Source organism: Lissotriton helveticus, chromosome 3_2, assembly GCF_964261635.1.
Source record: "Lissotriton helveticus chromosome 3_2, aLisHel1.1, whole genome shotgun sequence".
NCBI classification, from domain to species: Eukaryota; Metazoa; Chordata; class Amphibia; order Caudata; family Salamandridae; genus Lissotriton; species Lissotriton helveticus.
This window is the reverse complement of record NC_136062.1, coordinates 156,576,572-157,730,004: the sequence shown is the minus strand read 5'-3', so window position 1 is coordinate 157,730,004 and position 1,153,433 is coordinate 156,576,572. Positions and strand designations below refer to the sequence as shown.

General features: G+C 45.0%; 2 protein-coding genes and 1 pseudogene across 6 annotated transcripts in view; 2 read left to right on the top strand and 1 right to left on the bottom strand.

The window, feature by feature from the left end:
• The first annotated feature begins 279,548 nt into the window (after positions 1–279,548).
• Positions 279,549–955,045, top strand: SLC28A2 (solute carrier family 28 member 2). 3 transcript variants are annotated; one of them, XR_013609837.1, is made up of 19 exons: positions 279,549–279,829; positions 495,182–495,261; positions 529,667–529,761; positions 607,411–607,502; positions 608,912–609,101; positions 625,327–625,468; positions 644,592–644,705; positions 657,215–657,292; positions 665,821–665,901; positions 693,456–693,536; positions 730,723–730,848; positions 768,293–768,423; positions 768,895–769,063; positions 771,602–771,799; positions 772,962–773,043; positions 791,306–791,404; positions 831,789–831,900; positions 951,909–954,038; positions 954,165–955,045. XR_013609837.1 is itself a non-coding variant. In XM_078684951.1 (19 exons), exons 3-19 carry the CDS (start codon positions 495,193–495,195, stop codon positions 952,024–952,026), a joined length of 1,977 nt encoding a protein of 658 aa, XP_078541077.1. In that variant the 5' UTR covers positions 279,549–279,829; positions 285,569–285,654; positions 495,182–495,192; the 3' UTR covers positions 952,027–955,045. The 3 variants fall into 3 exon arrangements, 2 of the variants coding, with proteins under 2 accessions (XP_078541077.1, XP_078541075.1); XM_078684951.1 differs by adding an exon at positions 285,569–285,654 and having other exon boundaries at positions 951,909–955,045; XM_078684949.1 differs by having other exon boundaries at positions 951,909–955,045.
• A 36,217-nt stretch (positions 955,046–991,262) lies between these two features.
• Positions 991,263–1,071,028, bottom strand: LOC144826141 (small ribosomal subunit protein eS10 pseudogene; annotated as a pseudogene). Its single transcript, XR_013609693.1, has 3 exons — positions 1,070,680–1,071,028; positions 1,057,420–1,057,583; positions 991,263–991,346 (listed from the first exon to the last, which is right to left on the bottom strand). The product of XR_013609693.1 is annotated as a small ribosomal subunit protein eS10 pseudogene (transcript).
• Positions 1,071,029–1,072,097: 1,069 nt separating this feature from the next.
• The window catches only part of PSTPIP1 (proline-serine-threonine phosphatase interacting protein 1), a 643,783-nt gene continuing 562,447 nt past the window's right edge, over positions 1,072,098–1,153,433 (top strand). The window contains exon 1 of one of the 2 annotated variants that reach the window (XM_078684947.1): positions 1,072,098–1,072,563. In XM_078684947.1, the coding sequence (XP_078541073.1) occupies positions 1,072,531–1,072,563 (33 nt within the window). In that variant the 5' untranslated portion in view covers positions 1,072,098–1,072,530. The remainder of the gene's footprint in view (positions 1,072,564–1,153,433) is intronic. The other variant, XM_078684948.1, reaches the window with a different exon arrangement.

Here is a 1,153,433-nt window from a genome sequence, read left to right as displayed (position 1 = left end):
AATCTGTCCCTAACATTTTAAATGATTGATTCAGGATGACGATAAGGTGTGGCCTATTCAGAGGTTTGTTTGAGGTGAGGCCTACTCAGGGTTGCAGATGAAATGTACGCTTGTTGAAGAGTACAGAGGAGATAATACATGTGAAGGCCTACCAATGAAGTAAGTAATGTCCACTTCACTCTTGAACAAAGGCCAGACCTCTTCTGTGTCCGTGGACAGGCCTAAACCTCATCTGCACAATGTCATTCGTAAACTTAGGAAACACAGGTGATGTAATTGAAAAATGTGGAGATTCTTTTCCTCATTTCACAATCACATCACCTGTGTTTCCTTTGCTTAGGTATCTCATAGTGCAGATGGAGTCTAGCATATCAAAGAGTACACAGAAGTTCAGCAGTGTATACAACAATTTTGACATTTACAGAAGATTCAGCTTCTTATCTTGTTGGAGATGAAGTGAGGCCTGTCTTACAACATGGTGCATCTTTTGCATCACTGCTGCATCAGTTTCATGTGGCACGGAACTTTACAGCATGACACATCTGCCTAGATGCATCAAGTTGTAAATATGTCGCCACATAGCAAATCCTTTGCACCGCCGCTGCGTCACAAAAGTGACGCACAGTGACGCAAAAGAGGCATACATCTATCATAAATCTGTCCCTAACATTTTAAATGATGAATTCAGGATGACGATAAGGTGTGGCCTATCCAGAGGTTTGTTTAAGGTGAGGCCTACTCAGGGTTGCAGATGAAATTTACGCTTGTTGAAGAGTACAGAGGAGATAATACATGTGAAGGCCTACCAATGAAGTAAGTAATGTCCACTTCACTCTTGAACAAAGGCCAGACCTCTTCTGTGTCCGTGGACAGGCCTAAACCTCATCTGCACAATGTCATTCGTAAACTTAGGAAACACAGGTGATGTAATTGAAAAATGTGGAGATTCTTTTCCTCATTTCACAATCACATCACCTGTGTTTCCTTTGCTTAGGTATCTCATAGTGCAGATGGAGTCTAGCATATGAAAGACTACGCAGAAGGTGAGAACTGTATGGAACATGGCTATATAAGCCAAATAATCAAAATCTAAATTTGCCAAGCACACATGGGGGTGTATTTACAAGGACCTTCCACCACGGGGAAATGTCTTTAATTAAAATGGGAAAAATAACATCAGAGAGACTCAAAGGCCTTGTAAATATACCCCAAGCAACCTATGAAACTCTAGCACTACATATCAAGAAACCTAATTGATTTCAAAAATCGTTTTTAAACACATCATCTAAATCAATTATATACCTACATTCAAGGGGAAATGACTTAAATTGGCCTAAGACACATGAAAGCGTTTTTTTAAGGCCCTTGCACCATTTGTGGGTCGTTTTTAACATGGCTATGTTAGTCAAAGAATTAAAATCTAAATTTGCCAAGCACAGATGGGGGCATATTTACAAGGAACATGCACCACGGGGAAAGGTCTTAAATTAAAATGGGAAAAATAACATCAGAGAATGAATGAATGAATGAAAATGTTTTTATTCTGCGCATACTTTGCCCCATGGGCGTCAAGGCGCCTAACATCAGAAACACAGCTTATCACTCCAGGGAACGTTCAGTTAGAGATAAGACTTCCTAAAGAACCATGTCTTTAGCTCCTTTTTGAACAACTCAATAGATGGCAACCTCTTAAGCTCAATGGGAATCGAATTCCAGAGCTGAGGGGCCACAACTGAAAAGGCCCTAGCTCCCCATCTAGACAGCCTGACCCGTGGCACGACAAGTTGGAGCAATTCAGCGGATCGAAGGCCTCTAACTGGAACATAGCGAGCGAGCAAGGAACTAATCCCACTCATTGATCCCTCCGCCAATGCTCTGTAGGTCATGCAAAGAATTTTAAAAGAAATTCTGTGCTGCACTGGAAGCCAGTGAAGATCTTTCCTGGCTTTAGTCGCAGAAGCCACCTTAGGAAGGGCCAATACAAAACGTGCAGCCGCGTTCTGCACAATTTGCAGTCGATGCACAAGGCTCTTGTTGGACTCCATGTACAGGGAATTGCAATAATCCAGCCTGGAGCCAACAAGAGCGACTGCAATTTGTTTCCGAGCTTGGGGAGAAAGATATTCACGGATTCTATTTAGAGTCCTAATCACACCCCAGCAAGTGGCCACGGTCCTGTTTACTTGAAGGGACATAGAGAGTGAGGTGTCAAATATCACACCTAGATTTCTGGCTGATTGGGAGGGAGAGGGGCAGGTGCCAAGAGACGAAGGCCACCACTCGCTCGACCAGACATCCTGGTTTTTTCCAAAAACCAGTACCTCTGTTTTTTCGCCATTGAGCCTCAGGGAATTAACAGTCATCCAGTCTGCCACCAACTGCATGCATACCCTGAAGCTCAAGGCAGATGTTACCACAGAGGAATGAGCCAGAGACACCATGATTTGAGTGTCATCAGCGTAGGATACTACCTCCATCCCCTGCGATCTTATAAGTCTAGCAAGGGGGGCCACGTAGATGTTGAACAGGGTCGGGCTCAAGGCCGACCCTTGTGGCACCCCACATTGCAAAGACTTGGCAGGGGAGAGGTAGTTCCCAAGCATCACTCTCTGCTCTCTTTCTAAAAGAAAAGAGTTCAGAAGACTCAAAGCCGATCCCTCGACCCCTGCCTCCCTAAGCCGAGATGTTAAAATGGCGGGAGACAGGGTATCGAATGCGGCCGAGAGATCAAGTAAGACCAAGACAGTGGATTGGCCAGAGTCCACTTTCCGACGGATCTTGTCGGCCACAAGAGTCAGAGCGGACTCTGTGCTGTGGTGTTTCCTGAAGCCATGCTGTGTGTTATCTAAATATCCGGATTGATCAAGAAAGGCGGACAAATGAGAATTTAGGTGTGCTTCCAATATCTTTGCAGGTGCCGGAAGAAGGGAGATTGGCCTAAAGTTTTTTAAAAGGCCAGGGTCAAGGGATGGTTTTTTGAGGAGAGGCTTTACGATGGCCTTCTTCCATACCGTTGGAAAAGAGCCCTGGGAAATGGATTTGTTCATAGCCATGAGCATGGAAGGAAGAAGACTGCTTCTACACTCTTTAAGCTTTTTAAGAGGTAGAGGATCCATAGGAGAAGAAGATTTGGTTCTATCCAGCAGGAGATTCAGTTCCTCCAACGACAAGGGGGGGAATTCCGATAGAGATGGAATAGCAGAATCCCTACTGAAAGAATCAAGACTAGACAGCTCCATGGAGATACTCTGATCCAATAGAAGGCGTTCGACATCCAAAGAGGCATGGATATCAAGAATCTTTTTATGGAAAAAAACAGAGATCTTGTTGCACAGTTCCTGTGAATGGACTACAGGATCAGGGAGTTGGAGGGAGCATAATGAATCAGCGATTTTAAACAGTTCCCCAGGAGATGAAAGAGAGCTGGTCAGATTAGCAAAGTATTCCTGCTTCTCCTTTACCACTCTCAATTTATACTCCCGTAGTGCAGACTTGTGAGCCTCTCGATCCCTAGAATCCCATGATTTCCTCCACCTTCTCTCGGTACACCTACATCCCTGCCTCAAAAGTCTCAGCTGGCTGGAAAACCAGGGAGCAGTAGGCTTTCGCCTTGCTACATATCGCAACGAAGCAGGGGCCAGCCTATCAACAGCACTGACTATGGAGTTCGTTAGATCAGAAGCTGCCTCACCTGCATCCTTACCAGCAAGAGAATCAGTGGAAGAGACAAAGTGAACAAGAGCCTTGTCCGTAACATTCCTTAAGTTTCTCCTGAGTGTATGTGAGGAAGTCGTCTGATTAGCAGAACTAGGGGCAGGGAGAATAAATTGCAACGGGACAGCGAAGTGGTCAGTCCAGACCAGTGGAAGAGGATGGCCAGTCGATAGTCTAGGATCGTTGGAAAACACCCCATCCAATATATGACCAGCCGTGTGAGTAGGACTGCTCACAAGTTGCTGAAGGTCACAAGCTCCAAGTGACTCAACCAGAGATGTAGTGTCATTTGAATTAGTGTCCTCAAGATGGAAATTTAAATCACCCAAGATGGTAAGACACGGCTTACCAAAATAGGGTTCCAGGATTCTCAATAGGTCCGCAGGGAAGCCCGATCTAAGGCCAGGAGGCCTATATATCAAGATCCCTGTAAAAGATGCCGACGGGGCGCAGGTGATACAGAAATAGAAGGCTTCAAAGCGATCTTGAGGCCCGGATAAAGGCTTAATGCTACATGGGAGAGAGGATCTCACAAGAATAGCAATCCCTCCACCTCTGCGGAGCAGTCTATCCTGCCTGTGCAGAGAATAGCCATCGGGAATGGCCATCAACAAGTCATGGCCAGAGGTGTCGGATGTCCAGGTCTCAGTAATGAACACCCAATCCGGTTGTCGAGCATCAACGAAGTCATGAAAAGCCACATTGTGCTTGACCAGTGAGCGCGCATTAATGAGAAAGCCAGTTCTTAAAGAGGTGGGTGGACAGGTAGGAAGGGGCGAAAACGTGGTCGAATCATTGGAAACAAAATTAAAGGAGGAGAGACAGGCCCTGCAACATCGGGCATATAGAATCCCTTCTGGTGAAAGACGATGGGCACAAGACAGCAAGCGCGGTTTAAGAGAAAGGAGGTTGACCCTAGAGTATTGTCTGCTAGCCTCGGAGGGAGAGAGAGGGGTAGCAGCCGAGTCCAGCCCGGCCTGCAGCCCGTCCTCAGCGCGGACGGGCGCAGACGGGCTGAACTCAGGCGTAACTCCGGCGGAAGTCAGGCGATCCTGCTGCGCGATTACGCTGCGCGTAAGCATGGCTCCAATTTAAGTGGTCGCGCCTCCTAAGTGAGGACTAGACCGCGCTAAAACTCACCCCTCAAGCAATATGGCCGCCGTCGAGACACTGGCGAGGGACCCGCGAAATGCGGTGCTTCCAATATTATGGTGCAAGTGAGGGTGGCAGCGTGGAGGTAAGCGAGGCCAAGTAATTCTAAAACCAGGGGAAAAAGTTTGCGCTAACAAAAAATAACCAAGATGCAAAAAACGGGATGTTTAAAATCATAAGGAACTGCCTGTAACAGAGCGCTGCCAGGGAGTGCGCTAAGCAAAATTGAGAGCGCGCCTAAGATTTGCCTCCAATTTAAATGGTCGCGCCTCCTAAGTGAGGACTAGACCGCGCTAAAACTCACCCCTCAAGCAATATGGCCGCCGTCGAGACACTGGCGAGGGACCCGCGAAATGCGGTGCTTCCAATATTATGGTGCAAGTGAGGGTGGCAGCGTGGAGGTAAGCGAGGCCAAGTAATTCTAAAACCAGGGGAAAAAGTTTGCGCTAACAAAAAATAACCAAGATGCAAAAAACGGGATGTTTAAAATCATAAGGAACTGCCTGTAACAGAGCGCTGCCAGGGAGTGCGCTAAGCAAAATTGAGCAAAAGAGAGACTCAAATGCCTTATAAATATGCCCCAAGCAACCTATGAAACTCTAGCACTACATATCCAGAAACCTAATTGATGTCAAAAAACGTTTTAAAACACATCATCTAAATCAATTATATACCTACATTCATCGGGAAGTGACTTAAAATGCCCTAAGACACATGAAAGCGGTTTTTTTAAGCCCTTGCTCCATTTTTGGATCACTTTTAACATGGCTATGTAAGTCAAATAATCAAGATCTAAATTTGCCAAGCACAGATGGGGGCGTATTTACAAGGACCTTGCACCACGGGGAAAGGTCTTAAATGAAAATGGGAAAAATTACATCAAAGGAACTTAAAAGCCTTGAAAATATGCCCCGAGCAACCTATGAAACTCTAGCAGTACATATCAAGAAACCTAATTGATTTCAAAAACGTTCTTAAACACATCTTGTAAAGCAATTATATTCATACATTCATGGGGAAGTGAGTTAAAATACCCTAAGACACATGAAAGCATTTTTGTAAGACCCTTGCACTTTTTTTGCGTCACTTTTAACATGGCTATGTAACACAAAGAAACAAAATCTATTTGTAAAACACTTGACACAAAGCAACATTTTAAATACACAACTTTCTTCATAATTTTCTCCCTAAACCATACTATTCTCTATCTAAATTAAATGAATCTTTTCTCACCTTAGCAAATACTTTATGAGTTTCAAAACAGTCTCAGAAACACACCAAATTGTCTTTAGCAGAGCAAAAGGTATGCACTCCAGAGTCTGCAGCTATAAAAAGCACAGAAAAGCTGTAATTCATCACACATATCTCTCATGTCACCCAATCAAAACTCTTTCCTCACTTTTTTCAAATCAACACCCTTCCCCCCTCTGGCCTTTCTGCCTTTTTTGCATAGCAACCACCTCCTGAAAGACCTCTCATGTTTGCAAGTTCACACAACAATGTTTCAATTGAACTCTGAACTCTCAGTACACCTGCATATCCAGTGCAATCTTTCATAAAATGATTTTTTTTTTGACCATTCAAATTACATCTTTCAAAGAACTCATCCATGCACCCTAACTTTCTGTTTTCAGGAATCAAAATCCACCAATCACTGCTACTGCTTCATTAACACAGAAACTCCACCGTTTTTTTCATTTTAAACTCTTATTTTTTCAACTCCCATTTCATTGCCACACTTCATCTGACTGCAGCAGAACCTCCTCTCACCATGTTTTCTGTCTGGATTGTTGGACATAGTTATATCCACTGGGCTCAAAGGTTTGCTGATAACAGAAATTTACCTAACCTCAATTTACAAAATGTGGAAATCAAGTGGATTGCCCACAGAGGATTAAAATGTCACCAATTGATACCATTGGTGAAAACCTTTTTGCATTTGCCAAAACCTGACCTGTTAATTGTGCACTGTGGAGGAAATGACTTGGGCACTTTGACTGGGGTAGGTCTGGAAATGCTTTTAAAGGACACCTTTGAGCAATTGATGGCACTTTTTCCTCAAACTGCCTTGGTATATTCAAATATATGCCAAAGACAGAAATGGAGGTGGTCAAACCAATTTTGTCCACAAATTGAGAAATCGAGGAAGCATGTAAATAAGTCTGTTTCAGCTTACATGAGAGACCATGGAATGGGCTCCATCTACAACAATAACTTGCGTTACTACATGCAAGATATCTACAGAGGAGATGGAGTTCACTTCTCAGATGAGGGGAACAGAATTTTCATCCTCAATTTAAGACTGTGCATTGGTACCTACTTGTAGGTACCTACATCAGCCACAGGACCCAAAAGCTCTTTTCAGAGCTACCCTACATCTGATCACTCACAATTATTATTTTACTCTAACTTTTTTCACTAATTTTCACCAAAGTACGCTCCCCGGAGCGCTACCCGGTACGCGCACCGGACGCTAACCGTGCGAAATTATTATTTTTTTTTTTTCGCATATATGGGCCTCCATAGCCACCCTCAGAAAACCTAGGGGGTCAAGATACATCTACCGTGCCCCCTTCTACCCATTCTGAACATTATTTGCCCTCCATCTTGTATCTTAATTCGACCGAAACACAAAATGGTGGACTCCCGTAACGCTGCCGGTTCGCGTACCGGGGCGCGCACCGGGAAGCGCTCCATTAAAAAAGGTGGGAAAGTAATTTACAGAAGAAACCCTGGAGACAATGTCACCAAATATAGATTAACTCATACTACATACCAATCCCTACCATTTTCACAAATTTGGTTGGAATTCCATTTAGCCATTTAGCCTGTAGACCTCTCTAAATACCCTGAGGTAAATTACTTCACAAAACACATCTGAAGTGTTGGAATTGACAACCAATTAAAATGTTACTTTCATTTTCTACTTTTTTTACCTGACATTTGATTGGTTATGTACCTGAATATATATAAAAAAAGAGAGAAAAACACAGCCATTTTGACTACTACTTCCTGAACTACATTGCAAGATCATTTTCACTCACAACTTAAACTTGTTTTTAAAAGGTAAGATGTTATTTTATAAATTTGAAAAAAATTTCAGATAGTTATATACTATCCCTCTGTAACAGTTAGACATTGAGAAAGGCTTGTTTATTATAATTATGGATTGATTTAGGTTTCTGTGGTATAATTATGAATTTACATAGGCTTTTTAACAGGCACTTTTTAATAGTACTACTTCATGCCTCAAAAGTACCTGTCTGAACTTAAACTCAACAGTGCCCTATCTCTACTGATATATTTATTTTTTATTCAAATTTCAGCACAAAAATGCAAGGAGAACAGAACGTTTCCTTTGAAATTGTCCTAGACATGAACAATGAGGAAATAATTGAACCCATTGACTTGGAATTCATGGATGAATCACGAGACCATAAACTTCTACAATGTGTAGAATCTGTGGATTGTTTACTTCATTATGATGACGGTCAAATGTGGGAAGTTATGTTCACTCAACAAGAGGACATATCGGACAGTCAAATGTTAGACGTTCTATTAAATTTTGAAAAACAATCCGAAAAATAAAATTATATTTAATATTAAAAAATTGTTTGAGTCTTTAATCATTTTTATATGTAATTCATAAACTAGTACCAAATTGATTATAATGTAAATTCATACTTATAGTATACTGTTCACAATTCCAAAAATACATTTATATTTAATAATCATTAATACTGCTACTTCAATAAAAAAGTAAATAAAAAAAAGAACAATCAATAAACATACAATATTTCAAAATATCATAGTCTATCATTCTTTTTTCCTTATAGTACGCTCCCCGGACCGCTTCCCGGTGCGCGTACCGGGCGCTCCCCACGCAAAAAAAACAAAAAATTATTTTATTTTTTTTGCCCCGCGGGGCCCTTTTAAAGCCTCCACATCAAACCTAGGGGGTCAGGGAGGATCTACTATGCCCCCTTATGGTCATTTCCCCCTTTGTTTTGGCCTCCTCTTGTCTCTCGATCATACCGAGAGACAAGATGGCGGCCGCTCCGGACTGTTTAGAATGTTGACAGACACCGGAGAGCCAATCAGCTTCGCTTCGCGAAGTTCCGTTACGCGTCAGGTACGCGAACCGGGGCGCTGCCCGGAGCGCGCTTACAGATATATATGTTTTTTTGAACGTTAATTTCTCAAAATCCACTGGAGCACATATATTGAGACCTAGCAAAGGCACATCGGGCTACCAGTCCCTACAATTTTGCCAAGTTTCGTGCAAATCCATTCAGCCGTTCGAGCTAAAAGTGAGGCCAACCGCCCTATGGAAATTAACATGGGAAAAACGCGTTTTGGGACCCCCCTTTTTTCTCGGCCCCCCTTTGACGACCCCCCCCAAAATTTCAGTGGCTGCTCAGAAACAAAATGTTCCATTTTCCTGAAATTTCAGCCAATTCCGTCCACAAACGCCAAAGTTATTAGACATAGAATTTTCAAAAATCCCATAGAGAAAAAATCCTAACTATATATACCTACTGGCGACCGCCAGTAGGTAATATATATATATATATATATATATATTTACATATGCAACCAAGTGTAGTCTTCAATACCTCCGCTCTCGCGAATTAAATAGACCACGCAACTCCACGTAAAATTCGGCATATGGATTTATTTCAGTAGAGCCACCAGATCCGACGCGTTTCGGACATCCGCCCTTGCTCACAGATCGTCAGACAATTCAGTCTCCACAACTTAAATAAAAAATTTTACGCGGTAATATTCCGCATTTTTTTCAAACACCCCACGTGATCATGGAAATAGAGGACACACTACAATATATATGCATAGCGGTCTGTTTTTACATTCATAAACCCTCCGATAGCATATTAAAAGTTCATAATTTTGAATAAAACTTCATGCACAATGCAAACGGTTCAAAAGTAATAATAAAACCCACTGAATACAATAACATAAAATATATTATATATTGTATAAAAAACTGTGTCCACGAAATCTAGACAGTTTTAAAACTGATCTCAAGTCCAGTAGAATTGACTGAAAATGACTGGAATATCTGCATAAATGCAATGGCCTTTTTAAAAGCAAATATATAAAAACATAATCATAGTTTATATAAAACAGAGTATATGTGCAACATGTTGCATACACAGATGTGTGCAAATAGGCAGTTTGCGTAAATGTGCAAATCTTAGCAATAAAGTGCCATTAATGATGTGCAAAATACGCAATACATGTAAACAATAAGTCTCTGTGCAAGATAACGCAATAGTAAACTTATATATTCATGTTATTGTAAAAACAATTACATAAATTCTGTAATCTATCTGCATATATTTTTATATATGTATATATCCACAACAGCCCACTCCGGAGAGAAGAGGTAGAGGCCACTCAGGGGAGACAGCGGAAGATCTTTATTAAAATACAGCGTGTGCATAATGCATTTCAGCCTTTACGGCCTTCCTCAGACGCTGCCATGCGCAAAGTATAACTCCACCTCCAGCTTTAAATGTCCAGTGTCTCTCTCATTGGTTGGAAATCCGCTGACCTATGGCCGTGTGATGACAACTCAGCTGTAGTTCTGCCACAACTACAGCTCCCAGAATGCAATGTATCCAGGTAAGTGTTGCATGGGAGAGACAAATTCCTGGAAAGGTGTGAAGTGTTCAGATGCAGCATCTTTGCTGAAAATAACGATCTCCCTTTGGTCCCCTTTAACGCTCCAGCCTCCTTGCACGTGTGCCTGCAGGGTCGTGAGACAGGATAGCAATTTACCTGCTCCTCGTCAATGACGATCTGCTTCACGCAGCGGTCCCAAACTAGGCATGTACTCAGAGGCGGGCCGGAGTCATATCAATACCTTGATACTTGAAGAAGCTGCAAGCAGCGGGGAGCCAGTAATGCTCCGGTCTCTTCACGGAACGGGGCCGCCAAACGCGCCTCTGGCTGGCGCAAACACATCCACAACTGCCCACAACTTATATATATAACAGGAAACTCTGCCCACATTTTGCTTCTTCTGCAAATGAAAGAGCACATACCACAGGCTCAATTAGCTGCAAGATTTATTGGTGTTCTTTTCATGATGCAGCGGCAGCCATGACGCATTTCTTCCCTCGGAGGGGACTTGATCACATAACATATATGTAAATATATATACACACACACACACACACACATATACACACACCCATACATATGGGTTTATACTTACCCAGAAAATAGATACATTAATGGTGTAAAGGCAATCCTAGTAAAGGCATAGTAGTTGTAAAAAATAGTAGTTGTTAAAACTTTAGTGGTTTAACCTGAGTAGTGGTTGAGGAGTCGTTGTTTAGACTGTTGTTGTTCATGTGGTAGTTGTTCCATCATACAACTGGCCAGCTTTGATCTGCACCAACCTGGTGAAACACTCGAAAGAACTTTTGTGCAAGTACATACGCTTGATGAACTACATCTACCATAATGCTTAGGGGCAAACCCGCTGGGAGGTGATGCAGTGTGATCCCACATTTGTTTCCTGCTTTTGATGAAAAGCATTGATTGAATACACTTTTTGGGATCCATTAAGAAACACAAGACTCCCAAGTATTATTTTTTTGATTGGATTGATGATAGTTAAGGAATGAACAGTATTATTCTCAGTATTTTGAAAAGACAAATCAAGGATGGACTTTAACACTCTCCTTTTCTTCTAAAATTGGATGTTAGCAGCTTCCTCTGTCTAAAAGCTATGCCAGCTCCCACAGGAGATGGAGAACCAGCATGGACCGCGGAGGCCTTCTGGCTCCCCCGTGGTCCCTAACAAGGTGGCCATGCCCCGGGGAATGGGGTCCTGCAGCAATATCCCCTGGGAGGGGACCGCATGGGCACCTTTCCCATTTTTAATAAGTATTAGATTTTGCCTCGGGGGAAGGGGTCCCCTGGGCTGAAAAAGGCCTGGGAAGGGGGGTTCCCCTCACCTTTTTAAATACATAAATATAGGCCTGGCCCTGGGGCCGAAATTGGCCTCAGAAGGGGGCAGCGTGGCCCCCCTTCCATTTAAAACAATAATAATACAATAAAGGGCAGGGGATGGGGCCCCGGGTCCAAAATTGACACAGGGAAGGGGGCCACGAGGTCCACCTTCCCTTATTTTATAAAAAGTTTTAAAAGAGGAAAAGGCTGGGCCCCGGGCTCCATGGGGCCATAATTGGCCAGGAAGGGAGGCTGCATGGCTCCCCTCCCCTGTTCATAAAAGACTGGCCCTGGGGGATGGGGTCGCCGGGCAAAAATTGAAACAAGGAAGGGGGGCTACGCAAACCCACTTCCCTAAAAACAAAATGTATAAAAAGAAAACCTTCAGTAAGTCACCGTTGGCCACGCTCCCTTCACCACCACTCTGCAAACGCACATCTTGGCGCAGTGGTGGTTGGGGATTGAGGTCCCCTTGCATGCTGAGGGTTTTTAGGGGCTAACAAGCCCTCCTGTTACCTCAAGTAAGGCCCAGACAGCAGGATTACAGGGATGTTATAATTAGAAATTATCTTTTAGAAAACACCTTAGAAATTCACAGAAAAAAACAAACGTTTCAGGGACATTACAGTTAGCAAATAGAATTAAAGTAAGCATTTGCAATGCAATGGGTCTCGCATTTACAAAAGTTTCGTAAATGCGAGACCTATTGCATTACAAATGCTAGTTTGTAAAAATGCCCATGCAGTGCTTTAACTTTAATATTGGCCCGCCCCTTTCTTCAAATGAGCCTCCAATAAAGTGAAAGTGCAGTATGGGGCGCTTTTACAAAAAAAAGCATTTGTTTGTGAAGTTGACAAACAAATGTTTCTTTTGTAAATGCGCACTATGCTGCACTTTCACTTTAATGGCAGCCACAACCTTTCGTTAGACTCAACTCGTTTAAGGAAAGGGGCACGGCCGGCATTAAAGTGTGAGTGCGGCATGGAGCAATTTAAACAATAAAAAAGAAACAAATAGTTAAAAAGAAAACATGCAGCCGTGTTTGGTGTGGCAATTAAAGGAAAGGCACGGCCACTACTGTCAGCGTGGCATGCCGTGCTATGTCAAAAAAAAAATTGAGCGTGTCCTGCCTGCAATAGCAGGCATGCGAAAACCATTAAAAAAAATAGTGCTCAGAGGCAGTAATTAAAGCCTACCAAGCAACAACACATGTAATAGGGGGTGTCCTCATGAGAGTTTACAAATGAAGGCAAAGTGGTACCAAGGAGTTACTAAAAAGCCTATTTACAAATCAGAAGCCAGAATTTATGAAGAGCAATGATACAAGCCAATGACAAATATGGGCGGAGTGTGGGCGATGCTTCAAGTGCATACTCCAATACAGCAAGCCTTGTAGAGCAGCGCATGCGCTGCCAAGGCTCAACCTAAAAACATTAGGTTAAGGGGATGTTATAGTTAGGGTCAGGTTTCACTTGTACAAAATCAGTGAAATTCAGCAGCTAACTATAATTTATGCCCCAGCAGTCCACTGCTTTTGACCTCACATATTACAGCACTCATGACATGGTCAATGACATCACTGATGTCATCTCAAAAGTCATCACTGATGACATCATCCACAGAACCACTCATACACCCATACAACTACTTGGACACCTACACACGCCTGAGAGCTCACATTCCCACCAACATACAGCCCTTTGGGCCGACTGCCGGACTACGATGCAGGGGGTCAAACCCTTGACTGTCGGGGATGGACCGCCGCCTCTGACAGGATCTACGATTCCATCGGGCGATGGTCGGACAGTAATCCCTACAATAGAGACTGTGCCTTGGCAGGCACCGCCATAGATATTACAATGTTCCTTTCTGACAGCCTTTTCATGGCAGTCCCATCACCATGGAAAGGGTGTCGGATAGGGACCTTGTGGGCCCCAAGCAGGGCACTGAAATGTGGCTCTGTCATACTGTGCATTAATGTGCACATAGTGCTCAATAACACTGCGGCTTGTGCTGCTGCCCTTTTCCAGGTCCGCAGCACAAGCTGCAGTGTCATTGAGCACTTTTTCGACTGCTGTGATGGCGGTCCCATTGTAATTCAGCGGGTGGGACATCTGACTCCTTGTCAGGGGGTCCCATTCCTGCTGCTATGGTGTTCAGTCATCTGACCTACTACCATCATAGTAGGCTCGTTAATGATACTAGCATTTACAAATTAGTCTAACTAATAAACCACTGACCTACTAAAATATCTTTCTTATGCCCCTATCTGAAGAGAAGAAAATGCCCCTACTCAAAATATATGTATATGAATGTGTTACAATGTTTAAAATATTCACACATCACATAAAATAACCAAAATTTGATTTGTAAAAATATTAAACATGTTTAATTAAAAATACAGATCATATAGAGAAATGAATAGGTACAATTAAAAAAGAAATTAATTACAGCAAAAGTGAAACTTTTATAGTTTATGGGGCACATTTACTAACATTTAGTGGTGCTTAAAAGTCACCAAACATGACTCAAGCCGGCAACAAGGGTTGACCTATTGACTTCACAGTGCAAAACTTGTTTTGAACTGGAAAGTGTCCCAAAAGTGACCAACAACAGCACTTTGCGCAGTTTACATTATTTTGGTTCAAGGGGAAATTCCATTGCTGGCACATGCATGATCCCATGCAAGCACCCATAGGATTTTCTGCAAAACACCATTTACTAACTTTTGTAGAGAGGGTGTTGCACCAAACATTTACACCTCCTCGAGGTAGGTGCAAAGAAGGAGAACATTTTCCTAACTTATCTAACTTTGCATGTGTGTTGTACAGTACAGCACACATACAAAGCGGGAAATGTTCACATGTAAATTTAAGCCTGCTATTGTTTACTGGAAGGATATCCTTCCAGTTCAAACCCCATCCTAAACACAATCAGACACCTTTCCACTATGGTGCAAATGTGTATGTGTGGTGCTAAGTAACCAGAAAGTGCACAAGCACTCCGAAGAGAAGGCAGGAGTGCAATATCTTTTAGATGTTGTGCTGTCCTTCTTTCTTCCTTGCATACAATGCAATGCTACAAAAAATTTAACTTTAAAAAACCTTCAACAATAAATATGAAATAAAGGAAAATAAATCACTACTTTAAAATGATTTAAAAAATAATAGCACATCTAAATAATCACATTTCTATTTTTTTGTAATCATCCAAAAATAATCTTCATATCCTACATCTCTACAAATCAAACTACCCTCTAAAAATAAAGTAATCAAAAAACATTATAAGTACATAATTAAAATAGAAAAGCTTAAATTAGTCCACAAACAATGTCTATATTTAAAAATAAAACAATGACAATTTAATAATTAAAGCTTTAACAATTAAACACGTTTAAATAATTCACCGACTCAATGATTGGATTAAAACGGAAATATCAATAAAACTATAACTATAAAGCATACATATTTAAAAAACGCTTTCTAACTTACTCTGCTCTGGACCAAATGACTCATCAGCAAAGTAAAACAATAAGAAAACGATTGTAAAATGAATACAATTAATCTATTAAAATAAAGAAACAAATATTTATATTCAATCCAAAATATTTGAAAAGTCAAAGTAAGTAAACATTCTAGAATTATACAATTAATTATTAAACAAGTATCAACTAATGTAAATAAGTAAATAATAATTAGCAATATTGAAAATAAATATAAATTGCACAACTTATTTTTATAAACACTTTTCACCCTACTCCCCTAGAAATCCACCAATCTGCCTAAAAAGAAAAAGAAATCATACTAAAACATTCATTATTAAGTACCATAGACATAAAATTAAATACCAAATCATCTTAAGAAATCCAAACACAATCATTTACAAATAAATAAACAGAAAAAGCAGGCATATATATATTAACAATAACAAATTAAATCAATTGCCATTACTTACTTAAATATTTTCTACAAAGCAAAACAGTTACATTTTTACTTTGATAGTATGCCAAATTATAACATTAGTGAGTTTATTTTAAGGTGAAACACAGTATATACAGTAGAGCAAAGATGCCTGTTTAGTTGAATATGGAGTTCCTAGTTTAGATACTCAATATTTCCTAGGGCACAAAAGTACATAATTTCTACCATTTATCCAGCGAACCGGTAAATAATTACGTTTCTTTGCAATTTGTTCAGATGCCATCCAAATAGTACATACATTCAGCACTTTAGCAGCTCCCTGGTAATTAATGATGGTTCAATTGTATTGCATGTCCAATGGCCAAATAGGTAATAATGACCGCTCTTCATCCAGCATCCAGAATAATATCAAAGTTCCTTTGCTATTTAGGTGGGTGCTTCTAAACAGTGTATACTTTCTACTGTTTAGCAGAGGGCAGGGTAAATATTAAAACTTATTTGCTGTTTTCCTGGCAGCAATTCACATGATACAAAATGTCTGTTATTTAGCCAGTGGGCATATAACTAGTAAGGTGTCTTTGTAATTTGCATAGCCACTGACTATATAATGCAGAAATAGTGCTATGTAGCCATTAGCAGGGTAAATGGTGAACTTTCTTTGCTACTTGCATCGCCACCTGCTGACTAATACATTATCTCTCCTATTTATCAGTTAGTTGGGTAAATAGCACAGGAAATGTACTATCTACCCAGCAGTAATACAATTAGCTGCCACCTTTATGTACATGTATCTGTTTTTCCTATGATACTAGTGTTTTTTCTTGACATGTTCATTTTAGAGTCAAGCGGTCCAAGCACACCTTTTACATTGCTTTATGGACACGATTGGGGGAGGTTACTAAATTATAGAGAAAATAATATATAGTTGCTTTCGGAGGAGGGGGCAGGGCATCACCATATCAACTAATATATGGCTGTGCTGCTCGCTTTCCAAGTGGTGGCACTCTTTTAGACTACCTAGCATCATGCGCAGACTTTTCAACCATAGTGCAGAAGTGTGATCTGTGATGTCTAACATAGGTTTCATACTAAAATCCTTCCAGTACAAAATACTATGCTTAGACATACTTCAAAACTTTTCACACAATGCAAGTGTGTGGTTCAGTGCAGCACACTTTGGATGTACGAAATGTTAAAAGAAATAAAAAAATTCTCCTTGAAGGTACCAGCTGTCAGGAGACACTATTTTGTAGCTGAAAGCCCTTTCTACCATTGTTGACAAGGATTTGAATAAAAAACCGTGGGGGATATTCTCAAGAACTTGAGATAATCATCGCCAAAATAGGGTGACGCAATCTTTCATATTGCCGTCTATTGTTGAAAATAACTCTGTGTTAACGTCACAACACGGTGGTAACATGCAATAGTTTCCAGATAATGCATCAAATGTCTGCGATAAAATCACCGGGACAGCGATAAAAATCGAAACCTGAATGTGAAAAAAGTTGCGATGGGCCCCACGGCGATAAAAAAATCTGCAATAATCTGCTCCAGGCCTGCAATTCATACAAGTCTAGCAGGAAAAATCACTATAAAAGTAGAAAAAAATACAAACAAAACCGAAACAACTGTGAAGCACAATGGAGGTAGCCTTGGACCTCGACATGGGCTGCCATATCCTTTTTGGTTTCCAATGACACAGCCATCGGACTGCAGACTGAACTATTCCTCTTCTGATGAACTTGTCATTCCCTAAAGGACTCTGGCTGGCCCTCCACGGGGCAACAATGTAAAGTGGGGTTTGCATGGCCCTGTACTGCTCCAGATACAGCACTCCACTGAATGTCCAATAAATATTCAAATTCACACACGTGTGTCATGTCCATGATCATTCAAGTGTGAAAGTATGGATGAATGTAGGGTCAGTGATTCCCCCTTAAGTCCATGTTGCTCATGTTGTGGGACTTGAGTCACAGGGTGCATGCAACATTACCGATTGTCATCCGTGTGGCGCTGATACTACAACAGACACACACGCATTAGTTACTTCCTTGTCCAGCCCAGAACGGAACAATGCCCAGAACCCCGGGGTCATTGTTCACACCATTATGCTAACGCTTATAGGGGGGGGGGACAATGCTACATGTCCTAGGTCTTCCTTGTAGTGATCTGCTGATCACAGGTCTAGTTGTCAGCATGCCACAGCCACTCGCTGAGGGCTGGTTTACACCCACACCACACCCATCCAGCACAGGTGTCACAGGACATGTGACCCTGCCAACAAAATGGGCCGGGTGCATGTGCTCGAGGCCATATCGACTGCCTATCTGAGTGTGTCCGTGTGGTCATCATTTATGCATGAGGGTCTAGGGCCCTACCACATCACATTCCCCACTGCCAGAGGTGACATAATGGCATCCGCACCACAAGACTCAATCATAAAGGGCCCATGACTTGCTGTGCACAGAGTTGGTGGCAACCGAGGCACTTTGGCCGGCACGGGCCTATAGCCACCAAACGGTGCCTTGCGGTGCACAGAGTTGGTGGCAGCCTAGGCACTTTGGCAGGCATGGGCCTTCCGCCACGTGGGGATGACTTGCGGTGCACAGAGTTGGTGGCACCAGCACTGAGCGGATGTGCAGCCTGCGATGATGCGTAGGCCTCAATACGCCGCCCTTCCAATCAAAATTCGATTTGAATTGTGAGCCCAGCTGGACTGCAGTGTACGACAAAGGCAGGAGGCTGCACAGACAAGACTCTGTTGCGCGGTGCAGCAGGGCGCACTGGGGGCCTGTGGAGCGGAATCCAACAATCATCTGAGAAGGTTGCACCGGAACATTGTGGGCCCTCTTGAAGACACGCCTATGGCGGCAGGTGATGATTGAGGTCTGGGTGCCCAGGGGCGGGCAGTCAGCGCTGGTCGGCGGACCGTCCTGGGGACCAGGGCTAGGGTGCAGCAAGCGCACATGGTCGCGTAGTCACCACCGGTCACAGCGGCGCCCTTGTGGCTTGTTCGGGGGACTGAAGGTGCATGGGTATCAAGCTGATACAAACCGTGATGCTTACAGGTATGAGAAATTCTGCATCATGAGACTGTAGCAGAAGTTTGTGTGACTGTAACCTTCCTTGTCTTTCCTACGAAGGTAACAACCACACGTACTTCTGTTACGGTCTTTTTGAGCAGGGTTTGTCCATCCTGTAAGCATTCCGGTTTGTCCTAGCGACATACACTGTACCAGATTGGGTTTGTGACTATACGGTCATTGTCACCATTTGTCCAACAAGTTTTGGAATACTGACTTCCGGAGTGTGGAATTGTATTGGGGAGTTCCCGCAGCATATGCAGTTACTTGCATCCACATGTTGCCCTGATGAAGTTCCCCGTTGGGCCTTGGCTGTGCTTTTTTTATTGTTTATTTATGTCTTTGTAATAAAGCACTGTTTTTGCACTACTCTTGACTACTGGACTTCATGATTGTGTGCACCCCCATTTCAGTTACTACAATCTTGGATCTGGAGCACAGAGGTGTCTGGCAACGGCTGGCGTTGGGGTTGGTTGCACAGGAACACTACGAATTGGAACTGTCGTGTGGTGCAGATACAGGGGCCCGCCATTGCTATTGTGGACATGCATCCAAGACATGTGTGAGGAAGTTTGATAGGGCTGGCCGTGAGACTCCTCCAACTCTGGCAGTTGTTGGTTGGGAGGTACCAGGGGCCAACAGGTGCAGCATAGCCAGCAGCTTTGTCTGCGGAGGGATGTTGGTTGTCTGCTTTGTTGGTACCGTCAGCCTGTGGGCAATGTGTGTTGTAATGCAGAGGATGGTTGTCCTTTTGCTCCCTGTAGTGGGCAATGACGTCCTCTGGCATGGAGTCTCCGAGGCTTGGGCGTGTTAGGAACTTCCGCTGTCCTGTTCTGTGCTGCCTCGGTGGTAGTCCGGGGGAGGGGGTGTGGTCGGGGGGGGGGGTGGTGGTGGTGGGTGTTGTGGCCCTCTTGGGTCTCTGAGCTGCATGATCAGTGTCTCCATGACATGTGTTGATCTTCAGATGTGGCTCTGGGCTGGGCTCCCTTTCATACTGCAGGTAGTTGTACTGCTTTACGCCAGTAAAAGGTAGGTGTTAAATCCCTGCTGCTAATGTGCCTTATCGCCTGTTTTTGGATCCCATCGCAGATCTGGCTGGTCGTTGAGAATATCGAAAAAGTGGTGTTTTAGTGTGTTTTTGCACAGGAACGCCTACTCTTCATTTCATTAGCGTTAGTTGCCGCTCTCATCGTGGCGTTGTTTTTTGCAGAAGCTATCACTGTAAAACTGGCGATATCAGCTGTTTTGCACCAGCTTGAGAATAGGGCGATAATTCTTTCTCCACTTTTGCTGCCCTAAAGTGCCGATAACTCGATGATAAGTCCTTCAGGACATGCCCCCATGAGTGAAAGCATATGATCTCCGATGTACCACCCATGGGGTGCTCTCTGGGTGCACAGTACTACAAAGTAGAATAAAGCGCTTTTTCCGTGTCTTTTTAGGCATTCTTTACAGGGCAAAAAAGTTTGGAAAGTACAAACTTTATCAACATTTTCTGTCTGCATCTCTTTTGTAACTTTGCTCCCGCGCAAGGTGTTGATAAATCTGGTTGGATTTGCGGCTGTGCAGAACGATATGAAACTTGCAAGGTGCTATGCATTGTTCAATCAGAACCACTACAATCAGCTTCTAAAGTAAAACAATAGTAATACTTTTCTGCGCGAGGTTGGGGTGTCCCATCCCCCAGTAGGCACTGCTGTAGCTCTTTTACAGAGTCTGCTGGTGTCCAGTTCGCCCACAATAACCCCATCATTGAACCATGTAGGGTGTTATGAATATCGACCACTTTAGGACGGCTATCACACAGGAAAGGCTACAAATTGAGTTTAAACATGCAGGAATATTAGTCAAGCCTGAATTGTCGAAGGTCACGGAACATGTTCTGGACATATCAGACGATAGCTTCTTTCCTGCAGCTACCGAATACCACAAACTCAGCAATTCTGATTGGTCCAGCAGGCGCTTGCCATATTATATACACCCCTATGATGAGTCTGGAGGCCCTTTGTCTCAAGAAATGGAAGCATACTTTCTTTACTTTCCCAAATTTAAACCATAGATCTCAGCAGCTCTCCAGGTCAATGCAATGAGTGTATTATGCACTATTCCAGTTCCACATCAGGACGGCGTGTTGGGGAAGAAAGTTTTATGAAGACCGCTCTAGTTAAACTTAAAAAATATTCGTGGCTGAGTAGCGCCATCTCCTGGTTCTTTTTTTTTTGTTTTACTAATTTATTTATTTATGCATTTTTATATAGCGCGGACTTTACCCGAAGGTGTCAGAGCGCTTCACAAAAGGAACAGAAATGGAACATAATGAGAGAACATTACAAAAGCAAACGTTACGTTACATAAAGTAATAGTGACATTTGTGATCAAACAATATACATGAGGTAATAAAAATTGTGAGCAACCAAAAATACATGAGGTAGTAAAGGTAATAATGACAATTGTGAGCAAACAGAATACATGAGGTAGTAAAAATTGTGAGCAACCAAAAATACATGAGGTAGTAAAGGTAATAGTGACAATTGTGCGCAAACAGAATACATGAGGTAGTGAAAATTGTGAGCAGCCAAAAATACATGAGGTAGTAAAAAGTGCACAGGAGGAAAAAGTGACAAGTGTGCAGTTACAAGAGAGAACAAAGTATCATTTGAGGTATAATACTGCAAAAGGTGCTAGACACTCAGGCACACGAACAAGCGTTATGTAGGCAAGGTGGCACTTGTGCAAGTATCAATGATAAAAACATGTGAGAGGTAGCAAACCGTGTGTTACAAGGGCAAAGTGGTGTGTGCATGTTACACAAGGGCACCAAACACAAGTACATGGAAAATACTCCAAAGAGGCAGACACTCCAACCCCAGGAATACCCTGGGAAGGCACTTCCATGGGCATGGAAAATATCAGTAGTGGGAAGTCTTCCTCCGAATAACAAGAGGACATGAATTACTTTTGGAGGTGTCTCTGGAGGAGGAGAACTTTGAGGTCCCTTTTGAAAGCCTGGGAGTAGGCAGTGGTCCGGACCTGAGGCGGGAGTGAGTTCCAGATTCTCACTGCGTTGCCTGAAAAGGATTGGGCCATTGTTCTCTCCTTCTTGAAAGTGGGAGGTTCGAGTAGAAGATTCTCCGCATTGCGTGAGGGTCTAGAGCCTCCAGAGAGTTTCAGTTTGTTCGCCAGGTAGCGAGGAGAGGAGGAGTGCAAGGCTTTGTGGGTGATACAAGCGGTCTTGTAGATAGCTCTAGCCTTGAAGGGGAGCCAGCGAAGGGTGGATAACATCGGTGTGATATGATCGCTTCTTTTGGCCCCATAAATGAATAATCCTATTGAAACGTCAGTGCTGCATGCAGCATGTATCCGACAGTATTTCTTTAGATGTTCCCTCTTTCAGTGTTTTTTATCTCTATGGATATTGTACTGAGCTACAAATGTGTTTTGAGTTTGATTAGAGCGTACGTCATAAAATCTGCAAGATATAATCAGTTAACTTTAATTTCTAAAGAAAATGTTCATTTCGAAGGAGAGAGGATGTGGCCTAACGGATAGGGCCGTCGATCTCACATCTGGGGAAGCTGGTTCGAGGCACGGCAAGGACGCGCACATCATGTGATTCTGTGCAAATCACATAATCTATCCACGCCTAACAAAAAAATATGTCCCCTCAGGTATCGCACCTGTTTCTCATGTAAAACTTTGGATCAAGTTCGAGCTATATAAAATTCCGAAAAAAAGGTGTGCAAACTATTGATGAAATGTTGATTCATTAACTTCAATATTTTTGAAGTGCCTGATATAATTATCGTGACTAATTAATAGACGATACATTGATTGAATTGTATAATGACATTTCGAAATTTATTGTTGGGTTTTCACAACTCGCTCCAGCGAAACCCTGATAAAGGAAGCGGTGCAGAGCTAGAAAGATGACATTATGGACTGTATTGGTTTGAAAAGTGCTGAGATTCATTTTTTTATCTTAGAATAATAAAGAAACATGTTTTATCATTTCTTTTTCCAAGTTCAGTAATTAATTCTCTGGATTCTGGGTGACGAATGTTTGAAAACGGCATATACACAGTTCCCTTCCTCCTGTGATTGCTTTGACTACCTTCAGTTTCATATCTATCAGCTCTATTATAGATGAGTCATAGTTTCTCCCTGACTTCTGTAGAACTGCAAGATAACCATACACTGCTAACACCTTAAGGTTCCCTACTGTCAGCAATTCAAGTGTGTGGGTGATTATTTATACATCCTTCCTGCTCTGTCACAGGAAAAAAAAACCTTAATAAGTAACTATACTCTTAGAAGAGTTCAGATAAACGTTCAAGGAAATTAACAGTTCAAGGTTCACTTACATCAACAACCCAACTTTTCAGAACACCACAGATATGTTTTGTGGATCTCTTTCCAGATCATTGCCCTGAAATTGGCCAAGGACTTAGTCAATATGCTAAACTGAAACAGAACACTCAGTTGACTGAACCCATCTTTGGTGTGGTTTCCCCTGACTTTTTGTTTGTACCTCCTGTATTTTTTATGCTGTGCTGGATTTCGTTTTTGCTGGCTTAGATGCTGTGGGCACTTTCCAACTGCGGATCAGTATTAAAGTGCAAGTGCTCCCTTTGTAAATAGTGGTTACAACTGGTTTTCCCTGATTGGCATATTTGATTTACTGGTAAGCCCCTAGTAAAGTGCACTAAGTTTACCAGGGCCTGTAAATAAAATGCAACTAGTGGGCCTGCAGCACTGATTGTGCCACCCACATGAGGAGCCTTAAAAAGGTATCTCAGACCTGCAACTGCAGTGTATGTGCGCAGTTTGTTAACTGCCATGTCGACCTGGCAAGTGCACCCACTTGCCAGGCACTAACATTTCCATTTCTTACATGAAAGGCACCCTTATGGTAGGCCCATGGTACCCCTGGGCAGGGTGCAGTGTATGTGAAAGGTAGGACATGTACTGATGTGTGTGACATATCCTGATAGTGAAATATTGCCAAGTTCGTTTTTCACTATAGAAAGGCTATCAGTCCCAAAGGATAGAATGGGAAACATTTTGTAACATCTTACAAGTAAAACTTCCCATTTGGACACAGTGAAGAAATTAAGTTTAGGCTCTCTGAACTCAGAATTTAATAACACATATTTTAGTAAATATGGTTTTTAAATTGCACATTTTAAAATGCCCCTTTTAGAAAGTAAAGGGATACCAAAGGGGAGGATGGAGGGAGCATTTGAGCAAATCAAATACTCCCCCCCCCAGTCGACTGAACTGGGTTTAATCCATCATCATTCTTTAGCTCACTCCACCACCCCAGTTCAGACATGGCCATATGCAAATCAGTCTGACCCAGTGCCTCATGGGAACAGTCCAGCCCGAACTGCCAAGCCATGTCTTCCTTGGACCGGAAACAAGCATCCTGGGACCGGTTTCGGGTTTATAACCCTCATCAGCCAGGCTATCTTGAATCCAGTGGCAGAGTGAACAAGAGACCCATGTCTGGGCATACCCTGCCAACTTAGGGCGAACAAAGCGATACCAAAGGGGAGGATGGACGGAGCGTATGAGCAATTCAAACACTCACCCCCAATCAACTGATCTGGGTTTAATCCATCATCCTTCTTTAGCTCACTCCACCACCCAAGTTCAGACATTTTTTCCAGTCCAGGGAGGACCTGGCTTGGCAGATTGGGCTGGACTGTTCCCATGGGGCACGGGGTCAAGACTGATTTGCATATGGCCAGGTTCAAACTGGAATGGCATGGTGAGCAAAAAAACGATGGATTTAGGCCCAGATCTCTGTACTGGGGTGAATGTATGACATGGTTCTGCATTCTGTCCATCAATTGTTGTTTTTGCATTTGTCACCCCGAGTGGGACGGGTATGCTCAGACGTGAGTCCCGTGCTCTCCATGCCACTGGAATCAAGCTATCATGGCTGAAAGCCCGAAACGGGTCCGAGGATGCTTTTTTCCAGTCCAGGGAGGACCTGGCTTGGCAGTCCGGGCTGGACTGTTCCCATGGGGCACAGGGTCAAGACTGATTTGCAGATGGCCAGGTTCAAACTGGAATGACATGGTGAGCAAAAATACAATGGATTTAGGCCCAGATCTCTGTACTGGGGTGAATGTATGACATTGTTCTGCATTCTGGCTATCAATTGTTGTTTTTGCATTTTCGAAAGGGGAAACATCCTTTACAACGCAACTTTTACCACGCAGTGCCTTTACGACGCAACTATTACAATGCATGTCATTACAACGCATAGCGCTGGGGGGCGCTCTAGGATAGGGAATAGATTTAATTTACTATCCAACACCTTCCCTACTATCCACGGGGACTGGAGTTGGAATAGTAAATTAAACTATTCACTATTCAGCACCCCTAAGCACTATGCGTTGTAAAGGCATGCGTTGTAAAAACTGCGTTGTAAAGGCATGCATGGTAAAAGCATGCGTTGCAATGTCATACATCATTTAGAAAGTAGGCATTTTCTTGTTTAAACATTCTGTGTGCCTCTGCCTGTTTGTGTATTGACTGGTTTTGGAGCGAAACGGGTTTGGGATGTGCATTCACTGTAGACATGCGGGGTTGAGGTATGCCTGGCCCTTCCTGAATGACTCAGAGCTGAGCTGAATAGACCTTGGCTGAATTTAGAGTAGTGGAAAGAGTTTTCCTAGCACCTGAATAGGGCCTGTCTCCCCTGCTCAATGCTGTCTCCACCCCTTGTAGTCATACTGCACCAGTGAAGACAGAACTGGTTTGGACTGGGCTCATAGCCCCTTACACAAACAGAACAAAGACATTTTGTGGTATAAGCATTGCACCTGAAACCCTAGACCTTTAGATTGAATGTATGACGTTACAGCGCATACATTTACAATGCATGCCTTTACAACGCAGTTTTTACATCGCAACATCCTTTACAACGCATACATTTATATTGCATACCACTACAATGATTTATTTTTTAAACTATACTTACAACACATTCCATTACATCGCATTATACCTTTACAACGCATACCATTACATTTCATTTAAGGTAAGTGTTGGATAGTGTAGGGGTAAAAATTACTATTTTATCTCCAGGGGGTGAAACTGTCGGGTAATTTTTGGATAGGGTAGGGGTAAAAATTACTCATTTAACTCCAGGGGGTGCAACAGTAGGGTAAGTGTTGTATAGTGTAGGGGTAAATATTACTATTCTAACTCCAGGGGGTGCAACAGTAGGGTAAGTGTTGGATAGTGTAGGGGTACTATGCAATGTAAGGGTATGCATTGTAATGACATGCGATGTAATGCCTGCGTTGTAGTGACATGAAATGTAGTGTCATGCGTTGTAGTGACATGCAATGTAATGGATGCGTTGTAGTGACGTGCATTGTAAAGGATGTTGTGATGTAATGCCTGCGTTGTAAATGTAGTGCGATATAATGGTTGCGTTGCAAAGTTTGTTTCGCCTTTAGATTCCTTTTGTACTCAAGAGGAAGCTTTGCCAAGGAAAAGAGCTGAAGAACTGTGAGGCGTACTGCCCCTTTGCTGTGTGCTGTGTGGGGTTGGCCTGCAGTTGCTATTTCTGCCAAGGAAAGGACAACGCTTGGAACTTTGATGTGAACATGCTTGAAGAAGATCTCCAATGGCCTGTGTGTGCTACCTCCTGGTCCGAAGTCTCAGGACACAAAGACTTCACCTGCAGCTCCCCCTGAACTCAGCTGCTGAGAGTTCTGACCTGCCAGGAGGTACCTGTTCCAGTTCTGGGCCTCTGGAGGTTGTGCTTGCTGCTGGGAGGAGGAAGAAACCAAAAGCACTGAAGACATCGATGTATCGCTCTTCTTGCAGCTGTTTTTTCAATGCAGCACTGCTGAGCAAGAAGAAATCTCCACAAAGCGCTGTGCCGCTGCAAGAACCAACGCATCAAGGGATCACTACTGAAGGCACCGGTGCAGCTCTGCTCAACGCCGCCGCATCGATCACCAACACACCCCGGATTTCAATCTCACTTGTGCGGCAAGTTTTCCCGATGCATCACCCGCGCACCAGAATTGTCTTGGAGTCGACGAATCACTTCCTCCTACAGACTGTATTTGACGCATCACTTCTCCTGCGTGCAGCAGAACTGTTGCATAGCCTCCCCAAGATCTCAAGAACTGATGCATCAATTGTCTCCATGCTTCCCATCTCTGCAGCTGTTTGGCCTTGTAAATGTTGACTACAGGTACTTTTTGAGAAATCACTCATCTATAGTTTTCCATGGACCAAGTTGTTTGAAACCTTTTTAAAGTCATATTCTTATTACATGTATGAGGGATTTTTATCGTTGTGGTCTTGTTGAGTTTAGATAAAGATACTTTATTTTTCAAAAACTGGTGTGGTGTCCATTTGTGGTGTTATCACTGTATTACTGTGTGGTTTGTGTATAAATACTTTACACATTGCCTTTGGGATAAATCTGTCTGCTCATGCCAAGCTACCCAGGGGATGAGCAGGGTTTATCTTAAGAGTTGTGGTGGTGAGCCTCAGCAAGGCCTACCAGTGCTAGGGGTTCTCCCTTCTCTGCACAGAGTCCTCAGACCAATAGAAAGAAGTTGGCACAGAAGCTGGAATAGAAAAGACAGAGGGCCTTATTTATGAAGGACTTGCGCCGCCGGTGCGTCACTTTTAACATGGGAAAAAGTGACGCATCGGTGGCGCAAGGCTTTCATAAATGAGGCCCAGAGTTTATTAAACCTCATGAGGTGGAACTACATTCACACAACAACCTTCTGCAATGTATGAAGTAGCACACTGACTGGAAGGAGCTTGGTCCTTTTATACCCACACAGGGGCTCAAATGAAGGTGGTACAAGTACAGAATGCTGGTTTCAAATACATACAAGGTCGTACAGAGAGTGTGCTGGCAACAAGTGGGAGGGGCTGACAGTTAGCTAATTCTGGTGGACACATCCTGACAGTTATAAGTTAAGGACAGCTGTAAGCTCAACTGAGCATGTGCGAAGCAGAAGAAGCTAAATATATCTTGTCTCTAGGCAGATTTCAAGAGCAGTTGACAGGAAGGTAGGACAGAGCACATGGCGAGCACATGGCAAACAAAATGGCTGCCAGAATTACAAAATGGATTCCACACGACGGACAAGATAGTCTCTAAATACAAGATGTCTTCTGCTAATGCTTAACCTAATCGCTGCTAAATTACAACAGATGACCCTTTCAGCATTAGCTGAAGACATTCGTTTATCTGGGGTAATCGAGATATGCATCCTGTACATTGATGTTCATCATCTCAGTAATTTCTTAATTTAACATTTGTTGTGCTTTTATGTTTGCAGTATTTCCTTTGGCAGGTGTACAAGCAGTGATGCATATGGAGCAAAGCATAGGACCACATTGTATACAAGTACAGCATGTAAATAGTATCACCAGTAGTGTACATAGAATAGTCAGTAGTTTCCAGCCCTAAGTAGCAAAGAGTGTCCATATCCAGTTTGAAAATGTCCATGTACCAGTCTCTGTGTGAATTTCTGCAGCAATCTTATGCAGTTTTGAGATTGCATCATATACTGACGGTGAGTGATCCGGTATAAAACACATCAACTGCTACCGATGATGCGACATGCACCACCGTGATCAGTCAAAATCAAGCACCATCCTATTTTGGAGTGCTACAATCCTTGCAATTTGTAGTTCCTCTGTAATGTTCCCAAATGCCATAGCTGTTTGATTGGTGACAGCTTCCACAACACGAGTCAATTGCCTGATCTTTCTACTATTCAATGCAGCACCCACAAAAAAGAACAAACCCAAATTGAAATCGACATATTGTTGCAAAGTGGTATCTGTCTGGTCAACTTCATTTGTACTTATTGTTCGTTTATATCTATTCTTGGAAATGTTATTATACAACTTTAAATTCAGGTGATATGATGGAGGGGCCAAGAACTCAGGTGGTAACAAAAATGATATGTAACATACCCCGGACCACCCAACAGGCAATTGATAGTATCCTTTATTACCACATACCAAATAGGAATTATGCAAAGACGTAAAACTACTGTTATTAGCTCCTTCAATAATCAATGTTAAAATACATTCACTCCGTCCTACGGGAATTCTCCCAACACTACTTATACACAGTTCTGCTTTAGCTCTGGTCACAGAAATTACAAAAGGTCCATTGTCTTTGATAGTCCTCATATTTGTGAAGACATATGGTGTCAAAATATTGTCCGGTTGGTACTCTTCCCATTCCCATTTAGTCCGTTTAGCTTGAGGATAACCATCTTCATTTTGGTAGCATACTTTATTCAACCGAAAGATGATTCCACCTACTGAGGGCTTTCCGAAAGCAAACAAAAGGGTATACCAAGGTTGACACGAACCATTGTGGGAAAAGGGTAGAGGAATAAAAGGTGTTCCTCCTTTCTCTTGGTGTGCAGGTATCATCCCACACACCCAATAATTGGTACTATACGTGGCATTGTGTGTATGATGCAACATCTGGATGAACGTGTTATTTAGGTAGGATTGTCGATGTTTAAGCTCATGGTAGAGAAGTGTAAAATAGGTTAGTTCCACTGAAGCTGGAGTAGTGGCAACAAGAAGCTGTCGAGCAGGAGCCACTTTCCCAACAAACCAGGTGATTATCGCCATAACCACCAGAGCAACAACAAACCCTACAGCACAAATGATTCTTTTGTTATTCATTTCAGTAACAGCAATAATTAATCTTCCTTAAAACTTGTTGAAAACAATCGTTGGAGCTCCTATCCCTTGGGCAGCCGCTGATTTCTTCACCACGGGCCAAGACGGGTTTCACTACACTAACGCAGGGCTGATCCCCCCCTCGCCACATCGGCTCTCTGTTTCGCTAACCCAGGGCAGTAGCTCAACCAGTCTTTTTCAACACTGCAGATTCTTTCCTCAGTCTCAAGTGGTATTGCGATGCTCCAGGAATCGTGTGGTCCGGGAAGACTTCCGCAGATTTGTCAGGTGAGATAGCTTGACCTTTCTCCGTCTCCAGAATCTCTCGATGGTCGGTCAGCACAGCAGGTTCCGCCAAGCCAGGCGACATACGCTTACAGTGTGTGCTGTGGACCCAGTTCTTCTTGTTCGTCACTCAGTTCAGTTCAGTTCAGTAAATCTTTATTTCGACGATTAAAAACCATCATAAAAATACATTTATACAATAAAAATTCATTAAATTACATATCTGAACTTATGACAAATTAAAACCACAAGGAGTAGAAGGTACAATTCATAGAGGGAAGTAATTATTCTGTACAAAAGTTGGCTAATTTATTGTGTTTCTCAGTCTTACTGCTACTTTTAAAAAACTTGTAATAGAGCATAAAGTGTACATGTCGCTAGCCCTCTGTAAAAAGAGCAGTGCAGCTCTTGCATTACGAAATTTCTGCTTCCTGAGGATGTCAACCAAAAATCTACACCTAGGGTTTCGATAAAATGAACATAAAAGTACAAAATGAAGGGTGTCCTGCGGAGACCTATTGTCGCAGCCGCAGACACCCTTCTGCTCAATCGTTACAGTAAAACCAGAGGGATAAGCTAAAATATTAGGTAACAGATTGAGCCTAAAACGGCACATTAAAAATCTATCATGCTGGTTATACATCAGGAACAGATAGGGTTCCATGCCCTCCCCATTATTAACTAGACCCTGGGCTGCTATTGATCTCTTTAGGGGTCCAGCACCAAGTCTAACAGTTTCAAATTTTTCTATAAGCAACTTTTTGACCCTTGATTTACAACTGATAGAGATTGAGGAAGGGTCACTAAAAAGGAGATGTTCTTCTATATTTTCTAAAGCACTTTTAACGTATTTTAGCCAGGGGATTTGTAACCCCTTATCCCTTTGCAAACAATCTATGACGATTTCCCTGGTCAATGCTGCCTCTGGGTTAGACCATATTCTAATCCATGCTATAATTGGCCTCATCTTGACATGGTCTGAAATATATGGAATCCCGAGTTCTGTATGAGCAATTTCGGCCGAAGTGGAGTGTGGGATTTTCAGGACTCTACGGAGAAATTTATCTTCCTCTAATTGTAGTTGTTTAGAGTCCCTGAAGCCCCACACCTCAGCACCGTACAGGGCCTTTGCCATGCTAATTGAGCCATATAAAGACATAATTTGTTCGGGGCACCATCGTCCCAGCCTATGAGCAAAGCTTAATATTGCACCATTTGAAGAGACCAGCTTTGTGCAGTGCTCCTTGACCAGGGGGTTGAATTGAATTTCGCCATCAAACAAAAGGCCCAGATAGGGGAAAGTATTTACTGTGTCCAAGATGTGTGTCCCTATTTTGAACACAATCTTATTAGAAGGTTTTTTACCGGCCACCATGACAAAGGATTTCTTCAGATTTACGGACAGGTCTAGGTTGGCCATGAACTTAACAAATCCGTCCACCAGTTGTTGTAGACTCCTTGGTGTTCGGGCAAGCAGAACCGCGTCGTCTGCGTACAAACGTACAGGAATTTGACGCGATTCTACTTTGGGGCAGTCCACAGTCAGGGAAATAAGGGTGCTTTCCAAGGCGTTAATATAAAGTGAAAAGAGGAAAAGGGCGAGAATGCACCCCTGCCTTACTCCTCCCGAGCAAGGGAATGGGTCAGTACGCCCCCCCTCTGAACTGAAGCGAACCCTGGCCGTGGTGTTCCAGTGTAACTCTTTTAAGATGTTTATCAGCCCCGCACCTATACCTATCTTGTACATCATGGCCCACAGTTTAATCCTGTTCACATTGTCAAAGGCCGCAGCCAGGTCCATAAATCCCATATAAATCGTGCCATTACTAGCTTTGGTATATTTGGCGATTAACAGGTACAAATTTAGGCACTGATCACTGGTTGATTTACCAGCCCTGAACCCGTACTGTATGTCAACTATAGTGCGGTGCTCCTCTGTCCACTCCATAAGCCGATTCAGAATCACTCGGCCTAGTATTTTGGCGGAGACATCAATTAATGAAATCGGCCTATAAAATTTTGGGTCGTCCCTACTCCCTTTCTTGAAAATCGGTACAATCAATGCAGTGGACCAGGAGCGTGGTAGACCTGATCTAATAGCCGCATTTAGGACCCTGGTTAAAATGGGGGCCCAAAGGTCTATGTTGCTTCTATATAGGTCTGGTGGGGTACCATCGGGTCCTGGAGCTTTATTCGGGGTCAACCTTTGGATCGCCTTTGTTATTTCCTCTAGTGAAAAATTTATTTCAGCACTCCGTATACCATCCCAGCCCCCTTGTTGAATTGCTACCTTCGAGTTGTTATAAAGAACCTCAAAGTGAGCAACCCATTGCTATGGGAGGATATTGGTGCTAATCACCGGGGAGGTGTTATCTTGAAAACAGGGTCTATTTACTATACTCCAAAACTCTGTAAAATCCCTGTTTTCACCTGCCTCTCTCAAGTCAGCCCAAACTTCTGCTTGTAAGGTGATCTTTCTCTCCTTTACCTTTGATTTATAGACTTGTCTACAGTTGGCCACTTCTACCTTATCTCTTGGATTAGCTTTAAGGCAAACTTTTAAGTTCCTTAATGCTTTGGAGCAACTTGTGTCAAACCATCTTGGTTGCTTAGTACCTTTTCTTGGACCTTTTACTTTCAATAATTTGTCAGCCAGTTTTGTCAGGGATCCAAATGTTGCAACTAGCTCAGGTCCTTCTATTGAGGGGGTCCAGACAATCTTCAACTTGTTTTCCAACTTTTTGGATTTGAGTTTTATAAAACTCCTGAGGGTTTATTTTTGCCCACCTTAGTCGCCTCCCCTGATCTATGGGCTGCAGGCTTATGTCCCCTTGTTTGTTCTTACCCCCCAGCCAGTGTGTGTTATTTCCATGACTAAGGGGTTGTGATCACTAAAGGTGCTCCATTCCGTACTAACCTTTGTGATCCTAGTTTTAGCAAAGGTAGATATCATTATATAATCTATAGTGGTGGAGCAGCCTCTTCCTTAAAACGTTGGGACGTAAGTGCCCTCCACCTCCGGGACTGTCAGGTCAATGGTATGTTCTAATGAATGGGTTTCTATCAATGTAGTTAGCAATGTACCCTCGTAGTTATGTTCAAAATGAGGCCCATTTTTAAGCGGGCAAGTGTCCCAGTCTGTTAGAATGGGGGACAGGTTTGGGCAGAGGTGGCAATTAAGATCACCCATTAATAGTACTATTGGTCCCCCCCTTTCCTATGTTCCGCCTCTTGTGTGAGTCTTTCATCTAACTCCCGTAGGACAGCATTTTCCCTATTCATTGGCCCTGAGTTATAAACATTAAACACCTGTAGCCTCAACCCTCTACCTTGGAACGTTACTGCTTGTAGCGTATGTGACGTCCATGCTGGTACTGACCATCTGCCTTCTAAGCTTAAGCTGACATAAAGTGCTAGCCCACCTTTTGCTCTTCCCACTCTGCTTTCTTTTGCTGGCACAAAGAAGCCCTTATAGCCCTCTATTTGGTAGGGCGAGGGGTTAACTGCCCATGTCTCCTGAAAAGCTAATATATGAAAGCCCTGTAGTTGTTTCCTCCAATCTGTGTTTTTAAATTTTCCGGCTAGGCCGCTATGTTCCATGACATAATATTCAACTTTCCTCCTAGCTCCACCCCTTCTTTTGTACCCAGCTCACTTAGCCTGAGTTTGGCCCTCTTCTCTAGCCTGTCACTCTGTTTTTCTCTATTTTGGCTGAGTGAGTATTCTACAGATTCCTTCCTTTGTTCACTCCCTTGGGCTTCTATATCACTCTCGACCGTTATCCCCCTCCTGTCCTTCTCCTCGCTTTGTTTTCCTCCTTGCAGTAGTCATTCATTCTCATCCAGGGACTGTAAGGGGCTAAATCTATTTGTCCACTGTAACCCACCCTGATTTAATAATGGTTGGGCGCCCTGCTCGTTGTACCTTGCCCAGTATCCATCTGTCAATCTTCCCCTTCTAACCTGTTTGAAGTTTGACTGATGTGTGACAACTTTTCTGGGATAGAAGTACCCTAGTGGCATAGTCCTTATCGTACTAGTTGTGTTTCTATTGTAGTTATCTAATATGTACTCCACTAGGTTCGGATTCCTGAAATTTGCAATAATACAATTCCCTTCTATATCTTTTCTTCTAGTGCCAACCCAATTTGCCCTCCTTACGTGTAAGATTTCCCCTACTTCCTCCCCCTGCAGTGGCCTGTGTATATTTAGCCAATTGGTAATCTTGCTTTTAAGTTCCATGTGTGATTCTCTCTGCCCCATTCTGAGCTCGGGTACCCCAGCAAAGATGACAACATAGGGGCTCGCTTCTGGAGGTAAATTTACACATGGTAAGGGGCCCTGAGATCTATCATTTCGCTCCATACTTGCTTGGGAGGTATATGTTTGTTTGGGAATAGCAAATGTCTCTAGCTGCGTTTGTGTTGCATGTCCCTGGCCCTGTGTTTTTCTCTACCCATGTTTCCATGTGATTGTGTCCTTCTATCCCCCACCTCTTTTACCACTTTGGGCTCTGCATGCACCTGCGCAATAATGCATTGCTCATTGCTTACACAATTATTAGTTACTGGGAGTTGGTGAGCTGGTAGAGTTACTACTGGCAATACATTATCTAAGTGATTGGCAATTAAAGTCTCGTTAACCTTGCCCTGTCTCTGCAACTCACTGGCGATTTTATCTAGTTTGCTAACTAGGGGTTTAATTTGACTGGCTATAAAAGCCTCCAGGTGCTTTTGTAGATCTAAAATTACAGCGTCGAGCCACCCCGGGGGGATTGAGGGAAATCTAGGTTCTATTATTGAAACCTCATCCTCCGTGTCTTTGGATTTGTTACCCCTAGTAAGATTTTTCCAGGTTTTTGTTTGCATATACTGTTATTACCACGTTTTTTACTTCTCTTCCTGGGTGTTCTATTTCCCCCTTTACTTGTCAGTTCTTCATCCCCTATCGCTAGCTGGGCACAAGGAACAGCGTTGGATGAATTATACCGGCTGCCATTGTCTGGAGTTTCACTAAGGTTCAAATCTCCAATTTGTATAGGGGTCAGGGGCAAACTTGTTAAAGTCGTGGATATGCGCCTCTCCGTACGCTCTATCTCCCCAGCTACCTTCCTTAACATTAGATCGATTACAGTCGGAGTGGCTTTATGAGCCACTACATCACTTGTCTTGCCGCTATATGTATCAAGCTATTTAGCATTCGCAAAGGCCGAAATTCTGCGAATTTCGGCCTTTGCGAATGCTAAATAGACAAATGGAATGTATCAAACTAGTTTGATGCAAAATAAGGAATAGCAAAATTTGCTAATCCTTATTTTGCGATTGCACTTAAGGAATTGCAAATTTTGCGATTCCTTAAATGCAATGTATCAAACAAATAAAATGCAAAAAATGCCATTAAGGATTAGCAAATTACCACCAACTTCTAGTTGGTGGTAATTTGCGAATTCTTATCAAAAATCTTTTTTGATAATAACCAAAGGTGCCATATGACGCCCATACATGCCCTTAGGGCATGTATGTGCGCCATATGCCCCCAAATGTCTTTTTCAGGGGTGCAGCAGGGTGTTCTTGAGACACCCCTGCACCCTTGGAAACATCCCTAATTTGCGATCAGCAAATTGCTAATTGCAAATTGCACTTTCATTCCTATGGGCCTCCTGGCCCATGGAAATGAAGGGGTAATTTGCGATTGACAATTTGCTAATCTCAAATTAAGGAATGCTAAGGAATCGCTATTGGAAAGCGATTTTGTACATACATACCGTTTTGCATTTCCTAAATAGCGATTCCTTAAAATTCGCTATTTAGGAAATGCAAAATGGTTTGTTGATACATATAGCGGATGGTCCCTGAATGTTTCGTTTTGAGGGGAGTTCCTAGTTTGCCCTTGGTTGAGCGGGTTTTCGGTTTGGTAGCCATAATTTTCAAACCGTACTTTACACTATTTCCTCTTTCCTCCCAGAAATCTAAAGAGAGTAGTGATATAAATATCCAATATAGCTGTATCAATTTCCGCTAATGTTCCAGTCTTAAGACCTCTTGTTATATAGTTCACTTATAATAATGTAATGCAATACCCAAGTCCAATGGCGAATAGTCTCTCTGTTTCGAAAAGCAAATGGCACGGCAATGTCTAAGAGCAAATCCAAGAGGGGTGGCCCGTCCCGTCCTGTCCCTGGTCGTCCCCTGATGGCCACAGATGGCCCGCCCTTCTCCCGGGCTTCTCCCGGCGACGCCCGTGCGCGTCCCGTGAAGCGGGGGCTGCGCTGTCCTTTAGTAGCGCCTCCAGGCGTGTGATTGGTGGCAGGCAGCTGTTTGGAATCCCGCTAGGGGGTCTGGGTAATGTAGTTCTTCCTCCGCACGGCGGCCGCTAGAGTGGAGTAGCCGCGGCGGGAGGGAGAACACAGGCAGGCAACAAGCAAGAGATGACCAGCGTTTTTTGTAGCCCCAACCAGTAGGTAAGCAGCCCCCGCTCCACCGGGGCTGCGCTGTCCTTTAGTAGCGCCTCCAGGCGCGTGATTGGTGGCAGGCGGCTGTTTGGAATGCCTCTAGGGGGTCTGGGTAATGTAGTTCTTCCTCCGCACGGCGGCCGCTAGAGTGGAGTAGCGGCGGCGGGAGGGAGAACACAGGCAGGCAACAAGCAAGAGATGACCAGCGTTTTTTGTAACCCCATCCAGTAGGTAAGCAGCCCCCGCTCCACCGGGGCTGCGCTGTCCTTTAGTAGCGCCTCCAGGCGCGTGATTGGTGGCAGGCGGCTGTTTGGAATGCCGCTAGGGGGTCTGGTTATGTAGTTCTTCCTCCGCACGGCGGCCGCTAGAGTGGAGTAGCGGTGGCGGGAGGGAGAACACAGGCAGGCAACAAGCAAGAGATGACCAGCATTTTTTGTAGCCCCAACCAGTACGTAGTGGTCCCTATATGTGAATAGTATACACAAGAACGTTGATCATACACTTAATAAGTGGTATGTCTTCAGTCCGTCCGGACAGGAATTTTATTTTCCATTAAATACAATTGCAGTGTTTAAAAGGTTAAGCGAGCACAGCCGTGACCCTCAACATACAAGACACAACAACGAAGTGAGTGGCAAAGAAGGGCAAAGCAAGAAATATGTCTGCGTACTTGTACTCAGTATATCAGACTTAGAATATTCAAAGAAACACACCACTGCATTTTTCTCAATGTTACATAAATATTTTGCATATGGGGTTTATAGTCGATGACGTTTCGATGCCTTTTTATAATTGGGGCATCATCATCAGGACAAAGAATATTAACATTGTTGTCTTGAACAGGAATAGTAAGAACTGAGCCTTTTCGTTACATTTAGTGGTAACTGTATGGCCAACAGTGGATGGTTCCATACACGTTTGACCGCTTTGTTAAGCTTTCTGGTCTGCCGGGTTTTGACCTCGACTGATGGACCTCGGGTTCCTTAGTACCCGGATGTAATTAAGTGCGACTCGGTCGTTTTGGATGAGCCGCGAGGAGCACAATGGCTACTTTATAAGTGCAGCGGCACTACCGCGGGTGAAACGATCCGTCCGGATCGTTTCACCCGCGGATCGTTTCACTACCGTGGATCGTTTCACCCGCGGTAGTGCCGCTGCACTTATCAAGTAGCCATTGTGCTCCTCGCGGCTCATCCAAAACGACCGATTCGCACTTAATTACCTCCGGGTACTAAGGAACCCGAGGTCCATCAGTCGAGGTCAAAACCCGGCAGACCAGAAAGCTTAACAAAGCGGTCAAACGTGTATGGAACCATCCACTGTTGGCCATACAGTTACCACTAAATGTAACGAAAAGGCTCAGTTCTTACTATTCCTGTTCAAGACAACAATGTTAATATTCTTTGTCCTGATGATGATGCCCCAATTATAAAAAGGCATCGAAACGTCATCGACTATAAACCCCATATGCAAAACATTTATGTAACATTGAGAAAAATGCAGTGGTGTGTTTCTTTGAATATTCTAAGTCTGATATACTGAGTACAAGTACGCAGACATATTTCTTGCTTTGCCCTTCTTTGCCACTCACTTCGTTGTTGTGTCTTGTATGTTGAGGGTCACGGCGGTGCCCGCTTAACCTTTTAAACACTGCAATTGTATTTAATGGAAAATAAAATTCCTGTCCGGACGGACAGAAGACATACCACTTATTAAGTGTATGATCAACGTTCTTGTGTATACTATTCACATATAGGGACCACTGTCTTATAGAATATGATAATGCCCAAGGTCCCTATGCTATACCTTAAGGGTTCCCTTGTTCTGTTGAAAAACCAACCAGTAGGTAAGCAGCCCCCCGTCACTCAAACTGCTGTCCTTGTAGTCAGGAGCACCTGCTCCGGACCTCGCCACCTCAGTTCCAAGCTGTTCGATCTGTCGAAGACCTTGGCCATCACATAGTCGCCAGGACGGAGTTCGTGGGCCTCACCTGTAGATCTGTCAGTTTTTCGAACCTGTTGATGAATAGAGATCAAACTGTCGGTTAACTGTGCTAAGCAATCATTCATCAGAACACAAGGAACATCATGTATGGGGCGTGGCTTAGGAACTTCCCAAATATTCATCGGTCTCCCAAAGACCACTTTGTACGGGATGAGACCAGATCGTAAATGTGGCACCGATCTTAAGGACAACAATGCCAAGGGTAATGCATCTGGACACTTTAAAGACGTGGAAGCCAGTATTTTCGCTAACTTAAATTTTAAAGTAGCATTGTATCTTTCCACTAATCCTGCTGATTGCGGGTGGATGACTGTATGGAATTTCTGTTTGATCCCTAACTCTTTCAGGACATGCTCAACAACTTGCCCAATAAAATGTGGTCCGTTGTCACTCCACAAAAGCTTACATACACCATATCTAGGGAAAAACTCCTTTAGAAGCCCCTTTGTGGTTGTAAGGGCAGTATTATCCTTTGTAGGGTATGCCTCTATCCATTTACTGAAGGCACATACCACCACTAGGACATATTTTAGATGATTGCAGTGTTCAAGTTAGATGTAATCCATTTGCAAGACTTCAAAAGGTGCGGTTGGTGAAGCAAACCCTCCTGTAGGAGTACGTGTCACTCTTCTAGGATTATACTGCCAACAGATCAAACAGGACTGTACCACTCTTTTAGCTGTGCTGGCAATTTCAGGATGCTCCCAAACGTGCATAAGCAATTTAGTTATTGCTAGAGCTCCAACATGTGCCAGCCCATGTGCCATTTGAACCATATGTTATAAATAGGCTGCAGGCAATTTCCATTTATTCATTTCTTTGTTACGCCAACAACCCTCATCGTCTAACATTCCTTCTTTAGACGATTGCTCAAGCTCTTCCACAGAGGCATATCTCTGTATATCCAATACTTCCTCTCTAGCGTCATGCCAACGCTCAGCTTGAGACTTCACTACGTACATGGAAGTAGTGTTTCGCTGCATCACAGTTTCACGAGCTATGCGATCTGCAAAGGCCTTGCCTTGTTCTATTTTGTCAATGATTTTCTTGTGTGTGCTACACTTCATAATAGCAACTTTCTTAGGGTATGTGTGTGCAGTTAAGAGGTTATGTACTAATTCTCCCAGTATTATCTGCATCCGGTGGGATGTAAGAAAGCCTCTTTCCTTCCAGAGTAGGCTGAAATCATGAACCACTCCAAAAGCATAGCGGCTATCCGTGTAAATGTTCACACAAGAGTCAGTGTTCAGTTCCACGCTCGTGTCAATGCTATAAGTCCAGCTGCTTGAGCCGACTTCTGAGGTATATGAGCTGTTTCCACTACTGTCTCAAGTGTGGTGATTGCATAAGCAGCTGAAGTCGTGCCATCTGGTAACTTTAGACAGGACCCATCAACCCACAGTTCCCCATCTACATCTGGAAGGGGCATATCTTGCAAATCGATGCAACCCTTTTTCTGTTCCTCAGTAAGAAATATACAATCGTGAGGTTCCTTTGACTGGGACTGAGTCGCAGGATATGGCAACAAAGTGGCTGGGTTCAGTGTCGCGCACCTCTTCAAGGTACTATGAGGTGCTAATGGTGTAAATGTGTATCCTGTCAGGCGAGCACTAGTGTTGTGTCTTAGTCTGATTCAAAAGGGCATCTACTGCATGGGGTATTAGCACCATCAGTTTGTGTGACAAAGCTATCCCTTCACTCTGACGTATGGATACAGCTGTTGCTGCAACTGAACGGAGGCATCCAGGCAATGCACGAGCAACAGGATCAAGAACTGCAGAAAACTATGCAGAAGGGCGCTGCTTATCACCGCGTGTCTGTACTAAAACTGACAATGCACACCCATCTTTCTCGTGTACATAGAGTGTAAAAGCTTTTGTGTAATATGGTGTACCTAACACTTGTGCAGAGCAGAGAGCTTGTCTTAACTGACGAAAAGCGTTTTGGCATTCATCTGTCCATGGAAGGGGGATCGGAGTCTTTTTAGTCAAAAACGCTAGCAGGGGCTTAACAATGTGTGAAAATCCCAATATCCATTGCCTAGAAAACGAAGTCAAACCAAAGAACGCACGGACATCTTTCTGTGTGGAAGGCAATGGGGTGTCTAAAACTGCTTGAATGTGAGCTGGTGTAAGTGCACGGCCCTCCTTAGACAGAATGTGACCTAAGTAGGTTACCTTCGGTCTACAATATTGCAATTTCTTTCGTGACACTTTATGATGGTGTGTAGCAAGAAAAGAAAGCAAAGACATAGTACATTTTTCACACTGCTCAGGTGTATCGGCTGCCAATAAGATGTCATTGACAAATTGTATGAGAGCCACTCCTTCAGGTAAAGTAAAGGAATCAAGCTGTCTCTTCAATGCTTGACTGTAAATACTAGGACTCTCAGTATAGCCTTGAGGAACTCTACAAAATCTATACGATCGGTTATTCAAAGTGAAACCGAACAAATATCGGCTTTCAGGATGAATAGGGATCAAAAAGAAAGCATTATTCAAGTCTATAACAGAGAATGTAGTTGCTGTCGGAGGAACCAAAGTAAGTAGTGTCGTTATGTCAGAAACCACAGGGTACTGCGGTACTACAATCTTGTTGACTTATCTTAAATCAATGATGAATCTATAAATCCTGGTGTCAGTATCTTTTTTCAAAATGGGAAGAATCAGACTATTGCAAACATTGTAAGGAACTTCTTCCACAACCCCCACTTTAATCAAATCATGAACAATGCGTGTAAGTACTTCTTCTCCTTCTTTAGAAATGTTATACTGAGGCAGTCTTGGCAAAGAAGCACCCTCCTTGACCCTAATATGCATTGGCGGAATAGCCATTTGCCCTACATCGGTGTCTGAAGTAGCCCACAAAGTACTTAGGAGTGAGGCTAGTGCAATGTCTTCTTTAACAATACAAGAACTCTCAATCACAGGGTAGTTGTCATTCAAAATAACCCGTACTCCTTCTGGAGAACATCATATCGTAGCCCTGAAATATTTAAGCATATCAAGACCCACAATATTGATTGGTGTGTTTCGAGAAAGCAAAAACGGACATGGAGCAGTAAACTTATCAACGTGAAATGCAAGTGGTTGTGACAATGGGCTAAGGGAAGGTGTTCCAACTAAAACTATCGATGTAATGGTTAAGCCAGACAGGGGAGCCCTTGGAACCAATTGTTTAGACAAGGCGCTACGAGTAGCTCCTGTATCAACCAGAAACTGATCAGTAGAACCCAAAACATGTGCTGTAACATAGGGACCCCTCTGATCTACTGGAACTTCAACTGATTCCTTACCCCATCCTAGTCAATCCTATGTTAAAGCAGAATCTTGTAAATCAGACGGCACATAGTCTGACATTTGATATTGGTTCCTTCTATCAAAAGTGTTAAACCCATCCTGCCCACGTGTATTAGCAAAACCTAGCGTGATCATTCGTGCTTCCTCTAACCCCTGAATATCCTGAGCGATTTCTCATTTGTCCCCGACGACGTGGACACTGCTGAGCACGCAGTACTGAACAATCAGAAAGCCAATGTCCAAATTTCTTGCAGTACGCAAACTGATCAACAGACAAATTCGAACAAGTATAAGAAGGAAAGGACGAACCATAAGATCCACGTCTGCCTCTATCATTACCTCTAGATGGTGGATCATAAGTTTGAGCTAACATAACCTTTGTTTTCAACTCTTTAGACTTTTTATCCTCATTATTTTTAGCTTCTAATTCTTGTCGCTCATAATACTGAGCCATGGTTAGGAGAGAAACCGGAGAAGAGGTAGTCCATGAACTCTCACTGGCCTTCAGGTGACTAGCTATTCCTGGCAAAAGGTTTGTGACATATTTATCGACAAACAGATGCCTACCCGTGTCGTCTGTCAATGACTGGCCACTAAAATCGTGGAATGCCTCTTCAAAGCGTTTAAAGAAATCTGAAACCGATTCATCTGCCTTTTGCTTACAAGACGCTAATACAGTCCAATCTATCTTTTTAGGGGGAATAATCGTCTTTAGCTTAACTAATATAACTGCCGGAAGATTTAAAATCAACTGACACGGTTTCTGTGCAGGTTCTCTATCTTCATCTAACTGCTCTAAATCTTTCCATAATGCTCCAAATGTCGCACGGTCATCAACTTTACGCACAGTTCTCCACATATCAGGCGATAATATTAATCCAACAAACAAATCAATATCAGGCAAAGTCATAGTACAAGAACTAATTGCACCCTCAACTTCCTCATAAAAGGCTGCTGGATTCTTTCGCAGATCAGGCAATGCATTTTTAAGGGCCATAACATCTGTCTATTCCAAGGAGTGTAAACTCAATTATAAATAAAATACCTTTTAGCATCTACAGAAGTCTTATCATCATTTGTACCCGTTCCCTTAGGAAGAACATATACAGGCGCGGTCTTCCCGCATGGGTTTCACATTAATTACAACATTCTTATCTGTGTCAGGAGTAGAAGTTCGTGCCATGCCGATCTGGGATGTTTGTACAGCTGCGTATGCTGCCTTTTTCTCCTCTCGCAAACGAGCTGCGTCAATACGCACTTTAACCAAGCGTCTGATCGTGTCAGGCACCTGGGAAAAGACAAAAAGACCATCTCGTGATTGTTTACAATCAGCTGCTACATCATCGGGCTCCATTTCTACCGAATGTTTCCTAAATCATTCAATAACCTCAGTAAAATATGTCTGCTCCCTTTCCTGACAACTTTTTATACTATCTAGAAGTTCAGAAGCAGTAGTAGTACTACGAATGGCTTTACGCGCAGCAGATCTAATCTGAGACGCACGTTCAGCAGATAACATTGAGCAAGTTTCTCGAGCTTTGTCCTGGTTTGTAGGAGAGTCCTCATCTGACTCATAAGGAGCAGTAGGAAGAGTATACAGAGGTGGACAACGACCTAATAGGAGAGAGTCATATTGGGGTTTATTAAGAATAGGATAAAGAGGTCTACAAACAGCGTATTGGCCATTTACCTGTAAATGACGCTCCCTATCTTACCTCTCTTTAATTTCTTTTATTTCCCTATTTTTCATTTCCAATGCTTTCGCATGGATACTCTTTCGCTGTTCTTTTTCAATCAAGTCTTGCTCACGCTTCATTCGTTCACGCACTTCTTTCTCCCACATTCGTACACAGTCAAACATATCTTGCCTAGCCTTTCGCTTAAACAGCCGGTGCTCCACATACTAAATGTTTCGCAAATCAAATCACCCATGCATAGGCTAACGCAACTCAGGATCTTTACAAGTGTATTTATTCCATAACGTGCTGAACATTATGGAAAAAATACCATACTTAACATACATGTCCCTATTAGGCGTCCCACCCTGGGGGGCTGGTTGTGCTTTGTCGAGTTTCAAATTGGTACCACTTAACCCCTTCCATGCTGCCGCGATTCTCCTCCTGTGCTGGACATTCCAAGCGCGGGTGTGGTCATGACGGCCCCAAGCCGCCATCAGCACACGAGCACTGTAGTGCATGACGGCGGGGGGGCGTCATCAGCATGGAAGGGGTTAAAAAGCAACACATCCTACGAAGTGTGCTGGAAACAGGCATGCCAAAAATAGTGCAGAATATGCAGTATTATGATCAAAGTAGCGATTAAAGTACTCTTCGTACATTGGGCCGTTCAAACAAAGTTAAATAGAGAAAAATCTCCTCATTACCTGGCTATATGAATTGCAATACATATATAATAGTCAAACAGATTTCAATATTGGCCAATCGTATAAAAAAAGCCGTAGTTAATGTTACTAAACTACCTTACCAATCAAAGGCGTCAAACCAATAGCAAGTGCCGCAGACCGGCTCTTACCAATCAAATGGTGTCCAGGTTCCAACTGCCAAGTTCTCAAATCGACCAAATGGTCACTGCACGGTGAATCAACAGAAGAGATCTCAGTCGAGGACCGGCGCCACCTGGATGGTCAGATCGAAAGAAAGGAAAAACGTTGTGGGTGTCAAGACTCGGGTCTCCTCAGGCAGCGATCGCGTCTAAAGCGAGATTCCAATCCTTCATTGCAACCAGTCCTTCAGGCATCCGAGTCGCCGATGAGCCCCACGGTGGGCGCCCATTTGTAGTGGTGAGTCTCAGCAAGGCCTACCAGTGCTAGGAGTCCTCAGAACAATAGAAAGAAGTTGGCACAGAAGCTGGAATAGAAAAGACAGAGTTTATTAAACCTCATGAGGTGGAACTACATTCACACAACACCCTTCGGCAATGTATGAAGTAGCACACTGACTGGAAGGAGCTTGGTCCTTTTATACCCACACAGGGGCTCAAATGAAGGCGGTACGAGTACAGAATGCTGGTTTCAAGTACATACAAGGTCATACAGAGAGTGTGCTGGCAACAAGTGGGAAGGGCTGACATTTACCTAATTCTGGTGGACACATCCTGACAGTTACAAGTTGAGGACAGCTGAAAGCTCAACTGAGCATGTGCAAAGCAGGAGAAGCTAAATATATCTCGTCTCTAGGCAGATTTCAAGAGCAGTTGACAGGAAGGTAGGACAGAGCACATGGCGAGCACATGGCAAACAAAATGGCTGCCAGCAATACAAAATGGATTCCACACGACGGACAAGATAGTCTCTAAATACAGGATGTCTTCTGCTAACGCTTAACCTAATCGCTGCTAAATTACAACAGAGTGTATCCCCCTTACTCTGACTGGAAGCAAGGGTCCCTATTTGGACAAAGGTAGCTACCTCTGCCAACTAGAGAACCTCATTTCTAACAATCAGTATCCACAATCCCTCCTTTTTCTTGGTTAACTAAGCAAAAAGCGGGGTGCCGCTCGTGTGGTGTTTTGTTTCCCTGCATCGGGAGAGACTGTTTCGTCGAGGGACTGCGAGGACCAGCAGCCCACTTTAAACCCAGCTGCAGCCTCTTCCCTCAGTGCCTACGCCCACTGCCTGGACCTACATTTACTTCTCGCGGCCCCCGCTCCTTGGGAGACGCTCGTGTGGTGTTTTGTTTCTCTGCATCAGGTGAGACTGTTTAGTCGAGGGACTGCGAGGACCAGCAGCCCACTTTAAACCCAGCTGCAGCCTCTTCCCTCAGTGCCTACGGCCACTGCCTGGACCTACATTTACTTCTCGCGGCCCCCGCTCCGCGGGAGCCGCTCGTGTGGTGTTTTGTTTCCCTGCATCGGGAGAGACTGTTTCGTCGAGGGACTGCGAGGACCAGCAGCCCACTTTAAACCCAGCTGCAGCCTCTTCCCTCAGTGTCTACGCCCACTGCCCGTACGGATATTAATATCCCCACCGACCCGCGACGCGGGACGAGCGCCTGGCGAAGCCCGGGCCAAGGGCGGGCCCGTTTTAGCCCATTCGAGCCCAAAGAGACCGGACCGGGCCCCATCTCTTTCGCTCATCCCTAAAATGAACTGTATGTACTTTACCACTGCAAGTTAGTAACTATGGTTGTGGTTTTTTATTGATTAATATGCCAGCACGGGAGAGTAAGGGTAGAGCTGTTATAGGGGGGCCTACTTTAACAGGCACCCTGAATAGTTTCATAACAAGAGCAAACTCCGTAATAGACCAAGGGATTACTCTGATGGAACGCCGGGTGTCCCAAGACCTGGCCATGGCGAAAATATTGTCCCTGGGACACATTGCTACTGCTCGAACCCCAGAACACCCAGTAAGAGAAAAAACTACTGAAGTACATGCACTTATTCACAGCATCCCTACCCCCGAGCAAGAACATACTCAGCCTAGGAGTGTCTCGCATTCACTAAAAGCTGTAGAGGTTAACACGGATACAATAAGGGTCTCTTCACCAGAAGAACTTGATACCATGCAATTAAGGGAAAGAAGGGAGGGGGCAAAACCCAAGAGAAAAAGGGTTAATGCAACTGCGGTGGGTGGTAGAAAGCCAAAACTAGCCAAAGGGACGGGGAATATTGACATATCCCACAATTAAAAGGGGGAGGGTGTAAGGGTCATTCAAACTAGGCAGGTCGTAATGACATTAAATTCTCAATGTGAAGACTCTATTCTGGAAGTTTTACCTAACATTGAGATAAGAAGCGAGGAAGATGAGGTACCATTGTTAAAAAAACTGAGGGCCCCACTAAAATCCTTTCTTATACCCCTAGAAGCTAGATTATCACAGATTGAAAAACAACTCTTTCAATTGGAAGCGATTACTGTGGGATTGTCTACCACTTTGAAGGAAAAGGAGCTATGCCCACACATTGCATTAGTAAATACCGACTCCGTTACTCAAGAAACTAGTAAATCCCCGCCCCTCACCAAGCAACTAAATTCAAATAACTTAAGGGCATCAACGAGCAACCCACTGCCAGAATGACTTGGTCCCACTGTTTCCCTTGAGAAAGACACCCCCCCCAAATGATGTTAGAGGGGGCTTGATATTAAATACACCTCAAGGGAGATATGTTATAAACCTTCCCCCAGAAACAAGCCCATACCTAGTGGTAATAACTGGAGTTCCAGAAATAACTACTAACACGGAGGAATCATTTATAACCCTGAAAAATAAAGTAGCACATTGGCTAAACACTAATCGACCTTTACCCCCCCACATGATGAGTAAAATACTGATGGTTAGAAGAACAGCATGGGTGGGGAACAGCACAAAAACTATCCCGGGTGACTGTGTATTGGTAAATTTTAGAGATCCCCGCACGGTCGACCACATATGTAGTGGGAGAAACTATAAAACACATTCACTTATTGAAGCCCGGCCACTTTCCTACCTTTACCCCGTAACTGGCATACCTGCATGCGATGACAACTGGACACAGGTTACATATCAGAAACATGATAGAAGAGAAAGAGGGGGGTACGGCGAAATAAATAGATGGAGAGGCGTCCCGACCAAAAATAGGTTTAGTTGTTTAGAGATGGTGGACTGACTGAGGTCAACTGTAGAACAAAAAAATGAAATTAAAGATGGGCTACGGAACCAAAACTTTCCATTTCCTCCCAAGTGCACTACATTAGGTAATAAGGAAGACAGTAGTCGCACCATTGATAAGTGCGCAACAGGGAATCTTAATACCCCGTCGGCTTTATCACCATTTGTCGAAAATCCGTGAATCCGCTCGCGGCGGATTTTTTGCTTGGTTGCGGCGCGCAGCGTGGTGCACGGCGTTCACTTTCCGTCATTAAGCGCTTGCCGAGTTGTTTTTCTCGATCATATTTTTCTAGTGCCGCGCCATTTTAGATCTTGCTGCGTGATCCCGCGGGAGTTTGGCGCCCGCGAATACGTAATCGCGGCTTGCCACCTTGCACAGCACACCTCGCGAGAGTTCGCAATTGCGAACACGTAGTTGCGGCGGAAAGGAACAATCTCGCACTCGCGAAATAGAGATTTTGCAATTCTGCACAAGAAAATCACCAGCAAACAGGATAAACCTTCAGAAAATTATGGTTTTTATCAGAATCACTCCTCAGGTTGACATTTGCATGGCCTTTTTTTTTGCAAGGAGTCCATTTTTTGGGGGGGGGGGAAGGAAGTGCCCCACAGTCTCCAACTCTCTGTTCCTGTCCAGCAGGCTCCTCCCAGTGCTTTGTCCATCTCCTGGTCACTTTCATTTGGATCTGGAGCTGGAAGGATTACTTTTTGTGGGTGCTGCTGGATATTTGGATTTGAGGCCTTTTTGACTGTCTTTGGATCACTTTTGGATTAGAGATCAACTTTCGCAAGTAAGTTTGTTTGGGGCATTACAGTTGCTGCAAGTACAATTTTGGAACTTTTTCAGAGCATTAAATAAATTATATTGTGGGTAGCCACAGTATCCAGTAGGACCAGGGTTGGTTAGGGGTGCATGATACAACTGTTTTGTTGAATTTAAACACCATTGAGGCCATGGATGGGCTGGGATTGTGCTGATTTTTGTCGTTTTTTTGGGCCTGCTGGTGTGGCCCTTTGCCCAGGGGTGGTGAGTGTTGCATGGGCCTAGTCTTTCTGTGGGGTGTCTTCTTGAATTTAAACATCATTGAGGCCATGGATGGGCTGGGATTGTGCTGATTTTATTGTTTGTTGTTTTTTTGGGGCTGCTGGTGTGGCCTTTTGCCCAGGGGTGGTGGTGCATGGACTGAGTGTGCCTGTGGTGTGGTCTCACTCCCTTTAATGTAAACATCATGGATGGCATTGGATTGTGGTGATTTCTGGCTGGTTTTCTGTTTTTTGGGGGTGTACTGTTGATGTGGACTGGCCATGTGGGTGGTGGTGGTGGCCATCTTGAGTGCTGGCTGGTACAGGCAACATGTGCTTGGGGTGTAAGGGGCCATTTTGAAGAGAGGCAGTGTCTGAGGCCTGCACTTATTTTGCCTACTTTTCATCCATTATGCCCAGGGGTAGTGAGTGTTGCATGGGCCTAGTCTTTCTGTGGGGTGTCTTCTTGAATTTAAACATCATTGAGGCCATGGATGGGCTGGGATTGTGCTGATTTTATTGTTTTTTGTCGTTTTTTGGGGGCTGCTGGTGTGGCCTTTTGCCCAGGGGTGGTGGTGCATGGACTGAGTGTGCCTGTGGTGTGGTCTCACTCCCTTTAATGTAAACATCATGGATGGCATTGGATTGTGGTGATTTCTGGCTGGTTTTCTGTTTTTTGGGGGTGTACTGTTGATGTGGACTGGCCATGTGGGTGATGGTGGTGGCCATCTTGAGTGCTGGCTGGTACAGGCAACATGTGCTTGGGGTGTAAGGGGCCATTTTGAAGAGAGGCAGTGTCTGAGGCCTGCACTTATTTTGCCTACTTTTCATCCATTATGCCCAGGGGTAGTGAGTGTTGCATGGGCCTAGTCTTTCTGTGGGGTGTCTTCTTGAATTTAAACATCATTGAGGCCATGGATGGGCTGGGATTGTGCTGATTTTATTGTTTTTTGTCGTTTTTTTGGGGCTGCTGGTGTGGCCTTTTGCCCAGGGGTGGTGGTGCATGGACTGAGTGTGCCTGTGGTGTGGTCTCACTCCCTTTAATGTAAACATCATGGATGGCATTGGATTGTGGTGATTTCTGGCTGGTTTTCTGTTTTTTGGGGGTGTACTGTTGATGTGGACTGGCCATGTGGGTGGTGGTGGTGGCCATCTTGAGTGCTGGCTGGTACAGGCAACATGTGCTTGGGGTGTAAGGGGCCATTTTGAAGAGAGGCAGTGTCTGAGGCCTGCACTTATTTTGCCTACTTTTCATCCATTATGCCCAGGGGTAGTGAGTGTTGCATGGGCCTAGTCTTTCTGTGGGGTGTCTTCTTGAATTTAAACATCATTGAGGCCATGGATGGGCTGGGATTGTGCTGATTTTATTGTTTTTTGTCGTTTTTTTGGGGCTGCTGGTGTGGCCTTTTGCCCAGGGGTGGTGGTGCATGGACTGAGTGTGCCTGTGGTGTGGTCTCACTCCCTTTAATGTAAACATCATGGATGGCATTGGATTGTGGTGATTTCTGGCTGGTTTTCTGTTTTTTGGGGGTGTACTGTTGATGTGGACTGGCCATGTGGGTGGTGGTGGTGGCCATCTTGAGTGCTGGATGGTACAGGCAACATGTGCTTGGGGTGCAAGGGGCCATTTTGAAGAGAGGCAGTGTCTGAGGCCTGCACTTATTTTGCCTACTTTTCATCCATTATGCCCAGGGGTAGTGAGTGTTGCATGGGCCTAGTGTTTCTGAGGGGTGTCTTCTTGAATTTAAACACCATTGAGGCCATGGATGGGCTGGGATTGTGCTGATTTTATTGTTTTTTGTCGTTTTTTGGGGGCTGCTGGTGGGGCCTTTTGCCCAGGGGTAGTGGTGCATGGACTGAGTGTGCATGTAGTGTGGTCTCACTCTCTTTAATGTAAACATCCTGGATGGCATTGGATTGTGGTGATTTTTGGCTGTTTTTCTGTTTTTTTGGGGTGTACTGTTGATGTGGACTGGCTTGGGGTGTAAGGGGCCATTTTGAAGAGAGGCAGTGTCTGAGGCCTGCACTTATTTTGCCTACTTTTCATCCATTATGCCCAGGGGTAGTGAGTGTTGCATACTTGCATGGCCCTAGTCTTTCTGTGGGGTGTCTTCAATGTAAACATCATAGATGGCATGGGATTGTGCTGATTTTTCTGTGTTTTGTCGATTTTTTGGGGTGTATAACTGAACTGATGTTCCTCTGTCTTCCATTGCTTTTAGGTGCACAAGACTCAAGAGAACCACCAGTGCCAGGAAGAAGTCCTGCAGCGGTGTGTGTGTGCAGCATAACGTCACGCGACGTCACGTCTGGACACAGACAACTCTGCAACTCGTGCAACTGCTGCCTGCTGTTCTGACCTGCTCTGAAGAAGATGGCCCCAAAAAAAGTTACCCGTAGCTCCTCTAGCAAGAAAGGTGCCAGTAAGGAGCAGAAGAAGCAAGTTACCAAGGAGACTGGTGTGCCGCCCGCCCCTTTTTTTGGGAGTAAAAAAAAAAGTATGCCTGCAGCAGCAGCGGGATCTGCTGGGGACCAAGCTGGCAGCAGCACCCCCGCTCCATTGGGCTCAGTGCCACCACCACCACCACGCCAACTTAAGTCCAAGCCCTTGAGTGCTGCAGAGGCAGCCAATCTACTTGTTCAATCACCATCGACCAGTGATGTTGGCTCATCGCAAGAAAGCAGCAGCAATGTCCCTCAATCAACACAGGTTGTTGTAGCTCATCTGACGAGTGTTGAACAACCACAGCCGCAACAACAATCACATGTGCAAGTACAAGCCCAAGTACATGTGGAAGGAGAGGCAGCGCAAGGAGCTGCGCAAGCATAGGTGCATGGAGGGTCACAAGTGCCCACAATAGTTGTTCCTCCCGAAGTAGGGGCACATCAGGAAATCGACAATCAAGGCGAGGTATCATTTGAGGAAGCCACTCCTCCCGATGATCATTCATTGTCTTCCACACCCCTAGCAAGGAAGAGATCAAGGGTGGTGTCTACATCTTCTTCAAGCACACCTCCTTCTGATGATATGGATCAAACTTGGGAACCAGCACCACTGCCGTCTGACAGTGAGGCACACCATGATCTGACAAAGGTAGTTAAGCGTAAAAGGAAGCTCGTCCAAAGTCTCAGAGTTATGGAGTGTGATGAGGCTCAACAAGAAGTGGCGGATACTGCTGCTGATGAAGACTCTGACAACGACGACCCAGTCATCATAAAGGTCACTGCAGCCCCAGCGGGCATGCAGCAAACAGACATTTTGACCCTAGCCCGAAGAGCTGCTGAGAGTGATGATGATGATGTTGTCGATGAGGAGGCAGTGGAAACACCACAATCATTGGAGTTAAGTAGTACACCAACTCGTCCCGCTTCCATATTTCTTTCTGGCAAGAAGGGACCTCCATCCACCTCGACCTTAATTAGTGGCGGTGAAAGTGCACAACGTACAAAAGTTGGGCAATCCAGATCCTCCACTTCAACTGGCATTAGCTTCATGACCACCACCACCAGTATCGCCGCCTCCTCCAGGCCCCACAGACACTTCAAGTCCCCAGTTTGGGACTTCTTTACTGTTTGTCAAAAAAATCCAAAGTTTGCCATTTGTACCCTTTGTAAGCTTGCAGTTAGTCGTGGTAAGTCAGGTACCAACTATGGTACCGGAGGCCAGAGAGGTCATCTTAGGAGACAGCACACTGTCCAATGGTTTGCGCACCTAGATGCGATCAAGGAAGCCCGAATTCAAGAAAACGTTGATGTTGCATCTGATGATGACGAGGAGGAAGAAGACGTGTCAAACACTTCCCTTACACCCAGTACCCCTGTCAGCAGCACACCCAATGTGAGGCACACTAAGAGTGTTGGAGCGAGTGAGACACCAACGCACAAAAGTTCACCAGCGAGCAAAATTGGGTCAACGAAGTCATTATCAGCCCGTAAATGCTTGGTCCAGGGCAACATTAGAACCATGTTTTCTTCAGACGTGCCATATGAACGCAACCACCCACTGACGCGTCTGTATAACACTAAGCTGGCTAAAATGCTAGCTGTGGACCTTCTCCCTTTTTCTTTTGTAGAAGCGGTAGGTTTTCTGGAATTAGTGGCAACGCTCTACCCTAAATGGAAGGTTCCTAGCCGGTTCTATTTTGCCAGAGTTGCGGTTCCAGCACTACATGAAGATGTGCTGGAGGCGATTGGGGCAGCTTTGCAGAAGAGTGCTGTTCACACAATACATCTGACAACAGACATGTGGACCAGTGGCGCAGGCGCTGATTACATGTGCATCACTGCACACTGGGTCTCTTTTTCAGGTGTTAAAGCAAAGCTAAACGCAGGTGTTGACCCGGACCAAGTTTTCAAAGCTGCTCGGAAACATGCAACACTAGCCATGTTTGGCTTGGAGAAAAGTCACACATCCGAAAACATTTTGGACGAGTTTAACAAAAAGGTCTCGAAAATGCTATCCCCAAAAAAACGCCAGATTGGTTATGTTTCCACGGATAATGGCGCCAATGTAGTTAAGGCCATGTCGCTGGGTGGCTATTTCAGAGTGCCGTGTTTGGCGCACTGTATCAACCTGGTAGTTCAAACATTCTTGAGTGATAGAGACAGTGCGGCGTTCGCGGTAATGGCCACCTGCCGCAAAATGTGCAACCATTTCAGCCATTCTTTTAAGGCCCGGAAGCATCTGAGGAGGCTGCTACTTGAACGTCGAATGCCAGTGAAAGCACTCATCCAGGAGGTGGCAACACGTTGGAACTCAACCTTCTACATGCTTGAGCGTCTGTATGAGCAGTATACGGTACTCGATCACTATTTCTTAACAGAGGGTACATCTCAGAAGGAGGACCTGCGGATGGCTGCGGCGCAATGGGACATAGTTAAAAGCCTGACAGACATGCTTCGTCCTTTTGAGTTCTTCACGCGTGCAGTCAGCCAGGAGGACTGTAATTTGGGAAAAGCTATCCCATTGTTGTGCATGCTGGAGCACCAACTGATGGCGGTGTCTTCTGAGTTTGAAAAAGATGTAAAAAAAAAGACCCTTTTATTTTGTCTGAGAAATTATTAGAGCGCCTACGTGGTGATGAACGTCTTCAAAAGATCAAGTCAGAACAGCATTACATTTGTGCTACTATTCTGGATCCACGCTACAAAAAGGCGCTGGTAGGCGAAGCATTCTTTCCTTTTACTGATGAAGATGTTCAAAAGTACAAACATTGGCTACCCTGGTCAGCCAAGAGGTTTAAAAAAGAACGGCAGGTTATTGAAGGAGAAGGCAGTACATCAGCATCAGCATCAGCAGGCCATCCCCAGTCACAAGAATCCACTTCTGCACCTGTGGCTGGGGCACAAGAGATCTCTCAGCCGTTAAAGACACCGGCAACTGGATCATCTGCACCACACACAACAGTAACAGTGGCTGCTGTAGAGGATTGGCTAAGTTTGCTTGGGTATGGTTCTCGAAAAAAAGTCACAGGCACAGCAAAAAGTAAGCAAAGTGGAGGAACCGCTGATGACCTTGAGTCGATGGTGCAGGACTATCTGAATGACTCAACAGAGGTCTTTCTTAATGATGAGCCATTGCAGTATTGGCATGGCAAAAAACAATTGTGGCCACAGCTCTCCAACCTGGCTATAAACTACTTGTCTTGCCCACTCGCAAGTGTGTCTTCTGAACGTGTTTTCAGTGCTGCTGGTGGCATTGTAACTCCCAAACGGAGCCGCCTCTCGCCCAAAAATGTGGAGAGGCTAACAATGATCAAGATGAATCAGCACCTCATACCACCAGATTACAAAGTACGAGAAAGCACGCCGCATGAAGACGAGGAGGACAGCAACGCAGATGAGGGAATTTGTTCTCTGTTCGGTGACGCTGACCTCATCCTGCCTGAATTCGCAGAGTATGATGACGAACTCTTATTCTTATTCCCTGACAGCGAGCCCTGAAAATGAGACAATGAATCAATAACTTTCTTTTTCGTCCTTATTCACTTTTATTCCTGTGTGTCTGTCTTTCTTTGTTTTGCACAGTTAATTTAATTCAAACTTTAATCACCTAACCACAAAAACAAGCCCATCAGCAGAACTGTCTTCACTTGTTTGCTTATTGATTTGAAGGTGCCGCAGTCTACATTCCTCAGGTTCACAAGTTCAGAAGAACATGCTCCTCTATCCTCCTCCTCCAGACTGCGATTTCCCTCAAAGCAGAGTGCTGGATTACGCCCAATGAAGAAAGACTCAGCACTTGTGGGGGTGTTCTACTTCTTTGCGGGTGAGTTGACGGCTTTGGGCCCATTGCTGTCAAGCTCTAATAATGGATAAAAGTGTTTTGGACCAAATATGAGGTGGAAATTTCTTGCCGTTTTTGCTGACTTGCTTGCCTTTGAGGTGCTCTTTGGCGGGGTTCCGGGTGTTTGTGGGTGAGTTTTGGGGTCTGGGAGCACTGCTGCGACAGTCTGATCTTGATTGCATTTGCTTTTCAGGAAATCCGTGATGGAAAACAGGAGTTATGATGATGACCTAGCTGCACAGCGCGTTTGGACCGAAGGCCGAGAGATATAGTAAGTATGAGATTTATCTTTTTCGCTGTTTGGGGGGGTTGTCGCGTGCTTTTTTGCGGGTGGGTTGGCGGGTCTTGGCTGGGGCATTCCTGGGAAGGTCTAATACCGGATAGAAGTGTTTTGGACAAAAACCTTAAGGAAAAGCGTTTTTTTTGCTATTTCTTCTGACATCTTGCTCAATGTAGCGTTTTGGGGGGCTTCCTGCTGTTCGTGGGTGGGTTGCGGCCGGGGTCTCTGTCGAAGCACTGCTGCGACAGTCTAATCTTGATTGCATTTGCTTTTCAGGAAATCCGTGGTGGAAAACAGGAGTTATGATGATGACCTAGCTGCACAGCGCGTTTGGACCGAAGGCCGAGAGATATAGTAAGTATGAGATTTATCTTTTTTGCTGTTTGGGGGTGTTGTCGCGTGCTTTTTTGCGGGTGGGTTGGCGGATCTTGGCTGGGGCATTCCTCCTGGGAAGGTCTAATAACGGATAGAAGTGTTTTGGACAAAATCCATAAGGAAACACCTTTTGGCTCTTTTTGTATTTTAGGGTTCGTTAGGGTTAGCCCTAGCAGCAGGATTGCATGTGTTTCGGGGTGTTCTATTGCAACGCAGTTCTGGGGTTTTAGAGCACTGTTGGAGCAATGCTGGCTATGGATACTTTTGCTTGCTTGCAACTTGCAAGTGGTTTGAATACAATCCACGGTCGGTAAGGGTGTATTTGGGCCTACTGTTACTTTCAAAGTACGTTTTGTCACCATTTTTCTGCTAGGCATAGTTTTTGGAGATCTGATTGGGGGTCTTCTACATTTTTGCGACTGGCTTTAGTAAGGGTCTTGGTGGGAGCATTGCTGGGAAGGTCAGATTGTGTTCTAAAACACAGTTTACAGTACACCTACCTTGAGGGGAAAGATCCGCTATAATATTTTGGCCATACTTATTTATCCTTAAAAAGGTGACTCAGACAGAGCACGCAATTTCAAAAATATTGTACTGTCTATTAGGGAAATCAAAGTGTGACTTTTTGCACCACACAGCGTACATACCTTTTATTTATTTATCAGTGGTATTGTAATAGCACTTCCTGTTTTCCGTTCAATAATTACAGGCCGGGTTTCAGTCAACATCCGCCAGGCAGGCAGTGGACAGGGTGTCTTCTGTCAGTGGTCACCAACATTGATGGACGAAGCGTCAGCTGGAATGGAGGAGTGCCGCTAATAAGAGGAATTGTTTGCTGCATGCAACTTACTTACCAAATTCAAAAGGACAACTCCAACAACATACAGAATACAGATACAGTATCCATTGTTTTCTTCTATGAGTGTGACTGCATGTGCTTAGCTTTAGTTTGTACCAAAAGATTTCTTTATCTTCAATTATTGTTTGTCCAGGCTGTGCATTTTTTTTCTTCTCTCCACAAAACCTACCCAAAAAGAAAACCCCATTCCCATCCATTTTCCAAACCCTAACCCTCTTCCCCCGGGCTGTGTTGTTTTGCTTGATGTCTGACTAAAATGACATCAATAATTCCACACACTTGCTGGGGAGGATAAGGTCATAGCAACAGGCTGGCGAAGGAATACGAGGATATCTTCTAGACTTACTCAGCTTCAGTACTATTTCTTCTAGTAGTAGGAGCCAATGTCAAATAAATTCAACGCAAGTACTAGTTATACTTGCAAGCAAATACTTTACCATTTGTTAGGCTACATTATGGCACTGTTCTAGTGTACTGTCACCTGCTATATTCTCGATCGTACCGTAACTGTTGTAATGCTACAGTAAGGACAAACCAGGAAACGTTTTCTTTTTTTCCATAGGCATGCAACTGCCACTGTGTCACACCACTAGTACCACCGCAATGAGGAAATTTCACCCGCCCAGGATTGCCAACGTTAATCCCCATTTCACGTGGAGCCAGCCCTGGGCCTAGCCCTAATTTCTAACACAAATTACAGGTAAGATAAGCGTTTGGTGGGAGGTAGTATAATGGAGTATTAGGACTAGACGAGAGATTGACGGTTTATTTTATTTATTTATTTATTTATGTTTTTTTGTAAAGCGCGACACTCGTCCCATGGGACATCACGGCGCTGTAAATCAAAGGAAACTGCTGAGGACTGAATTGGGGAGTTAGTTTTTGGGGAAAAGGTGAGTTTTAAGTTTTTGGCGGAATTGAAGGTAGTTTGTGGTGAGTCTGAGGTCTACAGGTAGCTCATTCCATCTTTTGGCAGCCAGGTATGAGAAGGCGCGACCGCCAGTTCGCGCTTTGTAGATGCGCTTGGAGTACTACTAAAGTCCTACGACTGTTCAGGAAAACAAACTTACTGTTACACCCCCGTCCCCCACCCACCAGACTGAAAAGCAGTAAAAAACAGGTATGGTCAGATAAAGTTCAAAAAAGTATATTTATGTGGCCCTAACAAAATAATCTCCCTCAAGACCCTCCCTAACCCCAACGATTGTCTTTGAAAAGTCCCAAAAAGAACCCAACTCCCAAATCCCACCCCCCAAAAGTCTCTAAAAAAAGGGCAAGGGACACTCCACTACTGGAGGGTGCTGGTGAATTTTGCGACCAGGGCATCATACTCCTTGCGGAGGGTGGCAAGGTCGAAGCGGAGGCCATCCACCAAGTTCTTGTACGTAAGGACCTCCTGCTCCAGGTAGGACTCCTAGGCGGCGCTGGCGTGCCTTGCAGCTCCTGTGGGGGGCAGCTGGTCTTTCTGCTGCTTGGCGGTGGCGGTTGGCTTTCTTAGCCCGGCTCCGTACCGCTGGAGCACTGCGCATGCTGGCGGCCCGTGGGGTCACGGAGGAGGATGCAGCTGTCCCAGTCGAGGATGTTGTGGTGGTTGCACCGGTCGACTGCGTGTCCTCCTCCTCCTCCAGGGCCACCAGCCGCCGATATTCGGCGACAGTGGCATCCAGCCTCCGTTGCCGGGCCATTCGAGCCTGCTCCCTCCGTGATGTTGATTTGGAAGGAGCAACTATATGAAGAAAGAAAGACATAGTCTGTAACCAATGCTCCTTAGCATTAATAACACAAAGTGAATGAGCCGAAAGTTGGGTCACAGTACAAGTAGCAAATTGAAAGCACAGTACATAACTATTGAGGACAGTATCTATGTAACCTCCCACTTCTGCATCCTTGCTCTAACATTAGTGGTAGTTTAATGAACAAATTCTACGACCACTATGGACTTCCATTACAGTCGACTATGACAGTACCCCAGTCTTATTCTTCTTCTTCTCTCTTGTTTAGGAAAATTGGTACGTTATCTTATGCAAGCCGGCAGAATGGCAGCACAGTGAACTTGCACCCGAGAAAAACAGTTGCACACCATGATGAGTGAGACACACTGGCGTTACTGTACCGGTCCAGTACATGCAGGTGGTGAAGCTATTACTTTTCTATTACGGGTGGCACTGAGAATACTCTGTTACAAGGGCTACTGCTTAATTAATTTACCTTTCACCCTACAGTGCAAATGAGTACTAGAAAAGGAAAATGAAGAAGCTAAATAATTTGATTATCTATCACTTCACATGGGACGTATTTGATGACATATGGGATGACTTTAGGTGCTTTGCTTAATATTGAGTGAACAGTGATACACCCACACATGAATGACGTACTACAACTAAACTAAAGTTATTAAGAGAGGTACGGAGTGTCCACCGTAATAACCGGATATATGCTGTGCTTGCAGTTGCAATACAAAGTACTGCTACTATTCATGGTAGTATTGGACACATTTACAATTTCTTTTCCTTGCCTTCCCTACACTGGAACGGACATGCGGGTGCGGTGGTACATGCTCTTCAAGGTAACACTTAGTTCATCCAGCGACCATCTACTCTCTCTAGATACACATGTGCTATCTAAGAGTCAGAGAATACCATGCTCCAGGCATCCATTCATTCAAAGTATACGCACACATACAGTTTCTGTTTCACCCACCCAGGCTGCTGTCCTTCCACCCATCCTTGCTTCATCATTGACCCAGCCATGCACCATACCATATTCTTTCCTTCCCAGCCACCTCGGGGGCCAAGCAAACACATATCGTTCTTCTTTGCCAGCCATCATAAAATTTCGCGTCCCACTTACTTACACCCTTCTTTCGCTTTTCGTTCATCCCATCCATCAGGTTCATCTAAGATCTTATTGGGATTCTTCTCACCAAAAACTTCACGGAGTACATTTTGAGGAGGCTACTACCTGGTTGATTTGTAATACACCTGTGCAGAAAGCACACTATGCAGTCTTCAATCTCAATAAGTAAGGAATATATAGCTTACCTGTTCCCGCCACCACCGTGGGAACCCCCACAGGACCGTCCGCCGGCTCTTGCACCGCTTCCTCCCCAGAGTCCTCCGAGTCCTCGCCCAACACCGCCACCTCCGCGCTGGCCCCGCCACCAGATGTTCCACCTACAAAGTACATTTAAGAATGTTAGAATACACCACTCGCTACTATATAATATTTGGTCTAGGAGTAATAAAGAGATGTTAAAAAAACAGAATACAATGTAATAATTTGTGACTGTCTACTCTAAAGTAAAAATGTCCCTTTTTCCAGGGAAGGCTGTTGTCTTGCTGCACTTTTATGCACAACTGATGAATGCTTGCTTTTTATTTTTAACACGCACCACTTTTTCTCCTAACAGACAGAAGCTTGACTTCTAAGAACACGAGTCCAGGATCAAGTTCAAACCAGGTGAGAGCTCGGCTCGACCACAAGAAATGTGTCCAATTAATCGTCAGCACTAAGCACTTTTCCGTTTTCAGTTAAATAGTTTTATGACAAAGTTGATTTTAATAAATGTGTTTACCTTTAATAAAGCTATTAAACTTAAATAGACTCTGTGGTTTTTGGTCCTCCAGACTAGAGTGGATGAGCTAAAGGTTTTGGAATTTTTGCAAGCATGAGTGCCTCTGACACTTCTTGACTGTGACTCCGTACTCTTGTCCTGCGTAGGATAATCTAAAGATCATTGGGGATCAATCATCGGTGACTTCGGGAGCTAAATGACTCTGCCACACTATCTAGTCAGTAAGGAGACAGTGCATAGAGCTATTGCTGAATAGAATGGGAGTACAATGGAATTGCCAAATGTCCAATCTTAGTTAGCTACACAGACAGACTAATAAGAATAATCTAGTAATACCACATGGAGTCATATTCGAGGCAGGATAACAATTTATATCCAGTCTACAAGAAGATCAAAGACGATTTAGAAAAAATCGAATGAGGAACGCTAGGAAAAAATAGGTACTCTTTATTAAAATTTAAACTTACTGGGGCCAGCAAAGGAGCCCTCGCCTGCCCGATCCTGGCCTGCATCCTCCTGAACAGCACCCTCCTCCTGTGTCCTCTTGCCCTTGGGGGGAGCTGATGTACAACATGAAAGAAAGAAAGACCAGAAAACATGGATGAGATTTGTCAACCAAATCAAACATTTCAAAAGAACAATAACAAAATATTTTGGAGAAATAGCAAATAGATAGACAACTATTCCACGGGATCTATCTCATGTGGTATACTACGTTATTCGTATTGCCTGATTTGCGGACCGTTGACTTACAAAGTTCCTATGTAACTCAATAAACAGACTACTAAAGAGGTTTGCCTAGGCCTGGCAGGCAGCAGTCCGCAGCACGCGAAGTGACAGACAAAGTCCATCCTGCTTGCAGATCAGTGAATACTCAAACTATCAATCCACCGACCACCGCCACTATTTCTTCCTATAGCCATGTGTCTAAAGGAAGGACTGGACTTCAGTCTGTTGGGGCTGATTTAGAAGTCCCTTGCGGCTCATTTTCCTCCATTGTTGCATGACTTTTGTGACGCAGCGGCAGAACAAAAGACTCGCCATGGTGTTGGTGCGGCGTATATATGCATCACGTTGTAAAGCCCTGCGCCATCAGGGGGCGTTCCGGCGCAAGGGAGGGCGTACCTGCGCAAGAACGAATCCTAAAAGTGGCTGAGGGAAATCTACAAGATGTCAATCAGTCACTTTTAGGACAATGATGCATGACTCAAACCCTGCGCGCTTGAAGCCGACGTACGGCTTGATGCAGCATTGGGGAGATAGGGTACCCCAGAGCATTGCTGGAGCTGCGCCATCGTTGGCACGCAACTCCAGCAATGCGCCGCCTTTACGGCACAGATGCGTAAGGCTTCTGTGACATTTTGGGCCAATGGGTGGTGGTGGCATGGCACACAATTACTGCCGCACCCCTGCTACTTTGCAGGGATGCGCCGGTAATTGAAAATATGACCCTTAGTGTCTAGCATTACGCAGTTCTTATCTTTACACTACACTCATACATAATTTCTCAGGCCAATGAAATGAACACAAAATACAAAACAAATAAGCATAGTAGCAAGCAAGGCTACTGAGAAGGAGAGCAGTGCACCTGAAATGCATAGAAGATTTTGAAATATAATTTACCTACAATGTAATCGGCAGCATTATTGCTCTTGGTAAAGAACAAAGATTTGCAAATGACAGAGCCGGATAAAACAGAGTAGTGATGAATAGCTACTACTACTCACCAAGCCCGGGGACCTCTACGCCGAGCGCGTCCAGCAAGTCCCGCTCCCGGTCCATGACATCTGTCCAGCGGTGGGTGGCCTGGTTATATGTGCGCCGGACCCCAGAGAGCTTAAACATGGCCCGGCACACCTTCTCCCACCGCTTCCGGCGCTCCCGGATGCCATAGCCGGTTGCGATCTTGCCGCCTCCCAGGATCGTCTTGGGGAGGCGGCGCTGGACGTGGAAGATGAGTGCGGCCACCTCCTCCGCGCTAAAGATCTCCCGTGGCACCACTTGCTCCCCCCTCAAACGCCCGCACGGGAGCCGGTCACGGGGTGCGGGACCCTTCCCCTTCTCAGGGTGCTTCCCGGCTCCCTTTACCATGGTCTGGGCAGAAATAAAGTTAAATGATAAAGAAGAAATAGAATAGTGAAGAAGAAAAGAAAAGAGTTTAAAAAAGTAGTTTAAAAGTAACTAAAAGCAGCAGAAAACACAAAAATATAGAGCTAGAAAAATAGAGGGATAGATTAATAAGTAAAATAGATCAAATAAACTTCAAACAAGCAAAGGATGGCAGAGATTCAGAGAGGATACAGAAAGCATGCCCAGAACCATAGCAATGAATGAGAAACAAGATGGCCGCGCCCGTTCCCGACCGCGTGGGTAAGTTCGCGCGAGATTTTCCTCGCGAGCACGCGCGAAATTGTACTAGCGAGCAGCACAGTTTGCGAGATTACACATAGCGGCCGGAAACGGAATTACGTCACGCAAACAAGATGGCCGCGCCCGTGTACGACCGCTAGTGTAACTTGGCAAACGTATAGCTACAAGCGCCTCGCGAACACGCACAAAATCACGCGAACATACACGTCGCAAAGAAAAACTTAGTGTATTCGCAAGCATTCGCGGCTTCCGAAATCGATCTCGCACGGATTCGCGCCCCAAAAAACGCGCGAAATTGCAGAAAAAAAGATTTTTGCTAAACTGAAAGCAATGAGCAGGTGCAAAAGTTCAAACTTAACATTAGTAACATTCACTCTAGTGCTTCCTGAGGGGCCCCTCCAGAGTTTGCAACTATTCTATGACCCTGCTATGACCCAAACAGCAGGCTCATAGAATAGCTACAAGTAGACCATAAAGGTCCTGGGAAAAAAAATTGCACTGCAACAGAAAGCAAATTACAGATAAGGAAGGAAGCAGGTGCCAGCCAGACTGGAACTTTCAAAATAACTGACACATTAATCAACCCCAAATTAATTCATGGCAGTTGAAGTAGGGGAGGTGTGCTTGCTTTTTTCAACCCCCATAAACTACAGTGATAAACAAACCTAATGGGTGGCAGTGAGGATGTACCAGAGGGTGGCATGGGTGTCCCAGAGGGTGGCAGTGGTGAAACAGAGGGTGCTGTGAACCTGTGATGATAAACCAGACGTAGAAACAACATAGTCGCGGCCGTTGCGAGCCGAAAAGTAAGTTCGCAATTGCGAAATTGTCCCAAAATCCGCGCGAACGCTCGCCAACACAAAAAACGGGAAAATCCGCAAATCCGCGAGAGTTCGCGTATTCTCGCGGATTGCGAATCCGTAAATACGCAAATTCGCGTACGCGAGATCCGCTAGATCCGCCCATGCTTAGACTTAATGTTAATTACCAGGAAAAATTTAAAAGAAAGATGTCTTGAATTGTTAGAAAATAAACGCTGGCAACTTGAGGGAAAAAAGGGGTCTGTTTTACAAAATCAAATATTATTGCAGGGACATGGTCTACAGCAATATTTAACTGCTATCCAGAGTAGTTACTCAAGGATGTTGCTAACACGATTCAGGGGAGGTAGCTTTTTTAGACTAGTTACCTTCCCAGAAACAAAGAGCTGGACAAAAAACCTGATTTTGTGTCCCTTCGACGATGTATCACAACAGTCTATGATTCACTGTGTTCTATTCTGCAAATTCTACTCTCACCCTAGGAAAAAGTATATATTATTCCTATTGAAGAAATGGGGGTTGAGACAGTGTAGACCAGCCATTTTGAAACTTCAGATGTTGGAAGATGAAATGACAATGTATTTAGTATCAGCATTCTTGAAATGTATTATTAGATGTAGATCCTCCATGAATTGAACCCCCTTAATTGTTTTTAAAAGTGTTCTATTCTGCAATATATAACTGTAATGTGTAATTAGATGCAGATCCATAATGAAATAATACCTTTTAATTGTTTTTAATATTGAAAATGTTTGTAATGTATTTTATCTTGTTGCTTTTATGATTTTAAAATCAAAAAATCGAATAAAGCTATCTTTTGACTTTGACTTTGAACTAAGCTAAACATAGCACTAAGTGAGCACAAATTTGAGTTTCATGTATGGTTCACAGTCACATATCTTTATGAACATTTGAACCAATGTCAAGCACTGACTCAGCCATTTCTGTCCTCATCTGCATTTGCAGCCTAGCAGATAAGACATAGACGTCCTTTTGGGCCGGCTTAACTGTCATACGCATTTTATATCTTCCCCACTAGGCTGCATTACACAGCCTGGTGGAGAACATGCCCAGCCTCTAAGCTCCAGTCTGAGAGCTAAACTACAGCACTCAGACCAATCACAACACTGCTGTAAGGCAGCGTTGTTTCCTTGACAGGGGATTCTGGGAGGCTGCATGATTCCTGTTGCTGCACCAGACGATGACGGAGGAGAGGTGGCAGAACCCGGTGGCACCCAGGTAAGTCACATTTTTTGGTATCTTCCCCTGTTGTGTTCCCGGGTCTACAGGCTCCGGGAACAAGGGTGGACAGATGACACGTGCTAACCTCGTGTGGGCCTATAAATTATTGCACGGACACAGTGGGTGCTGCTAACCAGTCACTCCGCCGTCACCAACTGGCGTACGTGCGGACGTGACTTCTTTTATTAACGTATGTCACGTGGGCATGACGGGGCATGCCTGTTACGCCACAGGCGGAAATACAACATTCCTTCCCAACAAACAAAAAAAACAAAAGTGTCCATGTGTAATAGACATCTTCTTCATATGCCATGCACAGTCTACTGTCCTTCACATCGTACAGGGGGTTTCAGAATAAAAAAAATTCAATCAAGAAATAACCAGAACAGTCTTACGTGAAATAGTCTCTCAGGCGACTAGAGGGCACCGGATTCCTCCGCAGCCGATGTTGGGTTGTACCTCTGCTCAGGATTTCAGCTGCTGCACGACTTGGCGGGGTTTCATCACTGGTGCCCTCGAGCTCGCTTTCCTGATGGTTCGGCCTGTCATCTCCAGCTCCGTGGCATTGGCTTGGCACGCCATCCGGCGTTGTAGGCTCATCCAACAGAGTAGATACATCCATCAGATCACTGACATTGGCATTACCCCGGATGGGTGTTCTGACAGGAGCAACAGGGTCCTCCTCAGGTGGTGTAGGGGGTACACTGACGCCCCCAGATTGATACCTCTTGAAATACGAGACGTTGCGAGTCACAGTCTCTCTCCCTCTGGTGGCGACTACTCGAGTTCCCTTGACGTTAACCACAGTCCACGGGTCGCGCTCATATGACAGTCAAAACTTTCCACTAGTGACCCTATTCATGAGCAGCACTGTGTCTCCCTCGACAATCTGAGGCGGCTTGGCCCTTCTCCGTTGGCTAACTTGAGCATGCGTCTACCGGCGCCGGGCTTCCACTTGGTCATCATTGGGGGATTCAGGCTGCCATTGCGGATGGTGAGGAATGGAGTCCATGATTACGCGGTCCATGAGGAGGTGTCCCGGAGCAACGCCGGTTGTGGTGTGGGGTGTTTGATGATAACTCCTGAGAAACGTGAATAGGGCCAGTTCGAGGGATTGCCCCTTGTCATGCGCAATTCTGATTACCTTGTTAAGGGTTCGCATAAATCTTTCTACTTCGCCGTTGGCCTGGGGCCATCTCGGAGTGATTCGGCGATGTTGGATACCCAAAGTCCGTAGGTAGTTGGCTAGTTCGTGACTTTGAAAGGGAGGCCCATTGTCCGTCTTCAGTTCATTCATCAGTCCATGAGCGGCCATAATTTTCTCCAGTTTAGGGATTACCTCGGCAGCGCTGGGGGTGGAGATTATCTCGACTTCAGGATATTTGGAATGGTCATCGATGGCTACCAGGGTGTGGCGACCGTCTGGAAGACTGCCAAAGTCAAGACAGACGCATACCCACGGTGATTTTGGCCGGGGTTCCACTAGGATGGGAGCAGGTCGAGGTGCGTCTCCTGTCGTTTGGCAGGCGGCACAGGACCGGACCGTAGATTCAACTAAGTCGTCCATTAATGGAAACCACACTTTGGTACGGAGGCGGGACTTTGTTTTGACCATGCCTTGGTGGCCTACATGAGCTAACTGAACGACGTGTTCGGTCAGGGATGAGGGTATCACCAGCCGGTGACCCCTCAACAGACACCCTGTGCTGTCCTCATTTAGCTCTTCTCTCACATGATAAAGGCTGTCCATGATCCGCTGGGCCTCAGTAGTCAAGACTCTCCACTCTTCCTTGGCTTTATGCCAGTTGCCGTGTCTCACCGCAGCAATGGCTCTCTGGAGACAGTCGTCCGTCTGGGTTGCTTCCGCAAGTTTCTCCATGGATATTGATAGTGGGCATGATCGAGCAGTGATACATCGGACATATTCCTCCGTGTCAGCCGCGTCCTCCATTTCTTCCCGGGTGGCCGGCCGAGGACGGCGTGACAGGTAGTCAGCGGGGTTTTTGGACCCGGGCTGGTATTCTACCCGGCAGTTATAGCCTTGGAGTTGCAGCATCCATTTTTCAATCCGCGGTGGCGGCTTAGAGGATGTTCCGGAGAACAAAGCTACAAGTGGCTTGTGGTCCGTTGCAACTACAAATGGCTTTCCGTAGACATAGAGATGGAAGTGACGGCAGCCCCAGTGTATCGCTATCGCCTCTTTCTCGATTTGGGAATATCTTTGCTCGATTTCCGTGAGCGACCGGCTGGCAAATGCTACGGGCGTCCAGTCTTCTTCCACCCGCTGTCTCTGCATCAGCACTGCACCGAGGCCCATGGGACCGGCATCTACGGCTACGAGTGTTAGTTTCCTCGGGTCAAAGAAGGCCAGGGTGGTGGTCTCTGACAGTGCTTCTTTGACATCTCGAAAAGCCTTGTCTTGTTCCGGGCCCCATCTCCACGGGGTGGCATCCTTCGTGAGTTCCCTCAGCGGCAATGTCAGATTGGCCAAATCACGAATTAATCTTCCACAATAATTTACCATTCCGAGAAAGCTTCGGACTTCTGTGACGGTCGTGGGGGAGTCAGCTTCCTTGACGTCCTTTACCTTCTCCGGATCAGGGTTGACACCGTCAGTTGAGAAAGTGTATCCAAAGAATTGTAGTTTTCTCTTTAGGAATTCACACTTTTCACGGTGCAGGGTCAGCCCAGCATCCCTCAATCTTCGTAGTACCTGGGTCAACCGATTGTGATGTTCTGGGATAGTTTTGGCATGGATCATAATGTCGTCACTGACATTGATCACTCCTGGGATGTCCGCTATGAGTTCCTGTATCACGTTTTGGAAAACTTCTGCGGCACTGGATATCCCGAAACTGAGGCGGGTGTACCTCCGGAGCCCCAGGTGTGTCGAGAAAGTGGTGATGTTTCGCGACTCCTCATCTAGTACGAGTTGGTGATAGCCTGACTTCAGGTCCAGTTTGGAGAACCAGCTCGCACCTGCCATCTCACCTATAAGATCGTCAAATGTGGGCGTGATGTGGCGTTCCCGCTTGATAGCGACATTGGGCAGTCGCATGTCCACACATATTCTTACCGCTCCCGGTTGTTTAGGTTTTCGTGTGACGACTATCGGTGAAACCAAAGGAGTGGGACCAGTCACTTTTTTCTATTATTCCCGCCACTTCCAGTTTTTTTAGCTCCTTCTCAACCAATGGACGCAAGTGAAATGCTATTCGGCGGTGCCGCAATGCGACTGGCTGGACTGTATGATCAATGTGTAGATGCACCTCCTTCCCTTTGAATTTTCCAATCCCTTGGAATACTTATTCGAATTCCGCCAGTAGCTGCTGGATCGATTCTTGATGGACGCCAAACGCAAAAGTCACTACGCCCAGATCTTCCGCCGCCCGGCATCCTAGCATCATTCCCTGACCATCTTCGGATACAAATATGTTGGTGGTTACAGACCTGTCCCCGTGTGATACGGTGGTTCTGAACTTTCCCCGGATTCGGAGGGGGGTGTCCTGTCCGTATGCAAATACGGTGATGGCTGACGGAGTCAACACTGGCGGTGGGTCTAGAGTCTGGTGTAGGGCAGACGCCATCAGGTTGATAGTTGCACCGGTGTCGACCACTGCCATGACTTCATGGGCCCCAATCTGTATCCCGCACTGGGGTAGACGCCGTGCCGTCCCGGGTCGCCGTGCCAATCATGTGTACTTTGTGTACGGTTCGCTCTTCCTCCTCGTCGTCGTCCATGTCGCTCGGACTTGGATCCCCTTCGGGTATAGTGTTCACCACCTGTCTGGGCTTGCGGTATCGCTTTGATCGCATACTTTTTCAAAATGGTTGAAACGTCCACATGCCGAACACCGTTTTCCTTTCGCCGGACATTCCGACGCCGAATGCGGCGTTCCTCCACAGTATCCGCACATCTTCACGGTCCCGACGTGGCTGTCCCCGTTCCTTTCTTAGTCCATTTTGTCGGGGATTTCACCGTCACCTTGTTGACCGGTTCCGCCTTCACAGGCGCCTGGAGAGCGGCCTCCGTATGGGTGGCTCGCGCCTTCGATAGTTCCTTGATGCGCCCTAGTGTTAGTATATCCGCTAATGATTTGCCAGACTCCTCCAGGATACGTTCCCTCAGTTTGACTGATGCACACCCTTGGATAATCTGACCCCGGATCTCCTCCGTGGCATCGGCAAATCCACATGTGGATGCCAAGTTCTTAAGGCGAGCATGGTACGTGTCCAGGGATTCCTCTGGCAGCTGTCTAGCCTGCCTGAATATGAACCTCTCATAGTCCTGGTTGGCCATCGGCTCGAAGTGGGCATTCAGGGCATTTATGAGTGTGTGGTGGTTCTTCGGGGTGACTTCCACCAGGGTTTTAGCAATGTTATGCGCATCTTTGCCTCCGAGATGAAGGACCATGGCCCTCTTTTGCTCCTTATGTACTTTCATGGCCTCAAAGAATATCAGTAGGCGATCTACCCAATCCTTCCATTTGGGTGCGAGTGATGAGAGTGACCCTTCCACCACGAATGGCTCTATCGGGGGTATTGTGGCCATATTGTGTGCCAGGCGCGGGATTGGGCGTGGTGACTCTGCCGCAACCTTCCTGCTTAGTCTTGTGGACGAGGCGCTGTCCGAATACCCCCAAGTCTTCCTTGAAGTGATTTGTCAGCAGTTGCTGTTGCCAATGCTTGAAGGTTTTGTGACCCCCTTGATTCTGAGGCATACTGTGCAGGGAGACGTGGTATGCAGGCTTCCCCTGAGTTGGTGCGTGTTTCAGTGTGCTCCTAGTGCGTCTTGCCACCAGCCAGTGGCATCCTCTGCAGCAGACTCCTAGCAGGAGGCAGGCTTGCAAGGCCTACTTCAGGGCCCACCTTGCTCCAGGAGCGCTCTGGGAGACGTGACTGTGCCGTCTCGAGGGTGAGCACGAGCGCCGTGCTGTTTCCGTGGCCTCCAGTGCCCCTCTGGGCCGAACGATGACTCACGCGCCTCTCGGGCGCCACACCCCACTGCAGATGCAAAGACGGAGCCAGACCGCGGTCGCGGTAGAAAGGGGGCCGATGCGCCTCACCTCACGCGCGCCGCGGGTGCGGCCGCACCTCCATCGGTGACCTCAAGCTTCGCGGGAGCAGCCGCGGCTCCGACCGCACAGCGTGGGAGGTGCCAGGCACGAGTGCCGCGAGCCGGGAATCGAGCTCGCGGCCGCCGCACAGCACGGCGTGGGACCGGGCGATCACACACAGCGAGGGCACGCCCACCCTCGTCGCCAGCTGTTGTGTTCCCGGGTCTACAGGCTCCGGGAACAAGGGTGGACAGATGACACGTGCTAACCTCGTGTGGGCCTATAAATTATTGCACGGACACAGTGGGTGCTGCTAACCAGTCACTCCGCCGTCACCAACTGGCGTACGTGCGGACGTGACTTCTTTTATTAACGTATGTCACGTGGGCATGACGGGGCACGCCTGTTATGCCACAGGCGGAAATACAACATCCCCCAATACCTCCCCGCCCTACCACCCATGCCCCGTGGCAGACGCTACTGGATAGAACTTTTTATATCGATTTCCATGAGACCTTGTTAATTATTTAAAAGAAAATTCAAAACATATAGAAAAAATCTATATATTTAAACATGCTGAATTATCAAACTGCAATGAAAAACATTTTTAAATGTTCATTTATATTGAAACCATATACCTAAGCAATCAGATATAATTCAAAAGGCAAGAACGTGAAATTCTATGATGATTATAACACTTCTCTGTATTCCAAATGTCAAGCAATGCAATTTCATGTGTAAGAATAGGGCTTGGCAAAGGTAATCTGAGATACATGTAGTGAGTTCATAGATTAAGCAACATTATTATGATGAGGGAACTTGTATATGACAATCAAAGATGGCTGCTGTTTTTCTGGCACACACAAGTGTTAATGGCCTACTACAAATCATTACTTATTATTGGCAAGCTATTCTGTACAGCGTTCTCTGCATCCATCAGTGCCAGCACTACGCGATGACCACCAGCCCCTTATGCTTAAGTCATGTAAAGTGGTAAGCAATATTTTGAGCCAAACTACCTGACAGGAAAGACTGGGTCCAGCATCTTGGATGGAAGATGTGACCACATTTAAGAATGGAGCACTTTAGTTGGCTTTCTCGATCATCTGTCTATACCTATCTATAGCTATATAGTTGATTCTTTGCTTCCAACACTCCGCAAGGTTTATATGCATGATGGTAGATTAAGAAAACTTATGCCATGGAGTGGCACACATCAATTTCAAGAAACCCTTCTGAACCTTCCTTGTTTAGATTTCTTTATTAAACTAGCCAATCTTGTGCCTCTGCACAATCCGGTCTATACCCAAAGCACCCATCCTTACTGTGGGCCTGATTATGATGCCAATCAGACTCTCGTCCGACCGGCACTGTGGAGGAGGCAGGAATGCCCGACAAGAAGTCGGTGGTACCACTGCCCAGATTAGGATTCCCATGCCTTCACAATGGTCGCAATGTCTATATTTCCTATTGCGGCATGTGCAACGGGCTGCAGCACTCTCCCAATAGCAAATAAGCATATTTAAAACATCCCTGCACTGTAATAATAATACTGACATTTATAAAGAGCGATAAGCTACCTCAAACAGAAGTGTCCCGGTGCTCTGGCAGTAGGCAGCATGCCGAGGTGACCAGAAAAGCAAACCCTAAGAACACTAAGCTAAAGAGCCAAGTTTTCACAGCTTTCCTAAATAGTGGCCCTGATTCAATATGGCGTATAGTGTTTGGCAAAGAGTTCCATAGTTTCGAAGCCCCTACTGTGAAAGATCTGCCACCTACCCGAGTTTTGAAAAATCATGGGGTACAAAGCAGATTTTGAGAATTGCACCTCAATGAGCGATTCTGTTTATAGCGACATAACCAACATTTCAGGTAACTAGGACTTTTATCATGAATTGTCCGGAATGCCAAGGTCAGAGCCTTAAACTCGATTCTTCTAGCCACCGGCAGCCAGTGGAACTCGTTGTTATGCGGAGAGATATGATGACAAAATGGTACACGTCTGATTAGTCCTGCAGCCGCATTCTGTACCATCTGCAGTCTTCTAACTAGGGACACTGGCACGCCCAAATAGAGGCCATTAGCATAGCCCAGCCTAGATGTCACGGTGGCATTGACTATGACTCTGCGGCAATCCTCCGGCAGCAGATGTAAAAAGTTCTGCAGATTTCTCGATTTGCTGAAACAGGAGGCTGTCACCTGCCAAATTTGGGCTTAGAAAAAAAGATCTGTCTCCCTCTTCACTCCCAGATTTTTTGCTGTGGCTGCTGGGACGGGAGGTGATCCCATTTCCGCTGGCCGCCACAAATCCGCAGCTGGCAGCAAGTCCTTTCCGAAGAACAACACTTCCGTTTTCTCTGCATTGAGTTTGAGTTTAAGGTTGTTCATCCATAGGGCAATGTCTTTCAGGCAGCGCTTAAAATTCTTGAAGTGGTCTACCGACTGCTCTTCAAAAGAAAACACCAACTAGCTATAAAGGAGAACAGCGGGGCCAGATATATATTAAAAAGAAGCGGGCTCAGTGCCGACCCCTGAGGTACTCCACACCATAAATGTTTAGGTTCCGACTGATGGTGTTGCAGGGCGACCTTCTGTGTGAGGTTTTTGAGAAATTACTTCACCCAAGCAAGTATCACCCACCCACCATACCGACATCATGGAGTCTCTGAGCCAGAATTAAATGGTCCACCATGTTGAACGCCGCAGATAAATCCAGGAGCACCAGCATCGCTGACGAGATCCTGAGTCTCACCAACTCTGCCACCTCTAATAGAGCCATCTCGGTACTAAAGCCGGACTGGAAGCCAGATTGGGTATCATGCAGAATGTAATGACTCTCTATGAAATAAGCTAGTTGTCGCTGCACCAATCTATTTCCAGCATTTATGCTGGAGCTGGTAACAATGAGATCAGTCGGTAATTATTTAATTCTCCTGGATCCACACTAGGTTTTTTCTGGGGGAGGAGTATGGCATGTTTCCATTTGTCAGGTAAAGTGCCAGAAGTGAGAGATGTATTCCATATGTGAGTCAGCACATGGATAGGAGAGTGACCCAGCTCTTTCCAATTCTAATTCTAATTCTAATTTCTGGAGGCAAGGGTCCTCCGTAGAACCTGACTTACATCTCAGAATCTCTGCCAAAGCTTCCTGTTGAGAGATGGGGAGGAATTCCGTGAGGGAGAACTCGGGCTTACTACTCCCATTTTCATCTGTTTTATCAGTCTCTGCTACAGAGTTATAGACATTCAGAATTTTACTATTGAAAAAGTCAGACATTTTTTCACACAGCGAAAGGGAAGGTTGCAGTTTGATCCCTAATTCTCTCAGTTTAAAGAAGGAGTTACCAACCCTAAATATTTCTTTGTTTGAATTCTCTGCATTATTGATACATACGCCATATAGTCCCTCCTTGTCTATCTCATGAGTTTCTGGAGCTCTTTCAGTGCTTTCTTATGTCACCTTAGCCATAGCACTATAATCCACCCTCCACTGACATTCCAGGCGTTTGCACCTACTTTTATTAGTTACTATGTGGCAGGCACCATATGTGGCCTGTCATGGTGCAGGGATGTTTAGGGGAGCACCTATGATGCACCCCAGACTCCAAAGCGGAGTGCCAGAGGGGTAGGGGGCCCTGTTTTGGTCCACCTAAGTCACTCTCTGCCTGCCATTTCATGGCGTGTGAACAGCCATGAAAGGGCAGGCGGAAAGGGACATTGTGATCCCTACGTGCGGTGCCTGAACAATCTCCAGCCTCATTGTAGTGATTACTGACCTTCCGACGCACGGAAGCATGGCGGACGGTCCCTCTGCCAGATACATCCGCCCCCCACATTGTAATGCGGTGGGCGGACCTCAAGGGCCAATGTTGGTATGTCCGCCACCGACGAGTGTCAGTGTTGGACTCGCCAACATCGTAATCAGGCCCTATGTTTGTTGACATTAACACCCATCCCATTTTCACAAATCTATCACAACCACTTACAGACCTTCTTTTACAAAATCCCATCCAAATCTGCCTTCCCATCGACTATCTGAGTACCTTTGCCAATCCTCCCTACCCCTTTAAGACCATCTGCTAACTTTTCAGTCTCCCTTTCTTGAATCCTGCAAGCGAAACAAGCGAAACAAAACTGAATCCTCCATTTCAGGCATCTTTATTACATACATTTACCACCAGATCTAACCATATGGTAAATATATGCACAGGCCAATGCATGGGGTGGCAATTGAGGATAGGAATGGAGGAAGTAGGGGATGGAAGTGAAAGTTTTTTTGTTTATTTTTTGTTTGCAGGGGGTTGATTGTTTTCTTCCCTCTGTTAGAAAAAGAAAGTGGTATGAGATCTGACTGCCGATTAAGCTTGTTATTTTACCACCTGTCTATGCAGCCGGAAAAAAATGGGTCAGGTTCTTCTAAGATGTAAATTCAGATACGGAAAACCCTAAGCTCTAATAAACAGAAATATAAAAATGAATGTATTTAAGCATGTATTCATTTGTTTCGCCTGATTTGAGGTCTGCATCTAGGTCAGCAGCTCAATTGACATCATACTCAATGTAGTTTATACAATGTGCATTTGTTTTCCTCTCTCTGTCTTCACGCGCACACACAGAATCATACACACTACCAGAATTAGAAGAAACTGCAGTGATAGCTTCCTTTACATATAGCAGGTCAACAGAGTTAACAGCAGAGCAAGCTCACTTCACACTCTCTTACCACTCTGAGGTCCACGAAATGTGGCAGCGTGGTGAGTAGAAGCCGGTGAGGCCGGCTAGAGTAGAAGGCATCGCCTCTAGCTCTGGCTCTATGCATAGGAAAACTGATATGTGCATGATGCAGTAGACTCTATGGCATTAAAACAAGCAGGGAGGGCTGATGAAGGTATTTCAACGGAGCAAGACTTTGTCATAAGGAAGCACAGATGGTCTGGGGCGTAGCTTGGTCAGTAAGGTTAGGGGTGTGTGAGCTTTAGGTTTTCCAACAACCATGCTGGCATTTCCTGTTAAGTACGTTATTAGAGGAGTGCAGAGTGCAGAAGGGAGTTTAAGGGGCGGTGGAACGAGAGAGGAGTACTGATTGTAGGGGCACTTAAAAAGCAAGAGTTTTGTTAAATAACCAACATTTTTAAGACCTTTAAAACAGAGACAAGAGTGTACGACTCTGTGTGTGTGTATGCATGCCTGTGTGTGTCTGGCTGTGTGTTGTGCACATGTTGTGAGTGTGTGACACATGTATGGTAGTAGGACTCTGCTTACAGTGGGCTTGCGAGTACTGTGACCATTGGGGTTCATTATGGGTGACCCCTGGCTTACCATGGGACAATATAGATGGTGGGTATGAAGAACCGGGTTTTTAGAACCCAGAGGCACCAGGGGAAACGCCCAAAGTCTCCGGGTCCACCTGTCTTAGAATACAGAGACGCGGGGTACTTCTTGGTGACGTCAAAGATCAAATTTATTAGCTGCAGCCAGTAACAGAGATCCTAGAAGTACAACACAGTGTATGTTCTCAGGAGACTGCTCAACTTTACAAAGCAAGCCATCCCTTTTTATACAAAAAATTGTGCTTCAGGCAAACATTCCTTATTTACAGTTTGACCACTCACATGTTTCGACGACAAAAGCAAGAGCATGATGACAAGCCCATTTTTCAGTTTGTCCAGCCCAAAATTAATCATCAAACAAACCCATAATAAACATTCTTCTTTTGAACAAGTTGGACACCAATCCATAATAAAAGACCTCAACCCAAATCGTAAATAGGCCATAAAAGAAGGAACAGGAACACATGAGAAGCAAGATAGAAGGGTGTGTGTGTGTACCATAAACTCAGCAATGTCCTGCTCTTTGATCTCTATCTTGACCTGATAAAGGGCAAGAACTGGTTTGGCAAGGTCAGCTTCAGGCAGCAGGGTCAGTTCACTTCAGGTCAAACAGGAGTCAGCACAAACTCAAGCCAAGGTGTACGTGTCCCAGAGACTTGTTGAGCCACAGTCAGAGGCCTATGTGAGGGCAACCACAAAATGGCTGCCATGCACAAAATGGAACCCAAGGGTTTCAGAACGAAATCGTCAAATACACAGTGAATCCATCAATGTAACATGACGGAAACACTCATGCTTGCTGAGCTCACTGTTCACGGTTCGCTGTTACCAAATTCGTAACAGAACCACGACCATTATGACCCAGGGTCAGAATTCACGGAACCTCAGTCCCTCCTTTTGCCCTTACATAGGCAACAACCTAAACTCACGTTAATCTGAATCCAGGTCTATACTCATCAGATTATCAAGATGTTGCTGTAGCATCATCCTAGTACTTAGTAACTCTCCCTGGACAGGTCTCCTCAAACACGAAGTAGCACAAAGGCCACATATAGCAGGAGCACACTGTACGCAAAGACAGAACAGGAAAAGAATGGCTAAAACCATCCCAATGATCATCAGAATCTTCCATCCCCAAGTGGATAACAATCCCCCAAACCATCCCATTAATGACCAATCTCCTTCGTCCACATGTATAGACTCGGAGATCTTGTGCAGCTTGGAAATGGCTTGGTACACTGTCTGAGCGTTGTCTGGAATGAAAACGCAGCAGCTTGATTGGATCAATTTACATACCCCTCCTCTATCTGCAAGTATGACATCTAATGCAACTCTGTTCTGAAGAGTCATAAGACGATCCGACTGGATCTCAGCAGTCAAGTTACTAAGGGCACCGGCAGTTTCAACTATGGTGGACTCAACCACTCTCGTCAATTGCCGTATGTTCCTGCTGTTAACCATAGGTCCCCAAAACGGCAGAAAACCCTTCAGAAAATCTCCCAATTCTTGTCCTGCAGTATCTTCCTTACTGAAGACACCTCTAACAACTCTCATCTTGTGGTAATCTGCCGCAGCTGTATACGTAGGAGGAAACAGGAACGAGACAAAACATGTGCCCAAGAAATCAGGGGGCAACCATGTATACGCTCTATCGTAACAGACGAAATAGGTACCCTTAGCTGCTAGAAACGATGGGGAAGTCTGGGACGCAAAAACATACGTCTCAGTGCAGATACTCTTCCCTAACTGAGCTCTCGGATTCTTGCCATTACCTTGCAGACAGTAATGACCCTGATGGGGTACAATCCAAATCTGGGAGGATATTTTCGCTCGCTGGTTCTCACTCAGACTAACTCCATATCCAGTAACGTTCCATCCAACATACGCTAGCGTCTCATCTTTCGGGATAGTCTCATAGGAATCTATTCCTCTAATCATATCTACTATTCCCTTAACTAGAGCACTATTCTTTGGATTATCTTTCACAGAACGTAGGGGGTAGACTTCACGAGCATAGATGAACATCGTTCTGCATGCCCACACAGAACCATTATAGCTAAATGGCAGGACCAGATAAGGAATACCTTTACCAGTAGTATGGGGCATAAGGCCACACACCCAAAAGTTAGTCGTGTTCACTACTAGCTGGTGTTGGTGCAGAAGCTGAACAAAGGAGTTATTAACAAATTCCATTCTTCTAAAGGAACTCATGTTCAGGCAAAGGATGAAAAGAATGCGAAGAAACAGTAGAAGAAGGTATGGGTTGTGTAGTGGGTGCAAACGTCACTTGAAAAGAGAATATTATATATCCCATCAAAAACATCATTAAACTAAATAGCATAAAAAGACACAATATTAAGAAACATTTTCTGCTCATAATTTTACACATTTTGCTCTTGAAGCTCATTCTTTCAACCGGTCTCTCCATCTCGAAGAACTCCATCCTCTAATCGTGCTGTTCGCGGCGGTAGGGTGTTCCATGCTAAGGAATGCGTCTGTCAGTCCAGGGAACGCCCTTAGACCAACCAGAACCGTCGACCTAACGTCTTCGGCTTGCACTTCAAAGACTTGACACCGCGACCTTACAGCTGAACCCGGATGGGGGTTCGAAAAACAAAAATCAAAACAGTTCCTCGGATGAGAGAACACAATTTCAAAAATAGAAAAGAAAGAATTTCATTTTATTTGTCCCACGACTCTTGGTCGCAAATTATAACGGCCTGTACCAGGCAATGTCTGATCACGGAACAAGAGTTCAGGCTCGGTAGTGTCCAAACGAACTGACGGAGGCACAGCTTCTTGCAGAAGAACGTCACTTTCATGCTCAGAACTCGTCCCAATTAAACGTGCATCGCTAAAAGGCAGAAAACGAGGCACGGTGTCAGTTTCTGAATCAGGAATGCCCTTCTGGACCCATTGGTCGTACGGCAGAGGCAAAGGAACCCTCTTACAATGTACGCCGTGGATCCAGTTTTTCTTTCCTTGCACTCGTACTGCAGATCGCGTAGACAATAGCACCAAGTAGGGACCAGTCCAACGGGGCTGATCGTTCTTTGTCCGCTGAAAATTCTTTATCAGTACCCAGGAGCCAGGATCGATGGCGTGTCCTGGATCTTCAGAAGCCTGAGGCAATGTATCATGAACCTATTGGTGTAAGACACGCAATTTAGCCGTAAAATCATACAGATAGTCAAGTAATACAGGGTGTTCAATCTCGTCGGCCTCGGCACTCCCCATATGTTTGCCGGGCGACCAAAAACTATTTCATAGGGACTAAGTCCCACTCGAGAATGTACAGTCATCCTGGTTGACAAAAGTGCTACGGGCAAAGCGTCAGGCCATTTAAGACCAGAGCTCGCCTGTATCTTGGCAAGTTTTAACTTAAGAGTGCCATTATAGCACTCCACTAGGCCAGCTGATTGTGGGTGATTTGCAGCGTGGAACTTTTGTCGAATCCCTAAACCATCACACACTCTCTTCATCACTTGACCCACAAATTCACTCCCATTGTCACTCCAGACCATTCTCGGTAAACCGTACCGCGGGAAAAACTCCTTAACAAGGGCTTTAGCTGTGGACAAGGCAGTATTATCATTCAGGGGATATGCTTCTACCCATCTTGAAAAGGAACAAACAACCACGAGTACATACTTCAAATTGTTGCACCTCTCCATGTGGATGAAATCTAGCTGTAAAACCTCGAACGGATACGTCGGAGGCGCAAAATGACCAGCTGGAGTTGGAGTTCCCTTACCAGGATTGTACATCAGGCAAACCATACAATTCTTGACCACATTCTCTGCACACTTAGGAATTCCAGCATTTTGCCATACTGGAGCCAACAACTTACAAATCCCTTTCGTACTGATATGAGCCATTCCATGCGCCATTGTAACCACTGCCAGCACGTACGCATCGGGTAACAACCATCGCTGATGCTCTGACAACTCAACCCAACAACCATTCGCATCCAATTTACCCGTATACTCTCTCCATACGCTCAACTCTATCTCTGTAGCTTCAGCTTGAATTGACTTCACACTTTCTATCGTATCTTCACACATTCCAACATCACCAATCCATCTTGCAGGGCCTAAAACATACATTCGACTCATCACATCCCTCGCCACATCTTTCGCAACTTCATCGGCAAACGCATTACCGCAACCAACGTCATCGGTAACCTTCTTGTGTGCACTGCATTTCACAATCGCAACTTGCAACGGCAAGGTAAGAGACTCGAGAAGCTCATTCACCAACTGACCATTCTGAATCGTCGTTCCATGAGACATGAGGAACCCACGTTCCTTCCACAAGCGTCCAAAACTATGAGCCACACCAAACGCATACTGGCTGTCGGTGTACACAGTCACTCATTTCCCTTTCGACAACACACATGCTCTCGTTAATGCAATCAACTCTGCTGCTTGAGCTGAGTTATGTGGGATACGTGTAGCTTCAACAATCGTATGCAAAGTCGTAACAGCATATGCCGCAGTCGTATCACCATTCGGAAGCTTGAAGCACGAACCATCTACCCATAAGGTACCATCACACTTTGCAAGAGGAGTGTCCCTAAGGTCTATTCTCCCTTTCGTTTCCTCCTCTGTCCTCAGAAAGCAATCATGCTGTTCAGAAACATCTGTCTCCACTGAAATCGGCAACAACGTAGCTGGATTCAACGTGTTGCATCTCTTTATATGCACGTGACTCGCTAAGAGTGTCAACTCATAAACTGACAATCGAGCACTAGTTAAGTGCTGTGTCTTAGTCCTGTTTAACAAGGTATCCACTTCTTGTGGAACCATTACAATCAACGTATTATCCATCACCAAGCCAGCAGACTGTCGAATAGAAACAGCCGCTGCCACTGTAGCTCTCAAACAACTCGGCAAAGCTCTAGCTACCGGATCCAAAGTCGATGAAAAATATGCACATGGACGTTGCTTATCGCCGAACTGCTGTGTCAAAACTGACAATGCACATCCCTCTCTCTCGTGGACATAGAGTGTAAAAGGCTTACTGTAGTCGGGAGTACCCAACACAGGAGCCGAACACAACGCATCACGCAATTCTGAAAAACTCTTCTGACATTCGTCAGTCCAAAGAATAGGATTTGGAGTATCCTTAACAGTAAGAGCTGTCAAAGGTTTCGCAAGGAGCAAAAAATGTGGAATCCACTGTCTACAATACGACGTAATACCCAGGAAAGCACGCACTTCTCTCTGTGTAGTTGGCACACTCATTCTCGCAATCGCTTGGATTCGTTCTGGGGTCAATCTTCTTCCCTCCTTCGATAAGAGATGACCTAAGTAGGTCACTTCTTGTCAACAATACTGTAACTTCGAAAGAGACACCTTATGATGGAAGTCAGACAAATGACGCAACAACGACAAAGTAGCTTCTTTACAAATCTCTTCATTGTCAGCAGCAACTAACAAACCGTCGACATACTGAATAAGAGCAGCGCCATCAGGTAAGACAACCGTATCAAGCTGTCTTTTCAAAGCCTGACTATAGATGGATGGGCTCTCGCCATAGCCTTGAGGAGCGCGCTTAAACCGGAAACTTCGGCCTCCTAAAGAGAAGCCAAAAATATCTCTACTTTCCTCGGCAATCGGGATGCTGAAGAAAGCATTCTTCAAATCAATCACCGAAAACCAAGTAGCAGACGCCGGAATCAAAGTCAGTAAAGCAGTGATATCTGGCACAACTGGAAATTGCCGAACTACAATCTTATTCACCTCGCGAAGATCGATCACAAACCTGTACACAGGCGGCTGAGAAGAATCAGTACGTTTCAATACAGGCAAAACCGGACTATTGCACACATTACCTCTTGTTTCTTCAATCACACCTTTCTCAATCAAACCTTTCTCAATCGGGCAAAACCGGACTATTGCACACATTACCTCTTGTTTCTTCAATCACACCTTTCTCAATCAGATCATAAATGATCGCTAGAAGCGCCCTTTCACCATCACTAGAAATCCTATATTGGGGAATACGAGGCAATTTAGCCTTCGCTTTCAGCGTCACAACATACGGTGAAATCTCCAGGAGACCCACATCATTAGGACCAGTAGCCCAAAGAGAATCAGGAAGAGAAGACAATTCTGCTGGAAGTCGATCCTTAGATAAATACATCGGAGGGACCACTCTCTTACCTAATGTAAGCTGTACTCCTGAAGGAGAACAATGTAGTGTCGCATACAATCTCTTCAACAAATCCATTCCCAACAAGTTCTCACCACAACCCGTCGTCAGAATGAGGGGTGCTTCAAATTCATAAGGTCCAACAGAAAGAGACAAAGAACTTGAAATCGGATTACTAACTGGGGCGCCAGAAAAACCTACTGAAACATTCGTTAAGCCAGACAAAGGTGTGCCAGGGAGTTTAGAGTGCATGATAGAACTCTTCGCAGCACCAATATCCAACAGAAAAGGCTCTGACACACCTGATGTAATCACTTCAACATAAGGTCCACTCTGATCTACTGGAACTGAAGTCACTCCCTCTCTTTGTCTGTGGCTGTCCTAGCAATCATTACGTGGATATTCTCACCTTCGACATAGTAGTCGCCAGCATAGTACTGAGTCGTCCTACCAGACGCACCATTCTGCTGATCAAAACAATTCATGGAAGTCTGTGGAGGAAAGGAACGCGCATTCTGGGGAAACACACCATGTCCCCTACCTCTAGGAGCTTGCTGAACACCTCGACCTCTCACACTAGAAACACCATTCGTGCGCTGCAACAAAACCGGACAACTGTTCTTGAAATGACCCTCTTCTTTGCAATATGCACACTGATTAGGGCCTACAGGAAAACGCTGTTGAGAATACTCAAACCTTTGCGAGTTTCTCTGAAACTGCTGGGGTTGCTGATAATCACGCTGATTACTACGAGGCGGATACGCTTGCTGCAAAAGAACCTTCGTCTTCAAATCTTTAGTCTTTCTGTCTGCTTTATCCTTCTCATCCTTATCCCTATTTTCGTAGTACTGTGCAGTAGCCAATATCTGTGCAGAGGAAGAAACAGCCCATGAACTCTCTGAATCCTTCAACTTAGTACACAACTCGGGAAGCAAATTATGTACAAACTTATCTACGAACAACCGTTGACCACCTTCCGTACTCATGTGTTGACCACTATGGTCAATAAACGTTTCTTTAAACCTAGTGAAGAAATCAGACACACTTTAATATTTCTTCTGCTTACATGCAGACAATTTGTCCCAATTCACTCGCATAGCAGGCATTAAAGTCTTCATATAATTAATGATCCTACCGGGAAGCTCCGCGACTAAAGCTTCAGGTTTAGCCCCTCCACCTTGTTGACCATCTACAGCTGTAATGTTAGCCCATGCACACCCAACTCATTAGCATGATTCTCGTGACGAATCTTCGCCCATAAAGGTTGAGGAACTATATTACCAAACAACATGTCTATATCAGCTAAATTCATAATGCACGCATCAGCTGTTTGCGACAACTCTTTGTAATACCCTGCAGGATTCTTGTGGGGATCAGGTAGAGTCTGCTTAAGGGCCAGGACTTCAGCTCTTTTCCACGGGACATGTACCCAAACACGCTGAAAATGAGCTGGCACAACTGGGGGGTTATTATTTGCACCAGCAGGTACTTCTTCCTTCCATACCGGAGGAACCTCTCTCATTGGATATTGTCGCACTTTTCTCCTAACAGAAGGATCAGGCTCAAACAATGACTGAGAAGGAGACTTACTCCTAAACGACAACAATGTCGCAACTGCTCTCTCAACGTCGAGACCCACTATAGTTCCCTTCGCAAACTCGGACTGTACACGGAACAACTCAGATGGAGTCTGTCCCAAATCACCATCTTCCCATTCTTCACGAAGGAAAGTACACATTTCATCAAAAACATACTTCTGCTTCGGTGCTTCCCATTGACAAAAGACATCCATAACAGACTCTAAATCATATCTCAAAGTATTAGTAACCCATTTACGTGCTAAATGATCCAGTACTGTCCGTTCTTCGGGACCAGGCAATTGGTTACGTAATTGTTTACGCTCTGAAACAGGGGTCATACCTAGTGATCCAAAGGGAGGAGAAAAGAGACCAGTAACAGTATCAGTCATCCTCTGTCGAACAGAAGGAGAAGTTGACAAAAGGACAGGAGACAAAGCAGACTGAGAGGAAACCAATGTAGGAACAGTAGCAGAAGAAGTAGCAAGAACAGGAGGAAAATTCGTAGGAATCGGAGGCGGAGCAAGTAGCAAAGTCGGCGGCCCTTGAGAAGGCTGCACCAGAGGAATAGGAGCCAACTGAAGAGGAGCTGGCGGCTGTGCAATAACAGGAGGCAAAGCAACCGGAGGTTGCGCAACTAGTGCTGTAGCACTCTGCACATAAGGGGGTGGCGAATTCAACAAATGTGACATCAAAGGATCTTTCTCAAGTTCCTTCGTCTTACCTTGCTGAAGAGGTGGCAAAGCTGGATAACATTTATCAATCGCCATTTTGCGTTGTCTATGCAACTGCTCACTCGCTTGTTCTTCTTTGTTATCTTAAACTGTATAGCAGCTTGCATTATCGAAATACCCTTCTCTCTTTTATTTCTCTTCGCTAATTTAATTTCTTTCTGTTTGGCTTCCTTTCGCCAGAGGCGGAAAGAGTCAAACATCGCCGGCCGGGCTTTCTTCTTGAAGAGTTTAACTTCTAAATTATCTAATATTTCCGTGTCATAACTACCATATTGGGGCCATTTTAGGACACCGTCCTTTCTAGTGTATGAAATCCACACTCCATTATACGTGATGGGGCCCACGCCATGTTTCAGATAGAGCTCATAGGTCGGAGTTCCAATCGGAGGAACCGGACACGAATCCTCCAATCGGGAATCCCTATTACAATCACAACAAAATAACTTTTCAAGTCTGCTAAGACCAGGCATCTTCGCTCACTAGTCTAGCTTCAAACTTCAAGGGAATATCAAACATGATAGTCTCGTGAATACACGAGTCCCTCGGCTTTGGAGCTTGCAAGTCCCAAATCAAAGATCCCGAGGGATACCCAAAAACTAAGGACTGGGATACGCTCCACTCATACTTAACTGAAATATCGATGACGTCGCCAGAAGACCCGTCTATCGTCTCGCTCTACAAATCATCACAGGGCTCCAAGACAGGGCGACAGTCAGGGCAGCAGTCCTTCGTAGCCGTCGGAAAGCGGGAAACCTCGCAGCAAAGACTTTCAGACCAAAAACGACATACAGGGGTCGATGAAGTGGCAGGCCTTCCTCCAGAATTTTCACACAAAGCTCCTCACGATCTTCAGGCTTAGACCGGTACCTCTGAAGTCGCCCCACGTGGGCGCCAATTGAAGAACCGGGTTTTTAGAACCCAGCGGCGCCAGGGGAAACGCCCAAAGCCTCCGGGTCCACCTGTCTTAGAATACAGAGACACGGGGTACTTCTTGGTGACGTCAAAGATCAAATTTATTAGCTGCAGCCAGTAACAGAGATCCTAGAAGTACAACACGGTGTATGTTCTCAGGAGACTGCTCAACTTTACAAAGCAAGCCATCCCTTTTTATACAAAAAATTGTGCTTCAGGCAAACATTCCTTATTTACAGTTTGACCACTCACATGTTTCCACGACAAAAGCAAGAGCATGATGACAAGCCCATTTTTCAGTTTGTCCAGCCCAAAATTAATCATCAAACAAACCCATAATAAACATTCTTCTTTTGAACAAGTTGGACACCAACCCATAATAAAAGACCTCAACCCAAATCGTAAATAGGCCGTAAAAGAAGGAACAGGAACAGATGAGAAGCAAGATAGAAGGGTGTGTGCGTGTACCATAAACTCAGCAATGTCCTGCTCTTTGATCTCTACCTTGACCAGCAAAAGGGCAAGAACTGGTTTGGCAAGGTCAGCTTCAGGCAGCAGGGTCAGTTCACTTCAGGTCAAACAGGAGTCAGCACAAACTCAAGCCAAGGTGTACGTGTCCCAGAGACTTGTTCAGCCACAGTCATAGGCCTATGTGAAGGCAACGACAAAATGGCTGCCATGCACAAAATGGAACCCAAGGGTTTCAGAACAGTGAATCCATCAATGTAGCATGACGGAAACACTCATGCTTGCTGAGCTCACTGTTTACGGTTCGCTGTTACCAAATTCGTAACAGAACCACGACCATTATGACCCAGGGTCAGAATTCACGGAACCTCAGGTACAGCTTCCCCAGACAGTAGACGACAGACTGCATCTCTTTGATTGGAGTGCGAGACTGAGAATCTGAAGTGAAGGAGGATGGAGACAGAGCTCCCCTTAGAGATTGGTGACAGCCGGGCATAGAGATCTCATGTTTCATTGTTCCTTTGTATTGGGTAATCCTGCATGGAGTGAGCATCATTGCCACCTGCTGTGAAAACCACATCCTTGCACAAGGTCTGTGTCTGAGGAACACACTTAAAGGTGAACCCAACCAAATCGATTATGAAAACCTCGCATAGTGGGACCACAATCCCTGCCTAGAAGATGTGCACAAAAGTGAGATCCAATCCACCCTATTTTGTTCCTGTTGCAAATTTTTCATGGCCAATGAAAAACTTGGAAAGGAGTTCTCTGCAGAGTACTCAAGGAACTTTCTCTCTGAGGGAAAGTCTCCAGGAGATGAGGGGACATCACCAGAAAGGTGCACTTACTCCTAGAGGATTCGAGGGTCTGCTTAGAACGTAGAGCTCTGACTGTCTGCTAATTAGTGGATGGAGTGTGCCTGGCACAGTAGGAGAAGAAACTTTCCAGGAGGAGAAATCTAGCATGTTCCGAGCATGGGAAAGGCCAGAGAGGGCGAGTGACTACCAGGGAGCAAATGCATGAGGGACCCTTGAGTGGAGGGATCTCTCTTTCTCCCAAAATAGTTTTGGTCGAGAACCGCATCAAGCCTTCTACAAAAGTCAAATATCAAGTGTGTTCTACGGTCGGCCAAGGGTAAAAGAGTAGTCCTCCCACTGCTGACGTTGGGGTCAGTGTGCTCTGTCTTTGCTGAGAAGCGCACACTAATTGGCCAACTACCAGAAGTCACCCAAAAATGTTGTGATCAACCAGAGGCCACAATTCCATCTGCACATGGCCAAGTGAGGCCACAGCTGACGTGATCAAGCTCATCCCAACTCAACCTGGCCTAGAGAAACTGCAACTGCAGAAGGCTAGAGCTCAATCAATCAATCAATCAATCAATCAATCAATCAATCAGGGTTTTGTAGAGTTCACTACTTACCTGTGAGGGTCTCTCCCCTCTCTGAGGGGAGGTCTGAGCAGCTCAGTTAGGGTCATTCGAAGAGCCAGGTCTTGAGTTCCTTTCTGAATTAGTGCAGTGTCGAGATCCGTCAGAGGTGAAGGGGGAGTTTGTTCCAGGTCTTGGCCTTGATGTAGGAGAAGGATCTGCCACCTGCTGTGGCCCTGTGGATGCGAGGGACTGCACCTAGAGCAAGGTCGGGGTAGTGGAGGTTTCTCTGGAGTGCGTGGAAGGAGATTTGGCCGTTGACGTATTGGGGTCCAATGTTGTGGAGGGATTTGTAGTGGTGTGTGAGCCGTTTGAAGTTTATTCTTCTTTCGACAGGGAGCCAGTGGCGGTCGCGGAGGTGCTGGGTGATGTGGTCATGTTGTGGGATGCTGAGGACGAGTCTGGCTGGGGCGCTATGGATGGTCTGGAGTCTGCAAAGGAGTGTTTTGTTGGTTCCAGAATAGAACGGATTTCCGTAGTCCAGTCTGCTAATGATGAGTGCATGGGGGGCAGTCTTCCTGGATTCGGGGGAGATCCATTTGAAGAGCTTGCGGAGGATGCACAGGGTGTTAAAGCATGCAGAGGACACAGCGTTAATCTGCTGGTTCATGATCAGAGAGACTCGATTTTGATGCTGAGGTTACTTGTGTGGTCAGTTGGGGTGGGTGGGTTTCGGAGGGCAGGGGGGGCACCATGTGTTGTCCCATGCGAAGGGGGTAGAGCCGAGGATGAGGACTTCTGTTTTTTCCGCATTGAGCTTCAGGCAGCTGTTGCTCAACCTGGTTGTGACAGCTTTTATCCGTTCTTGGAAGTTTTGACTGGTGATGTTGGGTTCCTTGGTAAGGGAGAGGATGAGCTGGGTGTCATTGAAATTGGAGATGATGTTGAGTCTTTGGTTTCTGACCGTAGTTGCGTGGGGGCCATGTGGACATTGAAGAGAGTCGGGCTGAGGGAGGATCCTTGGTGTACTCCGGATCTGATCTCTGTTAGTTCTGAGAGGAAGGAGTCTTAATCTCTGTGCTCTGCCTGAGAGGAAAGATCATATCCAGTCTATGGTTATTCCTTGGATGGTGGCATCGTAGAGCCTGGTGACTAGAGTGCAGCATGAGACAGTGTTGAAAGCTACTGATAGCTCCAGGAGGATGAGGGGACGCCGTGGGGCCTTGGTCGAGAAGGGCGCGGATGTTGTCGGTGGCAGCAATAAGGGCAGTCTTGGTGCTGTGGTTGCTGCGGAATCCGGATTGAGAGGTGTCTAGGATGTTGGTAGTTTCTATGAAGTGTGCTAGCTGGATGTTCACTGGTGCAATGGTGGCCCTGTGAAAGATGTGCGGCAGGCAGGGGTCAGTAGGTGCTGCAGAATGAATGCTCAGGGAGATGACGTGTTGAAATCCCTAAAGTATGCAAGTACCAAGCGAGGTTACCACCTCTGCCCTAAAGGCTCAGAAGCTGCAAGTGCAGGACCATGGCACGCGAGCATCACATACCTGCGCAAACTGAAAAATGCAAATGTTATGTTAAAAAGAGTAGCGCACGGCTGCCCCCAGAAGGGGGCTTCCTGCTGCCAGTCACAAGTAAGACGACAGTAAAAGACAAGGCAGGCGCGGTCAAGCAAGAGAACAACCAGGACTTTAGTTGCTTCTGAAAACTTAAGTGGGTTTGAGTCTTTCTTATCGAAGCCGGAAAAGAGTTCTGTAGGGCTAGAGCAAAGACAGAAAAGAACTACAGCCGCTCTGGCTCTTCTCTGATGGGGTATGGAGGCCACATTCAAGTCTCTCATAGAGGAATAAAATTGCATCAGAGCAGCAAGACTTGACAAATGCAGGTAACCGTGGGGCTTGAAAACTATGTGAGAACAAAGACTGAACAGCAGACCGAAGTTTAAGAATAAATCCACAAAGAGAAAAGGGAACTGAACTGTTGGATGGATATGCTTTGGGGGTGACTGAGTGACAAGAGCCTGTGCCTAATCAGTGTAGTCTCCAAGATTTGATGCCAGTGATTATTGACTCTGCCAACTCTATTAGTGGGGTTGGGATCAGAAAGGTGTAGTGTCCAAGATTGTAACCCTGCTGTGCATCATAAGTAACGCTTTGTGACTCCAGTCTGTAATGGCACAGACAAGCTGAAAAACAATGGATTGGAGTGGCAGCTAGAGTAATTAACAGTGACTAAGATTAATTCAATTAGTCCCTTCCATCAGCATGCGCAAATGTTGTGAGAACATCCTAATATGTAACAAGATAAATGCTATCGAGTTGAGCAAATAAAATATGACTACAGAACAAAACTCTTGCATAAAATAACCATGTTTCACGTGTAGGGCTGCAGCATGGCTCTGCAGACTACCAAGGTGTCCATTATCATTGAAAGGGTAGGCCCTTCGAAACAGCTCTCAGTGCCCGAGCTGTATCACTCCTTCTGGCCTTTAAACATGCAGCACCAGTGCAGAACCTTCATCTCTAAGAGATGTCCTGAGATTGTCTTCAGCAGAGCCAGGAAGCAGAGTCAGCGCCCTGTCGTCATGGTTCATGCTAGTGCCCGAGGCCAGGGCTCGAACATCCGCAGATACTGCCTGTGCATCTTGTGCAACCGGCCCTTAGGGACGAGGAGATGAAATGCCAACAAGGGAGGGTCCACTCTGCTGGGCACTCCTGCCTTCTGAGGCTCCCTGGCCTCCTTGTCACTGGGATGAGGCAAGGAGGGCAGAGGGTCTCTGAGTTAAGGCAGAAAGGAAAGTTTACGAGTCAGAAAAAAGGCCTGGGCAGTCCTCTGCTGTTGTGCCACCTTTGTTGCAAGTTCAGAAGCCCAAGGCACACACACTTTGGGTGTCTTTATCTGGATTATGATCAGAGCAGACAGGGCACCCCTCGCTAGTAAGACCACCATGGGCAAATGTGAAGACGGGGTTGGTCGTGTATCAACAACCCCCGTGCTGAGAGGCATGGCATCCAAAAACTTGGCAAAATTGGTCCGGTTACTCAATTACATAATGTGTCCACCCACATATCTTTGGCCTTGTGGTTCTGGAAGGTGCACTCAGATTTTCATCCTTCCAAGGTCAATGAAATGAATAAGATTAATTATGGATTCAATAAAAGTTTGTTACTTAATGCCAAGATGTCCCAAGGGGTGAACGTTCGCTTTACCAATACATATGTAAAAATAGCTGAATGTTTGGAGTGCCTGCTGCTAAGGTAAACACATGTGCAGCTCACAGATTTTACTCTCACTGTGGGAAGCTCTGCCTTGCATCTTCTGGGCACCAGTACATTTGGTAAAATCGAGAAATGTGTACTGAAAGTGCAAAGAGGTCAGTGTAACTAGACTATATGTGCGCCTGGGGAATTTCATGCCAATTCTTTGGAGTCGTATCACAAACTATGCAAATTAACGCAAAGAGCTCTGGGATCTTGGATTGCCCTTGTGCATTTGTTCACTGAGGATTGGCCTGAACAATGAGTATAAAATGTTGGTTTCTACATATGATATGGTGAATAACTTGGTGAAAAATGTCAACACCAGTACTGGATTCCTAGTGATAGGGGAACGCCGGAACACAAGTGCACCTGTGAAACCTGTCTCATTTCACCACAGAAACCCAGTCTGCCTGCGATGTGCATGATGCAGAAATCTTAGATGGAGGAGCCACGTGGTTCTTTTGAGTCCTTCAATCCAAAGAGCTGAGCCTTGATGTTGCTTGTTCCTACCATCCATCCACTAACCTCATGCACCACGAATTAAAGACAAAACTAACCTTTCATGTAAAACAGGAAGGAGAAGAGATGCCCTTCTAGTGGAGATATCGCACAATGTCATTTCAGAAAACATGGGTCAAACACAGTTTCCCTCGGCACCAAATTGTGTGATCCTAGGCAATTATTTAGCACCTTTTTCTTCATTATCGCGTAAAGTCAGGATCTGTACTGTTCAAAAATCTCAGTTTTTCTTTTCTTTTTTTCAACAACTCTTTATTGGAAACAAATAGTAAAGTCATGGACAAGGAGGGGACCTTGGGATTACTAGGAAAGGAGAAGGTGGCAAAAAGGGAGGGGCAGTCAAGAGTACTGCTAATCCCACCTAGTTACAAAGAATACAAACTATATGCATTGAAGGCTTCAAGGCACATCTAGGCAATAATATAATAAAGGCCCATCGCTGGCAGACTTCAGAAAGAGACTCAAGGCCTGGCTCTTTGACGAAGACACAGCACCCAGCTACTCCTAAGGGGAACAGTGTGCACTTAACACATGCTGTTAAGTGATTGATTGATTGATTGATTGAGGCAGTTCCAGGTAGGTCAGGGCCCTGGCAATCCATCTCACTAGATCACCATGGATACTCGCCTTAGTTATGATCTTTGTTGGGGATAGAGCGTCACATTCCATTCCAGTTATTTTTTGTATTCAGAAAACTGGGAACATTCCAGGATAAGGGGAATCCTTCTGGGGAGCGAGGCTAATGGGTTCACAATGGTTAATAGAACGTCACTGCCATACAGGAATGGTTTAATAGCTCCAGTGGATGAGGGCAGACCTGATATTGTCATTGATGAACGAATGATTGAAGTTGCCATCAGTGCTTCATACAACTAGTGCACTTTAGAGATAAAATGATGGCGGACGGCGGCCCTCTCGAAGGTGTGGAAAAGGTATACCCACTCAACCCTACTGAAAGCCCTCTTTGTATTAGTTTAGGAGGCCAGAACCTCTATCCAGTGGTCCATGATTAGGCCTGGGCAATGAACTTCACTCCGTTCGCAGAGTTTGCTGAGTTTCTTGCACGTTGCACTCCGCAGAGTTTGCGGAGAGCAGAAAACTCTGCTGCGCGAAGTGCAGCAGAGTTTTTCCCCACTCACGCTCGCGAATGGTAAGTTTGTGATCGCGAACTATAAGTTCACGATCGCTAGCTGCTGCTCGGGTAGAATTTCTACCCAAGCGGCAGGAATACCAGCACAATCTGCAGGTCACACTGCACTCCGCTACTCATGGAACTTCGCAGAGTTTTTTGGTAACTTTGGGGAGTTTTGCATAGCAGAACTCCACAAACTATGCCCAGGCCTGTCCATGATGTCCTGACAAAGATGTGATAGCATGCAAAGTGGTTCCAGGAAAACCTACCAGGTGTGAAACCAACATGTGATCTGTGGATTACCAATGGTAGGACCTTACCTAGCCTAGTAGCTGAGCTCTTTGCAAGAATGTTAATGTCCACGTTAATGAGAGATATCGATCTATAGTTGGGGCATGTGAGAGGAGCTTTAGATGATTTTTGATGATATGAGTTTTTCTTGGATAGGACACTCAGGGAGTCAGGGGTTTGGGCTTCCTTAATAACTTTGTCGAGCACTGGATGTGCAGAGACTTAGCTGTTTTGTAAGATTTGGCTGGATAGCTGTCTTCTCTAGTTGAGTGGCATGTGTGGAAATCAGATTTAGCATCTGAAATTACCTCTGTTGTGCACTATCCTTCTAGTTAATCACCTTCTTTTCAGATGCCACACATCCAACCTCATCCTGGCATCACATTTAATCAATCAACTTTCCTCTTCAATCCTTTTGAAAGCTAAAGTATTTAGCCTGGATTTGGAAATATAATGACTGCCAAAGTGGAGAGGATGGGTAAATAGTCCCTTGTAAGGTTTTGTCTCTGTAACAATCAGCAGATGGTTCACTGAAGACCTCCGTGCCTCCAAGCAAACCTGCCGAAAGCTGGAGAAGATCTGGCTCCGTGAACGAACACCGGACAGCCACGCCGCCCACAAGAATGCCACCCGCATACACCATCACCTCATCAGATCCACCAAAAGGGCCTCCTTCAAAGACCGCCTAGACCACAACGCGCACAACAACAAAGAGCTCTTCAACATCGTGAAGGAACTCTCCAACCCCAGCTCCACAACTAACGATGTCCCCCCCTCGCAAGACCTGTGCGAGTCGCTGGCCACCTTCTTCCACCCCAAGATCACAGACATCCACGATAGTTTCAACGCCACGCCCACCCTGACAACCACTGAGACCTCCGCCCCCACGACCACCATCCGCACCAACCGTCTTCTCTACTGGACCAACATCAACGACGATGACACCATCAACATCATGAACACCATCCTCTCCGGATCTCCATCAGATCCATGCCCACACCACATCTACAACAAAGCCAGCACATCCATCGCACCCCATCTCCGGAAAGTCATCAACACCTCCTTTGAGACAGTAACTTTCCCGGAGTGCTGGAAGCACGCCGAGATCAACCCATCACTCAAGAAACCCAAGGCAGACCCCAAGGACCTCAAGAACTTCCGGCCCATCTCCGTGCTCCCGTTCACGGCAAAGGTCATCGAGAAGACCGTCAACGAACAACTGACCCACTACCTCGAGGAGAACAACATCCTGGACTCTTCCCAGTCCGGGTTCCGCAGCAACCACAGCACCGAGACTGCCCTCATCGCCGCCACCGATGACATCAAGTCCCTGCTGGACAACAGAGAAACGGCGGCCCTCATCCTCCTGGACCTGTCAGCTGCCTTCGACACGGTCTGTCACCACACACTACGAACACGCCTCCAAAACGCTGGGATCCAAGAGAAGGCCCTGGACTGGACCACCTCCTTCCTCTCTGGCAGAACACAGAGTGTCCGCCTTCCCCCCTTCCGCTCCGAAGCCACCGAGATCATCTGCGGCGTACCCCAGGGCTCATCCCTCAGCCCAACCCTGTTTAACATCTACATGGCACCGCTCGCCCACGTCACCCGCCGGCACGACCTCAACATCCTCTCCTACGTCGATGACACCCAGCTGATACTCTCTCCCACTAAGGACCCCCACACCGCCAAAACCAGCCTTCACGAAGGAATGAAGGCCGTTGCTGAATGGATGAGGAACAGCCGACTGTAGCTGAACTCGGACAAGACGGAGGTCCTCATTCTCGGATCCAACTCTTCGGCCTGGGATGACTCCTGGTGGCCGACCGCACTGGGAACTGCTCCAACAACCACCGACCACACACGCAACCTAGGGGTCATCCTCGACTCCACCCTCTCCATGACTAAACAGGTCAACGCCGTCTCCTCCTCCTGCTTCAACACCCTCTGTATGCTCCATAGGATCTACAAGTGGATCCCCACTGAAACGAGAAGAACAGTCACCCAGACCCTTGTCAGCAGCAGGTTGGACTATGGAAACGCCCTCTATGCAGGAGCCTCGGCCAAACTCCTGAGACGGCTCCAACGCATCCAGAACACCTCTGTACGCCTGGTCCTCGACATCCCTCGCCGCAGCCACATCACACCCCACCTGAGAGACCTGCACTGGCTCCCGATCAACAAGAGGATAACCTTCAAGCTCCTCACCCACGCACACAAGGCACTCCACAACACCGGATCAACGTACCTCAACAGACGACTCAGCTTCTACACCCTCACCCGCCAGCTCCACTCCGCCAACCTCGCCCTCGCTACAGTCCCCCGCTTCCGAAGAGCGACCTCAGGTGGCAGATCGTTCTCCCACCTCGCTGCCAAGACCTGGAACACCCTCCCCATCCACCTACAGCAGACCTAAGACCTGCTGACCTTCAGAAAACTCCTCAAGACCTGGCTTTTCGAGCAGTAGCAGCATTCCCCACCCCAGCGCCTTGAAACCCTCATGGGTAAGTAGTGCGCTTTACAAATGATATGATTGGTTGATTGATTGATAATGGAACTTGAAGAATGGTTGCAACCTTACTTCCCCACACCTACTGCACAGTACAAGAACCACGTTTAGCAACCGGAGCTGTGGATCGATGCCACCGGCAAGGGCTTGCAAAGGTGCTCACTTTGCATTGACCTTCAGAGTGCATCACAGAGGTCCTTTCGGCATTAAACTTCATAACCAGCATAGTGTGATGAGTGGCCATAGCACTTTTAGCAACAATGGTGAGGCCTGCGTATCATCTTCGGGATGCTAGTGAGTGAAGTCACTAATGTGTTTTGGACCATTTGCTGTTTGATGCCAACCGCTGCATCATCAGACAAGTAAGGCACAATTTATTCATGTACGCTTCATGAGCCATCAACACAGTGGCAGGCCTGTCAATCGGCATAACATGACTATGATTATTCGCGCCAAATATTTTAAGTGTGACCCGCCGGTAGACTTACAGTGGGGCACTGGAATGCACATACTGGCACCTCAAGCGGTGTACGCGCAGTGCAGGGATGTGTGCCAGGTCGACTTGTGTACATGCACCAAAACACGCAGGCTGCAGTGGCAGTGTGTCTGTGTTTGGTGAGGGGTCTCTGATGGTGTCACAATACATGCTGCAGCACTTAGAGACTCTCTCTCTTTGGTCAGATGACCCTTGGTACCACTGGTAACTTTCACCTTTACCTGTTATACTAGGCGGCAGAGAAAGACCTGTAGGGGGCGAAAAAGGTAAAGGACAGACAAACACAATGGCAATTAAAACCTGAATAAACAGGGGGTGTCTCTGTTGAGTCCAAGACCTAGCACATAGCTGGGTGGTGTTGTAATTGAACATTCACGAGTTGTAGACGTCATGGCATGCAGGTAATGGAAAAGGACAGACAAACACAATGGCAATTGAAACCTGAATGAACAGGGGGTGTCTCTGTTGAGTCTGAGCCCAGGCACAAAGTTGAGTGGTGTTTTAATGGTAGTGGCGTGCAGGTAATGGTACATATGTGGTGATAATGGCCATAGTGGTGGCCAGTGCTTATTACTTGTGCAAGCATCGTGTGGTATTGTCCAGAGGAGAGGGGGCCCAGGAGAATACGTAATTGGTTTGGTTGAGTTATTGTGGGGATAGAGGAACCCTCTTTAGCCAATATACAGCTTTTACTTTAATTGTATGTATCAATTCACAGGTTGTGTGTCTGGAGGTGTTCCCACATAGAAGGTCTACTAGGGCGCTACTCTATGTTGTCTGGTCACCACTCAACAATTTTGGAACCAGATTTCTAGTAGTGCACCACGTTATTCACATAGGTCCTGATGAAGTGCCACACGACTCGTTAGGAGCAATATAGGCACGAAACATGTTGACCCATCTCACAGCGATAGCCCTCTAGGAACATTGCATCCACATAGGGCATCAACATACTTTTAACCAAGCTGGAACTACCTTAACATTAAACCTTTTGACTAGGACTGCTCCAGACTTATTTTAAAATTCACCACCCGTGCACTACCCTTGCCCTCTCACCTGCATGAATAAATGAATGAATAAGGTATTTATTGAGTGCACGGTGGCCAAGCGGCTTCCTGGCGCTGAGAGCTCTACTGATCAGAACAGAACAGGGCCAAGGAGTTTAGCCGGAGTATGGGCAAACAAGAAAGTCTTGAGCGCTTTGCGGAAGTGTGAAAAAATGGGAATTGAGCGCAGAGATAGGGGGAGGGAGTTCCAGAACCGGGGGGCAAGAACAGAGAATCTATTACCACCAGTGCGGGATTTGCGGAAGCTGGGAACAGTGAGGAGGGCAGAACTAGAGGAACGGAGGGTACGGGCAGGGGTGTGAGTGGAGATCAGGGTGTTGATGAACTCCGGAGCAGAGCGATCAACAGCCCGGAAGACTAGGCAACCTAATTTAAATAGGGATCTCTGCAAAACAGGTAGCCAGTGAAGTGATTTAAGGACAGGAGTAATGTGGTGAGTTTTGGGAAAGTGAAAAATAAGACGAGCAGCCTGATTTTGGATTGCTTGGAGACGGCGAGTTTCGTAGGCAGGAATGCCCACAAACAAGCTGTTTCCATAATCAAGGTGGGAAATAATAAGGGCCGAAATAATAATTTTAAGGGAATCCAGGGGAAAAAAAACGAGAAATTTTTCGGATCAAACGAAGGGAAAGAAAGCAAGAAGACACAACAGAGCTGACCTGGCCGTGCATTGACAGGTCCTGACTGACCTTAATGCCCAGCGTTTTAACAGAGGAAACCGGGGTAGGGGGGGGGACCAAAGATCGGGGGCCAGAAGGCAGAGGACCAAGGACTGGATGAGCCACCAGTCAAGACAAGCGCGGTCTTGTCTGGGTTGAGCTTGAGATGATTGGCGCTCATCCATCCGGAGATGAAAACCAGAGTGGAGCGAAAGAATGATAAAGAGTGAGAAGAAGAGGAAAGATCAAAGACGAGCTGGAGGTCATCTGCGTAATTATACACAGAGACCCCCAGATCAAGAAGAGAAACAATGAGGGGACAAATATAAAGGTTAAAAAGAAGAAGAGAAAGGGAGGAACCTTGGGGAACCCCACAAGACACCGGGAGGGGAGAAGCAGAGAAGCCAGAGAGGTGAACAGCTTGGGAGCGACCTGTAAGAAAGGACACAATCCAAGAGAGAGCAGAGCCCCGAATGCCCGCTGCGCCGACACGGTCAAGTAAGATGGTATGATCAACCGTGTCGAACGCAGCGGACAAGTCGAGGAGAACCAGAGCTTGGGGGGTGTTGGTGTCGGCCTTGGCTTTCAGCTCGTCAAGGACCGCAAGCACCACTGACTCCGTAGAGTGGCCCGAGCGAAAGCCCGCTTGATGGGAAGCGAGGAGATGGTTCTGCTCAACGTAAGAGGAAAGACAAGAGGTAACATAACTTTCAAGAGTTTTGGCAAGATAGGGTAAAAGAGAGATGGGTCTGAAATTAGAGAGAAGGGAAGAATCCAGACCAGGTTTTTTAAGGATAGGGAGGACAATCGCAGATTTAAATGAGGAGGGGACCAAACCAGTGGAAAGAGAGGCATTAAGAAGAGAAAGAGGAGTAGTAGGGCAAGAGGTAAAGAGAGTACTCAGCACGCGAGCAGGAGCACAGTCGGCTGGAGAACCAGACTTGATTTTCATAAGCAAGGCAAGAAAAGAGTCTAAGGAAATAGACGGGAAGGAATCAAGGGAAGAATTAGGAACAGGGGGAGCAGAATGATGGGAAAGGAAGGGAGTGGTAGGAATGTTAGATTTTATTTTAACGATCTTCTCAATAAAGAAGTCGTTTAAGGAGGAGCAGAGGGCCTGGGAAGGAATGAGCTTAGGGCATACGCGATCAGAGGTGGCCAAGTTGTTGACCAGAGAAAAAATCTCTTTAGATTTGTTCGCAGACAAGGCAACCTGCTCAGAGAAATACTTGGTCTTGGACGCAAGGATGGCTTTTTTATAGTCATTCAACAGGCGTTTGTAGTTAGCCCTGAGGTCGGGGCAGTAATTGCGGCGCCAGAGACGCTCAGAGCGTCTGAGTTCCAGTTTAAGAACCTTAAGTTCAGAATTAAACCATTTGTGGGCCTCGTGTGGGCGAACAGACTTGACTATCTTAAGAGGGGCAACTCGGTCACAGGAAGAGGATAGCCAGTTGCTGACTGCAGCGGCCAGGATGTCAAGAGGAAGGCCATTAAGATCAGGGGGAGAAGATGCAAGGGATAGAGAAAGGGAATGCAGATCCGCGCGGTTCCAGGTACGGGCAAGGATATTCTTAGGGCGAAGGGATTTGTGAGGGGATCCAAGGTTGATAGTAAAGAAAATAAGAGAATGGTCAGACCATGTGCAGGGAAGGATGCTAGGGGGAGAGACTATGTCCTGAGATGACCAAACTTGGTCCAGTATATGGCCAAGGTTGTGGGTAGGAACAGAAACATGGGACTGGAGATTAAGGCACAGGAGAGTGGCCGTGAAGTCTTTGGATGCCAGGTCCTCCCTGGGATCACCAGGCCAATAGTTGAAGTCTCCCAGCAGGAGAACCGAGGAGTTATTGACTACAAGTGTAGCAAGGAGTTCCTGCAGGGAGGCCACAAATAAGGGCATACTCAGGGGGGGGCGGTACACAAGGACAACTGTCAGAGGGACGGGAAGATTAGTAGAGCGGGCAACCAAAAAGTCCACGCCAGCTATAGAAGGTTGGGAAAGAAGCTGGAATTGAAGACTGGTCCGCACGCACGCACCCTACGGCTTCTTCTAAAAGATCTCAGCCAAAGAGCCCCATTTACGGTGAGCCCGTCAGGCATTACAGCGCCGGCCCGACATGGAGCAAAGCCCAATGATGAAGCATGACATCCTTCGGGGTGTGTGAGGGCATCACGAAGAAAGAATTGTCTTCCCCGCCCCCTAGCATACCCCATGTAGCACACAGGGATGTGCGCCAGGTTGACTCTTCACTTTTATCTGCACCAAAACACGCAGACTGCAGTGGCACCAAGTCTGTGTTTGGTGAGGGGTCTCTTAGGGTGGCACAATACATCCTGCAGCCCTTAAAGACCCTCTCTGGTCACAAGGCCCTTGGTACCCCTGGTACCTTTAACAAGGGAATTATATGTGAGCCACATGTGCCAATAATACTATAGTTTTAGTGAAAGAACACTGGTACTGGGAACCTGATTAGCAGGAACCCAGTGCTCTACACTTAAAATTGCATCGCAAGCCAGGCAAAAAATTGAGGGGGGGTACTGCAATAGAAACCCACTTCCCTATATAAAAGCACGGACCTGCTCATTCAGTTGAGGAATGACAGCAAAGCAATTAAGGACACACAAATAAGCAGCACACTAAAATGCATGGCACAAGAATCCTTATGCTGAAGTTAACGTACATAAAACACATCAAAGTAAAAATTGAATCTCAATTCAAAGGAACTGTCATTGGTGTGGGAGCTCACAGTGGAGGCTGGTGACATTTGAAAGTGGCGAGGCGTAAAAGTTTGTGTTGAGTGCTTAGTGGCGGGCGAACACAGCGAACGAGTCCGACTGTCATAAGGTGGGGGTTTGGGGGTTCTCCCCTGCCCCCGTGAAAATTTTGAAAAAAGAATGGGCAAATCATGGATTTTCAAGCATGTTTGTGAAAGTCAGAAGGTTAATAGAGCAATTGTGAAAGTGTATCGTATTGTAGCAGCATTTATATAGCACTTCCTACCCTTGGAGGTGCCAAAGCACTCTGGGATAGGTAGAACAGTACTCCAGCGGCACCATGGATGGAAAAGCGTGTGTCTAAAATGGTGTGTAAGGGTAGTGCTCCTGCCTTGGAAAACAGATGTTTACCCTTGCTCCATTTATGCATGGTCTTGAAGTGAAAGGATGAGGAACTGCTGCTGTCTGTGTGGGCTGCTTCTTTGAGCAGAGTGGTGGTCCATTGGGGCTATGTCTGTGCTGTTCAGATCAGATGCCGCCAGCGGCCCAGTGGGGCACTGAGCTGCCTTTCGGGAGGCAGATGGGCCTCTATAACCTCCCTTTGACCAAAGAGGTGAAGGTGTCATAACTAGTCTCTCACTGGGCTAGCCCATTAAAGTATGCAAATTGAGGGCCAGGGTCCTCCGCTAGTTAGTAAAGGCATGCCCAAACGTGGAAACTACAATTGTCTCTGGCGCTATGCTATGTCTTCATAATGATCATCGACTTTAAAATTGACTGGTAATATCTAAGTCATTTACATATGAGCAACATAAACAGATGGACACAAAGGCAAACAAACACTAAAACACAAAAAAAGTTTAAATACTCATACAAATATCCTAGAAGAAAACATACCGGGAATGTCATCACCAGCTCATTAGAATGCCTTTGACAGAAACAGGCAAGCATAATGGTAACACTTAAATATAACGTTCAACAAGCAAATATAACACACTCAAACCTCGAAAAAATTCACAGCACTCCACTGTGGCCATGCTCTTAAATCCCCTCACCCAAGTAAAAAGACAACATTTTACAGAATCTAGCAAACTGTTTCATTGGAATGATATGCAGGCTCAGAAACAGCTTCAGAAATGAATGCAAGTGCTGCTGCAAAAACATTTCTACAGCAGCGAAGAAATCTCAAACTTTTGGCAACATCTATCCATCAGCCGCAAATCTGAAGTTTCGGCATGTTTGGTGCTATTGATTTACCCATCGAACCCGTGGCTATATCACATAGTTCAAATGACTCCGAATGAAAACGCTAAGGTCATTCGATTAATTCGAATTTCTCTATTTAAATGAAAGTGCAAATGCTGGTTACTTTGCACTTGCCAAAACTTCAAAGACCGATAGAGGCAGATGGCGTTTGTAAAGCAAGCAGGTTGAATGCCAGTCTGCAGTGAAGAGTGCGAAACATCTGCATTAGAGCACATTGCCATCAGCTGCTTTTTAGCATGGGCACCAGAGCAGTGAGAGCATTACACTGCAATGTCATGCAGACCCCCCCAGTGCACGCTCCATGGTACACAGAAGTGTTTCTGCTACACAGAAGTATTTTCCCACTGTACCTGGCCTCTGACCTGCAAAAATACCCCATTCCCCTTAATCTTGTTGTGTTTTCTATAATCCATAATGTTTCCTTTGGACCTAGTTCTTGGTAGACTGAGGTATCGCCCGACCCCAACTTCCTGTACTTGGTCCCTGGAGCATGGCATTAGTTCAACTCACACTAATACCCCCACCCCCGCTCTGTGCTTGGACCCTGGTACACAGCACTATCTCCACTAATCCCGTGCATGATTTGTACACATTAGTTTTCCTCTTTGTGCATGTGCCAGGTACACAGCATTTCCCCCTCTACGTCTGGTTGGTACAGATCAGCAGCATCCCGCTCTGTGCCTGCTCCCGGGTACACACCAGCTACTCTCTTGTGCCTGGTACACAGTGTTCTCCCCTCTGTACCTGGTGCTTGGTACACAGTAACCCCTCTCTGTGTCCAGACCCTGGTAGAAGGAAGTTTCCCTCCTCAATGCCTAGCATTGGGTACACTTTAGCATCTCTCTCTGTCCTTGGTACACATAGTTGCCCCTCTTGAGGGTGCCAGGTACACAGCAGCTCCTCTCTTTGTGCCTGGTACACAGCAGTTGTTTCCTCGTCTATGTCGGGTGCCTGAACATATACAGCAACTACCCCGCATGTATCTGCCCCATGTAAATTGCAATATCCCGTCCATTTCTGGTTAAGACCGGCAGTCCTCCCCCCCCCGAAAATCCCACCCACCCCCTGCGTTGAACAGACAGGCAGTAATTAAAGTAGTTAGCCCATCTGCCTCATCTTCTTTCTCCGCTCTGTGTCTACAGAAAACAACATTACTGACTCTTTCTGTGTACTTGTGCAAACTGACACCTTACAACACACTCAGATCACAGCGCTTTAAAACGGAACACTTGGCAGAGCCAGGCACTGGTTCAGTTATCTGTACACTCATTCCAAGGGCCCAGGGCATAGAGATCATGGGCACTGATTTAAAAGGGCTCGTGACTAAGAGCTGTGCTCTGGTTGGAACAACATGTAGCTGAGAGCTGGGGGCAGCAGTTAAAGGGGCACAAGGCAGTGCGTGAAGAGCACACTGTAGAGAGCTGGTGGATTAATGATACAGTGCCGCTGCAAGTTTTGTGCGTGCCTCCGACACCCCCACACCTCACCGAGGACAGGGTAACCGAAAGGGCCGAACAAAATGCTCGACTGCACTGCAGGGATGGAAGGAAACGTCCCACCCGAGGTCCACTGGCAGACCAGCCCTGCCGGCCTAGTTTATGCCCTTACTAAACAGATGGCTGGTAGGTATATACATCTGTCATAAGAAGACACATGCTCGAGACAGAGGTGACAACGCAGAAGGCATCTGTGCGCTTCTTTTTGGCGTATTCAGCGCAGCGGTTTAAGTGCATTAAAAAGGAGAAAGGGAACTAAAATGCAGTGCATAATGGGGTGGGTTCAAAAGCGTGGCAAAAAAAATATTACGCTGTAACATTTTTCGGTCTTTCATCAGGTATGCACATATACAATACACAGTTTAAACCATGTCAAATAAATTCAAGTTAAGTTAATCACTCACCGTTCGTCTCTCAGCACCGGGCACTCGTGGCGCGGCTGGGAGCTTGAAGTTATGACCTCCCTCCAGTTCCTTCCCGCCCGACCCCTGAGCCAATCCTCACTCTACTCCCTTTCTGTTTGTCAGGAAATAGCAAGAGAGGAGAGTGAGCATTGGATGGGTCAGGCGCTGCCAGTGCCTATTTAGAACCTTGGCATCTGTGGCAGCTATCCTCCCAGGCTCCGACATTACGGAGGTAGGTGAGGGTTCAAGTGCGCAGGTTGGGTAGGGTCAGAGCAAGGCACACGTCCAACCCAACATGCGTACTTCACCCCAAGGAGGCCTGGCTTTTGTCAATCTTCAAGGCTCCCCACGCCCCTTTCTCACTCAGTCTCCAGTAACTGCCTGGGACTGGGGGCAACAAAACAAACGGGGGCGGGGGGCGACGCACCCACGCCCTTATAAAGAAACCGCCACTGGGAGCTCATATCATGGTCATGAATCAACAAATTTGAAAAATAATTCAGGAAGTGTAGGAAACAATGTTACTTCACCCGTGTATGTCATGAAAACAGAGGCAGAGTGGGATCAGTGGGTATGGCTTCTAAAGATATCACTGCTAAAATCTAGGATGATCTGCATGATGAAGTGCACGCTTTGGAAGAAGTTCAAAACAAAAATTCCAAAGATACGGTGATAAGGCTGAAGAGGACAAACTTGATGCAATAAAGATCAGCTCAGATCTTTCATGTGTTTATTATAATATAATTCAAGGGTTGTGAGTACTATTGTGGGAAAAAACAAATGGATCTCAGGGTGATAGTAAAAAAGTTATATTTTCTTGGGGCAAAGAATACATTTGGGCAATTAAGGACTCAAGCATGAGATAGCAGAAGCGGGCATGCTCACACCTTCTGACAACAACAGACAATCAGTAGTTGCTGTTGCCGATGCAGATATTTCTGGGATTGGGGCCATTCTTTTAAAAAAGCAAAATGGCAGGGACATGACTGTAGCCTTGGCTTTCAGAGCTTTAAATTCTTCAGAAAATATCTATTTGGTCATTGAGGGAGAGGTATTGGCAGCAGTGTTGGGAATAGGAAATTTCAGAATGTAGGTATTTGGAATTTGGAATTTGGAAAGGGATTTGTAGAGCGCATAGCTACCCTTGGGCATCCCAGCGCTGTATGGGGAAGCAATGTAGTCTTGAGGACGAATCACAAAGCTCTGTTGATAATTCTGAGGCATTCAGGCAGGGACAAAAGTTCTGGTAGGTTAGCAAGCTTTGCAGTCAGACTGCAGATTTCTAACTGTGTAATTGAATACATTCTGGGGTGAGGGAAATGCAGGGCAGATTGCCTTCTATTACTACATAATAAGAGCGAATTGATTGGGGTTTATGAGGCTGAGGAGGCTGTGGCAGGTTTGGATGATGGAAAGGATGGCGTGTACAAAGCTGTCACTAATGCTGAATGGTTATCAGCGATGGATAAGGACGAGATTTTGAAAGAAGCCAGTAAGACGATTCACAAAGGTACATGGAGAGAGGGTTCAGTGTCTGTGTCTGTCAAACCATATCACAAGGTGGTGGAGGAGTTGACAATATGTGATGAAGAACTGATCATGAGAGGAGAAAAATCTGTACCTCCTCAGAAGGTGAGAGGGAAGCTGATTAATTTAGCACATCAAGGTCATTTGGGACAGCCAATGACAAAGAAAAAGCTGAAGGAGAGGTTCTGGTGGATGGAGGCAGAGGTATTCAGACATGTGATTGGATATCTGGGATGCAGAGAGAGTGAGAACAGGTTAAAGGTAGATGTAGGTGGGGAAGAGCAACATCTTGGTGAACCGGCTGCACCCTGGATGGAGGTATGTCTAAATTTCATGCATCCGTTTACATGTTCCCATGTCTGCCGGATTACCAAGTTTATGCTGTTGTCATTGTAGACGTTCATTCCAAATGGCTGAAATTTGTTTTTATGAGTACTGCACTACCACCAGTACTATCAAAGTACTCAAGGATATATCTGTGTACCCCAGTACTTGATTATGGACAATGGGACACAGTTGACCTCCAACCAGATGAGAGATTTCTTGGGTAAACATTGCATCAAACGTATGAGGTCACAGCTTTCGAGGTCTCCGCCCAATGGCCAGGTGGAAAATGCCAACCGAATAGTAAAGGACCTGATAGAAATGGCTAAGAGATGTCAGTTGGAAGTGAAAGAAGAGGTGAGAGACAAGAAGACGATGAAAAAATATGCTTTATTCAATTTCATTTAAAATCATAAAAGCAATGCGATACAGCCACAGTAATACGTAAAATGAGTAGAGATTTGTACTAGTTTAAAATATTAGGTTACAATCTAGTTAATATAAGGTCTAAAGCTGATAATGCAACAACTTTCCTATGACGTCTTATAAGCCTAGGGCTACCAGCCCTGAAGTCAGTAGATGAAACATCTAATGCGTACGAGTTTATCCAACTGCACAAAGTGCAACGCAAGTGAAAGCTAGCAGGTGACACTGTGGTATAAATAAGGGATAAAGTGCTGATGCAATTATCATATTGACTGACTATGTTTATCCGAAGTAGGCAATGTGCCTATGTGTTGGTTGATTGTGCGCCTGTGCAAGTTCTCTGGTTTCGCATTAGGTTTTGTTCAAGTTTGATGTTGGCTGTGTGAACAGTGTGCCTCTTTGCATTTCTTTTTCTATTCAGTGCCTATAGGGTTGTTAACTTTAAATGACCTAATTTTTTTATGGCTCACAGACTTATTAATTAAAAACACTGCTATAAAAGGCTTAATGCTGGTCCTAGCTTTAGTTTAAAATAAACGGGAGAAGCAAAGTTCCTTAAAGGCAGACTTGATTCATCTGTCTCTCTTTTCTAGTTCCTTTGCTGCTCAGCTCAGAACCTTCACAGCCCTGCATGCCAGTTGTACAGTCGATCCTCCTAATGAATTTATAATGGCAGATCTGCAGGTTCTTATTTCATGTTGCTTCAATGTTGGCAGTAAAAAAGTTGTCTGCAGGGGTAGTAACGCCGGGCAAGTGCACACTAGATGGAGCAATAATTTGTTACTATAACCGCAGACGTGACAGTCCATGGTTGGCCAAGACTGTTTCCACTTTGGTGTTAAATCTTTAGATGGGTAGACTCCGAGCCTCAATAACATCAGGTTGAACATTTTTTTGATCTTGAGAAGTGGTCCAGGAAGCACAGTTGAGGTTTTAGAGTTTTATATGTAGGCATCACCACCCACGTATAGCTTTTCTTCATCAAGGTTGCTTTGTCTGTTAGCAGTGATTGCAACCTGATGACTTTGTTAGTAGTTTGTTTGAACTCGGAGTGGGCGAATACTGTGTGGCAAGCCTCTTCTAACTTTAGAGAGGAAAGTGATTGTAGTAGAACAAAGTGAACTGAGTTCTTTTGTGTTGATTGTTATTTGATTTCCAGCCAACAATGATGGACGAGGGAGTTTGCCTCTGCTGACCTCATTCTCCAGTAAACGTTAATGAAGGCGCGTTGTCTTGCCTGAACCTGGTTTTTAATCCGAACTCCAGCATGATGTGAGCTTGTTATGTGCATCGTGGGACTGAAAACCTGATGCATCATTAGTTTTAAGCAGTTCCGATCCATAAGAGATTGAGGGCAAGAATTTAGCTGCTACTACCTTCCGTAAATGATTTGTTGAACAGTCTCTGAGTTTTTTGTAAGATTTTGAATGCAAATAGCAGCTGGTTTGCTTTTAATTGTCTTGATACCAAATATTGCTTATAGTTAAGTTGCTGATCGAGTAATATCCCCAGACATCTTTTAATATCACTAAATTTGAGGCATTCCTGTGCTTGCTCCAGGATACCTTTGTAATGAAACAAAAATGTGTACCAGGACTCCTAGTCATCTGGATATCTCTCAGAGATCTAGAGCTACCAAATGTTCTAAGTTATAAAGGAAAATAAATTAACCAAAGATCTTCAGTCTGCGGTTTCTTGTCGCGATATGTGTAAATTCTGACTCATAATAACCAGAAGTTTGGGTAGATATCACATCAAAATTCCTACTCCTAATGACGAAAATCTTTTATATTCTCATTTTTGTGCTCTGTACGCATCTTCTTTTTCTGTTCTACCGGATTTGGGACTCAGTTTTTTAAAAAGTCTCAGAGATTTGTTTTTCATTGAAACAAATTAGAGGTGGTAGAAGTAAACACATATTTAGGTGCTAACATCTCAAATAATGTTTCTTGGGTCCCATACAATACCTCTTCGGCTGCAAAATCAAGTCTACAAGAATTGGCCTTTCACAGTTTTTTAAAGTACAAAGAAGGAGGGACTATTTTTGTTGTTATTGTGTGTATTGCTAGCGTGGTTCCTGGTGCATTCTATGGAATCAAAGCAAAGTCGCTCTCTTCGTTTATCTCTAATATTGAATCTGTTTTATGGAAGAGCTACCTTGGTGTAAGCACCTCCAGCTCTTTTGTGCGGATTTGTCTTGAGCTGGGCTTGATGGGAATTACCTTCCATGCCCACTGCCAAATAATTTTATATTTTCAATAATTATTCAGGAGTCCCAAAACTGCATGTAACTTGGTAGGAATTTGCAAGGGATAATAAAAAGATTAACACTTTTTGGGGCTGTTTACTCCTATTGTATACCACAGTTTCCCTTACATAATGATGGGGTGTTATTGTGTCTACAACATGGTAGCGCCTTAAAGTGTCACCTAAAAATGCATGCTAAAAATGGGAGTTTCCAGCTTGACTTGCAACATTGTTTAGAAATAAGAAGATTAAAGCTGTGCTGCATGTTCGCAAGAAGTAGTGTGATGCAATTGTATTTAAAGTCCATCATTTGTCCCCTTGGGTGTAGATTTTTCATGAAATTCAGGTTTAACGAGATGACCTGGGGTGATAATGTGTGGCTCAAGAAGGATGGGGTCTCCCCACATCCATGCTGTCAATATTGTGGAGTTGTTAAACATTATTTGAATCACATGCTTTTTATTCTGTCCTGACCTTTTTTTATCTACAGAATTTGTTTTTCTATCCTGTGACTTTAAGGTATTCTGTAGTACTGCACACAGAAGCACTTAACTTTTTTTAAAGCCTCACACCGTGAATATTTGTTATCATTGAGTTAGGTTTGTGGGTGATTTCTTGATATAAATTGACCTTTTTGTATTCACTACAATGTATTTTGCTTGCTCTAATCATGTTTTGTATTATTTTAAAATGTATTTTTAATTCACTTTATTTATTTATTATTGACTGTTGTGGTATCTAAGTTTAAACGGTGGGTGCACTTTAAATACTAAATAAAAGAAAATATAAAAATCAAAACAAACTTTGGATGTGGAAAGTCATGTCACGTTGAAGGTGTGCATACCACAAACAATTTTTTAGATATTTACAGAGTTATATCAGTAGCTAAAAATAAATAAAATGCCAGGGTGGGGTGCAGAAGCAAAGAGAGGACCCAATGCAGAAGTGAAATTGGAGATGAGGGCAGGGGAAAGCATCCTGGGGACAGAAACAACATGGGAGGGGCAGAGAAGCACATGATGAGACCAGGGAACACTGAGGGGAGCACTGAAGCACACAGCAAGACAGAGCAACACAGACACTGAAGCTCATGGGGAGATAGACTGACATGGAGACAGGGGAAGCAACAAGGGGACAGAAACAACATTGGAGGGGCAGAGAAAAACGTGGCGAGACAAAGTGTTGGAACTGACCTCCTCTGCAGTATCACTCCCAAACCGCCTTCCACCTCCATTTTTGCTTATCTTGTTTTGCTGGCCTCAGGATTCTGTACACTTTACACTGCTATCTCAGAACATGCTAGGATTGGCTTATCCCAATTGGCATATTTAATTTACTTGTAATTCCCTAGTAAAGTGATATTACATGTACCCAGGTACACTTGAGTAGTCCTTCAAATCTGTCTCAGGCCTGCAATTACAGCTGTGTGAGCAGTTTTAAACTGCCATTTCGACCTGGTAAAATAAACTGCTTGCCAGGCTCAAACCTTCCTTTTCAATCCATATAAGTCACCATTAGGGTAGGCCCTAGAGAGCTCAGAGAGCAAGGTGAAGTATATTTCAGATTTAGACATGTACTTTTAAAGTTGCTGGTCCTGGTAGTAAAAAACATAAATTCATATTTCGGCACTGCAAGGCCTACCTCTCCCATAGGAAAACATTGGAGTTACCTTATTACATTTGATTATCTGTAACGTCCAAATATAAACAGGTATTCAGTTCATGTTTTGTGTCTTTGGAATTGTAATGAAAAATCCTCCCTTACGTTTATGTCAGATTTTAAATTACAATTTTGAAAATATCACTTTTAGAAAGTTGGCATTTTTCTAACTTAACTATTTAGTTTTTGCAGCCTGTCTCTGGGTCACATGACTGAGTGAAGCTGACAGTTGGGCTTTGTGTATTCCTCCACACACAATAAAAAGCTTAGGTGTGCCTGGACAGGCTATCACTGGCAGGATGGGAGGTTGGAGCTGGGCACAGCCCAACATCCACTTGAAAATGCTGTGTCCTGCCTCCACACAAAGAGCTACAGACCTCTGTAGGTAGTTTGCTGCCAAGGCTGGGGAGGCAGGAAGCCTGTTCACTTTAAAGGGAAACCTCTAAGAGCTTTTCCCATTTCAAAGAAGGTACCCCGTATAAATATTAGACTTCAGATACCAACTCTTCAGGACACCTTTGGACCTGTGGGGGCACTGCCAGGAAGAAGGAATGCTGGGCTGTTGATAAAACTTTTGGAACAATAATGAGTTATTGGGTAGATGCACAGCTGTAGTTATAGCAATGTTTGTTAGAGGCTGAATATTTTTGGTGGTGCTCCTAGAGGTGACGACGAGGGTCCAACGTCGTCTGGTAAAATACATAGATGTGAGATCGGACGATGTCCAATCTCATCCCTTTAAGGCACACACTAGATTGGCTTTCCCATGAGGGAAAAAATTCTTCAACACACTTCAATGTAAGTTGAATGTATAGTTCATTTAATACGCTTATATATCTTTCATTATTTCAAACTTCGTAACATTTTCCATTTGGATAATACTCCTATGTATTTCAGGCAATGTCATTGTGTGTTATCCAATGCATTTCGGGCATTTCTCTCATGCCCTTCATCAGGGAATTGACACTGAAAAATAAAATATAATACTGCTTACAGAAGTGGAAATTAAAAAGAAAAAACATGATCATGCATAAACATCAAATATAACCTCGTATGTATATGTCATATACAAAATCTTGCAGGTATCATGACATGATTCTGTGGCTAATGGTTGTATTGCGTTTACACATAGAGTGTACATTGATATGGGTGGTTTTACGAACTGGCTGAACTGAAAAAGTTAAAAAACTGCAGTTCACTTACAAGCCTTTCCTTTGAGAGTTGCGGTGATGTCTGTGGGAAGATGTGAAAATGCGTGGTTAGTGTATTGCCAAGCGTTAGACGCATGAAGTGTTTTCAGGGGGCCGGCCGCCCTACCGCTGTTGTGAACTAACCTGGTAAGTTGAGGATACTCCTTCAGGATGGAATCGTCAGTCGCGGGAAAACCGGCGACCGTCAGTGATGTTTACTATAAAGAGGAACCTCCGATCACGTGACCATGAACGTGGTAAAAAGACTATGGGGTGTATCCGAACAGTGTAACTGACGGAGAAATGTTTGAAGAGAGGAATACAATGCTAAGAGACGAATATTGTGTGTATTAAGGATAATACAATTAAACTGATGATAAAAAACGAAAACCGAAAAAAACGGATGAAAATGTGAACTAGATGCTGGAGTGATTCGAACCTACATAGGGTCGTGATAATAATATCAGTACTCTATGAGTGGAGCTAAAGTGAGCGCGAGTTAAGATATGAGTGAGATAGTGTCTAATGGTGGGTGAATCTCGCACATTCTAAACACAGTACAGTCATAAGGTTAATATTTACAAGTAACATGCCAGTTCAATTCTGTCATTTAAACCAGCCGGTTTCTGGGTAGACAGTCTGTAAATCCAAAAGTTCTCTCTTTTCAGGAGGTGTTTGGTGTTATCTCTCCCTTCTGTTTTCTGGGCTGTCTCCAGTACAATGAACTTCATTTGAGAATGTTACGAAGTTTGAAATAATGAAAGATATATAAGCGTATTAAATGAACTATACATTCAACTTACATTGAAGTGTGTTGAAGAATTTTTTCCCTCATGGGAAAGACAATCTAGTGTGTGCCTTAAAGGGATGAGATCGGACATCGTCCGATCTCACATCTATGTATTTTACCAGACGACGTTGGACCCTCGTCGTCACCTCTAGGAGCACCACCAAAAATATTCAGCCTCTAACAAACATTGCTATAACTACAGCTGTGCATCTACCCAATAACTCATTATTGTTCCAAAAGTTTGGCGTCCCCGGGGAATAGATAGCACGCATCGACCAGTCTAATAAACGGCCACAAAATGAGCAACTATGAAGACATATCTAAAAGTACGGAGGCCAGAGCCTCTACCTTCGCTTTTCAAGCAAAAGATGTAGACCAAATTTAATCTCTCATCAGGGAGGAACTCGCACAGGACACCACAGCCCGGTCAAAAGAGCAAAATGTCAGACAGTTACTGTACCTCACAAAAAGGAAAACTAATCAACAATTACATGCCAGTACACTTATAAAGTACCACCGCAACCAACGAATACCTCGTGGCCTCAGAATTGCACTGAAACCATCCCTCTGCAAGCATTCAAAGAAATTTCAGGAACGTTGGTACGAAATCTTAAATAAATGCTCACTAGATTTGATCCTACTCATAATACAAGAATTGTCGACGATATTAGAGGATTTGAATCAAGAGATCCAAGAAGTATCAACAGAATTGTCAAAAATGTTGAGTGAAGAGGAATTGCAAACAACCTTGGATGATATAAAAGTCCAAATAGATCGTCATTCCAGAGAGATCAATGAACATAAAATTCGCAAATTTAAGAGGGACACTCTGGATTACAGACTTGACGAAGTCTACACATGGGCAGATATTTACGCCCAGAAAAGAAGGAACCGTCCTTACCAATCTAACACTGACACTTCATCTACCGGCAGTGACACCAGCCAAAAATCACGAAGGGCACAACCTGCTCAACAACAATCACAAGATAAAGACACAGCTGAACGTCCCACCACGAGTGCAACAATGGATACCAACCCTTTTTTAGAACAGGGCCAAGCTCAAAAAGGAGACCCAGGAGAAGCAAAAGAAAAGGAAAAGGAAAGAGACCCACCGAACACCCGGAGTACCACAGGTACACTCAAAGACAAAGAGAAAGAGAAAGAGAAGAGACCCAAAAAGAATCTGACATAGAACAACTTGTGATTAACATCAGTGACCAACATCTTAACACATATGAATTGGGATTACTCCAAAAAGGAACATCCTTCGTACCAACGACTACCACAGACCACCTGGAATTGGAAGTCAGTTTCTTCAAATTAATGCGTAAATTAAGACTCAGGCATTTTTTTGATAATATCGTACCGGAACAGCCACCACAAGAGAAGGATCAACTGTTAGGGCTAAGACCATCAAGCACCTTTCAAGCACCCACAAGCCATAAAACATTAGACTTATTTGAGAATTTAGTCAAACAAGATCTGAGTAAGTTCAAACACACCAAACCAAAAAACAGAAACACCACACAAAAAGACTTGGATACCTTACAGAAACTGGCATTCAATGAAAAGATCATATTCACCAAAGCAGACAAAGGAGGAGCAATCGTAATTATGAATAAAACCATGTATGACCACAAAGTGTTGGAACACATCAATGACACAAATACGTACTGTAAATTGGACCATAATCCTACACAGGAATATTCTAAAACATTATGGCAAATCATTGACAGGGCTCACGAACAAGGAACTATCACAGATAGGACTAGAAACTTCCTCAAGACACTCAACCCTAAGAGCCCAACCTTGCGGATGGTACCAAAAATACACAAGAATGCAAAGGATCCACCAATGAGACCCATAGTATCAACATGTGGGAGCCTCCACGAACCAATTGGCCAACTACTGGATAAATATTTACAACCAACAGTACAAGCTATGCAGACCTATGTAAAGGATACCACTCACTTTCTGTTGAAATTACAACAAGTACATGTGGACCCACAAGAACATATTATACTCTGCACAGCAGACGTACGGAGTCTTTACACTAGCATACCCCATAACATGGGGATTGAATCTATGGAAGCAGTACTCATGAATACCGAATTGGACCAGGACTTTCAAACTTTTTTAATGGAACTGATGTACTTTACCCTGTATCAAAGTTATTTTAAAGTTAATGATTCATGGTATCAACAACTGACCGGGATGGCAATGGGCAACTCTGCGGCACCCGCGTATGCCAATATTTTCATGCAATGGTACGAAAATCAACACATCTTGACAAAAAATGCATGGACGGACAACCTGAAAATGTTCATCAGATATATAGATGATTTATTCATCATCTGGACAAACACAGAACAAAAATTATTAACACAACTGACTGAGTTTAACAACACAGACCCACGAATCCAACTCACTTGGGATATGTCAAACACCACAGTGAATTTTTTGGATGTTAAAGTCACAGTAACCCCGCATGGATTCCTCACAGATCTTTATGTCAAACCAACAGACAGGAACAATATGCTGGCATACTCAAGTTTCCATGAACCTAATCTGATTAGAAACTTACCTTTCTCACAGTTGGCCAGAGTTAAAAGAATTACCTCAGAGGAACATACTCTCAAGATCAGACTCAAAGAAACTACTCAGAAATTCATCAATAGAGGGTACCCTCCAACATTGATGGAAAATACAGCAACCAAGATTGCAGAAATGGACAGAACAACACTGTTAACACCCAAAAATAAATCCTCACAAAACCGCATTGTGGCAGTTTCTAAGTTTTCTACAGCAAGCAAAAAATTCAAACAAGCGATCTTGAAACACTGGTCCATACTAAATTTGGAACCTGATTTTAAACAAACATTCAAAGATCCACCACTTTTTGCATTTACCAGAGCTAGGAATATTGGTGAACTCCTGCAAAATAAGACTCCTGGAATTATCACATACACTGGAACCAAACCTTGCCTAAATTGCGGTAACTGCAATAGTATAATACGAGGAAACACAATCAATCATCCTATGAAAGGTCATTCAATAAAACTGAAGGTAAATGCAACGTGCGATACCAGCAACTTGATCTATGGCATAAGATGTCCATGTGGCAAAATGTACATTGGCAAAACAGAACGACGAATTAAAGTGCGACTAACCGAACATAAGTCGAACATAAGACTGAAAAACACCAAGTCAGCACTATCAGCGCACTTTATTGAAGCAAACCATAACATTTCTCAAATGAAGTTCATTGTACTGGAGACAGCCCAGAAAACAGAAGGGAGAGATAACACCAAATACCTCCTGAAAAGAGAGAACTTTTGGATTTACAGACTGTCTACCCAGAAACCGGCTGGTTTAAATGACAGAATTGAACTGGCATGTTACTTGTAAATATTAACCTTATGACTGTACTGTGTTTAGAATGTGCGAGATTCACCCACCATTAGACACTATCTCACTCATATCTTAACTCGCGCTCACTTTAGCTCCACTCATAGAGTACTGATATTATTATCACGACCCTATGTAGGTTCGAATGACTCCAGCATCTAGTTCACATTTTCATCCGTTTTTTTCGGTTTTCGTTTTTTATCATCAGTTTAACATTTTTTTCATCAGTTTAATTGTATTATCCTTAATACACACAATATTCGTCTCTTAGCATTGTATTCCTCTCTTCAAACATTTCTCCGTCAGTTACACTGTTCGGATACACCCCATAGTCTTTTTACCACGTTCATGGTCACGTGATCGGAAGTTCCTCTTTATAGTAAACATCACTGACGGTCGCCGGTTTTCCCGCGACTGACGATTCCATCCTGAAGGAGTATCCTCAACTTACCAGGTTAGTTCACAACAGCGGTAGGGCTGCCGGCCCCCTGAAAACACTTCATGCGTCTAATGCTTGGCAATACACTAACCGCGCATTTTCACATCTTCCCACAGACATCACCGCAACTCTCAAAGGAAAGGCTTGTAAGTGAACTGCAGTTTTTTAACTTTTTCAGTTCAGCCAGTTCGTAAAACCACCCATATCAATGTACACTCTATGTGTAAATGCAATACAACCATTAGCCACAGAATCATGTCATGATACCTGCAAGATTTTGTATATGACATATACATACGAGGTTATATTTGATGTTTATGCATGATCATGTTTTTTCTTTTTAATTTCCACTTCTGTAAGCAGTATTATATTTTATTTTTCAGTGTCAATTCCCTGATGAAGGGCATGAGAGAAATGCCCGAAATGCATTGGATAACACACAATGACATTGCCTGAAATACATAGGAGTATTATCCAAATGGAAAATGTTACGAAGTTTGAAATAATGAAAGATATATAAGCGTATTAAATGAACTATACATTCAACTTACATTGAAGTGTGTTGAAGAATTTTTTCCCTCATGGGAAAGACAATCTAGTGTGTGCCTTAAAGGGATGAGATTGGACATCGTCCGATCTCACATCTATGTATGCTGTTGATAAAACTGCCACTCTGCTAGACTGCTTCCCTGCTGAACTACTGCCTTGCCAGACTGCTGCCCTATTGCCCAGCTACCCTCCTGTGTGAGTCAGACTGATTGGACCTGAATATAAACCCAGGACACCCAGAGTGACTACAAGATCTAGCCTGCAGGCATTCCTCTGAAATGACGGGGCGTTTTCTAGAGGCAAAAGTTATTCCCAAACTGGAACCATACTGGAATTCCATCACTAAACCCGGAGACAGGAAGCTTTATTTCCAGCTCAGAGTCGGATCATTGCCACTCAAATCACTTACTGGAAGGTGGGCTGGGGCAAGCGGAGATACTTGCCCGGCTTGCCAGAGACAACCGGAAACAATTGCCCATTTTTTGTTCATTTGCCCTGTATATGAAGTTCCTTGACAAGTCTGGCTAACCCCAATGTGTAGAACCATGGGCACACAAAGTAGTGCTGTAGCACAAGGAATAATATGCACCAGCACTTTGCCATTATTTTCGATGGCGGTAGCCAAGTATCTTGGGTTGGCTTGGACTCTAAGGCAGAAGCCCATGTTGTGATCATTTTGTGTCTCTCTTAGGCTGAACATGAAGCTGGAAATGGGCCCTGTGGATGATTTTTATATTTATGCACTTTATTTGTATTGTGAAAGATTTAAAAATGTTATTGTATTTAAGGTCTTACCATGATTTTTTAGAATGTATATACAAATCAGTTTTAACATATTGTAACGTGCAATGCCGGAGATAAATGGTTTTTTTCTACTGTGTGCTTTTATGAGTATAACTCGAATAAAGCTGAAATTGACTTGACTTGATCTAGCCTGCAGGCATACTGTTCAGAGCCACAGGGACAAAACAGGCTCCCAACCACCTGAACCAGCACCCAAATCCAGCTGGACCCACCAGCCCCTGACCTGGCAGTGGTGCCCTACAGGCCCTTGACCCTTGGTGTGGCTTCAGTGGACTTAAATTGATGTTCTTGGACTATTCCCGACTACGAGCTGGCCCGTTAGTGCCAAAACCTTGTCACTAACACAACTCGCCAACAAACTTGTTGCACTGTAGAATACAGTGGACTGCTTCTGCACTGTTATGACATCTACAAAACAATGGACGTTTAGCTCAAACGTAATGTGGCAAATCACAAAGCTTCAGCCATAGAAGGTAGAAATAAGTTACAGTTTTACATTTCAAAACGCAAGGACAGACACTGTGGCTGCAGTTGAATTTCAATGATAAACAATTAATATTCAGTAATGTGGCTCGCTGCGACCTAGTTATGCTAACTGAACCAAACCTATTTTAAGAATTATTTTTCTAAATGAGAATTAGTTTCTCCCACCTTTTTCAAGCACACAATGCTTTCTTTGCTATTTCATGCCTATCATTTTTATTTGATACTAGGGTGCATCACTTTCCTAAATCTTCACTTTGTTTTCTGCACTTTCACAAGCTAGGAATGACCGCAGTCTCCTTTTTGTAGATAACCAGGACATTGGTAGACAGACAGGTGGTATTATTACTATTAGTACCATGTCCCGCTGAAGTACTTCATTTCTTGATGAAACAAAGAACTGAAGCCCCCGAAGCTCCCCCTCTCCCAGGGTGTGGCTGTCGTGCTTCACAAACCGACCAGGCACTTAATGTTCCTGAGGTTGGTAACTAGCCAGCCTGAAACCAATTGGCGACCGCTGTGAGATGGGTTGTGGAGTGGCAGAATTGTTAATTGATCCAGTAGTATGTAAGCCGACAAAGCCCCACAGTCTATCAGGGACTTCGGCAAGATCACAGGTTGAAAGTAGGTGGCACGTGAGACACACACAGGTGCCTTTCTTCGGAGACTTAAGTGCTGTGGCCGCTCACTGTGGGAGTGCTGCGAGGTGGTGGGGCAGGGTGGGGGGTAGTGGAGTCTGACATACGACAGACAGGAGTAAACCAAGTAATTAAATACCTCGGCCAACTCGGCGATGCTGAGCACGTAAGGTAAATAGTTTTATTTATTTAATTACTTAGCTTACTCCTGTCCGTCATATGTCGGACTCCACTACCCCCCTACCCTGCCCCTCCCCAGCCCTGCCACACAGCCCACAGCACTCCCACGGCAAGCCGCCACTGCTTATGTGCCAATGTCTGGGGTACTGATGCCCGTTCCACTTATTCAGAGTGGGAATGAGTGCAACTGCTCACCACTGGCTTCTACTGAGTCATTGAAGTTGGCTTTTCCTGGTTGGGATAAATCCTAATATGCTTTTTTAAATTATTAATTATTTGAAGTTTTTTCTAGTGCGAACTTGCCCTGAGGGGATTAGTGTGCTTTACATAAGCACCAGATTAAGAAGTCAAGCTGCTGCAGTGCTACCGGGCAGCTGCGCGACAGTTAACAAAAAATATATCAGGAACTTCATTGAATGCAGCCTAAATCTGTATGTGCCTAATCGTGAATGAAAAGAAGCACTTCCAAATGTAAGGATTTCTTCTTCTTGGGTATGTCTCTATGACAGACACGGTGTACAGTGTTATTTATGAAAAGTGATTATTACATCTTCTGTGGATGTATTGATTGAACACTTGGGGCCTCATTTAGAGGCACCAGTGGCACTTTTGCACCACTGGAGCATCACTTTTTTGACTCTCCAGTGGCACAAATTACCACAGCATAATGACAAGGCCATGCAAAGCAACTGTATGTGGCTTTTCATGGCCTTGTAAATATGCTTTAAAAGTGAGTTACATGTGTGTTGCTGTGGGTGTTCCCACACAACACCCATGGAATCAGAAGCATTCCCATATTTACGAGGAATCGCAAACCTGTGATTGCGTCATAATCCTACGCCTCCCCAGGGGAGGCGTGGTAGTGGCGTAGCAAGGAGAAATACTTTTACTCCCAGCCGTGGTCGGTAGTGGGATGACCTGCAGGGCGGTGACATGGAGGGGCAGGGTGGGGGTAGTAATGTATGGATTACGGAATTTTACAGGTAAGTAAACATATAAATAAATAAAACGAATTTCGTTGCGCGCACTGCATCGCATTTGGCACGCAACAAAATTTGTTTTATTTATATGTTTACTTACCTATAAAACTCCGTGATCCATACATTACCACCCCCCACCCTGCCCCTCCCCCTCCCCACGTCACCACCCTGCAGGTCATCCCACTACCGACCGCGGCTGTTTACTCCTCTTAGTTTTTTCCACTTTCTATGCTTGATGCATTCTGCAGCACGCACAGAGGAAATGTAATGAATTCTTGTTTTTTGCAGGAAGGTGTGCCTTCATGCACAAAAACAATCATACCCGCAATGCAGGCACCCTTGCAAAATGAAGCAAGGGTGTCTGTGTTGGCGCACGGCTGCTGTTTGTGCACTCGGGGAGGGGAGAAGGACAGGAATGCGCTGTATCTTGTAGATACGGCACATTCCTGCCATTTTCTTTTGACGCGCTGTAGCACAACAGAAAGGCCTGCAGCACTGCAGTGCATAAAAAGTATGTAAATGAGGCCCTGAGAATCTCTTTGTTTTTAGCCATTGGTCTTCCTTTTAATACATTATTATTAATTTTATATTAACAAGTGCCATAGGCATTTATTTAAGGTACATTCTATATTAAATTGAGTAGTGGATAGTGATTTATAAATTGACAACAAATATGAAAAGAAAATCTGTCTAATAATTCATTAGAAATAGGTGAACTTTCTTGTACCAGTGCTCCCTTGTTGCCATGGCATTAGGGACCCTGCACTGCTAGCCTGTAGCTCTGTGAAGTTTGGTGATGTCATAGTGTGAATGATGCGTTCCTCATTGTGACCTGTTCAGCATAAGTAGCAACACGACCTGTTGATGTGATTAAAGTCACCAGTGAATCGCTGCTTTTCATAGCACAAGGTTGCAGGCTGTTGGATTCTTCGAATTCAGATTACACATTTGACTGGTAGGTTTTACATCAATTTTATTGATCAGGAGTTTGTCCCAGCACAAGATGAGATACAAGTTAAGTGGGCTGTTATTTTACCTAACTGAAATTGCATGTTTTAGAAGATTTTAATCAGGGCTGATATAAAATGACTTTCTGATGTGACACTACCTGCCTGAACTTTTTTAAGTAGCTAAAAAGTTTATGTTTTGTGAAAATGTGCTGCACGTTTTTATGCTAATTGTTGCTGGAAAGTAATTTCTTACTTGTGAAAGTCCACTGTATTTGTTGTCTGATTTTAGAGAGATGAAGAAATGTCTGGCACATTTCTATGATGGCAGATTCCACTGTATGTGAGCTATGGGATGTAATTTTATGAGACTTGGGTCTTTTCATATAGTTATTGCAGTTACATATGTGCATTGCATGTGTGGAATGCTGTCTCTCGGGTTTAACCACCTTTGCTGAGATTGATTGCTTTCACCAGAATCCACTGCAGTGATGAAGTTATTTCTTTTGGCAGTGTTTTTGCTGGTAGCCGATCAGCAATTGCAGGAATGGCACCCAGTCACGCCTAACCTTAAATATTCCTTAACAAACGACGTCCCCTGGAGTGGACACTTAGATCTGATGTGCTGACAGTGATAGAGGGCAGCGTGTTTCAGCTATATGCCTGTAGGTGGTCTGCACAATAACATTTACGACAACCTGATGTTCCACCCAGCCTTAGTCATTTGTTGCACAATTCAACACCCATATTTACAAAGAATTAGCGCAGGGCAGCATGCAACTCATTTTGCTGCGCTGCCCTATGCCAATTTGAAAGGACAGAAATGCACTGCATTTACAAGATACAGTGCTTTCATATTCTTTCAGCCAGTGCCAAATCATAATTTGCAGACGTGCACCAATGCAGGCACCGTTGCACCATGGTGCAAGGTGTCTGTGTTGTTGGCATGATTATATTTGTGCAGCAAAGGACACCTTCCTGCATAAAAACAATCACAAGAGATGTTATCCACTTTCCATGTGTGCTGCAGAATGCAGCACACATGGAAAGAGAAAAAACCTATGCTATGTCTGCTCTGGGAGGCATATTGTTTTGGGGCACTGCCCCAGATTCACGCTATGTTGGCAGTGTCAAAATACAAGGATGTTGCATGGGAACGCCTTTCTTCTGGAACATGAGGCAACGTAGCGACTTGTGCTACATGGTCTTTCACCTTATCTACAAAGTCAACAAAAGCCACGCAGAGTGACTTTACGAGGACTTGTAGATATTGGCCTGCACTGTGCGCTACCTGAGCATGAAAAAAGTGATACTCCAGTGGCGCAAGGGGCTTGTAAATATGCCCCAAGTGTTTAATCTCAAATCACAGTTGTGCTGCACTGAGCTGTGTGTCGGTAGCTGGCTCTAACTTTCTAGTTTCCTGTGCTAAGCACAAGTTTGCTGTTCTGAACTGAGTTGCTGAGTTTTTCAGTTGGCACTGATGGTTGAGTTGTCAGTACAGGAGGTGGGAGGAAAGGAGTTTGGTTTCATTTGCAATTTTGGTTTGGCAGCATTCACTGAGGAGCGAGCTTTCTGGAACTACTTGACCTTCATTACACCGCTGTTGATGGATATTTGCATCAGGATGTTTAATGTGTGCTATGTTTTTCCTTTTCAAGGATGGCAAATACAATTAGGTGTATGACATGGAATGTACAAGAAATTGGTAACTCTAAAAATGCAGTTTGATACTCGCATATTCAGAAAGACACGGGCTGAAGTGGCTTTTCTTCAAGCAATGCCCCTGTTACCTTGGGACATGGCCAACTTTGTGCATCACCGGGGGACCACAAATTACTTTGCTTCCAGTAGCTCATTAATGGTTAGAGTTGTAATCTTAATTCATAAAACATTGCCTTTCTCAGTTACTTATATTCATTGAGACTCCTTGGGCAGATTCATTTATCTAGCTGGCATACTTTGTGACTTTGCCATCAACGGGCCCGATTCACAGAACTAACTTAAGACAAAATCCTAAACTTACTACTTTTCGTATTCACAGAAGGCATTAAGTCTGTCTAAAGTCTGTCTTAAGTCTGTCTTAAGTCTGTCTTAAGTTTGTCTTAAGTCTATCTTAAGTCTGTCTTAAGTCTGTCTTACCAAAAGTAGTAAGTTTAGGATTTTGTCTTAAGTTACTTCTGGGAACTGGGCCCACAGTCAAAAACTCCTAGACACCTAACTTTGACTTCTAACGTTTATCGTGGACCTTATGCAGCATTATCATAGACATGGTGACATAAGAGTTATTTGGTGGTTAAAAGTTTAAGCTAGTTCTTAATTCAGAACTCAATAGCAGACACAGAGACATGACTAGCGCCCCCAGTGCAGCGTATGCCTTGCAATAAATCCTTGAGCATGATGGTTTAGTAGATATATCGTGTAAGCCACGCGGAGAAGCAAAGGCCTACTCATAGTGGAGAAGTGTGGCTCAATCGTTAGAGCGGCAGACCCTGATGCAGAGGTCTGGCCTGGACATGGGTTCGATTCCTGCCTTGGGTGGTCTTGGCGGATCTTGGGCTCATAATTCCTCGGACCTGATTTCTCGCCACGGTGCCTACTCTAAGCATGGGTCCCACGCGGTATACAACTGTTACCACGCATTTTTTACAACGCAATACCATAACCACGCATCTTTTACAACGCAAGTACTTTTACCACGAATACCTTTACAACGCATTACACTACAACGCAGATACTATTACAACGCATACCGTTACAACGTAAGTATAGGTAAGTTTATCTTTTTTTTAAAACATTTATTAGGGGTATTGGGTTTGGGTTTTGGGGTACAGGGGTATTTTTAGGTTTCAGGGATGGGTTTGGGTTTTGGGGTACAGGGGTATTTTTAGGTTTCAGGGATGGGTTTGGGTTTTGGGGTACAGGGGTATTTTTAGGCTTTAGGGTTGGTTTTGGGTTTTGGGGTACAGGGGTATTTTTAGGTTTCGGGCTGGGTTTGGGTTTTGGGGTACAGGGATATTTTTAGGTTTCAGGGCTGGGTTTGGGTTTTGGGGTACATGGGTATTTTTAGGTTTCAGGGCTGGGTTTGGGTTTTGGGGTACAGGGGTATTTTTAGGTTTCAGGGTTGGGTTTGGGTTTTGGGGTACAGGGGTATTTTTAGGTTTCAGGGTTGGGTTTGGGTTTTGGGGTACAGGGGTATTTTTAGGTTTCAGGGTTGGGTTTGGGTTTTGGGGTACAGGGGTATTTTTAACATATATATTTACAAATTAATAAATAAAAATTAATATAATTAATTAAAATATTTAATATTAAAATAATAAATTAATAATTAAAAAACATATTAATAATAATTACATTGTTTTAACATATTATATACTTACCTATACTTACGTTGTAATGGTATGCGTTGTAATAGTACCTGCGTTGTAGTGTATTGCGTTGTAAAGGTATTCGTGGTAAAGGGTCCTGCGTTGTAAAAATTGCGTGGTAATGGTCTGCGTGCTAAAAGTATGCTTGGTATCATCATATATCCGTCCCACGCTGCAACTCTGGGCAATAGCTTGCTCAGTCTCCACAACGGCCCCCTACAGCGCTAGGGATGCCTGGTTGCACCCTGGGGATGCCCAGGAGTGGACATTTCACAGGGAAAAACCAGGAAGGGTTCCCTAGCGGTATGAGTACAGCGCCAGGACACTCAGGAGTATCAGTGTGCTTTACAAGTACGGCTACATTTACTTTTACATTGTGCTCCGCTGCCCACAACACATATCAACCCCCAGAATATCCCCAAACACAAATATTGAGTTTTTGATATCTATGTAAAACATATTGACATCCTATATTTAATATTGTAAGTACCATTTTTTTTTTTTTATTTAGATGAGAAAAAAATTGGACAAAATATCCATTTTAATATATATATATATATATATAAATGATATTAAATATATAAAAAAATTAAATTAACTTAAAATTTAATTGGTTTAATATACATTTTAATAAATATAACAAAACAATTTAATTCAAACATACATATGTAAAATGTAATATATATATATATATATATATATTTGGTTTAAAACAATTTGTGAACTATTTATTTTATAATAGTATTAATAAAAATGTATAAATAAATCCATATATATATATTTTTTTCATGTGTATATATATATATATATATATATATATATATATACAGAAAACTCCGATATCCTGATGAAATAATCACCCAGGCAAAGAAGCGGATACGGAAATGGAAATGGATGTGAATTTATAGAGCGCGAATTGCTGCCCGGAGGCGTCCAAGCGCTAGAAAAATAACAAAGGCAACCTTTGAGAGAGGCTAGCTAAGAATTAGTAGGGAAGATTGAAAAGGAATGTTTTTAACTGCTTGCGGAATGAAGAGAAGTTGGGGTTGGCTCTAAGATGTAGGGGGAGGGTATTCCAGGTCTTGGATGCATTGTAGGCAAACGTCCTGCCGCCAGACCTAGTCTTTCTTATTCTTGGGGGAGTAGCCATAAAGGTCTGGCTAGAGCGGAGGTTTCTACTGGGTGGTAATGGGTGACTAAGTCACGGGTAATCATGGGACCTGTGTCCCAAAAGGCCTGATGGGCAATGCACATGGCCTTGAAGAGGATTATCTGGCGCACTGGCAACCAATGAAGGCTGACCAGACCGGCCCTCACTGATTGTCTGCGAGGAAGCTCAAGCAGTGAGCGAGCCGCTCAATTCTGCACTGTCTGGAGTCTGCGTAAGGTGTAGTCTGGAGCGCCGAGGTATAGCACGTTGTTAGAATCTAGGCGAGACTGAATTAGACCCTGTATGGCTACCTGCCTGGCTTCCATGGGTAGAAGAGGAAGGATTTTCTTTAGCATCCTAAGGAGGCCAAAACAGGTAGCTGAAAGTTTTGTACGGACCACAAAATCGGTGCAGATGAGTTTATTTGGTGCAGTAAGTCGCCATGACGCTTTTCGCGCTGCAAGGAGCGCTTGATCACATGACACAGTGAAACTTTTTTACATTGCTTTAAATATACTGCAAGTTACTGACGTTTTTGCAGGTCACATGGTATAGCATACAAGTTGAACTGACCTAGACAAAATACTATATGTAAAAACTACAGATATGTCTTAATCTATGTTTTCATCTAATTAGACTTTTTACAACAATTGCAATAAATAAACGCAGGTTATATCACAGTTCACTCAACATAAAATCAAGTCTCGATAGAATTTTTCGTCAGTATAAAAAACCAATGACTCAAGTAATAAATGTGCAAAAAAGTGCAAAATAGTGCAAAATTGAAAAATTCAATTTGGGGGATAGCAGCAATAGATTTACAGTACATGTTTACTTTCATTAGCAAATAATTGAGCCTGATAACTGTCTAAATACTTTCAAGTAGTTGTATGGGGCCAAGAATGATATCAGTATCAGAGAGACAACATTGGAGCCCCAATGTTGTTCAATTCAAGTGGACAAGTTCCCTAATACAGAGTAAAGTGCAAGTGCTTGGTGAATTCAGTTTTAAAGACTTGGTTAACTGGATCTCATAATTTATAAGACTTTTTCTTGATAATATATATATATATATATATATATCAAAGCTCCTGTACACCAATGGACACGGGTCACTCTTAGCGGTGGGTGCTGTAACGCGGCGGTGTCCCGCGTGTAAAATAAACGCTCCCATTTCCCTCTTTTCGAAGAAAATACAGCACTCGCGGGTTACTTTGCAGTCAGCAACAGGTTTATTTCAAACAAACGCGTTTCGGGACCAAGTCCCTTCGTCAGTGTTCAGTTTTTGAAAACGCGATGCAACACTTTTTACCATGTCTGTTTGGTCATTGTCACAAACAAAGGACTAATGCAAGTAATCATTTTTGCGCGCCATCTGTGAATGTTCACCACTTGCAATTGCAATGTTGCATAGTGTTAGAGGCTATTTAACAGTCAAAGCCGTGTATCGGCAAATGCAAAGGAAAACTAAATAAGACGATATTTACACACACAATTCATTTTGTAAACATTATCGCCGCATGCCTTTACAAATTAATTTTCTGGGATGAAAAACGCTATGAAACCACAGCGTCACCGAGTATACGTATATCATATGCTCATCAGTTTGTACATAATCTTGCCGTGTATCGGCATGGGCAGCCTCATGCTGCCATATTATCTCAGAAAAAACAAAGAAGCCTCAAAAATATCCAATGTGTCCACCATGGTTTCCAACAAATGCATCCACAAAATTCATCCAATTATTCAAAACTCATATTCACAGTTCCTAATATTCTGTACAAAGAAAACCTCAGCATCACAGGTACAATCATTATTTACATCAACCCAAGTGAGAAGCCAATTCTTCTCCCATATTTAGACCCTTCGGAATCCTACTCTCCAGATCTATAATATATCTAGATTCCAACCTCCTAAGTATCTGCAATTTGTTCCCGCCTCTTGGGTTGTCCACTACGCAGTCCAAACAAAAATATCTCAACAGATCCCTGTTGCTATTATGCTTGATTGCAAAATGTCGGGCAACCGGATAAGAAAAATCTTTATTCGCGATTGCCCGCATGTGTTCCAACACCCTCAGTTTCACTGGATTTATGGTGCTGCCTATGTATCTAAGTTGGCATGGACACATTAAGCAGTACACCGCATGGTCAGTATGGCAGGACATAAATTTCTTAATTTTCCTGCCTCCCTTACATCCTGGCACATCGTAAGTCAGAGTTCTCTTACTGGCTGTACAGGCTTTGCATTTCCCACAAGGGAAAAAACCCCACGCCTCTTTCAAAGTTCCTTTCTGTTTCGCTACTGGCATCAAATAGCTATGTACTAACTGATCACTGAGTGATCTAGCTCTTCGGAAAGTGATCAGAGGGGTAACGGGTATATCCGGTCCCACAATTTGATCTGTCCTTAAAAGGTGCCAGTGCGTGGTCATAATCGATCTCAGCTTGAAAGAATTGGATGAATAGGGAGTTATCTTGCGGAACTGGCTGTTCGCACTTGGCCGGATTTTCTTGGAAAAAAGTGTGCTGCGTGGTAGTTTCCTAACTCTGTTTAGGGCGTCTTGTAGGAGATTGGGGTGATAACCTCTGTTAATGAATCTTTCCACACTTTCAATTGCCGCTTGTTCAAAGTCTATATCTAGAGTACAATTGCGCTTTAATCTCAGAAATTCCCCATAGGGGATGTTGCTGATAAGTTTCCGGGGATGACTGCTGGAAGCGTGTAAAACGCTATTGCCAGCAGTAGGTTTTCGGTATAGTTGGGTGCAGATTTTACCGTCCCTTACTCTAACTTGGAGATCTAGATAGTTTACTTTTTCCTCGTTCACCTCACCCGTGAACCTTAGATTACATTGGTTGTCATTCAGCACTGCAATGTACTCGATGGCCTCAGCTATTGACCCATTCCATACTAGGAACAGGTCGTCGATATACCTGCTCCATGCCACCACCTTGCTATTCCATGTGGCGTACCTGCTCCTCCCACCAGCCCACGCATAAATTCGCGTAGCTGGGGGCGAAGCAGGAGCCCATCGCCGTACCAGAGAGCTGTTTGTATATCTCATCCTGAAAGAGAAAGATGTTGTTATATAAACAAAATTTAATTAGTTCTAATAACATTTTGTTATGCATTGCATGTTTTAATTCTCTTTTGTTTAGAAAGTATTCTATAGCTGAGAGACCTTGTTCATGCTCTATACATGTGTATAGGCTTGTTATGTCTAGAGTTATAAGGACATACGATGGTTGCCAAACAAGATTCTCAACTTTTTGAATAAAATCCGAGGTGTCTCTTATGTATGACTTCAAAGCAAATACAAAGTCAAACAAATGATGATCTAGAAATTTGGATACGTTTTCCGTTAGCCCACCTATGGAAGAGATAATTGGTCTGCCTGGGGGGTTCGTAGTGTTCTTATGAACCTTAGGTAGGTGGTAAAAACAAGGTAAAATAGGATGTATAGTTTTTAGGAAAAGATATTCTTCAAGGTCCAACATCAATTTATCATGCCATTTTTTAAGCAGAGCGTGTAAAATGTCAATACTTGCCAGATAGTCTTTTTTCTTAATCACTGCATAGCAGGTTGCATCTTGTAATTGACGTGTAGCTTCCGCGATATATTGTTGGCGTGACATGATGACAATATTCCCTCCTTTGTCCAAGGGTTTGCAGACGATGGTTTCATCCTCCATCAAGTTTTTCATGGCCGTCTTTTGTTCTTTCGTCAGGTTGAAATCTTGTTTATGATGACCATGTTCCATCCTCATAGTCATTAGATCTCTGGTGACTGCGTCAGCAAAGATGTCAATCGAGTCAACCGCCGTTTGGGGGACAAACTTAGATGCTTGTTTGAACACACTTTTTGGTGCCTCCTGATCGATATCGACACGGGCCAATCTTTGTGTTAGAGTGTTACTCGCCACACTTGCTTCCGCATCGCCCTCCGATCTGAGACTCTCTAAGACTTCGCAGGCCGTTAAGTCATTGACGGTTAGTAGATCCGTGTCCTTTTTGTTGCCTCTTAGATATTTGGACTCTTTGATGGTTGGTTTAGTTTTATAAAACTTATGTAGTTTGATCTTCCGGATGAATTTGTATAAGTCAATCCTTGTTTGGGTATATTCTAGGTTTTTGTTAGGGCAAAAGGTGAGTCCAAGTTTTAAAACAGACTCCTCCATCGTTGTCAATTTCCTTTGAGATAGGTTTATGACGGTCAGTTGGTCTGAGCCGGTTACCATCTGCCTCTTCTCTGGCTTCTGGTTACCCGGGTATTTGGTTTCGCCTGTCCGCGTCCTCTTCCCCTTCCAGCCACCGCGTCTTGTTTGTCTGCATCTTCTGGTGGTTTGGTCTTGCCGTCTCTGAGCCAGCTCTCCCGGATCACCTTGAACTCCTGATGAAAAGGAGTCTTCGCAGGTGGTGCAGCTTCTAGGTTCGTCATCTCGTCCCCGGATATTTCACTGGCGGTCAAATCCGAGTCAGAGGTCTCTATTCTTACTTCGGGTGTAGTTCTGGGCAGTTGGCTTTTCCTAGCCACTTCCTTTCTTGGCTGATCATATTTTTTGGAGAAGGTCAGGACCCTCCCCATTGCATAGTCCCGTTCGTCCCGATCAAACTTTTCTTGTTTCCTAAGTTTTATCTTGGTCTCATATCGTTGTAACCTTTTCTTCATATTAGCTCTTAGTTGTTCATGTTCCTCTTTGTCAGGATTCTTTGCGATTACCTCTTCTAATTCCTCAATTTCTTTCATCACCTTGTCGCGATCACTCCACGCAAATTGGACTAAGATTTCTAGCATTCCTTTACATGAATTAGCTATGTGTGTAGCCCAAGTTTCCAGCAGGAGGGGGTCAGGGTTCTCATAAGCCGGAACAGTAAAAATCCGGAGTCCTCGCGGTACCCTTTGTACCTCGATGTATCCTTGTAAGGACGTCCCCTCCCACCATTTGCGGAGTTCCCGCTCGTAAAGTTTTTCAAGTTTTTGAAATTGTATTGTTAAAGTACTTGTGGTCTCCGTGATGGTTTTCTGTGGCGGTTTTGAAATGTCTGGGTTTTTATTTTTGAAGATGCCACCAGCTGCATCTATGCGTTCTGACATGTTAAACATTTTTATGTCCGTTTTGTGTTATGTTCCCGATCCCGGGAAACACAACTATCCCGTTGCTGTGTGACTGCCTTGAGTCCCTCACTACACCGTCAATCTCATCAGACGCTACAGAATTCAGGAAGGAAAGCGGGCTTACCGTGTGGCTTACTTTCACGGACTCCCGCCCTTCCAATGCGTCAATGTCAAAGTGGGTTGGATGGTCGAGGGAGTATGATGTCCTCTTTCCTCTTCGCCTTGTTGCTCCAAACGCCACACAACGACGGTGGTGCACCCGTCCAAAAATATCAAAGCTCCTGTACACCAATGGACACGGGTCACTCTTAGCGGTGGGTGCTGTAACGCGGCGGTGTCCCGCGTGTAAAATAAACGCTCCAATTTCCCTCTTTTCGAAGAAAATACAGCACTCGCGGGTTACTAAATATGGGAGAAGAATTGGCTTCTCTCTTGGGTTGATGTAAATAATGATTGTACCTGTGATGCTGAGGTTTTCTTTGTACAGAATATTAGGAACTGTGAATATGAGTTTTGAATAATTGGATGAATTTTGTAGATGCATTTGTTGGAAACCATGTTGGACATTGGATATTTTTGAGGCTTCTTTGTTTTTTCTGAGATAATATGGCAGCATGAGGCTGCCCATGCCGATACACGGCAAGATTATGTACAAACTGATGAGCATATGATATACGTATACTCGGTGACGCTGTGGTTTCATAGCGTTTTTCATCCCAGAAAATTAATTTGTAAAGGCATGCGGCGATAATGTTTACAAAATGAATTGTGTGTGTAAATATCGTCTTATTTAGTTTTCCTTTGCATTTGCCGATACACGGCTTTGACTGTTAAATAGCCTCCAACACTATGCAACATTGCAATTGCAAGTGGTGAACATTCAAAGATGGCGCGCAAAAATGATTACTTGCATTAGTCCTTTGTTTGTGACAATGACCAAACAGACATGGTAAAAAGAGTTGCATCGCGTTTTCAAAAACTGAACACTGACGAAGGGACTTGGTCCCGAAACGCGTTTGTTTGAAATAAACCTGTTGCTGACTGCAAAGTAACCCGCGAGTGCTGTATTTTCTTCGAAACGAGGGAAATTGGAGCGTTTATTATATATATATATATATATGTATATATATATATACACCAATATCATAAAATCTAATAAAAAACATATTATAAATTAAAACATTAAACTATTTTAAAGTATTTACATTCAAATTTTCAACTTAAGTGAATGCAACAGTAGAAAAAGTGCTGGACAGTGGAGGGGTGAAAATTACTATTCACACTCCAGTGAGTGCAACAGTAGGGAAAGTGTTGGATAGGAGGGTTAAAAATGTCCATTCCCACTTCAGTGAATGCAGCAGTAGGTAAACTGCTGGATTGCGGAGGGGTACAATGTGGAGGAGTGTGGTTCACTGATTAGAGCGGCAGACCCTGATGCAGAGGTCTGGCCCTGGACCAGGGTTCAATTCCCGTTGCGGCAGGGTCTTGAGCTCAAATGTCCGTGGACCCGATAATTCTCGGCACGGTGCCTACTCTAATCATGGGGTCCCACGCTGCAACTCTGGGCAATAGCTTGCTTAGTCTCCACACCGGCCCTAATCGCTAAGGATGCCTGGCTTCACCCGGGGGGGTGCCCAGGAGTTGGGGCCTCACAGGAACAGGCCAGGACGGGTTCCTCAGCGGTTTATTCAGCACGGGGACACACTGGTAAGTGTAACCATGCGCTTTATAAGCTTCAGAATTACAATTATTACAAATTATTATTCCCACTCCAGTAAGTGCAACAGTAGGGTAAATGTTGGAAAGCGGAGGGGTGAAAATTACTATGGGTAAAATGTACTATTCCCACTCCAGTATGCAACAGTAGGGAAAGTGCTGGATAGCGGACGGGTAAAACTTACTATTCCCACTCTAGTATGTGCAACAGTAGGGAAAGCGGTGAATAGGGTAGGGGTAAAAATTACTATTCCTACCCCAGTGAGTGCAACAGTAGGGAAAGCATTGGATAGCGTGGAGGTAAAAATTACTATTCCCACTCCAGTGAGTGCAACAGTAGGTAAAGCGTATGATAGCGGGGGGTAACATTTACTATTCCCACTCCAGAGAGTGCAACAGTAGGGAAAGCACTGGATAGCAAAGGGGTAAAAATTACTATTCCTATTCCAGCGTGTGCAACAGTAGGGAAAGTGCTAGATAGCGGAGGGGTATAAATTACTATTCCCACTCCAGTGAGTGCAACAGTAGGGAAAGTATTGGATAGTGGAGGGGTAAAAATTACTATTCCCACTCCAAAGAATGCAACAGTAGGGAAAGCGTGGGATAGTGGAGGGGTAACAATTACTATTACCACTCCAACGAGTGCAACAATAGGGAAAGTGCTGGATACTGTAGTAACAAAATTACTATTCACACTGAAACACTTAAAAAAATATATATTTTAAAAAATCAAAAATATAATAAAAACGAATAATCAATATTCTAAATTAATGTTTAAAACATATAAAAGAACACATATAACAATAGTAATTACATATAACAAAAGCTTACAAATACTATATATAAAAAAATAACAAATACACTTACCAACACATATTTATTTTAAAATACTTACAAAAAAAATCAATTCATGACAAATTAATGTACTTATATAATGTCCTAACCTATAACACCATACTAATAATAAAACACTTCACATTTCTTAATTAAATTTACTTACATATTTTAAATAATTAATAAACAATTAAAAAATTCTTACTAATAAAAAATTATAAATATTAATCTACTACACACACTTTAACACTATAATATGCATATAACACAAACTAAATTAAACTAACAAACAATAAAACACATTTAGAAATGATCTTACAAATACAATCAATTACTATAAACAACTACAATTACATTATTAAAATGTATTTAATATGGGGGCGTGGCTACGCGGGCGACGATGGCGGTTGCAGCTTGCTAGAGCTCCCGCCGGCCCGATATTAATCCGGCCGATTATCCTGGTCCCCGAGCCCAAACTACAACCCACGTGTGGGGCAAGTGTTATTGAAGGTGTCGGGAGTCCTCCGGTGCCATCAGCGGAGCTCCTGGTCTACTTGGTGGGGCTGGGCCGCCGAGATCGTCGTGAGGCCTAGTGCGGGGCGGTGAAGCCGGGGCCTCGATTTTGGCACCTCCCGCCGGAGGGCCTTCACGAGGGTCGGCCGACCCGCCGTTCTCCCTGGGCCTGGACTATCCTGGAGGCTGAGGGGTGGCAGGCGTTCCCCCAGTTGCCTCACCGGAGGGTGCAAAGGTGCTCGGCGCAGGGGGGTCTCCCAGACAAAAGCAGCGGCCTGTTGGATCCGGTGCAGCCGGGGACTCGAGTTTCGTGGTCCCCGCCCATCGGGATCGACGTCGGCCTTTGACCACATTCGGACTACGGCGAGGCCTAGGGAGCTGAGACCCTTGGTGTACGGCCCCGCCTGGATGACTGGGCCTCCGAGACTGGACTTCTGCAGGCAACAGATCGGAGTGCAAGCCCGACAGACCTTGGTACATGCACTAGTCACATCAAGGATGGACTATGGCAACCTTCTCTATTTGGGCACCCTGGAGAAGAATCTTAACCGCTTACAGGTCCTACAGAACGCCGCTGCCCGACTGGTGCTTAGACTACCCAGAAGAGCTGCTTCTGCAGCGGCTCTCCGTTCTCTGCACTGGCTTCCAGTCAGAAGCAGGGTAGAATTTAAAGCACTTTGCACATGCCATCGGATCATCAATGGGAGATCCCCTCTCCCTTTACAAGAACTTTTGACACCTTATGAGCCTCCCCGCTCCCTGAGATCTTCCGGTTCTGGACTCCTGGCGGTTCCTAAGGTGTCCAGAGCGCGGATGGGGGGAAGATCTTTCAGATGCCTTGCAGCCGCTAGATGGAACAAGCTGCCTACGGCGCTTCGACTTGAGCCATCTGAATCAGTCTTCAGAGCTAAACTCAAAACTGCTCTATTTGCTTAGTTGATGCGCCGTTTCTGTAGGGTCCAGTAATGAAAGTAGCTCCTTAGCGCGGGGACACGCCGTTGTTGCGTCACCATGCGCTTTACAAAACTCCCTAAATAGAAATAGAAATAGTGTGGCGGGACGGACCTGCGAGGGTCGGTCCGGTGCCGGTACTGCCCTGAGGCGGCCATTAAACAGTGAGTGACCCCCTGGGACCCTGACAGTGGCATTATTGGTGGTTGGTTCCGGGCGGCAGGCGGCTGAAGCAAATAGGGCCCGCAGCACCCGGCGAAGTGGGACAGACTGGCCAGAAGAGAGGGGGCCACGCGGCTGCGAGACCACAGGGCCGCCGACGACGGGGGTGCGGTTCCCAGGGCCTGATTTGGAAGCCGCAAGCCCACGGCCCGGCCGGGGAGCTGAGCCGGTGCTGGTGTGAGGGCGCCTACACCCCGAAGGGACAAACCGTTGAGTTGGCCAATATCGGACGCTGCCCACGGAGTAAAGAGTCTGCGTTGGTATAACTACTCTTATCATAAGTGGCTCTCACGTGGACTGCTGCCATGACCAGAGGAGGTGGTGGTTCCACCAAGCAGGGGACCATCGATAAATTTACGGGGCCCAGTGGGGGTCCCGGGCCCTCGGGAGGAGGACATGGAGTGGGGCCAGATAATGCGGCGCTTATGGCAGCGATCACCCAGTCCAGAGACATGCTAGATGCCAAGATTGGTGCGGTGGGAGCAGATGTAACCCTGTTGCATCAGGATTTACGGAACGCAGTGGCACGAATTACGGAGACGGAATCTAGAATTTCGGTGGTGGAGGACGACGTCGGTTCCCTGAAAAAGAAGATGGCGGCGATGGAAAACATTCAAAGGGGCCTGGCACTCCGCGTGGAAGATGCCGAAGGGCGCTTACGCAGAAATAACCTCCGCTTTATAGGCTTTCCGGAGAGATGTGAGAAGGGGAACATGGAACAATTTCTCTCACAGTGGCTGGAGTGCTGGCTGCCCCCGGGGGTTCTCTCCAACTGTTTTGTCATTGAGCGGGCCCATCGAGCCCTGACACAGAGGCCACCGGAGGGTGAGCGGCCCAGAGCAGTGATAGCTAGGCTTTTGAACTATCATGATCGGGACGCCATTTTGAAGGAAGCGAGGACCAGGGACTCTATTTTGTTCGAGAACCGCAAGATCATGATATTTCCTGACTATACTAGGCTTGTGCAACAACAGCGTCACTCCTTCATAGCCGCCAAGGCGAAGCTGCGAGGCCTGAAAATCCAATATTCCCTGCTGTATCAGGCCCGCCTGAGGGTGGTATTCCAGTCGCGAACGCTCTTCTTTGACACCCCAGAAGATGTGTTTAAATGGACAGACGAGACAGTGAGGATCAGGCCGACTGCCCAGCCGGGACTGAACCCAGGCTCTTCGAGAGGATCGTCGCAGGAACGTGGAGACCAGACGGCCAGGAGCAGGAGGAACCGGAGGTCCAGATCACGGAAGCGTTCCGCTTCTGTCAGTGGGACACAAGATAGTGGGACAGTGGACTCGGACCACTCTGGAAAGGATCATTGAAGGCCTCGGGAGAGCTCTGCTTCTCAGTTGATGATACCAGCTCCTGCTGATGGGAGCTGCGTGGCCGGGTTCCATAGTTTAGATACATAACCACTGCCTCTGTTGCTGGTTGAAATGACTTATTGATCCGGTGTGGGAATGTGGGGAGAGGTTCGGGTGGCTGCTTATTAGGGGCTGCCATCCTCCTACTAGTGTGGGAGTTGACTGGGTGGAGGGGATGTTTTCACTGTTTTTCGGGGGGTGGGGATCCATTGGCATGGTTGGTCCTGGGTCCTCTGTTTTGGGCCCGAGGCTGCCCATGCCGCGACAGGTACTTCAGCGTTCTATGAGGTATAGGGGGGGGGTGCGGGGTGGAGGAGGAGAGGGAGGGGGGTAGAGTTGGGGTTGGCTGGGGTCAGGGTGTGTGTGGGTGGGGGGACTGTTGTTGAGGGGGGGACTTGGGGTAGGTGGGGAAGTCAACAAGTGAGTTTTTCTAATATGTTGGTGTCGTTGCTAGGTGGGTGGATGTGGCGCAAAGGGTCTATTTGGGTGGTCCCACTTGATTATGGCTGAAGCGTCCTCAGGGCTCCCCAGTGAGTCCATGCGTGTGGTAACTAGGAATGTCAGGGGAATGCTCGATAAGATCAAACGAGGGGCGATATTGGGATGGGGGAAGAGGAAAGCTGCGGATGTGTTATTATTGCAAGAAACGCACATGATGGGTACAAAAGTGCTCAGTTTACAGAGGTTTGGCTACCAACAAGTCTTTCATGCCGGATTTGCTAGGGGATCTAGGGGGGTTGCTGTCTTGGTGCACCGCAGGTTGGCCTATGTCCACGAGAGGCAATGGGCGGACCCACAGGGTCGTTACATCTTTATCAAAGGTATGGTGGGTACCGAACCGGTGGTCTTTGGCAGTGTCTATGCCCCCCCCATGCAGTGGTCCCTATCTGAGCGGCTGTTTACGTTGTGGGAGGATATTCCAGAGTCCATGGCAGTGGTGGGAGGGGATTGGAACGAGGTGATGGATGTCTGCATGGATCGCTTGCGACTGCGTGAGACGATAGCGGCTGCCCCCCCTTCCCGGTTAACTGCGATAGTGGATGGGATGGGCTGGGTGGATGTGTGGCGCCATATGCATCCTAAGGTACGAGAGTACACGTATGTGTCTGCGGTGCATGGCTCCTTCTCGAGGCTGGACTACGTGTTTGTGCCCGGTGTATACCTGAGCAGAGTGCGGGAAGCCGAGATTTTGCCGAGAGGGCTCTCTGACCATTCCCCAGTGGGGGTTAGGGTTGCCCTGCTTCAGAAACGCCAGCCGTTCCGGTGGCGGATGTCCTCGTGGCACCTCCAGCAGCAAGACTACGTCCAGCATATACGTGGTGCGCTTGCCCATTACTGGGAAGAAAATCTGGTGAATGGTACAGATGCAGTGGTGGTTTGGGAGGCGATGAAGCCCACCATACGGGGCCTTGACATAGCGTGGTGCGCGGCGGCCCGCAGGCGACGCCGGGAGACCATTGCCGAGGCGGCCAAGCTGGTGGAGTCCTTGGAACAGCGGTGCCGGAGAGGGGGTGATGAGATCGAGGTGCGATTGCTCTTGCAGGCGCAACAGACCTATGCGTCGGTGCTGCTTGATGAGGCTCGGCAGGCGTGGCTGGCTACGCGGAGTAGGGTATATCAGTGGGGGGATGAATCCGGTACGATGCTTCATAGGCTGTGTCAGCGTACCTTCCAGCCGCTTACACTACCGGGCCTCACTGCTGAGGACGGAGTGGTGATTACTGATCCGGGTGAGCTGGCAGCGAGCTTCGCCCACTACTTCGAGGTGCAATATGTTCCGCAGGATAGTCTGTCTACAGAGGACGTAGCTAAATTCATGCAGAAGTAGTAGTTTTTCAGAAGCCGGGAAGACCTCCGGATCGCCACGACTCCTACGTCCGATTTCATTGCTCAACATAGAGGCTAAAATACTTGCCAAGGCGTTGGCGAACCGGCTGCTCCCGTATGTGACGGATCTAGTTCACCCTGACCAGGCCGGCTTCATGCCGCATAGGGCGACGCGGCATAACATCCGACGGGCGCAGGCAGCAGTGGATGCTATGGTTGCCACCGGGGAACGGGCGGCTTTGCTGCTGGCGGACATCGATAGAGCGTTTGACTGTTAGTTGGGAGTACCTATTCGCGCTTCTGCCCCGTCTCAATCTGGGCCCGGTGTTCATCTCCTACATAAAATTGCTATACACAGATATCACTGCTTCGGTGCGGGTCGCCGGGGCGGTCTCGAAAGAGTTTCCCATTGGCCGGGGGACACGACAGGGGTGCCCGCTCTCCCCATATCTCTTTGCGCTCGCTATGGAGCCTCTGGCCTCCTGGGTGCGCATTGACGCACAGTTGCGAGGCTTTGAGTGGGGTGGGAACCTCACCGATAGGATTGCGTTATACGCAGACGACGTCCTCTTCTTTCTTACGGAGTTACACAGGTCGGGCCCCGAGTTTTGGACATTATGCGAATTTTTGGGGAGGTGTCGGGCCTTTGTTTAAACCCACGCAAGTCCACTCTGTGGGTGTTGGGTGGTGGGGCCGCGGCGGGTCCCTGGATGTCAGCCTTGCAGGTGGCGGCCGGGGGTTTGAAATACCTAGGGGTATTCCTCTTGGAATCCGTAGATATTGCCTGGGAACGAAATATAGTGCCAGTATGGGAAAGGGTCCAAACGGATGTAAAAACGTGGTCGCGGATGCCCCTAACCATTTTCGGTAGGTCAGCAATATTCAAAATGGTTGCGCTCCCGTGCCTCCTGTATCAGCTGCAGAGCTACCCTCATCCGATTAACCCCCGGTGGTTCCGACAGGTCAACTCCGTTCTGGGCCGCTTTCTGTGGGCTGGAGGGGCGGCCAGGGTGGCGCTGCGAACATGCTTCCTATCCACGTACTGTGGGGGTTTAGCCACGTCGGACCTCTTATCCTATTATCAGGCCTCCCAGCTGCTGGTACTCAATGAGTGGTGGTATGGAGACAGGGGAGACCCAGCGTATGCCCTGGAGCAGTTGCTGATGGGGAAGCACACCCTCCATACGATCCTGTACTCTGCTAGGCTGAGGCGGGCGCTACCGTGTGCTACGCGAGTTGTCTTTGAGGTGTGGAGACAGGCACTGCGTCGCATGGGCTGGTGGGGTCGACTAACGGCTGAGACTCCGTTATGGCACAATGGGCGACTGCCCACACTGGCTACATTGAGGGGCTTTGATGGCTGGGATGGAATTGGGATCTCGTCATTGGGCCACGTAATGACCGGGGCTACCCTCAAATCGTTCCAGGAGCTCAGTGCGGAGTTTCACATGCCCAAGACCCAATTTTTCAGATACCTGCAACTGCGCCATGCGTTGGCGCCTAGCCTCACGAACCTGGAGTCGCTCCCGGAATTTAGCCCACTTGAAGCGAAGGTATTCATGGCAGACCTGGGGGATAAGAAAGTATCCCGGATCTATCAAACACTGGTTACTCACTGCTCATCCACCTTGCTTTCGCTCAAGGAGGCCTGGGAGGACGATGTTGGTCCCCTAGATGAAGACGATTGGAGGGAGGCTCTGGAGTCCCCGCGAGGGGCCGCCATCGCAATACGGCTCAGGCTTATTCAGTTCAGGTATTTGCACAGGGCATACTACACCCGGGAGAGACTGTGGAAGAGAAATGTGTCATGATGCCTGGTGGTGATCTCCTGACTGTGGGGAGCCACATATTTCTTCTTGCTTACCTGCTTAATAAAATTTTGTTGTGAAATTTTTTTTTTTATTTAATATACACCCTTTACCCCCATTAAAAATAAATATAACAAAAAATATTAAAACATTACCCAAAATATGAATCTATTAACAATAATTTAACAACTATATAATAATCAAATACAAATTTCTTCCCACCGTTTACACCTACAAACACCACAACACACACCTAAAATTAATTAGACAATTACCATAATTAATTCACAAATTAATTAAATTTAATTAACACCAATTATTAATTCATAAATTTAAATTAAATTACTTCCCACCATTTATACCTACAAACAGCACAACGCACACCTAAAATAAAAGACATCATTGTCATAATTATTTAATAATTAATTAATTGAAATTTACTGTTTACTTTATTTATTTATTTTAAAGGTTTTATGTAGCGCTGGCTCCACCCGGTGGTATCAGAACGCTTTAAATTGGAATGACAATAGTACATGGAATACAAAACCATGGTGTCCAAAAGAAGCATTCAGACATGACGGACTTTGAGAACCACATTGAGTAACAAAGCTTGACTTAATAAAAAATACAAAGAAGTAGCAATTTACAAAACAACATGTGAATATAGTAATTACAAATTATTACACAGTATAAAGGAGTTGGACTCATTTTTTGTGAATAAGGAAGGGTAGTCCGAGTGAGAGAAAGTGGGGGAGGGGAAGTGTTCAGAAAGGGGTGGTAGGGTGGAAGAAAAGGTGAAGATGGGTAGGGAAGGGGGGGTGAATAGGTGGGGTTGACAGAGGAGGAATAAAGAGAGGGGGATGACGGGGTTTCAAGAAGGGGGAAGAGTATAACAGGTATGCTAATGGAAGGATGAAGGACCCTAATATTTGTTGAGCAGGTGCGTTTTAAGGTCTTTTTTTAAACTGGCATATGAAGGGTTGAGTCGTAGATCTTTAGGGAGGGCAGTCCAGATGCTGGGAGCCTTACCAGAGAAGTAGCGAGATTGCACAGCTTTCTTTTTTAACAGAGGAGGAGAGAGTTGGTGCTTCTCATCGGTCGGGCACTGCCCACTTTATTGAGTTTGTTTGAGAGGAAAAGCGGGGTCTTTTGATGAATGGCTTTGTACGCAATGCAGGCTATTTTTATGGGGGATCTGCCTTTGATAAGAAGCTATTTAAGGATCTTATGAGCAGGCTAGATGTGCTCAGAGCGTTTGCAGTCAGTTGTAAGCCTGGCTTAGTTTGAGCACAGATTTGAGGGGGCAAGGTAGACTTTGGGAGATCCAGAGAGTAGGGCTTAGCCATAGTCAATTTTCGAGAGGACTAGAGATTTAACAACATATTTGAAATCTTCTGGTGGAATGAAAGGTTTGATTTTTTTGAGATGTTGGAGCGTGAATATTGCTCCTCTGCCTGAATTTTTTATATGGGAATGGAGCGTTAACTTACTGTCAATGGTGATGCCAAGGGATTTTACTGATTCGTATAAGGAGAGCGAACAGTTTAGGGCATTAAGGTCAGAGATCCATGTTTGGATGGGGAGTGGGTTGTTTTTAGGAGAGAAACTAATGATTTCAGGTTTGTTTGGGTTGAATTTGAGATGATTTTAGTAGAACCAGGTTTGTATATTAGCCAAGGCAGTGTTAAGGTGTAGGACATCTGAGTGGGATTTTATTTTATAGTACAGTTGGGTATTGTCGGCATATTGTCGGTGATAGTTAATATCGGCTTATTTAAGAATGAGGGTAAGGGTTTCCATAAATAAGTTGAATAGAGCAGGAGAGAGGATAGATCCTTGGGGGACACCAAGGGAGACAGGAGTGGGGCTGGAGTGGCAGTTTTGGATTTTGATTTGCTGGGTTCTGTGTTGGAAGTAGGAGGGGAACCAGTTCAGGACCGTGCCATTAAGACCGAAACAAAGTTTAAATGTATTGAGTAAGGTTAAATGGTTAACTGTATCGAATGCCGCAGAGAGGTCTAGGAGAATGAGTAGGCAGGTCTCACCACTATCCAGGGTATGGTGTATGTCATCAACTAGATTTAGCAATGCAGTTTCAGTGCTGCAGCCTTTACGGAAGCCGGATTGTAGAGGGTCGAGCAGTTTGAAAGTGTCCATGTGTTTATCCAACTGAAGAAGGGCACATTTTTCAAGGGCTTTTGAAAGAATGGGGAGGTTTGAGATGGGGCAGAGGTTATTAGGGTCGTTGGGGTCAGCCTTAGGGTTTTTAGGAATAGGCGTGACCTGTCCGAGTTAGAGGGAGACAGGGACACACCCCGAGGAAAGGGAGGAGTTGATGATTTTGGTCCAATAAGATACAATGACGTGCTTAAGGTCTTGGATGAGGGTAGACGGGAGGGGTCTTTTGTGTGAGAGGACAGTTTTAATTTGGACAGGATGTTAAAGACTTCTCGCTCGGAAACGGAGTGGAAATTATGCTGGAGGCATTATTTTTTAGATGTATTTTGGCAGGGTAAGTTGGTGCGGGGGGGAATTCAGGGGGCAGGATCAGGGGGAGGATGTTGGAGTAGTAACAAGGGTATATTGGGGGTTGGGTAGGTATCTGAGTTAAAATGAAAGATTTGTCAATTTTGGCAATTTTTTGGGAGAAAAGGTTAGCAATTTCTTCACATTTGTTGGAGGAGGCCGTCAAGTGGAGGGGCGGGGGAGGTTTGGTTTCTAACAATGTTGAACCGTTCTCTGGGTCTATTTTTGGCATGGGCGAGTTGTGAACGAAATAAGGATGCCTTTTCAAAGAAAATGTGTATCTTGTAAGTAGATCTAGCGGTTCGAAGAAGGACGAATTTGCAGGGGGAAGGGTGTTGTCTCCAAGTTCTATCAGCCAGTCTGAGAGCACGTCTTTCATTGTTGAAGACTGAATTAAACCATGATTTGGAAGGAATATTTTTTTGAGTTTATAGTTTGGATGGTGCCAGTTGATCTAAACCTCGGAGACAGTTTTATTATAGTGCTCAGTGAGCTCATTTGCATTAAGAGAGGGAGGGGTGCAACTAAGTTGAGCTTAGAGTTTGGCCTCCAGTACGCCAGGGGGCATAAGATTAAGGTTTCTGGTAGAAATTTTTGTTGTTGTTTTTAGGTGGGGCGGGGCTAAGGGGGAGATCATGAACAGTATGAGGTGGTGGTCAGACCAGTCGACAGGGATGATGTTGGATAGGGATTCCAAATCATTGTTTGCAATGATGGCATCAAGAGTAGCCCCCTTAGAGTGGGTTGGGGAATGGCAGAGTTGTTTGAGGTCATTAATCTCAAGAAGGTTATTGAGAGGTTTGATAGTAGGGTCCTCGTGCACGATCCAGTGAAGGTTTAAGTCTCCTAGGAAGAGATTTTTAGACCTAGAAAGTGACGATTGAGTAAGAAAGCCAGATAGTTCCTAAGCAAAGGGAAGAGGTTCACCCGGAGGGTGATAGATGTTGTGTAGACATTTTGGGGAAGCGTCTTGGAACTTAAGTTCCACTCCTAGGCATTCAAAGGTTGCAAAGTCAGTGTTTATGACTAGGGAGAGCTGGAGTTCGCTTCTAAAGACCATTGCTAATCCACCTCCTATTCTCTTTGTTCTGTCTTTTCTGATGATAGAGTAACCGGGGAGGGGAGGGGGTTAAGAATGGGTGTTAAATGATCATTGAGTGAGGTTTCCGTGAGGAAGGCAACGTCTATACCTTCACTAAGGATAGTTTTTGAAATTTTGGTTGCATGTTGAACCGCCGAACAGCAGTTCACGAGCATGCAGGCCAGGGGCTTAGGATTGTTTTTGGGGGTGGGAGGCATGAGTGGATTGCGGAAAGTTGAGGAGAGGGTCAGGGGGAGCCGGGAGAGGAGGGGATTCTGCTGGTCCCTATAATAATGGGGATGTTGGAGTGAGGAACGGCCATATCCTTCAGTGAGGTTATTGGCGGGTAGGAGTTGCAGATGTTGGATAGGTCAGTGGCAGAGTGGTCACTTAAGGTGTGAAGAGTCTATGTGTACGGTTGTGTAGTGGTGTGGTTTTCCAAGGTTTGGGATTAGTGGGTTTTTGAGGACCAGTGTATGGTCAAGTGGACCAGAAGGGGCAGGTTTTGGGGTTAAAGGGATTTAAAGTCTTTGAAATCCTCTCTTAGCCAGGCGAATTCAGATACCAAGTAAGCAATATTGCAGTCAATGTTGCAAAGAGTTAAAAGAGTGAGGTGGGACGTAGTTGAGGTAGGAGGGGGAGGTGTTTTCTGAGTTGGTATGGGGAGGTGTTTTGGCGTTCGGAGAGGGTCAGAGGTCTGGGGGGCGAGAACAGTGCTGATGTTGTGGGAGTGTGGGAGGTCTGTGGCTGGAGGGAAGTTCTGGCAGTTAGGGGGAGGTACGTGGGAAGGGCGGGATAGTTAAAGAGGTCGTTGGGGCAGGTGGAGTGGAGAAGGTGTGTTCGTAGTTGGTCGGGGAGGATGTCTGGTGTTGGGAGAGGGTGAGAGGCCTGGGGGGTGGTAAACGGGGTGCTGAAGTTGTGGGGAGGTCTGGGGGAGAGAGGGATGATCTGGCAGTGTGCAGGAGAGACAGGCATGGAGAGGGGGGTAGGGGTTCGGGGACGGGAGAGTAGGAGAAGAGAGGATGTAAGGGGTGAGTGGAGAGGTGTCAAGGTACCACGACATCCCTTACCTTAGCTGTCTTCTTTGACGTATTAGGATTTCGCAGGGACGCAAGGGACCAACTTCCCAAATAACTAACTTAAAGCTTGTGCTTTTAAACTTACAACAAGGAATAAATTAGAAACTAGGGAGGAGGGCCGGAGTACTGGGCGCTGTGGGTTCTTGCTGTCGACCTGCGAAACAACAAGGGAAGAACTAAGACTCTGTAGAATTTCCTCACAATTCTGCTAAGACTTCTTCAGACTACTGTTAAGGCCTTTCTAAAGAAATATGTCTTGTCTCCTACCTGCGATCAGTAGATGTCTTGTTTTGCGCCCAGTATGTCTTGTGTAGATGTGGATGGTTTGGTCATGTCACTTGATGAGCTTCTTCTGTGCTACTAGGTACCAGGGTGCTGTATTGGTGGTCACTTATACACTCTAATAACTCCCATGTGACCACTACCAAAAAGTGTAGGTAGATCCTTCTGGTCCTGACGAATCGCCATCTAATAGGTTGAAAGGCGAGAAACATGTTGACCTGATTTCCCAAGCACGTATACTCCACATCCTTAGAGTGAAGATACTCGTGTTGTCGTATTTTTAACTAGGACAGGGGCCAACGTCAATAAACTTGTTCTGAGTGGACCTCCTGCCCTATTTTACTACACCTTACTTAAGCAAGACACCTAGCTGGCTGTGTGTGTGAGGGTCTTTTTCCGAAGCAGAGGTGCCCTCTCCATACCATCTTGTAATCTGCAGATCTCCTTGAGCATCCGCACCTAACACTTCTAAAATCCTGCACCCACTGTTAGGAACTGCATACTGGTTTTGTTCTAATGTTATTCGGACATGTATGCTGGACCTGGTTAAATAACAGTCCATTCTACCCTTTCTTTGTGTCACACGACAGCACAAGCTTAGGCTCGTGCATAATCTAAGGTTACCAGGTAACGAAAACCGTTTTCCTTGGTCCATCTTTTAATGTAGTGTACCTCCTCCGCTACACTACCCAAGTCCAGTAGTACCTTCCTCGCGCAGATGGAGGACTACCAGAGACTTAGTTTCAGAGATGAAGAGGATCGCCGACCCCCTTCTCATTAAGATACAGACAGCAGAGGGCGCAATCAAGGTCATTGTACAAACCGCTGCATGCAAGCTGGCAGAAATCAATGCAGAATTAGCAGAGAACCGTGAATACCTGATGAAGCAGAAAATATCTAAGCTTCAGAAGGATATCCAGAATTTCTCAACTGAGAAAGTTTACCCATACCTTAAAACCGACTACCAGGCAACATCCACAGAATACTCTTCAGATGAGGGCTCCACCTCATCACACAGAGGGTCGTCTACTAACAGCGACTCTAGCGCTGGGAGTTGGAATAACAGGAGGAACCGGCAGTTCCAACCTCCAACATATCCACCATACAGCGCCCCCCAATACCGGGAACCTCCCTATTTGGCAATATCCGATGCACCAACAAGGCCCTCCACCTTTTTTTCCTCCCAGATCTGAGCCACCTTTTTTAGACAGAGGTTGAGGCAGAGGAAGAGAGCGCAGAAGAGGGCACAAAAGAGTCCAATGGCAAGTTCAACCAACACGGTGAGTGGAAACCAGGAGTACCACCAGGGGGATGAGAAGTTACTCATTAACCTCTCCCCAAGAGCTCTGACTGCCACTGAGGAAAGGGTACTACAAAAAGGCCTAGGCTTTGTCCCACCCCCATAAATGACAAATTCCGCGATGTGTGGGAAATACAAGGTTTTTTCTGCAAAATCCAGTTACAAGCCTTTTTTCAATACCAGGCACTATCTGACACCAATGACTCTGGCCTGCACAAACTATCTACTTTCACACCTACAAGCAGCATGGTCCCCAACAAAATACTGACTTTTGAGCAGGCAGTAATAAAAGACCTCAACAGTATGACCTCCACTACTGCCTTTCACAATTTGTCTAATGATGAGTCTGCAGCTATCAAGTCTCTAGCAGATGATCCCAATATCACTATCAAGCAGGCGCACAAGGGTGGCGCCACAGTCATCATGTCCACCCTTGATTACAATACGGAATGCCAGAGACAACTGAGTGACAGGAAATATACTCCTATAAGAGAAGACCCCACACCTAGATTGAGCAAGGTCATCTCCACTATGGTATTCGCGGCAGAAACACAAGGGTGGATCACGAAGCAGGAAGCAGACTTCCTGGTGACGAGGGAACCCATCACCCCCTACTTCTACTGCCTGCCAAAAATACACAAGAAGACGTCCCCCATTCCAGGACGTCCCATAGTATCAGGGATTGGATAATTACTGGAACCACTATCCAAATTTGTGGACCATTTCATTCTGCCCTTGGTCAAAGAAACTCCGTCATTCGTCAGGGACACCACTGACGTCATCCGTTTGATTGAAGGAACTCAACATCCAGAACAAGTAGACCTGCTGGTCACTCTGGATGTTGAGGCTCTATACACCAATATCCCCCAGAGGGCCACACTGGATGTCATTGAAGACGCACTGACCAACAGTGAGTGGAACTCGCCTACTCCTGTGGCCTTTGTACTTGAGTGTGCTACCTTAGCACTTACTGAAATTTTCTTTCAATTTGACACTCAGCTTTACCACCAAACACAGGGTACATCAATGGGGAGCACGTTCGCGCCGAGTCTGGCATGTATGTACATGTCAGCATTTGAGGAGAGAGAGATTCTAAATCCCAGAAATCCATACCTGAGCAATGTGCTCATGTGGAAACGATTCATAGATGATATGTTGATCCTTTGGACAGGTGACCGCAATAAATGCGAGGAGTTCTGTACTTGGATCAACACCTTGAACCCATATTTAAGGTTCACCAACACCATCGCAGAAAAAGAGATCCCCTTTCTTGACCTCCTGGTTAGAATTGAGGATGAGAATATCTCTACTACTCTCTATCGGAAAACTACTGACAGAAACAGCCTTCTACTATTTAGTAGCCACCACCCTAGGGCCCTGGGACAAAACGTACCCTTCGGCCAGTTCCTCCGCATCAGAAGGAATTGTAGTACATTGAAGGACTGCAAAAAAGAATCAAACAAACTTAAACAAGACCTGATACAGTGAGAATATCCCAGACACATTGTAGAGACCGCGTGTAAAAGAGCACAGAACAACAACCGCAAGAGCATCTTGGAGGATAGGACCAAAGTCCCCAGTCCTTCTATCACATGTGTGAGTACCTTTACCCCTGACTCGAACAGAATAAAAAAAAAAATCGTAAACATTGGCATTTCCTCAACACAAGTTCTCTTACCTTACCCTTCACAAGGTTCGCATTTAAGAGAACGAACAACATCAAAGACATGCTGGTCAATACTAGGCCTAAGAAACAATGAAGAAAAGGGCAAACAACTCTCTGGGCCCTTCCCCCAGTCACAGGGCACTAGCCGTGTGGTTCATGCACAGTTTGCCACCTCATGAAAGCTACCAAAGAAATGAATTTTGTGAATGGAGTCCATTGGAGAATGGCCTCCCATACCAACTGCAATACCCCAAACTGTATTTACATCATCAAGTGACCTTGTGGCATGTTCTATATCAGGATGACTACCAGACCGGTAAAAGTACACATTATGGAACATAGGAGCAACTTTAGATGTCATAAAAGCAACACCAAAATGACCACCCACTACAAAGAAGCGCAGCATTCACCTGACTCATTTGAATGGTGTGTACTAGAAGCGCATCCAGGGCTATCTAAAAATGCACTGTTCCGCATGGAGCAACTGTGGGTGTTACAACTAGCTACTGACCAGTCAGGACTTAATGAGAATATACCTAGGAGCCTACTGACTTGAACAGTCCTTTATCACATAGTGATCAACACACAGCATAGCGCCCAATGCTACACGCTTCATGTCCATATACAAACTGCGACTAGTATATGCCACCTGTCCCTTCCATCATTTTGACAGTCATTCTGATATGACCCACGCACTGTGATATTTTTTAACAAGGGGTATGCTCACATCCTATACTTTTAGTTGCACACATTGCCATCGCAACCTGACTGTATCTTGAGTGTGAGTTATTACATTACATCCCCTCCAACGTCTATGAGTCGCCCCATCCAACCAATTTTCATGGTCCCCTGATTCTTGGACAAATCAGACTTACTTCGTGCACTGAGCTTACTCCTAGTCCTGCACAGTCACCACTGGGTTGTTCTGGCGGTCTGTGTTCCATCATGTAGGGATACTGTGCCCTACCGGTTGAAGCTCGCACCGGCGGCGACCATGTGATTATTCTCAGGCAATTGCTACTTTGTGGAGTCTCGAGGTTGGTTTTCCTGGGACTCATCCTCTCCCTCTTTTTACCCACATCCCCTCTAGCAGGACACTACTATTGAGTGTCTACACAAGCCGGTACTGCTGATGCATAGCTTTGACCCCATGCGGGTGAGTTCTCTTCGGTTTTTGCTCTCTTTCTCTGTCGCTGCGATGACCCCAGTATGTAGTGACACAGTGTGCTCACATTGTGCATGCCACGTGTCACTTACATTCTCAAGCATGGTTTTAGCATGTCACCAGGGATTTTGATATGTATGATCTCTAACCCATTGAGAATACTGAGATATGCATTCATTATTGTTTTAATGTTTTCCTTGTTTTTATTGCCGGTTGTGTTCATATGATCTACTAGGTACCACTTTTTAGGGTGCTGTATTGGTGGTCACTTATACACTCTAATAACTCCCATGTGACCACTACCAAAAAGTGTAGGTAGATCCTTCTGGTCCTGATGAATCGCCATCGAATAGGTTGAAAGGCGAGAAACAATTTGCCTTGATTTCACAAGCATGTATACTTCACATCCTTAGAGTGAAGATAAGCGTCTTGTCGTATTTTTAACTAGGACAGGGGCCACAGTCATTAAAATTGTTCTGAGTGGACCTCCTGCCCTATTTTACTACTCCTTACTTACCCTTCAGTTACACCTACACTCTCTTAGGGCCCTCAAACGCACCTCACCCACCGGCATTAAGGAACAAAGATCTCCGCCAAGTAGGCCCCATCATGGTTGCCTGATCGGGTATTGCACCGCCGATGATGAAGCAAGACACCTAGCTGGCTGGGTGAGTGAGGGTCTTTTTCTGATGGAGAGGTACCCTCTCCATACCATCTTGTAATCTGCGGATCTCCTTGAGCGTCCGCACCTAACACTTCTAAAATCCTGCACCCACTGTTAGAAACTGCATACTGGTTTTGTTCTAACTTCTTCTGTGCTTGTCTGAACTTGTCTCTTGGTTGTCGTTGCACTGTGAAACAATTAGGAATTACGTATACGTTCTAGTTTAGCCAAATACTTAATTCCAGACTGTACTTGTACTAAATTCTGTTAAACGTACTTCTTTTTATATTACTTGTCCTAATGTCCCTGATGATCCAGTTTCACCTTATAATAGACAAGGGGTAGAAAAACATTCTACAAACAATAACACATTGCTCCGTAACATTTCATAAAACACTCTTCTAAAGATGTATAACAAATGGTTTTGAAATATTCTTAATTATTCCTTAATGGCATTAGTAATGTTTTCTGTGAAAACGAGATTGTTCCTTTTATGAAAAAAGTTCCAAAAATTGTCCAAAAAGCATTTTTTTAGCTTTCTTGCAATGGGCGCCTATTAAATTCAAAATGCACTTAACTTCTTTCTTGTTCATTGCAGGGTTGGTTTTCTTCTTGAGAGGGAAGAGATTTCCAAGGCCAGGCTGGAGTCAGAGGTCGCAGATGAACGCTCGGAAAATCCCAGAATCTCAGGTAAGTTCCTGGAGCCTCTCCCAAGCCAATCCTGTCCGGAGAACAAAGTGGAAGGCAAAGCGCCTTCTAGAACATTGGGTGCAGCTTTTATAGCCAGCTGCACCCAATCGCTACCACGTACGGTCACGCTCAGAGTGCGGTACGTGCATTGCAGGCAAGTTTTCCGCTCCGTTAAGACGCTTAGAGTCGGGCAGCTGCGGAGACATTTCTCAAAGTTAAAAGCTGTGCACAGAAACGTTCCCAAAGTCAAAAACTGTGCCTTGATAAACCGCAGACCTTAACCAGATTCGAAGCTTCATTTAAACACTGCAGATTATTACACGACGATCACGCTTTGGTATTACAGAGAGGGAATACAATGTCAAATTACTTAAAGCCCTTTGCACAAACTTAACGATCTCTAAATTAAACATACTAAGAAATATATCACAAGTATACACCAATTATACTGACAAGGGGTGCTGGTGCACGGGAAAGGGGTGGGTTTTCCTAATGGTGAAATATAAACACTAGCGCCATGAATACTGTGGGTGCTAAGTGGCTCCTTTACAGGGCAAGGTAGGTCTTAGTTTATGTTTCATGACAGTACTCCCCTCTCAAGACTCTTCCTAAAACTCTTGGGATTGGTTTTGGTTTGTTTGGACAGCGAGTATGAAATGCTTTTATCAATCTGGGAGCATTAGTTACATTATTTAACAGTTCCCAGGATCGTTCTTCTGGACCATACCCCTTCCAATTGACCAAATAAAAAAGTTTTCCCCGAATACTTCTGGAATCCAGAATTGATTTGACCTTGAATTCTGGGTGACCATCAACTTCTATTGGAGAAGGGGGCCTAATCATTCGAGTCTTTGAGTTGTATGGCTTTAGTAAAGATACATGAAAAACAGGATGAAAACGGTGATGAGGAGGGAGAGTTAACTTTAAACAAACCAGATTTATAACTTTTTCTATAGGAAAGGGTCCAATAAATCGAGGATTACATTTTTTACATCCTTTTAGCCTTAAATTTCTTGTGCTGAGCCATACTTTGTCCCCAATAACATATGAGGGTTGAACTGATCTATGCTTGTCTGCTGTATCTTTTTGACTTTCTTTTGTTTTTGCTAAATTGTATTGTGCCTCGAAATGAACAGATGTTATCTTGGAGATAAGGTCATGAATTGAGGGTACTATATTTACAGAATCCAAATTCCCTGGAATGATTTTAGGATGAAATCCATAGTTGCAAAAAAAAGAAGACATTTTTATAGACGAATGTTCAGCATTATTATAAGCGAATTCTAAAGCACTTAAAAGATCTGACCAGGCATCATCTAAATTAGTTAACATACACCGTAGAAATTGTTCAAATATTTGATTGGTACGTTCTGTTAAACCATCCGTTTGAGGATGATTACTAGATGATAATCTGACTTCAATGTTCAATAAAGTACTCAAATTTTGCCAGACATGAGATATAAATTGAGTACCCCTATCAGTGATTACCACTGATGGAATTCCATGTAAGCGTACAATGTTGGTCATTAAAATTTGTGCTAACTCTTTAGCAGTTTGGAGTTTCTTCAAAGGTAAAATGTGCCATTCGTGACAATTGATCCACCACTGTCAAAATGGTGGTATCCTATTTTGTTGGTGGAAGATCGACTATGAAATATAAAGATATGGTATGCCATGGTTGATGTGGAACCGGTAAAGATTTAAGTAGACCACTAGGGGCTTGGTGAGAAGATTTGTTTTGAATACATATATTGCAGGTTTCCACAAATTCTTGTAAGTCTTTGAACATGGAAGGCCACCAAAACCTTCTTTTTATGACTTCATAAGTTTTAGTAACACCTGGATGGGCTGACAAGAGAGTATCATGGTGTAGCTTCAAAATAGATTCTTGAGTTTCAGGTAATGGTACAATAAGTTGATCGTTTAGAAAAAGAAGTTTGTCTCTTTCTGGCAAAAATGGATATTCTTCTTTCCGTTTTTCTACCTCTTTTTCCTTCAATATCTTTTGATATCAGTTATTACATCACAAATGGAAAGAATAGCTTGAAAAAAATTTGTAGGCAATACAGGTTTTGGAATTTCGTCATTTTCTAACTCTTGCTCACTAATCCGAGACAAAGCATCTGCCTTTAAATTTTCTTTTCCAGGTCTATAGGTGATTACAAAATTATAATCATTGAAAAATAAAGACAATCTCAATTGTCTAGATGATAAAGCTTTGACTAACTTTAAGGCTTGTAAGTTTCTATGGTCAATGTAAATAGTCACAGGATGACTTGCTCCTAACAAGTAATGGCGCCATTCTTCAAAAACTGCTTTTATTGCCAATAATTCCTTGTCTGCAATTGCGTAATTTTGTTCTGCTGAAGACAGTTTTCTAGAATAGTAAGCTATTGGGTGCATTTGTCCTGTGTCATTGTTTCGTTGTGACAATATGCCTCCTAGGGCGAATTGAGAAGAATCAGCTTCAACTATGTAAGGTTGTGTTGGATCAGGATGACTCGGAATGGGGGCTGTAGTAAAAAATGTCTTTAATTGTTGAAAAGCTTTTTCTGTAGTACTAGTCCAATCAAACTTAACTCCCTTTCGGAGGAGACTAGTTATCGGTGTTATTATGTGTGAAAAGTTCTGAACAAACTGACGATAAAAGTTTCCAAAGTCTAAGAATCTCTGAATTTGTTTTACTGAAGTTGGACTAGGCCAAGTGCTTACTGCTTCTATTTTTTGGGGATGCATTTCTATCCCAGAGGGACTGATCACATATCCTAGGAAATCCACTATATAGACGGCACAACAAACATCGATAAACTCATGTAAAACTTCATTTATAAAAAATTGGAAAGCTGCAGGAGCATTACAGAGTCCGAAGGTCATAACTTGGTATTCAAAAAGGCAGAATTTGGTGAGAAACGCAGTTTTCCATTTGTCGCCCTCACGGACCCTTACAAGATGGTAAGCTCCACACAAATCCAATTTAGAATAAATCGTAGCTTGTTTTACCTAATCTAATAAAGTTGGAATAAGAGGTAAAGGGTACCTATTCTTGATTGTAACATTATTTAAGGGTCTATAATCGATGCACGAGCGAAGTTCTCCGCCCTTCTCAGGAATAAAAAAAAGAGAAGATGAGACCGGGGATTTGGAATGTCGAATAAAACCATTTGCTAAGTACTCATCTAAATATTCTCTTAGGTGTTCATTTTCTTTTTCCGTAAGTGCATAGATTTTACTGCACGGCAAAGTTGAACCTGGAATTTGATTGATTCTACAACCAAAATCCCTATGAGGGGGAAGAGTGTTCGCTTTCTTCTTGTCAAACACATCTGTTAATCCGAATAATCCATTGGGACTCCTTCTAGCAATAAAACACTCTGCAAACCATTTGTAAAGTCGAATCCTTGAACTACATCTTCTTCCAAATTATGTGGAAGACAGTGAGTGCTACAATGTATAGAGTTGAATGTGATTGTCTTTTCTATCCAGTCAATTTTGGGATTGTGTTTAACTAACCATGGAATTCCCAAAATCAACTGTGGTGTGTCTATTATGTCAAGGGCTATAATTTCTTTGTTATTTGGGGAGCTCTTCATTTCTAGAAGTTCAGTCCTTTTTCGAATGAGTCCTGAAGTAAGTTCTTTACCGTCCACTGCCCGAACAATTTCTGGATGGCTTTTGTCCTCTGTTTTAATCCTAAGGGTACTCAAAAAGTGAGCGTCTATACAATTTCCTGTAGCTCCGGAGTCTACAAGTGCATGTGCCTCCCAAGAGCTACTTGAATTCGTAAGAGTAATTTTAATACAAAGATGTCGGCAACCAAGAGGTGGCGCAGTGAAGGCCAAATTAGAAATTGCACTCGACAAACTGACCTTGTCTTTTATCGAGTGTCCAAGTTTCCCGATTGCACTTCAGTTAAGGCTAGATCTGAACTTTTTAGTTCTTTTTTATCAGAACGTGTAGGACATTACCGTAACACAATGGCCAGTTTCTCCACAATAAAGGCACTGGCTTAACTTGCGCACTTTTTCTTTTTCTTCTTTTGAGAGAGGCCCTCGGATAGTACCAATCTGCATAGGTTCTACAGCATCCTATTTGGTATTAACTTCTTTAGGGTTATTGATTCTTTCGTCAAACAAAATTACTTTATGATCTGATTTACCTTTTTCCCCTCTTCTTTCAGACAATCTGTGATTTAATTTAACCACCAGGTCTATGAATTCGTTTATATCATTTGGTGGTTCCAGAATTTGCATTTTCATATCTTTTATTTCTTCTCTTACCCTCTGTAAAAGAGAGATACTCTTTTATCATAAGGCCAATCAGCTTCTAAAACCAAACGATTGAAAACTGTGATATAATGAAGAAGATCTGAAGATCCTTGTTTGAAATTCAGTAACTCGTTATCTGCTGATTGCACAAAGACGTGTTTAGCAAATATTTTTTTCAATGCTCGTTCAAAATTCCTAAAATTGTATAAAATTGGATCATTTCTTTCTACTAGCAGGACTGACCAAAGGGCTGTGTCCCCTCCGAGATAAGACAAAATAAAAGCCACTTTGGAGGAGTCTTCTGGGAAAGCAATTGTTTTAGCTAAGAAATGTAAATGACATTGGTTCATGAATATGGTGAATTTGTTACAGTCACCATAAAACCTTTCTGGTAGCGCAAGGGAAACAGGCACAGGGGTTATTACATGAATCTGTGTTGGAGTAGTTTGAGAAGAGGAGGCTGAAGCAGATAACGTTGGTTGAAAGGTTGCAGGTTTTAAACAGGTTTATGAATGGCATCCTGCAACGTAGATAAATCTCTACGTAAGGCTGCGTTTTCTATTTTAATGTCTTGTAACATAGTTGCTATGCCCTGCAAAGATAATTGTGAAGGTTAATCCATTGCGCCCAGGCAAAATTATTTTCGTGGGCTTTGCCTTCTGTCAAGGTACCATGACCTCCCTTACCTTAGATGTCTACTTTGACGTTGTAGGATTTCGCAGGGACGCAAGGGACCAACTTCCCAAATAACTAATTTAAAGCTTGTGCTTTTAAACTTACAACAAGTAATAAATTAGAAACTAGGGAGGAGGGCCGGGGTACTGGGCGCTGTGGGTTCTTGCTGTCGACCTGCGAAACAAAAAGGGAAGAACTAAGACTCTGTAGAATTTCCTCACAATTCTGCTAAGACTTCTTCAGACTACTGTTAAGGCCTTTCTAAAGAAATATGTCTTGTCTACTAACTGCGATCAGTAGATGTCTTGTTGTGCACCCAGTATGACTTGTGTAGATGTGGATTGTATGGTCATGTCTCTTAATGAGCTTCTTCTGTGCTTATCTGAACTTGGCTCTTGGTTGTCTTTGCACTGTAAAACAATTAGGAATTACTTATACGTTCTAGTTTAGCCAAATACTTAATTCCAGACTGTACTTGTACTAAATTCTGTTAAATGTACTTGTCCTAATGTCTCTGATGATCCAGTTTCACCTTATAAAAGACAAGGGGTAGAAAAACATTCTACAGACAATAACAAATTGCTCGGTAAACATGTCCTAAAACACTCTTCCAAAGATGTATAACAAATGGTTTCGAAGTATTCTTAATTATTCCTTAATGGCACTAGTAATGTTTTCTGTGAAAACAGGATTGTTCCTTATATGATAAAAGTTCAAAAAATTGTCCAAAAAGCATTTTTGTAGATTTCTTGCGATGGGCGCCTATTAAATTAAAAATGCACTTAACTTCTTTCTTTGTTCATTGCAGGGCAGGTTTTGTCCTCGAGAGCGAAGAGATTTCCAAGGCCACCTGGAGTCAGAGGTTGCAGATGAACGCTCGGAATCCCGGAATCTCAGGTAAGTTCCTGGAGTCTCTCCCAAGCCGATCCTGTCCGGAGAACAAAGTGGAAGGCAAAGCGCCTTCTAGAACATTGGGTGCAGCTTTTACAGCCAGCCGCACCCAAGCGCTACCATGTACCGTCACGCTCAGAGTGCGGTACGTGCATTGCCGGCAAGGTTTGCCGCTCCGTTAAGACGCTTAGAGTCGGGGGGCTGCGGAAACATTTCTTAAAGTTAAAAGCTGTGCACAGAAATGTTCCCAAAGTCAAAAACTGTGCCTTGAATAAACCGCAGACCTTAATCAGATTCGAAGCTGGATTTAAACACTGCAGATCATTACACGACAATTCCGCATCGGTATTTCAGAGAGAGAATACAATGTCAAATTACTTAAAGCCCTTTGCACAAACATAACGATCTCTAAATTAAACATACCAAGAAATATATCACAAGTATACACCAATCATACTGACAAGGGGTGCTGGGGCACGGGAAAGGGTGGGTTTTCCTAATGGTGAAATATAAACACTAGCGCCATGAATACTGTGGGTGCTAAGTGGTTCCTTTACAAGGCAAGGTAGGTCTTAGTTTATATTTCATGACAAGAGGCAACATCAGAGTTGGGGTGGGGTGGAAATTCAGAGAGGGGGGAGTAGGGGCAGGAGGGGGTGTGGTGGTGCGGGCTAGGAGGGGAGGTTGGGAGGAAGGAGAGGGGTTAGCAGTGGTGCTCGGGGACAGAAGGTAACGGTCGTTGGATAGCATGGGAGTTTGGTGGATGGTGATTGAGTTTGAGATGTTTTGGGGGTTTGGGGTTGGGTGCTGATTAGGAAGTCATAGAATAGGATATATCCATGAGGTTAGAGATGTCTAGGGGAAGAAGGGTATTTGTCCTGGAGGCAGGGGAGCACAGGGATGTGTCTGGGGGTTGGGGAGTAGAGATGAGAGGAGTAGGTAAGGGCAACTGGTGGGACAGAGTGCTGATATGATGCTTGAAAATGTTGAGGCGGTGTTCAGAGGCTTGTATGAGGATATTTCCAGTTTTGAAGATGGAGATGTCAATTTCACTGGAGAAAATAGGGGAAGGAGTAGTAGATAGTTTGAAACCGTAAGGAATATTTTTTGATTTAGTAACTGGGAGGTGGTATAGGAAGGTGCTTTTCCATTTGGTGGGGGGCATAAAATAGAAAATGTAGTTGGTGATTATAGGGGATATGAGGCTGTGGTAGTTATCCACAATTACGGTTTCGGGATGCCGGATTAGTTATTTATGTTTTACATTTTTCCTAGCGTTTTTAGAAAGATTGGGAAGGTAGAGAATGGACCAAGAGTTGGGGCCATGTTTGGTGAGTGAGGGGTGTAGGGAGGAGAGAGCGGTGTTGGAGTGGGACGTGGGATTGGGACTGAGATGAAGCATGATGGTCAAAAGGTTGGAGGAGATGGGGAGAAAGGAGGGGGGTGGACTGATATAAAGCTAATAAGAGGATAACGAGGAGTTAGGGGTGGGAGGTTGAAGTAAGATGAGGGAACAGGCTAAAATATGAATTAATTGATAATAAATGAATGTACACATTTAACACTAAAAACTATCTATAAAACAAATATTAATAAATACAAATTAATCAAGAAATTTAAAATAATTAAATTACTTCCCACCCTATTGCCCCATAAACCCACAACCCAGCTATAGAACTGAAAGCGCAAAATTCATATTAAACAATCTAGTACATTTAATATAATTACATTTCTTCCCACCCTATTCCGCTATAAACCCACAACCCGCTATGGAACTATAAGCACCAAAGTTATATTAAAAAAATAATATTACATGTATTATAATTAAATTACCTCCCATCCTATGCCCCTATAAACCCACAACTCGCTACAGAACTAAAAATGCAAAATGTAAATAATTTTTTTTATAACTACTAAAAATATAAAAAATACAAACAATTTTTATACACAACAACATACATCACATGCATATAAAATATACACTAAAATACATAATAATAAAAAACGATATTTTTAACAACTATATTTTTGCAAACGATATTGAAGACTTTGGTATTTGTAAAATCTTTATTACTTACCTGAATTCAAGATATTCTTAACCTCGATATTCTTGCTGTCAATATTTCTAACCCACGATATTTCCAACTCGAAATTTGTGCACCTCGACATTTTGTTCTCGATATTCTGACTCTACACCGTTAAATGTAGCTTAACAATGATACAATATCTCTCCCAGTACCTCCGCACTTGCCCAATTGATTTCCTGTTTGCAGAATTTAGACAAATGGTCTACCTTGGGAAACATACCTGCACTGGGAAGTATGTGGGAGGGGGAGTGTCCTCTTGCTGATACTGAAAGAGGTGCAACGAAGAATGGTGGTTCGATCCATGCGTACAGCCAACGCAGAACCCATTATGGGGTACGCTTTGATAGTACAGGCATTCCAGTGTTTTAACCAAAGATTATATACCCACATGATAACACTAACCCAGGACCACCAAGACGATTTTATGGATGACATGACCCCACAATGGTAGGAGGGAGGTAAGCAGAAATCATTACTCATCCCATTATGCTTCAGAATGTACTGACGCTGTATAAAGTCTGGCAGGTTCCTAAACTCTAATGGGTTAAGACACATGTATTAAAGATTTGTCCTAAATTAATTTGAATAGTGCACAGTGATTTATAAATTGACAACAGATATGAAGAGAAAACTTTCTTATTATTGATTAGAAATAGGTGAACTTTCTTGTACCAGTCTTCTCTCGTTGTCATGAGATTAGCACACATTCACTGCTAGTCTGAAGCTTGAGTGATGTTTGGTGCTGTCATAGTGTTAGTAATGCATTTCTTACAGTGACAGTGACCTAATCAGCATAAGCAGTAACAACATTTGTGGACATGATTTAAGATACCAGTATCTTGCTGCTTTCCATAGCACAAGATTGCAGGTTGTTGGTTTCTTCTGATTCAATTTACTAAATTGATCTATAGCGTTTTTGTTGATTTTATTGATCAGGATTTTGTCCCAGCATAAGATAAGATAGCAGTTTAATGGGTTGTTATGTTTACATAAGTGACAATATGATGTTATAGAAGATTTTAATTAGCCCTAATATTAGATGATTTTTTAATGTTACACTACTTGCTAGCAAATTATCAAATAGTTATAAAGTTAACTTATGAGTAACTGTGCAGCGAGTTGTAATGCTATTCGATGTTGGAAAGTAAACTCTCACTTGTGAGAGTCCACTGTATTTGTTGAATGATGTGAGAGAGATGATGCAATTTGTCTGTTGGCAGATTGCACTGTATGTGAGGTATGGGATTTTATTTTAGTGAGACTGGGAACTTTTCATGTAGTGGTTGTAACAACATGTGTCCATTACAGGTATGAAAATGGGATTTGTTTGAAAAAGAAAACAAAAGCTTTCTTTTAATTTTTTAAGAGTAGGCAATGGTGTATGAGACCGCTGCCTGCTCTTCAAAAAAAAATTTGCAAATGTTCTCACAGGGGAATGGGTCCCCAGGGGGCCCGTTTCCATTTATAAATGGGTTACCACCTACTTGAAGTGGGTGGAAAAATGTGAATGTTTTGCAACCTCATTTCGGTTGCAAAAACATTCTCCATACCACAGCGATTTGGTATTAGGAAGGGACGCACTACAAATGCCCCTTAGTAAGACTGAATCGCACTCCCAATTTGCAATTCAGTTATGGATTACTGAATTTCTAATTGGGCCTCTGTACATTAAAAAATGTTATTTGGAGGTCACAAATGACCATATTCTGTGATTTGGGATGTTTGCGATCTCACAAAACTTTGTACATCTGGCCCTAACTGGTTAAACAAGTAGCTCTTCTGTTTAAAGGTTCATTGTAATACACAAGGTTAACTTGAAAAGAATGTTAGATCGTATGTGACAGACTGATACAAAACTGGCATGGCCAGTTCTGTCCTACACTGGCTCCTGCCCTACACAAAGAATGAGACTGCATTTGCCTTCCGGGAGAAAGTGGCCACCTCCGGCATATAATATCTGGGATGGAAGCAGCTACTATTGGCCAGTGAAAGGCCCGCACATTGCAGGGTCCATAACTGGATCAGTGTTCTTCTTTGGCTTCGAGCCTGAATTATTGTGTATGTTTGAGCGGAAAAACTGAACCTGTCAGTCTACACCATGAGAAACTCATACAGTTAAATCAGAGCATGTGTTGTATTTACTCTTGTTAAATGTTGTATTTACTCTTGTTAATGTGACTAACTAAAGTTAACTTACAGTAATTACTTTTCTCCTGTCATTATAGTTCTCTAGAGTTCTTCCAGAGGACATCAAATTGTTTGAAAGGCAACTAACCACTGCATTAAGGGCAGACTATTCTGCAAAAACTAGACTCCTTAATAATTTGGCCGCAAGATAAGACCAACCAGAGCCATGGGCATGTCACTGCCCCCAATACTGAACACATTGGGAATGTTCCATCAATATTCCAATCAGTGTTAGGCACAATTAGACTGAATCTCCCAAACAGCAAGCCAAATTCAACTGCAACAATTGACTCTAAATTGGTAAAACTGCAGCATTTTGCTGATTGAAAATTGAAAAAATTAGAGCAAACTAGGGAATTTGAAGACTCTCTGAGACCACTACCATCTTGCGCAAAGGCAAGATTTGAGAGACATTGGTGTGACACAATTTGCAACAGCAACAAACCGGATAGATATACCAAGCTACGGGTCACCTAACATAACCCTCTGCAGACCAATGTTCACAAGTTTTGTGATGACTCACTGTCCAATATTGCCTACAGCATGAGACAAAAAAAACAATCAAACCCTGTAAAAAAGCCTGAGCTTGTAGTAGTAGATTCACCGCCCCCTTAACAAAGAATCTATTGCCTTTGGCAAACAAATCTGCAAATACAATGGCAACAAGCAACAGACTAAAAAGAGGGGGACTTTGCTGCAGCAGAAACTCAAGGACACTAGGAGAACAATGATAAATTGTAAACAACATTTAAGTCATACATTTAAAGAAACAATCACGTTCATACACTGATCATGTTGAAAGCTGTGACCTAACATCTTCAGAGGAGCGTGATATTGGATCACCCCAATCCTCACCCACCTCCATCAATATTTACTGGTTGAGATGGGAAAAGACTTAACTTTTATCATCAACACAACCAACAAGATCCCATAATGGGGAGTAAAAGCAAAATCAGCAGAAAAAAGAGTGACAGGGACCTCGTAAACTATAACTGGACCTTGGGAGGACAATCGTTAGAAATAGTGAAAGAATACATTTATTTAGGTCATATTTTTACTCAAACCCTAAAAATTCACTCCCACCTCCAGCACCTAGCTTACAAAGCTGATGTTCATGCTGGGGCACTGCAGAGATTATACTCTTCTACCGGGTATAGGCACTTCTCAACCCTTTTAGAGGTTTTCAGCATTACGATCCCTCCAGTTCTTTCATAGGCTCTCGAGCATATACCTATAAATCAATGTTATCCAATACAAGTCAAAGAAAGCAAGATTCTTCGAAAACTAACCAAAATGTCTCAAGCTGTCCCCGTGCAAGCCCTGCTCCTTGAGTTTTCTCTAACTAGTACATTCGCCAGAGGAATCACTTGTATAATTCGATGGGCATATAACATTTTACATGCTGAACAAGGCTCCTTAAGAGCTCTACTAAAACTCGATATTTTTGATGAAGGATCTTCTAAATACGTTTTCTACGGAAATGTAATATTTGCATTGAAGTTGTCAGAATATACAGCTGATCTACTGAAAACTTGGACCCCTGCACATTTAAAACTTTTTTTGATTTCCCGCACTGCACAAAACTACACAAAACTACAAAACTACAATCTTATAAGTTATATGCTAAGTCAATTGAATTGAAACAAAGGCAACAATATCTTTCCTACACACTGAGACATGGTGCCCCGCGTTGCATGATTTTACTTCGGTTTGGGATCCTTCCTCTCAAATCTTTTACCTGTAAATGGACAAACAACAATAATGCCAATAGCTTATGTGACCTCTGCAAAGGAGGAATTCAAGATCTTATCCATATTTTGTTTGTTTGTCCTAACCCTACTGTAGTTGCTGCTAGAAAGCGATTTTTAAAACCAGTTCAAACAAAGTGTAACTCTATAAATGTACTTCATTTTTAAATCCCCTCCCAATGAATTTGTATGCTATGATCTGTTGAAATTTTTTAAAACTTTTTAAATATGTATTAGGAGAAGTGTTTATAATTTTTGCTGGCTATAAAATGTAATCCTATTTGTTTTATCATTCTATTTGTTGTTCTCAGTAGAGAACTAAACAAAGTAAATAATTTTGATTTGATTTGACAGGGACCTCCTGTAACTAAATCCATTCCAAATCCATTCCAATCCGTCACATGCTACTATGCATCCTTTTTATAAAACACAAGAAAACTACAAAAATAGTGCAACAAATCTCCATCAAAACACCCCAGCTCTACTCTCCCTCTCTATCAGTCCATCAAATAGCGCTAGCTAAATCTGTGAAAGAGCCCTCTCCTCATCCCATGCACATGGATAGGCCTCGCTTGTGCATGTCCTCAAGCTTCTTGAGGGAAGGAGTACCTCAAGCACCCATTAAGATTAGCACACCAAACCTTATTGCTCTGGCAGCTCCAAATCCTTGTTTCCATTCTCCACTATCCTGTCAGTGGTTTCCTTTTTTGCCTTAGACAAGGGCCCAACCATTATTGTCCCTAGTGCATTCTTCATTGCTGCCATATGTTTTCCCTCTTATAGGGGTAGCCCCTCCACTCATAGACATACTGTTCCACCAACATGCACCGATCCATGTCAGTTTACCGAGAGGTCACATTTTGAGGCATATCAGATCCTTATTTCTTGCCCACATCTCTTTTTGCTATTATCCGCCTCAAGCTGGTGAACGTTCTGTGTGGGAGGTGTGTTCAATCTCTCCAAATGTTGAGTACCTCTAGCCTGGGAGCCAATTTTGCCTGGGATCCGGTGACGCAGTACTGGCACACCCATGCAGACTTCAATAGCCAGTTAGCATTTGGCAGCCCCATTGTGTGTGAAGAAAGGTTCCCAATTGTCTGCATCCTCTGGCACAGAGATCTGACCCTATTTTCCACCCATCTTCCACTGCCTGGATTTTGTTTAGTAGGATGTATGTAGAAAGAGCTACTGGACAAGGCAAAAGATAACCCAGATCACTATTTCCCAAGGGTGCTAAGTGCCTACTCCCACCGCCCTCTTTAGCTTCTCTACGGCATTTCAGTAATTGTTGAGCAGCTTTAAGCAAGTTAGATGGTTTCTTGGTAAGGGGTTCTGACAGCAGGGTGATCTTTCAGCGGTGGTGCCTTTGCAACCAAAATTCCCACCACTATGTGAGTCGACATAGCATGGTGTGTCTGGAACGAGGAAAATACCTCCGTCTCAGCCATCTGTCAGTCCTCCCAAAGGACAACTCCAGTTCATCAGCCTCCCATCTTGGCACAAGAGTGCTGAAGAACTTGACCTTTTACCCACTCTTTTTCACGTATCAGGTAGGTATGTCCTCTCCAGAGTGCTGAAGAACTTGACCTTTGACCCCTTCTTTCTCACGCATCAGGTAGGTATGTCCTCGCCGGAGTGTTGACGACCTTGACCGTTGACCCACTATTTCCCATGCATCAAGTAGGTATGTCCTCACTGGAGTGTTGAAGACCTTGACCTTTGACGCCCTCTTTCCCACGCGTCAGGTAGGTATGTCCTCGTCGGAGTGTTGAAGACCTTGACATTTGACCCCCTCTTTCCAACACTTTCCGGTAGGTATGTCCTCGCTGGAGTGTTTAAGACTTTGACCTTTGGCGCCCTCTTTCCCAGGCGTCAGGTAGGTTTGTCCTCTCTGTAGTGTTGAAGACCTTGACCTTTGACCCCCTCTTTTTCATGCGTCAGGTAGGTATGTCCTAGCTGGAGTGTTGAAGACCTTGACCTTTGACCCACTCTTTCCCACGCGTCAGGTAGGTATGTCCTCGCCGGAGTACTGAAGACCTTGACCTTCGACCCACTCTTTTCCACATGTCAGGTAGGTATTTTCTCGCCGGAGGGTTGAAGATCTTGACCTTTGACCCACTACTTCCCACTCATCAGGTAGGTATGTCCTCGCCGGAGTGTTGAAAACCCTGACATTTGACCCCCTCTTTCCAACATTTTCCGGTAGGTATGTCCTTGCCGGAGTTTTGAAGACCTTGACCTTTGACCCCCTCTTTCCCACGCGTCAGGTAGGTATGCCCTCGCCTGAGTTTTGAAGACCTTGAACTTTGACCCCCTCTTTCCCAGACGTCTGGTAGGTATGGACTCGCTGGTGTGTTGAAGACCTTAACCTTTGACCCCCTCTTTCCAACACTTTCCGGTAGGTATGTCTTCGCCGGAGTGTTGAAAACCTTGACCTTTAACCCCTCTTTTCCACGCGTCAAGTAGATTTGTCCTCGCAGGAGTGTCGAAGACCTTGACATTTAACCCCCTCTTTACCACGATTCAGGTAGGTATGTCCTTGCCAGAGTGTTGAAGACCTTGACCTTTGACCCTCTCTTTCGCACAAGTCCGGTAGGGATGTCCTCTCCGGAGTGTTGAAGACCTTGACCTTTTACCCACTCTTTTGCACGCATCAGGTAGGTATGTCCTTTCGGGAGTGTTAAAGACCTTGACCTTGTACCCACTCTTTCCCACGCGCCAGGTAGAGATGTCCTCACCAGCAAGTTGAAGACCTTGACCTTTGACCCACTCTTTCCCATGCATCAGGTAGAGATGCCCTCGCCGGAGTGTTGAAGACCTTGACCTTTGACCCACTCTTTCCTATGCGTCAGGTAGAGATGCCCTCACCGGATTGTTGAAGACTTTGAGCTTTTACCCACTCTTTCCCACGTGTGAGGTAGATAGGTCATCTACGGTGTGCTGAAGAACTTGACCTTTTACCCCCTCTTTCCCACGTGTCAGGTAGGTATGTCCTCAGCGGAGTGTTGAAGACCATGCCTTTTGACCCCCTCTTTCCCACGTGTCAGGTAGGTATGTCCTCGCTGGAGTGTTGAACACTTTGACCTTTGACCCCCCTCTTTCCCACGCGTCAGGTAGGTATGTCCTTGCCGGAGTGTTGAAGGCCTTGACCTCTGACACACTCTTTCCCATGCGTCAGGTAGGTATGTGATCGCCGGAGTGTTGAAGACCTTGACCTTTGACCCCCTCTTTCCAACACTTTCCGGTAGGTATGTAATCTCCGGAGTGCTGAAGACCTTGACCTTTTACCCACTCTTTCCAGCTCATGATGTAGGTATGTCCTCTCCAGAGTGCTGAAGGTTTTGAGCTTTTACCCGCTCTTTCCCGCGTGTGAGGTAGAAATGCCATCTCCGGTGTGCTGAAGAACTTGACCTTTTACCCACTCTTTCCCACGTGTCAGGTAGGAATATCCTCTCCGGAGTGCTGAAGACCTTGACCTTTGATCCCTCTTTCCCACGCGTCAGGTAGGTATGTCCTCGCAGGAGTGTTGAGGGCCTTTACCTTTGACCCCCCCTTTCCCGCGCGTCAATTATGTATGTCCTCGCTGGAGTTTTGAAGACCATGACCTTTGACCCCCTCTTTCACACGCGTCAGGTAGGTATGTCCTCGCCGGAGTGTTGTAGACCTTGACCTTTGAGCCCCTCTTTTCCATGCGTCAAGTAGGTAAGTCCTCGCCGGAGTGTTGAAGACCTTGACCTTTGAACCCCTCTTTCCCACGCGTCAGGTAGGTATGTCCTCGCCGGAGTGTTGTAGACCTTGACCTTTGAGCCCCTCTTTTCCACGCGTCAAGTAGGTATGTCCTCGCCGGAGTGTTTAAGACCTTGACCTTTGTCCCCCTCTTTCCCACGCGTCAGAAAGGTATGTCCTCACCGGAGTGTTGTAGACCTTGCCTTTCGAACCCCTCTTTTCAACTCTTTCTGGTAGTTATTTCCTCGCCGGAGTGTTGAAGACCTTGACCTTTGACCCCCTCTTTCCCACATGTCATAGTGTTGAAGACCATGACATTTGACACCCTCTTTCCAACAATTTCGGGTAGGTATTTCCTCTCCGGAGTATTGAAGACCTTCACCTTTGACCCCCTCTTTCCCACGCGTAAGGTAGGTATGTTCTCGCTGGAGTGTTGTAGACCTTGACTTTTGACCCCTTCTTTTCTGTTATCCAATACAAGTCAAAGAAAGCAAGATTCTTCGAAAACTAACCAAAATGTCTCAAGCTGTCCCCGTGCAAGCCCTGCTCCTTGAGTTTTCTCTAACTAGTACATTCGCCAGAGGAATCACTTGTATCATTCGATGGGCATATAACATTTTACATGCTGAACAAGGCTCCTTAAGAGCTCTACTAAAACTCGATATTTTTGATGAAGGATCTTCTAAATACGTTTTCTACGGAAATGTAATATTTGCACTGAAGTTGTCAGAATATACAGCTGATCTACTGAAAACTTGGACCCCTGCACATTTAAAACTTTTTTTGATTTCCCGCACTGCACAAAACTACACAAAACTACAAAACTACAATCTTATAAGTTATATGCTAAGTCAATTGAATTGAAACAAAGGCAACAATATCTTTCCTACACACTGAGACATGGTGCCCCGCGTTGCATGATTTTACTTCGGTTTGGGATCCTTCCTCTCAAATCTTTTACCTGTAAATGGACAAACAACAATAATGCCAATAGCTTATGTGACCTCTGTAAAGGAGGAATTCAAGATCTGATCCATATTTTGTTTGTTTGTCCTAACCCTACTGTAGTTGCTGCTAGAAAGCGATTTTTAAAACCAGTTCAAACAAAGTGTAACTCTATAAATGTACTTCATTTTTAAATCCCCTCCCAATGAATTTGTATGCTATGATCTGTTGAAATTTTTTAAAACTTTTTAAATATGTATTAGGAGAAGTGTTTATAATTTTTGCTGGCTATAAAATGTAATCCTATTTGTTTTATCATTCTATTTGTTGTTCTCAGTAGAGAACTAAACAAAGTAAATAATTTTGATTTGATTTGACAGGGACCTCCTGTAACTAAATCCATTCCAAATCCATTCCAATCCGTCACATGCTACTATGCATCCTTTTTATAAAACACAAGAAAACTACAAAAATAGTGCAACAAATCTCCATCAAAACACCCCAGCTCTACTCTCCCTCTCTATCAGTCCATCAAATAGCGCTAGCTAAATCTGTGAAAGAGCCCTCTCCTCATCCCATGCACATGGATAGGCCTCGCTTGTGCATGTCCTCAAGCTTCTTGAGGGAAGGAGTACCTCAAGCACCCATTAAGATTAGCACACCAAACCTTATTGCTCTGGCAGCTCCAAATCCTTGTTTCCATTCTCCACTATCCTGTCAGTGGTTTCCTTTTTTGCCTTAGACAAGGGCCCAACCATTATTGTCCCTAGTGCATTCTTCATTGCTGCCATATGTTTTCCCTCTTATAGGGGTAGCCCCTCCACTCATAGACATACTGTTCCACCAACATGCACCGATCCATGTCAGTTTACCGAGAGGTCACATTTTGAGGCATATCAGATCCTTATTTCTTGCCCACATCTCTTTTTGCTATTATCCGCCTCAAGCTGGTGAACGTTCTGTGTGGGAGGTGTGTTCAATCTCTCCAAATGTTGAGTACCTCTAGCCTGGGAGCCAATTTTGCCTGGGATCCGGTGACGCAGTACTGGCACACCCATGCAGACTTCAATAGCCAGTTAGCATTTGGCAGCCCCATTGTGTGTGAAGAAAGGTTCCCAATTGTCTGCATCCTCTGGCACAGAGATCTGACCCTATTTTCCACCCATCTTCCACTGCCTGGATTTTGTTTAGTAGGATGTATGTAGAAAGAGCTACTGGACAAGGCAAAAGATAACCCAGATCACTATTTCCCAAGGGTGCTAAGTGCCTACTCCCACCGCCCTCTTTAGCTTCTCTACGGCATTTCAGTAATTGTTGAGCAGCTTTAAGCAAGTTAGATGGTTTCTTGGTAAGGGGTTCTGACAGCAGGGTGATCTTTCAGCGGTGGTGCCTTTGCAACCAAAATTCCCACCACTATGTGAGTCGACATAGCATGGTGTGTCTGGAACGAGGAAAATACCTCCGTCTCAGCCATCTGTCAGTCCTCCCAAAGGACAACTCCAGTTCATCAGCCTCCCATCTTGGCACAAGAGTGCTGAAGAACTTGACCTTTTACCCACTCTTTTTCACGTATCAGGTAGGTATGTCCTCTCCAGAGTGCTGAAGAACTTGACCTTTGACCCCTTCTTTCTCACGCATCAGGTAGGTATGTCCTCGCCGGAGTGTTGACGACCTTGACCGTTGACCCACTATTTCCCATGCATCAAGTAGGTATGTCCTCACTGGAGTGTTGAAGACCTTGACCTTTGACGCCCTCTTTCCCACGCGTCAGGTAGGTATGTCCTCGTCGGAGTGTTGAAGACCTTGACATTTGACCCCCTCTTTCCAACACTTTCCGGTAGGTATGTCCTCGCTGGAGTGTTGAAGACTTTGACCTTTGGCGCCCTCTTTCCCAGGCGTCAGGTAGGTTTGTACTCTCTGTAGTGTTGAAGACCTTGACCTTTGACCCCCTCTTTTTCATGCGTCAGGTAGGTATGTCCTAGCTTGAGTGTTGAAGACCTTGACCTTTGACCCACTCTTTCCCACGCGTCAGGTAGGTATGTCCTCGCCGGAGTACTGAAGACCTTGACCTTTGACCCACTCTTTTCCACATGTCAGGTAGGTATTTTCTCGCCGGAGGGTTGAAGATCTTGACCTTTGACCCACTACTTCCCACTCATCAGGTAGGTATGTCCTCGCCGGAGTGTTGAAAACCCTGACATTTGACCCCCTCTTTCCAACATTTTCCGGTAGGTATGTCCTTGCCGGAGTGTTGAAGACCTTGACCTTTGACCCCCTCTTTCCCACGCGTCAGGTAGGTATGCCCTCGCCTGAGTTTTGAAGACCTTGAACTTTGACCCCCTCTTTCCCATACGTCTGGTAGGTATGGACTCGCCGGTGTGTTGAAGACCTTGACCTTTGACCCCCTCTTTCCAACACTTTCCGGTAGGTATGTCTTCGCCGGAGTGTTGAAAACCTTGACCTTTAACCCCTCTTTTCCACGCGTCAAGTAGATTTGTCCTCGCAGGAGTGTCGAAGACCTTGACATTTAACCCCCTCTTTACCACGATTCAGGTAGGTATGTCCTTGCCAGAGTGTTGAAGACCTTGACCTTTGACCCTCTCTTTCGCACGAGTCTGGTAGGGATGTCCTCTCCGGAGTGTTGAAGACCTTGACCTTTTACCCACTCTTTTGCACGCATCAGGTAGGTATGTCCTTTCGGGAGTGTTAAAGACCTTGACCTTGTACCCACTCTTTCCCACGCGCCAGGTAGAGATGTCCTCACCAGCAAGTTGAAGACCTTGACCTTTGACCACTCTTTCCCATGCATCAGGTAGAGATGCCCTCGCCGGAGTGTTGAAGACCTTGACCTTTGACCCACTCTTTCCTATGCGTCAGGTAGAGATTCCCTCACCGGATTGTTGAAGACTTTGAGCTTTTACCCACTCTTTCCCACGTGTGAGGTAGATAGGTCATCTACGGTGTGCTGAAGAACTTGACCTTTTACCCCCTCTTTCCCACGTGTCAGGTAGGTATGTCCTCAGCGGAGTGTTGAAGACCATGCCTTTTGACCCCCTCTTTCCCACGTGTCAGGTAGGTATGTCCTCGCTGGAGTGTTGAACACTTTGACCTTTAACCCCCCTCTTTCCCACGCGTCAGGTAGGTATGTCCTTGCCGGAGTGTTAAAGACCTTGACCTTTGACACACTCTTTCCCATGCGTCAGGTAGGTATGTGATCGCCGGAGTGTTGAAGACCTTGACCTTTGACCCCCTCTTTCCAACACTTTCTGGTAGGTATGTAATCTCCGGAGTGCTGAAGACCTTGACCTTTTACCCACTCTTTCCAGCTCATGATGTAGGTATGTCCTCTCCAGAGTGCTGAAGGTTTTGAGCTTTTACCCGCTCTTTCCCGCGTGTGAGGTAGAAATGCCATCTCCGGTGTGCTGAAGAACTTGACCTTTTACCCACTCTTTCCCATGTGTCAGGTAGGAATATCCTCTCCGGAGTGCTGAAGACCTTGACCTTTGATCCCTCTTTCCCACGCGTCAGGTAGGTATGTCCTCGCAGGAGTGTTGAGGGCCTTTACCATTGACCCCTCCTTTCCCGCGCGTCAAGTATGTATGTCCTCGCTGGAGTTTTGAAGAGCATGACCTTTGACCCCCTCTTTCACACGCGTCAGGTAGGTATGTCCTCGCCGGAGTGTTGTAGACCTTGACCTTTGAGCCCCTCTTTTCCATGCGTCAAGTAGGTAAGTCCTCGCCGGAGTGTTGAAGACCTTGACCTTTGAACCCCTCTTTCCCACGCGTCAGGTAGGTATGTCCTCGCCGGAGTGTTGTAGACCTTGACCTTTGAGCCCCTCTTTTCCACGCGTCAAGTAGGTATGTCCTCGCCGGAGTGTTTAAGACCTTGACCTTTGTCCCCCTCTTTCCCACGCGTCAGAAAGGTATGTCCTCACCGGAGTGTTGTGGACCTTGCCTTTCGAACCCCTCTTTTCAACTCTTTCTGGTAGTTATTTCCTCGCCGGAGTGTTGAAGACCTTGACCTTTGACCCCCTCTTTCCCACATGTCAGAGTGTTGAAGACCATGACATTTGACCCCCTCTTTCCAACAATTTCGGGTAGGTATTTCCTCGCCGGAGTATTGAAGACCTTCACCTTTGACCCCCTCTTTCCCACGCGTAAGGTAGGTATGTTCTCGCTGGAGTGTTGTAGACCTTGACTTTTGACCCTCTCTTTTCTGCGCGTCAAGTAGGTATGTCCTCGCCGGAGTGTTGAAGACTTTGACCTTTGACCCACCTGTTGCCAGGTATTTCCTCGCCGGAGTATTGAAGACCTTGACCTTTGACCCCCTCTTTCCCACGAGTCAGGTAGGTATGTCCTCGCCAGATTGTTGAAGACCTTGACCTTTGACCCACTCTTTCCCATGCGTCAGATAGGTATGTCCTAAGAGGAGTGTTGAAGACCATGACCTTTGACCCCCTCTTTCCCGCGCGTCAGGTAGGTATGTCCTCACCGGAGTATTGAAGACCTTGACCTTTGACCCCATCTTTCCCACGGGTCAGGTACGTATGTCCTCACCGGAGTGCTGAAGAACTTGTCCTTTTACCCACTCTTTCCCACGTATCAGGTAGGTATGTCCTCCTCGGAGTGCTGAAGAACTTGACCTTTGACCTCTTCTTTCCCACGCATCAGGTAGGTATGTCCTCGCCGGAGTGTTGAGGACCTAGACCGTTGACCCACTATTTCCCATGCATTAAGTAGGTATGTCCTCACTGGAATGTTGTAGACCTTGACCTTTGACGCCCTCTTTCCCACCCGTCAGGTAGGTATGTCCTCGTCGGAGTGTTGAAGACCTTGACATTTGACCCCCTCTTTCCAACAGTTTCCGATAGGTATGTCCTCACTGGAGTGTTGAAGACTTTGACCTTTGGCGCCCTCTTTCCCAGGCGTCAGGTAGGTATGGCCTCTCTGTAGTGTTGAAGACCTTGACCTTTGACCCCCTCTTTTTCATGCGTCAGGTAGGTATGTCCTAGCTGGAGTTTTGAAGACCTTGACCTTTGACCCAATCTTTCCCACGCGTCAGGTAGGTATGTCCTCGCCGGAGTACTGAAGACCTTGACCTTCGACCCACTCTTTTCCACATGTCAGGTAGGTATTTTCTCGCCGGTGGGTTGAAGACCTTGACCTTTGACCCACTACTTCCCACTCATCAGGTAGGTATGTCCTCGCCGGAGTGTTGAAAACCCTGACATTTGACCCCCTCAGTCCAACACTTTCCGGTAGGTATGTCCTCGACGGAGTGTTGAAGACCATGATCTTTGACCCCCTCTTTCCAACACTTTCCGGTAGGTATGTCTTCGCCGAAGTGTTGAAAACCTTGACCTTTGACCCCTCTTTTCCATGCGTCAAGTAGATTTGTCCTCGTCGGAGTGTTGAAGACCTTGACCGTTGACCCAATCTTTCCCACGGGTCAGGTAGGTATGTCCTCACCGGAGTGCTGAAGAACTTGACCTTTTACCCACTCTTTCCCACGTATCAGGTAGGTATGTCCTCTCAGGAGTGCTGAAGAACTTGACCTTTGACCCCTTCTTTTCCACGCATCAGGTAGGTATGTCCTCACTGGAGTGTTGAAGACCTTTACCTTTGACCCCCTCTTTCCCACGCGTCAGGTAGATATGTCCTCGTCAGAGTGTTGAAGACCTTGACATTTGACCCCTTCTTTCCAACACTTTCCGGTAGGTATGTCCTCGCTGGAGTGTTGAAGACTTTGACCTTTGGCGCCCTCTTTCCCAGGCGTCAGGTAGGTATGTCCTCTCTGTAGTGTTGAAGACCTTGACCTTTGACCCCCTCTTTTTCATGTGTCAGGTAGGTATGTCCTAGCTGGAGTGTTGAAGACTTTGACCAACTCTTTCCCACGCGTCAGGTAGGTATGTCAGGTAGGTATGTCCTCGCTGGAGTACTGAAGACCTTGACCTTCGACCCACTCTTTTCCACGTGTCAGGTAGGTATTTTCTCACCGGAGGGTTGAAGACCATGACCTTTGACCCACTACTCCCCACTCATCAGGTAGGTATGTCCTCGCCGGAGTGTTGAAAACCCTGACATTTGACCCCCTCTTTCCAACACTTTCCGGTAGGTATGTCCTTGCCGGAGTGTTGAAGACCTTGACCTTTGACCCCCTCTTTCCCACTCGTCAAGTAGGTATGCCCTCGCCTGAGTTTTGAAGACCTTGAACTTTGACCCCCTCTTTCCCACACTTCAGGTAGGTATGGACTCGCCGGAGTGTTGAAGACCTTGACCTTTGACCCCCCTCTTTCCCATGTGTCCGGTAGGTATGTCCTCGCCTGAGTTTTGAAGACCTTGATCTTTGACCCCCTCTTTCCAACACTTTCCGGTAGGTATGTCTATGCCGGAGTGTTGAAAACCTTGACCTTTGACCCCTCTTTTCCACGTGTCAAGTAGATTTGTCCTCGCCGGAGTGTTGAAGACCTTGACATTTGACCCCCTCTTTCCCACGATTCAGGTAGGTATGTCCTTGCCAGAGTGTTGAAGACCTTGACCTTTGACCCTCTCTTTCGCACGAGTCCGGTAGGGATGTCCTCTCCGGAGTGTTGAAGACCTTGACCTTTGACCCTCTCTTTCGCACGAGTCCGGTAGGGATGTCCTCTCTGGAGTGTTGAAGACCTTGACCTTTTACGCACTCTTTTGCACGCATCAGGTAGGTATGTCCTTTCGGGAGTGTTAAAGACCTTGACCTTTTACCCACTCTTTCCCACGCGCCAGGTAGAGATGTCCTCACCAGAAAGTTGAAGACATGGACCTTTGACCCACTCTTTCCCATGCATCAGGTAGAGATGCCCTCGCCGGAGTGTTGAAGACCTTGACCTTTGACCCACTCTTTCCTATGCTTCAGGTAGAGATGTCCTCACCGGAGTGTTGAAGACTTTGAGCTTTTACCCACTCTTTCCCACACTTGACCTTTTACCCCCTCTTTTTCACGTGTCAGGTAGGTATGTCCTCAGCGGAGTGTTGAAGACCATGCCTTTTGACCCCCTCTTTCCCACACGTCAGGTAGGTATGTCCTCGCTGGAGTGTTGAACACTTTGACCTTTGACCCCTCTCTTTCCCACGCGTCAGGTAGGTATCTCCTTGCCGGAGTGTTGAAGACCTTAACCTTTGACACACTCTTTCCCACGCGTCAGGTAGGTATGTGATCGCCGGAGTGTTGAAGACCTTGACCTTTGAGCCCCTCTTTCCAACACTTTCTGGTAGGTATGTAATCTACGGAGTGCTGAAGACCTTGACCTTTTACCCACTCCTTCCAGCTCATGATGTAGGTATGTCCTCTCCAGAGTGCTGAAGGTTTTGAGCTTTAACCCGCTCTTTCCCGCGTGTGAGGTAGAAATGCCATCTCCGGTGTGCTGAAGAACTTGACCTTTTACCCACTCTTTCCCACGTGTCAGGTAGGAATAACCTCTCCGGAGTGCTGAAGACCTTGACCTTTGATCCCTCTTCCCCACGCGTCAGGTAGGTATGTCCTCGTCGGAGTGTTGAACACTTTGACCTTTGGCGCCCTTTCCCGGGCGTCAGGTAGGTATGTCCTCTCTGTAGTGTTGAATACCTTGCCCTTTGACCCCCTCTTTTTCATGCGTCAGGTAGGTATGTCCTAGCTGGAGTGTTGAAGACCTTGACCTTTGACCCCTTCTTTCTCACGCGTCAGGTAGGTATGTCCTCGCCGGAGTACTGAAAAACTTGACCTTCGACCCACTCTTTTCCATGCGTCAGGTAGGTATTTTCTCGCCGGAGGGTTGAAGACCTTGACCTTTGACCCCCTCTTTCACACGCGTCAGGTAGGTATGTCCTCGCCAGAGTGTTGTAGACTTTGACCTTTAACCCCCTCCTTTCTACGCGTCAAGTAGGTATGTCCTCACCGGAGTGTTGAAGACCTTGACCTTTGACCCCCTCTTTCCCACGCGTCATATAGGTATGTCCTCACCGGAGTGTTGAAGACCTTTACCTTTGACCCTATCTTTCCCATGCGTCTGGTAGGTATGCCCTTGCCAAAGTGATCAAGACCTTGACCTTTAACCCCTTCTTTCCCACGCGTCCGGTAAGTATGTTCTTGCCGGAGTTTTGAAGACCTTGACCTTTGACCCCCTCTTTCCAACACTTTCCGGTAGGTATGTCCTTTCTGGAGTGTTGAAGACCTTGACATTTGACCCCTCTTTCCCACACGTCTGATAGTTGTGTCCTCGCCGGAGTGTTAAAGACCTTGACCTTTGACCCCCTCTTTCGTATGCGTCAGGTAGGTATGTCCTTGCCAGAGTGTTAAAGACCTTGACCTTTGACACCCTCTTTCCCACGCGTCAGGTAGGTATGTCCTCGCCAGAGTGTTGAAGACCTTGACCTTTGACACCCTATTTCCCACATGTCAGGTAGGTATGTCCTCACCGGAGTGTTGAAGACCTTGACCTTTGACACGTCTTTTGACACGCTTCAGTTAGGTATGTCCGCGCCAGAGTGTTGAAGACCTTGACCTTTAACCTCCTCTTTCCCACGCGTCAGGTAGGTATGTCCTCGGTGGAGTGTTTAAGACATTGACCTTTGATGCACTCTTTCCCACGCGTTAGGTAGGTATGTGCTCGCCGGAGTGTTGAAGACATTTGAGCCCCTCTTTCCAACACTTTCTGGTAGGTATGTCCTCTCCGGAGTGCTGAAGACCTTGACCTTTTACCCACTCTTTCCGGCTCATGATGTAGGCATTTCCTCTCGGGAATGCTGAAGCCTTTGAGCTTTTACCCACTCTTTCCCACGTGTGAGGTAGATATGTCATCTCCGGTGTGGTGAAGAACTTGACCTTTTACCCACTCTTTCCCACGTGTCAGGTAGGTATGTCCTCTCCGGAGTGCTGAAGACCTTGACCTTTGACCCCTCTTTCCCACACGTCAAGTATGTATGTACTCGCTGGAGTGTTGAAGACCTTGATCTTTGACCCCCCTCTTTCCCACGCATCAGGTAGGTATGTCCTCGCGGGAGTGTTGAAGACCTTGATATTTGACCCCCTCTTTCCAAAACTTTCCGGTAGGTATGTCCTCGCCGGAGTGTTGAAGACCTTGACCTTTGACCCCCTCTTTCCCCCGCATCAAGTAGGTATGTACTATCAGGAGTGTTGAAGACCTTGACATTTGCCCCTCTCTTTCCAACACTTTCCGGTAGGTATGTCCTCGCCGGAGTGTTGAAGCCCTTGACCTTTGACCCCTTCTTTCCCACGCGTCAGGTAGGTAAGTCCACGGCGGAGTGTTGAAGACCATGACCTTTGACCCCCTCTTTTCCACGCGTCTGGTAGGTATGTCCTTGCCGGAGTGTTGAAGACCTTGACCTTTTACCCACTTTTCCCAGCGCATGAGGTAGGTATGTCCTCTCCTGAGTACTGAAGAAATTGACCTTTTACCCCCTCTTTCCCCCGCGTCAGGTAGGTATGTCCTCAGCGGAGTGTTGAAGACCATGCCTTTTGACCCCCTCTTTCCCACGCGTCAGGTAGGTATGTCCAAGCTGGTGTGTTGAACAATTTGACCTTTGACCCCCCTCTTTCCCACACGTCAGGTAGGTATGTCCTCGCTGGAGTGTTGAAGACCCTGACCTTTACCCACTATTTCCCACGCATCAGGTAGGTATGTCCTCTCCGGAGTGCAGAAGATCTTGACCTTTTACCCACTCTTCCCAGCGCATGAGGTAGGTATGTCCTCTCTGGAGTGATGAAGACCTTGACCTTTTACTCACTCTTCCCAGCGCATGAGGTAGGTATGTCCTCTCTGGAGTGATGAAGACTTTGAGCTTTGACCCCCTCTTTCCCAAGCATCACACAGGTATGTCTTCACCGGAGTGTTTAAGACCTTGACATTTGATTCCCTCTTTCCAACACTTTCCGGTAGGTATGTCCTCGCCGGACTGTTGAAGATCTTGACCTTTGACCCCCCTCTTTCACACGCGTCCGGTAGGAATGTCCTCGCTGGAGTGTAGAAGACCTTGACCTTTAACCTCCTCTTTCCCACGCGTCAAGTAGGTATGTCCTCGCTGGACCTTGTCCTTTGACGCACTCTTTCCCACGCATCAGGTTGGTATGTCCTCGCCGGAGTGTTGAAGACCTTGACCTTCGACCCACTCTTTCCCACGTGTCAGGTAGGTATGTCCTCGCCGGAGGGTTGAAGACCTTGACCTTTGACCCACTACTTCCCACTCATCAGGTAGGTATGTTCTCACCCGAGTGTTGAAGACCTTGACCTTTGACCCCTCTTTCCCACGCGTCAGGTAGGTATGTCTTCGCAGGAGTGTTGAAGTTATTGACCTTTGACCCCCTCTTTCCTGCGCGTCAGGTAGGTATGTCCTCGCCGGAGTGTTGAAGACCTTGACCTTTGACCCCCTCTTTCCCACATGTCAGGTAGATATGTCCTCGCCGGAGTGTTGAAGACCTTGACCTTTTACACACTCTTTCCCACGCGTCAGGTATATATGTCCTCGCCGGAGTGTTGAAGACCTTGACCTTTCAACCCCTCTTTCCCACACGTCAGGTAGGTATGTCCTCGCAGGAGTGTTGAAGACTTTGACCTTTTACCCACTCTTTCCCAAGAGTCAGGTAGGTATGTCCTCACCAGAGTGTTGAAGACCTTGACATTTGACCCCTTTTTTACAACACTTTCTGGTAGGTATGTTCTCGCCAGAGTGTTGAAGACCTTGACCTTTGACCCCCTATTTCCCACGCGTTAGGTAGGTATGTCCTCGCCGGAGTGTTGAAGACCTTGACCTTTGACTCCCTCTTTCCCACATGTCAGGTAGATATGTCCTCGCCGGAGTGTTGAAGACCTTGACCTTTTACACACTCTTTCCCACGCGTCAGGTATATATGTCCTCGCCGGAGTGTTGAAGACCTTGACCTTTCAACCCCTCTTTCCCACACGTCAGGTAGGTATGTTCTCGCCAGAGTGTTGAAGACCTTGACCTTTGACCCCCTATTTCCCACGCGTTAGGTAGGTATGTCCTCGCCGGAGTGTTGAATACCTTGACCTTTGACCCTCTCTTTCCCATGCGTCAAGTAGGTATGTCCTCGCTGAGATGTTGAAGACCTTGACCTTTGACCCCCTCTTTCCCACGCGTCAGGTAGGTATGTCCTCGTCGGAGTGTAGAAGACCTTGACATCTGACCCCCTCCTTCCAATACATTCCGGTAGGTATGTCCTCTCCGGAGTCTTGAAAACCTTCACCTTTGACCCCCTCTTTCCCACACGTCAGGTAGATATATCTTTGCCGGAGTATTGAAGACCTTGACCTTTTACACACTCTTTCCCACGCGTCAGGTATATATGTCCTCGCCGTAGTGTTGAAGACCTTGACCTTTCAACCCATCTTTCCCACACGTCAGGTAGGTATGTCCCCGCCGGAGTGTTGAAGACCTTGACCTTTTACCCACTCTTTCCCAAGCGTCAGGTAGGTATGTCCTCGTCGGAGTGTAGAAGACCGTGATAATTTGACCACCTCTCACCCACGCATCAGGTAGGTATGTCCTCGCTGGTCAGTTGAAGACCTTGACCTTTGACCCCCTCTTCCCCACGCGTCAAGTAGGTATGTCTTCGCCGGATTATTGAAGATCTTGACCTTTAACGCCCTATTTCCCATGCGTTAGGTAGGTATGTCCTCGCCGGAGTGTTGAAGACCTTGACCTTTGACCCCCCTTTCCCATGCTTCAAGTAGGTATGTCCTCGCCGAGGTGTTGAAGACCTTGACCTTTGACCCCCTCTTTCCCACGCGTCAGGTATGTATGTCCTCGTCGGAGTGTAGAAGACCTTGACCATTTGACCACCTCTCACCCACGCATCAGGTAGGTATGTCCTCGCTGGTCAGTTGAAGACCTTGACCTTTGACCCACCTTTTGCCACGCTTCAGGTAGGTATGTCCTCCCCGGAGTGTTGAAGACCATGACCTTTGACCTCATCTTTCCCACGCCTCAGATAGGTATGTCCTCGCCGGAGTGTTCAAGACCTTGACCTTTAACCCCCACTTTCCCACGCGTCCAGTATGTATATCCTTGCCGGAGTGTTGAAGGCCTTGACCTTTGACCCCCCTCTTTCCAACACATTCCGGTAGGTATGTCCTCGCTGGAGTGTAAAAGACCTTGACTATTTGACCACCTCTTACCCACGCATCAGGTAGGTATGTCCTCGCTGGTGAGTTGAAGACATTGACCTTTGACCTCTCTTTCCCACATGTCAGGTAGGAATGTCCTCGCCAGAGATTTGAAGACCTTGACCTTTGACACCCTATTTCCCACGCGTCAGGTAGGTATGTCCTCGCCGGAGTGTTGAAGACCTTGACATTTGACCCCATCTTTCCCACGCCTCACGTAGGTATGTCCTCGCCGGAGTGTTCAAAACCTTGACCTTTAACCCCCACTTTCCCACGCGTCCGGTATGTATGTCCTCGCCGGAGTGTTGAAGGCCTCGACCTTTGACCCCCTCTTTCCAACACTTTCCGGTAGGTATGTCCTCGCCGGAGTGTTGTAGACATTGACCTTTGACCTCTCTTTCCTACTCATCAGGTAGGTATGTCATCCCCGGAGTGTGGAAGACCTTGACCTTTGAACCTCTCTTTCCCACAAGTCAGGTAGGAATGTCCTCGCCAGAGTTTTGAAGACCTTGACCTTTGACACCCTCTTTCCCATGCGTCAGGTAGGTATGTCCTCGCTGGAGTGTTGAAGACCTTGACCTTTGAAACCCTCTTTCCCATGCGTCAGGTAGGTATGTCCTCGCCGGAGTGTTGAAGACCTTGACCTTTGACCCTCTCTTTCCCACGCGTCAGGTAGGTATGTTCTCGCCGGAGTGTTGAAGACCTTGACCTTTGACCCTCTCTTTCGCATGCGTCAGGTAGGTATGTTCTCGCCGGAGTGTTGAAGATGTTGACCTTTGAGTCCCTCTTTCCCCCGCGTCATGTTGGTATGTCCTCGCCGGAGTGCTGAAGACTTTGACCTTTGACCCCCTCCTCCCAACGCGTCTGGTAGGTATGTCAGCGTCGGAGTGTTGAAGACCTTGACCTTTCACCCCATCTTTCGCACGCGTCAAGTAAGTATGTCCTCGGTTGAGTGTTGAAGACCATGACCTTTGACCCCCCTCTTTCACACGCGTCAGGCAGGTATGTCCTCGCTGGAGTGTGGAACACCTTGACCTTTGAACCCCTCTTTCCCACCTGTCATATAGGTATGTCCTCGCGGGAGTGTTGAAGACCTTGACCTTTAACCCCCTCTTTTCCACCCGTTCGGTAGGTATGTCCTCGACAAAGTATTGAAGACCTTGGCCTTTGAGTCCCTCTCTCCCACCTGTCAGGTAGGTATGCCCTCTCCAGAGTTTTGAAGAACTTGACGTTTCACCCCCTCTTTCCCACGCGTCCGGTAGGTATGTCCTCGCCGGAGTGTAGAAGACCTTGACCTTTGACCCCCCTCTTTCCCAGGCGTCAGGTAGGTATGTCCTCGCCGGTGTGTTGAAGACCTTGACCTTTGAGCTGATCGTTCCCACATGTCAGGTAGGTACCAGATTGTCGAAGACTTTGACCATTGACTTTCTCCTTCCTACGCGTCCTGTAGGTGAGTCCTTGATGGAGTGTTGAAGACCTTGACCCTTGACCCCCTATTTCCCACTTGTCAGGTAGGTATGTCCTCGCCGGAGTGTTTAAGACCTTGACCTTTGACCACCTCTTTACCAGGCGTCAGGTAGGTATGTCCTCGCCGGTGTGTTGAAGACCTTGGCATTTGAGCTGATCGTTCCCACTTGTCAGGTAGGTACCGGATTGTCGAAGACTTTGACCATTGACTTCCTCCTTCCCACGCGTCCTGTAGGTATGTCCTTGATGGAGTGTTGAAGACCTGGACCCCCTATTTCCCACTTGTCAGGTAGGTATGTCCCCGCCGGACTGTTGAATACCTTGACCTTTGACCCCCTCTTTCCCACGTGTCAGGTAGGTATGTCCTCGCCGGGGTGTTGAAGACCTTGACCTTTTACCCACTCTTTCCCAAGTGTCAGGTAGGTATGTCCTCGCCAGAGTGTTGAAGACCTTGACATTTGACCCCCTCTTTCCAACACTTTCTGGTAGGTATGTTCTCGCCGGTGTGTTGAAGACCTTGACCTTTGACCCCCTCTTCCCCACGCGTCAGGTAGGTATGTCTTTCTCCGGAGTATTGAAGACCTTGACCTTTGATGCCCCATTTCCCACGCGTTAGGTAGGTATGTCCTCGCTGGAGTGTTGAAGACTTTGACCTTTGACCCCTTCTTTCCCATGCGTCAAGTAGGTATGTCCTTGCCGAGGTGTTGAAGACCTTGACCTTTGACCCCCTCTTTCCCACCCGTCATATAGGTATGTCCTCGCCGGAGTGTTGAAGACCGTGACCTTTAACCCCCTCTTTTCCACGCGTTCGGTAGGTATGTCCTTGCCAAAGCATTGAAGACCTTGACCTTTGAGTCCCTCTTTCCCACCTGTCAGGTGGGTATGCCCTCTCCGGAATTTTGAAGAACTTGACCTTTCACCCCCTCTTTCCCACGCGTCCGGTAGGTATGTCCTCGCCGGAGTGTTGAAGACCTTGACCTTTGACCCCCTCTTTCCCAGGCGTCAGGTAGGTATGTCCTCGCCGGTGTGTTGAAGACCTTGACATTTGAGCTGATCGTTCCCACGTGTCAGGTAGGTACCGGATTGTCGAAGACTTTGACCATTGACTTCCTCCTTCCCACGCGTCCTGTAGGTATGTCCTTGATGGAGTGTTGAAGACCTTAACCCTTGACCCCCTATTTCCCACTTGTCAGGTAAGTATGTCCTCGCCGGAGTGATTAAGACCTTGACCTTTAACCACCTCTTTCCCACGCGTCAGGTAGGTATGTCCTCGCCGGAGTGTTGAAGACCTAGACCTTTGACCCCCCTCTTTCCCAGGCGTCAGGTAGGTATGTCCTCGCCGGTGTGTTGAAGACCTTGACCTTTGAGCTGATCGTTCCCACGTGTCAGGTAGGTACCGGATTGTCGAAGACTTTGACCATTGACTTCCTCCTTCCCACGCGTCCTGTAGGTATGTCTTTGATGGAGTGTTGAAGACCTTGACCCCCTATTTCCCACTTGTCAGGTAGGTATGTCCCCGCCGGACTGTTGAATACCTTGACCTTTGACCCCCTCTTTCTCACGCGTCAGGTAGGTATGTCCTCGCCGCGGTGTTGAAGACCATGACCTTTTACCCACTCTTTCCCAATTGTCAGGTAGGTATGTCCTCGCCAGAGTGTTAAAGACCTTGACATTTGACCCCCTCTTTCCAACACTTTCTGGTAGGTATGTTCTCGCCGGAGTGTTGAAGACCTTTACCTTTGACCCCCTCTTCCCCACGCGTCAGGTAGGTATGTCTTCGCCAAAGTATTGAAGACCTTGACCTTTGACGCCCTATTTCCCACGCGTCAGGTAGGTATGTCCTCGCCGGAGTGTAGAAGACCTTGACATTTGACCCCCTCCTTCAAATACTTTCCGGTAGGTATGTCCTCTCCGGAGTCTTGAAAACCTTGACAGTTGACCCCCTCTTTCCCACGCGTCAGGCATGTATGTCCTCACCGGAGTGTTGAAGACCTTGACCATTTGACCACCTCTTACCCACGCATCAGGTAGGTATGTCCTCGCTGGTGAGTTGAAGACCTTGACCTTTGTCCCATGTTTTGCCACGCTTCAGGTAGGTAAGTCCTCCCCAGAGCGTTGAAGACCTTGACCTTTCACCCCCTCTTTCCCACGCGTCAGGTAGGTATATCCTCGCCGGAGTGTTGAAGACCTTGACCTTTGACCCCATCTTTCCCAGGCGTCAGGTAGGTATGTCCTCGCCGGTGTGTTGAAGACCTTGACATTTGAGCTGATCGTTCCCACGTGTCAGGTAGGTACCGGATTGTCGAAGACTTTGACCATTGACTTCCTCCTTCCCACGCGTCCTGTAGGTATGTCCTTGATGGAGTGTTGAAGACCTTAACCCTTGACCCCCTATTTCCCACTTGTCAGGTAAGTATGTCCTCGCCGGAGTGATTAAGACCTTGACCTTTAACCACCTCTTTCCCACGCGTCAGGTAGGTATGTCCTCGCCGAAGTGTTGAAGACCTAGACCTTTGACCCCCCTCTTTCCCAGGCGTCAGGTAGGTATGTCCTCGCCGGTGTGTTGAAGACCTTGACCTTTGAGCTGATCGTTCCCACGTGTCAGGTAGGTACCGGATTGTCGAAGACTTTGACCATTGACTTCCTCCTTCCCACGCGTCCTGTAGGTATGTCTTTGATGGAGTGTTAAAGACCTTGACCCCCTATTTCCCACTTGTCAGGTAGGTATGTCCCCGCCGGACTGTTGAATACCTTGACCTTTGACCCCCTCTTTCCCACGCGTCAGGTAGGTATGTCCTCGCCGGGGTGTTGAAGACCATGACCTTTTACCCACTCTTTCCCAATTGTCAGGTAGGTATGTCCTCGCCAGAGTGTTAAAGACCTTGACATTTGACCCCCTCTTTCCAACACTTTCTGGTAGGTATGTTCTCGCCGGAGTGTTGAAGACCTTTACCTTTGACCCCCTCTTCCCCACGCGTCAGGTAGGTATGTCTTCGCCAAAGTATTGAAGACCTTGACCTTTGACGCCCTATTTCCCACGCGTCAGGTAGGTATGTCCTCGCCGGAGTGTAGAAGACCTTGACATTTGACCCCCTCCTTCAAATACTTTCCGGTAGGTATGTCCTCTCCGGAGTCTTGAAAACCTTGACAGTTGACCCCCTCTTTCCCACGCATCAGGCATGTATGTCCTCACCGGAGTGTTGAAGACCTTGACCATTTGACCACCTCTTACCCACGCATCAGGTAGGTATGTCCTCGCTGGTGAGTTGAAGACCTTGACCTTTGTCCCATGTTTTGCCACGCTTCAGGTAGGTAAGTCCTCGCCAGAGTGTTGAAGACCTTGACATTTGACCCCTTTTTTACAACACTTTCTGGTAGGTATGTTCTCGCCAGAGTGTTGAAGACCTTGACCTTTGACCCCCTATTTCCCACGCGTTAGGTAGGTATGTCCTCGCCGGAGTGTTGAAGACCTTGACCTTTGACTCCCTCTTTCCCACATGTCAGGTAGATATGTCCTCGCCGGAGTGTTGAAGACCTTGACCTTTTACACACTCTTTCCCACGCGTCAGGTATATATGTCCTCGCCGGAGTGTTGAAGACCTTGACCTTTCAACCCCTCTTTCCCACACGTCAGGTAGGTATGTTCTCGCCAGAGTGTTGAAGACCTTGACCTTTGACCCCCTATTTCCCACGCGTTAGGTAGGTATGTCCTCGCCGGAGTGTTGAATACCTTGACCTTTGACCCTCTCTTTCCCATGCGTCAAGTAGGTATGTCCTCGCTGAGATGTTGAAGACCTTGACCTTTGACCCCCTCTTTCCCACGCGTCAGGTAGGTATGTCCTCGTCGGAGTGTAGAAGACCTTGACATCTGACCCCCTCCTTCCAATACATTCCGGTAGGTATGTCCTCTCCGGAGTCTTGAAAACCTTCACCTTTGACCCCCTCTTTCCCACACGTCAGGTAGATATATCTTTGCCGGAGTATTGAAGACCTTGACCTTTTACACACTCTTTCCCACGCGTCAGGTATATATGTCCTCGCCGTAGTGTTGAAGACCTTGACCTTTCAACCCATCTTTCCCACACGTCAGGTAGGTATGTCCCCGCCGGAGTGTTGAAGACCTTGACCTTTTACCCACTCTTTCCCAAGCGTCAGGTAGGTATGTCCTCGTCGGAGTGTAGAAGACCGTGATAATTTGACCACCTCTCACCCACGCATCAGGTAGGTATGTCCTCGCTGGTCAGTTGAAGACCTTGACCTTTGACCCCCTCTTCCCCACGCGTCAAGTAGGTATGTCTTCGCCGGATTATTGAAGATCTTGACCTTTAACGCCCTATTTCCCATGCGTTAGGTAGGTATGTCCTCGCCGGAGTGTTGAAGACCTTGACCTTTGACCCCCCTTTCCCATGCTTCAAGTAGGTATGTCCTCGCCGAGGTGTTGAAGACCTTGACCTTTGACCCCCTCTTTCCCACGCGTCAGGTATGTATGTCCTCGTCGGAGTGTAGAAGACCTTGACCATTTGACCACCTCTCACCCACGCATCAGGTAGGTATGTCCTCGCTGGTCAGTTGAAGACCTTGACCTTTGACCCACCTTTTGCCACGCTTCAGGTAGGTATGTCCTCCCCGGAGTGTTGAAGACCATGACCTTTGACCTCATCTTTCCCACGCCTCAGATAGGTATGTCCTCGCCGGAGTGTTCAAGACCTTGACCTTTAACCCCCACTTTCCCACGCGTCCAGTATGTATATCCTTGCCGGAGTGTTGAAGGCCTTGACCTTTGACCCCCCTCTTTCCAACACATTCCGGTAGGTATGTCCTCGCTGGAGTGTAAAAGACCTTGACTATTTGACCACCTCTTACCCACGCATCAGGTAGGTATGTCCTCGCTGGTGAGTTGAAGACATTGACCTTTGACCTCTCTTTCCCACATGTCAGGTAGGAATGTCCTCGCCAGAGATTTGAAGACCTTGACCTTTGACACCCTATTTCCCACGCGTCAGGTAGGTATGTCCTCGCCGGAGTGTTGAAGACCTTGACATTTGACCCCATCTTTCCCACGCCTCACGTAGGTATGTCCTCGCCGGAGTGTTCAAAACCTTGACCTTTAACCCCCACTTTCCCACGCGTCCGGTATGTATGTCCTCGCCGGAGTGTTGAAGGCCTCGACCTTTGACCCCCTCTTTCCAACACTTTCCGGTAGGTATGTCCTCGCCGGAGTGTTGTAGACATTGACCTTTGACCTCTCTTTCCTACTCATCAGGTAGGTATGTCATCCCCGGAGTGTGGAAGACCTTGACCTTTGAACCTCTCTTTCCCACAAGTCAGGTAGGAATGTCCTCGCCAGAGTTTTGAAGACCTTGACCTTTGACACCCTCTTTCCCATGCGTCAGGTAGGTATGTCCTCGCTGGAGTGTTGAAGACCTTGACCTTTGAAACCCTCTTTCCCATGCGTCAGGTAGGTATGTCCTCGCCGGAGTGTTGAAGACCTTGACCTTTGACCCTCTCTTTCCCACGCGTCAGGTAGGTATGTTCTCGCCGGAGTGTTGAAGACCTTGACCTTTGACCCTCTCTTTCGCATGCGTCAGGTAGGTATGTTCTCGCCGGAGTGTTGAAGATGTTGACCTTTGAGTCCCTCTTTCCCCCGCGTCATGTTGGTATGTCCTCGCCGGAGTGCTGAAGACTTTGACCTTTGACCCCCTCCTCCCAACGCGTCTGGTAGGTATGTCAGCGTCGGAGTGTTGAAGACCTTGACCTTTCACCCCATTTTTCGCACGCGTCAAGTAAGTATGTCCTCGGTTGAGTGTTGAAGACCATGACCTTTGACCCCCCTCTTTCACACGCGTCAGGCAGGTATGTCCTCGCTGGAGTGTGGAACACCTTGACCTTTGAACCCCTCTTTCCCACCTGTCATATAGGTATGTCCTCGCGGGAGTGTTGAAGACCTTGACCTTTAACCCCCTCTTTTCCACCCGTTCGGTAGGTATGTCCTCGACAAAGTATTGAAGACCTTGGCCTTTGAGTCCCTCTCTCCCACCTGTCAGGTAGGTATGCCCTCTCCAGAGTTTTGAAGAACTTGACGTTTCACCCCCTCTTTCCCACGCGTCCGGTAGGTATGTCCTCGCCGGAGTGTAGAAGACCTTGACCTTTGACCCCCCTCTTTCCCAGGCGTCAGGTAGGTATGTCCTCGCCGGTGTGTTGAAGACCTTGACCTTTGAGCTGATCGTTCCCACATGTCAGGTAGGTACCAGATTGTCGAAGACTTTGACCATTGACTTTCTCCTTCCTACGCGTCCTGTAGGTGAGTCCTTGATGGAGTGTTGAAGACCTTGACCCTTGACCCCCTATTTCCCACTTGTCAGGTAGGTATGTCCTCGCCGGAGTGTTTAAGACCTTGACCTTTGACCACCTCTTTACCAGGCGTCAGGTAGGTATGTCCTCGCCGGTGTGTTGAAGACCTTGGCATTTGAGCTGATCGTTCCCACTTGTCAGGTAGGTACCGGATTGTCGAAGACTTTGACCATTGACTTCCTCCTTCCCACGCGTCCTGTAGGTATGTCCTTGATGGAGTGTTGAAGACCTGGACCCCCTATTTCCCACTTGTCAGGTAGGTATGTCCCCGCCGGACTGTTGAATACCTTGACCTTTGACCCCCTCTTTCCCACGTGTCAGGTAGGTATGTCCTCGCCGGGGTGTTGAAGACCTTGACCTTTTACCCACTCTTTCCCAAGTGTCAGGTAGGTATGTCCTCGCCAGAGTGTTGAAGACCTTGACATTTGACCCCCTCTTTCCAACACTTTCTGGTAGGTATGTTCTCGCCGGTGTGTTGAAGACCTTGACCTTTGACCCCCTCTTCCCCACGCGTCAGGTAGGTATGTCTTTCTCCGGAGTATTGAAGACCTTGACCTTTGATGCCCCATTTCCCACGCGTTAGGTAGGTATGTCCTCGCTGGAGTGTTGAAGACTTTGACCTTTGACCCCTTCTTTCCCATGCGTCAAGTAGGTATGTCCTTGCCGAGGTGTTGAAGACCTTGACCTTTGACCCCCTCTTTCCCACCCGTCATATAGGTATGTCCTCGCCGGAGTGTTGAAGACCGTGACCTTTAACCCCCTCTTTTCCACGCGTTCGGTAGGTATGTCCTTGCCAAAGCATTGAAGACCTTGACCTTTGAGTCCCTCTTTCCCACCTGTCAGGTGGGTATGCCCTCTCCGGAATTTTGAAGAACTTGACCTTTCACCCCCTCTTTCCCACGCGTCCGGTAGGTATGTCCTCGCCGGAGTTTTGAAGACCTTGACCTTTGACCCCCTCTTTCCCAGGCGTCAGGTAGGTATGTCCTCGCCGGTGTGTTGAAGACCTTGACATTTGAGCTGATCGTTCCCACGTGTCAGGTAGGTACCGGATTGTCGAAGACTTTGACCATTGACTTCCTCCTTCCCACGCGTCCTGTAGGTATGTCCTTGATGGAGTGTTGAAGACCTTAACCCTTGACCCCCTATTTCCCACTTGTCAGGTAAGTATGTCCTCGCCGGAGTGATTAAGACCTTGACCTTTAACCACCTCTTTCCCACGCGTCAGGTAGGTATGTCCTCGCCGGAGTGTTGAAGACCTAGACCTTTGACCCCCCTCTTTCCCAGGCGTCAGGTAGGTATGTCCTCGCCGGTGTGTTGAAGACCTTGACCTTTGAGCTGATCGTTCCCACGTGTCAGGTAGGTACCGGATTGTCGAAGACTTTGACCATTGACTTCCTCCTTCCCACGCGTCCTGTAGGTATGTCTTTGATGGAGTGTTGAAGACCTTGACCCCCTATTTCCCACTTGTCAGGTAGGTATGTCCCCGCCGGACTGTTGAATACCTTGACCTTTGACCCCCTCTTTCTCACGCGTCAGGTAGGTATGTCCTCGCCGCGGTGTTGAAGACCATGACCTTTTACCCACTCTTTCCCAATTGTCAGGTAGGTATGTCCTCGCCAGAGTGTTAAAGACCTTGACATTTGACCCCCTCTTTCCAACACTTTCTGGTAGGTATGTTCTCGCCGGAGTGTTGAAGACCTTTACCTTTGACCCCCTCTTCCCCACGCGTCAGGTAGGTATGTCTTCGCCAAAGTATTGAAGACCTTGACCTTTGACGCCCTATTTCCCACGCGTCAGGTAGGTATGTCCTCGCCGGAGTGTAGAAGACCTTGACATTTGACCCCCTCCTTCAAATACTTTCCGGTAGGTATGTCCTCTCCGGAGTCTTGAAAACCTTGACAGTTGACCCCCTCTTTCCCACGCGTCAGGCATGTATGTCCTCACCGGAGTGTTGAAGACCTTGACCATTTGACCACCTCTTACCCACGCATCAGGTAGGTATGTCCTCGCTGGTGAGTTGAAGACCTTGACCTTTGTCCCATGTTTTGCCACGCTTCAGGTAGGTAAGTCCTCCCCAGAGCGTTGAAGACCTTGACCTTTCACCCCCTCTTTCCCACGCGTCAGGTAGGTATATCCTCGCCGGAGTGTTGAAGACCTTGACCTTTGACCCCATCTTTCCCAGGCGTCAGGTAGGTATGTCCTCGCCGGTGTGTTGAAGACCTTGACATTTGAGCTGATCGTTCCCACGTGTCAGGTAGGTACCGGATTGTCGAAGACTTTGACCATTGACTTCCTCCTTCCCACGCGTCCTGTAGGTATGTCCTTGATGGTGTGTTGAAGACCTTAACCCTTGACCCCCTATTTCCCACTTGTCAGGTAAGTATGTCCTCGCCGGAGTGATTAAGACCTTGACCTTTAACCACCTCTTTCCCACGCGTCAGGTAGGTATGTCCTCGCCGAAGTGTTGAAGACCTAGACCTTTGACCCCCCTCTTTCCCAGGCGTCAGGTAGGTATGTCCTCGCCGGTGTGTTGAAGACCTTGACCTTTGAGCTGATCGTTCCCACGTGTCAGGTAGGTACCGGATTGTCGAAGACTTTGACCATTGACTTCCTCCTTCCCACGCGTCCTGTAGGTATGTCTTTGATGGAGTGTTAAAGACCTTGACCCCCTATTTCCCACTTGTCAGGTAGGTATGTCCCCGCCGGACTGTTGAATACCTTGACCTTTGACCCCCTCTTTCCCACGCGTCAGGTAGGTATGTCCTCGCCGGGGTGTTGAAGACCATGACCTTTTACCCACTCTTTCCCAATTGTCAGGTAGGTATGTCCTCGCCAGAGTGTTAAAGACCTTGACATTTGACCCCCTCTTTCCAACACTTTCTGGTAGGTATGTTCTCGCCGGAGTGTTGAAGACCTTTACCTTTGACCCCCTCTTCCCCACGCGTCAGGTAGGTATGTCTTCGCCAAAGTATTGAAGACCTTGACCTTTGACGCCCTATTTCCCACGCGTCAGGTAGGTATGTCCTCGCCGGAGTGTAGAAGACCTTGACATTTGACCCCCTCCTTCAAATACTTTCCGGTAGGTATGTCCTCTCCGGAGTCTTGAAAACCTTGACAGTTGACCCCCTCTTTCCCACGCATCAGGCATGTATGTCCTCACCGGAGTGTTGAAGACCTTGACCATTTGACCACCTCTTACCCACGCATCAGGTAGGTATGTCCTCGCTGGTGAGTTGAAGACCTTGACCTTTGTCCCATGTTTTGCCACGCTTCAGGTAGGTAAGTCCTCGCCAGAGCGTTGAAGACCTTGACCTTTCACCCCCTCTTTCCCACGCGTCAGGTAGGTATATCCTCGCCGGAGTGTTGAAGACCTTGACCTTTGACCCCATCTTTCCCACGCCTCACGTAGGTATGTCCTTGCCGGAGTGTTCAAGACCTTGACTTTTAACACCCACTTTCCCACGCGTCCGGTATGTATGTCCTCACCGGAGTGTTGAAGGCCTCGACCTTTGACCCCCTCTTTCCAACACTTTCCGGTAGGTATGTCCTCGCCGGAGTGTTGTAGACATTGACCTTTGACCTCTCTTTCCCACTCATCAGGTATGTATGTCATCCCCGGAGTGTGGAAGACCTTGACCTTTGAACCTCTCTTTCCCACACGTCAGGTAGGAATGTCCTCGCCAGAGTTTTGAAGACCTTGACCTTTGACACCCTCTTTCCCACGCGTCAGGTAGGTATGTTCTCGCCAGAGTGTTGAAGATGTTGACCTTTGAGTCCCTCTTTCCCACGCGTCAGGTAGGTATGTCCTCGCCGGAGTGCTGAAGACTTTGACCTTTGACCCCCTCCTCCCAACGCGTCTGGTAGGTATGTCAGCGTCGGAGTGTTGAAGACCTTGACCTTTCACCCCATCTTTCGCACGCGTCAAGTAAGTATGTCCTCGGTTGAGTGTTGAAGACCATGACCTTTGACCCCCCTCTTTCACACGCGTCAGGCAGGTATGTCCTCGCTGGAGTGTGGAACACCTTGACCTTTGAACCCCTCTTTCCCACCTGTCATATAGGTATGTCCTCGCCGGAGTGTTGAAGACCTTGACCTTTAACCCCCTCTTTTCCACCCGTTCGGTAGGTATGTCCTCGACAAAGTATTGAAGACCTTGGCCTTTGAGTCCCTCTCTCCCACCTGTCAGGTAGGTATGCCCTCTCCGGAGTTTTGAAGAACTTGACGTTTCACCCCCTCTTTCCCACGCGTCCGGTAGGTATGTCCTCGCCGGAGTGTAGAAGACCTTGACCTTTGACCCCCCTCTTTCCCAGGCGTCAGGTAGGTATGTCCTCGCCGGTGTGTTGAAGACCTTAACCTTTGAGCTGATCGTTCCCACATGTCAGGTAGGTACCAGATTGTCGAAGACTTTGACCATTGACTTTCTCCTTCCTACGCGTCCTGTAGGTGAGTCCTTGATGGAGTGTTGAAGACCTTGACCCTTGACCCCCTATTTCCCACTTGTCAGGTAGGTATGTCCTCGCCGGAGTGTTTAAGACCTTGACCTTTGACCACCTCTTTACCAGGCGTCAGGTAGGTATGTCCTCGCCGGTGTGTTGAAGACCTTGGCATTTGAGCTGATCGTTCCCACTTGTCAGGTAGGTACCGGATTGTCGAAGACTTTGACCATTGACTTCCTCCTTCCCACGCGTCCTGTAGGTATGTCCTTGATGGAGTGTTGAAGACCTGGACCCCCTATTTCCCACTTGTCAGGTAGGTATGTCCCCGCCGGACTGTTGAATACCTTGACCTTTGACCCCCTCTTTCCCACGTGTCAGGTAGGTATGTCCTCGCCGGGGTGTTGAAGACCTTGACCTTTTACCCACTCTTTCCCAAGTGTCAGGTAGGTATGTCCTCGCCAGAGTGTTGAAGACCTTGACATTTGACCCCCTCTTTCCAACACTTTCTGGTAGGTATGTTCTCGCCGGTGTGTTGAAGACCTTGACCTTTGACCCCCTCTTCCCCACGCGTCAGGTAGGTATGTCTTTCTCCGGAGTATTGAAGACCTTGACCTTTGATGCCCCATTTCCCACGCGTTAGGTAGGTATGTCCTCGCTGGAGTGTTGAAGACTTTGACCTTTGACCCCTTCTTTCCCATGCGTCAAGTAGGTATGTCCTTGCCGAGGTGTTGAAGACCTTGACCTTTGACCCCCTCTTTCCCACCCGTCATATAGGTATGTCCTCGCCGGAGTGTTGAAGACCGTGACCTTTAACCCCCTCTTTTCCACGCATTCGGTGGTATGTCCTTGCCAAAGCATTGAAGACCTTGACCTTTGAGTCCCTCTTTCCCACCTGTCAGGTAGGTATGCCCTCTCCGGAATTTTGAAGAACTTGACCTTTCACCCCCTCTTTCCCACGCGTCCGGTAGGTATGTTCTCGCCGGAGTGTTGAAGACCTTGACCTTTGACCCCCTCTTTCCCAGGCGTCAGGTAGGTATGTCCTCGCCGGTGTGTTGAAGACCTTGACATTTGAGCTGATCGTTCCCACGTGTCAGGTAGGTACCGGATTGTCGAAGACTTTGACCATTGACTTCCTCCTTCCCACGCGTCCTGTAGGTATGTCCTTGATGGAGTTTTGAAGACCTTAACCCTTGACCCCCTATTTCCCACTTGTCAGGTAAGTATGTCCTCGCCGGAGTGATTAAGACCTTGACCTTTAACCACCTCTTTCCCACGCGTCAGGTAGGTATGTCCTCGCCGGAGTGTTGAAGACCTAGACCTTTGACCCCCCTCTTTCCCAGGCGTCAGGTAGGTATGTCCTCGCCGGTGTGTTGAAGACCTTGACCTTTGAGCTGATCGTTCCCACGTGTCAGGTAGGTACCGGATTGTCGAAGACTTTGACCATTGACTTCCTCCTTCCCACGCGTCCTGTAGGTATGTCTTTGATGGAGTGTTGAAGACCTTGACCCCCTATTTCCCACTTGTCAGGTAGGTATGTCCCCGCCGGAATGTTGAATACCTTGACCTTTGACCCCCTCTTTCCCACGCGTCAGGTAGGTATGTCCTCGCCGGGGTGTTGAAGACCATGACCTTTTACCCACTCTTTCCCAATTGTCAGGTAGGTATGTCCTCGCCAGAGTGTTAAAGACCTTGACATTTGACCCCCTCTTTCCAACACTTTCTGGTAGGTATGTTCTCGCCGGAGTGTTGAAGACCTTTACCTTTGACCCCCTCTTCCCCACGCGTCAGGTAGGTATGTCTTCGCCAAAGTATTGAAGACCTTGACCTTTGACGCCCTATTTACCACGCGTCAGGTAGGTATGTCCTCGCCGGAGTGTAGAAGACCTTGACATTTGACCCCCTCCTTCAAATACTTTCCGGTAGGTATGTCCTCTCCGGAGTCTTGAAAACCTTGACAGTTGACCCCCTCTTTCCCACGCGTCAGGCATGTATGTCCTCACCGGAGTGTTGAAGACCTTGACCATTTGACCACCTCTTACCCACGCATCAGGTAGGTATGTCCTCGCTGGTGAGTTGAAGACCTTGACCTTTGTCCCATGTTTTGCCACGCTTCAGGTAGGTAAGTCCTCGCCAGAGCGTTGAAGACCTTGACCTTTCACCCCCTCTTTCCCACGCGTCAGGTAGGTATATCCTCGCCGGAGTGTTGAAGACCTTGACCTTTGACCCCATCTTTCCCACGCCTCACGTAGGTATGTCCTTGCCGGAGTGTTCAAGACCTTGACTTTTAACCCCCACTTTCCCACGCGTCCGGTATGTATGTCCTCACCGGAGTGTTGAAGGCCTCGACCTTTGAACCCCCTCTTTCCAACACTTTCCGGTAGGTATGTCCTCGCCGGAGTGTTGTAGACATTGACCTTTGACCTCTCTTTCCCACTCATCAGGTATGTATGTCATCCCCGGAGTGTGGAAGACCTTGACCTTTGAACCTCTCTTTCCCACACGTCAGGTAGGAATGTCCTCGCCAGAGTTTTGAAGACCTTGACCTTTGACACCCTCTTTCCCATGCGTCAGGTAGGTATGTCCTCGCCGGAGTGTTAAAGACCTTGACCTTTGAAACCCTCTTTCCCATGCGTCAGGTAAGTATGTCCTCGCCGGAGTGTTGAAGACCTTGACCGTTGACCCTCTCTTTCCCACGCGTCAGGTAGGTATGTTCTCGCCAGAGTGTTGAAGATGTTGACCTTTGAGTCCCTCTTTCCCATGCGTCAGGTAGGTATGTCCTCGCCGGAGTGCTGAAGACTTTGACCTTTGACCCGATCCTTCCAACGCGTCTGGTAGGTATGTTCTCGCCGGAGTGTTGAAGACCTTTACCTTTAACCTCCTCTTCCCCACGTGTCAGGTAGGTATGTCTTCGCCAAAGTATTGAAGACCTTGACCTTTGACGCCCTATTTCCCATGCGTCAGGTAGGTATGTCCTCGCCGGAGTGTAGAAGACCTTGACATTTGACCCCCTCCTTCAAATACTTTCCAGTAGGTATGTCCTCTCCGGAGTCTTGAAAACCTTGACAGTTGATCCCCTCTTTCCCACGTGTCAGGCATGTATGTCCTCACCGGAGTGTTGAAGACCTTGACCATTTGACCACCTCTTACCCACGCATCAGGTAGGTATGTCCTCGCTGGTGTGTTGAAGACCTTGACCTTTGAGCTGATCGTTCCCACGTGTCAGGTAGGTACCGGATTGTCGAAGACTTTGACCATTGACTTCCTCCTTCCCACGCGTCCTGTAGGTATGTCTTTGATGGAGTGTTGAAGACCTTGACCCCTATTTCCCACTTGTCAGATAGGTATGTCCCCGCCGGACTGTTGAATACCTTGACCTTTGACCCCCTCTTTCCCACGCGTCAGGTAGGTATGTCCTCGCCGGGGTGTTGAAGACCATGACCTTTTACCCACTCTTTCCCAATTGTCAGGTAGGTATGTCCTCGCCAGAGTGTTAAAGACCTTGACATTTGACCCCCTCTTTCCAACACTTTCTGGTAGGTATGTTCTCGCCGGAGTGTTGAAGACCTTTACCTTTGACCCCCTCTTCCCCACGCGTCAGGTAGGTATGTCTTTGCCAAAGTATTGAAGACCTTGACCTTTGACGCCCTATTTCCCACGCGTCAGGTAGGTATGTCCTCGCCGGAGTGTAGAAGACCTTGACATTTGAGCTCCTCCTTCAAATACTTTCCGGTAGGTATGTCCTCTCCGGAGTCTTGAAAACCTTGAGAGTTGACCCCCTCTTTCCCACGCGTCAGGCATGTATGTCCTCACCGGAGTGTTGAAGACCTTGACCATTTGACCACCTCTTACCCACGCATCTTGTAGGTATGTCCTCGCTGGTGAGTTGAAGACCTTGACCTTTGTCCCATGTTTTGCCACGCTTCAGGTAGGTAAGTCCTCGCCAGAGCGTTGAAGACCTTGACCTTTCACCCCCTCTTTCCCACGCGTCAGGTAGGTATATCCTCGCCGGAGTGTTGAAGACCTTGACCTTTGACCCCATCTTTCCCATGCCTCACGTAGGTATGTCCTTGCCGGAGTGTTCAAGACCTTGACTTTTAACCCCCACTTTCCCACGCGTCCGGTATGTATGTCCTCACCGGAGTGTTGAAGGCCTCGACCTTTGACCCCCTCTTTCCAACACTTTCCGGTAGGTATGTCCTCGCCGGAGTGTTGTAGACATTGACCTTTGACCTCTCTTTCCCACTCATCAGGTATGTATGTCATCCCCGGAGTGTGGAAGACCTTGACCTTTGAACCTCTCTTTCCCACACGTCAGGTAGGAATGTCCTCGCCAGAGTTTTGAAGACCTTGACCTTTGACACCCTCTTTCCCATGCGTCAGGTAGGTATGTCCTCGCCGGAGTGTTGAAGACCTTGACCTTTGAAACCCTCTTTCCCATGCGTCAGGTAGGTATGTCCTCGCCGGAGTGTTGAAGACCTTGACCTTTGACCCTCTCTTTCCCACGCTTCAGGTAGGTATGTTCTCGCCGGAGTGTTGAAGATGTTAACCTTTGAGTCCCTCTTTCCCACGCGTCAGGTAGGTATGTCCTCGCCGGAGTGCTGTAGACTTTGACCTTTGACCCGATCCTTCCAACGCGTCTGGTAGGTATGTCAGCGCCGGAGTGTTGAAGACCTTGACCTTTCACCCCCTCTTTCGCACGCGTCAAGTAAGTATGTCCTCGGCGGAGTGTTGAAGACCCTGACCTTTGACCCCCTCTTTCACACGCGTCAGGCAGGTATGTCCTCGCTGGAGTGTGGAACACCTTGACGTTTGAACCCCTCTTTCCCACCCGTCAGATAGGTATATCCTCGCCGGAGTGTTGAAGACCTTGACCTTTAACCCCCTCTTTTCCACGCGTTCGGTAGGTATGTCCTCGCCAAAGTATTGAAGACCTTGACCTTTGAGTCCCTCTTTCCCACGTGTCATGTAGGTATGCCCTCTCTGGAGTTTTGAAGAACTTGACCTTTCACCCCCTCTTTCCCACTCGTCCGGTAGGTATGTCCTCGCCGGAGTGTTGAAGACTTTGACCTTTGACCCCCCTCTTTCCCAGGCGTCAGGTAGGTATGTCCTCGCCGGTGTGTTGAAGACCTTGACCTTTGAGATGATCGTTCCCACGTGTCAGGTAGGTACCGGATTGTCGAAGACTTTGACCATTGACTTCCTCCTTACCACGCGTCCTGTAGGTATTTCCTTGATGGAGTGTTGAAGACCTTGACCCATGACCCCCTATTTCCCACTTGTCAGGTAGGTATGTCCTCGCCGGAGTGTTTAAGACCTTGACCTTTGACCACCTCTTTCCCGCGCATCAGGTAGGTATGTCCTCAGTCGGAGTGTTGAAGACCATAACCTTTGACCCCCTCGTTGCAACACTTTCCGTTAGGTATGTCCTCGCCAGAGTTTTGAAGACCTTGACCACTGACCTCTCTTTCCCATACGTCATGTAGGTATGTCCTCACCGGAGTTTTGAAGACCTTGACCTTTGACACCCTCTTTCCCACGCATCAGGTAGGTATGTCGTCGCCAGTGTGTTGAAGACTTTGACCTTTGAGCCCCTCTTTCTCACACATCAGGTAGGCATGTCCTCGCCGGAGTGTTGTAAAAACTTGACCTTTGACCCCCCTCTTTCCCACTCATCAGGTAGGTATGTCCTCGCCAGAGTGTTGAAGACCTTGACCTTTGACCCCCTCTTTCCTACTCGTCAGGTAGGTATGTCCCAGCCGGAATGTTGAAGACCTTGACCTTTGACCTCCTCTTTCCCACGCGTCAGGAAGGTATGTCCCCACCAGACTGTTGAAGACCTTGACCTTTGACCCCTTCTTTCCCACGCGTCAGGTAGGTATGTCATCGCCGGAGTGTTAAAGACCTTGACCTTTGAGCTCCTCTTTCCCACGCGTCAGGTAGATATGTCCTCGCCAAAGTGTTGAAGACCTTGGGGCATATTACCAACCAATAGAGATAATTTTTGTCTCTAACTTGTTTAGAGACAAAAATTATCGCCGCAAATCGGCGATTTTTATCGCAGATAAACCTTGCTATTAGCAAGGTTTATCGCAAATGCGATAAAAAACGGCCGCAATGCATGAATATCGCTGAAAAGTCAGCGATATTCATGCATTATCGAGCAAATCCTCTTAGCCATGTTATCCACCTCCCATTGGATAACATGGCTAAGAACTGCTCCTGGGCAAGTGTTAGCTTTTGGAGATATTCGCGCTTAGCGCGAATATCTCCAAAAGTTGGTAATAGGAGATAGCGATGTTAGCGACTGTTTTCAGTCGCTAACATCTTGGCACGCCCACTTTGCATGTCATTAGTGATAAATATCACTGACATGCAAAGCGGGGCCCAAGATGGTCACTATCTCCTATTAGCTGTCGCTAACTGGTGTTAGCGACAGCTTGGTAATAGGGAGATAATTTTATCTCCGCTTTCTTGGCTTTTAAAGCATAAAAAGAGGAGATAAAGCCCCTTGATAATATGCCCCCTTGACCTTTAAGTCCCTCTTTCCCACGTGTCAGGTAGGTATACCCTCTCCGGAGTTTTGAAGAACTTGACCTTTGAGCTCCTCCTTCCCACGCATCAGGTAGGCATGTCCTCTCTGGAGTGTTGAAGAACTTGACCTTTGACCTCCCTCTTTCACACGCGTCAGGTAGGTATGTCCTCGCCGGAGTGCTGAAGACCTTGACCTTTGACCCCCTCCGTACGACGCATCTGGTAGGTATGTCCCACCCGGAATGTGTTGAAGACCTTGACCTTTCACCCCCTCTTTCGAACGCGTCAAGTAAGTATGTCCTCCGGGAGTGTCTAAGACCATGACCTTTGACCCCCTCTTTCACACGCGTCAGGTAGGTATGTCCTCGCTGGAGTGTGGAAGACCTTGACCTTTGAACCCCTCTTTCCCACCCGTCAGATAGGTATGTCCTCGCTGGAGTTTTGAAGAACTTGACCTTTCACCCCCTCTTTCCCACACGTCCGGTAGGTATGTCCTCGCCGGAGTGTTGAAGACCTTGACTTTTGACCCCCTCTTTCCCAGGCATCAGGTAGGTAGGTATGTCCTCGCCGGTGTGTTGAAGACCTTGACCGTTGAGCTGATCTTTCCCACGCGTCAGGTAGGTACCGGATTGTCGAAGACTTTGACCATTGACTTCCTCCTTCCCACGCATCCTGTAGGTATGTCCTTGATGGAGTGTTGAAGACCTTGACCCTTGACCCCCTATTTCCCACTTGTCAGGTAGGTATGTCCTCGCCGGAGTGTTTAAGACCTTGACCTTTGACCTCCTCTTTCCCGCGCATCAGGTAGGTACGTCCTCAGTTGGAGTGTTGAAGACCATGACCTTTGACCCCCTCTTTGCAACACTTTCCGTTAGGTATGTCCTCGCCAGAGTTTTGAAGACCTTGACCATTGACCTCTCTTTCCCACACGTCAGGTAGGTATGTCCTCACCGGAGTTTAAAAGACCATGACCTTTGACCCTCTCTTTCCCACGCGTTAGGTAGGTATGTCCTCGCCAGAATGCTGACGACCTTGACCTTTGACACCCTCTTTCCCACGCGTCAGGTAGGTATGTCCTCGCCAGAGTGTTGAAGACCTTGACCTTTGAGCCCCTCTTTCCCACACATCAGGTAGGCATGTCCTCGCCAGAGTGTTGTAAAAACTTGACCTTTGACCCCCCTCTTTCCCACTCATCAGGTGGGTATGTCCTCACCAGAGTGTTGAAGACCTTGACCTTTGACCCCCTCTTTCCTACGCATCAGGTAGGTATGTCCCCGCCGGACTGTTGAAGACCTTGACCTTTGACCCCCTCTTTCCCACGCGTCAGGTAGGTATGTCCCCGCCAGTCTGTTGAAGACCTTGACCTTTGACCCCCTCTTTCCCATGCATCAGGTAGGTATGTCCTCGCCGGGGTGTTGAAGACCTTGACCTTTGACCCCCTCTTTCCCCAGCGTCAGGTATGTCATCGCCGGAGTGTTGAAGACCTTGACCTTTGAGCTCCTCTTTCCACGCATCAGGTAGGTATCTCCTCGCCAAAGTGTTGAAGACCTTGACCTTTGAGTCCCTCTTTCCCCCGTGTCAGGTAGGTATACCCTCTCTGGAGTTTTGAAGAACTTGACCTTTGAGCTCCTCTTTCCCACGCGTCAGGTAGGTTTGTCCTCGCCAAAGTGTTAATGACCTTGACCTTTGAGTCCCTCTTTCCCACGTGTCAGGTAGGTATACCCTATCCGGAGTTTTGAAGACCTTGACCTTTGACCCCCTCTTTCCCACACGTCAGGTAGGTATGTCCTCGCCAGAGTGCTGAAGACCTTGACCTTTGACCCCCTCTTTCCTACGCGTGAGGTAGGTATGTCCTCGCCAGAGTGCTGAAGACCTTGACCGTTGACCCCCCTCTTTCCCATGCGTCAGGTAGGTATGTCCTTGCCGGAGTGTTGAAGACCTTGACCTTTGAACCCCTCTTTCCCACGCGTCAGGTATGTATGTCCTCGCCGCAGTGTTGAAGACCTTGACCTTTGACCCCCTCTTTTCAACGGGTCAGGTAGCTATGTCCTCTCCTTGCTTGAGTGTTGAAGACTTTGACCATTCACACCCCCCTTTCCCACGCATCAGGTAGCTATGTCCTGGCCGCAGTGTTAAAGACCTTGAGCTTTGACCCTCCCCTTTCCTGCGCATCAGGTAGCTGTGCCTGGCCAGTGTGTTGAAGACCTTGAGCTTTGACCCCCCTTTCCCACGCGTCAGGTAGCTATGTCCTTGCTGTAGTGTTAAAGACCTTGACCTTTGACCCCCCTTTCCCACGCGTCAGGTAGCTATGTCCTTGGTGGAGTGTTGAAGATCTTGACCTTTGACCACCCCTTTTCCATGCGTCAGGTAGGTATGTCCTCGCCTGAGTGTTGAAAACCCTGACATTTGACCCCCTCTCTCCAACACTTTCCGGTAGGTATGTACTCGCCGTAGTGTTGAAGACCTTGACATTTGACTCCCACTTTCCCCAGTGTCAGGTAGAAATGCCCTCGCCGGAGTGTTGAAGACCTTGAACTTTGACCGCCGCGTTACTGCGCGTCAGGTAGGTATGTCCTCGCAGGAGTGTTGAAGACATTGACATTTGACCCCCCTCTTTCCCACGCGCCAGGTAGGTATGTCCTCGCCGGAGTGTTGAAGACCTTGACCTTTGAACCCCTCTTTCCCACACGTCTGGCAGATATGTCCTTGCCGGAGTGTTGAAGACCTTGACATTTCAACCCCTCTTTCCCACCCGTCAGGTACGTATGTCCTCGCCAGAGTGTTGAAGACCTTGACCTTTGACCCACTCATTCCCACGCGTCAGGTAGGGATGTTCTCACCGGAGTGTTGAAGACCTTGACCTTTGACCCCCTCTTTCCCCAGCGTCAGGTATGTCATCGCCGGAGTGTTGAAGACCTTGACCTTTGAGCTCCTCTTTCCACGCATCAGGTAGGTATCTCCTCGCCAAAGTGTTGAAGACCTTGACCTTTGAGTCCCTCTTTCCCCCGTGTCAGGTAGGTATACCCTCTCCGGAGTTTTGAAGAACTTGACCTTTGAGCTCCTCTTTCCCACGCGTCAGGTAGGTTTGTCCTCGCCAAAGTGTTAATGACCTTGACCTTTGAGTCCCTCTTTCCCACGTGTCAGGTAGGTATACCCTCTCCGGAGTTTTGAAGACCTTGACCTTTGACCCCCTCTTTCCCACACGTCAGGTAGGTATGTCCTCGCCAGAGTGCTGAAGACCTTGACCTTTGACCCCCTCTTTCCTACGCATGAGGTAGGTATGTCCTCGCCAGAGTGCTGAAGACCTTGACCGTTGACCCCCCTCTTTCCCATGCGTCAGGTAGGTATGTCCTTGCCGGAGTGTTGAAGACCTTGACCTTTGAACCCCTCTTTCCCACGCGTCAGGTATGTATGTCCTCGCCGCAGTGTTGAAGACCTTGACCTTTGACCCCCTCTTTTCAACGGGTCAGGTAGCTATGTCCTCTCCTTGCTTGAGTGTTGAAGACTTTGACCATTCACACCCCCCTTTCCCACGCATCAGGTAGCTATGTCCTGGCCGCAGTGTTAAAGACCTTGAGCTTTGACCCTCCCCTTTCCTGCGCATCAGGTAGCTGTGCCTGGCCAGTGTGTTGAAGACCTTGAGCTTTGACCCCCCTTTCCCACGCGTCAGGTAGCTATGTCCTTGCTGTAGTGTTAAAGACCTTGACCTTTGACCCCCCTTTCCCACGCGTCAGGTAGCTATGTCTTGGTGGAGTGTTGAAGATCTTGACCTTTGACCACCTCTTTTCCATGCGTCAGGTAGGTATGTCCTCGCCTGAGTGTTGAAAACCCTGACATTTGACCCCCTCTCTCCAACACTTTCCGGTAGGTATGTACTCGCCATAGTGTTGAAGACCTTGACATTTGACCCCCACTTTCCCCAGTGTCAGGTAGAAATGCCCTCGCCGGAGTGTTGAAGACCTTGAACTTTGACTGCCGCGTTACTGCGCGTCAGGTAGGTATGTCCTCGCAGGAGTGTTGAAGACATTGACATTTGACCCCCCTCTTTCCCACGCGCCAGGTAGGTATGTCCTCGCCGGAGTGTTGAAGACCTTGACCTTTGAACCCCTCTTTCCCACACGTCTGGCAGATATGTCCTTGCCGGAGTGTTGAAGACCTTGACATTTCAACCACTCTTTCCCACCCGTCAGGTACGTATGTCCTCGCCAGAGTGTTGAAGACCTTGACCTTTGACCCACTCATTCCCACGCGTCAGGTAGGGATGTTCTTACCGGAGTGTTGAAGACCTTGACCTTTGACCCTCCCTTTCCCAAGCGTCAGGTAGGTATGTCCTCGCAAGAGTGTTGAAGACCTTGACATTTGACCCCCTCTTTCCAAGACTTCCTGGTAGGTATGTTCTCGCCGGAGTGTTGAAGACCTTGACCTTTGACCCCCTCTTTCCCACGCATCAGGTAGGTATGTCTTCGTCGGAGTATTGAAGACCTTGACCTTTGACGCCCTATTTCCCACGCGTTAGGTAGGTATGTCCTCGCCGGAGCGTTGAAGACCTTGACATTTGACCCCCTCTTTCCCACGCGTCAAGTAGGTATGTCCTCGCCGGAGTGTTGAAGACCTTGACCTTTGACCACCTCTTTCCCGTGCGTCAGGTAGGTATGTCCTCGCCGCAGTGTAGTAGACCTTGGCATTTAACCCCTTCCTTCCAATACTTTCCGGTAGGTATGTCCTCTCCGGAGACTTGAAAACCTTGACCTTTGACCCCCTCTTTCCCACGCGTCAGGCAGGTATGTCCTCGCCGGAGTGTTGAAGACCTTGACCATTTGACCACCTTTTACCCACGCATCAGGTAGATATGTCCTCGCTGGGGAGTTGAAGACCTGGACCTTTGACCCACCTTTTGCCATGCTTCAGGTAGGTATGTCCTGGCCAGAGTGTTGAAGACCTTGACCTTTGACCCCCTCTTTCCCACGCGTCAGATAGGTCTGTCCTCGCCGGAGTATTGAAGACCTTGACCTTTGACCCCATCTTTCCCACGCCTTAGGTAGTTATGTCCTCGCCGGAGTGTTCAAGACCTTGACCTTTAATCCCCACTTTCGCACACGTCCGGTATATATGTCCTCGCCGGAGTGTTGAAGGCCATGTTCTTTGACCCCCTCTTTCCAACACTTTCCGGTAAGTATGTCCTCGCCGGAGTGTTGAAGACATTGACCTTTGACCTCTCTTTCCCACTCATCAGGTAGGTATGTCCTCCCTGGAGTGTTGAAGACCTTGACCTTTGACCCCCTGTTTCCCACACGTCAGGTAGGTATGACTTCGCCGGAGTTTTGAAGACCTTGACCTTTGACACCCTTTTCCCACGCGTCAGGTAGGTATGTCCTCGCCGGAGTGTTGAAGACCTTGACCTTTGGCCCACTTTTTGCCACGCTTCAGGTAGGTATGTCCCCGCCAGAGTGTTGAAGACCTTGACCTTTGATCCTCTCTTTCCCACGCATGAGGTAGGAATGTTCTCGCCGGAGTGTTGAAGATGTAGACCTTTGAGCCCCTCTTTTCCACGCGTCAGGTAGGCATGTCCTCTCCGGAGTGTTGAAGAACTTGACCTTTGACCCCCCTCTTTCCCACGCGTCAGGTAGGTATGTCCTCGCCAGAATGTTGAAGACCTTGACCTTTGACGCCCACCTTCCTACACGTCCGGTAGGTATGTTCGTGCCGGAGTGTTGAAGACCTTGACCTTTCACTCCCTCTTTCGCAGGTAAGTATATCCTCGGCGGAGTGTATAAAACCATGACCTTTGACCCCCTCTTTCACACACGTCAGGCAGGTATGTCCTCGCTGGAGTGTGGAACACCTTGACCTTTGACTCCCTCTTTCCCTTGCGTCAGATAGGTATGTCCTCGCCGGAGTGTTGAAGACCTTGACCTTTAACCATCTCTTTCCCACGCGTCCGGTAGTTATGTGCTTGCAAGAGTGTTGAAGACCTTGTCCTTTGACCCCCTCTTTCACACGCGTCAGGTAGGTATGTCCTTGGTGGAGTGTTGAAGGCCATGACCTTTGACCCCTTCTTTACACATGCGTCAGGTAGTTATGTCCTCGCCGGAGTGTTAAAGAACTTGACCCTTGACCCCCTCTTTCCCAGGCGTCAAGTAGTTATGTCCTCGCCGGTGTGTTGAAGACCTTGACTTTGACCCCCTCTTTCCCACATGTCAGGTAGGTATGTCCTCACCAGAGTGTTGAAGACCTTGACCTTTGACCTCCTCTTTCCCACGCATCAGGTAGGTATGTCCTCAGTCTGCGTGTTGAAGACCATGACCTTTGACCCCCTCTTTGCCACACTGTCCGTTAGGTATGTCCTCGCCAGACTTTTGAAGACCTTGACCTTTGACTCCCTCTTTCCCATGCATTAGGAATGTATGTCCTCAGTCTGCGTGTTGAAGACCATGACCTTTGACCCCCTCTTTGCCACACTGTCCGTTAGGTATGTCCTCGCCAGACTTTTGAAGACCTTGACCTTTGACTCCCTCTTTCCCATGCATTAGGAATGTATGTCCTCAGTCGGAGTGTTGAAGACCATGACCTTTGACCCCTTCTTTGCAACACTGTCCGTTAGGTATGTCCTCGCCAGACTTTTGAAGACCATGACCCTTGACCCCTTCTTTGGCACGCGTTAGGTAGGTATGTCCTCGCCAGAGTTTTGAAGACCTTGACTTTTGACACCCTCTTTCCCACGTTTCAAGTAGGTATGTCCTCGCCAGAGTGTTGAAGACCTTGACCTTTCAGCACCCCTTTCCCACACATCAGGTAGGCATGTCCTCTCCGTAGTGTTGTAAAAACTTGACCTTTGACCACCCTCTTTCCCACTCATCTGGTAGGTATGTCCTCGCCAGTGTGTTGAAGAACTTGACCTTTGACCCCCTCTTTCCCAGGCGTCAAGTAGGTATGTCCTCGCCGGTGTGTTGAAGACCTTGACTTTGACCCCCTCTTTCCCACGTGTCAGGTAGGTATGTCCTCGCCAGAGTGTTGAAGACCTTGACCTTTGATCTGCTCTTTCCCACGCATCAGGTTGGTATGTCCTCAGTCGGCGTGTTGAAGACCATGACCTTTGACCCCCTCTTTGCAACACTGTCCGTTAGGTATGTCCTCGCCAGACTTTTGAAGACCTTGACGTTTGACCTCTCTTTCCCACACGTCAGGTAGGTATGTCCTCACCGGAGTTTTGAAGACCATGACCCTTGACCCCTTCTTTCCCCCTCTTTCTTACGCGTCAGTCAGGTATGACCTCGCTGGAGTGTGATGACCTTGACCTTTGACCCCCTCTTTCCCACGCGTCAGGTAGGTATGTCCCCGCCAGACTGTTGAAGACCTTGACCTTTGACCCCCTCTTTCCCACGCATCAGGTAAGTATGTCTGCGCCGGGGTGTTGAAGACCTTGACCTTTGAGCTCCTCTTTCCCATGCGTCAGGTAGGTATGTCCTTGCCGGAGTGTTGAAGACCTTGACCTTTGACCCCCCTCTTTCTTACGCGTCAGGTAGGTATGACCTCGCCGGAGTATTGAAGACCTTGACCTTTGACCCCCCTCTTTCCCACGCGTCAGGTAGTTATGTCCCCACCAGACTGTTGAAGACCTTAACCTTTGACCCCCTCTTTCCCACGCGTCAGGTAGGTATGTCCCCGCCAGACTGTTGAAGACCTTGACCTTTGACCCCCTCTTTCCCACGCGTCAGGTAGGTATGTCCTCGCCGGAGTGTTGAAGACCTTGACCTTTGAGTACCTCTTTCCCACATGTCAGGTAGGTATGCCCTTGCCAGAGTTTTGAAGAACTTGACCTTTGAACCCCCTCTTTCCCAGGCGTCAGGTAGGTATGTCCTCTCCAGAGTGCTGAAGACCTTCACCTTTGACCCCCTCTTTCCCACATGTGAGGTAGGTATGTCCTCGCCAGAGTGCTTAAGACCTTGACAGTTGACCTCCTCTTTCCCATGCCTCACGTAGGTATGTCCTCACCTGAGTGTTAAAGACCTTGACCGTTGACCCCCTCTTTCCCATGCGTCAGGTGGGTATGTCCTCGCCGGAGTGTTGAAGACCTTGACCTTTGACCCCCTCTTTCCATGCATCAGGTGGGTATGTCCTCGCTGGAGTGTTGAAGACCTTGACCTTTGAGCCCCTCTTTCCCACACGTCAGGTGGGTATGTCCTCACCGGAGTGTTGAAGTACTTGACTTTGACCCCCCTTTCCCACGTGTCAGGTATATATGTCCTCGCCACAGTGTTGAAGACCTTGACCTTTGACCCCCTCTTTTCAACGGGTAAGGTAGCTATGTCCTCTCCTCGCCGGAGTGTTGAAGACTTTGACCTTTGACCTCCCCTTTCCCACACATCAGGTAGCTATGTCCTGGCCGTAATGTTAAAGACCTTGAGCTTTGACCCCCCGTTTCCCACGCATCAGGTAGCTATGCTGTGGCCAGTGTGTTGAAGAACTTGAGCTTTGACCCCCCCTTTCCCACGCGTCAGGTAGCTATGTCCTTGCTGTAGTATTGAAGACCTTGACCTTTGACCCCCCTTTCCCACGCGTCAGATAGCTATGTCCTTGCCAGAGTGTTGAAGACCTTGACCTTTGACCCCCCTTTCCCATGTGTCCTCGCCGGAGTGTTGAAGACCTTGAACTTTGACTTTCCTTTCCCACGCGTTACGTAGCTATGTCCTCGCTGAAGTGTTGACGACCTTGACCTTTGAACCCCCTTTTCCACGCGTCAGGTCGCTATGTCCTCGCCGGAGTGTTGACAACCTTGACATTTGACCCCCCCTTTTCCCCCGCGTCAGGTAGCTATGTCCTCGCAGGAGTGTTGAAGACCTTAACCTTTGACCCCCCTTTCCCACGCGTCCGATAGGTATGTCCTCGCCGGAGTGTTGAAGACCTTGACCTTTGACCCCCACTTTCCCACACTTTCCGATAGGTATGTCCTCGCCGGAGTGTTGAAGACCTTGACCTTTGACTCTCTCTTTCCCACGGGTCATGTAGGTATGTCCTCTCCGGAGTGTTGAAGAGCTTGACCTTTTACCAACTCTTTCCCACCCATCAGGTAGGTATGTCCTCGCTGGAGTATTGGAAGACCTTGACCTTTTACCCATTCCTTCCCCACACGTCAGGTAGTTTTGTCCTCACCGGAGTGTTGAAGACCTTGACCTTTTAACCACTCTTTCCCACGCGTAAGGTAGAGATGTCCTTGCCGGAGTGTTGAAGACCTTGACCTTTTACGCAATCTTTCCCATGCATCAGGGTGAGATGTCCTCGCCAGAGTGTTGATGTCCTTGACCTTTTAAACACTCTTTCCCATGCGTCAGGTTAAGATGTCCTCGCCGGAGTGTTGAAGACCTTGACTTTTGACCCACTCTTTCCAACACTTTCCAGTTGGTATATCCTTGCCTGACTGTTGAAGACCTTGACCTTTGACCCCCTCTTTCCCAAGCGTCAGGTAGGTATTTTCTCACCGGAGTGTTGAAGACCTTGACCTTTGACCCCCCTTTCCTACGTGTTAGGTAGCTATGTCCTCGCCGGAGTGTTGAAGACCTTGACCTCTGACCCACTCTTTCTAACACTTCCGGTAGGTATGTCCTCACCGGAGTTTAGAATATCTTGACTTCTAACCCACTCTTTCCAACACTTCAGGTAGGTATGTCCTCTCTGGAGTAATGAAGATCTTGACCTCTGACCCACTCTTTCCAACACTTCCGGTAGGTATGTCCTCTCCAGAGTGTTTAAGACCTTGACCTTTCAGGAGCTCTTTCCAACACTTCAGGGAGGTATGTCCTCTCCAGAGTGGTGAAGACTTTCGTGGTGTAAAGGTATGGCACGGCTAAGTCCGCTCAGTGATCCCTCAATCTAGTACGGTTGCCATATAGGTGTTTGAGGTTCGCCTAGTGCCAGATGAGGCAGGAAGTTCAACTGGTCCTGATGCACCAGTTTAAAGATGACCTGCCTTAGTCGAGTGGTCAGTACTTTCGCTAGTATTAAGTAGTGATATATGCCTATAGAAAGGCACAACTATCTGATGGTTTTCTGACTTTCAGGACTGCCACTACCATGGATAACTGCTGGTTAAAGGATACCTAGATTATTTAATTGGCTTCAAGGAACATCTGTCTCTTGTGCAGCGCTAAGCCATACTTTTATATAGTTCTATTGGAAATTTGTTCAGCCCTGGATCTTTCCCATATGAATGTCTTTGATGGTCCTTGCTCACTTTATACTATGTCTTTCATCTAGTTAATTTGTTTCCTCTGGCATGAGGACCAGGAGGCGTATATGTTTGCAGAAGCCTCCTGTGTCACTTGATAACTTGCTTGTGATTGACCAATATAGGTCTCGATAGTAACTTGCAATTTCTGCCACTATTTCTGTTTGCCCGTTGACGCACAGCTCCTTCTCCCTCCATTATTCTATACCATATTTCTATCCCTTTCTTGTGCAGTCATACAGGAACCTCCCTGGTCTATTGCTTACCTCATTTAGTCTGTACTGTGAGGTCAAGACAAAGGTTCTCTCTTTATTATCAGCTGGGTCCCCTTAGTCTTGCTGTTGTAGCTTCAGTATGGCTTACTGTCTTATTTACATACTTTTGAAGCCCCTCAGTACCACCATGTCGGCTTCTCATGCTATGAGCTCTGAGGTTCCTAAACCCAAGTTTTCTTCAATGTGGTGGACAGTGCCTTTTCTCAACTCCTGAGTGATGCTTCTGTCTGTGAGGTACCATAGGACTTGAGCCCAGGCCCTGTCTCTATCCACATATGGGTCCTGCAGCTTGGCCCACATCTGTGAGTGATTTCAGATCCCATTCACAATCAGTCTAGTGTAGTGACTCTCCCAATATAATGATCGATATTTGATTAATTGTTGCATGCTCTGGAGTGGAAAGTATTTTGTCATGCCCTGGCGTGCTGGTTGTCTAGATGTCAGATAGACCTTTGGCCCAAAGGAATCCCACCAAAGGAATTTCCCTTGCCCATCCGTGTCATTGTGGGTATCTATCCTCCCCATCACTCACCACTAGATTGAAGTTGCCTAAAATTAGTACCTAGTCAGGTAGGCGCAATCGGAGGGTAAAAAAGCATCTTCAAGGTCTATGCAAGGAGTTTAGGTGGGACATATAGGGAGAAAAATGTTGATTTGCATGCCGTCCTAGCAGCCCGACTCTTCAACTTATCACTCTTGGACGCCGACACACATATGTTGAGCGTTGACTTCTTAATTAGCAGTCCTACTCCCTTTGAGTCAGATGTGTGTCCCAAATGCGCCAGCACTTTATGTCCCCTTATCACTGCCTCACAGTTGTTTCCCTTCGGGTCCGTTTCTTGTAACATTGCCCTTCATGTCACTAGTGTTTTAGAAACTGAACCTCTACGCATCTCTGTGTTTTGTTCCCAAGTCCATTTACATTCCAGGTCAAAGCTGTTAATTGGCCCCCTTGGCTGCATGCTATGTGTAGATACATAGTGAGACACTTTGCTTTCCTCTTGATCTGCCCAGTTGTTTGGCTTCCCATATCTCCTGGAGTCTCTCAGACTCTGGGTGGACGCGGTCAGTTGAGACCAATGACAGCAGCTATGTGAATAACTCCCCTCTGAACCGCCCCATCTCCTTGTTCCTTCCTGCTACCTTGCTGTCTGGGCTTAAAACTGCTTGGCCTCCCCAACTCGCCTGTTATGTCCTCTCTGACCATGGAAGCTGTACTGGAACCTTCTCAGCTTTGTCCTCCCTCCCCCATTCCCTGCAGTCACCATTTGCCCCTCCATCATTTCGCCCAGCAGAGCAGATGCAGATATTTAACTGGTAGTCTGCATCGTGTTCAGGTGTGTTTAACATAATAATAAAGCCGCAAATAACTATGCCAGCACTGTCCTCAGACCTCACCAGTCCATCAAATAATGCTAGATAAATCTGGGCAAGAGCCCTCCCTTCATTCCCCGCACATGGATGCGCCTGACTTGTACATGTCTCCGAGCTCTCTGAGATAGGGAGGATCCCAAACCACCAGCAAGATTATCACGCTGACAGCACACAACAGGGAAGATATCTCTGCGAGCACTCAGGCCCAGGAACACCCAATAGGTGAAACAGGAAAACAATCAACACCTTTTCAGCAAGTCCACCAGCTGTAATCCAGAGCTTTAGTCTTTTTTTTATTCTATTAGAACCTTTAGAGGGAACATGATTACTTAAACAAAGCAACATTTTCAAACTCCTGACGTATCTCCAGAATGTCCCATTTTTTTCCCCTGAAGAATCAATAAAAAAAGGCATTTCTTTCTGCATTGAAAGGAGAAAGTAGAAAACCAATAACAATGGTAAAAAATACAAGAATGTGTTTAACTGCATTACGTTACAAAAACCAACATTTGCCAAGTGGGGCGTTCTAATTTCACACCTGGAGTCTGATCTCTCTCTAACAATATGCCTACAGTGCATCACAAAAAAAACCAAAAATGAGTGAACTCTATGAAAATCTCTGGTTTTAGGGGAAGATCCATCACCCACCTTAACAATGGACTTATTGCCTTTGGCAAATGAATCTGCAAACACAACGACAAAAAAGCAAATATACACAGACAAAAGAATATGATGATTTTGCTGCAGCGCAAAATCAAGGAAACCTGCTGCACAATGATATATTGAAGGAAGAACTTAAGCCTTGTTTTTAAAAAAAGAACAGCATAAGAAACAAATGACTCAAAAGCAAAGAAATACAAGTTTGATATGAAATCAAATGGCACCCAACTTTAACCCAAAAACAAAATGTTATTCCCTCCCTTTCATAGGAAATAAAACATTAGAAACTGAGCCACAACCCCCTTCGTATACTAATCACATTGAAAGCTGTGATCTAACAACTTCAGAAGAGCATGATATTGAACGGACACATTCCTGATTGAAATTCCAAGAGCAACTACAGGATGATTTCGAAAAAGTAAAAAAGTATTGACATTAAAACAAAACGTTCCACCTGAACACAAGCAACAAGACCCCAAATAGGAAGGAAGAGAAAGCTCAACTTTAAAAAAAAAAGCCAAGTGGGCCTCCTGTAACTATGTCCATCGTAAATTATGAGGATCTGCAGGGAATCCCTACTATAAAGCACAAAAAAACTAAAGAAATTAGTGTGAGAAACCTTCATCAAACTATGCCAGCACTGTCCTCAATCCTCACAAGTCCATCAAATAATGCCAGCTAAATCTGGAGAAGAGCCCTTTCTTCATCCCCCACATATCAATAGCCCTAACTTGTACAAGTCTCCAAGCTCTTTGCGGGAAGGAGTATCCCAAACCACCGCAAGATTAGCACACTGACAGCACAAGTCAGGGAAACAATCTGTGTGAACACTCATGCCCATCAGCACCCAATAGGTAAAATGAAAGAAAAATCAACAACCTTTCAGCAAGTCCACCAGTTGTAACCCAGAGCTTGGGAGTTTTGTTATTCTATTAAACCGACAATACAATAGTGGTTATGCCTAAAGCCCATGGATAAAGACTGCTATCTGAACTCTTCTACATAGATTGAGCGTCGGCACAATGGTTCACATGGAAGTACAAGAGGACCTTTGGACTTTTAAATAGTAAAGTCTGATGCCTCCATTGGTGTGGTGATGTCTTACAATATTCTCCAGAAATCAGTTGTAAAATGGTGACAACGTGTGCAATTCTTCACAACATAGTGACTCAGAAAGAATTGGAAGTTTGAGTGTCTGAGTCAGAGCCTGATGAAGAGGGCAAAGAACCATCAGCACCTCAACAAGATGATGACTCAAGAACAGTCCAAGGCCGCAGACGGCTCGCAAATGTAACAAATAATTCTTTTAGAGGGTAGGTTATAAATGTACCAAATCATTTTAGCATAATGATATAAATGCTTTGTAGTTGGTAAACCATCGTCTTGCTTTTCTTTCAGATAAGGTAACGTTTGTAAGGAAAGTAATGTAACATTACTCTATAACACAAAATATAAATGATAAGGTACAAAAGGTATATGTGTGCCTTATAATAATATAAAATAAACGGTATAATGTGTGTTGTTACCCTAAACACTCGTAAAAGAACAAATGACAAATAAAATGTCTAGCTTTTCCTTCATGGAAATAGGGGTTTAAGCATGAGTATGTTGAATTTTTTGAAAACCAAATGTAATGATTTTCTTCATGTTTGTCTTTTCATTCCAGGTACTGAACCTTAAGCATTGACGCCTTCAAACCTCCAAAGAGTTGCACCTTTTTGTCACTATGAGCAATTCCCAGAATTTGTTAGGATTGTGTGTTGGCAACATGGCGAGTGCAAGTTCCACATCGACCGGAATAGTCTTAGCCTCCCTACAGTTTCCTGGGTGACACGCTCTGTGCCTCTTCCACACACTTCTTGCACTAAATGAGTATGCTCTGTGACTGTCATTTATATATTCCGCTTAGAGTGCTGTGCTCTGGCTATGAAGATTAATTGGTCCGTGAGATTTCACATGTCCCTCGGCTTCTGGCACATCACTTCCATGAGCCTGACATCTGTTAGAAAATGGATTCATGATAAATAAATTTGTTGAACTCAAGCTATTGTGTTAATGTGTTTTCACTACATCTACCATGATACACTATGAACAATCACTGCTTTTTTAATGTACACTATTATGCGGATTCCATTCCCTATTTATATATAGACAAGAATTAAAAAGGTTATATAATGTATAAGTGTTTTGACACTGCCTAACCACATATATTTTTGTATGCAACAATGCTATTGAAGTGTAGTTCCTATATTCCCAATAGGCTCTGCGCATTGGAATAATCTTTCCTGTAGCTTAGACGTAGGACTGAAGTCGACTAGGTCTCTGCCGAATAGATTAGACTTAATTGTGAGTGCCAGCTAGCTCAGAGGTCACTAGAAACTTTCTCGAATAAACAAGATGGGATTAGTCTCTGATAACCATATAACATGACAACTTTGTTTCCTCAGAATGAAACATATCTCTAGAGTCGCGGAAACAATAGATGGCTATTTCACTCAGTCAAATGTGCATGCTTTGTTTCACCAGAGTTGCTTAGAAATAGAGAGACGGGCGTTTTCAATAAAAATATTTATTGATCAGTCTTATTTCTTAAGCATAAGAAATGCACAGCTACAATTGAAATGCTAGTTAAGAAGTACACGGCATATAATACGAATAGTATTATAAAATAGTACTGTAAAAGCATTATATGGTTTCTGAGCCATATATATAAAATACATAGAATGCCTAAAATACATACAATGCTAAAATAGTGGCTAAAAGTACTCAACTGGTGCTTCTAACATACGCCTACCCCGGTGTACCTAATCTAAGCTAAGCCTAGTAAGTGAGGAGTAGTTTAGATTGTAGTAGTTCTCTGCCAAGAATCTGTTCAAGAATTCTCTAGGGATCTAATCAGCTCCGTACCTTGGTTTTAGAATGATAGAGGTCTTGTATCTCTCTCTCGGGACTCGATCTCCCAGCAACCCGCAAGGGTAGCCTGGAAACACTGGAGCTGGATTTCTCGGCAGGAGAAAAAAGACAGCGTCTTTTCAGTGCGTCAGTTGGAGGGTCGGCTTTCTTCAGCACTTGCAGCAGCAGGGCGTCGGGCAAGTAGTTAGTCGATCTGCTCCTGAACCACCGCGTGTTTGACTGGGCAAATGTAGGCATATTTGTACCCCTGAAGGTGCCGAGTCTGACGTAAGATTGGACATAATATCGTTACAGTGCCTTAATTCCTTGAAAACTCCCGGATTTCTTGGATAAATTAGTATTCAAGCAGGGGGAGGTTCCTGACTGCTGACGGCTGGTTTTACCACGAAATCAATGTGGATTCTCGTAGTTTAGTGGAAGTAGCCATGCCGTATTAGGGCTGCGCAGGCTATAACTAAATAAGGCAATGATTCTTTATGCCTATATAAGGACTGGATGGTTTACACCTATATGTGGGCATGAATCGGGAAAAATTACACTAGGGTCCTAGATTCCCACATAACAGTATCTTATACTTCCCTAGAGAGGCTCCTGGAATGTCAGGTGCATCCGTTTTACTGAATCCATTGAATGATTCTGATATCAGAGTAGTTTTTACCAGTTTGTCTCTCGGAGTTGGTTTGGGCAGTGGCGGACCTCCTCCAGTAGCTCTAGCCTCGATTAGACAGTTTGCAACATTCTCGTGTGTCCATGATCTGAGACCTTGCCGTCGTTTTCTGATTTCCCTCAATAGATCTCTGTATCACACCAACAGAGTTGATTATTTCTGTATTGCTTTTCATATTTAATTTTTTTGTAATAAAGGCACTTTGAGGGATGATTTCCCAAAAAGGTTGTCATGGTGCCCAGCACACTGCTCTGTCAGTATTTCCAGTTCTTTTCTTGAATATTAAATTTTGAGTTTCCAGGCCCCAACCTCCTTCTCTGTGTCCTTTCTTGACAATCGATATATTTATAGGTGGATGCCACACACACACACAGAGGTTGATATTGTTTGGATACTGTCCTCAACCTCCAGCATGCACACTCTGCTGTTTCCAATTGAGCATCACTTTTCAGTTGTGAGGTCATCAGGCTGTGACAAAATACGACGGCTACTAATTCTGACAGAATTCACAAGTTATGAAGTTGCAGAATGTGATTACTTAAGTAGCACACCAAACAAATACTGATTCTCAAACTGACGCTGCAACTACTATCGTGCATTCTGAATAGTGATTTCCTAATTGCAAGGTGCTATTTGTCGCAATTAGGAAATTACTGATCAGATGCTTCATACATCTGTCCCAATATTTATAGAACCCTCTCACACAAAGCTAAACCCTCTGGAGACTGACAAAACTAATAAAACCTCTATCAATATCCCTTCAGGAGCAAACCCAAAGAAAAATGTAATACATTTCAGGCCCCCATGATAGACAGTTACATGGAGCCACTCAAAAGGTCATGATACATTGAAAGCCACTAGGACTAACAGCTAAATAGATCTCTATACTGACGTTTTAGTATTATTAGCTTATAGAGATGCTACAAGGCAAAGGCTTCCCTCACATGGTCCATAAAAAACCAAGAATGCCCTGCCCTTGGGATATCAGAGCTGTCGACCAACAAAACCACCCAAACTGTAAATGAAAATGAGCAACGGTCCAAGTAGACTTAAATAGTATGGTGCTAACGAAACACCCCCTGTCACTGAACCAGACCACGGAGCCAATCGATTATCAAATAACAGATGAAGGTCTGCTTGAATCAAGTACATTCAACTTTTTACAAACCTCAGAGGAAATCATCTCCCCAGAAGAAGACCGAATTCAAAATAACCAAACAAATTGGTAAGAACTATCAGCTGTATTGAACGTGATGATCCAAGCTATTTTGTGACAAACACACATCCTTGAAAAGCAAATAACTGCTATATAAACGGCTGTACACTCTTTGGCAATGCTCAATACTAAACTGCACAATCTGAACTTCTTAATAATCAGCCTACCAGTGCCCACAAGCATATCCCTCCTGCTTCCCAATAATTAATAAATGTTAGCAGTTATTTAGCAGGCCTTCAGGTAAATAGGGATTTATTTTCTTCTATTGACTCAATCATTGGCTAAATAGTAGACATTATTTACTATTTGGCTGGCGACCCTGAAAATAGAAAAGAAACTTCCCTATTTAGCCGACCACTGGCTAACTAATAGTCTCACTGTTTGGCACACCACTGTGCAAATAGCAGAGAAACGTCAACATTTACCTGCCCACATGCTAAACAGTTGAGATTCTAAACTGTTCAGCTCACAGCCGTGTATATAGCGGAACAAATTCACAATTTAACCGGCAACTGGTTAAATAGTAGAGACTCCACACTATCTTTCTGGTGGTGGTACAAATAGCAGGAAACCTAAATATTTACATGACTGCTGACTATTTATATGACTGCTGACTAAATTGTAGAGATTTTGCTCTGTCCCGCTGGCACCATGCAATTAGCTGAAAACGTACCTATTTACTCACCCGCTGGATAAACAGTAGAGATTCTGCACTGTGTGGCTGGCGGCCTTGCACATGGCAGAAAAACTTCACTTCTTACCCTGCAGCTGGTTAGTTTATATTCTGCACTGGGCATCTGACAGCTGTGCTAATAGCTGGAAAACTTAAATATTTATGTGGCTGCTGGCTGAAAAGTAGAGATTCTGCCTGTTTGTCCATTAGCTGTGAAAATAGCAGAACATCTTTTATATATGTCTGGTAATTGTCTAAATAGTAGAGATACTGCACAATTAGCCAGCAGTTTTGGGTAAAGCTCTCCCTCCAAGAGGCATCCATCCTAAAGGGACGCCTTCCCCTTTGCAAATTAGTTGCTACCCCAACTAAGAGCCATTAGCTGATCAATGGTTTGCAACAAGATTTGCAGTCACAAATTATCAATCAATTCATTTCTAAATTGGAAAAGGGAGGGAGGAACCCCCTTCCATGAACCCTCCTATTTGCAATTCATAAACAATCGCAAACTTCATTTTACTAGTCTAAAGAAATCTCCAACTGAAAAAAATGTTTTGAGCATAATGATAAATATTTGTGTGGTCAGACAACGTGTGATTTTGCAACATGAGGCCCTTAGTGCTAAAAACTGGCTGAGATGCAGGCACTAACCTTTAAGTCTAAAAGCCCCAAACATTTGAAGGTGTCCAAGATATTTTGAAAGCCATGGCACAGAATGCCACCCCATTCATTACACCATGAGCCTATACATGGTAACTTGGGAGGCCCTTCATAGAGCTGTCTAGTGTTCTAAAAATGTTCTTACTTCTTCACATTTACCTGCAGATGCGACTAAAAATGAAGATGATCAGAACCTTTGCAAAACTAGTTGAAGCAGTTTACTCTTCTAAAGCTATACACTCGATTTTCCCCACAAAGCCTTGGGAATATACAGAAGCCAGATATGGGTTTAACAAAAGACACAGTGTTATGACAACATCTCTTTTTCTGCAGCAAATCTGTGCATTTTGGAATTATTCATTCTAGTTCGGTTCAAGTAAGCAAATCAGACTAAAACACTTGAAAACAATGATTTGTAAAAGTAAAAACCAGAAATGGAAAAGTGCTATCACAGCAACATAGGAGCATCTAATATTTAGGATGATTTCATCAAAATGTAAACAACTGTTTAGGGCTCCTTATGAAGTGACCTACATAGTATATTTAAGAGGCTTCATTCCAATCTCATGACAGAAGTAAAAAAAACTATGGGCTTGATTCAGAGTTTGGAAAACGAAGTAAACCCAGTCAGGATGGATAAGGACAATACCACCCATGTCATGAGAGACCTCCGCCCACCAAAAATGAAGAGTTGTCTGCTGGCCTGTGGACAGCTCTCTGGATTGACAGGAACTGCTATCATTTCAGTTCCTGTCTATGCATAAATTATTTGAAGGAAAGTAGAGTCAGATGTGATGACTGGGTACAAACCTTTAAAAAACATTTTGGTTTTGTTGGAAAGGGGTTTGTTGGTAGTGATAAGAAGTGACTTACCACTAGTAATAAGCCCACAAACAAAATACCAGGTTCAGATAGGGTCTCAATAAATGAATCCCTTGCTGAACCCTTGGTAGCTGGTAACGAGCAGGCAGGATACAAGTGTGTAATACATTTCTAAACACCAATACATTGAACAAATAAGATACAACACACAATAAAATTCCAAAACCAATTTATAAAAACAGTTCATATTTGTATGAAGGAATTGACACCAAACTGACAGAATTCTAATGTAGGGTACTGGAGATATGAATTTTTAAAGAATAAACACTTTTTAGTGCACAAAAACAATAGCGCTAAATTAAGACATCTGTTCGCTCTTGGCCGAGACAAAGTCAAAGTTTGAGGCTGACCACGATATATCCTCCTCTTCAGGACAGATTTGTATCAAAGTCATCATCTAGGTGTTCTGTTATCCCCCTGTGAAATCCTGGAAGTCTGCAGCTCCGGAGCTTTCAGCAGGACGAATCTGAAATTCTGGCCTGGTCGCCGGCGTTGAGTCAGTCGACTTATGGAGCTTTTTACAAAAAGGTTCCCAAACTTCATCAAACTTCTGGATCTTCTTCCAGAAGGTCCCCATGAGGGTTCAAAGTGTTCACCGCACCATTCCAGTGGTTTGGAGTCTCTGAGATGGTCCTTTGGATGTTGGTACTACAAATCTCACAATGCACCTGGCCAAATCCTTAAAAATCCACTGGACGCATTCCAGGCTAGGGACATCTTGGTGGAGAGGATGCAGGTGGGCTCAGATAACCTGTAGCTTGCAGAGGGTCCACTCCTTAATCCTTCTTGAAGGATGTCATAGTACTTAGAGTGCAGACCTTTGTAATTTCTTCTCCTCGTAGTTTCAAGAAGCAGATTGGAGTTGCCATGCAGCTTTTCCATATTTATGCAGTGGTCCTGGGTGTCAAGCGGGGGGGACCCCTGAACAATGGGATGCACTTCCTCCAACGTGTGGCATATTCTTGTCTCAGAAGGCACTATTATTCCAAAATCCAAAATGAGAAAATCTCTCCATGGAGGTTAGAATAGGCTACGCCAACCCACAGGTGTGGCTCAGATTCCTTAACACTCCTCTTCCATCCCATTCCCTAATTTAATTAAAGGGGCTCCTGTGTTCCTGGGGTTGCAGAATGTGGGAGTGAGCCTGTGCTGACCTAAAGTGTCCTTCTCTCTTTGAAGACCAGTCTGGTTACTCCACCCAAATCTCTCTGTCGCTTCTGCCACTGCAGTTCTCCACTCACAGACTATCCTTTGGCTATTTCACACCATATTAAGATAGCTTGGCTCAGCCTGGCAAAGCTAGCCAATCAGGATAAGGCAGCTGGAAGACTTGATTTTGGCTTACAGAAAAGAAAATGTATTAACTTATTTTCTGGGATAGTTATTATAAATCTAACGGTGGTAAGTTAGTGGATTCATCATAACTATCATTTTAAGTCATTGAATGATATTTTGAGCTCCTTCCTATCCTATCAATATTTATGCTGAAATAAAATATTCTAATGTTAGATTATAGAGCTAGTTATCTACAATGGGGAAAAACAAATTTGGCGATTGTTCTCTCACCGGGACTTATAAAACATCTCTTATAATGTCCCTGCTTATAGTTACATGGCACCCTGCCCCTGGGGTACTTAAACCGTAGGGGTGACTTACATGTAACGATAGGGTAGATCATTCCTTTAGAAGTACCTTTAATTCCAAAGTCGAAGTTACATATACATTACTTTTAATGGGAAATCTACTGGGCCTCTAAACCTCCCTGCTCCATTATATACTAGTGACTAGGGACTTATAGGTAGTTTGAATCCCCCTTACTTTATTATATCCTAGGGACTAACAGGGGTCTTTCATCGCCAATTCTAATCATACGGAATTACAATATACTTTTAATAAGAGCAGAGGACCTGGGTCTGGTTAGCAGGGCCCATGGAGCAGGCAGAGTCACAAAACCAGCAACCAGTAGGCAAAATGGGGGCTAAAAGTGAGGGGACACTGCAAACAAGTCCTGATTTCTCACAGTGCACAATTACTATGTATTTTCCTCTTTTACTGTATCTGTAATACAGTGTGGATGCAATGGCAAATGTTGCCTCATTTCCCTGGTCCTTTACTTGAACCGGACACCACACTGGCAAACAGCTAGAGCAATTGCACTCTAAACTTTTATATACAACAACCAACTTCAATACTCATTGAACTAAGAAGTATAAATGATGACAACATGTGTACTAAGGCCTGATGAAGTTCTTGACAGACGAAATGCGTTGGCTACTGTTCGATTGAGGTGATTTTAAGAAAAACAAGATGAAGATTTACTGAAAGAAGAAATTATCTTCACATCTGTTTATTGAGACTATATGATGACATTGCTTGAAGTTAAACTGTGGTTCAAGTCGTGCACTGCTGTTGTTAATCTCAAGGTTAGTCTATGGGCCGTGCTCCTGGGAATCACTCCCCACTCAGGAGTGTATGTCTAGATACTGAAATTGCAGTCCCAAGAGTCCTTGGTCTGTCTCCCTGGGCACAGGTTTTAAAAAGTGCTGTAAATCCAGCCAAATTCAACACAAGTAACTGCTGTGATTTCTTCTTAACCGTTTTTATTTTTATTATTTTTGTTTTTATCTTCAAAGTGTTTCAATTCACACAATGGTGCTTCATTTGTTCATCGCATTACGTACTTCTTTACCCAAAATGCATTATTCAAACAGTTGAACACTGCCCTCCCAATGCATTTCAGCAGCTTTTCTCTTCATCAGGGGATTTATCTACAAAATTAATTGAATGCATCAAAATAAATATTGGGAAAACATTGGTTCTTATACCACCACTGTGTGTTTTTAGTAAAGTGTAAGACTGTTATTTCAAACGCTTCTGCCCGTATCGTTTAAATCGTGTATAAATGCCAAACTTGAGTTTCACTCTTACTAAGAGTTTCTGAAGTGCGTTGTTAAGTTGCTGTTATGCAGTCTATGCACATTTATCAGAGGTGCTCTTAATGTGTGTAGATCTCTCCACTACATTACTACTAGCGAAAGTGCTCGTTTAATGCTGTGCTAAAAAGATGTTAAATCGCGCATGTTAGTTAGGTGACTTTCCGAGATAGCTCTGTCATGTTGTGCTCTCTATTCACCTGTTCTGCTCGATATGTCAACAATTACTTCGTGCTTTTGTTAAAGTTAAATCGCGCGTGTTATTGAAATGGCTTACCGAGATTGCTCCGTCATGTTGTGCTCTCTGTTCGCCTGTTCTGCTCGATATGTCAGCGATTTCTTCGTGTGTTTGTTAAACGCTCCCCAAGTGGCGTCTTATGTACGTGCAACTTACTCTGCCGCACTGTTAAAGTGACAGTATACGTGTGTCAATAAAGACAAACTCGGATAAAAAAAATGGTTTGGGAAAGAAAGACGGTCTCAAATGAAAAATTGTTGGTAGGGAGCCATCAGTTTTTTTCCCCATTTTTGAATGTGTGGAATCACTTGGCCGGTCATGGTGATTTGGAAGTCGATGATTATTCCGAGGAGCGTTGCATGGATTGCCGGGAGAAGTGTGGGTCCGAGTTTGGCAGGGCATCAGGTGGAGTCCCTGAGTGAGTTGTCTTTGCTGAAGATTACTATTTACTGCCAACTTGCCATTATTATTTCTGCACATGCAGAGTCCCAATGTCACATATTCAATAATACTGCAATGGTAGAACCCAGTTGAATCCTATCACTTATTATTCCTGCAGCAGTGAATCGTGCTACCACTGACCTGCCTATCCGTGCATATTCCTGCAATGTAAGAGCCCTGCTCTTACATATCCGTGCATATTCCTGCATGTGAGAGCCCTGCTCTTACATATCCGTGCATATTCCTGCAATGTAAGAGCCCTGCTCTTACACATCTGTGCATATTCCAGCATGTGAGGGCCCTGCTCTTACATATCAGTGCATATTCCTGCATGCGAGAGCCCTACTCTTACATATCCGTGCATAGTCCTGCATGTGAGAGCCCTGCTCCTACCTATCCATTCATGCATATTCCTGTATATGTGAGCCCTGCTCCTACCTATCTGTGCATATTCCTGTATGTGAGAGCCCTGCTCTTACATATCTGTGCATATTCCTGCATCTGAGAGCCCTGCTACTTCCTATACATGCATGGTCCTCCATGTGAGAGACCTGCTGCCCCTATAAATGCATAGTACTGCATGTGAGAGCCCTGCCCCTCTCTATACGTGCATATTCCTGCATGTGAGAGCCCTGCCGCTCCCTATACATGCATAGTCCTGCATCTGAGAGCACTGCTCCTACCTATCCATTCATGCATATTCCTGCATGTGAAAGCCCTGCTCTTACATATCCGTGAAAATTCCTGCATTCCAGAGCCCTGCTCTTACCTATCCGTGCATATTTCTGCATGTGAGAGTCCTGCTCTTACATATCTGTGCATATTCCTGCATGTGAGAGCCCTGCTGCTCCCTATACATGCATAGTCCTGCATGTGAGAGCCCTGCTGCCCCCTATACATGCATGGTCCAGAATGTAAGGGCCCTGCTCCTCCCTATCCATGCATATTCCTGCATGTGAGAGCCCTGCTGCTCCCTATACATGCATAGTCCTGCATGTGAGAGCACTGCCCCTACCTATCCATTTATGCATATTCCTGTATGTGAGAGCCCTGCTCTTACATATCCGTGCATATTCCTGCATGCGAGAGCACTGCTCCTACCTATCCATTCATACATATTCCTGTATGTGAGAGCCCTGCTCTTACATATCCGTGCATATTCCTGCATGCGAGAGCACTGCTCCTACCTATCCATTCATACATATTCCTGTATGTGAGAGCCCTGCACTTACATATCTGTGCATATTCCTGTATGTGAGAGCCCTGCTCTTACATATTTGTGCATATTCCTGCATGTGAGAGCCCTGCTGTTCCCTATACAAGCATTGCCCAGCATGTGAGCACCCTGCTGCCCCCTATACATGCATAGTCCTGCATATGAGAGCCCTGCTCCTTCCTAACCATGCATATTACTGCATGTGAGAGCCCTGCTGCTCCCTATACATGCATAGTCCTGAATATGAGAGCACTGCTCCTACCTATCCATTCATGCATAGTCCTGCATGTGAGAGCCCTGCTCTTACATATCCGTGCATATTCCTGCATACCAAAGCCCTGCTATTACCTATCCGTGCATATTTCTGCATGTGAGAGCCCAGCTCTTACATATCTGCGCATATTCCTGTATGTGCGAGCCCTGCTCTTACATATCTGTGCATATTCCTGCATGTGAGAGCCCTGCTGCTCCATATACATGCATATTCCTGTATGTGAGAGCCCTGCTCTTACATATCCGTGCATATTCCTGCATGTGAGAGCACTGCTCCTACCTATCCATTCATACATATTCCTGTATGTGAGAGCCCTGCTCTTACATATCCGTGCATATTCCTGTATGTGAGAGCCCTGCTCCTACCTATCTGTGCATATTCCTGTATGTGAGAGCCCTGCACTTACATATCTGTGCATATTCCTGTATGTGAGAACCCTGCTCTTACATATCTGTGCATATTCCTGCATGTGAGAGCCCTGCTGCTCCCTATACATGCATAGCCCTGCATGTGAGCACCCTGCTGCCCCCTATACATGCATAGTCCTGCATATGAGAGCCCTGCTCCTCCCTATCCGTGCATATTCCTGCATGTGAGAGCCCTGCTGATCCCTATACATGCATAGTCCTGAATATGAGAGCACTTCTCCTACCTATCCATTCATGCATATTCCTGCATGTGAGAGCCCTGCTCTTACATATCCGTGCATATTCCTGCATGCCCAAGCCCTGCTCTTACCTATCCGTGCATATTTCTGCATGTGAGAGCCCAGCTCTTACATATCTGTGCATATTCCTGCATGTGAGAGCCCTGCAGCTCCCTATACATGCATAGTCATGCATGTGAGAGCCCTGCTGCCCCCTGTACATGCATAGTCCTGCATGTGAGAGCCCTGCTGCTCCCTATCCGTGCATATTCCTGCATATGAGAGCCCTGCTGCTCCCTATACATGCATAGTCCTGCATGTGAGAGCACTGCTCCTACCTATCCATTCATGCATATTCCTGTATGTGAGAGCCCTGCTCTTACCTATCCGTCCATATTACTGCATGTGAGAGCGCGGCTCTTACATATCCTTGCATATTCCTGTAGGCCAGATCCCTGCTCTTACCTATTCGTGCATATTCCTGCATATGAGAGCCCTGCTCTTACATATCCGTGCATATTCCTGCATGCAAGAGCCCTACTCTTACATATCCGTGATTAGTCCTGCATGTGAGAGCCCTGCTCCTACCTATCCATTCATGCATATTCCTGTATATGTGAGCCCTGCTCCTACCTATCTGTGCATATTCCTGTATGTGAGAGCCCTGCTCTTACATATCTGTGCATGGATCACTGACAGAATATCGAGGAGCAAAATATCAACCTGACAAAATATTGTGGAGAAAATATAGAATGCCAGAATATCGACTTCCTATCTACAAACAGGTAAGTACAAAAATATTGACTCCAAAATATCGATTGTAAAAAATATAGACAGTCAAAATATCGAATTTTTTAAATGTCTTAAAAGTAATTTAAAATTAATATAATAATAAATATAATTAATTTAAACATACTTAAAAAACCTTAAAATTAATAAATAATTAATGTAAATTTAAAAAATAATAATAATAATTTTAATACATACATATATATATATATATATATATATATATATATATATATATATATATATACACATATAGTTAACAAAATATATACAATATTTTTACCGTAGGATAGCGAGAGGGTAACATTTACTATTACCACTCCAGTGAGTGCAACAGTAGGGAAAGCGTTGGATAGATTATGTGTAAAAATTACTATTCCCACTCCAGAGAGTGCAACATAAGGGAAAGCGTTGGATAGCGTAGGGGTAAAAATGACTATTTCCACTCCAGTGACTGCAATAGTAGGGATAACGTTGGATAGCGTAGGGGTTTAAATTACTATTCCCACTCCAGTGAGTGCAACAGTAGGGAAAGTGTTGGATAGCGTAGGGGTAAAAATTACTATACCCACTCCAGAGAGTGCGACAGTAGGGAAAGCGTTGGATAGTGGGAGGGTAAATATTACTATTCCCACTCCAGTGAGTGCAACAGTAGGGAAAGCGTTGGATAGCGTAGGGTAAAAATGACTATTCCCACTCCAGAGAGTGCAACAGTAGGGGAAGCGTTGGATAGCGTAGGGGTAAAAATTACTATTCCCACTCCAGTGAGTGCAACAGTTGGGAAAGCGTTGGATAGCGTAGGGGTAAAAATTACTATTCCCACTCCAGAGAGTGCAACAGTAGGGAAAGCGTAGGGGTAAAAATTACTATTCCCACTCCAGTGAGTGCAACAGTAGGGAAAGCGTTGGATAGCGTAGGGGTAAAAATTACTATTACCACTCCAGAGAGTGCAACAGTAGGGAAAGCGTTGGATAGCGTAGGGGTAAAAATTACTATTCCCACTCCAGAGAGTGCAACAGTAGGGAAAGCGTTGGATAGCGTAGGGGTAAAAATTACTATTTCCACTCCAGTGAGTGCAATAGTAGGGAAAGCGTTGGATACCGTAGGGGTTTAAATTACTATTCCCACTCCAGTGAGTGCAACAGTAGGGAAAGCGTTGGATAGCGTAGGGGTAAAAATTACAATTCCCACTCCAGAGAGTGCAACAGTAGGGAATGGGTTGGATAGTGGGAGGGTAAAAATTACTACAATGAGTGCAACAGTAGGGAAAGTAAATACTTCATATATAAATAAAAATAACATAAATATTAATACCAATTACAAATTAATTTGAATAATAAACATTTTTATATATTATATTAATTAATCAATTATAAATACAAATAAAAATACATTTTTATTAATAATTACCTACTAATACAAATTGTTTACCAATTAACACTAAATTAACTAACAATTTAAAAATAATTAAAAATTAGATTAAAAAATATTTAAAAAATGTAACTACTTACAATTAAATTACTTACCACCCTATTCCCCTATAAACCCACAACCCAATACAGAAAATAAATTAATTAAAATAACATATTTATCAATTAATCAATTATTTAAAATTAATTAACAATTATATTTTAATTAATTACCAATTAATAATGAATTAACAATTAATTCAAAATAAATACCAATAAATAAATTAACATATTTAACTAATTATAATTAAATTACTTTCCACCCTATTCCCCTATAAACCCAAAACCCGCTACAGAAAATAAATTACAAAAAATATCATATTTATCAATTAATCAATTAAAATTAATTACCAATTATATTTTAATTAATTACCAATTAATTAACAATTAATTCAAAATATATACCAATAAATAAATTAACATATTTAATTAATTATAATTAAATTACTTCCCACCCTATTCCCCTATAAACTCACAACCCGCTACAGAAAATAAATTACTAACATTAACATATTGATCAATTAATTAATTAATTACCAATTAATAATTAATTAACAATTAATTCAAAACAAATACCAATAAATAAAATAACATATTTAATTAATTATAATTAAATTACTTCCCACCCTATTCACCTATAAACCCACAACCCGCTACAGAATTATATTACACAGAAATTAAAATTAATATTAACTTACTTACCTCAAATTCGATATTTTTGTTGTCTACATTCTGTCTAGCCGATATTATGTCTATTCTATATTTTTTACTCGATATTATTGCTACTCGATATTAAAAACTCGATATTTTGACTCTACACCCTATAAATGCATAGTACTGCATGTGGGAGCCCTGCTCCTCTCTATACGTGCATATTCCTGCATGTGAGAGCCCTGCTGCCCCCTATCCGTGTATATTCCTGTATGCCAGAGCCCTGCTTCTCCCTATACATGCATATGCTGCAAGGCAGAGCCCTGCTCCTACCTATCCGTGCATTTTCCTGCATGTAAGAGCCCTGCTCCTACATATCTGTGCATATTCCTGCATGCCAGAGCACTGCTCCTACATATCCATGCATATTCCTGCATGCGAGAGCACTGCTCCTCCCTATCCATTCATGCATATTCCTGTATGTGAGAGCCCTGCTCTTACATATCCGTGCATGTCCTGCAAGTGAGAGCCCTGCTCCTACCTATCTGTGCATATTCCTGCATGTGAGAGCCCTGATGCTCCCTATACATGCATATTCCTGCATGCCAGAGCCCTGCTGCTCCCTATCCATTCATGCATATCTCTGTATGTGGGAGTCCTGCTCCTACCTATCCATTCATGCATATTCCTGTATATGTGAGCCCTGCTCCTACCTATCTGTGCATATTCCTGTATATGTGAGCCCTGGTCCTACCTACCCGTGCATATTTCTGCATGTGAGAGCCCTGCTCCTACCTATCCATTCATGATTATTCCTGTATATGTGAGCCCTGCTCCTACCTATCTGTGCATATTCCTGTATGTGAGAGCCCCGCTCTTACATATCTGTGCATTTTCCTGCATATGAGAGCCTTGCTGCTCCCTATACATGCATAATCCTCCATGTGAGAGCCCTGCTGCCCCTATAAATGCATAGTACTTCATGTGACAGCCCTACTCCTCCTAAACGTGCATATTTCTGCATGTGAGAGCCTTGCTACTCCCTATCCATGCATAGTCCTGCATGCGAGAGCCCTGCTCCTACCTATCCATTCATGCATATTCCTGCATGTAAGAGCACTGCTCCTACCTATCCATTCATGCATATTCCTGCATGTGAGAGCCCCGCGATTATTCCTGCATGCCAGAGCCCTGCTCTTACCTATCCGTGCATATTTCTGCATGTGAGAGCCCTCCTCTAACATAGCTGTGCATATTTCTGCATGTGAGAGCCCTCCTCTAACATATCTATGCATATTCCTGCATGTGAGAGCCCTGCAGCTCCCTATACATACATAGTCCTGCATGTGAGGGTCCTGCTCCTCCCTATCCATGCATAGTCCTGCATGTGAGAGCACTGCTCCTACCTATCCATTCATGCATATACCTGTATTTGAGAGCCCTGCCCCTACCTATAGGTGCATATTCCTGCATGTGAGAGCCCTGCTCCTACCTATCCGTGTATATTCCTGTATTCCAGAGCCCTGCTTCTCCCTATCCATTCATGCATATTCCTGTATGTGAGAGCCCTGCTTTTACATATCCGTGCATATTCCTGTATGCCAGAGCCCTGCTTCTCCGTATCCATTCATGCATATTTCTTCATGTGAGAGCTCTGCTACTTCCTATACATTCGTATCCTGCAAGTAAGAGCCCTGCTCATACCTATCCATGCATATTTCTGTATGTGAGAGCCCTGCTCCTACATATCCGTGCATATTCCTGCATGCCAGAGCACTGCTCCTACATATCCGTGCATATTCCTGCATGCCAGAGCACTGCTCCTCCCTATCCATTCATGCATATTCCTGTATGTGAGAGCCCTGCTTTTACATATCCGTGCATATCCTGCAAGTGAGAGCCCTGCTCCAACCTATCCGTGCATATTCCTGCATATGAGAACCCTGGTGCTCCCCATACATGCATATTTCTGCATGCTAGAACCCTGCTGCTCCCTATCCATTCATGCATATTTCTGTATGTGAGAGTCCTTCTCCTACCTATCCATTCATGCATATTTCTGTATGTGAGAGCCTTGCTCCTACCTATTCATTCATGCACATTCCTGTATGTGAGAGCCCTGCACCTACATATCCGTGCATATTCCTGCATGTGAGAGCCCTGCTACTCCCCATACATGCATATTCCTGCATGCCAGAGCACTGCTTCTACCTATCCATTCATGCATATTCCTGCATGCCAGAACCCTGCTCTTATATGTCTGTGCATATTCCTGCATGTGAGAGCCCTTCTCCTACAAATCTGTGCATATTCCTGCATGTGAGAGCCCTGCTGCTCTCTATGCTTGCATATTCCTGCATGGGAGAGCCCTGCTCCTACCTATCCATTCATGCATATTAATGTATGTGAGAGCTCTGCTCCTACATATCCGTGCATATTCCTGCATGTGAGAGCCCTGTTCTTACATATCCGTGCATATTCCTGCATGCCAGAGACCTGCTCTTACCTATTTGTGCATATTCCTGCAAGTGAGAGCCCTGCTCCTACCTATCCGTGCATATTCCTGCACGGGAGAGCCCTGCTCCTACCTATCCATTCATGCATATTAATGTATGTGAGAGCCCTGCTCCTACCTATCCATGCATATTCCTGCATGTGAGAGCCCTGTTCTTACATATCCATGCATATTCCTGCATGCCAGAGACCTCCTCTAACCTATTTGTGCATATTCCTGCAAGTGAGAGCCCTGCTCCTACCTATCCGTGCATATTCCTGCATGTGAGAGCCTTGTTTCTCCCTATACATGCATATTCCTGCATGTGAGAGCCCTGCTCCTACCTATCCGTGCATATTCCTGCATGTGAGAGCCCTGCTCTTACATATCCGTTCATATTTCTGTATGTGAGAGCCCTGCTTTTACATATATGTGCATATTAATGCATGTGAGAGCCCTATGCCTACCTATCCATTCATGCATATCCCTGTATGTGAGAGCCCTGCTGCTCCACATACATGCATATTCCTGAATGTGAGAGCCCTGCTCTTACATATCCGTGCATATTCCAGTATGCGAGAGCCCTGCTCTTACATATCTGTGCATATTCCAGCATGTGAGAGCCTTGCTCTTTGATATCCGTGCATATTCCTGCATGTGAGAGCCCTGCTCTTACATATCTGTGCATATTCCTGCATGTGAGAGCCTTGCTCTTTCATATCTGTGCATATTCCTGTATGTGAGAGCCCTGCTGCTACCTATCGAGGCATATTGTTGCATGCCAGAGCCCTGCTCTTACATATCCATGCACATTCCTGCATGCGAGAGCCCTGTGCCTAACTAGCCATTCATGCATATTCCTGCATGCGAGAGCCCTGTGCCTAACTAGCCATTCATGCATATTCCTGCATGCGAGAGCCCTGCTCCTACCTATACATTTGTGCATATTAATGTATGTGAGAGCCCTGCTCTTACATATATGTGCATATTCCTGCATGTGAGAGCTTTGCTCTTTCATATCCGTGCATATCCCTGTATGTGATAGCCCTGCTGCTACCTATTGAGGCATACTGTTGCATGCCAGAGCCCTGCTCTTACATATCCGTGTATATTCCTGCATGGGAGAGCCCTGCTCCTACCTATCCATTCATGCATATTCCTATATGTGAGAGCCCTGGTCTCACACATCCGTGTATATTCCTGCATGTGAGAGCCCTGCTCCTACCTATCAGTGCGTATTAATGACTGTGAGAGCCCTGCTCTTACATATCTGCTCTTACATATCTGTGCATATTCCTGTATGTGAGAGCCCTGCTCTTACATATCCATGCATATTCCTGCATGTGAGAGCCCTGCTCTTACATATATGTGCATATTCCTGCATGTGAGAGCCTTGCTCTTTCATATCCGTGCATATTCCTGTATGTGAGAGCCCTGCTCCTACTTATCAATTCATGCATATTCCTGTATGTGAGAGCCCTGCTGCTACATATCCGTGCATATTCCTGTATATGTGAGCCCTGCACCTACCTATCTGTGCATATTCCTGCATGTCAGACCCTTGCTCTTACATATCAGTGCATATTCCTGCCTGTGAGAGCACTGCTGCTCCCTATACATGCATAGTCCTGCATGTGAGAGCCCTACTGCTCCCTATCTGTGCATATTCCTGCATGCCAGATCCCTGCTCTTACATACCTGTGCATATTCCTGCATGCCAGACCCCTGCTCCTACTTATACATGCATGTGAGAGCCCTGCTGCTCCCATTACATGCATGTTCCTGCATGCGAGAGCCCTGCTCTTACCTATCTATTCATGCAGCTTCCTGCATGTGATAGCCCTGCTCTTACATATCCGTGCATATTCCTGCATGTGAGAGCCTCACTCTTATACATCTGTGCATATTCCTGCATGCCAGATCCCTGCTCTTACATATATGTGCATATTCCTACATGCGAGACCCCTGTTCCTACTTATACATGCATATTCCTGCATGTGAGAGCCCTACTGCTCCCTATACATGCATATTCCTGTATGCGAGAGCCCTGCTCCTACCTATCCATTCATGCGTAATCCTGTATGTGAGAGCCCTGCTCTTACATATCCATGCATATTCCTGCATGTGAGAGCCCTGCTTCTCCCTATACAATCCAAATAATTGTGAACCAATAAAAGATATCTTGAGCTAGAAAAGTAATATACCCGGGATGTGAAGGAAGAAGGAATTTTGAACGTGAAGAAAGAAAGCTCAAAAGGAGAAAGCTTGATCTTGCCAGAAAAGTGAAAAAGTGATATACTTGCAAGAAAAAGTCAGTGTGACCTTCACCAACTAATTCTTTAAGCAAATCGTATAGGCTTACTGAATCATACGGAACCTAGTAATCGGTTCCCGGCCCATGCAGAGCAGCAACCAAAAATTAATGGTGCTCCAAAAACCTAGAATAAAAGATACAGACTAATTGTTAATAAAAATCATGATTTAAATAGCGCAAACCTCTGTTTGAGTCCTGTTTATATATATTAAAGGAAGAAAAAAGAGAAAAACACACTTCTAGCAGAAAAAAGGAGTTTGTTGCTCGATAATTAAGCACTTCTTAACATCCTGAGAATGTGCTAAAATCATTGTTAATGAAACAGTTAACTAAACCAAATTGACATCAATGTGCGAATTGCCAAAATGGAGTTCCCAAAACGCTGATGGCATAAATTCAGCAAAATTCGATCATTTGTCACGTTCGTTAAACTTAAGAAACATGGTTCTAATAGGATATCAGTAAACGCTACACAACCTTTCTCAAAGAGCTGTGCCACTATTGATTAAAGAGCAATTCCAAGAGACATTCTGCTCGATCAGATGTGAATGTCTTTTATATATATTGATTGATATGTGTGCGTATCTCCATTCAAATGGCAGACATCATGTTGGAGCAGAGAATCATCTCAGAATTTAAGTTGAAACAGAGATTGCTGCAGGATTGGCAACTCTCGCACTACGAAAAAATAACAAAAAATCGAACTAAGTGATAACCGTAATTATGAAATTATTACAAATTAAAAATTATGGAAAATTGATAGCATGGACACTTACTTAGTCATGAATTGCCAGAAATTTCTGGTTGTCCTTGTTTATCAAATCCAGCCAAAGGGAGGTGTCGTGAAGCAGAAGAGTATTACAGCAAACAAATGATGGACGGAATGCTGACAATGCAGACATTCTCCCACAGTCAAAAGATCTGGGTTAAATCCATCGTTCTTTTGCTCACCATGCCACCCCAGTTTAGACCCAGCCATATGCAAATCAGTCTTGACCCTGTGCCTCATGGGAACAGTCCAGACCGAACTGCCAGTGCCAAGCCAGATCCTCCCTGGACTGGAAACAAGCATCCTCGGACCGGTTTCAGGGTATGTCACCCTTCTTCAGCCAGGCTAGCTTGAATCCAGTGGCACAGGGAGCAAGGGTCCCATGTCTGGGCATACCCATCCCACTTAGAGCGAAAAGTGTTACAGCAAACAAATGCTGGACGGAATGCTGACAAAGCAAACATTCTCCGCAGTCAAAAGATCTGGTTTAAATCCATCGTTCTTTTGCTCACCGTGCCACCCTAGTTTAGACCTAGCCATATGCATATCAGTCTTGACCCAGTGCCTCATGGGAAAAGTCGAGACCAAACTGCCAAGCCAGATCCTACCTAGACTGGAAAAAAGCATCCTGGGACCGGTTTCAGGGTATGTCACCCTTCTTCAGCCAGGCTAGCTTGAATGGAGTGGCACAGTGAGCAAGGGACCCACATCTGGGCATACCAAGCCCACTTAGGGCAAAAAGTGTTACAGCAAACAAATGATGGACAGAATGTTGACAATGTAAACATTCTCCCCCAGTCAAAAGATCTGGGTTAAATCCGTTGTTCTTTTGCTCACCATGCTACCCCAGTTTAGACCCAGCCATATGCAAATCAGTCTTGACCCAGTGCCTCATGGGAAAAGTCGAGACCGAACTGCCAAGACAGATCCTCCATGGACCAGAAACAAGCATCCTGGGACCGGTTTCAGGGTATGTCACCCTACTTCAACCAGGCTAGCTTGAAACCAGTGGCACAGTGAGCAAGGGACCCATGTCTGGGCATACCCATCCCACCTAGGGCAAAAAGTGTTACAGCAAACAAATGATAGACGGAATGCTGAAAATGCAAACATTCTCCCCAGTCAAAAGATCTGGGGTAAATCCATTGTTCTTTTGCTCACCATGCCACCCCAGTTTAGACGCGGAAGAGTATAAATTCTTCCAGATAAATATGACATGAATGTTTAAAGCCCCGGTATCTTGCTGCAAACTGTCGACCATCTTTGCCTTGTGCCACCAAAATGTAAAAGGACTGAACGGGCCAAACGTGACCCGGGCAGCCCAGCAAAAAACACATTTTAATGTCAATGGGAACCCTTTGCAAAGATCTCAAAGCGGAAAAGTTTAGTTATACCCCCGTTAGGTTGACAACTCGAAGGGGCATTGGTCATTTATAGACTGTCATATGAGAAAAAACTTTATTAAATAACTAATCTGAGAACAGTGTGGGGCCATAGAACTACATTTTCAAATGCCAAGAAGGTGAATAAACAAAGCTGTCGAGACCAGAACAGGGCAAAAGATATAGTTGCAGCTGCCACCAGGAACCATAGCTCTGCCTCATGTTCTAAGCCAAATGAAACTAATTGCCTTAAATTGAAAGAGAGAAGGATACAATCACTCTCAAAACCATTTCAAATATGGTTGCACGTTAATCAAACTATCTTGTCCATTTTTACCAATTTTGCCTATATTGATGTGTTCATCCTATTGTACATTTGAATTTAAAGCAAGCCTTATGGTGTACAATACTTGCAGTTGTTCAAAGAAGTTACTAGATAGAATGGTAAGTGATATTATTGAAAGACAATGGTCCTATCATACAGATGTATTGACTAGTTGACGGAGTGGTGCCTGTTATTTGGCATAAAGCAAGATATCTTTCACAGTTGGCGTTGCTAAATTGAGATTTCAGAGCCGTAATCTAGAAACATTCATTTAACTAACTAAAATTGAAGAAAATTTGACAGATAACGTGATACATTTATCTCAATACCGAATCTCCGTTGCAGTCTTGTGGCAGAGCTTCTTTCATGTTAACCATTGGTACAATAGGGTTTCAAAAAAGTCCAAACGATGTTAATTTAGCTAACTAACTTAACAAAATAATATCTGGCATCACTGAGATACATTCATCAAAATGTACAATCTTTTTTGCAGTCAGTACAGTAAGAGGCAGGCAGAAAGCTAATAACGAACATAGCAGAGGGACAGACTAGACTGGCCTACAGTCAATAGATGTCAGTGTATGCCACTCTACGCCTGAGTTAAGACCTTTGGTTACAATATCTGTGCGTCAAATCCAACGATTCTCCTTAATTGTCAATACATGATCAATATTGGAATTTCTGATGGAAGGTTTCACTACCTCAATTACCCAGCATGTGATGTCTCTTTAAGACTGTTTAAACTACGTATAATGCTCCACTAAGGGGGCATTCTTAACTTTACCACGTATTCTAGACTGGTGTTGTAGAATTTGTCTTTTGACCTGCTGGGTGGTCTTACCTATTGATGAAGCAAAGCTTCGCATATTTGCGACCTTGCTGTATTCAAGAACCTCGTTTATGTGTAACAAGGTAATAAATGTACGTCTTACTAACATTTATATTAAGTTTGAGTAAAAGTTTATGAAGCTTGCTTATGTGTATTTCTAATGCATTTAATCCGTGTACTTAAAATATGGCCGCCGCTTGTAATTTAGTTACTGCGCATGCGTCAGCCACACTCACGTGTCCTGACGCGTCTGCAGAGTTGGAGGGAAAATTATGCGCATGCGTAATACATAGCTGTGCCCATCATGTGGTACTGCTCGTGCCACTGCTCTTGTGCCTGTTTCCATGTAGCTAACTTTTAGACTGCATAAGTATATGTTATAATGATAAGTTGAAAAGTACAACCCTGTGAATGTGATTTCATAACCTTATTTCTGTGTATTAATTTGTTCTCGCTTACTTTTCATGTACCGCGGGGAATGGGGGTCCAAACTGATTGGGAGCCATATTGACGGTCTCTTCTGCGCATGACCAGGGAGCATTGAAAGGTGGCCACTTTGGACAGTGGAACTCAGCCAGCTGGCAGCCACAGTCAAGATGCGCCTGGGAAAGCCACCTCTGCGCTACGAGAACGGCGAATGTTGCTCCTCATGTGTTACAATGTTATTTTCACTCGTATTTCTGCACAATTTCTCATGAGAACCCCAATCTCTCTAGGCGGTACCCAAGTATGCTAATATAGGCTCGAATTAGCGTGTTCTGATTGGTGTGTTACCCAAATCCTACTTTAGGACCAATCCAAATTGAGGGATTCTGACACTTTGCAACATTGGGGGGTGGTACACCGTCCCAAAAGAGTATATCTACCCTGGGTTTACCTAGGGAATTGTCCGACTTGTCTGGTTTAGCTGACCTGTCACTGACCCATCGTACTCAATAGGTGACTGAAGATACAGAGAGCTGCGGAGCACTCTGTCCTAAATTGACCATAGACTAAGGTTCTACTGAACCTTAAAGTGCTGGCGAAGCACTTTGCTGGGAGTTCGCTGACCCAATCGGGGTCTTGATCGATAGCTGCAGAGAGGGTGGAGCGCAGGCGTTGCTTCCAAACTGCGGGTGCGGTCCTGTCCTGAGCGGTCCTGTCCTGAGGGTTTGCTGTCCTGTCCTGACGTCCTGTCCTGATTCCTAATCTGAGGGTATCCTGTCCTGTCCTGGGTGTCCATTCTGCACCTGCTGTCCTTTGAGGGGTATCCTTCCTTGAGGGTTTCCTGTCCTTAACTGACCCGTGGCCAGGGTTTGGTTTCCACACCAGTCTAGGTAAATACTGCTCTAAGTTCTTTAAAACTTGCACCTTTCTATATTTCTACCTTTTGCTACAATAAAGTGACATCTTTGCATATGTTGATTTTTCCATGCCTTTTGCCACAAACTATTGAACGTAAAGTAATTTGCATATTTTTCATGATATGTTCCCATGTCACCCTACCTTTTAGAAATAATATTTTGCATTACAGTTTGTCATTTCCTGATATGGTCTAGAACCTCCTTACCTAGGCTGTTTAAAGGTCCCTTTACTTTAAGTTTAGCGTGTTACTCTTTATAGGCCCTCCTATAGTTACCCATGCATAGTCTGTCCATGCTTAAACATTTCAGAGAATTTAGTATTTTCCCATTTGCATTCCATATTGCATTTTGAATGGTTACCCTGTCGTTATTTCTCTATAGCTATATAATTTACATTATCTTGGTTATTGATTGCCTCATACTCGTGTATCTCATGCTTGATGATAACGAACTTTAGATAAATATTTTAAAACTTCCAGTTGTCCGTGGTCATTTAAACAATACTGAATGTCATTTGAAATGGCATTTTGCTGCCTTTCCTTTTACAGCTAGGCCCCTGATTCGTTGATGTCATAGGTACCCGTGTTGGTGGATGGTAAGTCGGGTACACTGAGTAACAACAGTAGGGAACACACACAATTGGTAGCAGCCCGTGAAGTCGCCTGGTCAATGAATAGTGTGAATTGAAAGTATATGGGCCCTGAAGCCGGAAACGGCGGAATCATTGGCTGGGTGACCTCGCGCGCTCTACCAGTTTTCTGGTAAGCAGAGGTATGGTTAGGGACTAGTTAAAGGTTAGGCAGGATTAGTTAGACTAGTTAAGTCGGAAGCTGCTAGTATATTGATGCTGCTAGAAGAGCGGCTGTTCTAAAGAGACCTGATCAATCTCTTGTGAATACGCACGAATAATATCTTGTAAAAACAATTCATGAATTGCTGTATTGTTATTATTCTTGTTCTTATATTGTTATATGTATTAATCCATGCGTTTGTCAACCGTTTAGTTTCTTGTTGTCCGAACTCCCCGGGGAATTGAAAGGGCAAGTGGTGAATAGAATCCATTGTCCTGAGGTCACAGGCTTAAAGGAAAGTTAGGTGCAGGTTAGGATAACCGGGAAGCACTAACTAGGGTTTTTTCTGAATACATGTGTGAATAAATGTCAGTAACGAGGTTCATTGGCAAAATTCCAATAGTGGCGTAACCTAGTAAGGGTCACATCGGAAAAGTAGCAGGTTCCTCGGAGCTTGGGTGAAAGCAAAGGGGTCCGCTGAGAAACCTTAGACTCGGAACATATCCCGGAAAGGAGTGGATGAGTTTAGGGGAATAACAGGTTCACTGATGCTAGAGTGAAGGGTAGGCGGAAGAGATCTGCCCGCAGCGCGTGAAAAGTAAATGGAAGTAGTTTACTTGCAGCGAAACAAAGCTATACTGTCTAGACACTTGAGCACTGTGGCGAATGTGTATTTGTTGTAAAATAACCAAGCACTGAGCACTTTAAAGGAAAGAAAGTTTCCGTTACCTTGTGAAGGGAGGGAGTCAGTCGCGAAGCGTCTCTGACGTCACTCCGTGCCGCGCTGGGATTGGTAGAAACAGCGGGCGGGTAGCGGGGCTGGAATTGTAAAGGAGGGGTGAAGCGCTGAGGAGTGAGAACTGTCTCACGAAGGGGCCGCGAACCCATTGGTCGAAATTATTTGAACGCGTGCACCTCATTGGTCGCACAGAATTGCAAGGCGCGTTCTGATTGGAGGTAGCTTTGTAAACAAAGTTAAGCGTAGAAATAGTATGTGGCACTCGTATTGTCCAGAGACTAGACCCGATCCGAGAAACCAAGGGTTCGAAAGGGATCAGTGGAAAGCCAATAGATACGATATTATGTACGGAGGAAAGAGAAAGATGTCCCTTGTAAGTAGGGTAAAGAATTATTTTAAAACGGACAAACCGATTAAATCTAGGGAAGGCGTTGTTGTCCCGCCACCGAATACTCCTGCCTCATTCATGATGTTTGACCGAGGGTACAACACCTGTGTGTGGTTGGAGAATTGGGTGAAGTACACAAAAGATGACGGAGTATTGGCTTTTCCGTTAGACGGTACTTTTAATGGTAGAATATTATTCAATTTGAGAACCCGCATGAATGAATTACATCCCAGACCGAGACTAACGCAGTATGAGGCATTAGAGGAATGGGAAATTGAGGCTTTTGAAAGAGAGAAACCCCGAATGGACAAAGGTCTGACCAAATGGTACCCCAGGTTGAAACAAGAGACCAGGGATAAGAGGATGAAACAGTGGAGGCAGAGCATGATTGTTGAGGGTCTGTTTCCTATGATGCCAGCATGTACCCCGTCGGGGGGAGAAAAAAGGACAGAAAAGTGTAAGCATTGGGGAGCTCTTGGAGAGTCAGACGATGAATTGTTGGATGACATCTTTACGAGAAGTCCGCCCCCTTATAATGAGGGAGCCCGACCTTCCAGTACAGGAGAAATTGTCCAACGTCCATCTATTAAGGAGGAGGACAGATCCCTATGTAGGGGGGGAGGGGGCCAGGTATTGCCCTATTTTGAGAAGCCCGAGCCCCCGGAGGTACGCAATATATATCCTAGAATGCCCGAAAGCTCAGAGGAAAAATATTCCCGTGAAAAAACATTTTACCCCAGACCCCTTTATGAGAACGAAGAAAAGCCAGTAGGTTCAGGAGTACCCTTTTTGCAGCCTCCATATGGGGAAGAGCGTAGGTCATTTGGCACGGGAACTTTGTTCCCGAAACCAAATTATGGTGGGGGACCAAGTGAGACGCATCCTACTGCCCCGAGTTTTACGCCTCAACTGACCCCACAGATGATACCTGACCGAACATTAGGAAGAGTGTTAGATGAAAGGGAGCAAGAGGCCATAGCTAAACAGAGGTCAGAAATAATTCAGAAAATTTCCCAGTTAAATACCAGTCCTGAAGCTTTCACTATTCCGGTAACAATCGGACCAGTGGTTCCGTTGTACGGGAATAATCAAGGAGGTCTGAACCCTCCAGTTATGAACCCGATAATGGCCCCGCCGAGGCAAGAGCCCTTACTAATAGACGATCAGTCCAGTGAGTGTGAGTCTGATGTTGTGTTCTTGGATCTGCCAAACAAACAGACCGGAAAGGGAGTGCAGAAGAGGCATAATCCTTTTGATGCGAAAGAAATTAAATTAGAATCAGCAACAGGGACTAGGAGTGTCTCTTTGGTAACGCCGGAAGAAATTGAAAATTGGAGTCGTGAATTAGAAAAACAGGCTCCGCAAACGAAACCTTTAGACCTCTACAAACTGAGAGTAGAAATAGAGGAATTAATGGCAGGAAATGTGGGGTTAGACAGATTGAATACCTATTCTGAAGAAGAGTTGCTGTTTATGTGTAAAAGTCTTACCCGGAGTACTAGGGTGCTCCATGAAAAACTGACCGACACTGCAGCTAGTATGGGGATAGATATATCAAGATCGAAGCCCTTGCAGAAACCATACCGAGCTGAGTTTTCCGACAAAGATTTAGAAAGTCTGAATGTGTCAGGAAGAAAATTGCAGATTAAAGAGTTGCTTGCAGTTTTGCAAAAATGGGGAGACGTGGAAAGGTGGAAAACGAGGTGGGCACATAAGAAAGAGGAGGCCCGCTCCAGACAAGCTACTCCTGAGTTCCCTCTGAGAGAAGTAGACAAGCCCGAAACTTTATGCCCCATGCGCGAAGTACCCGGTGGGAGGTATGTGCACGTTCCGTGGTCCAGACAGGATATTGTGTCCTTTACTAACGATTTCCCAAAATTGCGGGAGAAGCCAGTTGAATGGTACCGGCAAGTGGAAAGGTTTGTAAAGGTGCAGAAATGCCTGTGGAAAGACCTGGATGGGTTTTTCGACATTGTGGTCCCAGTCGATCTATGGACCGAGTGTAAAATAGCCATAGCCTGGCCTAGTGAGGAATACCCGAGAGATGAAAAAACAGGGGAACCTTCGAAGGAAGTCATGAGAAAGTATGAACAAGTAATTCAGCACTTGAAACTAAAGGTGCCAGCTAAAGAAACTGATTGGACCAGGATAGATAGAACAACGCAGGAAAGAGAAGAGACAGTGCACTCCTATTATGAAAGGCTGTTACAGGTGTTTAAAACATACAGTGGTATAGATAACATAGAGATGAAGGACATGACGCACTTCATTTACAGGTTTGTAAACGGTTTAAGACCTGAAATTTGTCAGTGGATAAAAGATAACAAAATCTGTTGGCACTCCAAGAAGGTAGATGAGGTCCTGCGGTACGCCAAGTACTGCGAGGACGAGATGGCAGAAAAGAAAAAGGCTCTAAAGGAAAAAGTGATGTGGGCTCAGGTGAAGCTCGCAGAGCAGCAGGAAAAGCAGTTGAGTAACATGGTCAAAAATGCTAAGAATGAAGGCCCTGGGGGAGGGGGAGGAGGCAAGCCCCGGCCCAAAATTAGCAGGGAGGAGGCTATGAAGAAATTTCCCTGCCATCAGTGCGGCGAAATTGGACATTGGCGTAACGAGTGTCCTTACTTGCCCGAAGATAACTCCAAAACTCCTGATTTAACTCCACAGACGCAGAAAGAGAGACCGAGAAAGACTCAACCACAGGTAAAAACAGTTCAGGTGCCCCGAGCACCAAAGCAAGTATACAGGGGAAAACAGGCAGAGGGAGATGAGATAGAAGTCTGGGAAAGCAATGAGAACAGAAATGCAGCAACTTCGCAGTATCTTCTAAATGATACCTTCCTTTGTGATGACCAGTACTGACGGGGCCTGAGAGGGGAGGACGAGGAGTGCGTACTTGGCGCCTCCTTGCCGGTAGACCAGTCCGGACCATACATTGAAGGAAAGGTTGACGGAAATGATGTCACCTTTCTGTTGGACACTGGCGCTACCCGTTCTACTGTGAGAACAGTGGACGTTCCAAACCTACCCCTCTCGGGAGAAGCCATCCAAGTAGTGGGTGTATCTAATCAATTGATTAGTACTCCTGTTACCAAGCCCATGGAAATATCAATTGGAAACTTTAAGGAAATGCATAGATTTGTCGTTTGCGACACCAGTCCAGTAAACTTACTGGGACGTGATTTGCTGTGCAAAATGAACTGTACCATCTTTTGCACACCAAAAGGTGTTGAAATTCAGACCCCAGATGAAGACGGCATTTATAAATTAATGTTAGTCCGCCCTGACTCGGAAATTAAACGAATGACCATGCAGGATTTACCCAAAGAACTCCAGGAAGCAGTGAAGCCGGAGGTGTGGGACTTTACTGGGAAAGATGTAGGGTTGATGAAAAATGTGGACCCCATACAGATAGCAATAAAGGACAATGCGGTATACCCCAATACTAAACCCTACAGGATGAATGCAGAAGTGAAAGCTGGTGTTGCTGTGGAAATCAAGAAATTGTTAGAAGGAAACATCATACAGGAGGTGATGAGTAGCCCATGTAACTCTCCGATTATGGGCATTAAGAAACTTAGTGGCAAGTACAGAGTAGTGCAGGATTTGCGAAAAGTTAACAAAATAGTAGTTCCCTGTTGCCCTATTGTCCCGAACCCGGCAGTGATTCTGTATCAGATTCCCTGGGATGCAGAGTGGTTCACAGTGATAGACTTGTGTCATGCATTCTTTTCCATTCCTTTGCATCCAGATAGCAAATTTCTTTTCTCATTTGCCTTCGAAGGTCACGTGTATTGCTGGAACCGGGTCCCTCAAGGGTATACAGAGAGCCCCTCTATCTTTAATCAGATCTTGAAAAAATGTTTGGAAACTTTAGTCCTACCTGGGAACTCTGTCTTAGTGCAATATATAGACGACCTCTTGGTGGCGTCTAAAAGTCATAAGGATTGTGTGATTGACACCATTGCCCTACTGAACCACCTGTGTGAAAAGGGACATAAAGTGTCCCCTGACAAGTTACAGTTTTGTGCAAAATCGGTGAAATATCTGGGGCACCAGATAGAAAAAGGTGTCAGAAAAGTGACATCGGAAAGAGTGAGAATAATTCAAAAGATGCAGTTGCCCCGTACTCAGAAAGAAATAAGAATGTTCCTGGGTGTGATAGGATACTGCAGGCAGTGGATTCTGGGATTTGCAGTCCTAGCCAGGCCCTTGATAAAAATGACTAAGAGAGGAACACCGGAGATTGTAGAATGGGATGATGAAAGCTTAACAGCCTTCACCAAACTACGAGATTGTCTGTGTACTGCTCCTGCACTGGGAATGCCAGACTATTCCAAGGAGTTTGCCCTATTCTGTGACACTCGCGATAATTGCGCATTGTCAGTCCTAACTCAAGAACATGGCACGACAAGAAGGCCTGTGGCATATTTCTCTGCCACCTTAGATCCAGTGGCTGCTGGATTACCGGGTTGTCTGAAAGCAGTAGCTGCTACCTGTGCTAGTTTAGAACAGAGTGAGTCAATTGTCATGGGACATCCGGTAACTGTGTATGTTCCGCATGGAGTGGTAATTTTGTTGACCAGAACAAAAACACAGTATCTCACCCCTAGTCGGCTGACTAAATATGAGAGGATTCTTGTGGGTGCTGCAAATGTAAACATTGTTAGGTGCAGTATTCTGAACCCAGCCACTTTACTCCCCGACCCAAAGGATATGGAAGGGGGGGTGGATGATGAACACGATTGCATAGACTTAACTGAATTCAACACCAAGCCACGCCCAGACATAAAAGAAACGCCCTTGCCTGAGCATGACAAAGAATTATTTGTAGATGGTTCATGTCTAAGGCATGAACAAGGAGGCCTGAGTGCTGCCTATGCAGTAGTGTCCTTCGAGAAAATTGAGGAAGCAGGTTATCTATATCACATCAAGTCTGCACAAGTAGCCAAATTGATTGCTATGATAAAAGCTTGCCAAATTGGGAAGAACATACGCATAACAGTGTATACTGACAGTCAGTACTGTTATGGGGTTGTGCATGACTTTGGCCAGTTGTGGCTGCAGAGGGAGTTCCTGACTTCATCGGGTACTCCTATTCGAAATGGAAAAGTTATTCAAGACCTTTTAGAGGCAATCCAGTTACCAAAGGAACTGGCAGTGGTAAAATGTGCTGCTCATAAGAAGAGCATGGACAAGGTATCACTAGGGAATGATTATGCTGATCGAGTGGCCCAATGGTGCGCAAGAGATCGGTATATCGTGAATCCAAAACGAGGGGGGCCAGGAACCAGCTGCCAACTTCAGGTGTTTGAGGAAGTGCCTACATGGGATGAAGTGAAAGAGTGGCAGCAGGCGGCACCTTGGCAAGAAAGAGAGAAGTGGAAGGAAGATGGATGTCGACCAAGACGTGTGGATGGTGTCATTATAGGTCCAACTGGTATGCCTGTGTTACCTAGACACCTACTTAGCGCAATGGCGAGGTTGATACATGAAGGATCACACATTGGTAGGGACGCCATGATTCTAGTGTTCCAACAGACTTGGTACAGTAAGAAGTTCAGGAAAGTAGCAGAGTCCCTCTGCCAGAGGTGCCTGTCATGTCAAAAGATGAACCCAGGGAAGAAGACTGTAGTGGAACTGGGAAAAATTGGGAGGTCCGGGGGTCCCTTTGTGAGAATACAGGTTGATTTCATCACCATGCCCCGTTGTGAAGGGAAGCGATATGTCCTTGTCATGGTCTGTTTATTTTCAAAGTGGATGGAAGCTTTCCCTACTCCCCAAAATGACGCAAAAACAGTAGCTAAGTGTTTATTAAAAGAACTGATACCTAGATTCGGGGTGCCAGTCACTATTGAATCAGATCAAGGCTCACATTTTCATAATGACGTCATCGATGAACTCTGTAAGGCCTTTGGAATTGCACAAAAGCTACACTGTGCCTACCGTCCAGAGGCTTCTGGAGTGGTGGAACAAATAAATGGAACTATCAAAAACAGACTAGCAAAACTGTGTGATGCAACTAAATTGAACTGGGTGAAGGCCCTGCCCTTGGTCCTAATGGGACTCAGAAGTATTCCTGATCGCAAAACAGGCCTAAGTCCCCATGAAATAATTATGGGAAGAATAATGAGACAAGCATGGGTACCAGGAAGCAAACTGTTGAGTATTACTGATGATTTGGTACTTGAATACTGCAAGAGATTGGGTGACCAAGTGCGTTCTATCTCTCGCCAGATCGGAGAAGACGCCATCCTCAATCCAACGACTCCTCTCCACAAACTGGTCCCGGGGGACTGGGTGAAGATAAAGAAGCACACTCGGAAGACCTGCCTGGAGCCAAGGTGGGGAGAAAAACGTCAGGTGATTCTGGTTACTACCACAGCAGTCAAGTGTGCCGGGGTTCCGCGTTGGATACACGCCAGCCACACCCAGAAGGTACCACCAGACGAAGTGCCTGAAGCAGAAGGACGTCCAGCAGAGGACTCTGCAGGAGCCAGACCAGAAATAGCTGACAGCATACAGCCCAGTACCAGTCAAGCTGCAGAATCAGCAGACGTTGGCCCAAGAATAGTTGACAACGAACTACCAGGAGCCCAGCCTGCTGAAGGGGTCCAAGAAGCTGAGCCAGAAGTAGCTGAAGACGAGCTGCCAAGTATATGGCCAGAAGAGTGGATTCCATTGATTGACCTCACTGAAGACCCTATTCGAACAAATGAAAGACTTTGGGAAGGTAGAGAGTGGACTAGTCAGGAAAAGCAAGGCATAGGCGAAGAGCCTCAGAATCTTGAGATTCACATCAAAACTGAGGAAGGAGAAGGTCAGACAGGGACAGAGCACGTGATTGATACAGAACAAGTGAATAAGACTGAACAAGTGCCCGATACTGAACAAGTGAAGGATCTTGAACAAGAGAGGAATACAGAACAAGTGATTGATACTCCACCACTGACACCTGATATCGGGAAGGGACAGACTAGACATAGTGTAATAGTTCGAGCAGAAGAAAATGAAGAGATCGAAGAGCTTGAACAGGATCAGATAGGATTAGGAGAAAGCGTTCAGGAAATAGAATCAGAGACACTTGAAGAGCAAACACACAGTATACCTGAACAAGGCCAGATTAGTACCCAGGCAGAAGAAACAGATACTAACCCTGGAATTAGTCAGATAGCAGAAAGAGAAACTGAAGCAGAATTGCCACAAGCTAATGAGAATAAAAGGGCAAGAGAAGGAAACGAAGTCCAAGTACCAACCAAAAGACTTAGGAAAAGAAAGCATCTTGAGCCTAAATACATAAAGAAATTAAGATTGAGAATAAAAACAGTAGAAGAAAAACGTGCAGAAGAAAGGAGAAGTGCTCGTATAGCAGAACAACCAGAAGACTCTTCCAAAAGAAGGAGTGATCGGATAAAGAGACAAAACAAAAAGTACAAGTCACCTGAATGGACACTTGTGTTAGAAGAACTTGAAGATCTCGATATCACTTACGTAAGCGACGGAGAGCCCGTCCCTGAGTACTCTGACGAAGAGGAAGAAGAGCCACCGTGAATTTGCACAAAGTAAGATACTCGTGTAAAGTCACAAAGAGGGGTCGAGAAACTATTTCTGAGCCATAATGTCTGATTCAGCCGTGAGTGGTAGACCTAGTCGCAGCTGTTGCAAAACTTGCTGCAAGGTATGTGTCTGTAGTGTAGTTGTCCTGATATTACTCTGGATAGGACTAACAATCTTTATACCCTTTGCTGTGAGTAAAGATACTAACATTGCCCCTACTGAAATTGTAAATACTGACAGTGAAGAGCTGACAACACAGAGTGTAGTTAGACATGAAAGAGCACTGAGACAAACAAAACAAGACTTAGAAGCATCAGATGAGGAACTACATTATCATAGAATCAAAAACAGGACACGCTTAAATGTTTTCGCAAACTTGTTAATACACTATGTAGAGACTATGGAAATTGAATATTGCTATGTCTGCATGAAGCTACCTACTTCTGTGGCTGAAGGCGTGACATACCATCACTTGCCACTGACATACGGAATTTCCTGTAGCATTTTAGCTAGCTTATTTTACAAAAGAGGACCGTTACAGTACTATTACTCTAACAATGACGTGATCTTTTCTGAACTTCCTATACGTGGGAACTTGAATCCTGTACATACCAAAAGTGACGCAATACGATACATGGGAGATTATTTCCTGACTATAGGTAACATTGACATAGCGGACGCATGAGCAGGAAAAGATGTTCCTAAACATGGCAGAGAAAAGGAGAATTAAAATACAAAAGAAGGCTAATGACGAAAGTCAGAAAAAGCCAAAGTGGGCAGAGAACATGGAAGGCACCTCAACTGGTGGGGCGGGTCCTGCTCTGTTGCTGGATTTTGAAAAGAAAGGCAAGCTATGTCTTCACCGCGAGAAGACTAGCTATTATAATAACATTTTCATTGGTTCCAGTGAATGCGAACATAATTACAAGGTAATTGGAGGTTGGGGTTTCAAAAATGGGTCAGAGCCTGTGTTTCCTGGAATTTATTATATTTGTGGGGACAAGGCTTATTTCAAATTGCCGGGTCACTGGTATGGAAGTTGCTATTTTGGCATTGTCTTCCCGAAAATATACCATGTGAATGGAGGCGCTGGAAGCAGTGAAAATACTAATGGCTTAGTGCGTAGTAAAAGAGAAAGCATAGGTGAAATAATGGGTAGTATTTTCAGTGCACTGATACCTGGAGTGGGAGTGGTTCTGAACACTCACAGAATTTGCAAATTATCTACTATAGTGGATGTATTGTCTACTGAGACAGCTCATGGATTTCTGCTGGTCAATACCGAAATGGTTGCGATCAGATCAATGGTTTTGCAGAATCGACTTGCTCTTGACACCTTATTAGCAAAAGAGGGCGGAGTCTGCCGGATGTTGAAGGCGCAACATTGTTGCACTTATATTCCGGATAAAAGTGTACAGATCAAAAGATATGTGAAAAATATTACTAATTTGGCAAAGGAACTCAGACCACTCGAGGTTGATAGTGCCTGGAAGAGACTGGTAGATGGTCTCTCAAATGTAGGTCATTGGTTCGCTAGTATAGGTAAAGGCTTATTGCTCAAAGTACTGATGCCAATTGGGATTATAGGTCTCATCCTATTTTTCATATTTGTTTGCTGCAAATGCCGCAAGCGCACCGGAAAGCATGAAGTGAATGCTAGAGGGGTGAAACGAAGTGTGGATGAGATTGAATTGGAAGAAGTGAATGATCAAATATACAAAAAGGTGAAGACTTCTCACCCTACCAAAACTGAAAGAGAGAAATTGGAACGATTGCTGGAAGAGATAGAATTGTATAAAGTGTGAAAGAAAGTTGGCATCTGGTTCCATTTATTTGTGATGATAGTAAATATCATCAAAGAGGGGATTGATGAAGCAAAGCTTCGCATATTTGCGACCTTGCTGTATTCAAGAACCTCGTTTATGTGTAACAAGGTAATAAATGTACGTCTTATTAACATTTATATTAAGTTTGAGTAAAAGTTTATGAAGCTTGCTTATGTGTATTTCTAATGCATTTAATCCGTGTACTTAAAATATGGCCGCCGCTTGTAATTTAGTTACTGCGCATGCGTCAGCCACACTCACGTGTCCTGACGCGTCTGCAGAGTTGGAGGGAAAATTATGCGCATGCGTAATACATAGCTGTGCCCATCATGTGGTACTGCTCGTGCCACTGCTCTTGTGCCTGTTTCCATGTAGCTAACATTTAGACTGCATAAGTATATGTTATAATGATAAGTTGAAAAGTACAACCCTGTGAATGTGATTTCATAACGTTATTTCTGTGTATTAATTTGTTCTCGCTTACTTTTCATGTACCGCGGGGAATGGGGGTCCAAACTGATTGGGAGCCATATTGACGGTCTCTTCTGCGCATGACCAGGGATCATTGAAAGGTGGCCACTTTGGACAGTGGAACTCAGCCAGCTGGCAGCCACAGTCAAGATGCGCCTGGGAAAGCCACCTCTGCGCTACGAGAACGGCGAATGTTGCTCCTCATGTGTTACAATGTTATTTTCACTCGTATTTCTGCACAATTTCTCATGAGAACCCCAATCTCTCTAGGCGGTACCCAAGTATGCTAATATAGGCTCGAATTAGCGTGTTCTGATTGGTGTGTTACCCAAATCCTACTTTAGGACCAATCCAAATTGAGGGATTCTGACACTTTGCAACATTGGGGGGTGGTACACCGTCCCAAAAGAGTATATCCACCCTGGGTTTACCTAGGGAATTGTCCGACTTGTCTGGTTTAGCTGACCTGTCACTGACCCATCGTACTCAATAGGTGACTGAAGATACAGAGAGCTGCGGAGCACTCTGTCCTAAATTGACCATAGACTAAGGTTCTACTGAACCTTAAAGTGCTGGCGAAGCACTTTGCTGGGAGTTCGCTGACCCAATCGGGGTCTTGATCGATAGCTGCAGAGAGGGTGGAGCGCAGGCGTTGCTTCCAAACTGCGGGTGCGGTCCTGTCCTGAGCGGTCCTGTCCTGAGGGTTTGCTGTCCTGTCCTGACGTCCTGTCCTGATTCCTAATCTGAGGGTATCCTGTCCTGTCCTGGGTGTCCATTCTGCACCTGCTGTCCTTTGAGGGGTATCCTTCCTTGAGGGTTTCCTGTCCTTAACTGACCCGTGGCCAGGGTTTGGTTTCCACACCAGTCTAGGTAAATACTGCTCTAAGTTCTTTAAAACTTGCACCTTTCTATATTTCTACCTTTTGCTACAATAAAGTGACATCTTTGCATATGTTGATTTTTCCATGCCTTTTGCCACAAACTATTGAACGTAAAGTAATTTGCATATTTTTCATGATATGTTCCCATGTCACCCTACCTTTTAGAAATAATATTTTGCATTACAGTTTGTCATTTCCTGATATGGTCTAGAACCTCCTTACCTAGGCTGTTTAAAGGTCCCTTTACTTTAAGTTTAGCGTGTTACTCTTTATAGGCCCTCCTATAGTTACCCATGCATAGTCTGTCCATGCTTAAACATTTCTGAGAATTTAGTATTTTCCCATTTGCATTCCATATTGCATTTTGAATGGTTACCCTGTTGTTATTTCTCTATAGCTATATAATTTATATTATCTTGGTTATTGATTGCCTCATACTCGTGTATCTCATGCTTGATGATAACGAACTTTAGATAAACATTTTAAAACTTCCAGTTGTCCGTGGTCATTTAAACAATACTGAATGTCATTTGAAATTGCATTTTGCTGCCTTTCCTTTTACAGCTAGGCCCCTGATTCATTGATGTCATAGGTACCCGTGTTGGTGGATGGTAAGTCGGGTACACTGAGTAACAACAGTAGGGAACACACACAATTGGTAGCAGCCCGTGAAGTCGCCTGGTCAATGAATAGTGTGAATTGAAAGTATATGGGCCCTGAAGCCGGAAACGGCGGAATCATTGGCTGGGTGACCTCGCGCGCTCTACCACTATGTAGTAAAGTCCACTGGGGCATATAATGCAGTATACTATATTACTTGTGTTACAGGTGGAAAATTGCTTAAGTGTAACCTGCTGACCTTTGATTTATTTGAAATGTATTGATGGTTCTCATAGTATTATATGCGGTACATATGTTACATGTGTAATGTCAAACTACAGGTGTCAATTGAAACATGTTGTTAACAATGGCTGTCTTGGGAGCATCAAAAGCATGGACTAGGTGATCTCTAAGGTTTGACCCTCTTTTAAACACAAATAGTGGTATATGTTTGAATTCCGGTAAACCTTTGAGCAATGTCCAATGTTTTTTAAGTATCTTCTTGATCTTGGTAGAATTAGTTCCAAAGGTGGAAGCACACACTAGTTGTGATTGCTGGGGCATTTTTTGAACCTCAAGGAGCCTATCTCGATTGTTGTAGCAGGCCCGGTTGAAAGATTGTTTAAGTAATATTGCTGGGGAGCCTCGAGCCTTAAGTTTCTCTTTGAGGTTTTGTAGCTTCATAAAAATAGTCCTCTTTTTTGTACACTTTCTGTATAAAAGCAGAAACTGTCCAAAAGGTAAACCAACTTTTAATGCCTGTGGATGATGACCATTCTAGTGAAGCAAAGTATTCCTCGCCATGGGTTTTGTAAATAGTGTAATATAAAGATGTTATTGCCATCCACTTTTTATTTATTTATTTAATTTAATTTCTTATAACGCGCTGGATTCAATCCCATGGGGTATCTCCGCGCTTTGTCTGCTAACATGTGTTTAAGAGAACTGAGATGCTTTAAGTGGACTGAAATGCTTCCTGAAAGAGGAACGTTTTCAACGCCTTTCTGAAGGCCAAATGATTGGTATTCATCCTCATTTCAGTAGGAAGTTTGTTCCATAGGGCAGGACCAACTGATGAGAAAGCTCGGTCACCCTGCCTAGCTCGTTTAGTTGCAGGAGGTTTCAGGAGGGCTTAATTGCTTGAGCGAAGTGAGCGGCTAGGTTGATACAGTTCAACAGCTTGAGATAGATATTTGGGGCTATTCCCGTCTAAACATTTGTGAACCATACAACATATTTTAAAACTGATACGCTGTCGTATCGGGAGCCAATGTAACTCCATCAGCAGAGGCTTAGAGGGGGTTCTAGCCTGCACACCCATAACCAGTCTAGCCGCCGTGTTTTGAACCACCTGCAACCGACCTACTGCGTCAGCATTTGCTAGCGTCAGCAGGCCGTTGCAGTAGTCTAGGCGGCTAGTTACCAGGGCCTGGACGAGTGTCTTCCTATAAGTATCAGGGAGATAAGGAAACACTCACCGTAAAAGACCAATGGTAAAGAAGCACAGTCCTGCAATGTGGTTGACATGCTCCTTAAGGGTCAGTTTTTGATCAATCTTGACCCCTAGATTTTTTACATAGGGCTTTGAGATGGGAACTGGGCCTAGATCCATCGGCCACCATTCAGGAGACCACAGTAAGCTTGCCCTACCAAAGAGCATAACTTCCGTTTTTGCAACGTTACATTGGAGGCAGTTGGCGGCCATCCAATGTGACACTGCCCTCATACCCTCAGCAAAATTTTCCTTGACTGTAGAACCAAGGGAGCTGAAAGGGTAGAGGAGCTGGGTGTCGTCAGCGTAAGAAACTGGTATGAACCCATACTTCCGCACAATCTCAGCAAGGGGGGCCACATATACATTGAATAATGTAGGACTAAGGCATGAGCCTTGTGGCACCCCCTTCGTGAGCGCCTTCGAGGTGGAACGATAAGGGCCCAGGCTGACAGATTGCGATCTCCCTGAGAGAAAACTCTCCAGCCATGATAGAGCTAAGCCTCCGACTCCCACTCCCTGCAGGCGGCTGAGAAGGATGTTATGGGACACGGTATCAAAGGCCGCAGACAGGTCCAACAGCACTAATATCATAGACCCTCCTCTATCTTGTGACATTTTGATCTTATCAGTCACAGATAGGAGGGCTGATTCAGTGCTGTGGTTGGGCCTGAACCCAGATTGAGATTGGTCCAGGCCCCCTGTCGCCTCGATAAAGTTTGAAAGGGTGGTATTAGCGTGTTTCTCAGCCAGCTTGCTAATAAAAGGGAGAAGGGAGATAGGGCGGAGGTTGGAGAGCTCTGACCAGGGAAGGGTGGAATTTTTCCGTATGGGGTTCACAACCGCTTCTTTCCAAGGTTGTGGAAGTTGTCCCTTAGCAAAGGAAAGGTTCAAAAGTTCCTGAATGGTAGGGCCTAATGATTCCACTAGAGGGGAAATCATTTTTGCGGGGATCAAATCAGAAGAGGAGCCAGTCTTCATATTACCAATAAGCGTGGTCAGATCTTTTAAGGTAATTTCTGGAATTATATGGAGCCTTTTAGCAGGGGTCATTGAAGGGGGGGTCTCAGATTCCACAGTCTCCAGGGAGCTTGTAACTGCCACAATTTTCTTATATATCCCTTCAATTTTTTCCTCAAAGAATTGGGAGATGTTATTACAGAGATCTTGTGAGAAAGCATCCGGGCTCTCACACATTATAGGATTGGTGAAGGACTGTACAATTTTAAATAACTCTCGAGTGGAGTTACCTGCCTCTGTTATTTAGGAGGTAAGACTGACTTTCCTCGCTTTTTTAACGTTTTTATAGTAGGTAGTCATAGATGTTACGTAGCGGTCTTTGTCTTCCTTCTTGTGTGTTCGTCTCCATAATTTTTCCAGTCTCCTACACCCTTGTTTTTCTTTTTTGAGGGCCTCAGTGTACCATGCTTCCCTTTTAGTTGTGGTAGGCTGTTTGACTACTTTTTGGGGAGCCAAGATGTTAATGGCTTCCATCAAAGAGGAGTCAAATTTAGAGAGAGTTGTCTCAATATCATCCAAGTTTGTAAAGACTGGCTGTTTCCAGACTTGGGTGAACCTATCCGGGGTGACTTTGTGCCATGGCCTACGTTTGGTCGTTTGCATGGTTGGTCGATTAATGTGTTCTGGTAGATTGAGAAGGGAAAAATCTAGCATTTTGTGATCCGACCAATAGATATATTTAGGGGAGTGGCAATAGACATTAGGGAGGGTAGTAAAAATTAAGTCCAAAGTGTGGTCACCAGAATGAGTGGGGCCACTGCTTCGGAGATGAAGGCCCAACAACGCCAGGTCTGCCAGGAGTGCGACAGTATGGGGGTGGTCCGCAATGTCAATGTGAAAGTTAAAATCACCTAATAAAATGAAGTTTTCGTTTGTTTTCATATGTGGAGCTAGAATTTCTGTCAGGGCTAGAGAGAACCCAGCGTTGGGTCCAGGAGGACGGTACACTAGGGCTCCTTTCCAGTGAATCAGAGGGCTGACTTTCATATGAAAAATAATTAACTCCATAGTGGGTGACAATATTTGTTCATTGTTATATCTAAATAATGCATTTAATCTTGATCAAATTCCATTGTGAATTTGAGATTTGAATTAAGGGAGTTGATCCACAAGTGAAAGTTATTCAGCCTGTCAGTATTACCTCTCCATATCAAGAATACATCATCGATGTATCTGAGCCACTTTGATGAAAATGGATTAGACACATTGTCAATATAATGTTGCTTAAAATATAAAACAGAGATATTCACAATGTCAGCGGCATAAACAGCACCCATTGCTACCCCTTTAAGCTGATGGTAGAAATTCTTCTCAAACAGGAAGACATTTTTTCATAAAGATATATCAATGCATTCCATTATGAATGATGTGGCCACATTATGAAGTCGAGATCTTGACTCTAGCAGTACATTCATAATTGTCAGTATTTCATTTTGCAGCATGCTGGTGTACAAACTCTTTATATCCATCATTACTAACAGTTTGAACTGCTCTGTATGATCTGGGAACAGATTACTAGGTACCTTTGATTCCGTAATGCTTTTAAGAATGAGTTGGTGAAGGTCATACTGACTTTTTCTGGGAAGATTTTGCATTCTCTTTTCGAGCTTTCTTTCTTCATGCTCCAAATGTCTTCTTACTTCAGATCCGGGGTGTATTATTTTTCTAGCTCAAGATATCTTTTATTGATTTACAATTCTTTTGATTGTACCATTCATATGGGGGTCATCAATACACACAAGAATTTACATCCTGAAGATGGTCTTATAGAAGCTTTCACACTAAAAGACCAAGACGTCAACAACTAGACCCATTTTCCCTGTTACCATCCTTCCAGGAATTGTTCATTGTAATGTCAATGGTGTTCTTCCTGCTAATCAATATGTGAATTTGGCTAGGACACGTGTTTCATGATAGAAGATCTTTATGAAGAAATGTCCACTTCAGTTGCTTTTGCCTTTATGTGATTTGTTATCTGTACCCTTTTCTGTAAACTAATCTTTTATATAAATTTGAATTCTATTAAGTATACACACATGTAGAATTTCTTATCTTTGTTGAGCTTTGTCCATCTTTGCGTTTGATGCGCTATACAATTGAATAATTTACTTCGAAATTCGAGTGTAATAAGCCACTATTTAGGACTTTAGAAACTTTACATTTTGAACTTACGAATAATTCAGTTGTTGAAAAGAATCTCTTGAAGGCATCTTAACCTGATTTTGTATTTATTCAATATGGCACATTCCTGTCATTATCCCTTTTAGTGTTGCCATTTTGGCAGCCTAGCTCCAATGCAGGCACCCTTGCACCATGGTACAAGGGTGTCTATGTTGTAGGTAAGATTGTTTTTGTGCAGGAAAGGGCACCTTCCTGTTCAAAATAATCCTGAGAGGCTGTTTCCTCTTTGTATGTGTGCTGCAAAATGCTGCACACATACAGAGAGGAAACAACAAGGAGAAATAAAGATATTTCTCCTTGTTACGCCTCTCCAGAGGAAGCACGTCTTTTTGAAACATTCCCATGTTTAGAAGGTCTTGTAAATCTGGATGTGTCAAATACCATATGAATTTTGTGGGAACACCCATGCAACGCCCATGAAGCATGTACCTAGGGCAGAGTAATGCCATGGAGCGATTTGCGCTGCATTGCATCACTCCATATTTTTGGGATACACTGAAAGCCACGCAAAGTGGCTTCAAAAATATGACTTCAGGTTTGCGTCACTCTTGCACCACGTAGCAATGCAAACCGGGTCATAAATATAGCTCTAAATGTAGTTTGAGGCCCAGATTTTGTGTTGTTGTTTTCAGCACTTTTCTGGCAAACCCTGACGCAAAATCCATTTGGGGATTTACAGTGCCACACAGGTCCCATTTGTGTGTCTTTGTTACGGCAGTACATTGCCGTGCCTTGAGTTACCTTACGTCAGGTAGGCATTAAATGGATGGTGCTTTGGCGTTCCTGTCAAACCCCTCATTTATTTTGATGCAAACCATTATTTACAAAGACTTGTAAACATAGGTTTGCCCCAAACTGGTGAGTCTACCTGAGGCTGGCATAACAAAGAGAAATCTCTTTTTTTCTCCTCACAATTTAGGTGGGCTTGAATGTAAACTCAAAATATGTTCAAATGCACTCATGATAGACCAGCTAAGCATATATGTGAAGTCTTAAGATCTGATGTCACTTCTTGTGATGCCACTTCCAGTGAAGTCATGGCTTGTGATGCCACTTTCTGTGATGTCAATTCCACTGATGCCACATGCGATATCACGTGCTGTGATGTTAATCCAGCGCTGCTCTAAAACAACCCTCCCAATTCATCCCAGTTTACGCAGGAGCTAACTTACTTTACTCATCGGTGGGGCCCATAGCACTGCGAGTCACTCATTCACACAATCACACCGCTCCCAAGATCAGTGAGACTAGAAGGCGAGCTGCTGGACAGCGGAGCACCCTATTAATCTAATTCTAAAACTTTATACATTGCGTACATTTGCATATATTAACAATTTCTCTTTCTCTAGATTCAATGGAAATAGCATCAAGGCACCCCACTGTTTCGGTCCATGGACCAGCCAGTAGAAGTTAGTTGAAGGAAATCAAGACTAGCTTGATTACAATTTCACATTTAATATTTATGTTCTACTAGCTTACCCGTCGCTTGTTGCTGCGATCTCCGAAGAAAGGATATTCAAGGAAACTCGTTATGATAGCATTCAATTTACATTGTGTAATTTTTATTGAAACTGATTCCTTAATATGGAAAACATTTCAAAGTGTTGTTTTAATTCTATTTATTTATTTGAGTGCTTGTGGATACACGATTTTTTATTTGTCCGTCTGGTGCGTACATCAGTATTCGAAAGATTATGAGGGCCCTGGGGGGCTGATTTATAAAAAATTGTTATGCCAGAAACCTTCGCGGGATTGTACTCAACAACTTCCCAAAGTTTCCTGGCGATCGGATGAATGCTGTTTTAAATCTATTTTTTAAAACAAAAAATCGTGTATCCACAAGCACTCGAATAGTGCTTGTGGATACACGATTTTTTGTTTTTCTGTCTTGTGCGTACATCAGTATTCGAAAGAATATGAGGTCCCTGGGGGGCAGATTTTTAAAAAAATTATTCCAGAAACCTTCGCGGGAGTGTACTCAACAACTTCCCAAAGTTTCCTGACGATCGGATGAATGCTATTTTAATTCTATTTATTTATTCGAGTGCTTGTGGATACACAATTTTTTGTCTTTCCGTCTTGTGCGTACATCTGTATTCGAAAGATTATGAGGGCCCTGAGGGGCCGATATTTAAAAAAAAATTATGCCAGAAACCTTTGCGTGAGTGTACTCAACAACTTCCCAAAGTTTCATGGCGATTGGATTAATGGTGTTTTAATTCTATTTATTTATTCGAGTGCTTGTGGATACACGATTTGTTGTTTTTCCGTCTGGTGCGTACATCAGTATTTGAAAGTTTATGAGGGCCCTGGGGGAGCAATATTTAAAAAAAAATTATGCCAGAAACCTTCGCGGGAGTGTACTCAACAACTTCCCAAAGTTTCATGGCGATCGGATGAATGGTGTAGTAATGCATAATGGACAAACAGACACATAGACAGACAGACATACTTTCGTTTTTATATATACAGATTCTGTCATGACGTTTATTTTAAACGAACATCTAACTCATATAAATCTTATTACAAACATTTATCTAAATTTTAGTCAAGAAGAAAAATAACTTTTTTTTAAAAACTTTTTTATTAGGTTTCATGTTCATAATCACAACTTCTACATAAGAAAGGCACCCCCCCAAACACTCGTATTCAGTGCGGTGGTACTAAACTGTATGCATCATGTCAACTATCCTGTACGTACCCAGCCTTAATGCCCACAACCCAACAAAGGGGCAGGTGGCGCTCAATGTTCTCATCATCATCAGTCCCCATGCTAGGCAACACCTGCAGATGCCATCCAGTGCGAGCCCTTTCCTATTAACCCCTAAAAATAAAAGGATCACTACGTGCTGTCATTTTGCATTTCCTCCACCCCTTGGCCAGTGACCCCTGTAGGGTCTGCCTCTTGATTCTCACTTTGTGTATACGTTTTGAACAGCGCCCAGAAGTTTTTTTGACGCCTCCTAGGTGGCAGTAGCTTGTTACAATTTTCCGATTGTGTACAACAGTACAACATGTCATGTTCAGCGCTTGACCGTGGGCACCGGTCCTCTCATCCAACACAGGGCCACCACTCGCTTAGCTATTAGCATGCCCATGTCTACTAGTCGACGTGCTGCCCTGGGTAGGTTTTTAGAGTTCCCCAAAAGTGCAAGCGCGGGGTCCGGGTCCAGCGCAACCACCATTATTCTGCTCAATTCCCTGAAAATGTCTCCCCAGTATGCTTGGACACTCGGACATAGCCACACCAGATGCAAAAAGTCTACAACTCGTGCATGGCATCTCTCACATTCAGGTTCCTCCCGGAGGCCATATCTGTGTAGGCGCTCCGGAGTGTAATATACCCTGTTGATATATTTAAAATGAACCAGCCTATGCCTACCATGTAATGAAATTCACCTCGTGTTCTCGCAACAGTAGCGCCACATTTCATCATCGATCGTTGTTTGCAGGTCTCTTTGCCATGCTAGTCTTGCCGCCGTGTATTTATTCTCCCTATGAGACATTGCTATTTTATAGAGATTTGTCCCTAGCTTACGGGGAGTTACCACCTTGATCACATAGGTGAGCTCAGGGACCTCAGGGCGTTCATCTAGGTCGTCCCCCAGTTGCTCCATTAGAGCTCTACACACTCTATTAAATTGGAATTGTTGTAGTAGTGAGCCTTCTCCCCCAATCTCTATGGCCTGGTCCCAGGTCTTAGCCTTCCCTTATCGGAATAAGTCCCCCGCCTTCAAAATGTTCAGTTTATGTAGCGCGCTTATTACTCCCTTATCTTTGCATGGGGCCAGCCATAGTGCCCATTCTATTGGCATACTTTGTGAGTACAGCGATGATCCCCCCTGTTGCTGCAGAAGGTTATGCCATGCATGATTAGTGGCTGCGATAGAATCTATTATTCCGGTTCTGCGGTCACCTGCATTGAATATCGTCGCTGTTAGGGGGAGCGGGTCTGCAAACAGTTTTTCCATGCGGACATGTGGGATCTGCGGGTCCCTGTGTACCTAGGTGTGCATATGTGACGCCTGTGCTATCCTATAATATAGCTCAAAGTCTGGGGCGCCCCAGGCCCCCCATGCTGTATGGCAGTGTAAGCACCCGCCACCGTACACAAGCTTGCTTTCCTGCCCAGGCCAGTTTTATCATAATTTGATTCAATCTGTGGAAAAAGATTCGCGGGAGAACTATCGGGAGATTCATAAACAGGAACAATAGTCGTGGCAATACCACCATCTTCATTATAGAAATGCGACCCATGAGAGAGAGTGGGAGTCTACACCAGCCTTCTACATACATCGTCCTCTAACTTACCAATGGCCACACCATAGTTCTCTCTAAACACTATCTCGGAGTCAGTGTGCAGCCGGATACCCAGATATCTAACTGAGTCAGTAGACCACTGCAGTGGGAACTCCATTTCAAATTTCTGCGTGACCGGGGTCAGGGGAAAGGCCATGGATTTCGTCCAGTTCACCTTCAGGCCAGAAAGCGCACCATAGTGCACCACCTCTTGGAGTACCGCTGATAAGTTATTTGCAGGGTCTCTGACATACAACAATGTGTCATCTGTGTACATGGAGACAATAATTCTGTAGGTAGGGAAGCTAATGCCCTCGTGTCCATGGTATTCTCGCAAAGCGCACGCCAGCGGCTCCGCCACGAGGGCATACAGCAGTGGAGACAGCGGGCAGCCCTGTCGGGTCCCTCTGGAATTAGGAAAGGAGTCAGTGACCAGGTTTCCCACGCAAATTCTCACCATGGGTCTATTATACAATGTACCAATCATTTGCAAAAACACCGGTCCCAGCCCCATCCTTGTCAACACCAGCCGCATAAAGGGCCACTCTACAGAGTCGAAGGCCTTCTCCATATTAAGAAATACCGCGATTGCTTTAGTGTTCTGTTTCACATGCCCCATTGTTCCATGTTGTATGTGAGGTTCCTGCTCGGGATAAATCCCGCTTGTTCTGGCGCAACCAACATCTGGGCTAGGAGTGCCAGATGATTTGCCAGCACTGTATCAAATATCTTGGTGTCAACGTTTAATAAAGAGAGGGGACGATACGAGCCACACTTGTCTGTCGGTTTACCCGGTTTAGGGATGGCCCCAAAATCGCCTCTCTCATCGATTGTGGCATGCTTCCCGACTCACACAAGTCATCAAACAGCGCCGCCAGGTGTGGTAGCAGTAAATCTAAAAACGCTTTATAAAAACCTACCGTGAGCCCATCTGCTCCCGGGGCACTACCCGGCTTCATGCTCGCGATCGCCTCCACTATTTCATCTTTCTCTATAGGGAGCATTAGGAATTCCCTGTGAGTGTTTGTGAGGGTGGGGAGTTCAATTTGTTCTAAGTAGTCTGATATCTCATCTTCTAGGTTTCCACTTTTGGACGAGTATAGTTCTGTATAGTATTGTCTGAATCTGTGTGCAATATCCAATTCATCTGTAAGGACTTCCCCCTCCGCAGAGTTCACCTCCACGACCTGTGGCCTACCTCGCTTTCCCTTCCGGCCCCTTGCCAGGACTGAGCTCGGCCTGTCTGCCTTGCCATATGTGCGTGCCGACGCATACTTCCCATGTGTTTCACCTCCCTAACTGCCTCTTCATGATACTCACCAAGCAGTGCCCTAATCTCTACCTCTATGACGGTGTCATTATCTTCCTTCTGCTGGTCTTCTAGCTGCCCGAACCGTTAATCGTTGTCTGATGATTTGAGGACCCCTGAGTGTTTGGACATGGCCATGCCCCTGATAAAAACCTTAAATGCTTCCCACACCGTTTGGTAGCTGTCCACTTAACCAAAATTTAACTCAAAGTACTCTTCGATGGCCTCCACGATCTCCCCTCTGAAGAGTGTATCCAGGAGCGAATAAGGCGGAAAGCGCCACCTAAAGGGGGGATAGTTTTTTTTGGAGTGGTTAGGACTAACAATAACGGTGAGTGATCGGAGAGGGTGCGCGGGAGGACTCTGCAGTCTCTAATCTGCCCCAGCAGGGAGACCGACGCCAGCCAGTAATCTATGCGGGTGTGAATGTTGTGATAGGCTGAATAAAGTGTGTAACCACCCTGAGCCGGGTTGCGCACTCTCCACACATCCTCAAGATCCATGCTGGCCATGATGCTGCCCAACATTTGCGCTGCTGCGGTGGGCCTCCGGGGAGGACCAGCTGATCTGTCCCTCGCCGGGTCACGGACTAGATTTAAGTCACCTCCCCAGAGGAGCTGCGCATTGTGGAAACTGCGGACTATCGCTGCCAGCGATGCATAGAACTCCAGGCTGTCATGGTTAGGGCCATAGACATTCACCAACACCAAGTCTAGTCCTTGCCCCTTGCATCTTGATATAACAAAACGTCTTCCTTCAACAGCTCCAATCTGTACTTTGACTTGGGGTTTACCCATGTTAGCACCCCTCTGGCATGCGTCGTGAAGCCAGCCGACTCTACATTGCCTGCCAGGCCCCTGCGACTCAGCATCGCGCTCGCCTGTGGAAGATGGGTCTCCAGTAGGAGTGCAACATCTACCTGCTGCCTTTGCAAATAGCTCAAGACCTTCCGCAGTATCCGGTGGTCGTTAAGACCCCTTACATTCCACGTGAGCGCTCTAATCCTGTCTACCTTCCTGGGATTACCAGTGTTGATCGTTACTGCCATCCCTGCCGTCTGAAAACATCTTATATGCTAGTTCTCTGTGTGTACCTGCACTATGCACTGTGTACGAAACCCTCAACAATCTCCCTGACTACTCCAACCATCCTTAGACAGTCAACATTTCCAACCCCCCTCCCACAGCTGACCAACCCCAACCTGGTCATGCAGAGTCTTAGTTCCCCCCTCCCACCCCCCCCAACCACCCACCAACATTCCCCTCTGAAAACTCTTTGGTGTTTAAAACGCATGGGCAGAGGTTGCTTCGATTCCGATATTCATAGCGCAAGTGCCATTAGCTGTTAGCCCTCTCCCGTCCTCACTGTGCCATTCCACTTGCATTATTCAAGGTCTAGGATACCCAGTTTCGCTTGTCAGACAGGTACCGTAATAGGTCCACTTGTGAATCTAAGCTTCCCTCCAGCAACTCCGTCCCAAATCTGCCATTGTTGGGCCCTGCACATTACCCAAGTTTTGGCTCGCCCACATCACCCCGTGTCCGAAGGGGCGGTGCAGCCACTCAACACCTATGTTATTTTCCCCTCCCCTTGTGCTGTTCACTGTTTCTTAAAATCTGTCTCGGCCCCCCCATCCGTGGGAGGAGAGCGAGACCAGCTGCCCCAAAGTATCGATTAGCATCCACTTACCCCCTCATGTCTCCCGTATTGGGCAGTGTCAGTCTTATTCGTCCATCTGGCTGCCAGAAGCTGCATCTGCCAACTGTCTGTCTGTGTCTTTATCGCGTTCCTTCGACCACCTCTTCAGTGCCTGCTGTAAGGCCTTCGGATCAGTGAACAGATGAGATTCCCCCTTGCGGTTAACACACAGTTTTGCAGGGTATAGCATAGCGTAGTCGAGGTTCATATCACGCAACTGTCTCTTCAGTGGGGCAAATTGTTTGCGTGCTTCTTGCACCCTGGCAGTGAAGTCTGGGTAAATCGAGATGTTGGAGCCCTCAAATTGGAGCGACTTCTTCTCCCTGGTGAGACGCAGCGCTGCATCTCTGTCTTTACAGTTAAGCAGCTTAGCAATGATAGGACGCGGTGGGGCACCAGGGCGCGGGCAGGGGCCCAGTGAGCGGTGCGCTCGTTCCTCTACGAACAGCGGCGAGAAAACTCCTTCTCCTAACAGGGTGACCAGCATCTTTTCTACGAACAATTCCATGTTTCCAGTGGAGGTCGTCTCCGGTAGGCCCGTGATGCGCAGGTTACGGCATCGTGAGCGGGCCTCCAGGTCCTCCGTCTTATCCTGGAGGGTTTGCATGAGTTTCTCTAGTTTTTTGTGGCCAGTGTCCAACTCCGTGTGCGCTTTCTCCACCTTGGTAATTCTTCTTTCTGACATGTCCAATCTTTCCGTATGCTTGTCAATTCTTTCTGCCATCCTGTTCATTTTATAGGTCAGTGCATCCATTTTCGAGCCCAGAGATGCCATACTGTTCTGTAGTCCTTTCTCTATGGCTAAGAGTAGGCTCCCTATGTCCGCTCCTGCAGTATCGCTCTCCGCGCCCTGCATCCTTTCCTTCTCAGCTTTAGCAGCGTCATGTGACTTTGAACGCTGTTTTGCTGTTTTGCTGTTTTGCAAAGGACAGTTTGGTTTTCTCCTTTACCCATAACGCCGGTAAGACCAGGACAGTTGTATTCAAGGTCCTTATTGCTGTTTCCACCCACGTCGGCGTTTGCTGTCTTCAGGAAAGGGTGGGAGAATAGGTACCAGCCGTGACCGTATGCTGCCCGTGTGGTGCTGGGATCGCTCCCGACAAACTGCCGCCCCCCTATCCTACTCTTACAAGTTCCCCGCTCTCACCACTCCCCTGCCACACACCACTGTTGCTTGCAGGCTGCCGCAGGTTGGCAAGTTATCAAATCTAGCTGGTGACTCACGCTCCCTCCGTATGCTCTGCACTGTTGATGCGCCCGACCTAGCTAGGCCGCACTTATTCTGCTATGCAGCCTCTCCTCGAGGCTATCCACTGGCTCCTTCAGGGTGCCCGCGGGGTCCGAGCCCAGCACTCAATTCCGCGTGTTCCTTCCAGCACCGGGAATTCGCTCCTGTGGGGAGAGGCAGGAGGCGGGTCACACCACCATGCCAAGGATTAGGCCCATCCAGTCTCTCCCGTCCTACAAATTCACTCAGCGCAGACCATCGGTTGCACACCTCGTTGCTCGTCTCATCTAGTGCCCATGTGAGTCCGTCGCATCTGTAGTCTGTCACACGCTGTTACTCATCAGACGCTACCAGCGCTCCTCGCCACTCTCAGACTGCATCAGCAGGTTCTGAGTCCTCCTGCCGCCTGCTCTTGTACCCCCTCTGTAGGCCTTCTCTCACCGTAGGGAACCCACCACCGGCAGTCGTTCCACCTCACGGCTGCACTCACCGTGGCAGCGTCTCTGGGCTTTCCACCGAAGATCTTTGCCTCCATGCACGCTCCCGCACCTTGCGGTAGGTCGCTCTACTCTCCTGTGCCCAGGATGGGGATCGCCGATGTCGGGTGTCGACAGTTCCCGGCTCTCACCTCCGGGTGAGCCGCTCTGCTCCTTCGCTTCACGCAATGCCCCCCAGGAAGGGGGGAAATGGGGGCCGATTCCTCACACCACACCAGTTGGGCAAGTCTCCGGGTGCAGCACACACTCGGAGGCGGTCACGTCACGGCAAGGGGACGCCACCGGGTCAGCCCATTAGACGGAGCCGCACGCACCACGATGTCGCTCCGCTCCACTTGTCACTCTGGCCCACGGTCTTGGGGGCCTCAGTCCCATGCTGCTGTTCGCCGTGTTTTCTCTAGGCTCCCACGACCAGGCTCCATCAGCGTTACACCAACCAGGAGCGCTTCTCCTCAGCTCGTTTGGGCAGCCTTTTATCCGTGATTTACCGACCTAATAATGCAGGATAATGTAGGATAGTTAATACAGCTAGACGGAGCTTGGGGCTTAAGCGGCCATCTTAGTCGCTGGCAAGCTCCGCCCCCAAGAAGAAAAATAACTTTGCATTAAAATCAAACATTTAATAGCACATTCAAGAAATAGAGATTTAGACCTTATATTACCAGGTTTCATTAGATGAAAAACACAGGATTAAAACGACACAGGTTCCCAGTGCTTAATGTCTTTCTATCCCTCGATGCCTACCTCCCATTAGGACTCCGCATTTAGTTCTTTGCCCCATCAAAAGTCAAAAAATAATTCAAAGTCTTTTGCACCAAAAATCATTCAGTCTGACAGCATGTCGTGGTGCTAAAATAAATTCAGGAACCAGCTTTTTTTCTCTCTTTCGTACCGGCTCTTTTATACCCTTTTTCCCTAGCTATCTAACAACAATTTTGAAACTTTATGGTCCTTACTCATTTCTCATTGGTCCATTAGAAGGGTGGTGAAGATCACCAAATATCTTCATTGTCCAAATTTTGCAATGTCATCTTCATATTTCTCACACAGTCAAAATTGTCCCCTTTGCAACTTGTCATCCTGTCCTTGTATTTTTTTATATCATGTAGTTACAGCATGCAATTTTTCCAGGCTCACAAACTCGAGCATCCTTTGGCACAGCTCCGGTGTCTTAGGCCAAGCTGGCCTTGACATCAACAGTCCGAGCACAGGCCGTTCAAGCATCTCTTGCATACTGTCACACATGCGTGGAGCCATACTTCTCGAAGTCTCGCATAAGCAGCCATTTTCGAACTAGAACGCACGGGCCTCAATGGGAACTAATATGAAAACAAACACAACAGACGTTAGATTTTAGAAATAAAGCCCTTCTGTTTACCTCCCACCATTCTAATTTCCCCATGTTAGATGTTACGTAGCGGAAAGCCACATAAATGCATTGTTTACTTAACAAATGTATTTGTTTTGCCACAAATAAATACTCAATTATAACATAAATGCATAGCTCTATTTAATTTTTAAAGCACTACTGCACTATACTAATATGACTTCTTCACGTTATTAATACATTCATGTTTGCAAATCACCCAGTTAGTTTCCCCACATGTACCTTTTTCTGTGTATGTTTTTTTTCTTCGTTTTTTTAAAAAACTTTTTTATTATTTTCATTTCCATGTTCAGGAGTTTACATACAGCCATTAACTACAGTCATCTCCCTCTTAAGATTAAACATAGTACAATTTGAGCGAATACATTCTTTAGACACCGTGTACAGCACAAAGTTATGCAGTATTGTTCCCGCCCCAGGACTTTACCCCCCTCCCTCCATCCTCTCCCCCCCCATACATTTCTGTAATAGCGCCGGGTACCAACACATTGGCAGGTCTCTCCACAGTCATGGACTACTCTCGGGGGTTAATGTTCCACAAGGTGGTTCACAAATATTCCCCCGGAATTCGTTCCATTTTCCCCAAACTCTCGTCCATTTTTTGGGGCATCCCCGATGGGTGTAGACTGCTTTCTCTGATACCATGGCTGCGTCCATATCCGTTTCCCATTGTAGCAACGTGGGTATCTTCCCGGATCCCCAGTTCCTAGCTATATTACGCTTCACTATTGCCAATCCCAGCGCTGCACAGGCTTTCATCGCTGTGTTTAGGTCTGTAGGTTGCCATATATTCAATAGACAACATTTTGGGTCTGTCTGGAATTTTATCCCACCCACTTCTGCGATCTCAAGTAGAACCTGCTCCCAATAGACCTGTATCTGTGGGCAGTCCCATAGTATGTGAAAGTATGTTGCGGTTTGTCCGCATCCCCTCAGGCAAAGTGGATCAGGTGCATGTCCCAGTTTGTGTAATGTGGTGCGAGGGCAGTATATACGATGCAGCACCTTAAGTTGCACTAGTTTCAGGCGAGACGGGATCGCCGCCTCCCTGGCTGATGCTAGTGCGTCCAACCAGTCTGAGTCTTCTATGTCCCCTAGCTCCAACTCCCACCTGCTACGGAGAACCACTGTGGGATCTGGGAGATTATTTAGTATTTTACGATATGTCTGCAATATGGCCTTTTTGTCCATGTGGTCTGTGAGGAGTCTGTCTTCTAGGGGAGACGCATCAGCCAGTTTAGTACCCAGGGGGATAGCGCTTGTAAGTGCATGCCTGATTTGTATGTAACGGTATAGCTCCGAGTCTGGCAGTCCGTATTTTTCTTGGAGAGCTGAAAACTGTATGATTTCCCCTCTTACCCATAGATTGCCGATGTTAGTAAGGCCTATTAGGTCCCATTGTTTGAACCCTTTTGTGTTGACCAAGGTGCCCAGTTTGCGTGTTGCCCATAGGGGAGTGGCCAGTGTGAGCACCCCTTCCCATCCTAACGCTTTCTGTACTGTGTGCCAAATTGTGATCGTGTGGGCCGTGGGACCTGACAGGGTGTGCTTCTTCTTGTTTGTGTAGAGGGCTTTCATCAAGCTATCTGCCGGTAACACCTCCCTGTCCAATCGGTACGCCGGATCATCGTGTGGGGCGTGCAGCCATTGATTGATAATCGCTAGCTGCGCAGCCCAGTAATATATCTTGACGCTGGGTAGGGCTATTCCCCCATCGTACCAGCTGCGTATCAATTTTGACTGCGCAATGCGGGCCGGCTTGCCATCCCATAGCAAGGATGAAAGTTCCGCCTCTATAGCCTTAAAATACGCTGGTGGAACCGGAAAGCGGGTATTTTGGAGCGCGTATAGAAATCTCGGGAGTGCCAGCATTTTAAAGAGTGCTGCCCTTCCCAACAGCGTCAGCGGTAGGGACCGCCAGTGTGAAACGTCTGCTTTCAATCTCTGTAGGGGCCTCATCAAATTTTCGTCTACAAATACCTTCTCTTGGGGCGTGACGTATATACCTAAGTATTTAGACTTTACGTCCGCACTCGGGCCGGAAATTCTGGCCCGGAGGCGGAATTTCTGGCCCGGAGGCGGAGCTTCCGGCTTGGGGGCGAAGCTTGCGGCCCAGAGGTGGAGCTTCCGGCCCGGAGGCAGGGCTTGCGGCTTGGAGGCGGAGCTTCCGGCTCGGAGGTAGGGATTTAGCCATGGCTGAAATCTCTACCTCTGGGCCGCAAGCTCCGCCTCCGGGCCGGAATTTCCGGCCCGAGTGCGGACGTAAAGTTAGTAGTCTTAAATCTATTCTGTGAATACTGAAAGTAGTAAGTTCATTCTGTGAATCCCGAAAGTAGTAAGTTCACTCTGTGAATCCCGAAAGTAGTAAGTGCATTCTGTAAATACCAAATAGTAGTAAGTTTAGGATTTAGTCTTAAGTTCATTCTGTGAATCGGGCCCTACATGTTATTCAATACGTCAAAGGAAGGTGATGGCAAGTCACGCCCTCTGATACAGATGCAGGTAACCGCATACATACGAAGCAATCTCTTACATCCATCGTTTTCACATATTCATACAAAAGTTTAGAAAAAGCATTCTTTGAAAAATCACTCATAGAATTATCTCTATGATTCTTAATGAGCAAATTCCTACCATAAAGGTTGTGATACTCATAAGGTGGCTGTCTCTTGGGTCTTCGCTAGATAGCACAACTAACAGTCACAGGCCATATTGTCTGCTTAATAGTGTACCTTTTATGTGCATCATTGTGTTTTTTTTTAATTCTTTCTTTCCACAATTGCTGTGTATATTTCATTTTGTCCTCTCCACCAACTTATTGTAAAGCGCTCTAATATCCTTCGGGATCTTGTTCGCACTATATAAAACTTTATAAATAAATAAAATTAAAATAAATATGTAAATCAGTATTATCTAAACATTTTCACATCATTCTTTAAATCATGAATCTTCTCACTTTTACTATAATTATGTTTAACATGTCCAATCTCTGGTCTAAAAGGGATCACTATTGCTAAATAAGCCATACTAACATTAATAACCCTGTAATGAAATGAAATGAAAAATTGCATTTGTATAGCGCTTAACTGCCCTGAGGCCTCGCAGCGCTTTACCACCTGTACATATCTACACCATTTACGAAAAATAGCACATTTTGAACAATTAACATCATTAGTAGGCATTTTCAAAACCTTTTTCAAAACACCTTTTCAAAAATCTTTTTCAAAAACTAGTTCTTCAAAAATTAGTTTTTTTTGTTTGTTTTTTACACTGCTTTTCACACAATGTAATACATCATTCTCAGTCTTTTTCCATTGCGAATGTCTCTTTATCTTTTGCACATAAAAAATGTGTCCTTAAAAATCTCTTTCTTCGATATTAATTTCCTTTTTAGGATTGTCTTCACTTCTTTTGTTTTATCGTCTTTCAGTTTCCAGTTTTGCATAATTTGTCTTTTATCAATCTTTTCACTCACTTGGATTGTTTTGGTTTTCTTGGTTACTTTCCACTTCCTCTATAGTGGGTAGGGCAACATACGTCCACTCAGGCGATTTATACTTCTGGTGGCGTTTTATACTTCTGGTTTGGTCTTCTTACTCTTTTTGTCATCATTTCCTCCAGGCCAATTGTCTCCTTTACGTGGCTTTTGGTTTTCAGGTTCTATTATTCCACGTTCCACTCTCCAAGCTCTTTTTCTGGAGTTTCATTTGAGCTTTGTCTCTCCTTCACTGTCATCAGAATCAGTTTCAGACCTTTCTTCACTTCCTCTTATTCTGAATTTTATTATTTCTGTTTCATCCAATGAATCTGGGTTTTCTTTAGCCAGTTCAGTTATTCTGCTAGGAACTTCTCCAGAGCTGGTACTTGGAAGGTCATCCTTATCGTGAGTTTTCTACTTTTCACCGGTTTCAAAATGTATGTTCCTGTTTTCAGAATTTTCAGTCTATCCTTTAGAACTTTAACCTTTACCAGTTTTGTTTTTGCTTTTGTCAGTGTCCAAACTGATATTCTGTTTTTCCAGTTGTTGACTTTCAGGTCGATCTTCAAGATCTGGAATTTCAACATTTCACCTCTCCTTCAGATGCTGAACTTGTATCTGATATCTCCAGATTTCGAAGTACAGGTCGAGCTTTAAGATCTGGATTTTTGTCTGGTTCACCTTCAGAATCAGAGTCTGAACTAATATATGTCTCTTCCAAATGTTGATTTTCAGGTCCAGGGACTCGGATTGTGAGGCTGGCGTGCACCCATCTCTTTACTCCAGCGCACTTTACTGCTGTGGTGCAAACCAGGATAACTTGTCGCGGTCTGTCCCAGCGAGGAACTCAACAGTTTTTCCTTCTGTGCACTTTTATCCAAACCCAGTCTCCAGGACTTAAATCATGAGCTGGAACTTTTTCTTTTGTACTTGCATCAATCCCAACCTGGTGGAATACAGAAGTCACCACAGGCTTTTGCAGAACCGGCCCTGAACCGCTGATCCCCTCCCCACTAGCTCCCCACTCCAGCCTTCAGACTGAGACGCCCTCAAATTCCAACGACACAGGTCGAGCTAGTCTGTCACTCCTATCCTGTAGTCATGATGATAGAACTGCCACCAAACTCCTGCCCCCTGTCCTCTAGCACCTTCCCTTATATGGTTATCGATACTCTGCATTCCAGAGCTGCCAAAATAATTCGGAGTATCCATTTCTTCATTCTGGATCTAACGAACCTCCTTCATCTCGCCCAACTCTCCCTCGCTAGCCTCAAGCCCAACCCCACCCCCATCTTATCACAGAGCTACCCAACCACCCACTACCTGTATCCTTGAGGCACCTTCGCCCTCGTAAGCATCCTTGTCACCTATTGGAGGAGGAAACCCTAGCTCTCATCCTCTCCTACAACTCTACTCTCACCGCACCAAATCTGCTAGACCTTACTGAAAAGGAAATCCTTGGCATCCTGCAGGACTACAATGCAGCCCCAGTTACCCCCTGCCCATCAGATCGGCAGTAAAGCACACCGCCGATATTTCTGCTTTCTTCCTGAACAAAAATCTTGATTTAGCAATTCTAACAGAATCATGACTAAACAACTCCTCATCCCCTTGCCTAGGCCTCTTAGTCCCTCCCAACTATGACATTGCAAGTCTGGACATGCAACTTAGCAAGAAAGGATGCGGCATCGCCTGCATCTACCGCTCTAACTTTCTTGTCACGGAACTACTGGCTGATACCACCCACTCCTGCGAATACCTCACCCTCTCCATTTGCAGTATCTCCCCCAAACTATGCAACCTGCACAATCTTTTACCACCCCCAGGCATGAATGACTCCTTTACAGACCACCTCATTGAAATTCTCACAGCAAAGAGTTCCCCCAATGCTAAAGACATCTTCCTTGGAGACTTCAACCCGCACTGGAACGATCCCAAGGATCCTCATGTCAATGCCATTAAATACATACTGGCCGATCAAGCCCTGACCCAATCTTGCCTACTCCCAACTCACTCGAAAGGGGCCACCCTTGACTGGATCATCTCCAAGGAATCGACAGTCAAGTTCATCTCCATAGACCCCTGCGACTGGTCTGATCACCACGCCATTGCCTTCCTACTACCCGGCACCCACAAGACAAGGGCACCGTTGCCGATGATCCCTAAAAGCTGGGTCAGAAACACCATGAACATGGACCACAAAGAACTGGAGGCTCAGTGCAAATCTGACCTCCCACCCCCCTTGCATCTCACAACAGTCAATGACCTTAACAACCACTACTCTGCAACTATATCGAACACTCTGGATGTGCTTTTACACAAAAAAACATGAGTTCATCATTCTGAAATGTTTTTAGTCTTTCAGTTCCAATTGTTTCAGTAATCAATTCTTCCATATCTATTTTCAGTCTAACTACGTCTAAAAGTTTAGGTTCTGAATCTTTGTAGGATTTTAACCCAATCACTCAATTCTCCTTCCGTTGGTCCTATCAGAGTTTTTGTCAAATCCATTTTGTCTATTCTTCTCTCTGGGGTTTCAGGTGCTGTTTCTGCACCTATAGTAATGATATATACAGGACTTTGATTTATAGTTAATTCAGGTGGTGTCATTCTAGTAGTATTTCTGGTTTCATTTAAATCTGGATGAACTTTTTCCTATACTTTTTGTAAACTTGGCTTTAGAGGAATTGTTAACGAAGGTACATTTATTCTTTGGTTCTCAAAAACTGGAATTACAGGACCTATTGTTACTGGTACAGTTACAGCTTCTATATTTCTGGTGAATTCTTGTGCTCAGCTAATTCATTTGTGGATCGCATTAATTCATAAGTACTAGAATCTTCAACTAGTTTCTGCTCTTGTTTTTCTGTATTATTTCTTATTTCAGAATATGGTGTTGGGGTTCCTGTTAATCTAGTCTCCATCGGTGGAGCATTTGGTGTCACCACTATAGAATTTGGCTGATACGGAAATCGTCATCCTGTCCTTGTATTTTTATACATCATGTAGTTACAGCATGCAACTTTCTCAGGCTCACAAACTCGAGCATCCTTATGGCACAGCTCTGGTGTCTTAGGCCAAGCTGGCCTTACATCAACAGTCCGAGCACAGACCGTTCAAGCATCTCTCGCGTACAGTCATGCATGCGTAGTGCTATACTTCTCAAAGTCTCGCATAACCAGCCATTTTCGAACTAGGCCGCACGGGCCTCAATTGGAACTAATATGAACACAAACACAATAGACGTTAGCTTTGAATAATAAAGCCCTTATGTTTACCACCCGCCATGCTAATTTCCCCATGTTAGATGTTACCTAGCAGAAAGCTACATAAATGCATTGTTCACTTACCAAATGTGTTCGTTTTGCCACAAAAAATACTCAATTATAGTGTAAATGCATAGCTCTATTTCATTTTTAAAGTTTTACTACACTATAATAATATGACTTCTTCACGTTATTAATACATTCATGTTTGCAAATCAGACAGTTAGTTTCGCCACATGTACCTTTTTCTGTGTATGTTTCTTTTGTTGATTAATTATCATGCTTCACACGGTTAATACATGTTATGGTTTTGAGAACTTGACTTAACAAGGGGTACACAAAAAATGTTGTCACTGCTCTGCTCCATCAATGTCACTTGCATACTGCCTAACATGGTTAGTTCCCCACTTCTTTTTTTAGGACTTGTGCCCTGGAAAAAACATAGGAAGGGGTGGTGGAAGCTCCACCCTTTGGATTGGTTGCCAGGTTATTTCAGCCACATTGGGGGGACTATGTTATGTCATCTAAGAAATATGTTCTGCGGCATTGAGAGTACATCTCTTGTGCAAACACTGGATGGAGGAAGGAAATTATTTTCACGCTTTCCAATTGTGCCTCACATATGTTATGAGTGACAGAGGAAGAAGAAGCTGGTTGCTTGCCAGCCACCCTCATGTTAATTTGACCATTGTTCAATGATAATCTAGTCTGTTTCTCACAAACCCCTGGTAATAATGACTTTTTGAACGTTAGCTCTAGATGGTTCCAGTGTGTTCATTGCCATACATAATGATTTTCTTTTTATTGCCTGAAGCTATGTTTTTGCAAGTAGTGGACAAAGATTTACTAACAAATTCAGAAGCTCTACCACTTTGGCTCCTACCTTGATCTTATTAATACAATTATGCGACCTATTAGATCTACTTTTCATAGCAAGTAGTTTACCACAGTTCTTCCCCTGATCGAAGTTGCTCATCTTGCTTGCCTCCCACCTTTGAAGCATTATTGCTTCGGTTTTAAGCCTAAATTTCATCTGTAGATCCTCTACCCTGGCTTCCAGGGCTTTTTTCCCCCACGGCGGGCATCTTTGCTCTTTTTAGGGCTGTTTCAGATGATGCTAGCTGCTTTTGTAGATCTTCAATATAATTTTTTTCTACTCTAGCCCTTTAAGGTCCCTCTAAGCCAAGCCTTAAATGCGTCCCACACTATATTCAAAGGGGCTGAATCTAGATTGTTTTGGAAAAAGGTAGCTGTCTCTTTCTTTAAGAACTCAGGAGTCGACGGTTGCAAAAAAAATCTTCTGTTCCAGGTCAATCTCCTCAGGATAGGTTCCAAAGGAACGGCCAAATTTAAGATCATAGCACCATGATCCGAGATATGGATCGGTTGATATCTAAATAATCTTACTGACTCTAGCTCGGAAAGGTCAATGAACATGTAATCGATTCTCAATTAATGGTGGTTCTTTTTACTATAAAAGGAGTACTCTCTCTTCTCTCCCATTTTTTTCCTCCAAATGTCAGAGAGGTAAAAAAATATGTGCTTTGTCTCTAAGTAAGCTTTCACCTGGGGTACCACAATTTGTGTTCTGGGAGAAGATCTATCTAAGTTATTATTAAGCAGAACATTAAAATCACCTCCTAAAATTAAGGGGGCATCAAAAACCACAAAGGTTGAACACAATTTACTCAAAGGGTCGATGTCATCCTCATTGGGGCCATAATAATTGGCTAAAGTGTATTTAATACCATGGCACCTCACCTCCGCTATTGCCCACCATCCTCTAATATCTGTTTGCGACTTAATACGCTCTACTTCTGCATTTGATTTAATAATTATAACTACTCCCTTTGAACAACATTGTTGATCAGACGCAATTACCTTTTCCACCCATCTTAGATTCCCAAACAATGCCCTGCATTCTGACTGTAGCAGGTGAGTCTCTTGAAGCATAAGAATCATAGCCGGCTTATCTTTAAGATGTTGCAGAACCAATCGCTGTCTCCTCCTAACTCTCATACCATTCACATTCCAGCTTAAAATCTCAAGAGACTCTATCCCAGATGTATCATGCTCCCCACCCACACACATGTGACACCCCATCACCCACCCAATCCACCCTACGGAACTCTCCCTGACTGTTCCTTGGCAAATCCATTTTGCAAATTTGGGTCCTAGCCCACTAACCTGTAAAGAAAATATTTTTCTGCTATGCTCCCTTCATTGAACTCCGTGCTTCACTTTTATTTAGCTGCAGATTTTTTAAGTCACAAAAAGTTGTCCACCTCTTCTGGGGATCTAAAATTGTACATCTTATTATCAAGCATAACTTTCAGGAAAGCCGGAAATCTTAATTGGACTTGCGCTCCTAATTCTTTCAATGAGTCTATCCACTTACCCAGTTTCCATCTTCTGTCTTCTGTAATACGAAAAATATCTGATCTTATTCTACAGGTTGAACCTTGTAGCTGGATATATTTAAACTTCAAAGCAGTCCCAAATCAGGGAATACGATTGGATGTACACCAAGATTTTCCTTGGTTTCTTCTGTCCTGGATTAAGCTTAAATGGATCCTTGTGGACCCGATGCATCTCGGCCTCCCACACAGATGCTGAGGCGACCTGGCGAAATGATTTAGTAAAAATCCAAATAACAAAAGCCTTAATGTTATCCCCCTCCAGGCCTTCTGCTACATCAAGAACCCTGATGTTGTTCCTTCTGGAATTATTTTCAAGTCTCTTCAGTCTTTCTGAGAGGTCTCTCTATCTTCTAGCCTACTATGTATTGGAACATGTAACTTGAATCTTTCTTTGGTTTACTTCAGAGATGGAAAAACACTATTTTATCTCTAGGGACAGCTGTGTCAGTATCTCCTGAATGGAGTCTGAGCTGGGTATTGTGGTCTCCTGACACCTGTCGGGAATTTCATTCCTCTTATCGGGACTGCTCAGATCAATATCTCCGCCGCCGAAAAATCGGCCAGGGGGCTGGCCTCAGAAAGCACTGCATATCTATTTGTTGAGAGAATGACCAATTCTACTGGTTTGGTATTCTGAACCGAGGCTGCTGCCTGCTTCTCACCCTGCCTCTCTGCTTCCTTGTTGCCCTGCATGTTCAGTTTAAAATAAGACCTTAAGGACGGGGTCACCCTAGCTGGGGCTTGTGTAACCGTCTTCTTCCTCACCTTGATAGGAGTCAGTTTGCCGTCCTTACTAGCCCTGTCGGGCTGAATCCTACGTTTTGGATTGTTAGGGACTCGACTAGGGGGTAGAGACTGACACTGCAAGTCCTCTTTCCCTAGAAAGGTACTTGATCTTAATTTACATCTTTTCCCCTGAAGAGTCTCACTGGTATGGGCTGAACTGTTCAAAGAACAGGGACTACAATTATGTTGCCCTAAGCAACCCTCATTAAATAACTGAGCCCTCCCCCCACACTGCTGGAGAGCTAACTCCATGAACTTAGCTCCTCTCCTATGAGTTGGGTCATACCTTAACTCATCCTCCTTAACCTCTATAGGATGGCTGCATATATCTAAGCAGTGAGGTTTCCAGATAACCAGGATCAGCACAACACACTGTGTGAGGACAAATTGTTCTCCCTGAACTTACTGAAATACAGCACCCATAATGTGTATGGACTTTTTCCAGAGATATCTGATAACAGGGAATCAGCTTGGTCGGCTCAGAGCAGCGGAGACGAGCTTAACACGACTCGCCAAGCACTCTGGCCGTCCTAAGACAGGCTAAGACTGGCCTTCCACACATCAAGTTAATGGAAGAGGGTGGAGAGAATGACTGAAAGAATTAAAGAAAGGGGATAAAGAAAGGGCACTGCAATGTCCAAACTTGCTAAAATGCCTCTAACCCGGAGCAGAACAGCTTGTAATAGACTTAAGGCTCGAAAAAACACTCCTTTTTATTATAATAAACTAAAACTTTAAGCCTTAGGTTTTTAGACTTTAAGCTCGACCTTCTGTTGCTCGGCACCGCTGTACTGCATATATGTAGCAGCGCCCTCTTAGCATCCAGCCTCCAATTTCCAGCCGCCCTGATCTGATGCAAAACAGAAGCAGTAATGGTAACGGTGGCAGCTAACACTGGCTATGTGCCGGTGACAATAACCAACCTCTGCTAGGGCTCTGAACTATACCGATTATACAAGTTTTATACCAGGTTCCAACTAAGTTTTATTTAGCTCACAGAAAAAACCTGGCCACAGCAGAAAAGTCCTAGTCACCGCAGTTACTCCAGTACAGCCTGGTTTGCTTCTCAGAACCCTCATACGTATACTAAGCACGCATGCCGGCCGATTAGCACCATCAATATCAGAAAAGAAAAAACCTCCACTGCGCCACCTCCTCACCCCCTGTATCCAGACTTCAGGCTCCTGATCTCCGTCCTCTAGGGGTCCTCCAGTAGGCTCCACTCCCAATCCAACAAAACCCGGAGAAAAGGAAAGAACCAGAGTCCCAAGCTCTGGGCGGCAGACACGGAAGGAGCACAGGACATGAAGAGCCCAAGGGGATTGCAAAGCAGCTGAACCACCGCTCGCCACCCGCGGCTCCCAACCGCTGCCACAACCCGCTCGTTGAGAAGACCACAGGGCGCCCGAGACAGCCAGATGGGGCGTGAACGCAACCCAAAGCGGCTCCGAAGGTCAGTGGAGACGCGGACTCAACCAGCAAAATCAGCAGCAATCCGACAGGCCCCGGAGAAGAGGACGTGAAAACGCCGGCCAGCCACCGCCGCCAGCCCACAGCATCGCAGCACCTGGAGCACAGCAAGCCAGAAGAGGTTAGTGCAAGCTACTCCCACGACCGGCTCCTAGCTGGCCGCCATGTCCCCCCCACCTGATATTGAGAAAGCATTTGTGGAGTTCTTTCAAGGCTTGTATAGGGAAGATTTATTCGTTGAGGATGAGGTAATCGATCAGTGGCTGGCTGGAAAACAACTACCGAAATTGGATTTAGCGAGCCAAGCAATTTTGACCCATGATATAGGGGAGGGTGAATTACGTGCAATTCTAGACAAAACTAAGAAAGGGAAAGCAGCAGGCCCCGATGCAATCCCAATCGAAGTCTATATGTGAATACTAGATGAAATAATCCCGATCTGGTTAAGGTTGTATAACGAGATCCTAAGAGGGAATTCCCCCCTGCAAGATTCCTGGAATGAGGCGGTCATTATGCTAATCTTGAAGCCGGGCAAAGATCCAACTCAGTGTCAATCTTATCACCCGATTTCACTATTAAATTGTGATTATAAGGTTTTTCCGGGTGTGCTTAGCAACATAGTGGGGTCAATCATCCACCATGATCAAAAAGGGTTTTTACCGGGCAGGCAGATGCTGGATCTGGTGTATTCCTTAATTGGCTCGGTTGACCTGGCAACAACATTAGGGGCCCTACTTTCAATCATTACGGTCGATGCTGCAAAAATCTTGATCAAGTTAACTGGCATTTTCTTAACAACACTCTAACTCTAGGGAAGTTCTTAATAAAATGTATAATTCCCCCCGGGCACAGATCTTGGTTAATGGTAATCTTTTCGCCGAGGTCTCGATTCAGCGTGGTGCAAGACAAGGGTGCCCATTATCACCGATCCTCTTTGATCTATACATTGAGCCTTTAACTCAGAGTTTAAGACAGAATGATAACATCTTACCTTTAAAATCAATGGGTTTACCAGGAAGATTGCTCTGTATGCAGATGATCTTATTGTTTTTTCCTCTAATGTTAACCCGACCCTATCTGAGCTAATGACTGAAGTACAGTCTTTTGGGGAAGTGTCAGGTTATCAAGTTATTAGTGACAAAACTGAGATTATGGCTTGGAATATCTCTGCACAGGGGGTCAGGTTTTCTAAAGAACTAAAGTATTTGGGAGTGATAGTATCCCAAGATATAGGAAAGATTCCCAAAACAAACTTGGATAAAGTCTCTAAGGAGGTGGAGCTTTTACTGAAGAGATGGCAAATTCTACTGTTATCTCACTATGGGAGAGTAAACCTGATCAAAATGTGTGTGCTCCCCCGAAATTTGCCTATCTTTTTAATAATATTCCCCTGGAATTTGATAAAACCGCTCTTTTGAAAATACAGGGTAAGATCTCCTCGTTTGTATGGGCAAATAAAGGGATTAGGTAATCCTGGAAGAAGCTTAGGCGAAAGAGGGTTAAGGGAGGCTTGGGTTTGCCGGACCTTCAGTTGTACTGTTGGGCATGTCAATTAAAAAACTGCAGGATGCTACTATTAAAACCATAAAGCTTCTTGATTGGTAGTATGTTTAAAGCCATGCTCTCAGAGATGGATAAGGTGAGTTATATGTACAAAGTTGGAGCCCCTAAATACTTTAAAAAGATTAGGCTTCAGACTTTATATATGGCAGCTAAACTATGGACTGAGTGTCGAGCTCTTTTAGGACTGCCGTATTACTTCGATTGGGCTCCAGTGTAGCACTCCCCAGGAACGCTGGAATGCCCAATAGACGGATGCAGAGCAGGAATATCGACGGAGAAATATCGTCTGACATAAATATCCCGGCAGAAATATCGAATTGAAGAAATATCGACAACAAAAATATAGTTTGACCAGAATATCGACTGACAGGTAAGTAATATCGATAACTATAATATAGTTGTAATAAATATCGTTTACAAAAATATAGTTTACAAAAATATCGATTTTTTAATAATGTTATGTATTTTAGTGTTTTTAATGAGAATTTTATTATATGTTGTAGAATTCTATTAGTTATTAATGTATATTATGTTGAATTTTGTGTTATTAGTTCCGTAGCGGGTTGTGGGTTTATAGGGGAATAGGGTGGGAAGTAATTTAAATATATAAAATTATTTGATTAATTAATGTGTTAATTTATTCATAATTGTTTAATAATTATTTGTTAATTAATTTCAATTAGTCAATTATTAATTAATTATGTTAATTAATTAATTATGTTAATTAATTATGTTAATTGTTTAATTAATTTTAGGTGTGTGTAGTGGAGTTTATATGTGTAAATGGTGTGAAGTAATTAACATATTATTGATTAATTATTAAATACTTTATAAATTATTTACCATTAATTAATTAGTAATTATTAATTGTAAATGTGTAATTAATTTTAGGTATGTGTTGTGGTGTTTATAAGTGTATATGGTGTGAAAGCTGTCAATTACATAATTAATTAATTAATTAAAAAATACTTTAATTTTCATTAATTAATTAGTAAATATTAAATGTAATTGTGTAATTAATTTTAGGTGTGTGGTGGATATTATAGTGTTAAATAATGTGTAATTAAATATTTTTTTATTATCTTTGTTAATAATAATATATTTAAATGTGTATATTAATTATGTTTATATTGGAAATTAAATTTAATAAAAAATTTGATAGTTTGTGTTTTTTATTGTTTTGGGTTCCAGCGCTTTCCCTACTGTTGTACCCTGTGGAGTGGGAATAGTAATTTTCACCCCTACGCTATCCAACGCTTTCCCTGCTGTTGCACTCTCTGGAGTGGGAATAGTAATTTTTACCTCTACGCTATCCAACGCTTTCCCTACTGTTGCACTCACTGGAGTTGGAATAGTAGTTTTTACCCCTACGCTATCCAACGCTTTCCCTACTGTTGCGCACTCTGGAGTGGGAATAGTAATTTTTACCCCTACGCTATCCAACGCTTTCCCTACTGTTGCACCCTTTGGAGTGGGAATAGTAATTTTTACCCCTATGCTATCCAATGCTTTCCCTACTGTTGCACCCTCTGGAGTGGGAATAGTAATTTTTACATCTACGCTATCCAACGCTTTCCCTACTGTTGCACCCTCTGGAGTGGGAATAGTAATTTTTACCCCTACGCTATCCAGCGCTTTCCCTACTGTTGCACCCTTTGGAGTGGGAATAGTAATTTTTACCCCTACGCTATCCAACGCTTTCCCTACTGTTGCACTCACTGGAGTTGGAATAGTAATTTTTACCCCTACGCTATCCAACGCTTTCCCTACTGTTGCACACTCTGGAGTGGGAATAGTAATTTTTACCCCTACGCTATCCAATGCTTTCCCTACTGTTGCACCCTCTGGTGTGGGAATAGTAATTTTCACCCCTACGCTATCCAGCGCTTTCCCTACTGTTGCACCCTTTGGAGTGGAAATAGTATTTTTTTTACCCCAACGCTATCCAACGCTTTCCCTACTGTTGCACCCTCTGGAGTGGGAATAGTAATTGTTACCCCTACGCTATCCAGCACTTTCCCTACTGTTGCACCCTTTGGAGTGGGAATAGTAATTTTTACCCCTACGCTATCCAACGCTTTCCCTAATGTTGCACTCACTGGAGTCGGAATAGTAATTTTTACCCCTACGCTATCCAACGCTTTCCCTACTGTTGCACCGTCTGGAGTGGGAATAGTAGTTTTACCCCTACGCTATCCATCGCTTTCCCTACTGTTTCACCCTCTGGAGTGGGAATAGTATTTTTTACTTCTACGCTATCCAACGCTTTCTCTACTGTTGCACCCTCTGGAGTGGGAATAGTAATTTTTACCCCTACGCTATCCAGCGCTTTCCCTACTGTTGCACCCTTTGGAGTGGGAATAGTAATTTTTACCTCTTCGCTATCAAATGTTTTAACTACTAGTGTTTTAATTTTGTTATTAAATGTATGTATTATTAATTTTAAGTAATTTTGTGTTAATTAAATATAGAACATTTTATTTTATTCAAAATGTTTTATATATGTATTTATTTTATTTTATATAATTATTAAAGTTTATAAATTAAATAAAGATAATATTAAAATGTATTTAAGAAAATATATGTATATGTTTACATTTATTAAGTTTATATTGATTAAATTAAGTTTATGTGTTATAAATAGTTAAAATATAAATGTAATGTAATTTATTTTGTTAATAATATTAATATTATTAAATTATATAATTTAAGTTATAATATATTTTAAAGTCGATATTTTTTACATCGATATTTTTTACATCTATATTTTTGAGTCAATATTATTGTACTTACCTGTTTAAGTATAGGGAGTCGATATTTTTGTAATCGATATTTTTACATCTATATTTTTGTAAACTATATTTTTGTAATCGATATTTAAACATGGAACCCAATAGACACACTATCTCAGCCATTAAAAGAGGCCAGAGTCCTATATTTTGGAAGGACATAATGGTTGGGAACTTCTGTCATCCTTGGGAAGTATGGTGGAACCTTACCAGTGGAGCCCTTTCTTGATTTAAATTTTACCAAATCTCCTCCTGGTGTAGAAGTTTAAACAAGTTAATGCCTGAGGACACCTCCATGGAAGATGAGCTGCAAGACCCAAAGGTTAAAAAAAAGGAAGTAGGCTGTTGTTACCAGCATCTTCTTGAGGCAGCAGATAAGAAAATGGAACGCCAATATCTGGGAGAAGTACGTGCCGAGTGAAGATCTCAAAAAGTTATGGCAAGTATCTTTGAAAAATTTATATTCACTAATTAAATCTGCTGCACTCATGAAAAATAATTTCTTTACACTGCATAGGATATACTGGACACCCTTGAAGCTTGCTAAAATAAGGGGAGGTGGAGAGGCTAAGTGTACGAGATGTGGAGCCCGGAACGCAGATGATGTTCACATCTTCGCGGCTTGCCCCCGGATCCAAGAGTTTTGGGGCAGCGTGGGTAAGACCTAGTCTGATCTATTGGGCATGGAGTTCGAGGTAAGTCCCTCTCTTTTTATTTTTGGTATTATATTGAAGCCTGATGGTCTGTTGGGGTTCTCGGGCCTCAAGGGTAAATTGGTATTTTATCTCGTCCTGTTGGCAAGAAGGAAGATTTGTAAGCTTTGGCGCCAGATCCTCCCACCAACTTGGAGAGCCTGGTGGAATGCGGTACGATATTTTAGAGACTTGGATCAAAAGGTCAATCAGAATAGGGGTCGGGCAGATTTGGGGTTGTTTTGGAACCTGTTAGATGGTACTGTCGGTGTTTAATCTACATGTGCTATCCGATGATTAGACCTCTCGGTCAACTCCCGATGAGTGGTGTGGTCGGGTGCCACTTAAACACCATCAGCTGAGTCCACACCCCTTAGATAAAAACGACAACGGCGGTATAGGGTGAGAGGTCGTTATATCTATGAAGGTCATATGAAGAATACATTTTTTTTTTTTATTCAGAACCACTATAATGGACATCGGTTGGTATGTCCACTGGTAAGGATTTACTTAATCAAAAACACCTGATAGTTTAGTTAGACTAGTGCCTGCATTTATGTGTGTTTTTTTCTTTTGGCTATGATTAGTAGACTCTCTTGGCTGTTTCCACTTTGTGCAATACCAAAAACAAAGAAAATAGGATTCTATTTCACCAGTCAGACCAAAGGAAGGTCATTACTAATCAGCCCAACGTTAGCTCGCAGGTTTGAGTAAAGTCGTATGCAGCTAAAATGTATGACGACTTAATGGCAGTTATTAATCCATTACTCAAAGGAAAACTAAAACGTAAAAAAACGTGCAGCAGAGTAGTATAAACCGACAAAGAGAAAGCACACATAATATGTAGGAAAAAAGTGAGAGTGAGGGGTGCAGTTTGTGACGAATCACTGCCCCTACACCAGCCCAATACTGAGTTTACAGGCAGACCCTTCCCAACCATCCCCTCTCACCTGCTGTTTGAATTAAAAACCTCTGAGGTTTCTGATTGGAAAGCTGCACCCATGCTCCACAGTATAGTCTTTTTTAAGTATGAAACGTACAAGCATTTAACCTGACTCATCATCAGTTATGTTAGTTTCATGTGACTCTTGTTAAAAGACTGGAACTTAAGAGTGTATAGCTTTTAAATCTGTCTTTGCATCCCCTAATATATGTTTAATTACATGCCAGGTATTCCTACTGCTTCGCAGTGTCCGCCAAAAAGTTGATAGACTTGAATGAGTGATTCATATGAACATGAATATAGTACACTTCACTTATATTTGATGGGATCGAGATATATTTGATGGACTATATAATAGAGCACCTTGATACAATCCCCTTACTTGGCCATATTAGACTCCACTTAATATTCTGACTCGTGACTATTCCAGTTGCATATAGGTGGCTGTGATATGTGCGCATGTGACAAAGGAACTCATGAAACTTGTATGCATGTTTTGTATCATTCACCAACTAACATGATTTAAGAAAAATGTAGGGTGCCAGTATTTATGGCACCCACCAAGTAAACCAGTGCTTCATAATTAAACACACAATACATTGCTCAGATACCTAAAATGAGACGTGTTAAAAGTGAAATTATAGAACAAATTGTAATGTTACTGAATGGCACCAGAACCAGGATTAATTCAGTCTTGTGTATTATAAAAGTAGAAGTTAAGTACTCCGAGAGTTGCAAAGAAGCTCCTCTCATCATCTCAACGGGTCTCCAGGATGGCTCCCCACAGGTGATAAAGCTGCCTGAAGCCCCAGACTGTCCCGAAGACCGCTAGGCACACAGCAGGAGTATGAACAGTGTTATATTTAGGCGTAAAGTTCAAGTCCTTCTGGCCAGGAGTCACGTTTAGCCTACTGTGAGTCAGAGCTCAATTTAACCTACTAATAAGTGAGTCTCCCTCGCAATGAGTAAGACTAGAGGTCCAGGTGTTTTACAATTATAAAACTTAAAAAGGGCTCCTACTGTCACACACAAATGACATCATTGTGTTGTTTCATTGCATCACAGATACTGCGCGTTGTGCAAGTTTTAATTTCAAGGACCTTTTGTACTTCTTTTGATCAATTAAAAAAGTAAATTTAAAACAAAGTGAAAAGTAGTGGGCTAGGGCGACCTTGTTCTGAACATCAGGGCACAGTAGTGTTGAATGCTTATTTCTTCTTAGGCTAATGCTGAGAGGTTGACCCGGAAATAAAATCCAGCTGCTAAAGAATGCAAAGGCATCACTTTCAGTCCCAGATGACTTCAGAAATGGACTTGGACAAAGAGGGCAAAGAGCAAGGCGTGGAAGCGGCGCCAACAAGGGAGGTGTGCCTGCCAGCTGATGGCCAAAGTCTTTTTCCTCCTTCTTTCCAACGTGAACGGGCTATCGTTAAGAACATTCCGAGAACAGGGAAGTGCCTCTGAAAACACCTTGAGGGAGGCTTTGCTGTCATTCAGTTACGCATCCTGTGAACGTCAGTCAGATAGAGTGAAGCGGACAGGAAAGTCCAAAACACGCAGCGTTGGAGAGGAGCAACCTCACCAGGTAGTAAACTACTTTGATCTCTCGCTCTCCTCTGAGTTTCTCAAATTATTGTATGTTAAAAATGGCAACAGAATTTGGCTCGGGTTTGGAACCTTTAGTATGTGTAAGAGCATGTTTAAGAAGTGTCTGGTGCCCTTCTACCTCTGTGTTTAAACAGTCGCATTAAACAGGGGTGTAAACTGACCAATGGCATTGTGTAGGGGCACCTGTTTCTCCAATAATCTTAAATCCCTTAAACGCCCCCCCCCCCACCCACCCTTCATGGAAATTAATGATTTGAATCGGTATGAATCAATTGCGCTGCTACAATGAACGACTGCTTTGCATAGTAAATTCATGCTTTTAGCTACTTTTACATGGCTTTTCTCCTGTCACCTTTGAAATCTATCACTGCAATATTCAGTATATCGATGCATTTCACCAGTGAAATGTATCACTATTTTTAACAGGATTATCTTCTATGTTGCCTTTGAAATCAATAACTGGTGTACTGGTTAGGTTCTGATTTTACACACACAAAACTTAAAAAATAGAGCAGGGTGTAGTTCTAGTTATCTCAAGTAACTATAACCCCTGCAACCACTATTTGCACAGGTTCAGAGTAATGTTACACCGATGCTGGGCAATTTTGCAGTGACATTTGCTTTAAGGATCATAGCAAAAACAACATTGCCATTCGTAGTTCAAGACTGTTTCAAAACTGCTTTGCCCAAAGCAAAATAGCCTGGCACAAGTATAAAATTACCCAGAAGTGATGAAGCATCCAATACCTCTTCCTAGAGTCCAGGAAGGTGCAAGTGCCAATGCTCTGAACATTCGTGGCTTTGCTCACGGTGGTGAATTTCTCAGGTTTGTGTTGTGTTGAAGTCTAAACAGCAAATAGTAATTATTTAAATCCTCATATTAGTATATAACCATATATCCACGAAGACAATCTGGAATGAATCAGGTAAAGTGAACAATGAAAGCGCTAATTTGAGACAAGGTCTGTGCCGCAGCTGAGTTCACAACACAGGAAATACAGCAACATTATACACAGCAAAAACACACCTTTACAACATCCCTAAATCGAGCTAGAAAGAAACAAAACATACAAAAGCAGAAACACAACACCATAATATTCCACCAAAACACAGAGACCCAGAAATACAACAGAATATAATAGAATCACAAATGTGTGCTCCTGTTTTGTGTTAAGTTGGTGTGTTATGGGTTGGGGTGTTCTGGTGGTATGTTGTGTTGCTAGCTGTGTTTTATTCATGTTGTGCTGTATTTTTAATGTACATTTTTTATTGTCATTGTGTTGTTTTCCTGTATTATTGTTATTATTGTATTGTATTGTGTGTTATTGTGTATTGTTAGGTTGTCTGCTTAAATGGGCCAGTGTGTTTCCCATGCGATTTTCTTTTAAAACAAAAAAACTTTTTATTGAATTTTCAGTAAAGTTACATCTCAGTTACAAAGAACATGACAGACCATTACACTACTGCATTCATCATCTATGTGTAATCCATATACATTAAAATATAAAAAAAGACTCTACATCATGACATGTCTATCAATAGGTCGGGAAAAATCTTTACCCTCAATACAATTACGACGCGGGATTTGCAATCACATAGTCAGTGAAATACTTCCAGAAATCTTTAGGTCGAGACCGGGCAGGCAGGTCTTCCTCATAGGTATGTAACGTATCTCGACAGTAGGTCATGTCACCCATCCATTGCTTATTGCTAGGCGCAGTTTTACTATCCCAACACAGAGAAATCCTACGTTTAGCAATCAACAGTGGTACCATACAAAATGTTCGCTTCACAGCACGCACATTAGCAAGTAACCCCAATAAGCAGGTATGGATGGTACATTCAATTTTAGACCCCGTCAATTCCGTTATTAATGATGCAACCTCCCCCCAATATTTCGGTACCTTTGGAAAGTGCCACGCAAGGTGGATAAAATCCGCCACTTCGGAACAGCAGCGTTTGCAGCTAGCTTCCTGTCGGAGACCATATCTGAAGAGTTTTCCAGGTGTATAATACGTTTGATGCAAATATTTAAAATGCAATATCCGTAAATTCCCATTAGGCGTTAGCAGTTGGGTGACAGCGCATGTAGTTTGCCACTCCACCTCTGTGAGGGGAGCTTCTAGTACCTAACTCCATCATTTCCATTGCTTTGTTAGTGGTATGTGGGATTTCATTCTGTGCCATAAAGTATAAGCGGGACACTAGATGTGCAGTGTTTGCTGATGTCAACATAAGTTGCAAGGTGTCCCGATGAGGAGGTTCAGCGGGATAGGTAGGATATAATGTTTTAACCGCCCTCTGGAGTCTATAGTAAGTGAAGCGAAACAACAAGGTTTGGTTTTTAATATATGAGAGGTCTTCCAGCGGTTTGAACACCCCTTCATTATATAGATCCCTAATAGTGCTTATCCCAACCTGTTGGAGCAGGTCCATGCCCACCTTCTCCCCGGTAACAGAAAGCGCAGGATGGTTATCTAGGGGCTGGGGCATAAAGAGGCAGTTTCTGAGCCAGTTGACCTAAGCTGCACCACACGGCATTTGTAGTGTCAATTGTGTTAATATCCTTATCGTGCAGCGGTGCTCGTCTATGCGTGATAACAGCCGTTAAGGGTATTGGTAAAGCATCACCCTCCTCCACAGCTGTGTGTGTCAGGTATGGGATCGTATGATACCAATAGGTTGCATATTGCGCCTGGGCACATAAGTAGTGTAAATAAAAATATGTGCCTGTTTGCCCGCCCAGATTAATTTAAGCACTAGTGAAGTGATTCGTTTGAATACTTCTCTAGGAGGGGGGATTGGGATGTTGTTAAATAGATATAGTAGTTTGGGCAGTATATTCATCTTGACAATTGCTATGCGATCTGCAAGAGAAAGCGGTAATTGTATCCAGCGGTTAATTTTATCATCTAGTGAAGTGAGTACCCGTCCATAGTTGGTGCAAATAACCACCTCCGGATCTGTGATACCAGACACTCAGGTATCGAACGGGGTCAGATTGCCATTCCAAGCGGAATTCGGTGGTGTGCGGTGTGGTAGTGTCAGTCAGTGGGATGATGGAAGATTTCGTCCAATGAATTTGAAGGTCAGAATGTCTTCCAAATTTAATGTACTCCTAATAGTGGTGCCAAATGTTGTTCGGGGTCTCGGACATACAATAACATATCATCCGCGTAGAGCGAAATATGTAAGGGCCGTGATGGAAATTGCAAAGCAGATGCGTGGTGTAGTTGCCTGACTTTACAAGCTAGGGGTTTGAGGGCTAAAGCAAATAATAGAGGGGACAGAGGACATCCTTGCCTCGTCCCACGTGCTATTTTGATCAAGTCAGATATATAACCGTTCACCCGGATTCTGGCTACAGGCTTCGTGTATAGTAATTTCACCCATTGTGTAAATACCGGAGGGAATCCCATCCTCCCTAACACCGTGAGAAGGTACGACCATTCAATGGATTTTAAAGCCTTAGCGGCATCTAGCATAACCGCTATCGCTTTGGTTCTAGGTATCAAATAATGAGAGAGGGCGAACAATGTTCTAGTGTTGTGTGTGGTAGCTCTGGATGATATAAAACCAGACTAGCCAAAATTTTAGAGTCAACATTAATTAATGATAAAGGCCTACACGAGTCGCATAACTCAGGGTTCTTGTCAGGCTTCAGCAGTGCTATCACCACTGCTTCTCGCAACATCGGTGGGAGTATATTCTGGTCAAAGGCACCGCCATACATTGCAACTAAGTGAGGGGCAATCAGGTCAGCGTATGTTTTGTAAAATTCACATGTAAACCCGTCCGGGCCTGGGGCTTTCCCGTTTGGTAATGATTGAATGATCTCTGTAACTTCCTCTACTGTTATCGGCAACGATAAATATGTCCTCTGAGTGTCCGAAAGCTACGCAATGGCCACATCTTCCAGATATTTGAATACTTCCGCTGGCGGTGCTGTGGGATGTGATGCATATAACTCGCCGTAGGTCTTTACAAACCACTTCAAAATGCCCTCCGTTTCAGTGGATAGAGATCCATCCTCCCCCCTTATCTGCAATACCGACTGGGAGCCGCGACCTTCGCAGATTTTTGATGCCAATATCTTTCCCGGCCTACCAACCTCCCCAAATCTTCTAGCCGCAGGACGTTTATGGATATATTTAAGTTCGTCCGCCCCAAAAGATTGGTGTTTTGTTACCACCTGTCTCAGTTCTCCCAGTAGGGCCGGATCTTTTGTACGCTCATACTGAGTCTCTAGCGATTTCAGTCGATCCTCACAACGTGTTAGTTGCCCACGTATATCACGCAATATTCCTACCGTAGTGCTGATGCATACCCTTCTCATGATGGATTTGAAAGCCTCCCATAGGATGCACGGATCGTCGGTGGATGGTTCATTTAATTGAGAATAATCTTTAATTGCCTTGGCTATTGTATCTGCATATACCAAATCAGTGAGTCCTCTAGCGTTGAATCTCCAGCTATACGGGGGCGGGGAATATTGTGGTATCTGAAGGGATAGGAGGACAGGATTATGGTCAGAGAGTGTTTTAGGTGTATGCTAAATGTCCGTGGTCCAGAGTAAGGCTTTTTTTGACCCCAACCAGTAATCGATGCGGGAACAGCTACCATGTGCCGCGTTAGTGTGTGTTGCCTCTCTAGCCCCTTGCTTTCTTGCCCTCCATATGTCGTGTAAATGTAGTGTAGCCATGATATCTAGCACTTTCGCACATGCTTTTCTATGTGGCTCAGTGGTGGTTCCGGAGCGATCAAGATTGTCATTCAATGCAAGGTTTAAGTCACCTCCCCATATCAGTGTGGCATCTAGCTCCTCTTGCAAATGTTTCCAAATCTCCTGATAGAAATCTGGCGCATCAATGTTTGGTCCATAGGTGTTAACGAGCATTACTTGCTGCCCCCGTAGAACCCCTGTAAGTATGACATATCTCCCTTGGCTGTCCTCTACCGTACGCTCAATTTTAAAATTGGTACCTTTTCTCACCAGATTCATGACCCCCCTGTAATAGGAAGAATAGGTGGAAGAGTATGTCGACTCAGCCCATCTGTGACCTATGTGACTATGAGTGTGGGGGCTATATAGGTCTCTTGTAATAATGCGACATCGATATGCCATCGGTCTAAACATGCAAATACCTGCCGAATTTTCTTTGGATTCGTCAGCCCCCTAATGTTCCAAATGATGAAATTTAAGTGCGACCTTCCTACCGTTGTGTCAGACAGAGGCATCATAGGTATCTAATGAACGATCCATTAATTGCATATTTACAGTTTCCCCACTTAGAGCATAATCTACAGTACTCTAGTATGGTAGTCTTAAAACAAGAATTGCATACATCACGAATCTCAGCAATGCATCTTAAGTGCCCTGGTCTGTTACTCAGAACAAAACCCCAACTCCCCCACCCCCCACCCCCCAACCCCCACCCACTCCAGCACCTCATAAAACTAGATAAAATTTTCCTTAAGACCTTTGGCAATCACATTTAAAAATTTTACAAAAGCAACATTCATTGGTAGGTCATTCGGGCTTAGGCACGCCATTATTGCTTGTCTACAGGTTCTTATATCTCGTGCATTAAACAACCTCCTGAGGATTAGTCTCCTTTCTGAGACTATGGCAGGGCACAGACATACCAAGTGCACAATGTCTTCTTTTCCCCCCTTGCAAAGTCTGCATAACGTATGGCCCTCGTTTGACTTCCAGGGTGGAAGATGACACAAACCTGGCCATAGACCAAAGCGTGCTCCTATAAATGTTCGCTTACTTTGGACTGACCATGCCGTAAGGAGGTAAGCTTGGACTTGTTTTTTTTTGTAGCCGTTTATAATTGACCATGAGTGCTTACGTTTTACTAATAAAGCTTTGTCTTTTAGCAGCAATAGGTGAGTAACCAGCTTATTGATTGTTTTTTTTAAGCTTTCCTGCGTTATTGTGTTTTCCCAGATTGCTGATATTCCAAATTCTTCTTTTGCGTTGTTTAGGTATTTCCACGCTTGCAGTTTCTGATTGTCTTTAACCTCTCTCCACAAAGCTATAGACAATTGATTCACCTGATCATTTTTTACTCTATTCCAAACTTTTAATATTTGGCCTTGCCGGGCATATAGCTGGTTGTTCATACCGAATTCCATCCTTATTTGCGCTTGTGAGGCGTTACATGGTAGGGTAAATAATATTTTATAGGTTTTTGCTACAGCATTGTTGATAAGCACAGCATCCTTCCCATTTAGCACTTGAGCTCCGTATGTTAAGGATGGTAATAGTTTGGCAGCTATGATTTTTAACAGTGGCCCGTGTGACAGTGCAGATAGATTCTTTTGTAGGGTTCTAAATGCCGCAATCAAGCTATTTGCCTTCCTTGCAATATCTTCCCTTTGTGGTACAAAGCTTCCGGTCTCATTGAAAAGGACACCAAGGTATCGATAACTCTCCACTTGCTCTAGTTGTGTTTGTCCCAACAACCATTTCATCTTTTGTCTTTTTTTTCCTGTCACAACCATTATTTTTGTTTTTGTCTCATTTATTGTCATTTTGTTATCCTTTGCATATTTAAGTGTACAATCGATCAGTCTTTGCAGTCCCACTTTTGTGTGGCTCAACAACACCACATCATCTGCATATAGCAAGTTAGACATTTGTTTTCCGGCTACCCTAGGTGGATGTGAGTTTACCTCGTTTAATGAGTTGGTAAAATCGGCCACAAATAAATTGAAAAGTAAACGTGCAAGCACGCATCCCTGCTTAAGGCCACGAGTCACCAGTATTTTATTGGTCAAAGCTCGGCCGTCGCCTATCCTCACCTTGACCCAATTATCAGAGTATAATAACTTAATAAGAGTCAGTAGTGAGCCTGGGATTCCGTAGCCCTCGAGTTTTTTCCATAGGAGGGACCTATTTACTAAATCGAAGGCCGATGTGAAATCGACAAACCAAAAGTAAAGTGACTGCTTAGAACAAAGTGTCATATCCATTAGAACTGATAAAATTAACAAGTTGGTTGTGGTGCCTAAGCCCTTAATGAAGCCGGTTTGGTTAGGGGGTGGTATTGACTTTTCCTTGACCCAATCTGTCAGAATTGATAATAAGAGACCTGCGAATAACTTGGCGTCCGTATCTTGCAGGTGATCAGACGGTAATTCTCCGGTAATTGCCAATTACCCTTTTTGAACACGGGCGATATAAGTGATCCTCTCCAGGATTGTGGTATTTTCCCTGTATGGATAATTTCATTGAAAACCTTTGTCAGGTAGGTAGCCCATAATAGGGGGTCCTCTTTATGGAGGGCAAAAGGGATAGCGTTGGGACCCGGAGCTCCATCCTTTTGTCTCTTTATTATGTTTGCTACCTCAGTGATTGTGAAATTTATCACCGGATCCGTTTCAGTTGGTCTTTCAGTGGGCTCTTTGTAGCCCCCACCGTTGGTACATATTTCTTTTTCGACGATAAGGGTTTTTTTAAGGAACCTTACCCAGTCCTCCTCTGTTATTGGCGAGGCTATTACATGCTTGTTTGGTCTGTTTATTTCTTTAATAATTTTCCAGAATTCTCTGGAATTTGGTTGGTTACTGGCGTGGAAGATTTTTGTCCATAGCTCTTGTTGGGTTTTGTTTTTTTCAGACCATATTAATTTCCTCAAATTACTATTCGTATTTCTGAGTTGTATCCTAACGTCTTCGTTATCCGGCATCTTGGTAAGTTGTTTCCTCAACTTGTTACGGGTCTGCCTCACTTTTTTAATAGTGTAGGGAAGATTGATTTTGTTATCACTTTTTTTTTTTTCCTGAATTTCGATTTCTTACTAGTCGTGTTTTCATTATCCAACCCTACTGCCTTTTCAGTGAATTGTTCCCAACATAGTATTGCTGCCTGCAGTGCTTGCTTCTCAAAACATTCAACTGCCAATTTTTGGGCCCTTTTTTCCACAACATATTTTTTATCCGGTTTCCAGATGAGTTTCTTATGATTAATTGACGTAATCTGTCCTCGTGTGGTTAAATAACTTTGATGTCTGGGGAAATCAAAACACTATTCCACTATTTGCTGGCTGTGATCACTGTCGATTCGCTTATTGAGTCGATAGGAACCAATTTTATCAAACATGTCTAATGACATTAATGTAAAGTCAATTCTTGATTTGGATTTGTGGTTGTGAAATGACCAGCCAGGTGGTTGATCCGTTTGGAACCTTCCGTTTAGAGCACGTAGTCCTATTGCCTCCAAGTCCATCAGTAGGTTTTTCCCAATTGAATTTCCCTTGCGAATTGGACTTTGATCCAATGATTGTTCCAGGATGGACCATTCATAGTTTTGAGAGTGAACCAAATCATTCCGTGTCATGTTAATCAGCAAGTTAATATTAAAATCCCCTGTGGCTAGAATACTGACAGTCGGATCAATCATTAGTTGTTCCATCAGGAATATTACTAGTTCAAAACTTGTGTTCTTGCGTGATGTCTGATTTGGTGGAATATAAATATTAAGTATTAGTAAGTTAATCCTGTTTTTTAGCTCGTCCTGCCCCATTATTATCTTAACAGCTTGTATATTTGCGTTATTGGTATCCAGCTGTTCATGGTTGATTTTGAGGTCCATCCCAATAAATATTGCCAGGCCCCCACATGGGCGTCCAAACTTGGTATATTTGATGGCTGGTACATAGAACCCTTTATAACCTTGTAAGAAGAAAGCTTCCGTATTCCATGTCTCTTGCAAACATATGATTTGATAGATATTTGACAGGGATTCTATTCCGGCGTTTTGGATTTTTTTTCCCAGTCCATTGATGTTCCATGAACATATGGTTACCGGCTGCCGATGATCTCTCCGTTCCTTCAGTTTATTATGGTAATTACCCGGTCAGAGATCATGCAGAGCATTCCGTATCCAACTTTCATTTATTTGCCGAGGTTCTACCAGTTTTATTTCTTCCGGGCTCACCTTATTAATCTGATGTAATCTACCCTGAGGGTTTTTTAATATTGAATATACTGGGATGCCTGTTACTTCCTTACGGGCGTTTTTTGGGAGATCCTTTTTAAACGGACTCGGGTAAGGTTTGGAAGGTGGATGAGCAATTTTGATCCCCCAACCATCGAAAATTTCTTGCTGTTTTATAATATGCTCCACTAGACGAGGGGTGTTGACCGTTAGGACTGTGTGTGGCTGAGAGCCGTCCATATTATGTGCAAATCCCACCGACACAATGTCTTTTGATGTTATTTTTTCTAGCTCAGGAATCGATTTGAATAGTCCCTCTCTTCAGAATATCACTAGAACCTCTTGAGTTGTATACTGGTGTCAATATTATTTGTGCCGATTTCTTTGAATTCGTTGATACCATCTTATTTTCGCTTTTTTTTTGCATAGTTTTACAGATAATTTGTTTATCTTCTCCAGTCCTTGTAACTGTTAATTCCTCATGGTTACTGTGATAATCTCCAATATACCTCTTTTTGCTTGTTGTTTCTGCACCAGTTGCAGTGTCTTGATTTCCAATACCAGGTCGATAATCTTCCCTTTGGATGGAATTTGTAGGATCATTCAGTGAGTTGATTTTTTCTTGACAAACTGGTCTCCGTATCCTTAAACCTGAGCGGTTGTTTCTTCCGTTTAATGAGGTGTTAGGCTCAACTTTAGATAGCGGAATTTGAGTATCACTTGAGTCACTATGTATATTGCATGGATAATTCCAGGCTATACATCCCTTTCCATTTTGAGTATTACTTGCTATAGGTTCCTGAGGTGCATTCTGATTATTGTGTGTCTGCATTTTTTTCCCAAGGGGTACATTTCCACCGATTATTTTGGCCACATTATCATTCGGTTTGGTTTCAGCGAGGGTATTTGGCTTGTTTTCAGTCTGTTTATCGGTCTGATTAATAAAGATATCATAATATTTTTCACCTTTTACGCTCTTGCCCACGGTATCAAGCTGGATCTCCTCCATCTCACTTTTTGTCAGAGATAGTTCTTCTTCAATTAAGTCTTCCGGATCGGAATCCTGGGATTCTTCTGATGGAGGGTATACATTTACAGTGTTTTGATTTCTTAACTTATTTCTGGCCTTACGTATTTTTTTCCTTTGTCTCTTTGAGAGTTTATATCCTTGGCAATTTATTTTTTCCTTTTCTGCAATTGTTTGACCATAAAGCTTTTGCGTGCCTGCGGGTGGTGATTCGGTTTCCACATTCTGCCCTACTGTTTTTCCTTGAAGTTTTGGTATATTTACCTCTTCAAAATTAGTTTTTTTTGTTGTTTGAATAATGTTATGATCTTCAGCGGGCTGTGTGATTTGACCTGCTCCGGCTATTTTGCCTATGTTTTTATTAAGAATTAGATCTTTTACATCTTCCAATATGGTGTTTACTACCTCGGGTATGGTTGAAAGTTTATTTATGATTGGTTCACAGGGACACTCCAAATAGTTAGTCGCTGCATGTTCTTGGGCTTTAGTTATTAAGCAGTTCAGCGCCGACAACTTTCTGTCTATTCCGGAAACTGCATTAGCCATTACTCCGAGTATATCAATTTGTGTATCCATTTTGTTTCACTGATATGTCAGTGCTTCTAGTATTAGCGTAGACGTTTGGTAGAATATGTCCCATGTAGCTCCAGAATCACTTTTATCCTTTATCTCATGTAGCATGTATAAGGCGTCCACTTACCAACTCAGGTTCATTCAGCGTCCAGTTCCGCTTTCTTACCCGGAGTAACTACACTAGTGGTTCAGGTCGTAGCGCTCAGTACCGCCACAACAGCCTTAGTAGAGTGTCTTCTTACGGTAGACTGTCTATTCTTAATCTTGGTGTTGGTCTGCCTGTTTCTGCTCCTTTCGCTTACTCGTTATTCTTTTGATGAAATCATGAGCTGCCTTGGGTGTGGTGAGGATCGTTGGTTTACCTTCCCATGTAACATTCAGTTGCGCTGGCTATAACATTGCGTAGTCCACCTGCAGGGTTCTCAGTTTCGTGTTGGCAGTCGCAAACTCCCTTCGAGCCTTTTGTCTCCCAATGGTGTAGTCCGGGTAAAATTCTAGCTGATTCCCCTGGTGATTTACTTGTCCCTTTTCCAGTGCCATCCACAGTATGCTGTCGCGGTCCCGATAATTCAGCACACGGGCCACGATGGGTCGAGGCGGAGCACCTGGTGGCGGCCTGGGAGTGAGAGATCTGTGTGCTCTTTCGACTATGAAGATTGGTGATAGCTGTTCCACCCAAACACCTCTCGGCACAAATCTTCTACGTACGTCTCCATGCAGCACTTATTCGTTGTCTCCGGAACCTCTGCGATCCTGATGTTGTTCCGCCGTGACCTGGCCTCTAACTCCTCTGCCTTGGCTTTGATCGCCTCCAATACCTTCTCCATACCCCCGCACTTGCCCGCGGTGACATGCACCTCGTCCTCTACTGCCGATATACGATATTCAGCCGCATTGAGTCATTCCCCTTGTTTGTCTAATTGTGCTGCTATATTGTCCACCTGACTTGTAAGGTGGTCAAGCTTCCTGTTTATGACTTGCAAGTTGGTTTGTATTGCTTTCAGTATAATTGCCATATTATTCTCTGCAGCCACGTCCCCTTCAGTCTCCGTATCCGAATGCGCTGTTGGCCCCCATACTGTCCTGCGGGTCTCAAAGTTGAGCTTTGGCTGTTGTTTGTCAGGCTTTCCCATTATGGTGCCGTGTTCCACTCCCAGTGTCGTTGCCCAGTAGGCAGTCCACCTATACCGCAAACCCAAAAGTGGGAAGCACTGTTGATTTGGAAGGGGTTCAGTTAAGGCTGCGAGGTTCTCCTGTGAAAGCTCGCTGTCTGCTCCGGGATTTGCCACAACAAAGCGGTATCAGTATCGAGCAGGTGGTGTCAGGTAATTCGCATCATCATGCATGGGGCAAACGATGTCATAGGTCGACCCACAAATACCTGGGAGCCTTACTCGTAGGGACTGGTGATGGCAGGTGAGGAGCGATATCAGGGGCTGTGCAGTAGTAGTATAGTCTCCCTAGCGTTGTACCGTCACTCTTCAATAATCTGGAGTGCCAGATTATCTGTGTAATAATTCCGCTTGACGGTGGCAGGTGATATTAGTAGAGGCCCGGTACTGCGGCCGTGGCTTATTAACAAGTACGTGTGTCCAGACCTCCCCTCATTCAAGCGTTCAGGGGGCCATATCTTGCGATCTCACCCGCTCTCCGCAGCACAGAGGGTCAATGCTGCTGCCATTACTTTAACGCCCGTGAAATGATGCTCCTCAGCGACAATGGGTGTGCGCAAGTTATCCCACTAGCCATCCTGGTCAGTCCGTTCGCTTGAGCACACATCCGCAATCATTCCGGCGTACCCAGTCGCTACTTCTGTATCAGGCACTGCGAACTGCATTAGGCTGCGGGCGCCGCCATTTTAGGACCTCTTGTCCGGGAGTGTGCGATCCCCGCAGCATGGAAATCATCGGTTCTCCGATCCCTCCCGATGGCACATCAGCCCACCGTGAGTAAAAGTCGTGCCCCTTGCTTGGTCAAAGTTCCGCTGCCATAGGGGCCGAGCCTCACCTTCTGCGTTTAATTCTGTCTGGTGCTACGCTCATTCATAGCCGCCATGTTGTGTCGCAACTGTCGCGGAGGACAAACAGCCAAAATTATTGTCGTTTGTCAGCCAGCAGCTCCGCTAAGGCTCCCCACAGCTGCCCGTCACATTCCCACGCTCAGTGGTTTTCGTTCCACATTAGTTGGCGTCCGTAGCGTGGGTAATATCTCACTGGATTGAGGTCTGCCCGGCGGAGCTGTCGCTTCAGGAAGCCATCCCGCTGGGCGCCCTCTTGCGCCTCCTTCCCATGCGATTTTCCATAGGGATTTTGAACACGACTACAGCCTGAATTGCTGAATGGAATTACACTGAATTTGGCAGAAAGCTTGCTCCTGGTCCTGGTCCAGAAAGAACACTTTTTGTGTAAATCCATTCAGTAGTTTTGGAGATATTATAGGAAATCCAAATTTATATATCGAGAGGCGCAGCCCCTTCGCGAATCCTCCCTATCTTGAAGAGATCTGATTGGCTGCCAACACTTCAACCAGGAGGTGTTGGCAGCCATCTTGGGAATCAGACATGGCCCAAACATAAATGTAAACAAAAGATAAGGGGGCAGGACACGAATACCCTCACCCCCCTAGGCCTGCTGCAACGGATTCACAAAATTCATGGCAAAAAAACCCATAAAAATAAGCGCGGTCTCCTGCACCTGTTCTTTCTTCAGCCCCTGGGTGGGCCTGGTCCTGGAGGCACGTTTAACTATAAAGAAAAGGGTAGGGGATCCATGCAGCTCACCTTCCAAGGGCAGTTTTAACCCCATTGACCACCAACTCCCCGGGGTTTATTTCCCTAATAGGAGGGGTTGCTGCATGGACACTCCTCCTCAGGCCTCCCTGGGGAACAAAAGTACTCAAAAAAAGGGAGTGGACCACACGTCCCCTGCCCAGTTTAAAATTCTCCCTAGGGACCACCACCTCCCTGGGGCATGGCCAAATACAAATTGGGATGGGAGCCCCAAGGACCACCACCTTCCCAGGGCCGGCTCATGCAACTTGAAAGGAGGGGACCCCCTGGAGCCACTATTGGTCCTTGGGACCGCCTGCCCCAGGGCCAGCTCCCTATCTCTTGGGGTGCCCACCCTCAGGAGATAGCAGTTTGCTCTTGCTTGGCAGGACCTTTGACAGCCCCCGCCAAGTGAGAGCAAATGTAAGTCCACTCCCAGCAAGTGGGAGCAGGAATGCTGCTCCTGCTTGCTGCCTGCTCTCAAGCTCGCAGAAAAACACATGAATATATTGCTCCCACATGCAAGGAGCCACACTTTTTGCTGGAGGCGGTGTGCCAGCAAGGACCGTGAGGGCATTAAGCCGCCCCTGCAGTTCCCAAAGTTGCACACTAGGTGCCCTGGGTGGGCTCCAGGGCACCCAGCATGAAGAGACCGGGCCCTGGGGGATGGAGTCCCAGGGGCTATAATCGCCCGGGGAGGGGTGTCATGTGGCCCCCTCCCTCATTAAGTTTTGGCCAGGCCCTGAGGGATAGGATCCCTGTGGCCAAAATTAGCCCGGGGGAAGTGCGGCCCACTCCCCTTGTATAAACTAAAAACAAGAGAGAGAATGGTTCTCCCTTTTAATCACCCTGAATATGCAAATTCATCAAATCATCTGCAAGTTCTGCTCGCTTTGTCCCGCCCCGATGTACAGTTTCCCAAAGAACCTCCCAAGCGTGTTTCCCACCGATTTTGTTAGAGCATTCTTGATGCAGAGGAATACAAGGACATTTCCACCGAACAAACAAGCCCTTACTTCATATAGTTAAGAGGAAGTACCTCTGTTTGGTGGAGATTCTCCTCTCTGTAGTCTTGTTGAGGATTCCTGTTATCTTAGATTTGTGGATGAAGACGCTGCTGGATCAATCACATCACCAAACTCACATGCACACAAGGTCACTGGACACATTGCCTTGTGGTTCTTTCTGCAAGTGCTGTGAGGAATATGCAATAGACCTTTACTCAACAAGGTAGCACTTATCTAACCAGTAGAATGTACTCCTATTCATTTTCGGCAAAAGAATGGACTCTTCTTGGAAAAAATGAAGTTCCATTCTGGCCCTAATGCTCATTTTATAGAAATTAAAACTCAACTGGAAGCACTTACAAATATAACTAGAACAGGTGCCCCAGTTTAAGCTTCACTTCTGAAAAGCATAAATGATTCTAACTTCTTGAGCTTGGCGACAGTAAAGCAGGTGTGTTTCATCTCGTATTCCACGAAGAAAAACAATCTGAAATCCTTAATGGAGGTGAATACATTGTTAATCTATTGGAGCACAATCTGATCCGTAGTGACTATGACAAATGGTTTCTTTCTTGTTTTGAGAGTAGAGTCCATGGTACTCCCTTTAAATCACCCTGAGTATGCAGATGCCCAAAATCATCTTCAAGGTCCGCCTGTTTGGCCCGCCCCGTTTTCCTTAGTAGTATGCGAAGTTCTTCCCACCTGTTGCTGGACAGCTTACCAAAAGGCCTCAGAGCGAACTTCCTGCCAATTTTGGTGACACGTTCTTGATGCAGAGGAAATATTTTAGTTGAATAAAGAAGCAGGTTATGTTCTGTTCTTCCCCAGTGACTTACACAGTTGCTGACACCCCCACACAGACACTCAGAAACCCACTCACACACCCACTCACAAACCCAAAAAACTCCTCAGAAACCCATAAGGCCACTCACACATCCACTAACAGATCCATACAGCCACTTATAAAACTGGTCACACAGCTACTCACGCATCCATTCATAGACCCATACAGCCACTCACACACCCAGCCACCAAGCCATACAGCTACTCACACACCCACTCACAGACCCATACATCCACTCACATACCCACTTATGACCCATACAGCCACTCACATACCTGCAAAACCACTCACAAACCTACTCACAGAGCCATACAGCTACTCACACACCGACTTACTGACCTAAACAGCCACTTACACATCCAATCTCAAAGGTAACAGGTTACAGTTAGGAAATAAATGTTTTAAAACACATAGAAATTCACCAAAAAAACAAAGGTTACAGGGACGTTATAGTTAGGAAATAACATTAAAAAAACCTTAGAAATGTACTGAAACAACAAAGGTTACAGGAATGTTATACGTAGGCTCAGATTTCACTCATACAAAACAAGGGAAATTCAGCAGTTATAGTGACCTGAGCTAACTATAACTTACGCCCCTGCAATGTGCTGCTTATGAACTCACATTTTACTTACTCATGACGTGGTCAGTGACATCATTAATGGCATCTCAAATGACATCACTGATAACATCACTGATGACATCCACAGAACCATTCACACATCCATTCATATACCCAAACAACTACTCATGTACCCACTCACATACCCATACAACTGCTCATAAACCCCCTCGCCTATACAGCCACTCACTCACTCATACACCTACTCACACAGCCTGTCACTCACCCATACAGCTACTCACACACCCACTTACTCACCCATACAGCAACTCACACCCATACTCACTCACCCATAAACCCTCTCAACAGAATCACAAACTTACCAATCCAACCACTCACACACCCACACAACTGCAGACATACCCCATACACACATCTATGCAATCACTCACATGTCCACTTACTCAACCCTACAGCCACTCACACGGACACTCATACTCCAATACAGCCACTCACACACACACCAGTTTAGCCAAACACCCACTTAAACACCTACTCACTCACCAATACAGCCACTTACATACCCAGTCCCTCGCCCATACAGCCACTCACACAGCCACTCAGTCACCCATATAGTCACTCACATACCCACACACCCACCCATACAGCCACTCATAAAGCCACTCACTCATAGAGCTACTCGCTTAAACACACTGCTAGTCATACACTGATGTATTCACCGTTACAGCCACTCACACACCCATATAGCCACTCACACACCCACGCACACACTGATACACTCACACGACCACTCAAATCACATATGTTAGAAATTGTATCACTTATTAGTAGTACAGAAATAATAGTAATTTAACTTATGCAGTATCATAGTATATATCTTTAAGCCTCAGAAAGGTTCATGAAATACACTCACTGGATAGTGTAATTAATGATGTCATCAGTGATTTTATTTGAGATGTCATCAGTGATGTCATGAGTGATGTCACTGACCATATCATGAGTGATGTAATTTGTGATGTAATTTGTGAGGTCAAGAGCAGTGTGTTGCAGGGGCATAGGTTGTAGTTAGCTCAGGTAACCTACTATAACTGCTGAACTTTACAAGTTTTGTACAAGTGAAATCTACTATAACATCCCTGAAATCTTTGTTTTTTTAATAAATATATATGTATATAAGTATATATATAGCAAAATGCCTTAGTCACGATGCACACTCGGAGGTTGTCGATTGCCTCGGAAGTTTATTTACTGCAAACCGCTACGCGTTTCGACACTAAGAGTGTCGTGATCAAGACACTCTTAGTGCCGAAACGCGTAGCGGTTTGCAGTAAATGAACTTTGGTGGCAATCTACAACCTCCAAGTGTGCATCGTGATTAAGGAATTTTGCAATTGGAAATACCGGCTTGGGGCTCCTGCCGGGGATGCACCACCCAACTACGGGACTGATACTGGAAGGACCTGCATCTGCATCTGGTGAAATTAATAAGTATATATATATATATATATATATATATATACATTGCCACCAAAATTTGGTTGATCCCAAGCCTCCTGGTCAGCGGGCTCACGGCTGGGGTATCCACCCCCTGTAATCTCCACACACTGTAACCAAAGCCACACTCCTTAAATCCAAGGCGAGTCAAAACAATGGAGCCGCGGCCTCAAGTATTTAGTGCACGTTTATTTAGGCACGATGTCCTACGTGTTTTGGGGTTCCAATCACTCCTTCTTCACGGGCAAAAGACTGTGTTAGGATACAAACTAATAAAGTTTATAGTCACGTGCTCAAAGACATAGAGAACATACTTCCACACAGGGAATTGTCTACTATTCCGTCTCAATTAAGATTATATGAAAAACAAACATAAACATCAAGCGCATAAGTATTCCTGACAATTATGTAACAGAACAGGTGCTTGCAGTGTGAAATAAACGCCAGTGAGTAACGTCTAATTAGATATAAACGCATTTGTGTGTTTGGTTGTGACAGGCATTGGAGACAAATTAAGTATCAAAAACCAAAATTGGTGCATGCACAAGTGGATTTCTTTACATAAGTTGTATAGCATATTTTTAAACTATAATATAATGATGCATTCAACCTTACTAGTAATTACTCAAAAGGTGGAGGCGCGAACCAGCAACGAGCTGGCAAAAATTGCGCGCACATTGGGCTGCTTAGCCTCTAGAGCCACCCGCTTTAATGCAACTACTCCTGCTAAATAAAACATATCAGTAGTTCAATCTAGTGCTTGAACATTAATTGTAGATTCCACAATGCCGTGTATACAACATGATAACAACTAGTAAATTCACACAGCCCAAGTGGGCCTATAACTGCCTGTGTTGTTATACGGACAAAACACATAAAAGTCCACTTCAAGTATGGAGCCCTAGTGGGCAATCTTGTCTATCTGTTCTGTAAGTATGCAGTTTTTCACTAGTCACATCAATTTCTAAGGACTTGAACATACTTCTCATATCTGTAAAAAATCAGAGACGAAAAAAGTGAGTTAAAAACCATTAAAGTCACTAAGTGCACAAAAACTAAATTAATAACACAAAATCTAAAAAACATCAATACGGTTATTGTTTTCTCAGTACAGCTAATCACCACAACTACATGTATTTACAGATGGGCAGACAATTCCTCATCCTTTCGGGGCCATGGTGTTGAATCTAATGATAAATTTAGATTCTAAACGTCTTAGTTCAGCTAATCTATTTCCTCCTCTGATATTGGGGAAAATTCAATCAATCACTGCAAATTTCACTAGATTGGGATTACTCTTGTGAAACTCATGGAAATGTCTAGCCACAGGATAGTTTTTATCATTCTTATAGATGGCCCGCAGGTGTGCAAGCACTCTTTTCTTGCCCTTGTGAATGCTACTACCAATGTTGTATTTATTACATGGGCATTTTAGTGTGTATATGGCAAATTCAGTGTTGCAACTAGTGTGTTTTTCTATGCTGAATGGCGCCTCTTGGTTATTGAACTTTATGGATTTTAAATTGCTGCTGTATTTACAGGCTTTGCACTGGTTACAGATGTAAAACCATTTCACGTCATTCAATCTTTTCTGACTTTGGATTACATTTTTAAATAAATGATCCCGTAAAGATCTTGGTTTACGAAAAGTTAAGGATGGATAATTACCCACATGGTCTCTAAGGTCCTCATCAGTATTCAACAACTCCCAGAATTTTTTAGACTTTTTCTGACTTCCCAAGCATGGGTGTTATACTTGGTAACGAATCTGATAGGTGCTTTGGTTTTGGTCAATTCGTTTGAACTTTTGGGAAAAATAAGATCATTACGGTTAAGGGTATCAACCTTGTTACTGGATTCTCTGACAAGTTTAGCACTGTAACCTCTGGCTTAAAATCTTTCTGTCATGAGGATTTTTCAGATTCATATTTCTCCTCAGTGCTGCAATTCCAACGGGCGCGCAAGAACTCCCCATAAGGGATACTGCGTATTAGAATTTTGGGATGGCAACTGTTTGCGTGCTGCAAACTGTTGCCAGCTGTTGTTTTCCTGTATAGAGAACTGCATATTTTATTATTTGTAATCTCTAGTTTAAGGTCTAGAAATTCAAGGGTGGATTTGTCTAGCTGGAATGTGAACTTGAGGTTTAAGTCATTGGTGTCAAGAGTAGATACAAATTCATGTGGCTCTTTTTCTGTATCTTTCCATATACAGAAAATATCATCTATGTACCTTAGCCAGAGAATGGTGTGGTCTCTGTACTGTTGGGATTTGTACACAACCTGCTCCTCCCACCAGTCGAGGTATAGACCTGCAAAACTGGGGGTGAAGCAGGTTCCAATCGCCGTCCCCTGGATCTGTTGGTAAATTATTTTGTCAAAAAGAAAAAAGTTGTTAACTAGACACAATTAAACCATATCTAGTAACATTTCTGTGTGACACAATGAGGATTTGAGAGGCCCCCGCAGTACAAGTTGGCCTTGGCAACGCTGGTCTTCGCCTTGGCGAAATTCTCATTGTCCTTGGTAAGGGAATGACCAGGGCCCACCTTCGGACCCGGGAGGAGAGCGGGCGGTGCTGCAATCGGCTAGATTGTACGTAGGGCATGGAGGACTTCTTACCTTGCCCCCGCCGATATTTCATCCCGTGATGTGGGGGTTGCTGCTGTCTGGGGAGCGGAGGAGGCAGCTGATGTTCGGTGGACACCCGGGGGCACAACAATTGGCTGGCACAGGACTCACCCCCGCAAAACACCGAGAACTGCTAAGAATGGTTCATTCTGGGTCCTGTAGGCAACGCACCTCAAGCAGCCTGCAGGTAGTGTTCAGCGATTGGTACTTACCTGGAGGGGCGGAGTTACGTGCCCAGAAGCAGGACATTTAAAGTCAAACAGATGCCTGAACCGTGCACATACCCCTGGTGCTGAGCAAGGCAAATTTAACACCGAAATGCATTCTCCATTGTGGGTGTTTTCGACTGAATAAAGAAGCCTTCGCTATTTCCCCTGGTGTGGCCTCTCTTCTTTCTACGGAGGAGTTCTTGGTGATATATATATATATATACATATATTACCTACTGGCGGTCGCCAGTAGGTATATATAGTTAGGATTTTTTTCTCTATGGGATTTTTGAAAATTCTATGTCTAATAACTTTGGCGTTTGTGGACGGAATTGGCTGAAATTTTCAGGAAAATTGAACATTTTGTTTCTGAGCAGCCACTGAAAATGTGGGGGGGGTTTGTCAAGGGGGGGCTGAGAAAAAAGGGGGGTCCCAAAACGTGTTTTTAACATTGAGTTTTCCATAGGGCGGTTGGCCTCACTTTTAGCCCGAACGGCTGAATGGATTTGCACAAAACTTGGCAAAATTGTAGGGACTGGTAGCCCGATGTGCCTTTGCTAGGTCTCAATATATGTGCTGCAGTGGATTTTGAGAAATTAACGTTCAAAAAAAGATATATATCTGTAACAGCGGACCGGGCAGCGCTCCAGTTCGCGTACTTTTCGCGTTACGGAGCTTTGTGAAGCGAAGCTGATTGGTTCTCCGGCGTCTGTAAACATTCCAAACAGTCCGTAGCGGCCGCCATCTTGTCTCTCGGTAGGATCGAGAGACAAGAGGAGGCCAAAGCGAAGGGGCAAATGACCATAAGGGGGCATAGTAGATCCTCCCTGACCCCCTAGGTTTGATGTGGAGGTTTTAAAAGGGCCCCGCGGGGCAAAAAAAATAAAAAATAATAATAATCGAACGGCTGAATGGATTTGCACGAAACTTGGCAAAATATTAGGGACTGGTAGCCCGATGTGCCTTTGCTAGGTCTCAATATATGTGCTCCAGTGGATTTTGAGAAATTAACGTTCAAAAAAAGATATATATCTGTAACAGCGCTCCGCTTCGCGTACTTTTCACGTTACGGAGCTTTGCGAAGCTGATTGGTTCTCCGGCGTCTGTAAACATTCCAAACAGTCCGTAGCGGCCGCCATCTTGTCTCTCGGTAGGATCGAGAGACAAGAGGAGGCCAAAGCGAAGGGGCAAATGACCATAAGGGGGCATAGTAGATCCTCCCTGACCTCTTAGGTTTGATGTACCATTTTGCCAAGTTTGGTGTAATTCCGTTCAGCCATTCAGGCTGTAGACGTATCTAAATGTCCTATGGAAAATTGCATGGGGAAAACACATTTGAAAGTGTTGAAATTTAGAACCAATTAAAATGTTACTTTGGTTTTGTATTTGTGTGTGATGAAAGTTAATTGGTTATGTATATATCTAAAATGAGAGGAAACCACAGCCATTTTGTGATACTACTGTCTGAGGTATATTTGTGAGGAATTTTTGGTGCTCAATTTCTGGTGATTGATTTACACAGTACTAACACTTCTCCTACTTTTAAAAAGGTGAGTTGTTAATTTGTAAGGGGAACTATGTTGTACACTTTAAGATAATTTGAAAAATGTTTTCTGTTATTTATTTACAGTCCTTCTGTTATACTAAATACTTGATAAAGTTAGTTTTATATTATGTATTACTAAAAACGATAAATGAAAGTGATTATTTTTTTCTGCAATTTACAGCAAGCAATTTCAAAATAAAATGGCTCACAATGAAGAGACCGTGGCAATTTCTTTTGAATTATCCACTACATTTATTGAAATTGACAGCACCAATAATGAAATATTCTCACAAGGAGGAGATGACTTGAATGATTTTTTTGATCAATCTCTTGATGGCGAATTTATCGAATGTTTGGAGACCATAGAGTTACAAGAATCATCATTGCAGACTTTTCATGAGGAGATTCCTGATGAGATGATTGAAGATGAAATTCCTGATGAGGACATGTTACTAGTTCTTTCAAATTTTGAAAATTCAGAAGAATAAATTTATATTTAGAAATCAAAAATTGTTTGAGACATTATTCATTTTTATTTTTAATTCATGAGGTTGTAGCGAAGTGATTGTAGTATAAAATGAGACTTATAGTATAGAGTGCAACATTTTTATGTTACATGGTAAGTTTACTCATATTTACTTTCCTTCTCCCACTATATTATCTCCAATGTGTATTTGACATCTCTTCTTCATCTCCGGCCTCCTTTCTCTCACTGTCTGTGTCTGATGCATCTTATCGCTGCCATTTTGTGTAATTACAGAAGAGAGTAAAATAAAATAGTTCGGAACGTGAAAAGGGGGCAAAGTAGAGTACCCCTCACCCCCTAGGCCTTCTCAGGCGGTCCCAAAAGGATCAGTTTCTGTTTTCCTGAGAGATTATGGTATGAGTTCCATATACCACAATAACTTGCATTACAACATGCAAGATATCTATCTCCTATTACCAACTTTTGGAGATATTCGCACTAAGCGCGAATATCTCCAAAAACTAACACCTGCCCTGAGCAGTTCTTAGCCATGTTATCCAATGGGAGGTGGATAACATGGCTAAGAGCATTAGCTCGGTAATGCATGAATATCGCTGACTTTTTAGCGATATTCATGCATTGCGGCCCTTTTTTATCGCATTTGCGATAAACCTTGATAATAGCAAGGTTTATCTGCGATAATTTCTGACGATGCTTAGCGGTAAAAAATTTGTTGCTAAGCATCGTTAGCGATAAATATCGCTTAACTTTGGTAATATGCACCAACGTCTGTTAACGTTCGATTCGAAGGAAATGAGGAAGTGTTGAAAAACATTGTCTGCGCCATCTTGCCTTTTTTGAAATGCCACACTTTTGTCGTGCACGGCAGCCATTTTAGATGCCTTGACCAGACCCACTCTCTGCACGCTGTTGATCCATAGCATGGCTCCCCACCCTCGCAAGCATCTTCCCCAGGCACTGGTCACCCCCGCTCTCTGTCTTATGCATCGGCAATAAACCTCCCCCCATCTGCGCTGCTCTTCCCTGAGAATCACACTCTGTGCCCGCCCGACACCTCCCTTTCGCCCTATTCACTACCGAACCCTCTGACACTCCTCTTCCTCTTTGTCCGATTGTCCAGGCTATCAGCTAGCCCTGCAGATGTAGTTTATGGCCCCAGCTGTAAAGAATCACCCCTCTTCAAAGGAGTTATAGTAGATCAAGGCCCACACCCGATGAGATCCGTCAAACCACACGCGTTCCTACTATCTGAAAACCATCCTGTATTGTGATTGGGGAGGGGACCGAGCCTGAAGCGGAAGATTCCAGGGATGACTCTTTGTACATCAAAGTTTTTACAATTATGTGTCACATTAAAAATATATAGCACTCCAACAAAGTAGTAGGAATATAAAACTTTAATAACTTATAAATATATACAACAAAACAAAAACCGTAAAAACATTTAAACAATGAAGAGACCGTGGCAATTTCTTTTGAATTATCCACTACATTTAATGAAATTGACAGCACCAATAATGAAATATTCTCACAAGGAGGAGATGACTCTTGATGGCGAATTTATCGAATGTTTGGAGACCATAGAGTTACAAGAATCATCATTGCAGACTTTTCATGAGGAGATTCCTGATGAGATGATTGAAGAGGAAATTCCTGATGAGGACATGTTACTAGTTCTTTCAAATTATGAAAATTCAGAAGATGTTGCCTGGGTGCCGCACTGATTTGGGTATCCGGCGTGGGGCGTCCCGGGGGGTGGGCTGTCAGTAGCGGTCTGTTGTGCGAATAGTTCCAAGGCAGCAGAACGCGCTGAAATCTGGATAGCACGAAGGTGATGTCTAGTAAGTTGCCGCCCAGCAAATAACGGCGTGGGGCGCCGCGGGGGGGGGGGAGGCAGTCCAAAGTTCCGTTAAAAGGGCAAAGGAAAGGATCGGTGGTTTGAACCATCAGTCAAAAAGGGGAGGGGGTGCAACAATTTTTCCTACCGAGTCACACTGTGCTTTCACCGGAACTGAGGTCTGCAGGTTTCTAGTCATTCAAACTGAGGCTGGCGCCAGCATGGGAGCGCCGACGTCCCGCGGCTACAGTTTCGTCACTCCACGGGCGATCATGGCAGTCATTCCCCATCGGGGGTGTCTGCGGGGGTCGGGGACTCCCGCGGCTCCTCTAGAATCTTCAAGGTCGTGGAGGACTACGGTGGTGGAGTCAACCAGTGACCGGGCCATTTCTTTATGCTGGGCCCGCTCTTGCCAGCTCGACCGCCATTTTGAGAGTTCGGTAGCTACTGGCGATCGCGGGGTCAAATGAGCGGACGGGCTCCACCCTGCCGGGCGAGACGTTGCAGCATCGCCACAGTGGAAGAACCCTTTTCCGGGCGCCTGGAGCGCTGAGGGTGCAGCTGGGAAGCCTCCACCTGGGGAGGCGGGAGAGGCCTGTTCGCACCGTCTCTCCCACCCAGTGCACCCCACGGCGTCTCGCTTGACATTTGTTATGGCCGGACCAGGCGATGAAGACGAGGGGGGGGGGGTCGGAGGCATGTGCAAGACATCCCCCCCCAGTGTTGTCGCAGCCATTATAAAAGAAAGAAGAAATGTCCCGTCCGTCTTTGGGCCGGACCTCCGGTGGATGGCGGCCGGACGCCCTTTGCTGTGGCCCCATGAACGGGTTCCTTGGCTCATCCGGTGGGGCAGGCCTTGGCGTGTGGTGCCTCTCCTGGGCCTTTCGTGCAGTGGCGTCTCCACTCCCAGGCCCTCGATGGATGCTGGCCCAGACTGGGAGAGAGAGGGTCTAACCTGCAATTCTCCAGGGTTACCGCCACCGCGGCCGGATCCCGTCGGCCTCGGCCTCTGGTTGATGGTGGCCGGACTGGGAGAGAGAGGGGAGGGTCGAGGACACGGACATTCCCCCCCCTACAACTCTCCAGTGTTGTCAATCCCCCTGGCCGGGTCCCGCTGGCCTCGGACTCTCCTCCGGCTACACCCTACGTGATGATCTCCTGGCCGACGGTTGGCAGCAGGACCCGCCTTATATGTGTTGCTTCCGGCTGGGCGTAGCCGCAATCCTGTTGCACTTTGGAAGTTTCCAGAATGGGGCGGATGTCTGCTGACTTGTATCTTTCCCAGTTTGCCATTATTTGGGCGTGGCAGGCGGTGGGACAGACACGTTTTGGGACAGTGAGGGGCGATGAAGCCTCGTTGCCTTGTGGCCGTTGCAATGTCACACTTGGTTTCTCTTACTGTTTTCAGGTTTCTTATTACGGGCTTACTTCTAACGTTTCTTGTTTCTAGGACAATAATAGGTTTTATCATTACGTATTGTTATCGTTTCTTTGTTTGTTATTTAATAAAAAGTTCATCAGTGGCCTACTGATTTTCGTTTTCCTATTCCTTTCTTTCCAGGTTGTTTCATGCTAAAGTTTCTGTTAACAGGATACAGTGATCACTTCGTTATTATTGCATATGTCCTTTTCACTAGGGGTGCTCTCTGGTCGGGCCAGATGACCTATCTCTAGTAAATGGTCCGGGTGAAACAGGTGCATCAATCAGTGGGGAGTAGATAGGCATGACAGATTACAACGGGGGACAAAGGTCCGCATTACCTACCCTTTCACTACTTGCAAAGATTTTCCTACGTTTATTTGCAAACAGGGAATACCTCCAAAAAGAACCAATTCCCAAACAGTCAATGTTCGGGCAAACAATCAATCAATGAGGAACGAAATAGGCACGACGTGTTAAAGGTTTGCGTTACCTACCCTTCACTATCTGCAAAGGGAGAGAGAATATTCCTATTCTTCCCCGTTTGCAGGCAGAGAAGATCCTTAAGAGAACCAACTTCGAACAATTCAATGCTCGATTCAAACAATCAACAAGGGGTACTGTGAACACAAATGAACGCCGCTTATGTACATACACATTGCTATTTTCAACAGGTTGTTCCTAATGTTTCTATTTTAGCCAGGTCAAAAAGAGATCCCATTAGTGGCCTACTGATTTTGCTCGATTCCTTTTGTTTTTTTACACGATTTTTCGCTATCTGCAAAGACTAAACAGAGTATTGCGACTCTGTGCTTGTTTGTAAATAGAGAATGAACCAAAGGGAACAATCAATGAAATGGAGAGTAAGTAAGTAAGTAAAAACTTTATTGTTTAGTTAATTAAAACCATAACAAACGGGCTAGTGAAAATTGTCTTTTGCAATAAGAGAGAACAGTAAAATTCATCAAAATACAATTTTAAACACAAGATTTAAAAGGAATATAGCTTTTTATCAAGCTACATGTTAGTAAGACAATTAATGATATAAAAAACCTTATTATTTTAAAAGTTCATATTGCTTTCAAGCGCTTTTCAAAGGCTATCAGGAACTTTATCAGCTTGCAGTTGATTATTGGGGCTGTTGGGTCCAGAGCACCAATAATAGCAGACCTGCAGGTACGTAGTCTTTTAATCCTGAAAAAGTTCTTTAAAAAGTACGTGCGCTCCTGGTTCAGAAATTTACAGTGGCATATAATATGGATTAAGTTCTCTTTTGAAGAGCCACATAACCGACAAGCGTGTGAGACTGAACGTATCCAGGACGGTTCGTCTGCCAAGGTTGGCGATTTTCCGAGTCTCAGGGCCATCAGCCTTTTTTTTATAAAAACCGAATATGTTGTGTCAAGATACGCAGCAGGGGCGAGTTTTTTATAACTGTTAATCACAGACCAGGAGTGGGAACGGCTTGAAAAAATTGCTTTGTCTGTAATCAGCGAGTGAAATTTGGCCGCCTTATTTAATGTCTGTTTAAAGGAAGTGAATGGCAAGTTTTTTTCCCATAGGTTGGCAGTACATGTTTGCTCCAGAGCGCCAGTCAGATATTTTTTGGCTACTGAGTTTTGTTGGCTTTCTAGTTCCTGCCATAAGAATCTGTTTATAGTATTGTTTGTGGAGTTCATTTTAATTCGGTACCATACTCTGATGCATGTATAGAGTCTTCCCAGTAACTCGTTCGTTAGACCAAATTCTAGTCGCATCTGCGCCGGTGAAGATGAGCTCGGGAGTTGTAAAACCTTCTTATAGATTTTAGTAATGAGGTTATTTAACATGATTGCGTCCTTGCCCTGCATTGCAATACTAGCATACGATAAAGTAGGAAGTACTTTGGTGGCCATCACTGCCAATAGGGGTTTAAATGAGGGGCCTTCCAGTTTTTTTGCCAGTGTACTTAGCGCAAACGTTAAGGCTCCAGCTCTTTGCTTCAAGTAGTTTTTTGGGGCATTTAAGGTGAGTTTGTCGTCGATATAGTATCCTAGATATTTATAATTTGATACTCGTTCCAGCTGTTTACCTTCCAGCATGATCTTAAGATGCGCAGAACGACGGTTGGTTATTAGCATTGTTTTTGTCTTAGACAGATTTAGAGCAAGATTGTTTATCGCCAGAAATTCTGTCATTACTGCTAATAGTCTAGATAGGCCCACTTTAGTTAAACTCAGAAGCACAATGTCATCAGCGTAAGCCATATGAGTAAGAAAGAGGTTGCCAAGTTTCGGTGCGTGAGCATTGCAATCGTTTAATTTACCCGAAAGATCAGAAATGAATAGATTAAATAGATATGGTGCTAAAACGCATCCCTGTTTTAGTCCAATTGATGTGTATACTTTTCTTGATAGATGTGAGCCGTCCCCTATCTTGATTTGTGTCCAGGTATCTGAGTAGAATAAGAGTAGTCCCCTAAGTATGCTCTCCGGTATAGACCATGCTTTCAGCTTTGCCCATAGTATCTTGCGATCCACACTGTCAAATGCCGCTTGCAGATCAATGAAGCACAGGTTCAAGTCCTGTTTAATGCGCCGGCATTTCTCTGCTATCATGGTTATTGACAATATGTTCGACGTTGTTCCGATACCGGGTCTGAATCCAGTTTGGTTAATTGGAATGAGTGCTTTGTCTTCTGCCCAATTTACCAGGTCTTTTAGGAGGAGAGAAGCAAAATATTTAGCTTCTATGTCCTGGAGTGTTATTAGACGGTAATTTAGAGGGTTAGCTCTATCACCTCCTTTATATATAGGCGTAATAATTGAGCCTTTCCAGCTTTCTGGGATGTGATTACAGGTTCGAACATCTGCGAAAAGTTTTTCGAGAGGAGGGCCCCAAAATTCTGGTGCGTGTTTGAATGCCATTTGCGGGATACCGTTCGGGCCCGGCGCTCCGTTGCTTTTACCCTTTCTAATGATGGTGATTATCTCTTCAGCCGAGTAACAGCCGTCTGTGGTTTGAAGGTATGCAGTATTCCTTGGGACTAATGTTGTTAAGTGGCTACAGTGCTGTTCATCGTTGCTGTTTTTTTGGGGAACCTCAGGAGGGAATTGCTGCCCAAGAGCCTTCTTTGGATTGTCTTTAAACTTTGCCAACAAAAAAGTTGCCCATTCATTTTCTTGGATGAACGATGTTAGTACGTTTTGTGGTCTTATTAGTTGGTTTATTATTTTCCAAAATTTGCTTGAGTCCTGGAGCTTAGAGCTCGCCAACAGGTTGATCCAGAATTCATCGTTCGTCTTCTTTTTATATTCCCAGATCCTTTTTTTATATAGCTTTCTTTGAACAAGGAAGGTATCCAAGTATCGCCGGTCATTTGATTTTAGTTGCAGGATTTTTTGACTTCTGCGTAAAACCCTTCTTAGATCTTGTAACTCCAACGGCAATTTCTTTGTTGGGTGCTTTCTATTAACCGTTATTTTGAATGGTTTCATTTTTGTCTTCAGTTTCTCTAAAAAAAGGGACCAGGCTTGTGTCTTATCCATTGTTGTCCTGCCCAATTCTTGCAGTGTGGCCTCTATTATTGAGATCCACTTCTCTTTATTGGAGCTATTCCAGTATATTCGTTTTAGGTTAGTTGTACCTGGTTGGCCCTCTAGGGAGTGCACAGGTTGCAGTGTTTCTGCAAGAAAATTAAGTTTAAGGTGTTGCATGGCGTGATCACTCATTGGTGAAATGAAATGGAGAGAGAAGCAGGTACGACGGATTACAACGGGGGCAAAGGCCTGCGTTAACTACCCTTCACTATCTGCAAAGAGAGAGTACTCCTAATAGAAATGAGGGGGGGGGCAGCATTCAAAGCAGATCAGTGTGCATAAACACGAAAATGTTTTTACTTACCACGTACTTGACATTCGGCAGCTTATGATATTTGCTATTAAAAAACCATTGAAATTCACTGAAAAAACCATAGGTTATAGACCATATATAGTTAGGAATTAGCATTTACAAAACCTTGAAAATTCACTGAAAAAACCATAGGTTATAGACCATATATAGTTAGGAATTAGCATTTCAAAAACCTTATTTTACTCACACAAAACCATTGAAATTCCATATATAGTTAGTTGTACTAACTATATATCGCGCACCCGCAATCCACTGCTGATCATGTCACATATTACATCATTCATGACATGGTCAGTGACATCACTGATGACATCACTGATGACATCTCAAATGACATCACTGATGACATCACTGATGACATCTCAAATGACATCACTGATGACATCACTGATGACATCTCATTTGACATTACTGATCACATCACTGATGACATCATTCATGTGATAATACGATGAACCTCTTCAGACTCTAATATAACCTTAGATACACTCAGTGTAAACACAGACTCACAGATTGTCATTCATCCATGAAGTTACACACACACCTAGTCAGTCATGCAAACAATCAATCACACCTCCATTTTCCAAACTATACAGTTATACACACCTTACTTATTCAAACATATACTAAAACATATTTACTCTCTTATACAATCCTGGATACAAGTTCACAATGATGCATACAGCCACTCACACATTCACTGGCTCTTATGCACAGTTATTTATATATGTCAAGTCTCACATGTACTGTGTTTTACATATGTACTTACTTTGACATGTAGCACTGAGATATCCATTCACTCACCAATACACTGATGCACACAGTCAACCGCCCATACAGCTGTTTCCACATGCACTTTTGAACCCATACATCTAGTGAATCAACTGCTCACACATCTATGCACAGAGTCATACACCTCCCAGCCACCCACACACACACTCCGTCGCCCATACAAATACTTGGGCAACCAATCAATAACCCATATAGTTACTCATATAGCTACTGAACAACACATGCAGCAGTTTTCAGAACAACAGACATAATGATGCACAAATTAAGACAGTTTAGTCACTAACTCATGCACTCAGTGAGACACATTTAATCACTCACTCATACAGTCAGTCATGCACCTACTAAATCCTTCATCCAGACACTTATACATCCACTCAAGACATATTTTAACTTTACAGAAAAATACAGTCACTGGATGTTGTCATCAGTGATGTCATTTGAGATGTCATCAGTGATGTCATTTGAGATGTCATCAGTGATGTCACTGACCATGTCATGAATGATGTAATATGTGACATGATCAGCAGTGGATTGCGGGTGCGCGATATATAGTTAGTACAACTAACTATATATGGAATTTCAATGGTTTTGTGTGAGTAAAATAAGGTTTTTTAAATGCTAATTCCTAACTATATATGGTCTATAACCTATGGTTTTTTCAGTGAATTTTCAAGGTTTTGTAAATGCTAATTCCTAACTATATATGGTCTATAACCTATGGTTTTTTCAGTGAATATATATATATATATATATATATATATATATATATATATATATATATATTACCTACTGGCGGTCGCCAGTAGGTATATATAGTTAGGATTTTTTCTCTATGGGTTTTTTGAAAATTCTATGTCTAATAACTTTGGCGTTTGTGGACGGAATCGGCTGAAATTTTCAGGAAAATGGCACATTTTGTTTCTGAGCAGCCCTTGAAAATTTGGGGGGGGTTCGTCCAGTGGGGGCCGAGAAAAAAGGGGGGTCCCAAAACGTGTTTTTAACATTGAGTTTTCCATAGGGCGGTTGGCCTCACTTTTAGCCCGAACGGCTGAATGGATTTGCACGAAACTTGGTAAAATTGTAGGGACTGGTAGCCCGATGTGCCTTTTGTAGGTCTCAATATATGTGCTCCAGTGGATTTTGAGAAATTAACGTTTAAAAAAAGATATATATCTGTAACAGCGGACCGGTTAGCGCTCTGGTTCGCGGACTTTTCGCGCAACGGAGCTTTGTGAAGCGAAGCTGATTGGCTCTCCGGCGTCTGTCAACATTCCAAACAGTCCGTAGCGGCCGCCATCTTGTCTCTCGGTAGGATCGAGAGACAAGAGGAGGTCAAAACAAAGGGGGAAATAACTATAAGGGGGCATAGTAGATCCTCGCTGACCCCCTAGGTTTGATGTGGAGGTTTTAAAAGGGCCCCGCGGGGCAAAAAAAAATAATAATAATAATAATCGAACGGCTGAATGGATTTGCACGAAACTTGGCAAAATTGTAGGGACTGGTAGCCCGATGTGCCTTTGCTAGGTCTCAATATATGTGCTTCAGTGGATTTTGAGAAATTAACGTTCAAAAAAAGATATATATCTGTAACAGCGCACCGCTTCGCGTACTTTTCGCGTTACGGAGCTTTGCGAAGCGAAGCTGATTGGCTCTCCGGTGTCTGTAAACATTCCAAACAGTACGTAGCGGCCGCCATCTTGTCTCTCGGTAGGATCGAGAGACAAGAGGAGGCCAAAGCGAAGGGGCAAATGACCATAAGGGGGCATAGTAGATCCTCGCTGACCCCCTAGGTTTGATGTGGAGGTTTTAAAAGGGCCCCGCGGGGCAAAAAAAAAAATAATAATAATAATCGAACGGCTGATGACCATAAGGGGGCATAGTAGATCCTCGCTGACCCCCTAGGTTTGATGTGGAGGTTTTAAAAGGGCCCCGCGGGGCAAAAAAAAATAATAATAATAATAATCGAACGGCTAAATGGATTTGCACGAAACTTGGTAAAATATTAGGGACTGGTAGCCCGATGTGCCTTTGCTATGTCTCAATATATGTGCTTCAGTGCATTTTGAGAAATTAACGTTCAAAAACAAGATATATATCTGTAACAGCGCTCCGCTTCGCGGAGATAAAATTATATGTGTATTACCTAGCTGTTGCTAACACCAGTTAGCGACGGCTAGTAGGAGATAGCGACCATCTTGGGTCCCACTTTGCATGTGAGTGATATTTATCACTAATGACATGCAAAGTGGGCATGCCAAGATGTTAGCGACTGGAAACAGTCGCTAACATCGCTATCTCCTATTATCAACTTTTGGAAATATTCGAGATAAGCGCGAATATCTCCAAAAAGTAACAGCTGCCCTGAGCAGTTCTTAGCCATGTTATCCAATGGGAGGTGGATAACATGGCTAAGAGCATTAGCTCGGTAATGCATGAATATCGCGGAGTTTTCAGCGACATTAATGCATTGCGCTCGTTTTTTATCGTATTTGCGATAAACCTTGATAATAGCAAGGTTTATCTGCGATAATTTCTGACGGTAAAAAAATCTTTGCAATGCATCGTTAGGGATAAATATCGCTTAACTTTGGTAATATGCCCCAACGTCTGTTAACGTTCGATTCGAAGGAAATCAGGAATTGTTGAAAAACATTGTGTGCGCCATCTTGTCTTTTTTCAAATGCCACACTTTTGTCGTGCACGGCAGCCATTTTAGATGCCTTGACCAGATCCACTCTGTGAACGCTGTCGATCCTTAGCATGGCTCCCCACCCTCGCAAGCATCTTCCCCAGGCAGTGGTCACCCCCGGTCTCTGTTTTATGCATGGGTAATAAACCTCCCCCCATCTGCGCTGTTCTTCCCTGAGAATCACACCCTGTGCCCGCCCGACACCTCCCTTTCGCCCTATTCACTACCGCACCCTCTGACACTCCTTTTCCTCTGTGTCCGATTGTCCAGGCCGGTCCTAGGCTATCAGCTAGCCCTGCAGATGTAGTTTATGGCCACAGCTGTAAAGAATCACCCGTCTTCAAAGGAGTTATAGTAGATCAAGGCCCACACTCGATGAGATCCGTCACAGCAGAAGCGTTGCTATTATCTGAAAACCATTCTGTATTGTGATTGGGGAGGGGACCGAGCGTGAAGCGGAAGATTCCAGGGATGACTCTTTGTACATCAAAGTTTTTACAATTATGTGTCACATTAAAAATATATAGCACTCCGACAAAGTAGTAAGATTATAAAACTTTAATAATTTATAAATATATACAAGAAAACAAAAATAGTAATAACATATAAACATTTTTAGAGAAAAACAACGAAGTAGCGGTCGGCTGTGCGAATAGTCCCAACGCAGCACAACGTCCAGATTTCCGGCGTGGGGCGTCGCGGGGGGTGGGTGATCAGTAGCAAACTGTTGTGCGAATAGTTCCAAGGCAGCAGAACGCGCCGAAATCTAGATGACACAAAAGTGATGTCTAGTAAGTTGCCACCCAGCAAATAACGGCGTGGGGCGTCGCGGGGGGTGGGTCATCAGTAGCAAACTGTTGTGCGAATAGTTCCAAGGCAGCAGAACGATGGCACCAAGGTGATGTCCAGTAAGTTGCCGCACTGGTTTTGGTATCCTACAATGCTGCTCCGAATAACGGCGTGGAGCGCCCCGGGGGAGGCGGCGTGAACGGGCCTCTCCAGGTGGAGTCTCGTCTGTTGTAGTGGGGCGCCCCTTTACCGTTTCAGTTGCCATTCCGTCCGCTTTTGGTCCACTGTGTCAAAATCCGCCATTCAGCTGAGTTGCGCCCACTCTTGCGGTGCAGCGATAGGCGGCTGTCACAGGACTCTCAAAATGGCGGCAGGCTGTTTCCTTTTTGGGCCTGGTCCACTGAAATGGCCCTGGGACACCTTGGAAATCGGACGCTTGTCTGCTAGGTCTTGGACCCCATTCTCGAAAGCGTCCCCTCCGCCTTGAGAATTCATCAAAAGTTTTGGGGGCCCCGACTCCTGCAGGCTTCTGGTGGGGAGCGGCTGCCATGATTGCTCGCGGAATGACCACGACGGAGCTACGAGATGGTGGTGCTCTCATGCTGACGCCAGCTTCAGTCTGAAACATCCAGAAACAAGGTGGGGCTTTCATCGTTTGGGGGGAAAAAAAAGTTTTCATCCAATGAAAAGTGTTGTTTTTAGGTCATATGATCAAGCCTTCCATCATTAGGAAACCAAAAGTAAAATGAACCAATGAAAAGTTTTATAAACAAGTCACATGACCTGTTATGCGGCATAGGGTATAAAATGCGGAGAAAATACGTTGGCACGTGAGGCGGCGTCAGTAGCGGACCGATGTGCGAATAGGCCGAAGGCAATACAACGCGCCAAGATCCGGATGGCATCGAGGTGGTGTCATAGTTGAGAGTTCTGAGCAGCGGTTGTAACACTGTCTGAAGCTTATTTGCAGCTGCTGCAGCTTCACTACGCGCCAAGATCCGGATGGCACCGAGGTGGTGTGTAGGAAGTTGCCGCACTGGTGTGGCCATCCTACAATGCTGAAAGTCGGCGTGGGGCGCCCCGTTGGCCTGTGAGTTTGCGTCAGTAGCGGACCGATGTGCGAATAGGCCGAAGGCAGCACAACGCGCCAAGATCCGGATGGCACCGAGGTGGTGTCTAGTAAGTTGTCGCACTTCTGTGGCCATCCTACAATGTTGAAAGTCGGCGTGGGGCGCCCCGTTGGCCTGTGAGATGGTGTCAGTAGCGGACTGATGTGTGAATGGGGCCAAAGGCAGCGCAACAATATTTTCTACTATATTTCCGGTGTAGAAGAGACCACAAGGCGCTGAGATGCCAAGATCCGGATGGCACCGAGGTGGTGTGTAGCAAGTTGCCGCACTGGTGTGGCCATCCTACAATGCTGAAAGTCGGCGTGGGGCGCCCCGTTGGCCTGTGAGATGGCGTCAGTAGCGGACCGATGTGCGAATAGGCCGAAGGCAGCACAACAATATTTTCTGACTGACACCACAAGGCGCTGAGATGCCAAGATCCGGATGGCACCGAGGTGATGTCTAAGTTGCGGACTGATGTGCGAATGGGGCCAAAGGCAGCGTAACAATATTTTTTGTATGGAAGATACCACTAGGCGTTGAGATGCCAAGATTCGGATGGCACTGAGGTGATGTCTAGCAAGTTGGTGTGGTCATCCTACAATGCTGAAACTCGGCGTGGGTCACCCCATTAGCCTGTGAGATGGCGTCAGTAGCGGACCGATGTGCGAATAGGCCGAAGGCAGCACAACGCGCCAAGATCCGGATGTCACCGTGGTGGTTTCATAGTTGAGAGGCACTTCATCTGCAGTGGGGCGCCGAGATCCGGATGGCACCGAGGTGATGTCTAGCAAGTTGCTGTACTGGTGTGGTCATCCTACAATGCTGAAACTCGGCGTGGGTCGCCCCATTAGCCTGTGAGATGGCGTCAGTAGCGGACCGATGTGCGAATAGGCCGAAGGCAGCACAACGCGCCAAGATCCGGATGTCACCGTGGTGGTTTCATAGTTGAGAGGCACTTCATCTGCAGTGGGGCGCCGAGATCCGGATGGCACCGAGGTGATGTCTAGCAAGTTGCTGTACTGGTGTGGTCATCCTACAATGCTGAAACTCGGCGTGGGTCGCCCCATTAGCCTGTGAGATGGCGTCAGTAGCGGACCGATGTGCGAATAGGCCGAAGGCAGCACAACGCGCCAAGATCCGGATGTCACCGTGGTGGTTTCATAGTTGAGAGGCACTTCATCTGCAGTGGGGCGCCGAGATCCGGATGGCACCGAGGTGATGTCTAGCAAGTTGCTGTACTTGTGTGGTCATCCTACAATGCTGAAACTCGGCGTGGGTCGCCCCATTAGCCTGTGAGATAGCAGTTCTTTGGATTTGGGCCTGGCTCGTCTGCTGTAGTGGGGCGCCCCTTTACCGTTTCAGTTGCCATTCAGCTGAGTTTCGGCTGCTCTTGATGCTACAGCGACAGGCGGCTGCAACAGGACTCTCAAAATGGCGGCCTGTTCTTTGGATTTGGGCCTGGTCCACTAAAATGGCCCTGGGACACCTTAGAACTCGGACGCTCGATTTTTTTTTCCTTTCCTGTACATGCAAAAAAAGGTAAATGCCCGGTACGTTACACGCTTCATCTGCCACGATGAACTCTCTAGAGGAACCGAAAAAAAATATAGTTGTGGTAACTATACCATGCATCGTCATATGGAGAGGTGGCACCAATTAATTATAGTGCTGCATAAAAGAGAGATTTGGAGGAGAACCCCTGACCTGCTAGTACATTCATCAAAGAAGTGGCACTGAGAGCTTCAGAGGCAAGGGAAACGGTCCCAAATATTTAGAAGAACTTTGGAAAGATTAAAATGACATGTTTAGATTGTGGCAAATTTATTTCATGTGGACATCTGAGTGTTACTCTAATAAATACAGCATATGAACATCATCATAGTCGATGGTTGGTAGAGACATTTTGACTATATCCTGGACCTGCCCGTCCTCGCCCAAAATGGCGCCAGAATAAATGGGACTCGTAACTCCTTGTTGTGTACTGGTTGCAGAACCTTGAAATCACGAGATACGTATGCAGTTTTGAAGCACATGGCGGGCGGGGACGAGAATTGATTGAATATTTCGACATCCCTATTGATATTAAGTTCTGATGTGTTATTGATTACTGTACTGTTGAAAGTTCGAATTAACGTCACCCATGGTACTTGCCCGCAAATGTATATCTAGATAATTTTATTGTAACTGGCCCTGTCGTATTTTAATTATAAAATGTACGTCCACCGATTCCGTAACTGTTAGACACCTTAGTTCTTGCAACCTAATGGCCCGCCCGTTACGTTCCTCTACAGTGTAAATGTCTATTCATCATATACGATTACAGTTTGCTCCGTGGCCGGCCCACGTGGTTATAGGCTCGTATTTGTATAATGAAATTTTCACAATAAAGGTTTTTAAAAGAAAACATGGTAGTAGTATATACATTGGTAAAGTTTTTAATAATAGTCACTGTTTTAGAATCATTAAAAGGCAAGTGAAATAAAGCAGACCAATTACATGAAGGGTAAAAGGTATAATACGAAGGAACGCAGTAAAGATAAATGGTCAAGGGCTGTTGTGTTTTCTATTCCTGCAACATAAAGTGATCGATAAGAATCTCATATTCAGGCGTATCGGCGACTAAGACAGCAGGTCGACCCTCTTTTGCTCAACGGCTCCGTCATGGGACGAAGAAACGCTCTTTTTCTCGAAAAAAGAATATATTTTACTTGCAGGACAGTTGTAAAATTTCCGGGAAAGTACATTAGCCTGGAACATTATAACATATATTTAAGAAAAAATAATGTTCGGAAGTAATGAAAAGCGTAATTTTTAGGTCATATGACCAAGCCTTTCATCATTACAATAAGAAAAGTAAAATGAACCAATGAAAAGTTTTATTAACAAGTCACATGACTTGTTATGCTTACGTTACGCGCTGCGCGCCCCGGATGACTTCCGGATGCGCTAACGCGGCGCGTCATATGACGCATTACGCGACAACGCAGGTACAGAATATAGTCAAAATGTCTCCACCAACCAGCGGTCGGAACACAACCCCTTTCAGCAGGCTAAATAGTTCTGTTAAATGACAACAGAAGGGACAGGCAACAAGAACCATCAGTCAAAGAGGGGAGGGCTAGTTCTTCTCTACCGGGTTACATTGGGGCGCTACCGGAACTGATCGAATTGGTAGTCTACAGTGTTTCTGGATGTTTCAGACTGAAGCTGGGGTTAGCATGAGAGCAGCACCATTTCGTAGCTCCGTCGTGGTCATTCCGCAACCAATCATGGCAGCCGTTCTTTATCGTTATTTTGGGCGGGGTGGGTGGCGGAGCAGAGCTGTTTTGCAGCCATCATTGTGTGGAGTTCAGTTCATCTCACTAGTTTTGTATTTGTCATGAGGGGTTGTTCCTAATGTTTCTATTTTAGCGAGGTCAAAAAGAGATCCCATTAGTGGCCTACTGATTTTGCTCGATTCCTTTTCTTTTTTTTTACACGATTTTTCGTTATCTGCAAAGACTAAACAGAGTATTGCGACTCTGTGTTTGTTTGTAAATAGAGAATGAACCAAAGAGAACTAATTCTAAAACAGTAAATACTTGGATAACAATGAATCAAATGGAGAGAGAAGCAGGCACGACGGATTACAATGGGGGCAAAGACCTGCGTTAACTACCTTTCACTATCTGCAAAGAGAGAGTACTCCTAATAGAAATGAGGGGGGGGGGCACCATTCAAAGCAGATCAGTGTGCATAAACACGAAAATGTTTTCACTTACCACGTACTTGACATTCGACAGCTTATGATATTTGCTATTAAAAAACCATTGAAATTCACTGAAAAAACCATAGGTTATAGACCATATATAGTTAGGAATTAGCATTTACAAAACCTTGAAAATTCACTGAAAAAACCATAGGTTATAGACCATATATAGTTAGGAATTAGCATTTAAAAAACCTTATTTTACTCACACAAAACCATTGAAATTCCATATATAGTTAGTTGCACTAACTATATATCGCGCACCTGCAATCCACTGCTGATGATGTCACATATTACATCATTCATGACATGGTCAGTGACATCACTGATGACATCACTGATGACATCACTGATGACAACATCCAGTGACTGTATGTTTCTGTAAAGTTAAAATGTGTCTTACATATTGAAGAATGAGTGGAAGTATAAGTGTCTGGACAAAGGATTTAGTAGGTGCATGACTGAATGCATGAGTGAGTGATTAAATGTGTCTCACTGAGTGCATGGGTTAGTGACTAAAGTGTCTTAATTTGTGCATCATTATGTCTGTTGTTCTGTAAACTGCTGCATGTTTTGATCAGTAGCTATATGATTAACTATATGGGTTACTGATTGATTGTCCAAGTATTTGTATGGGAGACTGAGTGTGTGTGTGGCTGGCTGGGAGGTGTGTGACTCTGTGCAGATCAATGTGTACTTGTATCAATGATTGTATAACAAGGTAAGTATGTGTTAGTATATGTTTGAAAATGTAAGGTGCTCTATGTTTAACTGTATAGACAAGAAAATGGAAGTGTCATTGATTCTTTACAGGACTGACTAGGTGTGTGAGTAACTCCATGGATGAGTGGCAGACTGTGAGTGTCTGTATAGGTGTATGAGTGCATATGATAGTGTTGTAAAGATGAGTGATTGTATGTATGAATGATAGTATGGGTGAATGAGTGAAGGTGTGTGTAGACGTAGGAATCAGTGAGTGCGTATGTAGTAACTAGTATTGGTGTGTCAATGGTTTCAAAAATTATATTCTGTATTTAACACTGGGTGAAACAGAGGTTATATTAAAATGTGAGGAGATGCATTGTATTGTCACATGAATGATATCATCAGTGATGTGGTCATTGATGTCAAATGAGATGTCATCAGTGATGTCATCAGTGATGTCATTTGAGATGTCATCAGTGATGTCATCAGTGATGTCACTGACCATGTCATGAATGATGTAATATGTGACATCATCAGCAGTGGATTGCAGGTGCGCGATATATAGTTAGTGCAACTAACTATATATGGAATTTCAATGGTTTTGTGTGAGTAAAATAAGGTTTTTTAAATGCTAATTCCTAACTATATATGGTCTATAACCTATGGTTTTTTCAGTGAATTTTCAAGGTTTTGTAAATGCTAATTCCTAACTATATATGGTCTATAACCTATGGTTTTTTCAGTGAATATATATATATATATATATCTATATTCACGCTCCAAGGTTGTCCACCTTATGAGTAGCATTCGAGCAGCAGCTTTATTTATGTGTAGGTGAGGACGGGGATCCGCTCGTAGATGCCGCTACGTAATGGATCTGCCCGACGCGTTTCGAAGCTCCATCTGCTTCTCTTCAGGGGCTTTAACGGAAGCGGTGTGCGCACCCGTTACACTTCTCCAATTTCATATAACTCACCCGCCAATGGGAGGCTCCAATGAGACTTCTGGGAAGTGTAGTGCGGAAAGCACACAATCAAGTCCTGTATGGACTCCACGAGTGGGCCCGTCCTCGATCCCATGTACGGCTGCTACTTCACTGCCGTGACCCCCACGTTAACGGGGTGGTGCATACTCTGCGGCTGGACTGCCGCATATAGATTCACGCTCCAAGGTTGTCCACCTTATGAGTAGCACGCGAGCAGCAGCTTTATTTATGTGTAGGTGAGGACGGGGATCCGCTCGTAGACGCCGCTCCGTAATGGATCTGCCCGACGCGTTTCGAAGCTCCATCTGCTTCTCTTCAGGGGCTTTAACGGAAGCGGTGTGCGCACCCGTTACACTTCTCCAATTTCATATAACTCACCCGCCAATGGGAGGCTCCAATGAGACTTCTGGGAAGTGTAGTGCGGAAAGCACACAATCAAGTCCTGTATGGACTCCACGAGTGGGCCCGTCCTCGATCCCATGTACGGCTGCTACTTCACTGCCGTGACCCCCACGTTAACGGGGTGGTGCATACTCTGCGGCTGGACTGCCGCATATAGATTCACGCTCCAAGGTTGTCCACCTTATGAGTAGCACGCGAGCAGCAGCTTTATTTATGTGTAGGTGAGGACGAGGATCCGCTCGTAGACGCCGCTCCGTAATGGATCTGCCCGACGCGTTTCGAAGCTCCATCTGCTTCTCTTCAGGGGCTTTAACGGAAGCGGTGTGCGCACCCGTTACACTTCTCCAATTTCATATAACTCACCCGCCAATGGGAGGCTCCAATGAGACTTCTGGGAAGTGTAGTGCGGAAAGCACACAATCAAGTCCTGTATGGACTCCACGAGTGGGCCCGTCCTCGATCCCATGTACGGCTGCTACTTCACTGCCGTGACCCCCACGTTAACGGGGTGGTGCATACTCTGCGGCTGGACTGCCGCATATAGATTCACGCTCCAAGGTTGTCCACCTTATGAGTAGCACGCGAGCAGCAGCTTTATTTATGTGTAGGTGAGGACGGGGATCCGCTCGTAGACGCCGCTCCGTAATGGATCTGCCCGACGCGTTTCGAAGCTCCATCTGCTTCTCTTCAGGGGCTTTAACGGAAGCGGTGTGCGCACCCGTTACACTTCTCCAATTTCATATAACTCACCCGCCAATGGGAGGCTCCAATGAGACTTCTGGGAAGTGTAGTGCGGAAAGCACACAATCAAGTCCTGTATGGACTCCACGAGTGGGCCCGTCCTCGATCCCATGTACGGCTGCTACTTCACTGCCGTGACCCCCACGTTAACGGGGTGGTGCATACTCTGCGGCTGGACTGCCGCATATAGATTCACGCTCCAAGGTTGTCCACCTTATGAGTAGCACGCGAGCAGCAGCTTTATTTATGTGTAGGTGAGGACGGGGATCCGCTCGTAGACGCCGCTCCGTAATGGATCTGCCCGACGCGTTTCGAAGCTCCATCTGCTTCTCTTCAGGGGCTTTAACGGAAGCGGTGTGCGCACCCGTTACACTTCTCCAATTTCATATAACTCACCCGCCAATGGGAGGCTCCAATGAGACTTCTGGGAAGTGTAGTGCGGAAAGCACACAATCAAGTCCTGTATGGACTCCACGAGTGGGCCCGTCCTCGATCCCATGTACGGCTGCTACTTCACTGCCGTGACCCCCACGTTAACGGGGTGGTGCATACTCTGCGGCTGGACTGCCGCATATAGATTCACGCTCTAAGGTTGTCCACCTTATGAGTAGCACGCGAGCAGCAGCTTTATTTATGTGTAGGTGAGGACGGGGATCCGCTCGTAGACGCCGCTCCGTAATGGATCTGCCTGACGCGTTTCGAAGCTCCATCTGCTTCTCTTCAGGGGCTTTAACGGAAGCGGTGTGCGCACCCGTTACACTTCTCCAATTTCATATAACTCACCCGCCAATGGGAGGCTCCAATGAGACTTCTGGGAAGTGTAGTGCGGAAAGCACACAATCAAGTCCTGTATGGACTCCACGAGTGGGCCCGTCCTCGATCCCATGTACGGCTGCTACTTCACTGCCGTGACCCCCACGTTAACGGGGTGGTGCATACTCTGCGGCTGGACTGCCGCATATAGATTCACGCTCCAAGGTTGTCCACCTTATGAGTAGCACGCGAGCAGCAGCTTTATTTATGTGTAGGTGAGGACGGGGATCCGCTCGTAGACGCCGCTCCGTAATGGATCTGCCCGACGCGTTTCGAAGCTCCATCTGCTTCTCTTCAGGGGCTTTAACGGAAGCGGTGTGCGCACCCGTTACACTTCTCCAATTTCATATAACTCACCCGCCAATGGGAGGCTCCAATGAGACTTCTGGGAAGTGTAGTGCGGAAAGCACACAATCAAGTCCTGTATGGACTCCACGAGTGGGCCCGTCCTCGATCCCATGTACGGCTGCTACTTCACTGCCGTGACCCCCACGTTAACGGGGTGGTGCATACTCTGCGGCTGGACTGCCGCATATAGATTCACGCTCCAAGGTTGTCCACCTTATGAGTAGCACGCGAGCAGCAGCTTTATTTATGTGTAGGTGAGGACGGGAACCGCTCGTAGACGCCGCTCCGTAATGGATCTGCCCGACGCGTTTCAAAGCTCCATCTGCTTCTCTTCAGGGGCTTTAACGGAAGCGGTGTGCGCACCCGTTACACTTCTCCAATTTCATATAACTCACCCGCCAATGGGAGGCTCCAATGAGACTTCTGGGAAGTGTAGTGCGGAAAGCACACAATCAAGTCCTGTATGGACTCCACGAGTGGGCCCGTCCTCGATCCCATGTACGGCTGCTACTTCACTGCCGTGACCCCCACGTTAACGGGGTGGTGCATACTCTGCGGCTGGACTGCCGCATATAGATTCACGCTCCAAGGTTGTCCACCTTATGAGTAGCACGCGAGCAGCAGCATTATTTATGTGTAGGTGAGGATGGGGATCCGCTCGTAGACGCCGCTCCGTAATGGATCTGCCCGACGCGTTTCGAAGCTCCATCTGCTTCTCTTCAGGGGCTTTAACGGAAGCGGTGTGCGCACCCGTTACACTTCTCCAATTTCATATAACTCACCCGCCAATGGGAGGCTCCAATGAGACTTCTGGGAAGTGTAGTGCGGAAAGCACACAATCAAGTCCTGTATAGACTCCACGAGTGGGCCCGTCCTCGATCCCATGTACGGCTGCTACTTCACTGCCGTGACCCCCACGTTAACGGGGTGGTGCATACTCTGCGGCTGGACTGCCGCATATAGATTCACGCTCCAAGGTTGTCCACCTTATGAGTAGCACGCGAGCAGCAGCGCACACCGCTTCCGTTAAAGCCCCTGAAGAGAAGCAGATGGAGCTTCGAAACGCGTCGGGCAGACCCATTACGGAGCGGCGTCTACGTGCGGATCCCCGTCCTCACCTACACATAAATAAAGCTGCTGCTCGCGTGCTACTCATAAGGTGGACAACCTTGGAGCGTGAATATATATATATATATATATATATTCACTGAAAAAAACATAGGTTTCTGACAAGTTATAGTTAGGAATTGCGATTCTCCTATTAACATGACCAGAGAATGTGGATTTCATTAAAGACTCGGAGGCTGACATTATGCATTATCCTTTAATAGCAACTCACACAGCCGCACTACATCATAAAGGATAACGTTCTAGAGTTAACAACAAAGGTTGTAACCAGGAGATGATCTGCCTCTTTTAAAAGAATCGCAGCAGGAAGAACTTCAAAAACTGAGAGATCCGGGAAAGGAGCGAACTTCATAAGTTGAGAGAACAGGAAGCTTGAAGAACATCATGGAAGAAATTTCAGCATGTCCAAGGCCAGCCGGTCAAATGGAATTGCCTGAAAAAAAGAGATGAATAAGAACCAAGAGCCTGAGAGCTATCTTGTCACATAGGCATAATAATAGATAAAGAACAGTTACAGCAATCAATAAGATCATGAACAATATAACAAAGATGTAATAAGATCATAAAGGACATCCCAAAGGTTGTAAAAGGGAGGAGGGAGGGATAATGTCAGCCTCCGAGTCTTTAATGAAATCCAGATTCTCTGGTCATGTTAATAGGAGAATCGCAATTTCATTACAAGACCGGAGGCTACATTATGCATGTTCGTAGCCCCGAAGGACCACTTCAGACATATGCTCGATAGGCTTGCAGTAATGACGAGCAAAGGTATTGGCATTTGACCAGTCAGCAGCTTTCAGGATATCATCCAACTTACCACCTGACCAAAAGGACTTACTGGCCATAGCTCCTCTGATAGAATGTGCTTGGAACTTGGAGAGGTCTATACCAGCGAGTTTCATGGTAGATTTAACCCATCTAGCAATGGAGGTGGAAGAAACAGGTTTGAAAGGTTTCACAAAAGAAACTAAAAGTTGATTTGCATCATGAGGACGTAGGAGAGACATCCTAGCGTCATATTCTTTCATACAAGCAACCACACACAGTTTAGGAAAACTATCAAAACGAGGATAAAATATAAAATCTGACATGGTTTTAGTTCTTCTTAGTAATTCAAACTTGACCCCAAACATATCATAACATCTATTTGAGATGTCTAAACTTCTGATGTCGGATACTCTCCTACAAGAGATTAAACATAAAAGCGTGGCGAGCTTAAAGGAGAGGAACTTTCTATTAAGGGAAGAATTATCAGGCCAAGAACAAAAGAGGTCTAAAATAAACTTGACGTCCCAAATGGTCTGGTATTTCGGTCTAGGGGGTCTTCTTAGTCTTATACTCTTGAGGACCCTGCAAATAATAGGATTTTTACCTACCGACTTACCGTTGATAGGAGAGTGACCAGCAGAAATTGCGGATCTGAAGCAATTAATAGAGCGATAGGAGAGGCCTCTGTCGAATTGTTCGACCAGGAAATTTACGATATTCACGACAGGAGTCTCCACGGGATCCAAACTCCTTTCCAGGCACCAATGAAACCATTTCTTCCAAATGTTGTTGTATCTAAGGTGTGTTCCAGGGGCCCAGGATTCTCCGAGGAGAGAGAGAGCTGTTGATGAAAGTCCAGACAGCTCGTTAGATTGCCTGACACCTTCCAGGCAAGAAGGTTCAAATTCCCCTCGAGAATAAGGTGATGATCTTCGCCGTCTGCGTTTGAGACCAGACCTGGGGAGGCTGGGATCAGAAAGGGAATGTCGCACGCTAGTTCCAGGGCTGTCGGGAACCATGCCTGGGACGGCCAAAAGGGAGTTATTAGGATCAGAAGGCATTGTTCCAATCTGACCTTCTGAAGAACCCTCTGAATCATGGCGAAAGGAGGGAAGGCATAACCCAGGAAGTGGGACCAAGGTTGGAGAAACGCGTTCACGGCAAGAGCGCCCGGGTCCGGCATCCAACTGAAATAGTTGGGAAGTTGGAAGGTAAGCCTGCTGGCAAACAAGTCCACGTCCAAGGGACCCCAAAAGTGGAAGAGGGAATTGAATACGTTCACATCGAGCTTCCAGTCCGAGAAGTCTATGAGGAATCTCGAATTCCAGTCTGCAGAAATATTCGATTTCCCGGGAAGATACTCCGCCCTGAGGGAAATCTTGTGTTCCATACAGAACATCCAAAGTTTCCTGGCAAGGTCGGAGAGATCTGCGGACCTTGTCCCTCCAAGGCGATTGATATAGGCCACGGCGGAAATGTTGTCCATTTTCAGAACAACCGATCTCCCTTGGATGGAGTGTTTGAAGCTCATAAGGGCATATAGACCGGCCGTCAATTCCAGAAAATTTATGTGTTGAGAGGATTCCGACAGGGTCCAAACCCCGCCGGTGTTCTGGTCTCCCAAGCGAGCACCCCAGCCATGAAGGCTGGCATCTGATTCTAGGACAAAATCCGGGGATGAGCCGAAGATAGCTTTGCCGTTCCAGGCGTCTAAGTTCTCCAGCCACCAAAAGAGCTCTGCCCTGGCATCTGGGTCTAGAGATACAAGGTCCCCATACCACAGACCCGAATTGAGGGCTTTCCTCTTTATTCTCTGAAGCGCGCGGTAGTTCAGGGGACCAGGAAAAATAGCCTGGATGGAAGAAGAAAGGAGCCCAAGAAGTCTGGCTAGTTCGCAGAGAGTTAAGGAGTCTTGTTTCAACACGGATCTGATCTCCTTCCGTATCTTGGCAATCTTCTTGGCAGGGAGAAGGAGAAGGCATTTCAGGGTGTCTAGGGTGAAACCGAGGAACTCTATAAATTTGCAGGGAGAGAGAATGGATTTCTCTCTGTTGATGATGAATCCCAGGCTCTCTATTAAGTTCATGGAAGTTTCTAGATCTCTTAGGAGGTCTGAGTGGCATTGGGACATGATAAGAATATCGTCCAGGTAAATGATGAGGCGGATACCCCTCTCTCTTAGGATTGTAACGACACACTTCATGATCTTGGTAAAACACCAAGGGGCAGAAGAGAGGCCGAAGGGAAGAGCTTGGAACTGGTAAAGACGTTCTTTCCAAGCAAATTGAAGGAACGGTTGATGATCCTTGTGCATAGGGATGGTGAAGTAGGCGTCTTTCAGGTCTAATTTGACCAGCCAGTCTCCTTCGAGAAGGAGATCCCTCAGGAGGTGGATACCCTCCATTTTGAAGTGACGATAAACTAGGAATTTGTTGACCTCTCGGAGGTTTATAACGGGTCTCCAACCCTTGTCCTTTTTCTGAACAAGAAATAGTGTGCTTATGAACCTTGCATCGGACCAAGGGACTTCCACAATTGCGTCTTTTTTGAGCATGGAGATGATTACTTCCTCCATGATCATTTGTTGATCTTCCGGAAGGGCAAAGGGTCTGGGTAAATGTGATTGGAAGGGAATCTGAAAGAAATCTATCCTGAAGCCCAAGACGGTTTCCAGAACCCATGGGTCTTGGGTAATTGAGTCCCAAACATGATAGAACTGTTTCAATCTGCCCCCCACTATGGGAGGGAAAGAAGAAGGAGGAGTAGTACTTACTTATAGAGTTGGTGGTGTTGGGGGTACCTCGACCTCTTGAACCACGATTTCTCGGACCCCTTCCTCTCTGGGGAAAGAAGGGTTGTCTCGGGGGTTAGAAGCCCCTTGCTGTTCCTCTGAAGGATGAATAGGGTCGTTGGTTGCCACGGCCGGAAGAGCGACCCCTTCTACCGGCCTGGCCAAAAAGGCTGTTGTTGAATACCCGTCTCAGGTTATTTTGGGCTCTATCGAGGGCAGTAAAGGTGGAAACGTATTTGCCAATTTCTTTGATTATGTCCTCTCCAAAGAGAAGGCCCTTGGGGTTCTGGGAGGGTTCTTTCTCTGCCATATCACCTAATTTAGGGTCGATCTTGTTTAAAATGGATCTCCTCCGTTCAATATTTAAGCTCGAGTTAGCGTTGCCAAGGAGAACGATGGCCCTTTGGCTCCATCCTCGGACGAGATCAATATTCAAGGGTGTGGAGGAGAGATGGGATTGTTCGGCCATATCAAGGATCCTAACAAGGGGTCCCAGGACGTCCAAGAGGCGGTCTTGGCAGCCTTTAAGGGCTCTCTCCAATCCTTTTCTGGGGTCTCGCCCTAGTTTAAATAAGAATTTGATAAGACTAGGATCCAGGTTGGGGGTTTGACAGACCCTCTCATCGATGGTAGGTCTGGGGGATTCAGATCTCATAGTATTTCTGGTGTTTCTGTCTAAAAGGTTTCTCAACCAACGAGTAACAAATTTAGAAACATGATCCTGCGGGAACCATTTTGAACTGTTGGGGTGAGAGATGTTCAGGGGAGAGAACATCTCCTCTCCAACAGGATTTAGAATAATATTCTTTGAGGAGGGTTCCGGTCAGGTTGTGAGTTAAAATCATGGTGGACCTCATCCAGGTCAAAGACGAATTCGTCTGAAAGGTCTTTAGAGGCATTATCATCAAAGGATGATGAGGAGGAGTCAAGACCAACATTCTTTCTTTTCTCGTTAGCACTATCCCAAAGTGTGTCGCGAGGGACACCGTACACATTTGTGCCGCCATGGGCACCGATCAAGGTAGTGTCCCGAGAGACATCAGGTTCAAGTGGGGCGCGGTGGCCACCCATCCAAAGCGAGGTGCTAGGACCTCCTGTACTGTGAAAGGCGCTAGGGCCTGCAGTGCTTTCGCAATGTTTGGTCTTTTTGGGTCTCTTACCGTGTAGGGGAGGATCCTGGGGATCACACGGTCTTTTGGAGAGCATGACTTCTTTGAGAGAGGATATCATACATGACTTAATTTCCTGTTGAAGGAATTTTTTGAGAGAGTGGTCTAAGGGGGCCGGTGAACTAGCAGTGGCGTCATCGGAATCCATGTCAGACATGGTGTAGAAGGGGATACTAGCAGGTAAGGTAATAAGTTTCTCCTCTCTCTCTCCTTTTCCTCTATCTCCGCCTTTTTTTTTTTTTTGACTTAATTATTAATATAATTTTTTTAATATATCTGATTATAAAAATATTATTATTTATATTTTATTATCTATATATATATATATTTTGATTTAGGGTTTTGAAACCACTCCCGTTTTTTTTTTGGGTAGGTAGGGACCTAGGGTACTATTCTAACTCTATTAGGAAACTGTGCGATTTTTTAAGGGAAATATGTGGCAAGGCGTCGTTTCGGTTGATAGGGGGCGAGGCGCGACTAGCAGAAAGTTCCTCCGGCGGCTAGAGCAGAGCAACTGGCAAAATTGCCGAGGAGCGCTCGAGCTCAGCCGCCGGGGAAAGGAAAGTCGCTTGGGAGGAGAGGCACGCAACGCGGGCGTTGCTAAGGTGCCTTCCTCCAAGTGGCGCCTTCCCTGAAAGCAAAAGGGCGAGGAAATCGCCGAGAAAACCGAAGGGCTGAGGCGAAGGAGGATCGCCGAAGGCAGTGAAGGTACAGGGCGGGCGAATGACGGGCCGTGAGGGGACCGCTGCGGAGTCACGCAGGCGGAGGCAAATTTAACGAAAGCGAAGGACAACCAAAAATTGGAAGTCCATGGGGGGGGGGGGAGTGGGGACTAGCGCCACCCCGGGGATAGCAGAACAAAACCCTGGAAGGGAAGAACAGGGCACAACAGAGATAGACTAATTCAGAAACGACATTTTGATATCGTATCAGCAACAAGGCATGAGGATAGCATGAGGTGAGAGAAACAAGCATAAATTAGCCTCAAAACACGAGATATTATCATAAAAAATAGAGCACAATGTGATGTTATTAGAGAGAAAGAAAGTAGTGACTTATCTGCTGGCGAGCCGCTTTTAAAAGAGGCAGATCATCTCCTGGTTACATCCTTTGTTGTTAACTCTAGAACGTTATCCTTTATGATGTAGTGCGGCTGTGTGAGTTGCTATTAAAGGATAATGCATAATGTAGCCTCCGATCTTGTAATGAAATTAGCATTTAAAAAACCTTAGAAATTCAATGAAAAAAACATAGGTTTCAGGGGTGTTATAGTTAGCTGGACATTTCACTCGTATAAAACCATTGAAAATCCCCCGTTATAGTTAGTTGTACTAACTATAACTGACGCGCCCGCAATCCACTGCTGATGATGTCACATATTACATCATTCATGACATGGTCAGTGACATCCTATCGTTTTTTCAGATAATTTCAAAGGTGTTTTAAATGCTAATTCCTAACTATAACATGTCTGAAACCTATATTTTGTCAGTGAATTTCAAAGGTTTTGTAAATGCTAATTCGTAACTATAACATATGAAAAACCTATTTTTTTAGTGAATTTCAAAGATTTTTTAAATCATCATTTTTAAATATATTTACTGTTTTTTTATATTTTCTAACTATATTTTTTAATCATTTTATTTTTAAATGTTATTTTTTAAATTGCATTACACATTTTTTTAATTACATTTTTTTACATATAAATATATTTTTTTCATTATTATATATTGTTCATAATATACTTAAATTATTTTTATTTAGTTTTTAGGTTTTTTTTTTGGAGTTGCGCACGGTACGAAAACCCTGCTTGTTTACCGCGCAAAACGTGTCCGCCATTTTACGGTCGTTGTGTAGGATCCGAGTAGGGTGCGCGACGGGTACAACTTTTCCAACGCGGTTGCGCGACGCCTGGTGCATACGCGACTTGGACGAATAACGTGACGGACGCGCGGTAGCTCGCGACCTCATATGCATATCGTGCGCGGTGGGTGTGCTGCTTCAGCGATTTTTTAAATGTTGGAAAACGTATTTCTATATATTTAATATAAATATTAAGAGAAGAGATTTTCTGAGGTTATTATAAAAATAATATTTTTTAACTTTCTTAAAAAGTGCATAACTTTTTAATGCAATTTCGTGAACTTGCGCTGGACGGAAGCACAATGCAAGCAGGGTGCGTATTGAGTGTCCACATCCTACGCGAATCCTATGCGCACCCCATGTGATTCTATGGCTGCTAATCCATCATCATCCTCTGATTCAGAGAACTCATCACAGCAAGAATGTGTTTCTGAACCTCCACTAAAGCAAAAATATACCAGCATTGTCTGGAAATTTTTCACCTTTCCACCAGGCTTAAAAAAGGGGATTGCAGCAAAAGTTACTTGCTGAATATGCAATGAAGTACTCATGCGGAACTGCAAGTATGAGGAAGCACTTGCAATCTAAGCATCCATTCAACTTTGCAAAGGAGGAGTAAGGAGATTGAGAGAGGCTCTTCCTGCTTCATAAGAAGGCCCGAGTACGAGTGGACCAATAACATCAACCTCTCCCGCACACCCTGATATTCGTCCTCGATTTTGGAAACTTAGAATGAGCTGTGTAAAATGTGGACGGCTGATAGCATATGGAGAGCAGTCAGTGGATCTGGTGTGTCGAGTTGTTGACCACCACCATTGTTAGATTTCTTTTCTCCTCTCCTCCCAGTTTTTAGTTCTCTTTTCCCAGTTCTCATGTTTTCCCCTGTTTTAAAAAAACAAAAAAATACAAAATCGTTAAAAAAATCCCCCCCCCAAAAAAAACAAAAAGTTATTTTCAGAACTAACTACTCTGGTTAAAGAAAGATCTAAACTAGTATACAAGTGTGTGAAAGTTGAGATGAATGTATGCGTAGTGCATAATTGACAAAAAAAAAAAATTCTGATGTGTGGTGAATGCATAAGTGCAGAATTATAAGGAAGTGCTGCAGCATGACACTGTAAACTGTTTAACTACAGTGAGCTGTGGTACTTCCGAAGCACAAGGATGTAACATATGTACATAAATATGTTGCAACTCTGTGCTTCTCTCTGCACAGCTGCAGAAACTGCATGGAGCAAGGATGTCCGTGTCATGTGGAGATTGTTTTTGTGCAAGAAGGGACACCTTCCTGCACAAAAACAATCAGTAAAGGCATTTTTCTACTTAAATATATGCTGTGCATTCCAGCATATATTGAAAGTGAAGAAATTAGGAGAAGTGAAAGCAATTTTCCTCGTTGTGCTTTGCTATACCAATAGAAGGATGGTGTAGCATTCACAAACATGTCCAAATTTATGATTTCTGATAAATCTGGAAATGTGTCTTGTTTTATGAGTGCTCTGTGCAAACACGCACAACAAAACCTATAGAACACCTTTTCAACGCAAAGTACTGTGTATAATGAGTTTATATTTACATGGAAAAGAAAAGGTATACAGAATGCCTTTTCCTGACCTTATAAATAAGAAAGAGAGGTAATGGCTAGGCCAATTGTTATTATAGGAGTACATTTCGGTACTGATAACAGAGAACAAGATACATTTACAACTACTTACGTTTTAGGGAACTAATAGGACATGTTTATATATTACTGAAGGGAAGAGATTCGACCTAATATGTCATTTGCAAAAACACTGACTGATGTGGTTTAAATTAAACAGTTTCATTTCTTTTAATTCTGAAATTATCAAGACCTGCAAAAGAACCATATTAGTCTATTCTGTAGTATACCATATATCTTGCAGACAGGTGTTCTGAAGCTGTCCCCTATTTTATACCTTACTGCATTGCAAGTTTCTGACAGAAATCTAGTCCATCGATGTTCCTTTTCTTCCACTGTGTGGAAACACAGTTCATTCTCCATTTTAAGACTTACTAAAACTTATCTCAAACAGCAATACAAGTAAAAAACAGGTCACATTTTATTCACTTGTTTTTTATAATCTAAATGGTGGTAAATTGGATATTTTAAAATTAAGATCTGTAAAAAAAAGAAAAAATTGTTCTAACATATAATAATAAATTTGTAACAGCACAGCATATTTTTAACATTTTACAAAGTAATGTTTTTGCCTTTTTTGCTGTCGTCATAATATATTGAATTTCACTAGATACAGAGATTTCAATTGTACTCTCATCACATAACAGCGGGCAAAAAAAACAATCATACGTCTATAGTAAAATACTAGATAATACAAATCACACGTATATAAAATGATTACTGCTAAGAACTCAAGGCCATATGTAGGTAAATACGATTTACTGATTCTAAAATACCGAATTTTACAGATTCGGTATTTCAGAATCGGTAAATGGTATGTAGGTATTGATTCGGTACATTTTACCGCATCGGTAAAATTCGGTAATTACCGATTCGGTATTTACGGTATCGGTAATTCACATTCATTCCTATGGGCCTATAGGCCCACAGGAATGTGTGGGAATTACCGAATCGGTAATAGGGGCAAGACTTACAAGGGTGGCATGGTGTCACATTGACACCCTCTTGCACCCCTGAATAGTGCATGGGTGCACATTTGGCACACATACATGCCCTAAGGGCATGTATGTCTGCCACATGGCACTTTTGGAAAAGCATACATTTGCTTTTTCAAAGGTTTTCGATATTTACCACAAACGTTTAGTTGGTGGTAAATACCGAATCCTTAACTCAGAAATGCACTCACTTGAGTGCTCCCTACATTAAAACACTACCCCCAGCATGACTCCCTCCACTACACAAACACCAGTGCACTACTCTAAACCCTAAAAAACTATGCCCTACACTACACAAACACCACTGCACTACCCTAAAACCCTAAAGCATTATCCCCAGCATGACAACCTACACTACACAAACATCACTGTACTACCCTAAACCCTAAAACACTACCTCCAGTACGAACCCGCAAACATTACACAAACACCACTGCACTACCCTAAACCCTAAATCTACCCCCAGAACAACCCGCTACACTACCAAAACACCATTGCACTATCCTTAACACTGAATCAACCCCCAGCACGAGCGCCTACACTACCCAAAACCCACTGGACTACCATAAATCCTAAAACACTACCCCATACACTACACAAAAACCGCAGCACTACCTTAAACAGTAAAACACTACCCCCAGCACGACTCCTACAGTACACAAACACCACAGCACTACCCTAAAACCTAAAACACTACCCCCAGCATGACCCGCTACACTACCCAAACACCACTGCGCTACCCTAAACCCTAACACACTACCACCAACATGACTCCCTACACTACCCAAACACCACTACACTACCATAAACCCTAAAACACTACCCCCAGCATGACCCCCTACACTACCCAAACACCACTACACTACCCTAAACACTAAATCTACCACCAACACGACCCCTTACTCTACACAAACACCACTGCACTACCCTAAACCCTAAATCTACCCCCAGCACAACCCTTACACTACACAAACACCACTACATTACCCTAAACCCTAAAACACTACCCCCAGCATGACCCCTACACTACACCAACACCATTATGCTACCCTAAACTCTACAACACTATGCCCGGCATGACCCCCTACACTACCCAAACACCACTGCGCTGCCCTAAACCCTAAAACACTACCGTCGGCACGACACCCTACACTACATAAACACAACTGTGCTACCCTGAACCCTAAAACACTATCCCCATCACGACCCCCTACACTACCAAAACTCCACTACGCTACCCTAAACCCTAAACCACTACCCCTATTATGACCCCCTACACTACCCAAACAACACTGCGCTACCCTAAATCTCTACCCCCGGCAAGACCCCCAACACTACCTAAACACCACTGTGCTACCCTAAAACGCTACGCCTGGCACGACCCCCTACACTACCCAAACATCACTGCACTACCATAAACCCTAAAACACTACCCCATACACTACACAAACACCACTGCACTACCCTAAACCCTAAAACACTACCCCCAGCATGACCCCTATCTACCCCCAGCACGACACCCTACACTATCCATTCACCACTGCACTACCCTAAACCCTAAAACACTACCCCAGCACAACCCCCTAAACTACCCAAACACCCTTGCACTACCCTAAACCTTAGATCTACCCCAGCACAACCCCCTACACTACCCAAACACCAATGCACTACCCTAAAACACTACCCCAGCACGACCCCCTACACTACACAAACACCACTGCACGACCCTAAACTCTAAATCTACCCCCAGCACGACCCCTACACTACATAAACACCACTGCACTACCCTAAACCCTAAATCTACCCCCAGCACGACTCCCTACACTACTCAAACACCATTGCACTACCCTAAACCCAAAAACACAACCCCAGCATGAACCCTACATTACACAAACACTACTGCACTTCCCTAAACCTTAAAACACTACCCCCTGCACAACCCCGTACACTACATAAACACCACTGCACTACCCTGAACACTAAAATACCACCACCAGCATGACTCCCTCCACTACACAAACACCAGTGCACTACTCTAAACCCTAAAATACTACCCCCGTACTACACAAACACCACTGCACTACCATAAACCCTAAACCACTATCCCCAGCATGACCCCCTACACTACACAAACACTGTACTACCCTAAACCCTAAAACACTACCCCAGCACGAACCCGCACACACTACACAAACACCACTGTACTATCCTAAACCCTAAATCTACCCCCAGCATGACCCCCTACACTACCAAAACACCATTGCACTATCCTTAACACTGAATCAACTCCCAGCACGAGGGCCTACACTACCCAAACACCACTGGACTACCATAAACCCTAAGACACTACCCCATACACTACACAAACACTACTGCACTACCTTACAGAGTAAACCACTACCCCCAGCACGATCCCCTACACTACCCAAACACCACTACGCTACAATAAACGATAAAACACTACCCCAGCACGACGCCCTACACTACCCAAACACCACTATGCTACCATAAACCCTAAAACACTACCCCAGCACGACCCCCTACACTACCCAAACACCACTACACTACCCTAAACACTAAATCTACCACCAACACGACCCCTTACTCTACACAAACACCACTGCACTACCCTAAACCCTAAATCTACCCCCAGCACAACCCTTACACTACACAAACACCACTACATTACCCTAAACCCTAAAACACTACCCCCAGCATGACCCCTACACTACGCCAACACCATTACGCTACCCTAAACTCTAAAACACTACCCCCGGCATGACCCCCTACACTACCCAAACACCACTGCGCTATCCTAAACCCTAAAACACTACCCCCGGCACGACCCCCTACACTACATAAACACCACTGCGCTACCCTAAACCCTAAAACACTATCCCCGGCATGACCCCCTATACTACCAAAACGCCACTACGCTACCCTAAACCCTAAACCACTACCCCCATTACGACCCCCTACACTAACCAAACACCACTGCGCTACCCTAAACCCTAAACCACTACCCCGGCACGAACCCCTACACTACCTAAACACCACTGCGCTACCCTAAAACGCTACCCCCGGCACGACCGCCTACACTACCCAAACACCACTGCGCTAACCTAAACCCTAAAACACTACCCCCGGCATGACCCCCTACACTACCCAAACACCACTGCGCTATCCTAAACCCTAAAACACTACCCCCGGCACGACCCCCTATACTACATAAACACCACTGCGCTACCCTAAACCCTAAAACACTATCCCCGGCATGACCCCCTATACTACCAAAACGCCACTACGCTACCCTAAACCCTAAACCACTACCCCCATTACGACCCCCTACACTAACCAAACACCACTGCGCTACCCTAAACCCTAAACCACTACCCCGGCACGGACCCCTACACTACCTAAACACCACTGCACTACCCTAAAACGCTACCCCCGGCACGACCACCTACACTACCCAAACACCACTGCGCTAACCTAAACCCTAAAACACTACCCCCGGCACGACCCCCTACACTACCCAAATACCACTGCGCTACCATAACCCTAAAACTCGACCCCAGCATGACCCTCTACACTACACAAACACCACTGCGCTATCCTAAACCCTAAACACTACCCCAGCACGACCCCTTACACTACCCAAACACCTCTGCACTACCCTAAACCCTAAAGCGCTACCTCCAGCACGACCCCCTACACTACCCAAGCACTGCTGCACTACCCTAAACCCTAAAACACTACCACCTACACTACACAAACACCACTGCACTACCCTAAACCCTAAAACCCTACCCCAGCACGATTTATCAGAGTCCAACTGTGCTACTGCTTAGCATGTTCTGAATATTTTCTACATTTGCACAAACTGCCTGCAGAAATATCCGTGACAAACCTTTGAAAAAGGACTGAGGCACTTTCATAGGTCTGAATGGAGGGCTTAATTATGTGACATCGCTCTAGTGAAATACTTTTCCTCAGTCTAGAGGCACGGAAACAAACTATGCTAAAAGCGAAACCGTGAAACTGCAAACAGACACTGCACAAATTCCTCATCATGTAGGGGGTCGTGCTGGGGTAGTGTTTTAGGGTTTAGGGTAGTGCAGTGGTATGTGTGTAGTGTAGGGGGTCGTGCTGGGGCAGTGTTTTAGGGTTTAGGGTAGCGCAGTAGTGTTAGGGTAGTGTAGGGGGTCGTGCTGGGATAGTGTTTTAGGGTTTAGGGTAGTGCAGTGGTATTTGTGTAGTGTAGGGGGTAGTGTTTTAGGGTTTAGGGTAGTGCAGTGGTGTTTGGGTAGTGTAGGGGGTCGTGCTGGGGTAGATTTAAGGTTTAGGGTGGTGGAGGTAGCGCTTTAGGGTTTAGGGTAGTGTAGTGGTGTTTGTGTAATGTAGGGGTCGTGCTTGGGGTAGTGTTTTAGGGTTTAGAGTAGGGGGTCATTTGAGATGTCATCAGTGTTGTCATCAGTGATGTCACTGACCATGTCATGAGTGATGTAATAGGTGACGTCATCAGCAGTGCATTGCACTAGTGTCACTTATAGCTGATGTGAAATGGAGATTGTAGTTGTTCACTTTGAAAGAGTCAATGAAAGCCTGTAGATCTTCACAACTTTCGATGAATCGCCACCAGGTTTTTATTTTGGAGTGTTTCTTATTTTCTTCCTCCAAGATCTCAGTTTCCCAGATCGCCATCATTAGGTTTGCGTACGTTGGGGCAAAAGATGTCCCCATCGCCGTGCCTTGTTTCTGTAAATACAAGTTACCCAGGAAGAGGAAGACATTGTGCTGTAGGCAGTAAGTTGACATGCCAATTAATATGGCTTATTGTTCCAAGTGATTGATGGATCTCTGTTCCAGGAATTTTTTAACAGCTCTTACTCCATCCTCATGTCGTATGGAAGTGTAAATTGATGACACAAAACAAGCAAAGTTGATGGTTTGAGTATATCATACTTCTATGCTCATAGAATTAAAATTCTACGAGCATAGACGTCCTGATTCGCTGCTAGCCACCACATCCGTTCATGTTATTTTGGTTCTCTACGACGATTCCAGATTATTATTGATATGTGACTGATGTATGTAATTGAACTGTATTCTGCTGTGAGTATGATATACTCAAACCATTAACTTTGGTTTTTTGAGCCCTGAAGAAGTCTCGACTGAGACGAAACACGTTGGCTAAAAGAATCAGTTTTGTCCTACTTGGATTTTAAGCATCTGAATTAATTCATAAAGAATACATCTTGATTACAAGTGGATCTTGGACCTGCTTTTTCTATCACTTTCTTTGGATCTGCTGGATTTAAAAAGAACTATGATGATATTTTTGGATGGGTGCTAATTCCAATTTTGTTTCTTTTGATATTTGGGTTTTTACCCAATTGGAAGTAAAGAGGGTGTGCTTCCTGGTTTTGGGAGCACCATCGTCATACTACGAAGCCACTTGTAATAACAGGTGCAGTTTCTTGCCTCGACCCTCCTGTGTTCTTGTTTTATATATATATATATATATATATATATATATTCACTGAAAAAACCATAGGTTATAGACCATATATAGTTAGGAATTAGCATTTAAAAAACCTTATTTTACTCACACAAAACCATTGAAATTCCATATATAGTTAGTTGCACTAACTATATATCGCGCACCCGCAATCCACTGCTGATATGTACTTACTATGACATGTAGCATTGAGATATCCATTCACGCATCAATACACTCATGCACACAGTCAACCGCCCATGTAGCTGTTTCCACATGCACTCTTGAACTCATACACCTAGTGAATCAACTGCTCACACATCTATGCACAGTCACACACCTCCCAGCCACCCCCACACAAACTCAATCTCCCATACAAATACTTGGGCAACCAATCAATAACACATATAACCTCTCGTATAGCTAATGATCAACACATGCAGCAGTTTACATCACAACAGACATACTGATGCACACATTCAGACAGTTTAGTCACCAACCCATGCATTTAGTATGACACATTTATTCACTCACTCATACAGTCAGTCACGCACCTACTAAATCCTTCATCCAGACACTTATACATCCACTCATTCTTCAATATATCAAACATATTTAAACTTTACAGAAACACACAGTCACTGGATGATGTCATCAGTGATGTCATCAGTGATGTCATTTGAGATGTCATCAGTGATGTCATTTGAGATGTTATCAGTGATGTCATTTGAGATGTCATCTTTGATGTCATCAGTGATGTCATTTGAGATGTCATCAGTGATGTCATCAGTGATGTCACTGACCATGTCATGAATGATGTAATATGTGACATCATCAGCAGTGGATTGCGGGTGCGCGATATATAGTTAGTGCAACTAACTATATATGGAATTTCAATGGTTTTGTGTGAGTAAAATAAGGTTTTTTAAATGCTAATTCCTAACTACATATGGTCTATAACCTATGGTTTTTTCAGTGAATTTTCGAGGTTTTTTAAATGCAAATTCCTAACTATATATGGTCTCTAACCTTTGGTTTTTTCAGTGAATATATATATATATATATACCATCACTAGGGCAAAATGAAACCACTCATTTTGTTCCTTTGCAAATTAAATGTTTTAAGTGTTAACACTTTATTCCAATCAAGATGACTTCAGGTGTGCCATACTTTTGTCATAAGTAAGACTGTTAGCGCTCTAGTTGTTCTTTAGAACACTCTGGGACATTCTGTCACTGGTCTATAGTTGGGCTACATCTGGCTGATATTTGGGCTACATTTGGGCTCTTTTGTCTCTAGTGGCCATCTTTGGGCTACATTGGGCTACATTGGGCTACTTTGGGCTACATTGGGCTCCAACATATATATAGCCCAATGTAGCCCAATATATATTTTTCAAAGTTAATTTTCGTAAAAACCACTGGAGCATATATCTTGAGACATAGCAAAGGCACATCGGGCTACCAGTCCCTACAATTTTGCCAAGTTTTGTGGAAATCCATTCAGCCGTTCGAGCTAAAAGTGAGTCCAACCGCCCTATGGAAAACTCAATGTTAAAAACATGTTTTGGGACCCCCCTTTTTTCTCGGCCTCCGCTTGACGAAACCCCCCCAAATTTTCAGGGGCTGCTCAGAAACAAAATGTGCCATTTTCCTGAAAATTTCAGCCAATTCCGTCTACAAACGCCAAAGTTATTAGACATAGAATTTTCAGAAATCCCATAGAGAAAAAATCCTAACTATATATACCTACTGGCTATCGCCAGTAGGTAATATATATATATATATATATATATATATTTATATATATATATATCTGAAAACTCCACCACTCAAAACCAGAAAGTGTTGGCAGCATTCTTGTGCCTCGGTAGACTGAGGCTGTGAACACTCCAAACCAGGAAGTGTTGGCAGCCATCTTGTGCTCGGTAAACCGAGGCACAAGAAAGCAGAAAAACAAACATGTAGAATGCAAAAAGGGGGCAGGGTAGAAACACCCTGACCCCCTAGGCCTGCTCAGGGGGTCCAACAAGGACCCCCAAGGCCCCCCCAATTTTTTTTTTGATAAAATCTCGGGGTACGAGTACCGTACGAGTACAAGCTGCATGCTCTTTGACTGTGAACACTCCAAACCAGGAAGTGTTGGCAGCCATCTGGTGCTCGGTAGACGGAGGCACAAGAAAGCAGAAAAACAAATGTGTAGAATGCAAAAAGGGGGCAGGGTTGAAACAACTTGACCCCCTAGGCCTGCTCAGGTGGTCCCACAATGACACCCAAGGTCTCAATTTTTTTTTTTAAAACCATGTCTGCTTTTTTTCAAATTACCCCCCAGGGAGACCAAATCCCTGGGGCATATTGAAAAAGAAGTGTGGGGGGCCCCAATCCCCCCCCCCCACTGCCCCAGGGACCACCACCCCCCGGGGCAAAGCAATGCAGCCCCCGGAGCATACTGTAGTTTGCAGGTGGGCTATTTGGCCCTCATGGACCCACAGTATGCAAGGGGAATTGGTTCCCCCTCTGCAAACGCGCCAGGGGGCTGAGTTGAAGAGAGGTGTAAAAAGGAGGGTGGCCTCATTACACCTCTCTGCAATGCAGCCCCCTGGCGCATACTGGGGGTTCCTGGTGGGCTAGTTTACCCCAATGGACCCCCAGTCTGCAAGGGGAATTAGTTCCCCCTCTGCAAACGTGCCCAGGGGCTGCATTGCAGAGAGGTGTAAAAAGGGGAGTGGCCTTATTACATCTCTCTGCAATGCAGCCCCCTGGCGCATACTGGAGATTCCTGGTGGGCTAGTTGGCCCTCAGTGACCCCCAGTATGCAAGGGGAATTAGTTCCCCATCTGCAAATGCGCCCAGGGGCTGCGTTGCAGAGAGGTGTAAAAAGGGGTGTGGCCTCATTACACGTCTCTGCAACGCAGCCTCCTGGTGCATACTGGAGGTTCCCGGTGGGCTAGTTGGCCCCCAGGGACCCCCAGTATGCAAGGGGACTTAACCCCCCAACTTAGAACACTCTACAGGGCGCATTAGCACAGTGGCGAAGGTAGGGGGCGCGGCTTGAGGTGATGTGAGTGCAAACATGCCCTGAGGCGTGTTTTAAGTGGGGGAATAAATTCCTGTTCAATCCAGAGGTCCCCTAGGAGGCAACAAGTCCAACAGGTATCTCCAGTAAGCGCCACGGAGCTGTGTTGCAGAGTGTTGTAAAAAGGGGGCGTGCCCTTTGAACGACTCTCTGCAACACAGCTGCCTGGCGCATACTGGAGGTACCTGGTGGGCTAGTTGGCTCACAGGGTACCTCAGGATTGAAGAGGAATTAATTCCCCAATCTAGCTTACTACTATTCCTGAAAAGTGAATGTAACTGTACTTACCAGTAACTTGAATTTCCTTCCATTGGGTGTCATTGCCTGCTATATAAAATATATATAAATTGAAAAAATATTAAATAAAAAAATATTAAAATTTCAATATTTTTAAAAACATTTTTTCCAATTTATATTAAAAATGTGTAATGTAATTTAAATAAATAAAATATCTAAAAATAAATAGTTTAAAATAAGGTAGTAAATCAGTATAAAAAAAATAACAATTAATACATTTAAAAATTATCATTTACAAAACCTTTGAAATTCACTGAAAAAACCATAGGTTTCAGCCACGTTATAGTTAAAAATTAGCATTTAAAAAACCTTAGAAATTCACTGAAAAAACCATAGGTTTCAGCCATGTTATAGTTAAAAATTAGCATTTAAAAAACCTTAGAAATTCACTGAAAAAACCATAGGTTTCACACACGTTATAGTTAGGAATTAGCATTTAAAAAACCTTAGAAATTCACTGAAATAACCATACGTTTCACACATGTTAAAGTTAGGTGGACATTTCACTCATACAAAACCATTGAAATTCCCCCGTTATAGTTAATTCAGCTAACTATAACTTGCGCGCCCGCAATGCACTGCTAATGACGTCACATATTACATCACTCATGACATGGTCAGTGACATCACTCATGACATCACTGATGACATCTCACATGACATCACTGATGACATCAGTGATGTCAACTGGTGTGAAACCTATGGTTTTTTCAGTGAATTTCATCGGTTTTTTAATAGCAAATCTCTATAGGTATGAAATAATATTTTTTATAATGAATTTTATATTGTATAAATATGTAATTTAAAAAAAAAAAAATAATATTTTTTGCCTGGTGCGCTCCTGGGGCGCGTACCGGTGAACGCACGGGTAAGCGCAATGTTACGGCGTGCCCCGGGGCGCGTACGGGGAGCGTCCCGTTAGCGCTATTCCCGCGAACAAAAACAACATCGTGACGTATCGCGTAGCCGCGTGATGCGTCATATGACGCACTGCGTGAGCGCACCCGGAAGCACGCGATCGCATACGATCGCGCAATGTAAGCACCCCGATGCGCTTACGCTACGTGCCCTGGGATGCGCCCCAGGGCGCGTAGCGTAAGCGCGTCAAGCCATGTGACTTTAAAATAACACTTTTCATTGGTTCAGAACATTTATTTTTCAAAATATTGAGAAACCCACCTATTTCTCTCACTATTGCTTTGTACTTGGAGAGAGCAAGAGGTGTTCTTTGCATTATCTGCTTCTCAAAGTTTCCTGATCTACAGCAATGGCTGCAAGGGAGTCATCCAGCAGTGATTCTGATGGTTTCTTGCGTGAGGACCCTCCTCACCACAAAACAAAGGACCACTTCATTTGGAAATTTTATGACATCCCTGAAGGAAAAAAAAAAGGTTAATGCTGCTAAGGTAACCTGCAAGATATGTGGCAGTATTTTATCCAGAGGCAATCCTAATAAAAAATATAGCTTTGGAAATGCCAATTTAATTAGGCATGTCCAGAGAAGACACCCAAAAAACTATGCCAGGGTGAGTGTGAGGGACCTGGCACGGAAATTACCAAGAGATGGCAGCAGCACCTCCACTGGTGGAGCAACACCTTCAGGAACACCACGTGGAAGAATGGTCCCTAACGTGCAGCCGGTATTTGCAGGCATAAAATTTCTATGCGTGGACTGTGATGAACTGCTCTGTTATGGGGAGCAGAGCGTTGAACTCATTGCTATAAAGAGACAGGAACACTGCTGCCCTCCCCGTCCCTAATTTTTCACAATTTTTTGCTCCTGTTGAGCAGTTTTGGAATCCCTGTTTTTGTTTTTCCCCTGAAAAAAATCCAAAAAAAATATAAAATCGTTTTAAAAAAGTATTAAAAAATATAAAAAAACTAAAATTAAAAAAAAAAGTTCTTTTCAGAACTACCTCCAATTTATAAAAAAATGCTACATTTTTTTAAAACTTTGTCATTCTTTTTTCTCCATAGTATGCTCCCCGGTACGCTCCCCGGTGCGTGTACCGGGCGCTCCCCCCCTGAAAATCGAAAAAAAAATAAAAAAAAAATGTTGTCCCGCGGGACCCTTTTATGGCCCCCACATCAAACCTAGGGGGTCAGGGGGGGTGTACGCTGCCCCCTTTTGGTCATTTCCCCCTTTTGTTTTTAGCCACCTCTTGTGTCTCGGTCCTACCGAGACACAAGATGGCAGCCGCTCCGGACTGTTTCGAATGTTTACAGACACCCGAGAGCCAATAAGCTTCTCGTGCGCAAGTCGCGTGGCGCGCCCAGAGCGCTCCCCGGTGCGCGTACCTGGGCGCGACTCTACATATATAAATTTTTTTGAACCTAAATTACTCAAAATCCTCTGGAGCACATATCTTGAGACATAGCAAAGGCACATCGGGCTACCAGTCCCTACAATTTTGCCAAGTTTGGTGAAAATCCATTCAGCCGTTCGAGCTAAAAGTGCGACCGACCGCCCTATGGAAATTAACATGGGGAAAACACGTTTTGGGACCCCCCTTTTATCTCGGCCCCCACTTGATGAATCCCCCCCAAACTTTCACAGAAGGAGCGGAGCGCCGCGAGGCAAAGTTGCTGAAATATTCAGGCCGATTCCTCAACCGGCGCCAAAGTTATTCCAAATACAATGTTGCGATTTCCCTATGGAAATCAATCCTAACTATAACTACCTACTGCCGACCGCCAGTAGCTAATATATATATATATATATATATAGCTTTTTTCCCACGGAAAAGCCAAAGCTAACAGGGATGCTTTAGTTAGGAAATAGAATTTTAAAAATCCTTGGCAATTCACAAAAAAATGACGCTTACAGGGACGCTATAGTTACGTTCAGATTTTACACACAGAAAACTATAGAAATTTACCAGTTATAGTAAGAGTCAATGTTCCTTCTCATTTTTTTCCTCTGTGTTTGTCAGTGTAGGGTCTCTGTGTGCAGCAGCCATGGCTATGTGCACCAGTAACCAGACAGCGCGTCCGTGTAGCGCCAAATATCACTCCAAACTTTTGTTTAGAAAAGTGAAAAGACAGTGCATTTCCACACATACAGCGCCACGTTAGGGTCTTAAGGTAGGTTTGCAATTTGGATACGCACGCCATGACATGAATTGGTTACACAGGCAAGTACACTTCGGGTTTAGAAAAGCACAAGACTCCAACGGTGGTACCATCATAAGATTTTACTAAAGATTCTTAACTGGAGTACTGTTCATTGGGTGGGGAAATGTTGGGAGCCTATAGATGATCACATATACACAATAAGTTACACACTTACATAACATATTTACAATTTGATGGGCAAGCTACTGAGTAATGTCAGGCTATCCCATCAAAGATAGTGTATGAAATGCAATTAACTTGACTAATTTCACAAAGGCCCACAATCAACCCCACAGACGCGCTCTATTAAGAAAAGAAATGCATCAGGTCCAGAAGCACAACGTGTTTTAAACGTCGTACTTTTGGACTTGATGCAGGTGGAATTTGGCGTGCTACTTGTTATATTATTTATCTGGATGCAGAGAGAGAAAGCAGCAGCAAAATACAACCAATGACAAAGCCAATAGTCCTGGCTTGTTGTAGGAGTAATGTTACTTGTATTATACATCTGGATGCTGGGACAGAAGCAGCAAAATACCAGTGAGGCAGAACACTATGCTAAGTACAGATTTTCAGTTTGTGTTTTTAAGCCACGCCCTTAGTTACATCGGTCACTCCCCTTTTAGAGAGCCCCTATGTTTTTTCATCTCACTTAAAGCCCTGTCTATAAGATTTGTGGGCAGTTACTGTAGATATAAAAGAGCATATCTAGAAGTTCTAACATTATGGGATTGGGCTTAATGTAATAAAAATGTTTCCTATGTTCTTTGTACTGCATCTATCTTTGCGGAATAGACCTCATCATGCTATTAAAAATAGTGTGAATGGCCGCATTAGGCCTCCAATGAAGTAAGTCACAATTCTAGTGAAAGTTACTTTGAGAATCCTGTATTGTTTTTCAACATATCCTCTCTGAGAGCTTCCTCTCACCACCCCCATCCTCCTCGCACCTGTGCCTTGAATTAGTACTCAACAACTAAACAAGTGCCAATTCTGTTATCTATAAATCAACCTTCTGAAATTCTCAACACAAAGAATAAAACTTAGTGTGAGTACGAGACTTGGAAATCAGTCTGAATGAATCTCTTTTTATTTTTGTATAACTTTTTTTGAAGACGTTTGTTGGTTAAATTTCACCAAATTTCACAATTAACATAGAAAAAGCAATACAAAAAACAATATCATAGGAAAAACTTAAACCTCGACTTTCATACATCGTTGATCAACATTACACATTCCATTCTTACACTCTCAAACACACCCGACAAACATACTTTATTTACAATTTATCATACAATGGTACATATAATTATCACCATAGACAGTAATTTGTTCAATTCAATTTCAAAGCTTTTATTCGATTTGTGAGTACAAATCATACAAGCAAAACGTATATAACAATTCATTACATTAAAATTATTATAAGAAGACTAAGTTGTACAAAAGAACTCCAGAAATATGGGGAGAGGACATAATAAATAATAACAAATCTAGGTATTAATTCATATTTATAGATACGATGATAGACTAAAAGCGCAGGGATTCACGTGTAACAAAAGTTAATAATCATCACATGTGGTACATATCCTGGCAACTGTACATTTAGGACGGAATCCAAGCCACGGACAAGAAACGTTATAGATATCAAAATAGACTTAAAACAAAATAAGTACAGACAGGACGGTGTAAAATATAGCAGCTCTAAACACTTCCTGGCAGCTGTACTTTTCCAAATAAAATGAAATGACTTCGGGTGCAATAAGTACATAAAGTAAAAATTAAGCATTAACCGTTGGAGGCTAGGAGGCAAGGGAGTATAACTATGAAAACAAGGCCAAAAAATAGTTATCACAGAAGATACTCTTCCTGGCAGCTATACAATTTGAGTCAGGCCCAGAGTAAAAAGAGCAATTTACATGGTTATTTGTAGCATACAGTGTATAAAAGCATAAAAGTACAGACAGGAACATATAAGAATTATGACAATACAATACATTTCCTGGCAGCTGTACATTTCAGAATAAAAGTAGCAGTAAAAAAACAAATATCCTCATTCTCAAGTGCTGATAATAATGCAAGGGCATTCTTAAAAGACCGTATGTTGTATTTAATAAAAATAGGTTTTAAGTACCTAATTCTTAAAAAATGGTAAAATTTGCAAAAGAGTAGAAAATGGCAGCAGCTCTGGCGTGAAATGTTGTCACATGGGCAGGGAGTAATTTGTTCAATTTTGAGAATTATATCACATATGTAGCTATTTTGAAGATCTTATGGTGTAGCAAAACGGTCTACGCGTTTCGAACCCCTATTGAGTATGGAGTTCTCATCAGGACCTCATAGCTTACGACTGGAGTGTGCCCTAATTCGTTAGGTGCCCGGCGTGGAACAATCGCTTCGGGAATGCCAAAGTAAAATGCAGGAATTTTTTAATTATTCGTCTTCCTGTGCGTGTTGACTGTGCCAGTAGTTGTTTGTGGAACCTTCAGTTTGCAATCCGCTCTCAGTCACCTTCAGTTTGCGATGCGCTCTCTGTCAGCATATTCAATGAGGCCAAAAGACGCACACCAATGAAAAGTACGGGCTGAGCAAACATACGACTTTTGGAACTGTATTAATTCCAAGAATCCCTCGCATGGCGAGAGCAGCACATGTGCACTGCTAACGCCATGCGAGACCTAAAAACTAACATTGATGTGTACACAATTGATTGTGTTATAATTATGATATGTGGTAACTGGAGTTAAAGGACCATTGTTAATGGGGAACAGTGGTCTTTACAAATCCTCATGTACTCCTTTTCATGCACTATAAAGCGCCATGTTTTAAAATTCATCTTTTGCAACTCCACTTTCTTGCCTTGATTCATGACAATCTTCTTTTTTTCTTTCAAAAGCGGAAAAAAACCTGCTGAATTGCATTTATAGGAAGCACACCAAAAAATAAGTTAATGGGCATAATTATGAGGCGCAAAGTACAATGAAAACAAAGTGTTAGGTTCCCCGAAGAAATCTTTGAAGCAAACCGAAAGATTGCAAGCGCCCGCCAGTTGTTTGCAATTAATTCTAACCTGATATTCACATTGACCGGAAGTAGCTGTAAGATGCACGTAAAGCGCCATGTTTTAAAATTCATCTTTTGCAACTCCACTTTCTTGCCTTGATTCATAACAATCTTTTTTTTTTCTTTCAAAAGCGGAAAAAAGCCTGCTGAATTGCATTTATAGGAAGCACACCAAAAAATAAGTTAATGGGCATAATTATGAGGCGCAAAGTACATTGAAAACAAAGTGTTAGGTTCCCCGAAGAAATCTTTGAAGCAAACCGAAAAAATGCAAGCGCCCGCCAGTTGTTTGCAATTAATTCTAACCTGATATTCACATTGACCGGAAGTAGCTGTAAGATGCACGTAAAGCTTTATAGAAAAAAGATAAAGCTCGATTTTTGCAAAAGTGCAAATTGCAAGCCTTCACACTCAATATTTTAAAACTTTGTTCATGTTATGTAAACATCTAAGCGGAAGACGTACATAGCTGCCAAGGTTTCAGATTACTATGTGTGACATTTTCCTAATTCCAGAGAAATTATGAGTGACATTTCAACGACTATGAGTAACACTTTCTCAGGAGCAAAATCAAGCAATGCAGACCAGGGAAACATTAATATCAGAAATTACACCCATTTGAGCAATGAGAAACTCTATGAAGAGCTTAAAACTGCTGAAAAGCACCAGAAAACGGAAGGAAGGGCACTAACCATAGACACACTGTGTGACTGCAGTTTTAAGTATAAGAAGGAAGGCAGGCACTGCTGCTGCTCAGATGAAGATCTCATTGATATGATCATTCATGACCTGCGAGCTAGGCTAAAAAGCAACTAGGAGATTATGCTGTCACTCAGTCTCAGGCATAATCAGTTGCTTTTGTAATAAAGGCATGGTGAGCAAAAAAACGATGGATTTAGGCCCAGATCTCTGTACTGGGGTGAATGTATGACATTGTTCTGCATTCTGTCCATCACCTGTTTTTTTGCATTTGTCACCCAGAGTGGGACGGGTATGCTCAGACGTGAGTCCTGTGCTCTCCATGCCACTGGAATCAAGCTATCCAGGCTGATGAGGGCTGAAAGCCCGAAACCGGTACTTGGATGCTTGTTTCCAGTCCAGGGAGGACCTGGCTTGGCAGTTCGGGCTTGACTGTTCCCATGGGTCACAGGGTCAAGACTGATTTGCATATGGCTGGTTTCAAACTGTAAAGGCATGGTGAGCAAAAAAACGATGGATTTAGGCCCAGATCTCTGTACTGGGGTGAATGTATGACAGTGTTCTGCATTCTGTCCATCACCTGTTGTTTTTGCATTTGTAATAATGTCAAAAAGAATTCTGGGAAGCGCCAGCACAAAACCCGGAGTTGTTATGCTCTAAACACGTGGTAGAGCAATATAAATAAATAATAACTGTTCTTATATGTAATTTCATTCTCTTTGAGTGACACTTTAGTGTGACAGTCAAACAATATGCCTGTTATTAGATGCATTCCATGAATTATCCAATATCTTGACTTAAAGTTGTCACAATTCTCCATAAGTGATTATGCAATGTTACTAACCTAATTCATTTTTTTCTGACATGCTTATTGTGAGGTAAAGCTGCAACAAAAGATAGGACCATAAGAAGTTGCTTTCTAATGCAACTGACAGAAATTGCATCTGCCCATCATGTGTGCTGTTAGGATTGGCTTTTTAGCCAACAATATATTGTGTTCTGGGAGTGATAGTTTTACTTTAAGCGCTGGCTGGTAACGTTTATGGTCTATGAGCAATGGTTAAGAAGAAATGATAAACCACAGTAGCACATTTCAGCCTTTGAGTAATAACCAGCCATGATGTGCTGAGTTGCATTGTCATGTTTCTAGAACTTTCTGTTGGACCTGGCAACATTGGCGTGAGTCTCCCTTCCATTTTGACAGATTGCCTCCTCTGTTTTGATATGTTTTTGCTGGGTTTATGCTTTGAGCATTGTGCCACTGCTAAACAGTGCCACAGTGCAAGTGCTCCCTATGTTAAATTGATGTACTAATTGGATTCCATTATTGGGTTATTTGATTTATCTGTCAGTCCCTAGTACAGTGCACCATGTGTGCCCAGGGCTTGTAAATCAAATGCTGCTGGTGGGCTTGCTATTTAAGAGGAACAAGGGGACCCAAGGCGCAATGAGCTAAGGACCATGGGTAGGTACTATATTGTAAAGAACAGGGGTCCTTAGAGCAACAAACCAATGAAGGGAAAAATAAATATAAACCAAATGGAAATATATTGTTAGGGGAATTGTCCAGCCGGACGATTTATTACCCTGATACAAAAGTAATCCTAAAACCAATAGAACACTGGGTGTGATAGAAGCGGGACACCGTCCGGTGTCCGACTAACACACTGAGAAGACATACAACATACAAAATAACAGGCAATAACAGGACATCTGATTGAAATAAGACATAGACCAGACAATCTAAAGTATACACATATGCAAGAAAAATTATATAAACAATTGATGCATTTAGTGTAATGTGTCGACGACGTTTCGAACCATACTTAATAAAGGTTCATCCTCAGGACAGAGGGTAATTGCCTTGAAGTTACACATTTACGAATATATCACTGGTAGGGATGTAAATACCATGTAAAGAGAAGAGGAGACATAAAAAGATAGAGACATGTCATTAGAACATTGCCAAAACTGCGTGCATAGATTGCATGACTCAATTCAATTCAATTCAAAAAGCTTTTATTCGATTTGTACATACAAATCATACAAGCAAAATACATAATTGAAATATTAAAATCACCATATGATCTCTCCTAAAAGGGAAAAGAAGGCTAAAGTGCAAAAAGTGATAAATAATCATGTCACTTTAGGTCAACCTATTATTATAGGATACAAAGCATCCTTATATGGACAATCTGGGGATCAGAAGGACTTACTCACAAGGCATTTCCTGGGAACTGTACATTAAAATTATTAAAGAACATTCAGTACTGTGGCCCACTTCATATATAATCAAACCTTAATTACAGAAATTGATATAAAGTTTACAAAATTTAAGAACATATATATACAGACAGGAGTGTAAACGGTAATATCATAAACAATTCCTGGCAGCTGTATAACATAAGTACAGACAGGTAGGTAAACATTATTATAATACAATACTTTTCCTGGCAGCTGTACATTTTAAGATAAAAGTGGCCAAGAAGAAACAGATCTCCTCGTTCTCCAGTGAAGATAAAAATATCAATGCTGTTTGTGTGGTATAGATATTATATTTAATAAAAATTGGTTTGAGGTACTTTATCCTAAAAGACTGAAAAAATTTACAAAAAAGTAAAAAATGGCAACTACTCTGCCGAGAAGTACTATCACACGGACAGGGCATGTTTGAACTGGTTTTTGTGTTTGGAAAAGCAACCAAGTGATGAACAATGCCCAATCTAACCCGTGTTAAAACATACTGGTGAGAGGGGCGTGTCACATATACAAGATAGGATTGGAGTCCAGGAGCTAGATTTAAATCTTTGTAAAATTTCACGGTAACAAGGTTGCCAACGGCTTTATCTCGCTCTGCTTTACGAAAATTTAAAAATGTTGTCTTAACTTCTTTTTTTGAAATGGAGACAACCTTATCGGGCTCGCGGAGCACATCAATGTTAAAAAGAAGAAGATACCAACGATGGATGTATCTTAACCAGGATATACGTGAAGAGTGATCCAAACCTATACAGTCAAGGATAATATCCTGGGTGAATCGAGTCTCTGGCTTAGCCCAAATAGAACGCCACAATAAGAGTGGCCGAACTGCTGCTAAGTCAGAGATGTACTCGATCCCAACTTCTTTATGAATCAATTGGATGGAAGCAGAAGGGGGGACACATAGCAGTCTCCTTAGGAACTTGTTTTCCTCCTTCTGCAGGGAAGTACCCTCACAGTGTCCCCACACCCCTGCCCCATACAAAGCAGAAGAAACACAACATACATTGTAAATATTCATCATATCAAAAATACTTCGTGAGCCAAGTTTGGAAGCAAAGCGAAATATGCTACTAGTAGACCGTAGCATCCTTAATTTTACAGCATCAAATTCCGCGTTCCAGGACCCACTGTTATTGTATGTTATTCCCAGATAACAAAAGGATTTAACAGAGATCAACTTTGTCTTGTCTAGGAAAAAAGTATGCTTTACCTGCTTGGTTGCCTGGCCACATGACATTACATACGTCTTTGCTTTATTTACACAAAGCCGCCTAGCTTGGATAAACTGCATGAAATTATCAATTAGACGTTGTAGGCCCATCTGTGTTCGAGATAGAAGAACAGCGTCATCCGCATAAAGTAACAGCGGAACAGGTTTACCACCAATCAGGGGGGCATCTGCTGGGATGTCAATCAGGGTTCGATCGACACCATTAATAAATAGGGAAAATAGGAGCGGGGCTAAAACACAACCCTGGCGTATACCCCGAGACACTCTAAAAAACGGGGTACATTCACCAAGGGTCCCGTAGCGGACTTTACATGAAAGTTTTTCGTACAGTCTAGCTAAAAAGTAAACTATTTCCCTTGGGGCCCCTGCATCGAGCAGAACCTCCCATAAAATATTATGGTTAACCAAATCAAAAGCGCTGCTCAAATCAGCAAAACATAAAAAGAGGTTGCCACTTTTAGCCACAGTATATTTACTAATTAAAAGGTCCAGATTTACGCATTGGTCCAGTGTACCCAGGCCTTTGCGAAAGCCATATTGGACTCTAGTTAAAATATTAAAATCAGTAACCCAGTCTTCTAGCCTCTTCAGCAAAATCCTACTCATCACCTTTACAGAGGCGTCCAATAATGAAATTGGACGATAATTAGAGGCCTCTGATTTGTCACCTTTCTTATGTAAAGGAATGATAGTCGATTGACCCCACGTGGATGGAAAATCACTTTCAGCCGCACAGTTAAAAATTCTCATCAAAATGGGGGCCCATAAAACTGTTTCATCTTTGTATAAATCCAACGGGACCCCATCGGGACCAGGAGCCTTGCCTCCTTTACTTAAAGAGATTGCTTCATGGCATTCTTCCAGTGTTATAGCCATTGGAAGGGGCAACCATTGATTTATATCTGATGGTGGTAATTCAGAGGTTAACCCTTCTGGATTAAATATTTTGGAAAAATGGTTAACCCAATCATTACATGACTCATACCATGCCAAGGTGCAGCCGGCAACGGGGTGTGGTTCATGCAGAGTATAGGCAGTGGAGAACAGCAACGAGGAACCAGGCTAGTGGCGCCGAGTGTCTATGGTCCTGAAAGTGACTATGGCTAGTGCGATAGATAGGCACATATGAAGTGAAGTGAAACGGCAGCGAACTAACGTGCCAAACAAACAGTACACTATGACGTTGTGTGTCAATTGTGAGGAAGCGCTTACCAGTTGTGTGGCACTCAAGAAGGAAAATTCCTTAGACTTGATAATTTGCTTAAAAGCACAAGACAAATTAGATCTAGTGGGAAGAGAGAGAAATACACTGCAGTAGCGTAAAATACTTCCCAATTTGAAGGTATGTAGGAAGATAAACATACCGTTAAAGAGTGCCCTCGGTAATAGGGTCTGTGGAGGAAAGGGACGGCATGTGATTGATTATAAAGTAGAATGGAATAGAAGTTAACATAAACAGTGCATGTTGCGGGAAGTTTGTCTTACCCGAAAACGATGGTCAAGGTACCCTGGTCTGGAAAAAAGAGAGAATGAAACGGGCGGCGTAAGTGCCAGTGGTTTCATTAACCTCGTGTCTAAAAAGTATGCAGAATAACCGGGACAGATCTTACCTGGTAATACAGGTGGCAAGGCCTCAATGGGGATTCTTGCTTGCACCAGGAATCAGCGCGGCGTCCCCATTCAATGCGGGACGCCGCGCTGATTCCTGGTGCAAGCAAGAATCCCCATTGAGGCCTTGCCACCTGTATTACCAGGTAAGATCTGTCCCGGTTATTCTGCATACTTTTTAGACACGAGGTTAATGAAACCACTGGCACTTACGCCGCCCGTTTCATTCTCTCTTTTTTCCAGACCAGGGTACCTTGACCATCGTTTTCGGGTAAGACAAACTTCCCGCAACATGCACTGTTTATGTTAACTTCTATTCCATTCTACTTTATAATCAATCACATGCCGTCCCTTTCCTCCACAGACCCTATTACCGAGGGCACTCTTTAACGGTATGTTTATCTTCTTACATACCTTCAAATTGGGAAGTATTTTACGCTACTGCAGTGTATTTCTCTCTCTTCCCACTAGATCTAATTTGTCTTGTGCTTTTAAGCAAATTATCAAGTCTAAGGAATTTTCCTTCTTGAGTGCCACACAACTGGTAAGCGCTTCCTCACAATTGACACACAAATTCATAGTGTACTGTTTGTTTGGCACGTTAGTTCGCTGCCGTTTCACTTCACTTCATATTTGCCTATCTATCGCACTAGCCATAGTCACTTTCAGGACCATAGACACTCGGCGCCACTAGCCTGGTTCCTCGTTGCTGTTCTCCACTGCCTATACTCTGCATGAACCACACCCCGTTGCCGGCTGCACCTTGGCATGGTATGAGTCATGCAATCTATGCACGCAGTTTTGGCAATGTTCTAATGACATGTCTCTATCTTTTTATGTCTCCTCTTCTCTTTACATGGTATTTACATCCCTACCAGTGATATATTCGTAAATGTGTAACTTCAAGGCAATTACCCTCTGTCCTGAGGATGAACTTTTATTAAGTATGGTTCGAAACGTCGTCGACACATTACACTAAATGCATCAATTGTTTATATAATTTTTCTTGCATATGTGTATACTTTAGATTGTCTGGTCTATGTCTTATTTCAATCAGATGTCCTGTTATTGCCTGTTATTTTGTATGTTGTATGTCTTCTCAGTGTGTTAGTCGGACACCGGACGGTGTCCCGCTTCTATCACACCCAGTGTTCTATTGGTTTTAGGATTACTTTTGTATCAGGGTAATAAATCGTCCGGCTGGACAATTCCCCTAACAATATATTTCCATTTGGTTTATATTTATGTTTCCCTTCATTGGTTTGTTGCTCTAAGGACCCCTGTTCTTTACAATATAATGCTGGTGGGCTTGCAGCACTGGTTGTGCCACCCACAGAAGCAGCTTGTAAAGTGTGTCTCAGGCCTGCAATTGCAAGTCCTGTGTGCAGTCTAGCACTGCCATGTCGACTTGGCCAAGTGCACCCACTTGCGAGTTCCTAAACCTTCCCTTTGCTTCATATTAAACACCCCTATGGTAGGCCCAAGGGCAGGGTGCATTGTAAGTATAAGGTAGGACATGCTCTGATGTGTGTAGCAACTGATCCGCGCCACCAAGAGAACTGCATTCCAGGACCGGCTGGACAACAACGCACACAACTGCAAGGAACTCTTCAACATCGTGAAAGAGCTCTCCAACCCCAGCGCCGGAAACAACGACATCACCCCATCGCAAGACCTCTGCAACTCCCTCGCCTCCTACTTCCACAACAAGATCACAGAAATTCACAACAGCTTCAGCATTCAACCATCGCACACAACGACCGCAGCAACGCCGCCCACCACCACCCTCCGCGCCTGGACTCCGATCAGCACCGATGACACCGTCCGCATGATGAACTCCATCCACTCCGGATCTCCGACCGACCCCTGCCCTCACCACGTCTTCAACAAGGCAGACGCTGTCATCGCACCCCACCTGCGGGACATCATCAACACCTCCTTCGACACCGCCACCTTCCCGGAGGGCTGGAAGCACGCAGAGCTCAGCGCTCTACTAAAGAAACCCACTGCGGACCCCACCGAACTCAAGAATTACCGCCCTATCTCGCTCCTCCCGTTCCCAGCCAAAGTCATCGAGAAGACCGTCAACAAACAGCTGGCCGCCCTCCTCGAGACGAATGGATCCCTCGACCCCTCACAGTCTGGCTTCCGTGCCAACCACAGCACCGAGACCGCCCTCATCGCTGCCACCGATGACATCCGAGCCCTGATGGACAACGGAGAAACAGCGGCCCTCATCCTCCTAGACCTCTCCGCGGCTTTCGACACTGTCTGCCACCGCACCCTAGTGCAGCGCCTCAGCAACGTCGGAATTCAGGAGAAGGCACTGGAATGGATCGTCTCCTTCCTCGACGGAAGAACACAGAGAGTCCGTCTACCACCGTACAAGTCAGAGGCCACCGGAGTCATCTGCGGCGTCCCTCAAGGATCCTCCCTGAGCCCCACCCTCTTCAACGTCTACATGAGCCCCCTCGCGACCATCGCACGCCAACACAACCTGAACATCATCTCCTACGCCGATGACACCCAGCTGATCCTCTCCCTGACCAACGACCCCGCCGCTGCCAGAGCCAACCTTCACGAAGGGATGAAAGATGTAGCCGAGTGGATGACGACCAGCCGTCTGAAACTGAACTCAGACAAGACGGAAGTCCTCATCCTGGGTTCCTCGCCCTCCGCCTGGGACGACTCCTGGTGGCCCCCCGCCCTGGGCACCGCACCCACACCGACAGACCACGCACGCAACCTGGGCTTCATCCTGGACTCCTCCCTCTCCATGACCAGACAAGTCAACGCCGTCTCCTCGTCGTGCTTCAACATCCTGCGCATGCTACGGAAGATCTTCCGGTGGATCCCCACCGAAACCAGGAAGACGGTCACCCAGGCCCTCGTCACCAGCCGACTGGACTACGGCAACGCCCTCTACGCCGGAACCACCGCCAAGCTCCAGAAGAGACTCCAGCGGATCCAGAACGCCTCAGCCAGACTCATCCTCGACATCCCCCGACGCAGCCACATCTCCGGACATCTGAGAGACCTGCACTGGCTCCCCGTCAACAAGAGAATCACCTTCCGTCTCCTCACCCACGCACACAAAGCCCTGCACGATCAAGGCCCGAGCTACCTCAACAACCGCATCAACTTCTACGCTCCCAAGCGCCACCTCCGATCAGCCAGTCACGCCCTCGCCGCCGTCCCCCGCATCCGAAGAACGACAACAGGAGGAAGGTCCTTCTCCTACCTGGCCGCCAAGACCTGGAACTCCCTCCCGACCGACCAGCGCCTGACCCAAGACCACCTCTCCTTCAGGAAGAAGCTCAAGACCTGGCTGTTCGAGCAGTAGCAGCAACCCCCCCTCCCAAGCGCCTTGAGACCCTCCGGGTGAGTAGTGCGCTCTACAAATGTCCTTGATTGATTGATTGATTGATAGCATGTTCTAATAGTGAGTTACAGCCATTTTCGTGTTTCACTATGGAAGGCTACCTGTTCTCATAGGCCAGAATGGGCAGTTAGAATATTACATTCTTACAATCCTAACTGACTCAGGGAACATGGTGGAAATTCGAATTTAGGATGCCTGAACTCAGAATAATAAAATACAACTTTTAGTAAAGTTTCTTTCATTATTCTGTGTTTGCAAATACCACTTTTAGAAAGCAGGTATTTGCTTGCCTAACCATTTGAGCCTGCCTCTGCTGGGTTGTGTATTTCTTGTCTGGGTTTGTGTGTGACAGTGCTGGGGAATTCCAGGAGACAGGCTGGGGCAACCCAGTGGTGAATAGAAATATCTGCATCTGGATGAGAGGGGGAATTGCACCTCGGACCTGAATAGGGCTGGGCCTTCCCTCTACAGTGCTAGCTCTGCCCCCTGTGGCTTGTCTGATGTCTCTGCCCTGTACTGTGAAAGGAGAGGAGGAATCATGTCAACAGAGTGCTCCAGAGCTGTATCTTCCCTCCCCTGTGCTGGCTCCACCTCCTGTGGGGCGGCTGATGTCTGTGCCCTGCACAGTGAAAGGAAGAAGAGAGTCATGCAAACAAAGTGCTCAGGAACTGGTTTGAACTAGGCAGTGGCCTCTCTGCCTTCAGAGAACAAAGGATTTTGGGGTATAAATACTGGGACCCTGAGCCCAAGAAATTAGATCACTTCTAGAGCAAGAAACCTTTCTGCCAAGGAGAAGAAACAAGGAAGCTGCACGAGTTTGGACTGCCTCTCTGCCAGTGTTCTCTTTGCTGTGTTGGCCTGCAGTGGTTGATTCATTGCCAAGGGAAAGGAGAAGGAACTTTGTAAGGACTTTCATCTACAGAATATTCACCAAGGGCTTGAACTGTGCTTGCCTCCTGCCAAAGTCTCAGGGACAAAAGACTTCACCTCCAGCTCCCTCCTGAATTTCCTTGCTGGGAATTTTGCCTCCAGTCACTTGCGTGCCGCTGGGAGCTGGAAGCGCGACGCATCGAGAAGAAACGTGTCGCCGCCGCAGCAGAAATCATCGCAACTCCGGAGAAGCGAGCCTTCGCTGCATCTCCCTCGAAGCGTGCGTTCATCGAAGCTGCCTGCTGTTGCATCACCGAAGAATCGTCATCGTGAGAGTCGCCATCGCATCACCGGAGAAGCGTGTCGCAGGGCCTGTCGCGGCTCCAAAGTACCGTGTCGTCGCAAGGCTGCCAGGGCATTATCACATCGTCATCACATCGCCGCAACAAGGGCACCATCTTCTCGCATCGCAACCGGATTATCACATCGCATCAAGGCGCCATATTGCGCATCGCAATAGGCCTGCAGGCCGAGAATCTACGCATCACCTCTGCACCGGTAAGGCTCACGACGAGTCCCCTATTCTGTGCAAACATTGAGGAAGGACGCAACCGTTCCCCCGGGTCACGGAACCAACGCATCTCCCCTTTTGCGAGCCTTTTGTTCACTTTGCGTTACGCATCCAGGTACTTTGTTGAGAACTTTGTCGCATCTATCATCAACTTGAACTAAGAGACTTTAATAATCTTTTTAGTAATCTTAAGTGTGGTATTATTTATTTTTGTTGTTTGTGATCTTGTGTTAAGTCTATATAAAGAATACTTATTTTTATAAAACCTCTGTTGTGTCCATCTGTAGTGTTTTCACTGTATTACTATGTATATTCACAAATGCTTAACACTGCCTCTGAGATAAACCTGTCTGCTCGTGCCAAGCTACCAAAGGGGTGAGCAGGGGTTATTAAGGAGTGTAATCCCATTATCCTGACTTAGAAGTAAGGGTCCCTATTTGGACAAAGGTGATAACCATTGCCAACTAGAGACACCCAGATCTAACACTTTCAATAATTAACATTGGTTTCTGCTGTTAAATGTGATATGGAATTAAGTTTTAGGTGATAGCAAAGGGTTGGGGAGGGGGTCTTTGAGAGAAAACACAGATGATGGGCCCTGGAGAACTGTGACTTAGAGTAAGGCTCTGTGAGGACTGACCAGTTACGACATTGCAGAAGCTGAAGTGAAATGTTTAACACGGGTAATGGTAAGAAACTGATGTAAATCAGCAGTAGACACACTGTGAGTGGTGCTGTCCCCACCACCCCTACTCCCCCTTCCCGGGGTAGATTAGCAGTTGTCAGTCGTAGTACAGTTCAAGCTGGTAACTCACATGAATCGACCAGTCTCCAGAATTTATTATTTCTCTCTAACTCTCTTGTTGCATCCGCCCTCTTTTCATCCCAGTCATCTTTTCCTCTCTCTTCCTCTATCCTCATCTTCATATCTCTCCTTCCCCATCACTTTCTTTACAGCCTTTTTCCTCCTACTTATCAGTCTATTCCCCTCCTCATCCTCTCTTTTTACCTCTTTCTGTCCACCCTGATAGCACAGTCTGTGAGTCCTACCCACAGGTTTAGAGCAGTAGGCTCCTAGATGTAGGCCTTTGTTCCTTGTTTATCTGTTTCTTAATCTCCCCTCATCCTATCTCTCGTCTCTCTTTGTATACGTATATCTCTTTCCCTGCATTCTTTCCACCATCTTCCATTTGCCCTTCTGTCCTTCCTCTCCCTATCTCTAATGCTTTCTCCCCATCATCTCCTCACTTGGCATTCTGTCCTGTACAAGACTATATCTCCTTCCTTAATGTCTTGTCTCATTTCTCTCCTCTAATTTCTTTCCAACTCAGTCACCTCATTTCTCCTTTCTTCTACTATTATTTTTAATGTTATCTTTGTCTGACCCGTACCCTCAACTCCTACTGTGACTGCATGTATGTGATCCGGAGGCTAGATGTGCAAAAAGCCTGCCACGCAGTGAGGTGAAACAGGAGAAAAGTATGGTTTGCCTTAGATCGCTTTCAGCACTAGCAGCCTGCCGCACACTGTCTGTGTGCATCCGAGGCTGATGAATAGCTTCATGGTAATGAGGCAGGTTGCAAGGGTAGTTTGGCATCCATTCAATGAGCCATGGAGACAAAAGTGGACAGGCATGGGCAAATAATAAACCTGGAGCTCATGCTTGCAGGTCGCAGCTTTCCACCTGCTTTATGGGGGAGGGTTTAGCGTCACCCTAAAGTTATGCAGGCCTCCCTCCACGCTGTCCACGCAGTCAGCAAGGAACCACTAGGTCACTTTCACAAAGTTTAAAGTGACCCAGGTTACACCTGCATACGCATACGCATTCTATCTCAGAAATCATCTTACTTTGGTCGGAATGTCGGTCAAGTTCCCTCAATGCACCAGCGCTTCTACGATAGTTACAATCATCTCCCTCGGAGTCAGCCTCACCACTTGCTGCCTCCTGGGCCCACTGCTCTCCGCGGGTTCCCTTCGGGTGTATTATCGATCCGCTGCTCCTCTCACCACCAAACGTTTGAGTAGCGGAGCTGCCTGTTTTCCGAAAACCACCAACAGCTGCAAGGGATACCGCCCACCAAGCGCGTCAGCACCTGATGGACCTAACAACGAACGCCGAGATATTCTCCGACATTGGCCGCCGTCTCCGTTATCCGTTGTCCTCATACCAGCTTAAACTAAGATTCCCAAAGCGTGAGTTCTTAACACTGTCCGCCCAGTAAATATTCTTTTCCGACTTCCCTTTTAAAGTATAAGCACGTTTAAAGCTCCTCTGTCAGTATCCCTGAAGGACCGGCAGGAGAGGTGAGCTTACGCGTCCACTCGCGTGGCCGCCATCTTGCCTCCGCACGCCAAGAGTCCTGCCTCCGCACGCCAAGAGACCCGCACGCCAAGAGTCCAAACATGAAAGCTGTAAAGAACACGGGAGCAGCGGAGAAAAAAATGAATGATGCCGGTAGGGGTAAAACTACTGGTGACAATAGAACTATACCAGCAATTTTTTCGGCCGCCGAGGAGAAACGAAAGGGAAAAAAAACTCTGGTGGTTTTGGAGGTTTCACAATCTAATGCTGGTACCACAGAGGCTGCTCTAGAGACTGAGGGGGCAGATATTATGGATGACAGCGAGGTGTTGCAAGATACTAATGTATCACTAGGAAGAATGGAAACTGTATCTGTTTTCACCCCAGGTCCAGAGAATGAGCTTTGCCAGAGTAGTGAACTTCTGAGCAGCAATACGTGTGAAGCTGTGCAAGAGGGTAATTCACAAAAAGGGCAGGCTTTGATGCATGGGCAAATACAAGTACAGACACAGTTACAACTACAATCATTACAATCATTACCACAGGCGATGGATGGTGAATCTGGGGATTTATATTCCCTTTCTGAAAATTCTGCTTCATCTTGTGAAGATTTAGCGTTGCAGTACTCGAAACAGATGCGTATGGCAGATGAAAGTGATTCGGATTTAGAAGATTCCTGTGATTTTACCGAAGACAGCCCAGTAATAGTTCGGGAAAGAGGAGAGTCTGTAATGGAGAAAGGGGCTGTAGGAATGGATCAACTGTATGCTGTTAATGATGGGGCAAAAGCACTAACCGAAGAGGAAAAGTACTTTAACGACAATTTACCATACAATTTTGTCCCATATGGATAAAACAGAACAGGAGAGTCAAAGAATACAGAACTCTTGTCGGAAATTGCAGAATTCAATACGGGGACTAGCAAAATCCTAATCAGACTTTGGGGCAAGATTTATGGAAGCTGAAACAAGGATCTCAAATATTGAAGATGAACTTGCTCAACAGAAGGCTGCCATAGAGTTATTGTGTTTTCACAAAGACAAGGGAACCCGAAAGGTATGCCATAGGGACCTTGGGCAGTATCAATTTACAAAAAACAGTGGTCCCTACATGTGGACAAGATAACATACAAAAATCATTAATCATACACCTGATAAGTAGTATGTCTTTTGTCCAGCCGGACAAGAACATTTATTTTAAATCTTCTGGTTGATAAAGTGAATTTTAAGAACCCAAAAAGATAACAAGTGGGCACAGCCGTGACCCACAACAGTCAAGACAAAACAACAAAGAAATGGCCAAAAGGGCAAAGCGAAAATCTGTCTGTATACTTGTGGTCAGTGCTACAGACTCAATCTCTTAAACATAACCATACCATTGCATCAAATAATATAGCATTATCATATTGCATATGGGTTTTTTTAGTCAACGACGTTTCGATGCCTTTTTACATTTGTGACATCATCATCAGGACAAGAATTATCAACATTATTGTTTTGTACAACAGTTATTAACACAATGCCTATTATCGCATTACTATACATGAAGGAAATGGGAGGCAAGGGGGAAGGAAAAACAGGAAATATATATCAGTTTAGGCATGTTGGAGACAGTTTTTTTTTTAAAACGAGTGACTTGAGAATTGCGGCGAATGGAGAGGTGAAGATTGTGGCCTAGGAGGTGCTCAGGCATGCGTGTGGTTGGACGGAGCGGGTAATCCACGAGTGAAGGGGATAGTGATATAAACACGAGTTTAAGGTCTCTATTGAGATCAATGGGATGTGAGGTAGAAATAATTTAAACAATATTGGCTTGCTGGCTAAGCGGTCGTTCTGGTGATCGAATGGAAATAAGTCTAAGGCAATTGCATGGCTGGGTCGTGAATGACGTGAAGAAATAATGTGACTAGGTCTCTGTATGTGACAATAATCGCGGGCGGTGGCAGGAGAAAGAACCGAGTAACCTACATGTTGGTTTCCTCGTAGGTTCAGGAATACTGATGAGTAAACGCTGATAGATGTGCTTTCTGAGAAAAAAAAGGTGTGGGGTTAGTGATTCCGGTCGTCTGTCTTAGGCGGAGTGCCGGAGTGAGGGGGTAGGACATATTTACCTTTCACATCAAGTCCAGGGCTTCCATCAGGTTTGTATGGATTTGCCAGGAAAGGAGCGTGATGGCTCAATCTAAACAAACGGAGCGGGGTAGGAGAGTTAGATACCTGCAATGCAGTGTGTCAGATTGCTCCTTGCTTAATTACCAAAGGGCGAGAGTCACTTACTTGTGATGGCCGGAGCGCTATGGCGAATACGGCAGTCCGATGGGATCGATCTTCCGGTCAGCCAGAGGAACAGGGTTTTCAAGCCACATGGTCCGTGGAAACCGATGGGGGACTTACTGTGACTTGGTATCTGGTGGAGAATGTGCAGCAGTGAGGCGGCCATTTTGGAGTGGTGAAAAAATTATTGTGATTGTGTGAGACTAATAGTGCAGCATGCACTAAGGGCAACAGGTGACTTTCTAAAAACGGTTTTCATTAACATAATGACATATAACAAAGATTACAATAAGGCGGTCCAGTCTTCAAGGCGGTTGAGGCCTTTTCTGATACTGTCAGTTTTTAAAATCCAATGCAGTTCCTCTTTATTGAGCAATTGGGAAAGGTCCGCTCCTATGGGAGGTGGTTTGATGATAGAAACAACTGTCCAAAGTAATTCTTCCTCGCTGTGGCCTTTTTCATAGAAATGTTCCACAAGTGGTGCATTGGCTGTGTTACACCGGATCCCGCTTCGATGTTGGCCGATTCTTAGTTTTACTTTTTGACTTGTCTGCCCTATATAGATAAGCATGCAGGGACAGAGAATTGCATATACCAAATTCGCAGAGTTACAGTTGGAAAAGTATCTGCGGTCAAATGTAATAGTGCCATATTCAAAAGATTTTCCTTCAATGGTAGAGTCACAATAAATGCATTTCCAACATTTTGAATGGCCTGTTAACGGTGGGAGACCCCATGCATCATTTATAGTAGTTTTTAGGGGTTGTATAGGCAGAGCTGCTCTTACTAAGTGGTCTTTAATGTTCTTGGCCCGTTTAAAAGCAAACATTGGACGTTCTATTGTCAGTTGCCCTGCGTTAAGAACTGGCCAATGTTTGAGCACACTCTTTCTGATTGCATTGGAAGCTGGGGAAAATGTGGTGACACATATGAGTTTATTTTGATCTTTTTTCTCCTTTGGTTCCAAAAGGGTTTCCCTTGGGCAATACCAGGCCCTTTTCAGAGAGCGGCGCACTAACTTGCGAGGGTAGCCTCTATTTCTGAGTTTGCGGCTGAGGGTTTTTGCTTCAGTGAAATAATCCTCTTTGAAATAGCAGTTGCGCCTAATGCGTAGAAACTGGGAGAAAGGCAGGGAATCACGCAAGGCTCTCCGGTGATGGCTAGTGTACTCTAAGAGAGTGTTGCGTTCAGTGGGTTTTCGGTGTAGGGTGGTGGTGAGCCGACCTTCAGTGTGTCTTATTTCTAGGTCTAAGAATGGGATAGAATCCTTACTAGTCGATAAGGTATATTTGAGGCCTCCACTATTGTTGTTAAGCCAGTGTAGGAAAGATGTGAGGTTATCAAGTGATTCAGTCCATAGTAAAAAATGTCGTCAATGTAGCGTTTCCACATTGTGATGCCATTGTGGAAAGGATTGGACGCATTCAGAATGTTGTTGGTCTCCAAGTAGTCCATGTACAGAATAGCCAGGTTAGGGGCAAAAATTGCTCCCACGGAGGTACCCCTAACCTGGCCATAAAACTGTCCTTCGAAAAGGAAAAAGTTCTTTGTCAGGCAAATTTCCAGTAACTGGAGGATAAAGTTAGATGGGACATTATATGGGCGTGTCCGTGTCTCTAACACCCCTTCAATCACACGAAGGGATTCATACTGGGGGATGTTAGTATATAGTGATTCCACATCCAGCGTGCACATGGTGCTGGATGTGGGATCAAATGGATAGTCTTCGATCATGTTAATCATAGCCATACTGTCTTTGATATAGCATGTGGTATCCGGTACAAATGGCTTGATAAAGAAATCTATATAGTGGCCCAATGGTTCAAGAATTGAGCCGCACCCAGATACTATGGGGTGGCCTGGTGGAGATTGTGGGTTCTTGTGGACTTTCGGGAGGCAGTAGATCACAGGGATGCGTGGAGATTTAATGTTAAGGAAATCAAATTCCTTTTTAGACAGGAAGCCTAGGTCAAGTGCCTCTGAAGTAACTTTAGTAATCATGTCCTGAATCTCAGCAGTGGGATTGCGAGGGAGTCTACAATAATGCTCATGGTTGCTCAACTGACGCATTATCTCCTCTTTATACAGATTGACATCTTGGATCACAATGCCCCCGCCTTTGTCAGCAGGTTTTATTATCAATGACTGGTTGTTTTTCAAGGAGGCAATGGCATTTTTTTCATCTAACGTGATGTTATAAGGTATAAAAGACCTCTTGTTTTCTAGGTCAGTAAGGTCCTTAAGAACTAGTTTTTCAAAAGTGGGAATCTCTGGCGGGATCATGCCAGTGGTGGGGGAGAATTTGGACAGTGGTTTGAAGGGAGTGTTGCCAGGTTTGGAAGGGGAGGGATTCAGAAGGAAAAAACTGTGAAGGCGAATTTTCCTAAACAACCGCAACAGTTCCACCTGTACATCTTGAAAATTAGGGCGTACTGTGGGAACAAATGACAGGCCTCTGCTCAATAGTGAGACTTCATTACTGGACAGAATGTGTTCAGTGAGGTTGAAAATGGGTAAGGGACCAGTCTCTAAGTCAGTGATGTTGTCATTGGCAGTATGATCTGACGTGGTTACCAGCGGTAATGCTGTCTGCGTGTGAAATGTTCGCCTGGAGGGTTCGCTGGTTTTTGCCATGTCGGGGGCTGCTTTCCTCTGCCCCTTGGTTGACCTCGACCACCCTCTAAAAAAGTACGGTTAGAGGGGCTTGGGCTATCGCTTTGGTCTGACTGTCCTGAAGAATCAGCTGAGCTGTCAGTGAAGCCAACAAACTGTTGCCTCCTGTTGAATCTTCCCCAGGGTCTTTGATTTTGTGGGCTGTTGTAAGGGCGAGTGGTGTAGTAATCTCTGGCAAGATAGGGGTACGTTCTCTCTTGGTTAAAGTTTTTGATATCTTTGCGTACTTTGTTTGTTTTTTGTTTAATTCAATTTTATGAAAATCTTCGATAGTTTTATTGATTTTTTCAAGAAGTTTACTGGTTTCTGAACTGGTATTATTGTTCTTAATCTGTTTCTCGAGTTCTGTTATTTCTGTATTTAGTTTTTGGAGCTCTTCAGTAGCAATGTCAATCCGGAGCACCATCCAGTGCCGGGAGCATGTGGTGCTTATGTAGCTGAAACCATTCAGGTATTTTGGATTATTGGTAAAAACCCCTGGTACATTGCGTACTTGTAGCCCTAATGGGATTGTGTTGGATTTGAGGTAGTCAGTTAGGAGTCTGATCATTAAAAGTAGCCGTACCTCCTTTTTCTTCAGTTTCTCTGGATCATCTGCTAGGGAAGTGCTGGACCCAGATGGTGTTTCTGCTGTGTCAGAGAGGAGAGAGGGGCCTCCTAAAATTTTGTTGATGTATTCTAAGTCATATAATGGAGGGTGAGGATCAGACATGCCTATTAAAGAAGATCCAGGGGGGGGGGGAGATGTGGGGAGGAGAAACTTTACAATTACGAGTGAACAGTACAGGGGTGGACAAGGTGGACCCACTTGCGAGGAAGGGGCTAGGAATTACCTGAATCCCTTATTGAGCAGCAATAAGGAAAACATACAGTGGAAAATGGCGGACTTCGAAAATCCCGCTCGTCGCAGCAATTTGAGACTTATGCAGATTCCAGAAGGGAAAGAGGGGCAGGACTCTCATAAATTTATTGTAGAGTTATTTAAGGCCGCTTTTCCTGAAATCACAAAGTGGGATTGGGAGAGAGAAATTGAAAGGGCGCATAGATATCCGTTTAATATTCGCCTGCGCCCAGGGCAAGTGGAGTCTAAACCTAGGCCCTTTCTTATCTCTTTTAACAGCTTTCTTGCTAGGGAGGACGTGTTCTTGAATAATAAAAAAAGAGCGGGGGATGGCTTCGAATTTTTCGCTACGCCTGATTTTTGTAAATACACCATGGAGAGCCGCTGGCAACTCCGCCACTTGATTACCCAATTTCAGAGTGAAGGTGCTCAAGCGTATTTTATGAATCCCGCTAAACTTAAAATTATTTATAAAGAGAACACACGCTTTTTTACAAATGCGGTGGCTACGAAAGAATTCCTATATTCTATGTAGGCCTAGTATGATGTGTTGCAATAGCTAGTGGGCAAACACGTAGCTCACTTGCATTGTGGTTCTTTTTCTTTTTTTTCTTCACTCTCATATGATTACGGCCATTTTTTTCCTATATCTTCTTCTCTTTTCCTTTCAATTCTTAGTTATCAGTGTCCCTGTGAGGAAAGGCAGGGGGTTCCGGGAAGCTTTACATCTACAGGACTATAAGTCCTAACGCCTCGGTAAGGGGGGGAGGGTGGGATGGGGAAAGGGTGGAGAGAGTTTGGGGTGGGGGGGTCAACTAAAAGATGTAATGTTAGAAACCTTCAGAGCAGCGCAGCTAGGTAGTGCACCGAAATCATGGGATGACGCCACCATTGTGGTATTTAATAAGAAGGGTAAGCCTCCGGAGTTGCCGGAGTTGCCTGGTTCATACCGCCCGATTTCTCGCTCAATTGTGATAGTAAAATCTATTCCAAAATGTTAGCTAATCGTATTTCAAAAATCATTACTCCATTAGTGTAAGAAGGAAGGTCCACACTGGATGAGGTAAGGAAAAAGTATAATCACGTCAGTTTCCAAGCTCCTCTCATATGCCCTGCTGAGCTAAACGGAGCTCACAGAGCGAACGGTCTAAATTGCCTTCAGAACCAACAGCGGAGGGAGGGAAGGGGGAGCAGTGGATGGAAGGGTAAACCAAAGGAGGGGAAGGTAAAAAGGTGAAAGAGGTGAAATAGAAATTACAACACATCTCCCTTTCTACACAATAGGAGGATTGAACAGGTACATTGCCAGGTTAACTACAGTCTGAATAATGTTTGAAAAATGTAAATACAGTGTGAACATATTGATAGGCCAGGCATAAAGGGAAACAAAGAAGACCGATCAAAACAGTACATAGTCCTTCTGCCATTTCGGAGACTTGACAACTCTCTTAGCCCCCAGAACATTAGTATTGGCGGGCCTACCATTTGATGCATTGTTCGGATTGGAAGTGGTGGTTTGTGGAGGACACTCCACTAACCTGTCCATGCTCCACATCTTGCCATCAGCCATGGTGACAACGTTCTTCCCAACCTTACTTATTCTTTGAGGACTGTAAAATTTGTTGTACCTATTAGCACTCGAAACAGGTTTTTTCACAAAGACATTTTGCCCAACTTCCCAATTTCTGGGCTTAGTTTTCCATCTAAGATCATAGTCTTGTTTGTATTTTTCTTGGTGACACTGGATCCTTTTTTGAGTGGTAGATTTGTCCCACAAAAAAGTGTTGTCCTCAAATAACCAATTGGGTGTGAGTTTAGACCCCGGTTTGCGCCCTCTCAACAAACAAAATGGGGATTATCCTGTTACACTGTTGGGCGTAGTGGCATAGGACCATAACATGTCTTTGATAGATGCACAATGGGTCTGTGGGAAGCTACAGCCAGTTGAAGAGCATCTTTTATCATGCGATTGCAGCGTTCCACCAATCCATTGGCACGTGGACAGTACAGAGGAGTGGATACATGTTTTATGGCCAAACTAACGAGGAATTCCTCCATCTCCTCTGATACAAACTGTACCCCATTGTCCGTTATGAGGGTGTGGGGAACGCCTTCATTGGCAAAAGTGTCAGAGAGGAATACTTTTATAGCTTTGGTGTCAACACCGTTTACAAACTTAATGGTGACCCACTTTGAAAAATAATCCACTAACACCAGGATGAATCTTTCTTGTAAGCCCAGAACTTGCAGAGGCCCAATGATGTCTAAGCCCAACTTTTCCCATGCCTTCATGGGAACAAGGACTCGTTCTAATGGTGTCTTTCTGCTACATTTGACTTTGCCACTAGCTCCACAGGCATGACATCCTTTAACTAATTTTTCAATGGAAGCGTCCATTCCAGGGAACCAGTATTCTGCACGTTGTTTGCTTTTGGTTAAACTCCTCCCTAAATGACCTTCATGTGCCAGATCACTAATCTGTTTCCTTAGAGATTCAGGAGGTATAACCTTGTCATTCTTGGATATGTACGACCCTACAATGGATAGTTCATTTCTTACATTCCAGTAGGGTTGCAAGTCAACGGGCGCTCACCACATTTGTCAGGCCACCCATTCTGGATCTTGTCTCTCACAGTTTTAAGCACCTTATCTTCTTTGTAGGAAGCATTCCATTGATCTTCCAGTACAGCAGGGACAGCAACCATGAGAACATCAAAATCTTCTTTGTTGATTTCGCAAGGTGTGTCAATGGGAAGGCGAGAGAGACAATCTGCCACAAGATTTTTGTTACCTGGTACATATTCCATGGTATAGTTGTAATTTTGTAAGGACACCTGCCATTTCGAAATTCTGGGTGTCGATTTTTCAATGTCTTTGGAGGCAAACAGTGAAACTAGGGGTTTATGGTCAGTTTTAAGTTTTAATGGTATACCCCATAGGAAAAACTTTAAATGATTAGTGGCCCAGAAACTAGACAATGCTTCCCTCTCTATGGTTGAATAATTTATCTCAGCATCTTTCAACGTTCTGGAAGCAAAGGCTATGATGTTTTCTTTACTATTGTGTATTTGAGACAGCGTGGCACCTAATCCTCTTTTGCTGGCATCCGTGGTGAGGAAGGTATCCTTAGTACTGTCAAAGTTGCCAATGCACGGTGCCTTTGTTATGGCTTTCTTCATGTTATCAAATGCTTGATCATGCAGGGGAAGCCATGAGAATCTGACATCTTTCTTTAATAGGTCTCTAATGGGCTGGACCACATCAGCAAAGTTCTTGACAAACTTTGACATGTACTCTGCTAAACCTAGGAAGGATTTGATTTCTTTCTTGTTTGTGGGAGTGGGAGCTTTCACCACCGATTCTATGAGGTCTAATTTAGGTTTGATACCCTCACCTGAGAGTGTGTGCCCTAGAAATTCCACAGAAGCTACACCAAATTTACATTTGTTTTTCTTTATAGTAAGGCCTGCTGCTTTAAGTTTATTGCAAGTCTTTCTGAGATTGATATCATGTTCCTCCTCTGTTGACCCATAGATGAGAATGTCATCCTGAAAACACAGTGTTTTATCAATATCCGTTAAAAAGTGCTGCATGATTCTCTGGAACGCAGATGTGGCCGAAGCCAAACCAAATGGCATCCGTAGAAATTTAAACGTGCCAAAAGGTGTGGTGAAAACCGTAAGAGATTGAGACTCAGGGTGTAAAGGCACTTGGTAGTACGCTGACGTGAGGTCTAAAACAGTAAAAAATTTGGCACCCTTGATGATGGACAACATTTCATTAATGTTGGGGAGAGGAAATCTATCCACCCATATGCTGGCATTCCACCTTCTGAGGTCCACACACTAGCGGATGTCCGTTGTATTTTTTTTAGAAGTAATGACTATGGGGGCAACCCATTCTGAGTCTTCAATGGCTTGAATGATTCCTTGTTTCACCAACTTCTCCAATTCTATTTTAAGTGGTTCTCTTAAAAGTAGTGGAACAGATCTAGTTTTGTGGGCAATGGGAATGGCATCCTTCTTGAGTTTAATTCTGTGTTCATAGTTCTTCAAAACACCTATCTGGTCTGAAAATACTTCAGGAAACTCTTCACTAAATTTCTCTCCCGTCAAAGATCTGTCCACTAACAGAACCTGATATTTTTTGTTGGGGTCTAGTGTAATTCCTAAGTCCTTTTGGTGTCTCCACCCCAACAAGTTGCTCCCTTTTTCAGTGATGTACACTTTGCCAAAAGTGTGTCTATCCTTAAATGAAAAGCGCATCTTCACCATGCCTTTAAGTGGGATGAGATCCTTATTGTATCCCCCTGGGCGTATATCTGGTTTTTCATACTGATATTCATCTTGTTGGAATAACTTTTTAAATGACTCTTCATCAACTAGCGTATACGGTAAACAAGAGTCAGCAAAAGCATTAATTCTCTTACCATCCAGTAGAATCTCACAAACAGGGTATTTCATTTCTTCCTCAGATTCTTCTTGGTCTTTTATTTGAAAGATAAACTTATTTTCATTGTTATGTGAATCTTGTTCATCATATACTACATGCACCTCCCTCTTAGTGTCTTGTGTGTTGCAACATTTGGAAAAATGACCAACCTTATTACATATCCTACAAGTGACACCTTTTGTAGGACATCTGGGAAAGTTGGCAAGATGGTTGGTGTTGCCACAACGAAAACATTTATACACTACTTTCTGCATTTTGGGTTTGCTCACAACATTACCCTTAGTGACCTTTAAAACATTCTCATCATCTTTAATCTCATTTACCTTGTTCTCTTCTTGAGAAATATCTTTACTGGTTTTCATTTCTTTAACACAGAAAGCTGTGTGCTCTATACTCTTTGCTATAGTTATAGCTTCATCTAAATCAGGGTTTTGTGTTAACAGTCTCTCTTGCACCTTATGGTCATTAGTGCAGCGCACCAATTGATCTCTTATAAGAGAATCAGTTAGCGCGCCAAATTCACAAGTAGCTGCAAGATCCCTTAAAGCTGCTATGTAAGAGGTAACTTTTTCATTTTTACCTTGAGCTCTCTTAAAAAACTTGTGTCTCTCTAACACAACATTCATTTTGTCTTTGAAAAGTAAACTCAATTTCCTTAATGTAATAGTAAACACATCATCGTCCCCCTCAACACCTTCCTCCTCCCCATCAGCTAAATCTTCATACACTTTCCTAGCTTGTGTACCTAAATTGTGAAGTAAAATGTGTTGTTTCCTAACTTAGGAAAACTTCTCCCCCTCAATAGCAATTAGGTAGGAGTGCAACATTTTTACCCATCTGCCCCATGGGATCTCGGGTTCACCTTCTTCGTTTAAAAAAGGTGGTGGTTGATTCATATTTGCCACCGACATTTTGAACTGTAGTAGTACAATACAACAGGTGTTGTGAACAAATAGAGGAAAACCAGAACAGAGTAATGGTGCAGCGTGAATAACAAGATGAAGGAAGAGAACGGAGGTACCAGGGGAGTGAAACACAGAAAGAGGAAGATGCTAAAGGGAGAAGGAGAACTAAAGAAGAAGAAAAAAAATTAAAAAAAAATAAAACTATGCTAAGTGTTGCAGTGAAAAGGAAGGCAGGATGACAAAAAAAAAGAATGATGAGGGTCTGAAAAGACTAGAGAGAGTTTCTGAAACCTCTTCAGAGTAAAATAGAAAATGCCAATACGCAAAACAGTATTAGAAGAAATTCAGTTATTATGCAATTTAAATAATGAGGCACAAGCTGCTAAATACTGCAGGGAGAAACAATACTTGTAGAAATCAATGGCACCGAAACAGAATTTGTCCAAATCGCCACTACTTAACATGGAACTGCACTGGGGCGAAAAGTCAGAAGAAGGAAAATGCCGGTAAACACGATGAAATTCTACTGCAAGGATCGAGACGCCGCTCTCCCCTCATAATCACTTCACACGCAAGCGCTAACAGGAACGCTACTCCCTTGAAGTGAAGCACGTGATGTTTCCTCAGGCAAACAGCGCAGACACCATCCAGCGACGCAACAGCACGGAAATCACGTGACAGGAACAAAAACAGGCAAGCGGAGAGAAACCCGTCTACACTTCTGCTCCGGACCGGCTCTGACTGTAAAAAGGAAGTGTCTCACAATATTTCCTCAAGCCAGGGGGGCTTCTTGCACCACAGTCACAGCACTCACCGCAGAGGAAGTGAACGGTGATGGAAAACAGCATGCAGAGACAAACACGCCTTCATTCAGCACCCCGGACTGGCTCCGACCAAAGGAAAATGCCTCAAAATGTCTCCTCACGTATGCGAGGCTGAAAAGAAACTAGCTTCCTGCACTTCAGGGATAGCTCTCACCGTAGACAGGCGAAACAGCACGAGAGAGCGCTCCCATGAGCAGGGGAGAGCCGACCGCCTCACCCAAGAAATGGCACCACCCCAGAAGAATGGAGGCACAAGCAGAGCCTCCCCGAGCAGAGGAGAATCAGCACCGTCGGACGGTGAAATGTAGTAGGAAGTTCAGGATGAGGAAATGCTTCCACTTCACGTGAGGAAACAACCCTCAAGAAACTCGAAAGCAAGACGAAAGTAGTTAGGAGATTATGGACATGGGGGGAAACTGACACCGTCCCCCACACAGCTACACCCTCGGTTCCAGTGTCCTCGTCGCCAAATTTGTAAGAAGGAAGGTCCACACTGGATTAGGTAAGGAAAAAGTTGAACTACCCGGCGGCCAGGCGGAGATGATGCATCAATTTAATAATGTGTGATAACTTTGAAGCCCTTTGAACCCAATGGGCATTGTACGCCTGATGCCAAATGTCACATGTATCAAGTCCAAAAGCACAACGTGTAAAACACACGCTATGCTTTTGGACTTGTGCATTTCTTTTCTGTGGGCTGATTGTGGGCATTTGTGAAAGTATTACTGTTAATCACAGCACTGTCATCTGCTGTGATTAACATGATTATTTTCACAAACGCCCACAAACAGCCCGCAGCCGCGCTCCGTTAAGAAAATAAATGCAGCAACTGCAAGGGCAACTTGCGGCCGAACGCCTGCAGAGGCTGCCAATCTGCATACAAAAATACATATACCTGTCGTGACCTTCTGTTTTCCGTGCTCTCCTCTTATACCGTGTTAACACCGCTTACCCAAACAGAAAATTATTGGTTTTAGTGCCGCTTGCGTTTAAATGCGGCGGCGTGAATGTTCTAGCGGGATGTCAAAGATATATATATGAACAATATGAACACCACATCCTACTCCTCAAAAATGAAACCAGACACCGACACGGGGAAAGTTTTCGGCAATATCTTCTTTAATTCATATTTTCACTGCGACGCTTTTTGGCAATTCCTGCCTTGATCACACAGTGATCCCTACTCAATCAGCGCACATTTATAAATTCACAGAGTGACCAGGTCACATGACCCACGCTTCACAATAGGCGGAAAAGAAGGACTTTCGTGTGTGCATGTTGTCAACAAAATGCTCACATTGTTCCCTACATTTTACAAGCAGGCTTATTCTCAAAATTATAATTCATTCATGAAACAGAATAACAATTACAATGTCATTGTTTTCTACTTACATTATAAGTCTTGAAGTGCATGTGCATCATCATCTCGTCTTTCCTGATTTCAATATGGCATGAAAGGCAAGTGCCTGAGTTCCAATGCTAAAAACCCTCACATTGAAAAACTTTACAATAAAAAGATACATCTCATTCTATATTGTAGTCAGGTTAAACTGCTACAAACAAACATTATCACCTGGACTTCATTGAAATTCATGAAGTACTAATTACTCCTCTAGTTAATATTGAAACCAAGTTAAAAGGGAAAGAAAACATTATTCAATCCATGAGTATTCTAACCCAAGGGGGGTGAGTAGTAGAAAACATTGTCATGAAGATATGGTATTAAGCCTTTGTCCAAAGTAGTACAATAATGTGCAGGTGCTGACTCTGCTAAATTTGAACCTCCGATTGACTCATGGTGTGTTACTGATGTTCTCTCAATCTGAGTGTTCTAAGGATTGATTAAAATGCCGCTCGCAGTCATGGACTCTGTATTTTAAAAACTGGTGTTCTCATCTTTAATGCACTCGTTCATGCTGGGTCCGTGCTGGGACCGGGACTGCTGATCTACAAGTCGCCACTGCACTGGGGGACCTGGAGCTGCTGTTGCTTGTTTCGTAACTACCTGCGCACTTGGGCGTTCACGGGTGTGCGGGACTGCGAGGCCCAGAGGTCTCTGCACTGTTGTAACCTTGCACACCTGGTGCCTCTTCCCGCCCCTCCTCCCTGTCAAGCTCAAATACGACTCGCAGCCCCCGCTCCGCGGGAGCCGCTCGCAGTCGTGGACTTTGTATTTTAAAAACTGGTGTTCTCATCTTTAAAGCACTCGTTCATGCTGGGTCCGTGCTGGGACCGGGACTGCTGATCTACAAGTCGCCACTGCACTGGGGGACCTGGAGCTGCTGTTGCTTTTTTCGTAACTACCTTTGCACTTGGGCGTTCACGGGGGTGTGTCTCTGCGCTGTTGTAACCTTGCGCACTTGGTGCCTCTTCCCGCCCACTCCTCCTCCTATTTGAGGTACGCCCATTATGCTACCGCGGGACGGAGCGCGGGGCGAAGCCCGGGCAAAGGGCGGGCCGTCTAAGGCCGTCCAAGGAAGATCAAGGCCGGGCTGGGCCCTCCCCTTACTCTTGGCTTTCGTGACTGGTAATGGTAGATAATTACGTGTATGAAAGACTTTGAAGGACCACAGCTACAATTGTGATTGCTACTTAAAACTGTGGGTTGGTTCTGGCTATCAGTAGTATGTCTCTGCGGTCTGGGAAAAATCGCCATGTTGCAATCCCCACTTCTGGTGGGGTGGTCACAGGTACTCTGGACCACTTCTTCAAGAGAGCCACCACCATACTGGAAAAGGAGATTGCCTTTGCAGAAAAACGTCTCTCCTTGGATTTAATAACGGGGAAACGGTCTTCTTTAGGTCGTATAGCCACGACGGTTTCCCCCGTGCCAATTAACACAGCAGGGGATGAAATCAGGCTGGTGGATGTTGGGGATGTATCAGACAGTTCGAGCCTAAATCTATCTTCCCTGAGCCTGGCCCCCAGCAGTGATTTCGCTGGCTTGCATAACTCCCCAGGGCCTGTTATCCAATCCGCTCTTACTTTGTCCCAGGGCTCCCCAGAAAGGGTGAAAATTAATAGCAGGAAAAGAAGGGGCAGCTTTCTGATGGGCCATCTTGCTAAGCAACAAAAGAAGTCGCTAGATTTAGCCCCGAAAGCTGTTCCCCAACCCCCTACCCCTCCTAGGCCCGGTACAGAAGTCACTACCCCCTCTGTTTGCTTAGCAGTCCCTGATGGTGATCTCTTTGGGAAAATTGAGTTTTTGATGAAATCCCTTATGTTGCCACTCTTAGAGAGAACCAGGATGATCAACTCTAAGTTGGATCAGATTAAAAAGCAGGTTGGAGAAAATTATTAGCTGATCTGGCCAAGGGTAATGCTCACACTAGATCATCGGGGATTAGTACAAAGAACTTGGGCCCCTGTATTGTAACTGCTGGGGCGGCAGCTGAGCAACCCAAAAAAAAACAGAAAAAAAATAATTAAATACACCCACCCCAAAACCTCACCCGAAGAAACACGTAGGCACATCAAGCCAGGGTGGGAAGGCAATGGACCCGGTACGTGCATCTCAGCCCTTATTTAGCAGTTTACCAGCAGATAGAAGGCCAAATAGGCAACTTCAGCAGGATAAGAAGCTAGCAAAGACCAACTCCCCAGCTTAAACCTTCCGCCAGAGGCAGCACCTTATACAATAGTTTTAGTGGGGGTACGATCCCTGGGGGCAGGAAATTCAGACTCGTACAGGGAACTAAAGAACAAGGTGGTCTTTTGGCTAGATAGAAATAGGACCCTCCCCCATCCTCGAGTACAGAGATTTTGGGTGTCAGAAGGGTGCACTGGGTGGGCAACAACCCTAAAGATCTTGAAGGGGACTGCATTTTAGTTAATTTCAGAGACACTTGGGTTGTAGACCACATTCGGAGAGAACCCAGATTCGGCCGAGAGGGCGATATCCAATCTCTGGGCCTTGAATACTTTTACCCAGGGTTCACGAACAACGGACACCAACATTCTTTTTCTATTTTTCGTCAGAGAGGATTTCATGGAGCAAACCCATACCATAGGTTACTACACCCTTAACCACTCTATAATAGGTTTGATCCCCTACAAGATGTAGAGGGTGTAGACTGACTCCCCAAACCAGACGGCGAGATTAATGAACTTGAAAGCCAAATAGGCCCAATGGTCTCCCCCCCCTGATAATAATAGCGAGGATACGATACACCCAAATGGACTCAGTAGCCCAATTATAATGCAGGCACTACCATCTCAGGCTTTAAACGGGCCTATGAATTTTAGAACAAGAGCAAACATGGAGCATGGCTCCCTGTCAATGGTTTCCTGGAATCTGGCAGGAATATCGAATAAACTTGACCTGCCAGACTGGGGGTCATTTATTGACTCACAAGATGTCTGCCAATTTCAGGAAACCTGGGCTAGGAAAGACCACCACCGCACTGGTTTTGCCTCATTTTCTATCCAGGCAAAATGGGGTGGGAAGGGACGCCCGTCTGGTGGACTACTTATTTGGGTGGGTTCACACTTGGGTTGTTCTGCAAGGAAACTGGAGACAAACTCCGCGGATATCCAAAGTGTGGTACTGGAATGGCCCAATGCGGCTAAACTAATACTAGTCAACGTATATTCAAGACCAATGGGCGTGACTAGTGTCTCAGGTACAATTGAGGATCTATCCCTCTTCCTTGGTTCTATCCCCCAAGGCACCCCATTTCTGGTAGGGGGTGACTTTAATTGTCAATTCGAGCCACTGCCAGTCTTCCTGGAAGGTACCACTTTGGAGGAGGATGATCAATGGGATATACCATCTGTTGGGGGTTTACAAGTTAAGTCCTGGACACCGCTTGCTACTCAAATCATGGCCCTGACTCTCAATAACTCTATAAGGGCCTTTAATGGGCGGGTTAGCGGGGACATCCCCCCGAAACCCACCTATAATAAACCAGGGTCTGAGTCATGCATAGACTATATTTTTGTGGAAACCCGCAACTGGGCTATGGTGAGGAGTTTCCAGGTAACCCCACGTGATGAAAGTGATCACAATGCATTGATCTTGAATTTCCAGGTCCCTGGTACTATCATTGAGAACCTGATGCTTAATATCCCCCTAGACCATAGCGCGATCCTATCTAGCGATAGACGCAGAATAAGATGGGCAAAAGTCATAGGGAACCCAGCATCTATTTCCCGGCTCTATGCCACAATCCTACCGGTCCTTCAAAGTGTAGAAGAGCTAATTTTACTAAGCCAGTCTGCGGAGAAATATAATGCACTTGGTGATCTCCATTTGCAGCTCACCAATGCAATAGCAGAGGTGTTGAACCTGCAAATAAAGAAAAAGCTCAGCAAATCAATAAAAGCCTCATGGTATAACACAGCCTGTAGGAAGGCCAAAGCCGAACTCCTCGAGGCTATGAAGCAAAGGGCTAGCACCGTGTTGATCAGGGCAAGAAGGACAGAATACAGACATCTAATCCAGATTGCCAAGACTGAGTGGGATAACGATAATTGGTCTGAAATGGTGGGTGCTGTTAACCTTAGAGACGCCCGGAAATTCTGGCAGATCGTCAAAAATGGTTCTGTGGACCCAACACCAGCAGTAGAAGCTAACATTGCTCCTAGTGTGATGGATCGAGCCCTGATCTTTGGACTGGGTAAGAGTGGTCTGCTTAATTCAGACACTCTGTTCATCACCACCCCCTTTTCTGAATCATTTTGTCCACCATAAGCGTGGAAGGGTATACTCAGACATGAGTCCCTTGCTCACTGCTCCATCAGGATTCAAGCAAGCCGGGCCGACGACGCCTGGAATGGCAGAAACCGGTCCCCGGAAGCTTGTCTCCTTTCTGGTGAAGAATTGGCTTGGTAGTTTGGTCTGCCCTGTTCCCATGATGCACTGGGCCAGGGACAGACTAATTTGCATATAGCCAGGTTCTGAGCTGGGATGGGGCAGTGAGCTAAATAACGGTGATGGATCAAGCCCTGATCTTTGGACTGGGTAAGAGTGGTCTGCTTAATTCAGACACTCTGTTCATCACCACCCCCTTTTCTGAATCATTTTGTCCACCATAAGCGTGGAAGGGTATACTCAGACATGAGTCCCTTGCTCACTGCTCCATCAGGATTCAAGCAAGCCGGGCCGACGACGCCTGGAATGGCAGAAACCGGTCCCCGGAAGCTTGTCTCCTTTCTGGTGAAGAATTGGCTTGGTAGTTTGGTCTGCCCTGTTCCCATGATGCACTGGGCCAGGGACAGACTAATTTGCATATAGCCAGGTTCTGAGCTGGGATGGGGCAGTGAGCTAAATAACGGTGATGGATCAAGCCCTGATCTTTGGACTGGGTAAGAGTGGTCTGCTTAATTCAGACACTCTGTTCATCACCACCCCCTTTTCTGAATCATTTTGTCCACCATAAGCGTGGAAGGGTATACTCAGACATGAGTCCCTTGCTCACTGCTCCATCAGGATTCAAGCAAGCCGGGCCGACGACGCCTGGAATGGCAGAAACCGGTCCCCGGAATCTTGTCTCCTTTCTGGTGAAGAATTGGCTTGGTAGTTTGGGCTGCCCTGTTCCCATGATGCACTGGGCCAGGGACAGACTAATTTGCATATAGCCAGGTTCTGAGCTGGGATGGGGCAGTGAGCTAAATAACGGTGATGGATCAAGCCCTGATCTTTAGACTGGGTAAGAGTGGTCTGCTTAATTCAGACACTCTGTTCATCACCACCCCCTTTTCTGAATCTTTTTGTCCACCATAAGCGTGGAAGGGTATACTCAGACATGAGTCCCTTGCTCACTGCTCCATCAGGATTCAAGCAAGCCGGGCCGACGACGCCTGGAATGGCAGAAACCGGTCCCCGGAAGCTTGTCTCCTTTCTGGTGAAGAATTGGCTTGGTAGTTTGGTCTGCCCTGTTCCCATGATGCACTGGGCCAGGGACAGACTAATTTGCATATAGCCAGGTTCTGAGCTGGGATGGGGCAGTGAGCTAAATAACGGTGATGGATCAAGCCCTGATCTTTGGACTGGGTAAGAGTGGTCTGCTTAATTCAGACACTCTGTTCATCACCACCCCCTTTTCTGAATCATTTTGTCCACCATAAGCGTGGAAGGGTATACTCAGACATGAGTCCCTTGCTCACTGCTCCATCAGGATTCAAGCAAGCCGGGCCGACGACGCCTGGAATGGCAGAAACCGGTCCCCGGAAGCTTGTCTCCTTCCTGGTGAAGAATTGGCTTGGTAGTTTGGTCTGCCCTGTTTCCCATGATGCACTGGGCCAGGGACAGACTAATTTGCATATAGCCAGGTTCTGAGCTGGGATGGGGCAGTGAGCTAAATAACGGTGATGGATCAAGCCCTGATCTTTGAACTGGGTAAGAGTGGTCTGCTTAATTCAGACACTCTGTTCATCACCACCCCCTTTTCTGAATCATTTTGTCCACCATAAGCGTGGAAGGGTATACTCAGACATGAGTCCCTTGCTCACTGCTCCATCAGGATTCAAGCAAGCCGGGCCGACGACGCCTGGAATGGCAGAAACCGGTACCCGGAAGCTTGTCTCCTTTTTGGTGAAGAATTGGCTTGGTAGTTTGGTCTGCCCTGTTCCCATGATGCACTGGGCCAGGGACAGACTAATTTGCATATAGCCAGGTTCTGAGCTGGGATGGGGCAGTGAGCTAAATAACGGTGATGGATCAAGCCCTGATCTTTGGACTGGGTAAGAGTGGTCTGCTTAATTCAGACACTCTGTTCATCACCACCCCCTTTTCTGAATCATTTTATCCACCATAAGCGTGGAAGGGTATACTCAGACATGAGTCCCTTGCTCACTGCTCCATCAGGATTCAAGCAAGCCGGGCCGACGACGCCTGGAATGGCAGAAACCGGTCCCCGGAAGCTTGTCTCCTTTCTGGTGAAGAATTGGCTTGGTAGTTTGGTCTGCCCTGTTCCCATGATGCACTGGGCCAGGGACAGACTAATTTGCATATAGCCAGGTTCTGAGCTGGGATGGGGCAGTGAGCTAAATAACGGTGATGGATCAAACCCTGATCTTTGGACTGGGTAAGGGTGGTCTGCTTAATTCAGACACTCTGTTCATCACCACCCCCTTTTCTGAATCATTTTGTCCACCATAAGCGTGGAAGGGTATACTCAGACATGAGTCCCTTGCTCACTGCTCCATCAGGATTCAAGCAAGCCGGGCCGACGACGCCTGGAATGGCAGAAACCGATCCCCGGAAGCTTGTCTCCTTTCTGGTGAAGAATTGGCTTGGTAGTTTGGTCTGCCCTGTTCCCATGATGCACTGGGCCAGGGACAGACTAATTTGCATTTAGCCAGGTTCTGAGCTGGGATGGGGCAGTGAGCTAAATAACGGTGATGGATCAAGCCCTGATCTTTGGACTGGGTAAGAGTGGTCTGCTTAATTCAGACACTCTGTTCATCACCACCCCCTTTTCTGAATCCTAGTGTCTGGGAGGCACACTTCCGCACTTTATATTCGCTGGCTAACATAGACCAGCCAGATGATATATGCAATCCACTGAGGGGCTCTAGCTCCGAACTGGCCCAGGAGGAATTCACTGTCGAGGAGGTTGCTGTTGTAATTGATAAATTAAGAGCGGAGAAAGCTCCGGGCTTGGACAGGCTCCCTGGAGACTTGTTCAAGCATGAACCAACTGTATGGGTTCCATACTTACAGGTCCTCTTTAATTCAATTTTGGGTGGGATGGAGGTACCTAGTACTTGGCTGGGGGCAGAGATTGTACCAATCTTCAAGAAGGGCTCTCCTGTGCTCCCAGCCAACTACAGGCCCATTAGCCTCATAGATGTCCCCCAAAAGGTCTTTGCAAGGCTCATCCTCGACCGCTTATTGGAGTGGATGCTTGAACACTCAGTCCTGAGCTCTTACCAAGCAGGGTTCAGAAAGAAAGTCTCCACTATAGACCAAATTTTCCGCTTGGCTCTCCTATATTGGAAAACGGTAAAAATAGAGGGTGGCAGCCTCTATAACGTTTTCGTAGATCTACGGGCGGCATTTGATCTCGTACCCCGTAGAAAACTCTGGTCTGTTCTGTTCAACATGGGGGTACCACAATATCTCCTAAATATGATCATCCGCCTTCCCACAAAAAGCTATGCGCAGGTTAGATGTGGCCGGGATGGTTCTCTATCCCATAGATTCCCCGGTGACAGGGGGGTAAGACAGGGTTGTGTGTTAGCACCGACCCTGTTCTGCCTCTATGTCAATGGGGTAATCTCTCATCTAAATGGGGTAGAGGATGGCGATGTCCCCAGACTCGCCGGAAGCAGGGTGCCGGCGATTATGCTCGCCGACGACACACTGCTTCTGTCTAAGTCACCTATGGGGATTCAACCTTAAGGGTTTTGAGGAATTTTGTGGAACCCATGGCCTTGAGATTAATGCCCTCAAGACCAAATATATGATCTTTAATCCCCCATCAAAATACGCCCTAACCCATGCATTGGCGGAAATAGGCTGGAAAGGGTCCGAACCTTTGAATATCTAGGGGTTACTCTAAATGAGCATATGTCTTGGCGACATCACCGAACAAAATCACAACTCAAACTGGCCCTGAATGGCGGGAGGAGTCATCGCCCTCATAAATAAAAACAAATCTTCCACGAAGGCAATTGGTCCCCCGTTAGAGATATACAGAGCGCAGGCTAGGGGAGCGGCTATGTATGGTAGTGAACTCTGGGGCCATATGTGTAATCGTGAGCTAGTGGTAACGGAGAACAAATTTATCAGGCAGCTCTTATCTCTCCCCCCTAGTACCCTCCTTTTGCTGAAGAGGCTCGATTTGGGCTTAAGGCCACTTGATGAAGATTTGGGAGTTGGGCCCCTAATTTTCTGGCGCAGAGTTTGGACCACTCCAGAGTTGGCAAGCTATAGGTCTGAGCTTCAAGAAATCGTGAACTATCCGATCGCAGGGAATATCCCCTGGTTCCAGCACATAAAAAACGAGTTTATGCGCTTGGGACTATTTAATCTGTGGCTTGACCCTGCGACCGCCTGCTCCATGGTTTCAAGGAAACAGTTACTTTCACTTTATCAAGAAAGTAAAATTGTGGCACAGAGACAGGGCACACAGTCAGGTACCCTAACCGTCTCCTTCCTAAAGACTAAGGATACTTATAAGCTGGAGGGAATCCTAGATGTTATATTTCCATCTAATACTAGGAAACTGTACCTACAGTGGAGGTACGGAAGTCTCCCAATCCGAGCCTTCACTAGCAAGTGGACTGACCCCCCACTGAATCACTGCCCTGGGTGCAACCACGGTCAGGAAACCGAGTTGCACATACTGTTTTTCTGTCGAACTTATGGGCAGGCGAGAAGGAAGTGGATAGTCCCGGTCTGCATAAATCTAGGCTTTACTCACTGCTTGCAGGCATATAGGGTTCTCAAAACGGACCTCTCTAGCATGATAGTGTTTGTGGTAGCCAAATACCTGGAAACCTTCTGGCAGAATAGAAGAAGTTTGCTACCCAGGGCTGTAGACTAACTGTATAATATTAAACATCATCAACATGTAATTACTTCTTAACAATTTTAATGTTCCAATGGACTAATCATAGCCTCTTGTAGGACGTTATGCATTAAGGAATTAGGCTACTGTTTTTATAGCAAATTTCCTTTTGATTAATTCTCTGGGATGCATCTGTTTGTTTTATCTGTATCACTGTTGTGTATTATCTTTTATGGCAACGTAGCCGAAATAAAGATTTTGATTATGATGATGAAAATGCCTAAATACTGGGGAGATTTCTTCTGCTTTCTTCTGCTGTCACTGCCATTTGCTGTCCGAGTAATCTCTGGCATTCTACCACAGGAGGTGGGCTGTTCAAGGACGCTGCGCTGCCCATTCCGGTCCCGCTAACCTGCTGCTTCCTTGGGTTTACTCTCCACTACACCCGGGGAGAGGACTACAGCCCCCAGGGTGCACCAGGCAATCTCTGGCTGCCGCGAGTGAGGGGGAGGCGTGGCCATCGCTCTTAAAGCACTGCCTCTCCACCCGCGGGACGCACGCAGGACAAAGCACGGTCGAAGCCCGGAACAAGGGCGGGTCCGTCTGAGCCCGTCCGATACTGGCTGAGACAGGACTGGGCCACTCCCCTAAAAACTCAAGTCTCAAGTATATACACGTAGTGTCTTATTCTATGGTGTTTACTTATTGTCTTGATTTAAGATGAACAGGCGGAAAGTGGGTCCTGGGATTGTGGGTACCTTGGATGCATTTCTTACAAGGGCGGAATCTGCTTTGAAACATGAAATACATCTTACCGAACGCAGATTATCTTTAGAGCCACTGCAACCCTTGGTTAGACTTGTGTCATTGTCCCCCCTAGAGAGTACCATTGGCAACAGTGCTGCCCTAGTGTGCGAGTCTATTATTCCTTCCACCCCGCTTCCAACTAATTCAGAAACCGCTGATATAGACAACGTATCATCAGCTCTGGTCCCCTGCCTTCCCATGGTAAAGACGAGAAGCCAGAAAACGAGACAGCCTCAAAGTGGGGTTCCACCCTAAATAAAAGGAAACTGCCGGCTCCTCCCAAGCCCATAAAATTGGCATCCATACCTAGTACACGGAAGATGGGTGATAATGGGCGCGAAGATAGTATCAACGACAGCACTTCCCCCAACAACACTAGTGCGACCCTTGATACACCTGTTATAGAACCTGTACATCTGGGGATGACTTTCTTACTCGGATTGGCAACAAACTTGCGGGTATGATTAACCCTCTCCTGGACAAACTGACCCAAATAGAGGGTAGGCTGACAAAAAAAGGAGCAGGTCTTATCTACTGTCAAGATAACTAACACCCATTGTAACAAGGGACAGAAGGAAGGACTGGCTGCCCAGAATGAGAATCGAACATGCACAAGGGTATGTGCTGACACCCTGCCAAGACCTGCCCCAGCCACTGCACTAACCAGGTCCAATCAACCCTTGAATAACATCAAAAGCGGTATTAATTCCCACCGCCCTTCACTTGTCGGGGATGGGCGTCCCAGGTTGTCTTGGAGCAGTAGGACTAGCTTCATCCAGCACAATCATAACACGCTGCATTTGCCCCCGGAAGCAACACCCTTCATGGTGGTTCTAGCTAATGTCCCAGTCACCCAGTCCGCGGCACAGGAACACTGGTCCTCATTGAGGAATAGGGCATTAAATTTCCTGACAGTTAGGACAGGCATCAAGGATGAGCTATATTCCAATTTCAAAATGGTTAATAGGGTACCTTGGATTGGTAGTTCACACAAATCTCTACCAGGGGATTGTGCGGTGCTAAGTTTTGGTCCCCAGGGTTGGTCCAACACATTTTGGATAGGGCAGGTAATTTACAAATTAAGAAGAGGGATATCAACATCTTTCCCTTGGGCTTTTTTTACCAACCAACCTCAAACCAAAGGAGTACAAATGCAGGGTTGGTGCAAACAGCCCATGGAACACTGAGCTATCCAATCCCCACATTCAACCATTATAGGGTGTTGAATCTCTGGAAGATATAGACTGACTTGGACATGGTACCGCCCGACCACCTCATGGTAAGAACAATTGCATGGGAGCCTCCAAGGATGGGACTGCATCCAATCATCCCTCCACCAAAACCTCTACCCTAAAAGGGAATAACAATCACATAGTGAATGGGCATGAGGAGTTCATTTTAGGAAGGGCAGGAAATATAGAAGAATGGGTGTTTCCCTAGAAGCATAGCAGATGAGGACAGCTCAGCCTTTCAGCCCTGCTCTGAGCCTCAAGTAGGGGTTTCTGAGTTTAATGACGGAATCACCCCAGGGGCAAGGGACTACATTGTTAGTTCTGACCCCCCTGATTTATCTAAAACATCACTACTTCGACATGGCCAACCCAATTTTATATTGGCAAGTTGAAATATTGCTGGTCTCTCCACCAAAACCCACTCCTCCAAATGGTCAACACTTATTAACAAACACGATGTCTGGGCTTTCCAAAAAACCTGGGTGCTTGATCAAATTTGTCACCTATGTTTTTTAATGTTTAATAAACCTGCACAGAAGAGACAAAAGGGTAGACCTAAAGGGGGTTCGGTTACTTGGGTCAAACAGAACGCGGGATATACAGTAGACGAAATTAAGATCGATAGTGGGGCTCTTATGGCCATAAGATTGCAGATGGGCAATGTTCTGAACTTACTGCCCATTAATGTATAAGTAAGAGGGACACCAGGTGGCAAAGAATCAAGTACAGTCACAACACTGGATGGGGTATTGGATAGGCACAGGGGACGTAGTAGCCTAATTATTGTCGGGGACTTCAGTTGCACCTTTGAGCCCCTTGACTGTGAAGATGGCAATTTTGGTAGTGAAGAGGATGCACAATGGGATTTCCCATCGCTTGATCTTCCACCCATTAAAAAGTGCACTGAATTGGCACTCCAGCTGAAAGGTCTGTGCCTGGAACGGGGCTTAAAGGCAGCGAATGGGAGGTCACGGTCTGACAGGAGGGGTACACACACCTTTATTAACGGCACGAGAAGCAGTAGGATTGATAATATCTTCCTTAGTTTGGACCTATGGTCGTCCTTACAGGACATGGAAGTTTATGAGCGGCTCGAAAGTGACCATAACCCATTAGTATTGACTATGCAGGTCCCCGGCCTACCCAATTGTGTATCTCAGGAAATAGCAAAATCCGTAGCAGATGTGGAGTCCACCAATGATTGCAGGAGAGGTAAATGGGTTAGGGTTGCAGCCAATGAAGGACACTAAGAGAGATGGAGTTGAATGTTCTAAAAATGTAAATTGATACTTGTATAGCGCACTACTCACCCGCAAGGATCTCAAGGCGCTTGTACGAATACCGCTGTGGAAGCCATCCTGGCTTTCCCTGTGAGGTGTCCACTCCTGGGCACCCCCAAGGTGGAGGCCAGGCATCCTTAGCGTTGTGGGGGCCGTTGTGGAGATTAAGCAAGCTATTGCCCAGAGTGGGACTCCATGATCAGAATAGGCACCGAGGCGAGAATTATGAAGTCCGTGGAATTTTGAGCCCAAGACCCGCCGAGGCGGGGAATTGAACCCTGGTCCCGGGCTAGACCTCTGCATCAGGGTCTGCCGCTCTAACCATTGAGCCACACTTCTCCACTCTTTCAACCATTCAAAATTGTGACACTCAAGAGGACATCAACTCAATTATTTTGCAGGTCCTTAAAGAATTGTTCTCCAAACTTAAACGTTTTTTGTAAAGAAGCCAAAGAAACTGGCAAGGAAGTTAAGTCCTAAGGCAGCCCCTTGGTACAACAAATTATGTAGAGAGGCATACAGGAGATTAGCTAGAGCAATCAGGCTAAGAAATAAGGAAGAGATTAGAGCGGCAAGGGTAGGGTATAAGCAAATTCTATTACGAGCCAAACATGACTGGGATGACCAACACTGGGAAGACATGATCAGCGCGACTCTGGAAAAAAACTTGGCTAATTTCTTGCACCTTGTTAAATGGGGTAATGGTGTATTGAAACCACTTCCCATTAATCACGTTGCACCAGAAGCGTGTACCTCTCATTTTGAGGCCCAGTTTGCCGTTAGCAGTGACCCTATAACCCAATTCCCAGAGCTTAATCCTACTGTTGCCTTGCACTTTTCTATGCAAGAAGTTGAAAACGCCCTCAAACAGATCCCTAAAGGTAGGGCACCTGGACTGGACTGCATTCCAGTTTACCTGTTTATGCATAATAGTGATAAGTGGGGAGTTACATTCAGACCCTAGCTAATGCCATAGCAAGTGGAGCGCCAACCCTGGAGACATGGTCAGGTGCCCAGATCATCCTGATCTTTAGGAAAGGAGATTGATCGAAACAAGGCAATTATAGGTCCATAAGCCTTATCGATTGCATTCAAAAGATCTTTGCCAGGTTGGTACTAAGCAGAATCCAGACATGGATGGATAAAACAGGCATTTTATCATCCATGCAGGCCGGGTTTCGGGCGCACAACAGCACTATTGACCAGGTCCTTCGGTATGCGATCATCTACTGGAGGGTGGTAATCTTAGGGGGCGGCACGCTATTTGCAGCATTTATTGAGTTCAAATCGGCTTTCGATTTAGTGCCCCGAGATAAAATGTGGAGTACTTTTTATGACATGGGGATGCCGCCAGAATTGTTAGCCGTCCTAATTACCCTGCATAATTCAAACTTTGCTCAGGTACGCTGGGGTGTGAATGGTGAAGTCACGAACACGTTTCCCATTGCCAAGGGGGTATGTCAGGGGTGTGTGCTTGGCCCGACTCTGTTTTCTCTTTTTATCAACAGGGTCGTGGACTACTATTCTAATTACCCAACAGATGCTCCATCTCTAGCTGGTCAGAAAATACCTTTACTAATGTTCGCGGACAACACCTTAATACTATCAAAGACACAGAGAGGGCTGCAGACAGCCCTCATTAGGTTTGAGGAGTTTTACCGGGACCATGACCTTGAGGTCAATGTGGAGAAAAAAAAGTTTATGGTTCTCCACAACCGAAAGGCCATTAAAGGAGGGGTTTCTATATATAATGTACATTTAGAGCAAACTGACGTTTTTACATATTTAGGAGTCACCCTTGAAAGCAAATTGAAATGAAAACCCCAGATCAATAAGTTTGCTCTTGAACATGCTCAATTGGCAGGCACCCTTGTGAAGGAGCAGAGACTGTCCCATACCAAACCAGTGGCTCCTGTACTGAAGATTTATAATTCCTAAATTAGTACCTTAGTACTGTATGGGGCAGAACTATGGGGCTTTTCAGATTTAACAGCCCTGAGTGTAGCCCAGAATAAGTTCATGAGAACTCTGCTCTCCCTACCTTCATCGACCCCCCAGCTGCCTCTTTACCTTGACTTGGGCTGTAATCAGTTAGAGGACATTGCTCGCTTCAGACCAGTGGCACTATGGAGAAGATTATGGGCTTCTCCCGAACTGTCTCTGTATGCCCGGGCGCTGCTAGAGATTAGGCAGGCTGACGCGTCATGTAATATCATTTGGCTGACTAAGATTAAAACCACCTTGAGTGACATGGGGATGGGTGGTCTATGGGAAAACCCTGTAATGAACCCTCTTCCATCAAAAAAAGAGTTCAAGACAGCCTATTTGGACGTGGTTAGGATGAAATGTTTTTCGTCCATCATGAGTCCAACTCCGACAAGGGATTTCCTGGAGAGGAAACATGAGTACCATTACGAACCCTACTGGGATTACATCACGGTACCACTTCACAGGAAACTGTATCATCAATACAGAGTGGGCTCACTCTCAATAAAGACCTTTACATGCAAATGGCACCCTCTTAATGATGACCAATGTTACACATGTCCGTTGCAGCGGGAAACCATAGCACATGTACTCTTTGTCTGTCCAGCTTACAAAGCCCCTCGTTAAGGATGGCTTAAACCAGTCTGTTCAAACTTGGGTACCAGGGAGGGTACAGAGGCACTAAGGATATTAAAGATAGACACAAGCGAGCCCATAATAATTGCCTTAGTGAAATTCTTAGGCTGGATTTGAGCTATTCGCAGTAAAATTATAAAGGCTCAGAACTTAGCCATTATGTAACAGGACAACCCCTTTATAACCAGGCCCCTGCAGTTATTTTTTAAATGTATGTTAGTTCTTATGACGATTTTAATCATGTTTTTATGTAAGTGATTTCATATTCTCCTGCTATCTTATTTAGAAATATTAATGTATAGCTGGATGGACTAACTAATGGTTTTATGTAAAATTTGTATTGGTCTTATCATCTCAAATACTTGTATGACTTGGTTACAACAATTTTTAGTCTGTGATGAAATTTTCTAACAACAAAAGTTTATTGATGTATTGCTGTCTTTAATGATTTGATAAATCGAAATAAAGACTAAATAAATGCAAACGGGTTAAAATTGTATTCAATCTTCCAGTGCAAAAGTACGCAATAAAGTGCAAGTGCAATACAGTGCTATAATGACGATCATATGTCGACCAGTATCTAAGCGTTCAGTGCAAGTGCATCACCTGACATATACTGATCTCTATGAATAGTGCAAACAATTTTTCATAGTAAAGTGCAAATGCTATACAGTACTCATGATATTAACTAAAAGACAAGTTTTCTTTAAACCCATAATTAATTCTTTCCAAACCTACTTTACTTAATATACTACCAGAATATCCCCATTGCAATCTCTCCTGTTAATAAAAGCATGAGGCTTAAAATGTGTACTACAAATGGTCCACCTAAGGAATTGTTATATTGAGGCTGTACAATGCTAATACTCTCATTCATTCTCCTCTATATGTCACGTTACACATGCCTCTTGATAGTCTCCACCGATCAATGGTTTGTCACTCTGCTTTCAAATAATTAAAAATCTGAACCTGGATAACAGATTTAGCATAGGTGAACATACAAATCTTCCTCCATATTTAGTCCAAACAGAGTGTTTGTGTTGAATAGCATAACATATCTTGACTCCAATTGGCTAAATTTGCCCTCTCTGTCACCTCCTCTTCTCAGTTTGGGGACCTGATCTATCGCAAAGTAGGACAACTCATTCAGTTTGCCTTTGTGGACTTCATTTAGATGCCGTGCTACCACATAATTCTTGTCATTATTCTTGACAGCCCTTAAATTTAGCAAGATGTGAATTTGTACCATGTGAATGGTACTGCCCACATACATTTTTGGGCATGTACACTGCAAGATGTAAACAACATATTCGCTTCAACAATTTAGGAAACACCTAATTTTCCATGGGATGTACATTAGTGGTGACATCACCTGTTTTTTATTACGTCTAATCTTGAAAGCTTTACATTTTGAACATCTATGAAATCCTGGGACACTCTTCAGCCAACCCTCTACTTTACTGACTCCAGGGCCATTGACTACCAGATCACGTCTCATATATTTAGCTTTATTGAATATGATCATAGGTCTGCGTGTTACCATTCCATTAAGAACAGGGTCTCTTTGTACTAGGTGCCAGTGCCTACACGTCTCTACTCTAGACTAGTAGGCACTGTAACCAGTTATCATTCTTATCTGGTTTCCTGTGTTCACCTTCATCTTTACTTTCCCAGCATCAGGTTTCAAGAGCCTCTGCCTCTCTATTGTGGCAACCTTTTTGCTAGCTTGGTCGAATAAGGCAGAGCTATGGCCTCTCTGAACGAATCTCTCAGTTAGAGAGTTCTGCGCTTCTTTTAGCGCATGTCCTGCACCACAGTTGAGCTGCATCCTCAGATGCTCAGCCTAAGGAATGCTCATTTTGAGCCTCTGAGGATGAACGCTTCAAGGATGGAGGATGGTATTTCCTGCTGTGGGCATAATCCTCGAGATCTAAAAACAATACCGCAGTCGTACTGATGTAACCTGTGAACCTCAGGTTCAGATCGTTAAGATTGATGTCCTGTACAAATTTCTTCGCAGAATCCCAAGACCCATCCCAGATCACAAATAAATCATTGATTAACCGAATCCAGGTTATGATGTTATTTCCCCATTCTTTGACATACCTGACTCTGAGCACCTGCTCCTCCCATCAATCTATATGCAAATGAGCATAGCTGGGGTCAAAGCAGGTGCCCATCGCCATCCCTTACAGCTGTCTGTATGTCTCACCCCCAAACATAAAATAGCTGTTCATTAGACATAGCCTGTACATTTCAATGAGCATCCCTGAGTGTTGGTAGAAGCTGATTGAACGCGTGTTCAGGTAGTGGCAAGTTGCATGAAGGCCATCATCATGTGCTTTACTCGTGTACAAGCTAGTCACATCCAATGTGATCAGGAAGTAAGTTTCTTTCCAGACCACATTGGAGATTTTGTTCAGGAAATCCCTGGTATCCTGAATGTATGCCAGGAGTGCTTTGACAAATGGCTGCAGGAAGGAATCAAGGTATCCAGATGTGGGTTCAAACAGGCTCCCAATGACCTATATTATAGGTCTACCTGGAGGGGTTTCTCTATCTTTATGCACTTTGGGGATTAGATAAAGGACGAGGGTGACAGGGTGCTCTATCTTCATAAAAATATACTCTGCCTGGGTTAACAACCCAATCTCTCTCCAGCAAGCAAAATCCTTTAGGAATTTAAGTTTCAGCTCCACCAGATTACTTTGGGGTACTTTGGAATAACACTGGTGGTCCTTTAGTTGCATGTGTGCCTCCGCATTATATGGATCAAGTGACCAAAGGACCACGTTTCCACCTTTGTCCGACTGTCGGACTACAATATCATTTCTGGACTTTATCTTTTTAACAACCATCTAGTATTCTTTCTCCAATTGACCATACTCTTTTGGGAATGTTTTACTGGAGGTGAGTGATAATTCTTTAAGGTCTGTAATCACCAAATCCGAAAACATATTGATTGCATCTTTTGGGGTGTTAGGAGTGAAGGTTGATTAGGTCTGAACTCCGACACAGTACTGTCAAAAATGTTCAAACCCAATAAATCCACAGTTTCACCTACATTAACAGATCTTGTCAATCCTTCTTCCTCCTATTCAAGTTGTTGTATATCACACAATACCTCCATATCCCCAACTTCTAGGTTTCCTGCTTCTTCTGTGCCTCGCCCGTTCTTTTCTGGAAGCTGTCTCCTATTTTGGAAGAATTTTCTGAGATTCAGTTTTCTGACATATTTAAAGAAGTCAATGCGGGTCTGCGTATAGTTGCAATTTGTGCGTATTCTAAATGATAAACCTAGTGACAACATCCGGTACTCTTCATCTGTTAGCTCAAGGTCCGTTAGATTTATTATGGTGTTACAATCTTTCATCATCGGCATTGGTGTGGCTCCTTTGTCTTTGTGCTTGATCTCAGGTCCATACCCATGCTGCCCATTTTTTTTTGCCTCCTTTGTACTTTTTTTCTTTGTCCTTTGAGGATTTGGCCTTGAGTTATGAGTCCGGTCCATGTATAAAAAAACAAATTCCTCGATGAATGAAGAGGGTTCACGCTGCTTAGGATTTCTACTACTTTGTTCCAATCCAATTTCTGCATCAGAGCTCACCACAGAGCTCGCCTCTGAGCTCAAATCTGTTAGTTGCTCCTCATTTCTTGTTTTGTCAGAGGTGGTGACTCGGATGTTGTCAAACCTGCAGGCAGAAGTGTAGACCTGCCCCTGCTGGTAGTCCATCCTGTCTCTTTGGAATTTAGTGGCTTTCCGTTCTCTTATAGTTTGCTCATGCTTTTTTAAGCGGGTATACATTTCCAATTTGAATAATTTCCACACATATTCCTTTGCCACTTTTTTTAAGTCCCTCTCAATCTCTTTAATTTCATCTAGTATTCGGTCACGATCTTTGCTTGCGTATTTTATGAGGATTTTCATCATGTTTTGTGATGATAGTGCGTTATTCATATCCCAGTCCCGAAACATCTCTGGATCTGGGTTTTCGTAGGTGGGTGCTGTGAGGACCCTTAGCTCATTGAGTGACCTGAGCTCCGGAAAGGCCCCAGGGCCCAACGGATTCCCCTGTGAGTCCTTCAAGAGATACTTCCCGTAACTGTGACCCCATCTCTTACAGGTGGTGGAGGAGGCACGTGAAAGTGGGTGCCTGCCATGGGACTGGAGACACGCTGAGGTGGTTGTTTTTCAAAAGCCGGGCCGCCCCCCGGACCAGCATTCTTCATACCGCTCTATTTCGCTGCTGAATATCGAGGCCAAGGTCTTGCCAAGGCGCTGGCCACTCCTCCGCTCCTGTATCACTTCACTGGTCCATATTGACCAGGTGGGCTTCATGCCCCAAAGGGCTACACGACACAACATTTGGCGGGCGCACATTGACATAGACATGATTCGGAGACTGGATGTCCCAGCGGCACTCTTGCTAGCTGATATGGGTAGGGCTTTTGATTCCCATAGCTGGTCATATCTTTTTGAGCTCTTAGACAATTTGAATCTGGGCACGCGCTTTCTGACCTATCTAAAACATCTTTATACGAACTTCACGGCGTCGGTTCGTGTAGTGGGAGCTGTATCCTTCACTTTTCCGACTGTGAAGGGCACCAGGCAGGGGTGCCCGCTGTTGGCCTTTCTGTTTGCCCGCGCAATGGAGCCATTGGCTGCATGGGTGCGAATGGATGCACACGTGATGGGCTTCGAGTGGGCGACGGAACTAATGGACCGTAACGCAGTTTACACGGACGATGTCCTTCTCTTTCTGACTGAGGTTAACAGGACGGGCCCCGGATTGTTGCGTATTATGGAAATCTTCAGAGAGACTTCCGGCCTGTTCATGAACCCGGGTAAGTCCATGCTGTGGACACTGGGGCCTCCAGTGGTACTGGGTACCTTGCCCTCTGCGATGCAGGTCACAACAGTCGGCATGATATATTTGGGTATCTTTTTATCTGGCTCGGCAAGCGAGTCTTGGGACCGCAATGTGACACCGGTCTGGGTATGGTTGTGTGACAAATTGCGAACCTGGTCTCGTATGCCCCTTTCTCTTCCAGGTCGGTCGGCCATCTTTAAAATGGTCTTGTTGCCGCGGTTGCTGTATCAGCTGCAAAATCATCCCTTACCTATTAAGCAATAGTGCACAAGCTCTGGTTATGGCCTAGACTTTACCTGCATACAGTTTATTCCTATTATTGCCATTTGTGCTCATCTCTTTGGGTCAACCAAAAAAAAAAAACTTGAAACATGGAATAACAAAGGTTTGAGGAGCACAGTAAGATTTATTTACAACACTTAGGCAATTTTTTAGTGATTTTACAACTTCTAGAATGACAGTAAAAAACCCCATACAACACAAGTCAATCTCTAGAGCATGTTATTTTTCATCTTGTTTTCATTTTCAATTTCTTTGCATCATAAATAGACAATTCCAAAATGCTCTACTCTTCTCCACTTTCCTGCTACTGACCTTTGCTCCCACCTGTCCTGGCCCTTAGTCCCCACCCTGTTTTATCTTTGAACTTTCCTTCGTCAATTGAGATCTAGCTATTTTGTCTGATGCCCGATGGAGCTACCTGGTTTAGCTATAGGGGAGACAGGTCGGGGATTCCCTCCTTGGACGTCACCTACCCAGTCGGTCTTTAGACAGACTTCCTTTTGTCTCTCCTGTCGTCTCTTCCCGCATCCTCTCTCTATTTATGTCACTCTGTCTCTCCTCTCTGAATGTATTGAGACTGAACTATTTTGTCTGATGCCCAATGGAGCTACCTGGTTTAGCTACAGAGGAGATGGACCGTGGATTCCCTCCTTGGTCGTCACCTACCCAGTCGGTCTTTAGACAGACTTCCTTTCGTCTCCTTGTTTTCTCTTACCCTATCCTCCCTTTCTCACCTCCCCTGCCCCCTCCACTACTTCTCTCTCTCTTTTCTCTCCTCACCTAACGTATTCCCTATTTGATGTATTGTGTAATTGTTGATCTTTTTCTGTTACATTGTTGATTCTCATGTAAAGCGCTCTGATAACTTCGGGTCTAGCCAGCGCTATATAAAACACTTTAAATAAAATAAATAAATAAAAATAAACTCCCTCCACATCTAAATATTTGCTCAAAGACTTCACTTCCCAAAATTTAGACACCTCATTGCACCTTAATTTCTTGAGTTTGCACATCAATACTGCAACAATAGTTTCACTTGACATGGACTTCGGTTCTTGGCTGTTTTCTGATAACATTTCAGGTCCTTCTTTAAATTCTGAGTCTGCCGCCTCCTCTCTTTCTATCATCCAGTTATCCATTTCAGTTACAATTTCACACCAGAAGCGATCACCAAAACACACTGCTTTAAAGCCTGAATTACATTTATCTGACTCGCATCATTTTCCCACCGGGTAACCTCCTCTCTCTGTTTTCTGATTCGATGACGTACTGCACTTCCTGGTGCAGCAGCTCCCGGAGAAAAGAGCCTCCTCCGACTCACCGTCCCCTTGGGGCTTCTCACCTTGTGGACGACTTTCGTGTTTTCCTCTCCAATTCCTGAATTTACAGGGGGGCTTCTCGTTATACTTCACGCATTCCTTCCATCAGTGCTGGACATTCGTAGAAGCACCAAACCTAAACTGTGTCGGTGTTGCCGCTTTTCCAGCATGTTGCGGCTCAACACGAACACCACACCCGACTCCTCAAAAATGAAACCGGACACCGTCATGGGGGACATTTTTGGCAATATCGTCTTTAATTCATATTTTCCTGCGTTTCGTTTCGGCAATTCCTGCCTTGATCACACAGTGATTGCCAACCAATCAGCGTACATTTATAAAATCACAGAGTGGCCAGGTCACATGACCCACGCTTCACAATAGACGGCAAAGAAAGACTTTCGTAAGTGCATGTTGTCAACAAAACGCTCACATTGTTCCCTTCATTTTAAAAGCATGCTTATTCTTAACCCCTTCCATGCTGATGACGGTCCCCGTCCGTCATGCATCACGGTGGGCGTGTGCTGATGACGGCTGGGGGCCATCATGATCCCTCCCACTCTTTAAAATGCGCAAAAAAGGAGTTAGGTCCTTCTAGGGGCTGAGGGAGGGCTGGACCCTTTATATTAAACACACAAAAAAATGCCTCCGTCTCACATTAGTTGTATCAAGATTTTATCAAAGACCAAATAAACACTTTAATTAGATCTGGTCTGGTATATTTATTTATACCTCTTAATCCTGTATTTTTTCAAAAAAGAACAATTTCACAATGGCAGAGAAAGAGAAACCTTCTCAGAATATTCTTACAATCATGTTCAATCAATAATTTACATAAAACAATACAAAACGTGTGTATTACAATAACATACCATTACATCCAACCAACAATTCAAATTACAATTCATAAACTTTATAACCCAATAGAGCTTTTCATGATCACAATTTCTACAAAAAGGAGATAAATTCATTCATAACAAGAGCAAAGTATATTGTCCATTATTCTAGAGACACTAGATGTACTGATTGGCTCTTGATAGAATTGCCGACGCGTTTCAGGTTCGGGTCATTAGTCCCCCAACCCTCATCAGGGCACTGCTAGTCATCTGTATAGGATGCAAAAAACTTGTAGTTTTATTGACAACCTATTCACCTCTTCTCTAAAATATATCTTTTTGGCAGATTGTATATGTACCTGTATCTTTCTGTGATGGTGCTCAATGGCAGCTCCCATTTATAGATGCATTCCTTACTGCCAGGTTTGGACGGTGCACCTTTCTTTTAAATTTACCGAAGTCTAAAAATCAACAAAGTGTTGTTTGTGCTTTTTGCAAAATCTGACATTTATATCAAAGGCTACTTAAGTTAGCTAAGGAATACATACCTTCGTATGTACGGGATAGTGCTGCGGTGGGGGAGGAGGAGTGTCTTTGTTTATTTGTTTTTAATCCTATTTAAACACAAAAATCGGAGCGCTTTTTTAGGAACATTATATATATACTTAGACATTTCTGATGACATTATGTCGAATACGAACGTTCCTTACCTGTCATATGATGGGATATTTAGTCAAGATAGGCTGCCTCATCGATTTTCGAACTGTGGCGTATTTGACCTATTTAAACAATTGCTTTTAGTGAGACTTCGCCTATTTTGGTCCTGAATATAGCTTTTTTATGGCACCTTATGGGACATGATCGAACACTGTCCTACCTTTTTCTTTGTGAGGAACGAGTTAATGCCTCCACCTCCCGTCTTGTGGCCCAGCCGACAAATTTTCGAACTTCCCTTCCCAGTTGTGCTCGTACGCTCGCTTCTTAGACCAACTATTCACTTGCTCTGCGGGAGAAGCGCGAGATGTTTATCATTCGCGGTTCTTGCCTTCAAGAGTATAACGCGCACACTATTGTTTGTATTTTATTTCCATACCTGTATATGCGAAGCGCTTCGTGAGGGCGAGACTGCACTGCACGTCCTCTTCTGCTCGTTGCTAGAGCCGCCCACCATTTCCGGATGTCTATGAAGACCCGGTTTCTATTGGGTGCATTGTGGGAGTTCGAGTTCTCAAAATGGGTAACAGTGATGGCAATTCAAAATGCTTTTACCATTATTTGGAAGCATTAACCTGGGCGCAGCTAGAGATATACATTAGCAATTTCTCACTCCTCCTCATGCTCACCAAGCATAAATCACACATACTTGAATGCTTATTGATTGCTTCAACCATGGCTTAAACAACATACTGTTCAGTCCGGTTATTGTACAGTTAAATTTAAAAATCAGATAAGCTTCTTTTTCAAGAAGCATTTTCTCAATGTCCGCAGGGCGCTGTACATTATTCATTGTAAAAAGTACAGACCATTTCAAATCATTCTCATTATGGGCCATTTCCAAAAAATGCTCAACTATAGGGGCAGTTAGTATTTTGTTCTTAATCCTGGACCTGTGTTGCCCTATGCGGAGGTTCACCTGCTGGTTTGTTTTTCCAATGTAAATCCTCCGACATGGACAAATGATAACGTAAATAACGTTTTTTGTCTTACAGTTCGAGAAGCCTAAATGTTTCCACGTCACTCCCTGATGTTGGAATTCGATGCCCTCAATGGTACTGCTACATGAGACACAGTTACCACAACTGTGGTGTCCTTCGACTGGTTTCATTTCCCACAACGGGAATATGGTAGGTTAGCTTTCAGGCTTCTAGGATGATAGCTATTATGATGTAAAATAGTGTTTTTATCTGTAGAGGGACGTGACGTCCATCGTCGCCATTATATGTTTGGATGGATCAAATTGTGTTCCTTCCACCTTTGATAGAAAATCAGGGCACTGCCATGGGGTGTCCTTATGCCCCGGAAATGGCAGTGCTCTACATGGCACAATATGAGATCATGTTTGTGGAGAATAATAATCCATACATCCAAAACATTGTACAATGGTGGCGCTATATAGACGACGTCTGGCTCCTGTGGCAGGGGAGCCAGACCGAGTTGCTGGCATTCCACCAATGGATTAATACGAGACATGGGGACATCAAGTTCTCTATTGAGACTAGTAGTGTGAGAATGACGTTTTTGGATGTGGAGGTGACCAGTAAGGATGGGGCATTGCAAACCTCTCTGTACAAGAAGGAAACAGATAAAAACACTATTTTACATCATAATAGCTATCATCCTAGAAGCCTGAAAGCTAACCTACCATATGGCCAAATGTTGCGCATTCGAAGGAATTGCTCTAAAATAGGGGACTATGACCATCATGCCCAGGCATTTTGTAATGAGATGATGCACAGGGGGTACCCAAAGAAACTTTTGAAACACTCCTACAAAAGAGCTCGGTTTACCCCCCGAGAAACTCTAATGCAACCCAAAGAAAAGAAGGAGTTAGACTGATTGGTCTGTGTCACCACCTTCGGGCCCGACACGCACAAGCTTAGACAAGCGGTGCTCAAGAATTGGCACCTCCTTGAGGACCTTGAGTGTCCTTTCCCACGCCCATTGTTCGCATATAAGAAGAATCAGAGCCTAGGACAGCAGATTGTGAGGGCTGATCTTCCGAAGCCACGATCTAAACACGGCCTTTTAGCGTTGTGGGAAATGAAACCAGTCGCAGGACACCACAGGTGTGGTAACTGTGTCTCATATAGCAGTACCATTGAGGGCATCGAGTTCCAACATCAGGGAGTGACGTGGAAACATCTAGGCTTCTCGAACTGTAGGACAAAAACCGTTATTTACGTTATCATTTGTCCATGTCGGAGGATTTACATTGGAAAAACAAACCAGCAGGTGAAACTCCGCATAGGGCAACACAGGTCCAGGATTAAGAACAAAATACTAACTGCCCCTATAGTTGAGCATTTTTTGGAAATGGCCCATAATGAGAATGATTTGAAATGGTCTGTACTTTTTACAATGAATAATGTACAGCGCCCTGCGGACATTGAGAAAATGCTTCTTGAAAAAGAAGCTTATCTGATTTTTAAATTTAACTGTACAATAACCGGACTGAACAGTATGTCCGAGTTGTCAAAGATTTGAGCTTTGGTGACATACGGCTTTGTTGTTTAAGCCATGGTTGAAGCAATCAATAAGCATTCAAGTATGTGTGATTTATGCTTGTTGAGCATGAGGAGGAGTGAGAAATTGCTAATGTATATCTCTAGCTGCGCCCAGGTTAATGCTTCCAAATAATGGTAAAAGCATTTTGAATTGCCATCACTGTTACCCATTTTGAGAACTCGAACTCCCACAATGCACCCAATAGAAACCGGGTCTTCATAGACATCCGGAAATGGTGGGCGGCTCTAGCAACGAGCAGCAGAGGACGTGCAGTGCAGTCTCGCCCTCACGAAGCGCTTCGCATTTACAGGTATGGAAATAAAATACAAACAATAGTGTGCGCGTTATACTCTTGAAGGCAAGAACCGCGAATGATAAACATCTCGCGCTTCTCCCGCAGAGCAAGTGAATAGTTGGGCTAAGAAACGAGCGTACGAGCACAACTGGGAAGGGAAGTTCGAAAATTTGTCGAGGCCCGGCTGGGCCACAAGACGGGAGGTGGAGGCATTAACTCGTTCCTCACAAAGAAAAAGGTAGGACAGTGTTCGATCATGTCCCATAAGGTGCCATAAAATAGCTATGCTCAGGACCAAAATACGCGAAGTCTCACTAAATGCAATTGTTTAAATAGGTCAAATACGCCACAGTTCGAAAATCGACGAGGCAGCCTATCTTGACTAAATATCCCATCATATGACAGGTAAGGAACGTTCGTATTCGACATAATGTCATCAGAAATGTCTAAGTATATATATAATGTTCCTAAAAAAGCGCTCCGATTTTTGTGTTTAAATAGGATTAAAAACAAATAAACAAAGACACTCCTCCTCCCCCACCGCAGCACTATCCCGTACATACGAAGGTATGTATTCCTCAGCTAACTTAAGTAGCCTTTGATATAAATGTCAGATTTTGCAAAAAGCACAAACAACACTTTGTTGATTTTTAGACTTCGGTAAATTTAAAAGAAAGGTGCACCGTCCAAACCTGGCAGTAAGGAATGATTCTATAAATGGGAGCTGCCATTGAGCACCATCACAGGAAGATACAGGTACATATACAATCTACCCAAACGATATATTTTAGAGAAGAGGTGAATAGGTTGTCAATAACACTACACGTTTTTTGCATCCTATACAGATGACTAGCAGAGCCCTGATGAGGGTTGGGGGACTAATGACCCGAACCTGAAACGCGTCGGCAATTCTATCAAGAGCCAATCAGTACATCTAGTGTCTCTAGAATAATGGACAATATACTTTGCTCTTGTTATGAATGAATTTATCTCCTTTTTGTAGAAATTGTGATCATGAAAAGCTCTATTGGGTTATAAAGTTTATGAATTGTAATTTGAATTGTTGGTTGGATGTAATGGTATGTTATTGTAATACACACGTTTTGTATTGTTTTATGTAAATTATTGATTGAACATGATTGTAAGAATATTCTGAGAAGGTTTCTCTTTCTCTGCCATTGTGAAATTGTTCTTTTTTGAAAAAATACAGGATTAAGAGGTATAAATAAATATACCAGACCAGATCTAATTAAAGTGTTTATTTGGTCTTTGATAAAATCTTGATACACTCTTTAAAATGGCCGCACAGCGCGAAAATTCGCTGCGCATGCAAGGGGTTAAAATTATTATCTTTCCTGACTTCAATATAGCATGAATATATATATATAAAAACAATTTGTTACTGTAAAAAACAAAGGTTACAGGGACATTATAGTTAAGCTAAGATTTTAGACACACAAAACCATGGAAATTCAGCAGTTATAGCCACCTGAGAGAACTATAACATATGCCCCGCACTGCACTGCTTATGACCTCACCTATTACATGACATGGTCAGTGACATCACTGATGATGTCACTGATGACATCTCAAAGGAGCCAATAGAGCGGAGTCTGTGCGGCCCCCTCCTTCTTTTTAAAAAGCCCCAGGGAGGTGGTTGGCCCCGTGGCCCAGAGGGAATCCAAACCGCCCCTCTATATCTAAATGTAGCCGCGGGAAGGTTTTTTTTTTTAATTCATGGCTGTATGCACAGAAATTTTTGTGAATTAAAGAAAAACGCTTTGTTGACGTGGCAGGATCACAGGGTTGAGCCGCAGACCAAGGCTAGAGGGTAGGTTATTTGTACCCTGCACCTTTTCTTTTATTCGGGTGTTTTTTGGGGGACTCGACTGAAGCTGAGTCCCAAAAGGACTGCCAGCACTTCCTGTTGAAATGTTGGCAGCCAATCAGAGTTAGTTGTGTGGGAGGGCTAGTGGTCTTAAGAGTGTCTCAATCTCTCGGGTTCTCCCCTTCACACCACTTTCCTATGCATCCTCTCACTCTGTTAGACACTTAACATCCTTTTTCTCACCACATGTTTCTGAAATCCTCTACATGTTTATTAACAAAAGAAAATGTTTCTGTGAATCACAAAGTCGGGTCACGAGGGGATCCTCCAGCACCCTATATTCACAAAAAGCTGACCAAGCAGAAACCAGATGAAATGTTATAGGATTACTTATACAGCGCTGGTTCTCATCCTTTTGACTTCTGTGGACCCCTTTCTTTTTCCACACTGAATCTATTTTGGACCTGAGTCATTGCTGGAAGCATCAGACCAAATTACAGAAACAACCATCAAACAAATACACAAATGTTAAAATATGCTTTATAAATCACAAACACATATTTAAAAATCAAACGTTTGATTTTAATGGGAAGGTTTGAACTTTTCTAAATTCAACTGAAGCCACTCATCATCAATCAATCAATCAGGAGTTTATAAGCGCGACTACTCACCCATAAGGGTTCCTAGCGGCTGGGGGGACGCTGGTCCTTCTGGGTGTGGAGGATCATCCGAAGAGCCAAGTCTTGAGGTCCTTCTTGATTGGGTCAGTGACGTGGATTGCCTGAGGAGGAGGGACAGGGTTTTCCAGGTCTTGGTTGCTAGGTAGGAGAAGGAACTTCCTCTGGTTCTGGTCTTGTGGTTCCTGGGGACAGAGGCTAGGGCACAACGGGCAGAACAGAGTTGTCTGGCGGGTACTGGGAATGCAAAGCAATGGTTCAGGTATGTTGGTCGTATGTTGTGGAAAGCTTTGTAGGCATGTCACTAGAGCATGAATGTGATTCTCTTGTTGACCGGGAGCCAGTGGAGTTGTCGAAGGTGTTGCATGATGTGGCTATGGCGGGTGATTTCGAGGACCAGTCTGGCAGAGGCGTTTTGAATGTTCTGTGGTTTCTTGGTGATGCCTGGGTAGAGTGCATTGCCATAGTTGAGTCTGCTGGTGATGAGTGCATGGGTGACAGTCTTTCTGGATTCTCTGGGGATCCATCTTAATGTCTTACAAAGCCGGTGGAGTGTGTAGAGGCAGGCTGAGGAAACTGTGTTGATTTGGCAGTTTATTGAGGTCCCAGATCTGCTGGTCACCAGGAGTCATCCCAGGCTGATAGGGTGGGACCCAAGATGAGTACAGCTGGGTGTTGTCGGCGTAGGAGAAGATGTTGAGTCTGTGGCTTCTGATAATGTTTGTGAGGGTGAGCCATGTAGGCGCTGGAGAGGGTGGGGCTCAGGGCTCATGGCTCAGAGACAAACCAATCCATATTAAATTCTATTGGATGCATTTGTACTCCTCCCAAGAACCAATCTAAGGTTGCTAGGTCTAGGATATTAAGCATAAAATTTCAAATTCTTACACATTTTACACTTTTTAATTTTACATGTTGCTTCTTTATACACACTTTATTAATATGTTAATTTTATTTAATTTTCTAAGCAGCCGTGCACCCCCTGAGTAGGCTTTGCAGACACCTATGGGGCCCCAGACCACAGGTTAAGAACCAGTCTATACAGGATTCCAATGGAGATCATGTGATGACACTGAAACAAAGGGTTACAGAAGTGCTTGATTATGAAGACATGAAAAAGTGCTCAAACAACTTTCAGATAGATATAGAAATGTACACTTTCATCTCTGAGCAAATTAATCAGAAGTTTCTCACCTCAAATGCCAACTATGGAACCAAGGCTTTGCATGTTAGCGACAGACACAGCTTGAAGGTATAGTTAGTATAGTCAGGCACATAACAGCAGCAGTTACAGTTATGATAAAGCAAAATTTTAAAATATTTATCTTTTACACAATTATATTTTACAACACTTAAGGCAAATCAACTATCATCAAGTGTTTCACTTCCTGGGACACTTCACTACTGATGTACTCAAGTGACCCATAGTCAGATTTCTCATCTAGATCATCGTCATTTTCAGGTAATTTCAGGGGGAAACATCCTTTACGACGCAACTTTTACCACGCAGTGCCTTTACAACGCAAGTCATTACAACGAATTGCGCTGGGGGCGCTCTAGGATAGGTAATAGTTTAATTTACTATCCAACACCTTCCCTACTATCCACTAGGACTGGAGTTGGAATAGTAAATTAAACTATTCACTATCCAGCACCCCCAACGCAAGTCGTTGTAACAACTTGCGTTGAAAAACCTGCGTTGTAAAGGCATGCGTAGTAAAAGCATGCGTTGTAACAACGTACATCCAATTTCAGGGAATAGAGGGGAGAGGTTTCTCTATTTCTAGTAAGATGATTAATGGGAGATCTGCATTCCGGCCACTTATATTGAGCAATATGAGTACGTAAAATACCACTAAAATTATTTCTGGTTTCATTCTCAACCGTGAAAATGTGCCTTTCAATCAAGACCAAATACTCCACCCATCAAGACTAAAATGTCATTAATTTTATGTAGCTCACTGACACTTTCCCAGATATGGTCGCTATGTTTGAGTATGCCTAAAAAACATTTGGTATAAATGAGAAAAATTCTTATCCTACAATTGCTCAGACCCTTCCCTTGGCACCCTGTGCCAAATTAAGAACCATTCAGCTTTGTAAAATGGCATTTCTTCAGGCCTCAATTTGATCAGATATCATCTCTGAAGGTAGAGTTGTTAAGTTTGTGATTTCTTCTATAATCTTAGCCACTATTTGGATCTCGGCCATATGTAATAATTTCTGGCTGCAAAATACCTGTCGCAATTTTCAACCCGTTTTTTTGTGGCTTTTCAGAATAGTCCTATGTACAAATAGATCGGTTTAGAAAATTTGGATTCAGAGTGGGTCGCAACCCGACCTACCTCAATAATATTCATGAGGTGCGTTGCATCTTGCAACTCACTCTGCAGGCCTAGACATATTTACTCGCCCACTTGCTATGGCAAGTTAGATTTTATCAGGGCGAGCTTTATTAAGGGCCTACTCGCCCCTTCTGGCGAGCTGGAGAACAACAGTTAGGTTGAGTAGATTATTCAAGTGGGTAGACCTGCAGGTCTATGAATATTTTTATACATTTTCGAGGCCTACTCTGATTGCAGGCCATCACCAGGATGGACGCTTGCAGGGGTCAGCAGACCATAATTTCTGTGTTTGTCTTTCAATAATGTAAGAATGTTTTAAAATACAGCCAGTTTTCCTTAATTGATATGCAGCTGTGTTTAAAAATAAAAGTTTACTGTTTTTGTTTGTTTTAAGAGTTGGCAGTGGTCCCATCAACCACTGCCTACTCCCCAACAAACGTTTTTAAAAAATGTGCTCAGGGGAAAGGGTCCCAAAACGGTTCCTTTCTTTTTGCATATGGGTTACCACACCAACTTTCTGGCCGGTAAATTGTAAATATTAGCGACGGAAGGGGCACTGAGTCACTATCCGTTCGGAATCCCATTTTAGGAGTCAGAAAACATTTTGTGACTCCTAAAATGGGACTAGTGGATTGCAAAAAGCGTTTTAATGGTCGCAAACGCCGGACCAGAGCATTTGTACCCCTTAAAATGATTTATATATCTGGCCCCTCATGCATTGGCAATCCTAATCTATACATGAAACACAAAATAGCAAAGAAGAAAGTGGTTTCGGATATTTTTTAGGCAGTCTCTTCCAGAATGCCGTGCAAGCATTCCGAAGCGCGTGAAGCACAGAAAGATAATAACAAGCATTGGCATAGCCTATAGGTCTCGCTTTTGGGACCTTATAAGTATTCAGTTATGCAGCAAAATAGCCTTGGTGTAACAACATCAACTGTTGCATGGGTAAACACATATAAGGTCCCAAAAGCGAGACCCATTGGCTATGCTGATGCTTGTTCTGTGTGAAAATGGTTCATATGGCAAGCTCCCAAGTGAAAAAGTGGTCCTCGCACTCAAAAACTGGTCTGAGTTGTTAAGGTCACTATTTTACAATTAAGAGTAATATACAAATACCCATGGATTATGTCTTCAAACAGGATTAAAGCATTCAATAGCTAGAAAAGAGGAAAGCATTACCTCTCTTCCACGTGCTAAATTTAATAATAGCCATTGTTCTGGCAAGAAAAATGAAAAATCATTTTCCTGGGTTGGCAGAGAAAGAGCTAATATGTGTCAGTAAATGCCATTAAGATTAATATATATGACTCTGGGTCAGATTCATTCAGAGATTGCACAGATATTACTATACAAGTCTTCAGCAGCCTGTACGTGGGTTTCTGCAAATTGGCCTAGGATGGCAGTGCGACGGCTTGTGGATAATGGATTAACTGTCTGTCAGTCTGAAATTCATTCATTTCTCCTTATCATTCACAGAGCAGGTGTCTTGTCACTCAGAGAGCAGCATGTAGCCGCGTTCCATAAAGATGCCCGTGTCTACTCAAAGAAGTGGACCCAGACGCACGGCAGCGATGCCAGTTTTCATTTTTTTTATTTTTTTATAATAACAGTCTTATATCGAAGTCTGACCTTTCATATCTGACACCTGGGCAACCTCAATTAGGCTCTGTCAATGACACGTGCATATGTATTTAAATAAATAAAATATCTCTGAGTAGGAAAAGGGCTTTTTAGTTGCTCTGGATAAAAACCAGTCCGCTAGGCGGGATAGGGAAAGGTGTGGATTGTGCTCGCACGCGGCAAGGAAGATATTGACGGGGATGTATGACGTTACAACGCAGGCTATTACAACGCCTGCCTTTACAACGCGGTTTTTACATCGCAAACCTTTACAACGCATAGCGCTTAGAGGTGCTGGATAGTGGTAAGTATAATTTCCTATTCCAACTCCAGTCCCCGTGGACACTAGGGAAGGTGTTGGATAGAAAATTAAACTTGTTCCCTATCCTAGAGCGCCCCCCAGCGCAATGCATTGTAATGGTTTGCGTTGTAATGACCGCGTTGTAATGGTAGTGCGTTGTAATAGTTTCGTTGTAAAGGTTGTTCACCATTGACGGGAATCAAGCAGACTGTGTATCAAGGAGCAGCTAACATCTCATTAGCTGGGGCAGTGTCAGAAACAGGAGCAGCGCACGTGGATTTTTATAAGCTAAATGCTATCATCAGCGAAAGCTAGACAATTGAAACATTTAAACGCTAATGAGAGCCTACAGCAAACTGATCCCGTCTTTTACTAATAAGCAGCACAAGTGACGTGCCTAGACTGCAGTACTGCTAGAAAGGCTAAGTAAAAATAAAAAAAACGGCATGGGCCGCGCGGCCGTAAAGGTAACGCTGCGCGGCTGCAAAATGAAATAATAAAAAATACGGGAGTGGTGACGCTAGAACGCGCAACAGGAATAAGTGCTGTGCACATCCGTGCACGCTTGTGAGCGTTTTAGCAAGCTGGTGGCCGGCATGGTAGCGTTTTTTTGTAGCAGCTACTAAATGTCTCGCCAGACAGCGCATGCGCTGACTCTAGCAAGACTTAAAAAGAGCTAGATTTACAACTTGTGTTTAAAACGTTATGGTGCTGTAGCAGTTTTTTAACCATTGCTCGCTGTCTCAAAATGTCTGTCCTGCGAACACCTTTAAGCACTTACACGACATAGTGAAGTGTCGGAACGCCATATTGATTAGACTGATTGAAATAAAAAAGAGTTATTGGACTTCAGTGTGTCAGCACTGTAGGCCTGCGCTCTGAGCGCTACCGCATGATTGTTTGGGGAACACAATACATCAGCTCTGGCTTGGCACACTGCTCCCTTTTCTTCTTCATTAGACGGAGACTGTGCCGATGCTCGAGGATTTCTTTAAAGTTTTTTATAAACATTGTTGAGAACTTGATAATTCCGACTGCTAAAGTTAAGTGAATAAATATATGGACCAGTGTGGACCCGTTTCACAGTCATTTTTTAGTTCCGGCGGGTCAGAGCAGAGGCAGCTGGAGGGCAGGGCTCTCCCCAATTAAAGCACAGATTATAGCAACTTAATATGATTCCCGAGTAGGACATACATAACCACCATTACTGCATCAGTTCCAGCTGTGACTAGAGGCTCCAAAGTGCATCTGAAGTCACAGCTCATGTGTATTCCCGGCATGCTTGGTTACCTCGGGTTATCCAGCTAATCAGACAGACTCGAGAGGGCAGAGTACACAGCTTGCAGGCTAATAACTGGGCTAAATATTAATTAGAGAGGGATTCTTTAAAGGGAGCGAGGGTTGCATGGATGGAATTAAATTACAGAGAACTTTACCATCTGGCTCTTCCTCAAAGGCTGATAGTGGTGGAGAGGCACGCGTCACGATACTCTCCCGGGGGAGTCGCACTGTAAAACATACATAATATACCAGTCGGTGACAAGAGCTTTACAAAGGACCAACGGGGCTCTGGTCTGAAACCACCATCACAAGCACCAGCACAATTGGTGGTCTCAGATGAGACTGCACGCATGAGCATGCTTGGGATCCAGACACCTTTTGAGCTGCAGAAGAGCACACTGAGGAGAGGAGGATACTAGGGGATTCATAAAAGGAAGTATCCTATTAATACTTGCAAAGCTTATGGTGTATATAGCAAAGGGACCAGAAGCATGGGGAGAAGATGTAAAATAGGGTTTGGGGTGAAGAGTCAGCAGAAAGAGCCTGGTTCAATAGCCTACTAGACGCAAACAACTGTCTAGAAGAAGCATCTCTCCTCCACAACAGATGTGGATTAGAAAGTCGAATCCCACCCTGCAGAATGTCTCAGGAAGGCAAAATCTAAAATCTGGAAAGGTGACAGCGGGCTTCCTAATAGCTGAATACTTCCAACTTCAAGCTAAATACTCGATTTAACATATTGCCAAGTCTAGTTATCATCTGACTGAGAGGTTTGGTAAACAAGTCACATAAACAGACCTGTTTCCTTCTGCCTAAGATTGTCAAAAGGATCAAAGTCCCCAGTTTCACTCTCTGACACGAGTGTTCTGTGTAATTCCCCCTGGTCCATCCAGAGACTGTAATCGTTCTTAAATAATCAACATCTCATTTTCTGTAAGAAAGGCCTGTGTAGCCTGTGACTACAGCTTCAAATCTCTAATCTGATCTTCGATAGCGTTTCGTTTTTTTCACTCGTGTTTACATCTTTTTACTAGCTGATGCATGCAAGAACACAAGGCATGGGTGTTGCCCGTTACAATTACTTCACCTTTAGGTTGCAATCTGCTGGTATTTATATTGAGCATTACACAGCCCTGAGAGGCCTAAAGCTACATGTAGCCACTTCACATGCTTCATATCTATGTGCGCCCCCACACAGGGTTAGTTTAATTAGGCTGTTCAAAGCACCCCACACTTAATGGATCGCCTACTTTTCCCCATCTTCCACCATAGGGTAAGGTGTGGCTATTTGGCTGGGAGAAAGGAAAGGACTTGATAAAGACACTGCCTCCTATGGAGCAATCTATCCCCACTCTCTACTGCCTTTTTGGGTGACATACCAGATCACAATATCTGCTCAATTATGCCTGCTCTGGTACTTTCAATGAAATGTGATGTTTTTACCAAAATCTGGGGTGTTGTAGTTGTATTCATAAAAAGGATAACCCGTCGGTACACAAATGACTCAAAGCTATGACTCGTAGGCTGCTCATTACTCTCTGCAAAATGCACATTATGTAGCAAACACCAAATGAGATATCTTACATCAAATCAAGCACTGGCAAAGGCAATCGGTGCTTACGTTTTGCTATGAAAAGACTTTGCTACTTTTCACTTTGTGTGTTGCCCCAGCTGTTCTTGATAGAAAATTCTATGGTTGGGTCACATAAATAACTGCATTTGCCGAACTAAGCTGTACATTCAAAGAAAAGTGTTGCGGAAAGTAGTCACAAGATCAGGTTTGTGTTGTATGCGATGAACTTAAAAGGCAGTAGATACTTTCAACTTGCAATCAGTGGCTTCATAGCATCGTTAGTTAAACCTACTTATGCGCACATTCTTACTTTGTTAGCAAAAAACTGTAAATCCAACAGCATGCTATCATGAAAGAAAAGTAAAATGGTTAAATGGGCAAGGGCAATTATCAAATAGAACTGTTTCCTTATAACAAGCTTAGGTATCCAAAGAATACATACTTTCTAAACAAAGAAACCATAAACCAGAAATGATAATGTCTGTGTGTCAGCAAAGTAAGTTCATAAAAGAGCACACAATGGCTCAAGTCTAACAAAGGACTATTTGATGCGCCATGTCCAAAACCTAATGTGAACACCAATGGAATATTGTAGCCATCCAAGAAATGCCATTGCCTTAATGGACATCCCATTAATACAGTCACAGGATAAAAACAGAAACACCACCAGCTAATGAGAACTAGCCCAAAGACCACACCCTCTCTGTACCGCTAATTGTTCATTTTTGAAGAATTAATGACAGAATATCTTCCAGGCAGCTAAATCTATTTGTAGCAAGACCTAAAAATGTAACCCAAAATTAAAAAGATGATTAATTAGAAATATTTATTTTGGGGTACCAAATGGGTGGCACAACTGGTCAATCGAAGGGGAGTGAATTGATTAAGTCAACACATAGCAATACTGGGGGTCTAAAAAAACAGTAACATGATGACAGAATACAGTCAGGACTTTTGCAATATCAACTCCACAAACTAGATCTGCAGCTCTGCAGTCCATCTGGTGAGTCTACTCTTGAATTTCTCAGATGTAAGTTTTTTCCGGCTTACTTGTATGGCTCATCTACTGATGGCAATACACTGCAAAAAGAACCAGATACTATAGTTTCCACTGCCTTCAGATTAATTTTTGGTCTCCCAAACTGTACCCAGTCTGACAACTAAGGCTGGACTTTGCTGGCGGATCGACTTTTCATAAACTACTGCTTTAGACGGAGAAGAGATGCAGTAGTGGCTCACTCAAGAATATGCCATGGAGAGAACTCAGAGCAAATCAGAAAAATCTACATCTCAAAAATGGTACTATGAATCTCACAAGAATTGTAGGTCAGGCGAGAGTCAAGAAGAATTGGGACAGCACTCCGAGTTATAACTCTTTCAAGAAGATAGCTAAAGAGTCCATTCAGAGAATAGCATTCATAGAGAACTTGGAAGAGTTATCACAGTTGAGAAGACGGGACTTGCTGTTTCTCCCTTACAATTCACTTAAAGTACAGAGCAATTTAACAATGATTCTGAAAATGTAGTCAAGCGCACAATGTGTGCGTCTGAGATTTCAGCTCTAACAGCTGTGTGACATAAGAGCGAATTCGAAATCCAATAGTGCGCTCACACGTGCCACTCGCTGCGCCCCACTGCATCCCTCTCAAGGAAATGGACAAAAGTCATTACTGTGTTTTAACCAAGGGCGTAGCCTTTTAATCACATAGACACAACATTGTGCAATGATAAGTGACCACTTTCGTCATAGTAAAGCATACATCGTTATGAGAACACCGTTCATAAGATCCACCAGATCACACATAATTGTTTGAGAAGCAGGATATAGGGCAGATAAACAGTTCATCGATTGTGTAGGCAACACATCAGTATCTCAACCTTCCTCTACCGAGGAACATTTCCAAAAGGTTAATGGCAAGTGCCAGCAGGCCCCTAACCTTATCCATCGCCCTCACCATCAATCAAGGGTATACATTTATTAATAACTTCCAGGGCACCGCAGCACGGTCCATCCCTGGCAGAGTTACCTACCACAAGGTAACTCCCCCAAAAGGTTCAATTTTTCAGGCATCCCGGGGTAGAGCCGAAGGGTCCAGGACCACCAGCAGGTCAGTCCCCCCCCCTCCTGCCTGCCCGGTGCTCGCATAATGAAAACCCCCTTCCAAGGGGAAAATTCCAGTAAATCAGTCCACATTTGGGATAGCTCCCATTTCTGCTGCAAGAAATTACGCCACCTTCTGCCTTCTTGCCCGGGTGGGTGGGTGGTTGTGCGAAACTGGAGTAATGGATCCTGAGCTCGGTGGAGGGAAAAAAGAGGCCGATCCCTCGCTTGCGAGGCCTTATATGCTGCTGCCCCCCTTTGGCGCCCTCCGATTATGTCATGGGGCGACCCCTCCATTGTGGCGACACAGAGGACGGACGACTCTCCACCTTTGGCTGCTCCTGCCCGTGTTGCGACTAAGGGCGCCCCTCTGCTATGCGCCGGATGCGCCTTCAGTGTGGCATACTATGCAAACGCTGCAGAGGATACAACTGTAAGAGGAAAACATTATCTCATATACTATGTGCGTGCCCATACCTGTATACTTGAAGGTATAATCTACGAAAGACTTGCGTATTCAGACTGGGTCCGAACAATCAGATTGACAAACGCGGCGTGTGGCAGGACGTACAGCATTTTTGCAGAGTAGTTACAAATCTCTAGGTCTAATTGGGTGCACTGGAAAAGGCAATTGTTTGTATCCATGTCAAACGCGGTAGAAAAGGCAGCTGCAAAGAACAAGAGAACTAGGGGTGCAATTCTGTCTAGCATGATCACACAGAATTACCCAATTATTCTGCAAAATTATGTGGAATTACATGAGAAGAGGCATTCTGCATTCATCACTATTTCTTAGTGCAAACGGCCCCTTGCATCCAAAATAAACATGAAGATGCATTTTTTTTGCTGAGAAATAGCACTAACTACAGTAGAATACGATAAGCGCTAGCAGCCACTCGTGCTCACAAAATTTGCTCTTGGGGTTGGAATTTCCCCAATTTACTACTGCCATTTACCGCTATTGTCTTAGTGCAAAATGCCTCCCTGCATCCAAAATAGACGCGAGGATAAATTTTTGAGCTAAATGCAGCAGAACATGATTCTTGAGCAGGAGCGCCCACTCCCACTTTCTAAATGTGCTCTCAGGGTAGGATTTTTCCCTCCAAATTATGCTAGCAGGAGTAATCTCGTAGTTATTCAGTGTGAAAGTGTAATGTGGGATTACAGAAATTACTCTGATTACTCCGATGTAATTAAAATTCTTGCCTGGCCTAAAGACAACCCGGTGACCACTGAGGCTCTCGAACAGATCAGTTGAGTCAATGAGGAGGTGGTCTCCTTGGGTTTCACATCAAGTTTGACAACTACAACCCAATATAGCAGCTCTGCAGCATGTATAGCTGTGATTCAGTGGGTGGAAATGTTCTCTTTTCATCATAATTTTGTGTAGCACTCTTTTAGTATATGTAATTTTTAATGAAAGACTAAACGTCCAGTATGTTTTTGTAATAAGCTGTCCCCTCTAAGGGCCTCCATTAACGCTGCTGGCAGACGGAAAACAGCCACTACAACGCGGCCGTTTCCACGCATAACATTAACCATGCATGCATTACAACGCATGTGTGGTTAACACGAATAGCCTTTACTACGCATACCTTTACTACTCGTTGTAAAGACATGTGTGGTAAAGGCTATTCATGAAAAAGGGAGTGCGGGGGGTCTCCTGCCCCGAAAAAAGACAAAATAAAGCAGGGGTCTTCCCCCCAAAAAAACGCAATGAGGGCAATCAACGTCATTAGAGGAAACAGAAGTCTCACTTCTGTTTCCTCTTAACGACGTGTAACGGGAGAAAAAAAGAACATGAAGATAAGACGAGACAAAGTGGAGAGGTAAGGGGAATTTTAGAACAAAAAAAACGAAGGGGTCCGAATTTAGGGTTAAGGGCAGGGGAGGGGTATTTGTAAGAAGAGTTTTGGGGTAGGGGAATAACCTTTAATAAGAGTATGCCCTTACCATGCATACATTTACAACGAAAAACGTTGTGAAAATATGCTTGGTAAAGGAATATTTGTGCTAAAGGTTAAGCGTGGGAAAGGCATTCGCGTTGTAATGCATGCGTGGTAAAGGCATGCGTTGCAACAGAATGCGTTGTAATATCATACAACCCTGCCAGACTTGTCATTGGAACAAAAAGAAATAATCACATCTCCCTAGATATAAAATCCCTGACCTGGCTCCCTTGAGAGGCAAGAATATAACTAAAGATTGTGCGCATGACTCATAGAGCCGTCTTTTCACTACCAGTAGGTATTTGGCATAAAAACTAAACTAGATCTATCGGGGAATGCAGATCATTGTGAAGTGCTAGCACTCTGGTACTGAACCCACAGTTTTTCCATAAAAATAAAACATGATATGCAGCTTCTTGGGTGTCGCACCGAAGATTTGGAGCTCTCTGCCCTCGGATGTTTGCCTGATTTCGTCTACCGCCTCTTTAGAAAAAGAAGTGAACATTTTTATGATAAACCAATTTTTGCTCTGGGGGCGTGGCTTGCGCGCCGCTTTGACATGGCGGGTCGCGCTTGAGCTCCGAGGTGACCGGGGTCCGCGTGAGGTTTTTCTGCGCACTTACAGTTCCCCTCATACTCGCAAGCTTTACGTGGGTATAGGAAGATGCCAGGAGCAGTTTGAATGTATTTCCTTCGTGCCTGAGCGGCGGCTGACAGAACTTTGGAACTTTGTTGCGGCGCTCGGTGTTTTTTACGAGCGGCCGCCATCTTGCGCCTCGGCTGACGAAGATCAGAATTTCACCTCAGCACAGCGGCGACTTTGTTGCAGGTCTACTGGAATGCAGGAAACAGGTGTCGTTGGCTGTATGTTTTTTTTATCCTTTTCACCCCTACTGAGTTTTCTTCACTCTTCACATTTTTTCTTGGGGTAAAGGAGACTGTTTGGCTGCATTATGGTTTCTTCATGCATTGCTGCACCTCTACTGGATTTCACTTGCCATTTTATTGTTCAGTGAGACTTTCCTCCTCGTCTTGTGATTACCTAGTGAGGTCTTTCACATAACTGTGGTTTACGCTGATTTTGTGAGATTTCCTGCTTTTTTCTTGTCATGCATGTAAGCCCGCCATTTTGTACCACCTTGCCTTGCCTAATATAAGTGCGCTGTCCTAGTTTTGCGCGTTTTTTCTCCTTCTATTTTTCTTTGAGACCAATAGCCTCTGCTTCTTCGCCTGATAGCAATTTCTCTGAACTGGTTTCAGGTTACTCGGATTGTGTCTGTGAGCTTTATGGCTGCCAATATGGGTCGGTCGCCTAATGTTAAAGACTTAAAAGACTCTAATACCTCTCTTAACCCCTTCGCTGCTAGGCCTTTTCCCCTCCTGTGCTGAGGCTTTTTTTGGCGTTTTGGAGTAGTGCGCGCTTAGGCCCTTGTAACTTTTTGACCACATAAGGTATCCACGCCAAATTTGCGTCCTTTTCTTCCAACATCATGTGGATTCTAAAGGCGCCCTGGGTTTGTGGATTCCCTTGGAGGGGGCCCAGAAATTTAGCAAAATATAGTGATTTTTTTGTTTTTTTCAGAAAAATGGGAAAAACGGGCTGCAAATGAAAGCCTCTGGGTGTTTCCCTGAAAATGGTATCACAAAAAGGTTTGTGGGGCTGAAATCTCCATTTTCTCAGCTTTCAGGGAATGACAGACTTTTGTCAGAGAACCGAAATTTTTCACTCAGTTTTGGCATTTTTCTGGGACATAGCCTATTTTTGCTATTTTTAGAGCTTTCCACCTCCTTCCAGTTAATGGTAGAAATGAGTTTGAAAGCAATAATGGATCCTGGAAAGCTTTACATTTTCGAAAAGTAGACAAAATTCTGAATTCAGAAAGGGGTCATTTGTCTAAATCCATGAAGGTTTCGTTATAGAAACTAACAGTTAGATATTGGAATATTTGAAATTTTGTTGAAAAAAACAGCCTTTTGTCTCAACGTTTTCACCTATAACTTTTTCTAATTTTGACAGCTCTTGGAAAGCAATATACCGTTACATCCGTTAGACCTTCCTGGTTGTGGGGATATATAGGACTTGTAGTTTCACCAAGAACCCGACGAACCCAGATCCAAAAACTGAGCAGCAACTTGCAATGGTATTTTTTCATTTACTGGGTATAGTGCACTTTGTCTTGGAAAATGTATACATGGAATAATCTGTATGAAAGACACCTATGTATTTCTGAATTGGGTACAAATTATAGACTTCAGAAACAGTATATAATTGCACATTTTCAAAGTTGGGAATACTCATACTAGCATGAGAATTATTGGTCATTTTTCATAAAGATTTTTTTTTTACTCAATGTCTTTCATTCAAAGGGAGAAATGCATGAAAGCTCAATTGGTAATAACAGTTGATTTACAAATCTGAATTACCCCAAGTGTCCCGATAAAAACGGTACCTCACTTGTGTGGGTCGGCCTTGTGCCTGCGACAGGAAACGGCGGAAAATGCAACGTGGTCACACCTAAATTTAGCAGTTACAAATTGACCCTTTTTTGGCAAAGTGCCTACCTGTAGTTTTTGCACCCTAGCTCTGCCGGCACCTAGGGAAACCTTGCAAACCTATACATTTTTGAAAAGTAGACACCCAGGGGAATTCAGGATGGGGTGACTCGACTGCCTACCACCAGGTTTTGTTACCCAGAATCCCTTGCAAAGCTAAGTTTTTCACAAAATAAACACATTTTCCTCACATTTCTGTGGTGGAAAGTTCTGGAATCTGCGTGGATCAACAAATTTCCACCCACCCAGCGTGCCCCCAGGTCTCCCGAAAAAAACGGTACCTCACTTGCGTGGGTAGGCATAGTGGCTGCGACATGAAACAGCGCAAAACGCAGCATGGTCGCACCTCAATTTCCCAGTGAAATTTAGCACGATTCGGACAAAAAGACTACCTTTTGTTTTTGCGCCGTAGCTCTGCCAGCACCTAGGGAAACCTAGCAAACCTATACATTTTTGAAAACTAGACACCCAGGGAAATTCAGGATGGGGTGACTCGCCTGCCTATCCCCAGGTTTTGTTACCCAGAATCCCTTGCAAACATAAAAATTTGACCAAAAAAACACATTTTCCTCACATTTCTGTGGTGGTAAGTTCTGGAATCTGCGTGGATCAACAAATTTCCACCCACCCAGCGTGCCCCCAGGTCTCCCGAAAAAAACGGTACCTCACTTGCGTGGGTAGGCATAGTGGCTGCGACATGAAACAGCGCAAAACGCAGCATGGTCGCACCTCAATTTCCCAGTGAAATTTAGCACGATTCGGACAAAAAGACTACCTTTTGTTTTTGCGCCGTAGCTCTGCCAGCACCTAGGGAAACCTAGCAAACCTATACATTTTTGAAAACTAGACACCCAGGGGAATTCAGGATGGGGTGACTCGCCTGCCTACCCCCAGGTTTTGTTACCCAGAATCCCTTGCAAACATAAAAATTTGACCAAAAAAACACATTTTCCTCACATTTCTGTGGTGGAAAGTTCTGGAATCTGCGTGGATCAACAAATTTCCACCCACCCAGCGTGCCCCCAGGTCTCCCGAAAAAAACGGTACCTCACTTGCGTGGGTAGGCATAGTGGCTGCGACATGAAACAGCGCAAAACGCAGCATGGTCGCACCTCAATTTCCCAGTGAAATTTAGCACGATTCGGACAAAAAGACTACCTTTTGTTTTTGCGCCGTAGCTCTGCCAGCATCTAGGGAAACCTAGCAAACCTATACATTTTTGAAAACTAGACACCCAGGGGAATTCAGGATGGGGTGACTCGCCTGCCTACCCCCAGGTTTTGTTACCCAGAATCCCTTGCAAACATAAAAATTTGACCAAAAAAACACATTTTCCTCACATTTCTGTGGTGGAAAGTTCTGGAATCTGCGTGGATCAACAAATTTCCACTCACCCAGCGTGCCCCCAGGTCTCCCGAAAAAAACGGTACCTCACTTGCGTGGGTAGGCATAGTGGCTGCGACATGAAACAGCGCAAAACGCAGCATGGTTGCACCTCAATTTCCCAGTGAAATTTAGCACGATTCGGACAAAAAGACTACCTTTTGTTTTTGCGCCGTAGCTCTGCCAGCACCTAGGGAAACCTAGCAAACCTATACATTTTTGAAAACTAGACACCCAGGGAAATTCAGGATGGGGTGACTCGCCTGCCTACCCCCAGGTTTTGTTACCCAGAATCCCTTGCAAACATAAAAATTTGACCAAAAAAACACATTTTCCTCACATTTCTGTGGTGGAAAGTTCTGGAATCTGCGTGGATCAACAAATTTCCACCCACCCAGCGTGCCCCCAGGTCTCCCGAAAAAAACGGTACCTCACTTGCGTGGGTAGGCATAGTGGCTGCGACATGAAACAGCGCAAAACGCAGCATGGTCGCACCTCAATTTCCCAGTGAAATTTAGCACGATTCGGACAAAAAGACTACCTTTTGTTTTTGCGCCGTAGCTCTGCCAGCACCTAGGGAAACCTAGCAAACCTATACATTTTTGAAAACTAGACACCCAGGGGAATTCAGGATGGGGTGACTCGCCTGCCTACCCCCAGGTTTTGTTACCCAGAATCCCTTGCAAACATAAAAATTTGACCAAAAAAACACATTTTCCTCACATTTCTGTGGTGGAAAGTTCTGGAATCTGCGTGGATCAACAAATTTCCACCCACCCAGCGTGCCCCCAGGTCTCCCGAAAAAAACGGTACCTCACTTGCGTGGGTAGGCATAGTGGCTGCGACATGAAACAGCGCAAAACGCAGCATGGTCGCACCTCAATTTCCCAGTGAAATTTAGCACGATTCGGACAAAAAGACTACCTTTTGTTTTTGCGCCGTAGCTCTGCCAGCACCTAGGGAAACCTACCAAGCCTATACATTTTTGAAAACTAGACACCCAGGGGAATTCAGGATGGGGTGACTCGCCTGCCTACCCCCAGGTTTTGTTACCCAGAATCCCTTGCAAACATAAAAATTTGACCAAAAAAACACATTTTCCTCACATTTCTGTGGTGGAAAGTTCTGGAATCTGCGTGGATCAACAAATTTCCACCCACCCAGCGTGCCCCCAGGTCTCCCGAAAAAAACGGTACCTCACTTGCGTGGGTAGGCATAGTGGCTGCGACATGAAACAGCGCAAAACGCAGCATGGTCGCACCTCAATTTCCCAGTGAAATTTAGCACGATTCGGACAAAAAGACTACCTTTTGTTTTTGCGCCGTAGCTCTGCCAGCACCTAGGGAAACCTAGCAAACCTATACATTTTTGAAAACTAGACACCCAGGGGAATTCAGGATGTGGTGACTCGCCTGCCTACCCCCAGGTTTTGTTACCCAGAATCCCTTGCAAACATAAAAATTTGACCAAAAAAACACATTTTCCTCACATTTCTGTGGTGGAAAGTTCTGGAATCTGCGTGGATCAACAAATTTCCACCCACCCAGCGTGCCCCCAGGTCTCCCGAAAAAAACGGTACCTCACTTGCGTGGGTAGGCATAGTGGCTGCGACATGAAACAGCGCAAAACGCAGCATAGTCGCACCTCAATTTCCCAGTGAAATTTAGCACGATTCGGACAAAAAGACTACCTTTTGTTTTTGCGCCGTAGCTCTGCCAGCACCTAGGGAAACCTAGCAAACCTATACATTTTTGAAAACTAGACACCCAGGGGAATTCAGGATGGGGTGACTCGCCTGCCTACCCCCAGGTTTTGTTACCCAGAATCCCTTGCAAACATAAAAATTTGACCAAAAAAACACATTTTCCTCACATTTCTGTGGTGGAAAGTTCTGGAATCTGCGTGGATCAACAAATTTCCACCCACCCAGCGTGCCCCCAGGTCTCCCAAAAAAAACGGTACCTCACTTGCGTGGGTAGGCATAGTGGCTGCGACATGAAACAGCGCAAAACGCAGCATGGTCGCACCTCAATTTCCCAGTGAAATTTAGCACAATTCGGACAAAAAGACTACCTTTTGTTTTTGCGCCGTAGCTCTGCCAGCACCTAGGGAAACCTAGCAAACCTATACATTTTTGAAAACTAGACACCCAGGGGAATTCAGGATGGGGTGACTCGCCTGCCTACCCCCAGGTTTTGTTACCCAGAATCCCTTGCAAACATAAAAATTTGACCAAAAAAACACATTTTCCTCACATTTCTGTGGTGGAAAGTTCTGGAATCTGCGTGGATCAACAAATTTCCACCCACCCAGCGTGCCCCCAGGTCTCCCGAAAAAAACGGTACCTCACTTGCGTGGGTAGGCATAGTGGCTGCGACATGAAACAGCGCAAAACGCAGCATGGTCGCACCTCAATTTCCCAGTGAAATTTAGCACGATTCGGACAAAAAGACTACCTTTTGTTTTTGCGCCGTAGCTCTGCCAGCACCTAGGGAAACCTAGCAAACCTATACATTTTTGAAAACTAGACACCCAGGGGAATTCAGGATGGGGTGACTCGCCTGCCTACCCCCAGGTTTTGTTACCCAGAATCCCTTGCAAACATAAAAATTTGACCAAAAAAACACATTTTCCTCACATTTCTGTGGTGGAAAGTTCTGGAATCTGCGTGGATCAACAAATTTCCACCCACCCAGCGTGCCCCCAGGTCTCCCAAAAAAAACGGTACCTCACTTGCGTGGGTAGGCATAGTGGCTGCGACATGAAACAGCGCAAAACGCAGCATGGTCGCACCTCAATTTCCCAGTGAAATTTAGCACGATTCGGACAAAAAGACTACCTTTTGTTTTTGCGCCGTAGCTCTGCCAGCACCTAGGGAAACCTAGCAAACCTATACATTTTTGAAAACTAGACACCCAGGGGAATTCAGGATGGGGTGACTCGCCTGCCTACCCCCAGGTTTTGTTACCCAGAATCCCTTGCAAACATAAAAATTTGACCAAAAAAACACATTTTCCTCACATTTCTGTGGTGGAAAGTTCTGGAATCTGCGTGGATCAACAAATTTCCACCCACCCAGCGTGCCCCCAGGTCTCCCGAAAAAAACGGTACCTCACTTGCGTGGGTAGGCATAGTGGCTGCGACATGAAACAGCGCAAAACGCAGCATGGTCGCACCTCAATTTCCCAGTGAAATTTAGCACGATTCGGACAAAAAGACTACCTTTTGTTTTTGCGCCGTAGCTCTGCCAGCACCTAGGGAAACCTAGCAAACCTATACATTTTTGAAAACTAGACACCCAGGGGAATTCAGGATGGGGTGACTCGCCTGCCTACCCCCAGGTTTTGTTACCCAGAATCCCTTGCAAACATAAAAATTTGACCAAAAAAACACATTTTCCTCACATTTCTGTGGTGGAAAGTTCTGGAATCTGCGTGGATCAACAAATTTCCACCCACCCAGCGTGCCCCCAGGTCTCCCGAAAAAAACGGTACCTCACTTGCGTGGGTAAACATAGTGGCTGCAACAGGAAACGGTTCAAATTGTACGGTGGTGAATTTACATTACCTTATTGCAAAACTACCTTGATTTTGGGGGGGGGGCATCTGAGTTTGTGGCCCGGGGCTCGGTGGTATTCTTTGCAAAGTAGCAAACCCAAACAGTTCTGAAAACTAGACACCCGGGGGACTCCAGGGAGGTATGGCATGCATGGGTCCCCCAATGTTTTCCTACCCAGAACTCTCTGCAAACCTTAAAATTAGGTAAAAATTGCACTTTTCCAAACTTTTTGGCGTGGGATCGCCGGGTCGGCAAAAAAGTCATACCACCCTGCGTTCCCCTTGTTCTCCCGAGTAAAAGGATACCTCACTTGTGTGGGTGCCCCAAAGCAGAATACGCCAAAAATGAATTTTGAAAAAAGTAGTTTTTACTCATATTTACGTTTTACAAATTAAGCACCCCAGCCTAAGTCACATGCCTTTGGCCCACCCACACAAGTGAGGTATCATTTTACTCGGGAGAACAAGGGAAACACTGGGTGGTAGGACATTTGTTCCGGCAGCGAGATCCCACCCAAAAAAGTATGGAAAAGTGGGTTTTTTGACCAAAATTTCAGGTTTGCAGGGGTTTCTGGGTAGGAAAACATTGGGGGACCCACGCATGCCATACCACCCTGGACTCCCCTGGGTGTCTAGTTCTCAGAACTGTTTGGGTTTGGTAGTTTCCAAAGATGCCTGCCAAGCCCCGGGCCAAAAGCTCAGGTGACCCCCTCAAAAAATAAGATTATTTGGCTAAAGGTAAAGTTTTTGTCTCCACAGTATGAATTGGGCCTTTTCCTAAAGCAGCCGCTATGCCTACCCACGCAAGTGAGGTACCATTTTTATCGGGAGACCTTGGGGAACGCTGGGTGGGAGGTAATTTGTGTGTGCCCAGTGATGCCACGCTTTCCCACACTAAAACGTGTGAAAAAACTGATTTTTTACCATGCAAAAAATGAGGTTTGCAAGGGATTCTGGGTAAAGGAACGTTGGAGGATCCACGCAAGCCATACCTCCTTGGAAGCCCCCGGTTGTCTACTTTTCAGAAATGTGTGGGATTGGTAGGTTTCCCTAGATGGCTGTCTCGCACGGGGCCAAAAACCCAGGTAACCCCTCTTGCAAAAGCTGGTGGACTTAGGGGTTACCTGGGTTTCTGGCCCCGTGCGAGACAGCCATCTATGGAAACCTACGAAACCCACACATTTCTGAAAAGTAGACACCCGGGCGCTTCCAAGGAGGTATGGCTTGCGTGGATCCGCCAACGTTCCTTTACCCAGAATCCCTTGCAAACCTCAATTTTAGCAGAAAAAAATCAATTTTTTCACACGTTGTAGTCTGGGAAAGCGTGGCATCACTGGGCTCACACAAATTACCTCCCACCCAGCATTCCCCCAGGTCTCCCGATAAAAACGGTACCTCACTTGCGTGGGTAGCCATAGTGGCTGCAACAGGAAAAGGTCCAAATCTAACAGTGGTGAATATAAAATACCCTGAAGCAATATAACTTTGATTTTTTGGGGGGGAGGCACCTGAGTTTTTGGCCCGGGATGGGTGGTATTCTTTGGAAAGTAGCAAACCCAAACAGTTCTGAAAACTAGACACCTGGGAGAGTCCAGGGAGGTATGGCATGTGTGGGTCCACCAATGTTTTCCTACCCAGAACTCCTTGCAAACCTTAAAAATAGGTAAAAATAGCACTTTTCCAAACATTTTGGCGTGGGATCGCCGTGCCGGCAAAAAAGTCCTACCACCCTGCGCTCCCCTTGTTCTCCCAAGTAAAAGGATACCACACCTTAACAGAGTTACTCAAAAGTCAAACATTCAAGCACGGCTATCTATTCCTCAAAGACACACACATACAGGTTGGATTTGGCACGAGGGCGAGTGATGGTTCAGTACATAAAATTTTATTAACAAGATATTTCAAAAAAATGAAATGCTCTGTCAATAAATAAATGCATAAAAACTGAACCAGTGACTCGCAACTCGTGAGCTGTAAAGCCACGACAAGGCACCAACCGTTTTACAGGCCATTCACGCACCTTTCATACCTGATACAAACCAGACCATTGACACCATCCGAATGGAAAAGCAACACATAACAACAATCACAATAAGGGGCAAGGTACACCCTACTGCAGAAATTAGAAAAAAAACAATTATTACTGCACACCCATCTAATCCGCAAGCACACACACATACTGGTTGGATTTGGCACGAGGGTGAGTGATGATTCAGTACATACAATTGGATACGCAAGTAATTTCATCAAAAATGAAATACACTGCGTATAATTGAAAGTATGATAAACTGAACCACTGACTCGCAGCTCGTGAGCTGTAAAGCCACGTCAAGGCACCAACCTCTTTACAGGCCATTCATACACCTTTCGTACGCGTGACACATACAAAACATTCACACCGCCAGCCGCGGACCCATCACATTTCAACACTCACACCAGCAAACAGCGCCATTCAAGGGCCCATCACTTTCACACGCCCACATTTCTGACACTGCAACTACACAAAATGATGGACTGTGTGGAGTGTCACTCAACTAGCAGTGTGTGTAGTGACCAACAGAAAGTAACTACTCACACACCGCCTGCCGAGCGCCAGTCCACCCACACCACCATCCAAGCACCAGACCATGCACACTGCCAGCCAAACACCACTCAGCGCACACCGACAGCCAACTACCACTCCACACACACCACCAGCCAAGCATCACTCCACGCACACCACCAGCCAAGCGCCACTCCACAAACACAACACCATCCAAGCACCACTCCACACACGCCGCCAGCCAAGCACCACTCCACACACACCGCCAGCCAAGCACCACTCCACTCACACCGCCAGCCAAGCACCTAACCATACACTCCGCCAGCCAAGCAAAAATCCACTAACCCCCCCAGCACAACTCCAATCCATGCACTATTCCAGCCAAGCACCAGACCACACACACCACCAGCCAAGCACCTGTCCACGCACACCAACAATCCAAGCACAATCCTGCACACACCACCATCAAAATTAGAATTTTTTAAAGAAATACCACAAATCAAATGTAGAAACCTACAAATCTGCTAACACAAATTCAAAACCTAAATGCTTTGCACTAATGCAAACCTAAAAGCAAACAAAAAAATATTACAGAAAACAAACCAGACAGTACACTTACAAGCTCAATGAAACTCCCAAAACTTCTTTTGTGTGTGGTACGATTTAAAACAAGCTGGCACACACAATCCAGGATTTGAAGGACAGTCAGGACAGTGCATACGAGACTCCCTCCGCACTTCTCTTCGCCAACAGACTCTACATCTTTTAGTGGGTTTGTCTTTTGCAGTTGTGGGAGGAATGTATTCTGGAAAGTGGCGATCTTTCAGTCTAGCCACTTCCTCCACCACTCCAAATCTTGGCACACTTGCCTGTTCCACTAGTACAAGGCTGCCTATTATAGTCTCCTGAAACTTAACAAAAGGCATCTTTGACTCAGGACAAGATTTCTGGAAAACAACAAAAGCATTAAAGGATGCCAAGTGGAAAAGATGGATAGCCAACTTCTTGTACCAAACGTAAGCCTTTCGAAGAGCAGCATAAGGTTCCAACCTCTGATCTACTCTGTCAACACCACCCATGTGCCTATTATAGTCTAAAATGCACACAGGTTTACGCACTTCAGCAGTCTCACCCCGAACTGGCAGAGCTTCAGTGCTTTCGTCATGGATAGTAGTCAGCATGTAAACATCTCTCCTGTCTGAAAACTTCACAGCTAGAAGCTTCCCACATCGCAATGCAGTAGACTGTCCCCGCACAAGCCTTTTGCAAACAAGTTCTATTGGAAAACCTTTCCGGTTACTGCGCATCGTGCCACATGCAACAGTGCCCACTTTGGCCAACTCCTTGAACAAACGCACACTAGTGTAGAAGTTATCTACATATAAATGGTGGCCTTTGTTAAATAATCGTCTACCTAGTTCCCACACAATTTTCTCAGTCACTCCAAAAGTGGACGGACAAGCAGAAGTGTTAATGCTGGAATCCTTACCGGTGTACACCCTGAAATTATAAACATATCCAGTCTCACTGTCACACAGCATATACAGTTTGATGCCATAGCGTGCCCTCTTACTAGGAATGTATTGCCTAAAAACCAAGCGGCCCTTGAACAACACCAAAGACTCGTCCACAGCTATTTCTCTTCCAGGTGCAAACATCTCAGGAAAACGATCAACAAAGTGATCAAGGACAGGCCGAATCTTAAAAAGACGGTCACAATCAGGGTGATCGCGTGGCAACGCTAAATCATTATCAACAAAATGCATCATGCGAAGAAGAAGCATATATCGATCACGAGTCATAAGTGCTTGAAATATAGATGTTGCCATCAAGGGACTAGTGGACCAATAAGAAGACATTGATGGCTTCCTTAGCAAGCCCATCAAAAAAGTTAATCCCAAAAACTTCTTCATCTCTTCAACATATGTGGGAGACCAATGGGTAGCTCTGGAATGGGGCTTAAGGCTGGCACTGTGGTCCCTCAAATACTGCTCTGCATACAAATTAGTTTGCTCCACAATCTCCTGCAAAAACTCATCGTCAAAAAACAATTGAAAATATTGAATTGGCAAAAAATTGTCAGTATCCACTCTACACCCTGGAACACCAGTGAAGTCTGGCAATTCCGGCTGCACCATGCCAGGGGCAACCCAGACGTCATCACTAACATGAGGAGAAGAAGCCACCCTAGCCTGCAGGCCAGATGCCTCTTGCTGCACTACATCAACGGGAACACTAGCATCCCCAGATGCCTCTTGCCTCACTACACCAACAGGAATACTAGCATCCCCAGATACATTTTGCATCTCTTCACCAACAGACGAACTCACATCCCCAGCTGCCTCTTGCATCTCAACATCAACAGAAGAACTCGCATCCCCAGATGCCACTTGCTGCTCAACAACAACAGAAAGACTAGCAGCACCAGATGCCTCATGCTGCTCAACAACAGGAAGACTAGCAGCACCAGATAACCTTTGGCGCACCACAGCAATGTGAAACCTTTTGGGCGCAGCCTTTACCACACTTGCCTGTTCCTGACGAGAAAAAAAGGGAAACCTTGAGGACCTAGGCTGCCGCTCACATGGCTCTTCCCTCTCTACCGGCACATCAATGTCCCTCTCTACCACAGGCACTTCATCAGCACTAGAAGAAGAATCATCATCCGATGATACCATGCGAAGAGAAAACTCACTGCCTGAATCTTCTGCACCTAACTCAAGCTCCGAATCGGAGTCAGTGTCTGGACCATGGTCAGAGGAAGACTCAAAAAGCAAACTAACAACCTGCTTAGCAGTAATCCTGCGAGCAGCCATTATCCTTACAAATCAAGAAGACTACACACACAAGTGAACAACAACCTACACTGTGCAAAGGAAGAAGTAAACAAGGTAGAGTCTTCACACAAAAATCAATACACTCAAAAACAATTCAAATCTAACCAAATATAAGAAGACTCACCAGCACCTACTCTGCTGAAACACAGCAAAAAGAAAGGAAATCCCACTGGAAAGAAAAAAAAACAAGTATAGATTAGACAAAGTACACATCAAGCAGCAATACAAAAAAAAAGTTAACAATCAAGAAACACAAAGCCACACAAACAGCAATAACTTCACTTTTCATAACAACACATTTATCTAGGAAAAATAGTACAAAAAACATTTACTTACCAAGCACATGCAACTACACAAGCTGCAAAACCAGCATTAACCGAACCACAACCTACACCAATACAAACAGCAAAAGCCTGGATCAAAAACAAAGAAGAAAAAAAATAATTTAATACTACATTTCACAAACAACATAACAAATGAATAAACAATACACAAATGTACCCCCAAAATCACATCCACACAGATGGGCCATCAAAAAGGGCAAAACGGACAAAAGTACGGGTTGATTTGCCCACCGGGGGGGGGGGGGCCAGAACATCTAAATTTAAAATCCGACCCACCTGAAAGCGACCCTTGCACAATGGGTCACTTCCTACAATCTAAAATAAAATCCCTGGTGCTAGTGAGGGCATTTCCACCGCACAATCGCAATGCTGTGCGCGACCGTGAGCCAGAAATGCCCTGCAAAGAGACATCAGAAGAGAGGAAAATCACTTACCTCTCCCCTGAAGCCTCTTTGCAAACCCCCCCAAATATCTCAAAACCAACCTAACACCTCCAGGCGCAGGAAGCAAATGGCTTCCCGACCGCCTGGGAATCCCTGAAGATGTTGGCGCGTGCTGTGCGCGCTGACATCATCAGGGATTCTCATGGGGAGGGGGACAACAGAATTACTGTGGTTAACTGCGATGCTGGACAGAGGCACTTGCATCCTTGATTTTCACAAGCGCAATCCTAAAACAGTTCCTATGACCAGGAGCTTCTTTCTCCCCATCTGCTGCTCTCAACAGTCTCTGACCATTTATACACATAAGAGGCATGTGAACTCACACAGAAGATCCCCTATTGGCAATGCCCACCAACTAGCGGAGTGCACCATCTTTCCTAAATTTACCCACTATGATGGACAGCTCACTCAAGGGACCTGTGCACACATTGGTGCGATGGCATAGTAACACACACGGACACTGGAGACAAAGCAAGCGCTCGAGTTGCAGCACAAATTCAGAAAAACATTCATCAGCCCAAAAACATTTGTGACCTTCCCACTATGATTCACAGCTCACACAAGGGACCCCTGCGCACATCTGTGCAATTGCATAGTAACGCACACATGGACACTGGAGACAAAGATGGGGCTCGAGTTGCAGCACAAACTCAGGAAAGCAATCATCAGCCCAAAAACATTTGTGAACTTCCCACTATGATGAACAAATGGTCTCTGCTTCCAGATACCTAAGAGCGTTGCTAGTTTATTCAGATAACAACCAACACACACTGGGGTCGATTGTGAAAATATGGTATTGTGTACAAAAAAGGGGAGAAATGCTCCTCTTTTAGGTGTCCCCTCACTCACCAGGGTTGCCCCACGGTGACATGCTTCATCATTGGGGCCATCCCAGTCCTCTACGGGCTGGGGCGTGCTGCGACTTGCGAAAGTTACGTTGGAGCACTTTATTAGACTATGTGTGGTGCATGTGTATTTGAGGAGTGGACTATGTGATGTGTGAAATACCTGCCCAGTAGGTTTACAATAAACTTTATTCTTGCCTCTAGGTGGTAATAAACGGGGTGGAAAGATAGGCTGCCCTAAACGTAATGTGTCCAGATGTACCTATCAACTCCTATCGTCGACATGTTTCGTGCATACCCCAAACACTATGATGGACAGCTCACACAAGGGACCCCTGCGCACATCTGTGCAATTGCATAGTAACGCACACATGGACACTGGAGACAAAGATGGCGCTCGAGTTGCGGCACAAACTCAGGAAAACAATCATCAACACAAAAAAATTTGTGAGCTTCCCACTATGATGGACAGCCCACTCAAGGGACCCCTGCGCACATTTGTGCAGTTGCATAGTAACGCACCCATGGTCAATGGAGACAAAGATGGCGCTAGAGTTGCAGCACAAATTCAGGTAACAATCAACAGCCCAAAAACATTTGTGAGCTTCCCACTATGATGGACAGCTCACTCAAGGGACCCCTTCGCACATGGCATAGTAACACACACATGGTCACTGGAGACAAAGCATGTGTTTGAAAAGCAGCACACAAAAAAAAAACATTCATCAGGCCAAAAACACTAGTGAGCTTTGCCTAGGCAGCACAGGTGTGTTTTTTAGCCACTTCAGAAACACACATCAGTATAAGTAATGAAGGACAGAGGCACTTGCATCCTTCATTACAATGAGCACTATTATTTTACTTTATAAATGACCCCCATCGGCATTTTTGTAGAAAAAACGGCCTTTCAACAACATTGCAGCAAAGAGAAGACTTCATAGATAATGTTCCCCCAACAAGGGGAGCGACCCTTCCCCAAGGGGCCGCTCCCCGAACTACGAAATTGATCATCCATGAAAAAAAAAAAAAAATCCCTAACATTCCTGCTGCACGATCGCACGATCGTGCAGCAGGAAACCTCTAAATGCCACCGAGGGAAAGGAAAAGCCTTTCCTTTCCCTCCTTAGAACCAATACTGAAATCTCCCCCGCCCCAGCCGCAAAACTAACCTGTTTACCATCCGACGCGCAGGAAGCAAATGGCTTCCCTGCGCGTCGGTAAACAAATGGAGCCTCCGGTGACGTCAGCGCGCCTCGCGCGCTGACGTCATTGATGACGCGGGCGGGGAGGGCGGGGGGAGGCAGGGGAAGGTCTTCCCCTGCCATCCCCGCAGAAACTAAAAAAATCGGGCTGACTCGGGGGGAGCGCTGGCGCTTCCCCCGAGGGTGGGGCTCATGACGAGCTGGGCTCGTCATGAGCGTGCGAGGAGGCTACGCCATGACGAGCCCAGCTCGTCATCAGCCCCGAAGGGGTTAAGAGATCCAAACAAGGGTCTCCTACTCCTGAGTCTTCTCAAAAAGACAGCAGTTCCACTCTTGAGACTATTCTGACGCGTCTTAATGATGTACACGATATTGCTCAGTCCACTAAGACAAACACAGATCTATTACAAGTGGAGGTTTCAGCCATCAGGAACGAATTTAAGGCGCTCTCCCTTCGTGTTTCAGCCACGGAGACACGTATCAGCGGTGCGGAGGATTGTGTTCAAAAGCAAGCTAGGTCTCTTACACATTTTGAGCGCTCTCTGGCGGCATTGAGGAGGGATCTCACTGAGCAGGAGGATCGTAACCGCAGATCCAATCTGCGCATTTTTGGCCTTCCGGAAGAAGTTGAAAAAGCTGCACCTTCTATGATCGATTTTTTGCATCAATGGATTCCTTCTACTCTTCAGATTTCCTTTCAAAGAGACTTCGAATTAGAACGTGCTCATCGAGTACCCACTTTTCGGTCTAAATCTGCTACTCAACCAAGGGCGATAATTTTTAAGCCACTGCGTCATCAACACACAGAGCAAATCCTAGCTCATATGCGCAAAGTCAAAGCGGTCTCCTGGGAAGGTCATCGCATATCAATCTCTCAGGACTTTGCCAGAGACACGGTGATAAGAAGGAAAGGCTTTCTTAATCTTCGGAGACGTCTTTCAGAGATGAATATCCCTTTTTCCTTCTCTGGTCCTTCGAAATTTCGCATCACCTTTAAAGGTCGTTCCAGAATCTTCGATGAACCTGCTGACCTGGCCTCTTTTTTGGATAATCAGATGGAATTGCAGATGGAACTTCAGATGGAGTCTTCGTCGGCTCCTGGTGCTTATGGCACTTGATGTGACTACCTATGCCTATAATACTTTTTCTCTTTACAGGTTTTTGAGTTTGTTGGCTCTTAAGATCTGTGTGGTGTTCTTCCTGTTCCACTGATATAGTGGTGTTTTTCTTTTTGCTGCCTGTTCTTGGTTTTTTTTTTTTGGTTTTTTTTTACTTGGTTCTTCCGTTTGGTGTTTCGTTATTGTTTGTATGTCTTTATTGATTATTTGCTTGAATATTTCTTGTACTGTTTACTGTTTGGTTACAAGACTTGTTCGCAGACTTCTATTATCTATTTCTATATAGCTAGCATTAAGCTGTTCTTACCATGTTACAGTTATTGTTTGTTCTTTTTGTTTACCCGTACCCTGTAGTCACTGCATATTTATTTATATGTTTATTTAATTGTTGCTTCACTGATTAGTGTGCTTTACCAATATTAGATGCTTTTTCTACTAGGTCTAAGTTATTCTATTTATATTGCACTTTATTGCTATCTTGTCTAGGTATCATATATGCAATTAATGTTTTCTCTCTAAAATTATGAGTTAGATGTTTCTTCTATTACCCTATTTAATATTACTATATATTTAAGATGCTCCTTCCTTTTTCCATTAGATTAAATATAACATGGTTTGTATATTTTACGAACAGTAATTAATTGCTTATCCGTGCCTTTGAATATTTACTGTATAATTAGTTCTTCTACATATCTCCATTGCTGTTTCATTGACTGTTGTGCTTAACAGCTATTTAATATCTTCCTCTACTAGGGCTAATTTATTGTAATTTATTGTATTTATGTTGCATTTTATAGTCTTCTTGGGTAGTTCGTTTCTTATTATTCATTTTTTCCTGATGCATTTGAGGTTTGTTCTTGCTTAGTTTACTTAGTCTTAGTTTCTATTTAAGCAATTTCTGAGATTTTATTCATATAATGGTCCTATAGCCTTTAAAGTCAGCTACTGTTTTGATACATTTTAGTTTCCACCTATTTCCTATTTAATTACTTCTTGTCTTTTTTCTACTTACACTTCATTGATTGGCATGTTTCACACTTATTTGATGTTTTTCTCCCTTCGGTTTCATTCATTTTTTCATAAGTGCTCTCTCCTCCTATGTAGTTACTTCATATATGCATATTTTTTCTATAGACTTACCGGTGGGATTGTTCTTTTTGTAATATTCCTCTTAGTATCAGTCCAGATTTCAGATGTCTTCCTTTTCCTGATTATTCATGACAAGTTATGTGTTACATTGGGGTTGTTCAAGCTGATTGTTATTATACCTCATGACGGTCCCCTTGCTCGCCTTCCCACGTTCCCCCTAGTATGAATTTGGTCTTTTTCAGACCTTTCTCGTTAAGTTCTTTTCCCTCCTTCTCTTGCCTTTTCTTGACTATCTGTTTCTATCTTCTCTCCCTTTCATCTTTTTCTTTCTCTCTTCTTTCTTTTCTCTCTTTGGATTTCCTCATAAGATTCTCCCTTTTTGGTCTTACTGCTTTTTGGTTGGCTGCTTGTATTGGTGTTGCTTGTTTGCTTTCTCTAATCCATGTATTATATTTTCTTTTTTCTGCAAGACTATGTCTGGCTTGAATGTGTTGTCCCTTAATGTTAAGGGTTTGAACCATCCAGTCAAGAGGTCAAAAATCTTGGATTATTGCAAATCTCTTTCCTCGGATCTAGTTCTTTTTCAGGAAACGAAGGTCTCTACCAGAGAGGCACTCTTCCTAAAGAAGGAGTGGGTATCAGATGTTATCTGCTCCGATGCTTGTGGTAAAAGAAATGGGGTTATCACTTTAATCTCTAAAAATTCGGGCTTGTCCATAGTCTCTTCTGAGCACGATACCGAGGGTCGCTGGTTATTAACTAAGCTGTCTGATGGCAATGCATGATTCGTCTTTTTGGAAAGCAGTTACCAAAGAATTGAACGACACACCTCACTCGGGTAATCTTATTGTTGGTGGGGATTTCAATTTACCAATGGATCCCATTCTAGATAGAAATTCAGCTTTTCAGTTTCGCCCTCCTAAATCGCATAAACAACTAATTAATATGTGTTCTATATCTCATCTTGAGGATATATGGCGTCTACATAACACCACTGGTAGTGATTTTTCTTTCTTTTCTTCCCCTCATTCTACCTTTTCGCGTATTGACTATTTATTGGTACACTCCTCTCTGGTTTCTTCTTCCTCCTCTCCTCTCCGCTTATTCACCCTATTCTGATTTCTGATCATGCGGCGGTTACTTTTACGTTGCTGTCCTCGCTACTGGAGATTAAATACTGAAATTTTGCATGATGATTCCCAGATTCGTGAATTCTCCAATGAAATTGAAACTTTTTTTCTTGAGAATGAAGGCTCAGTTACTTCCCCAATTGTCCTCTGGGATTCGTTTAAGTGTACTTTCCGTGGTCAGGTTATGAAGTGTATGTCAAAAAGGAATGCTACTATCAAAAAGGAACTTACCGACTTGGCAACTAATCTAGAAGCTCTCTTTCGACATTCTAACGATAAATCCTGCCTACAGTCGATTAAGCAATTAAAATATACATATAACACCATAGTCACCAAGAGAGCCCATATTGGGGTTCAGGCTCAGAAATCCAAAAGGCTATTGTTAAAAAACCGAGCTGGTAAGATTCTTGCGGCTACCTTAAAATTTCAGGAATCCTCTTATAAGTCTTCTCAGATTTCTTCTATTAATGATCACCTTGGCAATAAAAAATTTCAGACTGAGGAGATTCTTGAAGTTTTTCGTGGTTTTTATAATAACCTATATCCTCCTAATCAATCCTCTTTTGAGCAATGTCAAGAGTTCTTAAAATCTGTCCCAGTAAAATCTATTTCTTGGAGGATAGTAATTCTTTAAATGGACCAATTACCTCTGACGAAATTATTGCTGCAATTAAAGCCACTCGTTCTGGAAAAGCTCCAGGGCCTGATGGATACCCTATTTTGTTTTACAAAACCTTTCTTCCTTTGATTGTTCCCAAGCTTCAATCTGTTTTTGATGCCTTTCTTAAGGATGAATCTGTTTCTGGTTCTGCTGCTGATGCCACCATTGTAGTGATTCCAAAAGAGGGGAAAGATCACTCTGACCCCAAAAACTTCCGTCCTATTTCCCTTCTTAACATGGAAGCTAACATTTTTGCTAAAATCCTAGCTAAGCGTTTGGAATCTTTCATTCCTAAACTGGTGCATCCATCTCAAACGGGTTTTGTAAAGGGTCGTCTCGCGCGGGATAACATCAGAACCTTTTGTCATATTCTCAGTTCAGCTAAACGCTCCAAGCTCACGGCCGCTGCTTTGGCTCTCGATGCAGAAAAGGCCTTCGATAAGGTCTCTTGGCCTTTTCTACGTGCTGTATTATGTGCACATAATCTTGGGGACTCCTTTATTCATATGGTCATGTCCCTCTATTCACAACCCCGAGCCAACATAAGAGTCAATGGCGCTACGTCGTCCTTTTTTAATCTTCGCCAGGGCACTAGACAGGGATGTCCTTTATCTCCACTTTTGTTTTTATTATCCATTGATCCCCTCCTTAGACTAATTGACATACATCCAGATATTAAGGGTTTTTCTTTTGGCCCTCACCGGATTAAAACTGCGGCTTACGCGGATGATGTCCTTATTTTCTCAGATGATGTTGCTTTGGCCATTCCTGCTATTTCTGATACCATCTCTCTTTTTTCAAAGGTTTCAGGATACACCTTAAATAAGGACAAGACTGAGATGTTCCCACTGAATGCTTATTGTTTCTCTACACATATGGGCTCTGCTGGCTTTAAATGGCAATCTAAGTAATTGAAGTATTTGGGTATCTATTTTTGTTCCACCTTGTATGATACAGTTGCTTATAATGAAAATCAGACTATTCTTAAAGTACGGCGTCTGTTGGACGCCTGGTCTCCGAAACACATTTCATGGTGGGGGCGCCTTTAGACTCTTAAAATGATGATTACGCCTATTATTAATTTTGTCTCTTCCATGCTCCCAGTAAAGTTATCTGTTTCCTTCTTTCATGATATTGATGTTCTTACTTCTAAATTTGTATGGAATAATAAAAGGGCTAGAATTGCTTATAAATTCTTACAAAAACCTTATGATATGGGAGGTTGTAACTTTCCCGATTGGGGAAAATATCAAACTGCCTTTCTGGCATCTCAAGGTGCTCTCTGGTTTTTATCCCCTCCTATTCATGTTCCATCTTGGTTGCTAATAGAGCAAGAACTGGCCTCTCCTTTGCCGACTGCTTCTTTTTTAACTGCGTCTACCTTGTCTATTCCTTTTTCCCGTTCTATTATATTGGATACTATTGCTGTGGTAAAAACGGTGGACAAGAGGATGGCGACTCCATTACACAAATCTAGGTGGTCGTCTATTTGGCGGAATTCTAAAATTAAACTTACTATTGCTTCTTCTTTGATGTCTTATTGTGCTTCTAAAGGGATCTCGCTTGTTCATCATCTCTATGATTCCAATAATGCTCCATTACCGTTTTCCTCTTTAGCTCAACAGTTTTCTTTATCCTAATTTAGATTTTTATACCTTTCTCAAGATCAAAGTGGCACTTGCTAAGGTGCGCCTTCATCCTACCTCCCCTATGATTACTCTCTTTCAATTATGGATTGGGACTGGTCACGTAGCTTCTAAAATGTATACATTTTTACAATCTACTTCAATACCTACTCATACTGTAGCTCAGCAAAAATGGTTACACCATTTTGACCAGAGTGTCACGGACCATATTTCTTCAGACACCTGGCAGATGATTGGTAAATTTTCTCTTTGTAATAAAATCGCCCCATCGTTAATGCAATCTAAATTTTTCTCCGTTAACCTTCTCCATTGGACTCCTACTTGCTTACACTCGTTGAATCTCAAAGAGGACAATCTTTGTTGGAGTTGTGACTTATTACCAGGCGATTTTCCTCATATGTTCTTTGACTGTTCCCTTCTTCAACCCTTTTGGGATCTCATTCACAAACACCTCACGCTCATTTTTGGTATTCAGTTTCAACTATCTTTTCCATTAATCCTATTAGGCCCTTTTGTATCCCCAGTCCCTCTTCCCTTAGATTCCATGGAATTACAGCTGTTAGATCTTTTATTGACTGTTGCAGTTAAAGTTATTTTAATGGAGTGGAAATCATTTTCTTCAGTTTCTTATCATACTTGGTGGGCTTGGGTTTCCTTTTTACGTAGTGCTCATACCTCGGTTGACCACGCCCATCTTTCTCCGTCTATTGCAAGTGGTGTTTGGACTGCTTTGGATACCTACATGGATTTATCTTCCAAAGGGTTGGTTGTACAATACCCCTTTGATTTGTCTGGTTGAATTGTGTCTTGTCTGTTGTGATGGTCCGGTGGAAATCCTCCTCTTTTTCTTTTCTTGCTTTTTCTCTCTTTCTCTTTCTTCTCTTCTTTTCTCTCTTTTCTTCTTTCTCCTCTCTTCTTTCCCTACCTTTCTTTTCCTTAGGTTCTCTAACTGATAGTGATACTCTTGATTCTTGTTTCTGATATATATTAATTGTTTTTACCATACTTAATTTATTTTTCTGATTCTGGCGGGCTACCTTTGTTACAGATGTCTCTTTTACAACGTATGCTTGCCTACTATATTTTGATTGTTTTATCCTATATCAATTGTATCACTGACACTTGTATTGTGTATCTTCATTTGCTTTTTCATAATAATAAAATTCTTTTTGAAATAAAAAAAAAAACAGTTTTTGCCCTGAAATCACACCTTTTGTTTATTGATTTTTTACCTGCCTGTTATTCATTTACTGATTTTGACTACTACATTGCTGACTCCCTATGAAGGTAAAGCCTATTAATTTGTTAATCATCAATGTCTGCTCCTCGTTCACATATGTGACACAGATCTACTTTCCCTTCATGTAAAGTGCTCTGATACATTCTAGAGTCATATTAGCGCTATTTAAAACTTTATAAATAAAGAAAAATAAACAAGCCAATCAGTCTTGGAATCTGAAGATTAATTTTATGGAATTTGTAGTCCATATACATACACCCGTCTTGTACAAAAACAATTTATCTCCAGTCATGCACAGACTTATAATTGTATAACTACCTCATTGTTGTTTGTTGCAAGGCTTTTTAATATATGTCCTTATAAGTTACTTGTTGCTCAGCACTATTTTCTACTTTTTTTAAAACAATTTGGATCAACTGCGTATTGTTGATGATTTTATTTAATCAAGACAATGAACAATTCAATACCTTTGAAATACGAGCTATACAAACAATTTTAATAACATACAGAAAAGGGTCTACAGATATTTTCTTAATGAGATGTGTTTTTGTACTCAATTCACCAAGACAACCTGAGACCTGTAGATTACTCACACACCTCTGAAGTAGGTGAATAGCTCCTTTTCCTCTTCCCTTCCATAGTCCATGGGAAGAATAGTCCACTTCCTCAGGCAAGGCACGCCTTGCAAAGCTTCCAAAACGTCTTTTAAAAGTATTTGACCCATCCGTTTGTAGGGCTTGTCTCCGTAAAAGATGCTCCTTCCTGACCACGTGCCTGTTGTGTGTTAGTGGGTTTATGTTGGGATGAGCACCCTGCACACAGGAAGGATCAGAAATGCAATGTTTATCATCCACTGGCTGTTTTGTTTTCTGCTCCAGAGGCCCTGTGTTTCGGCAACACGTACAGGATCTGAGTTAAGAGTTCTTGAAAGTCCCCCATGCAAAGAACACTTGTCAATCCTTCACAATCATTCCTAAAGGGGCGGGACAGTAGCCGAGCCTCAGTGAGATGGATCTGCACCACAGGGTTACCCCAAGCTTGCCACACACATTTTTCTTCCAAAGGTCTAGCACTTCTTTCGATTGGACACATTTATTAAGCAACACACAGAGCTCCCCATCAGCCTAGATGAAGTTGTGGGAATATTCACACTCTCAAGAATGGAGATCAGGGCAAATTCCAACAACGAAGGTCTTTATGTAAAATGGCTAATTCCCAGGTCTCCACCCACTGCAACGCTTGACCCTGTCCGCGCCAGCTGCCTCAAATCCACATGCTCTGAACTCCAAGGATCATAGTGCCATTATAGGCAATGCATGATGACATAAATAAATACACAACACAACTTTTGTTTGGGTAAAATATTGCTGAAGGTTTATTCCATACAAAAGTATGCAATATGGTGGGTTATCTTATCGGCGATCCAAGGGCAGGCAGCTGTAACCAACCTATGCTGCCCGGCTTGCCTGATGAGCCAAGCACTGTGGAGAACCCAATCAGTTCTACACCTTATGGGGTGACCCTCTTTCCGGATCACATGACACATTGGTCCCTTATTACTCACGTCCCTTTCGGGGTGGAGCATAGCAAGCCAAGCCCCTGGTTGTTCAGGCCCACAACCGCCCGAAGGACTAACGGGGTGCCAACATAATTCTTCCAGGAACCTCCCATGAGGCTCCTGGGGTTTGACTGTGGCACCTCTATTGTGCTCCTGCAGAGGTGCCCTTCTGTACCCATCTGCTTCCAGATCTCCCTGAAACTCCTCCTTCAACAACAAAAGAAAACATTATAACGTTCCACGTACTTTGCCTCCCAGCCCCATGCCGGGTAAGCGGTAGGGTGGGAGACAGCATGTCCTGCACAAAGAGGACGCCAGAAAGGCGGGGGAGGTATAAGTACCCTCCCCTGACCTCTGTACACCGGAAGTGACGTGCCTAGCGTGCCAAGGCATGGGGGGACTCCTCCCCGAGTCCCACCACTAGCGGGGTGGTCGACATGTCTAATCGGCACTAAGAGGGCTGCCCTTTTAGGGTGGTCCCCTGCATGGGCCGCAGGCAGCCGCATAGTGCCACTGTAGGCAACACTCCCCTCCCCCTGTCAGAGCATTCATGATGACATAAATAAATACACAACACAACTTTTGTTTGGGAAAAATATTGCTGCAGGTTTATTCCATACAAAAGTTTGCAATATGGTGGGTTATCTTACGGGTGATACAAGGGAAGGCAGCTGTAACCAACCTATGCTGCTCTGCCCGCCTGATGAGCCAAGCATTGTGGAGAACCCAATCAGTGCTACACCTTATGGGGTGATCCTCTTTCCGGATAATGTGACACATTGTTCCCTTATTACTTACTCCCCTTTCAGGGCGTAGCGTAGCAAGGCAAGCCCCAGGTTGTTCATGCCCACAACTGCCCGAAGGACTAACAGGGTGCGGAAGTAATTCTTTCAGGAACCTCCTATGAGGCACCTGCGATTTTGCTCTGGCACCCCTATTGTGCTCCTGCAGAGGTACCCTTCTGTACCCATCTGCTTCCAGATCGCCATGTAACTCCGCCACAGCTCTGGAGGTGGCCCATGTCGCCTCCAGAGCGCCCACACCAACACAGCTGTATTCTCACCTGCAACCTGCTATTTCTCGGGCCTCCTTCATTTCCAGTAGGAACAGGTCTGTTCCCACCTGTGACAAGTGCACCCCCAACTTTCCACAATCACCTTAGGTGTTTGGAATAGCCCATGCCTGATGAAGCAAAGTCCCATGGCTCTGCGAACATGCGCATGGCGCTGTTCATCCTTCTCTGGGACTGTTTCACTGATTTGGCCACCGGACGTGACTGGTAGGGGTGATAGGACCTGTTGGCAGTCACCGAGGGGGAACGTGATCTGCTGACCAGTGGGTCTCCCTGATGATTGTTGCAGGTATGCAGTATAGACGCAACCAAACGGTTTTGATGTGAACCTCCCATGAAGTATTGATTTGAAACCCCAGTAGCCCGGACGAAGTTTCCCGAATTGTTTCTTGTCAACGAAACATGTTGGCTCATAGTAATTGATCATGGTTTGATGGGAACCATTTTTTATTTGGAAAGCTTACAGCACTGAATAAAGTTACCTTACCTAGTTAGCTTTCACCAATTTTTAAGGTGAGGATTATCTGTTTATATTCTCACGGGTCCAAAGGGCATGCACTGCAATAGCATGCATAGATAGCACATTCACGTTTAGGTTTTTCTAACTTTTGTTGTTTTCATGGGGTTGAGATTTTGTTTATAATAACACACACATTTCTTTTCGTCAGAGAGAAGGTAACCAATGATGGTAAGCAATTTTCCCTCTAATTTTTTTCCACTGTGTGCGGCAGTGGAGGGTCTCTGTGCGCTGCAACCATGGCTATGTGCGCCAGGAACCGAACCTCGTGTGTCTGCGGTGCCAAATGCCACTCGTTTTGGGTGCCCTCCTGCCCTCTGTCCCACTTGTTTTTTGTGCCTTTCTGCCCTCTGTCCCACTCGTTTTTTGTGCCTTTCTGCCCTCTGTCCCACTCGTTTTTGGTGCCCTTCTGCCCTCTGTCCCACTCGTTTTTGGTGCCCTCCTGCCCTCTCTCCCACTCGCATTTGGTGCCCTCCTGCCCTCTGCCCCACTCGCTTTTGGTGCCCTCCTGCCCTCTGTCCCACTTGTTTTTTGTGCCCTTCTGCCCTCTGTCCCACTCGTTTTTTGTGCCTTTCTGCCCTCTGTCCCACTCGTTTTTGGTGCCCTTCTGCCCTCTGTCCCACTCGTTTTTTTGGTGCCCTTCTGCCCTCTGTCCCACTCGTTTTTGATGCCCTTCTGCCCTCTGTCCCACTCGTTTTTGGTGCCCTCCTGCCCTCTGCCCCACTCGCTTTTGGTGCCCTTCTGCCCTCTGCCCCACTCGTTTTTGGTGCCCTTCTGCCCTCTGCCTCACTCGTTTTTGGTGCCCTTCTGATTCCATTAATGTAGCAATAATTAGCGCTGCAAGGCTGGCTGTCACACAACAAGATCATGTTATAATGGAGCCTAAGTTGCCAACATTGGCACATGGTGTAAATGTGCTGGTTTCCACACTGGATTTCATCTCTACACATACCGTGAGATTTTGCTGATGTTTTTTTTTTTCCGTGGTTGCTTTTACTCAGGGCGCCACTCAGCATGGGCAGCATTGTTTGGCAGAGCAGCGCGCTCTTCACAGGCAGGCCCCTCCCTGTTAGTGCACTTCTTAGAGTTGCTCAAATGGGTGTCATTTTTTATATTTATATGTTTCTCCATATGTTTCATGCTTGATTTTTGCTTCCGATAAAGTGTCACTCATAGTTATTGAAATGTCACTCGAAATTACAATGAAATTATGAAAATGTCACACATAGCAATTTGAAACCTTGGCAGCTATGCTGTGGCCTTTTGTTTATGTATTGCTGTTAATCAGAGCCCCTTCACGGGCTCCGATTAACAGTAATACTTAAACACAAGGCCAGAGTCTGCCCCGCGCTTTGCTAACAAAAGCGTAGGCAGTTTCCAAACACACGCAGAGTCTACCCCACCCTCCCTCCCTGATAGCCTCAAGTGCCACAAGCCATCCCCCCGCCGCCTTACCTGCACGCCTCACGACCGCTCTGCCGCATTCACGCCGCTCGCTTCTTTCAAAGCAGCCGGCGGCGCGACTTCCTGACCGTGTGCGCGCTCCACGCGAGGTGGTGCGCAGTGAGGTCAGGAGCGGTGCGCGCACGCACGCGCCTTAGAGGGAACAGTGATGATAAGTGGACCTGCTGGCGAGTACCAACCAGCGGTCCCCTTGGTGTTGCTACCATGAGGTGCTTTCTCTCTGTTCCACACTTTTTTTCTTGAACATGGGTTGGTCTATGAAGGTGGAATATTTTAATTAAGATACACCACAACACTGTGACTTAAAAAAGTCTGTGAGGGAGTTATGAAAAAATGTAGGAGACCCCTCAAGTGTTGGGAACGCAGATTTGGGTGTAACTCTGGACGGACAGGCCCATTGTTGGTTTGTAACGCTTTGAGTGGGGGGCAGCCTGTCCTCTTTATCCCCCTATAGCTACTAGTGTGTGGTTCTTCACTGCCTCACATTACCTGTAGGAATGTGATGGCCACCCAGGAGGGAGTTCTACTCTTAGCCATAGCTATGTTACCCTTCAAGCTAATGGAGGCTCCAACCTCTTGCAACCTGTGGTTGCTATCCCTCTAGCTCTTTTGTGCATAACACCTGTTTCCCTAATTTATGGAACAGCAGCACACTTGCTTAGATGACCGCTTCCACAACCAGCCTGTCTACTATGGCTCTGAGGGCGTGGAATTTTATGCATAACTGAAGCAACCCGTAACCTGCCCAAGGAGCAGCGTGCACATACTTTGTTGAAGTTGACCGGACATTTGTACAGGCATTTTCGATTGCTCAACCATGGTGACCAAGAATACTCGTATTGTACAGCCACAGCACCCTGGGCGGAGTGACAACTTCCTCCATCTACCAGGCTTGCTCAACTAACGTTCGATCACGTGTCCCTTGGAGCTCAATCCAGCTATATACCTAGTTCCCTTTGTTATCCCTGGAATGATTGCCCTCCCTTAAATCAAAGCCGCATTTGGCTTACCTTTTGGTCACCTTAAAATTCAGGGTGGGACATGCATACCCCGCATGGCCAGGGAGTTGTGCTTATTTTCAAAATTAGACTGTTAGAATCTACTGTTTCCATTTGAAAGTATTGCCACAGCTCCCTTTTGTGGGCAGCTGGGATCACATTACCTCACCGCTCGTTACCTCCTACCTCATGCAACTCCATTATGCTCTTTGGTGTCCCTGAAAAGCACCAGGCCTATCTGGTGAACTAGGAGTAATTGACAATAAAAAAGTTGGTCCTCTTGTACTTGCCATGGATCCCTTATTTCTTACAGAAATTACATCTGTTCGGTGGGAAAGGGAGGTCTAACCTAAACCGCGGCTATATTACCCTTCAGGCTCAGATAGGCTCCAACCTTCTGCAACCTTTAGTTGCCGTCCTTCTAGCACTGTATGTTCCTGAACACCTGTGTCCCCAATCTATAGGACAGCAGCCCACTTGTTAGGTAACCACTCCCACAACCCGCCTGTCTACTATGGCTATCAGAGCGAGAAGTTTTATGTTTAACTGAAGCAACCCATAACCTGCCCATGGAATTGGGTTCACATATCTTGTTGAGGTTCCCCCGACATTTGTACAGTCCTTTTTGATTGCTAAATTATGACGCACAGGAATGTTCATAACTAGAAGTATGTGACAATGAGCGAGTGTGTCCTCATGCACTTGCCATGTATCCCTTATTCCTTTTGGGAATTTTGCCTGGTCATTTCCCTTTGTGGTGAAACCCCTTAGGCTTTCCAGGTTTGTGATTCTGTCTGATTTAATCCAGTGTGCACTGTCTGCAATATAGTGCCTAACATTCAGGATTGACTAAGCCCTTGTTTACCCCCATACTAGATTATTTCCAAATTTGCCCGACCTGTGCAACACCAGCAGTGGAAAATTACCTGATCTGTTAAATGTTACATTTCTTGAATACTGGACATGCCAAATGTTCTTTTTACATAGTAGCCTTTTGTGCTTGACACCTTGTTTCCCCAATTATTTGGACAGTAGCGCACTATGTTGGCTGACAGCGTCCCCATCCAGCCTGGCAAATATAGCTAGCCGGGCGGGGCATTTGAGCTTAACTGAAGCAACATGTCCCCTACCCTCGGTTCTGGAGTGCACTTACTTCACCCCGTGGACCAGACACTTGCAAAGACCTCTGGTGAACACATTAGTGGTGTCAAATATGGGTTGAAAGAATACATGTATTGTGCCCACTATTGGAGACACTTCACCCTTTCATGGAGTTACAACTCACGCAGCTCGCCAGGCTTGCTTAAATGCCGTCCAATCACCTGGCAAAAAAATGCGCAGCAGCCGGTGAAGAGGGTTTTGAGCCCAACGTACCCCAATCTGTGTTTCCAGCATTTATCCTTTATAGGAGCTCCAGTTCATGTGAAGTGTATGTCACTGTCCTGGCAAGGCATACCCAATAGCCTGTCCCACCTTGCACACAATTTTCACCTGGGCATACCTCTAAATGAGAATGGCTCTACACAGCCGTAAGACCAGAGACACACATATTTTAAACCTATTTACTGGTTTTTGCCACTTGGCACCCTTCTGGTTGGTGATGCGGAACCTCCTACCCAGCATAAGCTGACAGTCTAGCGTTGTTGTCACACCACCCGTGTTCCTTGACTCACCCTCCATCCTCCTGTGCAATAGTTATACTGCTAAGTAGGCAATCAATTCAACATCCCTCCTTTCCTGCCGGACTGTAGCCTGTTCAGTTTAATCTGTGGTGACTGCACCCAGACCTCCCAGTCAGCTTCATTGCTGACAATGTGGGCAGTTTCTGACATTGAGGGAATCTCACGCTTGCAAAGTGCAACTACAGGGATTATTTTAATTAAAATGATACTGTGTATCTGAATGAACTATGCACAGGTAATTGAAACGCTCACATGTGCAGTTGCTGTGAACACAAGGTGGATGGCCAGGATGTTTTTGGGGGGGGCAAGTAAGCATAGCTAAATTATTCCTTGATGTCCTGTATGGGTCCAACCCAACACTTAAAGAAATGCTAGCACTGTAGGTGATGCAGCCTGCATATACAATGCTAAGAACAGAGTGCACTTACTTTTGATTGGGAGCTACCTCACTGTGGGGGCCCGCTTCCGGGGAGGTTAGAAGACGTGGCAATCCGTCAGGAGGGTTTCTTCGCTTAATAATCTGACCATTATTCCTTAAAGTATTTCCCCATGTGCAGTACACCCAGGGAAATTCAAGATGGGGTGACTCGACTGCCTCCCACCAGGTTCTGTTACCCAGAATCCCTTGCACAGCTAAACAATTGACAAAAAAAACGCATTTTCCTCACATTTCTGTGGTGGAAAGTTCTGGAATCTGCGTGGATCAACAAATTTCCACCCACCCAGCGTTCCCCGAGGTCTCCCGAAAAAAAATGGTACCTCACTTGCCTGGGTCTGCCTAGTGCCTGCGACAGGAAACAGCGCAAAACGCAACATGGTCGCACCTCAATTTCGCAGTGAAATCGTGCCCTTTTTTGGCAAAGACCCTACCTTTTGTTTTTTAACTCTAGCTCTGCCGGCACCTAGGGAAACCTAGCAAACCTATACATTTTTGAAAACTAGATACCCAGGGGAATTCAGGATGGGGTGACTTGACTGCCTACCACCAGGTTCTGTTACCCAGAATCCCTTGCAAAGCTAAGAAATTGACAAAAAAATGCATTTTACTCACATTTCTGTGGTGGAAAGTTCTGGAATCTGCGTGGATCAACAAATTTCCACCCACCCAGCGTTCCCCCGGGTCTCCTGAAAAAAATGGCACCTCACTTGCCTGGGTATGCCTAGTGCCTGCGAAAGGAAACAGAGCAAAACGCAACATGGTCGCACCTCAATTTTGCAGTGAAATCGTGCCCTTTTTTGGCAAAGAGCCTACCTTTTGTTTTTGAACCCTAGCTCTGCCAGCACCTAGGGAAACCTAGCAAACCAATACATTTTTAAAAAGTACACACCCAGGGGAATTCAGGATGGGGTGACTCGACTGCCTCCCACCAGGTTCTGTTACCCAGAATCCCTTGCAAAGCTAAACAATTGACAAAAAAAAGCATTTTCCTCACATTTCTGTGGTGGAAAGTTCTGGAATCTGCGTGGATCAAAAAATGTCCACCCACCCAGCGTTCCCCCAGGTCTCCCCAAAAAAATGGTACCTCACTTGCCTGGGTCTGCCTAGTGCTTGTGAAAGGAAACAGCGCAAAACGCAACATGGTCGCACCGCAATTTTGCAGTGAAAATGTGCCCTTTTTTGGCAAAGAGCCTACCTTTCGTTTTTGAACCCTAGCTCTGCCGGCACCTAGGGAAACCTAGCAAACCTATACATCTTTGAAAAGTAGACACCCAGGCGAATTCAGGATAGGGTGACTCGACTGCCTACCACCAGGGTCTGTTACCCAGAATCCCTTGCAAAGCTAAGAAATTGACACAAAAAAACACATTTTCCTGACATTTCTGTGGTGGAAAGTTCTGGAATCTGCATGGATTAACACATTTCCACCCACCCAGCGTTCCCCCAGGTCTCCCGAAAAAAATGGTACCTCACTTGCCTGGGTCTGTCAAGTGCCTGCGACAGGAAACAGCGCAAAACGCAACATGGTCGCACCTCAATTTCGCAGTGAAATCGTGCCCTTTTTTGGCAAAGAGCCTACCTTTTGTTTTTGAACCCTAGCTCTGCCGGCAACTAGGGAAACCTAGCAAACCTATACATTTTTGAAAACTAGACACCCAGGGGAATTCAAGATGGGGTGACTCGACTGCCTCCAACCAGGTTCTGTAACCCAGAATCGTTTGCAAAGCTAACAAATTGACAAAAAAAAGCATTTTCCTCACATTTCTGTGGTGGAAAGTTCTGGAATCTGCGTGGATCAACAAATTTCCACCCACCCAGCGTTTCTCCAGGTCTCTCGAAAAAAATGGTACCACACTTGCCTGGTTCTGCCTAGTGCCTGCGACAAGAAACAGCGCAAAACGCAACTTGATGGCTCCTCAATTTTACAGTGAAAACGTGTCCTTTTTTGGCAAAGAGCCTACCTTTTGTTTTTGAACCCTAGCTCTGCCGGCACCTAGGGAAACCTAGCAAACCTATACATTTTTAAAAACTAGACACTGAGGGAACTTCAGGATGGGGTGACTCGACTGCCTCCCACCAGGTTCTGTTAGCCAGAATCCCTTGCACAGCTAAAAAAATGACCAAAAAAAAGCATTTTCCTCACATTTCTGTGGTAGAAAGTTCTGGAATCTGCGTGGATCAACAAATTTCCACCCACCCAGCGTTCCCCCAGGTCTCCCGAAAAAAATGGTACCTCACTTGCCTGGGTCTGCCTAGTGCCTGCGACAGGAAACAGAGCAAAACGCAACATGGTCGCACCGCAATTTCGCAGTGAAAATGTGCCCTTTTTTGGCATAGAGCCTACCTTTCGTATTTTTAACCCTAGCTCTGCCGGCACCTAGGGAAACCTAGCAAACCTCTACATTTTTGAAAACTAGACACCCAGAGAAATTCAGGATGGGGTGACTCGACTGCCTACCACCAGGTTCTGTTACCCAGAATCCCTTGCAAAGCTAAGAAATTGACAAAAAAAAGCATTTTCCTCACATTTCTGTGGTGGAAAGTTCTGGAATCTGCGTGGATCAACAAATTTCCACCCACCCAGCGTTTCTCCAGGTCTCTCGAAAAAAATGGTACCACACTTGCCTGGTTCTGCCTAGTGCCTGCGACAAGAAACAGCGCAAAACGCAACTTGATGGCTCCTCAATTTTACAGTGAAAACGTGTCCTTTTTTGGCAAAGAGCCTACCTTTTGTTTTTGAACCCTAGCTCTGCCGGCACCTAGGGAAACCTAGCAAACCTATACATTTTTAAAAACTAGACACTGAGGGAACTTCAGGATGGGGTGACTCGACTGCCTCCCACCAGGTTCTGTTAGCCAGAATCCCTTGCACAGCTAAAAAAATGACCAAAAAAAAGCATTTTCCTCACATTTCTGTGGTAGAAAGTTCTGGAATCTGCGTGGATCAACAAATTTCCACCCACCCAGCGTTCCCCCAGGTCTCCCGAAAAAAATGGTACCTCACTTGCCTGGGTCTGCCTAGTGCCTGCGACAGGAAACAGAGCAAAACGCAACATGGTCGCACCGCAATTTCGCAGTGAAAATGTGCCCTTTTTTGGCATAGAGCCTACCTTTCGTATTTTTAACCCTAGCTCTGCCGGCACCTAGGGAAACCTAGCAAACCTCTACATTTTTGAAAACTAGACACCCAGAGAAATTCAGGATGGGGTGACTCGACTGCCTACCACCAGGTTCTGTTACCCAGAATCCCTTGCAAAGCTAAGAAATTGACAAAAAAAACGCATTTTCCTCACATTTCTGTGGTGAAAAGTTCTGGAATCTGCGTGGATCAACAAATTTCCACTCACCCTGCGTTCCCCCGGGTCTCCTGAAAAAAATGGTACCTCACTTGCCTGGGTCTGCCTAGTGCCTGCGACAGGAAACAGTGCAAAACGCAACGTGGTCGCAACTCAATTTCGGTGTGAAATCGTGCCCTTTTTTGGCAAAGAGCCTACCTTTTGTTTTTGAACCCTAGCTCTGCCAGCACCAAGGGAAACCTAGCAAACCTATACATTTTTGAAAACTAGACACCCAGGGGAATTCAGGATGGGGTGACTGGACTGCCTCCCACCAGGTTCTATTACCCAGAATCCCTTGCAAAGCTAAAATATTGTGAAAAAAAATGCATTTTCCTCATTTCTGTGGTGGAAAGTTCCGGAATCTGCATGGATCTACAAATTTCCACCCACCCAGGGTTGCCCCAGGTCTCCCGCAAAAAATGGTACCTCACTTGTCTGGGTCTGCCTAGTGCCTGCGACAGGAAACAGTGCAAAACGGAAGATGGTCGCACCGTAATTTCGCAGTGAAAATGTGCCCTTTTTTGGCAAAGAGCCTACCTTTCATTTTTGAACCCTAGCTCTGCCGGCACCTAGGGAAACCTAGCAAACCTATACATTTTTGAAAACTAGACACCCAGGGGAATTCAAGATGGGGTGACTCAACTGCCTCCCACCAGGTCCTGTTACCCAGAATCCCTTGCAAAGCTAAGAAATGGACAAATAAAACACATTTTCCTCACATTTCTGTGGTGGAAAGTTCTGGAATCTGCGTGGATCAAACAATTGCCACCCACCCAGCGTTCCCCCAGGTCTCCCAAAAAAAAGGGTACCTCACTTGCGTGGGTGGCTCTAGGACCCGCAACAGTCAAGGGCCCCAAACCTAATGAGGCAACATCAAAATAACCTATCACTAACCAACCTGGTTTTGCAAGGGGGTTCCCATGAGTTTTTGGTCCGGGGCTCAGCGGCCATCTAGGGAAACCTACCAAACCCACACATTTCTACAATGTAGACATCCGGGGGCTTCCGGGGGCTTCCGAGTAAAATGATACCTCACTTGTGTGGGTGCCCCAAAGCAGAACAGGCTAAAAAGGAATTTTTAAAAATTGTAGTGTTAGGGATTGACAAATTAAGCACCTCACCTTAGTCACAAGCCTTTGGCCCACCCACACAATTGAGGTATAATTTTACTCCATGGCGTCTAGTGGGCTTTTTGCCCCCCTGGTGGGGCAGATTGGGGGCTAATGCCCCCAACTGCCCCCCAGGGCGGGCAGAAAGTCGACTAGACGCCAGGGAGTTTTTTGGGCAAATTTTGATTAGGGTGGGGTCTGCCCAAGACGGGCATGCCAATGCCCCCACCCTAATAAAAAATTTCCTAAAAAAAACCCTGGTGTCTAGTGACCTTTTTGCCCCCCAGGAGGGGAAGATTGGAGGCTACTGCGCCATCAGCCCCCAGGGGGGGGCAGGAAGGCTGTTATTTTTGTGGGGGTGGGGGCATAGGCATGCCCGTTTTGGGCAGCCCATCCAAATTCAAATTTGCCCGCAAAAAAATCCCTGGCGTCTAGTTGGCTTTTTGCCCCCCCCCCAGCGGGGCAGATTGGGGGTAATGCCCCCATATGCCCCCCAGGGGGGTCAGAAAGTCCACTAGACGCCAGGGAGTTTTTTTGGCAAATTTTAATTAGGGTGGAGTCTGCCCAAAACAGGCATGCCAATGACCCCAACTTAATAAAATTGGGGGCTACTGCCCCATCTGCCCCCCAGGGGGGGCAGGAAGGCTGTAATTGTTGTGGGGAGGGGATGGGGGCATGGGCATGCCCGTTTTGGGCAGCCACACACTATTTCATATTTGCCCCCTCAAAAAATCCCTGGTGTCTAGTGGGCTTTTCCCCCCCCCGGCTGTGCAGATTGGGGGCTAATTCGCCCAACTGCCCCCCAGGGCGGGCAGAAAGTCCACTAAATGCCAGGGAGTTTTTTGGGCAAATTTTAATTAGGGTGGGGGCTAATGCCCCCACCCTAAATAACATTTGCCCAAAGAAAACCCTGACCTCTACTGGCCTTTTTGCCCCCCCTGTGGGCAGATTGGGTGCTAATGCCCCCATCTGCCCCCTCGGGGGGCAAAAAGGCTGTAATTTTTGTAGGGGAGGGGTAGGGGCATTGACATGCCCATTTTGGGCAGCCCCCACCCTAATTCAGATTTGCCCCAAAATATCCCTGGCGTCTAGTGGGCTTTTTGCCCCTCTGAGGGTGCAGATTGGGGGCTACTGCCTCCATCTGCCCCCCGGGGGGGCAGAAAGTCTGTAATGGTGGTGGGGGGTGGGGGCATTGGCTTGCCCATTTCGGGCAGGCCCCACCCTAAACAAAAAGTGCACACAATAAAATCCCTGGTGCATAGTGGGCTTTCTGCCCCCCCGGGGGGGCAAATTGGGAGCTACTGCCCCCATCTGTCCCCCAGGGCCGGGCAGAAAGTCTGTAATGGTGGCGGGGGTGGGGGCATTGGCATGCCCATTTCGGGCAGCCCCCACCCTAAAAAACAAGTGCACACAAAAAAATCCCTGGTGCATAGTGGGCTTTCTGCCCCCCAGGGGGGGGCAGATTGGGGGCTACTGCCCCCATCTGTCCCCCCGGGGGGGGACAGAAAGTCTGTAATGGTGGTGGGGGGGTGGGGGCATTGGCGTGCCAGTTTCGGGCAGCCCCCACCCTAAAAAAAGTGCACAAAAAAAATCCCTGGTGCATAGTGGGCTTTCTGCCCCCCCGGGGGGGCAAATTGGGGGCTACTGCTCCCATTTTCCCCCCAGGGGGGGCAGAAAGGCTGTAATGGTGCCGGGGGTGGGGGCATTGGCGCGCCCATTTCGGGCAGCCCCCACCCTAAAAAGGGGCCCCCAAAAAAATTCCCTGGTGTATAGTGGGCTTTCTGCCCCCCCCAGGGGGGGCAGAAAGGCTAAATACTATAAATTTATTTATGGGGGGAGTGAAGGCCCTTGCCCAAGGGGCCGCTCCCCCCTCCCTGGTGTCTAGTGGGTGGATCCCTGCTTGGGGATTGCCCTCCTGGGGCGATCCCCAAGCAGGGATCCACTCGGGAGGGGTACCATTGCAAAGGGGAGATTCTCCCCTTTCCAATGATACCTCTCCCGTCTTTATACATACTCAGGGGGCTGAGATAGCCCACTAAGCATGTAGAAAGTGAAACTGAAATGAGCCTAAAGGCTCATTTTAGTTTCGGTTTGTGTTCAATGACAACAGCGTGACGTGCGCGCTGATCGTCATTGAACAGAAACCAGGGAGAGTGACGATGCCGAGAAAACCTCTTGTTCAAATTAAGCACTGATTTGCTTACACATAGGATGCATTCAGCATATTCATAAGTGAGGAAGTCCCTTGCAGATGAATGGGTTGCATAAAAGGAAATCACTTCATTTTCACATATTTATTGCATTGTCTCCAGAATCGAAAGACTTGATAACTAATAACGGTATGCCTATTTCTATCTTCACTGTAAAGAAGCAGTGCAATTTAGAATCTGAAAAATAAATCAGCCTTTCACTACAATATATCTCATTCCTTTGGTTATTTTTCCCTTTCTTTGTGCTTTTATTATTTTCAATGTATACATTTAGTGTAGCCAAGACTTTGCTCTAAATAACTACTAGTCAATTTACATTTACAGTATCATCTTCAATCAATCAATCAATCAGGGAGTTTTAAGTGCGCTACTCACCCATGAGGGTCTCAAGGCGCTGGGGGAGGGAAGCAGCTCTGGTCAGTCGAAGAGCCAGGTCTTCAGGGTCTTCCTGAAGATGTGCAGGGTGGAGGCGCATCTGATGTCTATCGGGAGCTCGTTCCAGGTTTTGGCCGCAATGTAGGAGAAGGTTCTTCCCCCCGTTCTTGCTTTGCGCATGCGCGGGGGTTCGGTGAGGGCGAGGTTGGTGGATCGGTGGTTCCTCTTGGGTACGTGGAATGAGATTCTGTTGTTGAGATATTGGGGTCCTGTTTTGTGGAGATATTTGTAGGCGTGGGTGAGTATCTTGAAAGTTACTCTCTTCTTGATGGGGAGCCAGTGGAGGTTACGCAGGTGTTGTGAGATTTGTTAGTGTCGAGGAATGCCAAGGACAAGTCTGGCTGCAGTGTACTGTATGGTCTGGAGTTTGTGGAGCCGAGACTGGTTGATCCCGGCGTAGAGGGCAATTTCGTAGTCCAACTAGCTTGTTATGAGTGAGTGGGTGACGTCTTTCTTGATTCAGTGGGAATCCATTTGAAGGTGTTTCGGAGGATGCGGAGGGTGTTGAAGCAGGTGGAGGTGACGGCGTTGACCTGGCGGGTCATGGAGAGGCAGGAGTTGTGTACGATGCTGAGGTTTTGGGTGTGGTCCATGGGGTGGGTGGGCTGCAGAGGGCCACCAGGTGTTGTTCCATGCAGAGGGGTAGGGTCTGAGGACAAGGACCTCTGTCTTCTCCGAGCTGAGCTTCAGGCAGCTGCTGTTCATCCAGGATGCAACGTCAGTCGTTCCTTCTTGGAAGTTGAGTCTTGTCGTGACGGGGTCCTTGGTGAGGGAGAGGAGGAGCTGGGTGTCGTCAGCTTAGGATACTATGTCGAGTCTGTGCTGTCTGGCGATGGCTGAGAGGAGGGGCCATGTGGATGTTGAAGAGCGTGGAGCTGAGCGATGATCCTTGGAGTACTCCGCAGCTGATTTCTGTGGGTTCGGACATGAAGGGTGGAAGTCTGATTTTTCTGGGTTTTGCCAGCGAGGAAGGAGCGTGGCCAGTCGAGGGCGGTTCCCTGTATGCCTGCGTCGTAGAGTCTGGCGGTGAGTGGGAGGTGGGAGACGGTGTAGAAGGCTGCAGAAAGACCGAGAAGGATCAGGGCTGCGGTGTGTCATTGGTTGAGGAGGGTGCAAGGGTTGTCTGTAGCGGCGAGTAGGGCAGTCTCTGTGCTGTGGTTGCTGCGGAATCCGGATTGGGAGGGGTCAGGGAGGGAGTTTTCTTCGATGAATTTCGATAGTTGGGCGTTGATGGTCTTCTCTGTGACTTTGGCCACGAAGGAAAGGAGGAAGATGGGTCAGTAGTACTTGAGGTCCGTGGGATCTGCTGAGGGCTTCTTGAGTAGGGATCTGACTTCAGCCCGTTTTCAATCATCAGGGAAAATGCCTGTTTCAAAGGTGGCATTAATGGTATGACCTAGTTCTGGTGCGATGGCGGTTCCGTGGAAGATGTGCGTGTGTCAGAGGTTCATAGGAGCTCCTGAGTGGGTTCCTTTCATGGTTAATATGATGTATTCGTGGTGACTGGGTTCCGGGAGGAGATGGGCTGGCTGGCATTGCTGGAGGAGGGTGTGGTTTTGGAGTCAGGTGTCTGGTCATTGAAGTTGTCGTAGAAACCCTTGATTTTCAGATGGAAGTAGGAGGTGAGCTTGTTGCAGAGGTGCTGGGAAGGGGTGATGTCTATTTTTTCGCTGTGGTGTTTGGAGAATTCCTGGATGATGCTGAAGAGTTCCTTAGAGTTGCTGAAGTTTGAAAAGATCTTGTTCTGGATGAAAGTCCTTTTGTTGGATCTGATGCATTGGCGGTATTCTGTCATGGTAATTTTGTAGGCGGTGTGGTCTTCTGAGGATTTGATGTTTCTCCAGTTCTTCTCGAGACATCTGCAGGTGCGTCTGGAATCTTGGAGGTCAGTGGTGAACCAGGTTGCCTATCTGGGGTGCTGTCTGTTGAGGTTACGTAGGGGTGTGAGCTCGTTTGCGCAATTGGTGATCTGTGGAGTTCTTTGGCTCCCAGGTTGGCAGGTGCGGTGTGGTTGAGGGTGGTGATGAGCTGTTTCTTGGTTACCGTGCTCCATGTCCTTCGTGGAGGGAGGGGTGCAGTGGGTTTGTTGACTTAGAAGTGTACGCCGTGGTGGTCCATCCGGGGGTATGCGTGGTGTGGCTGAAGTGGGTGTTGCTACCTCCTGCAAAGATGGGGTCAAGGTTGTGTCCTGCCTTGTGGGTTGGGGTGGTGATGAGTTGTTTCAGTCCGAGGTTGTCCAGGAGGGTGGCAGAGTTGGGGTCGCTGAGGTTGTCCAAGTGGAAGATGAGGTCTCCGATGAATATGTAGTCCATGGAGGCAATGGCTTGGAGTGCGATGAGGTCAGTGATGGTAGTGGTGAATGCAGTTCGAGGTCCTGGATGTCTGTAGACAAGGGTGCCTCATAGGTTCGTTCTGGGGCTGGTTTGTATCTGGAAATGGTAGTGTTCGGTGGTGGGCGGGCTGTTGCTAGAGCTGGAGGCCGTGAGTCAGAGGGATCTCTTGTGTGCGATGGCCTACAGGGCTCTTGGGGCAGTCCTTCCTCTGGGTCTTGTATCCATCATGGATGGCAGTGGCGATGTTGTGGGCGGATTTGGAGTTGGTCCAAGATTTTGTGAAGAAGGCAACGTCTGGAGAGAGGATGTCGAAGAGGTCCCAGATTTCTTCAGCTTGTCTGTGCAGGGAGCGCACATTGAGGAAGATGCACCTCAGGGCTACGGTGGTGTTGGCTTCCGGCGTGGGGTGGAGGCCGTGGTGGTGCGGAGGGTGGTGAAGGTTTGGTGGCAGTGACGATAGGAGAACTGTCCGTAGGTGGTGGTTGGCGTGGACAGCTGGCAGTTGTTGTTCTTTCTGGGGCTGAGTGCGAGGATGGCAGCTGGGTCGTAGAAGTGGTTGGTCAGCGTTCCAGGGACCCTGGCACTGGTCGGTTCACAGACGGGCGCTGACAGGCTTGCCTTTCGTGCACCTTCAGCGCGCCCATTGCACTAGAGGCAGGCGGGAGCAGGGGGAGGGGCCTAGGGGGTAGCAGCGGCGCAAAAAAGGCAGTGGAATTAGCAAGGAGGACAAGGGCATAGCAAGACAATAGGCAATGGAAAATACTGATTACAGAAATACCTAAGTCACAGCAAATAAAAAAGCACAATCCAAGGACAAAAGACAGGCAGAGAGCAGACTTGAACCCTACTTACACAGAACAGCGTCACAAAAGCGGCAGCAGCACAACAGTGAAGCTGCTGAGGGCCAGAGCAGGTCTCTGGCCAGAGGGTCAGAGATCTTGCTCCGACACCCGATCAGCAGCTGCCATTAAATAGGGGAGGAAAGCACAGCTGGGAGGCGGGTGGGATATGGCAGGGCGGAGGTACCACGGGTGCAGCAGCAGCGGGAATTTGGCCGCGGAATGGGCACGGAGGACAAGGGCACGGCAAGACAACAGGCAATGGAAAAAACAGAATACAGAAATAGTGAAGTCACAGTAAATTAAAAGGCACAATCCTAGGACAAAAGACAGGGAGAGAGCAGACTTGAAACCAATTTACACAGATCAGCTGCACAAAAGCAGCAGCGACACAACAGTGGAGCTGCTGGGGGTGAGATCAGGTCTCTGACAAGGAGGTCAGAGGTCTTGTTCGGACACCCAAGCAGCGGCCACCATTAAATAGGGAAGGGGGAGGAAAGCACAGCTGGGAGGCGGGCAGGATAAATCAGGTGCCGCAGGGGCAGCAACGGCAGGAAAAGAGCAGCGGAATGTGCATGGAGGGTGAGGGCACGGCAAGATAACAAGCAATAGAAAAACCAGAATACAGAAATACAGAAGTCACAGTAAATAAAAAGGCACAATCCACAACGGAAAAAAGACAGGCAGAGAGCGGACTCAAACCCTACTTACATAGGGTAGCGGCACAACAGCGGACTCGAACCCTACTTACACAGGGTAGCAGCACAACAGCTGCAGCGGCACAACAGCAGAGCTTCTGGGGGCAAGAGCAGGCCCCTGACCAGGAGGTCAGAGGTCGTGCTCTGACACCCGAGCAGCGGCCGCCATTAATTGGGGTAGGGGGAGGGAAGCGCAGCTGGGAGGCGGGCAAGAGCGGGATACGGCAGGTGGGAGTGGTAGCGGGAGCAGCAGATGCAGGAAAAGGGCAGCGGCATGGGCACGGAGGACAAGGGCATGGCAAGAGAACAGGCAATAGAAAAAACAGAATACAGAAATTCCAAAGTCACAGTAAATAAAAAGGCACAATCCAAATCAAAAGACCGGCAGAGAGCGGACTCGACCCTACTTACACAGTGCAGCGGCAGAACAGTGGCAGCGGCACAACAGCAGAGCTGCTGGGAGCGAGAGCGGGTTTTGCTCCCCTATCTTGAACACATAGAATTGTAGATGGTTTACAGTAAATAAATGGGATATTTTCCATGTAGAGGTTCTGTGTGACATTAAAAAGACAACGAATGCACTCTGGTTAAAACCACCCCCATTATTCACTTTTCACCCATCTGTAATTTGATGTCAACTAAGTCCCAACCAAATCATCTGCCCCTGCTTTCAGCTTGTACACTAGACAGAGGAGTAATTGAGAATCCTCCCTGTCCCAACGTTAGCAAGCATTGGCAAAAGCCAATAGGTCTGGCTTAGAATGTGTGTTTATTAGAAGAGGACATGGACATCACTCAAGAGTCACCAGGGGTCACAGTAGTGACCCCTAACCCCTTGCTACCCCTGGTGCTGTCTTTGCAATCCCTGGCCTTAGAGGCTGCAAAATCCATGCAAAGAACACAGGGGCGGCTCCGAATTCCTTATTTACTCCCTAGTTTTCATTATACTAGTAGTGAATGATATTATATCATTCACTTCTAGTGCAAAAAAATGGAGCACGCTTAGCTAGAATGGGACCTTTAGTGACAGTTGTGATAAGTAGAAATCGTATTAAATGTATGTTGTGTGCATACTTGCAGGTGAGAGGGGGTTTAAGTGGAAGAGCGCATGTGTATATGTAAGCAAGTTTTTATATATGTGTAAGCATGTGTGTGAGTGAAAGTGAATGAGAGTTAGTGACAGGTAATGAGTGAGAAAGTGTGGGTGAGGCCCAGATTTACTATTCTTTGCTGCAAGGCAAAACTGCACCAAATGTTATTGCGGTCCTTTGTGTAGAAGGCAAAGAGAAAATCTTTTGGCAGCCAGGCCCCTATGCACACACCCTTGAGCCTTAGTGCAAGGTTGTATGCATTCTCTGAAGCATAGTCCTTGTACTGGAAGGAGTACCATCCAGTGCAAAACTGTGCTTTAAGGCTTTTCCCACTGTGTATGTGTGCTGTATGTGTGCTGTAAAGTGTAGACCCGGCTCTTCGACTGAACTCCAACACTCAGACGGATCAGCAGCCCTTTCCCCCAGGTCCTTGAGACTCCCAGGGTGAGTAGCCACACTTTACAACCGCTGATTGATAGATTGATAGATTGATTGATTGAGCTCACATGAAAAGTTAGAAACATGAAGAGAAATGGAAATATTTATCCTTGTTATGCCTGCCTCAAGGAGGGATGAGATTTTGGCATAAATTCCTGTCTACGATTTTTTGTAGAGAGGGATTTCGGATTTGCATCAAAACCCATGGGTGGTTGCGTAGGAACACCCATGTACACTACCTCGATGCAAATTAACACAAACAATACATCGTGCAACTTTGAGTTACTTTGGAATACCACCCAACACAAATCCTTTATTACGTTGTATAGTACATCCCACCCTAGCACTATCTGCCAGGTTTGTGTCACATTATTGACACAATCCCAGTGCCAAGGGTTAGTAAACCTGCACCAGAGTGGCTGTGTGTATGAGTGAGTGAGAATGAATGAGAATAAATGTAAGTGAGTGAGTGAGATAGTGACAATGAATAAGAATGTGTGTAAAGGCACAAAAGAGAGTGTGAGTGAGAGTGAATGAGTGTGATAGAATAAGTGTGAGCAAAGATGTGATGTTATGCTTGCAAGATTGTCGTTGGCCATGGCAAACTGACAGTAATTAATGTGTTACAGGGATACCCAGGGCAAAAAATACTGCCACTTGCATTCTTGCAGCCATTATTAGCATAACAGACATCTGCAACAAAATACTGGCACTAGCACATTTGGGTCATTCTTGCAATAAAGGGCCAGTGACGTAACATAGCTGGGGCCCGGGCTCCAGGGGTCATCCTCAGGATAGTACTCTAGCCTGAGAGGCCCCGATTGAGTCCAAAAGAGGGCCCCCTAAATGAACCTTGCAGGGGGTCCCTCAAGTTTAGTAACACAACTGTAAAGGGCACCAATGGTATAAAACTGGTAGTACAGGTATTTTTTGACATATAGAGCACCCAGGGAAAAATAGTGGTATACTTCATGAAATTCTTGGAATGTGGACATCAAAGGCAGAATGTTGGTACTCACACACTGCAGATAATTTGTGCCATAAAAGTGGACAGCCTGGCATATGGAAGAGTGACAACCATGGCAAAATGCTGACCCTGACATACTGAAGTCATTTTTGACATAAGGGTCACTTATGGGAATTTGAGGGCATAAATTGTGAAATTCTGGCACTGCCACTTTTTAGGTCATCTTGGATATAATGGGACATCATAAAATATATAAGCAACCATGGCGTAGCTTACAGAGAGCAAGACTGCATAGTGCTGTAGTCTAGTGGCGTCTCCTCCACTAAGGCGGAGGAGCGTCGCCCCACTGAGCAGGTCAAGAAGGAAAAATGTAATGATTATAACTCATTGTTATTATCATTTTATTTTTCTCCTTGCTCAGTTGGGTTCGGGCGGGGCTGCTCTGCTTACAGAGCAGGGCAGGGAAGGAATAGTCGGCCCTCTCCAAGTGTGAATGATGCATTGGCCAACCGTCTCAGGCCAGTCAAACAATCATGCACACTTTGTATGTTCTCCATGAATTACAGCCTGCATGGAGAACATGCCCAGCCTCCCATTCTCTGGCTGAGTGCCGATCCATGGCGCTCAGACCAATTAAAATGCTGCACTGCAACATTGAGATTGGCTATCAGGAGGCTGAGAGCTGGGTGCATCCAGCCATAAAGCGGGCGAAGTGTACCAAGTAGATGAGGCAGCGGCTGTGGCAGAAGACAAGTAAGTGTTTATTTTTATTTTTTATTCCCTCAAAACCCCTCCCCAACCCCCGTGACCTGCCCCCCAATGCTGTTCAATACCAGCCACCACTGATGTTGACAATATGTAAAGCACACGCTTTACATCTCCATCCACATGATCAACATAACACTGGTTAATACAAGTAACTAGAATGCGGCCATGTGTGCCTTCTTTAATAGATAGAAGGAGCAATGAATGCCACTGTGGGCTTGATTTACAAAGGTACACTTATATTTTGTGTAAGTTTATGCTTTTCTTTGGTATTTACTAACTATGAGTTCATAGAAAGTTTAAAACTTCAGAAACCCTGTAGTCAAGGTGGAGAACTCCACACATGAAAAGATAGGCCAGGTCTAATTTCTTTTAATGTGCAGAGTTATTTGCCCTGACTGTAGAGTGTACACAGTTTTAAAATTACTATTAACTGTTCATTTATGAATACCAGAAAAAAAAAACTTATACAAACATGTAAGTTTACAATTTGGAATCAGACCCACAGCGTCCCAAGTGCAGCAGCTCATAAATTCAGCACTGCAGGAGTCAGTCAGTGGACAGGCCGGCTGCATACTGTTGTTCACTCACTTTCAAGTGTACAATGAAATCTAAAGAATAAAATCAGTGAAGCATGTTTTTTGTGCAGTGAAATTACAATGGCAAAGCACATGTAAGAGCACACAAACTATCTTTGCAGCTGCACTAATGAGCGCCTGCATTATCAGGCAATCACTGGCAAAGTCAATAGGTCTGGCTTATAAATGAAAGATCCTTTTGTATCATTGAAAGGTTTGGAAACCAATAAATTATCATAATCTGTTACGAATATATGCACTCATGCATCCATTCATCCATCCACTGTCTCATTCTTACATTCACCCTCTGAAACAAGTGCACACAAAGTCAACAACTTATGCAAGATAAACTAAAGGAATATAAGTCGAAAAAAGGAAGCATGCTGCTGTCTAAACATGACAGTCATATATATGCCTACAGTAACGAAACAAAAAATATAGCAGCAGGTGTCTATCTTGCAAAGGTATCGTAAATAGTCCATTGCTGTTTAAAATTCAAGCACACTTAGAATTAATGAATTGGCCACCTTGGGATGATACAGTATGAACAACAGCGTTGCTTAATGGTCTCCTGGTTTACAGCTACCCATTAGCACTGCCTGGAGAGCTGTAAGAACCTATCAAGCAAACATTATATTAAAAAGAAGAGAAACAAAGAAATGGAGAAAATTCAAAACCAAAGAACTGTCCAACATGCCCAGACACTAATGATTACTAATTTTCTGGTGCATGTGCACTTGTAATCAAACAACGCCATCATTCACAGGGCAAGAGAGACAAAAACTGATGTGGTAATAGCCATTACCCCATGCAGTTTGCTATCATGCATGGAATCAGAGTGTAAATAACAGGCCAATGGCAGAACAGAGCTGGCCAAAAAGCTATGCATGTATATTGATATATATTTACATATATATGGATGTATGTATTATTTAATGATTTTTTTTATAACAAGATACTGGAAGAGGGATAAGAAGAGATTCTAGCAAGAACAATTGCAGTTCAAACTTTCTCCCCTTAGGGTTTGTCAGAGGCAACAGCCAATGCCAAAATCACAATAAGGTAATCTGTGACATGTCATGTAACCAAATACCTATCTGTAGATTTTAATATAGGGACACAACAACCCATCCATAAATACCTATTGGTTTTAACATATGCTTTTCTCAGTCAATTTGTCAGGCCCAATACATTTATCAGATCTATGACAACAGAAATTGTTTATTTCCACTGAACCAACCAGGTCTCTAACTGTTTTCAATGGCGTGTCACCATAACAAACTGAGCTCTCCTGTACTGACATTAGCTTACACACAAAGCAGCCATCAGGCAAACAGTCATAACATTACATCCATACTAATATTATAAAGAGAGAGCCCAAAACTTTGAGGGGGGTAATCTCAGTAACCACAGCATCAATCACAACACCCAATACAGCGTTGGAAAGGGCAGTTGCAGCAGAAGGACATTGGCTATGCAGACGGCCACCATATATTAAAAAAACATTTTTTGCGGAGTTTTATATAGCGCAAACGTGACCCGTACTGAATCAGGTATCAGAGAGCTTTACATAGCACCAGTTACGTTACATGAGGACACACATGAATTTTTGTTAGGCACGGGGAGATTAAGTGATTTGCCCAGAATCACAGGATGTTTGGCGTTGTTACCAAGACTCGAACCCATATCCCCAGATCCGAGGTCAAGCGCCTTAGCAGTTAGGCCAACTCCTCTATACATTTAAAAGGTAAAAGAACCGTGCCAGCAAAGTAGTCCCTTGTGGGCGTGTCTGGGTTGTGCTGTGGGCGTGGGCTGGGGGGGTGATGTAGTGTAGTTCCTATTATCCCAATAGGCTCTGCGCATTGGAATAATATCTTCAATAGTATAGACCTAGGGCAGAGGTTAACTAGGTCTTCTACCGACGATATTAGACTTAAAGTTTTGTGTTTGCCAGCTAGCTCAGAGTTCACTAGAAACTTTCTCGAATAGGCAAGGAGGATTTTAACCTCCCTGGATAGACAAGAAGGGATTTAGTTTCTGACAACTATAGAACATGACAACTTTGCTCTCCCCTAATCAAGAGTGTATCTCTAGAGTCGTGTGAAAACAATAGACAACTTATTTTACTCAGTCAGTACGTGCATTCTTAGTTTCACCAGTTTGTAGAGAAACAAGAGATGGGCGTGGTTCAATAAAAGATGTTATTTATTGATCAGTCTCTTTTCTCATACAAGAGAAATGAATCGCTATTATTGCAATACTTGTAGTTAAGTAAAGTGCATACAGTAGAGACAGAATTATAAAATAATACTGTAAAAGCATTGATATGGTTTCTGAGCCATATGATACTTTAAAATGGATAAAATAGATACATACATATATACATTTGACTAATCGTACTCAACTGGTGCTTCTAACCACGCCTACCCCAATGTACCTGACCTAAGCCTAATACGTGGGCGGGAGTACATAAGTAGCAGTTTAAGTTAAGTTTGTTTTGCCAAGGGACTGACTCGAGAATTCTCTGCAAGTGGTTATTCAGTTCTGTACCTGAGATCTAGAATGATGGAGGGCTGGTATCTCTTATCCCAGGTCTTGATATTCCAGCTGCCTGCGAGGGCTGCTTGGAAGCGCCGGAGCTGGATTTCTCGGCAGGAGAAAGGCAGCGTCTCGTTCTCAGCGCGTCAGGAAGGCGGGGCAGCGTCTGTGGGCTTCGCTCTCTGCTGGGCTCCTCAGCACGTCTCGCTGCTCCTATCTCGTCACCACCGCATGTGTTTGCTTAAGGCAATGTCGGTAATATTTATACCTGAAAGGTGCCGAGATTGACGTAAGGATGGACATATATACGTCAATAAGGATGTCATATGAACGGGCTCGTTCGCACATTCTTTTGCTGAAGTTCTCGGTGAAATCAAAACAATGGCTATGGGAATTTCCCAGGTCGCTGTAGGTTTGATTTGTTTTGAGAACTCCGTATGCCTTATCAGGGGCTGGAGGAATATCGCTTGTCTAATTAGATGGCATACGTTATGACCTAATCAGATAACGCGCTTCTGTGCCGTGGTGTGGCTTAATCAGATAACGGTTTTTGCACCGTTGGATGGCTGCTAGTTAATTATTAACCAAACCAGGGTCAGGAATAGGGGAATCGATACAGTACCTATAGGAATACATCACACCCACTCCACGTAGACTATGTCCATATTTACAAATCTAGGCATAGTGAATATCAGTAGCGTTTGTGTATACCGTACCACCCCAAAAATACATTTATATGCATTCCGGAAATTGGATTTTATAGAATATATGAAACACAATCACATATACTGTCACGTATACTATATGCACAAGCTGTCTAATAATGCTAAACATATAACGCATATTTCTAAATTCAGCATCAATAAACGCGAAAATTACACATGAAATGGCTCTAAATACAGAAGAAAAAAAAATGCGAGACCATTTCATCACAATCATAAATTTATGTATAACAGTGCTAGCATAGCAAATGTCTTGTGACTACCTAAAAATAGAAATTTATTTCTCTAAGAATAACGTCTACTTTAAGCAGAAGATAAGTGTCCCAAAAATCGTAAATATTTTGGAATTGGGGAAAAGTTCTTGCAGTCTGAAAAAATTATGAGAATTTTTCATATCGCTTTTCTTTAAAAAGTTGAAGGCCAAATTCAGCATGTAGGGAACTCCGAGTGCCAATTTGTTCAAAGTTATTCCTGCTGTTCTGGTGAAAACATCATATCATTTAGACTGTTGAAAAAACTGTCAACAGCTTCTTGCGTAGGTTCCACTAATTCGGAAAAAGTTGTTACCATGCATTCATGAGCTTGAGCATGATTGCCTCCATTGATGTTTTGATCAGCATAGCTGACTGAAGGTCGTACCTGATCGATGCTGCTTTCATCTTGTACTTCACTACCCCTCAATCGTAGTGGTGAAGACTCCACGAATGCCGTCATCAGTATTGGTAGCCGCTGGGGACAGCACAATGCATGAGCCGTTACCGGACCCAACAAGGTATCTGCGTCCATTGGCACATCCGATTGTAGTGCCAGACAGGTGTCCAACACGCATTCTTCGCCGCATAGCAAGCATCTTAATACAGGCATAACACAACTTTGCCACATTGGTCTAAATGAAAGAAACCAAGTCATGTTCAGGTCTCTAAGCCGGGATAGTCCAAGGATTTTAGTTACCCGGTCCCGGTAGCCAATGGCTAGGATCATTTCTTCCCTTGTCGCAGGTGTTTTGTCTGTGACATGGTTTGCCATAGCGAAATAACAGGATCAAAAATAGAATACCCGCTACTAGTCCTAAAAGGAGAGGAAGTCCGCCAAAAATGGAATGGACAAAGTCTGGAAAAATACCCAGGATGGCTTTGAATGGAGTTAAAGCACCCGAAAACACTGCTTTAAATACACTGGAGATACCAGTGGTATCAGAAATATTTAAGATTTCGTTCAGTATTTCTGCGAAATGTATGGGGGAATTAGTTGATAACAATGAATGAATCTCTTCTGTTGTCCTTGCAACTTGGAGATCATACGTTTCTTTTGATGACGTGAGCCTCGTCGGCGTCTGTAGGAGCACAGTCTTCATTCTGCTTAAAGTATTTATTCGAATAGAAGCAATTTTCAAATCGGGCCATAACCTTGCCTCCCTGTCTGCAGAGTCGCTGGGGAACAATACATGTTCACAGCACATGACCTTCCTAGTCACATTTATGAGATAAGGTTTTCCGGGCAGCAAACTACAACATCTGCGATCTACAATTAGAATGTAACTCCCGTTCGAGAGTCTCCTAAAGAATGGTTCTATTCGTGTTGCAGGTGTGCCTAGCTGGTAACATGAAAGGTTATTTGAAGTCCCTTCACAGGCTCCGTGCAAACTAATACCCTGACACAGAAGTGTACCGCTCAGTGATCTTGCACAATTATCGCCACTGAGAAACACTTTCTGGCCTTTATTGCTGACACATTCGTGTGTATAGGGCAAGTTCCATATTGACTTAATGTATCCTTTACCCAACCCTTCATACTGGCCTGCCGGTATATATTTTTGGCAGAATTGAAACTGGAAAGTAGTTATCGGAATATTTATTATTCCATGTATTATCCATTCAATGACAGGTCGTTCTGACATTGTCAATGGTAATCTCTCAAGTTTTTCAATGCTCAGAATTGTATAGTCAGCACCCTTCTGTGCCAAACTGATTTGTTTATCAGTGAGATTAAAGATATTAAATAATGACGTTGTGTTGATTAAACGCCAAGGCACATAGCCAGAACGCAAATTTTGTAACGTCCAGCCAAGCTGTACAATAGAACGCAATTGGGACTGACCGTGTTGTAACATCAGTAAGTCTTGCGATATTATATCGATTGCTGAAGACACAATGCTGTCCAGAGAATATATTCTGGAGGACAGAGTCATTAACCCATTGTCCACCACAGAAAGTGATTTTTCCAAATTAATACGGTCAATTTCCCGTATTTTTTCTGCTGTCTCAATTTGAGTTACTTTCCAAACTTCGTTATAAGCTGCATATATAGAGGCCGCTATGAAACGTTTTTGACGCTGTTTGCGTGGTCCCAATATGAAATCACGCAAGTCAGCACCTTCTGTAAGTAAAGTTAGGTGTTGCTTAATTTCAGCAAGTGTGGACGTTTGTAGCCATTGTAGGCAGAGCTTGCCAACGCTGTAGGTTGTTACTATCCCTGGATGTTGTCTTTGGGAATATCTAGGGTCTGGCCTAGTCAATGTGAACCCCTGTTCTTTGTTCAGGAATCTGTCTTGACAGTTATTTGTATCTGTGGGCCAGATCAACCATTTGTTCCATTCAGGATGTGTTCTGTTTTGGTTTAATATATGGTTTACGTCTATCTCAACATCTATAGAGCTATTACTGTTCACTGTTGGCTTTGGAATAGACGGTTTGTTCAAATCTTTGATTTTGGCTAAGCCAAGACAGGTAGTTTGTTGAATAGTGTCGTTCAAAAATATAATTTGTTCTGGGATCATGCAGGCTCTAAACAATGATTCTATACCTTGTACTTGCCAATCTCTTGTACCCCAAACAGTTTTTGCTTCAATATTATTGTTCCAGAAATCAAACCCAAATCTATTCATTTGTTCAAAGAATGAATCGGAATATATCAATTTTGTGTTTGTAAGCATGGTCTTCATACCTGTCTTATTTGACAATTTGAAATAAAATGTTTCTGCATTACTTGTGTTAAACCCTGAAAAGTATGAATATTTATCATAAAATGTTTTTGAGCTATCTTTTGGAGGAGTAGCACAATGTTCCCATTGGTTATAATTTAAAACATTTCTAGGTTGAGCAGATTTATGTAGATAATGGTTACCATAATGGTTGTAGCAGAACATCTGATCATAATTAGACGAACCCTGCAAATAATCATGTTCTGTGAATTTAGCAGACATAACAAGGTCAGACATCATATCATTGATACTTTCAAAGTCCCAATCATCTGCAAATTAGCTTGGTTTTACAAAGTCACTCAATGAGATCTTGAATTGGTGTGGATACTTCAGGATTTCAACCGGACCATAGATTTCATAATCAGTTTTGTCCCATGCTACACCGCCTGGTATAGGATTGGCTGTGAAGTTTACTGAAGAAAGTTCTCTTTTCTCGATGTGTGAAGATGTGTGTGGTTTAAGGACCAAGTTGATTTTCTGGCTTGCTGTGTCCATTTTAGCATATTTCCCCTCAATGAAATGTCCCAAACATAGTACTAGGATGAGCCAAAGAATGAGGATAAATGCACCGAAGGCCACCCAAAATTCAATCCATGGAGAGATCAGATAGGTTTCTTTCAGCTGTTGAAAAAGTTCCTTAGCTTTGTCTTTAAAGGTTTTTGTTGATGGCTGTTTCTTTGCTTCACTCAGGTCTTCAGATGAATCATCGAAGTTGATGAAGTAGCCGGATGCTGTTCTGTCAATTGTTCCAATTGTTTTTGGATTTTGTTTTGTTTCATTAGCAAAGTCTGCAGTTACATCATCATAGGTTGTTATTTCTTGATGAAAAGTTTTAATTTGGGTTTTAAGAGGTTCAAGTTCCATTGCTTTGTTGCATAGTCCTTGTTGATTCACTGTAGATTTCCCAAATGTGATCAGTCTTCCATTTTGAGCCTCTGTATTCGTAGCAAACATTGGTGTTCTGCTACTTCTTGGGAGTCCACTTGGCCTACTGTTTGTTATCAGCCACATGATTGTGGTTTAACCAGGTCGATGGATACAACTCGGTTCTCCTTTTTACCAGCAAGGGGCGGTAGTACTACTGATCTTGTCCCGTTGACAGACAAGACAGGAACTGCTTTTCTGTAAGAAGGCCCAAATTCCTTCTTTACCGCGATCTTTTCTCTGACTAGATCCCCGACTTTTGGAATCCAGACAGGCCTTGCTGGGACAGGTGGTTTCTCTTCAGTGGTTGTTGGCTGTTGTTTCAGTTTTATGTTGCTCAGGTCTTTTCTTGTTTCATTTAAGTCCTGCAAAATAGCCAAACGATCTTTGATATCAAAGCTTTTGTCTTTAACCACTGAAGTCTGACTATCAAGATCTTGGATTATCATTCTAGTCCCGAACAATAGTTCGTACGGACTGAACCCTTTCAGAGAATTCCTTGGCAGGTTATTTAGACTACGTTGGACACTTATTAGATGTTTGACCCACCCAGTACCCGAACCTAATACCTTTTCCGTTATAGATTGCTTTATGTCTTGGTTTTTTCTTTACACCATCCCGTATCCCTCAGGAAGGAAGTGAGAAGAGTCCCGCTATGCTATGCTCATTTGGCCATGCTTCCCCATAAGCTTGAGGGCTAAAGGGAATACATTAGTCAAAACGTAGCATGCTCCTAGCGTATATGCCATTCTAGACTCGCAAATCTTTGTATAACAGTCCAGACGTCAGCCGAGCGCTGGGGTCTACATTATAAGTGAAAATGAATCTTTTTATGTTAATATAACGATTTTTCGTCATGGGTACTTTCTTATTGTTGTTCTTTTTCTGGAGTGAAGTGCCATGGTAATAGTCCTCCTCGCTCGCAACTGCGATCTCTATTGCAGTCTGGGCAGTTTTCTACAAAAATGTGATGATGCAGGCTCATGCCTGGCCACCAGTACACTGATTGTAATTCATCCAGAGAATCTTTTAGCTTAAGGTGTCTGAGACCCTCACCCATATGTGCGTCTGCTATTAACAAGCCTCTCCTGTCCGTGTTTGGAATCACTCTATCCCCCACTCCAGGGATTCGAGCAAAAGGAACGGAGTCTGCATCGATTATGTATGTATAATTGAGTGGATAATTGATCGGTAGCGCCGAGCAGTCGCCTTTTGATGACGTTTTCACCGCCAGCACAGTTTCACCGTCAATGTGTTTTTCTGTACGCTTTTTTGTAGCTACGGAAGCCGGTTTAGTTGCTACCGCTGTGGCTGTCTCAGCCAATGAATTCCCTGCACGGTGAACGCCATCACGCTGATGACTCAGTGAATGTATCACGTGAGTTTTTGGTAGTTCTTTCTGTAAAAGAACTACTTGTTCCCAAAGCACTTTTTGCTTTATTGTTGCACCTGTGTCATCTTTGTAATCGTGTTGAATCCATTTCTTCAAATCGTTATTGTATGTTTTGACGCAGTAATACGAATCGCACACAATAAGTGTCGGGAATTCGCGATCGGCATTATCTAGCGCCATTTTTAATGAAATTATTTCCGTTTGTTGTTCTGAATTATTTTCCACTGAGTGTGTTTTTGTAAGTAGAGGTCTTAATTTATCTCCGCGCCACACTTCTTTTACAATTTCGCATGTGGCCTTGTAAGCCAGCTCTCCCCAAACTGAGGGTTGAGCATGCCCGTCTGTATGTATTACACAGGCGTACTGTCGTAAAGGCAGAATGTCGATTGGCAGAGGGTATTCTTTCTCATATTCTAGATATTTTAATTCTTTCATTTCCGGGTCAAAATAGTATTTTACTTTGTCTGTAGCAACAGAATTTACCCATTGTATCCATTCTGGATTTAGTGCAGTTGTCGGTAAATTACATGGTGTTGTTAATGCCTCAAAAGCTGATTCTGCTGTTCTGACTGTAACCTGTCTACCGTCTGCTTGGTAATTTTCTTTTTCTACAGCTGTTTGAACCGCATGAACAATGTTTTCCTTAATGCTGAACCTGTGTACAAATGTGATTTGTATGCTATTGGTACCTTCTCTCCCTCATTAGAGGTCAGGTATGTGAATCCGCATCTTCCTGGGATGACTCGAATCACAAGGTTTCGTGTGTTGTCACGTGTTTGTAATTTTGTTTTAACTAACATATCTGTTTGTAAAGATCTCAAAATTTCTGTGTGTTTTTGAGTCCAATTGATTCTTTTAAAATCTGGTTTTATTAGATCATAGAGAGGTTTAATTCTCTCTGCATAATTTATAATGTAAGTTCTTCCGAAATTCAGGAAGCCTAGAATTGATTGTAGGTTTTTTAGTGTTCTGGGTGCTTGGATTACAGCACATTTCTCTAGGAAATTGTCAGCCAGGCTTTTGCCTTCACTTGATAGTTCATATCCTAAAAACAGGACTGTTAGATGGGCAATTCTTGACTTTTTAAAGTTGTATTTGTAACCCTCTGCTGCGAACCCAAGTATTATGGTGTTCACTCTCTTCAAGTGAGTATCCAAGTCATCGTCTGTTAGATAGATGTCGTCGACATATGATAATGCCTCGTCATCATATGTTTGTAGTAATTCTGTTACTCTCGCTGAGAATAATCCTGGGCTGTTCTTGAACCCCTGGGGCAAACGACAGAAATTCTTTTGCGTGCCATTTATTGAGAACGCCGTCAAATATCTGCTCTCTGGTGCTATATTTTGACAAAAGAAACCATTAGAAATGTCTAAGGCTGTTTTGTATTTTTTGGCACTATGTTATTCATTAGTGCAGCACTGTGCGAGTTTTGTACTGCAAATGTTTTGCAACATGAGTTAAGGTGTCTGTAGTCCAAAACAAGACGATATGAATTGTCTGGCTTGGAGACAGGAAACAAAGGGTTGTTCATTTGTGAGGTGCAAGTTTCAATCACCCCCTGGTATTCAAGTTGATCTAGGATCTCTTTTACCTGTTTTTTTGCTTCTTGCTTAATCGGGTACTGCCTCTGGGCAGTAGGTTGTGATTTTAACTGGATTTTGTGAGGAGGAGAGTCCTCATCCCATCCCACATGATTTTTATATAAGGCAGGGGCTTGAGCTACTGCCCACTTTCTTGCAAGTGTATATTTTTTATGAATTGGAATATGGTTTGAGAAGGCAGGCATAATTATTTCTTCGCCATGTGGGCACTCCCTGACAAACTCTGGAGGCCAGTCTTGTTCAGCTAGAAGGATGTCATAGCCCTTGGACAAATTATCCCAAAATAGTCCCCTTATTTTTCTAGTCTTATCCCCCTCTATACGCAATGTTATTTCATATATTTTATGAGGTTTGCTAACTCTGGTATCTGCAGTTTCCACCTGAATGTATTCATTCGTGACCACTGTCTCCAGATGATTCATAAGGACTTTGCGAGCTATGCTCACTTCTGCTGCGCTGTCTAGCATTGTCTGAGCCCATTCTCCGTTTTTCAGCTGTGTCCTCAGTATTCTCGGCATTGTTGATTACTTTAATACTGGCTACCTTCTTTTTTGGAAATTGTAATTTTTTATTCAGATGAGCAGGTTCTTTGTCTTTGGACTTGACGTGCTCTTTCCTTTCTTCTGATCGTCCTCTTCTTTCCGATTTCTGCGAGGAAGTCTGAAAAGATTGAGAGGGACGTGTATCAATATCTTGATATCTATCAGGTTTCTTTATATTATCCCTATTTCTAAGGTTGTATTTTTTCACAGAGGGCTCCCGTTGGGGAGACTTGCGTCCTTGGTCGGGAGATCTTTCTCTCTGCCAAGGAGACCTTCCTCTGGACTGGAATCTTTTTTCTTTAGGATTGGATTGTTTATTTCCATCCCAGCTCTTTTTTTGATTGTTTAAATTATTTTTTATAAATACCTTTTCAGGACTTTCAACTAGTTGGGGTTTCACTGGTATTCCACCCAAACTATCTCTTCCTAGTTCTTCATAGGATTTTTCTATGATTCTGGCAATTTCAGATGGTTGGTCTGCTATATTTGTCTCTTTTAACCTCTGGCGAATCGCCACATTTGCTGCTTCTCCCTTTATGTTGGCTAATAATATTGCCGAGACCTGCTTGAAATCTTTCAGTAATTTCATACCGAGAGTTAAGGCGGGTTCTGGACCGTATTCATCTTGAATCTGTTTTAGCACATCTGGTATTACTGACATGGATGGTACACCATGTGTTTTTGTGTAAATGGAAGCAAAGACTGTTCCCCAAGTGTCACAGTCCTCCACATGTGGTGCGATTCCCATTGGAAGACAGATAGTCAGAATCCTATGTTTCTCAACAGGGGTGGTATCTGGAAACACCGCCTCTATTTGAGTTATTTTTTGTGCTAGCCAGAAAGGAATTTGTTCCCGTTTTGCGGGGACCTTACCTAGACAGGACTGTATGTTCTGTGGTGTAATTTTATTTGTGTTCCCCTGATGACTGGTCAGCTGTGGAATTTTAATTGCTGGTTGGATTGTTGAAGTCCGCATTACATATTGGACTAATTGTCTATGTATTTTTATTAATTGTTTTAGCTGTGTTAAAAGCTCTGGTGCAGGCATTTCTTCAATGTCTGGATGTGGTGTATATCCGGCTAGGACCGGCCACGTTGCTCCTGGTCTACCTAGTGGACCGAGCCTCGTGATGTGATTATTATGTTTTAGGGCGCCATGAAAAAAGAGCAGGTGCTCTTGGAATTTGAGTGGTATTTCCACTTCCTCGAAAGGAGTGTACTCACTAGGAGGTTCCTCTATTTTGTAATAGTGGAAGTCCTTTGTTACAGCGTTTGCTGCTGGAAAGTTTATCCATGAATAGAATACCTCTGTCTGCCGATATTCGTGTGCCTCAATTACGAATATGACTGTACCACCTCTTGGTGTCAGTCCATTTTCTATAAGTTTTAAGGTTATAGATTTCCTTATGTTGACCGGGATGAGTATTGCATTTGGGTCATTTTCCAGCAGAGTATTGTCTGCTTCTAGGAGTTCAGCTGCTAGTCTAACTGTCTCCCTTTCTTCTTCACTTTCTGTCATTTTACTGACAGGAAGGTTATTCTGTTTGTTTGCAGATCAGGTTTCTATGGAAACAAAAATTAGATGCACAATATTTTGGAACAGTGTATCCTTCAACGTTGAATAAACCAAGAACCATACATAGGAGTCTCCTCCTGCGAGGTTTGGCGGATATGACCTTTCACCCACTCCAGACGTCTTTGGAGTATTATGGGAAAAAAGGGGTCTGTGTGAAAAAGCACGACTGAGTTACTCTAATGTCATGCGTTAGTTTTATCGCCTATCCAAACGTTGGGCGCCATGTAGTGTAGTTCCTATTATCCCAATAGGCTCTGCGCATTGGAATAATATCTTCAATAGTATAGACCTAGGGCAGAGGTTAACTAGGTCTTCTACCGACGATATTAGACTTAAAGTTTTGTGTTTGCCAGCTAGCTCAGAGTTCACTAGAAACTTTCTCGAATAGGCAAGGAGGATTTTAACCTCCCTGGATAGACAAGAAGGGATTTAGTTTCTGACAACCATAAAACATGACAACTTTGCTCTCCCCTAATCAAGAGTGTATCTCTAGAGTCGTGTGAAAACAATAGACAACTTATTTTACTCAGTCAGTACGTGCATTCTTAGTTTCACCAGTTTGTAGAGAAATAAGAGATGGGCGTGGTTCAATAAAAGATGTTATTTATTGATCAGTCTCTTTTCTCATACAAGAGAAATGAATCGCTATTATTGCAATACTTGTAGTTAAGTAAAGTGCATACAGTAGAGACAGAATTATAAAATAATACTGTAAAAGCATTGATATGGTTTCTGAGCCATATGATACTTTAAAATGGATAAAATAGATACATACATATATACATTTGACTAATCGTACTCAACTGGTGCTTCCAACCACGCCTACCCCAATGTACCTGACCTAAGCCTAATACGTGGGCGGGAGTAGATAAGTAGCAGTTTAAGTTAAGTTTGTTTTGCCAAGGGACTGACTCGAGAATTCTCTGCAAGGGGTTATTCAGTTCTGTACCTGAGATCTAGAATGATGGAGGGCTGGTATCTCTTATCCCAGGTCTTGATATTCCAGCTGCCTGCGAGGGCTGCTTGGAAGCGCCGGAGCTGGATTTCTCGGCAGGAGAAAGGCAGCGTCTCGTTCTCAGCGCGTCAGGAAGGCGGGGCAGCGTCTGTGGGCTCCGCTCTCTGCTGGGCTCCTCAGCACGTCTCGCTGCTCCTATCTCGTCACCACCGCATGTGTAATATTTATACCTGAAAGGTGCCGAGATTGACGTAAGGATGGACATATATACGTCAATAAGGATGTCATATGAACGGGCTCGTTCGCACATTCTTTTGCTGAAGTTCTCGGTGAAATCAAAACAATGGCTATGGGAATTTCCCAGGTCGCTGTAGGTTTGATTTGTTTTGAGAACTCCGTATGCCTTATCAGGGGCTGGAGGAATATCGCTTGTCTAATTAGATGGCATGCGTTATGACCTAATCAGATAACGCGCTTCTGTGCCGTGGTGTGGCTTAATCAGATAACGGTTTTTGCACCGTTGGATGGCTGCTAGTTAATTATTAACCAAACCAGGGTCAGGAATAGGGGAATCGATACAGTACCTATAGGAATACATCACAGTGACTAACGCTGGGGGCGTGTGGTACGGCCATCACACCGTGGGCTGTGGGCGTGTGCTGGGGGTGTGACAAACGCTGGGGGCGTGACAAACGCTGGGGGCGTGTGTCCTTCCTTCATGCCATGTGAGTCGTAAATACAAGCGCCAATTACGTTGCTGCGCAGCATCAAGGGGCACGCTGGGGGCGTGAGAAACACTGGGGTCGTGTGTCCGGCCTTCATGCCATGTGAACGCAATTGCGCCGCATCAAGGGGCACGCTGGGGGCGTGAGAAACGCTGTGGCCGTGTGCTACGTTCCGCCCTTCATGCCATGTGGGTCGTACATTAATCAGAAGATCGTCTGCTGTGGCCGTGTGCTGGGGGCATGACAAACGCGTTCACCTGGAGGCCTGGTAAGTAACGTTACTGCAGCCTCTCCTGCACGCTGTTACTGAACTCTCTCATTCAACGAAATTACACGCGCCTGCTACCATTAACCAGGGCTCTAGCCGGGCTCAGGCGGCGGATCAGTACACTAATTACTCGTGCCTGATAACATCAACCAGGGCTGCAGCTGGGCCTCAAGCGGGGGAACACGCGCCTGCTACCATCAAACAGGCCTGCATCTGGGTCTCAAGCGGGGGAACACGCAAATGAGTGTGTCTGCGGGGACAATTACTGCAGCCTCTCCTGCTCGCTGTCACTCAACTCTCTCATTAAACGGATTTATCCGCGGCTGATAACTCTCTCATTCAACGACATTACACGCGCCTGCTAACATCAACCAGGGCTGTAGTCGGGCTCAGGCGGCGGATCACTACACCAGTTACATGCGCCTGCTAACATCAACCAGGGCTGCAGCTGGGCCTTCTCCGTCCCTATTCTAATGAAACAAAAAATGTTGTCTACTGCGAGATTTTAAAATAAATTGCCCATGCCAAATACACAGATTACACACATTCTATTTCATACCCGGACAACGTCGGGACGGGCTGCTAGTAGTATATAAAATGACAGTTGGCAAAGCACAATGATATCTCTTAAAGGTGGCCTAACAAGAATTCTGACAATACTAAACTTCTATACCCACAGTTTGTCAGTGGGTATAACCAACACCAAACCCATGCTGACTGTGGGAATCTCTGAGATTCCTTGTAACAGAATACCTACCTGCAGGCTTTAACGCAGAGAATTAACAATCTATCCTTAAATGCCTATTGACTTGAACATAGCCTTTCCACATTAAATGTCAGGTTTACTGCCTTCATCATAACTTTTCATTATAAACAATCAGGCTCAAAATGTTTATCATTGATTTGCCACCATAACCAACTCAGACCAACTGGCACCCATCTGGTATACTGTAATAAAATTACAAATATGTAGAAGAGTTTTCAAAACAATATACATCAGTACTAAAAGAGCCTAATATGGATTACCATAGTGCAAATCGTGCTTGGTTTGATCAGGTGGGTCACCAACACCAAAACACTTACCTAATATAGTAAATGAGAGATTACATGTAACAAAATACCTCTCTCTATGCTTTAGTATAATTTTATAAATGTCCGCCCTTAAGCGCCCGTTGCATTTAACACATGCTTTTATAATAAGTAAGTATGGTCTACTTGCTTTGTCATAACTTTTCATTTTAAGCAGATCACACCTAAGGAAACTCACATTTTTTCCCAGTGAACCGATAAGGCCTCCATCATTTACCAATGGCTTGACACTATATGCCACCACGTCTACTGAAGTGTGCATAAACCAGCAAACAACAGGCATATATTTATAAAATTATATATATATGCACAAAGTTACGGTTGGCACAACAACATGCTACCCCTCTCATTAGTGTATAATAAGAAATTCTACTCCCAGAGCTTTGACAGTGGATGACCAATAGCCAAACACTTGCCTAATATGGTAATCTGTGACATTATATGTAACCATATTCCAATGTACGGCCTATACCATATTCAATCAATCAATCAACATTTGTAGAGCGCACTACTCACCCGTGAGGGTCTCAAGGCGCTGGGGGGAGGGGTGCTGCTGCTGCTCGAACAGCCAGGTTTTTAGAAGTCTCCTGAAGGTCAGCAGGTCCTGCGTCTGTCATAGGCGGAGGGGGAGGGTGTTCCAAGTCTTGGCGGCGAGGTGGAGATGGATCTGCCGCTGGCGGTTTCTAGTCGGATCCGGGGGATGGTGGAGAGGGCGAGGTCAGCGGAGCGAAGCTGGTGGTTCGGGTGTAGAAGGTGAGTCGCTCGTTGAAGTATGCTGATCCGGCGTTGTGGAGTGCTTCGTGAGCTTGATGAGGAGCTTGAAGGAGATCCTCTTGTTGACGGGGAGCCAGTGTAGGCCTTTCAGGTTGGCTGTGATGTGGATGCGGCGGGGGATGGCGAGGATGAGGCGTGCAGAGGAATTCTGTATGCTTTGTATCATTTCTGGAGTTTGGCTGAGGATCCTGCATAGAGGGCGTTGCCGTAGTTCAACCTGCTGCTGATGAGGGCCTGGGTGACCGTCCTTCTCGTTTCGCTGGGGATCTATCTGTAGATATTGCGGAGCATGCGGAGGGTGTTGGAGGAGGAGATCACAATCCACTGTTAGAGACCTATTAGCTTTATTTTACGCTTTTCACAATAAATAAGTCAGGTCTACTGCCTTTGTACGTTTCATAAGAAACAGGCCATAACTATGGCATTAATCCTAATAGTTCCATGCACACCAATCAAGTCTATTGTTATTATTCATTTCATCTACAGAGCAGACCCATCTCGCGTCTCCCAGCGCCAGCTAAACTGGTAGAAAAGGTTATGAATAACCAACTGACCACGTATCTACTAGAGCATGACTTACTGAATGAAGCGCAGTTTCGGTTCAGATCAGAGCACAGCACCGAAACGGCACTGATTAAGGCCACCAACGAGATTAGAACAGTAATGGACACAGGGGGTGCTGCCGCCCTCGTGCTGCTTGACTTGTTGGTGGCCTTCGATACGGTATAATAAAACCCTGCTAAAAACCTTAAAGGCGCTGGGCATCTCCGGAAAGGCCTTGACATTGTTATCTTCCTTTCTTGAGGATAGGATACAATCGGTGGCCCTGGGGAAATTGACCTTTTCATCGTTCACACTTCCCTGTGGAGCTCCTCAGGGGTCTTCCTTTAGTCCCACTCTTTTCAATATTTATGTTCTGGAACTGGCATCCCTTATTAGATCTTTTGGAATGGCACTGACATCATACGTACGCAGATGGTACCCAAATTGTGGTTACCATTACTGAAAACACTTCACCACCAGTAAACAGGTTTAGGGACTGCATGACAGCAGTTAGCTCCTGAATGAGCTCCCACTGTCTTAAATTAAACTCAGGGAAAATGGAGGTGATTTTATTTGGTAAATTCTCTCCGTCATGGTCACAAATTTGGTGGCCAAATGATCTAGGGTCAGCACCTACCCCGGTTCCCAAAGTGAAAAACCTGGGTGTGATTATAGATCAGAAACTGGACTTTGAAGCTCAAGTCAACGCTGTGTCATCTTTCAGCTTTTTCATCCTTAAAGCCGTAAAAAAGATTCTTCCACTGATTCCCTCAGAAAGCAGGACTACGGTGGTCACATCTCTAAATCCTTTGAGATTAGATTACTGTAACGGGCTGTATCTTGGCATACCTACTAAACAACTTCAAAAGCTCCAAATGATCCAAAATGCAGCCGCCAGACTTCTTTTGGGGATTCCCAAATTCCAGGCTGTGGGTATTCATCTTCAAAGATTGCATTGACTGTCAATAATAAAATGGATCAAGTTTAAAACCCTCTGCATTACGTACAAGGCACTTAAAGGGGCCGGCCCACAGTTCCTAATACGTTCACTGCACTGGTACTCCCCAAACAGATGCTTGAGATCACAAGGAGCAAAAGTGATACTTTCCCAGAGAGTTTTTAAGTCCCACTGGGGCTACAGAAAATTTATGGTGGGAGATACCACACTTTGGAACTCACTCCGGTTTCATCAGAAATCTCCCCTCTCTGACACTATTCAGGAAAGCTATTAAAACCTGGCTATTCACTGATTAATCCCTTATGCCTGCTTTCCCGGTTTGCTAGGGCCAAGACACCTTTGGGTAATCATGCGTTATATAAATTTATAACATAACATAACATAGAGCGCACGGGTACTCGTCAGGTTTTCATGCGCTAAGCATAGACATGATTCTGCTAAAGTCACCAGACTTAGAATAGCCATGATTTTAACAGTTTCGGAACAGCAATAGAGAGGTGCAGTGGCTAAGGAAGTGTTGTAGGGCATTCCAAAGCTTAGGGCCTAGGCATGCAAATGAGCGTCCTACGGAACGAGCCCAGTGGATTCTAGACACAAAGTAAAGGTCCTGACTCGCTTATCCAAGTTTCCATGAGGGTTGGTAGGGGGAACCAGGTCCTGTACTTATCTAGGGCTGAGTCCAGGCCTAGCTTTAAACATGAAACAAAGAGCTTTGAATTGCACTCTCTTTCCAACTGGCAGCCACTGCAACTCACAGAGATAAGGAGGAGCCGGGGCATGTCTCCAGAGCTAAGCAAGAAGTCTAGCAGTGGAATTCTGCATGACGTGAAGGTGGAAGATACAGGCCTTGTCAGCTCCCAGATAGAGAACATTACCGTAATCCATTCTTGAGAGAATCAGGGCCTGACTCTGCGGTCTCTCTGTCGAATGGGGAATAATCTGCTGCTCTACAAAGAGTATGATATTTATTAATAGCACTTTTGTATTTGGTTTTGGCCTCCGGCTCGTACGTTTTCCTCTAAAATCTTGCGAGGCCCTTACAATGTATTATTTCTAGGTCTAGCATATTGTTAAACCAAGGGGCCGGCATATGCCGCCTGATGATGGCCTTAGCTGTTAAAGGGAGAGTGGACTCAAAGGCCTTTCCAATCCAGAGGTTTATTAGAAGTTGATCAGCTACAACCTTCTGCGTTAGATCTGGTTTGGAGCTACGAAGTAGTGCGTTCAGAACTGGGGGATCTAATTTGCACCAGTTCCTTAACTTAGTTGTAGATTTAGGGGGGCCTGGAGAAAGTTGGGGTGGCCTACTAATTAAAAAAGGAACAGCCAGATGGTCAGTCCAAGAAAGTGGAATAGGTGCTGCTGTCAAGAAATCCCCTATATTAGGAAAGATGGGGTCCAAAAGATGTCTCGCCTCATGAGTGGGATGTATAATTGCTATAGTCTATAGTCTATATTCTATAGCTGTTATCTTTGGTTTGTCACCATAACCAACTCAAGCCTACTGTGCTAAGAGTAAGTTTTCTCACAAGGCAACCATCAGGCATACAGTCATAGAATTGCATATGTATAAAAAATTACAAATAACAAAGCTAAATACTTTCTCTCCCAACAGGGCTTAACAAGGTTTCTCACAGTGCAACTCTTCTACATTTGTCGGATTTCAGAGGGGTAACCAATACCAAAACCCTCACCTACTGTGGAATCTATGAGATTCAATGTAACAAAAAAACCTATCTGTCTAGTGACTCTAATATGTGTTTTCACAGTAAATATGTGAGGCCTACTGCCATTGTAATAGCTTTTCATTATAAACAATCAGGCATATAGCCTTTATCACAGGCTTATCACCATAACCAACTCAAGACCATTGTACTGAGCGTGCATTTTCCACAAGGCAGCCATCCGGCATACAGTAATAAAAGTGCAAACACATTCAAACTTACAGTTGGCAAAGCAAAATACTATCTCTCCTAAGAGAACATAACAAGGGTTATTGTAGTATGTTCCTTCTATTCCCAAAAAGTCTATTGTTATTAATGCATGCTTTTCACAACAGGTAGGTTAGGCCTATTGACTTTGGCAATAAGATCAAATCTATGAAATCTAGCATTACTTTCCCATTGAGCCCTTTTCCCTTCAAGATTGGCTTTACACTTTATTACCCATCAGCCTTATCAAGTGCACATAAACTGATAACCATCAAGCATGAAGTTATAAAATTACAAATGGATGACCAACGCCAAAATTATTACCTAGAAAAGTAATCTGTGAGATTACATGTGACAAACTATCTGTCTATAGCCTGTGATAAGAACTAACTGATAAAGGCTTACTGGCTTTCAAATATACTTTTCACTATTTATATGTGCTATACCAACTGCCTTTGTCATAATGTTTCATAATAAGCAGACTAAACCTATGGCATTGACTATGTTGTTTTCAGTGCACAAAACAGGTATATAGCTTGTCACTATACCTAACCCACATATTCAGTTTTCCACAAGGCTCCCTTCAGCCATACAGTCACAAAATTAGAAAGCTTCACAAAATTACAGTTGGCTAGGCAAAGTACTGTCTCTCCTAAGACAGCCTAACAAGGATTCTCAAAGAGAAAACCTTCTGTTTATGGTTTGACACACTGGGTGGCCAACACAAAAACCCTCTGCATATTAAATGTAAATGAATTTATACAGCGCAAATCACCGAGCGGTTTCTAAGCGCTTGCTTAAGGAACACGTCCTGGTATTCCCCTGTGAGATAACCCCGGCAGGGTATCCGCAAGGTGAAAGCCAGGCATCCCGCCGCGAGGGGCCTTTGTGGAGATTAAGCAAGCTATTGCCCAGAGTCGAAACCCGTGAATAGAGTAGGCACCGGAGCGAGAATTGTCGAGTCCATGGACATTTTAGGACGCAAGACCCCGCCGAGCCGGGAATTGAACCCTGGTCCCTGGCTGACCTCTGCTTCCAGGTCTGCCTCCTCTAACCAGTGAGCCACACTTCTCACATTAGGGTAATCTGTGGTATTCATGTAACAAAATACCTACCTGTAGGCTTTAATATAATTTAATTCCAATTTGCACTTAACTGGCCATGGATTTTAACATATGACTTTCACAATAAATGTGTCAGGCCAAGTGCTGTTATCATAAAAGTTTATAATAAACAGCTAAAGCCAGTAACTATGATCATTGGCTTGCCACAATAACCATCTCAGTCATGCTGTATTGAGTATAACCATTGCAACAAAGCAAAAAGTGCGATACAAGCAATTTCTAGTGGATGCAGACAAATTCGGCCCAACCAATTCATGTGCTCGGGGGAACCAGCGTGTTGGAGAGGCGCTAATGGAGATCCTAGATACATTTGAAATACTGCCTGGCGTTAAAAAAAGATAAATGCAGAACTGGCTATGTGTCAAACTACACATCGCCTGGTTAGAAAGCATTTATTTTTATATGTACTTCCTCTCACAGCTACTTTATCTATTCCACGTGCTTTCTTTCACCGATTTTGAATTTTTCATCAACCTTATTTTTACTTTGGGTGTTTAACCTAGTTTAATGATAACACGTTCTGTTATGTATTTATGCAGTTTCATTCACAGTTCCTAATTTTAAGTGAGCCTAATCCACTCAGAAAGACTCTTACCGCATGTGGGTAGATAATCAGGTGTTCTAACATTAAACTAGCATTAAGAATGCGTACTTGATTGTGTGATTTCACCAGGAACCCATCTGTAGTGCTTGCTACGCATAGTACTGGCACAGGTGTTGTGCAGCTGCACGGTTTTGCCTGCACCATATACTGGTAACCCGATGAACTTGCTGGCATTATTTTGTGCCACATCAGCTCTTGCACAGAATGTTAGAAGATAACCCCCTGTGAATCTGAATCTGTGAATCCGTAAGTCAGTGGCAACAAGAATCACCTGTTCAGGCTCCAGGACTTTCCATCCACCTGGAGCGGCTCACAAATTAAAATCCTACGCTGCAACAAAGGGTTCTCCCAGTTCTAACTCCAGTAAGTAAGGCTGACATCTTTGTGCCTGATTTGCTCAAATAAACGTGCAATTTTGTTTAGGTTTTCTATTTTTTGGGGTAATCATAAACTACGAGTTTAATGTTATTAATAGTTATTGTACGACTTCGACAGACTCTGGCTATAAAACTATAGGCCTGTCCTGCGGAATCTCCCTAGTCATAAAATTACTATTAGCACAACTAAAGTTGCACTTTTGCACGACCAGAGTGTCACTTTTTTGATGCTCCGGTGGTGCAATATACCGCAGCATATTTACAAGGCCTCGCAAAGGCACTTTACATGACTTTTCATGGCCTTGTAAATATGTGCTCCCTTCATGCAGAGCAATGCGTGACAGGGGATTTCCATAGGTGTTGCTGTAGATGTTCCCACGCAACACCCATGGAATCTGAAACATTACTAGATTTAAAAGGAATAGTAAACCTGTGAAAGCGTCAGATTCTAACTCCATCACACGAGTGGCTTTAGCAAGGCACAACGAGGAGAAATGTTTTAATTTTTCCTTGTTTTTTCCTCTTTCTGCAGCACACATGGAAACAGGAAATCACCTCAACTTCTTGATTTTGTGTGGCTCATGGCATCGCATTGTGCGCCAGCACAAGGGAAAAGGACAGGAATGCGCCGTATCCCATAGATACAGCACAGTACTGTAAATGAGGCCTGTAGTTTGTGAATACCAAAAACACTGTAGACAAAAGTGTAAGTTCAATGTTGTGAGTCATGCCCCTGGTGTTTGAGAGACTTCCCACCAACAGTGGCGGCTGGCAGAGAACAGGGGTGGCTGGGTGGGGGTTTATAAAAACACAATAACAAAAAAAAAAGAACATTTCCCTCTGTGGCGGTTGCGTTTCTTCTCGCTTTACTACCGACGTCCCAGAACTGTAGCAGGAACTGGAAGCACACAGGCTCCCTCCCGTAAGCCAATCACAATGCTGCAGTGCAGCTTTGTGACTGGTCTGAGCGCTGTGGGTTGGCACTCAGATGGGGAATGGGAGCCTGGGCAATTTCCTCACCAGGCTGTGTGGAACATGTGAGAGAGCGCAAACTGATATAAATGTATGAGTACATCACACTTACCTATAGTAAGCACAAGTCATGATGAGAAATGCCATGAGTGCTAATAGTATATGAAATTATATTCTAAATGTATAGCTAATATAGAGATTTAAGTAGAAGTGGAACTAATACAGAAATGTGTGACATTATATGATTTTATTAGACGTGATTATTTTGAATCTATGTCGTGTAGCTGTTAACACATAAGATGGTCTGTGGTAAAACGCAGAACGTGGTAGGCCTCAGGGCCAGAGCTGGAGCTAAAAGGGAAGGTGTTTCTTTTCACGACACAGATTGTTTAACGTTTTTGGTCATTGCATTAATGGGCCGTGATATAGAGTAATGTTTTCTAAATAATAGAATAAGAGTTTAACATGCTTTAATTAAATGAAGAATTTGAATGCTATAATCATAATGTGAAATATTGTAGGCCTGAAATGTTTTAGCAGTGATTTACACGTACATGTCTGGGCTGAGAAATGTTGCAAGCCTTTTTAGAAGTCTATGAGAGTTGGGTTCTTGGCGGCAGATATCTGTCTGCAACAGGAAAGGGGGGATCCAATTATAAGTGAATGAATAGAGGTCTGTTCAGTAGACGGCCCAGACATGGAGGAGGGTTCTGGAATGTTTAAGGGGTATCAGCGGGCCGGAGAAGAGACTGAGAAGCAAGGTCAACTCTAACGTCTGAGGCCCAATACAAAGCATCATGGAAAAAGCCTGAAGTTGCACCACGTGAGAGGCGTTTCGCAAGGGGCGTCTCAAATGTTGTTGACTGTTTTGTATTAGGGACAGCACCCCTGGGTGGAGTTAGAGCAGAGACCTGAGGACCCTTTAGAGAGCGGATGGGTAGGCAGTGAGGGGTCATGACTGGAGAACTTTAGGTTTTCACCAAGAGACTTAGAGTGGGTGACTTCCCTTGGGGGTCATTCATTGCTGACACCTTTGTTAGGTTGGGATTTGGTTAAGTAGGGATACCATCTAGAACAGGGTAGGGACGCCTAACCTGTGTTTGTTTTCCTCCAACCTAAATGAAGGAGAGATATGCGTCTATGCTGATAGCTTTGCTATTTTTAGAACTTGTGTTAGTGATTTCTGTTGCTCGTCTGAGGGCTTTTCGAGAGCACATGTATGTAATTGGACCTGTGTATCTCGTGAATCTCATTCTGAGATGCTTGTATTTGCAGCTCATTATATCTTTACAATAAACTTTTGAAACCTAGAAGTTGTCCGTGATCTTTGAGAGTAGAGTCCTTTCTTGGGTGAACTAATTTGCAGATAGGTGTACTGTTTCCTTCCAAGACAGGCAATAAAGGTTCAGTCGACCAGATCGAGGTTTGGATCAATAGATATAAGGTATCGATCAAAATCTCGCCCTTTCAGTTGGTAGCTATAGAGGATGGTTGCCTTCTTGAGGACGGTGACCTAGGCCAGGTTAGCTTACCCCAAGGCCCCTAGAAATCGATGATCGGAAGAACAGCCCGCAGATGAAGATCCGGATGACGTGAGACAGAAAAAGCAGCAGTATCAGAGAGAGTGAGTATAAAGGGTTATGCGTGTTAGATTGCGGTGTTTTTGTATTGTATCTATGTTGTAATGTCTGGCGGAGTTGAATGTCTGTAGAGTGACTGTGGAACAGGTTGTGAGCGCGCGCAACCGGTGGAAATCTTAAGTTCAAAGAGAGCTTAAGTGGTTCGGGTGTATCGGACACCCAGAGTAATTGTCAACTAGTGTGAAGGGGGTCATGAGGTACCATTGATCACCCGAGAGACCGAGATAGGGGGAACGTAAGAGTGAGTGCGTGAGTAACGGACGCTGGTCGGAAGTTACTGTGTGTGTAAGTAACCTATCAGAAAGACGATAGACATCTCGTCAGTTGTGTTGACAATTACAGATAGACTGTGGACGTACAGTCGAGAGAAGTGACCGCTTGGTCGGAAGTAGTCATTTTTCAGTGTATGAATGGGACGCATGCATAACCGGGAGACGAGTTGAGAAAGGAGGGGTGCTGCTGCGAAGCGGAGAAAAGAGACGTCAGGTGGTGTCGCGCAGTGATTGGCTGACCGGAGAAAGACCGCGCTGTGATAGGCCAGCTAGCGAACACGTCATACAGGGTCGCGACGTGATTGGCCGACAGGAGAAAAACCGCGCTGTGATAGGCCAAGCTAGCAAAGCCGCGACAGGATTGGTGGATTGTCATCAGGAAGTAAACAGAGTAGCGAGGCTGGATTTTGTGCGCATAATTATGAAGTGTTTTAAATGGTTGAAAGCACTGTTTAAGAAAGAGAGGCGAGGATCGTATGAAGGGGAAGAAGCCCCGCCGGAGGGTACGCCAGCTCGTTATATGGCAGTAAATGTTGGGTTGCATACGATCCTTTGGATATCAGAGTGGAGTAAGATTACTGAAGGAAACGAGGAACTGACGTTCCCGAAGTACGGGACGTTCAGATTAGAGGTGTTACATCGATTGAAATCAGTCATGACCTCAAAGAGACCCTTGCCTAGACCAACCCAGTTTGAAGCCCTTGAAGCATGGCTTAGGGCAGCGCATGAAAGGAATATGAACAGACGGCAAGAAAGGGTGAAACGCTCGGTAAGGGCAGTACAGGATGCCAGGTGGGATGCGGATGCTAAAAGATGGAGAGTGCATAATTTGGAAATAAATAAACTGTACCCAGTGTTAGAGGCGCCAGTAAATAAAAGCCCCCTAGAAGAAGATGATGAGAGCGAAACAGAGGACAGCCTGATAAACAGATTACTGACAGACAGGCCACCCCCGTATAATAGAAAAGGGGGAGAGGTCGAGAATACTGAAGGAGAAAAGGGGGGCAATGCAGGAGAGCATAGACCGCTTCCCAGTTCAGAGTGGGATCCTGAGCCAAAGAAAGAGTTGCTCCAGCCTAGTCAGGTGCAACAGGTGGTCGGTAGGTTTGTGGTACAAAGAGCGCCGGAAACGGAAAGCGCCACATCCTACCCATTGCCAGATGCACTACAGGTACCTGTTACCATAGGTCCTATAATATCGATATATGACCAAGAGAGAGCAAGAGGGGAAGAACGGAAACGGAAAGACAGAGAAAGAGCAGAGCAGGCAAGGAGGAACGATACCACTAATTCCCCAAGTCAGATGCCGATACCCAGAGAGTGGAGTACCCCGATGCATACAGCAGGGGACCCAGGAGAAGATCCTGGGGGCCCCAGATGGCCAATGGATCTGAGGGGATCTGGACGAAAATCCTTTCAAGAGCTAAATGAGTACATGAAGCAGTGGGACGAGGCAGTGAAGGCTCAAAAGTGCATCAATGCTGCAGAAGCAGAAAGGGAAAGTCAGGACAGCAGAGCACGGACTCACTGCGGGGCTGGAGAGAGTAGCCCGGAGTGGGACTGTAGAGGGAGTAGGGGAGTCACCCATTGGGCCCGGAATGGAGGTAGAACAGACCTGGAAAACGGGGGCCCCGGGAGTGAAGGGGTGGCATGCCCAATACTCAGTGAAGGGGAGAGGAGAGCGCAAGAGTACAGGAACAGCTTTAAGTGTCCACACTGTGTGCCTGCCACCAGAGAACAGAATGGGAGTTGTGAGAGGTCGCACCATAGTCCCTGTGATGACAGAAATGAGCGCAGCCCAGGGAATATGGGGAACCAGGAAGGATCGTATCGGATACTGAGCGATACGAGGCAAAGGGAGTGTAGCGACCAGAGGGAAAATAACAGAGAGGTGTGCGGTGAGAGGAGAGAAGAAGAAGAGAGTGGGCAGAGAGAGAGTGGGGGTAACAGGCCCGTGTTCCATCACCTTCCTAGATCGGATGGACGAGCATGGGACCTGGAGAGATGGGAGCAAGGGAGGGCACCCATTAATTCTCCTGAGCCCAAACGCAGAGCTCGAAGTTGGGATGGTAGGGAGACCAGTGAGCCCCCTTCGAAAGACATATTGCGAGCTGGGATAAAAGCCAAGAGACTTGATGTCTCCAGCTTAAGGTCAGATCTGGATGACATGGTAGATGGTACCCTGCCTTTAGAAAGAATGGAAATGTATGAACAGGATGAAATACTGTATATGGCAAAGGACATCACACGAAAGGCGAGAGCAGTCCATGAGAAGTTAGTCGAACTAGCAGGCAAATATATGGTGGACTTGTCAAGAACCAAAGCATTACAGGGTAACCACAGGCTACATTACTCAGATCGAGATCTAGATGAGAGGAGAACGATTGGGCTGAAAACACACATAAGGGAACTGATTACTGGAATAAGGACATGGAGGGCACTAGATAAATGGGAAGAGAGGTGGTCCAAGAAAGGGACCGGCAGAAGAAGCATGATTGGTATAACACCAGGACAGCAGGGAATAGAAGCTTACCCTTTGCGTGAAGTTGCCAATGGGAGCTATGTACATGTCCCTTGGAGTAGGGGAGATTTAGCTGCTTTTACCACATCTTTCCCCAAGTTACGAGAGAGCCCCGTGGAATGGTACAAGCAAGTCGAGAGGTTTGTAAAGATCTCAAAAGTCCTATGGATAGATCTGAACACGCTGTTTGACATTGTAGTACCAGGAGATCTGTGGACAGCATGCAAGGTTAGCGCTGAGTGGCCCACAACGGAGCCAGAGAGAGATGCTAGGACTAATGGGCCGTCCGAGATCGTGATGGCAAAATTCGAGAGAGTGATGACTTGGCTGAAAGAGAAAGTGCCAATGCAAGACATAGATTGGGTCAGAATAGACAGAACGAGACAGGAACCCAAAGAGACAGTCCATGAATATTACGAGAGATTGCTGAAGGCGTTTAAACAGTATAGCGGCTTGGATGTAATGGATCCAAAGGACATAGGGCAATTTGTGTCCAAGTTCGTCCTGGGACTGAGACCGGATATTAGTTTAATGATTCAGCAACACTCGATTTGTTGGCAAAGTAGACCCCTAGATGAAATACTGAGATATGCCAGGTACTGCTGTGATGAGGTAGACTCCAAGGCTAAGAAACTAAAAGAGAAGCTGATGGTGGTACAATTGCAGGCAGCAGGAAAGGGGGGACCGCAACAACAGCAGCAAGGGACAGGTACAGGAGGTAAGAAGCAGTACAGTCAGAACAAGGGTAATGAGGAGAGTACTACCTTCAGACCCAGAGTAGACATAGCTACCTTGAAGAAAACGACTAGGTGCCACCAGTGCAACGAGTTGGGGCATTGGAAACGCGAGTGCCCTTACAATGTAGAGATAGGAGAGCAAGAGATAGAGGAGGAAGAGGTCCAGAGCGCACCTATGAGAGGGGCGACGCCATACCAAGGAAAGGTGCTCAAAGGGGGGGGGGCTCCTCCCCGAGCCCAGTTCCCGCAACCTCCTCGAGTAGGGAGTATGGGTAAGACCTATAGACAAATGCCCCTGTTTGTGGAAGGTGAAGAGTGCTATTATGTGGACCCATTAACCGGACAGAGAGTGGAAAGAGAAGACTGCACCCTTGGGGCAGCCTTAGAGGTAGATCAGAGGGGACCCTATGTGGAAGCAGAAGTAGCAGGGTGCCCTACGACATTTCTGGTGGACACAGGAGCCACTAGATCCACGATCAGATCAGCTGCAGTTCCAGACCTGCCCATGTCTGGAGAGACCATACAGGTGGTAGGGGTCGCAAACAGGAGAATAACCAGCCAATTGACAGAACCGGTACAGGTGAAAATAGGGAAGTACAGCGATGAGCACCAATTTGTGGTTTGCGATTCAAGCCCTGTGTGTCTGCTAGGAAGAGACCTGTTGTGCAAATTGAATTGTACTATATATTGTACACCCCAGGGAGTGGAGGTATTGACTAATGATGATGATGCAGATTTCAAAGTTGCAAACTCAAGAATATGTGTGGAGCTGTACCCTACTTTGACAGTAGACGAGCTTCCCTGGGATTTGAGAGAGACAGTGGCATCAGAGGTATGGGATTTCACTGGGGAAGAGATTGGATTGGTCAAAGGGGTGGACCCAGTGAAAATTGTAGTGAAACCGCATGCTGAGTTCCCAAGAACACCCCAGTATAAATTGACTCCAGAAACGATTGCAGGCATAAAACCCGTGATCGAGTCCATGATTAAACAGGGAATACTGAAAGAAATCGTGGGTAGTCCATGTAACTCCCCGATTATGGGTCTGCAGAAACCAAATGGGAAATTTCGGATAGTGCAGGACCTTCGAAAGATTAATAACATAGTCGTTTCATGTTGTCCAGTGGTACCGAATCCATCAGTGATACTGTTTCAGATTCCATTCCAAGCTGAGTGGTTCACTGTGATAGATCTTTGTCAGGCTTTCTTTTCGATCCCTTTGGACGAAGATAGCCATTTTCTTTTCGCATTTAAACTGGAAAATCGCGTCCTAACATGGTGTCGTATCCCTCAGGGGTATACAGAGAGTCCATCGATCTTTAACCAGCTTCTGAAGAAAAATCTTGAAAGTCTAGTGCTGCCCCAGAAGTCAGTTCTGGTCCAGTACATAGACGACCTCCTTGTGGCGTCAGAAACAGAAGAAGCTTGCAGGGAAGATTCCATTGCTTTGTTAAATCACCTAGCTGCCAATGGGCACAAGGTGTCCCCGGGAAAATTGCAGTACTGCCTGACAGAAGTACAGTACTTGGGACACAGAATTGAGAAAGGCAAACGAAAAGTGTCACCTGACAGGATAGAGGCGATCATGAAAATGAACGCGCCTCAGACACAGAGAGAGGTCAGGATGTTCCTAGGGATGGTGGGTTATTGCCGACAGTGGATCGTGAACTTTTCACTGAAAGCAAAGCCCTTGCAAAAACTGACGCACAAAGAGGTGAGTGATCCGGTACCATGGGACAAAGACTGTTTGATGGCGTTCCTACAGTTGCGAGAGGACCTGTGTCGTGCTCCGGCATTGGGAATGCCTGATTACAATAAACAATTCTTTCTTTACTGTTGTGAGAGAGAAGGTTGTGCGTTGTCTGTGTTGGTCCAAATCCATGGGAATGCCCGTAGACCAGTTGCTTATTTTTCAGCTACTTTAGACCCAGTAGCCGCAGCGTTGCCCGGATGTCTCAAATCCGTTGCTGCAACGGGTGTCAGCATTGAGAGATGTGAAAATATCGTTATGGGGCACCCGTTAGAGGTGTGCGTGCCACATTCTGTTGAACTGTTGATGACCAGGACCAAAACACAGCATCTGACCAATAGCAGGCTCACGCGCTATGAGCAAGTTATTCTTGCTGCAGAGAACGTGACCCTCAAGAGATGCTCTGTTTTGAACCCTGCTACCTTAATGCCACTTCCAAATGATATTGATGATGATGATGAATATACAGACCATGACTGTCTCGATGTGACTGAACTATGCACCAAACCCAGACCCGACATCGTAGATGAGCCACTGACGGACCCAGATGAAGTTTTCTTTGTCGATGGCTCATGTGTAAGAGACGAAGTTGGGCAGTTGAGAGCAGCTTATGCTGTTTGTACAATTGAAGGAGTTGTGGAAGCTGGGTGCCTGGAAGGAGTACACTCCGCTCAGGTAGCCGAGATTATTGCCCTAACACGTGCTTGCTTAGCAGGCAATCAAATTCGAGTCACCATCTACACCGACAGCCAATACGGGTTTGGGGTAGTTCATGATTACGGGCAGTTATGGTCTCAAAGAGGGTTCATGACTTCTTCAGGCTCTCCCATTCGCAATGGAGAGTTTGTGCGCTTGTTGTTAGAAGCATTGCAATGTCCAGCAAGTATCGCAGTTGTAAAGTGCATCGCACATACCAAAAATGAGGACTTTGTTTCGAAAGGCAATAGATATGCTGATGAAGTTGCGCGGTATTGCGCAGAACAAGGTTACTCTTTCACAGAGGTGGATGTGGGTGGAATAAATGTGAGAACTGAATTAGCCATGATACTGGAAACTGTTGATACTTGGGATGAATTGTCAACCATGCAAGAAAATGCTCCTGATTCAGAAAAGGAAACATGGGTAAAGGCAGGATGTGTAGTGGGTGAGACTCATTTTTGGGTCTCAGCAGACGGCAGAGCAGTGTTGCCCAATGAGATGGTGAGTCCAATGGCTAGACTCATACATGGTCCCGTACACTTAGGGAGAGATGCTATGCTGAGAGTGTTTAGACAGACTTGGTACAATCCTAAGTTTAGAATAGCAGCAGAAGCAGTGTGCCAGCGTTGTGTGACCTGCCAGCAGCTGAATGTAGGGAAAAGAACACCAGTTGCACTAAGTCACATAGGAAGGTCTGGAGGTCCATTCAACAGAATGCAGATAGATTTCATTGAAATGCCAAGATGCAACCGCCTCCGCTATGTCTTGGTGGTTGTTTGTGTGTTCTCCAGATGGGTTGAGGCATACCCTACACGTAGGTGCGACACCCTCACAGTGGCTAAGTTACTGCTTAGAGAACTTATCCCTCGGTTCGGGGTGCCGGCCTTTTTGGAATCAGATAGGGGAACACATTTTAACAGCGAGCTTGTGAAGATGATTTGTGTTGCACTGAATATAGACCAAAAACTCCATTGCAGTTACCGACCAGAAGCCTCAGGAATTGTGGAACAAATTAATGGCACGATCAAGTCCAGAATAGCGAAAGTTTGCTCCTCAACGACCCTGAGTTGGCCTGACGCCCTGCCATTGGTACTCATGAGCCTTCGTAGTACCCCAGACAGAAGAACAGGGTTGTCACCACATGAGGTGTTAATGGGGAGAGCAATGAGACTGCCATCTATTCCAGCTACTGCACTGTTAAATATCACAGATGATATGATCCTGGACTATTGTAAGGGGCTGTCTGACGCCATGCGTTCTGTGTCCCTTCAGGTGCAGGCTGCAGAGGTTCCAGCGTGCCAGGGCCCTTGCCATGACCTGTATCCTGGGGACTGGGTCCTGGTGAAGAAACATGTGAGAAGAAGCTGCTTGGATATTCGTTGGCGTGGGCCCTACCAGGTCATCCTGATCACAAGTACAGCTGTAAAGGTGGGAGGCCTGCCCAACTGGATACACGCGTCGCATACGAAAAGGGTTCCAGCACCTCTGGAAACAGCTCCTCTCTCGAATGGACGTCCAGCAGAGGACCAAGAAGCCATAGAGGGGGCTAGCCAAGCTGTAGAGGTGCCAGTGGAAGCAGGGAACGAGTCTGACCAAGCTGAGGACGGTCAGTACAACAGCGAAACAGAAGACGCTACAGAAGGAGAAGACAGCTGGGAGTACGAGTCTGACCCTGACAGGTCTGAAAGAGAGCGAGAACAGACCAGAAGGAGAAGGAGTAGAAGGGCACGTGGAGAAGCAAATTGGCCGCAAAGAAGAAGTTCTAGCCTGAGGTCAACTCCAGAAGCAACCCTTCCTCCGATATCAGAAGACTCAGACCCAGAAGAAGGTGCTCAGGGCGCTGAAGCACCAGACCGAAGAAGGTCAAGAAGAGTGCGTGTGCCTAACAGAAGATACTCCACACCTGAGTGGACATATCTGGCGACAAATGTCTGTGAAACCGGAGACAGGGAGGATCCGAGCGGTGGTGGTGTCCAGTTCTGAGCCCATTATCACCGTGGAAATACAACTGTTGGTACCCGGTGTCGAACAAGAAGGGTCACTAACATTCGTGCTCCCCAGACCTCCCCGCCTCAGCAAGTTAAAACACATGTTTCTTACAGAATTGAAATTCCCCGACTTTGGTACCACGATAACAGCACATGAAGAGCATACTCTTCGCATGGAAATATTGAACTATGCTATTGAAGCTGCCACCACAAATCTAATAGTCGATTGTTAAAGGACTTTGTAAATAAAGCAAGCAGAAGAAAAGAAGATTACCTAGCGCCCAGGAAGCAGAGAATTTTAGGGAACCCCTTGAGTGGATGGAGAAGGGCTAGGGTTGTCTTTTTGAACTGTGAAAGGACTTTTTGCGAAAAAGGCTGTCAGCCTCCAGCTGTGTGGATTCTAAAGACAAAAAAGGGATTGAAAGAGACTGTAAAGGAACGAGAGGAAAAGAATTTTTTTTTGCAAAGAGAAAGGGAAAAGCTAGATTGTCTGACGAAATGGAGGCCGGCACCCCGAACCGCAGAGCTAAATGTATAATAGGTACACTAATAGTAGGAGTGATAATATTAATAGCTTTAGTGGTAACAATTTCTTATGTAAAGGGACATGAGGAAGAGGTAAAGGTAACTGATGCGAATTCTGTAGTAACACTTACACCCACTGTTGCAGGTGAGAAAAGGGAAAACACTCAAGAGAAAGCGTTATTGGCTGCAGAAGCCCGCAGGTTACATGTAGACGAGTCCCAAGGAGACTTTAGGTCAAATGCTTATGCTAAACTTTTGTATGAATACGTGGATGCCATGGAGGTTAAGGATTGCTACGTCTGCATGCAGTTGCCTGCGTCTGTAGATGAAGGAATTCGATATCATCACCTCCCTCTGACATATGGCATTACATGTAGCTTATTGCTTAGTATATTTTATGAGAGAGATAGTTTTGAATACTATTTCTCCAATTATGATTCTGTGTTGCCAGAAGTCCCGAATTATAAGCAGATGAATAAATGGGATTACTGGAAGAGTGAAGACAGATTGGCCAAGTTCTTCATTCCTTGGATTACCTTAGATACTTCACATGCCCGTAGAAATAATCTGACATGCAAGGTGTCAGAAGTCGAGAAAAAGTTCATAGGGCAGGTGGATGATCGTTACAGGAGACAAAAGATTTTGAAAAAATCAGGACAAGGGAAATTAGATTGGACCGAGGAAGAGAAGTCACATAAGAGAAAGGGTAGTAGTGGTCCAATAGCTTTAGATAAAGCGCAGAAAGGAAAGTTATGTCTTCACCGAGCCAAAACGTATTATGAAAATGTATACGTGGGTGAAGTTGACTGTGAACATGCTTTTAATTTAGAGTACTACACTAAGGATTTCCTGAAGGGAATGCAAGTAATTCCAAATGTGTATTTTGTATGTGGAAGAAATGCTTACGTGAGACTACCTGACAACTGGTATGGATCATGTTACTTGGCAATTGTCTTCCCCAAAATATATCATGCACAAGACTTATTGATCATTGAGGGCCAGACATCATCGAGGGGAAGGAGAGATTTAGGCGATGCAGAAATGGTTGGAGATGTCTTTGGAGCTATGTTCCCTCTTTTGGGAATAATCCTTAATGATGTTAAAATTAGACGACTGGCAACAGTTGTCGATAGGTTGTCTGCCAGCACTGCTCAGTCCTTAATGCTGGTAGAAGGAGAGATGCAATCGATAAGGGCTATGGTTCTTCAAAATCGGCTTGCATTAGATGTCTTATTAGCAAAAGAGGGCGGAGTCTGTAAGGCTTTGAAGGTTCAGGAATGTTGCACTTACATTCCAGACCTTTCAAAACCCCTTGAGAAAGTTATTAAGAACATAACTAATATACACAAAGAGATCGAAGACTTGAGTAGAGAAAATGTCTGGGAAAAGGTGGGCCACGGAATGAGTACAGTTGGAGGGTGGTTTTCCACCTTAGGCAAAAGCTTTATTTGGTATATCCTAAAGCCTATCATCATAATATTGATCTGTGGGATAGTATTGTGGGGATTGGTGAGGGTATTCAAATGGTACAGAGCAAGAAGGTCAGAAAGGGCCCAAAGAGAACAGTTGCAGAGATTGGCTGCCATACAAGATAATCAGTACAGGAGCCTGAGAGCTCTGGAAGCGCAGAGAATGCCAGCAATAACTGCAGTTTAAATGTTAGTGATGACCCCGAGAGGTCATCAAAGGGGGGAACTGAGAGAGCGCAAACTGATATAAATGTATGAGTACATCACACTTACCTATAGTAAGCACAAGTCATGATGAGAAATGCCATGAGTGCTAATAGTATATGAAATTATATTCTAAATGTATAGCTAATATAGAGATTTAAGTAGAAGTGGAACTAATACAGAAATGTGTGACATTATATGATTTTATTAGACGTGATTATTTTGAATCTATGTCGTGTAGCTGTTAACACATAAGATGGTCTGTGGTAAAACGCAGAACGTGGTAGGCCTCAGGGCCAGAGCTGGAGCTAAAAGGGAAGGTGTTTCTTTTCACGACACAGATTGTTTAACGTTTTTGGTCATTGCATTAATGGGCCGTGATATAGAGTAATGTTTTCTAAATAATAGAATAAGAGTTTAACATGCTTTAATTAAATGAAGAATTTGAATGCTATAATCATAATGTGAAATATTGTAGGCCTGAAATGTTTTAGCAGTGATTTACACGTACATGTCTGGGCTGAGAAATGTTGCAAGCCTTTTTAGAAGTCTATGAGAGTTGGGTTCTTGGCGGCAGATATCTGTCTGCAACAGGAAAGGGGGGATCCAATTATAAGTGAATGAATAGAGGTCTGTTCAGTAGACGGCCCAGACATGGAGGAGGGTTCTGGAATGTTTAAGGGGTATCAGCGGGCCGGAGAAGAGACTGAGAAGCAAGGTCAACTCTAACGTCTGAGGCCCAATACAAAGCATCATGGAAAAAGCCTGAAGTTGCACCACGTGAGAGGCGTTTCGCAAGGGGCGTCTCAAATGTTGTTGACTGTTTTGTATTAGGGACAGCACCCCTGGGTGGAGTTAGAGCAGAGACCTGAGGACCCTTTAGAGAGCGGATGGGTAGGCAGTGAGGGGTCATGACTGGAGAACTTTAGGTTTTCACCAAGAGACTTAGAGTGGGTGACTTCCCTTGGGGGTCATTCATTGCTGACACCTTTGTTAGGTTGGGATTTGGTTAAGTAGGGATACCATCTAGAACAGGGTAGGGACGCCTAACCTGTGTTTGTTTTCCTCCAACCTAAATGAAGGAGAGATATGCGTCTATGCTGATAGCTTTGCTATTTTTAGAACTTGTGTTAGTGATTTCTGTTGCTCGTCTGAGGGCTTTTCGAGAGCACATGTATGTAATTGGACCTGTGTATCTCGTGAATCTCATTCTGAGATGCTTGTATTTGCAGCTCATTATATCTTTACAATAAACTTTTGAAACCTAGAAGTTGTCCGTGATCTTTGAGAGTAGAGTCCTTTCTTGGGTGAACTAATTTGCAGATAGGTGTACTGTTTCCTTCCAAGACAGGCAATAAAGGTTCAGTCGACCAGATCGAGGTTTGGATCAATAGATATAAGGTATCGATCAAAATCTCGCCCTTTCACATGCAAAGTGAGCATGACTGTTTGGCCAGTCCAAGATGACCGGCTAAACAGTCATGCACACTTATGTGCCCACCAGTCTTCCCGTGTGACTGCAGCCCCGTCCCACCCTAGCCCAGCCCTGCAGCTACGAAAAATAAAATGGTAATAAAGTTATTATCATTTTCTTTTGTCTTTTTTCACTGCTTTGAAAGCAGTGGGGCGATGCTCCCCTTCCTTAGCAGGAGAGCTGCCCCTGTCCGCCAACCTCACATTGGAATGGACCACAGCATCTTTGACGACATGTCCACGCTGAAGGAGCATTCATCGTAATGTGGTCCACTGGCTCTTCTATTCTGGTGGTATTTTCTATTCTGTGATGTGAGGTTTGTGTTGGGAAGTTATTTTTGGAAACATTTGTGTCCATAGCATCTACTGCAAGTTAAGTAGAGCAGGTACGCAGGCACACACGCTAATACCCAACGGTGCAGCCACAGATGCTCTACTTAGAGATGCATCATGTTTTTAAACCACAAAAGGACATGTATGTAGTGCCTGGCAATAATTCTGACTTCTTCCCTCTCTCTTTCTCTCTCTCTCTCTGTGCTCTGGATTCTGAACTATTTATCCGATTTGTAAAGGGGTGAAATAGAGACACATGCGAGGATGCTGTGAATCTGCCGCGAGTTCGAAAAGAGAAGTGCAAGTCAAAGAATCAAAAAACGATGTTTTGCAGTGTGCAGCCAAACGCGCCTCTTCAGCTCACTTCTGCTTTGGTTCATTTCTTTTGCAGCTGAAAGGAAGATGGAGATGAGATATGTGAAGACCCAGACTCCTGGAAAGGGGCTCGATAATGAAGGTTATGAGAATACGGTAAAGTTTAATCTTCACCCTGCTTTTTCGGAGCTTCCCTCTCCCAATATCTGCTACTTTTGTCGAGTGCAATTGTCATCATTAAGCATCATGTGCAGTATTTTTGTTAGTCCCGGACACATTTCTCAATATTCTGGTCGAATCTGGTCTTAATCCCACTGTTATTTGGCCTCTCACAGGACTTGAGCCTCATGGGTGGGATTAAAGGAATCTAGTACCTCAGAACTCCATGAAACTCGTGCTGGCAGTCAGACATCATAGCCACTGCAGGAGATTAACTAGTGGTAAATTCAAACAGGCCCAGATTTTACCCCTGCTGCTTCCTCTTCCACGCACCGATGCCCTCATTTACAATGATTTCGGTAGACCAGCGCAGCAAGTGTTTTTGCTGTGCTGCCCTAGGCAAATCGACCGTATTTATGAGATACAGTGTATTCCTGCCCTTTCAGCCGGCACACAATATGGTCCTAGCGCCAACGCAGGCACCCTTGCACCATGGGTGTCTGCATTGTTGGCTGGATTGTTTTTGTGCAGGAAGGAACACATTCCTGCACAAAAACAATCCATGGAGGTGTTTTTCTCTTTCTATGTGTGCTGCAGGATGCAACACACATAGAAAGAGGAAAAAATGAGGAGAAGTAGACATATTTCTCCTCGATATGCCTGCCCTTGGGAGGCATATAGTTTTGACGCTTTCCCAGGTTTACAGATCCTTGTCTGGGAACGCCCACCGCAACAGCAATGGAACGGCTCCCTGACGCAGTTATAAAAAGTGATGCACCGGCTACACAGCTTGTAAATAAGTCCCTCTGTCACTTGCAAGAGACAAATGTATAGAGCAGGGTTCTCCAACGTGTAGCTCGTGCGCCCAGCTCACTACATTAAAATCTTTTGCTTGATCAAATTTGTATATGTATGCCAACATTTTTAAAATTGTATGCAAGACAAAAATGTGTGTATTTTCAAAACTCATAAGTTGATTTTTGGAGAAGAATTGTTGAATTTCCAACATATTTAAACATGATATTTGGGTGATAAATCAAACAGCTATGGCTGTTATGTATTACCATTGATGCACTGAGGTGACCACTGCCGATAATCTGATATATAGTGACCACAAATGTAATCGTGTTGGACATGGTCACGATTACAACTCTAATATTATTGATAGCTTAGGCTTATTTTCACTAAATATAAGTAGCTCTCATTACAGAAAAAAGTTGGAGACCCCTTATATAGCGTATGGAGCCTCCTTCTCTCTCCCTTCCTCTCTCTCTTTTTATTTATTTTTACCCATTGGTAACTAGCTTTAATTCACTTACTTTCTTTCACCCTCTCTGTGGGCCAGGGTCAGACTGGCATTTAAGGTATTCAACAGCAACAAAACAAGATAATGGTTGGAATGTTCGAATTATTCTCAGGGACAGACAATTGCTCGGGCCGCATCCCATACCATTGTATTTTGCCCACCTCTGTTTGGATCGAAACCATGTGCAAATCTGCTTAGACCCTGCTTCTCATAGTAACAGTCAAGCTCAATCTCCCAAACCAGGTCCTGCCTGAACCGGAATACAAGAAACCTAGGGTACCTACAGGCATCATTATTGAAGTACAGCAGACAGGTACGAGAGCCTTATGCCACATATAATGTTTGCATGCCAAGTATGAGTGTTTAAGGCAGGAAGTTCTTCAGTCCCTGAAGACTGCTGAAGAAGACTGTAGACCAGCATATGCATACAATTAGGTCAAAACATGTTGGCAATTGTAAGTTGTCAGGTAAATCATCATTTCTCACCTTAAGACCACACATCACACATTTTTGTTTTATCATATACCATTGGTACCTTTTAATAAGGAAACATTCTTGATGTGTACCCTTAGGTATTTTCAATGTAATATCTGGACCCCTGCAACTGTCTGGTAATAAAAATATGAAAGAACTCTTTGGCTAAGTCCACTGGAGTAGTATCATCTTACTCCAATGTGGGGGAGGATGAAGCATGCCACAATAGGTTGTGGGTGAGGTGACCTATCAAAGATCTATTTTTTATCATGTAGGATGGGACTAGGAAAAAGCTTCCTACTAGGTTCTGAGTGCGCTCAATAACTTTTTGTGAGCTCATAATTTCATGTGGAGGATGTGCTTTTTTGTTCTTTGTGTGGTGCTTGGAGTTCAGCAATGTAACATTGGTGGCTACACCTCTCGTCTGAATATTGTTCTAGTATCACTGTTCACTCGCTCTTACAGCACTGGGAGCTAGCTACTAGCTGATAACCCCAGCTGCAAGAATTAGACTCCAGGCAGTAGCAGAATCTACTGAAGCACCTATGGGGGCACTGCAAAGTACTCATTTCATGCACACTGAATGGCTGAGCAGTATGCATGCTTACTTTTGTAATTGCAGAGTGTGCCATTTGGCCTGGGCTGCCTGATATCAAAAGTGGTCGAAGAAGTTATGCCGACGCTGCTGGGTGGCTTCTGGAAATAAGACAGTCACAGTAAGCACTTTGTTCAGCCTGACTGGCAGAGAGCAGACAACGGCAGTTAGTAAAGCAACATAGACTTTCTTTGGACAGAGTGATGGAACTGGGAAAACAAATGTTTTGAGCATTGTATGCTCCTGTTTATGCTTAAAAAATACAAAGTTAACTTTAAACAGCTTTTTAGGGTCACTACTGCACAATTCTTCCTTATTAAAACCAGAAGTAGGAATAGTTATCCTTCTGAGACTCATAGATACTGACCAGAATCTCAGAAAACAAGATACTGAGAGAGGTGGAACTCAAGTAACAGCTATACACAGAATTGTAGCATAGTTGGGCGAGCCACCAAATTAACAGGGAGGGCCAAGTTAAGCATCTGTCTTGGCCCTAGAACCCTGTCCTGGCTCTTAGAGCCCAGGCACGAGTTGAGCCATGCACACATTTGGCATGGAAATCCTTCAACAAATATTAAGCAAAAATATGATGAAATGCATTCGAAATTCAGTAAAGTAGATTTGTTTGACAAGCGTTTCACCTTAGTACATTAGATTATATCCCTGCCTTCAGAGGCATTTATTAAGAGGGATCAATTTTAAACATTCATGTCTACACCTCCCACTCCGACTACAATACCATTAGGTAACTCTGAGGCAGTCAGTTGTCATGTGCACCATATATGTGGGCTGCATTCTTACTTTACACGGAGCAGCATTATAGTTCATAAGTTAAACACAAGAGAGATTTTTACACAGAACACATTCATACATATTTCAAGGTTTTCTCATTTGCAATAATGGAAACAATAGGAGGCTTAATCAAAAAAATAATTGCCAAGTCTCACACTTTGGTAACGTGGTCAAGCCTGGGTTGCCCCCAGATTTTCTGATCTCACATTGTGTAATTTAGCCACTAGATTTGTATCTCTTTCTTGCTCCTGTTTACTGTCAAAGTTTAATACTCTGTCTTTCATTCTTGGTGCATAATTTAGAGCTTGGGTGGCTACTTGTGTATAAGGAATCCAACAGGGAGGAGCCATAAGGATAGGAGCAGGGCTCTTACCTGGCCTTCTCTCCCAAATAATAGGATTGGACCTTTATAGACAACAGCATCTTATCTGTGTCAACAGGGTTTCCTCTTGTAGATTTAATTATTGTGTCTTTTACAATGTATTGTTATTGCACTATATATGTATACTGTTTTTAACCAATGTATAAGAAATTGTACTGTCTCCAACTCTAGGAGCCGGAAAAATGGTTTTCGTGTTTTTATAAAAATAACAAAAAAAATGTTATTCTGTGATTTTAATAAACTACAATCTTTTGTATGCTCTATACCTTAATCTCAGTGGGCTTATTTTGCTTGACCTTTTCAAATTTTCAAGGGGGCCTGTTCTTAAGGTATCTCTATACCCTATAGGTTGATTGTACTTGAGTATGAATGATGGTATTCTGATGAATGTGAGAATGGTGTAACAATATTTAAGATTCTAGGGGAATATTGTGTTTTCACTAGCAGGCAGAAGACACCAGAAAGCTAAACTCCATTTGGACTCAAGAGCACAAAAGGACCTCGAGTTGAACCAGACCCTAGCATCTGGCTTGAACCTTCAGGGACAAACCCACTTCTATACTTTACCCTGGGTATTCGATGCCTGAAATAACCTTAGAAGCTGCTGCCAGCGTGGCTCCTGTCATGGCTGTGAAGAATATCTTAGCTTGCACTGCTGATGACCATCTTGCACCTGTGCTGCATGTGAGGGGAGCTTAGAATGTAGCCAAATGTTGCACATTGTGGCCCTGATTCATTAAGGTAAGCTTACACTTTTGTGTAAGTTTACTGTTGTTTGCTAACCACAAAGAGATTAAGGAGTAGTATCTTTACGAGTGCTGACTCTGCACATAAAATGAGGTACTTTTATGTGTGGAGACTCCGCACTTGTAAAAATTCTATTAAGTAGGGGTATAGACAGATTTCTTGGAGACACATGCTACCAAAGGGGCAACCACTTTCATAAATATCCTGGGAGCTGTCCTCCACTCAAACAGGAGCACATTGAACGAGAAATGTCGACCCGGGACTCAAAAACTGAGAAATCTCAGATGAGGAAGGAAAATTGGCATGTGATAGTGTTGTGCTCTGTGGTAGAAGTAGACACTGGTAGCCAAGTAGATTTAACATGTACCTTTATTCTGTAGTCGATTCAAGTACATCCAGATGGTTGGTAAGTACAACAGACAGGTAGTCCAGGTAACAGATGAAGTACAAGTAGATTAGCCAGCGGTCAAGCCTTTAGCTCCAGGTAGTAGGAAACCCTTTGTAGTAGCAAGCCCCACCAGGAGCAGGCTGCCTGCTGCTCAGCCCCTCTCTCTCTAACTGTCATTCCTCACTCACACAGACACCCAACATTCCAAGCATCACTGCATTCCCAACATTCTACAGTAAACATGCACATTGGCTGAGTAGCAGGAAGAAAGGGAAAATAGAATAACTATGCAGGGCATAACACATCCCTTTCCTTTTAGAATCAAACGTTTTTTATTGAGCAGCGACATAACATTCAAAACAGCTGGTCTGCCTACATCCATCGGCCGGCAGAGCATCTTCTGACAACTATAAACACAGCCATAAGGTCTACAACCCGGAGGGCGACCCGGCGAGGATAAACCAGAGGCCCGATGGGGCAGCCAAGTCTCGGACTGATACTGCATTTTCCAGAAAAGAAAGCACAAACACTTAACATGAAAACAGAGGCCCACCCACCCCCCCACCATAAACCCCCCTCCTCCCGCCACCCCACTCCGCATCAGCCTTGCCTGTGTCACCGTCTCTGGCCACACCCGCCTCCCTGCCCACGCCAAATCCTCCCACTCTCTTTAGGAGCCCGCCCTTACCGGTTCCAGCGAGATAAGCTGGAGGATTTGCAAGAATTTGGGGCATGTCACCTCTCGCAAATCCCGCGACAATAAGTGTATGAATGGTTCCCACAGTTCCGCATAGGTCTCACCCTTACCATCCACACAAAGTGAAAGCCTTTCCATACCCAACTGTAGCCACAGTCGTCTAATCCAATCCCTCGGGTCAGGGGTATCAGGGTAGCGCCACTGCGCAAGGATAACTAGGCGCACGGCCAATAAATCTAGGGCTATCTGCCTACCGTGCAGGGAACGCAAGGGGAACGCTTTAGGGTGTGGTAAGCCTAGCAGTACATGCTCCGGGGCCCTGGGAAATGTAATGCCGAATGCGTTATCCACGTCATCCAGGACCGCCTGCCATTAGCGCACCAGTTTGGGGCAGTGCCAGAGCAAATGCGTAAGGGTGCCCGTCGCACCGCAGCCCCGCCAACAGAGACTCGGGCATCTGGGATCCCACACGTGGATCCTGGCCGGGGTATGATACCAGTAGGATACCATTTTATAGGCCGATTCGGCTCCGGCCACATTAGTAGCAGTGTGATGGGCACGGTAGTGGACCTTATCCCATTCCTTGTGAGTCAGCGGGCGTCCCAGCTCCGTTTCCCACCGAACCTGTGCTTTAGTGCGCTGTGTACGCGGACGCGCAAGAATCAATGCGTAAAGTTCAGAGATGAGTCTGCGGTCGTCCTTCTTACAGACGACCCAGCGCTCTAGCTTCGTCATGGGATGGGACATGTTAGCCACGTTAGAGGGTAATGTGACCCAGTGGGCGACCTGTGAATAAGGGAAAGCATCCAATTCGAGCAGATCAAAGTACTCTCGACGGAGAGAGGAGAACGGGATCAGCCCCTCCAAATTGAAGAGGTGGCCCACCCTCTTACAGCCTTGTTCTCTCCAGCGTTGAAACACCGGGGACACGCATCCCAGAGGAAACTCCGGGTTGTGCACAATTGGCGTCAAAGGCGACGGGAAGGTAGTCCAGCCCCTCCTGTGCGCCAGCCGATCCCAGACGGCCATTGTCGGGGAGGTGACCGGTGACGAGTACAAGCCCCAAGCCCTGTGTTTACGTGGGAGCCATAGCTCGCGCCAAATATTGCGGCCTGCCACCGTCTGGTCCATGAAGAGCCAGTGCTTGCTGGACAGTGGCCAGTTCCACTCAAGGATGTAACGCAGGCACGGCGCTTGGTAGTAAGCTTCTACGCGAGGGAAGCCTAAACCGCCCTCAGCACGGGGCGACGTAGCCCGGGCAAACGCCACCCGTGGGCGCTTGTGATTCCACAGGAATGAGGTAAGCAGTTTCTGCAGCTTCTTCAGTGTCCCCGGCGGGGGGCGCAAGGGCAACATCTGAAAGAGGTAGAGGATGCGCGGGAGGATAGTTATCTTTATCGCTGCCAGGCGACCAAACCAGGCCAACTGCAACCGGGACCAATCCGAGACAGATTTGGCTGTCTGTTCGATCAGAAGCCGGTAATTAAGAGCAACAGTATGAGGTATTGTGGGCGCCAAACGAATTCCGAGGTAAGGGACGTCCGTATAAACCCACTGGAAGTCGAAGTCTCTCTGCAGATCGCGGACCTCTGCCTCCGGCACCGAGATGTTGAGGATTTGGGATTTAAGGAAGTTGACCTTGAAGCCAGCCACCGACCGAACTCCCGGAGCTCTTGGGCTAGGTGCCGTAGCGAGGAATGAGGTTGGGTGAGCGAAAGGATCACATCATTGGCATAAAGACTCACCTTGTGGTCTTCGGCGCCAAACCGAATTCCGTGGATGGCCACATTGTCTCGGAGGCGTTGAGCGAATGGCTCCATATAGAGCGCGAAGAGTAAGGGCGACAGGGGGCAACCCTGTTGCGTCCCACGCGTGATGGGAAAACACTCCGACCGACAGCCATTGACTCTCACCGCCGCTCCCGGGGAGGCATAGAGGAAACGCACCCAGTTGACATAGGAGTCCCCCAGCCCGAAAGTCTTCAGGACCGCGAACAGATACGACCGGTCAACCCGGTCAAACGCCTTCTCGGCGTCGATAGAGAGGAACAGGGCCTGCGTACGGGAACAGCGCACCGAATCCATCAGGTGGAGGAGCCTCTTAGTGTTCTCGCCCCCTTGTCGCGTTGGGACAAATCCCACCTGATCGGGCTCAACAACCCCGTCCATGTATGGGCTAAGGCGCGCTGCCAAGATACCCGAGAACAGTTTCATGTCTACGTTGAGGAGGGAGATGGGGCGGTACGAGCTGCACTCCTTGGCATCCTTCCCCATTTTGGGGATAACCGTGATGACCGCCTCGGCCATGGATGGAGTCACCCCCCCCCCTCGTCTCGCTGAAGGAGTTAAAGAGGCGCATCAGGAAGGGTGCCAGCTCCCTGCAGAACTTCTAGTAGAAGGCGGCCGAAAAGCCATCTGGCCCCGGGGACTTGGCAGTCTTCAGGCGCGCAATCGCAGAGATCACCTCTTCAATGCGTATCTCCGCATCGAGGGCAGCCGCCGAGCTCGGGGAGAGGGGTGTGATCCCGCAGGTCGCCAAGTAGGCCTGGACATGATCGGGCTCGGGTGGCTTACATGTGTACAGCGTGTGGTCGAAGCGCTGAAAGGCCGCCGCCATGCGGTCGTCCGCCGTCTGCTCCATCGCATTCGCATCACGGATGACCGGAATAGCCGCCTGTTGCGTGCGGGCCCTCAAGCGGTGAGCTAGCATCCTGCCCCCTTTGTCTCCGCTAAGATAGAACTTGTGCCGTAAGCGCAGGACTGCGTATTCGGCGCGGTCAAGATCTAGGTGTTTAAGCATGCGCCTCTTCGTCTTTAGTTCCCTCCAAACCCGCTGCGCTCCGGTTCGCTTGTGGATCGCCTCTAGCCCCCGCACCTCTCCCTCAAGCTCCTCACGCTTCTCCCTATGCAACTTAGCCAGCGACGCCGAGACTGCAATACAGTCGCCTCTCACCACCAGCTTAAGCGCTTCCCATACTGAACTTAACAGCATGCCGTCAACATAATTGGCCGCGAAGTAATGTGTGATCGAGTCACGCAGGCGCTCCACTACGGAGGCGGAATTGAGGAGAGAGTCGCGGAGGCGCCATCCCCCGGACGATCTCGAGGCCCGGCCCCCGGCCACCTGCACGGAGATGAGGGCATGATCTGACAGGGAACGCGGGGCAATCTCCGCAGAGGAGAGCTGAGGCATGAGGGAGGTAGAAGCAAGGAAGTGGTCTAAACGTGCGTAGGTTTTGTGGGCCGCTGAGTAATAGGTGTAATCGCGCTCTAGTGGGTGCAGTGCACGCCAAACGTCATGGAGCCCCCCTTCCTGTAACCACAATAGCCCCCCTCTGGATAAGGCCCCAGTTTGATGTGAGCGCGCTTCTGACCTATCTAGGGACGGGTCCATAACCACATTCAGGTCACCCCCCACCAGTACCGAGGGGTCAGGAGACGCCAGGGCGTCCGCAAGCGCTGAGGTCAGGAAGGGTTCTTGCTGAACATTGGGAGCATAAAGAGAACCTACTGTAAGGCGGGAGTTGCCCCATTGGATCCTGACCGCTAGGAATCGGCCTTTGATGTCAGCCACCTGAGACAATATTTTGCAATGCGCTTTAGCACTTATCAAGATTGCTACTCCCTGTTTCTTCGTAGTGCTGGAGGACCACATTTGAATGGGTCTATCCTTCAATCTCTTAGTGTCCTTGGAGAGGAGGTGCGTCTCCTGCAGTAGGCAGATATCGCCCCCGCCCCCTCCAACAATGACAGAATAGCCGCCCTCTTTACCGGGCTGTTAAGGCCCCGCACATTCAGACTAACAACTTTCAAATCTCTCCCCATCGGAAAGGCAGAACACAGACATTGCTACTAGTGCAAGACACACTACTACGGGCAGTAGGACATTCAGCATTAGAATAGAGGCAGTTAACGGCTGATGCGGAGACCCCCCTCCCTCCCGAACACCCCCTTCCCAACACCCCCCAACCCTCCCCAGAGGACCCCCTCAAAGAACAAAACCCCCAACAACATGACAGAACCCCCCTGCACAATAGGCAAAAGGCGGGAACAATAGTTCGTCACAAAAGTCCAAAGGGCTGGGGACATGGACTTGACCCCACCACCCCCCCACGTCCTGATGCAGGACAACTCTCCTGGCGGGCACGACAGTACATTACCCATCGAAGTCCAGACGAGAGGTCCCTCCGACGCCGGCTATCATCCTGCCGAGGTCAAGCTTGCAAAGGGAGGAATCAGGATCCCTCCGGGGTCACAGTCACCTTTGACACCGAGGCCACGGCCGCCCCTCTCTCCTTGAGGCTGATGGATAAATCCGGACCTGCAGGTTTCGCTGGTTTGCCCACTGTTTGCCATTCCGCAGAGCGGCGATGGCGCCTTGACGGGGAGGGCGAGGCGTCCGACCGGCCATCAGGTCCGTCCAGTCCCAACAGCTCCCGAGCAGCCTCCAATGACCGCACCTGGATCAACTTGCCTTTCCATCTGAAGACCAGTCTGAAAGGATGCCCCCAGGAGTAGGAGACCCCCTGCTCACGTAGGAAAGTGGTGCATTAGATCCTCGTGGGAGGCCGACCCTATGGACTCTGTCCAACTTAAGCTCTCGGAGGTCTTCATCTTGTAGGACGTGGCGAAAGAGGCCGTCGACGTATTCCCTCAGGTCCGCTCCCTCTCCTTTCCACGGGACCGCTCTGATCCGGATGTTATTACGCCGGGATCTATTCTCCAGATCCTCCGAGTGCGCCTCCAGGTCGAGGTTCTGCTCTGTGAGTCGTAGGACATCCTGCTGAAGCTGGTGAATGTCCTCGGCCGTCCCTAGATTGTGCTCCTCCAGGGTCGCGACCTTGTCACCAATGACGTCGACATCCCTCCGCACCTCCCGCAGATCCGAGGCAAGCTGGGTCCGCAGTTCCTGGATGTCGTCCTTTATAGCTGTGAAGAGCTCTCGCATGAAGGCTTTGGTGGCAGGAGCTTCACTGTCGTCTGTACTGGGAGGCTTATCGGCCACCTGCGGGGGACGGAGGGGCGAGCTTTTCGACACCCCGTCCTTTGGGGGCTTGTCCTTTTTTGGCCTGGTCGACGCCATGGCGCGTACTCCTCTCTGGTGAACAACAGCAATGGACGGCGCTCTGTCGCTCCACCCCCACTGGTGCTCCGGGGCAGCGGGCCGCCTCGTGGGGGGGACCCAAGCCGATCAGCCACCAAGGGCACCAACCCAAGCCGTCCACGGGCCACCTGCTAATGGCCCCGCCCCTCACCTGCGGGTCCGGTGCAGCTTCGCGTCTACTACCAGGCTGAGACACGATGTTGTAGGCCCAGGAGGGGGGGCACAAACCCGGATCCGGGGCCTTCTCACTGGTTCAAGGGCTTGGGCAGACTCAATGTCCGGTGTACCGCCAAGGGCAAGGTGCACCACGGTCACAATGTCCTTCACTGTGGGGCCAACCACAACGGCCGCCTCGCCAGCACCACAGGCTCCGGGTACAGTCCACGTTGCGGGGGAGAACCCTCTGCTGGGACGCAGCTTCAGCCGAGACGTGTAGGGGGCGGCGGGCGAATAGCGCCGGCACTCTGAGGCTAGCCAGCACCCCTCTCGCGGTGATCTCCGCCACCGGCCTTGCGGGCCCCGGACGCCGACAAACAGCGCCAGTCCACTCGGCGGCTCTTGATAGCGCCCCCCGCAGTCTGGACAGGTGCGGGCGCTTCGTAGGATCCTCCGGCGGCGGCTCGCCCGCCCCCGCCGGCTCACCACAGTGTCCTCGGACCCTCTCGGGGGCCCCAGGAACTTCGGCCCTCAGCGCCGGGGTCTCCCTTGGCCGCGCGCCGGAAGCGGGCTCCGGCTACACAGAGCGCCACTTCCCGGTCTCACCTCGGCAAAAGGGCCGCGCCCGGCCAGACCGCTCCGCACCCTCCACACGGCAGCCCATTTCATCGGGACTTCCTGGGCAGTGTCTGGGTACTGGGCAGCGACCGCGGACCTCAGGCAGGGAGCTCTGCAGGGCTGCAATCAAAGCTGGATACGAAAGCGGCGACGGAGGGACCGGGAAACACGTCTCACTCCGCCGCCATCTTGGCCACGCCCCCATCCCTTTCCTTTTAAAAGAAAACAAAAAGTAACAATACGGCAAAAGAAGAACTATACACCGAAATGTACAAATGCAAGAAATAGTTCAAAACCCAGGGATGTTAAATAAAGTAAACAACACAAGAGAGTCAGGGCTATTCAAAACAAAGAGAATGGATGCCTTACAAACATCAGTGGAGTAAAATAACCCATCCTCTCCCAATAAACATAAAGAACAAAGTTCCTTGTAAATTGCAGAGGGCGAAAACAAACCTGCAACTACAATCGCTTCTGAAAAGGAACAAAACAATAGACAAGATTCCTCACGTAAGGAAACCTACATTTGCTGTGAAAGAGGAGCTACAAACCAAACTTCCACCACTCATATGAGGTACTAACACTAGGGACTGTGCCCCATAAAGTCCAGTAAGACTTTATACATGAATATGGGACCATAAACGATGTAAATACACCCTGTGTAGGGGACCCGTACCCATAAACCCAAAACCCACTCAGTGTAAGGGTTACATGAAATGTAGATTGGAGAAATCCTCAAAACAGATCCCGAGTAGGGGTTACCTGATAAAGAAATGTAAATGGGAATCGTACCCAAGAACAAAACCAACCCAGTGTAAGGGTTACCTGTTATGTTAATCGGCGGAGACCCAATAAACATACCTCGTGTCAGGGTTACTAAATAAACAACTGTAAATGGGAACCGCATCTGTGAAACAAAACCAACCCAGTTTAAGGGTTACCTGTTATGTTATTCGGTGGAGGCCCGATTAACATACCCCGTGTCAGGGTTACTAAACAGTATAGAACAAACAACTGTAAAACTGAAATACACTCATGAACCTACCCCAATGTAGAGTCTGCGTGCTACAATTAACACTATGTGAAAAGAGCTCATAAAATGCTTTATGGGAGAGGGACTCGTACCCAAACCCATGCCCATCCCTAATGTAAGAGATATTATAGAACAGCTACCCACTATAATAAACTAGACAAAGACGTCCATAGAGAAACAAAACCTAATCTGTGGAAGCTAGCACATACATTTTAAGCATTAATTCATCAAGCATGGATACTAAACATTACATACATAGTACTGGCAAGGCAAAGACACTACTGTTGAAATCTCTCATCCAGAACATTCTTGATGTAGGAAAGAGAACGTGGATTAAAAATACTCATGCCGATCACCGGGATCACGTGAAACCCCTAGGTGCACCATTCAACTTTATTAAAGAAACCACGCACGCAAGAAAAAAAATGTGGTTGGCAAAATAAGAGGTTGGCAAGATGAGAGGCTGATAAGCATTGATTTAGTATGGTGATTGCCCTCCACAAGATGGCGCCGTGCAAACCCACGTCGTGCAGGGTGGCTCCTCAAAAGTAACTGTCACATCCAGTAGCAAACAGACTTTGCGCTGTACATATCATGACATGTGCAGCATACCAGCACAATTTAAACAAGTTTAAAGACATTACCAAGAAACACTCTTCTCTTGATTGCGCAGTTCTTGTGGAAAACACACGGTACAGCATGCTTTTGTTGGGGCTGTCTTCTTGTACAAGACACTGGAGGGGTTGCTGAATATGCTGTACCAGTTTCTTTTGTTATGTTATGTTATGTTATGTTAAACACACTTCTATAGCACGCAGCTGCCCCAGCCAAGGGGCGTCCCGGCGCTTCAAGTAGGATACCCAGACACAACACAGCAATACGAGAGCGGAAGCGCACAGATTTGAAACTTTAAGAACTATGAGGGAATAAATGCGTTTTGATAGCTCTCCTGAATTTCAGCAGCTCATCTATTTCAGGGATGTGGGAGGGAAGAGAATTCCACAGTTTTGCAGCCAAGACCCGGAAAGAGTGACCTCCCGCTCTACATAGTCTGAAGCGAGGGACCACAACCAGATTTTGGTCAAGGGATCTCAAGGGGCGCGAGGGCACATAAGGCCTCAGAAGATTATGAAGAATCTGGGGGGAGGCCATCTTGCGGATCTTGAAGGAAAGGCACAGAGTCTTAAAATGAATCCTCTGTGCCATAGGCAGCCAGTGTAGAGAGCGGATGGTACTCTCTGCAGAACAGAACCTTGGTAACCCCACCAGGGCTCTGGCTGCAGCGTTCTGGATACGTTGCATCCGGGCGATTTCAGCCTGGTTGGCTCCCAACAACAGTGAGCTGGCATATTCAAGCCGAGATAATATAGATGCTTGTATAATCAACTGCCTAGTCGAAGCATCAAAGAACCTCAAAATGGGTCTCAGCCCTCGTAGGATACCAAAACAGGTGGCCGCTACTCTTTTTGTGTGACCACAAAAACGGAGGGCAGGGTCTAACCAAACCCCCAAGTTTTTGACCTCTGAGACTGGAGTCGGGGTTACACCCAGCTCAGAAGGCCACCACAAGTCACCCCAAAGATCCGTTCGCTTACCCACTATCATGACCTCCGTTTTTTTAGCATTGAGCTGGAGACAGTTGGAATTCATCCAGCTAGCTACTGCCAAGAGTCCATCCCGGAATCTGGGGGCGTCAAGGTCGGATTCCCCACTCAAGGCGACCGCCAGCTGTGTGTCGTCTGCATAGGAGACCATAGTCATGCCCCACTGCTTGACGACAGCAGCCAGCGGCCTCACATATAGATTGAATAATGTGGGGCTCAACGATGAACCCTGAGGCACACCCAGCTCCAGGGGATAGAAATTGGACGCAAACGACGGAGTGGCAACCTTGAAGGTCCTGTCAGCAAGGAAGGAACGGAACCAATCGAGAGCAGTGCCTTCAACACCAGCCTCTCGAAGACGTTGGAGTAAGATCCTGTGCGAGACCATGTCAAACGCGGCACTAAGGTCGAGTAGTACAAGTGCCGCAGTCTGACCAGAGTCGAGCATGGAACGAAGATGTTCCGTCATTGAGAGCAAGGCTGTTTCAGTGCTGTGGCCAGCATGGAACCCATTCTGGGAAGGATCCAGAATGCAAGCGATGCGATGATTCCTCTTGTGTTGCTTGACGTGGTGCCTCTTGTATGCTTGTTGTAGCATCGTTTATTAGTTGTCTGTGCTAGTAATACTTGTAGCTCCTTCTCACCCTCGGGACTTATTACAGATGTCATCTTGTGCTTCCTTGACCAGTAGTGGAGATAAGTAAGCCAGTGGGAACGCCTCCAACTCTCGCTCATCGCCAAAATATGTTGTGCTCTGTGGTAGAAGTAGACACTGGTAGCCAAGTAGATTTAACATGTACCTTTAATCTGTAGTTGGTTCAAGTACATCCAGATGGTTGGTAAGTACAACAGACAGGTAGTCCAGGTAACAGGTGAAGTATAAGTAGATTAGCCAGTGGTCAAGCCATTAGTTCCAGGTAGTAGGACACCCCTTGTAGTAGCAACCCCGACCAGGAGCAGCCTGCCTGCTGCTCAGCCCCTCTCTCTCTAACTGTCATTCCCCACTCACACAGACACCCAACATTCCATGCATCACTGCATTCCCAACATTCAACAGTAAACATGTACATTGGCTGAGCAGCAGGAAGAAAGGGAAAATAGAATAACTATGCAGGGCATAACAGATAGTATACCAGCATTTGTAAAGAGCTACCTCAGGTGAGGTGTCCCGGCGCAGGGGGCCGTCGGGAAGATTAGGCAAGCTATTGTCCAGAGTCACAAGGTGCTGGACTAACCTGCCTCCAGGGCTTTAACCATTAGCCCCCGTGCTTTGGAGTCAGCCGCCCTGGCCACTGCACCACATGTCTTCCTAAAGAGTAGTAGGCATCCTGGAGGTCAAGGGTGACCATTAAATGCCCCTGACACACTAGAGGAATGGCCCTCTGCAAGGTTTCCGTTTTGAACAGTAGTACACTGATTAATTTGTTCAGACTCTTTAAACCCTCCAGTCCTCTTCTAAACCAGTAAGATTTTAGAACAAAACCTCTGGTCCCACTCAGTCTGGAGAACCTTTGATATCAATTCCTTAATGACAGGGACTCTGTCCCTTGACTGATTGCCAGCTGCTTATCCTTGTTGAAAGGCCATGGATTCTATATTCTATCTTGTAGCCCACTTGGACTATTTGAAGGACCCAATCATCTGAAGTGGATTGGAGCCATGGCTCCAGGAAGTACCAAATTCTAAGTTGAATTGCAAATACCCAGCCATTTTGGCAATAGTGAGGAGCACTGCTTGTTGTGAGACTTAGGCTTTCTCTCCTTTAGAGTGAAAGTTTCCTTGCTAATCCTGCTGGTGCCTGAGAGAAGGCTGTAAAAAATAGACTTCTTGGATTGTGGCACATAAAGGCTCTGTTTAGATTATGAGGAATGCTTCTTTTCTTTAAAAAGATTATGGATCTTGCCCTCCACTTCTGCCCCAAAAAGTTGTGTACCCTCAAAAGGAATTCTGTGACCTGACGTTCTATGGGTAGAATCTGTCTTCCAATCCTCAAAGACAAGAATACGCCTTGTAGCAATAGAAGCACTCACTGATAAGGCTGTAGCTCTCTCAAAATCAAAGGAAATGTCCAAGACATACCCAATTTGACTCTCCTTCCCTTCCAAAAGAGAACACTCCATTCCCTCTTTAATAGCCTTGAACAATTGTTTGAAGTCAGAGATCAACAACATAGTCACATAAGTCCCATAGACTACAGCTGTGAAAGCTAGATGAGCCCCTGATTACACTTTTTTTTAAAGCAAAATCAATTATTTAGTCGTACTGATCCTTGGTGATCGCAACTTCCTTAAGTGAAGTCCTTCCCTGTCACAAAAGAGTCTATTAGAATACTGTCAGAAAGAGAAATCTGCTTAGTCAGAGGGTACAGTTTAGGCATGAAACAAGTCATCATATTTTTTATCAAGTTCTTTTCCACGCCCTCCTTCAAACATCCATAATGAAATAGTGGACCGGCATTACAATTTGAGAGGAGTTTTGGAATTGATGTAATAAGCCACTAGAAGAGGAAGACTCTGTCACTTCTTTCACAGGAAAACCCATATTTAGCCTGACATGAGCCAGGAGACTGGTAACTACTCCCTATATATTTGATCCTCTGATCCTCAATTGTTTTGACCTTTCTCTAAGTGAGTAGAGCAATCTGAGGAACTTCTCTCTACTGCAGCCGTACTGGGAGCCTTTGCAGCATGCATTTCTAAAAAGGTCTCTCTATATTAGGTGCTTCAAATGCTCCTCCTCCCCTCCCTATTCAATCTTTTCCATGAAGGAGAGGTGAAGGATTCTGATGGAGAAGAGGAGGTATCCACGTGCTTCCTCTTTCTTGAATGTTTGCCACCAGCTTAAACAAACACTCCCACCAAAAATACAATGCCCTAGAAGATTAATGTAAAAACAACAATTGATGGACAGAATGCAGAACAATGTCATACATTCACCCCAGTACAGAGATCTGGGCCTAAATCCATCGTTTTTTTGCACTCCACACTACCCCAGGTCAGACATGGCCATATGCAAATCAGCCTTAACCCTGTGCCTCATGGGAACAGTTCAGCCCGAACTGTCAAGCCATGTCTTTCCTGGACCGGAATCAAGCATCCAAGGACTGGTTTCTGGCTATCAGCCTTCATCAGCCTGGATAGCTTGACTCCAGTGGTGTGGAGAGCATTGGACTCACGTCTGAGCATACCCTAGAAGATTAATATCATGGTGAAAAAAACACAATTTGCTATGTGGATTTACCTATTTTGAATGTGCTAAATACTCTCCTTTTCACTTTACACACCATTCGGAGAGAAAACGCAATCCCGCACATGCATGAATTCCCCTAAATCCTCTTGCATGTACCCAGCCACAACCAGGAAATATACTTCAACATTTCCGATACTGCTGAGCCGCCTAGCAGCTGGCTGTTCGACAGTGGTAGGGTGCCATTTCTTTGGGGCTGCGGTGCGGGCCCAGCATGGTCCCCCCTCCTTCCGCTCCTCCCTACATGGATATTCGGGCTGCCAGGGGGGCTGTTGGCGCCGGGGGTGACGGTATACAGACCACAAAAAGACTACAGAGAGTGGAGGGAGTAGTTAGGAGATTCCCCCTTCCCTCCAACCAGGTACTGTTGTGAATCTATCTAGGACCCTAATTAGATATCCCCGATTCATGCCCTTATGTGGTTATAACAAAACATATCCTTATAAAGGCATAAGAATCATGTCCATATTTAGTAATAGCCAATGCAGTCCACATACGGCAAGGCTACTCCCATGGACTCCTAGAAAGTACAACGCGTTCTTTAAACAAACCAAGCCTCCAGCAGCCCGGGAAATACCCCTGCTTTTGTTTTGATTTGAACAAGAACTCCTGGAGTCCAGAAAGAACTGTTAGTTCTTAGTGACGTCTTATGTCCAACCTTACGTCAAACTCGGCACCTTTCAGGTATAAATATACCAACGTTGCCTTAAGCAAACACACGGTGGTTTGGAGCAGAGCGGCTATCTACTTGCCCGATGCCCAGCTGATGCGAGTGCCGAAGGAAGCCGACCCTCCCATTTGACGCACTGAGAGAGACGCTGTCTTTACTCCAGCCGAGAAATTCCAGCTCCGGTGTTTCCTGTCACCCTTGCGGTTTGCTGGGAGATCGAGTCCCGAGAGAGAGATACAAGACCTCCTTCATTCTAGAACCAAGGTACGGAGCTGACTAAAACCTTGAGAGAATTCTTGATTCAGATTCTTGGCAAAAACCAACTTAACTTAAACTGCAACTTACTTACTCCTTCCCACGTATTAGGCTTAGGTCAGGCGTATCTTAGAAGCACCAGTTGGGTACGTTTAGTCAATGATTTTATATATGTATATATTTTTCCGTTTAAAGTATCATATGGCTCAGAAACCATATAAATGCTTTTGCAGTATTATTTCATAATACTCCTTTTACTGTACGCACTTTACTTCATGATAAGTATTGCGATTGTGGCAATTAATTTCTCTTGCATGCGAAAGAAGACTGCTCAATAAATAACAACTTTTTATTGAAAACGCCCGTCTCTCTATTTCTTTGCACTCTGGTGAAATTAAGCATGCACGATTGACTAAGTAAAATATTTGTCTATTGTTTTCACACGACTCTAGAGATATACTCTTTATTCTGAGGGAGCAAAGTTGTCATGTGTATGCGGTTGTCAGAAACTAATCCCTTCTTGTCTAATCAGGAAAGTTAACTCCTTCCTGAACATTCGAGAAAGTTTCTAGTGACCTCTGAGCTAGCTGGCAAACCTAATTAAGTCTAACATAGTCAGTAGAGACCTAGATGACCTCAGTCCTACGTCTAAACGGCTGTTTATGTTATTCCAATGCGCAGAGCCTATTGGGAATATAGGAACTACACTACATGGCGCCCAACGTTTGGTAAGGCGATAATCTAACGCAAGACATTAGAGTAACTCAGTCGTGCTTTTCACACAGACCCCTTTTTCCCGTAAAAACTCCAATAGACGTCTGGAGTGGGTAAAGGGTTAATATCCGCCAGAACTTAGTAGGAAGAGATTCCTATGTATTAGTTTTTGGTTTAGTCAACGTTGAAGGATACAGTGTTCCAAAATATTGTGCACCTAATCTTTGTTTCCTTGAAATTTGCTCTGCAACAAAAAAAAAAACTTTCTGTCAGAAAAATGTCGGATAGTGAAGACGAAAGGGAGAAAACTAGAATAGCAGCTCAACTCCTAGCGGATGACACAAGTCTCCAAAATTATGACCCGAATGCTATAATCATTCCGGTAAATGTAAGAAAAAGTATAACTATTAAACTTATAGAAAATGGACTATCATCGAGAGGTGGTACAGTCATATTTGTGGTAGAGGCCCATGAATATCGGCAGACAGAGGTATTCTATTCCTGGATACATTTTCCAGCAGCACATGCTGTGACACACAAAATCCACTATTACAAAATAGGGGAATCTCCGGAAGAATACGCTCCTTTCGAGGACGTTGAAATCCCACTAACATACCAAGAGCACATGCTCTGGTTTAATGGCGCCCTAAAACATCAAAATCACATTACCAGGCTCGGTCCACTAGGTAGACCAGGAGCCACATGGCCGGTTCTAGCCAGCTACACACCACATACCGACATTGAAAAAATGTCAAGCGAAGAACTTTTAGTTAAACTAAAGGAATTAACAAAGGCATATAGAGAATTAGTTCAATTGGCAATTACTTGGCAAAAGCTTCTTGCTTAACAGGATGCTGCCTTTGTGCAGTAGGTTGATTTTGTAACTGGATTGTGTGGGGAGGAGAATCCTCATCCCATCCTACATGATTTTTATATAATGCAGGAGCTTGGGCCACTGCCCATTTTCTTGCAAATGTGTATTTTTTATGAATTGGAATATGATTTGAGAAGGCAGGCATAATAATTTCTTCGCCATGAGGGCACTCCCTGATAAACTCTGGTGGCCAGTCTTTCTCAGCTAACAGGATGTCATAGCCTTTCGAAAGGTTATCCCAAAAGAGACCCTTTATTTTCCTAGTTTTGTCCCCCTCTATACGCAATGTTATTTCACATAATTTATGGGGTTTGCTAACTCTGGTGTCTCCAGTTTCCACCTGAATGTATTCATTCGAGTCCACTGTCTCCAGAAGTTTCATCAGGATCTTGCAAGCTATGGTTACTTCTGCTGCGCTGTCTAGCATTGTCTGGGCCCACTCTCCGTTTTTCGGTTGTGTCCTCAGAATCCTCGGCATGTTTTATTTTAATACTGGCTACCTTCTTTTTTGTAAATTGTAATTTTTTACTTTGATGAGCAGGTTCCTTGTCTTTGGACTTGACGTGCTCTTCTTTGTGTTCTGACCGTCCTCTTCTTTCTGATTTCTGTGAGGAATTCTGAAAAGATCGAGAGGGACGTGTATCAATATCTTGATATCTGTCAGGTTTTCTCAATTTTTCCCTATCTCTAAGGTTGTATCTTTTTTCAGAGGGATCGCTTTGGGGAGACTTGCTTCCTCTTTCTGGAGATCTATCTCTCCGCTGAGGAGACCTTCCTCTGGACTGAAAACATTTTTCTCTGAGAATGGATTGTTTATTACCCTCCCAACTCTTTTTTGGAGTATTCAGATTATTTTTAATAAAAAAAATTCAGGATTTTCAGTTAGTTGTGGTTTTAGTGGTTTCCCACCCAAACTATCTCTACCTAGTTCTTCATAGGATTTTTCTATGATTCTGGCAAGTTCAAAAGGTTGTTCTGCTATATCCGTTTCTTTCAATTTCTGCAGGTATTTTGTATCGTCAATTGCCAATTGAACTAATTCTCTATATGCCTTTGTTAATTCCTTTAGTTTAACTAAAAGTTCTTCGCTTGACATTTTTTCAATGTTGGTATGTGGTGTGTAGCTGGCTAGAACCGCCATGTGGCTCCTGGTCTACCTAGTGGACCGAGCCTGGTAATGTGATTTTGATGTTTTAGGGTGCCATTAAACTAGAGCAGGTGCTCTTGGTATGTTAGTGGAATTTCAACGTCCTCGAAAGGAGCGTATTCTTCCGGAGATTCCTCTATTATGTAATAGTGGAATTCGTGTGTCACAGCATGTGCTGCTGGAAAATGTATCTAGGAATAGAATACCTCTGTCTGCCGATATTCATGGGCCTCTACCACAAATATGAATGTACCACCTCTCGATGATAGTCCATTTTCTGTAAGTTTAATGGTTATAGTTTTTCTTACATTTACCGGAATGATTATAGCATTCGGGTCATCATTTTGGAGACTTGTGTCATCCGCTAGGAGTTGAGCTGCTATTCTAGTTTTCTCACTTTCGTCTTCACTATCCGAGATTGTTCTGACAGAAAGTTTTTTTTTTTTGTTGCAGAGCAAGTTTTAAGGAAACAAAGATTAGGTGCACAATATTTTGGAACACTGTATCCTTCAACGTTGACTAAACCAAAAACTAATACATAGGAATCTCTTCCTACTAAGTTCTGGCAGATGTTAACCTTTTACCCACTCCAGACGTCTATTGGAGTTTTTTACGGGAAAAAGGGGTTTGTGTGAAAAGCACGACTGAGTTACTCTAATGTCTTGCGTTAGATTATCGCCTTACCAAATGTTGGGCGCCATGTAGTGTAGTTCCTATATTTCCAATAGGCTCTGCGCATTGGAACAACATAAACAGTTAAGACGTAGGACTGAGGTCATCTAGGTCTCTACTGACTATGTTATACTTAATTAGGTTTGCCAGCTAGCTCAGAGGCCACTAGAAACGTTCTCGAATGTTCAGGAAGGAGTTAACTTTCCTGATTAGACAAGAAGGGATTAGTTTCTGACAACCACATAAACATGACAACTTTGCTCCCTCAGAATAAAGAGTATATCTCTAGAGTCGTGTGAAAACAATAGACAACTATTTCACTCAGTCAATCGTGCATGCTTAATTTCACCAGAGTGCAGAGAAATAGAGACGGGCGTTTTCAATAAAAAGTTGTTATTTATTGAGCAGTCTTCTTTCTCATGCAAGAGAAATGAATTGCCACAATTGCAATACTTATCATGAAGTAAAGTGCGTACAGTAAAAGGAGTATTATGAAATATTACTGTACAAAACAAGTCAGGTAGATCTTAGATCAACTTGAATATCAGGGGGTGATTGAAACATGCATCTCACAAATGAACAATCCTTTGTTTCCTGTCTCCAAACCAGACGATACACAGTGCAGCACTAATGAATAACATCGTGCGCAAAAAATATAAAACGACATTAGATATCTCAAATGGCTTCTTTTGTCAAAACATTGCACCTGAAAGCAGGTATTTGACCGCTTTCTCAACAATGGGGTCGCAAAAACAATTCTCTCGACTCCCACAGGGATTCAAGAACAGCCCAGGATTATTCTCAGCAAGGGTAACAGAGTTACTACAAATATATGATGATGAGGCATTATCTTATGTCGATGACATCTATCTTACAGACGACGACCTGGAGACACACTTGAAAAGAGTGAACACCATAATACTTGGGTTCGCAGCTGAAGGGTACAAATTCAACTTTAAAAAGTCACGAATTGCTCACCTAACTGTCCTGTTTTTAGGATATGAATTATCAAGTGAAGGCAAACGTCTAGCAGACAACTTCTTAGAGAAGTGCGCTGTACTCCAAGCACCAAAAACGCTGAAGAACTTACAATCAATACTAGGTTTCCTGAATTTCGGAAGAACATACATTTTAAATTATGCAGAGAGGGTTAAACCTCTCTACGAATTAATAAAACCTGATTTCAAACAAATCAATTGGACTCAGAAACACACAGAAATTTTAAGATCATTACAAAAAGACATGTTAACTAAAACAAAACTGCAAACACGCGCAAACAAACGCAACCTTGTAATCCGAGTCATCCCAGGAAGATGCGGATTCACGTACCTGACCTCTAATGAGGGAGAAACGGTACCAATAGCTTATAAATCACACTTGTACACACAAGCTGAAATGAAATTCTGTTCTACTGAAAAAATTCTAACAGCAGTTCAAACTGCTGTAGCAAACGAAAGAGCCCTAGTCCAAGGGAGAAACATATCTGTATTAACAGCACAGTCAGCCCTTGAGGCAGTAACAAGTCCACGCATTCCGAATGCTGTGGCATTAGATCCAAAATGGATACAATGGGAAAATTCTCTTGCTGCAGAAGACGTGAAACACGTATTGGATCCAAAAATGAAAAAACTAGAAAATCTGGAATACGAACATGAATATCCTCTGCCAAACGAAATTCTGCCTCTAGAACAGTATACCTGTGTAATCTACACGGACAGATTTGCACAGCACTACGATGTGGATAAAAAATCTTACAATGCAGCGTGCGCGATTGTTAAAGGTCGCTGGCGCTTAGGTAAATTCAGACCGATAATCACCAAAACTGAATCACTCAGAAACTGTACAGCTCAGCGAGCTGAAATAAGATCTTTAAAGATAGCGCTTGAAAATGCAGATCGCGAATTCCCAACACTAATAGTGTGCGATTCGCATTATTGCGTCCAGTCTTACAATAATGACATGCAGACATGGATCAAAAATGGTTACAAAGATGAGACTGGTGCCACAATAAAGCATAAAAAGCTTTGGGAACAAGTAGTTCTTTTAGAGAAAGAACTACAAAAGACTCACGTGATACATACACTGAGTCATCAGCGTGATGGCGTTCACGTTGCAGGGAATTCATTGGCTAACAAAGCCACAGCGGCAGCGGTTCAACCGGCTTCCGTAGTCACAAAAGAGCGTACTAAAAACCAAATAGACGGTGAAACGCTACTAGCAGTAAAAGCCTCAATGAAAGGCAACTATGCAGCGTTACCTCTAAATTATCCACTTGGAAATAAATACATAATTGATGCAAACTCCGTTCCGTTTGCTCAAATCCCTGGAGTGGGGGATAGAGTAATTCCAAATACGAACCGGAGGGCTTACTTGATTCAAGAAGCACATATGGGACAGGGTCTGAGGCACCAAGAGATCTTGAAATCTGTAATAGAATTACAATCACAATACTGGATGTGCATGCAAATTTACAACTTTGCAACTAATTGTCAGAACTGCAATAGAGATTGCAGTGGGGAACCGGACGAGACACCATCCCAGATACCTTTATTAGAAAGCATCAGGCTATCTATACGCAAAAATCCAGAAGGAAAAAGGCGGTCCCATAATTATTAAGACGAAATTCACTTAAGATGTAGGCCCCAGCGCTCGGCTGACGCCAGAACTGTTATAAAAGATTTGCGAGTCTTTATCGGCACATACGCAATTGGCATGCTACATTCTGACCAGGGTCCTGCGTTTAGCTCTCTAGCTTACAAAGAGGCCATGGCCAGCATGGGCATTGCATTGCGGTACTCTTCTCCCTTCCATCCTGAGGGAAATGCGGTAGTAGAAAGAAAAAACCGTGACATAAAGCAATCTATAACGGCGAGGGTATTTGTTTCGGGTGATGGGTGGGTCAAACATCTAACAAGTGTCAAACGTAGTCTTAACAATCTGCCAAGAAATTCTCTAAAAGGTATCACTCCTTACGAACTATTGTTCGGTACTAGAATGAAAATCCAGGACTTAGATTGTCAGACTTCAGTGGTGAAAGAAAAATCCTTTAATATCAAAGATCGTTTGGCTGTTTTACAGGACTTAAATGAAACAAGAAGAAGTCTAAGTAACACAAAGTTAAAGCCAACAGCCACTGAAGAAAAACCACGTGTCCCAGCAAGACCTGTCTGGATTCCAAAGATTGGGGATCTAGTCAGAGAGAAGATCGTGGTGAAGAAGGAATTTGGGCCTTCTTACCGAAAAGCAGTGCCTGTCTTAGCTGTCAGCGGAACAAGATCAGTAGTACTACCGCCCCTTGCTGGTAAAAAGGAGAACAGAGTTGTATCAATCGCCCTGGTAAAACCACAATCATGTGGCCAATAATAAGTAGTAGGCCCAGTGGACTCCCAAGAAGTAGCAGAAGACCAAACCTTGCTACAATCCAAGATGTTCAAACTGAGAGACTAATCACATTTGATAAACCTGCAGTAAATAAAAAAGGACTATGCAACAAAGCCATGGAACTTGTGTCTCCTGAAACCCAAATTGCAACAGTTCGTCAAGAAACACCTGTCTACAATGATGTAGCTTCAGACTATACTAATGTGACAAAAGAAGATTCAAAGACTAAAGAAAATCCGGAAGCAATTCCAACAATTGACAGAACTGCATCTGGCTACTTCATCAATTTCAATGACTTTTCTGATGATCCAAGTGAACATGAAGAAACGCCAGCAACAAAAAGTTTTAAACAAAAAATGAATGAACTCTTTCATCAACTCAAAGAAACATATCTGATTTCACCATGGATTGAATTTTGGATTGTGTTAGGTGTACTTTTCCTCTTGCTTTGGCTCATCATGGTTTTATGTTTGGGTAGATGTATTGATGGAAAATATAGTACAATGGACACAGCAAGTCAGAACATCAACTTAGTCCTAAAGCCTCACAAATCCTCTCACATCGAGAAAAGAGAACTGTCATCAGTGAACATCGCAGCCAATCCAATACCCGGTGGGGTAGCATGGGACAAAACGGATTATGAAATCTATGGCCCGATTGAGCTCCTGAAATATCCACATCAGTTCAAGGTTTCATTAAGTGACTTTGTAAAACTAAGTACTTTGTCTGATGATTGGGACTTTGAAAATATTAATAATATGATGTCAGATTTAGTAATGTCAGCAAAATTCACAGAACAAGATTATTTGCATGGTTCAGCAAACTATGAAGAAATGTACTGTTATAATCATTATGGTCATCAATATTTGCATAAATCTGCTAATCCTAGAAATATTTTTACTTATAACCAATGGGAACATTGTCCAACACCGCCAAAAGGCAGCTCGAAAATATTTTATGAGAAATTCCCATACTTCTCAGGGTTTAACAACACTGATCCAGAAACGTTTTATTTTAAAATGTTAAATAAGACAGGAATGAAAAATATGTTGACAAATACTAAATTGATTTATTCTGAAAAATTTTATGATAAAATGTCTACATTTGGTTTTGAATTTTGGAAAAACAACATTGAAACAAAAACCATCTGGGGTACAAAAGACTGGCAGGTACAAGGTCTAGAAGCATTATTTAGAGCCTGCATGATTCCAGAACAGATAATATTCCTGAATGACACCATTCAGCAAACAACCTGTCTTGGTTTAGCCAAGATAAAAGACTTAAGCAAACCGTCTTATCCAAAGCCCATACCTGATAGTAATAGCACTACAGATGTGGAGATAGACGTATCCCATATTTTACACCAAAACAGAACAAATCCTGATTGGAAAAAAATGGTTGATCTGGCCCACAGACACAAATAACTGTCAAGATAGATTCCTGAACAAAATACAGGGGTTCAAACAGACCAGGCCAGACCCAAGATATTTCCAGAGACAACATCCAGGGATAGTTACAACATACAGTGTAGAGAAACTATGCCTCGAATGGCTACAGAAATCCACACTGGCTGAAATTAAGCAACACTTGACTTTACTTAAAGAAGGTGCTGACTTGCGAGATTTCATACTGGGACCTTGCAAACAGCGTCAAAAACGTTTCATATACGCCGGGATATACGCTGCTTACAACGAAGCTTGGAAAGTAACACAAATTGAAACTGCAGAAAAAATACGAGAAATTGATCGTATTAATTTGGAAAAATTACTTTCTGTACTAGACAATGGGTTAACGACTCTGTCCTTCAGAATATATTCACTGGGCAGCATTGTATCATCTGCTATTGATATAATAGAGTAGGACTTGCTAATGTTACAACATGATCAGTCCCAATTGCGTTCTATTGTACAGCTAGGTTGGACGTTACAAAACTTGTGTTCAGGCTACGTGCCATGGCGTCTAATCAACATAACATCATTATTTTCTATCTTTAACCTTACTGATAAACAAATCAGTTTGGCACAAAAAGAAGCAGACTATACGATTCTGAGCATTGAAAAACTTGAGAGAATACCATTGACAATGTCAGAGAGACCTGTCATTGAATGGATAATACACGGAACAATTACAATTCCGATAACAACTTTCCAGTTCAAGTATTGCCAAAAATATATACTAGCAGGCCTGTATGAAAAGTTGGGTAAAGGATACATCAAGTCAACCCGGAATTTACATAATACACACAAATGTTATAGTGAAGGGAAAAAGGAGGTATTTCTTAGTGGTAACATTGTAAAAAATAACTAAGCGGTACACTTCTGTGTCAAGGTATTAACTTGCATGGAGCCTGCGAAGGTTCATCAAATAATCTTTCATGTCACCTGCATGGCACTCCTGCAACACAGATAGAGCCATTTTTCAGACAGCTTTCCAACGGCAGCTACGTTCTAATAAGTGACCGCAGCTGTTGTGGCATGGTGCCAGGAAAAGTCTATCACGTAACTGTTACGTCCAGGGTCATTTGCTGTATGCAAGTATTGTATCCAAACAGCAATCCAGACATGGAGGCGGCAATATGGCCTTCTTTGAATATCTCTTCTATTCAAATTGATACTTTAAGCAGAATGAAGTCTATTCTTTTACAGACAAATGTGCCTTTAACCTCGTCCAAAGAGACGTATGATCTGCAAGTTGCAAGGACAGCAGCAGAGATGCATACCCTATTATCAACAAATTGCCCCGTGCATTTCGTAGAAATGTTAGTTCAAATTTTAAACATGTCTGATACCAGTGGCATCGCACATGTATTTAAGACTATTTTTTCAGGACTGTTAGCACCCTTTAAAATAGTTCTGGGCATTTTCCTGAATTTTGTGCATTCAGTATTCAGCGGCCTGCCTCTTCTTTTGGGACTCGTAGCAGGAATTTTATTTTTGATCCTTCTTCTCCGATATGGCAAGCCAAGCCACAGACAAAACTCCAGCTACGATGGAAGAAACGATCCTAGCAATACGCTACCGAGACCGAATCACTAGAGTCCTCGGATTAGCCCGGCTAAGAGATCTGAATACAACCTGGTTTCTTTCATTCAGACCAATCTGGCAAGATTGCATCTTACCTGTGCTTCGATGTCTGCTATGCGGAGAAGAATGCGTGTTGGACGTCTGTCTTACACTACCATCAGCAGTACCAACGGATATCGATACTTTGCTTGGTTCGGTAACGGCTCATGTAACGTGTTGTCCCCAGCGGCTACCTATTCTGATGACGGCATTCGTTGAGACTTCACCATTACGAGTAGGTGGTGGTGAAGTACAAGATGAAAGCAGCACCACACAGGTACAACCTTCTGTGAGCATTGCTGATGTAGAAATCGATAATGGCAATGATTCTCACATATGCACTATTTCAGCTTTTTCGAACTTTGTCGAACTTTCACCTACTGTTGTAGACCAATTTTTCGCAAGCCTGTCTGATTTGATGTTCTCTACCAACAACGAGAATAACTTTTAAAACAACGAGCACACAGCGTTCCCTGAACTCTGAATTCAGCCTTCAGTTTTTGATAAACAACACTACTGAAAACATTTGAAACTATTTTTTCCACTGAAAGCGAAATTATTTTTTCCACTTCCAAAATATTTACTTTTTTCTGGCACATGGTACTCTGTTTAAAGTAGAACTATTCTTAGAGAACAGAGCTTCTATTTTTAGAGACACTCGAGACAATATTTTACCTCAGCCTCTAGCACATGTACAGTATTGTATAAATATGTGATGAAATGGTCTCGACCTTCTTTTCTGTATTAGGAGCCATTTCATAAATGTAATTTTCGAAATTCATTCAGCCAATATTTATATATGCATTTCCTGAATGATAACACTGCTTGAAAAACGTACAGTATAAATACTCATTTTCGTGTATTTACCATACACCATTTCAAATGCAATTTATGTATTTTGGGGTGGGTTGGAAAACACATGTATTGTTATATGTTTAGTATTACTTAGTATTTAGTAATGATGGACATTAATACGTGGAGTGGGTGTTGTGAATCTATCTAGGACCCTAATTAGATATCCCCGATTCATGCCCTTATGTGGTTATAACAAAACATATCCTTAAAAAGGCACAAGAATCATGTCCATATTTATTAATGGCCAATGCTGTCCAAATACAGCAAGGCTACTCCCATAGACTCCTAGAAAGTACAATGCGTTCTTTAAACAAACCAAGCCTCCAGCAGCCCGGGAAATCCCCCTGCTTTTGTTTTGATTTGAACAAGAACTCCTGGAGTCCGGAAAGAACTGTTAGTTCTTAGTGATGTCTTATGTCCAACCTTACGTCAAACTCGGCACCTTTCAGGTATAAATATACCAACGATGCCTTAAGCAAACACACGGTGGTTTGGAGCAGAGCGGCTATCTACTTGCCCGACGCCCAGCTGATGCGAGTGCCGAAGGAAGCCGACCCTCCCATTTGATGCACTGAGAGAGACGCTGTCTTTTCTCCAGCCGAGAAATTCCAGCTCCGGTGTTTCCAGTCACCCTTGCGGGTTGCTGGGAGATCGAGTCCCGAGAGAGAGATACAAGACCTCCTTTATTCTAGAACCAAGGTACGGAGCTGACTAAAACCTTGAGAGAATTCTTGATTCAGATTCTTGGCAAAAACCAACTTAACTTAAACTGCAACTTACTTACTCCTTCCCGCGTATTAGGCTTAGGTCAGGTACACCGGGGTAGGCGTATCTTAGAAGCACCAGTTGAGTACGTTTAGTCAATGATTTTATGTATGTATATTATTTATCCGTTTAAAGTATCATATGGCTCAGAAACCATATAAATGCTTTTACAGTATTATTTCATAATACTACTTTTACTGTACGCACTTTACTTCATGATAAGTATTGCAATTGTGGCAATTCATTTCTCTTGCATGAGAAAGAAGACTGCTCAATAAATAACAACTTTTTATTGAAAACGCCCGTCTCTCTATTTCTCTGCACTCTGGTGAAATTAAGCACGCACGATTGACTGAGAAATAGTTGTCTATTGTTTTCACACGACTCTAGAGATATACTCTTTATTCTGAGGGAGCAAAGTTGTCATGTTTATGTGGTTGTCAGAAACTAATCCCTTCTTGTCTAATCAGGAAAGTTAACTCCTTCCTGAACATTCGAGAACGTTTCTAGTGACCTCTGAGCTAGCTGGCAAACCTAATTAAGTCTAACATAGTCAGTAGAGACCTAGATAACCTCAGTCCGACGTCTAAACTGCTGTTTATGTTATTCCAATGTGCAGAGCCTATTGGGAATATAGGAACTACACTACAGTACCTTGCTTGAGGCGGCCAGTGGGGGTCACTCTGCTCTGCTCCCATCTGGAGCGGTATTGGACCCTGATTGGATGGTGAGGTGAGGTGGGGAGACGCTGATATTGGAGGCCGGCCAACAGGACAGTTAAAGAAGGGGTTAGGGATGCACATGCACGGGGCGCAGAGGGTGAGGGTGTGATGTGTGGCGCTGCACCAAGACTTGACCACAGCGTCCGCCGGCGGTGGCCCTGAGAATGCCCAGTCTGGAGCGCCATTGACGGGCCAGACCGAGAAGGCCTAGGGAGCAGACCCCCAACCGACACCGCCTTCCTTGTTTCTGAACTATCATGACTCCTTCTTGGATCAGAAGGGCAGGGAATCTCACGTCCTGCACTTGGACACCGGAGTGGCAGATATGGTGTGCAGTGCAACAAGAACACTCAGGGGAGGATGTGTTGAGTGCCGCAGGAGCACCTGCCCCACAATTGCCACCAATGTTGGATGCAGCGTTTGGCATCCACAGGATGACTATCCTGGCAGCCATCAAAAGCACTAAGGAGTCGTTAAAATGGGAAACTGGAATGATGGTCAATGACAGGAACATACTCAGGATAGACCACAGTAAGCTGGTCGAGAGAGTGACAGACACAGAATAGACCCTAGTTCAAACTCACCTTAAGGTGTTGGAACACAACACTCACATAAAGCAGTTGGAAGAAGAACCATCAGTGCTCCGGCGGAAAGTCAATGATGCGGAAAGCAGCTCACGACAAAAAATGTTAGAGTGGTGGGCCACCCAAGGAGGGCAGAAGGCCCATTGATGGAAGTGTTTTGAGTATTAGCTCTCTGCGGTTGTCCTAGAGGGGAAGTCTTCTAAATGGTTCACTGTGGAGTGTACTCACAGGGGACCAGGTAAGCTCCTCCAAGGGCTGTGGTGGAAAGACTCCAAAACTATAGAGATAGGGATGAGATGCTGCAGAGGACAAGGGCAGAAGGACACTTTCAGGTGGAGGGGGCCATGGTTAATATTTATGCGGACAACACCACGTTGGTGCTGCAGCAAAGGGAGGTGTTCATAGAAGTTAAGAGGCACCTAAAGAGCCTGGCCATACATTATACTCTGTTCTTTCCTGCCAGGCTCCGCTTCACTGTGGATGGTGAAATGTACTTTTTTTCCACGCTGGCGAGACCTGTGAGTGGCTAGAGCGGTGGGGGCTACTCAATGTAGTTATATTTAGAGTACAGTATTTATGTCAAATGGTCAGATAATAGTTTTGTTATTGACATACTGAAATACAAAGTTTCTTCCAATATCCCATTTGTATTAACAGCAATACTGTTGGAGTTATGCGTTTTATGACAGAATGTCATAAAACGTATAAAAAACAGAGACAGTGATTATTTCACTATAAGCCACTCTTAATATCAGCAGTGCTGGTGCATTGATAATACTTGACATCTCGGTAGCATTAAACACCATTGATCCATCCATTTTATTTCTTGATTTTTGATTTGACATTAGACTGTGTGCCCAGAAATTGAATATTGAATATATACATCTTAAATAACAGAATCGTTTTGGTTTTGTCTCACTTCCAAACTATCCAGAGATGTCCAGTATCTTTTTTTCTTAGTATTCCTGCTACATAAGTTAGTTCAATCATTTGGAGTGCATCTTTTTAATTACACTGTGATTCACACAAAGTTCTAAAGTTTGGAGGCAGTGGATGTATACGAATCAACTCATAATAAACCCCTCCACATCAGAAATTATGGCATTTGAGCAAGTGTAGTACAGAATGCAATCAATGTATCTGACACACATCCGGTGGTCTAATTATCACCTACCAATATATTGCTCCTTTTGAGTTAATAATAGAAAACCCACAAACACTGGGACGATATTTTAAGAAATAATATTAACCACACCATATTTGTGTCAGACGATATTTCTTTAAATGATTCTGACATATAGCAATGTAGACTCCAGACTCATGCAGGCCACTAGAGATACGGCCAGTTTCACTGGGCACTTGCCTATCACCTGCATTCTTGATGGGAAATCTGGCTTTTGGATGGCTAGTGAGCTGTCTCTTACTGTCAAGTGATCACACGGCACAGAGGAATTATTTTACTTGATGATGATTGCTAGAATGTATATATATTTCCCTTCAATGCAGGGTACAGGCAAATTTGACAGTACCTCCTCGATAGGTTGCAGAGACTGTAGAATGTAGCAGAACAGATTCAGTACCCTCATTAGCTAACAATTAGACACTTAAATATTTGCCAGAGTTGTTTTCCTAGTTCTTTGAGAAATTTCTAGGAAGGATCTGGTGTTTATCGGCATTAAGAGTAAGACTTCTATCCGTGCAGGACATCTTCCTTTGGCCATTTCTCATATTTAGGAAAAGTAAGACAGGAGAGTATACATTTTTGGTCTAAGTGACATTGTCTTGGAAGGGCCCGAATATCAAGAGCAATAGAACACTACTTAATTTTTCTTATTTTTTTTTAAATATAACAATTTGAGGATGAGCTTCCTTAGCCTCTAGCACTGGCCTATTGTGGGTTTTCTTGCATAGGCCAGCCCCGAACGGGGCCTCAAGGACTGTCACCATAACAGCTGCCGGGGCCCTGTAAAAATGCAGTTTGGGCCGCTATGGAGTGCCCAGAGGCAACAGGGGGCTACCCCTTGTGGGGATAAATGGGCAAAAGAGGCGCAATAGCACCTGGCCAGTGGGGAATTCGCCCTCATGGTGAATGGCAATGGGGGGGTTATAAGGCACCGTTCCCCATAGCACGGCTCTCTTATCAACACCATGGAGCTGGGTTAGAAGCGCACCAAGAAAATCACGGCGGTGTGTAGGAGGAGTGGCTCTCACTTTGGGATGCCTCATGCCAGGGTGAGCAGGACCAAAAAAGGGGTAGCAAATGCAGACGGCACTAGCAGCCCAGACCCGCCGGACAGCAGGGCACAAAATGCGACTAACAAGGTATAGAGTTGGGGCCTGACTCCGGGGAGAGGCTCCCCCACATGCAAGGGGTATGGAAACCACAGAACAAATTTATGACCCCAAAAGCAGCAAGAAATGAGCTATGCCTGCAAAAGAGCGGAACAACGAACTGTCAGGGTTGTTTATGAACCTAAGTTGTGCAAATGATTTATGATAAGCAAAGTATGACAGTCCGCAATGAAGGTTTATGGCCAGGGTAAAAAAAAAATATCACCAGGGCATCGTAAGAGAAGAGCTAATTGTACATATGATGCAAATAAAACTGCGGCCAAAATCGACCACAATACTACAACACGTGTTGGCTGTTTAGGAGATGTACACATGTAGGAAGGTTGCATGCCATTTTTGGAGTGGGCACAGTGCAGGGGTAATTGTGTTAAACGGTTTCTCAGGGCTAAGATGCCCCTCTTGGTGTATTACCTGTGATCTGTGAGCCTATAGACAGGAGGTAACCTAGAAAGATATTCTGATGTTATTGGCAGGCAGTAAAGGAGTAAGTATAATGTACCATTTTAATACAAACTTTGCACAGGATTTTATAAATAGAAATAACTTCATAATGGGAATTCACATTTTAATATAAAAAAAAAATGCTATATCGTAATAGAAGAAACAACGAGAAAGCCTAGAGTGAAAGTAAATAGCACATTCCTACCTGAATGTGGCTAAAAAAATACCTATGACAATTTCTTTAGCATTTTATGCTAGTCCAATCCTTTTTGAACTGGCTGGATTATGTCAGTGATTTTTAAGAAAATATTATGCATAGGTAATACAAAAAAAAGGTCAGAAGAGTATGCTTTGCTTTATAAAATTGGGAATTTCCTGCCTCAAGAGAGAAACAGAATACCCATTAGTAAGTGTAGAGGATTACAGCACCTGAAAAGGACATTAAATCATAAATTAACTATGGGTTGGTTACGCGCTTGTGTAATAATCTTGAATTTTCCACTGTGACCACACACTTATATAATGGTAAGTAAATCAACACATTTCTTTCCCCATGCAAATGCCCGTGCACAACCTCAGTATACAACCCTCTAGAAGTCGTTTTTGGGGAAATTTGGGAACATTGATTCTAGAGAGACTCATTCTTTCAACTGTTCATCATCTTAGCAAAATTAGGCCCCTGACCCAAAGAACAATAATAATTGCTTATTGGTCTTAAGGTGCCTTTCCAAGTAATTACAATGCTCTCTGCTTCTATGATTTCATAGGACTATGAGAGCGTAATCCCGCAAACAGCATCTGATGCAGCTCCCACGCCACACCAGCAGGAAACAGAGGAAAAGCAAACATCGACGTTTTGGAGGTACTGTGCAGACATTTTTGTAACTATAGTATGGGATATTGAGTTCAGAATCTCAATGGGACAAAATATTGTTACAACAATATCGAGGGACAAGATATTGAAAAGTAAGTGCACAGAGGGAGGTACGCATTTAATTTAACTTATTTCCACATATCTGTATCCTGAAGGGATATCAATAACAAAGGTATCTACATGTGGCGTTGGGTATAAAAAAGGTATAGGAATATACCTTTAGATATTTGTCCCCTCGATATTGTCCCGTCAAGACTGCGGACTCGATAGGTCACAGCCTAAACCTATTTTTGTCAAAAAGTGACCAAAAGTTCATGCTTTATAACAGTTGGCAGGAAGAGAACTGGAGCCTTGCCAAAGTAAAAACTATTTCTATATGTATTTTTTTTTTGCAAAATCGTCAATATACCCTGAAATTAGTTCACAAATGTGCACAAAGTTGATAAAGTATTTTTGCAAAATCTTCAGTTTACACTGGCATTTGTTCCCAAAGTTGATAAAGTAACACCCACTATTACCTGAAGTAATGGGACTGATTAGGTACAATATTGCTGTGCGTGCTGATTATGATGTACATTGTGATTTGCGGCACAAATGAGTTGTTTACCATTAAATAAGTAATTCAAAAAGAAGCTGTTACCATCTCCCAACACTGTGAAGGGCAGAATGATAAACGGACACCTTTGAGGAGGTTGCCTCTCATACAAGCACTTTCAGGAATATGGTTTTGTACAATTTTTTTACACAACAGGAGCATACAAGACACCCCATGTCATCATCTTTGGCTACAGCTAACCTTCAACTGGACGCAGGGTGTTAAGCATTAAAAGAAGAGGCAGCAGTGGGCCACATTTGCAAAATGTCAGATTTAATACTGCATTATTTTTATCCAGTGAAGAGGTCAGGTTGCAAAATTGTAAGCAACAGTTTACCTTCATTAAGTTAATCTTTATTATGATTAGACATTTACTTTTAAAGCTGTATTATAATTCTGAGTACCTGACATAGTACAACTATTGAAAACTATACGTAGTGTCACAATTTGATGGCAATATATGCTCATTTATAGGTTTTGCCTGAGACTGCGCATGCACTGAGGTCAAATCTTCTTGTACCATAAAAAGTGCTTAAAACGGGCATGGAGCCCTCTCAATACTTACCATTACTTACCATTGGTTGGCTTACACATCACTCATGTTTCCGTGTTCTTATTGACCAGCGCCTCCTGCTTTCTCCTAAGAGTACAGTTTTGGTCCTGCCAGGGAGCACAGACCTAAAGCAGCTTCCCGTTGGAGGCCATTGTTCTTCCACTGGTCATGTGCACCTGTAGGTCCTTGTTTTTTCTTACTTTTTGCCATGCACTCTCTGAGAGTGCATTTTTCTGCAGTCTGTCTCCCTCCAATGAACCTCTCTTTTCATGCTTGTTCCCCCCGACCTCCTCCTGCTGACCAATATTGCTGCTCCCTCCCTCCTCCTTGCTCCTCCCTCAGGTTGCTTTCCCCCGCTGTCTGTTGTTCCTGCTCCCAACCTCCTCCCCCGCACCTCCCACTCTCCTTCCACTGTCTGTTGTTGCTCCTCCCTCCCTAATCACCTCCCTTGTGTTGCTTGTCTCTTGCGTTGTTGTACGACTGTTATATTTGACTTGTGTCTTTTCTTTCCCTGGCTGTGACTTCCCTGCTGCCCAGCTAATGTGAGTGGTAGAATGCCTGATGACATCATGGAATGTTTGGTGCCTGGTTTGTGTGTGGAGTGGCAGTTGATGGCAGGCAGGCTGAGCAGCAGGTAGGCTGCTCCTGGTGGGGTTATTCCATCTACCTGTCTTCTGCTAATGAATTTACCCTGTAACTAAGCTTCAATAAATCCAATCTATTTTATACAACTGCCTCCAACGACCCTTGAATTACCACATTTGGCGACGATTTAAAGAACCTACAGCGTTGAGGAAAGAGACTGTGTTTAAAGGATCTTAGGAACTACTGGAACTAAGGAACTTACTAAAATATGTTGGAATTACTGAAACCATAAGGAAAGGAAACTCCTTGGTCAATCCCACCAGTGTCCTCTCTCATCGGGACAGCCTGCAGCCCAGGGCGTTTGACCTTCTACTGCCGGTCTTTGTGCAGCTACTGTCGAGATTGCTGCCATCCTATTGCCTTGGAGGAATTGTTCTTGCCCAGCTGTTCCATCGTGGGACAAGCTACTAATATGGTGTGGCAGTAGGTACTGGCTCTTGGGAATTGGCATCAGCGACGTGTGCAGGGAAAACTGGCAGTCCCCAGTGAGGAATTACACTCTGTTTTCTAACAGCTTAGAGTATTTGACTTTCAACTTCACAGCTGCAGTTGACCAGCAACCAACTGTGACTTTCATGGCATGAATCCTTCATTTACAGAGTCTACCAATGCATCAAACAACCCACCTGCAAAGTCCGTCAGCGCCTGACTGTCTATTCAGCAGCGTGAATTTGACACCCATAAAGTATAGCACCGCAATGGATGTTAAAAGTAGCACTTTGACAGGCACAACAGAGGAGGTGTGTTTTTTTTTTCTTCTTTGCAGCAAACAAGTCTGGGTCTGTGCACGGGGAAGTGCTTTGGGCAGAGCCGGTGACAGGATCTGTGTTTCAAGAGTAATTTTGGAAGTGCCAGTGGTGATAACCTGTGGCAATGAGTAACTCTGTAAAGTTACACCCCAAGAGAAGTGGCACTAGTGACTTGTTGTAAGAATGTTGGCACCGCTTGTGAGCCCATACACTTGATTAATGATGCAGTGACTGCTGGCTGTGTCTTATTTAGTGACTGTGAGTACTTTGTTTATTTTTGCAGTTTTAGACGCATAATCTGGATACGCCTGCACCTTGGCAGTGGAGCAGCGGCCACATATTTAAAAGATGCCACAAGCCCATACAGAGCTTGTGCGCCCTTACCTGCTGCTCTGCAATTCCTCCTCACTGTCACGTCTGCTAGGCTTATTGCTGTTGGGTGTGTTTGGTGCATGGTGATGCCGGGAGCCATCCGGCGCGGCATAACCAGTGCATGCAGCCATCTTGCCATGCCGCAGTTCCTAGCAGTTTCCAGCCTGCTACATATTTTGACAATCACTATGTTCGCCCAATAAAGTTCAACAAGATCGTCCTTGAACTTCGCTCTGTTCTTTTCGCATGAAATTTGCCATTTTGTTTTTGCCAATAATTTGTGTCTCTGGGCAGATTTACGACGTTGGTGTTTACTTTCACTGAACTACGGCAATCGGGTGAGGCGTCATTCGGGTGAAGGACACTCAATATCTGTATTTGCTCTTCACAAGGTTTGTGGGACGTTAGTCAAAAGGAGGTCATTGCGCCTCACTGCTTTGGATGCCAACAGCCACATGGAGTTTCGGGTGAGGACCTCGGGTGAGAGATCGCTCACTGGAGTAAGAGACTTTCTTTCATATTCATTTTATTAATGTGATACTGTTTTGTGGGGGTGGTTGCAGGGTGGTGAGTTTTGTTATTAGGGAAGTGTTGTGTCTCTATTAGTGCCTCAGTTTTGGCTTCATAGAGAGGTGTGTTCTCTTTTGCGGGAAGGTTGTGGGGTGGTGTAGCTGCGTGCCCCAGTTTAGTTTTTGGGGTAGTGTTCCAATTCTCTTTTCAAGGAGGTGTGGGAGCTAAATGCCCCTATTCTGGATCATAGGGAGGTGTGTTCCCCTTTTACGTGGAAGTTGTGGGAGCTGTGTGCCCCAGTTCAATTTGGAGAGGTGTTGGGAGCTAAGTGCCCCAGTTATAGGTCATAGGGAGGTGTGTTTCACTACACCTTTTATGTGGAAGTTGTGGGAGCTGTGTGCCCCAGTTCAATTTTGAGAGGTTTTGGGAGCTAGGTGTCCCAGTTATGGATCATAGGGAGGTGTGTTTCCCTATTAAGTGGACATTGTGGGAGCTAAGTGCCCCAATACAGGATTGTAGGGTGATGTTGCCCTATGATGTGGAGGTTGTGGGAGCAATGTGCCCCAATTCAATGTTAAGAGGTTTTGGGACCTAAGTGTCCCAGTGCTGAATCATAGGGACATCTGTTTTCTATTATATGGAGGTTGTGGGAGCTGAGTGCCCCATTTCTGGATGTTTACCAGATTTTAAAGTTTTGAGTGATATGCCAATAAGTGGTATCCATGTTGAATTTAATTTCCCCCAAGGGAGGGGAATGGGATTATTCTCATTGTCATTATATTTGAGAATGCAATGTATATGTTTTTCTTTCAGAATGCTCTATATATATATATATGTATTGATGTTTATGTTTCCTTCCTTCACTTCTGTATTGTTGTTTCCCAAAGGAAGAGGGATATGGTATTATTTGACATCATGGAATGTTTGGTGCCTGGCTTGTGTGTGGAGTGGCAGTTGCTGGCAGGAAGGCTGAGCGGCAGGAGGACTCTGCTCCTGGTGGGTTATTCCATCTACCTATCTTCTGCTAATGAACTTACCCTGTAACTAAGCTTCAATAAATCCAATCTATTTTATACACCTGGCTCCAAGGCCCCTTGAATTACCACAACAACGTGGCTTAAAGTAATGAAAAAAAGTGCTATGATGTGGTCAACGATGGTCGTGTCATAGCACTTGTATTCATTACTTTAACCCAAGCTGCTTTGCAACATGTCTAAATCAACATTGACAAAGCCAATAGATTTCACATAGATGAAACCTATTGGCTTTGCCAATGCTTGTTCTGACAAGCACTAGTGTATTTCCCTTAATAAGAAACATTTCCATGGTATTTCGGAGAATACAGACAGAGAAAGAGAAACTCCAAATCTGTTTTGAGCCCATATTGGTGCGTTTCGATCTAGATTCCGTATGAATTTCCCGATTCATGCCCTTATATAGGTACAATTCACATTGCCCTTATATAGGCATAGAAATCCAGCCTTTATTTAGGCATTGCTCATGCTAACCAAATACAGGCATGGCTACTTACATCTGTTCATCTACGTCACAACGAGTTCTTGGAAAACCAGACTCTTAAGCCTTTAGGACTTCCCCTTGCTTGGATATTGATTTCTCCAAGAACTCATTTATTATGCATGAATATCTAGTCCTTAGGGGTTCATTCATGATGTTCTTATGTCCGACTTTAAGTCAATACTGGCATTCCTAAATACCTTCAAGGTATAAATTTGCCTTCACTTGCCATGGCAAATCACGGCTCAGTCCACGGTTCGACTGCCTACTTGCACAACGCGGTTCGCCACGGCAAGTTCGGAAGGAAGCCCAGTCCCCAACTGACGCACTGACCAGACGCTGTCATCCTCCTTGCCGAGAATCCAGCTCCAGTGTTTCTGACTCCCCTTGCGGGGTGTTAGAGATCGAGTCCCGGGAAAGAGATACCAACCTCTCTAATTCTAAGGTATGGAGCTGATTAGAACCTAAAGAAACTTTTGGCAACCCTTGGCATAACTAAACCAGACTAAGACAGCAGCTACTTCTTCCCTCGTACTAGACTTAGGTTAGGTACACTGGGGTGGGATTATTTTAGAAGCACCAGATGAGTATTTTAGCCGGTATTATTTACGTATGTATTTTAACGAATATATGTCATAGCTACAAGACATGCTATTACAGTTTTATTTTATCTCACTACTAACGCTGTACATATTATACTTCACATTCTGTCTTACGATTGTAGCAGTTCATATCTCTTGCATAAGAAATAAGACTGTTCAATAAACCCTTTTTATTGAAACGCCTGTCTCTCTATTTCTATGCAACTCTGTAGAAATGAAGCATGCACGATTGACTGAGTGAAATGGTTATCTATTGTTTCCACGACTCTGAAGATATTGTTCCGAGTCTAAGGGAAACAAAGTTGTCATGTTTATGCGGTTGTCAGTAACTAATCCCTTCTTGTTCATTCAAGAAAGTTTCTAGTGACCTCTGAGTTAGCTGGCACACACGAGTAATTACGTTTAATGTACTCGATAGAGACATCCTGACCTCAGTCCTATGTCAAATCTATAGTGTATATTATTATTATATATTATTCCAATGCGTAGAGCCTATCAGGGATATAGGAACTACACTTCAATATCACAGTGACACTAACATAAAAACTGCACAAAGAACACACCAGTGTTTAGTATTGTGACTGCATAACTAGTATAAGAGCAGTTACTGTACAAATGTCAAAGAAAACTAGTATAGCTCCTTAAATAGAATTGGAATACAAATTTTACTGTGCCACTCAATTACACTGATGAGCTGATCTTGATGCCAGGCAGAATTGCTTTCACCGACACCGACTTGGTCCTGGGACCAACTGACAGGGCCGGATTTAGGACAGGGCGACTGGTGCGGCTGCACTGGGCGGTGATCTGTGGAGTGGGCGTTGTGACCTCAGCGGGGCGCGGTGCTTAGCAATATCTTCCGATAGGAGAGATGAGGGGCACTTTTGCAGGTGGTAGCGTGAGAATCCGAGGAAGCGGTCATGGGACGTGGGGGCACCAAAAGAGATTGTCACACCGGGCGCTACCAGTTCTAAAGCCGACCCTGCCGACTGACACCCGGTCGGCGGTCCCGACCAACCCATTACAATGTGACCGAACACTGTTTTAGTGGGTTTAAAGGGCATTAGATGTGAAAAGTTTGTTTTTATTTGTATCCCACTCATAGAAGGTTAAAACGAAGTTGGAAGGGATAGTAGTTTTGTTAAAGAAGCCCCATTCCTACTATAGGATCTGTCAAAAATGTTTCTGCCCTTTCTTTCCTGCCCTAATAATCACTGGGCATGCTGCAGGATTGAATAGACACCTAATTCTTGTCTGCATAGTTTACCGTTTTAGAAAAAAAGAAGATTAAACCTGTACATGATAAAAGCAATGCCCCGCCCTGCTGGCTCCACTTTGGTTCACAGTATATTGCCCCACTCTTGAGGGTGCAGCGGAGGTTATGGCATGTCTTCCAATTGTTTTGAATGCTTTAACGCACTTCCCTGCTCTTAAACGTGATGTACCGGAGGGTTGTGGGGGCTGGAATATTTGTCTGAGTATTTTGACGGTTTGTGGATACCCAGCACCACGTCCAGTACGATGACTTCCTCTGAGCCATTTTGGAACCGGTTTTCTAGGTGTTTGGGCCCAAATCAAGATGGCCACCTCCTGTCTACATATAGGATTTGTTTCCTATTCGAGATGGTTTCTTTTTTTCCTTGGTCCTTTGGGAATTACTTCTATTTGTTGTATCAAAGGAACAACCCAGAATATTCCTGGTTCCGTTGGAGTGCCTTCGGTGTGTTCTTGTCTGGCGGATTTGTTTTTTGTTCATATTTCTTTCTTTCTTTTGTGTCAAACTCTTGTGAGATTTCTTGTTATTTTTCCCAGGTGTCCCTAACTATTTCTCGTCTGCCTTTCTCATTATCAGAGTACCACTATCCTGGGTTTTCAAATTCAGTCCTTCGTGTGGACTGCAGTACATTCATCTTCTGTGCTTCAGACATCTGCCGCTCTTCCTGGATGTTTTTTTAAAAGACTGCCAAATTATTTTCGGGGATGCACTCCAGCTTTGTGTCTCTGCACTTGACATTAAAGTAGTTACCAAAAGTGATTACCCAAGTCTCAAATTCAAGTTTAACGAATTGCTGTTGAATCCAGCCCTCCAGTGCATAAAAAGTATATAAAGGACTGTCATCACTTGGATATTTTACACGTCTAATCTAATTTTTAAGTATTATGACGGGGGGCAGTGGGATACGTCTGTTCCCTACTGAGGATATGTTTGGTGCTCTTACTAAAATATAGCATGCTCACTTAACTGTTCCTGCCGTTCCCACCTAAACACTAGGAGTACCCTCAATAGGGGTTAGATAGATGTTTCTTACATGTAAATGCAAATGTGTGGGACTTGTAAAGCGCACTGATGCCCGTAAGCGTCCTGGCGCTGTAGACCGCTGGGGAACCCGTCCTGGCTTTCCCGGTGAGATGGTCCCTTCTGGGTATCTCCGAGGTGAAACCAGGCATCCCCGGCGTCTGTGGGGGGCCGTTGTAGAGATGAGGCAAGCTTAATGCCCAGAGTTGCCGAGTGTGATCCCTCGTTTGAGTAGGCACCGAGGCGAGAATTATCGAGTCCGCTGACCCTGGTCCTCGACCCTGCCGCGTCGGGAATTGAAGCCTGGTCCTGGGCCGTTCTCTGCTTCCGAGTCTGCCGCCTCTAACCAGTGAGCCACACCACTCCACTACACTACACTACATTAGATTAGGTTTTGGAATTCAATGTCCCTGATGCACTTGGAGTTGTCTTCCAGAGCATTGACGGTGATTTCTATTGTTTCTTGTTCAGGTCCACCATCCCTTTCCTCTCTGTTCCAAACAGGAAAGTTTATGTAGAAAAGTAAACTCTAAAGAGGGCGGACATACCTCTGTGCATTGACCGATGAGCCTATGGCAGACAGGCTGTTGCTTAAACCTTTCTGACTGTGGGGGAGGGCATGGCCTGATGGACGTACGAACATGGTGGCTGCATTGTAAATGAGCTCCCAGCATCCAAACCATAATCTGCCATAATCCTGCCAACACTACATCGCAACACTACCCCCAGCCTTAATGGCGACTGTCACCAACGTGGGTAGCACCTGGGGCGACTAGACCTGCTGTTATCCCCTGCTGTGAACGAAATCAGCCAAAGACCCTGCTGGGAGGCCACATGGTGCTGAGGGCGGTGACACCGTAGTGGAGATGAAGAGGCCTGTGGTGCAAGATGGGGTTAGGCGATGGGTGGCCTGCTGCAGAGAAATCATTTTTGGGCGCCTCTTGTGTCTGGTCCCTAGGTCGTGGGCTCTGTGCCACTGAGCACAGGATTCGCCTGCATTGGTGAGGCCATGACCAGTGGGGGGGGGGCATGGTCAAGGTGTCGGCCTGGTTGCTGTTGGCCCGACTGAGGTACAGCGGAGGCGAGATGCTGTGCTCATGTAGGGTACGGTGCCCATGATGGGTGGCCAACCTGTCTATCCTGCCTGGCTGGTGACTGGATTGGCAGACTGCTGGGGCTGCGGGCTTGGCCCGGTGCTTGGGCACTGGTGCCACAGCGCTTGGGGCCATGGTGGGGGTGCCCCCCTGCACATCAAACCCACGCCAGGGAGAGTGTTGAACTGTAGTGGCAAGCAACCCTGGGGTCTGGTGCTGGCGGGACCGTGCATTCCCTCAGCCTGGACATTGTTAGACCCTCCCTGAGCTTCTACCCGGTGTGTGGCGCCCTGGGTAGGCAGCACTGTGGGGTCTGCATGAGGATCAGTGGAGCTTGCCCCACCGCGTGCACACAAATAAGTGCCAGAACTGTGGGTAGCCGAAAGTTGAGGAGAGACTGTTAGGTGTGGTGCACTGGTTGATGTTGGGAGACTGCCCCGAGATCGAAGACCTAGCCTGTGGGATCAAGCCTGCGCATGGATATGCTGTGGGCCTAACTCGGGGTGCAGAAGTGATACTCTGCAGAGCTTTCATTTAATTACTGTGGCCTAACGCAGCTCCCTGCATCAGCGATGAGGGGCCAATTCTGGCTCCCATGTGGTGTCTCCCTGAATTGAAGGGGGGCATCAATTGTGGTATAGTGAGGGGCCTAGCGGGACACCAACAGCCTGAATAACCAGATGAAATAACGTTGTCTACCCTGAGAGGGACCCATTCTATCAGCTCATCATATCGCAGCACTGGCATGAGGCCTATTCTCAGCAACACTCAGCATGGGACTCCGCTAGGAGCCCTTGCTGAGAGTGGATGCCTCTGTTGCAGAGGAAGTCAGGATAGGTCATGGTGTGGCTTGCAGATGGGTGCTGACTGAGGCCTGGGATTGTACCTCTTACACTGCTTCCACACTGCAGATTCTTTCCTTTCCCCTTTTGAGGCAGATTGCAGAACAAGGTCACCTGCCAATGACTGCTCGTGCCACCCCTTGCATTCTCCTATAGGGGCCTGGCGGGTCGGGTGCCACAGGAATTGCTTCCAGCATGATGTAGGATAAAATTAGCCCCTACTACTGCCAAACAAAGTACCCTGGATAAATATGCCCAGATCTGGACTGCAACTCTGGGGACGAGTGAGCAAATTGTGGACATCACAGATAATCCGGCACTGTTGGCTGCCTTCACACAATCCTGCGACATGCTTGATGCTAAGATTTGAGCAGTGGGGCTCTGATGTCACTTTTCTCTGACAGGATCTTAGGAAACCAGTGGAAAGAATCATGAAAGCAGAGGCTAGAGTGTCTAGTGTTGAAGACTCAGTCGTGGCCTTGCAGAAAAAAGTTAATACCTTGACGGTTGTGATGAAAGCGCTAGGGGCAGTTGCCAAAGGCCACGCTCGCCAAAAAAATCTACAGTTTGTCGGCTTCCCGGAAGGGTGCAAGGGTCCATCCATGGACAAGTTCTTGACACAATGGCTCTGATCAGTTATACCTGCAGAGTCCCTCTCATCGTGCTTTGTGGTGGGGAAAACTCACACGGAACTGGTGAAGAAACCCCCTCCCGGGGCGAGGCCTCAACCAGTGATTGCCAAGATCCTAAACTATATGGAGAGTGATGTAATCCTTAAACATGCTCAAGAGAAGATCTTCTACCAATCATACTACATCATGATATTTCCTGACTCTATGAAAATGGTTCAAAAGCAGCATCAGTCCTTCATGTTGGCTATGTAATGCCTCTGGGAACTAAAGATTCAGTACGTGCTGCTGTACCTGACACGCTTGAGAGTCGTTTTCAACTCACAGACTCTGTTCTCTGATTCCCCGGAGGAGGTCTTCAATTGGGTGGATGAGTCGGTGACACAGAGGCCGTATACACTGCCCCGTATTGACTCAGACTTGTCCCAGAGTGGTAGAAGGAATCACCCCGCAAAGTCCAAACGGAAATGGCAAAACCGATCCCAATACTCCTTGCCGAGCATACACAGTGATGAAGCATCCTAGTCTGGACCTGTCACCCTGTGGGACCTAAATCTCTCCTGCGAATTTTGGAACTATACTATTTCGCTGGTAACATTTGTGAGGTTGGTGAGTCCTGCATGCTTGTAGTGAGGGACATAACGCATACGACTGCGACCCTTGGCGCTACAAATCTAATTATCTCTAATGTGATTTATTAGTTCGGGAATGGAGATCCATTGGGAGTAGTCACTTGGCACCCCCTGTTCGGGTTCTGTGCTGTCTTCCTCCACGACATGTACTTCTAGTTTGTTGAAGTATGGGGGTGGGGGTAGGGTGGGAAATGTTGCTCAAGTTTTCCAGTTGAAATGCACAGACCCAATATCCTCCCTCAGTCCATATGCACAGGTCCATGGGACACCTTTGTGTAGTTTTGTGGAATGTGTTGGGAGTTCTTGAAAAGATTAAATGGTGAGCGGTCTTGAAACAAGCCAAGATGATGGGGCATACATACTCTTCCCGGTAACAAACCTACTGAGCACTAAGGTTTCCGGCCTAGCCAGATATGGGTACGCTCAGACATTCTACTCCGGATACACAAAGGGACCAAGGAGTACATGTATTTTGATTCAGTGTAGTGCTGCCTTTCAACCCACCAAAATTTGGATAGACGGTAATGGTAGGTACACAATAGTTACAGGCACCTTATGGGGGAACCTCTCATGCTCAGCAGTGTGTATGGCCCCCCTCTGTTGGGACAGACCTTTGTTGAACTGTTGATATGATTGTTGGGGGAACTGCCTGGCCGCCTCTTGGTGATCTTAGGGGACTGGAATGATGTGATGAATCCTCAGTTAGATAGGTGTCACACCAAGGGTGGCATGGTGGAGATGGGCAGGTCCAAGCTAATCTGCCAGGTGTCTGCGTTGGGTTTCATGGTTGCCTAGAGGACATTTCCTTCAACCAGCCCAGGGCAACCATGCTATTCTGCTGTCCATGGCTCCCTATCTAGGCTGGATTGCTTTCTGGTCCCCAGGATCTTCATCCATAGGGCATCCAGTGTTAACATAGTGGCCAGGGGTTTATCTGACCACTCCTCGGGGGCCCTCAGATTTCACGGGGCCCAGGAGACCTGCCTTTTGCTGGGGCCTCTCGTTGTGGCATCTGCGGAAATCTACATACAAAACAATTCTTACTCGCCCATGTGAAGAATACTTGACTCCCAATACAGACACAGAGGCTTCCGCGACAATATTGTGGGTGGCTCTTAAGCTGACCGTCCGAGGGATAAACATTAGTTATTGCACCAGGAAGCGCAGACACAGAACTTAGGGCCAGATGTAGGTAATTCTATTTTACCACTTCTTAAATACCGAATTTTACCTATTCGGTATTTAAGATGTGGTAAAATAGAGGGGGGGGATGTAGGTAACACAAATGAAATGAAATGAAATGAAAAAGAAACTTATAAAGCGCTCTGTGGCCAAGCGGCTTCCTGGCGCTGAGGAACACATCAGTATCTGCCTAACAGGTGCGGGAGAGAATTAGTTCGGGAAAGCCTGAAGGAAGAAGAAAGTTTTGAGGGCTTTCCGAAAGTGAGAAAAGATGGGAATGGAACGGATAGAGAGGGGAAGAGAGTTCCAGATCTGGGGAGCGCGCACAGAGAAGCGGGTGCCCCCTGTGCGGGACTTACGGAAGCGGGGAACGTGAAGGAGAGAAAGGGAGGAAGAACGGAGGGAGCGGGGAGGGGCATGAGGTGAGATCAGAGAGTTGATGAAAAGAGGAGCGGACCGGGCCTGCGCCCGAAAGGCCAGGCAGGCAAGTTTGAACTGGGACCTGAACTGGACGGGGAGCCAGTGAAGGGTTTTAAGGGCGGGAGTGATGTGGGAGAACTTCGGAAGACGAAGGACAAGACGGGCCGCCTGGTTCTGGATGGCCTGGAGACGACGGGTCTCGTAGGCAGGGATGCCTACATACAGGCCATTACCATAATCCAGGCGAGATGTAATGAGGGCAGTAATGATAACTTTAAGGGCATCAACAGAAAAAAACCGGGAAATCTTACGGATAAGGCAGAGGGAGAGAAAGCAAGAGGATACGACAGAGCTATTGTGCGCGTGCATCGAGAGATCATTGCTGACCTTGATGCCCAAGGTCCGAACAGAGGGAACCGGGGAAGGTGGAGGGCCGAAGGAAAGGGGCCAATGGACTGAGGACCAGGGATTGGAGGGGCCACCAGTGAGGACAAGCTCTGTCTTGTCAGGGTTGAGCTTCAAATGATTGAAGCTCATCCACTGGGAAATAAAGACAAGAGTCGACCTGAGCTTGGGAAGAGAGTGAGTTGGGGAAGAAAGATCGAAGACGAGCTGGAGGTCGTCAGCGTAGTTATACACTGAGACCCCCAGCTCAAGAAGCGAAGAAATGAGGGGGCGGATATAGAGGTTGAAAAGAAGGGGGGAGAGAGAAGAGCCTTGGGGTACCCCACACGTGACCGGGAGGGGAGGAGCAGAGAAGGTGGAGAGGTGGACTGCCTGTGATCGTCCCTGCAGAAAGGACGCGATCCAAGAGAGGGCAACGCCCTGGATGCCCGCTGCGCTGACACGGTCAAGAAGAATAACATGATCGACCGTGTCAAACGCAGCGGACAGATCCAAAAGGACTAAGGCCTGAGGAAGGTTGCCGTCGGCCTTGCCCTTCAGTTCGTCAAGGACCGCTAGGACCACGCCCTCAGTGGAGTGGCCCGGTCGAAAGCCAGCCTGGTGGGAGGCCAAGGTGTTGTTCTCCTCGATGTAAGAAGAGAGACAAGATGTTACATGGCTCTCAAGAATCTTCCCTAAATACCGAATTGTTAAGATTCTGTATTTACCGATTCTGTAAATACCGATTCGGTAATGCCCATTGATTCCTATCGGCATTGAAGCCCATAGGAATCAATGGGCATTACCGAATCGGTATTTACCGATTCGGTAAATACCGATTCCAGCAAGGGTGCAGGGGGTGTCACTTTGACACCCTCTAGCACCCCAAAGACGGACATGTGTGCCATGTGGCACACAGACATGCCCTAAGGGCATGTCTGTCTGTCACATGGCTAGGTGTGCATGCACACATGTGCATGCACACCTGGATTCGGTATTTTACCACCCAATTGGATTGGGTGGTAAAATACCGAATCTGTAAGGCCTTTGGAACTCAGAAGAGTCCCACCTACATCTGGGATTTACCGAATCGGTAAAAATACTGATTCGGTATTTTACAGAATCGGAAAATTTACCGATTCGGTAAATTTACCGAATCTGTAAAATGATGCCCTACATCCCAAATACCCATTTACCGGTCGGTAACGGCCGAAATCGGCCGTTACCGGTTGGTAAATGGCCTCCTACATCTGGCCCTTAGAACCTTGTAGCCTTGGAGGCAGGATACTGATGCTAGAGGTGCACTGTCACCAGGCAGACAGCAGAGGTGCGCGACGCCATTTGCACCCGGCTCAGCAGCAGTACCAACAATTACTGCTGGAGAATGCCAAACAGGCATGGTAGGCAGCCCAGAGCTGCATATATCAATGGGGAGACAAAATGAGTAGGATGCTGCATCGATTGTGCCAAGCCACTTGTTATACTGCTTCTATATCGGTAATGCATGAGGGAGCAGGGCCGGCTGTTTTCGGGGCCCGGTAGGTGGCCCAGATATTCGCTGCCCACATCAGGCAGGTGTATGTCCGGAGAGACCAAAGTCTAAAAAGAAGTCCCCTTCAGGGATATTGTTACACACCAAGCATCAATTTGCCACAAACACCCTTTACACACCAATCAGATGAACAAGGAGGAAATGTAATCAATACAAAATAAAACCAAAAATAAAAAGTACAAATGTATTCAGGAAATCTTTAAAAACATTAAGAACACAATATATATTGTCATCATCAGATTCTTGTGGTCTTTCTCTAACCTAAACAAAATTCATATTTTAAAAAAGCAATGACAATATTAATCAAGCAAAACAATTCATTACATATAACATTCACACAAAAAAACATAATTAAAACTGTACACAATTGGGAATACAATAAGGAAAAAAGTATTCCTATTTATAGAGAGAAGCTACAATAGTCAAACATAGATCAATTATAGTTTTAAAAGTTATTATTGCAATCTTTATTCAATATAATTGTCTCCTCAGACTTAACGTAGTTTCCACTCTCAGAAGCATCGATGCATTTTGGTGGGCAATTAATCTACAGCCAACACCTTCTTCAGGAAAACAATATTTATTCCCAATTACCACATTAAAATATGTCAGTCCTACGGGCAGAAAAGTACTCCAGAGATAGAGATAACCTGAAAATAGGATGTCCAATATTTCGATTACGCTTACTATTGTTACAACGTATTTTTTCTAAAAGGTCACAACCTGTCAAGCGTGCCGATTCCCTTTTTACGAGATAAAATCTGGAAGTTAAAACACTGAGGGCCCGATTCATAGAACTAACTTAAGACAAAATCCTAAACTTACTACTTATGGTATTCTCAGAAGTTAGGATTTTGTCTTAAGTTTGTCTTAAAACAGACTTAAGACAGACTTAAGTTAGGATTTTGTCTTAAGTCTGTCTTAAGTCTGTCTTAGAACAAACTTAAGACAAAATCTAACTTCTGTGAATACCAAAAGTAGTAAGTTTAGGATTTTGTCTTAAGTTAGTTCTGTGAATCGGGCCCAATGTGTGCGAGGAAGCACGCGTTTCTGAATCACTCCCTCGTTTAAGTTAATGAACATAAAAATATGCGATCTGAAAAAGAGCCGGAGGGGGACTGATGTACGTGTCTAATACTTAATCTGTTGAATGACATTCATAGTGTCATTACGACACTTGGATGGGAATGTTTGGGCTCGACTGTGCACAGGGCACAAGTCCTAAAAAGAGAAGTGGGGGGCTGCTGACGTCACGACAGTAAGCGACGTCACGAAAGGTGGCTTGCACTCAGTTGCAGTTTATAGTTATCGAGCTCCCGGTAAAATAAGTGGGGGGACGGCGTCCACTTGCGTGGTACCCCGACTCGCGCCCTGACTGTGCATCTTTATTTATGAACACACTGTGATGAATATGCTTCAATTTATCTGCACTTCACTATGTGTCCCACAGTAACAAATTTCGTTATGTCACAAGCAATGCTTACTTTTTCGGGTGCATCCACGATGTCAGATACCCATCCACCTTAGGTATCAATTTTCTGGGCTTACCAACGTAGTCCAGATACCATATTGATAGAAAGACACCCGAGCACACCTTACAATTGTTGCTACATGCATTAAAGCACTGTCCCCCTTTTGGTACAAAGTTTCAGCATTAAAGAATTATCGGTGCAGAAGTTCTCCGTGAACTCTGATGATTCTACGAACCCAAGTGCCTCATGCTCCAGGTATTTATTTTTTTTAGGCGCTCGCAGTGGGGGCATATATTTAATTATTTCTAAAACACTTGCCCTCACGTTGCGCTTACCGTTTAACTTGAGTCGTCCTCTTAACTGTAGAATTAAGTCAAAATTTTGCAAAAGTCATTCAAATTTGATCTGGGGAACCGGAATTTCTTTACAAGAATGGTGTTGTTCTCTGCATCTTCTACTTTTGTTCTTCTTTTGTAATAGATGTACTGAAAGTTACCCAACACGAATTTGTGGGTCCAGGAACACGCCGCTCCTGTGCTGCAGGTCCTAGTTGACAGCAGTGTTCCTCAGCTCGTTGCCAATTATTAAAAGTAGACAGAATCCACATTTTCCTTTGAGTTATTTATTTTTGCAGCACAGCAACATAGAGCAGTCTCGTCCTCACCAAGGTCCAGTGCAACTGACCTTTCAGCTATCAGTGCTCTGTCATAAAATTCCATATAGAATTAGAACTTAGAACATAACAAGTAAAGATCTTCAAGGAGTAACAAGTGAGAATATAACACATGCTCATATCATAATAGTAATTGCATTTATATAGTGCTTACTACCCCATAAGAAGCGTACACTTTACTACGTGAATTTTGTTTTGTGGTCATACTGGATGTTTCAACTTTACATTTGTGAGGCTATCAGGTGATGCCAATCCCAGCTCTAAGTCTCAATGGGGGTACCTGCCTGTTATTATGGAACCAATGCCTGGCAAAATGTGCTTGGGCTGTAAGATAATATACTAAAAAGCGCGGTGTCTCAAAGCCTCCATGATCAAATTGTCTCTGTAATAATATGTGGCTGTTTGCAAGCCAAGGTTAATTTAATTAGCGATGAATGAAGTCGATCGAGCAATCCTCATGTAAATGGAACAGCAGTTATTTGAAATAGGTGGCGTAATGACGAGAGAGCTAATAATTTAATTAGTGCAATTCGGCCAATCATCATTATAGGCAGGGTAATCCAACTGTCAATATTGGCCTCGATTATTTCTATGGCTTGCCCATAGTTTTCGCTCATAATTATGTCCAATTCTTAACGTATGTGTATTCCAAAGAAATTTAAACTGCCATTTCGGGGAGTTATGTAGGCGGGCATTGCTGTATCATCTGTAAGTGACATCATTATCTGGCTCATTTTGTAGTCTGTCATGACCACCTTCTGAATTGGATGATTTCTTTCGATATAGGTTCTAGGTTAGGATCACAGTCTCTAAAAACAGGATGTAATTGGCATACATGGAGTATAGTATTCTATGTGCCTCAAACTGAATGCCTCTGGGATCATGTGTTTCCCTCAGCCAACTTCCAGTATCAATACAAAAAATAATAGCAGGGGCAGGGGCATTTTGCGATGCAGGGCGCGCTACGAAATAGGTTTTATTTATTAAATTGTTTACTTACCTCCAATTATCCATATTCCGGTTTTTAACTTCCCCCGCCCCACCTTCCTGCCCCACCGTAACTCCCTCCACGGGCCGCGGCTGAGTTTAATACTTGAAAAAACACAAAAATGAATTAAATCCAATCAGTAGATGCAGAGTTATGACTTTTTAAAGTTTTTAGTGAAATCTAGCTCCTAAAAGATCAAAAGCCCCAACCTCAGGTATGTGGTCGCACGAGGCAGGAGCAAAGTCAAAAGATAAGGCCAAGAGCAATGGAGCTTGGGTCCGATTCACGAGGTGGATTTGGTCCAGTCTTGCTTCACCGTCAAGCTTCAATAAACAATTCTAAAGAAAAGTCCGGAAATTGTAGAGTTCAGCGGGTCAACGCAGCAGGCTGAGTCCGAGGTAGCATTGTTGTCATCAAATGGGCTGGTAAAAGCCTCAACAAAGCTGTAGATGATGGCGGGGAAAAAGTTCCAAGTGGAAAAAGCTGGATTTCCAGGCCGTGGAGGTCATTGATAGGGAGATGTTGCCATCAAACCCGGTGAAGATTTCGGACTTAGACAACTTTTTAGAAAGACGAAGTTGCAAGCTGTAAGCCATAGCCTTCCATGAGGCCGAATGCCATCATTGAGCTGTTCCGCTGAACGGGATTTGCAGAGGAGGAGGAAAACATAGCATTATCTACTGTAAAATCAGGACGACTGGTAATATAACTTGGACGGCTCGGCTGGCAGATAAGTCTCCGTCTTCTGTCAGTACTTCTGGCACTCTATGGTTAAAATTTTCCTCAGTTCCAGGTTTTAGGGTTAGGCAGGAGCAGCACCTCTAACACCACTCCCAAGAGTCTAGGACCTTGGGGGGGCCTTTGTGGGGTTAGGAGAGGCTTTGTGCAGGGTTCAAGGTCTCCAGAGCTTGCTATGTCCCTGTAGCTCACACAGGAGGCCCAAGGACCAGCCCTTGGAATGAATTCTGGTGGACCTAGGATATGGTCCAGTTCTCCTTCTAACAGCAAGGCAGGTCTCTAGCAGCAGGAACGTACTCTGGAGGCAGCATGGCAGATCAGACAGGTCTTCTGAAATCTCCTACATGTCCAGAAGTGTACTGAAGAGGTGTTCTAAGGGTCCACATTTTTAAACCTGTGCCAGCCTTTGAAGCGGGAGAATTTCTTATACTACCCCTACATCTGGTTCTAGAAAGTTCTTCCCATCCTGGGCCAAGGATCCAAGAAGAATGTGGTCACAGAAGTTTTGTGTCAGGTTTCTTTGGGTGATCTTAAGTCAAGCCCCTAGCCATCCTTGCAAAATGGCCCATCCTAACAACATCTAGTGCCCTTTTGCCTCACTGCCTGGGAGATACAGTCAAAGAAATGGGCCTTAGGGTAGAACACATTTATCAGTTTTTTTACCATAAAGACATGTAGAACCTAAGACACCATGCCCTCCTTTAGTAAATACAATGCAATCTGCCCCTACGTGGATTAAAAGGGAACTTTTATGACTGGTAAAAAGTTTATTTTGTCAAGTATAATTGGCAGTTTAAAACTGCACTGCAGGTTCCAATGGCAGGCCTGGGACATGTTTATGAGTGCTACTTTAGTAAAATGTAAATAACAGGCCTTGGGTACCTATAGTGCCTCTTATCTAGGGACCTAAAAGTAAATTTATTGTGGCAATAATGTGTAGGACAATTTGAACATGTTTTTAGGGAGAGAGCATAAGCACCTTATCACTGGTTAGAAGTCCTAATTGCCCCAAAAACCGAATTCAATAAAAAAGAGGGTTGAAGGCAAAAAATTATAATTTCCTCATGCTTTATGGTAACTATAACTCGTACCCTCTGCATGTACTATTAATTACCCCACAAATTACATTACTGATAATATCACTGCAACATTTGGAATTAAATTATTGATAAAAAAACTGGGCATGGCAGGGGCGCAAGTTATACTTACCTTTGGGCACGAGTTATAGTTACTTGAGATAACTATTAACGGTGACTTGCAGTAGTTTGGTACGTTTAAAACTAAAAGTTGCAACTGAAACTTAACTTTAATGGACTCCCCCTCCCATTATGGTTTGTGGAGATTCATCAAACCAGGCCAATGTTATTAGCTATACAAGACATGCATTTCTTATGGAAACATGATCCTAACTATAACTACCCAGTGGTGACAGCCCAATATTTTAAGGGAGGGAATACGTAGCCCCCTCCTAGGGCCGTAATTGGCCCCAAGGACTGCATCTCCGGGGCCCACAACTCTATTTGAGGGGGTGCACACAGTTCTCCTCCCCAGGTCGATATCAGCCCTGGGAAGCCCGTGCCAGGGACATGGCCAACTACTAAAGGGGAGGGGAGCTATGTGGTCCCCCTCCCCATGCTGATGCCAGACCCAGGGACCCCATACCCAGGATCCCAGCCAACAAAGGGTCAGTGCCCCGGTGCCCACCCAGGGCACCCACCATATCCTTGCTAAGTGGAGCGGGTAGAGGCCCATGGCCCCTTCGGCCCCAGCTGGCTCCGCACAACTAGCAGGTTCCGGCACTGCTCCTGACCGCAGGCAGCAGCTAAAAATACTGCTTCCTGTGGGCTGGAATAATATTGACATATGTTTCCTTGCCCGCATCACTACAGGCAGGAAAGCAGGTCTGAAGTCCGCTCCCAGCTGTTGGGAGCATATTTAAAGCCCCTGCATTTGGGAACGGACGTTGTGTTTGCTCTCGCTTGCTGAGAGCTTTGAAAGGGCTTCAGCTAAGTGAGAGCAAACACAGGTTTCCCCGCCTGTGCCAGTGTGTGCAGGGAAACTGCTATGTCTAGGGGTGGGCACCCTGGGACACAGCTAAAGCCGACCCTGGAGGATGGGGTCCCCAGGTCCAATAATGGATCTGGGAGGGGGGCCCCTTTGCATTTGCAGCCATCCCCAGGGGCTGAAATCATCCTGGGGATGCGGGTTGCATGCATTTGCCCTTTTTTTAGTTCAGCCGGGACCCGGGAGATGGGGAAAAATCAGTCCAGGTGGGGGGCAAATGTTCCCCCTTTAGTTTTGATAAGGCTGCGCCCTGGGTGATGGGGTCCCTGGGACCGAAATTGGCCCGGGGATAGGGGCCATGTGGCCCCTTCCCCTTCTGTTAAGATTTGCAAGGCCCCGGGGGATGGGCTCCCCGGGGCAGAATTCGACTTTAGGAGAGGGGCCTTGTGCCTTGTGATAATCCCCCCCCCCCCGGGGACCGGCCCACCCAAAGGTGAAAACAAACATGCTTTTTTTTTTTTTAATCTGCATCAGATCCTCCTTGAATTTATGGCAAAATTTAAAAGAAAAGTGTTTTTGGCACCTAGGGCTAGGGGATCAGGATATTCCTATCATGCCTGTTTTTTTAATGTTTTTCCTGGCACTCAGGCTGAGCCCCATGTTTCAAGATGGCTGCTAACACCTCCTGATTGAAATGGGGCAGCCAATCCATTCTTAGCTTGAGATTTGTCGGATCCGTGGATCTTCCGCATCCATTAGATATACACAGCTTGTTTTTCCTTTACTTAAAAACTACTGAACAGTTTGACACCAAATTACAAAAAAAAATTCTTCTAGCCCAAGATCTAGCTTTCTGCAAAATTTGGCGTAATTCCGTTCCGTGCATCAGGCAATAGTTGTGTCTAAAATCCAGATGGGAAATTATATGGGCAAAACGCGTTTTGAGACCCTCCCTTTTTCTAAGCCTCTGCTTGACAAATCACCCCAACACTTTCCAGACAGCAGCTGAAGTGAGTGACAAACTAGTTTTGAAATGTTTGTGAAGATTCGTCAAACGAAGGCAAGTAAAACAACATTATATATATATATATATATATATATATATATATATATATATATATATATATATATATATATATATATATATATATATATATCAAAACAAAACCCTTTCAGGCATAGAGTGACGCATAAATTATGCAAAAAAGAAGGAGAGAACTCTGGGTAGGTCTCAGTTTAGGTGGAAAGCTGCTCCTGTTAGAGCACTCTCAACACCAGCGACACTCTAGATCTGCTCACCTCAAATGTCTGTTTTTCTATCAAAGTTTTTAAGCATAGGATTAGCACAGTGCTATCCACGCAGAGATAGAAAATGACAAAGTGTCTTTTGCCATTTAAACAGCAAAGTCTTTAAGCATAGGACTAGTACAGTGCAGTCCTTGCCGAGCTGTAAAATAACAAGAGCCATTTATCACTTCAGGCACAATATTACAGCTTTGAATTGGTAAAATACCAACTCAAGCCAACCTGAAATGAGTAAAAGCAACCCCTGACACAGTGTTTCGCTCTAATTAGAGCTCTTCAGAGAGGTATAGCTTTGTCCAGACACAAGGGAGCACCCAGTATTAAGTCAAAACAAAACCCTTTCAGGCATAGAGTGACGCATAAATTATGCAAAAAAGAAGGAGAGAACTCTGGGTAGGTCTCAGTTTAGGTGGAAAGCAGCTCCTGTTAGAGCACTCTCAACACCAGCGACACTCTAGATCTGCTCACCTCAAATGTCTGTTTTTCTATCAAAGTTTTTAAGCATAGGATTAGCACAGTGCTATCCACGCCGAGATAGAAAATGACAAAGTCTTTTGCCATTTAAACAGGAAAGTCTTTAAGCATAGGACTAGTACAGTGCAGTCCTTGCCGAGCTGTAAAATAACAAAAGCCATTGATCACTTCAGGCACAATATTACAGCTTTGAATTGGTAAAATACCAACTCAAGCCAACCTGAAATGAGTAAAAGCAACCCCTGACACAGTGTTTCGCTCTAATTAGAGCTCTTCAGAGAGGTATATATATATATATATATATATATATATATATATATATATATTACCTACTGGCGGTCGCCAGTAGGTATATATAGTTAGGATTTTTTCCCTATGGGATTTTTGAAAATTCTATGTCTAATAACTTTTGCGTTTGTGGACGGAATTGGCTGAAATTTTCTGGAAAATGGAACATTTTGTTTCTGAGCAGCCCTTGAAAATTTGGGGGGGTTTCGTCAAGGGGGGGCCCAGAAAAAAGGGGGGTCCCAAAACGTGTTTTTAACATTGAGTTTTCCATAGGGCGGTTGGCCTCACTTTTAGGCCGAACGGCTGAATGGATTTGCACGAAACTTGGCAAAATTGTAGGGACTGGTAGCCCGATGTGCCTTTTGTAGGTCTCAATATATGTGCTCCAGTGGATTTTGAGAAATTAACGTTTAAAAAAAGATATATATCTGTAACAGCGGACCGGGCAGCGCCCCGGTTCGCGGACCGGGGCGCGTACTGGAACTTCGCGTAGCGAAGCTGATTGGCTCTCCGGTGTCTGTCAACATTCTAAACAGTCCGGAGCGGCCGCCATCTTGTCTCTCGGTAGGATTGAGAGACAAGAGGAGGCCAAAACAAAGGGGGAAATAACCATAAGGGGGCATAGTAGATCCTCCCTGACCCCCTAGGTTTAATGTGGAGGCTTTAAAAGGGCCCCGCGGGGCAAAAAAAAATATTTATTTTTTTTGTTTTTTTGCGTGGGTAGCGCCCGGTCCGCGAACCGGGAAGCGTTCTAGGCAGCGTACTACAATGAAAAATGAATGATAGACTTTTCAAATGCTGTATGTTAATTGATTGTTGGTTTTGTTGATTATTTTTTATTTTCTTTAATTTTTTAAGCATTTTTTTTTATTGTGATTGTGTTTCATAATTTATTAAACTTTCTAACATTTCATTGTCAGAAATTTCATAATTATCATTGAATATACATTGTAGTCTCTGAGGGTGTAAAATGTCCTCATTTTCAAGGAGGTTATCTACTGCTTGTACACATTGCAGTAGTTCTTTGTCCCAAGTTTCATCGAAAAATTTAATATCATTTTCATCAATGATTTCTTGGCTGCTCTCTTGCAGGACAATTTGAAATTCAACTTTCTGTTCGCCTTCCATTTTGCCTGAAATTTAGATTAAAAAAATATATATTAGTAGAGATAGGGCACTGTTGGGATTAATTTTAGATAGGCAGTTTTTATCAGTGAATTTATCTTTGGGCAGTGTATAGTATCAGAGTGGAAGTAGGAATATAAAAAAGTGTATGTGATTTAACGTAAGTAAATTCATAATTATACAAGAGAAGCCTAACTCCATCCATAACTATAACAGAGAAGTCTATCTAAATCTATAACTACTACAGAGGGATAGTATATAACTATCAGAAAAAGTGTACCATATTAACTTATAGTGCACAATATACTTCAGTTTTAAAAATAAAAACTTACCTTTAGAAAGAAGTTGAAGGAATTAGTGAAAATACTATTGAAATGTACACCAAGAAGTAGTAGTCAAAATGGCTGTGTTTTCTTCTCTTCCTTTATATATATTCAGGTATATAACCAATGAAATGTCAGGTAAAAAAAGTAGAAAATGAAAGTAACATATTAATTGGTTGTCAATTCCAACACTTCAGATGTGTTTTGTGAAGTAATTTACCTCAGGGTATTTAGAGAGGTCTACAGGCTAAATGGCTAAATGGAATTCCAATCAAATTTGTGAAAATGGTAGGGATTGGTATGTAGTATGAGCTAATCTATATTTGGTGAAATTGTCTCCAGTGGCTTTTCTGTGAACTACTTTCCCACCTTTTTTGATGGTGCGCTTCCCAGGGAGCGACCCGGTACGCGAACCGTTGAGCGCCCCGGTTCGCGAACCTTAAGCGTTACGGGAGTCCACCATTTTGTGTTTCGGTCGAATTAAGATACAAAATGGAGGGCAAATAATGTTCAGAATGGGTAGAAGGGGGCACGGTAGACTTATCTTGACCCCCTAGGTTTTGTGAGGGTGGCTGAGGAGGCTTATATGTGCGAAAAAAACCCATTTTTAAAAAAAAATTCGCGAGGTTAGCTCCCGGTTCGCGTACCGGGTAGCGCCCCAGGGAGCGTACTTTGTTGAAAATTAGTGAAAAATGTTAGAGTAAAATAATAATTGTGAGTGATCAGATGTAGGGTAGCTCTGAGAAGAGCTTTTGGGTTTATGGTACATTTAGGTACTTATAAGTAGGTACCAATGCACATTCTTAAATTCAGAGTGAAAATTCTGTTGCCCTCATCTGAGAAGTGAACTCCATCTCCTCTGTAGATATCTTGCATGTAGTAACGCAAGTTATTGTTGTACAGGGAGCCCATTCCATGGTCTCTCATGTAAGCTGAAACAGATTTGTTTACATGCTTCCTCGACTTCTCAATTTGTGGACAAAATTGGTTTGACCACCTCCATTTCTGTCTTTGGCATATATTTGAATATACCAAGGCAGTCTGAGGAAAAAGTGCCATCAATTGCTCAAAGGTGTCCTTTAAAAGCATTTCCAGACCTACCCCAGTCAAAGTGCCCAAATCATTACCTCCACAGTGCACAATTAACAGGTCAGGTTTGGGCAAATGCATAAAGGTTTTCACCAATGGTATCAATTGGTGACATTTTAATCCTCTGTGGCCAAACCACTTAATTTCCACATCTTGTAAATTGAGGTTAGGTAATTTTCTGTTCTCAGCATACCTGTGAGCCCAGTGAATATAACTATGTCCAACAATCCAGACAGAAAACATGGTGAGAGGAGGTTCTCCTGCAGTCAGATGAAGTGTGGCAATGAAATGGCAGTTGAAAAAATGAGAGTTTAAAATGAAAAAAACTGTGGAGTTTCTGTGTTCATGAAGCAGTAACAGTGATTGGTGGATTTTGATTGCTGAAAACAGAAAGTTAGGGTGCATGGGTGAGTTCTTTGAAAGATGTATTTTGAGTGGTCAATAAATAATCATTAAATGAAAGATTGCAGTGGATATGCAGGTGCACTGAGAGTTCAGAGTTCAATTGCAACATTGTTGTGTGAACTTGCAAACACCAGAAGTCTTCCAAGAGGTGGTTGCCATGCAGAAAAGGCATGAAATGGCAGAGGGGGGGAAGGGTTTTCATTTGAAAAAAAGTGAGGGAAGAGTTTTGATTGGGTGACATGAGAGATATGTGTGAAGAATTACAGCATTTCTGTGCTTTTGATAGCTGCAGACTCTGGAGTGCATACCTTTTGCTCTGCTGAAGACAAATTGGTGTGTTTCTGAGACTGTTTTCAAACTCAAAGTATTTGCTAAGGTGAGAAAATATTTCTTTAATTTAGATAGAGAATAGTGTGCTTTAAGGAGAAAATTATGAATTATGTGGCGCAAAATGCTTGTAAATATGCTCCCACCTGTGCATGGAAAATTTAGATTTTGAATGTTTTTGTTACATAGCCATGTTAAAAGTGATACAAACATGCTGCAAAGGCAATCAAAAAACGCTTTTATGTGTCTTAAGGACATTTTAAGTAATTTTCCCATGTGCAGTGTTTTGAAATTATGATTTGAAAATCGTTTTTGGGGAAAAGGAATTGTTTTTAAATTTATGACAAGGACATAATGGTGTATGCTTCTTTATAAGGCAATTGACTGTCCCTGATGTTATTTTTCCCATTTTAATGTAAGACCTTTCTCTGTGGCGCAAATTGCTTGTAAATATGGTCCCACCTGTGCATGGCAAATTTAGATTTTAAATGTTTGTGTTACATAGCCATGTTAAAAGTGACCCAACCATGCTGGAAAGGCAATCAAAAAACACTTCCATGTGTCTTAAGGACATTTTAAGTCATTTCCTCATGTGCAGTGTTTTCAAATTATGATTTGAAAATCGTTTTTGGGGAAAAGGAATGGTTTGTAAATTTATGACAAGGACATAATGGTGTATGATTCTTTATAAGGCATTTCAGTGTCTCTGATGTCATTTTTCACATATTACATTAAAAGACCTTTCCCTGTGGAGCACATTCCTTGTAAATATGCTCCCACCTGTGCTTGGTAAATTTAGATTTTGACTGTTTGAGTTACATAGCCATGTTAAAAGTGACCCAAAAACTTGCAAAGGCTTTTAAAAAAAACTTTCATGTGTCTTAAGGACATTTTAAGTAATTTCCCTGTGGGCAGTGTTTTCAAATTATGAATTGAAAATCGTTTTTGAGGTAATGGAATGTTGTTAAAATTTATGTGCGCCATATGCCCCCAAATTTATTTTTCAGGGGTGCAGCAGGGTGTTTTTGAGACACCCCTGCACCTTTGGAAAAATTCCTAATTTGCGATGAGCTAATTGCTAATCGCAAATTGCACCTTCATTCATATGGGCATCCTGGCCCATGTTAATGAATGGGTAATTTGCAATTAGCAATTTGCTCATCGCAAATTTGGAATGGTAAAGAATCGCTATTTATTCCTTAAAATTCGCTATTTTGGAAATGCAAAATAATTATATGATACATATGGCGGTTGATGTCTAACAAGATAAGAAGCTTAGGGATACATTTATGATGACTGGCGCAATGAAGTGGACATCACTTACTTCATTGGTAGAGCTTTACATGTATTATGTCCTCTGTATTCTTCCTCAAGCGTAACTTTAATCTGCAATCCTGAGTAGGCCTCACCTTAAACAAACCTCTGGATAGGCCACACCTTATCGTCATCATGAATTAATCATGTAAAATGCTAGGGACAGATTTATGATAGGTGTATGCCTCTTTTGCGCCACTTACAAAACACTGTCCACGGGGAAATGACTTAAAATGTCCTTAAGACACATGAATGTGTTTTTTTAAAGCGTTTGCAATTTTTTTGGGTCACTTTTAACATGGCTATGTGACTCAAACAGTCAAAATCTAAATTCACCATGCACAGGTGGGAGCATATTTACAAGGAATGTGCTCCATGGGGAAAGGTCTTATAATGTAATATGGGAAAAATGACATCAGAGACACTGAAATGCCTTATAGAGAAGCATACACCATTATGTCCTTGTCATAAATTTGCAAACCATTACTTTTCCCCAAAAACGATTTTCAAATCATAATTTGAAAACACTGCACATGTGGAAATGACTTAAAATGTCCTTAATTCAAAATTTGCTATTCCTTATTTTGAGATTGCACTGAAGGATTTGCAAATTTTGCGATTCCTTAAATGTAATGTATCAAACAAAAAATATGTAAAAAATGACATTAAGGATTTGGAAACTACCACCAACTTCTAGTTTGTGGTAATTTGCGAATTCTTTTCAAAAAGCATTTTTTTCCAAAAAACAAAAGGTGCCATATGACGCCAATACATGTCCTTAGGGCATGTATGTGCGCCATATGCCCCCAAATTTCTTTTTCAGGGGTGCAGCAGGGTGTTCTTGAGATACCCCTGCACCCTTGAAAAAATTCCTATTTTGTGATGAGCTAATTGCTAATCGCAAATTGCACCTTCATTCCTATGAGCCTCCTAGCCCATGGAAATGAATGGGTACTTTGCAATTAGCAATTTGCTCATTGCAAATTAGGAATGGTAAAGAATTGCTATTTATTCCTTAAAATTCGCTATTTAGGAAATGCAAAATAGTTTGATGGTACATATGGTGGTTCATCTGTAACAAGATAAGAAGCTTAGGGATACATTTATGATGACTGGCGAAATAAAGTGCAAATCACTTACTTCATTGGTAGGCCTTTACATGTATTATCTCTTCTGTATTCTTCATCAAGCGTAACTTTAATCTGCAATCCTGAGTAGGCCTCACCTTAAACAAACCTCTGGATAGGCCACACCTTATCGTCATCATGAATTAATCATTTAAAATGCTAGGGACAGATTTATGATAGGTGTATGACTCTTTTGCGCCACTTACAAAACACTGTCCACGGGGAAATGACTTAAAATGTCCTTAAGACACATGAATGTGTTTTTTTAAAGCGTTTCCAATTTTTTGGGGTCACTATTAACATGGCTATGTGACTCAAACAGTCAAAATCTAAATTCACCATGCACAGGTGGGAGCATATATACAAGGAATGTTCTCCATGGGGAAAGGTCTTATAATGTAATATGGGAAAAATGACATCAGAGACACTGAAATGCCTTATAGAGAAGCATACACCATTATGTCCTTGTCATAAATTTGCAAACCATTCCTTTTCCCCAAAAACGATTTTCAAATCATAATTTGAAAACACTGCACATGTGGAAATTACTTAAAATGTCCTTAATTCAAAATTTGCTATTCTTTATTTTGTGATTGCACTGAAGGATTTGCAAATTTTGCGATTCCTTAAATGCAATGTATCGAACAAAAAATATGTAAAAAATGACATTAAGGATTTGGAAACTACCACCAACTTCTAGTTTGTGGTAATTTGGGAATTCTTTTCAAAAAGCATTTTTTTCCAAAAAACAAAAGGTGCCATATGACGCCAATACATGTCCTTAGGACATGTATGTGCGCCATATGCCCCCAAATTTCTTTTTCAGGGGTGCAGCAGGGTGTTCTTGAGATACCCCTGCACCCTTGAAAAAATTCCTATTTTGTGATGAGCTAATTGCTAATCGCAAATTGCACCTTCATTCCTATGAGCCTCCTAGCCCATGGAAATGAATGGGTAATTTGCAATTAGCAATTTGCTCATTGCAAATTAGGAATGGTAAAGAATTGCTATTTATTCCTTAAAATTCGCTATTTAGGAAATGCAAAATAGTTTGATGGTACATATGGTGGTTCATCTGTAACAAGATAAGAAGCTTAGGGATACATTTATGATGACTGGCGAAATAAAGTACACATTACTTACTTCAATGGTAGGCCTTTACATGTATTATCTCCTCTGTATTCTTCATCAGGCGTAACTTTAATTGCAATCCTGAGTAGGCCTCACCTTAAACAAACCTTTGGATAGGCCACACCTTATCGTCATCCTGGATTAATCATTTAAAATGCTAGGGACAGATTTATGATAGGTGTATGCCTCTTTTGCGCCACTGTGCGTCACTTTTATGATGCAGCGGCGGTGCAAAAGATTTGCTATGAGGCGACAAAATTACAAATTGATGCATTTAGGCAGATATGTCATGGTGTAAAAAAAACGTACCACATGAAACCGATGCAGCAGTGATGCAAAAGATGCACCATGTTGCAAGACAGGCCTCACTTGGGGCCATATGTATCAAGCTAATTAGCATTCGCAAAGATCAAAATTCTGCGAATTTCGGCCTTTGTGAATGTTAATTAGACAAATGGTATGTATCAAACAAGTTTGATGCAAAATAAGGAGTAGCAAAATTTGCTATTCCTTATTTTGCGAATGCACTGAAGGATTTGCAAATTTTGCGATTACTTAAATGCAATGTATCAAACAAAAAATATGTAAAAAATGACATTAAGGATTTGGAAACTACCACCAACTTCTAGTTGGTGGTAATTTGTGAATTCTTTTCAAAAAGCTTTTTTTCCCAAAAACAAAAGGTCCCATATGACGCCAACACATGCCCTTAGGGCATGTATGTGTGCCATATGCCCCCAAATTTCTTTCTCAGGGGTGCAGCAGGGTGTTTTTGAGACACCCCTGCACCCTTGGAAAAATGTCTAATTTGTGATGAGCAAATTGCTAATCGCAAATTAAACCTTCATTCCTATGAGCCTCCTAGCCCATGGAAATGAATGGGTAACTTGCAATTAGCAATTTGCTCATTGCAAATTAGGAATGGTAAAGAATTGCTATTTATCCCTTAAAATTCGCTATTTAGGAAATGCAAAATAGTTTGATGGTACATATGGCGGTTCATCTGTAACAAGATAAGAAGCTTAGGGATAGATTTATGATGACTGGTGCATCACCAGGGATGTGTCAGTCATCCTGCGCCGCTGTTCCGCCACCCATGGTGTGCTGCATTTACAATGCGGGGCATCATGGGGCAAAAATGGCACAGATGCGTGACGTATCTGTGCTGTAAAGGTAGTGATTGCTGGAGTTGTATCGCAAGTGCGATGCAGCTCAAGCAAGGCTCAGGGGTGCCCCATCTCCACAATGTTGCGTCAAGACCTATGCCTGCTTAAAGCAGGCGCAGGGTTTTGACGCAGCTTTCTCCTATCTGATTGTAAATACGGCACACCATGGGTGGCAGAGCAGCGGTGCACGTTAACTGGTGCATGCCTGGGGATGTGCCATTTAACATAAATCTGCCCCTTTACATTTAAGTATGTGCAGGACACACAGAGTCGGTGAGGCTTATCCAAGGTTAAGAAGAGATGAGTCCTGTTCACTGAAAAATTAGACATAGTCTTCACCTGCTCAGCATTGCTGGACATGGCTAAATAATAGCTGCAAAATATTACTCTTGTTAAACAATTTTACTATTATAATCTCTGAGATTTGTCTCTTACTCTGCAACATCTCATTGTTGTTATCTTTCTTTAAAGATAAAGACAACATCAACATGAGCGACAATCTGCAATCAGTTGATTTTGACCTCATCATTGAACTCGTAATTGAAACATCAGTGGATGTTGATCCCTTGGATGATTTAAATCCTGAGGATGAAGAAGAGCGTGATGAGGATGCAGATTTGTCCGAATTATATGACATAGGGTGGGAAGCTGACCTGCTTGAGCCTATGGAACTATAAACATTTATTTTTAAAATTTATAATTAATAAAAAGTAAAAATGTAAACCGTTTAATTTAAAAATAAAGACACCTTCAAAAACAGGTTATGTGTAGTGTCTTCAATAAAATATTAAAATATGCTCATAAAATTAGATCAGATTCACATATAAAATAGCACAGGTAACATAAATATAAATGTCATTTCTTTTCTGCTATTTCTGTATTGTAAATTTGCCAAGGACTAAAAAATCTTCTACTTAAAATGTCAAGTAGTGTGTTAAGTTTTTGATCACTGTTATTGATTTACTGTTTGGTAATAGTGGTTAATAACATTTTTTATTATATTTTACCACAGATTCAACTGCAGATCATTTCAAGATTTCACCATGCCAACAATAGAAAGACAGAGAAAGGCTGCAAAACGTCAAAGACAGCAGGTGAAACAAAATAAGCAGCAGTCCTCTAACAAAAAGATTTGTCAAGTCACGAAGAAAGCACCGGGTAAGAGCACAAAATATTTCATAAGAAATATGTGTAGTAAAAAAAATATTACTACAGAAAATGTTTCAGTCCAGAAAAAGAGAACCAATTCAAATGGAAAGGAAAGGCCAATCAAAAATGTTACTGCTAGAGCAAGACATAACTCTGTGCATGATAGTAGAAGGAAACAACAGTTTAGGGACATTCGTAAACGAATGTTCCGCAACAGGATAATTGGCAATTTGTTAAAAAATATTAAGAAAGGTCAACAGAAAGTGGTTTTTTATAAGAGAAAAAAAAAAGTTGAGAAAGTTATTGATCAGGCATTTGAAATTAAACGTAAGTTATTTATTTTGATAATCAATAGAATTAGGAAGCTAAACAAGGCAATTTATGATTTCAAAAGAAATAGTAGATGGAAGAGAATAGTTAATCGTAGTAATTTTTGTGAAGTTTTTTCTGGAGAATGGATGCATAGTTCAAGCTGTGAGGCATTTTTTAATGAGGAGAGTTATTTCCAGGATAATGATTTGGTGCATGCAGTTGACACCAGTGGTCGTGCTTATGAAGTGAAAGATGGTTGTCCAGTTGAAAAAGAAAAACTTGTGACAACAGAGACAGAAGAGGTGTTAGGTAATGAGGTTTTAGGAAGACGTGCTAAGGGTCCTGTCTACACCTGGAAGTGTAGTAGTATTTGTAGTGTGCGACAGGATTCCATCAATTTGCTTTGTGGTTTTGTACGGTCATTTAATAAGAAAAGTTTGAAGCAGAAAATAAGGTTGTTGCAAGAATTAGATCCTTGCAGAGTGAGAGAAGTGACAGGTTTGCATGGTCATTCACTGGCTTGTCATTCCAGGAGAGTATGCCAGAGTGTTTTTCATCCTTTCAGGATGCTAGCAGTGCATCATAATAAAGTGAGGAAATTAGTTAGAATGTTGTATTATGCTAAGAGTCCAGCAATTATGCTTAAACAATTATGCGCTGCTCTTTTGCATGGTTCTGAAATAGATGTGAAGAATATATGTGAAGAAATTGAGTTTTGTTACTTTGGAAGTAAAGAGTAGAATGTTGAAATTGACCCAGAAGAAGAGGGTAATGTGGAAGATAGTGTACAGGTTTCCAGTACAGATAATTTCCAGAGGGAAATTGCGACGTTTCAGGTGAAATCAAGTGAGAGGCCTAATTTCACTTGTGTGTGTTGTCGACGCACTTATTATAAGAATCAGACTAAGTTAGTGGATTTATATGCAAAAAGTGAAAGGGAAAATAATAGTGAATGGAAGGATTTTGCAACATACTTGATGGTAGAAAATTGTTTTGATTTGGGATTCGATCAACGTGTGTGTACTTATTGTTGTTGCAAATTAAATCAAAACCAGATGCCTGCTAGAGCAGTTCATAATAATCTGGAATTGGTTGAGATTCCTTCTGAATTGAAGGATTTAAATACTTATGAATCTATTTTGATTCAAAGTATCCATCCCTTTCAGGCTATTGTAAGAATGGAGCCAAAGACAGGGAAATTGCCTCCATCAGATTTACAGAGAGGATTAAAGGGAAGAGTTGTTTATTTGCCTCTAGATTTGAAGAAAAACATTAACACAATTGGAGTAGAAAAAGTGGAAGAGGAACCTCTGGTTATCTTAGTTAATGGGGTTCCGACAAAGAATAAGAAAATATGGCAAGATTTAGTAGATGTTAGGAAAGTTAAAAAGGCAACATTGTATTTGAAAAAAAATAATAAATACTATAAGAATGTATATGTTGCAGAAGAGGAAGTAAGTGAGGAAGAGGATAGCGATTTGTGTGCTGGTCAAATTGAGAAAGTAGAACCCTCTACTAGTGAAGAAATATATGAACATTATAGTGTTCATCCTTTGCATTCCAAGGAAGTCATGGGGAATGCTATTGAGTTGTTTCAAATGAAACAAGCCAAAGGGAGTCCCATTAGTGTTTGGGAGGAAAGTTTGGAAGCTCGGTGTTTCCCACAGCTTTTTCCAACAGGTCAGGGAGTAAGATATGATGAGCGACCTCATCAAATTCCTGCTTCTGAATACCGGACTTTGCGATTGTATGCAGGAGATGCTAGGTTTCGACAATGCATTCCTTATTTGTTTCATCTCCTGTTTGAAAGCGATCTGTCTGGACTGTCATATGCAGTGAACCACATCTTGAAAAGTGGTATACACATGCAAAACATCTCGGCAAGGGACTTTATGGATAAAGTCAATGTCCAAGACAGTATTTTGGATTCTCACCTGATTAATCTCATGGCGTGTCAGCGTGGTACTAATGAGTACTGGTACCGTCGTCATGGTGATTTAAAATGTATGCTGAGGAACTTAGGTACTCCCACATGGTTCCTCACTCTGAGCTGTGCCGAGTATGGCTGGGAAGACTTACTTGAATTTCTACGAGAGGCAAATGCTAACGTAGATAACATCGAATTCAAGACACCCGGAGAACTGTGCTCTTTGGATCCAGTCAATGTATGTAGGTACTTCAATCATAGATTTGAAGCTATGATGTCTTTCATCATGAATAAGAAGAATCCACCTCTTGGAGAGGTGTTGGATTTCTTCTGGAGAAAGGAGTACCAAGCAAGAGGTGCTCCTCATATACATATGTTGCTGTGGATCAAGGATGCACCTAAATTTGGAACGGATCCAGAAGACTCAGTGATGAGTTTCATCCAACAGTATTCTACGTGTGCTGTTCCAAACGCAAAGGAGAAGAAAAGCCTAAGAGAAAAAGTTCTGCGTTTCCAAAGCCATCGATGTGGAAAGTACTGCCGTCGTAAATTCCGAAACAAGGACAAGTTCTACACCAAATGTCGTTTCGGCTTTCCACGACCGGTGATTTCTAAAGGAAGAGTAAACAGTTTGATGTCTTCGCTGCGACACAATGTCATGAAGAAATCACCTAAAAACACATACAATTTGAAGAGGAACGAAGAGTCCAAGTACATCAACGACTACAACCCGGTGATTTTGTCCATGTGGAATGCTAACATGGATATACAGTTTGTGGCTGATAACTGTATGGCTGTGGCTCGGTATGTGACGTCTTACATCACCAAAAAAGAGAAGACAGAATTGAAGGATATGTGGGAGGACATTTCCCATGAAAAGAGCCTCAGCAAGAAGTTGTACAGTTTCAGTCTGAAGATGTTGTCGCATCGAGAAATCGGAGCGTACGAATGTTCTGACCGGTTGTCTTCAGCAAGTCTCTATGCCAAGTCCAGGAGTATCGTTTGGGCGAGTCTTGGTCTTGCTGCAACGCGTAATCGAGTTCTCAAACCTGTCCGGGAAATTGAGTATTTGGCGGAAAAGGAGCCAAACAGTACCGACATTTTGAAGACCAACATGTTGGATACATATTATCCAAATAGAAGCAGTCACCTCGACAATGTTTGTCTGTATGAGGTTCTTCAAAATTACATATTCAAGAGGAACATCAAAGAAGATACTGAGAAAGGAGTGTATGCTGTAATAGGAAGTGAGGGATGTCTGGTCAAGCAAAGAAAATGCCACTTGGTAAACCATCGAAAATTGAGTGGCGAATCTCCTGAAAAAAAGGAGTTTTTCTATTTAGCACTTTTGCAACTTTTCAAGCCTTGGCGTGCAGAAGAGGAACTGCTTGGAGATTTTCTCTGTTACGAAGACTCTTTCAATGCCGCCAAGGAGACCATAGAATGTCCTGCTTTTCCCAAATATGTAGAAATGTTGAATGCGGAAATTGAGCAGGAAGCAACGATTGCAGCCGAGATTGCCAGAGACAGTTCTCAGGACAGTCAGAGTTCTGCTTCATTGAGTCAGGATCCACTAGGAAGACCTGTTATTGAAAATGAAGCTGCCACTGCTATGAATGAAGTGGAAAGAGCCATGGCACATGCTCAGGAGGATGCGGTTAACTTAGAAGAGTTGGAAAGACAACTCAACGTTGAGCAGAGGAAAATATATGACGAAGTTACCATGCAAATTGATCATGGATTAAGTCATGATAAGAAAGAGTGCTCATGTACGTCGTTGAAGCCTGTCCGACTGTACGTGAGTGGAGAAGCGGGAACTGGAAAAAGTTTCCTCATTAAAGCAATTTCATGCTATTTGCAGGAAAGGACAGAGTCATCGCTGTCTTGTGTTGTCACTGCTCCAACTGGACTGGCAGCACATAATATTAAAGGGATTACTTTACATCGTTTACTGATGCTGCCAGTGGAGCATGACAACAAATTACAATATCACAAGCTATCTGGAGATGCTTGTTTTGAAGTTTCAAGAATCTTGAGGAAAATGAAACTTCTTATCATTGACGAAGTAAGCATGGTTTCCAATGTCATGCTTGCCTTTGTGCATTTGAGAATGCAAGAAGTTCTCAAAACAGAGTATGATGTGTTATTTGGTGGCAAACACATCATTGTTTTCGGAGATCTTCTGCAGCTGACACCAGTGAAAGGGCAACCTGTGTTCAAAATGCTCACGCATGAAGATACCAGGAAGTGCCTAGGCAGCATTGGCAACGTCAATATATGGTTAAACTTCAATTATGCTGAACTGCATGAAAATATGCGTCAGGCGAAGGATGAAGTTTACAAGACTATTCTACAAGATGTTAGAATTGGAAAAGTGACCGAGCATGGGAAAGAAGCTTTACATGCACGATTACTGTCAAATTTATATCCAGAACAAGATGTTGTGCCTGAGAATATTTTTCAGAAAATTACTGAGAAGAAATCTGGAATATGTTTGATGCCAACTCTTGCAGAATGTGCCAAATTCAACAACAAAATGTTGCATTTAGAAAAGCAAGAGATTGTGAAACTGGAAGCTATTGACAGAGTAGAGCATATGGGATCAACAATTATTTTGTCTGAGAATCTGAAAACAAAATTGGATTCATTAGAGAAGAGTATATCTAAAACTGCAGGTTTTGAAAAGACTCTGAATGTGTGCTTGAACTGCCGTATAATTTTAAGAAGGAATTTACATGTTGAAAGAGGTCTGGTAAATGGATCAATGGGTAATGTTGTTGATTTTGTGAAATAAAGAAATAGAGATGGAATTGAATTTTTAAAAATTAAATTTGATGGCATTGAGGAAGTACAGCTAATTGGTCGTTGCTCTGCTAGATTTTTGCTTGTAAAAGACTTATATGTTCGCCGTAAGCAGTTTCCTGTTTGCTTGGCATATGCGGTGACAATCCATAAATCGCAAGGTTTAAGTGTAGACTGTGCATTGGTGAATATTGGCAGTTCTGTGTTCAAGGAGGGTATGGCATATGTGGCATTGTCACGAGTTAGAACTTTATCGGGATTGTACTTGATTGAGTGTGATGTCACAAACATTTGTGCGGATCTAGATTGTGTTAAGGAATACAATAGGTTAAGAAGAGAGTATGCGCCACATTTGCTTCAGTATCCTTTGTTTGAGAAACGTGTGGTAGGCCGGAAACGAAGAAATGTGACCAATACTGGGGAGGTTGTAGCAAAAAGACGAAAAGTCGATGAACCTAAAATTACAAGCAGAAACAAAAAGGATTCTGTTGAAGATGTTGTTGGTTTTCAGTTTGAAAACAGTTCTGGTGTCAACTGCTATGCTAATGTAGTGGTTAATGTTTTGTTTTCTCTAGAAAATGTAAAAGAAGAGATTGTGGTCAATTCTGATCAAACATTTTGCAGTTTGTTAAATTCTGTGTTAGAGAAATGTAGCACTGATAGAAGAAACATAGAAAGTGTGTCTGAAATTCGAAATCTGTTAGACAGATGTTCAGGCCAAACACAATTCTCTCAAAATATTCAGCAAGATTGTCAGGAGTTTTTAATGTATATGCTTGATGTATTGCATGCTGAAGGTGTAGATGTAGATCAGCTGTTTGGGCTTTCTTATCAATGGCAGCATGACTGCGAGAACTGTATGGTATCAAGTACTACTAGTGTAGACTCAGAAAGATTTATATATTTATCTTTGCCAGACAGTAAATCAGTCTCCTTTAATAAGCTAGTAAAAGCAGCTGATCACAACATGGAGTGTAGCCAATGTAAATCTGAAATGATGTCCACATTATTTATACGAACATATGGCCAGTATGTCATTTTAATGTTCCAACGATGTAGGCCTGATGGAACAAAATTGACAACTTTAATTAAAAATTTTGTAGCTTCGCAGTTGTCAATATCAGGAAGGACTTTTGTAACTGCAGCAATTATATATCATGACGGCCCTTCAATAACATCAGGACATTACACAGCTTATTTAAAGTCTAGAAATGGCTGGTCATTCTGCAACGATTCTGTTTTAATTTTCACAAAAAAATTACCGTATGACCTTAAAAACTCTTACCTGGTGTTTTTAAAACCAAAATTTTAGGGAAATAATCTCGGGATGTGCTCTGTGGAATTTCAAGAAGTTCTAATGGCTCCTACACAATTTGGCCTTGAGGATAAGTGTAGTTCAGAGACATAACTTATAACCATAAGACTGGACGTCATGGAGAAATAAGTGCACTTTGAATGAGTTCAGAAAAACTATTTCTTTTTATAAGCTAATTGAAGCAGCCAATCAAAACATAAAGTAGAGGGAATGTAAGTCTGCAACGCTGTCTACTGTTTTACATTGCTTTGTGATTAAAAGTGATGTAGAGAATTAAATAATTGTAGTAGTCATAGAGGTAGTGTAAGTCTGCTTCATAGTAAGCAGTATCAGTGTCATAGGAAATGTAGAACATGACTGAGCAAGAAGGGGAAGATATTACTATTCCAGGATTGTGAAAATGATCTTCAACATTTTAATTCTGAAAGTAGCGGAAATGCCAAATGACGGGATTGGCTTACAAGAAATCCAAGAGTTATAAATGGGTCTGACAAGATTTGGCCTTGTGGAAACTTGTGGTAGAGAGCAAGAAGTCATTTATTGCATGTAACATGTTTTTAAAAACGATGGAGATTTTCTTTCAGAAAGTGGCGGGCTGAAAGTAATAACAGCACAACAGAGTGTAAGCTGTTCATAGGACATCCTTTGACGTCATGGAAAGTAAGTTAACTTTAAGGAGTTCTGAATTCTGATTTGTTATGTTGTATGGGTTTTTTAAACACAATCATTTTGATTGTGTTTTTTTTTCCCCGCTGTTATATGATGAATACCTTCAAGTCACTGTTTTTAGTGAATTTTGATACATTCTGAGAACAGCAAAAATAAACCATTTAACATGTATAATTAATTCTGTACTGTTTGCATTTATGATGTATATGTAGAACTGTGTAGGAGGCATGGAGAAGGTGAGGCTTCTGTAAGTGTCAAAGTTGTTGCATGCAGTGCTGCACTTCTGCGTATTCTTTCATATGCTGGACTACATCTGCACAATGAGATACCTAAGCAAAGGAAACACAAGTGATGTGATTGTGAAATGAGCAAAATAAATTGCACGTATTTCAATTACATCACCTGTGTTTCCTATCATTACGAATCACATTGTGCAGATCAAGTTTAGGTCTGTCCAGGGAAACATAGGAGGTTTGGACTTTGTTCAAGAGTGCAGTGGACATGACTCACTTCATTGGTAGACCTTCACATGTATTATGTCCTCTGTTCTCTTCAACAACTCGAAATTTCATCTGCAACCCTGAGTAGGCCTCACCTCAAACAAACCTCTGGATAGGACACATCTTATTGGCATCCTGAAGCAATTATTTAAAATTTTAGTGTCTTGCGACACTTTTCTGAGACAACAGCAATGCAAAAGATGCACCATGTTTTAAGATAGGCCTCACTTCATCTGCATCAAGATACTGTTAGTTTAAAATGTATATCTTTAGGACTGTGTAGGGGGCCTGGAGAAGCAGAAGCTTCTGTAAGTGTCAAAGTTGTTGAAAAACTGTTTGTCCTTCAATCTTTTCCCTTGTCTTTTGTAATTTTTAAATACATGTTTTAATATTTTTCAAATGTTTGTTCTCTCTTTCACAGATAGAAAGTATAAAAACAAAAAGTGAGTAATTTAACGACAATTATAAGGTAAATGCTTTGTACTCTTTTCGTTACATTTCTATCACATTCACCTACTATTAGTTCCACTGCTTCATTTCTTTAACCCTCAGTTTCCTGCCTTTGCTACTTCCCTCATTCCTTTCTCTATTACCTACTTACTCAACTCCTTCCACTCTTTTTCCCAGTCCCTCTCTTCTCATAGTTCCTCACTCTTGTTCACTCACTCCGTCTCTATTACTCTTAGTGTCTTTGACTGATCACTCTATCACTACTTGTTCATAATGCTTTCTCTGTGTAGTTGAAGCACACTAAGGGGCATATTATGAACACAGCCAATAAAATTATTGCTCTTTTTATTGGCAGAAAACTGGTGCAAAAGTGGTTTTAGCGGCAGTTTTCTGCCGCAAAAGCAGCTTTAGCGACACATTTCTGCCAATAAAAGCTGCAAAACTTTTATTGCCTATGTTGATGATATGGCTCTATGTTACTTACATTTCTTTGCTGTTTCAATTAATCTTTTTCTGTTATTTTTTGTTTTCTGTTTTCTATTTTTTCTCTCTGTTATTCCTCATGTTTTAATCTTATTTTGAACATTCACTCACATTCTCCAAGAAACTCTTCTTTGTTAATGTTATACTCTCTTTTTTTTTCTTTCACTTCGTTATCTATTTTGTTTTTCACAATTATACCCTCTTCCGTCTTTTCTTCGGTAAATAGATCTATTAAACAGTATGTCTTCTTTACTCCCTATAGCTGTCTTTCTTTTAACATCACTCTCTGTTTACTTTCCTTATACTTACTCTTTTTTTAAAAAAAAAAAATTTGGGGTTAGCTCCCGGTCCGCGTACCGGGAAGCTAACCGGGGAGCGAACCAAAAGAAATAGAGCTTGCCAGAGTGCTAAACATTCTAGCAATTTTTTTTGAAAGGGAAGGTAGTTCTGAAAAGAACTTTTTTATTTATATTTTTGTTGTTTTATATTTTTTTTTTATTTTTTGAACATTTTTTTTTTTTTTTGTATTTTTTGAACGATTTTATATTTTTTTTGGTTTTTTTGGGGGGGGGAAACAACAAAAAACAGGCGTTGAAAAGGGCTCAACAGGAGCAAAAAAAAAATTACTGGGGGCGGTTAGGGCAATTATGGTGTTCATACGCCAGGTTTATAGCATTTATGCTCATGTTGCCACATGCTAACAACGCACGACAGTGCATACAAGAGTGTATCATGTGGCCAAAATTTTCTTGTATATTTGGCACAGTTTCCCGTGCCTCTTCTGTGTTAATGAAATTGGTATTCTTGGTCTGGCCACAGGAGTTGATCTTGGATTGTCCTGCAAATCCCTTATTTCCGCCCGGCTGTAATTGAGTGGATGCTTCCTTGTCATGTGCCTGTGCATTGTGTGATTTCCGTAACTATATTTCTTGTCCGTCCCTCTGGATAATTGTTCTTTGCATATGAGGCAGGTGACATACCTCGCATTGACTTTTTTTTGGCCACGAGGGATCGAATAAAACTGCCAGATGAAACTGGCTTTCTTTCTGGAAACCCGGGGCACCTCTTCTAAGAACTGTGGTTCTTCTCCCTCCTCATCCATTTCTTCCTCTTCCTCCTCAGTGTTGGTCATGACCTGGGGAGGTGGTCCTCTCTTCCCATGAGGAGGTGGAGGTGGTGGTGGGGGTGCACCAGCTGAAGCTACCAATGAAGCCATTTCTCATATAGTAGTAAAGGTCTTCCTCTCACAATGATGAAAGTCAGAGTGAGGAAAGAAGGAGGGGTTTTCATCATTTGGGAAAAACAATACTTCTCAACCAATGAAAAGTGTTATTTTTAGGTCACCTGACCTAGCCTTACATCATTATGAAACCAAAAGTGAAATGAACCAATGAAAAGTTTTATTAACAAGTCACATGACCTCTCACGCTCATGTTACGCGCTGCGGAACGCGCCCCGGTTAGCTTCCGGGTCGCTGCGCTTCGCGCCTCGGTCCGCGCCCCGGGACACTTCCGGGTGCGCTAACGCGGTACGTCACAAGACGCATTACGCGGCAACGCGATACGTCGCGCTTTCGCGAAGCGCCGCGGATCTCTTCCGGGGAGCTGCGTTTCGCGCCTCGGTCCGCGCCCCGGGGCACTTCCGGGTGCGCTAACGCAGTACGTCATAAGACGCATTACGCGGCAACGCGATACCGTCACTATGTTGATATCTTACCGGTTCGCGGACCGGGTCGCGGCATCAATTTGAGCTAACGGAAAGCTTCCCGGTTCGCGGACCGGGAGCGAAACAAAAAAAATATTTAAAAAAAATTATTAATAAATATATAAAATATATTTTTGGATTTAAAGAAGAATACATTTTACAGCTATAGATATTAGCTTTTAAAAAAACAATGAAATTCACTGAAAAAACCATAGGTTATAGACCATATATAGTTAGGAATTAGCATTTACAAAACCTTGAAAATTCACTGAAAAAACCATAGGTTATACACCATATATAGTTAGGAATTAGCATTTAAAAAACCTTATTTTACTCACACAAAACCAATGAAATTCCATATATAGTTAGTTGTACTAACTATATATCGCGCACCCGCAATCCACTGCTGATCATGTCACATATTACATCATTCATGACATGGTCAGTGACATCACTGATGACATCACTGATGACATCTCAAATGACATCACTGATGACATCACTGATGACATCTCATTTGACATTACTGATCACATCACTGATGACATCATTCATGTGATAATACGATGAACCTCTTCAGACTCTAATATAACCTTAGATACACTTAGTGTAAACAGACACTCACAGACTGTCACTCATCCATGGAGTTACTTACACACCTAGTCTGTCATGCAAAGAATCAATCACACCTCCATTTCCTCAACTATACAGTTATACACACCTTACTTATTCAAACATATACTAACACATATTTACTCTCTTTTACAATCCCTGATACAAGTTCACAATCATCCATACAGCCACTCACACATTCACTGGCTCTTATGCAAAGTTATTTATATATGCCAACTCTCACATGTACTGTGTTTTACATATGTACTTACTTTGACATGTAGCACTGAGATATCCATTCACTCACCAATACACTGATGCACACAGTCAACCACCCATACAGCTGTTTCCACATGCACTTTTGAACCCATACATCTATGCAGAGAGTCATACACCTCCCAGCCACCCATACACACTCTCAGTCTCCCATTCAAATACTTGGGCAACCAATCAATAACCCATATAGTTAATCATATAGCTACTGATCAACACATGCAGCAGTTTACAGAACAACAGACATAATGATGCACAAATTAAGACAGTTTAGTCACTAACCCATGCACTCAGTGAGACACATTTAATCACTCACTCATACAGTCAGTCATGCACCTACTAAATCCTTTGTTCAGACACTTCTACATCCACTCATTCTTCTATATGTAAGACATATTTTAACTTTACAGAAACATACAGTCACTGGATGTTGTCATCAGTGATGTCATCAGTGATGTCATTTGAGATGTCATCAGTGATGTCATCAGTGATGGCATTTGAGATGTCATCAGTGATGTCATCAGTGATGTCACTGACCATGTCATGAATGATGTAATATGTGACATGATCAGCAGTGGATTGCGGGTGCGCGATATATAGTTAGTACAACTAACTATATATGGAATTTCATTGGTTTTGTGTGAGTAAAATAAGGTTTTTTAAATGCTAATTCCTAACTATATATGGTGTATAACCTATGGTTTTTTCAGTGAATATATATATATATATATATATATAAATATATATCTCCAACACAAAGTTTGCCTGCAATGAGTCAGCCCACACGAGTGCATAAAGGTAACCCACTTTATATCATGATAAGAACGGCTTTCCATTTTCAGCGCAAAAGCTTCGCCATATCAGTCCAGTACTGCCCAACTCGTTCATGCTTGGCGGCATTTCATCAGGGGCTACAGGTAGGAAAGGGAATCCAGCCCCGCAATGTGTGAGTAAATTTTAATTTAACAAGTCCCCGCCCAACTGGGCGTAGCCGCACCCGCGGCCTCCTGGATCTGGAAGTGCTCACCTTGTCCTCAAGTGAGTTGCAGCTGTAAAGTTCCCAAAATTGTCCAAATTAAAACCACAGTGGGTCGCGATAGTTTCCTGTGCTGATGTGGAGGCACACAGTAGGTTCTTACATGCAGGTACACCGTCCCTCATTTGCGGCGTAACTTGACACCACAACAGGGCTGCACAGACGTGCAGCAGGGCGCGACTCGTGACTCAGACTGCGCCGCTTTAATCTCCACCACAAAGTTTGCCTGCAATGAGTCAGCCCACATGAGTGCATAAAGGTAACCCACTTTATTTCATGATAAGAACGGCTTTCCATTTTCAGCGCAAGAGCTTCGCCATATCAGTCCTGTGCTGCCCAACGCGTTTCATGCTTGGCGGCATTTCATCAGGGGCCACTGACTGACTCATTGCAGGCAAACTTTGTGTTGGATATATATATATACATATATATATATATATATATATATATATATATATATATATATATTCACTGAAAAAAACATAGGTTTCAGGCCTTATATAGTTAGGAATTAGCATTTAAAAAACCTTTGAAATTCACTCAAAAAACTAAAAGTGTGTTATAGTTAGCTGGACATTTCACTCATACAAAACCATTGAAATTGCTCCTATATACTTAGTTGTACTAACTATATTTCGCGCACCCGCAATCCACTGCTGATGATGTCACATATTAGATCATTCTTGACATGGTCAGTGACATCACTGTTCTAATTTGACTACATTTTTCCTTACAGGTACAAGATCCCAGTTATTTGCTGGCCGAGTCTATTGCGGAAATCCATTATCATTTTTAACATTTTTTTCACACTAATATCCTCACGGCAGGGTGCACCTGCAGGGTGCACCTTAGTGCGTGCACACCACCGGAGGATCACACTATTTGGTCCTGATGAAAGCTGAGCGACTCGGGCGCCTAAAAGCAGAAACATGTCGACCTAAATGTATTATTTTTCACTGTGGACTAGGTATCTCTGCTAGATGAGATTGATCATATGGTTCAACATATAATTGTTTTTAACCAGTGCTGATTGGACTATTAATAAAGTGGTTGACAGTCCCAATTACGCACTTTTTAATTTTTCGCACTCACCTACCACAATTTGGCTTCCTATTTTACACCCTCAACACACACAAGAACCAGCTCCGCTGTAAACAGGCGTTGTAGCACACTGGAAAGACGCTAGGTCTTTCCAGTGGGAACCCAGTGATCAAGCATGTCACTACTAGGTTGGTGAGTGAGGGTTCTTAACAAAATTCACTGTTTGTGTGTCTAGTTCTGTCGCCTTTTCCCTCCCTCCCATTGTAAACCTCCTTGTTTTGTTGGTTTGGTCTCTCACTCTTCTGTTGTTTAAAAATAATTTACTAGGGGTATGAGAGTGAATGAATATACCCTTACTCTTCCCTTGTTAAAACAACATCTCAAATTTTTGGCCTGGGGGGTCCTTGTGGGACACCCTGAGCAGGCCTAGGGGGTCAGGGTACTCCTACCCTGCCCCCTTTTTGAGTTCTACACGTTTGTTTTTCTGTTTTCCTGTGCCTCAGTCTACCGAGGCACAAGATGGCTGCCAACAATTTCTGTTTTGGAGTGTTGACAGACAGGGGCAGCCAATCAGCATGCAGCTCGTACTCGGGAAGGTACAGAGTACAGTAAGCTTACAGTGCAGCCTGCTTTCAAAGTGCACGTTTCTTGTTCTCTTCTGCCTACTTTCATCGGTACGATGTTTTAGATGCAAATTAAGCAGGCTTTCCAGTGTGTGACTCACTCAGAGGAAATGGATGCAAATATTTTAAACACACATATGAACTTACTAAAAGGAGATTAATTACCTGCATAACGGACTCCATGCTGCATCAATCATCAAGGGACTTCATGCCCCACAATACACCAAGGGAGAATGTAAAATCCCAACACCCATGGTGAGCGGAAATGGTGAATAAATACCGGAAATGACATGCAGGGCTCAAGTGTGTTGTTTATTGCCCAAGAAGAAGGGGCTAGTGGCCCTGAAACGCGTAGGTAGAAGAGAAGAACAAACGTGCACTTTGAAAGCAGGCTGCATAATTAGGCTGGCAGGCCCAACATCGTGAGTGCTCCTCCAATGCTTCAGGGCAATTTGGTGATTCATTTTGGTGCACGGCTGCCCGGTCGTGGGAGGAAGCAACATCGTCAGCTGGGTCAGAACAGTTTTCCCAGTTGATTTGAGGCCGGAATTCTGAACTTATCAGGACTTTCATCGGTACGATGTTTTAGATGCAAATTAAGCAGGCTTTCTAGTGTGTGACTCACTCAGAGGAAATGGATGCAAATATTTTAAACACACATATGAACTTACTAAAAGTAGATTAATTACCTGCATAATGGACTCCATGCTGCATCAATCATCAAGGGACTTCATGCCCCACAATACACCAAGGGAGAGTGTAAAATCCCAACACCCATGGTGAGCGGAAATGGTGAATAAATACCGGAAATGACATGCAGGGCTCAAGTGTGTTGTTTATTGCCTAAGAAGAAGGGGCTTGTGGCCCTGAAACGCGTAGGGACAAGAGAACAAGAAACATGAACTTTGAAAGCAGGCTGCATAATTAGGCTGGATGGCCAAACATCGTGAGTGCTCCTCCAATGCTTCAGGGCAATTTGGTGATTCATATATATATTACCTACTGGCGGTCGCCAGTAGGTATATATAGTTAGGATTTTTTCCCTATGGGATTTTTGAAAATTCTATGTCTAATAACTTTGGCGTTTGTGGACGGAATTGGCTGAAATTTTCAGGAAAATGGAACATTTTGTTTCTGAGCAGCCCCTGAAAATTTGGGGGGGGGTTTGTCAAGGGGGGGCCGAGAAAAAAGGGGGGTCCCAAAACGCGTTTTTCCCATGTTAATTTCCATAGGGCGGTTGGCCTCACTTTTAGCCCGAACGGCTGAATGGATTTGCACGAAACTTGGCAAAATTGTAGGGACTGTTAGCCCGATGTGCCTTTGCTAGGTCTCAATATATGTGCTCCAGTGGATTTTGAGAAATTAACGTTCAAAAAAAGATATATATCTGTACCAGCGCACCGGGCAGCGCTCCGCTTCGCGTACTTTTCGCGTTACGGAGCTTTGCGAAGCGAAGCTGATTGGTTCTCCCGCGTCTGTAAACATTCCAAACAGTCCGTAGCGGCCGCCATCTTGTCTCTCGGTAGGATCGAGAGACAAGAGGAGGCCAAAGCGAAGGGGCAAATGACCATAAGGGGGCATAGTAGATCCTCCCTGACCCCCTAGGTTTGATGTGGAGGTTTTAAAAGGGCCCCGCGGGGCATAAAAAAAAAAAAAATCGAACGGGTGAATGGATTTGCATGAAACTTGGCAAAATTGTAGGGACCGGTAGCCCGATGTGCCTTTGCTGGGTCTCAATATATGTGCTGCAGTGGATTTTGAGAAAATAACGTTCAAAAAAAGATATATATCTGTGACAGTGTTCCGGGTAGCGCTCCGTTTTGCGTACTTTTCGCGTTATGGAGCTTTGCGAAGCGAAGCTGATTGGCTCTCCGGTGTCTGTAAACATTCCAAACAGTACGGAGCGGCCGCCATCTTGTCTCTCGGTAGGATCGAGAGACAAGAGGAGGCCAAAGCGAAGGGGCAAATGACCATAAGGGGGCATAGTAGATCCTTCCTGACCCCATAGGTTTGATGTGGAGGCTTTAAAAGGGCTCCGTGGGGCAAAAAAAATAAATAATAATAATTGTTTTTTTTTGGTGGGGTGCGCCCGGTTAGCGTAACGGGAAGCGGACTGGGGAGCGTACTACAAGGAAACAAGAATGATTGACTTTTAACTTATTGTATGTTTATAGACTTTTTTTTCCTTTTTTTTCTGCTGAGTGACGTCTCGGCCTATCTCCACGGGATGCAGTCCCTACCATCTCGGCGTTTAAGCCCAGGGGGACCGGTAGTGTGGGAGAGATAACGTCTGTTAACGTTCGATTCGAAGGAAATCAGGAAGTGTTGAAAAACATTGTCTGCGCCATCTTGCCTTTTTTCAAATGCCACACTTTTGTCGTGCACGGCAGCCATTTTAGATGCCTTGACCAGACCCACTCTCTGCACGCTGTCGATCCTTAGCATGGCTCCCCACCCTCGCAAGCATCTCCCCCAGGCACTGGTCACCCCCACTCTCTGTCTTATGCATGGGCAATAAACCTCCCCCCATCTGCGCTGTTCTTCCCTGAGAATCACACCCTGTGCCCGCCCGACACCTCCCTTTCGCCCTATTCACTACCGCACCCTCTGACACTCCTCTTCCTCTGTGTCCGATTGTCCAGGCCGGTCCCAGGCTATCAGGTAGCCCTACAGATGTAGTTTATGGCCCCAGCTGTAAAGAATCACCCCTCTTCAAAGGAGTTATAGTAGATCAAGGCCCACACCTGATGAGATCCGTCACACCACACGCGTTCCTACTATCTGAAAACCATCCTGTATTGTGATTGGGGAGAGGACCGAGCCTGAAGCGGAAGATTCCAGGGATGCCTCTTTGGACATCAAAGTTTTTACAATTATGTGTCACATTAAAAATATATAGCACTCCAACAAAGTAGTAGGAATATAAAACTTTAATAACTTATAAATATATACAACGCAACAAAAACAGTAAAAACATTTAAACATTTTTAGGAAAAAAGAAGGAACAATGGTCAGTAGCGGTCGGTTGTGCGAATAGTCCCAAGGCAGCACAACGTCCTGAGTTCTGGATGGCACCCAGGTGATGTTGCCTGGGTGCCGCACTGGTTTTGGGTATCCTACAATGCTGCTCCGAATAACGGCGTGGGGCGTCCCGGGGGGTGGGTCATCAGTAGCGGTCTGTTGTGCGAATAGTCCCAAGGCAGCAGAACGCGCTGAGATGTGGATGGCACCCAGGTGATGTCCAGTAAGTTGCCGCACTGGTTTTGGTATCCTACAATGCTGCTCCGAATAACGGCGTGGGGCGCCCCGGGGGGGGGGGTGAGGCGGCGTGAACGGGCCTCCCCAGGTGGAGGCTCGTCTGCTGTAGTGGGGCGCCCCTTTACCGTTTCAGTTGCCATTCCGTCCGCTTTTGGTACACTGTGTCAAAATCCGCCATTCAGCTTAGTTGCGCCCACTCTTGCGGTGCAGCGATAGGCGGCTGCCACAGGACTCTCAAAATGGCGGCAGGCTCTTTCCTTTTTGGGCCTGGTCCACTGAAATGGCCCTGGGACACCTTGGAAATCGGACGCTTGTCTGCTAGGTCTTGGACCCCATTCTCGAAAGCGTCCCCTCAGCCTTGAGGATTCTACAAAAGTCTTGGGGGCCCCCGACTCCTGCAGGCTTCCGGTGGGGAGCGGCTGCCATGATTGCTCGCGGAATGATCACGACGGAGCCACGAGATGGTGGTGCTCTCATGCTGACGCCAGCTTCAGTCTGAAACATCCAGAAACAAGGTGGGGCTTTCATCGTTTGGGAAAAAAAAAAAAATTTCATCCAATGAAAAGTCTTGTTTTTAGGTCATATGATCAAGCCTTCCATCATTAGGAAACCAAAAGTAAAATGAACCAATGAAAAGTTTTATAAACAAGTCACATGACCTGTTATGCGGCATAGGGTATAAAAAGCGTAGAAAACCCGTTGGCACGTGAGGCGGCGTCAGTAGCGGACCGATGTGCGAATAGGCCGAAGGCAGCACAACGCGCCAAGATCCGGATGGCACCGAGGTGGTGTCTAGCAAGTTGCCGCACTGGTGTGGCCATCCTACAATGCTGAAAGTCGGCGTGGGGCGCCCCGTTGGCCTGTGAGTTCGCGTCAGTAGCGGACCGATGTGCGAATAGGCCGAAGGCAGCAGAACGCGCCAAGATCCGGATGGCACCGAGGTGGTGTCTAGCAAGTTGCCGCACTGGTGTGGCCATCCTACAATGCTGAAAGTCGGCGTGGGGCGCTCCGTTGGCCTGTGAGTTCGCGTCAGTAGCGGACCGATGTGCGAATAGGCCGAAGGCAGCACAACGCGCCAAGATCCGGATGGCACCGAGGTGATGTCTAGCAAGTTGCCGCACTGGTGTGGCCATCCTACAATGCTGAAAGTCGGCGTGGGGCGCCCCGTTGGCCTGTGAGGTGGCGTCAGTAGCGGACCGATGTGCGAATAGGTCCAAAGGCAGCGCAACGCGCCAAGATCCGGATGGCACCGAGGTGGTGTCTAGCAAGTTGCCGCACTGGTGTGGCCATCCTACAATGCTGAGCCGAAAGTCGGCATGGGGCGCTCCGTTGGCCTGTGAGTTCGCGTCAGTCAGTGGGGGTTGTTTGACGATCTGACTGCATTGGAAAGCAATGTGATGCTGTGCGTCGCCCCCAAGATGAAGGTTCCTCGGCTGCAGTGGGGCGCCCCTTGGTGTTTCACTCGCTATGCAGCTGAGTTGCATGCGCACTTGCGGTGAATAGGTCGAAGGCAGCACAACAATATTTTCTGAATAGAAGACACCACAAGGCGCTGAGATTCGGTTGGCACCGAGGTGGTGTCTAGCAAGTTGCCGCACTGGTGTGGCCATCCGACAATCCTGCTCCGAATAACGGCGTGGGGTGCCCGAAGGGGGGGGGGGAGGAGGCGGCGTGAACGGGCCTTCCCAGGTGGAGGCTCGTCTGCTGTAGTGGGGCGCCCCTTTACCGTTTCAGTTGCCATTCAGCTGAGTTTCGGCCGCTCTTGATGCTACAGCGACAGGCGGCTGCAACAGGACTCTCAAAATGGCGGCCTGTTCTTTGGATTTGGGCCTGGTCCACTAAAATGGCCCTGGGACACCTTAGAACTCGGACACTCGAATTTTTTTTCCTTTCCTCTACATGCAAAAAAAGGTAAATGCCCGGTATGTTACACGCCTCATCTGCCACGATGTACTCTCCAGAGGAACCGAAAAAAAATATAGTTATGGTAACTATACCATGCATCGTCATATGGAGAGGTGGCACCGATTAATTATAGTGCTGCATAAAAGAGAGATTTGGAGGAGAACCCCCGATCTGCCAGTACATTCACCAAAGAAGTGGCCCTGACAGCATCAGAGGCAAGGGAAACGGTCCCAAATATTTAGAAGAACTTTGGAAAGATTAAAATGACATGTTTAGATTGTGGCAAATTAATTTCATGTGGACAGATGAGTGTTACTCTAATAAATACAGCATATGAACATCATCATAGTCGATGGTTGGTAGAGACATTTTGACTATATCCTGGACCTGCCCGTCCTCGCCCAAAATGGCGCCGGAATAAATGGGACTCGTAACTCCTTGTTGTGTACTGGTTGCAGAACCTTGAAATCACGAGATACGTATGCAGTTTTGAAGCACATGGCGGGCGGGGACGAGAATTGATTGAATATTTCGACATCCCTATTGATATTAAGTTCTGATGTGTTATTGATTACTGTACTATTGAAAGTTCGAATTAACGTCACCCATGGTACTTGCCCGCAAATGTATATCTAGATAATTTTATTGTAACTGGCTCTGTCGTATTTTAATTATTAAATGTACGTCCACCGATTCCGCTACTATTAGACACCTTAGTTCTTGCAACCTAATGGCCCGCCCGTTACGTTCCTCTACAGTGTAAATGTCTACTCATCATATACGATTACAGTTTGCTACGTGGCCGGCCCACGTGGTTATAGGCCCGTATTTGTATACTGACGTTTTCACAATAAAGGTTTTTAAAAGAAAACATGGTAGTAGTTTTTACATTGGTAAAGTTTTTAATAATAGTCACTGTTTTAGAATCAGTAAAAGGCAAGTGAAATAAAGCAGTCCAATTACATGAAGGGTAAAAGGTATAATACGCAGGAACGCAGTAAAGATAAATGGTCGAGGGCTGTTGTGTTTTCTACTCCTGCAACATAAAGTGATCGATAAGAATCTGATATTCAGGCGTATCGGCGACTAAGACAGCAGGCCGAGCCTCTTTTGCTCAACGGCTCCGTCATGGGACGAAGAAACGCCCTTTTTCTCGAAAAAGGAATATATTTTACTTGCAGGACAGTTGTAAATTTTCCGGGAAAGTACATTAGCCTGGAACATTATAACATATGTTTAAGAAAAAATAATGTTCGAAAGTAATAAAAGCGTAATTTTTAGGTCATATGACCAAGCCTTTCATCATTAGAATAAGAAAAGTAAAATGAACCAATGAAAAGTTTTATTAACAAGTCACATGACCTGTTATGCTTACGTTACGCGCTGCGCGCCGCGCCCCGGATCGCTTCCGGGAAGCTGCGCTTCGCGCACCGGAGCACTTCCGGGTGCACTAACGCGGCGCGTCATATGACGCATTACGCGACAACGCAGGTCCAGAATATAGTCAAAATGTCTCCACCAACCAGCGGTCGGAACACAACCCCTTTCAGCAGGCTAAATAGTTCTGTTAAATGACAACAGAAGGGACAGGCAACAAGAACCATCAGTCAAAGAGGGGAGGGCAAGTTCTTCTCTACCGGGTCACGTTGGGGCGCTACCGGAACTGATCGAATTGGTAGTTTACAGTGTTTCTGGATGTTTCAGACTGAAGCTGGCGTTAGCATGAGAGCACCACCATTTCGTAGCTCCTTCGTGGCCATTCCACGAGCAATCATGCTAGGCGCTCCCCACCAGAAGCCTGCGGGAGTCGGGGGCCCCCAAGACTTTTGTAGAATCTTCAAGGCTGAGGGGACGCTTTCGAGAATGGAGCCCAAGCTCTAGCAGACAAGCGTCCGAGTTCCAAGGTGTCGCAGGCCCATTTTAGTGGACCACGCCCAAATCTGAAGAGCCAGCCGCCATTTTGAGAGTCCTGTGGCAGCCGCCTATCGCTGCACCGCAAGAGCGGGAGCAACTCAAGTACATGGTGAGCGAGACGCTGTAGTCGAAAGAGCGGGCGGTAAACAGCTGAATAGCGGAAGAGGCACAGTGTAGCAAAAGCGGGCTGAATGGCAACTGAAACGGAAAAGGGGCGCCCCACTACAGCGTGTCTTTAGGTGAAACGGATTGTGGGACAAGGTGAAGAATGGAAGAGTCACCAAAAGGCAAAAAGTTCCACTTGACCCCGGGAGCCAGCCACCTATGTCGGGGGCGATCTCAGGCCACACCAGGGCAACACGACTTGGGGAGGGGGCCGGAGCCAAGCGCCCCCTCCGAGTCCGCGCCATGACACCGTCCCTCAGGGGCCTCCGTCAAGCGGTTCAGGGTGGCACCGCATCACATTGTTTTCAAATGCAGTCACGTCCTCAAACAGCCCCCACTTACATTAAGAATAGTGAAGCTGAAGCAAGTGCAAATAGGCTTCAGACAGTGTTACAAGCACTCCTCAAAACTTTGAACCATCAGAGTGCATGAGTTTCATGCTCGATCGATTGAGCTAGCCGGATCGGGCAACAAAAAGTATAAAATAGTTATGTAAATAGTTATTTAATAAAATGTTTTACCCTGTTACTTTGCTGGTGTGTTGTATATATTTGTAATATTTGCATAGAGTTTATCGTTATTTTGGGCGGGTTGGGTGGCGGAGCCGAGCTGTCTTGCAGCCATCATGGTGTGGAGTTCAGTTCATCTCACTAGTTTCGTATTTCTCATGAGGGGTTGTTCCTAATGTTTCTATTTTAGCGAGGTCAAAAAGAGATCCCATTAGTGGCCTACTGATTTTGCTCGATTCCTTTTGTTTTTTTACACGATTTTTCGCTATCTGCAAAGACTAAACAGAGTATTGCGACTCTGTGCTTGTTTGTAAATAGAGAATGAACCAAAGAGAACCAATTCTAAAACAGTAAATGCTTGGATAACAATCAATCAAATGGAGAGAGAAGCAGGCACGACGGATTACAACGGGGGCAAAGGCCTGCGTTAACTACCCTTCACTATCTGCAAAGAGAGAGTACTCCTAATAGAAATGAGGGGGGGGGGGGGGCAGCATTCAAAGCAGATCAGTGTGCATAAACACGAAAATGTTTTTTCTTACCACGTACTTGACATTCGACAGCTTATGATATTTGCTATTAAAAAACCATTGAAATTCACTGAAAAAACCATAGGTTAGAGACCATATATAGTTAGGAATTAGCATTTACAAAACCTTGAAAATTCACTGAAAAAACCATAGGTTATAGACCATATATAGTTAGGAATTAGCATTTAAAAAAACTTTTTTTACTCACACAAAACCATTGAAATTCCATATATAGTTAGTAGTACTAACTATATATCGCGCACCCGCAATCCACTGCTGATCATGTCACATATTACATCATTCATGACATGGTATATGGCCAATTATCCATCTCTCCTGGCGGAGCAGCTGGCTTCATACGTAGTCAGCCACTCTAAAATCATCCTCATTGGGGACCTAAATTACTGGTTCGACAGCACAGACATAGACACTCAAGCTGCTGAACTGAAAGACCTGCTTACAGATCTCAATCTAAATCAGCAAATTAATGTACCTACTCACCAGAAAGGCCACAGCTTGGACCAGATTTGGACGCATAATTTATCTTTATCCGACCCAGTTATCAGCCCTTGTATATGGTCGGACCATTTTACTATCTATTTTACACTAGAAACACGTGGAAATGTCAGATCCAAGCCATGCAAGAGCAAAGAATTCCGCAAGTGGAAAACCATGGACCTTCCAGGATTTATTGACGTTTTAAGTAAAACCGTACCACCACCGTACGATGACCTGGACACCAGTGAGAGAGCGCTGTCTAACTGGCTACTCAACGCAGCTGACCTCTCAGCCCCCCTGGTACTGGTCCCTAATATCAGAGGGAATGAAGCTCACAAATGGTTCTCCCAAGAACTGAAAGAACTTAAACTGGGGGTCCGACAGAAGGAACGGAAATGGAGACAAGGTTACTCCTCTCAAGCCAGGATAGTGTACTGTACCGCAAGAAAGGAGTACCAAAAAATCTTGCTCCAACATAAATCCAACTACTTCTCCCAAAAAATTTTAACTTCTTCAAACAAAACTAAAGTTGTTTTTAATATAGTCAATGAGCTCTGTGACGATGACAGGACAGCTCTCTCAATAGTTCCTACCCAGAAGTTGTGTAACTCTCTGAATGAATTTTTCAGAGAAAAGATTGTAACTATAAAACGCAACATTGCTAGCTCTCCTAAATCGTCCCCTTTGGATGATATTTTTAATAACCCTATTACATTAGATACCCTTCCTGCCATAGACCCTAAAATCTTTTCCACTCTCTTGGCACGGGTCAAGTCTGGTTCACCCGATGACATTTGCCCACCCCACATTTTCGCAGAGATTGGGCACTCTATTCCTCATGGGATCCTCCCTTTGCTCAACGACTCTCTTGACCAGGGAAAGGTCCCCGCAGGGTTCAAACATGCTCTATTGATTCCCCTGATCAAAAAACCCGGTCTTGATCCTCTTGATCCTTCTAACTATCGTCCGATATCCTTGTTGCCATTCCTTTCCAAAATCCTGGAGGCACATGTTGCTAGTTGTCTCTCTCACTTCATTGAATCTACTGGATACCTGGAGCTTAATCAAGCTGGGTTTCGACCGGGGCACTCAACCGAGATGGTGACACTGGCGGTCCAGAATGTACTTAGATGCAATGCAGACAAGGACATTCCCCAAGCACTGGTACTTCTTGACCTGTCGGCCGCATTCGACACGGTCGACCATACTATCTTGGTCGACCGTGTCGAACAGGCTGGCCTGAGAGGCTCGGCACTTAGATGGCTGAAGTCATTTATCTCGGAACGCACCCAGGCAGTGAGATTAGGAACCTTTACAGCCCCTAAAATCAAAAATGAATGTGGAGTCCCTCAGGGCTCGTCTCTGTCCCCACTTTTATTTAATTTGTATTTACGACCCTTGCTATTCTCATTAAAAAAGTTCAGAGCCTTAATTTTTAACTACGCAGATGATCTGCAATTGATCTTCTGTTTAGACACACCTGGCGCGGTCACCGAATTTCGGGAGACCATGGTTCACATTCAGAGATGGATGGGCCTAAATCACTTAAAACTCAACCCAGGCAAAACTGAATTGATTTTGCCTGGGAAGAGTGCACTGTACTGGGGACCACATTTCTGGCCTCCAGAAATGGGTGACCCCCCGGCTAAGTCCCAAACAGTTAAGAGCCTTGGAATTTCTTTTAATGAAGATCTATCGCTCAAAAATCAGGTAGGGACTGTGGTATCTGCAAGTTTCTTTCAACTTCGCAAGATTAAGAAGATCGCCCACCTTTTAACCCACCCTGCTCTGATTCAGGTCATTATCGCTCTTGTGTTGTCCCGTCTGGACTATTCCAACAGTCTGTACTTGGGTCTTCCAGCGGGGCAGCTCAAGAGACTTCAACTGGTCCAAAACCAAGCGGCCAGGTTGATCTGCAAGATCCCTAAGTGGCAGTCCATTAGATCAGGACTGGCCAGTCTCCACTGGTTGCCAGTAGCGCAGAGAGCAGCTTTTAAAGCAGGATGCATTATCTTCAGGGCTCTACAAGGTAAGGGTCCCGGATTTATTAGCAGCCTGCTTGTTAGTTACACTCCCTCTCGCGCTCTCCGCTCAGGTCAAAAGAACCTGTTAGTGGTGCCGCGAATCAGGAAACAACGCCAAGGAGGTGGATCTTTCCATTTTTTGGCCCCCTCCCTGTGGAACTCTTTGCCATTGCCGTTAAGGCTCCATGAAGATCTGTTAGCCTTCAGACAGGCTTTTAAAACTTGGCTCTTCAAGCAAGCTTACCCTTAGTTAATCCCGTTTTCTTTTTTCTGTTACATGTTATGTTGTGCCAGTTTTCCACAGCGCCATGAAGCCTATGGGCGTACGTGCGCTTAATAAATTTAATTTAACATAACATAACATAACATACTAAATCCTTCATCCAGACACTTCTACATCCACTCATTCTTCAATATGTAAGACATATTTTAACTTTACAGAAATACACAGTCACTGGATGTTGTCATCAGTGATGTCATCAGTGATGTCATCAGTGATGTCATTTGAGATGTCATCAGTGATGTCATCAGTGATGTCATTTGAGATGTCATCAGTGATGTCATCAGTGATGTAATTTGAGATGTCATCAGTGATGTCATCAGTGATGTCACTGACCATGTCATGAATGATGTAAAATGTGACATGATCAGCAGTGGATTGCGGGTGCGCGATATATAGTTAGTACTACTAACTATATATGGAATTTCAATGGTTTTGTGTGAGTAAAAAAAGGTTTTTTAAATGCTAATTCCTAACTATATATGGTCTATAACCTATGGTTTTTTCAGTGAATATATATATATATTCACTGAAAAAACCATAGGTTATAGACCATATATAGTTAGGAATTAGCATTTAAAAAACCTTATTTTACTCACACAAAACCATTGAAATTCCATATATAGTTAGTTGCACTAACTATATATTGCGCACCCGCAATCCACTGCTGATGATGTCACATATTACATCATTCATGACATGGTCAGTGACATCACTGATGACATCACTGATGACATCTCAAATGACATCACTGATGACATCACTGATGACAACATCCAGTGACTATGTTTCTGTAAAGTTAAAATATGTCTTACATATTGAAGAATGAGTGGATGTATAAGTGTCTGGACGAAGGATTTAGTAGGTGCATGACTGAATGTATGAGTGAGTGATTAAATGTGTCTCACTGAGTGCATGGGTTAGTGACTAAACTGTCTTAATTTGTGCATCATTATGTCTGTTGTTCTGTAAACTGCTGCATGTGTTGATCAGTAGCTATATGAGTAACTATATGGGTTATTGATTGATTGCCCAAGTATTTGCATGGGAGACTGAGTGTGTGTGTGGCTGACTGGGAGGTGTGTGACTCTGTACAGATCAATGTGTACTTGTATCAATGATTGTATAAGAGAGTAAGTATGTGTTAGTATATGGTTGAAAACGTAAGGTGCTCTATGTTTAACTGTATAGAGTAGAAAATGGAAGTGTGATTGATTCTTTACAGGACTGACTAGGTGTGTGAGTAACTCCATGGATGAGTGGCAGAGTGTGAGTGTCTGTATAGGTGTATGAGTGCATATGATTGTGTTGTAAACATGAGTGATTGTATGTATGAATGATTGTATGGGTGAATGAGTGAATGTGTGTGTAGACGTAGGAATCAGTGAGTACGTATGTAGTAACTAGTATTGGTGTGTCAATGGTTTCAAAAATTATACTCTGTTTTTAACACTGGGTGAAACAGAGGTTATATTAAAATGTGAGGAGATGCATTGTATTGTCACATGAATGATATCATCAGTGATGTGGTCATTGATGTCAAATGAGATGTCATCAGTGATGTCATCAGTGATGTCATTTGAGATGTCATCAGTGATGTCATCAGTGATGTCACTGACCATGTCATGAATGATGTAATATGTGACATCATCAGCAGTGGATTGCGGGTGCGCAATATATAGTTAGTGCAACTAACTATATATGGAATTTCAATGGTTTTGTGTGAGTAAAATAAGGTTTTTTAAATGCTAATTCCTAACTATATATGGTCTATAACCTATGGTTTTTTCAGTGAATTTTCAAGGTTTTGTAAATGCTAATTCCTAACTATATATGGTCTATAACCTATGGTTTTTTCAGTGAATTTCAATGGTTTTTTAATAGCAAATATCATAAGCTGTCGAATGTCAAGTACGTGGTAAGAATTTTTTTTTTCGTGTTTATGCACACTGATCTGCTTTGATTGCTGCCCCCCACCCCTCATTTCTATTAGGAGTACTCTCTCTTTGCAGATAGTGAAGGGTAGTTAACGCAGCCCTTTCCCCCTTTGTAATCCGTCGTGCCTGCTTCTCTCTCCATTTGATTGATTGTTCTCTTTGGTTCATTCTCTATTTACAAACAAGCACAGAGTCGCAATACTCTGTTTACTCTTTGCAGATAGCGAAAAATCGTGTAAAAAAACAAAAGGAATCGAGCAAAATCAGTAGGCCACTAATGGGATCTCTTTTGACCTCGCTAAAATAGAAACATTAGGAACAACCTGTTGAAAATAGCAATGCGTATGTATATAAGCGGCGTTCATTTGTGTTCACAGTACCCCTTGTTGATTGTTTCAATCGAGCATTGAATTGTTCGAAGTTAATTCTCTTAACGATCTTCTCTACCTGCAAACGAGGAAGAATAGGAATATTCTATCTCCCTTTGCAGATAGTGAAGGGTAGGTAACGCAAGCCTTTAACACGTCGTACCTATTTCATTCCTCATTGATTGATTGATTGTCCGAACATTGACTGTTTGGGAATTAGTTCTTTTTGGAGGTATTCCCTGTTTGCAAATAAACGTAGGAAAATCTTTGCAAGTAGTGAAAGGGTATGTAATGCGGACCTTTCTCCCCCGTTGTAATCTGTCATGCCTATCTACTCCCCACTGATTGATGCACCTTTTTCACCCGGACCATTTACTAGAGATACGTCATCTGGCCCGACCAGAGAGCACCCCTAGTGAAAAGGACATATGCAATAATAACGAAGTGATCACTGTATCCTGTTAACAGAAACTTTACCATGAAACAACCTGGAAAGAAAAAAATAGGAAAACGAAAATCAGTAGGCCACTGATGAACATGAACTTTTATTAAACAACGAACAAAGAAACGATAACATAACGTAATGATAAAACCTATTAATGTCCTAGAAACAAGAAAACGTTAAAATATGCCAGTGGTGAGAGACCAGAAAAACAGTAAGAGAAACCAAATCACCCCTCGCTGTCCCACCGCCTGCCACGCCAAAAAAATCGATAGACTAGGGAAAATGCAAGTCAGTAGAACATCCACCCCCACTCTGGAAACTTCCAAGGTGGGGCAGGGTTCCGGCTACGCCCAGCCGGGAGCAGCCCATATAAGGCAGGTCCTGCTGCCACGCCTCGGCCAGGAGATCCTAACGTAGGGTGTAGCCGGAGGAGAGGCCGAGACCAGCGGGACCCGGCCAGGGGATTGCCTTTACAACGCTGAACAGTTGCAGGGGGGGGGAATGTCTCCTCGACCCTCCCCTCTCTCTCCCAGTCCGGCCGCGGTGGCCCTTGAGAGTTGCAGGTAGTCCCGCCACATGCTCTTCCGGTCCGACCACCAACGGTCGGGGGGGCCGAGGCCGACGGGATCCGGCTGCAGCCGATAAACCAAGAAACCCGTTCATGGGGCCAGAGCCAGGGGCGTCCGGCCGACATCCACCGGAAGCCCGGCCCGAAGACGGACGGGACACTTCTTTCTTTTATAATGGCTGCGACAACACTGGAGGGGGATGTCTTGCACATGCCTCCGACCCCCCCCTCGTCCTCATCGCCTGGTCCGGCCATAACAAATCTCAAGCGAGACGCCGTGGGGTGCACTGGGAGGGAGAGACGGTGCGAACAGGCCTCTCCCGCCTCCCCAGGTGGAGGCTTCCCAGCTGCACCCTCAGCGCTCCAGGCGGTGGCATCCTAACAACTACAGTGCTGCACAGTTTCGGAACGACCTAGATAACGGTTCTTCCACTGTGGCCATGCTGCAACGTCTCGCCCGGCAGGGTGGAGCCCGTCCGCTCATGTGACCCCGCGATCGCCGGTAGCTGCCGAACTCTCAAAATGGCGGTCGACCTGGCAAGAGCGGGCCCAACATAAAGAAATGGCCCGGTCACTGGTTGACTCCACCACCGTAGTCCTCCACGACCTTGAAGATTCTAGAGGAGCCGCGGGAGTCTCCGACCCCCGATGGGGAATGACTGCCATGATCGCCCGTGGAGTGACGAAACTGTATCCACGGGACGTCGGCGCTCCCATGCTGGCGCCAGCCTCACTTTGAATTACTACAATCCTGCAGACCTCACTTCCGGTGAAAGCACAGTGTGACCCGGTAGGAAAAATTATTGCACCCCCTCCCCTTTTTGACTGATAGTTCAAACCACCGATCCTTTCCTTTGCCCTTTTAACGGAACTTTGGACTGCCTCCCCCTCTTTTACATTTTCTAGAGAAAACAAAACATTAACCACTACATTAGCATAGCAGTTGACACCAGAACTGTTTTCAAATTGAAAACCAACAACATCTTCAACAGAATCCTTTTTGTTTCTGCTGTGACCCTGCTACAGCACAGGCATTGTCCCCAGCAGTAATTCTGCAATGCCGGTAAGAATAGCTGTGGTGCCTACTGGACTCACTCACCCCCGCGGCGCCCCACGCCGTTATTTGCTGGGCGGCAACTTACTAGACATCACTTTCGTGCCATCTAGATTTCAGCGCGTTCTGCTGCCTTGGAACTATTCGCACAACAGACTGCTACTGATGACCCACCCCCAGGCAACATCTTCAGAATTTTCATAATTTGAAAGAACTAGTAACATGTCCTCATCAGGAATTCAAAAGAAATTGCCACGGTCTCTTCGTTGTTTAAATGTTTTTACTGTTTTTGTTTTGTTGTATATATTTATATGTTATTAAAGTTTTATATTCCTACTACTTTGTTGGAGTGCTATATATTTTTAATGTGACACATAATTGTAAAAACTTTGATGTACAAAGAGTCATTCCTAGAATCTTCCGCTTCAGGCTCGGTCCCCTCACCAATCACAATACAGGATGGTTTTCAGATAGTAGGAACACGTGTGGTGTGACGGATCTCATCGGGTGTGGGCCTTGATCTACTATAACTCCTTTGAAGAGGGGTGAATCTTTACAGCTGGAGCCATAAACTACATCTGCAGGGCTAGCTGATAGCCTGGACAATCGGACACAGAGGAAGAGGAGTGTCAGAGGGTGCGGTAGTGAATAGGGCGAAAGGGAGGTGTCGGGCGGGCACAGAGTGTGATTCTCAGGGAAGAGCAGCGCAGATGGGGGAAGGTTTATTGCCCATGCATAAGACAGAGAGCGGTGGTGACCAGTGCCTGGGGGAGATGCTTACGAGGGTGAGGAGCCATGCTACGAATCGACAGCGTGCAGAGAGTGGGTCTGGTCAAGACATCTAAAATGGCTGCCGTGCACGACAAAAGTGTGGCATTTCAAAAAAGGCAAGATGGCGCAGACAATGTTTTTCAACACTTCCTCATTTCCTTCGAATCGAACGTTAACAGACGTTGGGGCATATTACCAAAGTTAAGCGATATTTATCGCTAACGATGCTTACCAACCAATTTTTTACCACTAAGCATCGTCAGAAATTATCGAAGATAAACCTTACTATTATCAAGGTTCATCGCAAATGCGATAATAAACGGCCGCAATGCATGAATATCGCTAAAAACTCAGCGATATTCATGCATTACCGAGCTAATACTCTTAGCCATGTTATCCACCTCCCATTGGATAACATGGCTAAGAACTGCTCAGGGCAGGTGTTACTTTTTGGAGATATTCGCACTTAGCGCGAATATCTCCAAAAGTTGGTAATAGGAGATAGATATCTTGCATGTTGTAATGCAAGTTATTGTGGTATATGGAACTCATACCATAATCTCTCAGGAAAGCAGAAACTGATCCTTTTGGGACCGCCTAAAAAGGCCTAGGGGGTGAGGAGTACTCTACTTTGCCCCCTTTTCACGTTCCGAACTATTTTATTTTACTCTCTTCTGTAATTACACAAAATAGCAGCGATAAGATGCATCGGAGACACACAGTGAGAGAAAGGAGGCCGGAGATGAAGAAGACATGTCAAATACACATTGGAGATAATATAGTGGCAGAAGGGAAGTAAATATGAGTAAACTTACCATGTAACATAAAAATGTTGCACTCTATACTATAAGTCTCATTTTATACTACAATCACTTCGCTACAACCTCATAAATTAAAAATAAAAATGAATAATGTCTCAAACAATTTTTGATTTCTAAATATAAATTTATTCTTCAGAATTTTCTAAATTTGAAAGAACTAGTAACATGTCCTCATCAGCAATGTCCTCATTAAAAGTCTCCAATGATGATTCTTGTAACTCTATGGTCTCCAAACACTCGATAAATTCGCCATCAAGAGATTGATCAAAAAAATCATTCAAGTCATCTCCTCCTTCTGACAATATTTCATTATTGGTGCTGTCAATTTCAATCAATGTAGTGGAATCATTCAAGTCATCTCCTCGTGACAATATTTCATTATTGGTGCTCTCAATTTCAATCAATGTAGTGGAATCATTCAAGTCATCTCCTCCTTGTGACAATATTTCATTATTGGTGCTGTCCATTTCAATCAATCTAATGGAATCATACAAGCCATCTCCTCCTTGTGACAATATTTCATTATTGGTGCTCTCAATTTCAATCAATGTAGTGGAATCATTCAAGTCATCTCCTTGTGACAATATTTCATTCTTGGTGCTGTCCATTTCAATCAATCTAATGGAATCATACAAGTCATGTCCTCCTTGTGACAATATTTCATTATTGGTGCTCTCAATTTCAATCAATGTGTTGGACAATTCAAAAGAAATTGCCACGGTCTCTTCATTGTGAGCCATTTTATTTTGAAATTGCTTGCTGTAAATTGCAGAAAAAAATAATCACTTTCATTTATCGTCTTTAGTAATACATAATATAAAACTAACTTTATCAAGTATTTAGTATAACAGAAGGACTGCAAATAAATAACAGAAAACATTTTTCAAATTATCTTCAAGTGTACAACATAGTTCCCCATACAAATTAACAACTCACCTTTTTAAAAGTAGCAGAAGTGTTAGTACTGTGTAAATCAAACACCAGAAATTCACCACCAAAAATTCCTCACAAATGTACCTCAGACAGTAGTATCACAAAATGGCTGTGGTTTCCTCTCATTTGACATATATACATAACCAATTAACTTTCATCACACACAAATACAAAACCAAAGTAACATTTTAATTGGTTCTAAATTTCAACACTTTCAAATGTGTTTTCCCCATGCAATTTTCCATAGGACATTTACATACGTCTACAGCCTGAATGGCTGAACGGAATTACACCAAACTTGGCAAAATGGTACATCAAACCTAAGAGGTCAGGAAGGATCTACTATGCCCCCTTATGGTCATTTCCCCCTTCGCTTTGGCCTCCTCTTGTCTCTCAATCCTACCGAGGGACAAGATGGCGGCCGCTACGGACTGTTTGGAATGTTGACAGACGCCGGAGAACCAATCAGCTTCGCAAAGCTCCGTAACGCGAAAAGTACGCGAAGCGGAGCGCTGTTACAGATATATATCTTTTTTTCAACGTTAATTTCTCAAAATCCACTGGAGCACATATATTGAGACCTAGCAAAGGCACATCGGGCTACCAGTCCCTAATATTTTGCCAAGTTTCGTGCAAATCCATTCAGCCGTTCGATTATTATTATTTTGTTTTTTTTTTGCCCCGCGGGGCCCTTTTAAAACCTCCACATCAAACCTAGGGGGTCAGCGAGGATCTACTATGCCCCCTTATAGTTATTTCCCCCTTTGTTTTGACCTCCTCTTGTCTCTCGATCCTACCGAGAGACAAGATGGCGGCCGCTACGGACTGTTTGGAATGTTGACAGACGCCGGAGAACCAATCAGCTTCGCTTCACAAAGCTCCGTTGCGCGAAAAGTCCGCGAACCAGAGCGCTAACCGGTCCGCTGTTACAGATATATATCTTTTTTTAAACGTTAATTTCTCAAAATCCACTGGAGCACATATATTGAGACCTACAAAAGGCACATCGGGCTACCAGTCCCTACAATTTTGCCAAGTTTCGTGCAAATCCATTCAGCCGTTCGGGCTAAAAGTGAGGCCAACCGCCCTATGGAAAACTCAATGTTAAAAACACGTTTTGGGACCCCCCTTTTTTCTCGGCCCCCACTGGACGAACCCCCCCCAAATTTTCAAGGGCTGCTCAGAAACAAAATGTGCCATTTTCCTGAAAATTTCAGCCGATTCCGTCCACAAACGCCAAAGTTATTAGACATAGAATTTTCAAAAAACCCATAGAGAAAAAATCCTAACTATATATACCTACTGGCGACCGCCAGTAGGTAATATATATATATATATATATATATATATATATATATATATATATATATATATATATATATATATATATATATTATACAGCTGCGCAATAAACAGGACAGGCCAGAAATAAAAGTAACACAAAATGCTTAAGTCCTATTTTTATGTCTGACATGTCCCAGTTTTTGCTCCTCAAAATCTGGATACCCTAGCCACATGACACAACCGATTTTGGGTCCAAACAAATGCTCTTGCATCTCCTTCCACCAGAAGTAATTGCACAGGTGTCCTATGCATATTCGGGTGTTCAAAGCACTATGCCCATGTCATAAGCAGCCACTGCCCATGCAGGTAAGAGCGGTGTGGCAATGGGGCCGGGTGAGGGGGGATTTCGACAGACGATCATGCTGGAACATTCATTATTTATTCAATTGTCCCTCATCGTCGTCTGTCGAAATACCCCCTCCCGGCCCCACCGCTCTTACCTGCACGGGACGCAGCTGGTCATAAGGAACTTAATTCACCATCTTCTAACTACATGAAATCCCAATTCAAATGGTATACCCCCACAGAGTGGAGTGGTGCACAGGTGCCAGGATCGCCTCACACTGAACCCTGGTGTGCCCTCCGGGTTTGAAAGGTAATTAATAACATTTCACCTTGCCTCTATACATACACAGAAATAAGGCCTAGGATAGACTACTTCTAAAGGCTGCTGTATTGTGAAAGCGTTTCTTTTGTACTACATACGGAATAGCAAAGATGTCATCAAACCATGAGCTACAGATGATAATATTTTCAGCAGTGTTTAAAGGGTCAACTTGCTGCCACCCATCAGCACAGCAGAATGGCTAAGCATTCTCAAAACAATCTAAAGAGGTGTGATTGGCTTAGGACCCGCTGGACTGGCAGTGAGACGTCGTAGGAAACTGCCCATCTCATGCAAACATTGTGCTATGGCATCAGAGTGATCAGCCATGAGGATGTCTTGTGTATAATCAAAATATTTATGAAGAAGCAGTGCCATGTGTTGTGTTTCCTGTTTGGCTGACTCAGTTGTTTGCTGTTTTAACTATGGAAGAAAAGCTGTCCTATTTAGTGAGTTGATATCTATATGAAGGATGCTGGGAGTAACTAGATTGTATCTAGATTAATTTTAAACTACATTGAACTTACAAATCCTGCTCTTTATTTATGTACTGCCATATTATTACTGTTACAGCCTGCCACCCCTTCAGTGCAGGACAGGATCAGTACCTAAAACATTACCATAAAAACACAGATTGGGTTTAATCCATCATCATTATTTAGCTCACTTCGCCACCCCAGTTCAGATCCAGCCATATGCAAATCAGTCTTGACCCTGTGCCTCATGGGAACAGTCCAGCCCAAACTACCAAGCCAGGACTTCCCTGGCCCGGAAACAAACATCCTGGGACAGGTTTCCCAGAATAGTGACTGGGGGTGAGTGTCTGAAAAGTTCCAGCGCTCTCTCCATCCTCTCCTTGTGTTTGCATTGATGCGTTGTATACAGGAAGGAATCTTTTTTTGTCTGCATTACAGCAGGCTTTGGCAAATGATTTAATCAGATCTCGCATTTAACCCGATGGAATGCTCCACAGATTAACAAGCATTGACAAAAATACATAGAGGAGGTTTGGAAATGCTGGATGGCAGATTCTTGCCCACCAATCATGCACAGGAGCAGCCGACTCTGTGATCATAAAGACATCTATAAATGCCTTTTCTGAGTGGCATCTGTGGCAAGAATTTTGAAACAGTTAGAGAATGGGGTGATCCTTTGATAAGAAGGAGTATTCCACTCTAATGCTGACTACAGAAACATAGTGCTTCCAGAATATTAAGGATAAAACATCAAGAAGTATAAAACTGGTGAGTATAGGTTTACCTTAACATCTTTTCCGAGTTCAAGAAGTATAGCTGTAAGTTGTTGAGTGTGTGGGAGAAGGCTCGACCGCCAAGATCTGGTTTTCCGTGTGTGTGTGGTGCGTGCAAGTAGAAGTCTGGACAAGGGAAGATTTGTGAAAGTAGATGCCATAGTTGAGATATTCTGGGCCATTGTTATATGGTGCCTCAAAAGTTTGGGTGAGGAGTTTGAATTGTGCACGTTTACGCTTGGGGACCCAGTGGAGGTCCTTCAGGTGAGGTGTAATGTATATATTTATATGTACCTTCGCAAATCATTTCAAGCTACACAGATATGGAGATAAGAGTAGTTAGCCTTTACTTATCTTCATGCAATTTCCTTCTTGATATTTTCCGCCCCGATATTTTGGCCATGATCTTTCAATAGTCGATATTTTTACATACAACCGTTTTGAGGGTAACTTTCCTGGAACAAACAATGTGGGTGATAGAACTTGGAGGAGTAGAGCAGAAACATCCACATGTGAAGGATAAGGGACAAACCAGCTGTTTAATAGTTGGGAAATTAAACTTGAAAGGTAGCCCCAATGCGGCCAAAGGTAAAGAGAGACATTAGGAAACAAAGAGACCCACAACTACAGTAGTTGCATGCACAATACAATCATTCTCTGTCCTAGAGATACAGGTTGACCAATAAAAACCAATATTCTGTTGAATTCAGGGTATAATTATGGATACCATTCTCACTACATGTTGATACCACAGGTAGTGCTGTTCAAATATCAACAAACAGTGAAATTGCATGCAGCATGACTAAACATCACCTTGCTAACTCATGGAACGCACATCAAAAAAGTTTATGGGTGCCATATACCATAGTCGTCTAGTTGCTGTAAAACTATGCATGTGGTTTGGCAATATTGTATGTGATCTCTGATGCACAGGTTTATTCCTTGTCTTCCATTCCAATGTGTCTGTTCTCTGATGGAGTAAAAGCACATGTCCCCTTAGAATATACTACATCACAACAGTGATCAGATTTTAGCTGGCTGCTTGATGGAACTTGAGATCTAGGAGAGGAAGACAGGGCAGAATAATATTATCATTGCTACCCACATAATTAAAGATCTACACTGGCTGCATGGTGAATGCTCCCTTTTATAACTTGAGAGCTCTTTTTAGTGCTGGGATATTTGCAAAGGGGTGACTAACTTGGAATGTATATTGAAAAGCAATGGGATTTCTTAAGAAGGGGGTTCAGATTCTTGATTTGTAGACATGCTCAATTATCTATAAAGATGTAGGATTTAATTCTTCAGAAGGCTCAAGACCATGGAGTGCAGGGAGTGATACCTTCTTCTGGTGGGAGTTACCTGTGATGCCTCCGCCTATAACCTAGATTACATCCTCCCTAGCAGAATTGTGCCCATTCATAGAACAAACCTTAGCTCCGCCTGCCAAGATGCACAATTTTGAGTGCATGGACTTGAGTGCTTTTGTTTTGTTCGAGAGTCAAGGGGCTGCATGTGTAAGGAAGAACAACCCTATCACACTCCAACAAGACAAATCACAGGGACAACATTGTGTACTACCATGTAACCATGTACTTATTCATCGAGCATCATATGGGTCGACAAACGCACCCGAAAAACATAGCAAGGAGGGAATAACTATGGGACGATTTACTTTAAAAATGAAGAAAAAGGAACGAGAGGATTAGACGAGTGGCTCAAATGTCATTAGCTCAGGTCAAAAAAGGATAGGGCCAGTTGCTGGTCCGCGACATGGTCTAACCAGCGTTTCCTGTGTAGTTACCAAAGTGCCACTGTTTATACTTAAATTGAGCAGCACTTGGGTAACACAATATATTGCTGGTTTACTACACTAACCTAAGCAATATACTGAATGATTCGACAATTTATAATAAAATGAAAAGCAAATTATGATGAAAATTATGTGGCATGTTACACAACTGCAGACAACTTATGCATTTATTTAGTGGTCAAGAGATTCCTATTCAAAATGTTGTATAATCAATAATGATTTTACGTTGCTCAGAAACGAAGGAATATAGTTGTAATAACAATGTGCTTTCTTCTCTCAGAATAAAATTGTTTGCTTTAAACATGTACAGAATTGCACTCGGATTAAAACAAGTCTGCAGCTATACACTTGTAATAAAAGGTGTACCTCATATTTTGTCATCTTACAGATGTTATCTTTTAAAAATTGTTTCAGGTTTTCTTTGTGTTCACACTACAGAAACGGTGGAATTACTTATTCAATTGAAAACATCCATGAAGAGCAGTATTGAATATTATGTATATATTATATCTCTATATAAGGCAGATTTAAAACATCAAACTTAAAAAGAGATGCAGCATATTTAGGGGTTTCTTCTGAACTCTGCATCCGTTTATGAAACAGCCTGTTTTGAGAAATGTCTGGGATGTAAACATAATATTCATGAATAGTGATATGTCATGTGCATTTGTAAAGTGCACTATCACCAACAACGGTATCCTGGCACTGAGCAGATGTGTGTGCCTAGCCCGAAAAACGTCTCAGGTTTCCTCGACAGAGCTGGATTGGAAGGTCCAGAGCCTGTGCTCCTAAAAATAGATCACAATCTCACAAAATGGGCTTCTGTTCCTTTGAGAAGAAGAGAAAGAATATGAACAGGTTGTGTGTGACCAGAGCGAGGTCATGGAGACAGTCAACAAGACTGTTTCATTTAGCCCTCACACATCCCCAGGCGGATTTCATGCTTAATCATGGGGCAGTGCCAGTGTTGCAATGCCCTTTGAGTCCCCCGAAGATTCAGTTTAGCTGAGATTTTTTTTAGAAATTGCCGTATGATGAATGCAAGCGAGGTGGTAAGTGCAGTTGAGTAGTGAGTATGTGGCTGTGGATTAAAACTGATATGGCAATTTATAAAAAAAGATCTCCGCTAAAGTGACCCTTCAGGGGACCCATAGGGCATTGGAGCACCGGCCCAACGAGGTGCACTGCCCTATGATGAAGCATCACATCTCCTGCAGGGAGGTCCAGGAGAATAGGGGCTGCCATGTCCCCTCCGTCAATGATCATGTGGATGTTGTCTGTGGTACTGATAAGTGAAGCAAAATATTTGTATTACAAAGAGGGAAACACATTTTGAATTAAATATCCAGGACTTTCATTCTGCTGCAGACAATAGCTTAAAGCTTAGCCCCCAGGCCACAGCGGAATATAAATATATCATGTATGCGGATGCATGTATAACAGTGTAATATGCTATTTTGAATATTTACATAATATGGGCCAATACCGCCATTGGCGGTTTCTGATGGATAAGTGTTTTCTAAATGTCACTATAATTCCAAGATGGGAATAGAGGACCATTTTACATGTCTTACTCATTATGTATTGTTTTATATTGGTTGTATATTTTAAGACAGATAACTTAAAAAAAACTGATTTCTTCAAAGTGCAGCTAGCAATGAGCACTGATTGGAATTTAACTTTTTTGGTTTTGTTTATCCTTCATAAATAAATGTTAGATACAACTATGAGCAATGGTTTGGGACAGTGAATTTATTGGATTTGGTGGCTTCAGTGCGCACCACCTAATTATGGTTTTATTGTATTTGCCACATCATTTGTGATAAAATTTCAAAGATAAAGTTGTTGCTTTAATCTGAAAAGGATGAAAATAATACTGTGGGATAAAGCGCTACAGAATTTGTACTTTTTGCTACATAATTTAGATAATCTTGACACACAATTTCATCATCCATGCTGCATAATGTTAGTAGCCTGAAAATGATAAAGCTCTTCAGAGTGGTTTTAGGCTATTGATAGGATGATGGAAGCCATATTTCACAGAGAACTGTAAAATATGTTTTGCCAATTTCAAGAATCTTTGTGAAATATGATTTTTATACCACTGTATTCTGAGCAAATAAAGTAGCCAAACATAGATAGAATTAAAGATAGATAGATAGATAGATAGATAGATAGATAGATAGATAGATAGATAGATAGATAGATAGATAGATAGATAGATAGATAGATAGATAGATAGATAGATAGATAGATAGATAGATAGATAGATAGATAGATAGATAGATAGATAGATAGATAGATAGATAGATAGATAGATAGATAGATAGATAGATAGATAGATAGATAGATAGTGCTTCTCTCGATGGACCAGGGGCAGTGTTAATCCCCTAAGGATTTTGGTTTTTGAGAGCTGAGCCTGGTCATAAAATGAATGCATTCACTGAATTATGAAGCACATTAGGCTCCTCAAAAAGGACAGAGAATATTTTAGAATCACACTGTAGCATCCTGCTACAATAAACACAGACACTTATTACTATATAACTTGGAGCTTTATTGTAATGCATCCAACCTGTCTCCTGTCCCTACTCTAACTGCCTCTTCCTCGTGGGTTCCCTCCTCTTCCTGTCCACCCCCTAAGCTCCACCCACAACCACTAGCCTGCTAACTTCACTACATCTCCCCCCTTTGTAACAAAACAAACAACATACTGACTTTCTGGTCCATTTCTTCAATAAGTCTTTTGGGTGGACGTATGTCACGATGAGGTCGTGGTGACCTCATTCCCAGATTGGTATCACTCCTTGTTTCATTGATTGGACTAGTGTTCTCACGACTGACTGAAGGTGGTTCTTCCGAACCGGGAGTGTCCATTTCACTCATTGAGATATCAGTGGCATCGTGTGGCAATTTCTTGAAATGTGAGATATTTCTCGTGATTCGTCTCTGTTCTGATTCAGCAGTCACCATAGTTCCTTTCTTTTTCGTAACCAGTAACGGTTCGTCCTTGAATAGGCAGTGGGTCTTTTTCTGTTGTTCTTGCTTGACAAGCACCCGATCTCCTTCATGTAACGAGAGTGATCTCGCTCTTCTCCTGTGATCTGCATATGACTTCATTTTGTCTTTTCGGCGCTGGTCTGTCTTCATCATTTCTTGATGATCTCGAGTGGGTGACAATGATGGTCGTAATGCCCCTTCCCACGTTGGGATGCGATTCCTGATAGGACGCCCCAGCATGAGTGTTGCCGGGCATTTTCCTGTGGTAGCGTGAGGAGTTGTCCGGTAAGCTCGGAGGACCTCGTTGAGGGCGACTTGTAGATCTTTCCCTTCCGCTGTCGCATGTTGAAAAGTCTTTTTGAGCGTGGCCATGAATCTTTCAATTGTTCCATTGGCCTGTGGCCAGAGGGGTGTAATTTTACGGTGATGAAAATCCAGGTGTTTCGCAAATGCTGCAAAGTCATTTCCATTAAATGGAGGTCCGTTGTCTGTCTTAACCGTGGAGGGAACGCCCCAGGCCGCAAAGACTTCGTCTAATACCTTGAGAGTGCTGACGGCATTTGTAGATGACACAAAACGTGCAATGGGGTACCTAGAGTGTTCATCGATGATGGCCAGCACATACTTGCCCGATGCCAAGGGTCCATAGAAATCAATGGCAATTTCTTGCCACACACCAGGTGGTAGAGGGGTCATGTTTAGGGGTGCTGGAGGATCACTTTTGCTCGTAAGTTGACAAAGATGACAGTCCTTCAAGGTAGCTTCAACCATTTGGTCGAGATATGGAAACCACACTCGTTCTCTCAATGCGCGCTTGGTTGACACAATACCCCTATGTCCTTCATGGGCAAGGGCAACCACTCCTTGTCTCAGTTGAGTGGGGATCACGATTCTCTGGTCTCGCAGTATTATGCCATCCGTGGTGGCTGACAGCTCACTGCACACATGCCGGAAGGCTTGCATTTCTTGTTTAAGGACCGGATCAGTCTCTGCATCCTGAGAATCATGCCTCTATCTGTTATGTCGAATCCTGCGCAGGACCTTCTGCAGGATGATGTCTTGTGCTGTGCTTTCTCTGATGGTGTCCATTGGGATAGCGGGAGGAAGAGCCTGATCGGTCACAAAGTGTATGTACTCTTCCGCAATGGACGATTTAGAGACTGAAGATGTGGCCGGGTGTCTGGACATATAGTCAGCTGGGTTTTCAGACTTCCCTGGCTTGTGGATGATGGTGAATGTGTACTCCTGTAGTCGTAAACCCCACCTTTCGATTCTCGGGGGCATCTTGGATCGTGGGTTTCCGTAAATGGTAACAAGAGCCTGGTGATCCGTAATCAAAGTGAAATGTTTTCCATATATGAAGACATGAAAATGTTCACATGCCCACACTACGGCAAGACTTTCTTTTTCTGGCTGCGAGTATGCCCGCTCCAGGTCAGTCAAGCTACGACTCGCATATGCAATTATCCGACGTGGGTCTGAGTCATTGTCATACTGTGCCAAGATTGCACCAAGACCAACGGGGCTGGCATCCACAGTAATTTCCGTTTTTCTCTTTGGGTTGAAATAGGATAAGTGATCCGCAGATGCTACCGCCTTCTTGATTTCCTTGAAGGAGTTTTCACATTGGGGAGTCCACTCAAACGGCTGGCCTTGTTTGGTCAACAGGCGAAGGGGATGGCTGATTGTTGCGTAGTCCCTGATATAGCGAGCACAGTAACTGGCCATGCCGAGGAACGACCTGAGCTCACTGACGTCTTGGGGGCTCTTGGTGTTGTTCAGAGTCCCAATCTTGTCGGGGTCAGGTTTCATGCCAGCGCCTGAGAAGATATGACCAAAGAATTTTAGTGTGTCCTGATGGAATTCGCATTTCTCTTTGTTGAGGGTCAGGTTTGCTTCTAGTAGTGCGTGGCAAACACGATTGAGTGCGATATCATGTTCTCGCAGATCTGAGCCATAGACAAGGATGTCGTCGCTGTAGTTGAAGGCATTGGGAATATTCTGAATGACCTGCCTAATGGCTTCCTGGAATATTTCAGCTGCAGAGGAAACCCCAAAGCTTAGTCTCTTGTATCTGAACAACCCCAGGTGGGTTGCAAATGTGGTGATATATCTCGACTTTGCCTCTAATTCTAACTGGTGGTACCCCTTGTTTAAGTCCAACTTGGAAAATATTTTCGCTCCATTCAGGGCCGAAATCATATCACTCAAGTGTGGCCCCGGGTGTCGCTCTCTTTCAATTGCAGTGTTGGGCAGGCGCATATCCACACAGAGTCTGACTTTGTTGGCCGTGCCCTTTTTGGGAACAATAACTACTGGGGACACCCATGGTGTTGGACCCTCGGTGCGCTCGATGATGTCAGCAGCTAGCAAGTCCTGGAGTTCTTCTTCTACAGCGGTTTGGAGGTGAAATGGTACCCGTCGAGGGTGTTGAGCGACAGGTCTGATTTGTTCATTAATGTGTAATCGTACTTGGCAGTTCTTTAGCTTGCCTAGTCCTTGGAATAGTCTGGGAAACTGGCGGGTCACATCTTGATTTCCGCTGACCTTGAAAAGGATTTCCACTAGATGAAGGCGTTCAGCTGTCGGGAGGCTCAGTAGACAGTCCGCTTCCGGGCCCTTAATGACGTGGATTACTGCTGGGATGGTTGTGTCCTCATGTTGGAGGGTCGTTGAAAACTTCCCGAGGCAGGGGAGTGGCTTCTTAGCCATCCATGTAAAGACTCTGACTGGTGCAAAGGTCAGTGGAGGACGTGGCTTCATTCTTTCATATTCGGTGACTGGAATATAGTTCAGAGATGCACCTGAGTCTAGTACAAATTGCGTGTCATGATTGCCAACTTTGATATCCAGTCTGGGATATGTCTTGAGCTGGTCTTGATCTACAGCTAAGTTTAGATATTCAATGGTGTAAGTTGAGTCTCTGGATGACGGTCTCGATTCCTGGGATGGTGATCTCCGTTCCCACCTGGACCGACGTGACTCACGGCTGGAGTGTGATGACCCAGAAGACTGTTCAGCTTGGTCTTGGACAGCTCGGGCATGATGTCTTCGAGTACCAGATCGGGACGTTCTCGGGGTACCTCTTCGTGAGTCAGGCTGAGCTGTCTTTGTGGCACCACTTCTTCTCTCCTTGTTGTATTCCCCACACATCGCTTCAAAGTGATTAGTTCGACCACACTTCCGACATCTTTGGCCCATGGCAGGACAGCTGTCTACCTGGGGGTAATCGTACCCACAACGGAAACACTTCCTCACGTTCTCTGATCTCCTTTCCTTCTTCCACGGTTCTCGCCGCTGATGTCCTGATTGCTCTCGACGTGATGACGGACGTGATCTCCAGTGTTTGTCACTCGAGCGTCTTCGACTTTCATTCTTGGCGTGCACGCGTCGCACTTGTTCGCAACTTCCTTTGTGTCCCGTTTCGATGTCTGCTGCATATTCTTCTGCTTGATCAAATATTCGTGTCATCTCCTCTATATCATCAAGGCTATGTTCCTTTCTCAATAGTCGTCTCCTCAATTGGTCGGAGTGACATCCATCAATTATTTGTGACTTAATTGCGGCATCTGTCGAGAAATTATCAAATGCACAATGCTTAGCTAGTCTTCTCAGTCGCATCATAAAAGCGCTCATTGGTTCCTCTTTCCCTTGACGAGCCGAGTGAAATGTATGGCGTTCATAGTCGACATTCTTTTTGTGAAGGAATCTCTTGTTTAATGCGTCACGCACTTTGTCATAGGTGTCCGACTCAGCGTCAGGAAGGTCTTTGATTATTTTGACTATCTCCCGCCCCGCCAAGTTACGCAGGGCAATCAACTTCTTTTTATCCTCAGTCACTTCTGATCCTTCGATATAATCCTCGAATTCTTCGAACCATTCTTGCCATTTGGGACCCATGGTTCCCCCAGTGGTCACTTTTAGGGGTTCAGGCGCTCGCAGGTGCGACCCACCTGGAACCTTAGGCTTGGCATCTGCCGGTGGCGGCTGATTTCTATCATCATCGGACATCTTTGCAGTGTTTGTTTGTGTCTTTGTCACACTCACTCGGTTTCACCAATGCTTGTCTCTTTACCAATGTTTGTCTGTTTTCGGGAACCAATGCTTGTTTCTTTTGCCAATGTTTGTTTGTTTTCGGGTACCAATGCTTGTTTCTTTGCCAATGTTTGCTTGCTTTCAGGTACCAATGCTTGTTTATTTGCCAATGCTTGTTTCTTTCATCAGTGCCTGACTTCAAAATGGCCGCCGGGTAACAGTCAAGGGGTTTGTCTTGAAACTTGCCTGACTTAAAGATGGCCGCCGTGGTTATCTGCAGGCACTACTTTCTCTCTCTTCATTCGACCCAGTTTCTTCACACAGGACTCACCGGCAGTTGCTCCCAGGGTCAGCATACTCCTGATTTGGCTCCCTCTGGTCAAGGCTGCAGTCAGGTGAGGTTGGGGTGGGCTCCCGCCTTACTTTGCAGAGTCCTTCGGCAGCGGCGTGCCAAAACCCACGCATCCGGCGTGAGGTTTTTTTCCGACGCCGGGCACAATTTTACCGCGCTCTGCATCGCTTGACAGTGGACCTTCGCGGGGGCAGTCCACACCAGGATGCACTCTCTTTCGGCCACAGCAGGCCACAGCAGTCCTCAGGTGAGCTTGGGGTGAGCTCCCGGCTCACTGTCACAGTTCCCGCTCTCACTTACGCCGACAGCATGCCAAACCTCACGCATCGGGCGTGAGGTTTTTACTTTCACCGGTATTCAAGCTCCGGTTTGGCGCATTTAGCCGCGCTTGGCTGCAAGGTTATCGGGGCAGCATCCTCTCCTCCAGGACACCTCTTCACTCGCCGTGTGGCGCTGGACAGGGTCGGAGTGGGCTCCCGACTCGTGTCTCTTCACGGTTGCTGGGTCACCCACACACCCGGCGGGACTCGCGCATTCAGCGCTCAAGGGTTTCTTCGACCGAGCGTTTCAGCGCTCGCAGGTCGGGATTTCTTCGGGGTTCCCCGGCTTCTCTAGGGTCGCAGTCACTCGCTCTTGGCCACAAACACCAGGCCTTAGCTTTACTCGGCAGCGGAGCTCTTCCCTCGACGCTGCAGGAGACAGGGTGCCTTTCTGTGATCCTGTGGGCTGCAGTCAGTGCGATCCCATCCTCGTCGCCAGTTGTAGCATCCTGCTACAATAAACACAGACACTTATTGCTATATAACTTGGAGCTTTATTGTAATGCATCCAACCTGTCTCCTGTCCCTACTCTAACTGCCTCTTCCTCGTGGGTTCCCTCCTCTTCCTGTCCACCCCCTAAGCTCCATCCACAACCACTAGCCTGCTAACTTCACTACACACACCATGAAGATTTTGTAATAGTTAATGGTTTAAATAAAGCAAAAATCAGGTTGGCAGTGAATTATAATCAGAATGCACATGCTTCGATTAATAGGCAATCAATTATATTAAGTCTTACAACCCAGAGGACGAAATAGCATGAGGTACCTCAAAGGGAAAGTGATAGAGCACTCTAAGATCTCCTATTCTGCACTGCTCTGTTCTCTCCTAATCTGCTTGCAAAACACATACATTCTAACAGTTTACACACATAGACAGTGTGTCCATCAGACAGTCCAATTGGGTAAAGCAAAATTATATATTTACATACTCAAAGCGTTCTCAAAGTATTTCACAATATATGTTTCTCCCAGTGTCCTTCGAATTTACACTAATAAAATAAGATACTTGGACTAATCTGCACCCTGCAGGAGAATCTTAAATGGGCTAAACATTAAAACAACATTCCCAGATAACCCCTAAGGAAAGAAAACATTTCTTTACGTGGGAAAGGAGGAACAAGAGCATCACAATAGAAAATCAGAACTCCAGATTGCCTAGAAATAAAATGCTCTAGTGTCACAATACAAGATGGCAAACACAAGTGGACACTTTGAAAGTCAGGTCTACTTTAGTTATTTTCAATTAATCATGAATAAACATAATTTCTCTCTACAAAAAGAATTAGAGTGTTTATGCATTAATATCTTGTTAATGCAAATATTTTTAATATATAAAGAACTTCATCACTGGTGTTTTGGTGGATGTATATTTGCTTAAGTGTATATGTGTTTGGGATGACTCACTGCTTGATAATCCTTGATGAGGTCCCAAATTAGCTAGATGCTGCTTTCTTGTTCAGAGGATTGTAATCCTGATGTGTATAAAATCCAATTATGTTTCTTTTATCTCTTTATTTCAGTCAGGCTGCTGTACCCTTCGATAAAGCTTCAGCGTACTACACAGCACATTCTAAAGTTTTCAAGCATATCTTCTTAGGTGTACTTTGTGCAGGTAACAGAACTTTTTCAGTAAATGCCTTTGGTTTTATTTTTGATATAGGTTGACCCTGTATACAGCTACACTCAAAGAGTCTATCACTGGTCATAGGGTGAAGTCTTTATTCCATGACCTGGGCCCAAGTCATCTTGTTCCAAGGCATCCAGGCACTGCCTTTGGTCCTGCCCAGGGGGCTTTGGACACAAGGCATGGCATTCCACCACATCTTATGTCCAGTCCCCTACCCTCTGACTTCGAAGATTGGGTTTGAGGAGCCATCTAGTACAAGAAGCCACTCTACTGATATCAGTTTGGGTCATTATAGGCCATGCGTCACCAAATACGGTTTAGATAAGTTTTCACAGCAATCTTCTGTCTTCTCTCTTTCCCTTTGCCAGAGTAAATACATCTCTCTACTCCACTGCTGCTGTAGTCTCATAATGTACCCATTGCGAAAGTGTTCTATTTCTGGCTCTTTGTGAACAGCATCAGATGTCAAAGCATTAAAGTAAATAGCATTGCCTGGAGAGCTAAAGAGGCAGGGCACTGGAATAATATGAAGCGGAGGGCTCAATTATGCAGTAGGGTGGGTAAATTGTGCAGCAACAAAAGGCAAATTATAGGGCGTAATTGGCACATTTTATGAAAGTATTACCTCATTATTTTGTCATTTTTACACTTGTCAAAACAGTTTGGGTAGTGGTTGCACTCTATAGTATTAGTTTAACACCCAAATATAGCAAAAAGCTACAGAAAGGTGACCAGACAAGCTTCGCAAAGGGCCTTCCACAGCGCGGCGACACATGTCGCTGAACGTTTTTAGTAACTCTTGAACCATTTGAGCTAGAAACATTTTTTTGTTTTTTAATCTTCAGATTTTACGGCAAGTGATTTATTATGTGGCAAATGTGTCCTATCTCTAATTATGCAAAAACACCACAGCTGCTCAATCACATGATTCCAGTGACCCTGCATATAGAAAAATCACTAATTATTAATGGCGTGGGTTACATTTAGAAATATATGTTCTGTAAGTATGAACATAGAGGCTCATCATGTCAATGACACTCTTTGCTAGGAATATCATGTGTCTCAAATCATATCCATCTCTCCTTTACCTCAACACGTAGTTTTTCTTCCACTACAGTAGTCTACAGCAAATATGGTTGGCAGTGTTACTCATTCACCAAGAGCAAGCTATAAAAAAATTCACAAGTTGTATTAAAAAATAAATGTATGTGCTAGGATGTGCTAGTGTGAAGGTGCTATGAGGTGGGTAGAAGTGGTATTTCCAAACAAAGGATTTTAGGGAAATATTGTTTGGATAAAGAAACTGCTTCTTTTGGTAAGTAACAGAGTCCTAGTCAAGCGGGCTGGGTCAAATCAGCTTCACACATTTTTACTGCTTCTTACCTCTGTTCCAGGTTACATTGCCTACTTCATCGCTGCCTGTGTACTGAGCTTTCAACGAGCGCTTGCCCTGGTTGTCATCACCTGTGTAGTTGTCTTCTTTGTCTGCTATGATCTGGTGAAAAAATTTCTGGGGCAGAAGATAATAAAGTTCCTGAGCCCTGTTGGAAGATGTTTTCAGAAGAACCGGAGATGGATAAAGTGGTACGTGTCGAAAACCGTCATACCCCGAAACCCCTACTGATGTTTGTCACCTAAAACCTTGAAGCAACACAATTTAGGGTTCAAGTAGCACATCAACAGATTTCTTTTCTACCTTAGTTTCGGCATGGGTAAATGCTCTTCAAGACAAACATTAGATAGAATTTAAGTTTATTTTTATTGCTAAAACTAGTACTGGAAGCCCAACCTGGAGAAGGGACACATCTGTGGTTTGGGGTTCAGTGTATATATGGCCAACTGATCAATTAGCAAGAAACCTCAAAAGCATATCTATTCCTTGAACATGGCTATGGCTGTATTTAAATAAATCCTAGTCTCCATGAAGGACCCAAACTCAGCAGGCTGGGTGTCAAACTCAAAACATTATTAAGAAGTATTTACAAGTCAGCTTTACAGAAGAACCGAGTCAAACGCCTATAAAACTAACCAATATAGGGAAAATAAAGCACTGTTGCATTCAGACAGGCCCTGGTGGCTTAGTTTCGTACATGAAACATTGTTACAGATGTTTCTTTCTATTACCATTAATGGTTCAAAGCGCTTTCTAAATGTTACATTACAGTCATTGGCGTCCTCATTTGTCGTAAATATAGGAAGAGTCATATAGCTGATCTAGTTTTGGTAGACAGCCAACAATGATGTATGGGATCTTGTGAGTTACTGTGAGGTGCTGCCCCCATGAGTCCTTTGGGGGGCACTTGAAATGGGCTTTGCATGGAGTCCCTAACTAAGAAATAGCCATCATATTTACTTGACTATGAATCAAGGTCGGGGCAGGGCTCATCCCTCAGCAGTGGAGAAGGATCCCACCAGACACCCTCCCTCACCCACTGGGGTTGGTAGCCCCCTAGCAATGATGACCTACAGCATGTCACCCACTAGCTACCTATCAATGATCATGAGTTTCTAGTTTTTCCAATCTCTTTCCATCTTCTAAATAAAGTATCTTACAGATGGGCTACCGGTATACAGAAATCACTGGGAAATCTGCTGGCTAGTGACTCCAGTCAGTGCGTCCCCAATAGCATTACCCCACCCCGTCCATCAGCAGGTGGCCCTGTCATTTATAGCATCTTCCTGGAAATAGAAAATCTCTCTCTCCAGTCCCTCATATTGAAGTGGCAGGGGCCAATGACATAGAGACCTGATCTGCAGCCTGCACAAACTCTATGGAAAACAGCCCTGAAGTCACCCGACACATCCTTGCCGCGTTGCACGCTGTAACAATCAGCGGACGCCGGTCATTATTGCAGAGATCCCACCTTATTCATCAAAGTTAAGTAGGGCTGAAGCTTCCGTTACACCATTTTGAATAACATTATAGAAAATTGCCTCGTATATGCTCTCACCATGTTAAAATCACATAATATGTTTCTGAACTCTATAACAATGCAGGATATGTAATGAATAAGCTTTCATACCATAGTGAATGATATCTTAATTTCTATGTACCTGGTGAGGTTAAAGAAAATATTCTCATATAATCTCTGATTTTAATTTAAATAGATAAAGATTTTTCAGAACATCACTCCATGTGCAATGACAGGAGATCATTATAGACTATCACTAATTCTTTGCCAGGATAATTCACCATGATATATATATTCTTAGAGGTAATTAAATAATGTAATTGGAAACCCTGAACTTGGGCTACTAGGAGCACTCTGTCCCCCAGTCTCGTCAAACGTTTACAGTACATACTGTTCCAGCTGTTTAATAGATGTGGTTGCTATATTCTGGTACAAAACCTATCAGAGGATGGAAAACAAAGGCTCCAAGTTTGCTTTATTTATTTAGGATCATGCATGATCTCCTTTCCTAGTTTGCCTGGGTTTCCTATAAAGATAGTAATGAAGAAGACAATCTGATGTGTTGGCCAAAATATAATGACAGAGGGGGAATTTGTTGGTTGTAGTTGGGACATTGCTATGATATTGAAATATTGCAAAGTCCTTGCCTTAGCACTTTTCTATGGCAATACAGATACCCTTATTATTGATTTGATGTGAATAAACCTTTTTACTTTGGTGTTTCCTTAGGGCCAGCGTGGAGATATTTTTCTAAATCAGATTTCTTGTTTTGTCAAGTAATCATTGAGTTATTTTTGCTGTCCAGCATTTTTAAGAAAAATTCCAAAGAATGGCATGAGCTTCTCAAATTGGGAAATCCCAAATTCAGGTGCTACGGGTGTGGCGGTGAGGCAAACATTCTGGGGCAGATTTATGAAGGCCTTGCGCCGCCGGTGCGTCATTTTTAACATGGGAAAAAGTGACGCACCGGCGGCGCAAGGCCTTCATAAATCTGCCCCTCTGTCTTTGAGCATTCTGAGATATTATTTATAACCAACCTTATCTAAGAGTTGGCATTTCCCCAATATAGTTAATTTCATTCACACTTACCTGTACCTTAGAACATGCTTGTATAACTTTCAACTGAGCCCCTCTTAAACTTTCCAGAAACACATTAGGATTTACAAAAGTCTGCTAGGAGACCATTAACGCCACAATTATTCATTACTGCAATCGTTTGTCCTATGTGTGAAGTTAAAGCCAGTTATTGCAGAGTTTGAGAAATACATTAAGGAAAGGGTATTTTTCTTTGACAATTGTATTGTGTAAAATTACCTAAGGAGAATATCATTCAGTATTAAAAGTCTGTATATTTCAATCGCTCATACTGAGGGAATGAAAAGTGAGATTGGAATTGATTTACACAACACTGTTGTAACTATTTTTGGGTTCAAATAAAAATAAAAGTGATGTGGTCAAATGGGTATCCTTAGAATATCAATATATCCTTCAAAATGAAGTCTTAGGAGATAATTCAATTTCTGGAAAAAAATATTTTGATATTTGTGACATACAGAAAGATAGCCATGAGGAATAAATGATCTTTCCCGAAGAATAAATAATATAATTCTGAGGACACCGCACTGTTTGGTCGACAGGCAGTGCAATTAGCAGAAAAACGTTACTATTAACATGGACGTTGGCTAAGTAGTTGAGATTCTACACTGATTGTCTTGAAGCCATGCAAATCGCAGAAAAAACGTCAATATTTACCCAGCCACTGGCTAACTACAGTGCAACTAGCATAAAAACGTCATCATTTATGCAGCTCCTGGCTAAATAGTAGAGTACACACTGTTTGGTTGGCACCCGTGCAAACTTCACTGCTTACCCAGCCACTAGCTAAACAGAAAGATTCTGAATTATTCAGTTGGTGGCCCTGCAAATAAAGAGATTCTGCACTGTCCGACTGGCAGTCGCACAAATAGCAGGAAAACGTAAATATTTACCCATCCGCTGGCTGGTAGAGATTCTGCACTGTGTGGCAGGCGGCCATGTAATTAGCAGAAACACTTGACTCTTTACCTTGCTGATCTAAATAGTAGAGATTATGTACTGTTTTGCCTGTAGGTTTTGGAAAAGTCCCCCCACCCCAAGGCTGCCAACATCCTGTCCTAAGGGGACCCTTTCCCTTTGGCAAATTAGCTACCATCCCAACTCAGGGGTCATTAGCTCATCAGTGGTTTGGGACAGCAATTGCAGTTACAAACTATCAATAAATTCCTTTCCGAATTTGAAAGGGGAGGGAGGAACCCCTTTCCTGAACCCTCCTTTTTGCAGTTCAGAAACAATACCAAAATTCTATTTACTAGTATAAAGAAATTTCCAACTCATTAAAATAGTTTAGTATATAATAATAACTACTTTTGTGGTCACAAACCTTCTGTTTTTGTGCCATGAGGCCCTTATGCTAATACTGGCTTAGAGATAAGCATTATCTTATAGGTTTAAAGGTCCCAAATGTTTGAATGTTTCCAAGTCTGAGAGACATGGCACAGAATGCCACTCCATTACACTGTGTGCCAAGACATACCAACTTTGGGGGCTCTTTGTGGAACTGTCTCGTGCTCCACAATGCTCCTACTCCTTTACATTTGCTTGCAGACGTGCAAATGATAAAGATGATTTGAACCTTTGCAAGAATAGTTAAAGCTATTTGCTTTTCTAAAGATATAAACTTGCACTTACTCAAAAAGCCACGGGAATGTACTAGTGCCTGATAGAGGATTACCAAAGGCTCCATGTTATGAGACCACCTCTTTTTCTGCAGCAAATCAATGCATGCTGGAATTAATAATTCTGGTGAAGTCCAACTGAACAGATCAGACTAACACACTTGAAAACAATGATTTGTAAAAGCAGAAACCAGAAATGGAAATGTTTCCCAGTAACATATAGCCATCTAATATTTAGGGTGATTTTATCCATAAAGAAACAATTGCTTAGGGTCCCATATGAAGTGGCCAACAGGGTATAATTCAAAGGCTTCATTCCAATCTCAAGACAGAAGTAAGAATAACTATGGGCTTGATTTTGAGTTTCCAGGACTGAGTTAACTCTGTGGAGATGGCAGAGGGCATTACCTCCAACATCCTAAGGGACCTTTGCCCTCCACATTTAGGGTTGTCCACTGGCTCTGTGGACAGCTCTCTACATTGGCAGGAACTGCTGTCATGGGAATTCCTGTCTATGCACAAAACATTTGAAGGCAGTACAGTCAGACATGATGGCTGGCTAGCACACTTGAAAACAATGATTTGTAAAAGCAGAAACCAGAAATGGGAATGTTTCCCAGTAACATATAGCCATCTAATATTTAGGGTGATTTTATCAATAAAGTAACAATTGCTTAGGGTCCCATATGAAGTAGCCAACAGGGTATAATTCAAAGGCTTCATTCCAATCCCAAGACAGAAGTAAGAATAACCATGGGCTTGATTTAGAGTTTCCAGGACTGAGTTAACTCTGTGGGGATGGCAGAGGGCATTACCTCCAACATCCTAAGGGACCTTTGCCCTCCACATTTAGGGTTGTCCACTGGCTCTGTGGACAGCTCTCTACATTGGCAGGAACTGCTGCCATGGCAATTCCTGTCCATGCACAAAATATTTGAAGGCAGTACAGTCAGACATGATGGCTGGCTAGCCAACATTAAAAAACAAATATTTTGTTTTCAAAAACAAACTCCCAAATCAGGAGTCCCACATGCTGGGAGTGTTCTCCCAGGGTAATGGTGTCATTATTTGCTTTCTGTCCCTTATAGGAAGCCTTTACGCTAAATAGGGAAGATGTTATAAAATCCTTCCTTTAACAGCACGTTCCTTGTTGGGCCATCAGAGAAAGTATACTGTCAAGAAGCCACAAGCAAGGAAATGGTACCATAATTAATCGAACTGAATGTCATTGGAATATTAATGCATTTTCCCATTAAATCAGAGAAAGACATATAGGTATCAAAGAAGAAAAGAAACTCACAGAGATATTTATTAAGTGACTTTATCACAAATATTATAAATAACACACTGAATAAACATAGATATTTTCTTACCTTCATTCCTGTGACCTGGTAATTGAGCATTTCACTGTTCCACTGTAATGGTCATTTTTCAGACTGGGGATGTGGATCCAATGTTGAGGTTTCAGAACTGATTTGGGGTGTTTCTTTTTCAAATATCATTTTCTGATAGTCGCTCCGACACAGTCTTTGTGCTATGTGATGGCTCTCATAGCAGTAGCAATAGTGCTGGCTTCATGTAGAAGTATCCAAAGCAAGGACACAATGAAGCATGACCTAGCTGTCATCAGCCTTTCTGAGTAGTCATCAGGCACAGACAAAAGGGCAACCCTACTTAGAAACTCTGACACCTTTAACAAGAGAAACCTATGGCCTACTACTTCTACCATCTACCCTATGTCGTCACTCAGGAAGAACTAATGAGCAGCCATTTGCTGGGAAGGAACCTCCAACAATTTTTGAGGTCACCTTTTCTCCATTTTCCCTCACTTCAGTTCTGGGTCTCCACCCTTTATTCACAAGAATGCATTTAATACACTCTGACTGTATAGGGTAGCTGCATGTACTCTTTATAATGACATGCAAAATCCATCCCACTGGTCCATGTACTGGTCATACAAGGAATCTTAATACTTCACACTTAGGGGCAACTCCTAACGGGTTGTGCTGCCCTTGCATCAAGCAAAGCAGTGCAACGCAAAACACACGGAAATTACTATTCCTTGTGTAGCTCTGCATGGCTTAGTAATTCCAGAGTAACACAAGGCAGAGCAAATTGCTACATTGTGTTAGCCTGTGTTGCAAAGGGGTTTCATGGGTGGAGCATGGACATTCTCATACATCCACCAAAAGATTTTGACGTAAATCCATATTTATTAAAGTGAGTACACCTGGGATTACATGAACATGGTATGACTTCCCAATTGTGGCATCAATAAAATAAATATCTGCTTTGTTTCTTGTTACTTCCTCTTTCTATGTGTGCTGCATTCTGCAGCAAACATAGAAAGAAGAAAATGCCTCAAAGAATTTTTTTGTGCAGGAATGTGCACAAAACCAATCCTACTCTAATGCGGCAACCTTGAACCATGGGGAAAGGGTGTCAGTGATGGAGGTAGGCAGCACACAGGATAACAGTGCAAGGAGAGTGCAGAAATACATCATATTGTAGTAGATTTGGCACATTTTGGCACTCTCACTGTTGTGCAACATCCCACAGTGCGTTGTTTTGGTGCCTTGCTGCATGCTCATCTCACATACACACACATGGAATTTCAGCGAAAATATATAGGGGTCACACAGAATCCTTCTTGGGTTATCTGAGGCGATCTATAGGGAGTCTCCATCACCCCCTCTTCTGCTGAACAAAGCCTTCTTCTGATCTTGAGCTTCCCTTTCCTGAGTGCCATATCCATCTGACCCCTTTGTTAGCTATTAACTGTTTTCCCTGATTTTAACCATCATAGTTTCTCAGATGCCATCCTTCACAGACCACACTCGTTTTCACCCATCCACCTTTAAATATCTTTACCAAGTTCCAGTCCTTGTGCACTCAGATCCACCCTCCGACTACGGTGCCAAACAACAGACCGTGTCTTCTACACTCAGAGGTCAGTATATAATAGTTATAGCTTTTTATTCACTTTGCATCCACTGATTTTTCAGCAAATACGTAGCAGTTATATACTCAGGCTTAATAGATGGGGGTTTCTATGGGTTGGCGGTATAAGAAGGATGAATAGAACCATTTCCAAAAGGGATATCATAATACATATTACCTAGACTCACATAGGTATCCTCCTGCTCCTAGTCTTCTTCCTACACTTCCAGGCCCTTCTGTACCTTTAGGCATTGGTTCTACTCCTAGTCCTGCTTTTCTTTGTTGTTTTGGTTCTCTTGATCCCATCCTGGCCCTGGTCTAACTAGTTCTGGTCACCCTGGTACTGGTTTTCTGAATCTATGGGCCCTGGTTGTAGTACTTCCTGACCTTGGTCTTCCTGGTCCTTCCCTGGCTCATCGTTGTATTAGCCCTTCTGGGCCTCTTGATCTTGGTACTGATAATCATTTTTCTGATCTTGCTGATCTGCTGGGTCCTTATTCATCTAGCCCTGTTGTCCTGGTTCTCCTAGGGCTGGCACTCCTAGTCTTCCTGGTTTTGGTCATCCTGATTCTCCTTGCCCAGGTTCTCATGGGCTGGGCCATTTTGATCTTGGTCTGATCCTTTGTGGGTCTGGCTGTCCTAGTTCACCTGGCCCTTTCCAGCCTGGCCCTAATACCCCAATTTCCCACCTGCTCTACTTGGAAATTTAGGTCATTGTTCTTTCGTGATCCGATAGACCGCACCCATTTAGCCTGGTCCTTCTGATCCTTCTCACTTTACTCATCTGATTTAGAATACGCCAGTTCCTGGTCCTGCTGGTTTCCTCTGTCTACCTGGCCTCTTGTGTCCTAGCCTTCCTATGGTCATGGGCCCCTTAGAACTCCTAGGCCCATTCCTAGTCCTATTTGTGGTGATCCTTCTAACCCTGCTTGCTCTGGTCCTGGTCCTCCAGGCTTTGGTCCTCCCAGTATTCTTGGTGCGGACCCCCTCATCTTCCTTGCTTATTCTGTCCCTAGGACCTATTGGCCTTGATCTTGTCTTCCTGAATATGGTCCTCATCCTCTTGGTCCTAGAGTACCTGCTGCTTGTCATTGTGCTAATACACAAACTCAACATGGTCCTCCTTTATTTGGTTTTAGTTGCTCATCTTCCTGGCCATCCTGTTTCTAGCCCTGTGGCCTGCACATCCAGGTTGTGAACATACTGGTCCTGATGTCCCTGGTCATGATCCTTCTTGTCCTCCTCACCTTGGTCCTCCTGGTCCTGGTACTCAAGGTCCTGCTCCTTTTTGTTCTGATCTTCCTGGTACCCTTATTCCTTTATTCCCTGCTCCTCTTTGAATCTTTCCTTCTGACTAGCTGTCTGTGTCTCTGGTTGTAGCTACCTGGCACTCCCGGCCAAGATCATGTTATTCTTGTTTTTTATCTTGTTATGTTATGTTAAGTTGCTTTTATAAGGCGCAAAGCTACCCAAAAAGGGTTTCCCAGCGCCAGCCAGAGGATGAGACAGAGTATGGAATTACTGATTGAATAGCCATACCTTTAAATTCTTGCTAAATCTTACGAAATTTGTTTTAAGCAAAGAGATGTAGGCATAGTATTCCACAAGGTGGGACTGAGAAAGGCTAAGGAGCGGCCTCCCATCCGCGAGAGCCTAATCCTGGGAACCAAAAATTTTCCCTGAGCGGCGGAACGCAGTTGCCGTGAAGGATAGTAAGGTTGGGTCAGGGCCTGCAGGTACAAGGGAGCTGTGCCGTCTTTGATCTTAAATAAAAGGCTCAGTGTTTTAAACTAAACGCAATTTTCCACTTTCAGCCAATGGAGCTCGCGTAAGTAGCTGGTGGTGGGGGTGGATTTGGGAATTTGACAAAATAATCTTGCTGCCGCGATTTGTACTGCCTGTAGCTTCCGAACTATATCTTTGTTGGACCCTATATAGAGAACGTTGCCATAGTCCAATCTCGAGATCACAAGTGCCTGGACCACCGTTTTCTGGGTGGAGCAAGGAAGCATCCAGACAACATTTCTCAGCCACTTCAATATAGTGAAGCAGGTAGCTGCTTGCTGTCTCATGGACAGCCAATCATCAACAAGAAAACCCAAGTTACAGACTTGCTGAGAGGGCTAAGGTACAGTACCCAATTCAGTGGGCCAGTGGGGGGGACCCATAGTTCTTTATTATTTCCGAAGATAAGGACCTCGGTCTTGTCACCGTTAAGTTTAAGAATGTTTGTTTGCATCCATGTTGCTACTTTTCTTAAACCGTCTTGAAGAGCTGACGGACCGGCCATCCTCTCAGAAGACAGAGAGAAGATGATCTGGGTATCATCTGCGTAAGAGAAGAGAGATAGCCCAGCCTCTTCAACAATGGTCGACAATGGTTTAACATAAATATTAAAAGTAGAGGGCTAAGAATAGATCCCTGCGGGACTCCTCAGTCAGAAGTGTATGGTTACGATGTGGCATCAGCAGAAAACATTTGAAATGTGTGGTTGGTCAAAAAAGATATCAGCCATTTCAGTGCTAGATCAGAGATGCCGAGAGCTTGAAGGGATCGTATTAACACGGTGTGAGACACTGTGTCAAAAGCAGTGCTCAGATCGAGTAATATGAGGGCTACTGTGTCCCCCAAATCCAAGTGGTGTCTTCCCTGACCTTTCCAAGATTCTGTTCCCATTTTCCATGGTCTTCTTGGTCCTGTTCCTAATAGTTTGGATTCTCCTGGACCTAGTTCTCCTAAACCTGGCCCACCTGCTATCTTGGTATCCATGGTCCTGGTTGCCCTTATCCTTTTTGACTTATTGTGCTTGTTATCATAAACCTTCCCTTTTAGCCAATATGTCCCATCCCGGTTCCACCAGTCTTGGCCCATATGAACCTGTTTCTTTGTGGTACTCTTGGTCCTAGTCACCCTGTCCTGGTTATCCTCACCTCCTAGTCCTGGTACCACAAGTCCTGGTCCATCTTACTTCTTGTGTCCTGGCACTTTTAGTCTTTGTTCCCCTGGTTTGGGTTGTGCTTGTACTCTTGGATCCGTCCCTTGTCCAGTTAGTCCTACTGGCACTGCAGCACTTGATACAGGTCCTCTTGATCCAGTTCACCTTGTTTGGGTCCTACCAAGCCTGGTCATTGTGGTCCTGGTCCTCCTGCCCACAACTGCTCATTCCACTTGATCTGCTAATGTTGGTTAGCCCTCTTGCCTCAGATCCTTCTCTCCCTGGTCTTGATACTTTTAATGATTGATGTGCCCCACATAGTTTTCCTGTCCTGATCCCGTAGGTCCTGATCTTCTTGACCCTCTTAGTCCCGTTTCTGCTTTTCCTGCTCACAATGCTTTTAGGTTATCTACTCCTTTTGTTTTGGTCTTCAGGTTGGTTTTTATTATAGAATTCAACTGGGTGTTGCCCTTTCGGTCGTGATCTTCCTAGTCCTCTTCAATCTGGTCCTGATCCTCTTGGCCCTCGTTCTTCTGTTCCTTAACCGGATGGCTCTGCAATAACTTGTCAGAGACTTTCCTAGTTCTGATGTACCTGGACTTTCAGTTCACTCTAGTCTAAGAACGTTCTAGCCCTGTATTTCCTGGTCCTGGTTTGACTGGTTGTCATTACCATGGCCCCTGCTTCTAGTAATTTGGATCCTTGGTCGCTTGTTTCCCAGTCCTAGATCTCGGCAGGGACCATGGCAAGCTTCAAAAACATTGTAAATAACATTGTCAAAAAAGAATCTATCTTACAAGACAAAGCGGCCTTGACAGAACGCTCACATGGCTGGCTCACTATACAATCCTACAGTAAAGCAACTCCTCAAGCTTACCTCCTTTCTAACTTCTCCAAAACCACCAAAGAGAAGTTTCTGAAACTCCGGTTAGGTTTATTACCATCTGCATACCATCTGCCCCCTTGGTTGCGCTCTCAAAGCCAGCAATGTGCCGTCTTTGCGGGGAAGGAGAGGAGAACATAGTCCATATCATAACCATTCGCCATGAGCTGATGCGGGAGTGCCGGTTACTACTCAGACCCATCTTTAACAAAAACAAAATACGGTCGCGCAGACAAGCGGAGTTTGCAAGCTTCTCTGGCGAAGACATTCAACTCAGCTGCTGCCTGGTAAAATTTGCCTCTGCTGCTGACCTCCGACTAAAACGGATACTGCCGGATCATCAGAGTAGTTGCACTGGATCTGAGTTGGAGACGTCCTGTTAACCCTTTGCACCACAACTGCAACAGTGTTTTAAGCACATAATTTTAAGCATGTTTGCACACGCAACCCTCAAGGGAAAGCATCAACAAGCTAACCATAGGATATTTTTGCACAAATTAATGGATGTTGATGCGGCACTATGCACTTTAAACTTGCAATTATGTGGATGCCCTCTTTTTGTAGCCAAGACTCTGACAAGGGGGGTAATTTTTATTCATGAACTGCTGCTAATCGCTGCAACAAAAATGAAGAAATAGGACTATGGGTCACTAAGTCCGGGGGAGTGGATCTTTTCCGCAATCTTAATGCGTGTTTTTAAATGTGGCTATTAGCCTTTTAAATTGATGTTTTATTGTTTATAAGCGATGGACAACTTTTGTAATGGTTTTAATTAACTGTACACTAAATATATTACTTACTTACTTACAGTCCTAGATCTTACATCATCCTCACCCTAATTCTCGTCAATCAGTCCTCCTGGTCCTGCTCCCCTTATTCATCTAGTCCCCTTGTTTGTCTTTCCTTATCCTTCTGATTCTGGTTTCCTTGGTCCATGTAGTCCTGGTCTTAGTTCTTTTTTTCCTTTGACTGGTTCTCATGTATCAGTTCTTCTAGTGCTAGTGGTACTATCCCTGGTTTCCCTAGCCCCCTAGTACCTGAACCTCATGCCACATCCTACTCCTAATAATCCTCCTGGTTTGCCTAATTTACCTTGTTCTTACCCATCAGACCATGCATGGGCCCCTCTATCATGGCCCTCCTAGTAATGGTCCTAATGGATTTGGTCTTCCTCATCCCGCTGGCAATGGTCCACCTAGTTCCTATGTTGTGAGTCACCCTGGTTCCGTAATTCTTGTCACCCTAGTTTTGGATGGCTTTGAGTCTGGGACACTTCTACACCTTCTGATGCTGATCCCACTGGACCTAGACTTCCTCATCCTTTATAACTCCCTAGTCATACTTATCTAAGGTATCAAGGTGCTGCTAGTCCTGATCCTTTTTTGGTTGCTGTCTTCTTGTTCCTTTTGTTCCTGGCCCATTGGTCCTCCTAGATCTGTGGTCTTGGCCCTCCTGTCTCTGGAGTTTCTCTGTATTGGTCTCCTGATACAGGTACTTGGTGGGGCTGTCTATTTTGGCCTGCTACTCCTGTCCCTGGTTGTCCTTGTCTCTCTGGGCCTGGTTGGTGCAGACATGTGCTCATAACTCTTCTTGTAATTATAGTACTGGGCCTACTGTTCCTTCTACCTCTATCTTTCTGGCCCTTGCCCACTGGGTCCAGATACCCCTGCTCCACAACATCCTGGCCCTCCTGAGCCTTCTCACCCTGGTCCCAGTATCCCTAGTGATATTTTTCATTGTTTTGTTACTCACTGTCTAATTGTTCCTGGTCCCCTCCGGCATTGGTAATCCTGGTCAGCATAGACTAGGTCTCGTGGGACTGGTTCTTCTTTTCCTGATCCTTAGTGGCTCTCACTGTCCTAGTCCTCCTAGTGGTCCACCTCTTGCCCTTATTTGCAACTTTTCATCCTCCCCTGCTGCTTCTTACACCAGTTCCTTTCCACAATACCTCTAGTCAGGTACAGCCACCAAATCTATCACACATATATTTTCTCTGGCATGAGGATTTCTTTTCCTGAGGCAGCACTGTCATGTATAGAAATGCCAGCATGTAGAAACAGGACCTGGTTCATTTAAAACACTGCTTAATATGTTAAAAAGCTAAACTAACATTTCCAAGAAGCGTTGTGCATGTGACTAAAATGTTAGTGTAGCTGAAGGAACCACTCATGACATGGGACCAATAAGCATCAATGCCCTAAACTTACTCATCTAGGTAAATAGTATGAAAAATTGTGTTTGTTCACAGGCAGCAGAATGAACTTCTCTCATGAATTACCCAGATGCATTACTTACCTGTCTCCTGCTTTCACTTCCTGATTCCACAGAAGCCCTATTACAGAGTCTCACTCAATTTACCACCTGCAAGTGCCCCAAAGCACTGTGTTTCCAAAGACCAATTACCTACTATACATGTTCCTCCTTCTAAGGCCCAGATTCATTTTATGCAGCTGCTTGTTGACTGCTGCTCTGTTGACAGATTCGAAATACTAAGCAAGCATAACCCCCATTAGACAAAGCCTAAAGCTAGCTCACGGCCTTCCATAAGAAGAAAAAAAAGAGCCCATCCCTCAAAACGCCTCAAAGAGCACATCATGAACATTAAAAAAATTTATTCTCATGCATGAATAAAATATTTATATAACATGCTTTAAAACCATAAGCGCAAAATATACGTGCCATATAGAGAAGATTGTATTTGATTTCTAGGTCTTACTTGAATATTAAAATAGTAAATCTTTTTAATAAAAATAGTTTGTTTAATCTGTAAACAGCTGAGCTTTATTCATGCACTTACACTTTTACAAACTGCTCTACACTTGTATATGAGTCATACGTTGCATCCCCGTTACATGATGGCAGATTTCTCCCAATTCAAGGTCAACTCAATTTTTCAGGTATTTTCTCAGAAGGCACCTAGTATCGACCTTGTTATCAATCTGGATGAGGCCACAAACTCCAGTATATCCAATGGGCGCGAGGCACTTCCCACCTTTGAGAAGTCTCCCCTCTCTCGTGGGATAAATCACTCAGTCTCATGAGATCCATCAAGTCTGGAGCCCCCTTTGACCCTTGCCCTCCAGCGATCACCAACAAGTTGGCTAGTCAGGTGGCTGGGCAACCCAAAGATCTACTAAACCAGGTTCTGAGTTTCGGAGCATTACCCTAACATCTGGAAAAAAGCCTTTTTCTCCCTCTGGTGAAGAAACCCTCCTCGGACCCCAAGCTGGTGGATAGCTACAGACCAATTTCCCGACTTCCGTTCCCTGCTAAGGTGCTAAGGTGCTAGAGAAAGCCATGAACGAGGAAATTCTAACTTTTCTGGGCACCCATCAATTGCTGGACTCCGCTTAATCCATGGTACGAAGTCCGCACTGGTGGCCGCATCGGAGGAAATTAGAGCTAGGGTGGACAAGGGCGGCAGAGCTGCACTAATCCTACTAGATCTCTCTGCCGCCTTTGATACGGTCCACCATGCACTCCTTACAAAACGTCTGCACACCTTAGGCTTCAGTAGTACCGCACTAACTCTGCTGAGCTCATTACTCGAAAACAGAAAACAGTGGGTTGAGATGGGAGATGCAAAGTCCAGCCCTTTCTCCCACCCCTGTGGGGTGCCGCATTGATCTGCGCTTAGTCCCACTCTTTTCAACATGTGTGTTACCCCTTTAGTGAAGCTTATTCTGAGCTTCAGCCTGACCGTACTATCCTACGCGCATGATACACAGATAGTGGTGTCCGTCTTGTCTCAAGTGGAGAATGATGCAAATATTTTCTGCAGATGTATGGCTGCAGTTGCAAGTTGGATGCAGAATAACTGTCTCAAATTGAATTCAGATAAAACGGAGGTGTTGCTCTTTGGGAAAGAGACCTCCTTCTAGAATGCATCCTGGTGGCCCCAGGAGCTGGGTAACCTCCCCAAGCCTGTGCAGAAGGCAAAAAAACTTGGGAGTCATCTTCGACACCAAACTATGTTTCTCTGCTCAAATCAATACAGTGACCTCTGGGGGCTATTTTATGTTACGGGTTCTCAAAACAATTCTCCTGTTCATTCAGACGGACTTGCAGAAGACCGTAATGTTGGCACTCATAGACTCCAAAATCGATTACTGCACTGCCCTTTATCTAGGCACCTTGAAATACCTCATAAAAAAATTGCAGTTCTTACAGAATGCGGTAGCAAGAACCCTTTTGAAAATCCCAAAGTTCAAACCAGTATCTCACCTATTGCATGGCCTTCACTGGCTACCATTGGAGAAGAGAATCTCATTTAAGGCTCTGTGCCTAATGCATAAGGCTCTTCATTGTTCCGGGCCATCCTATTTTCAGTAACATTTTACCTGTTATGCGCCCAATAGAACCCTCAGATCTAGCACGGCATACATGGTCCTGATCCCCAGAATCAAACGAGTAAAATGGGGCTGCAGAACATTTGCTTTTTTACTGTGTGGAATGCTATGGAACTCCCTTCCTCGTGCCCTCTGGTCACAACCCAGCCTGCAAGTTATTCAGAAAGCAGTTAAAGACCTGGCTATTTCCCACTGCTAAAAACAAAGTTACTCAGACTTAATCCTGCTTGCTGTTTTCTCTTTTGCTCCTCGGCTCTTGATCCGCCTACCACTAAGACACCTACAGGTAATGCACCATCTATAAAACTACTTTATTCATTCATTCATTCACAATGGCACCACACTACCATTGTCTGGAGTACTTTTTCTTTATGGGCTGGCTAAGTATAGACCTCCTTCACACTATTTATCCGACTGCTGGTGAAATTGTACATCATCTCTGCTATTTAGTCTATGGCCGGCTAAACAGCAGAGATTAGGACTATTTTGCAGGTTGCTGGGTAAATAGGAGAGGTTTTGTACTGCGGCCTGGTAAATGGCCTCTTCATTAGTACTCAGTCTAGAATTTGCTAAGCAGAGGGAAGGAAACATCACAAAGAAATGCGAGAAAATATTACTGCTAATTGGCATAGCCTCAGCATTAGCTACAACTTCAAGGATTTTGGCTTTGCTTTCACATTGACTGGCCATCCTATAACACTTTTTCTTCTTACGCTACTTCCCTCTACCAAGCACATTGCTGACCACCTCTTGGGCTGGTTGCTGCAGTGATTAAAGTATTAACAATGCTTCCTGAGGGTCCCCCTTTAAAAACTGAGGGGTTTAGAATGTAGACAGTTCGCTCTCTGGTACGTTCTGGGGGGGGGGGGGGATAGCAACATTAAATAAAGCACCCTCTGACTGATTGAGACACTGCGACACTACACTACTTGGATAATTCTTAGAAGTGTTTCCACGTGGACTAGGGCAGGTTTTTTGTCACTAGAGGTTTTGAGAGACCACACCTAGAGATATATTTGTGTCTACTTTCTCCTGTGCTATGAATAACCATGAGCCTGGTGTGTCTTCTTTCATAGGGTGTTTTGTCTTTTGGTTCTGGGGGGATTAATCACTTGGGTGGCTTTGGACACATCCAAAAGGCCGGAGCAGCTGATATCTTTTGGAGGTGTTTGTGTCTTCGTCGTCTTCCTCTTCATTTGTTCCAAGCACCATCGAGCAGTAAGTAGAAATACATTAGTTTGAGATATGTTTGAAAATCTAGAAATGTTTTTATGTCTATTTTTAGAGACTTTGCACCCTAAAAAAGCACAGCATCTTCTTCCCCATTAATGCATACATAATTCACGAAATTGCAAGGTGGGGGGGTTAACAGTCAGGACTGCATCACACCCATCAACAGGTGAAAGTGTTTACAACATTAACCAATCACACACAGACTGCACTTAGACATAAGGAATCAAGAGACAGACCTTTAAATTGTTTTTCCTCCATGTCACTTAAAATCCTTATCGCCTTGCCCCCCACATTTTGAGGAACGATTACTTGACATTGTTACAAACTGGTAGCAGGAGCTCAATTCACCAACAGCCCATTCACAGACCATCCCTGCATATCTCAAAATACTAGCTGAGCTCCATGTACCGGCAGCTGGGTCAGTCAAGAAGTTCAGTGGGGACACAGTGGACATTTCACAGGCAAACCAATAATGCTGCTTGCAACAGGTACTCAGATGCACCACTAGCCAAGTGCACCAGTGTTTCATTCACCATGACACAATCATTGGCAGAAAGGCAATGCGTGGTAAGGGAATTCAACTTTCCTCAGATATTATGTGCTATAAATTGTATCTGGAGCTTCAGCCATGTCCCACAGAGAACATCACATCCACAATAGACACTGGTGACACTCCATCAACATGCAAATTGTCTGCATTGCCTGGGGCTGGGCTGGCTGTTACACTCGTATATACTGCCTTTCCAAGTTCGATACAACAACTACATTGTTCAGTAGTCCCCTCTAGCATGTCATTTGATTATTAGGGATTCAGGTGACTCACACTGGGATTAGAGCTTTGCGTAGGGAACAGCCTTACAAATATAACGACTTAAAACTACACCACATCACAGTGCAATAGACATGTTGAATGCATGCATATTTATTACAATCTGTAGGGTTTCTTGTTATACCAAATATTACATTTCATTTGCAGGTGCTACCACTTATGCTTCTCTCCCCTTATCCTAGCCTCCTTCTGGCATTCAAACATACATAGCCTCAAGAGAGGTATAGTACGGTACACATATGTGTGCAAGTCATCATTGCATGTGATTTTGGTGCAGAGTAGTGAGAATTATTTAGCATGCCACATTAATAGTGAGTGTCGAGATATGAAATAAAGCGTGGAATACTCTCATAAATATTAGTCTGGCGTACACATTTGTTTCTGTCAATCTCGTTCAAATGGGGACTGTTTACAAATGGAGTGAATTGAGATAACTTTAACCATTTAAAAAAAAAAACTGAGAACTAAAGTTTGTTTACACTGTCATTTTCTCACATTATTTTTAGGCCTTTATTACGGAAAATGTCTAAGAGTATGCCAGGTTGCTTAGCTGAGATATCACTCAGGTAAAATTCCTATAACAGGACTACTTCAACATCGTGAACTACCCAAACGTGAGCAGCTGTTGATCACACCATGTGCGATTTTGCACATATTTATTGTGCAAAATTCGTTTTTAACCCCACAATGAATGTGAGGAATCATTTCATCCTAAAAAATGTTGGAAAATGCTGAATTGGCTTTTCACATAAATACAAGCAAATTTCAGAAATGTTGGGTAATTTTCACAAAGGAATTTCAAAAAGAATGACCTTTTAGCCCAATTGGGATTTCGAAGCTGGCAAGCTTACTGGTGGATGTCTGAAACTTGGTAAATCCTTGCAGTTGGTGTGCAACCCTGCCTGGGCAGTCTAGGTGTCTCTCTCCAGTACCTGAAACCCTGGCATGGGGAACTGGGCTCCCAGGCACAAGCCATGGCTTAAACCACCTCTCACTGGTGATTACTGGAACTGCTCTGCCCAGAGGAGCCCTAGACTCATTCCTGGTCTGGCGCCACCTTCACCCAGCTAGGAAAGATGGACCTGCTCAGAGCTACTTATTTTAGCACTGCAGGAAACCTCATACAGCGTCTGTGGTACCCAGTCTTAGGCACTTTGTGACATGGCAGGCTTCTGAATAGAGTCCAGGCCTCGGGCCTTGCACCCCGCGCCCTGCTGGAGTTCTGATCCAGGGCCCACTTAGAGCTTCTTATGTGCACCCTGTGGGCTAGATGGGGTTTTGACCCAGGACTTTGTTAGAGCTTAATACTCAGGCAAAACACGGAGCCCTTCCATAGTCTGCTGGACCCCGTCCCAGGCAGTTTGCAACACGGCAGGCTGGATAATAAAGCCCAGCACTGGCTGGAATTCGGCATACAGCCCCAAGAAATAGCCTGCAAAGGAGCTTACGCCAAGAGCTGGTACAGGATTAAAAATGCCAAACAAGGATCTTTGAACTCCTACCTATGGAATGAAATACAACAAAAGAGAGACTGTGCAGCTAAGAGCTATCTGACAGCATCAAAAGAGTGTGTAGGCTTGGGTGAACTTTGGGTGGCCCGGAGTCTAATCACTGCTTCAAAAAAGTTGTAAATAAGACAGTAAAAAACCTTTCCCTAGTAGACGATAAGGCAGCACTCACAAAAAGATTTCATGGATGGTTTATAGTGCAAAGTTAGGTTAAGCCCTCTCCGCAGCCTTACCTAGGGGTTGGTTTCAACAGGAGGAAGAAAGAAAAATACCTCCACTTTCTTTTTTCTTTTTTTTTATTTCAAAGTATTTTATTGAAAAAAAAAAGTATATTACAATACAGTACAGTAGTGACATTGATTGTCGATCGGAATGGACATTCTGCCAGTACTGCCTCATCTTCCCCCTGGAAATGACTACCCGGCCAGACAACTTGTCGTTTATGTGACAAAGCCAATGAAAGCCTCTTGCATCTTCTGTGTATTTGCAGAGAACAATTTTAAAGCCGTCAGCCACTGAAGCCTTCTTTTTTAAGTAAGAGAATAAGAACCTGCAGACAAGCAGTGGTGGCATGCCTCGGGGAGGAGACGTTCAGTTAGCATGCCGTTTTGTGCAATTTATGGAAGCGGCAGGGAAGAAACTCTGTCGCCCTTGACCGGCACGCTTTATCACTGCAGCAAAAAGTCCTCTTGTAAGGGCGGACCCTCATAAGGGAATCATCTAGTAATTCGTTTTTAAACTGAAAGATCGTAACCCTTTACTACTGTAATGCATTATACAACAACCATGAACAATAGCCAGTATAATGTACGAAAGTTTTACGAGAAGTCGTTTTTATGAATTTTACCAAAGGTTTGAATAATCTTTTTTTGATAAATGTTTCATCGCAGCTAATACCAGGAATGGGAGTTTATGAAATGTTATTTTTAATCTGTTTAAATTGAGAACCATGCTATTACAATTCTCTTTTATGGATTTGTGCAGGTTTTAATTACCCAGACAATGAAAAAATTACTTACTTACAGTACTGGGGACTTGCAACCCTGGGCCAGACACTCTCAAAGGAGGTAGTGGAGAGTTGCATGCTCATTATCTCACCATCTCAACCTCACACACACCAACAGGAGTCCGAGAGTGACGGCACTGTACTTGGAGAGTTACAGGGCAATCACCAGCCTACCTTACCTTCACATAGGGTAGAAGATGCCAGAGGAGTAACACAGATGCAGAGTTACATTTCCCTTTTCAACTCAGCACACATGTCCGGTGGCTACAGAAGAAGTATCAACCTTCGAGAGCTGGCTCCCAACTTCACATAATGATATAAAGGTTCCTGAGTCATGAATAGCAGTGCATGCTGTCTTTTGAATCGTGCTGCTACATTTCAAACACGCAAAAAAAAAAAACTGAAATCTCCTTGGAAAACTCTTCCCTGTATGTTATTAAAGTGTGGAAATAGAAACAGGACTAAGGTTCTAAAAGCCTCGTGGACTGGGCAGTGATGTGTTTGTGGCTAAGAGAAAATTTGCCATGCTGAAGCATTGTCTAGCTGTAGAAGGTAAAACGTTTTTTAAATCATCACCTATAACTGATGGAAATCGTGTAGGTCATAATAATGCTTTGGACATAGAAGAGGGGTTGGATAATGAATGCGAACTGGGCATTAAAGAATCAAAGGAGAATTTGGCAGGAAAACAATCATTATGGTGGAACGCCATACTTTTTTTTCAGAAAACAATTGCCTGTAGAATCAATAGACCAGTTTGTTGCAGTGTTACGCACATTAGTGGCTAGTTGTAAGTACAAAGATCCTTATGAACAGATCTTAAGGGATAAATTAATTAATAAAATATTATTCTCAGTGCCAGCTCCTCCACTAAGGCAGAGTGGCGTCGCCCTACTGTTTCGAGGACCGAGCGGCAGGAGATGAGTGGTTTGCCAACTCCTAAGTGCGCAGTAAATGTTTGGTTGGTCCTCTTGGGACACCCAAATCAGTCATGCATACTTTCCACCTTCTCCATGCAGGCTGCATTACAGCCTGCATAGAGAACATGCCCAGGCCCCCATTTCCTGGATGAGCGCTCATTCACGTCGCTCAGACCAATCACAACGCTACATTGCAGCATTATGATTGGCTGTCGGGAGCCTAATACTTCCTGCTGGTTACTGTATCCTGTTAGAACCGAAGTCAGGAAGAAGAGGATGGAGGAGAGGCAGCGGTCGTCATGTCCCCGTCCCTGCCCTCGCCTCGTGTCACCACCCAAGTCTAGTAGCAGCTGCTACTGATTAATCTGAGAATCTAAGAGAAATTGCTGGGTCTAAAGGAGCCTTCCTTGCACAAGTCTATTAGCATGGCCTAATAAATAGATAATACGTTCTGTTATGTTAAAGAATTGCATTTGTAAAATCTTATTTTAGCAGCAGGACATGCGCCCGAAGTCACTACCTGTTTGACTCTCCCACATCTATGGCAAGGTGGAATTCTTCAAACCAGTCACACCTTTACCTTTGTTGCCTCCTTTTGTTTTGCCACTCAATGGCCTATGTACTTCATCAACTTCCCAAACTCCAGGTTTCAGAACAACTGTTCATACTTCTTCTCTGGCTTAATTAAATTCGACATTTCTCTAGGGTAGTGCTTCTCAAAGTGTGGATCGTGAACTGATCTGATTTTTGGTGGCTCGCCCAAAGTCTAAGCAATAAATAAAGATGCCTTTAAATTCTGTATTTATTTTGTCACATTAGCTGCGCTTTAAAGACAGGGGTCAAGCTATATCTTCTGGTGCTTAATTTTTTAACAAGGGGACTGGTGTTTACAAGTCAGAGAAATAAAAAGTAAAGTGAATCATATGACGATCTTTTGGGGGGGGGGGCCTGACCACCTACCAAGTTGGCCACGTGATACTGAAGCTCCAGTGGCTGAACTGGGGGAAAACACAGTAATGGACCTGTAACTGTATCCAGCATGATCCACCTTTACCAGTGTGCATTGTGACACTCTTATGCTGTGCATGTCACAGGTAGAGTGGAGAGGAAGGTTCAAGACAACCAGACGTGGTGAATTTATGGGCTACCTGGCTTACCTTCAGAGGCCCTGTGGTGACAGGGACCACAGGTGATCCTGAGGTTCGAGTTTGCCGCTTCTTTCCTCTGTCCCCCCACATCCATTTGGTGGACTTGCCTATCTACCTGCGACTCACTCCCATGTCCCGAATCCACCAAGGATGCCGTGCTGCTACTTGTCTAAATATCGCCATGCCCAATTGGTGGGCTCTCAGGATGGCGGGCAGGCCACCATTGCCAGGGACTACATAATTTCTCTGGCGTCTGAGACCTTGCAGTGTTGGGTGCTGCACTGACTCTCATCCCCAAAATTGTCACACAGTGTTCAGCTGTTGCCCAATAGGGCCATAGACCATCAATGCGCTTTCCTCTGGTGCTGTCTAGTGGGCCACATGCCCACACCCATACTGAAGAACGTGGTGCCAGAGGACAACCCGTTGAAGTACAGTCCCTGGTTCACATTACTGCTGAGGTGGGGGGCCTTGGAGGCCTGCCATCGTCTTGCCGCTGCCTCCCATGGGAGCCCCCTGCATGTGGGCCTGTTGCCGATACTTATTCTGCCCCCATATTGCCTGCGAGGTGGTGCGGCCTTCTCCCACCCCCAGATCATCACAGTGGGTGGCTCGGCCCCCCATAGAGGCCCATGATCATCACCCTGGATGCTTCTTCTCCCTCCTGAGGTACAGCGGGAGAGCCCCTTCTGTCTCAACATTGCTGCAAGCCCCAGGTGGCTGAGGATCGGTCGCCTCCTCCTGGGTCACCCCCTTTACCCTGGTGTAGGATGTTCGGAGGTTGCACCAGTGCTGTGTGACCACTGCATGGCCATCTCTCTTTGTCTCGCTTCCCCCAACCGTCTAAGTCCCACGGTGGGTTGTGGACTAGTCTCACCCTGCTCCGGACAATGTGCTGGTGTGCACTGCCTCTAGTTCCTTAACTTGGGCCCAAACCTCCTGGTAATCTGTGGGCGGTCTTCTGCACGACCTTCACCAACTTGTAGGTTTCCCCCCTGTGGGGCACAGTAAGCTGGTCCTTAGGGCATCACTGGAGGGCTCTTGCTGACATTACTCCGCTACCCACCTGGCTTTACAGAACCCATTTTGGGCCCGTGCCTTACTCACCTCACTACACCGCAGTGGATCTGCTTACTACTCCCATCTCTGGACTCTCTGACCTGCAGGCCTGCCAGGGGGACCGCACTACTGTTTCACAACTCAGACTTGAGGTGCTGGCTTGTCCACTCAAACCCCCTCACACTGGGATACTAGACCCACCATCCTGCACCAGTTATGGTTCGAGGCGATCCTAAACAGCAGAAGCTCACTTTTGACAAACCCATGCAATCTGATATCTAGGAGCCCACACCCATGACAGAACAGGGCCCTCCAGGAGGCTTGGACACTGAACATCTGCCCGGAAAAGACAGCATCATGGTGGAGCTGAGATGATGGCAGATTCGATGCCCTTGCTGGTCGCCTTGACACCCTGAGCAAACTCCTTGACAGACCCTCCAATTGGTTGGACGCGACAAAGGAGAGGGTTTCTGGCCTTGAGGACGGGGCGCCTCAAACTGCTAAACGCCCAGAGAAACTACAGAAGCTGCTAAAGGCTGTGGCCATAAAGAACAAAGACCTGGAAGCCAGTGGGCGCCGCAGTAACCTATGCATCCTGGGTGTTGCGGAAAGCACCAAAACTGGGCAAATGGATCTCCCTGTGTAAAGACTACTGACAAACCTAATGAGCAGACAACACTTTACATCCACCTTTGTGATAGAACAGGCAATGTTTCCCTGGGGCCATGTCCCAAACATGGCGCTCCTCTCAGACAAATAATAGCCAGACTGCTCAATTTTTGCAATAGTGATGTGGCCATCAGGCTGGCACACAGAACCAGCTCTTTACACTGGCAGGGTGCTGAAATTTCATTTTTTCCTGACTACAACCTAGTTGTGCAGAAAGCTGGGCCTCCGAGACAGCACACCGTATCTTGAGCATCTCAGGGTGGATGTGGATGGGAGGCCCTGATTCTTTGATGCATCGGCGACTGCACAAGACTTTTGCAGAGAGGACTCTAGAGATCGCACGCCGGTGAGATGCTCCAATCCGGAAACATATCCGCCAGACACCCAGTCCAATGCCAGTGTGGACCTCTTCACCTCAGGAGGAAGTGGGCACTACTGCAACTACATTGACATGCTTTTACATTCTAACTGACTGTGACACGCTTGATCCACCCTGCACAGCACTACAATTCAATTCAATTGCTTATCTCCATAACAAATCCATTTTGCGACCTGTTAAATTTTTTATCTCAAACCCCAAGCAACCACCATGGCATTGCCAGCCCCCCCACCCCCAGTGGTACACACACTAATGTTCATTGTTTTTCTTTCTTGTACTTATTGGGCTGTTTCTTTGGGGATTCACTGGACTTAACATTGCCTGGTGTGGGTGGTGGTGGGGGGATTTCAGATGATATTTACGTTTAATGTTGCTGTTCTCCCATGCATACTAATTGTCACCTTTGTTTTATGTATGCACAGTCCTATTGCAATTTCTACATTAACTGATGTTACCTTTGCACACACATATAGCAAGCATATTGCTTTCATGGAACATTAGGGGCCTTAAAACCCCCATAAGTATAAGCAATTCTTGCAGTATCTTACACAGCATGGCACCCAAATTATCTTTCTGCAGGAGACCCACCTCTAACCAGGTAGACCTCACAACTTGGCCTTCCACTGGAGATCCTATCGTTCTTCTCATGTTATAGTACATAGTCCAGAGGGGTCCGCATTTTGATTCACAAAAGTATACCATACCACCCAGTGACAACTGTCCTCTATGAACATGGATGTTATGCCTAGGTAACTGGTACGCTTGCAGGCCACTTAGTGTTACAGGATAATATCTATGCACCAAATGCAGACTCCCCTGAATTTTTCAGACTCTCCAAACACAATTTTCCAAACTTGACCTTGACCACTCATTGTAGGGGAAGACCTTAATCTACTCATGGACATGTCCCATGATAGAACAGCAATCTTCCCTGCTGGCAAACCACGTTCACTCCACATCCTACATGATATTTGTGACAGGTTTGCACTGTGGGGCGCCTGGTGCCTGTAGGGTTTCCCGCCCCCTTAGCATTCCTTTACTATTCCACTCCTCACAATACCTAGAACTGCATTGACTATTGACTAATTTCTGCTTTACTGGGCCCCTGGGTGGAATCTGTCCACCACTCGGCATGCACCCTCTCTGACTATGCTCCGGTGCGCACCCCCTTCCGTTTCTCAATCTGAGGTATTTGCAAATTACCTTAGCTGTTCCCCACGTTAGCACTGCAGGACACACTATCTTGCTCCACCTTGTAAGATTCAGTGCTAGACTATTTCAGGCTCAACGAGGGCTCCGTCGCCAGACAGGCCACACTGTGCATTTAAAGGCTACATTAGAGCTATATGCATTTCTGAGCAATCTGGAGTACTGGGAGAGCGCCACTGGGAGCAAGCACACATTGAGGAGGCTCTAACTGAGCTAGACTCAGATAGCCCTTAAGATCCGGAAACCGCAATAGGTATTGTTCCTCAGGAAGTTTGCCAAAGCTCCTAAATAAGGGGGAGGGGAATGCCCTGGACACACATTAGACAGACTACTTTGCCCCCTATGGGGAACTTCCTATATAGCAGAATTGCAATTAGGCTCATGATCATGGGTAACTTCCGTTGAAGAAGTACTAAACACTCTTCTCCGGTTCTATACGTAACTTTACACCACTAGACAGTTCAGTGACATATCGGCCCAAACTGCATACTTTGATGTGATGGTCATGGTGTGGCTTAAAACAGTACAACAACATTTCCTCTGCAGGCCCATCATCTATGATGAGATCATTCAGACAATTGACTCAATAGATGGATCCAAGACCCCCGGCCTGGACGGTTTCACCGGAGAATTCTATAAATGTTTTACACATATCCTTGCATTGCGGCTACTGGCAACTCCCCCCAACATTTCAAGGAAGTGGTCATAGCCATGCTCCTGAAACTGGGAAAGTTAAGTAATAAAATACTAGCCAAGGTGTTTTCTAATCGCCTCATGCTACTGATGGATCAAATAATATTTCCTGTACAGTCCGGGTTTGTTACACATCGCTCCACCTCCTTAAATTTACGCAGTCTTCTCAGTCCACAACATGATTTCCGGTCGCAGTAGCCCCTCTTGATGCAGGGAAGGCATTCAATTCATTAGAATGGCTGTTCCTACATGCCACCTTGCACAAACAAGGTATCCCCCACAGATTATCCTCTTTGATAAGTCTGCTGTACTCAGCATTAATGGCGCGCCTCAAAGTTAACTCCTCTTTAACTCAACCAATCCCGTTACTTGGGTACACGGCAGGGCTGCCCTCATCCCCCTTATTGTTTATTTTATGTTATATTAAATTTATAAAGCGCACAGCTACTCGAAAGTACCCCAGTGCTAACAGAAGGAAAGGACCCGGAAGAGCACAAAACAGCCACTAGAAAAGCAAAGTTTTCAATTTTTTCTTAAAAAGCAGGGGGTCCTGGATACACCAGAGCACCCAGGGCAGCGTGTTTCAGGCCAGACTGGCTTTCCGCACAAACTAAACACCACCCAGTATTTGACGGTTAAACCTGGGGGCCTGTAGCAGCCGCTGAGCGGAGGAGCGCAGCTGTCTTCCTGGTGTGTAGAAAGCAAACCTCCTCTGCAGATAGATGGGACCAAGTCCATGAAGAGCCCTATGAGCGATGGTCAACATCTTAAATTTCACCCTCGAGTCGACTGGAAGCCAGTGCAAGGAACGCAAATGAAGACATACACTATGCCTAGACGTCAGTCCAAACAGCAATCTGGCCGCCGAGTTTTGAACAACCTGTAATTTCTTAACAAGGTAGCCCGGGTTGCCTACCAGTAGGGCATTGGCATAGTCCAAACGGGACAGAATAAGAGCCAGGACCATTGTTTCTCTGCCACTGCCTGGCAAAAAGGGAAGGAACTTCCTCAGGAATTTTTAAGGTGCCAAAGCATGTGCCCTCCAGCTTCTTTATTTGCGTAGAGAAATTCAGGTTGTGGTCGAACCAGACGCCCAGATTTTTTGCAGCACTTTTGTCTGCCATAGGACGGGGAAAGCCAGGAAGCCAGAGCCTTTCTTTAAAATTGAAAGTGAATGACCCATAAAGAAGCACTTTCTATTTCCATTCATTGCATTTCAGTTGAGCAATAGCCAACCACTGGAAAACCGAAGACAAACAATACTGGGCCGCTACTACTGAGTCATCCTCTCTGCCCCATAAGAACAAGAGCTGGGTCTCATCCGCTTAGGCCATCACTTTGGCCCCAAGAGACTCCACCAGATAGACCAGCGGAGTCACATAGATGTTAAAAAGTAGGGGGCTAAGTGATGACCCCAGCGGCCCCCCGTGGTTACCTGCATCGGCTCCGAGGAACAGGGAGGAAGCCAGACCCGCTGTGTCGAGTCTTCCAAAAAGGACCTGATCCACCGCAAGGCTGAGCCGGAAACGCCTATATCTATCTTTATCATAGTAATGGATCCACTGGTCCGACACTTAAAACAGTTCCATCTGAGACCATTATGCTGTTGATATACTGCTACTTATCCGTCACCAAAAGAAAACAGTCCTTCGTGAAGTGGTGTGTTTTCGGGGACACTCCAGGCTAATAATCAACTGGTTGAAATACGAACTTTTCCTCTGTCCAACACCACTGCCCATTTTCAATGTTACTACCTACTAACCTGGTGTGACGGCTCTGTTAAGTATCTGCTCATCGATTTACATTGTGGTAAAGAACAGGTCATTTGATTGAACTATGGAACTCCTTTATACGCCTACCGCTATCCATATGGGACATATTGCAATTGTTAAAATGGTGGTCCTTTCCTGTATTTTATATTTATTTCAAAACATCCTGATTACCGTAACCAATTATTTTTTCTCCACATTATTAGGGTTATTATTGAAACTCATTTGGGCCGGTAAACATCCCCACGTTAACTGGGGTGCACTAGTCCTTCAATATGAGAGAGGAGGGATCGGGGTCCCGCACCTCCACCTGTGCTATCAAGCCGCACAGTGCCAATACCCGTATCACTACATGCTGGGTCTGGTGCAGACTCCAACATCAGCTTAAGGCCACAAATATTATACTCACCCACCTTGATGATAGCCGATAACCTATGGCTCCCTATCACCTGTAAGGTCTTGGTTAAATGAATCCTGGCACATTATAACATCCGCAGCTTTGGCAATATTTTCCCAGATGGATATGTACTCTCCCATTCTACTTCATCAGTCATGGGCCACTTTGGGCTGCAACGCCTTAACAGCGCGCTTCGGGGGCAGCTCCCATCCTATCTTTTGGCTCCCTAGAAGTTCATACCACTCACACTCTTGATAGATGGTACTCGTTTGGTGCCCGAGCTGTATCACACATGCCTGGCTTTATTGCCCACCCTCAATAAAAAAATACTCTGTCATTAGGAACATGATTTAGGCTGTCACTTGATGGAAAAAATGTGGACTGTCTGCTGGTTACTGACAAACTCCGTCTCCCCTAATCACCTCCATAAACATAATAATTTCAAGTTTCTATGTCACGCATATATCACTCCAGTAGATCTCCACAGGTTTGATCACACCAGATCCCCCTGAGTGCCCCAAATGCCATGACATGGAATCAAACTTCATGTATATGGACTTGGACTTGATGGCATGTTTCACACTTTTGGTAGGAGATCTTTTCCTGCCTGTCCCAAATGGTAGAGATAGACCTAGACCCGACCCCTTCGTGGCCTTGCTGGGTTATGTTCAAGACCTTTTGGACAGCACCCGCCGGTATATGGCAAGGGCCCTCCTACTCGTCAGGTGGGAAATTGCCCTTCACTGGGGAAAAAGATACCCCGCCACCATTAAAGTCTGGTGCACAAGTTTACATTACTGCAATACCACCAGTGAGCTATACGTCTCACTCCATCTTCCAGGCCAAGGGATATATGGCAGTCCCTCCAAAATTATTTATTAACAGTGACAGGTTCCTATCAACAAACTCAGAACATGAATGGTTCAACACACCATCACACACCACACAAAACCCCTTCCTACTCTCCTACTCAGCCTGTCTCTTCTGCGGACCCAACTCAGTTTCCCGCAGCACGGTCCTTACACCTTTCAACACAAGCTCTAAAGCACTCTCTCCTCCACCACCCCTCTAGGTAACATGATGCCTGGAAATGCCGCGAGGTATGAGAAAATACCCCTAAAGTATAGTTCACCATACCATATATGAGAAAACATAGTTTGATGATTCTGTACATTGTTTTTTGTTTATAGTTTGATTGTACACTAAAAGTGGAAGCTGCCTAAGAGTGTGTACCACTCTCCTTCATTGTTTAGGTCTCGCCTACGCAGCGCGCATGCACTGCTTAGGAAAGAGACCTCTTGAGATCGTTGCAGCTTTCCAGGCAAAAACGTGCACGTGTTGCATTGCTTTCAATGCAGGGCGTGCACGTTTTGGTGATTTCCTTGCGGGAGCGTGCAACGTCATTTGGTCGCACGCTCCCACAAGGGAAACGCTGCCTGCTCTCAGCCGCACCCCCCCTCGTGCGCGCCTGCGCACAATGCTTGTTTTTGTAAGCAATGGCCGAACACGCACACAACTCCCGCTTCTCCCCCTCCCCACCTCGCGTGCGGCCAATGCTTGTTGAATCAGGCAACTGGACGAATATTTTCTCGCACTTTAAATTGGAACTGTCACACTCAAAGATTCTTCTCTCAGTCCCACCTTTTCTCCCCGGCAGAAGGTGCCGCCCTCTCTAGCCATGAAGTTGGTCTGCTGTTGCTCTTGTCACTTATAGACGGAATGGGGGCTGTAGAAGGCGCAGCGCCCAGCTGAAAGGCAAAAAAGGGGCTTGGAATGCCCGGGGCGGATGCGAGGGACACCCGAGAACAGCAGGAGCCGAGCGGGCCACAGGCGTGCCACAAACTACTCCTGGCTCGTGGACTCGTGGGCCGAAGGGCAAAGAGTGGGAGGCATCCACACGGGAGGCAGGAGTGGGAGGACTCTGTCAAGACATGTGAGTACGGATTACGCACAGATCACTCCAGCATTGCATTACTTACATGAGCATCCTTACCAGCCTCACGCACATCCTAAGGCGTACTGGACACGCACACAGAAGCTTGCAGTAGGGTCCCTTACCTAGTAAGCTATATTAAAATCTATTATTTTACCAATTAGCACAGGTAGAATAGATTTTCTCTCAACATTATCCCTTATCAATATTATCCTTATCAATTTCTTTCTGCCAGGGCTTGGGTAATGAATGCACATGTGCTGTCATACCAGAAACAAACTGTCACTTGCTCCGCCCACCCACGCCCTCCCCTCTCCACTCCCACCCTCACTCAATTTCTGAGTTCTAGCTGCTTACTGTTTCCATATTCCACACTGCATCAACACGAATCACACAAAACATTCACTTTAACGAGCCCGAGCCTACTGCCTTTGCCAAAGCTTATTGGTGGTAGCCAAGCAGATCCACAACAGCAAAGTTTTACAAAAAAGCACGACTAAACAAATGAAGTATTGTCAAAGCAAAAAGGCTAGAAGCCAACGCCAGACTTGGGTGCTTTGCCAATTGTTATTTACGGTTCTGCTTTTCAAAGCTTTAAGTGGGCGGGGTCCCTCCCTTTTTTTGGGTAATTCAGCGTGATGAAATGCTAAAATCCGCTTTGCATTTAAAAAAGAGCCAATTTCGCATGTAGGCGAAAATTGTGCTCATGCTTAGAATACGTCTGCGATGATTTATATTGCATATATATGAACAAGTCTGGTATTTCAGAGTAGTGTGGAAAAATTATATTTATTAACAACTAGCCTATTGAATCATTAAAAAAAACAAGAAAATCATTATTATTGCTAGCTATATTCTGCTGAGAGGAAAGTCAAGCAACGCCACGGTATTGTGGGGTTACTGTAAATATGAGATTTGACGATGTACTGAATAAACCCTCCCACCCATCCATCTGTCCATTATTGGAAGCATGCATTTATCCAGCCATACTTTTAAACCCAGACACACTCTTTTATACAGGCATCTATCAATCTATCAATGTATTAATTTACCAGTGCATCCATTTTATGAAACTTTGGAACTGTGTTGCTATGTGGGAATGCTCATGTTTGTTAGTGAGTTTACAAAAAAAACAGCTTTAAGAGTTTGGAAAGTATGTGGCTTAATTGTTTGTGCTGCTAACTTTGGAACTGAGCAACGAGGTCCGAGTGTATAAGTGGCCGTAATAGCCTGTGTTTCTTGGCAAATAAAGTCCTTAATCGCCTATGCCTAACCCCTTAAAAAATGCATCCTTGTGTAACGTAAATGGTGCTTGTGAAAGTGCACCACATAATTACACTCTACTAAATGCAACATACACTCCACATAATCACACTCAGTGCTACATAATTATATGCTACATTATTTCACTCCACTCAATCAACATACATTCAAAGTAAAACAACTCAGTGCCATATAATTACACACCACATAATTACACTCTACTAAATACAACATACACTCCCCTTACTACCACTCAGTGCCACATAATTGCACGCCACATAATTACACTACTCAATGCAACATAAATACACTCCTCATAATACTACTCAGTGCCATATAATTACATGCCACATACTTACACTCTACTCAATGCAACATAAATACATTACGCATAATACCACACAGTGCCACATAATTATATGCTACTCAATGCAAGATACACTCCAAAACCGAATCAGTGCCACATAATTACACAACAGATAATTTTACTCTACTAAATGCAACATACACTACACAGAATACCACTCAGTGCAACATAATTATATGCTGCATAATTACACTGCACTCAATGCAACATACACTCCAAATACCACTCAGTGCCACATAATTACACACCATATAATTACACTCTACTGAATACAACATAAACTCGCCATAATAACAGTCAGTGCCACATAATTACACACCACATAATTACACTGTACTCAATACAGCATAAATACACTCCACATACCACTCAATACCACATAATTATACGCAACATATTTACTCTCTAATCAATGCAACATAAATACACTCCATATAATACCACTCAGTGCCACATAATTACGGGCCACATAATTGCACTGTACTCAATGCAACATACATACACGCCACATAAATGCACTCTATACCACAAACCACCAATCAACAGAAATACACTCCACACCATGACACAATTTCACTAAGCATAATTTCACTCAACACTACAGTTCCAAGCCACACAATTCAAATCCACACATTTCAATACACACCCCATAATTATACACCGAACAACATAATTCAACTACACAACTCCACAATCCACAACGTACCACCAATGCACACCATATAGTGTCACCACCTGAACACCAAACATCATTCACCACCACCATTTTGCATCAGTGCACCACGTAAACATCACGTCAGTCTGCCATTGGAATCTAGCATCTGTTAATTCTCCCCTAGTGTCCGTCCACTGCTTGTGGTATAATTAAATTACTGTTTTCCAAACTCCACTCTCCCATTATTTATGTTCCGCTCCCCCTTAGAAAAACATTTTTATAACAAACAAGCATAAGAAGAGGCAGGAAGAAGTTAACAGCAGTGCAAGTACAAAAAAACTAAAAGACATTTTGTTATGTAAAAATCTTTTTTTATCAAGTTTTTCAGTTGTATATAATGTTGTCTTGATTTGTATAAAGGTAACAAAAAAGCTTAACACTTTTTATGATTACTTTTCAACATAATGCACAGCAACAACAACGCTCTACAACATAGCCAAAAGTTCTGGCTAAACACAGAAGGTCCCAAAGGCGAGACCTATTGGCTATGCCAAAGCTTGTTTTCTTCTTCCATGTACCGCTACAACTGTCTAACCCATTCTCTCCTATGCTATAGGCAAAGAGTTGTATTTGATGATGTCGTGGTTAGGATTTGGAAGACTGTCATGACGTGTTATGCACCTGTACTATACACAATAATAAAAAAAATGTTTAAAAAAAATTACATGCTTGTTGGGATACATGAAGTACGAAAGGAATGACTGTAGAATGTCTTTTTTGTGACACACTACCAAATGTAAATACCTCTAAATTAATTGTACACATTCAGAAGTTAGGAAAGCGAGAAGTAGGCACATTCTTTGTAATTCTGAAGTGTGAGAGAAACGATTTTAATAGGATCAGAACAAATCAAGACGCTTTCCTTCGGAATGCAAAAATAATAAATATTCACTCTAACCAGATTTCCACACATTATCATTTGTGTGGAATATAGTTTTATCAGTAAAAATGTATGTCTGTGCAAATTTAGTGACTATTGCATTAGAAAATGTGCTGTGTGTAAATGACAATGCACAACCACATGATGCTTTCGTTACTTGAAAAATCCCGTGCCTCATGTCTATTAAAGCTAGATGGGTCACATAAGTTTGTTGTATTAAAAAAGTGGTTCTTAGTTCTAAAACATTTGGAAACCACTGATCTAGGGTATGTAAGGGTGAAGTGAGAGGTGAAAGAACTCTGTGAAAGGGTTGCATACTACAGACAGTGATGAATTACTGGGCATACCGGCAGCAGCTAAGAAGATGCTGAGGTGCTAGCACTGCGTGAGGGTGGCACTATAGATGATTAAGTTAATTAAGTGTCTGAAACCTATTGCCTCAACCCTTTCCAAATGTGTGTTGAAGGTGCGAGAGGTAAGTGTGCCAATGTGGGCAGATTCTTGTTCAACGTACACACTTAGTGACAGGGACACATGGGACACAGTAGGGAAAAAGGAATTGTAAGAGACTGATGTAGAACCAGAATGTTATCATGGAGTGAAGTTGCTTATGGTGGGATATTTTACTAACGTCTTACAAAGGGAGGAAAGCAGATGCAATGGTGGATATAGCTGAGAAAGGAACAACCTTGCTGGGTTGGAGAGATCAATGTGCAAAGTGTGTTATGAATTGTATTAGACTCTAACCATCCTAAACAAGTAATGGTGATAGTTCAAGTTGCATGGAACAAGTGGCTGCATGATTTTATTAAGTTGTTTAGTAATAAGTTAGGCTGTTGTAAGAAATGTAGTCATTGTATTGTTTTGAAGGAAAATGCAGTGCAGAATGTTCACAAAGTGAGGATGTTCCTTTGGTGTTGAAGGTACCACTAAGAAAAGAATTGGATAGGCAATGTGAAGAAACCGTTATTAAACTACCAGAAGAATTAGAATGGCTTAGCCTCATAGTACTAACACAGATGGGTGATGAAAAGGTACATTCGTTTGTAGATTTGAGGGGTACAAATTAGAATATATAGATGAACTGGCATTTCTTGTCGAGCATTAAGCAACTGTTGGCCACTAGAGGGCAGAATGTTCTAACAAATAAAACCGAGGCCTCTCGGAGCTCGAGGGGGCTTAAATCCCCTCAGGCACTGAGAGGCCTTTGTTCACAGCAACAGCTGGGATCAAACACAACATGGAATGATGCTCTCTGGGCTTTTACCAGTCCGTAGAAGCACGGAGCACTCCATTGTATTAAATGGAGTGCTCCACATTTCAATGTTCTAATACTGTTTTTGTACTGCATAAATGCTTTACTCAATACCTCTAAGTTAAGCCTAACTGTTTTTGCGCCAAGCTACCAGACGGTTAAGCACAGGTTAATTTCAGTGACTTTTGTGATTCACCCTGACAAGGTTTGAGGTTGTTGCTTGAGCAGGATTTTCACTCCCCTCAGTCAATAACCCAATTTCTTACACATGTGCTTTGCAGAAATGCAAGACATTATTTAGAAGACCCACATCTCTTGTATTAGGAGTAATAATGACTCCACTGTCTAGAAATATTGCATTGTGAATTCTAATGATGTACTGAGTTGTATGGCACACCACCGGTTACACTGACAAACTTACAGTGATTGCTCAGTTTAATTCATAAAAGGCAAAGGAACATTCCAGAGGGAGTAAGCCTTGGACAGGGGGATTGTTAAATATTTCTTCCAGCATGTGCCTCGTGCTCCCCTCACAGAGAGATCCTTTCACCAGTACGAGCCCAGTCTGCACACCACTAGGGTAGCGTGGACTGGGCACACACACACTACGCCCATCTAAGTGATGGAATAGGGCAATACCCATCTCTACAGGAGAGTGGAGTTAGATAAGCCCAACTGCTACCACCATCCCGGCCCACCCACCGTGGGACCTACCTTGTCCCCTAGACTGAGGGCATTCTGGTGGCCCACAAATCCCATCACAGCCTTTGGGGCTCCATGGCACCACCTGTCAGTCGCAGATGAATATCATTATTCTATTATTTCCTAGGACCCCCTCTGTGCCTTGTCTCTTCATTCCTGAAGGTTTACTCATGGGCAGTGTACACTTGAGAACAAAGTAATGTCTCTCTTCATTTTATAACGCTTTTTAATCATGTTTCCTTTTTCTTGTACGTATCCTGGTGTGTAATGTTGGTTTGATGCCATTATTCTCTTTATATTATAACTATTAAATGCCATGTGACCGGTTTCCCATATGATTCATTGCTTCTCCTGTTATTCTTTGACTCTAGAACAGATTGTGTGATTGCCAATACCTTCTTTCATAGGTGTCCTGGCGAGCAGTGCTTTGGGGGCTTGGCCTGCAGTTTGCTCTTGGGCTCTTTATCATCAGAACAGAGCCTGGATTTCAAGCTTTCCAGTTTCTTGGTAATGAAATTCAGGTAAAGTGCAGTAACTTTGGGATGTTTTCTACCCCGAGGGCAGTCTCATAGAAATCTGCCAATACTTGTCCACAAAGCCCTTCTGAAGTGTGTATGATTGATGTTTTGCTTCAGTTTTGGTTTTTTCATAGCTGTTTAAGGGGATTAGCTCTCAGCATACCTCAAGCAGAGGGAAGGATCTGGTACTTGTAGCATGAATAGCAATCTATTTTGTCTACCTGCAAATGTGTGAGGTCTTGCAGATGAAGAATACGTAGGATGGTTGTCTCTCCTTAGAGAACAATTAAGTTGAGGTTCTGAACATTTAAATGTTCACTTTGTCATCCTATCCTGGGTCTGAAGAGCGAAGTCTCTGCAGTGTCCCGTGAGTCAGCTCTGACCAATCAGGGATTCTATCCTGAGATTATTGGGGAGCTCAGCACTTGAGAGGCTATGATTTTATCATTATGATTTTCATGCATTGTGGAAAAAGCATAACCTCTCATAACCTTTTCATTGCATTTCACAAAGGCGGCAATAAAAAAAAAATCATACCCTAATACGCAGGCAGGGTATGTAAGGATACGTGTAAAATGTCTGCACACCAGTATGCTTCTGATTTCTGAAAGGGCGAGGAATTTCCTAATCACTTCTGTTTATTATTGTTATAACAGAATCACTAAGGAGGATTTCTGCTGTTCATTCGAAACTGCAATGTGTAACAGGAATCGGAGACAAGTGCTCCCTTCAGAGGGAAGGGGCCTATGCTCCTATATTCACCACACGATGCAGATGACAGGATGTGGAGCGAGGGGATTTCCATCCTTTTTTCACACATGTAACTAATGGCAGGATGCAAGAGTGGGCATAGCTTTATCTGTATGATGTGGGGCTAGGGCAGAGAGTACACCCACTATGCTCTCAGAGTAAGAGTAGGGATACTAGTAGTAACATACTTTTTTTTTGATCTGTTAAAAATTATAAAAAGAGTGGAACATACCACCATGATGAAAACGTCATAATTCAGATACAAATAAAAATGACATTAAAACATTTTAGTTTGTATAACCCTCGTATGGGATGGTACCAAAGAGCAGCAGATTATCGTAACAGCAATGTAAACATGTCCATGCTTTCTGTTGAAATTAAAGTGTTAATGCCAACGGAAAATGGAGAGGGAGAAAAGTTCAAAACTGTTAAGCATAATTTACTGTCCAGTTTCTTAAGACACTATAGTTTCATATCCTGGAATATTTACTGGTAAGATCATGTTTGTGCCTAGGGCTTGTCATCGAAAGGGGCTTTGAAAGAAAGGGAGTACAGAAACATGTCTGAAAAAGACTTAGGCCGGCTACTTCATACCCTACTGCCAGGTTCTTATTTTGGTGTTCCATTCTTTCCAGTGTTTTGTGCTGACTCTTTCTTTTCTAGTTCTTGTGCTGCTAGGGACAAAAATTTAACAGTGTTACAAGACAGTTGAACTGAAGAACCGCTGAGGCATTTTATGACGCCCACTCTGCAAGTACAGAGTTTCTCGTAGGATTGGCCTTAAAAGTTGCGTCCTTAGGTTATGTAGTGCCGGACAGATGCATAATAGATGTAGTAGTGACACTGCTCCATTGCCACAGAGGCGCAGTCCAGGGATGGCCAGGTCTGTAGACATTATGGGATGAGATCTTTGTTTGAAAACGAACCCAATCTCAGTAAGGTCAATTTCCGCTTGTAGTGGTCTCTGAAGCATTCTTGCAGATAGGATTGTGGTTTCATATGCTATATGGTAGGGATACATATATATATCCCTACCTAGCACTACCCCTCTTCTGAGAGCATAGTTTCATCATTTACAAAAACTATGATGAACAAGCACTGATAAAGTCAAAAGGCTGGCAGCCAACGCCACGCATATTGTCTTTGCCACTGCTTTTTTCTGGCAGTTCCAAAATAATTTGGGGAAATAAAGGCAAATGCCTGCTTTTTTTATTTTTAATATTTATTTTTTATTTTTACTATGGCATACAACTTTCTTTGAAGCTATTTATTTAAGTTGTTCTATTGATGAGTTGTGAAGCACAAAAACTATATCTGTCTATCTGTCTATACATGTATGTCTATCTATCTGTTAGACCTGGCATCATTGACGTGGGTTTCCCCTGTATTTTTGCCTTGACCTCCTGTGTTTGTGTGTGTTGGACTCCGTTTTGCTGTTCTAGATGCGTTGGGCACTTTGCTACTGCTGTTTAGGGCCAAAGTGCAAGTGCTCCCTTTGTAAATTATTGTTATTGATTGGTGTTTCCATGATTGCCGTTTTTGATTTTTAGTCAGCCCCTGGTACAGTGCACTGTGTGTGCCCAGGGCCTGTAAATCAAATGCTGCTAGTGGGCTGCAGTAATGATTGTGCCACCCACCTAAGCAACCTGTAAATGTAACTCAGGTCTGCCATTGCAGAGCCTGTGTGCAGTCTGGTACTGCCATGTCGACCCTGGCAAGGGCACCAACTTGCCAGGCCCTAACCTTCCCTTTTCTTACATGTTAGTCACCCCTAAGGTAGGCCCAAGGTACCCTTGTGGGCAGGGTGAAATGTATGTAAAAGGTAGGACATTCCCTGATGTGTGTGGCATGTCCTGATAGTGAATTAATGCCAACTTCGTTTTTCACTATTGCAAGGCTACCTGTTCCCATAGGATAGAATGGGAAGATTGCTTATAACATTTTATAAGCATAACAACCTCTGGGAACAAGGTAGGAAAATAAAGTTTAGTATGCCTGAACTCAGAATGTTAAAACACATCTTTTAGGGACAGATGTAGGTGACCCAACACCGGTCGATAACGGCCGAAATTACCGAATTTCGGCCGTTACTGACCGGTATTGGGCATTTCGGATGTAGGTGGCTACATTTCAGATTCGGTAAATTGGTAATTTAAGGTATCGGTAAATTACAGATTCCTTAAAATACCGAATCGGTAAATTACCGAATCTGGAATGTAGGGAGCACTCAAATGAGTGCATTGAACAGTTAAGGATTCGGTATTTACCACCAAATAAAGGTTGGTGGTAAATATTGAAAACCTCAATAAAAAGCAATTTTGTGCTTTTATTACTGTGCCATGCGGCACACATACATGCTCTTAGGGCATGTATGTGTGCCACATGTGCACCCATGCACTATTCAGGGGTGCAGCAGGGTGTCAATGTGACACCCTGCCACCCTTGAACATGGTCCCCCTATTACCGAATCGTTATTTACCGAATCAGTTTTTACTGATTCAGTAAATACAGAATCAGTAATTCCCAATCATTCCTATGGGCCTCCAGGCCCATAGGAATGAATGGGAATTACTGATTTGGTAAAAACAGAATCGGTATTTTCCGATTCGGTAAATACCGAATCGGTAATACCGAATCCTACCAATTCGGTAAAATTTACCGAATAATTAGCTAAATCCCATTTACCGATTCTGAAATACCGAATCGGTAAAATTCGGTATTTTAGAATCTGTAAAATAGGATTACCTACATCTGACCCTAAGTGAGGATGATTTTTACATTCTGTGTTTGAAAATACCATTTTTAGAAAGTGGATATGTACTAACTTATCTAACAATCATATGGGGAGAAGGAAATTCTGATCCAATTCAGTTTCCTTAAATATATATCAAATAATCACAGGGAAAGGATCACTTGTCCTGCATAACCAGGGTATGCAGGAAAAACGTGGGGTGTCTCAAGATAAAAGACCCTCATGCACATGATGGTATGATCGTAGTAGCGGTATATGTTGGTTCTCGGCTCTTCATTCACGTGTGTGCATAATCATTGGGGCAGTATGGTTATGCAGCCACCACCCGGAGGATCTTACCCATGGTTAAAAACAGTAGTGATCGAGTGATGTGGACAGTGCTCAGGTAGGAATTAAAATACCCGGACAGCCAGATGTAAACTTTATTAGGTCTGGATTCGGGTAGCCCGTCAGGGAGTAATTAAAGTTGTGCGTTTCTGTGAATGTATAAGGGGTTCTAAACGCACTCAAAAAGTAGTGATCTAAAATATGGCCAACATGTTTCAGCCCAATCTGCCTGGTTAGGTCTTATGGGCTTTCTTCAGGACCAAAAGGTGCAATAGTGATAGTGAGTGTTTATAAAGAATACTGTTCCATCATAAACAAGATAAGAAAAGGAAAAAATTCAACATGTTTCTTTTTTTATGGGAGGTCACACTGAACCTGTAAAATAAAAACAACAATGTGCGCACAATATAGGGTAGGGGTAGAGGAAATAGAGACACACAAAACAATACAGTACTTCATTGTTTTCCAAAATCAATTCTTAGCCATCCTGTTTGCCTCTGCTAGGTTTGTGTATTGCATGTCTGGCTTTGGAATGACAGGGGCTGCGGAGGCGCAGTGGCTCCAGAGAGCCAAGTGAGTCAGAGCTTCGCTGAATAGACCTGGCCTGCACTTAGAGTAAGGGGAGGAGACTTCCTTTCACCTGAATGGGCCTGGTCTGCCTTTCACAATGCTGTCTCCACCTCCTGCCAGGAAGCTGCACCAGAGAGGACAGAACTGGTTATGACCAATCACAGGGCTTCTCTGCCACCAGAGAACAAAGGATTTTGTAGTATAAATATTGGGGCCAAGACCCCAGACTTTTAGATAACTTCTGGGATTCAAGAGGAACCTTTGCCAAGAAGAAGAGCCGGAGAAGCTGAAGAGGAATACTGCTCCTGTGCTGTTTGCTGTCTGGGGTTGGCCTGCAGTGGCTGCTTGCTGCCAAGGAAATAAGAAAGCACTTTGCTGTTTGCTGTGTTCCCTGCTTGAGGAAAATCTCCAAGGGCTTGAAACTGAGCTTGCCTCCTGTCCTGAAGTCTCAGGGACACAAAGACTTCATTTCTTCTGTCTTTCTGCATCTGTTACTGCTGTTTCAGCTGCCACAGAAGGAAATTGCAACACCAACGCTGGCAAGGGACGCCATAACCTGCAGCAAAGCCATGGGCACTGCTCGTGACGTCTACAACACACCATCGCTACTCGCACCGCAGCCCCCACTTCACAGACGCCGGGTGCTTCATCAAAGCAGAGCCGATACTCGACGTGGGTGACTCCAGAATCCACGACACCGCACCGTCATAAGGAACCGCTGCCTTGCCGCCAACGTGACATTACCTTCCCGATACAGTAAGGAACTGACGTCTCACCTCCTCTACATCGCAGTAAGGAATGGAGACTTCACCTCCCCTGGGGTTGTAAGAAACCAACACCACCCAGTGCACACGAAGCATCACCTCCCTGACGCTGTGCACCGTCTTTGCTTTAATTGTTTCCAAGGTACTGTTCTTTGGGGGTCTGCTTGACTCTGTGCACTTCACGGACGGTGTAGTACTTTGGGATTTTCATCTGTGACGATGTGGTAATAACTCCAGGTGGAGTTATTTGTTGCAACAAACTTTATTTGAGTACATAACCTATTTTTAAGGATATCTTGATAACTGTATTGTGGATTTTTGTCGTTTTGGTTTTTTTTGGTTTAGAAAAAGATTACTTATTTTTCTAAACTGGTGTGGTGTCCATTTGTAGTGTTTTCACTGTATTACTGTATGTGTTCACAAATGCTTTACACACTGCCTCTGAGATAAGCCTATCTGCTCTTGCCAAGCTACCAAGGGGGTGAACAGGGGTTATTTTAGAAGTGTATCCCCCTTACCCTGACCAGAAGCAAGGGTCCCTACTTGGACAAAGGTGCAAACCATTGCCAACTAGAGACCCCCATTTCTAACTCTATTTATCTATCTATCTATCTATCTATCTAATATATACTGAAAATGAACTGGACTGAAAATGAACTGAAACCAATAGCTTCAAAGAGAGTTATATGCCATAGTAAAAAAACATAAAACAGATATTTGCTTTTATTGCCCCATAATGTTTTGGAACTGTTAAAAAAAAGCAGTGGCAAAGACACTATGTCTGGCTTTGGCTGCAAGCCATTTAGATTTGTCAGTGCATGTTTTGTCATGATTTTTGTATATACAAGAGTTTATACTACTAAATATCAATTCGGCTAGTATTAATACTGTATGGGATACCTGCAAATGTAGCATTAGGGGGTTTGCTCAACAATATATACTGAGGTCAAACGCTGAGAGTCGTCGAGCTAATAAGAGAATTACCTCTACTATATTATATACTGAACAACAACTTGCTGACGCTACGCGACACTCAAAAAATGCTATTGATGAGATTAGACTAAAGTTAGCTGAATTACAGGCAGGATTAAAAAAAAATTTAAGAGAAAGATATAGTGCAAAAATACATAAATATAAATTTGCTCAATATGAAGGTGGGGATCGTATAGGCAAAGTACTTGCTTATAAAACTGCGGATAAAAAAGCCAAAACTAAAATCAAGGCAATAATAGGAGCAGATCAAGGCATTTATGAACAAGCAGATCAAATATTAAATGAATTTGTTAAATATTACCAAAATCTTTATACCCCCGATAATATACTCTCTAAAAGCACAATAACACAGTACCTTAATAAACACATAACAACACAAAGGGTGTTAAATATAGAAGCTCTCCAGCAATTAAACTCAAAAATAACATCATTTGAAATAAAACGTGCAATCGACGCTTTACCGCTAGGGAAGGCAGTCGGAGAGGACTGTCTGCCTTTGGAAATATATAATCTTGTGCCCAAGAACTACTACCATTGTTAGAAAATGTGATAAACTCAATTCTTTTATCTAAACAAGCACCAGCATCTTGGAAAATTGCCAAAATAATCTTTTTTCTCAAAAAAGGCAAACCCGAAAAAGAGTGCGGTTCATACCGCCCAATTTCTTTACTCAATTCAGATGCTAAAATTTTCTCTAAAATTCTCGCCAACAGCCTTGCCCCTATTATGCCTGATATGGTTAACTCACAACAGCACGGCTTTGTAATGGGTAGAGATACCACCGCCCATGTAAATATGGCAATTACAGCCTTTGATGTGGCTGAAACTATTCACACCCCACTCGGCATGATCATGTTAGATGCGGAAAAGGCATTTGACCGAGTGGGGTGGGAATACTTGTGGGAAGTATTAAAGAAAATGGGAATATCTGGACCTTATTTGGATTGGGCAAGCTCACTATACGATGAACCACTGGCTAAGATAAGCTATGGGGGTAAAGATTCTGTTAACTTTAAGATAGGAAGAGGAACAAGGCAAGGTTGCCCCCTTTCCCCATTACTTTTTGCTCTTTCTCTTGAACCTTTTTTAAATGCATTAAACGATCAGGTTAATATCATTCCGGTTAACCACGGGGAAAAATCCCTCAAATTAACAGCTTTTGCCAATGATATTGCAATATATACAATAGACATAAATAAAGCAATGCCCGGGATTATTAACGAAGCGGAAAAATTTGGAAAAGTATCTGGGTACAAACTCAACGTGAGTAAAACACAAATTATTGTTAACTACACCCCTGATGAACCTATATACGATATCTGCCAAAATGCTATATATTTAGGAATTAAGTTAGCTGCTAATGTGGGAAAAATACTAAACATGAACTACGAAGCTTTCCTAAAAGAAACTACTTTAAGTTTTAAAAAATGGCACAAGATACCGCTTAGTTTAATAGGACGACTTAATTTGATAAAAATGAAGGTATTACCCAAACTACTTTACCTATTCAGGGCTATACGACTTCAACCTAATAAACTCTTCTTTAAAAAACTAGATGGCATATGCAGCAGCTTTTTATGGGGGTACAAAAAAGCACGAAGGGCTATTAAATTCCTGAAATTGCCAACATCTAAAGGGGGACTCGCTTTTCCGGATTTTAATCTCTACTTTCTAGCTACCTTTTTTCGTCGAATAAGGAGTTTAATAAAGAATGAAATTCCACTATTTTTTCACCAATACATGTTAGGAACTGAAAGTAAACAATTCTTACTTCGCGCACACGACCCGAATTATTTTAAACGGGTTAAATTCAAGACGGCTAAGCACATCAAAAAAATCTGGGATCAAATTTTGTCCATAGGCAAAAGCTCATTTTTTAATGCCGAACTTAGACTCTGGAATAATCCAGGTCTTCCTGGTATTTTTTCTGATGGGACAGGAAACCGATGGATTAGACATGGAATAAATACACTCAGAGACCTTTATGGATTAAACGGTATGTTAGATTTTGAAAGCCTGAAAACAACAAACGGTATAACTAATGATATGTACTTTAAATACAGACAAATAAGAGATTTCCTCTATTGCAAAATGAAAATAGCGGAAGTTACTCAATCGGACCTATTGGAGTGTATATATTCCGATAAAACAAAATCACTAATAAAATTGGGCTATCAACACTTAGTTAAGGGTAAGTGTGATGATACGATTAAAATTGCATTAAAATGGTCTGGTAGACTCAATATGGATATAAATCCTACACAGATTGCAACGGCACTATCCCATTTAAATAACATAGTACACTCTTCCAACCTTAGATTGCAACTCTATAGAACAATTTCAGAACTTTATTATACACCACAAAGAATATCTACCTGGACACAGGGGAATTCAGCAACAGATAAAACTAAATGTCCAAAATGTGACTTATATGCGGCTGGAATTGAACATATGCTATTTTCCTGTCCCGCATTATCTATATATTGGAACGGAATAATGGAAATCCTAAAAGATAAACAGATAACAACTCCGGTACTCTCTGTACATTTAGTTTTATTAGATATTCAAGAAATTAATTGTCTTAATAAAGATCTCATAACCATTCTTTTTGCATGTGCAAGATTAGTTATAGCAAGAACATGGATATCTAATGATCCTCCTAACGTTTCAGAATGGTGTGCTTTGGTTAGCGAAATAAGAATTATGGAACTTACATTAGCTAAACATAGAGGCCCAAAAGCCTCTAAAAAAAAAGAAAAGATTTGGAAACATTTTTTTGAACTATAAAAGTGGAAATTTCTATTTACCAGTGACTATCTACTATTTTGGGCATTTCTTTTAGCTAGTTAAAAAGCACTCCGTTTCTTTTCCTCTTGTTTTCTTATTTTCTCTGCTGATCTTCTTTTATATTGTAAAACCTAATACAAAGCTAATACTATGTCAATTTATTGTCACATGATTCAATGTATTTTTTTTATTTTGTCTTATCTTGCAATAATAAACATATTTAAAAAAAAAAAAGGAAGAGCTAAAGCTTTAGAAAGTAAAAATAGATTTTTGGGACATGCCAACATGAAATTCTTACAATGTTCCACTTTTATATGCTAGGCACCCTACATTGTGAGCTACTCATCCTATTTTGCAGTGACTTGCAAAATATTTAAAAGTAGTGTGCCTTTCTGTCAAAAACGTATACTTATACCGGTTTACTTGCCAGTGTAAACGCTGCAGCAAGCATAGGCCAAAATCCAGATTTTACTTTTTACCTTAGTACATGGCACAACATGTGCTGCAGTCCTTGGGTGGCAATAACTTTCCATGCCATTGGTACACTTTCCTGCACCATATACTATGGTCTTACTGGCAAGTTAAATATGGCAATTTGGATATTAGCCAATTTTACCATGGTTTAGGTGACAGAGAACATACCCTCAGGACTGATCAGTAGTGCCTTAGTGTGCAGAATTAAAAAACAACAACTCTAGTCAGCAATAAAATCGAGGTTGACGTAAAAAGAGGAATTTTCTCGCATCATGCTAGTACATTCCAGTTTGTAACAAAAAAAGAAAAAAAACTGAATTAAGAAAAAAAGGAAAGAGAATAATAGACATTAGATAATTTTTATAGTAAGCAATAGCATATATCTATATCATAAAATTATGTTGACTTTCTTAACTCATCATTTCAAATAATTAAATACAGGACTCAAATCTTTGGAGGATTGAAAATGTCAACAGTAGCAATTCCCGTTTTTGTGTAAGAAACCAAACAGTGATTTATAGGTTTGAGTTTAACAATTTATTTATTAAATGACACATTGGCTTTAAGGTTTGCATCTCAATTCAAGTTGTACATCCTAAGTTAACTCCTCCATTCTTGTTTACCGGTTCCTCTGACAATAAGTTAACAAAAAATCTAAATAGAGTTTAATATTCAATTTGTAAACATATCTTCATGTTACCATGTATCTGAAGTTCCATTTTCCCCTCTGAATGCTGCAATTTGCAAAATGACAAGATTTGCCACCACAAAATGGCTTTTTTCTATCTACCAAACCTATTTTGCAATTAATAAAACATTTTTGAAACTCTAAAAAAAAAAAAAAAAAAAAAAAAAAAAGATTTTTGTATAAACATATTATTAGGGGAGCTGTTGGGCCACCGCTGGTATACAAACAATTGAAAAAAACAAACATATGTGTTGGTCTCAAACAGTGTAGATGGTTGAAAGGAACTACCTTGTGTGCATATGTGCTCCTGGTGAAAGAACAAAATGCTGTCACCCACATTGGTGTAAGCCAAGAATTGCGGTGGGCTGACCCACTGCCCCATAATGTATGCTACAGCAGGCATAAGAAAGATGTGAATGACACAGTAACAGACCACTTGATAAGAAGGGCTGACCGTGGACCCTTGTGAGTATATTATATATTTAGTAAAGAATACATAAAATAAATGTTTAATTTGAGCCGATGGTAGAGGTGAGGCCCACTGGAACTCAATTTTGGGGGTCTGCCCTTTTTTCCCACATCAGGTACTGACCGCAAGAAAGAAAGAGGAAGAAAACACAAGCGGGAAAGATGGAGAAAGAGATAAACTGTAAAGCAGGCTCAAAGGGAGAAAGCAGGAACAGCAAGAGTGGGATATAGGGGTAGCAGTTACTGGCAGTTAATTAAAGAGGGCTGAGGTAAATTCAACTCTGTGCAGCCGTGTTATTCCTCGCACTGATTCTGAATAGCACACCAGAGCAGAGCTTTGGATTCCACCCTCATTCTTTTACAAACTAAGCACTGTTATAATTTTTGTACAATCAAAAGGTCTTGAAATGAAATGAAAATGAAATGAAAAACAATTTTTAACGCGCAACTAAGCCCGGTGGGCGTCAAGGCGCATAACCAAACAATACCAGCTATCAGAGTATACTCCTAATTACGGGTATGCCCTGACAAAACACCAGGTCTTGAGCGCTTTTTTAAAAGAAGACAGAGAAGGTTGCATCTTAATCTCATGAGGCAGCAAGTTCCATAATTTGGGAGCAACAATGGAAAATGCTCTGTTTCCCCAGCGTACCCTTTTGGCACGTGGGACAACCAACAGATTCATCTCTGAAGATCTCAGAGATCTACAAGGCTGGTAACAGGTCAGCAAGGCACCAAGGGGATCAGAAAAACCCTCAGCCAAAGCTCGATAGGCAAGGCATAGGATCTTAAACGAGATCCTAAGATGAATAGGGAGCCAATGAAGGCTCTTTCTAGCCATCGTCGCAGATGAGGCATTGGGAAGTGCTAAGACAAAACGAGCAGCCGCATTTTGAACGACCTGTAATCGCTGAATGAGCCCCTTGTTGGAGTCTGCATAAAGCGCATTACAGTAGTCCAACCTTGAACTCACCAATGCCACTGCCACCTGCTTACGTGCTGAGGGGGAGAGATAGTGAAGGATCCTCTTAAGAATCTTTAACACCCCCCAGCAGGTGGCAACCGTACGGTTGACCTGCAAAGTCATGGACAAGGAGGTGTCAAAGATTACTCCAAGATTTCTTGCAGACTGGGAAGGAGATGGACAGATTCCCAGTGAGGCCGGCCACCACTCATCCGACCAAATATCCTGGTCTTTGCCAAAGACCAGGATCTCAGTTTTGTCGCCATTCAACTTCAGGGAATTCTGAAGCATCCAGTCAGAGACTGTCTGCATACAGATCCTGAAGTTGGTGGCAGATGTTGAAACTGAGTGGGTCAGTGACACCATAATTTGAGTGGCATCGGCGTATGACACCAATTCCAACCCCTGAGATTTTACTAGCCTTGCAAGGGGGGCGACATAAATGTTAAATAGGGTCGGGCTAAGAGCCGACCCTTGTGGCACCCCACATTGCAAGGACATAGCAGGGGAGAGGAATTCACCAAGCTTGACTCTTTGCTCCCTGCGCTGTAAAAAGGAGCGCAGAAGTTTCAGAGCCATGCCAGAGATCCCTGCCTCCCTCAACCGAGATGTAAGAGTAGAGGGAGACAGGGTGTCAAACGCCGCCGTGAGGTCCAGGAGCACCAACACTGTAGTTTGGCCGGCGTCTACCTTCATACGTATGTTATTTGCCACCATAGTCAGAGCTGTCTCAGTACTATGTGCCTTTCGGAACCCATGCTGGGAGCTGTCAAGATACCCAGATGAGTCCAGGAAGGTAGTAAGATGGCAGTTGAGGTGTGACTCAAGAATCTTCGCAGGAGCGGGTAACAGTGAAATAGGTCTAAAATGTTTCAACTGTTGGCTCTTGGCTAATGCTAGACTTAAACAAGTAGCATGAATTTAAAGCAGTTAAAATAAGTAGTTACTGACTGAGCTCCAATCTCTTTCTTTCAGACTTTCTTGAATTACACCACCACAGGCTCAGGTTTTGTATTCGGACAGTCATTGATCAAAGATGTCTTTGCTTTTCAGGTGAGACAATAATTACCCAGCAATTTCATTTTAATAGATCAAATTATAATTAGAATACGTTTTAATGACATTGAATTCACTTTCTATCTGCTATGATTAACAATTTGCCTGGTAACCGTACAAATAGTTTCTATTACTGCCTTTATGTATTACCTCCTCGTCCATCTTCCACGTAACATTTGTAACAGTGTGACATTCTACCTCTGTAAACAGAAATGGTTAACCTATACTAGCTTTAAGATTTATTTTTTCCTGTTTCATTCATGAAAATATATAACCTATGCTCAGGTAAGGTTATTTTTAAGAAAACATAAATATGGGTATGTACATATTGTTTGAGATCTGCATTAGTGGGATCTTTTTAGAACTCATTTTGCATTACTTTCAGACCTCCGCAGATGTGTTGAGCTAGGCATGGGGATTTTCTGGCTATAGCTACTACTTTGCACCCAGGTTCTGAATCAGCAGTTTCAGCTGCAATGCAATTTCTTTTACATACAATTTTTCAAGCTCGGGGACCACCACCTCCCCAGGGCTAATACAATGATAGTGCAGGGGTGACACATGGACCCCCGGGGACCACCATCTCCCAGGGGCTAAACTCAATAAATAATATAGGGGGACTGCCCAGGCACCCCAATGCCCCAGGAACCACCACCTCCCCAGGGCTAATCTAACAGTAATGTGGGGGACCGCACACACAGCTCCCGCCAAGCATAAGCAAACACTCCAGTTGCAGTGGGTGTGAGCTGTCAAAGTGCTCCCGCCAGCTGGAAGCAGAGGTTTCACCTCTTTCCCTGGCTGCAGGTAAAGAGATGAAACTATTGACACTGCACGGAGGTAGCTGCCTTTCTAGCAGCTCCCTCCATGCAGCAGCAATGTCGGCTCCCGCAGGAGGCAGGGAGCAGAATGGGACCACGGGGGCCTTGAGGATTCCTCCAGTCCCCATTGTGCACACTGGATGCCATGGCTAGGACCAGGGCACCCAAAGACACATGGCCGGGCCTCGTGAGATGGGATCCCACTGGCCAAAATTGGCCTGGGGAGAAGGGTTGTGTGGTGTCCCCCATTGAATTAAGGCAGGCCCCAGGGTATGGTGTACCCAGGACCAAAATCGGCCTGGGGAGGGAGGCCACATGGCCCCCTCACCCATGAAATATATAAATATATTAAGGTTGGGCCCCAGTGGATGGAGTTTCTGGAGTTTAAATCGGCCCTGGTAGGAGAGGAGCTGCGGTGGTCCCCCTCCCCACTGAATAAAGACCGGGATATGGAATCTCCAGAGCCAAAATCAGGTTGGGGAGGGGGACCACTTAACACCCCTTCTCCATTAAATTTTGGCGGGCCCCGTGGGATGGGAATCCCAGGTACCCTAATCAGCCCAAAGAGGGGGGCTGTACAGTCCACCTATCCCGTTGAAATTACAGTGACCACACTCCCCATTTAGATGGAGAAAAAGAAAAACAACTGGAAGACAAGGCAAAACAGAGGGCAGAAAAAAGAGCAGAAAAGGCAAAACAAAGGGCAGAAAATGAGCAGGAAAGGCAAAACAGAGCTCAGAAAACAATCAGAAAAGACATAACAGAGGGTAGAACATCAAACTGAAAAGACAAAACAGAACTGAAGAGGGAAAAACTGAGAGCACTGCTCACACACCCATTCACAGACTCATGCACCCACTCACAGACCCAATAAGACATTCCCACTCATAGAGCCACTTAGACACTCATGAAACCACTCACAGACCCACTCAAAGTCTCACGCACCCCCTCACAGACCCACTCAGACTCACGCACACACTCACAGACCCACTCAGACTCATGCACTTACTCACAGACTCACTGAGAAACTCATTCACTCACTCACAGACCCACTTAGAGACTCATGCACTAACTCAAAGACCAGCTAACAAACTCAGTTTCTCAGTTAAAGACTCATGCATCCACTTACAGGCCCACTTAGAAACTCATGCACTCCCTCACAGACTGACTCACACAATAATGGAGGCTGTTGCAAACCCACTCAGACACTGACACCCAATCACAGACCCACTCAGACACTCACACACCTATTGAGACACTCACACACTCACTCCAACAGACACTTAGAGAATCACACACCCACTCCCAGACCCACTCACACACTCATGCAGTCACTCACAGACTGACTCACACACTCATGGAGACACTCGCAAACCCACCAAGACACTCTCACAACTACTCACAGACCCACTGAAACTCTCACTCAGACACTCATACACCCACTCAAACACCCACTCAGAGACTCATGCACTCACGTACCCACTTATACACCCTGTAAGACACTTATTCAGCCACTCCCAGGCCCACTCAGACACTCACACACCCAGTGAGAAACTGACATACTCACTCACGCACCTACTGAGAAACTCATGAACTCACTCATACATTCACTCTCAAAGGTTACAGGTTTCAGTTAGGAAGTAGAATTAAAAACCTTAGAAATTCACTTAACAAAACAAAGTTTACAGGGATGTTATAGTTAGGAAATAGAATTTGTTTTTTAAACAGAAATTTACAGAAAATGCCTGGAGTTATGGCCCTATTACAGATGATCCAGACTACTTCACAAAGCTCTGGGGGCATGTGCTTAAGATAGGTTCCACACATGTTATATGGGGTGGGGACATCAACAAAGGATTGCTCTAACCCTCTCGCACATCACTACTCAAAAGCGCATGAGGTCCTCTCAGAGTTGCTCATGGAGAACGGTCTTGTCGATGCTTGGTGGCATGTACACCCCACCATCAGGGAAGGTACTTTTTATACGGCTGGGCACTCTGCCTGGTCAAGATTAGATTATTGGATGTGCTCCCGGGGTGTCGTCCCATGGATCAAACTGGCCACTCATATGGCACGTACCTATTCTGACCACGCTCCAGTGCACCTCGAATTACTACCCCCTGGTGCAGTGGCTGTTCCCCGTTGCTGGCGGCCCGTCCCAGAGACTCTCCTAGACACTGTGTTCCAAACTGAATTGGGGAAAGAGATAAAGATTTATTTCTCAGAAACAAAGGCTCTGTTGACAATGTTGGGTTGCTCTGGGAAGCCTTTAAAGTTACAATTAGAGGCGTCTGTATGTCAAAGAGTTTTGGGGTGCTCCACGACCTTAGAAGGGATTTGAAACGCCTTGAACTTGAAATTAAACGGCTAGAGGCGGACATGTGGGTGACCAGCTCCGTAGATGAGCGTGATGCCCTCCGTGAACTTTTAACGGAGTACACTGACACCGCGAACCGAGAGGTGAAATTCAGAGGTAAATTATATACTGCCCGTCGCTATGGCGAAGGTGAGAGACCTGGTCGGGCACTTGTGAGTATTATAAAAATGCCCCGCTTCTCAAACCACATCTTGGACGTGGTTGACGATAGTGGCACACGCTACAGAGACAGATTAGACATCCTCAATATATTCACTACATATTATGCAGAACTTTACAGTTTGCACCGTTCGACCCCCCTTGACTTCTCTTCTTTTTTTTGTGACATAACCCTGGGCTGGTTGGGAGATTCTCAACGCGAGTTCCTAGTGTCCCTGTTTGAGGACTATGGGTATCGGGAAGCCATTATGCAAATGACATCCGGGAAGGCGCCTGACTCGGATGGGCTACCTATTGACATTTACAAAATGTACATGGATCAGCTAATCCCATTGCTGAAGGAAGTATTTCTTGAGACTCATGAGACGCTCACTCTGCCTGGCACCATAAGAGTGGCACTCATCATGTCTTTATTAAAACCTGGCAAACCTGCTGATCGCTGGGAGTCCTATAGGCCTCTCTCACTAATGAACACCGATGTAAAAATGTTGGCTAAATTATTGGACAACTGGCTAAGTCTACTTATGGAAAAACTAGTCCTCCCGGACCAGGCCGGGTTTATACAGGGAAGAACCACATCCCACTACCTCAGGACCCTTTTTTCCATTATGCAAGCTGTAGAGTCACAATAAAAATTGGTAGCTGTGTTCCTTAATGCCTCGAAAGGCTTTTGATTCAGTGGAGTGGGACTACCTCTTTACTGTTTCACAGTGTATGGGCCTCCCCATTGGATTTCCCACATGGCTAAGACTTTTGTATACCTCTCCCACTGCAAGAGTTTTGATTAATGGGCACACCTCAACTCCCATCCCCCTCTCCCAAGGTACGCGTCAGGGGTGTCCACTCTCCCCCCTCCTATTTGCTCTGATTATGGAGCTCCTTGCAGCGAGAGTCAGGCAACATTACAACCACATGGGCCTCCGCTGTTTTCTTCACCCGATTCTCATCTCCCTATACGCTGATGATGTGACCCTCTATATTAAAGATCCCCAACATAATCTCAATACACTGCTGCATGAGTTTGTCAGATTCGGAGGCCTATCCGGGATACACATAAACTGGTCCAAATCGCAAATATTCCCCTTGACCGACTCAGTTGCTTCATTTACGACCGACTACCCGCTCAAGTGGTGTGCTGATGATGCTAAATATCTAAGGATCCAAGTGGCCTCAGACAGGGACGAATTGATGCGCATCAACTACGGATGTGCAATGGAGCATGTCATAGACTGCATCACCCGATGGATTGCCCTTCCCTTGACCATGGCTGGGCACATCTCCCTTATAAAAATGGTAATTCCCAAAATTTGTATACCTTTTTTTAAACATTCCATATGACGCTGCTCGACACTTCTTCGCCACTCTCCGTTCGGAATTGATTCCCCTTGTATGTGGTGGAAAGCAACCACGTATACAGTGAAATGTGATGATGCGACCATACTCTCTCGGGGGGTTTGACATTCCAAATTTGGAGCTTTATTACCTTTGTGCACAAGCACATTACGCCCATTTCTGCTTTCACCCGCCCCGATACACAGCTTGTGTTGCTATGGAACACTGGCTTGCAGACCCCCTCCACCTAGTCGGAGTCATCTTGGCCCCCAAGACACCCCGTAACAGCGCCCCATTCTCTGTGGATTGCACAATGTTGGCCTGGTCCCGCATATTAAAACACATGCAGGCACCTAGTCTATACTCCTCTCTCTTTCCGCTTACCTACCACCCTGAACTAACACTCCTACAAAGAGGGGCTCTTCAAAAACACAGCACGTAAAGGAAGCCTCCGATGTTGGGGAGACCTCTATAGTAACGTCAAGTTCCGTTCTCTCCAGCAGCTGTGACCTGACCCCCCACCATCCACTATGGAGACATTTCTGTATGCTCGACTCAGGCACGGTATACAGGCGTGCTTTGACACATACCCTTTCCGAGACCGCTACATTCGCCCCACTGCATAATGTCCTGTCCGCCCCCACCGCTTCACACTTGGTGTCCACACTCTACCATGGCCTTTACAGTGACATTGAATATCCCGCATACCCGGCGCGCGCCAAGTGGTCAGCTGAGTTGGGCCACGACATTACAGATGCGCAGTGGCTGTACTGCTGTGGACAGACTGGGCAGATATCGGCCAATAGTAGACTTCGCATCATACACTATAGGTTTCTACATCGCAGCTACTATACCCCAGCTACACTTCATAGATTCCTCCTAAGAGATGCACACAGATGTGATAGATGTAATGTAGAACATGCTGACTTCCTGCACCTTGCCTGGGATTGCCCTGATATACACGCTTACTGGGATGATGTCCTCACGGTCCTTGACCCATGGCCTCTATACCTCTCCCGAGAGCTCCACTGTTAGCTCTCTTAGGATACACTGAGCAACTTCCTGCTAAACATCAGTGCTTTGTTTCCTTCTACCTGGTGCTTGCAAAGCGGCATATAGCCTGTCGATGGGGCAGAGGGCGGGCGCCCAAATTTAAAGGACTGGCTATCGGATTTGATACTTTGGCAAAACCAACTCAACACTTATGAAGAACTCCTCCCATGCTCTTCCCGCCCGAGTCATTTGCCCAATGCAGACATATTTATTAGAACACCCTTCTGTGAACGACATTGCGCCTTAAGACATGTCTACACCTACTCCTCCATATGCAAATTAACTACTACCTCAGCTCTTCCTGCCCATCCATCATTGCTCCCTACTGTTTTGTTCTAGCCCTAACGTTCTCATCTAAGTGCAAATGGGGACGGCAAATGTGATTGCTCTTACCTCATCTGCCGTGTGTACGGATTCAGGATATTCCATGTGACCAAATACTTGTATATGTCCAGATATGTCCCTGACATGTGATTCAATTTATGTATGCTATGTCTCCCTTATGGTTTTTGCAAATGCTTGTCTGTATATTGACTGAAAAATTCTTCTATAAACAAATTGAAAAAAGAAGAAATTTACAGAAAAATCACGGGTTACAGGGAGATTATAGTTAGGAAATAGAATTTTTAAAAAACCTTAGAAATTCACTGAAAAAACAAAGGTCACAGTGACTTTAAAGTTAGGCTCAAATTTTACTCGTACATAACCAGTGAAATTCAACCGTTATAGTTAGCTGAGCTAACTATAACTCATGCCCCAGCAATGCATTGCTGATGACCTCATGTATTAATTACATCACTCATGACATGGTCATTGACATCACTAATGACATCACTGATGTCATCATTTCAGGATCCACCCACGAATTTACTGAAAAATTTCAACAAAAAATCTCTTTTTAATATCCGGTGGGGTCGCTGTGTTACACCCCCACCACATCTGGGGGTACAGGGTAATCGTGCCCTGCCCCCTTTTCTGTATTGTTTTTTTTTTTGTGGGGCTCGGCTTCAAGCCAAGTCCCAAGATGGTTGCAAACACTTCCTGCTTGAAGTGTTGGCAGCCAATCATATCCAGGAGTCCACTGCCAGGATCCGCGTCCTTAGATATCTATATCTTTTTAACCTTGATTATCTATAAAGCTACTGAATAAATTTACACCAAATCACAAAAAGGATGCTTTCTGAACCATCATCTAGCAAATTTGGTATAATTCCGTTCAGCAGTTCAGGATGTAGTCGTGTTCAAAATCCTTATGGGAAAATGCATTTGGAAAACGCTTTTTGGGACTCCTCTTTTTTCTGCCCCCGCTTAATAGATCACCCAGAAACTTTCAACACAGCAGTTGAACTGAGTAAAGTATAAGTTTCGTCAAGTGGCACCACAGAAAGGCATGCGTCGTAAAGGTATATGCGTGGAAAAATGTTTGTGGTAAATATATGCGTGGTAAACACTATGCATTGTTAAGACTGCATTGTTAAGGAATGCATGGTAATGTCATGCGTGGTTCCGTGATGCAACTGTTGACAGAATATGGAATCAGAAGTAGTGGCAGTGACTGGCGGCACAGCTGAACTGTGTCACTGTTGTTATGTTATATTATTTTGATTTGTATAGCGCATTAATCTCCCGAGAGGGTACCGAGGTGCCTGCCTGAAGTGATACCAGGAAGGACCCAGGCAGAAAAAATCTGAGTCGGAAGCCCCACCCTAAATAGAGTGCACCTACTGAAGAAATCAAGGTAGCAGTCCTGAGGAAGGTGGGCCACGGCCAAGGACTGTCTACTGGCAGAGACTGCAGATTTTTCACCGCCAGACAATCAGCAGTTCCGTAACCTCAAACTTTAGCGAGAGAACTGCAGGTTTGGTGTGGCAGGAGCTCTCCTGAATTACAGTATACTGATCACCCACACCACCAAACCTTAAAGAGACCATTCAGTGAATCAGGTCAAAATTAAGCGTGAGCGGAGAGCTCCACTCTGTCCGCGGAGTGTGCGGAGTTTTGCCTACTCCGCGTTCCGTGGAGTATGCGGAGTAGGCAAAACTCTGCACACTCCGCAGCGGAGCAGCCACCACCCGCCTCCCACCCACCCTATTAACAATAAGTAAAAACTTTTAAAAAACGGTTTAAGTAAGGAAAAGCGTCTTACCTTAGCTGGGGCATCCACGGCTTGCCCTCTTCATCGCGCTCTTGGTCAAAACTGCTCATGTGCGGTCGGCCACGCATGCGCGAACGTCCGTGTATGCGCATCCATGAACGCAAAGAAGAGGAAGAGGGCAGCCCGGGGATGCCCTCTTCCTCTGGCACTCCGTGTAGCACACTCCGTCCCCTACGCCTAGGGTTAGTCACAATAGGTCATCAAACAAAACAACACATTACAATGCTTAATGTATTCCAATAATGAACTATCATAGAAAAAAACGGCCATGATGGGCCCCCATCTAGCACAAATAGCACATTGAAAATGCAAAGACATTTAAAATGAATTCATAAAATATTTCAAAAGAATTAAAAAAAAAATATATAGGGCACATACTACAGATTATTGGATCTGAAAACGCCCAAATATATTATTCTCAATTTCTCATTGGCCGAGCGAGTACATTTGTCCACGAAAGCATTTTAACACTGCCTGTGTTCTAAGTGTTTGAAAATAAAAATACATTCCAATGCATTCAGTTAAATGTAGCTCTGCACTTTTTGAAGATCGTAGGAACAATGGTCCTCAAAAGATCATTAAAAATAGAATGAGAAGGGATTGTTCACAATTTTGTGTTTCTCTTGTACAGGCGCTGCCAATTGTGGTGTTCTTCAGCTGTGTCATGTCGGTGCTTTACTTCCTGGGCATCATGCAATGGGTGATCCTCAAGGTAAGAGATTTAAGCCTCACGGTAAGCATGATTACAAAACATTTTGATGCTCATTTACAAGCTCTGTGCGTCACTGTTTGTGCCGCTCTGCTGGCGCACAGGGAATAGCCATATGTACAAGACCACATAAAGCCACTCTGCGTGGATTTTCATGGCCTTGTAGATGTGAAGTGAGACAAAACAGAGCAAGCCGCTGCATTGCCTCACAGTACGATGGGGAGGCATGTTCCCACGTAACATCCATTGTATTTGACACAACCCCTGATTTACAAGATTCTGTAACCCTAAGAATGCGTCAAAAGCCTACACCTCCACAGGGGAGGTGCAACAAGGAGAAATAAGATTATTTCTCTTCATTTTTTCCTCTTTCTATGTGTGCTGCATTTAGCAGCACACATAGAAAGAGGAAATCGCCTCCATTGATTGTTTTTGATCATCCCTACAACGCAGACACTCTTGCACCATAGTGCCTGCGTTGGCGCAAGGCAGCCCTTTGAGCGCCTGTGCAGGGAGAAAAGTAATGAAAGCGCCGAGTCAGCGATGCAGCGAGTGCAAGGTTAGTGGTTTTATTTTTATTTTTTATTTTATTTTCCCTATTCCGTCGTCTGTTGACTCCCCCCCCCGCCGCCCTGCCATGCCCCACGGCTATTACATGCACCATCCACGGCTGTCAGAATTGGATTCTCGTTACGGGCTGCGCCACCTAAAGCCCTCTCTTTTAGCTGCCCTGCCTGTCCAAAAATTTGCATGGCACGATGAAGATGTTAAATGGCAACTGCTTAGCTGCAACATCAGGGTGAAAAAAGGACTTGCTCATAGTGTTCATAAACTGGGTACATAGGAATACTGTAATGCAGCCCTAACGAAAAGTATAAGTGCTGGTCCCCAAAATAGATAGCAAACCTCGTGAGCAATGCTGGTTCTGTATTGCTTGTGGTACAAAGAGCCCCGCTATTTGTTCAAGTTTTTAAGATTCTGCAAAGGTCCAGACATTGTACCAAAACAGAACTTTAAAAATAAAATAATCGGAAATTAGTTTTAACATCATTTTTAAGTCTTTCTTTAATTATCAGCCAGGGATCATTGAGTCAGCTATAGAACATATCTTAAAGCATTTTCTGCTTATGTTTACTATAGTACAAACTATGTACTGATCAATAGAAAAACAAGCATTGGCATAGCCAATGGGACCTTACAAGTGTTAAGTTAGAGCTAGGCTGACTCTAGCTCGGCCTAAAAAGCCAGTTCATTAGTGAGATCGCGTATGGCTCAGCCAAACAGGGCTGCACATAGGAGTTAGCAGAAAACCTGCAGAAGGATGAGTTTTAAGGGAAAAGAAACAGGAGAAATTCTCTTAAACCACGAAGGATAGAGTGAGAGTGTTTATTTGAAATTAATAATAAAAGATTTTGTTCTTCTTCGCAGTTTCATCCAACAGGAAGCGGAAGAACCAATTTTATAACATGCCTGTTTAATTGATCAAACGCAGCATTCCTGACACTCGCAGCCAGGGCTATAAGTAGGCCGGGTCCTACCAGTGCTCAGCCCCCGCAGTTTTTGAAAATAGGTGCTGAGACTGGTCCCTATTGAGCTCTTCATTTTTGGCCTCACCCTCGGGCCCCCCAAAAAACTGCTTACCTGTAGTAGTACCACTCAACTGCTTTTTTGTAACTTCAAAGAGACATTTTTATCACTTTCATTTACATAAGCTCCAATTACAGCACACACTGATATATTCATTTTTTTAATCACAGCTTGTTGAGTTGACGTCAGTCCTGAACCTGCTCTCCCAGCTCGAAAGTCGCCCGCTTTAGCCTTACACCACAACTTCGTCCAGAAGAAGAAAGCATGTTCAATATTATATACAGTGAAGCCATAGTTTCTTATTTCTGCTATGCAACTAAGAACCATTGACAAAGACAATAGACATGGATTGTTGTAGGTATAATGTATGGATAAAAGCAGCAAAATGCCAGGGTAGTGCACTGTGCTAAGTACAGATTTTTAGCATAAGTGCTTTAAGCCATACCCTTAATTACATCCACCACACCCCTATGAGAGACCACCCCCAGTTTTTTCATCCCATTTAAAGCCCTGCTCCTGGCTCAATGGAAAACCGTCAACAAACGGCTGCCGTGTCATATTTCAGTTGCATGTAAGGCACTGCACCAAGAGAGCCTGAGCATACCCAAGGTAAAGAACATAAATCACACTTCAGCTCTCTCACATGCCCACTGCACAGCAACAAGCACATGAGCAGTGCCACGTTCACCATAACAGAACCAGCCCACGTTAAGACCTAACACACTTCACCAACTCTTCACGCATTGGTCATACTCCTACTCCAATCAAACACCAGTCTAAGCACACAGGTTTGCTTGTTATCGGTCCATATAATGCCACAATGCCACACTAGTGCCAGTGGCGCGCTAAACTAGTGCAGATGGACAGGTTCACCCAATTAAAAAGAAAACAAAATTTAATCCAAATGTTGCACTTTTCAATCGCTAAAAAGTGACTAAAACGTCAACTCTTTCACCCCTTTCTGAAAAGAAAGGGGTGAAATATGAATTACTGTGCCCATTAGCTTTGAACCTTGTAGCACTGAATCATGAACGTGCCATTAGCTAAATTATACCAATAGCATTCCTGGTGAGGCCAGATGTCTTTTCACAAACCGATGCAAAACTGTAGAAGATTAATGTTGCACTGCATGTACTCTACCGCAGAGGGCCAGTCAACAGAGGAACATCAGAGTTTAAAGAGCCAATATTATACAAACCGAAATGCCATCCGTAACATTTATTTGAAAAGTTTTATATAAAGTGCAAACAAGACCCAGACGGGTATCAGAGCGCTGTACAACGGAATTATGTTGCTGTAGTAGTCAGCAGGTTTAAATAGGAGCAAGATTCTAAAAGGTCCACTATAGTAAACACAAAGCAGCCAATGAGAACAAATTAGTTTTCACGTTTGTTTTGATTGGGTTGAGTTTTCGAGCCTAAACATCAGCAGGGATACGTAAGCAAGTATAGCAGTAGTGTTGCGAGCTGAAATAAAAAATAAGTGACACACGAACAAATGAATCAAAAGTCTGCACGGACATGAGGCGGTTACCAACATCCCATTCTATAGACAGCATCTCTCGTCGAGACAGCGCATGCGCAGCCTAGGCGAGACCAGAAATTAGCCTAGTGTTTAGAGATTGTGTCTCTGCCTCATGCCTGCACTCAGCAATGCAAATGTGTTGTGTATATACAACTGTGTGTTTGTGTCTACACTCAGCATAGGGCCCGAAAAGTAAAGTGAAGGTACCAGTGTGCGTATCTGGCTGTCTTAGGTAAATAAAGCTGAGGAAATGAATTTATAGTGGTTGATGCACAGCAAGTATTTCAATAATTTTTATGAGTCGGTTATACAGTCATTAGTAATAGTTCGTTGGTGCTCTACCTGGTGGCGTCGCGAGTCCTACCGACGTCTAGAACACTCAGATAACGTGATACTAGAAGAGCTCTAGTGTCATCCCAAAGTAGGCACACATTATTTGTCGACCTCCCTTCATGTCAGAAAAGACGACTTAAATGCAGTTCCATGTATATTTCTTGATATTTATTTGCTTATTTCATCATAGTTCGTTTCCACAATTCTTAGAATTAGGCGGAGTCATATGTTCATAATTTACATCATATTCCAATGTTGTAATTCAGACATTGTCTATTGAATATGTCCAATGCATTTCGGGCATTAAAGAAATAGCCCTTCATCAGGGACTTGACACTGAGAAAAAACAAATATAGGCAAAATTTACTAAATTATAATGCTTAGATACGCACACACATATGGTTATACGGAATCAAGATAAACACGTTTGTGTTAAACAGAAATGTTTGAATAGCCCGTACTAAATAACAGTTGTATCATGAATATCAATACAGTTGGTGCGACTAGTCATTGTGGCCAAGTACTACATGTAAACCAAAAAGAAACTTTAAACTCGACGTGTCACTTACATGTCTGTGTTGCAAGGTTAAGTGGAAACCTGGGTGAAACAAAAATTATACGAAAACGGGGTTAAGACCGCTAGCCTCAAACTCAAGCAAGTGCTCGTTTGTTTATGAGCTCTCTCAGGAGTGTAAACTAACCTTTAAGATGTCGGTAAGAGACTTCGGACCGGTACTCGTCTCCGCCAAAAACGCCGGTGGAACACCCGGGTTTGGCGCGGTCCTAATATTCAAAAAAGTCTATGTCATGTGACTAGTCACATGGGTCTCGAGACACTAAAGAAAGACTACGGCGTGTAGGCACTAACTGGTATAAGGAACACGTGTAAAAAACGTATAACTTGGATACAAATATATCTTGAATCAGATGCTTCAAGATTCGGGTAGAGCACGTGAAAATTAAAAAGACATGAAAGTTAGAAAAAACGTGAAGGTTAAAAAACGATGGATTGGGATGAGTGCAGGCTCGAACTAAGATAAGAACAGACGAAACTCAGGTTCGCTATTAGTTGAGCCATAGGGGGGATGATATTTATAATGGTGGGAAACTTATATCAGTGTGTATGGCAAAACGCACACAATGACAACAGGAGGATATACAGAGCAATACAATCATATTTACAAATAACATGAGAATTCGATCCTCTCATTGAGTCCAGCAGGTTTCTGAGTTGATAATTTATGAATCCAATAGTTCTCTCTTTGAAGCAAGAATTTATTGTTGTCTCTGCCTTCAATTTTCAATACCGTTTCAAGAACAATGAATTTGACTTGAGACACATTATGCTGAGACTCCACAAAATGTGCAGATAATGCTGATTTAAGATTTTTCAGTCGGATATTCGATTTATGTTCTGTTAGACGTACTTTCATTTTACGTTCGGTTTTCCCTACATATAATTTTCCGCAGGGACATTTAATGCCATAAATCAAATTACTGGAATCACAAGTAGCACTCACTTTCAGTTTAATGGGGTATCCTTGTGTGGGGTGATTGATGATGTTACCTTTGATCGTGTTATTACAATTGCCGCAGTTGAAGCAAGGCTTTGTTCCAGAAAATGAACCTGTCGGTTTTGGTTGATATTGAACAATTTCACCTAAATTCCTGGCCCTGGTGAATGCAAAGATAGGTGGTTGACTAAATGCATTTCTGAAGTCAGGTTCCATGTTCAGGATGGCCCAATGTTTGTTAATGATTCGTTTGAATTTATTACTACTTGTTGAGTATTTAGAAACCACAACTGTTCGTGTTTGTTCTTTTTGACTAGTTGGTGTAAGAAGTTGGGCTCTGTCAGTATTCTCAATTCTCTTTAGAGTTGTTTCAACAAGTGATTTCGGGTACCCTCTGTTGGTAAATTTGGTTGACATTTCAGAAAGTCTTTGTTGAAGGGTATTTGGATCTGAAGTGATTCTTTTGACCCTTGCCATTTGAGAATATGGCAGATTTCGAATTAAATTAGGTTCATGAAAGCTGGAATACAGGAGCATGTTATTCCTGTCCGTTGGCTTAACATAGAGATCGGTGGTAAAACCTTGCGGAGTTACAGAAATTGTAGTATCAAGAAAGCTGATTGAGGTATCAGATATGTTCCAAGTAAGTTGAATACGTGGATCGATGGCATTGAAGTTGAGCAATTCCTTTTTCAATGATTCCTCCGAATCAGTCCAAATGATGAAAAAATCATCAATATATCTGACGATCATTTTGAGATGTTTGGTCCAGTTTATATTTTGAAGGATATCTTTGAAGCAAGAATTTATTGTTGTCTCTGCCTTCAATTTTCAATACCGTTTCAAGAACAATGAATTTGACTTGAGACACATTATGCTGAGACTCCACAAAATGTGCAGATAATGCTGATTTAAGATTTTTCAGTCGGATATTCGATTTATGTTCTGTTAGACGTACTTTCATTTTACGTTCGGTTTTCCCTACATATAATTTTCCGCAGGGACATTTAATGCCATAAATCAAATTACTGGAATCACAAGTAGCACTCACTTTCAGTTTAATGAGACCAATAGTATCCACTAAAGGGAGTTTCCATCAACCCATTGGTCAATTTATTGACAAATACCTACAATCGACAGTACAAGCGGCGCAAACTTACATCAAGGATACTTCAGATTTTTTACTGAAATTACAGGAAATTCCATTCAATAACAAAGAAAAAATACTCCTATGCACTGCGGATGTTTGTAGCTTATATACGAGTATTCCCCATGATATGGGCATTGAGGCTATAGAATCAGCATTACTTAAAACTGACCTAGACCAACAATTCCAACTATTCCTCATGGAACTGATGTACTACACGTTGTACCATAGCTATTTTAAGATCAAAAAGGAATGGTACCAACAACTTAGCGGGATGGCCATGGGAAATGCAGCGGCCCCAGTATACGCTAACATCTTCATGGAATGGTATGAAAATCAACATATCCTTCAAAATATAAACTGGACCAAACATCTCAAAATGATCGTCAGATATATTGATGATTTTTTCATCATTTGGACTGATTCGGAGGAATCATTGAAAAAGGAATTGCTCAACTTCAATGCCATCGATCCACGTATTCAACTTACTTGGAACATATCTGATACCTCAATCAGCTTTCTTGATACTACAATTTCTGTAACTCCGCAAGGTTTTACCACCGATCTCTATGTTAAGCCAACGGACAGGAATAACATGCTCCTGTATTCCAGCTTTCATGAACCTAATTTAATTCGAAATCTGCCATATTCTCAAATGGCAAGGGTCAAAAGAATCACTTCAGATCCAAATACCCTTCAACAAAGACTTTCTGAAATGTCAACCAAATTTACCAACAGAGGGTACCCGAAATCACTTGTTGAAACAACTCTAAAGAGAATTGAGAATACTGACAGAGCCCAACTTCTTACACCAACTAGTCAAAAAGAACAAACACGAACAGTTGTGGTTTCTAAATACTCAACAAGTAGTAATAAATTCAAACGAATCATTAACAAACATTGGGCCATCCTGAACATGGAACCTGACTTCAGAAATGCATTTAGTCAACCACCTATCTTTGCATTCACCAGGGCCAGGAATTTAGGTGAAATTGTTCAATATCAACCAAAACCGACAGGTTCATTTTCTGGAACAAAGCCTTGCTTCAACTGCGGCAATTGTAATAACACGATCAAAGGTAACATCATCAATCACCCCACACAAGGATACCCCATTAAACTGAAAGTGAGTGCTACTTGTGATTCCAGTAATTTGATTTATGGCATTAAATGTCCCTGCGGAAAATTATATGTAGGGAAAACCGAACGTAAAATGAAAGTACGTCTAACAGAACATAAATCGAATATCCGACTGAAAAATCTTAAATCAGCATTATCTGCACATTTTGTGGAGTCTCAGCATAATGTGTCTCAAGTCAAATTCATTGTTCTTGAAACGGTATTGAAAATTGAAGGCAGAGACAACAATAAATTCTTGCTTCAAAGAGAGAACTATTGGATTCATAAATTATCAACTCAGAAACCTGCTGGACTCAATGAGAGGATCGAATTCTCATGTTATTTGTAAATATGATTGTATTGCTCTGTATATCCTCCTGTTGTCATTGTGTGCGTTTTGCCATACACACTGATATAAGTTTCCCACCATTATAAATATCATCCCCCCTATGGCTCAACTAATAGCGAACCTGAGTTTCGTCTGTTCTTATCTTAGTTCGAGCCTGCACTCATCCCAATCCATCGTTTTTTAACCTTCACGTTTTTTCTAACTTTCATGTCTTTTTAATTTTCACGTGCTCTACCCGAATCTTGAAGCATCTGATTCAAGATATATTTGTATCCAAGTTATACGTTTTTTACACGTGTTCCTTATACCAGTTAGTGCCCACACGCCGTAGTCTTTCTTTAGTGTCTCGAGACCCATGTGACTAGTCACATGACATAGACTTTTTTGAATATTAGGACCGCGCCAAACCCGGGTGTTCCACCGGCGTTTTTGGCGGAGACGAGTACCGGTCCGAAGTCTCTTACCGACATCTTAAAGGTTAGTTTACACTCCTGAGAGAGCTCATAAACAAACGAGCACTTGCTTGAGTTTGAGGCTAGCGGTCTTAACCCCGTTTTCGTATAATTTTTGTTTCACCCAGGTTTCCACTTAACCTTGCAACACAGACATGTAAGTGACACGTCGAGTTTAAAGTTTCTTTTTGGTTTACATGTAGTACTTGGCCACAATGACTAGTCGCACCAACTGTATTGATATTCATGATACAACTGTTATTTAGTACGGGCTATTCAAACATTTCTGTTTAACACAAACGTGTTTATCTTGATTCCGTATAACCATATGTGTGTGCGTATCTAAGCATTATAATTTAGTAAATTTTGCCTATATTTGTTTTTTCTCAGTGTCAAGTCCCTGATGAAGGGCTATTTCTTTAATGCCCGAAATGCATTGGACATATTCAATAGACAATGTCTGAATTACAACATTGGAATATGATGTAAATTATGAACATATGACTCCGCCTAATTCTAAGAATTGTGGAAACGAACTATGATGAAATAAGCAAATAAATATCAAGAAATATACATGGAACTGCATTTAAGTCGTCTTTTCTGACATGAAGGGAGGTCGACAAATAATGTGTGCCTACTTTGGGATGACACTAGAGCTCTTCTAGTATCACGTTATCTTAGGTAAATAAAGCACATAGTGTAAATGTCAGGCGCCTTGCATCCAATCAAGTAGCATCAGTCTATTCCAGGGCCTCCCTGTCCCACGTGGATTCAGGCAGAGTCTTTCATAATGTGAAAGGCCCCATCTGGTTAGGTGCCTAATAAATCAACAGCCCTCAGCTGACTCAAGTCACCAAAGCCACCACAGACTGGCACTGGGCAAACTTGGGGAAAGTGAGGCTGAGGTACATGACATGTATAGTTCTAAACAAATGCAATAAAAAAGAGAAGTATTTTGTCATTGCGCTATAATAAAAGCTGCACTCTGTGCAAACTCGTCCCGTGGCTGGTGCAGATTTTGCAGACAGTGAAAGAGCTGCATTTGTTCGTTACTTACCGCTCCCTCTGACCACCACTCAGACTCTAGTCCTTAAACGTCAATAGTTTGCGTGCTTAATTTTATGAACTGCTAACGGGTAGAGGTAGCAAATCAAATCAATTAACACATTTTTAACTTTAAACTTTTTCTGCAACTTTTGTCTTCATTTAATTATTTTATGAGTCCAGGTCTTGCCTTTGACACACACTAACGTTATACAGCGACGGCCAAAAGAGCAGCTTCATTACCATTTGGCCGCCTGCGGCCCCCACTTGGCTCTGGTGAGCGTCTGCCGAGCTTCTGTCAGGGGTCCTGGGTTGGCATATTCTGGGGCCGGAAACGAACAGTACTACAAGGGCGGCAATACAGTAGACACGTGACTCAGCCGCTGGCCAGACTACGGTAGGCCTCGGGGGTCAGACTCACACTTACAAACTGCAAAACTTATTTTACAGCAGGCTAGTTTACAGTGCAGAATTCACAGCCGCTCGCCCGCTGACTGTCCATTGGCAGGTACTGATACTTGTTGAATGTAAAACAGGCATCACTACTACCGCAGTAATACACTTATGCTGTTTTATATCCAAGTGTGTTTACATGGGGTGCGGGCTGCGGAGGGGCCGGGGACAGAACCGAGTCATCAGGCCTCACAAATTTGAGAAACAAGAAAGGCTAAACACTTTGAGCGCCTAGATACCCTGACAGACAACAAATAGCGCTTTATAACTTTACTGATTGGTTAACTGTCCCTACAACTGTTGTATGAAGCATTCTCAAAACCAAGAGTGCCCTGCGACTGACCAACGCCTGCTTCACATCCCTCAGTGGCTGAAGTGCCCCATTTCACCCAAGCAGGCAGACGACAGAGCAGAAGTTATGTAAACACAAAGCACCTTGGAAACTGCGGTTTCAGATGTTGAGCGCGAGTGGTGTGTGTGTGTGTAGAAGGGGGTTTTCACATCCACGCATCTTCGGCATTAGAGACAAGTGCAGACAGACCTAAAGAGAGCCAAAAGTGACCGAATGCACAGCAAAGATGGGCAAAGATAGCAATTATAAGTAAACAGAATAAGGAAAGGGTGTAACTGAACATGGGCATAAAAGAAGGTCACCATGGGGCAAAATAGCACACAATCCGCTAAACAAGAGCCCGGTGAGGTAAGAGGGAGGAGGGGTGTGTGTGTGTGTGTGCCTGCGTGTGTGTGTGTGTGCGCGCGTGTGTGCTTCCGTGAGTGTGAATGTGGAGCAACAGATGTGCACAGCGCCGGGCTGGATGTGCGCAACCACAGACCAGAATCGCCGCGCGTGCCGCGAGACCTAAAAATGGCTCTTACACGCAGTTTTGAATGGAAATTTCTTACGGCAGCTTGAAGTTTACTCACCAGAATTAGAGGCAACCTTTTTGGGTACCTGACTCTGTCTCAGTCCGGAGAAATCTGTACGGAGGTATCCTGCGCGGTGGCAGCGTATGAGGACTCCCGAGGCTCAGGAAGACGGGGGCGGTACTGAGACAGAGGAGAGGCTCGGAGCTGGAGGCGGAGGCTTGTCCTGCCTGGAACCGGCATCCTAACAGCTCAGGAGCACGGGAAAGACCAGGAAATCTCTGGGCAGTTGCTGTGATGGAGTTCCAGCATCTTCAGGGTCGACAATAAAAGTAAGTTTAAGGGAATTTTATGTAAGTTTCCTCGCACTACCCAGATTGCTTCGCCGGTCTCAAAGCGCACCATTTGTGATGGGCAGTCCCCCAGGGGAATGTTAGGATTGTACAGAAAGTGAAAAGAGTAAACAAACTGGACCCTGAAATTAGCTCTCAAGTTGAGGACCGCCTAGAAATAAATGCCACTGCCTGCATGAATTCCAATAGGAAACAAGAGCACGGTGAGGTAAGAGGGAGGAGGGGTGTGTGTGCGTGTGCGCGTGTGCGTGGGTATGTGTGTGTGTGTGTGTGCTTCCGTGAGTGTGAATGTGGAGCAACAGATGTGCACGGCGCCTGGCTGGATGTGCGCGTCCACAGACCAGAATCGCCGCATGTGCCCCGGTCTGTATCCCTTGACGACAATAGGTCTCGAGAGCTCCTATGCCCCACCCAGGTCCGGATTACCAGAAGACATTGAGGACTACTAAGGGCTGTGAGGAATAGTGTAGATGGGCGGCTCATTTACGGAAGCAAATCCGGGATTGCTTGAGTCGCCCAGCGTTGCTTATTGTGGTTGCTCTTGGCTTGACTGTATCCCACATACCTCTGCATCTAGACCTTCTATTGAAACTATCCCAACCACGGGCACGTTAGAGCAATACCAGCATTCTATATGATATACCAGTGTGAAGAGTGCCATCTTAGAATAAACACTTAAAACGTGTAGCACCTGCGTTTGTATTAATAGCATTAGAAAAAGGTGAACTAGAGAAAGCATCGATGAAAGAAAAAGCTTTTAAATCGCAGCTTGTATCAACATATTGGGCATTCTAAAACTATAACTTTGCTTTTACTTTAGGGAACAATTATACAGTTCAAAATGTGATACAAAGAATCACACAGCGACTCTGGGGGTTGAAGGCTTTAAGGTGCTGAACATCTCAAGACTGAACCTGGACGAGAGCAGAGCGAATTTACAGGAGCAGAGAGGGAGGACGTGCCAAACTATCAACCTAGCTCACATGCCCTGGGCGCAGATTACATGTGACGTCTGTCCTACATACAAGACAGGTCCATATTCTAGCGGGACTTGAACTATGTCATTTTAAGCTCAGCCCAATGCTATGCAATTAAGAGATTTAAAGCTGTTGGGATATATATGAGAAGTCTCACAAACGTATCGCAGCGATACCAAGGAGAGCAGTTATAGTGAGGCACCGCCTTGAAAACTTAGTTGTCACAGAAAGTGATCAAGTTTGCAGCCTGTCGCTATACATAACCACCGTGAGACACTCGCTGTACTATTATAAGATGAAAAGCAACTGTGAAGTGTCCCACAGTACAGTATAACTTGCGGTTGCATAAAGAGCATAAAAACAGATGTGCACCGTTACCTTAGACGTTGACCAACAGCCAATTAGTCTCAGTTACTGTACATCATTCTTTGCACTAGTCAAAATCTGCCATCAAACACTGGAGTGGATTGAAAAGCTGTCACTAAACATCATTCACTGTACGAGGACAGGAGCTGTGTCTCCAGCATTATCTGCGTGAGGCCATGAAATCATAAAACAGAGTCAGTATGCATCACTATTCAAGACTACAAGGGAATACTGTAGCTCTACTGATCTATGGGAGAGCAAGAGGCTGTCACCGTCCTTCACTCCGTGAAATGGCGAGACTTGCACTGTACATTCGAGACACAAGGGCCTGTAGCTGCACCGGATTGTAATGTCCAACCACAGCTTTGCGCTATTAAGCTAACGGCGCAGGGCCAAAACCTGCTATCCTCTCCCGCAGGAGTCTAGGCAGGTCATGCGCTCGCTGTCTACTGGCGTGAGCGTCTGTCTTACTGGTGAAATGTTACCCCACGGGCAGCACGATGTAATAAGTGGACATCTTTCCACTTGCCTCACCACAAGTAAAATCCTGCACCTGAAGATTTTTCTCAACCAGTTCCCGAAACCGGGTCAAACGAGTGCCTGTCCCACTGCCCTTCCTGCGCCTTCCATAACCCAACATCTTACCAGAAGAAGGTATTAGTCCCGTCGTCGAACACCTCAGACTCTACTCTGTACGCAGCTCGCTGCTCTGCAGGAGCAGCAGATCCGTTCACCTGGCGGAGCGGCGAGCCCCGGCCCCCGACGGGACCCTTGCGACCCTTGCTCATCTTGCAGGTTCAGCACGGGGCTGTTGGACGTGGGAAGCTCAGCTGTGTGCGTGCACCATCAGCCGCCGCTGTTCTACTAGCCGGCAACCCCATGCAACGCGACACTGCCGACAGGGTGACGTCATCCACCTGGGTCGTGTGATTAGCGTTGTTCCTAACTGGAATGAGGGGCGGGAGCTTCTTCACCTGAAAGAGGAGGGCTGAGCAAGGAGGGCATTGGTACCCCAGCATGCCCCTGGGCACATCTCAGGACAGCAGCCAATGCCTGCAGCATTCCGAGCAGTGTCAAGAAATGCAATACTCCAGTTCTTATTTTCTCTTAAATGACGACTGAGTCTTAAAGATAGAAATGCAACAAATAGAACAAGAGACCCGGTGAGTGGGGTGGGCGGGGGCTGTGTGTGTGTGCGCGTGCGTGAGCCCGTGTGTGGGGTGAGGGGGGTGTGTGTGCCTGCGTGTGTGTGTGTGTGTGTGCGCACTCGTGAGTGTGGCTGTGTGGGTGCGCGTGTGATTGAGAGAGGCGAGAGGCTGACGATGTGAATGTGGGACAGGAGATGTGCACGGCGGCGGGCTGGACCTGAGCGTCCACAGACCCCAGTCACTGCGCGTGCCCTGGCCTGTCTCCCTTGAGAGGCATCTCGACGACAATAGGTCTCGAGGGCGAGACCTAAAAATGGTCATTTTGCAGTAAAGGTTACAGGGCATCAGGGTGAATCCAGTCACTCTACAGAGCTCCATAAATCGAACTCCCAAAAAAGGCACTCTCTGACTGGACTAAACACCCAGCTAAAAGGAGGGAACATTATCAATTTACGCACACCTGGAGTAGGTGACAGAGTCTAGGGTTTTCTGCTTTGTGTTCTGGTCCTTGTAACATAAGGAGGGGGGGTGCACACTGCCTCTCATCCCAGCACAGTTCATCCCATTGCCTTCAGGTAAACGAAGTACGCTTACTTCAAAGTTGCTGTAGTTTCTCACCAAATTTGGTGCAAGTAGTGCTGTTATCTCTAGACACATGTTTCTGGGTTTATTCCTTCATTAATAAAGAGCAGAAATACTAGAGAACAGAGAAAAGTAATCTGGGGCTGTTGAAATACTGCCCAAGTTTTCACAGGTCACAGTACCACTCCACAGGCACACAGGTGCACACCAGGCGTTTGTCAACCTAAGGGACCCTCTTAAACACAGGGGGGGGGTATACATAACTCAGGTTACCCCAACAAGGGTGAAAAAGTAAAGACTACTACTGAAGCAAGTGTTAACATGCACTGCATTTACCATGAGGCACTGGGGTACATCGAGTGCTGGGATGATAGGCACTGTGCTCCCACCCTCCTGTTTCAAGAGGGTCCCTTGAGGAACTGAGCCGACGAGCTTGTGTTGATGCACCTGTGCCCAGTGAGTGGTACAAAGACCAGAAAAGACTTTGGGAAGCATTTTCAGCACCCCAAAACGACTTGCTGCTCTCTACTGATAAAGGAATTAACTCAGAAACATGTGTATAATTACACAGCACAGTTTGCACCAACACGGGTGAAAAAGTAAAGACTACTACGGAAGTAAGTGTTAACATGCACTGCATTCACCATAATGCATTGGGGCAAATGGAGTACTGGTCTGCGAGGCAGTGTGCTCCCTACCCTCTTTCTGTTTTCTCACATGTGAGTTAAGCTGTTCATTCATATAGCATTTTACGCTACTCAACGGTCGTCTCAAAGTGGTGAAAGGAAACATTGAAAACAAGGAGTAGGATAGAAGAACTGCGCAGAGGAGATAGGAAAGGGAATGATCACTGTGGGAGTGAACTTCCTCAAAAGCGAATTTCTCACAGGAAGGAGCGAAAGAGCTTTGTGGGTGAGAAGGGCGAAATTCTGTTTTGAGGGTATTTAGTAACAAATGATTATGCGTTAGCCATTGTTGAGTTTTTTGAAGCCCCCCGTTAAGAGTTTTAATGTCAACTGGAGAGGAGATCTTCAAATACAGTTGAGTGCCATCCGCGTACATATGGTAGTGAAGGCTAGCACAGTTCAGAATAGTAGTTAGAGGTTCCATGAGGATATTGAAGAGCGTGGACGAGAGTGCAGAACCTTGAGGTACCCCAATAGAGACCGGGGTACTGGCAGCCAGAGATTGGTTGAGTTTAATTCTTTGGGTTCGGTTATGCAGGAAATAGGCGAAACAATTTAGGACAGGGCCAGATAACCCCAGTCTATGTTGAAGAGTAATCAAGTTATCATGTTTGATAGTGTCAAAAGCAGAGGACAAGTCAAGAAGGATTAGAAAACATGGAGCATCTTGGTCAAGAACCCTCATAGCATCAACAACGATGTGAGTTAGAGCTGTTTCTGTACTGTGGGCTGTTCTAAAGCCTGACGGGTGTCGGTCTAGGAGCTGAAATTACTCGATGTGGTCGCAAAGCTGTGTGCGAACGCATTTCTCAAGCAATTTTGATAAAGACATGTTGCACATGATCGGACGAAAATTATTGAGATCCGCTAAGTCTGCATTAGGCTTCTTGGGGATGTGTCTGACTTGCCCCATCTTAAGGCTGTTGGATGATCCTGGTCTAGAGAGGGAGAATGGCCGCGTTGCGATCTTTGAGCAACTTTGCGGGAAGTGGATCACTGAAATGGTTGTCAGGTTTGAGGGAAGCCAGGGAATGTGATTACTCCTCCCCATCCGGGAGCAGGAAGAAATTCCTAGAGGCATTGTTTTTGGGAGAGTACTCTGTGGGGTATGGAGGAGCATACACTGCCATAGGTAATGCCGAACCCAGGGCACTCATAGACATTAGGGTCGAAGCGACACGTTGAAGCTCTCGATCAATAATCCTAGACTTTTCAGAAAAGTGAGCGGAGAAGTCCTCACTGGGTCCAGAAATCTTGATTTCCAGAATAGGATTGGTATATTGGTTAGCCTGTTGTTTGATGATATCAAACAGTTTCTTGGGTCAGTTTTTAGCACTGTCTAGCTGAGCCCTGAAATTATCTGTTTTAGCAATGCAAATGTGCTTGTTATACGAGATTCGTATCGTCCTTAACTCTTTGAGATTAGCGGTGGAGGGAGCATTTCTCCAACATCTCGTAGAGAGTCACAGTTCGCGACATTGATTATTAAGGGAGCCATTGAACCAGGGTTTGGATTGTTTGCACAGAATCCTTTTGTTGCTTCGGAGCAGTAGAGTCGAGAATACTTGACATAGAGTTGATGTAGTGATCCGTCAACTCTTCCAAATTGTTCATGTTAGAGGGAGGTTCTGGCAGATTCTTGCTCAAGTTGGATAGATTAGAGATATTGATGTCGCTCGATTACGTGCCAGTTGTTTGTTAATGAGTGTTTGACCTTGTCTGAGCAATACCTTTTCCAGAATGTGAAAGAAGATTTGGTGGTGATCCGACCAATCACAGGGTACAATGTTGAATGATGTGGTCTCTAGCTATGATAAGGTCAAGGGTATGCCCTTGTAGTGGGTGGGTCCATTGCAAGCCTAAATGAAGTTGACGTTGGAGAGGATAGGCTTAAAGGAGCAAACTATTGGATCATTAGTGTTATTCCAGTGAAGGTTGAAGTCACTGAGGAAGATATGGTTAGGGTGGAGGGCCGAGCAAGCAGAGATGGATTCCATCAATTGCTCTCGGAAAATCAAGTTATCCCCCGGGGGATGATAGATTGTGTGAAGCAAACACACAATCTTGCCCTTGTTCCAAATTTCAGTGACTAGGTGCTCACAGGCGGACAGTAGATCATCATGACTTTGCTTCAATACTAGGCTAGAACGATGGATGCAGGCAATAACCCCCACCCCCAGATTTAATAGGTCTATTGCATCTGATTATGTCATAGTCAGGAGGAACTAATATGCTGAGTATTGGGGAGGAGGAGTCATTTAGCCACGTTTCCGTACGTATCAGGAGGTCCAATTCTTGTGAGATTATGAGTTCGGAGATATCCGCTGCGTGCTTCACTGCTGAACTGCATCATTCATTGTGAATACAAGTGACGGTTGCAAAAACCATAATGTATCAACACTGGGGGAAGTCGAGGCCTACAGAACAGTAAATCCCTTCTAAACAATCATTTACAATGCAATCGGTCTCGCCTTTGGGACCTTATATGTATTTAGCTATGCAGCACATTAGCCTGGGTGCTGAAACATCTACTGTTCTTTAACATGGAGGGAAAGTAAACACCAAACTACGGAACACTCCAGGTATGGGAACACATGGAGAGAAATACTGCCTATCAGCTGGAAATTGTATTGTCCAAAGCTCTGTTTTTAATATAAAATCAACCCCTTCAGTGGTCATAATACTGAAAATACAAGATTTGTAAAAAAAATATTATCTATGGGTGCTCGTTAAATACAAATTTCTATGGCCTCGAATCTAGGAAATGCCAAATTGATTCTGGTATTTTACTGACCTCTACTGGTCGTTTTCTATGAAGACCGTTAATTAGAGACAGTGAACAAGCAGAAAGCAATCATGGTATGTTACTGACCTCTTCAGGTCATTTTCTATCAAGACAGTTAAATAGAGGCAGTTAAAAGAGAAAAAAAAGTCCCTAAGCAAAGGCGGAAGCAGACATGTCCTAGGGCTGATCTCCAGATCCCACAAAAAACATACAGCAGATCTTCCAAACAGCGCAAGCGCTGTCTAGGTTTGACCTAAAAAGTATATAATTACACGTATGCACATGGTTACACCATAGCACACTTAAATGGAAGATGATGTCAGAGCATATTTAGTTATGGACCCGTGCTGCACTACGCATTTCTGAAGGCTCTTTTCTTCTCTTCTTCAATAGAGGATGCACATGTGTGCTAGGGGACGGAGAACCACAGGGGAAAAGAGAGGGCAACAAAGAAACACAGCATCGTGCCGCACTGGGTTCACATAGAAGCCCACGGTGCGAGAGAACAACCTGGGGTGGGGGGCATGTGCAGAGAAGTGCATTCTCCTACTATTATCTGTAACCTAGCGGGACGTCAATGAGCAAATTAAATGGTATTGCTCCCGCAAGATTAGAGAGTGTCATAGAGATGCAACAAAGGCTAAGTAAATTAGGGGAGAGGAGAGGAGCCTAACGGCTAGGGCACTCGACCTCGGACCTGGGGATCTGGGTTCGAGTCTCGGTAACGACGCCAAAAACCTCCTGTGATTCTGGGCAAATCACTTAATCTCCCCGTGCCTAAAATGAATGTGTGTCCTCATGTAACGTAACTGGTGCTATGTAAAGCGCTCTGATACCTGATTCAGTTCGGGTCTAGTTCGCGCTATATAAAACTCTGCAATAAATAAATAAATAAATAAAAATAAAAAAGGAGTGCACGATTCCTACACATATGGCCACCAGTGAAAGGATCCCGGTAGCAGGGCCAGTCGCCAGGGTGTTAACAAAACAGCGACATGGGGGGACAAATGCACAATATCCACCAACGAAAGTCATGACATTTAGATAGATAGATATACAGACAGACAGACAGACAGACAGACAGACAGACAGAGAGACAGAGAGACAGAGAGACAGACAGACAGACAGATAGACAGATAGACAGATAGATAGATAGATAGATAGATAGATAGATAGATAGATAGATAGATAGATAGATAGATAGATAGATAGATAGATAGATGGTTTTGGGACCCCCAAGTACAGAAATTCTTTGAATTTGGTTAACTGAAGCCAACATTATGCCAAACATTACTAAATTATGTATTACTTTAACAGAGACAGACAAAAACCTGAAATATGTCTTACTCAGAATCCCTAAAATCTGTAATATGACATGGAGTAGAGAGGCAGAGATGGAAATTTGCAGAGAGGGAGAGAGACTTAGATAAAAAAAAATAGAACAAACAGAGGTAAAAAAAAACAAATTACTTTCCAAGAGGATGGGATAAAATATGCTGATTATTATTTTGGCCCATGAATCACAAGGTGTCAATATGCCCCGCCGCCCCATCAATGGCAATAAAAAGCGCATCTGTATCTATGGTTTATGCCATGGCATGTTTTCATGTGTATATATTTAATGAAAAAACATAGTCAATGAAAAGTAGGATGCAAGAGGCCAAATCTGTTCAGTGATCACACTGAAGAGGCATTGTGACTATTAGGATAATTTCTTACATGGGTGAATTAGTAGCAATATGCAAACTGTGCAACAGTAAACAGTGGTTTTCTCATGCCAGGTTTGTGCTACAGTAGTAATAAACTGGATTTTGGCCTTTGCATTGTAGTAACAAATATTTAATTATACGTTTATTAGTACGGTTATTGTAAATAACGTGTTATCACCCCACATTCATATTCACTACTATAGCATACATGATCATTGTCAAGGTATGTTGATGTGCAGTTGTGCCTTGGTAGTGTAGTTGTAGTTCATATTCTGCAGTCAATATTGTTGCAGGTTGATATTAGAAATTCAATTTTATGGCAATACACCGTTAAAAGTGAGTATTGTTTCCATACTGGCTGCCAAAGTTTCCAGTTTGGCCCTTTTATCTGCCTCGAAGACAGCCGGTACCGGAGCTCTATGTTATGAAAGACTGGGAAGCACTGGTTTGTCATTGTAGTTGAAGTGGACATTTCACCTAGATCCAGACATAGACACATGGTTTTGGGGTTACCTACCATAATCATGCCAACTAGTACCAGTATTTACTTGCTCATGCCCCTTGGATCAGGTAGAAATTAGAAACTGTTGGTATCTTCAAGGTCAGCTCATGGCTGATGATAATATAGGTGTAGACTTTTATTTTAAATCATCAGTAAGCATTGATGCTCTGTTTAATGCCAACACTTTTCCAAGAAGATGATCCCTGACTGGCTTAAATACTGTGACAGTAGGAACACCCAAGTTCACTCTTGCAGCTGTACCATAGAAAGCTATCATCCAACCTAAACAACGACTTTGCTTCAGCAATAATTTTCAATTGAGCCTTTAAATGCAAACCAAAAGACATTACTGGTTTTATTGGCCATTTCTTTGATTCCCTTAAGGTGGAACATCTCATACTAAAGGTTAATTAGAGGACTTGTACTTCCATTTCTAAATTACATATTGTAGATCTCTGCTGTGATATTTACAGGTTTCTAAATTATCTACTAGCATCTATAAGCATACCTATTTAGGTTCAGATTCATATAGTTCCTTGCCAGTCAGATCACATTTTCTGTGTTGGAGGTTGTTAGAGATGGGGGTCTCTAGTTGGCAGTGGTATGTACCTTTGCCCAAATAGGGACCCTTGCTTCTATTCAGAGAACGGGGATAGACTCCTGAATAACCCCTGTTCACCCCCTTGGTAGCTTGGCACGAGCAGACAGGCTTATCTCAGAGGCAGTGTAAAGCATTTGTGAACACATACAGTAATACAGTGAAAACACTAAAAATGGACACCACACAAGTAAATAATCTTTATCTATTCTTAAACAAGACCAATATGACAAAAATCCACAATACAGTTCTAAAATCATCCTTAAAAATAGGTTATTCCAGTGGTTTCCAAACTTTTGACTCCTGAGGACCCCCATTGAGTCACCACTGGAAGCCGGGGACCCCCAAGCAATTTGTAGGATTTAAATTTCAAACATTAAAACAGTAATTCGAAAAAAAATTAACACATGCACACAAAACAAATACTCGAATTACTAAAGATTTTAGGGGCATATTTACAAGCCCCTATCACCATGGGAACATCACTTTTTATTACGTTCCCGTGGCGATAGGGGCTTTGCCTTATTTACAAGGCAACGTTAAGCCACTTAACGTGGCTTAACAGTTCCTTGTAAATAAGACCCCCTTTCACACAATGCTTAGCGTGAAAGGGTTGGGCAGTGGGTGTTGCGGTGGGCGTTTCCCCTGCAACACTCATTGATTTTGACGCTATCCCCTATCTACAAGAGCAGCGTAAATGGGAAGCAGCACCAAATTTAAGACCTTAACTTGGCGAAACAAGGAGAAATGCTTAATTTCTCCTCGTTTTTGCAAGAAATGCTTAATTTCTCCTCGTTTTTGCAAAACACCTTGGATTGTTTATGTTCAGGAAGGCGACCCTTCCTGCACATCAACAATCTTTTAAAAAAATTACATTTTGTAACTTACATGTGTGCTGCATTAAGCAGCACAGATAGAAGTGACAAAATTACATTTCAAGATTGTTTATGTGCAGGAAGTGGAACCTTCCTGTACATAAACAATCTTCCCCTGTTAAGTGTAGCGCCAGCGCAAGCGAAACGCAGGGCTGCACCATATTCTTGTAAATATGGTGTAGCCCTGCGTTTCTGAAGTAGTGGAGTGTGTTGTTAAGCCAAGGAGGCTGGTCTGGAGAAGCACAAACTCAGGATTCAGAACATAACAGTGGTTAGCATGGGCTTTAACGATAAAAAATGTATTTCCACCCAAATAAACCTTTTTAGAAGCATCAGGATACTGAAAGACTGACAAAAAACACAAGTCACTAACTTGTACCTGGCAGTTTGCATGCCACCGTTTGATGAGTTTTTTGTCACTGTGCTAGATTACGATTGTCACTTATGAACTGCACTGTAAAAAAATAATCTCAGACAAAAGCAGTAACCCACTGACCTATGCATATCAAATACTGTTTTTTAAAATGCATGGTACACATTCTTTGCAGTAGGCATATTAACCGTCTGTGCTACATTAGTTTAGTCACAGCTGCCACTGGACAAAACTCTCATGTCTCTCCAGCAGGGAAATTAATCACTGTCGTTATCTTGACACTTTTATTGTTCTTTGAAAACAGCTAATTAAACAAGATACTTTACAGTGCTTTTAAAACTGCAGCCTGCGGACCCCCTGGGAATGTGTCAGGGACCCCTGGGGGTCCGCGGACCACAGTTTGGGAAACCCTGGGTTATTCACTTAAATCAAGCTTCTAGCAACAAATAACTCTACTCTGAGTTATTACGAGGTTCGTGACAGAAGAAATCCCAAAGTACGGCTCCGACCGTGAGGTACGCGGCGTCAGGCCCGGAGTCAAGCAGACCCCCAAAGAACAGTACCATGGAATTGATGAAAACAAAGATAGTTCACGGCGTTGGGGAGGTGTGGCCTCATTGGCGTTGCTCGGCTTTCTACTCCTTACAACCCCAGGGAGGTGCAGCCTCAGTTCCTTACTGCAGCGCAGGGGAGGTGAGATGACGGTTCCTTACTGCGTCGGGGAGATGACATCACGATGGCGTCAAAACCACTGTTCCTTGCGATAGCGATGGATTCGGGGTGTCACCCACGTCAAGGATCGGCCCCGCGATGATGAAGTTGGCTTCGGAGTCGATGCGGCACAGTAGCAGGCATCGGGCGCAAGTCGGAGCAGCACTCGCGGCTATGGGCAGGTTACAGCGTCGCTCGCTGGCGTCGATGTGGCACGGCATCCGGCGTCGGGTCTACTTCGCAAGTCAGAGCTGCACATTACGGCGTTGCTCGCCGGCGTCAGTGTTGCAATTTCCATCTGTAGCAGCTAAAACAGCAGTTCTAGATGCAGGCAGACAGGAGGGGTGAAATCTTTGTGTTCCGGAGACTTCAGAACAGGAGGCAAGCTCAGTTTCAAGTCCTTGGAGATCTTTTCTTCAAGCAGTTGACACAGCAAAAGAGCAAAGTCCTTTTTCTCCTTTCCTTGGCAGCAAGCAGCCACTGCAGGCCAACCCCAAACAGCAAACAGCACAGGGGCAGTACTCCTCCTCAGCTTAACCGGCTGTTCTCCTTGGCACAGGTTTCCTCTTGATTTACCAGAAGTGATCTAAAATTCTGGGTTCTGGGTCCCCCTTTTTAGACACACAAATCCTTTGTCTCTGAAGGCAGAGAGTGTCTGTACCTAGTCCAAACCTGTTCTGTACTCCTGGGTGCAGCTTCCTGGCAGGAAGTGGAGACAGCATTGTTTGAGAGCAGACCTTGCCCAGGTAGCTGAAAGAAAATCTCCTCCCCCTACTCTCTATTCTATGAGGGCTTAGATCAGTGAAAGGAATTCTCCGCCCCCTACTCTCTATTCAATGCAGGTCCTATTCAGCCCAGCCCTGATCCATCAGACTGCTGGAGCCAAATCCCTCTGCACTCCCCTGGCACTCACAAACCAGACATGGAATACACAAACCCAGCAGAGACAACTGGATGGTTATGCAAGAAAATACCTTCTTTCTAAAAGTGGTATTTTAAACACAGAATGTAAAAATCACCCTCGCTAAAAGATGTATTTTAACATTCTGAGTTCAGGTATACTAAACTCCAATTTCTACCTTGTTCCCTGGGTCAGTTAGGATTATAAGGTGTTATAATCAAACTGCCCATTCTGGCCTAGGAAGCAGGTAGCCTTGCAATAGTGAAAAATGAAATTGGTTGTAATTCACTATCAGGACTTGCCACACACATCAGGGCATGTCCTACGTTTTACATACAATGCACCCTGCCCACAGGGGTACCTTGGGCCTAACTTAGGGGTGACTAACATGTAGGAAAGGGAAGGTTTAGGGACTGGCAAGTGTTCACTTGCCAAGTCGACATGACAGTCCCAGACTGCACACAGGCTCTGCAATGGCAGGCCTGAGCCACATTTTACAATCTGCTTCTGTGGGTGGCATAATCAATGCTGCATGCCCACCAGCAGCATTTGATTTACAGACCCTGGGCACACATGGTGAACTGTACTAGGGTCTGACAAGTAAAACAAATGACCAATCATGGAATCACTAATCCATGACATCCTTTTACAATAGGGAGCACTTGCACTTTGGCACTGGTCAGCAGTGGCAAAGTGCCCAAAGCATCTATACCAACAAAAACAGATGAAGCAAAAAAAAAGTGGAAGGGAGACTCACGCCAATGGTGCCAAGTCTAACAGAGGTGATCGGTTGAATCTGAAAGACTGCTTTTAAGTCTGAATTTAATCTGCATTTCAAATTGCCAAGGATACCCCTAAGACTCAGGTGCGCTACATAGGGGGTGGTCGTGATCACAGCCTGTATGAATTTTAATGTTGATTTATCAGCGTACAGGACACAAGCAGGCAATAATGCATCAGTTCAGACGTAAATATCAAAGCCACACATGAGCTCTTGTAGGGCCATCCTGGAGGGTCTACCAAAATCATATTTGCCTCCTCTTAATTGTCCTCTTTCAACTACAGAACTCAAGCAGTCGTCCATATGACCCCTGCCTACAACAAAATGTAAGGTCTAACTCATAAATATTCTAACAAGCATTTACAATGCAACGGTCTCGCCTTTGCAAAAGTTAGAGCTGTTGGCATTGTAAATGACACATTTTTCTCTACGTGTTGTGTTTGAAAACAGATAAATAAATAGCGTAATCTCTCGCAAATGTGAGTAGTGAATAGTTGTAGTAGAGTTAGTAGTAGATAGAGCAAGTAGTATAATGATTTGAGAGTAGAGAGTAGTAGAGAGTGAGTACTAGAGAATGAGTAGTAGAGTAGTAGAGAGGAGTGGTGAGTAGAGTAGTAGAGCAAGTATTATAGAGTTAGTAGAGTTGTAGATAGTTAGTAGTAGAGAGTAGAGAGTGCTTAGTAGAGTGTGAGTAGAGTAGAGAGTAGTAGAAAGTGAGTAGTAGAGTAAGTAGAAGAGAGTGAATAGTAGAGTGAGTAATAGTGAGTAGTAGAGTGGATGGTGGAGATGGAGGGTGGAGGGTGAAGTTGGAGGGTGGACGGAGGAGTTGGAGGGTGGAGTTTGAGTTGGAGGGTGGAGTTTGAGTTGGAGGGGGAAGTTGGAGGGGGGAGTTGGAGGGTGGAGTTTGAGTTGGAGGGTGGAGTTTGAGTTGGAGGGGGGAGTTGGAGGGTGGAGTTTGAGTTGGAGGGTAGAGTTTGAGTTGGAGGGTGGAGTTTGAGTTGGAGGGTGGAGTTTGAGTTGGAGGGAGGAGTTTGAGTTGGAGGGTGAAGTTTGAGTTGGAGGGTGGAGTTTGAGGTGGAGGGTGGACTTGGAATTGGAGGGTGGAGTTGGTCGGTGGAGTTGGAGGGTGAATTATGAGTTGGAGGGTGGACGGTGGAGTTGGAGGGTGGACGGTGGAGTTGGAGGGTGGACGGTGGAGTTGGAGGGTGGAGTTTGATTTGGAGGGTAGAGTTTGAGTTGGAGGGTGGAGTTTGAGTTGGAGGGTGGAGTTGGAGGGTGGAGTTTGAGTTGGAGGGTCAGATAATATGTTACCAGCTTGGCCTTAGGAACTCGAACCATCACTCTCCACTGTAAATCAGCCAGAAACATTGGTTTCAACTAAGACAACAACTCTTTACATGTGCATAAGACATTTGGTGGTAAAGAGAGATGGCTTAGTAGTAGTCTTAGAATACTATTTGGCAGTAGTGGGAGTACATTATAAACTGTGTCTTAATGTGCTCTGCAGCATGTACTAGTATTACCATAAAGAGCTCAGTGTCAGGAGATCATGTAGCTTAGTGCAGGGCCATGATGTAACAAATCGTTATCACATGTGTTTGCCCAGCAGACTGAAGAGAATTAAAGAACAACAATCCCCAAAAGTCCGCGATTTGGAAGCTCAGCCGGACAAGGAGCAATGTGGCAATCCTCGTGTGCAGTATGCTAAGCTTAAAGAATATAATTTTACAAAAATGATATTCGTCGTCGTGTACCGTAAAGGTTAACATTGATTAGTTAAATAATACCCGCACATATATGCTATGTGTTTGTGCACGGTAAACACTACGCCACCAGACCCAGAGTCAATAGCATAGAAGTGGAAACCTTTCGCTCCGGTGCAGGCCGTCTTGAGACCCAGTGTACTCTGTCAGATTCCCCGCACTGAAAACAGTGAAGGGTCTAACTCACCTAGACTCCCGACCCATCACTGCGACCGCAAACGCCTGTCGGACGTCTGCAACTCTGGTACAGGCTGGTTCCCTCAACTGCGGCGTGAAGCAACCAGACTCACGGAAAAGAAGCTGCAAACCGCACAGTGAGAGATTTTGTCACTGTAACGGCCATCTTGGAGTATGTTTTTAATTCGCCATTCAAAGAGAACACGTGTCAACAACATTTCCTATGTTAGCAATATAATATCAATTAGTTTGTATGCACATACCGAAATGTATACAAATCGTTCACTTTCACCTAGAAGAAATTAAAAATTTTAAATGTGCTTCGATTTTGTTTATTTTCTATTAAAATAGACGGTTCACCTGATGCGATTGCTTTTGTATTATAGAATTATTTTTATCTTGAGGCTTTTTAGTTCTTTATTCCAAACCACTATTGTAGCATGGCCGCTAGAATTGCAGGAGATTTTTAGGCGTCATTTTAAGGTTGCCGTTTTGTCTTTCTTTGATTTCCATAGGGGCTGATTCCGTTCGAAAGATGGTCGCCACGCAGCATGGCGTCAATACGTAATAGAAATTCTTTTGAAAAATATTAAGAGCGGGTCAAACTTGATGTCTATATGTCGTTGATGTTTCGTGTAGAAATTCGTAAGAGGTAGAACACAACAAAAGCGATGTTATAACACGTTTACTTTATATCTTTCCACAGCAGTGCACCACGTGTAGTATGATCTACGCCTGCACAGCCACAGGACCACCGGTGTCAAGTGTATTACCTTAACACAAACAAGGGACGGGGCTGCCTAGGAACGACGGAAGCCTTGCGGGAACAACATACAAGCACTCGCCATGACGTTATGTTTACGCTGTAAGACCCGTCCTTTTCAGACTGGGGGGCGTGTTTTTCTTTCTCCCCTCTTCTCCATTGGCTGGAGGAGAGGAGAGAAAGAAACGAAAAAAACACGCCCATCAATCCGAAACGGACGGGGCTTAAAGTGACAGACAACGCTCTTCTCCAATGGCTGGCCGCCGTTTAGGAAGCCAGCCAATGGAGAAGAGCTGGCTTGTTTAAGCCCCATTCTAGAAAACATAAAATCTCGCCAGCGAGACTGCGCAAGCGCAGCCTACGCAGGCCGAGACCTACAAATCATGTCTAACTTCGAAGTCTATACATATTTCCTTCTACAGCTGCTTGGTGCTGTATGTCAGAATATCAGGGAGGGAAATATACAAGGGCTAAAAGGGCCAAAATATCAGAGCATAAATATGGAGAACCCAAATATTGTGAAGGTAGTACATGTAGGCAGGTATCAATTTATTATTTTTAAATCCACATCTAAGTACCTTGAGGATATTTTTATCATCAAGGCATATATAAGTGGATTTAAGTATAGCACATATTGGGGAGTAACATAAGAATTTAGTTTACAGCATGAACATTAGAATGCAGATATTCTTTCCAGCTGGAATATACAACTACTTTCCACTCCCATTTACCACCTGCCTTGGGCAGGTGGTCAATGTGAGAGGGGGATCATTGTGCCTTGTGGACATTGGGCGGAGGGGGAAAGGTAGGCGTCAAGGCGAGCAAGGCTGCAGCAAGATGTGGGGAGCAGTCCTTGCTCCTCTGTGCCGCAGAAAGGGACGAGGATGGGGACCATGCACGTGCCCCCAGGCCCTGCCCAATTCTACTGAGACCAGACGGATTTTCCATCCAATAAAACTGACCCTGGTTTTTCTGTCCCCAGGTGCATTACGATCACATGGAGCACTATCTTTCATGAAAATGCCTCTCCATCTGACTTGTACTCGGGGCTTAAGTGTGGGTTTCTTTCTTTAACTTAAACTCAAGCATGTTGATGATTGTATCTCCTTTTTCCCAAACAGATCGCCTGGCTAATGCAGGTCACGATGGGCACCACAGCAACAGAGACCTTGAGCGTTGCAGGGAACATATTTGTGGGACAGGTAATTTGATTTCTAAAGAAGATTTTCTGTCATCACACCTGGCGAGGCAACTCAGAATTGCACTTCACAAACAAGATAAACAAGATGCGTCTGTGTTCTTGATGTTCCACTTGCAATCCTGATGAATATTTATTATTACGGTCTTCCAGGCCATGTCGTTGTCAAGACCCCAGAGTTATCCCGCGTATGATCTGCTGTGGCCTTTTGCATGACATAATGGCCCTGATTCCAAGTCAAGGTGTTCTATGTGCAGACGAAACGAGTGCAGCTGCTATCTCTGCACATATATCTTCCTTTTACAAATAAATCCCCCAAAAACGATGAATAATTGATGCGAGGAGGTAGAAAATGCAGTGGCCAAAGCTATCATTTTCACATGGTGGGGCACATGAACCTGCTCCTCTCCCAAAGCGTCTCGCACTGCACCGGCTACCATGGGGCAATCACGGCACTGCTCTCATGCTGGTAATGCCATTTACCAGCATGAGAGCAGCACCGTGACTGTCCGAGAGGGGTGACTTGAAGCTCACTCAAGCACAGGGAGCCTTTGGCTTTTCTGCAACCCAGCTGTGCAAATAGCTGGGCTGGAGAAACATAAGTGCGCATGTCTCACAGGTAAGGTTTGTGGCCGGCTGTTCCCCACATAACCATATGCGCCTCCTGGCCAATCTGATTTTGCATGTTCGTAATGACCCTAACGAAAAACTCATACTCCAATTAGATACAAAAAAAATCTTTGATTATGTGAAATTGGGGAATGTATTTCACATGATGGGCAGGTTGGGGATCGGTCTTTCCTTTTTGCAGAAGGTCCAATGGTTGTACACTAACCCTGTGGAGGACATGTTTCACAGATGTTTCCGATACTTCGGGGTATAAGATAAGACTGCTCCCTGTCCCCCTTGTTGTTTCTGGTAGCGCTGGAACCCCTGGCAGCTGCTATTCTTTGCTTCCTCCTTTTTCGAAGCATAGATATCCTGATGGGGGAATATAAAATCCTCTTACATGCTGACAATATCTTGTTGACCTTGAGTGACTGTAAATCCTCTATCCCCAATCTCATCTCTATGATTGATTCCTTTTCCGTTTTCTCTAGCTACAAAATCAACTGTACAAAAAGTGAGGCCCTTCCCTTCCTTAACCAACCACGATCGTGACCCTACGGTCGATTCAATTGGCTTTATATGGAAGCCCTCGAGGCAAAAGTATTTAGAATTTCGTCTAAGGACCTCGATGGCATGGTTCTTGACAACCTTCAGCGTCTGATATCTAAATTTGACCAGGACTTTACATGCTGGTCTGCCTTGCAAAGTTCCTTTTGGGGAAGAATTCAGATGATTAAAAAGGTCTCAGCACCACGATTTAACTATGTCTTTAGCATGTTGCCCCGTCCTATCCCTGCACACATACCTCGACACATCAATAAACGCACTAAGCAGTTTATTGGGCAGGAAGCCTGCATGATTACATGTGGATACTAGGGTAGAGGGTGTCCGGCACCCTGACATGCATATGTACTATCTAGCTCATCACTTTTCCCAATTGGTTAGTTTGCCTGTTGATACCCAACTTCAATGGGCGCTTTTAGACCAGCACGAACTGACTCGAGCCCTAGCAGGCCTCGGTCTTCTTTATGACACTAAACTCTCCCGATCTCCCCATTGCCCCTTCACCCCCACACTAGGGTGATGTGAGAATTCTTTAAGGAAGCCCACAGACGACTGCGGATTAACAGTCTGATCCACAGGTAACAGCCGCACTGGGTGAATTAGGGCGTACACATAGGCTTCTAGCCGGTCAATTGTTTGGCATGAGTATCTAAGGAACTCATGACATTTGGAGATTCCTAAGTGGAGACACTTTCGGAACTTTTGTGCAGCTCCTAACGGGACTTCTCCTTAACTTGGTCCCAACAATGAAGATAATGGCAGTTAAGGAATGTCTATGAGGTAGACTGGGGTAGGAACTGAAACAACTCCTGGCCTTACTAATTTTGAAATATCTTAGAACATGGGGCCTTTCCAGAAGGACAGTTTCGAATCTCTATCACATCCTTATTAACAGTATGTACTTCAATTCTACCCTACAGTGTACCGGCATGAACGACTGGGACTCTTCTTCTCAGAAGAGAACTGGTAGGAAATGATGGAATACAATGATCGATCTTACTTCACCGTTTTGTATGACTGGTAATAGTCCCCTTACAAGTTCAAGAGAGCGGCTGGTGCTGCCAGACCGCTGCCTGTGACCTTCTCCACATACTGTAGTCCTGCCCAGCTCTGACATCTTACTGGCATTCAGTATGGAGAACGTTTCACAACACTAGTTCTATCCCCTTCACAGACTCTGCCAAATTAGCCATACACATACTACGCGATTTCACGGATATAGATGATACCACCTCCCATTGGCGTTGGTGAATATTGATGATAGCACAGTTGTGCATTTTAAGGCATTGGCGACTCTTCAATGTACCTACTCACCAGGAATGGGCCATTGAACTATATTGTTTGGCCTCCTACGAAAGACGCATATACAAACTTCAAGACCAACTGCCCCAATATGAGGCCACCTGGAGTCCCTTCCTACTTCCTCAAACCCTCTAACATACTGCCATGTCAGGGTGCCCTCTACACTCTAGTTCTGTCACACTTGACCCCTTTGCCGCTCCTTGTCCTTTGCTCATGACTGGCGCAGGCTAACATTTATAAATACCATAATTATCCAAATCCAAATTCAAAAGCTTTATTCGACAGCATGTCATAAAAGCATTAAACACCCTATCTTTACAATAATAAATACTAAACTTAAAATCATTCAAATATTAAAACTCGCATTAAACTAATTTATGCTGTCACTTCATGATTAAGAATAAAAAACATTAGTACTAAAAAGAACAACTTTACATCCATTGTTCATGATTAATTAATATGGGGCACAAAAAATCACATCACGTTGCCTACATCTCCGCCAACTAAAGTGCGAGTGCGTATGATCCACGCCCATCCTAAGAATTTTGCTACTGCAATTGCTAAATGAGGAGTACAGTCTGTTTCCAATATTCTAAGCGCCTCGAGGCACCTGCGTGTCCCTAGATTCTGGCACGCTGGTTTTAACCATCTTTTTCTTGGGCGGACATAAAGAGGGCAAGCAAACAAAAAGTGCGAAACATCCTCAACTATGTATTTGCCATGGTTGCATTTATTGTCCTTATTCGGCAACCACTTTTGTGAAAAAGCATTAAGGGGCAAAGTTCCAATTCTAAGTTGGAAGTACAGTTTTCTGTCCATAGGTCTTGTGATGAGGTCCCAGTATGTTTCGCGTAATGGAGCAGATTTAAGATCCAAAAAACGGCAAGTTAACTTGGTGATTGGTTTGGAACAAAAAACAGAATGCCAAATCATATCCCAATACAGTTTTTTTTAAAGTCTCCTTAGATGGAAAAGCAGTTGTATCAGTGTTGGCCCAGAGGTGATCAAGGTGGAGTTTTGCCAACATGCTCCGGATTTCTTTGATCCATACGATTGTATGAAATCGGTCCGACTTGATGATGTCCATAAGTGCAGCAGCATAGTGGCCTAGCTCCGGTGTTGACATAATCCATCTCCAAAATAGTAATGGGCGCAGCCGAGCCAGGTCCTCAATCTTCTTCCTTCCCAATTCGGGCACCTACCAGGCGCCGTAGAAACTTGTTCTCGGCTAAAGTCAGTTCCCTCAGATTGGCAAAACCCCACAATTCTGAGCCATATAGACAAGCACTCAACACCTTCATACTATAAATCTCTAGAACTGGAGATACAGGTTTAGTTAATGAAGTTTTATATTTGAGTGCTACAGCACCTGCTCATTGATGAAACTTTAAGACTGCGGTGTCAATATGGGTCTTCCATTTCATGTTGCCCTGCAGGGAAATGCCTAAGTATGTGAAAGCGTGGACCTGTTCTAAAGCAGTCCCATTATAGGTGATTTTGCCCTTAAAAACTTTAGCTGAGTTCATGCCCATAAACTTAATCTTGGAAGTGTTTAACTCTAAGCCCCGAATCTGGCAGAAATCCCCAAATGCATTTATCGCCTTCTGGAGGCCACTAGGGGCTCGCGAAACCAACAAAGTATCGTCAGCAAACATAAGTACTGGCACACGAACCCCGTCTAGTATTGGGGCATCAGTAGGGGTTTTCCTTAGGTAGTCCACTATGCCATTAATATATATTGAAAACAAGGTGGGGGCCAGGACGCATCCCTGTCTAACCCCACGCTCTACGGGGAATGGATCAGTTACTTCGCCCTGGGCCCCCCATCTAATCCTGGCATAGTTATTTTCATGCATACGAACTAGCAATGTGAGTAATTTGGGGCTGATTCCAGCTTCTACAAGTACACTCCATAATTTTTGCCGTGGAACTAAGTCAAATGCTGACTTAAGGTCAACAAATACAGCATACAACGGGCCATCACTCAAGGTGACGTTTTTCCAGTATAAAGCTAGGAAATAAAAGACCTGATCGATGGAACTTGTTAGTGGGCAGAAACCAGCCTGAAAAGGAGACAAGATATCTTTCTCGGTAATCCATGCTTGTAATTTGTTTTGCACTAGACGAGCCATCAGCTTTTGAGCAGAATCAATAAGACGGATGGGTCTGTAGTTGCTGGGTAGTGCCTTATCACCTTTTTTAAAGACTGAAATAATTTCCGCTCCCTTCCAAGAATTTGGTATTGGAGCACCCTGGGCGAGCGAATTGGCTAGCCAAACAAAATATTGGCACCATGTATCCCGGTCGCTTAGAAATACATCGGCCGGAATTCCGTCCATACCTGGCGCTCTCCCCCTGGTCACCCCGTCTAATGCTATATTCACATCACCCAGGGTAAACAATTCCCCTTTTGAGAAGACCATGGGGGTGGTGCATAATGGCAAAGATCTAATTTACATGCATATTGCGGCTTAAAAAAGTCTACCCATAAATTCTTTGCGACGTTATTTTGGGGGCGCTCTGCTATCCCCCCTCTGTCCCATTTAATGATTGCCCAAAATTCTTTTTGGTTCTTGGCAGCACATGCAAGTTTTAAGTCAAGCCAATGATTTTCGTCCCATTCCCTTTTCGCTTTAATTTGGGCCTTTCTATATGCATCCCTTGCCTTCCTCACCCCTTCAATGTTTCTATTCCTGAGTTCACAAGTAAGTTTCAGTCGTGCACTTCTGCAAGATTGGTCATACCACCCCTGTCTGGGAGGGGATTTTACCACCTTCCTTTGGCCTGCTGGTTTTAAAAAGAACCCTTGCAGTTTGGCAAAGAACTCGGCATGAGCTTCTTCCATAAATTTAATGAAATTAGGTTTGGAACAATGTTGTTTTATCGTAGCTACCTCAGTGACTACTTCTTTCTTTAGGTCCTCTAATATCTCTGGCCTTTCGACCAATCTGCTCCACCTTACGTGCCGCTGATCATTAGTAGAAACTATATCCAGGGTCACTGCGCCCTTCCCCAGGCTTGGAGCTCGCGGTCCTTTGTTAAGTAGTAAATCCATACATAGTGGATTATGATCACTTTCCAATCTAGGTTTAATGCTCATGTCTAGGAGCCTATGCCAATCCCTCACATCCACCAGAATATAATCTATGCGGCTCTTAGCCCTTCCATTATCAAATGTACAGCACCCCTGTCGGTCCGACGGGGTACGCCCATTTGCTGCTCTAAGTCCCCTTGACAAACACATGCTCTTAACTTGGATTGCTACATCCGTCCATCTCCTAACCAACGGTAGTTCCAGTTGTGGGACTCCCCACTTACTATCCTCTTCTAAGGACAACGCATAATCCTCCTGTCCCAGAGGTTCGAAGGTAGTGTTCATGTCACCTCCCACCATAATAGATAGATGTGGTGGGAGATGCTCAAGATCATTGTCAAGTAATGTTATCACCTCCGTGGTGTTCCCCCCTGCAACTCCCCTGGCATAAATATTAAAAGGGCAGTACCTTGGCCATTTGCCCAGGTGATCGTAATTGACATTATATCACTGGATTTAAGAGATCTTTCCTGAATTTTGCAATGCAGTGATTGTCGTACCCAAATTATCAATCCTCCTGATGGCCGCCCTTTGGGGTTTTTTTTTGCCGGGACATAAAAGTTTAGGAATCCAAGCCGGTGAACTAGGTTCAATGCCCAAGATTCCTGGAACAAAATTATATCGTAGTGTTTGATAAACTCACACCACTCTAGGGAGGCCTGTTTATTTGCAATTCCAGCGAGGTTCCATGAAAGGAGGGTTAAACTTCCATTATCTACGTCTGGATTAGCTAGATCCTGAATTGACATTAATTCACAGCTAGAAGGCTCCAACCCTGTATTTAATGATAAACTATATGTCCTACTACCACTAGATTTGCTAGGGTAGGACTTAGATATCCCACCCGGATCCCCAGCCACTATGTTCGCAATCCTATTTGCCGAAGCATCCTGTTCAATCCCTCGCTCATTTGCATAGTGTTCTACCCTGCTGCCGAACAAGGCTACATTATCTGGCCTTCTCTCGTCGCTACTTGAACTTTTGCTACTAGTAGTTATTTTTGGGGTTTCGACAACTTCAGCCCCATGAAGTCAGTCGCATTCATTTAGATTTGATAGCGCCAAGAACCTATTTTCAAGAGTCACGCCCCAGCTACTATTCGAACAGCTCCTATTCCCCTTGTTGGCCACCGTATTCCATTTAGTTCTTAGTATGGTTGGATTCAAGATGTTACCTCGTCTAGTGTAGAAGAAGTCCAAGGTTAATGGAATGATCTCAGCTGTTCTACGTTGGGGGGTATATATTAGCCAAGATGTTCGGAAGAACGTCCGGGCCTGAAAGGTGCAACACCACACAATCTCCCCTAAATTTTTTGTGGCTGCTCCCTATCCATTCAACTCTCCTTGCCTTAACTATCTCATCTGCCAACTGTTGCATGCCCCCCGGTGAGAATGCCATATTTTGAGTCAGCCAATGCAATGCCTTACTCATCAGGGAAGGTGTGGATTCTATTTGCTCCGGCTTCAAATGAGGAACGTTAGCCAAGACCAAGACCAGGGGGGAGGCCTCAACAATTAGCTCTACAGGGCCTTTCTCTGGGCAAGATGCAATGTATTTATCCCTTGGTCTCAGGGAATCCTCTTCAGTTAAATTGTGTCGCCCTTCCCCCTGGTGATTTATCATAGTTGGGATGGAAGTTACATTCTCACTGCCCCCTGGTAGGTGAACTATTGGGGCCATTTTGGGCTCTATTCTGGATACTACTTGGTTTGGAATGTCTCCCACCTCTTCTAGAGTCTTCTTTAATAGCCCCCCTAATCTATGCACCTCCTCTGTTAGTTGTTCAATTTTCGCCAACAATGGTTTTGTAATGACCTTTATCTTGGTATCCAACATGTTTGCTAATCTCTTCAGGTAATCTTCGTCCAAAAGTGATTTCCCCCCGTTTGACCCCTGCCCATCTACGATATCGCTCTTAGTGGGTGGGCTGTTTGGTTTCTTTTTACTTGAACGCAGCCCACCACGCTTGGGTTGACCCTTATCCCCCTTGTCCCCCTCTCTGGATGCTCTTGGTGCAGGTACAGGTACTGGGGGCTCATCCTCAATTACTACTAGCTCTTCTTCGGGTATAATCTCCGTGTCAGACTCAGCTATTGCCACTATAAGTTGTGTTAGTGTATTGTTATCGGGCTGGTCCTGTAACGGGGGATCATTACTGATATCTGGCTCAAATGTATTTACATGCATGTCTTGCATGGTAGGGGGGGGGATAAACTCAGGCCCAAAGAGGACCTTCTGTCGTTATTAATTTTAGCAACCACCTGGACCAGATAATTGTCCATGGTATTTGATACTACGGGGGTCTTTGTCTTCGACATAGTGCCTAAACACAGAGAATAGCCCTCACCCTAATGTTCACAATAGGTAGCAAGAGAGTAGAAATTTGTATCAAAAAACTTGTTACGATTTTAACTCCCACACTCTACTTAAAATACAGCAGCAAAGTATTTAAAAAGGGCGACTCACAGTGATATATCATGCAGAGTTCTGTGCCCAGTCCAGTCACATCCAGTCTTAGACAGTCCGCCCTTTGTCCGGGCTTCGTCTGGGCGTCCCGCTCGCGTCCCGCGTTGCGGGAGAACCCGGGCTTTCAAGCGCCTCCTGGCGCAGGGTAATGACGCGCACAGCGTGCGTCGAAGCAGGGCCCCCTGGGTATCCGAGTCCGCTCAGTGGCCGCTGGTAGTCCAAAGTGCGGCGGCGGCGGCAACTCGGCGTGTAGCCCCGATGTCCGACAAAAGATTCAATAGGGCCTTCAGCACCAGCAAGTATTTTGTGTCAGCACAATATGGTCGGGAGAACCCGGGCTTTCAAGCGCCTCCTGTCGCAGGGTAATGACGCGCACAGCGTGCGTCGAAGCAGGGCCCCCTGGGTATCCGAGTCCGCTCAGCGGCCGCTGGTAGTCCAAAGTGCGGCGGCGGCGGCAACTCGGCGTGTAGCCCCGATGTCCGACAAAAGATTCAACAGGGCCTTCAGCACCAGCAGGTATTTTGTGTACCATAATTATTAAGCTGCTGGGCCGGTCAATTTTCTGGTCCCGATTTGATTTGACCTTGTGGATGTTTGTTTTTTTTTCTTGAGGGGAGGGGGTGCCTCATATCCTTCAGTCATTAACATGTCCTAAACATTTTGTGTTTTGTAAGATCTGTATCGACTGTGCTTGCGCTTTTTTCTTTTCTCACTGACTTGAAAGTCTGTTTTCTTTATATTTTGGATTTAGACTGTTTACGTGTTCCCATTTCAGCACCTGGTTTAAACTGTTACACGATACTGACTGTGTGTTTACTTTGAAATGGCAATAAAGAAATGAACTTCTGGGTGCAGAAAGATGATTACATAGAGCTCAGCCCTGATGTACTAACACTGTGTGCTGTTGTCTAATGAGGCACAGCCACGCAATAGAGTGCAGCACACAGCAATGCATTGGTATTTACTTTCTAGTGCAAGGTATTTTGCACTGGAAATATTCTCTTCTTACCTGCTTGCAAAGCACTTTGCTCTACTAGGCATCAGTTTATATAAAGGGGTGTTACAATGCGAACACCTAGGGTCATATTTACTAAGGATTTGCACCAGGGCAAATTGACACGGAATAACTTAAAGTATAAAAGCAAGAATATTTACTTTCCCGTGGAAAATATATTTTTCTTTGGAAAGGTGCCCTTTTTTCAGCTCAAAAAGTGTTTTAGGCTCCTTTGTGTTGCTTTGCATCAAAGGGGTGTTCCTGTGGCGTTTGACACAAAATCTGATCTCCTAAAACAGTTAGGGGCTTCACATTAAAAACTAACATCTTCCTGATGGAGGTCTTAAAAAAAGAAATGTTTTCATTTTTCAAAAAAAAACTACACATCACAGAAGTTCACAGCACACATCCAGAGCGTGGGATTCCTCTTTGTTTGTCTAGACATAGACATTTATACTAAAACACTATGGTTCTTGTAGAAACACCATGCTAGACAGTGCACACTCACCTCTGAAAGAAGATAAGTCACTGTAGGAAGCCAGAGCTAAATGTATGAAAAAGTAATGATAAAATAAGTGGAGGTGCACAAAGTATGTGTAAGGTACTGTCCTCTTCCACATCTGTTGCGGCTCACTTCTACCACTTGTACTGTCCACTGGCTTCATGTACGCTTACCACTGTAATATGGAAATCTGCAGGTTGCAAGTTGGAAGCAACGAAAGGTACACATATTGCCCTCATTAGAATATGTGATGTTACATCGCAGTCTTCACACCGTGATACCTTTACAGTGCAGGCATTACAATGCAAGCCGTTACAGTGACTTGTGTTGGAATAGTAAATCATACTATACCTTACCTTAGAGTGCCATCCAGTGCAAGTCATTGTAATGACTTGCGTTGTAATGCCCGTGTTGTAAAGGTATTGCGGTGTGAAGACCGCGATGTCACCGATGTTTCCCCCCGTTGTATAGCATTTTAGGACCCTAGTGTAATTTTCCCGATTCATGCCCTTATATAGGTATAGAGAACCTTGTCCTTATATAGGCATAGTAATCATAACCATATTTAGACATTGCCCATGCAGTCCAAATACGGCATGGCTACTTCCACTAGATTCGAAAATCCACAACGATTTCTTGGAAAACTCGGCTTCAGCAGTTAGGGACTTCCCCTTGCTTGAATATTGATTTGTCCAAGAACTCATGGAGTTTTCAAAGAACTGAGACTCTTTGATGACGTTATTAGGTCCACCTCTACGTCAAACTCGGCACCTTCAAGGTATAAATATGCCCACACTCGCCCAAGCAAACACACGGTGGTTTGGAGCAGTTCGACTATCTACTTGCCCGACGCATCTCGCTACAGCAAGTGCCGAAGGAAGCCGAACTTCCAGCAGACACACTGAGAGAGAAGCTGTCTTTTCTCTTGCCGAGAAATCCAGCTCCAGTGTTTCCAAGCTACCCTTGCAGGGTGTTGGGAATTTGAGTCCCAAGACAGAGAGATACCAGACTTCGTTCATTCTAGTCAAGTCAAAAGCACTTTATTCGATTAATAAAAATCATAAAAGTATACTAAACAGTAATAAATAATGCCAAATTTACATCAATTTACAATAAAAGGTTAAAAATGGTTTCCACATTAAAATCAATTCATCACTTCATTGTTACTTAATACACCAGATACTATGGCCTATGGCACTATTGTATCCGCCAGTCTAGCTTTCCTGCAGCGAATAGATATCACAAGGAAATTTGCAACACCAAACATAATCACGGGGAGTTCCATTAATTGTAGATAAAGTAGAGCAGGCTTAGTTTGAGAGAATCCCTTATCTTTTATAAGTGGAAGAATAACATTTTTCCTTCCTCCGCTGTAAAAGGGACAAAAGAATGTAAAGTGCATTGTGTCTTAGAGTGAGTGGCCGTCACACTTGCAGGGGGTAGCGTCCTCAGGCTTGCACCACCCTTTAGGTTCAGATAAAAGCACATGGATTTGGTTAAATTGGAATTTCGTTATCAGCCATCGATGGAAAGGGACCGTTATGATAGTAAGGTATGGTTGAATGGATAAGGACGAGATTAACAGATAATGTGCCCTAACCGTAGATTTACTTAGTTGCACAGATTCCCGCTCCTGCTCTCTAATCTTAATGAAGTTAACTTTAACCCATTTTAAATCAGCTTTTAACAGACCCTCTGGGTTTGTGAAGATCTCCGGGCGCCCCAATTCCCTGTGGTTGTTTTAATAAAAGACAGCCACTGGATTTCCTTTACTTTCTCCAGTTTCATGCAGTCCCTTATGATCTTGTGATTCAGTTAGTTTTGGATTCAACCATGTTTTTATCCATAGTAAAATGGGGGCCATACTTGTTTTGTCTGAGATGTAGCCCATCCCTAGCTCTTGATGAACCGCAAAGGTAGCTGTAGATTGGGGGAGAGCTAAGAGGGCATGGAGGAATTTATTTTCCTCCTTCTGGATAGGCTCAGGGTGTTTATACCCCCATATGGCAGCCCCATATCTTGCAATTAAGATGGACTTAGCTTTATATATGGATAAAATTGCTTCACACGGTTTCCCCCCTAACCGCTTAGCAAAACCTAATATTGCAGCAGACGATCTTCTCAACGCATTTGCTTTAGCAGTAAGTTGGGGAACCCAAGTACCTCTGTCATCGAACAGAACTCCCAGGTACGTAAATACTTTCACTCTGGAAATCGCACAATCATTACAATAAAAGGTTTTGGTGCTGTACTTACTCGAACCCAGTGACATAACATGTGATTTCCCATTATTAATCACTAGGTCCAGTGATTTCATAAATTCACCAAAGGAGTTTAGTAATCTTTGTAACCCAAGAGGTGTCCATGCCAATAAAACGGCATCATCCGCATATAGGAGTACTGGAATGGGCGTACCTCCCATACGCGGAATGTCAGGGGTTGCCTTTATCAATGTGTCTTCCAGGGAATTAATATATAAAGTAAATAGCATAGGGGCCAATATGCACCCTTGGCGCACCCCTCTACCTGACTTGAACCCAGCCGTGCATTTTCCCTCTTGTGTCATTCTTATTGACGCATACAGTTCCCTGTGTAGCTCGGCCAAAAAATACACCAGTGGACGGTCAAACCCTAGGTCCAGGAGTATGGTCGACGACCTTGACCTATTGACTAAGTCAAAGGCCGTGGACAGATCCATGAAACCCAGGTAGATTGAGCCCTTGGCTGCCACCGTGTATTTGTTTATGATTAAATGTAAATTGAGGCACTGATCCTCCGTGCCTCTTCCAGCTCTAAAACCATACTGGGCATTTGATAAAATGTCTTTCTTTACAACCCAGTCTGTTATTTTGGCTAAGATAACTTTCCCTAAAATTTTAATTGAAGAATCTAATAGGGATATGGGCCTATAGCACCTAAGGTCCCCCCTTTGGCCCTTTTTAAACACAGGAATGATGGTTGAGCAGGACCATGTTGCTGGGAACCCAGATACTGCTGATATGTTAAAAACATTTGTTAATATTTTAGCCCAATATTTAGAATTAGCCTTGTACAAATCGGAGGGCACACCATCCGGGCTGGGGGCCTTATGTCCAGCTGTACCCTCTATCGCCTTCTCTACCTCTTCAATAGAGAATGACAATGGCAGCCAGGTCGGGTCAGTGGGAGGGGCCAGAAAGGTTTCGAGCTCTAAGTTACTACCATAGATTGTTTCAAAATGGCTTAGCCAGTCGTTTTCTGAGATATTGACTTCTAACGTGCTATTCTCTGTGCCAGTAAACAGCGGGTTATTAACTATGGCACAACATTTGGAGCTATCCTTCATTGTTGCTTTATCCATCAGCGCTGCCCAAGCGTCCTTTTTAATTTCATTTTTGCGAGCCTGCAATATGGATTTGTAAGCTTTCCTTAGCTGCGTGACCTCCAATTTGTCCCTGGGTATCTTTTTGAGGGCCTGCATGAGCAAGTTATGAGCTCTAGAACAGCAAGTTATGAGCTCTAGAACACTTTCGGTCAAACCAGCCCTTTACAGGAATTGATTTGGTCCGGCTATTAACTGTGGGCTCTTTAGCCACTTGGAGACAAATTGCTTCATAAGAAGCAATTACGTCCCCCCCCTGGCCTTAGGGATCAGTGCATATATTAAGTTCGACACCAACTTTTGAGCTAATAATATTAAAAAATTCTTCAGGGATGACTTTATTCCACTTTAACCTCCTCCCTTGATCTTTAGCTTTAACCTCAATTACAGCTTTCGTGGTGGTCATTTTATTGATAAAGGAAATACCATTATCCAGCTCCAGCACCACTGGGTTGTGGTCGCTGAACATAGAGGGTACGGCATTATAGAAGGTTACATAACTTAAGAGGCCTGGGGATATGAATATATAGTCCATTATAGATTCACTCTCCCTAGCTCTGTACGTCACCACCCGGTCATCCCTATCATAAAACCCAGGTTCATACAGGGCAATATTTGAAAGGAGATCCTCCAGAGCTTCCCCCTTCGAGTTATGTTCAAAATGTTTGGGGGAAGAGTTGACGGGTCCTTCACTATCTTCGTACTGACAATTTAAGTAACACTAATGGACATTAAAATCACCCATATAATAAACAAAAGTGGTTTGACTTTCCTTATATGATTCCAAAAAATTTGACAATAAAAGGAGGTGCTCATTTGGACACTCACCTGCCATGGAATTATAAAAATTAATAAGTAATAGAGTAGTGTTGTTCGTCAGAGTAACTTCCACTATCTGGTAATTAGGGGAGGTAGAATCTAACATTTTAGCTGAACCTGCTATATTTACCGAAAGCAAAAAAAGCAAAAGCACAAGCCCCCTCTATCGCTCCCTGCCGCCGAGCGACAGGCATGCACAAAGTATGATGTATAGTCTGTGACCCAAAACTTACACTCTCTATCCCAGGTCTCTTGAAAGGCAACAATATCATACTGTTTCACAAAGTTTAACCAAACATCATCATCCCTTTTTAAACGTAGCCCTGCAATGTTCCAGCTTAACACTTTTACCGTCTCCCTCCGCCCCTCAAAGTAACTCACTTTGTTTTGGGATATATTTAGAGGCAAGCTAGCCGAACCAACCAGTCAATCTATCTCTTCCACCTGGGACAAAGGGGAGAATCGTTTTTTTAAGACCAGCCCCTCCCTGGACTCCTTTCTGGGTGCAGTATGGGGCTTAGGTAATAACCCCCTTTTATGGGTTATCCAGCTAGGTTGAAGATCTCTAATCGATTGCACTGGGATATTTTGGGTAGGCCACTTTAAATCACTCCTGCTCCCAAACTGTTGTGCTTTTTGCGGCATGTTACTAGTGTTGGGACGAGGGTAAAAAAAAACAGCGGAAGTGCTCCTATACCTCCATCCTCCTTGTTTATATTTGAGGCGTCCCAGAGAAGGCGAGATGCCTTAGCAGGGTTGTTAACATTTACGATGAGGCAATCCCCCTTCAAGAATTTTTTAGTGTGACCCAGCCACCCCACCCGTCTGCCCATTATAATACTAGAGGAGATCCTATTATCTCCCGTGCAGTTGTCATTACACCACTTCTTAATATTTGTTAACAGGGATTCTGAGGTTTCTACCTCTCCCTCTTCCAATGGGGGAACATTAACTAGTATAGCGGCAAGGGGGGAGGCTTCGGGGAGGAGATTAATAGTAGGTTGGTGTGCCGGGTTTTTTACCTTCGTGGCCTCCTTCCCGCTCTTCATGGCCCTCGTTTGGGAAGTGGGGCTCTTGGGGCAAGAGCCCGACAACGGTCCTTTGCTGCAATTGCCTTCCCCAGGGAATACTGAGTTGCTAGGGAATGTGGCTGGGCTTTGGCTCTTAATAGAAAATGGCAATACACTCTTGACCCCCCTCCCATGATCTGGGTCATTTTGGGCCCCAGATAATGGCAGGAGAGAGCATTCGGTCAGATTATGGGAATGGTCTTTTGCTAACAGAAAAGTGTTCAGTCGCTCGCATTTTTTTAAAATCCCTGCTACACATTCATTCAAGGTGTCAATGATATCTTTACCAATCAGTGTCAATGCGGATTGTAGTTTCTCCGAGAAAATGTTCTCCATCATGTCCTTAATGGTTCCTTCAAGGTGGGCCAGTGTTATTGGATCTGTTTCCACCCGAGTATTGCTCGGACGCTTCGTCTTATTGTATTGTCTCTTATCATGTTTCTTTACTGGCTCATCCCCTGTGGACCCGCTCAAGGTCGCAGTATTGATAAAGTTATCCGGTTCAGGGTCAGGGCCCGGAGGGGTAATAGAGTCAAATGGTAAGATGATCTTTGGGGGCTCGATTACAATCAGCGGCTCCAAGGGCACATGCCTGGTGGATATACTGACATTTGGCGTCAGCTCCTGATTTTGAGTTTTGTTACCGTCCAAACCCAATTCACGTTCAGTATTTTCTATTTCCGTATTTAAAACCCCTATGGCAGAAGTCAGGTAGGAGATAATACTAGCAGAGTTACGTGGAACTTTAGCCATTACACTCCCACCATTCAAAGAAGCTTGCAATTTCCGCTTACCCATGTTGCACCGTGCACCTCAGGGGGGAGGCCCGTCCCGTCCCTCGCCGGCCCCGGACGGCCACAGACGGCCACAGACGGCCCGCCCTTCGCCCGCGCGCCCACGCGCGTCCCGCGGGACAGGAAACCTCAGCTGATGATATCCCTCCCGATGTCAAGGGGGAGGGGCTGCTGCTGCTGCCGGTCCCTCCTGTGCGTTCTGGGCTATGTAGTTTGCCCCCACTGGATGTAGAGAGCTCCGCTATTCTCCCGATGCGTCTCCCGCGAAGCGGGAGGCGCGAGGCGCTGATATTGCCCCGGTGTCAAGGGGGAGGGGCTGCTGCTGCTGCTGCTGCCGGTCTCTCCTGTGCGTTCTGAGCTATGTAGTCTGCCCCCCGCTGGATGTAGAGAGCTCCGCTGCTCTCCTGATGCGACGCCCGCGAAGCGGGAGGCGCGAGGCGCTGATTTTGCCCCCGGTGTCAAGGGGTAGGGGCTGCTTCTGCTGCCGGTCTCTCCTGTGCGTTCTGGGCTATGTAGTCTGCCCCCGCTGGATGTAGAGAGCACCGCTGCTCTCCTGATGCGTCTCCCGCGAGGCGCGAGGCGCTGATATTGCCCCCGGTGTCAAGGGGGAGGGGCTGCTGCTGCTGCCGGTCCCTCCTGTGCGTTCTGGGCTATGTAGTCTGCCCCCGCTGGATGTAGAGAGCTCTGCTGCTCTCCCGATGCGTCTCCCGCGAAGCGGGAGGCGTGAGGCGCTGATATTGCCCCCGGTGTCAAGGGGGAGGGGCTGCTGCTGCTGCCGGTCTCTCCTGTGCGTTCTGGGCTATGTTGTCTGCCCCTGCTGGATGTAGAGAGCCCCGCTGCTCTCCCGATGCGTCTCCTTCATTCTAAGAGAGATTGAGACTCTTCAAAGGCAGCTCCTTTGGGAGGGTAGACCTAGAATATCATTCATTAAATTGACTTTACCGTGGTATGACGGTGGTATCAGACTCCCGGATTTGAGGAAGTACTATTGGGCTTCACAGCTGACTGCTGTGAACCATATCGTCTACGGCCCCCCGGGGGTTCCAGGTTATGCCATGGACCGTGGACAGGCTCCGGGTGAAATGTTGGATAGAGCTCTATATGCCAAACGAGGGAAGTTTGCTCTGTATGGCCCAACCGCACATACGGTGTGGGTGTGGCACACAGCCAATCGATATTTAGGTTGGGAAGGCAAATTGACGTTGGCTACACCTCTGTTTAATTCTGAGAAACTAGGGAGCCTGTGGAAAACCAAGGGGTTCGACAAATGGGATCTCATTGGGATCACTCAGATAAAGGATGTTTGGGGAGGAGACACGGTGCACACATTCGAATCGCTTCAAGAGCAGTATAGTTTGCATAATAACGAACACTTCCGATATCGGCAGGTGAGACATGCTCTCCTCACTCACATACCTAGAGGCACGGTTCTCCCGTAGGTGTCGCCTCTCGAGGACCGTGTGCTAGATGGGCACATTCCAGAGGAAACTATTTCTCTGATATATAGAAAGCTGTTAAATAATATGGAGAGTCCGTTGGGGCGCATTAGAACACAGTGGTGCGCAGATGGTCTGGAATTAGACGATGAAGATTGGGTGGAGGCAGTTTCCTCCCCGAAAGTAGTGTCGATTCAGATGAGGCTCCGGCTGGTGCAACTGAAGATACTGCATAGGTCATTTATAACCGGACCTCGGCTGGTGCGAATAGGGCAAGGGGGGAGTGGAGTATGTAGAAGAGATTGTGGAGAGATTGGCACCTTTATGCGTATTCTCTGGCACTGTGTGGTGATACAGACATTTTGGACGAAGATAAATGATGAAGTAAAAGAGGTGCTGGGTGGGGAGATACGGGCAGAGGCTCGGAGGTGTTTGTTGAATGTATGGGAACCTACAGATTTGAATGTATATCGGAAGCAATGAGTGACACTGGCGTATATGGTGGCTAAACAAAATTTTGCTCAGCTTTGGGGTGCAAGTCGGCCGCCCTGAGTCTCTAAGTGGGCCAAAGATCTGGACTGATATATGTTTAGGGAGAAATCAGTATATGTTGCCAGGGGTTGCCCGGAGAAATGGGAGACGATCTGGGGGGCGTGGAATGGTTACGAGGAGAGATCTGCGAACCACCGACACCATGTCCAGAAACAGAGGCGCAGGAATACTTATGATCCAAGTGTGAAACATTGAACATGTGATTCTGTATTTGCATAAGGACCCATGTGAAGGAAAACCTATTGCATCACCTGACATTTATTTTCTTTTTTTTTTTATTTATTTGTCTGTATTTTTTTTTGTCATTTTGTCAATATTGTTTTAAAAAAAAAATATTTCAAACGGTTTCTTCTGTCAAAATATCGCACCCGAAAGCAGGTATTTGACCGCTTTCTCAATTATGGAGACACAATGTTAGTTCTGTCATCTCCCCCAGGGATTCAAGAATAGTCCGGGGTTATTTTCAGCCAGAATAACAGAGTTACTACAAACGTATGATGATGAGGCATTATCTTATGTCGATGACATCTATCTTACAGATGATGATTTGGATAAGCACTTGAACAGGGTAAACACCATAACACTTGGCTTTGCCTCTGAAGGGTACAAATTCAAATTTAAGAAATCAAGAATTGCCCACCTCAATGTCATATTCCTAAGATACGAACTTTCAAGTGAAGGCAAACCTCCAAAAACACTGAAAAACCTACAGTCAGTTCTAGGCTTCCTGAATTTCGGAAGAACTTACATTCTAAACTACGCAGAAAGAGTTAAACCTCTCTACAAATTAATCAAACCTGATTTCAAGCCTACTAATTGGACTGTAAAACACCCAGAAATTTTGCGTTCAGTGCAAACAGACATGTTAGCAACAACACATTTACAGACACGCGTAAACGAATGCAACCTTGTCATCCGAATCATCCCAGGGAGATGCGAATTCACATACCAAACTTTTAATGAAGGTGAAAAGTTACCAATAGCTTACAAATCACACTTGTACACACAAGCTGAAATGAAATTCACTTCAACAGAAAAAATGCTGACAGCGGTTCAAACAGCAGTAGCAGAAGAGAGAGCCCTCGCGCAGGGATAACGCATAAAGGTCGTTATTCCTGTACCTGCCTTAGAGGTAGTGACCAAAGCGAGCATTCCAAATGCAAAAGCTTTACATCCAAGATGGATACAATGGGTTAATTCTCATGCTGCAACAGACGTTGAATACGTTTTTGACCCCTACTTGAAAACTCAAGAATTTCTACAATACGAACAAGAATGTTCTCTGCCCACTGAGATTCTGCCTCTAGAACATTACGGATGTATAATTTATACAGACGGATCAGCACAGCCCGCAATTGGGGGAAAACAAGCTTATAGTGCTGCGTGCGCGATTGTTAAAGGTCGTTGGCGCAATGGTAAATTCAGACCTAGGGTCACAAAAACTCAATCTCTCGGAGACTGTACAGTGAGCTGAACTACAGGCTTTCAAGATGGCGCTTGAAAATACCGATCGCGAATTCCCCACACTCATAGTGTGCGATTCGTATTACTGCGTCCAATCTTACATTGAATACTTGCAGAATTGGGTTCAAAACGGTTTCAAAGATGCAAAAGGTGGCACAATAAAGCATAAGTTGCTTTGGGAACAAGTAGTTCTGTTACAGAAAGAACTACAAAAGACTCACGTTATCTATACACTGAGTCATCAGCGTGATGGCGTTCACGTTGCAGGGAATTCATTGGCTTATGAAGCCGCGAAGGCGGCTGTGCAAACGGCTTCCGTAGCTGCAATCACTCATTCAAAAACACAAATAGATGGCGAAACAATGCTAGCTGTCAATGCCACGAGCAAAGGCAGCAGTGCAGCGTTACCTCTAAACTATCCACTCGAATATTCATACGTAATTGATGCCAACTCCGTTTCTTTTGCTCGAATCCCTGGAGTGGGGGATAGGGTAACTCCAAACAGGATTTGGAGAGGTGCTTTGATTCAAGAAGCACATTTTTCTTTTAACACACTTTATTAGTGATTCAAGAAGCACATATGGGAGAGGGTCTGATACATAAGGGGATCTTGAAATTTTTACTAGAGTTAAAAGAGTTGTACTGGTGGCCAGGGATGAATGCCCACATTTACGAATTTGGAATTAACTACAGTGTAGCCAGACCAGTACAGACACCATTATTAGATAGCATTAGACTATCCACGCTCAGAAGTCCCTATGGACAAAAGCGGTCCCACAACTATTAGGACAAGATTCATTTGGATGTGGCCTTAGCGCTCGGCTCATGCTCGAACTGTTATAAAGGATTTGTGAGTCTTTATTGGCACATACGCAATCAGCATGCTACATTCTGACCAGGGTCCTGCGTTTAGCTCTAGAGCTTACAAGGAGGCCATGGCCAGCTTGGGCGTTGCATTGCGGTACTCTAGTCCATTCCATCCTGAGGGAAATTTGGTTGTGGAAAGAAAAAACTGTGACATAAAGCAATCTATAACAGCTAGGGTATTAGGCTTGGGTGAGGGGTGGGTGAAACATCTAATAAGTGTTCAACGTAGTCTTAACAATATGCCAAGAAATTCTCTGGGTGGAATCACTCTATATGAAATCCTTTTTGGTACTAGAATGATAGTCGAAGACCTTGATCACCATACTTCAGTGGTGGAACAAAAACACTTTGATATCAAAGACCGTTTGGCTGTTTTGCAGGACTTAAATGAAACAAGAAGAAGTCTAAGCAACACCATACAGAAGCCAACAACCACCGAAGAAAAACCACCTGTCCCAGCAAGACCTTTCCGAATTCCAAATATTGGGGATCTGGTCAGAGAGAAAATAGCGGATAAGAAGGAATTTGGGCATTCTTACAGAAAACCAATACCTGTCTTAGCAATCCACGGATCAAGAACAGTGTTACTGCCGCCCCTTGCTGGAAGAAATGAGAACCGGTTCGTATCAATTGACCTGGTAAAACCATACCATGTGGCCGATAATAAGTAGTAGGCCCAGTGGACTCCAAGGTGTAGCAGACGACCAAATCTTGCTACTATCCAAGAGGTTCAAACTGAAAGACTCATTACCTTTGAAGAATCTGCAGTGAGAAAAGAAGGCCTATGCAATAAAGCCATGGAACTTCTACCTCTTGACACCCAAATAACAGTTCGTCAAGAAACTCCTGTCTACAATGATGTAGCATCTGACTATACTAATATATCAAGGGACCAAGCAGCTCCAGCGATTTCGAATAATCCGGATGCAATACCAACAATTGACAGAACTGCCTCTGGCTATTTCATCAATTTTGATACTTTTTCTGAGGATCCAAGTGAGCCAGAAACAGCGCCAGCAAATAAAACTTTCAAGGAACAGGTAACAGAACTTTTTCACCAGCTTGCAAATACATATCTGGTTTCACCATGGGTTGAATTTTGGATTGTGTTAGGTGTACCTTTTCTCCTACTTTGGCTCATTCTTTCTTTAAGTTTGGGAAAGCTGATAGATGGAAAATATAGTAAAATGGACACAGCAAGTAAGAACATCAACTTGCTCCTGAAGCCACACAAATCATCTCATCGTGAGCAAAGAGACCTGTTGTCAGTAAACATCACAGCCGTTCCCCTACCAGGTGGTATAGCATGGGACAGAACTGATTATGACATTTATGGTCCGGTAGAACTGCTGAAGATTCCACACCAATTTAAGGTTTCCTTGAGTGATTTTGTTTCACCAAGTACATTTCCTGATGATTAGTACTTTGAGACTGTTAATAACATGATGGCAGACTTGGAAATGTCAGCAAAATTTACAAAGCATGAATACTTAAAAGGTTCATCAGATTACGAACAAATGTATTGTTTTAATCATTATGGTCACATTATTTGCACAAATCTGCAAACCTTAGACATTTTTTTACTTATAATCAATGGGTCAATGGGAACATTGTCCGATGCCACCAAAGGGTAGCTCAAATGAAAAATGTCCATACTTCTCAGGTTTTAATGTCACAAATCCAGAAACATTTTACTTCAAAAATGTTAAGACAGGAATGAAAAGTATGTTGACTAATACTAAGCAAATTTATTCTGCAGCCTTTATGCTCGATTGGCCACATTAGGCTTTGACTTTTGGAAAGACAACATTGAGACAAAAACTGTCTGGGGCACAAAAGATTGGCAGGTGCAAGGTTTAGAAGCCTTATTTAGAGCCTGCATCATCCCAGAAAAAATAATGTTTTTAAATGAAACTGTTCAACAGACATCTTGTCTTCACCTTGCTAAGATAAAACACTTAAACAAACCGTCCATACCTCAGCCCACACCTGATAGCAATGGAACTACAGATGAGGAGGTAGACGTAAAGTATATTTTACAACAAAACAGAACTAATCCTGATTGGAAAAAAATGGTTAATCTGGCCCACAGACACGAATAACTGCAAGATAGATTCCTGAACAAGACACAAGGGTTTATAGTAACTAGGACAGACCCAAGATATGTCCAGAGACAACATCCAGGGATAATAACAACGTACAGTGTAGGAAAACTGTGCCTTGAGTGGCTACAAAAATCTGCACTCCCAGATATAAAACAACACTTAACTTTACTTAAAGATGGCATTGATTTGAGAGAATTCTTACAAGGACCTTGCAAACAACGTCATAAACGTTTCATATACGCCGGTATATACGCTGCTTATAATGAAGCATGGAAAGTCACGCAAATGGAAACTGCAGAATGAATACGAGAAATTGATTGTATTCATTTAGAGAAAGCACTCTCTGTAGTTGACAATGGGTTAACAACTCTGTCATCCAAAATGCATTCTTTGGACAGCATTGTATCCTCTGCCATAGACATAATGGAACAGGACTTGCTCATGTTACAAGATGGACAGTCTCAATTGCGTTCTTTAATGCTGCTAGGCTGGAAGTTGCAAAACCTTTGTTCAGGCTATGTGCCTTGGCGTCTAATCAACAGCACGTCATTGTTTACTGGATTTAACCTTACAGATAAACAAATCCCTTTGGCACAGAGGGGAGCAGACTATACGGTGCAGAGCATAAAAAACTGGAAAGATAACCAGGAACCTTTTCTGAGAAACCAGCCATGGAATGGATAATACATGGCACCATCACAATACCAGTGACGATTTTCAAGTTTCAGTATTGCTTAAAACACATACCAGCAGGCCTGTATGAAAGGTTGGGTAAGGAATACATAAAGTCGACCTGAGATTTACCATACACACACAAATGTTGGAGTTGAGAAAAGGAGGTATTTCTTAGTGGTAAAAATTGCAAAACCACATTGAGCGGTACACTTCTATGTCAGGGTATTAATTTACATGGAGCCTGCGATGGTTCTTCGACCAACTTATCCTGACACCTGCAGGGTTCCCCGGCAGCAGTGATAGATCCAATTTTTAGGTAGCTTTCCAATGGGAGCTACATAATGTTGAATGATCACAGCTGTTGTGGAATGATGCCAGGAATAGCCTATCTAGTTAGTGTGTCAGCCAGGGTCACTTACTGTATGCAAGTATTGCTTCCTAAAACTAAGACAGACGGGGAGTCGCCGCTATGGCCTTCACTGAACATCTCTTCTATACGTATTGATAATTTAAGCAGAATGAAAGCCATTCTTTTACAAAAAACGGTGTCACTGACCTCGTCCAGAGAGACTTATGGTCTGCAAGTTGCACGGTCCTTTGCAGAGATACATGCCTTATTATCAACAAACTGCCCCATACATTTCACGGAAATGTTAGGTCGTATCTTAAACATGTCTGATATCAGTGGTATTGTACATGTATTTAAGATGAATTTTTCAGGACTGTTAGCACCCTTTGAAGCAGTCCTAGGCATTTTTCCAAACTTCGTGCACTCTGTGTTCGGCGACCTTGCTCTCATTTTGGGACTCGTAGCAGGGATACTATTTTTGTTCCTTCTGCTCCGATGTGGCAAGTTCAGTCACCAGCGATACCCAGATTACCATGGAGAACACTCTTCTGGCAATGCAGTATCGTGAGCGCATAACACAGATTCTTGGCTTGGCTCGTTTGAGAGATCTGAATACCACGTGGTTCCTGTCCTTCAGACCAATCTGGCAAGATTGCATCAGTCCTGTTCTACGATGCCTGCTTTGTGGAGAGGGATGCGTGTTGGATATTTGTCTGAAACTTCCATCAGCACTGCCAACGGATGTTGACGCTTTGCTTGGTTCGGTAATGGCTCATGCATTTTGTTGTCCCCAACGGCTACCAATCCTGATGACGGCATTCATTGAGGTCTCACCGGCAATTCCAGCTGAGGGTGAGATACGCGGACCAACAGGCACACAGGTACCATCTACTGCGAACACTGCTAATGCGGCGGACGCTAACGGCAATGCTTCTCATCTGTGTATGATTGATCTACTTAATGAAGTGGTTCAACTTTCAGCTACTGTGGTAGACGATTTCTTTGCCAGTTTAGAAGATTTAATGTTTTCTCCTGACACCGAGAATAACTTTTGAAATTAGCACACGGCGTTCTATCAACTTTGAATTCGACCTTCATTTTTCAAAACAAAAAACTTCTAAGTTAGGAAATTCTATTTTTCTTTGATTTGATTTGCCTTATTTCCAAAATTTTACTTTGGCACAAGGTAATCTGCTTAAAGTAGAACTATTCTTAGAGAACAAGAATTCTTTGAATACTTCCTAGAAACAATATTGAACTTATCAACAAACCAAAACAGTATATACATTGTGCTATGGGATGGTCTCGACCTTTTTTTTCTGTATTTAGAGCCATTTCGTAAATGTAAATTTTATGATTAATTCAGTTAGCATTGCCAATATCATACTTTATGGTTGAATTGAAATAATTACTTTTGAATGTGTACAGTACAAATCCTCATTTTATATGTACACCCATTTTCAAAAGCCTTTTATGTATTTTTGGGTGGGATTGTAAACACATGCTTTAGAAATGTTTTAGTGCTTAATTTTAGTAATGTCGAACATAATAAAGTGGAGTGGGTGTTGTATAGCATTTTAGGACCCGAGTGTAATTTTCCCGATTCATGCCCTTATATAGGTATAGAGAACCTTGTCCTTATGTAGGCATAGAAATCATAACCATATTTAGACATAGCCCATGCAGTCCAAATACGGCATGGCTACTTCCACTAGTTCCGAAAATCCACAACGATTTCTTGGAAAACTCGGCTTCGGCAGTTAGGGACTTCCCCTTGCTTGAATGTAGATTTGTCCAAGAACTCATGGAGTTTTCAAAGAACTGAGACTCTTTGATGACGTTATTAGGTCCACCTTTACATCAAACTCGGCACCATCAATGCATAAATATGCCACACTTGCCCAAGCAAACACACGGTGGTTTGGAGCAGTTCGACTATCTACTTGCCCGACGCATCTCGCTACAGCAAGTGCCGAAGGAAGCAGACGCACTAAGAGAGACGCTGTCTTTTCACTTGCCGAGAAATCCAGCTCCAGTGTTTCCAAGCTCCCCTTGCGGGGTGTTGGGAGATCGAGTCCTGAGACAGAGAGATACCAGACCTCCTTCATTCTAAACCAAGGTACGGAGCTGATTAGACCCTAAGAGAAATCTTGGATAGATTCTTGGCAAAAGAATACTAAACTTATGCTATACCACATTTACTTCCTCCCTCGTACTAGACTTAGGTTAGGTACAACGGGGTAGGCGTATTTTAGAAGCACCAGTTGAGTACTTTTAGTCTTTATTTATTTATGTATGTATTTTATGGCTTAGAAATCATACCATGCTTTTACAGTATTGTTTTATAATACTATTCTTGCTGTACGCATTATACTTTACAGCCAGTCTTAGGATCGTACCAATTCATTTCTTCTGCATGAGATAGAAGACTGTTCAATAAATACTTTTTATTGAAAATGCCTGTCTCTCTATTTCTCTGCACCTCTGGTAAAACGAAGCATGCACGATTGACTGAGTAAAATATCTATCTATTGTTTCCACGACTCTGAAGATCAGTTTTATCTTGGGTAAACAAAGTTGTCATGTTTATGCGGTTGTCAGAAACGAATCCCTTCTTGCTCATTCTGAGGTAACGGGTTTTTAGGAACCCGCTGGTGCCAGGGGATAACACCCGAAGACCTCTGAGTTCTCCCTTGTTCCGGACCACAGAAACACGGAGTCTTCTAGTTACCGTCAGAGATCAAGTTTTATTGGCAGCTACCAAGTAACAGGTGTCCTAAAAACACGACAGCACGGGTTGTGTGTTCTCAGGAGACTGTTCGTTTTTACAGAACCAGCCGTCTCCTTATATACAAAAATAATAGCTGCGAGCAAGAATTCCTGAGTTTATGATATGGCTATACACATATTTCTACAATAATACAAAAGAGCGAAGTCATGTAGGCAAGCCCCTATTTTAGACGTCCAGTACGTGATAGATTACCCGGCCAGGCCCGGAACTCCCATCAGATATCGACGAAACCCCAATAAAGAAAGGCACCTCCTAGTCATAAAACTGGCCATAAACAGGGTGCGTGGACAGGTGTGTGTGTGTAGAAAACATGATCTGTACGCGGTGAATGGTTTGTGGTATGTTGTGCATCGATGCTATCGTATTCGGCCACTGGGCGAGGAGTTGCCCAAACAGGTTTGGCTGGAGGCAATGGAGTCAGTTGGGACAGGTCAGGGGGAAGTCAAGGAAAGGTGGACGTGTCCTTTTAGATCAGACTCGGCCTTACTTAATTGACTTATCATGAGGGCAAGACACAAGATGGATGCCGTTCACAAAATGGAGTCTAAGGGTTCGGAACGGAAACTATGATTTTAAGGGTGTTGGCATCCCCCAATCATGACGCAAATGCATAGGGATGATGTCCTAATCATTATCGGTCTGTTGATACCAAATTCGTCATGGGATATTGATATTTTGTGGCACGGGTATTGGATCTCGATATCGTGATAACAGTAGGGTCCAGAATTTCGGAAACACAGACCCTCCTTTTGCCCTTATGTAAGGCAATAACTCATGTTAATCTGAGTCTAAATCTGTATTAATGAATTCGTGGAGATGTTGCTGTAGCATCATTCTGTTGCTCAGTTCGTCCCTTGACACAGGCTTTCTTACACATGAGGTAGCACAGAGGCCACATAGTGCAGGAGCGCACTGTACGCACAGGCAGAACATAAACAGAAGCGCTAAGATCATCCCAACGAAGATCAGTGTTTTCCATCCCCAGGCAGTGATCAGGCCCCAGAACCACCCTAGAAGGGACCAATCTCCTTTTTCCACGTGAAGGGAACCAGATATTTCGTGTAGTTTGGAGATGGCCTGGTACACTGTCGGCGCATTATCAGGGATGAAAATGCAACAACTGGATTGGATCACTCTACACACACCACCACGATCGGCGAGTATGATATCTAGGGCAACTCGGTTCTGAAGGGTCATAAGTCGATCCGACTGAAGCTCGGTTGTTAAATTGCCAAGGGCTCCGGCCGTTTAAATCACGGCGGATTCAACTATCCTTGCTAATTGACGAATATTCCTGCTGTTCACCATAGGCCCCCAAAATGGCAGAAAACCCTTTGCAAAGTCAGTGAATTCCTGACCCGCGGTGTCGTCTTTACTCACGACACCCCTAGCTGTCCTTGTCCAATGGTAATCTGCTATGGCCGTGTAGGTGGGAGGCAGCAGAAATGAGATAAAACATGTACCTGAGAAGTCAGGGGGCAACCATGTGTAGGCTTGGTCGTGGCAGACGAAATACGTGCCTTTGGCTGCTAAGAGTATAGGGGAAGTTCGGGAAGCGAATACATATGTTTCCGTGCATATGCTCTTTCCTAATTGTGCTTTGGGATCCCTACCGATACCTTGTAAACATAAGTGACCTCGGTGGGGCACTATCCAAACTGGGCGGGATTTCTTTGCTGCCTGGCTCTTACTCAGGTAAACCCCATATTTAGTTACGTTCCAACGAGTGTAGGGGCTGAGTTCATCTTTGGGGATCGCGAGATAAGTGTCGAACTCCCTACTCATATTTCTTATCCCTGCCACTAGTGCCTTGTTACTGGAATCGCTCTCAGTGGAATGGGTCGGGTATGGTTCTAGGGCGAATAGGAACATGGTCTGGAAAGCCCACAGAGAACCATAATAACTGAATGGCAGGATAAAATATGGGATACCCTTATCAGTTGTGTGTGGCATGAGTCCGCATATCCAACAGTTTGATGTGTTCATTATGGACTGGTGTTGGTGTAGGAGTTGGATGAATGAGTTGTTTACAAATTCGAGTCTTCTGGCAGACTCGTGTTCAGGTAGAGGGTGAAAGGAGTGCGGAGAGAGAGTGGGAGGAGGCGTTGGCCGAGTGTCATTTGAAAACAAGGAAACTTGAAATACGAATAGAGCATAACCAGTCAAGAACATCGCTATGCTACAGCATTAAAACACATATTATCAGGAATCTTCTTTTGGACAGTATCGTGCATAATTGTTTTTCAAAGTTCGTGAATCTGATAGGTCTCTTTACCCTAGGAAACTCCATCCTCTAGTTGCTGCCCGCGGTGGTAGATTGATTCTGCCAGGGAGTGCGCTCCGTTCAGTCCGGGGTAACTCCCGTGGACCAACCAGAACCGTTGACCTAAACGTCCCCAGTTGCACTCCCCCGACTTCAACCGCGACCCTAGCAGCAGAACCGGATGGCGGTTCGAAAATCAAAAATGAGCAAGTTTCCTGAGAGTGAGAGAGCTGAAAAATCAAAAATAGTTCTTAGGGGAAAGGAAATTCACATTAGTTTGCCTTTTATTAGTCTCTTTGTCTAGACCTTAGATTGTACCGTCGTTTCCCAGGTACGGTGTGGTCTTCAAACAATGTCTCAGGTTCGATAGTGTCCAACTGCATAGACGGTGGCACAAGTCCTTGTAAAATATGATCACTCTCCTTTTCGGAACCAGTCTCTTTCAAACGTGCATCGCTGAAAGGGATGAAGCGAGGTACGGATTCTGTCTCAGAGTCGGCAAGTCCTTCATTGACCCACCGGTCGTATGGGAGGGGTAGAGGGACCCGTTTACAATGGGTCCCGTGCACCCAGTTCTTTTTGCCTTCCACCCGAACAGCTGATCTCGTGGAAAGAAGTACCAGGTGCGGTCCGGTCCACCTCGGCTGTCCGTTGTTTGTGCGCTGGAAATTCCGCACCAAGACCCACGTGCCGGGTTCGATGGAGTGACCTGGATCGTCAGAGGCTGGTGGAGAGGAACTGTGAACCTGTTGGTGTAAAACACGCAATTTAGTGGTCAATTCGCACAAATAGTCAAGCAGTACGGGGTGTTCTATTTCGCTGAGTTTCTTTGGCCTTGGCACGCCCCAGACGTTGGCTGGGCGGCCAAACACTATCTCATGGGGGCTAAGTCCTAATCTGGAATGGACGGTCGTTCTGGTTGACAAGAGTGCTAGAGGCAAGGCGTCAGGCCATTTAAGACCTGTACAGGCTTGGATCTTGGCTAATTTGAGCTTTAACGTGCCATTGTAGCACTCTACTAATCCAGCTGATTGGGGGTGATTTGCAGCGTGGAACTTTTGGTGTATGCCTAGACACTCACACACTCTCTTCATCACGCGTCCTATGAATTCGCTTCCATTATCACTCCAGACTATTCTAGGCATACCAAATCTAGGGAAGAACTCTTTGACAAGGGTTTTGGCAGTTGACAAGGCGGTATTGTCCTTAAGGGGGTATGCTTCCACCCACCTTGAAAAAGCGCAAACAACAACGAGCACATACTTTAGATTGTTGCACCTCTCCATGTGGATGAAATCGAGCTGCAAAACCTCGAACGGGTACGTTGGAGGCGCAAAATGACCAGCTGGAGTTGGGGTTCCCCTACCGGTATTGTACTTCAAACACACCATACAGTTTCTGACCACATTCTCTGCATATTTGGGATATTACTATTCTGCCATACTGGGGCCAATAGTTTACATATTCCTCTCGAACTGATGTGTGCAATTCCATGAGCCATTGTTACTACTGCAAGTACATATGCGTTAGGTAATAGCCATCAATGGTGTTCTGACAATTCGACCCAACAACCATTCGCATCTAATCTACCTGTAATTTCTCTCCATTCATTCACCTCTTTCTCAGTCGCCTCGGCTTGTATAGATTTCACGCTTTCAATGGTGTCCTCACACATTCCCACATCAGTAATCCATCTAGCGGGACCTACAACATACATCCGACTCACCGTGTTCCTTGCAGTCTCTTTCGCAACCTCGTCTGCAAATGCATTCCCGCGGCCAACATCATCCTGAATCTTTTTGTGTGCACTGCATTTGATAATTGCAACTTGTAGTGGCAAGGTCAGTGACTCAAGGAGTTCATTAACTAGCTGACCATGTTGTATCTTTGCACCATGTGACGTAAGGAATCCACGTTCACGCCACAATCTACCAAAACTGTGAGCCACACCAAAGGCGTATTGGCTGTCAGTGTACACATTCACTCGCTTTCCTTTCGCCAACACACATGCTCTTGTGAGTGCAATTAGCTCTGCAGCTTGTGCAGAATTGTGGGAAATGCGCGCGGTCTCTATAATGGTGTGTGCATATGCTGCAGTCGTATCACCATTCGGCAATTTGAAACATGAACCATCAACCCATAAAGTATCATTGCATTCAGGAAGGGGAGTGTCCTGTAAGTCTACTCTCCCTTTTGTCTCTTCTTCTGTCCTAAAGCAGCAGTCATGTTTATCAATCTCGTCTGTTTCTGTCGGGATGGGTAGTAGCGTAGCGGGGTTGAGTGTATCACACCTCTTTATGTGGATGTGACTTGCTAACAGTGTAAGTTCGTAACTGGATAGTCGAGCGCTAGTAAGATGTTGTGTCTTCGTCCTGTTTAGCAAGATGTCTACTGCATGCGGAACTATAACGATCAGAGTATTATTCATGACTAATCCAGCAGACTGTCGAATGCAGACAGCTGCTGCGGCGGTAGCCCTCAGACAACTTGGTAGGGCTTTAGCCACAAGGTCTAGAGTTGCCGAAAAATACGCGCATGGGCGCTGTTTGTTCCCAAAATGTTGTGTTAAGACTGATAATGCACAACCTTCCTTCTCATGGACATATAATGTAAACGGCTTACTGTAGTTGGGGTTTCCCAACACAGGAGCCGAACATAATGCATCACGCAACTCGTGGAAACTCGTCTGACAATCTTCAGACCAGGGCATAGGATTGGGCGTGTCTTTACAGAGGAGTGCCAGCAAGGGTTTGGCTAGTAGTGAGAAATTCGGTATCCATTGTCTACAGTACGATGTAATGCCCAAGAAGGCTCGAACCTCTCTCTGTGTCCTTGGGGCACTCAGCTCTGCAATTGCCTGTATTCTTTCTGGTGTCAGTCTCCTTCCCTCCTTCGATAAGATGTGACCTAAGTAGGTTACTTCTTGTCGACAAAATTGTAGTTTGGAAAGAGAGACTTTGTGCTTCATGTCACATAAGTGACGCAATAATGACAACGTGGCTTGTTTGCAAATTTCTTCAGTGTCTGCAGCGATCAGCCGGATGTCTACATACTGAATCAGAGTTGACCCATCTGGCAGAACAATAGTGTCCAGTTGTGTTTTCAGGGCCTGACTGAATATTGATGGGCTTTCGCAGTAGCCTTGAGGAGCGCACTTGAAGCGGAAGCTTCGTCCTCCTAAATTGAATCCAAAAATATCTCTACTCTCCTCAGCAATCGTGATGCTGAAGAAAGCGTTCTTCAGGTCAATCACCGAGAACCAAGCTGCTGAAGCTGGAACCATTGTCAATAAAGCAGTAATGTCGGGGACAACTGGAAACTGCGGGATAACTACCTTATTGACTTCTCTGAGATCAATCACGAACCTGTACACAGGCGGTTGTGAAGGATCAGTACGTTTTAAGACGGGCAAAACTGGACTGTTACAAACATTACCTGTTGTTTCTTCGATGACATCTTTGTCAATCAGATCATAAACAATCGTCAACAACGCTTTTTCGCATTCGCTAGATATTTTGTATTGGGGAATACGTGGCAACCTAACGTTGGCTTTCAAAGTTATGACATACGGTGCTATCTCCAAACGACCGACATCATTAGAACCATTAGCCCAAAGTATATCAGGAATGATGACAATTCAGTTGGAATATTTTCCTTTGACAAATACATTGGAGAAATTACTTTCTTACCTAAAGTAAGCTGTACTCCCAAGGGGGAACAGTATAAAGTCGCATATAACCTCTTTAGCAAATCCAAACCTAACAAATTTTCACCGCAACCTGTTGTCAAAATGAGGGGTGCTTCTAATTCGCATGGGCCAACAGAAATGGACATGGGACTAGAGATCGGGTTTCTAACAGGGGCGCCAGAGAAACCTACTGAGACATTCATTTCGCCAGACAAAGGTGCGCCAGGAAGTTTCGAGTGCATAATAGAACTTTTTGTAGCACCAGTATCCAGCAGAAATGGCTCTGACACTCCTGAGGCAATTACCTCGACATAAGGTCCATTCTGATCTACTGGAACTGAAACGACTCCTTCTCTTTGTCCATGGCTGTCCTAGCAATCATTACCCTAATTTTCGTGTTCGGTGTAATAGTCGTCAGCATAGTACTGAGCTGACCTAGACGATGCATTATTCTGTTGGTCAAAGCTGTTCATGGAATTCTGAGGTGGAAAAGAAGCTGTGTTCTGGGAGAAATTTCCACGGCCCCTACCTCTAGGGGCATGTTGAACACCTCTTCCCCTTACACCTGAAACGCCGTTTAAACGTCGCGCAAGAGCCGGACAATTACTTTTAAAGTGACCCTCTTCCTTGCAATACGCACATTGATTCGGGCCATACGGAAGACGTTGATGAGAAAACTCGTTTCCTTGCGCGTTTCTCGAATACTGCTGTTGTGGTTGATAATTGGGCTGACTAGCCATACGAGGCGGATAGGCCTGCTGGAGAAGAACTTTAGTTTTTAAATCTTTCGTCTTTTTGTCTGCCTTATCTAGCTCGTCTTTGCGCCTATTTTCATAGTACTGGGCTGTAGCTAAAATCTGCGCTGACGTAGAGACAGCCCAAGCACACAGTTCAGGAAGTAAATTATGTACGAATTTGTCTACAAACAATCTTTGACCACCCTCGGTAGCCATATCCTGACCACTATGATCGGTGAAAGTCTCCTCAAATCTCGTGAAAAAGTCAGACACATTCTCATCTTTCTTCTGCTTGCACGCAGATAGCTTATCCCAGTTTACGCGCACTTCAGGCATTATTGTTTTCATGTACGCTATAATCCTACCGGGAAGTTCAGCTATTAACGGCTCAGGTTTAGAACCACCAATTTGTCTAGCATCTGTAGCGGTAATGTTTGCCCATGAGTCACCTAGTTCCTGGTCATGATTCGTATGACGGATTTTACTCCATAAAGGATGTGGAACAACATTCCCAAACAACATGTCTACATCCGCTAAATTCATTATGCATGAGTTTGCAGTCTGCGATAACTCCTTATAATACCCAGTCGGGTTTTTACGAGGATCAGGTAGTGTCTGCTTGAGCGCTAAAACTTCTGATCTTTTCCAGGGGACATGTACCCATACACGCTGGAAATGTGGCAGAATTGGCGGTACTACGTTCGCATCGCCTTCCCTCCAAACCGGAGGAACCTCTCTCATGGGGTACTGTCTCGCTCTTTTCCTACCTGATACGTCGTCTTGGTACAATGATCTAGAGACATTTCCCTTACTCCTATAAGAGAGCAACAACTCTATCGCTTTTTCAATATCTGCACCGACAATCATACCTTCATGGAACTTAAAACGCGTACGCCATAGTTCGTCCATTGTGTATTTGGGATCATTCGTCTCCAAATCTTCGTACAGATATACACACATCTCTTCGAATACGTATCTCTGAGTGGGTGCATTCCATTGACGGAAAACTTCCATAACAGACTGAACATCATATCTAACAGTATCTGCAATCCATTGGCGGGCTAGTTCATTCAGCACTTTTCTTTCCTCGTAATCTGGCAGTTGACTACGTGACTGTCTATCTTCTGTTTTAGGGGTCGTTTTAGGCGACCCGAAGAAAGGTGAAAGTAGACTAGTGACGGTACCTGTCACTCTTTGTCTAGTAGAAGGAGAACCTTGCGGAAGGGCAAGTGCATCGGAAAAGACATGCTGAGGCAAAGAAGAAATAGCAGAGGAAGTTGGAGCGGTAGCAGACGTAGTATCATAGAGAATAGTTGGAGCTGTAGGCAAAGTCGTAGAAGTAGATGGGGTAGGTAGCAGAGACGGCGGCCTTTGAGAAGGCTGCGCCGGCGAAGTAGGAACCAGCTGAACAGTAGCTGGCGTTTGTGCAAGAGCTGTGTTACGTGCGCCGGGGCGCGGTATAGTAAAATGCTTTGGGGGTGCCGTAGCGTCTAACGCATACGGTGGAGGTGAGCTTAATAAGTGGGACATTAATGGATCTTTCTCGGATCTTTCCTCTTGACCTTGTCCCTTATTTAGTAACATTGGGTAACATTTATCTACTGCTAGTTTCTTGCTCCTAAGTGTTTGTTCGCTTTCCTGCTCTTCCTCGTTATCCCTGTATGCAATGGCAGCTTGCACCATTGACATACCTCTTTTATTCCTTTTTGCTAATTTTATTTCTTTCTGTTTGGCTTCTTTGCGCCATAAGCGAAAAGAGTCAAACATCGCCGGCCGGGCTTTTTTCTTGAACAATTTGACCTCTAGGTTATCTAATATTTCTGAATCAAAACTACCATATTGGGGCCATTTTAAAACACCATCCTTGCGGGTGTATTTTATCCATACTTCATTATATGTGATAGGACCTACGCCGTGCTTTACATAGAGCTCATACGTTGGAGTTCCAATTGGAGGAACCGGACAAGAATCCTCCAATCGGGAGTCCTTACTACAGCCAAGACAAAACAAGTTTCCAAGTCTGCTAAAACCAAGCATCTTCGCTCACTAGTCTAGCTTCAAACTTCAAAGGATTATCTGTTACGATATTTCTCGTGAAAACACGAGTCCTTCGGCTTTGGGGCTTGCAAGTACCAAATCAAAGCGTATCTCAAGGATACCAAAAACTAAGGACAAACTAAGGACTGGGAGACGCTCCACTTATACTTAACTGAAGTATTTGAAGATCTGTGACGTCGCTAGAAGACTCGTCTATCGTTTCGCTCTACCAAGGATCACTGGGTCCAAAACAAGGCGATAGTCAGGGCAGCAGTCCTTCGTAGCCGTCGGGACGCGGGGAACCTCGCAGCAAAGACCTTCGGAACCACGTCGACATACAGGGGTCGCTGAAGTGGCTGGCCGTCCTCTGGAATTTTCACACGAAGCTCCTCACGAACATCTGGCTTGGACCATCGCCGCTTGATACCGCCCCACGTTGGGCGCCAACTGAGGTAACGGGTTTTTAGGAACCCGCTGGTGCCAGGGGATAACACCCGAAGACCTCTGAGTTCTCCCTTGTTCCGGACCACAGAAACACGGAGTCTTCTAGTTACCGTCAGAGATCAAGTTTTATTGGCAGCTACCAAGTAACAGGTGTCCTAAAAACACGACAGCACGGGTTGTGTGTTCTCAGGAGACTGTTCGTTTTTACAGAACCAGCCGTCTCCTTATATACAAAAATAATAGCTGCGAGCAAGAATTCCTGAGTTTATGATATGGCTATACACATATTTCTACAATAATACAAAAGAGCGAAGTCATGTAGGCAAGCCCCTATTTTAGACGTCCAGTTCGTGATAGATTACCCGGCCAGGCCCGGAACTCCCATCAGATATTGACGAAACCCCAATAAAGAAAGGCACCTCCTAGTCATAAAACTGGCCATAAACAGGGTGCGTGGACAGGTGTGTGTGTGTAGAAAACATGATCTGTACGCGGTGAATGGTTTGTGGTATGTTGTGCATCGATGCTATCGTATTCGGCCACTGGGCGAGGAGCTGCCCAAACAGGTTTGGCTGGAGGCAATGGAGTCAGTTGGGACAGGTCAGGGGGAAGTCAAGGAGAGGTGGACGTGTCCTTTTAGATCAGACTCGGCCTTACTTAATTGACTTATCATGAGGGCAAGACACAAGATGGATGCCGTTCACAAAATGGAGTCTAAGGGTTCGGAACGGAAACTATGATTTTAAGGGTGTTGGCATCCCCCAATCATGACGCAAATGCATAGGGATGATGTCCTAATCATTATCGGTCTGTTGATACCAAATTCGTCATGGGATATTGATATTTTGTGGCACGGGTATTGGATCTCGATATCGTGATAACAGTAGGGTCCAGAATTTCAGAACCACAATTCGAGAACGTTTCTAGTGACCTCTGAGCTAGCTGGCACTCACAATTAAGTCTAATATATTCTATAGAGACCTAGTAGACATAAGTCCTACGTCACATTTATAGGATATATTATTCCTATGCGCAGGGCCTATTGGGAATATAGGAACTACACTACATGTTGGATGGAGTTGCCTCTGCCCAACACCGTTTCAGTGAGGAAACTGTTCGACCATAGGTCGGCGGTTACACTTACCTGATTACAATGCGACCCCACATGGTTGTGGTTGCAAAGTCCCATTTCTGTATTGGAACTTGTGTAATGGGCGGAAACCACCCGCATCACAAGCTCCCATTGAGAAATGGAATTTTCAGGGGCACTACAGGTCCCCCCAGGCCCCTAAGCAGAGGGCCAGGGGGGACGAGGACCCTGCCAGGGGCCCCAAATGTCACTTTCCGACAGCCTTTCCATGTTGGAAAGGCGGACATGGAAAGTCTGTCAGAAACAGGCATCGTAATCCCAACAGCAGATCCCAGCCTGGTTTCCGCCGTCATTGAAAGGTTTGCTATTCCGCTCCTATTGAGCCCGTCGGAAGAAGAGCTGAAATCCCTTGGGGTTTCCCCTTCAACTGCTGTGATCAAAATATGGCGGTCAGAGGGAAAGTTCAGTCTCTCCGCCTGACATTCAAATGTGGCCCTTGGTCTTCCATTCTGCTGAAGTCTGAGAATTTTATACCATTAACTTTGTAACAACGTATAATAATTTACACAGAAAAGGTTCATGAGTAAGTGCAGAAATAATGTGGCAAAGAGACCAAGTACATCAGTTTTCATAACGCTGGTAAAAGAAACAAGCTATCACTGAAAATATTTGATTCATGAAGTTCAAATCAAAATGCATATTTTATCCTAGGGTTTGGGAATTAGACATAGGTTTACTTTTTGACTATGCTCTACTGACTGTTACTTCTAAGAGTCATACATAATACCGGTTTGGGTAGGGAACGTTAGTGGCATATGTTCAGTGTCGTTGTGTCGTATGAATAGAGATAGCTTTGGCAATCTAAATCTGTCATTAATTCTGTGAATTGGATGATGCAAAGCTATTATTTTCTCCTGTCGCAAACTGACAGCGCTCTCTAAGTTATATTTTGTCTTTCTATTTTTGCTGGGGTGCGGTGCAAACTGACACACAAATGTAGGAAGTTGTAACAGGTTCTGGCAAATGGATCTGGTGTGTTAATTTACAAAAGGATTTGCAAAAGATCTCAGTTATTTGTGACCAGTTCTTTCACCATTTTTATATTTTGCTTACTCAGACGGAGGCACCTCTACTGATCCGTCCATATTTAGCAGATATGACAAATTCAGAAGTCCATGCAGTGATGACCGGGGGCTTTGGAACCATCGCTGGCAGTGTGCTCGGTGCCTATATCTCCTTTGGGGTAAGTCAAGAATGTTTAATGGCAATTGGTTCCTATTGGCTGATTTATTGCCAGTGTATTTGTGGGCTTCCCCAACAGTTAGCAGTAAGGCTGTCAAATTTTATTAGTTCTGAAAAAGCATGCAGAATCCGATCTAAATCTATTTAAGGCCACAATGATCATCAAATGAAACTATCCAATGTAAAAAGGAGCAAAGTTATGAATTAACTTAAAGAACTAACACTTCTTGTATGTGTAAATGTCTCAGCACCATTTCAGATTGTGCCCACTTGTGTTCTTGTTGTCTTTTATAATATCAGATCGTGTCGTTAGTGTAAGACTTTGCCTTGCATCCATTGTTTATTCTGCCTACCTTCTCATGTTTTCTTCCTTCTCTTCATGAAGGGTCAGGGCTCGAGTCGGGGTACCACGTGGGGGGACGCCGTCCCCCCACTTATTTTACTGGGGGGGACGCCGTCCCCCCTGCCAAACAGCTGGACTTCACTCTTTGGCCTGTCTGGGACGAGGAGCTCGGCACCTTTCGTAACGTCACTTCCTGTTGTGATGTCACTTCCGGTGACAGCATCCCCCCATTTCTATTTTTTACGACTTGTGCCCTTTGAAGGGCTCTGAATCCCACCCATTCCCCCTCCTTCTCTCGCCTCAGTCCCAAGTGGATGAAAGCCATCCTATCACATGCTGAGGTTTGGCATTCATGTGATCGCACACACTACACTACTTGTGCCTTCTCCTAGGGCATCCAAAACGAGTGTCCAAGTAGAGAGCAATAGGTTAATGGCATGTCCTCTGTTTGGACCTGGAAAGGGCCTAATGCCAGAAACTCTTGTCCAAAACAGAAGACGTCACTGAAGAGGTAACATATCTATATTTACAACTTCTAAAGGCTAGTACCTGTGTCACTCCCTGATTAAATACATGTACCACTGGACTATCCCAATCCTGTTTGGAGCTGCTCTGCCCCTTCCCCAACACTGCATCACAATACACCCCTGCTGGAAATTGCTCCATTACTGTTTCTATTCATAGTCCATACGGACTACTAAGGTAATAACTAATCTGCCTGAGTTTGTCCAACACCGCTTCTGGACATGGCTACCATGAGACCCAGAATATACGCCAAAAGAACAACTACAGTGGTAGTGTGTCATTACCGAGGTAATTCCATCACTACTTCAGTGTGTCTCCCCTAACTACTACAGCCATGGTAGCCATATTTTCCTTGACAGACCAACTAAATCCCAGCCATTTAACTGGTACCGCAAGTTCTTCTTTCGGTCACAGAACTGACTCACAGAATTACTGAACAACTATGCATCCCAAGTCAGCTATGTGGTCGACACTTAGGCATCCGCAATGGGGCCAGACAGGCTTTTTATTCCACTGGGCATTTCCCCATCTGGCCCCAGGCTGCTTCTGGTACTTCTGTCACTTTCCCCAGTTCCCCGGGGTTAACTACAGCAGACTCAGTGAGGCTTCTCAATAGACAGTGAATGAAAAGGAGGACGGAAGGGAGGGGGAAGGTAGAGAGAAAATTATTAAAGGGAGTGACGAGAGAAAGGGAGGGACAGAATGTACAGATGGAAAAAGAGAAATAGCATGAAGAGACAAAGGTAGCAGGGAGGCTTGAGCATTTTTTTGCCAGGGTTGTTGTGATCCACACCCCTCCTTCCTCAATCACACACTGCATCTCATTTATCAAAACCCGCTCAAGGGATTCGGAGCAGTGCTTAATTTGAGCCGGTGGGTTCCAGTGCTTGGCACCGGAACTTAATTGTCAACACCGCCACTTATGACTGTCTATACTGTTTATCTAAATTACAGATGAACAAAACAACAGTTGCATATTATTTCTAATTAACATTAAAAATAACTAATATCTGTTGCCTAAGCCATTTTGTAGCTTTGGAGTCTGAAATGGTCTGAAATGTTATATTTGTACGGTGTGTTGTATTGATTCTGTCATTGGCGGCACATATAGGGGCAATGAGTAGCACAAGCTGCAATGGCCTCTTGATGAGGACCCCAACGCTTATTTTTTTTCCAAATTAAGCACTGGTTCAGAGGGCAAAAAGGGGCTACTGACCACAACTGTGGTGGATGAGATCATTTAACACTGGTGTCCTGTAGTCTGTCCTACTATGGCACTGAAAACCGGGCAAGGGAAACACTTTCTGCACTTGAGTAATGGAGAGCAATAATAGGTTTCTCCGAAAGTAGTGTGGTGGGCTTGTGCTTAGAACTCAACACTCAATCAAGAGATACAACAATTTCAATTTCCAGTCTAATGTTTGTCAGTTTAGAAGAGAAACTACTTTTTAATCTCATAGCAGTACTGAATATTACAAAATGTAATTCAGTATTTAAGGCAATGACTTTGATGCATATTCTCCCTTGTAGCGCTACTCCCTCTGATCACTGCCCTCATGCTACCTCCCATCCAGCTGACCCTTGATGTGCTTGTTGCCCCAGCAAATAAGAAAGAAGCATGAATCAGGCACAGATTCAATTCAGAACACAATATGATACTCTCCTCCTGCATTTACAAATCGCTTGCCTCTTTTAAAACTTCCTTCAAAATCAAAACCCACTCTTCCTTTCCACCCAACTTCCCAACACAATAAACACCTGTTACCCTCTTCTGAGCTATGGAGGCACAGCAAGCTCGAGAGACCTACCTGCAACTGCTGGCCCCTGCTAGATTGTGTTGCTGATACTCAAGGTGTCTACCCTGGTCCTGGATCCTAGGCTGGCATCAGAGAGGACTCCTCCTGCCTTACTGAATGTTCAATCAAAGTTAGCATAAAGCGATGCAAATCCCCACAAAGACTCACTACACACCTAAAAGATTAATCGGATCCAACGCAAGCAATATAAAGTCCCACAAAGCTTCATCGGAACGAATGCCGAGCGACCCTAAGTCTTGCCGTACAGCTTCATTGAAACCAATACTGTAGGTCGCAAAGCCTCGCGAAGCAACACAGTGCAACAAGGATATAAGGTACAATCCTCAGTGGGCCAAACTCAGTCCTGTGTCTAGCCTGCGCTCCATTGTGGTTGGCCTGAACTTGTGACAATCTGTTATCCATGTGCATACTTATTGTTACTAAACATAACAAGAACCCTATTAACCTATGGACGTGAAATCAGCAATAATCTGTAGGAGAAGAATTAATAGTTCAAACTACATGCCACTGAATGGAAATTGTACAACTGTCACCTGTCGCAAAAGAGCTTCAGCATTTCATCAGGGTTAGTACCATGCAATACTACTCACATTTGATCATCGGAAATGTACTGATATTTGTAATAGATGAAAAAATATTTAGCACAATGAAATCTGTTTTGCATATAAGATAAAATATACACTTTACTAATTTCTTCTTTATTGTTTTGTTTTTGGGCACAACAAATTCCTCCAGCCCTACTAGGAAGGAATAAAACACAGAAATGATGCACCTCACCATTTCCTCATAGTATTGACCTTCTAAGCCTAATATCGACTGCACTAGCTTCAAGACACCATTCTGACATACCATTTTGAAATATTCACTCAGGGCCTGCTTTCTTTCCTATTAGACCTGTCAGCCGTAGGGTTGTGTTCCCCCAAATGTTTACCTTACTCCTCCACTTTCGCTGATCTCCTTTTTGTTGGCCAAATGAATAACCAATTGCATGCTAGCAAATCTGTTTTCACCCTAATTATACTGCCAAATCAGTTCTGCTGGTGGTTACTGACTACATCCGAATTAGCGCCCGATTACGATGTTGGACGGACCTGAGTCCGTCCGACATCATTTGGGAACTGGGACCCACCAACCTCCTGTCATCGATCCCAACATAGCAATTAGGTTGCATTCCTATTCTTTACAATGAGAGCATACATTCTAACCGGAATGCATGCTCTCATTGTAAAGAGCTGAGGTGCAGTACATTCCTTTATACTTTAAACATGATGAATTTGCACATTTAATTTACTTGTAATTCCATAGTAAAGTTGTACTACATGTACCCATGGACTGTAAGCGAAATGGTTCTAGTGGACTTGCAGCATTCATTGTGCTACCCACATAAGACATTTTTTAAGCATGTCTCAGGTCTGCCATTGCAACCTGTGGGTGCAGTTTGCACTGCTATTTCGACCAGGCAAAATATACTTTTTGCCAGGTCAAAAACATAATTTTGAATACATATAAAGTACCCCTAGGGAAGGCCCTGAACAGCCCATAGTGCAGGGTGCAGTGTATTCAAAATGTTGGACATGTACTTTTACCCTTTCACATGTCCTGGTAGTGAAAAACTCTTATGTTTATTTTTCATTACTGTAAAGCCTGCCTTTCCCATAAGATAATATTGAGTTACATCATTACATTTATTAAGTGATAACTTAGGAGCAGGTAGGAATATCAAGTTTGATGTCTACAGAACTGTAATTGAATGCCCTATTTCATGGTAAAGTTGGAATTTAAGTCTGAAAATTCCACTTTTACAAAGGTGGGAATTTCTTTCATCACCCTTATGATACCAATAGCCTGTATTCTGGGTCACATGACTAGGTGTAGCTGGCCGTTGATCTTTGTGTACTGCTCTCTGACAGGAGACAATGGGGACTAGATGTTGACAGGTTGGGCCATCTCTGACTTGATGAGAGGGAGGAGCTGTCACCTCCCACACTTCACATCACAAAGACTCTGACCAGCACACTGACAAAGGGTTACAACCGTAGTGTTATGTAACTGCAGACAAAGTGGGCCCAGGACAGGTGACAGGAAATTACACACACCTCTGGGGGTGGAAACCCCCAGAACCTTCTCCTACTTCAAGTAGGCTCTAGGTATAAATAGTGGACCCTCAAACCCAACTCTTCAGTTCACCTCTGGTGCTATGGAAGACTCTGAAGGACTGCTATGCTACTCTACAAGAAGGACTACTACTCTGTTGCCCTGCTGCCCTGCTGCTCTGCTGCCCTGCTGCCTGAGTGAACGGACTAGACCGGGATGTTGAGATCAGGACCATCATCAGAGTGACTCCAAGGGGTAGTTGGCTGTCCACCTGATCAGAGCCTCTGAGAAAGAAAAGGCTCCAACCTACTTGCACCCAGACCTAGACTCGGTCTGCTGTAAGTCCTACCACCACCAAGTGGTGCCACTCCAGTTCTGTACCCCTGGACATGGGCATGAGGGTGCTCTGCCAGCCCAGCTGTGGTCCTGTGAGCAGAACCAATGCAGCACAAATAATTTCCTCGCAATTCCTCTTCAGAACAGCCGCAGCACTGCTCATGCCCAAGCCGGGCCATGCATCGCATCCCATAGTCTCCTTAGAGCCGCTGCTGCAGTACGCATCCTTGACACAGATCTTTTGCCCCTCGTCAATGCCAGCCTTCAGGATGATGCAGCACTGCATATCACAGCCACACAGCTTCTTCGGAACAGATGGGGTGCAACGTATCTGCCACGCAGGACATCGCATTGCAAGGCTTTCATCGACTGCATCATCTTCAACAACACATGTCTCCTCATTGCAGCCCTCAGATTCCTTGAAACCACCACTATGTGATGCATCCTTGACGTGGGATCTTGCATCGCTCTGCAACCAGGATTTAAGGAAATTCGTTCAGCAGTCCTAACTTAGTGCCTGTATCCTACTTGCGCTTAATAGCGGTCGGTCTGCACTTATAACTTTTTCCCATCCTGGTGCGACCAGATAACTATAGTTGGTGCTTTGTGCTTCTAGACACTATTTTTACCTTGAAGTTTGAAATTGCATATCTCCGGTTTTCTTAATTGGATTTTTGTCATTTTGGTCTCAAATAATTTATTTCATTTTACTCTTCCTTTCAAAATTGGTGTGGGAGTTTTCTCCAAAACTCTTGCAATCTTCACCCTGAAATAATTAAGTTCTGACATAAATTTCTGCAAATCCAATCCCCTTAAAACAGACTGTAAATAATATGTACATTTGCCCTCAAAATATATAAATCTTTCACCCATATACATGTCAATGTAAAATAAAAATGTTATACATTTTCTGCATAAATAGCTGGAAAATCTACATCTGCATATTTTACCTGTGCCTAAAAAAATTTCACAGCTGGTCCAAAATCAACTACTTAATTGGTAAATTTGACTACTAACTCGTGGGCCACTCTCTTTAACTGGGCTTCAGGGAAATATCTGGTCTATTCTAGTCCACATGCTCTTCCAAAAACAAAAGAACAGTCTCATCAGCATCCAGTAAATTTGGCAGTATTAATCCAATGTAAAATGCTGAATTTTGACTTCTCTAAACAGGTTAATTATTAACAAATTTCTCGAAACCAAGTTTTTGCAACATAAAAAAATAACTGATATGTGTTAACTAGAGGGTTTTCTAATATATTGTGAACCAATGACCTGCTGGAATGATCTTGGATTTTCATGACAGTAATAAGAAGAGAGGCTCCCTAACCTTGGGTTTGGCAATACTGTGATGAAAATAAGCTATTGGAAATTGTGTGAGTATTTTTATTGGATCTACCTGACACAAAGAGCACTGTCGACTGTGATTAATAGCTTAACAGTCTCACTGTGCTGGTGATTTTCAGGTGCAGTTGTGCAATGGTTTGCTTTAACAAGAAGGACCAACCTAGTCTGTGGCTTCTCCATCATACCCGACTCCCACTTATCAGCTCTCAACTGGAGTTCACTAGGGCTCTTCCTTTTCACCTATTCCTTTTAATCTTCATCTGGAGCATTTATGTCAATCTGGTTGCATCATATTTTCAGTTACTGACCCTTCTACGATGATGACACTCAATCATCAGTACTTTAACACCTCTGCTGGACACATGTGTGTTTCCAGAAGCTATTTGGTGACATATTGGAAAAGAATCCCTTAAAGCTGTAGTCCCCCCTTGATTCGACTATTACAGCAAATAATGGTGCAGAGTACGACATCTATAACTGCTGTCAGACCGCCGCATTTCGATGCGGTCGTCAGACTGCATTGCCCTAAGGATCGACCAACAGCTTCCGAAGGGCTATTAGAGCCCGTCGAGCAGATTGCATTCCCCACAATGGAGACTGTGCCCTCTCAGGCACTACTGTGGGTTTTACGATCCACCTTTCTGCCAGCCATTTCACTTCAGTTTTTTGAACCTGAAAAGGCTGGCGGGTAGGCTTTATTGGGACCACGGGCAATGTCCCAATCCCCAGTGGCATTTTATATGTTAAAATATTTAATTGTTACTCCTTTGAACTGTATATCTTAAAAAAAACGATATGTTTGTATTTATCTTTTCAATATTAGTGTAATACGATATTTGTTTTCAGTGTTTTTTGAACTTACCATTATATGTATGAAAAAACAATATTTTTGTGATCCATATTTTTGGCACGATATTTCTGTATCATTATACTTTTGGGTTTGATATTGTGTCAGAGAACCTCTATTTATTAGGTGGATTCACAAAATAGCTAATCATGGGGGGGCACAGAATGACGTCCCCCCTAATTATTATTCATTAGTCACATTGCATTTGTGATCAACCATACGGATGTAGGCCTTCAGGGGACATTAGACCACAATCCCTGGAATTACAATGCAAAATGAAAATATTTTTTTCTTAACACAGGCCATTTTCCTTAAAGGAACTTGTGCTGCTCCCCTTGATGCTGCCAATCCTTATTTCTGAATCTTTTATCATCTCCATTGAGGAGGCATCAACTGGCAATGGTTTGTGACCAAAATTCCAGTCATAAACCAAGGATTGATAGATTACATAATAACAAATTGTGAGGAATAACCACTTCACCCTCCCCCTTCCACATTGTGATTCACTATGTGTTGCGAAACCATTATATGAGTCAGAGAAAGTTTACTGACTTTTTACATGTGTTTTGTACATCAAAGACAGAGATTTTGCTCTTGTATAACCAGTGATTTTGGAATTTGCAGGATGTGCATCCGCAAAATTCTTTTGCACATCTGGTGCAATATTCTAGAAACGTTTTACTCAAACTCCTCCCAGGTGGCGATTCACCTCCCCCACCCTTCCAACTTTCCAACTGTGCCCCTCTTATCCTCTGACATACAGCAGTGACCACGTGCTTGGTACCTTAAAAGGTCACAGTTTATTATAACATTTATACATATTTCCAAGGTATAACATTCTGTTGATACTTATATTGTCTTTGCATTTATAGTCCTTTTAGTCCATTCTTGTTTATTGTCTGCCTTCAGGCAGGCCAATCTCTGGGAGGGGCCCAACCACCAGGGCCATTGTTTCCGCGGTGGTAGGCCTCAACTTGCTACCGATTTGGTGGGTGTCCGTCAGGACAAGCCAGGGCTGCAAGTACCGTCCCGCTCACCTTTGACCCCCTTCTTGGTCCCTCCCTGCTCTTCCGGGTCCCTGCCGTGTTGCTACCCAAGGACCCTGTGGGAGCACTTCATCTATTGACCCAGGTGCTGAGTTCTGATATCTTGCTCCTTTTGGTAGCCCTGCTGTGAGGCTTCCCAAGTGCCCACCGGGAGCATCACATCTACTCTGTCTGTGGCTGATTGCCACCACGTACTCCTTCAGTGACCCTGCCGTGAGGCATCCCAAGGACACTGTGTGAGCACTTCATCTATTCAGCCTGGTGCTGATTTCTGACATCTCGCTCCTTCTGGTACCCCTGCCATGAGGCAACCCAAGGGCCCAGCAGAAGCATCACATCTACTCTGTCTGTGGCTGATTGCCACCACTGGCTCCCTCAGTGCCCCTGTTGTGAGTCATCCTAAGGACACTGTACAAGCCTTCCATCTACCTCTAGCAATGCATCTCCTTTTTCTATCATTCTAGGATTTTCTCCGCTTCACCTCTATCCCTGCGACTCCAGCCTTGCATCTGGAGTGGGTGGGTGGGATTCATGATTCTTTTCTTCGGTGAGGGAGGATTAAGTGCATAGGGTACCGCCCCCTGATTAGAGGGGCCATCTACTGCCCTGGGGCAACCAATCCTGGTCGCCCCCTTTTTTGCGGGCTCTCGACCTGGGGGTGGGGAGAGTTTCCCGCCCCTGGGCGGAGTTTGTCCCGGGAATCCCTAAGTTCCGGCTTTGCCTTCCCTTGCCCATGCTTCAACTCCACCCAGGTGGCAAGTCACCTCTCCCATCCTTACAACTTTCCAACTGCGTCCCTCTTAACTTCTGACATACACCAGTGACCACGTGCTTGGTGCCTTAAAAGTTTGCAGTTTACTATAACATACCATTTATACATATTGCAAATTTCATGCTTATGCATAGCATTCTGTTGACACTTATATTGTCTTTGCATATATAGTCCTTTTAGTCCATTCTTGTTTACTTTCTGCCTTAACCTCTTAACCACGGCGCGAATTCCGCAGCGGTGCGGCGGTTTAATTTAGTGGGCGTGGCCGCATTGGCCAATGGACGTGCGCAGCACTACGGCCAACAGAAGCAGCGAAGGGGTTAAGGCAGGCCAATCTCTGGGGAAGGGCCCAACCACCTGGACCATTCTGACATACCATTCTGAAATATTCACTCAGGACCTGCTTTCTTTCCTGTTCGACCTGTCAGCCTTAGGGTTGTCTTCCGCCAAATGTTTACCTTACTCCTCCATTTTTGCTGATCTCCTTTTCTTGGCCAAATGAATAACCAATTGCATGCTAGCAAGTCTGTTTTTCACCCTAATTATACTACCAAAATCAGCTCTGCTGGTGGTTACTGACTACATCCAACTTAACGCCCGATTACGATGTCGGACGGACTCGTTTGGAAACTGAGACACAACGACCTCCTGTCATCGATCCCAACATAGCAATTAGGATGCGACCGAACACTGGTTGCATTCCTATTTTTTACAATGGGAGCATGCATTCTGACCGGAATGCATGCTCTCATTGTAAAGAGCTGAGGTGCAGTTCATCCCTGCACTCTATAACAGGCACCTCAAGATGCCTGCCACGGGGTGCAGGAATCAACAGGGCGGCACCATCCGGAGACCTTGCACCCATCAGGGCCCTGCTGGGGGCCCCCAAAGTCGGATTCCCACAGTGTTTCTGTGTAGGAAAGGCTGGCACAGGAAGGCTGTAGGAATCTGCCATCGTAGGCCCTTGGGCTGAAAGAGGCACCCAAGGGATTACTGGAGGCTTTCTGAGCCGGTAAAGGCCATCTAGAATTCCGGTTCGGATTCCTTTCCGACTGACCACTATCAAAATGGGTCTATCGGTAAGCAATCTGAACAGCCAATTACGATGCCGTAGGAATGGCTCCGACCGAAGTTTAGAGCCATTTACTACGGCATCATAATCGAGCCCTTAGTCTGGAAGTGGGTGATAGGGCACTGCTGGCACTTTTAGATCGGTTGGCTGCATTCAATATGATCTTGCACCACATCCTCTGAAGGAGAGGGGACAAGAGGTACAATGCCACCCCTTTTTGGCCAAATCCCACAATCTAAGTGTGGGAGTACCTCAAGGCTCTGCCCTGAGCCCAAATCTATTTAATGCTCACTCCCTTGGCTACCATGACAGAATCTTGAGGGGCAAAAATTTGTCATATCTTTGAAGAACAGCGAGCCCTTCCAGAGCTACAAAATCTGAAACTGCCTCTCTGTGGTGTGTGGGTGGCAGTCCACAAACCAAATTAAATGTAATGCTGGGAAGACAGATGTCCCCTCACCCCCACTAACCAAATATCTACAGTTAAAAAACCTGTGCTTTAAATTTGATGGTCAACTGCTATTTACCTCCAAGTAAACTTCTCCAGAGGTTTCTGTTTTTATTGTCCTTTATGGATAGAAAACAAGTGATGCAAGCCCTGATTATTTCCTGTCTTGACTGCGGGAATGGACTCTTTTCAGGCATGCCCAAATACCTGACTGATAGGCTGCAGCTGACAAGAATGCAGCAGCGCAAACTATTTTCGGGCTCCCCAGTTAGTCCCATGTGTCATGTCTTCTTAAGACTCTACATTGGCTTCCAGTGAGGAAGCGGATTATTTTTAAGACTCTGCTTATGACCCAGAAAACCCTCCATGAAACTGGCCCAGGCTATCTACAAGACAGAATAAAGTTCTATGCCCCCCAGTGAATCTCTGCCTGCCAGAATTCCGCGAATCAGGAAGGGAAGGTTAGGAAGCAGGGTGGAACAAACCCACTGACCATCGATGCATTAAGGCGAAGCTTGTATTTCAGATCAGTTGGCTGCAGAAAAAAAGCTCAAGAACTGGCTTTTTTTCCAGCCCCTAGACCACTCCCATCTTTCCCCCACTGACACTTTTTCAGAAGCAGCGCCAGGACACTCCTTGGAGTAACAGTTGTGCTTTATAAATAACCCCACATAGACATAAACTCTGTGCTAACCAGTGCTAAAGTGTGTGTGCTTTATACTTTAAACATGATGAATTTGCACATTTAATTTACTTGTAATTCCATAGTAAAGTTGTACTACATGTACCCATGGACTGTAAGCGAAATGGTTCTAGTGGACTTGCACAATTCATTGTGCTACCCACTTAAGACATTTTTTAAACATGTCTCAGGTCTGCCATTGCAACCTGTGGGTGCAGTTTGCACTGCTATTTCGACCAGGCAAAATATACTTTTTTCCAGGTCAAAAACATAATTTTTAATACATATAAAGAACCCCCAGGGTAGGCCCTGAACAGCCCATAGTGCAGGGTGCAGTGTATTCAAAATGTTGGACATGTACTTTTACCCTTTCACATGTCCTGGTAGTGAAAACCTCTTATGTTTAATTTTCATTACTGTAAAGTCTGCCTTTCCCATCAGATAATATTGAGTTACATCATTACATTTAATAAGTGATAACTTTCAATTAGGAGCAGGTAGGAATCTCAAGTTTGATGTCTAAAGAGCTGTAATTGAATGCCCTATTTCATGGTAAAGTTGGAATTTAAGTCTGAAAATGCCACTTTTACAAATGTGGGACTTTCTTTCATCACCCTTTTGGTACCAATAGCCTGTATTCTGGATCACATGACTAGGTGTAGCTAACCGTTGATCTTTGTGTACTGCTCTCTGACAGGAGACAATGGGGACTAGATGTTGACAGGATGGGCCATCTCTGACTTGATGAGAGGGAGGAGCTGTCACCTCCCACACTTCACATCACAAAGAATCTCTGCCTGCCAGAATTCCGCGAATCAGGAAGGCAGGGTTAGAAAGCAGGGTGGAACAAACCCACTGACCGTCGATGCATTAAGGCGAAGTTTGTATTTCAGAAAAAGCTCAAGAACTGGCTTTTTTCCAGCCCCTAGACCACTCCCATCTCTCCCCCACTGACACTTTTTCAGCAGCAGCGCCAGGACACTCCTTGGAGTAACAGTTGTGCTTTATAAATAACCCCACATAGAAATAAACTCTGTGCTAACCAGTGCTAAAGTGTGTGTTCTTTATACTTTAAACATGATGAATTTGCACATTTAATTTACTTGTAATTCCAGAGTAAAGTTGTACTACATGTACCCATGGACTGTAAGCGAAATGGTTCTAGTGGACTTGCAGCATTCATTGTGCTACCCACTTAAGACATTTTTTAAACATGTCTCAGGTCTGCCATTGCAACCTGTGGGTGCAGTTTGCACTGCTATTTCGACCAGGCAAAATATACTTTTTGCCAGGTCAAAAACATAATTTTGAATACATATAAAGTACCCCTAGGGAAGGCCCTGAACAGCCCATAGTGCAGGGTGCAGTGTATTCAAAATGTTGGACATGTACTTTTACCCTTTCACATGTCCTGGTAGTGAAAAACTCTTATGTTTATTTTTCATTACTGTAAAGCCTGCCTTTCCCATAAGATAATATTGAGTTACATCATTACATTTATTAAGTGATAACTTAGGAGCAGGTAGGAATATCAAGTTTGATGTCTAAAGAACTGTAATTGAATGCCCTATTTCATGGTAAAGTTGGAATTTAAGTCTGAAAATGCCACTTTTACAAATGTGGGACTTCCTTTCATCACCCTTTTGGTACCAATAGCCTGTTATCTGGATCATAGGACTAGGTGTAGCTAACCGTTGATCTTTGTGTACTGCTCTCTGACAGGAGACAATGGGGACTAGATGTTGACAGGATGGGCCATCTCTGACTTGATGAGAGGGAGGAGCTGTCACCTCCCACACTTCACATCACAAAGACTCTGACCAGCACACTCACAAAGGGTTACGACTGTAGTGTTATGTAACTGCTGACAAAGTGGGGCCAGGGCAGGTGGCAGGAAATTACACACACCTCTGGGGGTGGAAACCCCCAGAACCTTCTCCTACTTCAAATTGGGCACTAGGCATGAATATTGTGGACCCTCAAACCCAAATCTTCAGTTCACCTCTGGTGCTATGGAAGACTCTGAAGGACTGCTTTGCTACTCTACAAGAAGGACTACTACTCTGTTGCCCTGCTGCCCTGCTGCACTGCTGCCCTGTTGCCTGAGTGAAAGGACTAGACGGGATGTTGAGATCAGGACCATCATCAGAGTGACTCCAAGGGGTAGTTGGCTGGCCACCTGATGAGAGCCTCTGTGAAAGAAAAGGCTCCAACCTACTTGCACCCAGACCAAGACTCGGTCTGCTGTAAGTCCTACCCCCCCCCCCAAGTGGTGCCACTCCAGTTCTGTACCCCGGGACATGGGCATGAAGGTGCTCTGTCAACCCAGCTGTGGTCCTGTGAGCAGAACCGATGCAACACAAATAATGTCCTCGCAATTCCTCTTCAGAACAGCCGCAGCGCTGCTCATGCCCAAGCCGGGCCATGCATCGCATCCCATAGTCTCCTTAGAGCCGCTGCTGCAGTACGCATCCTTGACACAGATCTGTCGCCCCTCGTCAACACCATCCTTCAGGATGATGCAGCACTGCATATCACAGCCACACAGCTTCTTCGGAACAGACAGGGTGCAACGTATCTGCCACGCAGGACCTCGCATTGCAAGCCTTTCATCGACCGCATCATCTTTGACAACACATGATTCCTCATTGCAGCCCTCAGCTTCCTTGGAACCACCACTATGTGATGCATCCTTGACGTGGGATCTTGCATTGCTCTGCAACCAGGATTTAAGGAAATTCGTTCATCATTGCTAACTTAGTGTTTGAAATTCCATATCTCCGTTTTTTTTAATTGGATTTTTGTCATTTTGGCCTCAAATAATTTATTTCATTTTACTCTTCCTTTCAAAATTGGTGTGGGAGTTTTCTCCAAAACTCTTGAAATCTTCACCCTGAAATAATTACGTTCTGACCTAAATTTTTGCAAATCCAATCCCCTTAAAACAGACTGTAAATAATATGTACATTTGCCCTCAAAATATATAAATCTTTCACCCATATACATGTCAATGTGAAATAAAAATGTTAGACATGTTCTGTCTAAATAGCTGGAAAATCTACATCTGCATATTTTACCTGTGCCTAAAAAAAATTCACAGCTGGTCCAAAATCAACTTGTTAATTGGTAAATTTGACTACTAACTCCTGGGCCACTGTCTTTAACTGGGCTTCAGGGAAATATCTGGTCTATTCTAGTCCACATGCTCTTCCAAAAACAAAAGAACAGTCTCATCAGCATCCAGTAAATTTGGCAGTATTAATCCAATGTAAAATGCTGAATTTTGACTTCTCTAAACAGGTTAATTATTAACAAATTTCTCGAAACCCAGTTTTTGCAACATAAAAAAAGAACTGATATGTGTTAACTAGAGGGTTTTCTAATATATTGTGAACCAATGACCTGCTGGAATGATCCTGGATTTTCACCACAGTAATAACAAGAGAGGCTCCCTAACCTTGGGTTTGGCCATACTATGATGAAAATAAGCTATTGGAAATTGTGTGAGTATTTTTATTGGATCTACCTGACACAATTGGCACTGTCGACGGTGATTAATAGCTTAACAGTCTCACTGTGCTGGTGATTTTCAGGTGCAGTTGTGCAATGGTTTGCTTTAACAAGAAGGACCAACCTAGTCTGTGTCTTCTCCATCATTCCCGACTCCCACTTATCAGCTCGCAACTGGAGTTCACTAGGGCTCTTCCTTTTCACCTATTCCTTTTAATCTTCATCTGGAGCATTTATGTCAATCTGGTTGCATCATATTTTCAGTTACTGACCCTTCTACGATGATGACACTCAATCATCAGTACTTTAACACCTCTGCTGGACACATGTGTGTTTCCAGAAGCTATTTGGTGACATATTGGAAAAGAATCCCTTAAAGCTGTAGTCCCCCCTCGATTTGACTATCACAGCAAATAATGGTGCAGAGTATGACATCTATATCTGCTGTCAGACCGCTGCATTACGTTGCGGTCGTCAGACTGCATTGCCCTAGGGATCAACCAACTGCTTCCGAAGGGCTATTAGAGCCCGTCGAGCAAATTGCATTCCCCACAATGGAGACTGTGCCCTCTCAGGCACTACTGTGGGTTTTACGATCCACCTTTCTGCCAGCCATTTCACTTCAGTTCTTTGAACCTGAAATATCTGGCGGGTAGGCTATATTGGGACCCCTGGCATTGTCCCAATCCCCAGTGGCATTTTATATGTAAAAATATTTAGGGCCTCATTTATGAAAAGTTACGCATCGCTGCGTCAAAACAGCGATGCTCACTTTTCATAGCGGCCTCCTTGCGACACCAATGATGCGTCATATTTACAGTATGACGCATCATTGCGCAAGGACATACAGATACGTCAGTATTTCTGACGTATCTGCATGGCGCAAAAGTGACGCATTGCTGGAGTGTGTCACAAAAGTGACGCAACTCCAGCAATGTGTTCTTTCACATGAAAGGGCCTGCTTTGAGGCAGGCATAAGAAATTGACGCATTTGTGTCCTAGAAGTGGCGCAGTGAAATCTTATAGATTTCACTGCATCACTTCTATGACCTTTTCTTGCGTCAGAACGCCCCCTGCATACATTATGCCTGGTGCAGGTATTATGTAGTGCAGGGGTTTACAAAGTGACGCATCTACCTAGATGCGCCACTTTGTAAATTTGGTGCAACAAGGCACATTTTTCACGCTGCTGGTGCGTCACAAAAAGTGACGCACCAGTGGCGTTTAAGTGACACACAGCCTCATAAATGAGGCCCTTAATTTTTATTCTTTTGAACTGTATATCTTTAAAAAACGATATGTTTGTATTAATTTTTTCAATATTAGTGTAATACGATATTTGTTTTCAGTGTTTTTTGTACTTACCATTATATGTATAGAAAACCAATATTTTTGTGATCAATATTTTTGGCACGATATTTCTGTATCATGATACTTTTGGTTTTGATATTGTGTCAGAGAACCTCTATTTATTAGGTGGATTCACAGAATAGCTAATCATGGTGGGGGCACAGAATGACGCCCCCCCTAATTATCATTCATTAGTCACATTGCAATTTGTGATCAACCATATGGAAGTAGGCCTTCAGGGGACATTAGACCACAATCCCTGGAATTACAATGCAAAATGAAAAGATTTTTTTCTTAACACAGGCCATTTTCCTTAAAGGAACTTGTGCTGCTCCCCTTGAGGCTGCCACTCCTTATTTCTGAATCTTTTATCATCTCCATTGAGGAGGGATCAACTGGCAATGGTTTGTGACCTAAATTCCAGTCATAAACCAAGGAGTGATAGATTACATAATAACAAATTTTGAGAAATAACCACTTCACCCTCCCCCTTCCACATTGTGATTCACTATGTGCTGCGAAACCATTATATGAGTCAGAAAAAGTTTACTGACTTTCTAAATGTTTTTTGTACATCAAAGACAGAGATTTTGCTTTTGTATACCCAGTGATTTTGGAATTTGCAGGATTTGCATCCGCAAAATCCTTTTGCACATCTGGTGCAATATTCTAGAAACGTTTTACTCAAACTCCTCCCAGGTTGCAAGTCACCTCCCCCACCCTTCCAACTTTCCAACTGTGTCCCTCTTATCCTCTGACATTCAGCAGTGACCATGTGCTTGGTGCCTTAAACGGTCGCAGTTTATTATAATATTTATACATATTCCCAAGGTATAACATTCTGTTGATACTTATTTTGTCTTTGTATTTATAGTCCTTTTCAGGCAGGCCAATCTCTGGGGAGGGGCCCAACAACCTGGGCATTGTTTCCGCGGTGGTAGGCCTCAACTTGCTACCGATTTGGTGGGTGTCCGTCAGGACAAGCCAGGGCTGCAAGTACCGTCCCGCTCACCTTTGATCCCCTTCTTGGTCCCTCCCTGCTCTTCTGGGTCCCTGCCGTGTGGCTACCCAAGGACCCTGTGGGAGCACTACATCTATTGACCCAGGTGCTGAGTTCTAAAATCTTGCTCCTTCTGATAACCCTGCTGTGAGGCTTCCCAAGTGCCCACCGAGAGTATCACATCTACTCTGTCTACTATGTCCGTGGCTGATTGCCACCACTGGCTCCCTCAGTGCCCCTGCTGTGAGGCATCCCAAGGACACGTGTGAGCACTTCATCTATTCAGCCTGGTGCTGATTTCTGACATCTCGCTCCTTCTGGTACCCTTGCCATTAGGCATCCCAAGGGCCCAGCAGGAGCATCACATCTACTCTGTCTGTGGCTGATTGCCACCAATGGCTCCCTCAGTGCCCCTGTTGTGAGTCATCCCACGGACACAGTACAAGCCTTCCATCTACCCCTAGCAATTTATCTCCTTTTTCTGTCATTCTAGGATTTTCTCCGCCTCACCTCTATCCCTGCGACTCCCGCCTTTCATCTGGAGTGGGTGGGTGGGTGGGATTTACGATTCTTTTCTTTGATGAGGGAGGATTAAGTGCTTAGGGTAGCGCCCCCTGACTGGAGGGGCCATCTACTGCCCTGGGGCAACCAATCCTGGTCGCCCCCTTTTTTGCGGGCTCTCGACCTGGGGGTGGGGAGAGTATCCCGCCCCTGGGCGGAGTTTGTCCCGGGAATCCCTAAGGTCCGGCTTTGCCTTCCCTGGCCCATGCTTCAACTCCACCCAGGTGGCAAGTCACCTCTCCCATCCTTACAACTTTCCAACTGCGTCCCTCTTAACTTCTGACATACACCAGTGACCACGTGCTTGGTGCCTTAAAAGGTTGCAGTTTAATATAACATTTATACATATTGCAAATTTCATGCTCATGCATAACATTCTGTTGACACTTATATTGTCTTTGCATATATAGTCCCTTTAGTCCATTCTTGTTTACTGTCTGCCTTAACCTCTTAACCAGGGCGCGAATACCGCATCGGTGCGGCGGTTTAATTTAGTGGGCATGGCCGCATCGGCCAATGGACGTGCGCAGCACTACGGCCAACAGAAGCAGCGAAGGGGTTAAGGCAGGCCAATCTCTGGGGAAGGGCCCAACCACCTGGGCCATTGTTTCCGTGGAGTTAGGCTTCAACTTGCTACCGATTTGGTGGGTGTCCATCAGGACCAGCCCGGGCTGCAAGTGCTGCCTGCTTGCCTTCTTGGCCCCTCCCTGCTCTTCCGGGTCCCTGCTGTGTGGTATCCCAAAGACCCTGTGTGAGCACTTCATCTATTCTGCCTGGTGCTGAGTTCTGACATCTCGCTCCTTCTTGTACCCCTGTCGTAAGGCATCTCAAGGGCCCAACTGGAGCTTCACATCTCCTCTGTCTGTGGCTGATTGACCCCACTGGCTCCCTCAGTGACCCTGCCATGAGGCAACCCAAGGACACTGTGTGAGCCTTCCAACTACCTCTAGCAATTTATCTTTTTTTTCTATATTTCTTAGATTTTCCCCACCACGCTAACTACGGTTTTTTGATTCTTTTCTTCAGCGAGGTGGGATTAAGTGCATAGGGTGGCCTTTCGCCCCCATCTTAAACCCCTTCGTGGCTTCCTATTATACCCCCTGATTGGGGGAGGGGGCAGTCTACTGCCTTGGGGCAACCAATTCTGGTAGCCCCCTCTTTCGCAGGCTCTCACTCTGAAGGAGGGCAGAATTTGTCCTGGGCCTCCCTTGGGTCCGGATTCGCCTTCCCGGGCTCGTGTTTCATTTCAAAGTTCCCATTTGTGTTAGGTGGACATCCCAAAATAAGAGAAGGGGAAAACTATAACTCCTTACCCGACTTAACAATACTTATAAATATATTGATATATGGTCACATAAGCCTGATGACCAATCCCACCATTAAAGGGAAAACAGTTGTACAAATAAGAGTGGAACCATAGAGAGAACCGCAATTTCTAACTACTTAACCAGCTCACCATCCACAAAAAGTATAATACAGAGCTTAATTTCATGAGAGTACCTGGAAAATAGAAAGTTCAAATATAATATGCCTTTAAAGGAGAAGGAAACCCGTTCTTCAATCTTGAAAAAATAGCTTAGTCCTTTATCAGTGTTTAAGGCCCCTTTCTTCGTGGTAGATTACATCTCATTTGTCTCAAATGGTGGATAAGTGTATAAAGACCATCGTCATCTAACCACAACTACTTTAAAACTTTAAATACATTTATTCCTGACAACTCTAGATCACATGAGCGTGTGCAAGCAGAGCACTTGACATAAGGTTGAAACATGGATTTTTAAGGGTTCTTAAGATGTTCTGTTTTTGAGTGTTTATCCTCTCTCTGTTGTAAGTATTTATAGTAGCTCTAACTATCAAGCAATTTGACCTGTATAAGGAGTAGTAAGATGACAGGCCTAATATTCATTGTTGCATCACTGTACTGTAACAACCATTTTTTTTGTGTGAAAGCTGGGTATTCAAATTCAAATTTTATTTATTGCACAGTTACTTAAAGCCCTTTGCAATATATCATAATTAAATAAAATGCAAGGGAGCGATTCAATGACAGTTATAACTCTTTCCTTTCCATAGCGAAACGTAAAACAATATAAAAGTTAAAAAATGTATTAAGTTTAAAAAGACATTATCACCGAAGTGTCACTTCATTTGTGCAGATCGAGACTATTTTTAGGCAATTGTGTGATTCATTGTCTTTGTCAAGTCTGGAGCGAACGTCCTGCATATATCTCCCAATTATGGCCAGATCAGTTGTTAATGAGCAAGCCAATATGGCTGTAACGGCTTCTTTTGTCGTTGGAACACCTTTGCGTAGCCATATGGGCTTTAGTAGCTTCCGCCTGGATTGTAAGAGCCCTGTGCAACAGCACCTCAAATGTGGCAGGGATTCTGGTTTGAAATCGTATGTTCTGCAGCGAATTTTATTTTCCAAGGTTTTCCAGCCCGGATTTAGCTCTTTTATTGGGAGAGATACAAGTCTAGCCCATTGAATGTTTTTTAGGGCCTTTCTCCCAAGTGCTTGATCAAGATAAGGCTGGGATTTGTGGACCTTGTAGGTTGCTATCACCCCAGATTGATCTCTTCCTTTTTCAAGATTTGTTAAATCGATTTCTCTTGACAATCGATAGCATTATTTGTTTATTGCCTTCTTAATAATCAGATAGGTTATGCCTTCCTGGCTCCAGTTTTGTGTTGCCAAGTCCAAAACTTCTACTGCTTCCTGTAGATAAGCCTGCCATGGTCTGGGTGAACCATCATAAATGGGTTTTAACTTGCTCTTCAGGCTACCGTCCAGTGCTTTAAGTATAGAAAAGTAGTATTTTGCATGCGCACCTAGGCATTCTTTGCTCTGGTACAACAGGCCAAATTCCAGGTAAATCCCGCTATTGCGTGTGTTTTTCGGTAGTTTGAAAATACGTTTATATGCCAGACACTGTGCTTTATCCATCATTGTACTCATTTTGCCTGGGAAACCCTGCTGGGCGTATACCGTGACTGCCCTTATTTAGCAGGGTATGCTCAGACGTGAGTCCCTTGCTCACTTTGCAACTGGATTCAAGCAAGCCGGGCTGAAGACGTCTGGAATGCCAGAAACCGGTCCTCGGAAGCTTGTTTCCGGTCCAGGGAAGGCATGGTTTGGCAGTTCGGGCTGGACTGTTCCCATGAGGCACAGGGTCAGACTGATTTGCATGTAGCCATGTCTGAACTGGGGTGGCAGAGTGGGTTAAAGAACGGTGATGGATTAAACCCAGATATTTTGACTGGGTGTGAGTGTTTGATTAATTCAGATGCTCCGTCCATCACCACACCCTTTTGTACCGCTTTTGGCCACCATAAGTGTGGCAGGGTATGCTCAGACGTGAGTCCCTTGCTCACTTTGCCACTGGATTCAAGCAAGCCTGGCTGAAGACGGCTGGAATGCCAGAAACCGGTCCTCGGAAGCTTGTTTCCGGTCCAGGGAAGGCATGGCTTGGCAGTTCGGGCTGGACTGTTCCCATGAGGCTCAGGGTCAGACTGATTTGCATATAGCCATGTCTGACCTGGGGTGGCAGAGTGGGCTAAAGAACGGTGATGGATTAAACCCAGATCTTTTGACTGGGTGTGAGTGTTTGATTGATTCAGATGCTCCGTCCATCACCACCCCCTTTTGTACCGCTTTTGGCCGCCATAAGTGTGGCAGGGTAAGCTCAGACATGAGTCCCTTGCTCACTTTGCCACTGGATTCAAGCAAGCCGGGCTGAAGACGGCTGGAATGCCAGAAACCGGTCCTCGGAAGCTTGTTTCCGGTCCAGGGAAGGCATGGCTTGGCAGTTCGGGCTGGACTGTTCCCATGAGGCACAGGGTCAGACTGATTTGCATATAGCCATGTCTGAACTGGGGTGGCAGAGTGGGCTAAAGAACGGTGATGGATTAAACCCAGATCTTTTGACTGGGTGTGAGTGGTTGATTGATTCAGATGCTCCGTCCATCACCACCTCCCTTTTGTACCGCTTTTGGCCGCCATAAGTGTGGCAGGGTATGCTCAGACGTGAGTCCCTTGCTCACTTTGCCACTGGATTCAAGCAAGCCAGGCTGAAGACGGCTGGAATGCCAGAAACCGGTCCTCGGAAGCTTGTTTCCGCTCCAGGCAAGGCATGGCTTGGCAGTTCGGGCTGGACTGTTCCCATGAGGCACAGGGTCAGACTGATTTGCATATAGCCATGTCTGAACTGGGGTGGCAGAGTGGGCTAAAGAACGGTGATGGATTAAACCCAGATCTTTTGACTGGGTGTGAGTGTTTGATTGATTCAGATGCTCCGTCCATCACTACCCCCTTTTGTACCGCTTTTGGCCGCCATAAGTGTGGCAGGGTATGCTCAGACGTGAGTCCCTTGCTCACTTTGCCACTGGATTCAAGCAAGCCGGGCCGAAGACGGCTGGAATGCCAGAAACCGGTCCTCGGAAGCTTGTTTCCGGTCCAGGGAAGGCATGGCTTGGCAGTTCGGGCTGGACTGTTCCCATGAGGTACAGGGTCAGACTGATTTGCATATAGCCATGTCTGAACTGGGGTGGCAGAGTGGGCTAAAGAACGGTGATGGATTAAACCCAGATCTTTTGACTGGGTGTGAGTGTTTGATTGATTCAGATGCTCCGTCCATCACCACCCCCTTTTGTACCGCTTATTTTTGATTGTAACACCTTTGTGCTTGGAATGGTGGTGGGGCTCTGCATTTTTTCTTGTAGCTTTCACAAAGCATATATTGTTGATTCCACCTTAGAATTCATTTAATGTATGTGCATATTAGCTTTTCCTGAGTCGCTCAACCAACACCCAAGGTAATTGTAGAACTTTGAGACGGTTATTGTCTCCTTTGAAACATGCCATTTTAGGAGTGTTTTTTTTTTACAGTTCCTGAAGATCAGTACTTTGGTATTTTCTGGATTTGTCTTTAATTCATTATTCTGATTGTATGCGTTTAGAGCATTGAGGGCCCTTTGTAAACCTGTTTTCGTGTGATCCATCACCACGAGGTCATCCGCATATTGTAGGATTTGAATTTTGCTGACACCCATTTTTGGAACTGCTAGGTTTGCACTTTGAATCATCTTGCCCAAGTCCGCTGTATATAAATTAAAAAGTGTTGGGGCAAGTACGCATCCCTGTTTTTAGCCACGATTTGTAAAGAACTTTTTTGTTGTGATGTTGATTACCAGTTTGACTCTGATCCAAGTATTGCTATATAGTGAGATAATGGCATTAAAGAGGTCAGGTGGAATTTGCCAGTTGTGCAATTTGGACAAAAGCTTGCCACGTGGCACTCCGTCGAACGCTGCTGAATAATCTATAAAGCAGGCATAGACTGGTTTCTTTTCCCTGCAACTGGCTTGCTGACCTAAATATGATATTGCCGTAATGTTGGCGATAGTCGAGCAGCCTTTGCGGAACCCTGTTTGATAGAAGGGGAGAATTTCATTTTCTTCGACCCATCTGGTTAATTCTGTCAGCAGGGTATTTGCACAGGCTTTCCCTTCGATGTCCAGCAGGGCTATTAATTTGTAGTTCTTTGGTTCTGTGTTATCGCCCTTCTTGAATATGGGTTGTAGGATTGACCCGCGCCACGAGTCTGGCACCTTGCCCTGTAATCGGCATTCGGTGAATAGGCCGGATAGGAGTCTCCCCCAATAATTTGGATCTTCCCTGAACATCGCAGCCGGGAGACCGTTAGGTCCTGGTGCCCCATCTTTCCTTATCTTTTTAATCACTTTTCAACGGCTCTCACGTCCTGGTATTTAAGCATGGCTGTGTTTGTGGGTTCCGCATTGTTGTTTATGGTCTCTGTGTACACCATAGAACCTCCACATTTAATGAATTCTTCCTTGTCGACGTATGTTGTGTAAACATGTCTCACCCATGCGTCGGCATGTACGGCATTACTCCGGCCTGCTTTATTATTATCCAGCTCTGCTATATAATGCCAGAGTTGTCGCTGTTTGTGAGGTTTTGTTAATTCGTGGATTTTGATCCACTCTTCTTCTAGCCTGTTTTGCTTGATTGTCCAGAGATGTTGTTACTGTTATTTGTGCAGGTCGTTGTACTTATCCCGTCTGTATTTTTTGAGCCGGCGATCTTATATGCTCTTTTTGCCCTTCTTAAATTGCGAGTTATATCAGTAAAAAAATTTATTATTGTCCATGGATTGTTTAATGGTCTACTCCTTATGATTGGGCTCAGCTGTCTTCAGGCATGTTTTCACGTCATTTATCCACTCTGACCAATTTTCCCTATTGAACGCAACACCTGGGTTGTTCCCTGTGTGTTCTTGTTTTTCTTTCCAATATTTTAGTGCTGTTACCTGCTAAGTGTTCCATTTTATTCTTCTCACCAGGGCAGGTTCTTCGGCACCTGTTGATTGGGAGACCGTTATAATTCTTTCTCTTTCTTTGGTAGTAACATTAAGTTCTACCTGGAGTAATGCATGATCGCTTGGGTCATCTGTCTTGATTTCAAAATTTTCCATTTTAGAGGCTATCTGGTCACATAAAAGAAATATAATCAATTGTGGAGCAGTTCTTAAATGTAGTTCTCCTTTGGATGTTTAGATCTGGCCCTTTTTGTAAGTACTCAGCTGAATTAAGTTCGTAATCTAGTAAAAAGTTAATGAAAATTCTTTCGGCGCCAGTTAGGTAATTCCTTTCACACTGTTTTGTTCCTAAGTGATGCAAATTGAAGTCGCCCACAAGCAGTTTCGCCGGAGACCGATATGTGCATAGAATTTCCTGTATTGTTGTAATCATGGATTTTGTAGCCTTTAGTTTCCATTGGGCTGGTGTGTTTAAATATACATTAATTACAAGCAAAGAGACAATGTTTTCCTTGTTGCTTTTTCCTCCATTAGTAGTGCTTGTAGCATGTTTGAATTGGTGTTTATATTCCTAACAGTTAATTGTTTGGCGTGTTTGACATAAATCGAGATCCCACCTGATGGTCTTCCATCATGGTTATGTTTGGTGGTAAGTTGATGGAAACCCGCATACCCTTCCAAGTGTACCGGTTCAGTTGCTCAAGTTTCTTGTAGGCATAAGTTATCACCAATAAGCAATTTATTTTTTGCTGTCACTTGTCTAAGGGCTTTTTGTAAGCCAGCCACATTCCAGGAGACAAGTTTGAGACGTTGGTATATTTTTTGCACTTGACCAGGTTTGCCAGTATTTCCCTCTATTAACAAATTTGTTCTGGAAAGGTGGGTACAATTCTTTGATAATAGCGGTCACAGGACCTTATAGTAAGACATTGTCAGACCTTGCACTCTCTGCATTGTCACCCCCAAACTTTTTGCCTTTACCCTCAAATTGTTGTTCTGAATTAGTTTTGTTTCCTTTCTGGACCTGAGGAAGGACTCTCAGAGGACTGGCTGCTGCTGTGGCCTGCTGTGTACTCCACAAGACTGCTTTGCTGCAATTGAAAGGACTACTTTGCTACCTGGAGCCTGCCTTGAACCTTCAGATGCTTGCCCGGCTTCTTGTGCCTTGCTTATTCACCTGAACCCAGGCCTATCAGAGTGACTTCAAGGGCTAGTTTGCTGCATGCATGTGGGTAGTCCGACTACCATATTAGGATGTGACCACCGGGTTGCAGTTGGCAACACAACAGGGCATGCTGCCGCCATAGGAAAGTGCTGCAGCACATGCTGATGCTGTAAGGGCACATCCTGAACAACTGTGCACTGTGTATCATGCACCATGCCGTACATGGCACAAGGTGCACGGAGGTGAGTGAGGGCACTACATGTGCCCCCAGGGCAACTTAACAGTGGCCCACACCAACCGGAGCCCTGTTTGGGGCCACAAATAACAATTTCTGACAACCGTTACATGGCGGTGTTCACGCCATCAAAAAGCTGACCCCATAGTCGGGCACTACTCCAACTGCCGCCCCATCGGGATCCCTGATCCTGGCAGCATTCTTCCGTTTGACCGAATAGGGTCCGACCACCAGCACTGTTGTGGGGAGGTTGGACCCATGGGATGTCAGCGGTTGGACCGCCACTAACGGCTTATCAGTGTGCAGTCCAACCGGCATCTTAATGAGGCCATAAGGATGAACGTAGAAATGTTCATAATGTCCTTGTCCAGCAGCTCCCTGACAATGATGCTCCTTCCTTTAACACTGCCTTGCAGCCTTGCCCCACGGAAACTTACCTTCTCTGAACATTTTTCTTGAAAATTCTTCTTAAGTCCGGAGGTATGCGCCGATAGGGAACTATCCACTTCATGTATCTGACTCGTGCTGCATATTTTTTTAGTTTGATCCAGTCTAGAGCAACTAGATGTCCACAGTTGGTGCTTTGATCGTTTATGCACTACTTTTTACTAAAAACTGAAAATTCATAACCCTGGTTTTACTGATTGGATGGATATTTGTAATTTTGGTGTCAAATCATTTATTAAAATGTTCTCTCTTTTTTAAATTGGTGTGGTATTTTTCTTGTGTTGGGTTTTTACTTTATTACTATTTGAGTACGTCCTAAATACTTTACACATTGCCTCTAAGTTAAGCCTGACTGCTTTGTGTTCATTGCAAGATAAGGGTTGACCCAACGGTACTGGGACCTGGGTAGTTCAAAGATACATATGAAGGGGTCCCAGTTGACGAATAACTTAAGTACAAGAAAAAATAATCAGAATTAAATTCAAACACATACAGCTCTATTCAATGAGTAATGTTATTTATTCACATCCTCAGTCATAAAAGTATTTTGCATACTCTTTAGGAATACGTAGTTGCCCATTATGCAGGCATGAGTGAACAGGAAAAGGGGGGGGGGGAGAGATAGGGTATGAAGTGATTGTGAGGATTAGGGTGATCTCGGGAAAGTTTGCAGTAGTCACATGTGGTCACATAAGCACATTTATAAGATGACAACACATCCATTACTTCTAAACATGTTATATGTTCCTATCCCAGATTTTTAACACAGACAAAAATGTTCTGTTGCAAAATGGTTAGGACACAACAAAAAGAGAAGTCGACGTTTCGACCCCAGTTGGTGTAGGATCACTTGCACCTTACTGCGGGGTCTTCATCCGGACTGGTGAGAGGAGGATGGGGTGGGGTTGTGCAAGGGCACCTATAATTAAAAACAATGGAGTAAGCTAAAGATTTGTGCCTATTTTGATTCATAGGAGACAACAAATAGTCAAATAATTACCAAGGTGGCCAATATGAGTTGCGTGGCAAGGTACTAAAAATGGGGGAAGGAGGGCCCTGGGGATCCGAACATCAAGAGAGCTATCCCCTAAAAAGGAATAGGGTAAATGTAAATAAATGGGCTTGCATCATTAGTCCCACCTACGTCACTGTATTATTAACAATATACCGTGCTTGTTCAAAAGGCATCAAAAATACCCAGCCGGGTTAAAAAATAGAGTTAAAAAACATATATAGCAGAGGATATCACAACACTCACATCATATATAAATTCATCCTCATGATTATTGCAAAAGGTCATAGGGCATGAGCAGATAAGGCCCAAAAGTTGTACATACTGTAATCAGCCAAAAAACAGACTTAGCATTAATGCGCCAGAATGAAGGCCATGACTGCTATGATCCAAAGGTTAATTGATAAATTTAATTAGCCCCAAACACAAAAACGGAAATAAGCATGAATGCGCCAAATCATGATGAAGCCTTTAAAACGGGAGTGGCAAAATGCATGCCGAGAGAATGACACATTGCACCAAGGCAAACAGGCAGGATTCACAATCTTGTCAAAAGGAATACTGCCTCCCGATTTGAAATGACACATTAGACTAAAGCAAAATGATAGGATTAACAATCTTTCCAAAAGCTAAACTCCCTACCGATTTGAAAGGGAATATTTACCAGATGATAAAACGTAAGCACTGTACTCGTTGTGCCTCAGATCAGTGATGAATACGTAAAATGCTTGACTTTGTTCTCAATCTAAATCAGGGAGAGGGAGGGGGGGAGGTGGTCAATATATACAGTACTGGGACAAACTTGACCATGGAAACACCTATACAATGATGCACTCACTGCGAAAGTAGCGCCAGAGTGAATCGCGCTTTGAATGAAGATCCTGGACGCTCCGAGCTTACATCTAAATAAACAAAAGGGGCCTTGAGTATTGTAATGTTATCCCAATTACCAACTAAGTCGTAATTGAATCTGTCACCGAAACGGAAAACTCACCGTCAGCATGGCGGCCGGCCGTGTCAAATGAATCATGTAGGTAATGAGCGGTGCATTCCAAAACCTTTAAATAGGGGCAACACTTGTCAGCCACGCGTTCGCGCAGCAGCTACATGCCAACCGGTGATGTCCCGGTACCGGCTCAGGGCCGTCAACCACCATAGAAAAAAGACTAAAGTATTGGGCCCAATTTAACTAAATAACCAAACTGTTACCGAAATAAAAATAAGTGCAGATTTTTTTCGGGAGCTCGAATCATGGACATTAGGGTTATGTTAAAGAACGGCAGAGTAACTGTGCACTGGGGACATTAGTACAAAAAGGGGAGGTGGGGGGATTTCTTACATTCGTGGCTTACATTGAATTACAGTATTTGTAGGACATATCCCAACAATTGTAAAACAGATGTACAGCATCATAATACGCATCATTGATTCAGAAAAGCAGAAGGGGACATAGTCGTAGTGTGCAATTCATAGTTGGCAACAAATGAGTACAAGTTCTTAGGAGATGGCATCTTTTGACAGTATAAAGCTGATTTGAGAAAGAAAAAAAGGAACAACATACATGTATTACATTTTATGAATTGGTCATTGTCTGTTCATCTGTGATAGACCTGCAAAGTTAGGAGAAAGACATATCCCCATTTTATTAGCAAAACATGAAACTGTAAAAAATACTACAGTGAAGACATGCTAGTTGAGCATAAATTGTATCTTGTTCATTCAGTCCATTCTAAATGGTATCCAAACGGGTCATCCATTTACTTTCTCGTAGGTTTCGGATGGCAGCTATATTACCACCCCTGGGGCCTAGAGATACTTTTTCCAGCACCACCCAGCTGAGTTCCTCAATTGCATGGCCAGCAATCTTGCAGTGCTCAACTAAAGGTGCCCCTTGGAACTCACACCTAATTTTGCTATGGTGCTGTAGGATACGGGTTTTAACCTGTTGTTGTGTTTGACCTATATATGCCAAGCTGCAGGGGCAGGTGACACAGTAGATTACACAATTGGTGTTGCAGTTGGTAAATGTTTTCAGATCTATAGTGTGATGTTTGTAACTGAATTGTTTGGTTTGTGTGCACGTAAGGCAGGCCTTACAATTCCCACATCTAAAATGTCCAATCGTCGTAGGTAGGTTCTACATAGTTTGCAAAGTGGGCGGTTCCGGTGTTTCCAGAAAAGAACATACCACTTGGTCTTTTATACTCTTTGATTTTTTGAATGAATGCATCGGTAGATCACGTTGTCCAATGTCGTCTGCAATCAATGACCAGTGTTGTTTTATGATTTTTCGGATGGCATTACTTTGTGTGCAGTATGTAGTTACACAAATCATCCTTTCCATCATCTCATCTTCCCTAGCATGTGTTGTTAGGGGTTCTTCACGTGGGCTGTACCAAGCCCGTTTTTGCGCTCCCTTTACTAGTCGTCGTGGGTATCCTCTGTCAAGTAATCTAGCAGTCAGGTCTTCAGATTCCCTGAAATAGTCATCTCTTTTGGTACAGTTGCGTCGTACTCGTAAAAATTGACTCACCGGTAAGTTGTCCCTCAGGCCTCGTGGGTGATGACTATTGTATAGCAACAATGAGTTCCGTTCCGCTGGTTTCCGATAGTGTGGTGGAAAGCTTATTATCATCATGGAAGATAGTGATGTCAAGGAACTCTACTTTATTGTCATCAGATTGAATGGTAAATTGGATGTCCTGGCTTTGCTGGTTTAACCAGAGGTGGAATGAGTCAAGGTCTTCCTTAGTACCACTCCATAACATGAGAACATCGTCGATGTAACGTCGCCACAATGTAACATGATCTTGATAGGGGTTATTAAGGCTCAGCACATGTTTTTGTTCAAAATCGTCCATGTAAATAATAGCCAAGTCAGGCACGAAGGCTGCCCCCATCGTGACGCCCTTGGTCTGAAGGTAGAATTTTCCTTGGAATATAAAGAAGTTTTTTGTCATCGCTATGGTCAGGATTTCGACGATGAAGTCCGTCGGTACCGCCATGGGCGCTGGGCGTCCTTCCAATGCTCTCTTGATGATGTTTAGGGCTTCCTTCTGTGGGATACTCGTATATAACGAGACTATATCACATGTTACTAGTAGTTGCTTTGTGGTATCAAAATCCATGCCGTCCACAAGTTTGATGGGTTTAAGGAACACGTCGATATACCTGCAGAGTGGCTCAAGGATCGAGCCACATCCCGATACTATCGGTCGTCCCGGAGGATCTTGCATGCTCTTATGTATCTTTGGTAAAGTATATATTGTTGGTAGCCGTGGGTCACTCTGATTAAGGTATTTGAACTCCAGTTCACTCACAAAACCTTGGTCCTTCCCTACCTGGGTCAGGTTCAGGATCTCTTGCGGCAGATCTTTGGTAGGATCACCTCGTAGTTTCTTGTAACTCACTCCATCGTCAAGTTGTCTTATGATCTCATCCTTGTATTTCTCAACATCCTACACCACAATTGCACCCCCTTTATCGACCGGCTTTATTACAATGTCTCTGTTTTCCCTTAGGGTTGTCAAAGCTTTCCTTTCTTCTGAGTTAACATTCAGCTTGGTATTTTTATAGGTAGACAGAGCCTTGTCCACTTCACTAAGTACCGTGTGTTCATATGCCAAAATTTGGTTGGTCATGGCATTCCCTGGTGGTACAAAAGTAGAGGGTACTCGGAGTCCTGTATTAGATATAGTAGTAGATGGGGGGCTGTTCCTAAAGAAATACCGAAGTCTAATCTTCTGAAAAAACTTCATGAGTTCAATCTTGATGGCAAAGCGGTTAGGATAGGATGTGGGTACAAAGGATAGCCCTTTGGTGAGGATATTAATTTCATTATCCTTTAGGGTGTATGAGGATAGATTTACAACAGGGCTTGATCTCCTGTTTACCACCTGTAGACTTTGTGGCGTGTCGATATTTCCCCGTGGCTCTCCCGGGGGAAGTGCACTTGCTTCTGGGTCTTCCCACGTCCTCTCTCCCAGTTGGGGTTGGGGGGTATTGGCCTCTCGGTGTTCCTCTCTGCCAATTGCCCCTGCCTCGTGGTGGGCGCCATTGTCATTCTCCTAAAAAAAGAGGTTGCGGGTAAGACGAACCTTGTGGTTGGTTCAAGTCGCCTTGGTAGCTATAGCTTGTGCTTGGTCCACCTCTCCCTCTAGCTGTAAAACGGCCCTGAGTGTCTTGACGGTAATAATCCTCGTTGAGGTAAGGATACGTGTTCTTCTTTTATTAGTATCTAATATCCTTTGCAAGTTTCTCTAGTTTCCTTTGTTTTGTATTACTTTCAAAATCTTGGAGAGTTTTAACAAGATGATCTAAGGCTTCTTTGGCATTGGTTAGAGCTGTATCTCCAGCGATCTCAGATTTTAAAGCAGCGATTTCACGTTCATCCAGTGCCAGGAGCAGTTGTTGGCTACAAAGCTGAAGCCCTCCTTAAATTTGGGCACATCAATAAAGATGGCCGGTTCGTTCTTTACCTGAAGACCAATTGGAATAATATTGGATGAAAGATATTTAGTTAGCAAATGGCCGTGTAATCAGGTCCTGATCAACTTCTTTTCTAATCTCTCTAAACGGGCTATTTTGTCGTTCAGTGTATAGTCAATATTGGGTGTGTCTGATGACAAGAATTGATTATATCCTGAATGAGCTGGTTGATATAGTACTCTGTATATGAAAGTGTCTCGCTTTCTACCATTGTGTGTGAAAAGTGGAAAGTATTTACAGTGCAAAAAATCTTAAGTAAAAACCTTAAGTAAAAAACAACCTCGCAGGCATGCACCTGCTCAGATAACGTTGCAAGATAAGGGTTCACCCAACGGTACTGGTACTACTATTGTTGCTATACAATAGTCATCAACCACGAGGCCTGAGGGACAACTTACCGGTGGGTCAATTTTTACGAGTACGACGCATCTGTACCAAAAGAGATGACTATTTCAGGGAATTGGAAGACCTGACTGCTAGATTACTTGACAGAGGATACCCACGACGACTAGTAAAGAGAGCGCAAAAACAGGTGTGGTACAGCCCACGTGAAGAACTCCTGACAACACATGCTAGGGAAGATGAGATGATGGAAAGGATGATTTGTGTAACTACATACTGCACACAAAGTAATGCCATCTGAAAAATCATAAACAAACTCTGGTCATTGATTGCAGACGATATTGTACAATGTGATCTACCGATGCATTCATTCAAAAAATCAAAGAGTATAAAAGACCATGTGGTATGTTCTTTTCTGGAAACACCGGAACCGCCCACTTTGCAAACTATGTGGAACCTACCTATGACGATTAGACATTTTAGATGTGGGAATTGTAAGGCCTGCCTTACGTGTATACAAACCAAACAATTCAGTTACAAACATCACACTATAGATCTGAAAACATTTACCAACTGCAACACCATTTGTGTAATCTACTGTGTCACCTGCCCCTGCAGATTGGCATATATAGGTCAAACACAACAAAAGGTTAAAACCTGTATCCTACAGCACCATAGCAGAATTAGGTGTGAGGTCCAAGGGGCACCTTTAGTTGAACACTGCAAGATTGCTGGCCATGCAATTGAGGAACTCAGCTAGGTCGTGCTGGAAAAAGTATCTCTAGGCACCAGGGGTGGTAATATAACTGCCATCCTAAACCTACGAGAAAGTAAATTAATGACCTGTTTGGATACCATTCAGAATGGACTGAATGAACAAGATACAAGTTATGCTCAACTAGCATGTCTTCACTGTAGTATTTTTTACAGTTTCATGTTTTGCTAATAAAATGGGGATATGTCTTTCTCCTAACTTTGCAGGTCTATCACAGATGAACAGACAATGACCAATTCATAAAATGTAATACATGTATGTTGTTCCTTTTTTTCTTTCTCAAATCAGCTTTATACTGTCAAAAGATGCCATCTCCTAAGAACTTGTACTCATTTGTTGCCAACTATGAATTGCACACTACGACTATGTCCCCTTCTGCTTTTCTGAATCAATGATGCGTATTATGATGCTGTACATCTTTTTTACAATTGTTGAGATATGTCCTGCAAATACTGTAATTCAATGTAAGCCACGAATGTAAGAAATCCCCCCCAACCCTCTCTTTTTGTACTAATGTCCCCACTGCACAGTTACTCTGCCATTCTTTAACATAACCCAAATGTCCATGATTCGAGCTCCCGAAAAAAATCCTCACTTATTTTTATTTCGGTAACAGTTTGGTTATTTAGTTAAATTGGGACCAATACTTTAGTCTTTTTTCTATGGTGGTTGACGTCCCTGAGCCGGTACCGGGATTTCACCGGTTGGCCTGTAGCTGCTGCGCGAACGCTTGGCTGCCGAGTGTTGCCCCTATTTAAAGGTTTTGGAATGCACCGCTCATTACCTACATGATTCATTTCTGTTTGACACGGCCGGCCGCCATGCTGACGGTGATCTTTCCGTTTCGGTGACAGATTCAATTAAGACTTAGTTGGTAATTGGGATAACATTACAATACTAAAGGCCCCTTTTGTTTATTTAGATGGAAGCTCGGAGCCGTCCAGGATCCTATTTGAAAGCGCAATTCACTCTGGCGCTACTTTCGCGGTGAGTGCATCATTGTATAGGTGTTTCCATGGTCAAGTTTGTCCCAGTACTGTATATATTGACCACCTCCCCCCCCTCCCTCTCCCTGATTTAGATTGAGAACGTAGTCGGGCATTTTACGTATTCATCACTGATCTGAGGCACAACGAGTACAGTGCTTACGTTTTATCATCTGGTAAATATTCCCTTTCAAATCGGTAGGGAGTTTCGCTTTTGTAAAGATTGTTAATCCTGCCGTTTTGCTTTAGTCTAATGTGTCATTTCAAATCGGGAGGCAGTATTCCTTTTGACAAGATTGTGAATCCTGCCTGTTTGCCTTGGTGCAATGTGTCATTCTCTCGGCATGCATTTTGCCACTCCTGTTTAAAGGCTTCATCATGATTTGGCGCATTCATGCTTATTTGCATTTTTGTGTTTGGGGCTAATTACATTTATCAATTAACCTTTGGGTCATAGCAGTCATGCCCTTCATTCTGGCGCATTGATGCTAAGTCTTGTTTTTTGGCTGATTACAGGTATGTACAACTTTTGGGCCTTATCTGCTCATGCCCTATGACCTTTTGCAATAATCAGGAGCATGAATTTATATATGATGTGAGTGTTGTGATATCTTCTGCTATATATGTTTTTTAACTCTATTTTTTAACCCGGCTGGGTATTTTTTATGCCTTTTGACCAAGCACAGTATATTGTATTAATACAGTGACGTAGGTGGGACTAATGATGCAAGTCCATTTCTCTAAATTTACCCTATTCCTTTTTATTTAATTTATTTATTTATTTAAACTTTTACCGCGCACAGCTACCCACAGTGGGTTTCCCGGCGCTAGGGACAGACTGGAGAAGAAGATATCAGATAGCCAGCATGCAGGTACTAACTACTTATGTGAACAACAGCGTTTTCAGTGCTCTGGGAAAACGAAGAAGGCTGGTCTCTAATTTAAGGGCAGTGGGCAGGGCATTCCAATATTTGGGACCGAGATAGGAGAAGGAACGTCCCCCCATCCTTGCCAGCTTAAATCTTGGTATAGAGAAATTGCCAATTTCCGAGGATCGTAAGGTACGTTTGGGCCTGTAAAGTTGCACCAGCTTTTGTAAGTAAGTAGGTGCAATGCCTTGCTTGATCCTAAACATGTAGCATAATGCCTTAAACTTTATGCGGCTGGAGATCTTCAACCAATAAAGATCATGCAAGGCAGATAATGCAGAAGTTCTTCTAGGGACATTCTTCAAGAGTCGCGCGGCTGCATTTTGTACAACCTGCAGTACTTTGACGGTGGCAACATCAGCACCCAAATATAGTATGTTGCCATAGTCCAGGCGAGATGTTATCAATGCCTGGACAACCGTTCTACGGGAAGGAATGGGAAGCATCCATAAGATCTTTTGTAGCCACCTAAGAGTAGAAAAACAGGTTGCTGCGACCTTAGTGGCCTGCTGCTTCATTGTTAACTTGTCGTCAATTTGGACGCCCAAGTTGCGTACAGCATGTGTGGGTACAGGAAGTGCACCCATCTTTAGGGGATAGCTCTCTTGATGTTCGGAGCCCCAGGGCCCTCCTTCCCCCATTTCTAGTACCTTGCCACGCAACTCATAGTGGCAACCCTAGTAATTATTTGACTATTTGTTGTCTCCTATGAATCAAAATAGGCGCAAATCTTTAGCCTACTCCATTGTGTTTAATTATAGGTGCCCTTCCACACCCCCACCCCATCCTCCTCTCACCAGTCCTGATGAAGACCCCGCAATAAGGTGCAAGTGATCCTACACCAACTGGGGTCGAAACGTCGACTTCTCTTTTTGTTGTGTCCTACCATTTTGCAACAGAACATTTTTGTCTGTGTTAAAAATCTGGGATAGGAATATATAACATGTTTTGAAGTAATTGATGGTAATATTAATATGCCCATGTGTTGTCATCTTATAAATGTGCTTATGTAACCACATGTGACTACTTCAAACTTTCCCCAGATCGCCCTAATCCTCACAATCACTTCATACCCTATCTCTGTCCCCCCCCCCCTTTCCTGTTCACTCACGCCTGCATAATGGGCAACTACGTATTCTTAAAGAGTATGCATAATACGTGTATGACTGAGGATGTGAATAAATAACATCACTAATTGAATAGAGCTTTATGTGTATGACTGCTTTGTGTGCCAAACTACCCCGGGTTAAGCACTGGTTAATTTGGTGACTTTTGTGGTTCACCTGACAAGGATTGTGGCTGTTGTCTGTCAAGGGCTAATACCCCAGTGAACCAGCAGCCCAGTTTCCCACAGAAACATAGTGATTTCGTTGGAACATGGGTTGGTTCTACAGTTAATCTTGCACTTAGAAGCATAACGCAGGCCCATGCGGCACAGGGGGGCACGACCCTCCAGTTTTCCCCAACCCTTCAAGGGGGCCACATTCAACAACAAAAATGAGGAATATCTGTAAAATAGGGGCTAATTGGGCCCACTCGTCACATTCTGCAAGGGGGCCCAATCATTTTGTGTCATGCCAGCATCAAGCACTGACACAATTTCGATTGCATGGAAAGTAACTTTTTAAAGAATTTATGGGCATTGGACCCAGTGGTGAGAATTGGGAATGTAACAATTGTTCTGTTAGCCCTGAACGTGATAAAGGAATTATCAATCAAAGGGTCAGCTTATTTGGTTCTTTGAATATAAGTAAAGTTTTTTTTAATTTTACAACCAGCAATAACCTGCAATGGCTGGAATTAAAATAGGCAATTACATTTCAATCTTCCAAAGTGTTATAATGTCACATGGCAGACAAGGAGCATATACTCCATTGGCTATGAACTGATAAAATGGTTACGCGCTCGATATAGCACCACAACAAGGGATTTAGATGCTGAAATATGAGATGCCTACTTCCAAGTTTCAGAAGATTACTACATGGAGTATTAGTACGGCAGAATCAAAGTGCCAGGTGATGGATATGCTTTGCAGATGCTGATGTTGCAGCATGAACTAAAAGCGAAAGGTAGCTGAAGAACCTTATATACTCCAAGGCATTTGAACCGTTTATCTACATTAAATGGCTCTTGAGTTATTATTGGTTAATGATTTGGTGTCACTCTAAGTCCAGAGTAGGGTCCACGACATTCCCATGAGGCGACCAATTTGCCAGCCTGTGCTCCTGTATTTGTGGGTGCCTCCCAGCACTCGAAACAAATTGAATACTAGTATAAATCGAGATTCTGACCCCTGATAGACTTAGAAGTCAGTCCCAAGGTACTATGCCATTTCATGCACCTTATGGCATAATAATGTGGTTACCCACTGGTTAAACAAACCATGTCTGATATGGATTATCCACTGTAACTTCTCCCATATGCACCAGCGCTCTTTAAAGGCCCCCAAACAAATCTTCACTGGATACCCAGACCAATAAGACAGCAGCCACTGTTCTACCGTTGTCATTAGTGCCGTTTCATGTACCTATCGGGTGATTTTCAGTTGTACCACTCATTGGCTCGAGCGTGGGACCCAAAAGCAAAACAAACCTATAAAAAATAGCTTATCTTTCAGATCACACAGTTGAGTCAAAAAGCTTCGACTGACTGATAGGGATTTTATTTTTAGTCCAATAAACATACTACTTAACAGTTATTCTTTTAGGTGCTACCGTATTTTGGACTCAGCATCTGAAGGTGCTAAAAGGGCTCAGGTTTATGATTTTGTTAAAGGTCATAGTCCTTTATGTTATAAGTCCCAGGAAAATGCATTGACAAATTAGGCAATATAGGCCTTAAGATAGTTAGATGGCATTCCAAATAACTATACAAGAGGACTCCAGATTGCTTAGTATTGGGAACGGTATGTGCAGGCAAACACGGTACATTACCATGTCATACTCATTCCAGTTCGCTGTATTTTACTATTTCAGATTGACGCCTCCTCATTGATCGCAGCCTCGGTCATGGCGGCTCCATGTGCTCTCGCTCTGTCCAAGTTGGTCTACCCTGAAGTCGAAGAATCTAAATTCAAGGATGAAGAAGGGGTTAAGATAGAAAAAGGGTATGTTCAACAGATCAAGGGATGTCGTACTTTTATCTTTACAGATGATCTCTTTGATGCAAACACAAGGGCTTGCTTTGTTTTGGTGGTTGTTTTTCTATCATTTTTATGCCACCACTTTCTGCATTGTCCCACTCAATGAAGAACCCAAGAGAAGAACGAAATACACCAGGCAGACTTTCAGGCACACATGCTTATGCTCTGACTCACTGATCTGCATTTCCCTATCCCTAGCATCACCCATCAATGTTTTAACAAGAAATGGAATTGTCCTGTCAATGACCCTAATGCCAAAATCATCCACCAGACTTTGGAGCCATTTGGTGGTACACTAAAGTATACTCTTATAAACCCTACTTACCATCTGTAAGAGAAAATACACTATTGCTCCCTTTCACATTAGTTTAATGAGTCGTGATAGCACTGCCTCCCATGTTTAGCTTGTCATATGTTGGCTCCTTTATTTTACAGAGAGGAGAGAAATTTACTGGAAGCTGCGAGCAACGGCGCATCTGCCTCTGTGGGACTCGTGGCCAACATTGCTGCTAACCTGATTGCTTTCATGGCCCTGCTGCAGTTTGTGAACTCTGCTTTCTCCTGGTTAGGGGGGATGGTGAATTATCCGAAACTCACACTACAGGTAAGATAAAGTGAGCAAAACAATGCATGCACAACTGGCGGGGACCCCTCATATCCATGACTGAGATGGATATTCCTCATAACAAATGTTCTCCTATGTATTCCCTCTGCTGTCCTATGAAAGATGAATGTCATAACAAAATATATCAATAGGAGAGAATCTTGTCTAGTTACCTAGAACCTTCTTCCTGGAAATATACATGAGTTGTTCTTATATAAATATAGCCATTAGGCCATTTACTGTACATGGTATTTTTAGCACAGAAAACAGCACAGGTGTCTTATGAAGCACTATTACAAAAACAAATATTATTTTATGCAGTAGTCATTTATAAATCAGTCTTAGCCGTCCCTCGGAAAGATCAGTCTGGCCAGAACTACTATGCCACGTCCATATTAATGGCAACTCAAGCAGCACTAAATATCTATCAGAGTCGGCCGGCCTGTTCAGCGATATGCACCTACAGTCTGTGCTCCAAAGAGCCAGGAACCACCTCGGGACAGAAGAAGATGAAGAAATGTGAGGCATGTAGATTGTTAAATTAGTCTGAGCACCTGCTAATTCCTGTGGGGACATACCATCGGTTTTAATCTCCTCTGGCCCCACTAACTCCATCATTTGTATTTTACCTCTGCTTTTCCAGAATGGATAAACCATATGAATAAAAATGTGGTCCTGCCCTGTTCCAGCCAGACTGGCCAAGCTATGTGCATGGTTTACCTATAACTTCTCCCACAGGTCTCCTTAGTTATCTGGGCTCTGTAGTTCACTGGCAGATGAGCAATTTTCATGAAAGATACAGTCCGGCATCTTTTCCTCAGGCACGCAGGTCTCCTTCCTCACAGGCCAATCACAGCAGAAATTCTTTCAGAGTTTGGACCAAAATGTATTTCAAATCTGGAATCAGTTCTGTCCCTGGATCACTTTGCTTCTCGCCTACACTTGTGTGCAGCTCCTCTCGTGAGGGTTGAAAGATCATGGATCATTCTAACGGCCAGAGAAGCCTGTACTTATGATCAGTGCTCACCAATCATGTCCCCAGCAATCTTTGAAGTGAACCTCAATTTTGGGGAAGTTCCACCAATCCCCAAAAAGCATAGCCACTGCATGATCAATGCATGCAGAGGTTGCAATCTACTCTATCTTCTCCTGGGATTGTTTGAGCTGGTTCAAGGAAAACATTGTCACTCTTCAAAAGAGAAGTTAACTCTATGAGATACCTTATGACCTCATAGCAAAGCTTCAATCTTTGCTCTCAGGAAGAACACAAAGAATAAGACTCCCGCCCTTACTCTCCGAACCAACAGAGATCAGATGCGGAGTACCCCAAGGATTCTCCCTCAGCCACACACTCGTTAACGTCTATATGGCACCCCTCGCAACCGTTGTCAAAATCCACAGACTCAATATAGTCTCATATGCCGATGAAACCCAGCTCATCCTCTCCCTCACCAGGGAACCCGACATCACCAGGCTCAATTTCCAAGAAGGGATGAAAGACGTCGCAACCTGGATATGCAACAGCTGCCTGAAGCTCCAACGGAACACGCACGCAAACCCGGCATCATATTCAACTCCTCACTCCCCATGAACCGCCAGATCAACGCCGTGTCCTCCACATGCTTGAACACCCTACGGATACTGCGCAAACCCTTCAAATGGATGCCCCCGACTCCAGGAAGACCATTACTCACATACTCATCACCAGCCGAATGGACTACGTAAATGCCAGAATCAACAAAAAACTCCTCCTTAACCAAACCGTCCAGAACATCCCACGACATGACCACATCACCCAACACCTTTGCGACCTCCACTGGCTCCCTGTATAAAGAATAACCTTCAAACTGCTCACACATGCCTCCAAAGCCCTCCATAACACTGGACCCCAGTACCTCAACAAACGAATCTCCTTCAACACCCCCAAGAGAAACCTCCACTCTGCAGACCTCGCCCTAGCCACGGCCCCTAGCATCCACGAAGCCAGAGCAGGTAGAAGATCCTTCTCCTACCTCGCAGCCAAGACATGGAACAAACTCCCCCTTTGCATCCAACGGAGCCCGACACTGTACCAGTTCAGTAGGACCTCAAGACCTGGCTCTTTGAATGACCAACGGGGGCCGGTAGGGTCTCAAGGCCCCCAGCGCCTTCAGACCCTACTGGGTGAGTAGGGTGCTCTAAAACCCCTGACAAGCACAGCACTTTAGCACTACACAGCAGTGTCAAACGCACTCAAAGTCCTAAGGATAGCATCCAGAGCAGCGGAAAACTGGGAAGAAGAAAAGCAAAAAGTCGAGGGAAAGCACCCTAGAAAGGGCCATTTCCACCACATCTAAAAAAATTATAGAGAATCAGCAAGTTCTTGCTTGAGGGATCATATTTATATATTTTGGTAGATCATATTTCTTTAATTTTTATGATGAAAATAGATGTTTCAAATGTATGGAAAGAGAAGATGAATTTAGGATTTTAGAAAAGGATGCATGTTTCACCTTTGATATATGTGAGTTAACTGACATTTTTTTGTATTGTTTCCAGCTCATCCTGTCCTATATTTTCATGCCAGTAGCCTTTATGATGGGGGTGCAGTGGGATGAGGCCATGACGGTTGGTGAAATGCTGGGGACCAAAATCATCCTCAATGAGTTTGTTGCCTACCAGATGCTGTCTGAATACAAGAACAACCGACTCTCCGGCATGGAAGAATGGATAGATGGCAACAAAAAGTGGATTTCTGTGAGTACCCCAAGGGTTCAACAAGAAAGGAACTAACCTTATAGGATCTTCAGCAGATTGGGCTTAATTTATGAGCAAATCAGCCGATTTCCTGCCTGGTCAACGATGTCAGACAGGCCAACATGGCTGTGGCATATGTCAAGTTGAGTTGTAAAAGGGCTCTGGAGACTTTGAAGACCGGTCACATAGAGTTTAAATATCAAACATGTCAGCAATCCTAAGTGAGGTGCATTTAATTCTCATGATTAGGGCGTCATTGAGAGAAGGATGGTAATGCGACTTCTGCCGTAAAACTGCCCACATTCTGTTTATTCTCCTCATCCTGTTAAGATGGTGAGAGATGGCTAATCAACTCAATGAAGGAGTCTAGAGCCACGGTAGCACTATCCAAATATTATCTCAGTTGCCTGCCAGACTGGTCTTTCAGCATATTCATCTCTTCTCTCCTTTGTTTTAGACCATGTGAAGCACATCAGGGAGTCTGAAACTTAGGTACTGGAAATGTATCTTCTTTGGAGTTACTTCAACAGTGTTGACACAACTGCTCCATGTCGAAGTGTGAAGTAGGGGGACTGCAGCATATTCAAGGGCAGCATAGTCTGTTCCAGTGGGGTTTGCACATGTGTGTGTGTGCATAAGTATGCCTGTATGTGCACCTATACAGCTTGTTTTGGCCTGTGTTGGAAGCTATGCTTTTTTATGAGGGAAACTTTCCCTCCCAGTCTCCATTCTGTCGCTATTCTGTGTGGTTGAAGAAAGCTTGCACGGCTGGTGTCCTTGATGCAACTTTGAGTGTCTAGAGGTCAAGTTTGAGAAGATGTGTGGCAGTACAAAAGCAACTACTTACCTATTCACCTCAAGTTGGAAAAATATCACTTCAAATTCAGGAAATCCTTAAAGACCCTCTTCTTCTCCATGCATTTGGATAATGCCATCATCCAGAGGCCATATACAAGAACATCTTTAGAGTTCAATAGTCAGATGCCAAAGACCACCTCCCCTCCCCCACTCCTAAGTTACTAAAGGCTTATTCAAGGCTTTACCAACTTTTCATGATATGAGCTCTATGTTTCAATAGGTGGCAAGCAGCTACCTACAAAAAAAACTAAATAAGTACAGAATGAAAAAGCATTGACTATGCCCATGCTTGTTTTTATTCCAGATCAGAGCAGAAACCATCACCACGTTTGCTCTCTGTGGCTTTGCTAATGTCAGCTCAATAGGGATCATGCTTGGAGGCTTATGTAAGTATCGCTATGAGAAAAAGCACAGAAAAATGTGAGGTTTCTCGTAAAGAGTCATGATTATTACCTAAATTGGCAGTGTTAATGTCCAGGCCAATACCTGTTCTTTTTCCAGACTCCCAAGCTCCAGAAACTCCCAGAGCTAAGTAAAGATTATCGTTCCTAAGTAGATCAAGTGGAAATCTGTAATCAGTGAGACAGTGACATGACCTAGACTCCAATGGGTATGCATGTGTATAGGTAGAATATGCAACTCTTTAATCTCTATCTTGTACTATCAGTAAATCATGAGTTATGGTATACTTATATGTATAGTGACCATTAAAGATCATCTAGGCCTCTATACTTTTATTGTAATTTGTGTTCAATGCTGCCATCTACCTCTAGACTGCTCTCAGGGCTGAATAGTCACAGCTGGCGGCATTCCCACCATGAAGCTGAGATACTGACATCAGACACACACATGTCTACATTCTGTGTCAAAGACCTAGCTCAGAGTGCAAAAAAGCGCCTTAAAGAGAATATTTTTATTGTACCATGAACATCTCAATCAAGAGGTCCTGTATAGAGAATTGTATTCTGTGACAGGTCTGTTTAGGGTCCTATAGCAAAAATCGGAACATTCACAGAGGTGTGCAGTAAAAGTATGTCATTTGGACAGCGCTACATGGCAAGCTTGTTCCAGGTTACATAGCCTTTTTGTGATTGCAAAAAGTCTGATTCACAGAAACACGACATTTCCAACCACAAAAAGGCCTTTTGGTATGTAAGAAACCCAAATTACGTTAGCGAGTTACAACTTGGATTTGTTACTACATACCAAATCGGTATTTGGAAAGGGGTGCGTTACGAGCGTCTCTTCCAAATACTGATTTGCAGCGGGATGTATTAATGTTTTGGAACAGAAATCTGGTTGGAAAAAATGAATGTTAAACTAACTCCTGAAAAGTCGTGGTAAGGCATTTGCACATGGAAAGTGGTCAAATGGACCACTGCCTAGTCTTAAAAAACATTTTTTAAACTTCTCATTATTTTTTAAATGCAACCTTTTTTCCTTTACGGAACATGAGCTGTGCTAAAAAATGGTTTGCTTTATTAAAAAGCAATCACAGACATGGTGGTCTGCTGATCGCAGTGGATCACAATCCCTGTGCTGACAGCGAATCGAAGTGGGTCGCAATTTGCAACCTACCTAGTTAACATTCAGGAGTTAGGTCGAATTGCTTGCAACTCGCTATCATTTTGTTTTGTTTAACCTGACCTATTAGTACATAAGTCAGTCTGAAAAATTAGAATGTAGTCAGAAATTGTTGGTGCACAATTTGTAACTACTTTTTCCGAATCTCTTCTTAATACTTTTGGTCCTTGTTTTGACATTACAAATAGTTGCAATTTGAGATTGTCCAGAATGTCTCTATAGCTAGGATTATAACACAGCTCTCACAGGAACACAGGCCTGAAGCCTCAAACCTTCAAGACACACCTTACCTCATTCTGAGTGGCTTAGAGTTTAATACCACATTCATCGCAACTCACAAATAACAATGTAGTTGGGTTTATTGTTTATTCGATGTGGATAACCAGCACTTTTTAGTTTCTTTCCTAAAATGAGGAATAACATTCAGATTTTGGCGCTTGCAGCACGAAAAAAACGTGCCAGTATTTTTCCCCCCAATAGATACAGCAATTCTGACTGATGAAGGGTATCTCGAAGAGTTGAAATTTATCTAGGAGATTTGACTTTTATCACATCTTATATTCGTGTATTTACATAGTGTGAAAACTTCTAATGAGGGCCTTAGTCGCTAGAGTCGCTTAGTCTACATTGTGCAACCCAACTATTAAAAACTGTGTTGATGCAGCAATTTTTTTTGCAGGAAGACCGACCAATTTGAAACGCATTAGCTGAATGAATTTCACCTTGGAAAAACTGTCCGGAGTGCTCTTCATTATGTACGGGGACTCTGCACCCCGTTGACCTGCACTGGTCTCGCATGATGAACATAGCTGGATGTTGCGAGGCGAATCAGGAATACGGCATATACATATATATATATATATATATATATATATATATATATATATATATATATATATATATATATAAGAAGAAACCCGACCGCTTCTGGTCGCGGTCACAAGCGGGCGCAGACCACCTCTCCTCCAAAGTGTATTTTGAATAATATCAAAACGCCATCACACGATTAAAGTGTCAGCAGTGCAGATTTATTGCTTTCCATAGCAGAGCAAGTGCTCTCCTTGACGCGTTTCGGAGCTTGATATATTTTTTTAAATTTTTTTATAACTATACTAATATACTAATCCCATAGCAGAACTGAACGAAAGAGTCTCCGAGTCTGGTCAGTTCCTGGGATTTATTATCCCCTGAAGTCTGCTCCCTTATTGTTACTGTCGTATTTATATCTACATGTGCCCTCATTACCTCCGTGTACTCAGTGCAAACTAGTGATGCACAAAGTGTCATTCCATGGATGGACCAAGGTGCAGAGAAAAGCACAGTTGTGCAAAAAGAAACACATTTTTAAACATTCCAAAACACATGGAGAAGCATAAGCATATTTTTGTTCTGCACATGGAATCACGCAAGGCTCTGTCTCTGAACCCACTCACAGGGGCGTAGGAAGGGGGGTGCAGTGGGTGCAGGCCTCCCCGGGTGTGATCACTGAGGGGGGTGACAAAATGGCAAAAATTTGTGCTTTAAACACATATTTTTGCCCTTTTTTTAAGCCAGGGCTGACAAGAAATTTTCCACTCGACCTTGCTACGCCACTGCCCGCCCAGGCTGTATTTGGGCCAAACCCAAACACTTTATTGACCTGACTGGCCCAAAGAATTAGGAAATGTTTGGCTAGATGCAGCCATGCTCAAATGAATGGATATTAGCATGTCTGGTCTTGGGAATCTTACCTATGGAACAGTGGCGGCTCGCATAGGGCGTGCTGAAGGGCGTTGGAATGGGGCAGGGGAGAGGCAGGGTGGAAGGGTAGCAAACTCGAACACACGACGGAACCAAGGAACGTAATAATTACTTTTCTCCTTTCCGTCGTATGTCCGAGTTTACTGCCCCCCCACCCAGCCTCTCCCTCGTCCCGTCCTTTGCAAGCTGCCACTGCTATGGAATCCATTCACGAGTCTGTGCCATTGTCTGTTTCAAGAGAGACAGAGAAGTTATGGAATTAGGGATAATTTCGACTGAAGCATGTGTCATTCTTTGCTGGAGCCAGTACTGGCTCTATGAGGCCCAGTGGTGAGTAGAGCCAATGTCAGTATCTGTGGCCATGCCACCCTGCAAGCATCATCATTCTGAGGCAGACTTCCTCTAAGGAGAGCCATAGGCGCCTGGGATGCATGGCATCTGTGGCACACAAGGTCTGAACTGCTGGTTGCCAGGGATTTGCATTTGGAGGAGAATCTGCAAAAGAGACCATGTGGCTTTTGGGTCGCAAGCCCTGGCTTGTGCCTACCCTACCATTTGGGTCTCTTTATTCTTTTGAGCGAGAAGGTCCCTTGTGTCCTGAATGGATGGTGAATGTGTGATTTGTTCAAGTTTGTTTTCAAACAAGTGATTTCAAGTAATTTGTTCAGGTTCAAGATAAGCATCTTCTACAGGGGTTAAGTAGGTACACAATTAGTACCTACTTAACCCCTCCCTTAATAAACTAGTTGACTCAGGGAGCTTTCCATGTGCGTGGAAAAAAGCTTGTATCAGGCCGATCCTTAAAAAACCAGAGCCTGGACCAAACTGAGGTTAAGAACTACCGTCCAATCTCTTGTTTACCATTAGCAGCCAAAGTTTTGGAAAAATCAATAAACATGGAACTGACTCAATTCCTTGAACCTAACAATCTGTTAGATCCTAGACAGCATGGCATTCGATCCTGACACTCTGCTGAGTCGGCACTGATAATGGCTACAGAAGGCATTTGTGGTCAGGTTGATAGGGGGGCCGGGCCATCCTCATCCTCCTAGACCTATCAGCAGCATTTGACACTGTGAATCACACAGTGTTAGTGCAGCGACTGAAGACATTGGGGATTGAGGGTATGGCTTTGGCCCTCTTCACCTCCTTCCTAGCATCCAGAGAGCAGAGTATAATCTGGGATCATCTGCAATCTGACACTTTCCATCTTCCGTGTGGGGTGCCGCAGGGCTCGGCCCTATTGCCCACCCTTTTTATCAAATATGTCACCCCACTAGTCAGAATCGTTAGAGAGCATGGCTTCACCCTGGTCTCTTATTCAGATGATTCCCAACTTATTATATCCGTATCAAAATATCCAGAAGCCACGGCTGTCAGATTCCATTCCTGTCTGACCGATATTATGAGTTGGATGGGTCAAAACTTCCTGAAGATCAATACCGAGAAAACTGAGGTGATGGAATTTGGTATGGGCCCCTCTGTGTGCAATCAAACCTGGTGGCCAATAGAGGCGGGTGAGTGTCCCTTTCCTATAGCAAAGGTTCGGAATTTAGGAATCATCTTGGAAAATGAATTCAAATTTGCAGGCTAGATTAACCGTTTGCATCTCTCTGCTTTTTCTTATTAAAGACCCTACAAAAGATTTTCCTTTTTACCTCTCAAGAACTCCGGAAAACGGTGGTGGTATCTCATCTTCTATCTAGAATTGACTACTGTAATGGTCTTGGGCATTGGTAAAACCCAGCTGGCCAAATTACAGTCTCTACAAAACGCTGCTGCCCATCTGCTTTTAAATAATTGTAAAGGTCATTCTACTTCAGATGGAATTAGAGCATTACACTGGCTTCCCATCCAGCAACCAGTGGAGTTTAAGGCTCTCTGCCAGGTCCATAAGGCACTTTGTGGCAGCTGAGCCGCGGACATCCAGAAATTGTTCCCAAGATATGTGCCCACGAGGAAACTAAGATTAACGAATGGAGTCTTGTTCAAACTCCCAAATTCTGCAGAGCTAGATGGGGGGCAGGAGCTTTTACTATAGTGCTTCCGCGTTATGGAATAAGATGCCAACCACCATGAGGCTGCAACCAAACCTGCAGCTTTTTAGGAAATCACTTAAATCCTGGCTGTTTCCCTCTTAAATCAGTTACAGCAACTCACAGTGCACCACTCTCTCATTGTTTCAGCGCCAAGACGCCGCGGCATTCAAGCTCTTTATAAACCTAATTTTCATTTCATTCTGCATCTTCAATTGTATTTGCTCATTACAGCAAATACTCTGAAATATGCTCGGTCGTGCTCTCTGACTATCAAAATCAGGCCCCTTTTAGAAATCTACTCTTCCCACTAGCATTAACTACGGAATTTGATATACGTCTGACTCTTAAGTAATAAAAGACCTCTAATTGTAAAGAACCTAACTCATTCATTCCAGTAAGAAGATGCCTCGACTTGAATAAAGGTCCATGTCTGGATGCACAGGAGAGACTCGGCCTTATAGTGAAGTGAAATTGTTGATCTGATATCATATGTGGAACATGGAAAGAAACAGGGAGAGCACTTACAGAAGTTTTCTGTACACAGAACTGGTAGCAGCAAGAATGCTCCCACCTCCTGCTACCGCTTGCAGAATACTACACCACCAAAATAGATCCACTTCCGTTAGCTATGATTAGGCTGTGGGGTTTTAGGTTTAAACCTATAATAACTGATAAAACCCCACTGAAAGAAAAATAGCCCTCACCGGTGAAAACATATAAACACTGAAAAAACACCTGCACAACCACAAACTAAATGCCAATCAAAGAAAGGAAAAAGAGAGTGAAAGAGTCATTTTTTTCTTCCTGAAGTGGTCAATATAATTTAACAAGCTAGCAGTAAGAAAGACTGGCCAACATTATTCTGCTTGCGTTTTGTTCTTTAGGGATGCCACTAAAATATTGTTTCTTCTTCCTTTTACTTTTTCCAGTTTTGTGGCCTTTGGTCTAAAGATGCAGGGTTTAGTTTCATATTTTAGGTGTAGTTTAATTATTTTATAAACTGAAGAGAATCAGGAAATATCAAACTCATATTTGATATTTTGGCTGCATCTGATTCTTTCACTGATAGGTAAAATGGCTGGTTTCATAAAAATCTTTCCTAATATGTGTCATCACATTTACCCAGAGAGAATGGGTAAAACCCCTTAATACATCACACCATAGGGGCAGATTTATGTTGGGAATGCGCCACGTTTGCGTCACGCAACTGCGGCGTAAATGTGGCGCATCCCTACGACCCATTTACAATGTGACGCATCTAGGCAGATGCGTCACGTTGTAAAGCCCTGCGCCACTTCTGGGCGTTCCGGCGCAGGGTGGGCGTTCCGGGGCAGGTGCGCCTCGCAAAAGTGGCTGAGTGAAATCTATAAGATTTCACTCAGTCACTTTCAGGCCAATGCTGCGTCAAAACCCTGCGCCTGCTTGAAGCAGGCGTAGGTCTTGACGCAGCATTGTAAAGATGGGGCTCCCCCGAGCCTTGCTGGAGCTGCGTCGCGCTTGCGACGCAACTCCAGCAATGCGCCACCTTTACGGCACAGATGCGTCACGCATCTGTGCAGTTTTTGCCCCATGGTGCGCCGCATTGTAAATGCAGCGCATCATGGGTGCGGAACAGCGGCGCAAAATAACTGGCGCATCCCTGGGGATGCGCCAGTTATCATAAATCTGCCCCATAGTTTCTAGTGGGTCAGTATTGATAGTAGGTGAATTACCAACACCTCAGGCTTTAAACATTCAATGCAAGGTTTAGTGACAAGTTATATATATCACTAAGCATCTGGGATAGTGGTGAAAACATGACACCAGACATTTGGAAAACATGGAACGCAGTGTCACTTGTAATGCTCTGCAAAAAAGGTTCTTTCCAAGTTCAACAAAGATTGGAGTGATATTGTTTCTATTTGCAGTGATTCAGCTATGTATATAAAAAAGTTGTGTGATGACCTGTCAAATTGATACCCGAGCTGAAGTGAGTCCCTGCAGGAGATCCTTGCCACTTGTTAGATGGTATGCTGAAAGCATCTTCACAGTCTTCAGAGTTAATTAGAGATGCTATTGACATTTTAGTCCATTTTGGTGCACTGTTTTCTTATGCACAGGAACTAAAACGCAAATATTTATCATTTTGTGCTTTATGTGGCATCAAAGACAGAGTCATCCCAACTGTGTCCCTTAGCTGATGGTTCTCATCCCAAGGGGCTATGAATGCTGAGAGGGCCTTTTCACAGAAGTTTACGTGGGAAGGAAAGAGCGAGTGCACATGACCCAAAGATTCACTGAAGAAGTATTGTATGGTGTACTACAATAAGATTAATTTGCAAAAATCTATTTTTACCTCATATACATTATATGTACACTGTTTATATACCATGTTCTTTCAGTGCAGAAAGCAAGCAATAATACAAACAAAACGTTCCATAAACACCGGAAAAACACTTTTTCTGTTGTTTTTAGTGGCGCGAAAATGTGTAACCACTGAAAACAACTGTTTTTTAAGATATTGAAAACACTGAAAAAACCCCACCAGAATTTACCAAAAATAGAAACTGAAAACAGGAAAGCCTAGCTATGATGCTTCCCGATTGCATGCATGAGTTGCTCAGCCAGGCCAGTTTTTTGTTGCATGTTTTTCCATTCTGGTACTCCTAAATTTATAATGGTAAATAAGGCAACGAGAGCCAGAATGCAATGAAAAAACTGGACTGGATGAGCATCTCATGCATGAAATGCGGAACCTGTAGTGCTTTGCTTACAGATCTAAAACAAGCAGAAATAACCCCACTGATGAAAAGAACTCTGATATAACCCAATTTGCCCAGCAGTTAATGGCCAATGGGGAATATTTTTCAGGTACACATGTGCTTTAAAAATTACGTATAATAATAATAATGCAAGTCTGCCAATTCCAGACAAGACATAAAAAGCTAAACAAAGTTGTAGCTAAGACCTAAAATGAGTGTCACCGTATGTCCAGGGGAACTCATGAACTTTGAACTCGTAATCTTTGGCAGTCATGGTTTGGGATGATCTGCTACGGAGAGCTGTCAGAAGGCGAGAGTGTTCTTTTGGTGATACTTGACACTAGTGACCAACCAACTGTTGAGCAGTTAGGGGGAGTGGCAGGAACATCCCCCATAGCACAGAGGGGGCTTCCTGTTTTCTGTAAGTAATTGAAGACCAATGAGGACTGAGCCAATGTCTTCAGTTGCCTTCAGACTTGGTGTGGTGACATAAGGTCCACCATTAGGACTGGTTTGCCTTCAATGGAATGCTTCATATTGCATTTCTTCCATAGATGGACAATAAGCAAGACCAGTGCCTGGAAGATAGTGGACACACACAGCCAGGTACCAGGGTCTGGGATTTAGGAGCTTTTATAGACAATGTAAGTAAATAACAATGTGACTAGAACACGTGCAAAGCATTGGGTTGTGTACTGCATCATTCTGCTGCTGCACTAGCCAAAAAACGGGTTACTAATTATCTTGCAGAGGCTTAAAGCAATAGAAGTTGAGGGTTGTGATAAATCCTAACCTTCCATTAACCACATAACTCGTTTCAAATGGATCTATGACATAATATCGACAGACATAATATCTACATACACAAATATCGACACAAAAATATCGACATCAAAAATATCGGAGTTATATCTTCATAAAGGTAAGTACAAAAATATCAAAAAAATAATATCGTAGTACAAAAATATCGAAATCAAAAATATCGTTTTTTAAAATGTATTAATTATAATGTAAAAATAATTTAAAATACATATAATTTTACAAATATTAAATAAAATCATTAAAACATATTTTAAAAATTATAACTAATACATATACAATTAAAATAAATTAAAAACTCTACATATAAATTAATATATATACTTACTCCACATATTGCAACAGTAGGAAAAGCGTTGGATAGCGTAGGGGTAAAAATTACTATTCCCACTCCAAAGAGTGCAACAGTAGGGAAAGCGTTGGATAGCGTAGGGGTAAAAATTACTATTCCCACTCTAGAGGGTGCAACAGTAGAGAAAGCGTTGGATAGCGTAGGGGTAAAAATTACTATTCCCACTCCAGAGGGTGCAACAGTAGGGAAAGCGTTGGATAGCGTAGAGGTTTAAATTACTATTCCCACTCCAGAGGGTGCAACAGTAGGGAAAGCGTTGGATAGCGTAGGGGTAAAAATGACTATTCCCACTCCAGAGGGTGCAACAGTAGGGAAAGCGTTGGATAGCGTAGGGGTAAAAATTACTATTCCCACTCCAGAGGGTGCAACAGTAGGGAAAGCGTTGGATAGCGTAGGGGTAAAAATTACTATTCCCACTCCAAAGTGTGCAACAGTAGGGAAAGCGTTGGATTGCGTAGGAGTAAAAATTACTATTCCCACTCCAGAGGGTGCAACAGTAGGGAAAGTGTTGGATAGCGGAAGGGTAAATATTACTATTCACACTCCAGAGAGTGCAGCAGTAGGGAAATCTTTGGATAGCGTAGGGGTAAAAATTACTATTCGCACTCCAAAGTGTGCAACAGTAGGGAAAGCGTTAGATAGCGTAGGGGTAAAAATTACTATTCCCACTCCAGAGTGTGCAACAGTAGGGAAAGCGTTGGATAGCGTAGGGGTAAAAATTACTATTCCCACTCCAGAGAGTGCAACAGTAAGGAAAGCGTGGATAGCGTAGGGGTAAAAATTACTATTCCCACTCCAGAGGGTGCAACAGTAGGGAAAGCGTTGGATAGCGTAGGGGTAAAAATTACTATTCCCACTCCAGAGGGTGCAACAGTAGGGAAAGCGTTGGATAGCGTAGGGGTTTAAATTACTATTCCCCCTCCAGAGCGTCCAACAGTATGGAAAGCATTGGATAGCATGGGGGTAAAAATTGCTTCCCATACTACTCCCCCTTTAACACACAACACACTACACATACAAAAAAACACAATTAATATAAATTTCAATTAATCAATCAATAACAATTAATATTATTAAATTGATGTAATTATAAATGAACTAATTAACACATATTAATTACCAATTAATTAACAATAAATACCAATAAATAAATACAATCTCTTTAATTAATTACATTTAATTATATCACAACCTATTCCCCTATAAACACACAACCCACTACACATAAATAAATCACATCATTTAATCACTTAATATTTATTAATTACCAATTATTTATTAATAAACAATAACAAAAAATTAAACGTATTAGCACATTAACTCTAATTAATTTAATTACCTAATTAATATTATTTAATTTCCAATTAATTAACAATAGCAAAACATTCAATATATTAGCAAATTAACTCTAATTAATTTAATTAACTAATTAATATTAGTTAATGACCAATTAATTATTAATTAACATCAACACAAATTTAAATATATTAGCACATTAACTCTAATTAATGTAATTAACTAATTAATATTAATTAATTACCAATTAAATATTAATTAATTATAACTACAATTTAAATGTATTACCAAATTAACTCTAATTAATTTAATTAACTAATTAATATTCATTAATTACCAATTAATGATTAATTACAAATATTTACAAAAGTATATTAATTAATTAATTATTATTAAATTACTTCCCACCCTATTCCCCTATAAACCCACAACCCGCTCTGATACTAAAACGCAAAATGTAAACAAAATTACTAATTTTCAAACATACATTACAAAACCTATTTAACAAACATATAAACAACATAATAAAATACATAACACTAAACAAAATTTAGATATTAGTAAATTTCGATATTAGTAACATACATACCTTAAAAACGATATTCTGTCTGTCGATATTTTGCACATCGATATTCTATACCATCGAAACGATATTCTGTCTGTCGATATTTTGCACATCGATATTCTATACCATCGAAATTAAAACATCGATATTATTGTATATCGATATTTTAATTTTGATATTTTGTCTCTCTACCGTTTCGGATATGTAGTCATGAAAAAATGAAGGTTCAACTTCAAAAGCCACACACTGGAGGATAAAGATTGGCATTTGGCCTGAGAAAAAGAGACCACGTTTCACACGGGTTGCACTCAGTGGTCTCGGCTTCCAGCTCAACGAAACGGAAGTTAAAAACAGTCTCCCGACCCAATGAATATTCTGTGGTCGACCCCGTCCCTCTCAATAGATAATATCTGTAGACACGTTAAATCTCACAACATACAGTCACTTGGGTAAGTTTTATTTTTCAGTTTATTTGCAGTGCACTTCAGATAACACATGTAAGGACGAAATTAGCTAGCAGTTTTGGAAAATGCTTCTTATGCAATCTTCATGCAGTGCAGCTCTTAGATATATTTATTTACACTTTATTTAATCAATTTGTATTATGTGAATGCGTCTACTTAATCGCTTAGGCCTTCATCAGGGACATAAGTACTGCGTGCTCCCAGACATAAACATCAGTACCATGCCCCTCTGATGCCCACTGGTGGTGGTAATTCGGGGAGGCTGGAAAGTGCCTAGAGGGTGGTGGCAGTCATCGACGTGGAAGTGCCTAGAAGGTGGTGGCAGTCATCGACGTGGGATGATGGAAAGTGCCTAGAGGGTGGTGGCAGGCATAAACGTGGGAGGCTGGAAAGTGCCTAGAGGGTGATGGCAGTCATCGACGTGGGAGGCTGGAAAGTGCTGGAGGGTGGTGGCAGTCATCAACGTGGGAGGCTGGAAAGTGCCTAGAAGGTGGTGGCAGTCATCGACGGGGGATGCTGAAAAGTGCCTAGAAGGTGGTGGCAGTCATTGATGTGGGAGGCTGGAAAGTGCCTAGAGGGTGGTGGCCGTCATCGACGTGGGATGCTGGAATGTGCCTAGAGGGTGGTGGCATTCCTCGATGTGGGAGGAAAGTGCGTAGAGGGTGGTGGCAGGCAGTCATCGACGTGGGAGGAAAGTGCCTAGAGGGTGGTGGCAGTCATCGACGTGGGAGGCTGGACAGTGCCTAGAGGGTGGTGGCACTGGCAGACATCGACGTGGGAGGATGGAAAGTGCCTAGAGGGTGGTGGCAGTCATCGACGAGGGAGGCTGGAAAGTGCCTAGAGGGTTGTGGCAGTCATCGAAGTGGGAGGCTGGAAAGTGCCTAGAGGGTGGTGGCAGTCATCGACGTGGGAGGCTGGAATGTGCCTAGAGGGTGGTGTTAGACATCGATGTGGGAGTTTGGAAAGTGCCTAGAGGGTGGTGGCAACATCGACGTGGGAGGCTTGAAAGTGCCTAGAGGGTGGTGGCAGTCATCGACGTGGTAGGCTGGAAAGTGCCTAGAGGGTGGTGGCAGACATCGACGTGGGAGGCTGGAAAGTGCCCAGAGGGTGGTGGCAGTCATCGACGTGGGAGGCTGGAAAGTGCCTAGAGGGTGGTGGCAGTCATCAACGTGGGAGGCTGGAAAGTGCCTAGAGGGTGGTGGTAGACATCGACGTGGGAGGTTGGAAAGTGCCTAGAGGGTGGTGGCAGACATCGACGTGGGAGGCTGGAAAGTGCCTAGAGGGTGGTGGTAGTCATTGACGTGGTAGGCTGGAAAGTGCCTAGAGGGTGGTGGCAGACATCGACGTGGGAGGCTGGAAAGTGCCTAGAGGGTGGTGGCAGTCATCGACGTGGGAGGCTGGAAAGTGCCTAGAGGGTGGTGGCAGACATCGACGTGGGAGGCTGGAAAGTGCCTAGAGGGTGTTGGCAGTCATCGACGTGGTAGGATGGAAAGTGCCTAGAGGGTGGTGGCAGTCATCGACGTGGGAGGAAAGTGCCTAGAGGGTGATGGCAGGCAGTCATGGACGTGGGAGGAAAGTGCCTAGAGGGTGGTGGCAGACATTGACGTGGGAGGCTGGAAAGTGCCTAGAGGGTGGTGGCAGTCATCGACGTGGTAGGCTGGAAAGTGCCTAGAGGGTGGTGGCAGTCATCGACGTGGGAGGAAAGTGCCTAGAGGGTGATGGCAGGCAGTCATTGAAGTGGGAGGAAAGTGCCTAGAGGGTGGTGGCAGACATCGACGTGGGAGGCTGGAAAGTGCCTAGAGGGTGGTGGCAGTCATCGACGTGGTAGGCGGGAAAGTGCCTAGAGGGTGGTGGCAGTCATCGACGTGCGAGGCTCGAAACTGCCTAGAGGGTGGTGGCATTCATCGACGTGGGAGGAAAGTGCCTAGAGGGTGATGGCAGGCAGTCATTGACGTGGGAGGAAAGTATTTAAAAAATACTATCAGGAACTATATGAGAACGACTCTTTCAATAATGATCTGGAGGATAGGTGTATTGACAGAGGACCGTGTTTGGATAATACAACAAGAAAAGCACTCGATAAAGATATTACGTCTGAGGAAGTCTTATCTGCCCTGCGAGAATTAGCGCCAGGGAAAGCATCTGGTCCTGATGGTCTCCCCTCGGAGGTTTATAAAGCTATTGAAAAAGAGATCGCTCCTCTTTTAGTAGATCTTTTTAATGGGATATTGTACACTGGGGTGGTCCCCGATTCATGGAAGGAAACTAACATTATAGTCTTCCACAAGAAAGGCAAACCAGCAGAGAAACCGGGGTCATATCTACCTATATCTTTAATAAATGCCGATACCAAGTTATATTCACGGATCTGGGCGAAGAGGTTGGGCAGGATCATAGGCGATCTTGTCTCTCCATGGCAACATGGTTTTGTTCCTGGGCGTGGTACGACAGATCATATATCTAGAGCAATAACTCTGTTTGATGCCCAGGAAGTAGTGGGGGGAGGGATGGCCATGATCCTGCTTGACGCAGAAAAAGCTTTTGATCGGGTGGAGTGGAGCTTCCTCTGGAGCATTTTGGCCAGGAGGGGTTTTGGTCCAAATATTATTAGGGCTATTAAAGCTATGTATATAGACCCAGAAGCGACAATTACGATAATGGGAGTGAAATCAGACAAGTTTAAGATAAGTAGAGGGACACGGCAGGGTTGTCCCTGCTCCCTCATACTATTCGCTCTATACATTGATCCGCTCATTCAGAAGATTTTAGAATGCCCTAGAATATCTCCTGTGATTTACAATAGTTATGAAAATAAGATCTTAGCCTACGCTGATGACTTAGCGGTTATCACAACAGACCCACAGCAGGCACTCGCAGAACTGGTACAGCTGGCTAAACTTTTTGGTCAAGGTTCTGGATATCTTCTGAATGAATCCAAAACCCAGATAATCTGCTCTAGAAACATTCCAAGACCCGACCCAAGGCATGTTGATTCTGCTTTATATTTAGGGGTTAAGATAAATGCTACAGTGGGTAAGATAGTGGAAGAGAATTACCTACCCCTTATTAAATCCACAGAGCTAGAACTGAAAAGGATGGATGCCCTTCATCTTTCGCTGGTCGGGAGAGTAAACGCTGTAAAAATGGCGATGTTTCCAAGGGTGCTATATCTATTTAGAGCCATTCCCCTATATATTGAGGAGAAAAAATTCTGAAGCAATTAGAATCTGTCTTTATCAAGTTTATATGGCAATACGGCAAGGTTAGACGTTCAACGAACCTTATGTCGCTTCCGTGGGAAAGGGGTGGGATGGCACTTCCGAACCTGAGATTGTATCACTGGACCTGTCTCCTAACCCAGATGTCAATCCTGTTCCAATGCGACACTGATGCGACTATTACAGACAACCAGGGTCCCCCTCCCATCTTTAATCTACTAATGGGGGAGAAAGCTACGGGATTATTGCTGACGGAACTGGATTATAGGTTTTATAGAAAGGCACGATTTAAGATTCTGCTGGGTGCATGGCAAGTATGGAAATCGATTCTAAAAAATTTTCATATCCCAAAAGTCAACCCTTCTCTCCTCTTGGTTAATTCTAGCCTTTTTCCTCACTTAAGCAATGACGGGATCCTACGAGTCTGGAGGAATTTAGGGGTTAAGACTATTGGAGACCTAATGGTAGGAGATAGGATAAGAGGGTTTGAGGACATGCAAAGGAGATACGGACTCCCCGCAAATCAATGGCTTATATATGGGCAAATCTCCAATATCTTACAGGCTTGTAGACCAAAGCTCAAAACCCTCGTAGACTTTCCTGTGGTTGAGGGTATGAGAAGAAGGTGTAGGAAGATAAAAGATATTTACAACATGCTGGTGTCCAGATTACAGGACGATGTAGGAAAAGTAGAAAGTGATTGGGCAACTAAATTGGGAAACCCAGATGTAGATTTGGACCTAGCATTAAGCTTGAATAAAAAGATTTTTCGGGCGTCCAACTTACGAGCACAACATTTTAAAACAGTCTTTAATCTGTACCATACACCGGCTAAATTATTTGCTTGGGGTGTTAGGAATGATGATTGCTGCCCGAGATGCAATAAGAGACAAGCTGACCTATTACATATGTTCTTTAGTTGTGAACGATTGACCCCCGCCCTGGATGGAATAACAAAATTCTGGGAGGGGCTGCTAGGTCATAAGATCGATCTATCCCCAACACTAATGTTATTTGGCTCAGACTCTAAATTGGTTTTAACAGATGACGAGGCTGCTTTGGTTTTTATGTCGGTCGCCGTGCTTAGAATCATGATTTCAGCCGGTTGGAAGGATGTAACGGCCCCGTCTTTTCAGATGTGGATGTCCAGATTCTTGGCCATTTACAATATTGAGTCTGGCCTCTATGAATTTAAAGGTGTTAAAAAACGAGAAATGGGAAGACGATTATGGGCCCCGGTTAAGAAATGGATGGACGATAGAATAAGAAATTGAAATGTAATGTACTGTATTGCTATATTTATTGACAGATCTTTATATAATTTTTTTTTTTTTTTTTTTTTACCCCCCAAATGAAATATTGTGTTCTTTAATGGTTTACATATGTATCAGATGTTCTTAAACCTTGCTTATGGTTATGTACTTATGTATTTTTTTTATTACACCATAAACTCCAATAAAAAAAAAAAAAAAGACGCGGGAGGAAAGTGCCTAGAGGGTGGTGGCAGTCATCGATGTGCAAGGCTGGAAACTGCCTAGAGGGTGGCAGTCATCGATGTGGGATGCTGGAAAGTTCCTAGAGGGTGTTGGCAGTCATCGACGTGGGAGGCTGGAAAGTGCCTAGAGGGTGGTGGCAGTCATCGACGTTGGAGGCTGGAATGTGCCTAGAGGGTGGTGGCAGTCATCGACGTGGGAAGCTGGAAAGTGCCTAGAGGGTGGTGGCAGTCATCGACGTGGGAGGCTGGAAAGTGCCTAGAGGGTGGTGGCAGTCATCGATGTGCAAGGCTGGAAAGTGCCTAGAGGGTGGTGGCATTCATCTACGTGGGAGGAAAGTGCCTAGAGGGTGGTGGCAGTCATCGACGTGCGAGGCTGGAAACTGCCTAGAGGGTGGCAGTCATCGACGTGGGATGCTGGAAAGTTCCTAGAGGGTGTTGGCAGTCATCGACGTGGGAGGCTGGAAAGTTCCTAGAGGGTGTTGGCAGTCATCGACGTGGGAGGAAAGTGCCTAGAGGGTGATGGCAGGCAGTCATTGACGTGGGAGGAAAGTGCCTAGAGGGTGGTGGCAGACATTGACGTGGGAGGAAAGTGCCTAGAGGGTGATGGCAGGCAGTCATTGACGTGGGAGGAAAGTGCCTAGAGGGTGGTGGCAGACATTGACGTGGGAGGCTGGAAAGTGCCTAGAGGGTGGTGGCAGTCATCAACGTGGTAGGCTGGAAAGTGCCTAGAGGGTGGTGGCAGTCATCGACGTGGGAGGAAAGTGCCTAGAGGGTGATGGCAGGCAGTCATTGACGTGGGAGGAAAGTGCCTAGAGGGTGGTGGCAGACATCGACGTGGGAGGCTGGAAAGTGCCTAGAGGGTGGTGGCAGTCATCGACGTGGTAGGCGGGAAAGTGCCTAGAGGGTGGTGGAAGTCATCGACGTGCGAGGCTCGAAACTGCCTAGAGGGTGGTGGCATTCATCGACGTGGGAGGAAAGTGCCTAGAGGGTGATGGCAGGCAGTCATTGACGTAGGAGGAAAGTGCCTAGAGGGTGGTGGCAGTCATCGATGTGCAAGGCTGGAAACTGCCTAGAGGGTGGCAGTCATCGACCTGGGATGCTGGAAAGTTCCTAGAGGGTGTTGGCAGTCATCGACGTGGGAGGCTGGAAAGTGCCTAGAGGGTGGTGGCAGTCATCGACGTGGGAGGCTGGAAAGTGCCTAGAGGGTGGTGGCAGTCATCAACGTGGGAAGCTGGAAAGTGCCTAGAGGGTGGTGGCAGTCATCGACGTGGGAGGCTAGAAAGTGCCTAGAGGGTGGTGGCAGTCATCGACGTGCAAGGCTGGAAATTGCCTAGAGGGTGGTGGCATTCATCTACGTGGGAGGGAAGTGCCTAGAGGGTGGTGGCAGTCATCGACGTACGAGGCTGGAAACTGCCTAGAGGGTGGCAGTCATCGACGTGGGATGCTGGAAAATTCCTAGAGGGTGTTGGCAGTCATCGACGTGGGAGGCTGGAAAGTTCCTAGAGGGTGTTGGCAGTCATCAACGTGGGAGGCTGCAAAGTTCCTAGAGGGTGTTGGCAGTCATCGACGTTGGAGGCTGGAATGTGCCTAGAGGGTTGTGGCAGTCATCGAGGTGGGAGGCTGGAAAGTTCCTAGAGGGTGTTGGCAGTCATCAACGTTGGAGTCTGGAAAGTTCCTAGAGGGTGTTGGCAGTCATCAACGTTGGAGGCTGGAATGTGCCTAGAGGGTGGTGGCAGTCATCGACGTGGGATGCTGGAAAGTTCCTAGAGGGTGTTGGCAATCTGATCGACGTGGCAGTGCAAGCATACCGTGCTGATATCCATGTGAGAAACTAGCGCCTACCAGAAGCACCAAGCTCTAGGAAATCCAAAAGTAATCCACTGCTGTCACCGACATGCGGAATCCCTGAATCCTATGAAGAGGAGACAGGAGGCCACTGAACCTGACATGATGGGGCGCCAACCTCTGGCCCTGGCATGTAATGCTCATCAGGTGGCCGGTGGGGGTATCTTGGTCAAGTCAGAGTAAAGCATCCTTCTTCCAAAGGCCACATCGAGGTCTCCCTCTCATATCTCATCAATTCTGCTTGCAGAATAGTTGCCTGTATGCGTTGTAGAGCATTTAGTAACAGAGTAGAGTCCCTACAACGCACTTTACAGATGAACACATTAACGATGGTAAAAGGCGGAGTGATCCACAGAATACAGAGACCTAGATTGCGTAAATAGCGGGAAGAGTCCCTTAGTAGAACGTTGTTCTGCACACAGTAAAGCGCAGGGTTTGGTTTTCTGCTGCAGACAGCTGTTTAATGTTTCATCTTTTCCATCTTTTTCAGCATGCATGGCTCCTAAACGAAAAGGAGATTTTGCGAGAATTGTGCTCCGCGCACTCATGACTGGGGCGTGCGTCTCGTTCGTCAATGCTTGCATTGCAGGTATGTTTATTGTTTATCAATATTGAACACACCTTTGCTTCAGCTCCTCATTTGATGGATGATACAGTCCATCTGTTTAACCACAGTCATTGTACAACCGAATCTCAGACGCAACATGGCCACGTTAATTTGGGAGACAGCTAATTGTCTTATACTATATATATTCTACTAATGCTTGACATAACATCTGACCTAGGGTTCTGCGCGACCGACTTTGGAAATGGGGAACCAGGTTCGATTCCTGACGTCGGCTCAACATCCTCTGATTCTAGGCAAATCACTTAATCTTCCGGTGCCTAAAAAATATAAATGGAAAAAAAATGCGACCTTATGTAATTCATCTATTATTTACTGGTAATTGCATTACTCTAAGGCCTTTCATGTTTGCCTTAGTTCGTTCATTAACTTTATTTCGATGTTAAAAATCACAAAAGTTGGTACATTACATATGTAGCCGTGAAGTTAAAAAACAACTCTAATATTTCAAAACATGCGTACAACACAGTTATTCAGTCAGTTCATAAATATGCGAACAACTGATATAAAAGGATAAAAATTATACAAATACTACGTTAAAACTTATAAAAAAGAAGACCCCAGCCGGATAAACAATTGTAATTTCAAGTTTCATCGGTCAACACTTGGGAGTTACAGCTTTAGTGGTGCACAATACCAATAATATAAAGTGCAACGTGCAAAGTGCAGGTGCAAGTAAATCTAGACATCTACTTTTAGCTACTAGTTTTCGAGCGAATTACCCACACCCATGCCAAAAACTTAGCGACAGCGACCACAATAGACTCTTCCATTGATGTATTTAAAATCCTAAGAGCCCCATTGTTGGACCTGGTTCCCATGTTAGAACATACGGGTTTCAACCATCTAAGCCTAGGTTTTCGATAGGCTGGGCAATCAATGAAAATATGTATCACTGTCTCTTGCGCGTCTGGACAATGGGGGCATACACTAGTGGTCGTGCTACTCCATTTCTTCGTAAATACCTTAGTTGGGAGAGACCCCACCCTAAACTGGTGGTATAGTTTTCTGTCTTTATGGGTGGTGATTAGGTCCCAATAGCTTTCATAGTTTGCTTGATGTTTTAAACCAAGAAATGCTCTAGGCAGAGAAGGAGCAGTAAGGGCCGCAAAGCGCCTAGTTACAACCATGTCCCAGTATGCTACCTTAAACTCTGCTTTAGATGGAAAAACATTGTCACCCGGGGTAGTCCATAAGCCACTCATCCCCATCTCACTAAGTGTATTCTTTACACAGTTTAGCCATGAAATTTTATTAGAGACATCCGCCTCCTTAACATCTTTTAGTGCCAGTGCGAAGTGTTTTACCTCGGGAGGTACCCAAATCCTCCTCCAATACGCAACTGGCCTATATTGTGCCACATCCCTTATGGAGTGGCAGCCCAGATCCAGATGTAGTGGTAGTAACGGGGTGGACTGTGGGAGGCCAATTAAGGACCGCAAGAACTTGTTTTGCGCTAGGACCAGAAATCCAAATTAGCGTAGCCCCGCAGCTCTGCCCCATACAGGATTGAGGCACCAATTTTAGTGTGGTAAATTTGGAGAACAAGAGCAATGGGTTTTGTGTAAGAAGATCTGTGCTCCATGATCAATAAACCCGACAATTGGGCGTGCTTAACTGTGAGCACTTGAGGTTTCCAGCTCACTTTTCTATCAATATGAACCCCCAGATAAAAAAAAATGTCGGTTTGTTCCAATGTACCATCCTTCATTTCAACTCTACCGACAATCGAGTTGTGTTTGTGCAGGACCATGTAATTAGTTTTCTCCACGTTAACAATTAGTTCATGGTCCTCACAAAACTCCTCAAATCTGGAAAGGGCACTTTGGAGGCCCTTTCTTGTTTTTGACAGGATGAGGGTGTCTTCGGCAAACATGAGTAAACGAATCCTACTCCCTGCTATGGAAGGTGCATCGGTGTGAAAGTTGTTAAAATAATTCACCACCCCGTTTACATACATAGAGAAGAGGGTGGGTGCTAAAACGCACCCCTGCCTAACCCCCTTCTCAACTGAAAACTTGCGGGTGATACTTCCTTGTGCATCCCATCTCACCTGTGCGTAGCTTGCGGTATGTAATGACCAAAGTGCCAGAATCTCAGATGGCATGCCCAACTGTGAGAAAGAATGCCACATCTTGGCTCGGGGACGAGATTGAAGGCCGACTTCAGATCGACAAAGGCAGCATATAAAGTGCCTCCTCCTATAACCACGATGCGCCAGTAGACAAGTATAAATCGCAACACCTGGTCTATCGTACTTGTACATGACCGGAAACCCGCCTGTAGGTGGGACAGGATGTTGCATTCCTTCAACCATGACTTGATTCTGCTTAATACCATTCTTTCCAGAACCTTTTGTATACAATCGATTAGGCTTATGGGCCTGTAATTCCCTGGTATAGTGCGATCCCCTTTTTTGAAAATGGCTAACATTTCTGCTCCAGCCCACGTGCTTGGCATAGGTGCTCCACTAGCAACTGCATTTGCTAGAAGCTGGATATATGACGCCCAATTCGGTAAATCGTGAAGGAACAGGTCGGCGGGGATGCAATCGGGCCCAGGTGCCCTACCTCTTGGTACTAGCTGAAGTGCATTTTCCACCTCTTTCTTGGTAAAATGTAGGCTAGAGGCCGGATCTGGAGTGACTTGAAAATCGAAGTTAGCATCCGTGCATGAAAACTGTGCTTTAAAATGGGAGACCCACCTATCGGGCTCCACATGGTTTTGAGGGACATTGTTAGGGACCCCACTACCCCATCTCACCAAGTGCCAAAACGCACTCATGTTCCTCCCTAGGGATGCTTCCAACAAATCCGCCCAGTGCAGTTCGTCCCAAACCCTTTTAGCACGATACTGCACACTCTTATATTCGGCCCTAGCCTTGCGAATTACGTCCCCATCCTTAGATCTAATTGCTGCCACAAGAATTCTATATGCCTGATGACAGGAAGTGCCATACCAGGCTGCAGGTTTGAGGTCTGGTTGGCGACGGGGTTTCTTACTTTTCTTAGTAAAATAGCTTTTAAGCTTTAAAAACAATTCCTCATGGACCTGTTCAATTTTGGCATTTAGCTCCCCCTGCGTACCACAGGACTGTAACACACCTAAAGCATTAACTAACAGACTACTCATCTCATCCAAGTGCTCTTTGCTTTTGAACACGTTTGCCCACTTGACACATCTGGTGTCATTGGTCAATTGGGCCTCAACATAATAAGTGCGTGGAGCCTGACTAGATCCACATACTACCGATGAGGGTAATAAAGATAGCAAAAGGGGGTTATGGTCACTCTTGGGTCTTTCACAGACCTCCATGTCTACAAGGTTGGACCAAGACTCCTTATTTAGCAAAAAAAATAATCTATTCTGCTAGTGCATAGTCCGTTGCTAAAGGTGTGAAAGCCTGCTTTGTCTGAATTCGATCTTCCATTAGCAGCCCTTACCCCGTGTTCCAGGCAGAGTAGTTTTAATTGGAGTGCTGCACTAAACCATTTTTTTATTTGAGGAATATCTAACTGCCGGATGGACCACTGGGCATCCTCTTCAGTGCCAAGGTTTACATCATAAAAGTCCAGAGGTTCGAATGTACAGTTAAAATCACCGGCTATTCTGACATTGTTATCAGCATTGTGATCTAATAAAAACATGTCTAAAGAGGCAACAGTAGGGAAAGCTTTCCCCCCTTGCAAACCTCGAGAATAAGTATTAATGAGTAAAATATCGGACACTTACTCTAGATAACCTGATTATAGGAATGTCCCTGGAATCAATATGGAGCTCCTCAGCAGAGTATTGCTCACTCTGTCTGACCCAAGTGGTCAATCCTCCCTTGGGTTTGCCACGCTGTCCTATTCCCGCAGCTTTTGCAAAGTTTACGTATCCTTGACGAAATACTGCGTCAGTAACCCAAGTTTCTTGAAAAAACAATATATCAGCCTGCTCAATAAAATTGTACAGTCTTCAGAGACTGTATTGTGTACAAGCCCGGCAATATTCCAGGAAACAAGCTTTGGACCTGTCACATCACAAGGGTTTTTAACTTTAAATTTGTTTTATTGGTTCCAAAAACAATGACAGGCAGTGCATCGCAGTAGAAAGGCATCATGTAAAGGAAGCATCCGAGACAGACATATAAGGCTTCTCCACAAATCGAATTGTAAGCAAGGCTATGAATGAGCTGCAAGAATCATATTTGCCAAGTATAACAGAGACGCACAACTTCGAACATAAAACCCTCAAACTCCCACCCCCCCCCACCCCAGCCGGTGTGCCAAAATAGAAAAACCAACATTAAGCCACCCGTAAGGGGTATAGTTTGTCCCATCAGGAGGTCATGGAGGATCAAGCGGAGATATCTGGGACATGTGATCTCATTGAATTCAGTGGAAAGGAGGGACAGCAATAGCAGCCACACTGTCCGAAAAGTGTCTGCGGATTGTGTGAGTGTTGCATGAATGCGCTCAATGCCTAGCGTAAACCAGAGTTTATGCAGGCATCCCGTGTGGGCGGGCTTGGTGGAGGATCCCCAGAGTGACAGAATGTGTTGTGTTGCTGCCTGCATCGCAATTCCCATCTGGCGCCCTCGGACTGATTTAAAGGGGAAGGTGAGAGCGTTGGGGAGGCCTAAAATAGCATAGGCAGGAAAACGTGGGATTTCGGTGTCGAAAGTTTTATCTATATCATTTAAGACTGCAGTCCAATAGTCTTTGACGTCCCGGCAATCCCAGAGGAGTTGAGTCATGGTGCCCTGTTCCCTGCAGCCTCTCCAGCAAAGCGCACTACGAGCCGGGTTCCCCTTGTTGAGCCTAACAGGAGTAAGGTGCCAGTAAAGGGCCAGTTTCACCGCTGCCTCTCTGCCCGCTGTGTTACGTGTGGTGTTAGAAGCCCTAAAGTATATGGAGCTCCATTCCCGTGCTGACAATGTCCTCCCCAATTCCGTCTCCTAGCGTCGCTGTCCCGCCGCTCGACCCGAGGTGTTTGGGGGTGTGAGCATCTTGTAAAGGTCCGAGATAAGATGTTTGTCCGTTTCTGTTGTCACCAGCCCCCGCTCAAAACTTGTCATATGCCTGCTCACCAAGGGAGCATAATCTGGGTGCGTGAGCCAGTGCCTGAGTTGAAAGTACTGGAACAAGTGGGGAGAGACAACATCATAACCCTTTGACAGTTCAGAGAGAGGGAGGAAGCCCTGTGGGTCGAAGAAATGGCCCGCCGATCTGCAGCTCGTGCCTCGCCATTGCAAAAAGGCGTGGGGGTCAGTGCCCGGTGGGAATTCGGGGTTGTCCAGGAGGGGGTGAGCGGGGAGGGGAAAGTTGTCAGTTTTCTCTTAACTGCAACCACGTCCCACACACGTCAGATAGTGCGGGTGATGGGATATTTCTGGAGTTATTTCAGTCGGTCTTGGCGGCGGAGGAACGGGATTTTCCAAAGGGACGTCTGGGCCATCGTCCTATCTTGAAATAACCATCTTTTTTCAGATTCCGGCCTATACCACTCCACCAGATAACGGAGTTGGGAGGTCTGGAAGTACTGCTGGAGATTGGGGATCCCGAGGCCGCCCTCATCGACACCACGATACGCTAGTTGTTTGTGCGGGCGCTTCCCCCCCCCATATGAAATGGTGAAATGCAGTCTGGAGATTTGCAATAGCCCCAACTGGAGGAGTTACCGGAATGGTCTGGAAGATATACAAAATCCTGGGCAGGGCCGACATCTTCACTGCCGCGACACGGCCCAGTAAAGAGAGCGGTTGTTTAGACCAACGCGCGAGGTCAGCTCGAAGTCGGGTGGAGAGAGTGTTGTAATTGAGGGAGACCGTCGATTCCGTGGAGGAGGTGAGCATGATGCCCAAGTAAGGGAGTCGTGTTGTCGTCTGCAGACCTCCGCCATACGTTGGCGCATCGCCTAGAGCTCGGGCGTTCCTACCCAAGGGCAAGATCAGCGACTTTCCCCTATTAATTTTAAAGCCAGATATGTGGCCGAAGGTGTCAATCTCCTCCAGAAAAGCAGGGATAGACTGTTCCGGATTATCGAGGGCTGCGATAATATCGTCGGCGTATAGGCCGATCGTGTGGGGTTCCCTGCCAAAAGTGATGCCGTGAATGTTGGGGTTATCGTGAATTTTTTGCACCAGCGGCTCGACATAAAGGGCAAACAAAAGGGGTGAGAGTGGGCAGCCCTGCCTTGTGCCTCTTTGGATTTCGAAGGGATTGGAACGGTAGCCGCCCAAGTGGACCCGTGCGGAGGGACGATGGTAACAACTCGCAATCCAGGATTGGAAGCGATCCCCGAGCCGAAAGCGGGCTAGTACCCGCTGTAAAAAGGTCCAATCGACGCGGTCAAACTCTTTTTCAGCGTCAATGGCGACAAGAGCCGAATTCGATTGCTGGAACTGGGCCTTGTCGACCAAGTGTAGGATCCGCTTGGTGTTATCGCTACATTGGCGGCTCGGGACAAAGCCTGATTGGTCGGGTTCTAGAATCCCAGGCAGGCACGGCCCGAGGCGCGCGGCCAATACTCCAGTGAAAAGCTTCAGGTCTAAATTGAGAAGAGAAATGGGGCGAAATGCCGAACAGTGTGTGGGGTCTTTGCCGGGCTTAGGCAGCACCACAATTTCGGCCGCCAGCATATCTAGGGGGATGGAGCCGGGCCAGTAAAGGAATTGAAGAGCCGGGTCAGGATAGGAGCGAGGAGTGAGCTGAAGATCTTATAAAAGCCGCCCGAAAAGCCGTCAGGCCCCGGAGATTTAAGAGGGCGGAGGCGAGAGATAGCTGCCAGCACCTCCTCCAGGTGGATGGGGGCCTACAGGGTGTCCACCGTACCCGGGGAGAATGCGGTAATCTCAGCTGTCTCCAGATAGCTGTTGATATCCCCGCTCGGGACATTATCAGCATGGTATAGTGAGGCATAGAAGTCTCGGCATGTTTCCACGATCTTTGTCTCTCCCTCGACCGCTACTCCATTGTCGTCCCGAAGGCCGGAAATCGTTGAGTGTTGTGTCTTGGCTTTCGGCGCGCTGGCCAGAAGTCGGCCAGTTCTATTCCCCCCGACGTAGTACGAGTGGCGCAGTCGGAGAGTCGCTATTTCAGCCCTATCGGTATCTAGGCTGGCTAATTGGGCCCTGACGGCCTTCAATTGCTTCCACACCCGTGGAGCCCCGGTACGACTGTGAACTCTCTCGAGTTCAGAGACCTGGGTAGAGAGGTCCTCTCGCTTCGCTTTACGAGCCTCAGCCTCTGCTGCCGCTATGGCAATGAGGTCGCCACGGACCACTGATTTCAGCGCCACCCACAGAGCTGTGATTGGCGTTCCTGGCGTGTCGTTAATGGTTGAGTAATCTGTGATACATAAACGGATTTGTTTAGTTACCTCTGGGCGTTGTAACAGAGTCTCACGTAGTCTCCACGCCCCTGGGGGACGATTAGGGCTAGGAAGCTCAATCATTATTTCCAGGGCATCATGATCGGAGAGGGCGGCAGGGACAATACTGACATCAGCGAGGGAAGTGGCCAGGTCGGAGGATCCTAGGAAGTAGTCGAGTCTGGCGTACGTGCGGTGCACATGGGAGTAGAAAGTGAATTGGGATGCAGTAGGGTGCTAAGCCCTCCATAAATCCACCCAGCCCCGCTCATGCAACAAAGCCTTGCCTGCACTGGAAAGGGCACCCGTGTCCCCATATCTGTGCCTGGATCTATCCATATGAGTGTCCAATACTAGGTTGAGGTCCCCCCCAAGGAGCAAGAGGGGGTCGGGTGATTGGAGCGCCTCTGAAATGGCACCCTTCATAAAGGGCTCTTGACCTGTGTTAGGGGCGTAAAAGGAACCGATGGTGAGGTGTTGATCGCCAATGGAAAAGGTGTAGGCAAGGAGTCTGCCCTTAATTTCCCCCACTTTATCCCCTATTCACCCTCTGAAGTGCCTAGAAACCAGAATGCACACCCCCGCCTTCTTCGATAGGAGTGAGAAGAAAAACTGCTGTGGAAAGGCGCAGGAGCGCATCCTATGCCAATCTTTCGTAAGCAAGTGGGTCTCTTGAAGTAGACAGATCCCCGCCCCCGAATTTTCTAGATATGAGATCACTGCCCTCCGCTTGATGGGATTGTTCAAGCCCTTCAGGTTAAGGGTCAACACTTTCAAAGCAGAGTTAGCCATTACAAATCAGGTAAAGGGGAGGCGTTGTATGAGGATGACAGCGCTGCGCCCTGAAACGAGGGTAAAAGGCGACAAGCCTAGAATGTGGAACCCCAGTGACACACCGGCTCCCCTCCCTCCCCTCCCGCCCCTCCACGCCCACCCCCCCAAAAAACTCCCTTCCCCTCCCTCCATCCCTGACCCCAACAAACCCCCAGTCCCAATAGCCAGTCCCTTTCGTCCCTCCACCCAGACCCCAACTTCCCAACTGTGTGGATACAATGTCCCAGTCCTGTCAGTCGAACACAGGTCTGTGGTAATAATACCTATTGGTCCAATGGCGGCCGTCGTGGCCCCCCGCCCGTCCCCCCTGCATAGTGTGCAACAGTGCTGTGATACTCCCCCCGCTAAGAGAGGTCAATCAGAGGACGATGTCTCTTTGGCTACTTCTAAAATGGCCGTAGCTCTCTCCTGTGAGATGACATGGGCTTCAGGCTTGGAGCCCAGGCTCGAGGATCATCTTCGGCCCACCGTCTGCCAGCCTCCCTGGGAGGGTCCCTGGAAGGACCCCACTGGCGATGCTTCGTCTACCATCTCAATGCCCAGTAAGGTGCAGGTGTCCTTGAGTGAACGCAGCTGCTGTAGGGCTCCATTCCATTTGAAGATCAGACGGAACGGGTGTCCCCAGGAGTAGGGAACCTCTTGTTTACGCAGAAAGTCCTTAGCCACCCTGAATTCCTTCCTCTTCCGGAGAGTAATAGCAGAAATGTCCTGAAACAAGGCGATGAGATGACCGCGGAACTGAAGGGGCTGGTTCCGCTGAGCTTCTCGGAGAATCCTTTCTTTGAGCGGAAAGTCAGGGAGGAACGCCAAAATATCCGGTGGCGGGGCAGATGAGCGCCTGCGGAGTCCCACTCTGTGTGCCCTGTCTATCCTAATGACGAAGTCGGAGGGTTCTCCCAGTATCTCACGGAAAAGATCTTGTAGATAGCCAGTGACGTCTGTCCCTTCTGTTTTCTGAGGGCCCCCCCCCCCGGACTCGTATGTTTTTACGGCGGGACCGATTTTCTAAGTCCTCCGCATGGGCCTGGAGGTCCACCTGTTGATCTTTGAGCCGTAGGACCTCCTGCTGGAGTTGCTCGACCTCCTCACTTCTCGATTGATCGGAGTCCTCAATGGCAGCCACGCGTTCTCCCAGGCCCTCCACATCTCTCCTAAGCTCCCTAACCTCTCCGGCCACCTCCTGCTTCAGGGATTTGAAGTCGTCCCTAAGGGAGTTAAACAAGGACTCCAAGAAAGATTTAGTGATTGGCACATTATCGTCTGCGGGCTTCTGTTGTGATTTGGGGATTTCGGGGGAGGGTGGCCCTTTGTCGCTTCTGGCGTTGCCTTTCGCAAGCATCATTGAAAGCGTGCGCTCCCCCTTCTTTTGAGACCCGTCATATTGTCCACTGTGCCTCCTTCAAGTTAGTGGCCCTGCCAGTCGAGGCCCTTAGGGCAGATTTGTGCGTGCGTGTATCCTCCAGCGCAGTCGTCCCTGGTACCGCGGCCGGTGGCAGTGCCGACCAAGGGCGGGGTCCCCATCCCCCTGGTCTCAGTGGCCGGTGATGGGTGGTCCCGGTGTGAAGCTGCCGGTACAGAGATCTGGCCTCCCCTGCTCCGTGTGTCCAACTATCTGCAGGCCAGAGTATGTTAGGCAGGGTTTTAATGTTGTTATGGCCCCAGAGCCCTGCCACGAGGAGTCTGCGAGTGGCTGTTCGTGCCCACTGGGGCAAACGGTCACTGCGCCATGGACAGGTCCCTCACTATGGCACTCAGGACCCTCTAATTCCGCCTCCTTGGTCGCCCGACAGATGTTTGCGGGGGTCCTTCCACTCTCAGCTCCCCGCCGTGCCTCACAGTGGCCCTGTGCTCAGGTGTGCGTCCCTCGCTGCCTCCGCCTTATGGTCTGTGGGCCTAGCTGGGCCTCCTGCCGGGGGCTCGATCGCGCCCCCCGAGCCCTCCGCTCCCTCCAGCCCCGAGCTGTCCTCCTCACCTCCTTGTGGGCTTGAGCCTGTTGCTCCCTCGGTTCTCCCAGCAGCTATCAGGGGTTCCGCAGAGTGCCGGCTCAGCGAAGGACTTCCGCCGCGGCTCCCGCAGAGGCCCGGAGCTGGGGCTGTTCCTCCCGGAGGGCTCTGCTTCCCACCGCCGGGGGTGACGCATCGGCGGGTGCTCACTCCGCTTGCCGCTGTCGTGCGTCTCCGGCCCCAAGCAGGTGGGTCAGGAACGCGGCCGGCAACGAGATGTGGGTGGGTTTGGTCAGTAGCAGGGAGCTCGGCCGGCCGCTGTTACTCGGCGGGAGCAGCCGCCATTTCGATAGCCCTCGGGCAGCGAGTGTCCCACCGCTGGAGGAAGCCAGGATATCGCGCTGGTCAGGACCTGGGCTCACTGGGGCGGCTGCAGGGGTGCCCCCGCAAGATTGCTAGGTGACGGGGTGCTGGGGGGGATTAAATCGCAATATAAGGAGCGTCAATGGGGATCGGGACGGGGGAGCCACAGAAATCCCCGTCCGTTCAGGCCGCCATCTTGGCCACGCCCCCCCATCACAAGGGTTTTTGCCATGACCTGGTTGGCCACATGAATCGGTCCCCATCCGGTCTACACGAGCTACTTCAGACATGGGATTGTCTGGTAGGCTCCTATATTTAGCCCCACTCCTACCAACAGCGATTGGAGTGAGTTGCCTGGCATCATGCAATCTAAAACCCCAGCTCCCCCTCCCGATGTCGGTAGCGACTGAGAGGTCACATTACACTTTGATACAGGGTTTAGTCAGTCAATATCCTCCAGAGAGGAGAGGAGCTCAAATCTATTTAGTGTGGGGACTACATAATCATAGGGACCTCGAGCCTGAGCAATAGTCCTTGAGCTATCCCTAACTGTTATATGCAGTGGTAAAGCCCGATAAAAAAAAAAACAGGGGCAAGATGCGGGTATTGTCCTAACTCAGAACCCTAGAGCCTGCCCTTTCCAAGATTGTTTGAACGAGAAGGGGGGACCCAAAACTAAGCACCACACAATCGCCCTTGAAAGATTTCGGGGCTTGCCCTACCCAAGCAACTCTGCGCATCATTTTGAATTCACGGAATAGGCAATCGCCCAACCCGGTTCTGTTGTTTAGCAAACTTAGTGCTTTGTTCTTTAGTGACACCCAGTGTTTAAAACTACCTGTAGAAGGTGCTGGCACGTTAGAAAGGACAATGGTGTATGGTGTGGCTTCTGGTGGAAGATTAAGGAAATTACTAGGAGGGATATTCCTACCCCATGGAATACCTAGATCCGACACCCCTGTTGTTCCCTGGTGCTAGCAGCATTAGTAAGTGATGTGTGTAAACTACTTGCGATGGCATCAGAGGAGGGTACAATGATACCATCACTAGTGTCTACCCCGTTAGAAGGTAGACTTTTACTATGCACTGGAGCTAGTCTTGATACTATAGGCTGTCCATTTATTGCCTTTCCCTGAGTTAACACTGGTAATAATAAGTGATGCTCTATTTTAGACAACCTTGTGTCAATGTCTGTCCACTTGTTTAATAGGGGATCTAACATAGCCACCATTTTTTCGCCAATTTTGGTGAGGATAGCCTCTTCAAACTCCCTAAACAACTGTTTGGTGTAGGCTCTTTCGTCATCCTTATCCCCTATTGAGCAAGAGTTGCCTGTTGAAGAAGCAACTAACGGGCTCCTCTCATTCCCTGGGCATTTACCCCTTATTTTGGCCACCTTTCTAGACTGAGATGTAATTTGTGGCTGCCCACGCGCCTTCTGTTTTTTATTTTGAACCCCCCCCCACCTTTTTCTGCTCGGACCTCTGGTGTCGTGTGAGTATCTTTGGAGAGGGGGAAGGATCAGGGGATGAATTACTAACATTATTAAGGTGGTTGCTTATTTGGGAAGGGTGTGGCTGGGCAATCACCAAAGGAGTAGGGTCAACAGCTCGGACCTCAGTGGATGGGAGACTAAATGTAAGAGCTCCAGTCGAGACTCAATGGGGATCTAAAGAGAGTCTCCTTTTGGTGAGCTCAATCTCATGAATCAGAACCGACTCAGCCCGAGTAAGGAAAGCATCTAGGGTGCCCGCAACCCCATTTCCACCCACTCCCCTGCGATTAGCCTTAGACATACTTAATTGTGAGATTGAAAAAAACACAGAAATATTACAAGTCTATACACACATGTAACAATATAGCTAAATGAGTATTAAACGCTAACCAGAGGAGCCTTGGAAAGAGGGGAGGCTCAGCGTGAATTTAAGCGCCTCCTGGTGCTTTGGGGTGACGTATATGTTGTCCGTAATTGAAGGCTGCTGGGAAATAAAGTCCTTGACCGCCCGCATCCAAACCAGCGGGACTAGCGGGACGGCCATCAGGGTGGGAGAGGTGCAGGCAGCGTCACGAGCCTCAGGACGAAGTGGCAGGTAAGTGTGAATCCCGGGAAAAAATGGCCAAATGATACAGTGTCGCAATGTGCCTCTGGAAAAAAGGTTAGGGAACCCGTGAGTGTGGAACTACCGGAGTACTGTGGGTCCGTTCCCTTCCTCAGTTAGATGGAGGTGTGTCTAGTTCAACAAGAAGTCTCTTCCATAAATGAAGGAAATAAAACTGCTCTTTCAATTTGCAGAGTGCGTGATACAGCTAAAGAGATGAATTAGAGGCATACGTCTGCCTTTGGGGCGTTCAACTTGGTGCTGTCAAAAACATAACTTGTTCCTTCAGGAGTGTCCTGTTAGAATAGCACGCCAATAAAGTTGTGAATTCAAAAATAAAAAAATGACACAGTTCTTAAATCCAGCGTCTTATAACGCTTTACGTAATTGTCTTTTAAATACCCCAATTGTTATCCAAATGTACACAAAAACAAGGCTGCGCTGACAAAACTCTAATGAAAGCAGTATACTGCTAAGGAGGCGGATGAGGACTTCGTTACTAAGGGCCATATGTATCAAGGAACCATTTTGCGATTCTGTAATAGAGATTTTTAAGAAATCTCTATTTCAGAATCGCAAAATGGTATGTACCAAGAAAAATGCAACTTTTTTAGCGATTTCTTGATATTCCTTAATTGGGAATTTGCAAATTGCAAATTCGCAATTAAGGAATACTTTCCCATTCATTTCTATGGGCCTCCTGTCCCATAGGAAGGAATGGGAATTCATTAACAATTTGCGATTCGCAATTTGCTAATCGCAAATTGAGAATAATTTCAAGGGTGCAGGGGTGTCCAAAGGACACCCTGTTGCACACCTGAAATAAGTATGGGTGCACATGTGGTGCACATACATGCCCTTAGGGCATGTATGTGCGTCACATGGCACTTTGAAAAATGCGGAAATGTGCATTTTTCAAAGAAATCGCGACTTACCACCAACTAAAAGTTGGTGGTAATTTGCGATTCCTTAAGGGCATTTTGGAATTGTTTTTTTTTGCTTGATACATTGCATTAAAGGAATCGCAAAATATGCGATTCCTTAAATGCAATCGCAAAATAAGGAATGGCAAATTTTGCGATTCCTTATTTTGCACCCAAATTCTTTCATACATACCATTTTGCGAATTTCGGCATTTGCAAACCCATTTGGCCTTGATACATATGGCCCTAAGCCTCGCATCTCTAAATAAAAACAGAAGCCGTTTCCACCGCTTGGAGGTCAAGGTTACAAACACGGTAATCAGCGCATCCTCATGCTGCTTAAAGAAATCCAGGTAGTACTTTGGCGAGATTATTTCCAAGGACGCTGTAACGGGCAGATGTCCGCGCCGGGTGATTCCAAATAGGCGCTGGGGAGAGTACAGTGTGCCAGCTGATTGTACTGCTGAACGCTAACTGTGCCTTAGTTACTTACTGAGGAAGTCCTGCCTCCTGAGACAACCAGTTAACACCAATCCTAAAGAAATTAAAGCACCCTTCCACCCTCAATCCTCCTGTTTGTAGCATACACCAGCCTGCCTCTGTAAGCAGTTGTCCTGGCAACCCGGGAGTCAGAAATGTAAGTAAGGAAAGCGAGGAAGGGCTTAGAGTAATGCAAAGTAATAGATGCATTATGTTAATCAAGTTCTTGCACAACTCAATAATCCTTAATTAAGGTAGATGGGGGAACTCCAGGTTGCCACCCTGCAAATTTCAAAATTGGAAGCCCCCTAAATTTCTGCTACAGCAGTGGACTTTGCATGGGTATATGTACCCTGTATAGCTCCCCATAGAGGATGACTTCCTAAATCTAAATCATAAGCCATAAAGATCAGATGTTGACCCAAAAACTCACAGAATCCACCACAGGTTTACAACCCTTACACACAGGCACAAATGTAACAAACAATAATTCAGAGAACCTCGAGGAAGTCACCCTATCCAGATAAATCAACAGAGTCCTTCGGATATCCAACATGTGAAGGTGTTCCTCCTCAGAAGCTGGATTGTGAAATAATTGAGGAAGAACCACCACCACCTCCTGAATACAGTGGCAAGTAGAATTAACCTTTGGGTAGAAGTAAGGCAATGGTTTCAAAATCACTCTGTCTTCAAAGATCTTGCAAAAAGGGTGTTTGTAGGAAAGAGCAGCTAGTTCACCCAGTCACCTCACCGAGGTAAATGCCATTAAAAAAAAAGTTTTCAGCATCAGAAGCTTCAAAGCTACCTCCGTTAATGGTTAGAAAGGTGGAACCTTCAGAGCCTCTAATACAAAAGAAAATCCCATGCAGGAAACTGACATGGAGGGTCAGGATGGAGATTGAGCAGGGCCTTAAAAAAACACTAGGAACCGAACTGGAAGGGTCGAGAAGATTATCCCAGGATGTCCTAAAAGCCTTTATCACAGCTCATTGCAGCGTAAGAGTGGAAATGTGGAGACCTAATGCCACCAAAAGCTTGCAAAAAGGTCATCATCTGAAATAGATCAGCCTGAGATGGATCGAAGACCCCATATCTACACTACTTACTGCAAGTACTCCAGTGCCTGCAGTTTACAATGAGAGTAAAAGAACATGTAGAAGCCTGCAGAGTGCCCAGTAAAGTATACAGAACTCCCTCAATCCCACCTCAGCCTCTCAGTTTCCAAACCTCTAGCCTGAACATGACTGAAGAACAGGAAAAGCTACTGGAGGTGGGCGGGTCAGGAGTCTCCAATCCTTCAATGTCAGGAGAGGATACAACATGTGCGAGCCCATGCTGGAGCAACCAGAAGTACTGTCACTTTCTCTCTCCTCAGAGATGTCTGAAGCAGAGGAAAAGGGGTCAAAGCAAGTAGAAGACCTTGCAGCCACCTGCAGGTCAGAACATCCTCCACCCAAGCCTGGTCTTCTTTCACGCTGGCACTGTATCTGTCCACTAAAGCATTTGCCCGTGTGGCAAAAATGAGGATTAGTGAAATCTCCCCTCTCTAGACAATCCAAGAGAAGATGTGTGGATTAAGGTAGAAATCCATTGAAGAAGGAAGAGTTCTGCTCAGGGAGTCTGCCACAACATTCAAAGCCCTCTTCTAAGTAAAATGTGAAGATTGAGGAGAGCATATTCCCTTCCCACTAGAACAACCTCTCCAAAATCTTTACCAAAGTGGGAGATCTTATCCCTATACCTGCTTGTTCAGGTAGGCTTTGTTCATTTTGTTGTCTGGATGGACTAGCACCACCTGATATGATATCCTTGAGGAGAAAACCTTCAGAGTTAAAAACTGCCTCCAACTCTCTCCAAGGACATCTGGCTCTGTTCCACTATCCAAATTCCCTGCACTAGGTGGGGACCGAGCCATTACCTCCAACTGAGGAGACTAGCATCCATTGTGATGATGATGGGAGGGAATGGGGAAAGAGGAATTACCTTCAAGAGGTTTGCAGATTCCAACCACCACTGCAAAAGATGGTGGTTCATATAGAATAAATGCATTCTGAGAGACAGGTCCTTGGAGAGGGTATCCCACAGGGCAAGAAGAAACCTGACAAACTGCTGAAGATGGAATCTTGCCCACAGGACCAGAGAGATGGTAGCTGCTAAACCCCCTGTACCTGTAGTCAGGAGAATACAGTAGGATAGTTAGTGCCAACAGGTTTCTTAGACATGGCTGAACCTTCTCCAGCCGTGAGTGAGGAAGAGTCACAAACCCCAGATCCATGCCAAACTGAGCTCCTATAAAACGCTGATGCTGAGATGAGAGAGTGTCTGATTTTTCCCAGTTTATGAGAAATCTATGCCATTGCAACAACTGGATGGCTGCTAGAGTATGATGTTGGGCCAACATGGAATATGTTCCCAGCCTGGACCCTGCTGGAGGCACTCTGACCATTGACTTGTTCTGGAGGAGCTCATGAATGCAAGAGAATTGAGCGTTCCGTTTAACTACATGGGTGGTGTTAGAAATGGGGGTCTCGAGTTGGCAGAGGTAGGTTCCTTTGTCCAAATAGGGACCCTTGCTTCTAGTCAAGATAAGGGGATACACTCCTAAAATAACCTCTGCTTAGCCCCTTGGTAGCTTGGCACGAGCAGACAGGCTTATTTCAGAGGCAGTGTGTAAACCATTAGTGAAGACATGCAGTAATATAATGAAAACACTACAAATGGACACCAGACCAGTTTAGAAAAATAAGTAATCTTTATCTGAACAAGACCAAACAGCAAACATCCACAATACAGTATCAAAAATAAGGCTCTCAAATAGTAGAAATATTCCAGTTCAATTCAAGTTGTAAAACCGACACTTTTCCCACAAAGTACCTTGGATGCGTCATGCAAAACAAACAAAAGGGTCAAAGGGAAGGTAATGCGTCAGTTCCTGGCTTCAAGGAGGTGATGCGCCTGTTCCTTACTGCAGCGCAGGGGAGGTGATGCGTCTGTTACTTACCGGAGAGGAGGCAATAGGTCTGTTTCTTATTGTGTTCCGGTTATGATGCGACAAGATGGCATGTCAAGGCGTGGTAACAATCCGGTGCAATGCGACAAAATGGCGGTTCGATGCACTGCGACCATCCGGACGATGCGTGAACGTTTGGAGCCACACAGCAGGTGCTGCGACATTTTTCTCGCCGATGCGTTGGGACCCGGTGTGGATGCGGCACGCTTCTTCACCGTGGCTCTGCAATGCGTCGGGACCAGGTGCAGATGCGGTACTCGTCTTCTCTGTGACTCGCCGATGGGTCGGGAATCGGTACGCTTCTTCTTTGTTGCGCCGATCTTTGAGCGCCCAACAACAAACAGGCTTTAGAGGTCCTAAACAGCAGCAGGCACCTCATTGCAGGTTGGAATTCCCACCAAGGAAATTCAGGGGAGCTGGTGGTGAAGTCTTTGCGTCCCTTAGTCCTTTTTCTCCTTTCCTTGGCAGGTAACCACGGCAGGCCAACCCTAAACAGCAAACAGCACAGGGGCAGAAATCTCCGGTTCATCTCCATGGCAAAGGTTCCTGTTTGTTTCCCAGAAGTGATCTAAAGTTCTGGGGTCGGGGTCCCCCTTTTTAAACACACAAATTCTTTGTTCTCTGAAAGCAGAGAGTGTCTGTACCCAGCCAAAACCAGTTCTGTCGGGTGCAGCTTCCTGGCAGGAGATGGAGACAGCATTGTTGAAAGGAAACCTGCCCAGGCAGGTGAAAGGAAATCTCCACCCCTACTCTAAATTTAACCCAGGTCCATTCAGCCCAGCCGTGACTCCTCAGACTGCCGGAGCCGCTTCTCTCAGCCCCTGTCACTCACAAGCCAGACATGCAATACATAAACCTAGCAGAGGCACACTGGATGGTTATGCAAGAAAATTCCTACTTTCTAAAAGTGGTATTTTCAAACACAGAATGTTAAAACCACTCATACTGACAGATGCACTTTCACATTCTGGGTTCAGGCATACTAAACTTTATTTTCCAATCCTGTTACCTGGGTCAGTTATGGTTATAAGATGTTATAAGCAAACTGCCCATTCTGGCCTATGGAAACAGATAGACTTGCAATAGTGAAAAACGAAATTGGCAGTATTTCATTATCAGGATATGCAACACAAATCAGGACATCTATCCTGATGTGTGTTGCATGTCCGCTGCCCACAGGGGTACCTTGGGCCTACCTTAAGGGTGACTAACATGCATAAAAGGGCAGGTTTGGGGCCTAGCTAGTGTGTGCACATGCCAAGTCGACATGGCAGTCCCAGACTGCACACAGGCTCTGCAATGGCAGGCCTGAGCCACATTTTACACGCTGCTACTGTGGGTGGCACAATCAGTGCTGCAAGCCCACCAGCAGCATTTGATTTACAGGCCCTGGGCACACATGCTGCACTGTACTAGGCTCTGACAAGTAAATGAAATAACCAGTCATGGAATCACTAATCCATACAACAATTTACAAAAGGGAGCACTTGCACCTTGGCACTGAACAGCAGTGGCAAAGTGCCCAAAGCATCTAGACCAGCAAAAAACAGATGAGGCAACAGCAAAAAAAATGGAAGGGAGACTCACGCCAATGGTGCCAAGTCTAACAGGTGGGAATAAGTGTAGGATGAAAACATGCCTGAAGTGGCATGTCAATGTAATTGATGTGGTAGCCATTTCACACAACTTCCAAAGACCCACTTATTTTTTATATCCTGATCCCAAGGATCAGCAAAGCAATGAACTCGACCTGCCACTAAATCTGAAGACACTGAAGCATCAAACTAGGCTGTTAGACTTGGCATCCTTGGCGTGGTTTCCCCAGACTTTTTGCCTCTGTCTCCTTTATTGTTTTGGTGGGTGCTGGACTTAGTTTTTGCTAGTTGAAGTACACTGGGCACTTTGCCACTGCTTATCAGTGTCAAAGTGAAAGAAGTGCTCCCTGTGTAAATTGTGACTATGATTGATTATCCATGATTGGCATATTTGATGTACTGGTAAGTCCCTAGTAAAGTGCACTGAGCGTGCCAATGGCCTGTAAATCAAATGCTACTAGTGGGCTTGCAGCACTGGTTGTGCCACCCACTTGAGTTGCCCTGTGAATGTGTCTGCGCACGCAGTTTTTAACTGCCATGTGAACCTGGTAAGTGCACCCACTTGCCAAGCCCTAACCTTCCCTTTTTTGACATGTAAAACATCCCTAAGGTAGGCCCATGATAACCCTGTGGGCAGGGTGCAGTGTATGTAAAAGGTAGGACATGTACTGGTGTGTGTTACAAATCCTGATAATGAAATACTGTGCATTTTGTTTTTCCCTGTTGAAAGGCTGTGGGTCCCTTAGGTTAACATGGGAGCTGCCTTGTAACATCTTACAAGTTTAACTTTCCATTGGGACAAGTTAGAGATTTGGAGTTTAGGCTCTCTGAACTAAAGGTGGATTTTAAATTGTGTGTTTGAAAATGCTACTTTTAGAAAGTGGGCATTTTCTTGTTTAACCATCCTGTGTGCCTCTACTGGTTTGTGTATTCACTGTCTGGTTTTGGAGTGACAGGAGCTGGGGATGTTCATTCACTCTAGACAGGTACAAAGGGGTTGAGATGTGCCATGCCTATATTAGATGACTAATGGCCAAGCTGAAAATATCTTTCTGCATTTATAGTGGTGGGAGGAATTTTCACTAGCACCGGAATAGGCTGTGTCTGCTCTGTACAATGCTGCACCACCTCCTGTAGTGAAACTGGAACAGGGACAATAGAACTGGTATTTACTGAGCTCAGAGACTCTTGCAACACAGACTACAAATAAAAAATGGTGCATAAATATTAGACCTAAAACCCCAGAACTTTAGATTACTTCTAGAATCAAGAGGATCTTCTGCCAAGGAAGAAGAGCTGAAGAGCTGTGAGGAGGAGTACTGCCACTTTGCTGGGTGTTGCTTTGTTGGGCTGGCCTGCAGTTGCTGCTTCCCCCAAGGAGGGTACAAAGACTGGACTTTGCTTTGAAACCTGTTTGAGAAGATTCTCCAAGGACTTGCGTGCGCATGCCTCCTGTTCTCAAGTCTCAGGGCCACAAAGACTTCACCCACCCCTTCCTGGAACTCCACTGCTGGGAGTTCTGGCCTGCCAGGAGGTGCCTATTCAATTCAATCAATTCAATAGAGACTTTATTTCGGTTTTGATTCAAACCATAAAAGTACATGTGCAACAATGCAATTTAAAAATACAATAATTATGTAAATATACAATAAAGTGCAAAAAATACAGGGATCATTAATTTACATACAGGAATTAGATTCAGAAGTGAAATAAATCAACACAGCAGACCATCATTGATCCAAACAGTTCCTTGTCCTTATACATAGCTTTAAAAATTCAGTCACTTGAAGAATACTGTCCTTATACAAAAGTTGTAGATACATAAGGGCTGGTCTGATTTGATTAAAATTACGTTTTTTTAAAAGAACAACCAAGTAGCATTTGCGTGGGTAATCATAAAATCTACATAAAAATATAAAATGCAGCATATCCTGTGGAGACTTTCTGTCGCAGCCACAGGGTGCAGCAGATTTATTAAAAAGGTCACTTTTTGGTCTAGTCAACAAATGGTGGAAGAGGTTTAGCCTAAACCTTGTTAGCAAAAACTTCTCATGAGAAGTCAATGAACCAATCAAATATGGCTCCATTGATTCACATGTGTTAAGCATAACAGATTTTCTAACAGTTGGCTTGAGAAGCTCCACACCTTCCCTTTGCATGCTTCTGTCCATAAGGAAGGTGCGTTTAATTACCTCCACGTCCCTTTTTTCAATCCTACTCGGATTTTCAAACAGGTCCAAATGACCTAGCCTGGAAAAACTAGATTTCAGGTATTTTAACCATGGGGTGCCCATTGCGTTATCCTGGGACAAAAAATCTTTCATGATCATGTGAGTCAATGGAATGTCCTCATTTAACCACAATTTCAGCCAGCATATCAGCGGGCATGAAGAAAAAGTGTCACTTAAATAGTGTGCCCCCAGTTCTTCATGTACTGCAAAATTGGAAGTACCAGCTGGGACACACAAGAGTCGCTTCATGAAAGAATTTTAAGCAGTCTGTAACTGCTCCTCCACAACATAACCCCACAGTTCACTTCCATAAACAGCAGTTGCCACTGATTTCGCATTGTAAAGTTTCATCATGGCGCTGGTGGGTTTTCTCCCAAGCTTTCCTGCAAAGTTAAAAATAGAGGCATTCACCCTGGCCAATTCGCCTTGCTTCTTGACAAGATGTGGGCCCCAGCTAAGTTTGTTATCGAAAATAACCCCAAGATACGAAAATGGTTTCGATACTGGGATCACCACATCATCTAGCTTGAATAGGAAATTTCTACTTGGCTGTTGGCCAACTTGCATAATATATGATTTGGAATTATTGACCAATAAATCTCTGTCTGACATAAACAATTTAAAAGCATTGAGTAGAGCTTGGAGTACCCTCTCAGTTCTAGAAATTAAAACAGCATCATCTGCATATAAAAGAACAGGAATACCCCTCCTTCCGACTCTTGGACAGTCGGCATGGATATTCTGCAGGTCGCTATCTAGATCGTTGATATAGAAATTAAAAAGAAAGGGGGCTAAAATGCAGCCTTGACGCACACCCTTTCTGATATCAAAATTACTAGTTACGCCCAGATCCTTAGAATACCTGACATTGGCACTAGTGTTACTATGTAGGTCAACAAGGAAATTAACAATCCCCTTGTCCACACCCTTTGCCCTCATGGATTGCCACATCTTTCTTCTGTTTACACAGTCGAAAGCAGATGACAAATCCATGAAAGCAAGGTGGATTGTACCCTTCTTTGCTATAGTATACTTACTTAAAATTAGGTAGAGATTAAGGCACTGTGTTATAGTCGAGCGTCCGCTGCAGAACCCATACTGCGCGATAGACATAATATTGTTTTCCAACGTCCAATCCGACAGTCTCTGCAGTAGCATTCTGCCTACTATTTTGACCATAGAATCAATTAATGAAATTGGCCTATAACAGAGTGGGCTGCCCCTGTCCCCCTTCTTGAATACCGGAACAATTGTGGAGACCCCCCATGATTGTGAACAGCCGACTGTTGCAGCTGCATTAAAGACCGCCTCCAGTATGGGTGCCCAGAAGCTAGGGTCAGATCTAAACAGATCAGGGGGGATCCCATCAGGGCCCGGAGCTTTCCCCGCTGTCAATCCAGCTGTGCCCTCCATAATCTCGCCTCTTTCAAACCTGATGTTACTATCACTTTCACAAGGGGAAGAATTGGGAATATCCATTGACATGCAACAGTATAGTGTTTTAAAATGGTTTACCCACTCATCGTTAGTTATGCAAGGTTCCAGACCATCACCCGAATCCTGCACCAGAAAAGGTTTCTTTACCACTGCCCAAAATCTGGAGCTGCACTTGAAGGTGTCCGGGTCAAGAATCTCATTCCACGCCTCCTCACTTAGAAAGTCCTTGCGTGTAGCAATAACTGATTTATATTCTTTCCTACACGCTTGTACAGTCAATTTTACTCTGGGTTTAGCTACCAGAGCCACCCTTAAATTGCGTGCTGCTTTCGAACAATCCTGGTTAAACCATCTTGGTCCCCTAACTTCTATGTTTTTTGCAGGGGCCAACATCAGCTGAGATACTTTGTCCGACAGATTTTGGAAAGCATCCAGGACCCTAATTGGTTCGGTCTCAGCTGCGGTACAGCTCGAGATATCATCTGTACAAGTATCTATTATTTTTCTGTACAGCGCATCAGCAGCAATCATAGACCATCTAAGACGGCGTCTACCATCAGTTGTGCTAAGCCTACCTAGTGCACAGTACTGAGTTTCCTTAGCTACCCAGGGTCCCTTCAGCAAAAAAATAAGCGGGTTGTGATCACTAAAAACATTATTTTCAATAGAAAAGGAATCCACAAAAGACTGCATTGGCAATGTGAGTAACACATAGTCAATAAAAGTTCCCCGGCCGTGCCCTTTAAAGATTGGGGTAGGAAAACACTTAGTAGGGTCCCTCACTTCCATAGCTATTATCAGATAGATCGTTCATTAGATCATTGAGTAATTCCCCTTCAGCTGTGTGTTCCATGTGTAGGCCTTGGGAATGAACACAATGCACATCCGAGATACTTTTCAACAAGAGATCACCACATTGATGGACATTAAAATCGCCCATAATCAAAAGGTTATAAAAACATTCTTTCATATGATGACGAATAAAATTGTTTAGTGCCTGAACTTGACTAAGAGCTGGGCATAAATTTACACCGTTATGAAAATTGACCAGACCGGCCAAACAGTTATCTCCAGTTAATATCAGCCCAATAATATCTAGGTTATCAGTTAAACCTCTACGAGTGTTAGATGGTAAAGCAACAGAAATGAATATGACTAGGCCCCCCTTTGGCCTACCCCTGTTAGATTCAGATGCGGGAACATAAAATGATTTGTAGCCTTCAAGGAAAAAGTCACATTCAATTGACCAGGTCTCCTGTAGACAGATGATCTGATATTGCTTGATGAACCGAATCCAGTTACAATCACCCATCTTAGAACCCAGTCCCGCAATGTTCCAACAGATTACATTACAACCATTTGCTATCACTACAGGAATACATTCCAAACCTTCTTCTACCACGTATTCCTTTTCTTGTTCCATGCACTCCTCGCGTCAATCACACGCCTCCAGACCAGAGAGCAATTCATATCTGTTCTGAATGTCTACATTAAAACCGTTCCCATCATGGATAGCAACATTATGTCTATTATGTGTTTCCACAATTAAGTCATTCCAATGCTGAGCATTAACATTATGCATATAGGGAGTCAGAACCGGTCTCAAAGACTGAGTCAGAGGTCTGAATTTCCAAGAATCAGTGGATGCAACAATCAGATGGGCATAAAAATAACCAAGTGGGCGTACGCATACACTATTCATGTTGCAAACTAGAGAGGCCGCCCTTAGTAATACTGTTTCCACATGTTGCGGGTACTTAAAATTCACAACAATACAGTCCCCACTAGTGGTCTTAACAGACGGCCCAATCCAGTTCACCCTACGTGTTGATAATATTTGTTCAGAGTATTTAGTTGGAAGTCCACAATTTTTATTCAGCCACGCAACTGTTTTGTTTTTTAAGGAATCATGAGATTCCCCATGAGGCTGGGCAGAAAGGTCATCAATAGGCGGGACATTTGTTAATACCACCACATAAGGAGCACAATCCGGAGGTAAATTGATATAACAACTTTTCCTTATGTGTTTGAGGTCAGGCCTGCCATCAGACTCCACTGTAGATTGTCTATTCTGTACAGTTACTGGTTGTTGGACAGGGGGAGCAGATCCATTGGTAGGAACCTGCCGACAGGTCTGCTGCATATTCTCTCTCCCGGCACTCTGACCCTTATCCGGGGGGAGCAGATCCATTGGTAGGAACCTGCCGACAGGTCTGCTGCATATTCTCTCTCCTGGCACTCTGACCCTTATCAACGACCTTGGGTGGAGCAGCCTGAGCTGTTGCCAGATATGCTGACAATACTCCACCCAGTCTGTCCACTTCTAGCGAGACAGTGTCCAGCTTAGTGGACAGGGGTCTCAACAGATCTTCCATTTTAGCCTCTATTTTTGCCACTATAGAGCTAACCAGTAGGGCAAATCGTTCAGAATGTATAAGCGTACCCGCCTCTTTATTACCATCCACAGGATAGGGTCCTATAGCAGGATCATTGCAGGCCACTCGTGGGGGGTCAGGTTTTTTTTTACTATGCTTCCCCCCACGTTTAGATTGCAATTTTCTACATAATCTCACAGGCCTAGTTACTGGTGACACCTGCTCAGATTCCTCAATAGAAGTGTCATGCAGGACGTCAGGTGTCTCTCTATGTACCTGTACTACTGTGGTTATGATGGCTTGATCACCTGTAACAACACTGCTTTCCGTTGCAGTGACCCCCGATGGAGACGGAGCCTCATTATGTAACGAGGGGAGATCAACTCTTCCCAAGGAAGCCCTTCTCTCATTGTTGATTTGGTTCACCTTTTTAACAAGATAGTTGTCCATGGTGCCCAAGCCAAAAACAGTGTTATCTATTTTAGTTTTGGACATTGCACAATCTTATCCCTGCACGTTGAAAGGTATATGCAATAAACAACAATCACAGAATATCGTAAGTACTTTGCACACTTGAAAGGTATGAATAAAATACCGTAGTCTCACAAGAATCATAGAAGTCTAAAACAATTCATAACAAAATCAAGATCTGTGGGCCCAGCCCAGTCTCTTCTGGCCTCTGACGGCCAAAGACGGCCCGCCCTTTGCCCGGGCTTAGCCAGGCGCCGCCCGCGCGCGTCCCGCGTTGCGTGGGCAATTATGTAGAGGATAGGGCGGGGCTTAACGAACCTCAGGTGCTCCCGGTGCTGTGGCCTGCAGAGGGGCTGCTGGTCGTGGTAGTCCTCGTGATTCCTGGGGCAAATTCGGCCGTGGAATATCGTCCTCCTCGGCGCTCTGGCCCCCGCAGGTAGTTCTGCCAGATGACAGAGAAGGCAGCCCCCACCAAACAGGCAGCCGCACAGACAGCGCTCTAACCTCAGCGCGCGGGTGCTGCAAGGTGTTAAGAGTCCTGCGAGGCTAACGAGCCTCAGGTGCTCCCGGTGCTGTGGCCTGCAGAGGGGCTGCTGGTCGTGGTAGTCCTCGTGATTCCTGGGGCAAATCCGGCCGTGAAATATCGTCCTCCTCGGCGCTCTGGCCCACGCAGGTAGTTTCTGCCAGATGGCAGGGCAAGGCAGACCCCACCAAACACGCAGCCGCACAGACCGCGCTCTAACCTCAGCGCAGCGGCACCCGCGCCAGCGGGTGCTGCAAGGTGTTAAGAGTCCTGCGAGGCTAACGAGCCTCAGGTGCTCCCGGTGCTGTGGCCTGCAGAGGGGCTGCTGGTCGTGGTAGTCCTCGTGATTCCTGGGGCAAATCCGGCCGTGAAAAATCATCCTCTTCGGCGCTCTGGCCCCCGCAGGTAGTTTCTGCCAGATGACAGGGCAAGGCAGCCCCCACCAAACACGCAGCCGCACAGACCGCGCTCTAACCTCAGCGCTGCTTCCCCCAAGGAGGGTACAGAGACTGGACTTTGCTTTGAAACCTGTTTAGGTTTAAAGTATTTTATTGCATTATTGAAAACAATACAAACAAATGAATACAGTCGTCTCAAAAGAGGTAGTGCAAAGTTTCCGCCACAGGAGCGCCATCAGCGTGCAATATACTGCAATTATAACATCCTTCAGAGCATGGTGCCAAGTGTGTATGCGGCGACGACAATTTCAAAAACCAACAACCCCTTCCCCAACTCCCCCCCTCCCGTCCCGCCCCCTGAATCCCCCGTCCCCCCTCCCCCCGTACTGTGCGAATGTCCCAAACTTCTATGTTATGTTATGTTATGTTATTTATTCTTTTGTATAGCGCAACGGTTACTCAAAAAGAGTGTCCCGGCGCTTTAGGTAAGGAGAACTAATACGGAATAACACAACACAGTTAAAAAGAGTACACAACAGACAGAATAAAAAGGGACTTCTGGGAGGCCTACTGGGTAAACAACCAGGTTTTAAGACCTCTCCTAAAATCAAGAAGAGTAATAGCCCCCCGAAGTGGGAGCGGAAGCAAATTCCACATCTGTGGAGCCAGCAAGCTGAAGGAGCGGCCGCCCAGGCGAGCTCTCCTAACTCGAGGGACCGTCGCCAGAAGTAAATTTTCTGACCTCAGAGAACGAGCCGGACGATAAAAGGCCAGTCTCTTTTGGAGATGCTTTGCTCCCACAGCATGGAGTGCCTTGTAGGCCAAAGTCATAGCCTTAAAGGCAATCCGTTTGCGGATAGGTAGCCAGTGCAACGTCAGCAATAGCCCCGAGACGCTGGCACGTCTGTTAAGACCAAAAATAGCCCTGGCCGCCGCATTCTGCGTGACTTGAAGCCGCTGCAGCAGGTACTCTGGTAGGCCCAGGTAAAGAATGTTGGCATAATCCAACCTGGAGCCTATCAGAGCCTGCACAGTCAGCCTCCTGTGCTCCTCCGACAAAAGAGGCAAAAACCTCCGCATCATTTTTAAGAGACCGAAGCAGGTGCCGGTCACCCCGAGGATCTGGGCTTTCATCGTCAGCCCCTTGTCCATCTTAACCCCCAAGTTCTTAGCCATAGGGGAAGAGCAGGACGGAGGGAACATGTTAATGGGCCACCAGGCCTGCCAGCTAGGCTCCGTATCGCACCCGAAGAAGAGTACCTCGGACTTATCGGAATTGCACTTGAGGCTGTTCAGTTGGAACCATGTGAACACCGCCCCAAGGCAATTCCGGATACTCTCCCCGTCAAAGTCAGCCCCTCTCTCACAAGAGAAGAGGAGCTGGGTGTCGTCGGCATACGACACGATCCGGGCACCAAATGACTCCGCCACCGCCGCCAAAGGGGTCATGAAGATGTTAAAGAGGGTCGGGCTCAATATAGAGCCCTGAGGGACCCCGACTCCCAAAGGCGGCATCACGGCGGTGTCAGGCGATGTCCAGACCGTTTGCCGGTGGCCGGCTAGAAAGGACGAAAACCATCTGAGCACCGTCCCCCGAAGGCCAATCTCATAGAGTCTTGCGAGAAGGCCATCATGGGGGACGGTGTCAAAAGCCGCCGACAAGTCCAACAACACCAGCATGACTTTGCCCCCGGTATCCAACACCCCTTTGATGGTTTCAGAAACCTCAAGGAGCGCGGTCTCGGTGCTACGATTTGCACGGAAGCCAGACTGGGAGTCATGTAAGATCTCATGGGTCTCCAGAAAATTGGAGAGCGCCGACTGAACGTGCTTCTCCAAAATTTTTACGAGAGCCGGCAACAGCGAAATCGGCCTATAATTGGCTGGGACCTTCGGGTCAAGCTCAGGTTTTTTAAGCAGCGGGATGACCATTGCCTGCTTCCACACTGGCGGAACCACTCCCTGACTCAGCGAAAGATTGAGAAGAGGGTTCGCCAGTGGATTGATCACCTCCGCCAACTTACCCAAAAGCTTAGCTGGGCAGGGGTCAAGTGGAGACCCAGATTTTAAATTGCCCATAAGCGCTAAGGAGGCAGGGGCTGGCAAAGATGGAAACTCAGCCAATATGGCGCCCTGCAAAACGGGAGGGAACGTGCCCGCCTCGGATGTAAACGGCCTAACGGGTGCTCCCGATGGAAAAGAGTCCTGTATGAGCTTTATCTTGCTTGTAAAAAAACAAGCAAGGTCCGCCGCCCAGGATTCTAAGGGCACCTCTTCCGATGTAATGGTCCGAGGAGAAATGAATTCTCTGACAATGGTAAAAATCTCCTTGCTGGAGTTAGAGGCCGCTTCAATTCTCCCCGCAAGATAGGCTTTCTTTTCAAGGCGGATATCCCGGTGGTAAGCCTTAACCACAGCCTTGTAGGCAGACCTGTCCATGCTGTCATAGTGTGCCCGCCAGGCCCTTTCGGCTACCACTTCAGCAATGTGCCCACCTCTCTCGTCAAGCAGTCCTCCTGGGCATACTAGGTGGACGGGTTAGCCGGAGACGTTAGTCGCAGTAGTCTAAGATATCGGGGACGGGTAATTTCTTTGAATTCTGACTGTAGTAAGGTATGGAAAGGCTGCCACAGCTCCTCAAATTTATCCACCTCACCCGCCACCATGAGGGACAACTTCTCCATTCCCAGAACGTGCCACAGCCTATGTAACCAGCCAACAGTGGTGGGGAGCATAGTGGAGCGCCAGTAGATGAGTATGTTCTGAATCGCCGAGCCCAAGGCGATCGCTATCTGTCTACCCTTTCTGGACCTCAGAGGATACATCAGGTCGTTGGGCAACCCTAGCAAGACATAGGCTGGGAAGCGGGGTAATTCAATGTCGAAGCACTGGTCTATCTCATCAAGGATCTCCTTCCAGTAGGGGCTCAATAAAGGGCAATCCCATAAGATGTGTGTGAGTGTGCCAATCTGTCCACATTCTCGCCAACAGGTGTTTACAATGTTACTATTCATTTCATGTAATCTCTCAGGTGTATAGTACCAGTAGGTGGATATCTTGGTGAACGTTTCGGTGAGTCCGGTGTGGTACGCAGAGTGGCGCGCCCGGTAGGAAATGTGGTCCCAATCCGTGTGGCTCAGCGCCCTTCCAAGCTCCCGTTCCCAGCGTTCCCGCCCGGGATTGTAAATGTAGAAAGGGGGGGGGGGTTGCAAGAGCTTGTATAGATCTGAGATGAGTTTGGAGTCCGAGGAGAGGTCGCCAGCCACGTCTCGTAGGGTGTGAGCTTTCGGTCAGCTAGATCACGCACCTGCGGCTGAAGCGCCCAGTGACGCGCCTGCAGATATCGCATTCATTCGGTCTCGGGCAGGTGGTAATCCCGCCTGAGATCCTGAAATGATATGGCGCCGTCCGGGCCGTACATGTGAAACAGCGCACTGCACCTAGCCGCCCGCCAGTGCGCGAAGGCTCCCGGTTCCATCCCAGGATGGAAGTCTGGGTTCCCAACCAGTGGCGTAAACGGCGATGGGAAGGTGGTGAGCTCCTGCTTAGTATTCACGGCACCCCAAACTCGTAACGGGACTCGCGTGATAAAGGACACGTAGAGGTTGGGGGGACGGTGTGCTCTGCGCAGGAAGGGTATCTCCTGCAGGGTCCTGCCCGCCACTGCCTGGTCCTGGAACAACCAGTGCTTGTCAGATTCCCACTTGCTCTATTCCACTAAATACGGCAATTGCGCCACCTGGAAGTACTTGTGTAGATCCGGTATACCACGTCCTCCGGACTCAGGTGCCAGCGTGGACAAGGCCCTCCTGAGCCTGGGTTTGCGGCCCTGCCAAACAAAGCGTGCGATGTCCGCTAGAGCCTGCCCGATCCACCCCGTCGGGGGTTGAAGTGGGACTGCCCTAAATAGATATAGTGCCTGCGGTAAGAGAGTCATCTTCACCGCAGCTATCCTGCCCAGCAACGACAATGTACCTTTGTTCCAGCGGGTCAATTCCTCCTTAATTTTCCTGCCTAAGGCTGCGTAGTTGGCCGTCACCATGGCAGGTAAAGAGGGCGCCAGTAGTAAGCCCAAGTAGGGCACCAGGTCCTTAGACCAGCGCATGGGGAAGAGGCTCTGAAACTCGAGTCTCGTGGCGGTGGTCAGCGAGATGTCAAGGGCTGCCGATTTCCCCAGATTCATTTTAAAACCCCCCACTACAGCGAAGGCGTCCAGTTCGGCGATGCAAGCAGGGAGCGCCTTTCTTGGGTCATCGAGTGTCAAGATCACGTCATCCGCATATAAACTAACGGTGTGGACATACCTCCCCATCCGAACGCCTGATGCGTCAGGATTCTGACGAATCCTCTGGGCAAATGGCTCCATGTAAAGAGCAAAGAGTAGTGGCCACAACGGGCACCCCTGTCTTATGCCCCGCTCTATCGCAAATTTTTGGGATCTGCAACCGTTCACTCGTACCACTGCGGATGGAAACCTATAACAATTGAATATCAAAGTGCGAAATTTCTCACATATACCCAGTTTGCATAGCACTTTCACCAGGTACGGCCAGTGTACTCGATCGAACGCCTTCTCCGCGTCAACCGAAAGAAGCATTCGTTCCCCAGGAATATGGGAGGCCTTCTCCAGGATATGGTCCACTCTCTTGGTGTTGTCAACTATTTTTCTACCAGGGACGAACCCCGCCTGATCCGGATCCACTAGCCCCGGCAGATGAGGTGCTAGGCGCGCCGCTAGAATCCCCGTGTACAGCTTGAGGTCCACATTCAAAAGTGAGATCGGCCGGTAGGAGCCGCACTCCGTCCGGTACTTCCCCGGCTTGGGGATAACCGACACCGTCGCCTGGAGTAGGTCCAGAGGGATAGCCCCCGGGTCAGAAAAAGAGTTGAAGAGTCGCGTCAGCAGCGGCGCCAGTTCTGGGCAGAACGTTTTATAGAAAAGTGGGGTGTAACCATCGGGTCCCGGGGCCTTCCCATGTTCGAGTCGGGAAATAGCCGTAATCACCTCCTCGATCCGAATGTCCCGTTCCAAGTATGCTGCTTGTTCCGGGGCGAGGGCGGGAAAATCGACCGAGGCCAGGTAGTCGGCCTCGGCTTGCGCCGAGGAGGGCTCGCCTGTATATAAGTCGGCGTAGTAGCGACGGAAACCGTACGCAATCTGGCCATCCTCCGTGGCCATCTCCCCGTCGGGAATCGAGAGCTCCTTCACCCGATGGTTTTGGTGTTTAACACGGAGCTTGTTCGCCAGAAGCTGGCCGCACCTGTCACCGCCGGTGTAGTACGCGTGTTTCAGGCGCAACGCCGCGTATTCCGCTCTATCCATGTCTAGTGTAGATAGGAGTTTCCGGGCAGCTTTAAGTTGCCTCCAGACTCTAGGGGCCCCCGTCCTCTGGTGCACCTGTTCCAACTCCCTCACCTTGCTCGTAAGTTCGTCTCTCTTTTGTTGCCGTTCCCTATTCTCCGCCGAGGAAATGGCAATAAACTCCCCGCGGAGCACCGCCTTCAAGGCGGCCAACTGGGTCGCTCGGGTGGTGTCATCATTATCATTGTGCCGCCGATATTCGCCAATCGAGTCTCGTATATGTTTTACTACAGATTGCCTATGTAATAGAGTATCTCTGAGGCGCCAGACCCCTCGCTTGGGAGGCATCGGTGGCAGCTGGAAGGTGCCCGTTACCGGGGCGTGATCCGACAATGTAAGAACTCCTATGTCGGAGGCCGTTGCTAGTTCGTAAAGCGGTCCCGTCACTAGAAGATGATCTAATTTCGCGTAGGACTTATGTGCGTGTGAATAGTAGGAGAAGGCTCGGGCAGTAGGGTGGAGGCGCCGCCACAAATCATGCAAATCGAGATCTCCCAAGCGTGACTTACTCAGCTGCGAGATCTCCCCAGTTTCTGGGCGTCGCTGCGCCGATCTATCTAAGGATGAGTCAGAGACCATATTCAGGTCCCCTCCAATAATTATGTGCCTATCTGGGGTGGTCGCTACGTCCTCCAGAGCCGAGTGTAGAAACCGTTCTTGGTGGTCATTGGGACTATATATCGAGCCAACAGTAAACACCAGACCTCCCACCCTGACCCTGTAAACCAGGAGCCTCCCTTTCTGCTCTGTCACTTTGTGCAAGACCTCCCCCTTAAACTTTCTAGACACTAAGATCGCAGCCCCTGCTGTTTTGGTGGCGCCAGAGGAAAAGAACTGTACTGGGAATTTTGGTGATCGCAGCCTGTGGCAGTCTTTGGCTAGAAGGTGTGTCTCCTGCAAGAGACAAATGTCTGCCTGAGTGTTTTCAAGGAGGGACAGCACCACCCTCCGCTTGACCGGGTTGTTCAGCCCTTTCACATTAAGGGTTACTATCTCAAGGGCCATCAATGATAATCGTAAGGGCATTGCTTATGAACATGTCGCGTCCCCGTGGGGTCGTCGCCAGTGTCAACAGTTCGAAACGGTGGTGCGAGGTGAGAGCAAATGCAGTAATAGTACAACACGGTTCCCAGATCCATGTAAAAGTAGTGTGAGGCCAAAGCAAATGCAACAACAGTACAGTACGGTCTCCGAACCCCCCCTCCTCCTCCCTTAGAACTCCCTCCCAAATCCCCCCCTCCATCCAAAGCTGGAACTCCCCCAGCCATCCCTCCTCCCCCTCCCGCCCCCTCTACCAACTGTCCCAGAAACCCCCCCCATTGTCCAAGTCCGGTCCCTAGTGGACAAGTCTATGGTAAGTTAACCAAGTGGACGTCCAGCCACAACACACCCCCCCCTCTGCCCCCCCTCCCCCCGAACCCCTGAACCTGCTTAGAAGAAGAGCTGTATCAATCTCCCCCAGGAGTTCTCTCAAGCTGTCAAAGCCATGTCGCCGGACGCCGTGTCCCTGGCCACCACTCGAACTGCACTGTCCATTTCAGCCTGGATGGTGGGTGGGTCCAGCCGCTGGGAGGACGAAGGGGATCGCCGACCGGGGATTGTCTGCCAGCCGTCTCTGGTGGTGCATCCGCGGCGGGGGGTAGGTGCATCCTCGTCCGTCGCGGTGATTCCTAACACACTGCAGGTGTCCTGGAGGGAGCGGGGCTGGTGTAGAGTCCCATTCCACCGAAAGATAAGTCTAAAAGGGTGGCCCCAAGAGTACTGCGTATCATGTTCTCTCAGAAAGTCGGTCGCAATCTTGAACGCTTTGCGCTTTTGTAGCGTGATGGCTGATAAGTCTTGGAAAAGAGCTACTTGGTGTCCACGGAAACGTAGGGACTGCTGCTTCCGCGCCTCACGGAGAATCCGTTTCTTCAGAGGAAAGTCCGGTAGGAAGGCCAGGATATCGGGCGGCGGTGCCGAGGTTCTGCGCGGCAGGCCCACTCTGTGCGCCCTGTCAATTCGTATAGAAAAGTCCCCTGATTCGCCCAGAACCTCTCTAAACAGGTCCCTCAAGTATCCAGCTACGTCGTTGCCCTCTTCTTTAGATGGAACACCCCGGACTCGGATGTTATTGCGCCGAGATCGGTTCTCTAAGTCCTTGTTGTGCGCTTGAAGGTCAAGCTTCTGGTCCCGCAACCGCAATACCTCCTGCTGTAGCTGTGCGATCTCGTCATCCCGAGTGTGTCCGGCCTCCTCCACTGTGGCCACTCTCTCGCCAAGTGCGTCCACCTCTCTCCGCACTTCCCGCACTTCACAGCCACCTCTTGTTTGAGTGCCTGAAAATCGTCTCTGAGGGAACTGAAAAGCGCTTCTAGGAAGGATCTGGTGACCGGAGGCTCCCCCCCTCCGCTCCTCGGGACCCGCCCGAGGTGCTCGGCGAGTGTTGATTCTTATCTTGACGCGGGGGACCCCTATTCAGCATTTCTGGTAATGTCCGGTCCCCCTTCTTGCTCCCTCTGTTGCCGGCCATCCTGAAAGCGGTGTGGGCACCCCATGTGATGTAGCGTACAGATGGTGATCCGAAGGAGTGGCGCCACTCTGGGGCCACCGCCTGTCCAGTAAGCTGGCCCTCAGTGGGATCCGGGCACAGTGCTCCTCCAGCGGGCGTCACCGGTATCCCCCAGCTCTCGCACCTGGGTCGCAAGGTCGCGTCAAGGAACGTGGTCAGAGGGGAGAGAAGGGTCCGACCCCAGTGATCGCTTCAACACGGCTCTGGGCACGTGGCGCAGGTGCGCACGTGTGATCACAGTCGAGTGGCCTTGTGAGCGGGGTGGGGTGGGCCCGGGCAGGCCTCTTCAGTCCGGCCTCGCAGCTCCACACGCTTCCGAAGGGGCGCCGCACTTCTCCACGCAGGGGTCGTGTTGTGGCCGGTCCCCGCCAAATCTCCGAGTGCCGGCCTATCACTGAGCCAATCCGAATTTCGTCTACGTCGGGCTATGCAAGGGGCGCCTTACTCCCGGACCTCCCTAGGCCCCGGGGGGGGTTGACGAATGCGCTCCCGTCCCCGGGGTCAAGCAAGGAGACCGGAGGAGCGATGCCCGGCAGAGGCCGCGGCCCCAGCCTTGAGTAGCGAACCTACTCCGGTCTGCCGCTCCACGCCGTGGAGCACTCGCCTCCGCCGCTGAAACCCGCCAGGGGTCGCGAGGCAGCTGGTTGCCTCTTCTGGGTGGTCTGCGGTACAGCCAGGCTCCCTCGGGGACCGAGCGGGCGGCCACGTGTCCCCACCGCCGCCGCCAAGCCTCGATGGGGCGAAGGGGTGCTGCGCAGTCAGGCCTACCTTCCGGCCGGATCCCCGGCCTCACGTAGCGGCCCTTTGCGGTCCCACGTCCAGCGCTGGTGGCCCCAGGCGTTATGTGTGCGCCTACCGCTGGGTCTTGCTGGAGGTCTGAGTGGGGGGCCAAGCTCGTCTTTCAGGCAGTCCCGCAGCTCGGGAGCGGCCCAATGCAGGTCCACAGCAATGTGTCCTCAGTCGCTTCAGGCCGTCTCCGCCCCTGACCGCGGCTCGCACCAAAGCTCCGAAGCCGCGGGCTGAGGACCGCACGGGGTCCCAGGCGGTGTCGCTCCATGTTACCACGGTCCTGGTGCTGGATCCCCCGGGGAGTGGGGGGGAAGATCAGCAAATTATAGCGGTCCAAGGGTCCAGGCGTACGGGAGCTCGCGGATGGTGCGACCGCTCAGCTCGCCATCTTGGCCACGCCCCGCTTTGAAACCTGTTTGAGAAGATTCTCCAAAGACTTGCGTGCTCATGCCTCCTGTTCTCAACTCTCAGGACCACAAAGACTTCACCCACAGCTTCCTGAATCTCCATTGCTGGGAGTTCTGGCCTGCCAAGAGTTGCCTATTCCAGTTCTGGGCCTCTGGAGGCTGTTCCTGCTATAGGAAGCTGCCAAGAACTAATGTTCTGACGGAAATCAACACGTCGCCCTCCTTGCGGGAGAAATTCCCAATGCACGGCCCATGCAGTCAATAAAAATCAACGCAGCACCTGCCAGTGGCCCGAGAAACTGCCACACACTGAGTCCTGTGCACTGATCTCCAACACCAAATATCACCGCACCGACTCCGGCACAGGCCCTGCTGGCCATAAAGAAGAATCGACGCATCACCGTTCGCCTTCGCCTCCAGCATGTCCGGATTTTCCACACATTACAGCTGTGCACCGAATCTACAACAACTCTGGGGCTGCAGTAAGAAACCAATGCATCACCACCCCGCACAGTAAGAAACAAATGCATCACCTCCTTTCCAGTAAGGAACCGACGTATCACCTCCCCTGGAGCAAGGAACAGATGCATCACCTTCCCTGCGCATAAAGATCTGACCCATCACCTTCCCTTGCTTGTAATTTAATGCACCCCAAGTACTTTGTGCTGAAAGTGACACATCCATAGTTTCTTATGGACGGGACTGTTTTTACTTTTTAAAAGTCATAGTTTGATATTCGTATGTTGGAATTTTTTAATTTTGATCTTGTTTGGTTTTGATAAAGATGCTTTATTTTTTTAAACTGGTGTGGTGTCCATTTGTGGTGTTTTCACTGCGTTACTGTGGGTTATATAAAATGCTTTATAAATTGCCTCTCTAGTTTAGCCTGACTGCTCTGTGCCAAGCTCCCAGTGGGTGAGCACAGGCAAACTTAGGTGTGTACCTGACTAGAAGGACAGGTCCCTACTTGGACAAGGTGCCAACTAGAGACCCCCATTTCTAACATAGGCTGATTAGGGAAATTATCATTCCTAATCTGCTTCCGTGGGTGAAATCTTTTGTTGTGGGAAGAAGATTTAAAATCCGGCTTGTAAGTAGAAGACCAGAAAGATCGAACGCAAGGCTTTTCATAAAATGTGGGCAAGGAAGGCCCTCCTTTATAAGGAAGAGTGTGCTTTCTATCTTTACAAGCTTTAGTAATACTTTCTACAATCTTCTCTCCAAACATCTTTTTGCCATCAAATTGATTCTTCAACAAAGAAGCTTTTTCTACTGGTTCCATCTTCCAATTCTGCATCCTAAGACTGTGCCTCACCGCCACCAAGGCACCCACTGCAACCGAGGATGCTCCAAAGATATCTGCTCCATGTACTTGGCCTGTTGCTCCGTCGCCAGCAAGATAGCAGAACAGTCGATGCAAGCCTGAATAGCTGTAGCCAATCCCTCAAAGTCAGTTACCAAAGGCTGTGCCCTAAATGCAGCATAAGTGGTGGATCTCGAGGATAGTTTTTGTGCCGAAAAAGCTCTTTTCAAAGCACTGTTCACTTTCTTGTCAATGAGGTCAAAAGGAGAATAATCTTCAGGATTCAAGATAAGCACCTAATAAGAGTTGTCGGAATTAAGTCAGTTTTGAGAGAGTCTGGTAAAGAGTTAATTGCATCTTCCAGAGAGTAGAGTTTTTGTAGTAATCTAGGCACAGAGTACGATCAGGCTCCTTCCATTCTCCAGATCTTTAACGTTAGAGTGGAAAGGCATGGACATATCTGGCGGCTTGGCATATTGAGAAAACAGCACATCATCGTTACCTTGGTTATGGCTGATATGTCCTAAGGTCTCTGGCACCTCTTCTCTTTTTGTAAACTTCCCAGACGAAATAGAAGGTGCATCCTGATCTGAAGAGGAAATATCTTGAGCGACTCCCAGTTTAGAACCCCCCCTTTTTGTCTCGATCCCGGAGAACTTTAGCCACTGCATCCTGTGTCATAAATTGTAATTCTTCTTCATTAAGCAGTACAGAAGTATCAGGTGGAGCCTGAGGCAATCCTGGAGACTTAACGACCTTAACAGGAATTTGCCCCTCATCCGCAGAGGAAGAAGAAGAAATAACTTGTCTCTTGCAACAAACGCTCCCAGACATGATGACGTCTACTGCCTGAGAGAGAGATCACCCCCTCAAATATGAAACTAGGAAGAGCTAGGCATACCGAGTAGCAGTGCAGAAGTAGGGCATACACAATGCATGCACTAATCTCCAATCCGTCAGAAAAGTTTAAAGTCCCACAAAAAGCCACAGTGGGCGCGGTACAGTAATCTCCTGCATTCCATGGGCCTCATTTATGAGAAATGACGCATCGCTGCGTGAAAGCAGCGATGCATCACTTCTCAGTGCGCCCTCCTTGCGTCATGATTGATGCATCATATTTACTGTATGACGCATCATGTTGCAAGGAGTTACAGATACGTCAGTATTTCTGACGTATCTCTATGGTGCAAAAGTGACGCTTTCCTGGAGTGTGTCACAAAAGTGAGGCAACTCCAGCAATGTGTCCTTTCACATGGGGCAAGCCCCATGTGAAAGGGCTTGCGTCAGTCTTACGCCTGCTGTGAGGCAGGTGTAAGATTTTGACGCATTTGAGTCCTAGAAGTGGCGCAGTGAAATCTGGTAGATTTCACTGCGTCACTTCTACGACCCTTTCTTGCGTGGGAAGACCCCCCTGCATACATTATACCTGGCGCAGGTATAATGTAGCGCAGGGGTTTACAAAGTGACGCATCTACTTAGATGCGTCACTTTGTAAATATGGCGCAACAAGGTGCATTTTTACTCCACTGGTGCGTCACAAAAAGTGACGCACCAGCGGCGTAAAAGTGACGCAAAGCCTCATAAATGGGGCCCCATGTTCCCCTCCAGGACTGGGATAACACTTCCCAGCCACGAGCCACCACCAGCTGACCCGACTCGGTCTAAACCTGGTTGGGAGGAGCGCTGACAAGGCAGCCCCGCCGTGCTTCATTCAACACTACTAGCCCCCGAGCTGCCTCTCACATGTGGCATCAATTCCAAATAAATTGCTTACTCGTTACCGATGCTATATAATCCGGTGCTCATGTGAACCACTCTCGTGCCTCTAGGCCAAGTTTGTGCTATATAAAACTGACTAAAAAATATGCTTACACCTACCCATTTATGTTGAAATGCATGGTTCCTCCCTTACTACCTGCCTTTCAACACAATTCTAAAAAACAAGTATTTAAAATATATCACAGTGCTGTTATTCCTTCCTAGGTACATTTCATAAAGGTTCAGACCAGGAATTCTCCACAAAGTTATTGGCATTCTGACCCTAACTGTTTAGGAACGATGCAATTCACTAGAAACCCTCCAATCGATCTGTTACAAATAGTGCCTAATTGATTACATTTGCAGCATTGTGGACTCACTGGCCAGTAATGATCTCATGTGAACTCAGTCGATAATTTTGTTTAAGGATTTGTTCAACTAATTACTAATCTAAAAACAGCCCAATGAATTATACCAGGCCCTGTATTGAATGTAGGGTGCACTGCCTCAGCACACCGTTAACTAGTTGCCCTGGGAGTGACCTCGAGTGAATGCACCGCTCCCGATGCAGGAGTGAACTTGCGCCTGTACTGAAACAGCTCATTGGTGAAAGACAGACTATCTCTTTGAAGCTCTCTTCTCTTCTTTTCACTGTGCAGGCATCGACCTGGCCTAAGATTCAAAGGGGGGGTAGACATTCCCTTGCAGGCAGGTGCAGTGACTGACTGCATCTGCCTGCTGAGGGATACCTGGGAATTCTAGGCCAGACTGACAGTTTATCTCATTGGTCACTTTCAGAAGTGCTGGTTCGGACCAGAGCCAGTGGAGGCTGATTCTTGAAGGCAACTAGGAGCTCGTAGGAGTTTATTGCAGCCGGGACAGTGAGGTCATAAGCAAAGAGACAGAGAGGATGGAAAGAGAGCAGAAGGAAAAAGAGAGAGGGGATGGGAGAGATCAGAGCGAGCAGCTAGAGAGAGAAGCCGAGAGAGAGGATGGATGGATGGATGAGTGGGTGGGTGGATGGGTGGACGGACCAGGGGAAGGTTTGAACATTTTCTCAGGTCTGCTTTGGTTCTCTGACTGGGCCTTTTATGACCCCCTTCCCAGCCATTAAGGAGGCACTCGCGGGGTACTCTCTAACTGTCCGGCAGGTCTATGTGGCACACAGTCAGTGCACCTTTGCTTCTGTAATATGAAGCAGGTGCAAAGGCAACAGACAGGGTGATGCCCCATTGCAAATTAGGGCAATCCCCTTTGGGATCACACATTTAGCACTGACCTAATCTATAATATAGAAGGGGCTTAGCAAACATCTGCAACACCTTTGTAATACTAAAGTGCCCCAGGCGCACCACAGATGGGCGTACTAGCCTGTTGTGACCATGGGTCACTTTCTATAGTACAGCCCCATGTGTTTATACACAGTTTTACATGTACTCTCCAGTGCTGTCATGCTGGCTGCATTGCTGAGTAGATTGCACACATTATGTACATCATTGAGCCAGCAGGTTGTTGGTTTGTAACATCAGGAGGTTGTTGGTTTGCACATATCTCCTATCATGACTATTTCTTTATGCTGTCATTTCTTCACTGTACTTCTTTCAAAAGGCCTGATTTAGCGTTTTGTGGGCAGATACCCCATCGCAGAGGACATGGATATCTCATCCGTCCTATTACCAGTGTATTACAATATGTGCAGCTGTGGTATGGCGAGCAGGATATCTGTCACATTTATGACAGAGTACCCCCCACTAACTCGAAATCTGGCCCAATGTTGTTTATGAAGGCACAGGGTGTCAGCGTGGACTGGAACCTTGAATCTGCAGCTTCTGGCAAACTGGCAAAGTGCCAAACAAAATAGGTCACCTCCCTCTCCTTGAATGTCAAATCAAATACAGCATTTAAATATTAAAGTTAATGGAAATATATTACTCCCAGGCAAATAGAAAAGTAGTTCCTTAATATGAGTTCCCAAAATAAATATTGGCCTGCCAGAGTCTGCGTAGTCTGAGGCCAGTTCATAGTTTTTAGTGCTATTGAGGAATGCTACTATTGTATCATAGTTTGTTACTTTTGACAATACCAGTTTTTAAAATTATGACTGAGATTTTTCAATATAATTTTTTTTTTACTTTTGTAGGAATTTTGTTTGTTCCCAGAGACGATGTGATATGCCAGTCTTTCTTGAACGAAACAAGTTTAGCAAACCGTACTTACGACATCAATGTGTGCTGTCACAACTTATATTCAAGGTAAGTCAGGAGACTAATCCAAAGGCAGGGAAATTGACTGTGTAAAGTTGTCTACCAAACCGCCTCATACTGCCCACCCTCTCTATTCTCATTGTAAATTCCTATGTACAGCATCTTTCATGCCCCACGCAGCCCCAGAAACCAAACCAATTAACGCAACACTTTTTGGAGGCGGCACACCTTGGTTCCTTTTTCTGACAATGATTTCTGACTTAGTTAATAAAACTACTTTTGCAGAGATTATTTTGTCCAAATGCGAAGGTTTTCCTCTCTTTCATGAGGAAGCATTTTTTAGGTGTGGCCTGCACAGCACTGTGCTTGTGAAATCTATTGTATTTAATATAAATTTTAAAAAGGGGTTACATCCCACCCCTTGCTTTCCTTGCATTTCATTGGTTCCTGTGTTTGCCACTTATTTTTCCTATGTTTCTATTGGCCGTAGCATACTGTTTCCTGTTCCTCGTGGTTTCCTTGTGTGCTTCTCCTATCAGTTTTCCGGCAACCAAGTACTGTTTCCATCATATTTTTGGGAAGCATTTTTCAAGGTTTTGCAAGCACAGCCTTTGCGCTGTGCTTGTTGTAATGAGTTATCAATACTACCAACATTGCTTTTTTTTTATTTTTGTAATTTTTTATTGTATAAAATATATATTTACATGGAGCATGGAATATACATGAGTGGAGGAAGAGGGAAGAGAAAGAGGAAAAAGAAAGAAAAAGGCGCTGGGGGGGGTTGTTTGGCCACCGGCCTTCCGTGTCTTTGCGATAGTTCGATAGTTCGAATAGTTCAAATAGTTCGAATGTCAGTTTTCCAAGTCCTGCTTGTCGTTGTCTTCTGCTGCCCCCTTCGCGATGCTTACCAACATTGCATCATTTCCCCTTTGGGCTACAAAGGTTTTTCATACTTCTGCATGTTCTTCCCTGTGTAAATGTCTGCTTTCGACTTCTAGCCATTGCACAGCTACTGCCTGCCATCTTGTGGTGAAAGGAGGATTGGCAGTTTTTCAGTTCAAAGTTATATTTCTACTTGCCAGTAATGTTGCCAATATAATTACTTTCTTAGAAGATTTGTCCTGTGTCAGTGGTGCGGCGAGGCCAAGTAAAAACTCCTTCAATGTTTAAGAACTTCATAACCAGTTATGCCTGTGAATGTAGTTTTGTTCCAGTCACAGTATAGCAACAGAGAACCATAGGACCACAGTAAATGAGAGAGCTCAGGTTCAATTGAACAACCTCGTGAGTAATGAGGAAAGGCTCCGGGGTAAATCCTGCTAATTCACTCTGGCATAAAATGTGCTCTCTTTAGGAAATTAAATTGAATATGTTTACATATGCAATAGCTTTTGCGGGTAAATAAGAATGTTTTTCCTTTCTTAGGGCCATATTATCAAGAACGGCGATAACATTATTGCCGCTTTAGCGGCAGGAAACTGCTGCTAAAGCGGCGTTAAGGGGCTTGATAATATGCCCATGTGAATTCCCATAGAAGCCCAGGCTCACACCAGAAGCTCATTTAACAGCCTAGATAAATCTGCTTCCCATTGTGTGCGCAGTTTACTGTATACATCCGTGTGCTGCATGAAAGCGCTCTAAAGGCATTTAATTAGACACCTACTACTGCTCATAATATGCAATGTTTGAAGAACTGCATGTGTAGGTGGTCTAGTTGATTGAACATACCATTATCCATGCAGTAAGCTTTTGATTTTCTGCTCAGTGAGGAATTGTCTGCCTGAAATATTCAAATCTTGTACTAGTGTCTCAAATTCCAGAAGGTGCTGTTCAGAAACAATGCTCCAATCATGTCAATGCCATTTGGTGCCCAAGTATGTCTGGCAGCTGTAATCTGTTTTTTTCGAAAAATCTTTTTATTTAAACATTGCTCGTCATACAGCGTGTACGGGAAATGAACACAGATTGTCATGTGTCATACATAGTAATGACGTTCTAAACTGTTAAAGGCAGAGCCTCGATACAAATCAAGAGTGGCGCTTTTACGGCCTGTTGGATTTCATGTGAGTTTCACCAATGGCAGCTGTAATCTTGAACGCATTTCTGGTATTACCGTTGCTGCATGCCGTGTTTTTTTAAATTCACAGGGTCAAGTCTGTACTGGATGTGCATGTTCTGTAACTGCATACTAAAGGAACTGTTTTCGGGCAGGTTCACCCACTGGAACACTTTTCAGAGTGGAGTTGCTGCCGTTGATGATATAACACTGAAGTCTTAGGGGCTATGATACATCCAAGCGTCATACCCCAAAAAATCCCAAGCATTTGCAATGCAGTAGGACTCACATTTTTTAGAGTTAGAGCTATTGTATTGTATTGTAATTACATTTATACAGCGCTTACTACCCCTGACGAGAAGTCAAAGTGCTTTTTTGGCAAGTAGCACGCTACTGCGGGACCCATAGAGGATTAGTGTTGAATTAGTATAGTGAAACATGCAAGTACATTATAAGTGGTGGATAGGTTAGTCAGTTATTTGGATTTGGAATGATAGCAGAAGGATAGAGGAGGAAAAAGGTTTGTATTTATATATCGTTTGTTACCTCTGATGGAGTGTTGATGCAAGCTATTCAGGAAGCCCATAAATGATTAGTGGTCAATTAATATGGTGAAATATTAAATAATTTCAGTGGTGGATATTAGTGAGAAGGATAGCGGAGGGATAAAAGGGGAAGAAAGGTTTGCATTCATGTAGCACTTGTTACCCCTGATGGGTATTGAAGCACTTTTCTGGCGAGTAGCACGCCACTCCGGAACCCACAAAGGATTAGTGTTGAAAATTAGTATAGCAAAATATGAAGTAATTTGAGTAGTGGAGATTTTATTAAGTTATTTGGGTAGAGAAGGGTAGGTGGCGGGATAGTAGAGGGAAAGAGGTTTGTTTTTATATAGCGCTTGCTACCCCTGATGGGGTTTTGAAGCACAAGTAGCATCAGGTTTAGTGTTGAATTAGTATGGTGAAACATGAAAGTAATTTTAGTGGTGGATATGTTAGTCAGTTATTTGGATTGAGAAGGGCTGGGGAGGGGTAGAAAAGAGGGAAGAGTTTAGATCGTTTTTTTTTTAGGGGATCCGTATAGTAAAGTTGGTGTCAGATTATGCAAGGACGGGTAGAGTCGGAGAGAGTCTAGAAAGGGTTATTTTGGGGATCATAGTAGTGGTATAGGGTTTGGGATAAATGAGAGAGTGGATGTAGAGGATATATTGATAGTTGTATAGGATGAGAGATAGGGTAGTGCATTGGAAAGAGTAGTAGAAAGAAGTTTGAGATGAGTCAGATGGTTGGGCTAGAAGATGTATTGAGCGAAGTATAGGCTGAGAAATAGGGTAGTGCATTGGAAATGCTAAATTAGAAGAAATTGATAAATATATAGATCCATAAGTATATTGAAAGTATATAGATACATAAAGGAGGTAAGTATATTGGGCACCATTTCTGGCCCTGGTCCTGGTTAGTCTCGAACAGGCTCAAACAGGCAACTAACCTTGTCCGCTCTGCCCTTAGCCTCGACGCCCGGGCTGAGACGCCCTAACCCTGGCCTTTTATAGCCCTAGTAATCACTTGACCCCTTCAGGCAATGGTAACCCTAGCCCTAACACTATCCAATCACAACACTAGCCCTAAAATCTAGAACCAATAGGAGACCAGGACCTTACAGCCAACCTTATCCCTAGTCCAAGCACCCAACCAGTTTAAAAACCCTGATCTCTACGTCCAATAGAGGCCCTAGCCCTACCAGTAGTCCCAACTCAAGTCCAAGCAACCAATGGCACAGGAAGCCCTCGTCCCTACTTCCAATAGAAAGCATAACCCTACTCTTAGTTCCACAACTAGTCCAGCAACCAATCACACCAGAAACCCTAATCCCTACTTTTATTTAAAGGTCTAACCCTAGCCCTAGTCCCACCCTACTCCCAACAACCAATAACATAGAAAACCCTAGTCCCTACTTCCAATAGAAATCCTAATCCTAGCCCTAGTCCCAACCCTACATTGATTTAATCACAGACCCAGAAACCAATCAGAACCCTCAAATACCCAACCAATGAGGACACCTACCCTAATCCAATAGAAACACCAGATACAACCACCAATCAGTGTGCATATGTACCAACCACTAGCAGACCATATAAGGTCCCAGCGACCTCAGACAAGGTTTGCTGGCCAGGGAGTTGGAAGCTGCTTCTCCTGTTCAGAATCTCCTAGGAGACAGACATGCTCAATCCACACTTTGGACTTTTGCAGGTAAAGGCCCCACTAACTAGAAATCTAACAATACTGTTTGAATACAACTTTACTCCCTCTTCTGGCCAAAAAAACGAAGTGCACAGTCCCTAGTATACACAGTTTAAACAGCTCAAAGAAGCACCCTCTGATGTAGAATATCCCTGTTGCTGAGGGGTTGGGGAAGGCAGGGGGGCTGGTTTCACTGACTTGTGAACACACAATGGTGGCTGGGGTGCACTGTTTTAACATACAGGTCTTAGCACAGAGCAAAGGAGAAATTTGGAGGGAGAACGGAATTGTCACCAGGAATGAGAGGTATAAACTACAAAGTTTGGACTGTAAATCCCACAATTCAACACGTTAAATGGAAGAAATCATGGACAGGAAAAGCCACAAGTGTAAAACACAAAACAGGTGATAAAATATGCAATCACAGGCAGGTTAAAACTACAATTTCAAACTGTAACAACCACAGGCAAAGACAGTAATCACAGAAAGGAAAAATCGTTCTTTTAACAACTTTTGTTTTGGGTAAGAGACAGCACTAGTCTGCCTCCTTACCACTTCCTAGACTCTGCTCACTGCAATCTGGGGCACAGGTAGGCTGCAACTCACAAGATGGAGGAGAATTGTTGTTGTAATGTAAATGTTTTTGCTTATGTGTTTTTGAGTGAAGTGGGTGTATGTGAAGGCTATTGTGTGTGTTACAATGCATCTAAAAAGAAGGAATCTGGGAAATTGAATGTGACAAGATGTGCTAGGCCCAGATTGCAGCTCTCTGAGGCAGAGTTGATAAACACCTTTTGTCTTTCAGAATTCCTTTCACGGGGAATCAAAAAACACATTTCAAATGAGAGGCATGAGAACAGAACAGGTGTGCTAAAAAAAGAAGTACAAGCACCAACTTTAACAGACTGGTTTACCGTGCCACTTTTATTTTTCCATAGGATGACAGAGCTATGGGATTTAAAGTGCAGTAACATACAAATCCGAGCACCAAAATATAAGTTGATCACAGCTAAAGATGCAACCGTGATATCATTTAAAATGCAACCCATTTCAATATGACCTACTAGGTTTTAAACAGAACCTGAGTATTTGTCAAAAAAATCAAAACCTGTTCACCCCAACGAAGCATCTTGGCACAATATAATAGTTGTTGGTATTTATCCAATTCAGTGGTACCCTTTTTACTGAAAGATGAGAGGACTCACCAGGATTTAAACTTGTACACTCTGGGTAAAACACGGATGACTGATGCAGGTGCATTCATTTGATTCAGCGGCCAATCCCAGTGGAAGTGCAACACCATGAAGAAAATAAAAACAAGTAAAGGGAATCAAGTCTAGATATGCACATAGACGCCGGCATGTACGTAAAAATAGGAAGTTAGAAGCACACAAAGCTCCATTTCCTCTTTCTTCGAAAAACATTTTGTAAACAACATGAGGGAATAGGGTAGTAAAGCCATTGGAGTGCAGTGGGGGTGTAGAGTTAAATTATGGGGAGTGGCAGGAGGAGGCATGTTAGAAATGGAGATCTCTAGTTGGCAATGATTTCTACCTTTATTCAACTAGGGACCCTTCTTCCTAGTCAGGGTAAGGGGGATACACTTCTAAAATAACCCCTGCTCACCCCTGGGTAGCTTAGCACGAGCAGACAGGCTTATCTCAGAGACAGTGTGTAAAGCATTTGTGCACACATACAGTAATACAGTGAAAACACTACAAATAAACACCACACCCGTTTAGAAAATAAGTAATCTTTATCTAAACCAAACTAGACCAAAACTACAAAAATCCAACATATATTAATCAAAATGTGATTCTTAGAAGGTAAAAACAGATCGGTCGTAAGGGAGTTCCAGGTCTTGGCGGCCAGGTAGGAGAAGGACCTTCCTCCTGTGGTGGCTCTTCGGATGCGGGGGACGGCGGCGAGGGCGTGGCTGGTCGATCGAAGCTGGCGTTTGGGAGCGTAGAAGTTGAGGCGGCTGTTGAGGTATCCTGGGCCTTGGTTGAGTAGGGCTTTGTGTGCGTGGGTGAGGAGCCGGAAGGTGATTCTCTTGTTGACCGGGAGCCAGTGCAGGTCTCTCAGGTGTCCGGAGATGTGGCTTTGGCGGGGGATGTCCAGGATGAGTCGTGCTGAGGTGTTCTGGATCCGCTGGAGTCTCTTCTGGAGTTTGGCGGTGGTTCCGGCGTAGAGGGAGTTGCCGTAGTCCAGACGGCTGGTGACAAGGGCCTGGGTGACCGTCTTCCTGGTCTCGGTGGGGATCCATCGGAAGATCTTACGAAGCATGCGCAGGATGTTGAAGCATGACGAGGAGACGGCGTTGACTTGTCTGGTCATGGAGAGGGAGGAGTCCAGGATGAAGCCCAGGTTGCGTGCGTGGTCTGTTGGTTTGGGTGCGCTGCCCAGGGCGGGGGGCCACCAGGAGTCGTCCCAGGCGGAGGGTGAGGATCCCAGGATGAGGACTTCCGTCTTGTCCGAGTTCAGTTTCAGGCGGCTGTTCGACATCCATTTGGCTACGCCTGTCATCCCTTCGTGCAGGTTGGCTCTGGCGGTGGCGGGGTCGTTGGTGAGGGAGAGGATCAGCTGGGTGTCGTCGGCGTAGGAGATGATGTTGAGGTTGTGCTGGCGTGCGATGGCTGCGAGGGGGCTCATGTATACTGCGAGGGGGCTCATGTATATGCAAACAATAGATGCAATACATTCAGCACAAAGTATCTTGGATGCGTCACAATCATAAACAAACACAGCTGCAGGGAAGGTGATGCGTCAGTTCCTTACACTAAGGGAAGGTGATGCATCGGATCCTTACTTCAGGGGAGGTGATACGTCGGTTCTTTAGTGCCACGCAGGGGAGGTGATGCATCAGTTCCTTACTGTGCGGGAAGGTGATGCATCGTATTCTTACTGTGCGGGGAGGTAATACGTTGGTTTCTTACTGTGGCCCCCGGCGTTCTTGTAGACCTGGCACCGCAGTGCGATGCGTGGGGATTGGGGATGCGTCGGTTCTTGATGCTGGGGCAACGGTGCTGCGTTGGTCTCTCCGGCTGAGGTCCCACAATGTGTTGGTTCTTGCAGCCGCACAGCATGGCCTGCATCAGAATCTGTGCAGTGATCTTGTACTTCAGATATCTGTGCACAGGATTCAGCATGCAGCGATTTCTCCAGGCGCTGCATCAGTTTCTTTAGCAGCACAGCGGCGATGCGTCAGAAACGGGTGTGGATGCGTTGCCCTTCTCCTCCTTGCATATCTTTTCCGGCCCCCAGCAGCACGGACAACCGCCTGAGGCCCAACATAGCAACAGGCACCTCTTTGCAGGTCAGAACTCCCAGCAAGGAAGTTCAGGGTAGTTGGTAGTGAATTATTTCAGTGCCTGAGGCTTCAGAACAGGAGGCCTGCTCTACTTCAAATACTTGAAGATCTTCTTCAAAAAGGAAAGTGTTTATTCTCTCCTTGGCAGAAACAGCCACTGCAGGTCAACCCCAGACAGCACACAGCAAAAGGGCAGTACTTCTCCTTCAGCTTTCAAACACATTAGCCATCACACACAACAGACAGAGGGACTGAATGTGGTGCAACATACTGAGCTGCCGACTTTGGGACTGGGGACCCGGGCTCGAGTCTTCGCGTTAGCTCTCCCCCCTGCCGAATCTAGCAAATTAAATACTAATTAAAATTAAACAGTATCACAGCAAAGAAGGAAATGAATGCCAATTAGTAAATGGTTGAACTTGCGGAAGCGTACAGAATAGTATGAACAAAAGCTCTTCAGGAACGAGTAGAATATCGGGCACCATGTCACGAGGAAGCGTTGCATTACGATGGGATGGCCAACCAAGGGATAGGTTGCATGCCCAGGGGGAGGGGCCTTTGTGTGCTGAGAAGGCGCATGACCACTTTGAGATGGACAACTGTGGACAACCAAGTAAATCAATTCGTTAAATCGTCATGGGGCAGGAACAGACATAGAAAGGAGGGACAAACACCAATTAAAAAACAGCATTTCAGAATGTCACAAGTAACAGCCAATGGCAATCGATGGGTGTGCCTAAAGTCCTCAGAAGGGATAACAACAGGTCTTGCAGACAGTGCATGCACTGTTTAGGCTTCACCTAACAAGTGTAGCAAATGTGTCATAGCTATTCAGCAGGAGAACGGTAAAGGTGTATTATGTAGCTGGTGGTATATTTTATTTTGGGTCGCTAGCGAGATATCGCACTGTCATTTACAAACAGTGCATTTTCCGTTGATATGGCCAATAAATTTGCATAGACATGCAGTTTTACTGATAAAAATATATGGCGCAAAACGAATGTGTGGAAAGCTGGTTTTACTATATTTATCATTTGTGTGTCTTGATGTCTTTTGATCCTATTAAAATATTTGTTTACATCACTGTTAGAAATAGGGTTTCTGATTGGCTAGGGTATGCACCTAAGCCAAGCAGAACCCACCACTCTAGTCAGGATAAGGGAGTTGCACACCCAAGATAAACTCTGCTCACCCCCATGGTAGCTTGGCAGAGAAGCCAGGCTTATCCCAAAGGCAATGAATAAAGTGTTTGCTCAACACACACACACACTCACAAAAATGATATATTAGCACACCACAAAAGAAGACTCCACACAAGGATATATAAAAATATCCTTTGTATTAGATATAAAACAAATAGACCACAATCACATAAATCACTTTGTCAACTAAGCAATTGTTATGACATTACATAGATCATAATCATATAACTCACTATGCCACTAGGCAATGATGATAGCAATACATAGACCATCTATCACTTTGCCAACCAGGCAATGGTCATATCATAGGTACGGCAAAAACGTAAGGACATAAATACTGCCTGTGTCATCAAAACATATTATGCCCAACGTCACAGTTAGTGCAGTGGGTAAACACTCATAAGGAGCACATGTTATAAAATAACATCATCACTGTACATATCAAATTAACTCATGAACATGAGAGATAATGCACATGCCCCTATGTATCTCCTGATAGCACTAGGGCAAGAAATGACATGAATTTGGCCCTCAGGACATACAAATATGCAGTAGGATTATCTGTTATCGCCCCCTGTGCTATTGTTACAGGACACACTGTATGTATTCACCAGGTGCAGGGCATAGCAGGCCTTGTGTGTCTTAGAATAAATGTGGTAGTTCTCTGGGTGTTTGTAAAGCACCCATATGCATTTTTCTTCAGTCCACTCAGGACTGGGATTGCGGAAATAACCACAGCTACTAGGCATAGCCCACGTATACCATGAGAGGAGGGGGTGCACACACACACACACACAAAAGAATACTGTGATGAGCCTCCTCTGGGCCTCGTTTGTTAGAATAACTCAGGGCAGCAGACTGTGGACCCCTGCAGTTTCCCTCACTGCAGTGCAGCACACCCAGAGCCCACCCAGGCCTCCCAGGTGGCTGCTCTTGTCTCAGGCCTCAGGCCTGCCTGTACCACATGCAGTCAGCCAATTGCCAAGATCTCGCCTGGGCATGGACTCACTCTTCTTCCCAGTCCACATGCCTCGAGCACCTCAGCTTCATCGTGATCACAACGCTGCCCTCAGCTGGTCCCGTTGCGACTCTCTCCAAACTTGCCAGTACATCGATGTTGCCCGCAGCCACTGCCTTACTTCCCCTTTGCTGGGCAATAGCTACAGTTCAGGGCAACCGCGTTGGTTGCCCAGCAACATTGGGGCTGTTCTCAGCACTGACCCCACTAAGGAGCAGCTGCACTGAAACTAGGAATCTTATCCTCCCTCTGCCAGTTGCAAGGCAACGCCTGGGATTCCCTGCTGGGCTCGCTTTGCAGAGGAGCGACCGCTCTTGGCTTGTCCTCCTCTGTTGGGCTCGTTCCACTGTGGTTGGGAGCTCCGCCCAGACGTCGGGCTGCAGCAGTGAGCTTGATGTTAGAAGCACCACAAATTACACTGGGCCTTCTGCACTGAAGACCCCAGGTGATCCTTTTTTATCCCAGAACACTGGAGACTTCCAATAAAGGGAAAACCTCTGGAAATTTCTAATAAGCACAATCTTCCAGGCGATAGATCTCTCTTAAGCTGAAAAATACAGCACTCCCCATCGCTGTTTTGCAAATTGGTGAAAGAACAGTCCAGTCCTTTCTTCTGTTCCAGACAGAAGCAGCAACTGCAGGCTGTCCCAACCCTACACACCTAAGGAGCAGTGCTCCTCACACAGTTCTTAACCCCCCGTTCAAGGAAGGTTACTTTCAGACCCACACCTGGATCTTCCTGAAAGTCTTTTGTATCCCTGAGACGTCCAACAGGAGTCCAGTACACACAATCCCTTGGAGATTTTGTCGAGAAGCAGGATACCACAGCAGGGCAAAAAAAGTCAGTCTTTTTCCTCTACCACAGACAGAAGCAGCAACTGCAAGCCATCCCACCTCTCACTCAGAAAAGGCAGCACTCCTCACACAGTCCTTACGCTCTTCTTTTTGGCAGTGTCTTCTTGATCCTGGTAGTAATCTAAAGTCCTGAGGTTTTAGGTGTAATACCTTTACCCCATTTTGTCATTGTTCTTTTTGCTATAAGAGTCTCTGAACCCACTCCAAACCAGTCCTGTCCTCCCTGGTGCAGCATGACCACATAGAGCGGAGGCTGCATTGTGAAAATGGAGACACACCCCATTCAGGTGCAAGCAAAACTCCTCCCACCATTCTAAATGCAAACTAGATCTATTCAGCCCAGGGGTGAGTCACTCAGGCAAGGCAGGGCTCACCTCAACCCTCCAGTGACTGTCTAGAGTGAATGTACATCCCCAGCTCCTATCACTCAAACACCAGATGCTGAATAAACAAACAGCCGAAGGCACACAGAATGGTAAAGAAAGAAAATGCCCACTTTCTGAAAGTGCCATTTTCAAACACAGAATTTAAAAACCACCTTTACCAAAAGGTGCGTTAATAAACTACATTTTTCTATCTTGTCTCTATGAAAAGCCACACATGTAAAATGTTACAGCGCAGCTCCAATGTTAAGCCCATGGGACAGACAGCCTTTCAATAGTGAAAAACGAAATACACAGCATTTCACTATCAGGACCTATCACACACATCAATACGTGTCCTACCTTTCACATACACTGAACCCTGCCCATCGGGGTACCTTATTATTACTATATACACTTTATATGTTAAAAGAGGCAAGGTTTGAGCCTGGTAAGTGGACAAACTGACAGTTTTTAACTATGTTCTCAGACACTACAGTGGTAGGTCTGAGACACATTTACAGGGTTACTCATGTGGGTGGCACAACCAAATAGCTTTTGATTTACAGGCCTTGGCACACCCCGTGCACTTTACTAGAGAGTTACTAGTAAATCACATATGCCAATCATGGATAACCAATCATTGTCACAATTTATACAGAGAGGATATGCACTTTAGCACTGATGATCAGTGGTAAAGTGCCCAGAATCTTATAGCCAACAAAAACAGGGTCAGAAACATAGGAGGCAAAAGGTTTGGGGGTAAACCTGTCAAAAGGGCCAGGTCTAACACGGGGCATGGCTACGGAGCCGATGTGGATGGCAGCGTGAACTGAGAGCTCTGCGCCAACCCCATCAATTATCTTGTTTGGGGGCCGTTGTTTCCGGCCAAAAAGACATCTGGTGGCGTGGCACACACTTCTGGAGGTCCCGGTGCCGCTTGCTGGCAGGAGCAACTTCGCAGCTGAGGACCAGGGACAGACATGTGGCGGGACCTTGGTCACTCAAAATGGTGCCGGGTCCGGCCGCAGTGAGAGGAGCTGCAGAGAGAGCAGCAAAGGCTCGGTACAGCAGCGGAGCGGGTGATCGGACTGCCGCTGCCGCTTGCTGAGAGTTGGGGACTCCCGGCGTGGTCCAGGGCTGGTGCAGCAGGAACTAACTGGGGGCATAATAAAGAGGATCTCTCCTGCCTGAGACCACGGGCTGAGCGGGACACGGACTGCTTGCGGTCCCTGCACGGCCACCATTTTGTGCCTCAGAGGAGCTGCGCCGCAGATCCGCTGACTGCCGGGATAGACCTCGACTTCTTTAGCGGTCGGATTGCAGGGGCAAGACCCCTGCAACATTGGATTCTGCGAGGCAGGGCAGTGCACCGGTGCGCCACATAGGAGCCCACAGTCAATGGTTCAGGGCTCGAGGAACTGCCCGGTTCTTTGCTGTAGTGGCGGGAGAAGGCGGCGAAGTGGCATGAGTGGACATTCTGGGGCATGAAGAGGGCTGACTGGAGCTGGCGCTGGATCTGCGCACCGGTGGTGAAGAGGTGAGAGCGATCTCCATCACTGGAGGCTTAAAGGGATCGCCATCTGATTGCTGGTCCGTGGGGATCCACCCCCAGTGCAGTACCAGGACAGGGAGCGGAGGCTATTGTCTGCGGGTTCCAGCCCGGGCGCGGATATTGGGGGCCCTGAAACATGACATACGGCTAGGTGAGGTGGCGGACGTGTCAAGCATTCTGCGCCAGGAGCATTGCACATTCGGCAAGGATGGTTGCAACCATTGCTACCACACACAGCATTGAGGGGTGCTCCTAAGGGTGGACCCGCCCGGAGGACCAGGAGGTTAGTACAACGCCGCGCCGGATGGAGTCGAGGCTGGCAGAAGGAACCCGGGAGAGTGCACTGAGAGCCCTGTGAGCTGTGGGATGTCTGGCCTCTACTGAGAGGTGGGGGTAAGATGACTCGCAGTGAGGAACATTGGGCATTATCACCAGCAGGAGCTGGGAATTGTTGGAGATCTGGAAGTGAGCCACCGGGATCAACGGGCCTGGGGAACGGGCGACAATGGGGAAGCCGCGGGGCAAGCAAGCGGGTGCGCCCCAGAACAAGAAGAGAAGACAACGGACAATCGGAGGACGGAGGCGTTGGAGTCGCAACCTGCGGGGATGGTGCAGCAGCAAGTAGAAATGATACTCAAGGCCATCGCGGATACTAGAAATGCCCTTCAGCAGGTCATAGCGCAGGTGTCAGTGGGGCTGGGCTTTCTCCGGGTGGACCATGTAAAATTAGCGGACCGAGTGAAGCAAACCAAGGCCACTTTGGAGATACTGGATCCAGCAAGCAAGGCGCTTGAGGCATAGATGGGAGACGTGCATTGTCGCTTGCAAACCCCGGAAAAGAGAGCTGAGGAGGCTGTAGGGCGCAACAGAAGGAACAACGTACGGGTGGTCGGACTGCCTGAAGGAGTGAAGTAACCGATATGGCGACCTGTTTGGAGGCATGGTTGAAGTCAGAAGTAGCCCTAGAGGGACTGTCCCCTTTCTTCACCTTGGAAAGGGTGCATAGGGTACTGGCGCGTCCGTTGAATCTTGGGAGGCCACCCAGACCTGTGGTGGCACGCTTGCTTCATTACACGGCCAGAGATCTGCTTTGAAATAGAGCGCGCACCGTGGGTCCATTCAAGGTGGATAACAGTAGTGTGATGCTGTTTACCAACTATACCTTTGATGTGACGCGACAGCGACCCTCCTTCTTGGAGGTCAAGAAAGCACTCCGCACCGAAGATGTGCAATACTCCCTGATGTTTCTTGCACGCTTAAGAGTGGCCATGGACGGTAAAACCTTTTTCTTCAGTACCCCTGTGGAAGCATGGGACTGGCTGGAGTCCTACAAGGCGGGACAGGGAGAAGCTGGTCGAGTCCAGGGGCCGCTGAGGGGATGCCGCACCGCCCTTGGCCGCTTCGTTTGGAGAGACGGCGGCTCCATTCCCAGAGACCAACGACGTCTCAGACGGAGAAAGAAAGAACAGCAGCGCTCAAGGCAGTGACGGAGATATCTCAAGAGCAAGGACCAGACTCGAGGGGAGCGACTGACTCTAGGAAGGGGTCAGCTGGGACAGCGTCGGAAGAATCGGATTCGGCGAGCGTCGCTCTACCTCATGTCACGCCAAGCACTGCGGACGAGTTGGTCGATGCGTAGCACCGTAGGACATTCTTCAGGACTGGGCAACGCTTTTGTGGATTGACATTCACCTTTGGTTTTTATGATGGGGTGGAATGTGGGGTGATTGTTGCGGGGGCACAGGCGGTTGGGGGGTGGGAAGAGAGGGCCTTGGGGTGAGGGTCCCCACCAATTCGGGGTACCGCAGCAGGAGCTGTGGCATTACAAGGAATAGGGTATGGTGTGAGACGGTTGTCTCACACCATACCCTATCTGGCCCCTGGGCCCCCCCCTGTTATTGCAATTAGAGTTCCCATGTAGCTACCGAGGAAGTAGTTTAGTGGAGAATTTGGATGGGTGCTGTTTTGTTAGGACCTGTTCTGGGGAGGGGTAGTTGGGGAAGGTTTTGCGAGTTGTTTGGGGCTATAGGGGCTGCCAGTGCGTCCATAGTGAAGATGTAGAATTAGCAGGACGTGGAGGATCACTATGGGGACCCTACTTGATGTTAAATGCCTAACGTGGAATGTGAGAGGGATGCATACAATGCAGAAGCGCCACAAGGTGCATGCCTATCTGATGTGGAGGGGGGTACATATAGCCTTCCTGCAGGAGACCCATATAGATAGAGCGGAGAGCAGCGCGTTGCAACGAAGGTGGCTGGGGCAGGTCTATTGTACAACGTACTCAGCGTTTGCTAGGGGTGCTCTGATATGGGTTCGAGCGGGGGTGCCCTTCCAGATGACTCGCCAGTTTGCTGACCCAGAAGGGAGGTTCGAAGAGGTGGGGGGGGGCGACTGAATGGTTTAGATGTAACACTATGTAGAATATACGCCCCTAATGTTGACCAGATTGCCTTTTTTACCCTCCTGTCAGGGAAGCTGGCACCTTACTTGACTGGCCCTGTGGTATTAGGAGGAGATTTCAACTCCAAAGCTGATGTTGATATAGACAGGTCGCATCCCCCATTGCCGGAGGCCCCTGTACATAGAATATCCGAGGCAAGAAGAGACTGGCAGGAAAGATGGGGACTGGTAGATACCTGGCGAATGCAACATCTGAGGATCGTGACTATTCTTTCTTTTCAGCATTGCACGACCTGCATGTGCGCTTGGATGCCATATTGTGCACGCCTGACATACATTCATACGTTCAATAGCGAGTACTTGGCTAGAACAATATCGGATCACAACCCACTACTTCTAACGATTAGGTGGGTTCAGGAGAGGCCTGTAATCCCGTTGTGGCGCCTAAGACCGGAAACGCTAGAGGACGCTGTCTTCTGCCAGGATATAGAAACGGGTATTGAGCAATATTTTGCTGAGAATGAAGGAACTGCATCTGAAATAGAGATAGAGTGGGATGCTTTTAAGGTGGTGGTGAGGGGAATGTGTATTGTCAAACAGGCGGGTGTAAGGAAGACGTTGCTCCGGGAAGTGGAGCGACCTGAACGCCCGGAAGTGCAGGATGAATTGGTGGGGGCAATGGAGGAGATGGCGAGTCAAATAGAGAGGTTGCGTTGCCATGATTATAGAGCTTATCTAGGACGGGCGCCCGCAGAACGAGACAAAGCGAGTACACAGCTGGCTTGGCTAGCTAACCCAGCACCCCGGGGCACACTGTTATTTGCGTTAGCTATTGAACCGTTGGCGGTACAGGCTTTGCTGGAGTGCCATCATCAGGGCCTGACCCTACGGGGCATTGAACAACATATATCCCTGTATGCTGATGATCTACTAATTTTCTTGGCCAACACGGGGGTGGCACTAGAAGGAGCGACACACCTACTGCTGGTGTTCGGAGAAATGTCCGGACTGGGGGTTAATTGGGAGAAGACTTGTCTCTTCCAGGTGGTTCCAATAGCAGGAGGCCCTGATCGAGTAGTGGGAATTCGGTGGGAACCATCATGTCTGCCCTATCTTGGGACCTAGATTTAACATACCCTGCAGATCTGTTGGAAGGGAACGTGGGAAGGGCCCTACGTGGGCTGAGAGGGAACCTTTTTGGAGTGCTCTGACACTCTCGGTTGTCGGAAGGGTGGCGTTCCTGAAGATGGTGGTGCTCCCCCGCCTACTATATTATTTTCAGACATTGCCGATTTGGATACCGGGGGCAATCTTTAGGCAGATTAGGTAAATGGTTGGGGGCTTCGATGGGGAAATGGCAGGAAACGGGTGGCATTATCTACCATAATGAGACCCAGAGTGGAGGGGGGGCTAGCAGTATCAGATTTTGAACTTTATTACCTGGCGGCTCAGCGCAGTGGCTGACACAAGCAGTGGCACAAGAATTTCTGGGCCCAGAGGGCCAGGAGGGTTGGTGGATCCTACTCTCATTTACTGTGTTACAGCAACCCTTTCACCTTGGGTCGCTCACTGCTAAGGAGCGGACATTAAGACAATGTTGGAATTGAAGCCACCGAGTCAACATTAGTCGCCCATATGAACCGAAGATTCCCCTGGGCATGTGCACTGCCCTCCCACACGGGGGGGATTGGTTGGCACTAGCAGACTGGGAAACGGTGGGAATCCAGGTCATGGGGGATTTGTATGAAGATGGGGTGCTACTACCTTTTCAAACATTACAGGAAAGATATGATCTGCCGCGAGGGGACTATTTGCTGCATGCAGCCCTGATCTCAGCTATACAGCGCCACTGTAAGGAAGGGCTCTCAGAGCCCCAAACTTATATGACGTGTCAATACGTGGTGATGGCTGTAGGGACGTTTAAGGCGATTACATGTCTCTACAGGCGCTTGAGCACAGAAGGCCTGCACCTATTGACGGAGTTACGTGGAAAATGGAAAGAGGATTTTGGGAAGGAAATAGCGGAAGCAACGTGGGCTCAATTGATCCGAAGGGCCTGGAAGAGCACACAGAATGCTAGGTTTCAATTAATACATTTCTGTATATTGCATAGGGCATATTTAACCCCAGCCAGAATCAACTGATATTTCCGTATGGATACCGCCCAGTGCCCACACTGCGGCCTAGAGGGAGCAGAGTTACCTAATATGCTGTGGACTTGTGGACAATTGGGAACATATTGGAAAGAAGTAGTCGAGCTGCTTTGTGGAATTACAGAGCGCCTTATAGACACTGACATGTGTACCTGTATATTACATTGGTTCCCACACACCCCTAAGACAAAAATTACGAGCAAGTTTCTGGACGTACACTTACTGCTGGCTAAGTGAGAGATCACGGCCCAATGGAAGTCATGACGGGGGCCTACGATAGGGAAGTGGAAATTGGAGTTACTCAAATGGGCCAAAAGTGAGAGTACAGTTAGATTGCAGCAGGCTATAAGTACTAATAACGAGAAGGCGCTGGAAGCAACCAGAGCGTGGGAAGCATTAGTGATAGCACTTCAGATGCCTGAAACTGACCCGAAGGTGGGCCCTGCTGAGGAGACTCCAGAGGGTTCCCCTTGATTGGACCTGGAGTAGGGGAGGTGGTAGGGGCCTGGTCCGGTGGTGAGTGAATGTGATAACGTGAAACCCATGGCGATGGGCGGGTATGGTCCCCAAGATATCCTGAAACGAGATTTGTAGTACCTGTTGTACATATTGGATTCTGAGATTGGAAGATTGGGCACACCGGAAGCAGAGGGAGGGGGTGGGAGTTTGATTGGGTTGGCCTATTGTTCATTTTCTGACTTACATTGTTAAAAATTAGACATACCAGTATTGACAATGTGCTCCTCTTAAAATAGCTATATGTGCGATAGGTCGATTATTGAGATTTGACTTATATTGTATCAGCTTTTGAAGGAGACAGAGCTCATCATGTGAACCTGTGGGAGCACAGACATTGATGATATGATGTAAGGTATAATGTGATTCATTGCTGTATGATTGCTATATGTGGCGTTACAAAACAATAAAAACAGATTTAAAAAAAAAAGGGCCATGTCTAACACAACTCTCCACCAGCCTAAAGCCAGAGGAGACCAATCAAACACCTTGATGGACTTGCCTAATTGGGGCAATAGAGCATAGACCCTGGCCTGCAACAGCAGGGGCACATTCCAGTTCCACGCCTTCCTGAACCCAGTGTGATCCCTTTATCCATACTCTCAGGGCCCACTAAGCTAATCCATAGGGAAGCCTTTTCCTCATCTGTGGACCCCATCTGGGCAGCATCTAAGCTTACCCTGCTCACAGATGTATCCCAGCAGGCAGTACCCACATGGCCAACACAGTGGTGTGGCCCAGTCCACCTACAGGGTGTGACTCCTGTTCCCCTCCCAGGGACAACTCCGTCCACCAGGACAGAAAGCTATAGTGGCCACTGACAGCTGTCAGTAATGAGAGCCAAGACAAGACTCATGTCTCTCAAGGCTCTCTTACCTCCGTGGATTCAGAGAGTGGGGGTGGTAGCCCCAGGTTACTGGCTCCCTTTGTCTACTCTCCCTTCTGCCAAGTCAGGGATGGCATTCTGACAAAGACCCACCAGCCCAGGATCTGTACCCTAAGGCATGACAGGAGACTCTCCCACACCCTGTCCTTCTCTCTGGGGCTCTACATCCTAGCACCTAGAACGGTACCCCTAGCAATCAGACCAGTAGGGGCACTACTATCAGTCACCCCTTTGTCCAGGTCAGGAGAGATACCCTGAACCTGGTCCTCCGACCCAGGGTCTGGACCCTTAGGCTGGACCTGTGCCTGGCATTCCAGGACTTCCCAGGGAGAATACCAACCCCCCCTCAAACGAAACACACTCCTCATGAGTTGTGCAAGAGTCTGCCTGGGGCAAGTCTCCAGCCTCCTGTCCACCTGACAGCGCATGAAGACCCCCCAGGCCTGAAGTGGCCTCACCCGGGTCAGTACTGGGGTACTCTGACCTCAGAGCTGGCAACCCTTGGTGCACTGATCCTTCCACCGGGGACAGTCTACCCCTCTCACCCCTTTCTCTGGACTCCTGCACCCTCCCAAATGGAGTTGTGCTGCCGGACACCAGAACTAGTGGAATGCTTGTTACAGCAGTTTCCTCCAGCTCATCCGACACCTTGGGATCCCTGTCAGGGGATGATCTCCCGGTATAGACCAGGCCCCCTCCTGGTGTTCACTCATGGAAGCAACCAGGCCCTGGGACTGGATCTCGGACATCTTGTGACTCAGCCCACCCACACCCCCTCTCGTAAGAGACAGAACATGGGGCTCCTCACCCAACCCACTACACTGGGACATATCTTGGTTATTCCAAACCTCCCTTACCTGACCTGGTTGGGGAAAACCTGAGCCACTTCCTTTTCTTAAGGATCACTCCCAAAAGCCTCATCAGACCATCTGGAAACCACCAAAAGGTCTGCCTCCACATGCAGGCAGCCAATTGCCAAGATCTCCCCCATGCATGGACTCACTCTTCTTTAGTGCAAGCTCCCAGGGTGCTGGGATAGTTCTGGAAAACAGAAACTTAAAATATGCTCTCCAACAATTGAGCCACACAGCCCCTCGCATGTGTTAACCATGCTACCCTTTACCTCACCATCCAGTGCCTCGTATCACCCTCCTGAAACTGGCAAGACAGTGTCTGACTGTTTCTGTCATCCAAACCACACTCTTCCGGTGGGTCTCCATAAACAAGTACCAGGACTTCTACCATGGAGGAACACCTCTTCCTGCACCACTCACCCAGAGTCAGTAGAGCGTCCCTCCCCCTATTAGTAGTATGAAGCCCTGTGCCAGTTCCCCGATTAACCTCAGGGCCCCTGCACACCACTGGAACTAACTTATTTCTATGAACTTCCTGGTGTATGTCAACCCCCTCCTTGAAGTCAGGCACCACATCTCTGGGTGTATGTATGTTTCTCTCAGCACTAGACATCACATTTTTGCTGCTACCATCTAAACTGGACTTCGCCCTCATGGCTGACAGCTCCATTTCCATTTGCTTTATCTTGAGCCTAATAACCTCCAACTCTTGATCTCTGGCCCTCTGCTTGTCCGCCAGCAAAAGTAAAAAAACAGTATATGGTCACTCACTGGTCTAAGCGTAGAGTTTGTAGTACAACTATGAGTCACTTTGGTACTGCCTAAACGCAAGTCCTAACCTCACCGCTGACAACCAATGTTAGAAATAAGGTTTCTGGTTGGCTAGGGTATGCAGCCAGGCCAAATCCACCACTCTAGTCAGGATAAGGGAGCTACACGCCCAAGATAACCCCTGCTCACCCCCTTGGTAGCTTGGCAGTGCAGTCAGGCTTATCCCGTAGGCCCTGGCACACACTGTGCACTTTACTAGGAACTTACCAGTAAATCACATATGCAAATCATGGATAAGCAAAAATTGTCACAATTTATACAAAGAGCAAATGCACTTTACCACTGAACAGCAGTGGTAAAGTGCCCAGAAACCTATATCCAACAAAAACAGGGTCAGACAAATAGGAGTCAAACAGTTTGGGAGTAAACCTGACAAAAGGGCCAGGTCTAACAATCACCTTTCAGAATTACAAAAGAGAGCTTCATTTATGCTTTCCTAGTTGCTGATATAGGGGCCGATTAGGATGGCGGACGGACCTGCGTCCGTCCTCCACCCCAGAGTTGGAGGGACCGTCCGCAGGGGCAGCGGCGGACCCTCCGTGCAAATTAGGATGTGTGGGAGGGTATGCTCAGACGTGAGTCCCTTGCTCATTGCACCATCAGGATTCAAGCAAGCCGGGCCAAAGAAGGCTGTGATGCCAGAAACCGGTCCCCGGAAGCTTGTTTCCTTCCCAGTATAAGAATTGGCTTGGTAGTTTGGTTTGCCCTGTTCCCATCATGCACTGGGACAGGAACAGACTAATTTGCATATAGCCAGGTTCTGAGCTGGGATGGGGCATTGAGCTAAAAAACGGTGATGGATTAAAACCATGATCTCTTGACTTGGTAAGAGTATTCTGCATCATTCAGAAACTCTGTCCATCACCACCCCCCTTTTCCAAAATTGGCTAGGGTATGCAGCCAGGCCAAATCCACCACTCTAGTCAGGATAAGGGAGCTACACGCCCAAGATAACCCCTGCTCACCCCCTTGGTAGCTTGGCAGTGCAGTCAGGCTTATCCCGTAGGCCCTGGCACACACTGTGCACTTTACTAGGAACTTACCAGTAAATCACATATGCAAATCATGGATAACCAAAAATTGTCACAATTTATACAAAGAGCAAATGCACTTTACCACTGAACAGCAGTGGTAAAGTGCCCAGAAACCTATATCCAACAAAAACAGGGTCAGAAAAATAGGAGTCAAACAGTTTGGGAGTAAACCTGACAAAAGGGCCAGGTCTAACAATCACCTTTCAGAATTACAAAAGAGAGCTTCATTTATGCTTTCCTAGTTGCTGATATAGGGGCCGATTAGGATGGCGGACGGACCTGCGTCCGTCCTCCACCCCAGAGTTGGAGGGACCGTCTGCAGGGGCAGCGGCGGTCCCTCCGTGCAAATTAGGATGTGACCTCCACCCTGGCGGTCACATTCTGTATTTTTAACATTGCGGCGGGTGATGCTTGAAGCGGCACCCGCCGCAATGTTAAAAATGAAAGCAGTGCATTTGCATGCACAAAGCGGCAGGCACCGCGCAGTGCCTGCCGCTTTGTGCACGCAAAGGCAGGGGGGTACCATAGGTACCCCCCATGTGCAACCACCACCCCCCCTTCACCCCTGCGGGCCCGCAACGGGCCCCCAAAGAAAACACTGTATGCCTTTCCACGGCGGAAATGCCGCCGTGTAAAGGCATAAGACCGCCACCATCATAATATACCTGGCGGTGTCTGATAGACACCGCTAGCCATGTTAGAGTTTTTCCACCGAAAAGCTACGGGCGGAAAAAATATCCCCCAGCCAGCCATTTTCTCAGTCCGCCGCGGATATTCCGCATCCTCCGGGCCGGCGGTGGATTCCACCGGCCAGGAGGATGAGGAATATCCGCGATCATAATCGGCCCCATAGTTTGAAATATGTGTACAGGTAATTGCTTGATATTTATATGTTGTAGTGTGTTAGAAAAAAACTGCCATGCTACCTCCTTTACTTTTGTTTTCTGTACCTGAGCAGGATTGTCACCAAGATCACTGTGACAGGATACACACAAAATGTAGAGACATCTTTTTTTCTCATTATCCTTTTGAACTCAAGCATGATTATTTCTGGGAGTGCTAAAGCACCCCAGCAGCAACCCTACTTACCAGCGCCCTTGGTAGCAGCTATTTGGATACATATAAGTGTTCCTTGTTCCACACCGGTTGGAGGGACTTTGTTCCAAGATTTGGTTCCTCTACATAAATCTATGTGGTCAACAGTAAGCTATTTAAAGGGTGAGATGTCAGTACGATGTCAGTGCTTTCTTCAGTCCATATTTATATCTGTTTCTAAAATACCACAATTATAAAACCCAGTTCACAGTAGTGGACAGATTAGAAACCATTTACAATATAAATGTGTAAATTGATAACTGAATAAAGGGGATGTTTTTCACATCCTGGTTGTGAGCATAAACAACTAGAGCTTTGCACCCATTGTCTAATTTGTGACTATAAACCCCTTGGTAAAAAACACCCCTATAATCACTGGTACTCTCCGATAAGTTTATATTTAAGTGCACCTTCTGGACGGAGATTAATGATGTCAGCATTCCATAAGCAATGCCTCAAAGGTAATCCTGTCTAAAGAAAGGAGATTAGGATAGCGATGCAAAGGACTAGCCCGGTCAGGCCTGGTTGAACATTGTTTAACAGCTAGTACTATTAAGCTGTGGATCTAACTCGGACACTCTATTTCTCAGTACTACTGGCGACCTTGTTTATGGTGTGACTGATGGGATCTCTAATACTGTTTTCTTTTAATGATGATGGCCTGATTACTTAAGGAAGGCTTGGGGAAAAATATTTTCTGCTGTTTTTTTATAGTTATTTATTGATTACTCTTAACACTGTGAATGTAGTACCTGCATATGACATACTGGAGAACAAGTGGTGTAGCAGACGACCTTTGCTGAAATTACATACATTATTGCAAGTACTCCTCAAGTTTTGTGATTGCAGCCTGTTCCTTCACTAAGGCCATGATGTTAATAATGCAGCAGGTGCTGTGACACTGGGACCAAAAGGTCTAGGTATTCCCCTAAGCACTGATTATTGCTATATTTTACTACTAAACAGGCAGTCACAAATGGAGTTATCTTGCAGGCACTAGGGGCAAGTTTCAAATGGTGCAGCAAGTGCAGTGGCACCAGGCCTAAAAGTCGTCAGAACTCCTCTAAACACATAATATTGCTATTACATCAGTTAATTCTATCATTTCCCTCTTTCATTTTTCGAAATGTTATTACTTACCCACACTATACCACTAGTAGCAGCACAATATATTGCCTTTTTGTACCTAAATAAGTCATAACACTTTAACAGACTTTCTGTAACTTATATTGTACAACAACTTAGCAAGCTACAACTTACAACAAAAAACAGCATATTATTAATCACTTAGGCAAAACGGATGCATTTACCAATGCTTGTTCTATTTGTCTTTAATGGGACTTTACCACTTTTTGTGGCAAATCTTTTGCAAATAAAAGTCGCAGGCAGTTGGGATGAAATGTAATGTCAAAAGATTTTATGTTGGCGTTAGGAAAAGAACAATTCAAATGTATGAAGGACATGTTGCACTCTACTTATGGCATTTGTGTATGTAGATGGTGAATAATAAGCAACTACTCATTTCTTAACGGTGTCCATGATGGGGTCAGGCAATTGGTGTACCTGATTGTGGTCATTATACAGAATGCCACGAGAAGAAGAACGTGAACACCAATCAATCAATCATTTGCATTTGTAAATCGCGCTACTCACCCGTGGGGGTCTCAAGGCGCTGGGGGTGGGGGGGTGTCAGTGCTCAAAAAGCCAGGTCTTGCGCTGCCTTCTGAAGGAGAGGTGGTCCTGTGTTGCGCGCAGGTGGCTGGGAAGAGAGTTCCAGGTCTTCGCTGCCAGGTAGGAGAAGGACCTGCCCCCGGCGGTGGCCCTCTGGATGCGGGGCACGGCTGCTAGGGCTTGTCCTGTCGAGCGCAGGGTGCGAGCAGGACAGTAGAAGGAGAGGCGGTGGTTGATGAGTTTTGGTCCGAGGTTGTGAAGGGCTTTGTGTGCGTGGGTGAGGAGCCTGAAGGTGATACTCTTGCTGACTGGGAGCCAGTGAAGTTTCTTCAGGTGTCCGGAGATGTGGTGGTGGCGGGGAATGTTCAGGATGAGTCGTGCGGCTGCGTTCTGGATTTGTTGAAGTTTTTTCTGTAGCTTGGTAGTGATGCCGGCGTACAGAGTGTTCCCATAGTCTATGCGGCTGGTGACGAGGGCGTGGGTGACGGTCTTCCTGGTGTCGGTGGGGATCCAGCGGAAGATTTTGCGGAGCATGCGGAGGGTGTTGAAGCATGCCGATGTCACCGCGTTGACCTGTCTGTTCATGGAGAGGGACGAGTCAGGATGAAGCCGAGGTTGCGGGCGTGGTCGGTGGGTTGGGGAGTGCTGCCCAGGGCGGGGGGCCACCAGGATTCGTCCCAGGCGGTGGGAGTAGGGCCGAGGATTAGGACCTCCGTCTTATCGGTGTTGAGTTTAAGCCGGCTGTCTGTCATCCAGTCCGCTACTTCCTTCATGCCTTCGTGTAGTCTGGTTCTTGCTGAGGTGGGGTTGTTGGTGAGGGAGAGGATGAGCTGAGTGTCGTCGGCGTAGGATATGATGTTGAGTCCGTGTTTGCGTGCGATGTTCGTCAGGGGGGTCATGTAAATGTTGTAGAGGGTGGGGCTGAGGGAGGATCCTTGTGGGACGCCGCAGATGACTTCAGTAGCTGTAGATCTGAAGGGGGGGAGTCGGACTCTCTGTGTTTTTCCGGAGAGGAAGGAGGTGATCCATTCCAGGGCCTTGCCTCGGATGCCGGCGTTGTTGAGGCACCGTATTAGAGTATGGTGGCATACCGTGTCGAAGGCTGCGGAGAGGTCCAGGAGTATGAGTGCCACGGTCTCTCCCTTGTCTGTCAGGGATCTGATGTCGTCTGTGGCTGCGATGAGGGCGGTCTCGGTGCTGTGGTTAGCTCTGAAACCGAACTGTGAGGGGTCGAGTGAGTCGTTGGATTCTAGGGCGGTGGTGAGTTGAGTGTTGATGATCTTCTCAATCACTTTGGTGGGGAATGGGAGGAGCGAGATGGGCCGGAAGGTGTTGAGTTTGGTGGGGTCTGCTGTAGGTTTCTTTAGGAGGGTGTTGAGTTCGGCGTGTTTCCAGTTTTCGGGGAAGGTGGCGGTGGTGAGTGATGCGTTGATGACGTCTCGTAGGTGGGGTGCGATGATGTTGTTGGCTTTGTTGAAAATGTGGTGCGGGCATGGGTCGGATGGGGATCCTGAGTGGATGGAGTTCATGATGCGGGTGGTTTCCTCGGTGGTGGTTGGGTTCCAGGTGTGGATGGTGGTGTTGTCAGTGTCGGATTCCGGAGGTGGGTTCGTGTTGGATGTGGAGAGGCTGTTGTAAATATCAGTGACCTTGTGGTGAAAGAAAGCCGCGAGGGAGTCGCAGAGATCCTGAGAGGGGGGGATGGCGTTGTTTTCAGCATCGGGGTTAGAGAGTTACCTGACGATGCCGAATAGTTCCTTGCTATTGTGGGCGTTGTTTTCGAGCCTGTTTTTGAAGGATGATTTTCTTGCTGCGCGGAGGAGTTGGTGGTGTTTGCGGGTGGCGTTCTTGAGAGCAGACATGTTTTCGTCGGTCTGATTGAGGCGCCAGGTTTTTTCGTGAGTGCGACATTCTTTTTTGCAGTCCTTGAGGGTGGGGGTGAACCAGGAGTTTTTCTTGTGGTTGTCTTTGTGTACCTGGGTCTTCAGGGTCGCCAGGAGGTTGGCGCAGTCTGAGATCCAGTTCGTGAGGTTGGAGGCCGCTTCGTTGGGGTCTGCGGTGCTGGTGGGTGGGTTCTGGGAGAGGGCTGTGGTGAGTTGTTCGGTGGTGACTCGGTTCCATTGTCTTCTTGGTGGTTCTTGGGCGTGGTGGTGTACGGCGTTTTTTTTAAGCTGAAGTGGGCACAGCTGTGGTCTGTCCAGGATAGTTTGGTGGTGTGGCTGAAGGAGATGTGTTTGCTGGAGGAGAAGATCGGGTCGAGTGTGTGTCCGGCGTAGTGGGTGGGGGTGTTGACCAACTGTTTCAGTCCGAGGTTGGCGAGGTTGTCAAGTAGGGTGGTGGTATTGTTGTCGGCGTGGTTCTCCAGGTGGAAGTTGAGGTCCCCTAGGAGTATGTAGTTGGTGGAGGGGAGTGCGTGTGGGCTGATGAAGTCTGCGATGTCCTCGCTGAATTTTGTGCGAGGTCCCGGTGGTCTGTAGATGAGGGCGCCTCTAAGGGTGGGGTCTTGGGGTCGCTGTGGATTGAGAAGTGGAGGTGTTCGGCGTCGGGGAGCGTGTTGTCGGTGTTGGTCGTTATGCGGATGGAGCTCTTGTGGACGATGGCGATGCCTCCTCCGGTGTGGTTAGTGCGGTCTCTCCTGATGATTTTGTAGCCGCCGGGGATGGCTATGGTGGTGTCGGGTGCCGAGGAGGGGTTCATCCATGTCTTAGTGAGGAAGGCAATGTCCGGGGTTGTGGAGTCGATGAGGTTCCATATTTCGATGGCGTGCCTGTGGACGGATCGGGTGTTGATCAAGATGCATTCGAGTTTGTTTCCGGGGGAGTTGTTCTTGTTGGGTGCGTTGGGTGTTCGTAGGCAGGTGAAACGGCAGTTGCGGCAGGAGAAAGGTCCGTGGGCTCGCTTCGGGGTGGCGCGGCAGCAACCCGGTGTGCGTCCGCGGTTGAGGGCGGTGAGGGTGGTGGTGTCGTGGATCCGGCGGGGGGTGGGGGTCACGGGGGCCAGGGGTTGTGGCGCTGGGCGCGGTCCAGGCGCGGACGGGCGCGGTCCAGGCGCGGACGGGCGCAGACGGGCTTGCCTTAGGCGCGCCCGCTGCGCGGCCTCGCAGCGGCCACCATTTATGGGGTAGCTGGGGGAGGAGGGGTCAGCTGGGGGGTGGGCGGCGGGAGGGTAGGCGGGGAAAAGACCGATTTGCGGTCAAAAAACGGCAGGAAAAGCGTGGCGGGAGGGACGGAAGCAGAACGAAGGGGAATCTGTGGGGAGAAAAAACAGTGAGCAGAGACAGACAAAGATGGCGAAAAACGAAGGGGAATCTGTGGGGAGAAAAAACAGTGAGCAGAGACAGACAAAGATGGCGAAAAACGAAGGGGAATCTGTGGGGAGAAAAAACAGTGAACAGAGACAGACAAAGATGGGGAAAAACGAAGGGGAATCTGTGGGGAGAAAATACAGTGAACAGAGACAGTCAAAGATGGCGAAAAACGAAGGGGAATCTGGGGAGAAAAAACAGTGAACAGAAACAGACAAAGATGGCGAAAAACGAAGGGGAATCTGTGGGGAGAAAAAACAGTGAACAGAGACGGACAAAGATGGCAAAAACGAAGGGGAATCTGTGGGGAGAAAAAAAACAGTGAACAGAGACAGACAAAGATGGAAAAAATGAAGGGGAATCTGTGGGGAGAAAAACAGTGAACAGAGACAGACAAAGATGGCAAAAAACGAAGGGGAATCTGTGGGGAGAAAAACAGTGAACAGAGACAGACAAAGATGGCGAAAAACGAAGGGGAATCTGTGGGGAGAAAAAACAATGAAAGACTGGGGGCAGATGGCGGAGAGCACTGGTGGCGCTGCACGAGGCAGGGGGAGCGACCTACCCTTGGGTCAAAGGTCGCTACCTCAGCCTCGCAGCGGCCACCATTTATGGGGTAGCTGGGGGAGGAGGGGTCAGCTGGGGGATGGGCGGCGGGAGGGTAGGCGGGGAAAAGACCAATTTGCGGTCAAAAAACGGCGGGAAAAGGGTGGCGGGAGGGACGGAAGCAGAACGAAGGGGAATCTGTGGGGAGAAAAAACAGTGAGCAGAGACAGACAAAGATGGCAAAAAACGAAGGGGAATCTGTGGGGAGAAAAAACAGTGAGCAGAGACAGACAAAGATGGCGAAAAACGAAGGGGAATCTGTGGGGAGAAAAAACAGTGAACAGAGACAGACAAAGATGGCGAAAAACGAAGGGGAATCTGTGGGGAGAAAAAACAGTGAACAGAGACAGACAAAGATGGCAAAAAACGAAGGGGAATCTGTGGGGAGAAAAAACAGTGAACAGAGACAGACAAAGATGGCAAAAACGAAGGGGAATCTGTGGGGAGAAAAAACAGTGAGCAGAGACAGACAAAGATGGCGAAAAACGAAGGGGAATCTGTGGGGAAAAAAACAGTGAACAGAGACAGACAAAGATGGCGAAAAACGAAGGGGAATCTGTGGGGAGAAAAAACAGTGAACAGAGACAGACAAAGATGGCAAAAACGAAGGGGAATCTGTGGGGAGAAAAAAAACAGTGAACAGAGACAGACAAAGATGGCAAAAAACGAAGGGGAATCTGTGGGGAGAAAAACAGTGAACAGAGACAGACAAAGATGGCAAAAAACGAAGGGGAATCTGTGGGGAGATAAGCAGTGAACAGAGACAGACAAAGATGGCGAAAAACGAAGGGGAATCTGTGGGGAGGAAAAACAGTGAAAGACTGGGGGCAGATGGCGGAGAGCACTGGTGGCGCTGCACGAGGCAGGGGGAGCGACCTACCCTTGGGTCAAGGGTCGCTACCTCAGCCTCGCAGCGGCCGCCATTTATGGGGTAGCTGGGGGAGGAGGGGTCAGCTGGGGGTGGGCGGCGGGAGGGTAGGCGGGGAAAAGACCGATTTGCGGTCAAAAAACGGTGGGAAAAGGGTGGCGGGAGGGACGGAAGCAGAACGAAGGGGAATCTGTGGGGAGAAAAAACAGTGAGCAGAGACAGACAAAGATGGCGAAAAACGAAGGGGAATCTGTGGGGAGAAAAAACAGTGAACAGAGACAGACAAAGATGGCGAAAAACGAAGGGGAATCTGTGGGGAGAGAAAACAGTGAACAGAGACAGACAAAGATGGCAAAAAACGAAGGGGAATCTGTGGGGGGAAAAAACAGTGAACAGAGACAGACAAAGATGGCAAAAACGAAGGGGAATCTGTGGGGAGAAAAGAACAGTGAACAGAGACAGACAAAGTTGGCAAAAAACGAAGGGGAATCTGTGGGGAGAAAAACAGTGAACAGAGACAGACAAAGATGGCGAAAAGCGAAGGGGAATCTGTGGGGAGAAAAAACAGTGAACAGAGACAGACAAAGATGGCAAAAATGAAGGGGAATCTGTGGGGAGAAAAACAGTGAACAGAGACAGACAAAGATGGCAAAAAACGAAGGGGAATCTGTGGGGAGAAAAACAGTGAACAGAGACAGACAAAGATGGTGAAAAACGAAGGGGAATCTGTGGGGAGAAAAAACAATGAAAGACTGGGGGCAGATGGCGGAGAGCACTGGTGGCGCTCAGTGGCGTCACTAGGGGGGTGCGGGGGTGCGGACCGCACCGGGTGACACCCTCACATGGGGGTGACACCATCCATCTGATTACGCTGTGTATGTAACACAGCTCAGTCACGCAGCAACGACGGTACACACGCGCGCGCCTACGGCAGACGTGAGGGTTCATGGCAGTAATATCTCGAGCCGAGGGAAGGTAGAGGACGGCTCTGCAGTTACAGACAGTGAAGATAAACACATTTTAGGTCTTCTAGGGTTAAAGCGAGAGTGACCCGTAAGGGGCTGAACAAACCAGACAAGGTGAGTGTTGTTTTAAAGATATGGGCACGGATTCATGACACGCCTGCCTTTTGTTCGGTGGCACAAAATAGGAGTCTGATATTCGTTTAAAACTGAAAACCAGATCACCGGCCTTAGCTTGGTAACTTTGGCAGCATGGCACACATTTTCTACAGCCGTCACGAGCCTTGCTTTCTTTTCTGTGGCAGCACAGCATGCTTTAACTGTAGCGGCTGTGCGCCTTTCATTTCCTCAGAACTTGCCCTGTGCACGAACCTTGGTATTTGGGGGTTACAAAATGGCTTAGTAGGTTGAAAACTCGCTGCTGAGATTTGTGTAATCTTCGAGCTTCAAAACGTAAAAAAACAAACTCCACAGGGCGGAGGGCGCGGGACTGTTTCTGGCTAACCCTCGACCCTTCCTTCCATGCCCCACACAGACTGCGCACCATTTTTTTTTAAATAGCGCGAACTATAACCCAAAAGTATCGGAGCGCTTTAAGCAGCGAAGCCAGGTGGGCGAGAGGGAGAGTTGCACTTCAGCCTGCCTTCGAGCAGAGGGCGCTCTATCTGTGGCTACTCCTCACAGCTGCCCTGGCCGAAGACTGCCTCTAAACTCTGCAGCGAACTGCAGGTATCAATGAGCTCTTTCTCGTCGCCCTGGTTTTGCTTTCAGTGTTCTGCATGGACTTGGACTGCCGGCCACCTCCCCCCTTGAACACCGACTGAATTACCCAATTCAACCAGTCAACACATGGGGGTCTTTGAAAGTCAAGGGGGGGTACGGGGCCCCCCCCCTGGCCGTATTTATTAAAATATAAAAACAAATCAAAAATTTTAATCAAATAAACATTTCTGACAATTATTAAAATGCACACTTTTCAGAATATTAGATTGACATCCGTTTCGACATGGTATTATGGGCTAACCTTAACAAATAGCTAATACAGCGTATCTCCTAACGTAATCTAATCATCCTGAAAATTAAACTGCATTCTAATATTTCCAATACTTTTTAATAACGTTTAATAACTTTAATAAAGGCCTACGGCAAGGTCGCCAACCGGTGTCAGATCCTTTTACAGCTGCGCTCTCACGTTGAAGATGCGCATGCGCAACCCAGGGCACGTTTCACCCACGTGCGCTCCCGGAACTCCATTTAACCATAACAGGAGGGCCCAGACACTCGCGCACCTTAGTGACGTCATAGTGTTGTGAGGGGTGGCTACCAGCCTGAGGAAAGCGTAGACTCCCTCCCCCGCACCCTTTACAATGGGATATCATATCCTGCCCCTGAAGTTCTGAGAGAGACCAATGGCCCCTCCCGCGGGCGGCCCCTTTCGTGAATGGGTCCGCCCCCCCCGTAAGGACCTTAAAATGCTGCTCACCGATTAATGACCTTACCGCCAGACACACATAATAAATACGACATTGCTATTCTAAAAGGAAAAAAGGCCTAAGGAGAAAATTGTTAATACACAGCAAAGCACAAAACATATACATATACAGATACTCCTGTAAGCGGGGAAAAAGGCCTAAGGAGAGAATTAGTTAAATATCATGGCACTGCACAAAATATTTACTTCTGTTCTACCTTCCAGTAGACGGGAACTTCAAGGCCTACTGGATCAAACCCCCTAAACCTATAGTCTGGCACATTGACCAACCTGATTCTCACCATTTGCCAGGCCCCAAGGTCTGCTAACAAGGGATGGAGGGTGGGGAAAATTACACGGCCCCACGGCGGGGCGAGGAGCGAGCCTGGGAGCGCGGGCACAAAGAGGCCGCTTCCCGCGCTCCCCAGGCTCTTAACCCCTTCGCCGCCGCGACCCCGCCTCCCCGCCCCGGAAGCACACCAGTACCTCCGGGGCGAGGGGGCGGGGAACGCGGCCCCGAAGGGGACGGGTTGTGGGAGGGACCGGGCCCCGCCATGCTTGCGTGGGGGCCTATTGGCCCCCCCTTGTATCATGGTCTTGGACTGCCGGCCACCTCCCCCCTTGAACACCGACTGAATTACCCAATTCAACCAGTCAACACATGGGGGTCTTTGGAAGTCAAGGGGGGTACGGGGCCCCCCCCCTGGCCGTATTTATTAAAATATAAAAACAAATCAAAAATTTTAATCAAATAAACATTTCTGACAATTATTAAAATGCACACTTTTCAGAATATTAGATTGACATCCGTTTCGACATGGTATGATGGGCTAACCTTAACAAATAGCTAATACAGCGTGTCTCCTAACGTAATCTAATCATCCTGAAAATTAAACTGCATTCTAATATTTCCAATACTTTTTAATAACGTTTAATAACTTTAATAAAGGCCTACGGCAAGGTCGCCAACCGGTGTCAGATCCTTTTACAGCTGCGCTCTCACGTTGAAGATGCGCATGCGCAACCCAGGGCACGTTTCACCCACGTGCGCTCCCGGAACTCCATTTAACCATAACAGGAGGGCCCAGACACTCGCGCACCTTAGTGACGTCATAGTGTTGTGAGGGGTGGCTACCAGCCTGAGGAAAGCGTAGACTCCCTCCCCCGCACCCTTTACAACGGGATATCATATCCTGCCCCTGAAGTTCTGAGAGAGACCAATGGCCCCTCCCGCGGGCGGCCCCTTTCGTGAATGGGTCCGCCCCCCCCGTAAGGACCTTAAAATGCTGCTCACCGATTAATGACCTTACCGCCACAGGCCAGGTAGTTTACCGACTATCTGGCCCCCCCCCAACCGCCTACACTGAAAGGTCATAACTTCCTAATCCAAACCCCTCTACCCCTGCTATTTTGTTCCCTACCCCCATGACATCCCTGACTCTGTCCACTGGACCCCCCACCCTGTGAGTAGAGCCTCTAATAAACGTCAACTCCTCATTATCCGCCGACTGTTAGTCTATTTGGTCCTGCGATGACCCCCTGTGGGATATGAAATAGTTTCCCAAACCAAGTGTTGATCCTCTTTATCGAGTGATTCTTCACTGAGTGACTCCTTGCACTTGCCTAGTCCCCCCCCCCCCCTTTACGTGCAGCCTGGTCCTATCACCGTTACCCCATGTCCTAACATGAATGAGGGTGTGGGGGGCACGCCTCTCGAGGCTCCCTGCAGATGCTAGGACCGGGGGTATCCTGGTACTAACATTCTACCCTTCCCACTGGTATACTGTACAGTCTGCTAACCATCCACACCCAGCCATTACGCCTGGAAAGTGTTAAGTGCATGATACTACTTTTACCATGGAAGTCCCCACTTCCTGAACCGGGGAAACGAGGCGTTGCATAGGCCTATCCTTCCTGGGGTTGCCGAGGCTAGGACTGCATACCCTTGTGTACCGTCCCTTCTCTACCGTTGTCACTTACCAATTGGTGATCTATGCATATCTGACACTGGTGGCCCTGCGTGCACAGGCGCCGTTACTGAAGGTATACATTTTTCTGTGACGGCAAATACTGCCATTTTTTGTGAAGCCACATCCTGCTACGTTACTGCCGCCAGCCCCATTTAAGGGCTTACACACCGAAACAATCAACTCTGTGTTGGCACCTCCTGCGTTTTTTAATCGCTCGACCATCACACTTGCGTTGTTGTTTGCCATCCTCTACCTGACGTCAGCATCCCTTGGGCTGTCCACCTGTAGCAGCTTTGTGATGCGGAGCACTCCAGATATCCACCATGGACCCGGCCATACATAAATGGAAAAGATAAACACAAACCATTAGTGTTTCTGGCGATAACTGCAGTACATGTGCTAGTCTTACATTGCCATCCCTTGCCACGTTTGAGATACGATTAGCGTCAGATGCCTACTCCTAAACACTTCCGACTACGTGTTGAGCATAGCCTCAGTTTGTGTCCCCTGTAGCGTGACTGTATTAGTGTTATGAAGAGTACCCTGAAAAAATGGCCTTCATTAACAAATACTACCCAGTGTGTAGTGTATTGCCACAAAGCATGGAGTCCCCAGTGCATACCATAACGCCCTCATGACTCCTTAACGATGATTAGGATAACAGTTAAAAAGGGACAGTCCATTTGTATTGGCACCCACCCAATCACAACTTGATGAGATATACGTGTTCAAAGTATCGAACCCCTTGCGCCTGACTGTTGGCTTGGATCGTGGCTGACAGTGGTAACGCGTAATATAACTGAGGGGCAACCATAACCTATATGTATTATACTCATGCTCCCAGACTGAGCATCATTTCCCTAACAAGTTGCAAGTAGCAGGTGGCCCCCCCCTGCCACCCTTGATTGTCCAATCGATTGATAGTACAGCGCCACCTATTGTAAAACATGATGCACCATTAGTTTCAACAGATCAGGGTTTAATGTGTTACCGTTCATCAACCCATTCTGCCTCCCCCAGTTCAGCCTTGTTCATCTGCAAATCTGTCTGGCCCACCTGCCCATAAAAGAGCACCAGCAGTACCAGCGATGGGATTTAGGTATGATCACGACCCTCCTCTTTAGATCCACTCTACTCTAGTGAGTTTTTGCGTGTTTGTTATACCCCTGTTGTGTTCTCTTTTCATTTACTCATTTATGAGATTATAGACTGGTAAAACAAGCTGGTCTACATTCCTTCAAGACTTAGCCTGAAGGCTGCTCCCCACAGCTACCACTAGGATAGCTTTCTAATAAGGTTGTCTTTAACCTACCATCAATAAGGGTCGTTTGGACTGGTGCCATGTGCCCCCTAGAATAGCGGACTGCATATGCCAGGCAACCTTCTCCCACTATACTCACAAGCACCTCAATGGCTCCCTGCTCTGACTAGATCAATGTTTAAGGCCTTCTGAACCATCTCAGATTAGCTCTAGGAAAAGGAGTAAATAGAGCTGGAGAATGCGGGCATCGATCCCGCTACCTGATCCGGGTAGATCAATGTTTTATGCATTCCTTGCAGCACCTACAGAGCATCTCAAAGAGAAAGGAGTACCACTATAAACCAAATGTAAGCAATGTTTTAGGTGCCGGTCTGTTGTGTTAGATGTCTGGGTGTAGGCCCATAAAACATAACACGAGGCATGCTTTGTGAAGCGCGGGATTATAGTTAACATTTCTAAAGCCAGACCGTACTTCAAATAGTCAACCTTCATGGAAGGGATTCATAGCACTCCACTCCTCTCTTCCTAGATTGCTGGAGGTGCTCTCGACGTGGTGGAGTAAAATTAAATGCTATCGCTATAGAGCGAACAATCAGCTTGGGGCTCAAAGGAAAGACCTGGTGTGGTTGCCATGAAGATCACAGCCAAGAAATTGGGCATCCCCCTTACCTGTAATTACACTCGGAACTGCCCTTCAGGTCAGTAAAACCACCAGAGATAGAAACTGTTTTCAAATCAGGTAGGGAACAAGCACTTGTCCTAGTGCTAGAGCACGACTGAAAAGATGGAGTGATAAACAAGAGGCCTAAAGACCTTGAATGCAAGGATGAAGCCTGTCCAGGGCTCTCATATATGCCATATTTCCACACAGCATACTTCTCACACAAACATTCTTTGCCTGGATATAAAGGTTTCATGCCCTGTGTTTCAAAGTTTCCCTGTGCTACCTGTCTCTGATGTCATTCCCCTGAGAAAGTGGCACAGATGTTCCCACTTGTCTTTGGTGTAGCCAAAGTATATATCTGGTATAAAATACAAGATCCAGAAACTATATACCTGGCCTGAAAACTCTTGTATCTTGGTCATTAGGGTGGTACACTGCCCTCGCATAAGTACCCCAGAAAAATTGCACTATTGTAAGGCAGTTTTTATACTTGTGAATTTGATATCACTGGCATGGCACTCACTACTGGCGTCCTCCCTCCTCTTGAAAGAAATCACCACTCAGTGTCACACACCAGTCAGTAGGGATACTACACATAAGTAAGGCAGTTTTTATACTTGTGAATTTGATATCACTGGCATGGCACTCACTACTGGCGTCCTCCCTCCTCTTGAAAGAAATCACCACTCAGTGTCACGCACCAGTCAGTAGGGATACTACACATAAGTACACGGAACCCATGGAAATGTCACACATAAGTAATTACAAAAATTTGCCAACTATCGCTTCAAGACATGAAGTTTAGATTTATGCCTGTTGTCCTGGCATACATGGAAGCACTCCTTGCAGCTGCCACCTTGTTTGGTGAAACTAGGGAAAATGTTCGAAAAGGCGTATCTTTCAATCTTAACAGTGTGATTATTAGAAAGTGGGGTATTGACGAACATTTCCCACACATATTCCCAGCTAGGATAGAAATGAAAATAGATGTTACAGTGATGGCCCATTACAGAGCGGTTTACTGACACGTATTTATTTCCACTTTCCATTTATTTCCAGTTCGAAGATCCCTGCCCTTGGGGGAAAAGTGTGCATTACAAATACACGTCATATTATGTGAAAGCGAAACTGATTACCCATCTGTGTTTTAAGAAAATGCCATTTACAGGGATCTGAAGGACGCCCTAAGGGTCGATGTGAACCTGGCGACTATCCATCAAAAATTAATATGGTTTATATTGCAGAAAAGGGGAACATAAACACCTTATTTAGTTCAATGCGAATCACCAAAGGACAAAAAACGCAGCTGCACTGCTGGTACAGAGAGTGCTGCCACGATTCCAGACAATATATCTACCGGCTGCTTTCATTGCAATATCGCATATTTTGAAAAATACATTTTTATCAGTAACCGAAAACGTTTTTGAGAGTGGGACAACAGGAAAATAAAGTTGACAGTTGTACTTCACATGGGGAAGAGAGTTGTAGCCTTGGCTGCTTCATCTATTTCTTTCGACACAACCAAACTGGCGGAGCACATTATTGTGCAGATCGTACGAACCAACAACGGGGGTCGTCAATCGACTCATGCTTTGGTTAACCTGTATTATGCGGAGTGCATTGAACCTGAACCAGCAGGGGGGGGGGGGGGATCTTGAAGAGTGCCGTGCAGGCCGTCTTAAATTACGAGTGCAGCACATATTGGTTGGCGCTACATTCGTATCATGACCACTAGATGGCAGCATAAGCAGCCCAATCCGATCCCAATTCATTCTCCAGGCCTGTGCAAAAGAAAATCAAGTTCCCCACGGGCCGGCACATTTGTACTCTGCCTCTGCACGCACTGCCAGCCATAGCTCAAACCAGGGTTGTGTAATGTTCGGTATCCCCTTAGAATCGTGTCATCCCCCGACCCCCTCCCTTGGGCTGTCTTCGGAAAAGAGATCTTAAAAACACGTGCATGCAGACAACTCCATCTATCGTTCTCATGTCATTCCTACATCGATTGGGTGTTCTTAAAAACATCTGCAGTGCGCGGGGTACTAACTATTACACAGCACCTGGACTGTTTTCTGTCACGCGCATGGAGAAAACTCCATCTATCGTTGGGACATGTGACTAGTAGAAAGGTGAGCATCTTCATAAAGTGATGCGATGTGTACTGTAGCACATTGCATATCACATTGGTTCCTTGACACAGAAAACTGTTAGGCTCGATAGTCTGTGCAGTAACATCACAAGCTTTTACCATTGCACATTTGTGCTTGCTTTATACCGACTAGAAAAACACAGCCTGTGTTATGACCTTATGAAAACGCTGTATACCACACAGAATCAAAACGCTTTATGTCTAAATACAGAACGAGGGTACGGCATGCGAGAACATAACTGCGGCTCTGCAGGCCTCATTTGTAGAAGGGCTGTTGTGTGTGTGATAGCCTGTCACCAACTTACATGATCATAAAAACATGCGAGACCGTTGTGCGCGCGAATCAATGGTATGCTTATTTGCCCCTGGGGCATGCAAGAATTATAATGGCGCCGACAGCGCAGTGCCTCCATGAGACAGTGCTGGGAACTGTACCCTATGAAACACACATACATTCAGGGCTGTCCCCCATTCAACAACAGAGTAAGTCTAATTCACACTCTGGTCGCTTTATCAAATAACTTTCGTAGGACAGCCCTTGTGACAATTCTATGGTGTTCTGCTCCCAACTTAACTTTATGTGCACCAGCAACGCTGTTTCCGTCCCGACGTCTCGCTGCTCCCCGGAGCGCCCCCATCGCGTGGTGAATGCTCGCCCTGACCGTCCTGTCCTGGCTGCCCTCTTCTCAGCTTTTCATCGATGTACGCCTATCAATCAAGGACGAAGTGGGTGGCAGCCGCTCGCACCGCAGCTGACCGACGCAGCTGATCCTCCGAGGCGATTGCCTTCTCCGCCGACAAGCCCATCACCGCATTACGAGGGCGTCGAAATTCGAACGTGGGTCCACACTTCAACGGTGGCTTCTCCGGTCGGGCTCGATCTTGCTCTGTGCCTTTAGCGGGATAACCTGCAAAATAAACAAAGAGAATTACACGGCCCCACGGCGGGGCGAGGAGCGAGCCTGGGAGCGCGGGCACAAAGAGGCCGCTTCCCGCGCTCCCCAGGCTCTTAACCCCTTCGCCGCCGCGACCCCGCCTCCCCGCCCCGGAAGCACACCAGTACCTCCGGGGCGAGGGGGCGGGGAACGCGGCCCCGAAGGGGACGGGTTGTGGGAGGGACCGGGCCCCGCCATGCTTGCGTGGGGGCCTATTGGCCCCCCCTTGTATTTCTCCCCACAAGCTCCTCCAGCACACCCTCTCTGCTCCCCCCCCCTCTTCTTTCCAATCGGTCATGGGGCCCCAGCTTTCTCCTGCCTCAGACAGCGGGAACCAGCTGGACGGAGATGGAGGCCTGTGGTGCAGTCTAAGATCAGGGGCACGGGGAAATCGTCAAAAATAGAACAGGGGTGGAGTGGTTTAGTTGTTGGAGTAATATTGCCCTATAGTGTGTTTTTTTTAGTCGCACTTTGTCTTCACAGAGCAGGATTTGATTGAGTGTATGGGCATTGCTAGGGGGTTTACATGCCTGTTTAAGCACCAATATTGGAAGGGTAATCTGTCCCGTCAACCCTCAATCATTGGTTTTATACTGTGTAAATAGGACATTGCATGCTCTGGCGAACAGATGGCATAAGTGGATCTAACCAGCAAGGTCCGGGTGACAAGTGTGTTGTTATTTTGTGGGCAGTAGAGTTGTAGGTACTGCCATGTAATACAGCACATTCATTTTACAAAGTTTTATATAGCGCGAACTAGACCCGAATCGGGTATCAGAGGGGTTTACATAGCACCAGTTGCGTTACATTGATGCTACAGTAACGCCCCACTACAGATAATGGTGTCAAAAGAAAACATGCATTAAGCACATGGCCATCACCCACTGCTAGCTACAGAGCAATCTCACCACTTCGTTTTTAATTTAGCTCATGCATTCCAGTTTTATTTTCTTTCTTCTTGCATTGTAATACTCGCCGCCTGTAGTCCTGCTCTCTAGTCAGATAGTCTAATCTTAGGCAGTTGTGGTTCTTTTGAATATATTGGGTAATTCCTGTAAACATCAGAGTGCACATCGGCCTCCCTACCACTACTGCAATCGTTTGAATAAATGAAGAAATCACTTCTCTGTTCTTAGCTGCACGAGTCTTCCACGCTTTGTAAGTGCTCCAAGTTCACACAGATTTTATTTTGTTGGCCTGCTTTCTAGCAAGAAGTGTTCCTGTTTTGTTTACTCTGTGCAGACTCTTTCATCATGGCGCTCACGATAGTAGATCTAACCCCTACCGAACATTTTCTCAGCGTAGTTTCTCCCCCTGCTTTAGTGTGACTTATACAGAAAACGTTTCTGCTTACCAATCAGCCAGGTTGTGGCTGTAGCCATTGTCTGGGCTTATTCACAAATCTGCACTGTACACAATAAGGAGCAAGATAGTATTTTCAAAGATATTTTGTGACTCATCAGTCGCATGCCGCTAATATCTCGAGTTGCTCAGTTGTATATGCATTATGTGCTTTATTTTATACATTGTTTCTGTAGATAAACCTTAACTGGTTTCCAATCTGCTCAGCTGCTGCTACCTCTTCCTCCCCTCTACTTGTCAGGCTTTTACTTCCCTGTTGCCAGCGCTGCACTGATGATCCCCGGCGGCCATATACCACGTGTGCATTACTATCACAAAACAAGGCATTTGTAGCTTTCAGATCTAGCACACATTTTCAGATATGCTTTTTGGAAAGGGGGTAAAATATTGTCATCCTTTATTTTCTCTGAAGAACAAACAATATGCTGCTTAGGATATATTAAAAACCCACCAGTGCTGCCTTTCTGGCACCCTTTGGAGGAGTATTGCAGAAAGTGCTTTTGGCTGAAGCGCCGACACAATCACTTGCAAGACGTGTTCTGTGTGAAACAACGTTATTATCTGCAGTGTAGCAGGTACATGGCACTGGTGCTTCTGGGTGCGAGGGGCCCACTGCACCCCAGCTTTAGCTTTTTTTGCAACCTAACCGAGGCACGAGGCCCATTTTCCTGGCTTGCATAATGCCAATCTCCCAGAAGCCCATCATTATTAGAGGTCTATCTGAAGTAGGCGACAATGATATCTTATCTCAAGTCATTACTAAAGGTCGTATGGTAGCCATAAAAAGGGTGCAGTGGTCTCTATGAAGTCACTAGAATGGCTGCAGCACCCTAGGTCCTGCCTCCCACATTGGAAAATGTGAAAGGCAGCTCTTTGTCAAGATACCGGTTTTGTGCGAAAAAATAACTTGTGTGTTCTGTTTTATGTGCACATTGCCTTCCTTAAAACATGTAATGAAAGATCGTGCAATGTTTCTACGGGATGGAGTTGGCTATGGAGATACCAAGGTCCAGAATGACTGGTCGGAGCTCTGCAGCCTCGCCTCTGCTCTGTGTCTAACTATTACCACTTATCCTCAGGGGCGAGCACACGAAATCAAAGCACATTTCATGTGTTTATTTCAGTCACTTTGAGAAAAGCCGAGAACTGTGAAGGAGAAATCAGGGGTGGTGGCGAAGGCGATGGGGAAAGAGTTAAAAGAGCAGCAGGCAGGGGAGGGGTGCAGGTGGAGGGGGAGGGATGGTGCAGGCAGAGGGTGAGATGGTGCAGGCAGAGGGTGAGATTGTGCAGGCAGAGGGTGAGATGGTGCCGGCGGAGGGGAGATGGTGCAGGCAGAGGGAGAGATGGTGCAGGCAGAGGGAGAGATGGTGCAGGCAGAGGGAGAGATGGTGCAGGCAGAGGGAGAGATGGTGCAGGCGGATGGGAGATGGTGTGGACACAGGGAGAGCTGGTGCAACCATAGGGGAGATGGCGCAGGCAGAGGGTGAGATGGCGCAGGCAGAGGGTGAGATGGCGCAGGCAGAGGGTGAGATGGTGTAGGCTGAGGGAAAGATGGTGCAGGCAGGGGGTGAAATGGTGCAGGCGGAGGGGAGATGGTGTAGACAGAGGGAGAGATGGTGCAGGCAGAGGGGACATGGTGCAGGCAGAGGGTGAGTTGGTCCATCTGGTAAGTTGTGAGGGGGTGACACCATGAGTTACCCGCACCGGGTGACACCAACCCTAGTGACGCCACTGGTGGCGCTGCACGAGGCAGGGGGAGCGACCTACCCTTGGGTCAAGGGTCGCTACCTCAGCCTTTATGGGGTAGCTGGGGGAGGAGGGGTCAGCTGGGGGATGCGCGGCAGGAGGGTAGGCGGGGAAAAGACCAATTTGCGGTCAAAAAACGGCGGGAAAAGGGTGGCGGGAGGGACGGAAGCGGAACGAAGGGGAATCTGTGGGGAGAAAAAACAGTGAGCAGAGACAGACAAAGATGGCGAAAAACAAAGGGGAATCTGTGGGGAGAAAAAACAGTGAGCAGAGACAGACAAAGATGGCGAAAAACGAAGGGGAATCTGTGGGGAGAAAAAACAGTGAACAGAGACAGACAAAGATGGCGAAAAACGAAGGGGAATCTGTGGGGAGAAAAAACAGTGAACAGAGACAGACAAAGATGGCAAAAAACGAAGGGGAATCTGTGGGGAGAAAAAACAGTGAACAGAGACAGACAAAGATGGCAAAAACGAAGGGGAATCTGTGGGGAGAAAAAACAGTGAGCAGAGACAGACAAAGTTGGCGAAAAACGAGGTGGAATCTGTGGGGAGAAAAAACAGTGATCAGAGACAGACAAAGATGGCGAAAAACGAAGGGGAATCTGTGGGGAAAAAAACAGTGAACAGAGACAGACAAAGATGGCGAAAAACGAAGGGGAATCTGTGGGGAGAAAAAACAGTGAACAGAGACAGACAAAGATGGCAAAAACGAAGGGGAATCTGTGGGGAGAAAAAAATCAGTGAACAGAGACAGACAAAGATGGCAAAAAACGAAGGGGAATCTGTGGGGAGAAAAACAGTGAACAGAGACAGACAAAGATGGCAAAAAACGAAGGGGAATCTGTGGGGAGAAAAACAGTGAACAGAGACAGACAAAGATGGCGAAAAACGAAGGGGAATCTGTGGGGAGAAAAAACAGTGAAAGACTGGGGGCAGATGGCGGAGAGCACTGGTGGCGCTGCACGAGGCAGGGGGAGCGACCTACCCTTGGGTCAAGGGTCGCTACCTCAGCCTCGCAGCGGCCGCCATTTATGGGGTAGCTGGGGGAGGAGGGGTCAGCTGGGGGGTGGGCGGCGGGAGGGGAGGCGGGGAAAAGACCGATTTGCGGTCAAAAAACGGTGGGAAAAGGGTGGCGGGAGGGACGGAAGCAGAACAAAGGGGAATGTGTGGGGAGAAAAAACAGTGAGCAGAGACAGACAAAGATGGTGAAAAACGAAGGGGAATCTGTGGGGAGAAAAAACAGTGAGCAGAGACAGACAAAGATGGCGAAAAACGAAGGGGAATCTGTGGGGAGAGAAAACAGTGAACAGAGACAGACAAAGATGGCAAAAAACGAAGGGGAATCTGTGGGGAGAGAAAACAGTGAACAGAGACAGACAAAGATGGCAAAAAACGAAGGGGAATCTGTGGGGAGAAAAAACAGTGAACAGAGACAGACAAAGATGGCAAAAACGAAGGGGCATCTGTGGGGAGAAAAGAACAGTGAACAGAGACAGACAAAGTTGGCAAAAAACGAAGGGGAATCTGTGGGGAGAAAAACAGTGAACAGAGACAGACAAAGATGGCGAAAAGCGAAGGGGAATCTGTGGGGAGAAAAAACAGTGAAAGACTGGGGGCAGATGGCGGAGAGCACTGGTGGCGCTGCACGAGGCAGGGGGAGCGACCTACCCTTGGGTCAAGGGTCGCTACCTCAGCCTCGCAGCGGCCGCCATTTATGGGGTAGCTGGGGGAGGAGGGGTCAGCTGGGGGGTGGGCGGCGGGAGGGTAGGCGGGGAAAAGACCGATTTGCAGTCAAAAAACGGCGGGAAAAGGGTGGCGGGAGGGACGGAAGCAGAACGAAGGGGAATCTGTGGGGAGAAAAAACAGTGAGCAGAGACAGACAGATATGGCAAAAAATAAAGGGGAATCTGTGGGGAGAAAAAACAGTGAGCAGAGACAGACAAAGATGGCGAAAAATGAGGGGGAATCTGTGGGGAGAAAAAACAGTGAACAGAGACAGACAAAGATGGCGAAAAACAAAGGGGAATCTTTGGGGAGAAAAAACAGTGAAAGACTGGGGGCAGATGGCGGAGAGCACTGGTGGCGCTGCACGAGGCAGGGGGAGCGACCTACCCTTGGGTCAAAAGGTATGGTTCATTGAATGTGCCCTACATTATACTATTTATAAAGATGTTTTTTACTAAGTGTGTCAACATGATAATCGTCCGCTGTGTTAACAGCTGTAGTGTCATGGGCTTTTCTTTCACCGCACAGGCGTGCTGACCTTCCTAGGACAGAGGACAGAGAGCATCCCTAATACTAGACTGATGTGGATGATGGTCGTTTTGGGTGTCTTTCTTCCGCTAGCAGTGAGGATTGTCATTACCACAAGCCACAATAGAAGTGAACAGTGAGGCAGCCTAGTGCCAGGTCCGTCATTTATGTTTACTTGCTCCTCTGTTGAAGACAATCTCATTTTGAATCGTAATAATTGATGCTGTAGAAAAACTGATGCAAATAAATGCAGGAGTAGCCTTGCCTAACTATGGGGCATATTACCAAGGGCCTTTATCGCCGCTTTAGAGGGACTTTGGGGCATATTACCAAGGGCCATTATCGCCGCTTTAGCGGGACTTTTTCCCGCTAATGCGGCGATAATTTTATCGCCCTATTACCAAGCTGTCACTAACACCAGTTAGCGACAGCTTGTAGGCGATAGCGGGCATTTAGGGGCCCACTTTGCAGGTCAGCGATAATTATCGCTAATGACATGCAAAGTGGGCGTGCCAAAATGTCAGTGACTGAAAACAGTCGCTGCAATCGCTATCGCCTATGATCAACACAGGCGTAGTTTTGGAAATATTCGCGCTAAGCGCGAATATCTCCAAAAGCTAACGCCTGCCCTGACCAGTTCTTAGCCATGTTATCCAATGAGAGGTCGATAACATGGCTAAGAGCATTGTCACGGTAATGCCTGAATATCGCTGTATTGACAGCGATATTCACGCATTTCGCCTGTTTTTTATCGCTCCTGAGATAAACCTTGCTAATAGCAAGGTATCTCAGCGATAGAAACAGGTGAAGGGTGGCGCTAGAAATATTCCCGCTAAGCCAACACAGCGATAATTATCGCTAGTTGTTGGTAATATGCCCCTATATTTATCCATTAAGCGCTGTGAACAGACGAGGGACTAGAACATAGACTGACCAAGTAGGACTAATTTTTGCTGAGGTAACATTTATCACATTATCTATTGTAATTATGTGATGTTTCGCCACATTTATTTGTGGTGCCAGTTAGTTGCATTTTGTGGAAGGAGAAATCAGTTTTCGTATTTTATCTCAAATAGACACTCGGTTAAATGAGTGGTTTCACAATATTTTGATACGAATTGCTGGCCTAACCTACCAGGAAACAATTTAGAAAAATCTTACATGTGCATTGAGGTGCAGTGAGGTGGCTCTGTTAGGACTGTAGTACTGTAGATCCAGTGATTTACGTTTATTTTTGTGGTCCATGAGCTGAACTTTTACATTTTTAAATTTCGTTTATGTGCATAATCTTCAAAGCAGAAAGGATTGTTAGGAAATAGACAACTAACTACCAATCACTTGTAAAAGAAATAACATACCAAATACTCAGTGCTGCTTAATTTGAAAAAGAATGAGTGCTAGCACCCAAAGTTGTGCTTAGAATCCCGTACCCAGCACAATTACATATTGGCGCGCTGAATACCTTTTTTCCATCTTTCTCTGGCTCCTTCTTCCCCCTTTGTATGTTGTTCCTCTTTTTGTCACAGTAAATGTCCAATGAGGAATAATAAGTGCCTGCCTCTAAAAATGAGTGCAGGTGGGCTACACCGACTAGCACTGGCTCAAATTAAGCACTCAAATAACGTATCAAAACATAAGCTTATGATCCATTACTACAAAAGAATTGATCTAATCTAAACATAGCCAAATGGGATATGCGTCAATGTAATGTAATGTAACATAATGTAATGTCGGGTGGATTTGCAGAGCGCTGCTAGTTACCTGTGAGGGTAACCAGGAACCTGAGAGTATCCAAAGTAATTCAATGCAATGTAATCCAATGTAATTATTCCTCTGCGATCTGACAGGTCTCCATACTATGCATACGCAAAAGGTGGAGAAAATAGCTCACAAGTAAGAATCCAATCAATGCAAGCTGGCCAGATCAGCTGTAATTGACATCTACCATAGTGGATGATGCAAACTAAGCATAAAAATCCTGGCCATAATTGTTGGGGCAGTGAAGACCTATGCAAGCCCTGTTCAGTCAAGAGATACAAAATGGGACGTAGTACAAGTATATACCCCATTGGACATTTTCAGATTAGAGCATTTCTGACAGAAAAATGCAGACGAGACTAGTGTGGTTCGAGTTATGTTCAGGCCCATGGAGATGTTAGCTGGCCTCAAGGGAAATCTCTCAACCAATGTTGAATGTCAAAAGCCTAGAAATCTGCATCAGAAAGACCAGACCAGATAATTAATGGGGGAATTGGTTACAAGTAACCACATTTCTAATTTGACAGCTTTTGATTAGGATGGAAATGACCTTGGCTTTATTAGCCTAAAGTAAAGTGCATATGCCATGATATCGTCAATGAAACCGCAACAGGGCGCTGGTAATGATACTTAAAAATTTAGGTTTCTTTCTAGAAACAGCTTTTCAGAAAGGGTGTGTGTTGTGATGTACTAGACGTAGTCGAGGAGTATCTTTGTAGTTTCTTTATTAAGTCTTAGTCTAGGTTGGTATCAATGTACAGCAGCCCCACCAGGAGCAGCCTGCCTGCTGCTCAGCCCATCTTCAACTGTCACACCTCACCCACAAAGGCACCCAAACATTCCAAGCATCTCCATCACACCTACATTCCACTCAGAACACTCACACTGGCTGAGCAGCTGGGAGCTAGGTAACATCGGAAACACATTAGTACGTAGGCAGGATATAACAGTGTGGTTGAATTTTACCTCTAAGTAGCATTAGCTGTAAACCAAGTTGAACTTTTCCTCCAGTGGTAGCTGCAAAGTATTGGGGGTGGCAGGATGGGGGGGAAGCGGAGAAGAAAGAAAAAAATACACTTACCTCATCGAAGCCGCGTCTCTCCTCTGCTTCTCCTCACAACGAGTCCTGGAATAGAAGCAGGAAACACACAGGCTCTCCTAAGCCACTCACATGCTGCTGCTACCATGACAGCAGAATTGTGATTGGTCTGAGTGCCGTGGTTTGGTGCTCAGATGGAGACTAAGCCTTTGCATGTTCTCCGCCCAGGCTATGATACAGTCTGGTGGAGAACATGCAAAGTATGCATGACTGTTTGGCTGGCACAAGATGTCCGTCCAAACCATCATGCACACTTAGACAGTGCCCCAACCACTCTTCCCCCTGCTCTGTGTGCAGTCCAGCCCGCCCTGCAAAACTGCCACAGCAGGGACAAATAAAATGATAATAACAACTTGTTATTATCCTTTTATTTGTACTTTTTTGCACTGCTGAAAAGCAGTGGGGTGACGCTCCTCCAACTTAGCAGAGGAGCCGCCACCGTTGTCATCCAGAAACCACTGGCTCCTAAAGCAACATATACTGAATTAGACAATCTGAGTTTTGCTCAGATTCACCTGGAAATCGTTTTATGGCATAAAGGAAACAAGCGCAATAAAGGTCCACTGCAGGCATCAGGACATACTAAGGCAATAAAGGGCTCTTCCCCAGGCTTAACTGAAAAGTAGCTGGATTCATCCATGTCAGTGCCAGTGCTATGTTTAAGTCACTCAAAAATATGTTAAAACAAGTACTTTAGAAGGATACAGTCTTGGCAGACCCCCACTGGCGGTAGACTCAATTTCTTGTCTGTGGTTGAAAAGAATGCCTAAGTTTAAGTAAATAATTCAGCAGTCATGTAAATGAAATTTGTTAGCCCTGTCAGCCTTAAGGTTGGCTTCCCCCAAGCTTTTTGCCTTAATCCTCCAGCCATACTCCAATGGTTAGTCTCTTGTAACCAGCATCTTGACTCTGCAACTGTGAGTGCTACCCTGCCAAATGGTGCAGCCCCAATTCCGGACCCTTGCAAGTGGGCCTGAAGGTGCTATGCCAGCCCATCTGTGAATCAAGCAGAACTGATGCATCGCCTCTGCTGCGCAATGCAACCCTGAGCTGAACTGATGCATCACCTCTACAGCAAGAAATTTTCCAGCGCAAGAACTTTGCGTCTACCTAGCAGCCCACAGCCTCATCAGAACAACACCTGTGCAGCGCATCCCCAACTCAAGCCCTGGAATTGTAAGTCTCTCATTGACTGCAGTCTCTTCGGATCTAGCCGGTGCGTACTGCATCTTCAATGCAGGGTTTCACATTGCGTGCTTCCCTCCTCAACCAATCCTTGACGACGCAGGACCTCACATCGCAGTCATGAAGCTCCCCTGGAACCGACGATGCATGATGCATCTTTGACACATAACCTTGCAATGTTCTGAAACCATCTATAAGGTACTCTTGTTCAGCTGGCCTAATTGGGTCCCCGTAGCAGTGCTTAATTTGTGCCAGTGCTTTCCGGTGCTTAGCACCAGAATTTATTTATCAGGGCTGGGACTACATAACACCACGTGTCTTCAACTCTGCACATCGTATGGCAATATGAATGTGGCATAGCCGTAGATTAGACAGTATTTAAAATGTAATTACCTCACTGACTAGTCGCATCACATACTGGTCCAGACCTCGGCTCCGACTCATGATTTAATCCATGAATGAATCCAATATGAATCAGATCCACACAGTAATTCAGTCATGACAGTCATGATGCACATTTTGAATTTGCTTTACTAAAGGGCTGGGCGGGACTCTCATTGGGCAGGGGGCTGGATTTGGTTCTGTGGTGGCAGGGCTGTGCGGCAAGCAGCGTGCGTCAATTTTCTTTCAAAATGCCAAGCCCTGGCACACTGCACACACCCCGCCACAAGTCATCAGTGGTTGAGGTGGTTAGCCTGGCCGCTACGTCGTTCAGTGCAGGCAGCAACAGGCGTAGGCTGCCTATTAAAAAAAGGCAGGCAGGCAGGCCAGTGCCCGGCCGCCCACAACACCAGCAGTGGTGTAACACAACTTTAGGGGGCCACCCTGCAAGGTACATGAAGGGGGCCCCCCCACGTTCCTGGCCCAGTCAGGGCTCTCAAGCCTGGGGCCGTACACATTGACATAGGGGGCCCCAGGGACTCAGGGCCACCTGCACCGCGGGAACTGTGGGGGCCATTGTTTTACTACTGCTTGACCTCACTGTCACAGGTTCGCCCCCCAGTGACTCCACTCAGCAGTTCATCCTTTTGAGGTTGATAAAATGAGTACCATTGAGACTTCGGAAGCAGTGCACATCTGCTACACTGCCCTAAGAAATGCCAGGAGAACATGTGCTTTAAAATACACGTTAGGTTATATTTTAAGAGCAACAAGACTTAGATTTCAGGGGGCATTCCTCTCAAAGTTCCAAGGTATGGAAGGTATGGTATTGAAAAAAATACAACTGAAATAACATGCAGTTCCTGCAACAGTCTGTTTATCAGAGCAAGCACAAGAACTGGGCCCACTCTAGAAAGATGAAGAGATAGTCTAGCTCCTTCCAAAAGTGTGGGCAGGTCTGCTCTTGTAGCTACAAATGGTACAAAAGTGGGTGGTCCATCACCACCCCCTTTTGTACCGCTTTTGGCCGCCATAAGTGTGGCAGGGTATGCTCAGACGTGAGTCCCTTGCTCACTTTGCCACTGGATTCAAGCAAGCCGGGCTGAAGACGGCTGGAATGCCAGAAACCGGTCCTCGGAAGCTTGTTTCCGGTCCAGGGAAGGCATGGCTTGGCAGTTTGGGCTGGACTGTTCTCATGAGGCACAGGGCAGACTGAATTGCATATAGCCATGTCTGAACTGGGGTGGAAGAGTGAGCTAAAGAACGGTGATGGATTAAACCCAGATCTTTTGACTGGGTGTGAGTGTTTGATTGATTCAGATGCTCCGTCCATCACCACCCCCTTTTGTACCGCTTTTGGCCGCCATACGTGTGGCAGGGTATGCTCAGACGTGAGTCCCTTGCTCACTTTGCCACTGGATTCAAGCAAGCCGGGCTGAAGACGGCTGGAATGCCAGAAACCGGTCCTCGGAAGCTTGTTTCCGGTCCAGGGAAGGCATGGCTTGGCAGTTCGGGCTGGACTGTTCCCATGAGGCACAGGGTCAGACTGATTTGCATATAGCCATGTCTGAACTGGGGTGGCAGAGTGGGCTAAAGAACGGTGATGGATTAAACCCACATCTTTTGACTGGGTGTGAGTGTTTGATTGATTCAGATGCTCCGTCCATCACCACCCCCCTTTTTGTACCGCTATTGAAGTCACCAAGCAACAACCAAGATGTCTCTTACCCTCTTCAAATGCAAGCCATTGATGAGGTATTTTGTATCGCTTTGGTGACTTCAATGGCAGGATGTTTGTGACTGTGCTACAAGGAGGACTTCTACGTGTTGTGGACAACTCTTCTCCTCTGAAACCATCTCAAGAGGAAAGCAACCCAGAAGCTTCCAACCTTCAGAAGGACTGCCAGGGAGTGATCCGGGTTAATCAGGATCTAGGCAGGGTAAAACCACATGAGCAAGAAGGCTGAGATCTAGGCAACTTGGGAAGTTAGACTGTTTGGGTACTGACTGGACAGAGGGACTTTTCTAGGCTACCTCGCATATCTTGTAGACTAGACCCAGGCACAAAACCTGATGGGCATATGGAAAATATGGAATCTACTATAAGTCTTTGATATGAATCATAGTACTTATCAACAGCTGTAGCTGACACCAGAAAAGCAAGCAACTCATGCATTTCTGATTCATCATGGTGAAAGAGGAAGTATCCAGACGTATCCACCAGATTACCACACAGATTCTGTTGGTCCATCATAGACCATCAACCATCTTCAGAAAGAACAAGAAATCCTTGCAGTACAGTTGATGGATCTTCAGGTAATTTTTGTCATTGACCATAAATGGTGGAAGCACAGTGAATGGAAGGGCAGCAACAGTGTTGGATCCATACATCATGAGGGTACGAGAAGCAAGAGAGGGATACCTAAGGGGAATGCTGACAATGAGGACCTGTCCCATGCGACAGACACAGTAGGCACAAGTGGCGGCTCCTCCGCTAAGGTGGACGAGCGTCACCTCACGGGTTTTTAACAGTGAAATAAAGGTAAAATAAAATGATAACTCAATGTTATTATCATTTTATTTGTTCCTGGTGTGGCAGCTTTGCGGGGCGGGGATCCTCCAATGACAGAGGAGCAGGAAGTGGAGTGGTTTGCCCACTCCAAGCGTGCATGCATTTAGAGGGACTTTGGGGCATATTACCAAGGGCCATTATCGCCGCTTTAGCGGGACTTTTTCCCGCTAATGCGGCGATAATTTTATCACCCTATTACCAAGCTGTCACTAACACCAGTTAGCGACAGCTTGTAGGCGATAGCGGGCATTTAGGGGCCCACTTTGCAGGTCAGCGATAATTATCGCTAATGACATGCAAAGTGGGCGTGCCAAAATGTCAGTGACTGAAAACAGTCGCTGCAATCGCTATCGCCTATGATCAACACAGGCGTAGTTTTGGAAATATTCGCGCTAAGCGCGAATATCTCCAAAAGCTAACGCCTGCCCTGACCAGTTCTTAGCCATGTTATCCAATGAGAGGTCGATAACATGGCTAAGAGCATTGTCACGGTAATGCCTGAATATCGCTGTATTGACAGCGATATTCACGCATTTCGCCTGTTTTTTATCGCTCCTGAGATAAACCTTGCTAATAGCAAGGTATCTCAGCGATAGAAACAGGTGAAGGGTGGCGCTAGAAATATTCCCGCTAAGCCAACACAGCGATAATTATCGCTAGTTGTTGGTAATATGCCCCTATATTTATCCATTAAGCGCTGTGAACAGACGAGGGACTAGAACATAGACTGACCAAGTAGGACTAATTTTTGCTGAGGTAACATTTATCACATTATCTATTGTAATTATGTGATGTTTCGCCACATTTATTTGTGGTGCCAGTTAGTTGCATTTTGTGGAAGGAGAAATCAGTTTTCGTATTTTATCTCAAATAGACACTCGGTTAAATGAGTGGTTTCACAATATTTTGATACGAATTGCTGGCCTAACCTACCAGGAAACAATTTAGAAAAATCTTACATGTGCATTGAGGTGCAGTGAGGTGGCTCTCTTAGGACTGTAGTACTGTAGATCCAGTGATTTACGTTTATTTTTGTGGTCCATGAGCTGAACTTTTACATTTTTAAATTTCGTTTATGTGCATAATCTTCAAAGCAGAAAGGATTGTTAGGAAATAGACAACTAACTACCAATCACTTGTAAAAGAAATAACATACCAAATACTCAGTGCTGCTTAATTTGAAAAAGAATGAGTGCTAGCACCCAAAGTTGTGCTTAGAATCCCGTACCCAGCACAATTACATATTGGCGCGCTGAATACCTTTTTTCCATCTTTCTCTGGCTCCTTCTTCCCCCTTTGTATGTTGTTCCTCTTTTTGTCACAGTAAATGTCCAATGAGGAATAATAAGTGCCTGCCTCTAAAAATGAGTGCAGGTGGGCTACACCGACTAGCACTGGCTCAAATTAAGCACTCAAATAACGTATCAAAACATAAGCTTATGATCCATTACTACAAAAGAATTGATCTAATCTAAACATAGCCAAATGGGATATGCGTCAATGTAATGTAATGTAACATAATGTAATGTCGGGTGGATTTGCAGAGCGCTGCTAGTTACCTGTGAGGGTAACCAGGAACCTGAGAGTATCCAAAGTAATTCAATGCAATGTAATCCAATGTAATTATTCCTCTGCGATCTGACAGGTCTCCATACTATGCATACGCAAAAGGTGGAGAAAATAGCTCACAAGTAAGAATCCAATCAATGCAAGCTGGCCAGATCAGCTGTAATTGACATCTACCATAGTGGATGATGCAAACTAAGCATAAAAATCCTGGCCATAATTGTTGGGGCAGTGAAGACCTATGCAAGCCCTGTTCAGTCAAGAGATACAAAATGGGACGTAGTACAAGTATATACCCCATTGGACATTTTCAGATTAGAGCATTTCTTTTTTTTTTTTTTTTTTTTTTCAGTTCAAAAAATTTTTATTGAAAGAGATGCATGATAAAGTACAAAAATGAACAGGTACCATAGGGAAAGGAGAGGGGGGAAAAAGGGGAAGGGGAATTATACGATGAAAAAAAATAATACAAGAATATAAAAGCAGTACAATGGTTCAGAAGGAATACATGGTATAAAAACAAATCATGGAAAATCAGGAATATACAATGCAAGAAAATGCAATGCGAGAAAAAGCAAATAGAACAATGCAATGAATTGAATTAGCTAACATAAGAGAAATGACAAGGGTATCAGGGAGGTTTAGGAACTTCCTGCTGAGCAGGAGTAGGACGAAAAGAACGAGCAGTACAATTATCTAAGTATGAGGTGATTGGAAGCCATAGCTCAGCACGCTTAGTAGCCATTTGTGGAGGGAAAACAAAGGCAGTATCCAGTCTATGGTTATGACACACATTATACCACCAGGCCTTAAACGTAATATTCGACGTAGATTTCCAATTGACTGTAATTTGCTGAAAGGCAACCGCCAATAACAAATCCACAATGCGAACATGAAGGTCAGTATGTTCCCAACATGGAGAAAGGCTTCCTAGAAAAACATGAGCGTGTGAAAATGGGATAGCAGTTGAAAAAATAACATTGATTTGAGCCCACACTTGTAACCAGAAGGCATGAACATTCTTGCAAAGGAACAGCATGTGAAACAAAGTGGCATTCGGGGAGGCACATGACCAACAAGTATCTGGTGTAGTGGGAAAACGTTTATGAAGGGAAGATGGAGTGTGGAGTAAACGGTTGTAAATGAAGAAAAGGGATTGCGTCAGGGAGGCAGCTCTCGAGGACTTGCGGAGTTTCGACCAGATCTTATCCCAAGTGGAGGTAGGCCAAGATAAGGAAAGGTCAGTCTCCCACTGCTCCTCTACCTTGCTTTTGGGTCTAGGGCGAGGTCGTGAGTGAAGATGTTTGTAGAGGTGGGCAGCCTTTGGACAGGTAAGTAAGGTAGAGTGGAGGTGAGTGAGAGGATCAGGAGTAGGTGCAGGAGGACGGGATTGGGGAAGTTTATTGAACGTATCCAGAACTGATGCTTTGAGAAGGAGATACTGGGGAAGAGAAGAGAGAGGTAGTTGAAATGTGAGACGAAGGGTGTGAAAAGGTTTAGAGCATTTCTGACAGAAAAATGCAGACGAGACTAGTGTGGTTCGAGTTATGTTCAGGCCCATGGAGATGTTAGCTGGCCTCAAGGGAAATCTCTCAACCAATGTTGAATGTCAAAAGCCTAGAAATCTGCATCAGAAAGACCAGACCAGATAATTAATGGGGGAATTGGTTACAAGTAACCACATTTCTAATTTGACAGCTTTTGATTAGGATGGAAATGACCTTGGCTTTATTAGCCTAAAGTAAAGTGCATATGCCATGATATCGTCAATGAAACCGCAACAGGGCGCTGGTAATGATACTTAAAAATTTAGGTTTCTTTCTAGAAACAGCTTTTCAGAAAGGGTGTGTGTTGTGATGTACTAGACGTAGTCGAGGAGTATCTTTGTAGTTTCTTTATTAAGTCTTAGTCTAGGTTGGTATCAATGTACAGCAGCCCCACCAGGAGCAGCCTGCCTGCTGCTCAGCCCATCTTCAACTGTCACACCTCACCCACAAAGGCACCCAAACATTCCAAGCATCTCCATCACACCTACATTCCACTCAGAACACTCACACTGGCTGAGCAGCTGGGAGCTAGGTAACATCGGAAACACATTAGTACGTAGGCAGGATATAACAGTGTGGTTGAATTTTACCTCTAAGTAGCATTAGCTGTAAACCAAGTTGAACTTTTCCTCCAGTGGTAGCTGCAAAGTATTGGGGGTGGCAGGATGGGGGGGAAGCGGAGAAGAAAGAAAAAAATACACTTACCTCATCGAAGCCGCGTCTCTCCTCTGCTTCTCCTCACAACGAGTCCTGGAATAGAAGCAGGAAACACACAGGCTCTCCTAAGCCACTCACATGCTGCTGCTACCATGACAGCAGAATTGTGATTGGTCTGAGCGCCGTGGTTTGGTGCTCAGATGGAGACTAAGCCTTTGCATGTTCTCCGCCCAGGCTATGATACAGTCTGGTGGAGAACATGCAAAGTATGCATGACTGTTTGGCTGGCACAAGATGTCCGTCCAAACCATCATGCACACTTAGACAGTGCCCCAACCACTCTTCCCCCTGCTCTGTGTGCAGTCCAGCCCGCCCTGCAAAACTGCCACAGCAGGGACAAATAAAATGATAATAACAACTTGTTATTATCCTTTTATTTGTACTTTTTTGCACTGCTGAAAAGCAGTGGGGTGACGCTCCTCCAACTTAGCAGAGGAGCCGCCACCGTTGTCATCCAGAAACCACTGGCTCCTAAAGCAACATATACTGAATTAGACAATCTGAGTTTTGCTCAGATTCACCTGGAAATCGTTTTATGGCATAAAGGAAACAAGCGCAATAAAGGTCCACTGCAGGCATCAGGACATACTAAGGCAATAAAGGGCTCTTCCCCAGGCTTAACTGAAAAGTAGCTGGATTCATCCATGTCAGTGCCAGTGCTATGTTTAAGTCACTCAAAAATATGTTAAAACAAGTACTTTAGAAGGATACAGTCTTGGCAGACCCCCACTGGCGGTAGACTCAATTTCTTGTCTGTGGTTGAAAAGAATGCCTAAGTTTAAGTAAATAATTCAGCAGTCATGTAAATGAAATTTGTTAGCCCTGTCAGCCTTAAGGTTGGCTTCCCCCAAGCTTTTTGCCTTAATCCTCCAGCCATACTCCAATGGTTAGTCTCTTGTAACCAGCATCTTGACTCTGCAACTGTGAGTGCTACCCTGCCAAATGGTGCCACCCCAATTCCGGACCCTTGCAAGTGGGCCTGAAGGTGCTATGCCAGCCCATCTGTGAATCAAGCAGAACTGATGCATCGCCTCTGCTGCGCAATGCAACCCTGAGCTGAACTGATGCATCACCTCTACAGCAAGAAATTTTCCAGCGCAAGAACTTTGCGTCTACCTAGCAGCCCACAGCCTCATCAGAACAACACCTGTGCAACGCATCCCCAACTCAAGCCCTGGAATTGTAAGTCTCTCATTGACTGCAGTCTCTTCGGATCTAGCCGGTGCGTACTGCATCTTCAATGCAGGGTTTCACATTGCGTGCTTCCCTCCTCAACCAATCCTTGACGACGCAGGACCTCACATCGCAGTCATGAAGCTCCCCTGGAACCGACGATGCATGATGCATCTTTGACACATAACCTTGCAATGTTCTGAAACCATCTATAAGGTACTCTTGTTCAGCTGGCCTAATTGGGTCCCCGTAGCAGTGCTTAATTTGTGCCAGTGCTTTCCGGTGCTTAGCACCAGAATTTATTTATCAGGGCTGGGACTACATAACACCACGTGTCTTCAACTCTGCACATCGTATGGCAATATGAATGTGGCATAGCCGTAGATTAGACAGTATTTAAAATGTAATTACCTCACTGACTAGTCGCATCACATACTGGTCCAGACCTCGGCTCCGACTCATGATTTAATCCATGAATGAATCCAATATGAATCAGATCCACACAGTAATTCAGTCATGACAGTCATGATGCACATTTTGAATTTGCTTTACTAAAGGGCTGGGCGGGACTCTCATTGGGCAGGGGGCTGGATTTGGTTCTGTGGTGGCAGGGCTGTGCGGCAAGCAGCGTGCGTCAATTTTCTTTCAAAATGCCAAGCCCTGGCGCACTGCACACACCCCGCCACAAGTCATCAGTGGTTGAGGTGGTTAGCCTGGCCGCTACGTCGTTCAGTGCAGGCAGCAACAGGCGTAGGCTGCCTATTAAAAAAAGGCAGGCAGGCAGGCCAGTGCCCGGCCGCCCACAACACCAGCAGTGGTGTAACACAACTTTAGGGGGCCACCCTGCAAGGTACATGAAGGGGGCCCCCCACGTTCCTGGCCCAGTCAGGGCTCTCAAGCCTGGGGCCGTACACATTGACATAGGGGGCCCCAGGGACTCAGGGCCACCTGCACCGCGGGAACTGTGGGGGCCATTGTTTTACTACTGCTTGACCTCACTGTCACAGGTTCGCCCCCCAGTGACTCCACTCAGCAGTTCATCCTTTTGAGGTTGATAAAATGAGTACCATTGAGACTTCGGAAGCAGTGCACATCTGCTACACTGCCCTAAGAAATGCCAGGAGAACATGTGCTTTAAAATACACGTTAGGTTATATTTTAAGAGCAACAAGACTTAGATTTCAGGGGGCATTCCTCTCAAAGTTCCAAGGTATGGAAGGTATGGTATTGAAAAAAATACAACTGAAATAACATGCAGTTCCTGCAACAGTCTGTTTATCAGAGCAAGCACAAGAACTGGGCCCACTCTAGAAGGATGAAGAGATAGTCTAGCTCCTTCCAAAAGTGTGGGCAGGTCTGCTCTTGTAGCTACAAATGGTACAAAAGTGGGTGGTCCATCACCACCCCCTTTTGTACCGCTTTTGGCCGCCATAAGTGTGGCAGGGTATGCTCAGACGTGAGTCCCTTGCTCACTTTGCCACTGGATTCAAGCAAGCCGGGCTGAAGACGGCTGGAATGCCAGAAACCGGTCCTCGGAAGCTTGTTTCCGGTCCAGGGAAGGCATGGCTTGGCAGTTTGGGCTGGACTGTTCTCATGAGGCACAGGGCAGACTGAATTGCATATAGCCATGTCTGAACTGGGGTGGAAGAGTGAGCTAAAGAACGGTGATGGATTAAACCCAGATCTTTTGACTGGGTGTGAGTGTTTGATTGATTCAGATGCTCCGTCCATCACCACCCCCTTTTGTACCGCTTTTGGCCGCCATACGTGTGGCAGGGTATGCTCAGACGTGAGTCCCTTGCTCACTTTGCCACTGGATTCAAGAAAGCCGGGCTGAAGACGGCTGGAATGCCAGAAACCGGTCCTCGGAAGCTTGTTTCCGGTCCAGGGAAGGCATGGCTTGGCAGTTCGGGCTGGACTGTTCCCATGAGGCACAGGGTCAGACTGATTTGCATATAGCCATGTCTGAACTGGGGTGGCAGAGTGGGCTAAAGAACGGTGATGGATTAAACCCACATCTTTTGACTGGGTGTGAGTGTTTGATTGATTCAGATGCTCCGTCCATCACCACCCCCCCTTTTGTACCGCTATTGAAGTCACCAAGCAACAACCAAGATGTCTCTTACCCTCTTCAAATGCAAGCCATTGATGAGGTATTTTGTATCGCTTTGGTGACTTCAATGGCAGGATGTTTGTGACTGTGCTACAAGGAGGACTTCTACGTGTTGTGGACAACTCTTCTCCTCTGAAACCATCTCAAGAGGAAAGCAACCCAGAAGCTTCCAACCTTCAGAAGGACTGCCAGGGAGTGATCCGGGTTAATCAGGATCTAGGCAGGGTAAAACCACATGAGCAAGAAGGCTGAGATCTAGGCAACTTGGGAAGTTAGACTGTTTGGGTACTGACTGGACAGAGGGACTTTTCTAGGCTACCTCGCATATCTTGTAGACTAGACCCAGGCACAAAACCTGATGGGCATATGGAAAATATGGAATCTACTATAAGTCTTTGATATGAATCATAGTACTTATCAACAGCTGTAGCTGACACCAGAAAAGCAAGCAACTCATGCATTTCTGATTCATCATGGTGAAAGAGGAAGTATCCAGACGTATCCACCAGATTACCACACAGATTCTGTTGGTCCATCATAGACCATCAACCATCTTCAGAAAGAACAAGAAATCCTTGCAGTACAGTTGATGGATCTTCAGGTAATTTTTGTCATTGACCATAAATGGTGGAAGCACAGTGAATGGAAGGGAAGCAACAGTGTTGGATCCATACATCATGAGGGTACGAGAAGCAAGAGAGGGATACCTAAGGGGAATGCTGACAATGAGGACCTGTCCCATGCGACAGACACAGTAGGCACAAGTGGCGGCTCCTCCGCTAAGGTGGACGAGCGTCACCTCACGGGTTTTTAACAGTGAAATAAAGGTAAAATAAAATGATAACTCAATGTTATTATCATTTTATTTGTTCCTGGTGTGGCAGCTTTGCGGGGCGGGGATCCTCCAATGACAGAGGAGCAGGAAGTGGAGTGGTTTGCCCACTCCAAGCGTGCATGAATGTTTGGCTGGCCATCTTAGACCGACCATACATTCATGCGCACTCCGCATGTTCTCCATGCAGGCTGCACTACAGCCTGGGTGGAGAACATGCCCAGGCTCCCATTCCCTGGCTGAGTGTTGAACAAATCACTCAGGCCAATCACAATGCTGCATTGCAGCATTGTGATTTGTCAGGAGAGCCTGGGTGATTCCTATTCCGTTTCCGACACAAGGAGAGATGTGGCATAAGGTAAGTGTTTTTGTCTTTATTATTTTAGACTCCCCACCACTCCCCTGCCTCCCACCCTGCCACTCAAGGTCTGTGCCGCCCGGCACTGGTAGCCACACTGAGTACACTCAAGACAGTCAAGAGAAGTCCTCCACACAAGGGGATACTCCCATTAGTATTCACTGACAGCGAGTCAGACTACCTGGTTATTCTGAGTGCGGAGTGTGGATTTTTCCCGAAGAGTAGAATGGAGAATGGTCTTCACCTTCGTAGTGTAGAGAGTGGGAGCATCCAGAAAAGGAAAGCTTCTTAGTTGGATATTCTGAGGTTTGGTGGTTCAGGGGTTTGAAACTCGATGTTTTACTTAACAGTTCACTTCATGCATGGGCGTAGGAAGTTTGGGGGACTCGGGGGATATATCCCCCCCATATTTTGGAGTGGGGGGACACGCGGGACAAGGGTGGGGGGGCGAGGGAACAAAATAATTTCGCCTCTCCCTTTTGTTATTCGCAGGGCCATTAGTGCGCGAAAGCCTACCTAATGGCCCTGCACTTGACCTGCCTGGAGTCAAAGAGGCCACCCGCCCTCTGCCCCTTGTTATGCTGCAGGAAGGCTTTGCGTTTTGTCAAGGGCAGAGAAGGAAAAAAAACTCTGTCTCTTTTTCTTCATGCCCAGAGAAGGCAAGGGCAGTGTCAACTTCTCCTGATCTGCCTCTGGCAGCTGCCCTCCTCCCCTCTCTCTCTCTTTATTCCTCCATCTCTTTCTGTCTCTGTCTCGCTTCTCCTTACGTCCTGATTTCAAGAGATAGCTCTTGTACTCTCTCTCCTTTTCTTTATTTGTTCCCCTGTGAAATGGATACAAAAAAGGTGGAACACTTTGGATGGAAATGTCCTCATTACTGACCGTTTTCTATTCAAAAGAAAAACCTTGGGACGGAGAGAAAGAATAACTAAATACTTAAATAAAGCGATACAGAGTGGTCAGCAGACAGGCCAGATTGTAATTTACACTCACACACATTAGTGCCACTCTACAGAGTTTGCCAGTGATTGCGCTATTTTTTTTTTATCTTCTTTCTTTGAACAACATTGTTTTCCCAGGGTGGGGAAGTCCACCATTCCTAAAGGGAGTGCAATACCTGGTTGATGGGTGGACTGAAAACGTTTAATATGATTGTTTTCAACTGTTTTAATTATTTTAGCTTATAAAACTCTGTGTTCGGGGATCTAGTCTTTTTTTAACCAAACTGCTTACATTTTGAAAGGATGTAAGCAATGGACAGTGAAACGGGTCCCTTCCTGGTCCTGTAGCCATGTCCTGAACTTTTCAGTCAAAATTAGTTACTTATTTCGGAATAATGAGTTTTAAACAGTAAAGGTAACAATGTTGTTACTGATTACAGTTCACGTGCTTTCCTTATTCTTGTATTCCCTATGAGAGTTTGCTTTTTCAAGGGTGTTTTTTATTTTTTTTCAGGCAGCATTTTACTGTTGTCTAGTGCATCATTTGAATTGAGTCACAGCACAATTTGGTTGTAGCTGAAGGCAGTGCGAGTTTCTCTCAGTGGGGCAGTATGGTGTTCAGTGTGGGAGAGGATGTGGCACTTTGGCCAGATATGCTGAATTTGGAACTGGAGAACCATGTTCAGCCTTCATGACCAGTCCACAAGACCACACTCCTGACAGAGCTCATTCTGATGCTACATCTTAGAAAGCCAGATAGACCTTAGAAGCCCTGGTGTCTTAGCACCTGCAGGTGGACCCTAAAGGTGGCAAGTGGGAGTTAACCTTGAAGGCCTGTCCACCACAATCCATACTGCAGTTCACCTCCAGTCTTGCGAGCAGGCATACGAAGAAGCACACCCTAAATTGACAGTGACTCTGTCACTGAGGTCACAAGAACCTTGGGGCCAGTCCACTTCACCCATTGGTACCTCCATTGGCCTTTTTCAGCAGTAGTAGTGCAACTTACATGGGGTTGGCAATGTAGGATTTGCAAGCACACCAAACTAAGGGGGTGATTATAATGGCAGTGAGACCGCCACGTCGCCCCGTCGGTGTTAGTCCCACTGCTATCAGTGACTGCATCACTGCGCGCCTTATTACGATGGCTGGTGGTCCCCTGGCGGTCGGAAAGACCAACCTCCACACACCCAATGGGCTCCTTGAGCCCGCCAGTGCGGCGGAGCTGCTTGTGGTTCCTACAAGGCTGGTGGTACCTACTAGGCACTGCACTAGGGATTAAGTTGTCCCTTACTCGCCAGCATAGCCAATGTGGTTCACCCCCCATGGAAAAGCTAGCGGAAAGGGACATTTGAGACCCATAGCAGGCCCTTTCCCCCCAGCCTCCAGACATGGGACCAGTGGGGCATCTATGATGCCCCCTACATATCACTGCACCATGTGGCAGGCACCGTATTGTGCCTGCCACGTAGTTCAGTGATATATGTAACATGTTCCTTTTTTACATTGCGACGGATGATGCAGCCAGCAGCACCTGCTGCAATGTAAAAGATAGGCACTGCGAACGCCGTAGTGGTGGTCGCACTATAAAGCCTATCGTGGGGCCACCACCTTGAAGGTCAGCGGTCCCATTCCCCGATTCGATGGCGAACGACTGAAGTCTGTCTGCCATTGTAATCAGCCCCTAAGTTTGCAAACTTCTTGATCTCTGCTTCATGCACAAAAACATTTAACATGTGCAGCCTGCTTTCGGGCCACCGGAGTTATGCAGCAATGGAGGTCAAAATTATGTTGCAGTGTTGACTAAATTATGCAACAACAAAAAGGCTGCAGCGTAATGCGGTACATTTTATGATACTTAATACTTTGACATATTTATACATACTAACAGCCTCTGAAAAACTTTTCCCTCATTAGTCCCTGTGTAACATACAAATGCAGCAGTGGGAAAGGTGAACAGTCAACCTTTCCAAAGGGCCCTACACTTCACAGCAACATAAGTCACGTTTCTTTTAGTAATTTTTGATTGATCCGTTTGAGCTGCAAAATTGTTTTGGGTGACATTTTTCGATTATGCAGCAGATGATGTATATGTGTCTAATATGATACAGCCATAGTTAAGTGGAAAACATTTTCCCACTCAACTTAATTTTGCCCCAACATTGTAGTTGATCAATTTGTAAATTCCCCAAACCCAAACGTCGGGTTTGGGCACAATTTGCATTTTAAAAGCAGTCCTACAACACAGGGCTACTTTTTAACTGACCTCAGGCTTCAGCAGTGCACACATGCAAGTGTAGAAAGAGCTGCTGGCCTCTAAACTGTCATGCCCTATTATATTCTAGGGTCTTAAAGGTAGTTCTAATACCCCTGCCCTATTATGTACTAAGGTCTTATAGGAGAGGTCATGCCATTCATAGGGGTACCCTAACCCATAGTGCACCCTAGTGTATGTAGGTGTTTTCACTGTATTTTTAAATGTCTCTTTCAGAATAGCACTGGCCCTGGGCCTGTTTTGGTAGAGGCCAGGGTCAGTCAGAGTCCGGTACCACCAGTACCAGTCAGCAAAAAGTTTGGGAGTGCCCAGGGCACAGGGTGGCTTTGCAAAACTAGAGAAGCACAAACTCAGATTTTAAAACATAACACCATGGTTGGGGGGGTTCTCTTTAATAAACAGAATTGATTTCTATCCTAATGAGCCCTTTTCCCAATATTAAGATAAGGAAAGACTGGGGAAAAATCATAACGTTCTAGTCTATACCTTGAAGTTTTCATGCAGCTCTTTGATGACGGTTAATAGCTCACTGTTCAATGTTAGGATTTTAACTTATAAACTGCAAATACCAAAATAATCTCTCAGACAAAAGCAATAACTCACTGACCTATTTACATGAGATGCATTTTGTGATCTGGTGGTACATGTTCTTTGCAGCAGGAATATTACCCCACTGTGGCTACCTTACCATGAGTCAAAACTTCCACTAGACAAACCTCCGATCTCTCTCAATAAAGAAAATTAATCACTGAAGTTATCTTCACATTTTTATTGTTGCCTGAAAATTGCTGAAGACCAGGAATACAGCAGCAGGTACTTTTCAAACCATAATGCACTTGCAAACACGACGCCCCACCCTAAGGCAGCAACCTTTGTTTGCTTGGTGCATGAAGATGCAAGATTCATATACATGTGTGTAGTGTCCTACTACAATAATACACGGACACGTGCTTGGTTGTGGTCAACCCTTTATTGCTACGTCTACTCAGTTCCCCGTCCCTACTCTATCTAACCCTTTCCTGTCCTGTCCCCACCTCTTCCCCTCTGCCCACCTAGCTCCGCCCACCCCAGCTACTGGACTGCTAACTCCTTTACATCTCCCCCTTTCTTAATAAAGCAACAAGTGAAAATAGAGATTAGTCCATCTCTGTGATCAGTCTCTTGGGAGGCTGCACGTGACGGCGGGGTCTCGCTGGTGGGGACACGGCGCCTTCAGTTGAGGGTTCCTTTACTGATGAATGTCCGGTGTCGGGTGCGACAGATTCAGGATTGTCTCGGCCTTCAGGTGTGGGGATCATATTTATATCTTCATGGTCTTCAGGAGAGCACTTCTTGAAATGAGAAGCGTTGCGGGTGACTCGCCGGTTCTCTGATTCCGCTGTCACCATAGTGCCCTTCTGTTGGGTAATTGTTAGAGGCTCATCCTTGAAACGACAATCAGTCTTTTGGCGCTGTTCCTGTCTGACAAGGACTCTGTCGCCTTCCCTCAGGGAGGGTGACCGGGCTCTTCGTTTGTGATCCGCATATTCTTTCATTTTGTCTTTGCGGTGCTGATCTGTTGCGGCCATGTCTCTGTGTTGTTGATCCGAAAGGGGCTTCCTCAGTGCTCCGTCCCATGTGGGGATCCGATTTCTCATTGTCCTCCCGAGCATGAGGGTCGCAGGGCATTGGCCCGTTGTGGAGTGGGGAGTGGTTCTGTAGGCACTGAGGACCTCGTTCAGTGCTGATTGTAGATCTTTCTTCTCGGCCGTGGCTTGCTGGAATGTTCTCTTAATGGTGGACATAAATCTTTCCACAGTGCCGTTGGCTTGGGGCCAGAGTGGTGTGACTTTGCGGTGTTGAAAGTCCATGTGTTTCGCGAAGTCGCTGAATTCATGACTATTGAATGGGGGCCCGTTGTCCGTCTTGATGACCTTGGGGACGCCCCATGTCGCGAAGGTTTCTTCCAGTACCTTGAGGGTGCAGGCGGCACTGGTGGATGATATAAACTGGGCCACTGGGAATCTGGAGTATTCGTCCATGATGACGACTACATACTTCCCTGATTGCAGGGGGCCATAAAAGTCCATGGCAACTTCTTGCCATACCCCATCAGGCAATGGGGTCATCTGTAGAGGTGCGGGTGGATTACTGTGGCTGGTCAGTTGACAGAGGTGGCAGTCTTTCAATGTGTCTTCGACCATCTGGTCGAGGGCTGGGAACCAGACACGTTCTCTCAGAGCTCTTTTGGTGGACACGACCCCTCGGTGGCCTTCGTGGGCCAGGTCGATTACTCCTTGCCTCAGTGCCGCTGGGATGACTAGTCTGTGATCTCTGAGGAGGAGGTCGTCACTGGTTACAGAGAGTTCGTCAGAGACATGTCGGAAGGCTTGGAGTTCTTTCTTGACAGCGGGGTCTTCCTCTTCCTCCTGCGGGTGGTATCTCCATCTTTTGGCTTGTGTACGCTTCATTACTGTTTGTAGGATGGTGTCTTGATTGGTCGCTTCCCGAATAGCGTGCATGGGGATGGCTGGTGGACGAGCATGACTAGTCACAAAGTGAATGTATTCTTCCGCGATGGAGGGCGCAGTCTCTGAGGAGTCTCGGGGGTGGCGGGACATATAGTCAGCTGGATTCTCAGCCTTCCCCGGTTTGTGGATGATTGAGAACGTGTACTCTTGCATTCGTAGGCCCCATCTTTCGATCCTGGGGGGCATCTTGCACTTGGGATTCCCATAGATCGTGACAAGAGCCTGGTGATCGGTTATGAGTGTGAAGTGTTTCCCGTATATGAAGATGTGGAAGTGTTCGCACGCCCACACAACAGCCAGGCTCTCTTTCTCTGGTTGGGAGTACCGTTTCTCAGGGTCGGTGAGGCTCCGACTGGCATAGGCGATGATCCTCCTCTGATCCGACTCATTGTCGTACTGTGCCAAGATGGCACCTAAGCCCACGGGGCTTGCGTCCACAGTGATTTCCGTTTTCCTCTTGGGGTTGAAGTAGGAGAGGCAATCAGCCGATTCCACAGCGCGTTTGATGTTCTTGAAAGCACGTTCACACTCCGGGGTCCATTTGAATTGCGTGCCAGCTTTCGTGAGGAGCCTCAGTGGATGACTTACAGTGGCGTAATCACGAATGTAGCGGGCGCAGTAGCTCGCCATTCCGAGGAAGGAACGTAGGTCGTTGACGTCAGCCGGACTCTTGGTGTTATTGAGCGTGGCGATCTTGTCCGGGTCTGGTTTCATGCCACTAGCCGAGAAGATGTGTCGAAAGAACTTCAGGGTCGACTGATGAAATTCACATTTCTCCTTGTTGAGGGTCAGACCGGCCTCCATCAGGGCGTGGCAGACACGATCGAGAGCGATGTCATGCTCTCGCGCGTCCGATCCGTAGACCAAGATATCATCACTGTAATTAATGGCGTTTGGTACGTGGTGGATGACGAGTCGTATGGCCTCCTGGAAGATTTCAGCGGCTGATGAAACGCCAAAGCTGAGCCGTTTGTAACGGAATAGACCAAGGTGTGTGGCAAATGTCGTGATGGAACGTGAACTGTCATCTAGTTCGAGCTGATGGTAGCCCTTGTTCAGGTCCAGTTTAGAAAATACTGTTGCCCCGTTGAGCGCTGTGATCATGTCGCTCAGGAGTGGGCCGGGGTGTCTCTCCCGTTCAATGGCCGTGTTCGGCAGGCGCATGTCCACACAGAGACGGACCTTGTTGTGGGTCCCTTTCTTGGGGACGATGACCACCGGGGACACCCAGGGAGTGGGGCCCTCAGTGCGTTCAATGATGTCAGCGTCCAAAAGTTCCTGCAGTTCACTCTCAACCGCAGGTTGCAAGTGAAATGGCACCCGTCGCGGGTGTTGAGCCACGGGTTTGATTTGCTCGTTGATGTGCAGATGGATTTGCCGGCCTTTCAATTTTCCCAATCCTTGGAACAGTGACGGGAATTTCTCAGCGCAGTCCGAGCTGTCATTAACGTTGAAGAGGATGTGCACCAACCGAAGGCGTTCAACGGTGGGAAGGCTCAGCAAACAGTCGGCTTCGGGCCCTTTAATGACGTGGATGACTGCTGGGATGGAGACGTCACCATACGTAAGGGTGGTGTCAAACTTGCCCAAACATTGAAGCGGTTTCTTCGCCATCCAGGTGTAGACACGGACAGGCGCGAAACGCAGACGAGGTTTTGGATTCATGCGGTCATGTTCAGCAACTGATATGTAGTTGAGCGACGCTCCACTGTCCATCACAAACTTAGCAGCGTGGTCGCCCACTTTGATGTTGAGGCGAGGATAGCGTTTAAACTGATCGTGATCAGCAAAGTTGACGTATTCAACGGTGTATGACGACCGCCTAGATGAGGACGATCTGGAGTCCCTTGACGGAGACCGACGGTCCCATCTGGAGCGTCGAGATTCGTGACTGGAGTGTGAAGACGCGGGAGATCTAGGTGGCTCTTCTTGAACTGCTCTGATGTGATGACGTTTGGCCTCCGATTGTGAGGGCCGCTGCGAGCCATCGCGTCTGTCATTATCGCTGCGTCTTTCTTTGTGGTAGTCCCCACACATGGCCTCAAAGTGGTTGGACCGTCCACATTTTCTGCACCGTTGGCCCATGGCAGGGCAGGAGTCAATGTGAGGGTAGTCGTATCCGCACCTGAAACATCGCCGCGTGCGTTCGGGTCGTCGATCCCTCCTTTCAGGTTCTTTCCTCCTGTAGTCCGGGCGTCGCCTGGGCGAGAACCTGGAGCGCCGTGATCTGTCTCGCGGGTGACGTCTTCCACTGTCGCGCCGATCCTGTCGTCCATGCCGTCGATCAGTAACACGGTTGGCGTGTTCATGGCTGGTACTGGGTCCGGTTTCGATTTCCGCCGCATTTTCTTCCGCTTGGTCGTATAACCGGGAGTTCTCTTCGATGTCTGCTAGTTCCTGTGGTTTTCTTAGTAATCGCCGTCTCAGCGATTCCGAGTGACACCCAGTGATTATTTGAGATTTAATGGCTGCGTCCGGCGAGAAGTTTGTAAACTCACAATGTTGGGACTGCCGTCGCAGTCGATGTATGAAGGAGCTCAGTGGTTCCTCTTTTCCCTGGCGCTGCTGGTGGAATTTGTGTCGCTCATAGTCGACGTTTCTCTTGTGCAGAAAACGGTTATTTAGGACATCTCTCACTTTGACATAGGTGTCACCATCTGCGGTTGGGATCTCTCGTACAATCTTGCTTATCTCGCGCCCTCCTAGATTGCGAAGGGCTATTATCTTGTCTTTGTCTGGTTCTATTTTGGACCCTTCGATGTAGTCCTCAAAGTCCTCTAGCCACTCTTGCCATTTTAGGCCCATGCTGCTTCCTGTTGTGAATGTCAGTGGCTCAGGTGCTCGCAGGTGTGTGCCTCCCTTAATTTCCTTTTGCGCGGGAGGGTTAGACATCCTGGCGGTGATTTTATTTCAGTGACTGGTGTGCGTTTCCAAGAGTTGTCCTCTTGTGGCTGTCAATGCTTGTTTGTTTCAAGTTGTCGGTGTTTGCTTTGTTAGATCCGCTGGCTTCTCTGTCACAGCCGGAGAAGTTCACTACAAGTGCTCGTCTTGGGTTCTTGCCTGACTCCAAGATGGCCGCTGCCCATTCGTGTGGGGTTTGTCTTCCAAGTTGCCTGACCTTAAGTTGGCCGCCCCCTCTGCAGTGCACGAGGTTCTCTCCCTCGCTCCAGACACACACACCTAGGGCTGCTGGACTCACAGAAGCAGGTGGTTGCAGACTGTGGCCTCTCAGGTATGATTTAGGGAGTCTTCCGCTGCTCAGCGCGGCTTTCTAACTGTGCGCGCCGACTTGATGCTAAGTCTCACGCATCCGGCGGCGAGGCTTCACTTTCCGACGGTGTCAGTGCTGGCTGGGGGTGTCTTGCCGCTTGCCTGTGGGGCGCTTCTCTTGCCTGCGCGGTGCCTTGGACAGTGATGGGGCAATGTCAGAGTGGGCTCCCGACTTTCACTCACGGTTTTTTGTCGGGTCTTCGCGCCCGTGGATCTCGCGCGTCCAGTGCGACCGGCTCTTTTTCTCTGGCGCTTTCACTCGGCGCTCTTTCTTCTTCCCTCGGCTCTTCTCCGCTCTCAAGGGTCGCTCCTGGGGGCCTCTCTTCTGGCGCCGCAGGATCACGGTCGCAGCGGAGCTCGGGACGCTCCACGCTGCGGGACGGGGTTCGTTTTGGTGGGTTTGCTGCTGGATCCCGTCCTCCGTCGCCAGTTGTAGTGTCCTACTACAATAATACACGGACACGTGCTTGGTTGTGGTCAACCCTTTATTGCTACGTCTACTCAGTTCCTCGTCCCTACTCTATCTAACCCTTTCCTGTCCTGTCCCCACCTCTTCCCCTCTGCCCACCTAGCTCCGCCCACCCCAGCTACTGGACTGCTAACTCCTTTACAATGTGTTTTTAACATTTGATCTGATAACTATATGAATGTAAATAACAATAAAGCATAATGCAACCTGTGACTACATGCCTGCTTTTCTCAATATTTCACTTCGAAAGTATGTGATTGTATTTGTTTAACGGGCGGTGATTTGTATAGGGTCCCTGGAATATCCACAAGGTTGTCCCTGTCCCCCCCAGAATTGTAGTGTCTCCTACGCCCCTGACTTCATGCGCATGAAGTTAACTGTGAAGTGAAACACCGAGTGACGAGTCTAAGGCCTGCGAGCATTGCAGCAATTGTGAACCAGCTGTTGGAAGAGATCCAATGGGAAAGGATCCTGGAAAGCCAAGCCCCCAAATAAAACGCATTAACTTCTCCTTGCTTTAAACCCCCATCTGAAGTTAAACTAACTTAATATAAGAGCAATTTAACAAATTTGCTGCAAGCTCGTTTTAGTTTCAGATCATAAAGCTGACCAGTTGTGATTTAGTAAGTGCAGGAGGTCCTAGACGTGTATCCAGCTGTAATCTGTTTTTTTTCCTGTGGGTTTTTGCCCCACAAAAAAAATCCAACTCTGCGCACGAGTTGCATTCTAATATGGAACCAATTCTGTCCTATGATAGAGGCAGCGGGGTACGCGTTTCTGATTTAGCGCCTCAGTACACAGGACATACAGCCTGATTCATGAAGCGAAATTGCGCCCGCAATGGCTGCGAAAATGCAATTGCGGGTGCAAAACACGGAATCGGCATTCAAGTACAAAATAGCGATTTCGCAAACACAGAATAGCGATTAAAATAGCGATTACGCTATAATAGTCGCAGAGTCCCGGTAGTCGCGCATTAGCGATACGGAAATAGCGACCAACCACGGAATCTGCGAAATGAATAGCGAAACGCAATTTATTCTCAATCGGCATTCATGAAAAATATACAATAGCGGAAAACCCCAAAATCGCAGTTTTGCGCGGCGCAAATTAAGGACAACTCAAAGCAGGTGGTAACCATAAAAGCCATGATTAAGTAAAATTTGAAAAACAGTTGGCCAATCACCAACAGGTCCAGGCCTGACCAATCACACATAAGGACATTCAGCAGCAGCATTAGGCGTTCCACAATGCCAGGAATGTACATGGTGGTGAGGCGGCGAAGGCTACAGCGAGCAGCACGGAGGAGACGCATGAGGCAGGAAAGGATTTACCGGCAGCGGGTCACCTTGCTGGGCCAAACCAGAGAACAGATTTATGCCAAATACAGGCTGAATGGGGAAATGATCACCTGGCTGATACAAGAACTTGACCCCCTCATGCAGCACCCAATAAGGCGAAACAATTCTGTGCCTACACATGTGCAGGTATTGTGCAGCCTGCACCTCCTGGCCTCCGGCAGTTTCCAGGGCATAGTAGCGGCTGCTGGGGGGATATCCCAGCCCATCATGTCACGCTGCCTCCACACTTTCGTTGACGCCATGCTCACCCAGCTCCACCGCCACATCACATTTCCCACGAGCCAACAGGAATTGGACCTGACAAAACTACAATTTTACAATGTAGCCCATTTTCCCCATGTCCTCAGCTGCATCGACTGTACCCACGTTGCCATCTGCCCACCAGCTGCCACGGAGTATATGTACCGCAACCGGAAGTCCTACCACTCCCTCAACATACAGATGGTCTGCAATGCCAAGACCATCAACACTGACATTGTCGCACAGTACCCAGGGAGTACCCATGATTCCTTTATCTTCAGGCACAGTGGACTCCACACACGACTGCTCAGAGGAGAGTTTGGGGAAGGACACCTACTTGGTAAGTACACTTTGTCGACAATGTCACATTGCAATGTCACTGCGCTGCACAGGCAATCAACATCTGCTCCTCTCATTCAGGTGACAGTGGCTACGCCCTACGGGAATACCTCCTGACCCCTTACCTCAACCCTGCCACACCTCAGCAACGGCGCTACAATGTTGCGCACATCCGGACAAGGAACTGTATAGAAAGGACATTTGGCCTGCTCAAGAGCAGGTTCCGTATACTGCACAAGACAGGTGGGGCCATGTATTACAGTCCTGCTGCGTGCATTGTGGCTGTCTGTGCAATGCTCCATAACATTGCAACCAAGCGCCGGATACCTGTTGACATCTCAGGCAGTGAATCTGAAGGGGACGACCGGCCACCAGCACATGTGCACCATGCACGCGGGGAGAACCCAGCTGAAGGCCACAGACGTCGCAACCACATCACACTGAACAATTTCTAGCCCACCCTCTTCCCCCACCCCACATATCACAATTGCATGCAAAATGTAATGATTACACAAGGCTAATGTGTGCAGCAAAATAAATATATTTGTTTCATTCACAAGAAAAAGGTAATCAGTCCAACTATTTACAAATAACAGTATTGTTTCATACTGCAGTGTGCATGTACATGGCAGGCTTAGCGTCAGCCTGTGCCAGTGTTATGCAGACAGTGTCAATGGCGCCTCCTGCGCGTAATGCCCAAGCGCCTCTGAGGCTCTTCCTCTTCCTGGGCACCTGTACCAGGCGTTGCCCTGGTGCTGCGCCTAGGTGGCGGGACCAGTGTGGCCGATTGGCTGCTCACGCTGGAGGCACCCTCACTGGCATCGTCGCCCCCTACAGTGGCCGGTAGCGCAGGTGTGTGTAGTGCCGTTACCGCGGTGGTTAGGTGCTCCAGTACCCTGGTGATGTCCTCACAGCACTGCACTAGTTGGTGCTGCTGTGTGAGAGAGCGCCGCGACAACTGGGTGGTGGCATTTGCTGCCACATAATTCGACCTGCTATAGGCGGACAGCCGGCTCATCAGCTGGTGGTGGCGCCGGCTCGCTACACTGCGGTGCTTGATGAGCGCAGCAGTGTTCTCCTCCATGGCTGCAGTCATGCGGCCCATGGCCGCCGTCATGCGGTCCATGCGGTCTCCAACTCCCGCCACATTGCGCCCAATTTTGTGCAGCTGGAGCTGGATGGCACCTTGCTGCTGTGACTGGCGCTGGTGGATCCGGAGCATGCGTCTCTCTACGCTCATGCAGGCATAGCGATGTCCATTGCCCCTCCTGCTGATTGCCCGCTGTGTTGCCGCTGTCGCACGCCCAGATCTCTTGGCACCAGCTGCAGGTGGTGTTGCAGCAAGCGTTGCTGGTGTGGCAGGGACTGGGGGCACATTAGTGGGGTGCCTGGCTCTGGCTGCGGGTGGGACGGCAGATCCAGATGCAGAAACGGTGGGGGGCCTGGCCTTGGCTGCGGGTGGGACGGCAGATCCAGATGCAGCAACGGTGGGGGGCCTGGCCTTGGCTGCGGGTGGGACGGCAGATCCAGATGCAGCAACGGTGGGGGGCCTGGCCTTGGCTGCGGGTGGGATGGCAGGAGCAGAGGCCACAACGGTGGGGGGCCTGGCCTTGGCTGCGGGTGGGATGCCAGATGCAGGGGCCACAACGGTGGGGGGCCTGGCTGCTGGTGTTGTTGCAGCGGCAGGGGCTGGTGCCTGGGTTTCTGGTTGTGAATCCTCCTCCTGGGCCTCCTCATCTATCTGCAGCCTCTCGCTGTCACTGCTGTCTGCGCCACCTGTGAGGGTAAGTGGATACTCATTAGTTGCATGTGACTGTCAGACGTGCTGATGTTACATGCATGCTGGGTGACATTCCCTGGATGGCTGTGGATTTGCGTACTTTGGGACCTGTCTGGCTGCATTGGGGTACTACTACATTGTGGACATACTACATCTCCCACAATGCTTCAGGGCATTCCCTGATGCGCAACAAAGGCATGACTAAGGGCCAATAAGTGAGCCTATTTGGTCAGGGACGGTCATAGGGGACAGGGTCGCAGTCGCATGCCACTTATCTTGGGTGTCTTGGGTGGGGCGGGAGGAGTCCAGAGGGGCCACGCCAACGCATGCCTCCCTCTCAAGGGTGTCCACGACCTGGTCCTCCAAGGGTGTGTTGGGTGGGACTGTCGGTCCGCCACCTCCAGTGCCCGATGCCTCTCCAAGGCGCTCCGCCACCCTCTCCTTGGCACGACCTCGGAGGTCATACCAGCGCTTCTTAAGCTCCTCCAATGACCTATCGGCCACACCCACCGAGTTCACGCTGGAGGCTATTCCCAGCCAGATCCTCCGCTTGTCTTGCTCTGGGACCTTTCTGGAGTTGGTCCCGAAGAGCCGGTCATGGTTGGCCACCACCCCTTCAATAAGGTTCTCGAGCTCCTGCTCTGAGAACTTGAGCTTTCGCTTTCGTCCTGCGCTGTTGCTGGGGCCAGGGACAGGTTCCTCAGACATGGCAGCAGATATGTCGCTATTTCAGTCGGTAGAGAAGTTGCTATCGCTGGTTTAGCGTCTGCTTTCCGACTTGCTCCCTCGGAGGTTTGCCTCGCTGTGGTGTTTGGGGGTGGGAACTGCCTGCTTCCTGGTTGTGATGTCATCACTGTGCTCGGAAAGCGACTTCCCGTTTTCCCGATCGCGCGAGAATGCGAGTCGCATTCCCGATCGCACGGGATTGCGAGTCGCATTTCCGATCGCACGGGATTGCGAGTCGCAATCCCGACGCAGGTAGCCGGGATTAGCGATTTTTCTGCGTTTTTAGTTGGTCGCTAACGGATTTAGCGCCCGCGTGCGAGTCGCTATTATTTCCCCGAAAAGTACATGAATGCCGTTTTGCGTTTCCTCAATAGCGAGTCGCTATTTATCGCTATTAGGGACACGCAAAACGGCCCGTACATGAATCAGGCTGTTAGTGCCCAAAGGTGCCATCTCCAGATTAATTTGCAGAGGTGCAGCTGGTTAATGAAAAGATGAAGAAGAAAGGCTAGAACTTTCATTTTGTGTGTAGCGGGCCCATGGCCCCTGCTCTGTGGCAGAGAAAGTTCGAAAGAATGCGCCGCCGCATGTCATACTTCAATCTCCCAAAATTATTTTTTCGCGTTTCAGAAGGGTCTCAGGAGGCTTTCTGTGGTTTTGTTGGCTAAAGGATTTTATCAAAATGTATTCATTGCCACATGCTAAGCGTAAAGCAAGGGTGTGCATGGTGTAAATGTGGTCAATCAGTTTACATGATGCATTAATCCACAGTATGCTTACAGTGTCTAAACACATGTTCTTCCAATTCATTCACATCGTCTGCCTACGTTTCCCAGAAACTACATTGAATTTGGCGCATTGTTAACATATCAATTTTTAGTTTACTGTAAACCCATAACATGTTGTCCTGGGCTAAATGAACTGCTCTGAATAATAGATGAGGTTCAGACTTACAAATGCTGATTTGTTAGAAAGAAATTGTCGTTTGTTTCTTCTGAAGGGTAAACTCAGCACGCCTTCTAATGTTACATTTGTTTACCCAGAAGCTTCAAGTCTGAAAGTCATGATGTTTTTGGTGTATCGATGTTGACCTGAAACGACATGAATAGACTAATGCAGCTCTCTTAGTGCATATCTGAAGCTCTGTGAGTGTTCCCTTGAGCATCTTATAGTTCCTATTGCCAGAAAACCATGGGTTCACTTTAGTAGGTTTAGGTAGAACATGGCAAAGCCAGTGCTTAGTTGGTGGTTTACGGCGCTCAGCACTGGCCCTTAATAATCAAATCCAGCACTTTTCAACAGCACCAGTTAAGGACATGTTAATTTACGGGGAGATTAAGATATTTGCTCAGAATCACAGGATGTTGAGCTGACAACGAGACTCAACCTGGTTACTCAGGCACGAAGTCTGCAGCTCTGGCCATTATGCCACATCCTTTCCCCACTTTAGTGGATAACAGTTTGTTTTGTTTTAGGTGGCGCTCACAGGAGAAATGGGCTGGTGCAAGCTGCCTCCTGACGAGAGACCCTGCACTTCATTTTTTACAAATTAACCACTGCAGCCTGTTGTCATGCACATGCTCCATCGTGGATTGCCTTAAGTTGTGACTTTGTCCCAGTCTAGCGCAACGAAATACCCACAGTTGGCGCACTGTGCTTTTCGGCTCCATTTTCACTGAAAACTTTAAAATGTCATAGCTCTGGTTCTAATGATTATAGTTTTGGTATTTTAGTCGTATTTCATGTATGAAAGGTCACTCTATTTTTCTACTCTTGTGTGGGTTTGTTTTTGTGGTGTCTTTTCACTTTATTACTGTTGAAAAGTGGGTTATTAGTAGTGGTAAATATTTATCTACCACTGGTAATAAGGCCACTAACACAATATAGGGCTCAGTATAGGTCTTAGAAAATTATTCCAATGCTCAACCCTTAGTAGCCTGTCTACAAGCAGGCAAGTTTAACTTCAAAGACAGGTATGTAAAGCACACATTGAGTGAATAACTAAAACACTGCACACAATAAAAATCCAACACCAATTTGTAAAAATAGGAATATTGTTATCTTTAAAATGACACCAGAACAAAAAACATCCAGTGTCAGGAACCGGACTTATGAATTCCTTTTCCATCTGGCTGGGGGCAGAAGGTAGAGGTGTGAATGAAACTGGTTTCTTCAGCCTCTTCCCTACTAACTTTGAAGAACATCATTTACTACCCCTCCCCCTGGCGCTTGCATTCCTATGCCCATGACCTTCTCCTCCCAGAAGGGTTCTCTAACCCCAAGGGTCATTTATCACCTATTCAAAGCAGCCTATCTAATCCAACTCTGGACAATCAGGTCAGAGAACTAGAAGGCTGAATTTTGACTTACAGACAAGAAATTCTCATAACTCCTTGTCAATTCATTTTAGGCTAAATTCAACAGTGGCATATTGTTGGATTTGTCGATACTATTCTACAGAGTCCTTGAAATATATTTTAATGACACCCCAATTCTTACTTAAAAATAAATACCTTGTTAACCTTTGTGATCTACAATGGGGAAATTGAACAGGGCAATTTCTCCACCACCAGGGCTTGTAAAACATCTTTTATAAGGAACCTGACTATATCTACAGGATCTGCCACCCCTGGAACAGCTACGGGAGACTGTAGGGGTTCTGAATATATAAAAACATTCCAGATCCTCACTCCACAGTGCGCCTAGCACAAAAGTCATTTTGGGAAGCACATTACTACAATGTGGGGATTGAAATGTGGAATTTCACTAAACCTAGGGCATATAAAAATCATTTTATATGGTCTTCCTTATAAATACCTGATCCCATCCCCTAGGACTCCAAGGGGAGACCCTGGGGTACCTGATATGCCAAAACGTTGTAGTTTAACAATGTTTAATTTCCCCAAACACCAAAGTCGAGTTTGAGCACAATATGCATTTTAAAAGCAGTCCTGCAACACAGGGCTGCTTTTAAACTGACCTCAGGCCTCAGCAATGCGCACTTGCAAGTGAAGAAAAGGCTGCTGGCCTCTAAACTGCATGCCTTATTATATACTAGGGACCTAAAAGTAGTTTTGATCCCCTGCCCGATTATGCGCTAGGGCCATATACGGGAGGTCATGCCAATCACAGGGGTACCCTAACCCAGAGTGTATCCTAGTGTATGTAGGAGTTTTCATTGTGATCTAAGTTTCTTTTCAGCATAGGACTGGCCCTGGGACTGGTTAGACAGAGCCAGGGACAGTTAGAGTCAATTACCACCAGTACCTGTCGGCAAAAAATGGGGGATGCTCAGGACACAAGGGTGACTTTGCAACAGTTACTGTTTGAAGTACTGCACAAATACTTTATTCATTGCCCCTGATTTAGGCCTCACTCGGTGCCAAGGTACACTTGGGTTGAGCACATAGTAATTTAGGGTTTGCTTATGATTTCACCCTGACAAGTATTATAGTTCCTGCCCAAGTATGGTCTCACCACCTCAACCAGCAGTTGTGTATAAGAGAAAAGAGTATTTAAAAGATGTTGTAATCCCACCTGGGTCAGGCTCATTAGTAGCAGGTCGTCTGCCTACAGGATGTGCATAATAAGTAAACCACTGAGTTTAGGGGGTTAGCATTTAAAGAGTTTAGAACATATGATAGGTCTGAAAAGTGTATGTTGAACCTCATTGGGGCAAGAACACACCCCTACTTCAAGCCTGTTGTTGTATGTATCTTTTGTGAAAGATTGGTACTGTCTACCAGCTCCACCCGGAACATTGTGAGGTAAAAAAAAGTTGAATTGCGTGCATTAATTCATAATAGGTCACGTGGGACCCTGTTGAATGCCGCCTTAAAGTCCAACAAACATATCTATATCGTGGTTTTGGTAGTAAGGGCAGTGAAGAACCGGGCCTTTGGGCCTGGCAGCGCAGGGCATGCCTGAAATCTTCGAGTTCACCTGCATTGTTGCACAGAGACACGGAATACTCTGTTGGCGTAGAAAACCAAGTTTATTAGCTGCAGCTAAGAACAGTTGTCCAAGAAGTACACACAAGTAGGTTCTCAGGAGACTGCCACTTTACTTCGTGGCTCACAAGCTTTTTACAGGCAAAATACATCTGTGCAAACATACACCCAGTACACAAAGTGTTCGCCAATCAGAAGAGTTTGAAAACAAGGTGTTGTGCAACCAGAATGCTTTCTGCTTGCAGTTGTGTGTTATCCAGCCCCCAAAGTTAATCAATACTGGTACCCATGGTTCAGGGTTGTAATGGCAGGACATGTCTGTATGCTTCAAAAGGAAGGTTGTGGAATAGGAAAACACAGGGAGAGAATAGAGAAGGCCAAAAGATAAGATACGGCCCGAGAAGAATTCTAAAGGCTAACAGATAGTTGATATAGAGATTAGGTAGTTCAGACAAGGATTAGTTTAGGCCGGCTGGTGTCTGAGATGGGTTTCAAGAGAAGGACGGAGGGGGTTTTGACACGTTGCAGTCCAAGGGGCAGAGACACTTCGTGAATCGAGCAGCCTGTGTAAAGGCAACACAAAATGGCGGCGAATGTAAAATGGAGTCGAAATTAAAGAACCTCAGGCCCTCCTTTTGCCATTACGCAGGCAATACACAAAGACTCACGCTAATCTGAATCGATGTCGATGGTCATGAGGTCGTCAAGCTGTTGCTGCACCATCATCTTCATATTCTCTGTTTTCTGTGACATGGGTCTTGGGACACACATGGTAGCACAAAGACCACAGATTGCGGGGCCACCTTGCAAACAAAGGCAACACGAAAAGATGATGGCCAAGACTACTCCAACGAAAGTCAATACCCTCCATCCCCATGTGGACAGTAGTCCCCAAAACCATCCCATCAGAGACCAATTTCCTTCGTCCTGGTGGATGGACTCCGCAATGTGGTGCAATTTAGAGATGGCCTGGTATACTGTAGGGGCGTTATCCATACTAATATTATAAAGAGAGAGCCCAAAACTTTAAGGTGGGTAATCTCAGTTACCACAGCATCAATCACAACACCCAATACAGCGTTGGAAAGGGCAGTTGCAGCAGAAGGACATAGGCTATGCAGACAGCCACCATATATATTTTTTTTTTTGCAGAGTTTTATATAGCGCGAACTTGACCCAAACTGAATCAGGTATCAGAGCACTTTACATAGCACCAGTTACGTTACATGAGGACACACATTAATTTTTGTTAGGCACGGGGAGATTAAGTGATTTGCCCAGAATCACAGGATGTTTGGCATTGTTACCAAGACACGAACCCAGATCCCCAGGTCCGAGGTCAAGCGCCTTAGCCGTTAGGCCAACTCCTCTATACATTTAAAAGGTAAAAGAACCGTGCCAGCAAAGTAGTCCCTTGTGGGCATGTCTGCGTTGTGCTGTGGGCGTGAGCTGGGGGCGTGACTAACGCTGGGGGTGTGTGGTACGGCCATCACACCGTGGGCTGTGGGCGTGTGCTGGGGGTGTGACAAACGCTGGGGGCGTGTGTCCTCCCTTCATGCCATGTGAGTCGTACATACAAGTGCCAATTATGTTGGTGCGCAGCATCAAGGGGCACGCTGGGGGCATGGCACGCTGGGGGCGTGAGAAACGCTGGGGCGTGTGTCCGGCCTTCATGCCATATGAATGCAATTGCGCCGCATCAAGGGGCACGCTGGGGGCGTGAGAAACGCTGGGGGCGTGTGCTACGTTCCGCTCTTCATGCCATATGGGTCGTACATTAATCAGAAGATCGTCTGCTGTGGCCGTGTGCTGGGGGCATAACAAATGCGTTCACCTGGAGGCCTGGTAAGTAACGTTACTGCAGCCTCTTCTGCACGCTGTTACTGAACTCTCTCATTCAACGAAATCACACGCACCTGCTACCATCAACCAGGGCTTTAGCCGGGCTCAGGCGGTGGATCAGTACACTAATTACACGCGCCTGATAACATCAACCAGGGCTGCAGCTGGGCCTCAAGCGGGGGAACACGCAAATGAGTGTGTCTACGCGGACAATTACTGCAGCCTCTCCTGCTCGCTGTCACTCAACTCTCTCATTAAACAGATTTACCCGCGGCTGATAACTCTCTCATTCAACGACATTACACGCGCCTGCTAACATCAACCAGGACTGTAGCCGGGCGCAGGCGGCGGATCACTACACCAATTACATGCGCCTGCTAACATCAACCAGGGCTGCAGCTGGTCCTTCTCCGTTCCTATTCTAATGAAACAAAAAATGTTGTCTACCGCGAGATTTAAAAAAAAAATTGCCCTTGCCAAATACACACATTACACACATTCTATTTCATACCAGGACAACGTCAGGACGGGCTGCTAGTCAGGTATATAAATGCAACAACTGGATCCAATCAATTTACAGACTCCACCACGATCTGCAAGAAGGATGTCTAACACCATTCTGTTTTGTAATGTCATAAGGCGATCCACCTGAAGCTTAGCAGTGATATTACTCAGTGCTCCAACAGTTTCATTTATTGTTGCTTCAACTACCCAAATGAGATGCCTAATATTCCTACTATTGGCCATAGGGCCCCAAAACGGGAGGAATCCTTTAAGGAAGTTGCCTCCTTCTTGTCCTACTGTGTCTTCCAAAGCAATAACCCTTCTACCGTACCTTGTCTTGTGATGTCCTGAAGGAGCTGTATATGTTGGAGGGAGGAGAAAAGCTATATAACAAGTTACTGAGAAATCGGCGGGTAGCCAGGAATAGGCTCTGTCATGGCAAACAAAATATGTTCCTTGAGACGCTACCAGTGGTGGAGACGTTCGGGATGAATAGATGTATGTAATGTTACAAGTGCTCTTTCCCAATTGAGCCTTAGGACTTTGACCATTTGCTTGGAGACATAGGTGACCTTGGTGGGGTACAGTATATATAGGTGGGGATCTTTTCCTTTTGGCTCTGTCCGTAAGACTAGTGACGTAATGTGTCACATTCCAGTCAATGTATGCTTGTCGTTCGTCAGTGGGAAATTAATTAAATTTCTTATAATGTTTTGACATAGCCACTATTCCTCTTATCAGTCCGTCATGACTAACGTCAATTCCATCTCTATATGGACCAACGGGATGTCGATGTTGGTTCTCATAGGCATTGGCAAACATAGAGGTGTAAGCCCAAGCAGATCCTTTTAGGGAGAAGGGTAGAACTAAATATGGCATTCCTCTATCTGTATTATGGGGTAAAAGTCCACAAACCCAGCAATCGGTGGCATTGTTTACCAATTGATGCTGGTGTAACAATTGAATGAAGGAATTGTTGAAATACTCCATTCTCCTAATTTGCTCATGCTCTGGTAGAGTATGAAATTGGTGTGGGGAAGCAGTAGTGTGAAAAGACATAGGGTGAGAGGTAGGTGTAGGTACAGATGTTGGCCGTAAAGTGTGAGTAACCCAACCCACACAAGCTAATAAAACACATAGCAAAGTTAAAACACATAGTAATACGCCACATCTAATAAATAACAATTTACAATATTTAGCAGAATCCATCTTCTAGGTGTTGCTCGTGGCAGTCTTCCTTCTTCACTTAGCCGCGATTATTAGCCGTCCTATGACACTGCAAATTCCGCAGACCTAGTGTCACAACTCGGGTCACTAACTAAGGCTCTTACCACGACCCTGCAACCTAATTAGATGGTCTAAAAGAAACCAAAACACTCAACAAAAAGTCCCCTAATTGTCCTTAGTTGCTCTAGATCTCAAATTGTATCTATTTTTTTTCGGTACAGTCTGATCCTGGAAAAGTGTCTCTGGATTAGTTGTGTTCAATCTCAGATGTGGTGGGATAGCTTCTTGCAAACCATCATCATCTTCTTTCTCAGACTGAGTCCATTCTAGGTGTGCATCACCAAAAGGTACAAACCGAGGGACCCTCTCTCCTTCACAGTCACCTATACCTTCGCGGACCCACTGATCAAAAGGAAAAGGCAAGGGTACCCTTTTGTAATGCACACCAGTGATCCAGTTCTTTTTCCGAACAACTTTCACGGCTGTACGTGTCATCAGCAGGACCTGCCTCGGCTCCCGTCAGCGAGGTTCCAAATTCCTCTTCCTTTGGAAGTTTTTCAGACACACCCAGTCGCCAGGTTGGAGGGTGTGCCCAGGATCTGAGGAAGCCTGCGGCAAGGTGTCTTGTACCTGCTGATGGAGAACACGCAATTTAGTGGTGAGGTCATGCAAATAGTCATTTAACATTGGGTATTCTATGTCAGAGTACTTCTTGGGTCTAGGGACACCCAAGACATTAGCCGGGCATCCAAATACAATCTCATATGGGCTAAGTCCCACACAAGAATGAACAGTTGTTCGAGTTGACAAGAGGGCTAAAGGTAAAGCATTGGCCAGGCAAGACCTGTGCTGGCTTGTATCTTCGTAAGTTTAAGCTTGAGAGTGCCATTATAGCACTCTACCAAACCCGCTGACTGAGGGTGGTTTGCCGCATGGAATTTCTGCTTAATACCATGCCCTGCACACACTTTCTGCATGATTTGACCCACGAATTCACTTCCATTGTCACTCCAGACAATTTGAGGTAAACCAAACCTCGGGAAGTATTCTTTCAGAAGGACCTTGGCTGTAGACAAGGCAGTATTATCCTTTAGGGAGTAGGCCTCTATCCATCTAGAAAAGGCACACACCACCACAAGGACATACCTTAGGTTATTGCATCTCTCCATATGAATGTGGTCTATATGCAATACCTCAAAAGGATACGTTGGGGGAGCAAAATGGCCTGCTGGGGTTGGTGTCCCTCTTCCTGGGTTGTGCATCAAACAAACAATGCAATGTTGAAAAAGATTGTCTGCACATTTAGGAATCCCTGCATTCTGCCATACCGGAGCCAAAAGCTTGCATATTCCTTTCGCACTGATATGGGCAGGACCATGCGCCATAGTTACTACTGGATGTACATAGGCATCTGGTAACAGCCAACGTTGGTGTTCCGACAATTCTATCCAACACCCCGTCGCATCCAGCATTCCCGTACCATCTCTCCACTTACTCAATTCTTTCTCTGTGGCCTCTTCCTGAATCGTTTTCACACTTTCTATTGTGTCCTCACACATTCCTCCTTGACTGACCCATCTAGCAGGTCCAGCAACATACATATGACTCGTCACATCTCTTGCTGTCTCTTTCGCTATCTGATCCGCAAAAGCATTTCCTTCACCCACATCATCAGTGATCCTCTTATGCGCACTACACTTCACAATTGCTATCTGAGTGGGTAAAGCAAGTGATTCTAAAAGGTCATTCACTAACTGACCATGCTGTATTTTTGTACCATGTGAGGTAAAGAATCCTCTTTCCCTCCAAAGGCGGCCAAAACTGTGGGCCACCCCAAATGCATATTGGCTGTCGGTGAACACATTCACTCTCTTCCCTTCAGCCAATACACAAGCTCTAGTCAGAGCTATAAATTCAGCTGCTTGGGCTGAATTCTGCCTGATGCGTGCTGTCTCTACAACTGTATGCAAAGTGGTAACAGCATAGGCTGCAGTCGTTTCACCGTTGGAGAGCTTAAATCAAGAACCATCCACCCATAGGATCCCATCCGGGTCCAGGAGCGGCGTATCTTTTAAATCATCCTACCTTTCGTCTCCTCCTCTGTACGGAGAAAACAACCATGTTGCTCTTGAATGTCTTTCTCTACTGGGATCGGTAACAATGTAGCTGGATTTAGGGTATTACATCGCTTGATGTGCACGTGACTAGCCAAGAGCGTCAGCTCATACCCCGATAAACGGGCGCTCGTAAGATGCTGAGTTTTTGTCCTGTTTAGAAGTGTATCCACTGCATGTGGTACCATGACAATAAGCATATTGTCAAGCACCAATCCAGCAGATTGGCGAATAGAAACTGCTGCTGCTGCTGTAGCTTTCAGACAACTAGGTAATGCTTTAGCTACAGGGTCTAACATAGCCGAAAAATAAGCGCACAGGTGTTGCTTGTCACCAAATTGTTGTGTCAAAACTGACAACGCGCAGCCTTCTCTCTCGTGCACATAAAGTGTGAAAGGTTTAATGTAATACGGTGTACCCAACACAGGAGCAGAACATAAGGAAGTACGCAAATCAGTAAAACTTTTCTGGCATTCCTCTGTCCAAGGGAGAAGTTGGGGTGTATCTTTAAGAGTAAGTGCTAACAAAGGTTTTGCTAACAAAGAAAAATTCGGAATCCATTGTCTACAATAAGAGGTAATGCCCAAAAAGGCACGCACCTCTCTCTGTGTGCATGGTACAGACATTTGTGCAATTGCTTGGATTCTTTCTGGGGTCAATCGCCGTCCCTCCTTCGACAAGAGATGACCTAAATAGGTAACCTCTTGGCGACAATATTGTAATTTAGAGGGTGAAACCTTATGATAAAGGTCAGACAAGTGATGCAACAGTGAAACAGTAACTTGTTTACAAATTTCTTCGGAATCAGCAGCAACCAGCAGATCATCTACGTACTGAATAAGGGTGGCACCTGGAGGCAAAGTGAAAGCATCAAGCTGATTTTTCCACGCCTGACTATAAATTGAAGGACTTTCCCAATAGCCTTGAGGTGCACGCTCGAACCGGAAACTTCGGCCTCCCAAAGAGAAACCAAAAATGTCCCTACTTTCCTCAGCAATGGGAATGCTAAAGAAAGCATTCTTAAGGTCAATGACCGAAAACCAGGCAGCCAAAGCAGGTATCATTGTCAATAAGGCACTGATATCTGGGACGACAGGAAACTGAGGTACAACAATCTTGTTGACCTCCCGGAGATCGATCACAAAGCGATAAACAGGTGGCTGGGAAGAGACAGGCAGAACAGGACTATTGAACACATTTCCTCTAGTCTCTTCAACCACACCTTTCTCAACCAAATCATAAATAATAGCCAGGAGCGCTCTCTCACCATCACTAGAAATCTTATACTGAGGAATGCGAGGTAACCTAACATTAGATTTGAGGGTGACAGTGTAGGGTGGAATCTGTAAGAAGCCAACATCATTGGGGCCTGTACCCCAAAGAGTGGCAGGCAGGGAGCGTAATTCAAGAGGGAGTTGGTCTCTAGGCAAATATGACGGTGAAATCAATCTTTTACCTAAAGTAAGGTGTACGCCAGAAGGAGAACAATGCAGTGTCGCATACAGTCTTTTCAACAAATCCAAACCCAACAAATTCTCACCACAACCAGTCATTAAAATAAGCGGAGCCTCCAAATCATAAGGACCTATTGAGATGGGCAGAGGACAAGAAACTGGGTTACGAACTGGGGCGCCAGAAAATCCTACAGAAACATTTGTTAAGCCAGACAAAGGTGCCCCAGAGAGTTTAGAGTGGATGATAGAACTCTTCGTTGCATCAGTATCCAAGAGAAATGGCTCTGACACACCAAGCGCAACAACATCAACATAAGGCCCATTTTGGTCCACTGGAAATGATATGACTCCCTCACTTTGTCTACGGCTGTCCTAGCTAGAATTAAAATCCTGATTCTCATCCTCCATATAATAATCATCATTATAATAATGGGCAGACTGAGTATTTTGCTGATCAAAATAGTTCATGAATTTTCGAGGTGGAAAGGAACGTTGATCCTGGGACATTGTACTTCGCCCCCTCCCCCTAGGTGCTGACTGGAAGCTACCTCGGCCTCGTGGCCCAGGCGTACCACCAGCACGCTGCAATAAGACTGGGAAACTATTCTTGAAGTGACCTTCTTCCTTACAATAGGCACATTGATTAGGACCCGTGGAGGCCGTGGAACAAAGGGCTCAGGTTTCTGCAACAACTTCTGAAACTGGGGAGTCGGCTGAAACTGGCGCTGAGCAGGACAAGGAGGATAATCTTGTTGCAAAAGAACCTTCGTTTTTAGCCCTTTAGTCTTTTTATCCAATTTGTCCTTCTCCTCCTTATTCCTATTTTCATAATATTAGGCAGTAGCCAATATCTGGGCTGAAGAAGAAACATCCCATGAACTTTCGGAATCCTTTAATTTATTAGAGAGTTCGGGAAGCAAATTAAATAACAAATTATCTACGAACAATCGCTGTCCCCCCTCTGTGCCCATATCCTGATCAAGGAACGTTTCCTCAAAGCGAGTGAAGAAGTCGGAGACACTCTCATCTTTCTTCTGCTTACAGGCAGCTAACTTATCCCAATTAACTCGCAGAGCGGGCATCATAGTTTTCATTAAGGTGATTATTCCACCAGGAAGTCCTGCAATTAAATCATCGGGTTTAGCACCACCCACTTGGAGTCTATCAGCAGCAACTATAGCATCCCAATCACCTCCTAATTCATTGGCGTGGTCCTCTTTCCGAATCCTAGCCCACAATGGTTGTGGGACAACATTTCCCATCAACATATCTATGTCGGACAAATTCATAATGCAAGCATTAACAGTTTGAGATAATTTGTTGTAGTAACCAGCAGGGTTTTTACGGGGTCAGGTAAGGACTGTTTCAGGGCCAGCACTTCAGGTCTCTTCCAAGGTACATGTACCCATATACGCTGGAAGTGAGCTGGTATAGGCTGATTACCATCCTGGGCTCCAACCGCTTCTCTCCACACTGGGGGAACCTCTCGCATATGGTAGTGTTTCAGTTTGCGCCTAACAGAAGGATCAGGTTCAGACAAAGACCGGGGAAAGAACATTGATCTGAAGGTGACAAGTGTCTGTATAGCATCCTCAACATGAGGACCCACAATAATTCCTATATCGAAATCAGCCCTAACATTATGCAAACCCTTGGGAACTGAACCCAATCCTGTAGCCTCCCATTCCTGACCTAGGATGTCACACATGGCATTGAAAACGAACCTTTGTACAGGGGCATCCCACTGCTCAAAAGTATCCATGATATCTTGAACAGTATATTCGAGATCACTCAGGATCCACTTGCGAGCAAGACCCATTAACGTATCTCGTTCTCGGGAATCTGGGCGCGAGCTTTGTGTCTGCCTACGGGGAATAACAGGAGTCAGGCTTCCTGACCCAAAGAAAGGAGATAAAAGGCCAGAAACTGTATCAACTATCCGTTTACGAACTGAGGGGGAAGTTGACAGAAGGACAGGGGATAAAATATGAGACGGAGCAGGAGAAGAGGCAACGGGTAGAACGGAGGTCGAGGGCAAAGGAGACTGAGGCAAAGAAGTCGGAGGCAAAGGGGCTGGAAGCAAGGGAGCTGGAGGCAAAGGAAATTACGGTAGTGGTAGTGCCACAACGGGCTGTGGTGAGGATGAAGGAGCTGGAGCTGGTGGGAGGATAACAGGTTGCTGGACGGGTAACAAAAGTGGGGGTACATTAGCACCTTGTACATAGGGCTGGGGCGATCTTAACAAGTGAGACATTAAAGGATCCTTCTCAAGATCAGCATCAATATTTGGGGGAGAAGTTGGCAGCACCGGGTAACATTTATCAATCGCCATGCGATGTTGCCTATCTGAGATCTCTATCGCATGATCTATTTCATTATCTTTAAACTGTTGGGCAGCCTGTATAACAGGCATGCCTCTTTCTTTCCTATCTCTTTTTGCCTGTTTAATTTCTCTCTGTTTGGCTTCTTGCGCCAAAGGCAGAAAGAGTCAAACATAGCCGGCCGGGCTTTTCTTTTAAACAAAGTAGCTTCTAGGTTATCTAGAATGTCAGGCTCAAAACTACCATTATGTGGCCACTGTAAAACACCATCTTTCTTCGTATAGCGGACCCACACTTCATTAAAGGTGATGGGGCCCACACCATGTTTAGAATAGAGCTCATAAGTAGGAGTTCCAGCCGGAGGAATTGGACAAGAGTCCTCCAGTCGGGAGTCCATATCGCAACAAAAACAACACAATTTTTTAAACTTACTGAAACCAGGCATCGTTACTTCACTGGCTTCCTACAAACAACAAGGGGCTAATCAAAATACATCAGCACAAGTGTACTCACCCCTTGGCTTCGGTTATTGCAATAATCGAATCAAAGAACCAAAAACAAAGAAGTGGGCGCGACCCACTAGTACTTAACCAAATGTCTTCTCACGCCAACAGAGGTCCGCCTGACGTCTCGCAATACCAGTCATCACCAAAAGGGACCAAGGCTGGGCGGTAGTCAGGGCAGCAGTCACCAGCAGCCATTGGAAAGGAGAAGCCACACTTCAAAAGACCATCGGTCCACTTTTCGACATACAGGGGTCGCTGGTGTGGGGGCGCCTCCTCTGGAATTTTCCTGTGGGGCTCCTCACGATCCTTGGGCTCAACCGCTACCTCTGAAGCCGCCCCACGTTGGGCGCCAATTGAAGAACCGGGCCTTTGGGCCTGGCGGCGCAGGGCACGCCTGAAATCTTCGAGTTCACCTGCCTTGTCGCACAGAGACACGGAATACTCTGTTGGTGTAGAAAACCAAGTTTATTAGCTGCAGCTAAGAACAGTTGTCCAAGAAGTACACACAAGTAGGTCTCAGGAGACTGCTACTTTACTTCGTGGCTCACAAGCATTTTACAGGCAAAATACATCTGTGCAAACATACACCCAGTACACAAAGTTTTAGCCAATCTGAAGAGTTTGAAAACAAGGTGTAATGCAACCAGAATGCTTTCTGCTTGCAGTTGTGTGTTATCCAGCCCCCAAAGTTAATCAATACTGGTACCCATGGTTCAGGGTTGTAATGGCAGGACATGTCTGTATGCTTCAAAAGGAAGGTTGTGGAATAGAAAAACACAGGGAGAGAATAGCGAAGGCCAAAAGATAAGATACGGCACGAGAAGAATACTAAAGGCTAACAGATAGTTGATATAGAGATTAGGTAGTCCAGACAAGGATTAGTTTAGGCCAGCTGGCGTCTGAGATGGGTTTCAAGACAAGGACGGAGGGGGTTTTGACACGTTGCAGTCCAAGGGGCAGAGACACTTCGTGAATCGAGCAGCCTGTGTAAAGGCAACACAAAATGGCGGCAAATGTAAAATGGAGTCGAAATTAAAGAACCTCAGTAGATCTCATACAAATAATAAGGGCAGTTAAATTTGACAGTGTGTCCTGTCCCATGCAGAAACCAGATTGATTATACGGAGTAAGATACCTGCAATAATGGAGCTTGAGCTAGCCAACCTTCGTAGTTACACTGTGGTTGAGCTCAAACAGTTCTGTAAGGAAAGGGGAGAGCAAATGAAGAAGGGCACAAGAAGTTGGAGCTACAGAAAGCTCTGAGGGCCTGGATGGAGGGCCAACAGTTAACGACAGCAACAGAGGATGGAAATGAGGAGGATTGTATGGAGGAGCAGGATCAGGACCTGGAAATCCGCCCTGAAACACAGCCTTCAGGGGAGGAGGATGACCCATCTCCTGAGTTGGAGCTCCCTGCCAGAGCAGGTAGCAGTGCATCCTCGCATAGCCTGCCCCCAGAGGAGCAGGCAGACAGGAAGGCAGAGAGGGAGCTCAGGCTAAAGATGGCCCAATTCAAAATAGAGGAAAGGACATTGGCTCTTGAAGAGAAAAGACCATAAAGCTAAACAATCAGAGTTCAGCTACAGTGGTGGCAGCATACCCACATGGTCTGAAGGAGACAAAAAGGTCCTCATACCTACAGATCTGGTGCCCAATTATGTGGTGGGAAAGGGCACAGATAAGTTGTTTTCTAATTATTTTGTGACCCGGGGGTGTACAAGATCCCAAAGGAGCACTGGGACGGGTGGCTTGTGTGAACGCATGCCTCCAGTGGGGAGGGAAACACCACTCACACTAGAAGTAGAGAATCAAACCCGGTATGCCCCCATGAAATACGAACTGATCACTAAATTTGAGCTTACCCTGAAAAGTACTGCTGAAGGATCAGGGACAGACAGAAGCTTTCAAAATCTGTCTTGGGTGTATCTCTTGGACTACTCCAGCAATGGAACTGAATGGCTGGGTGAGGGGTAGCAAGATTGATGATTACAAGGCACTGTATACCAAGTTTCACAGGGAGCACATACTTAATATTTGTTTTACAGAGCTGCACCAGCAACTAGTGGACAGAAGCTGAGTGACGTCAGGAAGTTTGCTGAGGAGGCAGACCTCGAGCCTGTACCAGAGTGTCCAAAAAGGAATTTGGGGGGACCCCCAAAAGGATGGTCAGCAGCCCCACCTGAAGAAAGAGGGGAGAGAAAAACTCAAAAATAATAAGTTCTCAAAGGGTCTCCAAGATAAATGCCAAGGGAACAGCAGTAACCAGACCTAATCTGAGCCACAGAAGAAAGGGTTCTTTGATAAGCAGACTGGTAGATGTGTCCCTCAGTGTACTGAGTGCTACAAATATGGGCACTCCAAGTGACAAACCAAATGTCCCAAGAGGACACAGCTGCCCACCGGTTGTCAAACACCTGGGTTGTCGAGTGTAGCGCTTGGGGATAAGGTGGTCCCAGTTAGCTTTGGGAAGCAGACAAAAGTTACCCTAGTGTCGCTGAGGGTAAGGAGATGGTGCCAAAAGCCCATATGCTTGCAACGACTTCTCATTATAGGCAGTGGGTCACCATTAATGGACAACAAGTATAGGCTCTGAAGGACCCAGGAGCTAGCATGACTACTGTGAGGTGTCAGCTGGTGTCCTACGAGCATGTCCTCCCTAACACATTCCACCAAGTCACAGTCTCAAACAACCGCAAGAGCCATCTACCAGAGGCTCTGTCTCCTTTTGATTGGGGGGGATGGGGGTGGTCTCAGGTTCTCTAAAAGTAGCTGTGAGCACTGTCATGCCTGTAGACTGTTTGTTAGGCAATGACGTAAAGCACAATAGGGAGTCAAGGGTGCCTGGAGCCTGAGGCATGGCGTGCCAAGATGGCTGCCTGGACATGCCCTTAACCCTTTTGCTGCTAGGCCTTTCCTCCCCTGTGCTAAGCCTTTTTTTTTGGCTATTTGGGGCTTAGGCCCCTGTAACTTTTTGACCACATAAGGTATCCATGCCAAGTTTGCGTCCTTTCTTCCAACATCATGGGAATTCTAAAGGTACCCTGGGTTTGTGGATTTCCAGGGAGGGGGCCCAGAAATTAGCCAAAATACAGCAACATTTTGGGTTTTTGGGGAAAAAGTGCTGCAAATAAAAGCATCTGTTTTTTCCTCTGCAAATGGTTTCAAAAAAGGGTTTGTGGGGCAGAAATCACAATTTTCCCAGCTTTTATGGAATGATAGACGTTTGTCAGAAAACCAACATTTTGTACACAGTTTTGGCATTTTTCTGGGACATAGCCTATTTTTGATATTTTTTGTGCTTTCAACCTCCTTCCAGTTAATGGTAGAAATGGGTATGAAAGCAAAAATGAATCCTGGAAAATTATACATTTTAGAAAAGAAGACAAAATTCTGAATTCAGCAAGGGGTCATTTGTGTAGATCCTTTAGGATTTATTTATAGAAACTAACAGTTACATTTTGGAAAAAATGAAAATTAGTTGAACAAAACAGCCATTTGTGTCAACATTTTCACCTGTAACTTCTTCTAATTATGAAATGTCTTTAAGAGCAATATACCATTACATCTGCTGGACCTTACTGGTTGTGGGGATTTATAGGACTTATAGGTTCACCAAGAAACGGATGAACCCAGAGCCAAAAACTGAGCAGCAACTTGCAATGGTTATTTATTATGTACAGGGTATTTAGCAATTATTCTGGGAAAATGTCTACATGGAAAAATCGGTATTAAAGACACCTATATATTTCTGAAATGGGAACAAAATATAGAGTTTGAAAAAGTAGAAAATAACACATTTCCAAAATTGGGAATACTCATACTATCATGAGAATTATCAGTCTTTTTTCAAAATGACTTCTTTTTTACACATTGTCTTTCATTTGAAAGGCAGAAATGCATCAAAAGTCAATGGGTAATAACAGTTGCTCTAGAAATCTAAATTACCCTTAGTCTCCTGATAAAAATGGTACCTCACTTGTGTGGGTAGGCCTAGGGCCCACGACAGGAAACGGCTCAAAAAGCAACGTGGACACACCACATTTTCACAATGAAAAAATACCCTTTTTTTGCAAAGTGCCTAGCTGTAGTTTTTGAACTAGGGAAACCTAGCAAAACTATACATTTTTGAAAACTAGACACCCAGGGAAATCTAGGATCTGGTGACTTGATTGGCTCTCACCCGATTATGTTACCCAGAATCTCTTACAAACCTAAAAAATTGTTTAAAAAAACACATTTTCCTCACATATCTGTGGTGGAAAGTTCTGGAATCTGCATGGATCCACAAAATTGCACCGACCTCGCATTCCCCAAAGTCTTACGAAAAAATGGTACCACACTTGTGTGGGTAGGCCCAATACCCGCGACAGGAAACGGCGCAAAACGCAACATGGACACACCACAATTTCACAGTGAAAAATGGGCCCTTTTTTTGCAAAGTGCTTAGCTGTAGTTTTTTTTAACCCTAGCTCTGCCAGCACCTAGGGAAACCAGGCAACCCTTTACATTTTTCAAAACTAGACACTCAGGGGAATCCAGGATGTGGTGACTTGACTGTCTCTCACCAGGTTCTGTTACCCAGAATCCCTTGCAAACCTAAAAAATTGTCGAAGAAAACACATTTTCCTCACATTTCTGTGGTGGAAAGTTCTGGAATCTCCGTGGATCCACAAATTTCTACCCACCCCGCGTCCCCCAAAGTCTTCCGAGAAAAAAGGTACCTCACTTGTGTGGGTAGGCCCATAGCCCACGACAGGAAACGGTGCAAAAAAGAATGTGGACACACCACAATTTCACAGTGAAAAATTACCGTTTTTTTGCAAAATGCCTAACTGTAGTTTTTGAACCCCATCTCTGCCGGCACCTAGGGAAACCAAGCAAACCTATACATTTTACAAAACTAGACACGCAGGGGAATGCTGTATGGGTTGACTTGATTGGCTCTCACCAGGTTCTGGTACCCAGAATCCCTTGCAAACCTACAAAATTGTCCAAAAAAAACAAATTTACCTCCTATTTCTGTGGTGGAAAGTTCTGGAATCTGCGTAGATCCAAACAATTCCACCCACCCCACGTTCCCCAAAGTCATTCAAGAAAAATGGTACCTCACTTGTGTGGGTAGGCCTAGTGCCTGAGACAGGAAACGGCGCAAAACGCAACGTGGACACACCACAATTTCACAGTGAAAAATGACCCTTTTTTTGCAAAGTGCCTAGCTGTATTTTTTTAACCCTAGCTCCGCTGGCACCTATGGAAACCTAGCACACCTATACATATTTAAAAACTAGACACACAGGGGAATCCAGGATGGGGTGACTTAACTGGCTCTAACCAGGTACAGTTGACCAAAATTCCTGCAAACCTAAAACATTGTAAAAAAAACACATTTTCCTCTCATTTCTGTGGTGGGAAGTTCTAGAATCTGCATGGATCCACAAATTTCCACTCACCCGCATTCCGCAAAGTCTTCCAAGAAAAATGATACCTCACTTGTGTGGGTAGGTCTAGTGCCCGCAACAGGAAACGGCGCAAAACGCAACATGGACACATCACAATTTCACAGTGTAAATTAACCCTTTTTTTGCAAAGTGCCTAGCTGTAGTTTTTGAACCCTAGCTCTGCCGACACCAAGGGAAACCTAGCAAACCTATACATTTAAAAAAACGAAACAGCCTGGGAAATCCAGAATGGGGTGACTTGACTGGCTTTCACCAGGTTTTGTTACCCAAAATCCCTTGCAAACCTAAAAAATTGTCCAAAAAACACATTTTCCTCACATTTCTATGGTGGAAAGTTCTGGAATCTGCGTTGATCCACGAAATTTCACCCATCCCACATTTCCTAAAGTCTTCCAAGAATAATGGTACCTCACTTGTGTGGGTAGGCCTAGTGCGCGTGACGAGAAACGGCGCAAAACGCAACGTGGACATACCACAATTTCACAGTGAAAATTGATCCTTTTTTGCAAAGTGCCTAGCTGTAGTTTTTGAACCATAGCTCTGCCGGCACCTAAGGAAATCTAGCACACCTATACATTTTTGAAAACTAGACACCCAGGGGAATCCAAGATGGGGTGACTTAACTGGTTATAACCAGGTTCTGTTACCCAGAATCCTTACGAACCTAAAAAACTGTCAAAAAACATTTTCCTCACATTTCTGTGGTTGAAAGTTCTAGAATCTGCGTGGATCCCCAAATTTCCACTCACCCCGTGTTCCCCGAAGTCTTCCAATACAAATGGTACCTCACTTGTGTGGGTAGACCTAGTGCCCGCAACAGGAAATGGCGCAAAACGCATCCATCCAGAATGGGGTGACTTGACTGGCTCTCACCAGGTGTTGTTACCCAGAATCCCTTGCAAACCTAAACAATTGTCCAAAAAAACTAATTTTCCCCATATTTCTGTGGTGAAAAGTTCTGGAATCTGCGTAGATCCGCAAAAGTCCATGCACTCCGCATTCCCCAAAGTCTTCCGAGAAAAATGGTACCTCACTTGTGTGGGGAGGCCTAGTGCCTGTGACGAGAAACGACGCAAAGTGCAATGTGGACACAACGCAATTTCACAGTGAAAAATGATCCTTTTTTGCAAAGGGCCAAGCTGTAGTTTTTTAACCCTAGCTCTGCCGGCACCTAGGGAAGCCTAGCAAACATATATATTTTTAACACTAAACACCCAGGGAAATCCAGCATGGGGTGGCTTGACTGGCTCTCAGCAGGTTTTGTTACCCAGCATCCCTTGCAAACCTAAAGAATTGCCCAAAAAAAACACATTTTACTTACATTTCTGTGGTGGAAAGTACCGTAATCTGCTTGGATCCACAAATTTCTACTCACCCTGCGTTGCCCAAAATCTTCCGAGAAAAATGGTACCTTACTTGTGTGGGTAGGCCTAGTGCCCCTGACAGGAAATGCTGCAAAACACAACGTGGACACACGACAATTTCACTGTGTAAATTAACCCTTTTTTTGCAAAGTGCCTAGCTGTAGTTTTTGAACCCTAGCTCTGCCAGCACCTAGGGAAACCTAGCAATCCTATACATATTTAAAAAATGGACACCCTGCGAAATCCATAATGAGGTGACTTGACTGGCTCGCACCAGGTTTTGTTACCCAGAATCCCTTTCAAACCTTAAAAATTGTTCAAAAAAACACATTTTCCTCACATTTCTGTGGTGGAAAGTTCTGGAATCTGCGTGGATCCACAAAATTCCACGCACCATGCGTTCCCCAAAGTCTTTCGAGAAAAATGGTACATCACTTGTGTGAGTAGGCCTACTACCCGCGATAAAAAACGGCCCAAAACGCAAGGTGGACACACCACATTCTCACAGTGAAAAACGACCCTTTTTTTGCAAAGTGCCTAGCTGTAATTTTTTAACCCTAGCTCTGCCAGCACCTAGGAAAACCTAGCAAATATATACATTTTTAAAAAACTAGACACCAGTGGGATTCCAAGGAGGTATCGCTTGCGTGGATTGCTTAATGTTTTATCCCCTGCAAACCTCAAATTTTTCTGAAAAAATACCACCATTTTCACAAATTTTTGTGTGGGAAAGTTGTGCCATCCCCAGGCTGAAACAAATTTCCTACCACCTAGCATTTCCCCGGGTCTCCCGATTAAAATGGTGCCTCACTCGTGTGGGAGGCCCAAGTACCCACGACAGGCAAGGGCCCAAAACGTATTCAGGAGACATCAAAATTGCCTATCACAAAACAACCTGGTTTTGCAAGGGAGGTCACCTGGGTTTTTGGCCCCGTGCATGGCGGCCATCTAGGGAAACCATCAAACCCATATATTTCTGAAAACTAGGCACCTGGGGATTCCAGGGAGGTATAGGTTGCGTGGATCCCCCAACGTTTTCTTACCCAGAATCCCCTGCAAACCTCAAATTTAGCTGAAAAAAGAACTTTTTCCACACAATTTTGTGTGGGAAAGTTGTGGCATCACCAGGCTGAAAAAAAATTCCTACTACCCAGCGTTCCCCCAGGTCTCCCGATAAAAGTGGTGCCTCACTCGTGTGGGAGGCCCACGTACCCGCGACAGACAAGGGCCCAAAATGTGTTGAGGCGACTTTAAAATTGCCTATCTCAAAATGACCTGGTTTTGCAAGGGAGGTCACCTGATAAAAATGGTTTCTCCCTCGTGTGGAAGGCCCAAGTACCCGCGACAGACAAGGACCCAAAACGTATTGAGGCGACATCAAAATTGCCTATCTCAAAATGACCTGGTTTTGCAAGGGGGGGTCACCTGGGTTTTTGGCCTGGTGCGAAATGGCCACCTAGGAAAACCTACCAAACCCACACATTTCTGAAAACTAGACACCCAGGGTATCTATGGGAGGTATGGCTTGCGTGGATCCCCCAATGTTTCCTTACCCAGAATCCCATGCAAACCTCAAATTTAGCTGAAAAAATCACCTTTTTAACAAATTTTTGTGTGGGAAAGTTGTGGTATCACCAGGCTGACCCAAATTTTCTACTACCCAGCATTACGCCGGGTCTCCCGATAAAAACGGTGCCTCACTTGTGTGGGAGGCCCAAGTACCCCCGACAGGCAAGGGCGCAAAACTTATTGAGATAACATCAAAATTGCGTATCTCAAAATGTTTTGGGCCCTTGCCTGTCGCGGGTACTTAGGCCTACTTGCCAACTACGCAAAACTGCAGAACAACCACTGCCGAATCCGCAAACAGGAATCAAAAGCTTTACACTAGAATAAAAAGAAGAAATAAAACATTACAATCACATATGCAAATAATGCACTAGTCGACATACTATCCACCAGCGAAATAAAGGTGGTAGGTGGGCCTAAAAGCATAAGGCTGATCTGCCCCCACAGGGAGTAGAAACAGCCTAAAAATTCACCCTCTTAAAGGGGGAGCAACCCTTGCCCAAGGGGTCACTCCACAACAGCAACATTTAAAAAGCCCTGGTGTCTACTGGCTTCTGCACCCCTATTGGACTGATGGGTCTGAAAACATATGGCCAATCTGCCCCCAAAGGGGCAGAAACAATCACAATAAATACCCTATAAAAGGAAGCGACCCTTGCCCAAGGGGCCGCTCCCAACAACACAAAAACAATCCCTGGTGGCCTAGTGGGCATACAATAAAATTAATAGTTTATTTGGGTCAATCTGCCCTTCCAAGGGGTCAGAAACGGCCCAAATAAATGCTCCCCAAAGGGGAGCGACCCTTGCCGAAGGGGCCGCTCCCCAAAAACATATTACTCCCCCAAGTGGAGTGACCCTTGCCCAAGAGGCTGCTCCCCAACAACGCTAAAACAATCCCTGATGTCTAATGGCTTCTGCCCCCCTAGACTCACAAGGCCAATCTGCCCCCAAGGGGGGCAGAAACGGCAAAAAGAAATGATCTCCAAAGGGGAGCGACCTTTGCCGAAGGGGCCGCTCCCCAAAAACATATTGCCCCCCCAAGGGGAGCGACCCTTGCCCGAGGGGCCGCTCCACAACAACAATAAAACAATCCCTGGTGTCTAATGGCTACTGCCCCCCTTGGGGGCAGATGGGCCTAGACTCACAAGGCCAATCCGGGGGGGGGGCAGAAACGGCCAAAATAAATGATCCCTAAAGGGGAGCAACCCTTACCTAAGGGGCCGCTCCCCAAAAACATAATATAATTTAAAAAAAAATCCTGGTGGCATAGAGGGCACAGGGGGCAGAGCCACCTAAACAAATTGCTCCCCCAAGGGAAGCGACCCTTCCCCAATGGACCCCTCCTGACACAAAAGGGCATTTGCAAATAGAAAAAAAATCCCTGGTGGCCTAGTGGACACACATCTACTTATTTTTGTTTTATCAGATCTTCCCCCCAGGGGGGCAGACCCAACTAAACAAAATGCTCCCCCAAGGGGATCAACCCTTGCCCAAGGGGCGGCTCTCAAAACAAATACATCCCTGGTGGCCCAGTGGGCGCCACATACCTTTTTTAAAAAATATTATCCGATCTACCCTCCCGAAGGGGGCAGAACCAACTATACATATTTCTCCCCCAAGGGGAGCAATCCTTGCCTAAGGGGACGCTCCTCAAAACACAAAGGGCATTTAAAAAATAAATCCCTGGTGGCCCAGTGGGGGCAGACACACCTTTTTTAAAATAAATATTACCGATCTGCCCCCCCCAAAGGGGGCAGACCCAAATGCACATTTGCCCAAGGGGCCGCTCCCTGACACAAACGAGCATTCCTGCTACACGATCTCGGACTCAGGCGCGATCGTGCAGCAGGAAGGGGTTTTAAAAGACATCGAAGGAAAGGAAAACCCTTTCCTCCGATGCCTTTTGAAATATACCCCCACCCTCCATGAGGAGAAACTTACCCGTTTGTTTCCAGACTCGCTGTAAGCAAATGGCTTCCAGCGCACCAGGAAACAAAGGGAAACCTCCAATGACGTGGAGGGTGGGAGGGGGAGGCACGAAGATCAGCTTCTCACGGGAGGAGCGCCAGAGCTTCCTCCGTCGGTGGGTGTCACCACGACCGGGTGTCGTCATGAGCACACGCCCACTGTGTCTCATGACGGCTCTCGGCCGTCGTGAGCACCAAAGGGGTTAAGGAGCTCCAGCACCTGCTTTCTAATCCTTCTTCTGCCCTGCCTCACTTACCTGAATGACTGAGGGGACATCCTGGGGACCAGCTGCCTTCGAGCTTGCCGGGGGGAGGGACGGAAGTGAGGGCTGCAATGTGAGGGGCCCTCTCTGGGCTGAAGGGCCACCAGCCCAATGAAGAGCACAAGAGGACTGTGAGGGGGGTGAAAGTGCCTAATAGAGCTGGCCTCAGTCCTAACTGGGTGCATAGGTGGAGTGAGGTGGGTCATTTCTACCCTGGGCAATAAAGTAGGATTCCAGGGGACCCTGATTTCAGAACCCTGAATTACGGCAGCTGGCTGGTCCTCCTGCTGGGCGTACTTTGCCTGGCGGCTCACCCCTGGTGGCCAGAAAGATAGTTGGGACTGGTTAAGTTTTGAGGACAATTCCTGAACTAACACTAGTAGAAAACCCTACATGAAGCTATGAATATTACACCATTATGAAGTGGGAAAGGAGGCACGTCCTTTTGTTTTATATTTCATCACACACCCTAGTGGTGTCATGCTGCATCATCAGGGCACCCTGACGCCGAGAAGTCAGGGTGGGCTCGACCATATTGCAGGGAGCACTTAGTGAGATGTTTTTGGCCAGGGAGATAAATATTTAAAAATCCACTGTCAGATCACAGTTTCCCTTTATTCTTGGATCTGCCAGGGACATTGAAAAAGAAAATTAGGGTCAAAAGGGATATTATGGTCCTAAGACCCTATTGCCAACATGTTTCAGTCCGCTGGTGCCCCATGAAGGGTGCTGGACTTTCTTCAGGGCGGGAATTGTTGCCCCCTGGGAAAAGGAATAGTAAGAGAATTTCCCTATACTATTTTGAATAAGGGCACGTAGCTGCTCCTTATTTGTACCTGGACATTTTCTTTCAGTTAAATCACTCCATCTGCGGAAAGAAAAAGACAACAAAAACCACCATTGTATCTATGTTCATATTATTTGAATCACCGTGCGTTGTGTTCTTACCCCCGTGTCACAATGGTACGAAGGTGACAAACACAGTAATATGTGTAATGTACTTGCATTTGCCTATCACACACTCAAATCTGTGTATTACCGGTGTGGTGGCGGTAAATTGTTGCATAATGTCTCCTTTCTCACACTAGTGTGTGTTCAAAACTAATGAAACATCCGTGTCATTCTCACTCACACAAACATGCCAATATAAAAAATGCCGTTCCTCTCATCCATGTGGTATTGTTTAAAAAAAAGAATACATACACACACACACACACACATTCCTTACCCCGATTTGGGAGATGTTGTACTCCAGGTGGGACCTCACCTTACACTGGGGTAGCCCAGTAAGCAAACAATGTTTGTGGCAGGATGATGTATGCGGCTATATAAATCATGGTATTGACAGCAAGTTAGTAATCCAAAACGAAATGGAATGGGAGAAAGAAAGGTAAATAAATGGCGGTGAGTAAAGGTGGCGGGCCTCTCCAAAGTAGAGTGGAGCTCGCTCTTACATGCGGGCTGTTGTTTGTCCATAATTACTCATGCCATCAAGGGTCCTGCCCCGTGATTCTTCCTATTTGGAGAGGCTCCCAACGGCTTGGAGCAACATGTATCCCGCAGCCATGGTTTAAAAAGGAACCCATCTTCGCTTAAAACTGCATGACCGTGCCCATTTCTGGGGTCGCGTTGTCGTGTCATACCGCCTTGCTGGGGGCGGATGGGAAATGTAGTAACAGACGCCTTCCGCCTTTACTGTATGTTTTTTAGATTCAGAACCCCATATCTATTCTAAAGTTGCAGTCTTTAATATCGATATTCTGGGGAAATGAGATTCTCGTATTTGACGTGTTCACACACCTGTAATTCCCGTATTTAACGTGCTTTTTAACATCTGCAATACAATTTGAATATCCTAATAAATGTTGGAAACTGTAATTCCCAACATTTTAGCCTAGTTTAGGTGTGTTACACTTTTACTAATTGCATGTGCCCTCATAGGTGTTCTGTATGAGCGCCCCCATATGTGATCACTCGAAACAGTAGAGATTACGCGCCCTTATATTTTATATATTTTTGGGTCAAAGAATTATATTGAAATTAGCGTCTGGTGACTTGCCCTTTTTACAATGTTAGGGATAGTAGACGCAATACCCAACGTATTCGCACATTGGTCAGTTATTTTGTACATGTTGATTTCCTACCCAAGTGGGGAATCATATGTTTTTTTGATCATATACGCTATGCCACCTGTTTCTGTTGAGTTGATTCCATAGTATGGAATCATTTAATCCAAAAATATGGGTTTTCTATCTATAGAACCCATCGTTGTTCACGTTCCAGTAACCTTTTTGTTATGTCACCATCACCCTTGACCTTTTCAATTACTGTCCAACATAGGTCCCTGTCTGTGTGTTTTTTCTCCATATAGTGAGCTGTCAATCTAGTTTCCGAAATGACCCTTCTGATCGTGCTTTTATGTTCACGTATGCGCACCTTTAATTTTCTCCCAGTCATACCCACATACATGAGTTGGCAAGGGCACTTGATCAAATAAATTACTTTGTAGCTATTACAGATGGTGTGCGACCATTGTTCCCATGCATGGTGCATACCAAGGTCTATTTCTTTTGTGTGTTCCGTGAAGGGACATACCACACATGAACCACATGGTTAATGGCCGGTAACTCGTGGCTGATTCCCGAGTGTTAGTTGGTGGGTTGTTTGGGCTTTTTGGAAATCCATGTGTATCAAGGAGTCACTGAGACTCCTATTTCTCCTGAATGAAAACATAGGTTTTCAAAACTCGAGTTTGTTAGAGGTCAAGACTGACCACTTCCTGTTGATGATTTTTTTAATGTCATTGGATGAAGCATTATAAGTTGTCACACAGATGAGTGTATCTTTCTCTTCTTTGGAATGCAATTCCAGCAATGCCTTGGTGTGTTACGGGATCTCTTCTTGGCTCTCTCAATAATCCTTTTAGGATACGCTCATTGTTCCAAAACTGACCCACGGGTAGGTTCTCTCTCAGGGCGCGGGGATGGGTGCTGTCAAAATATAATAGGCTGTTTTTGTCAGTTGGTTTTGTGTAGAGAGAACTGACCCCCCATTTTGGACGCTGATTTTAACATCAAGGAAGGACACTTGTTCATGATTGTGAGTCATAGTAAATTTCAAGTGTGGGTTAAGTTGGTTTAACCACTCATGGAAACTTCCAAGGATGACTGCATCTCCCTCCCATATCACCAAGATGTCATCTATATAGGGCCACTACTTTTTTATGTTATTAGAGTAAGGGTTGGGGGTCCAGATGTGTTCTTCTTCTAATTGGCCCACGTACAAACAGGCTATACTGGGCGCAAATGTGCTGCCCATTGATGTACATTGGACCTGGAGATATAATTGGTCCTTAAACCTGAAGAAATTTTCCAAGAGGGCTAGGTGCATCAACGTAATCACCCAGCTCACTGGGGCGTCCCAGGTCCAATTTTCCTGCTTTAGAAGGTTTTTAATAACCCAGATTCTCTCCTCTTGCAGGATACTGGTGTAAACCGCTTCCACGACTAAACACACTAAGATGTTGTGCATAGGGTCATATGTAACATCTTTTAGTAAATTGAGCATCAGTTTAGTGTCCTGTACATAAGACCTAATCCTGGTGACTATAGGGCAGAGGAACCAATCAGTATATTTGGACAGAGGTTCCAAAAGAGACTCTATCCTAGACACAATGGGTCTGCCAGGAGGGGGATTTTTACCTTTATGAATTTTGGGTATTGTGTAAAACACTGGTACTCTCGGGTCTTCAGGTTTCAAAGATTCATGTTCTTTTTTATTTATCCATTCCCAGTCCAATGCTTCCGTGGTCAGTGTACTTTTAGTTTTCTTAAGGCGTGCTGTGGGATCTCTGGTGATTGGTTTGTAGTACCTCGTATCCGCCAATAGGTTCATGCATGCCGTTCTGTAAGCTGTGGTACTCTGTATCACCGTGGCTCCGCCTTTGTCCGCTGACATGATAGTGATGTCAGTTCTTGTACTTAAGGTTGCTCAGATTATCATATGTTCCTCTTCTTATGGGTAATTCTTCGACCTCTTTTGACACGCACTTCTCAAAAGCGATCACCTCCGGGGGCATCATGGATGCTGGCGGAAAAAAGTTAGATTTCAGACGTAAGGAAGTGTAGCTGTGGTCCTCTGTTGGTATCTCTGTGTCCCTGAAGAATGTTTTAATCTGTGTTTTTCTGAAGAATTCACTCAGTTCGCATCGTATCTGAAACTTGTCCAAATATGCACTTGGTACGAATCCAAGGCCTTTGTCCGGGACAGCAATTTCTTCGGTGGTCAGGGTGCAATCTGTCAGGTCCACCACTAGTCCCAGGTTACACTTGTGCCTGCTGTTGGGTCCTTGGTCATGCTCCGAGTGTTCACTGGTGTGTCAATGTCTTCCCATTGGACTTGTTTGCTCATGTTGTTTCTTCTGCCACGTTTTTCTCTCCTTCCGCCCGACCTAAAAAACGTTTTTTATTGTTGTTCGGCTGGAAGAATGGTCCTGTCTGGTAATGCTGCAGTCCGTGGAATGGCGGTGGAACATGGAAAGGAGCTGGGCCAAATGCACCTGGCCATGGGTACATCTGGGGTGGTTGATAACCTTGATTGTAGTTCCCTCTTCTTGGTCTTCCGGGTCTGCCTCTTAAGCTCTTATTTGAACCATCACTAGACCAGTCCTCCTGTTCTGATTTTGAGTTGCTACAGTCACATTGGTATGAGGATCCTGATTCAGAATTTTCTTGAATTTTGTAGTCCTCTTTTTCAGGTCCTTTTGTAACTTATTAACCTTACTCTGCATCATAAAATCCTTGTGTTCGCTGATCTCTCTGTTCACCTCCTCAAGTTTTTTCTTGTACAGTGTGATCTTTATTTCTGTCATCAGTGCGTCTTCACTGGTTTTGATCTTGATCAGGATGGCTTCTGAGAGGCATTTTGCGATTTTAGTAATCAGTATCAGATAATCGTGTGTACATCGCCACGCGATCAGCGACCATTCTTTTTTGAATTGTTGGTCATCCAAAAAAATTCCTTGGGGCATTAGTGACTAGAAGGCCCTTGGGTGCTGCATTTTCCTATAAGTATTCAGTTAAAATGGCCCCCTGAAGTAGGATCTTCATCTTGGCGGGTTTGAGTTACTTCAGTTCATCCCAGTTTTGTGCTTGACTCAAACTTTGATTTATGTTAGTGTCTGGTAATAATGATGGGCCAGCCCGGATGGCTGATGCAATTTCATCTGAGTACCCGAAACCTAGGGTCTCTGATGCAGTGAGTGATCCTGGTGTGCTCATCGTGTCAGGTAAAAGAAATATCGAGAGGGTAGGCGACTAAAATATTCACGGTGTGCGGTGAGTGGACGACCACAGGAAGTCCACTGATACACAGTTGCTGCAGGGTCAGAAAAACTTTCTTGAACCTCATTTTTAATGGGATGCCCCACAGCTGTGCACTGCTCAAATCGTGGTACACAAATCAAGCAAGAGTAGTTACTCGCTCGGTGAAGGGCCTGGTTAAGTTTTTAGGACAATTCCTGAACTAACACTGGTGGATCATCATCGGGCCGGACAATTCCTGCCCTGAAGAAAGTCCAGCATCCTTCATGGGGCACCAGCAGACAGAAACATGTTGGCAGTAGGATCTTAGGACCATATTATCTCCTTTGACTCGAATTTTCCTTTTTAATGTCCCTGGCAGATCCAAGAATAAAGGGAAACTGGGACCTGACAGTGGATATTTAAATCTTTATCCCCTGGCCAAAAACATCTCACTAAGTGCTCCCTGAAATATGGTCGAGCCCACCCTGACTTCTAGGTGTCAGGGTGGTCCGATAATGAAGCATGACACCACTAGGGTGTGTGTGGGAATATGAAACAAAAGGACGTGCCTCCTTTCCCACTTCATGGTGGAGTAATATTCATAGCTTCACGTACGGTTTTACACCAGTGTTAGTTCAGGAATTGTCCTCAAAACTTAACCAGTCCCAACGGTTAAGTAACCAGGGGAGTACTTTTTGTGAAATAGTGCTACAACACGGGAGGGTGCACTCTCCTCTTGAATTCCTCTCGGCCTTTCACCGAGCGAGTAACTTCTCTAGCTTGATTTTCTGTACCCCAGTCAGAAAGCTAGATCTGGTCAGATACTTTTCCTGCAGGTGAGGAGGTGCTGCGGGGGTTGATGGGACTGTTAGGGGCAATTGTGACTCTAATGGAGCAGGATTGAACTGCTTTCAGCCCCAAATGCATCTTGCTGAGAGCTGAGTGGATGTCCCCTTGAAGTGCTTGCCCTTGTGGCGTAGTTCCAGAGGATTTCTTGTGTCTTATTGGCCATTTGGGTGTTGCGGGCAGTGTTATCTCTTTCTTCTCTTTCCATGATGGGAAAGGATGGGCCCCAGAGAAAATAACAGGAGAATATTATCATACAATATATATTACATCCCAACAGGCAAATCATAGACTCACTCGTTTAGATCTTAAGTCCACATCGGAGCCCTTACTGCAGCATCAGGAAGAGCTCCCACGCCGCACTCATGGAAGCGGTACTGGAGTTGAGGGTAGCCCTGGAAGGTCAGATTGTGGGGTGTCCATAGAGGTTAATTTGCTGAGGATGGACCTCCACAAGGTAGCAGACAAGGTTGAGAATGCTGAGACTAAAATCACTACCCTGCAGACCGAGGTGCAACAAATTAAAAAGCAGGTTGCTCATTTGCAAACTGTCTCCAGTACCCTGGAACATAGAGTGAAAGATGCTGAGGGACATTCTCCAAGGAATAATGTTCACCTGCTGGGATAACCTGCTGAGCACTTCCTGGAGCACTGGGTGAGGCGTGTTGTTCCTCAAAGATTTGTCAGATTTTTTCAGTATTGAAAAAGTGCATAGGGCCCTAGTGTTAGTCCCACTACCAGGTGCCCGTCCGAGAGTCCTCATTGCTAAGAGATTGAATTATAGGGACAGAGACGCGATCCTGAGAGCGGCTAGAGAAGCCCCCATACTGCAGTTACTGAAAAACTGCAATATAGCAATATACCCAGATTACACCCAGAAGGTGCAAGAAAGACACTAGTCTTTCCTTGGGGTCAAGTGGAAATTGCACAACATTGACCTTAGGAACATGCTCTTAGATCCAGCCAAACTCTGTGTCATTGCATCGGGGCAGTCCCATTTTTTTGAACGGCCGGAGGATGTCTAGTCCTGGCTGGACATTTTGGATGTTTACCCCTCCCTTTCATATCCGGGGTAACCAAGAAAGGCACGAGCGACCCTGCCATCGTGACAGTCCTGGGTCACCAATGGGAGGCACTGCCCATATTGTGGTCCATGATGATGGGGTGGCCATTGACATTGTTGGTCCCTTGGCCCCAAGAGTTTCATCCTGGTCTTGATGGACCATGCTACCTGCTACCCAGAGGCCATACCTCTGAGATCAGTGACTGCCCCTGCTGTGGCTCGGGCCCTGATAGGGATTTTTACCTGTGCGGGGTTCTCCAAAGACATTATGTCTGCCAGAGTCATCACTAACTTCATGTCAGCGAACATTAAGTTCTTGTGGGATGAGTGTGGAGTGACTTATAATTTCTCTATGCTCTATCACCCTCAAACAAGCAGGCTTGTGGAGAGATTCAACAAAACCCTTACAGGCATGATAATGTACCTACCTAAATCCATTAGGAACAAGTGGGACTTCCTCCTGCCATTCCTTCTGTTTTTTTACAGGGATGTGCCACAGAATTGGGTTGGGCTCATCCCTTTGAGCTCCTTATAGACACCGTGCTAGGGAACCTCTAGGCTCCAATCCTTGCAAGAAAGGAGTGGAAACAAGCTCCCAGGCCACCCCTCGGAATGTGGCCAACTACATGCTGGCACGCCACAACTGGATCGCTTCTGGAAAAGGGTGAAAAACAATCTTTAAGCCAATCAAGAAGTCATGAAACTCTGATTTGACCAGAAGGTCACTTTGGTAGAGTCCAATCTGGCCAGAAGGCATGAGTTATGGAGCCTGTGGAATCTAGTGCTCTCTAGGACTGCTGGACAGGCCCAGATGAGGTAAAGGAGAAAAAAGGAGAGTCTACCTACCTGGTGGATAATAAGACCCCTAGCAACTCCTTAATGGTGCTCCACATAAACCACCTAAAACCCCGCTTTGAGAGGTCTGAGGTCAGCATGCTCCTAGTGACAGATGAAGGGGTGGAAGAGAAGAGTGGAACTCTCCCTGACCTCCAGTGTACCCAGGAGCATGATAGTTCACTAAAGGGTCTAAACCCTTCCCCTACTCTGACCCAAGAGCAGCAGAATAACCATCACCAGTTTTCCTTTCTACTCTCCCTCACCCATTGGGCTACACATTTGTGTACCCACGACAAAAACACTGGAGACAGTCTGCCTATCAAAAATAAGATGTACAGGCTGTCACATAAAGTAAGGGGCAGTGTCAAGGAGGAGGACTTCAAGATGCTGGAGTTAGGGGTGAATGAGCCATCTAACAGCCCCTGGTTCAGCCCTGTGATGCTAGTACCTAAAGCTGCACCACTGAACACAACTCCAGAACACATGTTCAGTGTTGGACTGCACAGGATTCAGTTCCATCACTAGGACTAATCCACACCCTGTCCCCTGAGCTAGCTGATGAGCTTCTAGACAGGCTGGGGGCTGCCAAGTTTCTCAGTAGTCTGCATTCCCGACCCCAGAGGGTCGCTTCCAGTGTAGGAAGATGGCCTTTGCCTTAATAAATGCCCCTGCCACCTTTCAGAGGCTGGTCAACAGGGTACTAGCTGGAAAGGAGGCCTTCTTCGCCACCTACTTAGATGACATAGCCATCTATAGCTCCAGCTGGGAGGACACTGTCTGCCACCTTCAGGAGATGCTTCAGAGCCTACATCTTGTTGGTCTGACTTCAAGGCCAGTAAGTGCTAGATAGGGCAGAGTTCTGTGATATATCTGGGCCACAGAGTGGGCGGGCAATGGGTAGCCCCTTCAGGCCAATATTGAGACCATCCTGGCAACCCTCTAAAACACAGACTGAGGTGAGGACCTTCCTACGCCTTACATAATACTATAGGAGGCTTGGTAAGGGATATGGCACCATTGTTGCCCTTTAACAGAGCTAACTTCTAAGAAGCAGCCTTTAGGGTGGTCTTCCCCCAAACGTTTTGCCTTACTCCTCCATATTTTTCTGATCTTGTTTTTCTTGGTTTTAGGACTCTATGCTCTTACCACTTCTTTTTTTTAATTATAACTCTTTTTATTGAAAATAAGGCATGGCACATCGATAATACAAGTGCTAACAAGCTGGCAGTAAAGGTTACACACAGTGTGATTCCTTGAAACATACATATCCCAAAGTAAAATTGATAGTTTTACTTGTACAGAACTAGGTCCCTCTGGTAATATTCTCTCTGGATATCTGAGGTTCACAAATCTCGCCCCTGTGGACATTCCATTGCCCCCATATTTGCGTCCATTTGTTTGGGCACCCCCTGGCTTCATAAATGGATTCCTCCATAACCATGTACCATTCCATATCTTTGCCCCAGTCTGCTGTAGTTGGTGCGCTACAAGCCCTCTACAACCGAGCAATGTTCCTTTTAGCAACCATCAGCCCCAAGGTGACTCCAGTTGTTCCCAAGAGTTCAAGTCAGTAGGGTCCCATATGTTCAACAAAGCCAACTTAATATTGCAGTGGATCTGTTGTCCTAACCCTTCCTCCATCTGGTGCACAACCCCCTCCCAATAACTCTGGATCCCTGCGCACTCCTAGAGAGTATGAATAAAAGTTTCCTCCTGTCCGCACTGCCGCACAAAGCCACCACCCAGAGTGTAACCCATGCTGGCCATCAGGGTCCCTGACAAGTAGGATCTGTGAAGAATCTTTAACTGCACCAGGTGGAGCCAGGAGGAGATGGCCACCTGCCGGGGGAAGCCACTGCCGCCTGCTAATCCTCATCATCTAAACCTGCCACATTATTGTCCCACTTCGCTCTCAAATGCGTCAGGGGATCTGCCATATTGTGAATGAGCTTTTTGTAAATGAGTTATATGACTTTCTCTGGTAGGTCGCCATCTAAGATCCTGTCTTAGAGTGGGGAGGATTCAGGGAGATCACTACCCCTGGGTAGCACAGCAAGCAAGGCATGCCTAATTTGGAGATATCTTAAATATTCATACTGGGCTAGCTCGTATTCTTGCTGCAACTGGGAAAAAGGGACCACCTCACCCGACTTCCGTAAATCACTAACCTTGGAGATACTAATGAGGTCGCACCTATCAAAGCCCTTTGAGCGGATCAGCCTACCTAATTGTTCTCAGTGCCAGAGTGGTGTGGCCCATGTGAGTTTTCCTTCCCAACCCAGACTCCTGGTAGGGATACTACACACGTGCAATGCATGTCCGGTCGGGTCTGTCAGAGCAGGCTTCAAAGACCGTATGTATAAAGCACCCTTGAAGCCGCCTCCCGGCAGGAAAGGCCGGATCTCCCTGCGGTCTGTACATGCATTGGTTAATTGCTGCAAGTTGTGAAACCCAATAGTACCTTCTGAGATCTTGAAATCCGATGCCCCCATCAAACAATCCTAGTGTGAGTTTGTGTATTGCAGTATGAGGTGGTTTACCCACCCATAGCAAGACACAAACGATGCAGTTGTGTTCCTTAAAATACGAGGTGGGGACTGGGAGTAGGGTATTCTGTAGCGCATATAAGAGTCTTGGAAGGGACACCATCTTGAATAGGGCCACGCGCCCCAAAAGGGTCAACAGAAGCGATTTTCAGTGTTGGACGTCTGATTTAAGATGCACTAGTGGTGGAAGGAGATTATAATTGTAGAATCTAGATAGATCTTTAGAGACCCAGATCCCCAAATATTTAAAGCCATCGGCTGCCTCCACTAATTGGCAACCCAGAGAGAGCGAAGGCTGTTTGCCGTAAAGGACACAGAGCACTGACTTAGACCAGTTAATCATAAACCCTGTGAACCCACTAAACACATGGAATATGTCATGGACCACATTGAGGGACGCCGCCGGGGAAGCCAAAGAAGCAAGTTGTCGTCCGCATATAGCGAGATGTGGTCTTCCCAGCCTGAATTCCACTTAAGGCCTCCTATAACGGGGTCCTGACGGACCCATTTCACTAAAGGCTCTAGGGCCAAGGCGAAGAGAAGCGGTGACAAGGGGCAACCCTGTCTTGTGCCCCTGCCGAGAACGAAAACAGGAGATTTCCTATTGTTAACAAACACTTGAGCAAGCGGTTGATGGCATAAAAGCTGTACCCATTTGATACATTCAAGCCCAAAACCCAGTTTATGGAGCACAGCACACAAATAGGGCCATTCGATGGTGTTGAATGGCAAAGCAGCATCTTCCCTGATCGTGTCAACCCGGTACAGCACTCTGTGGAGCCTGCGCAGGTTGAGGGAGGTATTCTTAGTGGACATAAATCCCAACTGGTCCGCATGGACCAGGTGGGTTAGGACCCTGAGCAGACGAGTGGCAAGAACCTTCGCTAGAATTTTTGCTTCACAGTTAAACAATGAAATGGGCCTATAGGATGAACACTGGTTGGCTGGCTTACCCACTTTATGAATGACAACAATGTTGGCGGGTCTCTGATCCTTAGGAAGAATACCGCTTTTTTTACTTTCGCCGTATATTTCTGTGAGATATGGCACTGTCTTGCTTGCCGTGAGCTTGAACAACTCAATCGGCAGGCCATCAGGGCCCAATGCCTTTCCCCACGCAAATCCTGAATAGCTTTTTCAACCTCCGTGACTGTGTTGCTGAGATCGAGGTCAGAACATTCCTCCTCGGTAAGTAACGGCACCGAGATATCATGCAAAAGCGAGGAAGCCTTTTACTCTGTGTGCTTCGTGTGGGATGTATACAGCGACTAGTAGCATTGGCCAAATGCGTCCGCGTTATCTTCTGGAGCAGTGAGGCGAGAATGCAAGTCTGTTGCTATCTCAGCCATGACGCGCTGAGCCCTATCTCTGTGATCTAGCTAAGCCAGTAGTGTGCCAGCGTTATCGCCCACATCGTTGATTCTGCTGAGCATGGCCCTATAATGCGTCTTGGCGGCCTCCGTAGCTAGGTCAGAGAACTCCTTGACTTTTATGCGCAATTTCTGATGCACCTCCGCCAAGTCCTGTATCTGTACTGTTTTCTCTAAGTCCAACATTTCCCCCTCTAAGCGCGTCATGTCTGCTCCTTGAAGGCCTCCCAAAGCGTATTCATCGAGTCGACCGACCCTTCGTTCTCCTGAAAATAAATATCCATCGCGCTCAAAACCTTGTCCCTGATGTGGGGAGTCGTGAGGTACTAAGAGTTAATCGGGGCAACACGGCCGACTGTGGGCTCACCCACCTCAATGCGACACTGTATGGGTGAATGGTCAGAGATCCCCCTATCCAGGTTTTGTATGTCTCTGACGGTGTGGAGGTGATGCGCTAGCGTCAACACATAATCTATACGGGACATACTGCAATGAGGCCCAAGTGGTAGGTGTATTGTAGTTTGGTCTGGTGCAGGCTCCTCCAGACGTCCACCAGGCCCATCGCTCCCTGAAAGCTATTGATCCGCTTGCGGGAGGGCGGCAGAGCCCTCTGAGGCCACCGGTCGACAGAGTCAGAGACAATAGAGTTGAAATCAACCCCGATCAACAATCTGCTATCTGGAAGGTCCAGAAGGAGATCCCCAAGGTCCATGAAGGCTTGAGTGTGTAATCCCGGTGGTATGTAGACAGAAAGGAGATTGAGTGTACGCCCCTCCCAGGTCCTGGAGATCCCCACAAACCTACCCAGGACATCAGTGCAAACCAAATCAACAGTCATGGGGAACAATTTCCAGACCAATATGCCCACCCCCGTTAACCAGAACTGAAAACCGAGTGTGCCACCAGCTGGAAACGCCATCGCGACAAGGCCTTGCAGGCATTTTCAAGCAGGTGGGTCTCTTGTAGGAGGACAACATCCCGGGAGTGACGTTTTAAAAATTGGAGAACTACACCCAGCTTAATCTTATCCCTCAGCCCATTGACATTCCACGACAGCAATTTAAGCTCCTGCCCATCACTCTCTCTTAGGGGTACATTCAGTCGCAGAGGGAACCACCCAGAAAAGCCCCGAGGAGGAGACGGTTCCCTTTCACAAATAGATATACCTGAAGCATGGAACCTGTATCAGCCATTACCCGAAACCAGTCAAACATGCCATGCCTAAACCCCAAAGAAACAACAATACAAATTAAAACATTCCCCCCAACCCCGGCAAGAGCCCAGAAAACACTCCCCAGACCTGCCTTCCTGCTTGGCGGTGTACAAACCTCCTGCCCACCCAAATTTGAAGAGTGCCTATCACCCACCCCTCAAACCTATGGGTGCGTGTATCCAACCGGGCACCCGTCCATGAAACGTTAGCAACTAGGAAACATACATCGTGAACGAAGAGAATTCGTAAGCACCAATCAGTACCAAAACACATTATGTCTGTCACAGTGAAATCCAGGATTTATGGAAAAGCACAGTTAGTCCACCGTGAAGAAGTCCCCAAAAAGTCACAGTTCAGTTGCGAGGTCAGCGTCCCTGAGGGGGGCTGAGACCCCGACCCTCATCAACTAAACAAGTCCACCACTCTAGAGAAAATAAACATACAGACCAGATATTCATATCCACCCATCGCCGCCTCCTGCTCATTGGGCGGGGTGCCTCTGCCGGAGCCCTCCATGTTCTCCCCTACCCTCGATCTCCAGGTGTGATTGTTTTTCCGGCCTACTGTGCGCCAGCCATCCAACCAGTCCCAGGCCTCCTCGGGGTTGGTGAAGAACCAGGCTTTCCCTTCGGACTGCACCCTCAGCTTAGCCGGGAAGAGCATGGCATATTTCAACTCCTTCTTGCGGTGTACCTTTTTCATGTCCAGGAAGCTGCATCTTTGTCGCTGCACCTTGAGAGTGAAAGTCCAGGGAAAAGGTAAAGCGGCTGTTCTAAAATTCCACTGGGGGCACCGACCGAGCTGACTGCAGGATGACGTCCATGTCCCAAAAGTTAAAAATCCTGGCCAACAAGGGCTGCGGAGGGGCCCCCGGCTTCGGCCAGACATCTGGCACTCAATGCATTCTTTCAACAGAAAAGAAGTTAAAGAGCCCTTTCCGTTTAAGATAGGTGGTGCTCAAGTCCTCTGCGAACAGGTCTGCTGTCTGCAACTCCACCCATTCCGTCACCCCCAGTATGCGAACGTTGTTGCGCCTCGAGCGTCCTTCATAATCGTCCAGTTACGCTTCTAGCCTGGCAGTGTGGGCCTGCATATCATCCATCCTGCACTGCAGCTCGGAGGTGTCCTCAACCAGGGAGCCTGCTTTAAGTGCTTGTTCATGGAGTGCATGTCCTCCTGGATAAGGGACACCTCCGTGGAGACAGAGTCGATGCGCGATTCCAACAACGTCCGCACAGTGGTGATGGCTTCGAGAATGTCTTGTAACGTCGGGTGCTTCTTCCTCTCACCAGACGCTGCTTCTTATGTGCAGCGGAACCCCCCTTCGGGCTCGCTCCAGGGCCCCCATCCCACGCAAATGTATTTAGCTTGGCCTGGACCACCGCTTTGGAGCTGCGACCCCCAGCCATTGCAAAGGGAGCCCCGACAGTGCAAGCTCCAGGGGAAAGGGGCAAGGCAGCCCTGCGCAGATGGAGGTCCTCCCAAGTTGCCAACTGAACTACGTCAGTGGGAGCCTGATGCAATGCTGCGGGCCAAAATACACTCGTGTGCGGGCACTAGTAACAGGTCAGACCGCCGCTCCTCCGGGGGGCATAGATCCCAACCCTCCGCCAGGCTGCAGGCCAACCAGGACGACCCTCAGCAGTGGCCAGATGCGCCACAGGTCTACGGAGGTCATGAGACTCAGCACCCACTCCCAATGGCTTGCCGCAGTCCACCTGGAACCCGAATGTCTGCGCTAATTACCGCCTTTTATCCTGGCTTTTCAAGGGGTGTCAGAACCCCTGCCATTCACTGCATTTGGCAGCGGCTGCCCAGAGGTCTTCTAACTGCCACCAGTCAGGGCCAGGGCCGGTTGAGAAGCGTTAGATGGAGTCAGGAGGTTAAATGTAAATGTAAATGTGTTTGTATTTATATAGCGCCTTCTACCCTGAGGTCTTGTAGCGCTGTATTCATACCGCTGTGGAACCCTTCCTGGATTTCCTGTGAAATGTCCACTCCTGGGCACCCCCAAGGTGAAGCCAGGCATCCAAGCGCTGCTGGGGCCGTTGTGGATATTAAGCAAGCTATTGCCAAGAGTCACAGAGTGGGACCCATGATTAGACTAGGCACCGAGGCGAGAATGATCAGGTCTGGGGAAATTGTGTCCAAGAGCCGCCGAGGCGGGAATTGAACCCTGGTCCCGGGCCAGACCTCTGCATCAGGGTCTGCCGCTCTAACCATTGAGCCACGCTTCTCCACTTAAGGAGCCCAAGGGGGGCCGCGTCAATGTTGCCACCACCTCTCACCTGTGGCAGGTAGCACCCAGATCTGTGTCGGCTCGCCTCAGGATATTTTTAGGCCGCCATTCCGCCTGGGGCGCCTCAGGCTGGGTCCGGACTCCCCCTCTAGTCTCACGGGGTATTTCGCCTCTGCCCGCCTTCAGCGCAAGCTAGTGCTGCTATTGTCCGTAATCCAGGTAGCCTCAGCAGCGGGAGCCAGGCGGGCCGCGCAAGTTGCTCCTAGACCCTCGCTGTCACAGAGCCCCACAATGTGCAGCTCACAAACGTGAGCCCCTTGCCTCGATCAGCCTCGCAGGGCCCACGATCCATTTCCATGCTGATACATCCCGGCAGGGGGTAAAGACTCCGCTGTCCCACAGAGCCGGAACTGCAGACTGCGGCTCAAGCCGCTACGCTCAGCATGATGTGCAGCCTCCCCACTCGGCCGCGAAGTAAGTCAGCGGGTAGTCTGCCGGAACCGCTCACCAGATTCAGCAGTTCATCTGCCGATGCACAATGTGCTCCGGTGCTTTACCATACTGGATTTGACCCACTGCCGGATTTGTAAATTGTGGATTTAGCCATGGACGGGTGCACTCCAACGGAGCCGCCTTAGAAAGCAGCAATTGCTCTCGGTGGTTAGCTACGCCCCTCGCTCTTACCACTTCTACCCAGTGCCCAAGTACTTGTGCTATCCCCTCTAAATATATTAGAATTGTCTGACGCTCAATTTGCATATTTAATTGTCTTATAAGCCCCTAGTAAAGTGGTACTATATATGTCCACGGCCTGTAAATTAAATGCTACTAATGGGTCGGCAGAACTAATTGTGCCACTCACTGAAGTAGCTCTTTAAACATGTCTCAGGCCTGCTATTTCGACCTGGTCAAATACACCTTTTGTCAGGCCCAAGCCTACCTTTTTAATACATATACGTCACCCCTAGGACAAGCCCTAAACAGCCCACCTGGCAGGGTGCAATGTACTTAAAAAGTAGTACATGGGATGTTAAGTTTTACATGCATTGGGAGTGAAAAGCTCTATGGGCCAGATGTAAGACCATAGCATTTTGTGGCTAGAAAATTGCGCCAAATTGCGAGTCGCAATTTGTGAGTCACAAAATGCTATGTACAACAGTGTCTGAGACACAGTTTGCGATTCCCAATGGGGTCACAAATTGCATGCTAAATGAATATTAATGAGGCACTCGCAATTTGTGACTCCATTGTGACGGCTGGCACTCCCAGGTATGGTGGCCTGCTGGGCTCGGCAGACCTCCATATCTGGCATTGCATTTAAATAAAGCAATTTTTTTTTTGGTTTCCTATTTTAGGGGCAGGTAGCCACTGCCACCCTAAACATATTTTCCCCTGCATTCACAAAGGGAAAAGGGTCCCCTTGGGACACCTTCCTGTTTGCAAGTGCTTTACCACCCTTCTGAGAAGGGTGGTAAACTGCGACTGTTTTGCCACCGCAATTGCAGTCAGAAAATACTCTTACATAGGGTTCAGACTCGCTATTAGGAAATTAGGAAGGGACGCACTTGGAACGCCCCTTCCTAATAGCGAGTCGCTAATCCTATTTAGCGAGTCATAAATCATTTGCGACTCGCTAAATAGGGTTAGTACATGGCCCATGTGTTTTTTGCAAGCGCAAACGGGTCGCAAACCCGTTTGCGCATGCAAAAAGGGTCGTACATCTGGCCCTAAATTAGTTTTTAACTACTGCGAGCCTGCTTCTCCCGTAGGATAACATTGGAGTTACCTTATTACAATTAATAAGCTGTAACTTCCAAATCAGAACAGGTAAACAGTTTATGTGTGGTATGTTGGAATCAAAATGAAAATCCTCTTTAATGGTCATGTTGGATTTTTGGTTAAAATGTTAAAATTGTCACTTTTAGAAAGTTGCCATTTTCCTGCCTTAGCCATTCAGCGCCTGCAGCCTGTCTCTGGGTCAGATGACTAGATGTAGTTGGCAGATGGTCTTTGCATATTCCTCCTAGAAAGAAAATGGAGAGCTTAGGTGTGTCTGAATAGGCGTCAGTCAGGGGTGGCTCCTCCGTTCGATAGAAGGAGAGCAGAGGAGCCTCGCCCCACTTAAAAATACCCCCAAGTCTAGAGTTGATAAATAAAATGGTAATACATTACCATTTTATTTTTCATCCTCCAGTCCTGAACCGAGAATCAGGATGGGGGTGGGGCCACTGCTAAATGACAGCAGCAGGGAGGATGGTGGGCTGGTTCTGCACTCTTCAAAGTGCGCATGTCCCTTTGGATGGCCGTCTTAAAACCTCTAACCTAGCTGTCTCAAAACAGCTGGGTTAGAGCAAGTGCGTGCCTCTGTGGAGAGCCGAATGAGGCCACTCCGTCCAGTCAGGGTGCTGCTCCTGTACCATGAGAGCAGTGCCAGGATTGGTCTATGGAGTTTTGGTAGCCAAGCTGGAGTCGCGATAGGTCTGGAGCAGGAGGTCCTGTCCTAAGGTAAGTTTACTTTTATTTTATTTTAAGTTTATTTGTGTGTGGGCCCGTTAAAATTTATATTATTTCATTTTATTTGTTTGCACCCACCGCCTTATTCACTGCAATCACCTGAATACGTTTATTCTGCATCCACACAAAGGATTTCACACCCCCTCTAGTTAATCTGGAGCCAGAGCAGTGAAGGCAGGAAACCTGTGCACTTCAAAGGGAAACCGCTAGAAGCTTCTCCCACTTTCAAGAAGCCACCAGGTATAAGTATTGGACCTCAGAACCACCTCTTCAGTACACTTCTGGACCTGTGGAAAACTCTGTCAGCCACTCTGCTGGACCGCTGCCCTGAAGCACTGGTAGCTGTTGTGCTGACCTGCTGCCTGCTGCCTGCTGCCTGCTGCACTGTTGCCTGGGTGAAAAGGACGATACCTGCAACCTGGGTACACTTTGGTGTACCCAGGACCACCAAAGTGACTCCAAGGGCTAATCTCTTGTAACCAGCACCTGGACTCTGAAACTTCAAGTTCTACCCTGCCAAGTTGTGCCAACCCAATCCTGGACCCTTGAAAGTGAGCCTGAAGGTGCTGTGCCAGCCCATCTGTAGGTCCAGAGGAACTGACTCATCTTCTCTGCTAAGCAACGCAACCCCATGCAGAACCGATGCATCACCTCCGCTCCTAGGAATCCTCAGGTGCAAGGACTCTACATCAGCCTCACGGCCCCAGCCTCATTGGAACCGCTGCTGTGCGACACATTTCCAACAAAGGGCCTTACATCACAGGAATCTCTTCAACGGCAGCCTCAACAATGATGCAAACTTCTTATCGAAAGCCTGCCTGCAGTGTGCCTCACTACACAGGATAATTTAGGGTTTACTTGTGACTTCCACCTGACGAGGAGTGTGGTTTTTGCCTGAGTAGGGTGTTACCTCCCTCAACTAGCAACCCCAATTTCTAGCAAGATTGTGACGCACAAAGTTGTAATGACATGGTCCACAGTGGAGATCTATTGATGCAACGGGATGTTTCACTAAAAAAGGGCAGGTGATGTAGGTTAGAGCACATCTATAGTACTCAATTAGCCTTCAGTGCTAGTGTCTGATACTTGTATTCTGTTAAACACCCTTTCCAAAGACCAGTTGGGTTCCTAGAGAGAATATTACTGATGTGAGCCTACTAAATAAAGTTGATCAGAAGTATTTTTGCAAATAACTTGGCAGTTGTGCTAAACACTGAAAAGAGCTGATAATTCCTGGAGTGCCTTTTCTAGTATAGGAACAATTATTACCACTGAACATACTGAAGAAATTCTGTCTGTTGGTAGAATGACATTCAACCTGGTCAATAATAACGGAGTTGTCCTGTTAATCCATGCTTTAGATTTCGCCTAAGACAGCACATGCACTGTGTGTTGCCAGACATTTAGTTAGCTTACAGTGGGCTTAGACCCTGCCCATTGTTTACCACTGGTATGCCCCACTTTCATTTTAATTGCTTTCTTGTTATTTGATGGCTTGTGAGGGCATTTGCCCCCCCCTCCTAGGAACATGGATATATTACTGTGCACTAACACTGCTTTTTTGGTTTCATGCTACTTTTTCCTTTTTAGGTAAGCACTCTTTGAGAGTTAGTGCTGTCTTTCTCATGTGCTTCTCTGCCCCAGTGTCCGTGTTCCTCTGTTTCTCCAAGTGCTTCTGTGCTCAGCCTCCACCTCCAGTTCCGTGTTGCTCTGTCCCCAGTGTTGCTTGCTCCACTGCCGTGTTACTCACCCTCGTGCCTCTGTGCTCTCCTATCTCTGTGTTGCTTAGTCTCACAGTGTGGTTCTCTGCTTCTCCCAGGTTTTTTCAGTCCCCAGTGTTGTTTACCTGCCACCCGGGTCCCCCTTTTGCTTCCCCGCCCACCAGCGTCCCCTGTTTTGCTTCTGCACCCCCATCAATTTGCAGGCGTGAGCATGCATGCTGCAAATGCCTGCAAATTGACAAGGCCATCTATGTCAAAAGTTTTTTTTTTTTTTGTAATTCTTTTACGATGCTCCACAGCATCCAGGATGCTGCTCAGCATGGCTAAAACCCAAAGGTGAGACCTATTGGCTTTACCAATGCTGGTTTACAAGACATGGCCTAGCCACCAGACCCTATGGCAGCAAAAGCTTGTTCATCTTGATCAAATAATATAGAGGACCTGGAGTATTTTAAGACTACAGGGAGTGCAAACCCATGCATCCAATATATTTCCAATGCCAATATTTTGTAATCTATTGAATTTGAAACATGCGATTAGGGGCCATATTATATATTGTGCCCTGGGGGGCAACGGATATGTGCGCCCACTTTGGGCACTCCCGAGGCACAATAGTATTACAGAAAGGACTGCAGACACTTGTGCGTCCCCTACTAATAGCACTCTCGCACATATATCGCAGTGCTTTTATGAGAAGGTCTTCCTTCATTTGCATGGGAGTGTGGCACTTTGCCTCTGTGCCTTCTTTGTACTATGTTTTACAGCAAACTGAGGTGGCGTAGAGGGCAAAAAAACGATGGATTTAACCCAGATCTTTTGACTGAGGGAGGTTTGCATTGTCAGCATTCCATTCATCATTTGTTTTTATGTAACACTTTTCGCCCTAAGTGGAATGGGTATGCCCAGACGTGGGTCCCTTGCTCACTGTGCCACTGGATTCAAGCTAGCCTGGCTGAAGAAGGGTGACATACCCTGAAACCGGTCCCAGGATGCTTGTTTCTGGTCCAGGGAAGACCTGGCCTGGCAGCTTGGTCTGGACTGTTCCCATGGGGCACAGGGTCAAGACTGATTTGCATATGGCTGGATCCAAACTGGGGTGGCGTAGTGGGCAAAAGAAAAATGGATTTAACCCAGATTTTTTGACTGAGGGAGAATGTTTGCATTGTCTGCATTCTGTCCATCATTTGTTTGCTGTAATGCTTTGTACTATGGACACGGGCGCAGAGGCATACATGACCTTAGGAGGCACATTGAAAGTGCGCCACAAAAAGGTAGCACACTGTAAGCTTGCCTCCGAAAGGCAGCTCTCTTGAGGGCAGAAAGTAGGGCCCTATTGACCCCCCAGACAGTCTCCTGCAGGTGGATACAGTCACTGACTGCACCCACATACAAGCTGATCTCTCTCCCCTCTTCAAAGCGCAGGTGGCATGCTGCCTGCACTGTGAAACATGGAGATGTGGTTTTAAAGCAGCCACTCCATGTTTCACTGATGGCGCTGTACTGGGGGCAGCACAAGTTTGTGGCTGTACTGCAAGCAGCACATTCTTTCTGATATGGCACACTGTCACTGTTTCCACATGGTGCACCTTTTGGAAGGTGCACTATGGCACAAACAGGGAAAGTGCATCATATACATAATATGGCACATGGTGTTCTTGGGGTTTGTAAAGTGCCAAAGTAGCATACTGGATTGCATTACGGGCTGTCATTATTGTTGTGGCCATTTTAAACTACTATCTCTGTCTGGCCAACTAACGAGAGTGGATGGGGAGCAAATATTATATGATGTGCCAACCAAATAATTAAAACGCATGCTTTTACAACGTGGTTTTTACATCCCAACGACCATTAAATCGCATGACTTTACAACACATGCCATTACAATGCATTTTTAAAAACTACCATTACAACACAATCCATTACACCACATTCCATTACAACGCATGCCATTACAACGCATAATACTTTTAGGGCAACAGTATGGTAAGAGTTGGATAGTGTAGGGGTAAACATTACTATTCCCACTCCACTGAGTGCAACAGTAGGGTAAGTGTTGGATAGTGTAGGGGTAAAAATTACCATTCCCACTCCAGTGAGTGAAAGAGTAGGGAAAGTATTGGATGGTGTAGGGGTCAAATTTACTATTCCCATCTACCCCAAAACCCATACCCACCCATAAACTATAACAATCTCCATTACTCACCATTTAATGCATTGTAATTTCATGTGTTGTAATGGTATGTGTTGTAATGGCATGCTTTGTAGGCATGAGATGTGAAGGCAGTTGCGTTGTAACAGATGTGTTTTAAAAGCAGTGCGTTGTAATGACTGCATTGTAATGGATGTTTCCCAGAGCAAAGAGCAGATTTATTATGTGACCAGATTTTTTGGTTTCTATTTGGTGCATCTTTACGTTAGACATAGTGCTGGTCACATGTTGCTCAGAGATTCTACAGGCTGTATGTAATTGAACAGTAGCATTTCTATTTAAGACTGTAGGATACATGTTTCTATCGTCCATTTGACTTATTATTGCAGGATTTATATTATTTTTGATTCCAAGAAGAAACGTATTCATACCATATTACTGACAATATATATGGATGGGGTTACATCAAAAAATTCAGTCGACAAGATGTTTTGTAGATTTAAAAAAAAAGTGATGGCCTGCGTGACATAATAATAATTAGATGTGTTTTAAACAATGTGTAACACATTCAAATCTTAATTCAATTTCGAGGGCAATGTTTTTTTGGGGATGGTGAACCCCAACATCCCAGGAAAGGTTACGGTTTGCCTGACACACTACAACAATATTGGACCGTTTCATTTATAAATTCTGAATTGCTTGGCAAGTAATGTGAAATTTTAGCTGTAAAGTGCACAATTGACAATGTTTCAAACTTTTGGATAGGGGTGTAGATTCCCATATACCTGCATCCACTTTCAAAGTTCAGCAGCCGCCATTGCTTTTCAGAGGTGACTGTAAAGGCTTCACTAGCTGAGGGTTGGGTTTGAACTTCAGTGACTAATTTAATATTTTTTGTATTTATTCCAGCACTAAGTGGTCCATCAATGGAACGCCATCATTTACAGGAGACTGGGCGGGAACCAACGCTTTGCATTCACTTACAGGCTGCTGTGACCTCTACAACAACACAGTCTGTGTTCCATAGGCTTTAAGGCTATGTGTTGAACTCAAAGCTCCCCACCTACAAGTAAACCAAACTAAGAAGATATTACCTATTAAACGTTTACACTTTCGATTGTTTCAGTATGCTAATGTGTGCAGTCAGAAAAGATGCTGATGGAATGATAGACTGAGGCTAATGGAAGTACCTGAACTGACACAGTATGAAATGGAATACCCCTTCCAGCATCCCATCTGTTTCCAGGGATAAGTAGGGAATGAAATAAAATTCCATTTCAAAATGATGCCTTCTACCCAGTATGTCAGCCGGGGCCTCCCACACATTCTGAGCAGCAATGACACCAATGGATAGTTACTTCTTCACTGGAGAAAAGACTGCATTCATGAATGACGGATTCTTGGAGCTGACTACTGATTACCTTGTAAATGGTTATCCATCTCCTGCTGAAGCCCACGGGCTCAGATCATCATCACGACTAGTTTCTTAGCAACAATCATACGTCAAAAAAAGAACATTTATGAGGTACCAGGTAATCAGGTGGATAAATAGTAAATAAATAGTTTGAAAGGGATGATAACTATAATCGAAAGCGAGAACCCCAGAACTCAACACTTGCATCAAGCAGAAAATACAAAATATCATGGATGTTCGGTTCAGCACACAATGTGGTGGTTGTTTGACAGTGTGTTGGGTCTTAGGCTCTGTTTGCCACATGTATGCACACTCCCTGCTCATATGCTTGTACATAGATATTACCCTTAGGGGTCTGCTGTATTCCCCGTGGTTGTTGTCTGCATATTGTCAGCCTGTACCAACACTTTTTAATTGATTACATTTTCAATTCATTGATCAATACCCGATGATAGTTTGTTGTTGAATAATTTAGACTGCACAGTCCTGTTATAGAGCAGTGCTTAACTGATCACTGCCAGTAAAATACAGTGTATTAACTTAGTAAACAAAACGCACTCACATCAAATTAATAATTCACTTGAGAATGAAGTGAGCAAAACCAATCACTATTGTTAAGATGTTGGATTTAAAGGCTTGTTGGACTTAGGCATCAACATTCGAAATGAAGTTAGCTTGTTTACACTGCCTCTGAAACAATTGTTTTAAATTACTATTCTGTGACCAAAGTCGTAACAAATCAGAATGAATGACGTATTTTACAAATCAATGAGCAGATCCTGAGTCAAATGAGAATTCCCCTTTTCTTCTAACATTCATCCAGTAAATTCCATCAACACTTTGTGCAACAGGTTGCAATGCCATTCAATAAGATCATCAGCATACTGGATTCATAGTGTATGTATCAATCCTGTTAGCAAAGCACATCAACAAAGTGAAAAGTGTATTTTTTCACAAATTCATTCAGCAAAGCCCCTATGCACAGCCTTTAAATTACTCCTGTACCGCAACTCATAGCAACACTATGCACTGGTAAGAGTGTAATGCAATACTTTCCTTCATCGCTCCCATACAACAGTGAATCAAAGGTCACAACTTCAACCCCCACCTCTGCACTAGTGTTACTCCACACTTAGGGGCCCATTAGGATCTCGGGTGGATCGCCACCGCCCACATGGCGGTGATCCGTCCCCGCCCGCCACCCATATCCCCCCTGCCATATTACTATGGCGGGGAGACCACGGCGGACGGAAAGACCGTAAAAGAGTTTAATATGGTGGTTCACCAGCCGGATCACTGACATAATATCGAATACACAAATATAGAATTACCAAAATATTGAAGAAAAAATATAGAAAGCAAAATATCGAATTCCTATCTACAAACAGGTAAGTACAAAAATATTGAATCAAAAATATAGTTTTAAAAATATAGTTAGTCAAAATATCGATTTTTTTTAAATGTCTTAAAAGTAATTTAAAATTAATGAAATAATAAATATAACATTTACTATTGCCACTCCAGTGAGTGCAACAGGAGGGAAAGCGTTGGATAGCGTAGGGGTAAAAATTACTATTCCCACTCCAGAGAGTGCAACAGTAGGGAAAGCGTTGGATAGCATAGGGGTAAAAATTACTATTCCCACTCCAGAGAGTGCAACAGTAGGGTAAGCGTTGGATAGCGCTGGGGTAAAAATTACTATTCCTACTCCAGAGAGTGTAACAGTAGGGAAAGCGTTGGATAGCGTAGAGGTAAAAATTACTATTCGATATTAAATCACTTACCATCAATTCGATATTTTTCACCACTATATTCTGTCCATTCAATATTTTGTCCAATCTATATTTTGACTTCGATATTTTGGTAATTCTATATTTTGAATCCGATATTTTTGTCTTGTTACCCACTGGCCATATTATCATGGGGGCAGAAACATGCCTTGCCACCACGGCAATTGCAACATTTCCTCATGTTCTCAATAATCACACTGCCACTTTAGCTCAGACTACACCAGCTATGTAAGATGTAAAAATGTACCCCTGCTACAAACTTCCACCCTATCTTTACCATTTGAGTCAATCCAAGGTAGACTACAGGGACATGTTAATGGCAAGGCTTTCAAAATCATTCACATTCATCCCTTCAATACAGTACTTCACCTTACAGTCTACCTGAGAGTCTGCTCCTAGAGCGAGAACCATTCCACTGCTACACTGGTCACTTTCGAGGCGTATCTGCAAGAGTGTCATACTGACCTTACAAAGTCATCTGCAAAGGCTGTCCAGTTTATACTTGAAGCAATCATCACAATTGACAGCATAGCAGTTTCAAACTTAGAAACGCCAAACTTCAAAAGAACAGTCAGCCATTCTTTCACAGGTGTGCAATAATTGCATCATTCATGCCTCACACATAGCCCTGCACTTTTGCTTGCAACCACACCAGCTGCAAGTCTCATCCCAATCCAGCTCTCCACAAGCAATGCTGTCACTATGTGTAATCGACTGTACCAGGTTCCTAAGTCCACCAGACCGCATCCATTATGTGTTCTGCAATATAAGGCAAAATGATGTTTACAAAAATAATATCTGCAGAGAAAACGTGTTTGTGAAATAAATTGAATTACACCTCATCGTGAATGTAAAATTATTTTATTCAGAGTGAAGGCACCATTAAATCCTTAAACGGAATGGGGGGGAGGGTAGCAGGATTTACTCCCTGTTGGCTGTCAAAGCGCTTCCACTAGAATAGAAAGAGTAACTTGTTTAATCCATCCATTAATTACAATTTTCACTGCTAAGGCCCTCATTCTGAAGTGCACGGTTTTGGGGCATTGTAAGTTTGCAAGCAAATGTGCTGTTACTGTGGGGTAATTCGGCCCCCGTACTGTGCATTTACAAGTTAAACCTGGAATAAGGACCAATTGTTTCAGTTCTAAAAGCACAAAAAATTCACAGTTCCATGTGGCTTAATGCATACATTTTCCACCTGCTTTTAGCAGGTGATGAATGGATGTAGGGATCATGGGGGAGTTGCTGGAGTGAGGGAGTGGGGTGGCAGATTAGAGGATGGAAGAGGAAGGTAAATTCTGGCAGTGGGAGCATAGAATGAGGCTTGGCTGCTCCTGCAGCCAATGTCTTATGAATTTTTTCCCATTGGAAATAATGAATGTTACAATCAGGTCTTGGACTCACAAACCCAGAAAAACCTACACATTCATAATGATTCCGATCGGATTTCCATGTGGTAATTCCACTCCACCTGACTCATAATGAGGACCAAGTCCTAACATATGTAATGCTAAGTTATACAAAGTGTCTATTTTAATTTTCGGTAGAACAAAAACATGTACGACAATAACCAAAACTTTTCAACATCCTAATACAGCTCCAAAGCAGACCTTTTTCAGTGCTGTAGACCTTAGAACATAGGCTGGTGTTTCAGAGTAATTGTTTTGTATTTATGAAAACTATTTAGGTTTTAACCAAATTCATGGCATTCCAATGAGAGACAGAGACAGGCACAACTGTGATGTTCCTGGCTTAGATCTGGTCCACTGAATATTTCATAGATATTAACTGATCAGGAAACTTTCTTACTTCATTATGCCTCAATTAAAAATGCACATTTTATCTGCCCATGGAGAACGAAATTTTATTTTAGATACATCTGCAATGTGAATGCCTGCTTTAGTACTACGATACAAAAGGGGGTGGTGATGGACGGAGCATCTGAATCAATCAAACACCACATCCAGTCAAAAGATCTGGGTTTAATCAATCACCGTTCTTTAGCCCACTCTGCCACCCCAGTTCAGAAATGGCTATATGCAAATCAGTCTGACCCTGTGCCGCATGGGAACAGTCCAGCCCGAACTGCCAAGCCATGTCTTCCCTGGACCGGAAACAAGCTTCCGAGGGCCGGTTTCTGGCATTCCAGTCGTCTTCAGCCCGCTTTGCTTGAATCCAGTGGCAAAGTGAGCAAGGGACTCACGTCTGAGCATACCCTGCCCCACTTATGGCGGCCAAAAGCGGTGCAAAAGGGGGTGGTGATGGACGGAGCATCTGAATCAATCAAACACTCACACCAAGTCAAAAGATCTGGATTTAATCCATCGCCGTTCTTTAGCACACTCTGCCACCCCAGTTCAGAAATGGCTATATGCAAATCAGTCTGACCCTGTGCCCCATGGGAACAGTCCAGCCCGAACTGCCAAGCCATGTCTTCCCTGGACCGGAAACAAGCTTCCGAGGACTGGTTTCTGGCATTCCAGCCGTCTTCAGCCCGGCTTGCTTGAATCCAGTGGCAAAGTGAGCAAGGGACTCACGTCAGAGCATACCCTGCCACACTTATGGCGGCCAAAAGCGGTACAAAAGGGGGTGGTGATGGACGGAGCATCTGAATCAATCAAACACTCACACCCCGTCAAAAGATCTGGGTTTAATCCATCACCGTTCTTTAGCCCACTCTGCCACCCCAGTTCAGAAATGGCTATATGCAAATCAGTCTGACCCTGTGCCTCATGGGAACAGTCCAGCCCGAACTGCCAAGCCATGTCTTCCTTGGACCGGAAACAAGCTTCCGAGGACTGGTTTCTGGCATTCCAGCCGTCTTCAGCCCGGCTTGCTTGAATCCAGTGGCAAAGTGAGCAAGGGACTCACGTCTGAGCATACCCTGCCACACTTATGGCGACCAAAAGCGGTACAAAAGGGGGTGGTGATGGACGGAGCATCTGAATCAATAAAACACTCACACCCAGTCAAAATATCTGGGTTTAATCCATCACCGTTTTTTAGCCCACTCTGCCACCCCAGTTCAGAAATGGCTATATGCAAATCAGTCTGACCCTGTGCCTCATGGGAACAGTCCAGCCCGAACTGCCAAGCCATGTCTTCCCTGGACCGGAAACAAGCTTCCGAGGACCGGTTTCTGACATTCCAGCCGTCTTCAGTCCGGCTTGCTTGAATCCAGTGGCAAAGTGAGCAAGGGACTCACGTCTGAGCATACCCTGCCATACTTATGGCGGCCAAAAGCGGTATAAAAGGGAGTGGTGATGGACGGAGCATCTGAATCAATCAAACACTCACACCCAGTCAAAAGATCTGGGTTTAATCCATCACCGTTCTTTAGCCCACTCTGCCACCCCAGTTCAGAAATGGCTATATGTAAATCAGTCCTACCTTGTGCTTCATGGGAACAGTCCAGCCCGAACTGCCAAGCCATGTCTTCCCTGGACCGGAAACAAGCTTCCGAGGACCGGTTTCTGGCATTCCAGCCGTCTTCAGCCCGGCTTGCTTGAATCCAGTGGCAAAGTGAGCAAGGGACTCGCGTCTGAGCATACCCTGCCACACTTATGGCGGCCAAAAGCGGTACAAAAGGGGGTGGTGATGGACGGAGCATCTGAATCAATCAAACATTCACACCCAGTCAAAAGATCTGGGTTTAATTCATCACCGTTCTTTAGCCCACTCTGCCACCCCAGTTCAGAAATGGCTATATGCAAATCAGTCTGACCCTGTGCCTCATGGGAACAGTCCAGCCCGAACTGCCAAGCCATGTCTTCCCTGGACCGGAAACAAGCTTCCGAGGACCGGTTTCTGGCATTGCAGCCGTCTTCAGCCCGGCTTGCTTGAATCCAGTGGCAAAGTGAGCAAGGGACTAGCGTCTGAGCATACCCTGCCACACTTATGGCGGCCAAAAGCGGTACAAAAGGGGGTGCTGATGGACAGAGCATCTGAATCAATCAAACACTCACACCCAGTCAAAAGATCTGGGTTTAATCCATCACCGTTCTTTAGCCCACTCTGCCACCCCAGTTCAGACATGGCTATATGCAAATCAGTCTGACCCTGTGCCTCATGGGAACAGTCCAGCCCGAACTGCCAAGCCATGTCTTCCTTGGACCGGAAACAAGCTTCCGAGGACTGGTTTCTGGCATTCCAGCCGTCTTCAGCCCGGCTTGCTTGAATCCAGTGGCAAAGTGAGCAAGGGACTCACGTCTGAGCATACCCTGCCACACTTTGGAAATAATGAATGTTACAATCAGGTCTTGGACTCACAAACCCAGAAAAACCTACACATTCATAATGATTCCGATCGGATTTCCATGTGGTAATTCCACTCCACCTGACTCATAATGAGGACCAAGTCCTAACATATGTAATGCTAAGTTATACAAAGTGTCTATTTTAATTTTCGGTAGAACAAAAACATGTACGACAATAACCAAAACTTTTCAACATCCTAATACAGCTCCAAAGCAGACCTTTTTCAGTGCTGTAGACCTTAGAACATAGGCTGGTGTTTCAGAGTAATTGTTTTGTATTTATGAAAACTATTTAGGTTTTAACCAAATTCATGGCATTCCAATGAGAGACAGAGACAGGCACAACTGTGATGTTCCTGGCTTAGATCTGGTCCACTGAATATTTCATAGATATTAACTGATCAGGAAACTTTCTTACTTCATTATGCCTCAACTAAAAATGCACATTTTATCTGCCCATGGAGAACGAAATTTTATTTTAGATACATCTGCAATGTGAATGCCTGCTTTAGTACTACGATACAAAAGGGGGTGGTGATGGACGGAGCATCTGAATCAATCAAACACCACATCCAGTCAAAAGATCTGGGTTTAATCAATCACCGTTCTTTAGCCCACTCTGCCACCCCAGTTCAGAAATGGCTATATGCAAATCAGTCTGACCCTGTGCCGCATGGGAACAGTCCAGCCCGAACTGCCAAGCCATGTCTTCCCTGGACCGGAAACAAGCTTCCGAGGGCCGGTTTCTGGCATTCCAGTCGTCTTCAGCCCGCTTTGCTTGAATCCAGTGGCAAAGTGAGCAAGGGACTCACGTCTGAGCATACCCTGCCCCACTTATGGCGGCCAAAAGCGGTGCAAAAGGGGGTGGTGATGGACGGAGCATCTGAATCAATCAAACACTCACACCAAGTCAAAAGATCTGGATTTAATCCATCGCCGTTCTTTAGCACACTCTGCCACCCCAGTTCAGAAATGGCTATATGCAAATCAGTCTGACCCTGTGCCCCATGGGAACAGTCCAGCCCGAACTGCCAAGCCATGTCTTCCCTGGACCGGAAACAAGCTTACGAGGACCGTTTCCTGGCATTCCAACCGTCTTCAGCCCGGCTTGCTTGAATCCAGTGGCAAAGTGAGCAAGGGACTCACGTCAGAGCATACCCTGCCACACTTATGGCGGCCAAAAGCGGTACAAAAGGGGGTGGTGATGGACGGAGCATCTGAATCAATCAAACACTCACACCCCGTCAAAAGATCTGGGTTTAATCCATCACCGTTCTTTAGCCCACTCTGCCACCCCAGTTCAGAAATGGCTATATGCAAATCAGTCTGACCCTGTGCCTCATGGGAACAGTCCAGCCCGAACTGCCAAGCCATGTCTTCCTTGGACCGGAAACAAGCTTCCGAGGACTGGTTTCTGGCATTCCAGCCGTCTTCAGCCCGGCTTGCTTGAATCCAGTGGCAAAGTGAGCAAGGGACTCACGTCTGAGCATACCCTGCCACACTTATGGCGACCAAAAGCGGTACAAAAGGGGGTGGTGATGGACGGAGCATCTGAATCAATAAAACACTCACACCCAGTCAAAAGATCTGGGTTTAATCCATCACCGTTTTTTAGCCCACTCTGCCACCCCAGTTCAGAAATGGCTATATGCAAATCAGTCTGACCCTGTGCCTCATGGGAACAGTCCAGCCCGAACTGCCAAGCCATGTCTTCCCTGGACCGGAAACAAGCTTCCGAGGACCGGTTTCTGACATTCCAGCCGTCTTCAGTCCGGCTTGCTTGAATCCAGTGGCAAAGTGAGCAAGGGACTCACGTCTGAGCATACCCTGCCATACTTATGGCGGCCAAAAGCGGTATAAAAGGGAGTGGTGATGGACGGAGCATCTGAATCAATCAAACACTCACACCCAGTCAAAAGATCTGGGTTTAATCCATCACCGTTCTTTAGCCCACTCTGCCACCCCAGTTCAGAAATGGCTATATGTAAATCAGTCCTACCTTGTGCTTCATGGGAACAGTCCAGCCCGAACTGCCAAGCCATGTCTTCCCTGGACCGGAAACAAGCTTCCGAGGACCGGTTTCTGGCATTCCAGCCGTCTTCAGCCCGGCTTGCTTGAATCCAGTGGCAAAGTGAGCAAGGGACTCGCGTCTGAGCATACCCTGCCACACTTATGGCGGCCAAAAGCGGTACAAAAGGGGGTGGTGATGGACGGAGCATCTGAATCAATCAAACATTCACACCCAGTCAAAAGATCTGGGTTTAATTCATCACCGTTCTTTAGCCCACTCTGCCACCCCAGTTCAGAAATGGCTATATGCAAATCAGTCTGACCCTGTGCCTCATGGGAACAGTCCAGCCCGAACTGCCAAGCCATGTCTTCCCTGGACCGGAAACAAGCTTCCGAGGACCGGTTTCTGGCATTGCAGCCGTCTTCAGCCCGGCTTGCTTGAATCCAGTGGCAAAGTGAGCAAGGGACTCGCGTCTGAGCATACCCTGCCACACTTATGGCGGCCAAAAGCGGTACAAAAGGGGGTGCTGATGGACAGAGCATCTGAATCAATCAAACACTCACACCCAGTCAAAAGATCTGGGTTTAATCCATCACCGTTCTTTAGCCCACTCTGCCACCCCAGTTCAGACATGGCTATATGCAAATCAGTCTGACCCTGTGCTTCATGGGAACGTCCAGCCCGAACTGCCAAGCCATGTCTTCCCTGGACCGGAAACAAGCTTCCGAGGACTGGTTTCTGGCATTCCAGCCGTCTTCAGCCCGGCTTGCTTAAATCCTGTGGCAAAGTGAGCAAGTGATTCACGTCTGAGCATACCCTGCCACACTTATGGCGGCCAAAAGCGGTACAAAAGGGGGTGGTGATGGACGGAGCATCTGAATCAATCAAACACTCACACCCAGTCAAAAGATCTGGGTTTAATCCATCACTGTTCTTTAGCCCACTCTGCCACCCCAATTCAGAAAGGGCTATATGCAAATCAGTCTGACCCTGTGCCTCATGGGAACAGTCCAGCCCGAACTGCCAAGCCATTTCTTCCCTGGACCGGAAACATGCTTCCGAGGACCGGTTTCTGGCATTCCAGCCGTCTTCAGCCCGGCTTGCTTGAATCCAGTGACAAAGTGAGCAAGGGACTCACGTCTGAGCATACCCTGCCACACTGATGGCAGCCAAAAGCGGTACAAAAGGGGGTGGTGATGGACGGAGAATCTGAATCAATCAAACACTCACACCCAGTCAAAAGATCTGGGTTTAATCCATCACTGTTCTTTAGCCCACTCTGCCACCCGGTTTTGTACCGCTTTTGGCCGCCATAAGTGTGGCAGGGCTTGCTCAGACGTGAGTCCCTTGCTTACTTTGCCACTGGATTCAAGCCAGCCGGGCTGAAGACGGCTGTAATGCCAGAAACCGGTCCTCGGAAGCTTGTTTCCGGTCCACGGAAGGCATGGCTTGGCAGTTCGGGCTGGACTGTTCCCACGAGGCACAGGGTCAGACTGATTTGCATATAGCCATGTCTGAACTGGGGTGGCAGAGTGGGCTAAAGAACGGTGATGGATTAAACCCAGATCTTTTTACTGGGTGTGAGTGTTTGATTGGTTCAGATGCTCCGTCCATTACCACCCCCTTTTGTACCGCTTTTGGCCGACATAAGTGTTGCAGGGTATGCTCAGACGTGAGTGCCTTGCTCACTGGATTCAAGCAAGCCGGGCTGAAGACGGCTGTAATGCCAGGAACAGGTCCTCGGAAGCTTGTTTCCGGTCCAGGGAAGGCATGGCTTGGCAGTTTGGGCTGGACTGTTCCCATGAGGCACAGGGTCAGACTGATTTGCATATGAACTGGGGCGGCAGAGTGGGCTAAAGAACAGTGATGGATTAAACCCAGATCTTTTGACTGGGTGTGAGTGTTTGATTGGTTCAGATGCTCCGTCCATTACCACCCCCTTTTGTACCGCTTTTGGCCGCCATAAGTGTGGCAGGGTATGCTCAGACGTGAGTCCCTTGCTCACTTTGCAAGGAAGCACTTAGGAAGAGGTGTGGCGCCGCGGCCAGGGCGACTGACGCTGGAATCTGGGGACCACGGTTCGATCCCCGGCTCCGGCGGCAGGTTAGCCCAGCACCATGTGACTCTGGGCAATAGCTCGCTTAATCTTCCCGACGGCCCCCAGCGCCTAGAGACCCTTACGGGTGATTGTGCGCTTTACAAATGTGGACTTTACTTTGCCACTGGATTCAAGCAAGCCGGGCTGAAGACGGCTGTAAAGCCAGAAACCGGTCCTCAGAAGCTTGTTTCCCGTCCAGGGAAGGCATGGCTTAGCAGTTCGGGCTGGACTGTTCCCATGAGGCACAGGGTCAGACTCATTTGCAAATAGCCATGTCTGAACTGGGGTGGCAGAGTGGGCTAAAGAACGGTGATGGATTAAAGCCAGATCTTTTGGCTGGGTGTGAGTGTTTGATTGGTTCAGATGCTCCGTCCATTATCACCCCCTTTTGTACTGCTTTAGTACTACGACATTGCCCCAACTCCATGGTACTCCATTTATAAACCAGGGTCGGAATGGGCTATGGTTTAAACAGGCAGTGCCCAATGGGTTGGCCTGGTAGGTCAGAGTATGGGCCATTTTTGGGCAATTTGTGGGTCTGTTATATGGTCTGCAGGGCAGATTTTTACTGTTAATTTCCCTAATGTTAAAACAAACATTGCTTGCAGAAAGCTCTGAGCCATGCACTCTTCCATTCACTGCAAAACCTCTATGTAGCATGTCTTCTGAAGTTAAAAACTGGTGCAATTTGCCAACATGGGCCATTTTTTTAGCTACCAAATTCACTATTGGGAGACACTTTTATTTTGGTGCCCGGGCCGACTTTCTGTAACAGCAGCACCCTGTTATCAACTTCAGACAAATGAAACTTGACTCAACCAGTTTTGCAGTAACGTAAATTCATTAGAAAACTTCCCCCTGTTCAACTATGTACATTGAGGTAGCTAATGTAACTTCAGCAGGGATATGTATGCAATCTACAGGTAGCTGATTTGAAGCCAAATGAAATAACTCAGCAGATTGATGTGCCATACACAAAGATCATTGTCGTACTTGCACCAATAAACTACAATAGTGGGTCAGTTTGCATACTGTAGAAAATGCTATGTTATCTGCGGACCACAGACCAAATCTCAAAAAGATAGTGTAGTGGGTTACACTTGTTGCTGTAAGTTATAAGTAAACAAATGAATTAGGCATTCTCCACTTTTCAGTCTTCCAAGATAGATAACATGAATATTACTGAGTCAATTAATGTAATATTGTATGCTAAATAGTAAACTTACATGTGTGAGGATCTCACTTTGGAAAAGACAGGAGAAGTAGCATTGGAGATTTACACTTTTCAGTTTGTGAATAGCATTTTTTACTACTTTATTAGGACTATTGTAGTATTAACGTTCTACCGAGCAAACAGCCGAGGCTGCTCCATCTCCCACCTGGTGGCTAAGACTTGGAACACCCTCCCCCTGCATCTCAGAGCCTCACCATCGCTCCAACAGTTCAGGAAGAACTTCAAAACCTGGATGTTCAACCACTAGGTGCAGGCGGCATGATCCAGAAGCATGATCCCACTGCGCCTCGAGACACTCACAGGTGAAGCAGTTGCGATTTACAAATCCTGATTGATGGATTGATTGATTGACTTAATGAACTACAAAATGCAGTTTGTGAATATGCATGTTTAACATGGGAAAAGAAGATTCAAATGTGTTTGCTTTATTCCCTCTTATGTAAACCCAAGGGAAATAGAGAAGTAGAGATGTGGAGAAGTGTGGCTCACTGGTTAGACCAGGCAGACCCTGAAGCAGAGGTCAGACCCAGGACCAGGGTTCAATTCCCGACGCGGCAGGGTCTCGAGCTCAAATGTCCACGAACTTGATAATTCTCGCTTCGGTGCCTGACCTAATCATGGGTTCACACTCTGCAACTCTGGGCATTAAGCTTGCTTAATCTCCACAACGGCCCCCCGCGGCGGGATGCCTGGCTTTCACCTTGGGGATGCCCTGTAGGGGCTATCTCACAGGGAAAAGCCAGGACGGGTTCCCAAGGCAAAGCGCTTAGAGACCCCTGGGTTATAAGCGCTATATAAATCCAAACATACATACATACATAGAGTAACATCAGTTTGTTACATTTATGGCCTTAGTTCAAAGCTTTCTGTAAAATAATACAAAGTAAATTTTGAGCAAACCCTGTCTGTTCCATTTCCTATAATATTAACTAAATGTTAGACCTGTCAGCCTTAGTGTGGTCTTGCCCCAAACATTTTGCCTCACCTCCTTCATTTTTGCTTACCTTATTTGTGTGGACATTGGGACTGTGCATACTTTACCACTGCTAATGAGTGCTAAAAGGCTTGAGCTCACTCCCTTAAAACAGGGTTAAATTGGCTTATACCTAATTAGCATACTTTATTTTCTTACAGGTCCTCTGTAGAATGGTATACCATATACTCAGGGCCTGTAAATTAAATGCTAGCAATGGGCTTGAAGCAGCTATTTTGACACCCTGTAAAACATGCCCCAGGCCTGCCATTGCAGCTTGAAATCTGTTTTAAACTTCCATGTCAACGTGGCATGTAAACCGACTTGCCAAGCCTTAATCTCCCCTTTTACGACATATGAGTCATCACTAAGGTAGGCCCTAGGGAGCCCATAGGGCAGGGTGCTGTGTAATCAAACTGTTGGACATGTACTTTTAAGTTTTACATGTCTTAGTAGTGAAGCCTGTCTCTCCCTTAGGATAACTTTGGAGTTGTCTTATTACCCTTTACAAGTGCAATTTCCAAATGGAAAGAGTTAACCGGTTCATGTTCTGGTTGGAAAAAGAATAACTTTTGTATCAGGTCCAACCTGCAAAAGTAAAACACAGTTATCACAGTGGGGCGCAAACGGGCGCCAGGGCAATGTATACCAGGGGGATTATTTACAGAGGTAATGGGAAAAACAATAAAAAGGTAAGTCCGTTAGTTTCCAGGGCTGAAATTAAGACAAAGCGTTACCAAATGATATAGAACATCAGCCATATCTATGTGAGGGAAAGGAACACTAGGCATGAGCCTCTGGGCAGGTCAGCATGAGATAAAACATTGGCGTCTCCTGCAAAAAGGAGCAATAGGCGCATAACATATTAGGTACATCAGTGTAACCCACGGCGGGGAGCCTCACCAGGAGCTCAACATCACTTTATCAGTGTAAGCACTGGATCAGCACATATCACCCCAGACCTAAACCTGTGAACCTGGGGCAGGTAAATACACCATCAAATAAAACATTAGGCGTAAAATTCACTATGGGCAAAAACCATATCAACGTGGGACCTCAGTCTGAGTCACTGGGGCATAGGCACATTAGCATGTAGGCATCACCATGCATAACTGTCACAACCTAAACGGTAGGGGAAGAGCATGTGATTCCCCAGATGGACAGTGCCCCCTTCGTGGTAACTGCCCACTGTCCCATGGGGCAGTTGAATAATCGAGAGTCAGGCCTTGTTCCGCTGTAGGCGGAACAAGTATCCTCCTGAAGGACCTGCTGACCTCCAGGAGGATACTCAAGACCTGGTTGTTCGATCAGTAGTGCCCCCCTCCCCAGCGCCTTGAGACCCTAGCAGGTATGTAGTGCGCTATACAAATGATTGATTGATTGATTGATTGATTGATTGATTGATTGATTGATTGATTGCTCTTTGCGCCACATCAGCCATTGCCAGCAACACTCTCCTTGCTCCCTGCAGCCCTCTCACTGAACCGAAACTGTCTTTTAATTCTTCTGAAAATTATGTATTACTGTTTGAAAACGACATACAGTTCATGGAACTGATCGCATAAACTGGAGGATCAGCTTTAGGATCTATCGTAATAGCCATCTCTTGTTAATGCAGCCACCACAACAATGAATGACCATGTACTGCTAAATACATTTTCCCACGAGTACACATGCCAGAAAACTTAAAATTCACACAAAAGTATCCTGCCAGTTTTCTTATGTCCAATGTAACCACCAGGTGACACATAAGGTAATTACAGTATCCTATGTCTCAATTTTTTTTTTTACAACAAACATCTTTACTCAAAGTAGTATACCATGCACAAAAATCAACAAAAACGATCACCAGATTCCCATCCACCTTGACTGTGCAAGATGGAAAATTACTATTTTTATGGTTGACTTGGTTATCATCCACACACAAAATGACATTGGGATCATGCACAAATCCAGATTCTACCACCTCATCGTTGTCTTTATTAGTCACAAAATTAACTTTATTGTGGTCAGCACTCTTAAACACTTTACTGCAAGGTTCTTTTTCCCGACATTTAGCATAGAATTTATCTAGAGCAAGGCAACACCTGAAATGCCCTAAATGTGACTGACTCCCACGCCTGTAACAAGCTAGACTTATATTTTGCTTTCTTCTTTCAAATGCATTCGTATTTATATTAAACTTGTCATCAGTGTATTTCTTTGAAACATTATAAACCTAAGGTTTGAACTCACCCCTTATTTCTTGAACAAAACATTCAGAATGTTTTGCTCCTTTTGCTATCTCAATAGCTGCATTTTGTGACATATCTGCACTGACCCACAGCCTCTCCTGTATTTCCTTACCTACTTTCTTGGTTTTCAATAAAAATGCAATCACGTAAAACGTGTTAGTAATAATGGGGACATGGCGGCCGCTAGTCAGTAACGGTCGCAAGCGCTCCGTGCCAGTGGTGCAAATGATACTTCATGAACAGTAGTTTGTGCTTACCGCTTGGATCCTGCGGCGCGAATGTAGAGAGGGGGGTGTTGCGGGGGTTGTGGGGCTGATTTCTTTTCTTTAGGGTTTTGGTGTTTTCTGCATTTGGTTTTCCTGCCGCAATTCCTCAGCGCCTCAGCAGCATGAGGAGGAGGAATTGCCGGTGAGATACTGGGAGGAGTGTGAGCGGAGGCAGCAGTACGGCTCAGCCGGAGCTGCTGTGTTATATGTTGTTGTTTGTAATGACGCGCGTGTCACAAGTGCGTCATTACATACAATATGATTTCAGGTTTAGTTTTGAAAGATAGGATCGCGTGTGTATTCCGCGAGACACGCGAGCTGTGTGTTATTTCATCCGCGTGTGTGTGTTATTATTTGAATGAGCGTGAGGAAAGGTTATGCGGGGAAATGACGGTTTCAGGCATTCAGTTGTAACCCAGACTGGAGATAACTTGGGAATTAAAACGCTCGTCTTTCAACTTATCTGGATCCTGTTGTTCTTTCATATTTGGATGTTTACTGCATTTACAACACTGGCGACGATCGGGAATGTACTCTGTAAATGTAAATGTAAATGTAAAGGTATTTATATAGCGCAAATCACCAAGCGGTTTCTAAGCGCTTGCTTAGGGAACCCGTCCTGGTATTCCCCTGTGAGATAACCCCGGCAGGGTATCCGCAAGGTGAAAGCCAGGCATCCCGCCGCGAGGGGCCGTTGTGGAGATTAAGCAAGCTATTGCCCAGAGTTGCAGAGTGTGAACCCGTGAATCGAGTAGGCACCGGAGCAAGAATTGTCGAGTCCATGGACATTTTAGGACTCAAGACCCCGCCGAGCCGGGAATTGAACCCTGGTCCCGGGCTGACCTCTGCTTCCAGGTCTGCCTCCTCTAACCAGTGAGCCACACTTCTCCACTCCACTCTTGCGTGAAGTGATTACCGATTTTTGAGCTGCTTTCAAGATTAATGCTGAACTGTTTTTTTCATTGGCCATTTACACGGAAGGCTTTCTTTCAACTGTTTTCATTGGATATCTATCTACATTCTCATTGGATAATAGTGAATACCTAATTTAAGTGCCTTCTCATTGGATGTGTGTTGCAAAATCTGATTTGGTAAAAATTCAACATTACTACAGAGCTGTTGTACATCATATTTGAAGGAATATACAGACGTAGAACTGGTGAACTGTAAGTAAACTTCTGTGACATGCTCACATAAACCCTGCATGTCGTTTTATCATATTAAGGGAAGCATACATATTTTAAAATTAACTATATTTCTTGTGTACCACGACAGTGTACTAATATAAACTATTGTACACAATCATGACTGGAATTCAACCTCCTCCTTCCTTTTTAACCATTAAAGGAGATCCTCCTATTGAATGGGATGTTTGGGAACCTATGTTCTTAGCATATGTGGAGGTTCTAGAGGAAGAAGATTGTGGAGCAGAGAGGAAATTAGCTTTGTTAAAACATTGTCTTGGAGGAATTGCACTCAAAGAATTTAAAAGCTTACCTCCTCTAAGTGATACTTCCAATCTTAATGTATATCAAATTGCTTCCAAACAGCTTTCCATTAGATATGGTAAGAAGATTATTATGGTCATGGAAAGATTTAAATTTTATTCCAGGAAACAACAAAATGATGAGTCTATTGCCAACTATGTATCTGCACTGAGAGCATTAGCAGTTACATGTGACTTTGAACATATTAACTATGATCAAGTGTTAAGAGATCAAATACTTATGCGTACCAACAATAAAAAAATACAACAAAGGTTATGGTCAACTTCTGACATGTCACTTAATGCAGCGATTGAAATAGCCAAGTCCATTGAACATTCTGAAAAATTTGTGGATGAAATAAGATCAAAAAACAATGATAAATCGGATGTACTAATTGTTGACAAGGAACATGACAAATTCAAGGACTCGGATAAGTATAAAAAGTTCATCACTACAAGGAATGAGAATCATTATAGGGTTGAAAATAAAAATAGATGGCAAAAACCTGATTAAAAAATAAATAGTTGGCAAAGACCAGACCAGAGAATGAATAATTGGCAAAAATCAGATTCAAGAGTATACAACATGTATTGTTTTAGATGTGGAAGTGGCTACCATTTAGGTAATTCCAAAGCATGTCCGGCCTTAGATAAAGTATGTTCAAGATGTGAAAAAAAGGGACATTTTTCTAAAGTTTGTAGATCAGCTCCGAGGAAAGTTAATTTGGTCCAAGATCAAGAACAAGAGAGTTCAAGTGACTGTGAATTTGATGTCAACACTATAATGTGCATAACAAAGGAACCAAAGATTAAAAAATGTCCTTCTTGTGAGATCACTATTAAAAGTGAACCAACTAAGGTTTTTGTAGACTCTTGTTCATGGTACACTATTTTACCCGACATCTTATTTAGATCCAATTGGCCTAATGTTAACATAATACTACCGGACATTACTCCAAGTGGTTACACTGGCCATAAATTACAACTCATTGGTTACTTTGTAGCTAAACTCAGTTTCAAGAGTCGTTCTACATATGGTAAAGTATATATTACAAAATCTGGTGATTCACTTTTAGGTTGGCCACATCAAGAGCAACTTGGTATGAAACTTGATCCTAATGCTGATCCTCCTGTTTATTCTATTGATTTGGATTCAAGTGTAAATGCATTGAGCAAAGGAAATGAAAATACATTAATTGCAGAAATTAAAGAGAAATTTCCTAAGCTATTCTGTAATAGTTTAGGAAGGTATAGAGGATTTGAACATCGTATAAAAGTACATGCAAATGCTTTACCCATCCGTCACAAGGTTAGGAATGTTCCTCTTTCGTATAGATTGAAGTTGAAGGAAATTCTCAATGACAAGTGTGAAAAGAAGATAATAGAACCTATTGAGTCATCTCCTTGGGTTTCACCAATTGTGATTTCAATTAAATCTGGAGGTGATCTCCGCGTGTGCATAGATTTGCGCAGATTAAATAATGCAATCTGTGTAGATTCAAATCCTTTACCTAATCTGCATGAAATGGTTTCCACTTTAGATAATGCCAAAGTATTTTCCTGTTTAGATCTAGCGAGTGCATATCACCAAGTTGTTCTACATGAAGACTCAAGAGACTTACCTGCATTCATTACACCTGAAGGTTTATTTAGATTTTGCAGGATGCCTTTCGGATTGGCCAGTGCTGCTGCGGTATTTCAAAGGTTGATGAAGGAAACTTTGACTAGTTTAACAGGGGCAGTTGCATTTCAGGACGATAACTGGTTTTCGGGAAAGATGAAGATGAACATAACAAAAAATTGTTGAAGGTGTTAACTGCATTGTCAGATAAAGGACTAACACTTCGTGCTAGTAAATGTAGGTTCAGAAGAGAAGAAGTAGAGTATCTTGGACACTGTATTAGTGGTAATGGAATTAAACCTAAAAACTCACATTTGGAGAACATTAGCAAAGCGCCCATTCCTCAAAACAAGGAACAATCAGTAGCCTTTTTGGGACTTGTAGAATGTTACGCGAAATTAATCCAAAATTATGCAACTGTTATTGAACCATTTAGGATGCTTCTAAAGAAAAATGCAAAGTTTGAGTGGACAGATCATATGACTGCTACATTTAATGCTGTTAAGTCAATGATTATAAGGGCACCTTGTCTTAAACCATTTGTAATTGGAAAGAAATGCATTGTGATGGTCGATGCAAGTAATTGTGGTTTGGGTGCAGTATTAATTCAAGAAGAATGGAGTAAAGAATGGATTGTAGCGTATGCATCAAGGACACTGAGAGAATCTGAGTGACATTATTCAGTAATTGAGAAGGAACTTCTAGCGTGTGTCTGGGGGGCTGAACATTTTCGACCATTTCTGTGGGGAACGAAGTTTATTATTAAATCTGATCATAAACCATTGGTGCATATATAGTCACCTGGTGGGGGGCGTACACTTTCATCAAGGTTGGCAAGACTTTCTTCTAGGTTAAAAAAAATTCAGTATTCCTTAAAATACATTCCTGGCAAATCTAATGTTCATGCTGATTGCATGCCAAGGCTTCCTCTAGCGTGTAAGGAGTCGGATGTGGTTGACAGAGATGAATGTGAAGTGGCACATGTTGTTAGTGATGTTAATCTAGTATTTGGAGAGAACTCTGTGGTGCAAGAACAATTATGGAATGAAGAAATGGATAAAGATTTAGAACTTAAGAAAGTGAAAGAATTCATATTAGAAGGTTGGCCAGAGGGAAGAGAGTTCACAGGTGTATTAATGAGTTATTACAAAATTAAAGATGAGCTTGCTGTTGAAAATGGGATTTTATTGAGAGGTGACAAATTTATCGCACCTTTTGGTCTTAAGAAAAAAAAATCTGGATTTAGCTCATGAAGGGCATTTTGGTATATCAATTACCAGGAGACGGTTGAAAAACAAGTTTTGGTGGCCTGGAATTGATTATTTTGTAGAACATCAGGTGAAGTTATGTGAGTTATGTGCCAATAGTGACAAAACTGCAAAGGCCTTGTCTAGTGTTCCACAACCAGTAGAGTTACCTGCATCACCTTGAAACAAGGTTGGCATTGACATTATTGGACCGTTTAGTGTACGACCACAGCAACATGCCTTTGGCATAGTGATGATAGACTGGTTTTCGAAATGGCCGGAGATAAAAATGGTTAGGGAGGTTACTAGTGATGCTGTTGTACAATTCATGGATGATATTTTTTGTAGAGAGGGTATTCCCCAAGAAGTGGTAACAGACAATGGACCACAATTTGTCAGTAAGCAAATAGAAAGTTATTTTAGTAGATGTGGAATTTCTCACAGAAGAATAGCAGTATTCCATCCAGAGGCCAATGGCCAAATAGAAAGATTTAATAGAGTGGTCAAGGTGGCTATTCAGTTGGCTGTGAAAGGTGGTTTATGTTGGAATAAAGCTATCCAGTCTATGTTGTTATCTTACAGAACTTCTCCTAATGCGATTACTTTGTTGTCTCCTTTTGATTTATTGAGAGGGCGGAAACCTAGCACTAATCTGGTACCTTGGTGGTTGAAGAACAAGAATAGTGGTCGTATTGATTTTGCTGAGGTTGATTTTACAGAAATTCGTAGGAAAGTTAATGCATATAAGGAGAAAATGAAGAATGATTTGTTAAAGAAAGGGACAAAGAGTTGTGTTTCTATACGAGTAGGGGATTTTTTGAGATTGAAAAAAGGTAGTTTTGTACACAAGGGATTGGCAAAATGGTCTGATCCAATCAAGGTTATTGAGGTATTTAAAAGTGCAGTGAGAGTGTTGGATGATAGTGTTTGGCATTTTAGTAGAGTCTCGAAATTTAATAGTGACAAATACATTTCAGAGGATGATTCATCAAATGTGTTTTTGGATGTCACTACTGATGGATTGGTGGTACCTGGATCTGGTAGTAGTTCCTGTGATTCTGCTTCGCAAGAATTATTGAGGAGTTCAAGGAATCGCAGGGTTCCAGATAGGTTCAAGGATTTTGTTCTTATTTAAAAAAAAAAAAAAAAAGGGGGGGAGGTGTGTTATATGTTGTTGTTTGTAATGACGCGCGTGTCACAAGTGCGTCATTACAAACAATATGATTTCATGTTTAGTTTTGAAAGTCAGGATCGCGTGTGTATTCCGCGAGACATGCGAGCTGTGTGTTATTTGATCCGCGTGTGTGTGTTATTATTTGAATGAGCGTGAGGAAAGGTTATGCGGGGAAATGACGGTTTCAGGCATTCAGTTGTAACCCAGACTGGAGATAACTTGGGAATTAAAACGCTCGTCTTTCAACTTACCTGGATCCTGTTGTTCTTTCATATTTGGATGTTTACTGCATTTACAACATGCTGCACTACCGCAAGGACTGGTTTTCCACAGAGAGGCACTGACAGGACTTGGGTACATAGTGCTATTCCGGATAATTCAAAAGAAATAGGCAGCGGGAAGTGTATCCTGGAGGCTGCCTTCTCAATTCAGAGGGAGCAGGGACATGCCGCCAGAACAACTCCGATGACCCCGGTAAGAAGGCGGGAGCGGGACTCACCGGAAGACGGTGATTCTGGAAAGGGGGCAGGAAAGGGGGCTGAGAACTCTAGATATAATACAACCACTACACCATTACTACAATAAGGAAAAAAAAAAGAGGGAGGGCAAACGCCACAGTAAGTAACGGCCATACAGTAAATAGGTAACGTTAAGGCGCAGAGGGGTTTGGGGGAAGAGGATCTGGTTACCCTAGGCACTGGGAATACTATACCTAGAATTCAGGTGGTTTCTCCACCCACGCAACCTGAAAATATTGCTAATAAATCACCTACATCAAACCTGCGCAGAGGGCTTTCTGGAAAATCAGGACATAATCAAAATAAGCAAACGAAGAAGAGAAAGCCCTGGAAAATTAAAATTACCCCCTCTCTTCGCTCTTATTTCAAGGTACAGGTGCAAGCGCCCCCTATCATAGCAGAAGTCCATCCCAGCTCATATCAACCCCTCAAGATTATACCACTTAGGCAAGGGGAAGAAAGTATGGCTACTGGCACTAAGGAATCCGCGGTAAACCAGATCTTAACAAAAATAGATTTGACCCCTTAGCAGGCATGGAAGACTGTTTAGCCTCGACCTCAGGTAATATAGGCCCCACTGCTAAACAGAGTGCTACGGCCATAATGTCTTCTCCGGAGCATCAAACACAGGCCATCCTGGGCGATCCAGGAGGACGATGGCCCAACCTAGTACCCCCGGTTTAGAAACTACAATGTCGGCATTGCTATCAGAAATAAGGGAGAGATTCACTGCTTCTGAAACCAACCAACACAAAATACAAGGGCACTGTGAAAGTATGGAAGAAAAAATCAATAATTTAGTTGATAGAGTTGAAGTTATTGAAACTGCATCATATAAAGAAGTTTCCATGAAGGTGGATGATAACCAGGAGGAGATTCAAGGATCATTAACATTTGAATTTTAAATGTTCCCGAGGGTCTGGAAGGCGGGAATATCAAGGCCTTTGTAATTTCTCTTCTAAAGGAGCATAATATGGATCTTGATCAAACCACGCTAAAAGAGGACATACAAAGAGTTCATCTAGACTCTTTTGTGCTCCGTGTAGGTAGGAAAACAGCTAGAAGGATTCATGTAAATTTCAAAACTTACTCATTAAAAGAAAGCATCCTCACTGGGGCATTAATAGCTGGATCATACAAGAAAAGTGACTGGTCTTTTTGTATTAGGTCTGATATTTCCCGCACAACTCTCCATAGACAGTGGGAGCTTGGTAAATACATTCAGGAATTAAGCGATCTAGGCGCCACTGCAAATATCCGGTTCCTGCCATCCCCAAGGGTCATGAGGAATAATAGGATGCATAATTTCCGAGATCCAAATAAAGTGAAAATGGTTTAAACAGTTATATTTACTCGACCATCCGGACGTAGGAGTGTTCATAATGAAGTGCTTATAGTATACCTCTAGTTGCTAGGGAGGGTTCCCCAGGGTGGGTAGGGTCATGGGCACAAAATGCAGGATTAGGAAAATAAAAAATAAAAAAGATTCACAAAGGGTGGGGGAGCATGTGAGAGAATTTAAAAAAAAGGTCCTCTAATGTCATTATTTTTTATTTAGCAGTTCTTGTTTGTGTTATGGCTGCCTTTGTCTTATGAATGGCTGAGTTACCTAGAATGTGGTAGGAAAGTAATCTCATTCAATGGTAGGACCAGATAATCCTAGATGTCTGAAAATCTTAACATGGAATGTTAACGGGCTGTGGGTGACACTAAGAAGGAGAAGCATACTGGAATATCTAAAGCTGTGTGATTCAAATATTATTTTTATTCAAGAATCCCATCTTTTAAAAGAAGAATGGTTCAAAATTTGAAAAAGGCAGCCATGGATAGAGCATTGTATATGCACCACTCAAGCGGTCACAGTAAAAAAGGTGGCAATCTTGTTTAAAAAATCTGCCCAATGCATTTTAGGCAAAACTTTGGTAGATTCATCAGGTAGATGGGTAATTGCAAAGGCAAAGATCCAGGGAATATGGCTTGCATTTGTTGGATATTATGTTCCAAAACGGAATGATTCCATTCCCCTAAATACATTATTATTACATTTAATTGAGTTAAATGAACGTATCATCATGGGTGGTGGGGGAGATTTTAATGTAGCACTTGATCTAGCTCAAGACACAACTTCTAAGAGGGTGGCTGTTACTGTCCCTAAAATGAGAGCGGCCCTAAGACATATAATCCAGGACTTGGGCCTTGTTGATATTTGGACCCTTAAGGGCGTAAAGACGGGGGCAGAATCGGGTAAATACACCTTGTACAATCAAAAACATGGTCACCGATTGAGGATAGGCTTTCTTTTGGTAGCAGCTGCCATCAGTAATCATATCAAGAGTGTCTCCCATATTTCGGAGCATCTGTCTCACCATTCGGCAGTTTCACTCCAATTTCTGGTTAAAGATTAGGCAGCTGTACGGTGCTGTACTTTGAATCGATCTTTCCCTTTAGATGCTTCAATAATTGATAAATTGAAAAACTCAACTAACAAGTTGTTTTCTTTTTAATCTTGACTCAGCCCCCTTAAATAAGGTATGGGACACATACAAAGCCTATCTTAGAGGCATATTAGTTAGTATTAATGCATCTCATAATAAAAGGGTCAAGAATGAGATTAAATATTTAGAAGATTCAATTAAAACATGGAAATATAGGGCGCACCTTAAACCCATCTAACAATTTAGGTCTAGAAACGGAGTTAGCAAAAGCAAAAGCTAATTTAGCCAATTATTTGGAAATTAAGGTAAAACAAAAATGGGAAGTAAGTAAACTTGCTAATTACGAATACGGAAGGATGTGGCAAACTTTCGGCCTGGAAGGTTAAAGCTAACCATGCCAGAAACGCTATTAAAGAATTAAAATGTCAATCTACCGGCAATACCATCACTGACGATGGGGCGATTGAACATGCATTTGTCCAATTCTTTCAAGAATTATATACAGAAGATATAGACCCGGATAAGGATCATATAACAGCATTGGTTTTCAGGATTTGGATCTCCCACTCCTCAGTGATGAAGTTAGAGATTAATTTTCTGCCCCCTTCACAATAGACAAAGTCCATAGTGTAATAAAAAGCTCTAAAAAAGGCAAGGCTGCAGGGCCTGATGCCCTCCCAAATGAAATGTATTCCCATTTGAAAGAAGAGCTGTCTCTTTTCTTGCTTAATCTTTTTAACTCGGCCTGTATATCAAAACAAGACCTTCCTCCATCCTGGGACCTAGCTACAAAAATGATCTTGCTTAAACCCAATAAAAATCCAAGGGTATGTGAATCGTATAGGTCGATCTCCCTTCTTAACAGTGATTACAAATTGTATACACAGATAATTACTAAAAGGATGGATCGGATGGTCGGCATTTTGATTCACAGCAACCAGAAAGGCTGTATGAAGGAGAGGTACCTACATGATTTGACCCACAAATTAATTGGCACAATTGACCTAGCAATGGAAAGCACCAGCCCCCTAACTGTAATGACATGTGATGCTGCTAAAACGTTTGATAAGGTCAGCTAGCCCTTCCTCCAAGAGGTGATTCAGCGTTTTAATTTGGGCCATATTTTGTTTCTGCAATCAAGGCTCTGTATAAAAACCCATCTGCTCAAGTCTAAGTGAATGGCAACGTATCTAATCAAGTTAAAATAGGTAGGGGCACCAGACAAGGTTGTCCCCTCTTTCCCCTATTATTTAACTTGTATATTGAGCCACTTGCCATTAAATTAAGGGCATTGAGGAATAATATACCATTCTCCTGCAATGGGTGGGATAAGGAAATCAGCCTTTACGCAGATGACCTGATGATTTTTACCAGCCATCTACATTTGTCAATTGCAGCCATATGGGCAATACTAGAGCGCTTTGGCAAACTATCGGGTTATGCTGTTAATCCAGTAAAGACAGAAATTATGCAATGGAATGCAAACTATAGGAGCAAATTAGTTAGACAAAATATCAGGTACCTAGGGATTGAAGTGGTCCAGAAACTGGAGTTATTAGCACAAGCAAATTTTGACAAGGTCACCTCTAAAATTAACAAAACAATTGCAACAGTAAGAATCTTTACCTTTAGCTTTCCTAGGCAAGTCTAATCTTCAAAAAAATTGCAATCCTACCTAAATATACCTTCCTATTTAACTCAATTCCCCTAGAGTTCAAGAAGGAGTGGATAAAGGAAGTGCAAGGACTCTTTTCCAGTTTTATTTGGGCTAAAAAAGACCTACAATAGCCTGGCAGAAGTTCAGGGAAAAAAATAAAAATTGAGGCATAGCAAGCCCAGACCTTCTCCAATATCAGAGAGCCTTCCATCTAAAAATCTTCAGGCAACTGTTAAAAGATACTTCTGATCTTTCACCACTTTTCCAAGCACTCACTTTTGGCCGTCTGGACCAATCCAGCTTTTTTCTTTTTAAATTCTGAGACCCAAAATCGTTTTTAAAGGTGAGATAAAAAATTCTGAAAGTGGCATGCCATGTAAGGTTGTAAATCAGGGGTATACTACAAATCCCGTATTACAGCTACTACGCCCCAATCTGGAGATCACCTGGAACACCATCCTGCCTACAAGACTCTCTTGCAGTTCCAATAAAAGAAAAAGGAATTCAAAGATGGGGCCAATTGTTAAAGGGTGCGGACCTAATTTCTTGGCAGAAAACGCAGGAGATCTCAGAAGAATCCGTCTCAAAATTTAAGTACTATCAGCTAAGTTGGGTCAAAACTTTAAGAAAAAGTGGAAGGGGAAATAAATTTTACGAATCATAAAAGGTCTCGTGCCCACTCGGTCAAAAGGAAGTTTCAGTATGGTACTGGATGTTGTTGAAACACCCTCATGAAGAACCACAAGCTTGGTGTAAAGCGACTTGGAGGAAGGAGCTGCTGGAATTTGATCTTGAGACATTTTGGCAAGTATCTTTATCTTTCTTATGGTGTAGTGTAAAGTCTGCACCTCTAAGAAAAAACACTTATTTACCATCCATAAGGCATATTGGACAACCTGAAGGCTCTCAAAAACGGGTTTACAAGCTGTGAAGAAGTGCTTAAAGTACGGAGAAATAAATGCAGACGAAGCGCACATGTTCTCGCGGTGTCCTTTCAGTAATTAAAAAGACGTCATAAAACAGTACATTCCAAACAGAGTGATTTATATACATGTGTACAGTTCAATTTCAGTTAGTAGTTCGAAATGTTAAGTCTGTCATGATTTAGATTTAATAAATATCTTCTAAAAACCATATGAAATGACATATTTCATTTTTATTGCGCCAGGGTGAAAAATCTGTGAAATAAAGTGCAGAAAATATTTCTTAGACTAATCATCTTATTTATGAAATAAGCTTCTAAAGTGCATACAGTACAATTTAAATACATCAAGGTCATAAAAATCAAATTTGAGGTTCATTTAGTACATATATCTTTTGCGTCACCATAATCAGTCATATGATCAGTAATAGACTAAAGCCTCTAAAAAGGAGAGATCCTTGCGTCTCCTAATAGATTTCTGAATGAAACTAATAACAGCATTCATAGTTTTAACATTCTCCACAGTACAGATAAAGTTAAAAGCTTTTCTATAATGATAAAATGTGTTTGCTAAGAAGAGTGGTTTCAGTACGTTTTTTCTAATATCTCTATGAAAATTACAAAATAATACAAAGTGCTATGTGGACTGGGGAGACTTCCCATCGCATGGGCAACTCAGGAGTTTAGGAGACCACTCTATGGTGTGTGGTTGAGTACCCATAAACAATGGATACTCACGATAGGTAATCACACTTAGCATTCGGACAATTGCCACCTCTCTCTCCATGTCTTTAGAGGTGATATACCTTGACTTCAACTCATTTTTGCTATACTCCTGTATAAGCAAAGGATCTTTTCGGTCTAAGAGTATCTTACAGCCATTGAGGAGTGAGTGAATATACTCTAGCCAAGGGATTTTCCTACAATTTTCTAGGGCCAGGCAGTCCATATTTATATTTTTAGTAAACATCGTCTCTTCCTTAGACCATATCGCATGCCATATGGCGATTCCTGCCAAGCCTATAAGGTCACTTATATATGGAACATTTAATTTGCTGTGCACAATATAATTGGATGTTGAACTAGGGACTGTCAACATTCTGTTTAGAAACTTGTTCTCCTGAATTTGTAAGGAAGCTATGTTGGATCTTCCCCTTATAGCTGCCCCATAACATGTGGTGGTAATCAATTTGCTCCTCTATAGAGTAAGAATTTCCCTTACAGGTTTGTTACCTATCTTGGTAGCAAATCTAAACATACCCTCCATTGTGCGTAGGAATCTTAAATTGGTTGCTTCAATGTGTCCTCCCCAAGTACCATTCTTTTTTTGTTTGAATATGTTTATTGTATTTTGTCATAGTACAGAATTACACATATGCAGTCATTGCGAATAAACAGCGCTGTTACATAAGACAGGGAGTCCCAGGCTTCGCGAATCACCCCCCCCCCGTGGAGGTATGGTAGCAAAGGGCCAACTTAACAGGAGCACGGGTAATCAGCATGACAGGTTCATATAGCTCCAGCACATGCATGATACAATAACGTACAGTAGTGGCAGTGCCTGGCATTGATGCAAAGAACCTCCGTATAGTGGCTGCATAGCCTAGTCTCATTCCATACAGCACTCAAGGTATACCATGACCGGAAAAGCAGGTCAGTTGTTCACATCACCAAGATATTGCACATTCAACATTGTATTCGAAAACTATCAACCATAAGGAACAATTCTAGACATATAGGAAACCATTAACCAGGCGGTGCCTAACTGTGATCATGTGTGTGTGTGTGGAGCTTGGGATACTGAAAGGAGTGTGACTAAGTGTGACGTGTCGACGGGAACATGGTGAGCCCGGTAGACTTCTTATGTATAGCAGGGCATGTGGGAAGTGCCGTGGCGAGAATCCCCAAGTACCATTCTTGTTGAATGTTAGGCCCAAGTAGGTAAAGCTTGAGACTCTGTCAATTTTGACGCCTCCCACATAGTGCTGTTTATTCCTAGCTCTGTTTTTCCCACAATTCATGACAAATGTTTTTGTGAGATTTAGGTTTAAATCTTTTCCTGTCATGAATTGGGTACATTTTTCTAAGAGACATTGCAATCCATTCGCTGTCCTTGAAATTAGGACAGCGTCGTACACGTATAAAAGCACAGGGGTTGAATCGAATTTATATTACAGGACCTGGCTTGGTGAGAATGGGTAGGGATGAAAACGACAGGTGCAGAAGGGGGTGCGGTGAAGGGGGCACATTTATACATATCCTGTGGACTTGCCAACGCATCCAATTATACTGGGGAGCCATAAAACAAACACTAAGGGAGGTCCTACATGTGGCCATACAGCCTGAATCTGGGAGATGTCTCCTTAATGTGTGGGAGCTGACAGATTTAAATACATACGCCACACGATGGGCAACCATGACATACATAATAGCAAAAAGAAATATCGCACAGCAGTGGGGGGTGAGTCAACAACCCAAACTGAGTAAGTGGATAGAGTCCTGGACTGGTGCATGTTCAAGGAGAAGTCGGTCTACGTTGCAAGAGGGTGCAAGAGGGTGTTCCAGAAAGTGGGGGAAGATATTTATAGAGGGGATAATTGCACTCCCCCGGCTCCTCAGACTGAGACTGAAACTCTGGAATCCCCTTGATTTTGCTAAAAATTGTAAATGTGACCCGATAGGACATTGATGTCTGGAACTATGTATCAATGAGATTGCATGCAATTATGTTGTAATTGTGCAGTTATGCTGAAACTGTTCAATAAAAAGAAATATATTAAAAAAAAAAAGCACTGGGGTTGGGCGGTTGCCTGCTCTTGGGACATCTATCTCTAAATTTAGTAAATAGAGGTCAACTTTATTCATGTACAATGTAAATAAAAGGGGGGCTAAAACACACCCCAGACGTATACCTCTTGTTACTCTAATATCTCGGGTACATTCACCCTTTATACCGAACCAAACTCTTGATGTTAAAAAAGTATATATCCGTGAGAGGTAGGTTACTATGTCAATGGGTGCACCTAATTCAATAAGTGTTTCCCAGAGTTTAACATGGTTTACCATGTCAAACGCACTGGTGAGGTCCACAAAACACAAATGTAAGACCCCTTCTTTGGCTAAGGTATATTTTCCCACCAATAATTCCACGTTAACACATTGCTCTATGTGCCTCACTTAAGATGTTATTTTCAGAGACCCAACTTTCTAATCTTCCTAACAAAACCCTTCCCATCAATTTTGAGGTAGAGTCAAGAAGGGATATGGGACGGTAACATTTAGCCTTCGTTCTCTCCCCTTTTTTTAAAAATGGGAACTATTATGCTTTCCTCCCACGATGCTGGTAACATTCCCATAATGTGATATTAAAAACATTTAATAGTATTGGTGACCAGAAATCGATATCATGTTTAAAAACGTCAATAGGAACCCTGTCAGGTCCTGCAGCTTTACCAGTTGAACTATTTTTTAGAGCTGCTTTAATCTCTTCCAGGGTTCATGCAGACAGTCTAACAGGTTCAACACGAATAAGATTACTCTTTGTCCCTAAACTTGTTGGGACCAATCTGGGATTAGATATATTTTCAAAGTGCGCTATCCATTCTTCCGGCGGAACTAAAATATCTATTTTTGCTGCTGAACTATCTTTAAAAAATTAATAATCTATACTTTTCCTGAAAAGGATCGTATCGCGTGTTTCTGCGGCCTGGACAAGCTTGTCGCAGGCTTCCTCGCGAATCTCTATTTTTCTTAAGTTCACAGCTTCTTTATAAGATTTCCAAATCATTTTTATTCTTGCACTGTCCCTAGGCCTCTTTTTTAGTGTAGTTTATAATTCCCTATTTAGGCTACTGCATTCCTTATTAAACCATCTGGGGTTATGGTGAGGAATTGTCTTCTTTTGCTTCTGTTTTATATTGGATGCTATCTCGCTATTACAAAAAGCACAAATATATTACTTGAAGTACCTGCTTTACAGATGTTAATATCCCTCTGTTTTTTAGCTGCGAGGTTTTCCATAAAATTAGTTGGGTTAACACCTGACCATTTTATTGACATTCCATTGCTTCCTTGTAGCATGATATTTAAGTCTGCTGCCCTCCCCCTTTTTTGCTGTGGGATGGTGAATCTCAAGGTCAACCACAGCCGATGGTGGTCACTGAGTAAACTTGTTCTAATTGAGTAGTTTCTAATTAATTCCTACTGTGCTCAGACAGGATAAAATGATCAATAGTTGAGGAGGAACGGGCGCCTATATATGTTTGGGAAGGTGCTTCTCCTACTGCATTGTTCAATTCTAATACCATTAGATTATATTTATGAATTACCAAAGTTATTGCTTCCCCATAGATATCATGGGGAAAATTAGGAATTTCTTCTCCAGTGTCATCAAAATATCCACATTGTCCTCCTACTGTAATAGGACATCTTTCACTATTAAAATCACCCGTCCAAATTATTGTGTCATTCCCCCCCAGCCCTTTTAAAAAGACATCTAAATCTTCTTCTAAATCTTGTTTTATCAAACACATTATTATAAAAATTAATAATTATAAATGACTCTTTCCCTACAACGGAGAGTTGAATAAATTGATAAAATTGTGACTATGTGTGTATTTTAATAAATTTTAGGGGCGATAATACTGAAATTGCAATAGCAAGGCCACCTTTTGCATGTCCCATTCTTGAAGGGATGGCCTGAATGCATATTGTTTGGAAACCATTTATATAAAAAGGCTCTGTCTGCCAAGTTTCCTGTAATAACACCAAAGTACAATCCTTAATGATTTTTATTCATTCTTCGTCCTTTAATTTATTTTTTATCCCAGCCACATTCCAGGGCATGATAGATACAAAATCATTGGATCGTTCACCAGTACCTACCACTCCTACATCATTATTTATTTATTTATTAAAAGTTTTCTATAGCGCGAACATGACCCTTGGGTATCAGAGCGCTTAACATGATAAGAATATATGATATTACAGTAGAAAAGTTTGATAGGTGTGCTTCCTCCCATGTTAGATGAAAGGAAGATAAAAAAGATGTAAAATAGGTAGAGTGCATTATTAGTTTAACAAAGAATATACAGTGTTCTGAGGTAGGATAGGTAGTTAATTATATTCTCCTGTATATGAATGTTTTAATGACTTTTTCATAGTCCTTTATGTTTTTCAGACCCAGATGTAGTATCGCTTCGACCGCTCGTATCACCATAGAGTTGGCAATTTCCTATTTACTTCCCGTATGTTGTAGAGTAGTCATCTCTATGTCAGGCTTAGATGATGATCTGTTTGTCTATGGAAGGAACTTGCTCATGAGAAAGATCTTAGCTTCCCTCTTAAATGTTGCGGTGTTTGGAATTTTTCTAAAGTTCGGGGGAAGAGAGTTCCAAATTCTGGGAGCCGCATCTGAAAAAGCTCTATCGTAGGTTTTCTTCCATTTGAATATACAACTTCCTGCTCTCGTGTCCCTCCTTCCACAGTGCTGTTGCTAGTAAGGGAATTATCTTCTACGCTGCGGGGTACACCAGCGGCCTTTATTTTCTGTCAATCTATATCACCACAATTTCTTAAAGGGGCATACCTATTTTGTAAGAGGATATTCATTTTTGGGTCGCGCCTATAATGAATATCCGTTTTAGAGTGATCTATGGGATATCTTGGCATATGAAAGTGACCTAGTGGAACAACGCTAATACAGTCAACCGAGTTTGAATGGCCATCAACAAGATTGTTTGAAAAAGTAGAGAGTAAATCCCTTACTAGAACCCTTCTCCGAAAATTAAGCACCACACAGTCACCATGACATGTTTTTCTAGAGGTCCCCACCCAATTTACTCTTCTCAGCATTATTATGTTTTTATAAAGTATGTTTACATTAAAATCAGTCCTTGCCGAGATCCAGTGGACAGCTTGATTCTTTAAGGTTTCATAGGTTTCGCCTTTATTTGTTGTTAATTTTGGGACATTTATAGTGATAACATATGGTGTCATCTGTGGTGGACAATTTTCAGTTACATACTGGGGCCTGGATTCATTTTCTAGTTTGTTTACTTGTACTGTGCTCTGTGAGTTAATGTTGCTATCTTTATTTACCATCTTATCACACCCAGGTGTTGAATTATACTGAATCCTCATTTGATCTGTAGAACACGCCAAATTTATATGGTTTTTATCTGCTGAAATAATGGTCTTAGGAACTTCCTTTTGTATCTCAGCAGCAATTTTTGCTATAGGTTCTTTCCTTAATGTTTTTAAATATGTAACGTCTTTTTGAATTAATTTGATTTCGGACATTAACCGACGTTCCAAACTGTCTATTTTACCATGCAATTTTTTGTAGAGGGTGTCCAGATTTTGTATTTTTTTGGGTATAAACGTCTGGATGGCTACCCTCCAGGTCTTTTCTCTTCCCTGCATTTTTCGCTCCATTTTTCGTTTTTAGTTTTGGTTTGGTTTTTATTTCCAGATTTACTGTGGGTGTAGTTGTTAGTTGCAGGGTTTGTTTCTGCTTTTTAGCTGGGGAGAGACCAAGCCTATGGTGTCAGATGATGTTGAGATCTCCAATGATGTTGTTAAGACACAGGAATTAGCAACTGTGTTGATTTCACCCTCGCTGGGCCTAACTGTTACACAAACCTTGTCAAAACCATTTTCCGCAATAGAGAATACGGCGGGGGGTGTAGCATAAGATAAGACAATATCTCCCTCTGATAGGGAGTCTTTTATGGCAGAGTCCAAGGCGTTTTTTGTTGCCACCAATTCCTCCTCAACCTGAGTAATTTCATTATTTATCAGGTCCACAACATTTTTCAAAAATCTCATAATAGGCACGTTTTTAGATTGTTTGCCTCCAATGGATGTCAATTTTCTTTTCCCCATGTTGCTGCAGATAACAGGATTATTTAGGCCCAGAGAATAGTGGTAACAATTCTAATACCAATTCCTTACCAAAGAGATCGTAGGGCCAAAGGGGGGCCAAGCCCGGCCTTGTCCTTGCCCGCCTTGTCCCGGGCACACATGCGCGCTCCCGCCCTGAGGGAGCCCTTGCGAGGCTATATGCGCCGGCGGGTGCAATAAAGTGACGTGGCTCCTACCATGGTAGCCCCTGGTGCCTGTGGTCCGGTTACAAGTGGCAGGTCAGAATCAAGGTCTCCCGCGCTGCAGGAGCCCTTGCGAGCCTATAAGCGCCAGCGGGCGAGATGAAGTGACGCGGCTCCTGCCGCAGTAACCCCTGGTGCCTGTGGTCCGGTTACAGGTGGCAGGTCAGAATCATAACTATATATATATCATTTCGGAGGGTTTGTTCTATATATTTATATATATATATACATATATATATATATAATATAATAAAAGGTTCTCCTTTCATTTAGCCATTCAAGAGATTATAGACTGGTAAAACAAGCTGCTTTACATTCCTCCAAGACTCCAAGACGCTGCTCTTCATAGCTACCACTAGGATAGCTTTCAAATAAGGTTGCTAACCTATCACCTCTAAGGGGTTCTTTTGACTGGTGCAAGGTGCCCACTTTAACTAGTGGACAGCAGGGGCATAACACAGGCCCCTGCAGCCTCCGCGGTGCGGGCCCCCTAAGCTGCCGGGGGCCCCCTCAGCACGGTACTCTCGTCCAAGAGTTCGAGCAGGGAGGCAGAGACAGATCGGGGTGAAGCCTTAGAGTGGGAGAAAAGGATGGGAAAGTATGAGAGGGGAGAGGAGGTGATGGTGAAAGAGACAGACTGGGGAGGGTGATCAGTGAACAGAAGGCAGGTAAGAGAGGTCCCGAAGAGCATGAAGGAGTTGATTAATGTAGAACGAGAAGGGAAAGAGAGGCGAGGAGAGAGAGGTGGAGAGGAGACAGCAACGCAGAGAGACAGAGAGAGAGCGGCCGCCCATTGCACAAGTCACTGAAATTGTATTTATATAGAGCTTACTACCCCTGACGAGGCACAGAAGAAGGAGATCTGGGGAGAGAGAATAAAAATAGATACTTAGGAAAGATGTGCAGAGAAAGGACAGAGAGAGAAATAAAGGTCGAGACCAGAGAGCGGATAAAGGAGAAACAGATAGAAGAGATGGCACTGATGAGAGGAGAGAGTGTACAGGACGAAGAAAGAGATGGGGGATAAGACTACAGATAGAGGGAATGACAGAAAAGACTGCAGGAGCAAGGGCACCGAAGAATTGGGACGGGGAGAGAACAAGGAGAAGTGAGGGACTCAGAAAGAGAGACTGAGAGGGATGGATGGAGACAAACAGGGAGTGTGAGAGGAAGTGATCGAGAAAAAGATGAATGAGTATAGGGTGGGTGGAGGAGACGGACTAGAGGGAGTGATGAGCAGAGAGAGGCAGCAAAAGAGAATGAGAATGATGGGGACAGGAATGGACATAAGTGATGAAGAAGACACCTCTGTGTGGCCGAGAACGGAAGGAAAGAGTGCGAGAGATAAAGATAAAAGGGGAAGGAAACAACAAAGCAAGAAACAGGGAAGAGAGTGAGTGAGTGATAAAAAGGAAGTGCTAGAGAGACTCGAAGGAGATGATCTGATGGAGACACACAGGGAGGAGAGTGAGTGATAAAGAGTGAGCGTTGAGAGAGACAAAGAGGATAATATATGATGGAGACACGGAGGAGAGTGATAAAGAGAGACAACAACAATATTGTGAATGAAATGAATGAATGAAATGAAATGAAAAGAGAATTTATAAAGCGCGGTAGCTGCCCTGAGGCGTCCTAGCGCTAAAATGAGTGGTGCTTTCAGGTAAAACTGATAACAAGAGATTGTATTCAAATTTCTTAAAAAGGAAGGTTTTTAGGTGTTTGCGGAACAGGAGTAAGTTAGGCTCGGCTCTCAGATGGAGAGGGAGGGAGTTCCACAGTTTGGCCGCATTGTACGAGAATAACTGGCCCCCGCATCTGGATCTCTTGATCCTGGGGACTGTGACGAGGAAGGAGTGTGCAGAGCAGAGCTGTTTGGTAGGGTGGTAGGAGGTGATCAGGGAATGATTAATGGCAGCCCCAGTTTTCCAGAACGATCGATGGGAGATGCAGAGCATCTTGAAATTAATTCTCTCCCTGACAAGAAGCCAATGAAGGCTTTTCAGTCTAGGCAGAGTTCGAGCGGCACAGTTTTGTATTATCTGGAGCTTCCGTAGGGTATTTTGGGGGGCTCCCAGGTAAAGGGCGTTAACAAAATCAAGACGGGACAGGATTAGGCCTTGGACTACGGTCTGTCTTGCCCAAAAGGGCAGGAGGGGGAGGATCTTTCGAAGAAGCCTGAGAAGCCCAAAGCAAGTGGGTGATAGTTTGGCTGCCTGACAGTTGAAGCTAAGTGATTTGTCCAGCCAAATGCCGAGGCTCTTTATAGTGTCTTTAGGTGTAGGGGGGGCCAGGGCAAGCAGGCCCAGAGTGAGTCAATCGTAGAGGCAAGGGGGTTGCCGAGGAGCATTAGCTCAGTTTTATCTCCATTTAATTTAAGGCATGAGGAGGTCATCCAGTTGTTGACTCCCACTAGCTGAGTGTCGTCGTCATATGTGATGATTTTTATCCCGAACGGACGGACTATATCAGCTAGTGGACTCATGTAAATATTAAATAGCATAGGGCTCAAAGAAGAGCCCTGCGGCACCCCACAACCCAGGGGTTTGCTGGGGGAGATGATGTCACCCTCAAAGACCTGGAATGACCGATCATCCAGAAAAGATTCAAGCCAGGCAATTGCTGTTCCTGAGACTCCTAAACTGAGGAGTCGATGCAGTAGAATTTTGTGGTTCACCGTGTCGAAGGCAGCGCTTAGATCGAGGTTGATGACTGCCACCGATCCAAGATCCTCCTGGCTTCTTCCGTCACTGCGACCAGGGCGGTTTCGGTCCCATGCATGGGATGGAAGCCCATCTGAGAGGGATCGATATTGTCTGATGGAGACACGCACAGAGGAGAGGGAGTGATAGATAATGATTGATGGAGAGACATAGCGAGGGCATTTTGTGATGGAGACACAGAGGAGAGTGAGTGATAGAGAGGAAGTGATGGAGAGATTTGAAGGGCATCACCTAATGGAGACTCTTAGAGAAGAGAGTGAGTGATAGAGAATGAGTGATGAGAGATATTACTCGCTGGGAGCGAAGCCTTCTTTTCCGTCTTAGATCGGGTACAATAAAATATTTGTTGTGTTTCCCCTTAGGATATCAACCTAATATCGACGATCTGGCTTGCCCATGTGGCAATATAGGAAAACAGTCCATGCTGCATTTTTTGTTTTTCTGCACCTTTTATCAAATATATAGTATGCAGTTATTGATACCGTTTTTTTAGGTCAAAGGGGATAACGGATTTTAAGGTTGCCTATAAAATAATCCTGCAGGTTAAAAATGTTGATTTAATATACCGAGTATGCACCTTTCTGAAAATGGCTATCCGTTCATGCTCTTCCATGAATCCTTGAATGTTGGACTAGGTCGCATTTTTACATATATCTCTGGATCGAATTCTCAAATAGGGGAATATGTAACACAATTAATATGAGTTGGCATATACTCTGTCCCCTATGCTTGCATGTACTTCATTTTCAGAACCCACCCTTGGAATCTTCTGGTCTCCTTCTCAGTCTTCTCCAGCAGCATCTTCTTCGAAATTTCCCATTGCTGTCTATGGCAGGTTCGGACGTCACTTCACCCCTATACACCTGGCTTCCCTGGTGCAGGTAACCTGGTTCCTGAGGCATCCCTGTGTGAGGTTGCTCTCCAATCTTCTGTATTCCAAAGTGTTTCTTCAGGGACCTCTTGGATGGTTCCTTCTTCCCTAACACTGCAACCGTGACTGCTCCATTGACTTCCATTGGGCACGTGGTTGTATTTTCACTCTGCACACAGCCTCCGTGGGGTTCCTGGGTACTTACTTTGGGTGGTTACTTGTGACCCCGGCTCCTCTGGGTCTTCTGGTCCAAGTCCTGTTCCCCTTTGCAGTTCGCATTCCACTTTCTTAATATTTGGTTTGGTCTCCCCATGGAGACTAGTGTATATCTGTGCTACTTACCTGAATTGAATTGAATTGATACTTACCTGATTCTTGAAAAGTATTCTTGTGTATTGGTGGTGTTGATATCTTCAGGTTGGAGATATGCCAATGTGTTAGTAAGTGTGGTATAATAAATAGAATTATTTTTATATAAACACTGTGTGGTTATTTTTTATTTTACTTGCACCCTTGATTAAAGTTGGTAAAACAAGCTGCTTTACCCTACTTCAAGATAAGTCTGACGGCTGCTCTCCACAGCTACCACTTTGAGAGCTTTCAAAGGTAATCAAAGAGCACTAAAATCACCGTAAGGGTTGTCTGGATTAGTGCAAGGTGCATCACTTGAATAAGTGTGCACCATTTACTAAGCCAGCTTCCTACATAATAATAATAATAATAATAATAATAATAATAATAATAATAATAATAATAATAATCCACATTTGTTAAGCGCACAATCACCCGTAAGGGTCTTTAGGCGCTGGGGGCTGTCGGGAAGATTAAGCGAGCTATTGCCCAGAGTCACATGGTGCTGGGCTAACCTGCCGCCGAAGCCTGATCCCCAGATTCCAGCGTCAGTCGCGCTGGCCGCGGCGTCACACCTCTCCCCTAGGCCCCATGCTAATAAATAATGGACATAACAAGGTGAGTATAGTTACTGAACTAGCCACAAGTACATACACTCTGGCTCTTTTATTAGCATGGTCACCTGACCAGTGGTTGTGGAGTGGGTGTAAAGGCCAGCCCTCGAGGGAGTGGCTGGTAAACTACTACATCCTGGGACACTAGAACGTCCAGCGGGACACTACGGATATGATTTGGCCTCTTGAATCGTGCTTTGGATAGCGTTGTGGGGCAAGAGTGGAAGAGTTCCTGGAATCAGTAGTGTGATTTTGTGTGATTTTGCCCCTCCCTTTCCGCATCTACAATCCCTTAGTGTCATCTGCAGTTGAAGGCTTTGCACAATCTCTCTCTTCTATCAAGTATGTGCTTGCAATGTTTACTCTCACTATGCAAACTCAAAAACACGGGGTTGAATTAGGGAAAATCTGTTCATAGATGAAGTTTTTCCACTTCTCGCTCTTTACAGCAGGGTCCACAAACTAGGTGTTACAAGTCACCCCCGGTTGTACTGTCATTTCCATACTGCCATATCTGCAGATCAGTTTCCTGCAAGTGGGTGAGCGTGTGAATATTGTGAAACGTTGCCGCTCTAACGCTTGCCCCACTTCCTGCAATGTTCATTACAACTTCCGAGCACTGGCAGTTCAAAGCCATTTCCTGTCATGTTTTATTTTATGTGCTTTCCACTAGCCACACACCCCTCCCAGAGTTTTGTTTCGACCCTTTCCTTTCCATCTGAAAAAGAGATTCCCCACAGCCCTTGACACGAGCAACTCTACGACTGTTTAATGGGCTGGAAGGGCACAAGCAGTTATTGATTACCTTTGTGAATGCTCACACCCTTCCAGAGCATTCCTTTCCTGGAACGCCCACTTTTCTCCCACAGGAGTAGATTTACTCACACACCAGTGCAAATAGCTTGGTCTATCAGGGCCAGGATTCCTGAAATTATTTTTTGCATTTGCAAATGTTTATATGTGGATGGAAAAATACAAAGCAAGTACAAACGCACTTGCTTTTTTCCCCAAGGGTAAAATATTTTGTCCTGTAGAGAAAATACTTCTGCTACATCCCTACCTATCTTGGGAGGAATCCCGTTCCAACCCTGTAGAGGCGTTTACTTCTGCCCTTGACAGGAGTAAACGTCTACCTTATCCTTATCCTTAGTGAAACGGGCCCCGAAAATGATGTGTCAATAGCCAGAGGTACGTATGAGCCTATTCACCAACCCCCAGAGCATTCATGCCCTGGACTGATCACTGCCCACTCACAAGAGATTTACTCATACAGAAAGCTTTTCGAAGCCTCTTGAGTTAGGCATAGGATGAGTTTGTGCAGGTTCATCTCGCCCACTGCTTTTTTCCACCTTAAATAACCGAAAAATGATTAATCAAAAGAAGTTGATGAGCCAGGCGAGAACTCTTCTAATGTCCGAGTGCTCATGCACTTGAGCATGCCTCCATTATTTTATTTGTTTTCAACACATTTGAATTCTGAAAATTCTCATGTATTTGCCTTTTTAAACATGAAAATTATCTGGCGGCTTATTCTCTACCCAAACTGTTACAGGATTGTTTCTTTATTTGATAAAAGGAAAATGTATAATTATACTAAGCGTTGTAAGATTTTCCTTTGTTTAATTAGTACCAACCACACGTACTTGTTAACCATGGATTAATAATATAGATTTTGAAATTAAAAACAAACATCTGATGAAGTTTGTGCTTTTTTTTAATGAGGACTGGCTGAAAGATGACTTTTGAAACTTAACAATGGATCTAGGGCCTTATTTTCACAGTCCTTTCACTGTTGATAACCCTGCACTTCTCAAAATCCTGTGACGCACGATAGGAAAAAGCCCATTTATAAGTTAGAAACATCTTTCTGTCTGTATTGTGTGACTTTTTCAGAATCGCAAACAGGAGGGGGTCGGGGGTTAAAGGTGCAGCGCACTCCTATCTGGGATTCAGAAAGCTAGGTGTCAATAATCTATGACCACAACTGGAAAGGGGTATCAGTCCTTGAAGGACAACCACCAAAAATATCTAAGGAGTTAAGAAACCTCTGAATTGCTAAGTATGACAAGCTGTCAATGAATGCTCAAGCAGACAAGGTCGCCAAATCAAGATTCCTCACAATGAAAACAGTGTGATACATTTCCCTGCACCTAGGATTTCTACACAAAGTTCAAGCTACCATCTCTCTTGCCCTATCTAAACTGGATTATGCTAGTGGTCTGTATAACAGTTCACCTTTGTCTACTATGAAAAGATTACAGAGAATTCAAACAACTGTCAGTGGGCTCCTACTACATGAAAGCCCCAAGCAGACATCTCCCCTGCTTTTAGGGCCCCACACTGGTTATCAGTTGCCAGAATATCCACCTTCAGGCTGCTTTGTATCACACACAAAGCAATATATGGCAAAGGATCACTCTTCATCAGGAAGAAAATCAACAAATACATACAACAAAGAAACTGACCCATCAAATTTCTTCATATTTCAAAAAAACTGTATTTAACCAAAAAGTGCAAAGGACTATGTTAAATAAAATGTATATTTACCTGCAATTTGTTTTAAGTAATTATACTTAGACTATATGAATATATATATATATATATATATATATATATATATATATATATACATACATATATATATATATATATATATATATATATATATATATATATATATATATATATATATATATATATATATATATATATATATTTGTGTGGAATCTTTTTTTGTTGTTTTCATTGTGTCACTGAGTGTGTGCTGCACAAATAATTTACACATTCCCTATTTAGATAAGCCTGACTCTGCTGTGCCAAGCTAGCAGAAGGTGAGCACAGGTTATCTCTAAGTGTGTACCCAGCTTACCCTGACTAGAGTTGTGGTGTCGTGTACTTCCTATAAACCTATATAGGATCTGCGCGTTTAGACAACATAGACTGTGGGATAGGTGTTCCGAATAATTCCTGACATCCCTGGGTATGTTTGCCTCTATACCAGCTAGCTCGCAGTGCCACTACAAACCACTCTTACCAAGGAGAGAATAGTTCTTGGCAACTATCGAACATGACAACTCTGTCCCATCAGGGATCGTGGCTACAGTACTTTTTGCTCAGTCACTCATGCTCACTTTGTCTCAGAGAGATACACAGAATAAACGGTGGGGACGTTTTTCAATAAGCATTTAATAAACTAGAGTCATTCGAGTGTAAAATAGGTGTGCTGAAACAACCATAGGACAGAAACAGATATAAATGGTTATAAGCACCAACAGAGTTTAAGGATGGTAGATTTCTACCATAGTGCTAAATCAATGAATACAGGCAGGTATTAAAATACATGACAAAAAATGAGTACTCCTACGATGCAACCCTAACTAGATGCACCTAGGTGTACCTAGTATGTATGTATGTGTGTAGCCAAGAATCCCTCTAGAATAAAGTCCACCCCATTACCTGAAGTGAGAGACTGTGGGATCCTGTCTGGTCTCGAAATGGACACCCCGCGAGGGATGTTAGACCACGGCGAGCTGTAGTGTCTGTGTGCAGGAACCTCAGTGTTTCGCGTCAGTGTGGCAGCATGGAAGTCCTTTTCTCCTCTTCCTACCGTAGCTAGATATGGTGCTTATATCCCCAAAGTAGTACCCTCAGGGGTTCTTTCTTGCTGTGTCATGTCGGACTTAGGACGACGGAAGGAATGACCCTTATACATAGTTATTATGCAAGAGATGGTAGTCCTGCTAAGTTTCCAAGACTCCTTATGCATAATGGATGAGTCTAGTTTTAAGGGAAAACCCCACATCCAGTAAGCAGTACTGTAAATAGGTAAAAGTTCAGTCCCAAGAACCGTTCTGTAGTGTAATGGTAGGGGAGAATTTAGGTGAAAGGTTATGTGACCTGAGCCTATATTGGGGTACTTATATGAAACATAACACACACTCCTCATCCGACTAGATGACATATTAAAATTCCACTATATTTGTAGGCATTCTACGCAAACAACTATTAAATCCATAAAAATAGGGTTTGAAAAAGTAAAAAATTCATTAAATTGCTAAGATGATAGTTTAAGCGATAGAAGTCATAACTAAGATATGTTCATATACATAGTTTGAACAACTATGAGTGACTGAAAGCCATGCAGCTCAGCAAAAGTGTCTATTGTTTTAAAATCCAAATGTGGTTGTTTTGAAAAAGGCTAAATGTTTCCCAGCACACGGTGAGCCAAATGTTTATGTGTCCTGGCTGGGAGACTCAACATCACTGTTGCTTGCGATAGCAGACAACGATCCCTGCAACACCTCACAGATTAGATTAATCAAGCACAGATGATCTTCTGTACTATCCACATTCGATGCTGGGGAAGCCTGTGTGACATCCAAGGCCGGAGTATTTGTTGATGAGCCGGTATCCGTTCTAACAGGAGCTGAAGCAACCTGTGGGATAACACTGAGGACACCACAGAACATGGGCCATTATCGGGTCCAGTAAAGCATCAAGGTCCAGTGGTGCAACCGATGGAAGTGTTAGACAGAGATCCAACACACATTCATGTCCACAGAACAACCATTGGAGGACAGGCAGAACACACTCAATCCAGACTGGTCTAAATGACAGGAACCAAGACTCGCTCAGTTCGCAGAGGCGAGGTATGCCCACATGGACTACCATGCGATCATGGCATTGGTGCTTCAAGAGCGTTTTTTCCATCTCCCTGGTGACTGGGACATCCATTGCATAGCAGAAAAATGACAAGATACATGCTATTAGGAACAGGATCAGCAGAAGCCCTCCAAAAATGTTACGGAAGACGGAGTGTATGAAGTTATGAATAACTCCAAAGTCTGCCTGAAAGGTGCTTAACAGTCCTATGGTCTTAAATAGGTGTACTATACCCGTGTTCAAATCTTTGTTCTTGGCTATTCCAAGACAGGAAGTCTGTTGCACAGTGTCATTCAGAAATATTATCTGCTTTAGAATGGGGCACTCTAAATAGTGCTTCTGTTCCCTGACCTTGCCAGTCCTTTAAACCCCAGACTGATTTTATGTCTATATTGTACTTCCATAAGCAGAAACCCTGTTCAGAAACTTGGGAAATAAAGGACGCAGAATAAATCTGTTTATTATTATTATTATTATTATTATTGAATTTGTATATCAGCGCAGAGCTACCCAAGAGGGTTTCCCGGTGCTGTACAAGAACAGCAGAGAAGTAGAGCAGTCTATTGGCTGAAAAGCCATGTTTTCAAAGATCTGCGAAATGAAAGAAGATTAGGTTGCAGACGGAGGGGCAATGGTAGGGTGTTCCATAGGGTGGGGCCCAAGTAGGCAAAAGAGGGCCGACCCATACGAGAATGCTTGATTTTAGGGATCCGAAATTTCTCTTGAGTAGAGGATCTAAGACTACGGGAGGGAACATAAGGGCAAACTAAAAGTTGCAAATAACTGGGCGACTGTGAATGCTTAATGCGGAACTTGTAGGTTAGGGCTTTAAATTTGACCCGCTTTTCCACAGGCAGCCAGTGGAGGTCAGCCAACAATCCAGCTGTGGGAGTAAGTTTGGGAGCCAGAGTAGTCTAGCCGCGGAGTTTTGAACTCGCTGTAGTTTTCGTATTACCTCTTTGGTAACGCCCAGGTAGAGTATGTTCCCATAGTCCAGCCTAGAGGTGACAAGGGCTTGGACTACGGTACGCTGGGCGTGAGATGGGAGCATCCACACAATCTTACTCAACCATTTCAAGATGGTAAAACATGTGGCAGCAACCTTGGTGGCTTACTGTCGCATGGAGAGAGAGTCATCCACAATAAAGCCCAGGTTACGCACGTGGGTGGACGGCTGAGGGAGCGGGCCCTTCTCAGGTAGCCAATGTTGGGGGCCCCAGAGGTCTCGTTCTTTACCCAGGAGCAGGACCTCAGTCTTATCGCCATTGAGCTTTAGAAAATTAGCATTCATCCAGGTCACAACTTTACAGAGGCCGGATCTAAGTGCAGAGGGCTGGGTGGAATTACCTGCTGAAAGAGAGAAGAGAATCTGGGTATCGTCAGGTAGGAAAAAAGTGACAGACCGGACTCCTCTACCATGGCCGCCAGTGGTTTAACATAAATGTTAAGTAGTAGAGGGCTGAGGATTGAGCCCTGGGGGACTCCATGAGGAGAGGGATGAGGCTTTGATTTTGATGTGGTGGAAAAGACCTGGAAGGTGCGACCAGTGAGGAAAAAGCTAAGCCAGTTTAATGTTACCCCGGTGATACCCGATGATTGAAGGGCCTTAATGAGTACGGTATGAGAAACCAAATCAAAGGCCGCACTGAGGTCAAGTAGTATCAAGGCCATGGTTTCGCCTGCGTCGATCTTATGATGCAGCATTTCTGTCACTCCAAGGAGAGTGGACTCTGTAGAATAGCCAGACCAGAAGCCGGACTAGGAAGGGTGCAACAGCCCATTTGTTTCAATGAACTTAGATAAATGTCCATTGATATGTCTCTCTAGGATCTTAGAGAGAGAAGGCAGAAGTGAAATTTGGTATTATTTAGCATATTTTTCTGTGCAGTTGTAGGTGCAACCTTATAGTAGTATGAGGTTGGGTCAGAAGTGTTAAACCCTGAAAAATAAGAATCTTTCTGTGCAAACGTTCTCAAACTACTTTTTGGTGGTGTCAGGCAATGCTCCCATTGGTGTTATGTAAAAATATTTTTGGGATACTAGGTTTGTGTAAAAAGTGATGACCATAATGTTGGTAACAGTACATAGTGTTATAGTCTGATGTGTCTTCTAACATTTCAATGCTTGAAAATGCAGCGGTGTGTTCTAAATCAGACAACATATTATTTACCGTTTCAAAATCCCAATCGTCAGAAAATGTACTGGACGTAAGGATATCCTTTAGAGAGGCATGAGGTATTTTTAAAAGTTCAGTGGGACCAAATACATCATAATCAACCTTGCCCCAAACTATACCATCAGGAATTGGAACAGCTGTAATGTTCACAAAGGACAGGTCTCTTTTTTCACAATGAGATGATGTATGAGGTTTCAGGACCAATTTCACATTTGATACTGTGGAGCATTCTGGGAGATAGTTTCCATTCATGAGTAAGCAAAAGACAGTCACTAGACCAATCCAGAACAGAAAAAAATGGTATGATTCCAGTTATTATCCAGAGCTGGAGCGAAGGTGATACTAGGTAAGTTTTTTTCAGAAAAATTTAGAAGTCACAAATGTATTGCTTACGGGAAACTGCAGCTGGTGTTGTTTCAAGTTCACTGGATATGAAAATTGCTGAAGTAGCCAGATGCAGTTCAAACTATTTTTAGTAGTTCAGCAGGTTTTGTTGAACCGGCAGACATGTCTTGTAGAGGGACATTTATGTAGACATCGGTGTTAGGCCGAATTGATATTTTGGTTTTGAAATTCTGTTTCCAGAGGAACGAGTTCCATTTCAATGTCAGAAATTCCATTACTTTGTATTGGCGACTCTTCAAATGTTATTAGTATTTCTGTCTAAACTTCCTGTATGGGAGCGAGAGGTGAGCGTCAGCTACCCAGGAGCCCACGAGGCCTACTATTCAGTATCGGCCACATAGTGTGGTTTGATCAGATCAATAGAGACAAATCTCTTTCTTTTTGGCTGGCAAGAGATAGAAGAAGTACTGTTCTTGTTCCTTCGACTGCCAGGACAGGTCAGGCTTCCTGTATGATGGCCCGAATTCTTTCTTGTCACTATCTTTTCTCTGACCAGATCCCCGACTTTAAGGATCCAGGCAGGTCTTGCTGTGACTGATTTGAGTTCCCCAGTGGCAGTGCTTTTTACTAGCATGTTGCTTTGTAGTGCCCGTAATTCATTGAGATCCTGTAAAACAGCCAAACGTTTATTGATGTCAAATAGTTTCTCATCTGTCATTGTGCTTTCATAATCGAGGCCAGGTACCCACATTCGTGTCCATAATAGGACTTTGTAAGGAGTGACACCTCCTAGGGAAGTTCTTGGCATATTGTTAAGGGCTCTTTGGACCCCGTATAAGTGATTTACCAAACTACCACCCAAACCTAATACTCTTGCTGTTAAAGATTGCTTTAAGTCTCGGTTTTTCCTCTCCACAACCAAATTTCCCTCTGGATGTATTGGAGAGGAGTACACAATGCAACACCCAAACTTCCCATTGCTTCCCTGTAAGCCCTAGAACTAAACGCGGGGCCACGGTCCGAATGTAATGTGCCAACTGCGTATGTCCCTATGAAGTCTCGCAAATCTTTTAAAACAGTTTGAGCGTCAGCCGAGCACTGAGGACAAACCCACAGGAATCTAGAGCATGAATCCACTGCCACCAAGATATACTTGTAAGCCTCATACGATTGTAGGGGGCCGCAGTGGTCCAAATAGACACAATTGAGTGGTCTGTCGGATATTAGTAATGGTGTCTGCGCTGGACGCGCAATGGTGGAACAAAATTCTTCGTCTGTTTTGTTAACCCTGGCCACCAAATAGCGTTGTTTCAGTAAAGAAACCATTGCGGTAATCCGTGTGCAGAACCAAGACCCTCATGTGCAACTAGTATTAAGCCTAATCTGCGATCTATGTTTGGTATTACTCTATCCCCCACTCCTGGAATTTAAGCATATGGAATTTTATTTGCATCTAACTTGTAGGAGTACTTGAGTGGAAAACCTTTCGGTAAGGCTGTGCTGTTTTTGCATGACGCAATGACAGTTACCATTATCTGTCAATCGGCCAATGAATTCCCTTCAATGTGAACGCCATCACGTTGATGACTCAGCGTGTGTATCACATGAGTTCTCTGTACTTCATTTTTCAACTCAGCTACCTGTTCCCATAGCAATTTATGCTTAATTGTGCAACGTTTTGAGTCTTTATACCCATTCTGACCCCAGTAGTGAAGCTATTCATTGAATGACTGGACACAGTAAAAAGAATCACACACTATCAGTGTGGGGAATTCTCACTCCATATTTATAAGTGCTATTTATAAGTGCCAGTAACAGAGCTTTTAGTTCTGCCAGCTGCGCTGTGCAGTCTCCTAGAGACTGTGTCTTCGTGCTACCAGGATGGAACATGCCTTCCTGCATATGACCCTCCAAAAATCACACATGCAATGCTGTATTATTGTTTACTACCTATGGCTGGCTGAGCAGAACCATCAGTGTAAATAATGTATTCATACTGATCTAGAGGCATTATTTCATTCGGGAGAGGATATTCTTATTCATATTGCATGAATGTTTGTGTTTTTAGTGTAGAGTCAAATTTGTAATCGACATCTGATGCAGTGAGAGAATTAGCCCATTGTATCCATCTTGGATGAAAGGCTTTAGCATTTGGAACACTTTTCTAACAGCCTCTAAGGCTGGTACTGGAGTAACGACAATTATTCGATCACCTGAGCCAGTGCTCTTTCTCGCACTACAGCGGTCTGTACTGCTGTCAGAATTTTTTCTGTAGAAGCAAAATGCAGTTCAGCATTTCTGTACAAGTGTGATTTGCACGCAATGGGTATTTTTTCGCCTTCATTGAAGATTAGGTAAGTGTACCCAGATTGACCCGCTGTCAGAAAGTGCCCTCTTCCTGCATGGTTGCCCCCACTTTTTGCTGAACTGCTGGTGTGCTATGACTGAGTGTGCCCTGGGCTCCTGCTAATCAGGTACCCAGGGCCTATGTTCTTTCCCTAAAACTGCATTGGAGACCAAACCCAATTGGCACTCTCTGGCCACAGGTCAGTCCCTGGTAAATGGTACCCCAGGTACCCAGGGCACTGTGACCAGAGAAGGCCTCTAGGGGCTGCAGCACTTATTGTCCCACCCTTAGGGGCCCTGTACGTTTACACTCACAAACTGCCTTTGTAGGCTGCATCTTTTGGTGCAGAACAAAGTGAAGAGTCAACATGGCACACATCCCGGTGTACATCCCACTGCCCTGGCATAGATTAGTCACCCCTCTAGCTAGGTGCACTATACCAGTGGTGAGGCTACAGGTGCATGAGCACTGTATCCCTACAGTGTCTAAGTCAATTCTTAGACATTGTAAGTGCAGTGCTGCCATTAAGAGTATATGGTGCTGGGAGTTTGTCATTACGAACTCCACAGTACCATCATGGCTGCACTGAAAACTGAGAAGTTTGGTATCAAACTTCTCAGCACATAAACCCACACTGATGCCAGTGTGGGATTTAATGAGAAATGCACACAGATGGCATCTTAGAGATGCCCCTGAAAGACGACCAGGATGTCCAGGTTGAGTGGCTACTTTAAGCTGCCACCACCAGACATGTTTCTGGACTCCTGGGTCGAGAGTCTGCTGCTCTTAGGGGTCTGAAACAATACACATCCTGGGCCAAGGTACCAAGCCTCCTACCCCAGGATGGGCAGGGTGCACGAAGGCGAAACTTCAAAGCCTTGCCGCTTTTGTGAGCCTCCCCAAGCCTTTTGCTGCTTCCAGCAACTGGTCACCACCCGTTCTGACCCCCACTTTGGGAGGGAGTACCGGCGGGAAAACCAAGTGAGGAAGGGAGGTGTGCCCACCTCTGCCAACCTCACCCCCAGGTAGGTGGGGGAGGCGAGGTGAAGCAAAACTCTCAGTCCCCGCCATCTTGCAGATGGGGGGACCCAGCCAATCAGGGTGAGGTTTATGCCCCCCTACCACTGGAGGGGGCATAATAGGGGATGTTAGATCTGGGGGTCTCTAGTTGGCAGAGGTAGGTACCAATGTCCAAATAGGGACTCTTGCTTCTAGTCAGGGAAAGGGGGATACACTCTTTAGATCCCCCTCACCCTGCTCACCCCCTTGGTAGCTTGGCACGAGCTGACAAGCTTATCAAAGGCAATGTGTAAAGTATCTGTACCAACACTCACAGTAACACAGTGAAAACACCACAAATGGCCTCCACACCAGTTTAGAACAAGCATTTGCAATGCAATAGGTCTCGCATTAGGAAAGTTTGAGCTATTGGTATTGTAAATGACAAATGTTTTATTTATGTGTTGGTTTTGAAAATAGCGAAATTAATAGCTTTGTCATTTACAATGCCAATAGTTTTAACTTTCGCAAATGTGACACCTGTAGCATTTGTAATGCAATATGTGTTGTATTTACGTGACTTAGATGTATTGATATTACAAATAAAAATGGCTTTTAATTGTTTTAATAATCAATACTTAAATAAAAGTTATTGTAAATTATAATGGCAATAACTTTTGTAAAAACCTTTTCTGAAGATTATGTTCATTTTATTTTATTGTGACGAAAATCCAAGAACAGATGTGAAATATTAACATCTTTTTGTGGCATTTGTATTAAAGCTTGAAACATTGAGAGAACATATTTGAACCAGTTGTTGTGGAATGGTTGCACAGATTGATATTGTGGTGGCGCTGAGTGATGTTGTGGTGGCGACGAATGATGCTGTGGCGTTCAGTGATGCTGTGGTAGTGCATAGTGATGTTGTGGTGCCCCTGAGTGATGCTGTGGTGGTGCTGAGTGATGCTGCGGTGATGCGATAGATCGATATAGTGAGTGTGATAGATAGAGTGAGGGCGATAGATAGATAAAGGGAGGGCGATAGATAGATAGAGGGAGGGCGATAGAGTGAGGGCGATAGATATAGTGAGGGCGATAGATAGACAGATAGATAGAGTGAGGGCGAGCGATAGATAGAATGAGTGCAATAGATAGACAGAGTGAGGGCGATAGATAGATAGACAGATAGATAAAGTGCTATTTTTGTTGCATTGAGTAGAGTGTAAGTATGAGGTGTGTAATTATATGGCACTGATGGTATTATTTGGAGTGTATTTACGTTGCATTGAGAAGAGTGTAATCATGTGGCGTGTAATTATGTGGCACTGAGTTGTAATATGGAGAGTGTATGTTGTATTCAGTAGAGTGTAATATTGTGGCATGTAATTATGTGGCACTGAGTGGTATTTGGAGTGTATGTTGCATTGAGTGCAGTGTAATTATGTAGCATATAAATATATGGCACTGAGTGGTATTGTTTGGAGTGTATGTTGCATTGAGTGCATTGTATTTATGTAGCATATAATTATTTGGCACTGAGTGGTATTGTGTGGAGTGTGCTGCATTCAGTAGAGTGTAATTATGTGGTGTGTAATTATCTGGCACTGAGTGGTATTTGGAGTGTATGTTGCATTGAGTGCAGTGTAATTATGTTGCATATAATTATGTGGCACTGAGTGGTATTATGGGGAGGTTATGTTGTATTCAGTAGAGTGTAATTGTGTGGCGTGAAATTATGTGTCACTCAGTGCCAAATACGAAGTCCAAATACTCCTTTTTAAATTTTATTGAATGTGAACATTTTAACTCCTAATTCTTTTAAAACTGCAGTTTTATGCTCTCTGTTCTTAATCCATTTTATATTGCAATGGTTTTAAGTAACTATGCCAAATAAAGATTACTTACTTACTATGTGGCACTGAGTGGTATTATTTGGAGTGTATGTTGCATTGAGTGCAGAGTAATTATGTAGCATATAATTATGTGGCACTGTGTGGTATTATGTGGAGTGTATTTATGTTGCATTAGGTAGAGTGTAATTATGTTGCGTGTAATTATGTGGCACTGAGTGGTATTATGAGGAGTGTATGCTGTAGTCAGTAGAGTGTTATTGTGTGGTGTGTAATTATGTGGCACTGAGTGGTATTGTTTGTAGTGTATGTTGCATTGAGTGCAGTGTAATTATGTGTTGTGTAATTATGTGGCACTGAGTGGTATTTGGAGTGTATGTTGCATTGAGTGTAGTGTAATTATGTGGCGTGTAATTATGTGGCACTGAGTGGTATTGTTTGGAGTGTATGTTGCATTGAGTGCAGTGTAATTATGTGTTGTGTAATTATGTGGCACTGAGTGGTATTTGGAGTGTATGTTGCATTGAGTGCAGTGTAATTATGTGGCGTGTAATTATGTGGCACTGAGTGGTATTATGAGGAGTGTATGTTGTATTCAGTAGAGTGTAATTGTGTGGCTTGTAATTATGTGGCACTGAGTGGTATTGTTTGTAATGTATGTTGCATTGAGTGCAGTGTAATTATGTGGCACTGAGTGGTATTGGGAGTGTATGTTGTATTGAGTGCAACCTTGCTGGATTCTACCAGTATTTTGCATCTTATCCGCCTGTTCTCAATTGATAACTATAAAGGCTGGGATATGTTTATTTCCGACTAATATCGCTGGTCACAAAACACATAATTGCGGTAGGTGCGGTAACGGGGGTAGAGGACATTTGACCTTTTATATAACATAACATGTGTATTTGTAAAGCGCATGTTCACCCAGAAGTCTCTTGGCGCTGAATAACAGATGTTCATTGTTACCCAACTCAATGGTACTCATTTTATCGACCTCAGATGTATGAAAGGCAGAGTGGACCCACCGAGATTTGAACATGTGACCATGAGGTCGAACACCGGCCCCTACAATGGACGCATTAGTCCACTGAGCCACCATATGGTTGCATATTGAATGAAAGGGCCATGGTGGATAGAGAGGTATGGTTGTTAGACCAGGACACCATGTTTTCAGTCATGGCCTTTCCTTTAAGAAGCTATTATTATAATTAGACCCATTAGTCCGATTGGTTCAGTTTAAGCGAAGCAGGAGTGAAACTCACAGAAAGGAGTAATTAGTGCAATGAAAGCCTAGGACTGGAAAAATATGTAACCTGTGTACTTGAAATCAACTATAAATTGGAGCGCTGGGCCACATCCGGTGGAAGAGACAATTAAAACAGTACATTATATTTAACATCAAGTCACAAATGGGCACGTGTGCGCTAAGGAGCAAGCAGTTCTTTGCTCGTCTGTTCGGGACACAGCCCGCTATCTCCTCACTGTCGCTCGTAATTGCGGCGGGCAGAGGAGGGCATAATGGCGGCACATGGCCGGCACGCTTCCTGACTGGATCCTGCCTCTGGGTGGGATACCAATAAAACAAAATAATAATAAAAGAAATTCACCCAATGTGAAAGGCGACCTTTCCGTTTCTGTACCTCATGTGTTTTGCTACTGTTGGTGCCCACCATAAAAAGCTCACAATAAAGGCGCAGGTTTGTAGTGGAGTAGTGTGGCTCACTGGTTAGAGGCAGCAGGCCTGAGAGCAGAAGTCAGCCCGGGACCAGGGTTCAATTCCCGACGCGGCAGGGTCGTGGACCTTGGTCAGCGGACTCGATAATTCTCGCTTCGGTGCTTACTCTAATCAGGGGTTCCACTCGGCAACTCTGGGCATTAGCTTGCCTAATCTCCACAACGGCCCCACCAATTCCGGGGATGCCTGGCTCCACCTTGGGGACTCCCAGCAAGGGACCATCCCACAGGGAAAGCCAGTACGGGTTCCCCAGAGTTATACAGCGCCGGGACGCCCCGTTGCCGGGGCAGCTGTGCGCTTTACAAGTATACTACATTTACATTTAACATAAAAACCGGACCTGTACGTGCAGCTAAGTGCGCGAAACTGCTATTGGCCCGAAAATAAATGTTAAAGGCACGGCAATGTGAAACTCCCACGCCCAGCAACATTAAATGCCCCAATTAATAAAGCAAATTAACATCGGTAAAAGTGTACTTTTCTGTTTCCATATATGTGTTGCTGTGTTACCGTTTTGGCTGTAAAAAAGCCCACAATAATAAGCGCGAATTGGCAAGATAACAACACAACATGTAGGTACTCATAAACATATAAGAGAAAACGCCGGAAGTCCAGCTACATATAATCCTATAAAACCATACGTCATCATTTTACTAGCGGTGCTGCGCAACTATTAGGCAAGCATGATAATATAAGCAATAATATACTGTGCTACAAAAAGGGGTTGGTATAATAGCAATGCTTTTTAAAAGCTGCATAATAAATTCTAGCAAAAAGAGCATGTTTTGGTTTATTTTAAAATGTATTGAAGCAAGCATTAAAACGATTAAAGTACTAGATGTAGCATTGTATTTTATAGTAATTTACGTTTTACGGTATATGTTAGCAACAGAAGTATTGAAGCTTCCAGCTTTGGCGATGTATAGGTAAGGCTTTGGCTCAAGAAATGTTTGCAAAAACTTGTTCTGTCACATTTAGGTACATGAACAGGTAATTGTTGGACTTGGCACTTCTGGCAGGTTCACCCCTGAACTTTTTGCCTTGTAAGGTTACCTCTTTATAATGATTTCTGGTCTTTGCGCACTTTGTCACTGTGGCGCACTGTAAAGTGCGTGCGCTCTCTGAGTGCGTGTGAGAGATTGGCCTGCCCTCCCATAGGAATGCTTGGGGAATGTATGTGTCCATGTTAGTTCCTGATGTGTGGGGAGTGCAAGCTCGAGTTTGGTATGTGCGGACTCCTGTGATTAAATGCTGCGCGATGATGTGTGCGGCGTTATTGTGTCTAGTGAGGAAGTGCCACTTCTAGAAGGTGGTGTGCCTGTGCAGTGAATGTGCTGGCTTGTGATTGGCTGGAGCTGGCTGGTGAGCCTGGCTCCAGGAGTCAAGATGGGTCTGACCCGGTGGTGAATGGGAGATCTGCATGAGTGATGTGAGGGAGGAGTGCACCTGGGACCTGAATAGAGCTGGGCTTTCCCCACACAATGCTGGCTCCACCCCCTGTGGTGTGTCTGATGTCCCTGACCCTTCCTGTGAATAGGCAGAGGGGCTGAGTAAAACAAAGTGTTTAGGAACCAGTTGTATCTGGTTCGCCCCTTGCCTGCACCTTTGTAGACAAAAGATTCTCTGTATAAAAGAGGGGCTGTGACCCCATGAAAATGTTCTTGTTTCTGACTGGAATCTACCAGGGGCATGCTGCTGCTGGGGCCCAGGGGAAGGCTTGCCTCCCTCGGCCCTGCCCAGCCCCTGGATATCCTGGATGCCTGGAAAGCTCTCTCCCTGTGGGGCCCTTCTGACTTACCTGGGGGGACTGGAGGACTTTTTCTTTACTAGGAGCTGCCTGCTCCATTTCCATGCCCCAGGACCCCTTGGACTCCCCAGCGCGTTGAGAGCGCTTTATTTGAACTTTGCAGCATGGAGCTGTTCTCTGACCTGCTTGTGATCCGAAATTCACAGGAGCCTACCCTGCGTTATGCCCAGATATGTGGAGGGAGCCTACCCCCTTAATTTGATATTAGCAGGTGTCTACCCTGCATTGTGCCCGATTCTCGTTATATTTTTATTTAAGGGTGCCACCCCTTTTCAGATGCACCTTAACGGGTGCCCACCCCGTTTCTACAGTTATTTTATATTTCGAGGGTGCCTGCCCCTCATTATTTCCCCCCCAATAGTGATGCCGGCGCCGCCTCCGCGGAAACCGGAAGTCAGGCACCTTTGGCCGGGACGTGGGCGGGGTCTGCGATCCGGCTTAAATTCCCGCCCGCCGCCGCCGACCGGAAAGAGAAGCAGGCCGAGTGATGGACGCCCGGGGCTCCCATGAATTGGAGAGAGCCCCAGGGCAGCCAGCAAAGCGTAGCATCTGTGTTGCGGGGCTCCCACGCAGTGGAGGGAGCCCCGGACGAGGAGTCCGCCTGGAGACACGAGGGCTCCGCCTCCCAAAGTCCCGGTCCCGAGATGGGGGACCGGGTGAAGCGTGGTGCACCCCCCCCACCCCGGAGAAGCAGCCGGTGAGTAGAGCTGCCTGGAAGTAGGGCGGGGGAGGAGAGAGCACCAAATTGAGGCCCCACGCGCTGGAGTCCCTGTGTTTTTAAGCAGCCCCGCTTGACAGTGGGGCTGCTCAAAGATGAGACATTTGTTTGTTTTAGGAACCGGATGGCTCAAGAGTGCACCCCCGTTATTTTGAGAGCCCGAAGGCTCACACATATGCCGCATGTTCGTTCTGAGTCTGCGGGCTCCAACAGTGATGGCTATGTTTAGTTACAGAGCCCACGAGGCTCCCAGGGGCATTAGCGTGTTTAGGGCCCCCGGAGGCTCCACCATGGGGACATGTTTCCTTTCCGGAGCCAGTGTGCTGCATGGGGGCAAATTGATTTCTATCCCCAGTGCTCGCCCTTGGGGCAGAACTGTTTCTTCCAGAGCCTAGAGGGCGCCAACGTTTTGCGCAATATGTATTCCCAGAGCCAGATGGCTCCAACAGTTGGCGCAGTTTTGTCCTAGGGCCAGTGAGGGCCCTGTCGCAGTTTTGTCACTGCTGCCCAGCAAGTAGTGGGCAGCTGCACCGTTTAGGTCTTCCTTTTCTAGGGACATGTACTGTGAACTTAGGAGTGAGACGCACTCCTTCATCCCTACCCTGGCCTTCCCCAGCAGTGCAGCACTTAGTGCCAGCTGCAGCGTTTAGGCCCCTTGTTCTTGTCCCCAGCTGCCCAGCAAGTAGTGGGCAGCTGCTACGTTTAGGTTCTGGCGCAGTGGCGCAACCTGGACCTTGATGTGAGTTATGACCTAAATGTGATTTGTGCGCTACATGCTGATTTATGTGCTTCTTAGGGTGCTAGGAAATGTACTGTGTATTGTATGTTTTGCGCACCCTGTGTTCTGATACCTCTAAATGTGTTTGTATGCATCATGTACAAACGTGTTTACCTAAACCGCTGAATGTGTACTTATACATCATGTGTTTTACCTACATCGCTGAATGTGTTTTTATGCGTCATGTGTCTTCACTGTCACCGCTGAATGTGTTTTTATGCGTCATGTGTTTTCCCTACACCGCTGAATGTGTTCTTATGCATCATGTGCAAAGCTTCTAGCCTATACCTCTGAATGGGTTTTCATGCCTCATGTGTAAGCTTCTAGCCTATACCTCTGAATGTGTTTCTATGCTTCAGTGGTCCGTGTGGCCCTGTCCTGTGTAAATCTTGCCCATGCCAGTTGGCACATTGTACATCCTGTGATTCCGATTCTAATGTGTTTTGATAATACCAAGGCTATTTTTATATAACCTTGTGTAGAGTTCCTTTTGTGGGGGGCCTTGGATGTTGTTGCTGGTGGGTGCGTGCGCAAATGCTTTACACATCGCCTCTGAGATAAGCCTGACTGCTCGTGCCAAGCTACCAAGAGGGTGAGCAGGGGTTATCTTGGCGGGTGACTTCCTTGCCCTGACTTAGAATGGTGGTTTCTGCCTGACTTTGGCGCAAGCCTTAGCCAACCAGAAATCCCATTTCTAACAGTAATAATAAAAACGGGGACCCTAATTTGAATAACAAATAGCAGTTGGCTTGTGTAAAATACGTGGATGAGCTAGAGATGGTGTGTTGAGGTTTAGTTGAGTGTGAAGTAGGTGCGAGCGTTCTGCTGTGAGGATCAAAGGGTGTGTAATAGTGAGTGAACGGAAAGGTCAGAGGGCATCTTTAACTTGTGTTTAAAACTGTATGTTAAAGTGAGTGTGAAGTAGATGGCGCCGTTGATAAGAAGACATTTCTGGTGTGATAAGGCGGTGTTAAAAGTGACTTCATGTGGCGAAAAGGAGAGAAGACTTTGCTTTAGGACGTTAATCTTGCCCTAACAAAAGCTGGTGACAGAGACGACATTGTAAGACTCGCCAAAAATACAGGAAGCAAATGTTGGGAGGCATGTGGCTATTACGTCCGAAGTATCTGTGATATGTAAAACAATGCGTGAGTTAACACCTTTGGCCCGGGCGATGCACTGAGTATCGGAATGGAAGCAGGGAGAGGGAGGCCGAAGGTACATTTTAAGAGGGGTGCAGTACTAGGTGGAGTGTAGGAAAGCAAGGTTGTTACGGAAGACCAGAGCAGATATTGCAAGTTATACCGGGGGCCCGAGGCTCGGACCTGCAGACTTTGGAGTAGGAGAGTGGTGGTTGAATCTTGTTGTGGCTGAACATCCTGTGAGCCTGGGCACATTATACATTTCCAGAATACTGCAAAGAACGTTCATCATATCGCTCACGTATGCAGGTGCTGCTGTTTTTTCAAATGTAGGGAACTGCAAGCAGCAACCTCGGAGCGAAAGGGAGTGGTGGGGCAGGCTGTAGTGTTGTGACGGGGTCAGGCTGCAAATAATATGAATGCATCGCGCATTCAAATGGAGGGAACTGCGAGCAGCAACCTCGGAGCAAAAAGGAGTGGTGGGGCGGGCTGTAGTGTTGTGACGAGATCAGGCTGCAAATAATATTAAAGCATCGCGCATTCAAATTGAGGGAACTACGAGCAGCAACCTCGGAGCGAAAGGAAGTGGTGGGGCAGGCTGAAGTGTTGTGACGGGGTCAGGCTGCAAATAATATTAAAGCATCGCGCTTCTTGGAAAATCAGCGCCGCATTGAAATACCCAATATAGGCTGAAGTGCGGCCGCGAAAAGCAATAAAAAGAAGTCTTCGCAGCTCGATGCTGTTTGGGAGGTGGGAGGGGAAGTAGGAGAGGGGGGAGTGATATGGATGAAAGCGCTAGCGGCCGCAAGCTGGCAAATGGTGACCTGCAGAGCTCGTGAATGGGAAGAGCGGCCGTGGGAGGTGGGAGGGAAGTAGGATACAAATGGTGGTGTGACGTGGCTGGCCTCGTGCACGCTAGTGTCTCACATGAACTGTGTCTAATCCTCCGTTGGTAGACTGTTCTTTTGCCCTTACTACAATCTCGCCAGCAATGCGCAAGCGCATTGGCAGGCGAGACCTAAAAATAAAGTATCTTTATCTAAACTACACAAGACCAAAACGACAAAAATCCAACATACACAGCTCAAGAATATGATTTTAAAAGAGTTATAGGGTTTCATTTAAAATATTCCACAGTTGTGTTACCTGAAGCCAAAACTACCTTTAGATGCAACAAAAGCTCCAAGTGAAAGCTGCAATGCGTCACACCTGAGACCCTGGGGAGGCGATGCGACAGCCCCGCTGGACGCAGCGGGCGTGTTGCAACGAATACAGTCTGTATGGAGAGCGAGACGATACCTTATATGGATTCCGGTGCGCAGGTTTCATAGGAAGCGTCTCGCAAATGTACAATGCGACGATCTTCGGGGCGGCGACGATCTCAGGTGCGGTGGTGATGCGCAGCGCAGCATCAACCTTCTTCTCCCCGGTCCCCTCGATGCGATGGCTCTGCCATGATACTCTCAGCGACATGATGAGATCCGCAAGCAAGCGGTGCGGCGATCTCACCCAGCGACAACAGGCTCTGCGACGATACTCGCAGCGATGGTAATCTTCACGCACAGGAGCGATGCATTTCACAAGCGAAGGAAACATCAGTTCTTGCAGCGGCAACAGGCGCTGCGACGATCTCGATATTCGCGGCGGCGGGAATTTCCTTGCACTGTCGGGGATGTGCTCTGCAAGCGAGCGATGCGTGAAAATTTGTAGATTGTCTTAGTATTCTCCTTGTCCAGCTTCCCAAACAAATGGTACAATTTCAAGAGGCACCACAACTGGACCAAGCCCTCTAGGAAGGACATAACTCATACAGCAGAGTTCAGGGGGGAAGCTGGGGGTTAAGTCCTTTTGTTCCTGGTACTTCTTTACAGGGAGCCAGCTCTACTCAGGCCCTTGGAGATCTCCTCAAGCAAGGGGACACAGCACAAATCCTTCCCCTCTCCTTGGCAGCAAAGCAACTGCAGGTCAGCCCACAAGTACCCAGCAGGACAGTCCTTCATCTTCAGTCATCCAGCTTTCTCCTTGGCAGAGGTTCCTTCTTGATTCCAGGATGATCTAAAGTTCAGTGGCCTGGGGTCCTGTACTTATACCCCAAAAAGTCTGTGTTCCCTTTGTGCAGGAGGGCACTGAGCCCGGTCCAAACCAGTTCTGGAGCACTCTGTTTACATGACTCCTTCTTTCCTTTCACAGCGCAGAGCAGAAACATCAGACGCCCCACAGGAGGTGGAGCCAGCATTGTGGAGGAAAAGCACAGCCCCGGAGCACTTTGTTGACATGATTCCTTCTCTCCTTTCACAGTGCAAGGCAGAGACATCAGACTTACCAAAGGGGGTGGAGCCAGCACTGTGGGGGGCAGGCACCGTCCTATTCAGGTCCCAGGTGCAACTCCTCCCTCCCATCTAGATGCAGATCTCTCTATTCACCACTGGGCGGACTCATTCTGTCTCCTGGAATCCCCCAGCCCTGTCACTCACAAACCAGACAGTCAATTCACAAACAGCCAAAGGCACACAGAAAGGTCAGAAAAGAAAGCAGCCACTTTCTAAAAGTGTCGCTTTCAAACAGGATTTAAAAACCATCCTTCCTAAAAGATGTGTTATTAAATTCTGAGTTCAGGGATACCAGACTTCAATTTTCTATCTTGCTCCTATGGGAAGATATGCAGGTAAACATTATATACAGCATTTCCCATTATAGCCTTTGGGCAAGTTAGCCTTTCAATAGTGAAAAACGAAAATGGCTGTAATTCACTACCAGAGCATGTCACACACACTAGTACATGCTCTACCTTTCACATATACTGCACCCTGCCCAGGGGGGTACTTTGGGACTTCCATAGGGGGGTCCAATGTGTATAAAAAGGGAAGGGTTAGGCCTGGCCAGTGTGGACACTGGTCAGGTCAGCATGGCAGTTAGCAACTGCACACAGGCACTGCGGTGGCAGGCCTGAGACACCATTTTAGGGCTACTCATGTGTGTGGCACAATCAGTGCTGCAGGCCCACTAGTAGCATTTGAATCACCAGCCCTGACACACCCAGTGCACTTTACTAGGGCCCTATTGGTAAAGCAAATATGCCAACCATGGATAACCAATCACAATAACAATTTATACAGAGAGCATATGCACTTTAGCACTGAACAGTAGTGGTAAAGTGCCCAGAGTACTGTTGCCAACAACCATAGGTCAGGCAAAAATAAAAGAGGAAGAAGCTAAATGTTTGGGGATAACCCTGCAAAAAGGGCCATTTCCAACAGGGATGTACCCACCCCAGGGAAGGGACCCATTGTTCCAACCTTTTCCCAACTTGTAACGCCCCTAAATCTAGTATTTAGGGACACCCCAGAACCTTGCTTCCTCAGACAAGAAACTACAAGACGAAAAGAAGAAGAAGGACTGAACAGCCTTGCCGAAGCAAAGAAGAGGAGGATACCCACTGAGTTCGTCCCAGCCCTACTGGCCTGTCCGTACCTCAAACCTGCAGAAGCAAAACTCTGGCGTGTCGTGCAGCCAGCAGCTGCAACAACCCCAAGGAACTACCCTGCCTTCAAAAGAAAAGACTCTGTCTCCAGTGTACACCAGATCTGTTCATCAACAGACTCCAACTCTGGCAAGATCTGCGAGTCTACACCACTCTGCACCCGACACCCACAGCCCGAGTTAGAGTGGCCCAACACCACAAGGAGGTCTCCTTGGTTATTCTGACCCGAGATCAGGTGATCCCTAACCTATCTCAAGACTCCAGCCGATGCCTGCAGCCTCAAACCAGAAAGTCCTCCAACTGCGACCAGGAGCTGGTAAGAATATCCGACCCAAAAAGGCACCCCTGCACCTGATGCCCCACGGCCTTGGTGGCTCAACCGAAGGTGCACAACCAACCCCCAGCGTCCCAACTTACCTCTCCAAGTTGTGGTTGCACCGAGAAGACCTGAGGCTGCAGTGTGTTTGTAAACCGGAGACTCCCCATTAAAAGCTAGAGGGTGACCGACGCCAGAACAGCACTCTGCACCCGGCCTCCCCAGTGCCGCTGAGGTGCTGCTTTTGTGCTGGCTTGAACCCCCATTTGCCTTGCGCTTAAGTACAGGAGCTTTGCTTCCACAACCTTGTGGCCTGCTTGTAAGCAGCCACCAAGCGGAGTACCCCTATACACCATTGGACAACATTGGGCCTCAGCACTATGCCCCCAGCCGCCCTTGTGCCGCTGAGGGTATAACAAGAGTGCATCCTCTACCCTTGGGACCCCTGAGGCTATCCCCAGTATACCAACTCGCACAACCGCATACTTCCCTTTGAACCGATAACCCTATTTTCCTCCATAGGATAACATTGGCTGTTGGAAAATCTATAAAAGTCTCTCAAACTGTAACAAAATAACCAAAATGCTTTTACTTACCTGTTTATAGAACATGTCCCAGTGCAGTATGCATGTATACTGCACTGTGTAAGAAAAGTAATCTGTAAAGTAATTGTTAGACCTGGCACTTTGGCGTGAGTCTCCCTTCCACTTTATGCTGATGTGCCTCATATGTTTTTCTGGTGTTAGCTGCTCAGGGCACTGTGCCACTGCCAATCAGTGCCACAGTGCAAGTGCTCCCTATGAAAAATGTATACATTGATTGGTTTCCATGATTAGTTTATTTGGTTTTCTGTCAATCCCCAGTAAAGTGCACCAGGAGTGCCAGGGCTTGTAAATACAAATGCTGCTGGTGGGCTTGCAGCACTGGTTGTACCATCCACAGAAGCAACCTAGTAAAATGTGTCTAAGGTCTGCCATTTCAGAACCTGCGTGCAGTCTGGTACTGTCATCCTGACTGCGCAAGTGCACCTACTTGCCAGTCCCTAAACCTTCCCTTAACTTCATATTAGTCACCCCTACGTAACCCCAAGGGCAGGGTGCATTGTAAGCATAAGGTAGGACAAGCCCTGATGTGTATGGCATGTCCTAATAGTGAATTACAGCCATTTTCGTTTTTCACTATTGTAAGGCTACCTGCTCTCCATAGGACAGAATGGGCTGCTGGAATTATTACACTATATAATCCTAACACACTCAGAGAGCATGGTAGAAAGTCAAGTTTAGTATGCCTGAACTCAGAATAATAAAATACTTCGTTTAGTAAAGTTTATTTTAATATCCTGTGTTTGCAAATACTACTTTTAGAAAGTTAGTATTTGCTTGCCTAACCATTTCAGCCCGCCTCTGCTATTATGTGTATCTGCTGTCTGGTTTCTGTGTGTGACAGGGCTGGGGAATTCCAGGAGACAGGCTGGGGCTGACAGGTGGTGAATAGGGAGATTACACCAGGATGGGTGGGGGGATTGCCCCTTGACTCTGAATAGGGCTGTGCTCTGCCACCTCAATGCTGACTCCGCCCCCTGGGGAGCGACTGGTGACTCTGCCCTGCACTTTGTGAAGAAAGAGGAAAAGACTGTCAACAGAGTGCTCCTGGACTGTACTTGTCACCACAATGCTGGCTCCACCTCCTGCGGAGCGTCTGATGTCCCTGCACTGCTCACTGAAAGGAGAAACCAGAGTCTGCTAAACAAAGTGCTCAAGGGCTGAACCGGATTAGGCAAAGGCCCCCCTGGCCTGAAAGAACAAATGAAATGGTGTATAAAAGTAGGAGCCCTGCTCCCAAGAAATTAGATCTTGTTTGCGCCAAAAAGAAACTCTTTCCGAAGAGAAGGACCTGGGAAAGCTGCATGGAGGACTACTGTCTCTGACCTGGGAGACTGGCCTGTGGTGGATGCCTTGCTGCAAGAAGGAGAGAAGACAAAGACTGAGAAAGACTTTTTATTTCAACTTGTGCAATCTCTGAAACAGATCTCCAAGGGCTTGCGTGTGAGCCTGCCCCCTGAACTGCGCCCCAGGAATATTTGGCGCTATCCCCCCTTTGAAGGAAAAGCTGTGGATTGGGCTGCCTGACCCTACAGCACTGCCCGAGGCAAGCTGAGGGCGCTGTGAGCCTTGGTTGCGCACTCTGAGAGCCTGTGCACCCCTGTCCCACCGAGCAACGTGACTTCTGCTTGGACGCATCGCAGCTCGCAAAGTAAGGACCAGCCCCGTCTGGCCCGAGCACTGTGACTGTTGCCCCCTCCGAGCCGTAGCTCGCAACGCAAGAAAGGACCCGTCCGGTCCGAGCACCGTGACCCTGTGGCCCCCAAACCGTAGCTCGCAACGTAAAGACGGACTTTTGCCAAGGTTCGCTTCCCCCCGTGTGGCGTCCTGCTGAACGCGACCCACTGCTGTGACTGAGCAGCTGCGGCACGTCCCGTACCTTGGGATCGCACCGCACCTCTCATCCCCGTCCGCCGCTTACCCCCCTTCAAGACCGGAGCGGACTCTGCCCAGAAGAGCCTGCGCCCCTCAAAGCATCGCTGCCCAAAGTAAAGTGACTGTGGCCCCCGAGCAGTAGCTCGCAACACAAGGAAGGAACCGCGACGTGGGACGTCTGACCGGCCTTTACATCGTCCGCCCCGAACTCCTCAACGAACCAGGTACTGTACGCTGTGAACTGTACCCCATATGAGTCTCACTGAAGCCTACGACTCGTATCACCTGTTAGAACCAACTCATCCTTGTACGCACCGTACTGTTCGCTGTTCGCCGCGCCCCAGACTGAAGCGTCCGCGAAGCGCGTACAATTTGGCAAAGCTGTGTCTTTCAACGCAGTATGAGTCACACTGAAACCTCCGACTCACACCGCCTTTTAGTAAACAACCTCCTGTGAACGCCTCGAGCTCTATGCTGCGCCCCGAGCACCATTTTGAAAGCCTGTGTTCTGTTAACAAGGTACGAGTCGCACAGGAGTGCTAGGACTCATACCCCAGTGTAAACCGGCCGCGCCGTACGCACGTACCGCGAGGTGCGTGAGACTCAGCAGGGCCTTCCGTTTTGAACCGCACAGAGCACGCCAGAGCGCTACGATGTGCACAGACTGTAAACAAGCATTGCTAACAACCTAGTTATTGCTAAATAGTACTGTGGAACTTTTTTAAAAGTTATTGGAACCATTTCAAAGTTATTGCACCTGTACATTAAGCCTGCTCAAAAACCTGAATATAAAGAACTATATTTTTACATAAAAATCAGCCTGGTGTCCATCTGTAGTGTATCAATTGATTGCTGTGTGTTGCTACAAATGCTTAACTCTAAACGCTCTGGGGATTAGCCTTGTCTGCTCGCGCCACGCCTCCTAGAGGGTGAGCATGGGTTATTTTATTAAGATCGAATTTGTTCAATCACTCGCTGACTTCTTTTTAAATAAAGTTCAAGCTATTTTCTCCACACTGGAAAGGCAAGTAACCCTGAGTAGGGCAGAGGATCTACAAGGTGCTCTCCCGACCGGGACAGGGGAGGAAATTTTTGAGGCCTTCAACCCAGTAAAAACAGATGAGGTCCTAAAACTATTGATGGAAACCAGGTCAGGCTCACCTCATGATCCTTGTCCGACGTCAATTGCAAAGTTGGCAGCCGTCACTATTGCAGAATCTCTAACCGGCATTTTCAATTTAATGTTTGAAAAAGGTGACTTCCCCTCAGTATGGAAGCGGGCATCCATCAGTCCACTACTTAAAAAACCCTTATTGGACTCTATGGACCCGAACAGTTATAGACCCATTGCCAGACTACCTCTACCTGCAAAACTGGTTGAGAAAATCATGAACTCCTAGCTCTGCTCCTTTCTTTGTCAAGCTAAGGGTTTAGACCCGGCTCAACACAGGTTTAAAGAAGGACACAGCACCGAGACCGCCCTGATTAAATCAACAGAGGAGATCCGGAAGGTACTCGATGATGGGGGCCAAGCAGTGCTGATCCTCTTGCATTTGACGGCGGCCTTCGACACGGTTCACCATGCTTTGCTGGTGGACCGGCTGGAGGGCTGCGGGATCCAGGGACGAGCATTTAACATCTTGAAGGCCTTCCTGAAAGACCGGGTACAAGTGGTGGCTATGGGGGACATCGAATCAAGACCTTTCGAACTCCCCGGGGGGGGTCCCTCAGGGATCCTCCCTTAGCCCCACTTTGTTTAATATCTATGTGTCCTCTCTTGCTCCGGTGATTAGAGCCTTCGGGTTTGAATTAACCTCGTATGCAGACAATACCCAGATTGTGGTCTCGGTGCATCCAGAGAAAGAGCTGGAGGTGGCAGCCAGGTTTCAGGAATGTATGTCTGCTGTCAGTTCTTAGATGGCAAAAAGTTGTCTAAAACTAAACTCCTCCAAGACTGAGGTGATCGTCTTTGGGTCCAATTCAAATCTCTGGAGTCCAAGATGGTGGCCAATAGATATGGGTGACCTGCCGGGACCAGCTCAGAAGGTAAAAAATCTGGGAGTCATCATAGATAGCCAACTCTCTCTCAAACCCCAAGTTATGGCGTTGACCTCATCCATATTTTGGCTCTTGAAAACCATCAGGAAAGTGCTCCCCTTTTTACCAGAGGGAAGCAAAAAGACGGTAGTGACGGCACTTGTTCTGTCGCGCCTCGACTATTGTAATAGTCTTTTTCTAGAGGCTCAACAGGGAGTGTTGAACAAGCTGCAAGTTCTTGAAAACGCGGCAGCCCGCCTTATTGGAGGTCTGCCTAAATTTGCCTCAGCTACCATGGAACTGGAGAAATTGCACTGGCTCCCAATGCGAAAGAGGATTATGTTTAAAGCCCTCTGCATTGTCTTTAAGGCACTGCACGGATTGGGCCGAGTGTCTCTTCAAAATCAATTCCAATGGTACAGACCTGAGAGACAGCTGAGGTCTGCCAGTATGGGACTGGTAAAAACAGCTCGGATCAGGAAGGCACACTGGGGGGGCAGGAGTTTTGTACAAGGAGCGGCAAAGGCTTGGAACTCCCTCCCCTTGTCCCTCAAATCAATCACCAATCTGTTAGCGTTTAGAAAACATCTTAAAACATGGCTTTTCACCCTCTAGCCGGGGATTCTTAACTTCAGGGAGTTACCACTTCAGCGCCAGGACACCGGTTGGTATCAGCGCGCTTTATAAGTGTTAAAATAAATAAAATAAATAAATAAATTTCTAGGAGTAGTCCTTTGCCCTGACTAGAGGAGAGGGTCCCTGCTTGTCACAAATGCTTACCTGTGCCAACCAGAGACCCCCAATTCTAACATTGGAGGCAGCGGTGAGGATCCAGAATTTGCATTTGTGATATATACGCAGTGATTGTTGAGCATTACATAGTGAGATCAATCCAATAACGCAGCCGCATACTTTTTGACTTTTTTTGCTTGCTGAGAGAGCTCCATTGTTTTTGAAGTCATGCCTGGCCCAGACCGCGTAGAAAGGGCAGCATCTGAAACCTCTGAAGTGGTAGAGGTAGAATGGGATGAGGCAAAGCTAGACAGCTACAAGGAATCCGAGCTGAAGAACTTCTGCAGGAAATTCAAGGTTCCACATGTAGGATGCAAGACCAAGCCAGATCTGTACAAGGCACTGAAAGCCTGGCTTGAATCAAGGAATGCACCTGAGGATCTTGTGGTAGCTGAACCAGCAGAGAGCGTACATAGCTTTGGCAGAGGCCTGTCGCCAGAGGAGCTGGCAGACAGACAGGCAACCGGGGATCATGAAATGGAAATGGCAAGACTTAATGGACAGATGGCAATGGAAAAGCAAAGATTGGCAACGGAAGAGAAAAAGATCTAATTGGAACATGAGATGAAATTGAGGGAGCTGGAGCTGAAAGCTAAAAGTATGGAAACTACTCCCTCTGGTGGCAGCGCATCGCCAGTGCAGGTAAAGTCAAGGGTGTACATGCCAAAAGACGTGGTGAAAGAATATTTTAAAGGTGATGACATAGGGCAGTGGTTCAAGGCCTATGAAGTAGCCATTTCTTCCCACCGGGTCCCTGAAAGTGGGGTTGTGGGGGCGGTTCCTTAGCGGGGGCGGGACACACTGCTAGATTTGCCCTGTGAAGATTATAATTCTTATCCACACATGAAGGAAGCTTTAATGACCAGGTATGGGTTAACTCCTGAATTGTACAGACAGAGGTTCAGGGGATGTACAAAGATTCCTGGGAGTACCTATGTTGAATATCTAACCTTTTTCTGCAGAGCACTGGATGGTTTGGTGAAGGGTAGCAAAGTGAATGATTTTCAAGGTCTCTTTGATTTAATTGCATGAGAGCACTTGTCTAGTAATTGTTTTCCTGAGCTATGCCAGCACCTGATTGATAGCAAGCTGACTAACCCTAGGAAGCTTGCTGGCTCAGCACCAGGGTCCACAAGGGTCAAGTGGGAGACTCAGCCAAGGGTGGGCAGGGTCCCCAGCAGAAGAGTGGGGGGACAAGGGTAAACAGAAGGAGTTCCAAAGAGGGCCCCAAAGTAAACCCCAAGGGAACCAAGGTAAAGGTTCTCAGCCACCCCCACCGCAGAAACCGACCGGGGCCCGACAGGTAACCCTGTTCAAAGAGGGCCCCCAAAGTGTTACAAGTGTGGTGAAGTGGGTCATTTTGCCAATGATCTCAAGTGTCGCCTGTTTGGTAAACCAGCACCCACTGGTGTTCCGCCCCGGCAGATGGCTAGTGTAGCCTTTGGGGAGGAGGTAGAAGTCCAAGGTGGGTGGCACCCTGTTCAGATGACCCTAGTCTCTTTAGGAGACAGTGAGATAGTCCCTGAGAACTACCTGCCCTCCAACACTAATAAATATGGGCAGGTGGTGACCATCAATGGAAAGAAGGCAGAGGCTCTTAGAGACACAGGAGCCAGTGTGACTGCCGCCCGGCAGCACCTGGTGTCTCAAGAGCAGGTTGTACCCCATGCATACTGCCGGGTTGTCAACGCTGAAAACTCTGAGAGCCAGTGTCCAATGGCTCAGGTTCCCTTTGAGTGGGGGGGGGTCTCTGGTACTCTTCAGGTTGCTGTGAGAACTTCCATGCCTGTAGACTGTTTGCTAGGGAATGACTTGGAGAGCTCCCCTTGAGAAAAGGTGGAGAAGACAACTCACCTGAGGATGGTGGGTTTACCTAACTGGGCGTGCTAGACCACCCGGTCAATGGCAGCCAGTAGGGGTGCTCAAGAGGTCCTGGAGCCTGAGGGAGAGGCCCAGGAACTGGCCTTAGAGAGAAGGCGCAGGAGGCATGGGAAACCGGCCCCTGAAGTTCCCACGGCCCAGGAGGAAGCAGACCTTGAAGGGGATGCCCTGGAGCCTACCGGGGAACAGATAGCTGAACTGGGGGACCTGCCTGAGCTGACCCATTGGCAGCAGGAAGGAGGCCCCTCCAGGGAGGAATTCTGCAGGGAGCAGAAAGAATGCCCTTCTCTCGCGGGTGTGTGGCAGCAGGCTGCAGACCTGGCCAATGGTGATCAGTCCGGTACACATTTAATTTACTGGGAGAATGACCTCCTGTATTCAGAGCCTAAGGTTGCTGAACCTGGGTCAGCCCGTGCGCTGGTGGTACCCCAGAGGTTCAGAGCCTTCCTACTGGGGCTGGCTCACGATGTGCCATTAGCAGGGCATTTGGGGCAGGACAAGACCTATGAAAGGCTTGTCACCCCCTTTTATTGGCCTCAAATGCACAGGAGCTCAGATGCTCACTGTAGGACCTGCCAGACTTGCCAGGCAAGTGGTAAGAGTGGCAGGAAGCAAAAGGCTCCTCTCCAGCCCTTGCCCATAGTCAGTACCCCATTCCAGAGAGTGGGAATTGACATTGTGGGGCCACTGGACCCCAGGACAGCCATGGGCAACAGGTTTATCCTGGTCCTGGTGGATCATGCCACCCGGCACCCTGAAGCCATCCCTCTGAGGACAGTGACGGCCCCCGTGATGGAACGAGCACTGATGGGAATTTTCTCCCAAGTAGGATTCCCTCTAGAGGTGGTGTCTGACAGGGGCACCAATTTAATCTCCAATTATATGAAATCCCTTTGGCAAGAGTGTGGTGTAACCTACAAATTCACCACCTCTTACCACCCCCAAGGAAATGGGTTGGTTGATAGATTCAATCAAACCCTAAAAGGCATGATTATGGGTCTTGAGAAACCCATGAGGCGTATGTGGGACGTCCTCATACGATGCCTTCTCTTTGCATACCGTGAGGTGCCACCAAAGTCTCTAGGCTTCAGCCCCTTTGAGCTTCTGTATGGCCACCCGGTCAGAGGACCTCTAAGTCTGGTCAAGGAAGGCTGGGAGCAATCTCCCAGGAAACATCCCCAGAATGTATACAGTTACATGCTGGCCTTCAGGAATCAGACTAGGCGTTTCAGGCAACTTGCTGAGGCAAATCTGGAAGCCAGCCAGGAAGAGATGAAGCGGTGGTATGACCAGAATGCCACTCTGGTAGAACTTCAGCCTGGACAAAAGGTATGGGTCCTGGCCCCTGTGGAGCCTTGTGCACTCCAAAACAAGTAGGACGGACCCTTTGAGGTTGTGGAGCGCAAGAGTCCTGTCACCTACTTGGTGGACTTGCAGTCTCCCAGGAACCCCTTAAGGGTCCTGCATGTCAACCGCCTGAAGCCCCACTTGGAGAGGTCCGATGTGGGCATGCTCTTGGCCACAGATGATGGGATAGAGGAGGAGATTGAGCCTCTTCCTGACCTCCTGGTAGCCTCATAGCGAGATGGGTCAGTGGATGAAGTTAACCTCTCACCCACCTTGACCCCTGAGCAACAGAATGACTGCTGCCAGCTGCTGGGACAGTTTTCTGATCTGTTCTCCCTGGTTCCTCGTGTCACAGATTGGTTCGTCCATGATGTGGACACAGGAGACAGCTTACCTGTAAAGCAAAAGGCTTACACAGTGACTGACAGGCTCAGAGCCTGAATCAAAGAGGAGGTCTCAAAGATGCTTGCTCTCGGGGTGGTTGAGTCCTCCAGCAGTCCTTGGGCCAGCCCAGTGGTCTTGGTCCCGAAGGCTACAGCGCCGGGAGCCACACCCGAACTCCGGTTCGGTGTGGACTACAGAGGACTCAATTCAGTCACCAAGACTGATGCGGACCCCATCCCCAGAGTTGATGAGCTCATCGATCGGTTAGGGGCTGCCCGGTACCTCAGAACGTTTGATTTGACGTCTGGGTACTGGCAGATCGCCTTGACCGATGGGGCCAAAGAGAGGTCAGCATTCTCCACACCAGATGGACATTTCCAGTTCCGAGTTATGCCATTTGTCATGAAGAATGCCCCTGCCACATTCCAGAGGTTGGTCAACCAGGTGTTGGCTGGGCTGGCTGAGTTCAGTGCTGCCTACCTGGATAACATCGCAGTATTCAGTGGCACCTGGGAAGAACACCTGCGCCACCTCGGGGAAGTGTTTATGGCACTGCGCAAGGCAGGCCTCACGATCAAGGCAAGCAAGTGTCAGATCGGGCAGGGTTCAGTGGTGTACTTGGGACACCAAGTTGGGAGCAGCCAGGTGGCTCCCCTGCAACCCAATATTGAGACCATCCAGGCTTGGGAACCCCCCAAAACACAAACTGAGGTGAGAGCCTTTTTAGGACTCACAGGGTAGTACAGGAGGTTTGTCAAGGGGTATGGCAGCATTGTTGCACCCTTGACAGAACTGACTTCTAAGAAGCAGCCCAGAAGAGTGATCTGGACTAACACCTTTCAGAAGGCTTTTGACACCTTGGAGACTGCCATGTGCACGGCCATGTCTGAACAGGGGTGGCTTGGTGAACAAAATAACGATGGATTAAACCCAGATCTGTGACTGGGGGTGAATGTTTTGCGATTGTGCAACATTCTGTCCATCATCTTGTGTATCTTGTGTGTTTTGCTATTCATCCTATGTGGGAAGGGTATGCCCAGACGTGGGTCCCTTGCTCACTAGGCCACTGGAGTCAAGCTATCCTGGCTGAAGACGGCTGATAGCCAGAAACCAGTCCAATGATGCTTGATTCCGGTCCAGGAAAGACATGGCTTGGCATTTCGGGCTGGACTGTTCCCATGAGGCACAGGGTCAAGACTGATTTGCCATGTCTGAACTGGGGTGTCTTGGTGAGCAAAACAACGATGGATTAAACCCAGATCTGTGACTGGTGGTGAATGTTTTGCAATTGTGCAACATTCCGTCCATCATCTTGTGTGTTTTGCTATTCACCCTATGTGGGAAGTGTGAGAAGTTGGCATGATGTATGATGTTCACTATTCTAGTGAGCACCTTGTATCAGTCCAAACAATCCCTTATGGTGGTGGTTGTAAAGTCAACCTTATAGACAAGCTATCCTAGGGGTAGCATAGACCTAAGCAGTCTTAGGCTTAACTCAAGAGGGCATGTGAAGCCAGCTGTTTTACCATATGCAATCCTGTAATATCAAATGAAAGGACACCACACAAGTTATATATTATAAAAATATATGTATTTATTACTAGAATAATCCTCTGTACTCTTTATGAGTCCAGAGGCACAAGCTTTTAAACAAAAGCACAGTTAAACATACACAAGTTGCACAATTATGGATAGGGCCAGTGGCCACTCAAACCATATACTAAATAAGTATTATAAGTATCACCTTATGAACAATGGTAAGGCCTAGGGCCTTGGGAATCGCTTGGACTACACTGGACTAACAGCAGTTAGGACGGGAGTAGCCCGCGGGAATCAGGTGCAGCGCTAAAAGCACACGCATGCACCAATGCAAAGTCAATGGTGCGTAAAAGTTACAAAGTTACTGTTTTGGAAGTCTTCTGACTGGAATAGAATTAAGCCACTTTAAACTAGGACACTAGAGGTGTAAACCACTACAGGAGCATCAGTGTTAGAACGTTACCTCACCCACAGGAAGCGGGTGCATAGGTGCCAAAGTGTGTCGGGTTTCGTCGTAGAGTTCTATGGAGCCTGGAGATGAAGATGCTGCAGGCGGCCAGGAGAGAAGAGTCCGGTTGGATCCAAGGGTGGATTGAAGATGTAGAGTACCTGAAAGCAGAGGAGACAGAGTCTGGATTACTAGCCAGTGACCAGGATGGAACCAGGAAGCAACCAGGCGGTATGGTGGGCAATCAGGTGGTTGACGGGAAGCTTGTCTCGGCTGTCGGCGGTGTCGGTTTCCGGATTGGAGTCAACAGGCCTTGGCGATGGCAATCCACGCAGGATTGGAAGATCGCTTCCTACTCGGACCAGCAAGGTCAGAGCGGTGGCTCCTTTTTAGGGGAGCGAGGGCCAATCTGGAGCAACCAGACTAGCAGAGTAGTTTCAAGGATTCGTCGTCGTAGAGGCCACTAGCCAACGGGCAAGTGACCGGACAGACGTGTCGAGCAGAAAATGCAAAAGGGCCCCAAGCAGCACTCGGTGAGTGTGGAGGGGAGATCTTCGGTGCACGAGCTGCTCGGGGCTGGGGCTTCTCAAACCCTAATGCACAGCTTCGAGGGTGCCTCGGGAGCTGCACGGTCAGCACTTCGCAGTCTTTTCAAGATGGCCGGCCCCACGCTTCACGTCGCCTCCACGGGTCTCAGATTCACTGGGACTGTGGATCGGGCTGTTGGAAGTCAGGGAAGTTGGATCTTGTTGATCTCTGTCGCTCGAGTTCCAGCGGGAACTGCAACAAAGCAAACCGTTGGGCGCTGGATGGTGCCTGTTTGCACAGGGTGGTCACTCCTTGACCACAAGGGAGATTCTTCAGTCTTCCACGTCAAGTGGGATGTCGAAGTGTCCAGAGTTCTGTATCAAAGTTTCAGTCAGGATAAATCTAATGCTCCTGGGCACAGCTCCTACCTTTATTCCAAATCAAGGGGCTGGATTACCTGCTAGGTCCCTCCTATGGGTGGGACCCAGGAAGGGGTTGGTTACACCCCTTTCCCTTTGTCCAGTTTCGCGCCAGAGCTGGGACTGGAGTGTACCAGCACCGGTTTGAACTGGGCCATGCATGGGGAGCCTTGTGCGCCCCAGGCAGTGTTTAGTTTCACTCGCCCTGCCTGCCTCAATCCACTATCTCCTGTCTGGGGTGGTGTAATACCTCCCTGTGACAGGAAACCTTTTGTCCAGGCCTCCCCTGCCAGAGTTTCGGTCAGCAGCAGAAGGCCAGACTTGTGTCTGTGGCAGCAGCATCCATTTTGTGATGCTGAGGCTCTGGTCAGATTTAACCGAATTTAAGTAAAGTAACATGTCTTCTCCCTCTAGAAGGGTGGAATGCTACCCCCGTCACCAGAACTGGCAAGGGGGTAGTATTCCAAAGTGTATGACACCTTACACGACATGTTTTGATAAAGCCAAACCAAAGTTAGCAAGAACCGCGAGGATTATATTGCACTTAAGAGTATATGGTATGGCAATACCCTGGAACAGCTATAAGGAAATGGTTCCGAAAGCTGCAGACAGGCTCAGCTCATGCTAGAGCACCATCTCACATAAAACCAAGCACTCTGCCTCGAGGATTGTTAAGGCCAGTTGTGTCAGTTTGGTTAGCCAGCCAGGGGTGGCAAAAGATATGCTGCAGCCCCTGGTAGGCCTGTGATGCACCTATGCCCTGGGTACCTATAGTACACTGTACAGGGGCTGATAAGGTGATCCAATACCAATTAGTTATGCACCTAGGGTACATGGAGTCCATTTTAAGGAGAGAGCAGATAGCCTGGGACCCTGATTAGCAGGATCCCAGGCCAACTAAGTCAAAAACTAGCTAAACACTAGGCAAAAAATCTGGGATAACCATAGTCAGGTATCCACCCTCCTACAGGAAGGGTATGCCCAGACGTGGGTCCCTTGCTCACTAGGCCACTGGAGTCAAGCTATCCTGGCTGAAGACGGCTGATAGCCAGAAACTGGTCCTAGGATGCTTGATTCGGTCCAGGAAAGACATGGCTTGGCAGTTCAGGCTGGACTGTTCCCATGAGGCACAGGGTCAAGACTGATTTGCATATGGCCATGTCTGAACTGGGGTGGCTTGGTGAGCAAAATAACGATGGATTAAACCCAGATCTGTGACTGGGGGTGTATGTTTTGCCATTGTGCAACATTCCGTCCATCATCTTGTGTGTTTTGCTATTCACCCTATGTGGGAAGGGTATGCCCAGACGTGGGTCCCTTGCTCACTAGGCCACTGGAGTCAAGCTATCCTGGCGGAAGATGGCTGATAGCCAGAAACCAGTCCTAGAATGCTTGATTCCGGTCCAGGAAAGACATGGCTTGGCAGTTCGGGCTGGACTGTTCCCATGAGGCACAGGGTCAAGACTGATTTGCATATGGCCATGTCTGAACTGGGGTGGCTTGGTGAGCAAAATAACAATGGATTAAACCCAGATCTGTGACTGGGGGTGAATGTTTTGCCATTGTGCAACATTCCGTCCATCATCTTGTATGTTTTGCTAATCACCCTATGTGGGAAGGGTATGCCCAGACGTGGGTCCCTTGCTCACTAGGCCACTAGAGTCAAGCTATCCTGGCTGAAGATGGCTGATAGCCAGAAACCGGTCCTAGGATGCTTGATTTCGGTCCAGGAAAGACATGGCTTGGCAGTTCGGGCTGGACTGTTCCCATGAGGCACAGCGTCAAGACTGATTTGCATATGGCTATGTCTGAACTGGTGTGGCTTGGTGAGCAAAATAACAATGGATTAAACCCGGATCTGTGACTGGGGGTGAATGTTTTGCCATTGTGCAACATTCCGTCCATCATCTTGTGTGTTTTGCTATTCACCCTATGTGGGAAGGGTATGCCCAGACATGGGTCCCTTGCTCACTAGGCCACTGGAGTCAAGCTATCCTGGCTGAAGGCGGCTGATAGCCAGAAACCGGTCCTAGGATGCTTGATTCCGGTTCAGGAAAGACATGGCTTGGCAGTTCGGGCTGGACTGTTCTCATGAGGCACAGGGTCAAGACTGATTTGCATATGGCCATGTCTGAACTGGGGTGGCTTGGTGAGCAAAATAACGATGGATTAAACCCAGATATGTGACTGGGGGTGAATGTTTTGCCATTGTGCAACATTCCGTCCATCATCTTGTGTGTTTTGCTATTCACCCTATGTGGGAAGGGTATGCCCAGAAGTGGGTCCCTTGCTCACTAGGCCACTGGAGTCAAGCTATCCTGGCTGAAGACGGCTGATAGCCAGAAACCGGTCCTAGGATGCTTGTTTCTGGTCCAGGAAAGACAAGCTTGGCAGTTCGGGGTGAACTGTTCCCATGAGGCACAGTGTCAAGACTGATTTGCATATGGCCAAGTCTGAACTGGGGAGGCTTGGTGAGCAAAATAACAATGGATTAAACCCAGATCTGTGACTGGGGGTGAATGTTTTGCCATTGTGCAACATTCCGTCCATCATCATGTGTGTTTTGCTATTCACCCTATGTGGGAAGGGTATGCCCAGACGTGGGTCCCTTGCTCACTAGGCCACTGGAGTCAAGCTATCTTGGCTGAAGACGGCTGATAGCCAGACACCGGCCCTAGGATGCTTGATTCCGGTCCAGGAAAGACATGGCTTGGCAGTTCGGGCTGGACTGTTCCCATGAGGCACAAGGTCAAAACTGATTTGCATATGCCCATGTCTGAACTGGGGTGGCTTGGTGAGCAAAATAACGATGGATTAAACCCAGATCTGTGACTGGGGGTGAATGTTTTGCCATTGTGCAACATTCAGTCCATCATCCTGTGTGTTTTGCTACTCCCGTGCTCCTGGCTCCTGACTTCTCCAAAGAATTCCTTGTGCAAACAGACACTTCAGAGCATGGTGTAGGGGCTGTTCTCTCACAGATGACTGAGGAGGGCTGGGACCAACCTGTAGCCTTCATCAGTAGGAGGTTACTTCCACTGGAACAGAGGTGGAGTGCAATTGAGCGAGAAGCATTTGCTGTGGTCTGGACACTGAAGAAGCTAAGACCATATTTATTTGGGTCTCACTTCCGGGTTCAGACAGACCGCAGGCCCCTCAGATGGTTGATGCAAACGAGGGGTGAGAACCCAAAACTGTTGAGGTGGTCCATTTCCCTACAGGGTATGGACTTCATGGTGGAACATCGCCCTGGCACAGATCACGCCAATCCTGACGGTCTGTCCAGATTTTTCCGCCTTAGTGATGAGAAACTCCCTGGGGTAAGGTAGATCTCCCCGCATTTCAGCTGGAGGGGACACGTGTTAGACATGGCACCTTGGCGTGAGTCTCCCTCCCACTTTTTGCTATGTGCCTCATATGTTTTGCTGGTGTTAGCTGCTCAGGGCACTGTGCCACTGCCAATCAGTGCCACAGTGCAAGTGCTCCCTATGAAAAATGTATACATTGATTGGTTTCCATGATTGGCTTATTTGGTTTACTGTCAGTCCCCAGTAAAGTGCACCAGGAGTGCCAGGGCTTGTAAATACAAATGCTGCTGGTGGGCTTGCAGCACTGGTTGTGCCACCCACAGGAGCGGCCTAGTAAAATGTGTCTAAAGTCTTCCATTGCAGAACCTGCGTGCAGTCTGGTACTGTCCTGCTGACTGCGCAAGTGCACCTACTTGCCAGTCCCTAAACCTTCCCTTAACTTCATATTAGTCACCCCTATGGTAAACAACCTCCTGTGAACACCTCAAACTGTGCGCTGCGCCCCGTGCACCATTCTGAAAGCCTGTCTTCTGTCAACGAGGTACGAGTCGCACAGGAGTGCTACGACTCGTATCCCAGTGTAAACCGGCCGCGCCGTACGCATCGTACCGCGACGCACGTGAGACTCAGCAGGGCCTTCCGTTGGCCTACCTGTGCCAACCAGAGACCCCCAATTCTAACAGTAATCTACTTGACATTCTACTAAAAAGCCAATACAAAGTTTATGTACAGTATTTCAAAACATTGTATTACTAGTACATATACAAATGCAATACAAACTGTTTACAAACTATATTAATATTGCAAAGTACTTATCACCTATCTATGACAGGCTTGCTTGGTTCTAGGACATGAAATAACTAAAAGAATATTTTTATACAAAACCAATTGGTCTGAAGTTCAGTCTTTGAGTGTGTGATATCATTTGCTGATAGACTGTGTACAACAAATGCTTAACACTACCCTCTGATCAAGCCTTACTGCTCGCCCACACTACCACAAATAGAGAGTAAAGTGCTATCTACTTATACATCTGCCTACCTTTGGGGTTCCACTGGAATCTGTGCACACTATACCTCACTTTGGCATAGTATATACAGAGCCAGCTTCCTACACTCACTATAACACGATCACTGAAGTTGGGTTCTTTACACGTGTGTGTAAATGTTTGGAAGCTATCATGTGAGCTTGTAGTGACCGAAGGATATCTGTGTGTCCTGTGTCCAATGCCTATCTGAAAACTCAGTTCTTATTAGGTCATAGAATGGTTTCACTTTTTCTGCGTAATCTAAAATGTATGTTCTGCCAACATGTAGGAATCCCAATATGGACTGTAAGTTTTTGAACGATTTAGTAGTTTGGACAGGGCACACTTTTCTAGAAAGTTAGCTGCCAGGCTTTTCCCTTCACTTGAAAGCTCATATTCCAAAAATAGGACATTGAGGAGGGCTAGTTTAGATTTTTTAAAGTTACATTTGTAGCCCTCAGAGCCGTACGCAAAAATTATGTTGCTGACCCTGGTCAAGTGTTCCTTTAAATCATCATCCGTCAGATAAATATCATCTACATAGGACAATGTCACTTCATCCAAATTCTACCCTAGCACAGAACAACCCAGGGCTATTCTTATACCCTTAGGGGAGTCGACAAAATTGACCATGTGAACCTAGCGCAGAGAATGCTGTCAAATATCTGCTTTCAGGCACTATATTTTGGGAGAAAATTCCATTTGAGACATCTAATGTTGTTATGTATTTTTTCCGCACATTGTTATTCATTGATGTGGAACTGTGTCCATTCTGTACTGTAAATGTTTTAGAGCATGTGTTCAAATGTATGTAGTCTAAAACTAGACTGTATGAATTATCAGGTTTCATTACAGGAAACAAAGGATTGTTTATTGACGAGGTGCAAGTTTTAATTACACCCTGATATTCAAGTTGATCTAAGATCTCCCTGACCTGTTTGTTTGCTTTTTCGTTTTATTGGGTACTGTCTCTGTGGAGTTGGAGTAGTTTTTACTGCGATTACAATTCCATCAGGTTCTGGTGAGCCATTGTTATTTCTGCTGCACTGTCTAGCATCGTCAGAGCCCATTCCCCATTCAGAAGTTGAGTCCTCAGAATTCTGGACATGTCTAACTTTAAGACCCGCTACTTTCTTCTTTTTAAATTGAGTTTTTGATTTTAGTTTTTCTTCTTTTTCGGAAGTATAGTCTGAAGCGTGTTGTGTGTCTCTGGACACTCTTCTTGTCTGTGTTCTGCCCATCCTTCCCTCTCGGGGTTTTTTGATGAAGCCTGAAAGGAACGAGAGGAATGTGTACCAGTATCCTGATACCTGTCAGGTTTTTTAATGTTATCACGATTCCTAAGGTTGTACCTCCTATCGGAGGGCTCCTGTTGAGGAGTCCCACCCCTGGATTATGATCTATTCTCTCTATTCTTTTGTTTTTATTGTCCCATTTTTTCTTTAAAAAATCAGGTGCTTGCTCGGTGTTATCCTTTTCAGGGCCACCCATGAATTGAGGTTTTGTTGCTCTAGCTCCCAAATTGTCTCAGCATAGGTGTCTTCGATAATTTTAGGTAATTCACGTTTCTGTTGTAAAGGAGTGAAATCCCTCTGGCGTTGGCGTATTGCCACTGCTGCTGCCTCCCCTTTTATGTTTGCTAATATGATAGCTGATACCTGGGCAAAATTACCTAATAATTTCATTCCTAAATTCAGAGCAGATTCTACTCCATACTCATTCTGAATTTGTCTTAATACATCTGGTATTACTGCTAATTAAGGGATACCATGAGCTCTTATATAAAGGGCAGCAAAAACTGTACCCCAGGAGTTACAATCCCCTATCTGGGAAGCTATCCCCGTTGGCAAGCAGATTGTTAGCATTCTGTGTTTTTCCTGAGGGCTTGTGTGTGGAAATACTGCCTCTAGCGGTGTTATTTTTTGCGCTATCCATCGTTTAGTGGGCATTTTACCCATACCTGCGTGTAGCATTTGTGGTGGTATTTTAGTTGTAGATCCCTGAAGTTGTCCTGCTTGTGTAGCCCTTGCTGGCTGATGTGTGAGTGTTTTCATCACAAACTGTGTCAGGTTTCTGTAAAGTTTTATTTTTTCTTTAAAGAGTGGACGTAAGTCTGCTACTGACATTGTGTCAATGTCTGGATGTGGTGTGTAGGCCGCTAGGACCAGCCAATTTGCTCCATTCCTTCTGAGTGGACCAAGTCTCACTTTATCTTGTGTGTGTGGGAGGGCACCTTTAAACCAGTTTATGTCTCCTGGTAGGTGAGCGGAACATTGTGCTTGCGCAACAGCATCTTTGTCAGCCCTTATTATGAAAAAGAAAAAGTTTCAAGGACACTGAGATAAGGTTTTATGCACAATAGGAACTTTTTGTCCTTCAAATTTGACAAACCTACAGCCAATACATAGGCTATGCCTACTCAGCTGTGGCTGATAGTTCCCTTCTCACTTCAGACTTCTCTGGGGAAATGTGAGTAGAGGTCTCTGAGAATAGCTTGACTGAACTACTCAGATTTGACCGTTAAATAAGTACCAAACCATTGTTGGCAGCGCCATGTCGTGTAGTTCCTATAAAACTATATAGGATCTGCGCGGTAAGACACCATAGACTGTGGGATTGCTGTCCAGGCAGATTCCCGACACCCCACTGGGTATGTTTGCCTGTATACCAGCTAGCTCTCATTGCCACTAGAAACCCCTCTTACCAATGAGAGAATAGTTCTTAGCAACTATCGAACATGATAACTCTGTCCCATCAGGGATCATGGAAACAGTACAGTACTTTTCGCTCAGTTACTGGTGCTCACTTTGTCTCAGAGAGATGCACAGAAAAAACTGTGGGGGCGTTTTTCAATAAGCATTGATTGAACCAGTGTCATTCTAGTGTAAAATAGATGTGTGCTGAAATAACCATAAGACAGAAACAGATATTAATGATTATAAGCACCAACAGAGTAAAAGGATGGTAGATTTCTACCATAGTGCTAAAACAATGAATTAAAATACATGACAAAAAAATGTGTACTCCTACGATGCGACCCTAAGTAGATGTACCTAGCATGTATGTAGGTGTGTAGCCAAGAATCCCTCTAGGATAAAGTCAAGCCCATTACCTTAAGTGAGAGACTGTGGGACCCCATCTTGGTCTCGAGATGGACACCCCGCAGGGGATGTCTGACCACTGCGAGCTGGAGTGTCTGCGTGCTGGTACGTCAGCGTCTCGCGCAAGTAAGTCAGCATGGAAGTTCTTTCTTACTCTGCCTACCTCAGCAAGATATGGTGTTTAGATACCCAAAGTAGAACCCTCAGGGGTTCTACCTTGCTGTGTCATGTCGGACTTAGGATGACGGAAGGAAGGACCCTTATACATAGTTATTATGCAGGAGATGGTAGTCCTGCTGAGTTTCCAAGAATCCTCATGCATAATGGATGAGGCTAGTTTTCAGGGAAAACCCCATATTCCGTAAGCAGTACAGTAACTAGCTAAAAGGTCAGTCCCAAGAACCGTTATGTAGTGTAATGATAGGGGAGAATATAGGTGAAAGGTTAGGTGAGCTGAGCCTATATTGGGGTCATTGAGAGTGGTGGGGCTGGGCTGTGCGCGGGCGCGAATTTGCACAATGAAAAAAAAAAAAAATGAAACGTTAAAGCCCTTGGATACCTTCATCAAACAATCATCTGCAAAAATGCACCAGGAGGCAGCATTGCTGCAGTGTGCTGCATACAAGTGCTGCAAGGCCTTACCATGAGTGCTGTATAAATCACTACAAAAACTTACATAGCACAAATGGTTAGTATTTTAATTCCACGATCTGTGCACTTATGAAGTAATCACTGCCAATCCAGCTTTTACTGGTCACGCACATAGCTTTATGGATGGGACAAATAGATGTGGACTGTCAGAGCCCACCTGAGCTTTCATTACTAACTACTCCAAGCCCAGCACGCCCAAGCTGGTCTTAAATCTGTTTTTTCCACTGAAGCAGTTGTTAGCAGCATTAATATTATTAATACTTTATATTCAAAGTTTGGAGTTTTCTTTAACATAAGGGTGGGGGTCCTCATAATATGGCGACTGCAGGAATGAAAGGCTGAGTCAGCCTCGCAGGGTCCCAAACAAATGACACACAGATCTCTGCAGCAGGTGTGCAACCTACTGAACAGACCAAGCCTTCATCCCACCCAACTTAGACAACTGTCACTAAAGTAGCTCTTTCAGGTGTGCCACAGCAGGGGATTGCTTGATAAAGCAAACCCGTATTATGTTTATTGCGTTTCTCTTCGGCATGTTTTCAACCTGCAACATTTACTTTATGTTGCTCATAGGACAGGTAACTGTTTAGGGACTCAGTGAATTGCTGCTGGGTCATGTCACTTGTGACTCAGCTGCTGGATATTAATATCCAGGCAGCGGAATTTAGCAGTCACCGTTCTGAGAAAATACATTAACCAGCCAGATAACTTCAGAAGTTTGTGAAGGTAAGAAGATTCGGTATGAATTTACCTTGTTAGGGTTTGGAATACGCTCATGGCCTTCACGTTAAATGCCTGCAATTAAGGAGTGCGTTATCAATAATACCTCTGCCCTGATCGAATCGAACATTAAAATTCATTATTTATTGACCTTTTCAACATAAATTAGCCAAAGGTACTTATTTTGAGATGGTGCCTAGGAGGGAGATTTCAACCTGTTTTAGTAAATAATTACAGAAGTGTTGCTCCTGTAAAAGATACTCAGCTAGCATCCTTCCAGGACTCTCTGCTTAAAGGCTGCAATCAGGTCTGAATACTGGCAGGTACCACTATTTAACAAAAATATTGTATTCTGGTATAGTCTAAGCAATCCTCAAAAAGTAGGTATTTAAGTATTTGTGGTGAAAGAAAGCTTAGATGCATGGAGTCATTCTTGAACGATCTCAGACCCTCAGATGTGACAGATGCAGATCCTTGCCAGAGCAGGACCAGAACACCTGTATTCCTATGTTAGCATTTTCCAACTTTAAATCACACCTTAAATTTACTTTAAAACACCAGAAAGAAATGATCACGATTTATTTCACCTTCATAATACTTCTAGGGATAAAAGGAATGTGCTCATAACATATCCGAAAACAGTAATGGGCATTGACTCGAACTCAGTCAGGCTAAGTCAAAATACTCTATAAAACAACATGTGTGCCAGGACTGAGACTCATTGAAAACAAAAACTACCAATGACCTTTATGAATGAAACATAAACGTCTGCTGAATCATTTGCATCATTTAATGATGTACTTCACATTTTTTCTTTTTTGTAAATTTTTGAAAGGAATATTCTTTGTGCAAAAAAACTTTACAAGACAAACTCTAATTTATCTATACACATATATACAATATACAACACATGTACAGATGTACAGTTGAAAATTTGTCGCTTAAACCACATACACACCTCTCTCAAACTTCAGACATACAAACCATACAAACTATACAGTGGTCCCTAAGTACACTAACCCTAAGTAACTGTGAATGAAACTACATAAACAATAATGAATCCGCAGTCCGTGTGACCTGGGACCAGGTCGACGTGTTTCGAACCCTCAAACTGGTGGGGTTCTCATCAGGACCAAAAAGACACTTAAGTCTTCTCGGAAACTGCTTTCATATGTGGTTGAGCTGTCTCAAAATCCCCATTCTATTTGGCGAGAGATGTGATTGGAGCCTCCAAGCTGCAAAGTGTTGCCCCAGTATCTCCAGGGGCTGTTGATGTATTAGCGCCGAGAAAATCCGTGCCTGCGCTCTCCTGGGGAACTACCTAAATCTGTAGTTCACTATGGTGTCTTGCTTCTCGTACCGGCAGGACCGTATCCCATGCCTCTATCTTCATAGAGGCATGGGATATGGTCCCCTGGAGATACTGGGGCAACACTTGGCAGCTTGGAGGCTCACACTAATTCTTTTTATTGACTGTACTAAAAGTCTTTAACAATTTCATTGTCTGTATGTTTTGATGTAGATGATTACTCCTTTTCACTGTCGACAGACAAAGGTCCACACCACCAATGGTGGGGGTTATTTAATGAATACACCTGAAGATTAAGATATAAAAAACCCAGCTCCGAAACATTCTATGCTTGAGAATGGCTCCTCTTCTCATAATTCCTACATACAAGAAAAAACATGAGTGTAACAAATTTCTCTTTTCAAGCAGCAAAACTATGAACTGTACTACCCACACACATAAGATCAAATGACAACCATTCATCTTAACTTCTAAGATTAGGCAAGAGCTGGCTCCTCTCCACATGACAACTATACTCACAACACAAGAGACTACCACAACAGTATTCATGGACATGACAAACTATACTTCTCACAGCACAGAAATAAAGTTGTTGTTATAGATGTGTCATTGTAAATTAACGTACACTTCCTGTTATAGGCACATGCATTTACATGAGGGGAAAATGCATATTACACTTAAATATGTATATAAGACAATGTCATAATTGCTGCTTCTATGTACATATAGATGCATTCGTGAAGGGGGTTATGCCTGCTACCAAAACTTTAAGAAATGTCATGAAAAATGTGCATACTTCATCACAAGATAAATGTGCACAGCGGACCATGTAAATGTTGCTTCTTTTATGCAAATATGGGTATTTATATAGAGGGGTTTTCTTCAGCCATTAAAACCTTACTAAGTTTCAAGTGAATATATGTGTGTATAAGATAATTTCAGCTTTATGCCCCATCCTTCCTCTCTTCGATTCACCCTAAACCTTTCTGATTGCTATGAACCCCCAAAACATCCTTCTCAAACATTCCCTTCGCTTTTTAGCCATGCCACCCAACTAACTGGCACACACAACCACAACTTACAAAAACAACATACTACTTTCCCATTCAAATCCATACCCATCATCCTACCTCTTCTCTAAACTCTACTAAACACACATGAAATCAATAATACAACTAATGCAAAAAAAGATTACCAAACTACTAACTATCAACCTTTAATCTTGGGAGCAGTGTGTTGATTGCCCCAAAGTACCCAAAGTACCCCATAGCCTTGTTAGGGGTAGTAAGCTCTATATAAATACCATTTACAGTTACATATGTGGCTACTGTGCTACTGGAACAGTTTTCCTGTGGTACAAAGTAAAGCTGCCTATGGGGGCGGGGTTGCTGTGGCAGAGGCCTTGGCCACGCTATGCTACCAACATCATTCTCTTCTGGTGTCTTCACAGCCAGCAGCACAACTAGAATCCCCACTATCTGTATTATTCTCTCTGCGAGTCCTTATACCACCTTTCCATACCGACCTCTTGCAACTCACCATGCCAATATCTCTCACTAACAACCCTCAAAGATTATCTATATCATAGCTCAACTTTACTGATTTAATAACAATAAAGGACCACACTCTGTTAAAGATCTATCACCAAAACCTCTTCAAGCCATTTGCCCACAGCACCTCTCTTCCTGACTACCTGAGTATACACGCTTTTCTCACCCTTGCATACCACACATTTCCTTCCTCTGTCCAAATCCAAAGTGAAGACTTCTGTTCTTCTGTGCAGGTTCAATGCTGATCTACAAGCACTTAAGCTGTAAAGTCAATCTTGGCTGCCTTCTCCTGGCTGAAACCTGGGACTTTTAGTGCTTGGCCTTTCAACCAAATGGGCCACATTATAAAAAGAAGGGGTCTGGCCTGTCTCTGGCTGCCACTAAACTCAGAAAAGTCTGCAATCCAGAAGCCGTCTTGATCCTGGAATATATTGTTGAGACTATCGGTTACTGTGAATAGAACACAAAGCTTTCCCATCCACTGCTCTCCGATCCCAAACAAAATAGAATCCCCTTATTTATTGATTTATTTGGTTATTTATTTATCTTACTTATTTAGGTATGTATGCATTTATTTCTCTATTTATTTGTTTGTATGTGCTATTTGTATAGCACAAACCCAGTCACAGAGCAATACAGCACTTTAAAGATTACTTTCATACTTTCATACTGGATAAAATGATGGAGGCTGGTGAACTCAAGAAGCTGGTTGTAGGCCCAACACACCTTAAAGGGCATACATTAGATGGGATCTATTCTAATAATCGAAATCTGTCCTGCACAGTAATACTCCCATTAGCACGATGATAGTGCCATTTTATTTGAACTGAAGGCCTCAAACCCAGACCTTAGCCCGTAAGGAAGATTGCAAAAAGAGCCTGGAAAGACTTAGATTGTTTAGAATTAGAAGAGGCACTGAAGAGAACCCTGCGCCCTCTCCCCCCTGGGGTGGACGATGCTGCTTCGGCCTATACAGATTGGATAGATGCAGCCTTCTATAATATAGTTCCGATAAAACAATGGACCCCTAAGCAGGCCCAACCCTCAGCCAACTGGTATTCAGACAATTTAAAAACAAATGAAACTGGCATGGTAAAAGACTAGCACAGGCATGGAGGAAAGGGTATAAAAGCAATGATAGATAAATATATATGCATAGTTTCAGACTTTATAAGGAACTACTTCTGGAAACAAAAAAAGAAGTTATTTTCAGAACAAATTTCTCAAGCTAAGAACTTTTTAAAACGGTTACCAAATTTGCCTCACTAAGAGCTCAAGTAGCCCAGAACTGTGCGATAAACTGGCTACTTTCTTCCAACAAAAAGTGGAATGCATTTTCTCTACATTCACCTCAGTTCAGAAGGGTGGAAGGATGCAGCCACCGACAAAATATCCTAACAGGTCTAACCCTACACCAGTCTTAGACAAATTCTTATTGTTAGAATCATCAGAATCAATTAAACTTCTGAACTCTATTCGATCAGGATCCCCCATAGACCCATGTCCAGTGTTTGTATTGAAACCCATTCCGCAAGTCATAGGGTCAGCTTTTACCCTCCTGCTCAATAACATATTTACCACCGGGATATTTCCCAAGGACTGGAAGAAGGCCTCTATCCTCCCCCTATTAAAAAACCAACTCTGGATCCTAAGGCCCCAAGTAGTTATACGCCAATCTCACGGCTTCCGCACCCAGCAAAAATTGCGGAAAAAACCATTAATATCCAGCTCATTACATTCCTCTGAGTTAACAATATACTCGACATATCTCAATATAGTTTTAGAGCGGAACATAGCACGGAGTTGGTTTTAATTAGATCTATAGAGGAAGTAAGAGAGGCTATGGATTGTGGAGGTAAGGCAATACTGATTAGGTTAGATTTGTCAGCTGCCTTTTACACGGTCCACCATGAAGTTTTGATGGACCGTTTGTCTGAAGTAGGGGTACAGGGTGCTGCCAGGAACCTCCTGCAGTCCCTTCTATCTGAAAGAACACAAACAGTTGATCTGGACAACAATAAGTTTTTCCTTTCTTGTTGGGTGCCTCAGGGCTCTTCATTAAGTCCAACACTTTTCAATGTGTGCGTGATATCGTTGGCAGGCATGATAACTCCTTTGGTTTCCAACTCACCACCTATGCGGATGACACTCAAATTGTGCTCTCCCTTAGCGATGGCGAGGAAAAGGAAACTGGGGCACGCTTTCACAAATGTATGATAGCTATTTCAGGTGGATGTCGACCAATTGCTTAAAATTAAACTCAAGCAAAACAGAGGTAATTGTATTCAGAAATAACCCACACATATGGACACCAGACTGGTGGCCAAAGGATTTGGGTATTTGCCCTGCTCCCACACTGAAAGCAAAAAATCTTGGGGTGTCAGTGGATAACAAACTTACGTTCAGTGACCATATAAGCACAGTGGTGTCAGCCTGTTTTCTTAAAATTGTAAGGAAAATAAAGCCTTATCTTTCAGAAGGAAATCTCAGGACGGTGTCACTGCACTCATTATGGCACACCTGGTTTACTGCAATAGCCTCTATCTGAATGCCCAGAAACAACATATTAACAGCTTCAGATTGCATAAAACGCGGCAGTCAGGTTGTTGTCAGGGACACCTAAATCTGTCTCTGTAAAAAAAGAACTTACTCAACTACACTGGCTCCCCATGAAACAAGGGTACGCTTCAAGGCCCTTTGCACAGCCTTTAAAGCCCTCAATGGAATAGGCCCCTACCATTTGAGGCAAAGGTTCAAATGGTATGTTCCAGTTGGGGTTCCAGTTGGGGAGGTAGGAGTTTCATCACCTGTGCATTTAAGGCCTGGAACAATCTGCCGTTCTACTTGAGAAAAGCAGCAGATCTCCTCTCTTTTAGAAGGAGGCAGAAGACCTGGCTGTTCACCCATTGACATAATTTCTCCGCTAACCAGTAGGCAGGCAGTGCATAGTGCCAGGACACCTCAGGGTAACCATTGCGCTCTAGAAATCCAATGAACATAACATAACATATTAGATTCTAATATAGAAATATTAGCATTTTACGAATAACACTAGAGGATAACATATTACAGGATAACATGATGGAGCAAGGACTCGTAGAAAAAGAGACTTGCTTGAAAACAATCCTCTCATAAAAACTCATAACTTCGTATTACCTGTGTATTACGCACTATATTCCAACGTGCACTATATTCCAATTATTAGAAAGAGAGGAAGCTTGGTTACTTGTTTTATTAACAAGTAACTCGAGTGAAATCTAAAATGGCTGCTAAACACGGGAAACTGTAATGCGCATGCGTCAACTGCATCTACACAGTAAGACGAGCTGTTGCTTGGAGAGACTTTTCTGCACCTGCGCAGACGCTTCTAAAATGGCCGTTAAAAGCTCACATGATAAGCATCTGCTTTGCTGAAACTAAACCACGCTATTTATTAATTTCTAATGCGGGATGAGCATTTATAAGTGAATGGGATTAGAGTAGAGATAGGTGGTATACAGTGAAATCATTTTGTTTTTAATATACTTCTTTTTGACTTTTTCTATTAGTTCATATTCAGGTCTTTGTAAGAAACTGAAGTCTATATTCCACATGATCTCTACACATGTGCAGTCTAAGTGAGCCAGAAGCCGCGATGTAATTCTTGAACGCCATTCAAGGACGAAACAGTAACATACCCTGGGAACCAGCACGATGTCCTGTGAAAAGGAAGAAACTATATGAAGTATATACTTTGTGTTTGATAAAGATGTGAATGCGGTGGGAATAAAGATTTATAAATAAAAATTAGGGGGCAGGATCATTAAACAATGAACTGGAAGACTATATTGAAAGTTTTAGCATGGTGTGATGGTCATCCCCTTTGCCGGTCTAATCTGAGTAAGTAAATTTGTGAAATTGAAACATTAATGGGTGGTACATAGCATTAGGAAGGTATAATTGAAGTAGTTTAGTTAGTTAGATAGCGTCGTTGAGAGAGAGATGCTGCAAAGCTCGGGATGCTGTTGGCTCATACATGCTAAGGCTCCTTAACATGTAAAGGTATTCCTTTCATTTACATAGAAATGACGAAACAGAAATGCTTATCATGCATATAAAAACTTGATGATGACTTTCTTTATTTTTAAGGTAGTCATCCAGATTAGAAGATTCATTCCCTCTTATCTTCATGCATAGTAGATGTCACTAGAGAAGTATAGGACATCCCTTTTCTGCCCACCCTGCATATGATATTGAGGTATGTGGTGTTTTCCCACATAGGAATATTGTATTGACTCCCTAAATAATGTATAGACATATAGATATATTGAGAGTATACAACATTTTGTAATTAGGGATTGTAGTGTGGTTGTCACCAAAACCATGTATAGAGCTCTTAAATATGTACACTGTTTCTGAAAAAAAAGTAGAAGCTGACAAGATGCCAGAATACTTATGTCTTTGATATTAGAATCTCTTGTTGAGAAATGCACATGTAAAAGATTATGAATTGTTAACTAATTGTATGTTCCCTATATTTAGAATATTAGTCCTGATGAAGGTGTTTTAAAGCATAAAACCGAAACGCTGCGTCGACAACTGTTCTCTTTGTGAATCCAATGATTTTATTATGATTGTGTTTTTATGATGATATGAAGATGGAATTGTCATGTTTGGAATAAATTATATAGCTTTTTTTTAAATTTCTCCTATTGGTTTTTATGTTGTGCATTTATATTGATTGTATGTAACATTTTTCTTCAATATTGTTGGCATAATTGTATGCTTTGCTATGAGCTCTTGACAACCACAATATCCCCCATTTGTATAAACTTTTAGCTAGGGACATTGTTACTTTCTTGAATTTCCCCCTGTCCCGGATTGGATAGTTGGGGGACCTCCTTTGTTTTTTCAGTTTCTGCATTAAAGCAGTAGCCACTACTTATATGACTCTAGAACAAAGTGAGTCAATTGTGATGGGACATCCAGTAAAAGTATATGTTCCACATTCAGTTGAGATTCTTTTGACAAGAACTCAAACCAACTATCTTACACCTAGTCGGAAGACATAGGGGCCCATTATGATGTCGGCCGACATCCACACTCGTTTTCCCCCGCCATATTAGTATGGCGGGGGGGACCTCGGCGGACGGAAAGACCGTCCGCCGCTTTTCCGCCCCGGTCGCCTTGCGGCCGGGGCGGAAAAGGAATAATATGGTGGCGGTGTCTATCAGACACCGCCAGCCATATTAGGATGGTTGTCTTTAGGTGCCTTTCCACGGCGGCACGGAAAGGCATGCGGTCTTCACTCTGGGGGCCCCATGTGGGCCCCCTGAGTGAAGTATAGGTGGGGGGTGCACACCGGGGGTACATTTGCATTAACAAAGCGGCAGGCACCGCGGGGTGCCTGCCGCTTTGTTAATGCAAATGCTGAAATGCATTTTTAGCATTGTGGCGAACGGTGCAGAGAGCACCGCCCGCCACAATGCTAAAAATGCAGGATATGCCCGCCACTGTGGCGGGTACATCCTAATACCCCCCACGGGACCCCCGCCCTTATGGCGGGCAGTCCCAAATTCCGACAGGATGGCGGGCGAACAAAGTCCGCCCGTCATCCTAATGACCCCCTAAGTATGAAAGAATCATTTTGGGAGCTGAAAATGTGACCCTTTGTTAGGTGTACCATGTTAAACCCCGACACTCTATTGCCTGATGTACATGGTGAGTAAGTGAGGGATGAAGTTGAGTATGACTCTTTAGATGTGACAGAATTATGCACTACGCCCCGTCCTGACATACAGAAAGAACCACTGGAAGAATCTGATCATGAGCTATTTGTAGATGGCTCATGTTTGAGGCATGAGGAAGGAGGATTAAGTGCAGCTTATGCTGTATGCTAAATTACTGGAGTAGTTGAAGCATCCTGTTTACCAGGAGTCAAGTCTGCATAAGTAGCTGAATTGATAGCTTTAATTAAAGCATACAAAATTGGGAAAAGTTGGAAAGTAACCATATTTACTGCTAGCCAATATGGCTACCGGGTTGTGCATGAATTTGGCCAACTTTGGATGCAAAGAGATTTCATGACTTCTTCAGGGTCCCCTCTAAAGAATGGGAAATTAGTAAAAGAATTGTTGGAAGCAAAACAATTGCCAAAAGTATTAGCAGTGGTCCAGTGTGCTGCTCACCAGTCAGGAAAGGACTATGTGGTAGCTGGTAATCGATACGCTGACCAAGTTGCTCAATACTGTGCAAGAAATGAAATGGCAATAAACAAGAACATTTAAACAAGTGGAATCAGCTGCCAACTTATGCTATTCTCAGTACTAGAAACATGGGATGAGGTGAGACAACTACAGGATGAGGTGGAAGTGAGTGAAAAGGAAGGTTGGATAAAGACAGGATGTAAAAGGAGGAGGGAAGATGACATGTGGATTTATCAAGATGGCAGACCCGTCATGCCAGACTGTTTGCTTTCACAAATGGCCAGAATGTATCATGGAGACACACATGTAGGCAGGGATGCCATGATCAGAGTTTTCAGACAAGATTGGTACAATCCAAGATTTAAGGCAGTCGCAGAGAGTCTGTGCCAGCGATGTTTAACTTGTCAACAAATAAAACCACGCAGGAAAAAAGTGGTCAGTTGGGGAAAAATTGGAAAGGCAGAAGGACCATTTGTAAAGTTGCAGTTAGATTTCATACAATTGCCACCATGTAGGGGATTGAAGTACGTCCTTGTCATAGTATGTTTGTTTTTACTGTGGGTGGAGGCATATCCTACTAGGAGAAATGACAGCATAACAGTAGCCAGATTATTGTTGAGAGAACTAATTCTGCGGTTTGGTTCCCCAGTAACTTTGGAATCAGATAGAGGATCTCACTTTAATAATGACATAATTTGCCTAATCTGTGAAGCATTTGAAATTGAACCGCCCAGAGGCTTCTGGAGTCGTGGAACAAATGAATAGCACAATCAAGTCAGGACTGGCAAAAGTGTGTGCATTACCTCTTGTTCTGATTGTACTCAGAAGCATTCCTGACAGAAACAGAGGACTGAGCCCCCATGAGATCCTCATGGGAAGAGCAATGAGACAAGCAATTATACCAGGACATAAACTGTTGAATATAACTGATGATCCGGTACTGGACTATTGTAATGGATTGGCTGACCTAGTGTGTTCTGTCTCTCACCAGGTTGAAGAAGATGCAGTTGCCAGGCAGCCGGATTAAGCACATGATCTGAATCCTGGAGACTGAGTGGTGGTGAAGAATCAGACCAGAGATTTGTGTCTAGCACCCAGGTGGGATGATCCGTGACAGGTCGTACTTGTTACAACAACAGCAGTGAAATGTGCAGGGTTGCCCAACTGGATACATGCCAGTCATACCAAAAGAGTTCCAGCTCCTAAGGAAGAGGGACCGCAACTGACACAAGCAATTGAGGCCGCTGAAGGCTGTGCAGCTGAAGAAGCTAGAGTAACAGATTCTGAAGAACCTGACAAAGAATAACCGAGCACAAGTCAGGAAGACTGGATACCAGTGGTAGATATACCTGAGGTGTTTATTAAAACAAGGAGTAGAACCAGATTAGAAAGACAGGAAATTAGAGAGGGCCAGACAGGTGTAGAAGAGCATGCTCAGGAAAGGTGAATACAATTGCTCGAGACCCTGAGCAGGATCAGACAGGAAAAGAAAACTATACTCAGGCAAACAATAAAAGAAATGAGCTTGAGCAGGGACAGACAGGTCTAGAAGAACACTTTCAGGCTGCAGAACAACAAGGTGCAGTAAGACCTGAGCAGGACCAGTTAGGAGAAGAAGATCAAGTTCAGGAAGATGGAGAAGAACAAATCAAAATAAGACCTGAACAGGATCAGATAGAAGAAGAAGAAAGTGTTCAGGCAGATGAAACAACAATAACAAGACCCGAACAAGGACAGACAGAGAGGGACTCTGAAGACAAGGAAAATCAAATTGTGCCAAAACATAACAAAAACAAAAGAGTTCTCGAAAGAGACGAGAAAAGTGAAAGTGCAGTGCAAGCCAAGAAGGTCAGTAAAGGTGATAATTGGCCAGGTGGTGTCAAAAGATTAAAATATCACTTAAAGACAATAAGTGAGGAACCTGAACAAGTGAATGAAGTTACTAGTCGGTCTGTGCAGTTGACTGACAAAACCAGATGAAGAAGCCGAAGACTGAGAATTTTGAACAATAAGTTCAAGGGTCCTGAATTAACCTATGTGATTCTTGAAGAACTCGAGAATCTAGATTTAAATGAAGAAAGTGACGAGGAAATAATTGCAGAACAGATTGACGAAGGAGAAGTGAGATCCCCTTGAAGTATCAAAAGAAATAAAATTCATAAAGCAAAGTGAAGAAAAGAAGAGAAATCTTCTTAGATTAAAATGGCTGAGGAAAGGGTTGCTGGAAGACCAAAATGGAATTGTGTAAATAATTGCTGTGGAATCTGTATATGTAGTATTCTATTAGTGGTCATAGTTTGGCTATTTTTAACAATAGCAATTCTTAACCTTATGTAAGTATGGGTGAATTTTGCGGATCTGCGGTCCGCGAATTTGCGTGAAATCGCAAAAAGTCCATGGATTTTCCTGCGAAACCGCAGATTTTTTTGCAATTTCCATCTACTCAACGGGAGTACTTTCTACTGGCTAAACAGTAAGTGCTACCTCGTTGGGTAAATGAATAGTGCTTTTCCTACACTGCAGCTGCGTAAAGGGCCAGAAGAATTGTCTGCACTGACCATGTGTGCCTGTAACTTTGCCACCGCGCCAAAAGACGCCGAGGTCCCTTGAGTGAGCTGTCCATCATAGTTGAGAAAGGGCGGGAAGACGTTTGATAGCGCTAGTGTGTGGTGCGGGGCTTCTATGCGTGTTCACATGCCCTTTTGTGTATAAAGGGTCAGAGAGCGAGCAGGGCAGCAGGTGAGGAGAAAGCAACCTCCTGGTCACAGGAACGGGGATTGCGCTCGAGAAACTCAGGGATGAAAAGACCTCCCTCGGGTATTACAGCTAATTTTTGACAGCAGATATGGGGTTAAAGCACACTTGCCCAGCCTCGACTGTGCTCACTAATGCTTTTGGGCTGATTAAAACGTTACTGAATTTGAGCTTCAACTCGGGCAGCTGCTTTATTTATATATGTAAGTGCTTCCTGTTGAGGTTTAATTTTTGGCCCACAGGAAGCACTTACAGAGTTAAGGCAGGTGCCCGAGTTTAAGCTAACTTTGTAACCATTTTAGAATGGCGCCAGCAAGCACTCTGGCAGCTTGCCGGCGCCATTCTAAAATGGTTACAAAGTTAGCTTCAACTCGAGCACCTGCCTTAACTGTGCTTCCTGGGGCCCAAAAAAATAAACCCGCCAGCAAATTTGCGAATTTTTCGGCAATTTCGCGAGATTCGCGGATGGCGAAATTGCCGAAAATGTGTACATTTCGCAAGCGGAGCGGATTTTGCGCCCATACATAACTTTATGTTAACAGAAATGAAAAATAACACAAACACTAATGGAAAGTTAGCTAACATAAAGGGAGATAGAGTAGAATTAGAAGCACCAGATTAATTCGATTTACATCACACTGTGAAAGATAACAACACTACTTTAAATGTATTCACAAACTTATTATTTTGGTATGTAGACACTATGGAGATTAGTGATTGTTATATATGTATGAAACTACCATCATCAGTAGCAGAGGGCGTTACATTCCATCATTTACCGTTGACATGTGGTATTCCATGTAGTATTCTAACTAGTTTATTTTATAGAACAGGAAAGTTACAGAATTATTATTCAAACTTAGATGTGATATTTCAGGAGATTCTTATTCGAAAGTGTATGAATCCAGTGCTTAGTAGTCAAGATGCACGGTTTATGGGTGAATTTGTCTTAACTATGAAGTCAATAGATAAAGCAGAGGCACATAAGAATAATTTAACATGCACATTACAGGAAGAAGAAAATGTATTTTTGAACTTAGTTGAAGAAAGGAGACAGGACTTCCAAAGAAAAGCTTTGGAAAGGAAACCCCATGTTCCACCATGGGCTGAGAAAGAGGGAATTTATACAGCCGGCAAGACTCATGCTGTGATGTTCCTAGATTTTGTTAAGAAAGGGAAGACCTGCCTCCATAGATTAAAGACTGACTATAATAATGTATTTATTGGTTCCAGTGAGTGTGAACATAACTTTTTGATGATTGGAGGTTGGGGACTAAAAGGGGAAAAAGATCCAGTCTCTCCTGGGATTTACTATGTGTGTGAGAATAAAGCTTATTATAAGCTGCCTGCACAGTGATACGGGAGTTGCTATTTTGGAATAGTATTCCCTAAAGTTTATCATGTCAAAATAATCACTGGAAACAATGAAAACACTATAAAGAACTAACATGTAGAAAGAGAGTTCGTTTTTCAGAAATAGTAGGTGATATATTTAGTGCATTGATACCTTCAGTGGGGTCATTCTGAACTCACATAGAATTTGTCAAGTGGCCACAGTAGTCGATTGTCTAAAGACTGATACTGCTGAAGGGTTCTTAATGATCAATACAAAAATGGTTGCAATTAGGACTATGGTTTTACAAAATCGACTTGCACTTGATATATTATTAGCAAAAGAGGGCGGAGTCTGTAAAATATTGAAAGAGCAACATTGTTGCACTTATATACCAGACAAGAGTATAGAAATTGGAGGATATATTAAAAATATTATGAAAATTGACGAATAATTGAAACCACTGGAGGTTGATAGTGTATGGGAGAAACTAACATAGAGTATTTCCTCAATAGGGACTTGGTTTACTAATTTAGCGAAAAGGTTTATAGGCCAACTAATACTACCTATAGTTGGAATAACCCTAATAGTCTTAGCAATAATGTTATGGTGTAAATGCTGTAGAAAGAAAAAAGATATGAAAGAAATGAAAAGGGAAAGAAAAGAAAGTATGAAGAGATACAGTTAGAAGAAATGAAAGGCGAATTATACAAAAGGATGAAGAACCTAAAAGAAAAAGATGAGAATAGAAACGAAAAGATTGGAAAGGGAATTGAGATGTGCTGAAGTTGGCATCTGGTTTGTGATGGGTGATTTTGTGATGGCTCAAAATGCCATCAGGGAGGGGATTGATGGAGCAAGGACTCGTAGAAAAAGAGACTTGCTTAAAAACAATCCTCTCATAATAATTCATTACTTCGTATTAACTATGTATTGTGTAATTAATATGCACTATATTCCAATTATTAGAAAGAGAAGAAGCTTGCTTATGTGTTTTTTTAACAAGTAACTCGAGTGAAATCTAAAATGGCTGCTAAATGCAGGAAACTGTAATGTGCATGAGTCAACTGCATCAACGCAGTATGACGAGCTGTCGCTTGGAGGGAATTTTTTTGCACCTGCGCAGACGCTTCTAAAATGGCCGCTAAAAGCTCACATGCTAAGCAACTGCTTTGCTGAAACTAAACCACGCTATTCATGAATTGTTAATGGGGGAAGAACATTTATAAGTAAATGGGATTAGTGTAGAGATAGGTGTTATACAGTGAAATCATTTTGTTTTGAAAATGAATATACATCTTTTTGACTTTTCTATTAGTTCATATTCGGGCCTTTGTAAGAAACCAAAGTCTATATTCCACCTGATCTCTACACATGCGCAGTCTAAGTGAGCCAGAAGCCGTGATGTAATCCTTGAAAGCCATCCAAGGACGAAACAGTAACATACCCTGGGAACCAGCACCATGTCCTGTGAAAAGGAAGAAACTATATGAAGTGTATACTTTGTGTTTGATAAAGATGTGAATGCGGGTGGGAATAAAGATTTATGAATAAAATTAGGGGCGGAATCATTAAACAATTAACTGAAAGACTATATTGAAAATGTTAGCATGTTGTGATGATCATACCCTTTGCCGGTCCAATCAGAGTATTTGTGAAATTGAAATATTAATGGGTGCTACATAGCATTAGGAAGGTATAATTTAAGTAGTTTAGATAGTTAGATAGCGTCGTTGAGACGGAGATGCAGCAGAGCACGGGATGCTGTAGGAGTGATGAGCGAATGCTGAAGAAGAACCGAATTGCAGAATTACTAAACTTAGCCAAATAATTAGAAGATCGCGGAAGAATCTTGAGGAGGAAGATAGTGTCAGAGAGGGGTGTGACGCATGCGTCGAAGCTAGAAGAAGTTACCTAATCCTGTCCTGAAACCTGAAGCTGTTGTCTCCTGACCTTTCATGGGGGAGCCCTTTTCCAACTCTTTGGCAAAGGGGTTAGGTATTCACACCATCCTAGGTAATTATAATTTCTGTAGATTTAAAATTGTGCTGCTCTGAGGTTCTGTGAATTCTGAACCCGTGGGTTCCATTTTGTGTATGGCAGCCATTTTGTGGTTGCCCTCACATAGGCCATGATTGTGGCTGAAACCAGTCTTTTAAGGAAATGTAGACCTTAGCTCGAGTTCATGCTGACTCCTGTTTGACCTGAGTGAACTGACCCTGTTGCCTGAAGCTGACCTTGTTAAACCAGTTCCTGCCCTTTAGCTGATCAAGATTGAGGATCAAAGCACAGGACATTGTAGAGTTTGGTAAGCACACACACACCCCTTATACTGCTTCTTATCTGTTTTCTGTTTCTTCTTTTATGGTCTGTTTATGATGTGGGTTGTGGTCCTTTTATTATGGGTTTGACCGGCTTGTGTAAGAAGGAATGTTAGGCATTTTTTTGCATGCTTGCAAAAGCTAGGACTGCTTTTGGAAAAGGGGGGTGGTGATGGACAGAGTTTCTGAATGATGCAGAATACTCTTACCAAGTCAAGAGATCATGGTTTTAATCCATCACCGTTTTTTAGCTCAATGCACCATCCCAACTCAGAACCTGGCTATATGCAAATTAGTCTGTTCCTGTCCCAGTGCATGATGGGAACAGGGCAAACCAAACTACCAAGCCAATTCTTATACTGGGAAGGAAACAAGCTTCCGGGGACCGGTTTCTGGCATCACAGCCTTCTTCGGCCCGGCTTGCTTGAATCCTGATGGTGCAATGAGCAAGGGACTCACGTCTGAGCATACCCTCCCACACATAGTGTGGATAAAACCGATTTTGGAAAAGGGGGGTGGTGATGGACAGAGTTTCTGAATGATGCAGAATACTCTTACCAAGTCAAGAGATCATGGTTTTAATCCATCACCGTTTTTTAGCTCAATGCACCATCCCAACTCAGAACCTGGCTATATGCAAATTAGTCTGTTCCTGTCCCAGTGCATGATGGGAACAGGGCAAACCAAACTACCAAGCCAATTCTTATACTGGGAAGGAAACAAGCTTCCGGGGACCGGTTTCTGGCATCACAGCCTTCTTCGGCCCGGCTTGCTTGAATCCTGATGGTGCAATGAGCAAGGGACTCACGTCTGAGCATACCCTCCCACACATAGTGTGGATAAAACCGATTTTGGAAAAGGGGGGTGGTGATGGACAGAGTTTCTGAATGATGCAGAATACTCTTACCAAGTCAAGAGATCATGGTTTTAATCCATCACCGTTTTTTAGCTCAATGCACCATCCCAACTCAGAACCTGGCTATATGCAAATTAGTCTGTTCCTGTCCCAGTGCATGATGGGAACAGGGCAAACCAAACTACCAAGCCAATTCTTATACTGGGAAGCAAACAAGCTTCCGGGGACCGGTTTCTGGTATCACAGCCTTCTTCGGCCCGGCTTGCTTGAATCCTGATGGTGCAATGAGCAAGGGACTCACGTCTGAGCATACCCTCCCACACATAGTGTGGATAAAACCGATTTTGGAAAACTCAGTCCATCACCACCCCCCTTTTCCAAAATCGGTTTTATCCACACTATGTGTGGGAGGGTATGCTCAGACGTGAGTCCCTTGCTCATTGCACCATCAGGATTCAAGCAAGCCGGGCCGAAGAAGGCTGTGATGCCAGAAACCGGTCCCCGGAAGCTTGTTTCCTTCCCAGTATAAGAATTGGCTTGGTAGTTTGGTTTGCCCTGTTCCCATCATGCACTGGGACAGGAACAGACTAATTTGCATATAGCCAGGTTCTGAGCTGGGATGGTGCATTGAGCTAAAAAACGGTGATGGATTAAAACCATGATCTCTTGACTTGGTAAGAGTATTCTGCATCATTCAGAAACTCTGTCCATCACCACCCCCCTTTTCCAAAATCGGTTTTATCCACACTATGTGTGGGAGGGTATGCTCAGACGTGAGTCCCTTGCTCATTGCACCATCAGGATTCAAGCAAGCTGGGCCGAAGAAGGCTGTGATGCCAGAAACCGGTCCCCGGAAGCTTGTTTCCTTCCCAGTATAAGAATTGGCTTGGTAGTTTGGTTTGCCCTGTTCCCATCATGCACTGGGACAGGAACAGACTAATTTGCATATAGCCAGGTTCTGAGCTGGGATGGTGCATTGAGCTAAAAAACGGTGATGGATTAAAACCATGATCTCTTGACTTGGTAAGAGTATTCTGCATCATTCAGAAACTCTGTCCATCACCACCCCCCTTTTCCAAAATCGGTTTTATCCACACTATGTGTGGGAGGGTATGCTCAGACGTGAGTCCCTTGCTCATTGCACCATCAGGATTCAAGCAAGCCGGGCCGAAGAAGGCTGTGATGCCAGAAACCGGTCCCCGGAAGCTTGTTTCCTTTCCAGTATAAGAATTGGCTTGGTAGTTTGGTTTGCCCTGTTCCCATCATGCACTGGGACAGGAACAGACTAATTTGCATATAGCCAGGTTCTGAGCTGGGATGGTGCATTGAGCTAAAAAACGGTGATGGATTAAAACCATGATCTCTTGACTTGGTAAGAGTATTCTGCATCATTCAGAAACTCTGTCCATCACCACCCCCCTTTTCCAAAATCGGTTTTATCCACACTATGTGTGGGAGGGTATGCTCAGACGTGAGTCCCTTGCTCATTGCACCATCAGGATTCAAGCAAGCCGGGCCGAAGAAGGCTGTGATGCCAGAAACCGGTCCCCGGAAGCTTGTTTCCTTCCCAGTATAAGAATTGGCTTGGTAGTTTGGTTTGCCCTGTTCCCATCATGCACTGGGACAGGAACAGACTAATTTGCATATAGCCAGGTTCTGAGCTGGGATGGTGCATTGAGCTAAAAAACTGTGATGGATTAAAACCATGATCTCTTGACTTGGTAAGAGTATTCTGCATCATTCAGAAACTCTGTCCATCACCACCCCCCTTTTCCAAAATCGGTTTTATCCACACTATGTGTGGGAGGGTATGCTCAGACGTGAGTCCCTTGCTCATTGCACCATCAGGATTCAAGCAAGCCGGGCCGAAGAAGGCTGTGATGCCAGAAACCGGTCCCCGGAAGCTTGTTTCCTTCCCAGTATAAGAATTGGCTTGGTAGTTTGGTTTGCCCTGTTCCCATCATGCACTGGGACAAGAACAGACTAATTTGCATATAGCCAGGTTCTGAGCTGGGATGGTGCATTGAGCTAAAAAACGGTGATGGATTAAAACCATGATCTCTTGACTTGGTAAGAGTATTCTGCATCATTCAGAAACTCTGTCCATCACCACCCCACTTTTCCAAAATCGGTTTTATCCACACTATGTGTGGGAGGGTATGCTCAGACGTGAGTCCCTTGCTCATTGCACCATCAGGATTCAAGCAAGCCGGGCCGAAGAAGGCTGTGATGCCAGAAACCGGTCCACGGAAGCTTGTTTCCTTCCCAGAATAAGAATTGGCTTGGTAGTTTGGTTTGCCCTGTTCCCATCATGCACTGGGACAGGAACAGACTAATTTGCATATAGCCAGGTTCTGAGCTGGGATGGTGCATTGAGCTAAAAAACGGTGATGGATTAAAACCATGATCTCTTGACTTGGTAAGAGTATTCTGCATCATTCAGAAACTCTGTCCATCACCACCCCCCTTTTCCAAAATCAAAAGCTAGGACTGCCCCTTACTTGTATGCTGAAGTTTGTAACCCTAGCATATAAAAGGCCTCTGTTCTCTGTATTCCTCAGACTACCTCATTCAGTTGCTACGGCTTCTGTGTGACGTGGCCTCAATAATTAAATTTAATAAAGATGTCTTTTTATATTTTCAGCTTCTGTGCCAAGTTCTTTTTTATTAGTAAGTATTCCCTGAGAATGAAGATTTCAGTTCTTCAGCTCTCTCTCTATCCTCTCTTTTCTGAGTATCGTCATTATAAGGTTTTGCTAATTAGAATGTTCCTTCTATGAGAGACGGACACTGTACTCTGCTTTGAGTTTGGCTCACATGAATTCAATTTAGATAAAGAATTTAAAATTTTCCCTGAGTCTGTGAATATTTCATTACAGAGAAAGACTAATTTATTATGTCATTTCACCATCAACTAGTTTAATTAATGGTCCATTGACCAGAAGAAAGAACTTTTTGATCAGTGAAAGATTAGTTAGGAATGTCAAGAAACTAATCTCAGAAAGGAAATTATAAAAATTGACCCCAGCGGGTATTTACTGGCTTGTGTGGGTGTGTGCGTGTGTTTATGGGCCCAGGTGAGTACATGGTATTAGAGTATCTGAGGCTGGTTATATGCGCCAGATCAAACATAATAGAAGAATAACATAGAATTATACTGAAAATGATTTGGTACGTAGTCATTTGTTAGTGAATTATAGTTTGTAAAGGCGCTTCTTCGGCTCTTTACAGACAGCCCCTCGAACCAGATTAAGGGACTAATTTAGATTTTGGTAGGCAACCTGCAGTCCATCACGGCGGAGGAAATCTTTCTTCTCTCACTAATGCCGCCTGCCATATTTTGAGATCTATGTCAGTTCTGAAGTCATCTTTTTGCTTTGAGAGGAGCTGTCATCATGGGGGATCCTTTGAAGCCACTGAAAGTTTGATAACCGTCCACCATGTTTCAGGAAGCTGCTCACCAAACATTTTTGTTTACCTAAAATCAAGTCTCAAAATCAAAGTTTGTTTTTTAACAAAAAGAATTGACCCTGACCGGTAGTTTTCACCCAGGATGTGGAGGCCATTTTTTTTACTGGTGGTCCCAAACAGAATAAAGTACATTATCCCTTCAACTCTTAATAGAGCATATGGTCTGTTGTAGCTACACCGAAGGCTACAACTCTGTAGTACTGCTAGTGAAGGGTTTCCCAATTGCAGAACCTTTGATGTCACCGCTGTCAGAAACACGAGAGTCCACCTGACTCGAAATAGGAGGTAAACTGTCTGCAAAGTTCTAAATCAGACCCTACATCGGATGTAGTCAGGAACAGAGCTCCATAGCCTTAGAGTAATTCATGAGTTCTTTCAGAATGGTTGTTATATGGTCTTATATTTAGGTGTCTCTAGCTAGCCTGACAGCGCCAGTTGGTACAGCTTTGAGAAGAGCAGTCAATGATTTGGGAGGGCTTGCAGGCACTGAATTTCCTCCATCTACGTGAATGTCAATAATTGAATATAATGTGTTTCTAAAGTCTGACTGGGGGATTACTGTCTTAATTTTTATGATGAGATATAGTTGATAGAAGGCAGGTCCGATTACTTTGGCAATGAGAACATTCAACTTTATATACTGGTCTATGGTGAAGCCAAGAGAGTTCAAGTGTGGGACCAAAGAAGGAATGCCAAGTGGATGCAATGCTTTCTCCCTTGCACTCCCCTCTTTCTCATTGTTCTCTATCGTGTAGCATTCCATCCCATTTGTTTTACATTTTTAGGTTGAGCATTTGAGACCTCTTGTATATACTTTAGCATGTACTTATAAGTGTATGTACTTTGTGGACTCTGGAGATCAACCCTAGGACTGGTTTGCTTCTGCTTGGGGACTTTTTTCTGTTCAACTGCCTCTATTTAACAAATTTTAGAGCATGGATCCACTTTTTAGATAATCCTTTATTTCTATTTTTCATTTCTTCTTTCACGATCTAGCCAACGCGTTTGGTCTCTTCATGGGCCTTCTTCAGGGCTCAGTCACATGATATCGTATCTTCAGTATTCAACATCGCCAAAGTCTTGTTCTGTTATCTTAAAAGGTGTATATTTAGACCAATATATCCAGGTAGGGTTATTTCCTTCTATTCCCTTTTTTTTAAGAATCTTAGAGATCACTCGAGGAGGACGGATAGAGGTTCAACAACTGGCCTCAGATGTGGGAGCAAACACAGCCCAGAAAAATTTGAAAAAAAAGGGGGAAAAAAGGAACTAAACCTACCAGGATGTATTGGACTTATTATACACTTTTTAAGATAGCAGAACGAGAATTTGACGATGTTGAATACTGAAGATAAGATATCACGTGACTGAGCCCTGAAGAAGTCCCATCAAGGGACGAAACGTGTTGGATACATCGTGAAAAAAGAAAAGAAGAATAGAAATAAAGGATTATCTAAAAAATTTGACATATGTCTACACGAAATTCTTTGATTTTATCTGATCGGAACAATGATGTTATAAGTGGATCCATGTTCTAAAAACAGTGTGTGCTGAACATCTTCATACAAATGTTTATGTGAATTTATTCACTTTTGGGAATTAGGAGGTCTTTTTTTCCCATGATTGTTGCACCACACAAATAGATTCCCACTCTAATAACAATGGGCGGTATTGTGTTCAAGGCCTCCTTGTAAATCATTTGCCTCTATTTACTGTCGTGCTAGAAAACGACCAGTAGAGGTCAGTAAAATACCAGAATTCCTTTCTGCTTGTTCAACTGCCTCTATTTAACTGTCTTGATAGAAAACGACCAGTAGAGGTCAGTAAAATACCAGAATTGCTTTCTGCTGAGGGACGTTATTTTTTTTAGTTTTCTGGGAACTGCTTCTATTTAACTTTCTTGATAGAAAACGACCAGCAGGGGTCAGTAAAATACCAGAAACACTTTAGCATTCTCTATATTCCCCTCCATAGAAATTGTCTTCCAAGAGCACCCATAGACAATATTTTTTTCAAATCTTGTATTTTCAGTAATATGACCACTGAAGGCCCTGTTTTTATATTAAAAATAGAGCTTTGGACTATACCATTTCCCACTGAAAGGCAATATTTCTCTCACTGTGTTCCCACACCTGGCGTGTCACACAGTTTGGTGCTTACTTTCCCTCCATGTTAAAGAACAGTAGATGTTTCAGCACCCATGCTAATGTGCTGCGTAGCTAAATACATATATGGTCCCAAAGGCAAGACCGATTGCATTGCAAATGCTAGTTAAGGGAAGTGATCTCTTTGATTGGTACTGCTGACTCTACAGATGTTAGATCCGGGCAGGTATCCAGACACATATGTGAGCTCTTCGTTCACTCAAGAGATCAACATTCTTTGCAAGACGAGATGATGAAAATTGTTTAGACCAAAACTCCATTTGCTAACAAAAACTGTCACAAATCCAACTCTTCCAGCAGAATCAGACCACGATATTCACTTGACACCAGTGAGGGCGCCAAAGAACAGTCTCAACCACAAATTACTGTCTTTTGTCATCTAATTAGACAGGATGAAGGTGCTTTGGTTGAAAGTCAGTCATAACGCTTGAGATGTTACTAGAGAACATGTGTCATATGAGAAAGATGTGGAGTGCAAATATTAGCTAGAAGCTACGTTTTTGGCCTTTATGAGTGACTTCAAGGAAGTCCTGACTTCATAAACGTTAGCTGCTAGCAGTCTGCTTTCACCTGCCTCTGAGCCATGATGCGCCAATAATGTTGTTACTGGCTCTTCCATTGTTCCTCTTGCTGTGGAAACACCCAATGGTTGTGTTGGATCACTGGATCTGTGTAAGCTTCTCTCAACCGAGCTGGGTCCTGATTTCCCACAGTGCCTCCTCACTGGGGTCCCCATACTGTTGAAGGTGAGCTAGTCCCTGACAAAAGCCCATGACATCATCCCATTTGGGCAAGCAAGAGAAGGATCTGTGTGGCATGTTTGCAGCTGTCTGCAGGTGTATGGGCCAGTAAGGATTGTTGCTGATGGTTCCAGGCAGAGCTGGCCTTTCCTAAGGTCTTGGGCGTGGGCGGAGATAAATTTGGCACCCTTACTGATGATAGTGAGCTAGGTGTGGCAGCCGGGGGTCCCTTTTGTGTTCCCTGGTCAGTACCTGGATTAACAGAGATTGGCCCCGAACACAAAAATCCCAGGACCTCTGCCAGCACAGCTAAATCACCCATAGCCTAGCGGCCTCAAGCAGATGATGGTTTTATGGATGTGTGGCAACAGTGGTCAAAAAATGAAGAGAGGGCAAGGAAAGGGGCTAAAGGGGTGTTAAAAACATTGGCCCGTTTGATAATGAAAGACTAAAACCACTTTAAACTGGTAAATCATACAGAAACGAACAGGCAGGGACAAGGACAGTAGCAAGATGAGAATGGCACTGCTGGTGGCATAGCCTTAATGCAATTTCCAAAGTACTAGAGCTACCTCTACACATGTAGGGGAAAGGGTTCACTATAATATAATCATAGGAATATCCCACATATCCTCCAAAACGTGGACAGTGAAAACAAATACCTGAGTATAATAGTAGGATTTTTAAATAGTTTTAACTATTTTGTGCATTGAGATAATATGTTAAATATTAGACATTTTTGCAAATACTTGGGTTGTGATATGAGACTAGAAGAGTATATGAGTTATGATGAATGTGTGAATATTCCAATGTGGTTTAGGAAATCGGTGTGTGGGGGATATTCTTTCGATTATATTATAGCCCTAATGCACTCAGATTCCATGAGCCCCCCAGACAATTGTCACCTGGGGCATGTGCCCTGCTCACCCAGGGCCGGCCCTGGTTCCAGGCATGGCAACGTCCATTCAGCGTACAAAGTACTTCACACGTTCATGGGGCTGTCGACAGGTTGCCTCCTCTCTGTTTGCCACCAATGCCTGGTTTGGCTGTACCATTTACTGATGCAGGATGGCGCGACGAAGAAACACAATGGCTCTGACTAGGCCTTAATAGTGTCCAATGGGGTTTGGGACAGCTGGTCCTGCTGTCCCACCAGAGATAGCCCGAGACAGCCTCTAGGCAGTGTGATTACCCACTATATTAAGACGGTATAATACAGACACCTGCAAAAAATTAGAGGCCTTGGTAGAGAATGTGATACAGACACCTGCAAAAAGTAGGAAAAGGTATGGCTTCGTGTGATCTGCTGCTCTTTACTAGAGCTTTAATTGCAAAAGGGAAGCCAAGTGCGTTTCTTACATTCTATAGCACAGCATGGCAATAAAAATAGCAAAGGGAAGAAAGAAGACTAAATAAATGTTGTGAAAAGTTAGTAAATTAATAGGCACTCACTGCTGAGGATCGAGTTTATACATAACTGTATAAGAGTGTTTCTTGAAGGCCAGATTCATATTATAATACTGACTTCCCCGGCCACCAGTCACGCTGTAATTGCCTCTGAAAAAGTTAGTGTAGGCTTTGCTTGATTACACTACCTGCAGCAAACCCGAGTATCTGCCTTAATATCATCACGTCTTCAGCAACTCCGCGTGGCTACGCCTGCTGCAACCCCGAGTGCCTGCCTTATCATTACGTCTACTGCAACCCCGAGTATATGTATTACGATTGCTGCAACCCCTGTGTTAGCCTTATCATCACATCTCCTGCATTCCTCTGTAGCAGCTCCAGCACCAGCTTCTGCCTTTTTGTCAGCACCAGGAGGAGCAGTAGTGCGTCTGTAAGTGTCTCTATCAGCCTCACCACGGTTGAGACGAGCAGGGCACTCACCTTTGAGAGAGCGCAAACTGACTTAAATGTATGAGTACATCACACTTACCTGTAGTAAGCACAAATCATGAGGAGAAATGCCATGAGTGCTAATAGTATCTGCAATTATATTCTGAATGTATAGCTAATGTAGAGATTTAAGTAGAAGTGGAACTAATACAGAAATGTGTGACATTATATGATTTTAGTAGATGTGATTATTTCTGAATCCATGTCGTGTAGCTGTTAAACATAAGATGGTATGTGGTTAAACGCAGAATGTGGTAGGCCTTAGGGCCAGAGCTAAAAGGGAAGGTGTTTCTTTTCACGACACAGATTGTATTAATGTTTTGGCCATTGCATTAAATGGGCCATGATTTATAGAGATGTATACTGAGTAATAGAATAAGAATATTAACATGCTTTAATTAATGAAGAAGTTGAATGCTATAATCCTGATGAAAAATATTGTAGGCCTGAAATGTTTTAACATTGATTTACACGTATATGTCTGGGCTGAGAAATGTTGCAGGCCTTTTCTTTGGAAGTCTATGAGAGTTGGGTTCTTGGCTGCAGATATCTGTCTGCAAAGGAAGAGGGGGGATCCAATTATAAATGAATGAATAGAGGTCTGTTCAGTAGACGGCCTAGACATGGAGGAGGGTTCCGGAATGTTTGAGGGGTATCAGCGGGCCGGAGAAGAGTCTGAGAAGCAAGGTCAACTCTAACGTATGAGGCCCAATACAAGGCATCATGGAAAAAGCCAGAAGCTACACCACGTGAGGGGCGTCTCGCAAGGGGCGTCTCAAATGATGTTGACTGTTTTGTATTAGGGACAGCACCCCTGGGTGGAGTTAGAGCAGATACCTGAGGACCCTTTAGAGAGCGGATGGGTAGGCAGAGAGGGGTCATGACTGGAGAACTATAGGTTTTCACCAAGAGACTTAGAGTGGGTGACTTCCCTTGGGGGTCATTCACTGCTGACACCTTTGTTAGGTTGGGACTTGGTTAAGTAGGGATACCATCTAGAGCAGGGTAGGGACAGCCTAACCTGTGCGTTTTCCTCCAACCTAAATGAAGGAGAGATATGCGTCTATGCTGATAGCTTTATTATTCTTAGAACTTGTGTTAGTGATTTCTGTTGCTCGTCTGAGGGCTTTCCGAGAGCACATGTATGTAATTGGACCTGTGTATCTCGTGAATCTCATTCTGAGATGCCTGTATTTGCAGCTTATCATATCTTTACAATAAACTTTTGAAAGCTAGAAGTTGTTTGTGATCTTTGGGAGCAGAGTCCTTTATTGGGTGAACTAATTTGGAAATAGGTGCACTTTCTTTCCTCACAGACAGGCAACAAAGGTTCAGTCGACCAGATCGAGGTTTGGATCAATAGATATAAGGTATCGATCAAAATCTCGCCCTTTCAGTTGGTAGCTATAGAGGATGGTTGCCTTCTTGAGGACGGTGACCTAGGCCAGGTTAGCTTACCCCAAGGCCCCTAGAGATCGATGATCGGAAGAACAGCCCGCTGAAGAAGATCCGGATGACGTGAGACAGAAAAAGCAGCAGTATCGGTCGAGAGTGAGTATAAAGGGTTATGCGTGTTAGATTGCGGTGTTTTGTATTGTATCTATGTTGTAATGTCTGGCGGAGTTGAATGTCTGTAGAGTGACTGTGGAACAGGTTGTGAGCGCGCGCAACCGGTGGAAATCTTAAGTTCAAGGAGAGCTTAAGTGGTTCGGGTGTATCGGACACCCAGAGTAATTGTCAACTAGTGTGAAGGGGGTCATGAGGTACCATTGATCACCCGAAAAGACCGAGATAGGGGGACCGTAAGAGTGAGTGCGTGAGTAACGGACGCTGGTCGGAAGTTACTGTGTGTGTAAGCAACCTATCAGAGAGACGATAGACATTTCGTCAGTTGTTGACAATTACAGATAGACTGTGGACGTACAGTCGAGAGAAGTGACCGCTTGGTCGGAAGTAGTCATTTTTCGGTGTATGAATGGGACGCATGCATAACCGGGAGACGAGTTGAGAAAGGAGGGGTGCTGCTGCGAAGCGGAGAAAAGTGACGTCAGAAAGTGTCGCGACGTGATTGGCCGAACGGAGAAAGACCGCGCTGCGATAGGCCAACCTAGCAAAGCCGCGACAGGATTGGTGGATTGTCATCAGGAAGTAAACAGAGTAGCGAGGCTGGATATTGTGCGCATAATTATGAAGTGTTTTAAATGGCTGAAAGCGGTGTTTAAAAAAGAGAAGCGGGGATCGTATGAAGGGGAAGAAGCCCCGCCGGAGGGTACGCCAGCTCGTTATATGGCAGTGAATGTTGGGCTGCATACGATCCTTTGGATATCAGAGTGGAGTAAGATTACTGAAGGAAATGAGGAACTGACGTTCCCGAAGTACGGGACGTTCAGATTAGAGGTGTTACATCGATTAAAATCAGTCATGACCTCACTGAGACCCTTGCCTAGACCGACCCAGTTTGAAGCTCTTGATGCATGGATTAGGGCAGCGCATGAAAAGAATATGAACAGACGACAAGAAAGGGTGAAGCGATCGGTAAGGGCAGTGCAGGATGCCAGGTGGGATGCGGATGCTAAAAGATGGAGAGTGCATAACATGGAAATAAATAAACTGTACCCAGTGTTAGAGGTGCCCGTAAATAAAAGCCCCCTAGAAGAAGATGATGAGAGCGAAACAGAGGACAGCCTGATAAACAGATTATTGACAGACAGGCCACCCCCGTATAATAGAGCAGGGGGAGAGGTCGAGCATACTGAAGGAGAAAAGGGGAGCAATGCAGGAGAGCATAGACCGCTTCCCAGTTCAGAGTGGGATCCTGAGGCAAAGAAAGAGCTGTCCCAGCCTAGTCAGGTGCAACAGGTAGTCGGGAGGTTTGTGGTACAAAGAGCGCCGGAAACGGAAAGCGCCACATCCTACCCATTACCAGATGCACTACAGGTACCTGTTACCATAGGTCCTATAATATCGATATATGACCAAGAGAGAGCCAGAGGGGAAGAACGGGTACGGAAGGACAGAGAAAGAGCAGAGAAGGCAAGAAGGAACGATACGATCAATTCCCCAAGTCAGATGCCGATACCGAGAGAGTGGAGCACCCCGATGCACACAGGAGGAGACCCAGGAGGAGATCCTGGGGGCCCTAGATGGCCAATGGATCTGAGGGGATCTGGACGAAAATCCTTTCAAGAGCTAAATGAGTACATGAAGCAGTGGGATGAGGCAGTGAAGGCTCAAAAGAGCATCAATGCTGCGGAAGCTGAAAGGGAAAGTCAGGACAGCCGAGCTCGGACTCACTGCGGGGCTGGGGAGAGCAGCCCGGAGTGGGACTGTAGAGAGAGAGAGAGTAGGGGAGTCACCCATTGGGCCCGGAGGGGAGATAGAACAGACCTGGAAAACGGGGGCCCTGGGAGTGGAGGGGTGGCGCGCCCAATACTCAGTGAAGGGGAGAGGAGAGCGCAAGAGTACAGAAACAGCTTTAAGTGTCCACACTGTGTACCTGGCACCAGAGAACTGAATGGGAGTTGTGAGAGGTCGCATCATAGTCCCTGTGATGACGGAAATGAGCGCAGTCCAGGGAATATGGGGAACCAGGAAGGATCGTATCAGATACTGAGCGATACTAGGCAAAGAGAGAGTAGAGAGCAGAGGGAAAATAATAGAGAGGTGTGCGGTGATAGGAGAGAAGAAGAAGAGAGTGGGCAGAGCAAGGATAGGGGTAACAGGCCCGTGTTCCATCACCTTCCAAGATCGGATGGCCGAGCATGGGACCTGGAGAGATGGGAGCAAGGGAGACCACCCATTAAAACTCCCGAGCCCAAACGTAGAGCTCGAAGTTGGGATGGTAGGGAGACCAGTGAGCCCCCTTCGAAAGACATATTGCGAGCTGAGATAAAAGCCAAGAGACTCGATGTCACCAGTTTAAGGTCAGACCTGGATGACATGGTAGATGGTACCCTGCCTTTAGAAAGGATGGAAATGTATGAACAGGATGAAATACTGTATATGGCAAAGGACATTACTCGAAAAGCGAGAGCAGTCCATGAGAAGTTAGTCGAACTAGCAGGCAAATATATGGTGGACTTGTCAAGAACCAAAGCATTACAGGGTAACCACAGGCTACATTATACAGATCGAGACCTAGATGAGAGGAGAACGATTGGGCTGAAAACGCACATAAGGGAACTGATTGCTGGAATAAGGACATGGAGGGCACTAGATAAGTGGGAAGAGAGGTGGTCCAAGAAAGGGACCGGCAGGAGAAGCACGCTTGGTATGACACCAGGACAGCAGGGAATAGAAGCTTACCCTTTGCGTGAAGTTGCAAATGGGAACTATGTCCATGTCCCTTGGAGTAGGGGAGATTTAGCTGCTTTTACCACCTCTTTCCCCAAATTACGTGAAAACCCAGTGGAGTGGTACAAGCAAGTGGAGAGATTTGTAAAAATCTCAAAGGTCCTATGGATAGATCTGAACACGCTGTTTGACATTGTAGTACCAGGCGATCTGTGGACCGCATGCAAGGTTAGCGCTGAGTGGCCCACAACGGAGCCGGAGAGAGATGCTAAGACTAATGGGCCGTCCGAGATTGTGATGGCAAAATTCGAGAGAGTGATGACTTGGCTGAAAGAGAAAGTGCCAATGCAAGACATAGATTGGGTCAGAATAGACCGAACAAGACAGGAACCCAAAGAGACAGTTCACGAATATTACGAGAGATTGCTGAAGGCGTTTAAACAGTATAGCGGCTTGGATGTAATGGATCCAAAAGACATAGGGCAATTTGTGTCTAAGTTCGTCCTGGGATTGAGACCGGATATTAGTTTAATGATTCAGCAACACTCGATTTGTTGGCAAACAAAACCCCTAGACGAAATACTGAGATATGCCAGGTACTGCTGTGATGAGATAGACTCCAAGGCTAAGAAACTAAAAGAAAAGTTGATGGTGGTACAGATGCAGGCAGCAGGGAAGGGGGGACAACAGCAACAGCAGCAAGGAACAGGTACAGGAGGAAAGAAGCAGTACAGTCAGAACAAGGGCAATGAGGAGAGTTCCACCTTTAGACCCAGAATAGATATAGCTGCCTTGAAGAAAACGACTAGGTGCCACCAGTGTAACGAGGTGGGGCATTGGAAACGCGAGTGCCCCTACAATGTAGAGATAGGAGAGCAAGAGGAAGAGGAGGAAGAGGTCCAGAGAGCGCCTACAAGAGGGGTGACGCCATACCAAGGAAAGGTGCTCAAAGGGGGGGGGGCTCCTCCCCGAGCCCAGTTCCCGCAACCTCCTCGAGTAGGGAGTATGGGTAAGACCTATAGACAAATGCCCCTGTTTGTGGAAGGGGAAGAGTGCTATTATGTGGACCCATTAACCGGACAGAGAGTGGAAAGAGAAGACTGCACCCTCGGGGCAGCCTTGGAGGTGGACCAGAGGGGACCCTATGTTGAAGCAGAAGTAGCAGGGTGCCCTACGACATTTCTGGTGGACACAGGAGCCACTAGATCCACGATCAGATCAGCTGCAGTTCCAGACCTGCCCATGTCTGGAGAGACCATACAGGTGGTAGGGGTCGCAAACAGGAGAATAACCAGCCAATTGACAGAACCGGTACAGGTGAAAATAGGGAAGTACAGCGATGAGCACCAGTTTGTGGTTTGCGATTCAAGCCCTGTGTGTCTGCTAGGAAGAGACCTGTTGTGTAAATTGAATTGTACTATATACTGTACACCTCAGGGAGTGGAGGTATTGACCAATGATGATGACGCAGATTTCAAAGTTGCAAACTCAAGAATATGCGTGGAGCTGTACCCTACTTTGACAGTAGATGAGCTCCCCTGGGACTTGAGAGAGACAGTGGCACCAGAAGTATGGGATTTCACAGGGGAAGAGATTGGATTGGTCAAAGGGGTGGACCCAGTGAAAATTGTAGTGAAACCGCATGCTGAGTTCCCAAGAACACCCCAATATAAATTGACTCCAGAAACGATTGCAGGCATAAAACCCGTGATCGAGTCCATGATTAAACAGGGAATACTGAAAGAAATCGTGGGTAGTCCATGCAACTCCCCGATTATGGGTCTCCAGAAACCAAATGGGAAATTTCGGATAGTGCAGGACCTTCGAAAGATTAATAACATAGTCGTTTCGTGTTGTCCAGTGGTACCGAATCCATCAGTGATACTGTTTCAGATTCCATTCCAAGCCGAGTGGTTCACTGTGATCGATCTTTGTCAGGCTTTCTTTTCGATCCCTCTGGACGAAGAAAGCCATTTTCTTTTCGCATTTAAGCTGGAAAATCGCGTCCTAACATGGTGTCGTATCCCTCAGGGGTATACCGAGAGCCCATCGATCTTTAACCAGCTTTTGAAGAAAAATCTTGAAAGTCTAGTGCTGCCCCAGAAGTCAGTTCTGGTCCAGTACATAGACGACCTCCTTGTGGCGTCAGAAACAGAAGAAGCTTGCAGGGAGGACTCCATTGCTTTGTTAAATCACCTAGCTGCCAATGGGCACAAGGTATCCCCGGGAAAATTGCAGTACTGCTTGACAGAGGTGCAGTACTTGGGACACAGAATAGAGAAAGGCAAACGAAAGGTGTCACCAGACAGGATAGAGGCGATCATGAAAATGAATGCGCCTAAGACACAGAGAGAGGTCAGGATGTTCCTAGGGATGGTGGGTTATTGCCGACAGTGGATCGTGAACTTTTCACTGAAAGCAAAGCCCTTGCAAAAACTGACGCACAAAGAGGTGAGTGATCCGGTACCATGGGACAAAGACTGTTTGATGGCGTTCTTACAGCTGCGAGAGGACCTGTGTCGTGCTCCGGCATTGGGAATGCCTGATTACAATAAACAATTTTTTCTTTACTGTTGTGAGAGAGAAGGGTGCGCGTTGTCTGTGTTAGTCCAAATCCATGGGAATGCCCGTAGACCAGTTGCTTATTTCTCGGCTACTTTAGATCCGGTAGCCGCAGCGTTGCCCGGATGTCTCAAATCCGTTGCTGCAACAGGTGTCAGCATTGAGAGATGTGAAAATATTGTCATGGGGCACCCGTTAGAGGTGTGCGTGCCCCATTCTGTTGAACTATTGATGACCAGGACCAAAACACAGCATCTGACCAACAGCAGGCTCACGCGCTATGAGCAAGTTATTCTTGCTGCAGAGAATGTGACCCTCAAGAGATGCTCTGTTTTGAACCCTGCTACCTTGATGCCACTCCCAAATGATATCGAAGATGATGATGAATGGACAGACCATGACTGTCTCGATGTGACTGAACTATGCACCAAACCCAGACCCGACATCGTAGATGAGCCACTGACTGACCCAGATGAAATTTTCTTTGTCGATGGCTCATGTGTAAGAGACGAAGTTGGGCAGTTGAGAGCAGCTTATGCTGTTTGTACAATTACTGGAGTTGTGGAAGCTGGGTGCCTGGAAGGAGTACACTCCGCTCAGGTAGCCGAGATTATTGCCCTGACACGTGCTTGCTTGGCAAGCAATCAAATTCGAGTCACCATATACACCGACAGCCAATATGGTTATGGGGTAGTTCATGATTACGGGCAGTTATGGTCTCAAAGAGGGTTCATGACCTCTTCAGGCTCTCCCATTCGCAATGGAGAGTTTGTGCGCCTGTTGTTAGAGGCGTTGCAATGCCCAGCAAGTATCGCAGTTGTAAAGTGCACCGCACATACCAGAAATGAGGACTTTGTTTCGAAAGGCAATAGATATGCTGATGAAGTTGCGCGGTATTGCGCGGAACAAGGTTACTCTTTCACAGAGGTGGAAGTGGGTGGAATAAATGTAAGAACTGAATTAGCCATGATACTGGAAACTGTTGATACTTGGGATGAACTGTCAACCATGCAAGAAAATGCTCCTGATTCTGAAAAAGAAACATGGGAAAAGGCAGGATGTGTAATGGGTGAGACCCATTTTTGGGTCTCAGCAGACGGCAGAGCAGTGTTGCCCAATGAGATGGTGAGTCCAATGGCTAGACTCATACATGGTCCCGTACACTTAGGGAGAGATGCTATGCTGAGAGTGTTTAGGCAAACTTGGTACAATCCTAAGTTTAGAATAGCAGCAGAAGCAGTGTGCCAGCGTTGTGTGACCTGCCAGCAGCTGAACGTAGGGAAAAGAACACCAGTTGCACTAAGTCACATAGGAAGGTCTGGAGGCCCGTTCAATAGAATGCAGATAGATTTCATTGAAATGCCAAGATGCAACCGCCTCCGCTATGTCCTGGTGATTGTTTGTGTGTTCTCCAGATGGGTTGAGGCATACCCTACACGTAGGTGCGACACCCTCACAGTGGCCAAGTTACTGCTCAGGGAACTCATTCCTCGCTTCGGGGTGCCGGCCTTTTTGGAATCAGATAGGGGAACACATTTTAACAGCGAGCTTGTGAAGATGGTTTGTGTAGCGCTAAATATTGACCAGAAGTTGCATTGCAGTTACCGACCAGAAGCCTCAGGAATTGTGGAGCAGATCAATGGCACGATCAAGGCCAGAATAGCCAAAGTTTGTTCCTCAACGACCCTGAGTTGGCCTGACGCCCTGCCATTGGTTCTCATGAGCCTTCGTAGTACCCCAGACAGAAGGACAGGGTTGTCACCACATGAGGTGTTAATGGGGAGAGCAATGAGGCTGCCATCTGTCCCGGCTACTGCACTGTTAAATATCACAGATGATATGATCCTGGACTATTGCAAGGGGCTGTCTGACGCCATTCGTTCTGTGTCCCTTCAGGTGCAGGCTGCCGAGGTTCCAGCGTGCCAGGGCCCGTGCCATGACCTGTACCCTGGGGACTGGGTCCTGGTGAAAAAACATGTGAGAAGAAGCTGCTTGGATATTCGTTGGCGTGGGCCCTTCCAGATCATCCTGATCACGAACACAGCTGTGAAGGTGGGAGGCCTGCCCAATTGGATCCACGCGTCACATACGCGAAGGGTTCCAGCACCTCTGGAAGAAACAGCTCCTCTCTCGAATAGACGTCCAGCAGAGGACCGAGAAGCCATAGAGGGGGCTAGCCAAGCTGTAGAGGTGCCAGCGGAAGCAGGGAACGAGTCTGACCAAGCGGAGGACGGTCAGTACAACAGCGAAACAGAAGACGCTACAGAAGGAGAAAGTAGCTGGGAGTACGAGTCAGACCCTGACAGGTCTGAGAGAGAGCGAGAACAGACCAGAAGGAGAAGGAGTAGAAGGGCACGTGGAGAAGCTAATTGGCCGCAAAGAAGGAGCTCTAGCCTGAGGTCAACTCCAGAGGTAACCCTTCCTCCGATATCAGAAGACTCAGACCCAGAAGAAGGTGCTCAGGGCGCTGAAGCACCGGACCGAAGAAGGTCAAGAAGAGTGCGTGTGCCTAACAGAAGATACTCCACTCCTGAGTGGACATATCTGGCGACAAATGTCTGTGAAACCGGAGACAGGGAGGATCCGAGCGGTGGTGGTGTCCAGTTCTGAGCCCATTATCACCGTGGAAATACGACTGTTGGTACCCGGTGTCGAACAAGAAGGGTCACTAACATTCATGCTCCCCAGACCTCCCCGCCTCAGCAAGTTAAAACACATGTTCCTTTCAGAATTGCAATTCCCCGACTTTGGTACAACGATAACAGCACATGAAGAGCACAATCTTCGTTTGGAAATACTGAACTATGCTATTGAAGCTGCAACCACAAACCTGATAGTAGACTGTTAAAGGACTTTGTAAATAGAGCAAGCAGAAAAAGAAGATTACCTAGCGCCCAGGAAGCAGAGAATTTTAGGGAACTTCCCTTGAGTTGATGGAGAAGGGCTAGGGTTGTCTTTATTGAACTGTTAAAGGACTTTTGCGAAGAAGGTTGTCAGCCTCCAGTTGTGTGGATTCGAAAGACAAAAGGATTAAAAGAGACTGTAAAGGAACGAGAGGAAAAGAACTTTTTGCTAAAGATAAGAGAGAGCCATATTGTCTGACGAAATGGAGGCCGGCACCCCGAACCGCAGAGCTAAATGTATAATAGGTACACTAATAGTAGGAGTGATAATATTAATAGCTTTAGTGGTAACAATTTCTTATGTAAAGGGACATGAGGAAGAGGTAAAGGTAACTGATGTGAATTCTGTAGAAGCGCTTACACCTACTGTTGCTGGTGAGAAAAGAGAAAACACTCAAGAGAAAGCGTTATTAGCTGCAGAAGCCCGCAGGTTACACGTAGATGAGTCCCAAGGAGACTTTAGGTCAAATGCTTATGCTAAACTCTTATATGAATACGTGGATGCCATGGAGGTTAAGGATTGCTACGTCTGCATGCAGTTGCCGGCGTCTGTAGATGAGGGTATTAGGTACCATCACCTCCCGCTGACATATGGCATTACATGTAGCTTATTGCTTAGTATATTTTATGAGAGAGATAGTTTCGAATACTATTTCTCCAATTATGATTCAGTGTTGCCAGAAGTCCCAAATTATAAGCAGATGAACAAATGGGACTACTGGAAGAGTGAAGACAGATTGGCCAAGTTCTTCATTCCTTGGATTACCTTAGATACTTCACATGCCCGTAGAAATAACCTGACATGCAAGGTGTCAGAAGTTGAGAAGAAGTTCATAGGGCAGGTGGATGATCGTTACAGGAGACAAAAGATTTTGAAAAAATCAGGACAATGGAAAACACATTGGACCGAGGAAGAGAAGGCACACAAGAGAAAGGGTAGTAGTGGTCCAATAGCTTTAGATAAGACACAGAGGGGAAAGCTATGTCTTCACCGAGCCAAAACGTATTATGAAAATGTATACGTGGGTGAAGTTGACTGTGAACATGCTTTCAATCTAGAGTACTATACTAAGGATTTCCTGAAGGGAATGCAAGTGATTCCAAATGTGTATTTTGTATGTGGAAGAAATGCCTACGTGAGACTACCTGATAACTGGTATGGATCATGTTACTTGGCAATTGTCTTCCCCAAAATATATCATGCACAAGACTTAGTGATCATTGAGGGCAAGACATCTTCGAGGGGAAGGAGAGATGTAGGCGATGCAGAAATGGTTGGAGATGTCTTTGGAGCTATGTTCCCTCTTTTGGGAGTAATCCTTAATGATGTTAAAATTAGACGACTGGCAACAGTTGTCGACAGGTTGTCTGCCAGCACAGCTCAGTCCTTAATGCTGGTAGAAGGAGAGATGCAATCGATAAGGGCTATGGTTCTTCAAAACCGTCTTGCGTTAGATGTCCTATTAGCAAAAGAGGGCGGAGTCTGTAAGGCTTTGAAGGTCCAGGAATGCTGCACTTACATTCCAGACAATTCGAAGCCCCTTGAGAAGGTTATTAAGAACATAACTAATATTCACAAGGAGATCGAAGACTTGAGTAGAGAAAATGTCTGGGAAAAGGTGGGCCACGGAATGAGTGAAGTTGGAGGGTGGATTTCCACCTTAGGCAAAAGCTTTGTTTGGTATATCCTAAAGCCTATCATCATAATATTGATCTGTGGGATTATATTGTGGGGATTGGTGAGGGTATTCAAATGGTACAGAGCAAGAAGGTCAGAAAGGGCCCAAAGAGAGCAGCTGCAGAGATTGGCTGCCATACAAGATAATCAGTACAGGAGCTTGAGGGCTCTGGAAGCGCAGAGAATGCCAGCAATAACTGCAGTCTAAATGTTAGTGATGACCCCGAGAGGTCATCAAAGGGGGGAACTGAGAGAGCGCAAACTGACTTAAATGTATGAGTACATCACACTTACCTGTAGTAAGCACAAATCATGAGGAGAAATGCCATGAGTGCTAATAGTATCTGCAATTATATTCTGAATGTATAGCTAATGTAGAGATTTAAGTAGAAGTGGAACTAATACAGAAATGTGTGACATTATATGATTTTAGTAGATGTGATTATTTCTGAATCCATGTCGTGTAGCTGTTAAACATAAGATGGTATGTGGTTAAACGCAGAATGTGGTAGGCCTTAGGGCCAGAGCTAAAAGGGAAGGTGTTTCTTTTCACGACACAGATTGTATTAATGTTTTGGCCATTGCATTAAATGGGCCATGATTTATAGAGATGTATACTGAGTAATAGAATAAGAATATTAACATGCTTTAATTAATGAAGAAGTTGAATGCTATAATCCTGATGAAAAATATTGTAGGCCTGAAATGTTTTAACATTGATTTACACGTATATGTCTGGGCTGAGAAATGTTGCAGGCCTTTTCTTTGGAAGTCTATGAGAGTTGGGTTCTTGGCTGCAGATATCTGTCTGCAAAGGAAGAGGGGGGATCCAATTATAAATGAATGAATAGAGGTCTGTTCAGTAGACGGCCTAGACATGGAGGAGGGTTCCGGAATGTTTGAGGGGTATCAGCGGGCCGGAGAAGAGTCTGAGAAGCAAGGTCAACTCTAACGTATGAGGCCCAATACAAGGCATCATGGAAAAAGCCAGAAGCTACACCACGTGAGGGGCGTCTCGCAAGGGGCGTCTCAAATGATGTTGACTGTTTTGTATTAGGGACAGCACCCCTGGGTGGAGTTAGAGCAGATACCTGAGGACCCTTTAGAGAGCGGATGGGTAGGCAGAGAGGGGTCATGACTGGAGAACTATAGGTTTTCACCAAGAGACTTAGAGTGGGTGACTTCCCTTGGGGGTCATTCACTGCTGACACCTTTGTTAGGTTGGGACTTGGTTAAGTAGGGATACCATCTAGAGCAGGGTAGGGACAGCCTAACCTGTGCGTTTTCCTCCAACCTAAATGAAGGAGAGATATGCGTCTATGCTGATAGCTTTATTATTCTTAGAACTTGTGTTAGTGATTTCTGTTGCTCGTCTGAGGGCTTTCCGAGAGCACATGTATGTAATTGGACCTGTGTATCTCGTGAATCTCATTCTGAGATGCCTGTATTTGCAGCTTATCATATCTTTACAATAAACTTTTGAAAGCTAGAAGTTGTTTGTGATCTTTGGGAGCAGAGTCCTTTATTGGGTGAACTAATTTGGAAATAGGTGCACTTTCTTTCCTCACAGACAGGCAACAAAGGTTCAGTCGACCAGATCGAGGTTTGGATCAATAGATATAAGGTATCGATCAAAATCTCGCCCTTTCACCTTCAAGACCTTTGGGACTTGGTCTGCCAGTCTCTGGGTGGCTTCTGCGCAGGGTAGCTGGTACAATTTCAGGGGGCAGATGCAGGAAGTCTCTTAGGTACTGGATGCCCTCATTGGTCAGATACCAGTAGAAATGCCTCCAGGCAAACTGGTCCTTCACGTAACCACGTGATTTTAGAGACTGCATGGCCTTCATGACATGTAGGTTGGGATCATTCTTGTCATCCAGCTCCGGATGCTTGGGCATGTGGACATCTTTGTTAGCCACCATCACTCCCTCCTTGAACAGGAGCTCATAGATAGAGATTCGGTTCTTCTTGGGCATCAACATCTCTGCGGCTGCTTGTAGGCCTGGGGCAGAACAGGAAAAGCCTGCCTTATCATGACATCTCCTGCAATCCTGAGTATCTGTATTATGCCTGCTGCAACCCCGAGTGTCTGCCGTATCGTCACGTCTACTGCAACCCTGAGTATCTGTATTACGCCTGCTGCAACTCCGAGTGTCTGCCTTATCATCACGTCTACTGCAACCTCGAGTATCTGCATCAAGCCTGCTGCAACCCCGAGAATCTGCATCACGCCTGCTGCACCGCCGAGTATCTGCATCACGCCTTCTTCAACCCCGAGTATCAGCATCACGCCTGCTGCACCCCCGATTATCTGCAACACGCCTTTTGCACCCCCGAGTATCTGCAACATGCCTGCTGCAACCCAGAGTATCTGCCTTATCATCACGTCTACTGCAACCTCGAGCATCTGCATCACGCCTGCTGCAACCCCGAGAATCTGCATCACGCCTGCTGCACCCCCGATTATCTGCAACACGCCTTTTGCACCCCCGAGTATCTGCAACATGCCTGCTGCAACCCCGAGTATCTGCCTTATCATCACGTCTACTGCAACCTCGAGCATCTGCATCACGCCTGCTGCAACCTCGAGCATCTGCATCACGCCTGCTGCAACCCCGAGAATCTGCATCACGCCTGCTGCACCCCCGAGTATCTGCAACACGCCATCTGCCAACCCGAGTATTTGCATCACGCCTGCTGCAACCCCGAGTATATATATTACGCCTGCTGCAAACCCCATCACGCCTGCTGCATCCCGAGCGTCTGCTTTAACATCTCGCCTGCTTAAGGTGAGAGGTCCTACAGCATTCAGAGATACTTCACTGTTCCATTTTTCTGAAGTTCTGAAAACACCCCAGCTACAAACACAAAGAAAACAAATACTGCTGAGAAACTGATATGATGTTGAAAGCCCACGTTCTAGTGCGAACTCAGAAGTGTGCGTCTGTTTGCTGTTAAATCTGCCTCACTTCCTGTTGGGTGAACTTGTGCCATCTTTGCGGCGGCAGGGGCGGGAGGGGACTCTGACAATGCCTCAGTGTACGCTGCTACGACGTCTCTGCAGAGCTTTCGGAAACTGCCACACAGTGGAGAAGAGAGGATGCAGTTTGCCGATGCTCGGTGTGCTCGAAGACTTTACAGTTTGTTTCTGTGCAAGACATTTGCTGGGTCCTCAGTTCAGGTTTCAGTGAACTGAAAGGGGCCTGCCTGAGGGTTTTGTGCACGTGCGGTTAATGACCTCATCTGGCAGCCCGGGGCTTCCTCATTTCCACCTCCCTGCAGGGGGTGGACTTCAGGCCTCGGTGGTTCCCGCTTGTCGGCTTCGGCGGGTTGTGGCCGCAGCATCTGGAAGCTTCTGTTCTTCTGAGCCTGGAGGAGGCCGCTGAGAGGACCAACAACACCCTTCCTGGCTGTGTTCACCTGTTGCACGCACAAGCGCGTGCGCCCGGATCAGCACCTCCCGAGCAAGAGAGCAGCGGGAGCGAGGCTGTCAGGAGCCACCATGGCCCGGATGGAGTTTAAAGATGCTTTTTGGGTAAGTGCCCGACAGAAGCCCGCTTACATGTAATATCAGCGCACTTGAATACAACTCTTTTTGATCATTCGATGTCTGAATGAATGAATGCATAAACTGAGAAGCACAGTGGACTGAATTGCCTGTGTTTACTTTTGCCTGAAAAGGGAGACTCCTAGTGGATTTTAGCAGATGCAGAAGAGCTGACCTTTTACCTCATCCTCTTTTCCTAAGAAATGATGAGGTGCCGCTCACTACATTTGTTGGCTGTGATTCGGGACTATAGTTAGATCTGTCACTCTGTAAGATTTTGAGATCTATGTTTGTTCTGTTGTATTTGATAATTAGCACGTTAAAAATCATTGAGAGGACATCAGAGCCGGTATTACTGGAGTAACCATGCCCTCGGGTAGGGAGGGAGTCGTTTGCATCCTCCATGTCTCCTCCCAAAGGGTGTAATCAACGACAACTTCCTTGGTGGCTTACATATATCACAACCCTGACGGCTATTTTACTCATGCATCTGAATCAGTAATGTGGCTGAGGTGCCCCAGGGGAACGTCACTATACATGGCATGGGTGCAAAATGCTCAAATGTATGATGTGTAATACAGAAGAGTCTAGGAGCAATTAAGAGGACTCCGCTCCAAAGACTTGAGGCAGACCTTTTGTTTCCATTACATATCATATACTTGGAGTGGGCTTTGGGCCATCCTCTTGGTGATGATTGGATGGCTTTGGTGTCTGACTCAGTTACATGAACTCCCTGTTCTTGTGTTTGTCCCACCCAGGAACATTTCTTTCTTACAGTGTTCTTATTGGATAAGTTGTATCGTTCTACTGCATACATGAGCAACCTTTTTATTTGTTTTGAGCATTCCATGGGAATACCTGTATTTCTTTATCTCTCTTCCCTTTTCCTCTTCCTTCCCCGGCCCACTCACTTTTCACTCTCCACGTTCTCCGATGCTCCTCATCCTGCTCCTACTAACCATGTTTTAATTTTTTTTATTTTTCAAGTGGGCCCAGCAGCTGCCAAGTTGCTGACAGGACACTCACTTCCTTATTTAGCTTATTGCGCACACTCTTTCACATTTGTAACATTTTATTTACCTATTCGAACAGTGGCATCTGCAATGTTGAAAAATGTCAATCAAAAATAGCCAACATGCAGCATAACCCAGGCGCACACGTGTGTCACAAGACACAGGTGTGAAGTGTTATGATACACATGTGTGCATGCATCACAATGCTTTGGTAGCCTACCTGCCAAACTTTAGCGAAAAGCATTGCCGAATACAATAGGTTAATGACAAGACCTATTGGTTTTGACAATGATTGTTGTAATATTTGCGTGTGCAGCCCCGTAAAGGGCGCAGGGGACTGCAAATACATGCGTTTTGCAGGATATTTCACCCACAGGTATTGTTTTTCAGAGGTGATAAACTTTCCGATTCCCTGAAGTTGCCAACTTTGCCACACTCCCAAAAGTTTGTTGGCAAAATCATAAATGTACACAAGCCTAGTTTGTGTGCTCTCTAGAAGGAAAATGGCTATCTAGACCAGCTTCATGATTGTTTCTCGCCATCACATTCTCCACGTTTAGTGGATGGTGCAAAGAAAATAGGAGGCCTCAAGGTATGATAAGCGCAACATCTGACATCATCACTTAAAATCCGGGTCCAGCACCCTGTGAGGGACCCATAGTTTGGTACCACTTGACTTCTTATTAAGCCTCTATAAATGAAGACCTGCTATACACAAAAGTCGTAAACAAGCTAGCCTAAAAGCTATTTCCATGAACTATTAAATAATTTATTTACGACATGCAGCAGACTGGAATTAATAGATCATGTAGGAAAAAAGTCACACGCCATAGCTCGTTTAGAAATATATTCTGTTATGTGTACATATTATCAGGGCAGTGGCAGATATAACATCTTTCCTTCTATAATTAATTTCCTTATCAAAGGTTTGACTGGGAGTCTGGAGTCAAAAGCAGGCCTGGAAAATATGTCAGTACCAGCCTCATGTGGAACAAAGTGAGCACAATGTGCAAGCCAACCGTCCGCAGGAAATATTCCAATATTTCAGAGCATGGGACAGTACAGAGAAGCATTATTTCTCAGCACAGCAAACAACATATCAGTATGTATAGAAATTGTGTGTTTCTCCGTCAGTGCTGGTTCCGAGGAAAAACACCAGAAAGTGGGCCCATTTCTTCCAGCCTACCTTGGAATACTTCACATTAAAAGTGGTAGAATCCCTGCCTTAGTAGCAGTGTCAATGAAGATGGCCGACCTCTAAGTTCCACAAACTTATAGGGAGCAATGTCAGCCAAGTGATCTGGTGACGAGATGCAGAAGGAACTTGATTGAAACCACTTTTCCACCTCTTTCGATTTTTGTTGAGTGAGCGACATGACCTAAGTGACTGTGTATCCTAAAGGAAGCAGGGGTCAATGAAGAGGCTCAGGGCCAGAGGAAGAGAATTCTCAAGGAAGCACACGTTCAAGCAAGACAAACATCTTTGGGAACAAGAAGCAAGACAAACATCTGTGGGAATGAAAAGCAAGAGAAACATCTGAGGGGACCAGAAGCAAGACACATATATGAGGGATCGAGAAGCAAGACACATATCTGAGGGATCGAGAAGCAAGACAAACAACTGTGGGAATGAGAAGCAAGACAAACATCTGTGGGAATAGCAAGAGAAACATCTGAGGGGATGAGAAGCAAGAGAAACATCTCAGGGGGTGAGGAGCAAGAGAAACATCTGTGGGAATAGCAAGAGAAACATCTGAGGGGATGAGAAGCAAGAGAAACATCTATGGGAATGAAAAGCAAGAGAAACATCTGAGGGGATGAGAAGCAAGACAAATATCTGAGGGGATGAGAAGCAATACAAACACATGTGGGAATGAGAAGCAAGACACACATTTGTGGGAACAGCAAGAGAAACATCTGTGGGAATGAAAGGCAAGAGATACATCTGAGGGGATGAGAAGCAAGAGAAACATCTGTGGGAATGAAAAGCAAGAGGAACATCTGAGGGGATGAGAAGCAAGAGAAACATCTGTGGGAATGAAAAGCAAGAGATACATCTGAGGGGATGAAAAGCAAGCGAAACATCTGTGGGAATGAAAAGCAAGAGAAACATCTGAGGGGATGAGAAGCAAGAGAAACATCTGTGGGAATGAAAAGCAAGAGCAGCATCTGAGGGGATGCGAAGCAAGACAAATATAAGAGGGGATGAGAAGCAAGATAAACATTGGTGGGAATGAGAAACAAGAGAAACATCTGAGGGGATGAGAAGCAAGAGAAACATCTGTGGGAATGAAAAGCAAGAGCAGCATCTGAGGGGATGCGAAGCAAGACAAATATCTGAGGGGATGAGAAGCAAGATAAACATTGGTGGGAATGAGAAACAAGAGAAACATCAGAGGGGATGAGAAGCAAGAGAAACATCTGTGGGAATGAAAAGCAAGAGCAACATCTGAGGGGATGCGAAGCAAGACAAATATCTGAGGGGATGAGAAGCAAGATAAACATTGGTGGGAATGAGAAACAAGAGAAACATCAGAGGGGATGAGAAGCAAGAGAAACATCTGTGGGAATGAAAAGCAAGAGCAACATCTGAGGGGATGGGATGCAAGACAAATATCTGAGGGGATGAGAAGCAAGATAAACATTGGTGGGAATGAGAAACAAGAGAAACATCTGAGGGGATGAGAAGTAAGAGAAACATCTTAGGGGATGAGAAGCAGCCGCAGATAGGAGGTAGAAGGCTGGACATGGAGGGGGTGTAGCACGAGACCTGAAGGCATATTCTTCCTAAAGTGTAGAATTATGTAATACATACCTCTACCTCATCAGTATTTTGAAGCATGGCACACATTGGCGAAAACAGTTGTCTAAACTTATTACCCTTAACATTGTAAAGAATTTCACAAATGTTTCTTTCGTGAAGGTTTTCAGGTACTAATCAATTCAGTATAAGATAAAACTCCGTGTACTACTCAGTAAAAAAATTAATTCAGCTCAGTCTGCTCAGGTGAGGAGATCTTATGTACAGAAGTCAAATAAAAGCAACATCAGTATATCAAAAACAAATTCTAAAAAATATTAAGTTTTAAAAGCGAAGCAAAAACGAGATTTATTTTGCAGTGGCTCGTCTTCTAAAGATATCTCCGGTATTGAAAACATATAAGGAGGTCTTGACCTATTACTCCTTGCTCCAATCTTTTTGTTCAAAGAATACAGTGCTACTTTTACAGACGGCGAAACAGCGACGAAGGGGCACTGCACTGGCCGTGATGTGTGCGGGTTTCTGTTGGATGAAACAAAGCAACTCTTGTGCTCATGACCAGGCCTTGCCTTGGGGCTCTGAGGCTTTCAATAACAGGATTATGTACCTCTCATCTGAGTTTACATAATACGTGTCTTCAAAAAGAACAGTAAATCCATGCGAGTACAAGAAAATACCTGTTAAGTCAATTTTCAGGTCAAGCAGCACTAGGTTTGACAATAGCGACCTTTTAATATTTGTGTATGTTAACTTCCTGTCTGTATTGTCACCTGTGATCCAACACCTGTGGGACTGCAATGGGGACTCCAAGTCCTGGTAGATTATTCTGTTTCCTACCTACCATTTGACAATTGGCCTGTCAAAGATACAGACAATGGTGCCCATTCACCAAGGCATTCCTGTAGTTCAATTTTATGTACTCATACATGAATGAATGAAAGAATATTAGTCTTATAAAGCGCAAGCTTTGCCCAAGGGCGTCAAAGCGCTATGGATAGATCCAGAGGCAGGTGGAACACAGAAGGGTCCCAGCGTTCAAAGGGTGAAAAGCCATGTTTTTAATGCCTTGAAAAACAAAAAGTAAGAGTCTTGCCCAGAGATCGATAGGGGGAGGCAATTCCAGAGCTTAGTAGCAGCAACAGGAAAAGCTCTTCCCCCATCTAGTTACCAGAACCTGGGAACTATCAGTCAGTTTTTGCTGGCCGACCGCAGATGTTTGGTAGGGACATATCATAGGAAGAGCCTGAGTTGTGAAGAGCCTTATGGACAAGGCAGAGGGCACTTGAACAGAATTCTCTTTCCCAAGGGAGGCCAGTCTAACTTACAAATGGATGCCGCAACATACTGGAATTTGGGAACATCAATTACAAGTCTGGCCGCTGCATTCCGTACAAGCTGCAGTTTGTGGATGGAACCCTTGTTGATGTCCAGATATAGTGCATTACAATAGTCTAATCTGGACAGGACCAAGGCCACTGGTGCCTGCTTCCGAGAAGAAAGGAAGAGACAAGGAAAGATCTTCCTAAGAATCCTGATGATGCCAAAGCAGACGGATACCATTCTGTTGATCTGGGATTAAAGGAGAGAGTGCTGTCAACTATAAAGCCAAGTTTCTTTGCTGTTGGAGCTGGACTGGGACAAGAACCGAGCATTTCAGGGCACCAGGAGTGGGACCAAATGGATTGTTGGTCACCAAAAATCAAGACTTTGGTCTTGTCACCATTGAGTCGCAGATAGATGTCTACCATCCAGGAGGCCACGGCCTGCACGCAGCTTCTTAAATTTGCAGCAGATGCTGCAATGCTGTTGGTAATTGACACAATAATTTGTGTGTCATCCGTATAGGACAGTGCCTCTAGCCCAAAGGATCCTATAACCTTGGCCAACAGAGCTACACATATGTTAAATAGGGTTGGACTCAGTGATGAACCCACTGGAACTCCGCAAAAGGTATGAGTGGCGTCAGAGAGGAAGTGATTCAATTTTAACTTTTGTCACTGGTCCGTAAGAAATGAGGACAGAAACATCAGAGCGGCGCCTTTGACCCCATCTCACTAAGATGGTTAACCAGCCTCATAGGCAAGATGGTGTCAAAAGCAGCAGTTAGGTCTAAGAGGATTAGAAGAGAGGTGTATCCTGCATGCTTTGTGAATTAGCCCCAAAACTATTAGAATGGGAATAAAATGGGAACATTCGTGGAATATTAATATACAACTAGTTCAAATGGAATGGACTTTGCCATCTTTGTACTTATCAAGAGCAATGTATTCTACACATCTGAGGAGGCTTGCAATATGAAATACGAAAAGTTGTATTTTAGTTACATTTAGTTTAGTCATAAATACGTTTATTTTCATTAGAAATATACACATCCTTAAAAACACAAAATTAAAATGTTAAAAATGTACTAAAACGTAGAATGAGCAACATTTAAAGGAATTATCTGTCATTTTCATGACGGAAATATTTCAATGCATTTTGTCTATCTACAGGATTGGTTACATTTAGATTGAACATTTGCTACACGGTTTATCGTAATGTATATACATGTTTTCAAACTAATGGAATAAATGGGACTGTGTCAATTGATAGGTGATGGATGCAACAAAAGTTGTGGAAAAAAATAAGGGCGTTGTCATGTATCATGTGTATTAGTACATCAGTGTCATCTCCTCGCTCTAGAAGTGGGATGACGTCCCCACCTGAGGTAAAGAAGGCGGCATGGGCTGTTGGTGAGGCAGAGAAATGGAGGTGGGAAATGGGAAGGACATAAGTAACCTCAGTGTCATCTTAATCTTTTTGGAACCCCGACCAAAACATATTTTGGGGTCTCCTGTTAGGAACAACTTTGAATTTTAGTATTCATGTTTGCTAAATCAAGCCCTATGTAGACTAACAATATTGAATTATGCGAAATACAAAATACACAAAAATATAAGATACAAAAATACACAGACATGAGCTAGAGAGAAAGTTCACTTTCCCAGGGGGCCCCCTGGACGGTAGGGGACCAGGCCCGGACTGGCCGTTTCGGGCACCGGGCAATCCCCCGGTGCGCCGCAAGGGTGGGGGCCGGTTTTGGGCCACGGGGGCCGTTTGTGTTACAGGGCCGTTTTTGCAGCATAGCTGCAAAATCGGCCCTGTAACAAAATCGGCCGAAAACCGGCCCCGCCAAAGAGCTCGGTCGCACCCCCAGGGGGCCGGCCAAGCACTTTGCCAGGGCCGATTTTGGTTCTCAGTCCGGCCCTGTAGGAGACCTGGGAAATTGCACACTTTGCCCATGTCCAGTGCTGTTCTCGGGCGGTGTGATCGGAGCCACTCTACTCGGTGGTGACTTTAGTGGGGCGCCATGTTTTCAAGTATAACAGGGTTTCAAAAGAACCTGCTGCCTCGTTCCTTGCCTGCAGCAATTTCCAGGCAACCATAAAAACATCAAGATAACTCTGGTGATTGATGGACCTGCTGCAGAGAGATCGGAGTTGTGTCTAGTGGAAGTTTTGACTCATCATAAAGTAGCACAGGAGGTTAAAATGCCTGCTGCAAATCAGGTAAACAATGCAGATCACAAAGTAATGTAAATAGGTAAATGTGTTACTGCTTCTGTCGGAGAAACCCTTTTGTTACTTGCAGTTTATAAGGTTAAATCCTAATTTAGAACAGTGAGCTATTAACTATCAACAAAGAGCTACATGCAAACCGCACGGTATAGATTAGAGGTAATGATTTTCCCCCTGTCTTTCATTATCCTAATGTTGCAGAAAGGGTTAGAAAGTAGAGTAGAAATCAAGTCCTATTAGTAAAGCCAACCCCCAACCATGATGTTATGTTGTAAATTCCGAGTTTGTTCATCTGCAGACCAAGCACTCAAACTATACTGTCTACCAGTAGAGATGACTTGTGACTCCTACACCTTGTAGTCCTCTGCCTGATGAAACATTTCCTATAGACAGAGTTGCACACGTATGATTCATTGTCTCTGTGTAATGTGTATGTGATGTAAAGTGCTGTGACACCTTACTCTGGTATGAGTGGCCTATACAACAAATGAAATGCAAGAGAGAGAGTTGTTATGGAGACTTGAGGGGCACTGTTAAAGGGTGGTACTGAGGGAATCCGTGGAGGAGGAGGTCTTTGGGGGGGCTCCAACAAACGTCGCACCAGGGGCCATCAGCGCTAAAGCTGGCCCTGACCATGTCTTAAAATATCTTTGATTGACCTGATTCCTCTTCCTGCCACCCCCTGCTTCCTCCCTGTGTCCTGACATAGCTGTGACTCCTCTCTAGTCTTAAAAAAGTAGCAACTGTAAATTGCTGTTGTTGGGTCTTAAGTCTTCTGGGTCTCACAGTCTCATGGAAAAGAGTAAAGGAAAGAAATACACTGTACCTTACCTCAGGGCGCTTCATGGAATGGAGACGGTACATCTGAAGGTGAGTCGGCTACCTTTGTTGTGCACAGCCACCAGAATGTGCTTCATATGAGGGTCCTTGAACTGGGGAGGGTCTTCCTACATTTGGAGCTGCAGAATACTTGCAGGAGCTTTTGTTGACTTCTATTAAGCTCACAGGAATCGAGTTTTGCATTTTGTTAGCACAATATTTGGGGGTAAATATGTTAGCTCAGGTGTTGGCATGGAGCCAGTGTAGTGAGGTCAGGGAAAAGGAAATCCATGCTTGCTTGCTGATGCGTGCTGTGTCATTTGAAATACTGGACTTGATGGTTTGGCAGTCCAAGGTACAGGTTCGCACTGCTAGTAGGTAGTTCTCTACAAGCATATAAGGCAGGATATGGGCAATGAAAACCCCTCTTGAGGGTCAGAGACATGGCTGCCTGTATTTACAGACCTTTCCTTCTACCAAGGTGAAACAAAGGCAACATCATGTGTCACTTCTGTGATTTCAAATAGGTGGGAAACAACACCGGTATTGACTGCTGGGATTCTACAATACAAAGAGAGATTCAATGTGTGTTGACTAGTGTACAATGCGACGGTGGAAATTTGCTTTGAAGATGTATCTTCAAGTTTAGTACAGACCTCATCAGCAAACAGCAGATAATGTCTTTGCATGCAAATTAGTCGAGTTTTAAGTAGGTAATTTGTCTGCATTAGTGTAGTTTCAGAGTAGTTCAGGTCCAATGTTCTGATCAACAAATGTTATCTCCAAAGGAATGCATAATTGTGCCTTCTTACGATGTCTGGTGCCATGATATGTATAGAGACAAATGTTTGCTGTGATGTTAATGCAAACGAGAGGAAATAACACCCTGGGATGGTGGTTGGCTATCTATGCTAATGACTTATGATGTCATTTACGAACTCATACCAACATAGATACGCAGAAAGGCATGCACTTTAAAAAGGAAGTCATAGGAGTTGGGTTATAGGAGAACATTGATGGGTCATTGCGTTATTTGCAACACGCATCCTTCCTTATTTTATAGCAACTTAGCATCACTGCACTGACACTTCTTGATAGGCTATGTTGAAATGTAGGACCACAGCATCCTCTGTGGCTCAACCAGAGTTAAAGAGAAACTCAACTCAAACATGTTTTTTGCTAGGGTTCCTACTTCCACAATCCTCCGACAGACCCACTCACCGCTCAACCACATATGGTGCCTCTGTAGATCTTATAATTACAATGAGGCCAGTAGCTGCTGTGACCACTCCCTTCATAATAATGACTCTCAAAATGAGTTTCCAAATATTTCTGAAAATCTCTTGAATTAAGTTGTAGGCGCAGTGTTGAAATAGCTTAACCTAGTCAAGATGTAATTCTGTCCTGGAGTAGTAATCTCAGAGAAGAAGGACTAGCGAGGATTAATCATGTTGCAGCTTCCAAATATGTATATTCTAACATATGTGTATTTACTTGAATGTTAGTATTATTGGGGTTGGGGACATATATAAATTTTTCTTTACTTTATCTGGTGGGGCCCTAGTAAACTGTAAGAAATATGATTGCTGCATGGAAAAACTTGTGAAGGAGGTAGCGAGGTATCTTCATCACAATGTATTCTATATTTATACTGAAGCATGTCCTTTCCAGCGGATTTTATAGTCACCATTAAGACTGACTTTATGATGACAGGTTCTACTGAGATGGTTTTTTGCTTGGTAAGGATATGCTTTTATAGAAGTAATTGGGACATATGGATCATCAAACTTGGTCCATTGTCCCTGAAGGCTATGCTATCTGGGAGATGTTTATTCCAGCAAACTCTGGCCATTCCTTTGTTCCCTTCTGCTCAGGGCTGCTGAGGTGTTCCTCTAGGCCAAGTCATTAGTCGAAGCGTGTACAGAGCAGAAGGGAATGGAATACACCCTTGAGAAAGAACAAGCTCTCCTGATGTCACTTCATCTGCAGAAAGTAGTTAAAACACAGTAGCTTGATACAATGTGGCATGGTGAATTTAAGCCAGAGTGCAAGGCACCATGGATCGAAACTCGGTTTTTGTAAGGCTTGGGAGGAGAATGTAAGCAAATCCACAACAAGTCGATAGTACATGATATCTAACCATGCAGTCACTATACTGAGGACCTCATTACGATTGTGGTAGGATGAGCATCTGACCACGATCGTTTTGGGCATGGGACCATCCGACAAGGAGTTGATGGTCCCGACAGCCCAATTACGAGGGGACCACAGTGGAGGCAGTCATACAATGCTGTTTATGATTACGGCTTGAACAGCAGCCCAGGAACTGGCAGCTGCACAAGCCGCAATGGTAAAGAGCATTTTTCAAATATCCGTGCCACCGTGTTACAGGCACCATGTGGTGCCTGGCACACAGTGCATGGATGTTTGTGGGCGCACCACAGGTGGCCTCAGCGCCACATAGAAGAGACCTTCAGGAGACGGGGCCCCATAGCCCTTTTTGACAGCCTTTCCAGGGCGGTACAACTACCCTGAAAAGGCTGTTGGAATGGGATACCGTAATCCCTATGGCGGTGCTTGCACAGGCACCGCCTTCATTTTAGGGATTACGTTCTAACCAACGCCTCGACGGGCTCCTTCAGCCTCTTGGAAGCATAGGTCAGTCCCTCCGACTGCTGCGGTTTGACCGACCGCATCATAATGCGGTGGTTGGACCACTATGCTGGATGTCGGTGGGACCCCAACCAATGGCATCACTGACATCATAATCGGGCCCTGAGTCTCTTTCAGCTAAACCATGCACCACTACTTGCCTTCCCCTGTGATTCTTTGCCACACTCCTTCTAAGCGACCACTGGTAAAAGATCTTTATAAGTTATATCTCTAGTTGGTTTTTAGATCATTTTACATTGCAGTGCCTTCCCACTTGGATTTTATAGCGACATTTTCGATGAAATGCAATAGTTCAAGATGTAGGATATATAAAGCCAAAGTAAATGATGCATTATTTTACACTGTTTGGTTTTGCAATCTTAATATTAAGACAATTAGCTTCATTTTTGATTTGAGTTATTTTGTGTGATATAAAATAGAGAAAATAGTTTTCCACCATTTGTGCCCGTTAACCACAGACTCCTTCTGATGTTTCACATGAAGGAGGTAAGAACAAAAGTTGAGACAAAAAGTATTTGCCTAATATCACATTTAGAAAGAGATGAACATGTAAAATAATGAAATGGTTCCACTTGTGCCTGCTCAGAGTGTCTTAGACCTTGCATTTCTGAATTTAAAGTTTCGAATAGCAATATTAAAGAAGACACTCTATGCAGGAAGAGTGTAAATCAAATGACTAAAAGTGCTGAAATTCATATTTCATTGCATTACTTATAAACACATATGTATATTACAGACAGTGTTAACATTTAATATTGAGCTCCGGGGTCTGGCTATAAAGAGAGCAGTAGGTGAGGTTGCAACATCGCACTGAGGTGTGAAGGGGCCTGCTGTGCCCACATTACAACTGTATTTGACTATACCTAAGTAAGTTACGGGGGTAACTTTACTTTAGTGCGCTAGGGGCAATGGCACCCTTACTCTGCTGTTGACAAAAAGTTGCTCTGTTCCTTTGACCTAGTGTGGGGTCGAGGGTCTGAAGCTGTTAGGATTTATGTATTGGAATTTCTTCGTTTTTCAGTCTAGTTTCTATTTCAATCGGGATTAAAAGTAATTGCCTCTTTGAGCTCATGCTACCTGAATATTTTAGAGTGTCTTGCAGTGGCATAGGATCTATAAATGTTTAGGGGGCTGGTGGAGAGAAAGGCTCCATACAATGCAAACTATAAAAATGTTGTAAAACTCTAGTGTTTGAAAATCATGAATGTTATGTTATGTGTATTTGCATGGCGCAGTCATCACCCGTGAAAGGAACAGTGGCGGCTCCTCCGCTATGGCACAGGAGCGTCGCCTCACCTGCCAGCAGCTAAGAGAATGACAAATAAAACAGTAATACACCCTTTCTTATTTTAATTTTCTTTTTTCCTCTCGGAGCCGAGGCATCGGGGAGGGGCAAAGGGAATGGTAGGCTGGTGCAGAAGTGGTTGCACTGCAATTCAGTGCGCATGACGTTTTGGATGGCTGGCTCAGGATGGCCAAACTGTCATGCGCACTGAAGCTCTCTTCATCCCGAGCTGCTTAGCTGGGTTGGAGAGAGCAGGCTCAGGCTCCTAGGCTAACTGGGAGCACAAATCGTTGGCACTCAGGCCAATCCTGGTGCTCCTTTCAGCAGCATGAAAGCAGCAAGAGGATTGGCTGCAGTGCACTCAGGGAGCCTGTGCCCGCGGTAGAGAGGAGTGCAATGCGGCAGCTAAGTTAAAAAACAATTTTGTCTTGTCATCTGTACGTCCTCCACTACACACCGCTACTTTCCTGACACACTGGCCTCTACTAGAGAGTAAGCAGGTGCTTTGCAGGTGGGTTAGGCAGTGTCTCCTCAGTGAGGTTATTCAAAAAACCAGATCTTCAGCTCCTTGCGGAATTCGAGAGGTGATGAGGCTCTGGATAAAACACACCTAGAACAAAAAAAGCAAAACGCGAAAATCAGTCGTGTATGACAAGCTTAACCGGCATGCAGTATGACAAGCTTAACCGGCGTTCACAAATAACCAGTGCTCATGAACAATTGCTATAAGCAAAAAGTATTCTGTTAACAAAAGGAGGATGAAATGTTCCCCTCAAAATGATCTTTTTGTAGCAAGGTAGTACCGTTTAAGTTTTGCGCCCCTTGATGCTTGCAAACATATTAAACAGCACACCAACAGCCAAAAGCTAAATTTTTTATAATGGTGGCAAAGAAATATGTTCACATGCCTCCACGAAGTCTGAAAATGTTTATTAACAAAAAGAATAACAGTTTATGAACCACAGGAAATGCCGACTAGCTCCTAATTAGTGTAAATGCTAATGTGCACAAAGAAGCTCCAATAGGAATTACATGTCAAAACTGAAACGGACGAAGGTTGCGCAGGTACAGAAGTAAACATGGGATAGTACACATGTGACTTTCAAAATGATTCAAAAATTAAATTTACAGAGCTGAGCCAATTGTTCGAGAATTAGGGCCTGATTCCAATGCAGGCAGGTAGGGCTCCGACCGTCGATTGGAGCCCTCCTGCCCGCATCGGATTCCCTTCTGACCAAACCATATTGATGGGCTCGGTCCGAAGGGAATCCAAATCAGTCTTCCGATTGGCTTATGACGAGCTCGTAGACCCTGTCCGCTATTCGAAAGGCCCACAGTAATCTCCCAGCCGGCTCCTGCTGAGGGATTACAATGGCAGTTTCCCACTGCATTTTTGTGGCAGCCTTTTGGGCACCAAAAAGGCATTGGGAAACAGCTTTGAGAGCCCCCAGCAGGGCCCCAAGGATGCAAAGCAGCCAAATGACGGCCTAGGGGGCACCATTGATCCCTGCACCCAGTGGCAGGCACATCAGGGTGTAGGGATGAACTGCACCGTAGCATTTTGCTATGAGAGCATGCTCCCATACCAAAGTATCTGATTGCGACCGAACAGGGTTTGGTTGTGTTAACGCGGGAATTCTGGTCTATTGTTATAGATCTAGATCCCGACTCCGGTCGACTGAACCGTTGGTACCTGTCATAGAGTAAAAGGCAATCCACTACTAGGTCAATCAGTTAATGACTTACTCCACTCTAAAGAACCACTGAAGCTTAAAAAGTTTAAAAGTTTATTACAAAGCCAAACTTAACTGGAGATACAAACATCTCAATATAAGGTTCAAAAGATATACGGGTATCAATACAAACATGAATTTTCTAAATGCTCTTAGTCGGCAGAAGTATATTACCAAAACCAATTCAAAAATCAACAAAGTTGCAAGAATAGACACAAGCTGTAGCTTATGAGTCATTTACAGAAAGGAAAGAAATCAGATTAGACTGTCCCTACACTAGACTAAGTGATATCCCTACTTAGCAAGATCTTAACCTAAAAAGGTGTCAGCAGTGGTGACTTCCAAAGAAGAACACACACTTCCCTTAGTCTTTGTTCCAAAAACGATGTCTTGCAGTTCCCTATCTGCCTACCCATCCGCTCTCTTAGGTTCCTCAGATCATCTGCCTTAACTCCACCCAGGGGTGCTGTCCCTAATACAAAATCACACTTACAATAGGAACGCCCTTTGGAGACACCCCTTAGAGACGCCCCTCACGTGGTGTTGGTTCTGGTATGCTCCATGCTGGTACTCCTCTAGGCCCATCGTTAGCGTTGACCTTGCTTCCCAGGCTCCTCTCCGGCAAGACGGTACCCCCAGGAAATTCCTGAAGACTCCTCCAGGCCTGTGCCTGGCTCTCTTGAACAAAAGTCTATTCATCACTCTCTTGATTAAAACCTCCTCGCACCTGCAAACAGACACTTGTACTGTGGGCCCCAAATTCCGGCCTCCACCATATCTTTAAGTCGTAAACCATTCAAACAGGCTCCACAGTTTGTGCCTAACACAGCCTTTCTCTAACGAGCACATGCAGATCAAAAGAAATGACTTTGTCTATTCAGGCCTATCTAGAATTACATGAACGGGCCGGTGCACTCTGTAAAACACTTAATTCTTCTAAACAGCATTCTAACTTATTGCACACAATGATTATATGAAACGTCTATAAAACATATTTCAGTTCTAGGATCAATAATACTTTGAATTACAATAACATTAAAATCCACCATCGTATAAGAGTGTAACAGCATCTTGTACTCTATGTGAACTGCCATGTGGCCTACACATTTCTACATTAACAGAATTACATTTCCCCTACAACAGCCACATAACATGAGATTTCAACATCATTCTAACATCTCTACAAACATCTACATTAGCTTTTCACACTTGATATAAGTATTCTGTTTTAATTAAACACTATTATGTATTTTCACTCTATAGATTCGACACTCTTATATAATGTTTACTAAACTAATACAACGTGCTTGTAAATATGGTACGCTTCTAAATTTTCTTGAATTGCGCTCTCTCAATCCCCCCTTTGATGACTTTCAGTACTCATCATCATTACAACACCATCCCTGAGGTAAGGTCTGAGTCAAACTGAAGTCGTTTCAGTACCCCCTCGTTTCATCATTTCTAGAGCTTTTAGACTCCTGTACTGATTATCCTGCATCGCAGTCAATCTCCTCTCTTGCCTTCTCATGGTTCTTTGCAACCTGTTTGATCTATACCATTGGTACAGCCGCACCAATCCCCACAAAGTGATTATACAAATCACTATTATGATGATAGGTTTCAGTATGTACCAAATAATATTCTTTCCTAGGCTGGCAAACCAACCTCCAACTTTACCCATTCCTTGACCTACCTTTTCCCACACTGTTACCTTTGTCAAATCCTCAATTTCATTGTGTATTTCAGTAATGTTTCGAATGTACTTTTCTAAAGGTTTCGAATTGTCTGGAATGTAAGTGCAACATTCCTGGACCTTCAAAGCCTTACAGACTCCTCCCTCTTTGGCTAACAGAACATCTAGAGCAAGTCGGTTCTGAAGAACCATTGCCCTTATCGATTGCATTTCTCCCTCCACCAGCATTAGTGACCTAGCAGTACTGGCGGACAACCTATCTACAACTGTTGCCAATCTTCTAATCTTGACATCAGTTAGTGCTATCCTTAGAATAGGAAACATAGCACCGAATACGTCTCCAACTACCTCCTCAGCGCTTACATCCCTTCTTCCTCTAGCTTGAGTTCCTCCCTCTATAATTTCCAAATCCTTAGCATGGTATATTTTGGGGAAGACAATTGCCAAATAACATGATCCATACCAATTATCTGGTAGTTTCACGTATGCATTTCTTCCACAGACAAAATATACATTTGGGATCACCTGCATTTCTTTCAAGAAGTCCTTTGAGTAGTACTCTAATTGGAAAGCATGTTCACAACTCACTTGTCCCACAAACACATTTTCATAATAGGTTTCCCCCCTATGTATACACAGTTTCCCCTTTTTCTCTCGATCCAAGGCTATTGGACCATTGCTACCCTTTCTTTGATGTGCCCTTTCTTCCTCGGTCCAATCTGTTTTCCATTGTCCTGAAGCTTTTAAAATCTTCTGTCTCCTGTATCGATAATCCACCTGCCCTACGAACTTTTTATCAATTTCTGACACTTTACAAGTCAAATTATTTCTTCGGGCATGTGAAGTATCTAATGTTTTCCAGGGAAGGAAAAATGTCTGTAATCTGTCTTCACTTTTATAATAATCCCACTTATTTAAATGCTTGTAGTTCGGCACTTCAGGTAAAATAGCATCGAAATTCGAAAAATAGTATTCAAACCCATCACGTTCATAAAATATACTCAGCAACAAACTACATGTGATTCCATAAGTCAATGGAAGATGATGATATCTGATACCTTCGTCTACAGAGGCTGGCAATTTCATGCACACATAGCAATTCTTAGCCTCCATGGCATCAATATACTCATAAAGCAATTTAGCATATGCATTCGATTTAAAATTTCCCTGTGATTCATCTACATGTAACCTACGAGTCTCTGCTGCTAGTAAAGCTTTATCTTTCTCTGTATTGTCCCCCTTTTTCCCAGCAATAGTAGGTTTCTGTGTCGATAACATTTTTGCTTCCTTTGCAGCCTTTTCTTCATTTTCATGTCCCACTACATAAGATATAGTAACTACTAAAACTATAAGGAAAATCACTCCCACTAAAAGTGTGCCTATTATACATTTGGCCCTGCGGTTCGGGTTGCCAACCTCCATGATCTCAAACAGTGTAGTTCCAGTTTTCTTTCACAGCACAATGTCTCTTTTCAAACCACACCTGGAAGCTGATAATCTTCTCCCCAAGATCAGTCTTTGTGTTCTATAGCAACAGACAACCCTAGCCCTTCTCCGTCCACTAAATGGAAGTCCCTAGTTTCTTCTTCTTCCACTTGGCACTAGGTTATCTCTCAATTTGTTTATTTACAAAGTCTTTCACACAGTCTTTTAGCAATCCGAAATTATACGTGTTCCAGCGACTCTAATCACAGCTTCTAATATTTCCAAACGAAGAAGGACCGCCCCAAGTATTGACCTCCTTGGACAACAAGTCGGGAAATCTATTCTGTTTAAAACCAAGTCTCTTATTCCACTCAGATAAGGAGGATAGGGGATATTGAGTGTCAGCAACCCTTCGACTTCCACTCCCGGTATCAACAACACTATTGCCACTGTTATAATGGGGTCAGTGCTGATCAGGGTCACTTCCCTCACCCTCCCAGTTCCCTGTACACTGGACATCTGCAGCGAGGTAGGTCCACTCAGGAGTAGTGTATCTTCTGCAAGGCACTCGCACCCTCCTCGATCTTCTCGGACCTTCCTGTTCCTGTCCTTGTGCACTTTCGTCCAAATCCGAGTCTTCAGATACAGGGGCAAGAGTTTTCTCTGGAGCTGTCTTCAAGCTTGGCCTCTTCCTTCTTTCAGGCCAACTATCTTCTCCACGCCTTGTTCTCCTGTATCTTGTTCTCCCATTCAGTTCTTGATCACTCTGGGCTTGATCTGGGTCTGAGCCGTATTCACAACAACTTTCTCCTTCTGTGGCAACTTCAGTTTCACTTCCGTCCTGTCCTTCTTCTTGTTGTTCAGTAGCGCTCCCAGCTTCTTCCGACACCCCCACAGCTTGACTGATCCCCTCTAGTGGTTCACCATCCACAGCTGGATTTTCATTTGCGAGAGGAGCTGTTTCTTCCAGGGGTGCTGGAACTCTTTGAGTATGGGAAGCGTGAATCCAGTTTGGCAGCCCTCCACACTTCACAGCGGTATTCGTCGTCAGGATAACTTGATAGGGCCCCTTCCAACGCACGTCTAAGCAGTTCTTCCGGACGTGCTTCTTCAGCAGGATCCAGTCACCTGGGCACAAGTCGTGACATAGATCTCTTGAAGATGGAACTTCAGCAGCCTGCACCTGAAGAGACACAGAATGAATGGCGTCAGACAGACCCTTGCAGTAATCCAGGATCAGGTCATCTGTAATATTCAACAAAGCTGTAGTGGGTACAGACGGAAGTCTCATTGCCCTCCCCATCAAGACTTCGTGTGGAGAGAGACCTGTCCTCCTGTCTGGTGTGCTACGCATACTCATGAGTACCAAGGGCAGAGCATCAGGCCAGCTTAAGGAAGTCGATGAACATACTTTGGCTATTCGGGACTTCAAAGTGCCATTGATCTGCTCCACGATACCTGAAGCTTCTGGTCGATAGCTACAGTGCAACTTCTGATCAATATTCAATGCGGAGCAAAGCATTTTCACAACTTCACTGTTGAAATGAGTTCCTTGATCTGATTCCAGGGAGGTCGGCACCCCGAAGCGCGGGATCAACTCTCTAAGCAACAACTTTGCTACTGTGAGTGTGTCGCACCTGCGTGTAGGGTATGCTTCGACCCATCTGGAAAATATGCATACAACCACCAGAACATACCTGAGGTGGTTGCTCTTTGGCATCTCAATGAAATCTAATTGCATTCTGTTGAAAGGCCCCCCAGACCTCCCAATGTGACTCATTGTAACCGGTGTTCTTTTCCCTACGTTCAGTTGCTGACAAGTAACGCATCTCCTACAGACTGCTTCTGCTGCAATACTAAACTTAGGGCAATACCAAGTCTGCCTAAATACCCTCAGCATGGCATCTCTCCCTAAATGTACTGGACCATGTATCTGTCGTGCCATGGGATTCGCAAATTCCTCAGGTAATACTGCCCTACCATCTGCTGAAACCCAGAAGTCCATTTCACTTCTCACACAACCTGCTGTTTCCCATGCCTTTTTCTCAGAATCAGGTGCATTCTCTTGCATCTCTTTTAAATCCTCCCAAGTATCAACTGTTTCTAGCATCATATTTAACTCTGTCTTTTCCTGAGCCCCACCTACTTCCACCTCCGTGAAAGAATATCCGTGCTCAGCACAATAACGGGCGACTTCGTCTGCATATCTGTTGCCCTGCGACACAAAATCTGTATTTTTGGTGTGGGCTACACATTTGACGATTGCAATTGCAGCTGGACCTTGTAATGCTTCTAACAACAGTCGCACAAATTCTCCATTTCGAATAGGCGAACCAGAGGAGGTCATGTAACCTCTCTGAGACCACAACTGCCCAAAATCATGAACTACACCGAAACCATATTGGCTATCCGTATAGATGGTGACTCTAATTTTGTTTCCTGCTATACAGGCACGTGTCAATGCAATGATTTCTGCTACCTGAGCGGAGTGTACTCCTTCCAGGCAAGCGGCTTCCACAACTCCAGTAATGGTGCAAACAGCATAAGCTGCTCTCAACCGACCAGTATCGTCTCTTAAACATGAGCCATCAACAAAGAAAATTTCATCAGGGGTGATCAACGGCTCATCCACGATATCTGGTCTTGGCTTTGTGCATAGTTCAGTCACATCAAGGCAGTCGTGATCTTCACATTCCTCGCCTTCAATATCATTAGGAAGTGGCATCAATGTAGCAGGATTCAAAACAGAGCACCTCTTAAGGGTCACGTTCTCCGCAGCAAGTATAACTTGCTCGTAGCGCGTGAGCCTACTACTGGTTAAGTGCTGTGTCTTGGTCCTGGTCATTAACAGTTCTACAGAATGAGGTACATATACCACTAACTGGTGTCCCATGACAATATTTTCACACTGTTCAATGCTGACACCCGTTGCAGCAACGGATTTGAGACATCCGGGCAACGCTGCGGCTACTGGATCTAAGGTAGCCGAAAAGTATGCAACTGGTCTACGGGCATTTCCATGAATTTGCACCAAAACTGACAAAGCACAGCCTTCTCTCTCACAGCAGAAAAGTGCAAACGGTTTTTCATAGTCAGGCATTCCCAAAGCCGGAGCACGACACAAGTCCTCTCTCAGCTGTAGAAACGCCATCAAACAATCCTTGTCCCATGGTACCGGATCACTCACCTCCTTGTGCGTCAGTTTTTGTAAAGGTTTTGCTTTCAGTGAAAAGTTAGCTATCCACTGTCGGCAATAACCAACCATTCCTAGGAACATCCTGACTTCTCTCTGTGTCGTAGGCGCATTCATCTTCATTATCGCCTCTATCCTATCTGGTGACACTTTGCGCTTTCCTTTTTCTATCCTGTGACCCAAGTACTGTACTTCTGTCAAACAGTACTGCAATTTGTTCGGAGATACCTTATGCCCATTTTCAGCTAAATGGTTCAGCAAGGCAATGGTATCTGTCTTGCAAGCCTCTTCCGTTTCTGACGTAACAAGTAGGTCGTCTATGTACTGGACCAGAACCGAGTTCTGCGGCAGTACCAGATTTTCAAGATTTTTCTTCAACAGCTGATTGAAAATTGATGGGCTTTCTGTATACCCTTGTGGGATACGACACCATGTTAGGACACGATTCTCCAGCTTAAAAGCAAAAAGGTACTGGCTCTCCTCATCCAATGGGATTGAGAAGAAAGCCTGACAAAGGTCTATCACTGTGAACCACTCAGCTTGGAATGGTATCTGAAACAATATCACTGATGGATTCGGTACCACTGGACAACATGAAACAACTATGTTGTTAATCTTTCGAAGATCTTGCACTATTCTAAATTTCCCACTAGGTTTCTGTAAACCCATAATCGGGGAGTTGCATGGACTTCCCACGATTTCCTTCAGTATTCCCTGTTTTATCATAGAGTCGATTACAGGTTTTATACCTGCAATCGTCTCCGGGGTCAGTTTGTATTGGGGCGTTCTTGGATATTCAGCATTTGGTTTAACCATAATCTTCACTGGTTCTACTCCTTTGATCAGTCCTATCTCTTCTCCAGTGAAATCCCATACCTCTGATGACACTGCCTCTCGTAAATCCCCTGGGAGCTCCTCCACTGTCAGGGTAGGATACAGTTCTAAGCATGTTCTCGAATTTACAACCTTGAAGGTAGCGTCATCATCTGTAGTCTGTACCTCTACTCCCTGAGGTGTGCAGTATATTGTACAGTTCAGTTTGCACAATAAGTCCCTTCCTAACAGACACACAGGACTAGAATCACATACTACAAACTGATGTTCATCCGTGTAGTTTCCTATTTTCACTGATACTGGTTCCGTCAAAGGGCTATTCATTCTCTTATTTGCAACTCCTACCACCTGAATCGTTTCCCCCGACATTGGTAGATCTAGAACCACTGCCTATCTCAAAGTTGATCGAGTAGCTCCAGTGTCCACCAAGAATGTTGTAGGACACCCTGCCACTTCAGCCTCAACAAACGGTCCTCTTTGATCCACTTCTAGAACTGCCCCGAGGGTACAGTCCTCCTCTCTACTTACTCGCCGTCCCGTCAATGGATCAAAGTAGTAACACTCTTCTTTACCTGTGAACAAAGGCATTTGTCTATAGACCTTTCCTCCTGTCGTAATCTTTGGTGGCTGCGGGAACTGAGCTCGTGGAGCCGGAATCCCCCCTTTGGCCACCTTACCCTTTGTCACTGTCACCCTTTGGACTGGAACTTCCTGAACCTCTTCCTCTAGAACTTCCAGTTCTCCGTTTTCAGGGTTATAGGGACACTCGCGTCTCCAATGTCCCACCTGGTGACACTGGTGGCACTTTGTCGTTTTTTTCAATGTAGCAAAGTCTATTCTAGGTCTCGGATTTTCCTCGTTGTCCTTATTCTGATTGTTTGATTTCCGTCCCATTGTCCCTGTTCCCTGTTGCTGCTGTCCTCCCTTTCCGGCTGACTGCATCTGCACCATCATCAATTTTTCCTTTAATTTCTTTGCTTTGGACTCTATCTCATCACTGCAGTATCTTGCATATCTCAAAATCTCATCCAATGGTTTGTTTTGCCAACAAATCAAATGCTGCTGAATCATCAGACAAATATCAGGTCTCAACCCCAAAACAAACTTTGATACAAACTGTCCTATATCCTTGGGATCCATTACATCTAATCCACTGTATTGTTTGAATGCTTTCAACAATCGCTCATAATACTCATGGACTGTCTCCTTTGGTTCCTGTCTTGTTCGGTCTATTTTTACCCAATCTATGTCTTGTGGCGGCACCTTCTCCTTCAGCCAGGTCATTACCCTATCGTATTTTAACATTACTGTTTCTGACGGTCCATTAGTACGAGTATCCCTTGCTGGCTCTGTAGTTGGCCACTCAACACTTACCTTGCATGCTATCCACAAGTCTCCTGGGACCACAATGTCAAACAAGGTGTTCAAATCAATCCACAATACTTTTGAGATCTTCACAAACCAAACTACCTGCTTGTACCACTCTACAGGGTTCTCCCTTAACTTCGGAAATGAGTTGGTGAAGGCAGCCAAATCTCCCCTACTCCAGGGTACGTGTACATAATTCCCATTCGCTATTTCTCGCAACGGGAATGCCTCCATCTGCATTAGTCTTCCTTCCGGAGACATCACATTCGCACTCCGCCTAACAGTGCCCTTTTTGGACCACCTCTCTTCCCATTTATTCAGGTCCCTCCATGCTCTTATTCCCGTGATCAGTTCCCTTATATGTGTTTTTAATCCAGTTGTCCTCCTCTCATCTAAGTCCTGATCCGAATAATGCAACCTGTGGTTACCCTGTAATGCTTTGGTTCTTGACAAATCTACCATATACTTGTCTGCCAGTTCAGACAGTTTCTCATGAGTTGCTCTGGCTTTTCGAGTGATGTCCTTTGCTATAAACAGCAGCTCATCTTGTTCGTACATGTCAATCCTTTCTATCGGCACTGTACCATCTATTATCTCGTCCAGGTCAGATTTTAAACTGGACACGTCGAGTCTTTTGGCTTTTATTACAGCTTTCAATATGCCATCTCTAGATAGTCTATTTACATCTCTCCCATCACAGCTCTGAGTCCTACGTCTAGGCTCAGGCGAGTTATGGGGAGTCCTCCCTTGCTCCCATCTCTCCATGTCCCATGCAGTTCCATCCTCTCTGGGTGTATGGTGAAACACTCCTCTATTTCCCATGATCACATATTTCTCATTCTGCATGGTTTCTCTAGGTGTATGGTAAGACATTCCGTTATTCCCCATTTCTTCACCATTTGCCGGTGGTCTCTGATCAGTCGGCACATGGCAAGATCCTTCACTGTTCCCTATGCTCCCACGACTCCAGTGCTGTACATTATCATTAGGTGCATGGTGAGTGCACCTAAACCTTTCCCTGTATTCTTGGGTCCTTTGGTCTCCCTCTTCTTGGATGAAACGAGATGTCTCTCCACCCTCCGTCCTTCTGCCTCTTTGCTCCTGCCCATTTCCTCTGTCTGTATGACGTGTAACTTCTCTACTCTCCTGACTTTTACCTTCCCACTCCTGACTGCTTTCGCTAGCCCCACAGTGAGATAATATCCCATTGCCTCGACTTCCCCATTCTGCTTCTGCTCTTGACCTGTTGCTCGGTACTCCTGTGGACCCATCCCATTCCCTCAAGTCAGCCCTCAACTCCTTGTAGGATTTCGGCCGTGGTCCCCTCAGGTCCATCGGTCCTCTCTGACCCCCCTGTTCTGTTACGGGATCCACTGCTGACTCCAATGGGGTGTTCCACGTTATCGGTCCCGGCAATTGTCTCCAGGCATTTGTCGTGTTATTCCTTCTCTCCATTTCAACTCTCTCTCTTTCTAGCCGTACCTGTTCTTTCTCTCTCTCTCTCTCTGGGTGGTAAACCGACACTACAGGACCTATGGTAACGGGCACTTGAAGAGCATCTGGTAATCCATAAGACTCAACCCTTTCTGTTGCTGGCGTCTTCTGCACCACAAACCTTCCGACTACTCTCTGTACAGGACTATGTTGAGGTGTCTCCTCACCTTTGGTAGGTACCCAATCCGCTATAGGGAGTGGCCTGTTCTCTTCTATGTCAACCCTACCTTTCCTTGAGAGCTCCGTACCCTCTATCTCCATATTGTCCGGATGCGGTTTATCTATCAACAACCTATTTATTAGGCCGTCCTCCGACTCGCTCTCATCATCCTCTTCTATGGGTTTCTTTCCACCTGTAACTTCTCTCAAGGGGTACAACTTATTCACCTCAATCACCTGTACCCTCCACTTCTTAGCTTCCGCATCCCATTTGGCATCTTGCACTGCCCTTACTGATCGCCGTACCCTTTCTTGGTGTCTGTGCTGACTCCTGTCGTGCGCCGCCCTAATCCATGCATTAAGGGCCTCAAACTGTGTTGGTCTAGGCAAAGGTCTCAATGAGGACATAACTGCTTTCAACTGATGTAACACTTCTAATCTAAACGTTCCGTATTTTGGAAAAGTCAGTTCCTCATTCCCCTCTGTAATCTTACTCCAAGTCCCAAGCCACAGTATAGTATGCAACCCAACATTCGTTGCCATATAGTGAGCTGGTGTACCCTCCGGCGGTGCCTCTTCCCCGGAATAAGATTCTCTTCTTTTTCTCTTAAAAATCCCTCTCAAACATTTAAAACACTTCATGTTCAAAATCTACGAATTTCTACTTTCTCCGCATTCGTTTACTTCCTGATGACAATCCACCAATCTCAGCGCGGTTCTCGCTAACTGGCCTATCACTGCGCGGCTCTTCGCTGACGTCACACCAACCGCCCTATCACAGCGCGGCTTCACACCAACCGACCTATCTCAGCGCGGCTCTCGCTGACGTCACTCGTCTCAGCGCGGCTTCACACCGACCGACCTATCTCAGCGCGGCTCTCGCTGACGTCACTCGTCCCTCTTTCGCAGCAGTTCCCCTCCTTTCTCCGCTCGTCTCCCGGTCATGCATGCGTCCCATTCATACTCTGAAAAATGATTACTTCCGACCAAGCGATCACTTTCCTTGACTGTACGTCCACAGTCTAACTGTAATTGTCACCTTAACTGACGAAATGTCTTTCCGTGTACGTCCAGACAATCGCCTTCTCTGATAGGTTACTTGCACCCGGTAACTTTCGACCTGCGTCCGTTACCCACACACTCACTCTTGCATTCCCCCTATCTCGGTCCTGCGGGCGATCAATGGTACCTCATGACCCCCTTTTCTCTGGTCGACAACTACTCTGGATGTTCGATACACCCGAACCACTTAAGCTCTTCCCCGAACTTAAGATTTTCACCAGTTCACTGGTTCCCCCGTTTCCCAGGTTACCAGTTTACCAGTCTGCCAGGTTGCGCGCGCTCACAACCTTCTCACATTCACTCTACAAGCATTCAACTCCGCATGACATTACAATACAAATACAACACAAAACACCGCAATCTGTCCACGCATGACCCTTGTTATACTCACTCTCGTCCGATTCTGCTGCTTTCCTCTCGCGCCGTCAGCACCCTCTTCGGCGGGCCACCTCTCGATCTCTAGGGGCCTTGGGGTAAACTTAACCTAGTCTAGATCACCTTCCTCAAGAAGGTAACCATCCTCACTCTGCTACCAACTGTTAACGCGGGAATTCTGGTCTATTGTTATAGATCTAGATCCCGACTCCGGTCGACTGAACCGTTGGTACCTGTCATAGAGTAAAAGGCAATCCACTACTAGGTCAATCAGTTAATGACTTACTCCACTCTAAAGAACCACTGAAGCTTAAAAAGTTTAAAAGTTTATTACAAAGCCAAACTTAACTGGAGATACAAACATCTCAATATAAGGTTCAAAAGATATACGGGTATCAATACAAACATGAATTTTCTAAATGCTCTTAGTCGGCAGAAGAATATTACCAAAACCAATTCAAAAATCATCAAAGTTGCAAGAATAGACACAAGCTGTAGCTTATGAGTCATTTACAGAAAGGAAAGAAATCAGATTAGACTGTCCCTACACTAGACTAAGTGACATCCCTACTTAGCAAGATCTTAACCTAAAAAGGTGTCAGCAGTGGTGACTTCCAAAGAAGAACACACACTTCCCTTAGTCTTTGTTCCAAAAACGATGTCTCGCAGTTCCCTATCTGCCTACCCATCCGCTCTCTTAGGTTCCTCAGATCATCTGCCTTAACTCCACCCAGGGGTGCTGTCCCTAATACAAAAGCACACTTACAATAGGAACGCCCTTTGGAGACACCCCTTAGAGACGCCCCTCACGTCGTGTTGGTTCTGGTATGCTCCATGCTGGTACTCCTCTAGGCCCATCGTTAGCGTTAACCTTGCTTCCCAGGCTCCTCTCCGGCAAGACGGTACCCCCAGGAAATTCCTGAAGACTCCTCCAGGCCTGTGCCTGGCTCTCTTGAACAAAAGTCTATTCATCACTCTCTTGATTAACACCTCCTCGCACCTGCAAACAGACACTTGTACTGTGGGCCCCAAATTCCGGCCTCCACCATATCTTTAAGTCGTAAACCATTCAAACAGGCTCCACAGTTTGTGCCTAACACAGCCTTTCTCTAACGAGCACATGCAGATCAAAAGAAATGACTTTGTCTATTCAGGCCTATCTAGAATTACATGAACGGGCCGGTGCACTCTGTAAAACACTTAATTCTTCTAAACAGCATTCTAACTTATTACACACAATGATTATATGAAACGTCTATAAAACATATTTCAGTTCTAGGATCAATAATACTTTGAATTACAATAACATTAAAATCCACCATCGTATAAGAGTGTAACAGCATCTTGTACTCTATGTGAACTGCCATGTGGCCTACACATTTCTACATTAACAGAATTACATTTCCCCTACAACAGCCACATAACATGAGATTTCAACATCATTCTAACATCTCTACAAACATCTACATTAGTTTTTCACACTTGATATAAATATTCTGTTTTAATTAAACACTATTATGTATTTTCACTCTATACATTCGACACTCTTACATAATGTTTACTAAACTAATACAACATGCTTGTAAATATGGTACGCTTCTATATTTTCTTGAATTGCGCTCTCTCAGTTGCATCCTAAGTCCTGGAATGGAACCGACACGAGGAGGTTGTTCGGTTCCGCTACCAGAACGATGCTTGACGGACTCAGGCCTGTCAGGCATGATCTAAAAACAAACTAGAGTTATAAATGATAAAGATCTTTTACCAGTGGTCGCTTAGAAGGTGTGTGGCAGACTGAATAACATTTTACTTCAAAAGGGCCTCTACAGAAGGGACTTCTTAGTACCATGGTTGACATTCGCAAGAAAATGTTAGCGGCTGGCACAGTTGGGCTAAGGTAAATGATAAAAAAATTACAATCACTCCTTTTTTCCCAATATTGTGCAACCATTGAAGCAAATTGATAGAATTAATTGTCATGAGTGTGTTTACTTCATGCTCCATTTCCTCATCAACAATTTTTGAGGATCTTATTTTATTACAATCATCGCTCTCGATTAATGTTGGAAAATAATAAAACTGGTCTAGTTTTTTAGCAAGACAGATAATGGAGTACGTACACACCCTTTCACTGCTAGGCCTTCCCCCCGTCAGTGGTAAGCCTTTTTTTTGGCTATTTGGGATAGTTAGGCCTCCTTTTTTTCCCATAAGCTATACATGCCTAATTTGTGTCCATTTTTTTCAACATCCCGGGGATTCTATAGGTACCCAAGGTATGTGGATTCCCTTATAGGGGACTGAAAAATTAGCCAACATATAGCTAAATATTGTTTCTTGGGGGAAAAAAGTGAAAAAGTTCTGCAGAAGAAAGTGTCTGTTTTTTGTACTGCAAATGGTATCAATGAAAGGTTTGTGGTGCTTAAATCATCATACAAGATATACATTTCTGGAAACCAGATAAAATTCTAAATTCGGCAAGGGGTCAGTTTTGAAGATACTTCAAGATTTTCCTAAAGAAACTAAGGGCCTTATAACGAATACGGCAGTCCATAGCCCAGCCAAACTCACGGTGGCAGTCTGACCACCGCCACACTGCAGACCCGCCCACAGTAGTATGAGTGTGGTGGCTGTCCTCCAGCGGATGGCGCACTGGCGGCACTTCTAGAGGACCGTTTAAGTTGGAATAAGGCCCTAAGTGTTGAAATAAAAAAGTATTGAAAATTAGTGGGAAAAAATACATGCATTTGCGACAACAGTTTATTTGTGACTTCTCATCACATTGGCCGATTTACAAAAGCAATAAACTGCACTGCTAAACCCTTCTGGTTGCGAGGATGTATAGGGTTTGTGGGTTATCCAAGAACTCGGGGTACCCAGAGCCAGTAACTGAGCTGCACCTTGCAATGTTTTTTCATTGTGTACCGGGTATAGAGCAATTCATATGGTAAAAAATAAGGAGTGAAAAATAGGTATCAAGGAAAACTATGTATTTCGGAAATGGACACAGGATATGGAATTTAGAAGCAGGGATTATTTGCACATCTCTGAATTTGTGGGTACGCATACTAGCATGTGAATTAGTTGTCATTTCTCAAATTGATGTCTTTCTTACACACTTTCTTACATTTGGAATGCACAAATGGTAATAACACTTGTGCTACTACTCTGTGTTTTCACCTATGTCTCCCAATAAAAATGATACCAAACTTGTGTGAGTAGGCCTAGTACCCGCAGTAAGAAATGCAACATAAGCAACATGGACACATCACATTTATCCATTGAAAATTGACCCTTGTTTTGCAATTTGGCTAGCTGTGGATTTTGGGCCTTAGCATTGCTAGAAACCTAGCAAACCTGCAAATTTCTTAAAACTAGACACCTAGGAGAATTCAGGGTGGGTGACTTTTCTTACCAAGGAGCTCTTGTACACCTCACACTCTGAGTAAAAAAACACATTGTCCTTACATTTCTGTGATGGAAAGTTCTGAAACTGGAGGGAGTAATTACTTTCCTACCACCTACCATCTTCCCAAGTCTCCCTATAAAACGTGTACCTCACTTGTATGGGTAGGGCTAGTTACATGCAAGAGGAAAAGCACCAAAACACAACATAGGCCATCCATCTAGGGCATTGGTCCGACCGCTGCATTACAATGCTGCTGATCGAACCGCAGAGGTGGGGGGTAGGACCTGCCACCTCCCAACAGTATTGAAGATCCCATTGGGACGGCGGTCAGATTCCTAATACCTACAATTGAGACAGTACCTGCGGTCCCACTGCCATGAACAGACAGATGAAAGGAACTTTGGGGGCCCATAGAAGGGCCCGGTACTTCCTCGGCCTCCACAATGTGGCCAGGGGGGCACATGTGGTACTCCGCCAAACATCCATGCACTGTCTGCCAGGCAGCATGGCAGACAGTAGGTGGGTGTTTAAAAACATCCCTTTTTCAACTGTGGCTTGTGCTGAGGCCTTTTTCTGGGCCACAGCACAAGCCGCAGTTGAAAAAGGGCCTTTTCTGGCCGCCTGCATGGTGGTTGCATCATATTGTGGCAGGTGGGACCACTGACTACTTGTCGGCCGATCCCAATCCTGCAATGATGGTGGTTAAACACTCGTCCGAGTGCCATCGTAATGACCCCCGTAGACTCATTACATTTTTCCATTGAAAACTGACATTGTTTTTTTTTTGTCTAGGATTTTGGGCCCTAGCTCATCTGGCACCTAGAAACACCTATCAAACCTGTACATCTTTGAGAACTAGACACCTAGGAGAATCTAGAGTGGGGTGAGCTGTGTGACTCCCACCAGGCTTTCTTACCCAGAAGTCCTTGCAAACCTCAAACGTTGACTATCAAACACATTTTCCTCACATGTATGTGATGGAAAGTTCTGAATCTGCAGGGAGCAACTACTTTCCTTCTAATCTCCTGATAAAAATGGTACCTCACTTGTGTGGCTGGGCCTAGTGCCAGCGGCAGGAACTGATCGAACCAAGGTCAATGTGTGTCTCTTTGCAAGGACTCCCATTGATGTTATTTCAATCCATTCCTGTTGCGGGTACTAAGCCCATCCACATAAGTGGGGCTGCATTTTTATTGGGACAAGTGGGAAAACGTTGGGTGGTAATAATGTTGTGGATTCCTACTTATTCTAGAAGAATACATCACAGAAATGCTGGGAAAATGTGCGATTTTAGTAAAATGTTTAGGTTTGCAGGGCATTGTGGGTAAGAACACTTTGTGGGATTCATGGGAGGCTCATCCCCCTGTACTCTCCTGGGTGTATAGTTTTCAGAAATGCCTGGGATTGGTAGGTTTATCTTAGGTGACCAGCAGCAAGTCACTACACAAACACCACCAGCCAAATGCCAGCTCACACACACTGTCAGCCAGAGGAGAACCACACACAACACACCACCAGTGCTCACACCATCTGCCAGATGCCAGTTAAGACACAACAATTACACTGCCTGGAAGCTGCTGGAATGTGTGGACTGGGGTTTAGGTAGCAGTGTGTGTGTAGTGGCTTGCTGCGTGTCACAACACAAACACACTGGCAACTAAACCTAGCACACCATCAGCCACACACACCACCAGTCAAATGCCAGTCCTTGCACATCGCTAGCCAAGCACCAGTCCACGCACACCGTCAGCCAAGCACCAGTCCAAATGCACAGCAAGCCAAGCATCAGTCTTCACACACCGCCAAGCAAGCTCCAGTACGCACACACTGCCAGCCAAGGGTCAGTCCATACACACTGTCAGCCAAACACCAGTCTATACACACCACGAGCTAAGCGCCAGCCCACACACGTTCCCAGCCAAGCGCCATTCCACACACACCACCACCCAAGCGCAAGCTTACACATACCACCATCACAGTTTTTTAACAAACAAGAAAACATACAAGTTGAAGGAGATGAAAAACCAACTATGATTACAAACACAACAGTTCTAACTGAATACATCAAACATCCGTCAATCATGAAACAGATCAAAAAATATAAAATAATACAGACCAACAAGTTCACATTTACTCTCATGGTTCATCCCAATAATTGAGTGGCATGTAGTGCAATTTAAAACATGCAGGCACACACAGCTCAGGGCTAGAAGGACACTCAGAGCAGTACATCTTTAGCACGCCTGTACGGACACAGACTCTAAATCTCAGAGACAACGGTTTTTTTGGGTGTGGGAGGAATGTAAACAGGAAAGTAGTGATCTTTCAATCTAGCCACATCCTCCACAACTCCAACTAAAGGAACACTTGCCTGCTCAACTACAACAAGGCTACCTAGTACAGACTGCTGAATCTGGACAAAAGTCATCTTTGAATCTGTAGAACAATCCTTAAACACAACAAAAGCATTGGAGGTTGACAAATGAAACAAAAGAAGAGAAAACTTGTTATACCAAATGTATGACTTATGAACAGCTCTGTAAGGCTCCAGCCTCTGATCTACTCCATCTACACCACCCATGTGCTTATGGTTGTCTAAAATGCACACAGGTTTGCACACTTCAGGAACCTGACCCCAAACAGTCACAGGTGAAGTACTGTCATCATGAATTGTTGTCAGCGTGTGAACATCTCTCGTGTCTGGAAATGTCACAGCTAGAAGATCATCACTGTACAATGCACTTCATTGGGCCCTCTGAACTATTTTATTCACAAGCTCTTTAGGTTAACCGTTGCTGTTAGAGCGGATTGTGCCATAACCAACAGTGTCCACTTTGTAGAATTCCTTGAACAATTGCACACCAGTGAAAAAGTTATCTATGTATAAATGGTGACCTTTGTTAAAAAGTCCTCTAATAAGTTCCCACACAATTTTCTCACTGACTCCAAAAGTGGACAGACAACCAGGGGGGTCAATGGAAGAATCCCTACCAGAGGATACCCTGAAATTAGTAGACATATCCAGTACTACTCTCAGAGAGCATATACATCTTAATTCCATAACATACTATGTTGCTAGGAATATACTGCCTAAAAACCAAATAGCTCTTAAACAAGACCAAAGACTCCTCCACAGCTATTTTTTCCCTGGAACCTAGATCTCTTAAAAACAATCTAGAAAATGATCAAGGACAGGCCGAAACTTGAAGACACAGTCACAATCAGGGCGATCCAGGGCAATGCTGAAGCAGTAACAACAAAATACATAATTTGAAGCAGAAGCATGTACTGATCGCAACTCATGGTTGAAGGAAATATAGCAGTTGCCATCAAGGGACTAATAGAGCAATTTGAAGACAGAAACAGTTTACTTATTATTTCCATCAACAAAGTTAAACCCCAGAACATCTTCAACTGACCCAGATTTGTGGGAGTTTGCCGCCTAGCTCGAGAGTGGGACTTAAGTTGTCAACAATAACCGACACTGTGTAAAATAAGAAAATAACATACTGTGGCTTTTTCAAAGAGAAAGTAAAACTACTGGCATATTGTAATCGGTAAGGAAAAGTCAATCAATACCAAACATATAAAGGCCTACGTACTCACTCACTTGCCAAAGACAGCAAGACTGAGGATTAACTGTACCTACTCTGTACAGACACAGCAAGCTCAAAAGAAGTCCCACAGGAAAGGAAAAATACAAAAAACCTCTATATTACACATATCGCAAGGCAGTATAGAGCATGTACAAATCAATATGTTACTTTGAAAGACAATCACACAAAAAGTTAAATATTCAAACATTAGTACAGCAGTCAAAATAAATAATACAATTAGTTGCTTACCAACTACAGCTCCACAATCTAAAGATCTGCCAAAGCTGCACCCGCAAACCGGATGCACCACCAAGACAAAGGAATCAATTGGCTCTACAATTTAAAAAAAGTTAATAAAAGCACAAAATAATGCACTTTCAATCAATCAAAGGCACTGATATTCCCCTGAAAGGACGCATCCGCATACGATTGTTCCAGTGGCACCCTTCTTGCCAACTCCCAGGGAACAAATATGTTCAAATCCAACCCCTTCAGCAGCCACTGAAGGAATGATGGCCAGCAGTGCATCCACAGAGGGTGAGCCAGGTTCCAAGTCACCAGCAGTAGAAGCATCCCATGAAGACGCATATTATGTGTTTCCTGGCAAAGGCAATCACTCAGCGCATCTGTACAAGTGAGACTTTAGGGGATCCGCCAGCAGTACAATGTCCGTAGATTGGACCGGTTGCATTCCCAAGCATATACCTTGGGCACACTTTTTCTTTTTCTCTTTTCTGGAGTTTTATATAGCTCAAACTTGACCCGAAGGTATCCGAGCATTTTACATGAGCAGTAGTTGTGTTACAGATGGACACATTAATTTTTTGTTTGGCACGGGGAGATTAAGTGATTTGCACAGAATCACATGATGTTTAGATGCAGAATAAATCAACTTTTTGTCTGGGAAGTGTTCCCATTAGGTGTAATTAAATACTGAACATGGTGTATTTGCTTTATGTAAATAATGGTGACCATAATGGTGAAAATAGAACATTTCATGATAAATGTACCATCATACATTTCTTCACTATCAAAAACCATATAATGCTCTAAATCAGCAATCATTTCATGGACTGTGTTAATGTCCCAACCATCAGCGATAGTACCAGGAGTGATAATTCCATTTAAGTAAATACAGAATACGTATGGTACTTGTAGAGTGTCTGTCATCCAAATATATCATAGGATATCTACCCCAAACAATGCCATCCAAAATTGGAATAGCTGAAATGTTTACCAGGTTTCATCATACTTTGCGTGATGAAGAATGAGGTTTCAAAACCTTGTTTGCCAGTTCAACAGCTGAGCGTTCTGGGAGATATTGTCCATTCAGTAGCAGGAAAAAGACAGTCACAAACCCAATCCTAATGAAGAAGTAAAGGAATGACATTTCAATCTAAATGTATATCCATGGTGGGATAAGGTATGTCTTTTTGAGCCAACTACTTTGTGAAAGTGGGTCTAACGAATCTGAAGAAGTCATTCAAGTAAAAAAATAGCCGGAGGCTGTTTGCACAAACGTGGGGCGCGGGGGGCTCATGGAGCTGTGTAGAACTGATAGCTGACTCCAAGGATGGTACGTTGTAGACACCAATGTTGTCTGCTTGCGGAGGTAGAAAACTGTGTATTCGTATTTGACAATGTAATGGGAATTAGTGATACTTCAGTGTTAGTTGTCCCAATGGGGGAGACGAAGCTTCCTCATTGGTCAAAGGTTTTAACAGGACTTCTGGTAAGGTAGATAGAGGAGGCATGTAACTGCCCAGGAGCCCTTTTGGCCTAATATGTAGAGACAACCACATGATGTGGTTTGATGTGATCAATAAAAAAGTATGGGTTGGACCGCTCACACCTATCTGGTTGTAAACCGATGTTCCCCAATGTACTCTGTTTATTCAGATTAAGCATGCTGAATGGGTGAGAGATATCAACCCCTGTTTTAACAACTAAATTCCTAATGCAATTGTAGTGATCACTTGCCCCTACTCGCACTGCTGGGGTGAAAAGAAACATGCTTGATGTATTGGACTACTTTAGAATATTGTGCTAGCATCAATGCATAACTTATCAAACAACTTCTTTTTCACATTATCTTAACTTGTTTATTACGAATCTATTTGCCACAATTATAATACTGTGAATTGTGCAAAATGTAACATGGAATATTAACACATATATATATACAATCTTTGTACAAAAACAAGAAAAAAGGTTTCTGTGAATAATTCCCAATGCATTACGGGATCTCCTTATCCCTTCATCAGGGGAACTGTAAATGAAATATAAATGCCATTGTTTAGTCATACAAGGAGGAAAAAGAACAAATTAAATATCCATACTGACACTGTTGTATGTTGAACACATTACCAATGCACATAAACGTACACTAAAACGATCGTGTTCATATAGTGGGAAAAATAGCCAAAGGTACATAGATTGTGATGCTACATGAAAATGATAGATATGAGTGAACCTTCACAGCTGTGAATCAATCCTTAATGCGTGCCGCAAGTAGCAACTGCAGTAAAATAAATAAAGGCAACTTACATCCACTATATTGCACCATTCTCTACAGAGTTCCAAAAACACAACTACCCTAAATGAAGAAAAAATGAATACTTGAACAAAATATGCACAGCTACTCGTGATTCATCAACGTATATACACAGTTCTTAACCCCAAGAAATTTATCTGGGATAAACTGACACGCTGTTGTGTACTGTTTGGGTCTGCCACGTGAACCTTGGAGTTCTAAAAAAGGATGTATACCATAATGAGCCTACACCGCTGTGAATGCCTCACATCATCAACGTAGAGTCGGGCCCTACGCCCGCATGCTGTAGAAAGGACAATTACACGGACACACTGGTTACTGGATGCAACTGCCACGAGCACGTGCGCTCGGCCACTTCATTAGAGCAGCGTCACCTGACCGGTGACGTCTGTGGTGGGTGGGTGTTCAGTGTGGTTACATGCTGAACACTAGAGTGCTGACTTTGACTCTAGCTCATTACAATCAACACAACCAGAAGTCTGTGATCACCTCTAAAGTAAAGCTGAGGGTGCCGGGGTCAACCTTAAATGCAACGAAACGCTGATGTGCAATTCATTAATCTGCCACGCGAACCTCCATGTTCTGTAAAGAAATTGTACACTTTTAGAAACCTGCTCGGCTGCAAATGCCTCGTATCAAGAACACAAACAGCAGTCTGTGCTCACCTCGATAATCAAACCGAGGATGCCGTGTACTCATGACCCTCGATCGGAAAGATACCAACCCGGTGACTGGTTGGCTCTTAAGCCTGATATGTAACCATAAACGATGGTAAAGCTTGATAGGTACCCGTCTGCTGAAACTCACATAGCGGCCGTCTTCAAGTAGTCTAATTACACTCAAATCTATCAAGCGAGTCTCAGACTAACCACATATTACAATTAACCATGCCTATTGTCAACTATACCAAAACCAAGTGAATGAATCCTCTATTAACAGGGAGACTACCATGATGTCACGGAAATGATCCTCTGGGGTAGTTGATGATCCCAAAACAAATTCATTGAGTCTAATACCTCCATGAGCCTCAGGTAAAAATTGATTCAAACTAAAGTCCTCGATGCTGAATCTTCGCCGAATGTAGCAATACCTAGCAAGAAAAAACTGAATGACTGATCTAATATTCCGGAGCGCAAGAAGGTACTGCCCAATTCGAATGCGTAAGTCTCGCGTTCGCTGAAGATCACAATCGTATCAGCATATCTGTTGTGTGATAGAACCTCCTTGGCTGCTACACGTTTGAGACTCTTGTATCAATGAATATATGTCATTGGCTTGTGCAGAAGTATACGTTTTAGTGTCCACTCTATTGTCAGTGATATTAGAGGTCGAATCAAAAGACACTTTCAATGGCGGGTGTTGCGGCCCGATAATTGCGGCAAATAGATTTGTAAAAAAACAAGTTAAGATAATGTGAAAAAGAAGTTGTTTGATATGTTATGCATTGATGCTAGCACAATAGTCCAAAGTAGTCCAATACATCAAGCAAAGTTTCTTTGCACCCCAGCAGTGCGAGAAGTGATCACAACACTTGCATTAGTAATTTAGTTGCAGAGATCAATAGACACAAATCGCTTGTGTTTGCTACCGGCAAGTGGCGATAAAAGTACAGTTCTGGTTCAGATGCTCTATAAGATGGCCCAAATTCTTTCTTGTCAAATGTGTTCTCCCATACTAGATCCCCGATCTTTGGAATCCAACCAGGATTTGCGGGTGCTTCCTTCACTTCACAAGTAGTGGAACATTGCGTCTGGATGTTGCTCTGAGCATCTCTGAAGTCTTTCAGGTCCTGTAAAACATATAAACGATCACTGATTTCAAAAGACGACTCCGTCACCACTGTAACGGGACTCTCAAGGTCTGGAACTGACATCCCAACACAGAACAGGACTTCGTAGAGAGTCCGACCTCCCAAGGCTCTTTTAGGCAGATTGTTTAACGCTCTTTGGATCCCATATCGGTGTTGAACCCAACTATGATCTGAACCTAAGAGTCTAGCTGTTAAAACCTGCTTTTAAGTCATATTTTTTCCTCTTCCCTATCACAATTCTCTCAGGATCATTGGAGAAGGGGTACTACACAGTTACACCCAATTTACCCATGGTGTCTGTGTAAGCCCTGGTCCGAATGGAATGTGGCTCCTGCATGTATGTCGATAAAGACCTGCAAGACCTTTATACTGTTCAAGAGTAAGCTGATCGCTTTAGGCATACCCATAGACAATGAGAGCAGGAATCCACTGCTAACATGATATATTGTAAGACTCATTGGAGTGTAAGAGTCCACAGTGGTCCAGGTAAACACAAGCCAGAGGCTTGTCTGAGATCAAAAGAGGTGTCTGTAGTGGATGAGCTGAGGTAGATACTCTGATTTGCCTGCAAATGTCACATTTAAGGACTTAGGGCCAGATGAAGGTAATCCAGATTTACTGATTCTAAAATACCGAATTTTACCGATTCGGTATTTTAGTATTGATAAATGGGATGTAGGTATTATTTACCGATTCGGTATTTCCCATTCATCCCTTTGGGCCTCCAGGCCCCTAGGAATGAATCAGAATTACCGAATCGGTAAATACCGATTCGGTAAAATGGGAAACACATTCAAGGGTGGCAAGGTGTCACTTTGACACCCTGTTGCACCCCTGAATAGTGCATGGGTGCACATGTGGCACACATACATGCCACATGGCACTGTTAAAAAAGCACAAAATTGTTTTTTTAATGGTTTTCGTTATTTACCACTAACTTGTAGTTGGTGGTAAATAACGAATCCTTACAAGTGAAAAACACTCACTTGAGTGCTTCCAACATTAGGGATTCGGTAATTTACCGAATCGGTATTTAAGAATTTGGTAATTTACCGATTCCTTAAATTACCGATTCGGTAAATTACCGAATCCTTAAATTAGGTCCCTACATCTAAAATGCAAAATTCTGTAATTTTGTCCGTCACCGACCGGTATTAGGCTTCCTACATCTGGCCCATAGTCTTTATTCTGTTTGTAAAGATCTGGCCACCAGTAGCATTGCTGCAATAATGAAATTGTAGCCCACACCCCAGCATGAGCATATAATAGACCCTTATTTGCTGCTAAGATCTGTCCTAACCTGGGATCTGATTTAGATATTACTTTAACCCCCACTCCGGGAATAGAGCAAATGGAATATTTTGCATGCTTAGCTGGTAGGAGTATTTTAGTGGAAAACCTTTCGTTAACTGGGTGCCGTTGTGCTCAGCCATGACAGCCATCATGATGTCTCCATCTATTCTCGTACTGGAACGAGTAATTGCAGTGACTGCAACAGTTTACACTGTTGCTTTTGTGGCTTGGTCCACAATTGAATTCCGTGCAGTGTGTATCCCTACATGTTGGTGGCTCAGTGTGTGAACGACATGAGTCTGTGGCAAGCTAGCTTTAAGCTTGGCCACTTGTCCTTAAAGCATCTTATGCTTGAGCATTCTGGTTGCAGCAGTGTAAGTACTGATTGTAAGACTGGATACAATTATCACAATCACACTCATACTGGCACATGCATCAAGCTAAATTGCTGTCGCAAAGGGGCAGATTTGCAGAATCTGCCCCTTTGCGACCGCAATTTTAGCATTTGGGATGCCTCAATCCCAAATGCAAAAATCGCAACTTGCGAATGCATTTACAATAGCGATTTCACTATTATGGACCGCTAAATACAGGTTATTGCAACCTGATGGTATTTAGCGGAAACTTTGAAAATGCACTACAGTGCATTTTTCAGTTTCAGGTTACACACACATGGCCTTGGGGCATGTATGTGCACAACATGGGTGCACACCACAATTTCAGGGGTGCAACAGGGTGTCCTTTTGTCATCCGTGCACGCTTGGAACAGCATGCGCAAATGGCAAGTACCTATTGGTACTCGCAAATTGCGCATGCAATTTCCCCTTCATTCCTACAGGCCCATTGGAATGAATGGGAATCCATTCCTTAATTGCGACTCGCACTTTGCGAGTCGCAATTAAGGAATGTTTAGGAACCGCTATTTTCATAGCGATTCCTTCAAAAAGAGTTTCCCAGAAAACTAGAAAGGACTGGGTATTAACAGTAACAAAAATGAAAATTCCTTTCTGTGTTATTCAACTTCGCAGTGACCTATCGGCCTACACACAGGTGCTAGCTATTCATACTTTGTAGTGACACAGATAATTATTGTTACAAGACACTGAAATTACTTATTTCTTTCAAATTGTATTCTTTATAAAAAGTTGTGTTGATAAAAATTCCTTATTACACATATAGCAAAAACATATTACATTCAGATACTCAGGTCAATTTTCTACATTTCCTATAACATTTCATTACAATTCGAGACTCTGAGTCAACACTTCATATAGTGTAAAAATGTTTTGGCATGAATCACAGTCAAATAAATACAATTATTACAATCAAAATGATATAAAAACAAGTAAAGTCCTTTAGTCGACGGGTTTCGGTGCTTTGTTCTAGCTCTTGTAAACACCTTCCTCAGGACAGTGCTTTATTTTAAAAACAAGGTTTCTTCATTTTTAATTGCCTGTTCGTGGATGTCTATCTTGGAGTACTGGACCTTTTGGATAAATATATTCTTGGTCCTCTTCGTGGAGACTATTCATACAAATGTCCCACGGCCTTTTCACATAGAGGATCTTGTTGTTCCTTATACCTTTCTCATGCATACGTCTTTTATTCTACGCAGAGTTTTATATAGATGTGGGCTCTTAGGTGCCGTTAAGGTTTTTTTTAGATGATACCTCGGTTGGGCCTGAACCTTCTGCTACATATCGTTCGCGGGGATTTTTGAATGTCCTCCCTCGGTTCGATCCGATTCTGCCTTAAATATTCCGTTAGTCTCCTTTACGCCCGTTTCTCCTCGATAGCATGTCCTCTCTCTTGTTAGTAACAAGATATCTAGCTATATAGATAGATCCTCTATGTGAAAAGGCCGTGGGACATTTAATATTGAATAACACAGAAAGGAATTTTCTTTTTTGTTACTGTTCATAGCGATTCCTACATGCATAGGCTTTTGTGAGTTCTTAATTTTGATTCCTTATTAATCGCAATGAAGGACTCACAAAAGCATATCTTGATGCATGTGCCCCTAAGTGTGTGGAATTCAGAATCCGTATTCTCTAGTGCCAGTATTAGAATTTTCAGTTCAGCCAGCTGTGCAGTGCAATCACCAAGTGACTGTGTGTATGTTCTATGAGGCCGGAATTCTACACCCCTCATTTTACCCATTACCATTGTGTAAGTAGAAGAATATTGGTGTTTTGTCCCTACTGCAGGCAAGGAAGCATCATCAGTGTAGATTAGAATATCAGTCTGATCCAAAGGCATTATTTCATTAAGCAGAGGAAATTCATGCTCGTAAGTGCTTGAGGTTGGAGTGTAGAGTCAAATATGTTAACCCATTGTATCCATCTTGGATGTAAAGCATTCATGTTTGGAACGCTAGCCTTTGTGACTGCCTCTAAGGAAGGAATGGGGGTAATGACAATTATCCATTTTCTCTGAGCCAATGATCTTTCTTTTACTACAACTATCTGTACCACCGTCAAGATCTTTTCTGTCGATGAAAAACGCATTTCTGCACAGGTCTATAAATGTGATTTATATGCAATTGGTACAGAGTCTCCTTCATTCAATGTGACATATGTGTATCTTGATGTACCTGCAACTATATGGATCACCAAATTTGTGGTGTTGACACGTGTATGTTTTTTGAAGCTAACATGTCAGCTTGCACCGAACATAAAATCTGTGCATGTTCAGATGTCTAATGTGTACTTGAAAAGTCTTGATGAATCAAGTCGTAAAACAGTATAACATAATCTGGTATATAGGGTCTGCCAAGATGTAGAAAACCCAGTAATCATTGGCGTGTTTTAAATGTGTCGCCAGGCATTTTTTTCTACCTTCACTTGACAGCTCGGATCCCAAGAACAGAACACTGAGATGAGCAATCTTTTATTTTCTTGAATTACATTTGTAACCCATGTGAGCAAATCACAAAATGATGTGGTCTACTCTGCTCAAGTGTGTTGTTAAGTCATCATCAGTCAGGTATATGTCATCGACACAGGACAATGCTTGGTTGTCAAAATCTTGTAAAGGTTCTGTTACCCGAGCTGAAAACACCTCGAGGCTATTTGCCTATTGGGAACCAAAAGATCTGAATGCAGTCCAGTACCTGCTTTCAGGCACTATGTTTTGGCAGAAAAACCCATTTAAAATGTTAAATGTGGTTTTGTATTTCTTGCACACTATATTGTTCATTAGTGCCACGCTAATCAAATGCGCATGTAGCAGTGTTCAAGTGTCTGTGATCTAAGACTAAATAATATAAATGGGCTGGTTCAAATTCAGATTCTAATTTAAAATAAGCTTTATTCAATTTAAACAAATAAATCCTAAAAGCACAATAGATAAAAATGAGCTTCATATCTTACATGTCCCTTGACTTACTGATTTTGAAAAGGCAATCATGTAGATGAAACGAAAGCATCATGTCTTAACATCCGTTTGTAAATTTTAGAGTACAATCATGTAACAATTAAACAAAGGGAGATAACATTGATTTTCCGCTTCTAATCACACCTTCATATATTTAGTTAAATTACCCAAAAAAAAATCTTTATCTAAAAGTTATAATTTGAACAAGGTAGGACAACATTGTCTCAAGCCTATTTCCTTTAAAATAGGCAAAATCCATCTTTTCCGTAATAAAGTGTAAAATTTACAAAAAAACAAGATATGTATATTTGACTGAGTAGATAGGTCGTCACATGGTGAGGGGCATAAAAATTGGGACCGGTCATTTATGTTTGGGAACAAAATCTTTCTATAAAAATTGGCTAAACCGAAGCGGCTGAGCAACATCCTACCATAGCTCCCCTTCACACTTGCTAGAAAAGGTTGTGTCCCTGGTCGTAAGAGTAATATTTGATTCTCTCTGACAGATGGTTTGATTACTTCATGGGAGAGTCCATTAGTCTCCAGAAAATCCATGCAAGCAATCTTTAAGCCAGGCTTTCCTTGAGATTGTTGTAATGCTAGCCGGATTAGAGAAATATTCTGGGCATCCCAAATCAGCCACAAAGTTTTTAATATAATTAACCAAGGGATGTGAGACACCTCTTGTAGTTTGCAGCAGTCATTTATCACATCACGATTAAAACCAGTGGAGGTACTAGACCAAATCTTGTGCCTTAATAAAACCGGCTGTATTTTGATTAAGTCTGTTAAACATGCCATTACAAGTTCTGTATGGCTAATATGTGTAGCCGTGCTGTTAGGGTCTGTTAAAATATACCTTAAAAAGACATTCTCAACTGACTGTAGTGGTCGTACATCTGCATAGCCCCTAAGTCCGGCTCAATAAATGGCTTTTGTGAATCATTTAGCTTTATACATTTTTATCAAATCAACAATAGGTCATTTTCCCAATTCTCTAGCGAAATTCACCAGAGCTGCCGTTGCTTTTGCGAATAACAGTTTTCTCGATGTTACCCAAGAGCCCCTTTTTTCAAAGACAATTCCCAGGTATGAAAAGTAGCTGACAAATTCAAGCTTTTTGTTGGTGATAAAAATATATCGACATTTTACACTATTCTTGCCACATTTCATAACATATGCTTCACTAATGTTTACCTCTAGGTTTTAAGTTTGACATAAAGGTTACAAAGCTAGAGACAACTCTATGCAGTCCTATTTTTGTGTGGGATAATAGGATGGCATCATCCGCATATAGTAACACTGCGATTGGACGATTAGCGATTTGAGTGGAGTCCTGACATTCCCTAGATAATACTGTGCGTAAGCCATTTATGTATAGGGTGAAAAGAAAAGGAGCTAGCACACACCCCTGCCTTACCCCCTTCCTAACATGGAATTTGTCATTGCCTTCGCCTGCGCTTCCATATTGGACCCTGACCTGTGCATCTTGATACAATTGCCTAAAAAAAAATGGACAAGTTGGGTTTCCACACCCATACCCCTCGAGAATATGCCAACATTTATGGTGGCTAACGCAATCAAATTCCAAACTCAGGAATGCCAGGAAAAGGTTTCCACATTTAGCTTGTATGCATTTGCCCCAGATTTGCCCCAGATTAAAAACAAACATTTTGTACAGTAGTGTCTAATGCTTGTCTGAATTTGTATTGCAGTTCTGTAATTACACCCATATCCTCAGCCCATGTCTGCAATCTATTTAAAATAATTCACCCAGCCACTTTCACAAATGAGTACAGAAGTGAAATTGGTCTTCAGCATATTTATTTATTTTATTAAGTAGCTTATAGAGCGCACGGCTACCCCCGAAGGGGTGTCCCGGCGCTAGGACAGAAGGCTCAGAAGTAGGGAGAAGGAACAGGGCTAAGTTCAGGACTGAGTTCAAAACCTAGAGAACAGCCACGTTTTTAATTTACTACGAAAAAGGGATTCAGACGGGCTGAACCCAAGATCAAGTGGGAGGCTGTTCCAGAGTTTGGCGGTCGTTACGCCAAACCCTCTGCCGCCCATTCTGGAGAGTCGGAAGCGTGGCACAATCAGAAGGCGTAAACTGTTAGATCTCAGCGATCTGACTGATTGGGATACCACCACTCGCTTTTTCAAGTATCCTGGACCGAGACCATTGAGAGCACGAAAGGCGAGGGTAAGAATCTTGAATTGGATACGGCATGCAATGGGAAGCCAATGTAATTTCTTGCAGTAGGGCGCAACCGACTGTCGATAAGGGATATTGCCAATCAGTCTTGCCGCCGCATTCTGTACAATCTGCATACGTTCAATCAGATATTGAGGGGCACCGGCGTACAAGCTGTTGGCGTAATCCAGGTGTGATGTAATGAGGGCCTGAGTGATGGTTCTGCGGGCGTCTCGGGGGAGGTATGGGAAGATCTTTTTAATCATACGGAGTTTCGCAAAACAGGCCGATGTAACCTTGCCGACCTGGGCTTTACAGGAGAGGGCATCATCAAACATGAAGCCAAGGTTGCGTACTGATTGGACAGGAGTGGGCGGGGGTTAAGCCCTGTGGGCCACCACAGACTAGGAGACAGTGCAGTTTTCTGGTTAAAAAACAAGACCTCTGTCTTATCGGTGTTAAGCCTTAGGTGGTTGGTGGTCATCCAAGCGCAAATATTGTCCAGACAATGGCGGAAGTTGGCAAAGGTGGAATCAGAGTGATCTCTAAAAGAAAACACCAGCTGAGTATCATCAGCGTATGAGATCACTCTGATCCCACAGGCCTCCACCACTCTAGCCAGAGGTGCGAGATAAACATTAAAAAACAGAGGGCTCAGGGCAGAGCCCTGCGGGACGCCACAAAGAAGGGGTTTACCCTCTGATTTAAAAGGCCTGAGAACCACCTTCTGAGATCTTCCTGTAAGGAAGGACTCGATCCAGGACAGTACAGTGCCACCAATTCCAGCAAGCCTCAGACGATCTAGAAGAATCTTGTGTGAAACCGTGTCAAAAGTGGCGGATAGGTCGAGGAGGACCAACATGGCCTCCTCGCCCCTATCCGCACACTCACGGATCGTCTCAGACACCTCCAAGAGGGCAGTCTCTGTGCTGAAACCCGTTCTAAATCCGGATTGGGAATCGTGGAATAAAAGATTACTTTCTAGATATTCTGTCAATTGTAGGTGCACGCCCTTTTCCAGAATTTTTGCAGGTTTGGGGAGGAGGGAAATGGGGCGATAGTTACTGAATTTAGCTGGATCAGCGTCCGACTTTTTCAGAATGGGGACCAGCAAAGCCTCCTTCCAAGCAGTAGGAAATTTGCCATGATAAAGGGAGGCATTCCAGATAGAAAGAAAAGGTCTAACCAATACAGGGGCCAGGTCACCCATGACCTTGGCAGGGACTGGGTCAGAAGGGGAACCAGATTTGCACTGAGTAAACAACCTTAATGCGGTCTCAGTAGACAGTTCATTAAAAGACTGCAAAGATGCAATCTCCGGGTCTCTGACCAAGGGAGCCGGAGGAATCCGATCAGTAGGGAACGAGGATCTGATATTATCGATTTTCTCTTGGAAGTAGTCAGACAAGCCATTGCATAGTGCCTGGCTAGAGGAGTTCTGAGAGGCCCTGGCAGGAGGGTTGACAAAGTCCTTAACAATGCTAAAGAGGGTTTTTGAAGAGTTCTTAGCATTAGTGATTTGTAGAGAGAAAAAGTCTCTCATAGTAACTCGTTTTAGTTTAAGGAACTTTTTTAGAGCGGTCTTATAATTCGTTTTAGACTCCAGGTCATAATTTTGTCGCCATTTACGTTCCAATATTTTGCAGCGGCTTTTTTCCTTACGAAGGGCAGGAGAGAACCATGGGGCAGAGGGTCGGGTTCTAGCGGAAGTAATAGGTTGTAGAGGGGTAATTGAGTCAATGGCAAGGAGCAAAGCGGAATTAAGTTTGGACACACTTTCATCAATGTCACTAGACAGGGGGTCCGGCTGGTAGCAAAGTAGGGGATCCAAAGCCATACAGGTAACTTTATGCCACTTTCTCCCCATCTCTATGCCTAGAACAACAGGTCTAGGTCCAGAGAGCAAATCTAGGTCAAAAGGAACGAGATGGTGATCAGACCAGGTAAGAGGGAGAGATGGATAGACCTTAATATTCGAGAAGTTAGAAAAAATTAGGTCGAGTGTATGCCCAGCTTTGTGGGTTGGACCCTTAACTAATTGGAGCAAATTCAAGCCCAGCATGGTGTCTAACAAATGAGTGGCCTGAGTACAGAGTAGATTGTCCACGTGAAGGTTAAAATCTCCAAGTACTATAAAATGTGGGTGTTTAAGGGAGAGATCTGCCGTCAGGTGAATTAATGCAGTTAGTGAAAGGGTCGATGCAGGAGGAGGACTATAAACTAGGATACCCGTAAGGATTACAGCCGCTGCATCAGCAATAGTAAAATACATAGCTTCAATCATCCCAATATTTGTGAGTTTACTAATGGTCAAATTGAGGTGTGATTTTAAGATAATGGCTAGGCCCCCACCTATTTTGCCCCCTTCTCGATTGATACCCTTCAAAACGTAACCCGGAGGAGTAGGCTGATGGATATCAGGGTTGGAAGTGTCCCTGATCCATGACTCTGTGAGGAACAGAACATCCCAAGCGTCAGAGACAATTGACGTCCAAATCTCACTGGATCATTAGGGTCTCCTTTTTAAAAAATGGGTACAAGAATGGACCCTTATCAGGTAGGAAAAAGGCCCTGCTTATTGCAGGCTTTTAAAGCAGACATTAGAAGTGGTCCCCAAAGGAGAGGATTAGATTTGTATAAGTCCAAAGGGACACTATCGGGGCTTTCCCTCCCGCGCTTCTGTTAATTGCAACTATAACCTCCTCCACAGTAAAATCGATGTCAATCGATTGGTGGAAATTCCAGGGCAGAGTTCCCAAATCATGATGACAAGTATCATTATCACTATCACTGTATAACTTGGAAAAGTGGGTCACCCACTTATATTTTAGTTCAGATGCTATTTGGAGGGCCCACCATGCTTCTGATCTAATGGCCTCCTTGCGTTCTTTCAATGAAATTCTATATGCCTTTCTAGCCATCTTGATTTCTATCTGGTCTCTGGCAGGTTTATGTAAGGCATTTTGTTTTAGAGCTGCATGGGCTTTGGTATCGAACCAGCACCTCTTAATGATGTTTTTGTTTGCCTTCTACTAATAAATTCCTCTTTATCACCGATGCTATACTTAAAAAAGGAATTAAGGATGTCAGAGTCTGCAGGGGTCTCATCGAGGCAGACTGCAAATTCAGATTCACAGTGGGTTAGGAGTGTCTTAGTAAATGCAAGAGGATCCACTCCGGACCATTTAATAGTATATCCGTTGCGTTTAGCAATGGTGATGTCCTGTACCCGGTGTTTAGTCTGCCTTTCTATTTATTACATTTGTCTCACGTGCTTTTGGAACCATTACTGTTTCTATTCCCACATTAGTTGTCGTAATTAGTGCCCTATGTCTCCTATTTGCTCCTATTGCCTTGTGGTGTTTAATCCATTGGGCCCATTATGGGCAGGCTGTCCGGTTTTAGGTTTAAACCTATAATAACTGTTAAAACCCCACTGAAAGGGAAATAGCCTTCAGCAGTATTAACATGTAAACACTGAAAAAACACATGCACAACCACAAACTAAATGCCATTCAAAGAAAGAAAAAGGAGAGTGAAAGAGTCATTTTTTTCTTCCCGAAGGGACCAACCAATACAATGTAACTTTGTTATACAAGCAAGAAGTAAGAAAGACTGGGCTAACATTATTCTGCTTGAGTTTTGTTGTTTTTGGATGCTACTAAAAAATTGTTTCTACTTCCTTTTGCTTTTTTTTTGTTTTGTGGTCTTTGGTCTAAAGATGCACGATTTAGAAGCATGTTTTAGGTCTTTTTTTCTTCTTTGTTTAAAGTTTTATATAGCGCTAGCTTGACCTGTGGGCATCAGAGCGCCTTACATACACACAGAAAAGATTACATACACACAGGAAAGGTCTTGTTTAATTATTTTATAAACTGTAGAGAATCAGGAAATATAAAAATCATATTTGATATTTTGGCTGCGTTTGATTATTTCACTGATAGGTAAAAATGCTGCTTTCATTGGAATCTTTCCCAATATGTGGCACCACATTACCCATAGAGAATGGGTAAAAAACCTTGATACATCAGCCCCAGTTTCTAGGGAGTCACTATTTGTAGTAGGTGAATTGCCAACACCTCAGGCTTTAAACATTCAGTGCAAGGTATAGTGACAAATATATGTGAAAAGAGTGCTATCACCAAGCATTTGGGATAGTGGTGAAAGCCTGACACTAGACTTTGGGAAAACATGGAACGCAGTGTTGCTTAGAATGCTGCTGCAAAAAGGTTCTTTCACAGTTCAACAAAGATTGGAGTGATATTATTTGTATTTGCAGTGATTCAGCTTCGTCTATGAAAAAGTTGTGTGATGACCTGTCAAAATGATACCTGAGCTGAAGTGCTTTCCAGTAAGAGATCCTTGCGACTCATTAGATGGTATGCTGAAAGCATTTTTACAACTTTCAGAGTTAATGAAGAATTGACTTGTTAGTTCATTCTGGTGCACTCTTTTGTCATGCGCTGGAACTAAAATGCAAACATTTCTCATTTGGTGCTTTGTGTGGGGTCAAAGAAAGAGTCATCCCAACTGTGTCACTTAGCTGATGGTTCTAGGGGCTGTGACTGCTATATTATCAATGAGGCAACAGTTTACAGAATGTTTGCTGAGTGACGATGCCAAAGGCATGAAATGTAAGGATCTTTGGTCGCATATTGATAGTGATGTGAAAAAAGTACACTCTACTGCATTCTAAGATTTTTATAGGAAAAATAACTGCCGTAGTGGACATAATAAAAAAAACCAGAGCCTGAAAACGCCCTTGTCTGCCAAGTGTTCAGCATAATTGGTGTAGATCTGAAATATCTCCTTGAGGGTAGGCTGGGCGACACCTTTATTGACTTTGCACTGCAACGTTTTCCATGTTAGAGTGCTTGCCACTTGGTAAGCAAAGCAATATTGAAGAGCAATCCAGGAACTTTTATTTTACAATGTATGAGAAATGGCGTACAATGATGCATAGAAATGTCCCTTCACCAACCATGAAATTTGAAGTCAATGAAACCTCACTGTGGTACTCTGTACAAGTTCTAGATCCCTACCGTAAAGGGGAATATTCTATGTAGTTTCAAAAGTGCGGCTTCATTATTGACTGCTTCAATAACTTTGAGGGCATAAGCGCCCAGTTCAATGCAAATGTTGCAGAACGTGCCCAGAGAATCGCAATCTTCAAGTGAACCAGTATTGGCATGGAAAGCTAAGTCAGTGGCCCGAGTTAACAAATTGTGTACTGGCTTTTTGGTTTTGCCCATCGCCGGTGCCAATGTTCAGAGGGCCTTTTTCACAGAAAAAAGTTTACATGGGAAGGAAAGAGCGAGTGCACAAGACAAATGACTCACTGAAGAAGTATTGTATGATGTATTACAATAAGTTTGATTTGCAAAAATGTATTTGGACCTCATATACACTGAACGTACACTGTCTATATACCATGCAAAATCAGTGCAGAAAGCACGCAATATAAAAAGCAAAACTGTAGTGTAGTTCCTATCTTCCCAATAGGCTCTGCGCATTGGAATAATACCTACAGCAGTAAAGGCCTAGGCCAGACGTTAACTAGGTCTACTACTGTCGATACTAGACTTAAAGTTTTGGGTTTGCCAGCATAGCTCAGAGTTCGCTAGAAACTTTCTCGAATGTTCAAGGAAGACTTAACTTCCCTGATTAGACAAGAAGGGATTTAGTTTCTGACAACCATAGAACATGACAACTTTGCTCTCCCCTAATCAAGAGTCAATCTCGAGAGTCGTGTGAACAAAAGGCAAATTATTTTACTCAGTCAGTACGTGCATTCTTAGTCTCATCAGAATGTAGAGAAAAGGAAGAGACGGGCGTGTTCAATAAAAAGGTGTTATTTATTGATCAGTCTCTTTTCTCATACAAGAGAAATGGATCGATATTATTGCAATACTTATAGTTAAGTAAAGTGCATACATTAAAAGCAATAGTATAAAATAATACTGTAAAAACATTGATATGGTTTCTAAGCCATATGATGTTTTAAAATGAATAAAATATATTACATACACATATACATTTGACTAAACGTACTCAACTGGTGTTTCTAGATACGCCTACCCCGTGTACCTGACCTAAATCTAATACGTGGGCGGGAATAGAAAGTTACAGTTTAAGTTAAGTTTGTTTTTGCCAAGTGAATAACTAAAGAATTCTCTGTGAGGGGTTATTCAGTTCTGTACCTGGAAGTTAGGATGAATGAGGAATGGTATCTCTCTCTCTGGTCTCGATATTCCAGGCTGCCTGCGAGGGCTACCCGGAAACGCCGGTGCTGGATTCTCGGCAGGAGAAAGCAGCGCGTCTCTCAGCGTGTCAGAAAGGCGGGGCTGCTGCCAGCGGGGTCTGCTCTGCTCTCGGCTTCGGCAAGGATGGCTGCTTCGTCTCGTCACCACGCGTGTGTTTGCATATGGCAAGATCGGTAATATTTATACATTTAAGGTGCCGAGATTGACGTAAGGATGGACATAGATACGTCAATAAAGATGTCATACGACTTGCTCGTTAGCACATTCTTTTACTAAAGTTCTCAGTGAAATCAAAACAATGGCCGCAGGGTTTTGCCCAGGTTGTCATAGGTTTGATTTGTTATGAGAACTCCGTATGCCTTATCAGGGGCTGGAGGAATATCGCTTGTCTAATTAGATCGCAAGCGTTATGACCTAATCAGATAACACGTTCCTGTGCCGTAGTGTGACTGCGTCAGATAACGGTATCTGCATCATGGGGGTTTTCTGCCTCATGGGCTGACTGCTAGTTAACTTGTTGGTTTGTTTAACTAGAATAGGGTCAGGAATAGGGGGATCGATTCAGAACCGATAGGAATACATGACACCCACTCCACGCTAACTATGGACATATTTACTAATCTAGGCATAGTATAACATAGTACAACATACTATAGAGTAGTGTGTATACCTTACCACCCCAAAATACATAAATGCATTTTGAAATTTTCAAATATACTGAAAAAAATTGCAGACATATATATATGGTATGCACTCAAGCTGCAGAAAAAATGCCAAAGTAATCGCATTTGTATACATTATTGCTTATTTGGTATATGAGAATTACACATGAAATGGTTTCTGACAGAAAAAAGTTTCGAGACCATTCCATCACAGAATAAAATATCTTTATGAACATGCCAGCGGGCAGCTAATGTCTATAAGCTATCTAAAATGTAGAAACCTTAGTTCTCTAAGAATAGTTCCTACTTTAAGCAGAAGATAGTGTTCCGAAAAATATGCAAAAATATTTGGGGCTGCTGAAAAAACTGCTGTCCGTGAACTGGAGCGAAAATGTTCATGTGACTTTATTTTTAAAGTTGAAGGCCGAATTCAGGGAACGCCGTGTGCGAGCTTGCTCAAAAGTCTCTATTTCTGTTCGGGTGAGAACATCATATCATTTAGGCTTTCGAAAAAACTGTCAACAGCTTCCTGGGAAAGTTCCACTAACTCGGAAATAGGTGTAATCATGCATTCTTGCGCATGATTGTCTCCATTGACATTCTGATTTGCATTACTGACAGAAGGTCGTACCTGTTCGATGCTGCTTTCATCTTGAACTTCACTACCCATCAATCGCAGTGGTGAAGCTTCCACGAATGCCGTCATCAGGATTGGTAGCCTTTGAGGGCAGCACAAAGCATGAACCTTGATCGGGCTCAACAATGTTTCTGCATCCATCGGCGCATCCGATTGTAGCGTCAGACAGGTGTCTAACACGCATTCTTCTCCGCATAGCAGACACCTCAATACAGGTAAAACACATCTTTGCCACATTGGTCGAAATGATAGAAACCAAGTCATGTTCAGGTCTCTAAGCCGGGAGAGTCCCAGGATTTTTGATATCCGGTCCCGGTATCCAATGGCTAGGATTGTTTCTTCCCTTGTCGCAAGAGTTTTGTCTGTGACATGGGTTGCCATAACGAAAAATAAGGACTAAGAATAGGATTCCTGCAATTAGTCCCAAGATCAGGGGAAGTCCGCCAAAAATCGAATGGACGAAATCTGGAAAAATACCCAGTATGGCTTTGAATGGTGTTAATGCCATCGAAAATACTGTCTTAAATACCTTTGAGACCCCATTGGTATCAGAAATATTTAAGATTTCATTCAGGATTTCCGCGAAATGTACGGGGGAATTAGTTGATAATAATGTATGTATCTCTGCAGTCGTCCTTGCGACTTGTAGATCATACGTTTCTTTTGATGACGAGAGCCTGGTAGGCGTCTGAAGAAGGACTGTTTTCATTCTGCTTAAAGTATCTATTCGAATAGAAGTAATTTTCAAATCGGGCCATGCTCTTGCCTCCCTGTCTGGGAAGGAGCTGGGGAACAATGTGCATCCACAGCACTTGACCTTCGCAGTAGTAGTTACTAGATAAGGAGTCCCGGGCATAAGACTACAACATCTGCGGTCTACAATAAGAATGTAACTCCCATTATAGAGTCTTTGAAAGAATGGTTCTATTTCAGTTGCAGGTGCGCCTTGCTGGTGACATGAAAGGTTGTATGAATTCCCTTCACAGGCTCCATGCAAACTAATTCCGTTACACAGAAGTGTGCCACTCAGTGACATCGCACAATTGTTGCCACTAAGAAACACTTTCTGTCCTTTATTACTGACACATGCATGTGAATAGGGCAGGTTCCATGTTGTTTTAAGGTACCCCTTTCCCAATTTCTCGTACATGCCAGCCTGTATATATTTTTGGCAGTATTGAAACCTGAAGGTTGAGATTGGAATATTTATGATTCCGTGTATTATCCATTCACTGACAGGTCGTTCTGACATTGTCATTGGTAATCTTTCTAGTTTTTCAATGCTCAAGATTGTATAATCAGCACCCTTTTGCGCCATACCGATTTGTCTATCAGTAAGGTTAAAGATTTGGAATAGTGACGTTGTGTTGATTAAACGCCAAGGCACATAGCCTGAACGCAGATTTTGTAACGTCCAGCCAAGCTGTACAATAGAACGCAATTGTGACTGACCATGTTGTAATAACAGTAAGTCTTGCGATAATATATCGATTGCTGACGACACAATGCTGTCCAAAGAAAAAATTCTGGAGGACAGAGTCATTAACCCATTGTCCACTACAGAAAGTGATTTTTCCAAATTAATACGGTCAATTTCCCGTATTCTCTCTGCTGTTTCAATTTGAGTAACCTTCCAGGCCTCATTGTATGCTGCATATACAGAGGCTGCTATGAAACGCTTTTGACGCTGTTTGCGTGGTCCCAAAGTGAAATCACGCAAGTCAGCACCATCAGTAAGTAAAGTTAGGTGTTGCTTAATTTCTGCCAGTGTGGAAGTTTGTAGCCATTGAAGGCATAATTTGCCCACACTGTAGGTGGTTATTATCCCTGGGTGATGTCTTTGAGGATATCTAGGGTCTGGCCTGTTCATTTTGAAACCCTGTGTTTTGTTCAGGAATCTGTCTTGACAGTTATTAGTATCTGTGGGCCAGATTAACCACTGTTTCCAATCAGGATGTGTTCTGTTTTGGTTTAATATATGGTTTACGTCTATCTCTTCATCTGTATCAGAGTTATTGCTAAACATTTTTGGTTTTGGAATAGACGGTTTATTTAAATCTTTGATTTTGGCTAAGCCAAGACAGGTGGTCTGTTGAACAGTGTCATTTAAAAATATCATTTGTTCTGGGATAATGCAGGCTCTAAACAAAGCTTCTATACCCTGTACTTGCCATTCTTTTGTGCCCCAAACACTTTTCAATTCAACATTTTTGTCCCAATAATCAAATCCAAAAGTATTCATTTGTTCAAAAAATGAGTCTGAATATAACAATTTTGTGTTGGTTATCATGGTTTTGGTTCCTGTCTTGTTTGACAATTTAAAATAAAATGTTTCAGCATTACTTGTGTTAAAACCTGAAAAATATGAATATTTGTCGTAAACGGTTCTTGAGCTCCCTTTTGGAGGTGTTGCACAATGTTCCCATTGATTATAATTTAAAACATTTCTAGGTTGTGCAGATCTATGTAAAAAGTGGTTACCATAGTGGTTATAGCAATACATACTGTCATAATTTGTAGAACCCTGCAAATAATCATGTTTGGTAAATTTAGCAGACATTACTAAGTCAGACATCATATTATTAATGCTTTCGAAGTCCCAATCATCAGCAAATGAGTTTGGTTTTGCAAAGTCACTCAATGAGATCTTAATTTGGTGTGGATATTTCAGGATCTCGACCGGACCATAAATTTCATAGTCAGTGTTGTCCCAGGCTACCCCACCAGGTATCGGATTGGCTGTGAAGTTGGCTGAAGAAAGTTCTCTTTTCTCGACGTGTGAAGATGTGTGTGGTTTGAGGATCAAGTTGATTTTCTGACTTGCTGTGTCCATTTTTGGCATATTTTCCCTCAATGAAGCGTCCCAAAGTAAGTACCATGATGAGCCAAAGTATGAGGATAAATGCACCAAAACCCACCCAAAATTCAATCCATGGAGAAATCAGATATGTTTCTTTCAGTTGTTTCAAAAGTTCCTTAGCTTTGTCTTTAAAGGATTTTGATGATGGCTGTGTCTTTGATTCACTGAGGCTTTCAGAGGAATCATCGAAGTTTATGAAGTAGCCGGATGCAGTTCTGTCAATTGTTCCAATTGGTTCAGGATTTTTGTTTCTTGCATTTTCACTTGGTACTTCATTATAGATAGGTGTGTCTCTGCTAAATGTTTTTATTTGGGTTTTCAGAGGTCTGAGTTCTATTGCATTGTTGCATAGTCTTTGTTGTTCTTCTGTAGGCGTTTCGAATGTGATGAGCCTCTTCGTTAGGACCTCTGTACTGGTAGCAAACCTTGGTGTTCTGCTACTTATTGGGAGTCCACTTGGCCTACTGTTGTTATCGGCCACATGTTGTGGTTTTACCAGGTCGATTGATACAACTCGGTTCTCCTTTTTACCAGCAAGTGGCGGTAGTACAACTGATCTTGTCCCGTTGACAGACAAGACAGGAACTGCTTTTCTGTAAGAAGGCCCAAATTCCTTCTTTACCGCGATCTTTTCCCTGACTAGATCCCCGACTTTTGGAATCCAGACAGGTCTTGCTGGGACAGGTGGTGGTTCTTCAGTGGTTGTTGGCTGTTGTTTCAACTTTATGTTGCTCAGGTCTTTTCTTGTTTTGTTTAAGTCCTGCAAAATAGCCAAACGGTCTTTGATATCAAAGCTTTTTTCTTTCACCACTGAAGTCTGACTATCAATGTCAGAGATCATCATCCTAGTTCCAAATAATAATTCGTACGCACTGAATCCCTTCAGAGAATTTCTTGGCAAGTTATTGAGACTACGTTGGACACTTATTAGATGTTTGACCCACCCAGCTCCCGAACCTAATACCTTTGCCGTTATAGATTGCTTTATGTCACGGTTTTTTCTTTCAACAATTCCGTTCCCCTCAGGGTGAAATGGACAAGAGTACCGCAATTGCACGCCCATGCTGACCATGGCCTCCTTATAAGCCCGAGAGCTAAAAGCAGGACCGTGGTCTGAATGCAGCATGCCAATTGCGTATGTGCCGATAAAGACTCGCAAATCTTTTATAACAGTTCTGGCGTCAGCCGTTCGCTGGGGCCACATCCATATGAATCTCGTGCATGAATCCACTGCGACCAGGATATATTTATAGTTACCATCCCTTTGTAAGGGACCACAGTGGTCTAGGTAAACACAGGCTAATGGTTTATCCGAGATTAGAAGGGGCGTCTGAGCTGGACGTCTCACAGTTGATACTTTCATTTTTTGACATATCTCACATTCTAGAACATAGTTCCTTGTTTGTCTTCTCATTTGTGGCCACCAGTATCTCTGTTTTAATAACGATACTGTGGCTGAGACGCCAGCATGGATAGAAGCAAGCCCTTCTTGTGCCGCTATTATTAGTCCTAACCTATGTTCCATGTTTGGAATTGCCCTATCCCCCACTCCAGGGATTCGAGCAAAAGGAACATTGTTTGCATCAGTTATGTATGAGTATTTTACTGGAAAGCCTTTAGGGAGTGGTTCTATCGAATCCTTTTCTGAAGCGCTGACAGCTTGTAATATTTCGCTGTCTATTTTTGTTTTTGACCGGGTGACGGCAGCTACGGAAGCCGTTTGCACAGCTGCCTTCGCGGCCTCATCAGCCAATTAATTCCCTGCAACGTGAACGCCATCACGTTGATGACTCAGCGTATGTATCACGTGAGTCTTTGGTAGTTCTTTTTGTAAAAGAACTACTTGTTCCCAGAGCATTTTATGCTTGATTGTGCCACCTTTCGCATCCTTGAAACCATTCTGAAGCCAGATCTGCAAGTATTCATTGTAAGATTGAACGCAATAATACGAATCGCACACTATGAGTGTGGGGAATTCTCGATCGGTATTTTCAAGCGCCATCTTGAACGCCAGTAGTTCAGCTCGCTGAGCTGTACAATCTCCTAAAGAATGTGTTTTAGTGATTGCTGGTTTAAATTTTCCTTCGTGCCAGCGGCCTTTTACGATCGCGCACGCAGCACTGTAAGCTTGCTTACCCCCCACTGCGGGTTGTGCTGATCCGTCTGTATATATTATACAGCCGTAGTGGTCTAGAGGCAGAATTTCGGTTGGCGGAGGACATTCAAATTCATATTGGAGAAATTCTTGTGTTTTTAAGTAAGGATCAAATTCGTACACCACGTCTGTTGCAGCAAGAGAATTAGCCCATTGTATCCATCTCGGATGGAGTGCTTTAGCATTTGGAATGCTTGCCTTTGTTACCGCCTCTAGGGCTGGTATTGGTGTCACGATTATTATTCGTTTACCTTGTGCCAGGGCTCGTTCTTTTGCTATAGCTGTCTGTGTTGCTGTAAGAATTTTTTCCGTTGGGCTAAATTTCATTTCAGCCTTAGTGTACAAGTGTGATTTGAATGCAATTGGTACCTTTTCCCCCTCATTAGAGGTTAGGTATGTGAATCCGCATCTCCCTGGGATGACTCGAATCACAAGATTGCGTGTGTTATCACGTGTTTCTAATTTTGTTTTAATTAGCATGTCTGTTTGTAAGGATCTCAAAATTTCTGTGTGTATTTGAGTCCAACTGGATCTTTTAAAGTCTGGTTTAATTAGATCATAAAGGGGTTTGACCCTTTCTGCGTAATTTGCAATGTATGTTCTTCCGAAATTTAGGAAGCCTAGAACCGACTGTAAGTTTTTTAGTGTTCTAGGTGCTTGGAGTATGGCACATTTCTCTAGGAAATTGTCAGCCAGGCTTTTGCCTTCACTTGATAACTCATATCCTAAGAATAGGACCGTCAGATGGGCAATTCTGGACTTTTTAAAGTTGAATTTGTAACCCTCTGCTGCGAACCCAAGTATTATGGTGTTCACTCTTTTCAAGTGAGTCTCCAAGTCATCATCTGTTAAGTAAATATCATCGACATAAGATAATGCTTCATCATCATATAGTTGAAGTAATTCTGTTATTCTCGCTGAGAATACCCCCGGGCTGTTCTTGTACCCCTGGGCTAACCGACAGAATTGTTTTTGAGTGCCATTTACTGAGAATGCAGTTAAATATCTGCTCTCTGGTGCTATGTTTTGACAAAAGAATCCATTGGAGATGTCCAAGGTTGTTTTGTATTTTTTGCGCACTATGTTATTCATTAGTGCAGCACTGTGTGAGTTTTGCACTGCAAAAGTTTTGCAACATGTGTTAAGGTGTTGGTAATCCAAAAATAGACGATATGAATTGTCTGGTTTGGAGACCGGAAACAAAGGATTGTTCATTTGTGAGGTGCAAGTTTCAATCACCCCCTGGTATTCTAGCTGATCTAGTATTTCATTTACCTGTTTTTTAGCTTCTTGCTTAATTGGGTACTGCCTTTGTGCAGTAGGTTGTGATTTTAACTGGATTTTGTGAGGAGGAGAATCCTCATCCCATCCTACATGATTTTTATATAAAGCAGGTGCTAGAGCCACTGCCCACTTTCTAGCAAGTGTGTATTTTTTATGAATTGGAATTTGATTTGAGAAGGCAGGCATAATTACTTCTTCGCCATGAGGGCACTCCCTGACAAACTCTGGTGGCCAGTCTTTTTCAGCTAGAAGGATGTCATAACCCTTGGAGAGGTTATCCCAAAATAGTCCCCTTATTTTCCTAGTCTTATCTCCCTCTATACGTAATGTTATCTCGTATATCTTGTGAGGTTTGCTAACCCTGGTGTCTGCAGTTTCCACTTGAAGATATTCATTCGTGTCCACTGTTTCCAGATGATTCATAAGGACTTTGCGAGCTATGCTCACTTCTGCTTGCAAACACAACAATGATGGACAGAATGTGGATCAATGTCACACATTCACACCAGTCCAAAGATCTGGGCCCAAATCCATCGTTTTTCCACTCCACACCACCCTGGGTTAGACAATGGCGATATGCAAATCAGCGCTGACCCTGTGCCCCATGGGAACAGTCCAGTCCAAACTACAAAAGCCATGTCCTTCCCAGAACGGAAACAAGCATCCGAGGACCGGCCCGGTTTCGAGGTAACACCTCTCATCAGCCCGGCTAGCTTGATTCCAGTGGTGTGGAGTGCCTGGGACTCACGTCTGAGCATCCCCAGTACACTTAGAGCGGTACCTGCAAACACAACAATGATGGACAGAATGTGGATCAATGTCACACATTCACCCCAGTCCAAAGATCTGGGCCCAAATCCATCGTTTTTCCACTCCACACCACCCTGGGTTAGACAATGGCGATATGCAAATCAGCGCTGACCCTGTGCCCCATGGGAACAGTCCAGTCCAAACTACAAAAGCCATGTCCTTCCCAGAACGGAAACAAGCATCCGAGGACCGGCCCGGTTTCGAGGTAACACCTCTCATCAGCCCGGCTAGCTTGATTCCAGTGGTGTGGAGTGCCTGGGACTCACGTCTGAGCATCCCCAGTACACTTAGAGCGGTACCTGCAAACACAACAATGATGGACAGAATGTGGATCAATGTCACACATTCACCCCAGTCCAAAGATCTGGGCCCAAATCCATCGTTTTTCCACTCCACACCACCCTGGGTTAGACAATGGCGATATACAAATCAGCGCTGACCCTGTGCCCCATGGGAACAGTCCAGTCCAAACTACAAAAGCCATGTCCTTCCCAGAACGGAAACAAGCATCCGAGGACCGGCCCGGTTTCGAGGTAACACCTCTCATCAGCCCGGCTAGCTTGATTCCAGTGGTGTGGAGTGCCTGGGACTCACATCTGAGCATCCCCAGTACACTTAGAGCGGTACCTGCAAACACAACAATGATGGACAGAATGTGGATCAATGTCACACATTCACCCCAGTCCAAAGATCTGGGCCCAAATCCATCGTTTTTCCACTCCACACCACCCTGGGTTAGACAATGGCGATATGCAAATCAGCGCTGACCCTGTGCCCCATGGGAACAGTCCAGTCCAAACTACAAAAGCCATGTCCTTCCCAGAACGGAAACAAGCATCCGAGGACCGGCCCGGTTTCGAGGTAACACCTCTCATCAGCCAGGCTAGCTTGATTCCAGTGGTGTGGAGTGCCTGAGACTCACGTCTGAGCATCCCCAGTACACTTAGAGCGGTACCTGCAAACACAACAATGATGGACAGAATGTGGATCAATGTCACACATTCACCCCAGTCCAAAGATCTGGGCCCAAATCCATCATTTTTCCACTCCACACCACCCTGGGTTAGACAATGGCGATATGCAAATCAGCGCTGACCCTGTGCCCCATGGGAACAGTCCAGTCCAAACTACAAAAGCCATGTCCTTCCCAGAACGGAAACAAGCATCCGAGGACCGGCCCGGTTTCGAGGTAACACCTCTCATCAGCCCGGCTAGCTTGATTCCAGTGGTGTGGAGTGCCTGGGACTCACGTCTGAGCATCCCCAGTACACTTAGAGCGGTACCTGCAAACACAACAATGATGGACAGAATGTGGATCAATGTCACACATTCACCCCAGTCCAAAGATCTGGGCCCAAATCCATCGTTTTTCCACTCCACACCACCCTGGGTTAGACAATGGCGATATGCAAATCAGCGCTGACCCTGTGCCCCATGGGAACAGTCCAGTCCAAACTACAAAAGCCATGTCCTTCCCAGAACGGAAACAAGCATCCGAGGACCGGCCCGGTTTCGAGGTAACACCTCTCATCAGCCCGGCTAGCTTGATTCCAGTGGTGTGGAGTGCCTGGGACTCACGTCTGAGCATCCCCAGTACACTTAGAGCGGTACCTGCAAACACAACAATGATGGACAGAATGTGGATCAATGTCACACATTCACCCCAGTCCAAAGATCTGGGCCCAAATCCATCGTTTTTCCACTCCACACCACCCTGGGTTAGACAATGGCGATATGCAAATCAGCGCTGACCCTGTGCCCCATGGGAACAGTCCAGTCCAAACTACAAAAGCCATGTCCTTCCCAGAACGGAAACAAGCATCCGAGGACCGGCCCGGTTTCGAGGTAACACCTCTCATCAGCCCGGCTAGCTTGATTCCAGTGGTGTGGAGTGCCTGGGACTCACGTCTGAGCATCCCCAGTACACTTAGAGCGGTACCTGCAAACACAACAATGATGGACAGAATGTGGATCAATGTCACACATTCACCCCAGTCCAAAGATCTGGGCCCAAATCCATCGTTTTTCCACTCCACACCACCCTGGGTTAGACAATGGCGATATGCAAATCAGCGCTGACCCTGTGCCCCATGGGAACAGTCCAGTCCAAACTACAAAAGCCATGTCCTTCCCAGAACGGAAACAAGCATCCGAGGACCGGCCCGGTTTCGAGGTAACACCTCTCATCAGCCCGGCTAGCTTGATTCCAGTGGTGTGGAGTGCCTGGGACTCACGTCTGAGCATCCCCAGTACACTTAGAGCGGTACCTGCAAACACAACAATGATGGACAGAATGTGGATCAATGTCACACATTCACCCCAGTCCAAAGATCTGGGCCCAAATCCATCGTTTTTCCACTCCACACCACCCTGGGTTAGACAATGGCGATATGCAAATCAGCGCTGACCCTGTGCCCCATGGGAACAGTCCAGTCCAAACTACAAAAGCCATGTCCTTCCCAGAACGGAAACAAGCATCCGAGGACCGGCCCGGTTTCGAGGTAACACCTCTCATCAGCCCGGCTAGCTTGATTCCAGTGGTGTGGAGTGCCTGGGACTCACGTCTGAGCATCCCCAGTACACTTAGAGCGGTACCTGCAAACACAACAATGATGGACAGAATGTGGATCAATGTCACACATTCACTCCAGTCCAAAGATCTGGGCCCAAATCCATTGTTTTTCCACTCCACACCACCCTGGGTTGGACAATGGCGATATGCAAATCAGCGCTGACCCTGTGCCCCATGGGAACAGTCCAGTCCAAACTACAAAAGCCATGTCCTTCCCAGAACGGAAACAAGCATCCGAGGACCGGCCCGGTTTCGAGGTAACACCTCTCATCAGCCCGGCTAGCTTGATTCCAGTGGTGTGGAGTGCCTGGGACTCACGTCTGAGCATCCCCAGTACACTTAGAGCGGTACCTGCAAACACAACAATGATGGACAGAATGTGGATCAATGTCACACATTCACCCCAGTCCAAAGATCTGGGCCCAAATCCATCGTTTTTCCACTCCACACCACCCTGGGTTAGACAATGGCGATATGCAAATCAGCGCTGACCCTGTGCCCCATGGGAACAGTCCAGTCCAAACTACAAAAGCCATGTCCTTCCCAGAACGGAAACAAGCATCCGAGGACCGGCCCGGTTTCGAGGTAACACCTCTCATCAGCCCGGCTAGCTTGATTCCAGTGGTGTGGAGTGCCTGGGACTCACGTCTGAGCATCCCCAGTACACTTAGAGCGGTACCTGCAAACACAACAATGATGGAAAGAATGGGGATCAATGTCACACATTCACCCCAGTCCAAAGATCTGGGCCCAAATCCATCGTTTTTCCACTCCACACCACCCTGGGTTAGACAATGGCGATATGCAAATCAGCGCTGACCCTGTGCCCCATGGGAACAGTCCAGTCCAAACTACAAAAGCCATGTCCTTCCCAGAACGGAAACAAGCATCCGAGGACCGGCCCGGTTTCGAGGTAACACCTCTCATCAGCCCGGCTAGCTTGATTCCAGTGGTGTGGAGTGCCTGGGACTCACGTCTGAGCATCCCCAGTACACTTAGAGCGGTACCTGCAAACACAACAATGATGGACAGAATGTGGATCAATGTCACACATTCACCCCAGTCCAAAGATCTGGGCCCAAATCCATCGTTTTTCCACTCCACACCACCCTGGGTTAGACAATGGCGATATGCAAATCAGCGCTGACCCTGTGCCCCATGGGAACAGTCCAGTCCAAACTACAAAAGCCATGTCCTTCCCAGAACGGAAACAAGCATCCGAGGACCGGCCCGGTTTCAAGGTAACACCTCTCATCAGCCCGGCTAGCTTGATTCCAGTGGTGTGGAGTGCCTGGGACTCACGTCTGAGCATCCCCAGTACACTTAGAGCGGTACCTGCAAACACAACAATGATGGACAGAATGTGGATCAATGTCACACATTCACCCCAGTCCAAAGATCTGGGCCCAAATCCATCGTTTTTCCACTCCACACCACCCTGGGTTAGACAATGGCGATATGCAAATCAGCGCTGACCCTGTGCCCCATGGGAACAGTCCAGTCCAAACTACAAAAGCCATGTCCTTCCCAGAACGGAAACAAGCATCCGAGGACCGGCCCGGTTTCGAGGTAACACCTCTCATCAGCCCGGCTAGCTTGATTCCAGTGGTGTGGAGTGCCTGGGACTCACGTCTGAGCATCCCCAGTACACTTAGAGCGGTACCTGCAAACACAACAATGATGGACAGAATGTGGATCAATGTCACACATTCACCCCAGTCCAAAGATCTGGGCCCAAATCCACCGTTTTTCCACTCCACACCACCCTGGGTTAGACAATGGCGATATGCAAATCAGCGCTGACCCTGTGCCCCATGGGAACAGTCCAGTCCAAACTACAAAAGCCATGTCCTTCCCAGAACGGAAACAAGCATCCAAGGACCGGCCCGGTTTCGAGGTAACACCTCTCATCAGCCCGGCTAGCTTGATTCCAGTGGTGTGGAGTGCCTGGGACTCACGTCTGAGCATCCCCAGTACACTTAGAGCGGTACCTGCAAACACAACAATGATGGACAGAATGTGGATCAATGTCACACATTCACCCCAGTCCAAAGATCTGGGCCCAAATCCATCGTTTTCCACTCCACACCACCCTGGGTGCACTGTCTAGCATTGTCTGAGCCCACTCTCCGTTTTTCAGTTGTGTCCTCAGTATTCTCGGCATTGTTAACTACCTTGATACTGGCTACCTTCTTTTTTGGAAATTGTAATTTCTTTTTTAGCTGAGCAGGTTCCTTGTCTTTGGACTTGGCGTGCTCTTCTCTTTGTTCTGATCGTCCTCTTCTTTCCGATTTCTGCGAGGAATTCTGAAAAGATTGAGAGGGACGTGTATCAATGTCTTGATATCTATCAGGTTTTTTAATATTATCCCTATTTCTAAGGTTATATCTATTCCCAGAGGGGTCACTCTGCGGTGACCTCTGTCTTCGGTTTGGAGATTTTTCTCTTCGCCTAGGAGACCTTCCTCTGGACTGGAATTTCTTTTCTTTAGGATTGGATTGTTTGTTTCCATCCCAGTTCTTTTTTGGTGAATTGTTATTAAAAAATATTTTTTCTGGACTTTCAGTCAGTTGCGGTTTTACTGGTATTCCACCTAAACTATCTCTACCTAGTTCCTCATAGGATTTTTCTATGATTCTGGCAATTTCAGCTGGTTGGTCTGCTATATCTGTCTCTTTTAACCTCTGGCGGATCGCCACGTTTGCTGCTTCACCTTTTATATTGGCTAATAATATAGCCGAGACCTGCTTGAAGTCTTTCAGTAATTTCATACCAAGAGTTAAAGCAGGTTCTGGACCGTATTCGTCTTGAATTTGTTTTAGCACATCTGGTATCACCGAAATGGATGGAACACCGTGCGTTTTTGTGTAGATGGAAGCAAAGACTGTACCCCAAGTGTCACAGTCCTCTATGTGTGGTGCGATTCCCATTGGAAGACAGATAGTCAGAATCCTGTGTTTTTCTAGCGGGGTGGTGTCAGGAAACACCGCCTCTATTTGGGTAATTTTCTGTGCCAACCAGAATGGTATTTGTTCCCGTTTAGCCGGTACTTTACCTAGGCAGGATTGGATGTTCTGTGGTGTAATTTTATTTGTGTTCCCCTGGTGAGGGGTCAGCTGTGGAAGTTTAATCGCTGGCTGAATTGTTGAAGTCCGCATTACATATTGGACTAATTGTCTATGAATTTTTAGTAATTGTTTTAGCTGTATTAACAGCTCTCCTGTAGACATCCCTTCGATGTCTGGGTGTGGTGTGTATCCGGCTAAGACCGGCCACGTTGCTCCTGGTCTACCTAAAGGACCGAGCCTGGTAATGTGATTATTATGTTTTAGGGCGCCATCAAATAAGAGCAAATGCTCTTGGAATTTGAGTGGTACTTCCACCTCCTCGAAAGGAGTGTACATTTCAGGAGGTTCCTCTATTTTGTAGTAGTGGAAGTACTTTGTTACAGCATTTGCTGCTGGAAAATGTATCCATCAATAGTATACCTCTGTCTGCCGATATTCGTGTGCCTCAATTACGAATATGACTGTGCCACCTCTAGGTGTCAGTCCATTTTCTATAAGTTTTAAGGTTATAGATCTCCTTTTGATGACCGGAATGAGTATTATATCCGCGTCTGCTGCTTGCATGGTAGCATCAGCATCTGCGAGTTCAGTTGCTAATCTAACTGCCTCTCTTTCATCATCACTCTCTGCCATTTTACCGACAGGAAACTTATGTCTTTTGTTTGCAGATCAGGTTTCTTATGGAAACAAAGATTAGATGCACAATCTTTTGGAACTGTTTATCCTTCAACGTTGACTATACCAAGAACCATACATAGGAGTTCCCTCCTGCGAGGTCTGGCGGATATAACCTTTCACCCACTCCAGACGTCTTTGGAGTATTTGGGAAAAGGGGTCTGAGTGAGAAAGCACGACTGAGTTACTCTAAATGTCTTACGTTAGTTTTATCGCCCTTTCCAAACGCGTTGGGCGCCATGTAGTGTAGTTCCTATCTTCCCAATAGGCTCTGCGCATTGGAATAATACCTACAGCAGTAAAGGCCTAGGCCAGACGTTAACTAGGTCTACTACTGTCGATACTAGACTTAAAGTTTTGGGTTTGCCAGCGTAGCTCAGAGTTCGCTAGAAACTTTCTCGAATGTTCAAGGAGGACTTAACTTCCCTGATTAGACAAGAAGGGATTTAGTTTCTGACAACCATAGAACATGACAACTTTGCTCTCCCCTAATCAAGAGTCAATCTCGAGAGTCGTGTGAACAAAAGGCAAATTATTTTACTCAGTCAGTACGTGCATTCTTAGTCTCATCAGAATGTAGAGAAAAGGAAGAGACGGGCGTGTTCAATAAAAAGGTGTTATTTATTGATCAGTCTCTTTTCTCATACAAGAGAAATGGATCGATATTATTGCAATACTTATAGTTAAGTAAAGTGCATACATTAAAAGTAATAGTATAAAATAATACTGTAAAAACATTGATATGGTTTCTAAGCCATATGATGTTTTAAAATGAATAAAATATATTACATACACATATACATTTGACTAAACGTACTCAACTGGTGTTTCTAGATACGCCTACCCCGTGTACCTGACCTAAGTCTAATACGTGGGCGGGAATAGAAAGTTACAGTTTAAGTTAAGTTTGTTTTTGCCAAGTGAATAACTAAAGAATTCTCTGTGAGGGGTTATTCAGTTCTGTACCTGGAAGTTAGGATGAATGAGGAATGGTATCTCTCTCTCTGGTCTCGATATTCCAGGCTGCCTGCGAGGGCTCCCCGGAAACGCCGGTGCTGGATTCTCGGCAGGAGAAAGCAGCGCGTCTCTCAGCGCGTCAGAAAGGCGGGGCTGCTGCCAGCGGGGTCTGCTCTGCTCTCGGCTTCGGCAAGGATGGCTGCTCCGTCTCGTCACCACGCGTGTTTGCATATGGCGAGATCGGTAATATTTATACCTTTAAGGTGCCGAGATTGACGTAAGGATGGACATAGATACGTCAATAAAGATGTCATACGACTTGCTCGTTAGCACATTCTTTTACTAAAGTTCTCGGTGAAATCAAAACAATGGCCGCAGGGTTTTGCCCAGGTTGTCATAGGTTTGATTTGTTATGAGAACTCCGTATGCCTTATCAGGGGCTGGAGGAATATCGCTTGTCTAATTAGATCGCAAGCGTTATGACCTAATCAGATAACACGTTCCTGTGCCGTAGTGTGACTGCGTCAGATAACGGTATCTGCATCATGGGGGTTTTCTGCCTCATGGGCTGACTGCTAGTCAACTTGTTGGTTTGTTTAACTAGAATAGGGTCAGGAATAGGGGGATCGATTCAGAACCGATAGGAATACATGACAAAACATTCCATAAATACTGGAAAAACAGTTTTTGTTGTTTTGAATGGCGCGAAAATGTGTAACCACTGATAACCACTGTTTTTTAAGGTATTAAAATCACTTGAAAACACTGAAAAAAACACCAGAATTTACCAAAAATAGAAATTGAAAACAGGAAAGCCTAATTATGGGAAAACAGCTAGTCTGTTTCCTACAAGGGCAGGTGTATGAATAAGCTGAGGACTGCTTATATATGTCCCATCCAGGACCACTCTGTACCTTAAGTACAGACCTTCTCTCCTTCCTTAGTAGGTGTCAGCCAATACTCATTGTGGTGGGATAATGTTTTTCCTTACTACTGATGAGTAATTGTATATGTTGAGTAATCAAATTCAATAAAAAAAATAAAAACAATTCTCATGTCCTTTTACCCAGTACAGTTTAAATGGTGCCACTGTATTGAATCATTGAGCCCCCTTTCACTGCTCTGGAGCCTGTGTACCCATCTTTGCTCTCACTGGAACAAATTTAGTAACATCTTTAATTATAATGGGAATATACGGTTTATCTAATACAAGCCATCTAATATCTTTTTCTGAATGTTTATTCTTGAGAAAGTGTGCAGTTAATTGTGTCTTCTGTTTGCCTCTGATGTTACCCAAGTGCTTTAAAATTCCGATTTTTATGCGTGTAATAGTTATGTCTACATATTGGTAGCCACACGGGAATTTAATCAAATAGAGAGCACTCTCTGAAGTACAAGTGGTGTGGTTCCTTAGTTCCCAAGGATATTTGAGACCGACATTTATTAATTTTGTATTTTACATGTTTCACAGGCGTAGTGTCCTGTGATGGGAGGCAGGCCCCAGGGTGTTAGATCAGTTTTCCCTTTACGTTCCACATTCTGAGGTCTGGTGTGTACCAGACTATTCCTAATTATTAGACTATTTTTACTAGAGAAGAGTGGGCTCTTCAAGTTCAGTTCATTTGAATTCTAGATGCGCTAATGTTTCATGATGATTTTTTTTACACAAGTAGAAGTTGTACTAAATATAGTGACACAGATATTTAAATCATCTCTCTGTCTTCATGCAACAGAGACTCACTGTTAATATTTTAATCTTGTTTCTAGGTCCTTCTCACTACTTGTTTCTCAGCTTTTCAGTCCTTTGTTTCAGAGCAATTCCTCTGCAAGCATAAACATTGCACATAATGGAGGTTTTCCCTGCGAGACATGGGGATGGATACTGTGAAAGGATAGTAGATAGTTTCTATCCATGGGTACTCTAACTAGTCTTTTGGCCTCAGGTTTAATGGGGTATTGTCTTTGTGGTGTGGGCTGGCCCTCACATGTACGATGTGGTAAGGAGTTCCTTTTCCCAACCCATGTGATTGCGGTATAATATCAGAGGTAAGGCCCACTCCTTGGCGTATGTGTGTTGAACAGATTCTAAAACCAGGTCGGTAAAAGCTTGTAAAATTACTGTTTCTCCTTGTGGGCAATGGCTAACAAACTCTGGCGGCAAATCCTTTTCAGCCAAGAGAATGTTGTAGCCGAATGTCAAGTTGTCACAAAAGAGAACATTATAGCACATTGCATATTTCCCTCCATCTGGAGTTGCAATTCATATAATTGACTAGGGACTGGTGTCTCTGTTCCAGTGTTTCCACCTGAATGTTATCATTCGTTTCTACTGCCACCAGAACACCCCATAAGATTTAAGCAAACTATCGTGACTTCTGTCAATCTGTCTAGAATGGTCAGAGCTAACTCCCCATTCAGAAGCTGTGTTCTCAATATCTGCGGCATGTTTGGCTTTAATCCCAGCCACCTTCTTCTTCCTAAATTGAGGCTTAGACTGTATAGTTTTGTCTTCATTGTTAATTATGTGAGTCAGAAGAGTGTTGTGAGTTCTTGTATATATATGTGATTGCGGGGTGGTTAATGTGAAATAAACTACCTGATGTTAAAGCCAGCTTTCCCTCCACACCATACCACATACACAAAGTGGACGCAGTGCACTGCAAGAGTGGCTAAGGGCCCAAAAGCAGTGACTGGGGAGCTGTGAGATCATTGCAAAGTAAGCAACAACAAAAAAAGAAAAAAACTAAACAAGCACATAGGCTTACCACAATCTCTAATAGTGAAAAAGATTACTTTCTGCCTGGTTGGCAACATTGTGCTCTTGCAGGATGCCGTTGCTCACACAAAATGAAACTGATGAATGTAGTGTTGTTACCCACTGAGCATGGTGTATTTTGTGGGAGAAATTTGAATAGCACCAAATGAAGAGGGCTAGCTGAGGTCCCCTGAAGGTAAATGTATAGTATATATTAGTAAAATAAATTATCTTGTCACCACCAGCCCTAAAGAAACAGATACACGAAAGAATGATGAAATACTAAAAAGGAAACATGACTCTAGATAAAATGATTTAATTCAAGGTAAAATATTTCTGCACTGATTAAGTGGTTTGATTGTGTCACTGCGTGTTAAGTTGCTGTTCCTTTAAAGATTCTTGATGTGCATGACAATGTGCATGTTCTCATGTGTATGCCCATAATTTGGAATGCATGTTGAATGTTCATAGTTTATATATGTTGCAATGTGGTGCTTTGATACCTTAAACATTGGAGGACAGGGGAAGAATATAGTTCAGTATACATTCTCCTGACATCCATCAATTTCAATAAAGTATACCATTCTGAAAGTGGTTCAAGGCAGTGTATTAAATACCTTGGCCCCGATCAGTCACTAGGAGCATCAGCTCATAGTAGCACAAGACTTCATCCACGCAATGGTGGCATGCTTCATCATTGGGCCTTGCTCCTCGCTGTACTGGAGCTGTAATGCTCAATGGGTCTCTCAAAGGGCCTCTTGGGATGATTGGCGTTGAGTAGCTAAATTTATCGACAGATTCCTCAATATCTTCTTTTTTTGGTTAAAGGATCTATGTTAAGATTAAAAACAGGATGGAGAATCCGTGGGGATTACTGTTTTTGGTGTTCTCTTTTAGTTTTAAATAGCCACTCTTTGATAAATAATATGGTAGAATTTAGTCAAATTATGTTCGACATGTTTCATGCCTCTTATGTCCCTAATGATCTATGGCACTTTATCATGACCTCATATTAAATACCTTGTAATAATAATAATAATAATAATAATAATAAAAAATAATAATTACATTTGTAAAGCGCCTGGTTACACTGGGCCAGTGTGTCCCCGCGCTAAGGTACGAGCTAAAAAAACAGCGACAACAAGGGGCCTACAACTAAGATCTAAAGTTATACCGCAGGAAACAAATGGGTCTTCAAACCTTTCCGAAAGATAGACTCAGAGCACTCCAGCCGGAGACTCTGAGGAAGTGTGTTCCACAACTGAGCCGCCAGATAGCAAAAACCCATTCTGGCTCTGTTGATGTTGGGAACGCACACCTTTCCTTTCCCGCTAGATCTTAGATGTCTAGTCGCTACATAGGGAATTAAAATTCATGCAAGTACAAGGGCCTCTTCCTCTGTAAAATCCGGTGACTAACACACAGGGCCTTAAACTATACTCTCTCCCTAATAGGAAGCCAGTGATGGGAGGCCAAAGCCCTTGTTGCTGAGGCTCTCTTAGGAAGCACAAAAATCTTGCTGCTGCAATCTGGATGCACTGTAATCTCCGTATGCATGTAGCAGTAGCACCAAGATACAGGAGGTTGCCATAATCCAGGCGAGAAGTCACCTGAACGTGCACCATGATTTTCCTTAATGCAGTGGGAAGAGCATCTAGAGTTTTCCGTAAACCCTGTAAGATACCAGAACAGGCGCCTGCCACCCGCCTGGTATGGTAATCAAAAGACACCTTGTTGTCCACCCATACCCGAGGTTCTTAGCTTGCTCACAAGGTGTAGGAGTGGGACCCAAAGTCTGGGGCCACCATGCTGATGACCACACTGATGGAGCCTTCCCTATCACCAGCACCTCGGTCTTGCTGCCATTCAACTTCAGGCAATTATTTGCCATCCACACAGCCAGTTCTTGAAGGCATGCCAACCCAGCCATATGCAAATCAGTCTTGACCCTGTGCCCCGTGTGAACCCAAGCCAGGTCCTCCCTGGACTGGAAACAAGCATCCTTGTACCAGTTTCGGGCTTTCAGCCCTCATCAGAGAAAAACCAAAGGTGGTAATGGACGGAGCGTTGACAATACAAACACTCACCCCCAGTCAACTGATCTGGGTTTAATCCATCACCGTTCTTTAGCTCACTCCGCCACCCCAGTTCAGACATGGCCATATGCAAATCAGTCTGACCCTGTGCCTCTTGGGAACAGTCCAGCCCGAACTGCCAAGCCATATCTTCCCTGGACCGGAATCAAGCTTCCCAGGACCGGTTTCTGGCATTACAGCTGTCTTCAGCCGGGCTTGCTTGACTCCAGTGGCAAAGTGAGCAAGGGACTCACGTCTGAGCATACCCTGCCAACTTAGGGCGAACAAAGAAAAACCAAAGGTGGTGATGGACGGAGCGTTGACAATACAAACACTCACCCCCAGTCAACTGATCTGGGTTCTTTGTTCGCCATAAGTTGGCAGGGTATGCTCAGACGTGAGTCCCTTACTCACTTTGCCACTGGATTCAAGCAAGCCGGGCTGAAGAAGGCTGAAATGCCAGAAACCGGTCCTCGGTAGCTTGTTTCCGGTTCAGGGAAGGCATGGCTTGGCAGTTCGGGCTGGACTGTTCCCATGAGACACAGGGTCAGACTGATTTGCATATGGCCATGTCTGAACTGGGGTGGCAGAGTGGGCTAAAGAATGGTGATGGATTAAACCCAGATCAGTTGACTGGGGGTAAGTGCTTGTATTGTCAACGCGCCGTCTATCATTTCCTATGGTTTTTCTTTGTTCGCCATAAGTTGGAAGGGTATGCTCAGACGTGAGTCCCTTGCTCACTTTTCCACTGAATTCAAGCAAGCCGGGCTGAAGAAGGCTGAAATGCCAGAAACCGGTCCTCGGTAGCTTGTTTCCGGTCCAGGGAAGGCATGGCTTGGCAGTTCGGGCTGGACTGTTCCCATGAGGCACAGGGTCAGACTGATTTGCATATGGCCATGCCTGAACTGGGGTGGCAGAGTGGGCTAAAGAATGGTGATGGATTAAACCCATATCAGTTGACTGGGGGTGAGTGCTTGTATTGTCAACGCTCCGTCCATCATTTCCTATGGTTTTTCTTTGTTCGCCATAAGTTGGCAGGGTATGCTCAGACGTGAGTCCCTTGCTCACTTTGCCACTGGATTCAAGCAAGCCGGGCTGAAGAAGGCTGAAATGCCAGAAACCGGTCCTCGGTAGCTTTTATCCGGTCCAGGGAAGGCATGGCTTGGCAGTTCGGGCTGGACTGTTCCCATGAGGCACAGGGTCAGACTGATTTGCATATGGCCATGTCTGAACTGGGGAGGCAGAGTGGGCTAAAGAATGGTGATGGATTAAACCCAGGTCAGTTGACTGGGGGTGAGTGCTTGTATTGTCAACGCTCCGTCCATCATTTCCTATGGTTTTTCTTTGTTCGCCATAAGTTGGCAGGGTATGCTCAGACGTGAGTCCCTTGCTCACTTTGCCACTGGATTCAAGCAAGCCGGGCTGAAGAAGGCTGAAATGCCAGAAACCGGTCCTCGGTAGCTTGTTTCCGGTCCAGGGAAGGCATGGCTTGGCAGTTCGGGCTGGACTGTTCCCTTTGAGGCAAAGGGTCAGACTGATTTGCATATGGCCAAGTCTGAACTGGGGTGGCATAGTGGGCTAAAGAATGGTGATGGATTAAACCCAGATCAGTTGACTGGGGGTGAGTGCTTGTATTGTCAACGCTCCGTCCATCATTTCCTATGGTTTTTCTTTTCAGCCCTCATCAGCCAGGATAGCTTGATTCCAGTGGAATGGAGAGCACGGGACTCACATCTGAGCATACCCGTCCCACTCGGGGTGACAAATTCAAAAACAACAGTTGATGGACGGTATACAACGGTAACCACGCATTTTTTACAACGCGGTACCGTTACCACGCTACTTTTACCACGCAAGTCGTTACCACGACTTGCGCTGGGGGGCGCTCCAGGATAGTAAATAGTTTAATTTACTATCCAACTCCTTTCCCTAGAGTCCACGGGGACTGGAGTTGGAATAGTAAAGTAAAAAATTTACTATCCAGCGCCCCTCCACGCAAGTCGTTGTAACGACTTGCGTGGTAAAAGTAGCGTTGTAACGGTACGCGTTGTAAAAGTACGCGTGGTACCGTCAAACATCCTTGATGGACAGAATGCAGAACAGTGTCATACATTCACCCCAGTACAGAGATCTGGGCCTAAATCTATTGTTGTTATGCACACCATGCATTTCCAGTTTGAACCCAGCCACATGAAAAACAGTCTTGACCTGGTGCCCCACGGTGCCCAGTCGAGCCCGAACAGCCAAGTCAGGTCCTCCCAGGGCTGGAAACAAGCGCCCTAGGACCGGTTTCGGACTTTCAGCCCTCATCAGCCAGGATAGCTTGATTCCAGTGGCATCGAGGGCACAGGACTCACGTCTGAGCATACCCGTCCCACTCGGGGTGACAAATGCAAAAACAACAGTTGATGGGCAGAATGCAGAACAATGTCATACATTCACCCCAGTACAGAAATCTGGGCCTAAATCCATCGTTTTTTTACCGACCATGCCATTCCAGTTTGAACCCAGCCATATGCAAATCAGTCTTTACCCTGTGCCCCATGGGAACAGTCAAGCCCAAACTGTCAAGCCAGATCCTCCCTGGACTGGAATCAAGCATCCTAGGACCGGTTTCGGGTTTTCAGCCCTCATCAGCCAGGATAGCTTGATTCCAGTGGCATGGAGAGCACGGGACTCATGTCTGATCATACCCATCCCACTCAGGGTGACAAATGCAGAAACAACAGTTGAGGGACAGAATGCAGAACAATGTCATACATTCACCCCAGTACAGAGATCTGGGCTTAAATCCATCGTGTTTTGCTCACCATGCCAACCCCGCCATATGCAAATCAGTCTTGGCCCTGTGCCCCGTGGGAACCCAAGCCAGGTCCTCCCTGGACTGGAAACAAGCATCCTAGGACCAGTTTCGGGCTTTCAGCCCTCATCTGCCAGGATAGCTTGATTCCAGTGGAATGGAGAGCATGGGACTCACTTCTGAGCATACCCGTCCCACTCGGTGTGACAAATGCAAAAACAACAGTTGATGGACAGAATGCAGAACAATGTCATACATTCACCCCAGTACATAGATCTGGGCCTAAATCTATTGTTTTTATGCTCACCATCCCATTCCAGTTTGAACCCAGCAACATGAAAATCAGTCTTGACCTTGTGCCCCGTGGGAACAGTCGAGCCCGAACAGCCAAGCCAGGTTCTCCCTGGGCTGGAAACAAGCGCCCTAGGACCGGTTTCGGGCTTTCAGCCCTCATCAGCCAGGATAGCTTGATTCCAGTGCATGGAGAGCACAGGACTCACTTCTAAGCATACCCGTCTCACTCGGGTGACAAATGCAAAAACAACAGTTGATGGACAGAATGCAGAACAATGTCATACATTCACCCCAGCACAGAGATCTGGGCCTAAATCCATCGTTTTTTTTACTCACCATGCCATTCCAGTTTGAACCCAGCCATATGCAAATCAGTCTTGACCATGTGCCCCATGGGAACAGTCCAGCCTGAACTGCCAAGCCAGATCCTCCCTGGACTGCAAACAAGCATCCTAGGACCTGATTCGGGCTTTCAGCCCTCATCAGCCAAGATAGCTTGATTCCAGTGGCATCGAGGGCACAGGGCTCACGTCTGAGCATACCCGTCCCACTCGGGGTGACAAATGCAAAAACAACAGTTGATGGGCAGAATGCATAACAATGTCATACATTCACCCCACTACAGAGATCTGGGCCTAAATCCATTGTTTTTTAGCTCATCATGCCATTCCAGTTTGAACCCAGCCACATGCAAATCAGTCCTGACCCTGTGCCCCGTGGGAACAGTCCAGCCCGAACGGCCAAGCCAGGTCCTCCCTGGACTGGAAACAAGCATCCTAGGACCGGTTTCAGGCTTTCAGCCCTCATTAGCCAGGATAGCTTGATTGAAGTGGCATGGAGAGCACGGGACTCACGTCTGAGCATACCCGTCCCACTCGGGGTGACAAATGCAAAAACAACAGTTATGGACATAATGCAGAACAATGTCATACATTCACCCCAGTACAGAGATATGGGCCTAAATCCATTGTTTTTTTACTCACCATGCCATTCCAGTTTGAACCCAGCCATATGCAAATCAGTCTTTACCCTGTGCCCCATGGGACAGTTCAGCCCGAACTGACAAGCCAGGTCCTCCCTGGACTGGAATTAAGCATCCTAGGACTGGTTTCGGGTTTTCAGCCTTCATCAATCAGGATAGCTTGACTCCAGTGGCATGGAGAGCATGGGACTCATGTCTGATCATACCCATCCCACTCAAGGTGACAAATGCATAAACAACAGTTGATGGACAGAATGCAGAACAATGTCATACATTCACCCCAGTACAGAGCTCTGGGCTTAAATCCATCGTTTTTTTGCTCACCATGCCAACCCAGCCATATGCAAATCAGTCTTGACCCTGTGCCCCGTGGGAACCCAAGCCAGGTCCTCCCTGGACTGGAAACAAGCATCCTAGGACCAGTTTCGGGCTTTCAGCCCTCATCAGCCAGGATAGCTTGATTCCAGTGGCATGGAGAGAAAAGGACTCACTTCTTAGCATACCCGTCTCACTCGGGTGACAAATGCAAAAACAACAGTTGATGGACAGAATGCAGAAAAATGTCATACATTCACCCCAGCACAGAGATCTGGGCCTAAGTCCATCGTTTTTTTTACTCACCATGCTATTCCAGTTTGAACCCAGCCATATGCAAATCAGTCTTGACCCTGTGCCCCATGGGAACAGTCCAGCCTGAACTGCCAAGCCAGGTCCTCCCTGGACTGGTAACAAGCCTCCTAGGACCTGATTTGGGCTTTCAGCCCTCATCAGCCAGGATAGCTTGATTCCAGTGGCATCGAGGGCACAGGACTCACGTCTGAGCATACCCGTCCCACTCGGGGTGACAAATGCAAAAACAACAGTTGATGGGCAGAATGCAGAACAATGTCATACATTCACCCCAGTACAGAGATCTGGGCCTAAATCCATCGTTCTTTTGCTCATCATGCCATTCCAGTTTGAACCCACCCACATGCAAATCAGTCTTGACCCTGTGCCCCATGGGAACAGTCCAGCCTGAACTGCCAAGCCAGGTCCTCCCTGGACTGGTAACAAGCCTCCTAGGACCTGATTTGGGTTTTCAGCCCTCATCAGCCAGGATAGCTTGATTCCAGTGGCATGGAGAGCACGGGACTCATGTCTGATCATACCCATCCCACTCAGGGTGACAAATGCAGAAACAACAGTTGAGGGACAGAATGCAGAACAATGTCATACATTCACCCCAGTACAGAGATCTGGGCTTAAATCCATCGTGTTTTGCTCACCATGCCAACCCCGCCATATGCAAATCAGTCTTGGCCCTGTGCCCCGTGGAAACCCAAGCCAGGTCCTCCCTGGACTGGAAACAAGCATCCTAGGACCAGTTTCGGGCTTTCAGCCCTCATCTGCCAGGATAGCTTGATTCCAGTGGAATGGAGAGCATGGGACTCACTTCTGAGCATACCCGTCCCACTCGGTGTGACAAATGCAAAAACAACAGTTGATGGACAGAATGCAGAACAATGTCATACATTCACCCCAGTACATAGATCTGGGCCTAAATCTATTGTTTTTATGCTCACCATCCCATTCCAGTTTGAACCCAGCAACATGAAAATCAGTCTTGACCTTGTGCCCCGTGGGAACAGTCGAGCCGGAACAGCCAAGCCAGGTTCTCCCTGGGCTGGAAACAAGCGCCCTAGGACCGGTTTCGGGCTTTCAGCCCTCATCAGCCAGGATAGCTTGATTCCAGTGCATGGAGAGCACAGGACTCACTTCTAAGCATACCCGTCTCACTCGGGTGACAAATGCAAAAACAACAGTTGATGGACAGAATGCAGAACAATGTCATACATTCACCCCAGCACAGAGATCTGGGCCTAAATCCATCGTTTTTTTTACTCACCATGCCATTCCAGTTTGAACCCAGCCATATGCAAATCAGTCTTGACCATGTGCCCCATGGGAACAGTCCAGCCTGAACTGCCAAGCCAGATCCTCCCTGGACTGCAAACAAGCATCCTAGGACCTGATTCGGGCTTTCAGCCCTCATCAGCCAAGATAGCTTGATTCCAGTGGCATCGAGGGCACAGGACTCACGTCTGAGCATACCCGTCCCACTCGGGGTGACAAATGCAAAAACAACAGTTGATGGGCAGAATGCAGAACAATGTCATACATTCACCCCACTACAGAGATCTGGGCCTAAATCCATTGTTTTTTAGCTCATCATGCCATTCCAGTTTGAACCCAGCCACATGCAAATCAGTCCTGACCCTGTGCCCCGTGGGAACAGTCCAGCCCGAACGGCCAAGCCAGGTCCTCCCTGGACTGGAAACAAGCATCCTAGGACCGGTTTCAGGCTTTCAGCCCTCATTAGCCAGGATAGCTTGATTGAAGTGGCATGGAGAGCACGGGACTCACGTCTGAGCATACCCGTCCCACTCGGGGTGACAAATGCAAAAACAACAGTTATGGACATAATGCAGAACAATGTCATACATTCACCCCAGTACAGAGATATGGGCCTAAATCCATTGTTTTTTTACTCACCATGCCATTCCAGTTTGAACCCAGCCATATGCAAATCAGTCTTTACCCTGTGCCCCATGGGACAGTTCAGCCCGAACTGACAAGCCAGGTCCTCCCTGGACTGGAATTAAGCATCCTAGGACTGGTTTCGGGTTTTCAGCCTTCATCAATCAGGATAGCTTGATTCCAGTGGCATGGAGAGCATGGGACTCATGTCTGATCATACCCATCCCACTCAAGGTGACAAATGCATAAACAACAGTTGATGGACAGAATGCAGAACAATGTCATACATTCACCCCAGTACAGAGCTCTGGGCTTAAATCCATCGTTTTTTTGCTCACCATGCCAACCCAGCCATATGCAAATCAGTCTTGACCCTGTGCCCCGTGGGAACCCAAGCCAGGTCCTCCCTGGACTGGAAACAAGCATCCTAGGACCAGTTTCGGGCTTTCAGCCCTCATCAGCCAGGATAGCTTGATTCCAGTGGCATGGAGAGAACAGGACTCACTTCTTAGCATACCCGTCTCACTCGGGTGACAAATGCAAAAACAACAGTTGATGGACAGAATGCAGAAAAATGTCATACATTCACCCCAGCACAGAGATCTGGGCCTAAGTCCATCGTTTTTTTTACTCACCATGCTATTCCAGTTTGAACCCAGCCATATGCAAATCAGTCTTGACCCTGTGCCCCATGGGAACAGTCCAGCCTGAACTGCCAAGCCAGGTCCTCCCTGGACTGGTAACAAGCCTCCTAGGACCTGATTTGGGCTTTCAGCCCTCATCAGCCAGGATAGCTTGATTCCAGTGGCATCGAGGGCACAGGACTCACGTCTGAGCATACCCGTCCCACTCGGGGTGACAAATGCAAAAACAACAGTTGATGGGCAGAATGCAGAACAATGTCATACATTCACCCCAGTACAGAGATCTGGGCCTAAATCCATCGTTCTTTTGCTCATCATGCCATTCCAGTTTGAACCCACCCACATGCAAATCAGTCCTGACCCTGTGCCCCGTGGGAACAGTCCAGCCCGAACGGCCAAGCCAGGTCATCCCTGGACTGGAAACAAGCATCCTATGACCGGTTTCAGGCTTTCAGCCCTCATTAGCCAGGATAGCTTGATTCAAGTGGCATGGAGAGCATGGGACTCACGTCTGAGCATACCCGTCCCACTCGGGTGACAAATGCAAAAACAACAGTTGATGGACAGAATGCAGAACAATGTCATACATTCACCCCAGTACAGAGATATGGGCCTAAATCCATCGTTTTTTTACTCACCATGCCATTCCAGTTTGAACCCAGCCATATGCAAATCATTCTTTAACCTGTGCCCCATGGGACAGTCCAGCCAGAACTGCCAAGCCAGGCCCTCCCTGGACTGGAATCAAGCATCCTAGGACCTGATTCGGGCTTTCAGTCCTCATCAGCCAGGATAGCTTGATTCCAGTGGCATCGAGGGAACAGGACTCACGTCTGAGCATACCCGTCCCACTCGGGGTGACAAATGCAAAAACAACAGTTGATGGGCAGAATGCAGAACAATGTCATACATTCAACCCAGTACAGAGATCTGGGCCTAAATCCATCGTTTTTTTTACTCACCATGCTATTCCAGTTTGAACCCAGCCATATGCAAATCAGTCTTGACCCTGTGCCCCATGGGAACAGTCCAGCCTGAACTGCCAAGCCAGGTCCTCCCTGGACTGGTAACAAGCCTCCTAGGACCTGATTTGGGTTTTCAGCCCTCATCAGCCAGGATAGCTTGATTCCAGTGGCATCGAGGGCACAGGACTCACGTCTGAGCATACCCGTCCCACTCGGGGTGACAAATGCAAAAACAACAGTTGATGGACAGAATACAGAACAATGTCATACATTCACCCCAGTCCAGAGATCTGGGCCTAAATCCCAAGTTATTTTGCTCACCATGCCATTCCAGTTTGAACCCAGCCATATGCATTGTGTGCATATTAACACTTGTTTTCTTTTCTTTATTGTATCAATTCCTGAATTTTCACAACGTGACCAGGTCAATATGGCCGCCAACTTTTTGGATTAAAGTAATATGTAGTCCTTTGTTAATGTTGGCAACTGGAGGCATTTGTACATTCAAATAAGGATGCTCTAATGACATCTTGTATCGTTATCAAGGTTCAGACGAGCCGAAACTCGTGGATCACGTCCTTTGCAGATTAAATGCTTCCAAACTACAACCTGAGTGCTGATTCCTTCCTTGTAAGAGTGAGAGGAGATTAAATACATATATATAAAATTCACTGAAAAAAACACTAGTTTCAGGGACATTATAGTTAGAAATTAGCATTTAAAAAACTTCTGAAATTCACTGAAAAAACCACAGGTTTCATGGACGTCATAGTTGGACATTTCACTCGTATAAAACAAGAGAAATTCAGCTGTTATAGTTAGTTGTGCTAACTATAACTCACACCCGGCAATGGGGTACTGATGACGTCACATATTACACCACAGCTGACATGGTCAGTGACATCACTGATGACATCGCAAATAACATCACTGATAACATCATCCACGTGATCATCTCATGCACCTCCTCACAACCTAAAATACAGACTACCATTCTCGAAACCATAGACACACCAATACTAGTACAGCTACAGTATTCTGGGCACTATGCATGCAGACCTCTAATCAGCTATAATGCATTGATACAGTCTTTTAAATACTCAGTTAGTACTTATACAGTCTTTTAATCCTTCTGTCTGTCCATTGCACTTGTCCATTCACCCATCCAGCACTATGTACGTATCCTATCACTCTGCCAATACCTAACCACTTATAAATTTAGCATGCAGTCTCTTTGCTGCACTGAAATTACTCCAGTTATTAAATCCTAAGGTACGTGATATTAAGTATAGGGATTTCAGCGCCACTTGGCAGATTTGCACAAGTTGTACGTTTTAAAAAATTATGTCAACGGTGCTCGAAGGTGTGCAGAACCACTAAACTCCACAAAACAAAAGCAAAGCTCTATAAACATGAATTTAACTCCCAAGCACACGTTACGTTTGGAAAAGGTTTCCCTGTTTAGCGTACAGACACAATAATTTCAAAAAAGGTATAAACAATTTCTTTTGGTTCTTTCTTTTCAGGCTTTATTCTGTTGATTTCAGCCACAGACAACACGTGTTTCGTCGCAATTGGGGCGTGATCCCGTGACTTCATCAAGGCTATACTCTTCCAAGTGTTGGGATTTCAGATGTGGTGATATTTCCAACCCACAAAGGGGTTCCAAGGAGTCTCACGACCGTCCAGATGCACAGTTCCTTTTATATATAGGTCCAAATTTTCACTGTATATCATGTAGTCATCTTTCAAAGTCACAGAGTACAGCAACCAATTCAGAAGCACAAACGTCCACTGAGTGCGGTAAACGGCTCCCGAGTATCAGAGCCAGCACCATTTAAATCGCCCTGTCACCAAACACCGGAAGATAATTACAATATATACAGTGAAAATGTGGACCTTTTTACTCCAGTTATTAGTGATATACTTAAGGAATGGCCTAGCCACTAACCCAAGTACAGGCACAATGTTTTGTACACTATGCATGCAGATCTCTAACAAGCTACATACTATTAATACGCTCTTCTAAATACACAGTTAATACTTATGCAGTGTTGGAATCCTTCTGTCTGTGCCATGTATTTCTCCAATCACCCATACAGCACTATCTATGTATCCTATCACTCCGCCAATACCTAGGCACTTATAAATTCAACATGTACTCTCTTTTGCTGAACTGAAATTATTCTTGTTACCAGTCATGTACCT

What these genes read in the sequence shown, in the direction of transcription:
- SLC28A2 (XM_078684949.1), top strand. Translation starts at nt 495,193, where the DNA reads ATGGAGATGAGATATGTGAAGACCCAGACTCCTGGAAAGGGGCTCGAT. An exon ending in GGGGTTAAGATAGAAAAAGG is followed by an intron (nt 768,424 to 768,894) that starts GTATGTTCAACA and finishes TTTATTTTACAG; the next exon opens with AGAGGAGAGAAATTTACTGG. An exon ending in ATCCGAAACTCACACTACAG is followed by an intron (nt 769,064 to 771,601) that starts GTAAGATAAAGT and finishes TATTGTTTCCAG; the next exon opens with CTCATCCTGTCCTATATTTT.